The sequence below is a fragment of the Podarcis erhardii genome (genome assembly GCF_964252035.2).
Source record: "Podarcis erhardii genome assembly, chromosome: 16".
In the NCBI taxonomy this organism is placed as follows: Eukaryota; Metazoa; Chordata; class Lepidosauria; order Squamata; family Lacertidae; genus Podarcis; species Podarcis erhardii.
In genome coordinates this window covers 31,621,899-32,775,331 of record NC_138514.1, presented here as the reverse complement: position 1 = coordinate 32,775,331, position 1,153,433 = coordinate 31,621,899, and the positions used below count along the sequence as shown (strand labels likewise).

Below are 1,153,433 nucleotides of genomic sequence, written 5' to 3'. Positions count from 1 at the left end.
AGTGGCCGCCGGGACCACATAACACCGGTTCTGAGAGATCTGCATTGGCTCCCAGTACGTTTCCGAGCACAATTCAAAGTGTTGGTGCTGACCTTTAAAGCCCTAAACGGCCTCGGTCCTGTATACCTGAAGGAGCGTCTCCACCCCCATCGTTCAGCCCGGACACTGAGATCCAGCGCCGAGGGCCTTCTGGCGGTTCCCTCATTGCGAGAAGTGAGGTTACAGGGAACCAGACAGAGGGCCTTCTCGGTAGTGGCGCCCGCCCTGTGGAACGCCCTCCCATCAGATGTCAAAGAGATAAAGAATTACCTGACGTTCAGAAGACATCTTAAGGCAGCCCTGTTCAGGGATGTTTTTAATATGTAATGCTGTATTGTTTTTAATACTGATTGGGAGCCGCCCAGAGTGGCTGGGGAAACTCAGCCAGATGGGCGGGGTATAAATAATAAATTATTATTATTATTATTATTATATTATAACACAACCCCTATTTTGGGGGACTCAAATTTATGAAAACAGAGGAAGATGACCCCGTGTATAAGATGACCCCTGTTTTTTAACATTATTTTAGAGTAAAAAAACCTAGTCTTATACACGTAAAAGTAAGGTAAACCTAGGAACAATAAGTTGTAATATAAACTATTACCGTACATTATCTGGCAGATGACCATCTCTCAATCCCTCTTTTATGGATTAACAATTGCAGTAAGACAGAAGAGTGTGAAAAGAGAAAGGATTCAATGCTTTTTGTACCTCATATGATTAGGCAAGCTGTCTTGGACACTGGAAGGACCGAGGTCAGAAAGGGAGTCTGAGCTGACGGAGACGGGAGACAAGGACTGCTCTTTGTCCTCCAACAAGTCGATTTTCACCAAGGAGCTCGTCTCATCCTCAGAGTTATCCTCCGACACGGAGCCAATGATGAAGCGAGAGTGCACACTTAGCTCCAGGGGCTTGTCCTCCGGCAAGGGATCGCCCATCGTGCCTCCAAAGTAGGTTTGCACCACTAAGAGTGAAGGGGGAAGAAAAACAATCTGAGCTTTTTGCAGATTTACCTTGACACCAGCCATAGCAAAAACTGGGAGAGCCTTTAAAAGAATGCTCTACAGATTGCTTCTAATTGGTCACATAAACTACAACCTTCAAATGCTTTGATTAAGAATAAGCTAACCATCAGCCACTTATTCTAGCAGCACTTGGAACTGTATCTCCCCCCAATTCACCAGTTGCCCCTATGAAAGTGGAATTCTGCAATATATACAAATCATTACACATATGTATATTCAGTCATTTTGCAGGATTTATAATTTTATTCAGCTTTTAATAGGTACCGTATATTTCGCTCTATAAGATGCACTTTTCCCCTCCAAAACAGTAAGGGAAAATGTGTGTGTGTCTTATGGAGCGAAAGCAGGCTGCGTGGCTAAGCCAGAAGCCAGAACAGGGAGAGGGAGCGCTGCGCAGCACTCCGTCTCGCTGTTCTAGCTTCTGGCTTAGCTGTGCAAAGCCTTCGGAGGGCAGCGGAATGAAGGCACCCCGCTGCCCTCCGGAGGCTTTGTACAGGTACGCCCGAAGCTAGAGCGCAGTGCTCCCTCTACCTATTCTGGCTTTTGGATAGCCCCGCGAAGCCTCCGCAGGGCATGGGGATGAAGGCTCCCCATGCCCTGCGGAGGCTTCGTGCAAAGCTAGACCAGCTAGAGCTGCACAGCGCTCCCTCTAGCTATTCTGGCTTTTGGATAGCCCCCGCGAAGCCTCCGTAGGGCAGCGGGACGAAGGCTCCCCGCTGCGCTGCAGAGGCTTCGCACGGCTCTTGTGGGAAGTGGGGGGAAAGGACAGAGCGCACGGCTCTGTCCCTTCCCCCCACCTCCCAGAAAAGCCCCCAAGAACCGCGCTCCCTTTAAAGAGCATGCGGTTCTTGCGGGAGATGGGGGAAGGTACAGAGGGCAGCTTACCCGCACGCAGCCTCTTCTAGGCAGGGGGAGACTTCATCCCACTGCCCAGGAGAGGCTTCAGCGGCTATCCCAGAAGCCAGAACAGCAAGAGGCTATCCCAGAAGCCAGATCCCTCTTGCTGTTCTGGCTTCTGGGATTCAGAATTTTTTTTTTCTTGTTTCCTCCCCCCCAAACTAGGTGCGTCTTATCGTCTGGTGCGTCCTACAGAGCGAAAAATACGGTAACCACTCATAAACTAAGGACAGTGCCTCCAAAGTTATGATAAAGTCATGTTAATGACATAAAATATAAAACTACCATTGTTGCCCGGTCTAATTTCTCAGTTCCTTTTCAGAGCATTCCATTGACACAGCAGAGAGTTTCACAGATACTGTCTCACTGGACTCAAATATCCAGTCATTTTGATATTAAGAGTTCCACAAAGCTTGCCTATCTTGCTGGTGTTGTGTCCAGGGTTTCTACTCCTTCATTTATATACATATATAAAGTCAAACCAAGTCAATACAGAAGCGCCATTCCAGAATACTGTACATTACACAACAATTCGACTAACTGTTACACAGATTCTGCAAAATAAAAATTTAAAAAATTGCCTGATCTATACAACTTGTGGAAGTCCTCTTTATATACATGGAAGAGGGATTAAGGTTGCTTTCTCCTGCTCCAGAGGCTAGGACTCAAACTAATGGATTCAAGTTAAAAGAAAGGAGATTTAGACTAAACATCAGGAAGAGCTCTTTGATGGGAAGAGTTGTTTGACAGTGGAATGGACTCTTTTGGGAGCTGATGGAATCTTCTTCATTGGATATTTTAAAGCAGAGGTTGGGTGGCCATCTGTCATGAATGATTTAGTTGAGATTCCTACATTGCAGGGGGTTGGACTAGGTGATCCTCAGGATCCCTTCAACTCTACAATTCTATGGTTATACACACACACACACACACACACACACACACACACAAATTACAGAATTTGTGATGTCCTAGGTACAGAATTTTGGTCATCTTGGCTTTTTAAAAACCAGGGTTGTACAACGCAGTCCTGACAAAGTGCATCCATAATTCAAAAATAATAACAATAATTATAATTTTCTTATTTGTACCCCACACATTTGACTGGGTTGCCCTAGCCACTCTTGGCGACTTCCGACAGATATAAAAACATTACATATTAAAAAGCTTCCCTATCCAAGTAACAGCAGCAAATAAAAGCAGGCGCTGACCTCTTGTGATCCTTGTTATTTGGTTCGTTATCCACTGCCAGAAGGAACTGAAAAGGAAGAGACACACAGAGAGAGGACAGGAAAATTAGAAGCAGCAGGAAGTCAGTGTGGAAGAACAGGAATGCACGGTGAAATCAAGAGCCTTTGCCAAAACAAAAAGCGACTGCAAAAATTAGGCTAAGATCACAAATGTCTCCATAGGCATTGACAGCTTGGAGGGAGGGAATCTGCTTTGCAGACAAAAGGTCCCAGGTTCAATCCCCAGCATTTGCAGGTCAGACTGTGGAAGTCCTCGGCCTAAAACACTGGAGAGTTGCTGTGATTCGGAGGAGAGCAAAACTGGGCCAAGTGGGCAAAAACAGACTGATCTGGATCCTATATATTCTGCCTGGCCTTTGGTTTGGACTCAGTCTGACCCTTCTGTTTCCCTCCCCTTACGGTTTTGATCTATGGGCTACTTTTAAAATGAGGCTGCATTTTAAATTGCATTTTAACCTGTATTTTAAATTGGTTTTTTCTATTATGTTTTTATTGTAATTTTACTGGTGTTAGCCGCCCTGAGGCTGGCTCTGGCTGGGGAGGGCGGGGTATAAATTTATTATTATTATTATTATTATTGGAGGAGGGAACGCAACACAGTGCTGCAGCATTTGCTTTGCACAAGAAGGTTCTTAGGTGTGAACTCTGGCATCGCTGGTTAAAATGATTCAGTACCAGGTAATGGGGAAAGACCTGGATCACAAGTGGCAAAGCTGTGCCTTGTGGGCTTCCCAGCAGCAGCAGCTGACTCACAGGACTGCTGTGAGGATAAGCTGTGAAATGGAAGAATCATGGAGCAGCAGCTCAGAGAAGGGCTTTCCGTGTGGTGGCCCCTGTTCTGCGGAACAGCATCTCTTTTGGGATGTGGCTGGAGCCCACTACAGTGTACCTCTGGTTACGTACTTAATTCGTTCCGGAGGACCGTTCTTAACCTGAAACTGTTCTTAACCTGAAGCACCACTTTAGCTAATGGGGCCTCCTGCTGCTGCCGTGCCACCGCCACACGATTTCTGTTCTCATCCTAAAGCAAAGTTCTTAACCCGAGGTACTATTTCTGGGTTAGCGGAGTCTGTAACCTGAAGCGTATGTAACCTGAAGCGTATGTAACCCCAGGTACCACTGTATCTGCACTTTCCATAACATTGTTTTTAGATTAATATGCTTCTGTGTTATCCCTAGCTACTCTTTTACCATTTTTGTCTGTATTGCATACATCACCTCAAGATGCGTGTGGAAGGCAATTAATAAATAATTATTAACAGTGGTAATAATAATTGATATTAATTAAAATTCTTAATAGTAATGAATAATAGTGAGCTGCTGGGAGGAAAGGTAGTGGCAATGAGTAAGCAGCTCCCTGGAGGAAAAGAACATACAAAAATTTAAAGAACCTTACTCCTCCTCATCCAGGTAGTAACACTTCCTTTTCACAACTGTACGAGTGCAAATCCACAGATGAGCCAAGAGCTACAACAAGCACCAACATGTGCCTGTTGCCCAGCCGTGCCAGCAGAGCCTCCATCCTACACATGTTGCAGCCATACTCCGCCCACTTGTCAGCCATTGCGAGACACAAACCCACACCCAGAAAGGCCTCCTGATCCCACTCTGGGTCACCCGCACGGCTCTGCTAAAGCCCTAAGCCGGGCTCCCACCCAAGGTCTTTCCCAAGACTTGCTTCCACAGTCCTATGAAGAGATCAGGTTTAGAATGCTTAAGCCAAGAGTGAGAGAACCTCAGGCCCTCGGCACCTCTCTATCTGGCCCTTGGGGTTTTCCCCAGATCACACCCTTCAGTGGCCCTGCTTGGCACCCAGAGTGTTTTTGCCTAGCTGGGATGGGTCTTTAAACTGGATGATTTATAGAGAGTGGGGTGTAATTATGGGGGGGGTTAGAAAGGTAATTTTTACTGTGCCCGCTTTTACCTCTGGCATGTCCCCACCCCCAGGATTCTATGAGAGCACAGAGTGTAATACTGAGCAAAGAATTCAGCTGCCCAAGAATCTCAACTTACCAAATAAATAAATAAATGCAAGAAAGCTTCTAATCTTCATGGCTGCAAAGATGTTCTGCTACAAGTAGAACAGTAGCTCTGTGAGGGGAACAGGGGTCTCCTCACAGATTTCAAGACCCTTAAAAATTTACAGTTCCCATGATTCTTTGGTGGAAGCCATGATGTAATGATGATACAGTGGTACCTCGGGTTACATACGCTTCAGGTTACAGACTCCGCTAACCCAGAAATAGTACCTCAGGTTAAGAACTTTGCTTCAGGATGAGAACAGAAATTGTGCGGCGGCAGCTAGAGGCCCCATTAGCTAAAGTGGTGCTTCGGTTAAGAACAGTTTCAGGTTAAGAAAGGACCTCCGGAACGAATTAAGTACTTAACCCGAGGTACCACTGTGCTAAAGTAGTAGCGTATTGCTTTAATTGTATAGCACGGATGTGGACTGTGTCTCAAACTGCAATATATCATCATCTTTTGAGGCCCTTCTTCGTGTGCCTCCTCCATGAGAGGTCCAGAGGGTGCCAACACAAGAACGTGCCTTTTCGGCAGTAGCTCCCCATTGGTGGAATACTCTCCCAAGGGAGGTTCAGCTGGCACCTTCGTTATACAGTGGTACCTCTGGTTAAGAACTTAATTCGTTCCGGAGGTCCATTCTTAACCTGAAACTGTTCTTAACCTGAGGTTCCACTTTAGCTAATGGGGCCTCCCGCTGCTGCCGCTGCACATTTTCTGTTCTCATCCTGAAGCAAAGTTCTTAACCCTATTTCTGGGTTAGCGGAGTCTGAACCTGAAGCGTCTGTAACCCGAGGTACCACTGTACACCTTTAGGTGCCAGGCAAAAATGTTCTTCTTTAACCAGGCTTTTGTCTGATTGACATCCCTTTAAAAATGTGTTGGAGAGGGGGAGTATCGGGTTGTTTTTGTTTTTATTTTTACTATGTATTTTGTGTTTTTATATGATGGTTTTATGCTGTAACCGTCCTGAGACCTGCAGGTATAAGGGCGGTATACAAGATGTCATAAATAGAAATAAGCCTACAGGCACACCCCAGTCTTCACATCCCTTCAAGCAGGTATGATGCACAAAAGAGAAACTCCATACGGCAGATTGTGACGCTTTAGGATTATTTTATTACCATGCTGATGGCTGCCCTATGTGGGTTGTCCTCCAAAGCTGGAAATATTTTGGACAAACTGAGCAAGACCAACGCAAATCCCTCAGCCCTCTATTTAATCATGTGTGGGTTTTTTAATCAGTGAGTGAAATATCAAGGCACACATCCAACCTGTTTAACCCCACATCCCAACTAAAGGATTGCACAGGCTAACGGGGATTACAACACTGTGACAGAGCCAATATCACAACACCCATATTATTGACTTTAAGAACTGCAACAAAGTATTTCGCCTCCCTGCACCCACCCACTGAAGTACTTTTAATCTTTTCCCTCCCTTGGCTCAGAGCAAACCACCCATCCTAGAGTCACACGACAAGGAGAAACTCACACAATGCTCTGGAAAGCCAGCCTTCCCCAACATGGCGCCCTCTGTCTCTTTTGGAGTACAATTCTCATGAGCCAGCACAGGGCAACAGGCTGAGGGAAGGCTCTGTTAGTCCAAAAACAACTGGAGGGGCACATCTCCCCCACTCCTGAGTTAAATCCTCCTTTGCAGGGAAGTGGCAACCTATCAGGGTCAACTAGGGATGCTAAAGCCTGTGTACATGTGCCATCTTGCATCATAATCCAGAAAGCATGTGCAATGTGTGCCTTGCAAGTCATTTGGATGGAAATCAAGGCAGTCAAGAGTGTCCCTTTGCAAAAGCAGTGATTGGCCAACCCTGCAAAGGGACTAGTGGGTGGAGATTTAAATGTCTAGTTCAATGCTCAGATAAGATTGGAGTTTCCGCTGCACCATTAGGTCCAGTCATGGACAACTCTGGGGTTGAGGCACTCATCTCGCTTTATTGGCCAAGGGAGCCGGCGTACAGCTTCCAGGTCATGTGGCCAGCATGACAAAGCCGCTTCTGGCGAACCAGAGCAGCGCATGGAAACGCCGTTTACCTTCCTGCCGGAGCGGTGCTAGGTTGGCAGGAGCTGGGACCGAGCAATGGGAGCTCACCCTGTCGCGAGGATTCGAACCGCCGACCTTCCAATCTGCAAGCCCTAGGCTCTGTGGTTTAACCCACAGCGCCACCCGAGAAAAGGAGGTTGAAAGAGAGCCAAGGTTTTAGGGCATCAGGTAAAACCACCACTGTGAGAAGGGTCTCAGCTCAGCAGTAGGACATCTGTTTTGCATGCAAAAGATTCCAGGTTCCTAGTCTGAGATCTTAGGGCAGGCTTCCTCAACCTCGGCCCTCCAAATGTTTTGAGGCTACAATTCCCATCATCCCTGACCACTGGTCCTGCTAGCTAGGGATCATGGGAGTTGTAGGCCAAAAACATCTGGAGGCCCGAGGTTGAGGAAGCCTGTCTTAGAGAGATGTTGCCACTCAGTGTAGACAATACTGAGCTACGTAGTCCAATGATCTAACTCTGCAAAAGGCAGCTTGCTCTGCTTCTATGAGAGGCCTTGGGGCTCAGTTTAGGAAGACTGGCTGGCTGGCACGCCAAGCAGAAGCACACCACAAACTGAAACGTTTTGTTGCTGTTCCCACTTGTTGCTATTCAATACAACATTTATTGCTAACTTTTAATGATGAATAACACTTTGTGTAGCTGAAGCAGGCTCAGCTGCTTGATAAGTTTATGCTGCAGTAAATTGCTTAGTCTGCTGCAGCAAGAACAGCCAAGAGTCTTGTGACACTATAAAGGCTTAACATTGCTACCTCTCTGGATTACCTGTGGGTTCTTCCAGAAGAATGAAACTGTTCTTTGGAGACTTTAGAACTGCAGGACGTTTGTAGAAAGGAAGGAGCCAGTGACATAGATCAGTAGTTGACCTAACAACAATTATTAGAAAATTCTATGACCTTTCTCTTTTTTCTTTAAGTGTCAACATGCTTAACTCTAAACAAAACAAATTCCTTCCAGTAGCACCTTAAAGACCAACTAAGTCAGTTCTTGGTATGAGCTTTCGTGTGCATGCACACTTATTCAGATACACAGAAGTGTGCATGCACACGAAAGCTCATACCAAGAACTGACTTAGTTGGTCTTTAAGGTGCTACTGGAAGGAATTTGTTTTGTTTTGACTATGGCAGACCAACACGGCTACCTATCTGTATGCTTAACTCTGTTCAACTCCTCTAAGTTCAGGCTTTGATACTCACAGTTCTATTACGGATATGGTGACCAGGAACCCGGCGAATATTGGAGGTCACGGCTGGGGTGAGATCTGAATCTAAGACTTCCTGGCTCATAGCTCAAACGCTTAACCCACAAAATATCCCAAGAGATGGTGGCTTTCTTAAGACTAACCCAGCAAGTTCACAGCTGAACTAGGCAAGGTCCACAGGGCTTCCTTACCCAAATCCAATAGCCCATTTGCTAACATCTACTAGATCTCACAGGCTGAAAATTACAAAAGGGTAGATTTTGGGTTGAACATTACGAGCTGTATCTTGAAGATAAGAGCAGCTAAGCAGGGGGAGTGGGCTCTCTCCCTTCCTTGTTGCCTTCAAGGAGAGGCCATACAACCTCGAATCTGGATTTCCTTTCCTAACTGGGTTAGATTAGGAATCTGCCAAATCTATTATTTGAATCTATTGTGCGTCTGGGCCACTAGTCTTCAGGATGCAGGTCAGGACCATAGCTGTCAACTTTCAGATTTGAAAATAAGGGATCAGCAGCCTCACCTGTCCTGGGGACAGTCTACAGGATATCTAACAATCCGGGATAGCAGCAGGAAACGGCGCTGGAATAAGGGAATTTCCCACAAAAAAAGGGAAGGTTGACAGCTATGGTCAGGACCCACTCTCAAGTGTTGCAAGAGAAGAACTATTTTTCATGAAAATATACAGCATCCAAAATTTGTGATACAGGGCCCCCCTGTCCAGCAAAATGCATGCTTACACTAAAGATGAGTCCCAAGTCTGAAAGCATATAAGGCAACTGTTCTAGCAGGCTTGAGATTTTAATCATGGGGACCAGCAGAAAACCCCAAACCTATTTAATCATTTTAAACACAGTAGGGATTACCTGACCTCAGGGCAGACCTTAATAAAAATAGCCAAAGGGGTGGGGGGAGAGGTGGTCATTTCAAGCAAATTCACATGGAATATATGTACCCTGCAATCTTGTTCAGTGGGCAGATGCAGACTCCAGCCAGTCTGTCGCCATCATCACCATAGCCACACCGTTGTGCACCTACTCTGAACTTATTCTTATCATCATCATCATCCTCATTAATTTATTATTATTATTATTATTATTATTATTATTATTATTATTATTATACCAGCATTTAAAGCCCTCAACAAGTTAGACCCCAAATACACACAACTCCAAACTTATGTTGAGGTTACATTCCAAGGCACCACACGTTTAAGTGAAATCGTGTATATTTGAAACCCATTGAAAAAGTCTGCAAACAACCCATCCTCGTTCCACCTTTTGTGAGTTTTTGACACATTATTGGATCACTTTTGTGTTCGATGCGATGTGCACGCATGTGGTCACAGACATCTCATGGGCACCTAAAACGGTGGCTGCCTGTATCTGAAAGAACATATCCTGCACTACAGACCCCTGCAGATGTTAAGACAGCTAGAGGGGGGGGGCTATTGGTATACAGGGGCTTGGAAGATGGCTTTCTCTGTGGGGGCTTCTAAGTTGTGGAATTATTATTATTTTGATTTCTTAGAAGGTCCCAGGATAGGTTACAACAATAATATCTGTTTTTAAGAAATACAATCAGAAGATGGGTGGCGGGGGGATATTTTTCCTTAAAAATCTCTCTCCAGTATCAAATGCCAGAGTTACAAAAGGAGTGGGGAACATCTTGGGGAAGGGCAATAGCCAGCGTTAGAAATTCGCCAGGTACCAAGTGCATTTTGCACCTGGCTCTTGGGCACTTGGAACCAAGCGAATGTGCCCAGGTGCCCAGATGGCACCTGACGTCTCCACCATCTGGAGGTGCATGCAAGATCCTTGGATCTTAACTATTTTCACACACTAGCAACATATCCTGTAGAATTCTGTTATACTTTATCTGCACAATCAGAATGAATTTCAGGAACCAAAAGGTTGTATTGAAAATAAGACTTTGGAGCCATCTGACCCCAAAATGGCAACTAGGCATTCTGTTTTGGTGACTGTAACCTTGTTTTAAAGAGCCATTTGGCACCTAGCTTATATATCTAAATTTCTAACACTGGCCATAGCTCAGTGGATACAGTGTGTGCTTTGCACACAAAGGTCCCAGGTTCAATCCCTGGCATCTCCAGGATGAACTGGGAATGCCCTGCATCTAAAACCATGAAGAACCTCTGCTAGTCAGTGTACACTAAGATAGGAAGCTCAGACAATTTGCTATGTTCCTATCGGTGGCCTTCCAAATCATCCCTGACTGCTGGCCACGCTGTTTGGAGCTGATGGGAGTTGGGAGTCCACCAACATCTGGAAGAACAAAGGTTCCCCATCCCTGCTTAGAATAAACTGGAGATTTACTGCTTACAATAAATATATTGTGCTATCATCACAGTCCTCCTCCTTGCCCTAGTGGTTTCCTGCACTGGGAAATAATTCTTGTTGCTCCCTTCATTAGGGATCCCATCCGCATTCCACGGGGGAGGGGGGGATCTTATTTCCTCTCCCCTTCCACTCAATCCTCAGGGAGTAGCAATCTCCCTGAGAATTTTTAAAGCAGAACTGCTTAGGCGCCAGAGACCAAATCCTGGCAGACTGCTGTGTATGTGGCTGTGCACACACCATACATTTAAAGCATATCACACCCCACACAAAGTATCCTAGGTACTCTAGTTTGTTAAGGGTGCTGGGCACTGTAGCTCTGTGAGGGTTACACCACAGTTCTCAGGGTCTGGGGAGGGGGCATAGCTGTCAACTTTTCCCTTTTCTTGCGAGGAATCCTATTCGGAATAAGGGAATTTCCCTTTAAAAAAGGGAAACGTTGACAGCTATGGGAGGGGGGTGAATGTGTACAGGGGAAATACTCAGGCACAGGCTGTGATTAAAAAGCACTTTCTCCTATCTCCTCGTTCATCAGGGAGCCGTCCTCCCCCCCTCAAGATCTAGACCCCAAAACACCCCCAATACAGAGGACACACATGCAACAGTGACCCACTTCCTTGTGCACTCAAACCACGCAAGATGGACTAGGGCTTGAAACAAGGAGGAGACGGGGATGGTGCTGGGAAGGGAAAGAAAGAAACCAGGGTCTGACCTCCCGTTTCTTTCATTGTAAGGCTACCATGGCTGCACACTGGTACCCGACACCCAAAAGGGCTGCTGCCCACGTGGTGCTCACCTCCAGGTGCTCTCTGCGGAGAAAGGAGGGATGCCCCCGAAGCCTCCAGGCCCGGCGCAGCAGGCTGGCGGCGCTGCTCGTCCTGTTGCTGGTGCAGAAGAGATGGTTGGCAGGCACTCTCCCATTCAGGGCGAGAGTCTGCGTGGTGCCTGTGCGTGTAACACACCAGCCTAAAGCTCCTCCTCCTTCCCACTCAATGCCGGAGTCCCTCCCATCTCTTTGAAAGGAAGAGGGGGAGAGGGGGGAAAAGGATAATAATTTAAAACTCCTCCTTTATCCCCCCCCCCTTCCTCCACTCCTTATTTTATTCTGATTTTTTTTCTCTCGTCTGCTGAAAGCAACATCAGCCACCGGAGTGGTGTGATGGGAAGCCGGTTACTCCAGATCAATCACCTTTGACCCTCCATCCATCAGCCACTCGCTTGCCACCCACTTTCCCAGCCTCCGCGTCCCCTTGCAGCAGCAGCAGCAAGCAAAAGCAAGCAAACGCGCCGCGCTCATTGGCCGCCCGCGCTCACACCAAGCCGTGGGGTGTCACCAATCAGAGACGCCCCGGGAGGAGTGGCCAATGAGGAGATGGCTGTGGCCTGAGCGGCCCTGGGAGCCCTCTCGTTGGCTCCCGGGACTCAGGTGGGAGGAGCCAGGAGCTTCGCAATTCCCATACTGTTACAGCAGCAGTTTCATAATAGACCGCTGGGCAGAGCGCGCGAGTTAACCCGCTGCAAACTGCAAGGGAGGCGATGCGCAGAGATTAATAAAGCAAGAGGAGGCAGACAACGGGGTGCCCCACCCTGGATGTGTGATTCTAGTTTACTTTGCTGGACTACAACTCCCATCAGCCCCAGCCAGCATAGCCAGTGGTCACTGGGAGTTGTAGTTCAGCAACGTCTGGAGAGCACCACGTTGGCTGCGGCTGCTGGAACAGAGCATCCACTTACCCACCCAGAATTTGGGGGAATGGTTAGAGCCCACATGATCATCCCATACAGTGGTACCTCGGGTTAAGTACTTAATTCGTTCCGGAGGTCCGTTCTTAACCTGAAACTGTTCTTAACCTGAAGCACCACTTTAGCTAATGGGGCCTCCTGCTGCCGCCGCGCTGCCGGAGCACGATTTCTAATCCTGAAGCAAAGTTCTTAACCCGAGGTACTATTTCTGGGTTAGCGGAGTCTGTAACCTGAAGCGTATGTAACCCGAGGTAACACTATATATGTGTGGAAGAGCCTTGCAGGATATCTGTAGCCTTCCTGGTATCATTTAGTTACTTAACATTGCAATTATTCTCCACCTTTTCTCCAAAGTGGTGCATCCTCACGACAACCCTGTGAGGTAGGTTAGGATGAGAGGCTGTGAGCAGCCTACAGTCACCCGGCAGGGCTCATGGCTAAGAGGGATTTGGACCCTGGGCCTCACTGGACTCCAACTCCCTTCATCCATGACTACGCTGGTTGCTGTGGCTGATGGGAGTCGGAGTCTGAACAACACCTGGAGAGGCCACAGGTTTCCGATCCTTGATGTACATGGTAAGTGACTACCCAATGCATTATCATTTTAACCAAAGTGTGGGGACCCTTGGGCTCTCCAGATGCACTCAGTGTACAACTTCCCTCATCCCTGAGTGTTGGCCAGGCTGGCTGGGACTGATGTTCTTGCCCAGCCCAGGAGGACCGCAGGACCCTCCAATTCCTGCACTGCCACATGGAGAAAGGATGTGCATAGCCGCTGAAGCATGGAGGAAGAGGTTTTGCTTTGGAAGTAGCTGCAGGTTGAAAAGGGCAAGGTTGTTCTGTATTTGGTTTAAGGGGTGTGTGTCATGTTACGGCCAGAATAGATTACCCCCACAAGAAGGGCATGATGACCTGTGGTTTGTCCTTAGGCTGGGCAATAGCCCAGTAAACCGAGCCAATTAATATTACATAAAGCCTTCCATTAATTTCTCAGGTAATTAAGGAACATAGGAACCTGCCTTATATCAAAGCAGGTCTCTGGTCCCTCTACCCCAGTCTTGTCTGCACCAACCGGCAGCAGCTCTCCATGGTTTCAGACAGGGATCTTTGCCAGTCCTAGCTGGAGATACTAGGGATTAAATCTAGGGCCTTCTGCATTCACACCAAATGCTCTGCCCCTAAGCTATGACCCTCCCATAAGCCAGTTTATGATGAATTTAAGGTTCATTCACACCCACACCATAACATTTAAAGCACATTTATAGCAGTTTAACAGTCATAGCTTCCCACAAAGAAACCTTGGAGCTGTAGTTCACCCCCTCACACAGCTACAATTCCCAGCACCCTTAAACTACGGTTCCCAGGATTCTTTGGGGGAAGCCATGTGCTTTAAATGTTTGTTGTGGGGGCAGGGAGCACTATATTGTGAATGTAGCATGGGGAGAACATTTATTTATTTATTTATTTATTTATTTATTTATTTATTTATTTATTTATTTATTTATTTTTAAAAATACTGTATTTTTCCGTGTATAAGATGCCCCCATGTATAAGATGACCCCTATTTTTTAAACCCAAAATTAGGAAAATGCACTATGCACTATCCATGTATAAGATGACCCCTTATTTTAAACTTAAAAAAATTAGGGAAAAATATAGTCTTATGCACGGAAAAATACGGTATATACTGCTTGATTGGGAAAAAACCCATTCAAAGCAGTTTAGAAGAAGATAAACAAGAAAATCAAGGAAAATTTACAGCTCTACTTTAAAACATACAAAATTTAAAATGCTGAAACTGATTTAAATTATCTCAACTTTCTAAGCATCTGGGTAGCCAAAATAAGGATGTTTTTAGCAGGCACCGAAGAGAGTAAAAGTGAAAGTACCTGCTGGATCTCTCTTGGGGGGGGGGCAATTATTTTTTATTCATTTTCTAATTTATAAAACCAAATTTTAAAAGTGCCTGCTTAATCTCAATAGGCAGGGAGTTGCAAAGTGCAGGTGCTGCCACACTGAACCACCAAGTCCTTACGAAAGCAGAATAGGTATTATGGATATTATACAAGGTATTATGTGGCACCTGCAGTAATGCCAATTCCACCAATCAAAGCAGTCATGTGAGCACATGTTGGGCATTAGGGAGCTTTTGCCCTTAGCTGCACCCCACCCTGCTGCAGCCCCAACTCAGACTCTCACTACAATTTTTATTGAAAAGGAAGGGGGGGTTCCCATTCCTTTCAAAGGGAATCTGTCCACTCTTCAGAAATGAGACCATGAAGCACATTTGATTTCCACATCCAGGGACTTCAGTCATCCAACACTGGATCCTTGCCAGTCCTGCTGGCTGGTATGCTGTGCCCACGGGATCAACTGTGCACGCCCAATTTCCTTCTGTGGCTGTGACCACAGCGTGATCATCTTGCCACATACCAACTGCTCCCGGCTGACAGCAGCTCTCCCCAAGGTCTCAGGCAAAGGTATTCTCCCGGCAGACAGGCTCCCCTTACAGCCTTGAACCAGACGTACCAGGCTGTGAACTTGGGCGCATACACCATTCAAAGCGTGTTCTACCAGTGAGCTTTGCTTTATTTCAACAGAGAGATACCTGCTTGCTGCTTTGGGGTCCCCCCCCCAACAAGGGATGGTTGTGTTAGATTAGTGTAAGACAAACAGCAAAGTCTTGTGACACCCGAAAGACTCATAGATTTAGGCTGCATTCACCCCCCACACATTTGAAGTACATTTAATGCATGTGGCTCCCCACAAAGAATCCTGGGAACTATAGTTTACCCTTTAAAGAGGTACAATTCCCAAGGTCCTTGGCAAGCAACAGTTCCCAGAATTTTTTGGGGGGGGGAGCAACACATGTGTTTTAAATGTACGGTATGTATGCAGCCTTATTATGGTGTAAATGTCATGGACTAGAGAATGTGACAAAGACAAGTGACAAGGAACCTGTGGCCCTCCAGAACTTGTTAGATGCCAAATGGGATCTTTTGATAAAGGGTGATATATAAATTGAATAATAATAATACAACAACAACAACAACAACAAAAATTCAGTAGAACTATTAATAAAGAATAGGCCAAGAAGAAATCACTCGCATATAATGTTACCAGAAAGCCGAAGGATTGGGGGGCAGATTTCCAGAGGGGCAGCCATGTTAGTCTGTTGCAGCAAAAACTGCCCAGAGTGCAGCAGCACTTTAAAAACTAACGTATTTCTTATGGTTGTGAACCACAATCCACTTCATCAGATGCATAAAGAGTTATCATGAGTCCAAGAAAGCTTAGCTTTGTCTGCAAGGTGCCATGACGAGACTTGGAAAAACATTTCGTGGTTTTCAAGTTAAAGCATCGGCTCTTAGGAACATTGGGAGCGGAGTCAGACTATTGATCCATCTAGCTCAGTATTGTCTACACTGACTGGAAGTAGCTCTCCAGGATTTCAGGAAGGAGTCTATCTCAGCCCTTTCTGGAGATGTGAAGAATTGATCCTGGGGTGGTCTGCATTCAAGCAGGTGTTTTATCACTAAGCTACAGACCTTTTCCTTTGCGAAGCTCTTTTCCAGATAGCGTGTTATGAAACTCCCAATGGCAAGGTGCTTTTTTTTGGCCAAGCAGTGTTGGGGCAAAGAAAAGATTTATCCTTATGCAGCAATTTGGTGCAATCCTTAAGATGCTTAAAATAGCTTATTGTGGGCTTAGTTCTGCTGACTGATGTGAACAACTGGATTTCCAAGGACGGCCAGGCTCTCTTAACAGCTTATATATTCAGGTAGATCAGTGGTTCCCAAAGTGGGCAGTACTGCTCTCTGGGGAGCAATAGGATTACCTAGCAGGGTGCTAAGAGGGCAAAGGGGCTTTTCAAAGACCGCCAGACTTTGAAAAGCTGGTTTTCTTCTTTTTTGGCCATCACTCATAGCTGAGTAAGATTGTCTTCCATGAACACAGTCTTAGTGGTGTGTCCAGAGGTGACTGTGGGGGCCAATTCTGGACCCACACATCCTTCCACAGTGGGGGCATAGGTTTCCAGGTGGGAGTTGGTCATGGTGAGGGTTTGCCAAATGTGCCTTCCTCTTAGTTCATTTCTTCCTTTTGTCCTGAGTTTGAGTGTCTTCAAAATCCATGACACCCTTGGTAAAGGCTGCTCTTCAACTGCAGCACTCACAGGCCAGTGTTTCCCAATTGTCAGTGTTTATAACTACATTTTTTTAGATTTGCCTTGAGAGAGTTTTTAAACCTCTTTTGTTGATCACCAGCATTAAGCTTTCCATTTTTAAGTTTGGAATAGAGTAGTTGCTTGGAAGATGATAATCAGGCATTCGAACAACGTGACCAGTCCAACGAAGTTGATGTTGAAGAATCATTGCTTCGACACAGGTGATATTTGCCTCTTCCAATACCAATACCTCTGACACATGTGTGTAATCTCTCAATCTCTCTCTCTCTCTCATATGAACAGTAGCCATTAGCTAGAATTCCAGGTGTAGGAGAGTGAACAATGTTTTCATTTTTCAGAATGGCTTTCAAAATATAACATAATTCACTATTTCATGGCCTCATCAAAGTGAGTACAGTGGTACCTCGGGTTACAGACGCTTCAGGTTACAGACACTACAGGTTACAGACTCCGCTGACCCAGAAATAGTTCCTTGGGTTAAGAACTTTACTTCAGGATGAGAACAGAAATCGCAGCGCGGCAGCGGCATGAGGCCTCATTAGCTAAAGTGGTACCTCAGGTTAAGAACAGTTTCAGGTTAAGAACGGACCTCCAGAACGAATTAAGATCTTAATCCGAGGTACCACTGTATAGATTGAGGAAGACTCCGCAAGATTATGTGAGACTGCAATATCCTGGACTACATTATTTTCATCGGGGGGGGGGGCTTTTTTGTAGCAATATGTCCTTTTATGTCAGCAACATGTTAATTGGTTACACTGCTGGAATTCATGTTGTGAAACATGCATCAAACTTTGATAGCAATTTCAAAATCCTACGAAGGAGCATCAGAACTGGGAAAGAGAAAGAGCTACAAAGTGGGATGGGCTCAATAATTTGTGGAAAGCAAACAAGGCAAGACAACACCACAGATTACATCTCTGTCCAGGGGTGCAAGCGTTTCCCCAGGGTTTTGGCTTCCTTTGAATTTGGTCACTGCAGAGTGAGACTTAAGGTCAGAGATTCACAATCTTTTAAAGCCCGTGGGCACATTTGGATTTTTGAGCGAGCATCATGAGCACAACTCCTCTGACCCCACCATTACACACAGAAATAAAGCTCATATGAACACACTTCACTTTTCTAAAGAATCCGAGTAGAAGTCAGATCCAGTTGAAACAAGCTGAATCTAAATATTCTAATGTGCTTTAGAGGTAGAGTGTGCATGTTCTTCAGGAGTAGCCAGCAAGGCTTCAACATCAGTCAAATTCACCACCTCCAAGCAGTCATCCAGCTCAATCCCTAATCCAGTAACGGTCCATTTCTACCAAACTGAGTTTTTACAAAGCCATTCTATTCCAAAAAAGAAAATGCAGCAACACAGTTACCACAGCTGTTTCACGAAAAAGAAAGCTAAGTTGCAAAGCCAATCTCTATCACCACCTTGTGTTGACAAGGGGAAGAAAAAAGAATCCTTCAAACATCCTTTGAACAGGTGACTTTCAAACCAAGGGCTGCAAAAGAGACTGAAAGGCAGATATGCACCGTACATTTGAAGCACATTCAATAGACATTAAAAGCATATGGCTTCCCCCAAAGAATTCTGGGAATTGTGTTTTGTTGTGGGTGCTGGGCAGCATGTCCATCTTTGGCCTGCCGCCTCTCCCGCCACCCCACTTCGCCAGTACCTGCAGCGGCAGGGTGACAGTGGCTGCACCGCCTTGGGGGCTTCCCCCACCTGAGGCGGCTGCTTCACCCTGCTTCATGGGTGGGCCATCCCTGGTAATAGGAATTGTATCACTGTGAGGGTGTGCTTTAAATGTGCACTGAATATGCTTTAAATGTGTGCAGTGGTGAATCTACTCTGAAGTGTGATTTTTTTGCAAAACGAAGTTAGAAAGGCCCAGAGACAGCCTGTATACTCCTTAAAAACAAACAGAAAAATGCAAACATTGGAAGAAAAGGCTGTCAATAGTTTCTAGCTACGGTGGCTATGTTTTCCCTCCACAGTTGGAGGCAGTGTGCCTCTGAAGGCCAGGCTTCTGGGAACAGCAGGTGGGGAGAGTTGCTCTCGCACTCAGGTCCTGCTTTTAGGCTTCCCACTGAGCCAACTTGTTGGTCACCTCGAGAACAGCTGGCTGGACTAGACTGGCCCTGATCCAGCAGGGCTTTTCTTACGGCTAGACTGGTCTTTTGGCTGATCCAACTTGGATGGCTTTATAACAGGATTAGACAAAAAACCAACTAGCCATGACAGCTGCAATCCATCTCTACTGTCCAAGGCAGTATGCCACTGAATACCAATTTCTGGGAATCACCAGTAGAGAGAGTGCTGTCACGTTCAGGGCCTGTTTGCGGGCTTCCCGGAAGAGGTGTTTGGTTGACCACTGTGAGAACAGGATGCTGGACTAGTTGGGCCATTGCAAACATTCCTCAGTTGAAAAGAGGGACATTTCTCACTCTCCCCTCCCAACTGACCCTCCTCGACTTCCAATTCCGCTCCGCAGAGCATTTCCAACAACAACAACAATAATAATTTATTTCTACCCTGCCCATCTGGCTGGGTTTCCCCAGCCACTCTAGGCAGCTTTCAACAGAACATTAAAAACAGAATAAAACTTCAAACATTAAAAACTTTCCTAAACAGGGCTGCCTTCAGATGTCTTCTAAAAATCGGATAGTTTATTTCCTTGATATCTGATGGGAGGGCATTCCACAGGGTGGGCACCACTACCGAGAAGGCCCTCTGCCTGGTTCCCTGTAACCTCACTTCTCGCAGTGAAGGAACCGCCAGAAGGCCCTCAGCGCTGGACCTCAGTGTCCAAAAGAAGGGAGAATTCCGTCACCAGTACACCACTCCACCGTTCTGAGAAAACCGGGTAATCCCCTTTTCATTCCTCCCCCTTTCTTCCCACCCAGGGTGGCATTGCTCTCCTCTGCCTGCCCCTCAGAGCCAGCCGCTCATCATGCAAAGCTGGGCCTTGGCAGTGGCAGCCTCTCCTTCTCTCCAGCAGATGCTACAAGCTGCCCAAGGGAGGAGGCTGGCAGCAGTGGCCATGGAGAGGCCAGAGGATGCTCCCTCACAGCTGTAGCAGCCGCTCAGCACAAGTGCTGGTTCATCCTCCTCCCTGAGCTTGGCAGCAGTGGGGCTGGCAGGGAAAATAGGGACATTCTGAGGCATCTAATCATAAGCCTGCATTTTTATCAAAGCTTCTATATGTTTAATCAGGGCTTGCATTTTAAAATAAGCTTAAGGATTTTCAAATGTTTCATGCCAGGCAGAGAAAGAACCTTGGCAAGATGTTTTTCCTCCTAAGACAAGGGGGCCTCCTGATTTATAGCAGGAAAAACAATTCTCAAAGTCATAAAAAAAGGAATTACAGACAACTGACCTTGCAGATTGCAAAACACCATTAGGAATGAGGAAAATAATACCATTTGCCTCCCATTAAAACTTGAGCCATATCTTCTTCCTAAGGTTCAAAGGCCAGGAGCAAATGGGGAAAAACATTTAGCTGACAGAAAAGAGAGCATTTTTGAAAAGTCTTTTCTAAAGCTGTTTCTTTCTTAAACTGAGAGAGTTAAAAAGGTTAAATGTGTTAAATATTGGGAAAGGCAACTGGCTTGGCTGTAGAAGAAGTAGCTACTTTCTATTTTATTTTGAGGCTGGAGAGGAGGGTGAAAGGGGGAGGTGCAAACTGAAGAGGCTTCTTTTAAAAGCTGTTTTTTTTACTGAGTTCCTTCCTTTTTACTTTACAAAGGCCTTATTCCTTTTAAAAGGCTACCTATGATAATGTATGAAATATATTAGCTTAAATATATTGGCTTAAATGTAATTATGCAAAGGATTTAAGAAATGCTAGATTCTTATTTCATAGAGTCATATTGCAATAGGAGACCAGAGGGGCAAATGAGCCCAGCCTCCTGCTAGACAGGAGACGCCATAGAGCACTCTTGATATATAGTTGTCAGGCATTTGTTTAGAAACCATCAAATGAAGGAGATCTTTCAATGTTGATGTGAACTCAAGATCCTTGACATCTGTTGAAGATAAAAATGTAAGATTAACCATTTGTTTTAGAAGGCAATAGGGCAAGGAGGGCAAGAGGTGAGCTGGTAATTAAGATTCCATGTAAGATATATTATTACTTATTTGTCATTTATATATAGCTCTTTGTCTCCCTTATAAGGACAGAAGGAAGTGGGTGTATCTTTTGTGATTGGTTCTAGCAAACAGCCAATAGGAATTTCAACCAGGCTGATTGGACAGAGGCAGCCACAGGAGGAGCAAAGGGGGCTGGATTAAGGAAATATAAGTGCTGGCCAGAATGGCAGGAGGCCAGGCCAGAGCTTGGTAACCATGTACCACTGAGCCTCTCATTTATTTGTCTGACAAATAAATTACTATTTTAATTTCTCTATTGCTGCGTTGAATATTTCATTCCAGCTAAGCGTTAACCACAAGCAGAAGGTGCTACATTTTATGGTGCCGTGACTCGGATAAGTGGTCTGCTGGAACGCAGCCCCTTCGCCCTACTGGGCAGGGTACAAGAGAGAGGATCTCTAAACTGCTTACCCAGCGCGCACTGGTAATTTTTTCCAGGGGAACGCAGAAGTCTCGTCTGTCTCATACCCTGCTCACTGGCGGCGACGGACCGGGGGGAAACAGGGAACCAACCAAGGGTAAGTGCACAAAGGGATTTTTGGCCCTCCAATTAATTGGGAGGAAGAGAAGTCTTGATCAAACTTCTGCGTCTCAGTAAAGGGGAACTGAGTACGCTAGGTGGTTGGGTACATCAAATGTTGGTCTGGTGGAGGAAAAGGGAAAATTGGGAGGTAGAGTGTGGTGAAGTATCCAGCGCATTGTATGTGTGAGAAAGTACAGAGCAATCTGTAGCTGACCTGAGTGTGGAGTGGGCAGTACTTCGGTTCCTAGTAAGGCGACTTCACTAGGCAAGAAACCCCACAAAGCGCGTCTGTGAGTGACTGAGTGGATACTTCACAGGGCCATACAATGGGAGTTGGGGGTTCAAAGGGGGAAAATACACCTCTTGATTGTATGTTAAATAATTTTAAGAAAGCCTTCTCAGGGGCATATGGAGTCAAAATGACGCCAGAGCGCTTGAGAACGTTATGTGAACTAGAATGGCCAAAACAAAATACTGGATGGCCATCCCAGGGAACCTTTGATATAAATTTAGTAAGCAAACTTTGGACTGATATCGCCAAAGAAACTGGAGGGTGCCCAGAACAATTTTCATATATAGATTCCTGGCTGAGCACATTAAATAAAAATCCTCCATGGATAAGGAAATGCAAAGTCAAACGATGCAAATTATTGGCTGTAAAAGCTGAAGCTAGGAAAGGAATCTTGCCAAATAAACTCAAACCCATTTTTGAGGGACCAGAGGAAGAGGTGCTTCCACCTCCACCCTATGCTCCACATCGAGGGGAGCCTAATCCAAACACTCCACCAGTTGTAACCCCAAGGCAAGAAAGTGGAATGAATAATGGGGGTGGAGTCACAGAGCTTGATTCCTTGATAGATTATGATAAATATCTTCAGGAGGCATTGGAGTCCTATAATAAAGCCCAAGCAGAAGTGGTTATTCCACCTGTGACTCCTAATAGACCTCCATCTACAGTCTCCTTTAGTGGAACAACTGATTGCCCACCCCAAACCCCTGTACATCCAAGTCCCAGAGAAATGTTACAGAAGTTACAGGGAGACCTTGCTCGGTCAGCAAGCAATACAGCCAGGCGTATAAAGCTGCTAAAAGAACGCCTTGCGACAGATACCATCCCCTATGATTTGAGGCCCCTAGAGCAAAGTGAAGAGAAAGGTCACGTAGTAGCCCCTCTTAGAAGAGTATTTGATGCACTTGAGGAGCCTGCGCTGGTTAATGGGCAACCCGGACCACGGCCACCTCGAACTTCGACCCTGCAATATATTCCATTCACGACTACGGATCTGATGAATTGGAAAACACACACCCCATCTTTCGCAGAAAAACCTCAGGCTATGATGGACTTGGTGACTTCAATAGTAAATACTCATAGTCCTACTTGGACAGATTGTCGCCAGCTCCTAAATACTCTTTTCACCACTGAGGAAAGAAGAGACATAATTGAAAAGGCACAGATATATTTGCGTGAGCAGGCCAGAGTGGGAAATATTTTTAACATTGATCGTCATCTTCAGGACAACTTTCCCTTGGAAGATCCTAATTGGGATCCAAACAATGCAATTCACCTGGCCAGACTTACCACCTACCGCCAGACACTTGTGCAAGGTATCCGCAGGGCATGCCAGAAGCCCACTAATATGTCTAAAGTCTCAGAAGTAGAACAAAAACCAAATGAGAGTCCGGGAGACTTTTTAGAGAGGCTGCAGGAAGCCTATCGTATATGGACTCCTTTTGACCCTGAAGCCCCTGAAAACAGCAGAATGATTACTGCTACATTTGTGGCCCAGTGCGCTTCTGACATTCGTAAGAAAATTCAGAAATCAGAAGGATGGGAAGGGATGCTGATGAGCCAAATTATGGCCATTGCACGCCGAGTTTATCGGAATAGGGATGAGGCTGAGAAACAAGAGAAGAAGAAGTGGCAGAAGGAAAAGATGGTGATGCTAGCCACAGCAGTGAAGCAAGACCACCGCCCCTTAAATGGAGGGAGAGGGCGAGGAAAGAATCCACCACTGGGAAGGAATCAATGTGCAAATTGCAAGAAGGAGGGTCACTGGAAGCGGGAGTGTCCTGAACCCTTGAGGTTGGAAGAAGTACGCCCAGGCCCAGGCCCAGGCCCAGGCTCCGGCCCAAGAAACCAGGGACGGGGACGGGGAATGATCCGAGATGGAAGATATCAGAGACCAGGACAGGGACGGAGTAGAGACAATTTCATTGGACTGGCAGAAGAGGATTTTACCCAAGACTAGGAAAGACCGGACTCCATAAAGTTAGGCTTCCAGGAGCCCACGGTCACGATTCAATTAGGGAGCCATTTAATAGACTTTATGATTGATACTGGGGCTGAATACTCAGTACTCCCAGAACTATTGCAGAAAAAGGCATCCAAAAGTGTAGTCATTAAAAGTGCCACTGGACAGTCAGCCAAGAGGTCTTTCCTCCAACCTTTGGAATGCCAGATTGGGGGACATCGTTTAACCCATCAGTTTTTGTATATACCTGAGTGTCCAATACCTCTCTTAGGCAGAGATATGCTGTCCAAATTGCAGGCCCAAATCACCTTCACTCCTCGAGGTCCAGAAATGAAACTGCCATCAAAAGCAGCAGGAATAATTACCCTCTCAGTACCTAAGGAACAATCATGGCGCCTAATGTCAGCCTTGCAGGTCCAACCCACATTGGATACAGAATTAAACAAGCTCCTCCGAACTCTACAGGTGCCACCAGGAGTATGGGCCGAAAATAGCCCACCAGGAATGGCTAAGAATATAGCTCCAATTGTAGTAACCCTAAAACCTATGGCTACCCCTGTATCTGTAAAGCAATATCCCTTACCCCGGCGAGCAGCGGAGGGCATCCAGAAACATTTGGACCGCCTATTAAAATATGGTCTGCTTAAGCCATGCCAATCAGAATGGAACACACCCCTTTTGCCTGTTCGAAAACCTGGGACAGATGAATACAGGCCAGTGCAGGACTTGAGGCTCGTAAACCAGGCTATCGAGACCTTGCACCCAAATGTACCAAACCCATATACCTTGCTGAGTTTGATCCCACCAGAAGCAACATTTTTTACTGTATTGGACTTGAAAGATGCATTCTTCTGTTGCCGGCTGGCACCACAGAGCCAACCTATATTTGCCTTCCAGGGGGAAGACCCTTTGACAGGAACAAAAGGCCAGCTAACCTGGACAAGATTGCCCCAAGGATTCAAAAATTCCCCAACTTTATTTGGCACTGCCTTGGCGAGGGATCTAACAAGTTACCCCTCAATACCGGGAGAAAAGGTGGTTCTGCAATATGTGGATGATCTTATACTAGCGGCAAAGGATTTTGATACCTGTAAAGAAGGGACAGAGGAACTGCTCCACTTGCTCTGGGAAGCTGGCTACCGAGTTTCCCAGAAAAAGGCACAGTTATGTTTAGAAAAGGTCAAATATTTGGGCTTTGACATCTCACACCAACAACGAGCATTGAGACCAGAGAGGAAAGAAGCTATTTGCCTTATCAAGGAACCTACCACAAGAAAACAACTTAGGGGATTCCTGGGAACAGCAGGGTTTTGTAGACTATGGATACCTGATTTCAGCAGTCTGGCCAAGCCCTTACATGAAAGCACTCGAGGTGCAGAAAAGGACCCATTCGTATGGGGACCTGAGCAGAAACAAGCCTTTTTAGTTATCAAACAACGACTTATGGAGGCACCAGCCCTTGGATTGCCTAATTCGGAAAAACCCTTTCAGCTGTATGTACATGAACAGAATGGGATTGCAGCGGCAGTCCTGACCCAGAGATTAGGAAGTTGGAACCGTCCAGTAGCTTATTTGTCTAAACAATTGGACTCAGTAGCAAAAGGATGGCCTCCATGCCTAAGGGCAGTAGCGGCCACTGCGAGCCTTGTCAAAGAAGCTGATAAATTTACCTTCGGCCAGACGATGTATGTGAATGTACCTCATGCTGTTCTGACACTCATGGAATATAAGGGTAGTTATTGGCTAACGAACCCAAGGATGGCTAGATACCAAGGCTTATTGTGTGAAAATCCCAGGATTCATCTACGGGTAGTGAATATGCTCAATCCAGCGACTTTGCTGCCCCTACCAGAGGTAGATGATGAAGAATCACATGATTGTCTCCAAATAATGGATGAAGTTTATTCCAGTAGACCTGATCTGAAAGATGAACCATTGAAAAATCCAGATGTTGTATATTATACTGATGGTAGCAGTTACCTGCATGAAGGTGCCAGACGAGCAGGATATGCTGTGGTCACCAATGAGGAAGTTGTGGAAGCTGAAGCTTTGCCTGCTGGCACCTCAGCACAAAAAGCTGAACTTATAGGTTTAACTAGAGCTCTGCAATTGGCAGCCGGATGTAAGGCAAACATCTATACTGATTCTAAATATGCCTTCTTAACCCTGCATGCACATGGAGCTCTATGGAAAGAAAGAGGTCTAATCGGAGCCCACGGGAAGGCCTTGAAATATGGACCTGAAGTAGAAATCCTGTTGGAAGCAGTATGGGCTCCAGAACAGATTGCTGTAATGCACTGCAAAGGTCATGGACGAGGAAGGGATCCAATAACCAGAGGAAATCATGCTGCTGACAAAGCAGCCCGAGAGGCAGCCCGGAAGCCTGTGGGAGGATTTATAGCAGCCCTCATACCAGAGGTAGTTCCAGAAGAAGTTAAACCTCACTATACCCCAGAAGAGAGGAAGTGGGCTGAACAGGAAGGAGCGGTTGTGAAGGACGGTTGGATAATCCTGCCGGACAATAGGATTTATGTACCTCATCATCTAGCAGGCACAATTGTAAGAAATTATCATGAATCTACTCACCTTGGCGGTACTGCAACCAGAGAGAGTCTCAGTCGGAAGTTGTATATTATTAATCTATCACAATTAGCAACTTGCATTTCACAGAAATGTGTTCTTTGTGCTAAAAACAATCCCAGGCAGGGACCGGTACAACCTCCTGGAATTCAGCATGTGGGATACGTCCCCATGGAAAGCCTAATTGTGGACTTCACAGAGCTGGTCCCTTCTAAGGGATTCAAGTATCTCCTTGTGTTTGTAGATACTTTTACCGGATGGGTTGAAGCTTTTCCCACCCGAACTGAAAAGGCACGAGAGGTAACTAAGAGACTCCTCACTGAATTGATCCCGAGGTTTGGATTACCTAGGTGCATTGGAAGTGATAATGGGCCAGCGTTCATTGATCAAGTAGTACAAGAAGTATGTCGAGTCCTACAAGTGAAATGGAGACTGCATGCAGCATATAGGCCTCAGAGTTCAGGGAAAACTGAAAGAATGAATCGGACTCTGAAAACCCAATTGGCAAAATTAACCCAGGAAACGGGATTGGGATGGATAGATGTGTTACCCATAACACTGTTTCGTGTTCGGTGTGCACCCACAAAAAGACTTAAGTTGTCACCTTTTGAGCTCCTGTATGGGAGACCGCCCTCCTTTGTTCAGGATATTCCAGCTGACCTTAAACAAATAGGAGATCATGTGACACAGGGACAAGTGCAATCTCTCTCCCGTGTTTTTGTTTCTCTTAACAGGTGGGCCCTCGAGCGCACGCCGTGCAGCATTGCCGAGCCGATTCATCAGTTCCAGGCTGGCGATAGCGTATGGGTGAAAGAGTGGAAACGCGATCCACTTGCACCTAAGTGGCGTGGACCTTACACCGTCTTGCTCTCTACTCCAACAGCGGTGAAGGTAGCTGAGGTGACCCCCTGGATTCATCACTCTCGTTTGAAGAAGTCTGAAGGCAGTTGGACGTGCAAAGGTGACCCCTCTAATCCTTTAAAACTGACTCTCTCCAAAAACCCCTGTATCTAGCCCTACCGGGAACGGGCTAGGTCACGGGCAACATTTAGACGACCGGCCTGCTGCAGCCACAACCTGGAAGCTGGCTGACCTGCGCACGCCTGAAGCTTGAGGAGCGTCTGAACCAGCGACTGTGAATGGGAAGATTCTCTTATACAATTGATTGACTGCCCCCTTGTGGAACAATTATAAGTGATATTACTCATTGGGGATCCTCGGGATATATGTTTTGGTCTTGGTGGTTCCCCATTTCTGTCACTGGGGGAATTATATTGGGGCTAATAATTATTTGCTATCACAATAAGGTAATCTTTTGTGGAAGGAATGCATATGCTAGACATCAACATGATTTTATTATTAATCCTGATCCCTTGGGAAGGGGAAGGGTCCGTGAATCTGACCAAATTTGCTAAATATGGATTCCGCCATGACCACAATATGTGGGTAGGCTTAGCTGAGATGGTAGCCAATGTTGCAAATAGGACTAATTGCCTTGTTTGCTCTCTTGGGCCAGGTGATTCAGAGGGAGGTATGCCCTTATTACCAATACCATTAAGTGCCATTGGTATGGTAAGCGAAATGCCACACCAAACAGAAGTACAGAATTTCCCCGGATGGAACTCAACTAAACCAATACGAGTTATACCTGTGCAAGGGGAAATCTGTGTGCATAAATCATCAGATGCAGCTGATCCTACCATGATAGGCTCTTCTCATTGTCACCATACTTGGGATTATATTAAGAATAGTCAAACCTGGGCGAACGGTACTACCTATCGAACTCGGAATACCTTGCCCTGTGCACCTCCTTTTATTCATGCATGGAAAGTGGTATGGAACATAACTGTGACAGAAAAAGGCAATCTAACATACTGCACTGTGAACTCTCTACCCCTTTTGATATTTCGCCTTTTGCACTCCACGTACCAAAAACCTCAGACCCGATGGTTGTGGTGGATATGTGGAGAATGGGCATACAAGAAACTCCCTTCCAAATGGAGTGGGACTTGTTTCTTGGGATGGGTATTACCACCAATGTGGATTATGCCCACTAGTTCGGCCAAGCGTACACGAAGAAACGCTGATATTTCTCATATAGCAGGAGGAAGTACCCAAAGTTGGAGCGATACTGATGATTGGCCACCAGAGCGCATTATAGCCTATTATGATCCTGCCTCCTGGAATCCTGGTGAGCTCATACAAGGGGCACGGGATCCTATTTATAATCTAAACAGAATAATTCGATTGCAAGCAGTAGTGGAACTTGTAACCAATGCAACGGCCCAGAGTTTGAGACTTATTGCACAACAGTTGGATGAAAGTAGAGCCGCCATTTTGCAGCTGAAAATGGGAATGGATTATGTACTTGCCAGGCAGGGAGGCCTATGTGGAGTCTTGAACTTGACAGGGAATGCCTGTTGCTTTAACATTTCTGATAATGGTGAGGCAATCCGTGTGTTGGCCACAAAGATGGAGAATATAGCACATGTCCCAGTACAAACATGGGAAGGATGGGATATGGGATGGCTCACCAATTGGTTACCTAATGTCGCAGGACTCAAAGGGATACTATTGTCTTGCTTGTTTTTCTTGACAGTAGTAGTATTGGTTTTATGTATGATGCCATGTATCATTTCATGTTTTAGAAGTACAATTAGCAAGATGGTTTCAAATGAAACTCTACCTCATATCATGGCCCTATACAGAGCTTTACCTCAGGAATATGATGAAGGTCAAGCTATCAAGGACACTTGGGATGAAGGTCCTTGAGCTTGAAAGGGGGGAATGAGGCATCTAATCATAAGCCTGCATTTTTATCAAAGCTTCTATATGTTTAATCAGGGCTTGCATTTTAAAATAAGCTTAAGGATTTTCAAATGTTTCATGCCAGGCAGAGAAAGAACCTTGGCAAGATGTTTTTCCTCCTAAGACAAGGGGGCCTCCTGATTTATAGCAGGAAAAACAATTCTCAAAGTCATAAAAAAAGGAATTACAGACAACTGACCTTGCAGATTGCAAAACACCATTAGGAATGAGGAAAATAATACCATTTGCCTCCCATTAAAACTTGAGCCATATCTTCTTCCTAAGGTTCAAAGGCCAGGAGCAAATGGGGAAAAACATTTAGCTGACAGAAAAGAGAGCATTTTTGAAAAGTCTTTTCTAAAGCTGTTTCTTTCTTAAACTGAGAGAGTTAAAAAGGTTAAATGTGTTAAATATTGGGAAAGGCAACTGGCTTGGCTGTAGAAGAAGTAGCTACTTTCTATTTTATTTTGAGGCTGGAGAGGAGGGTGAAAGGGGGAGGTGCAAACTGAAGAGGCTTCTTTTAAAAGCTGTTTTTTTTACTGAGTTCCTTCCTTTTTACTTTACAAAGGCCTTATTCCTTTTAAAAGGCTACCTATGATAATGTATGAAATATATTAGCTTAAATATATTGGCTTAAATGTAATTATGCAAAGGATTTAAGAAATGCTAGATTCTTATTTCATAGAGTCATATTGCAATAGGAGACCAGAGGGGCAAATGAGCCCAGCCTCCTGCTAGACAGGAGACGCCATAGAGCACTCTTGATATATAGTTGTCAGGCATTTGTTTAGAAACCATCAAATGAAGGAGATCTTTCAATGTTGATGTGAACTCAAGATCCTTGACATCTGTTGAAGATAAAAATGTAAGATTAACCATTTGTTTTAGAAGGCAATAGGGCAAGGAGGGCAAGAGGTGAGCTGGTAATTAAGATTCCATGTAAGATATATTATTACTTATTTGTCATTTATATATAGCTCTTTGTCTCCCTTATAAGGACAGAAGGAAGTGGGTGTATCTTTTGTGATTGGTTCTAGCAAACAGCCAGTAGGAATTTCAACCAGGCTGATTGGACAGAGGCAGCCACAGGAGGAGCAAAGGGGGCTGGATTAAGGAAATATAAGTGCTGGCCAGAATGGCAGGAGGCCAGGCGAGAGCTTGCTAACCATGTACCACTGAGCCTCTCATTTATTTGTCTGACAAATAAATTACTATTTTAATTTCTCTATTGCTGCGTTGAATATTTCATTCCAGCTAAGCGTTAACCACAAGCAGAAGGTGCTACAATTCCAGGATCAAATCAGAAGCCAAGATGGCTTTCATTATTCTGGGACTGTCCCTGGAAAACAGGGACACTTGGAAGGTATGCCATTGACTTATGTCCTGCAAGCAAATCAGGATAAATGTTCAATAAACAGGTTCTCTGGAAGTGTCCCAAATTCTAGAAGGCCACACAACAGAAGCAGCATAACCTATCCATTCTAGAACTGGATACAGCACAATGGAACAGAACAGAATTTCAGGCATAGGCATAGATTAGGGGTTTTTTGTCCGTATATATACAGGCTGTGATCTCTAGAGGACTGAGTTCCTCCTGTTAATCTTTCATTTAATGCTTAAGAGAAACTTGTGGACACTATGCTTATAATGGAAATTATTACCTAGAGCACATCATCTTGTGGCAATAAAAGATCTTAAAATGGAATAAACTGCTAAAATAAAGGAGGAAACAGTCAACACTGTCAGATGAATTAGTTTGCATTTTCTGATTTCAGGCATTTTAAATCAGGGCAATCGTGATCTTTTGGGGGAACAATATTAATTTTTTCCCAACTCTACCTAGCAATTTTACAGTCCCTTTTAAGAAGCAACTTCCACCTCAAACTGGCATGTGCATATAGAAGAAAAGAAAACAAGGAATTGGACAGTAAATCATGACCTAATTCTCATTCCAACATTATGGATATTATACTGTTGTTTAGTTTATCGCTGATGCAAGATTTTAGTCAGCAAGGTAAGCAGATCATTCTTTCTGTTAAAAAAAGATTATTCTATATTCCAATACAAAAGGTAAAGGAAGGAATCCAAACAAATTGCACAAGAAAAAAATATAAATAGTGGGTTCAGTTTCTCGATGGAACATGCAAAATGAATTTAACTAATAAGAAAATTTCACTGGACAAAATGGGACTTTTCCCAAGGTTGTGTGTCCAGAATTACAACCAGTGTGGAGTTGTGGTTAGAGTGTCAAAGTAGGACCATACAGCCTAACACACACACAGTGGCATAACGTGGGTAGTGCAGGGGGGGGTCGGCCGCACCGGGCGCAACATCTGGGGGTTAGGTTTAGGGGGCACAAATCCACAGGTTAGGGGGTGCAAATTACTTGCCTTGCCCCGGGTGCTGACAACCCACGCTACGCCACTGCACACACATACCCCAAGCTCACAACAATATGTTCATAGAATGTGGTGGTTGTTTCTTCTAAGGCAGATTTGGGGGACCTTTGGCCCTCCAGATAATGCTGAACTACAACTCCTATCATCCCTAGCTTGCTGGTGCTGACAGGAATTGTAGTTCAGCAACATCTGGAGGGCCAAAGGAAAAAGCAGCTGCAGGAGCAGAGAACCCTTTCCCTAGCTGGTGCTTTTTTCACTGATAACCACCCTCACCCCCATAAGACTTTCCCACTACAGGGTTCCAGGTGCAAGTTGCAGGCACACCCCAAAGGAGCCACCAGGAGGAGAGTTAAGCACACTCTATCTCTCCCTTCCCAGCTCTGTTTTTCCCTATAAGGGGGCCAAATTCAGGATAAAGAAACCTAGTTTGGAAGAGCAAAGGACCATTATAGACATTGCAGCAATGGGGAGACTTTTCTCAGCTAGGAAGAAACAAATTGGAGAGGAATGTCCATCTGCATAAGGCTGTTCATCCATTCTGCCCATTCCCTTTCAGGACTCCAGAACTATCACTGTTGCGTGCAAAGATTCTCTGAACTCCTTCCTAAAAGCACAAAAAGAATATCCATCATACTGAAAGGTAGGAGAGCTTCAGGAATGCCTTCTCCTCTGTAAAGGCCGCCAAAACCACTGAGATTTCTCAAGGAACCCTCTGTTTAAAGCAGAGATGGGCAGCCCATACAGCCTTCCAGGTGTTGTGGGACTCCCAGCTCCCATCAGCCCTTGCAGCCAGTGTGGCTGGCAAGCCGAGTAGGATGGTGAGAGCCATGGTCCAGCAATGTCATCTGTGGGAAGCCATAGGTCCCTCACTTTGGCTTCACAAAGAGGTTAATTCAGGTTGCTTCCTGATGACCTGGTTATTGGGCCTTTGTATTTGTTTGCACAAATTTTGCAGTGAGCATGTATAACATCATCTGTTTATTGAACATTCATTGCTTTGAATTCCACCACATACATCATTAGGCAGGAGGCATTCTCAGCATTCTGCTCTCACAGCGACCACCCAGATGCCGCTGGAAACCTGCAAGTAGGACCTGAGTGCAACAGCGCTCTTCCCTCCTGCTGTTTCCAGCCAGCTACTGGAGGCAGAACATAGCCGTCATGGCTAGTACTCATTGATAATCCTCCATGAATTTGTCTAAATCCTCTTTGAAAGCTACACAGTTTGGTGGCTATTAGTGCCTCCTGTGGCAGCGAGTTCCACAGGTTAAGTATACACTGCTGTGAGTAGAAGTACTTTCTTTTGCCTCTCCTGAATCTTCCAACATTCAGCTTCTTTGGATGTCCCTGAGTTCCACTGCTATGAGAGATGCAGAAAGCTCTCTATCCATTTCTCCTACACACCATGCATAATTTTATCAAGTCGCCTCTTGTTAGCTCAGTCAGTAGAACGTAAGACTCTTAATCTCAGGGTCACGGGTTTGAGCCCTGTTTTGGGTGGAAGGTTCCTGCATTGCAGGGGGTTGGACTAGATGGCACTTGTGGTCCCTTCCAACTCTACGATTCTCTTGTCTTTTCTCTAAACTAAAAAGACCCAAATGCTGCAACCTTTCCTATACTGTAATTGCTTCATCCCCTTGACCATTTCAGTTGCCTTTTTCTGAACCTTCCTCAGCTCCACAATATCCTTTTTGAGGTGCAGTGAGCAGAAATGCACACAGTATTCCAAGCTGATTTCTATAGCACAGCAAGTCACACTGGACCTAACTAGATCTGGGGCCCAGAGATTCCCCACCCTTTGAGAGTGATCTCACATGTGAATCTGCCTCTTCTTTTAAGCAAGTGTGCAAAGAAGTGAGGAGGAGGAGAAAGGAAGGTGAGAAGGGCACAAACAAGCTGAAATACAAGGAAGGTGATATTTCGGAGGTGGCAAGGCATAGGCTGGAATGGTCTAAGGCTGGATCTAGACACATCAAAGAAGCATTTGAGTTAAGTGCTTTGTAAACTTTGTATGAGATATCAGCTTGGCAAAAACGGAACTCCACAGCACCATCTGATGTTACAGTGTTACAATGCATACACAACACACAAACACTTTTTCTTTGCCAATTCAGCCAATGTAGCTGAATCCTAAGACCAACTTATTAAATTCCTTTATCTTAAGTAACAACTGGTTTTGGGTTGTTGTTGTTGTTGTTACTTTGTCTTTCTACAGAAAGTGAAAACACATCTAGAGAGGAGTTGTCCAGAAATCACACTGTGGCTGCTTTGCAATGTTCTGGACCTCAAGGCACCATGCAAGTACACTTCATTGTTTCCGAAAAGATGTACAGAGGGAAACTAAAAGCTATGGATCTCTTCTATGGCATGAAACAAATCGCAGATCCTGATGAGAGGGGCTGTGCTGCTAAATGCTGCTTGATATCGGCCGATCACAGAAAGAGCCTCCAGAGTCAGGCAGAAGCTAGTATTATGGGGAAAGGTAAGGAAAGGAAGGAGAGCTTGAGGGCCATGCATTGGGTTGTATTCCATGTCAGTTCAATTCAGAATAGACCCACTGAACTTAATAGACATCAGCCTGTTCATTTCAGTGGGCTCACTCTGAGTAGAATTTAGTTAGCTAAAACCCATTGTCCACTTTTGCTATCTTACCCTCTTCTATGACTCATCCCTGACATGAGTGGCAAACTTCAGGCCTGGGAGCTGAGTGTGGCCCTTTGGACTTCTGTATCTGGCCCCTGGAACTCCCCCCAGGCCACGCCCCTCACTGGTCTTGCACCAGCCTGAGAATTGTGTGCCTGGCTGGAATATGTCCTTGGATAACAATGCCTCTTGCTTGTCAGGAGAGAGGGCAGAGAAGGGGGTGTGAGTGTGTGTATAAACTAGCCTACTGTTAAAAGGTAATTGTTCCATGTTACCCCTGACCCTGCATGTGGCCCTCATATGGTTGTTCAAAAGAGAATGTGGCCCTTGGGCTGAACAAATGGCACCTAGGTTTTTTAACATATGTATAATGCTGGGGGGGGGGGAGGTGTTGACATCGGGGACATTGCAAGATGCAAGCATTATTTTTCAACTTTTCTAATTTAACTCCCTGGCAGATAAACACACCCCAGATACAATTTCTGTTCACAGTGCTTCTGCCAGGGGTGTCGGATTGTTTCATCATCAGCAATCAAACTAATAATGAAAATTTTGCAAGAAGTTTGGAAAAGGCAAATGAAATCGCAATCAATGCAACATGTCAAGGTAATGATTTTTTTTTTCCAGTTTTGCATGCGTAAGAAGAATAATTAGCTGAAATAAATACTGCATACTTTGCTATATTGCAGGGACAGAAGTCAGGGGAACTTAAAATGTAATTTATTTTTTCTTTAAAAAGCTTAGATCCCACCTTTTTTTGCATGACTTGAGGTGCACAATTCACCAAGGAGTTCTTCTGTGGATTGAAGGAATCCCATCTCAAAGTAGCTGGCAGTCCTAGTGAAATTAACAAGCAACAGAACAATAGTTAGTGCAGATCACAGAATCAGAGAATTGTAGAGTTGGAAGGGACCCCAAGGGTCATCTAGTCCAAGCCCTACAATGCAGGAATCTCATCTAGATCATACATGACAGATGACCACCCAACTGTTTAAAAACCTCAAAGGAAGAAGACTCTACCACCTGTATGGAGAGTCTGTTTCACCATCAGCTCTTACAGTCAGAAAGCTCTTCCTTATGTTTAGTTGCAATCTCCTTTCTTGTAACTTGATCCCTTGGTTTGGATCCTGCCCTCTGGAGCAGAAGAAAACAAGCTTGCTCCATTCTCCATGTGGGAGTCCCTTACCTATTTGAAGATATATCCTCTTAGTCTCCTCTTCAGAAGGCTAAACATAGTCAACTCCCTCAACCGTTCCTCATAAAGCTCTGCACGTGTTCCAGCTTGTCAATATCCTTCTTAAATTGTGGTGCTCAGAACTGGACACAGCAAGTCCTCAGATTGCCAAATACTCAACAAGGAGGGAGTGTCAACAAATTACAAGATCTCTCATTACACTGTCAGCTGCCTCCTCATTCTCAGTTTTGCCATTGTAGAACTCAATGAAGAGGAGGACTAAAAGTAGTATTACATGGCTCCGCCCATCATTAGCTCTGGCTCCACCTACTGTTAGTCTCCCTGCCTTCTGCCCCACCAGTCACTGTTGGTGTGCTGAAAGGTGGGAAAATACCACTCAGATTTTCCACCTCAGGCACTGAAATGTCTTGAGCAGGCTTCCTCAACCTCGGCCCTCCAGATGTTTTTGGCCTACAACTCCCATGACCCCTAGCTAGAAGGCCAGTGGTCAGGGATAATGGGAATTGTAGTCTCAAAACATATGGAGGGCCAAGGTTGAGGAAGCCTGGTCTTGAGACTACAGATGTGTTCGCATTAACGTTTACTCCACATCCGGTGGCTCCCAGTGCTACTTTTTGAAGCCACATTCACATGTTAGCCATGGTCCATATTGATCCTGCAGTTTCTTGACAAATACTGCTGTCCGATGCGGTCCCCCCCCCCAGCCCTGATCCAGATTAAATCCGACTAGAAAACTTAATCCACCGTATCTGTGCTGTGAACATTTAAGATAGCCATTGCACATGCACAGATGAAAACATATGCTAGGCTTGCCATACGTCAGGAAAATTCCTGACGTGTCCTAGTTTCCGGGTGTAAAAACGGCGTCATGGAGGAATTTTGCTAAATCTGCAAAATTTCAGGGGGAAACCAGGATGTATGGCAATGTGATGGAAAAAGCAGTGGAAACAGCTCCAAAAGTTTAAAATCACCATTTTGCGGGGGAGGTTTCCCCCAAAAAGCTTAACAATTTTGATGGGTTTCTTTAAAAAAAAGGTTTGAGGATGTGAAGAATTTTACTTTTTGAAATACGGCAACCCTAGCATATGTTTCATGAGTAGGCGTTGGGGAGGGGTTGGAAGGGCAAGGAAGACAAAAAATATGCATTGGGTGAAAACATCCCCACCCCCTCTCTGATGTGAGCAAGTCTGCAAATGCATCTTGAAACGCAGCAAGGGGAACAACTGTGCTGCCTTTTAAAGTTGTAAATGTGAACATACCCTACAACACAGCTCCTATCTTTCATTATTACATTACCTCGCCTATTTTATGCTTCGTATTTCTCGTTCTGTCCCCAGAAACAGATGAGATGGAGGACAGGAAAAAGATAGGTGTCTTCCTGAAAATAGCCATCTTGTGTGTCATGGTGCCCCTGATGTTCTTCTTTATGGTATTTGGTGTATGCGAAGTCCCCTGTCCTGTAAGTTTGCTTGTGCCGAATCACTGCGACAATTTAAAATAAGTAAGCTGCTTCATATCGTGTCAGACTCTTGGTCCATCTAGCTCAGTGTTGTCTACACTGACTGGCAGCAGCTCTCCAGAGTTTCAGGCGGGGTTCTCTCCCGGCCCTTTCTGGAGATAGCAAGGATTGGACCTAGGGCCTTTTGCATGTAATGCGGATGCTTCACCATTGAACTAGGGTCCTTACCCATATTTGCAGAGGATTCAGTGTGGAGCAAATAGTGGTGAAATTTCATGTACTGGCTAGGATTGGGGGAGAAATTCAATTCATTCATTGCATTTAAAGATGAACCTACCTAATTTGCACTTTTCTAAACAATAAGCAAACTGAAACACAGCCATCCTTTGAAAGTTGCACTTCTCTGAATTTTGCAATAGTTATACAGTCACGTAAAACGTGCAAAAATGCATAACGTGAGCATAAAATGCATATATTAGTAATAATAAATACACTGGGAAATTGCTTTGCAAAAATGTGTATAATAGGCAAAACTGCATACAAGTATGTGTGTATTGGGATAAATTTGCAATAAAATGCTAATCGATTTTCATGATAATTTTTGAAAAAACAAGCAAACACTAATTGATGTGGAAATGTGGAGAACTGAACTCAAGACTGGAAAAACGAGAAACTGAAACCAAAATAGACAGATTCACCCAACCCTAGTTCTGGCCTGTCCAAGTCCCAAGGAAATTGATAGTGGTGGACAAGGCTGGCTTCTTTTGGGAGGGGCTGTCAAAATGTGGCCTCAATACTTGTCATGACCCCAGAGTGCAGCAATGACTGGGACACTGAACCAGAGGAAGTGGACCGGGGGCACTCAGGATGAACAGTCACTAAACAGGCCATCTGGAAGCACACTGGTACCTGGTTTTGAGCCTAGTACTAGTGATTAGGAGCCAATGGAGATTGGGGCTGGTAGGCAGGAGGCTGACGAAACACGCTTCACAGCATTGCAATGCACAGGAGGCTAGTCCCTTAAGGCGAATGAGGCCTTGCCCCACCCACCTGAGCCTGCCCTCACCCAGTCCCCACCTGCCATACCTTATTTATGACCAATATAGAGGGCAGCATTGACTGCCAAAACATCTGGAGGGCACCAGGTTGGTGAAGTCTGTATTGAAGACATGGGCTTAGGCGGGGCTTTGTGATGGAGTTAGACCAGCCTAGCCATGCTGATTAAGTTTCTTCTTCACTCAGTGTTCCCTTTCTTGTTGGAGGCAATGTCTCTTCCCTACGCAAAAACATGAAGCAAAAGAGAAGAAAATGACGGAAGCCACAAATCCTGCAGCACACGGAATCCCCACCATGGTCTGTTTGTTTTTAACAATTCTGTCGTGCTTATTCCATTCAGCTAGACGAGACTTCCCTGGGCGTAGGAAGAGAGCCCTGCGTGATCAGGCTCATCTAGTCCAGCATCCTGCTCTCACAATGGTGCACCAGGTCCTACAAAAGGAAGCCTACAACTTGGGCTTGAGGGCGGTAGCCCTCTCCCTATTTGTGATTCCTAGTAACTGGTATTCAGTGGAGGTAGAACATAGCCACTGTGGCTAGTAGCCGTCAAAAGCCGTACAGTCCATGGTTCTGGAACAAGTAGAACCCTGCCAGATCACACATAAGACCAATCCAGCCATAAGAATTTAAGAAAGGTCTTCTTAAACCAGGCCAGTGGTCCATCTGCACCACCACCCCAACTCACAACCAGTCAAGAAGGTGTCATTTGCTGCCAGCTTCCTCCTCCTTTGTCTCAGGGTTGCCCTTGTTAGAACTCAAATGAGAGAAGGATGGAGACAAAATTAATTGGCTCTGTCTCTCCCTGTTATGGACTCTGTCTCCATCTACTGTTGGCCTCCCTTCTTTCTTTCCTACACTGATGAACCAGATACCCATGGGAAGCCCACAAACTGGGTCTGAGAGTGACAGCCCATTCACCACTTGCAATTCCCAGCCCAATTTGTGTAACGCCCCTTTCAAAGTAATTCAAATTGGTGGCCATCTTTAAAAAAAAACAAAAAAGCATGCAAGTTAATTACAGTATTGCACATGGAAGTAAAATATTTGGAATTGCTTTTCCAGTCCTGCATTGTCACAAAATCCATCCCCATGTTAACAGTACTGTTTAATATGCAAAAGTTTGACTTGTTATATTATAAAGTATATTTTTCATTTGTTTTCCAGGTAGAAGTTTAACATCAAGTCCCAACACCCCCAAAACATCTTAATTCAGGAGTGTTTAGGCATTGCTTCTGAAATAAGTGAAATAAAAGGTGTTTCTCATTTACTGGGTTGTGTATGTGTGCATGTGTGTGTTTAAAATTCTCAACATGATCTCAGAAATAGCAAATTCAAGCTACATCTACCCCCCTTATGTACTCAACATTTCTTTTTAAAATTTCTTTTTATTTGGGCTTAGGTGGGGCAGTGTTTCGTTTGTCTGAGTTATTGTTCATTTATGTGTTTATTTTTTATTTGTTGTAAGCATACAGTTGTCCAAGTATTTAATCACTTACACAAAACCTTTACACACACACACACCTGACACAACTTATTGTCCGCACATATATAGCACACTCGCATAAACACCATCCTATACACGTTTCACGCATATAAAAACCTAGAGGCAGTTGGTCATTTCCCCATTTTTATATGTGCCAGGTGTTGGCAAAATAATTATCCCTCACCTATTTATATTCAAAATATTTTATTCTAAAAAATACTTGTGTCTCAGCTCGGCAGTGTCAAGTGGATGTTTATTTTAATATTGCTGAACTGCTTTACTTGGTGCCATCAACGTTTGCTTCATTTTATTTAAATTATTTGTACAAGTTGACCAAACATTTAAATTGTAATGCAACAACACCTTAAGCCACCACTTCACATTTCGCCTAAGCAAAATCCTAGACGTGTCAATACTCTTCTTAGGCTCTTCCTTGTAGCAACCATTATTATTATTTTTACCCAAAATTCTCCCAGTTACCCAAAGGTAATTTACCCCTCAGAGAGCTATAAATCTCCAGCGTCTAAGTGACAGTTCCCAGTATTATTTGGGGGGGGGGGGATAAATCTATTACCAATATGCTTTAGATATATGGCACGTATAGAGCTTTCTCAACGTATATTTCTTTACAGGCGCTCATTTTTTCCTCAGCAATGTATTGTCATTTCCGTTTGTCGTGCCCCACTGCTGTGTAATCCGTTTCCCCTTATTGGTTTATTTTTATTCATTTCACATGAAAACCATTTTTTTTAAATGTGTTTACTCCCAAGTAATCTTGGCATATTAATAATATATTCTATGGCTACTGTGAGCTTTCTTCGTTCTACTTATGAGGTGAGAATACTGTATATATACAGTATACAGTATTCTGAGGTGAGGAGGAAGGCGGGAGGGGGAGGGGAGGGGGAGGGGAGCAGGAGCGCGCGCACGCGCGCGCGGTCTCGACAGCCCACGTGCACAGCCACCCGTCGGGCCCGAGCACGTTCCAGAGAGAGAGAAAGAGCGTGAGCGCAACGGACGGCTGCGCGGGGGAGAGGGAGGGGCCGCCTGTGCCGCCCCGTTCTGCGTGGAACGCACGTAATTTAAAGCCGGGTCGAGTCGGCAAAGCAAGCGAAAGACGAGCAAAAGCGAGGAAGGTAATCAAGGGGCGGGGCTGCGGTGTGCTTCGCGGCGGGGAGGGGGGAGGGAGAGAAAAGGGGCGGGGCGGCTGTGTCGGAAGACCGGAAGTAACCGGTTGCTTGTGTGTTGGGGCGGGGGGGGGGGTTTGAATGAAAGGAACGACACATTGAGGAGGGGAGGGGGAAGTGGAACGAAAGCCAGGCGCGCCCCTGGTCAGCGCGTGCGCTGAGGCGGAGCCCGGATGGAACTCGCTCTCACGTGCGCTGCCGCCTGCTTCACCTCATTGGCCAAAGGGGGAACGAGGGAGCGCGTGGTTGCTGTGACGTTGAGGCGTCAGGCGGGGAGGGGGGACTATAAAAGGTTGTGGGGAGGAAGGGAAGGTTGATTTCGAAGGGCCTGTCAAGACCTGTGTCTTGATGGAGTCCGGTGATGAAGGGGGGAATCTTAAACACAGACACACATTTTGTTCTTGATTTATTTTTTCCACAGTGTGTACACCTTAGACCAGGCTTCCTCAACCTTGGCCCTCCAGATGGTTTGAGACTACAATCCCCATCATCCCTGACCACTGGTCCTGCTAGCTAGGGATCATGGGAGTTGTAGGCCAAAAGCATCTGGAGGAGGTTGAGGAAGCCTGCCTTAGACCCTGCTGCCTCCCCTCCCCACTAGCCACATGCTTCAGCTACTCATTGATAAAACTGCTATTAAAATCAAATTTTATTTTTGTTCCATCTTATGTTCAGTGTTAACACCAGTGACCCTCCAGATGTCTTATCTATTATTTTTTAAAGCATATATATATAAACAGAGAGAGAGTGAGTCTACAACAATGGAATATAAAACTACAGTAAAAGCAATATAAAAAGTTAAAACCAGACATCGATTATTGTGGAAAGATGTATTCTTAATTGCCTGCGTGGGCCTGGTGGAATGGAAAAGATTTCAACAGGCTTTTGGAGGTTCATTTTATTTTATCTACTTCATAAAATGTATATACTGCTTGATTGCAGAAAAACCTCAAAGCGGTTTACAAAAAGGATAAAATAAAATTACTACTAAATATTTACAGCCGTCATTTAGAAGAAGAAGAAGAGTTTGGATTTGATATCCCGCCTTTCACTCCCCTTCAGGAGTCTCAAAGCGGCTAACATTCTCCTTTCCCTTCCTCCCCCACAATAAACACTCTGTGAGGTGAGTGGGGCTGAGAGACTTCAAAGAAGTGTGACTGGCCCACTTAAAACATAGATAAGGTTTAAACTACAATGTAATAGACATAAATTAAAACTTTTACAGTTCTGCACAAACTAAATGAGAATGTATTCAGCAGCCATAGAAAAGGATGGGTGAAAGAGCCTGTTTGATATCAATTGGCAGGGAGTTCCAAAGTGTCGGTGCTGCCACACTAGACAATCATGTTCTTACAGAAGCGGTGTGGGCATTATGTAAAAGTGTCGGTGCTGCCAATTGAAGCGGTCAGGTGGGCACAAGTTGTAACAGAAGGCAACTGCTGAATCTCTATTTGCAGAGTCTTCCACAATACTGGACCAATGATGCTGACGGCTCTTTTTCTTGTTGACGGCATTTCCAGGCAGAGCTGGGAACGTCCCCTGCCTGAAACCCTGGAAAGCTACTGCCAGTCAGTGCAGGCAGTACTGAGCTAGATGGTCCAATGGTCTGATTCAGTATAAGGCATCTTCCTGTATTCCTGTATTTTTCTTCTAGGGGCCTACAAATGAGCACACATCTTTATTTTTCTTTTTACAGGGCTTGAGCGACACTGGAAAGCTTCATTCGATGAGAGATTGCAGTCTTTAAGTGAAGTTCAGGCGCCCAAGGGAGGAACATGGAGCGTCTGACATCATTCAGCAGTAAGTAGAGTCACTCAAAGGTTGCTGATAGTGCTTGCAATGTGAACCTCCAACTTTCATAAATAGGTATTTAGTGCTAGGTGAAAGATACCACCTGATCTGGCGAGATATTAAGTGAATGTGGAATGATATGTGGCTATGCAACTTCTTTCTGTTTCTCATGTTCAGAGGGTGCTGTTCCTTATTGTAGCCAAAATGGCCCCACCCACATTCAAGGGGGAGGTAGTTGCAGCCTTGGGAAACCCCAAGGTTTACAGAAGAAACCCAGAAATCCATATAAAATCCATTTCCTGGCATTCCATCTCAACTAGTGCAGGCAAGAGGAAACTTTGGCCCTCCAGATGTTATTAAACTACTACTCCCATCATCCCACGCCACTGGCTGTGCTTGCTATGGGTGATGGGAGCTGTAGTTCAGCAGTTCTGGGCAGCCAAAGGTTTCCTGCACCTGCGTAGAATGGGGTTGAACAGATATGAACCAGCTTGAGTTTTGATGGCTGGCATCTCTAGGGACACGTAGTAGTTTCAGTGTACGCCCAACTAGTGTTTGTTGGCACAAAAACACCCTGGCCCACGCAGAAGGTCCCAGATTCAAAGCACAGCATCCCCAGGAAGGGCTGGGGAAATGTTCTGATCTGAAATTGAGCTAGATGGACCAATGGTCTGATTCAGAATAGGGCAGTTTCCTATCTATCTTTTTCTTTTTAATTTTTTTCCTCAATAAAAAGAATCACAATTACACGCCTTTCAGACAAATACATCTGGTACAATTACATATTTGACTTCCCTCCCCCCCTTTTGTGGTTTCTTTTCTGATTTAAATTTTTAACACTGCATTTTCCACTTTGCTCCGTTTTTAAGTTATTCTTCCATTTCTCTTGATAATAATTTTAACTGCTTGATTTAAGTTAACCCTACTAATGAACTTGCTTGCATGCTAGGATTTTTCAAATATTCCACAAGCTTTCCCCACCCTGTCCTATTTACCTTAACATGTAGATGTATTGCTGTGTCATTTTCTCCACCGACAACAAGTGAAGGAGTTTGCTTTGCAAAATGGCGCCCAAGCTTTATTACGTATTGGTCTTGTTGGCTTTACAGATGACCCCTTTGACAAGCCGCCATGCCGAGGGTGTTCCTCTTACCTCGCAGAACCTTACATAAAATGTGCAGAGTGCGGCCCACCTCCCTTCTTGCTGTGCTTGCAGGTAAACTTACATTTACAAGGAGAGAAATGAAGGAGGGTTGAGTTGCCAAGCCTGTTGTGTTCTCCCGGGATGCTGAAAGCCAAGTAGCCAGATCACCATGAAGCAGACTAGGGCATATCAATAAGACAAGAGCTCCCAGCTCTTGCTGCTGCTTTTTCTTTTTCTTTTGTATAGCTGGCAGTGGCTCACATATGGGGTCACCAACGTGGAACCCGAGGCACCAGTGTGCCTGCCATTATCTCCTGTGGTGCTCTGAAAGGTCTCCGAAAACATTTCTTCAGAAATCAACAATACCTGAGAAACTGTTTGTGCTTCTTGCTCAGTCCCTGTTCGTACTGGCTCAGCCTCTCCTACGCTGAAGCTATTATAGCATGCCTCCATAGCAGCCATTTTCTGTCTCCCATGGCGCTCTCTCATAATTACAAATCTGCCCACTAGCCTAAAATGGCTGCTGACTCCTGGGCTAACAACTCCAAGCTGCACCAAATTCTTGTCGGAAGTCATCTGCAAACAGCTTGCTATTCTTTGTTGTAAAGCAGTCTTCTTGCCAACCTGAGCCTGTGAATTATAGTCAATGGTGTTATATGCCGGAGTCAGACCCTTTGTCCTGTGTGTTTAACAGTTTGTTTATTGCACAGCACCAATAAAAGGAAACTGTTTGTTAGAAAGGTTCCAGGAAATAACTATAGGGAAGGGATATTTTGTTTGTGATCAAGGTATCCCAGTGTCCTTTTCCCTTTACCTCTTTATAGTCAGTATAAAGTCCCCGTTTCCCATCTAAAGAAAAGTAACCTAGTGGCAAACTCCTTTGTTTTGCAGTGCTTCACAATCGGATTTGAGTACAAGAAACACCAGAGCGACCACACCTATGAAATAGTGGTAAATGCACCTTTCTGATTACCTTGCTTTTTCTTCTCGTTGTCAATCTCTGGGGGACACATCTTGATCAGGCATCCCCAACCTTCGGCCCTCCAGATGTTTTGGACTACAATTCCCATCATCCCTGACCACTGGTCCTGTTAGCTAGGGATCATGGGAGTTGTAGGCCAAAACATCTGGAGGGCCGTAGGTTGGGGATGCCTGATCTTGATAGAATGGGGGTTTGAGGTCAGAAGCCAGTGGTAGCTGTGGCAAGGCCAGACTTGCGCACACAAGCACATAGGATGCACAGCCCCCCTCCTCAGCCAATGCTTGCAGATCAGCCCTAGGATATTGCCTCCTTGCGGCTCATCTAATGATCATTCTGGCAACCAGAGAGGGGGCAGTTTGCATCCTCATCAGGGGGCTGGCCTGGCCTTAAATGACTCTGCCCACCCCAGCATTGTATCTAATTAAAAGAAGAAGAAGAAGAAGAAGAAGTTTCCAAAATTAGTGGGGTCTTGGGGATTGAGAGTAGAAAAATTTGCTCGGAAGGCCCAATCTAGTCCCGCCTAGACCAGGTTCTAGCCACTTTGCATTAGAAGATTCATTAGACCAGGGGTAGCCAGTGTAGTGCTTTCTTGATGTCTGTGAACGACAACTCCCAATTCCCTTCAGCCAGCATGCCAAATGGTCAGGGATGGTGGGAATTGTAGTCTAGCAAGGGGGGGAGGCACTTCATTGGCTACCTCTACCCTAGATATTACTTTGTAGAACAATAATGTTTATCCTCGTGTACTGAATTAACCAGAAAACACTTTAGTTAAATTGTTATGTCACGAAGAACAGTTACATTTTCTGTTCCACTGAAACTCCTAAAACAGGTTTCCCATTGAACAGTGGTTGTTTTTCTGGGGGGTAGTGGGGTGTGTTTTGTTTGTGCTTTAATCTGTCATGCCCATGTTACTTCTGGAATTACAGCCACAGAGAAGTAAACGAAGAGGTCTTTGTTGTGTTCTGTAATACCACTTTCAGGAGCTAACCGTAATTATAGCTTGTGAGATATTTACATTACGTGATAATAATTTGAAATTCCTGTGGCGTGCTGCTGGAGCTTTTAAACTGTCATTCCAGAAGCAGCAGTCTGATCTCTTGTTCCCCAGCTACTGGAATAATTTGTTTTCGTACATGTAGACCTAAGGAAATGTACTACTCAGCAATGGACATTTGCAGTCCCACATACCAGATTGGAATGGTGCCTCTGGGGAAAGTCACTGAGTTATGAACACCATTTACGAACATAAGATAGCCTGCCGGATCAGGCCAAGCTACATTTTTGAGCATCCTTAACAAACTACAGTTCCTGGAATTCTTTGGGGAAGGCCGTGTGCTTTAAATGTGTCTTATGCATGTGATCTGTATTAATAAGAGAATATGTTGTGGGACGTGGGTGGCACTGTGGGTTAAACCACAGAGCCTAGGACTTGCCGATCAGAAGGTCAGCGGTTCAAATCCCTGCGACGGGGTGAGCTCCCGTTGCTCAGTCCCTGCTCCTGCCAACCTAGCAGTTCGAAAACACGTCAAAGTGCAAGTAGATAAATAGGTACCGCTCTGGCGGGAAGGTAAACGGCATTTCCATGAGCTGCTCTGGTTCGTCAGAAGCAGCTTTGTCATGCTGGCCACATGACCCGGAAGCTGTACGCCGGCTCCCTCGGCCAATAACGCGAGATGAGTGCCGCAACCCCAGAGTCAGCCACGACTGGACCTAACGGTCAGGGGTCCCTTTACCTTTTTATGTTGTTGTTATATTCTGATGTCAACACAGATCAGTCATCCAGTGAAGCTGAATGTTGGAAGATGCAGGACAGATAAAAGAAAGCATTTATTCACACAGCACATACCTTATTGGCCTGAATATAAGCCACACTTTTTTCCAAATTCTGATTGTGAAAAATTAAAGTGCGGCTTATATTCATGACCTTATGCCGCTGGCAAAGTGGTACAGCTCCCCCCATCCACAGGAGCACAGGGCAACAGCGCGCAGCCCACCCGCCATTCCCAAGCCTCCCCTACACCGGATGAGCAAAGGGGGGAAGGCCACCGGCAAAGTGGCGCATCTCCCCCCAGAAAGCAGCACAGGGCAATGGCGCTCATCCCGTCCGCGGCTCCCAAGTCTCCCCAAAGCCGCCAAATTTTAAAGGTGTGGCTTATGTGCGGTTGCGGCTTATATTCAGGCCAATACGGTAGTTAAACTTCAGGTCTCTCTCACAGGAGACATTGATGGCCACCATCAATGAGACCATTGTTATTTGGGCTGAGTTTGGTTGTCAACTGGAGATGGGGATTCCTGAGCTGAGTTCACGTCCAGAGCTCAATCGGTTGCAAGTTGGGGCTTTAGTGTGCCATTCATATATATGTGCTCTAATGTGTTGTTCCTCGTCTTGCTTTCTGGTGACGAGGCAAGTTCAAAATGCCACTAAAGGCTGTGATGGGTGGGATTTAAGCTGCTGAACACCATGCTCAGAATCACAGCCAAAATGAGTTCCCTTCCTTGTTTCCCCATATCGCCAGACATCCAACTTCCCCGTCCTTGATCCGACTTGGACAGCTCAAGAAGAAATGGCCCTCTTAGAAGCTGTGATGGATTGTGGCTTTGGAAACTGGTGAGAGTTTTATGCTGGATTAAACATTGAGATCTGTCCTGCTTTGGTGGGTAATGCAAAACGGAGCAATCCTCCTTCTGACTGATGCATAACCAGAACTATTCCCCCTCCTCTCTTATAGGCAGGATGTAGCAAATCAGATGAACACAAAGACGAAAGAGGAGTGTGAAAAACATTACATGAAGCATTTCATCAACAACCCCCTCTTTGCATCCACGCTATTAAATCTGAAGCAAGCGGAAGAGAATCAACACAGTGACACAGCCATCCCGTTTTATTGTAAGAGTCTATGGCAGGGACAGAGGCAGCATTTCGCATTCCCAGATTAGCCAGTGTGGTGCCCTTCAGAGGCTGTTAGGACTACAACTCCCATCAACCCTAGCCAGCACAACCAGTACAGTCGTACCTCGGCTCCCAAACACCTTGGGAGTCATACATTCCGGCTCCCGAACGATCAAAAACTGGGAGTGAATGTTCCAGTTTGTGAACATTATTTTGGAAGCCGAACGTCCGACGGGGCTTCCGTGACTTTTGATTGGCTGCAGGAACTTCCTGCATCCAATCAGAAGCCGCGCTTTGGAAGTCGAACATTTCAGAAGTTGAACAGACTTCCGGAACGGATTCTGTTTGTTTTCCGAGGTATGACTGTAGTCAGAGATGATTGGAGATGCAGACTTTTGTGTTAGCTACATATGCCTTATTCTGTGTCTAGAGATGGGCCTTCAGGAACATGAATCAGTGACAGGTACAGTTAGGCACTACAGAAATGCATAGCAAGTTATTAACTTAGGAACTTAAAAAAAAAGCAAGCTAACAAATGCACTTCCTTCCCCTTGCATGCTATTCAAACCATTTTTCCTCCATTGCTTTGAGAGGAGGGGAGGTACAAATAATTTTTTTAAAAAATTGGCCCACTACTAAAACATGCTTTCCACCCCCTCCCAGCTGCTGAAGATCCTCCACGGCCTACCTTTGATTCCTTGCTCTCCAGGGATATGGCTGGATACATGCCAGCAAGAGCAGACTTCATTGAGGTAGGAACTCATTCGGCGTGGCTCTTTGCCTTTCCTGCCGGAAACAAATAGGATGAATGTTGTTATGGCTGGGATAGCTCAGTTGGTAAAGCTTGAGACTGTGCTGGGTTCGAGCCCCACGTTGAGCAAATGCTTCCTGTATTGCAAGAGGTGGGATTAGATGACCCTTGTGGTCCCTTTCCAACTCTACGACTCTGTTTGTTATTTTCCTGATTCATCTTCCCCCCACCCCTTTGTTTTCATAAACAACGCTGAGAGCCAATTCATGAAATTGGGGCAGGGGGGTGGATGAATGAATGAATGAATGAATGAAATGAAAGCTTTTTCGTCTCTCCATCTGATACTTCTCAGTACCACTTGCAATGTATTTCTCATGTCATATTTTAGAGCTTATAGTGGGATTTTCGGCTTGTGGTGGTGATTCAGAGCAGGGTTGGGGAACCAAGGGCCACATTATTTTCTGACAAACCTCCCAAGGGCCACATAGTGGGCGAGGCCTGAGGCAAAGGTGGGCAGAGCTAGGAATACATTTTTTTTTTTTAACTTCTGTGCAGTAGGCTATTTTCTACTCACCCTCACCCTCCCTTCTCTACGAGAAGCAGGAGGCATGTTCAGAGTTCAAGGCGCATCCCAGTCAGGGAAATACACTTGGGGTGCAAAATATTAGCAGTGAGAGGTGTGAATCGGGGGATAAGGGGTGTGGCTTGTGGAGAGTTCCAAGGGCCAGATAGGCATGGCGGGCCACACTTGGCCCCTGGGTCTGCTGTTCCCCACCCCTGGTTCAGAGGCTTGGCTTGGTTATCTGGCACTGGGCACTTAATAAACAAGCATAGGATGCAATACCGCTTGGAACCCGCTGGGGGAGCAGCAAGACTGACTAAATGCACAGTCTGTGCAGCAGAGATGCTCGCAACTGGAGAAGAGTCGTTGCAAATCACCTGCTGCTATTGTTGTTATTGTTAGAAGCTGATGAATTGGCATCAGGTTCCTGCTAAATTCATATCAGGATCTGGAAGTGGGTGTATCGACAAGCAACACTTTTTGCTTTGTCTTATTTTATTCCCTACCCTCCCACACCAAACCAGAGCACCCAGCTGTACAGGAGTCTGGTTCCAAGTCTTCAAGGCAGCAAAGTGACCCAAATTGCCAAGGCCACCCCAGGAATTGTGACAAGAACTGCTGGTGGTGTGGTCCATTTGCTGCCTTGAAGACTTTGGTAATGAAGGGGTTGTTGCAAAGCTCTTTTGTCATTTTTACTATCTCTTCCTTTGCATTAAATTGATGGTTCTTGAGACCTTAAAAAAAATATCCACAAATTTCTTTTTTAAAAAACAAACAAACCCTTTTGTTTCTTTTCAGAGTATTAAATGCAAACCACAGCAAAATATCAACTTAAAGATATCTAAAACAAAGCAGGACAAATAAAGGAGTAACTGTACAAAGTAGCAACACCCGATCTTAAATCCTGACATCCATATTTCTCTGGATGGTGCAGGAAGAGATTGCTGCCTGTCGAAATCCGGAACACGAAATAAATTCCCACTAAACTGCATAGAAGTGTTTAGGGCCCTCCTTTCCCTCGGAAACCTGTAATTTAAGTGTTATTTTTTCTTGTGGCGATCAAATTCTGTATGTTTTTATACCACAGGGAAATGTTCAAGTTCTGTTATGCTTTCTGTTGTTGGACAGTGGAACTCCTGGCTTCTGCCAGCATCTGTGTCAATAGTTGTTGTTTTTTCCTCCCACAGGAATTTGACAACTATGCTGAATGGGATTTAAGGGATATCGACTTTGTGGAGGATGACTCGGAACTTTTACACGGTGTGTTTTGCGTTGTGAAGCTATAAGAGGAAATGTGGTGTATCTCCACTCAGAAACTGGATGGTTTAGTGGTCCTCCAGTTGCTTTAGTGGTGCAGCGATAAATCTGCTAGCACATTTGCAAAGCTAAGCAGGGTCCACTGTGGTGTCAAATTGGATGGGGGACCATTTGTGGAGATTCCTGCATTGCAGGGAATTAGGCTTGCTGACTCTCGGGGTCCCTTCCAACTGTACAATTCTATGATTCTACATGGTAATTTTTTTTGCTGTGTTGATTTGCTGAATATCCCGCCACACACACACACACACATGTATGCTCACATATACACACAGAGCAGCTTTGCAGGGGACATCGCTCCCTTGACCTCCTGGCAACTGAGTGCCCGTCGTTTACCAGGAAAGAGTGGGTGAGGCAGCAGTGAGGCCAGCATAGTGCAAATGCAGCAGCAAGAGCTCTAGATTGGCTCTGCTGAAGTGTTTGCACTCCCCCCACCTTCCTGCCACCTCATCGCTCTCCCTCCTGATAAGCAGTAGTGGCTCAGCTGTCAGGAGGTCAGGGGAGCACCACCACCGCCCCAGCACCACACTGTTTGCTACTGCAGTATTCCAGCCTCGGTTACGATTCTTGATTTTTGGGGGGAGCCATGTTTGGATCCCTGAAACATTGGTGTTTTATGTGCTATCTGGCTTTTAGCAAGATGCAGGAATGTTAACCCTTCTTCACATGCACATCCTGCCGCGTGGGAGCCACCTCAGTGGGGCAAGGTCCCACAACACAGGGGTACATTATACGTTTCAACATTTTTGTGCCACCTCCCAGAGCAAGCCCTCCTAAGACAGCTCCCAACTATATATTCGTCACACGTTTTACCCTAAAACAATAAGGATCAACACACACACACACACACACACACAGTTCATAGGAAGAGCTTGCTGGGTCATGTATAAGCCCCTCTTCTCACAATGGCTGGCAAGTTGCCCCTATGGAACGCCCCACAGGCAAGACCCTGAGTGCAACATCTAAATGCAACTGCTTGTGATTCCTAGCGAGTGGCATACAGAGGCATTCTCCCTCCAATAATGGAATGCAAATATGTAATGTATCAATCAAAGCAGCTAAAAATAAGACTCAAAACAGCGGCAGTTCATATACAGACTTTGGAACTGCTTCCACTGCAGTGCCTTGAGAAGGTTTCTCTCTTGTAACATCTCAAAAACCAGATTTGGCTAGTCTCTTTCCTGCTGAGGCCTGTGTCGTTTTTCATGCTGTGATGAAAACAGGTTGTTCTTTTGGGGATTTGGGAGATAAGCTCTGTGCTAATTCTCTATATATTTCTCTGTAAGTGTGAAGGATTTATCCTTTTCATCTCTTTTGCTCTCCTCTCTCCTGGAACTTACACAGCTTTGAAGATTGCAGTTGTAGATATCTATCACTCGAGGTTAAAGGAAAGGCAACGAAGGAAAAAGTGAGTTCCTGGCTTTTTCATTCTTTCAAATCTAAGTGTGCTTGCTGAGTTCTGTGACAAAGATTTTGCAGAATAGCTATTCAGGGCTGGGTGTTGAATATGAACACCAGAAAACCATGGGGAGAGAATATGAAGAAGGTGGGGTTGTGTGGCAGATATTTACACCTTTTCCCCTTGAAGTTGGTTATCTGAAGGTAGGACTGTCGCGGGCAAGGACTTCCAAAGTTTTTGCTTTGCTTTTTGCCTCCACATCCCTCCTCCAATAACCAAGGTTCAGGTTTATTCAATTCATTGCTTCCCACTAAGAAAGTCCCAAAGCAAACTAACAATCACAGTAAAAAAAATACAATAATAAAAACCACATTAGCAATGGAGTGCGCCTGTGAGGATGAAGTCAAACTGCAGTGCCGAAGTGACCTCTTCGGGTCGCAAGCCTGGGGAGTGTGTCTGGAGGTTCTGGGCTGCCCAGAAGATGACCCCGCTCTCAGCCTCACTGATGTGGTCCAAAGGAAAGCAGAGCACTACGTTTGGCACCAGCTTGGCTGCAGGTGTTGCTGGAAGGAGTCATACCTCCATCTGAGAACCTCAAACATAGACATATCCACCAAGTGGCAAGCCATCCATCCACTCTCCAGCTGTACACGTGATGTCTATTATGGTATAAAGACACCGGTACTCTTAACTCCATCCTCTAATTACCGCAACCCGCAGATAATTGACACCACAGACTTTGCTACAGTGGACTTCCAGCTTGAGGCCGATGAGTTGGCTAATTAAAACATTCTGTGTCAGCAGCTTAGCCAATTACCTGACTCTCTGTAGAATTATTTAGTGACACTCCCAACATCTGAATATTTTTTCAAACGTGTAGTTCAAGTCGAGGTGCGTTATTAAAAAGTAGTTAACTTGATGGAAGTCTAGTGCATTTTTCTCCCCCTACCCTCCCAGTTAAAATGCCCTTTTCAGCAGATAATTTAAAGTCAGTATGTGGCTGGAGGAGACTCGCTTGTCAGACCTCAGCCTAAAAATATTAAAATGACTTTTAATTTGAGTTGCATGCAAGAATCCCAGTGTAATGCAAGGGCCATTTACTGCTCTTGTTCAAGTCTGGGCAAATGCTAGGTTTTCCCATGATGCTTTAGGGCAGGAACTTTAGGGCAGCAACAAACACTAGGTTTTCCCATGATGCTTTAGGGCAGGATATTCCCAAGTTCTAGCGCTATGAAAGAGTGGAGAAAGAACATTTGGCTATCCACTTCCTGTACTCTATGCATAATTTTATCATGTCGCCTCTTATTCGCCTTTTCTCTAAGCAAAAAGGCCCCAAATGAACTTGTACCCTTTCCTCATAGGGGAGCTGCTCCAGTTGCCTTCTGAGGCAACCCGAACTGTGGACAGTTTCAAGTGTGTTCACACCATAGATTTTTATCCTGCCATTAGGCTATTGGCGGGATTGTTAGTATAATCTGCCCTTCACCAGCAGATCCCAGCTCAGGTGAAACAAATTAAAACCACAGTCAAATCAGTTACAGCGGGGGTCAGCAAACTTTTTCAGCCGTGGGCCGGTCCACTGTCCCTCAGCCCTTGTGGGGGGCCAGACTATATTTTGAGGGGGGAAATGAACAAATTCCTATGCCCCACAAATAACCCAGAGATGCATTTTAAATAAAAGGACACATTCTACTCATGTAAAAACATGCTGATTCCCAGACCGTCCGCAGGCCGGATTTAGAAGGCGATTGGGCCGGATCCGGCCCCTGGGCCTTAGTTTGCTGACCCCTGAGTTACAGGAATAGGGTGGGTCCCAGAAGCACACATCTCAGGTGCCAAAAGCCAGGGGTGAAAAGAAGCATCTTCAGCATTTGCCAAAAGCTATATAATAGAGGTGTGAGATGCACCTCTGTGGGGAGGGAATCCCACGACACAGAATGCCACCAACCATGAACGTCTGTGGGCGGCAGAAGTAGCAAGAGGACCCCCTCTGCTGATCTTAACACCCGAGGAGGTCTGTAGGGAAGGAGCAGGTCTCGGATATTTGGGTCCTATGTCATTTCTGATCCTTGGTTTGGTATTTGCCCTTTTCGCAGCTGCCACACACTGGGCTACCCAGCGGAGAAGGCGAGAGTAAATCCCAGCTTGGCAGGCTGAACGTGCTACCAGAGACGTAGGTAGTTGGGTGGAGGAAGCAGGAAAGAACATAGGGAGCTGCCTTGTATTGAGTCAGGCCCATTGATCCATCTAGCTCTGTACTGTCTGCATTGACAGGCAGTGGCTCTTCAGTGTTCTGAAGCAGGAGGAGATGCTAGGGAGTAAACCTGAGACTTCTGGCATGCATGGCAGGATGGTCTACCACTCTGCCAACAGGAGTGATGCAACTTGGGCCTGGGTGAGGAAGAGGCGGAACAAGGGGGTGTAGAACGCAAGCACATCCAGTAAAGTTTCTAGGTTTAGAGAGGTGGGTGTGCTAGATCCACAAGCACGGCATGATCCCATCAGGTTTGAGCGACCCTGGGGTAGAAGGAAGGCAAGGAACAGGGTGTCCCACGCAGGACACGGCTGCCCAAATAGGTTTCCCCCCCCCTTTAATCTATTTATACAATTTATGTACCACTCTACTACTATAGACTCTTAGCAGCCTACAAATAGCACAATACCAAAATAAAAATAAAATTCAGTTAAAATGTTAAAAACAGACTTGAATTAAAACATTCCAGCAGCTTTTCCAGTCAGGAATAAAGATGTAAGAAAACATCATGTGCACTTACAGGTGTCTCAACACTGGTAATTCTCTATGGTTTTATTTTAATAATATTTATTAAAAAATTTCAAATATAACAGAAAAGAAAAACATCCAAATTTAAGGCCTTATTTTCAATGTCATCTTTCCAGGACTTCCCCTCCCCTCCCCCTCTTGTATTCCATTTATTTCAAATAGATTCAGCAAATTCTTACCCCAGGTTTTAAAGTTATTATCATTAACCCAATTTAAAAAATATTTTCCCATCCCCTAAAATCGACCTGTTCCCTTCCACGAGTTCCCCTCTTTAGTATACAATACAGATTAACATAAAAAAATAGAAAAAAGAATAAAATGTAATTTAACACCCTTTGGATTCCAAATTTCCCTCCCCCCTTTCCCGGTTGCGTTCCCAATGTCCGTCAATGTCTACTGTCGTCCTGGAGCTCCCACATCTAAGCCATAGTCCTTCACCAGTCCGCTTTGCCGTCTTTTTAATAGTCTTTGCCGTCTTTTGGTCATCTTTGATTTCGAATGTCCAATCTTGGAAGGGGTCTATCTTCCAACTTTGTCCAGTTCTTGTTATTCTTGTTGTTCTTGTTGTTCTCTCTTCTCCTCTTTTTCCCCCCCCCCCCCTGCTCTCCTGCACAAATGTTCTAATTCCAAAAAGCTTGTAATTCCTCTACAGAGGCTTTGTTATTCAGGAACAAAACATTACGTCAAGTCCCTTCCATTCTTCAATAGATAAATCTATTGTCTCCTTTAGTGTGTAGACCTCTGTAGACAAAATAGTGTTCCATTTCTGCAGTTTCCCAGGAGATAAAAAGTCCGATTCAAATTCCATGCCAGCAATACTTGTAATGACCCACAGCTCCTCTAGAGGGATTATAATAACTCAGTTTCCTTCCCGATCACACCCACCAGTCAAAGTAACTTATTATTCCTTGTTTTAAACAGTTTATATCCAATTTATAACAAATGTAACCAGCAAAGTCCTCGTAACAAAGTTCTCTTTTTGTTCTTCAGTTTTGGCAGCTCCTTTGACAGCTGTCAAAACCTCTATTTCTCCTCTCCTGGCGCTCTCACGGATCGCTCCCGGGGTTTTTTTTGGGGGGGGGGTTGTATTTTAATTCACATTCCACTTTTCTCCTCCAGCCCAGCTTATAATTTTCCATCGCGAAATTAATAACTTTATCAAAAAAAAAAGGTTGCACTCGATCTTAGTTGTCAGGTCCTTTGCTTTAGCTCCTCTACAACAGGGGGGAGGCTGACTTCCTTTTTGCACCTCCCCCGCTCGCTCCGAATTTAAGAAAAAATTTGTTCCCCTTTTTAATCCAAGTTCCAATTACTCACGGGTTATTCTTTTAAGTCCAGATTTTCAATGGAAGAAGTCAGCGCTCTCCGCCAAATGGCATGCGGCTTCACTCGGCAGGGGAAGCGGAGGACTCACAGCACCACCACCCCCCTGTCACCCGCTTCGTAGCCTTTAAAAAGGCTCCTTTGCGTGGTCGGGGGGGGCGCAAACGGTGCCCGCTGAGTCACCATGCCCATGGGTTTCAGCGCCCATGGTTTTTGAGGGTCCCCGCGTCGCCGGCGCGGTAGAACCCAGCCCCTGCCGAGCAGGCTCCCTCCGGAGCTCGGAGGGAGTCCGCCATTCGGCGATGGCGCCAACCCGGAAGTCAATTCTCTATGGTTTTAACACAGAGTAAGGAAATGCCAGGCCCTCAGGCCTGGAATCTATTTCCAAGGCTAAGTCATGCAGTAGAATATGAAGTCGGGTAGGAATTAATTAGCATCTCCTGCTAAAGGAGTAACGTTGATGTCCCCAAATTGGTGCTTTTAAAAACGTTTGCGCCTTTTCCGTGCTATCACGTTGCCTCTATTTATAGAAAGCTGCAAGCTACATAAAAGGTTTATAAATACCTTCCCCCTGCCCTCTTGGTGTTGCAAATCAAACCTGCTTCCAAAGGCTGTCTTTCTGCTTACTTATCAGTTGGGTGTCTCTTTAACACGCACCTCTTTCTATAGCTATATATCATTGCAATTGCTCTTCGTATCTCCATAAAAGTGTGCACAAAAGCAAAGACTAACAAGAAGTTTTGGCCAGTTTTGGGAATTATAAATAAAACAGGTTTGGTCCCCAGCCTCTCCTTAGCCAGGCCTTCTCCTAGCAAGAGAGAGAAATGCCATGGGGGCAGTCATAGTGCTGCTCTGTGCAAACACGAGGCAGAGCTATCATTGTTGTGCCTTTACAGTTGTGGGGACACGTGTGGAAGCAGTCTTATTTGCTACAGTCAACCAAGGGAGAGGCTGTCTACAGGCCTGTAGATATATGCTGCTTTCATGGACTTGGGAAGGTATCTTAGACACTGAAGCCTGATCTACACAGTAGCATGTGATAGTGGAATGTGCAATAGCACTTTGAATTGCAAGCATGTAAGGAGGTTCACATTTTTGAATGCTCTCTCATGTGAAAAAAATTCCCTGCAAGCAGAAATCTAGCACAACAGGAGAGGTTTTTTGTTTTTGTTTTTTTTACCTGGATGCCATTTAAAGACAAAACAGAACATGGGTAGGAACTTTAAAAACAGTGTTTTCCATCCTTGGAGACTGAACTGTCATGGTCATGGAAACGTAGGGAGCTGCCTCACCATTTGACCATCTGGCTCAGTACTGCCCACACTGACTGGCAGCAGTTCCTCAAGTCAGAGGCAGGGAGTATTTCCCAGACCCACCTGGAGATGCTGGGGGTTGAACCTGGGACCTTCTGCATGCAAGGCAGACCCTCTACCGCTAAGCTACAGCCCTTTCCATGCTGCCACCTCAGGATTCTAGCACCTCACTCTGATGCTTGTGTAGAGAAGGCCTCTCACCAGGCCCTGAAGACAGCTGAAGTGTCTTAAGTACAGTCATACCTTGGTTGCTGAAAGCCTTGCAACTTGAACATTTTGGCTCCCGAACGCCGCAAACCCGGAAGTGAGTGTTCCAGTTTGCGAATGTTCTTTGGAACCCGAACGTCTGACACAGGTTCCGTGGCTTCTGATTGGCTGCAGGAGCTTCCTGCAGCCAATCAGAAGCCGTGCCTTGGTTTCTGAATGTTTTGGAAGTCGAACGGACTTCCGGAATGGATTCTGTTCAACTTCAAGCTACGACTGTAGTCCTAAGAGAAGCTTTGCCTAGCCTTTCCTGGAAAATATTATTAACGAGGAGATTCTAGGAATTCCCAGGATAACTTTTCTGTTGCAGGATTGCTTGTTTATAGTTGGGCAATGGCCCTAATACAGGCTGTACCTTTTTCAATTACAGAATTATAAGAGACCACGGACTCATCAACCTCAGAAAGTTCCAGAGTGAGTATATCGGCTGTCAGCCTTAATGGCTGCGCTGCCTGGCTAAAATTAGTCTGAAAGGATGCTGCCTGATTCACCCTTTAAATACCTCAGTGTTGCTATTTTCTGTTTGTGAAATTACCTCTGGGGGGAAATATTGGTTCCAGCGAATGTTCTGACTCTGCAGCATTGGGGCTCCCCTGGATCAGACCAAAAGCTTGTCTAGTCCAGCATCCTCTTTCCCACAGTGTCCAACCAGCTGCTTATTTTATTTGATTCATATATATATTTGATTATTATTATTTTTGCCTGCCCTTCACCATAAGCTCCCAGGACAGGTTATAACAATATCTGTACAATTATAAAAACAGATAAGAACAATATAAATTTCGGCAGAAGAGGTGGATCCTGCAAAACAAACATACTTTGTTGAAGGCCAGGGTAAAGAGGTGCAGCTTCATTGCACAACAGAAGCTGTAAAGTGAGAGTGCTGGATGTGACTCTATGGGGAGGGAATCCTCCACAGTCCCACAATTTAGGGGTTGCCTCGGAGAAAGTCCCCAGGGGGTGTCATTGCCCGGACTTCTGAGGGTAGCAGATAAACCAAGAGAGCTCACCCCACCCCTCTGCAGAGCTCAACACCTGAGAAGGTGTGTGGAGATAGAGGTGGTCTCTCAGATACTTGGGGCCTGCGTTGTTTAGGGCTTTAAGCATTTATGGTAGGCAGGCAGGCAAGTAGAGCATGTGAAAAACAGCTCTCTCCTGCTATAGTCACCCAGTGAGTGATATCAGAAGGATAGTGCCTCTGATTCTGCCGGTAGTATATGGCTATAGCAATGGTGGGATCTTACCAGCCTCTTGGACGGGAGGCCACTAGAAGCCCATGCAACAGCAGCGTATTAATCCATTTTTTCAAAAAGGCTACTTAAAATGGATGTGTATTTTTGTTATTATTGTAACTGTTGTTATTAAGCTGGAGACAAAACACCCAATAGCCACATACTATGGTCACCCACACCTTTGGCCTGCTGGGTACTTTGTCATCTCGGTACTAACTGGTCCAGAATGGATGGATTCTGCTAAGCAGAAAAATGTCAGTCCATTCCTGGTAACTCGCAGCCCCAACATCTGCATGCTTGCAAGGTGTAATACCTGTGCCCCACATAACCAGATGTTGTGTTGGTGTTGCTTGAACTGAGCAGCTGCAAATTTTTAAGAGGTTTGAGAGGAGGGGTTCTACAGGTAGACACATGAACACACAAGCAGGCTAACACCATGGAACGCATTTCAGTGATTGAAAATAGCACTGGAGGCTGATCCGTTAGGGAAAATGGCACACTGCCCCACCAAACTCAGTCCCCCCCCCCCGCCCTCAGCCAGGCCCCCACCTGCCTGCCTCCCTGCTTAGTTACGGCCAGTTTGGGGGTGCCACCGCTGCCCGCCTACTTTCTTCTCCTCCTTAGTCTCAGGGTTGCTGTTGTAGAAACCAGCAGGGAGGAGGAGGGCAAAACTGGAATAAGTCGGTCCCCCTTGTCATTGGCCCTGGCTCTGTCTACCATTGGCTTCCCTGCCTTCTGCCCCACCAGTCCCAATGGGCACCAGCCACCACTGGAAAATGGACCAGAGCCCTGGAGAGAACCCATTTAAGGAGAATAGTTAAGAATAAATAGCCACAAATCGGGAATTTTCAGCTAAGCACACGATCACTTCTATCTGACCTGCGCATGGTTCATGGACTCCACCCGAGAAGGGGCAGCATCGCCTTCGTGGTGTTTCCTTGAATCTGCATTTTTCTCCTTTGCTAACAAAGCAGCCTTCTGTGTCCTCCCCTTGTCTTGCAGTTCTGGAAAGAAGGTACCCCAAAGAGGTTCAAGATCTTTACGAGACCATGAGGCGCTTTGCAAGGATCCTGGGACCGACGGAGCACGACAAATTCATAGAAAGTCACGCATGTAGGCATCACCTGGTCTTCTGTCTTTTATGCTTGTGTTCCTCTTTCACGTTGCACCATGCTAAGGGTCACACATGAATTCTCTCTCTATATATATTAGCAGTAAAAGTCCCCCTCCCCAAATATCATTGGCATATACAGTTTCCACCGCAATGGTGGTACAATAAAAAAGGCAGGAAATTGTGAAACCTTTTTATTGAATCGGCCCCTGTGCTTTTGACCCTCCAGATGTTGCCAAATTGCCATCACCCCTGGCCATTGACCATGACTGTTAGGGCTGATGGGAGTTGTCTTTTGGTAACATCTGGAGAGCTGAATGTCCTCCACTCCTGCCATAGCGGGATGCAAGCTTTAGAGCTGCGCCAAGCCCTTAAAACAGGCATCCTCAAACTCGGCCGTCCAGCTGTTTTGGGACTACAACTCCCATCATCCCTAGCTAACAGGACCAGTGGTCAGGGATGATGGGAATTGTAGTCCCAAAACAGCTCGAAGGCCAAGTTTGGGGATGCCTGTCTTACAAGAAGCACAGCTGAGTGTGGACACACATGTTGGCGCACACACAAAATAGTTGGTGCATGGGATTTGGTTTCTTTTTGTTGCTTGAGTGATGGATTCTGCTTACCAAGTTTTTAGCATGGTAGTGGGCAACCAGATGTTGCTGAACTCCAGCTCTCATCAGTCCAAGCCAACCTGGCCAATGGTCAGGGATGATGGGAGATGAAGCCCAGCAACATCTGGAGGCCAACAGATGTGTGTTCGGTCCTGCCCAGTCCTTAGCATTTCAGATATAAAGTACACTCACCAGTCTGGCTATTCCAGCTGCTTCAGTTAGAAGATCAATAGTAGTATTATAAATAGCTTTATTACAGGCTGCTTAATGGCCGCAAAGTCTGTCGAGGGCATCTTAAGGTTTTATTTCCAAAAGCACATCTCGTAAGGAAGACCGCAGTGTGGAGAGGAGTGGTCAAACCTCTGGCCTTCCCAGCTCCCATCATCCCTGTCCCTATTGGCCATGCTGGACACAGCTGCTCCCGACCCCTTCTTTTAGGACAGGAGATCAGCAAAGAAAATGGGTTGAGAGAAATGACCACACACAACCTGTTCTGTCATTGTTGAACAGATACTTGAGGGAAGGGATCAAAACCTCCTGCTTTGCCCAGTGACTGATTTGATGCAGTTCGCAAGTTTGTTCCAACTGTGACAGCTATATTTGTTTTTTCATTTGCCCAAGCTAGCATGCAGCAAATCCCTGTGTTGGGTTTTTTTTTTGCACGTCTTGAATCAAAACTCTCATGTATATAACACAGTTGTGATTCATGTCCCTGGAACAAAGCAACAGGTTTCTAGGCAGTAGTTGCTGACACATGTACATACACACAATGTCTTGTGCAAGGTGTTGTGAAATTAACCCAGTTGTCCAGAGTAGAGAAGCTGGCCCTCATTCAAGTACAGTTACTAATTGGTCTCGGCTTTGAATAAGGAACAGCATAAGCACAAAGGAACCACCGACAATTTAAGCCAAGTCTCTGCACTTTTACCCCGAAGGAAACAATGCAAAGTGATATATGAAATCGTTCTACCCTCACGGAAACCAAATATTCAGTTTTGCAGATAACCACCCCAAGCATGTGAATGTCACTTTTTTGTAGGGGGAGGGATAAGACAGAAACAGCTGTAGAAATGAGGGACTCTGAGGCTCCTGAACTTCAGGAGTTTTGCAGCCCTCCAATGAGTTGTTTAGGGACGCGGGTGGCGCTGTGGGTTAAACCACAGAGCCTAGGACTTGCTGATCAGAAAGTCGGCGGTTCGAATCCCCGCGACGGGGTGAGCTCCCGTTGCTCAGTCCCTGCTCCTGCCAATCTAGCAGTTCAAAAGCACGTCAAAGTACAAGTAGATAAATAGGTACCGCTCCATCGGGAAGGTAAATGGCATTTCCGTGCGCTGCTCTGGTTCGCCAGAAGCGGCTTAGTCATGCTGGCCACATGACCCGGAAGCCGTACGCCGGCTCCCTTGGCCAATAAAGCGAGATGAGCGCTGCAACCCCAGAGTCAGTCACAACTGGACCTAATGGTCAGGGGCCCCTTTACCTTTACTAATGAGTTGTTTTATTATTAGAAAATCTGTCCCAGAAAGCACTTGCGGCAGAAATTCAGCAAGATTTTGACAAGGCTGCCACTAAGTGTCAAGTTGTGGGGATCCCATGACTTGGCATCCTGTTGGAGGCTTTGCCTTTCAAAGGTGCCTCACTCTTCCATCATCTAACCACTCATCTAGTTTGCATAATTAACAATCTTTAATTGGCCTCTCTGCATTCCAGCAGAGGCAGTTGTAAACGATTATTCCCCTCTACATTTCCTCTTATTTCTGTTTGATGCAACGCCCGCATCAACAACTTCAAAGCTGTTTCTGTGCTCCACGCCAGGGACTTTTCACAGAAATGGGCGCGGCAGTTTCTGCATAGCTGTGGTTTTATTGAGATCGAAAACTTTTCTAATTAGTTACTCGGGAAAGGTTTTTTTTTAAAAAAAATAGCTCATAATGTCTCTTAATGTGATCAAGTGCAGGTGCTGCTCATGTCTGAAAATGGAGCAATCAATAGGCCGGTTTGCCCTCCTCTTCTCCCCTTCCCTGACACACCGCCATTAATTGCTTGGAAGCAAATAAACATTAAGAGTAATAATAATAATTTTAGCATTTATATATAGCACTTACATAGCACTTCAAAGAACTCCGTGTGCTTCATAGACACATGTAATAATTATATATGCCTTTCAATTAAAAAACAAACAAACTTTCAAGCAGTTTACAAATAAAGCCACTTTTAATTGTCTTTATTACATTTATATCTCACCTTTATGGTGACATGCCTGGCTTTCTCCCTCTCCAGATTATCCTTACAATATTGTGAGGTAGGTTAGTCCTAGGACCTCAAGTCCAGTTTCTGGCCGGAAAGAAACTAGGGAATTTCCAACTCGCCCTCTTAGCTTTTGTACACCGTTTTTCACTCATAAGGAGGGTATACCATATTATATAAGGTGTAGCGCAGGGGTGGGGAACCTCAGGCCTGGGGGCCAAATGTGGCCCTCCAGGCTTCTCTGTCTGGCCCTCAAAACTCTCCCCAAACCAAACCCCTCACTGTCCCTGGTTCACACCCCACAGATGTGCCCTTGAGCTCTGACAACACTTCTACCCAACGGAGGATAGAGAAGGGTGTGTGTGTAGAAATTAGCCTAGTGTATGAAGGCATTTTTTACATTCATTGCTGCACCCATTTTGTTTCTGTCCCTACTCACCACTGGCACATGGTCCCCAGAAGGTGACATAGTCCTCAGGCTGAAAAACTGTTTCCCACCTCTGAAATTCATTTTTTCAAGCAGTTTTACAAGAAGCTGCTCTTCCAAACACTGGTGTTTAATCCCCGTTCGAGACAGCTATCTCGGACTTGGGTCACATTTCTGGCATCACTGATCTACCTTGCCTGGCTTTGCCGTCTCTTTTCTCAGGCCCCGGATTGGCTCATGTTAACTTTCATTAACATGTCTGCAGCTACTTGGCTCCCACACCAGCTTTTCGAGAGACTTGTTGCATTGAAGTACTTCAGCAGTTGTCTCAGCCTGTCTGCCTCTCCCCATCCCCACAGATGCTCTCACCCAATGGAAGCATCGTAGATCTGAGTTCCTTTGTTAACGGATGTTTATCCTGTATATATGGGGGGGGGCGTGCGTGTTCCCCACATTTACACCAAAAAATGAATATAAATAAATGCCTTTTCAAAAGACAGCTAGAAACTTGGTAGGGCTGAAATTCTGAGGGATCCAGACTCGACTCCAGCTACCACATTACGTACGAAGAGCCAGGGTTGTATAGTAGTGGATAGGGCACCCAGGGCACCCATTCCTTCTTTTTTTTAATGTTTCTGTTATTCTACCCAGTGGAGTTTGAGCTGCGAAGGGAAATCAAACGACTTCAGGAGTACAGGACAGCGGGGATCACCAATTTCTGCAGTAAGTACATGCTGAATAAGTTAGCCATGGCTGGGCTGCTGTGGCACTTAATTCAAAGCAGAACATTATCGTAAGTAATTTCCATCCGAAATACGTTCATTTGCGTGTCAGTCCGTTGTACTTTTGGGGGTTGGGCAAGCAGCAATTTGAACTGCTTTGAATCCCTTGATTGTTTAGGGAACGCCTCACAAGGCAAATGGCTGGATTCTGCAGCGGTGACCAGTTCTGAATGCGTTGGGGAATTACCTGTTTGACTCATGAATGCAGGAGTGCCTTTCATCAGAGGGAAGACTATATCTACCTGCCTAGTCATCAGAGTCTAGCTTCCTGCTTTGGAGAAGCAGGGAGAGAGACAAACCTCTCTGCTATGTCAGCAGACAAACTCACATATCATCATCATTTTATTTCCTTGTTTGTTTACGTATTTATACACCATTTCATGCCAAGATGACTTCTGAGTGGTTGCTTTGGGCTTTTTGATTTTGCTCATAAGACAGGACAAGCCTAGTCTAGCTGTCTCTTGAATAAGGAGCGCGTGGTGCTGTGGGTTAAACCACTGAGCCTAGGACTTGCTGATCAGAAGGTCGGCGGTTCGAATCCCCGCAACGGGGTGAGCTCCCGTTCCTCGGTCCCTGATCCTGCCAACCTAGCAGTTCAAAAGCACGTCAAAGTACAAGTAGATAAATAGGTACCGCTCTGGCGGGAAGGTAAACGGTGTTTCCATGAGCTGCTCTGGTTTGCCAGAAGTTGCTTAGTCATGCTGGCCACATGACCCAGAAGCTGTACGCCGGCTCCCTTGGCCAATAAAGTGAGATGAGCGCCGCAACCCCAGAGTTGGCCACGACTGGACCTAATGGTCAGGGTCCCTTTACCTTTACTAAGCCTTCAGATATTTGAGACCCCCCTAAGCAAAGCTGGTTTTCGTGACAAATTATCCCTGAGTAACTAACCCTGAGCTCAGTTCAATCTCAAATTGAAAACAGGTCAGTAATTCACTGGCAGGATGAGAGACCCTTGGCTCTTGCAGCTGGTTATGTAAATCACCCCCCCCCCAAAAAAAGCCTCTTTTATCTGACCCTTGGGACACTCCCTAGCTCACATCCTCTCCTGGCTGCTTTGCACCTAGAGTGTTTTTGCCTGGATGGAATGTGTCCTTGAACTCTGATAATGCCTTGTTTCCCTGCATGGAGGAGAGGGGTATGTATATGTGTGGAACATAGCCCACTGTACAACTCCCAGCCTCCAAATACATTTATTGCCCCGCCCACGTTGCCTCTGGCCCTGCCCACCATTGGCATGTGGCCTCCAGAAGACTGAGCTGAAGGAGATGCGGCCCTCGGGCTGAAAAAGTTCCCGCATGTAAATTATTGCTGCTAGAACTAGCAAATGCTAGGATTTCCCAGCACTACAGCATTAGGACTCACTGGTCAATGTCAACATCTACCACACTTGACATCTAATGTACATATGGTTTGTATCCAACATCAGCCTTTCTCGGGGCAGAGCCATTGGAAATGCATGGGTCTGGCTAACTTGGGTCCAAAGCTGCTTTGCCTTCTTCGCATGGGTCAGCTGCCTGTGGCACTTCGCTTGTCTGGTGAGCCATATCAACAATTGTTTTCTTGGCGCAGGTGCAAGAACATATGACCGGCTCAAAAAGACCCGCGAGGAGGAGTGCCAGAAGCGCACCATGCTCTCCGAAGTCCTCCAGTACATCCAGGACAGCAGTGCCTGTCAGCAGTGGCTCAGTCGGCAAGCGGACATGTATGTCAACCAAAAATGAGGGTTTGGGGGTGGTTGTTTTTAGTGAAACCAGAGCAAAATTGGCACGGAGCAGCTGTTTCGTAAACCCAGAATAAGCAAATGAGTGTGTAGTGTGGCATGATACAAAAAAAGTAAGTGGTTGAATCTGCTTTTAAGGACCTTCTGTGTCAATTTTGCCATGAAATATCTGCCCAGGACCAAGATTCTCGTTAATGAAAGAAAGGTGGAGCTAAGCGACTTTAAGAACATAATCTGGTCAAACAGGAATTCATGTTTCCTACCCAGGTGGGAGCGCCTGTTCTGGGAAAACCCAGGATAAGCCTTGCCAACCAGAAACATATATACTCTGTGCCAAAATAATAATAATAATAAATAATAATAATTTAGCCCATTCTCTGTCTTCTGAGAATTCAGCAGGCATTGCCCACGTGCTTTCCAGTATAACTTGTTTCTTACTTTTCATGAAATCTCTGTGCCTTCCCTATTATATATTCCGGGCCCTTTCCTGCACTTTTGCCTGTCACAATCCTGCCTTCTAGTAACGCTGGCGCAGGCAACCAGAAAGTTCCGAGGCACACGCCCCAAGCTGAAAGCCCCAGAGATGGCAACTCTGGAGCCATTGAAGGCTGGTATCCTCAGCCATCAGGGCCCCTCTTGAGCTTGCTCATCCAGGCAGACCACCATACACTTGCAGAGAGGGGTGCAGAACTAGACTTTAGGCCAGAGCTCTGCCCATTTAAGGGCTGTCCCACCAACCTCAGCGAGGGGGTGGAACCAGCACAAGATAGGCCCAGGAGTATAAAATAGCTCAGCTGAGATTGAGATGGGGGGGGGGGCTTTTTTGCACGTGGAAAAAATGTGTGTGTTACCTATTCTCGTGCCACATGAGGCTTATTCACAATACGTTTCCCTTTAAAATTTCATTTTTAGAGATTCTGGCCTGAGTCCCACAATGCCGGTAACCTCAAATTCAGGTGAGTGCTTTCCAGGCTCCGCCCACATTTCCAGCCCTTGCACCAGTTTCAGTGCTGTTAGAAATGGGGAAAACAAGCCAAACCCATTAGCTGTTAATGCACTACTAATCCCACACCACCCTGTTATTAAAAGGAAGGACTAGGTTGCTGCATGCTGGGCAGCTGCTGATTCCTCCCACCCAAACTCCTTGCTGACCAGGAAACAGGCATCGGAAAGCCACCAAGCGCAGCAGAGCAGGGGCCTCTCGGAGGTGCTACCCCTGGGATAGGAAACCTCTGAAGGTCTATTGACTCATGGAGTCTATGGTACAACATTCCCCAGCATCTCCAGGCAGAGCTGTCGTAGGAAGAAGCCCTGCCCGAAACCCTGCCAATCAATTCAGGCAGTTCAGAATAAGTTCAGTATAAGGCTTCCAAATTTCCTAAGCTCCCAAATCTTTGGCAGCCAGCGTGGTGTGGTGGTTAGAGTGCGACCTGGGAGACCAGGGTTCGAATCCCCACTTAGCCGCTTGAAGCTGACTGGGTGACCACAATCTCAGCCAAACCTCCTTCACTGGGTTGTTGTGAGGATAATCTGGAGAGGGCAAGAACCATCCTGAGCTCCTTGGAGGAAAGGAGGGATATAGATGCAAGAATGAATGGAATAAACGAGCCAAAACAGAATGGTGGGAGAACAAGCACACAAATACACACACACAAACAAACACACACCCTTCTCTTCCAGGGTCATGAGCTCAATCCTGGCTTGACTTATTTCAGTGCTGGCATCCCATGGCAAAGAGCACTTCACGTGTTGCAATCAGGCGTGTGGCTTATTCTGTCTGCGCATATAGGGGCTGTGAGCTGTGTCTCCAGCTCCTCAATTTGCACCTTCCTGTGAAGAGGTCCCTCTGCTGTCTTTTCCCCAAATCAGTGGTCCGTATGCAATATTTGATGGTGGAGCTGGAGCCAGGAACATATTAAAAGACATTAGTAGTTAATGCTGCTTTAGGGGCCCTCAAGATGGAGGCGAAAGGGAGGCTGCTTGAATGTGGGTACTATTAAACCCCCCCCACACACACACGAGATTTCTCTCTTGACAGCTCGTTTTCTAATAGGGGCTCTTAGCCATTACTCGGCTGCAGATTTCCAGCAATTACATCTCACAAGCCTGAATGAGCTTCAGTGTGAGTAACGCAGCCACATTTCAGCTCTGCAGCCTGTAACTTTTTCCACGCTGCACACCTCAGAGGAAAGGTGGCCAAGCCTAATAGACATGTCTCTGTCACCCATAACTGCCCCACTTTGCACAGTGTGAGGGTTAGGTGTGGTTCAGGTGCATTCACAGCTGAATGTGCCAGGTTCAAATCCGCACTTAAGCAGCTGAGCAAATTGCACTTCCCTGCTTTTGCCTGCAGTCCTGAGCACATTTGCCAGGAATTGCATACCATGAAAACCCAGCGGCACTTACTTCCTGGTAAATACACTTAAGTACCATTGAGCTCAGTGGGGCTTTTAACTGCTGAGTAAATAAACATGTTGATAGGGATTTTTTTATCCTGCTCAGTCCCAGAGGCTGGAGTAGCTTGCAATCAAAAGCTATTATGCACAGTAGGGGAGGGGAACATCTGGGCCCTCTAGATGTCGCCGGACTACAACTCCCATCATCCCTGACCATTGGCCATGCTGGCTGATAGGAGTCGGAATCAGCAACATCCAGAGGGCCACAGGCCCTGATAAAAAGCAAAATCCAAGTAGATTCAATGTTGAAGCCCATTTGGCATCTAATTCCCCATCAGTTTTGAGAGTCCTCATCCTGGTCACAGCAACCCAGACACATTACTGAAGGCCCCCAGTCACAAACATTCCAACCCTCCAACCTCTCCCACACCAGTGGCTTCCTGGAAGGCTTCTCTCACTCCCTTTAATACCTGCTTTTGCCTAAACCTGACTTATACTTCCCATCCCCAGGAAGGTACAGTGTATAGGCTTGTTGCAGGAACCCAAAATAAACAGTGCAAAGTGCAAGGCACACTGAGCGTCTTACTTACTACTGGTCCATCCAGCCCAGTATTGTCTGCTCTGACTGGCAGCAGCTCTCTCCCATTCTCAGACATCTGTGTCTCGCTACTCTGCTACCTGAAACCCTTCATCACTGGAGATGCCAGGGACTGAGCCTGAGCTGTGGACCATCCCCCATAAACTTTAAAAGATATTATTAGCCCAAACACGGAGGTCGATGCTGTGTCAAACTCATAAAAGCACACACAACTCAAAAACAGATTTGGGGGGGAAACAGCAGCATATGATGTATTATCTCAAATCCTTTCGGCGCCACCTTCATTTCTTTCGGGGCAGGTCAGATTCAAAATTCCCACCAGCCCAGCCCACATGACAGGTGCTGTGGGGCAAAGGCAGTTTCACCCTGTTATCAATCAATCAATCAATCAATCAACATCTGGAGGGCCACAGCATTCATTTTGTTCTTCCTGCATTGTTACTATAATGTCAGTGAACCTTTGTCACGTGCATCAGAAGCTAATGTGGTGGGTTGTCCCCCCCCCCCCCCATTTTGGTGCTCTCAAAATAGCACACTAGGACTGTAGATACTGTAGTCATCAAAGGAGTAAAAAACCAACAACCATAGTTGATGCTCTCTGCAGGCACCGCTTTGACTATCCTGACTTCCCACACCCTCCCAACTGCTGCAACATTTTCAGGAACAGCAAAAGTTGATTTTCAGAGCCACCAGCTCCTTGCTAACCGCGGTTGGGTGTTTATGCTGCTTTTATTATCTCCTCGCAGGTAGACGGAGTGCACCGCCGCTGAACCTCACTGGTCTCCCAGGCACAGAGAAACTGAATGAGAAAGAAAAAGAGGTAAATGGGGAACAGAGGCTGCCTGGGGAAACCGCAGCTTTAACAGTAAACCATAAGCCCAGTCAAAAACAGTTACAACAACAGGTAGCTGATTGCGGGGCCTGCATAGGAGCACGGGAATGGTGCCTTATACCAAGTCAGACCATTGGTCCATTTAGCTCGATATTGTCTACACTGACTGGCAGCAGCTCTCCAGGGTTTTAGGCAAGGGTACAGTTCTGCCTACCTGGGGATGAACTTGGGACCTTCTGCAGGCAAAGCAGATACTCTTCTCTTTGAGCCACAGTCCTCCCCACCACAACTTGCTCTGGCTGAAAGACGTGAAATTATTGCAATGAGAGTTTGAGGCACACGTTGCAAGGGATCGTTTGCTCTAGTATTTAAGAGCTAGCCTGGTGGCCACAGACAGTGAGGAGATGCATGCTGGTGAGTGCATAGAATTGCACACGGGAGGCAGCAACCTTGCTTCTCCCCTCTGCAAAGCAGGCTGGCAGGAGAGCAAAGCCCCTGCTCTGTGCACAGCATGAGTTGTCAGTGAGCTGCTGCGAAAGGGACAGAGTGCCTGAACCCTCTGCCACCTGCTAGCAAGCTAGTAACTTCCATGGGCTTGTTTACAAGGCTGCCCTAATTACCGGCTCACTTGATTCTTTGTGATGTTGCCCATCGTTACAAAACCACAAGTGTGCTACTAGATTTTCCTGCGACTGTGGTCAGTTATGGATAGGATTATATTTCTGGGCGACATTCTTAAGAGAATGTCATTAGCCCCACACTTACTTTATTTACATAACGTATATACAGTGGTACCTCTGGTTGCGAATGGGATCCGTTCCGGAGGCCCATTCGCAACATAAAAAGAGTGCAACCTGAAGCACCGTATCTGCGCAGGTGCGTGGCGTGATTTGGTGCTTGTGCGTATGCATGAAGCGCAATTTAGTGCCTCTGCACATGCGGTGAAACCCGGAAGTAACCCTTTCTGGTACTTATGGGTTGCCGTGGGACGTAACCTGAAAGAACATAACAAGAAGCAAACGTAACATGAGGTATGACTGTACAGTTTAAAACTAAAACAAAAAATTCCTTCCAGTAGCACCTTAAAGACCAACTAAGTTCTTCAGTGTGTATCTGAAGAAGTGTGCATGCACACGAAAGCTCATACCTAGAACTAACTTAGTTGGTCTTTAAGGTGCTACTGGAAGGAATTTTTTGTTTTGACTATGGCAGACCAACACGGCTACCTATCTGTAACCAGTTTAAAACTGCAATTTCTAAGCAGTGTGCAATAGGAATATAGGAAGGATACAAAAGGGATGCAGCATAAAATTGGTTAACATTAACCGTAAAATAGAAGGGATGGACACTTCGTCATCACCAGGCACCAGAAGTTCAACAGGGGCAGGGCCTGTCTGATCTCAGCCAGGCAGGGCTTTAGCTCAGTGGCTGGGCGTCTGATTTGCACTCAGAAGGTCCCAGGTTCAGTGCCTGAGCATCTCCAGGCAGGCCCGGGAGAGAAACCCCCGCTCCTGAAACCCTGCAGTCACTCAGCATAGACAACACTGAGCTAAACGGACCAGTGGCCTGACTCTGTGTAAGGCACCTTTCTGTGTTCCAGCATCTGCAAACAGGGTCTGAATACCTCCACCTCAGCTCAGCTACTCTTATATTGAAAAAAGACGTGTGTACCCAAGTGTGGATCTATGTGTCTATGCTGCCGTGTGTGTGTGTGTGTGTGTGTAAATAGAAACAGAGTTTGAGTATAAGTGAGCTCATTCAGAAGAAAAGGGCCAGGATTTATTTTAAGGAGACAGCAACAATACAGTGGTACCTCAGGTTAAGTACTTAATTCGTTCTGGAGGTCCGTACTTAACCTGAAACTGTTCTTAACCTGAAGCACCAATTTAGCTAATGGGGCCTTCTGCTGCTGCGCCGCCAGAACACGATTTTTGTTCTCATCCTGAAACAAAGTTCTTAACCTGAAGCACTATTTCTGGTTTAGCAGAGTCTGTAACCTGAAGCGTATGTAACCCGAGGTACCACTGTACTTCTCCAGTCCTTCTCTGGGGCCACTTGATAACACCAGTTCCCTTTGGGGCTGCTTTCCTTTGCTCCTCCCAGGCAAATCTTAGATGTACAGCCTTTTGGGTGCCTTCCCGTGTTACAGGTGAAGCCACCTTGTCTGCGGCACCAAGAAGGAGCTGCGTTTTCCCGAGACGTTCTGCTCTTGCCGTCTCGTTCCTGCCGGAGGTTTTGCCGGAGCATTTCCTTATTAAAAGGAAGGAGGAGCGGGGGAAATAAGCAGCTGGTGTCTCCAACGGGGTCATTATATAGCACTGGGAACTTCAGAGGCGAGCTGGATTTGGGGGACCAGCTGCTGCTGCTGCTGTTGCCGCCTTGCTAAATTGGACTGCAGGCCTTTTGCAGAAGCCCCATTTCAGTCTCCGGGAGAGGCTGGGGGTTTGCCTCGGTAATAAACTTCCAGGATTTAAGAACTCCCGCCTGCAGAGCCTTGCTCCGCAGAACTGTTCTGGCTCCGTTATCGCTGGGCAGAGCCGAGTGCCAATTTTGTGAAAAGATATAAAAGGGAGCAGGCTTGGCCCGACTGCGGGGGATTAAGAGGCAGCTGTCCTTATTGGCATGTCCCCCATCAGGCTCCGTCAGTCATTGCTAGCCCCCTCGCCCCAGGTTGGTTATGTTTCCTAGTGCTGCGAAGGAGCAAGCTCTTCTCCCTCCCTGCCAATGCACACAAACGCAGGCAGAGATTTAGAAGGCTGGGTTTTGCCCACCTTCGGCGGATGATAAACACATGGCCTTTCTGGATTATCGGAGGGCATGTGTGGTTCCGATCATGTCTTTGGGAGCTTTCCATTTGTAATGACTTGCTGAAAGGCACCCACCTTGGGAAGGTTCACCTAGAACGCTGCAGTGGAGGATTAGGGAGCCAGAGCCCAGAGGCCAAATGCAGCCCAGCTCCTCCCAGGCCACACCCCTTCGCCAGCCACACCCTCCAAGCCCCGGCTCCATCCCTCACGGGGCTCGCTTTGCAACCCCATGGAGCATTTGTGCCTGGCTGGAGCAGGGTGGTGGATTCTAATAACGCTCCCTGCTTATCTGGACGGAGGGTGGGCAAGAGGTGCGTAGAAACAAGCCTACTGCACGAAATACAACATTCAATTTCATTGCTCTGTGCACTTTTGCCCTTGGCCCTGACCACTGGTGGCACGTGGCCCCTGGCAGGGTTACCCAGAAAGGAATGTGGCCCTCGAGCAGAAAAGGGTTCCCCAACTCTTGTGTTCTATCTCCCCACACTCCATTTCCCCATTCTGCAGCTGGACTCCATCTACATGTTATTTTTGGATGGCTGCTTCCCTCCCTCCCCCAATTTTGAAATATTTCCATTACAGTGGTACCTCTGGTTACAGACGCTTCAGGTTACAGACTCCGCTAACCCAGAAATAGTACCTCAGGTTAAGAACTTTGCTTCAGGATGAGAACAGAAATCACGTGGTGGTGGCAGCAGCAGGAGGCCCCATTAGCTAAAGTGGTACCTCAGGTTAAGAACAGTTTCAGGTTAAGATCGGATCGCTAGAATGAATTAAGTTCTTAACCCGAAGCACCACTGTACCTGGAAGGGTTATCGAGGTAGTGCAGCCTTGGGGAAGTTGATGGGCCGCATGGAGAAATGTTTGATGGGGTGTGCGTGACCTCTGACCTTCTCTCCCAGCTCTGCCAGGTAGTTCGCTTGGTCCCCGGAGCCTACCTGGAGTACAAAGCGGCCTTAGTCAACGAGTGCCAGAAGCAAGGGGGCCTGAGGCTTGCCCAGGCACGGGCCCTCATCAAGATCGACGTGAACAAAACCAGAAAGATCTACGACTTCCTTATCCGGGAAGGATACATCTCCAAAGCCTGAAGGGGGAAGGGGGAGCCTTTGCTTTGACTCAAAGACCCTCCGTTTTGCTGAACGGCGGATAGGATGGCGAAGAGCTCTCTACGAAGGCTGGCTTCTCATCCTGTTCTAAACTGTACCATGTAATGTTTTGTTGGCATTCTGCAGCGATGAACTTTTGGGAAGAGCTGTGGGACGTGTAATCTATTATTAAAGTATGGAGTGGGCCTTCACACTTCTTGCAATGATTAAAAAAAGGATGGAAGCGCAGAGGTTGTTCTTTGTTGCTTTTTTGCCTTGGCACTCGGGAAGAGCTTAAGCACCGAGCGGCGGCTCCCAAACCCATTTTTTGCTCAGCTTTTGTGTGGGAGAGCCAACCGAGGGAGAAGCTCCGCTTGCCTCTCCCCTTCCAGCTCGCAGGCTCCTGCCTTTTAAAACTTGTTTGCTTCAAGAGGCTCGGCACGTGCCGGAGGAGCTAAAAGCTGCATCACATGGCCAAATTGCACCGTTCTAAAATTACACCATTCAGAAAGGGGGAAGGAGGGAGAGGGAGGCATGCCAATTTAGGAAAACATTTGGAACATAATAAGAGTTATTTGTCATCTGTTTTGAAAGTGTCTAAATTCTGCATCAAGAATTCAGATTTATTTTGCGTGCAAAAATCATGCACGTGTAGAGTATTTGTTCAAATGTGCTCGCCTTACCTAAAGTGGCTCCAATCTGTAGGCCATATTTTGCCCAAACCTAAATGCCTGGTTCAGGAGGCCGGCAGGTGAAAGGAGACAGTAGCCAATGCTGGTCCTACCTGCAGCAGACCCCATTAAGCATAATGGGGGTGATTCACTTGTTTCCATTAATTCAAATGGGTCTACTCTGAGTAAAACCTGGCCACAATGTTGAGTTGTGCAGGACTGAAGAACAATAACAGGTACATAAGGTTGTAACAAGCAATGAATGAGCGGTGCTTCAGATCACAGATCCCTCCAGACACTGTTGAACTACAACTCCCATCATCCCCATCATCCCTGACCATAGCTGAGCTTGGGAGTTTGAATCCAAAAACATCTGGAAGGACACCGTCCCTGCTGCAGTTGTACCATCACCAGAATACTGGAGCATCTCTTAGCTCTCTCTGTGTGTATAATATTTCCAATTTTCCTGGCAGTATACTTGGGCGTATCAGATGCCAAAGTCAAGCCATCAGAGTTAGCCTCCAGCACTGTACATGGGTAGCCTTAGTTGCTTCCAGAAACATCTGTCCAGCCACTGTTGGAAATGGAATGCAAGACCTTAGTCTGGTCCAGTGAGGCAGTGTTTGTTTTCTTTTGACCATGAGGCCTAGAAACTTGTCCCTGCCACACAAATTTAAAATCAGGAATGTTCGGAAGTACAGGTTATACCAAGCCCAGCCTTGCTTTACATAGCAGCACTCAAGGCAAGAAAAACAAAGAAACCAGCCCATCTATTCCACGTGCCCCTGCTTTGCAGGGAACATGGAAATTTTAGTACTTCTTCACAAATTCAGTTAGTTGAACATGTACTCAAAACAGAACCTTTATTAGTAGGAAGTAAAACGACAAAAACAACAATTCTTGTTAGTCACTTGTTATTCAACACACAAGACACTTAAGAACATAAATACATTGTACCATTAAATGACTTCGTACAAACACCTACCATTCATGAGTACCCAACACACACACACACACAGTCTTGTTCTTATACTGCTTAGGAGCAGTATAAGGAAGCTTCCTTCGAAGTCAAGCCACTGATCCATATAGCCCAATAGTGTCTACACTGACTGGCAGTGGCTCTCCAGGGCTCCAGGCAGGGTTCTCTGCCAGCCCTACCTGTAGATTCCTTCTACATGCAAAGCAGGTGCTTTACCACTAAGCTATGGCCCTTCCCCATAGTCTTCAAAGGAAACGTGTGACTAACCTGTAAGTTGAAAAAATAAAATCCACATGAAAACAACAGCATTATACCTTATCAATGCCATAGCTACTCCAAGGCATCCGTACATGATAAGAAAGATGCCACAGTGATCTAAAGTTACGACGGGCTCAAAGAACTAATTCATTAGGGAAGTACCAAACCAGTCCAGCAGAGAATGGAAAGCAATGCTAGCTAGGGAAAACACAGAATCCACTGGGGGGTCCCTGACAAAGGTGTTCTTAAGCTGTCATCACCACCACTATGTCTGCAAAGCATAGGCTGCTAATAAAGTTGTTGGCTCCTTTGCAAACTGGGCTCTTATGCCATAAACAGCCATGCTGATGAGAAAGTCGTCCAGACAATGCATCTTTTCTAAATGAGAAAGCCATACCTCGTCTTTGATTCCACCCCATTACTGTGGTACCTTGGTTCTCAAACTTAATCCGTTCCAGAAGTCCGTTCCAAAACTAAAGCGTTCCAAAACCAAGGCCCGCTTTCCCATAGAAAGTAATGCAAAATGGGATCAATCCGTTCCAGACTTTTAAAAACAACCCCTAAAACAGCAAGTTAACACGAATTTTACTATCCATAAAAATGAAAGCAATAAACAATGTACTGCAGGCACAGTCAACCAATCAGTAGCTGAATTGGGTTCCATACAGTCACAAAAACAAAAAAAGAGTTGCAAAAACAAAAACGCAAAATAAATAGCAAAAACAGACAGATCTCATAGTAACACTCAAAACGGAAGTGTGGCACTCAAATCAGAAGTGTGGCACTCAAATCAGAAGCGTGACACTCAAAACGGAGCACATTCAGCTTCTGAAAAAAGTTTGCAAACTGGAACACTTCCAGGTTTGCAGTGTTCGGGTTCCAAGTTGTTTGAGAACCAAGGCATTTGAGAACCAAGGTACCACTGAATGATTGGATAAAATTGTGGAAGGAAGGAAGGAAATTCACTGCGTGTACCACAATAAAAGAAAATGTGATGAAGATGATGTATAGATGGTATGTTACACCAGTGAAGTTAGCAAAGATGTATAAAGTAAGTAATAAATGTTGGAAATGTAAGGAAAAAGAAGGAACATTTTACCATATGTGGTGGGAATGTAAAAACGTAAAAAGCTTTTGGGAGATGATATATAATGAGATGAAAAAAATGTTGAAATATACATTTATTAAGAAACCAGAAGCATTTTTACTAGGAATAATAGGAAATGAAGTTAATAAGAAAGAACGGAAGTTGTTTTTATATGCAGTAACAGCAGCAAGAATATTGTTGGCCCAAAAATGGAAACAAGAAGAATTGCCTACGATTGAAGAATGGAGAATGAAATGGAGAATGAAATTGACAGATTACGCGGAACTTGATAAATTAACAGGAAGGATCAGGAATCGATGTGACCAGAGATTCACTGAGGACTGGATTAAATTTACAGAGTATATGAAAACACTATGTGACAATCAAATAACGTTTGTAGGTTTTCAGGAAGTTCTGTGAAAATGTAAGGTAGAAATATTGTTAAAAAAAATAAGGGATAAATAAGATATTAAGGTAGTGCAATATTAAGTGAGAAATGTGGAAGAAGTAACTAGAACGGAGAATCAGAAAGGCTGAGGGGAGTCAAAAAGAGGATGTTGGTGATAAATAAGATGTCTGTTTTGTATGGGTTTTTTTTTATATTATTGGAAAATTAATAAAAATATTTTAAAAAAAGAGAACCAAGGTACCAACATATGCAGTTGTTAAAAGGCACAGGAAAGCCTCTCTCGTGAAAGGATGTGTTAACCCTACCTATGGCTGCCAGATCAGGCAACAAATCAGAGGGATGCAAGGCTAGAGGACTATTTTGAACTCTGGTGGGGTGAGGAGGAGACCGAAAAGCTTTGGGGTTTGTGGGATAGGCAGCCTCATATAACCAACATGCTTAAGTTGAATTAATGTGTGAAGGGGTTAATGCCATAGAGTAAACTGTCCTGCCAGGCTTAGCTAGGCCACTCCGCTTCACCTTGGGAGGAAGGTAATTAAGGCCTTTGTTCACTTCAGTTTACCTGATAAGCTCAGCAAGTAAAGAGGTCTGAGCTGGAGAGGAGGCTGAATAGTAATGCATGTCTCCCTCATAGGACAAGCCGACATTGTCTCTGTTTTATTCCAGGCCATCTGGAAACCAGAAGTCGTCTGGAGTGTTTGGCAGTTGCTGTTTTTTGTCTGGTCCCTATAAATAATACTGCATGGTGTTTAAATGCGTCTCTGGTTATTTTTTAAAATTTCTGACTCTAGTCCAGAACCATGTTGTTAGCAGAGCAAAAGAATACTTTACAAAAAATAAAAAATGTGACAGAAATGAAGATCGACCTCTCTCTCTCGCACATACACACACCTCCCCAATGCGAATGGCTAACCACAATAAAGCTGGCTCACAATGAGGCTATTGCACATCACAGAGCCAAAGACAAATGTCAAGAAAGGGCAAATTCTGCAGGCCAGATTATGTTATGCAAACATCAACACAACAGCCTCACTAGCAAGTTACTAGCCCAGAACATTTATTTATGTTATGTACTGAGTTGAATAGGATCCAAAATGCAGCAGTCTGATTGGTCCTAGAACAATAGGATCCAAAATGCAGCAGTCTGATTGGTCCTAGAACAATAGGATTCAGAATGCAGCAGTCTGATTGGTCCTAGAACAATGCAGCAGTATGATTGGTCGGCAGGAACCACCCAATCATGCTGCAGATAGAAGTGAATCCACAACCTGATTGGCCTACAGGAGAATTCCGGAATTAGCCAATCACGTGCAGCCCATTGTGTAAATAATGTATATAAACAGATACTTTGAGGGGACTTTCATTCTTCCTCCTCACCACTATGAGCTGAATAAAGAGCCTGAAATCACTTTGCGACTCTGAGTATATTTCAATTTATTTTTAAATGAGGCCGGCTGCCAACACATGGTTAGGTTCATTTGCTTCCAGGTGACTGACCTGGATACTGACAAGCTGGAAGGTGTGCAGAGGAGGGCAACCAAGATGATAAAGGGTCTGGAAACCAAGCCAGGTGAGGAACTGTTGAAGGAGCTGAGTATGTTTAGCTTGGATAAAATAAGACCGGGAGGTGATATGAGAATCATCTTCAGATACTTAAAGGGATGTCACATGGAAGATGGAGCGAGCTTGTTTGCCGTTGCTCCTGAAGCTAGGACCCAATACATTGGGTTCAAATGGCAAGAAAGGTAATTTCAACAAAACATTAGGAAGAACTTTTTGAACAGACTACCTTAGAAGGTGGTAGTCTGTTCTCCTCCTTTAGAGGCTTTGACAGTATGTGAATCAACCCCAACCAAAAACAGCAAGAGTCTGGAAGCACCCTCAAATCATTTGGGGCTCATCAAAGGCCCCAAAAGGGACGGGGACACACACACAACTTTGTCCAAGTTACAGCCAATCAAGCAAAAGTGAGGATGAGCCCTGATTGGATTGACCCTGGGACTTCTGCATGTGAGCCGACACTCTGCCATGGTGCTATGGCCTTCCCCACAGATTCCCCAAGCCTAGAAGGCGTCTTATAGTAGCTTTCTGCTTTTACAGTGAAATTTTAATCGTTATTAATTATTCGACTGTTCCCCCACTTTTTAAATATTTATGTACACACTGCTTAGAAACCCTAATTATTAAGCAGTACAAAAATATTTCCATCAATCAATCAATCAATCAATCATTTATTGTATTTGACCAAAAGCCATTACAAATCCAGCAAATCCAATAAGACCTATTAAGAAAGATCCAGAAATAAGCAACCATTGACCATAAATCAAATCAATGAATCCCCTGCGCAATCTACAGTGTTTTCTTTTACATGACTAGCACAAATACTTTTAGCGGCTTTTGCAAATAAGGCTGCTTTATAGGTGACAAGCGGGTCGCGGTTGCTTGAAGCTGACATGTTCATGGACTTCCGGGTTGGCGCCACAGCCGAATGGCGGATTCCCTCCGAGCTCCATGGACATTTTTGGGATAGAGCCCTTCCGAGACTCGGTGGTTATTACAGAGGGCTTTCAAAAAAACCGGCAGAAAGGAACTGAGAGAGATTTAAGGGCTTTTGATGTGAGGAATCCAGGCTGACAGCACAAGGATAAATGGACAATGGTTTGGGGATTGAAACCGGGAAGGGGAGGGTGGGATCTGGAAATCCGAAGGGTGCACAAGTATGTTTTTGATTCTTTCTATTGTTTCTTTTTTCTTTTTTTTTCTTTTTGTATTGCTATTAGTGTAAAAACGGGGAATTCGTGCAAGGGAAACAGGGTCGACCTTAGAAAAAGTCTTTAAGCATAATGATTAATGATTAATGATTAATGATTAATGTTAATGAATAATGATTAATGTTAAAGTTAAAATTTGATATATAAATTGAATTAGACATAATAACAAATTAGGGTTAAAAATTTAAGAACAAGAACTTGTTGAATAAATATCTGGATAAGGAATACAAGAAGGGGAGGTGAGGGGAAGTCGCAGAAAAGAAGTTATTGAAAAAAAAGGATTGTTAAGGTTGACTGTTTTTCTTTTCTTTTTCTTTTCTTTTTTCTTTTTTGTATTATTTGAAACTTCAATAAATATCATTAAAAAAAAAAAAAAAGCTGACATGTTCACATAGCAGAGCAGAAAGTGTTACTGACTCCATTTTCTGTTCTTCTAAGTTATTGCCCTTAGGGCTGAGTTATAATATTTTAGAGCGACCAGGTCACCTACCAACCCTCCTGTCCATTTCCCTTCCACTCCCTCAACTGCTCATTCCATCAAATGTTTTGGCAGAAGGAACAACATTTATGGGCAAACGTTTAAAGTGGTCTATCACTGTTGAACATTCAATTCAGGCCCATTTGAACAGCTCCCATTGACAGAATGTGCGCCAGAACTCGATTAATGAACATCTAGATTCCATTGAAGGTATCATGTCTGTTCTGGTAGATTCAAGACCATTTTTAACTTAACTGAGTCACTCATCCAGCAAGGTCTTCGGCAAACCGGGCTGGTAAAATAACGAGTGCAGGCAAGCAAAAGGGAACCTGGCTCAATTAACTAGGAGGATAAGACAGACACAGACAACAGCTAATCTGGAAACTTTGGCTCTTTATCGTTCAAATTATAAGGAACTACTAAAATGAAGAAGAAAGGGCTATTCATGATTACCCAGTGGAAAGAGCTGGGAATGGCAGCTTTGGATAGAAAGGATAGACATTTCTGGAATTTGATCCTATGTTGGATGCTTACAAAAATGTTTGAAAATTAATATATAAAATGGGTTGTATGCCTCTGTGCCTTTCTCAGAGTAGACCCACTGAACTGTATGGAACCATTAAGAGTCATAGCCATTATTTTCAATGGATTTGCTCTTGAGTATGATTATTATCTATTCCATTGATATACTGCCCTTTATCAAAAGATCCAGGGCAATGTGCGGCATTAAAAACACATCAATGATAAAAGCATAGTAAAAAGCATACAGATAGTCAGCCTAATAATAAAATAGTCATCATGAATAACAGTACTCTACTCCACACTAGTAAGACAAGCATTGGGAGACAAAGCATTGTCATCATATCAGCCAACAAGTATGTTTTCCTGACTGTTTCCCCTTAAGATTTCTTTTGCGGGGAGAGTGAGACAAGTGATGAGGAATAAAGGTCAGCTAAAATGAGGAGCAAAGAAGCTTATTTCCCCAGTTCTAGTCCAGGTTGGCACACGATTATGAAAAATAAAACCAGGCAAATGACGTCACTTCTACCATTCTGTGGCACAGAATCATCTCGGCGTTGAGTAAGCCTACAGGAACATAATTGTGCTTACAGAAAAGGTAATGACAGGGCACGGGAGGCTTTCAGCCAACATACCGCCAAACCAAAACCTCTGGGCAGTAATTTTATTTCCTGGAAAGCAAGTGTAACAAGGGAGCAACAAACCGGAGCCCCATATCCTGTTGTTGTCCCCCACGATTGCTGCATGTGGCCTGGCTGCCTCATTTACTGTTGGTTTAAAATCCTCTTTTGCCTTGGGGTGATGGGCAATTGCAGAAGTCCATACGGTACCATTTGATGTTGGGCAGATTTGGCCCTTTGACTGCCAGTTGCTGATCCTACTCTTTAAAAAAAACACTAATTACAATTATTATTTTTTAAATCCCAAGCTTTCTACATGGAGCTCAGGGTGGTGCATGTTGTTTTCCCCCTCCCCATTTAATCCTTGCAACAGCCCCATGGGATTGGCTAGGCCAGGGGTTCCCTCCCAAGGCTGCAACCCCCCCTCCTCAGCCCCACTCTCTCTCCTCTGGGCACACCCCTCACCGGTCCTACATTGCACCTTCTTTGGGTGTTTCTTTCCTAGCTAGAGTGTCTCCTGGAACTCTGCTCATGCCTCTTGCTTGCAAGGATGAAGAGCGGTCCATGACTATGTGTGGGAACCAGCCTATTATAAAAAGTTAAAAATTGCATGGGGCCCACACCTGCTGGTGCTGATAAGGGCCAGATGCAAAATGCAACCAGACATGCTCTGGGCTCCCCAATCTCCCACACCACCGACAAAAACAAACGAATGAATAGATAAAGAAGCTATCCGTATGACGCTGACATAAAGCTCCACAAATTCACTATGCAAAAGAAGGAAAGAACACTACCTTCCCATCTCTCTCCCACCTCTCTTGGCACCCCAATCTCACAATGCCTAGGATAGAAGTGTGACAGACCAAATGTAGAAAAGACCTGTGGAAAAGACCCTACCAACTGAAAATGGAGACACTATATGTACCTTTGTCATCCATGAAAATCTTTCAATAAAAAACAGTTAAAAAAGAAAAACAATGGGCAAACCCCCATTTGTGCATGCATAATTTTCAGCTCAGAAACAAGAGCAAAGTAAGTACTTTTGCACAGAGCTCTAATAACCACCAATTACACCTCTCTCAAGCCATGCGGTTCTCCAGGGTTGGGGGGTGTCCCATCAAGAACTCGCACAAGAACCGCATACATGTCAGCCTGTCCTCATACACAGGGGAAGTCCCTAACTCAATGAGGGTTTGAGACCCATCCACTAGCCTCGCCCGGTTTGGCTGGCCAGTCAAAGCTGTTCGCAGGGTACAGCCGCTGTCACATGCTGGCAGCTTCCAGGAGCCGCAGGTGAGAGCCGAGTGCAGGGTGGGGACCAAAAGTGGACCAACAATCCCAGAAGAAGCACATACACTTTCTCCACCAGAGGTACTAGAGGGACCCCTGACCATTAAGTCCAGTCGCGGACGACTCTGGGGTTGGGGCGCTCATCTCGCTTTATTGGCCGAGGGAGCCAGCGTACAGCTTCTGGGTCATGTGGCCAGCATGACTAAGCCGCTTCTGGCAAACCAGAGCAGCGCACAGAAACGCCGTTTACCTTCCCGCCAGAGCGGTACCTATTTATCTACTTGCACTTTGATGTGCTTTCAAACAGCTAGGTTGGCAGCAGCAGAGACCGAGCAACAGGAGCTCACCCCGTTGCGGGGATTCGAACCACCAACCTTCTGATCGGCAAGCCCTAGGCTCTGTGGTTTAACCCACAGCGCCACCTGTAACCCTACCAGAGGTACTACCCCCTCCCCTAAAACCCCATACACCCCGTACATTGAATAAGCTTTAAATATATGGTAAGGACCTGCCCTTGAACTCCAGATTCTGGTATCTCTCAGGAGGTACCATCCACACGCAAACTTGGAAGTTTGCTCAATTAATAATTAGTTAAGAATGCCATCACATGTTGCCATTACTTGCCTCAAGTCATCAAGACTCCCTTCCTGGAAAAATTTTGGCATCATGGGGTGATGCACCAGTGATGATTTGTGCTCATGATGACACAATTTCAACAATGTTTGCATCGGCAAAGGTTTTCGGGCAGACATACAGCTTCATTTCCAATCCATGTGTGTCCCATAACTTGCTACTGAAATACTGTAACTTTGCATACCACAAATATTCAGGGTGTGTGTGTGTGTGTGTGTGTGTGTGTGTGTGTTATAAGAATCAAACCCCTTTTTTACATCAGTGTGCCCTGCTTTTCTTGCATCACAGGGCAATAGCGCCCCTCAAGACAGCAATGCTATGGCAACATTGGGGAAGCATCACAAAGCAACTAATAAAGCAGAACTGTGTGCAGACGGCCCAGTAAAAATCCGCCACCGAGGCACTGCTATTGCATCAATAGCATGTTACAGATTACACCGGCAGAAAACCCCACCTGTCTGGAGGGGCTGTGTGTGGGAGCCCCTTGTTGCAGTGTGGGTGGATTTCCAGTGGATTCCAAGCCCACCAGCTTAAGAAGCTTAGACTTTTGAGTTCGCAAGCGCACAAATCAAAAGCGCCGCAATTTCCCCCCAAGGCAAAATGGTCAGGATGTCAGCCAGAACGCAACTGATACCCGAGTGCTGCTCTTCCAACCTACCAGCAAACCGGTCTGGCAACATTCTACACACAACGCAAACAACACGAGGCTGGCGTCATTGGTCTGGAGTCAGCGATTCACCCAAGCGCATGAGAGCATGCGGCAACCCATCAACCCCGCTCCCAAACCTTGCCGTTGGCCTCACTTTGATCTGGGGAAGGCGAGGCCAGCTCTGCGACTGTAATGAATGCACCTTGCGATGGATAGCAGGTGTCGTGAACCTGTCGTGGGTGCTCGGTTGCAAGTGGAACTGTCAACCAAGGAGCCCCTGACTAAAATATCACCCACACTCTGCCGGTCGATTTAATCTGGCCCCTGTGGCAGTATATATCCTGGGGTAAAATCCTTTAAAAAGCTCAACAACTTTAGTCAGCCCTCACACATGTTCACTTCATCAAACCTGGCCCTCTTTGAAAAAAGTTTGGGCACCCCTGTCCTAGGATCTTGGTATCGTTCGGCAAGTGGCACACAACTTTTGTAACCTTGGGATAGTAATTTTTCAAGACAATTTGAAATTTTCAAGATAACTCTTGAAGCACAAAGCCTGCTGTTTTCTTTTGTGACGTGGCATTTCATAAATAAGATATTTTTAACTGACTCATTGGTATCCCACAGGCAGAGCAGAGCACTGATATCTTTGCTGCGCTGCTGCATCCGAAGGCCTCTCTCGCTGTTGCCGTTTAAGCCAGTCCCTCCCACATGGAGGAGAACTTGATCCCAGCTGGCCTTCCTGCCAATCGGAAGCAGGGAAAAGTTAGTTACGTTTTCGGTAACCAGGGAGATGGCAGCGGGGAGAGGAAGCATGAGGCACCCGAGATGCCAACCACATTCCTGCACATGTGGCGACATGGGCTCGCTTTCTGAGTAAGCGAGTGAGTCGGACACCAATTATAGCACCTCAGAAGGAAACCATTCCGCAGAGGGACGTAATGGCTGTCTGGCTGGGTCACAGGCAAAAAATGCCGGGCTTTGGGAATTGGAACGCGGCAACGACGCAGCCACTTCACAACACACTCCTATTTACAGCTTGATGCAATTGGCGATGACATTGCAGCAGATCATTGCTCGGGTTGATGCAGTGGCAAAGAGGCCGGGCCACAAACCAGGAAGCCCTGGGTTCGAGTCTTGCCTCAGCTCATGACCTCACGAGGTGGCCTTGAGCAAGCAGTTGTTTTCTCACCCCAACGGCCAGCGACGCGGGCAATAACAAGGCAGGCCTACTTTGCACACACTCAGAAATTATTTCAGTGGTTCTGCATGCTTACCATGAAGGACATTCTCCAAGATGACATCAAATGTCAGGAAAAAAATATAATATAGAAATCCTTCTGCTCACTTGTACCTGGGATTCGATGTTACCATGCAGTGTTATATGCTGTTTAAATGTCTTCAAGCTGTGTGTGTTATTTCATATATTACTTGTTATAAGAAAAGTTTTAAATTTTTTTAAAAAAGGATCAATTCTGCATGCTAATTAGCAGACCTGGTGGCATATGTGGCTCAGTGGGTACAGCATCTGCACTGTCTGCTGAAGGTCCCGGATTTGATCTCCCAACTGGGCTTGCAATGCCCCCACTCTGAAACCCTGGAGAGCTGCTGCCAGTCCGTGTAGACAATATTGAACCAGATGATCTGACGGTCTAACTTAGTATAAGGCAGCTTCTTGTGTTACTGTGGATTCCTTTCCAGACTGCAACCGCCGAAGAACTGGGATTTCCAGCTAGCACCAGCAGCAAACACCCACAGCCCAACACCAGCCTATCTTGCTCTGCCAACAGGCCTGGAGGATTGAAATTCTATCTGGCCTGTAAAATTCCTGCTGGATGGCAACCTCAGAGCTCGTATTTGGAAACGCTGAGGGTGCAAGTGAGAAAGCAGCGCAAGGCCTTCTCCCTTCCAGAAGAACAAAGGAAGAGCCTGTCTGCTGGATCAGGCCAAAGGCCCATCGAGTCCAGCATCCTGATCTCACAAGGGCCAACTAGATGCTTATCAAAGTCCACAAGCAAGGTTTAAGTGCAAGAGCACTTCCCCACTGGTGTTCAGGGTCGTCATGGCTAGTTGTTACTGATAGTTCTGTCATAGAATCATACAACTGTAGAGTTGGAAAGGGCCCCAAGGGTCATCTAGTCCAACCCCTGCAATGCAGGAATCTCAGCTAACATCCAGGACAGATGGCCATCCAGCCGCTGCTTAAATACTCCAAGGAAGGAGCCTCCTGAGGGAGACCGTTCCTCTGTCAAACAGCTCGTACCGTCAGAACATTTAGTCAGAATCTCCTTTCTTGTAAATTGAGGCCACTGGTTCGAGTCCTACCCTCCAAGGCAGGAGAAAACAAGCTTGTTCCATCTTCCCTGTGACATGTACCCTTAAGATATTTGAAGATGGCTATTGTATCTCTTCTTAGTCTCCTTGTTTCCAGGCTAAACATGCCCAGCTCCTTCAACCATTCCTCATAAGGCTTGGTTTCCAGTCCCTTGATCATCTTGGTTGCCCTCTTCTGCACACGTTCCAGCTTGTCAGCATCCTTCTTAAATTGTGGTGCCCAGAACTGGACACAGTACTCCAGGTGTGGTTTGACCAAGGCAGAATAGAGTGGTACTATTACTTTTTCTTGTCCTGGACATTATAGAATAGCATTACCCTTTTTTTGCTGATGCTGATGCTGCATCACTCTGCTGTCTCATGTTAACCTTGTGGTCCACTAAGACCCCTAGATCCTTTTCACATGTACTGCTAGTAAGCCAGGTGTCCCGCATCTTGTATTTGTGCATCTGGTCCTTTCTGCTTAAATGCAGAAACTTACACCTTGTCCCTATTGAAAGTTGTCATTCATTAAGTTGCATACTGTAATTCCCTTTCTAAAGCCATCCAAGTTGGCAGCTGCCACGATATCTAGTGGGAGCCAACTCCACGGTCGCTGGGAGTGGTTAGGATAGGTTTGGGAACCTCTGGCCCTCCAGATGTTGCTGAGCTACAATTTCACCATCCCTGGCCATTGGCCATGCTTTCTCGGCCTGATAGGAGTTATAGTTCAGCAGTTAGATTGGAACTGGAGTGTTAGATTGGCCACTGTGAGAACAGGATGCTGGACTGGATGAGCCCATGGCCTGATCCAGCACACAGGCTCTTCTGACAGTCTTATCAACAGGCGAACCCCAAAGTTTGCAGAAGTAGAAACCATATGGGGGAGAGGCAACCTGCCTCCCCAGTCGCTCATGATCAGCGAGCACAGAATGCTGGCTGGCTTGGAGATGGGGTGGGGTGGGATCTGGTGAAAAGGGGCATGGCTCACCAGCAATCCCCTAAAGGGGCACTCCACGCTGCAACATTCTATTGCAGGCCCCACTTCCATAGTTTAAATCATTGTCTCTTGACAATGATTTATGTATCCCCCGTGCCAGGCAAAAAAATGAGGTTGCACTGAGCAACAGGAATCAACAGCTGAAACTTTGCCCCTATCCCCTCCTGGGCTTAGAGAAAATCCACCAAACACTTCACTCTTTTATTAAACGAGTGGGAGACCTGTGGTCCCAGCCCAGATACTGACGGACTACAACTCCCCTCATCTCTGACCACTGGCCTGATATTGGCTGATCTGAAGGGCCACAGATGCCCCTCCTCCTCCAAGCCCTGCTTCATCACGGCTTCATTTGTCCCAGGCCCTGAGCAATTCATTGATTTTCATTCATTTATTTATTCGCCTCCACTGAAAGGTCGAAAGGCCCTTTGGGCGGGCGGAACAGGGGGGGGGGGCACATTGCAAAACATGTGCTGGGGCTTAAGACATTATCTCAAATAAAGCCCCCTTAAGGACCCAGGTCACGTTTTTTAAAAAGAGCCTTCCCTATTTCACAGGCTGGTGCCTTTAAAAATTTTTTAAAAGGACAGAAAAACAGCCGGAGAAGCTTTGACTCATCTTGCTTATTATAGGCTCTTGCTGTCTGCCTGGTTTAGCCGTCTCTTAGTAACCCTGTGCACCACCAGACACACACACACACACACACAGAGACACACACACAGAGCTGGGAAGGCGGAGCTTGGAGATCAGCTGTCAGCGGCTAGGCTCCGCCCCTCCCCACATTCCCCAGCGCACAGTAAGCGCAAAGACCAGAGCCCCATCCTCCCATTCATAAGCAAGGCTGAGCCAGCCTGCTTCTCAGCTGTTCTGGTGAGAGCAGACAGGAGGGATACCTTTCGGCTTGCGAAGCTTCTGCGGACCAGGTAAGCTGCCCCAAGGAAGCTTGAAAGCCTTGCCTCTCCTAAAGGCAGAGAAACAAAGGCAAAGAGGGAGAAAGCAACTCGTCTCGCCAACTCTGGGCAGGTTTGCAAGGTGCTTTTGGGGAACGCTTTTCCAGAAGTGATGCGCTTGGGAGGAAAACGCCGGCCACCCACTGAGTCTGGGGGCTGCCGGTTTGGGGAGCGAATCGTGAAACGGGATCCAGAGAGAGAGAGAGAGAGAGAGAGAGAGAGAGAGAGAGAGAGAGAGAGAGAGATGACTTGTGGATTTGGGGCACGATGAGCTAGGCTTCTCAAGTGCAAGAGTGGTAGGTGCATGGGCGTTTATGCTCCAAGATCGCACTTGTGGCTATTTACTCCCAAAGAACGTCTACACTGATGCTGAGTTGCGTGTGGGGAGGGAACACGCTGGACGTACTTTTCTGTTCATTGAAACTGCTGGATATTCCACCCACAGCAATCTGTTTCAAGAGCAGGCTATAGAAAACGGCTTTGCACAGAGTCGGAGCACTGGTGCACCTAGCTCAGCATGCCTACACTGGCTGGCAGCAGCAGACCGCCCACCCACCCCGGCAAGGGGTTTCTCCTAGCCCTACCTGAAGGTGCTGAGGATGGAACCTGAGACTCTCTGCATGCGACGCAGATGCTCTATCTCTGATGCTCTGCCGCTTCCCTAGAGAAGGTCCCACCCTCCACCCCAGCCTATTTGCCAAGAGGTTTCTTCGAGCGTATTTTGGTATGGTGCCTCTAAGTCTCCTACCTGGTGTTAGTGATATTGGAGAGTGTTGAGGTCGTTCTTGGTACTGTATTGTGTAGTTGTTGGGGGGGGGGGGAGCAAGCGAAGAATTGGCCAGATATCTAGTTCCATCCTCTCTGGTGGAAAAGGAGGAGAAAACTAAAACAACAACAAATTGCCCTGTTCTTTTTTAAAAACAGGCATCTTCGAGGCTTGCTTTCCCTCCTCTGCTCCTGCAAAAATCCCTCCGACGTTTTTGCAGAGGACAGCTGGTCAGAATGATCTGTTGTTAATTATTGATTTAAACGGTTACAGATCCTTTTCATTATCCGCTGCTCATTCAGAACTTTCCAAAGGAGGGTTTTTGTTTTGTATTCACCAGGCCACATTGTGCTGGCCAGCTTTTTAATGTTGGGTAGAGATCCCATCACACACAGATAGAGATCCCATCACACACAAACACCCCCCCCCATTTTTTTAATACACAATTTATTATTTCGATAGGGGAGCTGTTTTAAAACCAAAACAATGCGGTTCTCCTTCACAGCCACCCTCTGGAGGTGGAGATAAATATTCCTGTTTTACAGAAGGGGAAAGTGAGGCATAGAGCCACCCAATGAGGTTGGGGTCACATCCACTCTCTACATTTAAAGCACTTTATACCACTTTATCAGTCATGGCTCCCCACTTCCACAAAAAATATCTTGGGAAATATTGTTTGTGATGGGTGCTGGGAACTGTAGTTCTGTGGGGGATAAACTACAGTCCCCAGGATTCTTTGAGGAGGGGAAGCCATGGCTGTTAACATAAATGTGCTTAAATTGTATGGTTTGGATGTGACCTAGGTTTGAGGTGGGATTTGAATTCCCATCTCTCAGATTCAAATCATCATAAACACAAAACGCTCTATTGTCTCATACTAGGGATGGGGAGCCTGTGGCCCTACAGATATTGCTGAACTCCCATCAGCCCCAGCCAACAGGGAGGAATAGGGGGAGTTCTTGGCCAACGTATAACCCATGGAGTTTCTTTGTTCCAGGAGCTGTTGGCTTTTGATGCACTCCACTCTCTAATCGTGTGTTTATATGGAGGCAGGAGGTGCAAATACTACACACCATAAATTTAAAGTATGTTGCTTCCCCCAAATAATCCTGGGAATTGTAGTTTACCCCTGCGGCACTACAAATCCCAGCACCCTTAACAAACTATAGTTCCCAGGATTCTTTGGGGAGAGACATGTGCTTTAAATGTACGGTGTGTATGCCAGTCAGAGGTTTGAATAGCAGGTCAATATTGATGGCCTACAACTCCCACAATCCCTGACCATTGGCCATGCTGGCTGGGGTTGATGGGAGATGTAGTCCAATGACATGCAAAGGACTGCAGGTCCCCCCACGCCTGCTGTACCTATTTAAGACCAGGCAACTCATCAGAGGTGCAGGGGAAATGTATTAACTTTGCACATAGGATTATGGAACCCCTTGCAATGCAAGGATTGAACCTGCAACCTTGGTGTTATCAGCACCACACTAGTTTAGCCCATGAGTAGGCAAACTAAGGCCCAGGGGCCAGATCCGGCCCAATCACCTTCTCAATCTGGATGGTCTGGGAATCAGAGTGTTTTTACATGAGTAGAATGTGTGCTTTTATTTAAAATGCATCTCTGGGTTATTTGTGGGGCATAGGAATTCGTTCATTTTTTCCCCTTCAAAATATAGTCCGGCCCCCCACAAGGTCTGAGGGACAGTGGACCAGCCCCCTGCTGAAAAAGTTTGCTGACCCCTGCAGTCTAGCCAACTGAGCTAAGTGGTGTTGTGTGGTGCCGGACTGTTAAGCAAATAATTGTGTAGCTCCTAAGCAGGGTTGACATACGTCCGTAATTTCCTGGACATAACCAGTATTCAGTCCTCGTAAACAGCGTCTGGGAAATCGCTGAAATGTCTAGGAAAATCTGGGTGTATGGTAGCCGGTAATGTAGTTTTTGGCGATTTTCATTACAAATAGAAACCTTTGGGGGGGGGGGAGATTTCCCAATAAAAGCTCAACAACTCTGGGCAAAAAACCCCCAAATTTTGTGTCTGGATTGTCACTTTCTGAAATATGGCAACCTTACTCCTAAGCATCTACTTAGGTGTGGAAGGTTTGGTCCCCCAACTCAGTGGATATCTTTGTTTTATACCCACAAGACCATGTTCCACGGTCAGAAGGGTGATGGGGGTCATAGACTGGCAACTTCCAGGAGAAGCAAACAGATAATACATACAAAGAGAAAAGCAAACAGCAAAACTATATCAATTCAACACATGTAGCTTTTGATAATGGAGTCAAAAGAAAAATAACATACCAGGAGTGAATAAAATGGTTACCATTATAAAATTATAAACGCGGTATAAAAACACAACTTACGTTGTACACTGGGGGAAATAGGAAACAAGAAAACATTCATGCCTGTTTATAGATGCCGCCAAATGAAATCATATTTCAAAGGGAATTGCCACCCATGTGACATATATTTAATAAATAACCCCCAAACAGAGGTGAAATTGGAAAGATCAGTCACCCTTAGCCTCTTGAATATTGAATGTCAATTTCTCTAAAATAGCAATGAACATGCTTTTTTTAAAAGCAGGTATCTAGTCTTTCCAACCTAATTGAGAGAGTTCCTAGCTAACCAGTGGCATACAAATGTTCAATGTAAAACATATGCTTCTAGGAAACCATCACTCTAGCTATGAAAAGTACATTGAATAGTTAAGGCTAAATTAGTGTTCTAAGCAGCTAGATCTCAGTATTTTAAAGACTATGGTCCAGTGGTTTGGGATTTTGTTTGTTGCTGGTCTAAACCACTGAGCCTAGGGCTTGCCTATTGGAAAGTCGGCGGTTCAAATCTCCGCAACGGGGTGAGCTCCCGTTGCTCAGTCTCAGCTCCTGCCAACCTAGCAGTTCGAAAGCACGTCAAAGTGCAAGTAGATAAACAGCTACCTCTCTGGTGGGAAGGTAAATGGCATTTCCGTGCGCTGCTCTGGTTTCGCCAGAAGCGGCTTAGTCATGCTGGCCACATGACCCGGAAAAACTGTCTGTGGACAAACGTCAGCTCCCTCGGCCAGTAAAGCGAAATGAGCGCCGTAACCCCAGAGTCGTTCGCGACTGGACCTAACTGTCAGGGGTCCTTTACCTTTGCCTTTAAAAATACATTCACTTTTCTCATTCTGTGGGATCAACAGAGCAACAGAAACTCTTTTCATTTCCTTGTGGCAGATGCAAAGCTGTTTTAATGAAAACCTTCATTTTACCCTAGCTCTCATTGTATTTGATTCTCATTTTACCAGAGAGCTGTCGGTGAACTCCCAGCAACCATCCTTTTTTAAACAAAAGGTTCTTGTTAGGCTCCCAGATCTGCAGTTTCCCAACCCCTGCTCTTAAGGAACCCTGCCTAAGCTTCCTAGGAACTTCAGCCTTCCCCAAACAAATCTGCAGTAGTATGCCTCCCAACGTGTGGCTCAGTAGCTTCTCGAATGCCTCCCACTAACTCCTAAGAGGCAGATAAAACAGGCCACAACCTGAAATGAGATACACCCAGGAAAGAGAACAAGTTCCAAGTCTCTGCATTCATATAATTGTAGAATTGCAGAGCTGGAAGGGATCCCTGAGGGTCATCTAGTCCAACCCCATGCAATGCAGGAAGCTCAACACGTGGTCTCCCATCCAATTTGAAACCTTACTGGACCCTGCTTAGCTTTGCAAATGTGCTAGCAGTTTTATTGCTGAGGCAGCAGTCTTCAGCTTGCACCAGCACCAGCTCCCATGAAAGATGGTCTAGGCCAGCCTTACCCCAACCTGGTGCCCTGTTGGACTCCCATCAGCACCCCTGGCCAGCAAGGCCAGTGATGACTGAAGTTTTAGTCCAACAACACTGGGAAGGCTGTAGGCACAATGGTCCAGGGTGATGTCAATCTGTGTAACCAGCCCTGTCCAGGATATACCATACATATCATACCGTATATACCAGGAGTGGGAAACCTCTGGCCCTCCAGGTGTTGCTGAACTACAACTCCCATCACCCCCCCCCAAACAACACGGCCAACGCCCAGGGATTATGGGTTTTGCAGTTCAGCAACATCTGGAGGGCTACAGCTCCTCACCCCCCGTTAGATACCCTGATTATATAGTAAGTTTTACTTTTTATCAGAAACTCAGTCCAGGCCTTTGCTTTAGATGGAGAAAGAAAGCTGATTCTATTGCCTTGTCCCAGCCTTTATTAATAATTCCTACATCGACTGCAACTCCCACGAGTGGCATTTGGACATTGCTTTGGCATGTATTTCCAAGCCCCTTCATCTCAAGCTGAATATATATATATATATATATATATATATATATATATATATCTCCCTTGGCGGCAATCTGTGTATACTCATGGTGTCTGGTTCTTATCACAACACCCAGGACACCCAGGCACATAAACCGAGCCTAAAGCACACTCCATTAACACCACCAAAAACAAGAGCAAGTCAAAGGCACTACGTTCAAATTGCAAATTCATGGATAATCAGCCTTGTCCTGCCTAGCACTTGCTGAAGAAAATTGCTACAAATCTGCAGCTCGCTCTACCTTGGGATCTGCATCATAAATAAAACCATCTTCATTTGCAGTAAGAGTTCCTTTAAAAATGGGTTGCCTGCAGACAAGCAGTGATGGGTTTGAGGGTATGCGGGGGTGTATTTTTTTTATTTTGCTTCTTTTTAAGGGGAGGAGCCTGTCAACCTCCAGATATTGCTAGACTACAATTCCCATCATCCATGGCCATGCAGGCGAATGCTGATGACAACTGGAGTCCCAACAACTGTGGAGCCACAATCTTCCCATTCCTGCCCAAAAGGTAGAGACCACGCAACCGGTGTGAGGGAACTTGTGGCCCTCCAAATGTTACTGGACTCCAGATCCCATCAGCCCCAGCCAGCATATTCAGAACTCATGGATGATAGGAGTTATAGTACACCAACATCTGGAAAGCCACCAGTTCCTTGCCTCTGCCAGCGCCCTAACAAAAAATTGTATATACATACACAAAATTGGCCATATTCTCGGCAAAGTCTCCTAGGCAGCTCAGTTTACCCACTCCTTTCATATCCTTATCTTCTTTGCCTCAACAGTCAAGGAGAAAGGATGCTTAATGGCTTAAAATCCTTTAGTACTTCTGGCCTCCTTTACTTAAGGAACTGCTTTATTTCCTCTTCAAGGCCAGCCTTTTAACTTTTGGGAATGTCTAAGGGAAATGGGGGGCCCCCTCTAATATGTAATTAGAGAGATGGTCATGATTAACAAGTGTGTTTTGAAGAAGATGGATTTTGCATTTGTGCTGGGGCTGGTAGTTTAAATGAGGAAACTGAGAGGGAGAAGTTGGCCTTGAGGTCAACAGGAAGCTGACCCCTTCTGACCTGGAGGCCTAACTCCAAGCTCAAAGACACATGGATGATTGTTAGCAAAACATGGAGGAAGAAAGCCTTCACAGTAGACATGTCAAAGGCTCAGGCCCACTTGGAACTAACTCTCTCATGTGAAACCTCTCCACTTGTGAAGATCTCATTAAGATGGCCACCAATTTAGATGGCTTCTAAAAAGATTGGACAGTTCCCTGGCAGATAAAACCATCAATGGCTATTAGGGATGTACAAATGTGTCAGTTTGGTTTCTCTCACTTTCTCCAGTCTCCAGTTCTCCATGTCCGCAAATCAGTTTGTAGGGAGGGGTTTAAGTCCTCATGAAAATGCATAAACATTTCAGAGACTTTTTCTCCTACTATACCCATTTTTGCAATTGTAATGCATTTTTAAATGTTCTTTTCACCAATACTTGGGGGTTCCCTATTTGCAGTCCCTGACCGTCATTCAAGCGGTCCGTGGCATATCCGCATTATGAGTTTATATTGATTTTTCAATTGTCTTCTTCGTGCTTCTTTTATTTCTTAGGTTATAATTTATTGTATTATGATCTGAGTTCTATGGAATGAGAAGTCTAAAAGAATAGAGTACAATACAAACTAAAATAAGCAATAAAAATACAAGGACAAATGATACAGCATCTAGCACCAGTGAATGGCAATTGCTACAAGAGGTAGAAAAATCATTAAGTGGTCCATAAGACCATTTTGGCCTTTGACACCTGTAATCGGCTTTAACCGTTGTGAATTCTAAACTGTCGTAAACCATCCTGGGACCTGCTGTTGAAGGGCAGGTAATAAATTTAATCATCATCATTAACAACAACAATTTTCAAGTGGCCCATGGGTGAAAAAGTTTGGGAACTGCCACAATAATAATGGCCAAGTCTATGTACACTTCACTCCAGTACAGTGGTACCTCAGGTTAAGTACTTAATCCGTTCTCGAGGTCCGTTCTTAACCTGAAACTGTTCTTAACCTGAAGCACCACTTTAGCTAATGGGGCCTCCTGCTGCCGCCATGCCACTGGAGCACAATTTCTGTTCTCATCCTGAAGCAAAGTTCTTAACCCGAGGTACTATTTCTGGGTTAGCGGAGTCTGTAACCTGAAGCGTATGTAACCTGAAGCGTATGTAACCCGAGGTACCACTGTATGTGCAATTCTGTACACGTTACTTGGCTGATGAATGGCCCTGCAAAATTCAGAGAAGAGCAAATTTCAAAGGACAACTGTGTTTCAATTCACATTTCTTCCAGAAAGTGTGGATTCATTCAGTTTGCTTTTAAATGCAAACTGAATCAAATTTGTCCCCCATCTCCAGCTGATAGGGAAGATGATGAGGAAAGGATTGAGATTCCTGCGTTGCAGGGGGTTGGACTAGATGACCCTCAGGGTCCCTTCCAATTCTACAATTCTATGATTCTATGACTACTGTACTCCGGTAATGCTTGTGAGCTTTCCAAAACTGGCATCTGGTTGTCTGCTGCGAGAACAGGATGCTGGACTAGGTGGGCCTTATATAATAACAGGCGGGCCTTATATAATAATCAGGCAACAGCCCTTATAATATGATGACAGTCACTTGCAATTATTATTTTTCAGTGCAATAAAAAGGCACTAGAAGCTTCAGAAATCCTCCAAGTCCATATGTGGTAGAAACATTGGACTCCCCCCCCCCAAAAAAAAAGCCAATCCCCTTACTCTTTTCTCATTAAAGGGCTTGAGCTTTGTTGGTAAATGTGGTTCCTTTTTTAAAAAAAAAAATGCAATCATTTTTTTAAGGCTGAGAGCTTCTATTCAGTGGGGAAATTGGAACTCATTTGCTGTTAGTTCTGCTGAGTGACTGTCCAGATGAGTTTATGAAGCCTGCAGAGAATTATCTACAGAGCAGCAGAAGCGCCCTGGCCGACCACGAGCGGGGAGAACCTTGGCTGCATTTCCCCGCTCCCCCGCCACTGTACTGTGATTTGCAGCCATGTATAAAACACTCTATAAAAATAATTGGCTGGTGATGGCCTTCCTCCTCTGGCCTTGCTAACAGAAAGGGCATCATTTATTCTGACACTGGCTGGCCCAGAGTACCGGGGTTCAAAACACTAGACTGGGTCCAGACTCGTGGACTCGGAAATGGCTTGAGTCCATTGATTTCAGTGGATCTGCCCCGAGTCTAAATTTAGGTGGAAGCTGCCCATAATCTTTGATTAAAATGGCATTTAAAAATAAACAATATAAGCACATTCCTGCCCCCTCCAGCCCAAGAATATTGAGAATTGTAGTTTGCTAGGGTGCTAGGACTTGTAGATCTGTGAGGAGTGAGCTACAGGTCCAAGGATTTGGGGCAGTGGACTTTAAATGCACGATGCACACAGGCGTTTTCTGAGCATTTTTATCATTTTTTGTTAACCTAACAGGGGTTTAAATGCTGATAACTTAGACCAGGCACCCCCAAACTCGGCCCTCCAGATGTTTTGGGACTACAAGTCCCATCATCCCTAGCTAACAGGACCAGTTGTCAGGGGTGATGGGAACTGTAGTCCCAAAACATCTGGAGGGCCGAGTTTGGGGATGCCTGACTTAGACACAAGTAAAAAGGTGAAATACTGAGACACCAAGAAAATAACTGAGCCGTTGTCTGCCCCCACCCCTATATTTCTTCCTCCCTGAGCTGGACAAGGCTCCCTCAACTCAATGAAGTAGCCAGCCACATAATCCATTTTGATATAGTGATTGTTGCAAGGGCTCGTTTAACGAGTACTGCTGCTTTGAGGTTTAATCTCTGAAGAAATTAAAATGAGTGACGTTCACAGGGATTTAAAAACAACAACAAAAACCCAAAAGAGAGTGGTGCCCTGCCAGGCAGCAGGTGAAGTCCTGGCGTATCTTTTTGGACACACCATGGCAATCAAAGACGCAGCTGCCCTCGTTCTAGTTGGGCCTCTGAGTTCAAGAGCAGGCTTCAGTATCGCTTGCCCCAGGCTCCTGCACCAGACCCAAGAGGATGCTTTGTCCCCGCCTGGGCCCCCGTAGGACACTGAAAACCCATAATCTTAGAAAAGATTGGCATTTGCCCCTTCCCTTTGCAGTGACAAAGCAAGGCAGATAAGGCAAGTCTTGCTTCTCCCTTAGCTCTGAAAATAAGACCAGAGGATGAGAATCGTCTGAGCAGAATAAAAGGGCTGACCAGCCGAGTGGGGAGTAGGGCTGGGCAACATATCGTCCAAAACAGGTTTGAAGTCCATATGGTGCGGGGTATAATTAATGAATTATTTTATTGATTGATTGATTGATTGGTGGTGGTGGTGGTGGTTGTATAGGTTTCATAATTTTTGACCTGGCACTGTATTGCGAATCATGATGAGTGTGCTATGCAAAAATCACAATGTGGGGGAAACCATGAAGCTAGCCAATGCCTCTACATAGCTCTATCCTTATTTCAGACATGTATCAGTGTATCGCGATGTTTCGCTGGTGATATATTGCAATGTTGAAAACCAGATATTGCCCAGCCCGCGTGGGGTTTGGAGCATCATGGAAGATGAGCCTATATCAAGCGACTACTAAGGTTACTAGATTTTTTTGTCAATGAATCCAGGGACACTTTTCAATTTCAATAGGCATGATAGGATTTTGTCAGGGGACTGATTTGCAAATCCGGGGACTGTCCCTGGGAAACAGGGATGTCTGGTAACGTTACTAACTAAAATTGATGGCTATGTTTTCCTTCCGCTGCAATATGCTGGGAACGCAAGTGGGGAAAGAGGGTCATTGCACTCTGATCCTGTTTGCAGGATTCCCATAGGGGCATCTTGCTTGCCCTCTGTGAGAACAGGATGCTGGACTAGATGGGCCGTGGGCCTGAACTAGCACAGCTCCCCTTATGCGCCTATCAACCTGGGCCTGGTCCAGTGCTCTAACCACTATGCCACACTGCCCAGAACCATCCCAGCTTGCAATGTGCAACAGTAGAGGATCACATGCTAGAGCGGCCTCTCAGTTCATGCAGGGAGGCATGCAATGTACACCCTGGAAACGCTGCCCCTCCAAAAAAAAGCTCTCTGCTTAGTGCTGAGGTTCCTTTTTGCCAGGCAGGCTGGTGTAAAAACACTGCCATAAAAAAATAAAAAATTAAGGGTTAATAGGGAGATGTCTTGCAGAGTCATTAGGGAGGACAAAAAGAGATGGAATGAAACAAGCAGTATCAGATCTTGTCACTTAAATTAGTATTTAGCAGCAGGAGGGTAATGATGTCAGAGGGGGGTTTGCTTTATGTTTCTAACCATGTTTACTCTGGAGGCTTATTACTACAGTCTTTGAATGTATCGGCCTGCCTTGGGCAGAATTGGACCCATCAATCCAGACTGGCCCAGTACACAGAATGCTGTGCCTGCGACAGATCTCTAAGGCTTCCATACAGATGCTGGGCCCTGGGCCTCAGTTCATATCTATCGATACCCACCCGCCATGCCTTGGGGATGAACTAGAGCCATCCATTCAGGTTACTGGTGGTCAGAACCTCTGGCCGGATTAGGCTTGTGGGACTGTTTTCCCCAAACCACATTCCTCCGTCCCACATCTGATGCCATATATATGATGTCAACACAACTGGTTGGTGCTTACAGAAAGCCTGATTGGCTGTCGTGGTTATGTCAAGTGATTGACAGGTGGACGGCCCAGCCCACTTGTCAACATGGCCCACAGGTGGTGGGAGAAACTGCTCAGGATCCAGTTTGGAATCCGTTTTAGATTCTGGTTTACCGAGCAGAGATACAACTTGGTCTAGTCCTTCAGGAGGTGGCAACTTTATGTATGTCACACCACTAATTGTGGTGGTTCATGTAGCTGAATATTCCACCAAACAAAATCAAGATTCTCTGCCTATGGAAAGGTAGCACGTCAGGGTGAAGGGCTTCACCTTGGCAAGTTAGTTGTCTATGTGCAGGGAGATTACACACACACACACACACACACACACACACACACACACAAACAATCCCAGGGAGCATTCTGTAATTAAATACTGCCTCCTGTCTGCAGCCTGCCGCATCACAGGCTTCCTACCTCATTGGAAGCTTGTAAGCACAAGACCTAAATTTTAATTTTTTAAAAAACCTACAACTCTAGCTACAAACATCCAACATGCAATGCAAGGTTTGCCCAACCTCGTGTCAAGAAGAGCTTCAATACCTAAATAGGGGAACTGTGTGTTTTTCAATTGAAATATCAAAGAAAGACAATGTAGTTTACACTTGATAAATTTACCATACACATCTTTTTAGAAGTCATGAGTCAAAGGGAAAAATGGAAAGCCCAAATAAAAGGAAGCTAATCTTTATCCATCATCCTTTCTCTTAATCTAAGTAATCAGGAGCAGACCTTGGTAATACGGAGCCCTAAGCGAGGACAAAATTTGGGACAATTTTTCTTATTTTCACAATCATTCCTTTTGGTACAGTTGCTTTTTATGGATCTTCTCAGTAGGTACCCATATAAATATGTTTTATTATTATTTTGTGCCCCCTTGACTCACGGCCCTGTGTGGGAGAACCGCCTGCAGTGCCCTAAATCCAGCACTGAATTAATCCCACCCAACAGCCTTTCACGTTTAGGGTGATTGGCTGAGTTAAATGCTGATGTCACAAAGGAAGCTTTTCAGATGCTTGAAGCAATTTGAAGTTATCTTCAGTTCAGTAAGCAGTGACTGAATAGGCTAGCAGCCGTTCGGTGGGGCAAGACATATAGAAAACTTCATGGTGGAACCTGGCTTCCATGAAAGGATGAAAAAGGTAGTGACGTCATCATATTTTGTGTTTTTGATAAAACACACAAACAGAACATTGGGAAATCCAGTTAACCATAGATTTCCCTTTTACGTGGGGCCTTGCAAAGACAATTTTACATTGGGGTGCTAGGAAAGGGGAACCAGAAAATGTAACAACAGGGAGGAAAGAAAAGCCTAGAAGCGAAATGTTCTGGAGAGAAACTGTTTTTTAAAAAAATAATATTCCTGAGAACTAGAAACGTTGTTTTAAAAACAAAACTATAATGGAGAGCTGCGATGCTTCCCACTGTTTTACAGTGGTAGCTCGGGTTACATACGCTTCAGGTTACATACGCTTCGGGTTACAGACTCCGCTAACCCAGAAATAGTGCTTCAGGTTAAGAACTGTGCTTCAGGTTGAGAACAGAAATCGTGCTCCGGCGGCAGCGGGAGGCCCCATTAGCTAAAGCGGTGCTTCAGGTTAAGAACAGTTTCAGGTTAAGTACAGACCTCCGGAACGAATTAAGTACTTAACCCGAGGTACCACTGTAGTGATGGCGAATCCAGAGGCCCTCCAAATATTGATAGACTATCCCTAACCCCAGTTTGCCCCAGATCTGCATAACATTTGGTCAGGGATGATAGGAGCTGTACCCTAAGAACTTCAGCTTCCCCATCCACCCACCATTCCGAGCTTGCATAGCACCGAACCAACTGAAGCTGTTTTTCAGAAACACCACCCAGTTCCTTACTCTCTCCCCACCCCACACACTTCTTTCCTTTGAAAACTGGCCAACACCATCTCTTATTATTAGGATTTAAAAACATGCTCTTGCTTTTAAACTTTGAGCTTAGTAGAGTTAATGAGATGTTGCATTTTCCATGGGCTTTAGATAATTTTAGGATTTTGTGTAGTTGGGCTTTTACAGTTCGGTGTATTTTCAAAGACATCACAGGCCGCTTGAAGCAGTTCTTTGCCTCAAGCGGCATATTTAACAAACAGCTAAGCACATAAGCCCACTCACTCTCGAATACACCTTCTGGGGTGGGATTTTTGCATTGCAATTAAATGTAAGTGCATAAGATGATCATGCTGGAGCCCACCTAGTCTGTTCTCATAATGGCCTCTCAGATTATTCAAGAATTTAAGTAAGCCATGATTGTTACCCTCAGTCCTCCTTTTGGTTGGCCTTTGTTGTAAGAATTATTCCTATTTTTTGGTATATTACAATTGCATCTTGCTTGTTCTCCAGGGAACTCAAGGTGGTGTACATCGTGCTGCCCTCACAACAACCCTGTGAGGTAGATCAGGCTTGTGAGGTGGTCCCTGGCGCAAGGTCACCCGATGAGCTTCTTGACAGAGAGGGGATTTTGACCTGCATATCCCTGACCCTAGTTTGACACACTCAACCACAATTCCAGGGGTGGGGAATCTGTGGTCCTCCAGATGGTGTTGGACTCCAACTCCCATCAGCCTTAGTCAGCATGGCCAGTGGTCAGGGATGATGGGAGTTGTAGTCAAAATAATCTGGAGGGTCGCTGGTCCCTTGCATTCTTGCACTACAACACACCAAGCTCCTATGACTGAGATCATGAACTTGAGGCACTTGGAACACTGAAAACAGAATTGTTAGTATGCTTTAAACTCAGAACATGGGAGCACAGGAAACTGCCTTCTACCGAGTCATACCACTGGTCCATCTAGCTCAGTATTGTCTATACCATTGATGGCCAAATTTAGCCCTCCAAAAGTTTTGGGACTACAACTCCCATCATCCCTAGCTAACAGGACCAGTGGTCAGGGATGATGGGAGTTGTAGTCCCAAAACAGCTGGAGGGCCAGGTTTGGCCATAATTGATCTACATTGACTGTCAGCAGCTTTCTAGGGTTCCAGGCAGGGTCCTCTCCCAGCCCTGCCTGGAGATGTTGTGGATTTAAAATCAAACCTTCAGCATGCGAGACAGATGCTCTACTACTGAGTTATACAGCCCTCACTCCCACTCCAAATCTCCAAGTGTGTTTCCTTATGTAGCCAAATTAGCACCATTCCGGCCTAAGAGGGAAACTCCAAGCTTTGCAGAAGTGTAAAAATATTTAGGGTAAAATAAACCCAAGGGAGAGAAAATGCAAAAACAACTCAGTGCGAGAATTGAGGATGTTCCTTGGGCACAAAATGAACCAGCTGACTGTTTTGCAGGGGAGGAGGGAAGAAATGGAGTAGCTCAGGAAAGGGCACAATTGGCTGGCTGGCATCCTGAACAGCAGCACTCCGTACTGCAACATTTGGTTGCAAATCCCACTGCTCATGAGTCACTGCCAATATTTGCCATTAGCTTGGGCGTGAGTCAGGTTCTTAAGTCTTCCCACTTTGAAGCCAGCGCATATTTATTAACAACAAATTTGTGGCTTGGCTCTAAGCACCAGCAAAAAGCCACTCAAAAAAGGAAGAAAGAACAAACTTCAAAAGGGCAGGGAAATATCAAGGAAGCTCTTAACAAAGCTGACTCCCGGCTGGAAAAGCTGAGCTGTGAATAAACACACACAAGCCTCGAATTTGACTTTAAAAATAAAGCGCTTAGCATGGTGCTCTGGCTTTGCCTCCTCTCACCTTGGCGGTAAGCATGTCACTCATCTCAACTTGATCGGAGGCCAAAGCAACCTGACCTGCTTAGTCCAGGCTTGCAACAATGCAGAGGGTTCCTTTTGTGACCAAGACAATTCAGTTTGTGCCCCTTTTCGTTCAGATCCTGTGCTCAGCAATCACAACTCTGCAGCAACCTTGTATTATCCATTGTAATGATCAGGCTGTTCCTCAATGTTTTTACTCTGCTCTTTCAGCAAATAAGGTGCTAGGCTTTTAAAATAAGCAGCAAGTAAATGCAGTATAATGCAGAACGATGATGACCAGCACAAACATTGGCCTGAAATAGCCAGGCGCTTCTTATGTTTTTAAGACAGAGAAAACAATTGATGTACACATGCATGGAAGAGTTTTCTCTCAAAGTTGGCTCAGATGAACATAGCTCTCCCCACTGTCCTTCGCAGCAGTCTTACCCTGCCAGACTAGAGAGAGCTGTTTCTTTCCACCCTCCTGCGTTTTTGGAAGCAAGCAAACCTTGAAAAAGAAAATGCTTGGATGGTGCAAAGCTGTGGTGTGAATTAATTAGCCGAGTGTTTCCAGTTAGGTTTTATTCCTTTTTTTGCTTTTTCAGCATCACAGCTGCAAACACCAACCATTTCCACCCCGACTCCCTGATCCACGCCCTCCATTCACACCCAATACAAGGGAGGGAGGAGAACAAATCTAATAAAGCAAAGTATAGAAAATACGGTACAGAAAACGCCAAGCCTCCCACACTAAAGCCACAGCTTGGTTTATTTTAATTCCGCCAGCACTGTCTCATGAGATTCCAAAGAACTATCAATGTGAGGGAAAATATGTTTCGAGGTGTCCTGTTGGCATTATTAATTACATTTTATCCTGCCCTTCCTATAGGGAGCTCAGGATTATGTACGTAGTTCTCCCCCCCCCCCTTTTTCTTTCCTCACAACAACCTGACAAGGTAGGGGATGGCCAAGAGATGCAGCACAGCTTTATGGCTCCGTGGGGATTTGAACCCAAATCACTAATAACTGCACCTTGCTAGTTTTTTCAGCAGCCACAGTGGCATCTGCAAAAGCATGATGGAACTGTTTTTGCAAGTGTCGCTGCTTGACAGTGCTCACAGACCTCGCTTTCAGCCGAGCTGCATCATTACACCTGGCGTAGGGCAGGTAAACATGGCAGGGCCGAAACAGCTTCGTCAAAAGCCTAATTTGGCTCGCAGGCCAGAGGTTTCGCACTGCGGTTTGATATATTGGAGGATGGCTGCCAAAACGAGGGCCCAGTGAGATCAAAGTTTCAGAGTCAGGGCAGCCAAAGATGCGCATGTTGCACTAACGAAGCCAGCTCGTTAAGAGAGGTAGTGAAGAATGGGGTCTTGCCCCTGAATGAGTCTATTGAAAGGCCTCTGGAGCTGGAGAAACCTCCTTTTAAACGCTCCCCTGCCAACTCTTTTGTTGCGTTCGAATTAAAATTCCACACGTCAGGCAAACACAACCACACACCATAGTGGATTTATCAGTGTTTGCTGCGATGAGGGTGGGTTTTTTTGTTTATTTTTGGCCTAGCGAGGCGCTTTGTGCCTGAGGTGATTATTAAACCAAGCGTGTTAAAATGACAACCTCAGAGGAACACAATGCCTTGCTGCTCTTATTTATTTGGCAGCTTTTACACACACAATTAATTTAACCTTGCAAATAGCCTTCTCCCTTTTGTCGGCATCTGGGATGCTGCTGAGGGTCCAGGCAGTCCACCTGATACGGTTTGACATCTGCTGTGGGACCCCCGCCCCAAAAAATGACCTGCTGGATCTAGCAGCCGCCATTTATAAATTTCCCACAATGCCTTGGAGTCTACAACTGCCATGTTAAATGGAGGCCGGGGTTGGGGGGGGGTTGACTAAAGAGCTGCCAAAGCTCCCACCCCAATCACATCTTGATCTGCTCCCCCCCCCCCAAAGTAAATGCTTCATTACCTCATAATGGAAGTCCAGGCAGAAAAGGCAAAAGGCAGTGGTGTTATTTTCAGTACAGCAACCAAGCAGCCAAACTGTGAGAGTGCCTGGAGGGCATTAAAATTAGTCTCTGGGGCCAGAGGTTGTAGCTCTTTCCACCCCCAAGCAAGGAACTACGGGAGTTGTAGTCCAGTGAACAGGCAGGCCAATAAAACTATACTTCCCAAGGGTCTTTGCAAGCAGGCTTGTCTGTTAGCCCTCATTTATGGGGCCTGGGTTTTTTTGCATATATTATAGGGTTGCTATATTTCAGAAAGTAAAAACCAGGACACCCCAAAATTGAGCCAAATGTCTCTGGCTTGCAAATGTAGCCATGGGTCTGAAATGGTTGGCAACCTCTACCCTAAATCAGCATTATTTTATTTAACTGTTTATTCTGCTGTTCTTCCAAGGTGCTCAGAGGCAGCACACATGGTCCACATTTAACTGGGCTCCTTTGGGCAGGAACAGCTGGGCAGAAACCAAAGAAATAAAACAACAAAACTTGGATTGGCAGCTGTGCCATGTTTAACCTTTCGGAGTTCCTAGCTTTCCGGCATGTATGGACATGTTTTTGTAAAGCTGTTGTTCCTTGGCGTTTTTGCAGGTGAAGTAACAACGCAAGCAGAGCTCCGCCACCTTGCCAAGACAGGAATTTTAATCTGGGTTTTGCGCACCTGGAATGGAAGCCTGAGGACCTCCCAGGACTCTGCTCATGACCTCCCGAAGGCACTACACTTTGCCACGAACTCTAATGACTCCTCGCCTGTATTCCGAAGGGGCGCTGGGCGGCATTGCCCAAATCACCCCCTTCCTGTACATCAGTAAGGGAAGCGTCGCCTCCAACAGGCAGCTCCTCCTGGCCCGCGGGATCACATGCATCGTCAACGCCACCATCGAGCTCCCCAATTTCAACTTCCCCGAGTTTGAGTACGTCAAAGTGCCTGTAGCTGACATGCCAAACGCCCCCATCTCCTTGTACTTTGACAGCGTGGCCGACAAGATCCAGAGCGTGGCACGGAAGCATGGCGTGACCCTGGTCCACTGCGCAGCTGGCGTGAGCCGCTCAGCCACTCTCTGCATCGCCTACCTTATGAAATACCAGAATGTCACCTTGTTGGAGGCCTACAACTGGGTGAAGTCCAGGCGCCCGGTCATCCACCCCAACGTGGGCTTCTGGAGGCAGCTCATAGACTATGAGCGGGAGCTGTACGGGAGGAACACCGTTAAAATGGTACAGACTCCGTACGGCATCATGCCAGATGTTTACATGAGGGAGAGAAGAACCTTCGTGCCTTACTGGGGGATCTGAAGGGAGTCGGCAGGGAGCAGAAAGAACGAGGTCTTTCAAACCAGTCGCGGTGGAGAGAGTTAACCGTCTCTCCTCGAGGTCCACTTCTTCGGTTCCTTTGTGAGACAGCATTTTTATTTCCAGAGCACTAAACCAGCAACCCCCATAATCTGGGGGGGCCTTAATCCTAACGTCCCGTGGAGTGAATGTTGCAGCTACTTTGGTGAAGATGTACAGCACCCACAAAACGAAACCGCAAGCCCAGTTCGACAATATACATAAATGAAGCCAAGCACACGAAAAACGGCGGAAGACGTGACCCAAATATTGTCTGTGAATGCGGTAGCTTCTTCTTTTTCTTCTCCTGTATCCCTCCCTTGTTACACCAGCTTGTTGGCCAAAAAAAAAAAAAAAAAAAAAGCCTCATCAGGAGAAGAGTGGACCTTTCCTTTTTCCAGAGGAAAGATTACTCTATAATGTTGGGTTAAAAAAAAATAAAATTACATGGTCAACATCTGAACCCAGAGAAATACTATGCCCTTGAAATTTTATTTTAAAAGTTTTTGAAATATTTATCCAGAAAGGTTTTCCATCCCTTTTTGGGGAACTTACAACTAATGTTTCATTTGGGGGTTGGGGGGAAGAATATTGACCAGACAATCCGCCACAAATAAAATAATTTGGACAACTAAGGTGTCCTGTTCTTTTTCTCCCTTACCTGCTCAACATCAGAGTTTTTTGGACTGGATCCTTAAAATTAATCTGGAACATCCAGATTAATCCTCCTTGGCACAGTATTTGAAAAGCAATACCACAAAATGCTCCAGCAATATATAAGGGTGACTCTCGGCATCCTTTTCACCGTGCATTCATTATTATTTGTGATCAGGACAGTATCATTGCAGTTACATGCAATCACCCTCTCAATCCCATTTGTGCCTACAAAAGTTTTGAGGCAGATATACAGCCTTTGTTTCAAATTGGTACATGCCTCCATCGCTTCTTGCTGAAATCCTGCAGCTTTCCAAACCACAAGTATCCCGTGAGATGGGGGGTGGTTCCACTTTCATTGTGGCCTGCCTCTCCCAATGCCAGTACTGTACTGCAGTCACATAGGGGAAGCGTCCCAGGACATCCAGGCCCAGGAAGAGCTTGTCTGAGGCCCAGGGAGCAGGGGCTTGTTCTTAGCACGACAGAAGTCTTGCCAAGATGCCCCAAGTCTTGCCAAGATGCCCCAACCAGCGTAGCCCTCCAAGGCCCAGGGCAAGTGGTTGTCCCCCACCCCACAGGCCTGAGGACAACTTAGAAGGCAGAATCGTGTTTGGATAGCTAGACTATAAATCCACCACAAATGCACTATTATGACGTTATTAACAGTTTGCAGAAGGCACCTGCACAGGGGTCACATTGGAAATGGACAGAGCTTCGGGAGCTTCATCACAGTCACAGTTTACTATGCCAGATAGTCAAGCTTACAAGAAGTCAGATCTGCCACAAGCCAAGTCGCTAAAAGGCCCGCATTTCTGCTTGCCTCCTACAGATCAGCCTGCTTGCTGCTGTCAACACTTGCGCAGTACAAGCTGCTAAGCTCAAAAGCCACCCTCTGAACCTTTTCATCCCCATGCTGGCAGAGCTGTTTCTAAATGTACTTTCGAATCAGCATCAAGCCTGGCTGCCTAAATAGTGCTTGAAAGCTGATGAAAACTGGAAAAAAGCACCTCTGTTTCCAAGCCAGCACTTAAAGTAGGGTTCTACTAGTGTTGCCAGAGCTGCAGATCAGGGTCTCCAGCTTTGCTTGGTCCCTTCCAAGTGGCACACACAGGGCTTGAGACTCCAGGAGGGCAAAATTTAATTAAGAAATATGAAGAAGACTGCATGAGGCTTGCAAGCTCAAGCCCAGCAGCAACTGGCTGCAAATTGTTAGCACAGACACTGCCCTTCTCTGCTCCCCTCCCAATTAACCTCCATCTCCAGGGCCCACCTCCGTGACATCACCAGGGACTGCCACTGGGTTTCAGGTTGGGGCCCTGAAATCTCAGGGTTTGGGATGCTCCTGGCCTAGCAGCAGCCCCATGGCCCTGCAACAGGCACCCTTAGCAGTGCAAGGGCCAGATTCCCTCCTGGACTACTTACTGGGGGCCACGTGTCAGCAGAGGGAGATACCAGAGGCAAGTGGGCAGAGCCACGGATGTGAATGTTTGTTCAGGAGGCTAGTTTGTACACACACACACACACACCCTCCACTTTCCCTCTAGACAAGCAAGAGGCATTATCAGACAGGTTCAATTCCTGCAAGGGAATTCCTGCATATTCTTGCATTGAGCTAGATGATCCTTAGGGTCCCTCCCCACGCTGATTCTATGACACTTCCCAGCCAATGAAAAACACTCGAGGGTTCAAAACAGGGCTGTTGATGGATGTGGCAAGGGAAGGATGTGTGTCCTGGGGTGTATCACCAGGTCCACATTTGGCCCTCAGGCTATAGCTTCAAGTGAGTATAACACCGCAGCAATACTCAGCCTTTGAGGCAGATGCCTGGTATGATTAGACTTCAAGTTACACCCACGCCATGCATTTAAAGCCCTCTTTTACTGCTTCAAGTCACAGCTTCCGACAGAGAATCCTGGGGACTGCAGTTTGTGGAGGGTGCTAGTAATTCTAGCTCTATGGCAAGCTAGTTTCCAGGATTCTTCAGGGTGGGGGAGTCACAACTTTTAAAATGATACCAGAATGCTTTCAATGTATGGCATGGTTGTGACCTTAAGAGTGTTTTCTGAAATTCTGCACTGGAACCAGACCACATGCTTCAGTGGTTTCTCTCTCCTATCATCATCATCATCATTATCATCAAGCAAGATTCTAGTCTTCATGTGTGCTAAGATTCATACAATTCAGTTTCCCCCTTCTTCTTCTTCCTTCTCCTCCTTATGCTGGTGGACTACATCAGCCTTGATCAGTAGAGTCACCTGGCTGAGGCTTATGGGAGTTGTAGTCCAGAAGCATCTAGGGCCCCAAAGTCAACAAAGACTACCTACTCCAGCATTTCATTTCCAGCGAGATTCTTTTAGGGAGTTTACGAAAACAGTGTCCCTCCTCTGTTGCTTGACCCATCACCAGGTATTCTGGAGGTACACTGCCTCTGCAGCTGGAGGCTCCACTTTCCTCATAATGGTTGGTAGATCTATCCTCCATCAATTTGTCCACAGTCTTTTCTTCTTTAACATCTTGTGGGAATGTCAGTGAAGAGCTGTAACTCAGTGGCAGACAGACTGTGTGCCTGACATGCCCAGGTACAGCTGGGAAAGTACCATATGGAAACCTGGTGCCAGTCTGCAATTAGCCCTCTCTTTCAGAACCCTGAGGACTAGAATCTTATATTCATTTAGGGCTGCCATTCAGGGGTAGGGCACCAGCGCTGCGGGCAAGTAGGTCCTAGGATTCAATCCCTGGCATCTCCAGGTAGGGCTGGGGAAATAAACCCACCTGAAGGCTGCAGCCAGTGTCAACTGGATGGAACCAGTGGCGCCAGTACAGAAGAGCTTCTTCCCTCTGGTGTGTCCTGAACCTGCTACCACCAGCAGTCCATTTGGTTAAGTGCCTCTGAGCTCTAACAGGATGAAAAACATGCGAGCTGAGCATCAGTGAAGGTTCGTTTTTATTTTTATTAAGCTTCAAATAACCTTTTTTTTGGAAGTAAAAGGAAATAAAAAGAAAACAAGAGCGCTTTATTGAAGATCAGGAAATTTCACAGGGATCAATAAAACGAGTTTGTACACCACTGCGAGAGCAAACAGACACTGGGAATTAAAAACAGGACCACTCTCTCTCTCAAAAGGCTTTTTATATATATATATAAAATCGGCAACAGCACACACCGCAAAGTAAAACAAGACCTTAGATCACAGTCGAGTCAACCACAAAACCACTTTGGAGGCAGCCAAGATGTTAAAAGATCTCTCTCTCCTCCTGAAGCAGCCCTTCTAAAGCTGCATCGCCTCTCCTTTTGGGTACCATCCAAAGAGCTGAATAATACCAATTTTTTTAAAAAAGACCGGGGGGGGGATCATATACTGTACATCTATATAAGTTAGTGTAGCAATACAACAGCAGCTTTATTTTATCTTAATTTCAGAAAGGGGTATCATTTTGCTATGCCACTCCAATCACTGATATGCAATTAATCAGACTTCATCCGTGGAATGGGGTTTTGATTCATTTTATTTGCTTTATTAGTTGTGGCCTGGTTTGCCGTAGCAGAGCAGTTCTCCCCACCTCCTCCTCCGAAACGTGAAACGGAAGCAGAATTGCCGGGTTATCTAGAGCCTTTAGTGAAGACGGACCCAATCCAAGGCAGATTATTGACCGAATAAAAAGGATTTGCCTTTCGCCGCAACTAATGCTGACACATAGATTTCAATGGGGACTAAGTGTGACTCACTTCCCCCTGAGTAGGGGCTCTATATTGGCTCCTGCACTGTACTTTCTACAGGGTGGGCAACTCAGCTGCATCAGATTCTTCCCCATGTGACTGCTCAGGCACTACACTGAATGGGTGGGGAGCTTTTTGAAGGTTGCACGTCTCAACAGAGGGAGAGAAATCAGGATATCAGAAGCTCCCAGTGGTGGATGCTGCGGGGGGGGGAAGACCCCCCATTTTGCCTGCCATGATCCAAAAGACCATGCTGGGCTCCTGCTGTCAGTGGAATGGCATTGCCTTATTTGCCTGCCTTGGACTGCAGGGCTGGTAATCTGTGTTGGGCAGGATAAAGCCATCTTGTTGAAGCACAAATATGGCTTCTGAGTTGCTTGATTTACCTGTGGTTCTCTTGGCTTTACAATTCCCACCAGCCAGGATGCCCAAAGTTCAGGGATGATGGGGAGCTGCAGTCCAATGACATATGGAGGACCTCAACTTACCCCATCCCTAACGTGGATGGACCTGACCATAGGTTTGGGCTCCACTGCCCAACCTCACTCTCCACCCCTGGCCCCACTTTTCTACATCAAACGCATCAACGGACATTTCTAAACCGTATGTTGATAGCGTGTTTCTTTAAGAGGCACGGCTTCCCCCAAGGAATCATGGGATCTGTAGTTTTCACACCACAGAGCTACAATTCCCAGCATCCCCGGCAAACTAGAAGTTGCAGGACTCTTTGCAGGAAGCCACGTGCTCTGAACATGCGGCTGTGAGTATAGAGCCATTTTTCAAAGGACTGAGCTCCTGGAACACAGTCAAGGAAGGAAAAGGCAGACACACAAGGGCTGTGATACATTTTGAAATAGGTTTAAGGAAAAGGAAAACCTGCGGCTAAGATGCATGCAAAAAGACAGAACACAGTTCACAAGCAGAGACCCCACCCTAAAAAAACAAAAGCCCCCCCCACATCTGTATATTTAGAAATGAACAAAAGGACGCACAACCGTTAGCATTTTGCTTCACCCAAGAAAGAAAATGTGTGGGTTTTGTTTTGTTTTGTTTTGTTTTTAAAGAGAAATGAAGTCAAAAGGCTAGAAAGATGGAAAGACCAGCTCATGAAAACCTTCCTTGTAGATGCCAACCCGCACTCAAAGCACGGCTGCGAGGCAGAGAGAAGCAGAACCTTATACAATGAAGCCTCGGATAAACACCGTAACCTTGGATACAGTTTCCAAGGACACCGGGGCCCTTGGCTAACAGGATCACAGCGCAGGGGATGGATGAACACAACGCCAGTCTTCCAAATGAGTTGGATACGCTATAGCAGAAGAAGCCCACTCCAGGCCCCTCCACCTTCAACGCAACCAGCCTTCATCAGTGAAAAACAAACAAACATTGCTCACGTCGCAAAAACACAAAGAAAGGTGTTTCGTTTGTGTATTGTTATTTTCTCCCCCTTTCCGCGAATGTTCCTTTGGTGGACTATACAAGGCACTGTGACTAACAGAAGCCAGGAGATTATTTTCCCTTCCCAGATCTGTCGTGAGCCTTAAACACAGGCACAGTTCAGTAAGCTCTGCCGTAATTAGAGCTGAAGAGCTGCCTTTGCTTCCCACTGACTGATCTTTTTCTCTCTCAATCCTCGGCCCGTCTGAATACAGGCTAAAGAGCAATCTGGAGAGAAAAATTAGCACATAAACAATTGACATCCTCCTTGGATGAGGGGCACTTTTGCCCCCAGTGCTTGAATACTCAGGTTTGCGGTTGAGGCTCTCCAACAACTTGTGGGATGAGGTTTCGTTGCTTAGTCTCACTGGAACTGCAGATCAGTCTAATTCAGCAACATGCGTGAGATCATTCCCATGGTTCAAATTTAGGCATGTCAGGCTTGCTGATGCGCCTGAGCCATAGAAGACCTGCAGTGGGGTCTTAGTAGCTGAATGCCAGGGGGGAAGTTCAGAGGATGTCACTTTTCCCGGGGAAGCACTATGCGGAGAGTGTGCACTTTTCTCTTTGGAAAGATGCAGGATGAAAGATAAAGTGGATCACTCTTTTTGCCACGTTGTCATTGGTGCTCAAGATATTAAGTTTCCCACTGCACCACTGATGTGAGAGCCAAGTTTAGCGTCTTTTGACAATACCCCCAAGTTTGACCCCGTTAGCACTTATGACTCCCAAATACTTACTTTTTTGGGTGTGGTTAAAGGCACCAAAAGATAATTTCCTTTTGAGCCGCTATTTACTGAACACACTGGAGTCCTGACTACGGTTTGGCCAACCACGCAAGACTGGATTGAAAGGGTGCAGCCACCCAAAACGAGGCAGCTCATTGTTCCATGGAAGCGAAACACCCAAGGGAATATATAACCATCGGACGAGCTGTTTCCTTCCTGCAGCTCCTGCTCTCTGCCCTACGGAGCTTTTCAGATTTCTAAAGCCGGGAGAAATTTGGTGGCCAGGCTCCTTCCCTCCTCGCTGAAGCATCAGGATGGGAAAAAGCTGGAATGTGCTGGAAATTCTTTGCAGCTGTTAAAGGAGACCTAAGCTGTGCCTCCAGTTGTCAGGCTGTGCTGTCGGGGTGGATCTGGTCCTTAGCTAGAGAGGAAACTCACCAGAATGCGATATGTATAAACAAGCTTGCCACAAGCTGGGAGAGATCAAAAGCTCACAGCAGGCATCAGCAGGAGCCAGCTCCCAACTGTGCCTTTGGTTGCACCACACCGGACATCCACATGATGCATCTGGTGTGGGGAAGGTGGGGTTTCTGGGGAAGGGGAAACTGACACCCCAAATTCAGCCTGTGGGCCGGAGGTCCCCCACCCTGCAGTCCTAAGCGCTGCCAATGGTGGAATGGGGGAATAACTTCAACAGTGGTGGATCATGAAGCATAGCACACTGGGAGATGGGACATCACTAGACCAGTCCCCACCAACCTCCAACCAAGGGAGCAGCATCAGGTTGCCAATCCAAGTGAAGGGAGAGATCAACAGCTCACAGCAGGCAAGTCTCTAAAAAAAAGAGAGAGGCACGAGCATTGATTGTTTAATGCCGGCATAGGGTTTTCGGACTACAATTCCCATCATCCCTGGCCACTGGTCCTGTCAGCTAGGGATGATGGGAGTTGTAATCCCAAAACATCTGGAGGGCAGAGTTTGCCTATACCTGGTTTAATGGTATAATCAGGCTGCTTGCTTCGTTTAAGCCTAATGAAACAGCTCCCCGCCCGCCTTCGGTTTCAGTGAGATGGTTTGCAGTCTGGAGGTACTGAAGAAAGGGAGCAGGGAAAGAAAGAAAAGCCCATTTTGCTCCACTGCGTTCTCTGCACCATTGCTCTCTCGAAGCCGCAAAATGATACGACCCACTTGCTCAAAAGAGGAAAGAGGCCGCCTCCCCCAGCCACCCTCAAATTGTCGGCGTACCACAAAGAGGGTGCGTTTGAGAAACGGCTGTTTAATCGATATAAGCCGGTTATACCCTTTGGAGGCTCTCACTCTCTCTGCAAACTAAATGGAGTTGCAAACAGTGGTAATGCCCTTTAGAAGAAGCAAAAAGAAACCCTCCACAATTTCACACTTTGAGAGCCCTCCGCCATTCCGCATGTCTATTTTTATTCCACACTGCCAAATTTGACAGCTGATTCATTCTAGGGAGAGGTCTCAAGGCTGTAAAGATCAGCTGCTTTCAAAGTGCCGGGGGGGGGGGGGCTTCTTTAAGGGCAGACTCACAGATTTAAAGTGAAGCTAATACACATTTAAAACGCACAATTCCACACCTCAATGAATCCTGGGAACTGTAGCTTCCCCCTCGCAGAGCTACAGTGCTCAGAACCCTTCACAAACCACAGTCTATTTGGGGGAAGTCATGTGCTTCAAATGTGCGTCAGATTTGCTTGAAATCTACGGCGTGGATCTGCCCAATTGTTTCCTGCCTGTGCCCCAAAACTCAGTAATGGTAGTTTTGTCTGATAATACGTGCAAGCAATTCTGAGCTGACATGCTTAAAGCCAAGAGTGCCTTGTCAGTGGGGTGGGGTAGGGGGAAGGAGGTGGGGAGAAGGGGACCCCTGACACTTAAACCTGGTTTTGGAAGCTCATCATGTGAGAAGTGAGAAACTATTCAAGACCTTGCTCAAAAAACAAGAACTACCCAACAAGGATCCCAAGCCAACCCTGTCTCCTTCTGACTTTGTCATGCTAGGGGCTCTAAGCCACTCAAAACAGAGGTTATCACTTGTGGGAGAGAGATTCCTCCACCTTCATTAAGCAGACAAGAAATTTGCCAACACTTGAAGGGCAGACTGTGCTGGTCAAATGCTACTGGAGAAACACAGTTTGTGCCTCAGTGCAATTCACGCCTCCACCCCACCCCCAAATCAGTGGATATTTCCAAATTCTTGAGAAGTCCATCACAGGGAATTTGCAGATTTAAAAAACATAGTGGCTTTCACCCTTTTGGAAGAGAACAGCTAGTCTAAAAACAAACGTTTTATATATATACACTTGAACCCAGTCTTCCCCCAAGCTGGAGACGTCTGGCTGCAGCGGACTACAACTCCCATCCCGCAGCCAGCATGGCTGTGGATCTGTAGCCCAGAACGTCTGGAGCACTCCAGCCTAGGGATGACTGCCCTAAGCGCTAGCTCAGAACAGTTTCCACATCTACTGACAGCCCTCCCCACCCCACCCCCACTGCCCCTCCAGTGTATTCTTCCCCTATTGAGACCAAGCCAAAGCTGAAGGAACAAAGTCCGCTTAAAGTAGGTCAGGCAAAATGAGGCCCGGGGGTTTGGGCTCAACACAGTTGATCCAGAAGTTGGCGCAGCTGGCGTGATACTGGTGCCCTCCGTAAGCAAGTTTGAAATTGTCCGTTTCCGAGTTAAAGGCCTGCGGGGAAGAAGGGGGGAAACAAACAAACAGCAGAGTTAGGAACTGCCGTGATGCTCCCATGTGCTGAAACATTGCGCCACGGAGAGAGGCCTGGATGCTGGCGACGCACAGGTACACATTGACAGCCAACAAACACATTCAGTCTCTTTGTGGAGCTTCCTAACAGCTCGCAAGCCATCGCCATCAAACCATAGCCACAGCTCTGGGATAAACCAGCAACAGAGGGTCCTCAATTTCCACTTTGTGCGATCGAAAAGAGCATTTAAAGGCAGCTCTTTTGAAGAAGTGGGAAGATAAAGAGGCTGGTTGAAGGCAGAATCTATTTTGTTTGTTTATGGCATGGTGCTCCTTCCATCTCAGGCAAGGCCGGAGGCTATAAGACAAAGAGCAAGAGGAACCTCAGGCCTGTGGCCCTCTAAGCCTCTTTACCTGGCCCTTCAGGACCCTCTCTAGGCCACACCCCACACTGGCCCTGCTTCACACCCAGACCACTTGCTTTCCTGGCTGCAAATGTGTGATCGTGCCTCTCGCTTGCCTGGATGCAGAGATGGCATGTAGACCCTAGGCTGCTGTACAAAGGTAGAATTTGGACTGAAAAGCATTGCCTACACTTCCTAGAAAGAGAGGGGACCTTTCGGGTGGCTGCATCCCAGCAGGGGAATGTTCCCCTTGCCCCAAAATTCATGTAAAATCTAGCCGGCCTGCCAAATCGTGTGATATTATATCACGGGAGAAAGCACGGCGGAACCCTGAACCGGGGGCACTCCCATTAAGAGGCAAGGAGGACGCACTGCAAGGTTTTGCCGGCTTAAATCTAGCGTGGGAAACCACAAAGGAGCTGAAATGCACCTGAGAGCAGTTTCCGACTTGGGCGTAGCTGGCAAGCCGCTTTTCAAGGAAGCAGCCCACACACACAAACACCCCAGGGCTGATTTGTCAATGGCTGAGCAAGCAGGTGGAGTACTTTGGGAAGAGTGTTACTTTTGGGGGACTGGAAAAAATGCACTTGTTTTCTCGCTGGTCTGAAGTCGCAGCTATTCACCTCTCAGATATCTAGAATGCAAAGCACTTCCATGACGTTAAGAGATTCTATGTAATTGTGTGAGAAACAGCTGTAGGAGTATAATAAGGTGACTGTACACCAGCTTTGAAAACAACCCCTAACTTTGCACAGACCCACTTGTGTGGATAAAAATAAATGAAGTATCCTTGGGTAAAGCCCCTTAATTCGTTGCAAATGATGGAGCCCAGCTAGTCTTTGCTCCCATGGAGGAAATGTGGAACACACAGAACCCCACACCTTGAACAACACGCAGGAGCTAAGAGAAGCAGTCATCAGGCTGAACTAGACCCCCCCCAGAAACTTGAAAGAGAAGGTGACCCCCACAGACCCCCCCCATGAAAACCTGAAAAGTTTTTAACATCTTCATGCACAGCAAGGGTGGACGGCACAAGCCCCTCTTGCCACAAACACGCAAGGCGAGATAGGTAGGAGCCAATGACACAGACAACTCTTTCTGCCACACCACAACACAGACCACCACAAAAAAGCAGATCTATTCACAAAGCAACAGGCATGCCGACACGAGAAAGACTCGATTTGTGCGCAGCACTAAGCGAAACCATGGATTAGTGGGAATGTGCAAGAATGCAGGCTCCCTGAGAGGAGAGTGTCCCTTCTTTGATCCTCCTCTGTCCCAGCTTTAGGCTCAGCGCATCATCTGGACCTGGGCTTGCCGTTCTTCTCCTCATGAGTGGTGAAGTATAGAACTAACTTTGATCAGAGTTTGTGGTTTGTCTAGAGTGAGACAAGCCATGAAACTGGGTTCAGATGACACGCTTGGCCAAACCATGGTTTAGCGGGCAGCAGCAGGATCAGAGGACAGAACAAAGCAGCTACTTGTCTCCTTTCTGGAAGGCCCACATGCTTGCAGGCTTGCACTAAGCATTCAGTTTGAACCAGGCCCTTTAGGGGAATGGACTCGAGTGCGAGTTAGTTGATTAAAATTGAGAGGTTAGAGAGAGGGAGAGGCACAGAAATTGTTAACTGGAGACAAACGGAGGAGGGTGGCAACGGTCCCCGCTACCACCTTGCTTAGGGCAAACATTAAAAGGAAATATATATATGTATATAGCTTTCACGGGTCCGTACTTCTCTAGGAGGTTCCTCCGGAGGCTTCTCTTCTTTCTGAAAACGTCGAAACCAGAAAAGGGTCAAAACATAGTCGCCAAAAGAGGGGAGCTGGCTGCCAACCAAACTCGCTCATGTTTTAAGAGTCCCCATCCCGCTCCACATAGCGGGGCTTTTAGAGCTGCTCCAATATATCCCACTGACAATCCGAGTTTCTGAAGGCTGTGGGGCTTGTCTCTTACGAAGAAAGAAGATAGAGGCTCCAAGCCAGCTGCAGGGGACCCCTGACTCCAGAGTCAACCCTCCAGTTGCCTAGGAAACAAGTTACAAGTAATCGGGAACACCTGTGACCCGACAGGTACTGTCAGACTGCAACGCCCAACACTGGACAGCATCACAGTGTTGACTCTTGCCCTATAAAACAACGATGGGTAACTTGAGATTCTCTGGACGTTGCGCAGCTGCAGTTCTCATCCTTCCTGGCTGCTGGGGCTAACAAGAGTTTGAGTCTCATATCTGGAAGGCCACTACCCTTTTATTTGAGGAAGACTGTGTTGCCTTGCTGGGTGGATCCACACAGGCCCAGGGACTCGTACCTCTTACTTCCCAACTTTGCGGGCTCCACTAAGGCTGCCTGGGGTCTCCACCCGAGCTGGAAGCAGCAGCAGCAGCAACAACATGCATTCGGACGGGCGGGAGAGGGCGTTTCGGAAGGAACTCGGCTCTCCGCGATGCGGCTTTCTACCAAAGCTACTTGCGATGGGGTCGCTGGATGCTCCGGGTGCTTGTTAAAATTAGTGGAGCAAATGCAAGGGTGGAAGGCAGCAAATGCAAACAGGGGTTGAGATAGGTGGGGAGATGTAAAAAAAACCGACGACGAGACAGCCTCTACTTACTTTGCTTCGAGAATTTACATTCAAGAGGCACACCCCACAAGCCAGTTCTTGGGCATTTTTGATTCCCGGGCGAAGCATACAGGAGGAAAAATCGAGTGAGTTTTCGTCAGGCTGTAGGAGGAACAACAGAGGTTGGAATAGTATATTGTTCATAAGTAGCTATCTCCTGCCTTGTTCTAAGTTATCTTCCATGGTCTCTTCTAGCTTCCAACTTCTTCTAAGCTGCCTTCTACCTTCTAATCCATGAGTAGGCAAACTAAAGCCCACGGGCCAGATCAGGTCCAATTCCCTTCTGGATCCGGCCCGCAGATGGTCCGGGAATCACCGTGTGGCTCGCCAGTGCACGCATTCTTTCCCCCTCCCTCACATGGTGGCGGCGCCACCTCCTCCCTCCCTTCTCCCCACCCTGCCTAGAGGAGGAAGAGAACTGGGCTTTGTTGGTGCCAGCAGCAGCAGCAGTGCTCAAGCAGCCGCCAGTTTAAGCAGCCCCTCTCCAGAGCCCTTTCACGTGCCACTCATTATCCCGCTGCTGCTGCCAGCCCCTGCCACTTGCAAGACACAGGTAAGGAGCCACCGGGGCTCGTGGTGCTTTTGCATCACTCCCCCCCCCTCCAAAATATAGTCCAGTCCCGCACAAGGTCTGAGGGACAGTGGACGGCCCCCTGCTGAAAATGTTTGCTGACCCCTGTTCTAATCTGTTCTCTGCCTTCTATCTTCCATGCTATCTTGGTTCACAGAAACACAGTCCACTATTTGTCCATCTAGCTTTGGCTGCAGCATCATCATCACCATGACTGTCATTATTAAATTTCTGTCTCATGCTTTCACCCAAAGCAGCTCAGCATAGCAAACAATTAAGATATAAAACAACCCAGGGAAAAGAGTCGGCGGAAGAAGACTGGAAGAAGTTTAAAGATTATTTGCGGAAACACTGTAAAATTAATGAATGTTAAAATGATGTTAGACAGAAATTAAGTGGTTTCCAGCTGTAATGTTTAAGAGATATGAAAAATAAGGTTCAGAAATAAGTAAAAACTAATGGAGAGGATTTGCTGAATTAACAAATTGAATTGGAATATAAGAAAGGGAGGTATGAGGAGGTCTGGAAAATAAGTTAAAAGAAAATAAGTAAATGGAAATTCTATGTGTTTTTTTAGTTGTTTTTATTTTTGTATTTTTGTATTTTTGTTGTTTCTTTTCCCCCCCTTTTTCTGTTTTACATTGTATCATTTTTGAAAAATTTAATAAATATTCTATAAAAAAAAAAGATATAAAACAACCATTGAGAAACAAAAGATTATTTACAGCAATCTAAAAGCATTAAGCACATCTAAACCATCCATATCTCCAACGGCACTCAGAGTCTGAACACTGGGAGCAGAGCAAAATATGCCTAAGTGGACCCACCACAAGAGACACACCACACAAAAGGCCTTACCGTTAAAGCAGCAAGCGACATGAAACTGATCAGGTTGTTCCACACTTTGTCAATGTCCTTCAGTAGTAGCTGGAGCTTCTCGCTACAGACGGCTGTGGCTTTGATGCCCAGCTCTACCCGTTTTGTGACTCTATAAACCTCGACGACCCCTGTTGAGAGATCAAAGATGAGGGTGGAGGGGTCACAGGAGGCATGGGGTGAGGAACCAAAATGAATGTGGCCCTCCAGGCTTCTATCTCTGGCCCTCAGAATTCTCCCCGGGCCACACACCCTTGTAGGCTTTTATGTAACTTAGTTGCAAACCATTTTGATTTTTGTTGTTGAAATAGATGTCTATAAACATTTTTTTTATAAATAAATAAAACAAGAGCATCAGAGTCTCACACAGCGCGACAACCACAGAGAAATCTAAAGGGTAGGTGGAGGTGGGGAGAAAAAAAACAAATGAGGTTTCAGGAAGTGGGAAAATATTTTTCTCCTTCTGGTTAAAAAAAAAGAGGCACATCCCAAGCAGAGCTGTTGGGTGTCTTTGCTCCCTGTTTTAATTCCTCATCTTCATGAGATGCGGTAAAATCCATACCTAATAAGTACTCCATGCCTTGTGCGGAGTGGATCACTTCGGTGCAGACGGAGGAGCTGCTGATTCCGTTCAGGGTGTCGTTTGCCTTCTTGATGACCTAACACACAAGAGACGTTTGTTTGTTCTGCTGAACTCAGGATGGTGTTCATAGTATCCCCGGTGAGCCTCGAGCCCAGGCCTGCTTATCTCCAAAATATCTGCCACATCACGTGCATTCACATTATGCCAGAGAAGAGGAACCTCAGGATGCATGTGGCCCTGGAGGTCTCGCTATCTGGCCCTTGGAAACCTCCCCAGACCACCCCCTGCAGCAGCCATGCTTCCCAACCCAGGTGGTTTTGCCTGGCTGGAGTGCATCCCTGAACTCTGACAATGCCTCTTGCTTGTCTGGTTGGTGGAGGAAAGAGGTGTGTGTGGAATGGGTGTAGAAACTAGCCTACTGTACAAGGGCAAAAATTTGCATTTGTTGCTCCGCCCACTGTTGCCTCTGGCCCCACCCACAGGTTTGCAGCCCAATCACAAATGCATGTTTTGTTAGACAAGAACAGGGTTAGTACACAGAGAGTCCTTAAACTTCCTAGAGAGAACCCTCTCTGTGTGTGGCCACTTCCGTTGCCTCCTCTGGGCAGGAATTCTGTAACAATGGATATAACCCCTTACAGTTCCTTCCACCTCTGAGGAGACTGTTTCCATTCACCTTGCTTCCAAGACAAGCAAATGTGTCTTTGGGGGTTCCAGACACAGGCACCCTATTTTGAGACCACCAATTTTTATTCTGTAACTTAGAAGTATTTTTCAGTAAACTACTTTGCTGTATTTTCTGCCTGCATTGAAATGTAAGTAAGCCTTTTTGTTTATCTTGCTAAAAAACAGGTGGTTCATTCTCTGCAATGGGGGTGAAAAGGAAGGAGGTCAGAAGACCACAAATAAAAAGGTATAAAAAAGGTATACAGTGGTACCTCAGGTTACATATGCTTCAGGTTACATACACTTCAGGTTACAGACTCCGCTAACCCAGAAATAGTGCTTCAGGTTAAGAACTTTGCTTCAGGATGAGAACAGAAATTGTGCTCCGGAGGCACGGCGGCTGCAGGAGGCCCCATTAGCTAAAGTGGTGCTTCAGGTTAAGAACAGTTTCGGGTTAGGAACGGACCTCCAGAACGAATTAAGTACTTAACCCGAGGTACCTCTGTAACTGCTTTTATTCCTACGCTTCAGAAAGCTGCAAAACATCCAAGTGTTTTTCTTCTGCTAGAAAGCCTGCTTATTTTTGCATTTCTCCCACACATGTGGGATAGGAGGTTTAAATTTTAATCTATAGATTTAATCCTCCATCCAATATCACACGTCAATTATTCCTCTCCACCCCAGCAGACGGTGGTTTCCCACTGTGGTGAGATGTACAGTCATACCTTGGAAGTCAAACACCTTGACAGCCAAACGTTTTTGCTCCCAAACGTCACAAACCCGGAAGTGATTGTTCCAGTTTGCGAACGTTCTTTGGAACCCGGGCATCTGTTGCAGCTTCTACGGCTTCCGATTGGCTGCAGGAGCTTCCTGCAGCCAATCAGAAGCCACGCCTTGGTTCCCGAATGTTTTGGAAGTCGAACGGACTTCCGGAACGGATTCCATTTGACTTCCGAGGTACCACTGTACTGTAGTTCTAATTAAATGATAGTAACTCTTTTCTATCTGTGTGTTTATGCGTAGGAGCTGGCACATACACACAGTATCAAAACCTGTGACCATCCCACATGAGGTATACAAAGAAGAAGGACGTTATTTTGATGTACTTACCTGGAGGGCACTTTCTAAACATCTCTGCCATTCATAGGCATATCTCTCACTTTCCTAGGTGGAAAAGAAGCAGCAGAATTCCACAGGTTTCAAAAATAAACAAATAAATCAGAACTAGTAATGACTGCCTTATAAGTGATTCCCACCCCCTGCTACACAGAGGTAGCAAAAAGCAAGGAAAGCTCCTAGAAAGATACAGGTGGTTTTCATGTGGAGATTGGGAAGTGGTCCATCAATGTAATATACCCAAACCCACACTGGTTGGAGGATATAGAAAGATGGAGAGAGTTTCCTTTGAGGAAGGGCCATAGCTCAGTGGTATAGCCTTTGCTTTGCATGCAGAAGGTCATAGGTTCAATCCTTGGCATCTCCAGGTAGGGGTGGGAAGGTCCCCTTGCCTGAAACCCTGGAAAGCCGCTGCCAGTCAGTGCAGACAGTATTGATCTAGATGGACCCAATGGTCTGACTCAGCATAAGGCAGTTTCCTATGTTCCTATATTTCTAACCTAGGTGAAATACATCCCGCATGCCAGGATGACAGGGATCAAAAGCTCCAAAGCAGCACTATCTGAACACCACCACCAAAGAACATTGCAGGGGGCTGGACTAGACAGCCCTCAGGGGGTACCTTCCAACTCTAGAATTCTATGATTCTACACGTTCAGCAATATTGTGGCATAGTCCTTTCTGGGATTCTACCACTTTGCACAGCAAGAAGGGGAAATTTCAACTCCAATATGCTCCCTCTCTATTAAAACACAACTCCCTTAGTACAGAAAACTCAGGAAGAGGAGAATGTAATTATCTTTTTTCCCCACAAGCAAAAAGTTTTGTTTATAATGTCTGAGAACGTACCACACCTGCAGTCTCTAGTGGTAACGTCCAGGAAATTCTATTCTGTGATTCCTACACGTATGTTCAGCTGTTAAAAGAGGATATGGTAAAGGTAAAGGGACCCCTGACCATTAGGTCCAGTCGTGACCGACTCTGGGGTTGCGGTGCTCATCTCGCTCTATAGGCCGAGGGAGCCGGCGTACAGCTTCCTGGTCATGTGGCCAGCATGACTAAGCCGCTTCTGGCAAACCAGAGCAGTGCACTGAAACACCATTTACCTTCCCGCTGGAGTGGTACCTATTTATCTACTTGTGCTTTGAGGTGCTTTCGAACTGCTAGGTTGGCAGGAGCAGGGACCGAGAAACCGCCGACCTTCTGATCGGCAAGCCCTAGGCTCTGTGGTTTAACCCACAGTGCCACCCAGGTCCCTAAAAGAGGATAGGCCTCCTGGAATTCCTCTCTGACAATCTCTCCTTACCTCCACTTCCCCCGTGAGATCTTTGTACTTGTCTCGGATGACGGGCAGGGCTGGCTTCTCACTGAGGGTATTTGACCGATCTCGAAACGGCTGCTCCGGAGGTGGCAAAGGTGAGGAGCGGCTGATCTCTCTGTCGCCCAAACTCAGGCTCCGTTTGTGAGATCCTGGAAAGAAACACAACACATGGAAAGTCAGGGTTGCGTGTATGCCCCAGTTCTGAACAGAGCATAAAGAATAATAACCTCAAAAAGAACTATTTGGCAGTAAGAGCTGTCCGACAGTGGAACAGACTCCAAAAGAGGTGGTGCATTCTCCTTCCTTGGAGGCTTTTAAGCAGAGGTTAACTGGCTATCTGTCGTGTATGATTTAGCTGAGATTCCTGCATTATAGGGGGTTGGACTAGATGACCCTTCTAACTTACAATTTTATTATTCTATAAAAAGAAGAAGAAAAGACCTTGGCCTCGTTCACACGTAACACTAAGCAATAGTTTGTTCAATTATGTTTTATTAAACCATGGCTTAGCATTATGTGAGAACCCTGCCCAGTGGCTTTACTATGGTTTGTTTACTGCCAAAATATCGTGATCTGAAGCCATGGTTTGCTGCTGTGTTACAAATTTTGGCTTGTTTTAAATATGGTTTGGTGTTATATGTGAAGCCAGCACCCTTCCTTAACCATGCTTTGTTTCACCACCCCTCCCCAGATGCTAACCAAGGTACAAAGACATGAGGCAAGAGCGATAGCAGCTAGAAAATAAACCAAACTTTAGAGAAATAAGGCACGGTTTGTTGGGTCATCTGTGGGACAACTCAAGATTGAGTTATGGTTTGTTAAATGAACCATGGCTTTGTGTTCTGTGCAAACCAGGTCAATATGAAAGTTGCACAGCGAGGCAGAACTCAGCTCCTTGAAAATCAAAACTTCAATCAAACTTCAATTACTTGCCCTAAAGTGTTAAAGATTTGCTTAATACTATGCAGGCTAGGAAGATCAGAGGCCAAATGTAGCTTGCAAAGCCTTTCCTAAAAAGCAGCTCTGCTGAATCAGAACAAAGGCTTATGTAGTTCTGCATCTTGCTTCTCCAGGATGTTCTGCATGCAAAGCAGAAGCTCTAGCAGGGAGCAAGGTCCCTTCCCTTGCTGGGGCTGATGGGAGCTGTAGTCCAGAACAACTGGAGGCCAATGTAGACACTCACCTTGAACAGAGAGGTCGAACGTTGCAAGCTCACTCTTGATCATTTCTTCACTCGATTTCACCTTCCCTTGGGAAGTTGCCAGTAAGAAGTCAAATTTGCTGATTTTGGGCTTCTCGCTCTGAAACTCTCCAAAGTCGTCGGTGCCTTCTTTGGCTGCTTCTACGGAGAGGCCAGCAGAGTCAGCCTCTTGGGGCGTGCCTACAGCTGGGCTTCCAGATGTCTCTGCCAAAGGCCTTGCAAACTCCCCAAAGCCTTCAACGTCATCGTCACTCGGGTCCGCAGACTGAGGGTCAGGTTCTTTGAAGTTAGCAAAAGGTGAGAACTTCACGTCCTGGAGAGCATCCTCACTTGCAAAGGTGGTGACTTTGGAAACAGTGGTCAAGGTGATGTTCTCCGAGCTGCCAAACAGAGTCTCTTTCTTCTGGAGGATGGAGGTGGCCAAGGAGGAGCCACTTCCTGGAGGAAAGGGGAAGGGGAGGGACTTCCTGCTTTGGTAGGCGTCGTCTTTGTCAGACCAATCATAGCTTGGGAAGCCACTCAGAGTGGAGCTGTTGCTGAAGCTTCCAAAGGTGGTCCCTTTCAAGTCATCGAGATCTAGAAAGGGAGGGACAGATAAAAAGAGAAGGAGAAGACCCAACCATTAGAGCACTAGTGACCAGTGTTTTCAGCAAACAGTGACACAAGTCAAATCCAAAGGTGGTGCCATTTTGGAGAACACCAGAGTATCTCAAAAACTGGCAGCTCCCATCTGTACCTACTGACCTCCGAAACCTGTTCTATGATCCTCTGCAGTCATAAGTACAGTGTCTGAGCTCAAAGATCAGGGCTCAAAGATTGTTGTTCTTGTAAATCCACAGCTACAGAACAAGGGAAGCTGGCCTGACTCCATCTTTACCTGTCCTTCAGCAGACAGCTAAGACATACCCTTTCTAGAAGGCTTTCCTAACCACTGTGCTTCAACACAGCACTAGGCTGTTCTCATTTTGCTTCGGGAATGAGAGACACTGTGGCCTTCCAGTTGTTGTTGGACTCCAGCGAAGGCTGGTGCATTAAGGCAAATGGGGCATTGGCCCACGTAGCTCAGTCTGCCTCCATCCAGGCCTCACCTGCCTTCCTTCTCAAATACAGCTGGTTCACGGTGTCACAGTGCCCATTAGATTCCTCCTCTTTAGCCTCAGCACCCACCCTTGTACAACTCAGCAGGGAGGAGGAGGGTGGAGGCAAAACTGGAATTCGTTAGCCCTGTCTCCCACTGGCTCTGGCTTCACCTATTTGGGGCTCCCTGCTGTGTGCCCCACCAGTTCCAATGAATACCAGCCCTTCCCCAGCATGACCAGTCTGGGTTGATGGGAGCTGGGGGTCCAGCAGCATCTGCAGGACCACAGCTTTCCCATCCCGAGGCAGGAGAGCCTGGGAAGGACCCTTCTCTGCCCCAAGACTTTGGAGGTCCACTGCCCGTCAGAGTAGAGGTTTATGGTGGGGATGGGGAACATGTGACCCCCCAGATGTTGCTGGACTCCAAGTCAACCTGGTGAGCAGACCAGGGATGCTGAGCGCAGCAATATCTTGAGGGCCACATGTTCCTCACCTCTTCTTTACATGTTTGACTCATTACTGAAAAGCCACAAGCCAAGCCTGCGGATGCCAAAATGCTAGGTGTGGGTTTTCTTTTAAAACAAACTTCCTCTGATACTAGGAGCAGCCTGCAGCCATCAGGACTAGACGCCATTGATAGTCTCTTCTCCCCTATAAAGCCATCACTACCTCTTGGCAGGCTCATGTTGCATTAAAACTTAAGTTTCATTCTGGATTTCTGGCAACGGGCTGAACATGAGCAGTGCTCACAGGAGCTTCCCTGCCTTAGAAAACTGGAGTGGGTGGTGGGTGGGAATAAGGCTTCTACCCACATACCCTGGAACACATCCCCAAAGGCATCAACACTCACCTGGTTAGTGTGCAGCTGAAGCTGGCACAAACTACGGTTCGTTTCTGTAGCGGGACCTACTCTGTGGAATGCTCTGCCAACTGAGGTTCACCAGGCCATCTCTATACTGCAACCTTCTGCAACCTGGATGTTTGGGACTACAACTCCCACCATTCCTAGGCAGTCATAGTCCAAAACATCTGGCAGGACCCAGGTTGGCTAAGGCCACTTTACCGTTTCAGGAGGCCAGCAAAAACCTGGTGGCTTTAAAAGGTCATCGACCTTGTTGAAAGGCTGTCTGTTAGTGTGGCAGCACCCTCACTTTGGAGCTCCCCTGCCTATTGATATCTGGCAGGCCACTTTGCTGTACTCTTTCCAGTACTCTTGCTGAAAATGTTTCTGTTTAGGCAAGACTACCCAGATATGTAAGGGACACGGGTGGCGCTGTGGGTTAAACCACAGAGCCTAGGACTTGCCGATCAGAGGGTTGGCGGTTCAAATCCCCACGACGGGGTGAGCTCCCGTTGCTTGGTCCCTGCTCCTGCCAACATAGCAGTTCGAAAGCAAGTCAAAGTGCAAGTAGATAAATAGGTACCGCTCCGGCAGGAAGGTAAATGGCGTTTCCATGCGCTGCTCTGGTTCGCCAGAAGTGGCTTGGTCATGCTGGTCACAGGACCCGGAACCTGTACGCCGACTCCCTCGGCCAATAAAGCGAGATGAGCGCCACAAACCCAGAGTTGGCCACAACTGGACCTAAAGGTCAGGGGTCCCTTTACTTTTACCTTTAGCCAGATATGTATAGTGTTGACATATGTTTTAATCTGCTTTTAATCACTGATATTAAGCATTCTTTGAAGATTTTAAATAATGGTTTTCAACCCTTTTTACTGACATTTCCGTTGCTTTATTCCTGTGAACCTCTCTGAAGCTTTCTTACAATGGAGTGGTGCATAAATCTTGTGAAACAAATAACACGGGTGTTGTTAGGCATGGTTTTTTTCTTAAATTCTTAGCCATCTTGGATTCCTTTGGGGTACTAAACCACTTTAAATGAAACATTAAGCAGCCCTTTTTAAAGCTGCCCCTTTTACCAGCTTTCCTCACAATTCCTTGAGTGCGCCTGGCAAAGCTCATCTCCACTCAGTTCTTTGGTGTGTTGGCCTTGTGGATAATCCAGTCATCGCCCTCAAATCTTCCACCCTCTGGAAACTGCACCAGGCTGCCTTAAGGCCTGATCACAGGTACAGCCACAAAATATGCATGGTATGCCCTACCTGCCCCCTCGCTAAGTACCGTATTTTTCGCTCTATAAGACGCACCAGACCACAAGACGCACCTAGTTTTTGGAGGAGGAAAACGAGAAAAAAAATATTCTGAATCTCAGAAGCCAGAACAGCAAGAGGGATCGCTGCACAGTGAAAGCAGCGATCCCTCTTGCTGTTCTGGCTTCTGGGATAGCTGTGCAGCCTGCATTCGCTCCATAAGACGCACACACATTTCCCCTTACTTTTTAGGAGGGAAAAAGTGAGTCTTATAGAGCAAAAAATACGGTAAATGGTGCTGATCCATGAGAGTCTTTTCCAACCCTAGCCAATGGAGCAAATAAGAGCACACCTCTTGGAGGCCCAGCAACCTGCTCTCATAGCAGTCAACCAGATGCCTCAATGGGAAACCGCAAAGCAGGACCTGAGCATGGCAGGACTCTCCCACCTGCGACACCCAGCAACTGGGTATAAAATGTAGACATCATGGCTAAGGGCCCACATACCAGACATTCAAAGCACATGGCTTTCCCCACAAGAATCATAAACAGTAGTTCAGCTCGCACAGAGCTACGATTCAACAAACTTCAGTTCCCAGGATTCTTGGGGGGAAGTCACATGCTTTAGACATGCTGTGTGTACACAGTTGTCGTGTCTACTGCCTGGCATGCACAAGGTCCCAGGTTCAAGTCTCGGCCTCTCCAGGTAGGTCTAGGAATGGCCCTTACCGGAAGATCTGGAAAGCTGCTCTGAGGCAGTGTAAACAATACTAAAAGCTAGAGGAGCCAACGGTCAGACTAGGTGTGAGGCAGCCCTTCTTATGTTCCCCCATACCTGGAAAGAACCCTTCATCTGCAGATTATTAATTTCATGGGAACCCCCTCTCTAGTTGGCTGGGGGGCAGGAGAAGAATGTTATCTCTAGTAGCGAACACTGGCGCTCCAGAAGAACAGGAGCTGAAGTGGGCCACTTCAAGTATGATATGGGAGAACTCTGAGGTTTGCAGAAGGATAGCATCATCTTGAAAACGGACCCTAAGGGGGCACAAAAGCCCTCCCAAAAAAATACACCAATGAGGACTAAGCATGCTCAGAACCCAAAGAACACAGAGTGCCAGTTGGAAAGGAAGGGAGAAAATGGAGTTGGCACAGGGAGGGAAGCGGGATAGAATACCCTGCTTGAGCAACTCAATAGTTTTGTGAAGGCTGGATGGTGCAACTCCTCCTGTTTACAGCATTTGGGGTATTTTAGCTTAGAGAAAAGGCAAGCAAGAGGTGGCATGGCAGAAATATGCACGGCAGAGAGAAAGTGGACAGAGAAAAGTTTTCCTCCCTCTCTCGTAACACTACGACTTGCGGATATCCAAGGAAGATGACTGTCTGGAGGTTCAGGGCAGATCCAGCAGGCCTTGTGCATCTAAGAAGGGAGGGAGGGCATAGCTATCACCCTTCATGAATTGTCATCCTTGGCCCTATAATGCCCTAGAAACCGTGCCCAAGCTCTTGAGCCTGAGCAACGTGTCTCTCAGCCACAAACAGAGCTCTTGTCCATCATTGCATATTTGCTTTGGCTGGCTGGCTGGGTGGCTGGCTTTCGCCACCACCTCTCCTCTCCCTGCCCTGACAGTCACTAAAAAGAGGAGAAATAGCTGCATAACCATTTGTCAAGAGGTTTAATGCTATCACTTGGGGACCGGATGAGAACAATGCATGTTTGTCGCACTATGTGTGTTAACTGGCTTCCAATGTCAGGATGTCTGTGTTACCGACAACTCTTCTGTGAATGGCCAGCAACAATGACATAATAATTGCTATCTCAGAAAACTGATAAATTCACTTCACGTATCTCATGAAGTGCAGTCTAGTCCCCAAAAGCTTATGTTGTAATAACTCTGTTGTTCTTGCAGCAACAGACTAATACAGCTACCCCTCTGGAAGATGTTAAGAGAGAAAGAGAGAGACGTTTTCAGTAGAAGGGGATACGATTGCTTTAAACTTTTAAGGGCTTAATTTTTTTTTTGCTGATGGCAACCAGATGCATTTCTGGATTCTTTAAAAAAGTGGGGAGGGGGAAGAAAAACCACACATGCTCAGACTTTCAAAATATGCCAAGATAAATATTTATTTAACACAGCAGGACTTACAGATCGCAAAAGAGAACGCTATACAGGAGCTCGAAAGGGCAGTCATCAGAATCAAAGCATGCAGGTCAGTCTTTTTGCAGAAGAGAGAGATATCTAAGCAGATTCGAAAAGGCACATTCACACAAGGAAATGTCGAGTTCAAATAAAGGTATCAGAGGGGGAGGAAAACTGACAGCAAAAAGTGGGGGATCTCTGGCCCAATTTCAATTTATGAAGATTCCTCTCCCCTACCCCCAATAAGCACCAAGGTGTGGGGGGGGGGAGGGGAGAAGGACTATCGGCCTGCAGGTTCAAGAAATTATGCAATCTTCCATTAAATTTGCAGGCGAGGGTATTTGCCCTGGCTGCATTATTCAAAGACAGGGAAGGATTGGGAAAGAAAAAGACCCCAACACCAAACAATTCAAATTGACAAGAGCCTTGGAGGGAGGGTAAAGGGTTAAAATTTGTCAAGGAAAGCAGCAGCAGTAGCCTGGTTGAAATTAACATGCAGCAAGGGCTTAGAAAGTTCAAAGTTTGTCAGAGGTTAAACCCCCCCCCCCAATTCGAAATCTAGCCACATTTTTCATATTGGCTGCCTTCTGCACAAGGAATCATATAGCAAAGTTTAAAGAGACAGTATCCCCTTGAAATAATTTTGAAAATAAGTCTCTCTGCTTCACCCCAACCTAGAGAAGTTAAGGCAATTTGGCTGAAAGGGGACAGATTCTAATATCTCTCCCCCCCCCCCCACAACTGGCCTAACATTCATCCCTTCTTGTCACTATAACTCATCACTGCCTCCAAATTCCTAGGTCCTTTTCTTTGCTGTGCCAAAACTGAAACATTCAGATAAATTCAGTTCTACATACATGCTCACTTTTTTGACAGGAACCTCTCTTGTGGAGGAGCCCCTTCTGAAGACAACACAAAGTTAAGCGCCCAACAGCTGACCAGCCATTTCTCCTAAATCAAGGAATAAATATATAAAAGGGATACTGTCCCTTTCTGACATTTCAGTTTACAGACCAACAGGAATCAAAAGTCTACTTAAAGTATGTAAACTTCAAATAAAGTTATATAGACACTTGAACATTTATCAATTCAGAGCTTGAAATGCTTCAGAACATATATACACACGCATATGGAAACGCCAGAGCACAAAAAAAATTGATTTAACAAACAAGAATTGAGAGAATGATCTAAGAGACTTCAGACAAGGACCAAATAATAATTTTAAAAAGTGTCTGGGCCAGAGCAGATGTAATACTTCCTGCCGTTTTACTAAGTTTTACCCTCTGGCTGTACAGCTGAATGCATTCACTCCTCCCTTATCCCAAGTGAAGATACAAGCCATGCAGCTGCACTTAACCACAGTTTCTTGTTACACACAAACCAGGAAACTCTGGTCAACGGCTCCCGAACAAGCCAGGATTCCGAAACTAATTTCAAATCAAGGCTCCATATCCTAAGTTGCTGGAAGTCCTTGGATGAAACAGCCAAGTCAGACCTGAGAGCAGACCCGCTGAAATGAACAGAGATGGTTTTAAATAGCTTTACTCTGGAAATAACCCACACCGGGTGTCATCCATTAACCATAATTTCTCAGTCTGGAAATAAAGGGGAAGCCAGCAGGTTCCTGGCTCATCTCTCCACTTGCATAAAGGAAGGAGCGAAAGGGCTGTGCGGCTCTCATTACAGCTGCAACAGAGTTAACTGTGCGAAATGCTAATCAGGGTTGATTCCCAACCGAGATTTGAGATGCTGGCTAGCCGTCAGCTCTAAGTGGCAGTAAGGATGGTTAGCTTTGATGCAGCTGTAACAGTGAACCATAGTTATGAATGGTGGGAACTCAAGAGCCAGAAGGGAGTCTCTGTGATCCATTGCTGAGCCATGAGTGAGGTTAGGGCATAGGAAGCATTAGGACTGAACTGGCCCCTTTGAGGAATACATTAGAGTTGGCACTAGAAAGTGAGCTTCCATTGCAGTCTTGGAAAAGACAAAACGAAAACAAACAAACAAAAACACCCTGTCAGCCTCCTGATTATCAACACTTACAAAGTTTAACACACTTTGCATCAAAGAACATGATCTGCTTAACCCAGCATTTGGACCCAAGATCCATCTCTCAACACAAATCAAACGACAAGTGTCTATCACTGAATTGCTACGGACACCAAACTCATCTCTGGGAAATGAGCCACATATAAAGATACTGACACGATAAGATTAGAAAAATAGTAGGAAAAAAGTGCTTTTGGAAAAACCCAAAGTAAAAACTTCCAAGAACACACATTTTGTAGGAGCCAGGGAACTGAGCGACCCATCTGGCCTTATACCCATGCATTTTAACATACAAAAAATGTTTTCATTCTTCACCAAGAAGAATTATTTCCTGATATTTTGCACCCTGTTAGAGGAATTCTCCATAGCTAAAGCCACCAACAGTCCCTCCCTGCCTTCACCACTTAAAAAATGATTGTAATATGGTAAATTTCTGCTCTTCTCAATATCTTGGGGGGGGGGCGGGATTTTAGTTCATGTGAAAATAAGTGATGCTTGCAGCAATAGCCTTCCTGCCACAAATAATACCAACGCTGAATAATACTTTTTTGTTTTTGTTTCGGAATACTGTCATTTCTCCCCTGTTTTTAAAGGCCACAAAAAGCTTAGTTCGTTGTTTTCCCACTCGTGTTTTTACAGGCTTAAAAAAAGCACAAACCAAAACCAGGGCACGTGTGTGATGTTTTAACGAGCTGCAACCAAACTGGATTTCTATGCTTTCACTCTAATTTCATAAAGGAAATCTAATAAGGAAAGAGAAAAAAGGGAGGAGGATTCCTACTATAAACGGCCAACACAAGATCCCCTTGGCTTTTGGAAAGCTTGCAAACGCATGAGCACCCACCACGATTTGGCAGCCAAAGTCAGAACCTTGAGAGGTGGACCAGCCAAAAGGGCCCTTCCCATCTAAACACCATGGAGTTTAGCTGGAAGAGGCCCACGCCATTCGCTTTTGCTAGGTAGTTACAGTCACCTGATGCTTAATGCAGAGTTATGGGACAATTTCTATGGGGAAGTGTCTTCCACCGTACCAGTGGATCCAGATTCGCAACACAAGGTGGCATGTCCCCTTTTCCCAAAAAGTCAATTATTTGCACAGAGACAGCTAGGCTCCGTAAAGTCACAATGTGGGCATCAACTATAGATTCTGATGCCGATACACACCACTGGGAACCTCCCCTTGCAGACTAAGGGCAGATCCACACTATGCATTTAAAGCACGTTTAAAGGGCATGACTTCCCTGCCCCAAAGAATCCTGGGGACTGTAGTTTCTCCTGACAGACCTACAATTCCTAGTGCCCTTAAACTACAGGTTCCAGGATTCTTTGGGGAGGTGATATGCTTTGCATGTGTGTTGGACGTGCTTTAAACGCGTGGCGTGGATCTGCCCTGAAGAAAATGTGTTGTGGTGAAAGCATTCTGACCTTACAAAAGCCACAGACATCTTTGGACCCAAGTACGGACCTTCGTGTACAAAAACAGAACGTAAAGCAGCAATCCCGGCCAAAGAGGCCTCCCCGTTCTGAGCACTGATCAGAGTTCTGCATTAGCCTTTTATTCTTCCCCTGCCAAGGGGTCGCCCATGCCCGGCAACTTGTGCAAATACAACGTGGCAGCTATACTGTTTGAAGATTATGAGGGTGCAAAGACTGCATGAGGCAGAATTTCAGAATACAGGCGGAGGGGCTGGGAACGGAAATTCACAATACAGACTGAGGGCTTGAAGAAGATGCTAACACTGGTTATGCCTTAAACTGAGAGTAAAATAATAATAATAAAGGTACGACTCCCTCACCTTGCGGCCATAGTTTAGCAGTACCTTACCAATGTTGCTAACCATGGTTAAGGTTAACCTGTGCTTCAGTTTGATCAGGACTTGTAACCACTGCTTCAAGTGGGTATCAAATCCTAGCTGAACTGAAATGCCACATAGCTTGAGCCTCAGTGCTAAGGTATCGCTTCAATGTAGTTAAGGCAGCAAGAGGGAGTTCGCCACCCCCTGAAAAAAAGACTGGGGAAGGATTTGAGGCTAACTTGCCATCTTATTACCAAGAGGGAGCTGGTATTATGTCTCCAGTGGGCCTTGGAGATGCCCTCCAAACTTCTTGAGAGATGTGCCACATTCACTCTGACATTGCAACCTTACAGATCTTCAGAGATGAATGAGGTCTCCAAGAGCAGACGGGTCTCTTTCCAAAAAGGAGCAACCCTTGGCACAATGGGAGGGGGCAAAGGCTAACTTGCAAAATAGTTAGATAACACCTATGGAGTATTGAGGCAGCCTCTCGTTGGCAGCAGTCTTGTCTCGGGCGCCCTCAGGGAGTGGCGCCATGAACAAAATAGGTCCCCCCCCTTGGAATTGGGGCTGCTAAGAGGTCGTTGGCAATACTACGCAGCACAGGATCCACCTCAAACCATCCAAATCGAAAAATTACGTCGGACGACAACAAAGAAAAATGTGTAATACTGCTTGGTTAAGAGATTAGCAGCTTGCCAAAGAACACAAGTTCAGAGGACCGGCACGTAATACTGAAATTCAGCTTGGGGAGCAACACTTTTAGACATTTCCATTGCCTTTCGTTACCAGAGCAATCTAACTAGTTCCTCACCTGCGGCTGGCGGATGCTGACCACTAACGGTTGGCAAATCCAAAGAGCTATCAGACATGACATGCTTAAGGTCTCCTCCCACGTCCGCCAGCTTCATGTCAAACTGGACAGAGAGCGCATCTTCAGAGTCTTCCTTGCCCACGCTGCTGCCCCCGATGGACGGGAGGTCCAGAGACTTGACCGAAGCAGAGTCCTCTTTCGCATGCTTGAAAGCTGCCAGTTTGTCGACCAAGGATTTCTCGGAACTGGAGGAAAACTTGTTCGAGTGGAAGTCGGCAAAGTCGTCCTCGCTCTTCACGGACGAAGGGGTGTGGTCTTTCAGTTCTTCAAAGCCTATGCCAGGGGCGTCCAGAGACAGCTGTTTGAAGATGTCGTATTTGGTGGAGGCGGGGGCCGAGCTCTGATCGCTCTTCAGAGTGTTGGCCAAGGAGCCAGCGGGAGGAATGGGGCTGGCCTCTTGCTTGAGTGAAGAGCCGGCGCTGTTATTGAAAGCCATGAAGTCTGCAAATTCATCCTGAGTGGCGGCCGAGGTACAATTCGACAACCCCGCAAAGAGATTGAAGTCGGCAAAGTCGTCGGGCGGGATCGAGCTGTTGCCGGGTGCCAGCAGAGTCGGAGGAGCGGCAGAAGTCGGAGGTGGTGGTGCAGGGAAAGACGGCTGCTGGGGCGAGTTGTAGGCGGGTGGAAAGGGGAGAGGTCTGTTCTTGCCGGCAGGGGCCAAGGAAAACAGATCCAAGTCCACCAGGTTCAGAGAAGGCTTTCCTTGCGGCGGTGGCGGCTGCTTCGACTGTGCAGGTAGAGAAGGGAAAGGCGGAGGAAAAGGTTTGTCTTTCATCGGCGGGTCTAGCGGAGAGATGCTGTCGGCGGTTTTGAAATCCGTGAAGCCGTCATCTGCTCCGGCAGACTTGAACTCTGCAAAGCTGTCTCCTGAAGAGCAAGGGAAAGGAGGAAAACGTCAGTAGGATTCTCGAGAGCGACATATGTGACTCTCTCAGCTGAGCAATAAACGTATTAATTCGCACAAATGCTCAAAATGGCTTACGGGTAATTTGTTTGTTTTGTTCACTTTCCATCTCAGTTCTTCCCAAGGGCTCAAAGCAAATTTTGTGTGTGTGTGTGTGTGTGTGTGTGTGTGTGTGTGTGTGTGTTGGCAGGCAGCAAACACAAGCCAGTCAAAATCAAGCATTTTAAAGTCCTATAGAATTCAACAGGGGAGATTTAAAATTCTACTGAAGATGACCATTCAAACCAACGGGACATCTTTGATCAATATATTATCTTCTTTTCACATATATTTTCATTCCTAAAGTATTCTGTGATTTCCTGTATTGGGGATAATTTAATTTATCTTGGGTCTTTTTTTCATACGCTGGAATTATGAACAGAGGTATAGTCTGCATTTAATTCAGCTATTACAGCCTTTCAGTAGGAAGAATTTTTCACAGCTGTTTTTCCTGTTTTTTTGCAAGGCAGACTTATTCCCCAGTTTTGAATAGTACACCAAAAGGACCACCCATTTCTGAAAAGGACTTCTCTGCCAAGTGGAAATCCCTTGCACACAGGGGAGCAGAGTGGGTTATAATGATAACAAAAAAACTAGCTTGTCCCAAGAAAATTTTTGAGCAAAACTACAATCTTAAATACCAGTGAAGTCATGTACGCATGGGTAGCCCACATGATGCCCTGAACTACAACCCCCGTCATCCCTGACCATTGGTCATGCTAGCTAGCTGGAGTCTAACAAATATCTGAGGGGGTGTGTGTCACAGGTTAGGTACCCCTAATGTAAAGTAACTATAAGAAATACAGTCCCACGCAGGCCATGTTCACATGCGATCAACTCTCAGTTTAGAAAGTCAAGGTGTGTACACACTTTGTGTAGCTGTTTTCCTCCCACTTCATTCTTCCCTTCACATGAATGAACCAACAAACCAGTGAGCCCCAGTTAACTATAGTTTCCTGTTACACCCAGACCAGGAAACCATGGTCGATGGCTTCCAAACCACCATAATTTGAAGTTGGTTTCCAAATCCTGGCTTGTTTGGAAGACATGAACCATAGTTTCTTCATTCAAATGTAACAGGCAATAATGGTCAACTGCAGCTTCCTGGCTTGTTTGTACATGTGAAGAGCAAAGCAGCTTTGTGCAGGTTGCTGAAGTCTATGCATCTCTCAACTTATTAAATAGAGATTTTTATCATGGGCATGAGGCCAGTGGGATACGGCTAAACTGTGCTGTGGTCGTCTGGTTATTGAGAAGGGGTTTCCTAGAAGTCTGGGTAATTTGTCTGGGGTGGGGAAGAGAATCAGCTGCTATCACTGTTTCATAGGTGGGCACAAATGCTTTCTACATACGATAACTAAAAAGCTGTGATTATACATGCTTAATTGTATTAGCCCATCAACAGTATTGTAATGAGCCTTGATAAAAGAAGAATACAGCTTGTCTAGATTACAAAACTGTAATTATGTGCTGTAAGAACTGACGCAAATTGCCTTCGTTTGCATAATTTATACAAGTCAAAGAACTAGAATTTCTTCGGGGTAGAAATGTACCCAGCCCCCCGGCAGTGTAGCAGACCCATATGCTATTCAGAAGCAACAGCCCATCCGGTGGCAAAGTGAGATAAGCTTCAAATTCAATGTAAGCATTTCAATTATTTATTATTTATTTCTTATCAATCAATCAATCAATCAATCAATCAATCAATCACCTGATGCCATTCCCCGAGTGTCCCTGATTTCACAAGTTAGGTGGGCAGCTCTTATCGGGGTGGGGGGGAAATCCGATTCAGTTTTCACTTAAAGGCAAATCTACCTCATTTAGACTCTCCGAAACAACACATGACTCAAAATACAGGTAAGCTTTCAAAATTTGCACTGCTCTGAATTTTGCAATGCGCTTACCCAGCCAAGTAACACGTGCAAGAGTGGTCGGGTAAAGTGTGTATAAAAACGCTGACATTGGTGAAAATTAACTTACAAAATGCATCGTATATGGGGAGATCGCTTGGCAAAAATGTGTATTTTAGGCAAAGCTGTATACTAGGATCTGCACTAAAATCCCTATGAATCGTCATGAGGACTTAAAGAAAACACACGCAGCACACACAGTGCAAACTCATGCAGAAATGTGGAGAGCTGAACTTAAGATTGTAAAAAACAGAACCTGAGAGAAACAAACATGGATGAACTTGCCTATCCCTATGTTATCATCTGGGTGGCTTTTTCTCTGGGGGTGCCTCAATGCATCAATTTCCTCCTCGGGCAACTTCATGGGGTGCCATCATTGCTACCATTTCTAAGCCCATCACTTTCCTCAATAACTTTAAATGATCAATATCAGCCCCTCAAAGGTTTCCCCAATAAGGGTACTTCTTTTTACCAGCATTGCTTAATGGTTTTTTATTCTGCCTGGAGTTAATTATTTAGCGTCAATGTTTTGTACTGTCTTCGTCGGCGATGTAATGCTATCTCTTGGGGAAATAATAGTAAAAAAGAATAAATAACCCAGTTTCTCTAAACAGCTTGTCTCCTGCTCCCAAGATTGGTGGTGGTCAGCCTTCCTTTCTTAAGCTAACTCCATGTTAATGAATCAGGAAGGCAAGGAGATGGTTCCTTAGTGGGAGACAGTTGTTGGGAGATGACAAAACATCTTACCTACAAAACGCTTAAGACATAGTAAATCAGCTTGCCTGAGGTCCTACAAAACTTCTTGCTGGTTTTGCTACAGCAAACAAGCATGCTCATCCCTCTGGAAGTTATTAGAAGATGGTTTCTTGTTACACAAATATCTCTGAAATGGAGTCTGGGGGAGATGATACCACTTCAGATAAGGACAGCAGGCAGCGGTGTCTATGTATTTTTGCAGTAACCACAGGAGCAGAGGGCTTTTTTGGAGTGGAGAGGGGCTTCAACAAGGAGAAATGGAGCCAAGTTATAGGCTGGAAGCTACTTTGGCTTATCTGATGTGGACCAGAGGGGTCTGCTGCTTGCTAGGTGTGTAGCTGCCCATTCCACAACTTATATGCTAACAAGAACCTAAGAAATGTGAGTGTGTCTGAATGGGCATGTTCAAAGACAGAAAGGCTGAACCTGTGCAAACAAAAACTGAGCAAGAAGAGCAAATAGTCACTTGTGCAGTCTGGATTCTTGGAGGGATATTTTCTGAAGCCTTTTTCACATACGCTCTTGGTCATGCTTGGGCACAACAGACAGCCTGGAAGATGATGCTGGAAATCCCTGCCCTACTTCAACTTTCTCCAGTTATCACCTGTGTACATGTTGTTACCTTAGAACAGGATGCTTAGGAATGTAGGAAGCTGCCTTGTACCAGGTCAGACCACAGCCACATCTATCTCAGTACTGCTTACACGGACTGGCAGTGGTTCTCCTGGGTTCCAGGCAGAGGATATTCCCAGCTACATTTGGAGATGCCAGGAATTGAACCTGGGACCTTCTGCATGCAGGGCGGAAGACACTAGAGCTAGACCGCATAGTTGGCCCCATTTAATTCACTTAATTTTGATTAACCCATTCACCAGCAGGACATATTTACACAGAAGCTGCTGTTAAAATATGTCTACATTACTTGAAAGGTAATGCGATGCAAAACTTCTATCTATATCTACTCACACACAGAGACAGAGGTTTTGCTTCATCATATTTCAAATCACCGTCACCACAAAAACAGAAAACCCAGTTAAGTCAGTTTCACAAATGCTGCCATAAGTAAACAGAAAGAGCAAATCAACGCTTCAGGCCAGTTTAAGCTGTGGCAAAGGTTGGCAAGATGGGGTAGCAACAGTCAGCTGACTTCCAGTTGCCTGTGACTGCATACAAGGATGGAGAGGAGGGGCAAGGGAGTGGTGAGGTCAGTACAGTGCAAACACTCCAGCAGAGCCAATCCAGAACTCCAACTGGTACATTGGCTCCGCACCAACCTTGCACCTCCCAGGATGCAACAGTGACGTGGGTGTTTGGAGGTGAGCAATGCTGCTCCACCACCTGCTACTGAGGAAAAAGGTACTGAGGTCACATCAAACAGAACACCTGTTACGCAGACCTGGTTCTTTCAGGTAGTGCAAACTCCAGCTTTCCCAGGCGGGGAGAAAAGCACCTTTGTGAAACTGACGTCAACCCAAACCGAGGCAAGGTACAGCAAAACTCAACTTACTGGTGGGCTGCAAGCTTTTCCGTTAGAAATGTAAGCTGGTGAAAGGGTTAAAAGTGAAAAGAGGGCAATTCAAAACCAACTTCTCTTTCTCCAAAATATTGGACGGGCTCAGACGTTTTTCATGCTGAGCCAACGCCTTGCTTGGTGCAACACTCCAACCTGATTAAGGGTGCTGGAGATCTCAAAAAGCTTGCCACGATTTTGTGACTTTTTTGTTGCTGACCTTAATAAAGGTATTTTTGCAACTGTCGACTTTTTGAGTGATATGCCAGGCAGCTTCACAGACAAAATATTGTGTACTTCCTTCAGGGAGAGGCTCCCTAGGAAATCTCCGGTCTCGGTGCTGACAAGGCTGAAGTCCTGCTTAGCTTTAAAACTGTTAATGGCATTCCAAGTCTCCAAAGCGGTTGCCTCCAATTTTCACTTGTTACACTGAGACGATGGAAAGCTTGAGCTACAGTCCAGTTATTGAGAAACTGAGACTCGTAATGCGTTTCCCCTGGCCTCAATTATTGAAATGCACACAGCATCTGATGACGCAGCCTGTAGCCCACTGAGTTAATTAGCCATAGCATATTTGCCAGTCTTTTGAAAAAGGTGCTTTTAAAAAAGGGACTCTAGTCCATTTTGATCCAGGAAACTGCATCTTTCCCAGAAAATGTAACTACGCCGCCCTTGGGGACCTTATGGAAATGAGCTTTCCTGGAAACAGCTATGAGAAAGCTGTGCTTTTCTGGAGTTATATAAAATTTCAATAAACTGAGAAGGAAGAAGGCTCATTGCAGCATTTTCCCACAGCCTGAAAGAGCGGGGAAAGAAATGCCTAGCTTTGAAAAGCAGCTGCATATTAACAGGCATTTAAGCCAGAACTTACACTCACTTCCTAACAGCTGGGGTTGATGGAGGTTGCAGTCCAACAACTGAGGCAGCAGGAAGGTTGCTTCAATTATTTAAAGTAGGGTGGCCCCCAATCTCTGGGTCCACTGACCCCCTTGATGAGCTTGCCACTGGCCCTAACCCAACTTCTTAGGAATGTAAATGAGACAAAGTCAAGGAATATTAATGGCAGCTTCCTTTAAGCCTTTGCATCTTTGTGGGGGAGTGAAAGAGGGGTGTTAGAATTGAGACACTGTAGACAAACTAGGTCCCATTGACCGTGTGTGTCTGTATGTGTGTGTGTGTGTGTGTGTGTGAGAGAGAGAGAGAGAGAGAGAGAGAGAGAGAGATTGGGGGGGGGGAGAGAAAGGGAGTGAATATTCACCACTTTGGGAACCCTGGTTTAAAAAAATGTCTACACACACAGTATTAATGCCCTGAGACTGGTGTTGGTAGGATTTTTGCCAAACCTACAGAGACCCTTTAAACAACCTGAAAAAGAAGCACAGAGTCAACAAGGCAAAGATATCAAGGTTTCCAAATCTGGCACACTTACCTAAGGGCTTACTCTCAGGCTGCTGCTCCAGCACTCGGAAAGCACTGTACTTGTCTCCATAATCTATTGTGAGTATAATATTTGTTTTTTTAAAAAAAGGAAAATTCAGTCACAACATAGTTAATTTAAGGCTGGAATAAAAGACACACACACACATCATCATCATCATCACAAGTTAAAAATTGGCACGTTACGTAAAGTGTCTGCGTGACTGTCTTTAGATCAGCCGCTAAAGAAAGAATTCTTTCTGAGATGTGTTCTTGGGCACTTCTTGAGAAAAATCAGTTGCTTTCTCCTTTACTTTTCCTGGCGATCAACATGCCTCCCCCTCCCCCCTTTGTTTCCCAATCCTACCTTGCAGCCTAGGCATTTTCTAGTAGCAGATGGAAGCAGGAATTATGCTGCTCAGGAATCTCAACGGAAGAGTCATATTTCAGTGGCAGAGAATCTGCTTTACATGCAAAAGCTCTTCTGTTCCACGCTCAGCCTCTCCAGGTAAGGCTGGGAAAGACCCAGGTCAGAAACTCTGGAGAGCTGCTGCCAGCCAGGGCAGGCAATACTGAGCCAGATGGGCCAATGTTCTGACTCAATGTAAGGCCGCTCCCTAAGTAATTGAGTCCCACTGTGCTCAGTTGCAGCTTATTCCCAGTTATTCCATCCTCCCTCCAAAGGGCTGTCTGTTCTAGTTTAAAGAACTCTAAAGAGGAAGAGCAGGAGGGGCCTTAAAGTCACCCATCAACAGTTAGTACCCGGATAAGACTCAGCAGGCACAGAGTCTAAGTTCTTCATCATATCGCTAAGCGATATGGTGTTTTTATTTCAATTTTAGTCACCGGGTCTACATCTGCATCTGTGCATAGAAATCAGCAAGTGCAGGTTTGGTGAAAACCGGTGTTCCCTGTACAACAATCAATATTCCTTGTACATAGCAATCAAGGATTTCAAGGCCAAGGGCTTTAGCTTAGGGTTTATTACAATTATAGCCTACCTTTCCTCCAAGGAGGTTAAGGTGGTGTACAAAGCTCCCCCCCTCCCATTTCATCCTCACAACAACCCTGTGAGGTAGGCTAGGCTAAGAGGCCCAAAGGTCACCTAGTGGGAATCTGAACCCTCGTCTGCTGGGTCCTAGTCCAGCACTTTGACCACGACATCACACTGGATGCCGATTTACACCAAGGTTATCTGTATATCCCACCTCTCCTCTAAGGAGCTCAAGGTGGCCTACGTGGATCTCACTCTCTCCATATTAGCCTCACACACGACAGCTTCACGCTTGGATCTGGTGCATGAGGAGGGAAAGGTAAACCTGGTAAATGGGGAAAGGCAGGGCCGGCCCACCCATGAGGTCAGGGAAGGTGGCTGACCCCAATGTCACTCTCTCTCTCCCCCCCCTTGTTCCTGATGTACATCTCCACTCACCTCTCCTTCCCTGGTGGGGACCAGGGCAAGGGGCTACATTTTTTTGTTCGCCTCGGGTACCAAAATGTCTTGGGCCACCCATGGGGAAAGGAGAAGTGTTCTCAGCACCACCACAACCCTTCCTAGACGAGTGATCAACCCATTAAAGGTCATAACAAACAGGAGTGCGCCAATACTTTAGACAGCTGCTTTTTTTACCTCCAAGCGGAGCTGTGCTTTCTGTAGCCTTGTCGGTGGCAATCCCTTTGAAAACGGCGTACTTATCCACAGCGGGCGGCACCTTCGCGCCGGAGAGCGGGATCAGCATCGGAGGGGCGCTGCATAAAAAAGCAAGGGAAGGGGAAAATGTGAGGAGAGGGCTGGGCACAAAGGGCCTTGCTCCCGCAGAGACCGGCTCAGTTGTCAGAGAATACGTTCTCAAGCATTGCATTAGGGTGGAAATGGAGTCAAAGGAGGGGCTGGGAGAGATCTTGATGCAAGAACAGCTTCTGGTGGCCTGCGAGGGCACTTCTACTTGTGGCAGAGCACAGGGTAGGACTTCCACAGCAATGGGGGAGAAACCTCAGACTCTTCAGGTCTCTCTATCTGGCTCTCAGAACTCTCCCAGGCCTGAACTCTCCCTGGCCCCCTGCTTCACATTTGAACCAAGATAATGCCTCTTACCAGTCTGGAGGGAGGATAGACGGGGGGGGGGGGTGTTTAAACTAGCCTACTGTAATATTTACATCCTTTGCCCCTCCCAGTTTTGCCTCTGGCCCTGCCTACCACTGGCATGTGACCTCCCAGGAAGCTGGTCCAGAAGGCAATGTGGCCTTTGGGCTGGAAAAGGTTCCCTACCCCCATTCAAGGGTGAAGAAAACCACACACACACACATATACGCAATGCTAAAATTTATGCTGCAAGATTTCCCGACGATATTTTTAGGGTAAGAGAGGGAAGGAAAAAAAAACAGTAACAAGCTGCATGGTATTCCCCCACCCCTTTACCACCTACATAGATTTTGCTCTGGATTGACAGTCCCTACCTTAAGCCAAAAATCATCCGTTTGAGTTTAAAAGGGAGGGCAGAGAAATTAGACGGGCATACAAAAATTCCTGGCAAAAAGGAAGAGGAAGGAGATTTCTTGCCCCCCCCAGAACCTGTCTTCTTGCATCCTTTTTTCACACACCTGTTCCCTCTGTCATCCACACACACACACCCCCGCTCATTTTGGACAAATCCACCATTTCCTCTCTTATCTTTATTTATTTGAACAATTTATATACAGCTTAATGACAACTGTCTCTAAATGGTGTACAAGAACCCACAACATAGATAGATAAAAATCAATCAAAACTATAAAATCAGGCTTTAATTAAAATGCCTGCTGGAATAAAAAAAAAAATCTCTTTTGTAGGCACTGTAAGTTCAACAGGGAGGGTGGAAGGTGATGTACAAAATTCAATAGAAACAGCTAAAAAGCAGTTAAATACACACTGATCTAGTTGGTTAAGCATCCAAACACTGCAGCTCCCATGCAAATCTATGTTTTGTTGTGGTGGGAAAAAGCAAAGCCACCCCAGATTAACTTCACCACACAACTCACATATTTTATCTCCCTGCTGACAGCTCAGAACAGCATCCTCGACATTAAAACAACTCATGCTTTTGTTTAACCTCAGATCCACGCCACCAAATCGAAAATATGGATTTCTGTGGGATTCACAGATACAGGGGTTTTGTTTTGTGTTTGGAAAAAATAGACTGGGAGCAAGACACTTTCAAATAAATCTCCTTATCAGTGGCCTGCAAGCTGAGCAGTTCACAGATGCATGCTAATGGGGACTCATGGAGCTTGCAGAAGGGGGAAGAGAGAGGGACTACACAAATAAAGAGAGCAAGAGGTAACATTTATGGAAATCTTATGCAACTTCACACCGGGTATCTAGCAGGATGCTGTACGGCAAGTCTAATCACCAGCTGTCTGTAGAGCTGGAGACTTCCCCCCCACCCCTCCACCCTCCAAAAATAAGTCTTTCAAACAATTAGACCAGCATATTAGACTGCAAACAATTACGCCACTCCAGAGGGGAGGTGCAGTCACACGGGACAGAGACGCAGGTGAGGCTTTTCCAGGAAAAACAACCTCTCCCTTCCACAGCTACATATCTGCTGACTCACACCCCAATTAGACCGTCATGGGAGGACATTTCCTGTGCCAAAGATGAATGGCTGCAATGCATTCTACATATTTATATGTAGCGGCTTCTAAGCGTAAGAGGAAAAGTAATATGCAATAAAAAGAAGGCTAGAATGGCTAAGTCATAATTGCTGTGTTTATGGTATAGGTCATTATACTGTGTTAAACGTAATTACTGTTACTTATTGCAGTAAGACCAGGAATTCATTTCAATGCAAGATACAGTGAAGAAAACAGGGAGCTGTCTTATATCAAGTCCGACCATGGCTCCACCTACACTGACAGGCAGCTGCTCTCGAGGTTTGTCTCCCAGTCCTAATTGGAGATGCTAGAGATTGACCCTGGGACACTTGGCAGTGCAAAATAGATGCTCTACTACTGAGCCACAGGCCTTCCCTGGGGTGGGGTGGGGGGCGGGAAGCAAGATTCCAGTCATCACGGTTCTGAATTATACCTCCTCTCCAAGGTTTCAAATGGGGTTTTTCCCCTGGCCTTACCTGGGATTGAACCTGGGACTTTTTGCCTCCCAATCACATGATCACTGAGCTATAATCGTTCCCCATTTACAAGAGAGCAAACCAGTGGATCTCCTACAAAGCTTGGACATGACTGGCCTAAAACGTAACTGGATCCGATTTAGAATGAGCTATGGACATATTCCTGTTTCTGTGTCTTCTAAGATGTGAAAGATGTGAAAAGCTATTTTTGTTTGTTTTTGACACACAAGTATACACACACTTGCCAGCAAAAACCACTACAGCAAAAGTATGTTTTAAAAATCCTCTACCTGCTCTGCTGCTGTGCTCCACTCGCCTTGCTTGATCCAGATGTTTCTCCCTGGAAATCTGTAAAGGTGTCATCAAGCCCCCCAGACTTAGAAGCGTCCTGGAAATCTTGGAAGTCGTCGTCATCCTGTTTGGCTGCCTAGATTAATATGAAATCATAAAGTCCCCTTTCAGGGCGAGAGCAATCTTGTACCTAGCTGCTTTGCATTCTTTAAAACTAACACTACTATGCTATCTATGTATTTTGTTATTTATTGGCTACTCCTAAAGTTCCTAGGAGGCTTCCAATAGCAGAGGTGCACACTTTCCCTTCTCTTCCATTAAAACCAGAAGCATGCTTTGTTCCTACACCCCAGAAGACTTGCTTTCATAGTGCACAGGAGAAAGAAGCGTTCCGGGAGATGATGGTGCCGAGTCAAGTCTCCACTGAGTCTCTGCTGTGTGAGGAGGAGCTCTAATTATCAAATTACTCTGATAAAAAGACTCAACCTATGAAAATAACTGCCAACTTTTATCAGTAAAAGACTCCGGGAGCTGTTGGGTGGACTTTCAAATCTCCCCACCCTTTTGAAGCTACTTAAATCAACTTTGAACTCCCCCCTTGCAAAGCCCTTAAAACTGTGGGCTGGATAAAGTAGCCCTATTTACCGTATTTTTCGCCCTATAGGACACACTTTTCCCCCTCCAAAAATGAAGGGGAAATGTGTGTGCGTCCTATGGGGCGAATGCAGGCTTTCGCTGAAGCCTGGAGAGCAAGAAGGGTCGGTGCGCACTGACCCCTCTCGCTGTCCAGGCTTCAGGAAGCTATCCACAAGCCTTGGGAGCCCGCGGGAGTTCCCGCCGGTCTCCCAAGGCTTGCGGAGAGCTGCCTGCATGCCAAAGCCTGGGGCACACTGAGAAGCGCGCCCTGGGCTTCGGGCAGCTCTCCGCAAGCCGTGGGAGCCCGGCGCGACTTCCAGATGGGCTCCCTAGGTTTGAGAATAGCAGCCTGTTCTGGGGGCTGGGGTTGGGGGAAGCTCGGGCTTCCCCCGCCCCAGCCCCGCACCTGGGGGGGGGATTTTTTTTTCTTTATTCCCCCCCAAAAAACTAGGTGCGTCCTATGGGCCAGTGCGCCCTATGGGGCGAAAAATACGGTATTTATGAGTCCAAGCATGGTACTTATAAGACAATGTTGCAAAGAACTGGGGATTTCACCCACAGAACCCGTAACAACTGCCCCAAAGAAAAAACAGGCCAAAATTTCAATATACTTTCAACCCAAGGCTAATGAAGCAAATAATGGAAGCCGCCCAGAGTGGCTGGGGAGGCCCAGCCAGATGGGCGGGGTATAAATAATAAATTATTATTAATTATTATTATAATCCAGCAAACCTCCATGCTCATGAGTGGTCTGTTGACCACACCTGGATTGCAATGAGAAAGAAGCGTCGGCTCCCTTAGGAGGGTGTTTGCAGAGCTTCTGCACAAGTCATTGTTCAAAGCACAGCTCTTTCCCATGTCTCATGCAGAGAGTCCTTCCAAGGAGCACAGAATCACAGAATCGTAGAGTCGAAGGGACCATAAGAGTCATCTAGGCCAACCCCCTGCAATGCAGGAATCTTTTGCCCAGCGGGGGGATTGAACCCACAGCCCTGAGATTAAGAGTCTCGCACTCTACTGACTGAGCTATCCCAGCTAGCAGTAATTCTGCTGCATGTCTGCATCGAGAGTGACTGGGTGATCCTATCGCACTGCATACAGATGCACAGCACAGACAAACTGTAGTTAAACATAGCTGCATAAAACCCATTGAAATTAATGGACATTGTTAATTCATTTACTGAAATTCGTTTATAAACTGCTTACTTTAAAAAATAAATAAATCTAAGTTTTAAAAAACAAACAACATATTGTTAGAACATTAAACAAAAATAAAACAGCAGTATTTAAAAACAACCATCACAGGGCTGTATCTGACTAAGTTTCACTCAGAACTGACCCCTTGAAAGGAAAGAACCCAAGTCAATAGTACAGTGGTCGCTCGGTCCTTGAACGTCTCCATTGACGAACGTTTCAGAACCCGAACGTCAAAAACCCAGAAGCAAATGCTTCCATTTTCGAACACGCCTAGGAAGTCAAATGGCTTCCGCTGCGTGTTTTTTCAATTTTCTCAATTGAATTTGCAGACAGCCCTTTGCGCCTCGGTTTTCAAACGTTTCGGAAGTCAAACGGTCATTCAGAACGGATTATGTTTGAGAACCGAGGTACCGTTGTACCCTTTAACTTCAATGTGTCTACTCAACACTGACTACAACCCAGTAAAATTTAAAAGAAAAGATGCACTTAAACACAATAAAAGCCATCTGAAAGCACCGTAATTTATGCGGATTCTAAGCTGCCTTGCATACAGTCATGCGGAGAAACGGCATGCGGGTTAAAAATGAAGCACAAATACTTAAAAACGGAAAGCAAACAAACAGGATGTGCGAACAGCAGGTGAGCCCTAAAAGAAAGAGACATGTTCATGCTCTGTTGCTGAAATATTGGCTGGAAAGGACAAGGTCTTGCTTAAACCCATTTCAAGAAGGAGTCTCACTTATTGTGTGGCACACGCGGCACTGACCTGGCTTGGGGGGTAAGGCGGCATGAACCCGCTGGGCGTTGAAGGTCCCGCCACTGGTGCAGCCATGTTGATCCCCACCACGGCGGGCGCCATACTAAGAGGCATGGAGACGGGAGGCCCCGGCGGCATCATCGGCTGCTGGCTCACCGTGACAGGGATTGCCATCGGGAGCCCACTCAGTGTAGGGAGAGGGGCAGAGGGGAACTGGTTCAAACCGTCGGGGCTCATAGCCGGAAGGCCTCTCTGTAAGCAAAAAGAGGGGGCAGGGGGGGAGTATTAATAGACAGCAGCACTGTTTTTATAAGGTGCTACAGCGGTACCTCGGGTTACATACGCTTCAGGTTACAGGTGCTTCAGGTTACAGACTCCACTAACCCAGATATATTACCTCGGGTTAAGAACTTTGCTTCAGGATGAGAAAAGAAATCACGCAGCGGCAGTGCGGCAGCAGCAGGAGGCCCCATTAGCTAAAGTGGTGCTTCAGGTTAAGAACAGACCTCCGGAATGAATTAAGTTCTTAACCCGAGGTACTGCTGTATTAGAATGGGAAGCAAAAGATGAACAAGTAGTATCTTCAATAACACACTGAGCAATGGATATTGGTCACAATATTGAAATGTTGCCATGGGAGCGGTTGTGGAACACAGAATTAAAGTTTACATCAAGTTATGGTGTGAAGGGGAAATTTCTGGAAATGATTTATAGCAAAACTAGCAAGAATGTATAAATCAGAATCAAGCATTTGTTAGAAATAAGGGAGGTATTTTTTCGGTGGACTTGTAATAAGGTAAAAGCCTACTGAGAGATGATATGTAATGAATTGAAAAAAATGTTTGCGATAACCTCAATTAAGAAACCAGAGGCTTGGGGGAAGGGGAATTATGGGATTGGAGTTACCTAGACAATATAAAAAAATATTTATGTATGTGACCACTGCTGCTCAAATGATTTTTCCAACTCTACTGAATTGATACAGGACTTGGTGTAATTTTCCACCAATGCCTGGGGGTGCAGCAAGCCATTTGGAGACTGGCACATCACTGTAGCAAAGGGGGTGCAGAATCTGGCCAGTTTCTTGGATGCAGGATCGCTACAAGCTCTGTACCACAGCACGTCCTTTCCCGCTTTTCTAATAAGAGGTGCACAGAACCCACTCAAAAGATGTGAGCTGACCTTCCCCCAGCTTTGCCTCCCACTGTTTAGTCGCTCCTACCTGAGTTACGGCTATCATCGCCAGAACGGTATACAGCTCTTCTTTCGTAAGCTTCCCAGGAGTGGTGCGGTTGGCCAAGGCCCATATCTGCCCAAGTGTCTCCCTCGGAAGTCCAGATGACATCAGGATGGGATAAAGCTTGCCAGTGTCTATTCCAGTGGGCGTCATAGTGGTTTCTAGAATTTTCTTGTACAGATCTGCAAAGAAAAAAGCCACCATTGGACTTCGCATAATCAGGAGTTGCCAACACATAATAACCCAAATTAGAGACAAGATGAACTTGGACTTGGACACCAACAAATGTCAACCCTCCAGCTCCACTGTGGAGCTGGAAAACAACCAGAGCATGTACAGAATTCTACATGGAATTATAACAATAATAATAATAATAATTGTACCCCACCCATCTGGCTGGGTGGCTTCCAACAAAGATTAAAAATACATTAAAATGTCACACATTAAAAACTTCCCTAAACAGGGCTGCCTTCAGATGTCTTCTAAATGTCAGGTAGTTGTTTATCTCTTTGACATCTGAAGGGAGGGCGTTCCACAGGGCAGGTGCCGCTACCAAGAAGGCCCTCTCCCTGGTTCCCTGTAGCTTTGCTTCTCGCAGGGAGGGAACAACCAGAAGGCCCTTAGTGCTGGACCTCGGTGTCTGGGCAGAACAATTCTGCGACATGTGTGGTTTCGTGTGGCCTAGCAGTCAGAGTGTCAGGCTGAAACCTGGGTTCAAACCTCTACTCATCCACAAAAGCCCACCGTGACCTCTTGGACCAGCCTTAACTACTTCACAGGATTGTTGTGAGAATAAAATGGCAGGGTGGGGAGCAGGAGAGAACAGACCACCTGAATGAAGCTTATAGACCCTGTTCTAAATGTTTTCAGAATGTTTTTAGAAGAAGAAGAAGAAGAAGAAGAGTAGTAGTTTGGGTTTGATCTCCCGCTTTATCACTACCTGAAGGAGTCTCAAAGCGGCTAACAATCTCCTTTCCCTTCCTCCCCCACAACAAACACTCTGTGAGGTGAGTGGGGCTGGGAGACTTCAGAGAAGTGTGACTAGCCCAAGGTCACCCAGCAGCTGCATGTGGAGGAGCAGGGAAGCGAATCCAATTCACCAGATTACAAGTCTACCACTCTTAACCACTACACCCCACTGGCTCTTTTTACATGTATTAGCTATGTTCCTACTTTAAATGGTAGTGTTTTAACATTTTGATGCTCCCAGACTCCTTTGAGAGAAGGGTGGTATAAAAATTCAATAAATAAAATAAAAGTGAGACGCCCTTAGCAGGCCCAGTTTAAAATCTAGTGTTGCCTACTAAGCACTTAGCAGAGTGCCTATATACCAGTCCCCTCACCTGCAGAAAGGGCAAATCATCTTAAGAAATAAGCTGGTTTAATTACAAGGCATCCAGAATGGGAGGTGAGCTTGCATGACCTTTTCTAATACCTTCAAAGGCTATTCCTGCTCAGTTTCATCATTGCCATTAATATTACCTGGAACTAAATTATCATTGTAAATCCAGGGAGGCATCAATTGCTGGATTGGATCCTGGGAAGGGAAGACTCCGACACCTAAAAGGCACACACACAAAAGGAAAACTATATTTAGGAAATATCTGCAGTGAAATGACTCATCCAGAACACTTCCGTCATCTTATTTCAAAGGAGGAATCGCCTCTCTTGCAAGCAGTCCGGAATAAAATGGCACGCTCAAAGAAATGAGGGAAGAGACTCTCCTTCTGCACACAAATCAAGCTTTAAACACTCTGTATATGCAACAGAGCCTCTCTACACAGAGCTCTTGGGAAGCATTTCTAGGAGTGCTGGAATTAAAAAAAACACCAAATGCAATTCAGCTGAGCGCTGGTGGGACCAAGGACCAGCTGAGCGCTGGCAAGGAGACCTTCTGAATCGAGGCCAATGACAGGCAGAGATAGAGCCAATGGCAGGTGAAGACACCCTCTGACTTGTTGTAAGAAGGCAGGAAGACTGGGGCTGTCTGAGGTTGGTGGGGCAGAGTCCCATTTGCCCTAATGGATAAGCCTCCATGGCAACTAGGCGGGGGTTTTCTATTTCTACAAATCGCCGTAATAAGAGCAATAGCTTTCCTTAGCCATACTAAGATTTCTCCTGAAGAGGAGTGGAGGGGTAATGTTCTGGCCGGAGAAGTCAAAACACACAACCGGCCCTCAGAGCCTCCACTCCTGCAGCTGCAGAGTGCCAACTTCTGCAAACGCCTCTCCTTGGGAATCAAATGGAACTGAAGAGGCTGCTTGAGTGATGCTGGCAGCAAGCACCTCTACGGCCATCATTGTGGTGGTGGTGGAATCTAGCATCTGCAAAGAGCGATGGCCATAGAGTCCATCTCAAGTTCATTCCACAGCACTCCACACTTCGTTTTATGCCTGTTCTTTAAGCGGGCAAAACCCTTCGTAATTTGCAGAGGCCGTTAAGTGCTATCACTGTTGTTAGGAGAGACACCACCTGAACAGCAATCCAGGCGGTGTGCAGAGAACTAAACGGAGAAGCAGAAATACTGGGGCAGTTAATATTGGATTCTATTGCTCAAATTACGTTTGTGTGAATTATTATAGAACATAGGCAGAGTCCGTCTAGCTCAGTATTGTCTGCACTGACTGGCAGCGGCTCCCCAGGGTTTCAGAAGGGGGTCTTTCTACTTGGAGCTGCTGGGGGTTGAACCAGGAACATTCTGCACATGCTGCAGCACTGAGCTACATCTCTCCCCTTAATATTCCACTCCTCCTGGTGCTGCATTTAGTAGGAAGACAGCGAGCTGCCTTATACCAAATCATATTATTGGTCTGCTTAACCCTGTGTTGTCTACACTGACTGGCAGCTGCTCTCCAGGGTTTCAGACAGTGGGTATTCCCAGTCCTATCTGGAGATGCCAGGGACTGAACCTGGAACCTTCTGTATGCAAAGAAGCTCCACAACTGACCTATGTCCCTTCTCCTATCACCTGCCCTTCATCAACTTCATTCATGGTACTGGGGTGTGTTTGTTGCTGTTTGAGGAGATGAGGAGTTTACTCCCCCCGCCCCACTCCACAAGGTAAATAACAGCTAAAGACAAGAATCAGAAGAAAGCATGCATGATTGGAAGAACTTGTTTTCTGCTGAAAACGAGGCAGGAGCAAATCTTATTCAAAGAAGCTTGTTAGGTTTTGACCCTTACAGGTTACAAACAGAGTTTGAGAAACAGAAGAAGAACTTGCGGACGTCACATGTTAAGTCAGGAGAATCGACGCTTCGCTGTTATTATTCAAGCACGGGTTCAGAGCAAAATCACCCGGCATTCGTGTTAAAGAGGTTAGCATGTTCAAGCAGCACTGGAGCGTAAGCTCTGCAAGACACAGATATGCTCACCACGCTCTTGGGCTGACAGGTTTTGTTCTGAAGCCTTGTTTGCCTTTGGACCGGGGCTGCCGCTCGGGAGCGCCCCTGCGGGCTGCCAGTTACTGGCCCCTAACCTGGGATCAGGGTCGTTTGCAACTGGAGCTGCAGCACTGAGCTCAGCATCAGGAGTTTTAAGTTGGGTTTGTGCTTGCCCAAATTCACTCAACCCACAGGGTGGCAGGGGCTTCTCTTCCAAGGGAGGGCCTGGACAGATAAAAGGAGGAATTGTTGGCACTTGGTTAAATCTCAAGTTTGGAACTCCACCCTAATCCACACACAAATACACCCTGCCTCCACACACAAAAGGAGCTGTCGAGGTGTGGAAACAAGAATGAATGACCAGCCCCACATATACCCAAGGCTGGTGCAGGTGCCATGTCTTCCTACACATCATTTTATTCCTTTCCAACCAGCTCTCAACATTCCACAGCTACTGAGCATGTTCAGGCCTCATTCAGTTTCTTGGGAGGGGGAGTTGCCCCTAAGGTGTATTTCAACCCATCCCCTCCCACAAAAACCTAGAGCTTCTCTTGAACATGCTGATACCTCCCTCTTCTTTCCAATAGCTCCATTTTAACTTCATATCTGTTGGCATTCACCACATGAGTTTGACACTAGAGGGAGTGATTATTATTATATATTTTTTTCTTTCTTTTTTTAAAATTATTTTTTAGATGTTACATATGTAAGTCACAGCACAAGAGGCATTTCTTTCTGTGACAAAAGAGGGGAGAATACCTCTTCTAAGAAAGCACCTGCCACTACGGATTTAGAAGTACTAACTTTCAAATTCTGCTGCCCAGTTAATTGGGGGTGGGTACCTCTTAAATCGGGACGTGGGTGGCACTGTGGGTTAAATCACAGAGCCTAGGACTTGCTGATCAGAAGGTCAGCAGTTTGAATCCCCGCAACGGGTTGAGCTCCCATTGCTTGGTCCCTGCTCCTGCCCACCTAGCAGTTCGAAAGCACGTCAAAGTGCAAGTAGATAAATAGGTACTGCTCTGGCAGGAAGGTAAACGGTGTTTCCCTGCTCTGCTCTGGTTCACCAGAAGCGGCTTAGTCATGCCGGCCACATGACCCGGAAGCTATACGCCGGCTGCCTTGGCCAATAAAGCGAAATGAGCGCCACAACCCCAGAGTCAGCCATGACTGGACCTAATGGTCAGGGGTCCCTTTATCTTTATCTTTACCTTTACCTCTTAAATCAATCAAAATATTTTTAAGCAACCTAGTAATACAACATCATGCATATTTGCTAGATACATGTTCCACTGCATGTAACAGGGCTTACTCCAGAGGAAGTTTGCTCAGGATCACAGCCTAAATGTTGCAGCTCTAAGTCAAATCACTTGTTTCTGATTAGATGGAATTTACCAAGCATAAAGTCAAGTTCCCATATTCAGAGCTGCTGGATTTCGTACCCCATCCCCTCCCAAACACCAAATATATGGTATGTTACCTGTTTTCTGAGTGTTTTGTGAAGCTGGAGAAGCAGAGAAATAAGGAACCTGCCCCCTGGGGCCGTGAAAGATGGAGGACACTGGAATCTGGGCTGGAGGGAGAGACTGGGCCACAACCTTCTCTGAAAGCAGTTGCCCAGCCTGGGAGGAAGGATGGCAAGACTGAAAAGGCTGGGAAGAGGTGGGAGGCACGAATGTCGGGGCGTTTTCGACAGGCCCCTGTATAAAGTCACTAAACTCGTCATCGTCAAGAAAGGCAGAGGTTTGGGAGACACACACAGTAGAATGGGATGGCGTGGGATGATCTGCAAAATGGAATGAACACACACACATACGTACACACAAAATGGAAACCAATGAGGAAAACAAGGCTTTTTGCTAAGGATAATAAAATATAGAGAGAGGGAGGGAGGGAGAGAAATGGCCATTTCTAATGAAGGCAGAACAGGGTTGCTGGCAATGCTGACTCCATGCCAAGCAGTACTGCTCAGCGTTTCGTAAACTGCTGTGCTGAGGAACATTGCTGCATTGAGGAGGTCCTCCTGAGAGTTCCCTGCCCTCAGACATTCAGGTGGCAGCGGCCCGGGAGAGTGTATTGTCTGTGGCAGCCCCTAAGTTGTGGAACTCCCTCCCCTTCAAAGGGCGTCTGGCAAATTCACTATACAGTCATACCTTGGTTGTCGAACGGAATCCATTCCAGAAGTCCGTTTGACTTCTGAAAACGTTCAACAACCAAGGCACGGCTTCCAATTGGCTGCAGGAGCTTCCAAAGAACATTCGCAAACCGGAACGCTCACTTCTGGGTTTGTGGAGTTCGGGAGCCAGAACGTTAGAGTCGCCAGGCGTTCAAGATCCAAGGTACGACTATATAGGTTTTGCCGTTATGTTGAAGATGCACCTCTTTATCCTGGAATTTGCCACTGGAGGCGCATGTTGTTAGTACCCATCCGAATCTTGTGACTAAGTTTTAAAGCTGCTGCATTTGTCCTGTGAAGGTGTATGGAATGGAGGCAGTAGTGACTGGCGCTCACTGGGACTGGCAGGGTGGAAGGCAGGGAGTCCAGCAGTAGGTGGAGCCAATTAATTCTGGTTCCCTTCCCCTCGCTCAAAAGAGAAAAAATATCATTCTCCCTGTTGAGTTTTATATGGGTGTTGCTATGATCCTGTCACAGTTAAAGCACCCTTCAGTCCTGCTGATTTCAAAAGGAGAGGTTGAATCAGTGAGATTTATAAGTGCTTAACTCCTGTTTCAGTATGTCCTTAATATATTAGCAAATGAAGAAACAAATAAAATTATTATCAACTAGATAGATGCTAAATGGTTTTTATGAAGCTGCATCTCATTATCTTAGCCCTGCCCTGGTGGCCTCCAGAGGTTTTTAGACTACATATCCTGTTGTTGTTATTAATTAATTTATTTATTTATACCCTGCCCTTTTTCCCTAATGGGACTCAAGATGGCTTACAGATAAAAATAAGAACTGCTGAAAACATAGAAAAAGCAATTTCGCATTGACAAAATTTAAACTATATGCGTGTGTTAAATCTATTTAAACCACACAAATAATTACAATACAAAGAGCACAACACCAGCCCTTTCATTAAAAGGAGTTGGTTTCCAAAAGCTTCTTGGAACAGGAAGGTGTTCACCTGCCGGTGAAAGGACAGCAAGGAGAGAATCAGTCTCACTTTGCTAGGGAGGGAGTTCCAAAGTCTGGGAGCAGCTGCCAAAAAGGCCCTATCCCACGTCCCCATCAAGTGTGCCTGTGAGAGTGGCAGGACCAAGTGTCATCCCTGACCATTGGCCATGCTGGCTGGGTCAACACTGGGAGAGCACCAGCTCAGGGGTTTTCATTCTCCACATCTCCAATGAAAAACATAATACCTGAGTTTTTTGGATGTGATGTCGGCGTGGGGTGCAGCTTCGCATCTCTGGAAAACCCATCCAGGTTCCCTTTAATAGCTTCCAGTGCATCGTCTCTGCTCTTCTCACCCATCTAGAAACAGAGGCATTAGAGCGTAAGAAAAAGATGGCAGCTGGATCAGGCCAAAGGCCCCTCTAGCCAGTGGCCAACCAGTTGCCCCAAAGGAAAGCCTGCAAACAGGACCCGAGTGCGAGAGCACTCTCCCCTCCTGCAGTTTCCAGCAACTGGCATTCAGAAGCACCCTGCCTGACAGTGAAGACATGACCCGTGGTGAAACTGTTAACGGCATGAGAAAAATATGTTTTAAACCCTTTTTCTTCCCCTAACAAAAGCCAGCTTTGCATTTCAGTGGCAACCTTTATCAAGAGGCCAGCCGAAACAATCAAACTAAAACATTTTTTTGTCCGGGAGAAGTTTATCATTTCATATCTTGTTTTTTATTCAGCCTTGTACATTTCAATGTTCTGCACTGTTTCATTAAAAGGTTACATTTTCTATCAGCTGTGCTCATTTTCCCAGCTCAAGAGAAAATATGTTAACGATTTTAAAATCTGACAGGGTGCTGCTGAAAACACCCCTTGTCAACAGACCTTTGGCTTTACGCTGCTTAAAAGCCGTAGCTTTTGTTTCTGCTCTTCAAACTGGCGCCTTTTTCTTTCCTCTTCAAAAAACTTTTGCTGGTGTTCATATCGTTTCCTGCAACGAGATACAAGCCATGCCATTTTTTTAAAAAAAAGGATTATTATTTAGGCCCTATGTTCCACCACTATTTATTTTCCTGCTTTCTGCAGCTAAGTATTACACTTCTTAAACCAGTGGTAGGGAAACTTCTTCCACCTGAGGGCCACATTCACTTCTGTGCAATCTTCTGAGGGCCATGTGCCCTTGGTGGGCGGGGCCAGAAGTAAAAGTGGGTGGGGCAACCCATGTAAATTTTACCTTTGTGTCCTAGGCTAGTTTCTATATGCATTGACATGACCCTTCCTCTTCTCTATCTAGGCAAGCAAGAGACATTGTTCAAAGACAACACCAGCCAAGTAAGCACACTAATGGGGGGGGGCTGCACTTGACCCCAGGCTTGCCTTAGGACAAAGTAACACTGCCCAAGACCCAATCTTGTTCGAGGCACCCTTAATCTCCAAATTCAGATGTGATCTTCACAGCTGCCTGGCATGATAATGCTCCTTGCTTGCTTGGAAGGAGAGGGGTGTTTGTGTGTGTTTAGAACGCTGTGGTTTCTGAAAAGTTGGAATGTAGCCTGCTGTACAAAGGTCAGTCATCTCCTTTGCTCTGCCCACTTTTGCCACTGGCTCCACCCACCACAGGTATGTCAGCCCCATATGGTTGCCCAAAACGGAATGTTCTTCTTGGGCCCTAGCATAAGGCCCCTAACGACCCTTCTCATCTCCATCCCAACACTTGGGGCGGGGGGACAGCTAAGCATCACTTACTGTTGCTCTTCCACAAACTGCTTCCTCATGTCCTGGGTGTACTGAGGAGCTGCTGGGCGCATTCCTAAGAAGGGAGCCTGCCCCATGTATGACATCCCAGCCGCTTGCATCGGGCCCAGATTCATGCCACCCTGGGAAGCAAATGAAACATATGGCATTCAATTATTTAATGTTAAAAATAAAATAAAAACCACCTTGCTAAGAGCAAGAAACGTTGGGGAAAGCCAACCCAGGAATCTGGGAAAGGGATGCAGCTCAGTGAGAAAACACCTGCATTGCGTGCAGAAGGTTTCTGGTCCAATCTGCAATGGCCACGGGACCTGCTGCAACAAAACACTGCAATGGTGGAGGGTTCCTGCTTTACGGGAGTTCCAACCAGCCATGCACACTTCCAATACAGCTCGTCCCATTCCATCCAACTCCCATTTCAACTTTCTGTCACCACCGAGGATGCTTCGTCCTCGTTGCCCTCCAGCATGCTTCCCCCATGATTCTGTGCTCTCTTTGGGGCTTGCTGTGTAAAGAGTTCCTCATCCCCTCCCCGTAATACCCAAGACACAAATAGGATGCTTGGTGGTGGCAGTGTGCCGGCACCAGCAGTTGACAAGGTGGGGCACTGACCCAAGGGCCACAGGGGCTTGAAAGGGCATCTCACCAGCCCAACCTGGCTCCACTGCTGTTCACCAAATGTGCGCGCTCTCTCTCTCTCTCTCTCCCCCTCCCTCTCTCTTTTAGCAGCAAGCTCATTTCTGAATAAGGGCTCAGCTCACCCATGGTGGCTGCCCTAGCAGTGTCTGAGTAGGACTATAAATCTACAAGCTGGGGCATTGCATCTGAGTAACTTTAAGATGGCAGGAGGCCACAATGGATAGCAGCCAAGCTTAGCTCCCATTCAAAAGCGCTCCTACCTGCCACTGCTTTGGCACGCCTGGGGGCAGGCAGTGAGCATGTGGCCCCATGCCAAATGCCAAGGCCCCCCCAAAGCCTGACACTGGTTGTACAAAGATGGTATTCTGAGAAGCCTCACAGGGTGGCTTTGGTGCAAGAGCAAGGATAGGAATTAAAATATTTTATTTATGAGAAAGAAGCTTAGGAAGGGGAAGCCTGCCGGGCCGCTGCCTTAGGTTTCTCGCATAAATCAGCAAACTCCACTCCTCCTGATACAGATCAAAGCCCAAGAGCTTCCTGTTGACTAAGCACAAGTCTCAAACCTGCATGGTCATTGTTCCAGGAGGCATCTGAGAGCCGTAATTCATTCCAATCATGCCCTGCATGTTGGGCTGCATGACTGACACCATCGAGAAGCCTTGCTGTTGCATGGGAATCATACCTACACCAAGGCATGAAAGGTTTGGTTAGGATTCCCTGTTAGATCTAAATTTTATTAAACCACAACTACAAGCAAAATTATCTGGGCCAAGGCAGGCCACCGTCTGACCCAACCATTATTTCAATATTATTAATCAACTGATTATTTTGCTTGATTATTTAATGTCTAAACCGCTTAATATATTTAAAAAAATATCTAAGCAGTGTACATAAAAACTGAAAACAACAAATTAAACAAAACATTACAAAAATACAGCTACATATAAAAATGTTACATTAATACAAAATGATATGAATACTAATTCATTTTCCTTTGGACACACCCTCCCTCTCAGCCTCTGGGTTCTCAACCGGGGTCCAAACAAACTCTCAGCTCACCCACAAAAGTCTCACAACGAGAAGAGTTCCTGGAAAGAGCGGGTAGCACCCTGGTCTCTCAACTCTTTTTATGGGCAAACCCAGGTTGGATGGTACTTCCTCAGGCTGCTTACAGCTGTGTCCCATTCAGCTGCGCTCCCACACCCAGTTCCAGGTACAGTAGGTTTGTTGAGTTTCTGAGGGGGTCCAGAGGGTGGGGAAGGGGGACCCCCTACATTCACAGCTCTTTCTTCCCCCACTGTCTCATCCTCCTCCTTTACTGTCCCAGGGCAGGGCTTGGTTAAGGGGTTGGAGATGGGCTGCAAGATCACATACTCCTTCTGGGGATGGCTCCAGATTTAGGGGGGAGGCCCTGGACAAAGCGCCTTCCAGCAGGTCCCCTTCTTCTGCCACCGGACCTAACATATGGTGGCTGTGGGTAGCTCCAATCAATGCCAGGTTGCTGGGGCTAGCTGCCATTTTTAATTTCACACATTCCCATTGAGGCAGGGTCGTTCTTGGCACATTGTGGGAAAGTGGAGCGGCAGGCAGACCCAAGCCGCCCAGGTCAGGTATCAGAAGTGGGATCTGCACCAAGTCTGCCAGGCAAGGGTGCCATCCCGGGATCCCTTCCTCCAGCCCTTCCCCTCTCTGCAAGTCTTAGTCACGATTAAGGGCTACATCATTACAAGCCTTGATAATGGTTAATCTAACTGGGGATTCCATTAGGAAGAGCTCTGAAGCCAAATAATTAGAATTGACCTTGGTCAATGGCAGCACTGGCACATTCCTTAAGAACAGTTAACACCTCTGGGGAAAGCACCTGAAATGTAACTCTGATTAAAGAGATGTATCTGCACCAGTTCTGCATTGTCAGGTGTCCTGGCATCTCCCCAAGGAAGCCTTGGAGCTCTACATCTATGCAAGAGGAACCCAAAGATTTTTGTTACCCCAAGTTTCAACACCCTCATCTTGAGCATCACATCTCACATTTTGGGAAGAGTCAGATATTAAAACAACAACAACTCTGAGAGATATATTTAACACTTGCAGCTTTGAACCTCGTTCAGTTCTAGCAAAGAGTCCTCCAGATGGTGGTGATTTCCCATCAGCCCTTTAAAGCTTGGGTCCCACCAATCAGGAATAATGGAAACTGGAGTCCAAGAACATCTTGGAAGGCTGCAGGTTCCCCTTTCCTGAGTCATAATATACCTTGCCTTCCCCTCCCATTAAAGTTTGAACTTTTACGTACCCTGAGGACCAAGACCACCCGCAACAGGAAACATGAAGCTGAAACAGAAAGTGGTGAAAATTGTGAGTCTTCCATTTTGAGTAATAGTGCAAGCTCTAATGCAAAGCATCACCTCAACTGTTTTGGGGTCAAGTTAGTAAATGAATTGTGGCTGGCAGCTCTCTCCTGTGTTGGAGCTGTCTGCAAACACAGCAGTTTAGTGGAATTTCCTTTCTGTCCATCAGGACAAGTCACAATCCAGATTCGAAGCCTGGTTTCGTTCTCATTTCCACATTCATATGTTCTATGAAAAGCAGTTTGTTTTATTGTTTCCTTCCATAAAATGGAATTAGAGTAAAGAACTTTTAAAACAATAATAAAAGCATTTTACTCTCATTACATTTTATGGAACAGAACAGTATAACACGCACACACACACAGAGCGTAAGCAAGCAGTATTCATCCAGGTATGAAAGAGGCATTGAGGGCAAATTCCAGCCAGGCAAAAGTGCTCTGGGCATGAAGAAGGACTACGTATGGGTGCGACCTGGGGAGAGTTTTGAGGGCCAGAGAGAGAGGCCTGCAGGGCCACATTCAGCCCCTGGGCCTGAGGTTCCTCCTGCTCCTGCTTGAAAAGCACAGTAATGTAAGAAGAGTCATGACAGATCAGGTCCATTTAGCCCAGCAGTCCGGTTCCCACAATGGCCAAACCCAAAGCACCTGGATGCTCCTAAGCAGGACTTGAAAGAATGAAATCTGTCTCTTCCACTACTGCAACTCCTCAGTATTCAGAGGCTGAGGGCTACTCACAACTGATGAATAAGGGGGGGGGGAGTGGCCATTTAACACAGGCACACATCCTTTTTAATCTCCCTTTCACAAGGGACCATAACAAGCCCATTAAGTTGGGTTGCTGCATCTTCCATTTCAAGGAGTGTCTCAAAGAGATGTACCTGTGCATTTGGAGAGTCTCGTGGACGGATGTGATCCTGTTCCACTACAGGCAACTCCAGATTTGCACGGGGGTTGCATTCCGGGTCATCGCATGCAACTGCGAAGCCCGCATAAGCCTGCCCTACCCTGTTCCGCCCCCTTTTCCTGCCACTTCCGCGTTCGCAGTGATGCAGGCATGCATGGTCCCACGTGCTTTGAACAAATGCAACACAATCGTTGCCTGTATACAGTTCTTTGCAGAGCCGCCTTGCGTGGGGGAGTCAGGAGGGCCGGAAGCAAGTCTTGCGATTGTGGTTTGAATTTTGAAATTGTGAAATGAATTGTTCGTTAGCAGTTTTTACTTCACAGGATCAGCTTGGAGTTCTGTAAGACATCCCAATATATGGGGGGGGGGGAGGGAACCACTGCCTCACAGTAAAGGCTTCCAGGGGACCAGCCCTTGCAAACCATGGTGCTCTTCAACAGGAAGGCGTCCTCTTCAAGTAGCCCCCCAGGTCTCTCTCTGTGGCCCTTGGGAACTACCCTAAGCTCCTTCACAAACATCCCTCTGCACCCCACGGCCACAGTCCTCACCAGTCCTGCTTTGCACTCTCCTTGAGTGTTTTGCTTGGCTGGAAGGTGTCCTTGAACTCTGATAATGCTCTGATAGTGCCTGGATGCAAGACAGAACTAGCCTACTATACTAAAGTAAGATTCACATTCATTGCTCTGCTCACGTTTGCATCTGGCCCTGTCCACCCCTAGCATGCGGCCCCCAGAAAGTTGCTCAGAATGGAGTGTGGCCCTCCATCTGAAAGCGCTTTACTACTTCTGTGTTAAAGTCCCAGGACAGTCTCTCCTGCCCTTAAAAACCAGCAGGTGCACACTGCTGAGAACAAAAGAATAAGGGCATTTGATGAACGCTTGCATTAATCATAAGGAACCCGCCACTGAGGTCAACATGCCCAATTTCAATCTACTGCTTGCTCAAACTGGTGCTAATTCAAACCTACATGTCACGTTTAAACTCCCCTGCTGGAGTCACACATCTGCATCAGCGCTCCACATGCATGACCCCCCCCCCCCATCCTTCTGTGTCAGGATCCTACCACGAAAGAGGAGGGAGGGGGAGAAGAGGCAAAACCATGACTTGATCTGAGGGGCCCGTTGCCATTCCACACAGCAAGCAAAGAAAGGCCGAATCATTAAACATGCATGGCTTTCCAGAGAAGCGGTGACTTATTTATAAGCAGCTACAAAGGAGAAAACACACTCCTGCTAATTAGAGTCAAAGAAAAAAGAAGACACGAGACCAACATTTTCTCTGATGCTAAATCAGGAAGGGCCGTAGCTCAGTGGTGGAACATTTGATTGGCACGCAGAAGCTTCCAGATTCAATCCCTGGCATCTCAAGGTAGGGCTGGGAGGAATCCCTGCCCAAAACCATGGAGTGCCACTGCCAGTCAGTGTAGACAATACTGAGATAGATGGACCAATGGTCTGATTTAGCAGATGGCAGCATCCTACCTTTGCTTATTTATAAAATATATTTATATACCGCCAGTATGCCAGGCACATTTTGCTCCTGGTTTTCAACCACTTTCGACCATCTAGGGATCATTGGACGGTTTTCACACACTAATATCCCAACCTGTAGAATTCTATCAGTTATATTTTATCTGCACCATCAGAATGAATTCTCGAATCCACACATTCAACTGGAAGAGATACATCAGTAGCTCTGGTAAGAAGAAGAAATATTAACTTGAGTGGGTAATAAACCCAACATTCTCTAAAGCCAACAGAACCTTTTACTTGTTCACCTACACATAACTGCCTGTCCCAGGGCAAGCTGAACTCCCAAAGGAATGTTCGTAGGCTCCAAGAATTATGCATCTTTGACGTTGGTGGAATTTTAAGCAGCCTAGCCAGGCACAGCACAGCAGCCATATTCTCTCCAGGAGAGTGGCTAACCGATATTGGGACTGCAATCCAAATCCTCAATCCACCAAGCTGGTTTAAAAACAATAAATAAATAAAACTGGGAAGAGGGATGGACTGATAAAGCACTCTCAGCATCTCAACCTTCCACTTGCTTTACATTAATCCCCCTCAAGTGCTGCACCAACCATACCCCGTAACAAGAAAACGCTTAGCCTATACCCAACACACTTTTATCAATAAGATAAAGCCATACACTTATGTAAATAAAAACAGAGAAGTATCTGCCCCAAGAAGCTATCTAAAATAGACAATGGGGAAGGTGGACAGGAATGTCATACCTTTGTAACCTGTAGTTTAACCTCTTTTCAAGGAATATTGGTAGCAGAGGGGCTTGGGTTTGACTGAGCACAGGAGATTCTAAAATCACTCGCCACCTTCCTCAAAGTTAGTATTTGCCCCGTAGGGAAAAAATACTGGCAGCCATAAGATACCTGTATGTTTTGCTGCATGGGGCAAAAAGCAGTTTTACAACACAACTTTTAACAGGTAAATGGCTCCAGGGTTAGAAGAAAGGGTTACATTCTCCCTTACCCAGCCCTGCAGTTATGATTGAAATTGCTCAGCCACTGATATTAATAAGTTTTAAAAATAATGGTAGCCCCTGATCGCGGCTGAGGATGCAACTCAATTTTACATGGGAACTTCAAGTCTAACCTATCTCATATGGTTGTTGTTCAGGTGGGGGTGGGAAGCATACCCTGCGGGAAGAGATAAACTAATGTATAAGTAAGTGACATTACTGCGCTAAGGGTTCCTAAGCATCCATTAAAATTACACAGGAGGGAAAAAGGATTATTAATAGAAAAAGGACTCCAGAAGACCTATACCCTGTCCTAAAACAAACCCAAGTTGTGTTCCGCTGCCTTGAAATTAAACATAAGTTTTTTTTAAAATAATTTAAGAATTGAAAAAATAAACTCCCGCAACCCAACCTTGAGCATTTCTCCCCCACTTTTAAAAAAGTGGAGTTAGTGGAATTCTGTACTTGTTATCCAAAAATGTAAACTTTTTTTTTTTTTTTTAAATGGAATCCTCACCCATTCTCTCTCTTTCTCAGTTTTATATAATTGTTGGGGAGAGAGAACCTGTTTTTCTCATCTATCTATAATTCACTAGGGGGAGGAATCTCACATTTTCTCTCTCTCTAATTTAATAATAAATAAACTGATGAATGTTAAATGCCTAATAGACAGATATCTGCCCAATCTTTACATTCAGCCAGAAACCCAACAATGAAACATGACGTTCATCTTACTTCTAGAAGAAATAGGACACTCACAGGGTAAGCCTAACCATGTCTACTTAGAAGTAAGTTCTACTGAATTCTGTGGGGCTTACCCCCCAGATAAATGAGATTAGCATATCAATGTGTCTTGCAGCACCTATTGATTAATTAATTAAATTTCCATACCATCCTTAATCCTAGATTATGGGACTCCTGACCTAGTATTATTAACCAGAAGCCTCAATATTTTGTTTTGAGTGCCTGCTTAAAGACCCTGTGGTTGCACGGGGGGGGGGGGGGGCTCTTACCCATGTGGAGCTCAGTCAACTGGTTAGCAACCATTCACTGACCGTATGTTAAATATTGGGTGTTAAATACCTCTAATGCTGTTATGTTAAGGATCACCAACCGGATAAGGTATAGAAGCCCATACAACACCTTCTTAGGTATCCATCAGAATGGCTTTACAGTATTTTAAGACGGCGAAAGATCCCCCTGCCCCAACCATTATCCATAAATATCTGAGAGAGAAAGCAGATTAAGTACATACACATTATGTGTACTGTATGCTAGTGTAGACTATGTGTGTGTTGCCTGTTGTAGGTTTGTGTGTTGCCTTTGCTGAGTAAGAATCCACCCAATCAATCACATTTAAAGCATCTGAAAGAAATTATTTAAGATAACATAGGCAAGTAGCTAACATACAGGGTGCGCTTTGCCACTTTGCCTGTACGTGCAAATACAAATATCTATAGCCTGTGCACTATATAGATAGATACACAAACATATACAGTAAACGCACTCCTTGGGATGGAAGGGCGGGCTCTAAATTGAAGTAACCATGATGTACGTGTTAGGTATGATGTAGGTGCCTATCTTCTCCTTCCTCCTATGTATTTTCCTATATATTTAGGTTTGATTGGTGCGAGGTGGGGAATATCCCCCCCCCCCCTCCAAAGGCTTTAAAAGTCGCTCCAGGGAGCCAGAGGGATCCGTGAATAATCCGAGATGCCAAAGTCACCTGAGCAGCAGCGCGCCTCCCTTCCCGCCTCCCCTTCGGCCGCGGGATCCCCTCCTACCTGGCAGGCCCGGGGCTTCCTCCGGCGCCACCTGCTGCTCCCGGAGGCGGCCCGGCGGTGCCCGGCAGAGGAGCGGCGGCGGCGGCGGCGGCGGCCGAGGAGGAGGTGCTGAGGGAACCGCCGCCGCCGCCGCCGCCGGCTCCCTGGCCCGGCCGCAGCGCCATCTTGCTGCCCGGCGACTGAGGCAGGAGCCCGAAGCAGGGCCTCCCTCTCCGGCTCCTGTCAGCTGGGCCGCCGCCGCCGCCGCCACTTCCGGGGCAGAGCCGCCTCGCCTCGCCTCGCCTCGCCCCGCCAGGCCCGGCCCACCGGCTGGGCAGCGCCCGCCTTGAGGGGCGGGAAGGAGCGGGGTCTACCCGCCCTCTTCTCTCCCCCCCCCCCACAAAGTCTTGGGAGGCGCAGGCAGAGTCACCCTATAGGCAGGTGCCTGGGTGCCCTCCAGGTGTGGGGAGGCTACTATTCATCCATCCCCACCGGCTGTGCCTTAACAATAATTTGATTTATTACTAGGCTTTGGATTATTATTACCTGTCTTGGGCATAGGGGTCTTGTGAGGCGTAGGCAGAGTCACCCTATAGGCAGGGGTGGGTGGTCGCTGTAGGTGCCCTCCAGGTGTGGGGCAGGATGGAGGCTGCTATTATTTATCCTAGAGGTCTCTCCATCCCCACCCGCTCCGCTTCACCAATAATTAGATTTACTACTAGTCTTTTCTTCTTCTTCTTCATCATCATCATCATCATTACCTGTTTCCATTTGCCTAAGCTGCCCTGAGTCCCCCCTCCCCCTGGGGGGGCAAAGAGGGGTATAAATAAATATACTTTTTAACCGCCTTCTCTCCAGTCACCTCAAGGCACACACAGTAAAAGTAAGTTTTAACACATGCCAAAAAAAGAAGCCTTGACAATACATTGAAGAGTAAAACAAACTATGGTCAGTACCTGTAGGATCTTGATTTATATGCATGTCAGTCAATACTCAGCACTGTATCTTCAGAAAGATGTATGCGTGTGTGTTTTTTAGCTGTAGACCTAAAGCTCTTTGTAATCTATATAAAGATTAGAGATCTAACAACTATAAAGATTTAACGAGATGGGTATATAGTTCTCAGATTCCCATATGTATTAATCTCTATTAAATATAAAAACAATTTTGACAGCTCATATACAGATCTAAATGAGCAAGTATCTATAGATATACGCAGGTGTAGATTTCTCGATATATTGCATGTTTTTCCCCCTGAGGTGTATCTAACGAGGCCTTAAAATAGATCCATTCAGATCAACAGACATGACCAACATTTTATGTGGACTACTGTATGACTTAGGTGAATAAAACCCCATTATTAAATTCATAAAATAGATGTTGAATTTTTAATAATAGGTGTGTGTGCCTGCAGAGGTTTTTCTCATTTTGCTACCCATCTCTGAGCCTTTAGAAGGATATTGGTAAAATATATATTTCTAGAATGGAGAAGGAAAGCATTCTTAGCAGTGTAGGGCAGACCAAAAAGGTTCCACACCTCTGCTCTATAGAGACATCTCTCTCATTATGGTGTATCTTTTCCTCTGAACAGCTTAACCCAAAAAATTGCAACCAAAAATGAAGAAATATTTAGGAACATAAAACACAAGGCATAGTGAAACCATTTGGAGGCAGTTTATTGGGAAGATTTACAGATTTTATGGCCGATGAACCTGTGTAAAGCATGTAAATTTGTGCAAGAACACACTTTTGGGTATTTCCATCCACAGATATTGTACTGTGGATTTAAAATTCACTTTCCTGTGTGTTATAAATTTGCAGCATCAAGCCTGCAACGACTGTGTCTTACACCTTATAGCTGCTACAGAACCTAATACTGTATAGCAAGCAGGAATGGGTCCTCCGGATGCTGTTGGAGTACATGGGAGTTGGAAACCCAACATCTGGAGGGATCCACAGGCTCCCTATCCCTGCTTTATTTGCTAGACTGGGGTACAAGAGAAAGCAATCTAAAGGCATAAGTGGCAGGGTACCCCTTCAGCACTCCTGCCTTCCTTTACTGATATGGGAAGTCTCCCTCAGTACTCAGGGATACATGAACGTTTATCATCAGTGGAGGAAGATGAGCCATTTCTGCCATTGCACTGTCGTCCTTGAAGCCTGGCCAAAAAATGTCACAGCGCAGGATGGCCTGACCACCACCCCCCCACAACAATGGCAGGGAAAGGCTTGCTTAGAAAATCTGCCAAAATGCACCCCAATATAAAAGAAGCTCTTTGTTCCATCAGTGGTCCGCATGGCTTCCCAGATTCCTACAAATAACATAGCATCCCTGCTTATTTTGAGCAATCCTTCAAGGCGCTGCATCAGTTTTCTGGAACAGTCTGTGCCTGAGAATTCTCGGTTTTGGCTTCCTTGGAATCTTTCTTCACTCCTTTCTGAGCAATTCTCCTAAAAGGGAAAAAAGTACCTTCATGTAACCAACTTTAGTAACAATCATCATTCTCTTATTGCAGTCTACTAGCTGTCAACAAAGCAGAGTGTATAGAGTGAGGCCTACAGTTGTAGAGTACGCTCTGCGCATGAAGATCCCAGGTTCAAATCCAGCTAAAAAGTGGCCTTGGGTTTTGCCAGGTAGAACGGGCAATGCTAGGCTAGATAGACTGATGGTTGTGTTAAGTCTAAGGTAATTTCTTATCTTCAATATTTCACTTCTGGCAGAGTTTAATACAGAGCAGGTGCTTATGTAACTTGAGTATAAATATGAGCTACAGAGAACTGAAGCACTGTGCCTAGCTGCTAATAAACAAAAAAGCTGGCATGAGAAAGCCTATTTAAAGGGTTTTGGTTTTATTAAAAGCTAAGTAGAAAGGTGTGAATGTCAAAAGCAGTGGGACTTGAGGATTTATGTGAAAAGCACTAACTTGAATGAAGGGTTCACATACCAGGAAAAGGGCACTTTATGGGCTCCATTTGGTTCCCGTGTTGCCGAAATGTTCAGAGGGCAGAACTGTGTGGATGAGATTTGGCAGAACTGGCAGACGCTCTCCAGGCTTTCAGACAAGGGGACATTCCCAGTCCTACCTAGAGATGCCAGTGATTGAACTTGGCACCTTCTGAATGCAAAGCAGATGCTCTACCACTGAGCTACATAGGAATGTATGAAGCTGCCTTCCAGAATTGTCTACTCTGGCTGGCAGTGGCCCTCTGGAGTCTCAGGATGGAATGTCTTTCTCTGTCTCCTGCAACATGATCCTGTTAACTGGAGATGCTGCTGAAATATGGTTCCTCCCCAAGGTGGTTCTACCTTCTCTCCCACTGAAGCTCAGATCCAAAGACACCTTCTCCTCTCTCTGTGTTTTCTTCCCAATTCTACATTCCACTGAATGTTACTGAAACACCCTTCTTATGCAGCAGCAACAACAACAACAACAAATGTTGGTAACTGCTCTTGGTCACTGATATGCAGCTTGCAAGAATCAGCTTTGCAAAGTCTCTTTCTCCCTGGTAGAGGGAAAAAGAACAGAAGGAGACTGTGTGGGAGCCAGATTTTGGAAGTGCTGTTTTTAAGCCAGAATCCCTTTTGAACACCAGAAGGCCATGCTCTCTCCAGCTAACTTAGGAGCAGAATCAAATTTCAGGGTAATAAACTCACACCACCATCTCCAATCCAGTCAATGTAAGATCACATTGAGTGAAGGGCAGGTGGACAGTACATAAGAGAGACATGGGTTAAGATGTTTGAGAGACTCTTGGCTTGTGCATTAACCCTGAAATTAAGCCATAATCAACAGCAGTTTGGGTATACGTGAGCATCCCCACTGTCAGAACGGGGCCCAGATGCCTCCCCACCTCCAAGAAATCTGAAGGGTTCTTCTCTCAAGGTCAAACACAGATCCCTTCTCTATGAGAAGCTGAGTGGTTGCCATTTATTGAGATGCCCAGCAGGTTGGTAGCTTCAATCCAGTTGTGCACAGATGTTAAGGAGAAAATATCCTGGGGTGAACTAGGAGGACAAAACAGCCCATCCATGCTCTGCTCATTCATCAAAAGATCCACAGGGACAAATCACTGTTGAAATTCTGTCCCTTGATTGCAAACTCTTCAACACAGAAATGTTGTATAACTTTGACAGGCATGTAGCAGTGGCTGATAGTAGTGGTAATTCTAAACATTTGGAGGGCACCAGGTTGGGGAGTGGTGCTGTGGGCAATACTGAAGTAGATGAGACCAACTAGGTATTAAGGCCCCATGTACACAATACATTTAAAACATTAGGATAACACTTTCAACAGTCATGGCTTCCCCCAAAGAGTCCTGGGAACTGTAGTTTGTTAAGGGTGCTAGAACTTCCTTCATATATCCAATAAATAAGCTACAATTCTCAGAGTGGTTTAACCACTAATCTCTCTTCCCAGGGAACTCTGGGCATTGTAGCTCTGGGAGGGGAACAGATCCACGAATGGTCTGATTCTGCTTCGTTTACCTGGATAATTAGAACTGGGAATAACATTTCTCACACTCTTTTCCTCTGTCCTGCAGAACTGGTTACACCTCTCTCCCCACCCCCAAAAAGCTTTTAACAAGTAAAATTCAGCTTACTTTTTTCTCTTGGCTTTCCGGCGTAAGAACTGGGGAGATGTAAGAATGTGTTCCCTTTCCAAAGGCTTCTTAATCAACTTCTTCTTTTGCTTGCTGAAAATGACATTGGGGCAAGGGTAGAGGGGGAAAGTAAAGGCTTTCAGGAGAGCAGAAAACGCCACAACCAGCTGAAGGTGGTTCACATAGAGCACAGGCAGGCAGCTTAAGGTCCTTGCCACCCTTCTGTATTGCCCCTGCCTGGAGGGCTCAAAGCCACTCCCGCTGCCTAATTAGCAACCACTACCAAACGCTTCTACCTTCCCTCATTCCACTCTGACCATCACACTCTTGCTCCCCTCCGCTCACCAAACTGCTCAACCTCCTACTGCATTCCCTCCTGATGTGTGTGTGAGAGAGAAGAAGTGAGAGAATAAGCACGTCACCTCAGGCCAAAGGCTTCACTATGCATGCAGTTCACAGCCAAGAGCCAAAGAGCATCAGCTGCAGTACCATGTCCCTGGACCAGCTGTCCAAGATCACTAGGACCAGAGCAGCCACATCTGACCAGAGCCCAACAGGTGTGGTTTTCAAGCCAAAAAAAAAATGAGGGGGCAGGGTGTGGAGTGGGAGAGAGGGGGAAACAGAACTACTCCTGGCGCTCTTCCACCATCGTTCTCCTATTTGGCTCGATCAAAATGCTCACTTACCTTTGAAGCTTGCGAAAATGTTTTATGTAGTCTGGCACAGGACAGCCAGCTCGCTGAATGACACTGGCGATACTGTAAGGAAAGAAAATGAGGGATGGTAGGGGTGCAGGGAGAGAGGAGAGAGTCAATAATTTGCTGCCAACTTCAGAAAGTTTCAGTCAGAGGAGCAAGAGCACCACTGTAGAAAAACTTGATCTGGCAAAAGTTGATATTTGCAAAAGGTTACTGGGCCTCCAAATATCCCCAGTATCAGCGCCCCACTATGTAAATACATCAACCTCTTAGGAAGAAACTATAAGGGATGAGTCATGGCTCAGTGGCTTTCATACAGAAGATCCCAGGTTCAATCCTGGAATCTCCAAGAAGGGCTGGGAAAGATGTCTTGTCTGAAATTGGAGCCCCTGCCAATCAGTGTAGATACTATTAAGCTAGGCAGAGCAATGGTTTGAATCAGTAAGAGGCAGCTTCCTAAGTCCCTCTTGGGTTCAAAGGCACAGGAAAAGGGCACTTGACCACCCACACAGTTCAAAGATGAAAAGAGGCTTTGGCAGAGGGCCCCCCCTGCCATTTATTATGAGTTTTGCTACAAGATTATCCTCATTCCAAGTCAACAGTAGGAGGGGAGAGCTGCTAAAGAGCTCCACCCAAGGCCTCTGTTACTGCTCACAATGGGGGAAGAGCCCTTCACCAGGGAAGGAGCAGGTAGAGCCAGTCAATGCTGCAGGCTCTTCAGCCCTTACTATTAAAAAAAGCAAAAGAAAACGAGTCGCCAACCAGGGACCAAAATCGCAACAGAAACAAGCAAGCGGCAAAAAGTCACACTAACAGCAGCGAGCAAGGGAAGTACCTTCGCAATAATGGCTTGTCGTCTTCAGTGAAGAAGGTGATTGCTTTTCCAGTGTGCCCTGCTCTTCCTGTGCGGCCTGTGGAGGAGGAGGAAAGGAACATACAGTGGTGCCCCGCAAGACGAACGCCTCGCAAGACGGAAAACCCGCTAGACGAAAGGGTTTTCCGTTTTGGAGGCGCTTCGCTAAACGAATTTCTCTATGGGGTTGCTTCGCAAGACGAAAAAATCTTGCGAGTTCCCGCGGGTTTCCCCCCGCTTTTTTCGCCCTGTTCCTAAGCTGCTAAGCCGCTTAACAGCTGATCCGCTGATAAGCCGCTTCTCAGCTGATCGCTAAAAGCCGCTAGACCGCTAATAGCGCTAATCCGCTAAGCTGTCAATGGGCTTGCTTCGCAAGACGAAAAAACCGCTAGACGAAGAGAATCGCAGAACGGATTAATTTCGTCTTGCGAGGCACCACTGTATAAGCAAATCTACCTTTTGAGCACAAGCCAGCATAGAATAAACATTATAAAGGGGGTTCAGCTCCCAGCAGCCCAAGCCAACATGACTGAGAACCCTTTAGGTGCCACTCAGGGGCCCAAAATTCAGCAAGCATCGCCTGCACCGGACCCCACCTGTGCAAGGTATGGTTTGTGCTATTGTTCTCCCCATAAGATGAGCCCTGTGGGATCAGGCCAAAGGCCCATCTGCTCCAACACCTGATCTCACAGTGGCCAACCAGATGCCTCTTCTGGGAAGCCCACAAGCAGGACCTCCCAACCTCTAGTGGGAGTGGACAGAAGTCTGAAATAACCAAGAGCCGCGTGATGGAAATGCACAGCCCACACTCACCGATCCGGTGGATGTATTCCACAGCACTACTCGGGAAGTCAAAATTAATAACCATGTTCACTCCTTTGAAGTCGATGCCTCTTGCCAACAGAGCAGTACAGATAAGGACCCAAATCTTCCCCGCTCTGAAACTGTGGACAACACTGTCTCTCTAGGGGAAACAGAAACGTGTATTGGTGGTTTTTCCCCCCCTTCAGCTTCACAAAAGCCACAATTACACTGTGGCTTCTATAACGCCAAGCTGGCAACACAGAATTGCTCAGGTTGCATCAATTCCTGGGTGCGGGTTCCTCCCCTGACACCTGCTTCTAAACATGTCAAGGAAAATGGAGGAACAACCTAGCTGCTGAGACTTGCCTTCCGCGTTCAGCAGCGTTTCTCCTACCTGCTGTTGGGTCCTGTCTGCGTGAATGACGTCCACGTTGATGCCTTCATAAATGAGCTCGTGGAAAAGCTCTTTTGCCCGTTCAATGGACTGGACAAAGACCAAGACAGGTGGTGTGAAGCCCTGCAAAGAGAAAGAGGGAAGGAGGGGGGTGAAAGAAAGCTTTGTGGCTGATCACGTGCGAAAAGGGCCTGGTAGCATTATTGAGATAATCAGCCATTATCAGCCTTCCCCACCCTGGTGGCTGCCAGCTGTTTTGGGCGACGGCTCCAACTGGCCTCTGCCAGCACCAGCTTCACAAAGATATGCAGCAAAAATGGCCTACATATTTCTGTGCCAGGGAGTTTGCAATCAAAGCACAGAATGTGAACAGTGATTCAACCCCGTGGTATCTTAGCCATATGAGCAGTGCACAGGTGGGCTGCTTCATTCTCTTTCTCCCTGGGCTTCCCCAGTCAGCATACCTGTGCTGGCAAGGGATGATGGGATTTGTAGTCTGAAACATCTGGAGGGCCAAAAGTTGGGGGAAGTCTGGTAACAAAAGTCAGGAGACCCAGGCCCAGGGGTAGCAGGCACCAAACAACTCATGCCACGAAGCCCTATCTATGTTTAATTGGAAGCCCCACTTGTTCCAATGGATTGCATTGGGTGTTAGTCAAACTGGGAAGTGCGGTTTGTTAAGAGCGCTGAGAGCTGTTGGGAGAACACTATTCCCTTTGGACAGCTGCAATCCCCAGTTTTCTGGAAAGGACTGGCCGCCAAACCACTCTGGGAAACAACCTTTTTCACAAGGCCCCTCATCGCTAGCAGTTTCCCCGTCTCCGATCCAACGAACAAGAGCTCCTGATCCACGGTCTCAGCCGCAGCATTCCTGAAATCAAAGAACAGGTAGGCATTGTCAAGGCTTGAAGATGGACTGGGATTAAAGTTATTTCAAAAGGAAATGTCAGAGTGAGAAAACTACCAACAGAATGGGTGTTAACCAGAGGTGAGGCTGAGGGCCATATGGTGGGCAGGGCCAGAAAACAACTTTTCCTCCAGAAGGCTAGTTTCCACACACACACTTGCAAACCCTTCTCTGTCCTCTATCCAGGCAAGCAAAAGGTACTATCAGTTCAACGACGCATTCCCAGCCAGGCAAAATCACTGAAGGATGGTGCAAAGCAGGGCTGGTAAGGGGTGTGGCCTAAGGAGAGCTCTGAGGGCCAGACAGAGACCTGGAGGGCCACATTTGATGCTTAGGCCCCAAGTTCCCCACCAGCCCGCTGCAAGCTTTTTGCAGATGAGAAAGCTTTGGAAACACAGAACACTTTATACTAGCTTGCAGCCAAGGCTCCCAGATTGATGGGGCTCACTGAACAGAGTTCTTTCCTTTCCTTAAAGCCGTCACAGGATGAGGGAGACCTCAGCACAGGTGACTTATTTAGAACAGTTCTGCTCCATCCACGCAGCCCCAAGAAGGAAAAAAAGCACTCTTCACACTTCCTCCTCTCTCACCCACCCAGTCCTGTGTAAAGAACAGCACTGGACTTTTTGCAACCTGGGGGGTTTGCAGTATGAGCTGAGAGACAGCTTTAAGTACTCCTTCCTAATTCCACAGTTAATGCACAGTACTCCTTAACACACTTTCCGGCCAACCCTAAAACTTGGCAAGGCAACACCCAAAAGTCAGAGGTCCCTAAAGTTTCCACTATGTGCTGAAGAGGCAAGCAGACTCTTCAGGCTAAAACCGCTTGCCTCTTCCGCAGCACAAGAGACTGTAAAAAGTACGCAATGACAGTGAATGGAACCAAATGGAATGAATCAGGTCCCAGAAGGGGAAGACAGCAGGCAAAGGGGACTTTTCAAGTGTCCTCTTCCTTCATGACAGCCTTAAGGCAAAAATACTCAAATGCTCCACAAAGCTCAAGGAAGTGTGACAAAAATCAACCAGCTTCTCTAGCTAGAAACAGGAATGTGAGAAGATTGTGAGAGAGAGAAAGGGGCAACGCTCAATCTTCCACACATGCCTTGCTCCAATAGAGACAGACACTATGTTGTCTAGGTTGAGTTTGCACCACTGCTCTACGTCGTGGGCGAAGGTTGCACTGAACATGGCTCTCTTGACAATGTGGGAGGTGCACGCCAGGAAGATGGTGGCAAGCTGGTCTCGGAAGCCTGTCTTCCCATCTTCAAATAACTTGTCCGACTCGTCCACCACCAGCCACTCAACCCTAGGGCAAAGCAGAAGGCGGACATTTGCAGTTTAGAGGGGAGAAAGATGTACAAGTCTCACACAGCCAGTAGGATCAGACACAGGGCACACCCTTTCCCAGATGGCCTTGCTAAGAATGAATCCTTGAAGTGGTTTCACCCCTGGCTAGTATTAAAGTGAGGTATATAAACTTACATTTACAGTCCACTTTTTCTCCAAGGAGCTCAGGGTGGTGCCAGAGGCTGGACTCAGAAATTTTAGTGCATGTGTCAAACATGCTGGTAGACTGAAGGAACTTATTTTAAATGAGAGCTCTGTTTTTTTACCTGGTCAAATCTATTGCTGGAGGGTCTTGTTTCAGAAGATAGACAAGTCTGTTCGGAGTAGTCACCAGAATATCTATGGGGGGACGGGGGGGACGGACATACACACAATTAGCCAGGCAGGGCAATGGAATAGGGAGTGGATTGGAATCTGTGAACTCCAGTTTATGTCCAAGTTACCAAATTTCTGAGATGACTTTGGCCCAAACTTTTTCACAGCCTCAGCAGCTTTATGGATCATGTGTATTCTGAAGCCGATACCTTCTGACAGCTTAAGCAGCTCTCGGTGTGTCTAAAACATAAAGGAATAATCATTCGTTTTTTAAAATGAACATGAATGCCATTTTTTTAAAAAGAACCCAATTATCTTCACATTCAGAGTTATGTTCAAGAGCAGAATAATAATAACAATAAACAGCAATGACAGACTGAAGGGCCCATATTTCAGCACAGATCCAAGGTTCAATCCAGCTTTTCCAACTCAAAAAACAAGATCAAGTAGCAGGTGATGGGAAAGGCTTCTGCCAGAGACCCAGAATGGGCTGATGGCAATCAGAGTAGATAATACTGGGCTAGATGGACAAATATACTGGAAGTCAGAACTACCACTGGTATCAGATGCAGCTTTACAAATTTATGCTTGAGTTTGCTTTTTCCTCCTCCCTGCTATTCCTTTTTTCCTTGGATGACATGTCTTTTAAAATTGTTTTTTTTAAAAAAATAATATTTATTACTTTTGAAACTTACAAAAAAGAAAGAGAAGAAAAAAGAGAAAAAGAGAAAAAACAAGAAAGGGAAAAAACAATACAATACAATATATAAACAATGCAAAACACAACATTGACACATTAAACTGAACAAAACAAAGCAAAAACAATTTAAAAACATACATCATACCATTTCAGTACTCTATCTTTCATTCCCTTGTTTCATCGACCTCCTCTCACCTCCCTTTTTGTATTCCACTTCTATTAATTGTTTCAGCAATTCCTTTCCATCTATCTCTATTTTCTGTCATATAAATATCTTAACTTATTTTTAACCTTATTTTCCATTAATACTATAATGCTTATTTATGCTTAACTCCTTATAACATAACATTTCTACTAAAGCCATAAAATTTCATTCCAACATTTTTCTAACACTCAATAATTTTACAATATTTCTATTTCTAAAAATAAACTTTAAACTTTTTCCAATCTTCTTCCACCATCTCTTCTCCCTGGTCTCGGATTCTGCCAGTCATTCGTCAATTCCATATAGTCCATCAACCTGGTGATCTTCTGTCCGAGGCTCTTAACTTTTTTCCAAGGGACTTGGATGACATGTCTTTTAAAATTGTAAGCCTGAGTTTTTGAAAGTTGCTCTGAGAGCCCTTTCTTTGTCTAAACGGTGGCGTATAAATGTGTAATGTAAATAAGTACAAGGTACTCCCCAACCCCAAGCAAAGTGGGTAGTCAGGGGCTAGAAAGACAGATATATGACCATTTAAAGCAACTCACTGTTCTCACCTATTAGTCAACATCTTACTTACTGCCCACTATTCCTTTGGGAAAGCTTACATGACGAATGTACCACATGGGTGAAGCACTTTCCTGTTTAGCTTTCACAACCTGACAGCAAGCATTAAACGCACCGTCAAATCCAATTTAGGGCAAAAATACAATACAATACAATAACATAGTCATACCTGATTGGCAAGCTCCCGTGTAGGGGATATTATCAGTGCTCTGAAACCTTTATTCATAGGTTGTTTCAGGTGAGCTAAAACAGGAACGCCGAAAGCCAATGTTTTCCCTGAACCAGTGGGGGCACAGGCCAGAAGTTCACGACCCTGGTGGGGTGGAGGAGAAAAGGGAATGAGCCAAGGCTGGGTTAGGCACCTGGTACAGCGCTGAAAGCCACAATGGGTGAAAAATGCACCACAGAAATGTTCAGTTCTCCCTGTCATTTATAGTATATAATATGCACAAAAAGGACTTTGGGTAATAATTCAATCTGAGTTCATAACACGTCTGCAAAATAGGTGCCGTCCCCCCACCATCTTGCCAGTGGAGAAGTTAAACAAGGATAACTTAAGGAACATCACAGACTACGTCACTGTTTCACCTCAAGGTGAAAGATTAAACCAAGGACGCACATGGAGCATGACAGGAATAGCCTGCATCTGAATCGGTGTGGGAGTCTGGAACCCTGCAGCTTCAATGTTCTGCATGATCTTCTGGTGGACGTTGTATTCCTTTGCAAGTTGCTCAAACGTAGCAATAGGTTCCGGAAGATCTGTTCCCTGAATGTAGATCTTGTGCTTATTTCTGAAGTGATTTACCTAGAAAATTCCAATATGTACATGCTACATTAAAGTGGAAGTCATTATTTTTTAAATTTAAAAAGAAACCCCACATCTACATGCTTTGGTTGCCAGTCTTAAGATTACACTAAAGCACACAATTTTTGACATGTAAACTTTCAGCTCGGGGGGTGGGGGGAGACCTAAACATGTCCTGCAAATTTAAAATGCCAGTAACTAATACAACTTTTGAAAATGCAAGCTCATTACTGCCGCAGTCTCAGGGTCCCTGGGGATGCAGACTTGAAGTTCACTTGGGAAAACTTTTTTGAACACTTTTAGAAATGTGACAGCTCACCTGCTAGAAATCAATCCCTGCTATCATATGTTCTGAGATGAAATGATAGTCAGGATCCCTTGATCATGCTCTTAACTCGTGCTAACCTTCAAATTCAACCCTCAATCATTTAAGATTAAAGTATATGCCATTTTTTCAGCAGACTTTATTTTTAATTAATTGGTTTCATTCACACCCCACCTATCTCCTCCAAGGAACTAAAGGTGGTACACCCTGTTTTCCTCCCTGTTTCATTCTCACAACAACCCTGTGAGGTAGGTTAGACTGACAGAAAGAAGGCAACTGGACCAAGGTCACCCCAGAGCGTTTCATGGCTATCACTTGCTACTACTTCCAAATCGCTTGCAGGTAGCACACTAAAGAGAACCAACGCACCTTTTCTTGTCTAGCTTGTTCCAATTTTGCTGCAGGGGGCTCCTTCTCCCCCTTGCTCCTTGGAGCGCTGAGCTTTGCTTCCAAAGTGGACATCCACAATATCCCCTCATTTTCAGTACCAAGATTTATGGGGGCTGCCTCTGAAAGTTTCAAGAACATCCATGTATATAAACCAGAACAAAAAGATGAAAACTAAATTGCTGTGTAATCACCACTTCAGACAGGGATGGGAAACTTTTTTTGGCCTTGTGGGCCTGATCTTTTATCTACACCCACCCCTACAGGCCAATTCTGCCAGGTAGTGATGACGTTGCCATTTGCCATTGTCATTTATAAGATGCTTTTTACCCAAATAAATCTGTATTCAGAGTGGTTCACAAAAAAATCAAAATGTAAATACAGTGGTGCCTCGGGTTACATACGCTTCAGGTTACAGACTCCGCTAACCCAGAAATAGTGCTTCAGGTTAAGGACTTCCGGGTTGGCGCCATCGCCGAATGGCGGACTCCCTCCGAGCTCCGGAGGGAGCCTGCCCGGCAGGGGCTGGGTCCTACCGCGCCGGCGACGCGGGGACCCTCAAAAACCATGGGCGCTGAAACCCATGGACATGGTGACTCGGCTGGCACCTTTTGCGCCCCCCCGACCCGCGAAGGAGCCTTTTTAAAGGCTGCGGAACGGGTGACAGGTGCTTTGAGTCCTCCGCTTCCCCTGCCGAGCGAAGCCGCATGCCATTCGACAGAGAGCGCTGACTTCTTCTATTGAAAATTTGGACTTAAAAGAATAACCCGTGAGTAATTGGAACCTGGACTAAAAAGGGGGATAAATTTTTTAAAAATTCGGAGCGAGCGGGGGAGGCGCAAAAAGGAAGTCAGCCCCCCCCCCCGTTGTAGAGGAGTTAAAGTAATGGATTTGACAACTAAGATCGAGTGCAACCCTATTTTGACAAAGTTACTAACTTCGCGATGGAAAATTATAAGACTGAGCTGGAGGAGAAAAGTGGAATTGAACTAAAAAACAACCCCCCCCCCCCCGAATCCTGGGAGCGATTTGTGAGAGCGCCGGGAGAAGAGAAAGAGAGGTTTAGACAGCTGTCAAAGAGCTGTCAAAGCGGAAGAACAAAAATGAGAACTTTGTTACGAGGACTTTGCCGGTTACATTTGTTATAAATTGGATACAAATTGTTTAAAACAAGGAATAACAAGTTATTTTGACTGGTGGGCGTGATCTGGAAGGGAACTGAGTTATTGCAATCCACCTAGAGGAGCTGAGGGATATTACAAGTATTGTTGGCTTGGAATCTGAATAGAACTTATTATCTCCTGGGAAATTGCAGAAATGGAACACTATTTTGTCTACAGAGGTCTACACACTAAAGGAGACAATAGATTTATCTATTGAAGAATGGAAGGGACTTGGCATAATGTTTTGTTCCTGAATAACAGAGCCTCTGCAGAGGAATTAGAAGCTTTTGGAATTAGAACATTTGTGCAGGAGAGCAGGAAAAAAAAAAAAAAAGGAGGAGAGAGATCAACAAGAACAACAAGAACAACAACAAGAATTGGATAAAGTTGGAAGTGGGAACATTCAGATTTGAAAGGTCTAAAGAAATAAAATTGGAGTTTTTACTCCTAAATATAAAAATCTGGATGGAAGAAATGGGCCTTTTTGAGATAGACTCCTTCCAAGATTGGACATTCCAAATTAAAGATGACTGGTAAAGGACTATGGTCTAGATAGATGTGGGAGCTCCAGGAAGACATCAGACGTTGATGAACATTGGGAACGCAACCGGGAAAGGGGGGAGGGAAATTTGGAATCCAAAGGACGTAAAATTATATTTGATTATTTTAATTATATTTTATAATTTTATCCTAATTAATTATATTTGATTATTTTAATCTGTATTGTGTATCAAAGGGGGGAACGCGTGGAAGGGAACAGGTCGATTTTAGGGGATGGGAAAATATTTTTAAAACTGGGCTAATGATAATAAGTTCAAAATCTGGGATAAGAACTTGCTGAATTTATTTGTAAGAATTGGAATACAAGAGGGGGAGGGGAGGGGAAGTCCTGGAAATATGTTATTGAAAATAAGATTTTAAATTCGGATGTTTTATTTTTTTTTTATTTTGTTGTAATTGGAAATTTCTAATAAATATTATTAAAAAAAACAAACAGAAATAGTGCTTCAGGTTAAGAACTTTGCTTCAGGATAAGAGCAGAAATTGGGCTCTGGTGGCGCGGCAGCAGCAGGAGGCCCCATTAGCTAAAGTGGTGCTTCAGGTTAAGAACAGTTTCAGGTTAAGTATGGACCTCCAGAACGAATTAAGTACTTATCCCGAGGTACTAATTAGGTTAATGAAAGGTAGGCAGTTCCTCCCACCTGTCAAAGTGGGGCAGTTTGGCAAAGCAGCACCAAGAAAGATTGAACCCTGCCCACTCCTGGCCTTTCAGATGATTGACAGGCAGGTTTGGTTTAAGGGAAGTGGCCTTGTGGGCCAAACTTTTTATATTATGCTGGAAGCTACCCAAAGTGGCTGGGGCAACGCAGTTAGATGAGTGGGGTACAAATAATAAAATTATTATTAGTAATATTACTGCTAGTGCAACACAAGTCAGCAACTACACCAACTCCTCCAAGCTATCTATTACAATAAAGGCACAACTCAGTACAGGTAAGTCCCGTGGACATCACAGGTAGAAGTAAAACAGGAGATCAGGATCCAAGAAGAATATCCAATCAGCTTCTGAACCCAGCAAGAAAACATTATAAGCCACCAGAATACCAGCATTGTTCATTATAGCTATATTCTGTTGTTGTTGTGCTGTTTTTTAAGAACATGTCCCTAAAATTGCTTGGAGTATATATGTGGAAGGCAATTCAGAGATTAATCATACTAAAGTGTTACTCTGCTGCCACAACTGTGTACAAATGAGTTTGTATCACTTGACAACTGCCCATGCTTCCTGGATGCCTCATTAACAAGAATAAAAAAGAATGTATTCTTTTTAAAAAGAACTGCTCACTCATTTACCTTGAGCAATTTTCTTTTTGCCCCTCCCTTCCATGCTTTGCCCATCTCCTTTTCTCTTCTCTGCAGCCCTCTCCTTGCCCACCAATCTGGGTTCATTTCCTTTATTTTCAGGTTGTGATTCCAATGCTTCAACTTGGGGTTCACGAAGACAATTTCCTCCTCCGCCATCATCGGAAGGATTGGGTGGTTTTTTGCTTGGGTTAGCAAAGAAGTCAAGCTCTCCCAGAATCTCCGATGCTCCGGCTTCTTTATCCTTAGTTCTGATCACCTGAAATCAAACAGATCCACAACATCCCTGTGGTTTAGAGTTCTTGTTTCCCCAGGGAGAACCAGGTACCAAGAACCCTGCCTGGTCACAAAGCCAGCCAGGGCTCAAAAAACTTCATTTGCCATGCAGAGGACTTTCGAATAGAGAACACATCATTTCACCCCGCCGTAAAATAAATGGTGCTTCACCCCTGCTCCATTATGCCACTGCTTTGCAAGAATAAAATGTGCAGCGTGATAAAAAATACTTCCAAAGGCATAGCTCTTGGAATAAAAACAATCAAAGCACCTGGTGACATCTTAAAGACCACTGTAGAGTAAGACAGGATGGGGCAACCTCAAGCCCATAGACCAAAAATGGCCCTTTGTGCCTCTCTATCTGACCTTCAGAAGACTCCCCAGGCCATACCCTTCATGAGCTATACTTTACTGCCTCCTTGAGTGTTTTTGGCTGGCTGGAGACAAATGGCAGTTGCTTGGGGGGGGGGAGGGAGGGAGGGAGAGAGAGAGGTGTAGAAACTGGTTTAACCAGTGCTTTTTTTCTGGGGGGATGCAGGGGGATGCATACCCCTAAACAAAACATTTTGTGAATCTTTGTACTTTTGCCCATTTACTGTATTTATTATTCCCGATTTGATCTATAAAATGGTCATTTTCTTGAGTCAAAATGAGAGTACCCCTCAACACTTTTTAAAGAAAAAAACCACTCTGGGTTTAACCATATACTTGGTTGCATTTTACTTCCATTTACCCCACCCATTTTTTTTTCTTCTGGCCCTGCCCACTACTGTCATGTGGCCCCCAGAAGGTTGAGAAGGAGGAAAATGCGTGGGAAGCAAATTCCTCACTCCTGGCCAAAGCTCTCAGCCCATTTTTGTCAGGGGCGTGAAATTTAAACTGTCCGTAAATGAGAACGAGAGAATAAGACTGAGACTAAAATAATAATAATAATAATAATAATAATAATAATAATAATAATAATAATGGAACCCAAGGCTCCTGGGGGTGAACAGAGCGCATTTCCCGTGGAACTAGGCCCAACCACGAAAGTGAAGCCAGGGAGGGGGCTTCCAGGCCGGGGGAGGACTGCTGTCTTTTTGCCCCCCCCCCCCCTTTTACCTTGAATCGCTCCGCGTCTCTCCTGAAGCGCTTCACGTCGAACTTGGCGCCGGCTCCGAGCTTTCGGAAGAGCTCGTGCGAATCCATGCTTCCCGACAGGCACCGCGCGGCCCGGAAGGAAGTGCCCGCGTTGCTCGGCAACGGGGGACTCGGAGACCGGGCGGGAGGGGTGGCGAACCCGGAAGAAGAAACGGAAGTAAGGCGGAGCGGTTCCGGTCCGAGAACCATAGAGAGAGGGTAAGGAAGGTAGAGAGTCGCTTTTCTCTTTAAAGTTATAGAGATACGGGAGGAGAAGATGAGGTACGGCTAGCCCTACGTTCCGGTTTCCATATGACGCCCTCACTTTGACTAGAAGCTCCTTTTGTGGTTTGGCATCTATCTGCACGCCTCGGGAGACGACGGAAGACTGCGCCTTCTGGGGGTAAAGTCAAACCGCTGGCAAGTTACAGCACCTGCTTTGGCTTCAGAGACAAAGTATGTAAGCTCCAGTAAAGTCAATAGAACTTACTTCTGAGTAGGGTTTTATAGGCTTCTACAGAATAGACTTAACTTTCAGGTAAGTAGCCACTGGACTGCAGTCTTCAGATATCATCAAAATATTTGAACAAGGTTAAAAAAAAAGCAATAAAATCACATTTCTAATAATATATAAAAAAAATAGAGGAGCCGCTCTACCCCAAAATATCTATGATATACAGTGTTACAGTTCTTTGCGTGGGTTCCCGGAAGTGTATTTATAGGTCCATAGTGACTTTATCTCTTTGGCATCCGGCTGAGCCTCAGAGAAGAATGCCGCCTCGCGCGAGGCAGTCTTGGCTGCTCTTCCATTGGCCACCGCTTGAGGGCACCCGAGGCACGCAGTGGGGAGCGGCGCCTTCAGCTGCTTCGCACAACTGGCTGCCTCTGCTCAGAAATAAGCGCTTTAGAGTTCAGTGGGGCTGACGCCCAGCTAAGTGTGGCTTTTGAAACTGGGGGCGGGGGGAGAGAGATTTACTGTTTGTGCTTGTTACTATGGTGTTCATTTTTGTGTTTCTATATTGCAAACCGCCCTGTGATCCTTGGTTGAAGGGTGGAATAGAATTTTTAATAGTCATCTAAGTGGGGTTGGGTGTACAGCCTTACTTATCCATATTAATGAGCCGGGATTCCTTTATAAAATGCTTCACTTTTCCAGGTTCACCCTCAATATCATTATCTACATATATGTTTGTCGCTTTTTGCACAAAAAAGATATCCAAGGAGCTTTCAACTTATTTAAGAGCGTAGGTAAAAATACATATTATTATAAAAGCGCATGAACACAAAAACACATTATTATTTTAAAATATGCAACATAACCTCACGAAACAGCAGCTTTGGTAGCACAATAAATAGCAAAAACATCATTGTACTCTGTACAAAGTTTGTGGTTTGTTTGTTTACAAAATTTGCCGAAATTGCTTTACAATGAGTAGCACAGTTATTATTGTGATTATTATGTTTTGGATTTCTTTGTATTTTACTCTGGAAGTTTTATTCGGTGGGGGGGGAGCCAGCCTAGAAGTAAGATTCCCTTTTCCCTTCCAAGCCAAGCGTGCATGCTCAAATCACAGCCCACCTCAGTCACCAACCTTGTTGTCTATGGCAGGTCAGTAATACTGGCTTTTTACGTAAAGCGATGTGAGCACCTTAAAGACTGAATGCAAGTATGGATTATTATCACTGTCGTGTCATTTGTGCGAAATTCACTGTCATCCACTGCGATTCTTTTTACTGCTTTGTGGGGTCCTAATAACATTACTTCTGTGCTCTGGCTTTTTGTGTGGTTCCCCACTAACCCAGCAACACTTTCATTTGTGTTTCTTCAGCAGTCATCGCAAGTAACAAACCAGACAATCCCAATCTGAAGCATTGTTCCTATTTATTACAGACAGAGCTCCCCAAATCCGGACACTCTATTAAGGGGGGGGGAGTATATTATGAATGGAAGGATCCCCCCCACACTTTTTTTGGGGGGGGGGAACCAGCTGACGGTGAGGGAATATTCCGGGATTCCCTTCCACTCTTTGTCCCGCTGAATAGATTTTATTGGTTGAGTGATGGATCCTCTCTGCGCTTCTGAGATGATTTATAGATCTTTCTTACACAAATGCCCCTTCTCTTCTTCCTTACCCCTCACAACAGCCATTAGTCACCGCCGTCTAAATGAAGATCAGGCAAATGAGAGCCAGCTAATGACCCTGGCGGAATCCGTTTGGAGTGTCCTTTCTTTGTTTCCTGTATAAAGAAAATAGAAGGGGGTAGCAAGGAATCATTGCAATGGAAAAGAAGGAGAAAAAAGTTGTGAGGGAAACTGTTTTCTGGGTGCCGTGCCCACCCAAGGCCTTCTTATCAGTGTTCTGGGCCCCCTCCCAACACACAAACACACAGAGAAAAGTCAAAAGGTTGGCCGTAAAGGGCACCATTAATCAGAAAGTCCCAGACTGTAAGGGAGGGAAACGGCAACGGCATTTTTCATCAGGCCGGACGGTTATTAAAAGCAGCCAACGTAACAGGGACTGATAACATCCTTAAAACTTTGCATCAAAGTGACTAACACCTGTTTTGATAACGGTACGCATTTGTGGGTCTGGAAACCAAGCCTTGTGAGGAACGGTTGAGGGAGTGTTTAGCCTGGAGAAGATGGAGAGGTGATAGGAGAGCGATCCTTGTACAGTGGTACCTTGGGTTAAGAACTTAATTCATTCCAGAGGTCCGTTCTTAACCTGAAACTCTTCTTAACCTAAAGCACCACTTTAGCGAAAGGGGCCTCCTGCTGCCACCACATGATTTCTGTTCTCATCCTGAAGCAAAGTTCTTAACCTGAGGTACTATTTCTGGGTTAGTGGAGTCTGTAACCTGAAGCATCTGTAACCCAAGGTACCATTGTATATCTGAGGGGCTTTCATGTGGGTGATGGAATCAAGCTTGTTTGCTACGGCTCCAGAGGGTAGGACCCAAACGAATGGATTCAAATGACGCAAAAGGAGATTCTGACTAAACATTAGGAAGAACTTTCTGGAAGTAAGAGCTATTCAACAGCGGAATGGACTCCCTCGGAAGATGGTGGACTCTCCTTTGCTGGAGGTTTCAAAACAGAGTATGGATGGCCATCTGTCAAGGATTCTATGGCTGTGATTCATGCCTTGCAAGGGGTTGGACTAGATGACCCTCGGGGTCCTTTCCAACTGTACAATTCTACGGTTCTGTGTCAAACCGTGCATATAGGGTGGAGTGGAGCCCCTCCCAACGTTTTCTCTGGTCATCCAGCTTCTTAAATTCAGTGGAATTTAAATAGCACAGCTGTTCCGCCTCTGTCAATTGCTCTAGGCATTTCCCTCTCTTCTGCCTAGGTACTATCCCGGTCACTTTAGCCCTGCCCTACCCAAGTAGCACTGCCTTCGTTTCTTCTCTCCTCCCCCTGAAATTAAAGCAGAAGAGCAATGATTGGGGGCCACTAAATCGTCCGTGTCTGGCAGCGCCATGAGGATAATGCTTCATGCATCCGACGAAGTGGGTTCTGGCTTGCAGAAGCTTCTCCAGGGTCCTTATCCATAGAAGTCAGAAACAGAGACAGAGCTACTGACCGGGGAGAAATATTAGCAGACAGGGTCTGCCCCTGGTAAATGAGAGCACTTGGAGCTTACAAAGCGATGGACAAGCTCAGATGGAAGGGACAGAACTCAAACGGACTTGTAAATGGCGACTGTTTGGAAGCTACCTTATACGGAGTCATATCACTGGTCCATGTATCTCAGCACTGTCTGTGTTGACAGCCAACAGCTGCAGTGGAAGGAAGCATTTCCTCAGGGCAAATGGGGCACTGCCCCACTAATCTCAGCCTGCCCACAGCCAGCCTCCTTCCTTCCTTCCAGCCAATCGGGGCTGGCACTGCCTCTCCTTGGCTTCACCTCCTGTTGGTCTCCCTGCCCTACCAGCTCCAATGGGTGCAAACCACCCCTGATGCCACTCTCCAGGGTTTGAGGACAGCTTGGAGTTGCTGTTGGGGATTGAACCTGTGGCTCTCCACACACACACACACACACACACGGATTTCTGCTCACTGACCCACAGCCATCCTTGCGTGAGGTCATGTCAACACATGTGCCAATATGGCGACGAGAATCTGCTGCAGCAAGGCAAGGGCATTTGCCAGGCTTTCGCTCTCCTGGGGGACGGGGAGATAAAAATGAGGGAACGCAGCCGGCTGGATGAACTTGCAATTGCGGGGTTGTACAAAAGGCCACAAACGCCAGTGTGGGACTGTAAAGACGCTGAACACTTTTATGGCCTTAGCGTGCCATTAGCTGTGGCTGAGTGGCTCGGAGGGCGGCCCCAACAATGGGAGCGATGGAGAAAGAGGGAGTAAGCTCTCTCGCTCTGGCAAAACTCGTTGGGCGAGATTCTTGGCGGGAAGCCTCGGCCCCATGAGAACTTTTTACAGCTCCTCTCTAGCCATCAGCGGTGGGCACCTGGCAAAAGGCAACTTGTGCCCACAACATGCAGGGGCACGAGGCTCAAGCTGTTCTCATGGGACAATCAACCTCATCGTTGAGATTGTGCCGCTGCTCACAGGAGTAACAGAGGTTAAGCTATAGTGCAGGGATGGTGAAACTCAGGCCTGGAGGCAACTGCGGCCCTCTAGGCTTCTCCATCTGGCCCTTGGGACTGTCACGCCCCTGCCTCAAGAGCCTTTGCCTGGCTGGAATGTGTCTTTGAACAGTGATAATTCTTGCTTGGGCTGGGTGGAGGGGTGTGTGTGTGTGTGTGTGAATTTTGTGCAGCTGGAATACCCTTATTTATTTATATGCCACCTTTGCCTCTAAGCCAGCCTTCCTCAACCTGTGGGTCCCCAGATGTTGTTGAACTACAACTCCCATCACCCCTAGCTAGCGAGGCCAGAGCTCAGGGATGATGGGAGTTGTAGTCCAACAACATCTGGGGACCCACAGGTTGAGAACCGCTGCAAGGAGTCTAAGGTGCTGTACATGGTTCTTCCCTCCCCATTATACATATGTATAGGTAGGTAAGATGGAGAGACAGTGAGTGGCCTGAAGGTCACTTTGCGAGTTTAATGGCTAAGTGAGGATTCAAACTCTGGTCCAACACTCAGACAGGCTCTCCACTGACTTCATATACATAGGGTATGCGCCCCGCCCACATCCCCACCCACTTTCTGTCTCTGGCCCCACCCACACTGGCCCCTGAATGATGGAATTTGGCCCTCTGGCTAAAGCAGATTCTCCACCTCAGTATTGGGGAATAGTTGTGAGGTGCTTAGGTGCAGATCAAACAAAAAAAAATTGGCCAGGGCCCCTGAATCGTTGGTCAGCTGTGGCTGACAAATTGTTAAACCACTCTCAGACTTATAACTCTTATTATATAATATTATAGTTATGTCCCACCTCTCCTCCTAGGGTCTCAAAGTGATGGCACAGGGCTTTCTCCCTCCCTGTTTTATCCTCACAACAACCCTGTGAGGTAAGTTAGGCTGAGAGTCCAGTGACAGGCCCAAGGTCACCCACTGAGCTTCCATGTGCTGAGTAGGAATTTGAACCCTGGTCTCCCAAAGGCCAGTGCTCTGACCGCTATACCACACTGTCTCTCTGTGTGCTGCGTGGGGCCGATGGGAGTCTGAAACGAAAGGTGCTGGCCCCATTTTACAAGCCCTGCTTTCATGCCGCAGCGCAGGTTATGCAAGGCTGATTAACGTCACCGGACGGCAATCGGAGGGGGCAATCAGCCTGGGTAGATTCCATTGACAAGCAGCCTTCTGATGCCTCTTATTTCATCATTTGTTTCCTTTTTGTAGAAGGCGAACAATACGGCGCACGTTGTTGCAGAGCGGAAGAGCCAAGCACAATTCCTTCTCCATTCACCGAATCTTTTTTTTTTTTTAATTGAATTTTTCTTGAAAGTTTTCAACATACGATAAAAACCAAACTCATCTAAATAAAAATAGAGAAGAAAAGAAACAAAGCAGAAAAGAAAGGGAGAGGAAACAAAGAGGGAAAAATAGGAGGGAAGATAGAGAGAAATAAAATACAGAACCCTCTATCAGGGGTGGAGCTTGTAGGGGGTGGAAATGGGGTTGGGTTTTGCTGCCCAACTCCCCAAGGGACTCTGAGTTCCCTAAGTCCATAACCGGTCAGAGAAGAATAGATGGAGGCAGGAACCTGTAGAAGGAAAACAAGGGAAATCTTCATTTTTCTGTTGCAACAGTTTCCCCTCTCTTGCAAGGAGACCAAGAACAAAAGTGTGCAAGAACCTTTAAAGACTTGAAATCGCCCAACCTGGTAACCAAAGACCACAGCCCAAGCCCATTTTTTTCTGCAACAATATTAACCCTTACCTCACGCAAAAGGGGGAGGTGGACCTTCCCAGTTATCACCTGGGAGCATCCATTTCTTCCTTGGAGTTTTTCCTTCCCTGCCTTGGTAGCAGGATCCTTCTTCAGTCATCCATTGCACCTTCCAAACACCAAATCTTGAAAGAACTTCTGTAGAGGAAGTTGGGACCCTTTAGCCGCGATGGCTAGCCTGCGGTTTTCCAGATATACCTGGACTGGAACTCTCAGCACCTCTGACCATTGGCCATGCTGGCTGGGGATGATGGGAGCTGGAGCCCATCCATACCTGGAAGGCCACAGGTGAGCCACCCCTGCTTCCAAAGACAGATTCCTTTATGTATCGAACCCTCATTAGAGGACCAGATTAATAGAGGCAACCCCAATTATTATGCCACAGTTGTTAGTGCAGCGTTCCCCAACCTGTTGACTGCTAGGTCTGGAACTACAACTCCCACCAGCCCTCTCCAGCCTGTGTCCAAACATCCTGTTGCATTTAATAGGGTGCTCCTGGGTTTAGGATTGCAGCTCGAGAGACCCGTTGAAATCAATGGGGCATAAGGGAGTCATTGGTTTAAGTGGGTCTGCTCTCACAGTGAGCTAAGCCCAATCTGGGACTAAAGAATGCTAGATTGGGCTTTTGTACTGCATTTCAGTGTAAAGATATTTACAGCTGGGTTGCAGATTAATTTGGGCGAGGTGTCTGGTGAAGAGGGAAGGAATTCTTGAAGAATTGATGCTTTTGAATTATGGTGCTGGAGGAGACTCTTGAGAGTCCCATGGACTGCAAGAAGATCAAACTTATCCATTCTTAAGGAAATCAGCCCTGAGTGCTCACTGGAAGGACGGATCCTGAAGCTGAGGCTCCAGTACTTTGGCCAGCTCATGACAAGAGAAGACTCTCTAGAAAAGATCCTGATGTTGGGAAAGATGGAGGGCACAAGGAGAAGGGGACGACAGAGGACGAGATGGTTGGACAGTGTTCTCGAAGCTACCAGCATGAGTTTGACCAAATTGCGGGAGGCAGTGGAAGACAGGAGTGCCTGGCGTGCTCTGGTCCATGGGGTCACGAAGAGTCGGACACGACTAAACGACTAAACAATAACAACAACAAATACACCGCTGCGTTTTTGATTGGGGTCCTTGACTGTACCCTATTGTAGTTCTGGATCTTATTGAGGTTTTCCAGTTTCATTCAATACAACAACATCATCATCATCATCATCATCATCATCATTATTATTATTATTGTTGCTGTTTTGTAAACAGCTCAAGAGATGGCCTCGCATTCAATGGCACGTGAAAAAGACGGAGGAATTTTTTGTGCTTTTGCGATCTCCTTCCTCCGTCCCCCTTCTCCTCCAAGATCCTGCTCACTTCTTTTTTTTCTAGTCTCCTAGTTCATCTGCATCATTGCCCTGGTGACCTCTGACCCCTGCTGTGTCTCCCCCCATCATATAATCTCTTTACAGCAACCCCACCCCCACCCCAGGCCTTGGCACTCAGTGTATATTGATGTCCCCTCTATTCTCTTGTCAGCAAAGAAACAAGGCCTGCCCCATTCATTCCTCTGCTTCCACTTGGTGTCCCATTGTCTCGCCCTTCTGTTTCCCCGTGTTGCCAACCCGTCCTCAACTTCTTGACCTCCTGCCTCTCCCGAGGGCCCTGTAATCGTCCTCTCGTTTGTCTACCGGGATCCCTTTTTCATCCAAAGCAGGGCTCCTTTTCTCTCTCGCCACCCCGGGAGGAGCCGCTTTGATCCGTCTCTCTCCATCACTCCCTAACTCCTCTCCTGTGAAACATGCCTTTCCTTTGGAAGGAGGGCCATGGAGCGAGCTGCCCTGGTCCCTCTGAAGAAGACAAATCGCCCCACATTTATTGCCTGGAGAAAGGAGAGGGGCACTTGCCCGTGTTGGGGTTGGATTCAAGGGTCAATTTGGTCTCTGCCGTCCTAATTTGAGGAGGAGAGTTAGAAAGCTCAGCAGCGAATGCAGTTTAAGCAAGGGTCACGGCCAAGTCTGAAACGCTTCTGTATTTATAACTCGCCGGCTGAAGGATATAAATTGCTGTACATATTAAGACGCGAATGGATTGTGATGACATTGTTAGAGGGTAAGATGGGGATTGAGAAGACCTAGGTTCAATTCTGCTAAGCGCACTAAGGGATTTTGGGCCTGTGTGTGTCATAGTCATAAAAAACTACGTGATGATTCTCAGGGTCACTTCCAACTGTACAATTCTATGATTTTATGTGTGTTCTGCATCAAAGCACTGCAGTGTGGAGTGTTCAGGGTTCTTAGTCAGCCAGCCATGCCCTTTTAGATGATACTCCATTCTGTTCCCTCTTCCCTCAGTTCGTCTGAAATCAAATAAGTGTCCTTTTTGTTTGTTTCCCCCCTCTCAGTTAGCTAGAATTCATTTAGCTGAGTGGGAGGGCTAATGAGAATAGCATTTACATAGTCCTCCCCAAGTGTTCAAACTGCTACATGGGCATGCGGTCAGTCATATATTTTTTAACAACAGGGAGATGCTAGTGATCTGTGGCCCAAGGGCCACATTCGGCCCCGGTGAAGCCTCTGGGGGCCACATGCTGGCAGAAGGTGTGGCCAAGTGCTTGCGGCGGCTACCCTCCACACACACACACACACACACACACACACACACACACACAGGCCACATTCACACCTGACATTTAAAGCACTATGATGCCTCTTTAAGCAGTCATAGCCAGAGGCATATGGAGGGTCTCTTGTGCCCTTGGCAAGGATCTGTATTGTCCCCCCACCCCCACCCCCCAAAAATCACTTTACTGCAATAAACACATTAGGAATTACTACATTTTACATGACCCAAGCACTTGAAGTGTCCAGAGTGAGGGCAAGGTGAGGAGGAAGGGCAGAAAACATCCACACGCATTTGTGCTATAAGGGCCAGAAGGGCGAGAAGCTCCTCCCATGTTTGATCTTGACATATATGTTGCCTCACATATATATGTCATGCACTCCATAGGTCTGAAAGGTAATTTTTGCGACCCCCCTCCCTGGGCCTGCGCCCCTGGCGAGGGCCAGTTTCAGCACCCTTTAGGTATGCATCAGGTCATGGCTTTCCCCCAAAGGATTCTGGGAGCTGTGGTCTGCTATGGGTGCCGAGAGGGGTGAGGGGGCCCCCGTTTCCCTAAAATAATAATAATATAATAATAATTTATTATTTATACCCTGCCCATCTGGCTGGGCCTCCCCAGCCACTCTGGACGGCTTCCATGGAAACCAAAAATACAGTAAAATATCACACGTTAAAAACTTCCCTGAACAGGGCTGCCTTAAGATGTCTTCTGAATGTCAGGTAATTGTTTATCTCTTTGACATCTGATGGGAGGGTGTTCCACAGGGCGGGCGCCACTACCGAGAAGGCCCTCTGCCTGGTTCCCTGTAACTTGGCTTCTCGCAGCGAGGGAACCGCCAGAAGGCCCTCGGCGCTGGACCTCAGCGTCCGGGCAGAATGATGGGGGAGGAGACGCTCCTTCAGATATACTGGGCTGAGGCCGTTTAGGGCTTTAAAGGTCAGCACCAACACTTTGAATTGTGCTCGGAAACGTAAAAGAGCTACGATTCTCAGAAGGGCTGAACAACCGATCCCTCATCCCAGGGAACTCTCAGAATTGCAGCTCTGTGAGGGAAACAGGGGTCTCCTCGCAACTCTCAGTGCCCTTAACACACTGCAGCTCCCAGAATCCTTTGGGAGGAAGCCATGACTGTTTGAAATGGCTGTCATAATGCTTTACATGCAGTTGTAGCCACAGAGGACACGCAGGCACACAGAGGCAGATCGGCCGAGGAGCAGTTATCTTTGTCCATTAAATGGTCTGCCCTCACACCGTACGAGAGGCAGCGATGGCCGCCAACTTGGATGGCTTTAAAGGAGTAGTAGTCAAGTTCATTGAAGAGAAGGCTACCAGCACCTTCCAGCCAGGAGGATGGCTGCCTCCCTCAGAGGCAGTTTGCTTCTGAGCACCAGTTGCTGGAAACTCGAGGAGGGAAGAGTGTTGCTGCTGCAAGGGGCATACAGTTTAACCTGAGCATTAGCGCTTTGAATGTGAAGCATCCGTCTTGTGGCCAATCATTGATGGAACTAGCCATTTCTGAGGACTGGAGCTTTTGGGAAGGTCATGCGGACAATGGGAATGCTTGGTCATGTAAAAGGGAGAGTCTCGTTTGTATACAGCGGCAGCCCTCAAGGAATCTGCTGAGTAAGTGCTGATGGTGGCAGGAAAGGAAACACAGCGGGCTTTTCATCAGAGGTAAGAATTAAAACAAGGGAGGCCAAACCCATCCTTCTTCCCCTGTATCCTGTCTCCAGCAGTGTTCAGTAGAGAGGAGTACAAAACAGCGGAACAATTGCAGAATAATGAACCATTCCTCTTCTCTCTCTCCCTCTCTCCCTCTCTCTCTCTCTCTCACACACACAACCTTTGACAAATCTAAAACTTTCCACAATTCAGATCCCTTCTGCCATACCTAAGAATCTGCTTGAAATTGAGGCCGCAAGCGCATTTAGTGGTGGATTTATACTGCGCCGTCCACACAGCAATTCGCTTTCTTAGTTGCTCTGTGATCTAGCTCAGTGTTGTCTACACTGACCGGCAGCAAAATTCCAGGGGTTTCAGGTAGGAGTATTTTGCATTCACCCTGGAAATGCTGAGGATTCATACTGGGACATCCACCTCTACCCTTGAGCTACGGCTCTTGCCCTGCAGTTCCCACACCCTGAACATTTGCACCATAGATTTCATAGAATCTTAAGAGTTGGAAGGGACCCGAGGGTCATCTAGCCCAACCCCCTGCAATACAGGAATCCTGCCCACAGACATCCCTGGTCAACAGCCAAACTCACTGGCCCATTAGGCCTTCCGCAAACCTCAGCTTGTTTTTAAACCACGGTTAATTGTGACGGGAAAACGAGACCATTGTATGCAAATCTAAAATAAATAATAAGTTACAATGCGAATACAGTGGTACCTCAGATTACGAACTTAATCTGTTCCGGAAGTCCGTTCTTAAACCGAAACCGTTCTTAAACTGAGGCGTGCTTTCCCTAATGAGGCCTCCTACTGCCGGTGCCCTTCCACCGTTCGGATTCCATTCTTAGACCAAGGTAAAGTTCATAGACCGAGGTAAATTTCTGGTTTTGCATTAGTTCGTAAACCGAATAGTTCATAAACAGGGTTTTTCATAAACTGAGGTACCACTGTACATTTGGGAGGCTCACTTTCGCAACCTTGTTAAGGCGGTGCTCAGAACAGGACACCCCATTGCCTTCCACATTTATTTATTATGGATCCTTAGAAACTTTTAAGAGTCCCGTTTTGTTGATTGACACATCCCAGTCAATAGCTGCTTCCCGATCTCCTCCCCAAGATGTTCATTAGCATCAAGCTGTCAAGCAATTAAACTGGCCCTCAAATGAAGATGCTTCCCTCTCTTGTCTCCCCCCCCCCAAAAAAAACCTCATTATTAAAAAGCCGTCCCATCAAAGGCAGAACGAGCCTCTCCTTGCCCAGCTAATCTGGGACAGAAATCTGGTGTGGTTCAGAGGGAAGCTGGAAGGTCAGTGAGAGAACTTAGGTGGCTGTCCCAGGAGAAAATCAAGGCTGTCTTTTCCAAGTAAACAGAGAGCACTGGAGAGGTAAGTTTTATGAGGTTTACCCAGAAGGACACACCTGTGATTATCTACAGTAGGCAGCTTTCAAGTATGCTTGGAGGGGAGGAGACAGACTCACAAGGAAAGAGAGCCAGCAACCAAAGTGATGGGCAGGCGGCAGACAGAAGGCTTTAAATTCCGCAAAGGGATCAGTGCAAAGTTCCTCTTTATTTATTTGTTCTGAAGCAGTTTTGCCCTGCTCTGCAGCCGAGAACAAAACACACTGTCGCTTCCCTCAGGCTTGCAATCTAAAAGACATGTCACAAAAGGGGAAAGGGATTGGGGAGGGAGGAGGAGGAGGAAAAACAACAGCTTGGCACGAGAATGCACTCAAAGGCACAGGGAAACACTTGCTTTGACGCAAGGCTTGTAAGAACTTTGGAAGTAAGGTCGCTTCCAAATGACCAGTTTGTTAAGCATTCGTCCCAGTTTGGTTGCACAAAGTTAGCTATTAGAGGAGCACTCATTTGTCTGCAAGTTGGCTGGATGATGTTGTGTGCCTTGCAAAATCAGGAAAAGCGTGAAGTCCCAAGGGTGGCTATGTTTCAGTTCACATAACGTTCTGGAGCGGGATGCGGGTGGCACTGTGGGTTAAACCACAGAGCCTAGGACTTGCTGATCAGAAGGTCAGTGGTTTGAATCCCCATGACGGGGTGAACTCCCGTTGCTCGGTCCCTGCTCCTGCCAACCTAGCAGTTCAAAAGCACATCAAAGTGCAAGTAGATAAATAGGTACCACTCTGGTGGGAAGGTAAACGGCATTTCCGTGCACTGCTTTGGTTTGCCAGAAGTGGCTTAGTCATGCTGACCACATGACCCAGAAGCTGTCTGCGGACAAACGCCGGCTCCCTTGGCCAATAAAGCGAGATGAGCGCCGCAACCCCAGAGTTGGCCACGACTGGACCTAATGGTCAGGGGTCCTTTACCTTTTTAACGTTTTGGAAAATGTAAACTTGGCAGGTTCACCTTTCAGTGCAAGCTTGAATCAAATTAATTCCCTGTCCCTAGCTGGAACGCAATGGCACATCTCAACGGCAATGGATCCTACCGTCCTCTGCTGAGCTGGTCTTTTGCAGACATCAGCTCCACACAGATCCCTGGGGCTTAGCAGCCGGGCCAGACTGCAACTGACTTCTCCATTCCTCTCCCATGGCAAGTAGGCGGATTCAGCTAAGCAAATCTCCCAGCAGACTTCAAAGGACTTGTACGTATTTGCTGTCTGCAAGGGAGTCATGGCACTGTTTCCCTTTTGACCTGACTCATCATCAAAGGAAAGAGACTGGTGACAGCCGACCTGCAAAGGTATGACTGGAAGCGCTTGCTCGAGATGCTCCCGTAGTCTCTCCCACGCAGTGCATGCTGGGAAAAACCCTGCTTCTCCTTTACTACTGTGTTTTCCTGTAATGCATGCTGGAAAACTCCGTACCAGTCCTCAAGTATTGTTATTCCCTGCAATGCATGCCCGGAAGCTGCCTGCTGCGCCTCAAGTTAATTTGTTGTTTAGTCATTTAGTCGTGTTTGACTCTTCGTGACCCCATGGACCAGAGCACGCCAGGCACTCCTGTCTTCCACTGCCTCCCACAGTTTGGTCAAACTCATGCTGGTAGCTTTGAGAACACTGTCCAACCATCTCGTCCTCTGTCGTCCCCTTCTCCTTGTGCCCTCCATCTTTCCCAACATCAGGGTCTTTTCCAGGGAGTCTTCTCTTGTCATGAGCTGGCCAAAGTATTGGAGCCTCAGCTTCACGATCTGTCCTTCCAGTGAGCACTCAGGGCTGATTTCCTTCAGAATGGAGAGGTTTGATCTTCTTGCAGTCCATGGGACTCTCAAGAGTCTCCTCCAGCACCATAATTCAAAAGCATCAATTCTTCAGCGATCAGCCTTCTTTATGGTCCAGCTCTCACTTCACTCAAGTAAATAATACTGTAATAAAATCTGCCATCAAGCTCCCTTTTAAAAAATAGTAATAATAATTTTTATTAGGTTTTTCATTTTATACTTTGTCACATATCAACGAAATCAAAACATCTTTGCTCATCTTGAGCCTCAACTCCCCCCCCCCCCCACTCCCTGGCTTTCTTAGGTATACACTTTTGTCTTAGCATTCCTATCTCACGTGATTTACCTTCTTTTTATCCTTATGGAAATTTACTTCCATGTTTGTAAACCGGTTCCACATATCAACATTACAAAATGTTTTAAGTAAAACCTGCAAACATTTTCAAATGTTTACAATTTTCTTTCATATATTGTATAAATTTACTCCAGTCCTTTTCAAACGGCTCGTCACCAGATGATAGCCAGCAGCAAAGTTCTTCTTATGTTCTTACCTTCCCATTCTCGCTGGGGCTGATGAGCATTGGAGTCAAACAACAATATTCAGAGGCCTGTTGTCTATGGCCTGGAAGAGTCAATTGTGTCATTCAATCTCTGTTCTCCCTTCCTCCTATTTAAGAAAGGTAATTTTCCACCCTTGTCTCAAACACTGAACATTAATCAAACTAGCACCTCTTCTTTTATTCTAAATGTGTCATTTTCCTTCCCTACAGGATGGCACTGCAATAGAATGTTGCAGCATGGAGCGCTCCTGTTCAGTGCTCCAGCCAGCCAGCCATGTCTTCTTTCAAAATTCTCCATTTGATTCCCTCCTTCCTCCTGGGTTTATTGCTTTAGGACTTCTATACCCCACCTTTACTCTAAGAAGCTTCAGGTGACATACAACCCCCCCCCCCGTTTTCCATTTTACCCCCACAAAAACCCCATGAGGTAGGCTGAGCTGAGAGAACTAGGATTGTGCCAAAGGCTGCCCAATAAGCTTAATGACCGAGTGGGGATTTGAATCTTGGTCTCTAAGGTCCTGCTCTAACCACTACACAGCACAGGCTAGGCTTCTCTTCCATAAAAGGGCAGCATACACCATCCCCATCAGGCTATTTTAATGGGGACAGTTTTCCCTTAATTTTCCCACCCCAAAATATTGCTTCTGCCTCTGCAAACCAAGCATATTTATCATTTCTCTTTAACCCTGCTTGGGTTTAATAACCATCAGCACTTACGTTTGATCTATGATTTTGTTTTATTTTGGCCAGGAGGGCATTGGTGGTGGGCATAAGAATTTCAAGATCTGTTGACTCACTTGTGGGTCACGACCTCAGCTTGTGATGCACCAGCACCACACACACACACACACACACGCACACACACACACACACACACACACAAAACCCCCATGCAAAACAGGGCTGTGCTATCAAAGGCTCTAATGCCAACGGTGCCAGCGGAATTGGTAACCTTAGCATGACCTGGCTGCATCTGCCCCTCCGATCTCACCTGCCCTCCTCCAGAGCAAACACCGCCACTGTTGGCAAAGAGGATTTGCCTGTCTGAACAGGTGTGGGCCAGGCCTCACTTTCTTCGGGAGGGTGACTGAGAGGTCAGCTCTTTTCCCATCAAATTTCTTAATGCCCCTACCGAGAGGTCTGCTGCCGCGCACCTCTGTGTCACAGCTGAGCTTTTCAAGGCAACAGCGATGGTTTCTTCCTGATAACCATCTGATTGAGGTTGCTATACAGTGGTACCTCAAGTTACAGATGCTTCAGGTTACATACGCTTCAGGTTACAGACTTCGCTAACCCAGAAATAGTGCCTCAGGTTAAGAACTTTGCTTCAGGATGAGAACAGAAATCGCGCGGCGACAGCAGGAGGCCCCATTAGGTAAAGTGTTGCTTCAGGTTAAGAACTGTTTCAGGTTAAGAACAGACCTCCAGAACGAATTAAGTTCTTAACCTGAGGTACCACTGTATTGGCTTTTAGGTCTAGGCTTGTTTTTTCACAGGGCAGTCGCAGAAGCTGGAACGGAAGGTTCTGGACTCTCTTCCTCATTGGAGGTTTTTAAGCAGAGATTGGATGGCCATATGCCAGGACTTTAGCTGTGACCCCTGCATTGCAAACTCTTCAATTCTTTAAGTTCCTAATTGGATATGCTGAATGTTATGAGAATTATAAGGTCTAAGATATGAAATAAATAACAGGTTTCCTGCCAGACAGAATTCTGCTGTAGACCGCCCCTTCTGTGATGTATATATGATGTATGGCGGGGGGGCGCGTCTTGAGCTACAGGGTGGGAATTTTAAAAGTCTTTTTAAGGGCTTGCACACCATGGTTCTGGGTTCCTCCTCCCTCCTGCGTGGTGTGTGTGTGAGAGAGCTCCCTGTTGCAACAGTTTAATAAAGATCAGGCTTACTAGCTGCTTTGCTTCTCAATATTCTCTGGTTGACCTCTGTTATTTTCTCCTACTGATAGAGAACCTACATAAGGGCTCTATACGGGTTCTTGGGTACCCTATAAGGGGAAAGGAGCAGTTTTTTCTTATAACACTGAATAACACACCAGCATCAGAAAAGGGGGGGGGGCAAAATGAGTCCTCGTCTGGGCCCAGTGCATAGTTGCCCATTCCTTTCAGGCCAGGTTAATTGTGACCCTTACTATTTAATTTTGACCTACTTGCTGCTGCTGCTGTTGCTGTTGTGCAGTTTTTGGCAGCCTGGTGCCCTCCTGATGTTTTGGACTACAACTCCCATCAGATTTTGTGATGCAGTTCCCTGTCCAATGATGTGTACAAAAATGACTGTATTAGGGCAGGACGGGCTAAATTTGGCCCTCCAGGCCTCTGTACCCAGCCCTTGGGATCCTGCCTAGGCCACGCCCTGCTCTGCACTGCCCCCTACTGGCTTGAAAGTGTAATTGAACTAACTAGGATTATACCTCTTAGTATTTTTCCACCTTCGCCGCATCAAGCAGTTGGTCCCTTACCTTTCCCGCCCTGACCTGGCCACAGTGATCCATGCAACGGTCACCTCCAGGCTTGACTACTGTAATTCACTCTATGTGGGGCTCCCCTTAAAGCTGTCCCAGAAACTCCAGCAGGTGCAGAATGCTGCAGCGAGGCTCCTCATGGGGTCTCTGCCATGGGAGCATATTCACCCAGTGCTTTTCCAGCTGCACTGGCTCCCGGTGGAGTACAGGGTCAGGTTCAAGGTGCTGGTTTTGACCTTTAAAGCCCTTCATGGCCTAGGACCCTCGTACCTATGGGACCGCCTCTCCCGGTGTGCCCCACGGAGGACCTTAAGGTCCATAAATAGCAACACCCTAGAGGTCCCGGGCCCTAAGGAAGTTAGATTAGCCTCAACCAGAGTCAGGGCCTTTTTAACACTGACTCCGGCCTGGTGGAACGCTCTGTCTCATAAGACCAGGGCCCTGCGGGATCTGATTTCTTTCTGCAGAGCCTGTAAGAGTTGTTCCGCCTGGCCTTTGGCTTAGAATCAATTTGATTCTCTCCCCTTTTTTCTTTTTTCCTTTCTCCTCCTGTGAAGAGGCTGCATTTTAATGTTTTAATGTTGTATTTTAATCTTGTTTTTTAACTTGTATTTTAATCAACTTGTTTTTATTATAGGTTGTTAGCCACCCTGAGCCCGGTCTTGGCTGGGGAGGGCGGGGTATATATAAAATTTATTATTATTGACTGGATTGAGAGGGGCGTACGTTAGGCCACACACCCTTTTGCCACACACAAACCACTGATATGTGTCCCTCAGAAGGTTACCCAAGTGGGAATTTGGCCCTCAGGCTGAAAAAGGTTTCCTTATCCTTGCATTAGGGAAATGTGCATACAAATGCATATTTGTGCAAACAACATGCAGAAATGCATAATATCAGGAGGAAGTGATTGCGGGAATAGGCAAAGGTGCATACAAAATATGTTTTTATTTGGAGAAATTAACACGCAAATACTGATGAATTTTCATGAAGTTTTTTTTTTATGCAAATTGCTGCAGGAGGTGTGGGGAACGGGATTTCAGATTGGAAGACTGAGAAACCGGGAGGAACTGAAATCGACAGGTATGTCTGTCCCTAATCATGATGGTAAACGCTGCAGTTTTGCAGAAAGGACAGTTCCAGTTTTGAGCAGCAGCTGTGTATTTATTGCAGCATGGCAGTCTGGACCTGGGGTTTCTCAGCTGCTCACCTTTGGCCCTTGCTCTGCCTCTGGGAGGGCAGATGCCACTTACGGTCAAGGAAACAGGAGGCAACGTTGGAAGACGGACATGCTAGAGGGAATCAGGGCTGACAAGGCATGCACTTCAGGGTGGCTGGACGATCCCGGCTATAACGGCCTCCAGGCATAGCAAGGATAGTCATTCTCAAGGCTTGCAGGACCATGGACAGGTCACTGAGAGCTAGCACCTTGCTGTCTTCCAAACAATCTGTTTATTGAGCATCCCCCCTGATTTGCTTGCAAGGAAGGCTGGGCAGCACCAACTATTTATTGAGTTGTCTACAACTACACAGTGCATTTCACCTTCACTTTCCTAACTGCAAAAAGCTCAGTGGCTGGGTTTTTTTTTTTTTTTGGAGGGGTGGAAGTGAGCTAGGTGTACAGGAGCAACAAATCGGCTTTGTGTACAACCTGAATTTGCTGCTACCTGAAAAGTGTGATAGGATAGAAGCTCCCAGAGACCCAACTGCAGACATAACCTTTACTTCTCTCTAGGCCCAGATGACTCTTCTCAGACTCTGCCCCACTGTTTGAGGATTGAAGCTCCTTTCAGAGGCAACCCACAAGCCCCACTGCCAAGTGCTCTAACGCCTCCCTGTGTCAAATCCTTTTATGTGATCCGGTGGGGACTGATGCCCATTGAGACTGTAAGAAGGCAGGCAGGTGTTCACTGGCTGAAGAAGGCAGGTGGAGGTTGGTGGGCCATTTGCCCTCATGGACCTGCCACCACCGAGTTGTGATCTCTGCTCCTGTGTGAAGGTACTGGAGAGTGAATGGCAGCTGGTGGGAAGAGACTCAGTCCTTTATTGGGAAGAGGGCCTGCCTTGGGAGTCGCCAGGTATCAGGCTTGCAATGAATAACAAGAATTGAGTCTTGCATCACTGCTGATAACAGGGGTCTAGACCTCTTCCTCAAAGTCCTAGTACAAGGATGGCCTAGTTCTGGCCTAAGAGACAACTATGACCCCCAGCCTCTCCCCATCAGGCCCTCAGGACCTTCCCAGGCCACACCCCTCGCCAACCCTGCTTTGCACCCTCCTTGAATTTTTGTGCCAGTTGGTTTGTGCCCTCAGATCATGCCTCTTGCTTGTCTGCATAGAGAGGCAATGGTTGGTGTGTGTGTGTGTGTGTAGAAACAAGCCTACTTTACAGAGGCAAAATTCACATTTAATAATGTGCTTATTTTTGCCTCTGGCTTTCCCAACCACTGGCGTGTGGGCCCCAAAACATTGCCCAAAAGGGAATGCGGCCCTGCCTTGCAGAGACAAAGCAACCATTCAGAACCATTTGTCTATGGTGTTGATATAACCAAGCCCAAGACATGCAGTTCAGTCCCTTTCATGGCAGTGGCTTGGATTACGAAGGTGGGAGAGGGTCTCTTCCATTTGTGATCTCCCTTGCTGCTTTTAGAAGGCCGCAGTGAAGCAGAGTTTGGCTTAACTTAGGGGGAGAAGGGCTGGCAGATTTTGTTAGGCACCCTCTACCTCGAGAGCAGGTGCCAAAAGTCTTCCAGCCATCTCTTGTCCAGTCTTCAGGACTTTGCCTGGGCCACACCCCTCACTGACCCTTCCTGCATGAATTTGTATTTGGCCAGAAGGTTCCTTGAACTGAGATGGTATTTCTTGCTTGCCTGGATGGAGAATGCTGCATGTGTTCTGGGCACACTCACCCTTGGTAGGTGGCCCTTGCAATGTTGCCCAGGTCGAATGTGGATGTCAGGCGCTGGAGGAATGGTGGGAGCCCCCCCCCCTTCTCCTGAACCTTCCCAAGGCCAGGAGGACAGTATTGATTTAGAACAGTGGTTTGCAGAGGGGCATAGTCCAGAGGGGAAAAGCTGGGAAATACTGGATGAGGAACAGCTAGTAGAGGGAACACCAGGAGAGGGACAGCTGGCAGATTCAGTGTCTTTGGACAGCATTCCTGACTCCCCTTCGCCTAGGACTAGACGGGCTCTGAGAGGGATAGAACAGAAAGCGCAGAGGCAACAAGATCAGATTACCAAATGTAAGAGTGACGTAGATTAATGGGGACGGAGGGGGTGAACCTTAACTAGGACCCACACCATTTTTAGAGAGATATGCATTCATTTGTCTCTCGCTGTGATTATTAAAGAAACTATCTGGCAAGAATGCTCCCTTTCGTTTGATCTGTTTAATTACTGCCACCGGGGGAGGAATCTGATTCCCCGAAGCCTGACAGTGGCCAATAATCCAAGTGTTACTTTCAGTCTTCAGTTTTCACATCGCTTGGAACATAATCCTTTCTATCTCCCCACCCAAAACACACCATAAGGAATGCTGGTAAATGATTGCATTTGGCTAGGAACATGGGAGACAAGACAACTACCCACGAGGGAGGTGTTCTACCTGCAGTTAGAGGCAATATGCTGTGGGAAAAGTGGGATACTGGCCTGATCCAGGAAGCTCTTATGTCCTCGGGTTGTTCTCTCCTTCCCTCTTGTGTGTATTAAAAAAAAAAAACTTTAAACAAACAAAAAACCCTGCGATTACTGCAAACTTAACTTCTGCCCTTCCCAAAAAGAGAGAGAGAAATAATAAAGAGACCTTGTTGTTCTATGTACAAGTAGGGAACATTGCACTTAATTTCTTTTACATCCATTGGACAACATTAACTTTCTTTAATATATAAATCTCTCTGGATAGGCTGTGGGGGGGGGGAGGAAAGGGTGGAGCCGGGAAATCACCATGTTTCTCTATATACAGTTCCGTTGGCTCAGTTCGACAGCACAGGCAGCTCATCCTCCACAACCTGAAGTAACAGCCCCAATTTCACTCTCTGGTCCATTTTGGTAGAGGAATGTAACTTTTTATAAATATGATTGATCTTCAGCTTTTGCACTCTCTCCAAACTCCTCCTCAGTCCAATATCCATTTTGTTCTCACTTCTCTCACAAAGAAATGCCCCCAGGGAAGGAAAAATACTTTCAAAATCCTTAAAAGACAGTAAGTCTTGGAAAATACTGTGGGCTGGGGGGGGTGTGTGTGACAGAGACCCACAGGGATGTCATCTTTGCACCAGTTGCAAAAGTCACCAAAATGTTTTGTCTTTGAAACTTCCAGCCCTCTTGCCAGGTTTGGTGGGCTCTCTTTGGTATGGCGCCAGACCTCTTGATAACCTCCTGGCCCCAGGACTCTGTCGTCGCTCGCTGGCAGGATGATGAGGGGAAATAATCTCTGGTTGCTATAGGCAAAGGAAGTGAGGTATGGAGCATCACCAAGCTTGCAGCGGACACTAAAAGGGGCAGGGGTATGAGGTGAGGGAAAGAAGAGGGAGGCAGAGGTTAGAAGTCATATACCAGGAGTGGAGAACTTCAGGCCCAGGGGCTAAATTCCCCAGGTCACCCCCTCACTGGCCAGGCCTCAAGCCCTCCTTGAGTGTTCTTCCCAGGCTGGAATGTGTCATTGAACTCTGATTATGTCTCTTGCTTGTTGAGATGGGAAGACAGAGAAGAGTGTGTGTGTGTATCAGCTAGCCTACTGCACAATGGTAATGTTTACATTCATTGCTGTGCCCACTTTTGGCTCTTGGCCTAGCCCATCACTGGCATGTGGCCCCCAGGAGGTTGCTCAGAAAGGAATGTGGCCTCTCAGGGTCAAAAGGGTTTCCCACACCTGCCACGTACAAAAAGATTATCTTGGAGAAAAGAGCGTTTCTTTACATTGTAAAGGTAAAGGTAAAGGGACCCCTGACCGTTAGGTCCAGTCGCGGAAGACTCTGGTGTTGCGGCACTCATTTCGCTTTATTGGCCGAGGGAGTCAGCGTACAGCTTCCAGGTCATGTGGTCAGCATAACTAAGCCGCTTCTGGTGAACCAGAGCAGCGCACGGAAACGCCATTTACCTTCCCACCGGAGCAGTACCTATTTATCTACTTGCACTTTGACGTGCTTTCGAACTGCTAGGTTGGCAGGTGCAGGGACTGAGCAACGGGAGGTCACCTCGTCACGGGGATTCGAACCGCCGACCTTCTGATTGGCAAGTCCTAGGCTCTGTGGTTTAACCCACAGCGCCATCCGCGTCCCTTCTTTTACACTGTAGGATGGTGTTTTGATCTTACATTTTTATGCTGTAAACCCCCATGAGATCTACAGATGAAGGGCAGTATACAATTGTTGTTGTTGTTGTTGTTTATTTACAAATCGGTTTAGCTGGTTAGGTTAAAGTACAGAAAGGGGACGGGGCTTCAGTAGCACCTTGGAGAGCTCCCTGCAGAGCTCAGCCTGGCCGTTCCATAAGAGCAGCACTCAAATGTTGCTTCAGCACCAGCCACCCTCAGACTGAGCCTGAAATAGGAGCTCCAGCTCCAGCTCAGTAGCTAGCTGAGATGAGCCTCTTCGTTTAAAGGGGCCCACCCTGCTTTAGCACTTGCTGGCTCTGATAGAGCAGGGGAGAATGCAGCTGCTCTAGGACACAGTGGTAGCCAACATGGTGCCCTCCAGATGTTGTTGGGTTTCCATCGACCATCAGCCTCAGCCAGCCTAGCCAATGGTCAAGGATAAAGAGAATTGTAATCCAGCAACCTCTGGAGGGCTATTTCTGCACTAGGGCTTCTGAGCTGGAGTCCTCCCAAGTCAGAGGAAGGCAAAGCAACCTCATTGGACTAGAGAGCTACTTACACAATGGGCTTCTCTTGTACAAGTATTTCTGGCTTAGTAGGCACATCTGGGGATGGCACCAAGGACCATTCCACTCTGAACCTCCCTGACTTCATCCCCAATTCCTCAGTGTCCAGTAAATATGCAGCCGGCTGCATCAGTTCAAATTTTTTGTTATGTTTTTTAAAGGGCTTTTTAAAAGGATTTTTTAAAAATCATCTTTTGTGGCTGTTATTGGAGGTTTGATTGCACATGCTACTGCTGGGGTCTTTGCTGCTTTGCTGCTGACTGCTGAACTGTATTATGATGCTGAAGGTTGGAAGATTCAGGACAGACAAAAGAAGGTACTTTTTCACCCAGAGCAAAGTTCAACTATGGGACTCGCTCCCACAGGAGGCACTGATGGCCGCCAACTTGGATGGCTTTAAAAGAGGCCATCTGGGATAGTTCAGTCGGTAGAGCATGAGACCATTAATCTCAGAGTTGTGGGTTTGAACCCCACCTTGGGCAAAAAAAACAAAACCCACCCTGCATTGCAGGGGGTTGGAGATGGTCCCTTCCACTTTTACAGTTCTATGGTTCTATGGCTTTCAATAGCTACTTGCTACAATGGCTATGTTCTACCTCCACTGTCAGAGGCAGCAATGCTTTTGAATACCAATTGCTGGAAACCACAAAAGGGAAGAGTGCTGTTGAGCTCAGGTCCTGCTTGCTGGTTTCGCCACTAGCATCTGGTGGATCACTGTGAGAACAGGATGCTGGACTAGATGGGCCACTGGCTCAATCCAGCAGGCTCTTCTTATTATATTGGATTTATTTAAATTGACTGTTTACACTGTAAATTGGATTGTATGCGCTAATGTTTGTTAACTGTTATTAATGCAAGTCACATTAAGAAGGATACAGTCTGAAAGTCAGCTTAAAAATACATATATAGGTATATTTATTCCAGTCTCTATCTTTATCTGTACTTGGGTTTGAAATTGTTCTTACATATGAAATTGTTTTTAATACAGTATGTTGTTATAATATGGAATTACTTCTGATTGTTTTGTGTATGTGTATGGCAGTCATTTTGACATGTGGAATTGCTTTAATTGTTTCGACATAATAGTAGTTTTTATTGTTGATGCTTTTGCTGTCAATTTTTCTTGATAATGATTTTTATTAGTTTTCAATTACAGTCCAATAATAGCCTCATTATAACAAGGTATTTTTTATAGGAATCAAACAAATAAATTTAATAACAATAAATTTTTTTGTATTATTTTATGTAAACCACTTAGTAATTGTTTTTGATTATGCACTGTGTGTGTGTGTGTGTTTGTGTGTTTGAGTGTGTAAAAATGGCTGAATATAAATATAAATATGGGAAAACAGCTGATTGCTGCCGATTATCCCAAACAGCTCTCTTCTAACGATAAGCTGAGTTTTCTTTACCACCAGCACCCATGCCCACGTTTGACTGCCCCAGCGAGGCTGAGCAAGCAGCATCACGCTGGGTTTTGATTAAGAGGATGCTTCCTGAATCCAGGAGGGCTTGTTCCAACACGCAAGCATCAAAGTCAACTGGAGGGCAAGATGGAATAATCAATCAAGGACAAAGTTATGGCTGAGTGCCTGGCAGATGAATCGATAGAGCTTTGCTAAGGAAATGGTCTTCTTCCCCCAGTGGTGTGGATGTGCCTGATTGCTTGACTGATGGAGAAGGGTGGTTTGTCCGGCTCACTACAAAGGGTGGGAACCCAACAGGAGTGGCGGGCTTTGAAAACAACACTTTCGCCTTCCAGTGCAGTCTGGTAAACACTTCTCTGCAAGGCCCCATGTGGTTCCAAATCCAGACGGTTGCCACCAACCAATAAGGACAACATGCTCATATAAACAAATCAGGTAGGATGGTGGAAACTGAAGATGTCCAGAAGGAACTCTCTAGACAAGGTGAACAAAAGCTCAGTGTTGTAAATTGGTGTAAACTAGAGCGGAAAATTATTTTTGTGCACACACAGATTTCACACACTGGCTGTGATGGATCTGAACTGCTTGTGATGGGACCTAATCTCGTGGTTCTTTCTTAGACAAAACGATTGAGGGATTTCTCAAAAGCATCCTTACCAAACCAGGCAAAATGTCTTGGAGAGTTATTTGTATGTTTATAGACATCCTTAGGACTGGAATGAGGTTGTCGCATCAGGCAAAAATATCTGATGAATATTTTTAGGGGGATAATTAAACTTTAGCTAAGAGGAAAATTCTCCAAGGGGGTTTCACACCCATTTCTCATTGAGTCACGTTTGGCGTTATGGTTGCTAGGCTGGTCATGATGATCAGTTAAACTAGACTTAGCCCCATTCAGCAGTCTGCCAGGGATGGAAGTTCCAGCCAGATCAAATTCTGTGGAATCATAGGACCACGTAGAGTTGGAAGTGAGCCCTGGTCATCTAGTCCCACCCCCTGCAAAGCAGGAATCTCAAAACGCAGTTCCTCCATCCATTCTGAAACCATAACGGACCCTTTCCAAATGTGCTAGCAGTTTTATTGCTGCACCACTAGGAAGTTAGGACTTAGGAACATAGGAAGCTGCCTGACACCAAGTCAGACCACTTGTCCATTTAGCTCAGTATTGTCGACACTGACTGGCAGCAGCTCTCCGGGGTTTTAGAATGGAGACATTCCCAGTTCTGTCTGGAGAGGCTCAAGATTGAACCTGGAAAGTTTCGCATGTGAAACATGTGCTCTAATCACTGAGCAATGGGCGGCCCTTTCTCAATGCACCCAACACTCAAGCAAACTCTGGCTGCAAGCACCCACAGAGACTTCCATTCATCAGCCCCTTCTGAGCAACCTCCAGGAAACACTGGCCCTGTATGGGAATCCAGGCTCTCGTTCTAGACATTCTTGAACCCAGCCCATTATAATAATTTTGGCACGCCTTGTTTTCTTTTAAAACGTGAAAGCTTATCTCTTGAGAAGTTCAAGGTTTTCTCCTCTAACTATCTGTTAATCGATAAAGGCTGAATATTTCCCACGGTCTGCAAAGCTGCCTTTAAAGCAGGAGAAAAGAGGACCTTTTGTTAGAACTCCTCGCTAAATGGCTCAGGCCATTTACAGCAAAATGGACTGGTTAGGGGATTTTTATTTTATTTTTTGGAGGAGGGGTGCACTAACGTGTCTCCAAAGGTTTCATAAAAAAGAGGAGGTGTAAGGGCCGGGCTATCCTTTCCTGACTTCAAATCCCACCCCTGAGGCACTAGGCACAACAAGGTTCTTCCTCAGACCCTCCAAGTGCTAACACATTGTTAGGTCCTTCCTCATCTTATCAGGCTCCAGCCCCTAACTCCAGGGCTCGCCTCCCTCAGGCGATGTGGCAACTCTAGTTGTATAGGAGTGTTGTCAGTCAGCTAGGAGGCTGGCAGAACCCCAGCTCATATCGGGCTGTGCTCTGAATCTGTGGCTTTGTTTGGCGTACCAGTTTCCACAAAGAAGACTTGGCTGATCATTATTTACCTGTTTACTGGAAGACATATTGGTTAACGAACTGATGCTGCTGGTATCCGTGACCACCATGGCTGAAGGGAACCGGGATGTGTGGGAATACTGAGGGGGTTCCTGCTTGTGCGCGTACACTGCGGAGGGAAACGACAACAGCACTTCTGTCATGTGATGCAGTGGGGAAGACAGGCAGCCCTTTTAGCGTGCAACTACAGTATAAATAGGCTCACCCCATCAATGGAGAAAGACTCACTCCAAGAGACGATGACTCTTATATCATTAGTTGGGGGGTTTATTTTATGGAGTTTTAAAATTTGTTAGAAATGGAAGCGGGAGCACAAATTACACTTATTGGTCCCCCATCCAGAACAGAAACCAATCGAGTGAATGCAGTTGGTATTTGCTGTTGTTTTCAGCTTGGAAACTGAATAATTACATAATGATTATGTAAATTTCCACCACAGCAGACAGCGAGGCAAATAATGTAATATGGGGAGCTGAACCGCAGCGGAATAGATACAGTGCTGCATGCAATAAATATGGGCCAGAACAGAAATCAATTCCATCTTATGCCCCTAACGTAGTGCCCCTGCCATCCCTTATCCTTGGAACAAACCAGTGACAGAACTGAAGCTAAAAAAGGCTGAGCGGCCCCAACATCACTCTGTAAGCTCTGAGGCTGAATGAGGATTTGAACCCAGGTCTAACTACTACACCACAGTGCCCCTTCTTCCCTGTTTTTGCTTCTCAGTCTGCTGTCCAGGCCCCTCCAATTCTCCCGTTTTAGGGTTCCTTATTTTAAACTGGACTTGGACCAGGCAGGGCTGTGTTCTGTAAAAAGCAAGACAAACCCTACTTTCGCTAAGACAGTGATTCACAGATTCTGTTTTTTTCTGGGAAAGCGAGAACTAGGAAGGAGATTCAACATTTTAAAATTCTGGCCCCTGTAAAAACTGTTCCTCCCAACAATACAGACAGACAGCACCTCGGCCACATTTGCATCATACATTTAAAGCCCTCCTGTAGCACTTTAAAGCATCATGGCTTCCCCCAAGGAATCCTGGGAAGTGTAGTCCACTAAGGGTGCTGAGAGTTCTTAGGGACTCTCGTCTTTCCCACAGAGAGCTGTTATCTCCCAGAGCAGTTTAACAATCAATCCCTCTTCCCCAAGGAACTCCCAGAATCCTGTGGGGGAAGCCATGGCTGTGAAGGCAGTATAATACCGCTTTAAATGTAAGGTGGAGACGTGGGCACAATTAGTCGCTCTTTTCACCTCGGGAAATACCTGACAAGATCCTTACTGTGTGAATTCTGCAGCTGCGTCACCATGAAGGGCTGCTGTGCCATAGGGTTGGGCGACTGCTGCATGATGGGCTGCTGGTGGGGGCTGTGCAGCTGCTGGGAGAACTGGACGGGCTGCAGGGCTGCCAGGCTGCTGGCCACGCTGTTGATGACGGGGATGCTCTGTGCTTGGGAACTGTTTAGGCCTGGGAGAGAGAGAGAGGGAAAGGGGGAAAGGGGAAACAAATTAGAACAGGGTGAGGAATCTGGGCCCTTGCAGCTTTCTGCATGTCCAGAATGTAATCCATAGTGCAAAGGTATATGAGTCTCATCCGCAGCTTTTCCCACTTTGCTTCTGGCTCTGACCACCACTGTCACGCAATTCCTACAAGGGAATGCTTCCTTGAGCTGGAAAAGGTCCCCCAGATTATTCCTAACATACATCAATTACCTTTCTGCCTTGATTCACACATGGTGGTACAGATCCCGAGGCTTCCGCAACTGGAGGTGCCCATTCTGCGCATGCACACGGCACAATAGAGCACTATTGCGCATGTGTGCACAGCGAAACCCGGAAATAATACTTCCGGGTTTGCCACGTAACAAGAGGGGCCCGTAAGCAGAGGTACCACTGTATAAAATTTCTAAACAAAACAAATTCCTTCCAGTAGCACCTTAAAGACCAACTAAGTCAGTTCTTGGTATGAGCTTTCGTGTGCATGCACACTTCTTCAGATACACTGAAACAGAAGTTTCCAGACCCTTCTATATAGTGAGAAGGTGGGGAGGGGTATTACTCAGAAGGGTGGTGGGAATGGGTGATTGGCAGATAGCTGTGATGAGCCTGTTGATGACTCTTAACGACTGCAATAGGTCTTACAGGAAAAAGCAAGGGGTGAAAAGGTGAAAAATGGCTTTGTCATGTATAATGAGATAAGAATCCAAGGTCTTTGTTCAGACCAGGTTTCTCCATGGTTTTAAGTTTGGTGATAAGTTGTAATTCAGCAGCTTCTCTTTCCAGTCTATTTCTGAAATTCCTTTGTAGTAAAACAGCTACTTTGAGATCTTGTATAGAATGTCCTGGGAGATTGAAGTGTTCTCCTACTGGTTTCTCTGCCTTGTGATTCCTGATGTCCGATTTATGTCCGTTTATTCTTTGGCGTAAGGTCTGGCCTGTTTGTCCAATATAGAGAGCTGAAGGACACTGTTGGCATAGGTGCTACTGGAAGGAATTTGTTTTGTTTTGACTATGGCAGACCAACACGGCTACCTATCTGTAACTAAAATTTCTAGAAATTCTTAATGAAAGTCTCTAAAGCTTTACTCAGAGTGAAAAAAGGTAAAGGTAAAGGTAAAGGTGTACTCAGAGTAAACCCAATGAGATCAGTAGACCTAAGTTAGCTATGTTCATGAATGGGTTTACTCTGTGTATGACTAACACTGAATGCAATCCACAGCTAGCCAAAAAAAGCCTTCCTTCCTTCCCCTCTTCAAAGCTCACTTTTTCTATGAAGCCTCTGGCCCAACCCCTTCATTACCACATGCTCTGCTGCAGACAGCTGATGTGGTGCTTCCCATACGAATGATGGACTACAGTTCCCATCATCCATTCCCATTGGCTATGCTGGCTGAGGCAGATGGGAGATGCAGTCCAACAACATCTGGTGGGTACCATGTTGCCTATACCTATCCTACTGTACCTAAGCTTAAGTATGTGTAACTGAAATAACAACATGTTATTTCCGTGTTCACACCTGTTTCTATTTTCCTCGGTTCTTCTCCCATTGTTGAACTTTGGGCTGTAAGATCCTCAGGGGAGAGACTTGTCTCCTCTCCCTCTAAAATGCCCTTCACACTGCATATCATATAAAGAAAGATACAGCCTTCCAGTCCAGCAGAAAAGCACTTACTTTGTGTGATAGCCATGACACCTGATAACGGCGCCATGATGAGGTTCTGGGACTGTTGTGGATTATGATGGGAAAAGCTGTGGATGTTCGTGAGAGTACTGACCGGGGGAAGCCCACCTCCTGGCGCCGTAATCTGCCAAGAAAGGAAGAAGGGGCAATTCAAAACTGAGGCATGGACAGTCAGCCAAACAGCTCTAGCTCCACTGAGTGTCTCATACAGGCAGAAAGTCAGGATATAAAAGTTACAAATAAGTAAGATTGTGCACAGAGGTTTGTGATGCAGCCTTTACTACTGTTGTATGTCCTTTTAGAAATCTTTTGTTGTTTTACCTCAGAATTCCCAGAGATGCTTACTTTGAGCAGTTGCCTTCCAATTCGCCTCAAATTTTCCTTTGGGGGAAACCCAGTAGCACCCGAGACTTTTATATATTTACTATTACTTTTACATCCCTCTTCTCCAAGGGACTTAACACCATTTACCACAGCCCCTTTTATGCTCACAACCCTTATCCGGCTAAGAGATTTGGCCAACGGTCGCTCAGTGAGCTTCATGGCCAAGTGGAGATTTGAACCCGGTGCTCCTAGGTCCTAAGTCCAACACACTTACCACAACACCACACATGCTCTTCCCTGGCCCTGAATGATTTTGCTATTCTTATCTCAAAAGTCCTTCAACATTCCTTCAGGCGTCATCACCTGGCCTTCCAAAAACTGGCCTCACATTTCATGGGAGGGGGGCAACATTATTTGTAGAGTGCCGTGTGAGCCTGGCTACGGTAGTCAATAAACGACTTTCTGGATGGAAGGCCAGGTTGTCTCAGAAGAGAACTATGCATCCCTGGCCAAGGGAGAGAAAGCAACTATAAAAACCACCCAGTGTGACATGAATCAGTCAAGCTAGGCCAAGGAAAATAACCCCACAAGGTGAATTTCTAGAATATTCTCACACTTCTGGTACTGAAAGCTGGCATTGCCCAAACAAAGAGGGGAAATAAGTGTTATAATACCAGGAACCGGGGGCTCGTGAACAAGGGGCTAAGAGAGAGCAAAAACACCTCAGAGGTTGAACGGTGGATGTTTTGAACTGTTTTCAAGATGGCTGCCATTACACTTTGGGCTGGAAGGTCCACTTGCCTGGCCCCATGGCAACGGCATCATTGCCTGTGCTAAAGTTCGCATTCTCCTCACGGGGGTCATTGGCCAGGCAGCCGGCCTCAGTGAGGACATGCCGTCCAACACACTTAACACACCATTCTGGCCACACACAGAGCACAAGATCAAGTGATAGGCCTATCTAGTGATAGGTGAGCACCTTTCAAGCCTGGTGTCATAAGAGGGGCATCCTCGGGCAGCTATTGCCACTGCCCGGGGCTCTCTTTTCCGGTGCGCAGAGGCATGCTTGGCAGCTGCCACTATAAATTACCCACAGTTACTGCCTCTCAGCCTGAAGTTATTAAGTATATATTAAGTATACCTGAAGGAGCGTCTCCACCCCCATCGTTCTGCCTGGACGCTGAGGTCCAGCGCCGAGGGCCTTCTGGCGGTTCCCTCACTGCGAGAAGCCAAGTTACAGGGAACCAGGCAGAGGGCCTTCTCGGTAGTGGCACCCGCCCTGTGGAACGCCCTCCCATCAGATGTCAAAGAGATAAACAATTACCTGACATTCAGAAGACATCTGAAGGCAGCCCTGTTCAGGGAAGTTTTTAATGCGTGACATTTTAGTGTATTTTTGGTCTTTGTTGGAAGCCGCCCAGAGTGGCTGGAGAAACCCAGCCAGATGGGTGGGGTACAAATAAATTATTATTATTATTATTATTATTATTATTATTATTATTATTATTATAACCTAACATGACTAGCAGGGTTGTTGTGAGGTTAAAAATGGGGAGGACCTTGTACTCCATCTTGAGCTCCTTGGAGGAAAGATGGGGTATCAATATAATTAAATAAATAACAAATAAGGCTGGAGTTAGCCCTTCTCCTTGAGGAACTTCTAATAAACCTCTGAGGCAACCTAGGGAAGGAATGGGGGAGAAAACTGGCTTGTGTTTTCATTTTTAATGAGAAAGGTATTTGCACTTTGCAGACCAATATGCAAATTGAAATGCAAGTATCCTTCAAAAATGGCATGTCTCTGAATTTTTGTGATGCAGCTCTCCAACCAACCAAAAATGCATACTTATGTGAAAGTGTTAATTTCACTAACATAGAAAAAATGCATTAGATTATGAGAACTGGCTTGCAGAAATGGTTATATTAGTCAAAACTGCATACAAATATGTATTTATTGGGGGGGGTTGCACTAAATTGCTGGAAATTTTCATGAAGATTTTTTTTTTTAAATAGTAAATTGCTGCAGAGATGTAAAGAAACCAAACACTATAGATTTGTCTATTTCTTCCTTACAGTCCACCAGGAACACTGATGGATTGAAAGCAACTTACAGAGGGCATATCTACTAAAGCTTTCAGTGCTCTCTGATCATACATTATAAGAAAGTGGGGGGGGGGCTTTCCTTCAACTCAGGACACAATTCCTTGTATGCTTACCTTGAGGAAGGAGAAATTCCTCAAGTCCAGGTCGCCTCAGTCAGGCATGCATGTGATACAAAAAAACCACCCCATTTACACAAACCATTTAATGCATCAGCAAATCTTGAAAAAGCGATTAGGGACAGAAAAATATATGAATTAATAAGGACAGGGGAGGGGAGTCACCTGACCAGGAAAGAATTCGACCCCATGGTCACAAAGAAAACTTGCAGAGACACTCTCCAGCGTTATGACCCTGAGTGCAGAGTCATAAAAGACTGACTGCACACCCAGAGATCAGACTAACACATGTCGGGAATTAAAACATTGGCAAAATGCCTGGGCAAATTCCAATGCAGATTCTGATTTTTACCTGATGGGGCTAGGAGACAGGTTTCATTTGATTTTATTTATTTGAAGGATGTATAATAATATAATTTGACGATCATGCACCAGAAATCACTCACAACATAGATCAAAACAGAAATCCCAAGTCTAAATGAAAGGCAGCATAAAACCATTTTATATATCAATGCGGTAATAATTCTATAAGCCTACAAAATGGAAAAGAAGTAAAACTGTAGCATTATAACTAAATTTCATCTAGACACCCACCAACCTGCACAAAAGCTCAGCTCCTGCTTGTATCTAGCAGAAGAGGACCTTTGTAGCCCCACCTCTTTAGACCTGCCTCCTTGGCCCTTGGTCCTGCCCAGATGGCTACTAGAGGGTTTAAAAAAGGTTCACCACCTCTGCTTAGATAAAAAGTACAGTGGTACCTTGGTTTAAAAACTTAATCCGTTCCGGGAGTCCATTCTTAAACCAAAGCGTTCTTAAACCAAGGCTTGCTTTCCCATAGCAGCGGGGGACTCAATTTACAAATAGAACACACTCAACAGGAAGCGAAATATGTTCTTATTCCAAGGCAAAGTTCACAAACCAAAACACCTACTTCCCGGTTTGCAGCATTCTTAATCCAAGTTGTTCATAAACTAAACTGTTCTAAAACCAAGGATCCACTGTAGTTCTTAAAGGCTCCAAGGGATTTTGAAAAACATGCTGTGTTTTAACTAGTTTCACAGGGCAATCACAACCTAAATCTGTCCCAGTTCTAATCAGGGGGCTCAGTACCTTGCATTAAGAGTTTCCACGTAACACATAAACATGATACAGCACAGTTTAAATGCTACCTATACACACACTGATTGGCCAGTGCCCATGTCATCGCTAGGAAATCATCCATACCCCCAATCTCAGGTTAGTTTTGAAGGATTTTGTTTAAGAAAACACTTTCAGATTCTAATTACATCATGAAGGGATGGTTCCATATGCAAACTCTGCTTTTGAAAACACACACACACACACCCTTCCCCCAAAAGTCAGAGTCCACCTGAAACATGGCAGAGGGAGAAAGACCAACAGGTGCCTTTCATTTGTCAAGGAGGGACAAAGCTGGGATCAGCCAATGGCCAAGAAGTCTGCCCTGAGCTCTCTTTTTATATAATGTCTTCTTGAGATAGAGAGCTCACCCTGCCATTAGTGTTGTCCTTATTTCCATCTCTATTGGAAAAAACAGTGGCCTGGTTCACAAGTAACACTAAACCATGCCTAATGATAGCCATGCCTAATGATAACTATAGTTAATGAACCATAGATTTGAAGCATCTGGCAGACAATTACTTAAACCATGGGGTGTGTTTTTTATGCCACAGATTTGTTAGAAGCATTAGCAGCAGCAGCCAAGCTTTGAGAGTGGCTTGAATTATTTACCGCTCTTCACTTGCAGTGATGGTTCCTGAATCATAACTAAGAAGGAGGTTTGCTTGTAATGTTAAGCCATGGTTAATGTTAATGAAGGCTAATAAACCAACTGCAAACCTTAGTTATCCATCTTTAACCATAGTTAACAAGCCATAGTTAAACTGCTTAGCTGGGTTCACACATAACACTATGCCATAGTTTAATAAACCATAGTTTATTGTTACATACGAACCAGGCCATTATTACTTTTGCTAACATCTGTTGGCCTGAATGTAGATAGTCATAGGGGTTAAAAGAGAAAGGGATCATGGGAGTTTGCTAAATGACTTCAGTGGGGATGGAATGATTGAAGGTGGTGTGTGTGTGTGTGTGTGTGTGTGTGTGTTTTAATCAAATGGAATGTCATCAACAGTGAAGAGCAAACAATGATCCACCCCACCGTTCCAATTTAGCAGGCATTCAATCAATACCCTGAGAACGGCTCTGTGTCACATTTATTGGCGGGTTTCAAAGCCTATGTCACTACCTGTTGCCAGGGAAAAGGTAAGGTCAGCATGATGACTTTTTCCTCAGTGTACTCAGGCTTTCCCCCTTCCTGTCCCTACAAACGCCTCATTGTTTTAACACAGGTCTTGTGCAAAAAAAACCAACATGCACACACAAACCCCCAGAGTTTTCAAAAAAAAATGAAAAAGAGAAAGTTTTGTTTGTTTTGCTTGCTAGGCCATCTTATCTTATCAGTCCCAGAGCTACAATAGGGCAGGTGTGCTCACCATTTTGCCGTCCGGTGGGAGCAGGCTGTGGCTGTGGCCTGGGTCCAAACCGGCTGGAGACACTTGCTGTAGGGCAGCCTGGCTGGTGGTCACCATGGAGCTGTTGCCATGGTGACTAATGGCGGAGGAGGAAGTGACTTCATTGCTCCCCGGTTGGCTGTAGCGGACTCCTGGGGAGAAGATAATTCAAATAGTTTCAGGCATGTTATTTATTTGTTTTAAAGGCATTTATATGCTGCTTCACCATTAGCACTTTCTAAGCGGTGTACATTTGATAATAAAAAAGCCATATAGGGAATAAAACAACTTAAAAGATCACCATAAAACCCACACAGAAACATGGATGCTACCTTAAAATGCCTCCTGGAACCAGAGAGTATTTAGGCTTGTTCACAAATTACGCTGGACACAGATACAAGCTGTGCAAGTGTGTGGGTGAAAGCGTGCAGGTGTGCTGCTTTCTAGAGCTGAGATTTTGTGTACACGGAGTCTGTGTGCATATTGAACGTGACATGTTAATAACTATACAAGTGCACAGCTCAGCCGTTTTGTGTCCACGAAAGAGCAGTTCATACATTTGACTGGATGCAGGCAGAGGCTGTCTCTACACAAGTACAAGTTTTAGTGTGAAAGTGTATGCTTTTTCACTTGTACAGCTCACCTGTTGTATACACGTGTGCAAAGACTGTACACTGGTTTAACAGGACATGCAAATTATTGTACAGCTCCACAGACACGCAGGTTGTACACTTGTTGCATGTAATGTGTGAACACCCCTTTTGTCATTCACGTGCAGTTCAGCAAGGAGGGCTCCTGTCTCATCTCAAGTCAGAGGGAGGGAGCTGCACAGGCCTGGGCCCACAACACTGAATGCATGGAGGACCACCAACAGAGACTCCCCCCCCCCCCCAATCAAGTGACTGGGCATATAATGAATCAGGCAGCCATTGAGATGTCCTGCCTCCAAGCTGGTAAGGTCCTACAATGATTGGTAGAGGTTTGAGGTATGGGTTTTTCCTAGCCCTGCCTGGAGATGCCAGGGGATGAACCTGGGACCTTCTGCATGCCAAGCAGATGCTCTGCCACTGAGCTGTGGTCCCTCCCTATACAGTCATATCTTGGAAGTCGAACGCCTTGCGAGTTGAACATTTTGGCTCCCAAATGCCACAGACCCGGAGTGAGTGTTCCGGTTTGCGAACATTCTTTGGAACCTGAATGTCCAACATGGCTTCTGATTGGCTGCAGCCAATTGGAAGCCACGCCTTGGTTTCCAAACGTTTTGGAAGTCAAACGGTCTTCCAGAAAGGATTCCGTTCGGCTTCTGAGGTACCACTGTACATCCTTCCCATATACCAGATGTGTGTCCAACAATACACACCAGCAGCTGTGAGAAAAACAGACAGCTCGTCTTGTTAAACAAGGAGCAGTTGGAAGGTATGAAATGATTCACTGTAGGTGTGTTTAAGTTTTTTATATATATAATGTTCAAAACCTTCAGCCATGGGATACACTGGAAGGCACACAGAGCAGATCAGAAATAATTAACTGAGGAAGCCAGCTGGGAAACAAAATCCCTTTTATCAGTCCTGAGGCTCAAGAGGTAATTTGTTATGCACCGTCATGCGCCACAAACCAAAAGCATTGTTGGAAGGCGAGCCGCTGGGGGAAGATAAAGCCCAGGCAGCACCTGGGCAACTAAAGTGACCACAGTGGACCTGGTAAAGGAGGAATCAGTGGCAGAACCCATGCTTTGCCTGCAGAAGGTCTCGGGTTCAAATCCTAGCATAAAAAAATAAGAGCCTACTGGATCAGGCCAGCAGCCTAACCCGCCTCACAGGGTTGTTGTGAGGATGAAATAGAAGGAGGAGGGCCATGTACACCACCTTGAACTCCTTCCAAGAAAAGGAGGTATATAAAAATAATAAATACTTTTTTTCAGTGGGTACTCAAGGGTATGCAGTACTGGCGCCTCTCCTTATTTTTTTGTTACTTACTGTAACAACTTCATGGTGAGTACTGACGCCTATTTTTCTAGTGGGGAAAGCATGGAATAAATGCAAACACAAACGTGGGTGTGCATGCTGAAAAAAGCTTGTGGCGTAAGCAGCACCCGATCCCACGATAAAAGTTCCGTCTGGAAGAGCCCTTTGTCCATCTAGCTCAGTACTGTTGACTCTGACTGGCAGCAGCAGCTCTCATACAAGTCTTTCTCATTGCCTACCAGCTTATTCTTTTAACTGGTGAGGCCACCAGGCTTCAACCTGGGAAGTTTAGCATGCGAAACATGACCAGTCCAAGGTTCCTTCCCAAGACTTGCACTCCAGATAAGACTCGAACTCAACCCCACTGCTAGCCCTGCGGTCTAGTTCTGGAGAAGCAGGGGTAACCAACATGGTGCCTTCCAGAGGTTATTGGAACATCCCACCCATCATCACAGACCATGAACCATGCAGGCTGGAGATGATGCGAGTTGTGGTCCAGCAACATTCTAGAGGGTTGTTGACTCTTGAGCCAACAGATTACTTCACTGAAACCCAGTAGCCAGTTGACCAATGCAGGAAACAGGATTCTGAATTAGATGGATATTTGATGCAATTTTGCAGAGAAGACCATGTGGATGTATCTCAGGGGATACATACACTGACCCAGTCATGCCGTGCAAATCCATTGAGTTGACCTCAACCCAGAATATATCTACCCACCATACATTTAAAGCACATGTTCTCCGCCCACAAAGAATCCTGGGAACTATAGTTTGCCGAGGGTGCTGGGAACCGTGAAAGGCAAGCTACGGTTCCCAGAATTCTTCGGCAGAAGGAATCTGCTTTAAATGTATGGCGTGTGGATGTTGCAACCCATACAGACCCCATGCCACAGATGCGGAAAGTGTTTGAGAGGCCTTTTTCTCGAGATGTCTTTGGCACCCTCTATTTTCCCCATCCCTGATAATGGAAGAATGCTCTTTTGACAAATGGACCTTTGCCAGCGCAAGTGGATGCCCCAGACAAGAACAGGGTAAACATTGCTCAATCTGAAGCGCTGTACACCCGCATTCTTTGACTGTATTCCTAACCTCATGCAAAGGGTGCCCAGGCTCGGGCCAGATCAGAAAGTCTGAAACATTGTTTGAACAATGGGAGGGAAGATAATTAGAACAAAGAGAGCTGAGTTTGAGGGACAAGGTTTGTTTTTTCTTAATTGAAACGTAAATAACACCCATTCCTTCATTACCTCCTCCCCCACCCACAATCCACATGGATTTTGCAAATTTAAAAGGAGAATCGGTTTCTTCTTAGGAAAGTTAACTCCAAGGTGAAAAATCCCGTTAAGAGATAATTAAAGCTTTATGGGACATTCTATGTATTTTATTGCACTAATACATAATAAAATTAAATAATGCCAAGCATATTAAGGTGCATGTATATTTGGAGTTCTGGAAATTCTTTTGCTGATTCTCTTCCACTTCCCCACACACTTTTTGGACCCCCAAATCCTAAAATTTCTAGCTATAAACTGTGGTTACAGTTTATACAGGGTCTTCTGGCAGAATGGATTTATTTTTAAGCACTGCAGAAACCAAGTACAAATATGCTTTTTCTGATCATGTTCTCTGGTCCTCCCCTATCATTAGGCAGTGAGGAGAACTGCTTCAGGCAGAAGATGCTAGGAGACGGCATTGGCAACCCCCTGGCTGTACCCTTCTGCTGAAGGACAGAGCTGAGTGTGTGCACGCCATGTGGTCCCAAGGAGTGTGGTGGAGTCTCCTTCTTTGGAGATCTTTAAGCAGAGGCTTGGCAACCATATGTCAGGAGTGCTCTGATGGTGTTTCCTGCTTGGCAGGGGGTTGGACTCGATGGCCCTTGTGGTCTCTTCCAACTCTATGATTCTATGATTCTATGGTCTGTCCCTGCACCACCATAACTAGCCTGCTCTCCTAAGGGGCAGTGGGGAACACTCTCCCATTGCCTGGAACTAAGGCTGAAGCGAGGCTCAACTCCCAGTCGACCCAGCTTCTGCAATGGTGCCATCTTGTATTTCACCTCAGGAAGAGAAATACAGTACAGTGGTGCCCCGCAAGACGAATGCCTCGCAAGACGAAAAACCCGCTAGATGAAAGGGTTTTCCGTTTCTAGAGGCGCTTCCCAAGACGAATTTCCCTATGGGCTTGCTTCGCAAGACGAAAACGTCTTGCGAGTCTTTTCACTCCCCCCCCTTTTTCTAAGCTGCTAAGCCGCTAATAGCGCGAATCCGCTAAGCTGCTAATAGGGTTGCTTCGCAAGACGAAAAAACCGCAAGACGAAGAGACTTGCGGAACGGATTCTTTTCGTCTTGCGAGGCACCACTGTACCGTATTTTTTTGCACCATAACACTCACTTTTTTCCTCCTAGAAAGTAAGGGGAAATGTCTGTGCATGTTATGGAGGGAATGCCTACGGGGGGGGGGGGCGGGGGAGATCTGCTGCAGTCATGAGCAGAGGATCCATGGTTCCCCTTCCTTCCCTCCTCCATGGCTCGCTTTGAAACAGCAAAGCAGGAGAAGAGCCACTGAGTGGGGAGGAGAGAGGGACAGAGAGCCTGCTTCTTTAAAGGAGCAAAGCAGGAGAGGAGCCGCTTACACGAGTGTAAGCGGCTCCTGTCTGGTTGGTTCCTTTAGAGCAAGCAGGCTCTCTGTCCCTCTCTCCTCCCCACTCAGCTCGCTAAATAGCATTTTTAGCAGCATCCTTCTCCACACATCCCATGCGTGCTCCTTGTCCCTTGAGTGCTTTTCCTTCCCTCCCCACTTAAAACATGGTTACAAAGCATGGATCCACATGGATCCTCAGGATTTTTGCATTGGGCTACTCCAAACTCACTGTCAGATCACTATGTCTGTGGCCACAGCATGAACCACAAAAATCATACATCCACTGTTTCGTTTAGATTTTTTTTTCTTGTTTTCCTCCTCTAAAAACTACGTGCGTGTTATGGTCTGGTGCATGTTATAGAGCGAAAAATATGGGTATTTCAAGCTGACCCTGCCTGCGGTGATGGCAAGAACATCAGGAGAGCCCTGCTAGTCAGACCAAAGGCCTATGTAGTTCAGCAACCTTGCTGTTGGAGGTATATGGGGTTGGACTAGATGACCCTTGTGGTCCCTTCTAACTCTACATTTCTAGGATTCTATGAAAATGCAGTTGCAGTGTAGGGCAAAACTGACTGAATTTTATTGTCATGTGTGGTTTTTAATTGGTTGGCAAGTCGTTTTGGGGGGGATGTGCTTTGGTGGTAGAGCAGCATAACATACCAAAACAAGGAAACAAACAACAACACTTCTTACCTGCCTATTGCTATTATCATTAATAATAGTTCATATCCCACAGTTTCCCACTTGTCTTGTGCTTTCTAGGCATGAGTCTTAAGTGGTTAAGCCTTTGACTTGCTGCTTTCCCCTAGAAAACCAGCTCTTTAGGACCTAAATCAGAGCAAATGCCAATCTGGAGAAAACCCAATGACATTTGTTCCCATTCAGGGCTGTGTGGATGAGCCCAAACTCACAAATGATAAAACAGTTAAGTCATTGAAAAACAATTCCAATAAAGATGCAGACTGGAAAGATCTCTACTTAAGAAGCTTGTTTGGGACCAGGTGGTCCCAGGATGGGCTGCAACAATTTAACAGTACAATATTATAACAGTTAATGATGGATTAACCGACATTACAGATTACAAGGAAGACAACAGGAAGTCTCCTAATTAGGGCTGGCCGATACCTGGATTTCAACATCATGATATACAGTGGTGCCCCGCAAGACGAATGCCTCGCAAGACGAAAAACCTGCTAGATGAAAGGGTTTTCCGTTTTGGAGGCGCTTCGCAAAACGAATTTCCCTATGGGCTTGCTTCGCAAGACGAAATGTCTTGCGAGTTTTTCCGACTCCCCCCCCCCTTTCTAAGCCGCTAAGCCGCTTATCTGCTTATCCGCTAAGCTGATAAGCCGCTAAAAGCTGCTAAGCCGCTAATAGCGCTAATCCGCTAAGCCGTCAATGGGCTTGCTTCGCAAGACGAAAAAACCGCTAGACAAAGAGAATCGCGGAAGGATTCTTTTCGTCTTGCGAGGCACCACTGTATCACCAGCCAAACATTGTGATATCACGATGTCTGAAATAAGGGTGGAACTATGTAGAGGCACTGGCTGGCTTCATGGGTTTTTCCTCCATTGTGATTTTTGCATAACACCCACATCCCACACACCATGATTTATGATATATTGCCAGGCCAAAAACTACGAAACCAATATCATTATATGACTTCAAAACTGGTTTTGGATGATACACCGCCAAGGTCAAATATACATCATGATTTGTGATATACTGCCAGGTCAAAAATTATGAAATGGATATCACAATATGGACTTCAAACCGGTTTTGGATGATATATCAATATATTGCCCAGTCCTACTCTCTCTTGCCTGCCTTCTCTGTGTGTGTGTGTGTGTGTGTGTGTGGAGTCAAAGTCCAGGTCAAAGTGTTGCGCCTTCAACAAACTAAGACTACACAGTGAAGGTGCTGGGTACACCTTTGTGGGGAGGGAATTCTCCACAATTCAGGGGCTGCCACAAATAATGCCCTCTCCTGGGCAGACCCCCCCAAAAAAAATCTGATGGTGAAGGAACTGCCAAGAGGACCCCCCCTCTGATGATCTTAACACCTGAGATAGTCTATAGGGAAGGAGGTGGTTTCTGAAATATATTTGAGGCTCAAGTCGTTCAGGGCTTTAAATGCTAATGTGAGCCCTTTGAACTGGCCCTGGAAATGAAATGACAGCAACCAACTTTATATTCCTAGCTTGGAATAAATGAATAAATATTGAGAATCCTCAGCAGCACGCCTGGAAGGTAAAGATTCCCTGGCTTCTGAATGTCTTGGGATAATATATTGTGCGAAGGATATTGTCTGTGGTTTATGGAAAACCTGGGCGAGACAGGCATTGAAAAGCCCAGCCCATTGTTCGCCCTCTTCCCTTGCCACAGCGTGAGGCTCTTGTGGCATGGAGAGGTTTCATTCTTCCCGCAGCTCCCTCTGCCATTAGTTCTCAGCAGCAAAGCCTGATAGAAAAACCACCTCTGCGTGACTGCGCCTTGCTTCATAAAGATGGCTTTAGTAGAGGAGCAGACGGAATATAAAAGTCTTGTTTATGGGACCTGAACTATTGTTTCCGACTCCAGGTTGTAGAGCCCATCAAATGCCTTTATTGGCTGCTTCATGTTTTCCTGCCCAAGCACAGAAAATATCGGTTTTCTAACCACATTGGCTTGTTTGGTGAAACTTTCCAAATTGCACATTGTGGGTAGGTGGGGGAGGGAATATTTCCTTTCAGGTTCCTCCAGACGTCCTTTTTATCGAACACTCATGATGATTTGTGCTTATGATAGCATCTGGGCGGTCACACACAATCCCACTTCCAACACTGTACCTGCAAAAGTTTTGGGGAAGTCACACTGCTTCATTTCCAGTGGTTTGTATCCCGTAACTTCCTGATGGAATCCCAAACCCATTTTTACGCCACCATGTCCTGGTTTATTTTTGTTCCACTTTTGTTCCACTATAGCCCCTTGAGACAGTGCTCATAGAAAAGCACGACAAAATAAAGTAGAATAAATCAACCACTAATGCACTATTTCTGTGTTAACACCATGCTGCAGAACAGACCCACAATAAAACACCGGTCTGGAGAGGCCCTTTGTCTGTTCTGGATCCACTGCCCATAAATTTAACTTGGATGACCTTGAATTCTAGTATTATGGGAGAGGGAGAAAAGGTTCGCTCTCCATGCCATGCATAATTTCAGAAAACCTCAGCTTAACCATTCTCCCCTACCCACAAACAAGAAAGCCTCAGGTGCATTGTCTTTTCCTCATAGGGGAGGTATTCCACATACACAGGTCCTATTGCCTTTTTCTGCCCCTTTCCAACTTTTTCAGCTTGCCTGTTGCTTTTATTACATATCTTTAGGTGCCAGGCGAAAACATTCTCTTTAACCAGGCCTTGGGCTCATTCTATGTCCTTTTAAATGTGTTTGTGGGAGTGGGGGAGGGTTATGGGTTTATTCCTGTTTTTATCATGTGTGTTTTCATTTTGTATTTTTTTGTTGTGAACTGCCCTGTGATCTTTGGGTGAAGGGCTGTATACCAGTTTAATAAATTTATTACCACTGTAGCTCAGTGGTAGAGAGCATCTGCTTTGCATACAGAAGGTCCCAGGTTCACGCCCCAATAGCATCTCCAAGCAAGACTAGGAATGTTCCTGGCCCTGGGAGAACTGCTGCCAGTCAGTGTAGACAATACTGAGCTAGAGGGATGATGGTCTGACACAGTATAAGGCAGGTTCCTCTGCTCCTAACCATATTCAAGTACAGTGGTACCTCTAGTTGTGTTCACCTCTGGTTACGTATCCTTCGGGATACGTATGTGGCAAACCCTGAAGTAGTTTTCTGGGTTTCGCCTCGTGCGCAAGCACAGAAGTGCTCTACGCACCGCGCACATGTGCAGAAGCACCACCTCCAGTTGCAAATTCCTTGGGATGTGACCATAGCTCCAGAACAGATCCCATTCACAACCAGAGGTACCACTGTATTCCAAATCAGGACATGCCATATACCGTGGTACCTCGGGTTACATACGCTTCAGGTTACATACACTTCAGGTTACAGACTCCGCTAACCCAGAAATAGTACCTCGGGTTAAGAACTTTGCTTCAGGATGAGAACAGAAATCGCGCTCCGGCGGCGCAGCGGCAGCGGGAGACCCCATTCGCTAAAGTGGTGCTTCAGGTTAAGAACAGTTTCAGGTTAAGAACGGATGTCCAGAACGAATTAAGTACTTAACCTGAGGTACCACTGTATTTATAATATAAAAGCATGTCATTACCGGCATTTTTATTTTTAGTATTTTCCCCTCCAAAAACTGGATGTTTTATTTCAGTTATATTCACACCATGCATTCAAACCACTATGATACCAAGCTTTGAACTTCCATGGCTTCCCCTAAAGAATCCTGGGGGCTGTCGTTTGTTAAGGATGCTGAGTGAGGTTTTTTTAGGGGACCCTCACAGAGCTAGAATTCCCAGCACCTTTAGCAAACTACAGTCCCCATGATTTTTTAGGCGAGGAGCCATGGCAGTTGAAGTGGTGCAACAGGGATTACTGTAAATGTATGGGGTGGCTGTGACTTTTTAGTTCATAAGTCACACATAGCAGAGGAAGGAAACCTACCCCTACATCCACAAAGTCTCCAAGTCCCTAAGGGCTTTTTCTACAATTCTGAAGGCATGGGTCCAAGTGGTTCTAAATCAGAACAAACAGTAATCCGCTGAAAACCGGAGTGCCTTTTTCCTCCGACTGAGCACTAAGGAAGGGTTTCTCCCTGGGGAAAGAAGCAGGGATAGAGGAAGTGTGGATAACCCCTAAGTCTTCTGACTCGCGGGGGGAGCTCTTTCTACACCCCCTCCCCACCAAAAGACCGATCAACATTTCTGCCTTTGTACCATTTCATCTACAAGAGCCCACGGATTCTATTGAGAGAGCCAGCAAAAACTACAAGAGACTGCCACTCAAAAGGTGCTTGAAAGCGTTACTCTCCTGCGGCTGTGGGGCGAATCATTTATGTCCATTATAAACCAGTTTATTGTGACTCTCCTCCTTTGCCTATTTGGCTGGTGCCATAAAGCTCTAATTATCCCCAATAAAACCAGAAAAGGTTCCTAAACAACGTGTTGAGCTGATACAACACAATAATGAGCAAGAAAGCGTAAAATATGGGGCTTGGATGGGCCGTTCCCCTTTGGCATTCAAATCCAGCATTCCGCTCCTCCTCCTAGCAGTAGAATGGGGAATAAATCACTGAGAACCGTTTTAAGTGCTCCCCTTCCCCCAGAGAACTAACCCCTACAACTTTATTCCAAAGGACTGAAAATCTTAAGACACGTAGAAACAGTGGTATAATTAAAGAAGAAAGCACTTGTCTCCTTTACGTGAAGAGTAAGTTGGTATGTTGTGCTACTATCTCTGATTTGGTTGACGTTTAATGAGTTGATTTATGCTAGAAAGAGAGATGTCAGAATGGATGCCACATCCATTCCAAAACACTACCCTGGATATGTTACAGTTCATCTCTGGTGTGAATGATGAACTCTCTTTAGCTACTCCACGGTGAGTGAAATACACTCAGGGGAAATGTAATTAATTAATTTCTTTAATTCACACATTTCAGGGTCAAGTCTAGCTATTTGAAAGCAGATGCCCAGGCTCAATCCTGGCCCAAATTAAGTCCCAAGTACCATCTTGAGATCCTCCAGATGAACTGTTTATTTGAGTATTTCATCTTCATTTGCTTGCACAAGGCTTATGCAGAGGTTAAACAATGCCCAGTCTTCATTAACCATTTGTTCAGATTTGTTTGCAGGAAGATTATACAAAAATGAGCATTTGTCCTTATTTGCTTGCAGGGTGGTTATGCAGTCATTTATCCCATCCTCTTTACTACATTTCCCTGTTTCTTTCCTACCCTCAAATGTCTGATTTTATAGAGGGCACTTCCCAGACTGTCACTATTTTCAGGTAAATTTTTACTGCTTACTGGCAAATTCAGATTGCAGAATTAAAGTTCGGCAAACCCACTTGCCAAAAAGATGATGATGATGACAGGTCGGAACTAAACATTATAAGTTAAGAGCATTTGCAGATGATCTAGTCTTGACATTACAACAGCCAGAAACCAGTACAAAAAGAGTTTTGGAACTTATTGAAATATTTGGTCAGGTAGCAGGTTTTAAATTAAATAAACATAAGACAAAGGTGTTGGAAAAAAATCTCACGGTGGGGGAAAAAGATAGTTTTCAAAGAGAAACTGGTTTGGAAATTACTAAAAAGGTAAAATATCTGGGGGTGAATTTAACATCTAAGAATGTGAACCTATTTAAAGACAATTATGAGAAATGCTGGGCCGAAGTGAAGAAAGATCTCGATATATGGTCAAGATTGAGACTTTCCTTGTTAGGCCGAATTGCTGTTATCAAGATGAATGTATTGCCGAGATTGTTGTTTCTGTTCCAGACATTGCAAATTTTAGATAAGATGGACTGTTTCAAGAAGTGGCAGAAAGATATATCTAAATTTGTCTGGCAGGGCAAAAAACCCAGAATAAAATTTAAGATTTTGACTGATGCAAAGGATAGAGGGGGCTTTGCCCTGCCGGACTTAAAACTTTATTATGAAGCAGCGGCTTTTTGCTGGCTGAAACCATGGCTACTTCTTGAGAATACAGACATTCTGGACCTGGAAGGTTATGATAATAGTTTTGGTTGGCATGCATATTTATGGTATGACAAGGTAAAGGTACATAGAAATTTTAAAAACCATATTGTTAGGAAAGCATTGTATAATGTATGGAACCGATATAAAGATTTGCTTGAAAGTAAAACCCCCAGGTGGTTGTCACCAATGGAAGCTAAGGCGGTAAAAAGACTGAACATGGATACAGAGTGGCCAAAATATTGTGAAATTATAGAATATGATGGTGAAAAGTTGAAACTACAGAGTTTTGAGAAATTGAAACCCAAAGTTCGAGATTGGTTACATTATTTCCAGATCAATGAAACTTTTAAGCAGGACAGAAAACTAGGATTTCAGAAGGAGAGGTCAAAGTTAGAAACAGAATTGCTAGAACCCAATACCAAGAATCTGTCTAGAATGTATAATCTGCTGCTAAAATGGAATACACAGGATGAAACGGTTAAATCAGCTATGATTAAGTGGGCACAGGATATTGGTCATGATATTATGTTTGCTGACTGGGAGCAGTTATGGACCACAGGTATTAAATTTACGGCATGCAGTGCCCTGAAAGAGAACATAATGAAAATGATCTATAGGTGGTACATGACTCCAGTCAAGCTTGCAAAGATATATCATTTGCCCAATAACAATTGTTGGAAGTGCAATGAATGTGAAGGAACTTTTTATCACCTTTGGTGGACCTGCCCAAAGATTAAGGCCTACTGGGAAATGATCTATAATGAAATTAAGAAAATCCTTAAGTGGACATTTGTAAAGAAACCGGAGGCTTTTCTCCTGGGCATGGTCGGCCAATTGGTACCAAAGAAAGATAGGACCTTTTTTATGTATGCAACAACAGCAGCAAGAATCCTTTTGGCGAAGTATTGGAAGACTAAAGAATTACCTACTCTGGAAGAATGGCAGACCAAGGTGACTGAATTTATGGGATTGGCAGAGATGACCGGCAGAATTCGTGACCAGAAGAAAGAGACAGTGGAGGAGGACTGGAAAAAATTTAAAATCTATCTTAAAAATTGTTGTAAAATTTCGGAATGTTAAGATGTCAAGGGATTGGATACAAAGAATTACAGCTATAAATTGAAATTTATAAAATAGAATTTTTTTAAAGAGAATTAAATATAAAAATGGGATGAAGAATTGCTAAAAATTTTTAAAAATTTGGATGCAGGGAAGGGGAGGTTTGGGGAAGTCGTGTTATGTTTATTTGTTTTTTGTTTATGTTGTAAAATCAATAAAAATTATTTAAAAAAAAAAAAAAAAAAAAAGATGATGATGATGATGATGATTGTGATACAGAAAGTTATGGGGAAATGCACATGAAAGGAGAATAACACTTCAGGCAGCGAAGTATATTGGGCTGAACCTGCACTAGGGAAGTATCTATGGAGCAGACCGTCACTGTTTTCAGGTGGGATTTAACCTCATCCTGGCAAATTCAGGATTGTGTAATGAAAGTTCATTTGGAGCTCTTGAGCAACAAGCCTGCTTCCAAAAAGAAAGAAAAAAGACAAAGGGGACTTTTTGCGATAAGGAAAGTGATGAGAAGATGCCCTGGAAACTATGGAATAACAATTGCTTCATGCAACGCTGCTTAACCTTCCTGCGCACAGATCAGAACGAATGCTTAATAAACAGCCAATGTTGTCTAACCTCCCCACAAACCTTGTGCAAACAAATCAGGATGAGTGCTCAGTAAGCAAGTGGTCTGGAAGGAACCTATGTCTGGATCCTCAGTCCCTCATCTGTAAAACAGGAGTTATAGTGAACTCTTTATAGAGTTATAGGGAGTTATACATCACAGGGTTATTGTGCAAGCCGACACAGTGAAAATGGTCATCAGCAATTAAAAAAAAATCCTCCCCTTTTGCCATCCTCTTAAGAAGGTTTAAAGAAAGTTACACACATACACAAAAAATGTATAAATTATGCTATACCTCTCTCCTCATCCCTTCAGAATTCAAAGCTTAATTGCATACAACTGTTACATTATTTAGTACTGGCTAGAGTGGCTTGGGACAGAAGAGGGTTGCAGACGATTTGAGGCATGCTATTAAGCAGTTAAGGAATTTAGTGCTCCAGACAACCCTACAGAAACAGTGCAAGGACAGTTCAAATCCCAGCATGGAGAGTCATCAGTGGGGTCAGCAAAAAAAACAGCCGGCCTGTGAGGAGTTGCAAATTCCATCTCTCCCCTGCCCCTTGCATTGTGCAGGTGAGTAAATTAAAGCGGGGATATTAAACCTCCAATGAAGAGCTTTGTGGCTGTAAGTTTCAGCTCTTTTTCTTTCAGCCTCCGGAAGGGATCCTTTGCACATCAGCTGCTTAGGAAAGCCTCATGTGCAGGGCTGTGGAAGGATCTCCAGTGTGTGGCAAAGGATTCTGGGATACATTCTAGAGTAAACACAGAAGAGCCCTGCCAGATTGGACCCAGAGTCTGTCACACACAGACCATCCAGGTGTCTTCGGGAAGCCCAAAAGCAAGACGTAACAACAAGAACGCTCTCCCCAGTTTGTGATTCTCAGCCACTGGTATATAAGAAGATTCCTTATACCCAGTCAGACTATTTGCCTCCTAGCTTACTATTGTCTGTTCTGACTGGCAGCAGTTCTGCAGAGGCCAGGGCAAAAAAAGGGTCTTTCCCATCACCAACTACGTGGAGATGCTGGGTTTTGAACCTAGGACCTTCTGCATGCAAAGCAGGTGCCCTACCACTAAGCTATGACCCTTCCCTCTAGACATGGGAACGTAGGAAGATGCCTTATACTAAGTCACACCATTGGTCCACCTAGTTTAGTACTGTCTACACTGACAGGCAGCAGCTCTTCAGGATTTCGGAGAAGACGTATTTCCTAGTGCTACCTGGAGATATCAGGGATTGAACTTGGGACCTTCTGCATGCAAAGCAGGTGCTCTACCACTGAGAGGAATACTGCTTCTGGGCCTGAACCTGGGAGACGTATATAGCCAAGATGATTGGGAGCCATTGATAGACTTGTCCTCCGGTTCAATTTGTCTAATCTCCTTTCAAAGCCAACTTAGACAGCAGACATCATCATATTTTACAGGAGCAGATTCCATCAATCAATTAGAACAGGTCCTACAGACCCCACACCAGTTACTGAGAGAGGGTCACAGCTCGGCAAGAGAGCACATGTCCACATGCAGAAAGTCCCTGGGTCAATATCTGGCCAATTCTCAACAAATGAAATTGACCTATGGAAAATGCAACTTGAAAAAAGAGGCATTGTGCATACCTTTGTAAACCAAGAAAACTTTAATAAAAATATTTTTTAAAAAAATATCTGGCCAATTGAAGAGAGGTAGCAGGAATGGATAAAGGTTTCTTCCTGTTCATCATCATTATTATTTATTGATTTTCTTACTCACTCTTCACCATAAGGTCCCAGGGTGGAATACAATATAAAAACACAGGATGAAAATTAGTTGAAACAATCTACAATCAGAATCCTAAATATATGGGTTAATCTATATCTACCAGGCGTCCAAGGCCAGAGCAAAAAGATGCATCTTTAGCAGATGATGAAAGCTGTGCAATGAAGGAGCCAGGGACACCTCCGTGGGGAGAGAATTTCAGAGCTCAGGAGCTGCCACAGAGAGACCTTATCACGATGCTCTCTCTGTGGCAAACTTGCAAACTCTCAAGAACAGCATTAAGTTCCAAGAGGACCTCCCCTGTGCCAGTCTTAACACCCAAGAAGGGTCTGTAAAGAAGGAGATGGTCTTTCAGATATTTCAGATGTTTGTTCACACACCATACATTTAAAGTACAAGACTTCACCCAAAGAATCCTGGGTACTGTAGTTTATATTCCACAGAGCTACAGTTCCTGGAACCCATTACAAACTTGTGGAAATGAGGGTACAAGTTTTAACTAAGTAGATATTTCCAGGAAAGCGGGGGGAGGGTTGCCGCTTAGTGGTAGAGCTCCTGTTTTGCATGCAGAAGGTCCCAGGCACGCCCAGTTTAAAAAGAACAGATAAAAGGTAAGAGGAAAGACCTGGAGAGCTGCTGCCAGTCAGTGCAGACAATACTGAACTAAATGGACCTGTGAAGTATATTGCAGCTTCCCATGTTCCTGGGATGCACCATAGCTAAGCAGCAGCGCACCTGCTTTGCATGCAGAAGGTCCCAGGTTCAGATAGGGCTGGGAAAGACCTTTGTCTGAAATCCTGGAGAGCTGCTACCAGTCTGTATAGACAATACTGAGCCAGATGGACCATTGGTCTGACTCAGTATAAGGCAACAATCTATGTTCTTAAGAATCAGCATGGTGACTATTTCATATTTCTCAGAGTGTTGAATTTCACTACTTTCGGACTGAAGTCTGTGCCCTCTGAGGTAAACGAGGCCTGTAATGGCAAACCTTGCTGATCCAAAGCACAATGCTATTTATTTTATTGTTTAAAGGAAGGGATATAGGGAGGATGGGTTAAAAGGACCACATTTAAGAGCCTTTCCATCCTCTCGGAATAAACTGGACACTGGCTGAACCATCTCAGTGGCCCCGTAATAAGAGGAAAAACAAAAGAGAGTCATTGGCTAACTCAACAGATGCTGGAGGGATGCGGAGGACACATCAAAGGCACCCACGCTGGTTCAAAGCCCCAACTTTAATTGTCAATTAAGCATGCATAACCGGGAGGAGTTGGGGGGGGCTGGAAACAAAGCCAGGGTAACCCCCCCTCCCGACTCCATGCTGGCGTATTATTGTAAAGGCAAGCAGGGAAAACACTGAAAACAGCTGATTTTGCTGACAGTGTGCTGGTAGTGCATCTTGTAAGCAATCAGGCCCTGATAGAAGAGAGTAAGCTCCTCTCTCTGTCACACGGGTATTGTGTGGGACATTCCACCACTAGGGTCACATCGTGGTCAGTGGGGAAGAGAGTGGAGCCTCTTTAGGCAGCTGCTTCAAAGCACATCCAGATTTGGCTTGTTGCATTTGCTACCTGGGACAGTCGGAGGAACACTGCTACATACACACCATACATCTAAACCATATTTAAAACAAACATCCCTGTGAACCATAGTTTACCCCTCAAAGAGCTACTGCTCCCAGCACCCTTCAACTACAGTTCCCATGATTATTTGTATTTTTGTTATACAGTGGTACCTTGGTTCTCAAACAACTTGGTACTCAAACAACTTGGAACCCAAACACTGCAAACCTGGAAGTAAGTGTTCCAGTTTGCAAACATTTTTTGGAAGCCGAATGTGCTCCATTTTGAGTGTTATGCTTCCGTTTTGAGTGTTACGCTGAGGTCTGTCTGTTTTTGCTATTTATTTTGTGTTTTTGTGGCTTTTTTGTTTTGTTTTTGTGACTGTGTGGAACCTGGTTCAGCTACTGATTGATTGATTGATTGTGTGACTGCAGTACATTGTTTACTGCTTTCATTTTATGGATCAATGGTCTCGTTAGATAGTAAAATTCATGTTAAATTGCTGTTTTAGGGGTTGTTTTTAAAAGTCTGGAATGGATTAATCCATTTTGCATTACTTTCTATGAGAAAGCACACCTTGGTTTTGGAACGAACTTCTGGAACGCATTAAGTTTGAGAACCAAGGTACCACTGTATTTGTATTTTCCAGCCCACCTTTCCTCCTAGCAGCTCAAAGGTGGGTAATTAATAACAACAATAATCATAATTGTAAGTACAGATAGGTAGCCGTGTTGGTCTGCCATGGTCAAAACAAAATAAAAAAATTTAAAAAATTAAAAAAATTAAAAAAATTAAAAAAATTAAAAAAATTAAAAAAATTAAAAAAATTAAAAAAATTAAAAAATTAAAAAAATTAAAAAAATTAAAAAAATTAAAAAAATTAAGAAAATTAAAAAATTAAAAAAATTCCTTCCAGTAGCACCTTAAAGACCAACTGAGTTAGTTAGTTCTAGGTATGAGCTTTCGTGTGCATGCACACTTCTTCAGATACACTGAAACAGAAGTCACCGGATCTTTCTATATAGTGAGAAGGTGGGGAGGGGTATTACTCCCCACCTTCTGAGTAATACCCCTCCCCACCACCCTTCTGAGTAATACCCCTCCCCACCTTCTCACTATATAGAAAGATCCGGTGACTTCTGTTTCAGTGTATCTGAAGAAGTGTGCATGCACACGAAAGCTCATACCTAGAACTAACTAACTCAGTTGGTCTTTAAGGTGCTACTGGAAGGAATTTTTTTATTTTGTTTTGACCATAATTGTAAGCTTCCAATTGGCTGGACTAGACAACTTCAAGCTCTATAATTCTAAGGTTCAGCCCCCGTCCCCCATTCAGTCTTGGCGGCAAGGAGTGGTTTTGTGATTCCCTTCTAGCACATGCTGCAATCAGTTAATGGGATCTATATAACGGGTAGTTTTGCCACAGCCTGATTATCACCAGCGTGTGGCAGCATGGAGGTGAGCTTCTACACTGGTGGCACCAGGGTCGTGGAACGCCCTCATTGCCCAAATACAGGAGCCGCCATGAGGGCTGGCATTGTGAAGGAACACCCCTGTCTAGGCAAACTTTCCCCCGAACTGAACTTCTTGTTCCATTGTTTCAACTAGTTTTTAAGTGTTTTAATTGCTGTGCTGTTCAATTGTTTTTGCATTGCTGCATATTCCAATTAAGGATGTTTTGATGCCCTAAAGGATTTGTTACTGTGCATTTTAATTATGGATTTTACGGCCATTTTTTGGTATGTAAGTGGTATACAAATGAATGAATAAATGATGATGATGATGATGATGATGATGATAATAATAATAATAATAATAATAATAATAATAATAATAATAATGATGTTCAGGAACACCAAAGGCACATGCTGCACACAGTATATGTGATCTGTGCTAGCACATTATCAGAAAAATCGTAGCTGTCCCCACCCCAGCCCTAACATATCTTTAACTAATGCTATGCTGGCATTTCAGTTGCTAGAGAATAGGCTGTAAAATGACTAAGTAAAATCAGTGAAATCAATACAGCCAGTGGGGTGGAATCAAGCCACATCCACCCCATGCATTTAAAGCACCTTTATACCACTTTTAACCATCATGACAAATGAATCCCAGTTTGTTAAGGGTGCTGCAAGTTGGCAGGAGACCCCTCACAGAGTTGCAACTCCCAGAATCCTTAGCAAGCTACAGTTTCCAGGATTCTTTGGGGTGGGGGAAGCCATGATGATTCAAGTGTTATAGGAGTGCTTTTATGTACCATGTGTGGCTGTGACCTGATCAGTCAGTGGTCTTTGGCATGAGGAAAGGGGTGTTACATAAGCACCCTTTATTCATCTGCAGAAGGCCGGAGGGTAAATTGGTCTCACTATCCCAATAATGGGTGGGATTTCAATTCGGTGGGTAGGGCAGGGAGGACCTTAGCCGATAAAAACCAGACTGGTTCAATCTGCTAAAATCTTCCTGTACATTTAAGATTAGAGGCAGCTTAAATGATGACATGTGAATCAGAGAAAGGGCCGTAGCTCAGTGATATGAACACACACTGGCTCTGGTGTATCCTAGGTTCAACTCCAGAAAGGGCTTGGGAGAGATTTTGGCCTGAAATTCAGGAAATCCGTAGACGATGATTCCTCTGAGGTTCTTCCGAGGCTTTAATTTTAGCCACAAAACTTTATGCTGCAATTAATAACATGCTGTGAACCACCCTGAGACCTATGGGTAAAGGATGGTATACAAATTTCATAAAATATACTAATGGTAATAATATAATGGCTCCTCCACCAAAACATCCTGGAAATTGTAGTCTGATGAGAAGAACGAGGGGTCCAGTCCAAAGGTGACCCTGACTGACACCGCCAGTGTTATACTGAATTTAGGTTGCTCCCAGACACCCTGTTTATTGAATGTTTATTCTGGTGATTTGTTTGCACCGAGTTTGTGAGGACATCGGAAGACATTCATTTAAAGCACATGACTTCCCCCAAAGGTTCCTGGGAACTGTAGCCTCCCCCTCCCGGAGTTAAAACTCCCAGCACCCTTAGCAAATGACAGATCCCAGGCTTCCTTTTTATGGTGGAAGCTATGTGCTTTGAATGCATTATGTGGATTGTGCAAACGACATTGGTTATTTATTCAAAGATTGCTTTATAGCATAAAGCCATCAAAGCACTGTGTAAGATGAAAACTGACCCAGACCCCAAAACGTAACATTCTCACAACAATAGCATCGTTCTGACAAATTCTAAAAACCAAAGAAGAATATTTATGCAGATCTATAATTGATATCTTATAAATGACCGGGTCAACCATCAGGAAAAGCCTTCTTAAACAAAAACATTATTTACGGTAAGTATTTAGTGAGAACTCATTCTGACTGGTGGGTGGAGGGGTCAGACAACATTGCACGAAGCAGTCGTTATCCCACACTTTCCAAGTGGATGATCCCATAAATTTCCTTACCACATAAAATCCTTTTTGGGGAGGGAGGGAGCAAGTAGCTGTGCTGCGCAAGAGTACCAAATCAGCTTTAATCGTACAACCTGAATTTGCTGGCATGTGATTCAATCCCAACCAGAAAACAGAAACTCTAGCACAGTGGCTGTTCCCAAGTATGATGCAATATTTTGAGTGCTTCCATCATAAAAGATGACTCAAAAGGTCCCATTTATCAGTTCCCTGTTTGTAACCAGCAATGCTGGATAGAAGTTCTGCAGTCTTCCATGCTGCAACTGGGTGGGATTACATTAGTTGTCTCCCTCCACCCATTCCTTTAGAAAGGGGGGGGGGGGAGAGAGAGAGTGATAGATTGAGGATGCTGTATTGTTTAAGGAACCAGCAGCAGAGACCCAAAAGAAAAGAGCTAGTGACCCCACACTGACCCCAACACAACCCTAACGCTTGTCAGAAAGCTGATTTCTGTTGTTTGCCTCTTGAGCTCGCTGACTTTGGTGTGTAGATTACAGGTACAAGAACAATGGGGATTGTTCTGCCCAACAATGCTCCTTGCTCTACACCACTCAGTCACTTGAGATAGCCTCCCCCCTCCCCCAATTAAGCGCCACTCTCTTCTAGCCTTGTCCCTTTCCAAACTCTCCCAATTTAAATGTGCCTGCTTCCCCATCTCTCGTCCCTCTCCATTATCCTGCTTTGCTTTTGTGACAACCCTCTGGTCCACCCAACAAGTTATAAAATGACCAAAGACTTGCCATAAACACAGATGGGGGAGAGCATGAGACAGGCAGTGAAAGTTCCCCTCAGGGTGTCCCCTTTTTTATTGTGCATCCATGATGATTTGTGCCCATGATGGCATCAGGAAGGTTTAAAAAAACTGTTGTTCCAAGGGACACTGCCTCTTGACAGTGGAGGCAGAGCATAGCCCCTGTGGCAACCAGCCATTGGTGGCAGCCTTATCCTCCATCATTTTGTCTAATCCTGTTTTAAAGGTAAAGGGACCCCTGACCATTAGGTCCAGTCGTGACAGACTCTGGGGTTGCGGTGCTCATCTCGCTTTATTGGCCGAGGGAGCCGGTGTACAGCTTCCAGGTCATGTGGCCAGCATGACTAAGCCGCTTCTGGCAAACCAGAACAGCGCATGGAAACTCCGTTTACCTTCCTGCCGGAGTGGTACCTATTTATCTACTTGCACTTCGTGCTTTCGAAATGCTAGGTTGGCAGGAGCAGGGACCAAGCAACGGGAGCTCATCCCGTCGTGGGGATTCTGTAATAAATGAAAATCTGCCCTTATTCCCTTATGGGTGACACAAGAGCCCTCATAGAGTCCTTTGTAGGTTCTCCATCGGTTGGAGAAAAGAACAGAGGCCAACCAGAGAATATTGAGAAGCAAAGCAGCTCATAAGCCTGATCTTTATTGAACTGTTGCAACAGGGTGCTCCCCTCACATGAAAGGAGCAAGACCCAGAACCCAGGTGTGCCCGCCCTTATATAGACATTTAAAATTGCCTGTCCTGGAGTCCAAGACCACCCCCAGAAACAACATCATACATCACAGAATACATCACAGAAGGGGTGTAGCTCAAGACCACCCCCCAGACACATCATACCTACATCACAGAAATCGTGAGTGCATTGTTTATCTCCTGTCGTTGTTTATCTTCTGTCTGGCAGGTTACCTGTTAATGTTTACTTCATTGGATACCCTGGGGATCCTGGCCAGTATTTTGTAGTGACAAATACTTAGTTCCTGAGCCAGGTCATAGGCTCACCCTGTTCATACACAGATATACCCTTTTGTGAATGGAAAGACAATGGGGGAGGCTTTTCCATTTTCCTTTGACCTTGCAGAGAAAACATTTGGTCAGTTTGGGAGCCAAAATGGCTCCAGGACTGCCCTCCTGTGCTGCCTCAAACATGTGGCCCATACATTTATGTATATGTTTGCCTGGCAAATCCTAGGCTCTGTGGTTTAACCCACAGTGCCACCCGTGTCCCTATCCTGTTTCAAAGCCATCCAAATTGGTGACTATCACTACATCTCTTTGGAGCAAACCCCAGAGTTTTAACTATGCACTGTGTGAATAAGTATTTATTTTGTCTGTCCAGCATTCAACTTCATTGGATGGCCCAAAGTTCTGGTGTTTTGAGAGAAGGAAAGCGTCTCTCTATATTCACTTTTCTCATACCATGAAAAATTTTATACACCTCTGTCACGCTGCCTCAAATTCGCCTCTTCTCTAAACTAAAAAAGCCCAAATGCTGCAACCTTTCTCTCAACAGGGGTTCCTCATCTTGGTTGCCCCTTTCTGAACCTTTTCCAAACTGCGCAGTCTTCCAAATGTGGACATGCCATAGATCGGTCCAGCACTGTGTTCTCACAGTGGCCAGCAAACAGAGAACAAAACCCGAATGCAATAGCACTCTAGGTAAAGGTAAAGGGGCCCCTGACCATTAGGTCCAGTTGTGACCGACTCTGGGGTTGCGGCGCTCATCTCGCTTTATTGGCCGAGGGAGCCGGCGTTTGTCCGCAGACAGCTTCCGGGTCATGTGGCCAGCATGATTAAGCCGCTTCTGGCGAACCAGAGCAGCACACGGAAACGCCATTTACCTTCCCACCGGAGCAGTACCTATTTAGCTACTTGCACTTTGACGTGCTTCCGAACTGCTAGGTTGGCAGGAAATAGCACTCTGCTCACTTGCAATCCCCAGCAACACAATACCAGCATTTACGAGATTTTGTAAATGATGGTATAATAAACAGTCTCTACTACTGAGTTCCCCGTTGTCTGTTTTTGATTGTAAGCTTCTTGCAAGCAGTGAACTACTTCTGGTTATGTCACTTTGTTAAGTCGTCATTTACTCTGAAATGTACTATAAACAGCAAACACCGCAAGTGCTTATAACAGTGTTTGCTGGGGAAACACATAATTTCCTTACCTGACATTTTGCTTGGTGGGGAAGAGCTGGGTTGCGCATGATGGGGGGAATTGTGGGAGAGCAAAAGGTTCATGCTGTGAGGTTGGCCCGTGCTGTAAGCATCCATAGCCAGCTTCTGACGAAAAGCCTCCTCTTTCCTCCGGTTCGCAAACCAGTTGTAGACCCGGACTTCCGTCACCAAATTCGAACCCAGTCCATGTGCCTTAGAGGGGGATACGCCCCGCTGGTGGCATTCTGCCCTAGGAGGAGGAGAATAAAGAGAGCTCATTGAAAAAGCTTGCAATAAAAGCCTTCGGTAGGCAACCAGAGCTATCCTGGCACTGCTGGATCAGGCCAGTGGTCCACCTAGTTCAGCATCCTGTTCTCACAGTGGCCAACCAAATGCCTATGGGAAGCCCACAAACAGGACCTGAGCACAACAGGATCTGTCCTTTCTGTGGTTTCCAGCAAACTGGCATTCAGAAGCATGCTGCCTCCAGTAGTGGAAGCACCTTAAAGACTTAATGAATTTATTATGGGACAGGCTTCTACGGATGACAGATTCCACTGGTGTTCAGAAAACTTTATGTGGACTTAATGGGGGTAAAAGTGGCTGTCTAGATGCTGTTGATGTGTTAAAAGTTGAGCTGCTGAACTGATTTCTTACGAGCTCAGAACTAATATTATGAGGCACTTGTAACAGTTTAGTGTGGCAGCACCTACACTTTCAAACTCCCTGCCTATTATCATCCAGGAGTGCCTTTGCTGTCTACCTTCCGGAACCTGATAAAAAACCGGTTTCGTTCAGGAAAACCTATACAGACATGTAAAAGCTGAAATGTGCTTTAATCTGTTTTTAGCTTAACTCTTGATTTTACAGTGGAACCTCAGGTTAAGTACTTAATTCGTTCAGGAGGTCTGTTCTTAACCTGAAACTGTTCTTAACCTGAAGCACCACTTTAGCTAATGGGGCCTCCCGCTGCCGCTGCGCCACCAGAGCACGATTTCTGTTCTCATCCTGAAGCAAAGTTCTTAACCCAAGGTAATATTTCTGGGTTAGCAGAGTCTGTAACCTGAAGCGTATGTAACCTGCAGCTTATGTAACCTGAAGCGTATGTAACCCGAGGTACCACTGTACTTACATTTACGATTGCACACACATACATTTTCAACTTTAGTCTTTTACTGACTTTTTTAAAATAAATGGCTTAGAATTTTGACTTACACAATGGGTATATAAATTTTGCCAAATAAATAAACAAAAGTCCCATCATTCCTGAACACTGGCCACACTCAATAGGGACTTATGGGAGTCGCAAACCCAAGGTGAAAGTCCAGCTTTGCACAGCAGCAGAAGGTACTTTGGTTCTATCAATCACATCACCTTGGCCATCTTCTCTACCCCTCAGAGCAATCAGAGCATCAACAGGAACACCAGCTGAACAAAGCAAAAGTGATCCAAGGCAGTGCTGGTTGGTGCCCATTGGACAGGCAGAGGGGACCAATTCTAGTTTGGTCTCCATCCTCCTCCCTGCTGAGTTATACAAGGGCAACACTGAGACTGCCTGATGATTAGTAAGGGGGCAGGCGAGTTGGAGGCTGGCTGAGGGCAGACTGGGGTTGGTAGGGCAGTTCCCCCAAATAGACCAGCCTCCACTTCACAAAGGGCTCTCAGGAATCCATACAGATCCATCAGCCTCCAAGGTGGGACGTTCTGATAGGTTTCCTGCAGAAGGAAATTAACATGCTTATATAAAACGTGGCCTTCCTTTTAAGCCATGTTATTACAGAAGAGAGAGACTCTGAATAAAATAAGTACTATAACAGGTTGGTGTTTTTAATTTAAGACAAATTTAAATTTGCCTGCCTGTTGAGATCAAGGAGGCATCGTCACAGGACTCTTTCTGGCTCCTGCTAAAAACTTTCTTGTTTACACAAGTTTACCTGGATGCTTAGAAGGTTGAAGTTTCATTTGTTTTAGCAATTGAACTTTTTATGTTTTGAAGTGTGGTTGTAAATTTTTCTTAATTTCCTTGTTTTATCTTTTTGCAAAATGCTTTTAGGGTTTTTTTGCAGTCAAGCGTTGTATAAATCTTATGAAATACAGTAAATAAATATTTGTTTGCTTAAATCATCATATTTATCATCATCAACCTTGAAAAGGCTACATGGGAACTTGTGCAGATGAAACCAAAGTACAAAAATACATTCAAAATATTTCTGAAACTGCTCCAGGTATATAATAATGATGTAAAAGTTTGTTATTCACCACAAACCCTTTCCAGCACATCTTTTTAAAATGCATAAACACATGGCTATAAATGCTTCTGGGGCCTTCTAGCCCTCCCCAAAGGGTGTGGGTAGATAAACCCCTGCCTTTTGCATGGCTGAAATACAATGTAAAATGTAGGGATCATACCATTGCTCTGCCCAGCTCTGCAATAGTGACTGGTTGCACATCGCCAAATGTTGCCCTCAATGAAATATTGCCATTGGACCGGAAGAAGTTGCTTAACTCAACACGAGGAGCTCAAACCTTTTATTTAATCCATTTCAATATTAAGGGCAGCTTGGAAATCCCAATAAGAATAACCAAATTATATTTTGCTTTCAGCTGCCTACAAAACCAGGGGCCATTATACATCCCTTGTGGAGGCCCCGTTAACTACGAACCCCACAGTTTTGGATCCCCTTCAAACCTGTGCCAAAGTTTTGCAGGGAAAACCCCACGTTTGGGCACAGGTTTAGAGGGGGATCCCTAATTTGGGGGTCCGCCGTTAATAAGCCTCCTCAGGGACTGAATTTAACTTGGTGGAGGGCTGAGTCTCAAACTCCTGCCGGCCTTACCCTCTTCCTGGGTAGTTTTTTCTCTCAGTTGTTGACTTATCCTAGATGGTAAGAATACCAGGTTCTTTTTCCTTTGACACAGGACGTGCCAGACACTTCACACAATGGGGGTTAACAAAAACAATGCAGGCTTTGCACTCTGCCAACAACTAATTAGAAGCAAGATAGGGGGGAAGACGCCTTTGTCTTTTGTGCAGGGCTTAAGTTTTAGGCGTTTATTTCCCCCCCTTATTTCTTTTTACCTGTTGCACTCCTCAACCAGGGCCTCCCTTTCCTCCTTGTTGGGGTTCTTTTGCCGTTCATAGGCCTGGTACAAGATCTGCTGCGAAGCGGGGCCCCACTTGAACCGGTTCCGCCTCATCTTCTTGCTGGGCGTTTCGGCGCAGGGGTCGTCCAGCTGACCCACCCCCTGGCTTTGCTGGTTGAACTCTGGAAAGAGAAACAGCAGCTGATCTTGACTGCTTTTGTCTGTCATATTTCCCGAACCCTGGACTGTCTGGTTGAATTCTGAAAAGAGAAAGGAGCAGATTTTGATCGGGCCTATAGCCGCTGCCACTCAACAAAAGAAAACCTTCATTGCACAAGAGTAAACTTCACTTCATGGAAGCCAGACAGTCTGATCAAGCTTCTCCTATATGCATAGCTGTCAACGTTTCCCTTTTTTAAAGGGAAATTCCCTTATTCCAAATAGGATTCCTCGCAAGAAAAGGGAAAAGTTGACAGCTATGCCTATATGATGCAGTTTGCTGAGGCAAACTAGGCCCGCATCTGGGGCAAGGGTAGCTTTAACATTAGGGTTGCCATATTTCAAACAGTGAAAACCCAGACAGAAAAAAAAGTTGGCCTGGCAACCTCTGAATGTTATTGGACTACAACTCCCATCAGCCCCAGTGGACAGGAATGATGGGAGCTGGAGTCCATCCACTCCTGGAGGGCATTGCCCTTGGCTATTCCCCTGACGTGCTTTTGAATTGCTAGGTTAAGTGTGGGGAGAGCAGTCAACAACCCCTCTGGAGATCTTATTTGGCCCAAGGGACTGCAATTGCTTCCCACTACAACAATTACGATCCTCCATTTTGTACAGATTGTGTGATTAAGGAAACACGTCGAGCTTTTGAAAACCTCTTTCCAGCGGAGGAAGGCACATGACGGGCCCATTTCTTTGAACGTGCTACAGTGAGTTGGTGGGTTGGGAACCTGCTTTCAAGAGGAGAAGCCGCAGATGGGAGCAATCTGCAGGAATATTTCTGTGGAGTTGCAGCCCCAATGTCTCCCTGTTTCAAAACAGGGAGACGTTGTGGCTACAGAGTGAAGGGCTTTTAATAAACGATGGAAGTGGTGAGCATACTAGTTTCTGACCAAAAAAAAAAAATGGGGAGAACAGTGCCTCTACATTTTACCTCATAGTGCAAATGCTAGAAACTTCTTATTTTTTAAAATGAAAACTGGGAATCTGGGGGTTATGTTTCATCAAGTCGGGGACTGCCCCCTTACCCGCCCCATGTATATCCATGAACAGAAGGGAATCCTTAACACTTCTTGGGATTCACCGCCCCCCAAAGCTATTTTTCTTCCACTCCAAGCTCACATTGAGATGATCCCAGCTAAAAGAAAAAGTAGCCTCCCCTTCCCCCAGGTGTTTTTTCCCTTGCAAATTGCTCAGTGGCAGTCCACGTTCAAAGGCCCAGGCTAGACATATAGTTCTTCCACCCCAAGACAAGCAATGCTGAAATGTTTAAACTTCAATCTAGCGAGGGACAAATACTGTAGCTCAAAAAGGCTCCAGTGTGCTTGTTGTTTATTTGTTCACTTATTGCATTTAGAGAATTCCCCGCCCTTTCGTTAAAAAATCCCCGACAGCTGAATAATAATAATGATAAAAGACATACAAGAAATACCCATTGTTTGTAGGCAATAACTGTATTTTCTTAGCTATTAGCCATGGCAAAATTGTTTGTAGGTAATAACTGTATTTTCTTAGATATTAGCCATGACAAAATAGAAAGCAAAAAGCTAAACAAACAAAAGTTTAAAAATTTCAATACAAGAGACATAGAAGAGCAAAATACTGTAATAAAATCTGGCTGAGCCAATAAAAGCGACTTATTCAATATGCTAGGAAATTTTTAAAATTTTAAAAAGATTTGGTGCCAAGCAAACCTCCCTGGGGAGGGAATCCTACATTTGGGACCACCACCTGTACCCCCCCCCCCTTGTATGCAGATTGCCCTCTCTCAATCCAGAAGTAGCAGGAGACTAGAAGAAGTTGACTACCAAGCCAGGGCTTGTGTGTAAGAAGCAGGCAGCTGATCTCATGTTAGGCCCTTTAGGTCAGGGATGGAGAACATCTGTAGCCCTCCAGATGTTCATGGACTCCATCTCCCATCAGCCCATCCAACAGAGTCAGTGGTCAGGGCAAGCCCACACAGAAGGGGAAGCCGGGAACACTTGCCCCGGGTCTTGGAGGGCGATGCCACACTTATGTTGTCATGCCAAGAACACCCCATGGCTCCTTGCCGCCCCAGGTCTCAGACAAGCCCTGGAAGGGGCCTAGCTTCAGGCTATAATTCTGTGTACGTTTAGGTCCCATCTGCGCTAGACTTTTAATGCAGTATCATACCAGTTTAAATTGCTGTGGGCCAAAAGTATGGGTCCTTATGTAGCCAAAATCCATGCAGAAGAAGCCGACTTGGAAGGACCCAAGTTTTGCACAAGTTCAAAATATCTGCGGCGGGAGATCTCAGTAAAAACTGATAATCCTAAGTGGGCACAGAATACTGACTGACTGTGAGAGGGGCAGAAAAGCAGGAGGTGGAAAGGATTGTCTGGTTTAGGGTATGACTGGCTGGCTGCCTGTTACCCTCAATAGGAGGAGAAGCCACAAACTACTGTATTTTTCGCCCTATAGGACACACTTTTTCCCCTCCAAAAATGAAGGGGAAATCTGTGTGCATCCTATGGGGTGAATACAGGCTTTCGCTGAAGCTTGGAGAGCGAGAGGGGTCGGTGCGCACCGACCCCTCTCGCTCTCCAGGCTTCAGGAAGCTATCAGCAAGCCTGGGGAGCCCTGCGGGAGTTCCCGCAGGGCTCCCTAGGCTGTGGATAGCAGCCTGCCGCCCGGCACGCAGGGCACCCTGAAGCAGAGCGCCGCTCGCGCCGGGCAGATATCTGCAGCCTGGGGAGCCCTGCGGGAGTTCCCGCAGGGCTCCCTAGGCTGCGGATAGCAGGCTGCTGCGCGGAGCGCGGGGTGCGCTGAAGCAGAGCGCCCCGTGCTTCGGGCAGACATCGGCCAGCCCCACAAGCTCAGGGGACAGCGGGGAGGCGCAGCGCCGCCAGCCCGCTGTTCCTCGACCTGGTTTGGTTTCCCCGACCTGGTTTTGGAGGGGAAATAAAGGGAATTTTTTCCCCCTTTATTTCCCCCCCAAAAAACTAGGTGCGTCCTATGGGACGAAAAATACGGTAACCAAAAGCTACGACAAACTGCAGCGGCATTCGCAACATAATGTGAAGTCATGGGTTTTGTTTTACCAGTTGGTTCAAGCAAACTGTGAGTTGTCTCACAGATGAGCAAACAAACCAAGGTGTGTTTCGCCAGAGCTTTTTGATTTCCAGCTGCTCTTGACAAGCATTTGAGGTGACTGCCCCAGCAAGCCACACTTTTTCAAGGCTTGGGCTCCGATGTGTAACAAACCATGGTTATAAGCCATCAGCAAGCCATGGTGTTTGAGCAGAGGCTAAATGGGCCACCAGTCAAGGCCACCACAGGATCCTACACTGAAGATCATATGAATCAGGGAATTGCACTTGAATGACTTCCAATGTCCTGTCCAACTCTGTATGTCTTTAGAGAGGTTGGTCTTAGCCCCTTGGCCCACCAACACGCTAATCAAGTTTTGAGTTTGAATTGCCTGTAAGGTTGACATTTTCTCTCTCTGGGCTTGCATACACCAGAGAAAAATGTGGATTTGCACCAACCTGTTTCCCCATTAATTTAGGGACATCAATATGATGTCCTCCCCATCTCAGCGTTATCCCAGATCTCTCCCCGCTTTAAATGTGGGCCTTTTGATCTTTGGAAATTCTGAAACAGCCAGGATTCTAAAATCTTGCATTTAAAATGGGGATGGGTCCAGGAAGACTCTGGAATGATGTTCCCATTTTGGTCTCGTGTGGAGAAACCCTCTTTCTCTTTCTTGTAGGCTTCAATAGCACACGAGAAATTCAGAAGGTTAAGCTTTTTCCTGCATGTTGAAAACCTGAGCTGCTATATTTCTGCCTTTCGTGTGGCTGTTTAAATGCTCAGAAATTTTGCCAAGATAAAAAGAAAAGAGGTGGGGGTTTTTTTAGGGTGGGGCAAGAATCTTATACGTGTTGACTAATTGAGAAGCTCTGATCTACCTCAGATCTATTCATCAAAAACAGTGATAATTATACTTTGCAATACCTCCTTGGTATCTTGTGCCCTGCTTAAACCTGGTGCCATAAAACAAAAGAAAGCAAAACAAAAGTCAACCAGTTTATCTTTGGATGTGTCAGAACGCAACCAGCTAATTGGATCACTCTGTCCGCATGACATTGTCCTCCCCAAGGCAATCCTGCTGCATTTTGACACAATAGCCTATTTAAATTTACTCAGATCTCTGTAGACAAGCCTGGAAGGTAATTCTACCGGTGCCACAATGCCAAACAACAAAAAACAAAATGAAACGTTTGTGTATGGGATTGGCGGGGCGGGGGGCGGGGGAGAGCAGAGATGACAGAAACCCAACTTTTCAGATGGGAGGTGACAGAATATGTGGCACAATCCTATAAACAGCTACTCAAAACTAAGTCCCACTGAGCTCAACGGGGCTAATGCCCAGATAAGTGATAACAAGATTATCTTAGCCTCAGCTCCCTGATCAATAGGGTAGGTGAGGCTCTGTGATAGAGCACTCAGACGCTTTTGTCCTTTGTCTGCAGATCACAGTGGAGCAGGATGAAGTGTGGTTCTCCAAATACTGTTGGACTAACACTCCCTTCACATTGGCCATGCTAGCTGGGGGATGATGGGAGTTGTAGCCTAATAACATGTGATGGGTGGCACAGGTCCCCCATCCCCTGAAATTGAAGAATAGCCTAGGAAGCTGCCTTAATACTGAGTCAGACCAATGGTCTGTCTAGCTCAGGGGTCAGCAAACTTTTTCAGCAGGGGGCGGGTCCACTGTTTCTCAGACCTATTTTTTTTGGGGGGGGGATGAACGAATTCCTATGCCCCACAAATAACCCAGAGATGCATTTTAAATAAAAGCACACATTCTACTCATGTAAAAACATGCTGATTCGCAGGCCGGATTTAGAAGGCGATTGGGCCGGATCCGGCCCCCAGGCCTTAGTTTGCCTCCCCATGGTCTAGCTCACTATCATCCATGCCAAGGGTAGCCATCATGGTGTAGCCCAGATGTTTTGGACTAACTACAACTCTCGTTGGCACAAGCCAGCATAGCCAATGGTCAGGGATGATGGGAGCCATAATCAATATTGGCTACCCCTGGTCTACTTAGAATCGTAGAATTGTAGAGTTGGAAAGGAGACAGAGGGTCATCTTAATCCACACCCCTGCAATGTGGGAATCTCAAACACATGGTGCTCCCAGTGGAAACCATACCAAACCTTGCTTAGCTTTGCAAATGTGCTAGAACATTTCCTAATCTTGCCTGGAGATGCTGCAGATTGGGACCCTATGGCTGGAATAAAAACCCCATAATCTCTGGTTACTGGCTACATTGGCTGGGGTTAACAGAAGAAGAGCCCTGCTGGATCAGGCCCATCTAGCCCAGCATCCTGTTCTCACAGTGGCCAACTAGATGCCCCAATGGGAAACCCACAAGCAGGACCTGAGTGCAACAACACTATTCTCCTCACTTGGGGTTCCCAGCAATGGGCATTCAAAGGCACGTTGCCTCAGGCAGTGGAGGTAGAGCACAGCCAACGTACAACATCCTTCTGTGGTGATGGAACTGCAGCAGCTCAACCGCATGGCAAGTGCATGTCAACAGGTCACCAGCTGGAAACCACTCTCTTGTCAAGTTACACAATGTGGACGCATGCACACAAACACACACAACAACATGCAAAAATATATATATACTTACGCCGGAGAATCTCCCTCTGCTTCCGGACGTACCACGTATAGAGAGCCGCCCGCTTCTGCGTTTTCATGGGCGTCCCCTTGTTGAGATGTTGCGAGAGATGGGACTGATTCAGTCCAGTGACATCCACCACCTCCCTCTGGGGGATGTTGTGTTGCTGCATGTAACCCTTGATCATCTTCGCCGCTCGCCAAGGGTCCTCGCTAAGAAAGGGGGGAAATGACAGTTAACCACCGCTCTGTGGAAGGCACTAGAAGAAACCGTTTTAGGCATGTAAAATGTTTGGTGTGTTGAGGATCAAAAAGTAGGGTGGGGAGTTATGCTTTTTCCCTTGAGGGGAAAGTATATTTGGAGTGAAATTTGTTTAAAATTTACCTGATGACTCAACCCAGGGTGGTTCTAAAATATTTGCCGCCTGAGGCTGAATAGCAAAATGCCATGGTTTTCCCCGCCCCCAACAAAGGCACCCAGGCCAAAGAGCTGTTTGACAGTGCAACGGACTCCCTCAGGATGTTGTGGACTCTCCTTCCTTGGAGGTTTTTAAGCAGGGATTGGATGGCCATCTGTCATGAATGCTGTAGTTGAAATCCCTGAATTGCAGAGAGTTCTCCATACCTCTCAGTAAAAATGCAACAACAACAACAACAAATAATTTCATGTAACCCAAAGCATCTGCCCAAGGCAAGCCACTTCAAAATGCCTAATGGCAGGGCCGGTCAGAAGCTGACTAGAAGCCATGATGCAATGATGCAGGACAGAATTAGCCATTCATAGATTCAGGTCTTTAAATAAGCCAAGAAACCCACATGTACGTACACAAACACGTACACGAAGTTATTTGTGTTTTGACTTTTATAAAATGAATCATACAGCTACTCTGGGAAATTCTAGATACACATTACTGGTTCTAACTGGAATCACTCTAAGGCTGACTCAAGTGTGTGAAGAAGACGCAGAACACTCACAGCCTGAAATTTCACCTCAGATGTGATGGCCTCCCGTTTGCTCTGCTCTCAAGGGCTGGCCTCTGTTGTGAGGTAAAACTTCATGCCCTCATTTTGAGGGAGAAAGGTAGAAATTGCCTCTACCTTTCTGATTTTTAAAAAAATCACTGGAGCGTGTTGAGTTACTCATGGACCAAATTACAGGTCTCTAGGACATGTGGAAGTAGTCTAATAATGTTGGCATCCCATAAGAGAGTGATTTTAATTTCACACATTACCCCACACTGGGCATTGCAAAATGGCCACTCACCACTATTACCAATATGAAGTCCAGAACAGGGGGCAGTATTTGGGGCTCTGGGGCTCCAGTAGGTGCCTGAGGGTGGCCAGATTCATCTTTACGATGAATCCACATCTGAGCAGGACGTTGAAGCTTTAACAGGTGGAAAAGGTGCTTCTTTTGGGGGGGGGGCATAAATAAGAGTATCCACCATCTGCACTCAGTGTGGAAATTACATGTAAACTCCTCTTGCCTTCAGTCCCCTCACAAGTACCCCACACCAAAAAAATTATCCTGCCACATTATTCTTTTAAAATGTCTTTTAAAAGACCAAATATGGCTATACATCTGGAGTTTGTCCTAACCAACTGAAAATGTTGCCTCTGAACATTTTCTCACTCTACCAGGGAGTGCACAGTTGACAGTGGCAACTTTTCTTACAAAACCACACCACTTTGCGATCTCTTTTCTTGCCTTGTGTACCCAGAGTTATTGGATGGAAGTCAGGCCCTTTGCTGAGTCACAGAAACGTACGATAGCTACATGCACAAGGTCAGGAAAACACAGCGATCCTCCGACAAACATTGGAAGTTGCCCAATCGCAGGCGGCTCACGGGTTTGTGGTTTCGGATAAGTTTTGTCACAGAGTTTACCTGCCCTGCTCTCCCGCCCTCAGCGTCTCAGCCATCTTCACAACAAGGGTAGGCAAATAAAACCCCACAACATCCTCCCAAGAAATATGCCAAGAATTTATTCTCCTGGATTATAAAAAAACACACACCCTGGCTCTCCGGATTAAGAAAATCTATCTTAACTATATCTGCACTCGCATACAAAGGGGATTCTGCCCAGCCAGGCATTCTTCCTCTGCCCTTTCCCTCAGTACCCCCCATCGCCTGTCTCATATCTGTTAAGGGCTCCTTGAGATCAGTGGGGGGGGGGTTGTGGGTACATTCTACAATATGTTTTCGACCAAATAATTGAGCATTTGTGGTGGATTTATTCTGTTTTTGTTGGTGCCGTGGGGCTTCTCTAGTGGTATATCCCATTACTGCTGTCTGGAAGGGCTGCAATGCAACAAAAGCAGAGCAAAAATAAACCAGAACATAGTGGTACCTCAGGTTACATACGCTTCAGGTTACATACGCTATATTTGCTTGTCCTAAATGCATTCTAATTCCCCAATGCCACCCATTATTTTTAATGATCTTGATCTGCTGAAGACCAGAGTGTAGTTTGTAGAAAAGAAGGGAAAGAACAGAATATAATTGTTGAGATAATATTTTCTAAATTGCTTTGGGAAGTAGTAGATTAGTGGCTTTTAGAGCTGCTTGTCCTTTCCAAAATAATATCCCAATCCTTCCTTCCTTCTTGAGTAAATTATATACAGTGGTACCTCGGGATACATATGCTTCAGGTTACATACACTTCAGGTTACAGACTCCACTAACGCAGAAATAGTGCTTCAGGTTAAGAACTTTGCTTCAGGATAAGAACAGAAATTGTGCTCCGGCGGCGCGGCAGCAGCAGCAGGCCCCATTAGCTAAAGTGGTGCTTCAGGTTAAGAACAGTTTCAGGTTAAGAACAGACCTCCGGAACAAATTAAGTACTTAACCCGAGGTACCACTGTATTGACGGTATCAGAAAGCAATGGGATTTCAGGAGGCAGTTGCAGGATATGTGTTGTTTGGCAACGACGCAGCAGGCACAAACAGCGTTGAAAAGCAGGACTGTGTTGGACTGACCCTAATATTAAAATGATCAGAAATTATCATAAACACACAATAAAAAGGGTGTCTGGAGGTATCCCAAGTTACAAAGTGCCTCTAGACTCTGTCACTTTTTCTTCAGCAGGCTAACAGCACTGTTCTTACTAACCAGTAACAAAACGTCGTTGTATGAAGTGTTTCTCCCACACCCAAGAATCCTAAGAACTGTTGTTTACCCCACACAGCTACAATTCCCAGTATTCTTTGCAGGGCGAGGGAATGTGATCTAAATGTGCTTTTAATTGTATGGTGTTTATGGAGCTTCTGCCAGCCATACCTTCCTCCATGGTACTCCAATCTGCTCCCCTTCCCCTCCAGTTCTTCATTTTCCACCCCATCCACATTGCCATGAGTCCCAAAGTGCTGCAAGGCTCCAGGAGTGGAGTGACAGACCTTAAGACAGATGATGGAGGATGGGAAACAGGAGGATGAGAATCTACACACACATAAAAAACATTCTGAAAATGATTTTTTAAAGGCGTTTTAAAAAATACACTGAATTTTCCATAAGGCTCACCATCGCCATCTAGTGTCTCATTGTATATTCCATGTAAAACACACTTCAAACGTTTTATTTGCAGCTGTATAGCTGAGTCCCAGGAAAGAGACTGGAGGAGGCATGTACTTCTCCTTTTCCTGGATAAAGCTTGTCCTTGCTGAGGAACCAGGACTCCCATCTCCCCTCTTCCCTCATGGGGACATGAGCCAGCTACTGAATCCACGGAAGGTGCCAGCCAACCACTAGGGCTGGAGGAACCGGAGTCAGAAACCCTGGAGAGATGCTGCCAATCAGTGTGGGCAATACTGAACAAGACATATTAATGGTCTGACTCAGCTACCTGTGTTCTTAACATAGTGAGCAAGCTTTCCTGAGTTCCTACAAAAGGCGTTATTATAATACTGTTATTACTTCTGGTTTTTTATTATTATTATGAACCAACAAGCTTAATAGCAATAACAACTTGTTACATAAAACAGTGAGGTGGTCAGACCACTGTCCCCACTGTGGAAGGACGTGTGGATCCAGAATTGGCCTCCACAGTCACTTACGGACTCATTGTTAAAACCGTGTTTATGGAAGACAATCTTACTCGGCTATGAGTGACTGCCGAAGAAGAGAAGAAGAAGAAGAAGCAGCAGCAGCGTACACATTGAAAGCACATTTATAGCATATTTTCCCCCTCCCCCAATACTGGGAAATGTAGTTTGTTAAGAGTGCTGGGAATTGTAGCTCTGGGTGTAAACTACAGTTCCCAAGATTCTTTTCAGTGTGTGTGCTTTAAATGTATGGTAGGTACGCTGTCCTAGATGCTCTTGAAGAATAATCATATGTGTGATGAAACGTGTGTCCTAAATCAAGGGTGGGTCTTCCAGGTGTTGGGCTACCTTCAACCCCAGCCAGCAGGACCAGCGATTATGATAACCATAGTCCAGCAGCATCTGTAGAGCCACGGGGTCACCGCCCCTACCCTAGGTGGCAAAATAAGTTCTCATGGGGTGGATATGTGCTTATTATTTTGTGCTCATCACCCGGTACACAGAGGGCCTGTGGGCAGGCCTGAACTAGGCTCCCTAAAGCCAGCTTCTTCTCCAGGTACAAAGGCTCCCTTTAAAGCAAACAGGGACCTGGTTGCAAAAGCCTCTTAGGGGCCATGGGATTGATCTTTTGTTTGTACAGGAGGGAAACTTTGCCCTGACACTGGAAACCCTGGAGCAGCTGGGGCGGGGACTCTGTGGGTCTTCTCCATTCAAAACTGCACCAGGGGAGAGGACTGAACCTGCAATGGCATGATGATTCAGGTTGTGTTTCCTCAGCTGAGGTCTACCTCTTCACCACTCTTGGATATTCATTTAATCCAGGGGAGGGGAGCCTCTGGCTCAGAGGCTGGAAATGGGCTTCCAATTCTCTTTATCAGGCACGTAGGAGTCTCCGCAGCCCATGCCAGTCACTGGCCCACCTTGGGTGTTTTGTTTAGCTGGAATCTGTTCTTGATAATATCTCCTCCTTGCCCAGATGAGAGAAGTGAGTGGTTGTGCATGGGTAGGAACACCTGGTTTATTCATAGTTGGAATGTTGGCTATTCCACAAAGGTAAAAGCCACATCTCTCTTGCTCTGCCCACTTGCTCTGCCCATCAACTTTTTCTCTGGCCTCTCTCCACTATGGGCGTGTGGTCCCTGGAAAGCTGCTCACGAGAGAAAGCAGCCCTTGCGCCCCTCCCAGGTCAGCTAGCAAAAAAGTTAAGCAATCACAGTTAAACAGATTCAAAGAAAAACATTAAAATGAGAATATTAAAAGCAGTCAGCTGATTTTTTAAAAAATAGCAATCAGCACAAAAGCAATGTTAAGAAGATTTTTAAGCCGGGGTGGTGGTGTTGGAAGACGGAAGACATTGCATTGAATATTTATACTGATTTTAAATGGCATTTTTATTGCTTCTTTTATGTCTTCTATTGTATTTTGCAATAAGAAGACAATTGAAAATCATTCAACATCAAACACAGTCAATGGCAATCAACAGAAGACACAGAAAAACCCACCAAGAGACCCTAAGCAATTTTCAAATGGTCCGTGCGGGTAAAAAAAAGAGGGGAAGGAACCGCTCCTCTAATATTAATATAGGTTATAGGTCCCCAGTGGACCAGGAAGTTGCATCTCTGGGTGGCCTTCAAACAGCAAACTTCTGTTTGCTTTTTAATTATGCACTGAAGACTGGTCTCTTTTGGTCATCTGCTTTATGAGCCATGAGAACACACAATTTAGTCAAGTCACAAGAACTGTCATTACAGTCCACCACCCCCACCCCTCCACCCCATGACCTGGGGGGTGGGAGAGTAAGAAAGAAACAGTTTTTAGGCTGAACAGCACCAGGTAAGCCATACTGTAACATCTCTGACTCAATCCAGTTCATAACCAGTCTGCACTCATAATCAGCTATGGAAAATCACCTCCTACACCAACACAGAAGGCAAAAAGGCAAAAGAAACAGGTGATCAAGTAGGTGGGGAACCTCAGGCTCAGGAGTCAAATGTGGCCTCCAGACCTCTCTGTCTGGCCCTCAAGAAGTCTCTCCCACACCTCACCCCCCACTAGCACAGTATTGCACCCAAAATCTTCTTTGCCTGTCTGGAATGAGTCCTTGGACTGTGATAACGCCTCTCACTTGCCTGAATGAAAGATAGAGAGAGGGGTGGGAGCGTGTGTAGGAAACAGCAGACTACTATACAAAGGTAATATTTACATTTGCTGCTTAGACCACTTTTACCTCTGGCCCCACCCACCACTGGCCCCTGCAAGGTTGATCAGTAGGGAATGAAGACCTAAGAGTGAAAAAATTACCTCAGTCCTGAATTACTGGGATGGGTGGGAAAGGATCTGTTCTAAAACACAGGTCCTCCCCTACGAAACTACCCAAAATCATGTCCCAGGTGCACGATAATTCCTCAACAGTGTCTATCTTTGGTTGTTACATGTTTCAAAAGGGGAGGGAGAATAAAGACAACAATGTGTATAGAGGGAGGGAGAATAAAGACAACAATGTGTATAGAGACTGAGTTGGATTTCCACTCCCTTCCCTTCCTGTCCTTTTCCCCTTGTGTGTATCATCATCATCAGCCTGTGGGCAGGGACTGTCTTGATTTAATTCCTGCATTGAACTAGATGACCCATGGGGTCCCTTCTAATTCTATAATTTTATGATTCTATGAATTGATTATATGTAAGTGGCACTGGGTGCCTTTTCGGCTGAAGAGTGGGGTACAAATGCACTAAATAGATAAATAAATAATAATCCCTGTACCACATGCTACAATGCAAGCCTATGGAAGCCTGTACAGGAGAGATTTCCAAACTTTTCATGCTGGTGACATGCATAATTTCGCGACACAGTAATTCAGTTTTACTAGCAAACCGGAGGTTCAACTAACCCCTTATAAGAGATATAGACACATATGGCACAACACACCTACACACTGCAGCTGACACACTAAAGTGTCACGACACACATTTTTGAAAGCTCTGCTGTACAGGGAAATGGAGCTGTAATTCAGAGATGAACCAAATACCATTTGTATTATAAAACCGTAAACACAAACAACAACACATGTGCTTTCTTACATGTGTCCTTCGGCAGACCAAGATCACTAAAAATAATGGGTGGCGTTGGGGAATTAGAATCCATTTAGGACAAGCAAATTCTAAATGGCTAAGGAAAATACAAGGTATAGCAACTCGGATAAGGACAGGGACAGCTGCTCTAGTTTGCGTAAAGCGAAGACCGATGTCAAAATCAGAAGGAAAATGCCATGAAACTGAATGGAACTTACTCGCAGGTTAAACGCATACAAAGGTTTGTAGCCGTCCAGCACGCAATCCTATGCACGTCTCCTCAAATGTAAGTCCCATTTAGTTCAGTGGGACTCAGTCCCAGGTAAGAAGAAGAAGAGGAGTTTGGATTTGATATCCCGCTTTATCACTACCTGAAGGAGTCTCAATCTCCTTTCCCTTCCTCCCCCAAAACACTCTGTGAGCTGAGTGGGGCTGAGAGACTTCTTTGAAGTGTGACTAGCCCAAGGTCACCCAGCAGCTGCATGTGGAGGAGCGGGGAATCGAACCCAGTTCACCAGATTATGAGTCCACCGCTCTTAACCACTACACCACACTAGCATGTATAGCAGGGCAGCAGAATCTTTCTTTAGCCTGAGGGCCACATTCCCTACTGAGCAACTTCCCAGGGGCCATATGCATGTGGTGGGCATGGCAAAAGCACACAGAACAACAAATGTACATTTTACCTTTGTGCTAGGAGATTTGTTTCTACACACGCAGGTGCCGTAAATAACAATGGTAGCAACAGAATCCCCATTATCCTGGAATGGGAATTGTAAAACAAAACAGAACACCTGTTTTCATATTTTTCTTCTCATCAGCCATGAGCTCCATACCTTGTTCAGTGGAGTTCAAATGAGGGGCATCCTGGATTATGGGTTATTATAAACCTGAGCGTTTTTACCTCTGTGTCACAGATTGAAGATAACCCCCGTTTGGCTGTGGGTGAGTCAAGTTGTTTACAATGTATGTTTAGCATTTTCAGACCTCCCTAGCAGGGAATGAAGATACGCCCAAGCGTACAAGGAAAGGCTGGTGTTAAATATTAAGGAAAACCATGGATCTAGATGAGCAGTTTGGCAATTAACAGCCAGCTGAGGAAAATTAGGGAATCTCCTTCCTTAGAGGTTTTTAAGGGAAAGTTTAGTGTAGCTTTGATTGAGTGTTTTGGGTACTGTCTTGGTTATCCATTATCCAACTCCCTTGAACTCTCAATTGAGGCCAAATCAGAAATTTTTCATTTCTTCTCGCTCTTAGAAATATGAATATGCATTAAAAATAGTACTGCCTAATATGAAAAGATTGCAAGGCGATTTACAACAACATTCATTAAAAATACAGTAACAGCATTAAAATAAATCCGACAGCAGTTAGCACAAAATTTAACTTTAAAAGGTTTTGACAAACTGCTGGGACTAGTTCTTCAAGCAATGTGTTCAGCACAGGTCAGGCGTGGCACTTTTATTGCACACCTGTGCTCCTTGTGTGACGTCTGCAACATTGCGAGTGCAAATAGACAGTGCCAGTGGTAACCACACAGAAGGGATTTTGCTAACACACACCACATCCCCCTTTCCAATGCAATGCTTTTCAAGGGAATAAAATCCACAACTTCAAATTAGAATAAACTTACATATGCTAGGAACTGTCCAGGGATGGATCCAATTGCCTAGAGGGGTGAGCAGGCTCTCCCTTGCTGGAGAAGGCTGCATCTCAGTGGTAAGAGCATCTGCTTTGCAGGCAGAAAGTTAGATGACCCCTAACATCTTCAGATAGGGTTGGGAGAGCTTTCCTGCCAGATGTCCTGGACAGCTGCTGCCAGTCAGTGTAGACAATACTGAGCTAGACAGTGCAAAGATCTAACTCAGTATAAGGCAACTTCCGATGTTAATTAAGTCATCCAGCAGAGGTTGGTCATCTACGAGCTAGGTATTCACCATTATTATTATTATTATTATTATTATTATTCAATTAATTTATTAATCACCTTCACCACCATCTCCAGGTGATTTACACATAAATAATTTAAAATTGTTTAAAAGCCAACAACAATAAATACATATAAAACAAGAATAAAACTGTTACAAATGAAAACTAATGGTAAAGACCCATTTGTCTATTTACCCACTGGAACAAGTAAGTCTTCACCTTTTTCTGGAAAGCGCAGATTGTGGGTGCCTTTTGTGTCTCAACAGGAAAAAGCTATTCCACGCGGCAGGGGAAGCCACACTAAAAGCCCTGCTGCTCCGCATTACCATGGAGGGAACGTCTGTAAATTTTGGACCTTGCATGAAAGACGGTCTCCAAAGTTTGCAGCGATCTGCCAGGTGTATAAGGAATAAGGCAATCTCTCAGGTAACCTTAGCATTGACATCCTGAACTTGGTTCGATAGCAAATCGGCAGCCAGCCTGCAAATCCTGAAAGCAAGTTGTTATATGCTGGCAATAGCTTGCCTCCAACAAGCAACCTTGCCACTGCATTCTGCACCAACTGCAGCCTCCAGATCAGTCCCAAGGGTAGCCCCATGTAGAGTGCATTGCGGTATTCCAACCGTGAGGTTACCAATGCACGGACAACTGTGGTCAAGATATCCCAAGCCAGGAATGGCCATAGCTGTCTCACCAACAAAAACTCCTAGCCACTGAGGACAGCTGCAGCTCCAGTGACAGAGCTGGATTTCAGAGCACCCCCAAACTGCTGCTCCTTCAAGGGTACTGTGATCCCATCCAGAGCAGGACCTGGGATCTACTCACCCACGGACCCTCCGTCTTGCCAGGATTCAGACTCCGTTTGCGAACATGTGAAAGATAGAAAAGGCAGCACTTCACATGACAAGCCACAGCTGCTGAAATCCCTCTTCTAAACCAGTATTAATAGTGCAGGAACCGTACCATCTTCTACACCAATATTAAGGTGGTCTACAGCCATACTACCCTGAACACACCTGATCTCATCTGATCTCAGAAGCTAAGCAGGGTCAAGCCTGGTTAGTACTTGGATGGGAGACCAATATTGAGGGGTAGGATCCCTGCACCTTTCCACCTTAGTCAAAGGTGGTTTTCAAAACACTTCGTTCAGATTAATAAACGTTAGCACGTTCTAACACTCACAACCCAACCAGAGGTAGTTTTAGGGAAGCGTGACTGGTTTATTGCAGTGTAGAACAGTGGGGGGGGGGTGTGCCAAATTTTAGCATCACATGACCCTACCATCCTACCTTGTCCTGCCATCAAGAGGGAGCTGATCTCCTCACTTTTTGAGGGGGGGGTGCACTTATGGCTGAAGTGGGGGTGTTAGTCTTGCAAGAGCCCAGAAGCGATAAATAATATAAGTCGAAATAAATAAATAAATTGTCTAGTAGCACCATAGAGACCAACTGGTCTCGAAGGTGCTACTGGACAATATTTTAATTTTTTTATTTATTTCGACTGCATACAAGCTAGTCCAGCCTTTCTTCGCAGCAGGAACTAGCCAGATGTCCCAAGGGCAGAGATGGGGAACCTGTAGCCACCAGATGTTGCTGAACCACAGCTGCCATCATCCCCGACCTCTGGCTATGCTGTCTGGGGCTGATGGAATTCGAAGTCCAATGGCATCTAGCAGGCTTACAGGAAATTGTTTTTTAGTAGCAGCTCCCCTATTAGCGTCCTTTGATTTCGCAGTTCCGTTTTCACCTCCACTCCCCGCCCAAGCATGAGGCTCTATTAATCTCCGGGTCATGGATTTGAGCCCCACATTGAGCAAAAGATTCCTGCATTGCAGAGGGTTGGACTAGATGACCTGCATGGTCCCTTCCAGCTCTACCGTTCTATGATTCTAAGGATTGGGTGCCCCTTTCAACCAGCCACAAATGTGAATCCAGCACCACCATATCAAAGGAAAGGCCCTAGCTCAAGGGTACAACATCTGCCTTGCATGCAGAACTCCCCACGTTCAATTTGCAGCATATCTCCAGGTAGGGCTGGAAGAGACCCCTGCCTGAAACCATGGAGAGCAGCTGTCAGTCAGTGTAGACAACACTGGTCTAGAGGAACCATTGGTTTGACTTAGTATAAGGCTGATTGCTGTGTTCCAGGTAAGGTAAAGGTAAAGGGACCCCTGACCATTAGGTCCAGTCGTGGCCGACTCTGGGGTTGCAGTGCTCATCTCACTTTATTGGCCGAGGGAGCCGGTGTACAGCTTCCGGGTGATGTGGCCAGCATGACTAAGCCGCTTCTGGCGAACCAGAGCAGCGCATGGAAACGCCGTTTACCTTCCCGCCGGAGTGGTACCTATTTATCTACTTGCAATTTGACGTGCTTTCGAACTGCTAGGTTGGCAGGAGCAGGGACTGAGCAATGGGAGCTCACCCCGTCGCTGGGATTCAAACCACCAACCTTCCGTTCGGCAAGTCCTGGTTTAACCCACAGTGCCACCCGCGTCCCTGTTCCAGGTAAGACTGGGTGCCAACTGGAATGACATGCCTTGGAGCGAATTGACTAGAGCTGGCCAGGCCAAGGCAATATTTGAGGAGCCTTCCTGCAAGAGCACAGCTACCATGCTTCTGCTTATTTATTTAAGAGTGTGCTTTGAAAGACGTGGCGGCGGCGGGAAATCTCTGTGTAGGCTTTCGCTCTTCACTTCTTAACCAACCAACATCTCCCCCCCCCCACCGCTACACAGAGACACATGTGGGTACATACACAAAACCAGGATTTGATTTACAACTCCGCCAATGAATAACCCTCCTCCCCTCTCTCTCTTTTTTTAATCGCAAGCTCTTGTGTATCTTTCTGTTGATGATTTATAGAAATAAATTAATAACAGCCAGTCCCCACGTGCTGGAAGTTTATGTTCTCCAGTATCTTCCACGCCATCAGATTTGGGTCAGATTTATTTAAACGTAAGAACTGCTTCATTGTACGCATCAGGGGGAAGTGTCCATCATTCTTGGTTCCTGACAAGCTGGGCAACCTCCCCTTGAAAGACATGAGTTTCAGAACCCTTGGCAAGATACGAACTTCCCCTCCTATCATTACCAAGCAGCTGTGGCCCAGAGGTAGACTGCTCCAGACTTGGGAGGTTCCATTTTGCCATACATCCTAATATCTGATAATACACCAAAACACACACACCAAAACCATCATTTTGGTTGACTGAATATTTGCAACAATATCTGCCAAAATAAGATAATATGAAAACTTGGGAATTTGGATGAAAGCCCTCGATAAAAATGGGTTTGGTCCTCTCTGCATGTTTTCTATGCTGTGCATAGGCACTCCAAACGGTTCCTGCCTCGTGGAACAGAGTTAAAATGCAATCACTGAAGAAATGATTCTGCTTGCTGCTGGGGGTCTTTCCCGTGGAATTCTCCTGGGCTGCAATCCCCACTGAATTTACTTCTGAGTAAGTTCGCCCTGGGAATCCTATGCCCACACTTCCCTGGGAGCCCAACTCATTGAACTCAACGGGCTTCGCTTCTAAGTAAATACGCATTCATTGGATCGGACTGTTACGAACCGGCCCGAGCGTGGATCGAGAGAGGCCTGGACCTCTTGCGAATGGAGATCATTCAGATCAATGGGAAACTGACCAGATTAGGATCCACAAAACGCCTTGCCAAGTCCCTTTAGCCTACAAGAGGTGCCAAGGGTCTCTCTCTCTCTCCCAGAAGGGCGCGGCCTGATCTGTGCGTGTTTACTCGTGAGTCAGCCCCGCTGAATTCAAACCGGGCCTCGCTTCCTCTTCCTTTCTAACCGAGGAGTCGTGGATAAGATTGCAGCCTCTACAACGTTTAGGCCGCAATCCTAGATGGGGGGGGGGGTGTTTTTTCTGCGGACAGACGTGTTGAAAGAGCACCGTACTGCGAATTTCCAAATGCTCCGGCAGCACGTATACAAATGCTCCGGTTTTATTATATGGCGTGTAAACGAACCGGTGGTGGGGAAGGGGCTTCGGGTCCCTGCTCTCTCGGAGCTGTTAAAATTAGGCATAGGGGTTTCAAGCCTTTTTTTAATTCCAGAGTTTGTCCGAGGCAATTGGATTGACATACTGGCCTGAAAATCTCAGGGAGTTAGGGGTTTTTTTGTGGGGGGGAAGGAGGTTGTCCGCTCCCCAAACCCACCCCTCGTGACATTTATTACCCGTACGTAAATAGCACTGAAAATCAAGGGACGTTTGCTACGTCCAAATGGGACCGGAGTGTTCTTTGGGGCGATATGCCTACCAGTTTAAACCAAGCAGTTGGGTATTTACCGGAAAGTAAACCTCCTTGAACTCACTGGGGTTGACTTGTGGACAAAGGCGCGCGCAGGATCTGCCTCTTATATAGGCTGTTAAAAAACGCTTACTCAAAAGTAAGCGCCTTTGGAAATAAACGAAGGAAACTTGGTTAAGATCCGGCCACAAAAGAAAAAACGTGGTCTCCGGGATGAACTCCGGGATCCAAAAGTGTGGCCTTGTTCTGGTAGGTTTACTCTGAAGTAAGCCACAGTTTCTGTTGAGTTGCTTCCAAAGTAAACGGACAATAGTAGATTGCAGCCCACACAGCCCCCGTTCCTAACCCCCTTTGTTCGGAAAAGTCCCGTTCACTAAATCCTATGTTGCCCAGTTAAAATTGGAGCAAGCGCGACTGAACTCCCTGGAACTTGCTTCCGAGTAAATTATACGTTGGGTCGGGTGCCAAAAAGTACCTTAATAATTCAGGCTGCGATCCTCAAAACATTAAGCATATCCCACTGAACACACTTCAACGAAATTGAATTAGACGAAATAAATCGTTCAATAAACTACTGAATTTCCTGGGTCCTTTTTTAAAAAACAAAACACCTCATATTTTCCCATTTAAATACCTTTTTTTAAAAAAAAAAAAAAAGCAGGATGGGAATAATAGGAAATGTATTTATGCTTGGCTCTCCTAACCTAACCTAACCCTAGTCAATTACATTCCATCAGAATAAATCAAGAAAAAGTATTATTATAATTTTTAAAAAGTTACCTTTAGACTGAAAGCCATTTTTGAGCTGTTGGCTTGTAGGCCGCTGAGGAGAGTTGAGCTAAACCGGGAAGAAATCCCCAGCTTCTCTTTAAATTGAGGCGTGGGGTTAATAAATAGCAGAGTTTATTTAGTTGATATTTTGCTAAAGGAAAAAAAAATCGTAAACTACGCGGGATAATTAGTAACCAACTTGTCAAAGCCGTTCAGCTGACTTTCAGTTGAGAGATACACACATATTTATAAGATCTTTAGCTAACAAATCGAAGGGAAGAGAAGAGGAACTTGGACCGGAGAAGGGGATGGAAGCAAACGAGGTGCTTATTTGACAAAAGAAAAGTTTTTGCAGAGAGAGGAGGGAGGGAAATCTTACTAGGAAGTGGAAGGGTTTACTCGGAGTTAATTATTATTAGATTCCCTTTTAATCAAACTCACACTTCTCTCTCTGGGGCCTACCCACAAATATATTTCTCCTCCTCCTCCTCCTCCTCCTAGTTGTTGTTGTTGTTGTTATACAGTATACCCCTTAACAACAAACTCCCACTTCTCTTTATGGACTTTATATCGCTATTATTGATTATGATGGATGGCTTCTCGACTAGATGATGGCAGATTATTATTATTTATTATGGGTTATCATGCTTATGATTTGTCCTTTTTTAGAAAAAGCAACTGAGGAGTATATATCTACACACACACACACAAATATTATATATTCAACAATATGGGTCAGTCAACGTTGTATAAGAGCGACTTCGGAAAAGTTGGCCGCTTGTCGATATTCATGTACAAATATAGGTGCTGAAAATTCCCCACAGTGTGTGTGCTTCATGAAAATATTGTATATTCATCAATTTAAATTAGAGAATGTCAGCGAATCCCACAAAACTTGGCCACTTCTCGACATTGCGTCGATGTTGCCAATTCCAGGCAGTCCTTGCGAATAAATGAAAACTCGATTACATGCACGGGTATAATACGCCGAGGTTAAGCTAATCGCCAGCGATTTGTGTCTGAATCACAAGGAGTTGCCTGCCCAGTTTCCGACCGTCCCGAAATTCACCTGAGACTGTCAAAATCCACCAATTTTTTGACCTTCAACGAATGACACGTGCGTCATCCATATAACGCGTGCAATGCCTAATTAAGGCACGGCATAATACATACGTATCTTGCAGATGTGATATCTCCTCTATGTATACGGTATTATACAAATTATGTACACACAGGTGCACGCTCACACGAAGAAAAGCCCATTTAAACAAGATGATGTGAAATAAAGGAAGAATTTCCCACGTTATTCCACCACCCCCTTGAAATTATCCCCCTCCCTCCCTCAGGCGGTTTAAGTCTCGTCCTTCTTCCCTTTTGGCCTTCACCTTGGGCAAAGAAGCGTCTGAGGGGAGGGGCAGAGGGCAGCTGGAAACTCAACTTCTAGGTAAGTCGATTTCAAAAAGCACAACCACAAGAACAGCTGGGGCAGCGGGGCAGCGACTGGGCTCTTTTGCATCTTCTCAGAAAAAACTGCAGCGGAATCCTAGGCGAATTTCGCTCAGAAATTAATTTCCTTGCATTCTATGGGACTTACTCTCCCCTAAGCGTGGCCAATATTTTGGCTTTTCTATTTTAAAAAAGATCCAGTCCAAATATTACTTTTTCTCCCGCTCAACCTATTGAAATGGCGAGTGGAATCATGGTAAGCGGTTTAGAGGGTTTTTAATTTTATTTTCGATTTTTGGAGCAATCTACAAATTCTGTAAAATAATAATAAAAAGACATAGTATATATACCCCGTTTACCGTGACAATTTGTTTACTAGCTTGCTGGGCGTGAGAGGGAAGGGTTTCACGTGAGGGGATTCTGGGAAGGCGGGAGTTTTTCATTTCTCTTGGGACTTGCACCCCTGAAACAGGCTTCCTAGGAAAGGAAGACCCCACTCAACACAGTGGACTAACTCCCGGGTAAAACACGCACAAGATCGAGCCGCCCGCGTCCTGGGAAAGCAGGCGTTTCGGCTTTTGTTTTAGGGAGCATGGCAATCAGTTTTCATGCATTTAAAAGGGGGTGGCCGAATAAGGGGAACACCTCGGTCCTGAATCCAGACAAGCCTTCTCAAATTGCGCGCGGGTGAGGCATATGTATGCTGACCACGGGGATGATCACAACGTGGTTGGGCAAAATTTTGAGGTGGGTGGGTTCCCCGATCCATGTTTCAATAGGAGACATGAAATAAATGGGGATGCACTGTGGGGGCGAGGAGGGAGAGTTTAAATAGAAACTTCTAAAACGACCCCACCCCCCATTTTTCCGTGCTCTTTTTAAAAAAGTTTTTTGCGCCAAAGGCTCCCGCCGGCTTCGAACGCTCCGTCCAACCGAACGTTCCGTTTATCCGAACGTTCCATCCTCCCCTTTTGATCCGAACGTTCCATCCTCCCCCCTTTCACTCCGAACGTTCCATCCTCTCCCTTTCACTCCGCGCGCGGTGCTGCGCCCCCGGCTTGCCTGGAGCCCGGCCCGGGTATCCGTCCGTCCGTCCCCACTGCCTAATTTTTACCTGATCATCCTCTCCACTTCGGCCCTTTGCTCGGCCGCCTCCTCGGTGTTGAGCGCCTGCAGCTCGCGGAGGATCTGCGGGGTGTCGAAGTCATCCCCGTCGTCGGAGCCTTCGTCCCCGGACAGCTTGTCCTTGCCGTGCCCGTTGGTCAGCGTGTGGAAAACCGGCTTGCTGTCCACGTCGGGGCCGCCGCCGCCTCCGCCGCTGCTGGGCGAGAGCTGCAAGTTTTCCAGTTTGACCCCGTAGGCGCCGTTGCTGGCGGCGTTGCTATTCCCGCTGGCGGTGCCGGAGGTGGGCATCAGCTCCTCCAGAGCTTGGATCAGGACCTCTTTGGTCACCCCCGAGGTGAGGAGCGCTTCGAGAAGTTCTTGCTGCAGAGCGCTCAATTTGGACACCATTTTAAACCAGGGGGGAAGGAGAGAGAAAAAAGGGAGGGAAAGGGGGGGAAGGGGTGAGGAAAGAGACCCTCCAAAAAACTCCCGACCCTCAGAAATCCAGCTTTGCTTCCCTTTCGGATGATAACCCCCCGAATCTCCAGTCTTGACACCTGTTTCTGCCGAGAGGATCACTGGAGAATCACCCTCGAAGGATGCCTCGGCCGGCCTCTACTCCAATTTGATGATCTCCATTAGGCAATATAAGATATGCAAATGAAGTGGGCAGGCGGGGGCATTCTTGCAGCATGCAAATAATGGGCAAGGGGGGTGGTACTGGGCAGGAGGGGAGGGGGAGAGGGAGCCGCACCAGGATTCTCTCCCCCGTCCGACGTCTAGAATTGGCTGCGCTCAGAACCAGGGTGTCTAAGAGATCGCCAAATCTTTTTTTCTTCTTCTTCACTGTACTTTGAACCTGTTTAGGGAGAGAGTGAGAGGGAGGGTGAGGTGAGCTATCAAGGGCGACCGAGAGTCTCTCCTTTTTGTGGGGAGGGGGGAGCTAATCTGGAAACCGCTGGGAAGATTAGATCGATTCGCCTCGTCCTGTAAACTCCAAAAATTGAGCTAAGCGTGCAGGATCGAAACCTCCCCCCCCCCCCGTTCTCTTAAAAAGAAAATAAATTGGGGAAAGATGGGTCCCGATCCCTTGACTGGTTCTGCGGGATCACAGTTTCACCGTTGTCTTAAAATAGTGGCTTGGTCAATTTCATGTTCCGTTTTTATATATATAACTCCCCAGATTTCTTTCTATCTCCTTCGATTTCTTTCTGGATTCAAGTTTGGTAGGGAAAACCTTGACAGGACAAAAATTACCTGTCACTTCGCAAGGTAGAAGAACTTCCCAAATTATTATTATTTCTCCTTCTTATGCCCCCGACTACTCGCTACCAGTTCCAATTTTCTGAGGTTCATTAGAGAGAAATTTGTCAAGACTTAAAACAACGTTTGAAATGTGTGTATTTTTATATTCGAGATCTGGGTCCAAATCTGAACTATAGAAAACAATATTTTGCATGGTTGAACTGGTCAAAATATATATACTTTAAATAAAATATAATACTTCATTTAAAAATAATTCCACGTTGGAAGATTTGTTGGTTTTTATTTGCAGCCCAGATCCACTTACTTGAGAAGAAGTTGAGTTGAAATTAGGAATGATTATTTTCACTTAAAAAAATAAGCTGTACTTTGCAAGAATGCATTAGGTAAACTTTCCTTGCATGTGTACATGTGTCAACAAACATTTCTTAATTAAACAACGAAAAAGACCCTGCTTATGATTTGTAATGAGCAAACGTTCATTTTAACTCAATCAATTTCAGTTAAAACAAAACGATTAAACACTTTGCAGGCAGGGTCCGGCTAAAGCTAAGCGCTCCCAGCCCTCTGAAATGATTCGTGTTTACTTAGAAGTAATTCCCACAGAGTTCACTGGGACTTACTTCTAAGTAAACACAAGCAGAGGACGGGGCTGTATGTTGATTGTGGCGTAAGCTCCGCTGTTTGTGTCCAAGGACTCACTTCCTGGTAGAAGTGTGGTCAGTCTCAGACATGTGCTTCTCTCTTTCCTTCATTAAGCCAATGCATGTTTACTCAGAAGTAAGTGCCACTGTGTTCAATGGAACTTACTCTTAGCTTAAGCGTGCATAGAACTGCAGCCTTAAAAGTTCACACACACCCAATGTCAGCGGGCGATGTATTTGCTGCCTTTGAACATGTCAAAGAAAAGCTATATGGTCCTTATGTCTGTATGGCTTTTTAAAAGTGCGATTCGGTTTTTTTAATCATTTCAGCCGGTGATCTGGAAAAAACGACTAAACTTGTGGCGATGTGCATAGGAGACTCAGCCTTGCACGTGGCCGTGGACTGCACGGATAGGCAGAGTGAAGCAGTACACGGAACCCCCACCAGATTTGCCACCAACTTTCCCCCCACTCCCAATCTACATTTAGGAACTGTCTTCAGCAGTAGGAGACTGGATATCACAACGGAAGACTCCACTTGGTGCCTGCTTTCCTGGTCATAAGCCCCACTGAAGTCAGTGGAAATTACTTCCAAGTAGACCAGTATAGGATTGCACTGTCGCTTGCTTATTTATTTGTTTGTGTCGGACAGGTTCCAGTGAAACATTTTTCTTTATTTACTGACAATCAAAATGCCTTTAATTTTGGAGATATATATATATATGCATGCTACCAAATTACTTGAGAAGCTGAATGAAATTTAACAGCCACACACAACAAAGGTGTCTGCTCCTTTCCAGGTCTGTTTACCTGCCTCCACGGAAAAAAAAAACCTTAACTGAGGGCATGGCCGGTTCCAAGGCCATTTAGGCTGAGCAAAGAATCCTAGGCGGTTTTGTTTAAACACTTTCCAGTTTTCCCTCCAGAGGTGTATTTGAAAGGGGGTGGCTAGAGAGAAAAGAATACTGTTCAATATAGCTCCAACAAGGAAGTGCCCCAGCTGACTGTGTTTGCAGCAGGAAAAAATAATAATTTAACTTCCAGAGTGGGCAGTGGTTATTTTAAGCTGTGATGGAATGAGGCAAGAGTGTGTGTGTGTGTGTGTGTGTGTGTGTGTGGTTGTTTCTGGAATACAACACCTGAATTCAAAGGAGGCTCCTTTGCCATATAGCTGGAGGAGTCTTGGTTTGTTTTTGTTTTAAGAAGCACTTTGGCAGAGCCTTGAGTGAAAAAACGCAAAAGCAAAGGGAAGAAGAAGAAAAAACCCCATACTTTTATTCCAATGGATTCTGCAGGTTATGTCACCCCTAAACCTGTACACACAGGTGTCACTTCTGCATTAAAAAAAGCCTCCGGTAACAAGATGAACCATCTTCAGTCCGAGGGCCGCCTTCCCTTTTACTCAACTTGGGGGGGGGGGCACATGCCAGGAGTGGGCGGGGTTAAAATCAAAAGTGGGCAGAACTAAGAATGTAAATTTTACATTTGTACACTAGACTGGTTTCTACACACCCCTGTCTATCCTCCATCCAGGAACAAGAGGCGTTATTTAACCATACATAAGATATAAATAGGGATGCGGGTGGCACTGTGGGTTAAACCACAGAGCCTAGGGCTTGCTGATCAGAAGGTCGGCGGTTTGAATCCCTGCGACTCCTGTTGCTCAGTCCCAGCTCCTGCCAACCTAGCAGTTCGAAAGCACATCAAAGTGCAAGTAGATAAATAGGTACCGCTCTGGTGAGAAGGTTAACAGCGTTTCCGTGTGCTGCTCTGGTTCACCAGAAGCGGCTTAGTCATGCTGACCACATGATCCAGAAGCTGTACGCTGGCTCCCTCAGCCAGTAAAGTGAGATGAGCGCCGCAACCCCAGAGTCAGCCATGACTGGACCTAATGGTCAGGGGTCTCTTTAAGATATAGATGATCCCCTCTTTTACTTCTAAAACTTTTTCTTTTAATTGCACTAGAAAATTATTTGCTAATACCAAAATCTAGCACATGAATGAGGTCAGGCTGACAGTGGTGGTTGCTGAGTGCCAACCGAAGCAGAGTAGACAGGGTGGGTTGGTGGCTCTCCAGATGTTGTTGGACTACAACTCCCATCAGCCCCGGCAGCTAGCATGACCAATGGTCAGAGATGATGTGAGCTGGAATCCAGAAACACCTGGAGAGCCATGGGTTCTCCACTCTTGCATTAGATATGACCAAATCTTTCTTTTATAGGCATGAAATAGTGAAATGCATTTTTTTTAAAAAAAAAATAAATAATGGTTGGGCTCACTCCAAGTTATATAGAATCAAATGCAGCCTGTAAGGTTGCCATATGTCCAGGGTTGGCAAAATGTCTGGGTTTTTGCCAACAGAACCAGTATGTATGTGTTTGAGTATCACTCTTTGCCTTTTTGGAGTGATTTCCCAAAAAAGCTCAATAAATATGGCAAATGTTGTTGGCCTTTGTCTTTCTAGAGAGACAGTGGAGCGTGCCTCCAGGGGTGAAGTCTGTCAAGTTATACAGAGTCTATATAGCATTTCCTAGAACAAAGAGTTCTGCAGAACCCCAAATCTTGCAGACTAGTCACAAAATTTCAATTAACAGGAGCTCAGCCTCATCCCCGTTCCTTATTGTCTGTTATCTGTAGTTTTCTCTTTCTTCTCCCTCCTATCTTCTTGTTGTCTGCAGCCCCACTGTCAGCATTTAGACTGTGAGATCTTAGGGTCAGGGAACGATCTAGTTTTATTTTTGCCCGTGCTACTCTAAAGTGTTATGGATATTGATGTATTTCAACAGGTATTTTACAGTTTTCTATTTCCATGAATAGTTTTGACCTTATTCTTTGCGTGGTCCACAACCCCAGCGTTATACATATACTGTTTAGAAATTGTTTTCAGATGCATGAGCAGTATACCTCTGAATATTTACTTATTTAGTACATTTATATACTACTTTTACCTTCCAAGAATTTAAGGGTGGTGTGCATGGTACTTCTCCTTCCCATTTCAGCCTCACAACAACCCTGTGAGGGAGTTAGGCTAAGAGATGGGGAATACCAGATGTGGAACGAGGGAAGACCCAACAGGAAATTGGATGGAGGAGAGAGTGGGTGTGAGTGAGTAAGTGAGTATGTACAAACGAGCGTGCCATACAAATGCAAAATTTACAAAATTTACACCTGGCCCTATCTGGCACTGGCATGTGGCCCCCATAAGGTTTCCCAGAAGAGAATGTGGCCCTTGGGTGGAGACTGTTTACCATCCCTGCAGTACGTGGAGTGAGGTGCCTGCCTCAGGTGGGGAAAACTATACAGGGGAGGGTAATAATAATAATAATAATAATAATAATAATAATAATAATAATAATAATATATTTATACTCCACCCATCTGGCTGGGTGGCTTCCAGCAAAATATTAAAATACAATAATTCATCAAATATTAAAAGCTTCCCTAAACAGGGCTGTAGTGGAGGTAAATTGCAGTTCTTAGGATTCTTTGTGCTTTAAATGTATGTAGTCCGAGATTTGCTTGCCAGTCCAGTCAGCTTCTCCATATGCGATGTGCAGCAACATCTTGTTCTTCAACCGCAAAGCATCTTGAGCCGTCCCTATCCGACCACTCTGGGCATTTGGCCTGGCTACAGACAGCTTTAGCCCAGTGCCCTGAAACGTCAGGTTTAAAACGTCATTTGCCCCTCTCTGGCTAAGCGGACTGGAAAGGGAGAACTGAACAAAAGATGCACAATGGAGACTTCGGAAGTGTTTCTCTTCCATCCAATTATCAAATCAAAGCCTTCCCTGAAAGAACAAGGCCCTTTTAATCATGGTAGGCAAACTGATATGTCTCCCTCCTTAAAGGGAGAGAGGGTGTGATCAGTGCGGCACCAGTCTGGGGTCTGCAAATACTGAGGTATTAATCTCTCAGCCAAGGACTGATTCACACAGATGGGTATTTACTGGGGTAGTTAATCCAAGCCTCTCAGGCGGGGATTTTGGGGGAGATTATATAGTCTGAGGGCCACATTTGTTTTTGGGACACATTCCAAGGGCCAGGCATGGCAAAAGTGGGTGTGGTCAGACAGATATACACACCCACCCTATCAATCCAGGCCAGCAATAGGTATTATTACACGTGAAGGACACATTACAGGAGGGGGCAGAGCAGAGCCAGTGAGAGGTGTGGCCTGGCTCCAGCCTCTTCTTGAGGGACCCAGAAGAGATGCCCGGAGCGCCAGCTTCAGCCCTCAGACCTGAGGTTCCTTACCTACCCTTCTTCAAGAGAATACTAACTGAATTATTTTTGCTTCTGTGCAAAAGAGCAAGACACACATCAATATAGATCAGGCATGATCTAACATCTCTCTATGCTTTGTGCGAGGAAATCAGGATGAATAGCCAATAAACAAGTTGTCTGGGGGAACTCTTAAGAGGCTCTCAGGCCATCACAAAAGATGGAGTTCTAGAACTGTGGAGTCAGGAGGGGACCTCAAGGATCATCTAGTCCAGCCCCCTGCAGTGCAGGAATCTCAGCTGAAGCATCCATGACAGAGGGTCATCCAACCTCTGCTTAAAAACCTCCAAGGAAGGAGAGTCCATCACCTTCCAAGGGAGTCCATTCAACTGTCCAGCAATCCTAGCCATTAGCAACTTCTTCCTGATGTTTAGTTGGAATCTCCATCCTTGTAACTTGAAGCCATTGGTTCAGGTCCAACACTCTAGAGCAGGATATGAGCCTGCTCAGCATTTTTTTCTGGGTTCCTGAGGACATTCCAATTGTTCTTTTGCCAGCAAAGGTAGGAGCATGGAGTGCCTCTATTTCCTCCATATGGCAGAACCCAATCATTGATCTAGAAAGGAAATGAGGGACTCAGCTACATTAGTAAAAAAAACAGTGATCTGAATGCACTATAAATATACAACACCAGATGGTGCCAGAGAGCAGAAAATTTTAAAAAGTGATTTTCCATACAGATTTTGTTGTTGTTGTTAAAATGATCTAATTTCTAACTTATTTATAATGTGGTTTTTTTCCTGTTTTTAGATCCACCCAAGGTTTGATACATATTCCTGCATTGCAGGGGGCTGAGCTAGTTGATCCTCAGCCTCCCTTCAAATTCTATGATTTTATGAAATTATTCCAATAAAACAATCCATTCCACACTTTACTCTGGGGTTCCCAACACGTGTCTTCAGATAGCGCCTGCAAGGCCCTAAGGCTCCCCTAATTTTAATTTTTTAAAATCATAAAATCATAGTGCCTGCAATCATAAACCATCTTTACTCAGAAGGAAATGCCTTCTGAGTTCAGAGGGTCTTCCTGCCTCTAGGAAGTGTGTTTAGGGTAGCAGCCTGAGTTTTTAGAAGCCCTTCCTCGTATCTGCTGGGTCATTGTACACAGCTGATTCTCTTATCTAACAGTTGGGAAGTCGTGACCCTCCACACAGTTTGTTGGACTCCAACTCCCACCAGCCCCTGGCCAGCAGGGCAAATGAGTGGGGGATTCTGGGAACTGTAGTCCTAAAACATCTGAAAGGCCTTCAGATGTTGCTGGACTACAACTGCTACCATCCTGGACCATTGCTCAGGCTTGCTGGGGCTTATGGGAGCTGGAGTCTGACAACAGTTGGAGGACACTGCTTTGGAGAAGGCTTCCCACAAGGTCCACTGCTGACTTCACTCTTGCAGTGATGGCTGGTGCCCAGGTCCATGCAGAGCTTGGGTGAGGCCCAGGCCGGGAGTCTTGTTCTTGGCATGACAGCGTAAGTGTGGCAGCCCCCTAGCAGGGTACGCCAGTTAACTTTGCCCTCTGATGCCCGGGGCAAATGCACCCAGCTGCTTGCACCCCCTCTGCATGGGGCTGTTGGTGCCCCTTGGGACTGTTAGGGCAGAAGTGCAGGGAGGAGAGAAGAAGCCCATGATAGGCAGGACCAACTAATTCTGCTTTCGTCCACATCATCCTCTGAACCAGTGGTTAGAGCAGGCATAGGCAAACTCCGGCCCTCCAGATGTTTGGGACTACAATTCCCATCATCCCTAGCTAACAGGACCAGTGGTCAGGGATGATGGGAGTTGTAGTCCCAAACATCTGGAGGGCCGGAGTTTGCCTATGCCTGGGTTAGAGTGTGGTGCTGATCGTATACCAATTTGTAAGATTTTTATTAAGGCTTTTCATAATACATTACCATAAAAACCCAAACAAAACTAAAATGAAGGGGAAGGTGGAAGGGAAAAGAAGACAAAATCCTTTTTCAGCTTCACTTGTCCGACACAGAGAAAGGTGAACCCTCCCAGCTCTCACCTGGGAGCATCCCTTTCTTCTCTTTCCTCCCCTGCCTCTCACACAGAGTCCTTCTTCAACCATCTGCATTTTAGCCCCTCCTTAACCCTGAGTGGAGAACCACACGAAATACGAAAGACCAAAGCAGAGCAGAAACAAAAACAGAGCAGAAAAGATGAAGGCTGCAGGTTCGTTCCCCATAATATGGACCACTTCAGCATTGCAGGGGGTTGGACTGAATGACCGCTGGGGTCCCAGTCCCAACTCTACAATTCTATACTAAGTTCTACAAGCGGCAACATTAAGACTACAGAGTGCGGGGAGGAAGCAGACAGGCAGAGGCCCCCCTGGACTGTTGTACATAGAAGAGCAGGCAGGAGGGGGCTGGCTGAGGGCAGACCGAGGATAGTGGGGCAGTGCCACAAATGGAGAAGCCTCATTGCACTCTTGAAGTCTGTAAGGGGCAAAGAGGAGGAATCTGGGCTCGGGGCAGGTTGACGATATTCTAGGAGGAGGGTGCCGCAAGCTAGAGGTTAATGTGACCAGATACTTGGGATTGCCTGGGGTTCTCCACAGGGTCCCATGCCTCTTATTTAAGAACCACAACACCTCAAGGACTGCCTCTCCCCATATAAACCAACCCGGACTCTGCGATCATCATCAGAGGCCCTTCTTTGTGTGCCTCCTCCAAGAGCGCCCCAGAGGGAGAAACATGAGAAGGGCCCTTTTCTGCAGTAGCTTGCCTGGTGACTTCCTTTATATATTGAGACGCCAGGCAAAATTGTTCCTCTTCAACCAGGCCGATTAATATTCTACAGCCTTTTAAATGCGTTTGTGGGTCATCGTTTTGCTGCTTCTGTTATTTGTGCTTTTTGTTTCGTGTTATTATTCTGCGAACCAGCCTGAGATCTTTCAATGAAGGGTGGTATATAAATCTGATACATCAAATCAAACAGGCACCCCCAAACTCGGCCCTTCAGATGTTTTGGGACTACAGTTCCCACCATCCCTGACCACTGGTCCTGTTAGTTAGGGATGATGGGAGTTGTAGTCCCAAAACATCTGGAGGGCCGAGTTTGGGGGTGCCTGAAATAAACTAAACCTAAAAGAGCCAGCTATGGTGCTGGAGGAGACTCTTGAGAGTCCCATGGACTGCAAGAAGATCAAACCTCTCCATTCTGAAGGAAATTAGCCCTGAGTGCTCACTAGAAGGACAGATCCTGAAGCTGAGGCTCCAGTACTTTGGCCTCCTCATGAGAAGAGAAGACTCCCTGGAAAAGATCCTGATGTTGGGAAAGATGGAGGGCACAAGGAGAAGGGGACAACAGAGGACGAGATGGTTGGACAGTGTTCTCGAAGCTACCAGCATGAGTCTGACCAAACTGTGGGAGGCAGTGGAAGATAGGAGTGCCTGGCGTACTCTGGTCCATGGGGTCACGAAGAGTCGGACACGACTAAAAGACTGAACAACAAGAAAAGAGCCAGCTGGATCAGGCCAATGTGTCACCAGTCCCAGCATCCTGTTCTCACAGTGGCCAACCATGAGAAGCCCACAAGCAGCAGCTGAGTGGATCAGTAAATCTCCTCACTTGCAATTTCCAGCAACTGGTCTTTGACATCGAGGTCTCTCTGGGCAGGATCCTGACAATCCCTGGCCTGAGCTACCTAGGATTTTGAGACTCTAAAGATCCCTGCGCCAAGCGACCTCCTGAGCTGGTGGGTCGGCAGAGATTCTGTGGTGCAAGAAGTCAGCCATCTGTGAAGGAACGCCTCAGCTTGGCCTTTGAGCAAATTCCATGCCCGTTTGATTGTAATAATGTTCTGTCACAGTCAGTAAGCCGGGCCTTGGCTGCTCTCCACACTTTTGGAAACACCGTGCTAATTGAGGCGATATTGTTCTCCTTCCCTTACTGCCATTCCCCACCATTGCCCCTCGGCCCCCTTCTCGCCAGACCCATCGCTCCTCAGGCAGGAGGTCCAGAGGGAATTGCAAGAGAGTTGCTTGGGTGTTTTCTCCCCCCCCCCGCCCATCCCTCCACCCATTACTATCCTACATGCCTCATTAATTCTTCTCAGATGAAGATCACGGCCATTCTGCTTGGCCAGGGTTGCTGGGTTCCTCAGGGTCTCGGACAACACACCGTTTCTCAGAAGTTTCAAGCTCAAGAATTCTGTCCCGTTGGGAATCGGTCGTGGGAAGGGACAGGTGGGGATGGGCAGAGGAGCTACTGCTGTTGAAAGCAATCCTGCCACTGTCAGGTGGAGGACACCTGCTGCGCATGCAGAAGGATCCAGGTTTGCTCCCCAATGGCATCTCAAAGTAGAGCTGGGGAAAGACTGCTGCCTGAAACCCTGGAGAGCTGCTGCCAGTCAGTGTAGACAATACCAAGCTAGATGGACAAATGGTCTGACTTGGTATAAGGCAGTTTCTGGTGTTCTAGGGACGGGCGATTTTGCCCATTTCAATTTCTCCCAAATTCTCATTTTTCCAAGCTGAAATCCAGTTCTCCACCTTTCCACCTCAGTGTGCTTTTTTTTTTTTTTTTTTTAAAGAACACTCTCATGAAAATTCTCCAGCATTTAGGTGCAAATTTTTCCTAGACACATTTTAAAAATATGTAATTTCCCCTAATGTACACATTTTTGCGGGACGCAGGTGGCACTGTGGGTTAAACCACAGAACCTAGGACTTGCCAATCAGAAGGTCAGCGGTTCGAATCCCCGCAACGGGGTGAGCTCCCGTTGCTCGGTCCTAGTCACAGAATTGCAGAGTTGAAAGGGTCCCCCAAAGATCATCTAGTCCAACCCCCTGCAATGCAGGATTTTTTTGCCCAACATGGGGCTTAAACCCACGACCCTGAGATTAAGAGTCGCACGCTTTACTGACAGCTATCAGACTCCTCATTATTTGCAGTGATTCCTGCAATGCAGGGGGTGGACTAGATGGCCCTGGGGGTTCCCCTCCAGCTCTACAATTCCACATTTCTCTACATTATTTTAGGGGGTGGGGAACACCCACAGGATAGAACTTTGGATGAGATGACTCAGTAGAATGAGCAGGAGGGCCCCCTGAAATGCAGCAGGGCTGACTTGGCACATTTTGAAATAAATGAAGGTAATGTCGAGGGTGAAAGAGGAGAGCGCAAAATATGGTCTGAAGCTCAACATCAAAAAAACGAAGATCATGGCCGCTGAGCCCATCACCTCCTGGCAAATAGAAGGGGAAGAAATGGAGGCAGTGAGAGATTTTACTTTCTTGGGCTCCCTGATCACTGCAGATGGTGACAGCAGCCACGAAATTAAAATTTCTTGGGAGAAAAGCAATGACAAACCTAGACAGCGTCTTAAAAAGCAGAGACATCACCTTGCCAACAAAGATCCGTATAGTTAAAGCTATGGTTTTCCCAGTAGTGATGTATGGAAGTGAGAGCTGGACCATGAAGAAGGCTGATCACCAAATAATTGATGCTTTTGAATTATGGTGCTGGAGGAGACTCTTGAGAGTCCCATGGACTGCAAGAAGATCAAACCTCTCCATTCTGAAGGAAATCAGCCCTGAGTGCTCACTGGAAGGACAGATCCTGAAGCTGAGGCTCCAATACTTTGGCCACCTCATGAGAAGAGAAGACTCCCTAGAAAAGACCCTGATGTTGGGAAAGATTGCGGGCACAAGGAGAAGGGGACGACAAGAGGACGAGATGGTTGGACAGTGTTCTTGAAGCTACCAGCATGAGTTTGACCAAACTGCGGGAGGCAGTGGAAGACAGGAGTGCCTGGCGTGCTCTGGTCCATGGAGAAACGACTAAACAACTACAATGCCAGAGGAGGTCGGTCTGCTTGGGTATAAGGGGAGCTGGCTCACCAGCTTCAATCTGCTCTCAGCCTGCTGCCTGCCACCCGCCTTCTTACTTGCTTCCAGCCCAGGGGTGGCACTGATGCCACCTTCCTCCGCCTCTTTACTGTGCTGCCCACATCCAAGGAGAGGGTGGGGCAGAAACTAAAATTAGTTGGCTCTGGCTGTCACTGGTTCCGGCTCTGGCTGTCACTCACCCTGGCTCCACCCACTGTTGGGCTCCCTGTCTTCCACCCCATCTAGTCCCCAATGGGCACCATCCACCACTGGGTAATTTACACGTTAAGTCCAGAGCATCAGAATTGCCCACTTCTAGCCACTGGGTGTAATAGTAAGCACAGACTCTAGCTTCCCAGTAGCCCTTGCAAAACAGGTTGTCAATGTGGAACAGCCCCTAAAAAACCACAAACAAACCTATAACTTAATTTTATTTTTGCGGCAGGGAAGGCAAAAAATCAATTCCGAACTCAAAAGAGAATTTAGAAGCCCTCGCTTGTTTCTGTGACAGAGTGTGACAGAGTGACGAAGGGCTCCTCCCGATTCAATCACATCCCTGCCAATCCAGGTCAAAAAGATTGGACTTCTTGTGATGAGGAAAGTGAAAACACTTTGGAATGTGTGGGATAACACTTGCTATGAAGCGACTGTCCTCTAAAGTCCCCACCAACAAATCAGAATGGGTACTCTTTAAAGAAACAGCATCATCTGATCTCCCTAAAAGCAAATTGGGATGAACGCTCATTAAACAAGTGGTGTGGAAGTGCCTCAAGAACGAATACAGTGGTACCTCAGGTTAAGAACTTAATTCGTTCCGGAGGTCCATTCTTAACCTGAAACTGTTCTTAACCTGAGGTACCACTTTAGCTAATGGGCCTCCCACTGCTGCCGCGATTTCTGTTCTCATCCTGAAGCAGAGTTCTTAACCTGAGGTACTATTTCTGGGTTAGCGGAGTCTGTAACCTGAAGCGTCTGTAACCTGAAGCGTCTGTAACCCGAAGTACCACTGTATATTATTTTTTTGATTTTTTTTTTCCAGAAGGAAAGAAAACAAAGGTTCTATTTTACAATTTCTTTTGAATGCATCAGTGCGTCCAACAAACTGCACTCCGACCTCTCGTTCTGTGGGTGAGAGGTGTTTTTCACAAACAGGGCCATTAAAAAAAGTCTCCATGGGATTCTGACTCCTTTGGCTGAGGACGGAGCCCCTTCCCCCTCCTCACTTTCTCCAGCCCCCCCCCACTCTTACTCGCAGTGATGTCATATTCGCCAGCTCCTTTAAACGTGTTTCATCTCCACCTTTGCTAAATATGACCTGTATTTGATCCCCCAGCCTCTGGCTGATGGGGAAGCTGTGGTTTTGGCTTTTTTTTAAAAAAAAGATAGAAAGAAAGAAAGTAAAGAAAGGAACCGGCATGAAAGAAGTCACTTATTTTTTTATTTTTTATATATACTTTTGGCCTCCAAGCTCAATCAACTGCACAGGAATTGCTCGGAGTTGTTTCCACTTGCACTAAGGACGTCCTACTCCTAATATTTACAGTCTGAATTGCTGCAGTAGGTTCAGGAGAGTGGGAGTAAGGGGAACAGGTTGTCCCTTTGCAAAGGGGGAAGCGATGGAGGGGGCATTGGGACGCTGTCTTTGGGCCCATGGGACAAGCGGGGGGGGGGTGGAGAGTTGGGGGCTCTTTTAACACCCAGTGGTGTAGCGTGGGTTGTCAGCACCTGGGGCAAGGCAAGTAATTTGCGCCCCCTAACCCGTGGATTTGCGCCCCCTAACCCTAACCCTCAGATGTTGCGCCCGGTGCGGCCGGCCCCCCCTGCACCCCCCCACACTACGCCACTGTTAACACCTATCCTTATTGATTTGGTTTATATGCCATCTCTTCCCTGGTGTCCCCCCCATCCCCCCCCCAAGCATTTCCTATCAGAAAAAGGGCAAATGCCACCGCCACTAACACAAATAGGACACAGCACACACACCCTCCAGCGTCCTGAGAAAACCCCTTAATTCTGATTTTATTTTTTGGTAAGATTTACAAAAAGTAATGCAAAAAATGGGGGGGGGGGAGAAAAGGACAAGATTAGATGTGGATGCACAAAGCACTTTTAAAAAATTCAAGACTCCTTGTGCTCTGCTCTGCTCCCCTTTATTCCCACCCAGGACAGCCCTGTCCCTGGCTGCTCCTCGGAGCCAGCGCATCATGCAGGACTGGGCCTTGGCACCATGGCCTCTCCTCTTCCTCGTCTGCTCTCCAGCAGCCGCTACGAGCTGCCCAAGGGAGGAGGCCGGCGGCGGCAGCCATGGATAGGCAACGGGATTCTCCCCTCGCTGCTGCCGTCGCTGAAATGCAACTTCCGCTTGCATCATTGCCCGTTGTCAGCCTGGCAACCTCCCCCTCTGTGCCCTGTATTGTCTCCTGCGTTGCTGATGGCTTGAAAATGAGTGCAGGGTTTAAGTTGGGGTTTTAACCTGCGGTACAGAATGGTGTCATGAAGATGTGCTCCAAATGTTATTCTGCTATCCTATTGTTCTATGGAGCTATTCGCCCGGTCACACATAAAGGTAAACCATGGTTTGTTTAGTAAAACTATGGTTTGTTTTCCAGCACAAAGCCATGATGTAAAGCCATAATTTGTTGTTGGCTCACCTTTGGTTTGGTATTACATGTGAACTCAATAGCTTCGCTTAACCACAGTTTGTTCCGCCATTCCATTCCAGGCACTCATCAAGCCACAAAGTCATGAGGCCAAGGCAGCAACAAATAAACCAAGGTTTAGAGAAATAGGATGTTGTGTGACATTCATAACAACTCAGGGTGCCCAGAACAAACCATGCTGAAAACAAACTATGGCTTAGCATTGTGTGTGAATGCAGCCATTGTCTTACGAACACAAATATGCCCAGTGTGAAACTGCAGGCCTTTGTTTTGCCAAGCCCATAAAAGGCTGAAGCTGGTGCCATCAAAATATACAATCCAGTCATTAGGAAAGCATTTGCCCCAACCTATGAACTGAGATACTCACAAGGTGGAAGAACAGGAGCATTTTAGATCCTAGATAATTTTTGGAATTGTTTTATTTTGTTTCTAGCTTTGGTGAGGGTTATTTACCATAATTACTTGAGCCCAATGTACCATCAAATCTAATGTGCACCTCATTTTTCAGAACCTTGAAACCCCAAAAAGTATTTGATGGGGGATGTAAATGTGTCATCAAATCTAATGCACACCTTAATTTTCACAACATAAGTTGGCCAAAAAAGGTGAGCATTAGATTCGAGTAAATATGGTGTTTTGTTTGTTTTGCTTATTGGTTGCTTCTAAATAGCCTTGATATGTTGTGTGAATCAATCTTAAGTCACGCTTTCAGACACCGCCCTGGAATCTTTTGATAAAGGGCGATTAAGAATTGTTTCAGAACCTATACTACATTATACATCCAGACTTGTCACTTTCCAGACTGTAAGGAACAGGGCCGTCTTAACCCGGGGGTGCAAGGGATGCGGGGGACCCGGGCGCCAAATTCTGGGGGGCACCAGGCACCCACCGCTGAAGCTGCCTAAGCTCTTAACTACCTACCTGTTATGAAATAATAATAATTTTGATCAAGCTAGAGAAACAAAATAAATATATACATAAGTATTACAGAAATGTATACCTACTGTTTCACTAAAGGACTTTCGACTTTGTGCACTCATTTACCAAAGATGCACCGCAACAGCAGCGGCGCTTGTCATTCACAACGGCGCTGTGCATGCAAAATTAACTCTTACATCAAAATATTATGTTACGTACTGTATTGAGCTGCTATGTGGCATTGGGGTCAACGGCACCTTTGACACAACTGATATTTCTCTTAAGCAGGTGCCTAAACAATAGGGTAAAGGTAAAGGGGACCCCTGACCATTAGGTCCAGTCGTAGCCGACTCTGGGGTTGCTGCGCTCATCTCTCTTTATTGGCCGAGGGAGCCGGCGTACAGCTTCCGGGTCATGTGGCCAGCATGACTAAGCCACTTCTGGCGAACCAGAGCAGCGCACAGAAACACCATTTACCTTCCCGCCGGAGCAGTACCTATTTATCTACTTGCACTTTGACGTGCTTTCGAAGTGTTAGGTTGGCAGGAGCAGGGACCGAGCAACGGGAGCTCACTCCGTCATGGGGATTTGAACCACCAACCTTCTGATCCCCAAGTCCTAGGCTCTGTGGTTTAACCCACAGCACCACCCGCGGCCCACTTGCCTAAACAATACTTTAAAGTTTAAGTGTGGTGGTGTTTCATCCTTAAGTATAAGTGTATTGTAAATAAATGAGCAAATAAGGAAGTCTGTTTCTTTTTCCTCCCTTCTTTCGTAAGCAAGGGATATGGCGTTAGTGTGGTGTCTGACATAAACATAATAAAAGTTAATTTGGGGGCTAAACTAAATTTGGGGCGTTGGGTGGGTCTTTGCACCCTGGCGGCACATATGCTAAAGTAAGGAACTTTGAGCATCACACACAACAAAAATGCCCCAGGCAGTCTTCTCAGCTGTTACTTCCCAATGCTTTGGGCCAGTTCTCCTCCTTGGGCACATACTGTATTTTTTGCTCTATAAGACGCATCCGACCATAAGATGCACCTAGTTTTAGAGGAGGAGAACAAGAAGAAAAAAATTCTCTCTCTCTCTGTGGCAGCGCCCCTTCAGCGAAGCGGCAGGAGAAGCGGAGCCCCTTCCATTTCTCCTCCCGCTTCACTGAAGGGGCGCTGCGCAGAGACGGAAAACTGCGCAGCGCCTCTCCAGCGAAACAAAGCCAGGAGAGCAAGAGGGATCGGTGTGCACAGACCCCTCTTGCTCTCCTGGCTTCAGCGAAAGCAACGCTAAGCCTCCGGAGCACAGCGGGAGCTCCTGCTGCACTCCGGAGGCTTCGTGTTGCTTTCGCTGAAGCCATGGAGCCTGCATTCGCTCCATAAGATGCACACACATTTCCCCTTACTTTTTAGGAGGGGAAAACTGTGTCTTATAGAGCAAAAAATACGGTATTCGCAGGAGTGATGTGCGTCATACCAAGGCCTGTGGGAAGCACTGGTTCCACCTATTCCTCGGGAGACACGGCATAAGATCTTCCAAATGTGCCTTTCAAGTTGCAGGTGTTAGGACTAATCTGCAAGGGATCAAAGATCCTCCGCGCATCCTTAAACCTCCCACGGACTGTACTTTTCTTTGGCAGAGGACAGACAACAGCATGTGTCTCTGTAACTGTGTGGCTAGGACAGGGTGGGGAAAACAAGGCAGTGGCCAGGCTGCTTCCAGGAACAGGCTACTTGCTGCTCAGAGAGGCTGAGCCAGATGAGAATTCACTACCAGCCAGGTTCAAGGTTCTTGTGTTACTTCACAAAGCACGGAACAAGCAAGGCCGAAAGTACCTTGAGGATCGCCTGACTCCATCTTAGTCATCGAGGTCATCTGAGGGGACACTTTTGATGATCCCACACATCTCCAAAGTGCAGCTGGCCTTGTCCTGGGGAACTCTTTGCCCTTTTTCTGCTGCCTTCAGCACCTGGGACTTAGAGGGAGAACAGAATTGTAGAGTTGGAAGGGACCCCGAGGGTCATCTAGTCCAACCCCCTGCAGTGCAGGAATCTTTTGCCCAATGCGGGGCTTGAACTCATCACCCTGAGATTAAGAGTCTCGTGCTCTACCAACTGAGCTATCTTCCCATCTGGAGGTATGAGCGAATAGGTCAGTGTTGGTTTCTCTTATTTTCCCAGTCGTAAGCTTGGCTCTCCACATTTCCACATCAGTTTGCATTTAAGAATAAAAGCCCTCCTGAAAAGTAATCAGTGTTGGAATGTTCCTTTTCTCCCAGTATACATGTTTCCCTATGCAATTTCCTATTTAATTTTTGCGTGTGATTTTTAAAACAAATATATGCATTTTAAACACACTTTCCCCTTGTAGATGCATTTTTGTGCACATTACTTGCCTAGAAAACTGAACTGCTAAATTTGCAATGGTGCAGACTTTGAAGGATAGTTGTGTTTCGGTTTGTGTATTGTTTCAGAAAGGACAAATTAGGTAAATTCACCTTGAAATGTGAAGGAAATTTCCCCCCATCCCTACTCACAAGGTAGACTTCTCCTGAGCATGAGGGTTCCATTTAGACTGCTTAACCATTTCTAGGCCATCTCACAAATTAGCCTAGTCCTAAACTAGTGGCCAATGAATTTCTTTGGCTAATTTTGTGCTTTGTGGAAATAAGTGCTTTTCAACGCACTCAGCTTTGCTTTGCGACCTATTGCAACTTCTTTAAATACAAAGGAGGGAGGCACAGCTAGGGGGGGAAATGACTTCTTGTTGCTCCAATAATTGATGTCTTTTGAGCACTTTGCAAACAAATCCTGGATTTTCTTTGTCCAGGAGGTAAATAACAGCCACTTTGAAGTTATCCTCCTCACTTTTGGAAAGCAAAGAAAGAGAGAAACACATTCAGTATCAGCCATCAACCTCTCTGAACTTTTTTTTTTTAATAAAAAAGATGTCAACAGGCATGAACAAGAAGTCTATATGTGCATAACCTGAGTGAAATTGCTGCAACAATTAATATTCATTTTGGGGTGCAGATTAGTAACTGATGGAGGCCGTAAGGGTACAGAGGAGAAATGTTATCTATAGCCACCCTTCACCTTCTTTTAAATAAATATCGCAACATACATAAATATCAATGGCCACATCAGGTTACTCTGCAGCACGTTGTTGCTGCAACTATAGCACATTCAAAGTGAATGTGTGCTGGTCCATCCATACTTCATTCTGCGTTATCAGTTGTTTTGCGAGGGTTTCCCAATGTGGCCACATTATGGTCATTTGGAGGGGAACTCTGGCACTACAGGGCAGCAAAAGCAGGACAACACACATACCGTATTTATTGCTCTATAAGACTCACTTTTCCCCTCCTAAAAAGTAAGGGGAAATGTGTGTGCGTCTTATGGAGCGAATGCAGGCTGCGCAGCTATCCCAGAAGCCAGAACAGCAAGAGGGATTGCTGCTTTCACTGCGCAGCGATCCCTCTTGCTGTTCTGGCTTCTGAGATTCAGAATATTTTTTTTCTTGTTTTCCTCCTCCAAAAACTAGGTGCGTCTTGTGGCCTGGTGCGTCTTATAGAGCGAAAAATACGGGTATATTCTGTGGGACATTTGTGGGATGAAAAGGATTCCAGCAGGAATTTATGGGACGTACACTGGCTGGAAACAAAACAGTGTGACCACCCCGAAACCTTTGCAGGAGCAAATAGCGCTGTAAATGGGATCAAGTTTAACTACCCCAACATCACGAACACAAAAAGTAATGCTCTCGTACCACTTTTCATACCACTGAGGATTGCCCCACTTTAGCGCAAGGGGTAGCATGGCCTCAAGGGTCAGAAAGAAAGGGGAATGCGTCCTCAATAAAATCACCCTCCCAAACCTCACCCCACCCCAGAGAAACAGATACTTGCACAAGACACACGTACTTTGAACAGGGGTCCTTCTGCTCCATTGAACACTCATCCAATGGCGTTTGGGTTAATATTTAAGAAAGGAACCAAGGAAAAGGTAACACACTTGAAAAGGAAGATTCTGCTTTCCTTGGGGAGCAAACTCTAAATTTTGTTTTATTTAAATTGGAGCGGGGGAGGTTGCATCCAGTGTTAATCCTACCCAGAGCACACCTATTTAACTTAATGAACTTGACTAAAATGAGTCCCGTTAATTTCAACGGGTCTACTCTGCCCATATGTGTGTTTGCAAGCGTAATGACATATCCGATCTCGGATGGGGACAATTTAGAGCAGGGAAACGGCAGGTGGGGAAGGGGTTAAGCAGCCTCCCCTGCCATCACTCTCCCACTCAAAGCATAACCCCCTGGAGCTATTTTTCATTTAAAAGCGGTGTGCTGTATGTACATGAAACCCCACTTATTAGGGTTTCATGACACACCTTGCATATATGCGGATATTGTGTGTGCTTTTCCGCAACACATCACGAAAAGGCTGTTCCCTGTTTCGACTTCTGAGATAACCTGCACAGTCATGAACCCGGTCCGCGATGCCAGCCTTCATTTCAAAACACAGGAAGTGAGTAATGGCATCGCCGTGGGCAGCAGAAACAAGATGCAGTGACCTTCAGACCCCTAAAAGGGACCCATTTCGACAGGCTGAATAAATTGAGCTTGGCGGCGGCAGGTGTTACTGGAAGATTCTGCTGGGACGCAGTGGGGGGGGGGGGAGGAAAACATCACATTTGGACTGGACACCCTGTAAGGGGTAGTTCTGAATGAACAACACCTGGAACGGTGAGCTGGCAAAGGCGAGTTTCAGGTATGAAACACAAGAAGTGCAGAAACCCTGAGAAGTAGCCTTCAAGCTCCACACCCCAGTATGAAGCTCTTCAGACTTGAATGCAGAAGGTTCCATGTTCAATACTAGGGCATCTCCAAGTAGGGCTTTTAGAATCACAGAATTGTAGAGTTGGGAGGGACCCCAAGGGTCATCTAGTCCAGCCCCTTGCAATGCAGGAACCACAGCTAAAGAATCCCTGGCAGATGGCCACCCAGCCTCCGCTGGAAAACCTCCAATGGAGTCCACTACCTACTGACAGAGTCCACTCAGAGGCAGATTTAGGGGAGCATGACTGGTTCGGTCACACTGGGTGTGGAGCCTTGGTGAAGCGGGTGGCGCTGTGGTCTAAACCACTGAGCCTCTTGGGCTTGCCAATCAGAAGGTCAGCGGTTCAAATCCTGCGACGGGGTGAGCTCCCGTTGCTCTGTCCCAGTTCCTGCCAACCTAGCAGTTCGAAAGCACACCAGAGCAAGTAGAGAAATAGGCACCACTCCGGCAGGAAGGTAAACAGCATTTCCGTGCACCCTGGTTTCCGTCATGGTGTTCCGTTGAGCCAGAAGCGGTTTAGTCATGCTGGCCACATGACCTGGAAAGCTTTCTGTGGACAAATGCCGGTTCCCTCGGCCTGAAAGCGAGCTGAGGGCCGCAACCCCATAGTCGCCTTTGACTGGACTTAACCATCCAGGGGTCCTTTACCTTTGGAACTTTGGGGACTCTGCCAGGGACACTGCAACTATGATTTAGAATGGAGTGCGAGAGGTGGGAAGGGGGCAACTTTTGGCGTCACACAGGGCGCTGCTGAAATTGGAGACTAGAAGATCAGCCACTGGTCCATTCCACTGTCTGACATCTCTTATCAAAGTTCTTCCTAATGTTAAATTGGAATCTCCTTATTTTGTCATTTGAATTCAATGGTCCAGGTCCCACCTTCTAGAGCACACAGAAGATATTTGAAGGTGGCTATGCTTTCACCTCTCAGTCTTCTCTTCTCCAGGCTAAACGTACCCAACTCCTTCAACCATTCCTCATAAAGTTGGGAATGTTGTGGTGGTGGTTCCAACTTCTATACTGCCCTTCACCCAAGGATCACAGGGTGGTTTGCCATTGCTGTTGACACCCGTCTGTCTGGAGAGACAATGGAGTGTGCCTCCAAGGTCAAACCGTTTCATTGGCTGCCGGCATCAAAGTGATCTCTCTGAGGCAGTGTGTATGGAGGTCCTGGGGTGTCCAGACGACAAGACCCCTCGCTTGGTCTTGCTGATGTGGTCCAAAGGAAAGCCAGAGCAGCACGTTTACAATATAAAACAGGGGTAGGCAACCTAAGGTCCGCGGGTCGGATGCGGCCCAATCGCCTTCTCAATCTGGCCTGCGGACGGTCCGGGAATCAGCGTGTTTTTACATGAGTAGAATGTGTGCTTTTATTTAAAATGCATCTCTGGGTTATTTGTGGGGCATAGGAATTCGTTCATTTATTTTTTTTCAAAATATAGTCCAGCCCACCACATGGTCTGAGGGACGGTGGACCGGGCCATGGCTGAAAAAGGTTGCTTACCCCTGATATAAAAGAACAAAAATACACACCATAGTAACAAATAAAAATAGTAACCCCCCCCACAACACACTCATGGATTGTTTAATTAGCCAAAGGCCTGGGATAAAGGGTATGTTTTTGCCTGGCACTTAAAGATATTCCGGAAGGTAGAGCTGAAATGTCAGCTCCTGACCTTGTAAAAAACATCAGCAGAAATATTAATGTGTCTCTTCATGCAAATAGGATCCTAAAGCCTTAGTGCTATTTCAAAGTCATGCCTGGGTTTTTAGCAGGTAAACCTTGACTGCATTATATTTTACATACTCCATTCTATGGGCATCAACAGAACTAGGGCCTCTTTCTTTCATTTTGGGTAAAAAAAGAGAGTTAAAATAAAGGTGATATAAAGAAGGAACAAAAGGGAGCAAGAAAAGGAGAAGAGGGAGGAGAGAAAGAGAGAGAAAAATAGATTATTAGTGGACCCTGAGTCTGGAAAGGTTCAAAACTGCTTTCCTAGGGTTTCCCATAGGTACCTGGTTGGTTACTGTGAATGCCAGCATAGATGGTCCTTTGGCCCGATTGAGTAGGGCTTATGTTCTTGGAAGCTGGGATTCTGAAATTGCCAGCAGCTGCACAGCAGAATAAGCAGGTACAGTGGTACCTCGGGTTAAGAACTTAATTCGTTCCGGAGGTCTGTTCTTAACCTGAAACTGTTCTTAACCTGAAGCACCACTTTAGCTAATGGGGCCTCCTGCTGCTGCTGCGCCGCCGGAGCACGATTTCTGTTCTCATCCTGAAGCAAAGTTCTTAACCCGAGGTACTATTTCTGGGTTAGTGCAGTCTGTAACCTGAAGCGTATGTAACCTGAAGTGTATGTAACCTGAGGTACCACTGTACACACCCAGAAAGATCACTGGTCACAGTCATCCCCACTACAGTGGGGTGTATTATACTGCTATTTAAAGATTTGCATCTCTGATGTATAAATTAGCACATGCACATTTATGTAAATCTCTGTCATCTTGACAATAGGTAAATGGCCACCTGATGCAATCCTGAGGATGATGCCCTATTGATTACAGCCGCACTTTCTTTTGAGTAAACATGTGCAATACTGCACTGCAAGGTAAGACTTTTCTTGCCAATGGGCCCAGGTACAAATTTTATTTTGGGGGGTGTGTGAGACCCAATGGAATGAGTGTTATTTGTTTATTCCCTGCTTTTAAAACAGTTTTCAAAAGTGGCTCGCAGAAAAACAAAGTGTAATAACAACAATAAAAAGGTGACACTTAAAATATATAAAGTATAAAACGCAGCAGTTTTTTAAAAGCAGCAAATTTAGAAATTCACAATTAAAAGACAGAAGTCAATTCTAAAACACCTTTTTTCTTTTCTTTTTTAAAATCAACATTTGCCTGCTTCCGTCCAGCCACTTTATTGAGATAATTTGTTTGAAGTGAAGTTAGATGTTGCGCCATGAAAATGTTATCACACATTTTCCAATGCATTTCCTCATCACTTTCCTTGTTTCAAAAAATCCAGTTCCAAATCAATTTTGATTGTGCAACCTTAATTTGCCAGTACATAGTTGGAATCCTGCCTGACAATAGCAACAGTCTGGAAGTGTCCTAAAAACAGAAAGGGAGGGCTCTTGCTGGACCTCCCTGGGAGAGAGATCCAGACCTGTGGTCCCACCACCAAATAGGCCCTGTTCCTGATATCCATCCATCAAATATTTGCTAAAGCCAAGCCAGAAAGCAGAATCATAGGTGCTGTTTGTGAACCTATCTATCATCTATCATCTATCTATCTATCTATCTATCTATCTATCTATCTATCTATCATCTATCTATCCATCTATCTATCTATCATCTATCTATCATTTATTTTCTATGCCACGCTTCATCCGAAGATCACAGGGTGGTTTACAATATAAAAACCACAAAATACATACCATAATAACAAACAAAAACAATACCCCCCAAAGTTTAAAAGGCCATAAAGGTAAAGGTAAAGGGACCCCTGACTATTAGGGGTTGCAGCTCTCATCTCACTTTATTGGCTGAGGGAGCCGGCATTTGTCCGCAGACAGCTTCCGGGTCATGTGGCCAGCATGACTAAGCTGCTTCTGGCGAACCAGAGGAGCACATGGATAACGCCGTTTACCTTCCCGCTGGAGTGGTACCTATTTATCTACTTGCACTGGTGTGCTTTCGAACTGCTAGGTTGGCAGGAGCTGGGACCGAGCAACGGGAGCTCACCCCGTCACGGGGATTCGAACCACTGACCTTCTGATCGGCAAGTCCTAGGCTCTGTGGCTTAACCCACAGCACCACCCGCGTCCCTTTTAAAAGGCCATAGATTGTTTAATTAGCCAAAGGCCTGGGTGAAGAGAAATGTTTCCGCCTGGTGCCTAAAGATACGTAACGAAGGCGCCAGGCGTGCCTCCAATGGCGAAAGCATCCCACAAGCGGGGAGCTACTGCAGAAAAGGTCTCTTCTTAAGTTGCCACCTTCCGGAACAGTGGCAGAGGAGGCAAACAGAGAAGAGCCTCAGAGGAGGAATGCAGGGTCTGGGTAGGTTCATATGGGGAGAAGTGGTCCCTGAGGCTTTATAGGTCAAAACCAGCACTTTGAACTGGACTTCAGTAAATAAATATGCCCATAAACCGATCCTAAGATGATTCCAAGTGGGGCTATGTGAAAGGAATAATCTTCTATTACTGCTTATACAGTGGTACCTCGGGTTACATACGCTTCAGGTTACATACGCTTCAGGTTACAGACTCCGCTAACCCAGAAATAGTGCTTCAGGTTAAGAACTTTGCTTCAGGATGAGAACAGAAATCATGCTCCGGTGGCGCAGCGGCAGCAGGAGGCCCCATTAGCTAAAGTGGTGCTTCAGGTTAAGAACAGTTCCAGGTTAAGTACGGACCTCTGGAACGAATTAAGTACTTAGCCCGAGGTACCACTGTACACTTAAAGCACATTACCACCAAAAACCAAAAACAGGTTTTGCTCTGTTAGGGGAGAACTACAATTCCCAGGAATCTTCGGGTAGAAAAATGTGCTTCAAATGTACCTTGTGCGTGCAGCCTCTCACTGCTGTTGACTGGTTTCGGAGGCGAGAGTCACGTTTAGCACCCTGAGATAGTTAAAAACACCTATACACTCATCTCCTTCCAACCTCCTTTCCCACAAGACATGAAGCCGTGGCCCTTGATCCAGCTAGTGACCCTTCGTAAAGGCAAAATTGGTTGTTTGGGGTCCTAATTTGATTGTCTTCTCCTTTCCCAAGAGGGCCTCGGGTAGCTGGGTGGGGGAGGCACAGCCAAAAACTGCCCTCTTTCTCGAGCGCGTTTCCTGCTGGATGCATCAACCCTCTTCTCAGCAGACCGAACTCGATCTGGGGGAGAGCGTTAGCGGAGGCAGTCTCCCAGAACCCAGCAGTTAGACCCAGGTGTGGAATAATCTCCAGCCGTCAGCCAGAGAAGCAAGGGGCCAGGGGACGACCTCAGCTTCTAGGCTGAAAAGCCTAAAGCTTGGAAACTTTGGTGGGGGTCTCCGAAAAGACTGGCTTTTCAAAACAAAGGTTTGGTTATTATTATTTTAATGAAACAGACTCGCACACAAGTAGAATGAAGGAGATGGAAACGGGGAGAGCAATAAATATATATTTTTTTTCAAAAAAGGGGGAAAAAATCAAAGAAAATTGGCCAAGCCAATGGCCCGTGACCGAGTCGGCCTCAGCGACTGTAGTGTGTGACTTTGATTCTCCTATCATAACCCTCCTGAATTAAAAATGCGGGCAATTACTTGCATGGCTTCCCTCCGATGAGGGCCAGGCCTGGGCCTCATTAATGCAAGCGCACAGAGGAAAGTCGTTAGCGCTTGTGAAATGGAATGTTTCTCTGAGAACAGTTCCGCTTGAGGGGGGAATTTAAAAAAAGAAAAGAGAAGAGAAAGAGAAAAAGTCCAGAGAAGAAATTGGGAGGGTAGGGGAGAGAGAAAAGGAAAAAAGTTAAATTTCACACCGTTCTGAGCAGAGCGAGAGTGACGGAGTCAGGCAGGTGGCCTGGATGACACCTTCGTTGGGGAAGGCCAAAATGACAGCCACCCAAAAGTTAAAACAGAGGTTCTCATCTGCCCACGCTTCACCCTACAAAAGGTGAAATTTGACCCACCCACGCACACAGAGGAAAATATAGGCATCTCTCTTTCCTTAAACAGGTGGAGCTGGCTGTTAACTGGATTTCACTGGAGTGCAATAGAAAGGTGGCCAGGGGACTGCCATAGGCTAGCTGCCTCACGTCTCCAAGCTAGAAGGCTGATGGTGTTCCCAGTGGGGAGTTTTGCCACCTGTCCTTATGTCAGATCTGCAGGCAATGGCAGCCTGAAATTCACTGCCCACTGCCCGCTTTGGGGTTTTGGCAGAGAGGTGCAGGGTAATTAACCTTCCCTCATTTGTAAAGATAGAGAGAAAATAGTCTTTCTTGTTTGCTTCCAAATTTCACAAAATACACTGAGCTGGAGAAGGGAACTTGGATGGGTGATATACATAGTTTGGGGCTGATGGGTATATAAAGGTAAAGGGACCCCTGACCATTAGGTCCAGTCGTGGCCAACTCTGGGGTTGCGGTGCTCATCTTGCTTTACTGGCCGAGGGAGCCGGTGTACAGCTTCCAGGTCATGTGGCCAGCATGACTAAGCCGTTTCTGGCGAACCAGAGCAGCGCACGGAAACGCTGTTTACCTTCCCGCCGGACCTCTATAAGACGCACCAGACCACAAGACGCACCTAGTTTTTGGAGGAGGAAAACAAGAAAAAAATATTCTGAATCTCAGAAGCCAGAACAGCAAGAGGGATCGCTGTGCAGTGAAAGCAGCAATCCCTCTTGCTGTTCTGGCTTCTGGGATATCTGCGCAGCCTGCATTCGCTCCATAAGACGCACACACATTTCCCCTTACTTTTCAGGAGAGAAAAAGTGAGTCTTATAGAGCAAAAAATACAGTATTTATCTACTTGCACTTGACGTGCTTTCAAACTACTAGGTGGGCAGTTCACCCTGTCACGGGGATTCGAACCACTGACCTTCTGATTGGCAAGCCCTAGGCTCTGTGGTTCAGGCCACAGCGCCACCCGCGCCCCGATGGGTATATATATTCCTTATTATTATTACTTAGTACATCTGTATCCCATCTTTCCTCCAAGGAGCTCAAGGTGGAGAACCAAGTTCTCCCCCTCTTCCCCATTTTATCCTCACAACAACCCTGTGCAGTAGGCTAGTGTGAGAGTGAGTGACTAGCCCAAGGTCACTCTGGGAGCTTCATGGCAGAGTGGGGATTCGAATCTGGGTCTCCTATGCCCTAGTCTGACACTCTAACCGCTACACCACACTGGCACAGCAGCAGCTAGGCCATATTGCACCACAGGGGTGGCTGGGCAAAGTTGGAATATAGAGAGCCAGTATGGGGGTCAAGGGTGGAGTCTAGAAGATTCTGGATTTTGCAGAAGGGGCTCCTCAGAATTTTGTCCCTACAAACATTGGGCTGTTTGAGGTCAGTTTAAAGGGGGTGCCATAATTACGCCCTTACCTCTAAGATTATAAGAGCAGCTATCCTGGATCAGGCCAGCACCCTGCTCTCATTGTGGCCAGCCACCTATGGAAGCCCAGAAGCAGAACATGAGCACTCTTCCATTTTCTAATTTCCAATGACTGGCATTCAGAGTAATGTTGTCTCTGACAATGGAGGCAGAATACAGCCATCGTGGCTAGTGGCCACCGATAATCTTAATTTGTCTCATCCTCTTCTGAAGCCAGCCCAGTTGGTGCCCATCGTCATTACATCCCGTGGGAGGGAATGCCACTGTTCCATGAGACTTTCTTTCGTCTGTCCCGAGTCTTCCAGTATTCCATTTCATTGGATGTCCCCTGGGTCTAGTATTATGAGAGAGGAAGGAGAAGCTTCTACAGCCCCCGAAGCTCCTATATCAGTATATGTGATCAATCACATTTGTTTGATCAACACACACCTTTCCTCCAAAGTGCTCAAGGTGACACACACTCTCAAAGCCGCGCGGCACCTTCAAGACTACCACGTTTACTGCGACACAAGCTAAAGACTCCATTGGTTTCCACAGCATTTTATGTGACAACAGAGAATTAGAGGGACGCGGGTGGCGCTGTGGGTTAAACCACAGAGCCTAGGACTTGCCAATCAGAAGGTCAGTGGTTCAAATCCCAGTAACAGGGTGAGCTCCCGTTGCTCAGTCCCTGCTCCTGCCCACCTAGCAGTTCGAAAGCATGTCAAAGTGCAAGTAGATAAATAGGTACCTCTCTGGCGGGAAGGTAAACTGCGTTTCTGTGCGCAGCTCTGTTTCGCCAGAAGCGGCTTAGTCATGCTGGCCACATGAACCGGAAGCAGTACACCGGCTCCCTCAGCCAATAAAGCGAGATGAGCGCCGCAACCCCAGAGTCGGTCACGACTGGACCTAATGGTTAGGGATCCCTTTACCTTTACTTTAACGGAGAATTGGATAGCGCTGAATTATCACCATCCCTGAATATGGGCCACTCCAGCAGGGTCTAAGGAGAGCCAGAGGAAAACAATATCTGGCAGACCACAGGTCCCCCCCCTCACCCATCCCTGATGAGCTTCAAGAGAAGAAAGGTGGGTTTGCACCTTTAACAACTGTGTAGACGCCAAAGGAGTTTCAGCAAATTTGTTCCTTTGTTTTATTTAGCAAAATTTATAGGGTTGGGGTTTTTCTTTGTTCTTAATTGTTTTAATGGGAAGTCACTCTGGGTCACTCTGTGAGGACAGCAACAAACAAAATATTTTAAAAATGCAGTGTGTAATTTCACCCAACTTTCTCCTGTAATGCTAGAGTAATGGCAGCTGATGCTAATTTTAATTTTAATGACCTACGGATAATAGCCATCTCCTTAGAACCTCACCACTTTTGCCTTCTTCCCCACCTGCCCTGCCCTGCTTACAAGCACCTCTTCTAGAAGCAGAGCCAGCTAGCAACTCCCAGGCTGAAGCCGGCTGCTGTTATTATTATGATTCTTGGGAGCTCAATATATATATATCTTTGAACCGCCGCGGGGAGGACAAGGGGAGTCAGAGTCATCCCAGAAACACATTCACTTGCAACCTCCTCCTCCATGTTGGCAAGTCAGGATCTTCTGACATCCCATAAATCAAGCCAGCTCAGAAATCGGCCAGGAGGGAAAACACCACCAAAGGAGTTGCAAATGTGGGAGGAGGGAGGGAGGGAGGAACCAGAGGATCTATGGGAATGGTGTGCTGCTTGGAGGGGTAGCATAGCGGCTGCACTGAGTGTCTGTCAGGTTCCTTGTTACCGACGGAGGCAGGTCCATAAGGGCGAACTGGGCACTGCCCCACCAACCTTAGTCTACCTTCAGCCAGACAACCTTCAGCCTGCTTCCTCTGCTGACCTCAAAGAACTCAGGAGGGAACAGGGTGAAGGCAAAATTAGATTTAGCCTTGCCGGCCAGTTGGTTTTGGCTTCATCTACTGTTGGGCTCCCTGCCTTCCGCTCCACCAACCCCAGTAGTCACCATCCACTACAAGCAAAACGTTAAAACACCAGGTTTGCATTTGATCAGCCGCCTAAGAAGCACCACAGGGGACCAGACTGTGCCTCTCCTGTAATCCAGTTGCCTCTTTGGTTGCCTCCAGACTGCCAGCAGTTTGTGGGAAGAACTGGACGGCACACCATAAATGTGGATTTGTGCAGCACTCTGTTGCAACAAAGTAACTGGGGGGAAACCCTACAGGCTTTTTGCAGTTAGGAAAGTGATGGGGAAATATTCTGAAAAGCATGGGATAGACAAATAATTAATGGGAAGACTTATTCAATACCCCACAAGCAAATCAGGATGAACACTCAGTGAAGACTGAACACAGTCTAACCTCCACAAAAGGAGCAAGCAAATGAGGGTGAATATTTGTTGTCCCACAGCCTCCCTGCAAACAAATCAAAACGGATGCTCATTAAAGATCAGACATGATCTAACATCTCTGTATGCTTTGTGCAAGGAAATCAGGCTGAATAGCCAATAAACAAGTGTCTGGAGGAGCTCTAAGAGTCTCTAAGGCCATCACAAAGATGGCATACTGGAACTGTAGAGTTGGAAGGGACCCTGAGGGTCATCTAGTCCAACCCCTGGAAGTGCAGGAATCTTATCTGAAGCATCAATGACAGATGGCTATCCAACCTCCAACAAAGGTGAGTCCACCACCTTCTGAGGGAGACCGTTTCAACTGTCGAATAGCTCTTACTGACAGAAAGTTCTCCCTAATGTTAAACTGGAATCCCCTTTATTGTCATTTGAATGCCCAGATTCAGGTCCTACCCTCTGGAGCAGGAGAAAACAAGCTTTCTCCATCTTTCACATATAATGCATTGCCTAGCTGGATTACGGCAATGCATTAAGCATGGGTTTCCTTTTAAAGTGTATTTGAAACTTCAGCCGTTTCAGAACTTGGCAGCCAAGTTGTACATTATTTTGCCGATGCTTTAGAGATTTGCAGTAGCTTTTGGGTCATTTCTGGGCACAATTTAAAGTGCTGGCTTTGACCTCTGAAGTAGGGCTGAGCTGAAATGTTGGGGGGGGGGGCATGAGGTGAGATACAATGAAACCATGTAGTACCAGCGATGAACAAATATGTTAATTTCAGTTTCTCCTGGTTTCTCGTTTTTTCCCAGTCTTAAGACCAGTTCCCCACATCTCCATATCAGTTTGCAATTCTTCTTTCCTTTCCCCCCAAGTCCTCATGAAAATCTAGCATTTTTAGTGCAACTTTCTCTATCGACAACTACCCTTAAACAAGATTTCCAAAATAGAAATTGGGACACAGCGCCACCTAGTGCTTGTGTGGAGTCACCACAGGATATATTTCCTCATCTCGGTCTAGCGCAGGGATGGGGGAACCAGTAGCTCTTCAGATATTGCTGTACTCCGACTCCCATCATCCTCAGCCCCAACATGGCCATTGGTCAGCAATGATGGGAGCCGAAGTTGGGGTTTCTCACCATTGATGAACAAGTGGGACCTGTTGCCACATAATATTGCCACCTGCAGTACTGCTGTTCAGGATGCCAGCCAAGCCCACAGACCTTTTCCCAGGCTACTCCATTCCATCCCCCACCAGCATTTTTTCAATCCCCCCCCCCAAAAAAAACCCCCACAAGGGGCTTCTTGATAGATACTGATGTGCGTACATGCCTTCAGGCAAACGGAGAACTAGGGCCATGCATCAGTGTCATGCGTGCTCTACAGCTGGACATTTCAGGCAACAGAAAACTTTGCACACGGTTACCTGGGAATCTTGGTGGTCCAAGGTGCACGAAGTGGATCATTATGTCCGATCCTGCCTTGGGACCTGCTGGTCAAGGGCAGGTAGTGAATAATAAATACAACTGCTGAAATGTTGGTCTATTTCTGCTAGGTCCCATATACTTGAAGGAGCGTCTCCACCCCCATCGTTCTGCCCAGACACTGAGGTCCAGCGCCGAGGGCCTTCTGGCAGTTCCCTCGCTGCAAGAAGCCAAGTTGCAGGGAACCAGGCAGAGGGCCTTCTTGGTAGTGGCACCCACCCTGTGGAACACCCTCCCACCAGAGGTCAAAGAGAAGAACAACTACCATACTTTTAGAAGACATCTGAAGGCAGCCCTCTTTAGGGAAGCTTTTAATCTTTAATAGGTTATTGTATTTTAGTGTTCTGTTGGAAGCCGCCCAGAGTGGCTGGGGAAGCCCAGTCAGATGGGTGGGGTATAAATAATAAATTATTATTACTATTATTATTATTGTTAGTGGGCAAATGTGCGGACAGCAACAAGCATGCTCCAACCACTGCCTGCCTCCTCTGGGCCTTGGAAGTTGCTGTCCACACAGTTGCCCACTTAGCAGAAACAGGCCAACATTTCAGCAGTTGTATTTATTATTCTTATTCACTACCTGCCCTTGATCAGCAGGTCCCAAGGCAGGTGACGATGATTTAGCATTCTGAATCAAAAGCAGTCACAGATATGGGTGGGTCCTGCAAACACACATCTCAGGGGGCAAAGGTCAAGGAAAAGAGCATGCATAGAATCAAAGAGTTGGAAGGGACCCTGAGGATCATCTAGTCCAACCCCCTGAAATGCAGGAATATGCAGCTATTCCATACAGGGATCAAACCTGCAACCTTGGGGTTATTAGCACCATGCTTTAACCAACTGAGCTATCCAGTGTCACAAAGGCGTCTGCTTCCTGCTTAGCTTTCTTTATTTTAGCTGTGTAATCTAGTTTAGGCACCGGGAAATCATTTTTGCCCTTGCCATAAACTCTTAGCTCATCGGGGGAAATTTTTCTCCTGGCCCTGCACCCTACAGAATATTGCTGGGCAGTGACTCAGAAATGGGAAATTTTCTGCCACCGCCCCAGGACTGGGGAATGCCTTTCCTTCAGCCTTGTATGAAGAAGTAACCACCAGCTGCTTCAGATGATATTGCAAAGACTTCTCTTATTGCCCAGATATTCCCTGCTCCATTAGGGTGGAGCCTGATGCCCTGAAATTTTAATTTTCTTTGCTTTTATATGTTTATATATTGCTGAGCTATTGGTCTGACGTTGTGCTTTTTGCTTTTTAATGATATTGTCGCTGTTGTTGTTTTTATAATATCCAGTGCTCAGAGATTTTTAAAAAGAAAAATATGAATGAGTTTACAAATGCTTAAATAAAACAGCTGGGCATCAGAAATACATCCCAGGTTCAATCACAGTAGAGCTAAGAATGTCAATGGCCTGAAACCCTGGACAGCCACTGCCAGTCAGAGCAGACAATACTGAGCATAGGGAGATTAATGTTCTGTACTCCATATGAAGCAGCTTCCTATGTTCTTAATATGGGAGAACTGGTTACTTGCCCTTATCTAAATTGGAACTCTGGATTAGATAATACTGTTTAAATCCTTGTTTTATCTGTCTAAACCAGCTTCCCCCTCCCTGCTCCCTGGAAAAGTAATGGAAGAGGGTGCAGCTAACCCCAGCTGCCACCCACTTGATAAAAAGCTACAATCAGGAGCTGGCATAACTTCAAAAGCAGACGGGGTCACACCCACTGCAGCTTAGATGGGAGACGGCTGGTGTTTGATGTCCTCTCAAGAGGTTGGCCGGGTTTGGGCTGAAGCCCAGATTGTGCAGGGGGGTGTTGGCGGTTTTCTTCTTGGAACCAGAAACATCTCACTGGCTCGCACATGCATTGGTGAATTGCAATGAAATCCTCCTGGTAACAACTGAGGCTTGCTAGTGTGTGCATGACCAGCATGAGTTTGACCAAACTGCGGGAGGCAGAGGAAGACAGGTGTGCCTGGCGTGCTCTGGTCCATGGGGTCACAAAGAGTCGGACACGACTAAACAACAACAACAACAACAAGTGTGTGCATGTGTATATACGCATGTCTCCTTTCCCCATATAAACTTAAGAAGCTACAGTCCTAAGACTTACATTGCAAGATACAACTATTGTGTACCAATAATAATAATAATAATAATAATAATAATAATAATAATAATAATAATAATTTATACCCCGCCCATCTGGCTGAGTTTCCCCAGCCACTCTGGGCGGCTCCCACTCAAGTGTTAAAAACAATACAGCATTAAATATTAAAAACTTCCCTAAACAGGGCTGCCTTCAGATGTCTTTTAAGGATAGGATAGCTGCTTATTTCCTTCACATCTGAAGGGAGGGTGTTCCACTGGGTGGGCGCCACTACCGAGAAGGCCCTCTGTCTGGTTCCCTGTAACCTCACTTCTCACAATGAGGGAACCACCAGAAGGCCCTCGGCGCTGGATCTCAGTGTCTGGCTGAATGATGGGGGTGGAGACGCTCCTTTAGGTATACAGGGCCGAGGCCGTTTAGGACTTTAAAGGTCAGCACCAACACTTTGAATTGTGCTCAGAAACATACTGGGAGCGAATGCAGATCTCTCAGGACCAGTGTTATGTGGTCCCGGTGGCCACTCCCAGTCACCAGTCTAGCTGCCGCATTCTGGATTAATTGCAGTTTCTGGGTCACCTTCAAAGGTAGCCCCACGTAGAGCACATTGCAGTAGTCCACGCGGGAGATAACCAGAACATGCACCACTTTGGTGAGACAGTCTGCGGGCAGGGAGGGTCTCAGCCTGCATACCAAATGGAGCTGGTAGACAGCTGCCCTGGACACAGAATTAACCTGCACCTCCATGGACAGCTGTGAGTCCAAAATGACTCCCAGGCTGCGCACCTGGTCCTTCAGGGGCACAGTTACCCCATTCGGGACCAGGGAATCCCCCACACCCGCCCGCCCCCTTTACCCCAAAAACAGTACTTCTGTCTTGTCAGGATTCAACCTCAATCTGTTAGCCGCCATCCATCCTCCAACCGCCTCCAGGCACTCACACAGGACCTTCACCGGTTCTGATTTAAAAGAGAGGTAGAGCTGGGTAGAGGCATGGTGGTCAGTGGTGCTTGGTGAAAACTGCAATAATGATGGTGATAATGATGATGATGATGATGATGATGATGATGATGATCATAAATTACTTATACCCCACCCATCTGGCCAGGCCTCCCCAGCCACTCTGGGCGGCCCCCAACAGAATATTAAAAACACAATAAAACAACAAACATTAAAAACTTCCCCAAACAGGGCTGCCTTCAGATGTTTTCTAAAAGATAGTTGTTTATCTCTTTGACATCTGAAGGGAGGGCATTCCACAGGGCGGGCGCCACCACCGAGAAGTCTCTCTGCTTGGTTCCCTGTAACCTCACTTCTCGCAGTGAGGGAACCACCAGAAGGCTTTTGGAGCTGGACCTCAGTGTCCAGGCAGAGTGATGGGGGTGGAGATGCTCCTTCGGGTCTACTGGGCTGAGGCCATTTAGGGCTTTAAGGTCAGCACCAACACTTTGAATTGTGCTTAGAAATGTACTGGAAGCCATACGTGCAACATACAGACAAAGGCAGGGGACGGGAAAGAAGTTGCCTAGTAAGAATGAGACCACCAAGGATGAATGCTCTGCTCTGTGCCTTTCTGTAGGAAGAGGTGTGGTGCAGCTCACTCTTTCAGGGCTGTACCACTTCAGATGTGCTTAATGTCAAATACTGAGATCCTGCCCTTAATCCAAAAATCTTGTATATCCAACTAAGTGCTACTCATAGCAGACTTGTTGAAATGAATGGACATAAATGAGCCACATCTATTGTTTCAGTGATTCTGCACTTGAATGTGGTTAACACTGGCAGAGGTGGATTTAGGGCTGTGCGACTGGTTCCACTGTACTGGGCACTGAGCCTAGGGGATGCCGCAGGGTGCCACAGCTATGATGTAGTGAATTGAGCAGAATGGAATCCGGGGGGGGGGGGGCACCAAATTTTGAACTCACACAGGCACCAGTGAAATTTGAAAGACCACAGTTAGGCCCTGACGTTGGGTACAACCCAATAAATATTTGACCCTCCATGTTGTTGAATGTCAACTCCCAGCAATCAGCACAGCCTCTCTGTTTAAAAGGTGATGAAGGCTCTGAGTGGGACAATGATGGAAACGTCCACCTCCCAGGACACAGGTGGTGCTCTTGTGCTGACCATACATACGGTCATCTCTCAGGGATGCTGAAGTGGGGCATCCCTTGGGGAAAGGCTGTGGCTCTGTGGCAGAGCATCTGCTTTGCATGCAGAAGGTCCCAGGTTCAATCCCTGGGCATCTCCAGGTAGGGCTGGGAGAGACTCATGTTTTAACCTGCTGCCAGTCAGTGCAGACAATGCTAGGTTAGGTGCACCATATATCCATTTTTGTTTCTCTCAGTTGTTAAGGGTGCTCAGATGTGTCAGGGGACCCCTGTTCACTTCACAGAGCAACAGTTCCAGAATGGTTTACCGGTACCTCTTCCCAGGGAACTCTGGGAATTGTAGCTCTGTAAGGGGAATAAGAAGGGACGTGGGTGGCACTGTGGGTTAAACCACAGAGCCTAGGGCTTGCTGATCAGAAGGTCGGCGGTTTGAATCCCTGCGCCGGGGTGAGCTCCCGTTGCTCATTCCCTGCTCCTGCCACCTAGCAGTTCGAAAGCACGTCAAGTGCAAGTAGATAAATAGGTACCGCTCCGGCGGGAAGGTAAATGGCGTTTCCATGCAATGCTCTGGTTCGCCAGAAGTGGCTTAGTCATGCTGGTCACATGACCCAGAAGCTGTATGCCGGCTCCCTCGGCCAGTAAAGCGAGATGAGCACCGCAACCCCAGAGTTGGTTATGACTGGACCTAATGGTCAGGGGTCCCTTTACCTTTACCTTTTAAGGGGAATAAGGGGCCTTCAAACAACTTAGTACCCCATCAAACTATGGTTCCCATAATTCTTTGGGGGGAGCCATGACTGTTAAAGTGATAGTGATACTGCTTTAAATGTATAGTGAGATGGGGCCTGTGTGTCAATGTCCTGTTCCATACTTTCAATGTGCATATTTTGTATGTGTAAAATGTCGTTCTTGATCTTAGAAAAAGAATAGTCCTTCTATCTATTAGAACTGCAGGAAGCCCCAAGATGCTTTCTGCATCTCCCTGAGCAGACCCAAAAACGACAAACACAAGAAAACACAACCATGGTGGTAGATTGGATAAAGTCAGTTTGCAATCTCCCTTCTTGTGTCAACACAAAATAAGCTAGATATACTGAGGAGGCTTAACTAATCTTGCAATACGTGATCCCAAGGAAGTACCTTCAGCTAATTGTTCCTGGGTCACCCGGTTTGAGGGTGTTCGACAATCTCCACAACAGAGATGAAGCCTTTCTGGATTATTCTCCAAGACCCATCTGTTTCTCACAGTGGGTAACTGGATGTTACTGGGGAGCCCACAAGCGGGATGTGGAAGGAAGAGCCCTGCCTCCCTTCTGTTCCCAAGCAAAGGGATATTCCAACATCTATAGCCTCTGATTCTCGGAAGCAGCAGAAAGCAATCATGGCAAGTTCTCATGGACAAACCTGTCCTCCATAAAGTTACAAAGAGGTTGTAATAGGAACGAGTGTGCTTGTGCTAAGCTATGGTTCGGCTTAGTGTTCTGTGCAAACACGGTCCCTGAGAAGCAGGAGAGGTTGGACAGCCAGCTGCAGGAAGTGTGGTTGGTTGGAACCCAGAACAGAAGCACACCTATTAGGTGGCAACCATACATTGCCATATTCTGGAGGCAGGTTCCAAAGATTAAGGCCTACTGGGAAATGATCTATAATGAAATTAAGAAAATCCTTAAGTGGACATTTGTAAAGAAACCGGAGGCTTTTCTCCTGGGCATGGTCGGCCAATTGGTACCAAAGAAAGATAGGACCTTTTTTATGTACGCAACAACAGCAGCAAGAATCCTTTTGGCGAAGTATTGGAAGACTAAAGAATTACCTACTCTGGAAGAATGGCAGACCAAGGTGACTGAATTTATGGGACTGGCAGAGATGACCGGCAGAATCCGTGACCAGAGGAAAGAGACAGTGGAGGAGGACTGGAAAAAATTTAAAATCTATCTTAAAAATTGTTGTAAAATTTCGGAATGTTAAGATGTCAGGGGATTGGACACTAAGAATTACAGCTATAAATCGAAATTTATAAAGCAGAAACTCTTTTTAAAGAGAATTAAATATAAAAATGGGATGAAGAATTGCTAAAAATTTTGAAACTTGGATGCAGTGAAGGGGAGGTTTGGGGAAGTCGCATTATGTTTGTTTGTTTTTTGTTTATGTTGTAAAATCAATAAAAATTATTATAAAAAAAAAAATATTCTGGAGGCAGGTTCCCACCTCTTTCATTGATTAGAAGGTGGCTGGATAATATATAGGAACATAGGTTGTTGTTGTTTAGTCGTTTAGTCGTGTCCGACTCTTCGTGACCCCATGGACCAGAGCAGGTCAGGCACTCCTGTCTTCCTCTGCCTCCCGCAGTTTGGTCAAACTGATGCTGGTAGCTTCAAGAACACTATCCAATCATCTCGTCCTCTGTCATCCCCTTCTCCTTGTGCCCTCCATCTTTCCCAACATCAGGGTCTTTTCCAGGGAGTCTTCTCTTCTCCCGGGAGTCTTCTCTTCTATGTTCTCAGGAACATAGGAAGCTATCTTATATTGAGTCAGACCACTGGTGCATCTAGCTCAGGGCTGGAGAACATTTGGCCCTCCAGATGTTGTTGGACTACAACTGCCATCATCTTTTAAGCAGTGGCCATGCTGGCTGGGCCTGATGGGAATTGTAGTGCAACATCAGGAGGGGCCACATGTTCCCCAGAGCTGATCTAGCTCAACGCTAGTAAAAACTTAACAAAAACACAACGGTTGAACAGAGAAACATGGGAATCAGACGAGTGGGCCCATCAAGTGCAATAGTCTCAACGCTGACTTGCAGTAGCTTTCCAAGTTTCCAGGCTGGGAATATTTTCCCAGCCCTACCTGGAGGTGCCAAGGATTGAACCTGGGACCTCCTGCATGCCCTACCACTGAACTACAGTCCTTCACCTAAAAGTAGATCCCAGTTCTCATGACTCTGAAGCTGTCTTATACTGAGTTAGCCCATTGTTCCACTTTGTTTAGTGTTGTCTACACTGACTGGCAGCAGATCTCCAGGGGCTCAGATAGGGGACAGTCTCAAACCTACCAGGAGATGGCTGGGGACTGAATCTGGGACCTTCTGCATACAAAGCCCTCTGATTTACAGACCTTTCTCTAAGATTGTCTCCCTGACAGAGGAAGCCCTCCATTTAAAATAGCCAGCTCCTCACAAGAGGAACCCTCTGCTCCCACCCTCAAGCAAGGTGGAAGACAATTCAAGCAAAGAGGCAGTCAAGGATGAAAGAACAGAGAACTTTCCACCAGCTGAGCTCAGCAGATTCCCAGCTGAGCCCCATGCAGTTTAGACTTTGGACCCCACTGAAAAAAACTTCTGTGGTCAGTGACGAACCTGCCATGCAAAAAACCCCAATAAAAACAAAATAATTGAGCTGTGCACCAGGGTTTGCTTGACCTAAGATTAACTCTGTGTTTGTTTGCAGCTGTGCAAATTGGGGGACGACGACACAAAAACACACCCAAAACCCTTTAAATTGTGGATTTTTTTAATCTGTCAAAGGGTCACTCGCAGGATTTCCTGGATGAGTCTTTATCATTGGGGGTGGGATGTTAGAAGAAGAGAAGGACTGGATGGGGAATGAATAGATTCCAGCCAGGCCTCGCTCTTATCCGTTTTATTGCTATCTTCTCCCATAGTTACACTGGGGTCATTTCAGCGCCACCCGGGACACGACAGACAGACGGCAATTTGGGAGACCTAAAATGTCATCCTAAATTCCAGCAGGTGACTCCTTTGGGCCTCTCTCAGGGCGGCTTGGTACACCAGAGATAAACAAGGTTTGCTTGGGTTGACCTGTGTCAGGCTGCAAGGTGGGAAGTTCAGCTCCCCACCCCACGCCGGCCCTCTGGAATTTAATGCAAGAACTTAAGGATGTAAGAAGTGTCCTCTTGGATCAGGCCCGTGGCCCATCTAGTCCAGCATCCTGTTCTCACAGTGGCTGAGCAAGATGCATGTGAGAAACCCGCAAGCAGGACACGAGCCCAAGAATAATCTGCCCACATGCAATTCCTAGAAGTTCCATAGTTTAACTGTGTGGTCTACAATTGCAACTTGGTCTACAATTCTGGACGTTGTTGCTGTTCTATAGGAGGGATTCAAGAGCATATCAGATTTTGGGGTTTGCACAAATAAAGTGGGTTAAAGTGCTCTGTCGCCCAAGTACAGCCTAACCACCCACTTTCTGTTTTAAACAGGCGTTTTACAGTTAGGAAAGCAATGGGAAAATACAATGAAAAGTGTGGGGTGGATGAAACTAATCAGGATGAATGCTCATGGTTGGGAAACTGCCCCGTAAACAAATGAAAACCACTGCTCAATAAAGGCCAGTCTTGGGAGGGCTGGCTGACCAAAGTTTGGGGCCCAGCCAACAAGGTCAAACTGGAGGACAGTGGAAGAGCTGAAAGCTGAAGAGAGGGTTTCTGATTTTTATTTGTTTTTATAAGATCTGAAGCGGGATATGAGAGAGGTATCGTTGCCCACCGACTGGCATGCAGAATACAGGCTGATCACTTTTCTTTTTATCTCCATCAGTCAAAGGGCTAGACATTCATTAAATGAATTTACAAAAGACGTTTCAGGGAAAGTGTCTGGAATATACCCCAAGAGGTGAGAGGTTGGTATTTGCACAACACAGACCATTTCTACTGCAGACCCAGAAGATCATTATTTATGATTGTATCCCATTGTGATTTTATGCAGCTGGCAATAGGAGTGAAGACACTAATCCAGGCATCCCCAAACTCAGCCCTCCAGATGTTTTGGGACTGCAACTCCCATCATCCCTAGCTAACAGGACCAGTGGTTAGGGATGATGGGAACTGTAATCCCAAAACATCTGAAGGGCCGAGTTTGGGGATGCCTGCTCTAATCCACTGGGGAGTGTAAAGTGATCCATGGTATTAAAATAGGGAGATTGCAAGCTGGCCCCTATTGCAACCTGTGAAGTGATGGAGGATATGGAGAAGTCTAACAGTTAAACATAGGCCAGGGAGGTGCCTTCTGCATGCAAAGCTGGGGCTTTCTGCATGCCAGAGACTCTCTCCCCTTAAATATAGATTAAGAAAGCACACAACTTTTTAATGGCAAGCTGGGAATGGAGTTCAGCATTTAGTAAACTTTTGGAAACAGTCTCCTTAACCCCTGTGGGGTTTGCAGAGTCCTCGCTGGGGCAAAGTCAAGAAAGGAACTATCTTGTTCCTTTTTGAACAGGAAAATGGCATGTTTGACCTCTATAGGTCATGAAGCTATAAAACTGGGTTGTATAACTAACTCAAAGCTGCAACTTGAGCTTTGGACTTCTGATTGCTCGAGGCTTAGGAGGGCGGGAGGGGGGAGAAGCTGGAGATGCCCTTTTCAGGAGCAGGACAAGCCAGGAGAATCTCCGCTCCAGTCTCATGCCATTTTCAACCTTTGCCTTCAAAGCTTTTGCAGGAGAGCCTCAACATCCAAGCCAAAAGATTCGTATCATCTTCCAAAGGGCACTCTCGGTTCACACCAGTGGTGGCACCACAAAAATATGCCAAATGCACTTTTTAGTGGTATTCTTCCACCCTTCCCTCCTAAACATATGAAGGAAACAGGTTGCAGCTTGGTGGACCCTGCAATTCCTAATAGCCCGTCAATCGCTGGGATCTTCAGCTTGCTGTAACTATATTAGATGGCTCTGAAGCAGCCTTTCTCAGATCTTGTTCGAGTACAACTCTCATGTTCCCTGAGCACTGGTCCTGCTAGCTAGGGATGTTGGAAATTGTAGTCCAACACCTCCTGGGGAATCTAAGGTTGAGAAAGGTTGCTCTAAAGGGTTGTGAAGACTTATCCTCCAAGAATTTGCCTTTCAGTTGTTACTAGTGACAAACCTGGAACTAGTAGATCACCACAAGCTATATATTAGTTCCAGATTCTGAATCATCAGCTTCTGGGGAGAAACAACAGGGCTGTTGCTTTCATTCCCTGCTTGGAGACTTGCCAGGGGATTTGACTGGGCACTATGAAGACTGGATGGAGCTTCAGATCTGACCCACGAGGGCTCTTATTTATTTTGCTGAACATTGCTGGCCACATTTTAGGGCAGTCCCTAAATGACAGCATGAACTACAATATACTATTTTTTAAAAATACAGTCATATAAAACAGCAGCTGAAAACCTCTGGCAGTCCAGCACACTGGTATGAAGACCTAGCTTAAATAATTAAGGAATAATTTAATAATCCACAGCAGTAAAACACTTTAACAACACACGCACACACAAATTCTGCCCAGCATCCCAGTTAAAAGCAGCTTGAAATAAATTGAGCGTGAGAACCATTTAAAGGCCAATGCTGATGTCTCTTGGGAGCATGTTCCACAGGTATTAGACCTGCCAATCTGACTGATCTTAAGAAGGGCCTGCAAGGAGGACTTCTGAAGCTGATGTCAAGACCTTGGCAGACTCATATACAAGCAGGTTGACTTTCACATCACCCATTTCCAAACCATTTGGGGTTTAAAATCAGAAAGAATTTAGAGGAACTCCCTATTAGCTTTCAAGAAATCCTAGGGTTTCCCCAGAATACTGTTTGAAAGCCAATGCAATACAGGGATGTTGGGGATGAGTCATAGCTCAGTGGGTAGAGCATCTGCTTTGCAGGCCAAAGGTCCCCAGTTCGATCCCCGGCATCTCCAGGTAGAGCTGGGAATGCTCCCATCTGAAGCCCTTGGGAGCTGCTGCCAGTCAGTGTGGACAATGCTGAGCTAAATGGACCAGTGATCTTAACACAGTAGAAGAAGCTTGTTATGGACACTGACACAGGATGGAAACATGTTCCTAGTTAAGTCACAGCGGACTTGTTTTCACTAGGAAAGATTAATTCACCAAGCTGTAACTCCTTGCAGGTATGGGATTCACAAGGCCAACAGTGTCACCTGAGCAAATCCCGGCAGAATGCCAAGAAACACAATAATTTGAATCACAGAATAAGGTGCACAGGAGAGATGGGGAGCCTGTGGATCTCCAATATTCCTTAGAATGTAACTCCCATCATGGCTGAACTTTGGTATGTTAGCTGCAGTTCTATCCACAGAGCAAAAACTTTAAAAGCCACTACCCTTAGCTTTCAAAGAAGGCCTATGTTGCTCTGATGCGCCCTGTTGCTTCTTAGGTGATAATAAATCATTCCTCCAGCTGATAAGCTAAGTGGCCTCACCTTGAAACAATTCACAGGGGAGTCTATAAAAAGGGCTGCCTTGCAAACAGAACAACAAGGCGAGCAGCTCAATAAAAGCTGATTCAGGGTAAGGAGGAAAAAACACCTCCACCTTTTAAAAAGGCTGTTAAAGCCCATTCCCCACAAACCTGAGGCTCCAAAAAGAAAAGAAGAGTTAGGAATCAGTCATCTGTGTGATACTGCTTTGAGAACTCTGCTTTCAGGCTTGCATTTGAAATCCCAAGCAAAGTCACAACCACACATTTACACCACGCTCTTACACCACTTTATGGCTCCCCCCCAAAAAAAAGAATCATGAGAACAGTTGTATCAGGGTGCTAACCTCAGAGCTGGAATTCTCAGCATCCTTAATAAACTAGAGTTCCCAGGACTCTCTACAACTGTTCGAGTGGTATAAAAGTGCATTGAATGTATGGTGTGAATCCAAGTTGCTAGGCCTTGGGACATCATTAGATCGAAGTTCGAGAAACAGTGCAAGATGCAGCTCATAACAGTTCAGTACCCAGAAAGGGGCTTTGGAATTCCTCCACTAGTCTGGGCATTTATCCTAAACTGCTCTTTGCTGACCTCCTCTGCCTTGCACCATAACTGCCTTTTCTACTCTTACCTTCATCTGGCGGCACCACAGAGGCAGCCAGACAGGGAAGAATCTGCAGTGCACTCAAGGTATGCACTGTTGGGCTTCCTGTCTCAGTCTTCCAATATTTGATTCTTATCTCTGCCGATATATCTCAGGGCAGGATCCAACAAAGCCACTGGCCATGTTGCCTATGACTGAGCTGTAGTCCAAAATATATAGGGCTAGAGGTTGGTGAAGGCAGAATGGAAGTGTCAACTGCAATCCACCAGCACAAAAACAGCTTCCTTGAAAAAGCAGGGTTTGACCGGCAAAGAGCAAGCTAAACGTGTCTACAGAAACATATCCCTGGTGTCACCACAAAAAAGGCCAGGTTCTGTCAAGCCAAGGTAAATTATAAATTTAGGGTCAAGTCCATGCGTTTTAATAACACCAACTAAGTAAGAAAGCCCCACACAGTCTAACACCTTAAAAATTCCCAAAGGCAGAATAATCAGAGGACTGTGAGCCACTTTGCTGCTCTGTGGGTTAAACCACAGAGCCTAGGGCTTGCCGATCAGAAGGTTGGCGGTTTGAATCCCCACGACTGGGTGAGCTCCCGTTGCTCTGTCCCTGCTCCTGCCAACCTAGCAGTTTGAAAGCACGCCAAAATGCAAGTAGATAAATAGGTACCGCTCCGGCGGGAAGGTAAACGGTGTTTCCGTGCGCTGCTCTGGTTCGCCAGAAGCAGCTTAGTCATGCTGGCCACATGACCCAGAAGCTGTACGCCGGCTCCCTCGGCCAATAAAGCAAGATTAGCGGCGCAACCCCAGAGTCGACCACGACTAGACCTAACGGTCAGGGATCCCTTTACCTTTATAACATTTAGAAGTTTCCAAATAAGGCTTGTTATCCTCTGCCAAGGGAATAAGCCAGCTTGATCCAATGTATTTTGCAATAAAGAATTTTAAACATTTCACCAACCAGAGGTAAATATTTTTGAAACCCACAATGAGTAAAAAAAAAAAAAAAACCTGGATGAAAGATTCAACTAAGATCTTTAAAGGGTTTCTGAATAACCACAAGACTGCTTCTAAGTTTGCTAGTTGTGGAAGCAGCACACCCTTAAAGATTCTGAAAAAGGAAGCTGTATAACCATCTAGGCTAGGAGCCTTGCCTGATTTAAGATGCTTAATCGTTTCCAAAATCTCCTTTGTGGTTATGCAGTGCTCAAGAATGTTCCTGCTCACCTCCCTGGGCTGAGATATTTACACAGTATCCCAAAAAATGTTGTCTTGGCTGGGGGAGGCAAACGGGAACCATACAAACTGTTATAAACGTTGGCAAACTCCTCAGAGTTTGCCAACTGTATTTCACTCCTGACTATTTAAACATATTTAAATAGATTTTCCCGTTATCTCTGAAACTCGTGTTTTATTTTTTATGTAATTTATTTGCCATTAAATATGAACCCTCCATATTCATAAAATCTGTTTCTAGTGCAGCAGATCAACAAGTTTGATTCCTCTCTAGTACTTCCTGTTCTGTTTACATTCAAGTTGTTTGTACATCTGACAAGAGCCAGTGACTTTACAAACTTGTTCAAGGTCTTGAATATTCCCCCCCCCGTGTTTTGTGTCTGACCCGCAAACCACCCCCTTTTCAAAGTAAGTGAACCCATCGTGCACTCCTAACGATAAACAGAAGCTGGTTCACTAACTTGGCAACACTTTTTCAAGTTAAGAGACAGAGCAAGAGAGACAATACTTTTATTTGGAGAAACCAGATTTATTTTTTTTAAGAGGCAAACTATTGAGTCATAGGACTTTTCTTCAGGCTGAGATATTGGGAACTGGGTTGGGTGGTTGCCTCGTTAGGCTGTTTGCCTTGACAGATCTGCTTTAGTCACGGCACAAAACAGAAGTTAGGCAAAACTGTAAGATAACAAAGAATGCATTCTGCCAAAATGGAAATCACACAAAGTCACCTTAAGTCCAAATCAGCAATATATAAATTATGGTACTCCTACTGAAAAAGGGAGGGGGGAAGGGAGGAGGGAGAGAGAAAAATCTAGAATTGGATATATTTTAGCTCAGATCAGGCATCACACGCAACCAGAGATTGTGACAAGTCTAGTATAATATACAAACAATGGTTGAAACTTTGAAAATATTCAACAGACAGTCGAATAGCTGCAGTTTCCTAAATTTACTCCCATCTCCATAGTATAGTGGTACCTCGGGTTAAGAACTTAATTCGTTCTGGAGGTCTGTTCTTAACCTGAAACTGTTCTTAACCTGAAGCACCACTTTAGCTAATGGGGCCTCCTGCTACCGCTGCGCTGCCACAGCACGATTTCTGTTCTCATCCTGAAGCAAAGTTCTTAAACCGAGGTAATATATCTGGGTTAGCGGAGTCTGTAACCTGAAGTGTATGTAACCTGAAGCGTATGTAACCCAAGGTACCACTGTACAGGAGGTTTGGGAGATGAAGGAACAGTCATAAATATGGCATGTCAATTCGTTCCAAACCATGGTTAAGTCTCCCAAACCATGGTTGGCTTGTTTGTTCTACTTCATAAAATTTATAAACCACTTGACTGTAGATAAAATCTCAAAGGGGTGTACAAAAAAGATACTGTAAAACAATAAAATCGTCACTTAAAAAATTACGATAATTTACAGAAGATTAAAACCACAATAGAGGTTAGGTGTGATGTCTGAACAGAGTCATAGTTTATCCACCCTGATTATTATAAAATTCTGAAAATGGGATACTTTCTTCCCTCGGTCCCTTAACACCAAGGACATAAACATCTGTCATATGACCAGGCCTTTTTGTCAGCTAGAACTCAGTTCCGGCACTTCTCAGGTGGGTGCTATTGCCATTATAAGAAAACAAGGGAGGCGTTCAGGTTGATTTCCGGCACCTCTTTTTCTAGAAAAATAGCACTATATATGACGGTAGCCAAACTATATGACAGTAGCCAAACTATATGACGGTAGCCAAACAGGTCATGTGACAAATATGGAAACGTAGAGGAAGGCCCCCTTTCCCTCGGTTTCTGAATCCTCATATTGGGGGAGGAGGAAGGGTTGTTTTTGTTCATTTAATTATTTTAATTATCTAGAACTTTCTGATTAAATTTATTAGTTGCCTGGCAACCCAGGTTTTCTGACCAACCAATAATTTAGAGCCACTAAAATCCAATAAATAAGGTGACTGCATATAGGAAGGGAAAAGTTTATTAGTGATTTATTATTATTAAGCACATGACCCATTTATTTTTCATCAGAACAGAGTTGGTGACTGAGAATCTTACTTACCAGGTTCTTTCTATTTGGTCTGAATTTGTGTCTGGCATTTAACTCCCCTTTTCCCTGACAGTACTGAACCCTCCACTATCTCTTCCCTTTCCTTTAATGCCTGTATCTTCCACTATCATGCTCCCCACTTGGGGAAAGAGTTCTTAGGAACCTGAAAGTCTGCCCCATCCATGTCAAAGTGCACTGACTCATCTACAGAAAGGGGCTTGATTTTACTTGCTGTGTGCTGCTCCTGCTTCTGAGGGACCAAGGCAGCCATGTCTAAGCCCCCTACAGGAAGGCTCAAGGCAGTTTTATACTGCCAACAGCAAAGCTGTCTTTTGTGGCACCCGAGAAGATGCCCTCTGCTTAGGCCACATTCCTTTAAGCTTCCGAGAGTCCTGTGGCACTGTTGTGGGCTTCCAATATGTCTTCTAGATAAGCTACTGTCCCCCTTTTCTTTGGGCATCCTTCCAACAGCTCCTCGATACTCCGCACATGCTCAACAGCCCTTTCCAGGAATTTGCTCCTTTCGGGAAAACTCTCACCTATCCCCACTTCCTCTTCAGAAACTCCAGATTTCAAATACTGCAACATGTAAGATCCAATTACTTCTCCATGCTCAGCCACTGCCTTTTCGATGGCCGGCAGGTCCACCTCGTCTGCCAGGCTCAGCAAATGAAGCAGAGCGTGGCAGAGCTGTGTCCGCAGGCTGGCGCTGTACTTGAACTCCAGGAAGTCTTGGGCTTCCTCGCTTCTCTGCAAGGCCACAACCAACGCACTCCAGATCTGGGAGAACTGCTCAGGGGTCCCGTAGCGCTTCCTTTCGGCTGGCACTGAGAGGGCCGCGGCTGATTTGATGCGGACTTTGAAATTCTTGCAGGACTTGACAACAGAGGTAAGGGCGTTATAGGCTTGGGCGGTCCAAAGGGCTTCTCCTAAAAGAACCAGGAAAAAGCAAGGGTCAGGAGACTGGATAAGGTGCTTCACAGCCACAATCTGCCAAAAACCTAAGAGACAGGTGGGCTGTTTTGGGGGATTTTTTTACTCACAGAATGTAGAGTCTAGCTATTGCTGCTAGATAAGTGACAGCTGTGCTGGCTGCCAATCAGCTACTAGGCCATGTTCAAGGTCCTGTTGTTAACATATAAAGGCCTGAACAACTCAGGACCAGATTACCTGAAAGACCACCTGCCCATGTTCACTTAGATCACCAGTCTTCAACTGGTGGGTCAGGACCTACTAGTAGCTTGTGGCCTGATCCAACGTGGGTTACGACAGGAGCACTACCACAACGCAAAAATATGGTAAAAAGTTGAAATGGGTCCCAAAATGCATTTTGGGGTTAAAAGTGGGTCCTGGGTCTGAAAAGATTGAAGTACCAACATATCACCAGGGAGAAATTCTACTCATGGCAGCACTGCACGCTACAGAATATCATACGGTGGTGACCTGAAAACAAGACATTATCTGTTACTGCCCCTGTACTGTGGACTGCCCTTACTTTCTGCCATATGTGAAGCAGCAATCGCCAGTTGCTTCAGATGTCTTGTGAAGACTTTACCATTTTTTGCTGGGGCTTTCTCTGGCCTATAAGACCAGGCCCTGATTTATTTGTGCAAATTTCCTGAACATCTGATTTACTTAAAAATGGAATGAATAAATGGAATTTCAGAGGCAGTGTGCCACCGAGTAGGGGCAACAGGAGTGGGGGTCCTTTTAGAAATACTTTGAGCCTTGATACTGGGTTTTAAAGAGGCATCCAATTGGCCACTGTTGGAAGCAGAACAAGATCCTCAGTATAATACAACAGGGGTTTCCTTGGATTCTTACACCACACACTGCCTGTGATCTGTAGACCAGGTGCCTCCAAGAGACAAGAATGGAAATCTTTGCCAATATCTACTCAAAGGACACATGATCCTAGGCCTCATTTTTGCACATCCATTTGGGATCAATAACATACAAGACAAACGAGGCACAGAAACATCGAACCATTGTTTTGCACTCACCCAGCGGCAAGGCAGGATTTTTGAAGACGTTTCCAAGTGCGTAGCAGGCATTCCAGCAGACTTTCATTCTGTTTTCACTCTGCACTGTAGAGATCAAGGCATGTACAGATTCCTCAATGGGTTGGCTGAACCTGGGATTAGCAATCTGTGACGGCTGCAGAAAATGAAGGAGGTTTCCAAGGGCGCGGACAGCATTGCTTTTCACCTGGAAGAGAGATTTTGAAATTCTGGTATGTGCAACAAAATGCTGGCTGCCACTGCCTTCAGTCACAGATTCACCCAGGCTGTAAGATGACCGGCTTTGCCTTTTGTGTCACTGTCTTGGGCCTTTAGGTGACTGAGCATCAGAAACAGGACCTTCTTGGTGGTAGCGCTGTAGGTATGGAATACCCTCCATTCGAAAATCTATCCAGCTCCCTCTGTGGCTTCTTTTCATTGTGAGTTAAAAACAGGTTTTCACACGCAACTACTGCTGGTATTTGTATTGTGTTTTAGATTGCTACTTTTAATTTACTTTTGTGTGCATTTTAAAGAGCTTTGCTTTATTATATGTGTTTGCAAAGCCACGCCAAGTACCTATGAGCTGGAGTAGAAATAATAGTTCCACACTCCATCTGGTGTATCATGCGAAGTCTGGGAAGCAGCTTCCTTCCATGTTCCTTAAACTGAGGAGTGCACATATTGAACCAGGTTCAAATTGCAATTCGGCCCCAGAACTTTTCAGAACAACCACTCTCAAGTGAAACTACTCCATAATGTTGCTAAGACTGTAGAGAGGAGATAAACGTTTCAGAGGGACAGCCACATCAGTCTGCTGCAGCAAAACAAGAAGTCGCATAGCATTTATTTTTGTAAACCTTTTTTTTTCCTGTAACAATCAAGCAGTATATAAATTTTGATAAATAAAAATAAGTTTAAACACTAACAAATTTATTACGGCATAAACTTTGTGAATTACAAGCCAGTTTGTTTATTTGACAAGACTCATATACTGCTCAACCAACAAAAACATCTAAGCACCGAAGAACAGACGAAGTTGACTTTAGCTCTGAAGAAGTGAATTTTAAACTCATAAAAGCTTATGTCACAGTAAATTTGTATTTCAGGTGCCACAAAAGCTGGAAAGATGGGAAATAAAGAAGCCACAAAACCTGCCCCCTTGTGGCAAGAGGTCATGTGCAGAACTGCAAAGAAGTGCAGTATCAGACTTCACATTCCCCTGAAAAGAACCAATTTGGAGCTTGCTTACAATCATAGTTGCTTGCCTCTCCAACAATGCAAAATCCAAGCTGGAGGCAGGAAACATCTTGAGGAAAATGTACTGCATTTCCCAAAACACTCCAGCACTTATCGTCTATGTGGGACGACAACCACAGGCCCTGTTTTCAACTGCAAAGTCTCACCACTTCAGCCAGCCAGAGTGACATCACTGCCCTCTATGAACGCCCTGGTCATTCCAATGCACTCCTATTCTGGTCCTGGTTGAATGGTTAAGTGGATACCTCAATGCGTCTAAATAACGAAACACATTTTGGCCACCAACTCTGGAACTCTTGGCACTCCCAGTATTTCAAGGGTGTCTGAATCCAAGAGCTACACACAAGTCCACAGCACCACCAAATACAATGTACTTGCCTTGTCTTTGTCCTTTGACGCATCAGTTGCCGACCGCAGCATTTTCAGAAGCAGCAGGTCTGAGAATTCATCCTGGAAACTTTGTCCCAACAACTCCCTGCATTCCCAAAACAGGAAAGGGGGGGGGGTCAAAAGAGGAGAGATCATAATTAGAACTGCTGCAAGAAATGCACACATATTGCCCACCTGAGTAAAAGACGAAACTCAAAACTATGTTGAGTTAGCATCAGACAAAACAGCAGTGCCCTTGGATTGGACATTTCAAATTGTGGGAAGGAAGTCCATGATTAAATTAGGAATCTATTGCTTGTTCTTCTACATACTTCTACTTACTGCTTTTTTTAAAAGTAAGAAATGAGTGATGTAAATTGAAGTCCCAGAATCAGATTCATTATGGACTACCTGTCCAATTCTCACAAACAAACACACACACACACACACACACACACACACACACAATCTCATTAGGACAAAACAGCAGTATCAAAAACGAGGCTCTGGTACAGGGAGGTAGTAGAATTTTAAATGCCACTGGGGCAACAGCACACAAATAGGCTTGTGTACCAAAACCCATCTTGAAGGTTGGTATCTGGATCCAACCACTAAAGGGAGAGGACAGGGCCTTCTTTGTGGTGACCCATCAGCTTTAGAACTCCCCCCCCCCTTGAGATGTTATCTTTTTGGCACTGAGTAGAACCTTCCCCCTTTCTCAAACACTTGTTTCTTTTAAATTTTAATTTTATGGGGTTTGGTTGCTGTTTTTCCAAATGTCATTTAAATAATGATTTAATAAGATGTAAAAAAAAAAGTCCCAAAGGAGTTTGCTACATACATGTTGATGATCAGAGTGTCTGTCAGGTTGCCCAAGGACCAAGCTGCTTTGGCACGGACATTTGGAGAACTGTCACAGAGGGAATCCAGGATTGCGTTGGCTGTGTCCGCAACGAACATCACATCCTAAGGATAGATATTGACCATTTTTTTCGGTCCATTTGATTTCACCCTCTTCCCCAGGAACCCCGCTTGGCTGATTTTATATATGACAACCCAGCAAGGGATTTTTGTAGGAGTGTTTAGATTTAGATTTAGATTTAGATTTAGATAAATTTATTGTCATTGTCCGTATATACACAGTATACACAACAACGAAAATCAAACACCCAAGACCGGATTCACATACACATTTGCACGTATCTCCAACACTCTCATCCTATTCAGACATAATCTATTAAAACATACATAATCCAGAATATAACACAACCTATTAGAAGCATAGCATAACCTAAAACCTATCTCAGCTGCCACACAAGGGTGTCTGGATACATTTGCAGCTTTTTAGTTTAGAAAAAAGGTAAGCAGGAGGCAACATGAGTGTATAAAATTAAACATGGTGTAGAGAAAGTGAGGAATAATAACAACAAAAAGGTCTCCCTGTCTCCTAACACAAGAATTCAGGGGCATCCATTAAAAGTAGAAAGCTGGAAGATACAGGACAGACAAAAGGAAGCAGAAAGAATTTGCTTCCACATCAGGCAGTGATGGCCACCAACTTAGATAGCTTTAAAAGAGAATTGGCTAAATTCGGGGAAGGCTATCAATGGCTACAAGCCACAATAACTAAGTTCTGCCTTGACTGTCAGAGGTAGTAGGCTCCTGAATGTTAGTGGCTCAAAACCACAGGCAGGAAGGATCCCTATAGGCATCTGGGGAGAACAGGATCCTGGACTAGATAGACCACTGGCTTAATCCACCAGGCTCTTCTTAAATTCTCCTGCTGGTTGTCACTGGCTGAGCATTCTTACCCTGCTTCTACCTACGACTGGCCAAGCTGCTCTTATGGTTACCCATGAGAGGGATGGCGCAATTAGAGAGAACTGAACAGAGTCTGGACCATGAGAAAGGACAGGAAATGGGGACAGAAGAAGAAAACTGAAGAGCAAATAAGCCAGCAGTGAAGCTGTAGGCCTACGGATGTTGGTCTAAAACACCCATACGCTTCAGATAGCATGTTAATGGTAAGGGATGATGGGTGTTGTAGTCCACCAACATTCTGTCTCAAAACAGCTGTCGGCTACCTGTTTTCAATAAGCCTACAAGGGCAGGAAGGCAATATCTTTCCCCTGTTTATCCCAAGCAAGTGGGAGTTATGCTGACTCTAGATATGGAGTTCATTTTATTCCTCTTGGCATGGTCACTACTCCTGTGGCAAAGTTGTCCTAGTGATTTAAGCTTTTCAAAAGCCAACCTTCCTTCAGATTTGTAAAGAAGCATGCAGAAGTTACTAGCCTGCAAACTTTAATAGGCTGCTAAGAGGCTAATTGCCTGAATTTCCATGTTGGCCATGAAGGAAAGTAAGCCCCCTGCTCCTTGGTAGGCAAGGAATCACAGGCTACTGGCCTCTTAGCAGCAGGTTGGCGGAAGAATGGAGCTTCCGGGTCATGTGGCCAGCATGGCTAAGCCACTTCTGGTGAACCAGAGCAGTGAATGGAAACGCAGTTTACCTTCCCACCAGAGCAGTACCTATTTATCTACTTGCACTCTGACATGCTTTTGAACTGCTAGGTTGTCTGCACGGAATTCCTGGTTGCCTATGACTATCTGGTGCATCACTAAATGCAGAGTTGGCCTTCCTCTACACATTACGGACACTGTATTACATTTTATCCAATATACCCCGTCACCTTGATTGATTGTTAATTACTGACGGGTTGTATGAGGTGCCCAAACTTCACTGGTCTCCTGATACTACAAGGGCCTCTGAGTACATTTTCATCTAATTGGCGCTCCAGCTACTTAAAATCAAGTGCAATTACCCCAAACCGCTAATCTTATCCTTTCACTAATCACAACCTATCATTAAATTAATTGCTTCTCAGTACTCCCCAGTGACCTTACAACTCTAATCTGCTCTTCAGTGTCACGCTCCATTTGTCTTCTCCTTTCTTTGCCATTGCTATTATTCATTTAAAGAAAAAAAAGCCACACACTCTCTCTTTTTAGCTTCAGCTGTTTGGTTGTTTAGCTTAGCAGTGCTCTCTGAAAGAGCAGCCTGCTTACTAAAGGACTTGCAAACATAGACATGAGGTTTGAACAGAAATGCTGATCTCAAGCTGTGCTTTGAGAGCCCAAAGGATTGTCAAGTGAGTAGTTATACTCAGTTATATACAGGAGAAATTTATAATATCCATGTCCCACCCACTGGAGAAGGGGGACATTTGTCCAGGACCCAAGTAGGGTGATGTGTAACTAGACTTGTATACTTGCTTCAGTCCCGTGTTGAAAGAAGCTGAGAGCAAAAAGGTCCAAAATTTGAACAGGCTAAAGACATTGGTGCAAATATAGCAGTGATTTTACAGGTGGTTTAATTAAGACTTGCAATCTGCCCTTCATGGCAAAAGTGACAGAATTTGCAATTGTGTGTGGTGGTGGTGGAGAAAAAAACAGAAGATTTTGAGGGCTTTTGGGCCCCTTTCATTTTCTATGGAAGTCAGAAATTCAACACGGACATGAATGCATTTAAACATTTTCATGGCAGTGAAAAAGAACCATAAAACCTTAGGAAGTGTATGAAATTTGCAGTTGTAAGGGTTAGTGTACAGTCGTACCTTGGCTCTCGAAGGGCTTAGCTGCCAAAACAAATCGGCTCCCAAAACCGGAAGTAAGTGCTCTGGTTTGTGAACGTTTTTCGGAAGCCGAACATCCGACATGGCTTCTGCTTGAGTACAGGAAGCTCCTGCAGCCAATCAGAAGCTGTGCCTTTTCGAATGGTTTCGGGAGTCAAATGGACTCCTGGAACGGATTAAGTTCGAGAACCAAGGTGCCACTGTATATGCATTTTGTAAGTGATACAATTTAAATGACCCACAGCACATGTTTAACGTTTTGTAAATTAAAACGCTGAAGACTGATTTAAAATAGGACAGAGGACTACACTTGCCAATGCCACAGCAAAGTGAGAGACTGAACACACTAGCAGACCTCATCCTCTCATGGAACTCACTGTCATAAGATGTGGTACTGGTCTCTTGTTCTGACAGCTTTAAAGGGGAATCAGCCTCTTCTCATCCCTGAAGTTGCCTATCTAAAATCTATCTTCTACTGTCAGAAACCCTATGGCCCTGAATACCAATTGCTGGGAATCCCAGGCAGGGAGATCACTACTGTGCTTAGGTCCTGCTTGTCAGATTCCAAATAGGCATCTGGTTGGCCAATGTGAGAATAGGATGCTGACCTAGACAGATCATTGGCCTGATCCAGTGTGCTCTTTTTAAGCTGCTGTTGTTGGACTAGATGGGCCACTTGCCTGATCCAGCAGGGCTTTTCTTATGATCCTATATAAATTATTATTCTTATGTTGAGTGAAGAATTATATCTTGCCTGCCTTGGATTTCACTTGGTGACCCTGAGTTTAGGAGTCTAGTAGCTCAAAGTCAGAAGGTTTCATCTGCATGGAAAAAGCAGAACAGCAAAAAATAATAATCCCACAATTCCCACCCCCACCCCCAGCTAGTAAGTTTTATGGGCTTATTTACAAGGCTAGACTTAACAACAACACTGTTCCCATTTCATAACAAGATACAGAGCAAAACCAAAAGGAACAGAGGAAACAGAGATCAAGCTATGACCTGCTGGAGAGATGGGAAGACAACGTAGACCCCAAGCGCACGAGCGGCAGCAGCTTTCACCAGTGGATTCTCGCTGTGGTTGAGCCCAAGAAGAATAGTGATGCAGAGGATTTGCTTGTCGCCCTGCCCATCAGCAAAAGGAGAGAAGTCATCAGTCAAACATCACACAGTCAAACTCATTTTGTTGAAAGGATTTCAGCCCAGGGTTAAAATGGTAGCATTAAACAAAAAACAGAAAATATGGAAGTCTAACAGACCGAAGGTACTGCCAAGGGATTTTAAACCAAGTCACAGTGAGCCACAGTAAAGGCATCATGGCAAACCACATTGGAGGGTTTGTATCCTGGTGTCCAGCAGGGCTGAAGAACCTGGAGCACAGGGGAACCTCACCCTGAGCCACACACCCCTGCGCAGCCACAACCTCTCACCCCAGGCCATCCCTTTCACCAGCCTTGAATCACACCCTCCTTGAATACTTTTTGCCAGGCTGGAATGTGTCTGTGGTCCCTGACAATGCAGCATCTTGCTTGCTTGGATGACAGAGAGGTAGAAACCAGCCATCCTTGCCAAGGCAACGTTTACATCCATTGCTCCACCTACTTTTTGCCTCTTTCATTCCCACAGGAATACTGACATGTAAAGCTTAGCAACATGCTTACCGGGAGACCACTGAAAGCTTCTGGTAAGATGGAAGAGAGAGCATTGCAAGAGCTGGTCTGAAGTGTTGGATGTTGGGCGTTTTGGAGTGCGCCCAGTAAGGGTCCATTCAGCATTCTAGTCCAGAATGTTACAACCTACAGGGAAAGCAAAAGCCTGGTTGCAGTTATAACCCCTAGGAGTCTTTCAGTAAATTGCTACCTAGAATCACAGCACTGGAAGAGATCACTCAGTCAATGCAGGGTGCAATGAGAGCATCCCTAACAGGAGACTGTCCAGGCACTGTCTGTTAAATACATCCAGTGAAAGGAATCCTCCAGTTCTGGCTGTAAGGAGGCTTATACTGAGACTTCCCCAAATTTTGCTTCCTTGTAAGTTTCCATCCATTAAGTTCTAACCCTGCTGGTTAGAGTAACAGAGAATAAGTCTGTTCCTTCTGTGTGGCAGGCACCTCAAACCAGTAGGCATAATATCATGTCTCCCTTAATCGTCTCTACTCCTGGCTAAAGATACCCAGTTTCTTGCCAACTACTTCTCACAAGAGGTGGTTTCCAGACCCCTCACCCATTCATTTATTGCTAAACAAAGGATCTACATTCAGACACTATTTCAAAAGCTTGAAAAATGGAATCAACCACATGCATATTGTACACACCAGGTCGACAGGCACCCGTTGATCTGCAGTGACAGCCTCATCTGACTTGTACTGCTGTATTATACCAACACCAAGCTCATCCAGGAGCTGACAAAAAAACACACACACAGAAACACGGAAAATGAATAAACTGAAATACATCCACAAGTGTATGGAACAAAACATCATGCGGCCCCAGGTAACTTTCTTATTGACCTGTCTTATCAACCAATTCCCATTCTCCCCAATTTAGAAAATAAAAAACCTCCAGGAAAAACAACAACAAGGCAGTCACAATATATATGTTGCTGTGGTATCCTTTAAATGTTGTTTTTCAAGTTATAATATGGAAGCTGCTGTTAGCTTAACTGGACGGCCTTTTCAACTATGGAATTTAACTTGTATAATGCCCTCCACACAGAGGCTCGTCTGACAACCACACAACAGTGTGGTGAAGAACCAGCCAGGTGAAGAACGCTCTTCTGTTCTTACAGGTCTCTTAAACACAATGAGTACAATCATCTGGTACTTTTAGAAGTTTGAACCAAATTATTCCCCTTGCAGGTTTTTAGATTTTAGCTCCTCTTCTTATGCTAGGTTCCTCTATACACACACACACACACACACACACACACCAGTGTTATTTATAAATTGGTGCTGCTGTCTTTATTGCCATTTTTAAAATTTTGATTTCTTATTACATGGGTTTGTAAACTGGTCAAAGAGCTAGGCTGAATATACAGTATATGAATGAACAAAAAAAGTGCATTTATCTGGAACCAAAGAAGTTTGGACAGAAGCTATTTTTTTACCATACAACACCAACATTGGACAAACTCTACAAGCTCTTACTTTTGCCCCGTGGAGCTGGATGGATGGATCTGTTTCCTCCATGCACTTACAAGCCACTTCACCAAGCTCTAGCAGATAGCTCTGGGAGACTGAGAAATACCCCTTGACAAGTAGGGCTAGGACCTGTAATAGATAAAGATGGAGAGAAGAGCATGTGTCAGATAAACATAGGCAGCTACATGACTCCAGCAGTGGGAATCCTCTGGGTCATGGGCCAATCCTGGTCTGTCAGTAGGGCTGCATCTACACAGCTATAAAAAACACTCTACACCATCTATTGTCACAGTGTTATAACGCATTTATAATTTAAAAACAAAAACAAATGTCCTGGGTCTAATTTAGTCTGCAAGGCCATTTCCCCAAAACCACACCCACCTGCTTATCAGCTGATGTCACTTGAAATGTCACCTGATGGGCAAGAAGACAGGGATAATTCCTGTATTGGCTATTCTCAATGGGCACAGCCAGAGAACCATAATGTAATAGCCCCCAATTGAGCAGCTGATAAGCTGGGGCTGAAGCCTGATTCAGGAGGGGTTTTTGCGTGGAAATGCCTACTAAAACAGAGGGAGGAAACTTCATTTTGGCAGCACCTTGCAACCAACTTCCCTGTGACATCAGGTGATCAACAGGTGGGCCGGCATGTGTTTTCCGACTGAGCTATGGTCTTCAATGTGCCAGAGGACTCCCTTGTTTTAACTGTAGGAAAAATGTGGCTACCATTCTGGTCATCTAGCCCAGGGGTCTGCAACCTTTAAGACAAAAAGAGCCACTTGGACCGAAGGAAAAAAACTGGGAGCCGCAAAACCATTGCGACATTTAAAACAGTGGGGAGTGTCGGGGCACACAATGCGCCTCCTCCCCTCGCTAGTATTGGCTCCGGAGCCGCGGCAAAGGTGTAAAAGAGCCACATGCGGCTCCGGAGCCGTGGGTTGCTGACCCCTGATCTAGCCTCATTGACTTACCTGCAAGGACTCCAGCCGAACTGGAGAGGGTTCGTATATGCTAGTGGCTGGCAGGCAGCTGGTGTCGCTATCTGAGTAGTTGTCTTCCTTGGGCAGCACAACCAGAGAGATGCAGAGATTTAGGAGCCAGCAGGGCTCTGCTGGTTCTTTTCCCACAGCAAGGGGCTCCTCTCCTGGAGCTGCTGGGGCTTCTTTGCGCCATTCAGGTACGTCAGAGTGTGTAACTGAATGCTGTATGGCAGAGCGGCCATCACTGAGCCCTGAAGAGCTGGGAGGCTGCAAAAGGCGGCGAACCTCCGGCAAAGGAGCCTGAGCCGATACAATGGCTCCTAGCAGTGTGAGGCTTAACACTCGAACGTTAACATCTAGTAGAAAGAAACAAAGAGCACCTGTGAGGCAGCTGCAGTAAAGGCCACTACCTTGTATGCATTGTATAGTCTGGCATCATGGTAAGTCTTAAAATGCAGAGATCAGCAACTGGAAGCCCTAGGGCCAAATGTGACTCCCCCTGGCTAGCCCCCTGTTGCCAACCCAAATTGGGGAGGGGGCTTTCCAATTCGTGAAGCAGAAAATTTGACACCATTCCCCAGGGTTTCCGGCAGCAACTGACAAGTACACCGCTGGGTTACATGCCATAATGCAGCAGCCAGTTTCTCAGAATGGAAGTTTAATACACAGAAGACCATTAACATGCAAGACTGTGGCACAAACCCACACCCCCAAGGAGAACCGGGACCTGCACGTACCTTTGTGTCTAATGTATGGCTTTATCTGGTGCCATACTCTTGTCAGCAGCCCAGGCTTCAGACGGCTGTATGGCGCGTTCGATACCAGATTGGCAAGGCACTGGAAACGTGCAAGGAAAAGAGAAGGTGTTAGCAAGTCACTTAAAAAGCAGACACCATGTATGCTTCTTGTGCATTAGTACCCACAGAAGGACTGTCTTGGGCAAGGACTAGTAGCAGTAATAGGCTTAGTAATCCTTATTTCTGGTTGTCTATAGATTAGCAACAAGACCATAGCCATCATGGCTAATAGCCACTGATTATGAGAATCTGCACAACTGCTGGAGAAACAATGCATGCTGCAAAAATTACTTTTAAAACCTGCTGGCGAGCAAACTAGTAGAATTGACAACATAAAGGCAATTCCTGCAGGCAAAGGTTTACCTTGATTATTTGGGTGAGCGTCTGGGAAGAGGATTCAGCCACCAAGGCCAGCAGCAGACAGCGGTGGAGCTCTCGGATGCTGGATGCAATGGAAACCGAGAAGGGTGTGAAGGCTCTCCTGTGATCAACTGCATCTTCAGCAATGGAAAGGAACTGCTTGGAGCCTTCCAAGATGGCCGAGAGAACTTGGAGGGCACAGGCCCGTGTCTGGAAGAGGGAGGGATTCATTTCATGGGAAGGACAATAGCTCAGTGGTAAGGCAAAGACCCTACAGACAGATGGTCCTGGGTTTGATCCCTACCATCTCCTAGTTAGAAGGAACAGAGATCAGGCAATGGGGAAAGACCCTGGAGAGCCATGGCTGGTCAAGAATAGACAATGCTGGGCTAGACTGATAAAGAGTCTGACTTGGTATAAAGCAGCTCCCTACAACTTAATAATGATGATAATAAAATAAGATCGCTTACACATCAAAATGGCTTCTAAGTGGTTTACAAGATTAGTTATGAAATCCATGCACAATTAGAATACACAATAAAACAAGCCTGCTATAAAGTGTTAATAGTTTAAAACTTTTTTAGATTAGGTTAGACTTTCCTTGAACTTGGGACTTCCCAAACAGGTGGAAGAGCCAGTGGAATGCCAATACTGATGAGGCCTCTCGTACTTCAGCCACCAGTGAAAAAGCCTACCTCTTTGTTACCACAAGGCACAAGTGCTAGTACCAAAGCTGGGTATTCAAGGGATAAAGAGGACAGGCAGTCTGACATGGAAAGGTTGGATAAACCAAGAACGAAGATCCGCCATTGGAAGTCTACAGCTGCCAGTGACCTTCTTACCTTTGGAGAAGGATCTTTTAAAGCAATAGTCATCAAGGATGCAGACTGTGGGCTTCCTATTCCAGGCACATCGGGAACAAACGCTGACCAGTAACCATAGAGGACTTTCTTCTCTATTGATTTCACAGTGGAAAGGAAGCAAGTTAAAGCCCCTTGACGAACTTTAGCTTGGAAAGACCTTGCACAAAACAAGAGAATACATTTTTAGGTGCACAGAACAGATAATGGGTTTAAAAACCTGGATTAGATTTATTTATTTATAAAAAGTATTTATATACCGCTAAATCATAAAAGATATCAAAGTGGTTTACAACATCGAAAAGATAAAAACCATACAATAATAGTGTTAAAAATAATCTTAAAGTATACCTTATAGGCTGACACCAACCTTGTTTTACTCTGCATCCCCCCTTCAGCATCAGAATACTCCGAGTCGCTGCTGCTAATTCTTTTCCAGCCCAAAGCACTGAGAGGTACATGGTCATTCCCAAGTGACGAGTGTATATCACTGGAAGCTCGATTCCAGACATCTGAATCAGAATCTTGCAGTGCATCTCCACGTAACTTCTGCTTCTCTGGTTTACCTCCTCTGTCACTTTCTGGCTGCCCTTTCAGCTCTTCTTCCAACTTTCCCTTCTTCTGCTTCCCTTTGGGCTTTTTCTTCCTGCTCTGTTGTTTGAGAAGAGAATCATGCACAGAGAGGGGTAATCAGAGTTTTGGTTTTATATAACAAAACAAGAATAATCTGCATCAGCAGCCAGAGTACAACAACTTCCCCTAACCTCTTCAGCACAATTTAAGGTTTTATTCCTGCATGCCCAAGAAAGCATCTTGTCAGAAATGTCATTCATATACAAAATTTGATCACTGATATGTATGTGAGTAATGCTTTTCCTGAGTGCTCAAAGAGCTTAACACTTTTCCCCAGAAATCCCGATGGCTCTGTAGAGGAGATCAACATTATTAACTCCAGACATAATGGAAATTATAAAATGCAATGTCACTTTGAATCCAGTCTAATCTTGGATGCACAAGGAATCAAGGAGAAATAACTGGCTACCAGATTCAGTCTAAATCTACACAAACACACACACTCCCTGTGTTACAGAGGAGACACTGTGATCAATAAAAAGTGCTTTGGCTGAGCTCACCCTGTACACTGAGGTGCTATTTGAACCAGAGGCTTCTAGCTCACAGCTCATGTGGTTAACCATTACACAACTTTTTCTGAGGAAAGTCTGGCCCCTTTCAAAGTAGGCAAAACTTTCTTAAAAGGGTAAAAGCAGCCTCTTTGCTTATTCCCTTCAAACTTCCCTCAAGCCTCCTTTGCCAAAACCCGATTCCAAGGCCATGCTGAAACTCAGCTTGTAGTTAAAACAGTCATCTGTACGGAAACAAAAGCATATCCCACCCATTAACCTGCCTCTCCTTCCCCTGAATTCTGTAAACTCCCATGCATTTAGAGATTAATGATTCTAGACAAGCATACAAACCAGGGGAGCGCAGGGCATGTATTTTCACTATTCTGTTTTATAGATGGCCCCCTGCCCTTCCTGTCCTCTGTCACAAAGTGTCATTGCCTAGACATCCTTAAAACATGGTGAAGCAGAGGCCAGCGAGTGTATTAAAAATGTGCTCAGTCTGTGTGGATGCAGCGTTTGAACTATTTTTAAATGGTAGATCTACACAAATGAAAGATCAATACAAAAATATGTTTACCCCAGTCATTTTAGCATTTCTCAGGTCTGACGTCTCCTGCTTGTCTGGCGACCTGCTGTCATATTGAGGAAGCAATGCTGGATATAAAACGGCCGGCATTTCTATGTTCAGTCCAGGAAGCCCATGGAACATGCACTTCTAAAATGAGAAACAACACCCCACCCCCCATGAGAATTGCATTATTTGGTGACAGCAAATCAATGCTCAGTGGGTCCCTTCTTCTTTTTGGAAATGGTCTACTTTAGTGGCTCCAGACAAAAACTACCCTCCTCTTTCTTCAAGGTTTCTCTGGATTCCTGTGTCATCCCTCCTAAATCTTTTACTAAACATTCCTAAATTCACTTCAGATTTCTCACTATACATTAAAAAAACACAGCTTTGCTACTCTAAAATTCCTTGTAGGATTTTTAAAGCATGCCAACCAAATCTATCCATGCAAACTCAGCTGAAAACGCCCAGCTAGAACCTGCCCACATAAGCTGCACTCAAATGTAAAAGAAGATGATAATGAAGAAACCATGGTTTATCCTAATGGGAATTAGCCTAACCTCCACCAGAGGCTCACGTGTTCCCTGTCTCTCCTCTGGCACAACCATAGAGAGATCAGAAGCTTTTGCTTTCATTTTAGGTTAGTGAGTTTAGCCCTAAAATGTGGCTAATCTTAACTATGGTTTGTGGGAAACGTTGCTTTAATAATCCATGGTTTAAAATGGACTTGCTTCAAATGACCATAGATTAACAAGTTTGCTGATTAAAGTGACACAAAGGACAGTTAATTAAAAAAATGGAAGTGAGAGTTTCCCAAGTCTTCCTTGCAGCTGCAATAAAGGAGAGGGGACAGGGCAGCATTCAAACCTGGGGGAGGGGGTGGGGAACGAGGCTCATTTCTGTCCTGATACACCAGACTTCCCCATCTGATGTACTTTGGATGTTGCTGGACTAAAACTCCCAACATCTCAACTGTAGTCTAACAGACCTAGAGAACACCATGTTTGGAAATGCTTCGATACACTACAGTTTTATCATGATGTCCAAACTCAAGACACAAATCTAGTCCTAGAAAGTGAAGGAATTTCAAAAGCAGACTGCAATAATGGAATACAGGAGGTTGAAAGGCAGGATCTTATTGCTAAGACAAGTATTTGCAGTGCAGATTATGAGAAGCATCCTGGCCAGAAAGTTCACCTTCCTCTGTGACAAAGGGGAAAGGTCTTCCATTTTAAACAAGTCACCTTTAATACAGCAAGAAGGGAACCCAGATGATCAGTTTGTGTCAACTTCATCTTCCCACCATTTAAGAGTAACTGGATTCCTTTCAAGGCATTCTGCAACAACTAGAAGACCAGGGGTGGGGGAGAGAACAACAACATTAGCCACTTGGCCCATCAACTTGGCACTCTCTGAAGTCACAATGTTGTAGCACATGATACTATTAGTGTAAAGCATCAAATTTCATTGAATTTCATCTGCACATCTTTCCCAAAAGCCAGAAAGTATTTCACAGCATCACACCCAAATTTAGTCACAAGCTCAGCATGTGGCTTTGACCAAATAAGAATATTTGGGACTATGATACAGGACTGCACATTAAATCAATTTGAAAATGTTATCAGATTGTTTCACCGGCAAGATCTGCAACATTAAAAACAGGAAAGTAAGAGGAGTTGGCCAACTAATTATGAGTTCCAAGCAAACTCATTGGAGAGGGATATAACTGTGAAACAGAGCATATGCATTCCATTATATGTCATCCCAGTTCCAGTTAAGAGATTTCCTGCACTTCGGACAAGGAAAAGACTTCTTTCCGAGAACCTGGAGCATTTTCCAAAACATGACTGCAAGCAAAGCTGATATGCTCCTTCAGCAATAGGTTGACCACAATTTAAGACAACACGATGACCAAGTACAACAATGCAATATCAATATAAACTCGTTATATAATCTATACGGAACATTGAACAATATGAAAAACCAAATAAACAGAGATCTTATAAATCTCTGAAAGTCACAAAATGTGCACTCTTGATGGATTCTCTTGAAAACATAGAACCAAATAAACATGAGTCTTATAAGTCTCTGAAAGTCTTTGTAGACTAAGCAAGTCTCTGAAAGAAGCAATGGGTCAGATTCTTATCTGAGGAAAAGAAGCTGTAAAGCTTTGTTTATAATGTCCGATGCTGCCGAAGTGGTCTGCAAACAGACATAGTGAACAATGATTCCGGATATACCCACTGTTTTGTAGAATTCTTCTTCAGCACAGCAGAAAGTTATAACTTTATGACCACTGCTCCATTGATATTGCTGTTACACAATTCCATTCACCATATAGATGGGTTTATGAAGCATTTCTGTATCCTTCTGCTGTGCTGAAGAAGAATTCTATGAAACAGTGGGTATATCTTTCAGAGACTTGCATAGTCTACAAAGACTTTCAGAGACTTATAAGACTCATGTTTATTTGCTTATATGTTTTCAAGAGAATCCATCAAGAGTGCACATTTTGTGACTTTCAGAGATTTATAAGATTTCTGTTTATTTGGTTTTTCATATTGTTCAATGTTCCGTATAGATATATAAAGAGTTTATATTGATATTGCATTGTTGTACTTGGTCATCGTGTTGCCTTGGATATTACTGATAATTGTTTGCAACACAGGTGTTTAATTGTTTGGTTACACAATTTAAGACAGGCACAGAGAATCTTCTTCAGCCCAAGGGCCACTTTCCCACATGCACAGCCTTCTGGGAGCCATATGCCAGCAACAGGTGGAGCCAAAACAAAAAGCAGGCATGGACAGAGCAGGTGGTGTCAAAAATGGCACAAGTACACCACAAACATACATGTATGTTCAACACACATGCAGACTCTTACCCTGCTCCAAAGCAATTAGGCTTGGGAAAAGGAATGTTATTGTTAAATAAAAGGGACATTGCTGTAGGGCGTTGCTGCATTTTACAGTTGAGGAAACCATCCTCAGAAGTGATCAGGAAAGTTGCTGCTTACCAGTGTGTCTCAGACAAAAGGGCCACATTTGCTTACCATGCAAAAGGTGATGTCATCCACCCCAGATCCTTTTGAAGACTGTAAGACACTAAGAAAAGCCTGAAAGCAGAGTTCTCTGTAAGGTTCCTCCAGACCTGATTGCCCAGGTGTGCTAAAAAACAACAAGCAGTTAAACCCAAATCAGAGCAGGCGAGAATGTCTATTACAGAGAAAAAAGACACCACCAGAGCAGTTTTCCTTACCTGAGGCAGAGATTTGCCATGCTAAGCACTGCGGCCCTCTTAAGCTCGGAGTCGGTCTGAGCAGGGCTGCTGAGTTGCACCAGAAGTCCATTTTCTCCCAGCAAATCCGGAAGATACTAAAAAATATAAAATACCAGTCCCCACACTGCTAGATACATGATCCAATTATTATTATTATTCAAATGAAAACGGCTTAATATCTCATAACATCCTGAAGCCAAAACAGACTAATACTCAGCTACATGAAAGATAAAAATAGAACAATGATGAGGGGCCCCAACATGGCACCCTCAGACACCCCTCTTGGCAACTGCTAAGGCTCCTTGGCCCTGCATCATCCTGAAACCAGATGACTGATAGGGGAATGGTTCCACCTTGTTCTCAACCCACCTTTTGGCACTTAGATCCAGTGTTGTAGACAGAAGCTGCCAAGGCCTGCAGGATTTCAACATGCGTCCAAGTGCTGCACTGCTTCAGCGCAGAGATAAAATAAGGCAGAAGATATTTCAGACTCTCCTCATCAACTATAACCTGCGATTGTATAAAGAAATTGTTTTAAACCTCTATGACATCTCACCTTACCTTTTCCTAAATTAAAAAGTCCTAAATGTTTTCTCATATGAGAGCTGTTCCAGCCCCTTGATCTTATTTGTTGCCCTTTTCTGTACCTTTTGCAGCTCTACAATATCCTTTTTGAGGTGAGGAGACCAGAACTGCCCACAGCACCCCAAATGTAGTCACATCATGGATTTGTATTGAAAGGAACGGTATCAAAAATTTATCTAACCATCCCTCAACATGGTGCCTTTTTCATAGGTGCCGCATAATGAGTCATCATTCTCACACGGTTATTCCCAATGAACCCCAAATCTCAGACCCCATTCATATGAAGTTAGGACTTCTTGCCCCAATGTGCATAACTTTATAGTTGCTCAGGAAACTACCTGAGATCAGACCAGTTGTCCACCTAGCCCAATACTGCTTGTTCCGAAGGGCAGCACCTCTCCAGGGTAACTGGCAGAAGCCCCTCTCAATCACCTGCTCATGATCCTCTTTATAACTGCAGGTGTTGGAGCATATGCTCTACCAGCCACCTACGGACCCTTCCCATTTCAGAGAATAATAATAATAATAATAAATAATAAATTTTATTTATATCAAGCCCTCCCCAGCCAAAGCCGGGCTCAGGGCGGTTAACAACAATCAAATAATCCAACATTCTAAAAACATTTCGTTATAAAAATTAATTAAAATCAAATTGATGGCAACCGTTAAGCAAAATTCTGTGCGGATTGCCAGAGGAGGGAGTCAGGCTGCACCCTGACCAAAGGCCTGGTGGAACAGCTCTGTCTTGCAGGCCCTGCGGAAAGATGTCAGGTCCCGCAGAACCTGCGCTGCAGTATTTATTGCAGTATTCCGCAGAACTCGGAATACTGCAATAAATACTGCAGCGCAACAACCATTCAGTTCTCTGGTCCCAGAAACAGCTGAGCAAAAACCACGTGGGGGCACAAACATTGCACGTGTGTGTGAACGCACACCTAGCTTCAATTCACACACTGGATCAGAAAGTAGGGGAGGCCGGGGTGGGAGAAATTAATTTTCTTACCGGAAATCTGTTAAGCAAGTGATGAATCAGCTGGCAAACTTTGTTGACAAGGTGTTCTTGATTAAGTGGTACAAGCTTGCAAGCCTGAACAAGTAGTTCACAGACATCCTGCGAAGTAAGGCACATTCAAGATTTTTAATTTTTTATTTTTAAAATTGACTTTATATGCCGCCCTATACCAGGAGGTCTCAGGGCGGTTCTCAGAACAGAACATGCGTTTCCAGCTGGCCTTTCCTCCCAAGGAGCTGACAACCCGACCCCACTTCATCTTGTATCCTCACGAGGACCCTGCGAGGGAGGGTGAGGGAAGAGAGATTAGCCCATCGTAAGTTGCCCACCCAGGTTCATGGCTCGGGGAGGATTTGAACCCCGGGCTCTCCCGTCCTGAACTCTCCGCCCTCCCGCCCCCATTGCACCCCGCTCCCCCCTTCATGCGCCCCCGCCCACCTCTACACCCTCCTCCTCCTCCTCCTCCTCCTCAGCCCCCTCACCTCCGGCCTCGGCGCCCCCGGCCCCGCTCCCCCCGGCCCGCAAGTCTCGGAGATGAGCTGGTCGAAGAGCAGGTGGAGCTCAGTGCGGCGGCCGCTGTCGCCTCCCGGGGCATGGCTGGCGTCGCCCCCGAGCCGCAGGGCGCTAAGACGGGCGAGGTAGCGCTTCAGGAAGGGCGCGGGTTCAAGCCCCGCCGCTCCCTCTCTTAGCGTGGCGGCCTCGGCCGCCATTTTCCCAGCTCGGCTGCCGGTTGCCAAGGCGACGGAGCCGCGCAGCCGGAACTTCCGGTGGAGAATGGAAACGCCGCCATTAGCCGTGCCATTAGTCTCAGTGGGCGCTGCTCTAGGCGGCGACGTCTCTGTTGTGGAAAGCCCCGCTTGGCCAGGCGTTGGAATTCGCTTCTCTGGGCAGGCGCTCACGTCCTCGAGCGCCCCCTGGTTGCAGCTTGGCATTTGGCTTGTAGGACTTAAGTCTGAAACTAAGCAAGCCACAAAACTATGATACAGCTGGATATTGCTGGCTGATGTAGTCCAAAATATCCGGAGAGCAGCTCATTGGCAAAGGCTGGCACAGACACTCGATGATACTGGTGGTCGCTGTTTTAAATGTCTCGGTTTGCACAGCACGGTTTGCACAGCATTGAGATTTGTAACACAAGCTTCTGTTCTGGAGGATGGGTGGGGAAACACTATGAGCTTCAGATTAATTTCCTTGTATAATCTCCACCATCTCTCTGTTGAGCTTAAATTATTATCCGCTACATTAAATATTTTTATCCCTTCACCATCCCCCTAAATTGTTGTCTCCCCCTTCCTTTTTTTGCTCCTTGCATTTCCCTCTCCCTCCATGTTAGTCACAGACACACAAATGACTGCCTAAAAGCTGCAATTTTGCCTTCACAACAGTGCTGCTGATCGTTCTCTTTTGCATAATGTGTAAACTCTGGGTGCTTCGTGGCGGCTGTATAAACTTTAAAATCAAAGGCCATGATCCTTGACGAAACGAAGATGTTTTTTCACATGCCTTTGACTCCAGTATGCTCAGTCTTAAAACTCCCCCCAGTGGGTTAAAAATGGGTGCTTCATTTTAGCTGGATCTGCCCTGTCCCCCCCCCCCAAAACGGCAGCAGAAATGCCATACAGCCTATCTCATCATATTTCTGAGAATGAGGGTGGACATGTTTGAGAGGGGGCAGTCCTCTAATTGAAGTTCTGTCCGTCCAAGTATCATTTCAGGACCATGTACCCTAAGAAGGGGTGGGGTGCTGAAGAACATAAGAGGTGTGCTGTTCTCATGGTGCCCGACCAGATGCACCTGGAAAGCCTGGATCTGCCTAACATCACCCTCCCCATTTGTGGTCCTTAGCAATTGTTATTCAGAGGCACACTGTTATGTACTGAAGTTCTCACCCTGGGCCAGCAGAGGGATACTGTGGATAGTTTTCACTCAGGTCCACATATGCAAATAAGGAATTGAAAGTGACGTTCAGTGATTGGATAGTTACAGAAAGTTGTTACTGTTGCCTTGTAGTTGAGCTCTATATAAGCAGGTTGGCTGAACCCTTCAGTTCAGTTCTGTTCTGGCCTGTGAATAAACAAGAGCTGTTTGAAGAATCGCTGTGTTGTCTGATATGTTCACCCACAACTTAACACACACTGCCTCTGACCAGTGGAGGTGCATCACAGCCATTGTGACTAGCATGGACAGCACCAGGACAGGGGGGGCAGGGGGGAAGCACTCCCCAAACAAAGAAGCATGCGTCCCCATTTGCCCCCCCCCCCCAGTCTTTCAGAGATCTTAACTTGGAGGTCACAACTTGCTCTCCTGGAAATATACTTTGTCCCTTCTTCTGTGTTGCTGCCCCAAAATTTGTTTCTGGTGCCTTATCCTCCATAACTTTTTCTCATCTCCTTTTAAAGCCATCCAAGGACAGTAGGATAACTACACAATTCATAACTTTTATGAATGAATGAATGAATGGGAAAGGGACCGTTCATTCATTTTGCACGATTTCTCAGCTGTGACTCAGTGTGGCAAATCACAGCCTTTGTGCTTTGTGTGGGAGCCTTGCATCTTAATGTGGCAATTACCTTTCCAATTAGTGTTTTGTAGTGCAAAAGGGGGCATGGAGGTGTGCATTCGCAAGCCTCTGTGGTGTTGCTGCGGCACAGCCATAACAAAGAAATCCTTCCTGCCCTGGGGAGCACCTTTCCTTAGAAAGCGGCATATTAGTTGTTTTGGTTAGTTAAGGCCCCTGCAGGACATTTCCTGCTTTAAGGCTGAATGATCACCCCAGGCCCTGCATCTCCACTGCGTAGGAGAACACGCGCCAGGGGAGAAATAAGGGAAAATGGCATATGGATACAGATAGTTACACATTTCTGAGCAGTGAGAGACTCCAGGGGTTCTAAGAACTCTTTTGGGGTTCGGTTTCCTTGGAGTGAAGGTCAGTGGAGACTGTGATCTATTTAGGATACAGGCAACTCCCCATTTAAGCACATTCAAGGAACATGTTTTTTTCTGTTTCCTGGATGTTGTCACCAGCTCTGCTCCTGGATTTGATCTCGGTTCAGAAGAGTCCTTCGGATAAGATACTGCTCCATATCAACAGAAAGGCTTCCAGAGCCACCACTGTCATCAGCTGAAGCTTTAAGAACTGTAACTTTAGGGACTTGAGTTTGCTTTTCCCTCCTCCCTCCTCTTCCTTTTTCCTCATGTGTCATGCCTTCTTTTCTTTTCTTTTTTTTAAGATTGCAAGCCTGAGAGCAAGAACCGTCTTAGAACTGATATTTTTGGAAGATGCTCTCAGAGTGCTCTTTTAGCTCATTTAGTGGTGTAAATGCTGTAGATAGATAAATACATTTCCAGGCTACGCCCTCTCTGGATTTTAGTGGGAACTGTGGCCAACTTTCTCTCTGTTTTACTTCCCAAGAGATCTGTTTTGGGGCCTGAGACTGAAACAGTGAGTGGGCTTCTTAGAAAACAACAAGGAAAACTTCATTCATTTACAGCCTGTACTGCCCTCAGAGAAAATATGGAAAAGATGATGTATCGTTGGTACATCACTCCTGTGAAACTGCAAAAAATGTATAAGACTGGCGACAAAAGGTGTTGGAAGTGCAAAACCAAAGAGGGGAGCTTCTACCACATGTGGTGGAAGTGTGAAGAAGTTAAAAAAAATTGGGATTCCATCTACAATGAATTAAAGAAAATACTTAAATACACCTTTGTTAAAAAGCCCGAAGCCTTCCTTCTGGGAATGATTGGAGAGGAGATCAGGAAAGAGGACCACATAATGTTTCAATATGCAATTGTAGCTGCCAGGATAGTGTTAGCACAAAATTGGAAAACCCCAAATATCCCGACCGTTAAAGACTGGCAAAGTAAATTGTTTGAGTACATGGATTTGGCAAAAATGACGCAGAACATCAGACAGAAAAAAGGCATAAAGTTTATTGATGATTGGTCTAAATTCATAACATATATGGAAACAAACTGTAGAAATATAAAAATCACAGTAGGCTTAGTTTAACTCTTGCGATGTGTGGAGGCTATAAAATGAAAAACTGCAGAATGGTCTTAATATTCACAAAACCCAAAACCGAGATGGAGGGAAGTCAATCGTTTTCCGTTGTCATTTAATATCTGTTTTTTGGTTGGTGTAGGTGTATTGCTTTGGGTGATGTTTGTCTTTTTTTATGGTATGTGTGGGTTATCTTTTATGTTTATTCTTCTTTTTTGTTGTTGTTTGATTATAGAAAATGAATAAAAATTAATTTAAAAAAAACAACAACAACAAGGAAAACACGAAGTCAGGCAGACTCAGGCTGTATACACACAATACGTCAAGTACACATCCCTTGCCCAAGGTGCTGGAAATGATAGTTCCATTAAGGATAAACTACCATTCTCAGGATCCTTTGGGGAGAGTGCTTTAAACGTATGGTGCCAATTTGAATCCAGTAATGCCAATCAGATTGGGGTCAGCACTATGGCCAAATCTGTTGTTGCATCCTTTCGATTTAAGCCCTGTATTCCCACCGCTGGAAAATCCTCAGCAAATTATACAAGCATCTCCAGTTACCAAGGGTGGATTTTGGGGTTCTTGTGGGGTTTTTTTTATATATTAAAAAATGCAATTGCAGGCTAAGCACTGCTCACTTTACACAAATGCCTCTGGTACTGCAGCGGACTTCAAAGGACGTATATGTCATTAGAAATTGCGCAGTTCAAAGGGGGGGAAGTGAGCTGTGCAGCACAAGGCAGCTGTCAGGGGAGGCAAAATAGGTCGGTCTCTCTCTCATATATATAGATAGATAGATAGATAGATAGATAGATAGATAGATATAGATATATATCCCCCGCCACAACGCTTTACTTGCTGAATTTTTCATTCATTTTAAGAATGCCTCTCAGGCCTTGTTGGCAAACCATGTTCCTGTTATTATTCATAAAGGAACATCTTGGGCTTTTGGCGGTTGGGGAGAGATGGCTCATTATCACCACAAAGCAATCGCGCGGCCCCGTATGTGAATGCTTCTGGGAGGGCAGCAACTCTCATTGAGGTAACCCTGCCCTACAAACAACAACAACAATATGCAAAATGACATTCTTACACATTTGGCAGAGAAACATACTATTTCGAGCGAGGGCTGGCCCAAGACATTTTGCTGCCGGAGGCAAAACAGAAAATTCCACCCTACCACGGCCTCCCCCTCGTCCGTCTCTGCTGCGTTCCTGTTGCCATGCACCACCCACCTGCCAAAAAGCATAGGAGTTGGATCTGCTGCCCCTCCCAGCTGCCCTGAGCCCGTTTGCTGCCTTGTTTTGGCATTATTAGGGCTGCCACCTTTTTCTGGCATGTGCACACTGCTGAGTAAAACCTTGGGGGAGGCCCCAGCCCCTTCATTAAAAATTTGTGGGTGCTCATGAAGGAGTGAGGACCAAGGGTCCACCTAGGTCCAGTTTGGAGAGCCAGACTGCAGCCATTTTATAAGAAGCAAGCTAAAAGCTAAAAACTATTTCTCTCCTCTGCCTGCATACAGCAGTTTTGTAAACGCAGCAAATGTGGTCATAGCACTTCACACCTGCTCTAACCGTTGACCCAATTCCAGTAAACAGACCGAGAAAAGAGCGAACAACAGGAAGATGTAGCCCACCACAAGACTCACAGATGGTCAATGTGGCTTCTAATGTGGCTTTACAAGGAATTGCAAATAGGTCAAGAGGATTATAAGCTTACAGCAGCACCTAGTGGATAATGCAGCTTTGAACCAAAGGCCACCACCAATTTTCCTATTGGTAGAGCTTTTAATGAATATGCATAAAGGGAATGTTTGGGGGGTGGGTTTAGGGGCTGAACTATGCTTTTGCCTTAGAGCATAAAAGTTGTCTGCATCTGACTGACAGGGGGCATTCTCTCATTTTTGCTGAATGCACCCCTTTGCTTTGTTTGTCTGACAACTAAACCAAAGTCAATAAAACTTCTTTTAAAAATATTGCTGTCTGGATTTTTCCATTCTGGTCTGGGTTCTGAAGTCTCCAACATTTCTGGTGCCGTGACTCGGATGCAAAGGACCTTAAGTCCTAGAAGACCAGAAGGCAGCCCCTTGCCCTTTCGGGGCAGCGGAGGCCAACAGCGGTCAGCCGTTGTCTCCGAGCGCGCACCGAGGGTTTTCTTCGGAGGAGGGCGGAAGCCAATTTTGACCCTCTGTTGTTCCCTGCGAAAGAAGGCAACGGATTGAAGAACCGAGGTTGGCAGAACAGGGCAGAGACCAGCCGGCTGGGGTGAGTACATGGCAAAGGGCCCTGAGGACATAGGAAGGCAGACCTCCTTGTAAATTAAGGAGAAGGGACATCCTGATCACATGTCCAGCGTGCTTGGTGGTGGTAAGGGAAGGATTGGCCCCTGATACCCACCCACGCTTAAGGATTTAAAGGAAGGCAGAAAGGATAAAAAGGGGGGGAACCGGGAGGCTAGTGTGTGTGGTACAGCGTCCAGTGGAAGAGGCACTTGGTGCGTGTGTGTGTGCAACCCCAGGGTATTCCCCTGGGGTAGAACCAATAAGTACTCCGTTTCCCAGCAGCGCGAGCTCGACTGGGCGAGGAAAATTGGGAACTGCGTGTCTGTGTGTTTGGTGTTTGGGGACGCTGCACAAGGGCCATATTAAATATGGGAGGGGGTGGCTCAAAGGGTCCAGTAACACCCCTACAGTGCATGCTGAACAATTTCAAGAAAGGATTCAGCGGAGACTATGGCGTGGTGATGACGCCCGAACGTCTGCGTACCCTGTGTGAACTGGACTGGCCGACCCAGGGGACGAAATGGCCATCCGAAGGGACCTTTGACCAGTCCCTGGTTGGAAGTTTATGGTCCAACATAGTCAAGGACCAGGGGGGTCATCCTGACCAGATTCCTTATATAGACAGTTGGCTGAACGTGATAACAGAAAATCCCCCCTGGCTGAAGAGGTGCAAAACTGAGCGATGCAAAATTATGACCCTTAGGGCTGAAATTAAGGGAGCACAGGCACGAAATTGCCTCAAAAAGCCCATCTACCAGGGACCTGAGCCAGAAGTCCTTATCCCACCACCCCCATATGTTCCAAATACCGTGGTGGCTCCCTTGGGAGGACAGGAACCACCCCAAGTATTCCATGGCCCCAACGCTCCACCGCTGCCCCAGGATGAGTCTCCGGGAACCGGAGCAGGAGGAGGAGAGTTACCAGACAGTACAGGAGGAAACAAGGCAGACCCCGGTGACCAGGTCCTGGAGGAAATATACCCCCGTCTTAAAGAGTTGAGGGAAAGGGTGAGCAAATATAGAAGCTCGACCACGATGTATCGAGACGCTGTAGACGCCTATCGTAGAAGTCGAGAAAAAGCCATTGGAAAATACATAAAACAGTACAGATCAACTCAAGTCCCGTCCAGCACAGAGGCAGAAACAGCAGTCCTGACCCCCCTTCGTTTGGTCTATGATAACCCACCACCTCCACCCCCTGCACCTCTGGCAGGGCAAGACGGTGCTCAAAATGTCCCAGCCCCGCCTGCCCCGCCACCGCAGCCTAGGACATTCACCCTTCAATATGTCCCTTTCACCACCACCGATTTGATGAATTGGAAGACCCACACCCCTGCATTTGCTGAGAAGCCCCAGGCAATGGTGGACTTGCTGTCATCTATATTTGCAGCGCATGAGCCCACCTGGACAGACTGCCAGCAATTGCTGAGCACTCTCTTTACCTCAGAAGAAAGGAGGAGAATTAATACACAGGCTTTAGAACACCTAAAAGACCAGCAGGTGCAGGAGGCAGAGTGGCCTCAGCGGTATCCCGTAACCAACCCACAGTGGGACCCAAACGATGCAGATAACCGTAATACTCTGAGCACCTATCGCGAAATCCTTTTGCATGGAGTTCGCAGGGCAGCTAGGAAGCCCACTGACCTGTCAAGGGTGACCGCCGTCGTGCAGAAGTCTGATGAATCTCCGGGCGATTTCTTGGAACGCCTGATGGAGGCATACAGAATTTGGACCCCCTTTGACCCTGAACTCCCTGCACATGAATTAATGGTAAATGCCTCCTTCATAGGACAATGTGCAAAGGACATTAGAACCAAGATCCAAAAACAGCCCGGGTTCCAGGGCATGTCCAGATCTAAGATCATGGCCATCGCCCAGAAGGTGTTTGAACAAAGGGGAGAGGTTGAGAAGAGGGAGAAAAAGCAGTGGATGAAAGAGAAGGCAGCAGTAATAGCCGCGGCAATGGCTCATAGCCCAGGCACCCGAGAGGTCCGCCGCAGTCACTCGGAGCCCCGCGGTCGAGGAGGAGGAAGAGGTCAAGTTCTAGGGAGAAACCAGTGCGCAATATGCAAACAGGAGGGCCACTGGAAGGACGAATGTCCGCAGAACAGACCAGGACGGATGGGAGGAAACCGAGGACGAGAACGCAGAGGCAGAATAGTGGAAGGACGATATGCCAGAGGACCAGACCGAACCGATCTTGTTGGCCTGGCAGCCATGGAAGAATACCAAGACTAGGACGGACCAGGTTCCTCTTTTGTAGGCACTCAGCAAGCCTTCTCAGGTTCCCAATTGGAACCCATGGTCAGAATCAAATTAGGGAACAGACTTGTGGACTTTATGATCGATACCGGAGCTCAATATAGTGTGATAACCACTCCCCTCCAACGTGAAAGCCAAAGAACAGTAAGCATAGTGGGGGCAACTGGCAGCCAATCCAGAAAACCGTTCCTGCAACCCCTGGACTGCCAGATTGGAGGGCGGCACCTCACACATCAGTTTTTATATATACCTGAATGCCCCGTACCTTTACTGGGAAGAGATGTACTCTCCAAACTACAGGCTCAAATTACCTTTACCCCCAAAGGACCCGAGCTGAAGCTGCCCCCACAGGCGAGCGGCATAATGTCAGTCACCGTGCCCAGAGAGCATTCTTGGGGACTCCTAGCAGCTTTAGTTACCGAGCCTCACCCAGTCCCTGTAATGACCATATACCGAGAAATCTCAAAGCGCCACCTGGTGTCTGGGCTGAAGACAATCCTCCGGGATTAGCCATCAATATACCACCCATCATAGTCAAACTGAAGCCTCTTGCAACGCCAGTGTCTGTAAAGCAGTATCCCTTGCCACGCCAAGCAGTGGAAGGAATACAAAAGCATTTGGACCGCCTGCTTCACTATGGGCTACTCAAGCCGTGCCAATCTGAGTGGAATACCCCATTACTTCCAGTGAAGAAACCCCACACCAATGACTATCGTCCGGCACAGGATCTCAGGGTCGTCAACCAAGCCACAGAGACCCTACACCCCAACGTGCCCAACCCCTATACCCTGTTAAGCCTCATTCCACCTGAGGCCACCTACTTCACGGTACTGGACCTCAAGGATGCCTTTTTCTGTTGCCGTCTAGCCCCCCAGAGCCAACCACTCTTTGCCTTCCAGTGGGAAAACCCACTAACCGGTACCAAAGGACAACTCACCTGGACAAGACTCCCGCAGGGCTTTAAGAACTCTCCCACTCTTTTCGGAACGGCATTGGCAAAGGACCTGGCAAAGTACCCTTCAGTACCAGGCCAGAAGGTGGTTCTGCAGTACGTTGATGACGTCATTTTGGCGGCAGTGGACTATGAAACCTGTAAAGAAGGCACCGAAGAATTGCTCCACCTGCTGTGGGAGGCGGGATACAAAGTTTCCCGGCAAAGGCTCAATTGTGCCAGAACGAAGTAAAATACCTAGGCTTTAGTGTGTCACACCAGCAGAGGGCACTGCGCCCCGAGAGAAAAGAAGCTATCTGCTGCATGAAGGAGCCCACTACCAGGAAACAGTTGCGAGGATTCCTGGGAGCAGCAGGTTTTTGCAGAATTTGGATCCCAGGCTTCAGTATTTTAGCAAAACCTCTAAATGAAAGTACTAGAGGAGGAGAGAGAGACCCTTTTGAGTGGGGACCAGCCCAACAGGAAGCTTTTGAGACTATCAAACAATGCCTGATGGCAGCACCAGCCCTAGGTTTACCAAATCCAGGAAAATCATTCCAACTATATGTGCATGAACAAAACGGCGTGGCGGCTGGAGTCTTAACTCAGAGGTTAGGAAGTTGGAATAGGCCAGTCGCCTACCTCTCCAAACAATTGGATTCCACGGCGAAAGGATGGCCACCCTGTTTGCGGGCTGTCGCTGCTACAGCCACATTGGTGGAAGAAGCAGGCAAATTCACTTTTGGCCAAGAAATGTATGTGAATGTGCCACATGCAGTTCTCACCCTTATGGAATTCAAAGGAAGCTATTGGCTGACTAACCCTCGTATGGCCAAATACCAAGGACTCTTGTGTGAAAATCCTAAAATACATCTCCAGGTTGTCAATACCCTTAACCCAGCTACTCTACTGCCCCTGCCTGACACGACTGATGTGGAACATCATGATTGTCTCCAAGTGATGGAGGAGGTTTACTCCAGCAGGCCTGATTTGAAGGATGAGCCGCTGAAGAACCCAGATGTTGTATACTACACCGATGGCAGTAGCTTCATTTTGCACGGCATTCGGAAGGCAGGATATGCCGTAGTGACCAATGAGGAAGTGGTGGAAGCAGAACCTTTGTCCCCCGGCACCTCTGCCCAGAAGGCTGAACTAATTGGATTGACCAGGGCCCTGCAATTGGCAGCTGGATGCAAGGCTAACATCTATACTGATTCCAAATATGCCTTCTTGACCCTGCATGCGCATGGAGCCCTCTGGAAAGAGCGAGGCTTGATTGGAGCCCACGGGAAAGCCCTAAAGTACGGTCCAGAGGTTGAGACGTTACTGGAGGCTGTATGGGCCCCCGAAGAAGTTGCTGTAATGCACTGCAAAGGCCATGGCAGAGGTCGGGACATGGTCACTAGAGGCAACCGGAAGGCAGAAGTTGATGAACAGCAGTGGGCCAGCCAAGAAGGAGCAACTCTCGAGAAAGGATGGTTTCGCCTGCCAGACAACCGTGTCTTTGTTCCACAGCATCTGGCCAGTGTCATTGTGAAGAACTACCACGAATCCACCCATTTGGGAGGCCCAGCTGCAAAAACACACCTCGGAAGGATATTCTACATCCCCAACCTATCTCAATTAGTGGCTGCTATATCCCAAAGGTGTGTCCTGTGCGCCAAAAACACCCCCAGGCAAGGCCACCTGCCTCCGCCAGGCGTACAACATGTGGGCTTCATCCCTATGGAGAGCTTGATTGTGGACTTCACTGAATTGCCTCCAGCTAGGGGCATCAAATACCTGCTTGTGTTTGTCTGCACCCTGACGGGGTGGACGGAGGCCTATCCCACCAGGACCGAGAAGGCTCGAGAAGTGACCAAGAAACTGCTGCATGAAATCATACCCCGCTTCGGGCTTCCAAGGAGTATTGGCAGTGACAATGGCCCAGCCTTCATTGATACGGTGGTGCAGGAAATATGCAAGGCACTGCAGATAAACTGGAAGCTGCATGCAGCCTACAGACCTCAGAGTTCTGGCAAAACGGAGCGAATGAATTGTACCTTGAAGACCCACCTGGCCAAGCTGACTCAGGAAACGCAGCTCAATTGGATAGATGTCCTGCCCATTGCCTTGTTTCGGGTGCGAATTGCTCCAACCAAGAGACTGAGACTTTCACCCTTTGAGCTTCTATATGGCAGGCCACCTCCTTTCGTCCGAGACCTCCCCGCCAGTTTGGGGCGGGTGGGAGATCATATCACCCAAGAACAAGTGCAATCCCTGTCCCGTGTTTTTGCTTCCCTATCCAGGTATTCCCGCGAACGTACACCGTGCAGTCTCGCGGAGCCGGTCCACCAGTTCCAACCGGGCGACAGCGTCTGGGTGAAGGAGTGGAAGCGTGATCCCCTCATCCCCAAGTGGCGAGGCCCGTACACCGTCCTCCTTTCCACCCCAACTGCGGTGAAAGTAGCCGAGGTGATCCCCTGGGTGCATCACACTCGTCTGAAAAAATCGCAGGGTGTCTGGACTTGCAAAAGGACTGACTCTCTCTAAAAACCCTTGTGTCTGACGCTACCGGGAACGCGTTGGGCCACGGGCACCGAGATCCTGCGGCTGATCATCACCTTGTGTCTGACGCTACCGGGAACGCGTCGGGCCACGGGCAACGAAACTCGACGGCTGAGCATCACAAGGATCTTTTATAAGGACTTTTCTCTCTTCCGCTTCTGTATATTCTGTGTTATTCTGTTCTATGCCCCGCAGACCTGGTCCTACCGAACCATACCAACCCCATTGGCCCGCTGACCTCTGCTACGAGTGGTTCGTCCTGCCGGTGGTAAGGGAAGGCGCATTTTATGGCCGTTGGGGACGAGACGGCCATGAGGTTGTCGCAGTAAAACATCTCACTGCCCCACTGTGGATCCTTATCCACGACACCGCGCAGCGTACGTGGGTACTTCTAGTGCGGGAAGTTGCAGAAGCGGTCGAAATCTATCGAATTCGGGACCGTTCCTGCTGCGGGGGGAGGATAACCAGCTGGTTGTCAGGAGGTAGAGCCTTGCACCAACCCCATTTGAGGGAGCACGCCCTGGACCTTATCCGGGTATTGCATCAGGAAGCAGGGCCAGGGATCAACCCCTTTTGGTAGACCAGACTCTAACCGGGGCCCAGGGGTTGTATGGGAGGGAGTCTGAATCAGGTGCACATTGAGATTGCTGAACAGGTGCCAGTAAATCCTGTAGCCCCACCTCTGACTATCGTGGTGGCTCGAGCCTCCCAGACCCTAAGAAAAACCACTTAACTAGTGGGCCTAGTGCTTCCACACCTAATGCCCTTGGATGTAGCAGGGTATTCTTGTGGCTGCATAAGGGTTGCCACCCCAGGGTTTCAGCCTCCATTGGCCCTGGTCAGAGGCCACTTAGGTGACCACCATCCACCGGGACCGGCAGGGAGGCAAACAGGGCTCCTAGCTCCACAAGCATCCAGACCCTGGTACAGACCCTGGAACGCAGACGGCCCTGAGATAGCGGAGATCCTGGACATTGCATATCTTCAAGCCCAGGCAGGACTCCGCCGGTGGTATCTGGGTAATTAGGAGCAGAAACCTCCTATGCAGAGACGCCCTTCCTCTTTAGACCCATACCAAGAGGATTGGTCAGAGCAGCAGTGTTATAAGTGGTTTGCCCGACCAGTTGCTCGAAGAGGCTTCCGTTTGCAGGAAGGAACGTTGAGGTGTGGCCACTATAGTTTCGTCCTACGTGAGCACCCCAGCGTCCCCTTGTGGCTACTCTACAGAGCTTCTGAGGCTCAGGAGTGGGTCTATAGACCCTTCACCCTGATCCGGGGAGTAGGCCCAGCCTTTGAACTGTACAGAGTCTACTGTCATCCGCACAGCTCCCGAGGAATAGCAGTATATCAGTCCCAGACAGACATTTTTCCCTGTGTAGAGTGGGAACGGTGTGTGTGTGAGCGCTGTGCACGCTGCAGTAGAGCCAGGAGTTAGCAGCCCACATGCCCTGGCCTTGGTGGGCTCCCATCCCCTTTGGGTTCGGTATTGGTCTGTTTGTGATATTCCTGTGTTGGTATTATGCTTCTCTGTTCTGGGGCCACGCGAACCTCGTGGATCAGGATGAGGAATCAGATCATATCCTGCCTCCTGATTGTTCTCGCCTCTCAAACAGCCACAGGGTGGAAAGAGAACACCTTCCTAAACATGACAACGGCTGTGGCCAAGAGCCTGAATGCCTCGAAATGCTGGATATGTGTGCATGTGCCCATGCACCTGGGGCAAGGGATCCCAATAATAGGGGTTCCCTTCGTGCTGAACCGTAGTTATTTTCGAAACCACCTAATGAGCAAAACCTCATGGCTGAACGACACCTATGAGGTCCCTTCCCACCACATTTGGAAAATTGACATGGTCGTAGAGGGAGGCCCGTGCATCTACAGGAAGGAACCACCCTTGAATTCTACCTTGTTTCGACAGAAATACCCTCAGACGTATATTCCGGCCGAAAAATTTGTAGGTAACTATTCAGGGTGTACAAGTGTACATGATATGACCACCCGTCAAAGGAACCCATGGACCTACCCCTTAACAACCCCGGGGCAGACCACGGGATGGTTTTGGTTGTGTGAACACATGGCTTATAAGACCTTACCTCTTAATTGGTATGGGACCTGCACTTTGGGAACCCTGACCCCGGGGCTCACAATACATGACGCCCTCCCGAGGAACGGCCACCGCTGCTATCGCAGGGCAGGGAATCCCCCGGCCGAGAACCCCCTAGTGACTAAAAACACCACTTTCCACTCTTTCGCGAGAGCATTCGTTCCCTGGCTTGGGGTTGCTGAGCTAGAACGAGCCCTGGTCAATATCTCAGCTTCACTAGAGATCTTTGCCACCTCCACCGCTGATACTTTAACCACTCTACAGCAAGAGGTAACGCAATTAGCCCTAGCAGCCAATATCACGGCTGAGGTCCTCTTGGCCCTTCAGAGGGAAATCAGACAGACAGCCACTATCTCTATGCAGAACCGGATGGCTCTAGATTACCTATTGGCCAGCCAGGGAGGGGTTTGTACTCTTCTAAACACCTCATGTTGTGTGTACATCAATCAAGACCAACGAGTGGTAACTGGTATCGAGCAGATTAAAAGGTTGGCCACCATATACAATCACAGTAATCAAGTCGAGGACAATATTAAACGAATTAGGGAGCAGGCTGACCTGTATCACAAAGTCAGTTTAGCTGGGGGAGGAGACCTCCCCAGCGTATGGAGTTGGCTCACTTCTTGGCTCCCTGGGTGGTCATGGATAAAAGAGATTCTGCTGGTGGTGCTGGTTATTTTTGTGGCTATATTACTATTATCATGCCTCTTGCCCTGCTTTATCCAGATGGTACGCCGAATGGTAAGCCGCTCAGTTAATGCAGCAACACGCACCCATGTCCTGGCTCTCTATAATGTGGTACCTATTGATCCATCAACCGAAATTGATGAACCGGAACCGGTCAGCATTTTCATGATGGAAAGGGGGGAATGAAGGAGTGAGGACCAAGGGTCCACCTAGGTCCAGTTTGGAGAGCCAGACTGCAGCCATTTTATAAGAAGCAAGCTAAAAGCTAAAAACTATTTCTCTCCTCTGCCTGCATACAGCAGTTTTGTAAACGCAGCAAATGTGGTCATAGCACTTCACACCTGCTCTAACCGTTGACCCAATTCCAGTAAACAGACCGAGAAAAGAGCGAACAACAGGAAGATGTAGCCCACCACAAGACTCACAGATGGTCAATGTGGCTTCTAATGTGGCTTTACAAGGAATTGCAAATAGGTCAAGAGGATTATAAGCTTACAGCAGCACCTAGTGGATAATGCAGCTTTGAACCAAAGGCCACCACCAATTTTCCTATTGGTAGAGCTTTTAATGAATATGCATAAAGGGAATGTTTGGGGGGTGGGTTTAGGGGCTGAACTATGCTTTTGCCTTAGAGCATAAAAGTTGTCTGCATCTGACTGACAGGGGGCATTCTCTCATTTTTGCTGAATGCACCCCTTTGCTTTGTTTGTCTGACAACTAAACCAAAGTCAATAAAACTTCTTTTAAAAATATTGCTGCCTGGATTTTTCCATTCTGGTCTGGATTCTGAAGTCTCCAACACTCAGGCACCCAAGACCCTGCATAGTCAGCGCCTATGCAAGAAATATACCGTATTTTTCGCTCTATAAGATGCACCAGACCACAAGGCGCACCTAGTTTTTGGAGGAGGAAAACAAGGAAAAAAATATTCTGAATCTCAGAAGCCAGAACAGCAAGAGGGATCGCTGCGCAGTGAAAGCAGCAATCCCTCTTGCTGTTCTGGCTTCTGGGATATCTGCGCAGCCTGCATTCGCTCCATAAGACACACACACATTTCCCCTTACTTTTAGGAGGGAAAAAGTGAGTCTTATAGAGCAAAAAATACGGTATTTCCAACAACTTGTATGAAGTACTTGAGTACTTGGGTACTTGAACCATGCATGATTGACAAGCACATGTCTGGATCTCAGATTTCCCACCTGACACCACACCTTTTCTAGGACATACTTATGGTGTTTTGATGATGCTGTGCGAAATGCATTATGGGAAATCGTGATAACTCCTCAGAACCCAAGTGCCCTTTGTTCTGGGCTTTTTCTTCCTTGTTTTGCTTGGAACCTTGCTGCAGCGATAAATGATCAGGCTTCCTAGCCACTGTTTTGCTTCAAATTTGCCTGGATGAGGTCTTCTTGCTTGAACCGGACAGATTCTGAACCCACAGGGCTAGACCCTAGCGAAACTGGGAAATGATTTAAGTATAATAATAATAATAACAATAATAATAATAATTTATTATTTTTTCCCCAGCCACTCTGGGCGGCTCCCAACAGATTAAAAACAGAATAAAACATCAAATATTAAAACTTCCCTAAACCGTACCCCAATATTTTGTCCCTTTCATAAGGTACTTCCTTTGCCAAAAGCGAAAAACCAAAAAAGACTCAACACCAAAGATTAAAAACAGAATAATTAGTAGAAAGTCCTTGGGCACTTTCTGCATGTTAATGCATGCAGTCTATTTTGAATAAATTGCAAACTTGTGGGTGCAGTATGGAGAACTGAACTGAACTTCAGTTGCCAGCCTGAGGTTGGAACAATGAGAATAGGGGAGAAATAGAAACTGGTGGATTCACAGATCGCTAGAAAATGGGGCAAGGATGCTGGGTGTTATAGGCCACGGTTTGGAGGAGAATGTGGCACCCAACTACTGCTGATCTGACACCAGACTTTTGGGTGGGAAGGTTAAACGTCACACCCTGGGCACCCACTGTCGTGGGGCTGCGCCTGCTTCCTTGTATATAATGCTGTTTTTTAGAGTTTAAATTCTAGAGAGCCTTGGCAGGAAGGTGGCATATAAATCCAAAAAATCCAATAAATAAATATCCACACTTTACACCAACGGTTGCATTTTATACACATTGCTTAGCTGGAGAATTCCCCCGAAACATTTGGGAAAGCACATGTGTGCTTTTTAAGGTTGGCTGTGTTTCATTTCAGACATCGTTTTGGAAAAGGTGTGCTAGGTAGATTTGCCTTTAAAGGCAAACTGAACCAAATTTCTCCCCATCCTTAATCATCTTGCTGGCCGAGGGCAGAAAGGACGCATTCCTCCTCACTTTCTCATTATTCGAGTTAGACTTTGTCCGCTGCTCATTCCGCACTAAAGCCTCTTTCCACCTGACAAAGGGGGGCAGTGATTAGAAAGCCAAACATAAAATAAAAATAAATCATAGTTGCCATGGTACAGGTGATCATGACCGCCTGAAAAGGTTTCCTCCGCAAGCGGAGCAGCCTAGGTGACTAACAAGTATATTATAAAGGAAGCTTTAGGGCAGGGATAGCCAACAAGGGTCCTGCCAAATGTCATCGGACTACAACTCCCATTGTGCTTCTCCATTGGCCATGCTGGCAGCAAAGGTGTCTCTTCGGAGTTCAGGGGAGTAGGTGCAGGCTCTCTAAAGACTGCAACTCCACGTGATATGGACCAGAGAAGGGATATATTTCCTCCTCGGGGCAATAGGTTAGCAGCACAGCATCTGCCTTGAAAGCAGAAGGTCACAGGTTCAATCCCTGGCATCTCCAGGTAAGGGTGGTTTCCTGCCTGAAACCCTGGAGAGCTGCTGTCAATCAGTGTAGAAAACACAGAACTACATGGATCAATGAGTCTGAGTCAGCATAAGACAGTTTCCTGTTCTCATGAGGACTCTCCTTCCGAGGATTCCTCGGACGTTCCAAATGTTCTTGGACTGCAGCTCCCCTCATGCTGCCTGGGGTGGTATCCAAATTTAATAAAATCATTTAAAAACCACAAATTTTTAGGTAATTGATTTTATTCTCGTTTTATTATTAGGATTCGTTTTTGGATAACTTTTTTTTGTAAAAACATATAATGCACTTACTACTTTTCTAATAAACTGTCTTACATTTTAGAAGGAAAAGCAGTTTGTCAATAAAGGACTAAAGCTGTTTTGCAATGTTTGCATTCTGCCACTAGGTGTCACTATAGGTCTTAGTTGCACAACTAATACAGCAAGCAATGCCTTTTTTAAAAAAACAAACAAACAAACAAGCAGGGAGACAATCATCACTTGTAAACAGCTAAGTCTGGGGTGCTCAATTTAAATTCCCCACAATGCCCTAGGACTATGCTGCATCAAATTGGGGCATTGTTGAAAATTTAAAATGATGGGTGGTTTCAGACTCAGCCACAGGTGCCACAATCTTACTGCTAGGACAACAGATAGCACTGGTGAGCCCCACAAGGACATTTTGACCCCTGGAACCTGCCAGAGGGCTCCGGTGCTGATACTGTCTGGCGATTCTAGAAAGAAAGCCGCCTTAGCAACTGCCCAAACCTTTTTAGCATACTTGAAGTCATTGGTTGCTCAACGGCAGAAAAATAAACCTATTTTGCTCCTTTACCAAGAGAAAGAAGAAAACTAAATTTGCATTTCCTAACCTATATATCAGCAGGCTACACAGAGATGCAATATTCTCTCCCTCCCTCACCCCCCCATCTAAGCAATTTAGCTGCAAATCTCTGCCACCCAACTTGATAAAAGAGCACTCACCATTTTTCACTCTCCACGCATACTAAAAATCTGAAATAATCATGGCAATTAGAGATAATTACAGTTATTTTGAAATAGGAATTCGAGTTGGATTCCGACTCGGCATCCAAGAGAGAGAGAAAGGGGAGGGGAAAAAGAAAAGGAAGGGGGAAGAAAACCTGAGGAGGGCTGCCCCATTTATCATGCAAACCACTCACTCCTTTAGTTGATGATTTGCCAGATCTTTCTGTTTAAGGATTCTCTGTATAAATTACTGGATGAGAGACAAGTGCAGCAGAAGCTGCCTGCCTGCTGTTGCTTAGCATAGCATGCGGGTTAGTTCTGCAAAAAAGAAAAAAGGCATAAGCTTGGATTAAAAAATGCAGAGTCACAGAATGGTGCTTGCCACCTCTCATCGCAGCTGCATGCACCTTGTATTAATGTGTTATTTACTAAAGGAAAAGCTCTGCCATATGCTTGTCTAAAGCAATACGAAAGGACTGTATGCAATCAGCACACAAACACAAAAATATTGAAAGCCTGGGCAAGAGTACCAAAAAAGACTGTGGGCGCTGTCTTAAATGTGTGCACATCACAAACCTATTGTTGGAAGATTGGGTGGAACTCAGTTTGCAGGAGGAGGTTTTTTGCACAAGTTAAGGCAGATAGAGATAGGGACCTCCAGATTCCCAGACTAAACCCTGCATCCTTAACCTCTTGAGCCAGCCTCAGCCTGGCGAAACCCAGCCAGATTGGGGGGGGGGTATAAATAATAAAACTATTATTATTATTATTATTATTATTATTATTATTATTATTAACCTCGCTGTCTCTCCCATGTTAGACAGATGTTCTCATATTGTGCTCTGCTTACAAGCTTCTCATACTTCTCTCTGCCTTGTTCTTCTCTAGACTAGAGCACAGCTGTCAACTTTCAGATTTGAAAATAAGGGATCAACAGCCTCACCTGTCCTGGGGATGTCTAACAATCTGGGATAGCAGCGGGAAACAGTGCTGGAATAAGGGAATTTCCCGCAAAAGAAAGGGAAGGTTGACAGCTATGGACTAGAGCAAAAACACTTTCCTACAGTAAGTATTTCCTACAATAAACACAGTGCCAGATTTACTGAGGTGCGAGCGGTTCCCACGAATTGGGCGCCAAACCAATGGGTTCAAAATTGAGAAGCTCCGTAATTGAAAAGATCCATTTGGGGGCACCAAATTTTGGGCACACTCAGGGCACCATATTACGAAGGATTCCCAAAGTCCATGCCTGATAAGCAACTTCTTTATTTTATTGCCTGCAGTCACCTGTGTTGTGTGATTGCAACAGGTAAAGTCTACTTTCAAACTGAGATTCACTAGTTTAAACGCTGGCCACTCTGCACACAGGTTTCAATAGGTACAGTGGTACCTCAGGTTAAGTACTTAATTCGTTTCGGAGGTCCATTCTTAACCTGAAGCACCACTTTAGCTAATGGGGCCTCCTGCTGCTGCCGTGCCGCCGGAGCACAATTTCTGTTCTCATCCTGAAGCAAAGTTCTTAACCTGAGGTACTATTTCTGGGTTAGCAGAGTCTGTAACCTGAAGCGTATGCAACCTGAAGCGTATGTAACCCAAGGTACCACTGTAATAGGCTCTGTTATCCTATTGCATATGGAGATTCATGTTGGCCTTAGCACTCTCTTTGCAGCCAGGATTTGGAGCATTTGCAAGCTGGATCCTGGCGAGGGGTAGAATTCTATTGCACTGTCATTAACCAATGGCAAGGGCAGGGAAAATGTGGCACAGTCCAGACATTAGGACTACAACTCCCATCATCCTTAACCCTTGGCCATGCTGATAGGGGTTGAACTCCAACATCTTGAGGCCCGCAGGTTCCTGATCCCTGAATGATGGGATCATAGAATCATAGAGTTGGTAGTGACCATGAAGACCATTTACTCCAACCCCCTGCAATGCAGGAATCTTTTGCCCAACGTGGGGCTCGAACCCACAGCCCTGAGATTAAGCGTCTCATGCTCTGCCAACTGAGCTACCAAGGATGGTTGCTTTTTCATACAAAGAAGAAGAAGAAACACCTCCAAACGTATCTCATGAAAGCCTTTAATTAAGGTAAATTGGCTTGTCAGGAGGAGGAAGAGGAAAACAGTTCCTCTCCATTTTTGTTTTTTCCTGTAATTGACCTGTAATATTGTTTGCTAGATTTTGTAATAACTCATCTAGTTGGCATAATAATAATGCCCTCACAAGCACACGCCTAAAACATTGCAGTTGCTATATTTAACATTCTTACCACAGTCCCTACTTGCTTATAATAAGGAAATCTGGTAGTTAAGAATGGAAGAATTTCCTCGCTGAGTCAGACTTTGGTCCATCTCATTCGGCATCCTGTTTCCAAAATAAGTTTTCTCCTGGTTGAATAATAGCCTAGAGACCCCATATATCCTCCAAGGAGGGACACTTGCCTTCCCCTGGAAAATCATTCTGAGTCTTCTGGATCAGGCCCATGGCCCATCTAGTCCAACCAGGTGTCCCTACAGTAGCCAGCCAGATGATTATGAGAAGCCCCAAAGCAACAGTATTCTCCCAACTTGCGATTCCAGGCAGCTCCCATTCAGAAGTATCATTGCCTCTGCCCACCACTGGGGTCCAGGTCATAACAGATGAGCCCTGTCTCTCAGCCACAATATGCACTTGAAAAAGCACTATTACCAATCGTTTGTTAAGGGCTGCGGCCTCAGAGGGTGGCAGTTCACAGCATCCTTAACGAACTGCGGCTCTTCTCCCTTACCAGTCACAATGGGCAACAGTCATCGCCGTCAAACTGACATTTCTAAGATGTCTGCAGGAGTGTGTGTGTGTGTGTGTGTGTGTGTGTGTGTGTGTGTCCACATCACTGAAAGCTCTGCTCTCCCTGATGAACACTGCACTCGTTTGCTCTGCAGGAACCTGCCCTCCCCTGATTTAAAGAGCCAAGAGGGTCTCGTTCTTTGGGTCTAAAAATAGACTGGGAAAACATAATTGCCCTATTGTATACTATTGACAGATCAAAACCAGCCCTCCCCCTTCAGCTGGTGGCTTGTGCAACCATTTAGAACAGGAGTAGGCAAACTAAGGCCTGGGGGCCGGATCCAGCCCAATCATCTTCTAAATCCAGCCCGCAGCTAGTCCGGGAATCAGCGTGTTTTTACATGAGTAGAATGTGTCCTTTTATTTAAAATGCATCTCTGGGTTATTTGCGGGGCCTGCCTGGGATTTTTACATGAGTAGAATGCGTGCTTTTATTAAAAATGCATTTCTAGGTTATTTGTGGGGCATAGGAATTCGTTCATATATTTTTTTCAAAATATAGTCCGCCCGCCCCCCCCAAGGTCTGAGGGACAGTGGACCGGCCCCCTGCTGAAAAAGTTTGCTGACCCCTGATTTAGAAGCATATGCAGACCCCGGAAACATAAAGCATCCTCCACATGCTCAGAGATTTGACATCAATAAATTTTGAGGAAAGAGCCCCTCCTTAGAGGATCGGTGTGGCATGCTAGTTGAAAGACTAGGCTGCCAATCGGAGAGCACATCTACACCTTACATGCAAAGCAGGCATGCAGAACCTTTGGTCCTCCAGGTGTTGCCAAACTACAAGTCCCAACAGCCTCAGCAAGCGAGGCCAATGGCCAGGGAAGATGGGACTTGCAGTTCGGAAGCACCTGGAGGGCTCAAGGTTCCTGGCACCTGATTTAAAACACTCTTATGCCACTCTAACAATCCTGGCTTTCACCACCAGAGTATCCTGGGAACTGTAGTTGGTTAAGGGTGCTGAGATTGGGAGCTCTGTGACAAACTAACTGCAGTTCCCAGGATTCCGTAGGGGGAGCTATGACTGTTAAAGTGATATAAGAGTGTTTTAAATGTACAGAGTTGTACATAGCAAAATTTTATGCAGTGTAGAGTCATTGAAATTAATGGACCCAGGTGATATCACTGGGGCTTGGCCCTACAACATCACCAGGGGGGCTTGCCCCTACATCTCAGGTTTGTGCCCTGAAATCTCAAGCTCTGGGATGCTCTTTACCTGGCAACCCTACTCATTAAATAATATGAGATAGCATTAATCTGGTTTCTATTAATATTGGGTCTGATGTAATGTTAACACTGGGAATCTTTTAAAGCACTTTGTGGTTTTGCTTCATTTTCCTATTTATTTTTATAATGCTTTCATAAACTCCATTATGCAGCTACCTCTTTTTTTTCACCTGTATCATTATACACCGTGTTTTTGACTATTCTGGATGTGTCTAAGAGGCTAGAGTTAAAATTCCTTCTCCTTTTAGCAGTGCATATTCATTTGGTCAAGAACGCAGCAGGTTGCTGGGTACAATTCTACACATCCTTTCCCCGCCCTATTCTGCATTGATGCCACATAAGGTAAAGGGACCCCTGACCATTAAGTCCAGTCGTGGACGACTCTGGGGTTGCAGCACTTATCTCGCTTTACTGGCCGAGAGAGCTGGCGTTTGCCCTCAGACAGTTTTTCCGGGTCATGTGGCCAGCATGACTAAGCCACTTCTGGCGAACCAGAGCAGCGCACGGAAACGCCATTTACCTTCCCGCCGGAGCAGTACCTATTTATCTACTTGCACTGGCATGCTTTCAAACTGCTAGGTTGGCAGGAGCAGGGACTGAGCAATGGAAGCTCACCCCGTCATGGGGATTCGAACCGCTGACCTTCTGATCAGCAAGCCCTAGGCTCTGTAGTTTAGACCACAGCACCACCCTTATTGATGCCACATAGGTGGTGGCAAATGCAGCATGCATTCCAGGCATGCAACTCCCACCCCACAATCCCAAAGAATCATGGGAATTGTCATTCGCTACGGATTCTGGGAACTGCAACTCTAGAGGCGATAAACTGCAAATCCCAGGATGCTTTGAGGAAAGTCATGTGCTTTGAATGTGGGTGGCAGTCTTGTTATTTGGCAACGTTCTATTTTCTGCTTGTATCATTTATCTACTTCAGTAGAGGAACTCATTCCGTTATTGATTTAATCTTGCACTGGTTGATGCAAACTTCCAAAATATTAGCTGAAATTTCTTTTGTGAGGTGGGGAGGCCTAGCCCAAAGGCAGAGGAGGTGCTTGGCATGCAGAAGGGCCCAGGATCAATCCCTAGCATCTCTCGTATTAAAGCAGGCCTGAGGAACCTTTGGTCTTCCAGCTGTTGCTGAACTACAACTCCCATAGTCCCCCAGCCAGTGGCTATGCTTGCTGGGCCTGGTGGCAGCTGTCATTCAACAACATCTGGGGACCAGAGGTTCCCCACACCTGTGTTGAAAGGATTCGGTAATAGATCAACTGTGAGGAGCCTTTGGCCCTTCTCCTGTTGGCAAACTCCAGCTCCCATCAACCACACCAGGATGACCATGGAAGATAGGAGTTGTAGTTCAGCAGCGTTTGGAGGGCCACAGATTCCTCACACCTGATGTAGAAGGCGATGGCAAAGACTCCTCCCTGCTCCAGACTCTTGAGAGCCACCAGCAGTTGGCAATGCTGGACCAGAGGGATAAATAGCTTGACCTGGTAGTACAAGACAGCTCTCAGTGCAGCCGAGAGGCTAGTTTTTTACATGCAGGGAATATTGTTATTTGGAGGAGGATTCAGCCTCGTGAGCTAAAGTGGCACAGGCCAGACACAGGTTAACTGACAACTCACTGGGCATCATCCAGGTGTGCTCTCTGTGTCGTTGTGCGTGATTATCCCATGCTGTGTCCAGCTGACTGTTATTTAATATTTAACAATAACATATTAACATTATTATTAGCAGTAATAAGACGTTTTCCCATTCGCAGAATCATATACCCATTGAATTGCAGAGTTGGAAGGGATCCCAAGGATCATTTAGTCCAACCCTCTGCAATGCAGGAATCATAGCTAAGGAATTCCCGACAGATGACCCCCCAATCCCTGTTTTAAAATCTCCAATGAAGAAGAGATCCCACCACTTTCCAAGGCAGTTCCTCCCCCTGTTAAACAGCGCTTACTGTCAGAAAGTTCTTCCTAATGTTTTGTCGCAATCTCCTTTCTCACCATTTGAATCCATTGGCTTGCTCCATCATCCATGTGACAGCCCTTCAGATATTTGAAGATACCCGATTCAGCTAAAGTATTTTCATTATTACTGCCTTTGTATCTCACCATTCCTCCAAGGCGCTCAAGCGAGCATACATGTCTCTCCTCCCCATTTTTATCATTCTTATTTCTATTTATTTACTAAATTTGTATACCACCCTTCACCTGAAGAACACAGGGGGTTCACAAAACGAGAACTAAACCACCTCAAAACAACCAGGTAAGGTAGTAGGTCTTTCTGATTCAGCTACAGCCAATGTTTTCCAGGTTTTTTGACTTCTGCAAATCCTTTCTGCACCAGCTCAGTGGCGAAGGATTGTGGGGTGATTGGCAAAGAACACCTGCTCAGTATTTGTGGCAGGCTGCCCTAGCCTTTACCTGCCCCGTGCCCATAAACTGACATATGTCAGTTTCAAAACAGCAGTCTCCCCTACAGCCACACAAATTGGTAGGAGTTGCAGGCAAGCTGCCTCCTGGGGGGGTGGATCTCGTCGATTATCGATTGACCACCGTTACTGAGGAACAGACTTTGAGCAAGGGAAAAAGCCTGTCTGCTGGATGATGCCCAAAGGCCCATGTAGCATCCTCTTCACTCACAGTGACCAATCAAATGCCTCAATGAGAGGCTCGCAAGCAACACCTGAGTTCAACACCAGCTCTTCCCACCTGGGACTGCCTTACCCATTGTGGCTAGTAGCCACCTACGGCCCTTGCCTCCAATTGGAGTGTTACAAGTAGCCCAGGGTGTTGCGGACTCAACTTGCCTCATCATCATTGCAGACTCTCCATATCAAACAAAATACTTCAAAAATCAATGCTGAGTTTCATATGGAAAGCAGACTCCAGAACGCCTGATTCCCCCCCCCCTAAATAAAACACCTTCATATTTTAGCCTGGTTGCATAACCCTGAATGATGGTATGTAAGAGGCAACCTTTTGGTGCAACAGTTTGGGTACTTCCCCCCCGCCTCTATAATTTGCAGGGTCCTCCTTGTATTAGAACTGCTGAGGCCTGTTACATTCCTCATTTAAATTTTTATTTGATTTGTGCCCCTTGGGGGTAAAAGGGAAGGTGAACAACCTTTGATTTTATTGCTTGGCTGAAACACATTAAAAAGATCTACCACACACAGACCCCAAATTCTGCAGCCTGAAAAAAATGAATTCTGAAGCATGTGTTGTGTAAATCTGCATGTAATTGCATATCACACTTCAAACAGCCTCTCCTCATGTTGGTCAAAATAATTATTAAAAAAAGGAATGCTTTTCCAAACTGTAATTCTCTACCTGAAGTGTGAATGAAAACCATCTAGAACCCATTTAGCTTCCTAAATGCTACTGCATCCAGGGGTCTCTACAGCATCTCCTCTTCCCATTGAGATGTGCCTTCTTTTGTAGAAGCATTTAGGAGGGGAAGGGAACCCAGCCACAAACTTAGTTTAATATAGTTTATTCTGAATATTTCTATTGCCACAATGAGGACTAGTTTTGCTAACACCAGGTGCAGTACCAAGCCATCTCACCCCAAGATATCCCAGTCAGAAGAAAAGCACTTTTATCCTTAAATGACTTCTCTGCTGCCTCTCAGGAACAGGTTCTGAACTTGTGCAAATGGTCAACAACAGTGCTCCTCTAGAAGCACACAGGGGTTTCCAAAGGCTGAGATCTCCCTCAGGAGACAGTGTTGGGTAGTGGTTAAGAGTGCTGGAGGCCAGGGCTCAAATCCCTGCCAAGCCGTGAAACTCACTGGGTGACCTTGGGCCACTCGCAACAACCCTCTCAGCCTTACCTGCTCCACAGGGTTGTTGTAAGAATAAAATGGGGAGGGAGAGAGCCATTTATACCACCTTGAGTTCCTTAGAGGAAAGTTGGGGTGTGAGTGAGTTATAAATAATACCCCACCCCTCAAAAGTTAACTCAAGTTGCACTCTCATAGAAATTAGACAGTGTTGACCATGTACACACTCTAAGTTAAGAACATATCTTAGGTAAAGGTAAAGGGACCCCTGACCATTAGGTCCAGTCGTGGCCGACTCTGGGGTTGCAGCGCTCATCTCACTTTATTGGCCGAGGGAGCCGGCGTACAGCTTCCGGGTCATGTCGCCAGCATGACTAAGCCGCTTCTGGCGAACCAGAGCAGCGCACGGAAATGCCGTTTACCTTCCCGCCGGAGTGGTACCTATTTATCTACTTGCACTTTGACGTGCTTTCAAACTGCTAGGTTGGCAGGAGCAAGAGCCGAGCAATGGGAGCTCACCCCATCGCGGGGATTCGAACCACCGACCTTCTGATCAGCAAGTCCTAGGCTCTGTGGTTTAACCCACAGCGCCACCCACGTCCCTTAAGAACATATTTTTCACCCCCAAATCCTGGGAACTGTAGTTTACCCCTACAATTCCTAACACTCCCAACTACAGCTCCCAGGATTCACTTTAAATGCCTGGTGTGTATGCAGTCTACATGTCTGAATATCTATCTCCCCCACACCCCATTTTATCCTTTACCAGGGCAAGGTGCAAAACGCACCCCACAATCCCTTGCACTCTAGGCTCTCATCAGCCTCAAGTATTAAAACAAACTGGACACTGTTCTTAAATGTGCCACTTCCTACTCTCGGTGTGTTTTAATGTTTTTGAAAAAGAAATGTTTAATTTCAAGCAACTGCACCTAGGAAGGAAACTTTTTTTTTTCACTCCATGAAGTATCAACATATTCCCAAGTTAAGACTCATGCAGGCTGGGACAGTGGGAAACTTCCTTTTCTGGAGAGAGTGAATTTTCTGTGTGAGCATGACCATTGAAGCACCTCACTTTAACCCAAGGCAGTTCCTCTTCCGCCCCCTGACATCTTTAGATGGGAGACACAAGTTATAATCAAATTCAAGAGCTACCATCCACCTCCTGTGGTGTGTGTGTATTTTTCGAAGGAAGGGGGTGTTAACAAGCTGGTTCTAACAAAACTCTGCATGATACTTTTAGGCATACTTTGGATTGTCGCACAGACACCACAAACGTGTTTTTCAGAGACAGTCTGGGTCACCCTTGTTTATTTTTTCACAGCCAAAAGGGAGAAAATGTTATTGACATGCTTTCCTTCCCGCCAAATCCCAGGTTATACAAGCACAGATGAATCCCATCTCCTTATGATCTAAGCTCTGGAGCTCCAACTCCTTAGGTGATTTTTGAGGAGTGGGGAGGTCGGAGTGGTTCCTTCCCCACCTAATCTGTAGACTTCTTAACTGCAAAAGCAACTAGATGTTTCGGCTAAAGCACTTCCGAGGAATGATCTTGCAAAAGAAAAACAGAAGGGCCCCTGGAGCAACTGGGCACCTTTGCTATAGAACTGAAATCATACAATCTGCTTCTCAAAAGGCAGCTAACTGTTGAGGTGGTGGGGTGAGGGAGACACAAAACGATCAGGAAAGGGCTTTTGTACATCAGCCACCATGTTGGGAGTTATGTGGAGATTGAGTATCTCCAAGTAAAAGCAGAGGCAGACTACAAGCACAGCCAACACGGAGCCACCGATTTGGAACAGGATCTTCCCACACAAACAAGTGACTGGAAGCGAGGTGGCAAATAAGGCAAGGCTGACTCAAACTGGGATGAGGAGAGGCCTGGTCACAGTTTTCTTGCATCATGAAGACACATGGCTGGGCCACGTGCCCAGCCAATACTCCAGCACAAAAATATGAGGCAGCTCCCTTCGAAATGGCTTTCTGGGGGTGGGGTGCAATAATGCATTTCGGACCAAGATAACCCACTTCGGAAATACGGCACTTAACATTCCATTTTACAGCTAAATACCAGCTGCCACCCATTTTTACTGTCAAATATTAGGCATGTTTGAGAGACTGTTTTGGATCAAGAAGAAACAAAGAAGACCACCTTTTTCCCCCTTTTACAGCCAAGGCAACTTAACAAGGAGAACAATGCACTCTTTGGAAACAGAAAAGCTGGCTGGATATTTTTTTTAAAGAAACAAAACATTGAGTACCTCATTTCAAGCCAGATTCTGACCCTTAATTGCCATTTTTAGGGGTCTGCTTACAGCCAGCTTCTGAACCTTTCAAAAGGAATTTAAAAACCAAAAGATTTCTTTAATGGAATTTTAGAGATTCTCTTTTTATTTCATTTCTCCTTCCCGCTTAAAGGCCATTTGTTGAAGCATTTTTAATTTTATTTTTTTTACAGTTCTCCTAGTGCAAAAGAAAATTAAAAAGAAAAAGAAAAAGAGCAGAAACCGAAAACAAGGAACATGAAAAAGATGCTGCTGCCTTACTTCTCCCAGGCAACCAAAAACAAAAACAAACAAAAAAACAAACAGAATTTTAGGTGGTGTTTTTACTGCAACATATACACATTAAATATAGTTTACAGTCCATGCAGCGGCGCAACCATGGTTGAAGGGTTCCTGGGCCCCCGCCTTCAGTGCACTACAGTCCATGTTCCTCGCCCGCCGTCATCGCGCCCCCCCCCTCCACTGCCGTCTGCCTGCCTCCTAGCCCGACTTGAAGAGGAGAATAGCAACCTGGCCCAAATAGAAATAAATGAAATGCTTCGTCTCGTGCGTTACGTAGCTGCCGAAATTCCTGCCCACGATGCAATGCCAAGTGGGGTTGTATTTCTTGTCAAATTCCTGAATGGGGAGAAGGGAGACAGAGAGAGAAGGGGGGAGAGAGAGAGGGAGTTATTGAAATGCAACAGCATCGAAAGGAGGCAGATCTGTGCCCCAAGGAGATTACAATACAGGAATCGGGAAGTGTGTTTCGGAGTCCAGAGGCCCTCAGCCAGAGCCTGTCTTGGCCAAGCCCTGGCGCTAGGCCCATCCTCACACAATCCTGCACCTGGGCAACCCCTGCATTGTTTCCTTCAGCTTGGGGGATAAAATGGTAGTTTCTGCAGTGGATCAATATAGCTCTGGAGTCCAACCCACCTGGAGGCCAGCTTGAGACATAATGATAGCCCTAACAGCTACACTGAAGAGGTGCCTCCCATAATGCTTTGCAGCGTTGCGCTGAACAGAGTTAGGCAACTCATCCCCAAGCGGCGCGTGGCTTTGTCAGTCAGTATCTTCTAAAAATATAGCACCAGCCACAGGAGGTTGCAGGTTCAATCCCCGGGTAGGGCTGGGGGAGATTCCCTGTACAAAACCCCACTGCCAGTCAGCATAGACAATACTGAGCTGGATGGACCAATGGGTCAGTATAAGGTCGCTTCCAATCAGGGCCGAAAGCCATGGGGGCAGGACCTTGGAGACCAGGGTTCAAATCCCCACTCAGCCATCAAGTTCAGTGGGTGACCTTGGGCCGGTCTCAGACTCTCAGCCTAACCTGCCTCACAGGGCTGTTGTGGGGATTATATGAGGAAGGTGAAAACCACGTACACCACTTTGAGTTCCTTGGAAAAATAGGTGCGATATAAATACGATGAACAAAGCCTTTCGGTTATAATTAATTTCATAGAATTGCAGAGTTAGAAGGGACCGCAAGGGCCATCTAGTTCAACCCCCTTCGATGCAGGAATATTGAGTGCAGAGGGTAGCAGTAACTCTTCCCAAAAACTAATATTCAGAGGCCTCCTTCCTCTGACAGTGGCGAGATAATCTCCAGAACAAAACATTTATATCAAGGCAGAAGCAGTGTAAAGTGTCACAGGCCTCCTGAATGCCTATTTTTAAAGGCAGGTTTCCCCCTGCTCACGGGAGACATTGCAGTGTTGTTTTATTATTTACCATTTTACTATATTTTCTTTTTCATGGATTTTGTTTCCGTTGGTTTCTGTGTATTTCTGGCTAGTGGGGGGTGGGCAGATGAACTTACTGATGTTTTATGTGAATTGCTGACTGATTCTGCATATTAAGCCAGATATAAATATTAATGCTGTACACTGAAATAAAAAGGCAGCCTTGACTTTTGCCACACCCTTGTCTGGCTGTTCTGTGATAGGCAGACAGCCAAGCCAGCCACATGAAGTCCATTAGCACATGTACCAAGTCAAGGGCTTTATTTTAAAGAGGTCTTGCAAGCTCTTAATCTCCGGGTCATGGGTTTGAGCCCCACACTGGGCAAAAGTTTCCTGCATTGCAGGGGATTGAATCAGATGACCCTCATGGTCCCTTCAAACTCTACAATTCTATGATTCTAAGATGCTTTGACATTGTTTCCCAGCAGGGAAGTAGCCAAGAAATAAGGCGGGGGGGCGATACTTGTTTGTTTCCATTCTTATTTTTATTATGTACACTGCTTTTATTATGTACACTGTTATTATGTACACACAGTGTGTTTTTAATATTGCAATTTTATGTTGTGAACCACCCTGAGATCTACAGGTGAAGGGCAGCATACAGATTTAATTAATTAAGTACTTGTAATAATAAATAATTTGGAAGCAAATAAAAATGGGATTATACAAATCCATCAAGGATAGCAGCCTACAGTTGTGCTCTATCAATTCAATTCCTTCTAAAACACGCAGGGTAAAAGTTGGTAACACACAATAAGCTCTCTAAGTACACAATATGTTTTATCTTATTCTTACTGGATCAGATTGTTAATATTAATGTTTGATGTTTTATTATTTTTATATGTGTTGGAAGCCGCCCAGAGTGGCTGAGGCAACCCAGCCAGATGGGCTGGGTATAAATTAAAAAATAGCATGATTTATTTTTACAGCGGTACCTTGGTTTAAGAACAGCCCCTATTTGGTTTACGGACTCCGCAAAACCGGAAGTAAGTAGTGTCCTGGTTTGCGAACTTTACCTCGGTCTAAGAACGGAAGTTGAACGGTGGAAGGGCACTGGTGGCAGGAGGCTTCATTAGGGAAAGTGCACCTCGGTTTAAGAAAGGTTTTGGTTTAAGAACAGACTTCCAGAACGGGTTAAGTTCGTAAACCGAGGTACCACCGTATTTATTATTCTGCTGCATTTGCATCCTACCTTCGCTCCAAAGAGCTCAAGGTGGCAGATGTTTCTCCCCCTCCTCATTCAATCCCCACAACAGCCAATTAATGTAGGTTCGGCTGAGAGAGGCAGTAACTGGCCCAGTAAGCTTCAAGACCAAGTGGGGATCCGAACCTACATTGCACTGGTTCAGAACTTGCCAGCTGCCAAGAAAGGGGTTGGCCAAGAAGAACAGGAATGGAGGGCTGGTGACCACATGCCCCAGTCACTTCCTTGGAGATTCTGTCTTGCCATGGCAGAATGCGACTGATGAAACCCTGAGCTGACCCAATCAAGGCTCTTTTTCCTCTCTCCCAAGTGCGGGCGCCACAATACCTTTTTGATGTATGCCGCTATGTCCTTTTCTATGTTGTACTTCTCCATGGCCTGAGTGGCGCAATCGACAGCATCTTGCTGCATGTCCTCGGACATGTCCGCATTCTTGATCACTGCCTTTCTGTCAGACATGATGGACCTGCCGGGAGGAAGCCAGAGAGGAAGGTCAAGTCACGCTGCAGATCACCACGGGATCTGCCACGGCACCACTCCTTGGAATGGCGGCTTGCAAGGAGGCAGGGCTGGGTTGAGGGGCAGACTGAAGCTGTGCTGCGTCCAATCCAACGGATGAGCCGCCACGGCTGCTTCTCTACCAGCTTTCAAAACAGGTTCACGCATGGGGCTAGTCCACAAGAAAAGCACACCCTGCACTGTAGAAGCAGTGGGACGATTTGTTTGCTTGACTCGCAGCCATTTATTCTGGCGTGCCAGCGACCCTTCCTCCATCCATTTCAGTCCAACTTGATTGAGAAAATGAGATTTTAAGCAAGTGGTCCTCCCTTTGTGACTGGGGAAAGGGGCGGTTTGGTGTCTCGCATTTTGTGCAGGCCTGGTCTATCAGCACTGGGCTTCCACGCAAATGCACTCTCAACGCAAGGACTGAACACTGCAAACACACCTCCACTGCTCTCACTTCCACTGCCATTAGTAGATGCTAGAGTTCTTGGAGAAATCGTCTACAGTGGTACCTCGGGTTACATAGGCTTCAGGTTCATACGCTTCAGGTTATACACTCCGCTAACCCAGAAATAGTGCTTCAGGTTAAGAACTTTGCTTCAGGATGAGAACAGAAATCAGGCTCCGGCAGCAGCAGGAGGCCCCATTAGCTAAAGTGGTGCTTCAGGTTAAGAACAGTTTCAGGTTAAGAACGGACCTCCGGAATGAATTAAGTACTTAACCCGAGGTACCACTGTATTGTTCACTCTATAGCAAGGATAGGGTACCTGGTGTTGCTAAGACTACAACTCCCATCAGCCCCAACTAGCATGGCCAGTGGTCAGGGATGACCAGAGTTGTAGTCCAGCAATATCTAGAGGGCTGCAGGCACCTTAACTCCTGATCTGATTAAGTCAGGCTGTTGCTTGCAAAACCACTATTTCTACCTAGCCAGCAAACCTACAACAACGGAGTCAGACCTGTAACACCTTATGCTGAACCCACATGCTCTGTAATTGCCAGACCAGCAAGATTTCAGGAGAAGAGAAAGGGGCCTCAGCTCATTGGTAGAGCATCTGATTTTCATGCAGGAGGTCTCAGGTCCAATCCCTGGCCTCTCCAGGTGGAACTTGGAAAGATTTCCTGCCCCAAACCCTGGAGAGTCGCTGCCAGTCAGTTTAGATCAGGCATCCCCCTCCAAATGTTTTGGGACTACAACTCCCATCATCCCTAGCTAACAGCACCAGTGGTCAGGGATGATGGGAATTGTAGTCCCAAAACATCTGGAGGGCAGAGGTTGGGAATGCCTGGTTTTTAGACAATAGTGAACAAGACAGGACCAATGCTATGACTCACTATTAAGGCTGCTTCCTATGGGCCTAAGATGCTTTTGGATAGGGCCTCAGAATCGGGCCCAGTGCACCCAGTCAGCAGACGTCAAGTTGTAAAGCTGTTTCAGGTGGCAAGGAAGGGCTAACATGTTCAAAATATGCCTGGAGGGGGTGAATAAGCTGTTCCCTTTTATCAGACACTTCTAGAGAGCTAGGTCCCAATGGGACTGTACATTTAAAACAGTATCCTGCCACCTTAAACAGTTGTGGCTCCCCCCCCCCAAAAAAAATCCCTATACCTAGAGCTAGAATTCCCAGAATCACTTGGGAAGAATGACAGGGAAGTGCAGCTCTGTGAGGGAGACTCTTCACAACTCCCGGGACCCTTAACAATGCAACAGTTCCCAGGATTCTTTGGGGGAAGCTGCAACTGTTTAAAGTGGTATGATACTGCTTTAAATGTATAGTGCAGACGGGACTTTAGTGCAATCAAGATCTGGCTTTACTGGGTAGGAGGAAAAGGAAAACCAGAAGGCAACAGTCCACTGGCAGCCTCAGGTGCAACGGTTCAGCAAGCCCCTGTTCTGCATCTTCTTTGAACCGGACACCACAGCTGAAATCCTTGACGTTTTAATGCAGATTTGCACTGCCACACTGGGCCTCTTTTATAAAAATAGAAAGAGTTCCCCACCCTGATGTCCTCTAGATGTCACTGGGACTCCCCAACTCCCACCAGCCAGGATGGCAGATAGCCAGGGATGACAGGCAGTATGGTGCAGTGGTTAAAGAATGTTCAAACAGAACCTGGGAGACCAGGACATTCAATCCTCACCCAGTCAAGCAAGTCACTGGGTGACCTTGGGCCATCAGCCTAAACTACCTCCAAGGTCATTGAAAGGATAAAATAGGGAGGGGGAGAACCACATATACCTCCTTGAGGGTGCGAGTTTGGGGAACCTGGTGAAGGATCTAACCTCTGCGGGTGGGACTACCATATGTTGCCAGTTCCCACCCTCCCTGACCAATTCTGGCCATACTGGTTGGGGATTATTGAGAGGGCCTCAGATTCCCCATCCTGGCCTCCCTCAAGCAGGCAGATTCAACCCCTTTCTTACCTACCAGCATACAGTTAAAACTGCATGTGTGAACACCATTTAAATATCCAAAACATGTACCTGGGACAAAAATCTCCACTTGGAAGGCTCTTTGAAAGAGGAAGAGGGACCAGCAGGCACCAAAGATAACAACAGAGATGGCGCCCGTCTGATACACAACAAGATGGAATCCCAAAGGATAGCGGAATCCACCCTAAAGGTCCAATTCCTGCTCTGTGCAGAACAGACCTTCTGTTCAAACGGTCTCTGCAAGAGACACTCTCTCCTGCAGAGCACAGTGGTCAGCTGAGTATACAAGGGGTGAGACAGTTTTTAAGGCCTCCTGGTCCCAAGGCCTATAGGGCTGTGTGCGTATGGAGCACCTTAAACTCTGCTTGGTACTGTTCTGAGGACAACAAATCAAAACAATGCCATCTCTTCCCTTCATATATCTCTCTCTCATATCAAAACCCCCATCTCCATTACTCCACTATCACTGAGCTATAAGTACATGTAACTGAAATGAATATAGACTTTTCCATTTTTGGCTCTCACCTCCATTTCCATCTCTTATGGGCAATGCTAGATTTGTAAGCTCCTCAAGGCCACAACTGCCCACCCATCTCATGAGTTAAATCCTGCATTGGCTGCACACTCAGCAGGGAACAGGCATGGGCAGACAAAGCAAACGGGATTTAACTTCCTGCTCACCAGCAGATGCCCGGGGAGTTAAATCCTGCTCAGTTCTTCAGGATTCCATGCAAACGTCTTCCCGATTCAAGGAGTTTGCATGGATCCCCCTGCTAAAATGAAGGGACCTCTGGTTCTAGCAGCTCCTTGCAAGGTGCTTTGAAACCCCAGCTTCAAAGAACTTTGCATCTGACGCCAGGTAATTGGCAGGCTGGCAACTCTGCCCGCCTGTCAAACTTGGCCAGCAAGGCCGATCCCAAAAGAATCTGGCCCAGGGAGCCAAAAGGTTCCCCACCCATTGCAGACCACACCCCACACTGGCACAGAATAAACAGGACCCTTAACCCTCCCTAGCCAACATTCAAAGGCTGACGGTCAGCATTTTCTTGCAAGCCTCCACCAACAGATCCCAAGAGCTGCAGTTCCCAAAGCTTTCAATGCCCACACTAATGCATGCAGCCACCACCCACTGAAATAACTTGGCCATACATGAGCTTCATAAATGGCAGTTTACATAGCCAATCACCCACAGACTTTCACTGGGGTGGGTGGAGAGTCTCTCTACTCAGCTGCCTTAACCACAAACAATGCAGAGCCACGAAAGGGTTGAGCCTCAGATGCAAACACTGAAAGGAAGAAGTGAGGTCTGTCTCTGTGGGCATGTCCACATGACCAATATAATAACCAGGGCTGTGGTTGTTTTACAAAGGCTGCTCAATCACATCACTCACACCCCTTCCCAGCTGACATCTTTTAGGAACATTAGAAACCGCCCAACAGTTAATTCATGGTTAATTCCCATGACAGAGTAGAAGCCGTGACAGTTAAGCCAGACTTTTAAACCTAAGTTACTAGTCCACACGATTGACACACTGCCTGCCTGCCAATCCACAGCCTGTTAATTTGTGCCACACAACATGTGCAAGTTTCAACAGCCTCTGTGCCTTGGTCACAGGCAACTAGTTCCACTTAGCATAAGCAAATAGATAGCCGTTTTGGCTGGTAGCCATAGGTAAATTCTAGCTCTACTGTCAGAGGCAGAACACCAGGTGAGAATACCAGGTGTAGGGGGATCCATGGGGGAGGGGGGCCCTGCTTACGGGCTTCCCATTGGTCACTGCGAGAACAGGACACTGACTAGCGGGTATTTCTGCTGCTCTTCAAAAGCAGGTTTCTGGAAGAGCTTTCACTCTGGCGGAAGCTCATCGCAATCAGGAGATTCCCCAGCAACCATGCAGAACGCCAGTTCCTGGGATTCTCTAATCCACGGCCATTTAGCAAGCAATGAGCGAGCCAGAGTTTACTCAGAGGACACCAATCCAGATTCCCCTGCCTGCAGGAGGAGTTAAACTGACTTTGCAAATACCAAACCTTATCCACCCAGAATGGTGAGCGTTCCCCAGACCCCTGCAGTGTTAAGGAGAAATGCCAGAATGGTTGCAAAGTGGAAGACAGGGTGGTGTTAACAAGAAGCCCTGAGCCTTCCCAGAACCACAGTTTGCAGGAATCTCTTGAACAGGAGTGAGGAACAGCAGATTGGAATGTGCCCTGGAACTCTGATGCTTCCTCTTGCTTGCATGAATGGAGAACAGGTGTGCGAGCGTGTGTAGAAACCAGCCCTGATGTACAAACTACAAAGTCAACATTTATATGCTTGGCCCCACCCACTTTTCCTCCAGCCCCGCCCACCACTGCCATGTGGCCTCTGGAAGGTCCTGTAAAAGGGTAAAAAATTTCCCCACCCTTTGCTCTCGAAATAGCCGTAACTATCAAATTCAAAGATTTGGGAAGGGGGCCCAGCTCAGCAGAAGAGCACCCAGAGCTGGGTGCGCACCTGGGCCACGACATCTCCCATTAGGCGGAGGATCAGGTAGCTGCTGCCAGCCAGAGCAGACAACACTGAGGTCGATGGACAAGCGGTCTTAACCTGGTATAAAGCAGCTCCCTGCATTCGTAGCAGAGATGTGGCAGGGGCAATCAGCCAGCAAGGTGATACTCAAGAAACAAAGGGTGTGAACAGCAAGCTGATTAACTGACCCCACCCCACCCCAGCACACATACACAGTCCTTCTATGAAAGAGCTACTGGGAAAATTTTCAACTATATTGTCAGCAGCTTATCCAGCTTTTTACACGCTGCACCACCCACTGGCAACTAAGGCAAGCAAGCCAGCTTCCTTATAGGCCAACCACTACTAAGAACATGTGCTTGAGCTTGCTTTCCCCTCCTCCCTCCCCATTCTTTTCCCTCGTGTGTCATGACTTTTCTGTTGTAAGCCTGAGGGCAGGGGCTGTCTTAATACAGATTTCTGCAAGCTGCTCCATAAAGCCTTTTTCTTTTTTTGCCCATTAAGTCTGGGGTATAACTGCCACAAATGAACAATTACTAAAAAAAAAAGAATAAGAGGAGGAAGAGTTTTTCCGTCTGGAAGCACTGAGACTGCATGCTGAGAGTGATTCCCGTCTCTTGGCAGGACCTCAAAAGGGACAGAAGGAATAGCTTTGTTGCAGCCGTTAAAATATCGCTATCCAAGAGCGAGGAAGGAACCCGGAACCCGTTACATAATAGCCATGGCCAAGGTTACAATTATCCAAACCTTTGTTATCCGCCCTGCCCACCAGTTTGAAGACTACCCTGTGCATCCCTCTCTGCCTAAAAAACAACATTATTGCATTTACCATGAAGGAGCTGCTACATTTACTGGAACTGTAACAAGAGAAAGACTCCCACTTTGCACACACACAAAAAAAACTTTGAAAGGATATGGGGTTTGCTACAGTCCTAAACCAGCCGCAAGGAACCAGTGGCCCTCCAGATGTTGATGAACTACAACTCCCATCTGCCCCAGCAAGCCTGGCTGATGGAGCGAAGCATGTCAGCAACATCTGCGGGGCTACAGGTTCCCCTCACCTGTCCTAGACAGAAGAAGAGCCAGCCTGTTATTGCTAGCCTGCAAGGCCTCTTGGCACCGATGCAGGAAATTGATTCAACCCAGCAGCCATGTTCTTCGGCTTCCACTTGCTCCCATTTCACAGGTGAGGTAAAGAGAGGCCTTCCCTGCAGGAGGAGCGGAAAGCACCCTGGAAGTTTAGGAACAGCATCCAAGGCGAGGGCGATGGTGTCCCACCATGCTCTTGGAAACAGAAGCCCAAATGAAAACCAACCCGATTTTGAAAGATCGAGGGAAGCTAAGAGATTAGGCGCCCCCCTCCACTGGGGTCCCAAAGTGCACACTTCCCCCCAGCAAGTTAATTCGTTTTTATTTTCTTCCATTGAGGAAGCTGCGTTATATACTGAATCAAACAACGCAGTCCATATAGCCTACTACCGCACCTGGGACCTGCGCATGGCAATGCTGGTGCTATACCCTCTCCTCTAAAAGTCCGGCCTGTAAGAAATTCAAAGCACCGTCCTCAGGGGAACACTTGCTGCAGAGCCAGGGATGTTGCCAGAACAGGTTGAAGGGCCAAACCGTCCCGCCAGCCAGACGTGTCCTGGGGTCACCCGTCTTCCAGCAGCGTATTAGTTCCACTTGAACTCAACACCAAGCTTATCAGTACCCGTCTCAGCTAAGATGAACTTAAAAAAACAACACCACAAAAACCAGGGAAGGCATTTACGTAGTTTCTTCTAATAGGGTAAGCCAGTCTCTCCGTAAAATATTTACAGCATGAATATGGGGGGTGCAGGGGTAGAACCCCCAAAGGATCTTACATTGGATACATGCATGCAGGCCCCTTGCAACAGCACCGGGGAAAAGGGCTGTGGCTCAGTGGTTAGTGCACCTGCCGTGCAGGCAGAAGGTCCCATGTTCAATGCTAAGGTAGAGCTGGGAGAGACATCGGCCAGTCAGTGCAGGCAGCAGTGAGCTAGACCACGCACCCCCAAACTCGGCCCTCCAGATGCTTTGGGACTACAATTCCCATCATCCCTGACCACTGGTGCTGTTAGCTAGGGATGATGGGAGTTGTAGTCCCAAAACATCGGGGGGGGGGCGCGAGTTTGGGGGTGCCTGAGCTAGACAGACTGACTCAGGACAAAGGGAGTCCCTGTGCACCATCTGCCCCCTGCCCTTGCTATGGACATCACTTCTAGAACAGTGAGGACAATTCAATAATTTGTGCGGCATGGGCTGGGAGGGGAGAGAAGGGACCCTGGGATTCATTCAAAAGCCCCTTCATAAAGGAAGCTGTCTTCTCCTTGGCCAGGACACCCCCCCCCCCTGCAATGACAGGGAAACTTTGGAGGAGAATGCAATGGGGTGGGCAGCATGGGCGTAGCCAGGGGGGCAACTGCCACTCCTGGATGAAGCAAAGCAATCAAAATACTTAACTGACCAATCACGTCAGTTCTGCCCCCACCCCAAACAAACGTCCTGCCCGCCCCCCAACAAAAATCCTGGCTATGCTCATAGTGGGCAGGCACATTATCCCAGGGCGCGTCCCCCAGAATCCTTGCAATATACACCACCCTCATGTCTCAAGTGATGGGAGTTTTGCTCCGATCCCCCAACAGCCAAGTCACAAGGAGGACAGTGATTGGAGGACCACAAGCCTGGGTTGCAGAAGGGATGCAGCTCAAAAATAGAGCATGCAGGTTTGATCCCCAGCATCTCTGGGCAGGGCCAGGAAAGGATCTCTGCCTGGATCCCTAGAGATCCACTGCCAGGCGGCGTCAACAATGCTGGACCAATGTCCTGACTCATGTTCACGCATGCATGGGGGTGGGGAAGGTGTGTGTGTGTCGTTATCACCTGCCCAGCCAAACACAAATGCCATAAAAGGCTTGTTTACAACATCAGCCATTTAAAACCCAGTCCCTTTTACTCTTGCAGGGATAGTGCCAGCCTGAGCAGCCTGGCGGGGTTGGCGGGAGGGCGAAGGAAGCAAGAGAGCGGTGGGTGCCACTCCGAGGTCCTTGGCAGAAAAAGTGGGGTGTAAAAACACAATAGTAAATAAAACGGCACTTGGGAGGTGGCGATTCTCTTTCCTCCGGCGAGCATCCTCCCCTACTATGAGGCTGCTGCAATGGGGAGTTTCCTTTTAATACAGCCTCTATCTCTTTTTTTTTGGGGGGGGGTGAGAAGCAAGGAGAGGGTGGCTTGTAGAGTAAGCCCCCAGAGGCCACACCACACATACAATCTTCCTTGGATCGTGCCCAAGTTCAGCTCCACCTGCAGGTTCCAAAGGTGGCAACAGCCTCCCCAGCTAGAAAAAGGCCTCGGCAATGTTTCCCCCCCTCCCTTTTTTTTTCTTAAAGCCTTCCAAGTCCCTACTCTAGAAGGATCCATGCTCAATCCCATGATCTCTGTTCCCTCCATCCCTGACAGGGACGTCACTGGACCTCGAAGCCAAGGGCAGCACCAACAGAATCCCATTGGCTCTGCTGCAACCCTCCTAGGAAGAGCAAAAGCAGCTTTTTAAGTTTGTCCCACCCTTAAAGGCAACCATCACAGACCTGAACCTGTCCTTTGCAAGAGGGGTTTCCCTCCCCCCCCCCCATGGGGATCTAAACAATCCTTCTTCCAGCTCCTATGTCACAAAGGGGCTTCCTAGCAAGGCTTTAGGAATCTTATTTTTTCACCAGCACTCCAAAAAGTCTCCAGTCTGATTTCAGGCTTGACCTTGGGGTTTTTTTTGGGGGGGGGGCATAGTATTAATATTTAATTTATCCGATTTTAAAAATCAATATATTTGGGGGGGGGAGAGAAAGAACTGGCTACTTGATTCCAGAATGAAATGTTATAATACCAGCTGCATCCCAATCAACACTCACACAACTACTGCAGAGGTGAGCAAGAAAGCCAAGCTGATGGACAGTTTGCACACACAGACACACTCTATATATATATATATTTGGGAGCGTATAGCTCAGAGTTAGCAGAAAGAGGTAGATCCACAGAAACCGCATCTGCCAAGTTTGGTACAAAGGAAGGTAGATTGTACACTCAATACCCAGCAGTTCTGCCCGCTTTTGGGGGAGAGTGGGGGGGGGGGAGCAGCCTGGGTTGCAATCCTCTGCACCCTTACCTTTGAATAATTGTGTAAAAATATATATATAAAAGTCCCACTGGGGCTTTCTGAACTCAAGGGGGTTTACTTCCGAGTAGGCATGCATGAGATTGCACTAGGCGCAGGAGCCTAAGGGGCGTGGACTAAAACAGGAAAAAAATGAAAAATAAGAAGGGAGGAAGGAGGGGCGGCCAAAATCAAGCATCCCCATCACTTCCAATGGCCAGAACCCCTCGCTGCTCGCGCAACTATTTGAGCGCCCCCCCCATCAACCCCTCCGCCCCAAACTCGCCCCATCCAATTCTTCAATGGGGAAAAAAAGCAAATAAAGCGAATGAATAAGTCACCCGTTTGCAACCGCTTACCTTCACAGTGTTAGGCAAAGCCTCCGATTATTTATGTATATATATTTTAAAAAATAATAATAATAAATGAGGGCGCGCTCTTTCCCCCCACGGCACGTCGAAAGGCAACGCTGCAAAGGCTTTCTATAGCCTCCCGACGCCCGGGCTCCAATGCGCGTTCCTGCCCGGTTTGCAAAAAGAAAAAAGGGGGAAAGCACCAGCGAAGCGCCCGATGCTGCTGTCGGCGAAGGTAGTTGGAGCGTCGCTCGCTTACTCAGCGCAGCAGCAGCAGCAGCGCCGGCGCCCTCCGCTCTCTTCCCCCCGCGAGCCTCCTCTGGCTGCCTGCCCTGGCCCCCCCGGGCTGAAATAGGCGCCCCTCCCCTTGCAGTAGCTCAGCCACGCTGCGCCTCCATTGGCTGCCGCAGAGCCTCGGCCCACAGCGACGTAGCGTTCTCCTCTCGCTGTTCTCTGTCTACATCTTATTTCATCCCATAATGCCACGAGGAAATTGCAGAACCAATTTTTTTGTATGTGTAGGGTGGGGGGGGGTGGAGAGAGACTAGGGGTGGGGCTGGAGTTTCTCGCTTTTTGTTTGTTATTAAAACAGAGCGTCGATAAATGAGCCAATGAAGAAGCGGGCGTTATTATTATTCTTTTCCCTGCTCAGGATCTGGGTCTTCTCTCTCGGCTTCCTTCTCCTTTTCTGCCCCCCCCCTCTCTCTCTCTCTCTCTTTCTTTCTGTTTCCTGGCAGGGAGCAGCTTGGAACAGCTGCATCGCCAGGCAGAACTGCAACAGGTGTAGCTTTATCTCAGCATCACTGGGGGGGGGGTGTTTGAAGCTGCACCTGTTGCATTGCTGCCTTTCAAAGGAGCGCTGGAATGAGGAAATGCAGCTGCTGGAGGGAGAGAGATAATTTGCCTATAGGTAGAAGCCTTTGGGTTAGGTAACAGAGAATACAACGTCCACTTGCTTAGGGGGGAATAAGCCCAATGGAACTCAGTGGGACTTACAGTGGTACCTCGGGTTAAGTACTTAATTCGTTCCGGAGGTCCGTTCTTAACCTGAAACTGTTCTTAACCTGAAGCACCACTTTAGCTAATGGGGCCTCCTGCTGCTGCGGTGCCACTGGAGCACGATCTCTGTTCTCATCCTGAAGCAAAGTTCTTAACCCGAGGTACTATTTCTGGGTTAGCGGAGTCTGTAACCTGAAGCCTATGTAACCTGAAGCGAATGTAACCCGAGGTACCACTGTACTTCTGAGTAGATGCCCATAGAATTGCACTGGAAGTCACACTGGCTTGGGTGTTATTTGCAAATATTGTTTGAATGGGAGGTGAGGTGGGACTTCCTTGGAGCAGGGAAAAACAGAATATAACACACACACCTCATTTATATGGTTCTTAAATTTATTGTTTAAAAAACAGCTGTGTCTTTTGATTCCACAATGAAAATATCAGGATGTGTAATATTCGTGAATATTTGTTTTTTAAAAGTTAAGTTAGCTATATTTTGTTTGTTAGGGGGTGGTCCCTGGAAATCGAATCAGTCAACAGCAAAGGTGAGGAACCTCTTTCCGCCCTGGGGGCTGCATGACCAGAGGTAAAAATGGCATAGACCAGAGGTATAATCCTCACCTTGGTGCAGCTGGCTACATTCCAGCTATGGAATAGTCAGTGGTTTCCTTTGTGCGCCCACCTCCCTGTAAATATCAGTCTGTCTTCCATCCAGGCGAGCAAGAGGTATTATCATATAATGGGAAAATTCCAGCCATGCACAATAGTTCAACTGGTAGAGTATGAGATTCTTCATCTCAGGGTTGTGGGTTCAATCCCCACATTGGGGCTGGACTAGATGACCCTTATGGTCCCTTCCAACTTGATAAGTGCTCAAGGAGGGTATGAAGCAGGGCTAGTGAGGGGTGCGGCCTGGGGAGACTGGGTGTGGCTTGGGCAGTGAGCCAGGGAGGGTGGCAAGGGCCAGAGAGAGACCTGGAGGGCCTAATTCAGACCTCAGGCCTGAGGTCCCTCAACCCATATATGCGGAGATCAGAAAACAGAGGGACAATTATTGCCCCTGTCCACTGAGGACAATACATGCTTACTCCAAACACCTGCCCTCCCCACTCCTGTATCTTAGAATTCGATGAGTGAAACACTTTCTCTGCGAACATTTCATTTGCTGGACGAAGGTCACCTGCAGAGCATATATTTAAAGCAAATGGTTTTCCCCCTCCCCGAAAGGATCCTGGAAGCTGTAGTTTGTTAAGGGTGCTGGGAATTGTAGCTCCAGGAGGTGTAAACTACAGTTCCCAGGATTCCTGGTGGGGGAGGGGCTTTAAATGTGTGGTGTGGGTGTCAACAAAGTTTGGCTAAGTTCCAGGCCCGCAAGGATTTGTGTAAGGCACAGAAGGGGAGATTTTATACAGCGTCGCTTCTCCCATTACAGGAAACAGAAGAAGAAGAAGAGTTTGGATTTGATATCCCGCTTTATCACTACCCGAAGGAGTCTCAAAGCGGCTAACATTCTCCTTTCCCTTCCTCCCCTACAACAAACACTCTGTGAGGTGAGTGGGGCTGAGAGACTTCAGAGAAGTGTGACTAGCCCAAGGTCACCCAGTAGCTGCATGTGGAGGAGCGGAGACGCGAACCCGGTTCACCAGATTACGAGTCTACTGCTCTTAACCACTACACCACACTGGCTTTGCAAACGGGGGTGCAAAGGACAGGATTTCCTCAGTAACACAGCAGTCCTCATTGGGACTCATGGGATTTGGGGTCCAGCAACATCTGGAGAGCACGAGATGATTCCTGCATTGCAGGGGCTTGAACTAGATGTCCCCTGGGTGATTCTAGGAGTTATCCTTCCAGAAGGCAGAAGGGATATAGCTCAGTGGTTAAAGCTTCTGAGCCACATGAAGAAGGTATTGGGTTCAACCCACATCATCTCTAGGCAGACCTGAGGGAGAGTCTGCAACCCTGGAGAATCACTGCTGGTCAGTGTAACTCAGGTGTGGGGAACCTTTGACCCTCCAGATGTTGCTGAACTACAACACCTTTCAACCCTAGCAAGCACGTCCAGTGCCAAGGAATGATGGGAGCTGTATTTCTGCCACATCTGGAGGGTCAAGGTTTCCCCACACCTGATGTAAACAATATTTAGCTAGCTCAGGGTTCCCCAAACTTGGGTCTCCAGATGTTTTTGGACTACAACTCCCATCATCCCTAGCTGGCAGCAGGACCAGTGGTCAGGGATGATGGGAATTTTAGTCCCAAAACAGCTGGAGACCCAAGTTTGGGAAACCGTGAGCTAGATGGATATTTGCCATCACGGCTGTTCCTTCCCCATCCAGAGCTGTTTTCAAAGTACAGTAGAGCTGAACAGGTACCTGTCACGGCCAAGAGGTGGTCTCTTACGCTCATTCCAGTGCCATTATTAAAAGAGGGCCTGGGGGAGGAGGAACGAGGATATGGATGAAAGAAGGCAAAACGTTAAACTTACTACACGTCTCTAAAAATATGTATAAGCAACACCTGAGCTTCGCTGACTCACTCATTAAACAAAGGTGTCACGACTGCCTACACACAGGAAAGCTGAAATGTGGTACGCGCACCATCTAATTCATCTTAATTAATGGGCAGTGGGGGAGATTGAAGGAGGAATGAAACTCGAGATCTGAAGGCGAGGGATGGAATGCTGGGCTGCAGAATCCCCTCTGCTAGCAGCCTGATAGGACAGACAGACAGACAGACAGACAGACAAAGAGAAGAATTTGCAGTGGCAATGAACACATATTTATTTATTTGGGACAAGTCAGTAGAGGCTGCTCCACTAGGGCAAATGGGGCACTGCCCCACCAACCTCGTTTCTCTGGGCACCTCCAGACGTCGTTTTCATTGTGTGTTCATGATGGTTTGAGCTTATGAATGGTATCAGGGAGGTGATACATGATCCCACTTTCAATACTATTTACAGCTGCAAACATTTCAAGGCAGACATACTGCTTTTGTTTCCAGTCAACGCATCTCCCACAGCTTCCTGCTGAATTCCTGTAATTTTTAATATCACTAATGTTCTAGGTTGTGTGTGGGGGTTTTTATTGCTGCACTATAGTGCAAGAGTACCCCTCCCAATGGCAATGATGTGTGGGGCTGGCCCTGGACAGGTTGCTGCTTCAGGCAAAACAAAATCCTAGCCCTGCCCCCCACCTAGCCAGCCACCAGCCAGGGGTGGACTTGGGTCTTTCAGATTTCAGCAGCACCCTATGCAAGGTCAAAATTTGGAGCCTCCTGCCTCTCGCCTTCCATTCTTCTCAATTTACTATGACTTACTTGCCATGCAAGAGACATCACCTTGCCAACAAAGGTCCGTATAGTTAAAGCCATGGTTTTCCCAGTAGTGATGTATGGAAGTGAGAGCTGGACCATAAAAAAGGCTGATCGCCGAAGAATGGATGCTTTTGAATTATGGTGCTGGAGGAGACTCTTGAGAGTCCCATGGACTGCAAGAAGATCAAACCTCTCCATTCTGAAGGAAATCAGCCCTGAGTCCTCACTGGAAGGACAGATCCTGAAGGTGAGGCTCCAAGACTTTGGCCATCTCATGAGAAGAGAAGACTCCCTGGAAAAGACCCTGATGTTGGGAAAGATGGAGGACACAAGGAGAAGGGGATGACAGAGGACGAGATGGTGGGACAGTGTTCTCGAAGCTACCAGCATGAGTTTGACCAAGCTGTGGGAGGCAGTGGAAGACAGGAGTGCCTGGCATGCTCTGGTCCATGGGGTCATGAAGAGTCGGACACGACTAAATGACTAAACAACAACAACAACAACAATTGCCATGCTCTACCACACCTCCTAGGCCTGGCTCCAACGCAGCAGAAGTGGTCACGCTAAATCTGCCTCTGTGCCGCCACCTACTCTTCTGCAGCCTGCACGCCTGCCACCACCTCTTCCTTTGCAGCCCCCTTGGAGTGAGTGGTGGCACAGGTGCTGGCGGCTGTGGGGCAGACACAGAGGAGGCAGCTGTGGGCAGATGCAGGCAGGTACAGAGGACTGCAGTCCATGCCTGGTGTGCTCTGGTCCATGGGGTCACAAAGAGTCGGACACGACTAAACGACTAAACAACAACAACAGAGGACGAGGCAGGCAGGCAGGGGGCTGGTGGTGGGTGAGGAGCACCTGTAGAGGAGGCATCCATGGCTCTCTCCTCAGAGGCCAGATCTGCCACCCGAGGCAACTGCCTCGTCTCACCTCATGGGCAGGCTGGTCCTGATAACACAGCAACATTCACGAAGCATCGCAGAACAAATAACGCAGAACGATATACGGACAGCCTGGTATAAATCAACTACTAATGCATGATTATTGCATAACAACAGATTGTAGAACAGATTATAGCCCAAAGCTCAGGTTGCCATATTTCAAAATGTCAAAAGAAGAGTTGTTGAGAATTTGTTTGTTTGTTTTGTTTTTGAGCTGTTTTTTAAAGGAAATTTGCCAAAGTATCCACACTTCCCATGTGGACTGCCATACGCCTGGATTTTCCTGGACATTTTAACTGATTTTCGGTGGGTGAATCTGGAGATTTCCAGACACGTGGCAGCCCTACCAAAGCCCAACTCTGTCCCCTTTCATTATGAAGGTTGCTAACCACACTGAAAATCTGAACCTCTTTGACCTGAGACCACACAGAGATGAATGAATACCACGGACAGTGATGCCTTTGCCGTGCCACCTTCAATGAGCTGGAAGGGTACTTTCTGCTTGCAGCCCCATTTTCATCAAATTGCGACACTTATCAGTGATCATTAATTTGTGCATCTGCTAGCACCCAAAGACCACCCTGGTTGCTTCCAGACCACCTGATTATTCAGCCTTCATCCTGATTTGATTGCCGCACCAGCTGTTGGCTGAGTGTTCATTCTGATTGGTGCACCGGGAAGTTAAAACAGGGTTGCATCAGGAAAACATTAGGGGGCACACCCCACACTTTCCAGTACAGGTAAAGACCAGGATGCAAGTCTGTGTAGAGGGATATGGCCTGGGAAGAGTTCAAAGGGTCAGGTGGAGGGCCTGGACCTGGGCCCAAGGTTCCCCATCTCTGCCTTAGAATCTTGAGATCCCGAAGCAATAGATCAGATAGTGTGCGATTTATTGATCGCTGAATATCAAGAGATATTGGGAAGTATTCCTGGATAGCATCTGGGAAATGGCAGGATGCAGTCTGAAATTTGACCCTGTTCCTTGCATTATTTGGCAATGTAAAAACACAAAGGCGGGTGGCTATGTCTTTACACAGAGTAGGCCTACTGGAAATCAGTGGACCTAATTTAATCCTATTCATTAAAAAGGTCTACTCTGAATAAAACTTAGCTGAATGCCAAAATATGAAAGAGAGATGCTTATCTATTTTCTAGTGGCAGCTAACTGGCAATTAGCCACATAGGGAAATAAGGAGGCTTGAGATCATCAATTTATTGGGATGTTCCAAATGTGGGACGTGGCTCATATGGGCAGGGTTTGACTACGGCATCCTGTCAGCACAATGAGTTTTTCTTGCAAAGTGGGACTCCCCCCCCCACACACTCTCCAGATCTGCTCCAGAGGGTTGGGAAACCTCTAGAACAGATTTGGGGGTGGAGGGGGAGAAGAGGGGGCAACTGTGCCATCGCTCAAGCGGAAAACCTTGTGCTGGTGGAGCAGTCGCATAGCATGACATTGGAAACAACACTTCACTGAATCTCACAGGGCAGACCCCGAAATAAACTACAGTACAGTGGTACCTCGGGTTACAGACGCTTCAGGTTACAGACTCCACTAACCCAGAAATATTACCTCAGGTTAAGAACTTTGCTTCAGGATGAGAACAGAAATCGTGCAGCAGCGGCGACAGGAGGCCCCATTAGCTAAAGTGGTACCTCAGGTTAAGAACAGTTTCAGGTTAAGAACAGACCTCCGGAACGAATTAAGTTCTTAACCCGAGGTACCACTGTACTTGATTTTAAAAAATGGTCTGATGAACACGTACCATTTTTAAAAATAAAGTTTTTATTATATTTTATTTACTAATATTTTATTATGTACTGGAAAAGAAGTCCCCAGCAATGCTCAACTCATAATAGCAAACAATTATAAATCTTATCTGTATCTTATTTAATACTGTGCTATCAACTGCTTAATTTGCTTCGGGGACTTCTTACTGTGAGTCATAGTATTTGATTTTGATTCTTAAAAAAGCCCCAAAAAACAGCCTTCAAAATTATTGGGAATGAAACTTACAAATCCTAGACCATTGACCTCCAGGATGCATCCCAACCTGTTTGGGATCTCACTCTGCATTGTGGTCGATGCAGCTCTCCAATAACACATCACACAGAAAATAATACCGGCAGTGAATTAAGTGAAAGGAAGGGCAGCGTGGGATTGCCCGTTTTCAGGCACATTGGTACGAAATGCCTTCCAGAGGGCCAATTAGCTGATGGGCAATCTGGACACAGGGACTTCACTGGCGCCGACTCACTCCCGAAGTTCAGAACGCGATCAAAACGAAACTTCCCTGCTGCTCCTCCGTTCATCTGTGAACGGGTTTTAAATAGAGGGGCCGAGAAAACGACTTCCTCTCCATGGGGCAGTTTGGCAAAGGTGGAGAGAGCTGCCTTTTTGGATAAAGGCATGAATGAAGAAATTCTTCAGTCGGCAGGCTGCCTGGTGTGTTTGAAGGAGGAGCTCCTCTCCTCTGAAGGGAACATAATAGGAGTGCCTTTTACCAGCTAGGCCTGCTTCACAAACGACGACGGCTCTTGCGCTGTGATTCATGCGCCGGCAACCTCCTTGCTCGATTATTGCAATGCTCTCTGTGTGGGGCTACCCTTGGACCTGGTCCAGAGCTGCTAGCTGGTGCAAAATGCTGCAGCTAGACTGCTGACGGGGACAGACTACAGCCAGCACATAACTCTGGTGCTCAAAAGTCTGCACTAACTGCCCATACAAGGTACACTACAGGGCCGGGTTCGAGGCGCCTGCATTCATTTGCAAGGCTCTTAACAACCTGAGTCCAGGATATTTGAAAGACCACCTGATCAGTCTGCCTTCAGCCAACCTGCCCCCCACCTGCCTGCCTTATTACAGACTATCAGTCTGGGAGTCGTCTGGGCTGACAGCTTCTTCTTCCTCAATCTCAGCATTGTAGAATTCAGCAGGGAGGAAGTGGGGAACAAAACTCAAAATAGTGGCCTTTGGCTATCATTGGCTTAGGCTCCCTCTACCACAGAGCCTAGGACTTGCTGATCAGAAGGTTGGCGGTTCGAATCCCCACGACGGGGTGAGCTCCCGTTGCTCGGTCCCTGCTCCTGCCAACCTAGCAGTTCAAAAGCACATAAAAGTGCAAGTAGATAAATAGGTACTGCTCCAGCGGGAAGGTAAATGGTGTTTCCATGTGCTTCTCTGGTTTGCCAGAAGCAGCTTAGTCATGTTGGCCACATGACCCGGAAACTGTACGCCGGCTCCCTCGGCCAATAAAGCGAGATGAGCGCGCAACCCCAGAGTCGCTCACAACTGGACCTAATGGTCAGGGGTCCCTTTACCTTTACCTTTACTGTTGGGCTCCCTGCCTTTCTTGCCATGGGGCACCAGCACCCAATGACTGGTACCAGGGGGTTGTTATAAGAAAAAACTGCTCCTTTTCCCTTATGGGGTACCCAAGAGCCTGTATAGAGTCCTTATGTAGGTTCTCTATCGGTAGGAGAAAATAACAGAGGTCAACCAGAGAATATTGAGAAGCAAAACAGCTAGTAAGCCTGATCTTTATTAAACTGTTGCAACAGGGTGCTCACATACACACCCCAAACACAGGAGGGAGGAGGAACCCAGAACATTGGTGTGCAAGTTCTTATAGACTTTTGAAATTGCCTCCCCTGTAGCTCAGGACCACCCCCAAAAACATCATACATACATCACACAAAGAGGTGGTCCCCAGCAGAAATTTGGGTGTGTTGCTTTTCTCCTGACTGCCAGCATACCTGATAATGCCTTATCTGATTGCCTTTTCTAGGTAGCCTGGCCATTCCTTTGAGATGGCGAATACTTAGTTCCTGAATCTCTTACGCATATTGATAGTGTGCTCAGCTTAACAGATATTTGCCAGACTGTATTTACAGGGTGGTGTAAGCCCCTACAGTCCAAAGTCAGTTGGAAAGCTTTTCCCATTTCCTTCCTCCTTGCAGAGAAATATTTGAGGTCAATTTGGGAGAGTCAAAATGGCTTCAGGATTGTTCTCCTGTACTATTTCAGACACATAGTTGATATACTTATGTATGTGTTTGCCTTGTACATTTATGAACATTTATTTTATATATATAAGACCTTAGAGGTCTAAACCACTGAGCCTCTTGGGCTTCCCGATCAGAAGGTCACTGGTTCGAATCCCTGCAGCAGGGTGAGCTCTCGTTGCTCAGTCTCAGCTCCTGCCAACCTAGCAGTTCGAAAGCACACCCAAAAGTGCAAGTAGATAAATAGGTACCACTCCGGCGGGAAGGTAAACGGCGTTTCCGTGCGCTGCGCTGCTCTGGTTTCAGTGTTCCATTGCGCCAGAAGCAGCTTAGTCATGCTGGCCACATGACCTGGAAAAACTGTCTGCGGACAGACGCCGGCTCCCTCTGCCTGTAAAGCGAGATGAGCACCACAACCCCAGAGTTGTCTATGACTGGACTTAACTGTCAGGGGTCCTTTACCTTTACTTTTATGACCTTAGAATTCCTATAACAGGGTCCTGCTTCTGGGGCTTTCCCTCCAATCAAATTCCCTAAAGAAAGGGAATCTAGTCTCAGGGTCTTGACACACACCCTGGCAGAAGGGGCTCTCTCCATGCAGCAAGCTTGATAGCCCTAATCTAGCAGTGTCCTAGTGTGAAGAGTTGGTGCCCTTGTGCATGTGCTACACTCGCTTCGAAAAGGTAGCAGTTCTCAGCTATGGATCAAACGAGTCTAGATGAATGGATAGCCAACAGCGGTGAGAGTCAGGAACTGAGAACCGGAGGTTTGGATTCTGAAATATATTTGGAGTCCTGTAGTGATTTCTTTTTTTTATTTTTTTATTTCCTTTTATTGAGTTTCACTTAAATAACCAAAAGAAAAAAAACAAATCAACAATTTCAAAAGAAATATCCATACATAGCACAAAAATAACATGAGTTTCCATTACAGTTCTTTGTCTTCTTCCTTGATTCTTTATATCTTTAGATATTTAAATCTTTCCTCTATGCACCTATTGACCTCCTTCCCTCCCAATTTCGGGCTTCTTAATAAAAATTCTTTCTTTTTTCTGCAGCTATTAATTGTTAATGGTTTGCGCATCGTAAGATTTATATCAAACCTGCTATAGTTTTTAAGTTTCTATAATTTCCTTCGATGTATACCATAAATTTATTCCAGTCACTAATAAACTTTGTATTTTTTTGGTTTCTATTTTTTTGTGTCATTTTTGCTAATTCAACATATTTGAATAATTTTGTTTGCCAATCTCTGATCTTTGGGGTGTAGTGATTTCATGCTCTTTATTGCAGCTTATGAAACAGTGATTGAATTGCCCCCCAAACATCAGGCTTTTATATACATTATTTATACAATGAGTCCCGTCTGATTGGCTGATTCTGCTTCCCTCCTGGAGCCTGATTGGTCTTTTCCTGCAGGCCAATCAGTTGTTGCATTCTAGGAGCCTACTTGCCTATTGTTCTAGGATCCAAGCTTAGTACATAACCGATTCCTAATGGAGTTTGAGCTTTCATGTCCTGCCTCATGTCTCATCCAAAGCTGGTTGCAAAACCCTAATTGTATAGTGCTTCCTTGACTTAAAAAAATATATCCCAGAACTCCTGAGGATAATCTTAAAACTGCTTAAATCAGATTTGATGGGAGGGGGGTTCTTCCCTCCTGAACTCCTTAGCTGTTTACATGGCAAATCTCTGAAAATCCATTGCAGAACAACTGCCAACTATCCTGGGCTGGGGAGCTAAGGCTTTTACAAATTAAATCAACATTATGATGAAAGGATATCTGAACGAGTCGGCTTCCTCTTACCAGATCTTGCTGCCATGCTAGTATTAAAAAGCCGGACATTTCTTGTCTTCCATCCCTCTAAAACTAACTGATCCTCTCCCTCTGTCGATTTCTCTGTTAGCTGAGCTTCTTTTGGTCTTTTCATAAGCATCAGGCCAGAGACTCAGTCCACGAGTCTTTATTATTATTTTGGTTTATTTTATTACACTTTCAAGATGCTACAGAAATCAGAGAAAATTTTAATGGAAAATTTAATGTTTCTCCTGCCAAAGTAGATGGGAACATCTGATGAAACGTGGCATCCCTTTAAGGCTTTGGTATCTGGGGCAGAGCTAGCTCTGTTTACAGTTGCATTTGCGTCAGGGAATTCAGTGCTGCATCCTTCTGAATATGCTCAGGAAAATACATTCTTGCCCTGGATTAAGGATGAAGGGGAAATTTGATGCAGGACGCATTTTAAAGCCAAAATGATCAGACCTGTGCGTTGCAAACCAAAGTGTGGCTGTCCTGCAAAATTCGCACTTATCTGAATGTTGTGATGCAGTTCATCAGCCAGACAATGTTTACAAAAACACATATATCTGCAGAGAACATGCATAAAAATGAGTATATTAGAGAAAGTAATATGTAAAAATGCATCATACCAGAGGAAATTGCTTGGACAAATGTGAACACTTATACTGTACTGTACATAGGGGTTTATCAGGAGAAATTCATACTAAAATGCTGGTGAATTTTCACAAAGATGTAATTTTATTTTATTTTGTAAAATTGCTGCAAAATGTGGTGCACTGAATTTACGACTAGACCTGTGTGAAGCATGGCTTTCTCAGTTGTGGGACCTGATAGTAATGGACAAGCAAAGAACTCATTCACAAGAAAGGAGAGCAGCCAAAAAATCCAAGTCTTTTTTATGCCACGTGCCATGGCTTTATCCCATAGGCAACCTTGAATGAACACAGACCATGAAGACCTTTGGAGTGATGCTTTTGTTTGATAAAAATGATTGCTTTCTGTGATTTCATTTATTATTGCTTTTGGGGGCGGACACACTGCTTTTATTCCCAATCAGTGCATGTCCCATAGTTTCCTTTAACTTTCCGTATCACAAACGTTCCAGGGCGTGTGTGTTGTGTTTTAAATTTTCTCCCACTTCTGCTGTGCTATAGGGCAAGAGCTCCTCTCCAGATGACAGTAATGCAGTAACATAGGGGAAGCACCACAGAACAAATAATAAAGTGGAACGATGTTTGGACAGTGTAGCATAAATCCAACACTAATGGACTTTTATTGTGTCAAGTTAGGATACACTCACAAAGCAAATAAATAAATAAAAATAAAGGTCTGAAGAGGTCCCAAAATAACGCTACCACTCAACAGATTAGAAACTGTTTACAGTCACCCAGAAGCTTTCACTTTCTCTGTGTTGAATCCATCCCTCTTAATAAAAGCATTATATCTCTCTCTCCCCACCCCCACCCCACTCTCTCTCATAAACACACACACATTTTGCTTCTGGGCTTCTTGAGAGTGTTCAGTCTTCAAATACAGCTGGAATGATGTTAAGTGCAGTAACTTTGTGAGCACTTTATAGTCCAGTTCCTGAGAGAGAGTGCAGCTCGTGAAATTGGCACCAAAAAACAACAACGAAAAACCTACCCACTTTGCAGGATGAGCACAAAAGCCATCCTTTTCAAGGACTGTCTGGAAAGCCAATGATTGCCATTAGCTCTGCAGACGAATCTTCAGTCCCTCCATGGAGTGACATTATGACGCTTCGGCAATTTTGAAGCAACAAAGAACAGGGAGAGGCACCTCGGTTTCCTCATAAAGAGATCCACGCCAGGGATTTTGCAGACCCTTGGCAGGATGCGGTCCTAGGGTCCTCTCCTATCTGGGCACCAGGGAGAAGGGATGTTCTCTTCATTGTCTGCAACTGCAGCCCATTACAGTGGTACATCGGGTTAAGAACTTAATTCATTCTGGAGGTCCGTTCTTAAACTGATACTGTTCTTAACCTGAGGTACTACTTTAGCTAATGGGGCCTCTCACTGCTGCTGCGCTGCCGTGCAATTTCTGTTCTCATCCTGAAGCAAAGTTCTTAACCTGAGGTACTATTTCTGGGTTAGCGGAGTCTATAACCTGAAGCATCTGTAACCCGAGGTACCACTGTATCTGCATTTCTCTCCAAATACAAAACTCTGGGATTTCTGGTTCTGGTGTATTGTGGGTAAAAAATAATAATAGCAGCGGTGGCCATGTTTTCTGTACTGGCGGCCATTGTTTTTATTTCTAAAGAAGTAAGTGATAAAGTGAAAAGAGGAAAAATGAGTGAGAAAGGAAGGTGCAAAAATAATGCAATAGGTAAAATCGATACACTTCCATACATTGTTCTATAGAATTAAATGATGTTACACTCCTGATACAAATGTGCATATTCATAACCTCATACATTCTTCATAAACTCATTCCAATATCACTATATTTGTCCAAAGTCTATGTCTGCAAGCAATCCGTTCATAAGTTGCGAGTGTTGTCATATTGTTGATCCATTGGTTAAAGGGAATCTTATCTTCGTACTTCCAGTTCATCGGTAGCAGTCTCTTGGCCACAGTCAGGGCTTGTAGAATCCATTTTCCTTGTCCGGTTGTCAACTTCCACACAATAGGTATATAGTTCAAAAGAATATTCTCCTCTGAAAATTTTACCTTTTTCTGATGCAGGCAGAGTGGTGTGTTTAAGTTATTCAGTTGCGTTAAGTTGCTCAACAGTTCCTGGTGCATAGGACCGCAGTCTGCACTTTGCGAAGTTTTATTTTTAAAAGGATCCTACTGCCCGTCAGTTCCCCCAGGGCCTTTGCACTGATAGGGTAGAACAGCCTTAGCCAAACTGATATCCCACCCCGTGCTGGCTGGGGCTGATGGGAGCTGTAGTCTTGTTTGTTGTCTGTCTGTCTGTCTGTCTGTCTGTCTGTCTGTCTGTTTGTTTGTTTAGCATTCCGCCCGAAGATCTGGAGGGCATCAGGTTGGTGAAGCCTTCATTTCCATCCTCCTCCACAAACCTGCCAGGCTTTCGAGCACAGGGATGTAACACATGGCACAATTAAGCTGCATTTCCAAAATACCCAGCCCAATAAATAAACAGAAAAGCGAGGGAGGATTGGGTCAAGATGCCACCGGCAGGCCGGCAAGATATATAGCCCATTGGAGGGGTGAGGAGCTGTGGCTGCATTGAGCAGTGTGCTCATCAGTATTCTGCACAGCTGCAACCCAAACATTGCATCAAAGAGAGAGGGATGCTTTTTGAACAGAGCAAGAGGGCAGCCGGAGGAGTTCAGAACTGTCAGAAGTGCCCTGAGGGAGGAGAGGAGGATGGCAAAGCGAAAAGCGGATGCATTTTGGTTTCAGGCAAGCGTCCTTTTTGCAGGAAGGGTTGTAACTGCCACCATCCCAGCCTCTCTCTAGGGATGGGGGAGAGATTTGATTCAGTTTGGTTCTGCGCACGCTTAAAAGCAAACTGTCCTGATTCTCGCTTACAAGACGAGATCTGAAGAGCAGCTATCCTTCAAAATCTGCACTTTTCAATTTTGCAGTGAAGTTCTCCAGCCGAGCATTGTGTGCAAAAAAATATGCTGCTGTAAAGTGTGCACGAAATGGCATATATTGTATATATACAGTGGTACCTCGGGCTACAGACACTTCAGGTTACATACGCTTCAAGTTACAGACTCCACTAACCCAGAAATAGTACCTCGGGTTAAGAACTTTGCTTCAGGATGAGAACAGAAATTGTGCGGCGGCGGCGTAGTGGCAGTGGGAGGCCCCATTAGCTAAAGTGGTACCTCAGGTTAAGAACAGTTTCAGGTTAAAAACGGACCTCCAGAACGAATTAAGTTCTTAACCCGAGGTACCACCGTATATCTATGAAACCAACATATTAAAAGGCATTATGTTGGGAGGAAGCGCTCTGCAATAAAACTTCTATATTAGGCAAAATTGCATACAATCTTGTGTGTGTGCAAGATGGGTTCTCATGAGGACTTTTTTAAAAACAGAGCTTGCAAACTGGTGTGGAAGTGTGAGGAATTGAACTTAAGCCTAGAAAAAGAAGAATCTGAGAGAAACTGAAATGGATGCACACAATCATACATACTCTGGTGAAGGCCAACATTTTTTGTTTTTAAACTTGCTGCAGCCTTCAGACACCAGTTCCCCCCTTCATCTCTGCCTCCTCTTGGTGCCATCTTCTACTATATTGGGGGGCTAGGCCATTGCTCAACCTGCACATTTGCAAATAAGCAGGTTGCAAGTGGGGGCTGCAATAAAACATTGCAGCATTGAGTTCTCCGGCTCAGGGTTCTAGCCTGCCTCCAGGTTATTCCACTCCTCTTCTCCTTAGCTTTCTATTTCTCCCCAACATTCCTTGACCACTAGGCACCCTGTCTCTCAACAGCCACCTAAGTCCCCTCTTCTCCAAGGCATTTCCCAAGCAGAGACTAAGCCCACATGCAGCCAACCTCTCCTCCACCCTTTTCATGTCTCTCTTGGTTCAGGGAGACAGGGGGGAGGGGAGTTTGTAGTAGCAGGACGGGGAGACACCCATGCCTCTTCACCAGCCAGACTCATCTCTGCCTCTTGGCCTCCCTCCTCTCCTACGTAAGCCTCTGCCTCTGATTCTGGACTTTTCCCTGCCACGGACTCCCCCCGCTCACTAAGCCCTGTTGCCTCTTCAGCTTCCGACACCTCCTTCTCCAAGTCTTCTCCCTCTTCTCCCTCTGACCACTCATCATCATCCCTGGGGCTCTGGACCTTCTTCCCTTGGGAGTTATCCAGCTGGCTCCTCCCACCATTCCTTTGCGTCCAGCCAGTCCATGACACTACCCCACCAATCTCACCCTGTCCCCACCCACCTGCCTGCCTTCCTACTTGCAGCCAACCCTTTGGGTAGCCTTGGCTGTCTGCTTCCTCCTTCTCACTCTCAATATTGCCCTTGTACAACTCAGCGGGGAGGAACAAGGAGACAAGGCTTGAATTAGTTGGCTTCCCACCCCCGTCATTGGCTCTGGTGCTCCTCTTCTGTCCCACCAGTCTCCAGTCTTCAGCATTTTCTCGTCTGGAAGGAAGCTTGCTCTGCAAAGGCAGCCCCACTCTTATCACCTCTCAAGGAAGAACATGGCCATGCTTTCCTTGGATGAGAAAGTTCAGCAAAAGTGGAATGGGAATCTTGTTCACTCTTCCATTCCCACGACCTTCCCATTTGTCCGGGTTCAGGTTAGATGGTGGGGGTCTTTGCTTCAAGGAAAAGCCTTGAACATTACTCACACCGATGGCTGCAGTTCAGCAAATGAAGCGAGAGGACAGTGAGGAGCCGGTGGCATTTGAATAACCAATGGCTGAAAATTCATGGGCATGCAGGGGTCGCTCTCCTTGAATGAATCCGGAAATGCTAACTCCTCAGAGTCTTGTGGGGAGGCAGATTAGTTATTTTTAACACAGGGAAGTGAGCCTGATGCCACCGCTGTCTCTTTTTAGGTGCCAGTCGAAAACATTATTCGCTAGCCAAGCTGGTGTTGTGTTATTGGCAGGGTAGTTAGATATGTCAGCGGCCTTTGCTTGGTTTTGCTGCATTTGCAGCACCAAAGTGACCTCTCTGAGGCGCAAGCCTGGGCCTTGTGTATGGAGGTCCTGGGATGCCCAGTCGTGGTCTTGCTGATGTGGTCCAAAGGAAAGCAGAGCAATACCTTTGGCACCAGTTCGGCTGCAGGAGTTGCCAGAAGGAGACGTACAAGGCACTGCCCAAACTGCCTTAGGGACTCCACTCTGGATTTGTCTAGGGTTTATTCCTTAGCCTTTTCTTCTATCGAAGATATCTGATTTAGGATCAGAGTTTTCCTTCTCCTAGTTGGGCTCCCTTCCCAGGCTGAGGAGTCCCATACACCTTTCATTTTCCTCCTTGTAAACATATTGTTCCTTTTATCTATCTTCTCTAATGTATCTTGAGATACATTGTCTGGTCTGCATTTTAGTTTTTTATTGCTGTGTTTTTAAACCTGTTTTTAATGTCTTTATTATTTTATTTTTACCATGCAAGTTGCTTTGAGGCTGGTCTGTTGTTGTTGTTGTTACTTCAGCTGCATGGTTGCATGCACAGATGAGAAAAGGGAAAGAGTATCACTGTTTTCCCTGCCCCCTTGCCCTATATTTTCATTTCACACTTTATGGGGGAAGTGGGGATTCTCTGCTCTGCCAGCGATCACCTGTTTAATTAAAACAGAATTCAAAGGTGTGAAAGAAATCACCTTGTGATGGCATTTCAGTGCCATCAATTAGCTCCTTTTTAATCAGCAAGCTGCATCTACTCAGATGCTGGGAGATTCGGTGCCTTCTTGCAAAGACGCAAAGAGGTTGTGGGTTTACACCACAGCTGAAACAGGTGCAGAGTCCTGGTGAGTTGTGGCTGTGGATGCAAACAGAGCTTAGCTCGCTTCTGGGCAGCCTGTTTAATGAGCAATCACCCTGATTTGTTTCCAAAACAATTGCAAGGAGGTTAGATGACATTGACAGTTTATTGAGCATCCATCCTGGTTTGTTTACATGGAAGTTATATGATGCCTGTCAAGCATTTGTTACCCCACATTTCCCCATCACTTTCCTTAATGCAAAAGGTCCAATGGGGGCGGGTGGAATTAGAGCTCAGGCTTTACTGCAAAGGAATGGAATTGAACTGGCCCCCACCATCTTGAGAGACACTGGAAGCCAAGAGATGATGGAGCCCTTACCCTCCAACTTTCCCCAAATGAAAATGGGGACATTTCTCATTCCCCCCACAATGCTGAAAGAATCACAGGCTAGCTACCAGGCTAGTTCAAGGTGCTGGCTTTGGTGTATAAAGCCCTATACAACTTCAGACCAGAATACCAAAAATATCCCTTTATCCTCTGCATACCTAACTGGATCCCTGCATTCTGCAGCAGAGGGCACCCTGCAGATACCATCCAATCAGGAGGCCCATTCCACATGATGTAAGAATGACCCGACCCTTTGGAACTCCCTCCCACAGCATATCAGGCAGACGTCTCCTCTGTTGTCTTTTTGACACCTGCTAAAGGTGTTCCCTTTGGACAGTGTTCTCGAAGCTACAAATATGAGTCTGACCAAACTGCGGGAGGCAGTGGAAGACAGGAGTGCCTGGCATGCTCTGGTCCATGGGGTCACGAAGAGTCGGACACGACTAAACGACTAAACAACAACAAAAGGTGTTCCTCTTTCAACAGGCCTTCAGAAATCTTTATCCCAGTTGGAATCAAATTGTTTTTATTTATGTACTGCTGTTTAAACTTTTTTATACTTATAAGATTTTTTTAAAACTCTCTCTCTCTCTGAGTGTGTGTGTGTTTCTTAAAATGTATACACTGATTGTAAAAGAAACAAAACCTCACAGTGGTTTACAAAGAGATATATGTGCAGATGCAACCGATATAGGCAACTGTTTAAGCTGTTTTTATATAGGTGACTGTTTTATGTACGCTATCCTATTGTAAATCGCTTCCGGACGTCTCATGGGAAGCAATCCATCATAATAATATTAATAATCATGATGATGGTGATGATGTCCCTGTGACAGTGGTCAATTTCAAGGTCAGCGGTGGGCCCCTTTGGCCCTGGCAGATGCCCAGCCACATCATTACAAGTTATTGGAAGGAGGCACTAAGCCACAAGGCTTCCCACTCTGTAGCGGACAGTCACATGGCCCATTCAAAAGAAGCTTTCCTTTTCTCCCAGTGCACATGGGTTGCCATGCCCTCCGGTGAACCAGCAGAAAGCCTTTGCAACTGTCCCATCTGGGCGAGAGGGAGTGCATCTCCCTTTCAACAAGCCCTCGCCTCCCATAAGCAATTTTTCTTTCTTTCTTTCTCTCTTTCTCAGCTGCCACATAAACAGGGAGCAAGAAACAGCAGCTGGGCTGTGTGAGCTAAGTGGATGGCACTCAGCTCGGAAGACGTTGCTTCGCTTGAGGGTCCATTTCCACCGGTTTGTTCCCAGAGATGCACCCAGGAATGGGACAGTGTGCTTGAGGGTGGAGAGCAAACAAGGGTGAAGATCACTGGGTGGCATTGGGCTGCTCAGTATCTCTCAGACTGGTCAACTTTGCAGGTTTGTTCTGAGGATAATGAGCTATGCCTCCATGTAGGTGCCAGGAGCATGTTAATTTCATTTAATACAGTACAGTGGTACCTCGGGTTAAGTATTTAATTTGTTCCGGAGGTCCGTACTTAACCTGAAACTGTTCTTAACCTGAAGCACCACTTTAGCTAATAGGGCCTCCTGCTGCTGCTGCGCCGCTGGAAACCGATTTCTGTTCTCATCCTGAAGCAAAGTTCTTAACCTGAAGCACTATTTCTGGGTTAGTGGAGTCTGTAACCTGAAGCGTATGTAACCTGAAGCGTATGTAACCTGAGGTACCACTGCATCTGCCTTTGAAAACATGCTTCATTTATTTACAGGGGTCGCTCGGGTTGCGAATGTGATCCGTGCGCAATGCTCGTTCGCAACCTGCAGCGTTCGCAACCCGCGTCTGTGCATGCACAGGTTGCAATTTAGCGCTTCAGTGCATGCGCAACCGCCGAAACCCAGAAGTAACCCATTCCGGTACTTCTGGGTTTCAGCGGGTGCGTAACCCAAAAAAACACAACCTGAAGCGGCTGTAACCCAAGGTATGACTGTATTTGAACAATTCATACACTGCTTTTTAAAAAACACATTTTTATTAAAGATTTCTTGGTTTACAAAAGTATGTGCAATGTCTCTTTTTTCAAGTTACATTTTCTACGGATCAGTTTCATTTGTTGAGACATTAGTGTTACATTAGGAAGAAAAGGGGGAATGATGTGGAGGGGGCCATGGTGAGTGAGGGTGGCGATGTTTCTATTTTACTTAATGTATGTGTGAGATTTTGTGTCAGTGTCACTTGTGCAGGTTCTTTACTATTTGCTTGTACAGTGGTACCTCAAGTTAAGTACTTAATTCGTTCTGGAGGTCTGTTTTTAACCTGAAACTGTTCTTAACCTGAAGCACCACTTTAGCTAATGGGGCCTCACGCTGCCGCCGCTGCACAATTTCCGTTCTCATCCTGAAGCCAAGTTCTTAACCCGAGGTATTATTTCTGGGTTAGCGGAGTCTGTAACCTGAAGCGTATGTAACCAGAGGTGTATGTAACCCGAGGTACCACTGTATTCCTGTATTCCTTTGGTGGTGAGAGAAGTTGGGGGTTGACCTAGGGTGTGGTTGTTTGTGAATAGTGTGGTGAACTTTGTTTTCATGTATGAGTGGGGTGGGTGTTTTTGTATCAGGTTAGCCATACTGATTCGTATGCTATTGGTGGATTCTTGTCGTTGTCTTGTTAGGCTGTGTCTGTGATAAAAGGGAGCCATACTGGGTGAAGGCGTCTTCTTCTATTTGTCCCTGTGTCAGTTTCAGTTTATTGGTTAGTTTTCCTAGTAAGGCAGTTTTCTGTACTATCTGATATCATTGGTCCATGCTTACTCCTGACAGGTGTATACACTGCTTATTCATGTGTTTTGGGGCACATTGCTTGGCCAGAGAAGTGCACTGCAAACTTTGGGGAACTGTGACTTTCAAAGGACGGCTGTGTTTTATTTTACCTATTGTTTCAAAAAGTGTGGTTTAGGTGGGTTCACCTTTAGATGCAAACGGAATTGGCACTGTCTGGGGCTGAGTTGGAGTCTGAAACATCTGGAGGGCACAAGGCTGGCAAATGTTGTTGTATATGAATGGGAGGAGGTGCTATCTTCACCTTTACCTCCAGTGGCAAAAATGTCTCAGGCCGGCCCTACTGTTTGCTGCAGGAGGGAAGGTGCCAGAGGAATCTTCCTCAAAACAGTGACACGGGGAAGAAAGAATTAATCTCTACTTCCCTGCACAACAGGATCCAGAGAGAGAGAGAGAGAGAGAGAGAGAGAGAGAGAGAGAGAGAGAGAGGGGTGTGTGCTATTTAAAACTGAAGCAGACTTTGAAAGTACTTCTGAGTAATTTTAGGAAGGGTTGTGTGGTTCATTCCAAATAAACACCCATAGGATTAGGCTGCCTGCAGTAGCTCAATTTTTATTCCACCAACATGATGGTTATTTCATAAATATTAAGGGCTGCGAAGAGTCAGGACAGTCTGTTTCCAAAGACCTCCTTTCCAGATTTAGTGTGATTGCCCTTTAATATTTTTTTTGCATACCCAAAAATTAAAAACTAAGAAACAAAATAAAAGTTCTCTGGTATTAAATAACTCTGGAATCTTATTAATATGTATCCGGGTCATGTGCTTTGTGTGATTTTAATATACATATATTTGCAAGTGACTTGTGGTGCGCTGCCTTACACAAGAGGCATAAATAAAAGCATGCTGCTCTGGTGTGTGTGGAATGCAGGGGTGCTCACATCTGGCGGCGGCAGCAGAGGAGGAGGAGCTGGCATATTGCAACATCAGCTGTGAGGGCAGGGCGGGGGGGGGGGAGAGGCACGCTCAGGGTAAGCTGTGGCTCATGGTGATGTTTTTGGAGAAAATCAGAACCCCACTTTCAAAATATAGGCCATCCCTGTTAGAGTCTGGCACACACAGAGAGAGAGGGAGAGAGAGAGTGTGTATATATATTTCAGGGGAGCACAAAAATAATCTGATAAGGCTGAAAGAATAAAGAAAGGGTAAGGTTTCTTACTCCTGACAAACAAAGCAATTCTGTGTGTGTGTGTGTGTGTGTGTGTATAAAATTTTCTGTTTTACAATTTTAAGTACTCATTTTTACATCCTTAAGGTTTATCAATGACTTCCCTTCCTCTCTTTCCATGGTTCATTTTGCATATCATAAATCCCTGCATATTTTACAAAAACTATACCATTCAGTATTCCATTATTACATCCATCAAAACTTACTTACACTGTTGAATTTATCTTAACGCTGCTAGCGTTTTCAGCTGTGCACAGTTATTTCCCATATATTCAATAAACATTTTCCAATCCTCTCTAAACGCATGTTCTTCTTGTTCTCGTCTTCTATATGTTAAGTCTACAAGCCGTGCATATTCTGTCAACCTAAGTTGCCATTCTTCTTTCATTAGGACCTCACTCGTTTTCCATTTGGGGGCTAACAAAACACGGGCTGCAGTAGTGGCATAGATAAATAACCTTTTTTGACACGCGGGAATTTCAGTCTGAATTATCCCCAACAGAAAAGACGCTTCTACATGTGGCCAAAATGAAGATAATAAGTTAACACCAGTGCATACTAACCCACAGTGACTAAACTTGGAGAAGAAGCAGGAAGGGAGTAAAGCCTAAGAAAACAACCTACCTATGAACAAGCAGTTCCCTAAGAAGGAATCTGCCAGAGGGAATAATAGGTCACCTTTCTGTCTATGCCCCCCCCCCCAAAAAAAGTAACTGGGTCAGGCAAGTGTTGTTGCTTTACTCCCAACAATTCACTATTTGGTCACTAGTAGTGATGTATGGAAGTGAGAGCTGGACCATAAAGAAGGCTGATCGCCCAAGAATTGATGCTTTTGAATTATGGTGCTGGAGGAGACTCTTGAGAGTCCCATGGACTGCAAGAAGATCAAACCTCTCCATTCCTAAGGAAATCAGCCCTGAGTGCTCACTGGAAGGACAGATCCTGAAGCTGAGGCTCCAATACTTTGGCCATCTCATGAGAAGAGAAGACTCCCTGGAAAAGACCCTGATGCTGGGAAAGATGGAGGGCACAAGGAAAAGGGGACGACAGAGGACGAAATGGTTGGAAAGTGTTCTCGAAGCTACCAGCATGGGTTTGTTTGACCAAACTGCGGGAGGCAGTGGAAGACAGGAGTGCCTGGCGTGCTCTGGTCCATGGGGTCACGAAGAGTCGGACACAACTCAACGACTAAACAACAACAACAACAGGAAAGTGGCAGACATGCTGGTTTGGCCCTGCGACCATGGATGCCTGGGATGCGCATGCCACAGGGGCCTATGTGCACGACGGCACTAGTGATGTCGGCACACCCCCTGCAGCATGCTGACGTCACTCACACATGCACTGCACCCGCACACCCTCTGCCACAGTTTGTGGCATAGCTGTCAACTTTCAGATTTGAAAATAAGGGATCAGCAGCCTCGAAAATAAGGGACCACCAGCCTCACCTGTCTCGGGGACAGTCTATGGGATATCTAACAATCCGGGATAGCAGCGGGAAGCAGTGGGAAACGGCGCTGGAATAAAGGAATTTCCCGCAAAAAAAAGGGAATGTTGACAGCTATGGTTTGTGGGTGCCCAGGGCCTTCGTGGGAAATTTGGTGGGTGCTCGGGCACCCAGGGAGAGGGTGCCTATGGAAAGTGGTCATCAAGTACGTGGGCCTATCCATGTTGGATTGTCAGGGTAAAGGGCAAAGCCGTGGCTTCTCCGTTCATATAAAACCAGGGCTGGAAGGGGAGGGGAGAGGAGGAGTGGTCCGGCTGCACTAGCAGGACTGACTTCTGCTAGCGCAAGAACCCAGCTGAATCTGGACCAATGCATTTTCATATGTCATTTTCACAAACATATTGTTGCTGGCCACCCCAGTCTCCGAGCAATGCAAGATTCTAAGGGTTCCAGGGACTTACTCAGGGTTCAGTTTCCTCTGAATAAGGGAAGGCAAGACTGTGGTGTCTTTATGATATATGGCTTATTTACACATACAGTGGTAACTGCGGTTACGAACTTAATTCATTCCAGAGGTCCGTTCTTAACCCAAAACCATTCTTAAACTGAGGCGCGCTTTCGCTAATAGGGCCCCCCACTGCCACCGTGCCGCCAGCACACGATTTCCGTTCTCATCCTGGAGCAAAGTTCGCAACCTGGGGCAACTATTTCCAGGTTAGCGGAGTTTGTAACCCGAAGCGTTTGTAACCTGAAGTGTTTGTAACCTGAGGTACCACTGTCTATACAACCTGAGCCCACAATGGAGGGGCTCGCAGCATTCACAGCTTCAAGAAGGCCTTGCTTCTTCCACAGCCACAGCCTTGGATGCAAACAGACCTCAAGCATCTCTCTCCCTCTCTCTGGCTTCTGCCTGCTTCTGTCTTTTAGGTCACACACACAACTCAGGGTTTTGTCTTTCTGACTACCAGAGGGAGGAGACAGAGCCACTCCCTTTGTTACATTAATGACCTCTATTTAGGCCATTATCAGGAAGCTGGCCTGGCTATTCGAGCAACTGAATATTTGCTGGGTCTGGGAATTAGATTGGACTCAGGCATAAAGCTTACCCACCCACCTCAACTCACAACACTGCGTTATTAGGCACACTTTACCCCAGTCTTTGTATTAATATTTCTAGGCATTATTTGGCTGGAGAACTGTACTGCAAAATTCAGACGATGGCAAATTTCATAGGATGGGTGTGTTTCAGTTCTTGCTGTTGCTTCAGGAAGTGTGAATTAGGTGGGTTCACCTTTTGATGCAGTTAAAGCTGAATTTCCTCCCCGCCGCCCCCGCCGCCCCGGCCCTGATTTCCTTTGGTGAGGTGCAAGAGCCCTATCAGAAGAAAATATGGCAATGTTCTGGTTCATCTCTGGTTCCCCAGTAACTTTTCTGTTGCCTCTCTTGAGCAGCATTCCCCCCCCCCCCACTAACCCCCTCCCATGAAAAGGGCCGGATTTAGGTTTGGTGATGCCCTAAGCTACTAAAGGTAATGGAGTCCTTTATATGTCCAGCTGTCCTTTGTCAACAACAAATTGTCGCTTTTTCTGTGTTGAATATATGCTATATGGTAATTTATGGACCTAATAGTATCTAAAGCCATTTGAACATAACAAAATATGTATTTTATCAAAGTAATATTTATTTCATCTTTTATTTTGGAAATGTACATCCAGGTTTTTTCCCCTTTTAACATTTTTTTGGGCCCCCAAGAGAATGGGGCCCTAAGCTATAGCTTGTTTAGCTTATTTAAGGTTAGCAGATGTCCCCGTTTCCCGGGGACAGTCCCCAGATTTACAAATCAGTCCCCATACAAAATCCATTGAAATGGAAAAGTGTTCCCCGGATTCATTGAAAAAACCCTGGTAACCTTATTATACGTAAATCCGGCACTGCCCATGAATGTCATTCACTTCCTGTTCCCCAAAAACTTACACTTCAAATGATGCAAAGCTGGTGGTGAGGAGCACCCAGGCAGGTTGGAAGAATGAATTATGGGATGGAGCCACTCCAGCAGAGCAATTACGGGAAGCCTTATTAACTCTGCGGGAGTTGTCTCAGAACTTTGACGGTAATTTATGACAGCTGAACTCCCTCGCAAAATAAACACGTCCAGCAATGTTAAGGAAAGGGGGCTGAGGCGAAGGCTGCATTGGCCAGCTTTCCCTGGAAGAGCCTCCGTCAAAACGTCAAAGCCAGCTCTCCATCTGCAGCATAGTTCACGTACTACCTATATTTCCTTCCCACTAAATCCCAGAGGCAGTGGCAGGCTGGTGCCCATTGGGGCCAGTGGGACAGAAGACAAGGAGGCCAATGGTAGCCAGAGCCAGAGACAATGGCAGAGCCAATTAGTTTTGTCCCCGTCCTCTTCCTTGCTGAGCTCTACAAGGTTAACTCTGAGACTAAGGAGGAAGATGTTAGGCCAGGCCAACCGCTGGGCCAGTTTATAAGTAAGTAGACAGGAAGGTGGAAGGGTGTTTCAGGGTGGTGGGGCTGTGCCCCACTTGCCCCAGTGGGCCAGCCTCCACTGCCAAATGTTTTAGGGTGGGTGGGCACTAGCTATATAAAATGATAGAATTGTATAGAGTGGGAAAGGGCACAAAGGGTCATCCAGTTTGATGATATTGATATATTAGCACTCCTGAAGTTTTCAGTGCTATTTCCCAGGTCTGTTGTACAGCATAGGAACAGCCTTATTCCTGATGTTGCTCACGAATTCAAAGACAGCAAAAACTCAGCGCAGTTTTGAAATCGGTGGTTAAAATCTGCTCACTTTCGAAATATTTGGTCCACCGTCTTGATTCAAAATGGCGCCCAGTTGTATCCAAACACAGAAGACGACCTGCTCCTCGATGTCAGGAACCATCAAGCAAAATTTAGTTACAATATCATAGGAGCTGTCCAAATGCAGAGGAAACAAACCACTTCCCAAGAGATACAGTGGTTTGTGCAGCTTTTCTAATCTTATGTTAGTGGGGCAAGCAAACTAGAATAAGTAAATCAAAATAATAATAATCAACCAATCTCCAATTTAGCTGCCAGTACTAACACAACTTCTCTCACTGCATCAACAAACTAAGTATTTTTTTCATTTAAAACAAGAAACAAAACCCACAAACCAGGCCCTAATTCACAGAAAAACTGAGAACTGCAGATTGTATCCAATTAAGTTATTCTCATTGTAGACCCATTTAGGATTGCCATGTTTCAATAAGTGGAAATCCAGACACAAAAGTTGTTGAGCTTTTGTTGCAAAATCTCAAAAAAAAAAAAAAATGAAAGAAAGAAAAGAAAAGAAAAGAAAAGAAAAGAAAAGAGAAAAGAAAAAATATGTTCCAACATGGGTTTCTATATGCCCAGGTTTTTCTGGACATTTTTACCAATTTTCAGAAATTCTGCTTTTTCTGATGGATGAATCCTGGATATCTCCGGGAAATTCTGGAGGTATGGCAGCCCTAGACCCACTGAAATTAATGGACCCATGTTAGTCTTGTCTGTTAAGTTTAAATAGATCTACTGTATTCTGAGTACAGCTAACACAAGACACAACCCAATATTTCTGCTCCATCTCCAGGGCTGCCAGAGCAACACCGAGGAAAGTTGTAACAGCTAGGAGTGCCTCGGTGAAGCAAAATGCAGATATCCCTCTCAACCAGAGCAGGAAAAACAGGCATGGTGGGTGGATGAGCAACAGAGCTACAGGCAAAAACTGCTCCCGCTACAATATTTGGAAACTTTGGGTTTCTGTGCTGTGCTCAGCCACTCCCTGAGAAGACTGGGGGAAAGAACTGCATTATAATCAATACACCGTCTCATTAATAGATAAAGAGAATTCTCATTTGTCACTGAGCAAACAATTTCCTTAGTATTGCGGGGTGGGCAACAGTGCCTCCAACCTTCTGTGAGAAGGGGATTAATATAATCGTAGCCCATTAGACAGACTCTGTAAGACAGGCCTCCAGTAGAAGGGATGACGGGGGGGGGGTGTCAGTGTTTTGGAGGACAAATTCTGAAGCCTATCATTAAACCTAGTGCCTTAGTAGTGGATTTATACTGGACCGTCCGCAAATCATTCTTCTTTATTAGTTGTTCTGTGATGATTCCCTAATGCTGTTGCATTATTGCTGCCAAGAGAGTACTCTTGCAGGACAAAGCCAAAATCCCAGAATATTTGCAGTATGTCCAGTTTTTATTGAGCATTTGTTCTGATTTGTCTGCAGGGAGGTTATACGCAATGAGCACCCATCTTGTGTTCACCCTGATTGGTTTGCAGGGTGAACTGTCTTCCCATTGCTCAGTCATTCACCCCACAAATTTCAATGCCTTTCCCAACCACTTTCCAACTAGCCAACTGACATCGTCCTTTCCATTCACCCTGCAGAAGCTCAGTGTTGTGACTGCCAAGCATGTTCAGCCTTCACTGGGCTGTTGCAGGACAGGGGCAGGGTTGCCTTTTTAGGTCCCCCCCCCCCAATTTTCTGGACTTGTGCAAACCTTGTGTAATGATCCCAGGCAGGTAAGCAAGCCCCGATAAGAATTAATGACTCTCTGGCAGTTTTATGTCACTTTTATTTACAAAAACACATCCAGAGCATGGCTTCTCGCCTGCTCACATTGACGAGAGTTGGTCAGTCTGAATCTCCATCCCTTTCACAGCAGGAAGAACGCCAAATTCCCGCCCTTCCCCTCTTGCTCTTCCATTGTCCTCTGACCTTACACCTTATCCAGTCTCCTAGAATGGGGAGAGGCTGGCCTTCCCCCTCCTCACTTCCACTCAACACACTCTCAGTCCTCTGCATATCTGCTGATTGCCTAGCAACACTCTGGCTGCCTCCTAACTCTCCTGCTTCTTGAGAGCTAACAGCGTCTTCTTCAGGAAGGAGGGTCAAACTACCCCTTTCCAGGCTCTGTCAGCCAGCTTTCCTCTGTGCAGAGTCAGCCTCTCTCTCTCTTAGCTCAATTTCTGAGTCTGACTCTTCCCCTGTGCTCAGCAGAGCCATGCTCCTGACACCTTGGGATTTCTCCAGACATGCTGAGACCACCCTCTTTTTATTCAGCAGCCCTGTTTGGGCTACAGTTCCAAAAGCACTCAGCAGCCAAGTTTGGTGTTAGTGGGAATGATTACAAAGACACCAGAATTATCCTGTGCTGGCTCCCCTGGCTGGCTCCAGTGTCTTCCTGGGTCTCAAGCACTGGCCTTTCCAATCAATTGCTACCTGGGGATGGAGGATAAATTCAATCAGTTAACATTTAATAGCAAATCTATCAAATTTGCACTTTCCAATATAATGCAAGAACTGAAACACAGCTATCATTTGAAATTCTGAACGGTCCAGATTTTTCTGTGAAGCTTTCCAACCCAACAATGTGTTGCTGAGGGTGGGGGGAGTGTGCATAAGAAACCAATGCATTGGTGAAAATAGCATGCGAAAATACTTTAGGTTAAGAGAAAATACTTGCCAAAAAAAAAGTGTACAATAGGCAAACTGGTGCACACAAAAATGTGTCTATTAGGATAAAAGTATGCTAAAATGCTGGTGAATTTCCATGAGGATTTAATTTTTTAAAAGGCAAATTTCTGCAGAAATGTGGAGAACTGAAGGTTGTAATGAGTAAAAACTAAGAGAAACCAGAACGGATGCAAAACAGGGATACGGGTGGCGCTGTGGGTTGAACCACAGAGCCTAGGGCTTGCTGTTCAGAAGGTCGGCGGTTCGAATCCCCGCGATGGGGTGAGCTCCCGTTGCTCAGTCCCTGCTCCTGCCAACCTAGCAGTTCAAAAGCACGTCAAAGTGCAAGTAGATAAATAGGTACCGCTCCGGCGGGAAGGTAAACGGCATTTCCGTGCGCTGCTCTGATTTGCCAGAAGCGGCTTAGTCATGCTGGCCACATACCAGGAAGCTGTACGCCGGCTCCCTCGGCCAATAAAGTGAGATGAGCGCCGCAACCCCAGAGTCGGCCACGACTGACCCTAATGGTGAGGGGTCCCTTTACCTTTCAACTGCAAAACAAATGGTATACGACTGAGCTATGGCTCTTCCTGAGGATCACAGCAGCACTTCCTGAAAATGGACATGAGATGCAATCATTGGGCTCTTGTTTCTAGCAGAGTGCAGGTAGCCACACTGCCTGCCATTTTACGGCAACCTCAGAGGGCCCCTGCTGAGTGATGAGCATTGGGTGTGTGGGTGTGTGGTGGGATGACAACCCCAAAGCTTTGCTAAATTATATATTCTTGATTGGGGCCTGCCATCAGGGAGCCACTGTGTCACACTACTTTAGATGTTGGGGCAGGTTTACACTGTGGAACCAGCCAAAATTAAACTGTTGGCAATTTAGCCACACACAAAAATGTGATTCTGTACAGCAGACTGAAAGCTTCCCTTAGGAGAAAACAAAAATAAATTCTCAGCTCTTTTGTATCTTGGACAAAACAGAGCAGCAAGAACCTCCATTCATATTCCGCAGGTCCACTCAGTTCAGGCAGTTTGGGGGACAGACAGACATTGTTTGGGGGATGTTAATCAGCTACATCTTCAGCATCTCCTGAGACCTTGGAATTATTCCCATGCCTTTGCTCTGTCTCGACTTGTGAAACTTGACTCAGAACGGGGGCAGTGATGCTGCTTGGGGTTGAGTTAGGGCTTAATAGCTTGCCATCCCCCTAATGAGGAGATTGTCTGCTAAGGCAGGCCCAAACCATTACAAACAAGCCCGGCAATTTAAAAAATAGATAAAGAAATTGCCCACTTTGCTGTTTTCCTTAGTCTAGGGCTGTGTACACGTGAGGTACCTTCAAAGCACATTGGGAATACAGTGGATGCCCGGGTTACGAACGTGAGCCGTACGGGATGCACATTCGCAGCGTTTGCAAACCGTGGTGCATCTGCACATGCGCGGGTTGCGATTCGGTGCTTCTGCGCATGCGTGACCACCGAAACCCGAAAAAACGCAACCTGAAGTGTCTGTAACCTGAGGTATGACTGTGCATTCATTTCCTGCAAAGAATTCTGGGCACTGTAGTTTGCACCTCACAGAGTTACAAGTCCCAGCAACTCTTAACAAACCGCAGTGCCCAGAATTCTTTGAGGGAAAGGAATGTGCTTTAAAGACATAGTGCATATGCGGCCTATGAGGGGATCTTATTTGTTCCCTCATGGGTAACCTTCTGAGCGGGGCATGCCAGCGGTAGGAGGAGCCTCTGGAGAAAAATGGGAGGAGCAAATGACTAGGACTCTTCCTTAGGCTGTATTTCAGCTACGAAGATGTCAGAGATTTTGACATGCACGCACCAAACACAGATACAGTACAATTCCGAGCACAATTCAAAGTGTTGGTTGACCTTTAAAGTCCTAAACGGCCTCAGCCCTGTATACCCGAAGGAGTGTCTCCACCCCCATTGTTCAACCTGAAAACTGAGTTCCTCCTCTGAGGGCCTTCTGGAGGTTCCCTCAATGCGAGAAGGGAAACTACAGGAAACCAGGCAGAGGGCCTTCTCGGTAGTGGCACCCGCCCGGTGGAACACCCTCCTGTCAGATGTCAGGGAAATAAACAACTATCTGACTTTTAGAAGACATCTGAAGGCAGCCCTGTATAGGGAAGTTTATAGTGTTTTATTATGTTTATTATATATGCTGGAAGCTGCCCAAAGTGGCTAGGGCAACCCAGTCAGATGGGCGTGGTACAAATAATAATAATAAAATAAAATAAAAATAATTATTGTTAAGTTGTGGCTGAACATATAAGACGACACAGCGATTCTTCAAACAGCTCTTGTTTATTCACTGGCCAGAACAGAACTGAACTGAAGGGTTTAGCCAGCCTGCTTATATAGCGCTCCACTACAACGCAACAGTAACCATTTTCTGTAACTATCCAATCACTGAACGTCACTTTCAATCCCTTATTTGCATATGTGGACCTGAGTGAAAACTATCTACAGTATCCCCCTGCTGGCCCAGGGTGAAAACTTCAGTACATAACAATTATTATTATTATTTACAGGTACCCCCCACAAACCCTTGCACGTTCTACCCGTGCATGACTGCATATGTGCACAGCACCAGAAAATAAGTAAATAAAGAGAGTCATGCCACGAAATGACAAGAGAGGGCTGAAGAGTCCTTGTGGCTCATGAGGAGACCCTCCCCAGAACCATCAGTGAGGGTGGAGGATGCCCCAAAGAGACTGGAGGTGCAGCGGGGCTTTGTTTGGGCTGCTCAGTCTCCCTGTCTAGTTGTTGCAGCAGCTGCTTTCCTGCATGTCCTCTAGTCTCCAGCCAGCCCCAGAGCTTCAGCTCTAGATATTTTGGTCTGGATAGGAGAGAGAGCAGGAGAGGAGCAAAAACAGGCACTTAGAGGTTTTCTGGATGGTGCTCCCCACTTTCTGCGTTTTCACTTATGCGCAAGGGGGTCCAGAATGTAACTCCCCTCGCAAGTGGGAGGATGCCTGTATACCCAGCTAAACATCTACAAGGCTCAAGGGCATATTCCAGCCAGGCAAAAACACTTGAGGAAGGCGTTGCCTTTCGGAGGGGGTATGGCCTGAGGAGAGTCCCAAGATTCCTAATTTCTGGTGTGAAATGTGCTTGGGACGGATCTGAATGCTGCCATTCAAATGCACATCTCTCTCTGCTCTCCCTAGAGACAAGAGGCAGCCTCGCCTCCTCGTCCTCCTCAATTCCTGGAGCTGCTTTGTTTCCTTCTCCAAATTGGCAAGTCTTTTCAGCTGCTACTAGCAACACCTCGCAGGGGATGAAAGCAACGGCAAGCAAAAAATAAAACAAAAATCGCAGATTACATGTCAGTTCACGCTCGCTGCGGGGACGCCTGGAAGTGGAGTTTGTTGTGGCAAGTCGTGAATAGCAGGCGGCCTGCAGCAAGTAGGATTGCCTGTTCTTTCGCTGACAAATTGGAGGATTGAATCCCTGGCTCAAGAGACAATGATGTGTTAGGCTTTTGATGGAGGCTCCTGGCAAAAAAACCAAAAGAAATAAAATGGGACAGAGAGCGCCTGCTATTTCAGACTGCTGCAGAGACCCCTGGCTGTGGGAGTACTGTTAAGAGAAACTATTTGTCTCCCCATCTTAAGGAGAGCTGTGCCCCACCCCTTGTCTCTCTTTCTCGGGCACCCACTTCCCATTCACTCATTTATTTCCCCTCCTTGACACTTGCATGAGCTTAGGCTGCAGGTTCCCCCCTCACATATGCAGAATCATAGAAGGATCATCCAGTCCACTCCCACCCAATACAGGAATCTTTTTCCTCAATGTGGGACTCAAACACACAGCCCTAAGCTACATTAGTAAAAAAAAGTTTTGAATTCATTATGAACATGCAACACCAGATGGCGCCAGAGAGCAAAGGAAATTCTAAGCGATTTTTACATAGCGATTTTTTTTCTTTTGTTATAATGATTTAATTTCTGACTTATTTATAGCATTTTCTTCCTGTGTGTAGATCCGCCCTAAGAGTCTCATGCTCTACTGACTGAGCTATCTGAGTGTGGGGTTCCCAACAGCACTGAACATGGGTGAAGCCAAGGTGGGGCAGAGGGGCAGCTGTTTTCCCCAACCAAGTAAATCAATACAAATACTGAGCTAACTGAGGTTCTGCCTCCCCCAACATAAAGCCTGCCTCCCTAAAATAAATCCTAGCTACTCCCATGCCACAGAATGGGATGCCAAACTAACTGATCCTTTCACCTGATCCAGCAGGGCTCTGCATATGTTTTCATATACATGACTCTCCTAACATTCAGCATCAACGGATGACCCCCAGGTACTTCTGTTTTGAGAAGAGGAGAAAAACCTCTCTCTCTCTCTCTCCATGTTCTCTGCACCCTGTGAACATGCTGACTCCCAGAGAGATGAGTTCATACCTGCTTGGCTTTGCCTTAGTATGTCCTCTGAACATCTGAGTCCTGGCCAAAGTCTCTCCTCTTCAACCACAACCTGTAACCATAGGGCAAATCTCTAGCTACACGTTGTGGATAAGAGGAAAGGAACTTAGCCATGATCCCAGGAAGGAGCCTTGCAAAGGTCCGAGGTTCAATACCTGGCATCTCCAGGTAAGGCTTGGAAAAGCTCCTGCCTGAAAACCCTGGAACGCTGCTGCCAGTCAGAGAACACAATACTATGTTTGGACGGTACTCTAAGCCAAGCCTTGGTTTGTTGTTGTTTAGTCGTTTAGTCGTGTCCGACTCTTCGTGACCCCATGGAGCAGAGCACGCCGGGCACTCCTGTCTTCCACTGCCTCCCACAGTTTGGTCAAACTCATGCTGGTAGCTTCGAGAACACTGTCCAGCCATCTCGTCCTCTGTCGTCCCCTTCTCCTTGTGCCTTCAATCTTTCCCAACATCAGGGTCTTTTCCAGGGAGTCTTCTCTTCTCATGAGGTGGCCAAAGTCTTGGAGCCTCAGCTTTGGGATCTGTCCTTCCAGTGAGCACTCAGGGCTGATTTCCTTCAGAATGGAGAGGTTTGATCTTCCATGGGACTCTCTTTTTTAAAAAAATAATTTTTATTAAAAATTTTCCATTATACAAATTCCAATATCAAACATTTTTCACAAATTTCAACTTTTTGGACTTCCATCAGCTTCTCTGCCAATCATCCATATTTTCCCATTTTTACACATTTTCTAAATTTGATATTGCATTTTGATATTACCTTTACTGTCCTCTTTCTGTTTAACAATATTCCTCTGCCTTTCACAAAGCCTCTTTAAATCCCACTAGCGTTGTTTGTTCATCACATATACTTTTCAGATATTCTACAAATTTTCCCCAGTCCTCGATGAACTTGTGGTCCCGCTGATACCTAATCTTCCCAGTTAGTTTGTCCAATTCTGCATAGTCGATAAGTTTCATTCTCCATTCTTCAAGAGTCGGTAGTTCCTCCTGTTTCCATTTTTGGGCCATTAATATTCTTGCTGTTGTTACTGCGTATTGAAAAAGTTCATTATCCCTTCTATTTATTTCTCTTCCTATTATTCCTAACAGAAAGGCTTCTGATTTCTTTACAAATGTATATTTCAACATCTTCTTCAATTCGTTATATATCATTTCCCAGAAACCCTTCACTTTCTTACATTCCCACCACATATGATAAAATGATCCTTCTTTTTCTTTACATTTCCAACACTTATTACATGTTCTATAAATTTTTGCTAACTTAACCGGTGTAATATACCATCTATACACCATTTTTATAATGTTCTCCTTGATCTTCCATGGGACTCTCAAGAGTCTCCTCCAGCACCATAATTCAAAAGCATCAACTCTTTGGCGATCAGCCTTCTTTATGGTCCAGCTTTCACTTTCATACATCACTACTGGGAAAACCATAGCTTTAACTATACGGACCTTTGTTGGCAAGGTGATGTCTCTGCTTTTTAAGATGCTGTCTAGGTTTGTCATTGCTTTTCTCCCAAGAAGCAGGGGGCTTTTAATTTCGTGGCTGCTGTCACCATCTGCAGTGATCATGGAGCCCAAGGAAGTAAAATCTCTCACTGCCTCCATTTCTTCCCCTTCTATTTGCCAGGAGGTGATGGGACCAGTGGCCATGGGAGCCAGTCCATTTTCACTAAGCCGTGGTTTGGAGAGATGTGCATCTGGCTGCATCCCATTTGTGAATAAGGAACACAATCAACAAAAGGCAGGCTGTTGGGGGCTGGGTGGCCGGGGACCTTTCTGAATGCAGCCAGAAAGCCATTTGAATAAATCAACTTCTCCATAGGCTTGGCTTGATCCCTTGCTGCAGACATCCCGATACGATTCCCCTCTTCTCCCCAGCCAAAGAAGAAGAACTTAGCACACACACTCATCTAGGCAAAACTGATTTATTTATTAAAAGTTGGCAGGAATCCGTCCACCTCTTCCCACATAAACACAGAGGCACTGTTCACTCAATGCTCCAACTGAATGCCATATGCTGATGCTATTGTCAGGGTGCTGACTGCTTGTGTTGCCCAGTGTTCTTTATTTTTTTTCTGCTGACAATTAGGCTGTAGGAGTGAGGCAAAAGAAGGGAAAAGGCCAAACTGGCTTTAACATGAAGCAGCGGGGTGAAAATGTGCAGCTAATGTCCCTCTCTGTGTCTGGGCTGGCAGGCATAGCAGATAGGAGCAAGGGCAACACTTGAAATGTGAGGTGGTGCCACCGCACTCTTAGGAAGTGCCCTGTTAAAGCACTTTGTTACCCTGACACAACAAATCCACTTAAACACACACACACACATATATAAAGTGATATTTTCCTGTTACGAAACTGACGGGATGATTAATGCAGACGATGTACATAGAACGTCCCTGCAACGAACTCTGCAAATAAAGACTGTATATAGTCTAACTTCCACATATGTATACTTTTAGGACCCACCGCACTTTTGTAATTTTAGGTTGCTTTAAACTGTTTTTAATACAGTGGTACCTTGGGTTAAGTACTTAATTCGTTCCGGAGGTCCGTTCTTAACCTGAAACTGTTCTTAACCTGAAGCACCACTTTAGCTAGTGGGGCCTGCTGCCACTGCTGCTGCCGCCGGAGCACGATTTCTGTTCTCATCCTGAAGCAAAGTTCTTAACCTGAAGCACTATTTCTGCGTTAGCAGAGTCTGTAACCTGAAGCATATGTAACCTGAAGCGTATGTAACCTGAGGTACCACTGTATTCTTTAATAAGGACAGGAAGGAGTAGAAAAGAGGGCTTCCTGGTCCAGCTAAGCCTTGGGTTTGTTTCAAGTTCTGACTGCAGGCTCGCTCCTTGACCCTACCTCCTCCTGGTTTGAGCTTCTGGTCCTGAATTATGATTGGGTCTCAACTACTGGCTGGTCCTGTGGCTCCTGCTCCACCTCAGACTGCTGCTTGTGATATGTCACAGGACAAGATTTCACCCCAAGTCTGGTATAACTTCACCGCTGATCCACCGTTACTGCATCACAGGCATGTTGCAGAAAGGACCATAGCTCATCTGCAGAGCATCTGCTTTACATAGCTTCCCATGTTCCACAATAGACCACCGATTAGACTTGGTTGCAAGAAGAAAATGGTATCAACCATCCCATGTCCTATCATGAACAGATGGGGCCCTGTTTTCGTGGCTGGTTGGCACTGACCAGGGTCTTCTTGGTGGTGGCTCCCCATTTGTGGAACGCCCTCCTTGGAGAAGTGCTTGTGTCTCCCTGGTTATTGCATTTCAGGAGAAATATATAAGGACACCCCAATTTTCCAGGCATTTGATGGCTGATTCCATGGCAACCTTGGAATCAGTAACTGTGAGGGTCTTTAAATGTTTCAAATATGATTTGCTTAATTTTAAATTGTACCACTGTAATGTTTTGACGGTTACTGCCATGGTCAGCTTTGGGAGAAAGGGGAGGTTACTAATACAGTGTTCCAGAAGTCCGTTCCAGAAGTCCGTTCTTAAACCAAAACTGTTCTTAAACCAAGGCGTGTTTTCCCTAATGAGGCCTCCCACTGCCAGTGCCCTTCCACCATTCTGATTCCATTCCTTGACCGAGGTCAAGTTCACAAACCAGGACACTACTTCCGGTTTTGTGGAGTTCGTAAACTGAATTGTTCTTAAAGAGGACTGTTCTTAAACCGAGGTACCACTGTATAGGAAAAGAAAAGAAAAGAAATGACCAGCACTCCTGGTTCCTTGAAGTTAGTGTGAGCGGCAGTAAATCAATGAACAGAAAATACTATCTGCCTCCCCTCTTAACAGCCAAGGCCACTGAGTTGGGTCTTTTGGAAAAATGTTTGTTACAAGAACCCCGCTGGGCCATGAACTAGAAGTGTAGCACAGAAAATTTGATTTATTGTGTTCAGAGGAGGGAAAGGGCTGGGAATGCCTGGCTTTGGGCTTGTCAGGAAAGGGCGACCTGTGGCGGGAAGCAAGCACCGGTGCAAGTCAGTTCAAAGACAATCGCTTGGCTCCACTGCAGTGGTGGAATTATTCGAAAGGGCTCCCTAGATGGAGGATGAACTGAAAAGTGAGTATTCCCTGCTGCCCTCTAGAGGGAAGTTTCTGTACCACTGATTTGTAACATGAAGCACCAAATAAATAAATAAACCCCATGCTGAGCGAAAAGATTCCTGCACTAGATGATCCTTGTGGCTCCTGCCAACTCTACAATTCTGTGGCTCTGTATTTTGTATTTTTCTGTTGTGAACAACCCTGGGATCTCTGGATGAAGGGTGGTATACAAATTTAACAAATAATGATGATAACGATAATAATATTATTATTTGTACTTTGCTCATTGAACTCAGTTGCCCCAGCCACCATTTCAGACCAGTAACCTGTCCTTACAGCAGCTGGCCAGATGCCTGAGTACAACAACACTCTATTCTCTTGCTATTTTCAACAACTGACATTCAGAGGCATCCTGCCTCCACTTACTCATAAGCAGACCCCTTACTCATGTGTCGAAGAACAACTCTGGACCCGTAACTGCCTACTGTGGCATCCCTCTTCCACCAGGGCCTGATGCTTTCAGTGCTGGTGTTCTTGAGGATGGGACCTAGGCAGCTCCAGCTCCTTCTCTGACAGTTCCAGAGGTAACAACCTGGAGAGCCTTCAAGAGGATCCTCACCATTGGATTCAGGGAGATCTGCCTGCTCCTCAAGGTCCTTGTTCTGTGGTTTGTCTGGCTCATCCTAAGAGGACTGCATGTCTAATACAAGGTCAGGGCTAGGCATGGCACAGACACACCCAAAAACAATCTTAACAGAAATGCTACCTGCTGATGCTGGGCCCTGAGAGCATGGTGTTAACGACCCCAGGGCTGTGAGTTCAAAACCTGCCGCTGCAGTACTCCTCCTTTTATGGATGAATTCATGGAGGAAAACTAGCAATCTTGGGGGGGGGGAATAAAGGCAAGAACTAATTTGTCGTCACAGATATACAGATATACCCAATGCTTTGAACCACAACAAAACCATTGTTAATGCATATTGGCCTCCCAACCTTCCACAGCCAAATGCAGCCACACTATCCAATGATTAAATTGCCAACTTTGCAGAGAACTAGGCTCTCCTGATTGCCAGAACAGCACAATCTATCCATGAGCAATTAGGAGTAATAAGAAGGAAATTAGACTCTTGTTATGTCAATAGCCAACTGCGATAAGGAGGTGTCAGTGAAGGCTAATCATTCCAATTTCAGAGGAGGGTATCTTGGAGGAGGGTATTAACCCCTCTGCAGCATCACAAATCCAACTCAATGGTGTAACGTTGGGAAATGTCAATCACTTCTGCTGCCTAGGCAGTTATCTTTCCACAAGGGCCAACATTGATGCCGAAATCCAGCATCACCTGAGCTCTGCGAGTGCGGCTTTCTCCCGATTGAAGTGCAGAGTGTTTGAGGACCGGGACATTTGCAGGGAAACCAAAATGCTTGTTTACAAAGCTATTGTACTACCAACCTTACTATATGCTTGTGAAACATGGACCACTAATAAACACCATCTCCAGCTCCTCAAAAGATTCCATCAACGGTGTCTCCGAAAAATTCCACACATCACTTGAGAAGACAGGCAAACTAATATCAGTGTACTGGAAGAAGCAAAGATCACTAGTGTTGAAGCAATGATTCTTCAACATCAACTTCGTTGGACTGGTCATGTTGTGTGGGTGCCTGATGATCGTCTTCCAAAGCAACTACCTCCATTCCGAATTTAAAAATGGAAAGCGTAATGCTGGTGGTTAACAAAAGAGGTTTAAAGACTGTCTCAAATCTTTAAAAATGTAGTATAAACACTGACAACTGGGGAACACTGGCCTGTGAGCGCTCCAGTTGGAGAACATCCTTTAGCAAAGGTGTCATGGGCTTTGAAGACACTCGAACTCAGGACGCAAGGGAGAAATGTGCTAAGAGGAAGGCACGCTTGGCAAATCCACACCGTGATCAACTCCCGCCCAGAAACCAATGTCCCCACTGTGGAAAGATGTGTGGATCCAGAATTGGCCTCCACAGTCACTTACGGACTCATTGTTAAAACCGTGTTTATGGAAGACAATCTTACTCGGCTACGAGTGATCGCCAAAGAAGAAGAAGAAGAAGAATTAGTCACTGTAACATGCAGCCCATTTTTCGTTTCCATATGCTGGACTGGGCAGTGTCTGGTCGACCCGTGTAAAAAATTTCCTTCTTTTGTGTGTGTGCTTAAATGTTACATGTGAAGTACACCCTGCAGGTGTGAAGTCAAACTGCTGCATTAGCAGCACCCAAGTGACCTCCCCAGGGTACAAGCCTGGTGTGTATGGAGGTCCTGGAGTGCCCAGTCATGGTCTCGCTGATGTGTTCCAAAGGAAAGCAGAGCAATGGATTTGGGACCAGCTTGGCTGCAGGAGTTGCCAGAAGGAGGCGTACAAGGCACCATCCAACTATCTTAGGGACTCCACTCTGGATCTGGGTAGGGCTTACTCCTTAGACTTTTCCTCTCCTGAATAAATTTTCCTTCTCCTAGGTGGGTTACCTTCCCAGGTTGATGAGCCCCACCTACCCCTCGCTTCCCTCTGCAGCACGTGCAGAAACCGCCTTCTTGACTGTTGGACCCACAAATGGTCTCGTCCGCTCAACCCACCAGAGGCTGTCTTTGCATGCAGGGAAAGTCAAGTAACGTGCACAAAAATAGGTAGATAGATGGATAGATAGAGATATTCATGAAAAGTGTACATGAAAATGCATATATTGGTGAAAATAACATAGGAAACTGCATTATACTAGGGGAAGTGGCTTTGCAAAAAAAATGTATATATTGGGCAAGATTGCATGCAAAAATATGTAGATTGGGAGAAACGCACACTCAAATGCTGAGTTTCATGAGATTAGTTTTTTTAAAAAAAATAAAAATCACAAATTGCTGCAGAAACGTGGAGAACTGAATTTAAGACTGAAAAAAACAAGAAACCGAAAGTGGCAGAATTGCCCGCCCCCTAGTCAAGAGCCCTTAACAATAATATGTTGTCAACATTCCTTTTATTCCTCATCATCCTTCTAACCATCCAGGATGTGACATTATTCACATGGACGGCATAATAAGCTGTTCCTTTTTTTAATGCTACCAAAGCAGCTGACAAGTAGCATATCAAGCAGGAGTTGAAAAGGTGAGGTTCGGGGACTGGATCTTACCATATTTTGGAATTTCTGAAAACTCTCCCTTCTGTGTCAAAAATGCCTGTGTGCAAAAACCCAGCACACAGCCGTACACCCCAATGTGGTAAGCAACTTCGCAGAGATGCCTTGTTTTGTGCAATTTTGAGCAGAAGCCACTGGGTGGCTCCATCATGCACACCAGCCCTGAGAAGACAAGAAAGAAAGAGCAAGGCAAGGTTAAGTTCAAGGAAGAATAAGCAAATAATTAATGTGAATGGTGTGTGTGTGTGTGTGTGTGTGTGTGTGTGTGTGTGTGTATAGCAAGGTTCACTGGAAATCAGGGACAGAGCTGGCTGAGCACGACTCAGTACAAAGCAATTTCATGAATATAGAGGACACGGATCTGGAGACCTTAGCTGCAGCTGTTATGAGAGAGCCTAGGATTTTTAAGGCGAGCTTAAGATTGCTCCAGGGACGCGGGTGGCCTAGAACTTGCCAACCAGGTCAGTGGTTCGAATCCCCACGATGGGGTGAGCTCCCGTTGCTCGGTCCCTGCTCCTGCAGTTCGAAAAGAACATCAAAGTGCAAGTAGACAAATAGGTACTGCTCCGGCAGGAAGGTAAAAGGCGTTTCCATGTGCTGCTCTGGTTCGCCAGAAGCAGCTTAGCTGTACACCAACTCCCTCAACCAATAAAGCGAGATGAGCACAGCAACCCCAGAGTCGGCCACAACTGGACCTAATGGTCAGGGGTCCCTTTACCTTTACCTTTAAGATTGCTCCAAGTCTATACACAAGAGAAGAAAAGCCCTTATGAATGGCCTAGGACAGGGATGGGGGCGGGTGTTCAGCCAGGGGCCACCTTCCAGGGGTGTTTGGGGCCAAGTGGAAGGGAAGTGAGTGGAGCAATGGATGTGATTACCTTTTTACGGCAAGCTACATTTCAACTGCCCAGCAGGTTCTACACACACAAATCTCTCTGTGTCCATTTACGGAAGTAACACAGCTCAGTGATAGTGTCTGCATCAAATGCAGAAGGTCCCAGGTTCTTGGCATCTCCAGGTAGCAAGACAAGACTGAGCAAGATGGGCCAATGGTTAGACTTAGTGTCAATCAGCTTCCTGCGTTCCAACCCTACAACTAGGTGAGCAAGAGGCGTTATGACAGTCCAAAGACACATTCACACTTGACAAAAGCACCCAAAGAGGGTGTGGGCAAGGGATGTGACCTGGAGTAAAGAGCTGTGTTCTTGGGGGAATTTCTACTTTTCCATGAAGTGGGTGGGGAGCCCCGCAGTGATATCCAAGAATCATATAATTATATGCTTGAAAGTACTAGGGAAAAACTGAATTCAGAGGGTGCAGTTTTCTCTTTTAGGACCTAGGATGCAGGGAACTACTGTACCATGCTAGACCCCTTAATTGTAGAAGTTTTTATTACCAGAGAAAGAGCTAGCAACTCAGACGGAGTTGTAGTTCTAAATACATTCTGAATAAGGTTTGCTTCTTGCTGAAACAACATTTGAGCCTGAGCTTCACATGAAGCTGTCCAGGGTGCTACCAACTTTGCTTAACTTTGCCTTATTGGAACCTGACCAATTCTTTGCTTGACTTTTGCCTTACTGGAAAGTGCCCTCTGATTTGTTTGGACTCATCAGGTCCTTGCTGACATTGCCTTACTGGAAACCGGAACTTGCGCTTGCATGACTTTGCCTGGATTCCCTTCCCAGAAAGCTGAACTTGTGCCTAGCGCAAACACATCCATCTTCAGCTAGAACCCCATCTGTCTGAGACTGCTGCCTGGAGCAGAAGAAAAGCCTGCCTGTGTTTTGGCAAAATTTATCTGCAAGCATGTAATTGTGGGATGTTACATAACATTACATACTGATGAACAGAGATCCAAGGAAGAATATTAAATAATTGAAATGGATTTTTGCAGCAGGAAAACTGTGGCATCAGCATAGTACTAATTACCACCAATGGTCAGGATGCTGCCTTCATCTTCTCTTCGTTTTCCTTTTGCATAGTTAAAGCACAGCATCTCCCAATAGCCCTGGGCCCTTCAACGCAACATCAATATGCTCAACCATTCTTTAGGCTGTGTTTTTGAATCATCCTCCTAACTAGGCCATCCTGCTGCTGTCCCCTGGTGTCAGAATCCGTTGTTGGAATTTAAGAACAAACACTTCCCAGGCAGTGTTTATAGTGTTGTGATGTCTCCTCATTATATTGATTTGTGCTCCCGCATATTGACCTATCTGCAAGTCTGGTTCCCTTGTGAGGAAACCATCACTGGAATCTTCATTTACAAATACACATGTTGAGCTGCGGAGGGAGGGGTCAGAATGTAGACAGGCAGTGGGTTTTATGCAGCATTTGTTCCTGAAAAGCTAAATAATAGGATTTCCTCACTCTATCCCTCCATGATTGCTTCCTGCTAGCCATTTCCAAATTCTCAAGACTTCTCTCTTTTCCTAGCACACTCAAACTGCCCCCTTCAGCTCTCCATCCCCAAGGCAGGTCAAGTGTGCACAGTGGCTGGTAGCCAGAAAAAGCCATTAAGCAAGTAATTGACATGTGCTGTCACATTCCCCTGAGGAAGACGCAGATGATGAGGAAATATAGGCTGCTTGCCACTGACTGTTTGGACGCAGAGGAGTGGTGGGAGGACCCCCAAGGGAAGAGCCAGGGGATTGTTGGTGGGATGACAATGAGTGGTCACAGAGGGAGAAGCCTGGGGGGAGGTGTCAGGAGCTGAAGAGGTAACACGGCTGTGAGTGAGAAGAGTCTGAAGAAGAGGAAGAGTTTGGATTTGATATCCCGCCTTTCACTCCCTTTAAGGAGTCTCAAAGCGGCTAACATTCTCCTTTCCCTTCCCCCCCACAACAAACACTCTGTGAGGTGAGTGGGGCTGAGAGACGTCAAAGAAGTGTGACTGGCCCAAGGTCACCCAGCAGCTGCATGTGGAGGAGCGGAGACGCAAACCCGGTTCCCCAGATTACGAGACTACTGCTCTTAACCACTACACCACACTGTGGTAGAGACTTGTAGTTTCTTGAGGCATGCTGCTGTTTGATGCATTTCCCCTCAAACCAGCTTCCATATGATCTGAAAGCATACATTGCTGTTAGGCTGAGGTGTGTACATTGAGACAGCTGTTGCACATGCGCGGGCGACAGCTCCACTGAATCAGGTGATGCGGACTTGGTGAAGACATCCCTGCCCCCTTTCTGGTGTCTACAAGTAGCATAAAAAGGTGACTTGAAACTCAGCAGGGTGAAAATTACCTTGCTGTGTTTTAAGCCGCTAATGTGTACATAGCCTTAACTAAAAAGAATAAGAAGCCCTGCCCTATAAAATTAAATTAAGTGGTTTGAGTCTGAGAATAATCATGTGTCATGAGAACCCTAGAACATGGGAGCGAAGTTTTTACCTATTCTAGCTCCTGAAAGAGTGGTGCTGTAGCAATGGAAGATGATAGAGCTGATCTTTGAGCATGACACAGAGGGCACAAGAAAATTTATGGAGTTAGCTAGCAAAACATGGCAGTAGTGAGAAAAGGTTTTAAGTAGGTTTTCCAGTTTTAAAGGTGGGTGTGTACTAAGGAGGTGTTTAATGATGTCAGAGCAGTGGGGTGATGTTGTATACATGGGTGGTCTTAATGGGATTAGAGGAGACTTTGCAAGAAAACTGAGCATTTACCTGAAAGGTCATGACTGCATGTAGGTAGTTAACCATACTTAGATAGGATTACCCCTCTGTAAATAAGTCCTTTGTATATTGTTTCCTGATCTTACAGAACACCTGAAATGAGCTTCCATTGTTTTGCACATCTTATTAATTGAAACCTAAGTGTGTCTAATTTACACTATGTGTGTCTAAAGAGAACCCACACCTATAGATCGGAGACACAGAGGCTATGCATTTGGCAATCTTCTGACAACCAAATAAGCTCCTAATTTATCATAAATTACAGTGCAGTTGCTAGTCTGCACAACAAGTAAGGTAAAAGGTCACAAAACAGGTTCAGCAAAACAGGGTCCATGTCAAGGGGCATTGTGGTGATATCCGATATCAGGATTGTGATGAGGAATGAACCTGAGATATGGGACAGAAGGATCACTCTGTTAAAGTACTGACACCACAGGCATAATGATTGGTGGTGCTGTTTCCAGCCCGTAAGCCTGCTTTGATTTCCTCAGCACCGTTCACTTGCAGGATTCATCAACCACAGATGGCTAAGTGACATTCTGAAATAAAAGTGCTTCAATGAGTTTTAAATGCTGGCTGGCAGCCTCACTTCTCTGCTGAGAAATTTGCTGAGAATTTCTGGTGGCAGGGCGAGGGCATGGGTAGTAGTGACCCAGGAGCCATGGAGAAAGTCCCCTAGTTAGGACCAAAAAACAAGAGGCAGAACGAAGGAGAAAACCGAAGGTGAGCTAAAGGACAACAAAAGAATACAGGAATGCACGGGTGCTCAGGAAAACAATGTTAGTCCTATTCAGAGCAGACCTATTGAAAGTTGCCAACATGCCTAACTTAGGTGCATTCATTTCAGTGGGTCTACTTTTGAGTAAAACCTAGCTGGATACAACCCAATGTTGAGCACAGTTGAAGTCGCCAGGTGGTATACTTATTCTGCCAGCAAAAAAAAATGTGCCAGCCTTTTTATACTCCTTCCTGTTCCTATAGCCTCCCTTGTCCGAGATTTAAGGGCCACCTTCATCCGTATGGACCTACCTGGGCTTTAAGATCAGCATCAGAGCAGCTCTCTGGCTCACTATTCTGTAAGAAGAATTCAAACGCACACCAGAAATTTAGGTTTCTTGTCAAGGGACTCTAGATTAGAAGGGAAACCATACTCTGACCCTTCCATCAATCATAAACTGTGTGCTTACAAATGATCTATGCAGTATTACCATCTGCTTGCAAGCTGCCTTAAGAGTAATTTAATTTAAAGGCAGGATATAGCTATTCAAAATAAATAAATAAATATACCTTCACAACAGAAAATATAAAATAGGAATACAAAATACATAATAATAATAATAATAATAATAATAATAATAATAAAAACATATAACCTCCCCTCCCAAGCTCAGTGGGTGACTTTGGGCCAGTCACTGCTCTCAGCTTAACCTACTTCTCAGGATAAAACAGGGAGGGGAGAACCATGTACATCACCTTGAATTCCTTGGAGGAAAAGGTGGTATATAAAGGTGATAAATAAATAAAATAAATACGCTCCCCTAACCTGTTGCCACCAGATGTTTTACACTACAACTCACATCCCTGACCATTGGCTATGCCAGCAGCTGATGCAAGTCCGAAACATCTGCAGGGCACCACATTGTGTTTTTTATATTGTAGTTTCATATTGTGAACCACCCTGAAATCTGCAGGTATAGGGTGATATACAAATTTAATAAATAAATAATAAAAGGCTGAAAACTCGGAGTTAGTCACAAAACCCCTGCAGCACGAAGAAGCAACAATCTATTTGCAACAACTGATCTTCTCTTCTTCGGAGATCCCTCCTAGCCGAGTAAGATTGTCGTCCATGAATATGGTCTTCCCGGTGTGTCCTTTAAGTGACTGCGGAGGTCAATTCTGGATCCGCAGGTCCTTCCACAGTGGGGACATAGGTTACCACGGGCGAGAGTTGATCACAGTGAGGATTTGCCGAACCTGCCTTCTTCTTAGCACGTTTCTCCCTTTCGTCCTGCGTTTGTGCTTCTTCATAGCCTATGGCGCCTTTGGTAGAGGCTGTTCTCCAGCTGGAGCACTCGCAGTGCCACTGATAAGTGGGCATTCGAACACTGGTTTATCTCATTCACACGTTACATGTGTGGTGTACAACTTCAATATCCAGGTCTACATGAAAAGGACGGGGCGGGGTAGCCGTGTTGGTCTGCCATAGTCAAAACAAAACAAATTCCTTCCAGTAGCACCTTAAAGACCAACTAAGTCAGTTCTTGGTATGAGCTTTCGTGTTTTGCACCTGCTCTTAGTTTTACATCTAACAGTTATCCTGTTAGGTCTACTGGGGCGGGTTTTTGTTTTTTGTTTGCCGTCTATTCTCCTCTGCCCTCACGCCCCATTGGCCAACCGCTCGGCATTGTGGGACTATTCCTTTCCTTGGCGCCAAGGGCCTCTCACGCGTGTTGCATTGTGGGGGAAGCTCATCTCCCTCCGGATCTTCTTCGCAAGTACTTTTAACGGTCCGCACGGCTTGAGGGCTAACGGAAGCGCCTTCGCTCCGCACGGCTTAAAAAATAACAAGTCGTCCCACTTTTCCCTCCCCGCCTCGTTAAAACAAACGTGCGCCAACCTCTCCTCGTAGCCTCCAGCAGAAATAAGTCGGGACTACTTTTTTCCCCTTACTCGGAATGGGGGGGGGGGAGTATTAGGTTCGGCGCATGCGCCCTTCGAAGGCGGATGTAGTGAACGGCAACCATGAAGTGAGTGTCTCCACGGCCCGCCTCCCAGCCAGCAGAGTGTGACGTCGAGGCGACGCGGAAGGATCCTTGCGCAGGGCAGGTAGGGCCGCGTGAGGCGGGCGCCATTTTGTGGCGGCTGCAAAGAGTGGGAACGAAAAGAGGAGGAGGCGCCTCGCTGCTGCTACTACCGCTGCCGCCGCCACGACTAACGCCGCCGCCGCCACCACCTTCCTTGCTTTTCCTCTCCCGCCTTTTCCTCCCCTCTCTCTTTTTTTAAAAAAACAATTTTACCTCAGCTCCTTTTTAAAATATATGCCCCTATAAATCTCCACCTGCCCTTTTCCCACCCGCTCCCGGGCCTCCTCTCGTCGGCTCCGTCTTCCATTTTTCTCCCCTCACACGCGCCCACCACCCAACCGCAACCATTGCCGACCTCGCTATGTCTGGTGGCGGCGTGATCCGCGGCCCGGCCGGGAACAACGACTGCCGCATCTACGTGGGGAACCTGCCGCCGGACATCCGCACCAAGGACATCGAGGACGTCTTCTACAAGTACGGCGCCATCCGGGACATCGACCTCAAGAACCGCCGCGGGGGCCCGCCGTTCGCCTTCGTCGAGTTCGAGGACCCCAGGTGGGAAGGGCGGGCGAGGGGCTGCTTCGGGGGCGGAAGGAGGAGGGGAGGGAGAGTGTCGGCTGAAGAGATCCGCCGCAGCCGAGCAGGGCCCCGTCTTCAGGAACCCGCCGGGGCTCCACTCGAGAGTAGGCCCGACGAAATCCATCGGCTGCCATCGTTGACCCGGGGGGGGGGATTTGGCGCTTGCATGCCGCCCGCAGCTGCGGAATGCGAAACTCGGAACGGCTTCCTTAGCGCGCATCCTGCCTCGTGCGCACGTTCCTCTTAACACGCCGCCTCTGCCTCGTGCTGCACGCTCGGGGCGAAGGAATCTCGACGTCATGTAAAGAAAAACAGCCGCCCTGGGTTATATCCCGCGGGCCCAAGTTATTTGCGCCCGTTAACTTCAGCGGGCCAACTCGAGAGTAGGGCTGGGCGTTAGGTGCCACCCGCAATTGGAAATGCGCCGTGGAAACGGATGAGCACTCCGGTGCGGGTTTTTCCTACAAGGCCACATTTTTCTACGTGGTTTTTGGCTAGGTGGTGGTTATTTTTAAGTGGGGGGGGGAGCGATTTTCCCCAATGTTTTATAAAAATCCAGCGTAAAGGCCACTGATTTCAATAGTCTGCTCTTGAGTAGGACTGGGAGGCAGACGGCCAATTAGAACCATTGGGTTGTATCACACTTTTATTCAAGAGTAGAATTGAAACCTGGAGGCATGAGTCCATAAGATTGGGCTCTGTTTCTTTACATGTTTGAATCCTTGGGATTTCTGTTTTACATGCTTTTTATATGTATGTTTTTAATACAGCTGTTTTATTTGTGTTAGGCTGTGTTTTTGTTTAACGTTTTAATGATGTATTGTTTGTTTATGGGGTACACACCACTTAGAGTTTTTTGAAATATTGAACGGATTTTAAATGCTTTTAAATAAACAAATTGTGACCTTTATTTTCAATGGATCCACTCTGAGGATGCAAACCAGTAGGTCTACTCTTTGAGTAGGACTAAAATTGGGCATAGCCAATTTTGTGTACTTGTTTAAAAACAGGATCCTAAATCATTACTTTTCAGAAAGTAACAGTTGAATTCAGTAGGGCTTACCTCCAGGTAAGTGAAGTTAGAGTTGCAGCCTGTGGTGGTTGTTTCTTTCCCCCCTACTTCCTTAGCTCAAATTCAAAGGTTTTTATATATCTTTCTTTTTGTCTTCACAACAATCCAGTGGAGTATGTCAGGCTGAGATAAACACACTGGCCCAAGGACCTTAAGGCTTTGGGTGATGGGGAAGAGAGTGTGTTTATAGCTAGCAGAGCTGTACTTAGAAAACGTTTACTACTTCTAGATAATTTATGCTGGCCTTCATAAGTGCTCTGCATATCTAACCAATCCAAAACCCATACCTCTTTGTCAGTTCTTGCACCAACCCTGTTAGATAAGTTAGGCAGAGAAAATGAGAGTGCCAAAGGCCACTTCATATGCTCTAAAGGTTGAGGACTTTGAATCATGTTCTTGTAGTAGCCCTGCTAGGAAGCTATGCTGATATACGGTGACTGGCTCCCAAGATCCAGCTTGATGTACCTTGCTGGGTGGTTGTAAAGGATAAATGATTTATATCCCCACACAACCCCATGAAGCCCACAGGGCTATCACTATCAGCTTTTTTTTACTATTACTCAGCCTGACCTGCCTCACAGCGTTGTTGTGCAATGCTCAGAGAGCCTTGGAGATATGGAGGAATTAAAATGTAGTAATATGCAGTCCCATATAAATCTTTACTATGCATTCATAGGATTTGACACTGTTGTTTATTTTCTTGTTTGTTGCTTCAGGAAAGGAAGGTGGGTTGCAGGTATTAAATGAAATAAAAATGGAATGATCCTGTGAGTGCTTGCTTGGAAGCATGTTTTCCTAAGCCAGTTGTCTTCAAGCCTTTTTGCCCCAAAATTCATGTTTAACTCCCAGGCTTTTAGTGGATGAAATTTCATGCTGCACTGTGTATGTGTAGCATTGTGTTAATTAATTGCTCTTCTTAAAACAATGTTACAAAAGCTTGTATTGGCTTACAGCCATATGTCATCACAATTATTCTTAAACTTTATTGCTAGCCACCTTAGAAGCTTCTGCTGAAATGCAGAGTAGATTTTTGCTAAAGACACAAACTACAACTTAAAAGTAGGACCCACCCATTTTTAAAATCAATTTTGTATTGCTTCTTATGTCTCAAGGGCAGACAGAACCTCTATACTGCACTTTTTGTGTATAAAATGAGATTTTATTTGGGAGAAACTATGCCTGTGGAAATTTCCACTTTCACAACTTTTCAGAATTCGTGGGGCTGTTCTTCATTGCCTCTGTTTTCTCCTCTTTTTATCAATTGTCCCAATGCTTTTGAATGCATAGAAGATTACAACATATTACATATTTGTGAGCACTTTGGTAAAAAAAAACCCATTTGCATGCTTTCCTGTGCATCTCTATGTGTAAAAGGGTAAAATATTTTTCTTATGAATAAAAATTTAGGGGAGGGACCTGGAAATTCCCCAAGAGTGGTGCAAGCCCTGGGTCCTGGTGTAGGCAGACATCATTTACTGCCTCTCTCTTGAGACTCAAGAGAACTTTTACAGTTTTGTTGATTTTTCTACATGGAATCCCACAACTCAAGGCTTTTGTACACACATCCCAACATACAGCAGAATCTTAAGACAGAGCTGATCTACAAGTTGTGCACAATGCAGTAGAAGAATTCCAAACTAGCATTTCATACAACAACTTGAATTATCATTAACACTGAAGAGAGGATTAGAGTGACCATCTTCCTGAGGTGCTACTTTAACTATGAGCAAAACAAAACAAATTCCTTCCAGTAGCACCTTAAAGACCAACTAAGTCAGTTCTTGGTATGAGCTTTCGTGTGCATGCACACGAAAGCTGATACCAAGAACTGACTTAGTTGGTCTTTAAGGTGCTACTGGAAGGAATTTGTTTTGTTTTGACTATGGCAGACCAACACGGCTACCTATCTGTAACTATAAGCAGTCTCTGTATATATCTCACTTGAAGTCTAGTGGTCAGCTCAGAATTCTTTCAGTTCATTCTGTGTATGTAGGACTGTGGAGTTCAGTTTACTAACTTGTAAGTGTACATAGAGTTGCAGAACTTCAAAAGTTCATTTATTATTTTTTGTACTGTTCTGGTTTTTTAACAAGAGCATGCATAAATGGCAAGTAGTTTTCTTATAAAGGTAGTGGCTAGTATTCAACTAAATCATTGTGAACAAACCTCCCCTCCCATTTTCTCACCCCACATGCTCTCCCATCTGCTCTGTGGCTTCCCCTAATGATTCAGAGCAGATTTGGGACTGTGCCAGAGAAGGGGGCAGGGAGGGAAGGAAGGAAAAGTTCACAGTGATTTAGTTGGGATACAGCTCAGTACATGTTACTAAAATCTTGTTAATGACTTAAAATCATGTCTTTGTTTTACATAAAAGTAGCATTCTTTTAAGTAATTAACAAGGTTTTAGTTCCTGTTCTGTTGTGGTGGTCTGGTTCCTTCATGCATTGCATAGCACATGCAAATATAAAAGGCTCCACAATGCACAAACTCAGGCACTAGAGGAGGTTAAGGGGTGATATGATAGCCATGTTCAAATATATAAAAGGATGTCACATAGAGGAGGGAGAAAGGTTGTTTTCTGCTGCTCCAGAGAAGCGGACACGGAGCAATGGATCCAAACTACAAGAAAGAAGATTCCACCTAAACATTAGGAAGAACTTCCTGACAGTAAGAGCTGTTCAACAGTGGAATTTGCTGCCAAGGAGTGTGGTGGAGTCTCCTTCTTTGGAGGTCTTTAAGCAGAGGCTTGACAACCATATGTCAGGAGTGCTCTGATGGTGTTTCCTGCTTGGCAGGGGGTTGGACTCGATGGCCCTTGTGGTCTCTTCCAACTCTATGATTCTATGATATTGATTTTATCCAGCCTTTCCCTCTAGCTTTCTATATACCACTGTGTGTTTAGGCCGGGATCCCTTGTACGAGTTGCTTCCTCGTTCCACCTATCTTTGCTTTGCTTTTCCCTCCCAAACCCCCACAGGTGGGTCAAATTCCATGCTTGACATGACACAGGGTACAGCTCTGTTACTTGTTTCCCAGTTCTAGCTCAGGGTTTTCCAAACTTGGGTCTCCATCTGTTTTTTTTTGGCCTACAACTCCCATCATCCCAGACCACTGGTCCTGGTAGCTAGGAATGATGGAGTTGTAGTCCAAACAGCTGGAGGCAAAAGTTTGGGAAACACTGATCTAGTGCTACACCATTCCAACCTAAAACAAGGGAGGGGCAGTGACATGCTGCCCAGTAACAAACGCACAATGCGCTGCCAGCTCTCAGGAACCTTTGATCTATCTTCAGTGTGGTCCTCTTCCATTTTTGCAGGGATGCGGAGGATGCAGTCTACGGACGGGATGGATACGATTATGATGGGTATCGTCTACGTGTGGAGTTTCCTCGAAGTGGACGGGGCACTGGCAGGGGAGGAGGAGGCGGTGGAGGTGGTGGGGCCCCAAGGGGCAGATATGGACCCCCATCCAGGCGATCAGAGTACAGAGTGATAGTATCAGGTAAGTCATTTGTGCACTTGGGAAAAGCAGCTTTCTTTGTTCAAATACAGCTTGATCATCCAGGAAGAAGATAATACACATATGCATGTATCAAATGTATTTCCGCTTGCAACTTTGGGCAGGTATTTAGTGAGTTCTGAGAATTTGGCATGCTGCAAAGCTTAGTTTTCATTTTCTTTTCTTAAAAAAAAAAAATCAAAAGCAAGCTTGCAATGGTTATTTGGGCCCTAGTGCCTTATAGAGCTTCCTGCTTCTATTGCCTTTTCAAAACAACAATAAGCCTTTGTACTTTCCAAAAATCCTGAAACCTGGATGTATGTACTTAAACGTGTTGTTAACATGCAACTTGCTGGAAAAATTGAATTTCTACTTGTGACCCTCTCCAAAGACAGTTCTTTCTTGAGTATATGAAGGTCTGATGGCATCAATCTCTGCTTAATAGCATTTAACTGAAAGTAACTGTCTCTTGTTCAGGACTACCTCCCAGTGGAAGCTGGCAGGATTTAAAGGATCACATGCGTGAAGCAGGTGATGTATGTTATGCTGATGTTTTCCGAGATGGAACTGGTGTCGTGGAGTTTGTACGGAAAGAAGATATGACCTACGCAGTACGAAAACTGGATAACACTAAGTTTAGATCTCATGAGGTAGGTTTTCCACTTAATGTTTTGACCAGAATTGGATGCACAGGGTTACAGTTGGATGCAATAGGATGGAAGGTAAGGAGGCGCAGTCTCTGTTTGCAGCGTTAACAAATACTGAAAACGTGTTGGGACATCCCATGTTAAGAATGGTATGCAGGGAGATGTGATGAAACTCCTCTTGGTTCTTGTAAAAAGACCTTCAGTCTGTCAGCATGCCTGCAAAGACAGCTCAAAAGCGTAGACCTTTCAATCGAAAGTTGTGTCTATTTGATAGGGAGAAACTGCCTACATCCGTGTTAAAGTTGATGGCCCAAGAAGTCCGAGTTACGGAAGATCTCGCTCTCGCAGCCGTAGTCGTAGCAGAAGCCGTAGCCGAAGCAACAGCAGAAGTCGCAGTTATTCCCCGAGAAGAAGCAGAGGATCTCCACGCTACTCTCCCCGTCACAGCAGATCACGTTCCCGTACATAAATGATCTTTAATGGTGCTCCTTTTTGTAGAAAACCCCTCCATGTTGTACGCAGTTTTCCTTTACTCAGTACAGTCTTTCTTTTTTAAAAAAAAAAAATTCAAGCTGTTTTACTCAAAATTGGCTAAAGTGTTGAATTGCATTCTTGTATAATATCCCTAGTGAGTATTTGCTCCTTAACATCAACATTCCCTCATGTCTTTGATGAATTGTATTTTACCATGTCCTAGGCAGGGTTCTCTCTAGTTAGGTAGTTTGCTGCCCATATTCTCTTCCAATATGGTATTGCTGTATAAAATGTCTTTGTTCAACTATGGTTTCTACAAGCTGGGAATGTTGGGGGGAAATTTTGGGTTAACTTGTCTCTTCTGGGGGAGTTTACATTTTTATCTTGCCTTTTCATGTGTCTTTCTGTAGACATATCTGAAGAGATGGATTAAGAATGCTTTGGATTAAAGGATTGTGGAACACATGTCAATCATTTTAGGATTGTCAAAAGGAGGATTGAGGAGGATCAGATCAATAATGGAGGCAATGGTATGACTCCAAGTGCTATTGTCACAGATTAAATTGGCAGTATTGACCTTATACTGAAACTAGCCTAGTACACAACACCTCCATTGTTCCATTAGTTAGCTGTAATCTTCTAACTTCCATGATGCAATGAATGCTAAATGTACTCATGTAGCTCTTCCAGTCTCTGGGGGTGGGGGGCGTATGCTGAGTGACTGCAATGTATCATTTGATTACAGATGCAAACCATTAGTGCACCTGTAAAGTACAGGTTGTTTCAAACCTGTAAGTATAACCTCAATACTGCTAAAATCTGCATGTCCTCTGTGTGACTGATATAGCATTGCTGTTTCATCTTAAAAGTAACAGAATGAAAGCAATTATAGGAGGGGTTTTTAAACATGGGGGATTCTTTTTAAATCCACGTCTTCCCCTTCAGGATAAGTCGAGAGTTGACTTGCATCAATTAAATTTGTTACCTCCCAGATAGTACAATACTGAGCTTTTAGTTTAGATATGCAGTAGGTGGATAGCTTTAGCAGCAAGTTTTTGCAACTTCATAGAAAACTTTTTTCAACCACCAAACCTGTAAAGCGCCATATAGGAATTGATATGTTGGCATTATCAGTTACCCTGTGTAAATACTAGAATGTTTCCTCCAGATAATTAACATTGCTAAAATCTAAGCTTCACAATTCAAAAGCTTGTCTTGGGGAATTGATAGTTATGAATGCCAATCTTTATTATTCAATAGCAGACATAACTTATCATTCTCCTAAATCCTATTTTTCATTACGGTATCTAACTTTTTGCCTCCTTTTTTTTGGTTTTGCTGGTTATAAAGGTTTGGATTGGAGAGGGCTCACTGGATCCCAATCCTTGGAGCTGGATCATTGGATTCAAATCATAATGTGGATAGGATAGGGAGGATCAATTGCAAGGATTCATGGAGCGGGATCAAATTACCAGGAACATAGGAGTGGATTCCTGCCCCAACCAAACCGCATTCGTGTGGATTTTTATTCAACTCAATTGGCTATTCCAAAGATTTTTCCTATTTTTGACGATTGGAGCCCTTAAGATGCACGATGGAGTTTTCATTTTTTGGTAAAAGGAGCAAAGCAAGGACCTGGAGAGGTACGCTGGAGCATTCTCCTTGGAAGGATTCAGCACGAGTAGATGGTAAATGTTAAATGGGAAAAGGGGGGTTTGTTTAAAAACGTTAAACCAATAAGTCATTTATCTAAATTTAAAGACGAAGAAATTGGAGTCTTAAGATTAAGTAGGTTTTCAATTGGCTATTGCCTTTTTTTTCTTTTGACAAAATAAAATTTTATAAAAAAGTGCATGGTGGTTCTGTTGTATTAAATAATGCCCTCTTACATTGTCTTGTGCTATGATGAATGAATTCAGCCTTTAAGCTCCTCTGTCCTTGGCCTGGGAATTGAATGGGTGTTTGTGGCCCATTCGTTTGCATTGGATCCCTGTCACCCCATGGGAACAGTGGTGAGCCGTGAAGAGGGTTGAGTTTGACCCCTCTTGGAAGTTGAGCATCGTGGATCCTACATGGTCATGCAGCTGGAGTTCAAGCAAAATAGTCTGCTCCTCTATAGTGTGATAGAAAACATTGTTCAAGGGCTCTCACAACTGTTGGTGAGTGCAGATTTTGGATAACAAGGTAAGACTATTTGACTTCTGTATTGGGCAAGACAAGTTTATCAAGCCAGTGCTTTAGTTTCGTGTAAATAGACCTTGGAATGTGAACTGCCTGTGGGCTGACTCACTGTTCCATTGCCCTACCTTCCTACTTCAGAGCTCTTGAAAGGCCACACTTGCGGGCTAAAAGTTAATCCAAAGAAAGTACTTTCCTGAAAGATAAATGGCAGCATCTGCCTGAGGCCACCTCATGGATCCTGGTCTCCCAGGCTCAACACTGTCAACCCTGCACTTTGCTGGCCATTAAGTCTAGTTCCAAATGTGGTGGGCTGTAGCACCCATCCCCTGTGCTAGGCAGTACTTCTCACCGCTCTTGACACATCCTGTATGCAAGTAAAGTGATGCACCCATCGCTCCACACACATGCTCAAAAACTAAGGTATTGCAACCTAACAGCTATAAAAGTCTGATTAGCTGACTTGAGTAGGGGGTGCATTTTTAAGTAAGGCGAGGAAGAGCCATTGTGTTACAATGTGAACCACACATTCTCTGGTTCCTGCTAATCTGGAAGTGATGAGGATGTCCTTATTGTTGTCCAGTACTTGCTACGTCAGCTGCTATAAAGCTGTGTGCCTTAAGATGTAGTGCTTGCAGCTAGTTCATACTAACTAGAGTGGCAGGAATAGTGCCGGCAAAATCATCCGATAGGCTACATTGTGATGAAGCCATTTAAGGTAGAATAAGCACCAGTCTCTTGGGAGTTCTGAGGGTATAAACAAGTTCTTTGGCCGTGCATCAAATGCTAAAAGTTCCCTTTTAGCAGGCAAACACAAAGGGCCCTGGAATGACACTGGTTCCTTTGTGTGGTTCTTCACCCCTGTTTAATTGTGTAGCTCATTGGATGAAGATTGGATCCTGAAAGGCTGGGTTCAGATCTCTTAGCCATAGAGTTTTATGGGTCAGGGCCAGTCAGTATCTCCACCTTCCTCACAGCTATTGAGGATAAGGTAGAGAGGGAGTGCCCTATTTGCAGTGCTTAGGTTTTTGCCTTCACTGGTGCTGGGGAGGCCCTGTGCATCACAGCTGCTTTTTCAAAGTCCTCTTGAACTGTAATGACTGAGGAACAGTGAGCTTCCTCAGAAATGTAAACTGAAAATAGCTTCTTGGGTAACTGCTGCATGATGAGACTTTGAGCCTTGCTGAGGTAAACAGGATTCTAATGATAAAAGGTCCACGCTTGTTTAGTAATGGCTAAAAAGGCACAAACAAGACAAAGGAAAAAGGTAAATATTCATCAGGGGGAAAAGCCAGACCTGTAATTAACATGTGACTTGCCTTTGCATAATAAAACACCTGGGTCTTAGCTTGCGGCAAAAGATTGTCAGCCTCATAAGGTTTCTGGTGCTGGATCAAACACCCTAGAGTACGGCACTTGCTGCATAATAATGCAAATTATAGCCTTCAATAATTGGCACATGATCCTTCAATAATTGGCATATGATCAAGTTGCTTCGTGGAAAACAAAGTGATACTGTGGTATGGTGAAGCCTCTGGCTTCTCTTAGCCATTATTGGAGCTACTTCTCATGATTCACTACTAGAGAATCTACACTTTTCTCAAGAAACTACTTGGAAGCAAAAAATAAAAAGGTTCATGCTCCTGAATGTATGTTTGTAGTTGGGATTAGCAGTTGGGGGCCTTGCAGCCAAGTAAAACAGGAATGGGGAGGTCCTAGCCTTCCAGAAGTTGCTGGCCTAGTCCATTGTCCCTTTCTTCTGACCATGTTAGCTGGGGCTGATGGGAAGTAGATCCCCACGGCTGAAGGGCACCTTATTGGTTATTCCTGGTTTAAGGAATACAATTCTGCACACTTAATCAGTTAATTTAGCCAGCTAAGACACTTGCATAGAGCCCTTGCACTCTGTAGGAGGGTATACTTCAAGTTCAGCTCTTGCCTGAATCCCACCTGCCCTCCAGAAACTTATCTCTTGCAGTAATGTGTCTGCACATGTGGGGTGACAAAGGGCCTAGTTGTCAGAAGCAGTAATTAGTAGGTAGCGATCAGAATTTTCATTTAACGTAGGATGGAAAGGAAACGCCTTTCAGTTAAATCCAATGCTGCCGTTCTGCCTTTGCAGCTTAACTTCCTCCGCTGAGCAGCCTGTTGTTCAGCCTCAAAATCTCCAGGGGGCTGGGAGAGACTAGCAGATTTTGGGGTGAGCATGGGTAGGAGAGAGAGTCTTATTAATGCAAGCAGAACTTGCATTATTGTATTTTAAATTTTCATCCACCCTGGAACCTGATGGTAAAATAAATAAATCAAAGAGTATAAACAGGAGTATATAATACCACTCCAATGGCCGCGGATGAACCTCTCAGCGACATGCATAATTTCATCTGGTAGAACCAGGGGGTTGCAGTGTCAGATTATTTGCCAGATCCTGACCACAGAATATCCTTGTGAAGACCTTTGGCCATAAGTCAGAGGTTTTCATCCTTTCTGAGTTCACAGCTCTCTTAAGCAACTACATTCTTTCTGTGGCACCCTTGTGGGGCCCAGGAGCCCAGTTATGTCACCCCTTAGCCTCCTCTCTCCCCTCTCCTTAGGAGTTTTCCGGGCAGCTACTGCTGCCGCCCCTGGTCTCTGAGCTGCCTCCAACCAGTGCCTGCGGATCTTATAGCCAGGGCTGCTGCAACTAACAGCTGTGCAAGTATTTGGGAGGCTGGGGCTCTAGAGGGCATCAGAGGAGAAAGGAAAGAGGGACAGAGATTTGACTAGTATCAGCAATGTGATTGGCACCTGGGTTGGGCAAGTAATCCTTTGGTTGCTGCAGTTGGAAAGTGTGGGAAAGTTTTAACAGGCTTGTAAAGAAGTTTGTTAAACTTGAGGTGGAGAAGACCTGTGACCCTCCAGATGTTGCCATGGCTGCAACTCCCATTCCTGACCCATGCCGGCTGGGGCTGGTGGGATCTGAAGTCCAACATCTGGAGGGCCACAGGTGTCGTCCTCCACCCACCCCCCCAGCACGAAACTTCAGAATCCGCGGTTAAGCAATGCTTTTTATTGGGACCTGCAAAAATGTGACAAGCTTTCAAGATGTCCAAGACTCTTTGTCAGGAGAGTTCAAAAGCCTCGCTTCTGCCACATTTTCATAGGTCCCAATAAAGGTATGGCTGAACTGGTTTTTACGAACCAACATGGTTACATTAGCTTTTTAAGTGCATTAAATGTTAGTGTATAATCTGCTCCTTTTTCAGTTCAGAGAATAAAATTGTGTGCGCTAGAGTTAAATGGACTCCAAGATTGCCCTCTTGCTTTTTAAAATGTGTGTTGCTTTTTGGTAATCTCTTTGATTCTGTTTTCTGCTTGCTGCTCAGAAAAATGTAGAAAAAAATAAATCGGTAAAACCAGGAAATGAAACGTGAACTCTCTGGCTGCAATTAGTTTGCATATCGTTTCTGTTAACAGATGACTGAGGCATGCAGACTTGGAGCCCTGCTGGTGGATGATTTGAACTTGGAGCCAGGAGAGGATTCCTAGAGGCTTGCCTATGCAAAAGACAACCCTTTTCCTCCTTGAATGTTTTCAGGCCCTTGCAGAACAATTCAGCAGTACACGGGAGAGGAGGAGACCCGTTTTTGTTTGCTGGATCACGGCCTGGCAAGCTTTAGCATAGAATTCCTTCAGCATCACTGCCATTGTGTTTCCTGGAGTCCATATCCACCCAAGGGGAAGAGGGCATTTAGGCATTGCAGCGACTGAGGACTGTTTAACCCTGCTGGATGCGATTCCTCTCAAAATGGGGTGGGTGCAGATTGGCCTTTTTTGACTGGCCCATGGTGATTTTCGAATGTAGTTGGCATTAGCATTTTCATAGAGACCTCAAATTGCCAATGGCTGCTGGCATTTTTGTTCAAGAGCCATCTCTGTAACCAGTAAGCAACATACAAACGACATAAGCAACACCAGATCCCTCAGCACCCAGGCACTGCAATGTACTCAGACTCAACTAGTCACAACCTTGTGCTCCTTGCCTGACAGTGTGCAAGTTGCTAAGCATATCCACCATTCCAGACATGCACACACTCTTGCTTCCCTCATGTAAGGGAAGGGAAGTTCAGCATACTGCTGAACCTACTGAATACAAATACTTGGTCAGAGGTCACATACAGAATTTGGCAGAGACAGGACTTGAACACAGGACTCCTAAAATCCATGTCCAGTTCTTGTTTTCTATGCCCCTCGCAACTCATAAATCTTGTGATCTGAAGCATTTATAAAAGTTGAATTTACTTCCATTACTACCATACTTGTGGCTCTTGATTTCCTTTGCAACTCTAGGTCATGAGGCCTATGTATTGGAGGTCCTAAATAACTGTATTTAAAGCATTTCTTAAAGGACACTGCAATGCACCAGAATTTCATCATGTCACAAACAAGGACCAAATACTTCCTCTTCCCCAGCTGTGGTCATTTAGCTTGTGGAACTAGTGCGTTGAAAATAGTACAGCAACTGAATTAAGTAAAAATCACTGGGGCCCTAAAACAACATATTTTGAATAGGTGCACAATTCTAAGATTTGGAAAAATGCTCTAAAACTGCTCTTAATGAGCTGTGCCATTGGACTCTTGAGATCTCGTTCACATTCCCATGGTGCTAAATCACCCTTTCTGGCAATCCTTTTTCACTCTTTGCAAGCCATGACTCCTGCAAAAATGAGAAATGGCTTAATTCCTAGTGACTTCTGCACGTGTTTACTGGATGAATTACACCCCCTCCCCCTTGGTTCTTGCTTAACGTACGGGCTCCATGCCAATTTAATAGCTGCACTGCTGAGGAACTGAGTGCAATGCAGGGACACCTGACCTTAGTTCTGAAAAGAGTGCGATGTTCTGTAACATTGCTTGCACCCTTGAATTCTGATTCAAGGATCCAAAGAACCCATGACTGCAGGAAGCCGCCTTACACTGAGGTCAGACCAATGGTCCATGTAGCTCAGTATTGTTTGGCTCGCCAGGATTGAAGGCAGGCTTCTCTCCCCATCTTACTTAGAGATACTGGCAACTGAAGCAGGGGTGTGTCTGTAAATCAGATGGTCGTCACTGAGCTATGCCCCTGCCCCTAACATCACAACCAGTTTCTTGACCCCAAGCAAACATGTTCCTCAATGGGTCTCCAACGGCACATATGGAAACCATTTTCAGAACAGGAGGGGTGTTTTTTAAGGGCAGTTTGTTAGAGTCAACAAGATATGCTAGACTTGTGCAAATGTCTCAGAGGCCACAGTACCCGCTTTTCCTGGAAAGCCTTTCATTCTTATTGTTTACAACAAACCAGTTGAAGAGCTGTTTCTCTGTTAGTCCGTCTGCAACTCTGGGTCCATGCTAGGGATGGATGAATCCCATCTTATTGCAAGTCCTTCAGTCTCACAAGTCTCCTAAGTCCACATTAAAAACAACCAAAAGTTTTTGTTTAATTTTTTGGAGGTGTTTTATCCCAAAAGATAAAATGATTTATTCTTTATGCTGAGAACTGTTTCAACATTGGGAGGAATGTATGAACCTACGAAAATACTGCAAATAACTTGCTTTCGCAGCAGAGCAGGCTGAACCACAACCTTTAACCCTGATGTGCTAGCCTTCCTACTTGCAGGGAAGTTTCTGGGGAGGCACCACTTTAAAGTGGTGTAGACAAGATGATACTTTCCAATTGCAAAGAACTGTGCTGCAGCTGCATTTTGGGACGGTTATCTTGGAACATGAGCCAGAAGGTAAGACAATGATTGTACCGCTGTCTCCTGGAAAGCAGACAAGACTACTCTGCCTCCCCAGGCAGGTTCAAGACTGATGCTTCCCCTGAGCTGTCCTTTAAACAGTGATCTGGTAAATTCCCTCTTAAGAACCAGCATAGCATTGCTCAGGGCATTGTTGTGAATTTTAAAACTGCCCCACTAACTTGCTGCCACCTCTTGCTTGCATTCTAAGAAAAGACCAGAGGCACACTGATGTAGCAAGGAGGGCATTTGTGTGGGTTCCTTCAAAACCTGGGCCAAGCCTTGTGCATGTGTGCACATATGCATGCTAAGATGCATATATTGTGTGTGGATTTCAGTGGAAGTTGCTTTTGGGTCTTAGTAAAAACAAGTCCACATTTGCTTGCATTCTTACTCTTCTACCTTTGCTTCCAACTTAGGAATATAGGAATGTGCTATGAATTAAAACAACTGCTCCTTAGATTCCATCCTGGTTTTTTCTTGTTTTTTCTTTTAAGGTCTGTCAGGGCCATTTCCCCACCCACCCACCATTGTTCCTTCATAAGTCACTCTGTTTATGCTTTTAAATTTCTGAGCAAATGCCTGCTTTCTATTGGAGCAGCCTACACATAGTACTTGATTCCGACAATGGTAGGCCCTTTTCAAACAGGCCCTTTTTCTTTCCAAGAACTCTTCAGGCACTCGCAGAGCATGCAGATTGGAATCCCGGTGCGTCTCGGGCTGCAATGTGCCATCATCCCTGGCTGCTGAACGTGCTGCGGGGAGCACTGGAGGTGAATGGCATGAAATAAATATTGGAAATCTGTGTACCCACAGAAGATGTACCCTGCTGCCTCTCAGAACAATGGGTGGCTCTCCCATTTCTTTCTCTAGAGGCATGGAATTCTGGACCCCCCCCCCCTGTGGCGCACAGGGGATTGGATCGCTCAGTTGCTCTTGCAGAGGCACACAGCAGACTTGGCTCTTGCCTAGAACTGGGAGCAACTTTCCAGTTTCAGGCAAGGATGCTTTCCCAGGATGCCTGGAGATGCAAAGCTGCACTTTTAACTACAGAGAAATGTTCCCTCCATCGTTAAAAGTAAGCCCCTTCCTGTCCTCTTGACTACAGGCTGCCTGTTAATAGGAACAGAACTAATTCATAATATATAATTATAATATAATATAATATACCACCCTATAGAGGCAGGTCTCAGGGTGGTTCACAGAATAAAATCGAAATATAAAACCACGAAAGACATAATCAAAATAAAACAACCCAATAACCCCCACCAAAAAATCCCGCCCACATTTTAAAAGGGCATAGGATGGCAATCAAATCAACCAAAGACCTGGTTAAAAAGGAACGTTTTTGCCTGGTACCTAAAGGTGTATAATGAAGGCGCCAGGCGAACTTCCCTGGGGAGAACATTCCGCAGAGGGGGAGCCACTGCAGAGAAGGCCCTGTTCTCATGTTGCACCCTCTGGACCTCTCGAGGAGGAGGCACACGAAGAAGGGCCTCAGAAGATAGGATCTAAGGTAGGTTCATATGAAAAGAAGTCCTTGAGGTATTGTGGTCCGGGGCCATTTAAGGCTTTATAAGTCAAAACCAGCACTTTGAATTGGACCCGGAAGCTAATTTGTATCCAGTGCGGTCTGCACTAGCGTGAGGTTTCCAAAGCGTCTTCAGAGGCAGCCCTACGTATAATGCACTGCAGTAATCTAACCTTGAGGTTACCAGAGCAAAGACAACAAAAGTTAGGCTATCCCTGTCCAGAAAGGGGCGCAGCTGGGCCACCAGCCGAAGCTAATGAAAGGCACTCCAGGTCACTGAGGCCGCCTGAGCTTCCAGCAACAGCAAAGGATCCAGGAGTACCTGCAAGCTACGAACCTGCTCCTTCAGAGGAAGTGTAACCCCATCAAGAGCAGGCAATCTCCCACCCATCCAGTCTAGGGAACCATCCAGGAACGGGGCTTCAGTCTTTCTGGATTGAGTTTCAGTTTGTTGGCTCCCATCCAGTCCATTACCAAGGCAAGACACTGGTCCAGCGCTTCCACTGCCTCACCTGCAGATGTAAAGCAGAAACAGAGTCAAGTGTCATCAGCATACTGCTGACAATGTACTCCAAACCTCTGGATAACCCCACCCAGTGGTTTCATGTAGATGTTAAACAACCTACGGGATAGGATTGAGCCCTAGGGAACCCCACATTGAAGGTTCCACAATTGTCCTTACTGGCAGTGGTTTCCCAGGGCATCATGCAGAGGTATCTTCCGATTTTGGTAATCTGGCTCCCTGAGCAAGGCCAAATTTGGTGCCACCCTCCCCCCATATTTCTTATTTTCACAATACAGACAACTTCCAATTTATGTAGGAGTTACATTTTAAAGCACTGCGTGTTTAAGTGAAATCACAGATACTTGAAACGCAGTTGGAAAAACCTGCAAACACCCCGTTCTACCCACATTCCATTGGGTCAATTCCAGGTTTGGTGCAATACACATATGCATGGTCACGCACATATTGAACGTGTGCGAATGAGGGGATGTCTGTAATTGAGTAGGTACCTGTATAAATATAGCTATTTCTTATTTTGCATCTCCTCGGTTCAGCAACCTGTGCAGGGGACCCACCCACACTGCCCTAAGTCTGGTGCTGCCACAGCTCTTTCAGGCACCTTTTAACCTGGAGGTTTCCAGGACCCCCCCGCAACGCATGTGCTCTGCTCCTAAGCTACATTCTCTGCTCAGGCTGGGGTCCAGTTTAAAGGAAAATAATCTCCAGGCATTATTTTGGCACTCCTCATGCCTTTTGCTTTTAAAATCAGACATACACACCCCAGCCGCTCTTTTGTACATGAATGGAGCAGGCATCCAGATGTTGCTTCTCATTTGTACCCAGATTTAAAGTGGTTTTATTTAACATTAAACAACAACGAAGTGTCAGATTGCTTTACTAGAGGAGTGCTGTTTTCTTGACTAGATGCAAGTAGGAACTGTGCAGAAAGAAACCTGATCTGTCCCAAATTCACTCTGGCTACAGGGGTCAGCAAACATTTTCAGCAGGGGGCCGGTCCACTGTCCCTCAGACCTTGTGGGGGGCCAGATTATATTTTTTGGGGGGATGAACGAATTCCTATGCCCCACAAATAACCCAGAGATTCATTTTAAATAAAAGCACACTTTCTACCCATGTAAACACGCTGATTCCCAGAGCGTCCATGGGCCAGATTTAGACAGCGATTGGGCTGGATCCAGCCCCCGGGCCTTAGTTTGCCTACCCATGGGCTACATCTTTGCTGGTTCAAATAGGAAAGGATCCATTTCCTAGGGTTACTGTCGGATGGCGGAAGAGTCAAGCGTGTGCCTCGTTAAGATGTTGGTCACATATATCATCTTCCTATTGCTAAAGCCACTTAGGAGGGAGGCTATAAAACCGCTTCCCAAAAAACCGTGGCTTGCTGAAGCCATCTAGTGGGTGAAACTGAAAATGCCGTTTGGGTTTGTGATGGTTTTCCCTCTGCCTGATCAGATGCATCGTGCCATCTGTTTGACTGCTTCAACACATGTGAAGCACAAGTTAATAGATGAAAGACAGGGATAAAGTTCTCCAGGTCATGCAAGTCCTTTGTGAATTTAACCAAGAAAGTGAAGGCAAAGGGGCAGAGTGTTTCCAAAAACCACATTCTCATGCACATCAGAGTTCTTTGGAAACTTACAGAATGCTAATCACCGGAGGGCGAGCATCTCTGAAAGTGCATTGAGGAGAAACCTGCTGGATCGGGCCCAAAGTCCAGCATCTAGCTTCCTACAGTGGCAAATCAGATGTCTCCGGAAGACCCACAAGCGAGGAATAAAGTCGATAGCCCTCTTCCTGTTGCTGCAGCATCTCATGGGTGGGACATTCTATGGCACACTTTCAGTTCAAATACAGTGACAGAAGAGCCCAATAGACCACACCTGTGGGCCATGTCAAAAGGGTATGAGCTCTGCGATAGCATCCCTGGGTTTCTTTGGCAGACACGGCAGAGAATACGATGTTCCTGGAAGGTAAAAAGTTAGAAAAGGACATGGGAACGTGCGATGCCACAAATAATACCGACAGCTGCTATCTAAAATAAAGTTACATTCTTAAAGCTTGGCTATTTGGGAGCATGGAGATTACTCAAGGGTAAACGAGCATAGCAAGAATGTGTTGTCACCTCGGGGAACAATGGGTCAGTGCTTCTGGCTGTTAACCAGAAGGATGCTGGTTCAAGCCCGCCCAGGGACGGCTGTGAGCAAGATTCCTGCATTGCAGGGGTTGGACTGGATTACCCTTGGGATCTCCTCCAGCTCTATGATACTATGAAACCACCTAAACCGGAATGCTGCCAATCAGGGTTTCAAGCATTGCACTATAAACAAGGCAGAGAAGCTGTGTCCCTCCAGATATCACTAGACTACAACTCCCATCATCTCTGTTCCATTGGCCGTGCTGACTGGGGCTGATGGGAGTTGGAGTCCAACAACATCTGGACAGCCACAGATCTTCCCCTCTCCTGTGTTCAAGCATTGCCCTGGTTTGCCATTACAGTATTTCCCAGCTGACACTTGACCAGCTGTGGTTACTGAGCATGCTCAGGCTTTATTTTTGGCCTTGTTTGCCTAATTAGCTAGCAAGTCTCTGGGTTCCCCTAAGAGTACACCCCCCTCTTTTTTGCCCTGTTAGTGGTCCCTGTCTGCCAGCACCCACTACCTTCTTTTGCCATCAAGCAAAGTGCAGTGGCGAGGAAAGGCCACATAGCTCAGTGTTAGAGTAGCTGCTTTGCATGTAGAAGGTCTCAGGTTCAACCCCCAGCATCTCCACCTAGGGCTGTGAAAGGCTCCCTTCTTGAACCCCTAGAGAGCCACTGCCAATCATTGTGGACAAGACTCAGCCATATGGACCCAAGATCTATATCCAAGGCAGCTTCCTATGTTTCAATCAAGCCTTTCATTCAGACTCATGAGGACTAGAACCATGTTCTGTTTTTAGGAGAACAGCTGTAGCTCAATGGCAGAGTGCCTGCCTTGCTTCCAGAAGGTCCCAGGTGGAATCTCTGGCATCTCCAGGGAGGGCTGGGAAACACTCCTTGCATAAAACCCCGGAGAGCTGCTTCCAGTCAGCGTAGACCAGTGTTTCTCAGCCTGTGGATCGGGACCTGCGTGAACCTTGTGGAATTGGATTGCAGGCTTTATCATATTTACTCGCATGCCTCAAGTTAATGTTTATCAAATAGGCAAACGTGCAGTTAAAATGCATTAAATCGGTAGTAGCTGAAGACCTGAGGTTCAAAATTCGGGAGACGATAAACCGATGGGGCCAAGTAAATTTGGGTTTGTGGGTCATCATACCCAAAAAGTTAGTATGGACTAAGAACGTAAAGTAGGCTTGCTGTACGTCAGGAAAATTCCTGACATGTCCTGGTTTCCGGGTGTAAAAATGGCGTCAGCGGGGGGATTTTGCCGAAGTGACAAAACCTGGATGGATGGATGGAAAAAACAGAGGAAACGGCTCCCAAAAATTCACTATTTTGAGAGGAGGTTTCCCCAAAAAAGCTCAGCCATTTGGGTTTGCTCTCAAAAAAAGCTCAACAGCAACTTTGCAGGTGTCAGGATTTTTTTCTGAAATATGGCAACCCGAACGTAAAGAGAGGCCCGTCTAGTCCAGCATCCAATCCACTCAGCAGCCAGTTAAATAAATCTAGAAAACTGGCAAGCAGGAGCTGAGTTCATCTCTCCTCCCATGGCTTCCAGCAGCTGGTATTCAGAAGCATTTCTGTGCAGAGAGGCCGACAGCTAGATGGACCTCATGGCCTGACTCAGCCAAAAGGAGCTTCCTGCATTCCTCTGTCCTCAACAGCAAGCCTGGCATGGGCCCCGTGCAGCTGGCCTGCCTGTGTCTAATGAAAGAGGCAGGAGGGTTTTTTAAGCAGGCAGTTTTTATGGACTGCCTCGAGAGTCTTTCATGCTTCCCCCTGGTTTTCGTGGGTTTGGGGCAGCCTGTGACTGCCGAGAGAGGGCCAGCCCCCATTGTCTGGCAGCTGCTGCAAGGAGGGTTTCTTGTTTCCAGCGGAATTCTAGACATCCCTCTAAGCTTTCCCCCGCCTTTGATGTGCCCGTGAATCTCTGCCTTTGTCCTCTTGGACTCCAGGGGCCTCCTTCGCTGGAGAAATATTTCAGCCGTCTTCCCACTTCGCTTCGCGAGGTTCCTTCCGCAGAAAAGCAAAACTGAATGGGCGGGTCGCTTTGCTATCCGTCCTTATTTGTAATTACTATTTTTTTTCCCTTTTGTATTACTATTTTTTTGCATGCAAACACAAACAGGCACAACGAACACCAAAGACGTCGCACAAATTCAGATTTTAAGTGCCATCAAACGCAGCAGGTGACAAAGATCCGTAGCAGGAAGCAGACCCACAGGGCTCAATCATGTAACCGTAACACAACATTTTATTTTATTATGCTTTTTAAAAAGCATGGTGCTGTGCTTTAGGCTTTGTTTCCTAAATTTATATACCACTTGATTTTTATTTTTTTAAATGTGGTTTGCAAAAAGAATAAAACAATATTATTATTATCAGCAAAAACAACATCCAAACAATTAAAACCAGCAATAAACTAATCAGCTGTCTAGATATCTGGGTAGGCTTGTCTAAACAAAAATGTTTTTAGCAGGTGCCGAAAAGAGTCCATTGAAGGTGCCTGTCTGATATAGACAGGCAGGGAGTTGTAGAATAGTTATGGCTACCTGTAAAAGTGCCAGTTCCGCAGGTCGAAGTGGTGGAAGAGGGTATATAGATTGGGTGATGTGGTCTCGCAGGTAAACTGGTCCCAAGTTGGTCAGGGCTGGAATTCCTGCATCGCAGAGGCTTGGATTGATGACTCTTGGAGATCCCTTCTAACTCTACAGCTCTTTGATTCCATGACTGACCGTTGCTGCCTGCATATTTCAAGCCACTTTGCTTTGTTTTTCAAGTTGGAGTGCCCTAGTGTGGTGTTTACTGAAGTCATTAGCTTTGTCTTCGGGTGAGGACTTGGAATGCGGAAGGAGAACATTGCCAGCTAGAGGAACTCCTAGCCGGAACCTGACCCAGCCCACCCTCATGCCCCCTATCACATGCCCTCCAACATTACAATGAAAATAGGGACATCCTATTCAATAACAACAACAACAACAACAACAACAGTGTTATTTATACCCCACCCATCTAACCAGGTTGCCCCAAACACTCTGGGTGGCTTCCAACATATATGAAAACATAATAAAACATAAAATAATAAACTTCCCTATACAGGGCTGCCTTTAGATGTCTTCTAAATGTTGTTACTTATCTCCTTGGCTTGGGGGGGGGGTCACATAATTCCATAGCCTCCAAAATTTCTCAGATAAAAATAGGGGAATCCTAAGGAAAAGTGGGACATTCTGGGATCAGATCGAAAACCGGGAGGGCTTCTGTAAATCCAGGACTGTCCTTGGAAAATAGGGACACTTGGAGGGTCTGCTATCACTTCCTTGGCGCTCTGTGTACCAGGGATGAAGGACCTGCAGCCCTCAATTTATTGTTGGGCTCCCATCACCCCTGGCAATTGACCATCTGGAGCCACAGATTCCACATACAGATACAGCTTAGGCCCAGGCTCTCTGAAGGGCTGGATTCTTCCACACAAACTAAAAGTTGGAAGCTCCTGCAGCCAATGGAAGCTGTGCAGGCCGCACGCCTCCTCCGCGCTGGAAGGAGCGCCAGAAGTGTTGTTTGCACGTGCATGCATGTGCATGTGCGCATGCACACTCCGGCCCACCGCAGCGTCTGCAGGATTGCGAACCAGCCCATGCCCCCAAAACTTTGCCGACCCCTGGTATAGATCGGGTGTGGCCAAACGTGGTCCTCCAGATATTTGGGGGCTACAATTCCCATCATCCCTGACCACTGGTCCTGTTAGCTACGGATGATGGGAGTTGTAGTCCGAAAACCTCTGGAGGGCCAAGTTTGGTCATGCCTGGTATTGATCAACTAGAGCTGTGAGGCTGTGTCCGAGTAACCACTTCCCAGGAGAAGCTGGGGATGGGTTTAAGCTGAACTCATCTGTCAAAATGGCCTGCATGGGAGGGGGAAGCTAAAGATCTGGTCCGCTGCCCCACCCTGGGATCTGCTGTGACCACAAATCAAAGAGGGAGGAGCTCCTTTGCATTTTGCGTATTTGTGAGGGTGCACAGCTGTCGATGTTATTCCATCCTTCCTTTGGGCTTGTTTCCTTTCAGCCTGACCACCTGACACAGCCTTATTCCAAATCAGACCATTGGTCCATCTAGCTTAGTATTGTCTACACTGACTGGCAGCAGCTCTCCAGGGTTTCAGGCAGGGGACGCTCCCAAGCCCTACCTGCAGATGTCATTGGGAACTGAAGCTGGGAAGAGTTTGGCTGCATACATTGGCAGCCTGCCCAGTACAGTATGCAGAAGGCCCTCCTTTGCCTCTCTGATCCCCATGTTTTCCGGCCCGGCACATATTCTCATAGGAATCCCTCTTTCGCCATACAGTATTAACACAGCCTTATATCAAGTCAAAGGGACGCGGGTGGCGCTGTGGGTTAAACCACAGAGCCTAGGACTTGCCGATCAGAAGGTCGGCAGTTCGAATCCCCACGGCGGGGTGAGCTCCCGTTGCTCGGTCCCTGCTCCTGCCAACCTAGCAGTTCGAAAGGACATCAAAGTGCAAGTAGATAAATAGGTACCGCTCCAGCGGGAAGGTAAACGGCATTTCTGTGCGCTGCTCTGGTTCGCCAGAAGCGGCTTAGTCATGCTGGCCACATGACCCGGCTGTACGCCGTCTCCCTCGCCCAATAAAGTGAGATGAGCGCCGCAACCCCAGAGTCGGCCATGACTGAACCTAATGGTCAGGAGTCCCTTTATCTTTAGCAAGTCAGGCCATTGGTCCATCAAGCTCTGTATTGTCTACGCTGAATGGCAGTGTCTCTCCAAGGTTTCAGGTAGAGATCCTTCCAACCCCTGCTTGGAAATGCTGGGGACTGGGCTGGACTGGGGGCCTTTTGCATGCAAACGAAAGCACACAACCGCTGAGCTAGAGTTCCTTTCTGCAAATAGAATATAGGAAGCTCCCGTATACTAAGTCGCTTCACTGGTTCCCCTAGCTCAGTACACGGACTGCCAGTAGCTCTCCAGGGGGTTCCAGACATGACCCTTTCCCTGTCCTGTTTGGAGATTCAAGGGATTGGACCTTGGACCTTACGCATGCAAAGTAAATAAAAAGCAAGGTCCCAGTCCTCATGGTTCTAAACAAGGAGCTGATTTAAACAGGAGCATAGGGAGTGCAATCCCAGCCCAGTATTGCCTACTCTGACTGTCCGTGTCCCTAAAGAGTTTCAGGGCAGATTCCTAGCTCTACCTGAAGATGCCAGGGATCAAACGTGGGACTTTCTGCATGCGAAGCAGGTGCTTTGTCACCGTAAATGATGCTCCCCTTGAAAGCTTCTTGAAGCTTTAACTGTGACTTTAAGGATAAATGGGAACCCTTTACAAAGTATCTGAAGATGCAACAAAGCGAACTGGACTCCTTGGCAGGTTTTGAATAAACATTCACAAACTTTTTATTGATAATAATCAGCTAAATAGTTTGAGGATCTATACAACTTTGTAACATGCAGAAAACAGCATTCTTAGAGAAACCAAAGACTGGAACTGAGGGAAGTTGGGGGGGTGGGGTGGGGGTGGATGGGTTTTGTGGGGGAGGGGGGAGGGAGGAAAATGGGGGGAAACAAGGATGATATGTTTTTGGATAATATTTCTTGTTATAATTTTGAATTTTTTAAAAAAAGTATTTATCTGGCAATTGGGGAAAAAAAACTTTAAACCTTAGTGCTTAACTAAATCTAAATCTGTAATGTGTGTAATTATGTCAAAATAAAACAGATTTTATCTGTAAAAAGAAAGAAAGAAAGCAAGAAAGCTTCTTGATGCTTTTGCAAAACCAGCTCGCCCCATGACCTAGGGAATTCTCTCTCTGCGTGGTCTTCTGTCCATTTAAAATGACTACTGCTCCACTTTTAAACTAAATTAAATACATATTTCCCCCACCCCATACCCACCTTGAGCTGCAGTTTTGGCACTTTCCCCGAAAAAGACCAAAGTTTCACACAGATGTATTGGGGATGTAGGCGGATGGAAACATGAACAGGCCGGCTGGAGGTGCGAGACTGTTTATGAGTAGCCAGAAACAAGGTGAGGTGTTTGCCTGATTTATGACTCAGCGCCGAGGACTTCCCAAGCATGTGTTCTCGCTTCCTTTGAGGATGACTCAGCAGAAAACTCCAGTTCCATAAGCCAAGTTGCTAGCATTTAAAGTTGACGGACTTCTCTGCCGGGCAAGTCAAGGCTTATTTAAGTTATATTCAGCTTGCACCTTCCCTGTGGGCATGTTTCCGTGATAGACTTATAGAGGCACCAACAGCCCTTGCATGAATGACTTCTTCTTTTCTTTTTTTAAAAAACAGATGACCTGTTTATTGAGAGCGTTCACTCTGGTTTGCTAACTTCTGGTACAAAGTTAGATCATATCCGGAATTTACTAAGCATTTGGTTTGATTTGGTTGTGGGGAGAGTATATGACAATGAGCATCCATCCTGATTTAGAATAATAGAACTGTAGAGTTGAAAGGGACCCTGAGGATCTAGCCCAAACACTTTGCAATGAGGGAATATGCAGGTATCCCACACTGGGATCGAACCTGCAATCTTGGCGTCATCAGCACCACGCTCTATCCAACTGAACAATCTAGGCTGACTTGATTGCGGGGTGTTTTTACAATCTTTTAGTTTGTTCAACCTCACACTTTTAATTGCATTTACCCATAATTTTCCTACCCACAGAAGTCCATTTCTTTCCTGTTGCGCTAGGGTGACAGAGCCCTTTAATCCACTGAAAATGTACAAACCTAAGCTTCCCTCCTGCAAAGGACTGACTCTGTGGACACTGGGGAGGCTAGCTGGTCCATAGGGCAATTGGGGCATTGCCCCACTAATATCAGTTGGCTTAGTCTCAGTGCTGCTCTTGTAGAATTCAGCAGGGAGGCGGATGGGGACAAAACTGGTTGGTTCTGCCTGTCATTAGCTCTGGTTCTGTCTTAACTTCTGGCTCCCTACCAGCCCTTATGGGCACCAGTCACCAGTGACTCTGGAGGCACCTTATATAGCAGGTGCTTTTTCTAGATCAAAACTATGGACCAAATTACAGATGTTACTGCAAGATAAATGACTCTTCTTCCTTATTAAAGCTCTGTACAGTGATAGCAAACTGCAGGTTAGATGTGGGTTGCAGGGCCAACTTTCAGACTGTGCTGAAATGGCTAGGGGAGTGAGACAGGGCTGTATTTTATCCCCCACATTGTTTAGCCCTTTCAGTGGCGTAGCGTGGGGGGTGCAAGGGGGCCCGGCCGTACCGGGCGCAACATCTGGGGGGTAGGGTTAGGGGGCGCAAATCCACGGGTTAGGGGGCGCAAATTACTTGCCTTGCCCCGGGTGCTGACAACCCACGCTACACCACTGGCCCTTTCCTAAATGATTGCTAATCAAAGCAATGTGATAATTTAACCATTCAGAAGAGAAATTACTTTTTCCCTACTTTTGTTTTGAAGAGATTCCTAATTAAGAGTACAATCCTATGCGTGCTTACTTCTGTGTAGAGGATTGCAGTCAATGGCTCTATAAACACTTTTTCTGGGAATGTGCCCGATTGATTTCAATGGGTCTTACTCCCAGTATACTCTCTGTGGCTGCATGTATGTGTGAAAGCACATGAACCCACCCAAAAGCATCCTGGGGCATCTTAGGACCCTTAGAAAACTACACTTCCCAGGATTCTTTGGGGGAAGTCATATTCTTTCTATGTATGGTGTGAGTACAGCCTATGGAATTTGCCTCCTGTGGCTGCAACCCAGTACACCATGTGTGGGGAACTTTTGGCCCACCAGACGTTGCTGTACTACGACTCCCAGAAACATGGGCAATGGTTGTGGCTGCTGGGAGTTGTCGTTCAGCAGCATCTGCCAGGCCAAAAGTTCCCCACACCTTGCTGCACACCAAAGAGCCAGTGTGGTGTAGTGGTTAAGAGCGGTAGACTCGTAATCTGGTGAACCGGGTTCGCTTACCCGCTCCTCCACATGCAGCCGCTGGGTGAACTTGGGCTAGTCACACTTCTCTGAAGTCTCTCAGCCCCACTCACCTCACAGAGTGTTTGTTGTGGGGGACAAAGGGAAAGGAGAATGTTAGCTGCTCTGAGACTCCTTCGGGTAGTGATAAAGCGGGATATCAAAGCCAAACTCTTCAAAGCACACACACAGAGCATGCATTCATTGCAGAGCCAGCTTGCTCATTTGGCGGGGTGAAGCATCTGCCTCAGGCGGCAGAAACACAAGCACCCTGCCCGACGACTTCTGCCACCACTGGAACCCCTTTTCTCTCTGACTTTTTGGTGAAAGGAGGACTTTCCAGCATGTGACATTGACGTTTGTCTTCCTCACAACTGGGGTAGAGAATATGCCATGGACTGGCTGCATGCAGAGACGTGGTGGGAGGCAGAAGTTGGGGACCCCCAAGGGCACCCCTGGGGAAGAAGACTCCGAGCCGGTGGTGGGATGACGATGAGTGGTCACAGGGAGAAGAAGGAGCAGAATGGGAGGAGCAGGTGTCAGAAACAGAAGAGGTAACAGGCTTTGGTGAGCAGGAAGAGGCTGTGGAAGAGAGCAGTTCAGACTCTGAAGCAGAAGCAGAGACTGGAAGGGTGTGGGGCCAGGAGACAGAGATGAGGCTGGCTGCTGAAGTAGCCAGGGAGTCTCCCCCTCCTGCTGTGACCAGCTCCCTTCTTCCCTGGTCTCCTGGAACCTGCAGAGGTATGAAGAGAGCACAGCAGAGGCGGGTTCTGTGCAGGCTCAGTCTACGACTGCTTGGGAAACACCCTGGAGAGGAGGAGATTTAGGAATAGGGCAGGGCAATGTACATTGTCCAAAACAGGTTTCAAGTCCACGTTGTGGTAACAGCTTGATAATACTCAGCATGGCGATATATCAGGAATCACGATGTGTGTGTGTGCTATGAAAAAACAATTGGGATGTGGGGAAAACCGTGGGCCCAGTCACCACTTCTTTCATGATTCCTGCCACCCCTTTTGCTCTGTATTAGAGAATAACAGTTGTAACTATACAACATAAGTAAAACATAAGGTAAGTTAAGCTATATCAGTATTAGACCCCTAAGTAGCTAATGTTATCACCAGCTAAACATCGCAATACAGTTGTACCTTGGTTTTCAAACAGCTTAGTTCTCAAATGTTTTGGCTCCCGAACGCTGCAAACCCGAAAGTGACTGTTCTGGTTTGCGAACTATTTTCAGAAGCCGAATGTCCGGTGCAGCTTCTGCAGCTTCGGTTTCTGAATGTTTTGGAAGTCAAACAGACTTCTGGAACAGATTCCATTCAGCTTCCAAGATATGACTGTACTCATATACAGTGGTGCCTCGGGTTAAGAACTTAATTCGTTCTGGAGGTCCGTTCTTAACCTGAAACTGTTCTTAACCTGAGGTACTACTTTAGCTAATGGGGCCTCCTGCCGCCACAGCCGCGTGATTACTGTTCTCATCCTGAAGCAAAGTTCTTAAACTGAGGTACTATTTCTGGGTTAGCGGAGTCTGTAACCTGAAACGTCTGTAACCTGAAGTGTCTGTGTCACAGCCACCCAGGTGGGTCCCAGCTCACGAGAGACCTTACTCCGTTATAGTTTACTTACAGGAAAAGTTTATTGAAGATAATTGCTTCTTTCACAGTTCAGCATTGTGGCTGTACGTCTGTCACGTTAGACCGCCGAAGTCCCCCTCTGACTCCTCCCCTCCTCCACACCAACTTAATAGCCTGGCTCTAGACCACCTCTTCCTCTCCTTTCTTTTCCGCAGGGTCTTTCTGCCCCCCTGGGTTCTCTCTTTCCGGGATTCGCCTGAGGCTGAATCCTCTGCCGCCTCCTGCCCCCTCCTTCTGGCTTTGGGGCCGGGCTCCTCCTCTGAGCTTTCCCCACTTCCGCGCGCCTCTATGTTTGAACTTGGCGCGCGTACGTTGCTTTTGACCTTTCCTTCGTCCTCTATACTGCCCCCTGTTCCACTCTCTACCCTTTCCGGCTGAACACCTTGCTCCAACCCCCTCTCTCTGTTTTCTCCTGTTCCTCCTCCCTCCGAGAGGCTGACAACTCCACCCCCTTTACTCCGTTCCGGCTGAGACCCCTCTGACAGCGTCTGTGCTTCACTGGGCTTTCTCCCCTCCTTCCCTGACTTTTCACAGCTTCTCTCTTCTCCTGCTTTTCGCCTGATCATGCTAGCTCCCTTTTGGGAATCCTCTGACTCACTGCTTAGGCTCATAGATTCCCTTCGAATTCCGTCATCTTCTTCCTCGTCTCTCTCTCCCTCCTCCCACTCGCTTTCCGTCTCCTCTGCCATCTCCTCACTTCTCCCAGAAACCCTGACATCCATCCCCCCCTCGAAGCCCCCCCTTCCCCCCTCCCGGTCGCTGGGTGCAGGTTGAGGGAAATGTGGTTCTTCCTGGGTCGGTTCAGGATACCGGGTGTCCACGTCAATCTTCTCCTCTGGCAGCTCCGTATACGTGTGTTCGAACTCGGGTTCCCCCCCTGAAGGCATCACAGTCTCTTCCTCCCTCACTGCTTCTCCTGGCGCTGCCTGCCAAGGACCTATCATCCACCTCTGACTCCATACCTCCCTTGGCTGATCCACCCACCAATAAGGGTTTGTCTCTCCCCCCCCCAGGCGGGGATCCCTGGTCGGGCTTGTTTTGGGCGTAGAGCCCTCGGGCGAGGAGAAACCCCCGAACGTGCTGCCCGACAAAGTGGGCGTGAAAAGCCAATCATCAAAATACTCCTCGGGCATGGGTTTGTGCGGAAAAATTGCATGAAACTCCTCCTTCAACAGGGGTTCGTCCAAAGCGTAACCCGGCACCCAGCTATTTGCAGAGACTGGAGTGCCTTCCCTGGCGAGAAAATATTCAACTCCCTCCTCCCCCCATCGTGAATCCAGTATCTCTGTGACCTCATTAAGAGGTTCTGGTCTTGGCGACTCCCCTCTCTCAGGCGCCCTTCTACGTGGCTCTGGAGGTGCTCCTGACTCTTGAAACCTGTGTGGGGCTTTGCAGGGAGTGAGCACCGACCTATGAAAGACCGGGTGCACCCTGGAGCCCTCCGGAAGGGCTAGGCGAAAAGCCACCGGATTGATCTTAGCCTCAACTTGATATGGTCCTAGCTGCCTGTGTTCTAACTTCTTTTTGGCCAACGACCTGGCCGGCATCGCGTGGGCTGCTAACCATACCCAGTCCCCAACCTGAATGTCTTCCCCCGCCCTTCTGTGTTTATCGGCTTGCACCTTATACGCCTGCTTTGCCAGCTCCAAATGTCTCCGCAGCTCCTCGTGCACCTCTTGCAACTCTGCTGCAAACTGGTCGGCATTTTGAGGTCCCCCCCCTTCAGGTGCTGTAAAGCTCGGGAAGGTTCTGGGATGACGTCCATAGTTCGCGAAGAAAGGCGTCACCCCGGTGGATGCGTGCTTCGTGTTGTTGTAGGCGAACTCAGCCATCGGCAGGTAGTCCACCCACGCCGCGGGTCGCTGGTTGGCGTAACACCGTAGGTACTGCTGCATGATCGCGTTGACCCTCTCCGCTTGACCGTTGGTCTGTGGATGCCTAGCCGACGTCAGGTTGATCTTGACGTGCAAGATACCCAGAAGCTTCCGCCAGAAAGTGGAAACAAATTGGCGCCCCCTGTCGGACAAGACGGACTGCGGTAGTCCATGCACTCTGAAGACGTGATCGATGAAGAGCTTTGCGGTCTGTTCTGCCGTCGCCACCTTGGCACAAGGAATGAAGTGCGCCATCTTGGTGAACAAGTCCACAACCACTAACACCGCCGTCTTACCTCTGGAGCTGGGCAGGTCTGTAACAAAGTCCAACGCTACCCTCTCCCACGGTTGCTGCGGTGTCTCCAGCGGTTCTAACAATCCCGCCTGCTTCTGATGCACTGGTTTGGACCTCTGGCAGATATCGCACCTGGCTACGTAGTCCGCCACCTCTCCTCTCATCTGGGGCCACCAAAAGTCCCTTGCCACCAACTCCATCGTCTTCTCTTTGCCGAAATGGCCCGCACTCGGGGCATCGTGCAATTGTTGCAAAACCGTGGCGCGAAGCTCGTCGGTGGGCACGTAAAGGGCGCCCTTGCGAGTCAAAAGTCCATCCTGCAACTGAAACTCATTGTTGTCAGGCGACCCTCTGCGGAGCTCCTCCATCTTGGATTGTGCAAACTGATCCTCTTGCAGCGCGCGTCGCACCGCGTCCAGGTCGACTGCGATGGTAGCGCACGTCCACGCCTGCGGTGCGAAAATGTACTTTGCTGCGATTGGAGCTACTTCCTCCAGGTATTGAGGCTTTCGGGACAGCGCGTCTGCTATAACATTGGAGTCTCCAGGGATGTATTCTATTTTGAAATCGAAATCCGCAAAGAATTCCGCCCAGCGCATGTGTCGTTGGGTTTGCAATTTAGCCGTCCGCCAATACTCCAAGTTCTTGTGATCCGTGCGGACCTGCACCGTGTGCTTGGCTCCTATCAAGAAGTGTCGCCACGCTTTGAAAGCTGCATGAATGGCCAACAACTCCCTGTCCCATATGGTGTAGTTGCGCTCCGTCTTGCTGAGCTTCCGGGAGTAGAATGCACCCGGTCTCCAGTTGCCTTGCGAATCCTCTTGCAAGAGGACGGCCCCAACTGCTCTGTCTGATGCATCTGTCTCTACCCGCATGGGCCTGCCAGGATTCACGTGCAGCAGCTGCTCCTCGGAGGCGAAAAGGCTTTTAAGCTTCCGAAAGGATCGCTCTGCTTGTTCGGTCCAGACGAACTTCTTCTTCTTGGAACTGAGGGTGTCAGTGATTGCCGCCGTCGCGTTTGCAAAACCTTTAATAAACTTGCGATAAAAATTGGCAAAGCCGATGAACCTCTGGACCTCCTTCCGATTTCGAGGGCTTTTCCAGTCCAACAGCGCTTGGACTTTAGTCTTGTCCATGGCCAGTCCCTCGTCGGACAGCTTGTAGCCAAGGAAATCTACCTCTCTCACATCAAACTGGCACTTCTCCAACTTGGCGTACAGCCTGTGTTCCTTCAGCCTCTGCAGAACTTCCTTCACGTCCTTATCGTGATCCTCTGGCGATTCCGAGAAAATCAGGATATCGTCGAGAAAACAGACACACTTCTTGTAGAGGAGACCTGCCAGGACGTGATGCATGAATGCTTGGAAAACATGGCTGCCATTTTGTAGACCGAAGGGCATAACTCTGTATTCGTACGTGCCCAAAGGAGTGAACATGGCCGTCTTCCACTCGTCGCCCTTCCTGATGCGGATGAGGTTGTAAGCTCCACGTAAATCCAGCTTGGTAAAAATCTTCCCCCTCCTGACTGTAGCCAAAAGGTCGTCAATTTTGGGCATGGGGAAGGCCTTGGGCTTAGTTAGTCTGTTTATGAACCGGTAGTCCACAATGAGCCTCTTCTGGGGCGTGTCTTTCTTTTTCACAAAGAAAACAGGACTGCCTCCCGCTGCTTTAGATTCCTGGATGAATCCGCGCTTGAGGTTGTGTTCTATGAACTCCCGAAGCTCTTGCAGCTCGTCTTCCGACATGGAGTACAGCTTGGCAGTTGGCAACTGCGCGCCTGGCACTAAGTCAATCGCGCAGTCGTAAGGTCTGTGAGGCGGCAAGTTGTCAGCTTCCTTTTCGCAGAAAACCTCCAAGAACTCCGCGTACTTGTGAGGAACCGCTTGCACCATACTCAGATGCAGCTGCTGTTCGGCTTCTCCTCCTTGATCGGTTTGGATGCAATTCTGGGCGCAATACGATGAACAAAAGGTGATCTGCCTCTGGTACCAAGCAACCGCGGGACTGTGCCTGTCCAGCCAACTCATGCCCAACACGATGGGCGTGTCCGATAAGTGGGTGACATTGAAACTAATAAGCTCTCGATGGTCTCCAATTTGCATCATCATGGGAGGGGTTTGCTGCACCACTTGCCCCCCCAGCAACTTCCTGCCGTCTACCGTGACCACGTTCAGAGGCGTCGTTGCAGGCAGGAGCGCTATGTTATGCTGCTTGACGAACTGTAATCCCACGAAATCGGCGTTGCTTCCCGAATCGATGGTTGTTGGAACCTCGAGAAGTCGCCCATCAGGCAGCTGGAGTGTTGCTGTGAGTAAAACTGCTGGTTTGGGAGGTAAAGGGTCCATGCGCTGCAAGGATGCTGGGGACTTCTCTACAGATCCGCCTGGCTGAGCCCCAGTAGCTCTGCTTCCAGCCAGGCACTGCAGTTTCCCTGAAGCTGCTCCTCTGATTGCACCTCTGCTGTCACAGTTGCTAGTGCTGCAGTGTGCTTCTGGAGCCTCTGGGGGCACTCTTTCGCCATATGGTGTGCACTGTCGCAGATGTAACACTTCCTGGTCCCTCTAGGAGGCTTCGCTTTGGCTGCAGCAGGGATGGGGCTCTGGGATGGCTTTTGAGCCCTAGCACCACCAATCTCCATTGGCTCTTCGCCTTCCTTCCCCATTGGTGAGGGGTGCGCACGGCTGAAATCCCTGTGCACAAAAGGGAGAGCTTTTGCTTGCGCGCGCGCTTGGGGCCCCCCCCTCCTCGTGCCACGGACGTCCCTCATGTCGAATTCCTATAGCCAAAGCCCGTTGCACCACGTCTTCCAGGGTCTGGGGTCTGTCCCCCCTTGCGATCTCATCCTTGACGGAGGGGCTCAATCCCTCCCAAAAAAGATCCCTGACCGGTAGACTGTCCTTCGGCCAATCTAAGGCGGTGAGCAATGCAAAAAATTTAGAATGATATTGGCGTACAGTGGCTCTCCCCTGCCTCAGCCCGTGCATCTGCCGGCGCGCAATGTCCTTATCCACAGAGGATTGAAAACAAGCATCCATTGCCTTGATAAACGCATCTGCATTGCGACGGGCTGGTCCATCTTCGCGCCACAGATTGCGTAGCCAAGCCCTGGCCTCCCCATGCAGGTGCGAAACAATAAATCCCACTCTCTCCTCCTCATCTCTAAAATCATGACGGAGTAAATGCAGTGCATACACGACATCTGCCCTGAAGTTGGGATAGTCTTGCAAGTTGCCATTAAAATGCGAAACTAGGGCACCCCCCCTCCTTCCAAGCGCAATGCCCTCCGCTCTGGAGCCCGGGGTCCCCGCCTTGTCCGCATTTTCCCACCTTGCTTGCAAATCCTGGCACGCTTTCTCCAAGTCAGCATTCTTCTTCTGCGAAGCAATGACTGCCGTTGTGAGAGTGGTAATCTGATCCCGGAGTGCAGCCAGCTGTTCCTCAGCACTCATGGCTGCCCCGTTCGTGAGCTTCGCAAAAAAAAATTTTTGCTTTCAGAGGGAGGGGGACTTTCTGTCACAGCCACCCAGGTGGGTCCCAGCTCACGAGAGACCTTACTCCGTTATAGTTTACTTACAGGAAAAGTTTATTGAAGATAATTGCTTCTTTCACAGTTCAGCATTGTGGCTGTACGTCTGTCACGTTAGACCGCCGAAGTCCCCCTCTGACTCCTCCCCTCCTCCACACCAACTTAATAGCCTGGCTCTAGACCACCTCTTCCTCTCCTTTCTTTTCCGCAGGGTCTTTCTGCCCCCCTGGGTTCTCTCTTTCCGGGATTCGCCTGAGGCTGAATCCTCTGCCGCCTCCTGCCCCCTCCTTCTGGCTTTGGGGCCGGGCTCCTCCTCTGAGCTTTCCCCACTTCCGCGCGCCTCTATGTTTGAACTTGGCGCGCGTACGTTGCTTTTGACCTTTCCTTCGTCCTCTATACTGCCCCCTGTTCCACTCTCTACCCTTTCCGGCTGAACACCTTGCTCCAACCCCCTCTCTCTGTTTTCTCCTGTTCCTCCTCCCTCCGAGAGGCTGACAACTCCACCCCCTTTACTCCGTTCCGGCTGAGACCCCTCTGACAGCGTCTGTGCTTCACTGGGCTTTCTCCCCTCCTTCCCTGACTTTTCACAGCTTCTCTCTTCTCCTGCTTTTCGCCTGATCATGCTAGCTCCCTTTTGGGAATCCTCTGACTCACTGCTTAGGCTCATAGATTCCCTTCGAATTCCGTCATCTTCTTCCTCGTCTCTCTCTCCCTCCTCCCACTCGCTTTCCGTCTCCTCTGCCATCTCCTCACTTCTCCCAGAAACCCTGACAGTCTGTAACCCAAGGTACCACTGTATCACAATGTATAAATAAGGATGGCACTACATAGAGGCAAATGGGGCAATTTCCTGGCAACTGCTACTACTTAGGGGTCTAAAATGTTGAAAACCAGACTTTGCTCAGCCCTACTTCAGAAGTGATTGGAAGGCGGGGACCTGAAGTCCTTGGCGCAAGACCTACTGGGAAGAGTTGATGGGATCCCTAGGCCTGCACTGGTTGGGTTCCTTGAATAAAGAGTTGAGTATTTTTATTTGATTGCTGACTTATGCTTGACTCCGGCTCCTGACAGAAGATGAGCATCAAGGCCTTGTGGAGTGCTGCCTCGCTTGCCATTTGGTGAGGGGTGTGTGTGCGCATTTCAGCAGTGGCAGGATGAGGGCAATGCTGTGGGGCAGAGGGTGGCACATTCCCGTTTTACCTCAGGTGGTGGAATGGGACAGGCTCATTGATTGCAACTGACTTGACAAGCTGGAACGTGCATAGAGGAAGGCAACCCAGATGATCAGGGGCCTTATGAGGAACGGTTGAAGGAGCTGCATGGAAAAGAGGAGACTGAGAGGAGATATGGTAACCATCTTCAAATATCTCAAGGGCCGTCATGTGGAAGAGGGAACAAGCTTGTCCCCCCCCCCCCCCCGCTCTGGAGGGCAGGACTCGAACCAATGGCTTCAAGTTACAAGAAAGGAGATTCCGACTAAACATCTGGAAGAGTTTTCTGACAGTAAGAGCTGTTCGGCCGTGAAACAGACTCCCTCGGGAGGTGGTGGACTCTCCTTCCTCGGAGGTTTTTAAGCAGAGGTTGGAAGGCCATCTGTCATGGATGCTTCAGCTGAGATTCCTGCCTTGCAGGGGGCTGGACTAGATGAGCCTTGGGGTCCCTTCTGTGATATTTATGAGTAGGCCTGTACTGTAAGACTCTGATCTGTGTGAGTCAGAGGCGGAGAAAACCCAGGCGCTTCCTATTATTGTTAGACTACAACTCCCATCTTCCCTGACCACAAGGGTTGGGCCCCAGGAGAGCTGGAGTCCAGCAACATCTGCAGATCCACAAGTTCTCCTCCCCTGTGTGTTTGTGGAAGAGACTCCGACACATTTCTACATTTCCCTTTCAGATCTGGGCTGGGACGTCTGTGTCTAATCAGCCGCCTGGTTTCTTCGCCTCCCGCTGCTTATGTGGCTTTCTAATGCGTCTCGATTTCTGAATTTCATCCAGGTGGTGTCACGGATTTCTTCCTTTCTTTCTTTTTTGCGGCTGGCCTCCTTTCTCGCCTTGCGTTTCCTGGAGGTTTGTTTTTAATTACTCGCCGAAGCGAGCCTGTGCCAAACACACACTCTTTCTCTCCCTGTATTTAAACACGTATGCCGTATATAGGCCAGAAAGGTAAATCCAACATTGAAAGGAGCGGGGCGGCGGAAGGAGGAGGGGGGAGGGGAGGTGTTTGGAAGAGCCGAGTGACCCTTTGCAAGGGGATCAATAGCCACCATCGCACCCTTTGGCCTTCTTTTGAGCTGTGTTGTGCAGCCTCCGCTGTCAGCTCGTCCGTAGCTGCAGTCGATTCCTCACACCCCACCCCTTCCTTTTCGATGGAAGTAGCACGTCCCTGGTGGATTGCCACAGGCAAGGAGCTCCGGTTTAATGGGGCATCTCCTCCTCAGAGTAGCATCATCAGCATATTTCCGGGGGTATGGGAATGTGGATCTGAGTGCCTGTATCAGTAGGGGGTGGGGGGGATAAAAGGACGCCACCCGTCTCAAATCTGCAAGGCAGATTGCAAAACAAGGAAGATGTATGTGCCAGCCTCCTTCTGCATTTTTTTTTTTTTTTTTTTTTTTTGGCTCCGCGCTGCCATTTCAAGTCGATTTTGTAGCGTTTGTTTTAAGACTCTGCTTCTCCTTCCCACCTCCCACAGAGGTGAAGTCGGTACACTGCAGTCATAGGAAAGATGCCACCGGAGAATACAGAACTGGCACTGTGGGGAAGGGAATCCTTTCAAGAAGCGCTGCTGAAATGCATCCACAATGCAGCAGAAAAGCAGCAAACGGGGGGGAAACAATGGAAAGCTTTGCAGATCAGTGGCTTAGCTGCTGGTTTTGTTTTGTTTTTTAAGAAAAGGTATTCCAGAGAAAAATATAAGTTGCAAGAGCACGGCGGGGAAAATTAGATGGTGATAGTTACCGTTGCCAACTTTTTAATTGCCCCTGCTCCTGTGTCTTCAATAGTGGACTGAACACAAAACAAACAAACCTTTAGCAGGCAAAGCGTTTCCTAACAGGGGATCTAGGGATAAAGCGATGTGAGGAAACTTCACCTGCTTAATGTTTGCACAACAGCCTCCCCATCTCTCCTCCCCCACCTCTTTCCCCCTTTTCTTCCTAATGTCTCAACAAATGAAACTGATTTGCAAAAATGTTACATGGGGGGGGGATACGAGAGAGAGACATTGCACACACTTTTGTAAATCAAGAAAATATTTAATAATAATAATAATAATAATAATAAGAAGAAGAAGAAGAAGAAGAAGAAGAAGACGACGACGACATAGGCATAGGAGGAAAAGGGGCAACCTTAGGTATCCCTTGAAATATTACCAATTCCTGCAGGGTTTAACACGAATCTGTTCTCCAGCGCAGGGACTTTCTGCCCCCAACTCAGCCCACCCCAGCTAGGACTTCACTATGAAATATGTGAAGAAAAATTAAGATTGCCATTTTATTTATTGCCTGCTGCTTTCTTTATTGGCTTTAAAACCAACAATACTATGTGCATTTATTTGTCACCTTGTATATTTATTTATTTGTTCTGGGGACATCAAGGTGATTTATAGTAAAATCAGTCAGTAAGCGGTCAATATATGTACTTCAGTAAGAGCAAGAAGGTTGTTTTCAGTGGACCAGTTCTACACAAATAGATCCTGTTAATAGATCCATGTTATACATGCCCATTTATTTCAGGTGGTTGTATTCCCACTATCCCCTGCTTAGCACAGACCTGATGACATGAATGGACCAAAGTTGGCCGTGACCATTAATTTCAATGGGTCTACTCCAAGTGTGACCAACACCGCATATGACTCAAAAGGGTCTACTTTGAATAGGGCTGGCATTGGATACAAGCCAATAAATATAAAATACACACCCACAAAACTACAAACAACCCCCCTTTCTTTTATTTTTTTAAAGCCCCCATAGTAACAGCCCATATGCAAAATTTTCACTTTCACAATACATGTAGAAGATATCCCAATATGCTAAATAAAAGAATATGAATATGCTGCCCATCAGACTGGGTTTCCCCAGCCACTCTGGGTGGCTTCCAACAGAATATAAAAAAAATACATTATGATATATCAGACATTGAAAGCTTCCTGAAGCAGGACTGCCTTCAGGTGTCTTCTAAAATTCGTATAATTGTTTCACTCTTTGACATCTGACGGGAGGATGTTTCATAGGGCGGGCACCTCTACTGAGAAGGCCATCTGCCTGGTTCCCTGTAACTTCACTTCTCACATTGGACTGGTGTTATGTGGTCCCAGTGGCTGCTACCAAGCACCAGTCCGGCAGCCGCATTCTGGATTAACAATATATGTAACAGAGTCCATTCCCCCACTTCCCGATCAAACTGGGTTCTCAAGCCACCCTTCTCTTCTGTGCATCCAAACCCCTTGCAATGCAGGAATATGCAACTGTCCCATACGGGGATCGAACCTGCAACCTTGGAATTATCAGCACCATGCTCTAACCATCTGAGCTATGCAGATACTGGTGACTTTTCTTCCCGAGGGAGGCTCTTGTGTGGAGGACAAATAAATTGATTTCTGTATTTCTGTATTTTTTTATGTTAATTAAAATTCTGATGTTAAGCCAAACTGAGTGTGACCTATATATATCACTGATGAAACATACCTTTGGCCCTCCAGATGTTGTTGGGCATGGACTCTTATTGGCCTCAACCAGCATGGCCAAGGATCACAGGGTGATAGAAGTTGAACATCTGGAGTGCCTCAGGCCCTCCACCCCAGGGAAATGATGCAAGGGGGTTAGCTAATCTTATGGGAGGGTAGGTTGCTCAATGGCTATGAGCTGTCATAACGAAATGGAACCTCCAGGTTCAGAAATAGTATACCATAAGGCGGGGGGAAGCAATCGGAAGAGGGCTGTGGGTTTTACATCCTGCTTGTGGTCTTCCTGAAAGGATCTGGTTAGCCATTGTGGGGAAACGGGACCTTTGGTCTTAACCAGCAGGGCTCTAAAGTTATATATATATATCTGCTCCGTGAAGGAGAACAGACTATGTATTGACTGCTTTGGTTTCTTTTTTCTTTTTTAATTAGTAAATGTTATTAGTATTTTCCGCACAACAAAAAATGAAAAATAACAATACACAAAACACAAGCAAATAAAAAAACAAATCCAAATCTTACAAATTAATAATATAAACACTAAAAAGGAAAAAGAACATTGACTTCCACCAATCCCACAGCACCTCATTTACCTCTCATTGTATCTTCCTGTTTTCCTTATCATCTCTATCCTAACATCTAGATATAAATCCCTTTCTTATCCTTTCACTTCTCAAGGTTGTTCCAGACTCAGCCAACTGCTTTGGTTTCTGAAGTTTTCTTGAACATTGTCAACAGGTTTATTGAGCAAACATTTCCCCTTTAAAGGTAAAGATATAACTTGTTGAATTCTTTTTCTGTGTTTTCAGGATCCCGTTTTGCCTGTGAATAGGTGGTTGCATGGCTTTCATTACTGGAACAATGCGTGAAAATGCCATTGGTGCTTGGATAGAGACTAGCTGATGATGCTTAACTTTGCAGTTCTTCTTAGGGGAACTGAGTATACTATTCCAAGGCTTGTAAATACTATTCTTAGGGTTTAAGCCTTTTTTTTTCTTCTTTTTTTTTTGAGGGGACAGGGACAGGCAAGGACCTCTAAAAATTACATTTTTTGCAGGTCCACAAATAGTTCAACTCCTTGCCCAGGCACAAACCTCACTGGGTGACCAAAAGCCTGTCGCTGTTTCTTAACCTAACCTACTGTACTGGGGTTATTGTGATGATGACATCAGGAGAGGAGGGAGTGAGCCATGTATGCCGCTTGGAGCGCTTTGGAGGAAATGTGGGATACAAAAGTAATCATAAAATAAACTAGTGACTTTTGTTACGGGCTATTAACTTCAGCGGACTTCTTGTGAGGTTGTACTATTTCATTGCATGATAGCCCATTGTGTGCCCCTTCTACAGTATAAGTGATGGTACCTAGGGCAGAGATGGGGAACATGTGTTTCCCCCAGATGTTGCTAGCACAGCCCAAGTTTAGGGGTGGTGCGAATAGTATTCCAAGTAGAGTTTGGAGGGCCACAAGTTTCTCCACCCCTTGACATAGTTATATGGTGATAATGTAGCCATCGTTTTCTTTGTTTGCCGCCTTTCCAAAGTTAAAACCACTCTCAAGGCAGCTTGTGCAACCCATAAAAAATGTCATAACTACAAACCTAACAAAAACAGTCATAAACAATGAGCAAAACATCAAAAAGTACAAATCTAACAATTCCACACAAATAATAAGATCCAAAATAAAGACACATATTGTAATCAGGCTGCTGGAAACTTCCTTAAGAGGCTGACTTTGAGTTGCAGGATGCGAGTTTTCCATTCTATATCCTACATATTTTTTAAAGAAAACCTCTGGGAACTGTAGTTTACCCACCCACCACACAGAGCAGCCTTAACAAACTATAGTTCCCAAGATTCTCTGGGGGAAGTCATGTGCTTTAAATGTATGGTGTGTACCGGGTACACAACCTGAGTGGCATTCGCCTAAAGAGTAGGGCTGTAACTGTTTTGTTGATCTGTTAATCAGTTAAACACTATGTGACCAATTAAACAGTCATCTTGTCCCCTGGCTAATTGACCAGCAGATATTTTTAAAGACAACAGCAATCAACTGTTAATTGCTGCTTCTACTAGCAAACTTAGGTGGTGAGTACCACCAGCAGGATGGTAGCCCAAAAGTGGCTACTGTGATTGAAGCAAGAGGGAAGTGGAAACCTGCTCAGGGGATCCCAAAGATTTGGAGTGGGGAAAATCTAAGTGAGCTAAAAACAGCCCACAAAGGACTGATCATGCTCTGTAGCAACAGAATGCAGAGTTGGGGAGTAGATTTTCTGCTTGGAGGGAACAGCTGGCTAAGAAACCTGAACAGGAACATGTTTAGAAGGACTGCAACAGTGCAACGTTTTGGCAGAGCAGGCCCCAGGTTCAATTCCAGGTAGAGCTGGAATACTCCTTGCCTGAAATGCTGGAGAGCCACTGCCAGTCAGTGCAAACAGTATTGGGCTAGAGGCACCAAGTGCTCTGATTCTGTCTAAGGAAGCTTCCCATGTAAGTAAGATGTCAAGCAGGTGGGGGCTGTCCAAGGGCAGACCGAGTTTGGTGGGGCAGTGCCCAGCCACTGTTGACTAGCTAACGTTTGACCAGATTCAGATGCTTTTGCTCTGGGGTTGGGGTGAATCTATATTTTTCAACCACAACCCAGTACTACTTTCTGTTCCTTTGATTTCTGGGGCATTTTATAAAGAGGTGTAGGCCTTTCCAAAGAGCAAAACACAATGGGTAGTTAACTTCCGAGTGGGTCTTGATTGAGTGAACCATGTTTCCATAGGATGTTGAGTAGGGTTGCCAGATATGTCTTATTCTAGGATACCCCAGTTTGCATACTAAATAAACTTTAGAGATTCTTTTACTGTGGCATAACCTTTCACAGACAATGGCCTTGATTGTATGGATGGCTGGAGAATAGATGAAGTAGAGAAAATCAAATAAAGAAGCAAAAACCATAAGAATACACACATGGTCGAGTTAATAGAATCAGTATACTGCATGCCATAGATTAAGACCATTGTTTATGAACAGTTTAAAAAACCAATATTGCCAAATAATTTGGCAATTATATGCAATCATTTATTAATAACTTGGCACCACATATGTTGAATTGCTTTCTAGACTGTGTAATCCTAAACATCTTTTACTGAGTAGGAAGTTCCATTAACATTACTCGAAGTTAACTTCCAAGTTCATTTAGGATTGGATTGGAGTTGTCTGCCACAATCCTATGCAAGTCTGGGAGTACGTTTTTAACGGTGGTTTGTTTTATGCTGAAGATATAAGTATCTTAATAAATAAATTGAACTTTCTTCAGAGTAAACATGCAGGATTCTGCTGTTGACCTGACAAATTGTACTTCAGATTAGAATAAGGAAACCCTACAATACTAAAGAAAGGGCAATCCTAAGCTTACTCAGAAGAAAGTCACATTACTTTAAATGGGACTTACTCCCATGTAAGTCCTTTTAGGATTGCAAGCTTAGATGGTGTAAATGGCAGGATTCTTTTTTTGCAGGATGCAACTTTCTAAACTTCCCCAATGTTGCAATTTTGAATTTTAGCCTGGGGATTTGAGCTTGACATGGAAGAGTTACCCTGCTCAGCTTGGTCTCATTATTTGTGCATGGTGACATTGATTTCAGAACATTGTAACAAGCTAATTATGTTTTGAAAGGCAAACGAAAAGCCCATTTGATAAAATAATTCATATTGTCATCTTCTTGTGTGTGTGGTTGGGTTTTATTTTGCGTATGCCTTTGTCTTTGGGGAGATTTCTCCCCGCTAAGCAACACCTATTATACATATTTGTGTGAAGGAGATTTTTGTGGATTTTTATACTTCTCAGGGAAAAATGGAATTCCTCCGATCCCAGATGCTGTTTTTGACAGGAATTCCTCTTCCCTGCTTTTCAACCTCACAGGACACTCTGTTTGGCTTTATTTTTTTAAAAAGTGAGGGCGGGACGGGGAATAGCCTTGGTGACCAGCCCGGGCCTTCACCCTCAGCCCTCTCTCCTCCATCTTCTCACAGCTCAAAAAAGGCTCAAACGCTTCTCTCTCTCCACCTCCCCCCCCCCACGCCCCGCGCTTCAGCAGCCTGAGGAGAGCGGGCCGTCCCATTCCGCGCCTCCGCGGGGGTGCCCTCCTCACCACCCTCGCCTCGCGCCTCCCCCCCGGGCTCCCCTTCGCCCCTCTCTTCCCCGCACCGCACCGGAGCTCAGTCCCCCCGGGGCCAGGGCGCGGAGGAGCGGGGTCCCCGGCTCCCCACCCGGCTCCGCCCTCTCCCTTCTCCCCGCCGAACCCCCCTATTCGGGGTGATGGTACGGCCCGCGGGTTAGCGGAAGCGCGGCCGCTGTGGCGCTGCCATGTTGAGCAGCCTCCTCCTCTCCACCTCCTCCTCCTCCTCCGCCGCCGCCGCCGCCGCCGCCGCAGCAGCCCCAGCCGCCGCCGCTTGTGCTTTGTTGTCGGCTCCATGTAGTTGGGGGCCCGGGGGAGGGAGGAGGGGAGGGGGGCGGGCGGGGGAGAGAGAGGAGAGAGAGAGAGGAGAGAGAGAGAGAGAGGGAAAAAAAAAGAGAGGGAGAGGGAGGCGAGCAGGCAGGAAGAGCGAGCGGGCGCTGTGAGGAGCCGCAAAAAGACCAGGCCGCCGGGCCTGAGGAGAGAGAGGGAGGCACCATATATATATATATCTATATCTTATAACTCTTATCTATCTATATACAGAAGGCACTATTTTTTATTTTTTTTAAAACATATATATCTATAACCTTCCGTATTCCCGGCTGCCGCCGCCGCTTCCAAAGCCATGGAAGCCAATTGGACCGCGTTCCTCTTTCAGGTGAGGGGAGAAAAGACGACCACCCTCTTCAAAAACCAACCCCCCCCCCGCACCGCGCGCGCACTTCTGAAAAGCCCCCCCCCTCCTTAAATGTCCCCGCCTCTCCCTCCCCCAACCCCCCCTCCCGCCCGCCCGCCCGCCCGCGCTTGCCTGCCTTTCTCCCCCCCCCCCCGCGCAACCCTCCCCGCCAGGCCCTGATTCTTCTTGCAAAGGGCCGGCTCGCTCTGTCAGCAGCAGCGGCGGCGGCGGCGGCGGGCGACCCCCCCCGGCTAGAATAGCCGCGCGCGAGGGGGGGGGGCGGAATAGCGGGAGGGAGGGAGGGAGGGAGGAGAATGTAGCTGCTCTCTACGGCGCTGTGGGAGGCCGGCTATAGCGCGCTCGCTCTCCCTCTTTCTCTCTTTTCTCCTCTCTCCCGCACCCTCCCCCCCCCCGCAGCCGCCTGCGTCCGAAACAGCAGCCCCGCCACTACCGAAAAACAAACACAAACCTGTTTTGCGGAGGTGGCTTTCCTCTCCCCCCCCCCCAATACTTTGCTGGCTGGTGGTTTTGTGTGTGTGTGTGTGTCCCATTTTTTCTTCCCAAAGAAGGAGGAATTCGAGCTCTCTCTTTTTTTAATTTGGGGAGTGGTGGCTGCCCTCCGCTCTCCCGTCTACTCATCGTATTTGCTCAGATATTGGTGGCCGAGGTTTCGTTTTTTTAAGGGGACCATCCAGTGTTTTCTCCCCCGCCATTGAGCTAGAGTCTCCCCCCCCCCCCAATCTTGGGCTCATATCGGTGTCTTTTAAGGGGAACAAAACCTGTTCCCATATATATAATTGTACTTCTTGGTGCTTCTGTGCTTTTTCTCATCTTGTGCTCAAGTATCCGTGCTCCTTTATATGTTAAACTCCTTGACACATTAGTTTTTCTTTCTCCCCACCCCACCGGATTTTTCTACTGATATATATGTGTGTGTGTGTGTGCTCTTAGTTCTTTTTTATGTTCTAATTGTTTACGATTTTAATTAATCTCCCCTCCCCTTGTATATCCCTCTCCTCACTCGCATTTTCAGCTGCTGCATTCTTTTGCTCCCCCCAGTTCTTTAGGACTCATTTACTAATTTTCCCTCTTTCCTCCATGAGCTTCTCTGTGCACTCTCTCTTGCTCCTTCCCTTGCCACCACATTTTCTGCTGCATTCTTTATTCCAACTCCCTCCAGTTCTTTAGGATGTTTAACTAACTGCCTCCTATGAGATTCTCTGTACACCCTACTTTCTTCCCCTCAACTCTTTTTGCATTTTTCATCTCGTCCCCTACCCCGTGTTTAATTGGGAATCTTAAATTATTTTTCTCTCCTCACTCCCACAATGGAAAATAGGATTTTCTGCATACTTTTCATTCCCTTCAATCTCCTCTACATCTTGTGTTTTTGAGCTGCTTATTTTTCTCACTCAATACTTCTGCTGCTTTGGGACTCCTTAACTAATCCTTACCATGTCCTCTTTACCCCCTCTAAAGATTCTTGACACCTTTTACTCCCCAGGCTCCTAGTAGTTTTTGGTCTGCATTATTTCTCTTGTCCCAAGATATTTTTGCTGCCTTTTATTATTAAAAATAAGTGCTGACTCCCTCCCCCTTGCCCCATTTATTTTGCTTTTATGTTTTCTTTGGTGCTTTATTTGCATTTATCCCCCCTTTTACTCCCATCATCAGCACTTTCCCTTTAGTCTTTTAAGGTGCAATAGGGCCTTATGTGTGTATGTGTGTGTTCTGAAACTAACGGCTACTCTGGAATTTCTTACTTTGTAAGTTGCTGCTACTTTGGCCGCCCTTACCCCCAGCATGGTTACCTTTAACGTTTCCCTCTCTTTTTTTAACCATGTTTTTGGTGGTGCCAGTTTTACTGATTTTTCATTCTTTTTCTGTCCTGCAAATCATTGATCTTTTGCCCCTCCTTACTTTGGCTTGTGGAATTCTGTATTCCTCCCCTTCTTTGCCCTCTTCTGTTGTTTTCCAGTTTTGAACTGAGCTACTAATTCTTGTTCCCTAAACAATTATGCTCTTCCACCTTTTGCAACTTTGTCCTCCCATTTTTACTACTATTTTTCTATCTGCTGTGCCTCCTGGTTCCTTTTCCCTCTTTCTGCTCCCTCTACCTTTTTTCTTTGTTTCCCCCCAGTTTTTACCATGTACTTTTAAAGCATATTTTTTCTTTAAAGATTTATCACTTTCTCCAGTTTGTCCTGTTTCCTCTCCCTTTTTTCTAAAGATGTGTATTCACATGTTTCATTTCCTCTTAGCCAATTCTTCAAAAAATTGTCACTTTCTCTACCCTTTTGTTCTGCTCTCCTACTTTAAATTACTATTCTCTTCTCCCTTCCCCCTTATTCTGTTTCCTCTCTGTTACTCTGTCACATAAAGCCCTTCTACTTACCCCCTGGGTTTTTACTATTCTTCTGTTAGGAAAGTAGTCCACTGTCTCCTGAAAATTATTTCTAAGTGGTTCTTTGGGCAAGTCTTAAGGACAAATTTTATTTTAATTTCCACGCCTAACCCTCGTTCTTGGGATATAGGTCAGGAATCCCCTTACCTGCATGTGGAATCAAATACTGGGCTTCTTTGAGGAGAGAGCATGTTGATAATGTAGCTGGAATTTCTTGACTTAATAAGAAAATGTTGGGACAAACCATTTGGAGTGGGGGCAGGATATGTTCAGGTCCTAATCAATTTACTAGTCTGCAGTTTTGATTTCAAAGAATACTTGCCCATGATAATTTTTGAGGGATTGCTCTCTAAAACCAGGGCCTGAGTGAATGATGAACATGTCTTCTATTAAGCAGCTCTCCTTGCTTTAACCCCTTTGAAAAACAAAACTCCCATTAACTGCTTTTTCTTAAAAAGATGCTAGAATAATGTAGTCAAAATGATGCCTTATAGCCTACAACTTGAGTCACTTAAAAGCATTAATATTCTGTAAGGAATGCATGCCAAGCTACTTCCTCCTTAAATCTACAATCCAAGTGAGACCCTAGATTACAAACCATTCCCCTTTTTTAGCTTGGAAAAAGTAAACTAATTACAATACCTCTTCTCCCCCTCTTTCTTGAAGGTAAAATAATCCTCTCTGCAAATTACAAGTCTGCGTCATTTTCCCACTGAGTCTTCTGTTCTCTTTAAAATACAAAGCATGACTCCAGTTTGAAAACATGAAGCGAAGGAATAAATCTGAGGCAAATGCACTGCAGTCTTTCTCTTCTAAAGGAAAATAGTCACCCAAGTACAAAGATGAGTCATTCGCTTAGGTGCCCAGTCTTTGGATGCAGGCTTAAAAAATCCTCTTGAAAACAGAATCTGTTTGAGCTTATGATAACTAAGAGCTCTTGTGTGACTTTTATCTTTGAATACAAGGAATGAAATGTTTTACCATAGGCAGATTCTAGCAGTGATACATCTGCAGTCCAATGATGGGTTTGATTATTTTCCCTGTTTAGAGATTTGAACATTGTTAATCTCCTTAGTGAATCATAGGTTATAAGATACATTTTTTCTTCTCTTTACCAACCTCTACTCCCTTGGCTTCTTTCCATAATAACCACTTGAAGGAATGATTATTGTGAAAATATATGTTAGGACCTTAATGGCTGTCTCACAGTTATATTTGTACTTCACTTGGCTTTTACTGCTTAGCTAAATAATTTGATACAGTATTTCAGAGTTGGGGTAAAAATTAATCTTATAAGGAGGTCAGCTTCATAAAAATATGCTAATCTCAATTAGTATGCATGATGGATTTCCCCCCACTTTTTAAAGGTTTTTGATCTTGTTCATGTGTTGAAAATGTCCTGCTCTGAAGCAAGGTGGAGGTTTTAAGCCTGAGTAACTTTTGCCTACACACCGGTGTCTGAGCTTATGTATATGTTAAAGCAGATTTTATGGCTGCCTAGGAAGTACACGTTGCATGTTTAATATTGGGGGAAAGATAACCCATCTAATAATGCAACCAAGGTATGACTCACTTATGCTAATTGGTTGCTCTGACATCAAGGCTTCAGTGCAAAAAAACTTTGCTTCTGGCAATGAAAGTTCACAATGCCAATCCTTCCATCCTGGGTCTTGAAACTGTTTTGTTTTCTATCACAGAAATCACAGTAATAGAAAGAAAATCATAAGCTGTTGATTTGAATCCCAGGCTAAATAAAAACTACACTGCAAGTGAATGAAAATGACTTAACAAAAGATAGTCAAATGCTCATGCCCTCATTTACCATTTAGCCTCTGATCCTTTTTTAGAATGCCTTAATGCAAGAGATCATTAGGAATCACAGAAACCATTGCTTTTGGCAGAAAAGGGACATTGATTTAGCAGTTTCAGCAACTCTTAGCAAGGTGCGATACCCAGGTCTTAAAGTACATATCCTTGTTCAAATTACTTTTATAGCAGAAAGCTTTATGAGTATATAGAGTTCAGCCATCTTAACAGTTAACATAGGTTTTGTGTTAAAAGAATGAACCTAGTCTCCCTCAGACTTTCACGTTCCCCCTTGCCTGGCGGGGCTGCAAAGAAGAGTTTGGAAGCTTCCACTTCAATTTCAGATAAACCACAGTTTAGTCTATTATCCGAACCCTAAATCTTACTGGTGATTAGTGAAAGCATGGCAGCCTCTTTTAACTATGGTTTGAAATTAGACTGTTTCTATTAACCATCGTAAAATAATTCAGTTTTTCAAGATGTAGACAAAATGGCAAGTTGCTGGTAATAAAAGAGGGCCTAAATGTCTTCTCATGGTTGCATGGGGGTTGGGGAGAAGAGTGTGCAAGTCCAGAGAGAAGCTAAGCTTGTTCTAATGATGCTAAACCATAGTTTCTTGCTGGGTCCACACAAACCCAAAAGCTTTAAAAGGCTCTTATTAAAGTGTGGTTTCTTGAATCTTGTTTGAAGGATTTGTGTTCCATTTTGAACTGATATGTTTGTGCCTTGATAATGTGATTTAGGTTAGGTGCCTTGGGCCAAATCTTTCCCTTCCATTATTTTTTATTGGTACCTCAGTTACCAACAGAGGTAAAGGGAAGGGCATGGAAGCAGATGTAGGAGCTGTGCTAATCACTAACAGGCTACTTTGATAGAGGTGGCTATGGCCCTGGCCCCCTGCTGAGAACTGCTTGCAGGCTGCCATTGTAGATAATGTGTGCAGTGTATTAAAATATGTAAAAACTTTGTATGAAGATAATTGGGCTCCGAATGCTTACTGTCTTCAGTTTTTGTGTGTAGAGCCTACAGGGAAATAAACATACAGTAAAAGAGTTAAAGCTTGTCTGAGTTGGGTTTCCAGTGGTTGCATCCTTGGCTGCAATTGTTTTACAGGATCATTATGATATTTTAGTTGAAATCTTGATGAAAAGTGGAACCTTGTGTTGGGTTCATGCTCTGGTCATCCAGCCTCCAATCCCTGCTATATTAAAGATGCCTGTGAGCATCTGGGGCAAAAAAGGTTCTGTGCAATTCATACAAAATTGGGCACTCACATTACCTAGCCTTGGAAAGTACCCCCCCCCCCCCCGCCGCCAAAGAACAACACAGTGCCATTTATCTTCAGTGAGCAATCATTTCAAAGGTGGCTGTTGGAAAAAGGTTGCAGCCATTTTTGGTCTCAATAAACTCTCAGATGCTGCATCTGACAGACGAACTTGCACAGGCTTTTTTCTTTTTTTCTTTTGGAGGGATGTGCTACTGATCGTGAATTAGTAATTAGTGACTTGCATGTTCTGTTTTATGCTTTGCTGATTTTTTTGTATTGTTGTGGGTGGCTTTTATTGAATTTTGGGGTTGTAATATTTTAATTTGGTTTTTAATTCTATGTCGGCTACAGAAGTACATTTCCTAGGTAAATAAGTGAAATAAATAAATGTTAAAAACAAACCTGACAGCAACAGCTAACTTCATAATAATGGGAGGCTGGACTCTCCTAAACCCATCTTTTCAGCTTGGAATATAGTGGAGGACTCTGTAAGGACAGAAATGTCTCCTCTTCCAGCCTTGCTGAAAGTGGCCACAGGTGCGATCTAATTTCCAAACCATGTGCAGATGGAGTAGAGAATGGCAGAAAGGTGAACAGGGAAGCTGAAATATTTGGGAACTTCTCTTGTCACTTCCTGCACTCTGTGCCTGGTGGGATACTTATAATGGCTTGTGGACATGATGCAAAACCATGTTGTGGGTGACCCGCTGGCTGTTCCTTGTATATGAGGTGGGTTAGCTGGTTTAAGTCAGACTATCTCAAGTGAAAATATATGGTTGAAATTGTGCAACTCATGAGAGGATTGCATGTTGTTTAGACTTTGTTTTCCTCTGAAATAAGCTATCCAGGTGTTTCAGAACCAGCCTATGCTATCCAGAGAGCCCAGTTGTCACAAGGCTCGTGCAGGCCTCTAGTGTGAGCATAACATGGCCTGGATTTACTCACTCAGCATGCCTTGTAAGTCTCCTTAAGCTATTTCTAGTAGCAAAAGTTTGTGAAAGGCTTTGTTTTTCACTTTAGTACTTGATGGAGTGCCTCTAGACATGAACTGCAGAGGGAACTGCGGAGATTCTTTCAAAACATGGTTGTTTAACTCAGCTTCAATAAGGTCTGTCTTCAAATGAAGAACCATTTCAACGCTGAATTCTGATTCAGACTAAAAATGTATGACTAATTTTGGTTAATCCCAACTATCGAAAAGCAAACGACAGTGTAGCTCATACAGCGTGAAAGGAAACACGCCTCAATTTTTTTCTTACCTCTATAGACAAAATTTAAATAAACTGTACTGGTAACAATTAATTTGGCCAGTTGAAGAGAACCTATAGGGTCTGATTCCAGTAGGAGCATGGGTACAGGCAAACTGTTCATTCCTGGGAAATGACATAGTGTGTACAGTTGTCTTTCTCTGCAGTTATTCAGGGTCAACTTGTACTCTGGCAAGTTTTAAGAAGTCTCTGCTTGAATTCTCCCCAGTCCTATACAGTGAGACCCATTTATGGTTTTAAAATACTTTTCTTTGAAAGCAAGCTTAGTACAACTTAGATTTGTTAAGGTTGCCAAATCTTACATAGTACCCCTAGATAACACTCGAGTATGGCTGGAATCCACCCCACGCCCCTTCTTAAGCAGAGTCATGGAATACTTGGGCAACTGTGTACATGGGATCTCTTTTGTCTTCATGCTGGGCAAGTGAGTTTCAAAACTGGCATACAGCTAGCACCTATTCTCACATCTCCCTTGGTTTATTATTCTGTCTGATACAGAGCACTGTCAAAGGCTCTCATTACCAAGAAACAGGGCCATGCATACATTCCTTAAGCACAGGTTAGCATGCGTTTGAAAAGTTGCTCATCTGAGAATATTTCTCTTGTGAGCTCTTTTTAACGTTGCAAAGTGAGAAATCCAACCAAATGTCATGTCCTCTCCTACCTTTGCTCCCTCTATAGAAGTGTGGTTCAGCTAGAACTATTCCCTTTGTCCTTGAGCCCAGCTTGTTTGTGCCCTCCATGGCATCCAGGTGATATGGCTTGCAGGCCATAGCCCCATTATGGATTTAGAAGTGAAGCCTCTTGGGTTGTCACCAGATCCTTGATATTTGCCGATCTAAAATCTATTCCCCAAGGAGCTGCTGACAGAATAAGAAGTACATCTCTTATTTTCACCTGTCTTCAGCCTGGAATGCCTTAGTCATTGTGTTACTAAATATATACATGTCAGAAGGTGTGAGTTCCCAGTACATGCTCCTTGTGTTTAGTTCCAGCATGGACAAGTTATTACAAGTACAACTGACTTGGTTGTACTGTCTGTCTGGCGGGCTCATGGTTGGCTTTCAGAAGCAGCCTTCCTGTCAGTGGACTGGTGTCGACAGTTGTGTTATCCCCCATGTAATGTATCCACAATCTAATAGAGCAGACTGGGCATTATAATTGTATTTGTAACTTGTAGTTAACCAAATAGGCTGTCATTAAGATAGGGATCATGTAATATGTTGAGCAGCATGGCATACACCCAGTCATTAGTTGCAAGAATTGCTCCCCTCAGGAATTAAAAAAATGGTTTGCTGAAACGTGCACCTTACTATATCCGCCTGATGAACGCCTGTATTTAGAAAGCAAGTGGCTTATCTTCCTTTTGGGGAAATTACTGTGGGTGGGATTATATAACTCTAATGTCCATTTACCTCAGTTCTTATGTTGAGGATTTGCTCCTGTGTTTATAGTGGGAGAGAATGGCATAGTAAAAAGGTGGAAACTTCAGTGGTTTTACAGGTGACATTGCTATTTAAGTTGGCCAGCAATTTACTTTAAAAACACACTCCTGGTGGTTCAACAATGGCAACAACAAAATACTTCCTCCCCCCATTATATGGCTGAAATGAAGAAAGCTAGGAGTAGGGGAGGGGATCTTTTTGTGGAAGGACTGAAAGCTCTGCCAGTTGTACTGTATTAAAAACAAGTTATTGGGTTTAGAGTGTTTTAATTCTAAGTGTGTCTTTTGTTCTGGTTGGAGGATTTGGGGTTTTAGTAAAAAAGAAAAGAAAAAGGAGATCCTGCCTGTCTTAAGTCTGCCTACCTATATTCTAGGAGTATGCTTGGTTCAAGCAGGTTTAGTGATGAAGTCGAATAGTCAATACAGTGGTACCTTGGGTTACAAACACTTTGGGTTTATAGGCTCTGCTAACCCGGAAGTAGTACCTCGGGTTAAGAACTTTACCTCAGAGTGAGAACAGAAATCGTGCAGTGGCTGCACAGCTGCAGTGGGAGGCCCCATTAGCTAAAGTGGTACCTCAGGTTAAGATTGGTTTCAGGTTAAGAACGGACCTCCAGAACGAATTAAGTACGTAACCAGAGGTACCACTGGAGTGATAATAAACGTAAGGCATAACCTCATGGTCCAAGTATTTGTTCCTCCAGCCCAGTGCAGCCTGCTCTAACGGGCAGCTGCTCTCCAGAAATTCAGGCAGACATCTTTCCAATCACAAGTTGCCTGAGATCTTACTTGGCAATGCTAAAAATTGAACTAGATACCCTCTGCAATGCAAAGCTTGTGGTCTGCAACTCTTTCTCTTTTCTGGGTTCCTTGGAAATTTCCTGGAATCTTCTGCAACCCATAGCCATTCCTTAGCACTTAAGTCAAAATGGGAAAAGTCCACTGAAGAGAAAAAGTTTGAAAACCCTGTTGTTGTTGTTGTTGTTGTTGTTGTTGTTTGTTTGTTTGTTATATCACTTTTCATCACAAAAGAGTAACCCAAAGCAATTTACAAAAACTGGCAGTCTGAGTGGGCAGTCTACATGAGACTCTCTGGGTCAGATCAATTATATGCAAATCTGTTCTCCTAATCTCAGTGGAACTTATTTTCAGTAAGTATTTGAGAACAGTGACCTAAAAAAAAATGTTTTAACTGCAATTTTCAATCCTTACTGCCTATTTTCTATTATTTAGGATGACTTGCTCTGTTCAATTCATCAACAGTCAGTCTGCATAAATATACTTCCCAATAATCAGCAATAAGAGAAACTGTTTTATTAATATTTTGAAACAGTTCAAGACGCGTCACAAAATAAAATGGGTTGTGTTGTGAATTTTACTACTGCTGAGTTGCATTCAGCTTGCCTTCTGCTTTAACTTTATTTCTAGCCTGAAGGATACTGCAGGTCCTAAATGCTGTAGTCAGTGCATTGGTAACCTCGATGCTGGATAACTGTAACACACACTGTGTAGGGTCTGCCCTTGGGCCTGGTTCAGAAGCTTCAGCTGGTGCAGAATGCTATGACTACATTGCTGATGGAGGCATCTGGCTGACAGCATGTTATGCCAAACCAGGTTCAATGTCTTTGTATTGATTTACAAAGTTCTGAACAACTTAGTTCCAGGCTACTTTAGGGACCACCTGAACCCTTATATCCCAGCTCAGTCACTTCAGTCATCTGCTGGAGTGATAGAATCATAGAATTGTAGAGTTGGAAGGGACCCCAAGGGTCATTAGTGCAACCGCCTGCAATGCAGGAATTTCAACTACAGCATCCATGACATGTGGCCATTCAACCTCTGCTTAAAAACCTCCAATGAAGCAGAGTCCACAACCTCCAGAGGGAGTCTGTTCCACTGTAAAACAGCTCTTACTGTCAGAAAGATGTTCCTGATGTGTCACCAACTATGTTGGTGAGGTTCATTTGACAAGAAACAAAGCCTTTAGTGGCACCAGCCCAGTATTCTGGAATGCTCTGCCAAAAGAGATTCAGCAGGCTCCTTCAGTTTCAAACTTTAAATGCCTGCTGAAAACTTTCCTATTCCATCAGGCTTATGTAGGCAGTTACGAATACATCTTTCCACAATAGTTAGCTGATCTTGATTTTAACTTTGTGTATGCTTTTTATTGCATTGTTTTACATTCAGTTGTTTAAACAGCTCTGATATACTTTTATGAATAAAGTAGAATATACCTGCTGGGAACAAAGGGATCAGTATTACTTTCCTTTCTCTTGGATAAGTTTGTCCCTTCAGGTGCTAGATGGACCAATACCCCACTTTCCATGTAAGATTGGCTCCTACAATTAAAATCCATACAAAATCCACCCCCAGTTGATAACGTACAAAAATGTGACTTTGGGCTGAGTAAGTGCAGTTGTATTAAGTAACAGGTGAGGCGGACCAAACATTACTTGTTATTCCTGGCCTGTTAGCCAGTTGAGGATCAACATTCTGATCCCATTGGTGGCCATGTGGGTGGCTTTCTTAATGGAGCATGGATTAGGATTTTGATGTCTTGGGAGGTGTATTGGAAGACTTTGGAATTTTGACATTCCCAGCACTTTCGGCAAATGATCATTAATGAGATGAAAGCACACTACAGTACAGTCACACGTTGGATCTTGAACACCTTGGCTCCCGAACAAATCGGCTCCTGAACGATTGAAACCCGGAAGTGAGTGTTCCGGTTTTTGAACGATTTTCAGAAGCCAGATGTCCAGTGCGGCTTCCGTGGCTTTTGGTTGGCTGCAGGAGCTTTCTTCAGCCAATCGGAAGCCACACTTTGATTTCCGAATGTTTTGGAAGTCGAACAGACTTCTGGAATGGATTCTGTTCGACTTCCAAGGTACGACTGTATATAGTATACAGCCCTCCTGGCCTTCCTCTCAGCTGCAGAGCACAAGGGAGTTAGTCAGAAGTGGAGCCCTGACTAGCTGTTTCTGTAGGCTCTCCTGCTCTATACATGTTCTGTGGTGGTTCATACTCTTAGCTTTCCCTCAAACCCGGAAGTTTGATACAGTGGTGCCTCGCAAGACGAAATTAATCCGTTCCGTGAGGCTCTTCGTATAAGCGGTTTTTTCGTCTTGCGAAGCAAGCCCATTGACAGCTTAGCGGATTAGCGCTATTAGCGGTTTAGAGGCTTTTAGCGGATCAGCTGATAAGCGGTTTAGTGGCTTTGGAAAAGGGGGGGGAAAGGGGGAAAAACCCGCAGGAACTCGCAAGACATTTCGTCTTGCGAAGCAAGCCCATAGGGAAATTCGTTTTGCGAAGCGCCTCCAAAACGGAAAACCCTTTCGTCTAGCGGGTTTTCCGTCTTGCGAGGCATTCGTCTTGCGGGGCACCACTGTACTGGTTGCTACTTAAAATGCATACAGTAAACAAAAGCAAATGCCTAAACCAGTACTTAAACTGCACTCTTCCATTTATTAGCCTGAGGGTGGGGAACCTTTGGCCCATCTATAGGCAATTTTGACCAAGCCACACCTACTTGTCAATCACCTGTTTTGGTATTAAAAGCTCTATCAGCTGATCAGCAGAGCTTCAAAGTACTGCACAGCACTTTGAAATCCTGATTATCAGTAGATATCTGTGCATCACAGCACTGCAATGTCATTTGCAATGTCAGATGATTGATAGATGAGCAGCCCCCACATGTCAAATTCAGCCCATGGGGGTGGGTTGGGGAGCTACGGATCCAGTTTCCCACTCTTGCACTAGCTATAGCAAGTTTCCAGTACTTCATATAAAGAAGTATAAAGAAGATTTTATGAACTGCCTTCACCTGCTTCCTAAAAATAGAAAATGACGAGTTTAGGTGGATCTCCTGGAGGAGGTAATTCTATAAAAGGTGTGCCACAAACTGCTGGCTGGCTGTACATGAGAACAAGATTCATTTGTTAAGACGGGTTTCTTGCTTACAGTGTCAAAAATTTGAAAGCACATTGACTGACTGATGACTTGAAAATGAAACAACTTTAGTCAGGCCTGTGGTAAAACTTGGATGTCTTGTCCCTTCTGTTTGCTCAGTCTGTATAACTTGCATTCATATCTTGTGTCAGGCTTCCTAACTCTTGCTAATGTGGGGGGGGAGGGGGGGAGGAAATTAAAAACCTGAATTTTGGTGGTGGTAGTATTAATTAGCAAGGTAAGATATGTACAGATTTGCTTTTAGCATTCTCTGTGTGCAGCTTGAATCCTTTTGTTGCCTTGTGTGTGCACAGTCCTAATGTTAAGTGCCATTTGAACATTAGGAGCTGGGGCCCCTCAAATCTGTTCCAGTGAAGGGCAGCTCTTGCCTTCCAAATTAAACCCTACCAGATTAGGTAATGCATGGAATTTACCATCTCAACAGGTTTCTGAGCAGTCTTCCCTTATCAAAGCTAAGTGGTGCGTTTGTAAGTTACAAATTAATATTTCTGTTTTTAGGCACACGAAGCATCACATCACCAACAGCAGGCAGCACAGAACAGTTTGCTGCCACTCCTGAGCTCTGCTGTTGAGCCCCCCGACCAGAAACCAATTTTACCATTACCAATAACACAGAAACCTCAGCCCCCACCGGAAACGCTAAAAGATACCATAGTCGGGATTAAAAAGGAGAAACCGAAAACCTCCTTTGTGTGCACATACTGCAGCAAGGCCTTCAGGGACAGCTACCATTTGAGGCGCCATGAATCCTGCCACACAGGGATAAAGTTAGTGTCACGGCCAAAGAAAGCTCCTGCAACGATGGTGCCCCTAATCTCGACCATCGCAGGTGACAACAACCGGTCAACGCTGGTTTCGACCATCGCAGGTATCCTCTCAACTGTCACTACGTCTTCCTCCGCCACCAACCCAAGCAGCAGTGCTGGTGCCACGGCCATGCCGGTGACGCAGACGGCAAAGAAGCCCAGTAAGCCTGTCAAAAAGAACCACGCCTGTGAGATGTGTGGCAAGGCCTTCCGTGACGTCTACCACCTCAACAGGCACAAGCTGTCCCACTCAGATGAGAAGCCTTTTGAGTGCCCAATTTGCAATCAGCGTTTCAAAAGGAAGGACCGCATGACCTATCACGTGAGGTCTCATGAGGGTGGCATCACCAAACCCTACACCTGTGGTGTTTGTGGAAAAGGCTTTTCGAGGTACCATGTAGAAAATCCCAGGCGAGCTCAAGTATTGGATTTTCATTCCGTGTTCGCGCGGGGGGTGGGGGTGGGAAGGGGCCGTAAGGAAAGTGAGTGTGGGAGGCGGGGTGGGGTGGGGGAGGGGACAGTGACCCTTCTTGGGTCTTAAAATCTGAATCTAAAGGCGATTTTGCAAGTGATAGGACATGCTGCCTGTGAATTTAAAACAAAAATTATTTATGTTGGTCTGCATTGGACCTTGCACGAGCAGGCCATGGATGGAGATCTTAAAACAACTCATTTTATACAGACCAGGAAGAGTACCAATCTAGCAATACTGGGGAAGCAGAGATTCTGTTCTATTTGGATGATCTCCAGTTCTAATAGCTAGTAGATCTTTCTCTTAAAAAGGGAATTATACCAATGGGGTATACCCCATTTATACCATTGCGGGGGGGGGATTATTTTTTTTCTAGGCAGACCTGCAAATAATCACAGGCAAGCCATGTGACCTCTTTGAGGAATGCACTTAGAATGCTGCTTATAGGGAAGTATGGATTTGAAAGATTTGGGTGGTTGGTTAATCGTTTATTGTGGAGGATGTTGGGTTTTATAAATGACCTACACTGTGTTATGTGTAACAATGTGTTCTCTTTGTGTCTCTACTTTTTTCTTTCTTATACAGGCCTGATCACTTAAGTTGTCATGTTAAACACGTTCATTCCACAGAGAGGCCCTTCAAATGCCAAGTAAGGGGTTTGCTGATCTACAGTGCTAAATTTATTTGCTGTCTGCTAAACTGCTTCACACAAGAGTCTGGATTTGGATGTCATAGGGGCTCTTTGAATTGGAAATAATGGGGCGTGAGAACCAGATTGGGTCGCATTATGGATCCTTGGAATCTCACCTTTAGGTTGTATCAGTAGGGCTTCACCTTGCTTTAGAGCACTCTTTCAGCTTATCTCCATGAGGTGACTTTGGCTAAGTGCTGAAATGGCCCAGAAGTCTTTTTACAGCGTAGGTGAAAAAGCACAAGGGAGAGAGAAGCTCCCGCTTCTGGTAGCAGCTTCCTTGATCTCGGGCTGACTTTGGTAGCCAGCCCAAAGTGGTTGGGTCATGTCTGTGCCATTATGCTAAGCTTGGCATGTCACAGAAGAGCATGTAAGTTCAAGGTGAATCTCTTCCCCTTTCCCAGCTTCAGAGCATGAACTTAATAAACTCACCAAAGCAGGGACACTTAACTGTCATAAGAGAAAGTGAAAGAACCATAGCTCAGTAGTGAAGCATCTTCCTTAAATTCAGAAATTCCCAAATTCAATCTCTGGCATTTCCAGGTATGACAGATGAATCAATGCTCTCTCTTAGTAGAAGGCAGCTTCCCATGTTCCTAATCTGTGGACCATTGTTAGGTGTGTTAGGTCCATAGACTGTCTGCACGGGCCCCAACCATTCCAGTGTCTATACGAGGTGTATATGGGTGTGAGCGCATTTTAATACTGTCATTGTAAGCTGCTTAGATAACGCTTGTTCTTCAACATGAATGCATGTACATGAATGCATTTAATGAGTGAATAAAATGTGTAGCCAAGTTTACTTGGCTGAATGTACATACTCCAAATGTTCTTGATAGAAGCATGAATGTATTTTTGTCTCTGTATTTGAGCAGGACTGTACACGTGGATTACCTGAGTGTCTTGTTTTGCTGTCTTAAACATGTTAACTTCACTGTTTCCTCCAGTGGAATGGAAAATGTCCTCCATCCTGAGACCATATCTAGTCTTAGTTCAGTAAGCACATTCTAAGGCATTTTCAGCAAATATTGCCAGTTCTAGCCCCAGTATTGAAAACAATTTCTTGTGACAAAAGTTAGCTAGGAACCAAAGTCAGACTTGCAAATATCTGTTTGCAAATAGGAATCTCCTTCAGCTGACTGCATAATTAAGCTTTTGTAAACTGAAGGAATAGTTGTGTTCTTTTTTTCCCACTTGCAACTTGTTACTGTGCCATAAATGACAACCTGCATGCATATGTAGGCAGACTAGCAATTCTTTTTGTATTGGCTAATAACTTGTCAACTAGTTTACAAGGTTGAGCTTAAAGGCAAGCAAAATGGCTAAGTTGATTGAACATCTTGCTTCATCTGTGCAAGACTGAGCTTGTTCTCCGTGACTCAGCTATGGCCAGCTAGTGCTTTGAATTAAAAGGAATGACTCTTCATGCTTTGTGCTTAGTTTTTGTCTTGATTTTTATTTAACTAAATGTAGCTGAACAGTGGAAAAATCATAAGCAGGAGTGTTGGCAGAAAACAATACAAGAGACCACCTGTGTGTGTATTCCTAGCATTTATAAGCCCCATGGCAGTTTGGTATGTGAGACTGTCTTGCTATCAAAACACAAATGTCCCACTTTTGTCCTCTTTAAGTATTACTCAGCTCTATGACATGAGTGTGCTGTTCAGTGTTTGGATAATGGGTACATCAGTTAAGAGACGGTTGGAACCATAGTTGGTATCCAGTTCATAGAATCCCAGAATGTATTTAGATTGGTCTTTTATCGGCTGCATCTTCATTCTGCCTTCATACTAACCAGCTGCAAAAGCGTACTTCGGTGGCTAAGCATGTTAGGCCTGGTAGATGTGCTAAAACTCCCAAACCACTTCATGGTTCACATAGTTGAGTGGCGCTATATGCACACACAGATTCTTTCCAGAAAGAAGGAGAGGAAGGATTCTAGCCTATATGGCAAATAATTCGTATGCAGGAGGATTCAGTCATGATACTCTCACCTGCTGTCTTCCCACTCTGGGCAGTCTAAAGCTGTACAGTCCAGATACAGGTTTACAATTTTACTTGTGTTTTAACAAATTAAGTTTTGCATCCCGTTTACACATACTCTGATCGATATGACTACTGGGGTGGGGTGGGGAGCAGCCATACTGGTTGGGCTACAAATGAAAGGGGTCTTCCTTCACTGTGTATACTTACGGGGAGGAATACTGCTATGCTTTAATTGCACATCAGAAGGGTTTGAACTAAATCTCAAATTTCAGTTCCTCCTTTGTGGGGTGTAAGGACTGATGGTGTATTAATAATAAGAATATACCTAAAATTAGCATTCATTGGTGTAAGGGTACCTGCCCAAACCTTCTGTTTCCCTCCATGTAGACTTGCACAGCTGCCTTTGCCACCAAAGACAGGCTGCGGACACACATGGTGCGCCATGAAGGAAAGGTATCATGTAACATCTGTGGTAAACTTCTGAGCGCGGCGTATATTACCAGCCACTTAAAGACTCATGGGCAAAGCCAAAGTATCAACTGTAATACCTGTAAACAAGGCATCAATAAAAGTAAGTGGACACCCCCTTTTTTCAAAACAGTCTTTCAACGTACTCTTTAGCATCAGCTATATGTAGTGTATGTGTGGCATGTTTAAAATATAAAATACATGCTGTAGCTCAGGCATAGGCAGACTCGGCCCTCCAGATGTTTTGGGACTACAGCTCCCATCGTCCCTAGCTAACAGGACCGGTGGTGAGGGGATGATGGGAGTTGTAGTCCAAAAACATCTGGAGGGCTGAGTTTGCCTATGCCTGCTGTAGCTTATGTGAGAAATGGCGGGGAATTGTAGTCAAACAAATGGTACTTGCAAGGAAAGGAATTTCTGTATTACACTGGAGTTTGCACCAATTTTTCTTTCCTTACCTCAGTCGATCTCAAACATTGCCAGGCCTTACCCAAAGCTCTTTGAAGTTGGTGGAAAGTATCCCATTGATTTTAGCAGGCCCTGAATTGTCGCTTCAAAGTTCTTGGCATGCCAGAGCTGATGACTAAACAAGTTTTTTTAAACAAAGCATTCATCCTGATGGAGTTTTTAGGGCACTGAAGCTAAATCTTGGTTGTTGCAGCTGAAATGCCCAGTCATGTTTAGCAGTGCAGATAATGAAGACATTTCCTCCTCTAAAACAGCTACATGAGAATGGAATTTTCAGCGGATCGTAAAGGAGTTAGGGGTCCAGCAGCTCACTTCAGTTCATCTTTTGAAGGATTTTCATAAAACAACAAATGTTTTTATTTTTTCCCTTCTGTTGTCTGTGAAAAAGCTTGAAGGCACGTATTAGCTATGGGGAAAGCAAGATAAGAAATTTATAGGATCGGATTGTTCATCACATAATAGGTTTTGATTGTCAGAATTTGCTAATCCAAACATAGGTTTATAAATAACAATTTGTGGTGAGTAAGAATGGACAGGAGTTGTTATGAATTTTAAGTCACTTACAAGATTTGGCCTATACATGCAGTAGAATGAGAAGGTAGAGATCTGAAGTGGTACAGTAGGCTGTGTCACCTCATTGAGTGGCATTTTTGAATGCTAGTTAAAAATAAATAACACTTCAGACAGAACACTGGCACAACAAGAAGCAGACTGCAGTAGATCCATCTCCCTGATATTCTTTGGTAGAGGGGGTTATTTGCAGAGAAAGTTTTACTATCAGTACTAAAAGACCTCCCATCTTCCACCTGTTGTCTAAAAGTAGTAAGTCCAGTCTACCAGCTCAGAAATCTTTTGCCTCATTCTATTGCATGTGTAGATGAGACACGACTAATAAGATGTGAGCTAGTAACTTTCATAGGTTTATGAGTATGGCTGACTAAGAACTAATAAACCTACAAAATAAGTGATAACCTACCAGATTGAAGGAAAATAATTATGTGTGTTGTTGCCCAGTCTCCTCAGATACTAGAGGCAAGAGTCAGTCATGGATTAGCAGTCTGGAAGAAAGGTTTCTGTATTGCCCTTCCTCATAACTCCTGTTCTTCCCCAATAACTTCAAAAGGGCTGCTTCAGAATATATATATATTTATTTGTGATACCATTGCAACAATCCAGTAAGGATCGATTCAGACTTAGCTAGTGGTCAGCTCCATGGCTTGGCAGGGGGACTTGAAGCAAGTTTTCCCATCTCTAAACTGTAGCCGTACTCACCACATAGGCTCTGTTGCTTTCCCTCCTTTGCCTGTGTCTCCCCCATTCTTTCACCTTCTCTGTTTGTCCACATACCCCTTTCCACATTGTGAGTGCAAAAGAAGTCTTTTGGTGGAGATAAATGGTGTCTTGTGTTAAATTATGCAAAGTTGCTTCACTCACATTCCTCTTAATTGCAGAATTTGGGTTTTTCAAGCAAGAAAATCTGCACCTCCCTGCTTGTGAGTAGCAATTGTCTAAAATTGATATTGTTAGTGTGTTAGGCTGGAAATGCATGATGCAGTAACTGATAACCTGCCTTTATTAAGATACTAAGTTTTTTGTTGATATGGACTGCTTTGCATGTTAAACTATGACTTAACACAAATGAGCAACCACTGTACAAATCAGAGCTGCGCCCCTCTTCTTTGCTGTGCCGGAAGGACACAAACCAAGTGTTGGCTTAAGTCTTATGTGCACCCAGGGCCCTTGATTGGTTCCTCTCCAAACAAGTCACAAGAATAATCCAGAGAAGATATTCCTCGTTCTTATTTGTTTGGAGAGAAACAAGCCACAGTCGCTGATGTCCATGTAACACTAAACTAGTGTTTATATTTGTTTTCTTCTGGCTTTGCAAAAGAGAGGAGGTGGGACAGGTGCAGTTTGAGCAGCATGCACTAGCACACCTGTTTATTCCTAGTAAGCCATAGTTGCTTAACTCTTGCTTGCCATTATGAATGAACCAGGCTACTGAGAGTTGTTGTATCTAACTAAGGCCTACTCAGAGAGGACCCATTGAAATCGGTGCTCCTAAATTAGCCATGTCTATTAACATCATTGGGTCTACTCTGAGTAGGACTAGCTTTGGATACCACACTGAGCCCTTGTACAAGCCATGGTGGCATAGGTTTCCAGTTTCCCCCATAAATGATTGCAGCCAATCTGTCCTGCAGTGCAGTCTGTCAATGCAGCTAGGCCACCTTCCATCCATCTGCTTTATCCACAACTGTGGTCACTGTAGAAGGAACAACTGCACACACTTGGCCACTCTGTGCACACTTTAGTCAGAAGTGGTCGTTTTGACACAACTACATTATGGAACTCCCTGTTGGCAGAGACGGTATACCTGCAGTTGCTGCATGTTCGGAAAGCAGCTGGGTCTCTTCCAGTGGGAAGGTCTGTTAAAACTCATTTGTTCTTGCTCTTAATCACAAGGACTTAAGGAGGGTAACATCCACTCTGTATAAAGTAGACAGGTCAGTGTCCCTTAAAGAACTCCTGATCTAAGATGAACAAATTGGACCCATGAAATGAGAGGCAGTGGGAGGCTATGTTTGTCCCAGTCATTTCAGCAGCACACTTAAAGGTGAGGGTTTGGTCTCCTAGTTCTTCTCCAATTTGTTAAATGGCTGGGTTTGAAGCTTTATACAGCTGTCCTAGCAGAGGTGATGTTGGAAGTGTTAAAATTATTCGCATACAACGGCTTCTGTTTAAAATCCTGAAGGGATAGTTTTATGGAAATGCAAATCTTCCAAAACCCAAATCCACTTTCCTCAAGAGTTGCCAAACTTCAACAAAATTATTCCTTTTGATGAAAACTCTAACATGCATCTGTATATATGTGTCTCTCTTAAAAAATATTTGGCTGGAATAGCATGCATGAACGAAGAGAGTAACAACCAGAAGCAGCAGCAACAGCAGCAGCAGCAGCAACAGCAGCAGCCACAACAGCATGTCACAAACTGGCCTGGAAAACAGGTAGAGACCCTGAGATTATGGGAAGAAGCTGTTAAAGCAAGGAAGAAAGGTAAAAATCTATGCCCTTAGAATGTTGTTAAGTGATGCTATTGGTGATAGATCAAATTCACAATAACACCTGTGTCATGGCAGCAGCCACTAGATAATCTGGCATTCCCTCCTGCCATTGCCAATCAGACTCACAATAGGTCCTTACTGCTTAATCACCTCAAGCAATTGCCCAATTATGAGAGCCAGGCTGGGAGGCATTAGTCCTCTTATGTGTTAGCAAGTCACCTGTCAGCGTGGTCTGCTGCTTAAATAAAAAAATGTTAGCTCTTGCTCCAGTGTTAAGAATCGGGGACATATAGAAAGCTTTGATTTAAAACCTTTTAAGGCAATTTCTTTTGTAAAGCTATGAACTCTAGTGATAGAATTAAGACCAGTCAGAGGCATACTAAAAAAAGAAAAGAAAAAAGAAGTTACAAGTCCTTCATCAGAGAACTAGTTTCTGGGTTCCCCATGGAGAATTCTCCGCAACTTTGGAAAGCCAGAGAAGTTAAACTGGTATAAAGCCACAGTGTAGATATTCTCAATTTTGATGTCAGGTTGCTCTAAGTTGGCTAGGAAGGCATCTGGCCTAGGTTTCTTGACCTTGTTACCAATCTCATCCCACTTGCTTTTTATTCCCATCTTGTCTTTCACTTGACATTTTAACAACTTTCTGTTGCTTTATTGTGTGATTAGTTGCAAAACAACAAAAAGTGGTACGTTCTCTTCTTGCCAGGGTGACTCCAAGACCTGCTGTAGGCTGAGCTGGTCACTCAGTTGCCTTTTTTGTAGCTCATTTTTGTCTTAACTTTATAATGCACACAAGTAAGCCAAGGAAGTGTTGGCTGACCATTGGAGGATAATGACATAACTCATCTAATGGAGTCTAAGTTACTAATTCTTCTCCACACTTGAGCTTCTAATGGCGGCCCTTTTGTTTCAGATACATTTTTTTCTTAAAATAGTATGAAAAGTACACTTCCCTTTCTATTCTGTGTCTTGCGGTGGTTTCCATACAAGGAAGTAGCAGTGACCTAATGGAGTGAAAATCAGTGCCAGATTTTAAAAATCATTGTTTAAATGTAGGTAATAGTGGCCTAGTTTGCACATATGTTAAGTCATGGCTTGTTAAACCATGATTTGTTGGCTTGTCTGATCCCCTGTCCAGCAGCTTAACTATGGTTTGTTAATTGCCAAGAAACCACATTCTGAAGCCATAGTTCGCTGGCTAAGTTTTGTTTTGACAATGTTTTGACATTAAGTGCAAATCCAGTACCTTTCCTTAACCATGGTTTGTTCAGCCACTGCAACCTAGATGCTTGCCAAGCTACAAAGACAGAAGGAAAGTGTAGCTAGGGGGAAAAAATCAACTCTTGAGAAGGAAGCCATATTTTGTTAGATTGCCTGTGGAACAACTCTTGGTTTGTTAGCCAAACGAGGGTTTTGGGTTATGGGTGAACTAGGCCAGTATAATATATACATGGTTTTTTTGCATGAATAGAAGCTACAGAACAACTCTTGGTTACAGGTCCACTTTGATATTTCTCCTTCCATCCACACTAACTTTTTCAACTGTTGTTGATCAGTGTACTTCCTTAAAGAACGTTACTGTAGTAGAAGTCTTGCAGATAATGATCATATGGCAATGTCCAGTTTTTATTAGGATTAATGAGTATATTGTTATCCTTATTATTTGGATTTTTGTGTTGTACACCAAAGAAATCTGGCAATTATAACAAACCATCCAGGTGTTCCTCTTGCATTATTCTGCTTTCAGAGTTGAGATTTTCAGGGCAAAGAATGATACAGTAGATTCCATAATTATAATTTATGGGCCACTAGAACACTCTCTGACACACACTAGTCTTACCATGCTTTCTTCTAATTTCCCTTTGAAAAAGCTAAGACTTCTTGGGATGCTGAATCCTGAACACTAAATCCCACTCTTTCTAGTGAAAGATGTAGCAATATTTAATCTTATAATCCTGTTCCTCCAATGGCAGCATGCACGGCTTCATGCTAATTTGGCTTCACAGATAAATTGAGAATGTAACTGGTTCAAGGTTATTACTCAATTTTATGATTGACTAGGGATTTGAACCTGGGTTCCCCAATGCAAATCCAGGTTGCTTATGTATACGATCCTGACATGCTCTTAATGCTTAATGCATAGAGTCTTCCTTAGGACCCAGAGTTTCCCTTCCTTCCCAAATAAAGGTGTGTTGAAGTGAACTCTAGTTCTTCAATAACTGATGTCATATTTTAGCCCCACCAAACACCTGCATTTCTTTCTTGTGTTGCCATTTGCTCCTTCATCTTCCTCTGGTGCTTATGGTGGCTGCTGGCATCTTAATTTTCATTGCCCTATTTTTTATGAACTGTGCATGCACACAGTACCAGGGGACTTGGGGATGGAGAGACTGTTCTTAGAGTTGTAGCTGGGTGGGGACCTGTGGAATGCTGAACTCTCCATAGGGTACAAAGACTGAACTGGGAGAGAAGCCCCCGCAACCTAGGAACAGGGATGGTTTGACAACCTGGTGGAAGCGGAGCCTGCAACTACATTAATGGCCAATTTTCTTGGGCAAGAAGCAGAAGGCATTGGCCATTCCTTAAGGCAGTTTTAACCATTGATTGTTGGAAGACAGAGTTTTCACACATGATGTAGACTGAGCATTTTTATACCTCAGAATGCAAGAAAAGGGAATGTCAAGAAAAGAAACCATTCAAATAATTTTTGCCTGGTAACTAAAGGGCTGTGGAGATAGCCTGAGAAAGGATGGTCAGAGTGCGAGTGGAAAGTGCTTTAGTCTTAATCGATTCTGAATCACTTGCACAAAAGGAACAAAAATTGCATTCCATTGAGAAGTGGAATCCATTGGCTCTGCTGCAGAAACACCAGCCACAGCACAAAGCAGCCCAGTGAACAAACAGAAAGATCTGACTTCAGGATGCATCCTGCCTTGGCTTCTTGGGACACAAGTCAGGATGTGCTCATCCCAGGGGTACCAGGAAGCCTGGATGCCCTACTTGTGTTTGCTTCTTTTTCTCTTGCACTGTTAAAGTCTGGGTGCTCCTTAACTCATTTTCTCTTGTGATGGCAAGTTACATTGGTGCACACTGAATTATTGGCACCTAGGTTCCAACAGTTATAAATGCAGGGCAGTATTGTGCATGCACAGTATCCTAAGGAATGTGATGGTCAGGACTGGAGTGCTGGCAGCTTCTGTATGCAATAGGTGGCAGATCAGGGCACGATGAGAGGCTGTAGGTCAGTTGAAAAAACCCATGCTCCACAGGTGGCAGGTGGCAGATTCAACCCATGGCATCTTAAGTTTAAAAAATCTCAAATTTGCTGAGCTTGAAAAGTCCCCTGGTTCTCTGAAGACTTTGTATGCAGCTGCTAGTAAGAGTAGATAGTACTGGGATAGATTTTTGCCTCACAGTTTGAGAGCCTATGTTGGCTGGGAACACTTGGCTTTGGTTAGAAATTTTAAAGTTAGACATGACAGTTTCATGCTCGTGTGTAAATGCAGCCGCCTCGGTTATACTAGAGAGTAGGGGGAAACTAGAGAAATGTCATTGAATGGCTTAATTGCAACACCTTTCCTCCACCTCCAATTTTGATTGCAGAAAGTCAACAGACACTGAGGCCAACTTCAGTCAAGCAAGGTAGGGTCAGATACATTTATATAGCTTGTATGGTAAGACCAGACCCATGGCTCTCTTAGAATCTGATTCCCCAGATACAGTTCCTCCACGTTTGTGGGCTACAAGGCGGCAGTTTCCAGACTCTGACAATAACACTAGCTCCCTGTCACTAAGAACTAAGCACCCTGGGGGATTGTATAGGGGCTAGAGCCCTGTCTACCCAACCACCTTTTGCCCCTGCCAGTCTTTTCTTAATCTCACCCTCCCTAGTTGTGCAGTATGAGGCCCACCTTTTGAAGGGTGGGATACAGTCTGTCCGTTGTGCAGCAGAGCAATAGCATGGCACAACCAAGGCTTCATGCAAGTTGCTACCTGAAAGAGATTCTGGCTATATGGCTTTGATGCACTAGCAAGTATGTGAACAACTTTATGCCTTGGCTTTATGCCTGGAGCTTGCTTAAGTTGAGGTTTCCAAGAGCAGTTAGCTGTTTTCATGCCATAACTAGAGGAGTTAGTTGCACAACGTTTTCTCCCCCCCCCCCCCAATGTGAGCATAAGTGTTCTATGGCTAGCCAGCAGGTGGTGCTGATATACTAGAGGTATTTACCTCTACCATGTATGCTTCCTGCTTATTCTCCCCACACAGTTAGCCCCAAGGGTCCTTCTGGTGTACAGCGTAAGCCTAACTCTTTCTCAAAATTCTAAAGGAAACATTGGTGTGTAACTTTTAGCCAACCTGAAAAGCTATGTGACCAGTGGGGTTTGATGCACACACCTTACGGACTAGGGTGTTGTAGTAATTTAGTAAGAAGTTACACTTACTAAATTATTCCGCCAACTGTGGTTTAAATTGATCTTAAGCAGGTAAATAGTAAAACCAGCTTTATGTATTGGTCCCTAATAATGACTTTTTAAAACCTTCACAGAATGTCAGTACAACTTTGAGAAGGCTATAGAGTACGTACCATTCGGTATGTACACTCTCCTCTACTTATAATGTTCCTCATGAGAGGATTTTCTGCTAATACTGTGCTGTTTTTATGAACAACTCCCCCTTTTATATTTTAAAAAAAAACTTTTGAAGGAAATGTATTTAATTCAGATGAATTGCATGATTGAAGTTAACCTAGGCTGTAGAATTAATTGTATTTAATGGTCTTATTCCCAAGTTGATGCTGTTTGAGGATACTTAACTGTTGCAGAGAGAGAACTGAGAATTCGTTGACTGCCATTAGTTTTCTAAAAAAAAATCCAGTGGTTTTGCCAGATTACCAGGAAACCTGAGAATAGCCGCAGGTTGATGGTTAATTTGTTGGCCTGCAAGCACTCCATAGCCATTGGCTGAGCTGCTGTGAGGGGATCAAAACATTCTCGCTGCTCAGGAGTGAACTGTCAGCAATGAGGGCTGGAGCTGGAAGGGACCATGTGTTGCAGTGGGAAGGGATACTTAGAGGTGGAGGGCTGGCTTTGCAAGAGTACAGGTATGAACCCACAAAAAATTGCAGGTTTATGTAATGGACTAGCCGTCCATTATTTAATGGACCCTTCTAAGGACTGCCATGCCAGGGGTTCAGAGTCTTCTCTGGGGTGTCTTTAATTTTAATGTTTAGGAAAAACAACAACCTTTGGTCTCTTTTTATATCTCTTTCTTGTTTTTTAGAAGCTGCTAACCTGTGCCAAACGTCCACTGCTGCCACTACGCCTGTGACTCTTTCTACTCCCTTCAATATAACTTCCTCAGTGGCATCTGGGACCATCACCAACCCAGTCACAGTGGCTGCTGCAATGAACATGAGAAGCCCAGTCAATGTATCAAGCGCAGTTAACATTTCCAGCCCGATGAGCCTAGGCCACCCTGTCACCATTACCAGTCCGTTGTCTATGACCTCTCCGTTAACACTCACCACACCTGTTAATTTACCAACTTCAGTAACTGCTCCAGTGAACATAGCACATCCGGTCACTATAACCTCACCCATGAACCTCCCGACGCCAATGACATTAGCTGGTCCATTAAATATAGCAATGAGGCCAGTGGAGAGCATGCCTTTCCTTCCCCAGGCATTGCCAACCTCTCCCCCATGGTAAAAACAAGCAAACAAAAACTCACAGCAGTATTAAAAAGAGGAATGAAAAGCAAGTCCTTACCAGCAATTATATTTTTGTTTCGTTTGTTTTTGTTTCGTTTTAGTTAGCAGCGGTAATGAAACCAGGCTAATTCAGCTGGGGCAAAAATAATAATAATCATGCACCGTTTTTAAAAATGGAAAACTATTATAGTGTCTCTGTTTAGTTAGCTGGCTGTTGATCTATATTACTGGACCACATTTGTTTCCTTCAAGCTGGCAGTGATGTTGGAAGAGGAACAGATCGGAGTTGAATCCAGTCATTTTTTAAAAAAATAAATAAATCAGCATTGCTGATAGCCCTGGAAATTGCGAATGAAGAAACAGTTTTAATCTAATGAAGAAACGGTTTTAACCTGAACACTAGAAGGCTTAAGAAAGGCCCTCCATATTATCATAGGATGGAGATGGATCACTTGCCAGCTCGTGTCCCTCTGATTCAGAACGTAGTGTTTGTAGTGTTGTTTTTTTAAGTAAATGCATTACATGGTCCTTTTTTTGTTTTGTTTAAGAAAATGCATTTTGAGTAATTATGCATTTTACCTTTTGGGAATATGATAATTTCAGGCCGAATTCCCTATGGGAAAAGTGATACCAGCTCTGATATGCAAAGCATATGGTAACTTATCATTCTACCTGCAACATATACATAAATAGGGATTGTGACCTGATATTTGGAGATGTAAATATTACGAGACATATTACCCTAAGGGAATATAACATCATATTCAACATTAAAAAGGAGAAAAAAAACTGTTCAATGTTTGGCAAGGAACAGCTGTGGCTGGTGGAAGAGGATTTGAAACCTACACAAGCATGGTCTCTGCTCAAAACCCAGTTGGGACTCTTTCGGAAGAGCAAATAATGGGCTTTGGAACACAGAAAAACAATGCTTTAAGCTAGAAGACTGTGGAGATGCTGGGGTATGATGTATGTATGCCCCCCATTCTCCCAATCAGAACCTGCTGACTGTGTTGACAAAGGAGAGCAGGTGTTGTTCACTAGAAGTTTTTTGTCTTATATTATGAAATGATATACAGTTTTTATTCTAACCACTAACTAGTTAGGATGCCCCTTCAGGACAAGCCAAGTGTGCATCTTATTGTTTTGTGTTCTTTTCTTTTTTAAAAGCCCCTTTCTTCCCTTCTCCTTAATCAAGTGTTGTGCAGATCTCTTCAACTTTGTAAATATTTTCAGGAGAACCCCCCCCCCCCATCATTTTTACTTTTAGTTAATTGTGTTAACCCATAGTTATCAATTTGTGGGGGGTTTCCCAGTAACTATCTGACCTATCCAGTGAAGGAGAAATTCCCCTTTCCCCCACCCAATGGTCTCTCTTTTTTTAAAAAAAAATACAGCTACACGTTTCTTTCAACTTTTTTTATCTGTACTTAAAAAGTAGGATGGAAAATCTAGGGAAGAGGTTACTTTTTTAGGCTATCATGTCACAAACATTTTTTAATCTTCATTAAGACCTGTCCTATAAATAAGATGACGTGAGAAATAATTGGAGGAGCAGCCAGGTGGCTGTTGATTGGAACCAGGGGCCTCATGACAAAGTGGCTATCAATACTTTGATTTTAATGGGATGCAGGCAAGCCTGTGAGGGTCAAGCCCACTGGTGCGTTGTTTTTTTTTTGTGTTAATACCCATCGTGTCGGTGTAAAAGCAACATATTCCGTACTTTTGAGGCATACGTCTGGGGTCAGGAGACGGATGCCCAGATTATGTGAAAACAATTCTAGGGGCTTGGACTACATAGTAAAAAAAAAAGGGGGGGGAATAATAGAACTTAGTGTAAAATAATTTTATAAATGATCTTTTGTACCTTAGGACATCAAATTGTACAACTTTTGTATATATAAAAGCTTAGGAACTTCCTGTGTAGCAGAAAGAGAACACATTCCTACACTTTTAATGTATATGTTTGTTATAATGTCATGTAAACATATGCCCCATGTTTGTGCCTTTTAATTAGTTTGTCTCAATAAACAGAAATGTAGAGACGTCGTAGTTATGTGTGTATTGCCGTACAGTATTTGTATTTATGCACTGTTCCTTTTTCTATTTTTGTCAAGATCAGTGCATGAGGCAACTTGCAAACCTTGCGATCCGTTGCAAAAGTGCATTGTTCCAGGGATGCATATGTGCTCATTTGAAGATTTTGATCTGTATGTCCTGCCTGTTCTATACAGAAGAGCTAACCATTGATTGGGACGAAACCATCAAAAAACCCTCTTCCATTAGTGGGAATGTCTCCCTACCCTGAAAGAACTGATTCCTGCTTTACAGAAGAATGAAAGACTCTACACAAGCTCTTTTCATGAACTCCCCCACCCAGCCACAAGTTTCCTTGCATCAACGTATGTTATTACTGTACTCCTGATGTATAGTGGCTCTGGGCAGAGGAGATAAGTCATTCTCTGTTAGCTCTTGCACAATAATTCATGGAACGTTACCAATCCATTTTATCCTCCTTCACTCACAGTTCTTTGCACCCAATCCATTGTCTGGATATGTGATTTGGTAAAGTGGTGAATCAAACCACAGCTGCTTGCAGCTTGCTTAAACATAACACCCCATACATACATAGATGTAGAAAGGGGGAGGGCTCCAGAGTTGGCGATCGCCCAGTAAGAACACTTGTGTAGGTGTTGCTGGTCAATGGTCCTGTCAAGAGCCTTTCCTACACATTGTAGGTAATGAATACATATAGAAGGTTGTATATAAAGACCAACCAGGTTGATGTGTTGGTTTTAATGGATGAATTATGTATGGAATTCTGCAACACCGTGCTCCTACAAATTTAATGCATCCCAAATAGTTTGTGTGAATGTAACTCTTTTAAGAGTTCACTGTCTATGCGTTGCAAGCTCAAAGTAGTGATTCATTCACCTAGAAAGCAGGCAGCATCCTCAGCAGGTAAGTTCTATTGCCTCTGTTTCAGGTGTTTTTTTATTGTAAACCACCTTGTGATCCACATACGAAGGGTGGTGTAGAAATTTAATTTATAATAATAATAAAGTGGGCCACCCAGGGACAGTTCCTGTTTCCTGTTGCTCCAAACAGCAGTACTACAACAGATGGATGGAAATTGCAGGTTGGGTGAGGCAAGGTTTTTTAAAAATAATATTATTTCTTCTGTCCAGCTGGCTGTCAGGAGAGGGTCAGAGCTCTTTCCAGAAGACTGAACTGATCTCTTGCAGAGGGCTTCCTTCCCATTCCATTGCTTCCTCTGTTTGGCTCCCCCCACCTACATTAAATCGAGCTGGCAAACATCCACACCACCCATTTAGAGCACTCTCATGTCACTTTAAACAGTTGTAGTTTCCCCCCAAAGTACCCTGGCATGTGGTTAGGTAAAGGTGCTGAGAGTTGCTAGGAAACCCCTATTACCCTTAAGACTTAAAATTTCCAGAGTTCCCTGAGAAGACAAATGGATAAACCATTCTGGGAATTGTGTCTGTGAAGCAAGTCAGGGTTTCACAGCTACCGTACTGTCGGCACCCTTAACAAACCAGTTCTTTTGGAGAAGCTGTGACTTAATGGTACAAGTGTCCTTTAAATACAGTGGTACTTCAGTTTACTGACTTAATCCATTCCGGAAGTCCATCCTTCAACCAAAACCGTTCTTAAACTGAGGAGTGCTTTCCCTAATGAGGCCTCCCACCACCGGTGCCCTTTCACCGTTTGGATTCCAGTCTTAGACCAAGGTAAAGTTCTCAAACCAAGACACTATTTCCGGTTTTGCAGAGTTTGTAAACCAAATTGTTCTTAAAACCAGACTGTTCTTAAACCGAGGTACCACTGTATGCATGATATGGGTGTGACTCTGACTGCCAACCTCATTCACCAGAGCAGCATTTTGAAATGTTTGTGGTCTTGTAGTCATGACTTCCTTGGGTTACTGTTGTTTGGGGGAAATGTAGGGGTGGAGGAAATCCCTTTGATAAGCTGGACCCAGGCCATTTTGGGGGTTATAGGTAATTACAGCCACCTTAAATTTAATCTGGCTCATTTGTCTATGCAAAGACCTGATGCCTGTAGGCTTAATTAAAATACTGGTTGGTTGATAAACTTAAATTTATTTTATTTTTTTAGCATTATTTACTGAAATGTGTGAAAGCTCAAGAAAATAAATATTATGTGTCAAGACTGGATGCAGTCAGCTGTCATAGAGATGTATAACTTAGCAGTTGAGTGCCAGCAGGATTGGAGGAAAAATTGGGGGAGGTGGGTGTTCCTCTGAAACAGGAATCTGCTTACTCAAGATTTATTATTTACAGACTTTATTAATTGCTTTATATTAGAAATACCAAACAGTGTATAAAAAATAATTTTTAAAAATTCTCTGCTTTTAGCAGACAAACTACATGAACAATTTTACCAAGCTTTCAGCTGTAATACTTGAAGCCAGTTGACCCAAAGCCTTGGCAAGCTCTTTCCTATTGCAGTTTGGGCCTGTCACACCAAATTGGGTGAAGTCACACCAAAGTCATGTTTTGGTCCGCCATGTTTATTCAAAATGGCACCCTGCATGCAAACTTTGACGAAGAGCACTGCCTCCACTTCGGGGACACTCATGTTGAGTTGTGGTGATACAGTGAGAGGTGCACAAGCCTTTTGCCAAAAATGAGTGAAGTCACCCCATAGTGACGTTCCATCTTGATTCAAAATGGTGTCTGCCATACCACAGTATTGATTGCCGTCACGACCTCGGGAACCCTCCTGCTGAGTTTGGCGATGATAACCAGCAACGGGACCCATAGAGTGGACAGACCAGAGAACAAATGGCTTTCCAAAATATATAGTACACAAATGGGGAGTGACTGATGTTGCCAGGGAATCCTTAAAAAACAAAAAAATATTGTGATTTATAAATGGATAGTGTAATACGTGAGTTTGGATCTGTCAAGCCAATGTTATGAAGTTTTGCCAAAGTCATGTTTTGGTCCATCTTGATTCAAAATGGTCAGCATCCAAACATCAGCAAAGCTTGCCCCTGCCTCCTCAGGAACCCTTGTTCTGAGTTGGTGATAGATTGAGTGGTGTCAGAACACATAGGAGGCAAACAGGACAGACAAGCAATAAACTTTCCCAAATACATAAGAGTCTCAAGTATGGAGCGGCTGGCTGGCTGACAGTCTGAACACGAGCACTTCTGTTATGGGATGAGGATACAGTGCAATGTTTTGTTTCAGGCCCTGCTCATCTGATCTAAAACTCTTGTCAATAGTCCTGTTGATGTCTAGCATTTTAAAAATTCTGGATTTTGTATTGTAAGCTGTGTTGTCAATTCACTTTACTACAGTTCTATCAAGCTGCATGCCTTCTCTCTGACCTACGCTTTGAAACAAGACTGGATGATTAATATTTTAGCAATCATTTGCTGGCTGTACTTCAAAGCCAGCTTGAAATGATAAAAAGTCATTGGCGCTAGGCAAATAGCAGTGTTGGTTTTTAAAAAACAAAAAAACCTGCCTGATTGTAAAAGTGCACTTTGCCCTCCTCCCATTTATAATAAAATGGCTTGAAAGCCAGACAAAAATCCACAAATGCAAAACGTGGAATATTCTGCATGTCAGACAGAAAATGACATGCACAGCACTCCAGAGGATGGATCACTGGGTGAGTGAACATTTGAGTAATTATAGCTGGCCACAGGCTAACCATGATTCATAGGAATAACTGTTCTTTAAAAAGAAAAACAAAGGAAGTACCTTTTGGGCATTTGACAGTCATATCCTAAAGATGAGTAATAGCTCTTTATTTCAGTTCCAGACTTCAGCTCCATTTTTTCCCATCATTAAAGTTGTGTTGATCCTGCAGACGATATAAATACAGTAACAGGCACTTGGTTTTTGTTTTTTTGGGGGTGGGGGTTGGTCCAATTTATTTGTCTAGCAGTGCAATCCTGGGCATATGAAACACTGTTTCACAGTGCTTAATCCCTAGTACAGGGTGGGGGTGGGGGTGGGGATTTCAGCCCACTTTCCCTAATGGGCACAAACCAATGGTGAGTGTGGCCCATTGGGACAGGTGGGCTGGAATGCAGGGAGGCCAACAGTAGGTGGAGTCAGAGCCAATGGCAGGTAGAGTTGGAGTCAATGAATTTTGCCTCCACTCTCCCTGCCGAGTTCTCCAAAGGCAACACTGCTACTGAGAAGTTGGCACTGCCACCCCCTCGACTGGTTTGCAGCAGGTAGGCAGGTGAGGTCTGGCTGAGGGCACGCTGAGCTTGGCGGGACAGTGCCCCAATTTGCCCTGATGGACCAGGTGGGGCACTGGATGTGATTGTTGCCCTTGTACAGTAGGTCCGCTACATACATGTACATCTCTCTCCAGACAAGCAAGCAGCATGAATGTAACTGAAGAACACTTCAGAAAAAAATGAAAAATAAACTCAGAGGAAGAGGATGCTGACAACCAGTGCTACCCGTACCTTGACTGGTTTTACGGCGTCTCCTCTTTGTCTCTGCTGGCTTCGTCATGTCCACAGTATGGAAGATGGCAGGATCCCCAAGGACGCGGTCTATGGGGAGCTGGCTTTCAGCACCAGGCCAGTTGGCAGACCAACTGTGTTACAAAGATGTCTGCAGCTGGCACATGATGTGGCAGCTAGCAACACCAACTCTGCCATCTGGGAATCCCTTGCAGACAACCACAGTGGCTGGAGATAGGCAGTCAGGTCGTGAGCAGAGGAGAAATGACTGCTGGGAGGAGCACAGAGAGAGGAAACGCCCTGGTGCATCTGCAGCGGCACAACTGGGTGCCTTCATCTGCCCCAGCTGCAAAAAAACATGTCTCTCCTGCTAGCGAAGAAATGGAAGAAACAAAATTTACCAATTATCGGAAGAATGGCAGATGAAGATGATGGACTATATGGAACTTGCCGAACTGACCAGGAGACTCTGAGACCAGAGAGAAGAGACGATGGAAGAAGACTGGAAGAAGTTTAAGGAATATTTGAAAAAATATGTTAATATTTAAATCTTAGAATAGCTTTGGAAGTGGATATAGGCTGTAGGGTTAGAAGTAGAAGATAGTTTATTTTAAAATAATATTATTTGTAAGCGATAAAATGTGAAGTTATTTTAAGTGTGATTTAAAAAAAAAGTTGGTTAGAAACTATGATATATGTAAACTGCTAAAGATGAAGTAAAATGAAAATCAGATAGGTGGGACTTGGGGAAGCCCACTTAACAATGTTTAGGAAAATAAGGATATGACAGGAATTTGTTTGTATTGTTTGTTTTTCTATTTGTGTTTTTTATTTGTGTTATAAAATGAATAAAAAACAGAACATGTCACTCCCGTATCGGTCTCTGCAACCACAGCAGGTGCTACAACCTTCCAAAAGCTTGGCCTCACCCCCAATGGCGCATTTAGGTAGGTGGGGTGCCGGCTGAGGGTAGACTGAGCTTGGTGGGGCAACCCCCTCCCCACAAACAGTTCAGATTGCAAAGCACTTGAGAGGAACCTGAGCTTTAATATGTGTTAATAAAGGATAGTAACTGAGGTTTTTTGTTTGTTTTTTGGGGCGGATGAGATGGTGCTCTATTTATGGATGCTACCTTGCAAAGTGTGCTAATGGATGCTAAAAATACCAGCCCAGGTGACACAAGTAGGGCTCTGCCCGTCTAGAATGGTTGGGTACCTTGTGATGAATGGGCGGAAGGCGAGACTGACTAGGCCTGACTCATCAATCCCAGTTTGCATGAGATTGCCTTATACAGGACCAGACCGTTGATCTTTTTAGCTTGGTATAAGACAGAAGAAGAAGAGGAGGAGGAGGAGGAGTTTGGATCTGATATCCCGCTTTATCACTACCCAAAGGAGTCTCAAAGCGGCTAACAATCTCCTTTCCCTTCCTCCCCCACAACAAACACTCTGTGAGGTGAGTGGGGCTGAGAGACTTCAGAGAAGTGTGACTAGCCCAAGGTCACCCAGCAGCTGCAGGTGGAGGAGCAGAGACGCGAACCCGGTTCACCAGATTACGGGACCAGCGCTCTTAACCACTGCACCACACAGCTTCCTATGTCCTTAAAATCACACCTATCACACGTGATCTGAGGGGTGGATGTGTTGGACCTGATGCCCTCCAAATGTTTTAGACTACAATTTCCATCAGCCTGAGCTGGCAATGCTCGTGTACTCTGTTTTTGTCATGCTCATTATGTTCTGTGGACTGGTTGTTTTGGAGAGGGGGGAAAGCACCTGTCTCTACAGGAGGCAGACTAGAGTTTGGTGGAAGTGTCATCACTGTTCTGGTTACCCATAGTTCTGCTTCTCCAGAACATCTCAGTCAGGAGAGGCTGTGCACCATCTGGACCAGTGTTTCACAAACTTGGGTGTCCAGGTTTTTTGGACTACAGTTCCTATCACCCCAGCTTAGCAGAACCAGTGGTCAGGGATGATGGGAACCGTAGTTCAAAAGCAGCTGGAGACCCAAGTTTGGGAAACACTGATCTGGACCGTGGTCTGGGCACAATGGCAGACTGGATGGGGCCCAGTAAACTGATCCTGAACCCTGGGAAGACTAAGGAGCTGTAGGTTGGAGGTTCCTGAGTCTGGGTGTTCTCCTGAATTTTTGTCACTAGAGGCCCAGTGGCTAGGATTGCCTTTTACCTACCACAGCTGGTGTATCAATTATGGCCATTCTTGGACAAGGATAGTTGAGGCCACGGTGATTCATAGAATCAGGAAAGGATCCAGCAGATCATCTAAGTTCAATCGCCTGCAATGCAGGAATATGCACCTGTCCCCTACGGGGATCAAACCTGCAACCTTGGCGTTATCAGCACCATGCTCTAACCAACTGAACTATCCAGGCTGAGCGCCGATAGCCTCAAGACTCCATTATTGCAATGCAATGGGGCTACCCTTGTGTGTCTGGTCTAGAGGCTCCAACTGGTGTCACCTTCTGCATTTGCAGCACCAAAGTGACCTCCCTGGGGCACAAGCCTTGGCGGTGTGTATGGAGGTCCTGGGCTGCCCAGATGACAAGATTAGCCTTGCTGATGTGGTCCAAAGGAAAGCAGAGAAAGTCATTTAGGATCAGGAGTTGCCAGAAGCAGGACAAGGCACCATCTAACCATCTTAGATTTGTGTAGGGTTTACTCCTTAGCCTTTTCTTCTCCTGAAGATGTCCTGCAACGCACTGGGTACAGATTTTTCCTCCCCCTGAATCAACAGAGACTTCATTACTGCATCTAATGTTACTGCCTTGGTCTTCTAAGCCAACAAGTGTGCACTGACCCACTAGGAGGGTTGGGTGGACGGGACATCTTATTGGGAGGGCCATCTCTCAGAGGTGGAGCATCTGCTTTGCTTGCAAAAGGTCCCAGGTTCAATCCCCAGCCTCTCCAGGTCGGGCTGTTAATGTCCCTTCCCTGAAACCCTGGGAACCACTGCCAGTCAGTGTAGTAGACAATACTGAGCTGTGTGCACTAAGGGCCTGACTCATTGGTTGTAGCCAATGCCAGTTTGCTAGATCACTCAGAGTAGATCTACTGAAAATAATGAACACGAGTCACTTGGGTCTATTAATTTTAATGGGTCTATGCAGAGTAACACTGAGTTTTGCCCACCTACCAATTACTTGCAGCAATGTCCAAAACGTATTATTATTATTATTATTATTATTATTATTATTATTATTATTATTATTATTAAATTGATCGTATACTTGTTGAGTTTGTCTCTTAGCCTGGGAGCGCAATACTGAGGAGTCGCAATTTGATATAATATGCTGCTCGGGTCCGCATGTCATGTGTTTGCGCGTGACGGACCGGGGCCACCACGCCTTGGGTCTGAAGAACCCCAACACCAAGGGAAATTAGGGGGAGGGCAAACTCCCGGCCAAATTTGGGAGCTGCTCTAGTCCTTTGTGAGCCCCTCCTCTTTCCCCCCCCCCCGTCGTGTTCTCGACACCCTCGCCCCCCCCCCGCTTTCCTCCTCAAATCTGTGCCACTTGTGGCGAGGCGGCCTTCCTCCGGGGAGGAGGGGTGTGTTACACAGCTGCGTTTCAAACAACCGACCGCTAGGCTTGGGGAGGGGAAAAGGTGGGGGGCTAAGAGAGAAAGCAGAGAGAAAGGCAGCTTCGCCCGCTGTTACGTTGCCCTCCTGTGTTTGCAATGGATCTGTGTGACCATCGGGGAGGGAGAGGCGATCCAGCGAGCGGCCACGCCAGCATACATTAAAAGGCGCGCCTTCTCCAGCGACCAACCTGCCCCCCTCTCCAAGGTCTTGGATACGGAGGAGGAACAACTGCGAGGGAACTAAGGTAGGTAGACCGGGGGAGCGAGCGGGGAGGGAGAAGCGGGCGTAGCTCTTCTCCTAGAGGGGAGGGGTCGGCGGCAGCAGGAGGATCCTTGCAACACCCAGCGCGCTCTCCCTACCCATATCTTCGGCTAGCCCTATCCTGCTTCTTCCCCCGGCAGCCCAGCGGTGTCGCGCGTCTCCCCTCCTCGCGTGGCGCGGGTAAGCTTTGGAACGTTGGGGGTGGGGAGCGGGGCGGGGGAGGGGCCCTTTTGGAACGCCGAGGCGCCTTTTGGAACGCCGGGGACGGAATTGTGGCTACTTTCCGCCGCTTCCCTTTTTGCGCGCGCCGAGCGTTCTCTTAGAGACCCTCCTCGCGGGAAAAGGGGAAATAAAGGGGGTTGGGAACCCCACCCCCGAAACGCGGCGGCCGTTCCTACCCTCCCCACTCGCGTTTCCGAAAGCTGTAGCAGCTGACTTTCCAGCCCACCCACCTACCCCGCGTCTCCCCTCCATAGCGGCCTGTTTTGGAGCCCGCGGTGCTTCTCGCCTCCCTCTCCCTTTGCGCCTCGGAGGGCCCTCTCCTCTAATGAGGCGCGTTCTCGGCTCTGCTTTCGGTTCCTCGCTCCTAGAAGGACCTGGCGGATTGGAGGCGGGTGGGTTGGCTGGTGTCCCTGCGCTTCTTCCTTCTCCTCCAGGCGGTCATGTCCCCCACCTCCTTTTGCCGCCACCCCTTTATTTCAACTGCGAGGGGCGTGTGGTTTGGAGGGCGCAGATAAGAGCGTCTTTCCCAGTGTAAAGGGGCAAAAAGGGGTGTGTATGGGTGTGTTTTTAAGCAAAATGAGCTTTGCTTTGGGAGGGGGCAGAGAGAGAAGCATGGCTGATGTGGGAAGGGAATCAAGAGTTGGGAGTTGATTTGTTGTTGTTTTGACACCTACCTTTCAAAGTTTACTTCTTTGGCATTCCTTGTTTGCATAATGAGGCGCTGGAAGGCTGCTTTGGAGAGGTTTGGGACCTCCTTTCTTTCCCCAACGCTCATTATTTAGGAGGAACTGGTCCTGGAATTGTATTTCTGCTATTTCTCTCTCCTCTTCTCACAGCCCCTCTCCCAAATAATCTGCTTTCCCATCTCCATTCCATAATAGTTGCACATTTGTTTCACTTTCTCTCTCAAATTTCTTCCAAGTTCAGCATCATAGTAGTAATAATCCACAGTATTCTCATGAATGAATATATATACTGCTTAGTTGCCAAACACACCTTTTAAGCAACTTACAAGTATAAAACCAATTACAAAATAATATAATTGTGTGTAAATAAGAATGCACAATAAAACAATTCAAACGAAACGTTGAAATAAGCATCCATGTATAAAAAAGCAAACACCTTTGAAGAGCGCAGCAGTTTAAAAAAGCAATTAAAAGAATTTAAAATTAAATATAGTAATAGTAATAAGTGTTTGCATTGAACTGGAGTGTTTTGATGCTGCCGATAATGTATTCTTGTAATCCATGTGACACCCCTGTCTGGTATGCCTATGTTATTATCTCCACATTGCAGAGGGGATAACAGGCTGAGAGAGAATGGCTTTTTAAGGCTACATAGTGGGAGGTGAGATGAACTGATTTTACTCTACTATATAATGCCAGTGCTTGGTTAAAAGAGAAAAATGAGAGGTTCTGTATCCTGAATGGTGGGCTATCAGTTGTAATAAATGGGACCTAGTTATGGCTGTTTATTAGTTTCTTCAATTTTGATACACACCAATGCAGTTCCATTTCTGAAATCTGTCTCTACTTTGTCATATAAATGCTATTGCTTGAGTGGCATGGCAAATTGGCTACCTTTGTGCAGGTAAAAGCATTCACTAGTGTCTCTCAAATGCTCCAATTTGACAAAAAAGGTAGCAGAAAGCTTGCTGAGTGGGATCCACTGGTGGCCTACTAGGTTCCATTGGGTTCTTGGGCTGAAGTTGGAAATGACTGAACTGTCAGATTGTTTCTGAGTTTCCGAGCCGCACTGTTTTGATTGAAAAGATTTGGTTCTCATTGCCTGACTCACTCTTGGCCAGTTGGAGTATTGCTCCCCACCTGAGAATTGATGCAGAAGCATCGCTGCTCACACTGTCTGCCAGGTAAAATGGCACAGACAGTTCCCAGCACATGGAAATAAATGCAGAAAGTGCTTTTCTAGGGGAAGGATGACACCTTGTTTCTGAGAAGAATCTTCCTCCTTCTATCAAAGTCAGTTTGATGGTTTGGATGTTGCCTGGGAGTTTTCATTGTTAACTGTTGTGACAGGATTTTATTTCATTGATGGTTGTTGTTGACATGCCCATCAAAGGATGGAAATGCTTGAAATCTGCTTGGAATTTTGAAACTTGCAAATAAGGAAGGTGGCAGAGACCATGGATTGGTTTATTGGCTGGTGATGTCACCGATGTCCTTTTCCTTATTGCTGTTCTTTGTAGAATTGGGCAGACCACAGGTTTTCCAAGATCTGTTTATTAACTTTGACCCTCTCATCTTTCTCACAGCACCTCTCTCACTTGGGCGGATAAAAGATTTTAGAAGGAGCAATTTGATAGGCTCAGTTGCAGGCATCTGAAAGATATTACTTGTACCTTGATTCTACCACACAGAAGTGATTTTATGTTCCATTCTTCTGTGCAACACCTTAACAGAATATATTTAATTAGATGCAGATGCAATTCCAAAACGTGGAATAAAGTTTAAATATGAAGGTGGGAAATGAATACAAAACGAAATACGATTTTCCTCCTGGAATAGAATTATTCAGGCTCTGCAATCCTGTACACGCTTGAATTCAACAGGGCTTAACTTCTAAGTAGGCATGTATAGGATTGCACTGTAAATCTGCTATGTATTTGGACAGCTGCCTGTTAGCTATGCATTCAGACATCTCTTAAGATATAATCAAAATTTGTGTGATGATTCCTGAGATCCATGAGCAGGTTTTTGCCTGTGTTTGGATACAACTGAACATCACTTTGAATCAAGATGGTGGACTGAACCTTTCAAAATTGCACTGATTGTAACTACTACATGCAATACAAGGGATGAGGCTACTAGTAGACTATATATTTCGTCCTGTGTTCTGTACATGCTCCCGTTTATTAGTGACCCAATTAAAGAAACCTTAGTTGGCTGATTGTATGAATTTTGGTTGGTTGATTAACTAAATTGCATAAATTCACCCATTGATAAAACAATATCTGAATAGTTCTTTAAACTTGTAAAACATCTTGACCTATTTTTTATTACTCATTTTGCATAGGTCTCTGAAAGGTGACCTTCTTCACCTACAGACCCACTTGAGTGTTGCCATCAACAAAGCAGGACCCTCTTGGTCCTTCTGTGCAGTGTTCAAAATTCCTCTGGCGTGTTTTGCAACTGGTGCATGCCCAGTTGCGACCACCTGCATTCTGCCCTACTGGTGCCAATGAGCATCTTTTAAAAGTGGGGTTTGATCACAGGGCAGCATTTCAGATTTTGGAAGGTGGTGGGGGCAAAGAGAAAAGATAAACATCAAGGTTTAAAGCATATTTTTCCAATCTGGCGACCTTCAGATGTTGCTAGACTACAACTCCCATCATCCCTGACTATTGGCCACGTGAGCTAGAGCTGATAGAAGTTGTAGTTGAAAACATCTGGAAGGCACAAAGGTGATGTAAAGGCCATGGGGTTTTTTTTTATACCCTAGGAGTTAAATTACCAAATTAAATTTCCCAGAAACAGCATGCTTTAAGAGCATTTGCTGTGGTTACTTTTTAAAAGACCCATAATTATTGTGATATGATTGGCACAGGTTAGAATACCACCCCCTCCCTAGTAATGGGACTGTGCCTTCCAGCATGCAAGCCCATTTAATAGTTTATTGTTGGTTTGCTATGATCCTGTGCTTTCCTTGGAACAGGCCCCACTGAATGCTGGGAGACTTCTGAGTGAATATGCCTGGAACTGGGTTCCAGCTCTGAAGCATCTTTGAGCAGGCTCGAGATCTAGGTTGCTCCAGAGGTGTGTTGTGGAAGCCAGTTAGTGGGACAGATGCATGGACTTAGCCTCTGAATTTGATCCCTGTATCCTCAATGTCTCTTAGTGTATCGGAATTAATTTGGGAACTGCTTGCTGACAGCCTGGATCACAGATGTCTGTTTTCTAAAACGATGTGGTTTATTTCCCTTTGTTAATAAAGAATTTTACATTCCTGTGGGCTGACAATAACTCGGCTTTGGATGAAAGTCTGCAGATGTTTCCAACTCAGAACATACCTTCTCTTCGCCTCTAATGTAAAGAGTACATTTTACAGATGCCATCTAATACTGCAGTAATATATAGATTTGCAGCCCTCCAGATGTGCTGGTGAAAACAGGCCTGGAAGAGGTGTCTGTGTGTGGGCAGAAACTGCTTCCACTTCACTTCCTGAATCTTCCTCACCTCCTTGTATTTTGTTTTCCTCTTGGTCTCTTTAATCTCGGAGCTACCAAGTGTTTGGTCACTATGCTGTCGACTTTGAAGAGAAGCGGGAATCAAGCTTTGCAAGAACTGAGCTGCTAGGTCTAACCTCAGAGCACCTTGCGAAAGCTCAGCAAATCATAGAGAGGAGATCGGCTTAAGTTCAAGTTCAGACCTTGAACGGAGCAGAAGAAGACTTAAAATGAGTGGTGAAAGAGTAGGCCAACCAGTTCCATCTGTCTGATGGAGATCTGAAGTGGAGGCTGCAATCCTCTGTACACCTTCCTGAGAGTAAGCCCTATATAAGACAGTGGGGGTACTTCTGAGTAAGCATGCATAACATGTCTCATGTGGCAACACCCTCATATTTAAATCACACTGGACACCAAGGAGAACTGCGGTAATAATAATAATAATAATAATAATAATTATTATTATTATTTTTATTTATACCCTGCCCTCCCCAGCCAAGGCCGGGCTCAGGGCGGCTAACAAGCAATAATAAAAACAAGTTGAATGAATACAATTTAAAAACAAGATTAAAATACAACAATTAAAATATTGAAACATTAAAATATTAAAATGCAGCCTCATTACAGGAGGAGAAAGGAAAAAGAAAAAAGAAAGAGGGGGAGGGAATCAAATTGGCTCCAAGCCAAAGGCCAGGTGGAACAACTCTGTCTTACAGGCCCTGCGGAAAGAAATCAGATCCTGCAGGGCCCTGGTCTCATGAGGCAGAGCGTTCCACCAGGCCGGAGCCAGAGTTGAAAAGGCCCTGGCTCTGGTTGAAGCCAATCTAACTTCCTTAGGGCCCGGGACCACTAGGGTGTTGCTATTTATGGACCTTGAGGCTCTCCGTGGGGCATACCGGGAGAGGCGGTCCCGTAGGTACGAAGGTCCTAGGCCGTGAAGGGCTTTAAAGGGTAAGGGATGAAAGCCACGGCTGAATCCTCTTTGTAAGTAGGAGAATCAAAATTGCACCTGGGTGCACCAGTGTGGTAACCCATATGCAAAATGCCCCAGCTGCATGTTACCCAGGGAAGGAATGAGATAAACACCATTGTGCATGCTGGCTGGGACTGATGGGAGCTGTAGTCCAATAGCACCACCAGCCAGGGCTCAGCACATCTGATTACATAAGTAAAACTTGCATGTGATAAAGTGCTCAGAGGATTGCTGGGGCAGAGGACTGAGGAAGCCAAGCATTGCGTTATTGGTTGGTATTTTCCAAATCAACCCTGTGGTGTTTTTTTTAATGGGAAAACTATCAGAATCAAGTGGTGGAGAAATGGGATGGATGGCGGCTAATGGATTGAAGTTGAATCCCGACAAGACAGAAGTACTGTTTTTAGGGACAGGGGGCCAGCAGGTGTGGGGGGACACCCTGGTCCTGAATGGCATAACTATGCCCCTGAAGTACCAGTTCTGGGAGTCATTCTGGACTCATAACTGTCCATGGAGGCGCAGGTCAATTCTGTGTCCAGGGCAGCTGTTTATCAGCTCCATCTGGTACGCCGGCTGAGACCCTATCTGCCCGCGGACTGTGTCGCCAGAGTGGTGCATGCACTGGTTATCTCCCACTTGGACTACTGCAATGCGCTCTATGTGGGGCTACCTTAGAAGGTGACTCGGAAACTGCAATTAATCCAGAATGCGGCAGCTAGACTGGGAGCAGCCGCCAGGACCACATAACACCAATCCTGAAAGACCTACATTGGCTCCCAGTACATTTCCGAGCACAATTCAAAGTGTTGGTGCTGACCTTTAAAGTGGCCTCGGCCCTGTATACCTGAAGGAGCATCTCCACCCCCATCATTCAGCACGGACACTGAGATCCAGCACCAAGGGCCTTTTGGCGGGTCCCACGCTGTGAGAAGTGAAGCTACAGGGAACTAGGCAGAGGGCCTTCTCAGCAGTGGCAACCAGCCTGTGGAATGCCCTCCCATCAGATGTTAAGGAATTACATAACATTTAGGAAACATCTGAAGGCAGCCCTGTATAGGGAAGCTTTTTAAGGTTTAATGTTTTGTTACGTTTTTATATATGCTGGAAGCCGCCCAGAGTGGCTGGGGCAACCCAGTCAGATGGGTGGGGTACAAATAAATTATTATTATTATTATTATTATTATTATTATTATTATTATTATTAAATTATTTACAAAGAGATAGATACAGCAGGCAGGATTCAGTAAAAGAAAATCAATTTAGGGAGCAGTCCAAATAGCTCTTGAAATTGGTGCATTTATGTGCTCTGAAGCTCATGAAGTTGAGCAAATACAGACACAGCCATTTCTCTGAGGCCACATCAGTGCATTTCTGGGACGTCTGCTCTTGGGTATTTGCAGTCTTTTCCGCTGCACGGCTTTGCCGCCTGATGCTTATTGCAATGGCTCAAGAGCTAATGTCCTAAATCCAAAATAAATTAAAAGGTGTTCCTTCATTTACCGCAACAAAATGACTTCCTCCTCCTCCTGCCTCTAAATCCTGGGCTGGCTATTAGTTTCCTGGCTCCATGTTGGGGGAGTTATTATCCTCTGTTCTTCCAGCATCTCAAATCTCCCTTGCAAGATTTTTAATTTAAAATCTAATTAGCTAAGCACGCAGTCGGGTTGTCATAGGTAACGGAAGCGGACGCTTTGTTGTTGAGGCCTGCGGATGGCCTTTCAAGATAGCCTTTGTGCATTCAGCAAAGGACTTTTGGGGTGGCAATGGTGTTGATGAGACCTCTTAACAACGATTGGTTGGGCTGCTGGGCTGTCACAGAGGGACTGAGCAATCGGAAGGCCTCTATTGGTTGCACTGCTCAGATTCTAAAAGAGGGCTGGGGCAGAATGAATGGTCTGGGGCAGGGAACCTGGGGAACCTGTTGCCCTCCAGAGGTTGCTGGATTATAACCCCCGCCAATTCTGACTACTCTGACTACTGGCCATGCTGGTTGGAATAGAATCAACATTTGGAGTGCCCATCCCTAGCCTAGGGAATTTTGAAAGCCCTGGTGTTCTCTGGGGAATCTACATTCCTTCCCTTAACCTGAACCTTTGCTAGGTAAGCCAAATTAAACGGATGTCTAGTTGTGCCCACCTTTACCACAGACCCCACAAGTGTCCCAGATTATTCGGGACAGCCCGAATTGGCAGAAGATGCCCCTTCTTCTCCCAATCCCAATCCCAAATGTCCTGGTTTTGCACCCCCACGCTGGTCGAGGGAGCAAAAGACGGGCGATTTTTTAGTTCTGCTATGGTGCGAGTCCAGAAACAGGTCCGAAAAACTTAACCTTGACCTCCTCTTCTGGAAGTTTGTCTGTGGTGCCTGAAAAGGAGGCGGGGTAGAGAATCACTGTCTGCCACCCACCTACTGAATTGAAAGTGCTGTAGGAAGGCAGTGTGGTGCAGTGGTTAGAGTGTTGGACTATGACCTGGGAGATCAGGGTTCAAATCCCCACTCGGCCGTGAAGCTCACTGGGTGACCTTGGAGTCAGTCACAGCCTCTGAACCTACCTCACAGAGTCATTGTAGTAATTATCTGAGGGGGTGGGGATGGGCCACACACTCCTTGGGGAAAAAGGTGGGATAATAAGCAGTTAAGCAGAAGGGCTTATTTATTTAAGAAAGCTGGAGATCCCAGCCAGAGGGAGATGGCAGCTGGACCTCCAGAGATCTCTATGTGGTCGTAACTGGACCCACACCAGTCGTAAAACACATCTGGTGCCTGGCTAATTTATAACACTGCACAGGACGCGGGTGGCGCTGTGGGTAAAACCTCAGTGCCTAGGACTTGCCGATCGCATGGTCGGCGGTTCGAATCCCCGCAACGGGGTGAGCTCCCATCATTCGGTCCCAGCTCCTGCCCACCTAGCAGTTCGAAAGCACACCAGTGCAAGTAGATAAATAGGTACCGCTTTATAGCGGGAAGGTAAATGGCGTTTCCGTGTGCTGCGCTGGTGCTGGCTCGCCAGAGCAGCTTCGTCACGCTGGCCATGTGACCTGGAAGTGTCTCCGGACAGCGCTGGCCCCCGGCCTCTTAAGTGAGATGGGCGCACAACCCTAGAGTCGGACACGACTGGCCTGTACGGGCAGGGGTACCTTTACCTTTTACAGAACATTGGGTCAGCTGCCTGGAGACCCTTAGCCAATCATGGGTGGGATGATTTTACAGTTTAGCTGCGAGATAGGGCCTGGATTGGGAAGTTGGTAGGCTAGACATGGCAAATTCCTCAGGCGGAGGGAAAGGTTCTAGAAAGTGGCTAGACTTTTTGTTTTTTACAGGTGGGGTAGAGCAGATAGCCATTCTAAGAGAGCACTAGATTTCATACAAATGGTTCGTTGAAGAGACTTGTAAGTAAATTTCTCTTTTAAGCCTGTAATAGTGTTTATGACGGATCCTAAGTGTTGTGCTTTTATTAGTGAAACCATTGAAAGTGTCTGTTAAAATAAAGTACGGTATCGTTTCCAGTGTGCCTCAGCTTTAATTTATTCCCAGAACTGGAAATAAATTGCCTTGGGAACTCCTCGCTGCAGATTCTTGGTGTTTGCATTCACACTTGATTTATACAGGGAGTGACCAAGGATAGATTTCCTATTCTCAGTCCTGTTGCCTCGGGAGTTTGTCACACCTTCTGACTCTAAAATTCTGTAATTCCAGGTGGGAATGTTTCCAGTTGTCTTTTGCAAATGGCAGAATTGCAGCCCATTAAATAAGTAGATAATAATACATGGGTTCTAATTTTTCCAAGCTTGTTCTAATAGGCAAGGAGGTTATACGTTGCGTGCTGGAGCTGAAGTAAGAGGCAATAGTTGAGTCCAGAATTAACATTCTCACGACTTTTCCTCTTCTCTTCCTAGCAAAAGTTGCAGGGTGGAGTTTGATTTAACACGAATGTTGTGCTCAAAGCTGCTCACAATAATAACAACAGCGGTAAAAAAGAACAATAATTGCAATCACGATCATATCAAACACAGTAGCATATAAAGCAAAGAACAACCAATTCATCAAAACATTTGATGCAATTTAATAAAGCCATAGTAGTTCAGATTTCAGCGTGCATCATAAAAACATAGACTTGTGGAGCTGGAAGGGGCCAGAAGGGTCATCCGGTCCAGCCCCCTGCAATGCAGGAATCTTTTGCACAACATGTGTCTTGAACCCACAACCCTAAAATTAATTGTCTAATGCTGTACCAAGTGAGCTACCAAGGCAGATAAGAAAACACATAGGGCTCGTTGATGAGTTGGTCTTTGGTTGGAGTCAAACTGGAAATGCAAGACGTGGGTGTTCTTAGTCTGTGAAATGGGTGCAATGGCATAAGCTGGTTTGAGAGGCTGGCCAGGAGTGAAATCAAGGCCATCTAATTGTATCAACATGTGTCCCTGGGGAGGAGTCATAATTCTGTGCATGTGCAGTGCTTACAGAAAGTCCTAGCTTTTATTCCTGGTGCATCCAGTTGAAGAGATAAGGTGGCAAGTTGATGAGGAAATCTCTCCAGATTGTTAAATTTCGCAGTCCCTGCGGACCAAATTTGTCAGGTGGGCGGGGCTGCCCTCCTGTCAATCACCTGATGTCACAATGGTGTCTGTAGGGATATTGCAGAGCGCTCTCATAACCACCTAGCACAGTGATGGCCAAACTTCGCCCTCCAGCTGTTTTGGGACTACAACTCCCATCATCCCTAGCTAACAGGACCAGTGGTCAGGGATGATGGGAATTGTAGTCCCAAAACAGCTGGAGCTGTTTGGGTATGCATTTTTTTTTTAAATGGCCAACACAACTGGCTGCTGCGGTAATAGATCAGCACAAATATTTTAATGTGCTGGAATCCCCATTGCTTACAAAGAAGGAGTGGGGCACAGGCTTGCATTACTTTTAGTGAGGAGGAGGAGGAGTTGGGCTACATGTTTTTCCTATTAAAAAAAATATCCAGGCCAAATCTTACTACGAAGTTTCCGCAGTAGGTGGGAGGGAAGCAGGAAATCGAGTTATGTTCTGCAGAAATAAATATTTCTCTGGGTAGCTTTGCAATGGGCCTGGCAGTTGATTAGGTTGTGTGTGAGTCACTCTTAATTCATCCTGTAATTAGGACAGCTGTGCGTGTGTGTGTCGTGGAGTTAGAATAGTGTAATGATTTAGCTGTGGCTTTTCATGGTATTTTAATTTTGTTTGTTTTTTGTCCTATTGTATGATGTATTATTTAACATATGTCTCATTTTTGTAAGCCCGTCTGGGTACTTACTTAACGATCAAGTGATTCTTGTTGTTGTTTTCGTTGCTGTCACTGTTGTATAGCCAAGAAACTGAAGTACAAATCAGGAGAAGGCGAATTTGAATCTTGCCCGTACATTAATTCACTCAGTGAACATAAAAGCTTAGCAGGGCTGTTCATATGCTCTTGGGGGCACCTGGGTTGAATTTTTATTCATTTACTTGCTTGAAAACTGCACCTATATTCCTCCTTTCTTCCAAGGAGCTCGTGCTGGCGTTCATGACTCTTCCTGTCCCCATCTTATCCTCACAACAACCCTGTGAGGTACTTTAGCTTCTGTCTTTCCCTATACCTTCTGCTTGGATCATCATCCAGGACTTTTCTCCGTAGGCCCTGGATGACAGGAGGGTGAGAGAATGATACTTTTAGGGTGACGCTGTGGGTTAAACCACAGAGCCTAGGACTTGCCGATCAGAAGGTCGGCGGTTTGAATCCCCGCGACGGGGTGAGCTTCCGTTGCTCGGTCCCTGCTCCTGCCAACCTAGCAGTTTGAAAGCACGTCAAAGTGCAAGTAGATAAATAGGTACCGCTCTGGTGGGAAGGTAAACGGCGTTTCCGTGCGCTGCTCCGGTTCGCCAGAAGCGGCTTAGTCATGCTGGCCACATGACCCGGAAGCTGTATGCCTGTTCCGTCGGCCAGTAAAGCGAGATGAGCGCCGCAACCCCAGAGTCGGCCACAACTGGACCTAAGGGTCAGGGGTCCCTTTACCTTTACCTTTACCCGCTTAAACTCCAACTTCCATAAGCTCCAGCCAGCAATTGTCAATGGTCAGGCATGAGGAGAGTTGTAGTCCTGCAGCGTCTTAGGAGAGCTACAGGTTTCTCAGGCCTTCTAAGGTAGCATTTATTTATTTTTTAAACAGAGCTGAAGCAAGCGTCATTGTGTTGCTGTGCTTCCTTGAGTTTTCACTCTGTTGCTCCGCTGCGATATTTCTGTTTGTTTCCTGTCTTTGTATTTTATTGGATTTTTATTCTAAGTGATGGGACTCAGAACACAAACACTGAGCGATGGTGGGGATGGTACAGCACTCTGCACACCCTGAACCATGAAAATGGCTTGCTTCTTTGGCCTGATCCCTGCCAGGCTGTAGAATTCACCTTCGTTTCATAGAAAACAGGCCTGCCTCATTATTCCAGCTGCAAGCAAGCAAGTTCCAGCATGCAGCTGTTGCAAACAGCATGTTTGACCTGCCTCAGCCAAAGGCAAAAATCGGACTGCCTCTTAGGTTGCTGATGGCTCAATCATTCTCGCTTTTGCCAACATGCTGACTGAGGCGGATGAGACCTGGGGGCTGCCAGGCTACCTTATTCAGATGCGGACTTTTTGGGCTTCCCACTCATACAGAGGCGCATGGGGAATGCAGCTATGGAGTGGCTAAACCCTTTCTCAGGCTCTGATTGGCCCTTGTCCTGATCATCTGATTGGCTAGAAGTCCTGTAGAGTACACCCTTCCTTCATTACCAGTTTGGGAAAGCCAGGCTGGTTCAGCAGGCTGGTTTTTGGCATTTGGGTCTTACTTGAGCGGCCACTGCTCAGTGGTAGAGCACCTGCTTTGCATGCAGAAGGTCCCAGGTCCAATCCTGGCATCTCCTGGTACAGATGGGAATGTTCTTTGAAGAGCTGCTGCCAGACAGTGTAGACCAAACTTGGTTCTCCAGCTATTTTGGACTACAACTCCCATCATCCCTAGTTGCAGGACCAGTGTTCAGGGATGTTGGGAATTGTAGTCCGAAAACAGCTGGAGGTCCACGTTTGGGAAACCCTGATCTAAGAACTCACTGGCAGGGTAGCCAACTGATCAGCAAAAATGTAACCTGACCTGCTCCTGTGTTTTTAACTGAGAAAATTTAACAGTGCAGAAGTCAGCAGGCAGAACTTTTCACTGCTGATCAAACTTGAAAACTTTGGTCCCCATCCTGTACTCAGCTCTCACCTGTGGCTCCTAGAAGCTGTCAGCATGTGACAGTGGCCACACTCCCAGGAAACTGCTTTGATTGGCTGGCTAAACCAGGTGAGGGCAGCAGGTGAGTCTCAAGCCCTCAGTGAGTTAGGGAGTTGTGAGGGATTTCACCTGCATGTGATGACAGGCTGCAACGGATTGAGTGGAAGAGACCAAGACTATTTTTCTTTCCTCTTTCCTTTTTGTTGTTGAGCATTTTTGGGGAAACCAAAGCTTTTGGAGCTTTTAAGCTTTTGGGTTTTCCCTGACATTTTGCCAATATGGCAAAATTCCCCAGAAATCGGGACATGTCAGGAATTCTCCTGTATGGCAAACCTAGGAAACCCTGATGTCAGTGTTCGAAATTAGCCAGGTGCGCTTTGTACCTGACTGTTGGCCACTTGAGACCAAGTGAAGATGCCTGGGTCACAGGATGGTGCCTGGCACATCCACCATCTGGAGGTGCGTGCCTGGGAATCATTGAATCTTGACTGTTTTCACACACACATGCCACATTCTGTAGAATTCTATCTGTTCTATTCTATCTGCCCAATCTGAATGATTTTCAGGAACCAAAATGTTTTTTCTGTGCAGCCTGAGCAGGAGCAGTGAAAAGCTTTACAGTTAATTGTTGCAGCTTGTCTTCACTTACCCCACCCTGGCGCCTTGCTCACAGTTGTGAATAATATTCTTACGTTATGAATGGTGTGTGTCATCGTTAAGAGGCAGGCCGATATATGTGTGGACTGTCCCTGGATCAAGTGACTTTTCTTCTTTAAATTTTCAAAGTTAGGGTTGCCATAGGTCCTCCTTTTCCAGGACAGGTCATCTTTTCCAGGGGTAAAGTTTCTGTCCAGGTGGATTTTTGGAATTTGCCAAAACGTCTGGGGGTCTGGGAGCGGGCTGCTTTTTATGTTTCATACGCAGTACTAAGTGCAAAACGTATACATACTGTGTGTGAGTTTTGCATGATGCAGGAAAGGGATAAAAATCCAGGGGTGTGTCCCCCCCCCCAAACCACTGATGCCAAAGTTGGCATTTTGAATGGACATCAGAAGCATACTCAGCCCTGTATGTATAATACATTGGCTCACCCTATCTCTCCCCCTTCCATTCCTAAGCTCCCTACCCTCCTAGCGCTGGGCCAGCTGCTGTGGAGGATGAGTAGATAATTCATGTCAGCAGCTGGTATCCTTTTTTTAAAAAAAAGAAATCCTGGGGAACCAGAGACGACTGCCTGAGCAATCCCACTCGATGGCAACCTTGTCAGCCGGCAGCCCTGCAGGGACAGCTTCTGTGTTCGCGTAGCAGTGAGCGCCTGTTGTCGGTAGACAGCTTATTGCTTTCTCTGGGTACCTGCTGCACCGCTCTTGCCTCAAAGGGAACTCTGGGCACGGATGCAATTGGCCAGGCAGGTTTCCGAAATTGCACCACAGGTTGCTTCCCTTCTGCCTCCCGTCTGGCAGCAAACTCTGTCTGTCCCCCTCCTCTCTTAAAGCACAATCCAGGCTACCGCAATGATTTTTATAAGGCTGGTGTTGCCTTTGTAATAAAAGGCACCCACCCACTGTAGCGCTCTTGCATAAGATGCTCTCTTAAGGACCAAGTCAGACTACTGGTCCATGCTAGCTCAGTATCTTCTATACTAGTGAGGAATCTGTGGGCCCCCCCCAGATGTTCATGAACTACAGTTCCCATCACTCCCTACCAGTGTCAGAGATGGTGAGAGTTCATCATCATCATCATCAAAGCTTTTATTGGCATCACATACAAACATCCAAAACAAATCAATACAGAATTACCACTTCCCCAGCAGCACAAAACATTTGCTAAAAGAAAGGAGGCAGAGCAGTCTATCGTTGGTGAGAGTTGGAGGCCAGCAAAATTAGGAGGGCCGCAGGCTCCTCACCACTGGGGATGTGATAAGGCACCATTCTCTGTTCTGCCTTACATCTGTTGCAGAAATATTCTCTACCATTCCCCTCCATGTGACTTTGCTTTAAAAATCACATTATTTCCTACATTGTTTTTGACGTTTCCCTTGCAGTTAGGTGCATTTAAGCTAATTAATCACATGCTGTAATTAATTACACAAGTTTTCAGCCACAGCAGTGAGATGAATAACGTGGGTTTTAGTGGAAACCGAACTGTAGTGGAATAGAAGCAGTGCAGATTGCAATGAGCACTGGATGGGGAGAAATCACTGTTTCCTCAATAGAAGGCTCTGTCCTGCCTACATGCCAACCACTTCTTTATTAGAGGTGTAATAGAGCCTCAAAGATCTGAGTACAGGCCAGGGATGGGGTAGAAATTTGTTCCGTTTGCATTTTAATGTGTACCTACCCAATTTCTCACTTGCCACACCAATGTGCAAACTGAAACGCAGCCGCTTTTTTCTGAATTTCGTGATGCACTCCTCCAACTCAAGCATGTATTAGAGAAGGATGTGCTCACAAATGCTTGTTGCATTAATGCAAAATGCTGTAAGAAGATGTCTTTTACATGGAAGAAATTACTTGCAAATTGCTTGTGTTTCATTAGGTTGAACAATGTGGCTTTTTATGCAGACTCTTTAATTGTGAAGCGAAGTGAAAATGGGGAGAACTGAAGTGAAGGTTGGCGGGGGGGGGGGAATGAGAAACCAAAATGGGCAGAATTGTCTGTTCCCAGTCCAGGCCCAGCTTCAGTGAGCAGCTGTTGGGGATTGATTTGGAAGAACAGTTGCTAAATGGGGCCAGCCCTACCCTTAGGTGAGATGTGGGGGACCTTTGGCCCTTCAGATATTGCCAACTACAATTCCCAGCATCCCTAGCTATTGGCCATGATAGCTGGGGCTGAAGGGAGTTCAATAGCACCTGAAGGTTCCCTACACCTGCAGTCACCATTGTGGTGGTGGATGCTGTCCCATTGCCAGTAGAGTCAGCTTCCATACATGGAACGGGGACACCATCTGGTCCATCATTCCCCTGTAGCTCAGGGGTGGCGCATCTGCTTTGCCTGCAGAAGGTCCCAGGTTCAATCCCTGGCATCTCCAATTAGGACTGGGGAATGTCCCCGTTCTGAAAACCTTAGAAAGCTGCTGCTGGTCTGTGTAGACAGTACTGAGCTAGATGGACCAATGTTCTGACTCGGTGTAAGTCAGCTCCCCCCCCCCAATCTCAGGCATTAAAATGCTTTGGGCCACTTCCTGCTTGGTAACATGCAAACAGAAAATAAACGGAACAAAACAAAACTGGTGACTGTTTTGTGAAACCTCATGGTACTTTGCTACATGGTGTAAAAGAACACAGAAAGCTTTTTGGAATGCAGGGAAGAATGAGTCTTAACGGGGTTGTTGGTGGCAACAGGAGAAAGCAAACAGGGATGGATGAGACAAGCAAAAGAGCATTCTTTTAAGATTTCCATTCTCATTGGGTGCTTAAGAATGTGTGAAGCTGACCAATACTGCCCCTGCCCCCATTGCCTTGCAGATATTAAACCCTGCATTTCTGAATGTTCTGTATACAGTGGTAAGGTAAAGGGACCCCTGACCATTAGGTCCAGTCGTGGCCGACTCTGGGGTTGTGGTGCTCATCTCGCTTTACTGGCCGAGGGAGCCGGCGTACAGCTTCCGGGTCATGTGGCCAGCATGACTAAGCTGCTTCTGGCGAATCAGAGCAGCACACGGAAACGCCGTTTACCTTCCTGCTGGAGTGGCACCTATTTATCTACTTGTACTTTGATGTGCTTTTGAACTGCTAGGTGGCAGGCGCAGGGACCGAGCAACGGGAGCTCACCCCGTCGCGGGGATTCGAACCACCAACCTTCCAATCGGCAAGTCCTAGGCTCTGTGGTTTAACCCTTAGCGCCACCCGCGTCCCATATACAGTGGTACCTCTGTCTAAGAACAGTCCTATTAACGAACAATTCGGGGAACAAAATCTGCAAAACCGGAAGTAGGTGTTCCGGCTAGCAAACTTTGCCCTGGAAGATGAACGGAATCTGAATGGGCGAAGGGCACTGGTGGCGGGAGCCCTCATTAGCGCAAGCACGCCTCGGTTTAAGAACGCTATCGGCTAAAGAACAGACCTCCGGAACAAATTAAGTTCATAAAGGGAGGTACCACTGTACTATGATCATCCCCACATGCAGGATTGTGGTGTGTGCATGTTTAACAATTCCTCACCATTTCCGAAAGCTAGCTGTTTTTTCAGACAAATTCAAACAGTGAGTCTTGCTGGATGAGGCCCGTGGCTACCTCTAGTCCAGCATCCTGTTCTCACAGTGGCCAGGCAGATGCACCCAGGGGAAGCCCACAAGCAGCATTTGAGCGCAACAGCACTCTCCGCTCCTTCGGCTCCCACAACTGGCATCCAGGCGCATACTGGGCACACTGCCTCCGAGGCAGAAACTATCTGTCGTGGCTGGAAGCCATTGATAGTTTTGTTCTCCGTGAATCTTTTCTGTCCGGATTTTCACTGTTTTCACACCCTAGCTTACTCCTTAGCCTTTCCATCTCCTGAAGGTATCCTGCAAGACAGCGCAGGTTTTAGGATCCTGCAAGGATCTGTTGTGGAGGGTTTGGGAGCACCTCCAAAGAAATACAGAAGGTGGTTTAGGAGACTCGCTATTTTCCATTCAAAGTCTTGCAGTGTTCTTTACCTCCTCTAAGACAGCTGTAACTCGTCTCTAACAGCGGCTCTTTCCCCCAGCTGAGCAGACTATATATATTCCAGCAAAAGTCAGAGGTTTCGACCAATAGACACCAGTATAGTGGGGTGTAATGGTTGGATAAGAACCTAGGAGACCAGCGTTCAAATCCCCACTCAGACATGAAGCTGGCCTTGGGATTTAGTCTAAAATTCCCTCACAGGGTTGTTGTGAGTATAAGATGGGGTCATGGAGATCCATGGAAGAAAGGTGAGCTATAATCCTGGAGGAGTGGCTCAGAGGAATCTGGTGGAATTCTCTTTCATCACACTGGTCTCCTAGCAGCTGTCTGTTTACCTAGTTTGGAGACCAGATGTTCTCTTATCTTGAAAGTGCTCTTAAGAAGACCAGATCCAGCAGCTGAGGCTGGAGAGGCAGCCATCGCTCTTGGTTCTGCCATTTGGTATCTGGTGTGGGCTCGATAAGGAGCCTAGTCCACTGTTTGTCCTGTGTGATCAGAGAAGGTAGGTCTTTGGGTCAGCTGTACAATCTGTTACGTGTTTCTTACAGTTGGGTGCATTGCAAAAGTGTCCAGTCCAATCACCGCCACCCCTTGGAGTGAGAAGCTAGGGATGATGGGAGTTGTAGTCCAAAAAAAGCTGGAGGACCAAGTTTGGCCACCACTATGCTACACAGTAGGTAGTATTTTATGACGAATGTTATTCTGAACACTGGGAATGGGCTAATTTGTGATTAGTTTTCAGAAGGCCTTAAAAAAATAAAAATCAGCATTTTAGTGTGAATTTCACCTAATGCACACATTTACCTGCAGTTTTGCCTAATTTTATTTTTTTGCAAAGCAGTTCCCCACGATATAATATTTTTTTGACACATTGTTTTCACGGCTTACGTATTTTTATATACACTTAGTACACGTATTTTTGCACACATTACTTGGCTGGAGAACTGCATTGCCATGTTCAGAGAAGTGCAAATTTGGAAGATGCCTGTGTTTCGGTTTGCATAGTGTTTTGGAAAGCATGAATTAGGTATGTTTGCCTTTAAATGCAAACTGAATTTAATCTCTCCCCCCCCCCCCGCATTCCTAGTGCCCATTGAGACTGGTGGGTCAGAAGGCAGGGAGCCCAAGCAGTAGGTGGAGACAGCTGTCAGGGACGCAGCGGGAGCGCAGGGAGGGGAGGAGATGGAGAGCGAGGGGGAGCAATCCGAGGGCAGTGTAGGAGAAGATGACAGTAGCCCGAGAGATTCCATGAGCCTCTCCAGCAAATCGGAAGATTCACAGAAGGGGGCGCCAGTGGCCAGGGCAAGGGGGGCCCCAAGGGGGACACCCCAGAAGCAAGGGGCCAGCGGGGACTCCCAGAGCAGCAGTTGGAAATCAGGACCAGCTTCCCCACCAGAGCGTAGTGGGGGGGAGGAGTCCCAGGTATTGGGGCCAGCGTATTCACCACCAGCGAGAGAAGATGAGTCAGGATTGACCACGCCTCCATCGGAGAGCGAGGGAACAGTCAAGAGGAAGGTTGCCGGCTGGGCGCGCGCGCCAAGTTCAAATGTACAGGCGAGCGGCACAGCAGGTAGCCCGGATAGGGAACCAGGTCCTAAAGCCCGCCGGAAGGAGGGGCAAGAATCAGGGGGGTCAGCGTCAGAAGAGTCCAGAAAAGGTGAAACCCCAGCGGGCAGGAGGGCCCAGAGGAGGAAGGAGCTAAGGAAGAGGTGGAGCAAGGCTAGAGTCTTAAACTGGTGTGGAAGGGGAGGAGACTCAGACAGAGCTTCGCCGGTCTAGGGTTTAAGACGTAGGGCTGCGCGCTACGGCTTTGAAATGGAAACTGAACTTCAATAAAGACTTTTGTGCATAACCACAGCCGGGCGTTGGTCCTCTGTGAGCTGGGACCTAAGGGCGGCTCTGACAACAGCGCTAATGGCAGGCAGAGCCAGTGAATTTTCTCTCCTCACCTCCTCTCTGCTAGGTTTTATGTAGGTAAGAAGGAAACTTAGGAGGAGGACGCTGACAGGCAGTGGCAGCACCTGGGCTGGTTGCAAGTACAGAGGCAGGCAGGTGTTGGGGGTTGAGGGCAAAATGAGGTTGGTGGAGCAGTGCCCCCTTTTCTGCAATGGACCTGCCTCCACGACCTGGAATATATCCCTTCTGTTGTCTTCAGAGCTTTAATTCAAGCATGTATCAGCGCTGCCCCTTTAATTAATGGTTCTTTTGCAGACAGCTGGTATGATTCCCTTTTTAATCCCCTCTGCCTCATTTGCATATGGCTTAGTCAATGACCTAGCCTCCTCCATCTGAGAAATGCAGGGATTCCCACTCGCCCTTATGGGCACATGCAATGCACTCTAGGTAAGATGATCTCCTTTTATTGACTTTATTTGTGCAGCGGAGGGAGCAGGATGTAGGCATTTGTGTTACACAGAACTCATTATCAGGTGTGGTTCTGTAGAAAAGCCTGTATGCTCCCTTTCTCAAAACCTCAACGGCTTATTTAGAAGATCACCTTTAAATATTTGCATGTCCTCTTCTGTGAGGCAAACGGTTGTGAAAAAGATAGCTCCTGCTAGATGATAGGCCGTGATTGTTGCCATAGGATGTACGGTAGAATCCTATTCCCAACCATATTCTTAAAACCTGTAATTCTGGAAAACTCTTATTCTGCATTTTATTTTATTCCATTTATTTATTTATTACACTTACATATCACCATAGGGACGCGGGTGGCGCTGTGGGTTAAACCACAGAGCCTAGGACTTGCCGATTAGAAAGTAGGCGGTACGAATCCCCGCGACGGGGTGAGCTCCCGTTGCTCGGTCCCTGCTCCTGCCAACCTAGCAGTTCGAAAGCACGTCAAAGTGCAAGTAGATAAATAGGTACCGCTCCGGCAGGAAGGTAAAGAGCATTTTCGTGCGCTGCTCTGGCTAATCATGCTGGCCACATGACCCAGAAGCTGTACGCCGGCTCCCTCTGCCAATAAAGCGAGATGAGCGCCGCAACCCCAGAGTCGTCCGTGACTGGACCTAACGGTCAGGGGTCCCTTTACCTTTACCTTTACATACCACCAGCTTCATGGCAGAGTGGGGATTCGAATCCTGCTCTCCCAGGTCCTACTTGGTAGGGCACACCATTTGCATTTTCTTCCAAGCCACATACTTGCAATATTGCGGAATCCTGTTGTTTTATTTTTGGGGAGTGTGTGTGTCACTGCATGATGGAAGAACGGGAGCACGAAGGGGCCGTAGCTCAGAGAAAGAGCTTCCACCTTGCATGCAGAAGTTCCCAGGTTCAATGCCCTTTATCTCCAGGTAAGACTAAGAAAGAACCCCCGTCTGAAATCCCCAGGAGCTGCTGCCAGTCCGTGTAGGCAGTACTGAGCTTTATGGACCCAAAGGTCTGACTCATGGGTCAGTACAAGGTTCCTAGAGGCAAAACATCTTTCTTTTCACTTAGCTGTAGAGTACGGTTGCCATATTTGGTTTTTTTGGCAAAGTTGTTGAGCTCAGATAATTATAATAAAATATTTTGCAAAATCTCCCTCCAAAATGAAGTTTTTGACCTATTTTTTTAAGGAAACTGGACAAAAAAACAAAACTTTTGGCATGGGTTGCTATACATCCAGGTTTTCCTGGACAGCTTTAGCAATATCGGGAATTTCGCCCGGATGCTTTTTTCAATGGACGAATCCTGCATATGTCTGGGGAAGCCCAGATGTATGGCAGCCCTACTGTAGGGAAGCTGTGACGAACCTTTGGCCTGCCAGATGTTGCTGAACTACAACTCCCATCAGCCCCTGCAAGCAGGAGCTGAAGAAGAAATATATGAAGAAGTGTGCATGCACACGAAAGCTCATACCAAGAACTAACTTAGTTGGTCTTTAAGGTGCTACTGGAAGGATTTTTTTTATTTTGTTTTCAATATATTGGTTTTTGTATTTGCATTGCTCCTTTTATTTCTTGTACTGTATTTTATTCTATTGCAATTTGAAATGTGTGAAAAGCAAATTGTAATACAATATATGAAATAAAAGAAGCTATAAAGATACAATTAAAAACAGCGTCTGTCACAGCACGGTGCAGTTGCTACAAGAGCCCAAAACGTCATTCAGTCCTCATAACCAGGAGGACTAGGCACTTGGCTTTAAAGCAAGAAAATTGATAGTTGGCAGGAATTCAGAATAGATTCCATCCATTTATTCTTAACCCGCTATTGATTTTGTGTATGTGTGTTAATCCCTTTTTGGTGCATCGGGATAATCTGGGCTTGCTTTCCTGTGTACTGTATTTCTAAAACATATATACAATGTAAGGTCAGAGATGAAGTCATTTAGTATCCGTGTGTGTGTGTGACATTAATGCACCAAGAAAAGGCACAAATGTCTCTTCCTCACCCCTTGAAGATTTTTCTTAAATGTTCCCCTTATGACAAGCTGTTTTCTTTAGCCAAGCTGGTTTTAGATTAAGATATTTATTCAGTAAAAATGGAGAACAGAGATTACTCTTGACGGGCTGGATATAGGGCTGCAGGCTCCGAGTCTGGGTTGGCTGCATCTTTCGTGCACAAAATTAAGAAGGAAAAAAAATGTATGTTGTGGGGGGGCGGGGGCGGTTCAGTAGTTGCTGACAACCAGAGGACAAAAATCCTCCCCAATACTTCAAATTTATTGACCCATTCTTCCAATGGGAGCTATAAGAAGAAGAAGAAGAAGAAGAAGAAGAAGAAGAAGAAGAAGAAGAGGAGTTTGGATTTGATACCCCGCCTTTCACTCCCCTTCAGGAGTCTCAAAGCGGCTAACATTCTTCTTTCCCTCCCCCCCCCCCAACAAACACTCTGTGAGGTGAGTGGGGCTGAGAGACTTCAGAGAAGTGTGACTGGCCCAAGGTCACCCAGCAGCTGCATGTGGAGGAGCAGAGACGCGAACCCGGATCCCCAGATTACGAGATTACCGCTCTTAACCACTACACCACACTGGCTGTGGTGATCAAGCCAATGCCTCATCTAGTCCATCATTCTATTTTCACAGTCACCAAATATTTTTCCCAATGGGAAGCCCGCAAGCATAATTTGAGCGCAATAGCACTTTCCTTGCCTGTAATTCCCAGCAACTGATATTCATATTGCTTCCCAGTCCTCCACCTCCACCAGGTTGTTTAAATTTGTGCTCTAAGGACCTCAGCTACAGCCGTGCAAAACGTGTCATTCTATGGTGCTGAGGGTGGTCCTCTGAACCAAGGGTTACCTGGTGGTCAATGCTCAGCTAACTTAGCAGCATCATTTCTATGGTTTGCATATGTCTTAGTTTGCATACGTTTTGGATTACAAACACATCAAACCCGGAAGTGCGTGTCCCGGTTTGCAACCTTTTTTATTATTATTACAACCCATTTTTTTTTGGATTACGAACAAAAAAATTTTGGAGGCCCCATTGGCAAAAGCGCACCTTGGGTTACAATCTGTTTTGGTTTACAAATGGACCTCCGGAACGGATTATGGTTGTAAACCAAGGTACCACTGTATTTGGGCATCGAGGGTGCCATCTAGGCTTCAGCACCAGCCTGCCTGGACATTCTGTCAGCTGACTCTTGAGGGCCAATCCCAGGCCACCAGCCCCTATAAAGCCCTGGCCTCAGAGGATGCTCTTCACCAGGGGTCAGCAAACTTTTTCAGCAGGGGGCCGGTCCACTGTTCCTCAGACCTTGTGGGGGGCCAGACTATATTTTTTTGGAGAGAGGAAATGAGCGAATTCCTATGCCCCGCAAATAATCCAGAGATGTATTTTAAATAAAAGGACACGTTCTACTCATGTAAAAACACCAGGCAGGCCTCACAAATATTTTTTGCTCCATGAGGCGGCCCCTTTGCATCACAAGGACTGAGGCCTAGTTCCAGTTACCACAAGCAGACCAAGGATAGGGACACAGCGCTGGTTTCCAACTCTGGGGAACCAGTTTTCCTGGCACATATCGAACGCTGACAGTCTGCAAACATTAATATTTGAGGAGGTGGTGAATAACTGAGGGGCGATGAGAAACCAACACCGTTTGTGACGTCTTCTTGTGCAGAAATAGCTTTAATGTGCAGAAATTGGAAGCACTTTTGTGTTTTTCTGGTTGGCGTTTAACGATCCCTCGTCCCAACACCTGGCAATGGGTTTGCTCATTTTATGGGTGCATTTATTGCTTGATGTTAAGCCCATTTTTGTCCCATTGTATGTCAGAGGGTTATGCGGGATCTTGAGAAAAGACCCAGAAATCTAAAGGTCCTCATGTGAAGCATTGCCTTGCTTCATTGCTCGATAGGAAGCTGCACAATCCATATCTGGAAATGGTCCATGTTTAGATGCGTGTGCAATCGTATTGTTACTGCCGTTAACGTATTTGCACAGTGCTTCCAGCACACATCAGGATAGGCCGTAGCTTCAGCAGCAGAACACATGCCGAATGTCCCAGGTCCCCAATCCTTGGAACCTCCACTTTTTAAAAAGGATATTCTCTGTTTCAGTGCCGCTGTGTCTGAAGAATGGGCCTTCACACTCCAGCTTGAGCGGAAAGCAGTCAACAAGCAGGAAGCGGGCATCGTTCCAAATAGATTCCTAAGGGGTGCCAGCCAGCCAGTGCTAATTGAAGGTAATTGCCTCATCAATATTTATAATCCCTATTCTTTCCCCTCCCCCAAACGATGATCTGGTTATGCCAACAGATCAGCGTGGGCCTGAGGGGCCCCTAGTGTCGTCGTCACTCGCTAATGTTTTCTTTAAAATGCCAAGGACTTGGTGCTTTACGTAGGAAATTAATGAAAAACCCACAGTGCCCCAATCTGCAGGCTTATGATTTACGTGTTGGGAGAGGAAATGGGGATTTCTGGCTACCTCTCAGTTGTGGTGTGATCTGCCACCAGGATTCTAGGGTCACATCTGCACCACACATCTAAAGCAGGATAATACCGCTTTAAACAGTCAGGGCTTCCACCAAAGAATCCTGGAAACTGTAATAGTAAATTATTATCATTATCATTATCATTTGTACCCTGCCCATCCGACTGGGTTTCCCCATCAACTCTGGGCTACTTTATTATTATTATCATTATTAGTAGTAGTATTTATTGCATTTATATACTGCTCTATACCTACAGGTCTCAGGGCAGTTCCAAGGATAAAATTAGAATATAAAACCACAACATACATAATCAAAATAAAAACAACAGCAACCAGAGTGGTTAGGACAGGCATAGGCAAACTTGGCCCTCCAGATGTTTTGGGACTACAACTCCCATCATCCCTAGCTAACAGAACCAGTGTTCAGGGATGCTAGGAGTTGTAGTCCCAAAACATCTGAAGGGCCAATTTTCCTGTGCCTGGGTTAGGAGAACTCCTATAAGAAAGCACAATGGTGTTTTTTCCTTGAAAAAACATTTAGGGGTACTCCCATTTTGACTCAAGAAAATCACCATTTTATAGTTCAAATACAGTATATGGACAAAAGTACAAAGATTCACAAAATGTTTAGGGGTATACGTACCCCTGCGTTTCCCCCCGCCCCAGAGGGGGGAAAAAGCACTGAGAAGGCATCCTGGTTTAACCTAGTCCTAGCCAAGTTAACTGGCTGCATCTTTGCCTGGTGTTTTGGATACCCCTCTCTCTGTGATTTCTCCTTCCAGCAAGGATGAATTGGTCCACCAATGGAACAAGATTGCTGGTGGGGCAACCTGCCACATAGGTGAAGTTGGACAGGATGCTCCAGCATTTGCTGGGCTCTAGCAGCTGTTGCACAGGGTGAGAAAGCAGACGCTTGTACCTGTCAAGCAGCAACAGTTGGAGATCGTGGAGGTTTGCCATGGAGCAGCAATTACGATACAGCCTGGCTTCCTATAATATCTCAACATGGGTGCATTTGTCAACAAGAGAAGATCAATAGGAGGTTGTCAGATTTCCTACGCCTAGAGAAACGGGATCTTTAAATTCACTCTTCTTCTTTTGTTTGTTTTCTTTCTCTTTGACAAGTTTTAAAGCTGTGTGCTCTCGGCCTTGATGATCAGTGTGGCGGTGGGGGGAGGGAAGATGGGAAATTTGGAGCTTATTAGAAAATGGGGCTTGACTCTATAAAACCAGCTTAGTTTGACCAGTCGGCTCTGCTGGGGAACATGGACGGTCTGCTGAATGAGGAAAGGAGGAAAAAGGAACCTTTTAGAACTGCCTTCTTCTATAGATCCTTGCCTTTTCTCTTAAGAGCTGCATGCTACCCAAAAATGGGACTATAACTGCTGTAATAGCTTTATATGTTGGCTGTCTCTCCAGGAAATAAACCAAACCCAGATGCATGGGATAAACCCTTTTTCTTTTAAAAACACCCCCACTATGAGCCATTTCTATTTGCAAGACAGTAGGAGGATTGTTTGTTCCATAGGCTTCTTTTGAAGACCTGATTCACTCTTGGCAATGCCAACTAAGCCCCCCAAACCTATCTATTGTCATGAAATATGAGCCAGGGTTCAATTGTAGCATTAAAAGAGTTGCTGTGACTTGGAATGTGTGATGTAATAATGTGTGGAGTTCCTTTCCGTTGTTCCGGCGAAATCAAAACTGCCCTCCATGTATCTGAGGTTTTTATTTGGGAGAGGGGCTTTCAGGAGAGAGACAGAGACAGAGAGGGGGTGGGGACTTCAACATGGATGTGAGCCCCATCACTTATCTTTACAAATTAGCTGCACATTTTCTGTCAAAAGCGAAGAGAGGCTAGCTTCAAGTTGTCAGGGATGGGCAGCCTGAGTTTCAGGGCCAGATGTGACCATCCAGTATTCTCTATCTGGCCCTTAGGCCTTCTTCCAGGCCACACCCCATCCCTAACCACACCCCTCACTGGGCCTAGTATAATACATTTTTTAATGTACAGTGCAGATGGGGGCCTTAGCCATGTCTACTCGTTTTGGTGGGTGAGTAGCTCTAATTGGATACCACCCTTTGGTTATTAAATCTTTGCCATCATGTGGAAGGTGCCATTTTGGATTCTTTGCCTCAGGCTCCACCCCATTTCTGGCTCCTCCCCCAGCACTTTCTTTCACCTTATTGCCTTATTAAGGGCAGAAGGACCCAGCTTTACTCGTGGCAATAGAAAATGAGTATTCATGTGCACTCTTGTATTATTATTACGCTGGTGTGGTTTTTTAATGTGGTTTTCCATATTGTGTGCTTACTGTTTAATTCTGCAGTTATTTTTGCAAGCATTATTATTATTATTATTATTATTATTATTATTATTATTATTATTGTTAAGCCAACAATGTAAGACCTAAATGACTTGCCTTCTGCTTCCCAAGCATTAGGCTGGTGGGTCTGAATTAAGCAGGTTGTGTCTCTCTGCATAATGAATAGCTTTAAATCTTTCCCCTTAGACCTTAATGGACAGAGCCCTGTCCTGCTTAAATAATTTACAGTGCCCATAAATGAGAGGGTTTTCTCTCTCCCCCCTCAACTCTTTTCAAACTGCACACATTCTGTTTCCATAGAAACACATGCAGTCTTTCTGCTTTTGCCTCGCCTTCGGCAAATCAATAGTGGTTTATTTCTCTTTTCCTACATACACACACACACACACACACACACCCCTCCTGCCTTTTAAGGCCTTCTGTGGAGGCCTTGGAAAGGAGAAGGAGATGTCAAAGGCACGGTTCCCTTTTGCACTCTGTGGGATAACTTTGTGGTGTAGAGCCTGGGGGGTTCTGAGCAGCAATTGACCCACCGGTGTGATTAAGAAGTGGCGGTTTTAATTGCACATTATACTGCAACCCACCTCCCCTCCACGTGAACTGCTGCTGGCTGAGGACAACCCAAAGCTCTTGGATCCTCAAAGGACCACCGCCATGAGGAACAGGCCCGTTGATAGTCAAGCCCCCTCCAATGTACAGGGGCGGCACTATATAAATAGCTAAACGCATTGCCTTTATGATTTGTGAGAAATTCCAGCCAGAGCTACAGGGTCCTGTTTCCTTTTGTACAAGAGAGCTCTGATGATTTATTGTATCCTCGGGGAACATAGGAAGCTGCCTTATTCCTAGTCAGACCATTGCTCCATCTGGCTCCGTATTGTCATCAGAGCAGCCCTCCAGGGTTTCAGACAGGAGTCTTTCGCAGCTGGGGAATTGAACCGAGGACCTTTTGCATGCAAAGCTTGTGCTGTGCCACTTATTGGAAGGCTGTGCAAAACAGGCAGGAAAATGGTTGTTTCTGCGCTGTTGGATTCTCAGAGAGCAACAGTGCCCCTCCCTCTTCCCCTGCACTTCATGGCTTAGGCTGCTTCTGGCTCAGCTAAACTCCCAGCTCCGTTTCCAGATATATGTGTTTGTAGATGCACCGCAGGTGAAAACGCTCTGATGGATGTCTCATTCCAAAGGCCAGGGGGAGAGATTCCAAGGCCATCAAGGTATGGGGAGATACTTCCATTAGGTAGCTGCCTACCTGTTAGGTTTAGCAGCAAAACTATAGCAAAGGCTCATTTTGATGAGTAAGTAAGGTACCCATACTTAGAACAACATGAAAGCCAGTTCCTCACATTCCAACCCTTCCCATCTCGCAGCTTTGTTCCCCACCTCACCCATCCCTGGACGACTGCAGTTTTGAACCTATTTTGTAGGTTCTTGCATTAAAATAATCACACAGGATGGTGTTTTGTTTGTTTTTTAAAATCCCACAGTCATTGCCCTGTGAATAAGGTGCAGACATTTAGTCAATCAGGATGCTTTTAATTAATCAATTGGATGGATTGGCTAAATGTTTGCCTCCTTTAAATTGTATGTGTATTAGTGCCAGTGGGTTTTTTCTGTTGCTACACTTCAGTATGGAGTTCTGGCACCTTTAAAAAAAATCCTTCTTATTATTTATTGAACTTACCTGCCACTTTGTTTACTAATCTTAATTCAAAGCAACTTACAAACATACACTAAAACCAAAGTAAAGGTAAAACGGAGTAAAAGCTAAAATGCACTCACATTTATAAAGAGGCAGGACCAAGGCATTCTGCTCACTGAAGGAGCAGGTCAAAGGCCTGGTGGAAAAGAAATGTTCTTGCCTGGTGTCCAGATACAGGGAATGATGGCGCCAAGTGAGTCTTGCTGGGGAGAACATTCCATAAGCAGGGGGCCACTACTGAGCAGGCCTGTTCTTGTGTTGACACCCTCTGTACTCCCTTGGAGGGGAAATGGGAGAGAAGGGCATCTGGTGACTAATGGGGGTCCGGGTTGGTTCATGCGGAAAGCGGCGGTCCTTGTGGTATTGGGTCTTGAGCTGCTTAAGGCTTTGTAGGTCAAAATTTGAACTGAGCCCAGAAAATTAAGTGGAAACTAATGCGGTCATGCCTGAATTGGTGTTATGTGCTCAGACCATCTTCTCTTGGTCAGCAGTTTGACTGCAGTTGCCAAACTGTCTTCAAAGGCAGACCTACACATAATGCATTACAGCGATCTAACCTGGAGGTTAGAAGGGTGTAGACAACAGAAGCAGGGTTGATGAACCCCTGATGCTCCAAATCGTTACTTCCCTTCCCACTGAATGGGCCAACTTTGGCAAGGGGTAGGCCCACCAACCTGTCAATCATCTGATGTCATAATGATAGTAGATGATTGATACTCGTGGAGGGGGGGCAAATGGCGCACATGAGTAGGCGTTCGACTCTTCACCTGTTGGACAGGGAGTTCAGTCCTTCTTTGTCCAGATTTGGGTGTGTGAGGGAGTTCTGTGCATGGTACCCCCTCATGCACCCAAACTGAGGAGGATTCAGCCCCCCCCCCCAATCAGCTAACTGGTTCGGTGTTGGTGTGTGATAATCCTGTCTTATGTCGGCTTTGTGTTAGTGAAGCAGGCTTTGAGCTACCCACACCCCGGTTTCTGTGTTACAAAAGCACTGAGTATTGCCTTCACATTCTCGCCGTCCTCCCTTTTTGTAAATCTTATTTCATGTTTGAATTCCCTCAGCTATTTCAAGAATGTCATCCTACTGAGGTCAGATTACTTTCCCATGCAATGTATAGAGAGAGCAAGCCTGCGAGGCATGGCACTTTTCAATTAAGTCCCTCTACTTTTCTCAATTAATTTCTTAATTTAGAAGTATAGGAGGCTGGAATTCTGGTATGGAATAGCAACACATCAGTCACAAGATACAAAGGGGGAGGGGAACCCCCCCACACACTTCAGATATTTTTAGAGGCTGTTCTAGAGAGGGTCAATGCCCCCCAACACATTTTTCTGAAAGCCAGATGTGGTTGTTTGGGTCCTCGCCTTCGTAGCATTGAAGTATTGCTTTTTTAAAGACATAAATTTACATTGTGGCTTGAGAGTTGAGCAAATAAGGTGGCAAGACAGATCCTCAGCTAGTGGGGAGGGGGGAAGATGCCCACATTCTCCAGGAACGGAGAGACACAGGTTCAAATCCCTGACTAGTCTTGGACCCTGGACCCCAAGGAGGAGAGACTGTTTTCCCTGTGTGGAAGGTAACCCAGGGCAGCCGTAGGAACAGAGAACCCCTTTCCTTCCCACAGTTGCTCCAGCAAAAGTGCTGCCTGGTGACTAACTGTAGGAGGCTAGTAAAACCAGGTCATTTTCTAGATCCCGTGATCCTCTTTGTATGCCCATTCTTTCCATTGCTGTGGTTGGTATCAGTTTGTTCATTTGTTCTCTCAGCTTCTTTCCCCCATTTTGAGGAATACAGACAAACTCTACAATTTGCCATTGGTTCTGCATCCCCTGATGGAGCTTTTACTCTGCTGTGGAGTCTTGGAGGATCAATTGTTGTTGGAAAAGTTTGTGTGTGCCTGGTTGTCCCCAGAGGGCTTGCCCATTTCATTTTCTCCTGATTGCTTTGTGTCCCTGCCCCCCGACAACTAGCTTAGTCTCTGCAGCTTAATATATGGCTGAACGGCATTAGCAAGGGATCACTCAGGTGCTTTTATTTTATCAGAGTTAGAGGCCAGCGCTCTCCTCTTCCTTCCCCATGTTTTGATGGCACGGCAGCAATGCTCTGAACTGGCACCGGATAGCCAGGGGCTGCCATTTTAATTTCCCACAATGCCCTAGAGCAATAGTCCTTCAGTTGCATTGTGGGTAATTTAAATGGTGGCTCTCAGACTCAAGACTGTTTTGAAATGGAGGCAGAGAGGCTAAGCAGATGTTGGTTTGATATGCTGCCACCAGGACCTTGTAAGCAGGGTCTGGCCTCTAATGACACCCTCAGTGTGGTGAGCAAGAATTTGGGCCTCTGCTTGTGACATACATATATGGTTTTGCCCTTCTCTGTTTTAACCTCACTGAAAGAGAGCTTCGTGGGCAGGTCTTCTACCTTAGAATCATAGAATTGTAGAGTTGGAAGGAACTCCAAGGGCCATCTAGTCCAACCTCCTGCAACCTTCTGTGATTTTGTAGGTGAATGCAAAACTACTTCAGCAAGTCATTAAACAGCGTCTTACCCTTTCTGGTCTTCTGTCATTTAGCAGCACTTCTAGGGATGGGGGATAAATTAGATCCGGTTTGCATTTAAAGGCGAACCTACCTAATTCACAGTCCCCAAAACAGTACCTGAACTGAAACATGGTCATTCTTCAAAATGGGCTCGTGTTTAAATTTTGCAATTCAGTTCTCCAGCTAAGGAATGCGTACAGAATGCGTATATTGGTGAAAATACATGATATTAGGCGAAACTGCTTTGCAAACATGTGCCTATTAGGAGAAATTCGCACTAAGATGCTGATGGATGAGACCTTTACTTTTTTTAACAAAACAAACAAAAATAAATTGGAAACTTATATGCAGATGTGGAGAACTGAAGACTGGAAAAATAAGAAACGGAGAGACGCTGAAATTGACTGTTCTAAGGAGAGGCTGTTTGGCACAACACTGAGCTTGGTAGGCTTAGGAGGTTCGTTTTTGCAGCCTTCTGCTCAGTGTGTGTGTGGGATTATGCTCCCAGCCCTGGTAAGGAGGAAAGAGGGGAGTTTCCACAACCGGGCCTCTGCCACCTCTGCAAACCAAAGACAGGTGTTCGAAGTCTGAGCCGACGTGGTATTAAATGCTTTGGACTCCCACATACGAAGATCAGCTGTCAGGAATCCGCACAACTCACGCAGGCCTGCCCAGGTCCACTGCACGGTGACGCAAAGGACAGGGAGCCAAATGTATGCCATGGATGTGTGACCCAGTTTTGCCTTTCAGAGGGAACGTCTTGTCAACTTTTTGCTGGTGTGAACTCATAGTGACGCCCTTCCTCAGAATTCAGCTGCTGCTCCAGAGTCTCGAGGGGTTATGTCTGGGAGGGCATGTGTGGCATGCATGCATCTTCTTTTTAGTGTACCCGCTGGCAAATACACCCATGCTGAGACCTAAGGCCACATCCGCACTCTCATAGCTCTTTAAACTGTCATGGCTTTCCCCAAAGCGTCCTGGGGGACTGTAGCATCCTGGGGGACAGGTGCTGAGAGTTGTGTGGAGACCCATGTTCCCCTCACAGAGCTACAATTCCCAGAGTTCCCTGCAAAGAGGGATGAATTCATCGTCATCATTTTTAATTTCTATCTTACAATACTCGAGGCGGTTTACAAGTTGATGAAACAAAAAATGTACATCTTATAACAATCTAATGCAATACAAAAATGTGATAATAAAACATAACTTTAAAATAGGCAACCTCCTTCAAAAAAGTATCATTCAACAATCATTAGAATAGTATAAAATAATATCAACATATAAAAGTTAAACAGAAATCCACTCAACAGTTACAATAATGTCTAAGCTATAATCAATAAAACAACGGCAAGCCACAGTACATAAAACAATACAATACACATTGAGAAGCAGAGGGTGGGTCAAGGCAGGTGGAAGGAGACCTTGCCTGATGGAGTCTCTCCCCTCACAGTTCTTCCTCCAGGAACAGCTCCCTTATGAGGACTCCTAGGGCCGGAGGGTGGGGCAAGGCAGGTGGAAGGAGGCCTTGCCTGGTGGAGTCTCCCCCCTCACAGAATTGTTAAACTACTGTGGGGGATTATAGCTCTGGGATCTAAGTGTCTAGGAAGCTGCCTTATCAGCAAGCCAGATCAGTGACCCATCTAGCCCAATATTTGCTATAGTGACTAGCAGCTAATCTCTAGACTTTCAAGACAAGTTTACCTCATTCATTCAGGGACTTTCCGCATGCAAACCCAGATGCTGCACAATCCTTTTCCTGTCTCAGCCGGCTGGTGGCCCTCTCGACGCCAGCAAATTGGTGCTGTAGAGTTCACTCTCGCAAGTGGTAGTTATGGCCACCAACTTGGATGGCTTTAAAAGAGGACCTGGACAAATTCACGGAGGATGAATCTGTCAAGTGGCTACCAGCCCAATCGTCATGTTTGGCCTTCATGGTCAGGGGCAGTAATGTGTTCAAGCTCTTCTTGAGGATTTCCCACAGGCATTTGGTTGGCGGCTGTGAGGATGCTGGACTAGACGAGCCATTATTCATTATTTATTATTTTTCTATACCGCCATTCATCCAAGGATCTTGACAGGGTGGTTTACAATACGAAAACACAAAAATGCACACCATAGTAACAAACAGAAACAATAACCCCCCCCCCCCAGTATTTTACTGTTCTTGTGTCATGTTCAATTCATTTAAAATATCAACAGCTTCTGTTTTTCTACTTCTACTGGTCAACTGTTCTCCGGATGCAGCCGCTGGCTTCATCTCGCTTTTTTAATATTTAGTAGTCACTTATGCCTTCCTTTATAAGCAATTTTTAAAAAGTGCTTCCTTAATGTTGTTTGATTAATTCCCTTCTTGAATTGGAGGGCTGGAAAGCTAATCAGTTCATGTGGAGCAGGATTGGTTTACAAATCATTAGCAGAGGATTTTGTGCCAAATACCAGAAGCTAGGAGGAGAACCCCACAGCAGAAAATTTAAGTTGATGAACATGGTCTCTTAGCCAGATTTTTAAACTAAATGGTTGAAATGTCCATCCCCCCCGCCCCCACTAAAGCACTCTCAGTGATTTTTGTTTGCTTGCGTAGAATAATGGCTTCCAACCTGAGAGCAGCAAGGCTTCCATGCCACTGCATAATGAAGCGCCGTAATGATCAGGTGACGTGGCCATGGATAGCAATTGGTGGAGGGGAGGAGCCAAATGGCAGTCAGTCCTAGCTGAGCCAATGGAGGGTCCCTCCCTGTCTCACCTCTTCCTCATTGACTGCCATGTGGCCACCCAGCCTCTGCTTAAAAACCTCCAATGAAGGAGAGTCCGCCACTTCCCACAGGAGTCTGTTCCACTGTCAATCAGCTCTTTATTGTCAGAAAGTTCCTATATTGTTAGAATCTCCTTTCTTGTAACTTGACTCCATTGGTTCAGGTCCTGCCCTCCAGAGCAGTTGAAAACAAGCTTGCTCCATCTTCCATGTGACAGCCCTTTAGATATTTGAAAATGGCTATGAGATCTCCTCTCAGTCTCCTCTTTACTAGGCCAAACATACCCAACTCCCTTCCTCATAAGGCTTGGTTTCAAAAACCCTTTATCATCTAGGTTGCCCTCATCTGCAAATGTTCCAGATTGCCAACATCCTTCTTAAATTGTGGTGCCCAGAACTGAACACAGTACTCTAGGTGTGGTCTGACTAAGGCACAATAGAATAGTACTATTACTTCCCTTGATCGGGACACTTAACTTCTGTTGATGGAGCCTAGAATAGTGCTCATTAACTGTGTTTGCTGCTGCATCAAACCCGCCTCCTCGCTTTGTCCTGGGGCAGGCGCTCAGCAGCATAAAAAACGAGGTCGCTGCTGGCGAGCACATTTCTGGTTTCGTGTGCAAGGGTTCTTGAGAATTTCCAACATTTCTTTGCACTGGAATGGGTGGAATAGCTTTGAATGGAGCGCGTGGGAGGCTTTATTGGCCCGATGAAAACCTGCACACATGCCAAAAGCTGTGAATGAACAGTTAACATGCCTGTGCGGGGGGAGAAGCATGTGTTCAAGGGCCCTCTATGAGGCATTCGTGGACAAATTGCAGAAGGGCGCAATATGGTTTTGATCCGTTTTGAAAAATGGCAGCGGGTGCGTGCCAGGTTTTTTCTAGGGCCGTCTGCGTAATGGTGAGGGTGATTATTATCCAGGCGCTGTTCTGTATTATCCAAGTGGGGGGGGGATGGAATGACATAGAAACCGTGAACACCTAGCTGTTTCCAGCAACAGGGGTGGGGGGCAGGGGGCTTATATTGAAATAATGCCAGGCGATCAACCAGGTTGCTGCATTTCAGGGTATGAAAGAGAATAATTTCCCATCTTGCTGGGAGCCGACAGCTGTGCTACAGCTGTAATCCTGCTCTGACTGACCTCCGTGCTTAGAGACTGCCTACCTCGGAGTGCCAGATGCTGAGGGCAAGCAGCAGAGAATGCCCCATCTCCCTGGAAGCAGCTGGGTGCAGAGAAAAACGTTGGACTGGATGGGACCTTTTGGCCTAGTCCAGCAGGGTTGTCTTCTTATAAGCCCCCGGAGAGAGTGCCTAGAACAGGAGTGGGGATCCTCAAGCCCTGGGGGGCTGAATGTGGCCCTCCAGGCATTTCTGTCTGGCCCTCAGAACTCTCCCTGGGCCAGGCAGAGGTTTGTTCCAGCTCTGCCTGGAGATTTAGTGGATTGAACCTTGGACCTTCTGAATGGGAAGCAGATACCCCAGTTGGTTAGAGCATGGTGCTGATAATGCCAAGGTTGCAGGTTCAATTCCCATTTGGGACAGCTGCATATTCCTGCAATGCGGGGGGTTGGACTAGATGATCCTCAGGATCCCTTCGAACTCTACAATTCTATTCTTCCTTCCTTCCTTCTTGTAGCTGAGCCCACTCTTTTGAGCTAAGACACTTTTCTGATAAGTAAACTGGGAAATCCTATCGCCTTTGCTGGAATGCCTCTTTCTGGAGGCGTGCTAAATTCATGTCCAGCGGTGAACAATACAAAGCAAAAGTTGTTTGTGCAAGTGAGCACTCGGAACAGGATGCAAAAGAGACACGGGTGAACCAGTTTTGTTCCTCTGCGAGCTTGTAATAACCCGCTCCGCGGCACCTTGGAGATGTTCACTTAATTGAATTCAGTCTGCCGTCAGCTTAACGTCCCTTTGCTTGGTTGTTAATGAGGCTGGTACTAAGGCTCCTTGGCTCCTTCCCCAGCTTGCAGCAGGAAAGCTCCAAAGGCTTGCATGGAAATGTTCAATTTGCTTGGGCTATTCCTTGAAATCCATTCAAAAGCCAAAGCATCTGCAAGGCAGATGAGCATTGGGCCTGCAGAGAAGTAGCCACCTTGAAACATAACAGAAGTGGTTCGGGGTTTTTTTGGGGGGGTTTAAGGACCTCTCCAGATGTCTTTTATTGTGCATTCATGATTATTTGTGATCACAATGGTTTGGGGGCAGGTATATGCAATCCCACTTTGTTCCTGCAAAAGCTTTGAAGCAGTCATGCTGCCTTTATTTCCAATTGGTGCCTTTTGCATAACTTCCTGCTGAAGCGCTGTAACTTTATATGAACAACAAGAAGAAGAGTTTGGATTTGATATCCCGCTTTATCACTACCCGAAGGATTCTCAAAGCAGCTTACATTCTCCTTTCCCTTCCTCCCCCACAAAAAACACTCTGTGAGGTGAGTGGGGCTGAGAGACTTCAGAGAAGTGTGACTAGCCCAAGGTCACCCAGCAGCTGCATGTGGAGGAGCAGAGACGCGAACCCGGTTCCCCAGATTACGAGACTACCGCTCTTAACCACTACACCACACTGGCTCTCACCACAGATGTTATGCTTTCATGGTGCTATAGTGAAGGAGTGACCCTCCCATGGCAAAAATGTGGTAACATCAGGGAATCATCACAGAACAACTAATAAAGTTGAATGATGTGTGGATGGTCCAGTATATTGGTGGTCCAGTATATTGGTGGTCCACCACCAATGCACTGTTACTGCATCAATGACGTGCTGCAGAATACTCATGGCAAGAAAACAATAACCCTTTAGCCTGGAGGTATTTGGCCCAGTGTGTTTTCAAAAGCCACATCACTGTGGGACAGCCTCCCATGCTCAACCCAACTTTCTCACCAGAGTATCTTCATATGAAGGTTGGTGACCAAGCCGCTTGGTTGAGAACAAACTCGCATATGAAGCAGGTGAAAAGCCACACCCACCCAAGGCCTAGTCTCTGCAGCTCCTACGCTCTGTGTAAAAACTGGACTGGAACTGTTCCAATGTTTGCTAATCTGGAACACATAAAACCTGGTCTGGATACCCTTAACATTGCAATCACCACCACTACCTCCCAGAATAAGGGCCACACCAGGAGCGTTGGTTTGAGGAGGATCTCAGGTATACTCATGCAATGCCAGTGGCATCGAATTTGCCCTCCAATGGCACTTGTCCCTCCCCCCTGGAGGATTCTGGGTTGTTTTAGAGGGTCCCAGCTGGAACTGCCTGTGGTTTCTTTATTTTCTGGTTAGTGGAGCAGGGAGCTGGTGCTTAATCTACGAGGCTCCCTCCTCAAGACCCACTGAGCAGAAGGTCCCTGTGGATTATGCCCCATGGGTCAGACCTCTGACAAATCGTTTTCTAGTTACTGCCAACATGTGATAAAAGGAAGCTCTCTAATATTTCCTGAGTACGGCAGGTATGAAGAAATTGCGATGGCATATTTACATTGTGCTTGGAACAACTTTGTGCTTGGAACAACTTTGCTCTTAATATTAATCGCCAGTCTGCAAACTGTCACTGCCCTGCAACACCCCCACCTAGGTTTCCCACAATTTGAAATAGCAAAATGCACCCTGAATTCCCACTGAAAGTTGTTGGAGAAGGTTAGTCTACATGCCAACCTTGTTTTGCTGGTTGGGGTCTTTTTTTTGCCGCTTTACTTTCCCTGCAAAACATTCCCCCACAACCGTTCAGCAAACTAAGGAATGACATAGCACTAACACAAGCATTTTCTTACAGGTTGCTATGGTTCCCCCACTCTCGGTCTGAACAGGCAATGAAAGAATCTCCCTCTCTTGGTAACAAGTAGCTTTCCTGGAATCGCTGGAGAATGAGATGGCGGTGCTGCCCCTGTGAATTATCCCGGTAAGTCTTCTATGTATTCCAAAACAGTTCAGCTGAAAACACAAGGTTTTCCCCCCTCTAATAAATTCATTTTATAAGAAGAGTTCTGCGGTGACAGGCCATAATCCAAACCATAATTTAATTGAAAAATCTGCTGGATTATACAGTCTTCAGTAAGCATCAGAAGTTCTGGCCTCAGTTGCATGACATCGGACCCACAATAGCCCCTGGTGGCTATGAGCTGTGCATCTGAGCCATGGGGGGAAGAGTATAGGCAGCTGGTGCAAGCTTTTGAGCAGCACAGTTAGGGGCTGGCTGTGCTCTGCCCCCAACAGCAGCCTCCAGGGCAGGGCAAAAAGGACCAGTTAGGGAAGCCTCCCTTTTCTGGAATCAAAGAAGAGCCCTGCTAGATGAGACTAGAGATCTCTCTAAGCCGGTGTTTATCAATCTGCAAGGTTTTTCTTTTTCATGACAGTCCATCAGCATTTCAATGCAGTTGCCCTCCGTACATTCTACCCGGCCCTCAGAACTCTCCCCGGCCCTCACCACTCACTGGCCCTGCTTCACACCCCTGTAGTTCCCTGCCTGTAGAACAGTGCTTTCCAAACTTGGGTCTCTAGCTGTTGTTGGACTACAACTCCCATCATCCCTGACCACAAGTCCTGCAAGCTAGGGATGATGGGAATTGTAGTCCAACAATAGCTGGGGACCCAGGTTTTGCAGTGAGTCCTATAGTGGGCGGAATTGGAGCAGACGACAGGCAAAGCTGACTCATTCTCCTTTTGTCCCCATCCTTTTCCCCATTGCCTAGTTCTACAAGGGCAACACAGACTACTGTATAAGGAGGAGGCAGTTGGAAGGCAGGGCCACCTCCTGGACTGGATGTAAGAAGTCGGGCGGGCAGGTGGAGGCTGAGTTCAGACTGAGGTTAGTGGGGCAGCGCCCCACTCGTCCTACCAGACCAGCCTCCCGTGTTTCCAAGAATAATTCAGAGCGTTAAAAGGCTGCAGTTTTATCGCTGACATGAATTGGTTAGTACAAGAACAGAACATCTGTGCATAATATGTGTGCGTGATAAGAGAATTGTTAACGCATGGGTAAATTTTGCAGCTTATTGCTTTGCCTAATGGTGTTAAGTCGGCCTGCACGCTGTCTCGCTAAGAGGTTCTAATGACATTTCTTTTTCCTTTGCGTACACACACACTATTAATATGGTTCTATTATCTCGTTGGCTTTTGAAATCTTCTGCCTGCCACGTAATGGAAATGAGATAATGTGATGGAACGCTCCCCCCCCAAAAAACCCCCCTGCCCAATTCATTCCTGATGTAATTTCATCCATCAGTGGAGTCTGTACCAGAAATAAATGGTATTTTCTTTCTGTGTTTTCAAAGGGGGGAAAGGCAATACTAATAATTGAATTGGTGGTGCTTTCTGCTCTTGTGGATTTGAGGTATTTAACAGCAAAGCATAATACTATGGGTTGCATCTAGTGTTAGTGTTAGTTGCATCTAGTGCTCAGAGTTAGACTAGTTGAAAATAATGGGCATATTTAACACATGTCCATTGGGCAGTATCCAGCAAACGTGTCCTTTCAGCTCAAGGATTTCTACTTTTGCTGCCTTTTCTTCCCCATTCATGCCCCGTGCCCTTAGTGCTGCGTTGAGTAAAACCCACCAACTTCAGTGGGTCAGCTTGGAATAGAACTTGCTTGATTGAATACAACCCTATGAGGCACATTTCTGCAACATGTCTTGCCATATTGTTTTCCTATCAATTTTGTTTGCTTTATATATTTTCTTTTTAACACTGAAATCAACACAACCAACGTAGCAAAAAGAGAGTTGTTTAATTTTCCTGCTGTGCAATTGTGGACACATTTATTCAGTTATTTTAAATTAGACGCTTGCTCTAGTATCTTCTTCCTTTTTGATGCTGCAAAAATCCACTTCATCTTGTTTTTTAAACACATTTATATCCAGGCTTGCCAGCCTCTAATTTCAAAAGCAAGAGCCGCAGCTCATTAATAGCACATCTGCCTTGCATACAGAAGATCCCAGATTCAATCCCCAGCATCTTCAGGGAGGGCTGGGGGAGACTCCCTGTTTGAAACCCTGGAGAACTGCTGCCAGTCAGTGTCGACAATACTGAGCTAGATACCAACAGGTCTGACTCAGTATGATCCTAAATGTAATGACACACTTGGAGGAAGCGAGAGGCATAGCCAACACGAAACCTCCCTCTCTCATTATACCAGAACTCAGGGACATCCAATGAAGTAGAAAGTTTGTTCAGATGTTTGAATAAATTTTATTTGAGGATTTCCATCCCAAACTCAGCTCAAATTCTGCCAATTCCCAGTTGTCTCAGGAGTTGTGTGGGCAGGTGAACTGTTTAAAACCAGCTATCTCTGGTTACATTTCTCGCACAAAATAAAAAAATATTTTTATTTTTCAGTCAAACATGTTTCTGAGGCTTCGGACACCGTACTGAAGGACCTTCTCTCGGACTTCCTCCTGTGGTAGATTCACCTTGGTCCAAAATTCTCCAGGCGTATTCAGTAGCGTTGCATTTTGGCATCGCCAATGTCCCGCCATTTTGTTGTGGATTACTGGCTAGCGGTGCTGGAAGATGTTGACGTAGCTTCTTGACGACAAATCTGGAAGGCAGACTGCGTGCCTCCTCACCTTTTCTTCCTCCTGGCCCCGGGGATTTATACGTTTATTCTCTTTCCTTCCTTTCTACCTCAAAAGCTGGTTTGAAGAAAAAAAAGTCTAAACATTTTCCAAAAGCAGTTATCAAAAATGACAAGTCTGTTCCGGCGGAGCAGCAGCAATGGCAGCTCAAGGAACGGCTCCTCTGCCCAGGAACTCAACAACAGCCGCCCCGCAAGGCAAGTCCGGCGGCTGGAATTCAACCAGGCCATGGAAGATTTCAAGACTATGTTCCCCAACATGGATTATGACATAATTGAATGTGTCTTGAGGGCGAACAATGGCGCAGTGGATGCCACCATTGACCAGCTGTTGCAGATGAACTTAGACGGCAGCGGGTATGACGACAGCTCGGATTCAGATGACAGTATTCCTCCTGAGGTAAACCTCACTGTGTTGTGGAGGCCGTCCGCAAAATGCCCTCTGGTGGACCCCTCCTTATGCTTGTGTGCCATGCATACCCAACATGGCAGTGCTTCTTCGATTGCTGCTGGGTGTCCTCTGTTTTTACTGCTGTGGGGCATTGTGAGAAGTGAAAATGGTGGCTGCCCAGCCCAGCAGTGAATACTGGGGGGAATGGGGAAATCCAATGAAAGGTGCCAAGGCTGGTGCCAGCAATGATGCTTTGCGGTGAAACCAGGCCTGGGTGTTTCCTAGCTGATGTTCCAGGGGTTGGCTGTTTTTCTTGTATGGAGAAAATAAAACTAGAGGATTTGGGGGAGCAGGGAACTATGGAGTCAACAAACTGGACTGTGATTGATGAGGTGCTGGTTGTATTTTATACTACTCTTTGTCATGCTGCTTTGTTTCTAATCAGTGAATATCCTGTAACTTGCTGTGGAAAGACTGAAACATTTTAGACCCCAAATGTTCTGGTTCTCTCCCCTCCCAAAATTTTCTGCATCAATGCTATGTGGTAACATTGGAGAAGCGTTGTGGAATGACTGATAGAGCGGAATAAACCCGCCACTAATGCATTGTTGCTGCGTGAGGATTGTATTACTTTTATAAGTCTGTGTTTCGCACTCTACTCCATTTTAAGCCATTTGTTGTTTTCTTCTAGGTTTTAGGATTATTATTTTTTAATAGAATGTTGTGGGGTTTTTCCGCTCCCTCTGTTTTTATATAGATAGCTTAGCAGTTTGAAGTGTATACAGTGGTATCTTGGGCTACATACGCTTCAGGTTACATACGCTTCAGGTTACAGACTACGCTAACCCAGAAATAGTGCTTCAGGTTAAGAACTTTGCTTCAGGATGAGAACAGAAATTGTGCTCCGGCGGCACGGCAGCAGCAGGAAGCCCCAATAGCTAAAGTGGTGCTTCAGGTTAAGAACAGTTTCAGGTTAAGAACGGACCTCCGGAATGAATTAAGTACTTAACCTGAGGTACCACTGTATAGCAGTATATATTTAAAATAAATAAATACGCTAGTCCCTCCTGCCCTGCCCCGTCCTATGTTTTGGATTACAACTCCCATCCGCTTGAACCGGGACAGAAAAATTCTATAAAAATATAAGATGAGCTGTGCTGGATCAGGCCAGTGGCTCATCCAGTGCAACATCCTATAATTGCAGTGGCAACCAGATGCAAGTGGGAAGCTCTCAAGCACGATCTGTGCACAGGAGCACTCTCCCGTCTTGTGGTTTCCAGCAACTGGTATTCAGAAGCATAACCAGCCAGGATGAATTTAATCTAGTCCTTTTTTGAGGCCCATCCAATTTGGCGTCCATACTACCTCCTTCAGGAGCAAGTTCCATAGTTTAACTCTGCACTGCACGAAAAAGTCTATTATCCTGAATGTTCCAACATTCAGCTTCATTGGCTGCCCACGAGTCCCAACCATTACGGCAGCCTTCCTTCATAAGGGCTCCATCTCCTTGGTCATTTTGGTTGCCCTTCCCTGAGCCTTTTCCAACACTACAATATCTTTTTTGAGGTGAGGCGCCCATTCCAAATGTGGTCACACCATGGATTTGTATTACAGCATTAGGATATTGGGTTCCTTTTCATACTGGGTCAGTGTCCTTCATTGAGCTCTCTACTCTGACTGACTACAACAGGCATAGGCAAACTCGGCCCTCCAGATGTTTTGGGACTACAACTCCCATCATCCCTACCTAACAGGACCAGTGGTCAGGGATGATGGGAGTTGTAGTCCCAAAACAGCTGGAGGGCCGAGTTTGCCTATGCCTGGACTGCAAGGTCTCCTGTTCCTAGTCAGCCACTGCCAGTTCAGGCCACACGCAGGTTTACGGGTTTGGGGCTCTCCTGTGAATAAATAAGGAGCATGAGAGTTATAGGGCATTAAAGGATAACATCTCCTGCCCCCATGCGGATCTTAAGAATGGCAGTAGGAAAAACTATGTGCATGAGCTTTGCCGTGCAGAAAAAGACAAGGCGGGGGGGGGCGGGGAGAGAAAGGGATGACAACATCAGAGCAGCCACGGTGAGATGAAGCCAACAGCCTCACATTCTTTCAAAGCAAATCTGACAAGGGCAGGCTGTGTGTCGCGCTTGGTTAGAGGGACAACTGCAAGCGGGTTTCATGTTGCGTGAATAGCTCGTTGACTATTTGCGGATTTGGAAACATCCTGGCAAGATGATAGCACACGCTCTGTGCTCCAAGGCTGCCAGGATCTCGGTGGAGTTGAAACTCTTATTTTTGCTCTAGTAGCGGGAGACATCAGGTGTCCTGCCTTGGGGTGACTTAAGGCCGAGTGGCCGGTTGTCTGCCCAGTCTTGCAGTTCCCCCAGGGGTCTACCTGACTCACAGCCCTTGCAAGATGCATTCAGCCCACCAGCTAGGCACGGCAGGGGCCTCCAGAGGGCAATGGGAGCCTGGTTGTGTCGTGTGTTTGAGGCTGCAGAAGCAGAGGCGGTTGTGAAGCACCTGTCAGGCCCTGAAAGGTGGCTACTGAAGTGTATTTAGCTGTGTGGTGTCATAAGATGCTTAGCCTTGCTCTCCTGCAGGGCTTTCCAAACTTGGGTCTCCAGCTGTTTTTGGACTACAACTCCCATCATCCCTAGCTAGCAGGGCCAGTGGTCAGGGATGATGGGCGTTGTAGTTCAACAGCAGCTGGAGACCTAAGTTTGGAAAGCACTGCTCTACAGGCAGGGAGCCTCAGGTGCGTGAAGCAGAGGTGTGAAGCAGGGCCCGTGAGTGGTGAGGGCCGAGGAGAGTTCTGGGGGTGAGGTAGAATGTATGGAGGGCAACTGCATTGGAATGCTGATGAATTGTCATGAAAAAGAAAAAACTTGCAAATTGCTGCAGAAATGTGGAGAGTGAATTTAGGGTTGGACAAATGAGAGGCTGAGTGGATGGAAAGTTCTTCCGTGACTTGTCCATTGCTGCCCCCTCTCTTAACCCCCATTTGCTACTTTTAACCTTCAGCTCCTTCTGCAGATCTTTTGAGTTCATTTTCCTTTGGCCTTCTGCTGTCTCAGTTCCCACTTCCCCTGCTCTTCATCTTACAGAGTCGCCAGTGGCTTTTTAAAACAACAACAAATTAAGAGCTGCCTCCTTTTAGTGAAAGCGAGGAAGCCACAGCCGTGAGACCTCAGTGGGGGTGCCATAGAATTTGGTCAGAAATGGGAACATAAATTGCCGCAATTTATATATTTTTTCACCTAATGTCGGGGAACAGTATTTATGGTTGTATTTTTAGTCTGAAAACCTTATGGAAAGGATTGTGTTACTGTTTGTATCGTTTTTTACATTGCCCTTCTACTGAAATGCATTAATATGAATTATGATATCAATTGCACAAGTTTTGCCCCTAGCAGATAGAGAGGCAGTTAACATAGGTCTTAGCAGAAGTCAAACTGTAGCAGAACAGAAACGCTGCTAATTGCAGTGAGCGCAATCACTGCCTCCTTTACATCCCTAGTCCTCACCGTTTCTGCACTTCTCGGATCTCTGTAATGTGCAAAGCCATTCTAAATTCTGTCTCCTTCTACCTCTCTCATTTGATTCAGATTTTGGAACGGACTCTAGAACCTGACAGTTCAGATGAAGAGCCTCCTCCGGTTTACTCTCCCCCCTCCTACGATATGCACGTGTTTGACAGACAGTACCCACAGGCTCCCCCGACACCACCCCCCAGGTAAGCAGGCTAAACTCTTATTTGGAGTTCACAAAATTCTAATGCATTTTGTTCAGCAATCAGGCGATTTGCACGAGCTGTCCGTCTGAGGCATAAAGTGCATTGCCTTGCAGGCCTAAGAGCGGAGTGAAAAATAGCTGAATCCACAATATCTGGCCCACTAATCCAGTCTTGCAATTAAGCACTGGCCTGGTAGCCATAGGCAACCAGGAGTTTCATGTAAACAAGTAACCAGGCTGGCAGAGGAGCAGTGGCGTAGCGTGGGGGGTGCAGGGGGGGCCGGCCGCACCGGCCGCAACTTCTGGGGTTAGGGCAAATCCACGGGTTAGGGGGCGCAAATCCACGGGTTAGGGGGCGCAAATCACTTGCCTTGCCCCGGGTGCTGACAACCCACGCTACGCCACTGCAGAGGAGGAATGGAATATTCCATCCTTCCTCTGTGTGTGCCACAGAAACCAAGCAGAGCGAAGCCCCCCTCCTCTGCACACAGTCCGTGGAGATTAGGAGAGCAGGGCAGGATGTTAGAATCAGGGGTTTCATCACCAGCTGGAGATCACAGGCCTTTGGAAGCTACCCCCCTCCCGCCCCATCTTCAGCTAAAAGCAAGCTGCTAAGAGGATGCTTCAATGCAGGGACTCTCCTGGGCTGTGTGGAACCGGCTGCTGTTTGCATCTCGGGATGATGGAGGATTCCCACGCAAACAGAAACTGCTGCAGTTCATGTTTTCGTCTGCAGCCAGGAACGGAAATAATGCAGTTATACAAATCTATGGTGCGGCCGTATTTGGAATATTGTTCTCAGTTGTGGTTGCCTCACTTCAAAAACAGTATTGTGGACTTGCAAAGGGTTCAGAAAAGGGCGCCCCAAACGATCAAGGGGATGATCCCTCTTTGGGTCTTTTTAGTTTGGAGGAAAGGTGAATAAGAGGTGACATGATGCAAGTTCATAAAATGATACGTGGCTCGGAGCAACTAGATAGAGAAAGGTTTTTCTCCCTCTCTCATCAAACTCTTATCCACTGAAGCTGAACGCTGGAACATTCAGGACAAATAAAGGAAAGTTCTTGTTCATGCAGCACAGTGTTAAACTATGGTACTCCCTGCCACAGGAGGGACTGGTGGCCACCAACTTGGGTGGCTTTAAAAGAGGATTAGACAAATTGGTAGAGGAGGAGGCTATCAGTGGCTACAAGCCATGCTGGCTATACTCTGTCTGCACCATCAGAAGCAAGAATGCTTCTGAAAACCAGTTGCTGGAAACCACAGGAGGAGACAGTGCTTTTTTACTCAGGTCCTGCTTGACCGTGTCCCACAGGCATCTGGCTGGCCACTGTGAGAACAGGATGGTGGACTAGATGAGCCACTGGCCAGATTCAGCGGGCTCTTCTTACGAGCCAAGCCAATGTGATCTGCGTTCCTCCACGCAGTGCTGTTTTTAAGTCTCAAACAATATGTAATTAATGACTTTATTTCAGCACATTGTGACGTTTCCTTTACCTTGAAATAAGTTAAAAAGCAGACAGTGAGATGGAATAATGTAGTATTTAGCAGAAACTGAACTGCAGAGGAACAGAAACATTGCTGGTCTTTATGGATACAGGACAGAATGGGAACCACTGCCTTCTTACATCCCATTTTGCATCCTGATATCCAAGGTGAGGGGCAGCACAGCTCTCGTCTGCAAAGCAATGGGGCGGGGGGGAGGTTTGAGCCCCAATTTGTGGAAGGGCTGAGCCCCTGGCCCACTTTGACTTGAGATCGCTCCCCGATTTGAGGAGGCGTGTTTGCATCCTTGACAGCATCTCCACCCCCGGCTTCAATTACCTGCTCACTACCCCCTCTTTTTAAAAACCCTGTCCTAATGAAGACACTAACCTGTGTATACAGTCATAATTGCCTCTTGCCGCCCTCTCTGACTTTCATGCTCCAATGAAGGGGCCGTGAAGGGGAATTCCCAGCGTTGAGACGCTCGGTTATTAGCAGCTGCGAGCCGAGCCAAGATCTGAAATATAGCAGAGCCTGGGTCCCTGTGGCGTTCTTTCCTCATTTTTTCCTCTCCTTCTTTGGCTTTGAGCCCTCTTCCACGAGTTGGCCTCCCTCGCGTTGGCCAGTTAAGGGAGCCTGGGCTACTTTCCCTTCTCTCGAAATCCTGGCACAGCGGAGAGACCAGATCTCGATGGGTGTTCTCAGACTCCTGCCTCAGCCTTCAGAGTTTGTTGAGTTTCTTTTCATAGAACCATAGTTGGAAGGGACCCAAAGCACCATCTAGTCCAACCTCCTGCAATTCATGGTGTGGAGATTTTCCTTCCACAAAAAACCAAGGACCCTGTTTTTGTTTTTTGCAGGTGCATTCTGCAACATGCTACTGACACAAAAATAATGGTCAGCCACTTAGGTCTTCAGCTAGTGGGTCAGGACAAAGCTTTTGCTTTTGTTGGTGTCTAGATAAAGCTCACCAGAGCACTCTATGACGTGTCTGGGCTAGATGTAAATGTCTGATGCGACACTCATTTTATCAATTTCTATGAGTGCTATGTTGTGGCAAAGGAAAGGCATGAGCCTTTTCCAATAAGATACGTATTTCTGATCAGTCATATCCCCCACTTTCCTGTGACTACGCCTGCAGTGAGGGAGTTCTCTATGGAGCAAGGGCACTCGGTTCACTTTCTAGTCTGCTCCTGTGGCTTTTCGAGACTCCTCGTAAAATGGAATTTTGCTTGGAATGCTGTGGGTTAAACTGCAGAGCCTAGGACTTGCCGAACAGAAGGTCGGTGGTTTGAATCCCCACGACAGGGTGAGCTCCCGTTGCTCAGTCCCTATGCCAACCTAGCAGTTCAAAAGCACATCAAAGTGCAAATAGATAAATAGGTGCCGATCCAGCAGGAAGGTAAACGGCGTTTCTGTGCGCTGCTCTGGTTCACCAGAAGCAGCTTAGTCATGCTGGCCACATGACCTGGAAGCTGTATGCCAGCTCCCTTGGCCAACAAAGCGAGATGCGCTCCGCAACCCCAGAGTCGGCCACGACTGGACCTAATGGTCAGGGGTCCCTTTACCTTTACCTTTAGTGTGCAGAAGTGTCAGCTGTGGTGAGGCAGCTTGGTTGCCATCATAGCAGCAGTGGCAGCCCAGGAAGTGACAGCAAGAGTCTGGAGCTGCAGGAGGTTAGAGTTTCTGGAGGGAGAAGGGCTGCCATGTTTGTTTGTTTGTTTGTTTGTTTGTTTGTTTGTTTGTTTGTTTTTCATTCATTTCATTTCTATACCACTTCATTTCAAATAATTTTTTTAAAAAAATCTCAAAGCGGCTTACAATCTGCATTAAAACATCAAATAAAACAGTCCAGAATTAAACGTTATGGAAGAAAGTCAAATATAAAGTATACATTCAAAGTAGCATAATCAATGGAAGACTAAAATATTATCTTAAAAGATTCCAGAAGGAAACATTACAAAGGAGGTCAAGTGCAAGAATGCCCATGTAACACAGCAAAGTTAACCCCCCCCCCCCAATTAATCTCAACATTTCAAATGAAAACCTTACTAATGGAAACCAAATATAAAACACATGTTTAAAACAGCATAATTAGCAAGAGACTAAAAATATTTTCTTACAGCTGTTGCTGTCCTGCCAATGGTGGTACATGGCTGGTGGCAGCTGTGGAAGATCAGGCTTTGCTGACCTGGGTCTGCACTAAAGAGACAGCCAAGATGTCTCTGGCCTCTAACACCTTCAGCTTTTGTAGCTGGAGTCAGTCCGGGCTTCGCCCTCCCAGGCCAAGTCGGAGAAGGCCTGCAAGGCAGGGAGCACGTCATTCAGGACTCACGGCCAAGATTGTCATCCTCACTCCTCTCCTTGCAACTTGAAATTTGGTTGGGTCAGGGGAAATCCGGTAGGAGCACAGGAAGCTGCCTTCTTCCAAGTCAAGACCACTGGTCCATCTAGTTCTGTATTGTCTACACTGACTGGCAGCAGATCTGGTGTTTCATGGAAGAATCTCTCCCACTCCTACCTGGAGATGCCCAACAAGGGTTGGGCCTGGGCAGAGCAGATGCTCTAATAGTCTGCTACTAGGTTTCAAAGCTTTGCCTTAATATGCCTTCCCCCCCCCCCCCGCTGTCGACCCTGCAGGAACGATATCCAGAATTCCAGTGGCCCCCAAGCACAAAGGCGGTACCGGAACTGGAATCCACCGTTGCTAGGCAACCTTCCTGATGACTTCCTTCGCATCTTACCCCAGCAAATGGAAAAGGTGCAGGTAGGGTGGATATAACTTTCTATATTTGGGCTATGAGTTCAAAATACCGACAAGGTCCGTTCAGTGTTTCGGCCTTTCAGGGCATTAGATAGCTCAGCAACTTGGGATTGATAGTGTGTGTGTGTGTGTGTGTGTGTGTGTGTGTGTGTGTTTTGCCACAAGCTCTTGAACCATACTTCAGCTCTCCTCAATTTGCATATAGGCCCTAATAGGTCTGGTACCACCCGCTGAACAATATAAATGCTTCTGGGACATTCTTGTTCCCTGATCTCAGCAACCAGAGGAGGGCAACCAAAATGGTCAAAGGCCTGGAAACAATGCCTTATGAAGAACGGCTAAGGGAGCTGGGCATGTTTAGCCTGGAGAAGAGGAGGTTAAGGGGTGATATGATAGTCATGTTCAAATATATAAAAGGATGTCACATAGAGGAGGGAGAAAGGTTGTTTTCTGCTGCTCCAGAGAAGCGGACACGGAGCAATGGTTCCAAACTACAAGAAAGAAGATTCCACCTAAACATTAGGAAGAACTTCCTGACAGTAAGAGCTGTTCGACAGTGGAATTTTCTGCCAAGGAGTGTGGTAGAGTCTCCTTCTTTGGAGGTCTTTAAGCAGAGGCTTGACAACCATATGTCAGGAGTGCTCTGATGGTGTTTCCTGCTTGGCAGGGGGTTGGACTCGATGGCCCTTGTGGTCTCTTTCAACTCTATGATTCTATGATTCTATGAACTTAGGAGTCATAGAATTATAGAGTTGGGAGGTACCAAAAGGGTCATCTAGTCCAACCCCCTGCAATGCAGGAATCTTTCACCCAAGGTGGGGCTCGAACCCTTGACGCTGAGATCTCATGAGTCTCATGCTCTACCACCTGAGCTATCCCTCAGGTCCTTGCTGCTTCCTGCCGGCCTCCATTGCCTTCCCCCTCTTCTGCCTTCTCCATCCTGCCCTGCTTGACCCAGAAGTAGCTGTGTCTGACACTGTCATGCCTCCAGTCCTTGAAGTCCCTTTTCCTGCCCTTTTGGGTTAGTTTTAGGAGCAGGGTTCAGATCTAAGCTTCAAGTAACACATTCAATTTTATATGTAATCATAGCACCCCAGGGGGGTATTTTATTACTTGTAACCGTTCCAGATCAGATTGGGTGGCAACCCTGTGAACCTGATCTTTAAAAGATCTGTTTCAACGAAGGAGGATTCAGGAGAGAGGAGAACTCCCAAGGAAAACCAATAATGTTGAATGCGGTGTGCAAGCCTTTAGAGGCTGCTTCCTCAACCTCAGCCCTCTAGATCTTTTTGACCTACAACTCCCATGATCCCTAGCTAGCAGGACCAGTGGTCAGGGATGATGGGAATTGTTAGTCTCAAAACATCTGGAGAGCTGAGGTTGAAGAAGCCTGCTTTAGAGGTAGGCAAGTTGTTACTACGGTTGTTGTTTTTTATTTATTGCGTTTATATGCCACCCTTTTCTCCAAGGAGCCGTACATTGTTCTCTCTCTCTCTCCCCCCCCCCCCACTTTATCATCACAACAACCCTGTGAGCTAGGTTAGGCTGAGAGGCAACAACTGGCCCAAAGTTGCCCTGTGAGCTTCATGGCTGAGTGGGGATTAGAACCCTGATCTCCCAGGACCTAGTCCGACACTCTAACCATTACGCCACACTGAGATCAAAAGCTGAGCTGTTTCATTTGTCCCAAGAGAGACAGTTTAGGTGGTTCTGTGTTTGGAAGAGAGGAGACTTGTGGGTTTAGGGCCAAGCTGGACATCCAGTATCAGATTCCCGTCTCAAAATGTAGGCTCCCACTAAGGATCTAAAAAGTGTTAAATTTGGAGTGTATGATTTGGAGAGGAAATGCCGTGGGCAAGAGAACAACACTTTACCCTGTTTCCTGCATTCCTCTCCCCCAGTTCCCCCCCCTCCCCGACCAAATCACACACTCCCAGTCCTAATTTTTAGAGTAGGCAGAGATCCGGTTCTTCACTGAACATCAAGTTTCGTTTATTATGTGGACTGAAAAATGAAGCCTTGTGGATTCGAGTCCTCAGAGTGACAGCTTCATGTGTTATGTTTTGGGGGAGGGCAGGTAAAGGTGTACACGCAAGATTTTTTAAAAAGTTTCTATTTAAAAGAAGGTATGAATGCTGCAAACCTAGGTTAGCAAAATGCATGCATCACACAGGTGGAGCCATTGGGAGTGGGTTCTGATGGGTTGGGGCTCTGGGCTCTGGATCACTGTGGTGGTCATGGGTTTGCTGCCCTGTGAAGCCTGCAGTCCCTAGCCATTCCTTCTCTCTCTATACGCAAATGCCACCTCCAGAGTCCACAAAGCTGCCACCAAAAAACAGCAAGCCCAGGAAGCCAGAGGGCCCATGGCTCATTGGACCAGGAGAGGAAGTGGAAGCAGTATCTAGAAGATGAGCGGATCGCGCTCGTCCTGCAGAATGAGGAGTTTATGAAGGAGCTGCAGAGGAACCGGGATTTCCTCCTGGCCCTTGAGAGAGGTAATTGCATATTTCAGAATCTTATGGTGCTTTGTTTGTTTGTTTGTTTTTTGGTAGGAATGTGGATTTTCTTTTAGCCAACCAATTTTATGAACGGTCCCCCGTCCCATTTTATTTATGTTTTTATTACTGTTGTCGTTTTTGTATGGTGTGTTCTGCTGTATTTTTTAGGAAACTGAGGTGTTTTATATATATGATGACACACATAAAAGAACATTCCTCAACAGAAAGTCTTATCTGAGGCAGAGCAGCAGAAGCCTATCAGTATAGAAAGATCTTGACTTGGCATAGGCAAACTCGGCCCTCCAGATGTTTTGGGACTACAATTCCCATCACCCCTAACCACTGGTCCTGTTAGCTAGGGATCATGGGAGTTGTAGTCCCAAAACACCTGGAGGGCTGAGTTTGCCTATGCCTGGTCTTGACTGACCAATGGCAAATGGCAGAGAGAGGGCCATTTGAACCTCAAGCAGCAAGGAATTCCATTGAGGATTGACCTGAATGCAAGGCAGCAGGTCTCCCACTGAGCTATGGTGCCTGAATGGAAATCAAGTCCAGACCGCAGCAGGGAAAGTGCCAAATCCTGACCACTTGACTGCCAGTTTGTGACACTCATGCATTTCCTTCTCTTACTTTTTTGGTCGCCATCTAGATCGATTGAAGTATGAGTCGAAGAAATCCAAGATGAGCAGCGTTGCCCTCACTAATGATGTTGCTTTCACCTCTGTAATATCAGGTATTACCCCCCCCCTAAAGGACGGATGTTAGCTTTGTGGTCAGCTGCCAGAATGTAAGGGTGCAAATCCAGTAAAAAATTATTCCAGTTCAATCAGTACTTAGGTTACTTTGACTTTGCAGGTGTGGCCAATGACTGCCTCAAGGTCACTCAGAGAGCTTTGTCTCCATATAAGAATTTGAACCTGACTCCCCCCCGCCCCCCAGGCCTTGTTTGACACCAACAGTTAAGCCGTGTATGGGGAAGCTTTCTTTTGACCATTTGGCATGTTGTGAATTTTGAGAGAGTGCTGGGGGTGCCAGTCACAAAATGGCTGCTATGGGGGGGGGCATAACACAAAATGGCTGCCGATGGTAACACAGAATTAGACAGTCGCTCATGACAAATTTAGGCTTGCCATGGGAAATCAGCTTTGTCCTGCTGGTCCAGGTCATGGAGATCATGCAGTATTGATTTTACACATGCACACACATTCTCTTGCTGTCTGATGTAACAGGGAGCATTCTTCTTCAGCAACAGAAATAAACCACACCATGTGGACTCCCATTTCACAGAAATAGCTTAGAGGAACCTGCACCTTTTTGAACAAAACTTCCTTTTTAGGAAGACTAGAGACTTTTTTTAAAAAAATGAAAGGTCAACATTGGGGATCTTGCCCCAGGGTAACAGTGAGAGCCTCCACAGGCATCAGTTGCACCCATAGGTGCCAGTTTGGACATGCCTGGTTTAGTATGTCTTGGGCATCTGGGGCAAATAGCTGGTGTGACATGACAAATATGTTTTCAACTCTTGCCCTGTACATTTGCAAGGAAATGCTCATAAGTATCCTTTTGCTTTGGACTGTTGGATCAGGACTTAGTCTTCCCTGCCCTCCCCCCACTCCAGATCCTCCCCCGTCCCATGAGGAATGGGCACAAAATGGTGAGCAACCTGCTCTGGTCCCCAGTCGTAGTAAGCACGGATTCCTCCTTCCTTTTCATCTTTGAACAAAGGGGATATTGCCTCACTGGCAGAACGAGGACATAATCCTGCTTAACCTTCACTACCCGAGCCGAGCGGCAGCCTCGGAGGAGGGAATTAGAGCCACTGTCTGTTGCTATCACATGAAAACCGTGGAACCGTCGGGGCCTAGCCAAGTATTATAAAGAGACTGCTTTGGCTGAGGATGCTAACGGCAATTGATGCTACGCTGCAGGCAGTGGAATCTGAGCAAATGGGGCAGTGCCCCACCAAGCTCAGCCTGTCCCCTTCCCATGCCTTATTGCTTACAACTAGTCTGTGGGGTGGCCCTGCCTGCCACCTTCCTCCTCCTCCTCCTTAGTCTCCAAGTTGCCCCTTTAAGAACTCAGCAGGAAGATGGAGGCAAAACTAGAATGAGCCGGCTCTACCTGTCTTTGTCTCTGGCGCCACCTGCTGTTGGGCTCCCTACCTTCTGCCCTACCAATTCCCAGAGGGCACCAGCCACGGCTGGATTCAGGGGCAAAATGCTGAAAAGGGCTGTTTAAGAGGATTGGGGCATTCTGGGCATACCCCACTATCAGACCTCACAAGAGCCAAATTTGGTGTTAAATGCCGAAGAGTTGCGAGGAGATGCTCTCTGCTTCTTTAATTATTTACTATTAAGTTCTTAGTCCTTGAGGCTGGAAATGCTGCATTGCATGATCTGGAGAAAAATGGACAAATATAGTTTCCTCCCCTATCATTCAGCAGCCAGGCTGCTCACTGGGGCAAGACGATTGCAGATACAGCACCAATCCTGGCCCAACTTCACTGGCTGGCAGTTAGTTTCCAGGCCCAATTCTGTGTGCTGGTTTTGACCTATAAAGCCTTAAACAGCTCAGGACCGCAATACCTCAGGGACCACCTCTCCCCGTATGAACCAACCCGGATCCTGCAATCATCATCTGAGGCCCTTCTTCATGTGCCTCCTCCACATGAGGGTGGCAACATGAGAATGGGCCTTTTCTGCGGTGACTCCCTGCTTGTAGAATGCTCTCCCCAGGAAGGTTCACCAGGCGCCTTCATTGCATATCTTTAGGCACCAGGCAAAAACATTCCTCTTCACCCAGGCCTTTGGCTAATTAAACAATATATGACCTTTCAAACTGTGTGTGTGCCCGGGGGGGGGGTTGTTTTTGTTACGTATTTTTGTGTTTTTATATCGCAAACTGCCCTTTGATCCTTGGATGAAAGGTGTAGAAATTTAATGAGAATCATAAATAAATGGCAACATGTCTAGTATGTTTAATCCCCTCTCCGTTTTTCAAAATGCACACGATCGGCTTTCCAGCCACAATACCCCAGACTTTCAGCATTTTGTCTTAACTGCACATTAAAAAAGAAAAACACATTGAAAATTCGCCTCTGTTTCTTCAGCGTTGCGTTTTAATCCCGAGTTTGTTTTGCCTTCCAGACGATGTAGCTCGCTCCAGTGGTGCCGTCTCCGATGATGCCTTATTCAGGGACAAATTAAAACACATGGGGAAATGTGAGTTGTGTCGTGGTGGGCAGCATGGCTGGATCTGGAGCTGCGGTGGGATTTCCCCCACCGGTCTGCATGAGTGAATGTATCGTAAACGCTGCACTGGACCACTGAATTACTTTGACAGTATATGGGAATCTTAATACCTGCCTGTAACTGACTGGAGTTTTTGGGAGGGTGCATGTGACCCTTGCAGTATACAATGTGGGCAGGAGCTTTTGCCAGCACAGAGGGGTGAATGGGGATGACTGCACAGTCAGCTCAGGCTTTTGGATCCATTTTCCTGGCCACGACATTTGGCAGAAAGCTAGGTGCGGAATTCAGTATCCCGAGAAGATCACGTCTTTTATTTTAAACAGGTTCCCAGTCTTTAAGGCTAGAACCTAACCCTAATTTCAAAAGCCAGAGCGAGTAGGGTTTCCAGTGGTCTTTGATTTAACAATCCCTAGAGATACTGCATGGTTACATCCTCTTTCTCCTTTAAAAAACAACCACAAACCTTTATTTCCACTCCACCCCTCCTTTCCAGCTACACGCAAGAAGCTCTTTGAACTTGCCAGGGCTTTCTCAGAGAAGACCAAAATGAGGAAATCGAAAAGAAAACAGTTGTTGAAGCATCAAGTGTATCCTTCCATTTGAAGTCTTGCTATTGTGTCTTGAGGGTGCTAAATTCCCTGCAGTTCCGAGCACATTTAAAGTACATGGTTTTCCCCGAAGAACCCTGGAAACTGTACTTTTACCCCCACTGTTACAGTTCCCATTGTTCTTTGGGGAAAACCATGTGTGTAAAATACGCTTTAAATGTTTGATGTGCATGTGACCCTCAGAACCCCACCCCCCTTGCATTCTAGTGTGAGGTTGGCCATGCCAGCCAAGTTATGTTGCTGGCAGAGAGCTGGCTTTCTGCACTCAAGTTCCTTGTGGCATCGCCCAGGGGTCAAGAGGGGCCTCCGTTTGGGTTTTCTCCACTGTCCATGCCTACCCCAAGAGCAACCAGTGAGCTTTGTGCTTGAGCAGGGAGTTGAACTCCTTTCTCCTCCTCCAACTTGCGAGTCACCGTGCTAAATCCCTGTGCTGTGTTAGACTTCAGCAGCTCAGCTGAAAATGTAATAGACCTAGATTTACAACACACTTCGCTTGTTCTTGCTGATGTCACCGTCAGCACCAGCCGTGGTTGGTGTTCACTGGCAATGGTGGGGCTGATGGCAGGGAAACCAAACAGTACGCAGAGCCAAGGAAAGGCAGGGCCTGCTCATTCTAGTTTTGTCCCCATCCTCATCCCTGCTGCGTACGTAGTCACGAACCTGCTTCTTGATCTCAGGATTACGGTATTTAAAGAGGTGGCCAGGTGCATAGAGAACAAACAGCTTTCCAAAATATATAATAGGTGATGATGATGCAGTGTGACTTGGGAATCTTTGGATTCCCAATTGAGTTTGCAGATCACTGAGTGAAAGGCAATCTTGCACATGTGTGCGCACACACACAGAGGAACCCTAGCTTTGGTTTCTACTCTCCCAGGGCTGAGCCATAGCCATGGAAATCATGGTTCTGGAGCTCAGATCATCTGAGGCCTGGCTTAGATTATGCCCTCCACATGCCATTGGTTTCCTCTTTTTTCCTCCTTAATCGCAAGTGCAGGATGGGAACAGCAGCTTCGACAGCTAATCTTCTTGATGACGTTGAAGGACATTCATGCGGTAAGACGAGAGCCCTGTTTCTAACGTGAGTGCTACCTTTGGGTTGGTCCCAGCTAAGCTCAGTGTGCCAATTTACTTGTGATCTCAGCTCATAAGGCTACTGCTTGGACTGATTCACCCATTTAAGACCCTTTCAAACTGTATATAATGATGTCTGATCCTTTATTGGTGCATAGCTCGAAAATCTAGCCCTATATCTTCACCTGTGGAGGCTGGTCTAACACAAGATTTCCCAGTCCCCCTGCTTATTCTGTGCTCTCTCTCTCGTTCGTTCTGTGGGCACCATGTGACAGCAGCTCCACATAAGTGCAGAGTGAGCTGCTTCTCACCGGCAGGTTTCCATATTCTCTTGCCTTCCTCTGCCTTTCAGATGAAGAAGGCCAAGCAAGAAGGCGACAGCTACACACAGAAGATGAAACATCAAAAGAAGCACAGTAAGGTGAAGAGTATTTGGAGATGAGGGAGAGGGATGTAGCTCAGTGGCAGAGCATATGCTTTGTATGAGGAAGGTCTTGGGTTCAATCCCTGGCATCTCCATATAGAGCTGGGGAAGATTCAGTGTCCGAAAACCCTGGAGAGCCACAGGTGTTCAGTATAGACTAGGTGTTGCTGAACTACAATGCCCATCACCCTTGGCTGTCAGCTTACCCGGGGATTATGGGAGGTAGTTAAACAGCATCTGGAAGACCAAAGGCAGGCGTCCTCAAACTCGGTCCTCCAGATGTTTTGGGACTACAATTCCCATCATCCCTGACCACTGGTCCTGTTTGCTAGGGACCATGGGAGTTGTAGTCCCAAAACATCTGGAGGACCGAGTTTGCCTATGCCTGGCCAAAGGTTCCTCACATCCAAGGTAGACAATACTGAGGTTATATGCACTTTGGGGTGGATTCCTATACAGAACTTTTGCCTTCGGTTCAGTATTGAATATTCCATTTAAAAAAAAGATGTTTCCAGAAAGTGGGTGTTCTTTTTTTCTAATTTTTTTCCCCTATTGACCCTTCCAGTTTGAGCCACTAATATCCACTGTCTTTGTCGTAGCATGGTGCTAAAGGACAGCAAGACTGGTTTCAATTCTGGTTTTGGGGTGGCACACAAAAAATCTGAAGTTTTGAATTTTTGAAGTTTTATTCTGTTTTTAATGTTCTGTTGAAAGCAGCCCAGAGTGGCTGGGGTAAAAATAATAAATTATTATTAAGCTCAATTTTACTAAATATTGAAATGTGCTCTCCTTTGTCTTCTAGATCCTGAGCTGGCCAATATATATATTTTAAAAGAAAAGGTGAATAATGGGAGAATTAGAAGATGTCAGAGAGCACGATGGTGTCAGGTGCTTTTGTCCTCCCCTGGAGCTGTCAGATGCTTCCCGAAGCCCAAGCTTTTTATAATGCCAGGCACATGGTTGGTCCTTTCTTAGCAGTTGGGTTCAAAAACAGTTACCGGTTGGTTTTTCCTCCTCCAATCTGAAGAATCACCAGCCCAAAAGGAGGAAAGAAACAGCGATCTGATTTTACAGCTGACCTGATTTTTTTTTTCTACGTCAAATCTTTGCAAACTGCAGAATGAATTTTTGAGATCTTAAGGATGGGTCAAGGACCTTTCTTTATTTGTTATATACTGTAGCGTTCAGACGTCTGAACGAAGGGCGGGGGGAGATGCCGTTCAAATGTGGATTCTGGCCTGGTGTTTTTAAACCATATCTCTTTAACTAACAGATGACCTTTCTCCAGCCACAGGATGGCCTCAGAATTTCATTGTATCATTGATGATTATCATTACATAATTATTGCTGCTAACAGAAAACAAGCCCAAATCAAGAGATTGGATGGTCAGGATGTTATAAACTTCTCTCCACGTTAAAAAAAAAGAGTTTCTGCTGATTCCAACTAACAACCAGAAATGCCTCACAGTGGATTAATCCCCTGCCCTTGGTCCTTGTTTATTATTATTATTTTTAAAGTGGGCCTCGGAATCGCCGTCCCTCCAGCTAGAAACCACTTTCATCCCGTTGCTTCAGCGTGGCCCCTCTCCTAACTATGTGTTCCTTGTATTGCTGAAAATTATGATTGGAAAATAGGATTGATGTAAAGGGTTGTATTCTGTATGTGTGTCTGTGAATAAGGCATTCTTCATGTGATGGTTGTGAAAGCCATGTGGTTTTTGTCCCATGTTGCTCAGGTGATGCTTTGAAAGCCTGGAGCCAGTCGATAATTAAGTAGAAAGGAAGCACGCAGTTGTCCTCGCCCACTTAGGGACAGGCTTTTGAATGCTAGAGGGGACTCTTCACAAGAGGGTCCTTCTAGGACAGAAGTCTTTGGTTCCTCTGATACAGTGTCTGGCTGGCGTCCCCTGGGACTGGGGATGGGGGCAGAAGACAGAGAGGGCAGACTGAATTTAGTGGGGGCAGTGCCTCGTTTGCCCTAATGGCAAATGACCCTTTGTAAGGCCCACCATGCCTGTTGCTTGTGACTGCCAAGGTTTGATATGACACAGACACTCATCCTGCCATTCAGAAGTGACACTGACCATAGAGATCTGAGTTGTTTTGGTGGCTTTTTAATGCCCATCCAAAGTGGTGCCAGCAGCAGAACCTGTGCTTGTTGCTTTAAATCACAGGCGCAGAATGCCCAGCCGGGCTCTAACAAGAGGGGGGGGGAGGGGGGATAGCAACAACCCAAACCCTCAAAACCCTGAATGAAGGCTTGTATGTTCTCCAGCACAGAAGTGACGTCAGTGCAACTTAGACAAAAGTTCAGCCTCTTGGACTCTCTCCGCAGGGCTGTTTTGTATGGGATCCAAGTTTCCAGGGAGAGTTGGGAGAAAGCAGTATTGCTTTAAAAGATCCCCAAACTTGAGGGGCTGCCAGGCAGAAACGGTTCCCTTTTGGGGAGGGGAACTGGGGTAAGCAGAGAGAAAGAGAGAGAGAGAGAGATCCTCAGGATAAGACAACCCCCCTCACCCAAAGCCGTCTTTGAGGCTAAGCATCCACTAGTTGCCAAGGAGAAAGCTGGAGGGTGGCCACTGGAAATAAACAGCCAGAGAAGTAGAAAAGCCTTCCAGCCTCTCTCCCTCTCCCCCCTTCCCCGTGGGTTCCTAGCTGAATAAGCCACCGGCTGTTCCTCTTTTGACATCTATAGCTGGACTTTCTCTCTCCCTCTCTTCTATCTGAATGCTTGGAAAGGACTCAAATTCTGGAATCGGATCTGCTAGTTTGAAGGCTCCATTGCTTCGTGGCTTAACTTTTTAAACTTTCCTTTTTTTTATGACGCAGACAGAAGCCAGGGAAAATATCTTGCTGCATGGCAGTGGAGGCTGCTCCTTTAGGGGCGAATGGGGCATCGCCCCACCAACCTCCATCTGTCTTCAGCCAGCCCCCCCAACCTGCCTGCTTTCTTAAGAACAACCTGTATGGGGCAGGGAGGGGTTGGCCTGCCAGTAGTGTTACCCCCTTACAGAACAGCAGGGAGGAGAGAAGGAGAGCAAAACCAGAATTAGCTGTCTCTGCCTGTCATTGGCTCTGGCGCCTCCTGCTGCTGGGCTCCCTGCCTTCCACCCCACCACAAAGGCAACTTTGCAGGAAGTGTGACGGGGAAGAGGACATGTCAAGGGTACTTGCCCTTCCTCAGGACACGCTGCCTGTTGTGTCTTTATCCCTCTAGCCTCCAACAGTGTAAAAAGCCATGCAGACAGCTTTCCCCAAGAGGTGGGGAAATGGCCCCACCTGTTTTGAGCGAAATGACTATACGGGATTCATGGAGTTGCTGCATTTTCTCCCTGCCAGACTTCCTGTGCCTTTAACGCTCTAGCTGGCAGCTAGTTGAGGAAGGGGCATAGCTCAGTAGCAGAGCACCTCCAGGCAGAAGGACCCTGGTTCAGTCCCTGGCATTTCCAGGCAGGGCTGGGAATATCCCTCGTTTGAAACCTGGAAATCCTGGGGAGAGACAATCCTGAGCTAAATGGACCAACAGTCTGACCTGGTATGAAGCAGCTTCCTATGGCCCTAAGGTTGCAGGTGGAAAGGAAGAACGGGCCAGGGTCCTGTTGTATTACTACTCCAAAATGGGCTGTTGCAAAGTTTCACCGCCAAAGTTCCCAACAAATGTCCTTGACTCTGGGTTGGCAGTTTTTAATTTTTACAGGGTGGATGGGTGGGAAGGGATGCTTCTCAGGCAGGAGGGTGGTTTTTGCCTCGGGGCTTCTGGCTGCTGTTCCTTACGGACTTCTGCCAGGAGGTTATTCTTCCAGCTCTTTCTCCTTAGCAAGCTTTGCTTCTCCATCCTGCCCTCGTTGGCTTGACCAGGACTCCTTTCTCAGAGCCATGGCTCAATCGGTTCCTTCTGCCATTGCAAATTCTTTGCTTCCCTGTTGTCCTGCTTTATTTTATTTTACATTTAAAACCTTAGGTCAGTGTGGTCGCTTCTCTCTGCCTGGCCCTTGAGACTTTTCCCCAGGCAACACCCCCTCACCAGCCTTCCTTCACACCCTTCTTGGGTGTGTTTGCTTGGCTGGAACATGTCTTTGTTCTTGCTTGCTTGCCTGGATAGAAGAGGCAGAGGAGGGGTGAGTAGAAATCTCCTGTATGAAGGTAAAATCTATACTCATTGCTCCACCTACTTTTGCCCCTGGTCCCTGCCCACCACTGGCATGTGGCCCCTGGAAGGTTGCCAAAGAGGACATGCGGCTTTTGGGTTGAAAAAGGTTCCTCGCTTCTGTTTTAAAACAAGTGCTGGCTGCCCCTTGCTGTGATTGATTGATAGTTTCAGCATACAAATGAGAATCTGGGTACATTTGTTCAGCTCCCATGAAACCCTGCAATCCTTGTGAGTCTACACAGATGAAGCCTGGGCTGTTTCAAGCAGGTGCAGGGAACCTGTGCCTTCCCAGATGCTGCTGAACTGCAACTCCTATCACCCCTGGCCATTGCCCATGTTTCTGGGGCTGATGGGAGTTGTGGTTCAGCAACAACTGGAGGGCCAAAGGTTCCCCATGCCCAGCTTAGAGGCTGGGGAAATTTCTTTTTTGGAGACCCCTCCTGGTTGTTCAACTGTACTGCAGCCTGAAAGGGCACACCCACTCCAGATGACCCATTTATTGAGCATTCATACTGATTTGCTTGCAATAAAGCTTATGCAGAGGTTAGACTACACTTGGCCTTTACTGAATACCCATTCTCATTTGTTTGTTTATGACAAGCATTTGTCTTGATTTGCTCGCGCAGCGTGTTTAACATCTTCCCCGCTAAGCATCTGTTTGTCCCACTTTTTCCAATGTGTTTCCCTATCACAACCCTAACCGCAAAAAAGTCTGATCTTTCGAAAGGTGGGTTTGTTGCACTCGAGCAAACAGAGCGCTCTGATCCACTTCAGTTGCACAACTCTACGATTCTGGTACAAGCTTGAATACATTCCTGCAGAATATTGGCGGTCTGGATGCAACTGTGGCCCTGTGCCCTTCGGCAGGTGAGAAGAGCAGGTGGGCAAAGGGGCCAGGAATGTGGATGGGAGAAGCGTAGTTGAGTCCTCCTTGGTAGCTGGGATAGGTCTCTTAAAGAGAGGGTGGTTTCGTGGATTGGCCGGTCAAGAGCAATAAGGGATTTGTTCCTTCCATATTTTCGGGGAGTTTCATGGATGGAAGGGAGCTACTGTTTCCAAAAGAGGCTCCCATATAAATAATAGCACGCACACACCCCAATGCCCAATGGATCAGGATTAGAACCTGGGCCCTCCACTTCTTCAGGTAGCAACACTGACATCCTTTTAAGCCTCGCACACTGAAGAATGTAGGCTACATGAGAGACAGAAGTCAGGGAAGTGCTGTAGCTTAGTGGTGGAACACTTGCCTTGCATGCAGAAGGTCCCAGGTTCAATCCCTGACATCTCCAGGTAGGGCTGAGGACTCCCAATGAAAAACCCTGGAGAAGCTGCTTCCAGTTAGTGTAGCCAATACTAAGCCAGGTCGACTGAGGATGGATTCCGTGCAAGAAAGTTCCCTATGTCGTCACTAGGTTTGGAAAGCAATTGAGGAATGGCCAAAACAAAATGGTTTTGTATTCGTGCAGGTGGGTTGAAACTTTTCAGACATTTCCTTTAGCAGCCTCTGGACATTTGGACCAACTGAGCCCATGGGGCATATAGCCCAGAGGAATGAGGGCGAGGATGTCATTTTTAAAGAATCTAATGTAAATGCATTTTAGAGGCCGCCAAGTTGGGCTCCTAAACCAAGCTGTGTTTCTCTGACCACCAAACAATGTCCTGTCCTTGGTAATGTTTGTATTCCTTTCTTTAAAAAAAGGGGGGGAGGGTTGTTTTTAAAAAAGGAGACAAACCAACAAAAAGAAGAAGAGACTCCTGTGACGTTTGTGAGTGTTGCTATTTTAGAATTTATTTCCATACATGATTTTTTTTCTCTCTTAAAGATGTTTAATAGTAATTCATATAATAAAGTCATGTTGTACTCTCGTAATGCTTTTGGCTTTGTGAATCTCCACTGTGGTTTGCTTACTTATTTTCAGAAAGGGGAACTCGAGGCAACTTGTTAAAACACAAACTTTAAATAGAAGTGCAAAAAGCAAGGACAGTAGCTCAGTTGGTAGAGCGCGAGACTCTTAATCTCAGGGTTGTGGGTTTGAGCCCCGTGTTGGGCAAAAGATCCCTGTATTGCAGGGGGTTGGACTGGATGACCCTCGTGGTCCCTTCAAACTCTACCGTTCTATGACTCCATAACTTAGACTGCTCATTTAGAATATGGTGCAAGAACAGATTCAAAGGTCAAGCCCACCTCCTGCATCCCAAATGTTGGGTTTGGAAGAAGGGAGACAGACATCCTTTTTAGATACAGAATGTGGGCTTTTGCATCGGCTGGTCTGTAATTAGAACAGTAGGAACCTAAATCTGGCTTACTGGTATTCTTAGGATGTATCTCATAGACATTTCCTGGAAATACTGGAGGTATGAGAAGACTGCTTGTTCCAGTAACCTTGGTGTAGGTGTTCGAGCGCATTAATCAAAGGGGATGGTTGGGAGTGAGTGAGAATACAACGAATATGATGTGAAGTGTTACATCTGGTGACATCTGGTGGACACATATCAGAAGTGCTGGTAAGCCTTCAGGAAAACATGCACAGAGACCCCGACGACTAGGCCTCAAGCCTTCCTAGGCTGTGTAAAATGATGCCAAGCTAAACTTCCTGCACTGTGCTCAGATGAAATCTTTCCTCACCAGAACTAGGCTTGGGAAAGCCAAGTTAGTTGCATAACCCTACTCTGCACAGCACTGATTGCCTAAGACCTGTAACGTCACAAACTTGCTGCCCATCCCCAGAGTAATTTTGTGATGCTTTCAAAAGCAATTCCCTGCTTTTAATTACAAAGGCAAACCAAACCAAAACCTAGAGCAACAAATAAGTAAAGCGAAGAAACAAATGAAGTGCCTGATTCAAGGCTTGGGAGATCTAATGTTCAGTTCCCCGCTCAGTTATGAAGCTGCATGACCCTGGGACATCTGCTAGCCTACCTGTCATGAGAATAAAATGGAGTGGGAGGAGCTCATTGGAAAAAAGGTACGATAATGAATAATAAAAACCAGAATAAAACAATAATAGTCATTTTGGTAGACACCTCCTTTTCTAGCCATTCTTCCAGCCTGTCGAGGTAACCCCAGGTCTGGTGGCTATATGTGCCCCCCTGGGTTTCTCTACCTGGCCCTCAGAACTTCCCTGCTCGCCACCCTTGCCTCCTCACACCTTCCTTGAGTGTTTTTGCCTGGCTGGAATGTGTCCTTGAACTCTGAGCATGCCTTTTGCTTGCCTGGATGGAGGACAAAGAGCATAGCTGTCAACTTACAGATATGAAAATAAGGGACCAGCAGCCTTGAAAATAAGGGACCAGCAGCCTCACCTGTTCCAGGCACTCCAGTCTTCCTGTCCTCCTGCAGTCTGGTCAAACTTGCTGGTAGCCTCAAGAACACTGTCCAACCAACTTTGTAACCAGAGGTTCAACTGAATAGAATCTGAATCACATGCACCCCAAGGCCTATGCAGCCTCAACTTAAGATGGCTCCCCGGCCTGGCTTTGCAGCAGCACGTGCAACAAAATGGCATCCAGTATTCAAAAACCTCCTCAGCTTGCATTAACTAGCCACACACAAGGCATGCAAGCTCCACCCCCCAGACATTCTTAGACTTCTTATTGGGTGAGCAACACAGCCAAGCAACACAGTTGGAGCCTCCCTCCTCTCTGGCCGGCAGGGAGGGAGGGAGAGGAGCTGCTTCCTTTGAAATTTAAGGGACATCATTTAAGGGACATTTAAGGGACATCCATCAATAAGGGACAGCAGCGGGACATGGCGCTGGAATAAGGGACTGTCCCTTCAAATAAGGGACACTTGACAGCTATGACAAAGAGGGCTGTGTGCAAGTGTGTGTAGAAACTAGCCTACAGTACAAAGGTAACATTTACCTTTGTTGCCCCGCCCACTTTTGCCTCTGGCCCTACCTACAAGAAGAGATTTGCAGGGTTTTCCTTCCCTGCTCTAAAGCATGGCGTATGTCACCCAGAGGTGAGGCGTATGTCACCCAGAGTTGAGGTGATCTATTAAAGTGTGTTTTTCCGTACAAGTTTCCAAAGGGGTATACAGTTTAATCATGGATTGCAACAACCAAAACACAGTGTGTCCTAAAATATCATATAGCAATTTAATCACAATTCAATAAACCATGACCAGGCTTGCACTGTGCCCTTCTGAAATGTTTTTGCCTAGCTGAAATGTTGTGCTGGGCATGGGATAATGCCTTCTGCTTGACTGGATAGAGAGGGGGGTGTTTGTTTGTTTGTTTGTTTGTTTGTTCATATTGTAAACGACCCTGTGATCTTCGGATCATAAGGCAATTTAATAGTGATTTTAAAAAATACAGCAACCTCTGACTTTCCTATGGCTGGAATGTCCCATACTGTACAGAGGTCCTTCTCTGCCTGTAGCCACAACTTCAATCTTTCTCTCTCACTGGCTGCATTCCAGCTGTGAAACTCTCCCCTCCACCCACCTAACGCACACCAATCTTCAATTCAAGCAGGTGGAGTTGTATCTGGAAGTCAGCAACCAGCAGCCATCAAAAGCCAGCAATGCTCACTAAGCAACTGTTTTTAAAGCAATCGACGCCCATCTTTAGCAAAAGTGCTCAACAAGTCAAGCAGAGAAGGGGGAAAAAGTCCCATCCTTCCTTGACATCCGTAACAATGTCTTCCTATTACGAGATAATTGCCACAAAGTGCACATCTATTTATGTTTATGCCGGGGAAACAAAGCTGACAGAAGCCTCATCAAGCCTTTCAGGTTTGGGAGCCATCTGGACTCTACGCTCGGCCATATGGTCTGAGCTTAAAGGACTTTAATTTGTGTTAAGTTGCAAGGCACACCGAGCGTCTGTCCTCCTCCTCCTCCTCCTCTACTCAGATGCGTTTCTTTCCTAATGGGAAGAAAAGTGGCATTTGCCAGCATCGCTGTTCCCTCTCACTGTCGCACTCTGGGACTAATAAGCAGCTGAAATGCCTTCTGTCCCCGTAGAACCAGTTCACGTGGAGGGGCGGAAGGCAGAGAGCCCCACAGTGGGCGGAACCAGAGCCAAAGATAGGCAGAGCTAACTAAAGCCAGTTTGGCCCACACACCTCCTCCCTCCCAAGCTCCAAAAAGGCAACCCCGAGGCTAAGAAGGAGGAAGCCCCTGGTCTGGTTGCATGTAAGAAAGGGTGAGGTTGGCGGGGCAGTGCTCCATGGTGCAGCTTCTGTAGCCTTATGAGGCTTTGCCCTCGGGTGGGAAAAATATTGCGCCTAGGAAAGGGAAGTGGGAGTCAACAGACACTCAAGGAATAGTTTAGGAGAAAAGGCTTTTATTTCTACCATCCATGAACTGGTAGAAGGAGCAAGTGTGATAAGTCACAAAAAGCATGCACAAGTTCACAATCATGTGCACAAGCATATATACCCATTCCAGATCCCTCCCCCTTTCTCCTCCTTCCAGAGTCCTGCCCCATGAGTTCCTCTGAGCATGAACAGAAAGCTGTCTTGGGACTATTGGACGCTTGGCACCCTTCCTAGGAAAGGGGTTTCAGAGTGTTCAGATATGTTTCAATCTCTTGTTCTGGCATGGTTCCCGGACAGAGAGTAAGTTGCAATGTGGTTCTTTAGCAAGGCCAGAAGGCATCAGAAAGGCCTGAGAAACAATGGACTGTGTTCCCTACCTTTTGTTACAATCTTTTTAGTTACAGCAAGCGGAATGTTTCTGATGCTTAGCTAATGCCTTTCAGCTGCTGAGAAAAATGATTTTGAAAAGCTCTGAGAAGCTTTGAGCCTGCTTTGGTGGGGGGTGACTTCGGGCCTAGGTGAGGTCACCTGTCCTCACCTTCCTTCACTTCCACTTCAAAGAGAAGATAACCAGGACCCCCGTCCCCTGCACACACCCCAAAGCCAGGCTGTCTGGCGCAGTGGTTAAGGTGGATGGTAGAATTGGAAGGGAAGACAAGGGTCGTCTAGCTATTGAGCTGCTCCTTGATGCACTTTGAATGTTGATAGGTATACCATATGGGTTTTGACGTGAATTTACTTTGGTTCTTTTTTATATAATAATAATAATTTATAACAATAATTTATTATTTATACCCCCGCCCATCTGGCTGGGTTTCCTCAACCACTCTGGGCGGCTTCCAACAAAATATTAAAAATACAAAGTTCTTTGATATATGATTGTCCTGTCTCCGATTCCATTTGGAGAAATGGTGTGTTTGGGGAGTGCCTTTTACATCACATTTGCAGTTTCTTAGGTCGAACTAAATTCTACTCCGAAGGGGGAAAGCAATTTCACGCTCACGCTCCTTTACTATTAAGGAAGCAAGCCTACAAACAGTAACATGAGAGTAAGCCAACTTCCCAGTAAACATGCATGGAATTATTATTAATGATAGTCACTGCATTACCAGTTGCATATTCTATGGCTGAGCCATAATATTGCAAATAGGCTCTAGGGCAGAGATCAAAGGAAAACAGTTCCCCCCTCCCCTGTCATACAGAAGGCAGGCAGCGCCCTCTTCAGTCAGCCCAGCTCTTCCATCGATTGTTTCTGCCTGCCTTCGCTCATCCATACTTCTCCTGCTTCTGTTTGCAACTGTTCATCACAAGGCTGTGAAGCGCTCGCGTCCGGCAGGCGTCTCGCGAGGCTTTGCGTTTCCGGTTCCGGGTGCTGCGGGTTGCTAGGGCCTGCTCCGGGTTGCTAAGAGAGGCCTAGCGAAGGCCCGAAGGCGTTATGGCGGGGAGTAGGTTGGAGAAGCTGGGCAGCGTCTTCAGCCGGTGAGGCAAGCTTTGCGGGTCCTCCATTTAGCAATTCGGGGTTATGGGATGGTGAGGAGGGACTGTCGAGGTTGCAGACTCGGGGCGGCTAGTGTAGCGGGCTCGAAGCGAGGTGTCATAAGAGAACGCAAGAAGGGCCCTTTTGGTTGGAAACAAATGTTCTTGTAGCTCGAGTGTGTGTGTGGGGGGGGGGGACCTGCGCGCCCTTCAGATGTTGCTGGACTACAGCTCCCATCATCCCTCACCATGGTCATACTAGCTGGGGCTGATGGGAGTTGGAGTCAAATAGAAATCGAGTGCTACAGATTCACCCCCCCCCAATTTCTTCCTTGCCCTATCTTAGACTGAGGACACCCTAACCTTGTTTTTTGTTCTTTCTTTCATTCTTTCTCTCTCTCTTCCTCTGTATATTCCCTTTTAAAAATACCGCAGCACACGGGACCTGCTACGTTCAGGGGTCATTCCTGAAGCCAAGAAACCCATCTGGTTCGATGTTTATGTCGCTTTTCCTCCGCTGAGGGAACCTCTCTATCGGGAACTTCGTCCGCAATATGGCAAGATCCAAGATGTGGTCCCCCCCATCCTGTACAAGGAGGACGAGATTAGAGCGTAAGTTCACGCCCTCACCTCTGCTACACACATTTCTGCTCTCGTTCATTCATTTGCTGATTGCATCATTATATCCCACATTTTTTCTCTCTCCAAGGAGCTCAAAGTGGTGTATGCCCCCATATAATCCTCACAACAACCCTGTGAGGTAGGTTAGGCCGAGTGGGAGTGTAGCTGGTCCAAGGTCACCCAGTGAGAGCTTTGTGGCCAAGTGAGGATTTGAACCTAGGGGCGGTCTAGCGGTGAAATTGACGGACAGTAGATTCAACATGAAGAAAAGGGCGCCCTTCTTCCTGATACAAGATGTGGTGATGGCAACTAACTGAAGAGGGCTTCACCATGGGAAGTGTTTATTTATTTTGAAAACTACTTGTGTTTTAAAGTGCAACCAAACATATATGCAATAAAAACCATGTAAAAATGGTTAAAAATGGAGATCAGCTAACCATGACTGGAGTTGCTGCTGTTGTTAATTGCCTGTGTAAGGTTGGTAGCATAAAAAGGTTTCCAGCAGAGCTGGACAAATTTTTGGAAGAGGTAAGGCCTATTGGTGACTGTTAACCATGAAGGGCAAATGCCATGTTCACACTCAGAGGTAGTATGCTTCTAGGGACATAGGAAGCTGCCTTATGCAGAGTCATATGCTTAGTACATTCAGGTCTGTCTGCACTGACTGGCAGGTGTCTCTACAGGATTTCAAACAAGGAAAATACCCATCTCTACCTGGAGACTGAACCTGGGGCCTTCTGCATGCAAAGCTCAGGGTCTACCACTGAGCTTTAGCTCTTCCCACAAATGCTGAATATCAATTGTTTTTTTGGGGGGGGGGCTGTTGCCTTTAGGTTCTTGAGCTTCATTGACACATCTGATTTACTACTGTGAAAAGGAGAATGGAGGATTAGATGGCTCTTCTGTTAATTATTCCCCTGTCTTTTAATTCCAAGGAAATTACTGGTCGCTTGGCTGCCTGGTTATATGAGGAAATTCTTGCCTGAGCAGAACTTCTAGTAGGGCACACATCTCAAAAATGTTTGCCACTCTCAGTCTCCTGTGAATAAGTTTGAAGTCTTTAGTGGATGTAACCAGAAATGTCCACTGGAATTTCAAGTATTCCTTGGAATGTAAATATGTTATCTGACTGCTCATCACCCATGCCTGAACCTACATTTAGGAAATAAAAGATTTGTTTAGAACTCCATCCCAAGTGCTTGGAGTAACCAGCAATAGTCTTGTGCAAAATGTTTGTATACACACCTGCATGCTTTATCTAAATCTGTTTTGCCAGAAGGCAGCCAGCCATAAGGCTGTCCTATGTTGGCTAAATCAATAATCAACTTTGGCATTGGTTGGTCAGCAGGGAAGGCAGTTTCATAAGTTGATGCTTATGACCCTATAGAGGATTGGAAATTCTAATCTGAGGTAGGCATGGGGAGGGGGACTATCTTTATTATGGATTAGTTTACTTGCAACCTTTTTGCTTCTGGCTGTACCCACCATTTGCACCCACTACTCACTGATTGTATATAGTCCCCAACAGAATGTGACCTGACTTAATCTTGAAGGGTGTAGGAATCTAGCTCAGATCATGAAGGGGGGGAAACCCTCTAGAAATTACATTTGCTTTATCACTACTGGATCTACATATTTATTGACATTACTGTCTTTATATAGATCAGTCCCAAACTGAAACTTCTTGTCTTATTTATTAGGAAATTTTATAAAGCTTATGGAAATGGTCCAAGAGCCTTTGAACTGTCCAGATTAAACTTCAAATCCACCTGCCAAAGGTAAGTGAACAAACTCTGACATGAAGATTTGCCCCTGAAATGATGGAGGAATAGGGATTCATTTCCCCTGCTTGTTGCTGTTTGACTGGTGATGGGTGCCTTGAATTTCAGGTTTGTTGAGAAATACATTGAACTGCAGAAACAGGGAGAAATCGACGACGACAAACTGTTTGAAGAAACAGGGAAAGCACTCTTGGCCGAGGGACTTCTTTTACGCAGAAAAGTGACAGAGAATGTAAGTATTCCAAAGAGTTGCTCTAAAGGAGAGGCAGGGGCTGAATTAAGTTTTTGAATGGTCTTTGGGGCCTCCGTGTATGAGGGCCATGGACTTGAAGACTGGTGGTTAGAGTTTAGCTTTGGAAATGGCCTTAGTTGGCGATTCTCCAGAGCTAACTTGACAACTAAGTAACCATTGCGTTGAAACCCATACAAGATAAATTTAAAAAGCAGTTTACTACTCAGAGGGTAACCGTGTTTTATTTCTGTCCACTATTGATACACATTTACTTTCACGAATAAGTCCTGATATAACACAGGCAGTTTTAAGGTTACAGTGGTGGTCCTTGTAGCACATTGGTTATCCAGGGGGCACTGTCACATAGAGGAGACCCTTTGGGGTAGAGTAGGGACTGGTGTTCCAATGTTTTGCTTGACTTTGGCCTATAAATGTAGAGCCAAACTAGACAAGACCCAATACACACAGATAAATTGTGTGGGTGCCTTAAAAAAAAAAAAGGAAAGTGTGGGTGTGTGGGATGATCTGGATCAGAATGCTGGTGGGGATTGGTTAAGCCTTTGCTCCCTGAGGAAGGGCCATCACTCAGTGATAGAGCATCCGCTTTGCATGAAGAAGGTCCCAGGGTCAATACTTGGCATCTGCTCATGGGGCTGTGAGAGTTTCCCTGCCTGAAACCCTGGAAAGCTGCTGTCACTCATTGCAGACAAAATTGAACCAGATGGACCAATGGCTCCAGCTCTGTATAAGGCAGCTTCCTATGTTCCTATGCTGTGTTCTGGGTTAAGATCTTCTATTGGCATTAATGGAACCCCCCCCCCCCCTTTTATAAAGCAAAATAGTAGGTGTGGATGCCTCAAGTTAGATCAAGACCACAGTGGCGGACAAAGGGTTTGAAACAAAAACCCTGTCCCAGAGTCTTCACCCACTTACTTCCAAAAACTATTATTTCAGTGGATAACTCTGTGAATAGCATCTCATTTAGTTTGGCCCTAATATCGCTGTCCATAGCTGAGGTCAGTAGTGGAGCAACTGCTTTGCATGCAGGAAGTCCCAGATCCAATTGCCAGCTTTTCCAGGTCGGGTTGTGTAAGATTCCTTGTCTGAAATTCTGGAGAGTTGAGCCAGTCGGTGTAAACAGTTTTGAGCTGCATGGATTAATGGTCTGACTTTGTGTAAGGAAGCATCATGTGCTTTAATTTCCTGATGCTACAGCAGGGGTGGGAGGTCTTCAGCCCTCCATATATTGCTGATCTACACAGGTCGCATCAGCCCTGGCAAGCATGTCCAGTGGCTAGGGATCAGGGGAGTTACAGTTACAGTAACATCTGGAGGGCTGAAGGTTCCCACCCACAAGGATGCTACAGCAACCCTGTAAGGGGCTAGACTCGAGCTGCTGACTCTGTTTCATTCTTGCCTCTGTCTTGTTCATCTGCTTGTAACCTCCAGGTAGCCCAGCAGGCTTCTCTGGAAGCCAGAACCAGGGACCCGATGTTAGAGATGCGACTCCAGAGCATGCTGCAGGAGATGCAGGACGGCAAGCAGGAGCAGGAGCTTGAAACCACAGATGCACCAGAGAAAGGTCCTGCCCCATCCTAAGGGCTCCACATTTTTCAGTTGCCTTGTAAAATAAGGGTTAGATGCCACTGAATGTCTTCTCTGTGGGCATATGACTGGCTGGACTTAGAGACACTTACAAACAAGCGGTTGGCCTTTTTCCATCCACCTCACTATTTCATGTTGTTACACACATTGACTTGCAGCAAATGGATAACGAGGACTTTGTCTCATTGTGACTTGCAATGGCACAGGAGGGGCCAGTCCTGCACACTCATGTGCCTAATATGATGGATTTGATTATTAAAACTTCCTTCAGAAGTGTGTCTTGCCTTGGATGTTTGAGCTTTCAGTTATGCGGTGGGTGAAGGGCTTGTGGAGTCGTCTGGTCACTAGGCTGCTATCCTTTACACTCACTTGGCAGGAAGTCCTATTGAACTCAGTAGGACTGACTCCTTAGTGGATAGGATTGCACTGTGTGATGGATTATAGCAAGAAAGGACAAACTGAAGTTTTGTTTGCATCCTTTTGTGTGTGTGGGGGGGGTCTTTCTCCTTTGCAGAATGTAATTACAGTGGTGCCCCGCAAGACGAATGCCTCGCAAGACAAAAAACCCGCTAGACGAAAGGGTTTTCCGTTTTGGAGGCGCTTCGCAAAACGAATTTCCTATGGGCTTGCTTCGCAAGACGAAAATGTCTTGCGAGTTTTTCCGACTTTTTTTCCCTTTCCCCCCTTTTTCTAAGCTGCTAATCTGCTTATCCGCTAAGCCGATAAGCCGCTAAAAGCAGCTAAAAGCTGCTAAGCCGCTAATAGCGCTAATCCACTAAGCCGTCAATGGGCTTGCTTCGCAAGACGAAAAAACCGCTAGACGAAGAGAATTGCGGAACGGATTCTTTTCGTCTTGCGAGGCACCGCTGTATGGCATATAATATGGACAAAGCTGATGGTTCTAGATGGGCAGAGTGATATCATGGGGACCTCTCCCTCCCCTGTCCAAATCTCAACTGAGTAGGTGACCTTCAGACAGTTGCAGTCTCTTAGGGATGAAGTACAGCAAACCTCTTACAATAACTTGTAATTGCAGATGAATTGCCAGAACACAGCAATAATAATAGCAATAATAATTTTAGTTCGCCCTGCCCTTCTGTTCTTCTTCACCACAGGTCAGTATGTTTTGTTTTGTTTTGTTTTGTTTGTTTGTTTGTTTTTGCAGCTTGTATCCTGAAATCTTTGTGTAAGCAACATGGTTTAAAGCATACTGGAGGTGGGAGGGAATTGGGAACACAAGGAGAGCCCTGCTGGATCAGGCTAAAGGCCCATGTAATCTATCACTGTTCTCCCAGTGACCTACCAGATACCCAAGGGAAACCCATAAGAAGGACATGGGCGTGACAGCACTCTTCCAACTACAATTTCCAGCTACTGACATACTGCCTCTGATAGTACAGAAGCACAGGAAGCTGCCTCATATGGAGTCCGACCCTGGGTCCATTTAGCTCTGCCTTGTCTTCACTGACTGGCATTAGAGCCTTTCCCAGCGCTACCTGGAGATTAAACTTGGAACCTTAAGCACTGCCACTGTGCTTTGGTCCTTCCCCATAAAGATAAAGTAAGATTCCAGTCCTCACAATAAAATATCTGGAGACATGTAAAGAGGGGAAGCTGCCTTACACCAAGCCAGACCCCTGGTCCATCTAGCTCAGCATTCTTTGCATGGATTCAGTGAAGTCTTTCCAGAGACACCTGGGATTTAATCTGGGATCTTCTGCAAGCCACCCAGTGACTATGCCACTGAGTCATGGACCTCCCTTTTTAGTTATGGCGTATGGCGCACTCCCTAAAATTTCCACAGTTGGGGTAGGACATGGTCATTGTGAGTGTTAGTAGCTACTGAGAGCTTTCTCCATGAATTTGTCCTCAGTGTCAAATAAACGCTGGAATTTTTCAAGGGAGGCCAGTCCTGCTTCTCTATTGCCACAGCCTGCAGCTTATAATAAAAATATAATAATAATAATTTATTATTTATACCCTGCCCATCTGACTGGGTTTCCCCAGCCACTCTGGGCAGCTTTCAACAGAATATTAAAATACAATAGTCAGCTTAAACAGAGATCATTATACACCAAGCACACCTAAGCAAATTAAGGCTGTAATGCTATGCATGCTTACCTGGGGTCAGCCCTGTTTGTACGCATTGGGACACCTCAGCACCGAGGATTGTGCTTTCAGTTCTGTTAATTTTAAAACTGGACTCCTATGTTATTCAATCCAGCACCATCTTTTTTCTCCCTTTGCCTCCACTCCCTGCTTTTGTGTTTCTGTTCATCCTGACTGAAGAAGGGTTTTGTGAAACCCATAAAGTTTTTTCCACTTCTTTTAGCTCTTCAGTTGGTTCTAATAAATGGTATTGCTTGGCTTTGTATTTTGCAAGGAGGCAGGGATTTTACCTAACTGGCCAAATTGCCAACCAAATTGCAGCTGTCTTCTTAAACCTGATAACTAAATGGAAAACGCTTGCCGTATCTCTGGGGAACATGTTGGCTCCAGCAAACCTCTGGTGCAAAGGAGCCCCATGGAGCCCCATCTCGGTTTGCACAGTGTACCCAGATGGTTGAATTTAGGGAATGTTCCCTGCCCTCATCTCTTTCTTCAGTGTTTGAGCTACTGGGAATGCTGCTAACTAAACACTTGTTCTAAAATTAAAATTGACTTGGAGAAGAAGTCCCAAGGAATTTGACTCGTCCAAGGCTGGAGCTGTCATCTTGGCTGCCGGTTTTATGATCATGGCTTGGCTTGACACGTTGCCACCTCTCAAGAGAAGCCGCAGCCATTGGGCCTGCCGCCGGAGGGGAGAGAGGCATGATGGTGTTCCGTGTAGTTAGTAATGTGGTCCAATTAACTGGAAAGATTTGAAATGCCTAAGTGAACAGCCAAGCTAAATGAGCTGGCAGGGGTCAGGACTTGCTGCTGATGAGGGCGGTTTGTTGGCTCTTCTGTGGCAACAGAGATGGGGAAAGAGTTGCTTGTTTCTCTCCCCCCCCCCCCCCCAGCCACCCTTTAATTTTAAAGGCAGCTTCCAGAATTGGAAATAGCTTTTTGGAATCTAAGTTGCTTGTTGGCTGACCTCAATACCAAAGAACACATCAGTTGGGGTAGTGGCTGCCAGGCAAGCTCAAGTCTCTCATTTCCTCCAGCTGGCTGGGAAGGGGGGCAATCTTTGGGGGTTCACCTTTTGAATACACAATGTGATTTGCTAGTATCTTTCACATTAAAAAGGAAACAGCTCAGAAGGAAACCATGTGTCTAATCCTCCTTTTCTGTTGGGTGAGTCCTTTGTACTCTGGGCTCTGTCGTCCTTAGTGACCTTACAGAAGCTGGAGTATTTTTTAATTAAAAGGTTGTAAGCAAAACCCCCAAGGGTGACCTATTTACTTATTTATCAAGCATTTACCTTCCAGCTGTTAGCAAAAGGTCACTAGCTTCAGCTGATGCTTTAGGAGTTATGAGTGTGTGTGCTTTTTAAAATTCATTCCCCGCTTTTTTCTTTTTCTTTAGCTTAGATGAGAAAGATGCTTGATCAGTCACTCCACTAACCTTGGGGTGGGTTTTTTTCTTTCTCTTTTTGAATGCATGCAACATTCCTTGCCAATAATGATGTTGACTTTTAGGATGCTGTGCCTGCCTAACATACAGGGACAAAAAAAGAGTGTGTTTCTCATTGGTGTTTGTTTCCACAAAAACCAAACAACCGGCTAGTGATTATGGCCAATAATGAGATATTGATTGTTTTGCAAATGTCACTGCTGGAAGGGCAGCCGTGCTGGCAAGCAACATTGCCGGTTATGCTTCAATCCACTTGGTGGCACTGTAGGGTTTGCCATGACAGTCTGTTAATTTCTGTTTTTATATACAGTACCATGTTTTCAAGGAGCAGTGTCTCCCCTCCCCAATAAATCCACAGGTCTATATTAGATTTATTTAAATTGTTCAATTAACAGTTTTTAAATACCATGAAGCACATCTGTTTTATTGTTTGTTTATAACCTGCCTTTTTAATGAATGTATTTGAGGTGGCTTATATACAATCAAAATACTAGATAGGCGGCCGTATAAGTACAGTGTGTGCGTGCATGTGCATAAAGCATTTCCAATATTTATCTAATTTTAAAACATTATAGCCAGAGGTGAAAATGTGAATTCTAACCCTTCTGGCAATTAACAGGCGTGCACAATTTGCACATAGTTCTTTATGCGCAGACACCATTGGAAGGAATCTGCTAGTTGAGGTCCGCACCAAGTTCTTTTGCTTTGGCTGCACAGAGTCCCTGTTTTGTGAATTAAAATTTGATACACATCCCAACAATCTATCTACATTATTGGGGTGCTTCCATGTTTAAATGCACACACAGAACCCATGCTGCCTTGTATAATTTTGCCCTGAACTGAAGGTCGCAGGGGCAAGAGCAAAGGGAGAGCCAGTGCAGTTAGAGTGTTGTATTAGAACCTGGGAGGTCAAGGTTCAAAACCCCCACTTAGGGACCTTGGGTGACCTTGGGCCAGTTAATGGAGGGAGGGGAGAACCATGTACTCTGCCTTGTGCTCCTTGGAGGAGAGGTAAGATATGCATGCATTAAATCATAACAACTTGGAAAATCTATTCATGACTTTAAGACTTGGAATGCAAGGCCTGTAGCTGAGTGTTAAGAGTGTCTTCTTTGCAAGTAGAAGGTCCAAGGTTCATTCCCCAGCACTTTTAAGTGGGGCTGGGAAAGGTGTCCTGTCTGACATCCCAGACAGCTGCTGCCAGTCAGTGTTGAAAATGTACACCACACGCAACAGTGGTCTGCCTCTGTATAAGGCAGCTGTATTTCCTTCTGGGCAACTTTTCAAAGGGGGTCATAGTCTAGTGGTGGGTGGTGCTAGAGACAGCAAGTGGGTGGCGTATAGTTTTTGCCTTTGTTCCATTGGCCAGTTTTCTACACACCTTTCTCTATCCTCCATCTAGACAAGCAAGAGGCATCATCACAGTTCAAAGACACATTTCAGCCGACAAAAACAGTCCAAGGAAGTTGCAAAGAGAGCCAGCAGAACAGGGGTCAGCAACCTTTTTCAGCAGGGGGCCGGTCCACCGTCCCTCAGACCTTGTGGGGGGCTGGACAATATTTTGAAAAAAAATGAATGAATACCTATGCCCCACAAATAACCCAGAGATGCATTTTAAATAAAAGCACACATTCTACTCATGTAAAAACACGCTGATTCCCGGACTGTCCGCAGGCTGGATTGAGAAGGTGCTTGGGCCGCATCCAGCCCCCGGGCCTTAGGTTGCCTACCCCTGCAGTAGAAGATGTGGCTTGGAAAGGGGAGGGTCCTGGAGCCCCAAGGGTCAGATAGAGAGTCTTGGAGGGCTGCATTTGGGGTTTGAGGTTCCCCACTTCCGTTTAAGCACACATGGTTAGGTGTTGGAATAATTTCTGAGAATATAGTACAGTGGTGCCCCGCAAGACGAACGCCTCGCAAGACGGAAAACCCGCTAGACGAAAGGGTTTTCCGTTTTGGAGGCGCTTTGCTAAACAAATTTCTCTATGGGGTTGCTTCGCAAGACGAAAAAATCTTGCGAGTTCCCGCGGGTTTTCTTGCTTTTTTTCGCCCTTTCCCTAAGCGCTAAGCCGCTTATCAGCTGTTCCGCTGATAAGCCGCTTCTCAGCTGATCGCTAAAAGCTGCTAGACCGCTAATAGCGCTAATCCGCTAAGCTGTCAATGGGCTTGCTTCGCAAGACGAAAAAACCGCTATACGAAGAGCCTCACGGAACGGATTCTTTTCGTCTTGCGAGGCACCACTGTAATTCATTATTTAGGGCCCAGCCCTGCCCTGCCAGTCACATGCATATGTCACCTCATTCAAAATCCAGTTTTGTGGAAGTCACTGGAACCATCCTTTTTCAAGCTAAATACTGAGCATGGCAGAGAATGAGCTGATGGGAGTTATAGTGCAAAACCTCTGAAATGCACCTGCTTTGCTAAGGCTTGTTGGTCTAGATCAGGCATGGGTAACATCCATAGCCCTCCTGATATCGCTGGACTCTGTTCTCATCATCCCTGACCATTAGCCGTGTTCTCTGTTGTTGACGGAAGTTGAAGCTCCCATGTGCTGAGATGGCAGTGCGAGAATCAGCTTTCATGATGGTTTGCATTGTCAGTTCTAGCCTGCCACTACATTGGATAATGAGATCCTTCATCGGGAAACCATTTAAGTAAAAACAACAGGCCCTCCCCTGGGATATGTAATGGGAAGGGAGCTTAATATAGTATGTAATAAGAGGGCCTGTCTTAATCTTGCACGAAACAAGGAGCTGAGATCTCTCTCTCTGTGTGTGTGTCTCAATTCACTTAAAATTCCCAGTCTAAGACCCATGGTGATGTGGAGGCGGGCAAGATGTCTGTCTTTTCGGGGGGCATAAAGGAAGCTTTCCATCCAAGTCTGCGGCTCTATAGCTAATGAGCAGAGCGGGGCTTTATCTGTCTCTAGAATCCTATACCCCATTAAGAGAGCACCCAGTTGACCTTTGTGGGCTAAATTGCTGGTGACCTCCTTCCTGGAAGCTAACCAAAAGGGATATGATCACGAGCCCCACACGAAGCTTCTGGCAAGCTTCATCAGAACACATTGTGAGCCAGCCAGTTAACAGTCAGTGGCAAGAGGTCAGCTTCTCGCTTCCACCATATGCCTCGAGGCACAATGGAGCTTTAAAATAACATCCTCTCATTTAAACGCTTCAGAGCAGGAATGAACTCTGTCACCCCCTTCTGCCTCCTCCCCAAATGGCATTCAGATGGGCCTCTGCTTCTCAAAGGTTTCCCAAATTTCTGATAGCTGAGGCACCCTTTGCTCCGCTGAAAAGACGTCCTTTGGAAGCACACAAGGTTCACCCACGTTCCAATAGTGCTTTATAGCCCCGTCACTGATCTGGTTATGCCTCCTAATCAGAAGCCAGTGTCTCTATAGGAGGGACAGTAGTTATTAAATTGCATCTAGTGCTAGGACAAAGCAGAATTAAATTGCATCCAGTGGTGAATGCATCTACAACAAAAGAACGTCTATTCTAAAAACATTCTAAAATCAGCTGTCAATCTCACTGGAAGGAACCAAGGCCAGAGCAGTGTATCATACAGAGATGCAACAGGCAGCCTTCTGAGGGCGAGCGATTCTGTCTTGACTTTGCTTGGGAACAAATGGGTCATTTAATCCTAAACAGTACCATCCACATACAGGAGGAAAAGTATAAAAGTATCAGCAGGCTTGGGAGAACTCGCAATTTTATGGAAATATTAAAAAAAAAACCCTTTATTGGGGTGGGGGTCTCCCAAGGGAGTCAGGAACCTGGAAAACATTTCAGCTACAACTGAGCATGCTCACTAGCCACAGACTGCTGACTGGCGGCAAGGGAGAGAAGTATGTAATGGAACAGTCAACACTGCAACATTATGTTATAGGTTGTCATACCTGATACAGAACTAATCCTACCCTGGAAGAGGCTGATTGGAAGAAACCAAGGGAAGAGCAGTTAATCATACAGAGATGCACTGGCAAACATCCTCTGTGCATTGAAACATAGGGGTTACCATTTGTTGTTAGGAATAGGATTGCTGTTGAAAAGATTTGATGTGAGAAGGAATTTGAGGCTAACAGAGGGGAATACGTTCTGGCAGCTTCTGTTTTATTGCGAAAAGATTGCTGGCTGTGTTCCTCAACAGCTTTAAGTGCCGCCAGATATTTGTCTGAGGTAAGATATCTAATAGGTCATTAGGGGATACAGACATTAATTGGAATAATTTACACTTTCCTCTTCTAGGAGACCAGGGCATTTAGTAATACAAATGTATATCTCTGTGTGTGTGTGTGTGTGTGTGTGTGTGTGTGCATACATGCACACACTTATAATATTTATTAGAGCTGCAACGTTTAGTCAATTAAAAATCTTGCTGACTTAAAAAAGCCTCCGACTAACAAAGTACCAGTGTTTTGTTCTGTTTCGAATAGTTGCTTTTGTAAGTACTTATAAATCCATAGGTGGCAGACAGGAAGGGACATTCCTACTTCTCTCACACAGGAGGGAATACCTTTCCTGTGACTGTTCCTGCTATGGCACTTACGTCCATCATCTTAAAAACAGAGGGATGTTCTCTCTCCGTGATACACACCACCCATTTCAATAATCTTGGGAACTGTAGTTTGTTAAGTGTGCTGGAAGCTGTAGCTTTGTGAGGCGTAAACTACAGTTCCCATGGTTATTGTGGGTGGGTGGGAAGGAACGTGCTTTAAATGTGTGGTTTGTAGGCAACATTACTCTGAGTTAAATGGTAGCTCATTAAAACCAAGGCAATAGAAATGTGGAACATTGAGTGATATTGATTGATTGATTGATTGATTGACAAACATTGCTTCCCTGATGGAGTTTGGTGCCTTGAGAATATTTAACCCAGGGCTTGATTATGGCAGGCCTCTGCATCAGTGCATGCTGAGCTGTATGTTAAACACTGGGATAGTTTCTTGGAAACCAGTCCCTTTTGGTAAAACTTCCTCAGTTGGGATGGGAGGGACAGGAGAGCAAACAAGGAGTGCACCCCCTTCTGCATACTCCTCCTCCCTGCTTTGCACCCACGCTGTGATGGAACAAGCATGTGTCGATCATTTGGGAGGCAATCCACAGGAGCTTCTCAGCTTGCCTTGTCCTCCCCCCCCCCCTCGTGTGCCTCCGCCGCTGAGCATACTGCAAGCTCATTCTGCTGTGCGCTAATGCTATTATCCTCCCGAAATTAAATATCAGGCCCAAACCTATAATGTTTCACAGGGTGGGAATTGGGGTTATATATTCCTGGGTAGAAGCTACCTTCTATTTCAGTCATAGCATTTAATTATGATTGGTATGTTAGTGCCCACCAGAGCATAACAAATTGTCATTATGTTATTCTGCTGAGTCTAATTTAATTGGCAAGTTGTCACAAAAGCAATTATCCGTCATTTATTTTGTTGCCATAACCACATCTTGGAGAGCACCTGCTGTCTGTGATGTGGGGCGGTCGGGCGGGAAAGGATCCCCTAAGTTCCCCCCAGTCCTGGATTCCTTCCACTTTCCCCAGCGCGAGAGGCCTTTCCTTTGTTCCTTTTCAGTTTGGCGTTTAAAAATTTGTGTCCTGGTCTAGAAGATGTGACATCCTTTTGCTTAAAAAGTGCATGGCGTTGAGGGAAAATAGGAAATTGGGGAATGGCCCAACCGTGGGGCAGCAGGGTGTGGGAATCAGCCTGAACAGCGTTTGGATTAACCAACTAGCTCTGCTCTTCTTGCTATTCGCTTTACTATTTTATTTATTGACAGTGAATAAGTGAATATATTTTGCCATTCTACTTGGTGCCCATGGAATACCACAAATAATACTTCAAGTGACACCAATTTAAACTGCCGGTGTAAATAAGAGCTCTAAAAATGCAGCGGTCACAACACTCTCTGTGTGCCTGGACTTTGTCTTCCTATCAGCCAGAGCTTTTCCCATGGACCAGAGCAGTGCAGAGTGGGTCAGGCAAGATCTATGGAAGTGCTTTTCGTTTGTATCCCACCCAGTGGTAACACCAATCTATCAAAAAACAGCAAAACCCTAGGAAAACTAATAGTTTTAAATTTGTTCTTTCACGAATACATTGTGATCTGCAATTGGCTTTGCAATAGGGTGTCAGATCTTGTAAATGGCTAAAGGTTTTAAGTGGTATATAAATTTTGTTAAATAAATTGATACTTAAAAAAAAGATGGAAGCAGAAATACAGTGGTACCTCTGTTTTTTAATGTAGTCAGTTCTGGAAGACTGTTCGAGTTCTGAAATCTTTGAAAACCGAGGTGCAAAAGGTGGCCTGCAAATTTAATGGAGAAAATTGAAAACAACTCAGCAGAAGCCATTTGACTTCCGAGGCACATTCGAAAATGGAAGCATTTACTTCTGGGTTTTTGGTGTTCGAAAACTGAAACGTTTGACTTCCGAGACGTTTGACAACCAAGGAACCACTGTACTGATAGGGCAGGGTTTGCTTGCCTTACTCCATATGTGCTGTTACAAGTACCACATAACACTCATTCCACACAAAGTAATAAGAAACCATTATTTCGGTGTGGCAGCACCTACTCTTTGGAACTACCTATTGACATCAGGCAGGTGCCTTCACTGTACAGTTTTTGGGACCCACTGAAAAGGTTTTTCAGTAGGAAAGTCTATCTAGACATGCAGAAGCTGAGATTAAAACACACATCTTTTTAGCCTATTGTTGACTTCAATTCTGCTTAGAATATTTTCAACAGTCTTTTATTAATACTTTGAAGGGGTTTTTGTGGACTGCTTTTAGGTTTTATTACAGTCAAAATTTGTTAAACATCTAAGGCCATGGGTAGGAAACCTGTGCTCATCTAGATATTGCTGGACTCCAACTCCCATCAGCCCCAGCCAACATGGCGAGTGGTCATGCATGATGGGAATTGTAGTCCAGCAAACATCTGAAGGGCCATGGAGGTTCCCCACATTTGATCTAGGCATTTTATGAACATAACACACTTGGTTACATTACTCGTGACACAAAGGGGGCTTTCTCGCTGCCCTGTATGTGTAATTCCTCCTTCAGAAAGCCTCTATTTGATGCTAACACTTATTAAGAAAGCTGAACCCTCCCTTGCCCTTAGATTTTTCTCTCAGAAGTGAACCGCACTTGAGGGAAAAAATTCTGCAGCCACAGAGTATGAAGAAATTGTTGTGATGTAGGGTTTGTGATTTCAGCTCTCTTGACATAATACGCTGGAGACAGTTCTCTAGTAACACTTCTTTATTAAAGCAACAAGACTGAGACCTGAGGAGGGGAGAGCTACATTTATAGGGACAGGGAACTAGCTAGAAAGGATACAGTAGCTCAGGAATGTGGCCCTTCTTTTGCTGGCATTGGTGATCCCTTGAGCCACTGCGAAGAACTCAAAGCGTTCGACGTAGTCTTCCCACGTGTGGGGCTCTGATGGCTGGAAGGGCTCCAATACCCTTGGACTCTCCATTGTCCTGTGGGCAGGGTCGTCTTCTCAGCTGGCCAGTGAGTCTTGTTCTTAGCTACAATCCGGACTCTGAGGCAGGGCTGCGTTTAACCGCTCCTCAGCATTCCGGATCCCATCCTCGTCGCCAGTTGTTGTGACGTGGGGTTTGTGATTTCAGCTCTCTTGACATAATATGCTGGAGACGGTTCTCTAGTAACACTTCTTTATTAAAGCAACAAGACTGAGACCTGAGGAGGGGAGAGCTACATTTATAGGGACAGGGAACTAGCTAGAAAGGATACATTTTGGAGGGAACAATATCAGGCAATCACAGTCCTGCCTTTTGGAGGAAACCAATAAGACAGAGGATCCAAATACAACAGCTTAAATGAACCAATAGTAGCTGTACCCTCTGGAACCAAAAGGCAGTTACTTTACCCTAATGCAAATACAGACAATAATAATACAGATATAAAATCCTTTGACTCAATACACAACAGAAATAAGATGGAGAAATGGTTTAGATCCCTTTAACATGTGTGCCATTTGATGAAAAAAACCCACAAACACCAGAGTACGCTGCCTCACTCCATGCTTTATATTTGAATGGTGTAGAAGACAAGTGAACAAACAAACATGGCTGCTGCCATCATGTCAAGCTCAAATTAAAATGTCTGAGGAAAATTTAATGGCTTTAGTCAAATGTTTAAAATTATTGCTGAAATAGTACTTGAATGGAGTAGACAAGTGAACAAACAAACATGGCTGCCACCGTCATGTCAAGCTCAGATTAAAATGTCTGAGGAAAATAGAACGGCTTTTGTAGAATGTTTAAATTACCGTTGAAGTAACCTAACAGGCTTTGGGGAGGGAGGGAACTGGTGGCTGCAGTTGGGGGGAAAGATGTCACCTCATACACAGAGTTCCCTTTTGCCCTGAACCCTTTTCCGTGCGCAAAAAAAAAATGGTTGCATTGAGCCGGCAGAATATGTTTCGTGCGAGCGAGAAGAGAAAGGGGGATCTCAGCCCTGATTGTAATGGCTTGGTAGGAAATTAAAGCTGATCTCCTGGCTCTTCAGAAGAGCTCGCATCTTCCTGATGGGCTCTGATTCCGCATTACTGAAAGGGCTTGATTATTATTCCGTGCAAATGAGAAGTAATTCCACCAAAGCCAGAATGGCTGCTTTTTCTGTGGACTTTGCTCCTAGCATAGTTAAATAAATGCTTGGTGGTGCCTCCTTCCGGTCTACATTGCAAATTACTGAGGCCTTAATTGCGTCCTCCCCCCCTCCAAATTTGGGCAAATTAGTCTGTGTTTGTGTGGCTCCAACTTTTAGCTTGAAATTGTTGGTGTGGATTGTGCCATTGTGTCTGGAGGCACATTACTAGGTTTTGGTAATTCGTGCTCCGGTAGCCTCCCAGTTGGATTACTGCAATGTGTTGCACTTGGGGCTGCCTTTGAAGATAGTCCAGAGTTTAACTGCTGCAGAATATGGCTGCCATGATTTTAACTGGAACCACAGGCATCATGAACACATTAATGTGTCCTTTCTGGCTTTCTGATTGTTTCCAGGCTCAATTCAAAGACTTGGTTTTGACCTATAAACTCTGCAGAGATCGAGACCTTGATACCTGGCGGACCACTTCTTGCCCTTGTCCTAAAATAGTAAACAGAGGTCCTTCTCCAAGAATCGGGTTAGCCTGAGATATGGAGGGTGCCATACGGGAGGAAGGCTTTGCTGTCCATAGAGGGGTTTGCTTGATGTTCATGCTGCTGTATTTTCTGTGCCAGGCAAAGACTTTTATTCTCCCAGGTCTTTTAACATAATCTTAAATATCTATTTTGCCATCTGTAGAACTTCTAAAGAATGTGTAGGTTAGCGTTACCGTATTTAAAAAAGTGAAAATCTGGACAGAAAAGTCATTGGGTTTTTTAATAATCTCTCAAAAAATTGAAGATTTCCAGCTATTTTTAAGAGAAATCACCAAAAATGACACTGCCAACATGGGTTGCCATACGTCCAGATTTTCCTGGACATTTAAGCAATTTCTGCCTGGACACTGTTTGTGACAGCCAATTGCTGGCTATGTTCAGGAAATTTTGGACGTATGGCAATCCTAGTGTAGGTGATCTTTTGAACTATTTAATTTATTTTGTCTTTGTGGTTGAAGGTGGTGGGCTGTTTTAGTTTTTGTGGTATTCTTTTAGCTATTTCAAAGTGTAAAGTCATCTGCTATTACTTCTTATTGGGGTTTTAAGGGATTAAAAAAAAAGAATTTCCATGTTATTTTTTTCTGTATTTATCTACTATATATTGTGGGAAGTGGTTGGTCTGTCTGTCTGTCCATCCATCTATCTGTTCTCTATATGTTTGGCCTCCTCTTGAGAGACCATTGTCATGAGGGTTTCTGAGGTGGGGGCAGCAGTCGTTATTGACATTTGGACACTAGCTGCCATTTTGAACCAACATGGCGGATTAAAATGTGACTTTGGCTTGACTTCGCCAAACTCAAAAATTATACTATCCATTTAAAAATCACATTTCTTTGGGTTTTTACAAATTCCTGGGCACTCCCCACTAGTTATAATCTTCAGGTCACCTAGGGGTCCCCTCCCCATGTTTTAGGCATATAAATAAGTCCAGATGGCACTGGACTTATTTATATCTAGGTGCAGTCATGAGTTCACTGTGTCCTGTTATTGTAAGAGTCAATTAAGTTTTTGTCTATCTTCCTTTGTCCTCTAAGCCTTTCATGATAGCATTCCATTTTATAATTATTATTCCTTTCTCCCCACCACCTTTAGTTTCATTATGATGCAGATAGGAGGTGATTATGTTTTAAGAACATAAGAAGAGCCTGCTGTTTCAGGCCAGTGCTCATCTAGTCCAGCATCCTCACAGTGACCAGCCCGATGCCAATGGGAAGCCTAAAAGCAGGACATGAACACAACAGCACTCTTCTCATGTGCAATTCTGAGCATTCTGCCTCCGACAGTTGCAGTAGAGCATAGCCACCATGACTAGTAAGTAGCCTTTGGGTTGTATTCAGCCAAGTTACATTCATAGACCCATTGGAATGAGCAGACTGGTTAGTCATGCACATTTGTTTCAATGGGGCTGCTCTAAGTAGGATTAAGATTAGCCCAGCCCAGCCCGTCATTAGCTTTATCTTCCTTTATTTTGCCTTCTCTTTAAGCCAAGTTGATGGCCGTCACTACTTCTTGTGGGAGCAAGTTTCAGAGTTTAGCAATGTGCTAGGCAAAGTAATTGATGCTTTTGAATTATGGTGCTGGAGGAGACTCTTGAGAGTCCCAAGGACTCTCTGATCAAACCTATCCATTCTGAAGGAAATCAGCCCTGAGTGCTCACTGGAAGGACAGATCCTGAAGCTGAGACTCCAATACTTTGGCCACCTCATGAGAAGAGAAGACTCCCTGGAAAAGACCCTGATGTTGGGAAAGATGGAGGGCACAAGGAGAAGGGGACAACAGAGGACGAGATGGTTGGATAGTGTTCTCGAAGCTACCAGCATGAGTTTGACCAAACTGCGGGAGGCAGTGGAAGACAGGAGTGCCTGGCGTGCTCTGGTCCATGGGGTCACGAAGAGTCGGACACGACTAAACAACAACAACAACAGGCAAAGTAATACTTTCTTTTGCTTGGTCTGAATCTTCCAGCATTCAGTTTCATTGGATGGCTCCAAGTTTTAGTGTTAAGAGAGAGGGAGAAAACCTTTTTTCTATGTGTTTTCTCTATGACATTTCATTGCAAAATACACCATCATTTCCTTTTTTGGTGCAGGAGAGATATCTTGCATCTGCTGCCAGTTTCATTGAAACTTCATGTCTCCCTCCGTCCCCCTGGAGTTCTATAAAAAGAAATGCTAGGAATTCTATACTATTTTTGTTTTGAAAGCTAAAGAGGTAAGCTGCTTTGATAGCTGAACATGGGGCTTGCCTCTTCAGCTTCCTGAAATGCTAACGTTGCTTCAAAATGTGATTGGAATTCTGGGGGTTCAGAACAAATGAATAAATTGCTTCCTTGCATTGACTAGCTTTGTTTTGATTTTTGCTAACATTGTAGAGATATTTTCAATACAGACGGGTGGGTCTTGCCTGTATATTCCTCTTCCCATTTGTGTTCTTGTTCCCAAACCTTTCACTATCCTAGCTCCTCTTTGCATTATGAAGAATTCTAATAAATCCAGTGCAAAGATGTTCAGAACAACACATCATTCTAACCTCCCTCCCCTTAAAAAATAAATTCTGATAAATAGTGGTTGGCTATATGTATTTGTGCCAGAGAGGGGGCGGGGAAGAGGGTTAAAATTTCCTAGCCTTCTTTTTTTCTCTCATTACTTCAGATTTGATTATTTTCTAAACCAAGGAAATAGCCTAAGACCACGATTTATTCATCAGACACGCGTTGGGGTGATGTAATTCTGAATTGCAAGCGAGGCAGGGGCACCAGATCAGTATAATTCATTTCTCTCTTTCCGACACCAGCCCTCCTGCTGTAAAATCTGCACAGCGCTCTCCCTGCAGAGAAGCTTAATTGTTTCACCTGAGGGGGGGCGGTGGCTTTCCTGTCCCTTTTTATGCAGGAGCACTCACTTTCAGAGGAGCATCTGCTCCTGTCAATGTGTTTATTATCCCAAAACCTTCTCCTCTGGTTTGCATCGCAGCTTAAAAATGTTAAGAAGTTTGCTGCTGCTAGCCTCAGTCAATAGCTCACAAGTAATATTCAGATAAACCAGCCTCTCTGGATCCAATTCTTATGCTGCACAGATGATGATGGTCTGTGCTCGCAGTAGTATCAGGGTGGTTATATGCGACCCTGCGTGTTGTTTGCGCCAACAAAAGTTCTGATACAGACACAACAGACTTGTTTCCAGTCAGTGCACGTCCTGTAGCTTCCTTCTGAAACCCTGTAACTTTTCGTGCCGCAAATGTTCCAGGTTATTTTTTTTGTCTCACGCTGTTGTGCTGTAGCGCACGAGTGCCCTTCCAGCCGGCAATAATGCAGTAACATTGGGGAAACATCGTTTGACGCAACCATGTGTAACCACTTTGTAAACAAATCACAGTGAATGCTCATTAAACAGCTGATGTCATCTAACCTCCCTACACACTTTCTGCAAATAAATCAGGATGAACGCTCCATAAACGGGTCTTCGAGAAGCAACCAGAATGTCATTTCTGGCTGAGGAGTGCACTGGGACTACATGTCCCAGCATCCCTGGCGAGAAATCAGGACCAGGTCCAGGGGGTGGGTTTCCTCTGATACCCTGCTGGGCTGACCTGGCAGTGAATGCAGCGGACAGCAGCAACTATTGGGTGACAGAGGGCCAGCGTTTGAACTTTCCACAATGTCCCAGAGTAAGGCTACTTCAGGGGTATTGTGGGAAAATTAAAATGGCATCTAGAACCAGTTACCGGCTGCTGTTCAGAGCACTGGGCTGCAGTGAAAAAATAAAAGGGGCCCCCAGGGTCTTAGCAGCTGCCTAAGGATGTCAGAGACGCGGGTGGCGCTGTGGGTTAAACCACAGAGCCTAGGGCTTGCCGATCGGAAGGTTGGTGGTTCGAATCCCCGCGACGGGGTGAACTCCCGTTGCTCAGTCCCTGCTCCTGCCAACTTAGCAGTTTGAAAGCACATCAAAGTGCAAGTAGATAAATAGGTACCGCTCTGGCGGGAAGGTAAACGGCATTTCCGTGCACTCCTCTGGTTTGCCAGAAGCGGCTTAGTCATGCTGGCCACATGACCCGGAAGCTGTACGCCGGCTCCCTTGGCCAATAAAGCGAGATGAGCACCACAACCCCAGAGTCGGTCACGACTGGACCTAATGGTCAGGGGTCCCTTTACCTTTTAAGGATGTCAGAGGCTGACATCTGCCTTGTAGGAAGGTGATGCTATTTGCATCATTTCCCACCAGTAAAGGTAAAGGGACCCTTGACAATTAAGTCCAGTCGCAGATGGCTCTGGGGTTGTGGAGCTCATCTCGCTCATTTCCACCAGTAGAGGGGGCTAAAGATTAGGATAACAGATGGAAGGTGTGGCAAACTTACCTGAGTAAAGAGTAGGAATGAAGGAGAAATTTAGGGCTTGTCCACATTTCTGCCAGGCCTAGAATGTGTGGGTCTGATTGGTTTTCCTCTTGATCCACATTTTCTAGGCATGGGTCTTATCAGTTTTCTCCTTGCCACGCTCCTTTCCCAGGGAGATCTCGCTCTTTTGTGCTAAATCGGAGCAAACATAAATCTGGAGAAACCCTGAATTGCTGTTTGTTCCAGTTGAGTGCTAAAGAGTGGGTTTTCCGTGGAGGGAAGCAGCAGGACAAGAGGAAGTGCAGATAAGCCCTCTGTTGGCATTTTAATTTGAACCTACCTAATTCACACTTACTGGGCCAAAACATGTACTGAAACACACCTGTCTTTCAAAATCCGTAGTTCTCTGAATTTTGTAATGTAGTTCACTAAGCAAAACTTGATTGCAGCTGCATTTTAAAAAATTGTGTACATTAGGAGAAAGTGTGCAAAAAGGGTATGCATTAGAGAAAATAGCATACAAAAAAATTAGGGGGAATTGCTTGCAAAAATGTCTGTTGGGAGAAATGCTGATAATATTTAATGAGGACTTTTTCCCTTTCTTTTTCTTTTAAATGCAAACTGATGCAGAAATTTAGCAAACTGAATTCAAGAATGGAAAAATGAGAAACTGAAAGAGCTACTCTGAGCCCCCCACCCCCAGACCTGGCCCACAGAGCTTGCAAAGGTTGGTCCCTTTTCTTGGACATATGCTTCCTCCTGTTTCTAAGTATGTTGGGCCTTGGCGAGAGACGTCTTCTCTTTGAAACGGCTCTGCTATTTTTAACATAGTTATTCATCCCCATCAGCATTTTGGATGGAAGGAGACTGAACAATAGCAGCCGCCACAAATATAAGACAGGGTGTGGAGGGTGAAATCCAGGAGTGGGAGGCAGGCAGGCAGGTTGATCATGGAGAAGAGCTTTTCCCATTTCCTGTAATTTGTCTTGACAGGTCAATTCTATTGTTGCTGAGCGGGAAAAAATGTGATTATGAGAGGCGCGTTTGCTGCTGTTGTGATTCCCACCCCCCGACCCCCTGATTAGGCTTCTGTTTAATGTGGCAAATAAATAAATAAATGAAGTGTAGAACATAGCTATTCTCAAGAGCCAGCTCCTTGGGAATCCTGCCCTAACCAGGAAAATGCTATAAAAAAATTCCTTCCAGTAGCACTAAAGAGACCAACTAAGTTTGTTCTTGGTATGAGCTTTCGTGTGCATGCACACTTCTTCAGATACACTGAAACAGAAGTCACCAGACCCTTATATATAGTGAGAAGGTGGGGAGGGGTATTACTCAGAAGGGTGGTAGGAATGTGTGATTGCTGTCAATATCCTGGATCAGCCAGGCTGCAGAGCAAGGTGATCAGATCCCTTCTCATGTTACATCTGGACGCATCCACGCCATATATCTAGCGCCCATGGATTATGCCGAAGAATCCTACGAATGTACTTTAAGGGCAGTGGGAATTATAGCAAGCTCTGAAGGGTAAACTGCGGTTCCCAGGGGTCTTTGGGGGAATCAAAATATGTTAAATGTGCTTTCAGCTTATGGGTGTGATGTGACCTGTAATAATTACTTTGCTTCAGTAGTGGTCATAGTCACAATCTAGGGAGTTACAGAGTGGCAAGATGATGGATTCTAAGCCATGATTCTAAGTTACTGTCCACTAGGGCAATGTTCCACCTATATGGTCAGAGGCATTATGTCTCTGAATTCCAGTTGCCAGGATTCACGGGAGGAGAGGTTGGACTCATGTCCAACTTGTAGGCTTCCCATAGGCATCTGGTCATCCACTGTGAGAACAGGATCCTGGGCGGGAAGAGTCACTGGCCTGATCCAGCAGGCTCGCCTTACGTTTTTATGACTGTGATAGGGAACTCTGTATAGTTCCAGGGTGTCATGGGCCAGGAGTTGGCTTCCGACAGAAGGTGAAGTGACTCCAGCTGCAGCTGATCAGCCTTCTTGCTCCTGATGAGAACCAGCTGGCTCCAGCTTTCTTAAGCAGGGTTTCCAGCCTCAGTCAGTTGCTGGGAACAACCAGGGCCTTGCAGAGCCAGGCAGAGGCCCGGGCCAGGTAGATAATGTGCCCCCCCCTTCTTTACTCTGGGGATAACTGAAGTCTTATAAATAAGTAAGTATATAAATAATTTTCACAAAAGTTATGCTGACAAATAATTTTATTTCAAGGCTTGAACTGTATCTGCAGATAAAGACAAAATGGAAAATATAGATAAATATGCTGACCAAGGCCCCCTTTGGAATTGGAGGCCCGGGCCAAGTGGCCCATATGCCCCCTCCCCTCTGTCTGGGCCTGGAAACAACATTTGTCATTCCTGGCCAGACCTTGCTGCTTCTTGTGACCTTAGAGCCTCGGCTTTCTTGACCCCCAGATCATCTGACTATGTGATCATTCCTGACCTTAGGACTAGACTGAACCTTGTATATGGACTCTGCCTACAGGCAAGTACCTCCCCCTGAGACTCCGCCAGTTGGCTGGCTTCTCCCTTCACTGAGCTCTCCAGTTGTTGGGCTTTTCCAGATGACGCGTTAGTTGCACATTCATTCTGATACGCTTGTGCAGAGGTTATATGACAAGGAACATTCATCCTGATTTCATTCTGATTTGCTTGCATGGTGGTTGTATGCAACTTCCAGTTGATCAGCTGTTTATGTCAAGGGAAAATGGCTAGGCCTAGACTTTGGTCAAGAAAACTGCTTATATGACAGGGGATGGGAAGGGTGATAAAGAAAATAGGAAGGTTCCGAGAACATACAGTCTGTTCTGTAATCACAAGGATATTATTTAAGCTGATTAACATGTTTTGAGCTTGTGTTGAAAACACATTGTACAGTGAGATAAAGTAGTATGCTAGTATGGGGTTGTTGTTTTTCTACATGAGGTTGGTAGTCTCTGCTTAGGGCAGAAAAGCTTGTAACGCACAGTTGTTGAGTTGTTTCTCCCTGCCCCCTTGTAATAAAGGAGCACCAGGTCATGTTCTAATCAAAGCATAACACATGGTTCTTTTCCACAACATTTATCACAGTTTTTAGTGCATTTCCCTGTCACCTTCCTAACTGCAACAAGTCTGTTTCCCCCCAAAGTGGATTTGTTTCAATGGAGCCCTTTAATATACTTTAATTGCACAAACCTACATTTGAAGTATGCAGTTGAATCCCTCCCTCACAATACCGAGGTGCTTCCCGACTGTCACTATTTTTGGATGGAATTCAGTCACATATTGACAGATTCAGCTTGTCAAGTTGAAAGTTGATTGGGAGGTCTTGCACAACCAATCTGTTCCCCCCCACCCAAAAGATCTGACATTTTGCAATAAGTAGAGTGATAGCAAACTGCTCTGAAAAGTGTGAGATACTGCTAGCTTGGTGCAGCGTCGTATAGCTTCCCTGCAGACTTTGTGCAAATTAATCAGGATAAATGCTCAATAAGTAGCTTGTCTCAAAGCAACTCACATAGACACTGCCTACCAGAAATGTTTTACTTTTTACTAGAACACTGACCCCCCCCCATTTAAGCACAGTTCTGCAAATATTTTAGAAAATCTGGATACAATATCTTAAGAGATTGAAAATGTATAGTGAACGAACAACTTTCCAAAACATATAGCAGATTAATTCTGATTTGATTGCACAAAGCTTATGATCTGGTTAGACTATCTCTGGTCTTTATTGAGCATTAATTCTGATTTGCTTATGGGACAATTATATAACTATGAGCATTCAGCCTGATTTGCTTTCGACTTCCTCCTGTTATTCATCCGCCCAGCTCATATTTTTCAATGGATTTTCAACGCTTTCCCCCATCACTTTCCCAAATGCAAATAGTCTGTTTTGTAAATAAAGTGGATTGGGTTTGCTAGGATAGCCCAGTACTTTAACCCACTTCAAATGAGCAAACATAAATTACCAGTGCATGCTTGAATCCCTCTTGCAAATATTGAAAACAAGGCAGCACCTCCCCTGCTTAAAATGTGAGTGAATGAAGTGTAGCAATTCCATGCCCAAATGCCTAGCGTGGAAGTACAAGTGTTGAAGTAGGAAGTTGGAAATGCAACAGTTTGGCAGTGATCTCAGTTGGGCGCTCCATGAAAACTCTGGGAACAAGTGATCTCTGAGCTGCAGGAAATGTCCAATGTGGAAGGAGTACAGACGAAGAAGAAGAAAGAAACCACCTTCCTTAGTAGCAAAGGAAAGCTGGAAACTAGCTAGCACAGAACATTCTCTCTCTGGCCTTTTTGGATAAGGACTACTGGCTGGTGTCCCGGGCTAAAGTTCAGCAAGGATGGCATGAGCTAATGTTGTGGAAACCAAGGCTCTTGCTTGACAATGGATTCTTTATCCGTTTCTGTTTGCATCATCACTCGGATGAGTCAACCTCTAGTCATCTAGGGTTTTTGGGAAGCCGAATATCTCACACGTTTTGTGATGGGAGATGCTGGAATAGAAGCAAGTTGATCTGGAGGTTTTGAATCCTGTAATTTAATCATTGGGGATATACATATTTTGAAGAAAATAAACAAGTAAAACAAAAAAGATTAGGAGAATTAGTTAAAGGATTATACCCTGCTTTTCACATGTGCCTCAAACTGGCTTTCAAAAAGAAAACATACTGTGTACAAAACTGAAAACCTAGTTGAAAACCTCAGAAAATAAAAACATTAGAACAGTGGGCATCCTGGAACAAATCTGGTTTGAGCTGACATCTTACATTTTGCAGGGACAGTGTCTGTCAGGTTTCTACTGGGAGGAAGTTCCAGACAATGGAACTTTTTGTTGACGTGAGTCATGCTTCTAGATCATGGGGGAACCATATAGTTGACTTGGTATCCCAAAGCAAATAGGTTGTGTGTAAACATGTCTCTTGAAAAAAGAACTTTGAGGAAAGGGGGAGCCGAAAGCTGAGAGCTCGTAGTACAAATCTGAAACAAAAAAGTACTTCTGGCTTCAGAGCAATTATTAATACAGCTGGGGGAGATAATGGTTGCTTTAATGAAAACCAAAATTTGCATGTAATATCCTTGTGATTTTCTTGGAGACACGAAGGGTCACCCACTGTTTTAAAGCAATTTTTCATCCTAAAAATCCTTTTGCATAAAAGTAGGTGCTATGAGAAACCAAAATGCGTTGGATTCTTTCTAGGGTTGTATCAGTGCAGCTCATAAACCTACCTGCTTGGAAGCAGAATCAGGACTAACTTCCAGAGGAGTTGCTCTTAGGGGCTGTGATAGAAAACATCTGGAGTTAGGTGCAGCTTTGGGGAATGACCTGGAAAATGTCTCAGATACCTTTTCAGAAGGAGCTCTGGAGAGCAGTAGTACCAGAGGGGCAAGCTGGAGTCTCTCTCAAGCCAGAGACAGATGGAGAACCTCTGGAGAAGGGAACATGGGTGCACAGTGAACCCCTTTACCTCAATGTTTGCTTACATGGAAATGCGGGAAGGTCCTGGAAGGAAATTGCAAGAGGGCTTTCCCCTTATTCAAGGCTGTCCCAGAAAAAGGCTGAGTCAAAGCTGCCAGGAAAAGGACAGCCTTGCTTGAGTGACATCACTGAGTGAGATCATTGGCATGGACTGGGTTATTCACAATGTGCTGTTATGGCTTCGTTCCTTGGCATTTCCAGATAGAGCCCAAGGAATACTCCCACCTGAAACCCTAGAGAGCCTATGACAGGTCATTGTGTAGATTGGGGATTCCAAGCTGTTATTGGGTCAGAGGCACCACCAAAATACCAATGCCCAAGAAGGAAAAACCCAACACTTGGAACCCCCGTTTTCCCAACAGGCAAAACCACAAATAAAACATGCATTAAAAGAGAGGGAGACAGCATCCCCTCAAAGAACAGGCAGGCCCTCCACACAAGCGACTAACCTCCCCTCATTTTATACTTAAATAATTTTTCAGAAACTGGGAAGGGTAGGAGACCTTGGCAGGTGCCAAGCATGCATCTGAGGGTACTGTGGGGCCTGTGGTTGCCACATTGGAAACCCTTGATGTTGAGCTAGATGAAACAATGCTCTAACTAGGGAGGGGCTGTGATTCACATGCAGAGGGTCCTAGGTGCAGGTGCACTTGGCCTGGGCACCTGGAGGACAACTGACAGTCAGTGTGGCTAATACTAAGCAAAATGGACTAGGGCAGCTTTTTGTGTTCCTTGGGTATTTACCATTCTCATTCTTTGGGGGAGTTCATGGAGAACCCAAGCTGGTTTTCTGCTTTGTCCTCACATTCAACATCATATGCTATCTAAAAGCTGCAACACTGCTGCCTTCTGCCATGTCCGTTCTCAGATCCCGATATCCCCGGGCCTTTCCTTTTGCTTCCACCTTCCTCAGCTACCTAAAGATCTCCTTCACCTCAAACAACTTTGCTCTGTACCACCTCATTGCCATTAGGAATGGGTGGCTCTGTCATTGTCGGTTTTCTCTGTTTCTAACTTTTCCAATCTTGCATCCAGTTCTTTGCATTCCTGCAGCATTCTTTTTTAAATCCTCATAAAAATTTGTCAGCATCTTAGTGTGAATTTCTCCTAATGAACACATCTGTATGCAGTTTTGCCTAATATATGCATGTGTGCAGAGCAACTTCCCCTTACAATGGATATCTCTGTTATTTTTACCAATACATGCAAACTGATCCACACTTTACCCTAGTATGTGCATTTTTTGTACACATTACTGGATAACTGTGCTGCAAAATTGAAAGATGTGTGAATTTCAAAGGATGTCTGTGTTGGAGTTGGAGCATATTGTTTCGGAAAGTGTGAATGTGGTAGCTTCTCATTTCAATGTAAACTGAATTGAATCTCTCCCCCATCCCGTAGTGCCTCTTACAGCACCTTTAGGGTATCACTTTTCTCTTTCTTCAAATCCCTCCTCATCGTGACCCAACTTTTCTGTGAAGCCTTTGCATAGCCAAAGATCCCATGGAGACACCCTCATTTTCAGCGAACAGGGAAAATCTATACAACTGGCTATCAACAGACCCTCTATGGCAGGGGCGGCCAACATGGCACTCTCCAGATATTGTTGGAGTCCCAACTATCATCAACCCCAGCCAGTATGGTGAATGGCCAGAGATGGTAAAAGTTTAACTTGTGGAAGTGGTATTATATGCTACGAAACACTGAAGTTTCTACGTGGTATATGATAAAATCACAAAAATGTACAGTGGGTAAAATCAATTAAAATAAGCTGGAAAATCGGAAAGCTTGCTTAAAATGCCTACTGAAATAGAAATGTCAAGTGCCTGATGTACAACAGGTAGAGGGCCTTTCTGATCTCCTCCAGGATGGAGCTCCTGGTGGATGTAAGCTGTGCATCTGAACCATGGGGGAATCACTAACAGTGATTCCCTGAAAATCTCAGTGATTGGGCAGAGCTATAAGGAATTGGGGGGCCCTTAAGGTATCCTGCACTCAAGTTGTTAAGGGCCTTATAAATCAACACAAAAACTTTGAATTTGGCCTGACAACATATGGGCAGCCAATGCAAGCTTCTGAGCATTGGAGTATGTGTTGGCGGTAGTCTGTGCCCACCAATAGTTCAGCTGCAGCATGTTGTACCAGCCAGAGCTTCTGTACCAGGCCCAAGGGTAGTTCCTCACAGAGCTCATTGCAATACAAGCAACCCTCATTTTGTGTGGGGGTTACATGTGTGTCGGCAGAGCCCACATAAAGCATTTGACCCCACCCCCATTCCACCCTTTTAGGGATGTTTTGGGGTCACTTCTGGGTTCAGCACTGTGCATGTGTGTGCATTTGCGTGTAAATCGGCCATTGCCTGTGCAGCGAACTCCCTGTTTGTGTGGGGGTTGCATTCTGGGTCACTGCATATGTAAGCCTGTTCCACCCCTCTTCCGCCCCTTCCAGGATCAAAAGCTGTGTGCATGTGTTTGTGTGCAAAATGGTCATTCCCTGTGATTTAGTTTTGAGATTACTGGTGCATGAATCACTGTGACCAGGCTATATCTGTTCAAGTATAGCTGTAATTGTCATACCAGATATAACAGGTAAAAGGCACTCCAAGCCACTGAGGCGACCTGAGTCTCGGGTGGCAGGTAAATCATGGTGCATTCACCAAACTATGGAACTTTTCTCTCAGAGGGAGCACAACCATTTCCAGAGTAGACAACTAGTCAATCTCATGTTGTGGTCCAGCAACCTCTAAGGGTCACCACACTGGCCACCTTTGACATTTGAGCGCTTGGACATGATCACTTGCCTCAGCCTCAATAGAGCACACATTTGTTATGTGTGCCTGCTGTACGATTTCAACTCCTTTGACTATATTTCAGAGTTTGCACCAGCAGAGGGTGCTGCGCTCACAATTTTAGCAACTCAGAGAATTCAGAGGAACAGCAAATAAGGTTACTTGTTCGGGGAATGTTGATATGAAAATGGAAATAACAAGACAACTTTATTCTTCCGCAGGTTTTTTTGTCCAAAAAAATATTATTGTTATTAATATTTCCTTGCTCCCCAGCCAGCTGCTGTGGATCGTGATGATATTAGGAATGACAGCTAAGATTTCTTTTTCCACCCGCTATGAGAGAGGCTTATTTCAATTTTCTGTAATCCGGAGAAGGGGAAGGTGTCCTTCTGTTGTTGACCTCTGCTTGAAGACTCAAGGAGAAAAAGCATAAGCACCGGCCAACTCTTGGGAGGCTGGGTGTCATGGCAAGCCTCGAGAGAAAATGTTGTGTCTCTGGAGGCTTTGAGCCCCAGAGCAATCGGATCCACCTTGTTCATAAATTCAGTTGCTGGGGCAGAATGAGGCCAAGCCCAGACAAAAAATGAAAAGTAAATGCATGGGCATAACCAGGATTTTTTTTTTTTGGAGGGGCAGGCCTTTGGTTAGGGGGGCAGAATCTGAGTTTGCTATGTATTTTTTTGGGGGGGGGCTGCCCTTCCCGCCCCCCCCCCGGCTACGCCCATGAGTAAAAGCATAAAGAGGGAAATTGTGAGCTGCATTGTGTCCTTACGAAGAGTGAGTAATCTATGACTGTCTGGATGTTGCTGGACTGGAAATTGCATTATTCTTGACCCCCAGTGGTGTCTGATGCCCATTGGGATTGGCAGGGCAGAAGGTAGGGAGCACAACCCGTAGGGAAAGCCAGAGCCAATGACAAGAAGATGGTAAGGTGGAGGCAGATTGAGGTTGGTGGGGCAGTGCCCCAGTGAACCAGCCCCTAGTGCTGACCACTGGGTTTTCTAGCTGGGGCTGATGGGAGTTTGAGTTCAGTGACATGGGAACAATCATAGGTCCCTCCAACCTGGTCTGTACCACTATGGAACTGCCCATTCCATTCCATTTCCATTAGCTAGAAAAGTCTGTATGTCACTCTAGTGCTACCCACAATTCTGGCTCCAGGTTTTGCCAGGGTAGCTTGGTGAGGGTGTCCCCACTTTGAGTGGGCCCCACCACCTCTGCCTTACCCTGTCACCTCTGCCTAGTCCCTTGTTCTCTCCTTGGGGGCTCTCATCTGCCCAGTTTTCCTAAAGGAGCACTGAAGGCAAATTAAGGGTGTTGTTCCGTTGCACCCGGCAATTCACCCCTCCCTTGCCAAGGGCAGATTGTCCAGAGAAGGAATATATATGATGCAATTTATCCAGAGGGGCAGAGCTTAGCTACTTTTTACAACATTCTAAGACAGTGTTCAAGGGCAAAGCCTGGATCACGAGCTCCTAGGAAAGAGATTATATTATAGTCATCTCTCGAACGGTCATTTGATGCAAAATGTGAAATAATCTTTCTGTGTCATCAGTGAGTATCATCCCTGAGCGCAGTGAAAGAGGATGCATGTGGGATGGAGGCAGAGTTTTACAGAGAGATGTGCTGGGTGCCTCTTGCTAGGCTGCAATGTACTGAGAGACAGATTACCTGACCGTAAACAGAGGGGGAGAGAGAGAACGAACTTCACAGTTCCACACTAGCTTGACTCTGCTTGTGAGAGCATCTGCAGGAGGCAAATGCCTTTGTAATAGACACTGTTTGCAAGTACCTGGCTAAGGAATGGTGCTGAGTTTGTGTCAGGGCTGTGTACTTTGGAAGAGGGGTTGACATATATAATGTTATGCAGGTTTCATTCTCTGGTGGCTTGTAAAACAACAACAACAACAACAAAAGAAGATGCGCCATCTTTCTCTTGTGTGCATGCGTGTCTGTCCCTCCCACATGACCTTGGCTATTTTCTTAGCAACACTATTAATGTGAATTAGGGAAGACTGTGTGTGCAACATTTTACGGTAATGATTTATTATCTTCCCTTCACCCTAGGTTCCCAGGGTGGGTGACAACAATTTAAAACAACAAAGCTAAAAACAAATTACGGAATAGGTCCTAAATGTATACCTCTCATGTCTCAAAGGCCTAGGTAAAGAGGTTTGTCTTCCCCCATATGATGAAAACTGTATAGTGAAGGTGCCAGATCCACCTCTTTCAGGAATTATTTCGCTGTGATTCCTTTATTGCAGGGGGTTGGGCTAGATGACCGTTGGGGTCCCTTCCAACTCTACAGTTCTTTGATTCTATGATTAAGGTGACTGACTAATAAAAAAAATGCAACTTAAGCGAAAGTCAAAAGCGAGGGGTGCCTGCTGAATCTCTGCTGGAAGAGCATTCCACAGCATGGGACCAGCAACACTAAAAGTCTGGTTCTAGTTGAGCCTCTGTAACATGGGACACAACTAATAGCACCCAGATACTTCAGGGTAGGAATGGAGTCCAGTGGCACTTAGCGGGCAGCAGAGGATGGCTATCAAGTGCCACTCTTTGATCTGCTAGACTCCCTTACCCCCTCCGCATGCTGAGAATAGAGCTTGATAATTTCTGCATACAGATCTCTACTGTTAAGCTATGATGCACACACCTTCAAGATACAGGTTATGAACATAGCAACCTTCCTGGGAGCATTAATTTGTCATGCAAAGCGCATGCTCTACCACTGAACTTTTGTCCCAGTGCCTCGGACATTTCAGCGCTGCTTCCAGTCAGAGAATGCCATACTGGGATTGATAGACCAATGTCCCATCCTGGCTCCATGCATCCATCAGCGGGCAGCAAAAATCCATTTATCCTCAAAGCAAGGGTCTGCTGGGCTTTGGGCAATGTGCCCAGAGACCAGGATGAGTCCTCCACTTCAAAGTTTTTGCCTTCGCCTTGAATGCTGTCCTATCAAAATAATCTGCGGATTACCACCGGTTGTGTTTATTGGCTGCAGAGATAGTGTAGGTGTTTTTTTCCGGACATACAGGGGGAAGTGGAGATAAGAGGGAGGGGGAGGAGAGCAGGAGGACAACTTGACGAACTGACTAAGATAAATTTAGTGTGGTACAGGAAATCGAAATGGGAAATAAAGATCTCCAGGAACTGAAATATTTAAAAAGATAGAGAAGTTAGGCCACAGGCGCGAGCCGTTCCAAGCCCTGATTTCCCCAACAAGCTGATCCTTAAATCAATCTATCACCCTAGCCAGACAGAATATTGTAAAGCTAATAGAATGGAAGAAAAATTGAAATGGAAGTGAGGCCATACTATGAAGTAAAATGACAGAATCCCTGAAATTTCCATTATAATTACAAACATATTTCCATCTTTGCTGCTCCCCCACATCTGCTATGCCTTCCTCTAAGTGTATACATAGATATTATTAAGATCACCCCACTTTATTTGGTGAGAAGGCTGCAGCGCTTACCTGAGTTTGGTTTCCTTTGGAAGCATATTGGCATTCTGTAATGCTTGTGTCTATTTACAAATATACTGGCTGGTCCTAAGCCAGGAGCAGCCAATGTAGTACCCTGCAGATGTTGGTAGACTACAACTCCCATCAGCCCCAGCCAGTATTGCCACATCTGGAGGACACTATATGGGCTGTGTTCAAGGGCACAGGGAACACTCCCAACAAGCAGCCAAAGTCCATCACTCCCATGTCGGGTCACTCCAAACTCTGCTGACTCTGTCTCCATCTCTCCTTCAAACTTCAGTTTTCTCCCTTTGTTTTTCTCACAGACACTTGCCCGGTGGTAGAGCATCCATTTTCCATGCAGAAGGTCCTCTCTGAAACCCTGGAGGGCTGCTGCTGATCAGTGTTGACAGCATTGAGCTAGGTGGACCAGTTGTTTGACGTGGTATAAGGAAGCTTCCTGTGCTCCGGTGCTACTGCAATAAAAATGCCAGCATCAAACTGTGAGTATCAGAACGCCAGATTTCCTGATTTAATCTAGATTTACCCTTTCAGCAACTGAACTGCAATATCTGAATGACTCATTTCTGGTATTAATCCCCTATCTGGAAACTCCTTAAAACTGTTATCTATAGACATACTTACTTGGGTGTAAATCCTATTAGCTGGGTTACTTTGGGCTCCCAGTCTCTTTCTCCTCCCTCCCCTTTCCCTGGGGGAGATCACTTCGGTTCTGCTGACGCAGCGGTTTGGCTTCACCCCCGGAGGTGCACTCCATTGTGTCTCAATACAGATGGATGCCAACAACATATTTTCCTTGCAAAATTAGACATTCAGTATTCTGCATTGTATCCAATGTGAGTCATATTTAGGGATGCAAGTAGGCATCTTTTCAGGTCTACCCTATATTTGCTTCATGCAGCACTGTTTCCATTCCACCGCAATTTGTCTTGTGCCAAAAACTACATTATTTGTCTCACTGTCTGCTGTTGTGATATTACATCACTTCTGTAATTAATTATGTTGTCATTAATTTATGCCATCTCATTAGTAATACAGATGGGGGATGGATGAACATAAACTTGTAGCATTTGCGGACTGAAAGTAACAGCAACAGTGAATACCAATCGTATTCACTGGGTTGATTTCTGTTCTGGACATCGGACAAATAAGTGAACACGGGCAATTTCTGCTAATGTTTCTGTTATCATTGGAGTTCTCCAGCATCCCTAGTTATGCCTGGAGTAGATCCATTGAAAATAATAGACATGACTATCTTCTGCCCATTTATTTCCATGAAACTAATTTGAGTAGAATTTGGTTAGTAAGAACGCCCTGTTTCAATTCCATTCCTGAAGCGTCTGTAACCTGAAGCATCCGTAACCTGAGGTACCACTGTATTTTTTAAAAACTTACAGTCTCCTACTTTATGGGGAAATGTTAAATGAAGTGGTAAAGTCAGCACAAATAAAGTGGGCTCAGGATTTAGGTCATAATATACAATTTGAAGATTGGGAAAAGATGTGGAAGGTGAATCTAAAATTTACAGATTGTATCTTACTGAGAGAGAATTATATGAAAACGATGTATAGATGGTATATAACACCAGAGAAAGTGGTCAAAATGTATAAAAAGGGATCCAAAACTTGTTGGGAATGTAAAGAAAAAGATGGTACATTCTATCATATGTGGTGGGAATGCAAAAAGATTAGAAATTATTGGGAAATAATATATAATGAATTTTTAAAAAATGTTTTAAAAGACTTTTGTTAAGAAACCAGAAGCATTCCTTCTAGGAATTTTAGACCAAGATGTAAAGAAAGAAATTTGGAAATTATTTATGTATGCAACAACAGTGGCAAGAATTATATTAGCATAAACTTGGAAGACAGAAGAAATACCAATGAAAGAACAATGGCAAGGGAAACTTATGCAGAACTGGAATATGCAGAACTGGCAAAACTAACGAAAAAATTACATGAAAAGGACAACAAAGATTTCAAAAGAGAATGGGAACCATTTACAACATATATGAAGAGGAAACATAAAGAAACGGACTCACTGGCAGGGTTTGAGTAAACAATCACAACTGTATACAACAAAAAATAAGACTATAGTGGTACCTCGGGTTACAGACGCTTCAGGTTACAGACTCCACTAACCCAGAAACAGTACCTTGGGTTAAGAACTTTGCTTCAGGATGAAAACAGAAATTGCACGGTGGTGGCGTGGCGGCAGCAGGGAGGCCCCATTAGCTAAAGTGGTTAAGAACAGACCTCCAGAACGAATTAAGTTCTTAACCCGAGGTAACACTATATATGTATTGGGAAAATTTTGGGGAAACAATACGCAGGGTGAACAATATGGAAATAAAACAAAACGGGAGTATGAGGGAAGTCCAGGGGAGGAGGGTGGAAATATGAAAAATTGTTAAAGATATATTGTTGGAAGAAGTATACATGGAAAAATCATATCTATATATATATCACAAAAAATCTGGGGCGGGAATCTTTGCCCCCAGCAAGTTTAGAGTCCAAGTAAGTTATTGGAAATTGATGCTATTAAGCACCGCCTTGTGTTTTTTTTCCTGCTTGCTTCCATCACGTTGGAGGCAATCACGACTCCAGCCTGTCGGAAGATTGCCTTGTCCATTCCAATGATCTTTAACTGCCCGTTTTCACGGCAAAAATCACAAACGCTTTTCTCATTGTCCGGTTGCCTTGCTGGTCGCTTCCCATTTCTTTGCTTTCCAATCCCAGGACTCTGGGCCAGTCACATCCCATCAGGCCTTTTCTACATCTTGCCCCTTTCTTTTTTCCTTTTGGTTCCCAGCAGGTCTCCTGATGGCTTCAGCTTCTAGGAACATTGCCGCCATGATAAACTAGGAGGTTATCATGTGTGTGTGCTGATATTCTTGGGCTTGCTGCTGAATGTATATTGAGATTTCTGTTTGCCCAAGGCTAAAGGGAGCGAGCATCAGGGAAAAGGGGGCACCATCCCACCACCTCTATCTGCTGTCAGCTAACCCCCAACCACCTTCCTGCCTTCTTATTTACAACAAGTCCAAAGGGTAGCCACCAGTTTCCTCCTCCTTTTTCTCACTGATGCCCTTGCAGAACAAGGATGGGGACAAAAGTAGATTTAATTGGCTCTGTCTGTCATTGGCTCCGGCTTCACCTACTGTTAGGCTTCCTGACTGCTTCCTCATCAGTCACAATGGGTCAGAGTTCCTTCCCAAGATCAGGCCGCAAAGAATGTAGACAGGTGAGCAGGTGTCTGAGTAGAGGCAATGTAATGATGAGTAGGAACCAAAGGGTGCTATGAGTGGGTCCACAGAGGGAAGCAGTTCCAGGGAACACCAGTGGAGAATGGAAACCTACAAATGGCGGTTTTTTAAAGGCGCTGAGAATAGTTAGGAGACCTCTCATAGATACTCCCACAACAAACTACAGTTCCCAGGATTCTTTGGGGAAAGCCATGGTTGTTTGTGGTATAAAAGTGCTTTAAATGTATGATGGTGATGTGACCAAAGTTTGCAATTACATACCACCGCAGTTTCTATTTGCACATCTGGATTGAAATTAAACCACTTTTCTACAATGTAAAGTGATATTGCTGCTGCTATTCGTAGTAGTAAATTTGCATGCTCCTTTTCTAAGCGAATGGGTTGTTTCCAGATGACCTGTTTCTGTGAGCACTCATCCTGATTTTTTTTACTGGGTGTTTACACATCTTCCCATTCAACATTCATTCACCCTGCACTTTTCAGTTCTATAGGACGCACTTTTCCCCCTCCAAAAATGAAGGGGAAATGTGTGTGCGTCCTATGGAGCGAATGCAGGCTCCTTGACTTCAGCGATAGCAACGCGAAGCCTCCGAAGCACAGAGGGAGCGCTGCGCTCCGAAGGCTTCAGGGATAGCCGCCTGAAGCCTCTGGAGCGCAACGGGAGGTCCTGTTGTGCTCCGGAGGCTTTGGGTTCCTTTTGCTGAAGCCAGGAGAGCAAGACTCTCCTGGCTTCAGCAGAGAGGGAGAGCTGCGCAGCGCCCCTTCAGCGAAGCAGGAGGAGAAATGGAAGGGGCTCCATTTCTCCTGCTGCTTCGCTGAAGGGGCGCTGAGCAGAGAGGGGGAGACTTTTTTTTTCTTGTTCTCCCCCTCTAAAACAAGGTGCATCCTATGGTCAGGTGCGTCCTATAGAGCGAAAAATACGGTAGTTGCTTTTTCAGGTGACTGTATATGTGCCCAGTGAAACACCCCATTTACCATACTCTTCATTCTATTTGGTAAGCTTGGAATTTGACCCTTCCCACTCTAGGCTTCCCAGTCTCTTTGCAGGCCTTACAAAAGCAATCTAGTTTGTCTTTCTCCCCCGCTCCCCCCACAACTTCCCACCAAGCCCCACTGTGCATACAGCTGCTAAATAAAAAAAGCATGTAATAGAGATAGTTGGATTGTCAGGTTTCATAAAGTAGCCTAGGAATCTACAAGCCAGCCTTTCTTCGCCAGCCTCGTTCCTTCTCCCGTAACTGAGCTAACAAGATATCTCAAGGATATTCCGGTTAAGTGGTTGCAACATGAGCAATCGGCAAGAAGGATGTTGGGTCGGGCGGGGGGGGGGGGCAGGTACTGTGCTGTGCTTTTCTGAAGGGAGAAGAGAAGAGGAAGAGACAGAGATTTGTGCCATGTGGCATCAGGTGAGGCTTTGCAGCCTCAGTGGAATAGGTGGATGAAGCCACAAGGTGGAAATCAAAAGGTCCTTGGCATCACTCAAATCTGGAACACTTGTTCAATATTTTCTTTACATTAAGTGCCTATTAGGGGAGAGGGGTTGGCTAGGTCCCCTTAGGGATATTTCAACCCCATTCCTGGATTGTCAGCTTTCATTTAAGGTTCCTTCAAGGACGTGGGTGGTGCTCTTGCCTAAACCACTGAGCCTATTGGGCTTGCTGATCGGAAGGTTGGCGGTTCGAATCTGCGAGATGGGGTGAGCTCCCATTGCTCTGTCCCAGCTTCTGCCAACCTAGCATTTTGAAAGCATGCCAGTGCAAGTAAATAAGTACCACTGCAGCAGGAAGGTAAACAGCATTTCCGTGCACTCTGGCACTCATCACGGTGTCCCATTGTGCCAGAAGTCATGCTGGTCACATGACCCAGAAAACTGTCTGTGGACAAACACTAACTCCCTCTGCCTGAAGCGAAATGAGTGCCGCACCCCATAGTTGCCTTTCACTGGACTTAACCATCCAGGGGTCCTTTACCTTACCTTTTACCTTCACACAACTAGTTTGTTGAACACTCATCCTGATTTGCTTACACAAAGCTTAAATAGTGGTTAGATTGGGAATAGGAACATTCCACACTGCAACATTTTGTTGCCGCCATGTGTGTCCCCCTATATAAGATAGGCCTGCTAAGACAGAGTACAGCAGCTGCTCGTCTTAATGCTACCTAGTAACTTTTTATTGCTGCTGCTGTTTTAAAAAGGCTATTAAACACCTCAAGCATTTTGTAAAAAAAGGAAAGACGGGGCATAACATATTTTGAATAAAGAATCCAACAACGATAACTTCAAGGTAGGGGAAAAATTGTGGGAACTACCTGGTCCAAGGTATGTAATATTGTAGCCGTGTTGCCAAATAACTCTCTGGTAGCCGTCCTGTTTTTCCTTCCTTAAAGCACAGTGGATAAATTTACCCCAGACTTTTCGCCTCAGAAAGAATAAAGTCATGGGCACCCATTATTGGCTTTCTTTTACCTCAGTTGATGCATCAACTGAGATGAATATCCCTTTTTGCTCCATTGGAGGGGGATAGAACAAAAAAGAAAAGAAAAAAAAGGCAAAAAATGATGGGAAACATCGATATTCTCCATCTCCTAAAACCCAGCAACTTGCCTTTTGACACTCCATCTTCACAAAGCCTCTGCTCTCTGAAGATTAATTGATGTTGTGGTCCACTCAGCCTGTTTCCAAATCCCTTTTGAGCCACCTTTTAAAAACCACCTGCCTTTAAGAATAAATAAATAAATAAATAAAAGTCACCAAGCCTCCCCCCCCTACACTTTTAAAAAAGGAACCTGGATTCTCAAATGATTGTCCGGCTTGACAAATTGGATTCTGAAAGCTGATTCTTGAAAGAAAAGGCTGCAGGTTTGACAAGACAAGAAACAGCTCATCCTCTGAGGCGGGAGGATAAATAAATAAATAAAGGAAAGAAAAGAAATCCCATTCTTCCACTCTCATGCGACTCAATGGGCAACCCCCCCACCCTTGTTGCTGATAAGATTATCTCCTCTATGATAGGCGGCAGAGCCGTACAATGGAGACCTAAAGCAAGCTGTACTTTTGATAGCCCCCTGATTAATAGAACTGTCCAATGAGGACCTTGGCATCTGGGAAGAATGATTAATGACATTTTATGTGACCTTAGACCCTTCCCTCTTCCCCAGGAAACATGGGGAAGAGAAGGGCGATAGTCGCTGGTGAATTCTCTCAGGCTGACAACTTGAGATTTGCGCCCGACACCCTTTTGTGTATCGGAAATGGCACTCTGGCAGGAGGCATTCCCTTTCTCACAAAAATCAATAGCTACTTTGCCAGTCCCTTTACTGAGACATGGACTTGACTGTGCCTGTTCCAAAAAGTGGCCTTTTTTTCAATAAGGAGATGGACTCCACCGCCACCGCCCTGTTTTTGACATGCATCTACTCCAGGCTCCCAAATTCACTTGCCATTATCTGGAATGGGACTGCCCTGCAAGTGACCATGATGTTAAGGACAAGTCAGAGCCGGTCTGAAAATGCCCTAAACTGCATTTAGTCCAAACGAAACCTATTACCATGTGGAGTCAATCTCCAAAACCCACAATTGTGCAGTTTTGTAGTAAAAGTTAGTTGTGGAAAGTGCAGGGTGGTTTGGTCCCATGCTGCCATGGAATTCCCTAAGCGGTTGAGCTCTTTGATTTCTATGCTGTTTTTCCAGTAACAAGGTTCATTTTTTTAAATTTAAAACAGTTATATACCACTTTAATATTTGAAAACATCCTAGCCTAGATGATCTAGCTTGCACCAGCTGATGAATATCAGACAGATTTAAACAATACTTACCATAAGTCCCTCTACCATTTTTCCTATCTTTTCCATGTTTCCCCATCAGTTTGCACTGTTTTTTTAAGTCCTCATGAAAATTCAGCATATGAATGTGAATTTTTCCCAGTATCCCAAATATTGTAAAGCAATATTTCCTAATATAATGCATTTTTGTTTGTGTTTTTCAGTAATTTATGCACACTTTATTTGTTTAACGTTACATGTCTATCCTGCCCCTGCTCCCAAAGGAGCTCAGAGCAGCAAACAACAAGTGATAAGAATAGAACGTGTTTTTAAAAGTCTTTAAAGAAATTCCAGTGCAGATGTAAACTGAGAAAGATCTCTTCTTAGAAGCCTGGTTGAAACAGGTTCTTCCTGCTGCAAGGACAACCAAGATGGCCCTTGTCTAATATTCGAGGGGAGGGAATTCTGAAGGGCAGGTGCCAGAACACCGAAGGACCAATTCCCATATTGTATGGGATGAACCTCCTGATAAGCTAGTATCTGCAGAAGGCCCTCTCTTCCGCAAAGCACAGTGATTGATTGATTATATAAGGGGTGAGATTAGGGTATATTTCTGTTATTCTGGCTCCAACCTATATAGGGCTTTACATGGGTATAACCAGGATTTGGGAGGAGGGGAGGTAGGATTCATGTGGGGGGGGCAGAACAGTTTTTTTATTGATTTACTTGATTTAGGTGTGGGGGGAGATGCCCCCCCACTCCCCCCCCCTGGCTACACCTATGGGACTTTACCTTAATTTTGCCTTTTTGCATATATTACTTGGCTGGAGAACTGCATGGCAAAATTCAGAGAAGGACAAGTTGCATTGTCTGACCGTTTTAGTTCCTATGTTGCTTCAGAAAGTGCAAAGTGGGTATGTTCAACTTTAAATGTGAACTGAACCAAATCCCCCCCCCCATCCCTAGTGTGGGATGAGGCTGGTCAGCTGATTTCATTTAACCTTAGGATGTGGCACACTTGGTTGCAGGATGTTTTCTTTCATTCTGTCTTTCTGTCTTTCTTTCTTTCTTATAAATACATGCCACACAACCTAGCAGCTAGTCCAACCAGGAAGGAGAAGGGCTGCAGTCAAATGTTCTCAGTCAATATAGAATAAAAATTGTCAGGCAGTGCAAATACTGATGATCTAAGTTGAAATGGGTAGGTTTCTGAACTGCTGAATCCCCCCCCCCTCTCTCTCACACACACACAGAGTTTCTAAGGAAATAATTTGCATTGTTGTTTTTAACCATAGTTTGATCCAGCTTAGCTGTGTAAAGCAGGAATTTAAAATCTTGCTCAGTAAAGGGAGTTTTCCATGGCGCTTGCAGCTACAGAACTATTAGCCCATTGAATACCAAAAATACCGTCCTCTGATACTGGTTTTTGCAGCCCCTCCACCCCACCCCCAATTCCACAAAGGGCCACTGAAGAGGGGGAAACACTGACACAGGTCCTCTAATGCAGAAGGTGCTTGTGAACTCCCTGCTGTGACTTTCCCCTCTCCCTTTTATCTTTTTGAATTGCAAATAGAGCTTCAGGTCTGGGGATGAGTCATTTGCTGGCTTGTTAGGCAATGCATAGAAGGCAAGGTGGAAGGAGCTACAAGCAGTTTCACTGCTCTTGCTGATCTCCAGGAGTTTACCTGGCTTTTTACTGTAGCTGGCTTTGTGCAAAAACTTCATCTCTGCAGAGATGGAGCAGTCTCCTATGCTAGGCAGTGTGACAAGTGACTTGCACTCCTGCCTATGGACAATGAGATGGCAGCCTTGAGAGATGCTCCTCAGTGCTGTAATGGTCAATTCTGAAGTGTAGGAAGAGCTCTGCACCCATAGCTGTGTCCCCAAGGAGTGCTTAAAAATGTGGCCATCTTACACACATTTAACTTGTGCAATTTCAACCTTATGCGGTTGAAGGCTAGCTTGTTGAAATCCCTTGAGTTAAATGTGGAGGCAGTGAGAGGAGAAAGCCTTGCTTGAGCCTTGTTCCTGACGAACATCTTCACTCCCCCCTTGTTCTAGGGGACGGCAGCAGCATTTTGTGGTTCGTCCCAGGTGCCACATGCTGTATTTGATGCATTTTACAGTGTTGTGACACACCCTGACACATCATAGAATCAAAGTTGTAAGGGACCACAAGGGTCATCTAGTTATCTAGTCCTTCTGTAATGCAGGAATCCTTTGCCCAATTTATGCCTTGAACCCACAACCCTGAGATCAAGAGTGTCATGTTCTACCAACTGAGCTATCCCGGTGGTAATGATTTTTTTAAACACACACACATTGTGTGGGTAGGAGAGCATTTTAGTGAATTCCCTGAGCATGTTTACTAGACACCCTGAGAATCTGAGGATGAACAGAGCCTAAGGTCCATGTAGTTGCAGATTCCCGCCCGCCCCCCCGGCCTAATTTTTGTCCTTACGGATTTATGTGGTATCACAAGTCACTTGCTTGAGAACACGACATCCCTCTCACAGATTACTGCTGTCGGCAGATGAACACGGTCACTCAGAAAAATCTATTTCTAGCCCTCTAATGCCATCCCCAGATGCTACTTGTGGTCACTGGTACTGTGTGAAAACAAAACAAAACGTCGAGATTTTTGCTGTAAAGGGTTTGCTTTGAATTTGCTTCAACAAAGTGCTCAGAGATCTATTAATTAGGAGAGTTGCAGATTAAAAATAAAATAAAACCCTAGCATGATACAAGCAGATGCTTAGTGTTCCCAATGGTGGGGACAAGGGGGGCTTGCGGGAGGTCAGCGAATACAATCTGAGGAGCTGGCAGTACCTAGTTCGCTATCATAGTGAAAAGTCTGGCAATCCTAGTCCCTGTGATATTGACCAGGAGAGATGCTTATTTCTCTGAAGGTCGCCTGGCAACTTCCAAACAGCTGTTCAGCATTGCATGACCTCAGGAATGTTCTGAAATAAGAGGGTTTCACTCCTGATTTGCACATAACCGGAGGCTTCTTCAACTTGATGTCTGGTAATGAAGCCTTTGTTGGATCTGCTGTGCTGTATGGAAGTACATCGAGTTGACCATATGGTTGGGGAATATTGGAAGCTACAATCGTGACGTGGTGCTAATTAACTGGTATCTTTATCTGCCCTGTCTGCGTTATTATTAACCGTGAAAGGCCTTTAATTATTATTATTTTTTAAAAAAACTAAGCCCTTATTAAATTGCCAGCGCAAACAGAAAAGCAGCAACAAATCTAACCCCAATGACAACACAGCCCGAAGATCACATACACGCCCGTCTGCTCTTTTCTAAGTCGTATGTAGAGCAAGCAAGCAAGCCCAGCAGCCAAGATTGCTTGGCATGGCTTATTCTTCTGATTTGCAGTATTGGTTTTTCAGTGGTAATCTGGATTGTTTCACAGGAAAAGGAACAATCACACCTTGAAGGCCTATAAGATGCAGATATATGAAGTTTCAAAGTAGTGTTTTAGTCTCAGAGTAGCATTTGGGGGCACATCTACACCATACAGTGGTACCTCGGGTTACATACGCTTCAGGTTACCCAGAAATAGTGCTTCAGGTTAAGAACTTTGCTTCAGGATGAGAACAGAAATCGGCTCCGGCGGCGCAGCAACAGGAGGAGGCCCCATTAGCTAAAGTGGTGCTTCAGGTTAAGAATAGTTTCAGGTTAAGTACAGACCTCCGGAACGAATTAAGTACTTAACCCGAGGTACCACTGTACATTTAAAGTACACAACAGCTGCAGACGTTAACCCTAGTTAAATGAATCCTTACTTGGAGCACAGCTTTAGGTTGAAATGTATTCAGACGGAGACTTGGTATAAAATAACAAACTCCCAAGAAATAGCATGCCTGTTTGTTGTGCCACCCCTATCACCTGCTCCTGGCTGTTATTTGTGACCTCCAGGTTGTGGTGGTCCAGACTGATGTCCTGAAACTAGTCTTAATGGTACTGCTGTGTGTGTTCGTGAGTGTTGTGAGAGGCAGTGTCGTGTAATGGTTATAGCCTCAGACTATGTATTTGGAGACCTAGGTTGGAATCCTTTATGGCTGTGAAGTTCACTGGGTGGCCTTGAGCCTGTCACTATCTCTTGGCCTAATCTACTTCACAGGACAGCTGTTAGGATAGATAAAACACACACACACACACACACAGAGAGAGAGAGAGAGAGAGAGAGAGAGAGAGAGAGAGAGAGGGAACAAACCATATGCATCATCCTGAACTCCTAGGAGAAAAGGTGGGAGTAAAATGCAATGCCTATAATCACAGCCCCCCAAACGTCATGCAGAATACTCCTGATATTGAGAGCTGCATTGTGAGATTGCAATTCACGAGCAAATTTAGCAGATGCAACTTGAGCTGTGAAACCAGGGCTCTGCCAAACAGCCCTGAAACGTGGACGTTTTGTGTTTGTGTTTTTGTATCAGAGACCACATAATTCACTCTTGACAACCTGATAGGAGGGCCATTGGCTTCTGCTGAGCTGCAAGGTAGTTCGACATGATGTTACTTGGTGTAATGGTATAGGCGCTCCGGGCTACGGAAAGGCTTACACCTTCCCCTCCCCCCCAAAAAGGATTCTACTTTGACTCTTATCTGCTGTTGTTTTCTAGTCAAGACAGCTGGCTTCCAGAATTGCCTGACAGAGGAGAGGATGGTTAATCAGAGCAGAATGTTTTGGTACAGTCACTTCTTCTCCTCTTTCTTCTTCCTCTTTCCCTCCACTCGCCCCCTACTAAGGTATCCTGGAGAGCTCCATTTAGTTTGGCCTGAAGTTTAGGCTCCAAATGATGGGAAGGCATCCCAGCAAACAGGGTTCCCACTGCGAAATCCAGCTCGGTCTCTAGTACTGAAAACACATTGTGCTTGGCGGTGGACATTTCGGCACAGACATTTTGTGCACTCCTGCACAGCAGCAACACAGGTTTGTTGCATGTAATGCTCCTTTGCCATCACAGCACTGCGCTGTGTCTTTCTGCCAGGGGCCAGCCACCCAGCTCCTTACCAATACTGGTGTATAGAAGTTGCACTGGCTTCTTTTTGCCTGCATTTCCAAGATTAAAATTAGCACACAGAGCACTATGCCTGCTTGCTTCTAAGGCTTGCTGCTTTCTTTGTTTCCCTTATACTTTATTTCTTTGGTCTCCAAATAGCATTAGTTAAGAAGTTTGCAAATAATGATAATAATAACAAGGAGCACCCATCAGTTCCAAATGCGACTGTGGCTCCCACAAAGAGATCTTCGCTATATTAATGGGACACGAGTGGCGCTGTGGGTTAAACCACAGAGCCTAGGGCTTGCCGATCAGAAGGTCGGTGGTTTGAATCCCCACAATGGGGTGAGCTCCCATTGCTCGTCCCCTGCTCCTGCCAACCTAGCAGTTTGAAAGCACATCAAAGTGCAAGTAGATAAATAGGTATCGCTCTGGCGGGAAGGTAAACGGCGTTTCTGTGCGCTGCTCTGGTTCACCAGAAGCGGCCTAGTCATGCTGGCCACATGACCCGGAAGCTGTACGCCGGCTCCCTCGGCCTATAGAGTGAGATGAGCGCCGCAACCCCAGAGTCGGTCACGACTGGACCTAATGGTCAGGGGTCCCTTTACCTTTACCTTTATTCCTCCTGGACTGATGAACATCAATATTAAATCTGAAGGGGAAGTACACATACTAGTTCGGTGACCCCTCCTCAGATTTCCCCCACCCTTCAAAGTCTGTTGGATGATTGGCGGTGGGGAAATTATGATCAGCTATAGAAGGAAAGTGGAGTTTTGTGTGAGAGTGTGCATGCAAGAAGGTAGGGGGGGGAGACTATGTTTTAGGGTGGGGGCATAAAGGCAAATACTAGTTTGAGAATCTAAAGGAAAACTAGGCCAAGAGGAAAATGGTTTCCAAAAAAGGACAACACAAGTGGCTTTGATATGGATATGTTCACTGCCTTGAAGAGACACGGCTCTGGAGAAACTCTTTATCAGTGTCAAATTATGACAAATGACATTGGGGGGAAAGTCACAGGGGCCGCTGAACACTGTCGCAGCAGGAACACCTTAGAAATTACACAGGTATTTTTTTTCCACCGCTCTGTGCCTTGGGGGGGATAGTTCCCTCCCCTCATTCTTCTTCTTTTACTACTTCTCCTTCCCCATTTCAGTATTAATTAATCAGAAGGAATAAAGGATTGTCTTCTGTTCTATTCATATTTTCTGCTTTATTTTAAGCCTAAGAAAATGGGGGGCTGGGAGGGAAAGAAACATGAAAATGGAGCGTTTGGGTGAAGATAACACCGCCCAGCTTCTCGGCGCGTGCAGAAAGACGTTATTTGCCTCTCTTGACAAGACAAATTGCAAAATTTGTGACCTGCTGTCTCGTCTGGCAGGACGGCTTGGCAAATGCAGAAATGTAAAATAAGCAGCAATTATGGGAAGACAATAAAAGTCAGGAGGCTTTTCTTTTTCCTTTCTCTTTTGGCAGCAGTTTATGAGAGGTAACCTTAGCGTGGAAGCTAAGCGGGGGGCCTCCAGACTGTCACTGTTTTATAGGAGGGGTTCAAGCACAGACCAGAACTTTTTGAGCTGTGTACACACCATGGATTTAACGCACATTTAAAGCACATGGCTTCTCCAAAGCATCCTGGGAGCTGTAGTTTGTTAAGGGTGCTGAAAATTGTAGCTCTCTGGTTTGTGAACTACAGTTCTCAGGATTCATTGGGGTGAGCTATGTGCTTTAAGTGTACTTTAAATGTATGGTGTGAACACAGGCTAGGTTTGCACAGTTTATTGTTATTATTTCTTAGTACATTTATATCCATCCTTTTATCTAAGGAGCACAAAGTGATATATATATACACACTTCCCCTTTCTCTTTTATCCTCATGACAACCCCGTAAGGTAGGTTAGGCTGAGAAGTAGCCCCAGTGGGCTTCATACTGGGAGCCAGTATGGTGTAGTGGTTAAGAGTGGTAGTCTCGTAATCTGGGGAACCGGGTTCGCGTCTCCGCTCCTCCACATGCAGCTGCTGGGTGACCTTGGGCTAGTCACACTTCTCTGAAGTCTCTCAGCCCCATTCCCCTCACAGAGTGTTTGTTGTGGGGGAGGAAGGGAAAGGAGAATGTTAGCCGCTTTGAGACTCCTTCGGGTAGTGATAAAGCGGGATATCAAATCCAAACTCTTCTTCTTCTTCATGGCTGAGTGCAGATTTGAACCCTTGTCTCCTAGGTCCTAGTCCTGCATTCTAACCACTTAAGTGTAGAAAGCATTCCCTATTTGGAAAGTTTGAAAAACACTGATCTAGACCAAGAAAAAACAACCCTTAACAACTCTCCAGTCTGTTTTTAATGTTTTCTAACAGCTCCCTCAAAGCCTTGTCTATATAAAAGTTGAATTATATGGTTCTTTGACTCTTTACTAGAAATTTCTCAGTATGACCTTCTTTATATAATCTTTTCATTTCCGTCCCCCCAATATTCTGCCGTATCTCACAGAGGAATATCTATAACTGTCAAGAAGCACAACTCCCCCCCCCCCATCAAGAGACAGCTGTGTCGCTCACGCTTAATAAAGTTGTCCTCTCTCCAGCTATGGGGCAGTAATCTGAAAGAAAAATGTTACCAAAAAATGAGGTTGGTTGGATGGAAATCTTCGGCATTGGTTTTCTTAAGACACACACATACACACAGCATGTTGGAGATGAGATGGAACACAGAGAGAAGATAGTTTATCAACTTGTTATATTTCTGATTTCACCTTCTGCCCTCATTCCTGATGGAATTCCAGCTGGGTCAGTATAAAAGGTTTCCAGCTGAACTCGCAGTGTGTCTCTGTTTACAAGATCACACGGTTCTTACCTGGCTTAATTCATCTGGAAGAAGTACCACCCTGTTTACCGTCCTCCTAAGAAACAATTAGGGTTTTCAGCCACAGTCTAAGTCAGAGGCAGTCAGAAGATAGATTAGGTAGGATCTGCTGATCTGCAAATAGCTCTCTGGGCTATTTGCACCAAAGTTTTCTGATTCCCAGTCATTCATTTCCCAGCAGCAAGTTAAGGCCATTTCTGCTCTGTAGATTTAAAGTCCTCTTGTACCACTTAAATAGTCGTAGGTGGTCCCAAAGAGTTCTGGGAGCTGTAGGTTGTTAAGGGTGCTGAGAGATGCTAAGAGAAACCCACTATTCCCCTCACAGAGCTGCAATTCCCAGAGTTTCCTGGGAAGAGGGGTTAGTCGTTAAATCTCAGGATTGTAGCTCTGGGAGGAGAACGGGGGGTCTCCTCACAACTTGCAGCTCCCTTAACTGACTACAGTTCCCAGGATTCTTTGGGGGAAACCATGACAGTTTAAAGTGGAACACTAGTGCATTGCAAGTATGGTACAGATGTAGCCTAAAATAGCCAGTAAAAATAGGTGAGCTTCAAGCCCTTATTTGTGTGGCCAGTAGGCCACTGGATTTCTACTAGTGAGCTTCAGAAGAACTGAGGAAACCAATACTGATGATTTGAACCCAGGTCTCTGCAGTCTAAAATTCCACCCCCTACAGAGATAAAAGCATTCCATGCCCAGCGCAGTGAGCAAACACGGGCATTTTTTACCTCTTGGCATTTTGGCCAGGCGTGAGCCCCGTTCTCACTTTCCCCTTAGCGTGTAGAAGGATCAATCAAAATAGAATTACAAGGACGGAACAGGAAAATATTTGCTCAGCCTAATGGATACGCTGATCCATGGGGAGGGGACATTTTCGGTTTTATAGGGCTGATGCCATCGGGATGCTATATTTAGGACCTTACATTTTAGCAGAAAGAAACACAACAACCCCTGCCCAAGTGCGAAACTTTCCTCAGAAATATTTAGTCACGCTTTTGGTTTCAAAATACTGTATTTACCCGAATGTAATGTGATCCTTTTTTGACCAAATTACGTCACGAAAATTAGGATGTGCATTAGATTTGATGGCACATTTGCATTCGGCAGCAAATACCTCTTCCTTTGTTTTTGGTTTAAAGGTTTTGAAAATTGAGGTGTGCATTAGATTCAATGGTGCATTAGATTCGTGTAAATGTGACACTATGTGCAGAAGGCTTCTAAACTTATTTTAGTTGTTGTTTATTTATTTAAACCTCCACCCACTCTCCTCTTTATCCAGAAAGGCTCCAGAGTGAACCTTATATAATATCTGTAACAAATCTGACAGTCCCTGCAAGGCTAGGAGGAGTGGCGGTGGTTCAGGCTCCTGGCCTTAACTTCCTCCTAGCTGGATGACAGTCTGTTTCCCAGAAGCCTTTGTGGGGGTTTTATCCCCCATTGCCAACATGTCTTTAAAGTAGCTACCCAGATCCATCGAGTTGTGGAGAAGTTTTGGATGTTTCTCTGTGAGATGGGGGGCGGGGAGTTATCACATTGTTCACTTTTTGAAAATGCCAAGGACTGACTCTCACAGAGAATGGAGCTGTGGGGATTAAAGCCTTTTCAGGCAGAAGCAAAAACTCAGCATTATGATCATTTCTCCCACCAACAAGGCAGAAGAATTGCTTAGCCCAATCCACAGGGGTATTAGGAGGACTAATGGGATGAAACTAAAGAAGAAGCATTTCGGCTTATAGCCTTGTGAAATTCATGGCGGGGAGAAGAATTAGGCTGCCAAATAGCCTCCTCGGGAGAACAAGACTTTATCTCTCCTGGGACCTTTAAAATTAAGGAGGACACAGTAGTCACAAATATTCTGAGGAGAACCTTTAGCTAAGTTATACAGGGCTGGGTACGTGTGGAGGACTTAATATGTGGGTGGGCAAAACTTCTAGGCATTTCCCATTTTGGGCTTGGCCGCCGGGATGTCTTTTAAGAAGGGAAGAATGATCGTGCTGTCAAATTATTGAAATTATTTTAGCCGATTAAACTGTCAGGCTTTTAACTTGACTAAAGCAATTAAATTATTTTGCATGCTAGGCTCCTCAATACAGGTGCTTTTTTTCAAGGTTTCTCTGGCAAGGTTACTGCTTTCCTTGATACACAAAAGGATTCCCCCCCAAAAAAACTCTTACTGCAAGGCCCCACCTAAGTAAGTGAGATATACAGTATATGGAATATTGGCTGCTCTTTTTTTCTGTTGGCTTGGTTCCCCCACTCCAGTTTAATATATAAGTACTTTCAAAAACATTAATAGTCCTGGAATCAGTTTTGAGGAAGGGAATATATATAAATGTTTGTAAATAAATACATGGTAGCTAGTAGCCATCAGCTGCCAAAAGCGATTGTCTGACTAGGGATGACCAATATAGCATCATTTCTGGACTACAAATCTCATCCTCCCTGACCATTAGCCATTGATGTCTGGGGCTGATGGGAGTCGTAGTCCAAAATATTTTAAAAGCACCATGTTACCTACTCCTGAATTAGAGAAGAAAGTTTCCTCTTTACAGCACAATAGCAAGCCTGTTGCAGTGCTCTCATTCTTGCTGATCAGGAGTAGAAACTGAAATAAAAACAATAGGCCAACAACCTGTAAGAAATAAACCTCCACAACTCACAAAATCAGAAGATAAGAAAATAGCTGCATATGATCAATTGGGCAAGTATGGTTTGACAAAGTCAGGTTGTGCTGTGCAATTTTATTTAAGCAGCAGGCCTGGCATATGTCATGCAACCAACTCTGTCATTTGCTGGTTTGACTCTGAGGTCACAATCTCATAGCTCAAGCCCACTTATGACCTACAATTGGCCTAGCAAGGATGACTTCAGGAGGAGCCATGGGGATTGCAGGACCTGCGGAGCTTCATTTCCCCTGCCCTTGAACTACCTTTAAGACCTAGATGGAAACCTGGAGAAGCTTTGAGCTTGTTGGGATGGAGTCAGGGCGACAGTCCCGAGAACACCCTTCAGAGTCTCCATCTGGTAAGACAGTCTTGACTGGCCCCACTCAAAGCATCTCAGCCTGCCTCCTCTCCACCATGACTTCTGCCGTTTGCACCCAATATGCCCTGGATTTGGGGAGATTGTGCCATGACCTGAAGAACACTCAAGAGGACATGAAGAACTTCCAGGACAAAGTTACGGGCACCTTGGTGAAGCTGGAGGGCATCCTTGGTTACTTGACAGAACTGGTGGCCAGGCTCGAAACCAGAATCCACAGTGTGGAGCAGAGGTTGAGGGTAGAAGAGGACAAAGGCACAGCACGGAGCAAAGTCCTGTCCTTCCTGCTGCCCAGGGAGAATGATCTACGCAAAAGATGTGTTATAATGGAAAACATGTTTTTCAAGAAGTGGAGCTGGCTGGAGGAAATGGTCCAGAAATGGACCAAAGATTGGAGAAGCCCAGCACAGTTGCAATTTGCAATCCGTGAGAGAGGAAACAGAAGCCTTGCCCTCGAACTTGGGTCAGAGGACCAAACGTCAACAGGGAGTTATGAAGGACTGGGATGGGAATGAAACAAAATGAGGATAAGTAATCATAATAACACATAGACACTGTGCATCCTAATGCTCCATGCTTTCTAGCACACCTGAGTATTCATGTGAACTTTGGAGGTAATAAACTAATTATTTGTTCCCTAGTTTATTTATTGTTTTAATGGTGCAGAGAGAAAGATTGTAGTTCAGGGGGTCAGCAGTAGTTCAGTAGTTCAGGCCGATCCACCATCACTCAAACCATGTGGTGGGCCGGACTATATTTTGCGGGGAAAAGAACGAATTACTATGCCCCACAAATAACCCAGAAATGCATTTTAAATAAAAGCACACATTCTACTCATGTAAAAACATGCTGATTCCCGGACCATGCGTGGGCTGGATTGAGAAGGCAATTGTGCTGCATCTGGCCCATGGGCCTTAGGTTGCCTACCCCTGTTCTAGTTGATGCAAGAAATACAGTAGGTTGTTTATTTTAAGCATATATATGCTGCTATTGGGAAAGGTATCCTCTCTTCTTGGGAGCAGGATGAATGAAATGCTATTTAAGAAACATTAATACAGTGTAAAATTGCAACATACTAAACATTCTGAAAAGCCTGGATGAATAAAATTACTCAGCTGGTGCCAAGGAGATAACAGAGATGGCACCAGGCAAGCTTCCTTGGGGAGAGACTTGCAGGGGCAGAATGCCCCAGAAAGAAAGACCCTATTCCATCTCACACTTGTTAAATACAATCAGTGTTAGTCTTTACCCTGCCAATTCCCAGCCAATACAATAGCGTTAATGGGTCCTCTAATCAGGGTTCAAAATTGCTCATTAGGAACTGAGACCTAGAGAAAAGCATGGCCAAACCCATGCCAACACATTTAAAGCTTGTTTCTTCTCCCAAGGGAAACTTTAGTCTAGGGAGGCTGGAAATAGTAGCTCTGTAGGCAATAGACTGCAGTTCCAGGGATTCTTTGGCAGAAGATATGTGCTTTAAATATTTGTGTGGATGTGAACCATGATAAAAGACTACAGGCTCAAGTCTGTAACTGAAACATATAGATTGGTTTATTTTTTATTAATGTAGCAAAGCATCTATACTACTTGATTGCAATGAAATCTCTACGTTTACAAGGAATTGGTTATAATTCTTCATTATCATTATCTTCACATGGAAGCTAATGGTATTTTGAATTTGGGAGAACACAAAGTGGTTTAAATCAATGTAATATATAGCAACACAGTATCTTTGGAAAACGTAGTTTCAGAATGGCGTTAAGAATAGCATTAGAACTGCATAGACAAAGGAATCACACTGTGTGTTTTTCCTGTTCTAGTTGACCATTTGGCCTCCTCCAGTGTAGTTGTGACACAGAATTCCTAAGTTTTGTAGCATCTCAGTATTTGGGAATGAAGTTCATAGCTACCTACCTGTGACTGCGGGCCAGGATTTTGTAGCCTTCAGCTGGGTGAAAGCAGGCCAAGCAGAATTGTATAGACAACAGATAGAAAGAGATCAAAGGATTATTTGAACACATCTTATATTGACCAGCAAACTGCGCCAGGAGGGCGGAATTTCCCAACTTTACGTCAATTTCATTATTTATGTAGGGGAACCCCGTAAGATATTGACTGGCATAACTCATCTGGGGCCCCTGCTTTTCCAGCACACCCTTTACAAACATTCCAAAAGCATTTATAATTCTACTGCCATTGTGATGTTGTTGTTCTTATCCCATCCCATAGCATTGCTTTCAAAAGACAAATGGCTCTCTATTTTTGCTGCTGGTATGATGTTATCTTTGAATCTTATCACTGTCCAAAATGCCAAGGTCTCACATGACTATTACTGAGAGTTGGCAGAAAGTTCCAAGCAACTTACATAAAAGTGGCATGGAACTGTATTTTTCCCCCCTTCCATTTTGGCCCAATCATGGCAGCTCTACTGTTTGCTAAAATTTGCTGTAGTTGATGGTTCTGCAGGCTTAGGTGGGTCCAGGTTGGCAGCACCTTGTCTTTCTGTTGATAGCACAGGGTGCTACAGAATCGCCCTGTAGGAAGCTCTTGTTACCTGGGCAAGTTATGCTTATTTAATGAATTTATATCCCGCCCTTCCTCTCGAAGGAGCCCAGGATGGCAGACAGAAGCGCACTTTAAAAATGAAAACAAAGCAAAAACATTATAAAACAGTCAAAAGATTCTAAAAACATTTACAGTTAATACCATCTAAAAGCAGTTAGAAACATACTTCCATCCAGTGATCTTGGGGTTGCTAGGAACCGTATCATTCAGCTGCCAAATGCCTAGGTAAACGGGAATGTTTTCCAATTCTCCCTGAAAGTTAAGATGGAGACTGGCACACCTCACTAAGGAGGGCATTCCAGAACTGAGGAACCAACACTGAAAAGGCCTGTTATGGGTCAGTGCCATCCAGGCACCAATAAGGCCTTACCTGTCAATTGTAGTATCGGAGATGGTTGGTATTGAGGAAGGCTCTCTTTTAAGTACTTGGGTCCCAAGTTCATGTGGTCCTTGAGATCTTCCGGCCCTAAGCCTTATTAGGCTGCAGTCCTACACCTTTCTACAGTAGATGTAGCAAGACTGTCAACTTGCATCTTTCTAGATGCAGCACGATTGCCAACTTCTTTTCACAAGCTCTACTGTTGCTTAAGCAGCAGGCTGATGTGCAAAACAAAAGTTGATGGACGCTGCTTTATTTTGAGGAGTACATCTTCTTCATTACACTGAGACTGAGTTCTAAGCATACATGCAGAACTTCAAGATGGAAGCTTTCCCCACCATTGATCTAACCATGGCATGAATAGCTTCACTTGTTTAATTTCTGCATTCCAGGCTGCGTTTAATGGTACAGGAGTACCAGTAGAAAAAAGGGGGGGTGAAAGTACCTATATCTACTGTATGCTGCCCTGCCTTCTGCCCCACCAGGCCCACTAGGGACCAGCCACTACTGAATGCCTTGGAATGATACACTGCCAGGTGTTCAGGGGCACTGTGGGTAATCTAAAATGGTGGCTGGGGGGCAACCAGTGTAGGAGAGAGACCACCTTGCGGAGACCTCCTCAGATCTGGACCTGCCTCTTCTAGCATCTGCTTGCACCTCCTCCAGAGAGAGGCCTGCCTTGCTCTTTGAGAACCACTTTGCCAATGAATCTGGGTTCTTTCCCCATCACTTTCCACGCCAGCTGCGCCCCCACCTCCTTACCCGATGCTACTCTGCCTGACAGCCAGTTTGAGACAAAACAGAACCGCCGCAAAAGAGATCCAGCCGGCTAATCGTACATGGCAGATAAATAATTAACCATCCATCTCGGCTTAATACCAGAACAAACCAAACAGCACACAAACAACAGAAAAGTCAACATATTTAGGCGCCGGTGCCCGCCCGCTGCTGAAGGCCCCATAGCCCTGCCTAAGATTTAAAATTTACAAAATGCTAGCTCGCTAAATAATCAGACAGCTTTGGTTGTGTCTCAGAAATGGCCACCTGCGGCTAATGCTCCAATTTTAAATGCATCCCCGAGTCAATCTTTGTAAATTCCACATTAAAAATTGATCTGCCTGAGAGGAGCCTTAATATGGTATGTTTAGCATACACACATTACATTCAGAGAGAAGCCACCGAGCCAGGAAATTTAAGAGCACATGCGATTAGAAAGAAGAGTAGTTGGGCTGTTCATCTGTTCTTGTTGTTTAGTCGTTTAGTTGTGTCTGACTCTTCGTGACCCCATGGACCAGAGCACGCCAGGCACTCCTGTCTTCCACTGCCTCCCGCAGTTTGGTCAAACTCATGCTGGTAGCTTCGAGAACACTGTCCAACCATCTCGTCCTCTGTCGTCCCCTTCTCCTTCTGCCCTCAATGTTTCCCAACATCAGGGTCTTTTCCAGGAAGTCTTCTCTTCTCATGAGGTGGCCAAAGTATTGGAGCCTCAGCTTCACGATCTGTCCTTCCAGTGAGCACTCAGGGCTGATTTCCTTAAGAATGGAGAGGTTTGATCTTCTTGCAGTCCATGGGACTCTCAAGAGTCTCCTCCAGCACCATAATACAAAAGCATCAATTCTTCAGCGATCAGCCTTCTTTATGTTCTTTATGTTCATCTGTAGTGAGCGGAAATTGAGTCAAGGTGATCCTGGAAGGGAGCTTTCTAAATTATGGTGGCACTTTTCAGACAAATACGGCTGTGCACAAATAAATTTGCATAGAAGTGTGGGCATCCAGACAGTTCCACCCAAGTCACGATGTGTAACAGCAACAATTGGAGGAAATAAAGACCTAACATCATACATGGAACTTGAAGCTTTATTAATTACCTAATGAAACAACATGAATAGAAATCATCAAGATTGCAGCTGCTCTATAAAGGGTTATAATTTTAACTTGAATGTAACTGAAACTATTAAGATTTTGGAATGCTGACAAAGAAAAAACTTAGGAAGCCTTCAAACCTAGCATGTGGGGCGCACTTTAATTAAAATGTATAATTTGATATTTGAATAATTTGTATCAATGTATTAATTGGATATGAAATGCCATTGTTATAATGGGACCATTATTGGAATAATATTGGAAAACTATTAATCATTTATTTTTAAAAAATAGGAAGTGTGGTCTAGCAAATCTCGTCTCTGCCCCCTGTTTTGCCGACTCCAGTTGACTGTAGTAGTAGTCATCAGTTCTGAGAACTCCCTTCCTTTGTAACTTGGTTCATAGTACAGACTCAAATGGAACCTCTGTGCGGTAGGAAGTCTGTGAGTAGGTATGAGTTCCAATTGCTGGTACAGTTCCCTGCAGGAGGATCTCCGTTCAGCCTTTTTGTCTGAAACCTGGAGTTCTGTTCAGGTATTCTGGTATTATCTTGCTAGGTAGAATTGATGGTCTGACTTGGCTTTAAAGTAGCTTGTGTTTCTGTTTTTTTATTTTTATTAATTTTTTATTACGATTTTAAAGGTTACAAAAAGAAAAAGAAAAGAGGACAATCAAAGAAGAAAAAGAAAAAACAATACATATCCTCAAAAAACAGAAAAAAGAAAAAAGAAATAAAAAAAGAAGTCAAACCTTTAACTCACTTATTTACATTCACTTATTTCCTTGACTTCCTCACGCCTCCCATTTTTGTATTCTAATTCAATTAAATATTCCAGAAAATCCTTCCAAAGTAAAGTAAAGTAGCTTGTGTTTCTGTGAAAGAGTTGGTCAGAATTTGTAGAGGATCCTTAGCTCACTATCTGCTTTCAGTCCCTGAGATCTATGGATGAAGGGCGGTATACCAATTTAATAAAGAAATATATCCAGTAAAAGGGATCTGGTGGCTGGTGATGGGGCAAGCCCAGTGCTATAGTGGAGGGGGGGCTGGGGCTGGGGCTGTCTTTTTTCTTTTCTTTTCCAGAGCAGGAAGTGATGATGTTCTAGTCACAGTTCCAGGGTAATTGATGGCTTATTCTGGCTTTGGCAAGTGAATGAGGTGATAATGAGGCTTTCATCTTTGTTTGTGATAGATTAGCATAGAGAGGAAGCCAGAGTCCTGGAAATGATAATAAAAGTGGTGACTGAATACTCTTTCCTTTTCTTTGATGGGGATCTTAGTTCACACTAGCAGTTTTAACAGTTCCTTGCAAGATTATTTGCTCTACTACTTAAAACTTTAAAAGTTTGCATTTCGGGTGGTTAAAGGTCGTTTTGTTTAAAGCTCAGTGTGTTTTCCATCTGGAAGTAAGCACTATGAAGTTCAGTTGTAGTTCTACTGTGTATTGCTGCTCTTTGATGGGCTGGATCATGTGTGGCCATGACCACTGTTAGAATGAACAGTCTTCAAAATTGATCATTATTCTACTTCAAAGGCCTCTGCCTATCTGATACCCTGGAAGGCTGCTGCCAGTCAGAGTAGACATTACTGAGCTAGATGGGCTTACAGTTCGGCACAGTCATTTCTAAGCCATTTTTATAGTGCTGCTCAGTTCAAGATTTCCAGGTAATGGGTGTGCCCTATGCTTCAACTATAGTATGTTGTTAACATGTAGAATGGGTCCAGTTCAGATCTTCCTATCTTGGTCTGATAAACTGTGGTTTGTCGGGTGGGAAATGTGCCCACACAGTCCCTTTTCTCATATGCTGCTGATAATGCCAAGGCCATGGGTTTGATCCCTGTATGGGTGCATATTCCTGCATTGCAGGGAGTTGGACTCGATGATCCACCGGGTCCCTTCCAACTCTATGACTATATGAACTACAAATGTAATGGAGACAGTGGGGATATTTCAGATCCTGACAAGACATCGTGGGTGTCTTGGGGCCTGCCTGCCTGCCTGCTTGCCTGCCTGTGGGCTGTGTGTCGCCTACTGCAGTACTTAACAGATCCATCATTTTGTATAATTCTATTTTCCTTGTTCCGATTGATTGGTCTTGGAGTGCATTGATCGGCCTTGAGCTCCATAGTGGACTAATTTGGGTAAATGTTGATTATAAGAGGAGATGATGGCTGGCTCTGGGGGCCCTGCCAGGCCCGTGCAAAACTCTGCTTGCAACTGCATGGAAGGGAAAGTTGCACGAGTGTGTGTTTTAAATTGCAAGCCCATCCGTTAACTGCCATTTGCGTAGTTCCAAATAAACCCAGAATAAATACAGCACTGACTCAGATTTGCCACAACTACTCCATTTCTTACAGGTGAGGAAATTAATCTTATTTTCCTCAGTTTAAATATAATTACGCCACTAAGCTATTCTTTCCTCTTTACTGTAATTATACAGATTAAAGGCTACTCATTTCCTGTACAAAGATACGAGCACAACATATGGCAACAATGGAGCTTTTCATAAATTATATGTATGTTTTTCCCCAAAATATATTGAAAGCCAGGCTGAAACAAACAAACTGCCTATAATGGAGAACAGCAATCTTCCCCCACAAGAAAACAAAGCAGACGCATCTCATGACAGGTGTAATTTTGACAGAAACCTGCTTCATGAATATGGAATGGCAATTAGATGTTTTATTTAAAACTCGGATGCCCTTAGGGGGAAATCCAAGCCCCCCCACTTCATTTATTTCCCTAAACAGAACCTGGTTTAGCCTGACAACATATTTGAATGATTTTCTGCTCTTCTTTCGCACAGAAAAGAATTGAGGGTATCTGCACCACAGATGCCATTGGGTTAGACTTGGGAGCAGAGCAAAAGTCCATGAAGAAAGAATCCGCCAGGGAAACAGGAAGCCACCAATGTAGGCTGCAATAACTTGTGTGGGTGGTGTCAAGTGGGCCTCCAAACCATTCATAAGAACCCAAGCAAAGCCTCGCTAGATCAGTAGATGGAGCCAGCGGCTTCAGACTCTTGTTCTTGCAGAGGCCAGCCAGACCATTGCAAGCTGGGTTCTAGTCATCATTAGGGTTGCACAAGGATTGACCCTGCACCTTCATACACCTGTATAAGGAGGCATGTGTCTGGGGTCTCTTGCCAGATGTGAGGGTGTAAAAGGTTCAGAGGAGTGCATCTGCTGAAGCTTCCACCTGGCTGTGACTTCTTAGCTGAGTTAATGTCCAGTACATAGCTGTCAACTTTTCCCTTTTCTTGTGAGGAATCCTATTCGGAATAAGGGAATTTCCCTTACAAAAAGGGAAACGTTGACAGCTATGGTCCAGTATTGGAGCCTGCCTAGAGTTAGGATGCCTTTAGGAAGCAGAGGGAAGGTTCAGAGCTAGGTGTTCTGGCTTCTGTCTAAAACACGCACACACACACACACACACACACACACACACACACACACCATAAAACATGAGCACACAAGAAGAGCCTGCTGGATCAGGCCAGCAGCCCATCAATTCCATCATCTTGTCCTCACAGTGGCCAACCAGCTGCTTCTGAGAAGCCCACAAGGAGGACCTAAGCACAGCAGCAATTCAGCCCGCTCGTTTCCTTCAAGTGCGGGAGATTTGACTAGATCCCTTCAGCTTTATGACTCTAAGAAGCCAGATCTTCCCAATTCCCCCTTTTTGGGATAACATTTTCTTCCTTAACTTAAACTGATAACTTCTTGTGTGTGTGTATCATTGAGGCTAACCTCTGTTTGCATTACCAACTGGCTAAGCAAACCAGCCCTAGCTCATTTCCCACCATGATGGACGTGTGATGGAAGCTCAGGAAGCATTTGGTGGCAAGTGTGGGCAACATCTTCCCAGGGTGATACCAGCAAAGGCCATGCTTCCCAGTTGTTTGAGTGTGCAGAGTTGGCTAAAGCAACATCTCAGTTCTTTTGGACAAGTTTTTGGGGGGCAAGTACTCCTCATGCTACAAGCTGAATGGGTTTGGCAGGTTCAGAAAACAGTGCCAGTAAATAAGCTTGTGTACAGCTTTTAACAATTTTTTTTTGGATCTGTACTATTTTTCTGTTAATGTCACTGAGAAGGGCAAGGGCAATGGCTTAGCACTTTTCTCATAGGTGCTCCAACAAAACTAAGGAACCATGCTCATTGAGGCCAGTGGGGAGGGGTGTGAAGCTGCCCCCCAACACCTGCATCTGTTGGGGCTTCGCAAATGCACCAGTGGGAATGCCGATAGTTCTCCCCCAACTTCATATGCTCATTCACTCTCTGCTACGTCTGCTTCTCCACTTGGGGCCTGCATCACTCTAGCTTGGCGATAAATCGGGTCCTCCCTTAAAGAGGGCATGTATTGCGGTGAGACCTGGAAAACCGACATCCTGTGTTGTGGGTGGGTATGATTGGTCAGCCATAATACCTGATTGGTAGGTCCCTCGAAGCTGGGTGCAATCTGGCCAATGGGACGCAGTCCAAACGGTTCAAGGGACCTATTTATGCCCATGCACGTAACCCAGAGCTTCCTCTTTTGGCGCATGCATTCGAAACACCCGCCCACCTCTCCCTACTTTTAGGGCTTTGCGCTTGACCTTGCTATGCCATCGTGTGTCGTCTGTTGTTGGGACAGGGGCATGACAGGAATTTTCCCCACTTGGCTGATTGGGTGTTGCCATTTGGGTTTCGCCTGCCGCGTAGCAAATCGTCACTACTTGTAAGGTGGTGGATAGGCTCTGGTTCAGGTGATAGGGATGGGAGAACGCTCTCGCCATCCCTATGTGAAGGGTATTCTGTAAAAGGAATCCAGGGACTTGATGGTTTGGTCAACCCCTGAGAGGGGGTTGTGCCCGTGCCTGAGTCTAGGGGGACATTTGGGTGGTGGAGTTAGCCCGTTCCCGGCGTTCCGCTTATCCGGGTGTTCACCCTTGGCTGACCTATGCTGGAACCCTGGGTCAGCGTTACCTGCATGGCAGGGAGCTAGTCGAACCAGAGCCTATGCAACCAGTCACTTTCTGTAATCAATAAAGTTGTGGCCTAAATTCTGCCAAAAACCAGAACCAAAATTTTGAGTCAAGTGTGAATTTATTTAGGGGGGAGGTTTCTGGGTCAGAACATGTAATCTTATGCATTTTACTCAGAAGCAAGCCCCATTGTCATCAATGGAGCTTACTCTCATATGTGTGTATGTGGAGTTGCAGGCAAGATGCCCTGCCAACTTGTCACCTGCTGCTTCCTCGCTCTTCTTCCTGTTCTGACTTGGTCTCCTAACTCCTGGCAGTGTGTGTTCGCACACCCACACACTTTTCAGCCAAAGATAGAATGTTTTATAAATCTGAGTGGTACAATATCGTGATTTCGTCTTGTTAAACACCCCCCAGGCTCCTGTGGGATGGTTTTTGGAAACGAGATACAGCAATCTCAGCGAGCTTATTCCTCAGCGCTTGAACGTTAAGCAAAGAGAAGTGTTCCATGCAACACTGTATATAAAGAGAGCCAGGATTAGATTTCGATTTGCTCCCTGTGAGATGGAGTGCCTTCCCAGTTTTTCTGTCTTTTAAAATCGGATTTCCCTCAGATCCCCTTGTGAGATAGCAGGATATCTAATGAAAGCACCAGAAGTGTTTGTTGTGGCAAAGTAGTGGAATGTACAGGCTGACCGCAGGACCTGGCTTCCTTCCTCCAGGCCCCCCAGGTGTCCCATTTTCCTGATTTAGAGAAGCCATCCCAGTTTCTGATTTGTTCCCAGAATGTCCCGCTTCTCCTTAGGATGTTCCTGTTTTCATTGGAGAAATGTCGGAGGGTATGGAGTTACCTGACCCCTGAGCTGTCTAAAGGCAATCCTGTATAGGGAGGTTGTTTTTTTTTTTAAAAAAAAAAGTTTAATGTTTTCTTATGTTTTTATATATGTTCGCAGCTGCCCAGAGTGGCTGGGGCAACCTAGTAAGATGTGTGGAGTATATATACAGTGGTACCTTGGGTTACAGACGCTTCAGGTTACAGACTTCGCTAAGCCAGAAATAGTACCTCGGGTTAAGAACTTTGCTTCAGGATGAGAACAGAAATCGCGTGGTGGCGGCGCAGCAGCAGCGGGAGGCCCCATTAGCTAAAGTGGTACCTCAGGTTAAGAATGGACCCCCAGACTGGGGAGTTCTTAACCTGAGGTACCACTGTAGTAAAGTTATTATTAAGGAATGGAATGTCCCTGTTTTCATTTGAGAAATGTTGGAGGGTATGTTCCTCACCCTCACCTAACCTTTAGACTAAGTGGCACCCACAGCAAATAGGGTATTTGGCACCTCCCTGCATTTGTTCAACCTTTCCATATCTTCTTTTTCCATTATTACATGTATTTGTTCATTTCACGACTTTGATGCATGATTTATGCCTGTCACGTAAGGTGAAAAATTTGCACACATTGATATGACCGCAATTGCTCTTGTGCACACTGCAGTATGTACACAATCTTTCTTTCTTGGGGGGGGGGGGTCATTGAGAGTGTTTCTAGATTTGCTTATGTCGCTGGCAAGATTCAGTGGCATGCTGACAAATTCAGGTTGCCCCTATTAAAGTGGATTAGGAGTAGGGCTGGGCAATACCAGCTGTTCAACATCATGGTATATCACCAGCCAAACATCGCGGTCAGGCGATATACCGTGATGATGAAAAAATAAGCTGCAGTGTCCTGAGCCAATGGCCTGCCCCAGCTCTCACCGTAGGAGCCAAGGTGGTTTCACCTTAGTGCCTTGTGAGCTGGGACAACGCAGCTTGTTTGCATGGCTCAGCTGGGGCGGAGGAGGGCTCCTAATCTCCAGCAGAGTAATCCTTGGTTCCCCACTCCACTTGTGTGGGAGCCAGTGCTGGGGGATCTTTTAACTGCTTGGCCGAGGGGAGTGCTTCCATTTTTCTGCAGTTTTTCTTCCGCCAAAGCCTGCCTTATTTGTGCCGCTGTGTGTTGTGATGAAATTACAAAATTAACTATGTGAAAAAAAATAGCCAGTGTACGCTGTCTTTATGTTATTCCACCCTGTTCATTTCAGCGCAAAGGAAACACAATGCAAATGAAGGAAAAAATGTGATCAATTACATATTGTTTGCGGACTGAAAGCAATGACAACAATGAATGCCAATCATATTCACTGGGATCAGGCATGAAATGAATGGTTTTTTTAAAAATAAATAAATAAATATCCAGTTTAATTTTTTCCCTTCCTCCCAAAGTAGCCCAGGGCAGCAGACACAGCCGTGTGAAAACATTAAAACTAATAATCTAAAAAAAAAATATCTTTCAAAACATTATCGCCACCAGTGATCTCAGGGTTGCCAGGAATAGTGTACTTCAGCCACCAAGTGCCTGAGTCACCTTCAGCAATTTCTGCTCCTTTTTTCTGTTTTTCCAGGGATTTCCTGACATCTGCAGTTAATAGTGGCCTCAAGGAAGGCCTGACTGGCTATCTGAAGCCCTGAATAGGCCTCACTTGTAATCAGAATATATAGCATTGATCCGTTCTATGCCTGTTACTTTTATGCACTGTTTTATATTTTACAGTTGTGTTTACTGTTAGCTGCCTTAGGCACCATTACACAATGAGGAATAATATTTAAATAAATAAAAAGACTATAGCTAAAAATGTGAAGGTGTCCAATGTCTGCTTGCAGTCACCTGTGTCATACAACAGTGATTCCCAAATCTTTTCCCCCATGGATTTTTTATTTTTTAATAATAATAATAATAATAATAATAATAATAATAATAATAATAATAATAATTTATTATTTATACCCCGCCCATCTGGCTGGGCCTCCCCAGCCAACCTGGGCGGCTTCCATAGAAACCAAAAATACAGTAAAATCACACGTTAAAAACTTCCCTGAACAGGGCTGCCTTAAGATGTCTTCTGAATGTCAGGTAGTTGTTTATCGCTTTGACATCTGCTGGAAGGGCGTTCCACAGGGCGGGTGCCACTACCGAGAATGCCCTCTGCCTGGTTCCCTGTAGCTTTGCTTCTCGCAATGAGGGAACCGCCAGATGGCCCTCGGGGCTGGACCTCAGCATCCGGGCAGAATGATTTTTAGTTGAATCAACACGGAACATCTTAACTCTAGCCTCCCATTAATTTTGCTGCTTATGCTTTCTACTCATTTCAAGCCCCTCCTCCTCTGGTTGTTTCAGGTTCTCATAATGCAGAACAGCCACTGAGCCCCCTGTTTGTGCACCACCTGAATGGATCACCGGTGGGCCATGGGCCACCATTTCGGAACCCATCATACAGGTTCACCTGTTTGGGGTTGCAATTGCCTTGCAGATAGCTGGATAGCTCAGTTGGTTAGAGCATGGTGCTGACAACACCAAGGTTGCAGGTTCAATCCCCATAAGGGAAAAGCTGCATTTTCCTGAATTACGGATGATCCTCAAGGTCCCTTCCAACTCTATGATTCTGTGAGATATCTATGAGACTCTGGGAGACCTGGGTTTGTCCTGCATAATCATATATGCGAAATGCTTCTTAGGCTGTGGTCCTCCCCATACTTTACTTGGGAGTCAAGCAATACCTATTGAACTTCTCCTGAGCCTTCTTGAGCAGTGTGTCTTACAAATATAAATAAACCAGATACTGGAGGTGGGGGCAGACTACACTCATTGTATCATGGGGGTTATTTCTTAAGTGCTGCTGCAAATTCAGCAGATGTGCGGCTTCTACAAAACTGCTTGCTTGTGTCATATGCATATTTCTTGTTGATGTGTGTGTGTGTGTGTGTGTGTGTGTGTGTGTGTGTGTGTGAAAGCTCCCCACCTCCCTCCAAAAATAAGAAATAAAACAACCCTTCCAACACCACTGGAAACCTTTTTTCAAAAACCTGAGCACTTCATACTTGAGTGGCTAATTTGGATAATATCCTTCGCCGGTGGAAACTTGCTCCGCTTCCCCGCCGCCTCTCCGTGTGGCGTTACTTTCACTCCGATAAATGTGCTCGCAGCTGCATTTGGCAGGGAGAGGCATTGATCTACTGTGGCCGGTTACTTTAATCCGAGGTATTGCATTCCCCCCGTGGAGATTTCCCCCCAAGGCTGCCTCCATTACCCACTCCTGACAGCTGAATGTGACAGCTCAAATTACCTCGGCAACACGATCGAAATGGCGACTCTCTCCTTCTCTCGCCCGCCGCCCAGCCGCCAACCCCCACGTGCACCCCCGGTTTGTCTCGTTTCTAATTAAGCAGTAATGTCTCCTGTCTGGATTGCTAAATGTCCAGGGCCGGAGACAGCCCACGAGGAAACGTTAGCAACAGAAACAAGCAAAATAAGTTCCTTTTGCCTAACCTTCCCCACCACTCCTTCCTTTCTCTCTCTCTCTCTCTCTCCAGCCCAGCGATATTATTGATCGCCGGGACATACAAGTCTTGTGCAAGAGTCAAACCTGCCCCCGGGCGCTGCTTGCTGACTTCCATCCTGCGCAAGGAGGGCAACTCATCACGCACATGTGACGTGGGGCGGAGAGGAGCGAAGAAACGTGCCATTTGGCCACATTTCCCACGGGCCTTGCTGTGTGCAAAATGAGCAGCTGACATTTTGACCTCACAGCCACAACAGGAAGCTGCCTTCTGCTGTGCCCTTGGCCCATCTGACTCATGTCCTGTCTACAGTAGCCTTTGCCCTCCAGAAATTTTGAACTACAACTCCCATCAGCCCTGGCTTGCAAGGCTGCTCTCCCACCCGCCCCAGCACCATACAGGTGACATTGATGGGAGCTGAGGTTCCTAGTCTTTATTAGACTTGTGAGTGCTGTATGACGCAATTTACAAGTTGTGGCTCAAAATATCTGGAGGGCAGCAGGCTGGCGAAGGCTGGTCTACACTGACTGGCAGCCAGCTCTCCAGGGATTGAGGCATGGGTCTCTTTTCCCGGCTCTACCTGGAGACTGACCTGTGGACCTTTTGAACTGAGCTACGGTAGCTCTCTGCAAATTCTGCCAGCTCTTTCCACGGACACAAATGAAGCTGCCTGGTTCTGAACCACTTCATTGTCCCATCCAGCTTGGAAATGTCTACACAATTTCAGTGGGTCTGAGTTGGATTAGCATTGGATATAAACTTTATATGCATTTGCTCGTAAAAGAGCAGCTTATAAAAATCCGTAACGGATCTCTCAGTCTTAATCCCTAAAACAGGCTTCTACAGTTGATGACATTGGGTGGTATTCAACTAAGTCATCTTGCGAGTAAAGGTAAAGGGACCCCTGACCATTAGGTTCAGTCGTGGCCGAGTATGGGGTTGTGGCGCTCATCTCACTTTATTGGCCGAGGCAGCCGGCGTACAGCTTCCGGGTCATGTGGCCAGCATGACTAACCATGGCGAACCAGAACAGCGCACGGAAATGCCGTTTACCTTCCCACTGGAGCGGTACCTATTTATCTACTTGCACTTTGACGTGCTTTTGAACTGCTAGGTTGGCAGGAGCAGGGACCGAGCAACGGGAGCTCACCCTGTCGTGGGGATTCGAACTACTGACCTTCTGATCGGCAAGTCCTAGGCTCTGTGGTTTAACCCACAGCACCACCCGCGTTCCTCATCTTGCAAGTAGACACATTTGAATTAATAGATCTTAAGTCATATGCATTCACTTCAATGTGTCTACCTGGAGTAGAACTAGCATTGTATACCTCCCTTTATTCGTACCCCATTTTTCCTCCAAGAAGCTCAAGGCTACTGGCTACAAAAGATAAAAATCTGACTGAGCCTTGGAATTGATTGGCCACACCTATGAGAAGACACCAACTTAGGGTGCAGTAGTAGGGGTTGCTCATATGAACACCCCTCTCATATAGATGTGTATATCCTGCCTGATAGCAATATCCTCCTCTTCACACACCAGCTACCTCCAATACACGTTTGTTGGGCCTCTTCCGTGTGATCTTGGACCATTCAGGCTCCATCTCACATGGATGTAGCAATGGGCGAATCTGTCAATCTTGGCTCCTCTCAGTTTCTCACTTTTCCATTCTTCAGTTCTGCACCTTTCTACATCAGTTTGTGATGACTTTTTCTTTTAAATCCTCATGAAAATCAATCACCATCTTAGTGCAATTTTCTCTGAATACGCATGGCATCGTATGCATTTTCTATGAAGCAAATTGCCCCCCACACAATGCATTTTGTACGTAATTTTCACGAATGTATGTATTTATATGTACACGTTACCGTGGTATATGCATCCTTCTGGTACACATTACCTGGATGGAGAGCTGCATTGCAAAATTCAGAGAAGTGCAAATTTTGAAGGATGGATGTGTTTCAGGTCGCATGCAGTGGTACCTCAGGTTAAGTACTTACGGTAATTCGTTCTGGAGGTCCGTTTTTAACCTGAAACACCACTTTAGCTAATGGGGCCTCCTACTGCTGCCGCGCCGCCAGAGCACGATTTCTGTTCTCATCCTGAAGCAAAGTTCTTAACCTGAGGTACTGTTTCTGGGTTAGCGGAGTCTGTAACCTGAAGCGTCTGTAAGCCGAGGTACCACTGTAAGGTTTTGGAAAGTGCAAAATGAATTGCATTTCACCCCTGTTCCCTACTTGGATGTGCTGTGTGCCTGTAGGGGCCAGTTCAGATGGCTGAACGTATGGCCGGCAGGCGACACGATGAGCTCAATCGGGGATGGGTCTGACACGTGCGCACAAGCTGGAAATGACACAGAACAAATGGCCAGCCTCCAGCTTCTCTGCCTTGTACTTTTGTATATCGGTGCACCGACGCGTTCTTTCACTGTCACATCGGTTCTAATGAATGTTATTCGCACACCTGCCAAATTCGAGGTGGCTTCTGAGTGTCATTTATAAGCTGAGGAGGGGGGGGGGGGAGAAACATGGACGTTTTCTGCTTTGCTCATTTCGGTACAAATCTCCCGAGTAGCTGTCAACACCACTTTCCTCTTGTACTTCACCCCCCTTCCGCCTCTTTTGTATAATTCCTTGCTATCTTCTATGTGGTCAGCCTCTTGTTCAAAATACATTTTAATAGCGTTAAGGGAAAGGGGTGTGTGTGTGTGGAAATACACCCCCAACAACACTATAAAGAAAGTGAAGGCTGTTAGTAAGTACTGAGAGGAGAAGATGGTTTTTAATCTCTCGTACGGCGTTGCTTATGCAGTAATGAGATTGAAATAACAGCGGGGCGCAATGTTATGTATCATAGCAAATTCTGCCCGGCGTTTTCCCCATGCAAATAGTCTTAGTGAAGAGCTGGAATTGGGGTGGGTGGGGGGTGTTATTGTTTTATTTTTACAAAGGAAAGAAATGGAGCATGTAGGTCAGGACTGTGTGTGTCTTTTGGTTGGATAGCGCAAGGCAAGCAAATTATCTGGCCTAATTGTGAATATATTGTCTGTCTTGGCTTGTTTCTCGCCTGCTCCTGCCTCTCCCTGCCTGCCGCTCCTTCTCTTGCTGTGGCTGTGATATTTGAATGCCTTTGTGAAGTGCTGAACAGATCGGTCAAAAGCTTGTCTGCACACGGAGCCCCCCTCAATTTGTCTTGTGGTTAGAAATTGGCCACAAGGGGGATCCCCAAGGGTTAGCCGGTCATCTGCTGCCGTTAGCCTTAGGGCTACAAAGCCAGCTGGAAATGACAGAAACCCTCTTGAGCTGCAGAGGACATTGCAAGGTTAAACTAGGTTCTTTCCTCTTTTCCATTTTTGTTTTTTAAACAAGGGTGCATTATTTTCCCCCACATCCACCTTTTTTGTTTAAACTGAACAAGTGCATATTCAGCAACCATTTTACACAGGGGTTACGTTCCGAGGCCCCGCACGTTTAAGTGAAATCGCACATATTGGGAACGCCATTGAAAAAGCTTGCAAACAACGCAGTCACTTGCTCCAAATCTGCTTCCTCAAATTCCAACTCTCCACAGTCCTCAACAGCTGGTGCAAGGGCTCATGGGATGGCACTTGCAAAGGTTCGTGGGATTGCTAGGTGCTGTTTTCGCCCTTTCTGTGCTCTTTTAGGTAACGCTGGACTAGATAGGGAATAACCTGACCCGGTGTAAGGCTGCTTCCCCTGCGGGTGGCATGCTGCAAAGCCCTTATAATGAGAGAGATATTACAGCTTGTCGGACCAGTTGACCTAGGGAGCCAATACAGGTGCTCCTGGCCTTCTGATTTGAGCTTGGCTCTCCAGCCTGAGCTTGGGTTGCCATATGCCTGGAATTTCCCAGACATTGCCAGGATTTGCCCCTCGGAAACAGTGTCCGGGCGCAAATTGCTGAAACGTCTGGGAAAATCCGGATATATGGCAACCCATGTCGGAAGTGTAGGTTTTGGCGAATTTCCTTAAAAACAGCTCAAAAACTTCGTATTTTATTTTTTATTTTTGCAAAAAAACAAAAACAAAAACACACAACTCAGCAACTTTTGTATCTGGATTTTCAAATATGGCAATCCTAGCCTGAGCTATGTGTTAGATTGCAGGGATAGAGACCCCTTTTCACCCTGAGGGCCACTTTCCCTTGTGAGCAGCAGCCAACTAGGGGTCGTGAGCCAGTGATGAGCGGAGCCAGAGGCAAAAGTGGGTGGAGCAACACATGCAAATGTTTACCTTTGCGAAGTAGGGTAATTTTTACACACACTCGCTCACCCCTATTGTACCCGCCATCCAGACAAGGAAGAAGTCAAATGCCCATCCCAGCTAGACAAAAGCACTCTGGGTGCGGAGCAGAGCTGGTGAGGTTTGTAGCCTGGGGAGAGGTAAGAGGGCCAGATGAAGAGGTCTGGAGGGCCACATTCGTCTCCTAGGCCCGAAATTCCACACCCCTATGTTGCTTTACCTGTTGTTCTGATTTCCGAAGCCTAACTGCCTGTCGGTCAAGCCTGCCTGATGGACAGCACCTGCTTCTGGCTCCCCACAGCTGCTGTTTCGGGAAATTGACTTGCACCCTGACCTCGACTGCAGCTCTGGCATCTGATACTGACAAGGAGTAATCCTTCAGATCCTAACCCTAAAAACTGGGCCTGAGCTCACTCGGTTGTTGCGGGTCTAAATTTGGCTGCCAGGTCGCAAAGCCCTTTTGTGTTGCAGTGAATGCAGACAATTTCCTTCATAAGCGAGGCCAAGAATATGTCAGGCTCTGTATTGCAAGGATTTCAGTTCCTGGGAGGTGAGCAGCAGCTGTCGTCCCACAGTTCTTAGGGGCCAAAACAATATCAGAATAACTTGTTTCTGTCAGGCACCTCTGTAATAATGCATTGGGCTTTTTCTTCTTCTTCTGCTTCACCTCGGGCGATGGACTGTAACTAAATGGCAATGTGGGAAAGGGAGGCCTGTTTAGGAGAGAACTCTTTCAGACCGAAAACAGTCGCAGCTTTGGCGTCAAAGCGACGACAACATGGATGGACTTTAATGGGTTTTGTGCTCTTTGGTGGACACCTGTGGGCTTCTGAGTTGTTTGCCGGGGGTGGGGTGGGGATGGAAACACCTTTTAAAGTGTGCACGCAGAAGGATGAAGAGAGAGAAAACAGGAATGACAAAATAAAATCCAACCACAGTATAGATGATTGTTGCAAAAATGAAGCTCTATTCTGTGAGCGGTGCTCTACAGGTGTTGTGTCATCTCTATGTAGTACAGGAGTGGGGAAGCCTTTTTCAAACCAAGGGCCACATTTCCCTTTGCATAACTTTCTGGGGGCCAGAGGCAAATGTGGGTGGGGCAGTGGCAGTCAGTGGCTCTTGTCCCAAAACACAATGACAGTGGCTGTTGCCTGAGGAATTTCATATTTTAGAATCCAGTATGAACAACTGAGATAGCTCCGTAAATAGAGCATGGGACTCTTAATGTCAGGGTTGTGGGTTCAAGCCCTATGTTGGGCAAAAGATTCCTGCACTGCAGGGGGCTGGAATGGATGACCATTAGGGTCTCCCCTCCAACTCTACAATTCTATGATTCTGTGTGGAATTCCCTCCCCACAGAGGTGCATCTGGTTCCTTTGCTGTACAGCTTTCAGTGAATGCTGAAGATGCACTGGCCTTTGACTCCGGAGATGTGTGTTTGCAGAACCCGCCCTATTCCCGTGTCATCTGTTTTAGAACTCTTTCTAATGCTATATTGTATGCTCTTATATTGCTGTAACTCACCCTGCTGGTGAAGGGCAGTTAATAAATTTTGGAGGATTAAGAATCTGCACTTGTTTTTCACAACAGCCACTATCTTCCTCTGCCAATGTGGCTGCCCTGGTTAGGTCTAGTTGTCCTGCCTAGGAATGGTGGGTCTTCAGGGGAAGCGGAGGTCAAGCCCAGCAAGGCTGTGCAAGAGTGGGCACGACCTAGTAGCACAGAGCTGAAGTCAAACACTGGTCAGCTGGATTCCAAAAGTAAGATATTAGCAGGGTCAGTAGCACAAAACCAGCAGTGCAACCCCAATAGCCTACAATGCTCCAGCAAATAACAGTATTCGGTGGAGAGTTCATGTAGCACGCGGAGGGCCCACAGTTCAGTGGCAGATGGACCAAGGGCCTGACTCTGTATATTTCCTATGCTCCTGGTTTCCCAGACCCAGCAGCAATTGGTTAGACCAGCCTTCAAGAGTCTTTATTTCTCAGGAGCTCTCTTACTACCAAGGACCCTTGAGTCACACATACCTTTGAACCACAGGTGGCTGCCTGCACCTTGTGCTGTGGCATTCCTGGGGCTGGGAGATAGTTTGACTTCCCACCCAGTGCAGGCTGGTCCATTTGGGTGAACAGGGCGCCACCCCACCAACCTTAAGTTTTTTTAACACCCGGTCGCCACCTTACATTAAAAATGAAATTTTCTAAAGCAGTGTCCTTCAGATGTTTTGGACTACAATCTCACGCATACCATTCATTCAGAGCATGCGACATCCCCCAAAGAATCCTGGGGACTGTCGTTTGTTAAGGGTCCTGGGAACTGTAGCTCTCTGAAGGGTAAGCTACAATTCCCAGAATTCTTTGGAGAATGTGTTTTAAGTGTGTTGTACATGTATGGTGAAGGTCCTGTGTGAGTGCCTGGAGGCGGTTGGAGGATAGATGGAGGCTAATGGATTGAAGCTGAATCCTGACAAGACAGAAGTACTGTTTTTGGGGGACAGGGGGTGGGCTGGTGTGGAGGACTCCCTGGTCCTGAATGGGGTAACTGTGCCCCTGAAGGACCAGGTGCGCAGCCTGGGAGTCATTTTGGACTCACAGCTGTCCATGGAGGCGCAGGTCAATTCTGTATCCAGGGCAGCTGTCTACCAACTCCACCTGGTACGCAGGCTGAGACCCTACCTGCCCGCGGACTGTCTCGCCAGAGTGGTGCATGCTCTAGTTATCTCCCGCTTGGACTACTGCAATGCACTCTACGTGGGGCTACCTTTGAAGGTGACTCGGAAACTACAACTAATCCAGAATGCGGCAGCTAGACTGGTGACTGGGGGCGGCCGCCAAGACCACATAACACCGGTCTTGAAAGACCTACATTGGCTCCCAGTACGTTTCCGAGCACAATTCAAAGTGCTGGTGTTGACCTTTGAAGCCCTAAACGGCCTTGGCCCAGTATACCTGAAGGAGCGTCTCCACCCCCATCGTTCTGCCCGGACGCTGAGGTCCAGCACCGAGGGCCTTCTGGCGGTTCCCTCTTTGCGAGAAGCAAAGCTACAGGGAACCAGGCAGAGGGCCTTCTCGGTAGTGGCGCCCGCCCTGTGGAACGCCCTCCCATCAGATGTCAAAGCGATAAATAACTACCTGACATTCAGAAGACATCTTAAGGCAGCCCTGTTCAGGGAAGTTTTTAATCTGTGATATTTTACTGTATTTTTGGTTTCTATGGAAGCCGCCCAGAGTGGCTGGGGAAACCCAGCCAGATGGGCGGGGTACAAATAATAAATTATTATTATTATTATTATTATTATTATTATTATTATTATTATTATGGTATGAAGGTGACTAAGCTCCTATTCACCCGTGTGTAATCCAAAGCAGTTGGATGGCACTAGGTTTTAGGATCCTAAAGGATCAGAGCATGAGGAAGTCCTTTGCTGGAGATTCTGAAGGGCTCCTTCCATCCAGACCAGACAATATATCTGACCTGATGTGAAGCAGATTCCTATGTCCCTAATGTTGCCTTCCTTTATGAGGCAACAGTGACCAACAGAATGTTGGGGGAGCCAATCAGGAGTTCATTTTCAATAGAAGCTTCACAAACCTGGTAGTTGGTGAAAACATGGGCGATGAGATTGTTCAAGGCAGCTCAGAAAAGCAGGGTGGAAGCAGAAAGCCCTGGAAGAAAACGGGAATTGTGGCAGAAGGGGAAGAATTAAAGTCAAGGGAAATGGAAATAAAGGGAAAAGAGGTGAGCATATTAGTCAAAACTGTTGGAAGAGGTGGCTGCGTCTTTAAATACAGATATGGTATACAGCATTGTGGGAAGACTCAGTTCAGACATGGAGTCAAATAGTAGCTTATACTAACCTTATAGGTCAAACCAGTGCTTTTTTCTAAAAAAATGTTTAAGGGTACTTTCATTTTCTTACTCATTTTAAAGTACTGCCCCTCACTGAGGCCAAACTTAGATTCACAAAATGTTTAGGGGTACGTGTCTCCCTGCGTCCCCCCAGAAAAAAGCACTGGGTCAAACCGTGGTTTGAGTTTTTTAAACATTCAGAGAACATGGTTTAGAACTGCCTTTCCATCTGTTTAGCAATCCCATCTCTTAAGCTCCAGCTAGTTTTGGGAGCTAGTTATGGGACGCGGGTGGCGCTGTGGGTAAAACCTCAGCGCCTAGGACTTGCCGATCGCATGGTTGGTGGTTCGAATCCCCGCGGCGGGGTGAGCTCCCGTCTCTCGGTCCCAGTGCCTGCCAACCTAGCAGTTCGAAAGCACCTCCGGGTGCAAGTAGATAAATAGGGACCGCTTACCAGCGGGAAGGTAAACAGCGTTCCGTGTGCTGTGCTGGCTTGCCAGATGCAGCTTGTCACGCTGGCCACGTGACCCGGAAGTGTCTGCGGACAGCGCTGGCTCCAGGCCTATAGAGTGAGATGAACGCACAACCCTAGAGTCTGGCAAGACTGGCCCGTACGGGCAAGGGTACCTTTACCATTACCTAGTTTTGGGAGGCAGTGAAATGACCACTTGTTATGGATTTTCAGTTCAGTCCTCATGCCAAACCCATAGTTAGCTATCTAATTTCAAGCCATGTTTTTGGATTCTAGTTTGCTGGCCAGTTACAAACCATAGTTAAAGCTTTCACAGCCATGGTTTGGCATGATATGAATTGTGCCGGTGTCCAAGAGACTTAGCTGGACACTTGGTCCTACCAATTTCAATATGCTGAAGAAAATCTATAACCAGTCTCCTGCCTGAATGTGGCTCCATCAGCACTGTACGGCGTTTCCGTGCAATGCTCTGGTTTCAGTGTTCTGTTGCGCTAGAAGCAGCTTAGTCATGCTGGCCACATGACTGGGAAAAACTGTCTGTGGACAAACGCCGGCTCCCTCGGCCAGTAAAGCAAGATGAGCACCGCAACCCCAGAGTCGTCTACGACTGGACTTAACTGTCAGGGGTCCTTTACCTTTACTTTTTATAGTACTTTAAAGTGTCATGGCTTTCCCCAAAGAATTCTGTAAAGCGTGCTGAGTGTTGTTAGGAGACCTGCATTCTCCTCACACAGCAACAGTTCCCAAAGCTCCGTGAGAAAAGGGATAGATTATTAAACTACTCTGTAGGTTGTGGCTCTATGGGGAGACTAGGGGTCTCCTAACAACTCTTGAAACTTTTAAACAACCTATATTTCCCAGAATTCTTTGTGGGAACCCATGACTGTTTAAAGTGGTAAAACAGTGCTTTAACTATGTCGTGCGCAAGTCTTTGCAGTTCCCAGCAAGAAGGTTTTAGAAGGGCTGAGAACAAAAATTGTAGGAACCACCAGGGGTGTTGGTGGGAAGATGAGTCAGGAATAAATGTGATGACCGAGAGAGAAACCTCAGCAAAAGCAGCAATGGAGTTTAGGCAGCAGATGGATGGCAAAGATGGATGCCAACTCCTTGGCGTGACCCGCTATATATTGTGGAATGGTTTCACAATGTCCCTAAACTTTCAAAGTGGAAAAGAAAGATTGTGTGGTGGATTGCTGCCTCAGCATTTACTGTAGCAAAGAGCTGAATCGGGAAGCTGGCCTGGCAATGACTAACGAGGAAGGGAAGGTATAAATGATGTTTCTGGGTTCTTTTTTTTTTACGTCACATTGTTTTGGATGGTAACTGCCTGTGTTTTCTGGAGGAAAGTCTGCTCCCTGTGAGGTGGAGAAGGAGGAGGTTCAGACACTTGATTTGAATAGCAGTGTTAGGCTAGCAGGTGTTCAGGCACTCAGTCCGGATTAACATCCCATTGGCTGCCTTCCCAGTTGTGGTTGCAGAGGATCTGGGACTGGGGTTCCCACGTTTCAGCAAGTTCTACACAGGAGGAGGGATAAGGAGATGAAGGAAACTTAATTCCACTGAAACCAATGAGGCTCAAAACAGGTGGCTAACCTTTGGCCCTCCAGCTCCTATAATTCCTGATAATTGGCCATACTAGCTGCTGCTGCTGCTGCTGAAGAAGAAGAGTTTGGACTTGATACCCCGCCTTTCACTCCCCTTAAGGAGTCTCAAAGCGGCTAACAATCTCCTTTCCCTTCCTCCCCCACAATAAACAGTCTGTGAGGTGAGTGAGGCTGGGAGACTTCAGAGAAGTGTGACTAGCCCAAGGTCACCCAGCAGCTGTATGTGAAGGAGCGGAGACGCGAACCCGGTTCCCCAGATTACGAGTCTATCGTTCTTAACCACCACACCACGCTGGGGCTCCTGAGAGTGTTAACTCAGCCACCTTCTTGACCACACCTCTGTGGCTTAATTGGCCATGCCACCCTTCCAGGTCGGGGGCTACCAGATGCCACTGCTAGAAAGAGTCAGTCCTCTAGCTCTTGGATAGAGATGTAAAGGTAAATGACCCCTGGACGGTTATGTCCAGTCAAAGGCGACGATGGGGTTATGGTGCTCATCTCACTTCAGGCTGAGGGAGCCGGCGTTTGTCCACAGACAGCTTTCTGGGTCCTGTGGCCAGCATGTCTAAACCACTTCTGGTGCAATGGAACACTGTGACGGAAACCAGAGCACACAGAAATGCCATTTACCTTCCCACCACAGTAGTACCTATTTATCTACTTGCGCAGGTATGCTTTCGAACTGCTAGGTTGGCAGAAGCTGGGACAGAGCAACAGGAGCTCACCCCATCATGCGGATTCAAACCGCCGACCCTCCGATCAGCCAAGCTCAAGAGGCTCAGTGGTTTAGACCACAGTGCCACTCGCATCCCTTTTGATAGAGAGGAGTGTGCAGGCACTAGTCTACTGTACAGTGGTAACATTTATATTCTTGGCTCTGGCCACTTTTGCCTCAGGCCCTGCTCACCACTGGCAGGTGGCCCCTGGGAGGTTCTTCAAGGGAAAGCTGCTTACGGGCTGAAAAAGATTTCTGCGCCGCTGCTCTAGGAGACGACAGCCTTTAATGTGTCTTCCCCCAGTGGCTTCAGATCAGCACATCTTTACTTATCCTATGGCAAGTTTATGTAGCTGTTCTCAGGGCAAGCAGAGTCGTGTGCTGAAACAGAATGCCCACAGGTTTCCCTTTCTCATTCATGTGTGTGGAGAGACTGACTGCCGTGAGACTCTAGGAAAGCAGGGCTTCAACAAGTTCCTTATCTGATTGCAGTGCCCTCTTGTGCGTCAGAGCGCTTGGTTTTATAATTGTGGTTCACTTGTTAATCTTTCAACGCCAGTATCTGCAAGGTGCTGCAAAAATAAGCAGTATTTCGCTTTAATTGAAGGTCAAGTGTCTCTGTGGAATATGTGAAGATTGTAGATGGATCAGTGATGGGCTCTTGAAGCCATCTAGATAACTCAGGAGCATTAATAGTTCCTTTTTCTCCCTCCCAGAAACATACACAACTCTTCACATCCTCTCGTTTGATTCATCCCTTGTGTTTTATACCTGAGGAATTCATTGGAATAATACCTCCCACCAACACTGGGGAAGAAAAAAAAAACCCTCCCTAATTTGTAATGCCGTATTTACTTTACCTTCACTTAAATTCAATGCTTAAGACAGCCTTTCCCAACCTGGTGCCCTCCAGGGTACAAGGCAGCTGGAGGGCAGCAGGCTGACTGGTTTAAGCCATTTGAAGGACAAGGAAAAATAATGTGGCCAGAGCACAAACATTAACAAGACACACAATATAATAAAGGTTCCCCTTGGATATTGTGGCTTCACTTTGTTCTGTGTTTGGAGTTAAACAAACCACAATGCTAGTTTGGACATAATGCTGAGCCAGGGACCGTGGTGTGTTGCTCCCCTGTCTGTTCCATCTGTGTTCTAACTTGAATAGGGACAAGGTTTTTAGATTTATACTACATGTCCTAAGTGTCTCACCCTTGTATATCTTGGTTATCAACAACTCTCTGTGTGTCTGTAGCCTCCATATTTAATAATGCAATTATTGCTGTCTGCACCTTGCTTCATTTCCCTGTCTTTTGATCCCAGCATTTACAATCCCCATCAGCAACAGCAACCAATGTGTAGACAGATATACATGGCACTTAGGATAATAATAATAATAATAATAATAATAATAATAATAATAATAATAATAATAATAATAATATATTATTTATACCCCGCCCATCTGGCTGGGTTTCCCCAGCCACTCTGGGCGGCTTCCAACACAATATTAAAATTAAGTAATGCATCAAACATTAAAAGCTTCCCTAAATATGTATTTGATGGAGTGCAGTCTACAAAAGCTTATGCCACAATAATTTGCTATTATTTAGGTGCCACAAGACTTATTTAGATGTCATTTTCCCATTAACTATGGTTTACTGTGACATGCAGATAGAGCCGTTGTGATGTAATGCTTGCAGTGGTTCTCAACCTGTGGGTCCCCAGATGTTGTTGGACTACAACTCCCATCATCCTTGAGCTCTGGCTTTGCTAGCTAGGGGTGATGGGAGTTGCAGTTCAACAACATCTGGGGACCCACAGGTTGAGAAAGGCTGGCTTAGAGTGTCAGACCAGAACTGTGAAGACCCAGGTTCAAGTCACTGCTCAGTCATGTAGCTCACTGACCTAGGACCAGTCACTCCTCTCACCTTAACCTGTCAAGGCTTGTGACTCACAGGGCAGGTACAAGACAAGATAAATCAGGAACCTGAACAGTTCCCAGCAAGTCTTGCTAGCTGAATTTGGAAAGATGTTGTTTCAGCAAAAGTCTGCCTACCCCTGCTTGCCAATTTTATAGGACCAGTAATCTGGTCTGCAGTCACACGCTCCTCAGTAGGGTAGAATGGAAGAGGTTGCAGAGAAATCGTCCTCAGGCTCTGTGGATGGCAGCAGACCCACATACATAGGCTGGGACAATGTAAAAGCAGGTACTGAGGGCTCCCCCTTGAGTGCGGTGACAGGCGCACCATATGAATTAGATGCTGGGGCTCAGAGGCAGAGGACAAGACAGAGTCCACCTCGCAGGATTGTTGTGATAATAAAACGTCAAGTAATAAGTGTTCCGTTAGAACCCTTCCCCGTGTTATCTTTTGGCATAAAGCTATCAACAGCTACTAGTTATGCTGACCACTGTAAGAGGCAGTATGTCTCTGAATGCCAGATGTTGGAAACTGCAGGAGGGAAGAGTGCTGTTGTGCTTCCCAAAGGCATCTGTTTGGCCACTGTGAGAACAGGATGTTGATGGGCGAATGGCCTGACTGAGTGGGGCGCTTCTTATGGTTCAGCACTGCTAGTGATGTCATAAACACCGTCCAGTGCATGCCCAGGACACTTGTGTAATCTGGTTTCAGATGCTGCTCACAGCTTACTGGATGTACTGACAGGACTCAGGAAGTCAGAGTGAGTCTGGAGAGATATCTCTTGGTGGGGTCTTCTTGAATAAATCTAGTGTGCCTGATTGCAGCACGATCTGATGCATGCTTTGGCTTGGGGGAGAATTGGTTTTTCTTAGGGACAAAATATTGCCATTTGAGCGCCAGAAAAATGTGTCTTCGCACTATCTTGTGGAAAGATGACTGAATACACTCGTGCATGTATACACATTAACATACTGTGTGTATATCATCCTACACTTCAAAGAGACTTCCCCAGGATGCCCCTTTATCACACAAAAATTTATCCCCTGCCTTTTCTCATACAGCTCGATGCAGTTTGCAAGTATAATCAAATGCACTCAAATAGCAATCTATAAAAAGAACAGAATACAGTGAAATCCGGCAATCAAACAACTTTTAAAAGTTGCAATAAGAAATGCCATATAAAACACAATAATAACTGGATTTTAAAAAGTAAAAAAAAAAGCACCAACAGAAGGATTGCATATAATTTATATCAAATACCATTCATAAAGAAATAAATAATATCGCTATGGTAGTCAAGTGATAAAACCCAGTCTCTAAAAATCAAAGGCCTTTCTAAATAGGAAGGTTTTGAAGCTGCAATGAATGACCAACAAGGAGGGGGCAAGATGAATATTTCTTTAGATAGAGAGACTCAAAATTTGGGTGTGGCAGAAATGGTCCTCTCCGTTATTATAACAAAATGTGGGTTTGGAATTGACAGGATGGCCTCTGTTGATGATCTTAGCGAGTGGGCAGCATCAGTTGGAGGAGCTGATCTGCGAGGTATGAGCAGAAGCTGTACATTCCTTGCACATAAACACACTCTTCGCATTGGAAAGGCCTTAAGTTTATGAAGGGAGCCAGTTCCACCCATCGCTGGACCCCGTCTCCCTCCCCTGCTAGTCCCTGAAAAGGGAAGGGTGTCATGCTATTAATTCCAAGTTGCGAAAATGCTGGCGATGGTTGCAAAGCTGGACTCCATGCGAAATGTTGTTGGGGATGCAAAGCACAATGGGGCCGTCTCAGATGCGAAGAGGATTATTTGTGTGAAGTGGTCTTGCTGTTCTCTCTCTCCCCCCGCCCTGCTTTTTTTTTTTTTTTTTTTGTGCTGCGAAAATGCTGGCAACCATAACGTGATTATTGAGGAATATGATGCACCGAAAGAGGTGGTGGAGGAGAAAGAAATGCCACTTAAGTCGCAAAAGTGCTTTTCAGCCTGAACAATCGAAATGAAAAAATAATTGCACTCCCCTTTTTTTATTCTCTCCAGCCTTTCTTATCAAACGACTTTATCACCTTTTTGGTTTTATTTTACACATTATTTAGACTTTCCTGTAATCCCTGCTATTCTACCATTGACACCTCCTTAATACCTTGTCTAACGCCTCTGACACTTCTGGCGCATGCCTGTGCCCTCCTATAATAGAGAACAGCTTTGGCAAAGGAGGAAAAGAATCAGGGGGTGGCTGAGTAGCGGGAGAAAAGAACAGAGGAATTATTTGCTGCTCAGACTGTGAATAATAAAGTTTGAGAAGAGAGAGTGGTGCCAGTGAACTCTTCCCTGTCAGGGTGAACTTTGCCGTCTTGTGTGATGTCTGTCCTTGTTCAGCCACCGCCTGCAGTTTGAAGATTGGGAAGACGTGGGAGAGGGTTATTATGTGCAAGAAACGGCCTGCTGTATGGAACCAAAGCAAATCAGTCCCTCTTGCACAGGTGCAGACTATGCATCACTGTCTCCCATCCTATTGCCAGGCTTCGCCCTTCTTTGGCCCCTGCTGGCCCTGGCACATTTTGACTGCCAAGGATATTGCTCTTCCTCACAAATCACTTGTTCCCATTTTTGCAATGGCTTTACAGCTCCTGGTTCTCCCCCAAGCCAATATGTTCTTCTGTCTTGGCTTTGTATGTTGTGAAGAACACAATGCTAGCTCTCTCCCAACTGGGCACCATCTGACAGCATCCTCAGCTTGCTTCCTGAGGTTATTGCAAAAGGACCACTGGGGGATTTTTTTAGTTCAGAGGAAAGGCAAGTAAGAGAGCGGGGTATGGCAAAGGTGTATAAAATGATGCAGAGTGTGGAGAAAAAGGATAGAATTTTTTTCTTCGTATGTCATAATACTAGAACTTGGCTGAATTTTTGAAAGTTCAGGACAGACAAGAGAAAATACTTCTTCGCATAGCACACGGTTAAATTGTGGAATTCGTTCCCACAAGAGGACATGATGACTTGTGACTCAGCTATACAGCTGCAAATAAAACGTTTTAAGTGTGTTTTAAGTGCAATATACAATTGCGACACTAGATGGTGATAGTGAGCCTTATGGAAAATTTAATGTATTTTTAAAAACACTTTTACAAAAAGCATTTTCAGAACTTTTTTTACATGTGTGTAGATTCCACCTTGGATGACTTTAAAAGCAGTTTAGACACATCCATGGAGGGTAAGACATTTTTGTACAACATTCCTCCATGCAGTACAGAATTGTCTGGCTGTGGACTAATCCTGCCAACTCAGGCTGGCCATTCAGCTGTCCTAGACAGGAAGCGCTGCAGGTTAATGGCTCCTCCAGACAACCTGTTTGTTGAAAATTTATCCTGATTTGCTTGTGCAAAGCTTGCACAGAGGCTATATTATGTCCACTTTTAATTGAGCTTTCATTCTGATTGGTTTACAGAAGGGGTCAGCAACCTTTTTCAGCCATGGGCCCATCCACTGAACCTCAGACCATGTGGTGGGTCAGACTATATTTTGAAAAAAATAAATGAATGAATTCCTATGCCCCAGAAGTAACCCAGAGATGCATTTTAAATAAAAGGATACATTCTACTCATGTAAAAACACACTGATTCCCGGACCACCCGTGGGCCAGATTTAGAAGGCGATTGGGCCGCATCCGGCCCCCGGGCCTTAGTTTTCCTACCCCTAGTTTACAGCGAGCTTATACCTCATCCTGTCCAAAAGTGGTTAGCCCATTTTTAGAGCATTTCCCAGTCACTTTCCTAACCACAAAAAAGTCCACCGTCGGGTTGCTTTTAGGTGGTACTGTTGCAGCAGAGCACTTTCTTCCACTTTTAATTGCAGAAACCTAAATTTCCGGTGCACAGTTGAATCCCTCCCACCACCTAAGACTTGGCATGAGTAACAGTGTTTATTCCTTGCTCTGGTGTGTTCCATTGCATCCCTTGGGGGCCTTCCTCTTGGCTCTTCCCCTTCCTTGCTCATCACTTCACCTACAACACTTGCCTATGGCTCAGCCTTGGCTGAGCATTAGAAAGCCCCTCCCAAAGCTCATGTGGTAGAATTGCACTCCCTGCATCCCATCTCCCCCCCCCCCAAAAAAAACCAACTCAGCAAGTGTCTCATGAAACCCAGCAAGGTATTGCTTGGCCTTGTAAGCAACACAGGTATTGCTGCTATATATATACCTGGATCTAATTTCCTATTAAATAAACTGTATCTCTGAAGTGGGGACTTGTGGCGGCTTTATTGTAAGTATATTACATGCTAATTCAAGCAAATAAATTTGCCCTGGCTGTGGAGCTGAAGCGATTAATAAGCCTCGAAGATCACTTGGCTGCCCTGATGAGTTTCTTCAAGATAGTGGAGTATATTTGGGGAAAGCATTTAGACAAGGGCTCCCCCCCCCCCAATTTTATAGGCTTTAATTATTAGTGACACTGTGCAAACGGCTTCATATGACTGGAATACCAACTACTTAACTCCCTGACCTTATTATTCAAATAAACACTTCTTATTATAGCAGTGTGGCTCGTTCGTCAACACATCAAATCAGCTGCCACAGCAGTGGATTTCAATGTCCCCACTGCGTCAGCAGAGAGCATACGGACTTCATTAAGAATGTAATGGCAGCCTTTAAGGCATCGCCACCACCCCAACTTTAATTTAAGCGCTATTGTGTGTTGCTGAATGTACAGCTTAATGCTCTTAAAAGGGTCTCAACAGCCGTTGCCTTCCTATCTAGGAGGGGATGTTTGCAAAAGAAGCCTTCCACATCTCCTTCAGCAGTTTAGTGGCGATGCAGAAACCTGCTCCCCCTGCAAAAAAGCAGGGACAATGTGACTTGGCCAAGGTTCCCAAAGACATTGCTCCATGGGGCTCACAGACCTTACTAACCTGACAATTTACTCTTATTTTCATGCACTGTTACCTTTACATCACCTAAGGCAAGGAGTGGGGAGCACTTTCAGCCTGGGGGTCCCATTCCGTCATGGGCAAGCTTTCAGAGGCCACATGCCAGTTGTGTGGGGAGCCAGAGGAAAAATGGGCAAGCAGTGGATGTGACTCTTAACTTCGCATGGTAGGATATATTCCAGCGATTCAAAAACAGACCCACCCTTCTCCATCCAGCCCAGCAAGAGGCACCGTCACAGATCAAGGACATATTCCAGCCAGGCAAAAACATCTAAGGAGCGAGGGGTGGGCCTGTGAGGAGGACCAGACAGGGAGGATTGGAGTGCTGCAATTGGCCCCAGGCATGACTGTTACAGGGACGTGGGTGGCGCTGTGGGATAAACCACTGAGCCTAGGACTTGCTGATCAGAAGGTCGGCGGTTTGAATCCCCGTGACGGGGTGAGCTCCCGTTGCTCGGTCCCTGCTCCTGCCAACCTAGCAGTTCAAAAGCACATAAAAGTGCAAATAGATAAATAGGTACTGCTCTGGCAGGAAGGTAAACGGCGTTTCCGTGCGCTGCTCTGGTTCGCCAGAAGCGGCTTAGTCATGCTGGCCACATGACCCGGAAGCTGTACACCGGCTCCCTCGGCCAATAAAGCGAGATGAGTGCCGCAACCCCAGAGTCGGTCATGGCTGGACCTAATGGTCAGGGGTCCCTTTACCTTTACCTTTATGACAGTTACTTATTCCTGACAGTAACTCACACCTTCTTCCCACTGTAGCCCCTCTCCATAGCCCATAAGAATGTGAGAAAAGCCTGTTTGTTGGATCAGACCAATGGCCCATCTAGACCAGTATCCTGTTTCCAGTGTGGCCCACCATATGGTTCTAGGGAAGCCCACAAAGAGACGATAGGAGCAGCAGTTCCTCCCAGCAGCTGATAACCAGTGGTACACTACATCTTGCCATGGAAGTTCCTTATAGATATTGTGACTGTCAGCCATTGATCGATCCCCCCCCCCTTCTTTGAATTTGCTACTGTTCTTTAAAAGCTAACTAAGCTAGCAGCTACCTGTACCTTTAAGGCAGCCTAAATGAATTGCACACTTACGTCAGGGGTGGGAAACCTGTGGCCATCCATATGTTCTGGACTCAGCTCCCATCAGCCCTAGCTGGCAAGGAGGATGGGAGTTGTAATGCAGAAACACTTCAGTTAAGTAACTCCTCCTGACCGTCTTGAATCTCCTGCCCATCCATTTCATTGGATGACCCCAGTTTTAGGGTTATGGGGGAGGGAGGGGAAAATTCTCTCCACCCACTTTCTCCACACACCATGGATACTTTTATCAACCTATTATCATACCCTCTTCTCTTGTCACCTTCAACCCTCCAACTACTCCTAGAAAAGCTGATCCAGCTCCCTAATAATTTTGGTTGTACTTTGTTACACCTTTTTGAAATCTGCAATATCATTTATGGTAACCATCTGCATTAGGTACTCTCAGCAGAAGAGAGTGATGGTGATGATGATGATGATGATGATGATGATGATAATCACTATAATTATTTGCATAGTCACCCCACCTTTGTTATTGGCCAAACGAGTCTTTTTGTATTGCTTCAAAAACCTTTCAAACATATTTGATTGGAGGTGAAACTTTAGGACCTGAACAATTTTTCAGTATTTTATTTACAGCCTCTGTATTCCATCTCTTAAATTCTCTAGGCAGCTTGCAATGAGTAAGAAAGCCATATAAATACAAAAAGAACATAAAATGCAGCAAAAACCAGAGACGTTGTGTCCCCACAGTTAAAACACAAATTTAATAACTGAGAGGCGCAGACTTCATCAGGCCTAGGTGTGACCAGAGCGATCTTCACCTGGAGCCAAAAAGGTCACAAAAGATGGTACCAGGTGAACTTACCTGGGAAGGCTGTTCTATAACTGGGGCTAGTGTCCACCATGTAATAATAATAATAATAATAATAATAATAATAATAATAATAATAATAAATTTATTATTTATACCCTGCCCATCTTGCTGAGTTTCCCCAGTTACTCTGGGCGGCTTCCAATCAAGTGTTAAAAACAATACAGCATTAAATATTAAAAACTTCCCTAAACAGGGCTGCCTTCAGATGTCTTTTAAAGAGAAGATAGCAGCTTATTTCCTTCACATCTGAAGGGAGGGCATTCCACAGGGCGGGCGCCACTACTGAGAAGGCCCTCTGTCTGGTTCCCTGTAACCTCACTTCTCGCAAAGAGGGAACTGCCAGAAGGCCCCCGGTGCTGGATCTCAGTGTCCGGGCTGAACAATGGGGGTGGAGATACTCCTTCAGGTACACAGGACCGAGGCTGTAAAGCAAAGCCTTATCCCAAACACATTCAGTTTTCTTTGGGATTTATTGTCTGTCTCCGGCCAATCTGTCCACACCACACACCCCTGCAAACACCTGGTTGGGTGATGCTTTCTCTTATAGTAGGGAGGAAAATGTCTCTCAAGGCACTGCCAGTCAATCACTCCTGTTGAATGCAGACTCCAGGTTACCACTGCCAGATCTCAGGAGGTTGACCAAAAATTTCAGATTGGAGTCTCTAGCAGAAGGTCTCTAACATTCAGTGGTGAGGGACTAGGACCAAGGATGTTTGTTGGCTTCTTGGCTTGAGGGAGTTTTCGTTATGAATAGGGATAGACAGATCAGTCTCTGCAAATTTTGCATATGGTTCATTCATAAGCATGTTCCAATTTCTGCATTAATCTGCATTTTTTTTAAAAACGAACTGAAGATTTGTATTTAAATATATATTTTACTAGAATATACGTATTGAAATGTATATTGTGGGTGGTATGCAATTAAGTTTTATTCAGGGTACACCCACTGAATGACCACAACTAAAGTGGAATTTACACACATATAAAAAACGCTGTGAAAATGCTTTTTTTAAAAACGTTTTTAAAAATACATTGAATTTTGCATAGTTCACTGTCACCATCTAGTGTCACATTTGTGTATTGCACTTTACAACACATTTAAAACATTTTATTTGCAACGGTGTAGCTGAGTCCTAAGTTAGGCCCATTAATTTCAATATGTAAAATTCAGTTGAATACCATCCTTTACCACAGTGCCTGAATTTCTAAACATATTTTTTCTTTTAAAAAGTTTCCCTAAAATATGTATATTTAATGTGTTTTGATAGTCATTTAGTTGAGAACTGTACTGCAAAGTTCAGAGAAGTATGAAATCATGTTCTGGACCATGTACTAGTTAGGTAAAGGTCCAGTCGTGACCGACCCTGGGGTTGCGCGCTCATCTCACTCTATAGGCCAAGGGATCCGGCGTTTGTCCGCAGACAGCTTCCGGGTCATGTGGCCAGCATGACTAAGCCGCTTCTGGCGAACCAGAGCAGGGCACGGAAACGCCGTTTACCTTCCCGCCGGAGCGGTACCTATTTATCTGCTTGCACTGTGCGCTTTCGAACTGCTAGGTTGGCAGGAGCAGGGACCGAACAATGGGAGCTCACCCTGTCACGGGGATTTGAACCGCCGACCTTCTGATCGGCAAGCCCTAGGCTCTGTGATTTAACCCACAGCGCCACCTGCGTCCCTTTATGTACTAGTTAGGGAAGCATAAATTTGGTCAGTTTGCTTAACAATGTGGACCAGGCAAATTTTTCCACCCCTAGTGTATGAACTCCCCTGCTCCTCAGTTTAATCAGACTTCACTCTTAGCCACCGGGAGCACCTTAACATGCCTGATGCCATTAAGCTCCGCCCCAAGTACAGCAAGATCCACTATATGAAACATTCAATCTAGGAATCTGAAACTGCAACTTTCCATGTTGAACTTGGATCAAATGCAGGAATATCCAACTCCTTTCTTGTCTCAAGCCTTCAATCTGATCAAAGGTGTTTTTCCCTTCTGTCTCTAGTGTAACCCTCTTCTCCCTCCTTCCCCCCCCCAAAAAAGAAAAGCAACACCTTATAGGAGAGCATGCAACCCCCCCCCAAAAAAACCCCAGTGTTAAATTTCTGCCTCTGCTGAAGCAGTGAATCAAATCAATTCTCCCTTTCTTCTTTTTGATTCCCTGAGCTTTTACATTTTCAACCCTGTCACAGAAGAACAGGGCTGGAGAAGCAATCCCTTTTGTATTCCTATTGACTCAATTATTTTGCCTCTTGATTTTCTATGAAACGGACCAGAATGGCAGGCTGATTGCTAATGGTCCACGTATTGTTAAAAGCGATGTGTTTTGAAGGTGCTAAGTAGAATATCTTTTGTCTTTTTCTTATTTTTTTTTCTTTTAAAGAAAGAACTTGGACTGCATTGGAGTTTTATTTTGATTGATACAAACCATAGCGGACAAGGAAGGATATGCAAGATGAGCTTTTAACCATCGGCCGGGAGAAATAAATGTGGCTGCATTGTAAGCGGGTTCTCACAATGAAAGGTCATGCTTTGTCATTCTCTCTCTGTGCATTGCATCACTGACCTTACTTTTTCTTTGACCCACTTGTACTAATAGACTAAGTCATATGATACCCTGAAGAGCCAATGAGATTAATCTCCTGCACACTTTGATCGATAGAGGCTTGGCACGGGGTGTTCTGTCGATGTTGCATTTATACAATGTCATTGATGATCCGTATTGACAGCTGAATGGGTGTTCTCAGCATCACAGAGGGAGCTGCTTGTCACAGTTTTTTTTTTAAACTCAAACAGCTGCTCCTTGGACAAAGAAATCTGGCGGCGTTGGATCATTCAAGTGCTATAATACATATCTTCAGGTCTCTTTCTAAATGTGGCTCTGGTGATCTTAACTGGGAAATATCCTTGCTCTCATGGGTGCCTTAAAGAATACAAACTAGGCTCAGAAAAAGCTCAATATGGAGGCCAAATGGCTGAAATATTGGGAAATTCTGGAACAAGAGGGAGATAGATTAAAACTGCAGAGTTTTGAAAAACTAAAAAACAAAGTGCGAGATTGGCTTCATTATTACCAAATAATGGAGGTTTACAATTTGGACAAGAAAATTGGTTTCCAGGTGGAAAAATCAAAATTGGAAATAGAACTGTTAGATCCCAAAACTAAGAACTTGTCAAGAATGTATAACTGCTGTTGAAATGGGGCACTCAGGATGAAACGGTAAAATCGGTTATGATTAAATGGGCACAAGATGTTGTGATGGCTGACTGGGAACAGTTATGGACCACAGGTATGAAGTTTACGGCATGTAATGCCTTAAGAGAGAACATAATGAAAATGATCTATAGGTGGTACATGACACCAGTCAAGCTTGCAAAAATTTATCATTTGCCCGAAAATAAATGTTGGAAATGCAAAGAGACTGAAGGTACATTCTTTCACCTTTGGTGGACATACCCAAGGATTAAGACTTTATGGGAGATGATCTATAACGAAATGAAAAAGGTATTTAAATATACCTTTCTGAAGAAACCAGAGGCCTTTCTCCTGGGCATGGTCGGCCAATTGGTGTTAAAGAAGGATAGAACTTTCTTTATGTATGCCACAACAGCAGCAAGAATACTTATTGCAAAGTATTGGAAGACACAAGATTTACCCACCCGGGAAGAATGGCAGATGAAGGTGATGGACTACATGGAACTGGCGGAAATGACTGGCAGAATACGAGACCAGGGAGAAGAGTCGGTGGAAGAAGATTGGAAAAAATTTAAAGTTTATCTACAGAAACATTGTAAAATTAAGGAATGTTAGAAGGATGTTGGAATGAAGCTATGTGGTTTTAGCAGAAATGTTACAAAGGATTAAGTAAAAATGGAATGGTAATTAGTGAAAGAGGAGAATGTAAAATTATAGTATATCAAGATAAATTTTTAGGATAAAAACAAAGATGGAAAGGATTTGCTGAAATATCTAATTGAACTAGAATACAAAAAAGGGAGGTGTGAGGAGGTCAAGGAAATAAGCAAAGGAAAGAAAGTTATGTAAAGGTTGGATTTGTGGTTTTTTTTGTATTTGTTTTTGTGCTTTATTTGTTTAACTTTTTCTATTTTTCTTTCTGTAACCTTCAAAACTTTAATTAAATCTATTATATGTATAAAAAAAAATACAAACTAAAGAATTGCAACTCCCAAAGCACTTTGTAAAAAGCCTGTGAGTACAGGTTAACAAACAAACAAACCCCAACGCCTCTTGTTTGTGAAAACTAAGTTTCTAGTCGTTATAGAGACATAATAATAATAATAATAATAATAATAATAATAATAATAATAATTTATTTGTACCCCGCCCATCTGGCTGGGTTTCCCCAGCCACTCTGGGCGGCTTCCATAGAAACCAAAAATACACTAAAATATCACAGATTAAAAACTTCCCTGAACAGGGCTGCCTTAATAATAATAATAATAATAATAATAATAATAATAATAATAATACCCTGCCCACTCTGGGTGGCTTACAGCATCTATTGAAACATAATAAAATATCAAACATTAAAAATTTCCTGATACAGGGCTGCCTTCAGATGTCTTCTAAAAGTCAGATAGTTGTTTATTTCCTTGACATCTGAAGGGCAGGCATTCCACAGGGAGGGTGCCGCTACTGAGAAGGCCCTCTGCCTGGTTCCCTATAACTTTGCTTCTTGCAGTGAGGAACTACCAGAAGGCCCTCGGAGCTGGACCTGAGTGTCCGGGCTGAACAATGGGAATGGAAATGCTCCTTCAGGCATACAGGGCCGAGGCCGTTTAGGGCTTGAAAGGTCAGCACCGACTTCCGGTCGGCGCCAGCGTCTTAATGGCGGTCCTTGCTTTGAGCTCCGAAGCAGGACTGCTCCGTGAGTTCGGGTCTGACCCGCTACGGCGAGCGGGGGACCCCTAAAATCACAGGCGCTGAAGCCTGTGAACAAGGAGATTCGGTGGGCACCTTTGCGCCCCCCCGGTATCGCAAAGGAGTCTTTTTAAAGGCTCCGGAGCGGCATCGGGTGCGAGCGCGGTGCTGAGGATTGCAACCCAGCTCGCGGAGCGAAGCCGCGTCGCCATTGACGGAGAGTGCCGATTCCTTCCTGAAATTACCGATTGGCAACAATACCCGTGAGTAAGAACTGCAAAACAAATTGAATGGGACTTTTAAATTAAGAAGATTTGGCTGAAAACGGGAAAGGCAAAAATTAAGGAAGTCAGCCTCCCGGAACTGCACGACTGACGCAGCAATGAAAAGAGCTAGCTGTATTTAAAGGGAACACTTTTTGAACTTTGCTAAACCTGACATTGAAAGGGTCTTCCCCCCACTGAGCGGGAGAAGGGGGGAAGGAAAAATTGACTTAATTTAACCCGCTAGAAGAAGAAAGTTGTGAACGGGAAACTCTCCGCTGCCGATACCTCTGATCAGGCTGCCTGAGCGGTGAGCGCCTAGAAACGAACTGTCAAAAAAGAGAGGACTGTGGATACAAAGTAAGACTTGACTTGAAATATAATAACGGGACTTTACTTGGCAGAATCTGATTTTAAATTGCAACAAAGTAGGACTTTGGGTTGGACTTTATTTCCTTGGGACCTTGCATGGCTATTTGCTTCCCTGTTTCTTTGTTATTCCTGCCTGGATACAATTTCCCCCTCTAGAGGACTAAAAGAGAGACTGCTGTATTGAGGCAAAGAAGTGGGATTTTCCATTTGCAACCTTCCTGTGTGAACGACCTTGAGTTATGAGCACGCCACTGGATGAAATATCAACAAGAAGCAAAACAAAACAGGCTCAAAAGCAGGCTCAGAAAAGAAGCTCCATATCAGGAGCAGCAGCTGCACAGGAAAAAGTAACAACAGCATCAATGGATTCTATGACACAGGCACTGCTCAGAATAAACCAATCTTTAGAAGCACTCACTAAGCAATCTACAGAGAACTCCAAGAAATTGACAGAATTGACAACAAGATTGGATTTGAACACAACGACAATATCATCTAATACAGACTCTATAAATCGTCCAATTCAAGAAAGTACGGAAACAAGGAAAATAGCTGAGATCGCTAAGAGCACTGCCGAGGAAACTAAGGGAAAATTTGCACCCATTGCAAAGAAGGTACATGAACATGATGCAACTTTGGCTCTTATGGAATTGGAGAGGAAAGGCAAGAATTTGAAATTGAGATTGGTACCAGAAGAGGAAGAGGGCAACCTTGGGGAATTTCTCACAGATAAGTTTCAAGAATTTTGGACTGACGAATTAGAAGGAGAAGAAGATGAATTTGTAATAACTACAGCTTTCCGGATTGGCAGGAAGCAAGGCAAGAAACCAAGGGATTGCTTAATCACTTTGAGATCCAAGGAAGAAAGAGACAAAATACTGAACCTACACTTCCAGAAGGCTCTGATTATTAAGAATTCTCAAATACAGATTTTTAAAGATATTCCTAAATATTTTTTGGAGGTGAGGACTCAATTCAAAGACTTAGTGGATTTATTGAAACAAAACAACACTCCATTCAGGTGGGAGTTCCCACAAGGGTTGTCCTTTAATTTTAAAGGGAAGAAAATCAAAATAAAAACAATTCAAGATAAAGAACATTTTCTGGAGAGAAATTTTGAAGACTTTCAGAAAGGAACTGTGAGTGAGAGAGAAATACCGGATATTGCAAACCTATCATTTGGATTGACCCCAGCACCGACCGATCAGGAACAAGAACTTGGAGCAGTCGGTGGAAAAGATACCCAGTAACAAAAATGTCTCTACAACTTCTGAGTTGGAACTGCAATGGTCTTAACCATCCCCGAAAAAGGGCTCAAGTGTTTCATATATTAAAGAAAGAATATTTAGACATAATATGTTTGCAAGAAACCCATATTGCCAGAATACACAGGAAACTTTTGACAAATAAGAGATTAGGACTGGAATTTATTTCCTCAGATAAAGTTAAGAAAAGAGGAGTGGTGATTTATGTCAAGGAAAAATTGGAACCAAAAATGATCTTTAAGGATGAACAAGGAAGATTTCTGGCAGTGGAAATTCAAACTCAAGGAGAAAAAATTCTGATTGTAGGAATTTATGCACCTAATGAGGGGAAGGCTGAGTTTTTCAAGAAGCTGCATGAGACATTAATGGATTTTATGGACTATAAAATTATAATGATGGGTGATATGAATGGAGTTGTCTCCACAAATATGGACAAAGCTCAAAGACAAGTAATTTCTAAGGATGGGAGACTACCAAAGACTTTCTTCGAACTGACTGACACAATGGACTTGATTGATATTTGGAGAACAAGGAACCCTCTGGAAAGAGAGGGGACCTTTTTCTCTGAAGCAAAAATGACATGGACCAGGATTGACCAAATATGGAATTCTAGCAATCTGGCACCAAGGGTTAAAAAAACAGAAATCTGCCCAAAAACTTGCTCCGACCATAATGCAGTAAAGATGGAAATGAAATTGACAACAGCTGGAACCTTCAGATGGAGAATGAATGACACCCTTTTTAGAGATGAAGCAATTTATAAAAAGACCCAAAAGACTTTGAAAGACTACTTCGAAATAAACCTAGGAACAGATGTGGAAAGAAGAATAATATGGGATGCAAGCAAGGCCGTGATGCGTGGTTTTCTAATCCAGCAGAATTCGATAAAAAGGAAACAACAGAATGAGAAGAAAGAAAAAATTTGGAAACAAATGAAAGAAGGAGAGAAGAAACTGAGATCAAAACCTAAATCCCAGGAGATTTTAAGAGAAATAAAGTATTACCAGACCCAATACATGGAATTGATGAACCAAGAAATAGAATGGAAAATAAAACAAATGAGGCAAAAAACTTTTGAATCAGCAGATAAATGTGGGAAACTGCTGTCATGGCAATTGAAAAAGAGACAAAAGTTGAATACTGTGACATTTCTCGAGGTAGAGGGAAAATCTATAAATAAACCAAATGAAATTAGTAATTGTTTTCAAAGTTTCTTTAAGAAATTGTATGCAGAAGGGCCAAAAGATGAACAAGAGATAGAAGAATTTATTAAAAAATATGGACTATCAAAGATCTCGGAAAAAAATAAAAGGATTTTAAATGAGAAAATTACGAACCAGGAAATAGAGGGTGCCATCCAGAATATGCAATTGGGAAAATCACCAGGACCAGATGGGCTGACGGCGAGATACTATAAAGCAATGAAGGAATGGCTAATACAACCATTGAAAGAAGTTTGCAACCAAATTTTGGAGGGGAAAAAGGCTCCCGAATCGTGGAAAGAAGCATTTATCTCACTTATACCGAAGACAGAAACTGAGAAACATCAAGTTAAGAACTACCGCCCTATATCACTTTTAAATGTGGATTATAAAATTTTTGCAGACATTTTAGCAAAAAGATTTAAAAAAGTGTTGTTAGAGGAGATTCATAAGGACCAAACAGGCTTTCTCCCAGGGAGACATATGTCAGATAATGTAAGGAACATTATAGATATTTTGGAACTATTGGAGACTGATATAAATAGAAAAGCAGTTTTGATTTTTGTGGATGCGGAGAAAGCCTTTGACAATATTTCTTGGAGCTTCATGAAGAGGAATCTCCATGGGATGGGGGTAGGCCAAAATTTTGAAAACGGTATAGGTGCAATATACTCTGAGCAAAAAGCTAAATTAATTGTGAATGGTGTGGTTATGGACGAGATCCCAATAGAAAAAGGGACACGACAGGGTTGCCCAATATCCCCTCTATTGTTTATATCGGTCCTGGAGGTGTTGTTGAATATGATTAGAAGGGACCAGCTGGTTGAAGGAATACACCTCGGAGCTAAACAATATAAGCTAAGAGCATTTGCAGATGACCTAGTTTTGACTTTGCAGCAGCCAGAAGCCAGCACAAAAAGAGTTTTAGAACTAATTGAAATATTTGGTCAAGTGGCTGGTTTTAAATTAAATAAACAGAAGACAAAGGTGCTAGAAAAAAATCTAACGATGGGGGAAAAAGATAGTTTTCAAAGGGAAACTGGTTTGGAAATAACAAAAAAAGTGAAATATCTGGGGGTGAATTTAACATCTAAAAATGTGAATTTGTTCAAAGACAATTATGAGAAATGTTGGCTGGAAGTTAAGAAAGATTTTGACATAAGGTCTAGGTTGAGACTATCCTTGTTAGGCCGAATTGCCGTTATTAAGATGAATGTATTGCCGAGATTGTTGTTTTTGTTCCAGACATTGCAAGTTCTAGATAGGATGGACTGTTTCAAGAAGTGGCAGAAAGATATATCTAAATTTGTCTGGCAGGGCAAAAAGCCCAGAATAAAATTTAAGATTTTAACTGATGCAAAAGATAGGGGGGGTTTTGCTCTGCCGGACTTAAGACTTTACTATGAAGCAGCAGCTTTCTGCTGGTTGAAGCAATGGCTACTTCTTGAAGATACAGACATTTTAGACTTGGAAGGGTATGATAATAATTTTGGCTGGCATGCATATTTATGGTATGACAAGGCAAAGGTTTATAAGGGCTTTAAAAATCATATTGTCAGGAAAGCTTTGTATAATGTTTGGAATCGATATAAGGATTTGTTGGAAAATAAAACACCCAGATGGTTGTCACCAATGGAAGCTAGAGCGGTGAAAAAACTTAACATGGATTCTAATTGGCCAAAATATTCTGAAATTATAGAATATGACGGTGAAAAAGTTAGATTACAGAGCTTTGAGAAACTAAAATCCAAAGTTTGAGACTGGTTACATTATTATCAGATAAATGAGACTTTTAAGCAGGACAGGAAACTAGGATTTCAGAAGGAGAGGTCAAAATTGGAAACAGAATTGTTAGAGTCCAATACTAAGAATTTGTCTAAAATGTATAATTTGTTGCTGAAATGGAATACACAGGATGAAACGGTTAAATCAGCTATGATCAAATGGGCACAAGACTTAGGTCATGATATTATGTTCGCTGACTGGGAACAGTTATGGACCACAGGCCTTAAATTTACGGCATGTAGTGCCTTGAAAGAAAACATAATGAAAATGATCTATAGGTGGTACATGACTCCAGTCAAGCTTGCAAAGATATACCATTTGCCCAATAATAAATGCTGGAAATGTAACGAATGTGAAGGAACTTTCTATCATCTTTGGTGGACCTGCCCAAAGGTTAAAGCCTACTGGGAAATGATCTATAATGAAATTAAGAAAATCCTTAAGTGGACATTTGTAAAGAAACCGGAGGCTTTTCTCTTGGGCATGGTCGGCCAATTGGTACCAAAGAAAGATAGGACCTTTTTCATGTATGCAACTACAGCAGCAAGAATTCTCCTGGCAAAGTATTGGAAGATGCAAGAATTACCTACTCTGGAAGAATGGCAGACGAAGGTGACTGAATTTATGGGACTGGCAGAGATGACCGGCAGAATCCGTGATCAGAGGAGAGAGACAGTGGAAGAGGACTGGAAAAAATTTAAAATATATCTTAAGAACTGTTGCAAAATCTCAGACTGATAAAATGTCAAGGGGTAAGAAACAGAGAATTATAGCTGTAAATATTTAAGTCAAGAGAATCTTGAGGGAAATTAAATATAGAAATGGAATGAAGGATTGCTAAAAAAAATTTGAAACAAGGGTGCAGTGAAGGGGAGGCATGGGGAAGTCACGTGTTGTTTATGAATGTTTTTATTTGTGTGTTTTTTGTTTATGAAAATTAATAAAAATTATTTTTTAAAAAAAGAAAGGTCAGCACCAACACACTGAATTGTGCTCGGAAACGTACTGGGAGCCAGTGAAGATCCTTTAGGACTGGTGTTATATGGTCCTGGTGGCCACTCCCAGTCACCAGTCCAGCTGCTGCATTCTGGCTTAGTTGTAGTTTCTGAGTCACCTTCAAAGGTAGCCCCACGTCTTGAAAATGTGATGGGAAAGGACTGGAAATAGGCCGGTAGTAAAGAAAACGGTATAGAATTATTGAATGTTCTCTCGATGTGTCCTCTGGTTCTAGCTTGCTGGTTAGTAGAGGTGCGGGGCGTCAGTGCTGAATTCCTAAAAAACAATAGAGGAGGTGCTGGGCTTTTTAATCTGTGTGGCAGATTTATGATCACTTCTGTAAGCCTTTCTTGAATTCTGTGGGAAGACCGCAGTGAGAAAGCCCTCTGTATATGCGCAGGTGACCATTTTCCTTGTTATTTCTGCATCAGAGCTCTGCCATGAACCTACTGGCTAGTCCTCTGAAGTGGGGCCAGTGCCCTTAAAATGGTATGAGCCAAACATATTTTATTTTACATGCCATGTAGTGAAGCTCACTTCAGTGATTTTGTCATCTGGAACTATCTACTTTTGATCATTCAGCATTTTTAGTTACTGCCATATTCGAAGCTCATTTGGGTATGGATTTTGTTGGCCTGGCATTGTGTTGACCCATCATCCAGCCTGTGCCAGTTGAGCTCCCAGACTTTACTTGCCCCTTCTACTTTTTCCTCTGCCTCCACCTGTCACCAGCATGTGGCCCTTGAAAGGTTTCCCAGAAGGAAAGATGACACTCAGGCTCAAAAAGGTTTTCTACCTCTGCCCTGATATAAATATAAATACTGTAATATTTTGCTCTTCGGACTAGCTTCATTCCACCAGGGATTTGTACCGTATTTACTTGAGTCTAATGCGCTATCGAATCTAATGCACACCTCAATTTTCAGAACCTTGGAAGCAAAAAAAGTATTTGCTGGCGATTGGAAATGTGCCATCAAATCTAATGCACACCTTAATTTTTGCAATGTAATTTGGCCAAAAAAGGTGAGCATTAGATTCCAGTAAATACAGTACAGTGGTACCTCTGGTTACGTACTTAATTCGTTCCGGAGGTCCGTTCTTAACCTGAAACTGTTCTTAACCTGAAGCACCATTTTAGCTAATGGGGCCTCCTGCTGCCGCTGCCCCGCTGGAGCACAATTTCTGTTCTCATCCTGAAGCAGAGTTCTTAACCCGAGGTATTATTTCTGGGTTAGCGGAGTCTGTAACCTCAAGCGTATGTAACCTCAAGCGTATGTAACCCGAGGTACCACTGTATGTGTGTGGGATCAACATAATTAGCAGCCCCCATTCCCCTTTAAAAGCTGAATGTTTACATGTGGTTGGTAAATGAAAGTAATAATAGGAAACTTACCTTTAAACTGGTTTCAGTGGAGACAACTGAGTACAGTGGTACCTCAGGTTACATACGCTTCAGGTTACAGACTCCGCTAACCCAGAAATAATACCTCGGGTTAAGAACTTTGCTTCAGGATGAGAACAGAAATCACGTGGCGGCGGCACGGCAGCAGCGGGAGGCCCCATTAGCTAAAATGGTGTTTCAGGTTAAGAACAGTTTCAGGTTAACAATGGACCTCCGGAACGAATTAAGTACGTAACCAGAGGTACCACTGTACTATATTTCTAGCAAAAAAAAAAAAAAAAGACATAGAAGAGCAGGCTTGAGGGCAACGTACCTTTTTTAAAAAGCTAATTGAATCTGCTCATTCAGCATTGAAGGGTTTAGTTTCCACTCCTTTTTTCTAGACAAGGATTTTGGTGAGTTATCAAGTTTTAAAAGTGTTATGGGGAAATGACTTTGGTATGGAAATAGAAGATTGGGGTTGGTCTAGACCCTGTGCTGGAACATGTGCTGCAAACTGTTGCAAGATGCGCACACAGCGCTGAACCTAAAAATGGCCCCAAAACGTTACTCAACACATCACAAAAAGGGCAGAATGGGGTGGGGCATGTTTATACGTGCTCCAATGACGCACACAGGGGCCAGAACAGATCCCTCGCACGAAATGGTAGTTGGCTGTACAATGTAAGGAATTCATCAGACAACTGCTCATGGCTGCTTGTTTAACAGTTTCTAGATTTGGGAAAGATTTGTGGATGGAGATTAGCCTTGATAGAGATCTTGATGGAGTTTATATACTTATAAACTGAAAGTTGTCAGGAACTGTGCAAAGAGGGATTGATTACCGTATTTTTTGGTCTATAAGACTCACTTTTTCCCTTCTAAAAAGTAAGGGGAAAGGTGTGTGCGTCTTATGGAGTGAATGCAGGCTGTGCAGTTGTCACAGAAGCCAGAACAGCAAGTGGGATTGCTGCTTTCACTGTGCAGCGATCCCTCTTGCTGTTCTGGCTTCTGAGATACAGAATATTTTTTTTCTTGTTTTCCTCCTCCAAAAACTAGGTGCATCTTGTGGTCTGGTGCATCTTATAGAGCGAAAAATACGGTATTTTGCATGGGAATGGTTGAATTTCTTCACTTTTGTTAACAAACAAACAAACAAACAATGAATAAATAAATGTGGTTGGTGATCCACTCTGAATGAATGCTTTAGCGATGGTGCTCAAAACTGGAGAGTACAATCCAGTCAGAACATGTGCTTTTAAAAAATCCTGTTACTATCAATGGCAAAAGTTAAGCAGACACTGAAACCTCCCCCATTGTAATCATTGGGATATCAGAGTTCTTAACTTTTCATTGGACTGTGTTTGGGAGGGTGGGGAAACTGCCCCCTGAAAGTATTTGGGCCTCTGACTCTGTGGTTGAACCCCTGAGGTTACTTGAAAGAAAGGCATTTTTATAATATGTGAATGATAAACAGATTATAAACCAGACAGAAATAATAAGGCAGCAATCCTAGATGTGCTTCCTTGAAAAGTTAACACCATCAAAATCAATAGGGTGTGCTTCAGCAGGAGTGTCGAAGTAAAATATACGGTGGTTTGGTTTCCAGAATTCTCATGTGGGACAAAGACACACATGGTGAAATCTACTTTGACCTCTCTGCCCCCCCCCCATCACCAGTATTTTTTTGCCTAGTGCTGTTGCTCGGCTGTCGATTACGTTTGAGAGGAGGGGTCCAGGTGGTTATGACGATCTATATCTGTCAATTAATGAGAATACTTTGCATCACATAGGCGAAGGTGGTGATTCTGCCAGACAGTGTTTTCACACGCAGTGGCGTAGCGGATTGTGATTGCATGTTACTCCAGTTATTAATACACCAGGCAAACCGATAGGATCCAGTCTGTTTTGGTTAGCCTCAGCCCCGAACACCCATTCTGTCTGCCACACTGATATTTTACTGGCTCTTTTGTCAGCATAAATCAGGGTCTCGTCGTTATTTTGACATCACCTTTCGACGATTACAGACTCAATAGAGGCAGTGCATAAATCTCTCCGGCCGTGGCTGTGGTATGTTATAAACCTCAGCAGTAATATATTTTCCCGTGTAAGCCGTGTGTGGTTCCTGGCTGTCCTGCAGCCACCAGCAAAGGACGTTATCATTCAAACGGAGCTGGAAGGCGCATGGCTCAGTGGGAGAGCATTTGCTTTGTGTGCAGAAGGCCCCACGTTTCAACCCCTAGCAGCTCCAGGAAGGTCTGGGAAAAGACCCTGGTCTGAAACCCTGGAGAGCGCTGGCAACCAGGGTAGATGACACAGAGCTAGACAAACCAATGGCCTGGCTTGGTATAAGCTTCCTAATTTTCACCAGTTTAGACGGCATTTAAAATAAAGGATTAGACTAGTGTTTCCCAAACCTGGGTCTCCAGCTGTTTTTGGACTACAGTTCCTATCATCCCTGACCACTGTTAGCTAGGGATGATGGGAGTTGTAGTCCAAAGACAGCTGTAGACCCAACATGGGTGTAGTAGGATTTTTGTGGGGGGGGGGCAGGCCTTCTGTTGGGGGGGGGCAGAAGAACCTCACTTAGCTATATTTTTATTGGTTTTTTTGAAGTCGCCATTTTTTTCTCAGGAAGTGCACAGAAGCAGTGATTGTGAAAGGCCTTGGCCCTTGCTTTATATATTGAAGTTTGCTAGTTTTCTTCTGATCTCCGTTTTGAAAGGCTAAAGAGGTGAAATCTTCTTTCTCTTTCTCTGAAATCCTTCCTGCTTCTCCTCTGCAATAAAGGTGTGTGTTGGTGAGGTGTGTTCCTGTCAGTGCTGCCTGCTCACCCTTGTAGTTCTTACATCATCTTACATCTTTGCAAACTCATTGCAAAGAAGGCACAAGAATCTCAACAGCTTTTGAGACAAGAAATTGCTCTGTAGTAACACCCACTCACGGGACGCCGGTGGCGCTGTGGGTTAAACCACAGAGCCTAGGGCTTGCCGGTCAGAAGGTTGGCGGTTCGAATCCCCACGACGGGGTGAGCTCCTGTTCCTCGGTCCCTGCTCCTGCCAACCTAGCAGTTCGAAAGCACGTCAAAGTGCAAATCGATAAATAGGTACCGCTCTGGCGGGAAGGTAAATGGCGTTTCCGTGCGCTGCTCTGGTTCACCAGAAGCGGCTTAGTCATGCTGGCCACATGACCCGGAAGCTGTACGCCGGCTCCCTCAGCCAATAAAGCAAGATGAGCGCCGCAACCCCAGAGTCGGTCACGACTGGACCTAATGGTCAGGGGTTCCTTTACCTTTACCTTAACACCCACTCACACCAGCTATGGGTGTATTTTTAAAGAGGTAATATCAGAATTTAGGCTCCTTAAGCTGCAATCCTAAGTGAGGGGGTTTTTTATTTGGCAGGTGGGAAACAAAATTCAAATGTACTTTGGTGGGAAAATCCTGCACCATGCTGTGATTAAACTATCCTTGTATTAATTTTTTAAAAAGGCTTTTTAAAGGAGTGAGAGATTGAGACATGTTTTTGAGCCTGTCAAAATTTCATCCTGGTTTAGGGGTGGGTCAGGGAACTTGGGCAGTTGAATCCTTCAGATCCAAATTGCTTCCAAGTTCCTGGTCCTCCCCTGGCTTGCCTCTGAACTGCTGGACATTAGAAGTTTTTGAACAGAAAAGAAAGTTCTCCTTTCAGCACAGTTAAATTGAGGCACTCACTCCCAATGGAGGCAGTGATGGCCACCAAATTGGATGGCTTTAAAAGAGAATTAGAAAATTCACAGGAGGACAAGACTACCAATGGCTACTGGCCACAAGGGCTACACTCCCACTGTTCAGAATCACAGGTGAGAAGAATGCTGTTGTGCTCATGTCTGGCCTGCAAGCTTCCCACAAACATCTGGTTGGCTACTAAGAGAACAGGATGGTGGATTAGATGGGCCATTGGCCTGATCCCACAGAATTGTCTTCTGTCCTTACTGCCCCATTATGTCTCCATTTTGGCCATACAACATTGAAGCTCTGACCTCAGCTCTTCCTCCAGTCCTGGAGAAGGGGAATCTCAATGCCGGAGCATCTGATCAACATGCAGGAGGTTCCAGTTCCAATCCCCAACATCTCTAGGTACAGCTGGAAGTACCTGAAACCCTGGAGAGCTTCTACCAGTCACTGTGGACAATACTGAGCTAGCTGAACCAGCAACTTCCTTTGTTTCTATGAGAGGGCGATCCAGTCAGCCCTATGATCCCTAGAACATCCTCCCAGGAGTGTTTGGTCAACCTTGAAAACAAAACAGTTTGCCGAGGCAAAGAAATTGATATCTGGGCAGGAAAAATAAGACTTACTCGTGCCTACAAAGCTGCGCAGACATAGTGTGTCCGCTGGGTGCCCACCAAATCACCCAGATTGTTTTGCCAGGCCTTGTTAACCGGCCTTTGAAACCTTTGTGCTGCAAAGACTGCGGCAGCAGCAGCAGTGTGGCTGTGAGGCATATCAGTGTCAGCAAGCCAGCGGTTTGGGGAGGATTGTGTCTCTTTGAGCAGCCAGCGGAAGGCTGCTGCCAGGGAGATGGGACGCATCGCCAGCCCCAGGGGTCACCCCTGATTGAATCCCTAAGCCAGGTTAAGTACCTCCAAAGCTGTGTGAGCACTTAGCGCAGGCCAACCTAGACGTCCTAATTAGCTTTGAGCGAGGAGCCAAATGGAAGCCAGCGGCGAGTTCAGCCTCTGTCAAAACAGGCGCCGACGCATTAACTTTTAAGAGAGAGGGAGAAAACAAAAATGGTCTCATTTGAGCCAATTTGACAAACTGTACAGCACAATCCTTTTCTTTTCTCTTTGTCCGTAAATTACAGTGTTAAGAGAGAGGCACACTTCTCTCTCCTTTTTCCAGCAGGGGAGCTGCCTACTGTAGTGTCCTTGTTGGGCTGGTTATCAAATACAGTAGTTCTCAAGAAGAAGACGAAGGGCGGGGGATGAGAGCCTCTAAACCGGGTCATGTTTTCTCTCTCACTGTGGCAACCTTGAGTTAAGTGTGAACAGGGGATTATCCTCTGAAGAGCCAAATTGCTATAGTTTTATCATTAGAGCAAGTCCCTATTCTCCCGGTTTCCTCCTTCCCAATATATCAGCACCAGGCAGGCCTGTTACAAGAGGAGGGGTGCAATGAGGGGGGACCTCTCCTTCCCCTCCTATTCAGAGCAAGAATGCATGTGAGTTGAAGTAATGGGAAATGGATATTCTCAGAGCTCAAGTCAATCAATCATGATGGCATGTTCTGCAGGGGGAAAGAACATACAAGGGAATAACTGTTTGAGCAGAGCATCATTTTTGTCCTATAGGGATCCACTAATTTCTTTGAGGTGGTTTTTTTTTATTAGCAATTATAAGCTACCATGATTATGTCTTAATTCAGAAACTTGACAAACTGCCTGCATTTATAACCATCGCAGAATTTCCAGGATGCTTCCCTTTCCTACTTCTGCTATATACCGTATTTTTTGCACTATAAGACCTACTTTTTCCCTCCTAAAAAGTAAGGGGAAATGCGTGTGCGTCTTATGGAGCTAATGCAGGCTGCGCAGCTATCACAGAAGCCAGAACAGCAAGAGGGATTGCTGCTTTCACTGCGCAGCAATCCCTCTTGCTGTTCTGGCTTCTGAGATTTAGAATTTTTTTTTTCTTGTTTTCCTCCTCCAAAAATTAGGTGCATCTTGTGGTCTGGTGCGTCTTATAGAGCAAAAAAATACGGTAATTTAGTAGTAAATACACTAAAATTCTGGTTGGTCCCATTCCATACATTTAAAGCACCCAAAGAATCAAGGAAACTAGTTGGTTAAGGGCGCTGGGAATTATAGCGCAGTGGGTGGAACTGCAGTTCCCAGGATATTTTAGGGGAAGCAGAGTGTGGATGAGACTGAATATTGTGACATTTCAGTTTAGGTGCTACAGGAATTTTCAAGCAGAATTTTCCAGTTTGACGTCAAATGATATATTTCAAGCTCATTTCCCCCAATGTGACAGCTGCCGAATGCATGTATATTAAAGTGGTATCTATTCCTAATGTATGTTTTCCCCTTGTGCAGTAAAGAAACTGGTCAGCAATTAATCAGGGTAAGATGATGACATTGCTTATGACCCACATAATAGTTTGAGAGGGAGAGATGAATACTCACCCCCGCTCCTGATACCAAGCTGAGAATAAAGTTGGTTGAGAAGTGTTTGACTATTCATCCAACTTGTTTGCTACAGACAGTTTGGGTCAGATCCAGACTTTGTCGTATTCGGAATAGTCCCACTGAAATAAATGGGATTTAAGTTTATTGTGACTAAGTCCCATAGATTGCTCAAAGCAATTAGTGTAATACTAAATCATAATTTGGCTCTAGAGGAGCACGTCTCTCTCCTCCTCCTTTGAGAGCCAGTGTGGTGTAGTGGTTAAGAGCAGTGGACTCGTAATCTGGTGAACTGGGTTCGCTTCCCCGCTTCCCCACATGCAGCTGCTGGGTGACCTTGGGCCAGTCACACTTCTCTGAAGTCTCTCAGGCCCACTCACCTCACAGAGTGTTTGTTGTGGGGGAGGAAGGGAAAGGAGAATGTTAGCCGCTTTGAGACTCCTTAGGGCAGTGATAAAGCGGGATATCAAATCCAAACTCTTCTTCTTCTTCTTCCTGATGATGAACAGCCTGCAGGGAGGTTCATTATCACATAACCATGGTTGCTTGTTATGTTTGAACTTGGTCAAAATATAATTTGTGTTAACTATGGTTTGGGGCAGGCATGGGGACTCAGGGCAGTTAAGATGTTGCTGGAATACATATCCCATCATCCTTGAACACTGGCTCTACTGGCTAGAGCTGATGAGAGTTGGAGTCTAACATCTGGAGGGCCACATGTTCCCTACTTTTAGTTTTGGCAAGCAAGCAAACTTCAAACACTGGTTAATGATCCTGGCTCCACAACCCCCAAAATGTACTGCTAGCCACATTTCTGTGCTCTAATCTGTAGTAGAATAACTGCAGTCCTCAGTTCGGTCACAGCAGATAACCATGGATAGTTAAAAATGGAAACGAACACTTCTGATACTTTCCTCTTTGTCTCACTAGATGCTCGTGCACGTAACAAAAAGCCAGGAATGGGGAATTTTCAGTCTTCCCAGTGATGACTTACATCATCCCTGGCCACTAGCTGTTCTGGCTCGGCTGATGGGGGTTTGAGATGGGCAAAATTGGAAGGACCAAAGTCTCTGCAGGTCTGACCATGATCCTTTAATACAGTTGTGGTGAATCTTTGTTCTAAAACCACAATCCCCATCGGCCTCTGGATGTGTGGCTCATGGCCAGGGATGATGGGAGTTGTAATTCAGCACCATCATTCAGCACCAAAGGTTCCCTACAGCTGCATTAAACCGTAGTTTGGTGCTGCATGCAAACCAGGCCTGTCTGTCAAATCAGCTATTGAATAATACCTTTCCTCGCTGATTGTAAAGAGGGCAGTGAGTCGCTTAATAAAGATTACCATCCATGGAAAAACGATATCTGGGTTGCAATTTCTATATGCTGATCAGATGTTGCCAGTTTGCCTTCTACAGACCTTCCTGCTCAGAATTTCATGAGGAAGCTGGTATATGCCTCTTCTTTTATTAAAAATTGATTATTAAATATAAATTCACAATCTGCATCTTAAGCCTACTCCTTTATATATTTATTAAATCTGTGTACCGCCCTTCATCTGTAGACCACAAGGCAGCTCACAACCCCCCCCCCACAAAATACATAAAAACAAACAAACCAATAACCTTCCTCTGTAGAGTTAAAAGGCCCCAAAAGGTTTAACCATCCAAAGACCTGGTTATAGAGAAACCTTTTCATCTGGTGCCTAAAAATCAGTAATGTAGGAGCCAGGTGAGCTGCTCTGGAGAGAGTGTTCCACAAACGGGGAGCCACCGCAGAAAAGGCTCGATCTCATGTTGCCACCCTCTGGACATCTCATGGATGATGACTGCAGGGTCTGGGTCGGTTCATATGGGGAGAGGTGGTCCTTGAGGTGAACCCAGGACGCCATCCACATACAGTGGTACCTCGGGTTAAGTACTTAATTCGTTCTGGAGGTCCGTTCTTAACCTGAAACTGTTCTTAACCTGAAGCACCACTTTAGCTAATGGGGCCTCCTGCTGCTGCTGCACCTCCAGAGCACGATTTCTGTTCTCATCCTGAAGCAAAGTTCTTAACCTGAAGCGCTATTTCTGGGTTAGCGGAGTCTCTAACCTGAAGCGTATGTAACCTGAAGCGTATGTAACCTGAGGTACCACTGTACTAAGTTTCTGGATAATTGCTGTCTGAGATAGGCTATAGGGACAGAAGAAAGATGGGTGTGCCATAGGGGTGAAATCTCTCTCAGACCACTATTTAAAAAGCAGAGAGTTGAGATTTGCGTTGCTTGCTTGTAGTTTGACCTCTGAACTACCAAGCCTCACAGATTTCTAGTTACCTTGATTATCTTGATCTGATTTGATGAAGAGTTGTTGCTCCTGGGGTGGGGCTGACCCCGCTGGTGCCGAGTGCGAGCTATGTGGAAGCAGATGAGCCTTTGTTCCAGCCGGTCTGGCCAAGTCATCTGAATGTTTATTTCAACTAAATTTGATTGCACACACTGGTACAGGAGGGCTCTTTAGGTTTTGTTCACCGCTGTGTTTTAAATTGGAGGAAGAGAAAAGATTGAATGCTTGTCTCAAATCAAGGCACCGAGGTGCCCCAAAGTGACTGCTGAGATAATGACCCCAAATTAGCCAGATACTATACACACAAACACTAAAACTTCCTAAATGATGGGGAAAGAAGGAGGGGGCAAGGGACTCAGAGGGGAGAAGCAGCTTATTATACCCTTAGCATTAATGAACATTTCACTCGCGGCAAGAAACACAGAGAGCACACTGGCTTCCTGGTACATCTCTAAAGTTATTAATTTTGCTACTGGTGTCATTTTCCATTTACAAAACAATGAAGCAAAGGATTTAATTATGCAGGCTTAAAAATAGAAGACGGTGTATTTTGCAGGCCCAGGGATTCAAGACATGCATACAAACAAAGGCAACTGTCTGTGGGTTTTGCATCAAGGGCTGTGGCAGCAGCACAGGAAGGGAAAGCAGCAGCCCAGGTGAAATTAGCCGCTCTCTCCCCATAAATCTCTGGGAAATTCAAACAGCCATTAATGTTTGTAGACATTTTAAGCGATGATTTCATAATCGCGCCAATCTATCTGTGGCTTTGCTATAGATGAGGGTCGTTTGGTTTAATGTACGTTTCAGTCTTCATTGCCTTTTAACTAGTTTTTAATCAGTAATTATTGCCGAGCTGGAATGGTATGCGCAGTCCTTCCTGCCCGCTTCCCCGGAAGAGTGCCAGTCAATATGTCATGTCAATTAGCCCGCGGTGCGTGGGCTGGCAGGAAGCGCCGGATCTCTCACTAGCAGAGGGCAGCTGGATAACTAGCCTGTCTGTCTGATCAACCTGGGGGAGTGCGGTGGGGAATCTCCCCCTCCCTCCACTCACATTTGCAATTCCCCCCCAGGCATCTCAGGGCAGGAAAGGCCAGGACAGCTAAGTTGTGCAAATTAAAGGAATGCCGGTGCCTTTGGGTTTGCTTGCAACCAAAGCAAATAAGAAAGTGAACCAAGATTCCCATTTCAGTTAAGATAAGTTAGTTTTGGTGATAATTTGTGCTGCTTCCCAGTGCATTTGTGTATTCACTATTCTAATAGATGCTTGGACTGTTCTGTGGTCCAGCTTGTTACCACATCAAATACAGGCACATAAATATCCATGTTACCCTCCTCCTGGTTATGTCACAAGCTTGTCCTCTTATATTTTAGTTGTGTGCCATAATTTTCTCACATTGCCCTTCTTTGGGATTAGTTCTTTTCTTGTTTATTTTACCCCTGTGTCCTGCTGCTGTACCTTGTGTTACCTTTCTGATTGGCTTGCTCTTAGAAAATGCTGTATCGCTGTATTACTGTTTCCCCAAAGCACATTTTTCCTCGAGTACTGTTGTGTTTTAATGCAAGATTTCACCAATTAAATAATTCCACTCCCTCATCTCGTGGAACAGTTTCCTAAGCATGGGAATGCAAGGTAGTATTCCACAGTCTGGGAATACAAGGTGGGGAACTTAAAGATGGAGGGAAATTTGATTCAGTGCTCATTAAAAGGTGGCTGTACCTAATTCACAGTTTCCAAAACAATTTGCAAACTAAAAATGTTGCCATCTTCCAAAATCTGCAGTTTTCTGAAATTTGCAATGCAGTTCTCCAATCAAGTAATGTGTATAAATGCACACTGAAACTCTGGTGAATTTTCAGGAAGATATTTTTTTACATTAAAAAACAAAAAACAAATGTGGAAATGTGGAGAACTGAACTAAGACAGGAAAATGGAGAAACTGAGAGAAACCAAAACTGGCAGATTCACCCATCACTAATGGTGATACAATATAGTCTTTTTAGCTGTGGCACCAACATGCTGGAACTTGTTCTTCCAATAGACTCATGTTACCCCCTTCTTAATCAGATTTTAGATTTCAAGTAAAGACTTAATTTCAGACAGCATCTTGGGATCTACTAAGTGCATGACTCTGGATTTAATGGTGGATTCTTTAGAATATTTTTCTGTTTTTTGTTTTTTATTGATTTATGCTCCTGGAGATGTTCAGAGTGCATGTTAAGTACCGTAAGTAAAGTGTGTCCTTGTACATCAGGGATTAGGGGATTAGATCAAATAATTCTGTATCCAGGAGTGAGCCCCAACACCACTTTTTGCTAAAAATTAACCAGTGCTTTATCTATAATGATTCCTCCCATAACAATTGTACAGTAGTACCTCTGGTTAAGAACTTAATTCGTTCTGGAGGTCCGTTCTTAACCTGAAACTGTTCTTAACCTGAGGTACCACTTTAGCTAATGGGGCCTCCCGCTGCTGCCGTGCCGCCGCCGTGCAGTTTCTGTTCTCATCCTGAGGTAAAGTTCTTAACCTGAGGTACTACGTCCGGGTTAGCGGAGTCTGTAACTTGAAGTGTTTGTAACCCAAGGTACCACTGTAGTTTGATGAGTGTGCTGCGAAGCCTTCTAAATACATCCCTAGCCCTAAATGGTAGTTCACAGGGTTCTTTGGTACAGTATAGAGGGAATCACTCCTAGACCACTGAAAGTTTATCATGTAAGTATAATTGGGGATCTGAGGTGACCTGCAAAAGTGAGTTTGATCTATCTCATCTGTCCAACAATCTATCTGCTACATTGTTCTGGTTGTTGTTGGATAATGCGGCTTTATCATAAAAGAATACCCAAATATGTAGGCTTTATAGTAATAAAGGGCTGAGATTTTTTTTCTTTTTCCCCTGGATAGATAGGTGACACGTATTAATGGGTATAATTGTTCAAGGATGAGAATGATAGCTCATTACTGAAAAGCAGATGTTGCACCAAGTTGAGTTATGCATCATGAAAGCAAAGAGTTGACGGGACAAATGGAGAAGGGAAGTAACATTTCTCCAGAGCATCGATACAGGCTGTGTGTGGCAAGGATTTATTGTGCTACTATGTATTTCTGCCTCCCCAGAAACTTGTGATATTGGGGTATAGCTTTCACCCACCTTAAGGGGTTGCTGCAAGGTTTATTGTGATGATGTACACATGAGGTGTCTCATATGGAGTTGGGCTGCAGGCCCATCTCCTGTCCAACACTGTCTACTCTGGCCAGCATCAACTCTCCCAAGGTCTTTGGCAGAGGTAGATCTTTTCCCAGCCTTCTGTCAGAGATTCTTTTCACTTCATCCTTTAAGTGACAGTGCAGAGTGCCTTGCACCGATATAGCTACATTCAGGTAGTGATGGCTGCTGACTTGGATGGCTTTAAAATAGGGTTCATCATCATGTTCATCATCATCATCATCATCATCATCATTTATTATTTATACCCCACCCATCCGGCTGGGTTCCCAAGCCACTCTGGGCGGCTTCCAACAAAATATTAAAATACAGTAATGCATCAAACATTAAAAGCTTCCCTAAACAGGGCTGCCTTCAGATGTCTTCTAAGAGTCTGGTAGTTGTTTTTCTCTTTGACATCTGATGGGAGGGCGTTTCACTGGGTGGGTGCCACTACCGAGAAGGCCCTCTGCCTGGTTCCCTGTAACTTGGCTTCTTGCAGTGAGGGAACCACCAGAAGGCCCTTGGTGCTGGACCTCAGCGTCCGGGCAGAACGATGGGGGTGGAGACGCTCCTTCAGATATACTGGACCAAGGCCATGCCGCTGTTGGAGGTCTGAACACTATCTGAATACCTCTTGCTGCGAATTGTAGATGGGAAGAGTGCTGTTGTGCTCTGTTCCTGCTTTTGGGCTTCTCATTGGAGCACCCAGTCGGCCATGATGAGAACAGGATGCTGAACTGGGCAGGCTTCTGGCCTGATCCAGCAGTGCTCTTTCTATGTTCTTGTAACTTTTTGTTCCAATGCACACTGGGCTGTGCTGACATGTGGCTGAATTTGTGGCAGCACAAATTCGGGTCCAATATTGTGATAATGGGCGTTTGTGAAAATAGCATTTTTTTAAAAATAAAAAAGATGGCTCACATCTCTTCTTCAGTATCAGTGCACAGCAAACTAGCAGGTATTGTTTCACTCTGTGTCCATGGTGGTTCCCCATGAACTCAGATGAAAAGCAGGATGGGGGCAAAAAAGAACCTCCCTTCCTCAGCTCCGTCCTATTTAGAGCTCTAGGGGGTACCTCCTCGACAGTGACAGATTTGAGAAGTCTCTTGTCAAAGACCCTCTGGTGTCATGCCTACTCTTGCCGGTGGGCCCTCAGGCAGCTTACTTAGCAGTGGCAGCAGAAGGTCTCTGAATTAGAGCTGGTGGGGTCGCATATACATTTTCCATAATTTCCAGGGTGATGATCAGGGCCGTTTCCTGCTATTCTCTTCTCACTGAACATGTTACCAATGACACCAAGGTCTACCTCACCAATGATCCTATCAGTTCTAAGCCCTTTCCTGGTTCTCCCATTGGCAGTGGGGGTTCTCCCCACCAGTCCTAGCTCCATCTTACTTATCCCTCTCTCTCTGCCATCCTCGCCCTCCTGCCATGTACTAATAGTTGTCGGAGCCAAGATTCTCATGCAGCTATTACCCTAAGCCACTGTGGAACACCAGAAGACAGTGGGTATATTGCATCCACATTTAAGGGGCTTCATTTAGGTGATTTACTGTTTCATTCTGCCCCACCCCCCGAATTAAGAGAACGTCCATATGGTGCTATTGCCACAATATCCTGGAAACAAAGTCTGTGTGGATCTGACACAAACAGCTTTGCTACATAAAAAGGGATCTGTTTACATCACTGTGTCTGTCAACACAAGAGGAGAGTTTTCCTTCTGGCCTTTGCAGATGGCTTCCCTTTCACAGAGTCGCAAATTTACAAGATGCCATGGATATGCACCATGCTTTTAAAAAAGCAAATTAGCAGCTGCCTCTGTGACTTGGATTGGCAAACAAAAGGGCTGTTTTGCAAAGGGAGAAAAACGAGGTCCGAAATACCTTCCACATTACAGAAATACTGAAGGGGAGGGGGTGGGGATCCAACCATTTATTTATCATTCATTTACTATTTTGATACACTGATTTTCAACCATAATTATTGTCATCATTTAATATTTTAAGATACAGTTGATAGGTTCTTTATTTTATTGTGTACTGTATGGTTGGTGGTTGGCATCGGTCAGTCTCGGGAGATAATAGAAGAGTGCACCTTCGAGGGTGAATTCACATGGTTGGAGAGCTACTGTGCCTGTTTTGGCTATAGAGACCAATATGGGAGAGACATGTTTTATTGCAGCTGGAGCAGCATCCGGTTATGTTGCTGCAGATGCACCACGGCGTTACTTTTCTCTGTGCTCCTCCCAGTGGTCATTCCTCCTCTGGTGACTGCTGTGGATACAGGACCTGACTGTCTGTCTCCAGGCACTGCAGTCATCTGCAAGGGATTCCCACACAGTAGGGCTGATGTTGCCAGCCTTCATGTCACTTTGCAGACATCTTTGTAACGCAGAGTTGGTCTGCCAACGGGCCTGGTGCCTAAAGCCAGCTCCCCATAGAGCACATCTCTGGGATCCTGCTATCTTCCATTCTGTGGACATGACCACAGGAGAGTGACCAAGCGCATCTTTCTTTGAGACTCTGTCCTGCCCAAAATCTTCCTGAAGCAGCGCATGTGGAAGGCGTGGAAGCATCACTCCTGGAGGGTGTCGATTGTGTACTACTGGACATGAATAGGTAGCATGTAACAAGTTTTGGAAACAGAATTAGAAATGATGGCAAGAGCGTCAGTAGGCCTTGCGCCTTGTCCTTCCAGCAACAGCCCGCCCCCTCAAGGTAGGTGAGGGAAGCCATTTTCTATTCTTGTCAATTTGGCGCCTCAGCCTTCATTCCTTCTCAGAAAGTCAGTATGTTTTCAAAAATGTATGTGGCCCAATGGGATCTGGGTGAATGGGCGGCTGTGTTCCTTTTTGTTCTATCTGTATAACTGAATGTGAGACAGATTGTGAGCTGTTGGGAGAAGTTATTGGATCTGCTGGGTCATCTCTGTGAACTGTGGCTGCATATGTGGCCAAGAGACTGAACTATAAGCAGAGAAATCTCACCCACTACCACAAAGTGACCAGGCGGCTTAGGCAAGTCGTTTTGGCTACACCTTGGCGCCCAGTCTCCCTTGTTAAGTTGATGACACCAGCCAACTTTCCAGGGTTGCTGTAAGGATTCTAACAAGATAATGCTTGAAAGCTCCTTTTAACAGCTAGATATTTGTTGATAGAACATGAGACTCTTAATCTCAGGGTTGTGGGTTTGAGTCGTACGATGGGTAAAAGATTCCTGCATTGAAGTGGCTGGATTAGATGGTCCCTTCCAACTCTACAATTCTATTATATCTCGATGATTAATACAAATCACCATTCAGCCATGAAGTTGTTTAGTGCCTTTGGGCAAGGAGCCTCAGCCTGAGATGTCTTTCAGGGTGGGCAGGTGCAAAATCTTCTGCCTCATTCAGTGGTTGTGGTAACAGAGTCTGCTAAAGGTTATAAAAAGCTTCAGAGAGCTGTTTGCATCTCCTCACTGCAGATCCTTTGTAGTCCAGACAAGATAAAGGGCATGCTAGGGTTGCGCTGGATCTTTTGTGGTCATGGGTCTCCTCGTGGGGGTCTTTTCTAATGCTGAGGGCCTCAGGCTCCCCCCACCCCACCTCTGGATTGTGTGTTTGTTCAATAGCCAATTCTGACTGTTTTATGAGCATAGATGACAGCATGACAAAGCATCTGTAAGTGGATTCATGGCATGATATCAAAGGGGGTCTGTCTAGCCCAGCAGCTGTTGCTGGTAAAAAAAGGGGGGAGGGGGAGGGAACCAAACAAAGCCAGGACCTCTTGGAAACAGCCCTTTTGCTTTCTTTCACTAAAAAGCTAAAATAAGGGCTTCCTGGCTGCCTGAGAAATTGCCTCTTAGAGTTCACATTTTTCACACAAGATTGTAAAAGGTTTTGTTTCTCCACCAGTAAACTAATACAGGAAATGGGGTCAAGTGTCAGGAAACAATTGGGGGACCCCTAGACTCAGTGGGGGCCCTGTATTCAGCAACGCTGGAGGTAAAGACTCTGGGAATAACCCCCTTTCTGTACTTTTTAAAAATGAGAGTGAATCCTTGTGCATCATATGACATGTTAAATGATACAGATAGCTAGATATATTAAGTGAGCCAAAACACCTGGTTTTCCTTGCGGCACTTTAGAACATGGGACTGTACAATGAAAACGCAAGCAAACTCATGGAGGAGAGGTTTCTATGCCGCCTCCATTTTCAAAGGCAGTATATTATGCCACTAGTAGAAGCTGGGGAGCCACAATGGGGAGTGGACTATTTCTATCATACGGGTGGGCATCTCTCAGTGGTTCTACCTACATCACAGAACGCCCTCCCACCCCTTAAAGATGCTTCCAGGATTTCTGCCAGGTTCCACCTCTTGTTGCATTTAGGTCAGCAGTTAGGACTTGTTGCTGCTTTAAATCTCTGAAGGTTGCTCTGTAAAATTGGCACTGCTATCTGTGTTTCATTGTCGTGTTGTTTTATGTTAGAATTTATGTTAGAATGATTTTTGATGTCTGACTCTTCTTTTGTTTTGATTAAGTCATAAGCTGCTTTGAATGCAACATACCAAAGTGTTGTGGGTGTGTATGTGTGTGTGTGTGTGTAATAGAATGAATTAGATTTTTGAAATAAACAAGGAAGTGGTAGCGAGGCCAGTGGCATAACAACAACAACAAAAATTATTATTATTTATTATTATTTATACCTCGCCCATGTGGCTGGGTTTCCCCAGTCACTCTGGGCAGCTTACAGCATATATTGAAACATAATAAAACATCAAACATTAAAAATTTCCTGATACAGGGCTGCCTTCAGATGTCTTCTAAAAGTTATACAGTTCTTTATCTCCTTGACATCTGAAGGGAGGGTGTTCCACAGGGAGGGTGCCACTACTGAGAAGGCCCTCTGCCTGGTTCCCTGTAAATAATAAGGCATGATTTTCCTTAGGACAGAATATGACTCACCTGTGGTTCCCAACTAGGGATGTAATAAGGCTTCTTTTTCTGCTCTGCTCTGCAGTTGTCACATGCAGCACTGTTTCCATTCCAATAATAAGCTCACAGCTCTGTATGAACCAAATGCCACATATTTTAGTCCATTTCACCCAGGACTGACCTATTGAATTAAATTAAATAGTCAATTTTATTGCATTAGCCATGTGGCCATAGCATAATATACATAGAAATAACAACATAAAATGGGGGTGGGGAGATAAAAGTGGATGTCGTCCTGGGCGAATACTTTGAAAAAATGGGGATAACAAAAGTAACAAGGGATTTAAAACATCGAGTGACAGAGAATACAAAACCAAGTTCGATTGTGTGGCGTATCGACTACTTCTGTGGTATTAAAGAAGAAGTTGGTGCCGCTTTCCTCTTCATCACACTAAGCAGGAAGTTAGCTGTCATCTCGGTAATCCAACAGTCAGAATCCTGCAGAAGAAGGGACACTATCCAAGGCTGGATTGGGAGATGAAGCTTGTTCACGAGAGGAGTTAGAAACAGAGATCTTTCATCTGCCCAGTTGGGACAGAAGAGCATTACATGTTCCATAGTCTCCAGAGCCGTGTCATTGCAGGTGCATGTTCTATTTGCGATGGGAACTCTGGAGTAACGACCCGAGAGAACTGCTGTAGGAAAACAGTTGAGACGGGCACAGGTAAAGGCCCTTCGCTTAGCCTCCGAGGGAATTGTGAAGCAGTATAGAGGGATCCCTTCAGGGGGTGGAATAGCTAGGGCTAAGCCTGAACATGGCCCTCTTGCATGGGAAGCTGTGTTAGAGAAGTCAAGTTGCTGTAGCTTCTTTTTGATTGGAGGTAGGGCCACCGGGCTAATACACTCTAAGTTAAAAACAGTTTTGCGGTTCAAGTTGAGAAGAGAGCGAAATTTGAGATTAATTGTAGTTTTCCAAGGAGAATTATGGATATCTCTTAGGATCAGATTGGAGAAACCACCTCTAATTCGAGGATCCGATGCTAGTAGGTGGGAGCTATAGGAAATGGCTCGACTCCATGCTCGTTTTACAATTGAGGGCTGGGCAAACTCAAGTTGTAGGGCTGCACCTGAGAAACATCTCGGGACGCCGGAAAGAGATCTCAGAAACGTGAAGTGGGCGATCCAAGTTACCTGATATTGCTGTAGTCCATACTTCGCAGCCATATAGTAATTTAGGGACAACTTTGGCATTAAATATTTGAATTGCTGCCGGAAGGTGTTTGCCGCCCTTCTGGTGATAAAATCAGACAATGGCATTAGAGGTCGTGGTTGCAGCAAGAGAGGCAGATTGTAGATGGGTGGTCCAGGAGAGATTATAAGTAAATATTAAGCCTAGATATTTAAAGGCTTTTACCTTTTCTAAGTAGCCACCTGTGATCTTAAGTGGCTCCAGCTTGAGTTTGCGGGAACGAGTGAAGTGGAGGACTTTCGATTTTTTATAATTAATATTAAGAGCTTCCGCCTTACAATAGGCGATAAATGCATTAACTGCATTTGCTAGGTCCGCAGCTGTTCTGGATAAGATGACGGCATCATCTGCATAGAAAAGGGAAGCAACGGGGTGGCCTGCTAAGTGAGGAGGATACTTAGTTGCTAGCTTCAAAGGGGAAAGAGCATCATGAAGATAAAGATTAAACAGTAAAGGGGCCAAGAGACAACCTTGTCAGACGCCCCTGGCCGTTGGGAATGGAGTGGTAAGGGAGCCGTTGGGACCAATTCGGACGCGAGCTGTGGTGTTTGAATAAAGGGAAATAATTAGGGAGAGGAGGTGCGGATCAATTCCCAGATGGGCAAGTTTGGACCATAATCTCTGCCTAGGAATGGAATCAAAGGCAGCCTCCAGGTCCATGAAAGCGGCAAACAGGTGGCCTTGCCTTGGTGCAGTGTATTTACTGGCAAGGTGATAGAGAGTTAGACAGTGGTCCATGGTTGATGCTGACTTCCGGAAGCCAATCTGTTCTGGCGGTAGAATGTTTCTCTCATGGACGCATGAAAGAAGTTCTTCCAGTAAAACAGCGGCAAATATTTTCCCCGGAATAGATAGTAAACTGATGGGGCGATAGTTCCTAGGGATGTTTGGCTGGCCGCCTTTGAAAATCGGAACTATTGTAGCTTCTCTCCAGGAGTCGGGGATGTCTAGGGCGGAGGAGATAGCGGTGAATACAGGAGTCAACTGTTCACTCCACCAAAGAGGATCAGTCAGGAAAAGGTCCAACGGGACCATGTCTGGGCCGGGGGCCTTATTCCTTCGCATGGACATTATGATGTTGAAGATGCGGGTTGAGGTAAAATTTACTGAGGAGGTGGTACTAAGAGAACAGGAACAGAGGTCCAACGGGGATTGAAGGTGATCTGTAAGATGATTTAGAGAAGCGAAACTGGCTGAATAATAGGCGATCCATTCGTCAGCGGAAATCAGGGTAGCTGAATTGAATGGTGCCGAAGGCCTAACTAAGCGCCAGAAGGAGCGAGAGTCATGCCTCTCTACAGCCGAACGAAGAGTGGACCAAGCCTCAAGGATGTGTTGCTGTTTCTTTCTTTTTTTTTTTAAAATAATTTTTATTAATTTTCATAAAACCAAAAAACACACAAATAAACAACACATGACTTCCCCACACCTCCCCTTCACTGCACCCCTGTTTCAGAAATTTTTAGCAATCCTTCATTCCTTTTCAATATTTCGTTTCCCTCAAAATTTTCTTAACTTAACTATTTACAGCTATAGTTCTTTATTTCTTGACCCTTAACATTTTATCAGTCCGGAATTTTGCAACAGTTCTTAAGATATAGTTTAAATTTTTTCCAGTCTTCTTCCACCGTCTCTCTCCTTTGATCACGGATTCTGCCGGTCATCTCTGCCAGTCCCATAAACAGTGGCGTAGCGTGGGTTATCAGCACCCGGGGCAAGGCAAGTAATTTGCGCCCCCTAACCCGGGGCAAGGCAAGTGCAGTAATTTACTCTCCCAAGCAGCAGCAGCAGCAGCAGCGAGGCTTCTCTTTCCCCGCGCTCTCCCGGAGCTGCCTCTTTTCTTTCCTTTTTTCCCTTTCTCCAAGGCTTTTCGCTTTCTCTCCTTAATTGATTCCCCCTCCACACAGCGTCGTTTCCTGGCTGCTTCCCCCCTCCCTTCCCCTCTCTCTCCTCCTCGCTCTGCTTGCCTTGCCCTGCCCTGCCTGAGGGCGCCCTGAGGAGACTCCGCTCTCCTTTTTGACCAGGCGAGGTGGAAAAAAGGGGGGAAAGTCTCTTCCTGCCCCCTCGCCAGACTCCCTGCTCGGCTCGGCTCACTACCCAGGCGGCCAGGGGAGAGAGAGCCGCAACTACCATAAAGCTCCTCTCCCTCCGCTTCGCCAAGCTGTCAAAGCCCGGCAGCAGCGGCAACGGCAGCAGCAGGCGCAGCCAGACCCCCGCCAGCCAGCCAGCCCGCCCGCCCGCCCGGCTTCCTCTCCTTTTTTTGCGTGCGGCAGAAGGCTTCGCTCTCCCCCTTCCGACCTCCTCGCCAAGCCGAGCGAGCGCGGGCTCCCTAACCCGTGGATTTTAGTAGGGGCAGAGAGCTGCTAGTGCGAGTGCGCCCCCCGCCCATGTTGCGCCCGGTGCGGCCGGCCCCCCTGGCACCCCCCACGCTACGCCACTGCCCATAAATTCAGTCACCTTCGTCTGCCATTCTTCCAGAGTAGGTAATTCTTGCATCTTCCAATACTTTGCCAAGAGAATTCTTGCTGCTGTGGTTGCGTACATAAAAAAGGTTTTATCTTTCTTTGGTACCAATTGGCCGACCATGCCCAAGAGAAAAGCCTCCGGTTTCTTTGCAAATGTCCACTTAAGGACTTTCTTAATTTCATTATAGATCATTTCCCAGTAGGCTTTAACCTTTGGGCAGGTCCACCAAAGATGATAGAAAGTTCCTTCGCATTCATTACATTTCCAGCATTTATTATTGGGCAAATGATATATCTTTGCAAGCTTGACTGGAGTCATGTACCACCTATAGATCATTTTCATTATGTTTTCTTTCAAGGCACTACATGCCGTAAATTTAAGGCCTGTGGTCCATAACTGCTCCCAGTCAGCAAACATAATATCATGACCAACATCTTGTGCCCACTTAATCATAGCTGATTTAACTGTTTCATCCTGTGTATTCCATTTCAGCAACAAGTTATACATTTTAGACAAATTCTTAATATTGGTCTCTAACAGTTCTGTTTCCAATTTTGACCTCTCTTTCTGAAATCCTAATTTCTTGTCCTGCTTAAAAGTCTCATTTATCTGATAATAATGTAACCAGTCTCGAACTTTGGATTTTAATTTCTCAAAGCTCTGTAATTTGACTTTTTCACCATCATACTCTATAATTTCACTATATTTTGGCCAATTTGAATCCATATTAAGTTTTTTAACTGCTCTAGCTTCCATTGGTGACAACCATCTGGGTGTTTTATTTTCCAACAAATCCTTATATCGATTCCAAACATTATATAAAGCTTTCCTGACAATATGATTTTTAAAGCCTTTATAGATCTTTGCCTTGTCATACCATAAATATGCATGCCAGCCAAAATTGTTATCATACCCTTCCAAATCTAAAATATCTGTGTCTTCAAGAAGTAGCCATTGCTTCAGCCAGCAGAAAGCTGCTGCTTCATAATAGAGTCTTAAGTCCGGCAGCGCAAAACCCCCCCTTTCTTTTGCATCAGTTAAAATCTTAAATTTTATTCTGGGTTTTTTGCCCTGCCAGACAAATTTTGATATATCTTTCTGCCACTTCTTGAAACAATCCATCTTATCTATAATTTGTAGTGTCTGGAACAAAAACAACAATCTCGGCAATACGTTCATCTTAATAACAGCAATTCGGCCTAACAAGGATAATCTCAATCTAGACCATGTGTCAAAATCTTTCTTCACTTCCGACCAACATTTCTCATAATTGTCTTTAAACAAATTCATATTTTTAGATGTTAGATTCACCCCTAGATATTTCACCTTTTTTGTTATCTCCAAGCCAGTTTCTCTTTGATGTGTTGCTGTTTCTTGCCACAAATCATGTTTCTGTATGTCCTTTTAATATCTAGAAGCTCTGCATAGGTTTAGGGGTCGTTGGAAAATTTGATGATTCTGACCATTTTCCTAATTCGCCTTCTTAGGGCTTTACATTCCTTGTCAAACCAAGGTGATTCAGAGAAGAAGCGTTGGTGGGTAGGCGAGGTGGTGGTTATGTAAGTTGTTGAAAAAGCATCAATTAATTTCCGGTATTGGTCAGCGGGCAGAATTGAGTCAGAAAGAACTGCTGGCATATCAAATGATTTTTGTATGTCCAGGGCAAGAGAAGAGCTGAGGCTTGTCCATTTCTTTCTTTTGTATACAGGGTAGCTTTGTGCCGTGGAACTATAGTTTGAGGGGACAGAGAATGGCTCTATTAGGTTTAGCAATAGAGTCAATGGAAGGTGGTCACCACCAAAATATTCAGCCACTTCCATTTTTGTAGAGATTGAGAATAGCTCCGGCGTCAATAGAATGTAGTCGACAACACTGGTTCCCCGGGAAGAGATGCACGTTAACTGCTGCGAGGACAAGGGAGTAACGTTGCCATTTGCGATGCAAAGATCGTTTTCGATGGCCAATTGGGCCATCAGCCTCCCCGCCCGACGCATTTGTTATGGGATCAAGAGAGCAGCTGTTTCCCCAGGGGGGCTGCAGGGGATTGTCCAGGAGTGCTGCGGAAGATAATATAGCATCGTCGTTGGGACCTATTCTTGCGTTAAAGTCGCCTAAGAGGATTTGAGGAAGTCCTGGGTTAGTTGTTTGAAGATCATGGAGCCAAGACGAGAGTTCAGGCCACCTTTCATTACGGTCGGAATCATTAATTGCAGGGGGCAGATATACTGTAGTTATCAACCATGGGCTTTTGGTCTTTGGAAGGTGGATCTTTATAGTGAGAAAGTAAGGGGAAGATTTAAGTTCCTCGGAGATAGTGAGGGATAAGCTGGTTGAAATAAGACAGGCGAGGCCAGCTTGAGGGCGACCCCTGTTAGCTAGTTTGCGAGCACAGGAGCTAAAGGAACAATAGTTTGGGAGAGCGATACTTTGTTGGGACCAGGTCTCTTGGAGGCACACAATGTCAAAAGAAGAGATGAAGTTTATTGCCTCAGGATCCATTTGCTTTGTCGCCCAGCCGTTAACATTCCAGGAGACAATTTTAAGGCTCTGGGGTGGGTTGGATGCACCTTTCAGGGAAAGAACTACTTTTGCTTGATTTGAGGGTAAGGATTGAGCCTGTTTATTTCTAATGGTGTCGAATTTCCGCAGAGATAGGGAGCCGGCTGGTGTTTGCCTCTGGTCTGATCTTTGTCAATTATTTCCCAAGGAACTTTTAGGGATTACTCTTTTATGAGCCGGCCCATTGTTCTCCGTGCATGGCAAACTGGCTAAATGTTCTATAGTTTCGGCTGGTAAATATTGAGTACTGACATTAGTGGTCACCGGGCCTTTGAAGTGTGTTATCTCTTTCCGTAGGTGTTCTTCCGGTACCTGATTGTGGCCTAATTCTGCCTCGTCTAGGTACCTCAGCTTGTCCCAAGAGCCTGGTGAGTTCACCTTGGGGATGGTTCTCCTTATTGGAGGTGGTGTAGTGTTCTCTTCGGTGTGCTGGGCTTCCTTGATTGAAGGTAGATTAATCTCAGCCACCGTCTGAAGGCAACGTGGCCGACAGGCCGCCGGGTTTTGTTCTTGTATTGGGTTCAAATTAAAGGAAGTCTGGTCCTTTTTATGGGCGTCCACACTGATTTCCTCATTTATGTCTCTCCCAGCCAGCTTAATTCTTAGCATATCCAATCTTTCCAATATTTCAGTTTGTACCAGAGATGGAAATTGGCAAAATTGCCTGATTAAGGTATTTTCTTCCACGGAGAAGGGGTCCTCATCTTCGTTAGCTTGAAACTGCGGGTCTTGCAGGTGAGCATCTTTCCTTTTTAGTTTTTGAGGCACTTGTTTCTGGAGACCAGGCCGGGTTTTGGGAGGTTGTTTCTCCTTACTAGGGTTTGCGTGCTTAGCTTCCAGAAGGGGATTCAGTGGTGCCTTGTTTTAAAAAAATCTAAGAATTTTTATCTGGGCCTTTAAGAATATATATCTTGATCTGTAAATAAACTTGGCCAGGTTCTGGTCTCTAAATGTGATCATTGCTCTCATAGAACAGCCATCATGATGCAAATAATCTACAGAAGTAATATCATTTGGCTTTACTGCTCCTGGCAATATATCATTCAGAATGTTCAAGGAGCTCATTCTTCGATCTTTCCCTGTAAGAAAGCCCTTTGATTTTGGGAAGTTTGTAAATACCAATTTTTGGGGATTTAAGATCAGGTTCCAACATCTTGCCTGAGTAAAGGCTTGCCCATCTTGTATAATGTTGTCATCGCGATTGGGCTTTGCATCGTCCCCATTTCTCAATTTGCTAAGCGGTTTGCTGCCTTCATTGTTAGGGACCGCTTCTCCCCCAGTATCAAGTTCACTGAGTGACCTATTGCCGGGGCTCTGGGACGTTGCTTCCATCCTCCCATTTAGTTCTAAACTCCGGTTCGGAGATACCTCCTTAGTCATTAGCTGTGGCGGTGACTTCTTTTTCCCCTTCCTACCTTTCTCTTTTTTATCTCGTGCAGCAGATTTGTTTGAGTCCGATGGAAGTAGTTTAAATAATTCCTGCCATTGTTTACGTCGACTTATCTTTATTTTCCTTGTTGTTTTAATGTTCTTGGATTTCTTTTCTCTGGCTTTTGGTCTATTTTTTTGCAATTTCTTGGTTGTTACTGCTTGTCTCATCTTCACAGGATCATCTGGTTTATGCACTTGGGGTGCATCAGTTGCTGTTGTCTCTTTTGGTTGGGGAATAAGGTTTTCCACAAGGGTCAGCAATAACCCATTTGTTATTGTCAAATAATTTTTTATGTTGGAAAGGTCTGTATTTATGTCTTGGAGGTGGGCCTGAAAGAGGCCATCACTCAGTTCAGTTTGAGTATACTTAGAAGTGGGCGTCTGGTCTTGATGGAATGTTGTTAATTCTGCCAGAGGCCGCTGATTATTGATGACAGAAATATTGTGTTTGTTTGTGTGGGGTGTTAATCAATTATCAATTTGTGGACTCAAAACAACAACAGTGTATACCAATCGTATTCACTGGATCAATTTCCATTCCAGATATGGGATGAATAAGGTAACCCTGGCACATTCTGCTCCCATTTTCATTGGAATTCTCTGGCATCCCTACTCCCAACACAGCAATCTTAAGGTTGCACCTGGGTGTCACATGGTTCTAATGCACTGGTGAACCCCAGGGACCAGCTGCTTAGCAACATTGACTCTGACACTTGCTTCTGCAACTGGCTCCTAGGGGGGCGGCATTTGCGTCCAGCTCCTCACCCTCCTCTTGCCAATCAGTCGTGGCATGGTGTTGGGTGCTTGGAGGGCTTAGATCTCCGAATTTGTTTTGGGGATAACATCACCTTTACTAATCAATGGCCACTGTTATCCTAGCTGGGAGAGCACTATCTTTTAGGCAGCCCAATCCCATGCGTGTTTACGCAACAGCTGTTAGGGATACGGAAAGGAGTTGGATTCAGTTCGCATTTAAAGCCCTTCCGCACATCTTTTTTTATTTCACATTCATGATGTTTTGTGCTCATGCTGGTATCGGGGCAGTTAAAAACAACCCCACTTTCACTCCTGTTTGCTCTTGCAAAAGTTTCAGGGCAGGCATATAGCTTTGTTTCCAATCGGTGCATGTCCCATAGCTTCCTGCTGAAATCCTACAATTTTTCATATCAGAAATGTTCTGGGGAGCTGTGTGTTTGTGTGCTATAGCACTTTTGTTGCACTATAAAAAAGCAGAATGTGTGGACACTACCATTGCACCATTACTGTGTAACTGATATGTTGCAGAATATAACTGCCACCCAAAAACTTTTCTGGAGGGGCTCAAGCATGTAAAGTGTGAATGCACTCACATCTGTCAATTCAGAATTCTTGGCTACCCTGATCTGATAGTTTAGAATAAAAGCTAATTCCCTAGAGGAAGTGGAAGAGATGATTCACTTTGATCAAGTTTGTTTACCATGCTTATAGGAGTCAATTGTTGGTTGGGCCATTATAGAAGGCAGTTATTTGATCTTCTCCATATGTGTGAGGGTTGTGTGTGTGGTGGGGGGAGGAGTAGAATAGAAAAAAATCTATTTTTGAAAGAAAGAAAAAGGAAGATCCTTAGGGTAATAATCAGTCTGAATTACAGCTTTCAAAATTAATGCCATGCAGGGGTGGCAAGTATAACGTGTGCATTTTTAATCGGTGCACCCCCCCCCCGTCGGTAATCAATATGCTGTATAACGAATGAGCTTTAATAAGCACACTCTGTTTTATTATTCTTATTAATAATAAGGAGGCCCTTGAAAATATCCATGAAAGGAGGCACTTAAGTTGATAATTAATAAATGCTGGTTTTGGTTTCCGCTGCTAAACAGCTTCCATGAGTGGGCTTGATAGCGGCTAGATCTTCATTCCAGCAGCAGAGGGAGGAGGATGAAAGTGTGTGTGTGTGTGTGAGAGAGAGAGAGAGCAAGAGCGCTGCAGATTAATAAGCAACTATAGCAGAAACTGCTTAACACAATGGAGTTATTTTGTTCTCCAGTTAGGAACATGAGGCAAGGTGGTGAGCTCAGCAAAAGTTCAGCTATGGCAAAAATTGTACCATCTTGGCTGGGTTGGGTCATTTCCCTACCTAAAAAGAAAACTTTTTCAAAGTAGCTTTAATTTGTTCCTCCTACAGCATCCCTCTCTGGATGCAAACTGTATGACAGTTTATGATAAACAAGATCAGTAACTTGTACAGTGGTACCTTGGGTTACAAACACCTTGGGTTACAAACACTTCGGGTTACAGACTCCACTAACCCAGAAGTAGTACCTCAGGTTAAGAACTTAATAATAATAATAATAACCAGAAGCCAGGCCCCTGGCTCTAAGACAACTGTTGCACATCCTACAGACTGGGGAGCACGACGTAGAGAGATGGGTTTAGTTATGGTGCCTGACCAGCTGTAGTGTTGGCTTGTATCCCTGCAGAAGGGAAAGCAGCAACAGATTAGCGCATGAGGGCAACCTGAGGTATTGCTGCCCAAAGCAGTAGTGTTCGAAGGAATTTGGGGGTGCACACGTTGGACAGGAACACCCACAAACCTAGGTAGGACATGGAATGAGGCCAGCATTTTGTGCTGACCTCCCCATTGCCAAAGGGATGTACTCAATGGGTCACAGAAGATGCAAAAATGGCCTGCCTCCTACTTCGGACTGGACTTGTGGCATGACTGTAAACAAATAATCAACAAGAACAAAATAGGCCGGTCACCACTGGACTATAGATAGGGTTTCAAACAGTGTTGTATTTAACTATGAGGCTGCTGGCCTCTGCACATGAATTGTGGAGGGAATGGTAAGGGCCATCAGTGCGATCCAGAAGCCCCACCCCGACTCTGCTACATTTTGGGCAATCCCCAGTGGCAGCTCCAGACAGGGCTGGGAATGCTCCCTGCCTAAAGCCCTGGAGAGCCCCTGCCTGTCAGTGCAGACACTACTGAGGTGGATGGACCATGTTCTGATTCAGTATAGAGCAGCTTCCTAGGTTCCCAAGTTCCTCCTCCTCCACACCTGGGGGCAGCAGCTAGTTTAGGGGGCCAGGACAGGCCACACGGCAGACACAGCTCTTGTTCCGTGTGGGGCTGCCACTGCAGCTGTCCCCCAGCCTCTGCCCCCTGCAGTGGTTGCCTTTCTGTGCCTAACAGTTCGACCAACCCTCATAGCTGCATAATTGTGCAGTTCGTTCTGCTTCCACGGTGCAGCTTTTTAAAGACTGGGGCAGGTGGGTTCAGGACTGAAATGTAGGAATTGTAGGTGAGTTGGAAGGACATTGAGTCGGGAAATGAGTTGTGGGAAAAGGAAAGGCGGGAGTCCACAAATGGATAGCAGAGTGCGTGCTCTGCATGCAGACAGCACCAAGGTCAATCACCAGTTTAAAAAACCTCAGGTGATGGGGGGCGGTGTGCCGGCTGATCTATCCATCCCCTCCTACCATGAGATCTAGAAACTTCCTTTGATTGGAGACAGGCATTTTTTTCTTTTTTTTTGTTTTCCTGAAAGAGTTCATGAAGGACATAATAAAGGCATGACCACCCAAAGGGCAATACATCACAAACCTGTAGAAGCTTCTCATCAGAGGCCTCAGGTACACCACAGGAAATGGCTTCTTTGTCATACCACCTCCAACTAGCTGAAAACTAGTTAGCTGGTCTTCAGCCTTTGGGCACAGAGCACCCATTCATGGATTTTTAAATAGAAAAGGTACAAAAAACCCAAGCCTCTTCATAGAATTTCCTTTGAACAGCCTTTGAATAATTTTGGATCTTATTTTACTCTTGTGACAAGCTCCACCCCACAGCTATTAGCAAAAGGCAACTTCCCTCTCCCTCCCATCATTCTGCCCACCCCCAATGCACCTCTCTGCAGCTCAGGTTACATAGTAAGAACAGTTCAAACAGCATTTTAAACCCATTGTAATCTACCATCATTGTTTATGGCACGAAGAAAAGGTCCTAAATTGCATTTTTAGGACTTGCTTTCTTCATCAAGGGTAGTAATTTGACAAGGAGAGGAAATTTTGGCTTCTTTCACAAGCTTGGCCTAGGATTCAGATTTAAATTTTTGAGAAGCTGCAAGGGGAACGGAAAACTTATTTCTGATCATTTGGGGAGTGGGTAGCTGTGTGGGGAGTGTCTGTAATAATAAAAATAAAAATCAGTTTGTTGACACCAAAGGCGCACGAGCATATTTTTAGCTGAGATATAGGAGGCCGTTGGGCATTTTGCAAGCGCATAACCCAACAAGTAACACACTCATAATTCACTAATGTTTGCTGAATGACAGGGTTAAGTGGCTGCTATTCCCGGCCTCCCACCACACTAATGTATTCCAGACCTGCTCTCCTTCTCCTGGATGGAAGTCAAATTGTTGCCTGCCTGCCTGCCTTGATACAGCAGCAGCCTTCCACCGCGAATAAGCCCCACTTCCTAAATGATTTTCATTTGTTTTTCTAATCTAATTTTTCCCTCGGTACCTCACTAATCATCAGTCCCATTAAGGCTTTGATGGGTTGACTGCTTTCCAGAGATGAGGCCATCCCGCAGCCAGCAGGGCGCTGACCTTCAACCGCAGCAGCCCCAAGTCCATCTTCTCTTGTTAAGGAACCTGAGTGCCGAGGTCTCTCTTTCAGCAATGGAAGAAGTGCCCTTAAGAGGGGGCAGAGACCCTTGTGGAGTCTCCACCGTCCCCATTTCCTTTTCCTACCTTGTCGCCATCTAAGATGAAACTAGGAGCTAGATTATTTCTTTTTTTAAAATGTGAAGTTCCAGCTCATCTGAAAGGCTAGGTATCTTATAACTTTCAATCTTTGATTCATTGAGGGGTTTCTGGTTAGGCGTGTGTAGAGATGAATGGAACTGTCACTTTTCAGTTCTTCATTTTTCTGATCTTAAATTCAGTTCCCAACATTCCTGTCACAATTTGTGATTACAAGATTCTAATGAAAATTCATCAGAATTTTAGGGTGTGAATTTCTACTAATAAGCACATTTTGGTATGCAGTTTCCCCTTATTTATTTATTTTTTTGCAAAGCAGTTTCTCCTGATACAATGCAATTTTCTATGCTACTGTCAATTATCAGCTAGCACACTTTCCATCTTTGTATATGCTGCCTCCGAAGGATCAGCGGTATATTTTGGGCTGTGCCTAGATATGTCACTATCACTAGAGGTTCAGGTGACCTCCGTGGATTGGAGCACCCATTCCCAACTAGTTGGTTCATCATCTATGATTCCTGGACAGGGATAGCTTTGCCATCTAAATCTATGCATTGGTAACCTCACATCTAGATTACTGTAATGCACTATACATGGGACTACCCTCGTGCCTGATTTGGTTGCTGTAAAATGCAGCTTTCAAGATACACAGTGGGGAACCCAGTTTGCTTATATTACATTAGTGTTAAGAGGCAGATTAACTACTGAGACAAGCAAAAGGTTTGGGTGTTGATATGGAAAGCCCTAAGCCACTTGAAAGCGGGGTACCTAGCAGTTCACTTCCCCCAGTACAGACCAAGCTGAGCAGTAAGATCTTCTGAGGAAAGTCTGCTGGTCATTCTGCAGCTAATGGATTCTCGCTTGGTAACAACACAAAAGTGGGCCTTCTCAGTGGCGGCACCCACCCTTGGAATGGCTCCCACTTCAGCATTTGAGAGGCTGAGATTGGTAATCAGCTTTCAAGCCTCTTAAAGACGTGTGTGTGTGTGTGTGTGTACTATTCAGTTTTATCCACGGTGTATTTATTTTTATTCTATTCTTTTAGTGGTGTTTTATATTGATTTTTAAATTATATTTTATGCAGTGCTATTTTTCTAGAAAAAGAGGTGCTGGAACTCACCAAGAACCAGTATACCAGTTTCTGGGTATCACAAGTGGGGAGAGACAGTACAGGTGTGCTCAGATCCTGTTTGCCTGCTTCCCAAAGGCATCTGATTGGCCACTGTGATGATGCTGGTATAAATGAGGGCTTTTGGTCTGATCCAGCTGCAGGGCTCTCCTTACAGCACTTCTGCCCTCACCTGGCTCCCCACACCTGTTGCATCATTCCCTCTTGATTTTAGCCCCAGGAATTAATTGCCCCAAGGAGCCACCAGCTGTTATCTTCATGGTGTAGATAACAGTAAGTCAGATGGGAAAGAGCTCCCCGCCCCAGCAAAAAAAATACCCCTACCCTTGTGGTGAATGCAAAGTGGTAGTGATGTTCTGCCTGAATTGGGGGCTGAAGCAAACCTTTGTAGGCTATCTGATATCACTCTGGATAGAGTCATACTGAATCTCCCCCATACAAAATTAGAGATACATTGAAGCCCAGTCTGGCAAAGAACTATATGCTATCAGGTCCTTGCGCCTCTTCAGACAGCTCTAATATTCTTTGTAAAAGAAGAGAGTGATAAGCTTTTTTGAATCAAGGAACCTAGAGATGCAGAAGGATGGTTTTTAATAATAAGTACCACGGTGCAGCTTGCAAGAGAACAAGCCATGCCAGCCTTTCTCAACTCCCTCAATTTAAAATAACCAGTAAAAAAAAAATTTTAGTCATTTAAAATATGGAAAGCCCCCGTTTCCAAGGCAATTGCATCCGATGGGCAGTTAAACACCTCATTAGCCAAAACCATCATGGGCAAGTTGATGCTAGTTGGTGGTGGCTTGATAAATGGTTTGATGCTTTAGTTTTTAAGAGTCCCAGTGACTCTTTTTGCAAGCACCCACCTGGTGGGGACTGTGGAAAATAATCCATGAATCCCTGGGAGCTATGATGTCACACACATCCTTCTGAAGTCTTTCTTGAAACTTTGCCTTTCAGAGTTCTGATGCACAGGAGACAAGCATGATTAAAAGAATTGGGCATCTAGTTATCAAGAAAAGAACCTTCATGCCAGGTAGGTTTATGTCTCCTCCCTAGCAGATGTGGAAATGCGTAGAACACCTTGTCCGCTGTAACAGAGTAATTAAGAAATGATGATTGACTAACCAGAGCATATGGGCACCTTTTTGAGATGAATGCAGGTAAGGGAAGTGGAAAAATAGACATTAACAGCTAGGTGTCAAGCGATTGATGCAAATGACACATCATACAACACTGTTCAAAACAGATTTTTTTATTATTTTTTTCTGAGACAAACACATTGATTTTCTGGACCACAGTAGAGGATGGAAACCTTTCACAAACTTATTTATTTGAAAATACAAATATAAAATTATACTTTCCACATCTGTGATGTGAGAGACCCCCATCCATGTAGTATATTTTTACAACAGGGCTTCGGAAAGCCATACACAGAGACCTGAAAGATGCTTGATATATATAGATACACGTATATATATATATGTATGTATATATATATTTATATATGTATATAAAAAGTCACTACCAAAGTTCGCATCAGTTCATACTAAAATATAAAAGGAAGGGGCTAGGCCTGGCCACTGTGTCATTGTTGATTAAGTACATTTAGAACCACCTGAAAATGCTGAGACTTTGCATTGGATTTACTGATGGAATTCAAAACATGTACAACATATACAGTGAGATTATTTTGCTATCACTAGAATTCAATTGACACTCACATCCCACACATGTGTGGTGGTGTTGGCATATGTACAAACACAGGTTATTCTATAGCACGGGTGACTTCTTTTTTTGTTTGTTTGTTTTTGTCTGAAACAAAATTCTATCAAGACAATACATTCTGATTGTTTGGTAACTGGCAAACAGATCACTTTGATTTTGAATTCCTTTTATTTTTTGGTAATTTTTTTTATTACAGTATTAAAGTATTGCTTAGCTTGCAGAATCTCATGTAGTGCTTGCACACAGTGAGAAAATGGATTGGAATTAGATTCTGCGCACTTTATGAAACTCTACAGTGTATTGATGCAGATTTTTTGGGAATCTGCCAGTGTGTCTAAGGCCCCCTGTCACTCAAAACATAGTTAGACTAGCTTCAGTTTGCTCTTCCAACCATTTTGCTTTTCAGAAAAAAACCCAAAACAAAACAAAAAGGAAACCTTTCAAAACAAATACACCCAAGAGTAAAAAATAAGTAGTTAGTGTTTTTTTTTTGTAAACAATTTCATATGCAATATATATATTACACAACCATGGCTGACCTTCAAGAAAAAAATGTAGGAAAACTATATTGCTTTAGTTTTGTTTTATGTTGCATTGAATTAGATGGCAAATGAAACAGGGTGGTTTGGTGGCTGGAGTCCCTAGCCCTCATTCACACTCAAGATTGAAAGAATCGTACAGGGTTAATAGCTGGGTGATGGAGAAGAGAAAATTAAAAAAAGTCTGTACACCTTTCAGGTCATTATTATTTACCAACAATTACCCAATGATTCAACTAGCCTAGCAAGATGTGTAACATTCATCAGCTTGTGTATATACTGCTGTACAAGGGGAAAAAAATTACAGCAACAGAGCCATGCTACCTTAAAGTCCAAGCTACAAATTCAAATTAAAATGAACATTATGTAGAATAGGAAACAAAAAAGGGACAGGTTGCTCTTCATTTTAATCAAGTTAAGATTGGATGGGGTGTGTTTTGTTTCTCCCCTCCCCTCCTTCGGTGGGAGGAGAAACAGGCAATGTGAATTAAAAACTCCCAATATCCCGTGAGTGAAATTCTGGCCCTCTGTTCAAGTCAGTAGCAAAAAAGAAAAGTATGCCAGGATTTCATGCCAAGCTCTTTCCAAACTTTTAGATCAATTTTGACATCCAAACGCCACGGAAACAAGCAGAGAATTTCTCATAGAGTTTCCTGGTCTCTGGTTTTCACAAGATTGTTTTTTAAAATTAACTTTTAACTTGAGGCACAAAGCAGCATTTTCCAATGCTTTCTCCATGGAGGTGTGTAAAGAATCCACCACAGTACTTGAGTGGTGCTTTTCAATCCCTGTTTACAGCATTCTGCTCCTACATTTTGGTTTTTGCTAACTCCAAGGCATTGTTTGGAAGGGGAAGTTTAGAACAAAATGATGAGATGCTGAAGATGGGGCTTTTTGCCTGCTCACCTTGACTAAAATAAAGATGCAGCTGAGCCTTCTGTGCTAAAATTAATTGTTTTTAAAAACAAACAAACGAATCCAAATCCTCTGAAACAGATATCTAGATGAGTGAGGGAACTAAAATGAACCTTAGCCTAGGAAGCCACTTCAGAAACATACCAGGTTCCACACAAGTTGTGCTATGGGCCACTGGGGCTTTTCAAAAGGTATAGAAACATCTAAAACATATTCACACAGGTTATCAATTTTTTTCTTCTGAGCATTCTTTTTTAAAAAAATATTTTTTCTCTTAGTAAAATCATTTTATTATACCATGCCTCCCTCTTTTTTATTTTAAAAAATAAATTAAAAAAATCCAGTTTTGCATATCTAGCGTTAGCATTTAAGGTAGTATGGCACACCCTCTTTATAAAAGTCAAAGGGTGGGGGAATCTATAAAATGCCGCAGCAGTTTTGCTAGCATTTTTTTCCTTCTTCTTCTTCTTTTTTTTTATTTTAACATTGTGAGACCTTTGGTTAGTTGAAACCACATGAGATCAGCAGAAAGAAAAAACACAAAAAGAAAATTTAAGTTTTTAAAAAAACACCTGCCCAAAATTATTAGCATTTCGTTTTGTCTTAAATAAGAGAAAGTTCTATCCTTACTGGTCCTAAATCTGAATAACTACATCTATGTATTTAACCTTAATTACGATACAACTACCAATATGTACTAGAAGAGGAAGAAAGAGAAGAAAAGAGAAGGGTTTGGGGATTGTCACTACACTAGCATCAGGACAGCACTCTTACAAGATAGTCATTTTTATACATTATTAACATACAACAATGATCAAATAATCTGCTATGAGGTGACGGGGAATGAATGACGAGGAGGAACACATGGTAGTATACAGTACAGGCACACGCTCCCGGGAACTCCTCACAGGAAAGCTCCATTGAAATGAATGGGAGCTGCGCAGAGCTCCTGGGAGGGAGAACTCGACATCATTTGAAAGGAGCCTTCAGAGAAGTCGTCCCTGATAGGTGGTACTCTGATGTCATCTACATTGATTAAAGAGTAATTAAAAAAAATTCCCTGACTTTTTTTTTTACACACTTGACTCTCAGGGAATTTGGTTTGCAGTTAATTACTTTTCTTTCTTTATTATTATTATTAATAGTATTATTATTATTTAGTGTACTACTTGATCAAGTCTCAATTTTAAAAAGCGTCCAGCATTCTGGCTTTTAAACCTGGTTGTTTTGAAATAAGAAAATAATAATAATAATAATAATACAACCAAAGACATTACACAACCAACCAACAAACAAAAAACAACCCAAAACCAACAACAAACAAAGAAACCCATGTTTTTTGTTGTTTAAAAACAAGACCCTCCCCCCTCCTTACGGTTAGCATTATGGTGCCTCGGTGAGTGTTCAAAGATGCTTTGCTCTAACTTGTCTATTGAACAACTATGTTAGCCTACTTGTTAGTAAAGTTTTACAAAAATAGGAGCGCAGCAGCTTTTTTTTCTCTTAACAAATGTCGCATTCAGTGTCTTATTCTGGCTGTACCTAGAGTACCAAATTTATAAACGTAACAATTTAAAAAAATATTAATAAACCTTGTCAATATTAATGTTAAAAAAAAGAATATATCCACACTATAGTTATGCTTGTAATATCACCTACTGTGTTGTACTTCGAGTTGCTGTTGCTGGCCTATTTGACCCATATTTAAAAAATTAAATTAAAAAATATCCTTCATAAGACTCCTCCCCAGCAGAGGACCATATATATAACAGCCAAACATTAAACATGTGCAAATCGGAAATTGTCAGTTTTTCCCTACCAGTCACAGTGCAATGATGTTTTTTATACATTTTTTTTTCAAATCTGTTTTCATCTACAATAAATTAAATCTTCTCTTGCGTCTAGGGTGATAAACTTGTAGCACTGAGGTATTCAGAACAATATTTTCTTTTTTAAAAAAACAAACAAACTTTGCTTTCCCTAATTTGTTAATATAGGAAAGAATGGATGAGGTGAGAAGATGCAAGGCTTAATTTGCACCCCTGCCCACAGCGTGGGAGCTTCCAAGTGGACTCGCTTGGCCAGAGAGCTATAGAAGGCGTCAGGGCGGCTGAAATGGATGGACAGTCAGTCAGGTGATCTAAAGAATGGTTAAAAAAAGTGTGCTTGGATTTTTAAATACCGTCTTAAATATTATATTTGTAGCTTTTTCAATCTTGGGAAAAGCAGTTTTTTCCCCCCTTCTTAACTTAAAAATGTAACTAGACTGTTACTTTATAAGCTGTGCACAGATGTCTAGTTAATATGCTGGTATGACGCTAGTACAGTTATAAGGTCTAACACCTACAGAGCAAGCTAAACAGTGTTGATCTAACTGCTATGGGCCAGCTCTGGCAGTCGATCTCAAACGTTTAAAAATGTCAGGGTGCGACCCACTGGGAGCTTTGCCGTTCCATGTGCTGGCGAGATGAATGGGAGCCAGGAAGGCCTTGGGCCTCTTCTGTTCACTTGCAGAAGAGAAGCTTCCAGCAGATCGGGGGCCCCTAATCTTTGTCTTTTTCTTCCGTTCAGTACAGAAACTGCCTTAGTCTGACTCCATCACAAAAATATTATGCATTTCTCTTTTTTAATAGTTTATATGTAAGTTAATGGAATTGTATTTACAGTATTATTATTTTTTCAGAAATCACAATTTCAAAAAACCTTATATCGCCTCTTTTTCAACAACAAAAAAATGCACTTATAGAAAAAGGACGCACAAAAAACTTTGTAGTCCTTGCCTTATTGCCGAAAATAGATATAATTAGGTTAACTAATACAAAGAACTGCTAGAGATCTTGTTACTGAGCCAGCCTCCCATTCCCTATACAGCATAAATAGAATATGTCTGCTCACTTGTCTTGCTTGCTCTACTTCTAAATTCAGTGTGTGCTAAATTCCACCTGAAAAAAGTTTTTTTAGCTTCAGAATTGGTACCAGTCAACTGAGAATCGTGTTACCACTTCAGCTTCTTTTAAGCGACAAAAGTACATAAAACAAAATAAAGGGGTGGGAGGTTATTAAAAAGCAAAGCAAAAAAAAAAAAAAAAATCCTCGTAATATATAAACAGTTATATTATGGTTAGGCTTTTTCTAAATACACAAAGTAGTTGGTCTACGTGACTACAAGCCTATGTCAAAATACTACAAAAGAGTGATTAAAATAGATTTCAAAGGGGAAAAAACATCAAGAAAAATAATAAAATGAACAAAATGGATTATATATATATACACATATTCTTTTCTTTAAAAAGCTGTTGTTCTATATAGTACAGCAGGTTCGTGAGATGATAGAGATTGTGGACAACCCAAGTCCGCTGAATGCCACCTCCAGTTTGTGTGGGTTATTGGTGATGATGCAATGCTCAAAGTCTGATTGATGATGTATCACCTAAACATGGAACCATTCAGAAACTTCGCCCTGTCTTGCCTGGACATCCAGATATACTCTACAGAGCGTTTTTTGAAAAGGAAAGAGAGAGAGAGAATGAGAGTGAGAATCGATAGAAACAACAGCAATTATAGCCAACATTTCAGAGACATGTTACTAGTTCTAGGGGCCTTCTTATGGGTTTTATGGTCACATGTTGAAGGTGGTCTACCTGGGATGTCATTTGTTTCCCAACAGGCCACCATACGTTTGTGTTAAAGGGCGAGGGACTTATGCATGTTGATATCCAGAGCTGTGTGTAACCAACTGTGTGTTGAGAATATCAAAATGCTGCACCACATCAGCTCAAGTTCAGAAACAGGGAAAGTGGAATTCTGGTGCTTACATACACTATGCAATTATGTCGTATGCCTCCTTATTCTGTGATTCACAGGGAGCTATTTGGCGTGCACGAGTCCCCTCCCCCGACTGGTGGAAAGCAGATTTAGCCTCCCCACACCCAACTTCTGATATGTTAGCGGGCACAGCTTCCAGGTATAAGGTTAGAATTTAATCTTTTTTCTTTTTCTTTTTTTTAAAGAAAGCTGAAATTCTTAGGGAATCTGATTTCGGTGGCTAATATAAAATTCTCCAGCTTTCTGCCGCTCTAGTGGCACCGCAGTCATACACACAGAGTCTATTATTCATGTGGTAACTGCACCTATCTGCCGAGAAACGTGATAGGGAAAGAGGAACTGGGGTGATTGAGACTCTTAGGCAAATGACCTACAAGGAGAGCTAAGATGGTAACTTACACATAATATGAATTACCCTTAAAACAGAAACAGGCAGGGAGCTAATGCTGCAAACAGGGACTCTCTGCTTCTGGGTCCATGCAAGAAAATAAGGGTTATGTTAAGTGCCAGGGATGTTAATATTGACAATAACTTGGTCCTAGGGCCATAGCTCAGTGGCAGAACACATGCTTTGTATGCAGAAGGTCTCAGGTTCAAGTTCTGACATCTCCAGGTAAGGCTAGAAGAGACCCCGTCTGAAACCCTGAAAAACTGCTGCCAACCCGTGTAGATAGCACTGAGCCATATGGTCCAATGTGTCTGACTTAGTATAAGGCACCTTCCTATGTTCCAAGTGTTGTCTTCCTTTTAAGGTCATGTGCTGTGGAGCCACAAGGTCCTCAAAATTAGAGTTCAAGGCAAACCCTTTAAAAATTTTATAGGTTGGAGTTACTTGTGAGTGAGAAGAACTTCTGTTTCCTTGGGGTTCTGGGAAGGACGTCATGTGTCTGAGATGGCTCCTCCTCCTGTGCGTTGCCCCCAAAGAGTTTTTCTTCATACCATCCTTATGGGCTTTGGAGACATCATCCCTGTTGGCCAGCTCCTCCACCCACAACCTGCCCTCATGTTTATCATGGATTCCTGGGGAATCTACTGCTGGTGCATTCAGCTTTCCCATCACCTTAGGCGTCACTTGTTGTGTCACTTGTTGACTAGTTTGTGTGATGGTTTATGTTTTCCTAGCATGCCCCATTCAGCTTTTCATAACTCTTGAACATGGAGAGTGATGCATGGCCATGCAGTGCCACTGGTCTGGAAAGGCAGCTTTTGGCTTCTTACAGCAGTTCAAGGAGCCTTCTTGCTTTGACCTCTCAGGAGAGAGAGGGAGCACTCAGTCTCAGCCTCTGCCCTAGGCATTCTAACTTCCTGCTGTATGTCTTCTTGAACAGGCTGGCCTTGCTGGTTCTATGCCTTATGGAATGCGCCACTAAGATGGACCACTTGTGTCCAGAAGATGGAGAATAGGAAAGAGGAGGGAGAAGAAGAAGAGGGCAGAAGGAATGCTGACTTAGTGCACCATTCTTCCTTCAATGGGACTTAGGTACATATTTACCCCTTTCCAGTCCTGGACAGGGGGACTGCAATGGTAGGGAAGGGCCTGTTGCTGGTGAGGACCTGGCACCCTGCATCTCTCTGACCAGTACCCCTGTAAAACGTTTGAGAATTCCTTTTCTCCAGACAAGCGCAGTATTGAGAGGACTTAACTCCCTCCACTGACAGTTCACTTGCAGCCCAGGGCTTTAGCCTTCATTGGACGTGGCTTGGAGGGCTCTCCTGTTCACCTGCTTCAGAGGCTTCTGGTTCCTACAACACGTTTCCCTTTGAAGGTGACTTTGCCCTGCTGTGGGGCATAGTGTTTGGCTGTTGATGCCAGCCAAGGCTGAGATGCGGGTGGGGAGAGATCCAAATGGGCTCTGCAGGCTTCTCCATCACCTCAGTGAATCTCATGGTGCCTGCTTGCTCTCAGCCATCTGGGCACAATCTTCTCCACTGTCCCACTTGGGGCTCCTCTCTCTCTCTGCCTCCTCCTCTTCTGTGCAATTGTGCCAGTGTGAACCACAAACCTCCTGTGCTACAGGAACAGCCTCCCAAATGCCCCAGCAGATGGGGAATGAAAGGGGAGGCAGGGAGAGAGAGAAACACACAGAAGAAGGAAATACAGAAGACAAGCTAGGAGCTCAAGTTGATCCCAACCATCCAGCTCATGAGGCAGGGTGGTCTGGTGAGAAAGATGTTCCCTCCCCCTGGGTAGTCTCATCTAATTGGGGCCATAATTGGATCCAGCCAGAGGGAGGAGCCATCCCAGACACATGGCTGCTCTCCAGGAACCTGTGGGGGAACTTCATTTACACATTTTTTAGAAAAGTAAGAGATGTGGTTGGCAAACAACTTGGATGAAAAAGCATGCCAATAGTTGATGTAAAGTCTTCCTTTTTCTGAAACAAACAGGCCCTCTTCACAGGACTTCAAAACCAAGTATGAAGGTGAACCTGTGCTCTTTGATGCAGGTGGTAGTGGGTGCATTGAAGGGCAAAAATAAAGAGTGTGGCATGAAAAGGGAAGACAGAGTGGTGTGTAACTAAGCGCCATGGTGGAGTTAAGAAAGAGGCATGCTGCATTTGTAATAATGACTTGGATATGGAAGTGATTGTTATTGAATCCCACCGGTACCTAATTTTTAATTTTTCTTACTGGCTTCAGCCAATATAATCAGTGAGAATGAGACAATTAAATAACACGTGTTCACACTGCCTCTCTAAAAATTAACTTCATGTTTCTATCCACCAAGCTCTTTATTCATTCTACTTGGCCTGGTGCCAGAAGGGATACCCTCTCCCAACACACCTGAAATCAGGCCTCACATATCAAAAAGTTCCCTAGAAGACGTTCTCAAAGCAAGGCCCTGGGTTTAAGGCAGCAAAAGTCATTTGTGGCAAAATCCTACTTGAAAAGAACAGAGCGAAACTTGAGTCACAGCTAACTCAAATCATGCTGGTGTCAGTAGGAATTGGCCATGGCTAGGTTTTTTTTTTTTTTTTTGCCAGTTTGTGCCTACTCGGCTATCAGGCTCTGGGTCTGTTTCAAGCAAGGCCTCTCTCTGGAAACCTCTTGAGTAGCTTGGCTTTCCCAATAGGCTTATGGGAAGCTGTCAGACAAGGCAGCTGCAGTGGATGGAGGTAGCACAGCTGACACCTCTGAGCTTCTGATCCCCAAGCTTCTTTCCTGTTTGGTGGTCTTGGTGTTTAGGAGGAGACGTGAAAAATACAGGTTGGAGAGGAAGCTATGAACCAGTAAATCCTTGTTCAGATCTTAGCTCAGCCATGAACTGAGCTATGCTAGTATCTATGCTTCAACTGCGATCTGACCTGCAGCTCTACCTACCTACCTACCATGCAGGGCTGTTGTGAGAATTACTGAAATGTTGTGTGCGAAGGACTTCACTGGACTCCAATGCTAAGCATAAAAATAATGATTGGAAGAAGTACGTGGACCAAATGGTACAACCTTTCTGTAATTGGGAACAGGTTAGGAAAGGCAATCCAGGGCCTTTTTTTTCCCTGTGTGTTTGTGTGGTTGTCAAGAAGAAACAAGGATTGCCGCAAAAGGTATTCTCAACAAGGCTCACAGAGGACTAGATGTCTCTGAAACTACAGCAGAAGATACCTAGTGGAGTGAAGAAAACATGGCGCACAAATTACAGAAAGGCTCTTCATTTGAAATGGGCTTATTTCAGCCACTGCTTATTGCCTTGTTAATGGCGGTTACAGCGCTCATGTGGGTACTGGGTGAATTAATGCCGTATGGTTACCTGGTTAACACTTGTTAGCACCAAAACACCATTTTAAACTGCTCATGTAGTGTTTTTTCTGTGAGTAGCAAGACTGCATTTGAACCTGGTTGCTGTTAGTAACTTTAACATAATAAGCAAGCAACCGTTAATGGCACCAGTTTGAGACCCTGATTCACCTAGAATGGTGTCCTGGTTTTCTTTTTGTTGTATCTCACTGCCAGTCACTGAGATCATACTCCATAGAAACACATGTAACTGCCTTATACTGAGTCAGGCCATTGGTGCATCCACCTCAGGCAGCAGTTTTAGGTGGGCAAATATTTCCCAGCCCTACCTGGAGATGCTGGAGATTGAACCAGGGACCATTTGCTTGCAGGGCAGATGCCTGACCACTGAATTATGGCCCTTCCCCAACTGCATGTTCTAAAGGTTAGTGACGAGTACAGAACCTGTCTTTCTTCCACCATAGAGCTCAAGCTGGCATATATGGGATTCTCAGGCACTAACCAGACTCAGACCTGCTTAGTTTCAGCAAGGTATCTTTATCGCGTGCCCTCAAGTCACACTCTGGGTATGATGCAGAGCATGCTGCCTGATGAAAATCATGGAGCATTGTTATGTTTTGTTTGGGTGTGTGTGTGTGGAACAGATGCAACTCAAATGCCTTAGCATCCTTGAGAACCTTTTTAAAAATTCATTTGTTCATGGTCGAAAAACCTTGGGTCACTTAAAACCACACCACCATATACTTATTTACCCCTCTGACATTCATAAAGCCTTTCCCAAGCATCATGCCAAATTCTCCTAATTTCAGCAATCATTATTTTAATTCCATGCATTGATTTGGAATTTAGAAGGCATGCAATTAGCAGCAAAATAAAGCATTTACCACATTTAGATATATATGTATATAAGCTGGTCATGGACTGTTTTCTAGGAGTTGTTTTTACTCTTTAGACTGAATATTTATAATTTGATATGCAAAGACCCCACATTGGGGTGGTCAGTTGAAGGGTAGGAAACAGGCAGGGATCCAGATAGGACATTAGTAAGTGGATAGTTTTAATTTGAGGTAGCTGTTCTGAAAGTACTAACAGTCCTTATTGTGCTACGGGATTTGAGATAGCACTTAGAGGTGAATTTGAAGCAGTAAAGCATTGCACTTTTGAATGCTGCTTTTTCCACAAGTCTCTAGTCCACATTAATGGTACTTATTAAAAAAAATGCTCAGAGAAGGTTGAGGATTCCTCAACAGCTCTTTGTATCTGAATAATCAAATAGATTGCATAACAATGAAATTAATGTAAAGACACTTAGCAAAATTTGCTCAGGATCCCTTTCCACTTTCCATCCCAGAAAACTGAATAATAATAATAATAATAATAATAATAATAGTAATAATCTTACAAGGAAAAAAGGATTTAAAGACAGGAAGAAAGAAAAGTGTAAGAATGTAAAAAAAATGACAAAATATAAGGGACATAGTTGAAAATATAAATGCTATATACTGGAATACCTCCAAGTGAGATGGCAACCAACCCTGTGTAACGTTTCAATGGTATCCATTTGTAAAAGCCGTTGCAATCAAAGGCCCCTAAAATTGTACAATTGTTAATGTCATCAGTGTGATACATGGGAAGAGATTGTGATTTTTATTTATTTTTTGCATGGATTTATCAAAAGTCTCAAGTGTGTGTGGTGCCAGCATGAATATTTAGGAAAGCTGCAATCTAGTCCTGCTAACATCTCTGTGGATTCAATTCTAGGGATATTTTTCCAAGATCACATCTGAAAAGTAAATTTCTTAAGCTGCTGTTAGTAAATGGATGGCGTGAAAGGTATTAAAAAGGCAGCTACTTTCTGTAGAATGTTATTGAACGTAAAATTAAAGAGCCAGCTGTGTGCAGGCACACACAAAATAATTTTAAAGGCCACATTAGTGCAGACAAAGCACAATGCTGAGTGCTGTATTATTCTTTGGAAGCCAGGCTGCTGCAAAAGGTCAACAGCGCACACGTTTTCAAGAACAACCCGATCTTTTCTTTCTTTAGGCGAAAAATGGAAATGAGGGGTGTTGCAAAGTGGTGATAGATGGCAGTTTAGATTGATGTAGGTCTTAACAGAATAATAATCTGTCTTTCACTGTACAGCTGATCCAATGGGATTTTGCAAGTTACCCAGCTGACATTACAAGGGGAATGGAATTAAAACAAAAACCATACATGTCCGGGTGTTAACTTTTTTAACGCAGTAAAACACTTTTGGAACTTTGTCTGCACTTTGGGTTAATTAGGATATAGCTCCAGATACAAGAAAATGGACAGGAATAATCCGTTTGGCTTAAAATAATTTGGTTAACTGGCCACTAAACAGCGTCAGACATTCATGCTAACATACACAATTGAACACAGTAGAATTGAGATGGGGGGAGGGGGGACTTGCATGCAAATTTGTTGAGCAAAATTTCCACTCGAAAATTAGTAATTTTCTGCTTCCAAATTAATAATCACACCACATTAATACTAAAACATCTTGTATTCGCTTGAGAAAAAAAATACGTTAAAAACTTGCTAACATTTTTGCAGATGAACAGATTTAAAGCAACAACTTCAGTTCTTTATAAATTGGATTCACATAACCATTCCTCCACCCACACACTATGCAACCTTTTTCCACCTTCCAAAAACGGATTAGATCTTAAAACTGAATACAAAACAATGGCACAGCAAGAAGCCCCTGTTCTGGTGATGTGAATCCATTCACTCATGGGAAGCTGGTAAGGTGCAGAGCAAGGCAACTTTCCATGCTAAGTGTTATTATATCAGTAGTTCATTTCTAGCCCAGCTAAAATTTAAAAACGTGATACAGGCCATTCCTTGCTTCCTGTTTTAAGGTTATAGGAGTGTTCCTGCAAATTCCTCCTATGCATATTCATACATCTACTTTTGACAAAGGGTTAGGGTGCAAGGAGCTGCTCCCAGATTCTTGGGAGCATGAGCAGAGTTATCAACCTTTATAACTTTTGGGATATGGAAGTTGCTTGGAGGAGTACAGATAGATCTCATCTTACACTGATTTTACATACGTGATTCCAGCATTACACAGATCACAGAAAAAAAAATTAAAATAAGGAGGGGTGGGAGATCAGGGAAAACCCCCAGGAAGGCCGTCTAAGGTTATGCAATGGCTCCTGTGAGATCTCATGGGAGCCCTCCAGGGCCTTCCAGAGCCCAATAAGCAAAGTGGATTGGGGGGGGGGCAAGGTCCACTCAGTGATGACTTTAGACAGGGAGGGATGGTTGTGAAGAGCTGTTCCGGGGATCGTTCTGCCTTTGTGCAATTTCCCTTATATGCACAATAGCCGGAATGTAACATGTAAGTGGAGATCTACCTATACTTTAGGATCTCAAAATTAGCTCATGTAAGCATTTTTGTGGGGGTGTGGGTGGGGTGGCTTATAGCCAGAAAAAAACTTAAGCACACCTTTGGAAATTAAGCACTCCTGTTTTTGTAGGATTGTGGCATTTGTTATCTTTCAGCTGCTCGAGTGGGAGCACTAAAGTGAGATCTCTCACCTGGGTAAGATTGCTATGAAAAAAACTTAACAGGTTTCCTTAAACAGAAGCGCGCACACATTGCTAAAATTAAAAAAAAGACACTTGGTGTGCTGTGCAGGTTGATGGATCAGAGGAAATCTCTGCCCCCCCCCCTTTACAGAAATAAATACGCAGTGCAACTTCTGTCAAATGGACACCTCTCAGCAGCTGACGTTTATCTGGAATAACGGAGCACAATGCAAGTCCAGTATCTGGCAAAAGATCTGAATATGTGGTCTGGCTGAATGAAGTCTTATTGTACCTTGCAAGGAAAGTGTAACGGTTTGCTGTTACAATCAAAAGAAAGTGAAGCTTCAGATATGTGGAATCCATAGAGGATGCCGGGGCAAAGGCAGAGCCACACAAATAGATTCAATTTAGCTTCTAATACACGTGACAGGCAGGAGTCCTGGCTTTGTGTGGCTTTGAAGGCCTATTTAGAAAGTGTAGTAGCTTCTATAACAGGAGCCTACCCTGACAGCGGTGGGAGGGATTGCACTCGTTGGCAGCTAACTCTGCTCATTTCAGAGCCCAGGACACGCTAGGAGGAGAAACGGGGAAACAAAGAGGACTACTTACAGCAATTCCATGCCCAAAGCCGGAGCCAGGCTGGGGGCTGGCAGCACTTATGTAGTTACCAACACCGGAGTCTTGACTGGCTGTACCGTAGAGGTCTGCAACGGGACCCGGGCTGTTCGCCCCTGGGAATCCTCCGGGCCGGGCTGGGTTGGAGCCTGCCGGGGAAGCGGGTGCGCCAAAATTCGGTTGAGCACTGTAGCTATTCAAGACTGGTGTGCAGAGAATAAAGCTGGGTATGAGGCCAGAAGCCGAGCATGCACAGTTATTACAAAGCCAAACACTAAAAAAAGAAAAGAAAACAGCCTAGGTCCAACTTCTAACACTTAACCAAGGCCATGCGATAGGAGAGCAAGTACTCAATAATAGTCAGCCCATACTACTAAGAAGCTTGGAGCTCCAAATATATAGAAATATGTATAAAGAGAGAAGGAAAAAAAAAACCATTCAACACACTACTGCAACCAGAGACGGTAGGTGCTCAGTTTCACCAAATTACCACAAAAATATATATTTTTCAACATCTGATTTGATGCTCATGCAGTAGTAAAACGAGTTTTCTAGATCTGGGCACGTCGAGACAGCATTCACATCCCATGCAAACTACAAAGGAACTAGTTTTAGACTACACATTGTGTTAATATTGATATTAAATGTTGATAAGCAAAGAAAGAAAACCGTTTTTTGGATCCACTGAAAACTTTCAGATGAAATATATGTCCTGTCCACCCACCCACTTTTTAGCTCTCAAGGTACATGAAGACTGGGAGGTTTGAAATGCTTTTCTTTAAAACAAACAAACAAACAAACAAACAAACAAACAAACAAACAAACAAATGATATGCAATGGAACATTTGGGGTGTTTTAGGTACCAGAGGAGGGTTGGTTTCCCTTTCCTCCTCCCCTAATAATGAGTGTCTGTCTCCATCTCCAAAACTATTATTTGGGCACTACCGGAATGCACAAAGAAATGAGTAGCTAGAAGCAGAAACAATCCTATAATCTTAATTATTTCCAGAGAGGGAAGGAGGGAGGGAAAAAATGTAAATAGTAATAGGGAAGTCAGCTCCTTTAGCTGAAAGCACGATGCATCTCTTTTTGTCAACTATTTGGTAGAAAAAGTGAAATTAGCAGATTTAGTGGAGGAGGAGGAGGAAGACCCAACCATAAGTAGTATGCTACAAAGAGAGAGAACTGCCAGCTTTATGCTTTGAGACCATCCACCTGCCTTCATGACTATATCAAGGCAAGTAGTGCTATTTCTTGAGCTGATCATTCTTGACCTTTTAAAATCTATTGCTTAATTATACTGAACAAGATGCTCTCAAATAGCTCTGACTATAATGCAAACCTAGAAAATGATGTAATAACAGGAACGCTGTTATTAAATAAACCTTTGCTGTTATTGGTCTATTTGCATTGTCTAGAGATGTTTGATATGTAAAATAATTGGTGGAAGTATCTGAAAAATGCTTTTAAAGAAAAAAAGAGAAAGAAACAGGATTAAATAGCAAAAAGACACAGGGCCTGCCCTCTCTGACAACAAACTACAGAGCACCGTTCCCTCTATACATCTAGGCAGAGTGAAATGGGAGGTTGCAAAGCCTTTACCATAGCTTTGAATCTTTCAGCCCACCAAAGATGCAAGCTTGTAAGTTTCCCCAGAGGTCAAAATGCCATGTTGCCTGGAGGTATAGTTGGGAATCCTGCCTCCCCTTTCCCAAGCTGGGAGAAAAAAACTATCTGGGAGTAATATGTCCCTGGGCATTTCACATTAGTTTTCTTTCTGCATCTTGCTAGATTCCACACTTTTGAGGAAAACAGCTGTTTGTCTATTTACAGAAAACTCCACAACATTTCCTGGAAAAGAGGGGCTTTCCCCAAAGCCTCACACACCAAAAGGGAATCTTTCCACCTCTAACGAACACCCATACTTAAAAAATAGATAAATTGAAAAACAAATCTGGTACATCTTGAGCAACACAGATCTGCAAAGTCCTAAAATAAAGGCCAGCTGTAAATGTGCAGCCCCTCCCATAGCAAAATATTATAAGTATTAACCTGGCAGAGATAAAATGGGGTCTGTGTGCATGGAGAGAATGCATGAAGCAGTATCCCTAGTGTTTGGCAGGGGGACAGGTGAGCACAATCAGCACTGAGGCTGGGGAGAAAGATCTAGGAAAGTAACTGCATTGTGCTGGACTGAAATGGCAAAACAACGTACTTAAAAAAATATTAAAGATTAAATGTCAAGCTAACATTTGGCGTTCTCACTCATGGAGAAAAACATCCAGCTGAGATATTCAGAGGCCCTTTATTAACTTGCTAGAGCAGACTTTTCTTTTCCAGTTCAGTAAAGTGGATACAGGCCTTGCTGACAGCTCACCAGAAAGCCTCCGTTACCCAGGCAAATAAATGCTTAGGCTTCTGAAGTGAGTGAGGCAGAGCCTCCACATGGAAGGGGCTTTAAATCGCGCCAGATGGAGGCTGCCTTAGTGTGAGCCAGAGGTGGCTGTCCTGGTAAGGTGAGGAGTCCTGGCAGGATGGGTGCATCCAAGGGAAGCTCAAAATGGCCACCATGCAGACATGGGCAGGCCTTGGTAATAGGATGCCCTGTGCGAGGCCAGTGGACGCCTTCCTTACAGCCTTCGCGGTGCCGACTTATGCTGGGCTTGGGGAAGGAGGTAGGAGGGCTCTGGCAAGGTCCCAGAGTGCTCCTACCTTCCCAAAGCCCAGTAAGCGCTTGCCTGGCTTTGGGAAGGAGGACACTAGGACCCTGCCAGAGCCCTCCTCCCTCCTTCCTGAAGCCGGCCAAGCACTTGCCTGGCTTTGAAAAGGCGCCCTCCTTGGCTTGCATGCCTTGTGCAGCTGCAATGCTCACACTGAACTAAATCCGCCTCTGATGTAGAGGCCCTTGCTGGGGAGCTGCCCAGATAGCAAAGGGATCTCCTTATTTCAATGTGCTTACAAAGAAGCACAGGGAACTTGAAGGGATATAATAATTTTTAGTTGTCTCAGGATTGTGCACCAAAGGAGCTGCCGTGTGTTTGGGAAGAGGCAACTGATGGAAGAGATGGTCCTGCCTTGTGCAAGATGGCTCCCTGACCTCTTCTAACTGTGTTCCTGGTTGCCCACGGTTATATCCATTGCTCCTTTTTGTGTGTGTTTCCTGCTGGCTCAGGATTCATGGCTAGATACCAAAATGAGTGCATTTCTGAAAAACGGATGCAAAGCTAAACACACAAAACATTCTCAGTAGATAAAAGACAAGCCCCTCCATCTCTACTCAGGTATAAGTAAACCTGTCTGTGGGGGCCCAAAGCGCTGAGGGAGGATTGACACACCAGTCAACTGATCTGTCAGATTTGACAGCCTGACCACCTATTCTTTAATGGTGGTCCAATACTGTAAAAGTACTGCGAAGTAGGGAGTTTCAAGGACTGTTTTTGTCTCAACTGCTTGAATAAATATTCCAGGAATGCCTGTTTTATTTTATGATGCTTCCTTTCTTAGCAACTATAGGAACAAGGGCTTCTTGCTGCCTTTCCCTATAGTGGTTAAGATTCCATAATGATGATGGTGGAGGAAAAGAAGAAAACAGCTGCTGTTGGAGGGAACACTGCTTACCTAGCACTATTGCATTTAAAAAGGGAGCTTTGGCTTTTTAACTGTACTGTACTGTACTTTGCTTTCTTTCTGTTTTCCTTTTCATGCAGTTTTGCAACTGCAGGCCCACCCTCCAGTTCTGGGATACAATCTAAATAGAATACCAAGGCTGAAATCCTAAAACTGGGGAGGGGAGGGTGGGGGGGGCCAAAGGCAGCTTATATACCTCATCCAACAACCTGTTGGGCTTTTGCCAGCAGGGAAGGAATGAGGGTGCAGGTTCACTCTTGCTTGCCTATGTCCTTGGCTAGGGTTTTAAACATTTGCTTAAATCAGTGATTTTCAACCAGGGTGCTGTGGCTCCCTGGGGTGCCCTGAATGATGGTCAGGGGTGCTTTGGGCATCACTGGCCTCTGCCCCTCTTTCCTTCCCTCCCTCCTCTGATGCCCTCTCACATCTCTGCTTCCCAAAGGCTTGCACAGCTGTTTATTGCAGCAGCCCTGGCTATAAACTCTGCAGGCGAATGCTGCCTCTTGGAGGCCCCTCTCTTTGGGGTGGGGGGCAGCTCAGAGACCAGGGGGCAGCAGCAACTGCTCAGAGGACTCCCAAGGGAACACTCCACAAGGGTGTTTGAAGATTCGTGAGAGACTGCCAACTCTGCAGACGGGGGTGATATAACTGGGTTCCTCAGCCCAATGTTGTGCCACAGAAGGAATGTAGTTGGTTAAGGGAGCCACGGACTCAAAAAGGTTGAAAACCTCTGATTTAAATTATTCCCCTAGCATTGGTTCTATTGTTGGGGTTTAATCTTCAGTTTGGGGTGTGTCAGAGGACTGGGAAGGCTTTAGATCCAAGCCTTCCCCAGGTCTACACCTTCTTAGCCCCATTGATGTCTGAGCATCAATACTGGTACTGCAAAGGCCGCCAGAGTTTCCACGGCAGGAAGGGGGAATAAAAAAATGAGATCTTTGTTTCCACTCTCAGACGCTTCCTAAAGTTCATAGGAACCCTGCCTGGGACCAAAATATTTTAGGACCTGTGAATTGTTTGCATTTATAGATGCCATGCCAGGTATCCTAACAAAATTAGATTTTAATAATAATAATAATAATAATAATAGCAGCAGCATTGTTTCCCTATAACAGTGATCTAATGATTATAGCGTTTGTTGTCATCATAAAAGTTAATGCTTTAAAAATTCTTGATTGTTATGTGACAGTTAACCAAATCTTCTCTGATCAGTCAAACGTTCAACGCTACTCAGGGGAAAGGGGGTGTTGCGTCATCTACCCATCCCCAGGTGGGCCTGAATACAGTGCACCAAGCCCACAGGGCCATGTCAACAGTTTAGCCTCAACTGATTGCACACCAGTAGAGGATGTACAACTACACACAAGGCCAAGTTGCTTGGAGCAGTATTTTTTCCTTTTCCAAAATGACATCCACTCTCTGCACTCATACCTAGGGAGAGCATTTAACTGGTCTCTGCTGTGCTAGTGGAAAGAGCCAAATAAGCTCACTCTGCCAGGGGAATTCTGGAAGATATCGATAGGGGGAAATGTCCTTCTTAATGGGAACAACAACTGCAAAACAGACAATCTTCAAGAAAGTGTGAGCAAACTTATCAGATTCCAGAGGTTGGGGACTTTTTCTCAGTGTTCTGCCCAACAATTTGGGGCCTAATTGTTTTAGACTGCAGGAGCTTAGGGAACAGGAGCAAGCCCCCACAGTGCCCCCACACCTTCAGGGACACTTGCCCCCTCCAAGCAGCCTTGCAACCAACCAACTGAATTCACCAGAACATATTGAAATGTATCTTTTCACAGTTGTTAAACACACACACATATGAATGATACTGTTTGTACATTCAGGATTTGCTTGTGAAGTCTGAACAAAGACTGTTGACTATACAAAGTCAAGGGTAATTTCCCATTGTTTGAACATCATTTTGATAGTTCGCTGTGATCGCAGAATTGACTACAGGAGAAATGCAAAGCATAAAAAGCACGCCCACTGGGACATTATCTTGCAAATACACTAGAGAAGTAGAAGATGTCTCGGCTCCTTTTTTGTTCATGACCTACAAAACAGCGAGTTGCAAAAACTTCAGTGGAGCGTTTGGAAAAGCTGTTACAGAGCTGGCAGTCTGCAGTAGACCCAACACATTAGAGAAGACAGGTCTTGGAACTGCCACAGAGAAAAAGCACCTTGCAGAGACTGGCTTTTAATCAGAATATATTGCTGTAATATACTTCTCCAATACAAGCATCCTTGTAAGACTTAAAAAATACTGCAAGTTAGACGTGAAGTATAAAAAAGGAAGGGAGTAGTCATCTGATAATGTATTTCAGAAACAAATCTTAAATAAGCATGGGAAGTGATGGGAAAATCAGAGAACACGCCAAATCTAAAAGCTTAAAAACCTATTTGAAGTGCCAGAGAGAATGTATAACTTGCAGGGTGTAATTTTTTAGCTCAAACTTTCTTATTTAGACTGGACAACAAAAAGTGGGAACCTGCTGCTGTTTTGTTCAGAAGAACACTGAAAATAAAATTAAGGAGTTTTGAAACCAGGCTGGGGGGGGGGGCAGTGGCACAAAGAGAGATGCTAAAGAGAATCCCTGTGAGAAACGGGTGCAATGGCCTTGATCTGAAGATTAAGACTGACTGCCTGGAGTCTTCAGGTGTCTGGTGGGGTTCTTTGAGGACTGGGTCTGCACAAGCTTGTCCCTTGGGATTGCTTGGAATTCCAGTATGCAGTCTTCTCACACTGCTTCTACCACTGGAAGATTCTTGCCAGATGTCAGGGTCCAGGCTTGGGTTGATGTTTTGAGGGCTGTGGCTATCTGGGCTTGGGGTCTCTAGGTGTGCAACTTGAAGGGAGAGCTGTTCTTGGAGTGAGAAGACCATGTTTCTTTAAACAGACATCTCATCTCTTTTTTCCCTGAGTGGTGAGCAAAGACTTCTTTTTGTCCTTTGTCTTCACTAACACTGTCTGGGGGATCTCCAAACAACTCCCTGCCTGAGGAGGACACCCTTGCCAGACTGGCCTAGATCTGGTGTTGGTTCCCCAGGTCTGGAGCCAAGGATTGGTTTCCTCTTGCCACTACATTATTCCTTTACACAGCATTTATATATTTTGTATTTATATTCAGCCCTTTAACCAAAAAGGCTCTGAGCGGCTTACAAAAAGCATCTCGCAATCTGAAAAAAGGCATCACATGAGGGAAAAGGAACAGGAGGGAGGATGGAAAAGCAAGTTGTTGTGTTCCCTGATGCTATGCTAGTGTTATTTTATAAATATGAAACATATAAAACTAGATACATTTTTTTTTATTCATGCCTTGTTGTATGCATCTGTTATCTTGGGAAACCTGGAATGTATTCATATGTAATATGTGTTTAATATTATACATATAATTATGCATATAATATGTGGCAATTATATGTAGTTTAAGCAGAACCAGTAAAAAATAACTTGCTTCGCTTCAGGACTGAGGCTGGAATGAGAAAAAAAAGTGTGTCGATAATCAACACTGTGATTTTTAGAAAATCCCATCCCTAAAGTTTAGGGTTCTATTTAGTTTAGAGTTTTAGAGTTTAGTTTATGGGTTCTATTTTCAATGCTGGGCAAAAGATGCTGTAGTGAGCAGTCTGGGGTGGGAGGCAGGAAAGAATAAAAAGGAATACTCTTCTACGGATGGATGGCCATTGCACAATGCTTTCTCTTCATCCTCTTAATTTTCAGGTTGCCCAGTATCTTGTGCAAATGAGCAATTTGAGCGGTAACATCCTTGCCATTCAACTTGAGATGAAAACATGATCTCCGCACTGAAAAGCTATGGAATAAGTCAATTCCATTTCGCGGTCATGAAGTTTTATGAAGTACAGGGCAAAGCAATATTTTTGAAACAAGTAAAAACAAAAATGCACAAACAAAAAGTGATGGATTACTATTTTGGGCTCTTTTTAAATTGGGGTCATGCAGGTTGATGACTGCAATGGGAGGGGGAATATAGTGGTAAAAGCAGCTGTAATCTCCAGGTTTATTGGACAGTGGATCTAACCTTCCTGTCAACGCCAGCCTGCAGCTCCCAAATGAGTCTCTGGTGAGAAACTAATAAAGTAGTAAAAGTCTGTTTCCCACCTTCCCCTTCAGAAAACAGAACTGGGCCACAAACAGGAATGAGTGTGGGAAGCTCTAATGCCACATTGTGTGCCCATTAACCTAGATTACACACAGAGGTCCAGCAAGTTCACATTCAATTAGGAGCTAAAAATAATGACATGGACTCGCAATCATGCACTTCACGTCGCAGACTCAGTTCCTCAGGCTGCTTAATAGAGAGAACAAGATGAGTGTGAGTCAGCAATAATGCATTGTTCAAAAGCAAACTAGGGGAAAAAGCCCTACAACCTAAAACGCAGCCCCTTGGGGGGCACATTACAGAAAGCGATGTATCCAAGCAATGGAAAACAACAGCATCATGCTGATCGAGTCTCCGATGACCAATTTTGTCCAGTTGGGCTACCATAATTCAAAACAAGAGGTGGGAGGAAATAGGATTGAGAGGATCAAAGCAGAAATGGAATGTTTTCAGATGTAAGTGAAGGGGAGAAACTGAAGGGATAGCTTTTTTGCTGAACCCAGAGAAAAGAAGATTGGTGTGGGAGGGTGGGCTGGTAAATATTGGGACTGCCATAAAGAGAGAAGTATTCCCAGAATCATTTAAGGCCATTTGGCGCATTAAACCAAGACAAACCTGAGTCTGGCACTGTGAGCTTTTAACTACAGACCACAGCCAATCGCTGTACCTGAATAGTACATGTGTTTGCTTCACTTGCACATTGTGTTTTTTGATGTACACCTAAAACAAATAGCAGGCAGAGTAGCCCTGAGAAATGGCAAGAGATTTAGCTTGTAGAAATCTAAGATACCACCTTCCACATCGCAGGGAAAAGAGAGACCACTCACTTAACAGGTTTGTTTAAGCAAGCTAGCAAAACATTCAGCAGGCTGAATGAAATGATTCTGGATGAGCTGGTGTCTACCCTATTATTTCAGGGAGGACTAAAAGGTGCTCAGGAGACTGTCAGTAAAGGAACGCTGTGACACCCCTGCTCCATCTTTTTTACTGTGAGCTCTTTTTTATGTATCTATAAAAATATCTGTAACTCATGTTTTCTCCAAGGAGCTGGAGGTGGCATATATCATCCTGTCTCATTTCCACCCCTGTAAGGCAGCATAGCCTGTGGTGGTGACTGGCCTAAGGTCACCCAGTGAGGCCCATGGCTCAGTTGGGGGCAAGTGGAACCTGAGTCCCCAGTCTTTATCCAACATTACAACACACTGAGCCCTGGTTTTCAAAAACGGGAAAATTATCACCCAAAGGGCAAATAAGTAAAAGAGCTCAGTGGGGGAGAGCTTTGGAGAAGGGAGTACAGAAGGCAGCACTGATGCCAAGACAAGCACTTTTTTCTGGGAGTACTCAAGGCTACACAGTACTACTGACACCTTTTTTCTAGAAGAAAAGCACTGGCACCAAGAAAACTCACTCTGTTCTTCCTCACCAGGTGCATATTGAGTCCAAGTTCTAATCCCTCCTTTTATTTTCTTCTGAGACAGGAGGAAGTTAGGTGGGTATGAAACAAGACTGAGACATGTGACAAGTTACTCTTCCCACAGCACACTGAAGGTGCCACATGTTGCTGTGGATTGTGAAGGTTCACTGTAGTATCAAATCTGGCTGGGGAGGGAGGGGGCTCATGCTACTACTGTTATTATTTATACCCTGCCCATCTGGCTGGGTTGCCCCAGCCACTCTGGGCGGCTTCCAACAAATATAAAAACATAATATAACATCAAACATTAAAAATTTTTTTTTAAAAGGTCCTTGCTACGGAATGTGGCATTTAATATAAATCCCTCCTGCTTTTCTCTGCTGGATCTCATCTCCTTCATATTCAGCGTCCTCATTCTCTGAGGACTTCATTTCCAAACTTCATTAGGGACATAACTGTTTCAATATACGTGTTAAAAATTCACACACTTCTGTACCCTAAACCTATACATTCCAACCTATAGATTTTAAGCATTATTTCTGTAGCATCTCTTCGGTAAAACAATGTGCAATGTTACATGTACACACAAGTCTCGCCTTCCGAACACGATTCATTCCCAGAAAATATATTGTCTGGCGAGTATTCACAAAACGAGATGATCATATCCATTATTTCCTGTGGGAACATGTCTAATGCATGCTTTCTCCCTTCATGCTTTCTGCCTGCAGCCAATCAACAAAATCCAAAGAAGGAATAACTGATTTGTCCAATCTTTCCTGCTTTCTGATTTGTCTGATATCTCACCCTTCCTCTGTGGTTTCCACTGAAAATGGCTGTTGTGGACCAGCAAAACACAACTGAGTAAGGAAGTGGGCAAACTTTGGCTGTTCAGATATCTGAATCAGCCGTTTGTGTAGTAAGGTTTGGATATAATTTGTTGTGTTCAGATAACTGAGATTTCAGATATAGAGCGTTCTGACAGCGGGGCCTGAGCGTATGTGTGTTTTTAATCCAAAAAGTGAGTTTTTATTAATCTGCAGGATAAGGTGATTTGTGGTGATATAATGAAAAGAATACAGCCAGAATTCTGCCTGATGGCTCACCAGGACATAATGCAATTAAACATTCTGGCTGTTCTGCAATGATCCTTAGAGCCCCCTCACTGTTCAAAGCACTTTTGCATGCACACTTAGAATCACAGAATTGCAGAGTTGGAAGGGACTCTGGGGATCATATAGTCCAACCCCCTTCAAAGCAGGAATATGCAACTTTCCTGTATGGGGATCAAGCTGTGACCTTGGCATTATCAGCACCAAATACTAATCAACTGAGCTATCCAAAATACCAGGCAAACTACTCCCACAATTTGTTTTGATCCTGGCTTGATTGTTCCTACTTGCTGATTTTAAACTATTGCATCTAAAACAGTTTTAGGTGCGCCTCAATGCTGGTCAATTTTTAATTCATGATTTGATGAATTAACATATGCAAATAGGAAACAGGACTTTCTCTCCTGAGACAAAGGGGAATCTACTATTCTGCTTACTGCATGATTTGGAAGCAAGGTGAGGAGCCCAAATGGTGAAATCTTAAAGCACCTCCCCCAATTTGGTGCCCTCCATATGTTTTTGACTACGGCTTTGATCAGCCACAAGCCCCATGACTGTGCTGACTGGGGCTGATGGGAGCTGTTGTCAAAAACATATGGAGGGCACCAGGTTGGGGAAGGCTGCCTTAAGGAGTGCTTGTGTGGCAAAAGCCCAGAGCATGATTCTGCTGGCACTGCTGACAAGTGAGAGCTAAGGCTGGCTTATCAGGCACTTTGTCCTATGAACTGGCATGTTAACACAAAGCCTGCACACAAATTACTCCAGTCCTGGACAAGAAAGGTCACCACTGAAAGATAAACTCTCTTTGATAAAATGGGGAGTTATTTCCAGCCATGATTCATTATGACATCTGCCTTAGCATATGGCGCATTATACTGAGGTGGATTCACAAAGTGAGGAGGAAATGATGGCTTTCTATTTTCTAGGCAAAAGCACTTCAGCAATTTTACAAGACTGTCAAAAAATCAACCCCATGTACAGGTATTTAGGCCAACTAGTTACGTAGGATTTTCCAAGGTGGGGAGGGGAGAGTTGATGGCTAACTCATTCAAGTGGTGAACTCTATGTAAGTATATATTTAGAAGCCACCACATGCCTATGAGCAACAGCAAGACATTCCTCCTCTTATTTAAACATTAAGACCAGTAGGAACTCTTTCAACACATAATGTAAACCAAGGTTTCATTGCGAGAGTTCATTCTAGGTGGAATGCAGAATTTGCACATCTGCATTTGGTGATGATTCAAAAACAGGTGTGAAGGGGCCCTGAGAAGACTGTCTGTTTCAAGAAAGAGTGTGCTAAAAATCTAAGTCATAGATACATTTGTGGAATCCTTGTAGAAAACAATGACCAGGTTCGGACATAACACTAAGTTGTAATTTAGTGAGCCTGACTTGGTCTGCTCTCCCCTCTCTTCCTGTTATAGCCACAAAGAACAAATCAAAAGCATTTTCAACCAACCACTGTTTATTGTTTCATCCAAACCAGGATTTTCATTTAATTCCAACAATGGTTTTATCCAAACAAGTCAGGATCAGAAAACACAATTGGATCTTGGATTGTTTGGAGAAACCATAGTTAAATCTAACAATAGTTCTCAGTTCAGTTGAAATGATAAACTACATGAAGCTTATGCAGCATAAGATAGGTGCACTGAAGAGGTATTTAGGATCAGATTGCTAATGAAAGAGCTCATCAAATGTCAGAAACAAATTTCTGGAAGAAGCAAAGTAAAAGATTCTCAGGAGGATGAAGTATCATTCATGCACAAGCACACACACCTTATTTTAAGCATCTCTTTCAGGTCAAATACCTAGCTAATAATAACTTTCAACAGAATATGCAGTTTGAAACCTTTTTCATCAAAATCTCTGGGGTTAAGAAGAACCTTGAAAAAATCAACACAAATTATTAGGGTCCTTTATTTAATCTTTAAAGAATACAGCTAAATTTTGATTCACACCCATCTTAAGAGGGAATGTACTTTTTAGTAAGCTCAAGACTTACTTCCAAGTAGACATGAATAAGATTGCCCTGCACATCTAATGAGCTACTTCACTCTCTGCTGTCATGCCTCTACAAAAGGTTTTGATTGACATTTGATCAGATCTGGAACAGCCCCTAAAAGAAAATTGTGCCCTTCACAACTGAAGCAAAGTCGACAAAAATTCTAGAACTGAGTAAAAGGATGGAGTGAAGTTTGATTGCCAACCATTAAGTGGCATACATAGCATGCAGATCTCTTTCTGTGCATCGTTAAATATGTGATGCTACTGCCATTTTTCTTTCCTTTTGCTTCCCCAAATGAATGAAATTCTATACAAACCTGGGCTTTTAAATTGATCCGGGCTGGGAAGGTGGTGAAGGGGGGAGTTACTCGCTGAAGCAGGGTGCTCGCTACGAAGCATCTGAGCCACCCGAGGCCCCATGGAACCATAGTCCGCGTAGGATAATTGAGCCCGTTGGTCACCGGGCGGAGAATAGAAACCGTAATCGGGGATCCCTGGAGATACAGTGACTCTATCATTGTGGATACTGGATTGGTTCTTATTTTCAATATTAAATTGTACTTTATTATTATTTTTTTACAGTTACAAATCACGGAAACAAGAGCAAAAATATATGTATGTAGGATTTTGAGGAGCAAGTGGACCACAGCTTGATCATACATGCTCCAGGGTCCTTAACTCAGACTCATAGGTTCAGAGGCATTGAGCCTGGATTTTGTAAAAAACCAAAAAAACATAAACTCACCATCTGATGTACTATATATTCTTTTCCAAAACAGGCACAAGAACAGAAGTATGAAAACACAGAGCCCCAACTGATTAAAATGACAACCAATGCAATACATACTGAGAAGTGTAGAGAAAAGCCGAACCAAGCTGACTAGGCCTAACCTTGCAAAGCTACAGGGGTTCATCCACATGAGGTCCCGTTCCCCAAACAAATAAAAGGCCAAAAAAAAAAAAAAAATCCCCAACCACCAGGTGCAATGTATACAAAGTGTGTGCGTGCGTGTGCATAACTATATGTACCAAAGTATATCTATGTATTTATTGATAAATGTTCCTTATTTGATCTTACCTGGATTTCCTGTTGTACTGGATCCTACAAGATCACCCCCACCCCACCTCCATTTTAGTACTGCATAGTGCAAGGTTTGGAGTTTGTGTTAATGCCCTGGCCATAAAAGTTGAACTCCACAGAGCCCCAGATGAGATGAATGAGTCTCATACCATATAAAGCTATGGCTTTAGTAAGGCAGTTTGTAGATTTCATTTGGTTTGGGTCCCAGTAGGAAGTAAACAGAAGTTGATTTCTATTAAACCTCGTCACAACCTTCAGACTGAGAACTAGTATAAGTAACAAAAATTAATAGGCAAGTATCACAAATAGTTGATCTACTCCACATTTAACCTAGCTAAGCAGGGGGAATCTCAAAAGAACTAAGAGCCATGCTCAATCAGGGCAATGGCCTATGTTGTTCAGCATCCTGTGCTCCCAGTGGCCACCAGATGCTTCAATGGGGAGCCTGCAAGCAGGAGCTGAGTGCAACAACACTCTCCCTTCCTGTGGTTTACGGCAACTGGTATTCCGAAGTATACCGTCTCCAAATAGTGGAGGCAGAGCATAGCCATCATGGCTAGTAGCCAAGTTTGATCAAAGCAGTGAGTGAACTTCACAATGGGTTGGGATTTGGGATATTAAGCTTGTTCTTATTTCACATCATGGGCATCCTTTAAAGGACAGCAATTCTCAAATTTGTTGGTGCAAAAATGTCTGCATGCATTTTAACAAACCAGTCTACACATTTATTCTCCCAAGCGAAGTGGACTAAGAGGTACATTTTAATATCTGTGGTAAACAAGGAGGAAAGATTGTTTGCCACTTGCATGACAACGGCACAGGCTGCTGACAGCAAAGAACGCCCCCACGCCCCCCAGCACCAGGAAGACTTTTGCTCTTCCACATTCATAATTGCCTTCCAGCAAAAGGCAAGAGCAGGTCTGAACTTGCAAGACAGAAAAGATGAACTTAAATAAAACAGAAAGGAAGTTTTATTTATTTATTTATTTATTACTTTCAGCATCAACTGTATCACCAAAATAGATCACTCCATTATGAAAACAGAGCCTCCAGATGGTGAATTCAGGAAAGAATTGAACAGGGAAAAATAAATAACTCTCAGGAAATTACTTTTCTGCTCCAAACTTCCATGAATCTCTACAGAGTTTTGTGATAGTTTCTTTCTCATTAGATCGTAGCACAAAGCACCTGTATTACTGAGTTTATCTCTTTTTTGAGGTTTGACCAGTACTCTTAAATATGAGCTGCAAAGCAGGCACTTGCCTTGTGCCTTTGTAACTTGTGAAGGGTCAGATAGCTACCTATTTAGGTCCCAAAGACATGTATGGCAGATCTCCCAGAAGCCAGACAGAACGATGCATGTTGACTCTCTTCTGTTTCTCAACACACATCCTAAGAATGCACACCGAGAAAAATGAGAGGGGAAGTGATTTCCCCCACAAGGACATTCAAAGCAGAACTCACTCATGCAGAATTAATTTCCATGCCAACTAATTCCCCTTGGTGTAGTGTTCCTTGCAGGACTGACAAACCCTGGGCTTCCAACTCTTTCTCTTTCCAAGTGCATCAGCCATTGGGAAATGACCCTAAATCTGTTTGTAGGCCATTTTCTGCAGGATCGTGCAACATGGGGAATTTCTGCCCAAGTGGATGTAAATAATTGGTCTCTATTGAGGGCCTTGGCCCTCCAGAGGACACTTAACAACTGTGTGTTCCGACTTTAGCACAGAATGATGGCAGCGTGTGTAAACGCTCCTTTATTAAGGGTACTTTCCAGAAGAACAGCTGTACAAACACTGCCTGAGATTCTGCTTCATCTTGCTATCCTTGCCTGGCTGTGGACCACAGTGCTGAGAAGTGAAGAGAACCCCAAAAGTCACTTCTGGAGGTCAAAGCAAAACTTCGGGAAGACTCAAAATGCTCTCAAGATTGAAAGGTCTCACTGACAGCAACCTGTCGACAGAGCTCCCTGTCTCTCTTTTTCTCTCCTCTCTTGCCATAAGCAGCCACACGCAATTTGGCAGCCGTTTGCACCATCAGTGTTTATGATAATAACCGTGCGTGCTTGAAAGCAGCAGGAAATTTTCAATATAACTATCATTAAGACAAAACACTTTAAATCAAAGCCATTACTGCTACTGAGAGTTAAAGCTCACAAGATTAGGCCGCTTTTTATCTTTATGAAAAATTCATAGAACAAGCTGCCAAACATCATTTTCCTGCTCGAGAGAGTAAATGATATAATAATATTTAATGCTGCCGATACAGATGAAAGTGGAGGCAGAAGCTGCGTGTAGTAATGTGTACATCAGGGAGACGCTGTCGAACAAGGAGCGCCGACACTCAGCACATGTAGCGCTGGGCATACAAGCCAACGGGAAACCTGCCGTTACCGTCTCCAACTTTTATACTTCAAAAACCAGCGGCTGTTCTTTGGCGTTGCTTAATTTGGGTTGCTAGTAGAGGTCCAACGTACAATGTTGGAGCTAAACGGGTCCAAAGCGTGCTTCAGAACTGTAAGGCTGGAAGAACCCAACAATAGGACATGCTCCTTGTGTGGGGCTTCCCTCAAGATTGGCGGAGAAGCTGCAGGCAGTGCAGAATGCAGCTGCCAGATTGTTGACTGGAGCACCGGGACGCACACATGTTCCACCTGTGCTGAGGGACCTGGACTGGCTGCCAGCTGTGTCATGTTCAAAGTCTTGTTATTAACATATAAAGCCTTGGACAACCCTAGGCCACGTTACCTGAAAGACTGCTGCTGTGGAGACTTCTAAGGACGCTTAGACAATTTGGAGGGAAATGGCTTGTGGCACCATACTCTACAGAATATCATAGGGTGGTGATCTAAAAACAAGTGTTCTCCACTGTTGCCTCTGCCTTATGGATTGCCCTTTCCTCTGCCAGACGTTGCTTCAGCCACTTCCTCTTGCCTAGAGTTTCCCTGACCCATAAGACTGGACCCTGTTTTGACTAGAATTGGTTTTATCTGTTTTTATTATACAGTTTCACTGTTTTTATGTTTGCAATTTTCTACATGGTTCAGAGATTTTAAATATTAAGTGGTTTAGAAATGCTTGTAAACAAGTAAAAACAGACAAGTGTGAAACACCAAAATACTTTGGCAAAAAATGTCCCATTGTGCCTTCTGTGATTGACAAGGGTCACGTATTGCCATGAGCCCTGTGGCTAGTACCTAGCCCCCTGACTGGCTGGAAGAGGGAAATGCAGGCAGTTTGAGCCAAGCTACAACTCTGCAAACTGGCATCTTCCTGGTCCTGGAAGCCAGGTGATACCAAAGATTCTGTGGCTCTCCAGATGTTGCTGGACTTCAACTCCCATGAGCCCCAACCAGCCTGGATAATGTTCAGCGACTGATGGGAGTTGTAAGTCAGAGGTGGGAGCTGTTGTAGGTTTCCCATCCCTGGTGCCGGGTCAGTGCAGTACATGGCTGCTTAAATCTCTAGTTCCTCAGCAGTGGTCATGATTGACCAGTGCAACTGAGTTGCTTTGTCAAGCAAGCCCTCAATAACTTTACCAAAGGTTTCCTTGTTGCAGACTCAGGAAGAAAGTGTCATAATTTCCCCTAACACCTGCTGCAAACATTCTAGCTGCACACCCCCAGACGTTTCTACACATTACTCAATGGAAAGCCTTATTCTAAGACATCATGCAGGCACCATTTTAAGGTGGGATACAAGACAGACAGACAAGACTCGCCTGCCCAGGGGAGATAATACCACACTGTCAGACTTTACCCAAAGATGATCTGACTGATTTTCTTTTTTATCTGAATCTGTCTTTCTTAAATAGAACTCAATGAGATTTATGTTGAGGTCCCAGTCAGTCTCCCATCCAGGCCCTAATGAGAGCCAGGCCTGCTTAGCTTCAGCAAGGCTGCTGCATCAGATGCCTTCAGATTTTAGGTCTTGTTGAAACTGGCATTTGGGATTGTGTTTGTGCAATCTGCCATGGGATTATAAACTGCCCAGTCATCATGCCAATTGTGCAGGTCACTCTCTAAAGCTTTAGCCAAGTGACCTGCGAAACTGGAATGATGATTGGATCACAGGGCAGAAAGGCCTTTCTTAAGCAGATGGGGCTCAGTGTCTTTGAAAGCAAAGTATATAGGATGATATGCCACTAAGAGCACATTTATGTAAATTTGGTGGTGCTTTCAAATCTTAGAAAGTTGAGAACTACTGCTGACCCACTGACCACAAGAATTCATCAACTTAAGAATGGATAAAAACATTGGCAGGATGTTTTGGAAACCCCTGCTACAATAAATCAAATTGGATAATTGCAGTGATTCTTTCTGACCACAAATACTGTGAATTAATTAACTGCAAGATGAAGAAAACCTAAACCAACAAACAATAAAAAACCCTAATACAATAAACAATAAATCCCACAATAACACTTTCCTCCCTGAAACATAATCAAGTTGAACCCTTACCTTGCTAAGCATCTATTGATGCCCATAGGCATTCGAAAAAATGGTAAAAGGGGCTCCCAGGTATCATGAAAGTGCAATATCATGGGGCACTCTGTGTACCACTTTGCCAACTGAACACACTCTTAAAAATCTGCTCATCTCTGGGTTGTCTCTTTTTATAAACGTATGAGCTAAGCAGCAGCAGGGCAGGGCATTGAAACAACTTGAAGAAAACAGGGAACATTCTTCACCTTCAACAAGGTGAGGAGCCCTTGTTCTATTGAGGGCCACGTTCCTTTGGGGGTCAGCTGGGGGAGGGTGTTGAATGCTAGTGGTGGCAGAACCAAAGAGAGCAGTGGATGAAGCTAGATACAAAGTGTGTGCATAGGGACCACTCATGTTCTCTATCACCCCTTCTCATCCCCTGCCTGATGGGCAACCAGGGAGAGGCAGATCACTCTTGCCCATGGTCTGCAGTGTCCCTTTCTTCTCCTTCTTTCATTTGTCTCCCTCTGTCTCTGCTTTCTCCCCTGGTTCTTCCTCCTCCAAACCTCCTCTTTCTTTCAACTTTCCCCACCAGCATGACATTAGACCAAGGGCTCCATGAGATGAGACGAAGGGCAACATGCATTAGGCTGGTTTGGTTGCAGGTTGCCCACCCACTGCCTAAAAGCAAACATCCATCATGCTGGAAGGGCCTGTAAATATTCTAGTCTTAAATCTCTCATCTGCTACATGATGGTGGTCTCAGAATTGGACTTTGGGGCAGATGACCAGAGCCCCAATCAGCAAAACGAGCAAGAGGGCTACAAAATGCAACATGACTAAACCTAAGATCTAAGAGGTGTGTCTGTGTATAAGGTTAGTAAGCCTAAAATTATCTGACTATGCTACTGGTGTCACTTCCACGATGTTGCTCTAAATAGGAAATAGTCTTGGTGTCCCTGTACAAAATGAAGACCACCTGGATTTTAGAGTCTGTTCAAAAGGTTAGAACATTCCTCTCTGCAAGCTTTGGAACATATTGATTGCTTCATGTAACATAACTGGGTAACATAATCACAAGGGAGGTTAAATGCAGCTCAAAGAGCCATTGTGCAGCTGGGTTCATGATACAGCTCAAAAGATATTCGGATACATTTGTAGAAGCTAAATCCCCATGGCATGTATAAAAAGAGCTGCAATCTCCAGGCTTTAGCATCCTGTTTTGTGGAATGTGGACACAAGCCAGCGACAGCTAAGCAAGATCAAATCCCACTGAAATCCATACAACTCAAAAGGGTCAGTGGATGTAGGAGAAATGCCATACATCTATTGCTGCATAATGTGGTCAGAAAGGGTGGTGGTGTTACCAGTTGCATTTGTAGCTTAAGAGCAGCATCAACAAGAGGATACATGGGACAGAGGAATGGAGGAACATTGGCAAAGACTGAATCCAGAATACATACAGTGAAGCGCAGTTTGCAAATATTGCTGATAGGTTGAGAATATGATTAAGAAAAGAGCTGTCTCTTGCAACTGGTTTCTATATGGAGATGGTGCATCAAAGAGTTTTGCACAGATCACATGGTGCTGAATTGTAGAAATGGCCAAAATTACTCCTGTTCCAGGTTGACAAACCTTGTCTGTTGTGGCCTACGGAGAGGCCAGAATGAGAACTCAGGAGAGCAGGAAAGATGTGCACCTCTCAACTTGCATCAGTATTATCCTCAAGATGGCTTATCATAAGATAGGAAGGATTTCCTCTTTCCCAAAGTTCTGCTAGGGACATAGCAACTGTAGTGTAGGGAGGGTGTGGGGGCATTACTCTTTCGCCGTGTCAGACAGATGAGGCGCCGGGGCATTTAGACAACCTCTTTAAAGCCACTAAAATGGCGATAGGCTGGGGAACTTTGACGTCTAAGTTAGCCACCCGTCCAAAGCCATAAGTATATTAGAAACAACTGCATCCTTAATAGCTGTTTTAGCTGAGTTTAAACTTGCACACTGATAAAGGATTGGCGACAAGTGATTGGGAACAGATTAACAAAATACTTGACACACAGCAAAGTATATAAAAAAAACCCCTCACAAAATAAAATCCTGCACTTGCTCATGGAGGCAAATAAATACATTTCTCATCTTAGCTGTGATGTTTCATGAGCAATCAATATTTATAACCTAATCAAAATCTCCCATATTGCGAATTAAACACAGTGTCATTTTCAGATGGGGCCAGTGCCATCACACGCGAGGCCGTGCAAAGCTTCTCCAAGAGAAACGGCAATCAGAGCTCCAGTTCTTCTTGCAGCATTTGACAAAAGAGTTTCCACTTGAGGGGCTCATCTTTAATCATTACAAAAGCACAGAAGTTTAATCCATTTTTGATGTAAGTGCTAATAGCTCTGTGTCCTTGAAGTTCAAAGTGGTCTTCGTGCATGTCACTAATTAGCCAAGCAAGCAGCCAGTCTGCTCCCTCTCATGCTTCTAATTAGATCCTTAACAACAAACAAATGTCGACCTTTCAAATGCTGTGCTACATTTTTCTCTCTTTTTGTTACATAGTTTTGGAGGGCAGAAGATAACCATCCCCTCGGAAAAACCTGCACCATATTTTGACATCTCGTCCAGATATTATTATTATTTTTGAGTGGGGGGTGGGGGTGGCGAGAGAGAAGACAACAATCATAGAGGCTGGGGATTCCAAGGCAACCTGTCAAAATAGTTGACCATGCCAATCAACTGGTCAGCCATTTTGTTTCTTGGAATAGAAGGAAGAAGTCAATGTTTGACAGCAACTTCAACCACTGATTACCTGTTCCCCTTCTGAGCTATTCATTTTCACTTTTTTGTTTTTCTGCCATTAGCCAGCATGACGATTGATGCCACTATATCATAAAGCATTTTGCTGTGTAGCTTCTTCACCTCCAGCAATGGAAGCTGGTGTTTTGCTGGTCATATTCTTATCATGGTGAATTTTTATTGCTAAAAATAGCTACTCACGAAGCCACAATATATAGCATGTGCTCCTTATCTCACACCTGCATTCGAGAGCAGTCTGGACTCCAAGGAGCTCGTCCAATGAATAAAGAGGAGAAAGGAATATTCAGAATACTTATCTTTTGAATGTCTTATCTGATCATGAGTGAGTCACTGAAAACAGTGGGCAGAACAAAGAGGTTACATGATCTTTAACACAAGTTGATAAAGCGAGGAATGAGCTGGTGGTGGCATGTAGCGGAATACAGCATGGTAAAAAGTTGAAGTGGATTTCTGAAAGAAGGTGCCAGGTGAGGCCCAAGGTGCTTCCAAGGAATATCTCCCCAATCAGTGTCTTCACTGGGTTAGAAGGCAGCAGAATAAAGCTAAGTTGATGTGCTCTAGACCTTCACATGGTTGATTACTGCTGCCAGGTACCTGTTTGCCATTACTCTCTATATGATCCCTCATCTGAAACCCAAATACTTCATCTTTCTTTGCCTGCTTTGCTTGCTGTGTTGTAGACAAATATGGGCCCTCCAAGGTAAGTGTCTATGTTAGTTTCACTAAGAGTAGGGCTGCCATATGTCCGGACATAGCCAGAGTTTGGCCCTTGTAAACAGTGCCTGGGAGGAAATTGCTGTAATGTCCGGGAAAATCCAGACATATGGCAACCCACATCCTAAGTGTAGATTTTGGCAAATTTCCTTAAAAATAGCTCAAGTTTTCTTTTTTGTGATTTTGCTCAACAACTTTTGTGTCCAGATTTTTACTTTTTGAAATGCGGCAGCCCTAACTAAGAGAGGCTCTGGACATTCTGTTGCTCATCACGATGAAATTTTGGAACCTGCAACACAGAGGATGTTCTTTATGCTCCAGTGCGAAGTCACAGCCACAAGGATGATGGAGAGAGAACCGAAGAGCAAAGACTGAGGAAGCTGCTGAAAGGGTGGCTGAGGGCAGGTTGCTGCCTTTTTTTATATTGCTATGTAAAATGCCCTTCATGGCAACAGTGCTTTCTATATTCTCTATTTCTCAGGACTGAAATACTTCAAGGGCCACCTGTCTCCATATGAACTAACTCTGAAAACTTCATATATCTGTTGTCCAGCTCTATTCAGAAGCCCAGCGGCCATTCCATTATAAGCAATACAACAACTCATCCTGGGTCAATATAGAATAATTTCCAAATCATTTGCCTTTTTTATCCAAAGGAATGGAATAATCTCTCTTACTTTTTCACTCTCGTTTTAGCAATGAGACTTTTACTGCTACCTTTTTACCACTGGTGGCCAGATTTGCATTAATTGTTTACCACAGCCTGGACAGGCCTTTTATTAATATTAATGAGTGACTGGGAAGAAAGGGACCCTTTATTTTTAGCCTACTCTAATTGTGTAGTAATTATTCATCTACAAAACAAATGAGCCGAACTCCATTGCTATGGCAACTGAAACTCTGGCCTCCCACTGTAACACATTAATAGGCTATTGTTCCTGTTAATTTTAAATTGAGGCCTTTTGTGCAGCTACAGATATGAAAAAGAGGCAAATTAAAATAAAACCGGGACTTAACCTCACATTTAAGTCAGAATGGTCATTGTCTAGGCAGGGTTTTAAGAGAAAAGTCACTTGTTGAAATGCACTGGGGTCCACTAGGTATTATTTATTAGGGGTGTTTAGATATACAGCTTTTCAGCAAAAAGTTCTAAAATGGGTTTACATAGTAAAACAGGGCAACAACTTGAAAACAGTATTTTTTAAAAAAGATCCTGAAGTTTCCCCAATATTTTTATGGTTGGGACGTGATTGGCGCTGTGGTCTAAACCAATGAGCCTAGGGCTTGCCAATCAGAAGGGCGGCAGTTCAAATCCCCGTGACGGGGTGAGCTCCCGTTGCTCGGTCCCTGCTCCTGCCAAGCTAGCAGTTCGAAAGCACGTCAGAGTGCAAGTAGATAAATAGGTACCGCTCCGGTGGGAAGGTAAACGGCGTTTCCGTGCGCTGCTCTGGTTTGCCATAAGCGGCTTAGTCATGCTGGCTGCATGACCCAGAAAAACTGTCTGAGGACAAACGTCGGCTCCCTTGGCCAGTAAAGCGAGATGAGCACCGAAACCCCAGTCGTTCGCAACTGGACTTAACTGTCAGGGGTCCTTTACCTTTAATAGGGTGCTACTCTTTGCTGCGGACAATAAATAAAACCTGAATGTGTGAAGGCACTGTTTGGACCCAGGAACTATCAATGGTCCTGGAAGAAATAAGCAGAAAGGTGACAAATGATGACTCTGCATCGGAAGGGGAGGGGAGATTATTTGTGGCTCTAATATATACCTCTTGCATTGCTGAGCTAATATGAAAAATAGCAGGAAAAAGGTGAGCTCGCACTCATATTCACATGGGCAAGGTTTATGCACAGAGGATTGTGTTCTGCAAGGAAAAGGCATGTTAAACTAACAACTGTGCATGCAAAACTGTTGGGATGTGCAAGGAGTCTTCCAATCTTCATCTTTTTCATTCTTATAGCATCTCTTTGAGGTAAGGCATCCCTATTCTTAGCCTAAGGAAATTGAGACTGAGAGACAGCAGTTTGCCATCTCACAAACCTAGTTATTTGTATCTGACACTCTCTCAGAAAGACTCAGGGCAGCTGTGCTGTGGTTCCCTAGTGGTTTCCAATCTATAAAGTGTAGCCTGCTAAGTTTTAACTTGCATGAGTTCAAACATTACCTTAGTTGATCCCCCAATGTCCTGAGGGATTTGAACCCAAGTCTTTTGAGGTATGGATCCAACACTTGGTCTACCCTGGCTCTCCATCATTGTGCTTCTGCCTATATCTGAAGAAGTGCCTGAATAGCTTTTAGATTGCCAGAGTCCTCCTGGGACTATTATAATGGAAAATGGATAATGATTGCAGGAGAGAGAAAGAGAAGACCTCACTCTTCAGCTTTGTTCCATCAGGGAAAAATTGAGTTACATGAAGTGCCTGTTCCAGGGCTTGCCAAGAGTAGAGTAAAATTCATTCATGGAGCGAAAGAACCTTTTAGAGCCCCCTTTCCTCTGAACACATGATTAGTCTGTTTGGATCACAGGAGTGAAGTGAGGCACCCTGCAAGTCAGAGCGGGTTCCGTGGAAGAGTGTTTGCCCATTGAAAATAATTCCACTGATTGAGAAGACCATTAAAAGTTAGTGACTACATTCATTACAGATTAACTTATACCGTACTTAAGCCTGCTCTCCTGAGTTGGTCACTAATTGCGCTGGAGATGATTTATCAAGTGCCCTGGATTTTCTATTACAAAATAAGTGATTAAAAGCTAATACATTTTACCCACAATAGAATCAAGTAAAATTACTGCAGCCAGAGTCAGAACTTGGCCGCAGCATTCACAGAACTCCTCAGTGTTGCAGGAGGGTGAGTGCTTCACTAAGAAAGAATATCCTGCCCTCGAATGAAGAAAATTAATGGATGGGGTGCAGGTGGACATCCCAGAATAGGCTCACAGGTATCCAACTTCTATAATGGTAGGGGTTTTCCTCCAGTGAGCACCTCCAGAAGCTGAATGGAAATCATTCTGCTTTAAGTTCTTTTTGAAAAATAATGCAGGAAAGCATTACTTGCAGGAAAGTAATTGTCGTATAACAGGGAGGGGCAAATCAGCATCACTAGAATTCTTTCTCTCCCTCTGCCTACTTAAGGGAAGGGAACCTTCAGGGGCCTAGTGATGGCACGTGTTGCAATTTATTTTTCTCTACTGATGTGTCACCCAGGCTCACAATGCCTTGCTGCAACCCTTTTAAAAAGAGGGTTGATTGGCTGATTGAGGAATGGGATCCACGGACAGTTTCCCTGCAGCGTTTAAAGAATTCTCAAACAAGCAGCAATCCTCAATGAAGTTAGCCAAAGCAAACTCCCCATGACACTTTTTCAGGCACAGAATAGAGAAAGGTGCCTTACGCCAACACATTGGCCTATCTAGTTCAGGACTATATACGCTGATTGGTAGAGGTTCTCCGTGGTTTCAGACTGAGGGGGAGCATCTTTTCCCAGTCTTACCTGGGATTTAACCTGGGACCTTCTGCATCCAGAGTATGTGTTCTACTAAAGAGCCACGCTGCACTTTGAGCAAGAGAGGAGCCCCAGTGACAAAGCATCAAGGCAACAAGTGAGTTTGACAGCAGGGCGAGAACACCAGGGCAGCAAAATGTCTCACCTTTTTATCTATCAAAGCACAATTTTTCAAGTAAACAAATTCAATATGTAGCAACAGCAGGCATGCAGGCAGAAAGCCAGCAGGGGTTTGAAAGTTTTCCAGCGTACTACATAAAGAGCCACATCAGGGCCGGACTGACTGGAGCCAGATAGTTGCCTTGAGTGGTAGAAGCCCAAGAGGCAGCACCCAGTGCAGTAGAAAAGCAGCACCGGGAGCTGGCAAGATTTCAGGAAGTAGCTCTTGGACAGCATGAGATCTCCTAAGATTTTGGCGAGACCTTGGCAGAAGCCGGCGCTCTGCAGGTTGCCACCATGCCGCACAAGTAAGGAAGGCTTGAAGGGCAGCGCATTCCCATTATGCCTCAAGTGGAGAAATGGGATGTGCCACCTGAGTCGCATGCATGACTCTCTGTGGGACAGGTAAAGAAGAGGCTGTGTGCAGGCTGAGCTGAGGAGTCTCAATGTCTGGATCAGACCGTGGCATCGGGGGGGGGGGCTTTGGGTTTCTTAGGCACTGGGGGATGTTTAGGGACAAGCCAGGCCAGGATGAAAAGGATCGTCTCCATTTGAACCAGATAGCTGGCACTTAAAAGTTAGCAGACCAGCTTTTAAATGTGGGGAAATTGACAGGAGCTGAGGACCGTCCAGTCTGGGGTGAACCATGCCTAAGGAACCAGGATAATAATTTTTTTTCTGGTGGTCCCAAAGGGGAAAAGTAGAACTAGGCAATGGAAGTGCAGGGGGACGCAAAAGCCATTCAAATATGTCAAAGTGCTATAAGTTATATATGCTAGTTCAAGTGCTTGCTTTTAAAGGAGAGCATAGATACAGTGGTGGAATGAAGAAAACCAATGGACACAGTTATCTCTGGATACAACCTACTATGGGAAGCACAAGGCAGGGAAGGGCATACTAGGTTGTAGTGTTGTTCTTTACATTAAAAGACTCTTTCTAAGCCTTAGCTTACTATTTGGTCTACTGGATAACCCTCCTGCTCTGAACTTATGGACAAATCATTCCAGTCTCATTCTGCTGGCTAGGCAAATAGAAGCATTTATAAGGCTAGGCAAATAGAAGCATTTATAGATGCATCTTCTTTTTACCACACTATAGAGTGAAAATTAGTAGGTGCATTAAGATGCATTAAGATTTTCTCTTTCTATTGCATCAGCTGTCTAGGGCTCCAGTTGTAATTATTGGGTCTTTCAGAGGAGAAAGACATTAGACAAACCACTTGCTATCCCCCAGGTGGTGCTGGTTAACATTCTGACTACATGACTTGGATTAAATGTTATACACTTTTTAGACAGTAATATATATACATTTAAGCATCTAGGGCTTGCTTCAAGGTCTATCCCTTGGACTGTGAAGAAAACACAAGTGGCTATTCAAACTGTTCCAACATGTTGCTACAAGTTTCCCCATCATCATTCTGTGTACACAAACCAACTGTTGCTCCCATCTTTTTTCTTTTTTTATTACTGCAATTTGCAAACAAGAGAGGTGCTTAATGACAAGACTAAATATTTGAAAGTACTGGAATTAAGTGTACGACGTGGATTGCTACTTCCCATGCAATTTTCCGCTTTGCTAACTTTTAGATACGTTACCCATCTAATTTTCCTGCATCACACATTTAACAGTGGGCCCCATTCCTTGTAGTAGATTTGCTGCTTAAGAGACAAGTTATATAATCATACCTCAAGTGCGTAAGATTTACAACTATACTGGCGCAATAAGGGAAGGGGGACACCTTCAATCAATGAAGGGTATGTACTTGTCATCTGGGTCAACAACATTTGGAGAGGGGGGCAGTCTGCGTGTTTTATGATCTGTTAGAACAATATTCTTAACTGCACAATGAAACAATATTTAGCGTACCTTATTTCTTCCAGTAACATATGCTGAGTTAACTGCTTGGATTTAACCGTCTACATTGAGCATGCTTGGTAAATTGAACACACTCCAAACCAGCAGTGCATCTTCAGGCAAGATGTCGAACTGGGTGGGAGGGGAACAGTGATGTACACAATCTACTCTCAGCAGGATATGTGCTGACAAAACAGTAGCAGCCACAAACCAAATGTAATGTGGCATTCAGGACTTGAATTACCAGCTGCCAACCCTACCCACTGCTGCTCATTTGGAAAACAATTTTGAGAAGCTGAGTACAGAAAACTAGGTGCAAAAAAGAAAGAAAGAAAGAAATGAAGGGAGGGAGAAGAAGCAAAAGACGATTTTGCTGGTTTGATGAGGAAGATGATGAGACTTGCCTTGGGACACCTAATATTGACTGTTCATGAAATGTTCAGTAGTGCTTGAGGGGAGGAAAAACCAAAACATTATCCTAAAACTTGGCAATGTGGGAATGAATACAAACAGTGGCAAGTTTGTGGCGTAGCCAAATTTGCACTTTAGGATCTAAAACCAATTCCCTTGTGCCTCTGCATACTCTGACGGTTAGTCATTGTACATACTCTCCAGGACTTAGGTCTCCAATGGACGGCTTTCCTGCTCTGCCGGCCTGGTTTAAGGCTTCCAAAAAGGATTCGGAGCACTAATGCAGAATATTAAGAAGGTTAATGTTCTGTAGGAAGCCTTGAGTGTACAATGCTTGCTGAAATTAAACTTGGCCTCAAATCATAAAGCACTTACATATGAGTAACTCCCATTGGCTTAAGTGGGAACTACTCACAAGTAAGTGTATTTAGAATTAAAAGAAGGGTCACTTTTTTTCTTTTACAACGGTCAATTGACTACCCCCTGCCAGACCACCAAAGGGCCCTTGCAGAATAATAAAATGTCCTGATTGAATTTGGTAGGCCCAAGTTTGGGAGATAATGATCACTGTACTATGCATCCAGGTGTTCAGCATTGCTCTACACAGGTTGACCTACACTTCCAATCAAACCGCGGCTACACTGCAACTGCCATGCTCTTTCGAGCCGACAAGAACCTATAATATCAACTCAACAATGCATGTTCTACAACTACGTCTACTGCTACCGGTTACAACTACGACAAGTGCATGCATTTAGTTCAGTCCCACAGATACATAACACTCTAAGAACAGGCAAGGGGAGATGTGAGATGTTTCACGAACAACAAGTGTTTTGTTTTATTAAGTAAGGGAAAGTAATTTTTAAAAAAACCAAAAGAGAGAAAGTGTACTAAAATAAACAAAAATAAATATATATTTTTAAAAAGAGAGAGAAAGAGAGAGAGAGAGACATTTTTCAAGAGTTGGATATGAGTCGTTTCTTAAACCGTTTCATCTGAACAAGCAAAAAAAACATGCAACCAGCTGCTACTAACAAGAAGCTGGACACAGAGAGAGGATTAATAGGTGTGGACAAACCTTCCTGCTGAGCGTGCTCAGAAGAGTGTTTGAGAGGAGTGCACGTCCCAGTGTAAGAGAGGCCGGAAAGAATGCCTCAGAGACACCCTCTCTCACAGCAGCCCCAACCAAGCAAGAGAGAAAACAACAAGAACATAACTGCTCACACTCACCATCAAGGTCAGTAGCTCATGTTATGAGATTGGTTATAGCTGGCAAGTATAAAGGACAGTAAGGAACTGGTGAACTCAGGATTTCAGAAGTAGGAGCAGGACTCTGGCCAAGGTGGAGGGGAGCAAGAAGGAACTCTGGGGGATCTTTCTGTTTGGGGGTTTTACCACTTCGTTCTTAGTGCAGTCACTCACAAGTGGTCAAGCAAGTAGACTTTGGTGCCTCCCCACGGCCAAGCAACAGAATCACTGGCCATCCCATTTTCCAGCCACGAGGGAAGAAACTAAAGCCACAGAACTATCTGGCTAATGCATTTTACTTGCCAAATTTTATATTCCTTTAAAAAACAAAGCAAAACCCCGAATTAACCCCGCTCCCCAACTTCACCTTTGTGAAACGAAGAAGCAAACAGCATTTTCAGGAAAGGGTGAAATCGGCTCAGTGTACTATTAACGGGGTAGAAGAACAGACATGGTGGTCTTCCACCATCTATCCAAATAAAGCGTGTGAGGGGTGCTCCATGCAGGGGCCTGTATGCATGATGGCCCAATGCAGGAAGAACTGCATGAATCAGGGCACTGGATACACAGAGCTCCCCCAGGGGGGAGGAGAAGGGCACCCACCCACTTCATGGACTGCTGACGAAGCTTGGTTGAGTGTCTGAACTGGGCGGGGCACACTAAATACTGGTGCTTTAAGTATGTCAGAGGAAAAAATCACCTCCAACCATCAATATCTTTCCAGTAAGCTCTGCCCCAATGGCTCCCTTCCCTACAAGTGGATTTTGCCAACAGGCAAAGAGGTTTGTGCATCAAGCTGCCACCTCCATCAAACTGAATGGGGAAGCCTGCCCACGAAATCCATACATGCTTGGAATCGTAACAGAAATGTGGTATTGATAGTGAAACTTGTGCATTGGAAGAGTTTGTTACAAGATGCAGACCATCATGCCAATGTGACCCAGGTCCTGATTCATCAATAACATAATAAGAGGAAAGTGAAATGTTGTCAAGGTGGGTGTAAAGGCTTGGCTTATATGGAGGGTTGCAATGGCCTCAACAATTGCGTGGTTTTAATAACGGTCTGGCTAACGTTTGGCACATGGGCACTGCCCATGACGGTTACCAGGCAGAGCCTCTTTGGTGATAGTCCCACAGCTGCAGAACTCTCTCCCAAAGGAGATAAGATAGGCCCCTTCTACAATGCCATTCAGGGAGGCGGGGTGGTCAATACTTTCTTTTTCCTACCAAAGTTTTAGTTCGTGTTGTGGCCTGCTGGGAGGCTGGTTTCATTTGCTTTCTCTTGGCTTCCCTCAATGCTCTCCAGTTGTAATTACAGAAGTGTTTTCACTGTTGTAACCTGCCTTGGGGGACCTTTCAGGGCTGAAAGGAGGTACATTACATAAATGTTTCTATAAATATGAACGAAGAAACATACAGCCCCAACTCCCAGGCTAATATCGCCCTGTGATCCTCGGATGAAAGGTAGTATAGCAATTTAGTAAAGAAAAAATAAAAATAAAATAGATGTTTCCCCACCAAAATTAAAAGCATAGGCCCTTGCTCCAGGGAGGGGTCATCTGCCTGTGGATTGTAATTAGTAGAGTACCCTTACGGGATGCACAAGAGGCCAGAGTGGGGAGTAAAGACAGAATTCTCTACATCCAACAGCCAGCCTTATGAAGTGTGGTTTAAAGATCCATGAACACACAAATTCTTATGTTATGAACCACCCTGAGACCTAAGAGTATAGGGTAGTATACTATTCTAATAAATAATAATAATTGTGTGTACGGCAGTGCTGAAATCACAGGGCCCAACTACAAACTTCTGCAGGGGTGCAGACCTCCCCCCCCCCCAAATCTGTTCAGCAGTGAGAGATCAATAAATATACACTGAACTGATGTCTTGTGGTTTAGACATTTAACATTCATACATCTTAAGACACAGGTGTGTCTTCGCTTTAGTAGTCACTTAAGTCATCTTGCAAGTGTGATATTGCTCTAATCATCAAAATATTGAAGCCAAATACTTCCATTTGTCATTCCCCCTCTGTAATGAATCAGGCCTGAGTGCCATTAACATGAAGCTGACTCCATTGCTCTTAAATACACTTCACTATCAATGCTATTCCCTTTGATGGAAATGGCTGCAAATGGAATGCTGTCCCTGAGCCGAAGAGGCTTCTTTGTCAATGGAAACCACTTCTGCACATCAACAAACAGTTTCCTTGAGGGAGCACTAGGGTAGATCTGCAAGTGCAGAGATTTTTTCCAAAAACACACAAGAAATATATACAGGGCACCATACTGCTCTTTAAACTTGCCATATATGTTGGTGTTAATTTCAGGGTTAGAATTTTCTTTTTTTCCCTTTTTTTTGGTATCACAAAGTTAATCTGTTCTTTAAAAAAGAAAAAAAATCCAAAAAAATTGAAAACAAAAAACAAAAACAAAAAAACCAACCAAATGATATCAAGCAGAGAAATTGGCTGACACTCAGTTCAGCTGTGATGGGGCACTCTGATTAAAACAGGACAACAGTGAAGATCAGACTTAATCTGGCAGAACCCTTGTCCTTTCTGTGGGAAAACTGATCATCTCTATTTAAAATTAAACTGGAACCAAATGGGCCCAAAGTGTAGGTAAGGGACGAGGGAATCTGTCCATTCTTCCTCAAATAATAAATGGAATCCTTTTCAGAAAAGGATTTTGAAAAAGGAAAGGAAAAAAAAAATCCCTTTGCTATCTTTGAGCAAACCAACCCTTGGACTTTCCCTACATACAACGATAAACTGCTACGGATGAATCCTTTGTAGCCCCGCAAGCAGTGCCAGTTTGCATGGAACGGAGTTCTCCAAACATCCCACTTTGGACCCTAAATAATTCAGTCCCCCCCCCCCCGCCAAAGTCTATTGTGGTGTGTGTCTTGCTGCTTGACAGCACGTTCCCCATCTCTGGCACCATTTATTTTGTGTCGGTTTGAAGAGGCCTATAGCTAATGAGTTTAGAAATTTTCATGTCAAAGAACAAGCTTCATCATGAGAGAGCTGAATAAAACAGTTACCTCCAAGTTGTTTGCTACATGTCTCAACGTGTACAATCTGGCTGGGGAATTTGGGCCCAATCGTGTTGTCTCCAATTGCCCCCACCGCCACCCCCGGTGCAATAACCCAGTTAATATTAGCAAGAACAAACGGCCGGATAAACGCACAAGACAGTACACAGAGATGAGCAAGCAAGATAGATTGGGGAGCAATAAAACCCACTGAAAGCAGCAGTCTACCCTTTGTCCTTGCTTTGTATTTAGGGTTCAGAATGGCTTCAGGCACAACCAAGGTATCAGCCAACAAGCAAATACAGCAAGAGAGAGGCACTGGTAAGTCTTAGCAGCCCACTCATGATTTCACTCAATTATGCCAAAGGGATAATTCACTTTCCCCTAAATTGGAATGCTAGGATATAATAGCGGCTTAACTACTTCCCCTAGCAGGAGGGGCACTGGAGAACAGAGTGGAAGGAAGTGGAGCTTTTTATAGGTGGGCAAACATTTCTCATGAAACTGGAGCCAGAGTTTGCAGCAGGTAACAAAAGATGGAACAATATTCAAGCTCAAAGAGCAAAAAGTATTTTTAAAGGTGTCTGCAAAAGGTTATACCCTTCAGAGAGCCATTCCAATTTATGCCAAGGTGGAACACCCCTGATTTAGGTTGCACTCCCAAAACTGCAACTGACTTCAAACTATGGTGCAATTTAGACATCATGCCATGTCGCCATTTGTGCTAACCCTAGTTTAGAACCAAAACCTTGGTATGAGCTTCCAAACATACTAGCAGACCACAGTTTAGAACAGTTTGTCTGCTGTTGTTTTCTGCCACTCAGCTTCCTAAGTCCATCAAATCACTCTCATCTCTCTTTTGGTACAGCTTCTGGAGGTCAAACAATGGCTATCAATATCACATCAAACCAGAGTTAGCACAAAATCCAGTTTGTAAATCAACTTCCCTCACTGTATCAGATTCTGGTTTGTTGGCCAATTGCAAACTATGGTTTTGTCAATTCAAACATCACACCAGAACCATGCTTAAGCACCCCAACCATATTTTAGTGAGATGTCTGAACTGCAAAGTAACTGGGGAGAACTATTTTTCTAGCATCCAGGTGCAGCTGACCAGACTTGCCACCTAAAAATGGCACGAGAGAAGGCAAGCTGCACTGCTCACCCTATTCTGTATAATACTAGACCTGTTTGCATTGGCCAGATCTGGAGTGCCACCATTTCAAAGGGCAGGAACACGCACTATAGTTCCCTTTTCTCACGAGACAGATGAATAAACAGAACTTACTAAATAGCTGAATGCTAAGCTGATTTGTAGGAGGTTGATCATGGTACCCTCCATAGATCAAAGTTTGATAGAGCATTCCTAAACACCATAATTTGGAATCCTTGCTGATATTAATGGAAATGTGGTTTCTTGCTTTGGATTGGGCCACCACTGAGAGTAACTTACTCACTGCATTTGTCCCAAACATTAAAGTTGGAGATGCAGGTTGCTGCCCTAACAAGTTGAGGAATTAACAGGTGTGTGTATATGTGGGTGTGAGTGTGGTTGCGTTGTTAGCCCAGTGCAAACTGTGGAGAAATGAAAACTTTTGTTGTCCTTGACATTTTCATAAAAGGTCCAGTTGACAGCTCCCAGTAGGGTGGACTTTGTACTGGTGGATCTGCAAAGACCATCTGGTCTTACAGCCTATGCTCTGCTCTGAGTCTTATGGGCTCTGCTTGTAGTATTTGGTTTTGTTTGGTGGGTATCCCCGCACCCCCAGATCACTGTGAGAAAAGTCAGAGAAAGGGATGGACAGCTGCAGCCACATAGAATACCGACAGAGCTTTTACCTGGCCCTGCATTCTGAAGGTATGCCATGTAGCCGCCTCTTCCACGGCCCCCCCTACCTGATCCTCTTGCTGCTGCCACTGCCGCTGCTACTGGTCCGTAGGCTGCTGCCGGAAAACCTGGCCGTGGGGAAAAACAAGAAGGGGTAAGAGGAAAGGTGCAACGGACAGCCAGTGTTTACAACGGCCACAACAAAAGAGGCAGGTTAAGGGCGAGTATGAGCGGGAACAACTGTGTGTGTGTGTGTGTGTGTGTGTGTGTGTATGAGAGAGCATTGACTGCAGAGGAGTTTGGGTGGGTCTTAAGAGTGGAAGCGCTTTGATGCCATTCCCCTTCTCCTGCAAGGTAAAAGTGGCAGCTGCCCATGGAGAAATTCAGAGCAATTCAGCGCAGTTGTGAATGGGCAGCCAGTGGTGCTGCCAAAGCAGAGACCGGCGCCTATATTCCTTCTTATTTTGTGCAAAAATTCAAAATCAACATGTGAGTGGATCTTCCACTGAAGCAGCACAAAATGAAACTCCCGGGTCAAAGCAGAAGGCAGGCGGTGAGCCTTAGGTCCAGTGGTTTGGGCTGGAGGAGAAAAGTGCTTGAAGGGATGCGTGTGGCCGGGGGAGGAAGCAAGCTTCAACTCCTGCCAAGCCCTGCACTCTTTTGCAATGAACATCAAAGCCCCCACCAGGTCCAGCATCAATACACAGCACACACACTTTTTAAAAAGTATTTCTGGAACCCTGCTTAGTGAGGGACACCCTTTTAATCCTCCACAATGCTCTGAATGGAGGCTATGGAAGGGGCACTGTGGGAAACAAAAATGGAAGCTCCCCCAGACACAACTGCCTGGTACTCATCAGAGTGCTGCTGCTGTGTGTCGATGCCACCAGGTAAGGCTACAGGGAGGTCACTGATGTGGGAGGGAGCCCAAAAGGCCCATCATTGTTGAGGGTGCCTCTCATACCTAGAGCTGGTCCAGTGCCCTGCTTAGATGTGAATGAGGAAGACTCCTGAATATGGCTACCCTGAGATAGGTCCACTGAGACAGGGCAGGGCAGAAGGTTGTGAGGAAGGCAATTCTACAGGCCAAGAGTCTGTAAGTGCTGACAGTCAAGTCAAGGATCTGTAGAACAGCAGTTGGGGCTGCATGATAGGGACCAGCCACCATTGAGGAGGAGCTTCTTAAAAGCAATAAGGAGCTGGTAATCAAAGATGCCCCGGGCTGCAGGGACAAGGAGATGCTGGGAGGGTTTTCTGCCCTTTGTCAAATTTTGTCCAGGGATGCTGGTGCAGTCCTCTGAGCTTGGGTTCAGAAACAAGCTCAAATGAGGGGCGAGCTTTTAAAAGCCCTCAATTTTCCCCCTGACTTTAATCAGAATGTGAACTCGCTTCTCTCCTGCCTATTCCTGCCAGCCATCTCAGAACACACTCTCCTCCCTTCCCTACCACTGACAGGGGTGGATCTCAGTAATACAATGCCTTGGGCGAGGCCAAAATTTGACACTGCCCTTGTGCCGCCTTCCCAAAATCTGGTAGGTGAGGTGCCGGGCTTTGGGAAGGAGGCATGAGGATTCTGGCAGGGTCCCAGAGTCCTCCTGTGTCCTTCCCAAAGCTGGGCAAGCACTTAGTAGGCTTTGGAAAGGAGGATGGAAGGCACCCCCTCAGCTTGGCGCCCTGTGTGGGGGAACCGGTCGTGCTGCCCTAAATCCACTTCGGCCACTGAAGTTGTAGCAGCGGCAGCGGCAGCAAAAGTTGCAAGTACATGGAGCGAAGAGAAGAGAGGTTTTCACCCTCTCTCATTACTTCTGTGATCCAGTCGGAGCAGCCTTCTGGGTAAGAAGACACCATAGGAGATGTAGTTGCCTTGCCCCCACAGAATCCATATACCCACCCATATTTGATCTTAAATGAGGGCAGTGGCTCTTCAGAGAACTACATCTGTCACAGTTCCCCATGGGCCGGTAGGTTGTTAGCTAACATGTTGGTCTGCTTTCACTGCTGCTACCATTACTTCAAAATTAAGATCATGAAACTGGGAGCGTGTGGGGAGACCTTTAAAGGAAGGAGAAGGCAGAAAGGCCAATAATTTCTCTGAGCCCTTGGAGTGGCTCAGAAAAATCACCCAAGTTCCTTCCATTTTTTCCCAAAGAACTCAAGTAATTTCTGAGTTAATTTGAGGTGAGCTTTGGAGAACTCTAATTTGTATTGCCAAATTTGGTTGTGATGACAAAAGACAGGAGGCACTCTTGGCCAGTGATTACGCTGCTCATAGTTCCTCATTATGAAGACAACCATATGGAGGCCAGAGGCAAAGAAAATAAAAAGAGGATTCGGAAAGCAGAGGAAAAGATAAGAGAGAGAAAAAGAGATCCAAAGAACTCAGCCAACTACAAGCCTGCTAGCTCTAGTTCTATCACCGTAGCTACATGTATTGCTAACAGGGAAAAGCTGAACAGAAGTGAGAGGCTAAAGTGTCTCTAAACTACTGCAAAATATGAATTAAGAGAGACATACTTGCATTTAAATATGGTAATAGGGCTGTTGAAGGAAAAAAACATTCCAGGTAAATAAATGCAGCTGTCCTCGAAGCCCGTCCCCCATACACAAAACATTTGCTCAAAGAAAAGCTAGGTCCCATTCTCATTAAATGCAGAGGTTAATTGGCATGCTCTTCAATTGTGGTGCTGAAGTGGTTATCAAGGTTGCAGTGGCTGGGCAGGAAAGAAAAGAGAAACTGCTTGCAGAGACTAGACCCAAGCAAGTGCAGAAACTAATTCATTTTCAGTATGTCCACACCTGGCTGCCATGTCAGCTGGGATGGGCATGCGGGTCACCTATCAAGTATACCTGCTTCCACCTATCAAGTACACCAGCTTCCAGAGGCTGCCACACCCCAGATCTAGCGATCATGTTTTCTTATGACACTTGTGTACAACATCAGGCTGAACAATAGAGGGATAGGATGGGTGTCAGCAACAGCAGGAATGGAAGAGGAAAGAAGTTTGTCTGGATGTTTGCTACTGAAAGGCAAAGATGTGTAACAATTTAACAGATTACTTTCTGGACCGAACAACTGGAAGCTAAAGGAAGTTTTCCCTTGTCCCTTCCAACAAATCCTTGGCCAGTCATAGCACCAGCCCCTCAGCTTGCCTATACAACAGCTCTGCTTCCTGGTTGCCATGATGCCATTTTGGGGTTGTGTAGTGTAGCCAAAGGTAGATTGGGGTGGGTGGGAGCCTTGATTATTTTTAACAGTGACTCAGATTCTCTGCTCCTCATAGACCTCTGCCTGAGACATTTCATCACCCAAGAGGAGGCACAACACATCCCAAGACTCCTCTATGATACCAGCCTTGGAGTACACCTTTCAGATTGCATTTATAGACTTCTTACTTTTTTTGAATGTTTTCCTCTGAGGATCTGAGAGCAGCAGACATGGGTCTTCCTCTGCTCCCAATACACCTTTCACTTATACCCTGTGAGGTAGGTGAGTAAGATATGGAAACTCTGCCTGAAGTCACTTAGTAAAGTTCATGGTGATTTGAACCCAGGCCTCACTTGTCTATCTATTGCCCTATCCTTGCCTTTACACACTGCTTTGTACACACTTGCACACCTAAGAATACAGCTGCTCCAAACGTGTTGCACACTTCCTTGTGCAGTTCTTACTACGAGACAAACTGTTTTTATGAAAGTAGATAGCACCCACTTCACTACAGAACGCTTCTTTCAATTATTATTTCCTAGTGTGATACCATCACCTGCAACTTGCAACTCCAAGGAGTTCAAATCTTGAGGTGTAGTGAATGGGTACTGCCCGTAGCAGCTGTATCTGCACTCCCACCAAATAATTAAGCTTTAGATGCTCTCCAAATAAGCAGTGTAGCTGTTGGTATTTGTGGCACTCTGAAACCATCATCAAAGCTTAATATGAAATATGGTGCTAGCCTTCCAAAATCATGGAGTGCTTGGCTGGATAGCGCATTTATTAAATGCTGCCTAAGAACCAGGAAAGCATCGTGCTTTTAATAGAATGGCAAGGCACAATATGGTTCTTCCAGATATGAAGGTTCTTCCAGATGTTTCGGATCACAACTCCTCTCATCCTGTGAGCTGCCCGGCTCCGTTCAAGGTGTACTAGGGTACAAAGCTCTAAATAACCTGGGACCAAAGTACCATCCATTTCAAAATTTCCAGGGGGGGGGGAGGTCCTGCTTGTGGTCTCATCAATAGGAATAGCATGAGGGACAGGGACACAAGATAAGGCACTCTTAGTGGAGGCACCCCAGCTATGGATCACACTAAGGCGTTTTCTGCATTCAGAAACACATAGAAGACTTTCATTATAATTGTCAATGTTAATCCAGGTTTTTGGCTAATAGCTTTATGGAGTTTTTATACCACAGTTTGCAAGACATTAAAGTTATCTTTCAAATGGTAAAGGTTATTCTTGTGAACCGCCCTGGGTTCACCTTGGGAAGAAAGGAAGGGCTATACATTTGAAACCGTATATAAATCGCTGGCCATTGGGCCATGCTGGGTAGAGTTGATGGGAGTTATAGCACCATGTTGCTCCTCTTGCAGCACAGGCTGGAAGAATATAAATCAGAGCTATAGTTCGGAGATCAGGCTTGAGGGTGGTAGTCAAATGTTTTCCCAAGTCTGGCTTCTTGCCTTTACTTGGGGGAGGAAAGAAACCCTGTGGGCCACCCTCACTTTTCAATAAAATTAAGAATGTTACGACTGGAGTCATCAGGAAAGGCTGGGGCCTACAGCAAGAAAGGACACAATTTGGTTTGAGCTACATTCCCTTCCCTAACCCAATGGATCCAGGGGCACAGGCTGCCATACTAGGGCGTGCTGAATTTTTCAACTTTCAAATTCCATTTGGTAAGTAAAATGTGTATAAAATTGTATAGAAATCATTAAAAATGATTGCAAAGTACTTGCAGTTAGATATGATGATGATGATTATTATTATTATTACTGAAAGCAGTTTATGTGCTTCGTTGACAAATGTAGACCTACCAAGCTAAATGTTATCCAATCACAAAAATAGTAACCCAAGAACATATTTTCCTTACAACCAAGAACATATTTTAAAGACGCCTCTGAAGAAATTTGCAAAAATTAAGTTTTATCCCCAAAATGCCATGCCCTACAGCCATACCTCATCTTGAGCACATCCCTTTTATGAACCATGATGTTTTTCTCAAATCAATTCAAATGCTGCACTCAAAAACTCAGATGCTACTTTATTTTTCAATATGTCATTTGGACAATTGTGTAAAAAATTTGCCACAAACTCAAAAGCCACTATCCCACATCAACAACATCTGTATGTTATGGGTTTCCTACCCAAATACTAACACATAGCATGACACAACCAGATTTTACACTCTATTGGACATCATAAGGTTTTTGGGGGGGACACAATTTCCAAGCACTCAAAAAACAGCATCTTGTTTCTAGGAAAATATACCTCTGCCCCAGATACGACATGTGTAAATGTTGCTGCTGTCACTTCAAGGCTGGCCCTCAAAGGATGGGAAGCAGAGCCAGTACTGATCAAGAACTTCCCTCCTACAGATCCTGTGCTGTGCCAGCTTATTAAAGTTTGAAGGAGGACACCTGAGACTCCATTGCAACCTGGTGTGTTATCCAAAGGCCCAGACACTCCTGTCCCTGCTGAACAGATCTCTCAAGCTCCTTTGTCTGTGTTGCACTTCTAATTGCCTGGAGAAAAACAAGACGCCAGAGCCATTCAAAAGCACTAAAGTGGATTTAGGCATTCCAATTAGCGGATATTTTACAATTAATGTTTTGAATGGGCTCCAGCGCTGCCCAAGAAAGCCCCCAGGATTCCGATCAATTTCATGCTGCCTTTATTTGTCAGCGAGAGCTAAAGCCGGCATTTAGAGTTCAATTTTTCACAGATAATATTCTACCCCCCCCCATGCTTCCTGCATCAATAGGTTCCCTAACTACTTGAACAGCCATGTTGAGGAGAAGGACACATCTGGTTTTGACGAAGAAGCCCTTAGGCCCCAATTTGGTGAGAGGCTCTGTTCAAGCAAGTGCTTTCTCCACAGCGCAAACAACATCATGAGGGGAAGGCAAGCAGTCTTTTGGACAGATTATTATTATTAACATTATTAATTCACTTCTGACCTCACATTTAATTTGACAGGTTTAAAAGAACCTGGAACAGCGCAATGCTTGCCTGGTGCTATGCTGTTGCTTTTCAAGAAAAACTGTAAATAAAATATCTTCTTTTGGACTATTAAATAAACATTATTAATTGACTCCCTGATTTAAACAAATGCTCAAGTATGTCATTGAAACCACTGAGACTGACTGTGCTGCTGAACTTTGGCTGGGTGGTGTCTGGTGTTTCTTGAGCTGAAGGGGTTCTTACAGGTCATCTAATCTGATCTGCTGCTGGAGGAAGGTGGTCAAGAGCTACAGCTCTCCTCTAGGAAACCTCCAGTGAAGGAAAGCCCATCACCCCTTTAGGTGTGTTATGAGGTCACTTTTTTATCAGCTTGTTTGAGGGAGTGGCAATTTAATAATTCCATTCTTTTAAAAGCCTAAGAAACAGGGGACTGAACAAAAGCACCAGATTGCTGGCTCTAAAAAGGCAAAACACCTGTATGGCATTAAAACTTACCTTGCCATTATGTTCTCAAACAGGGATTAAATGTGATGACAAAGGTTTCATTCAGACAGGCTTGGGCTTCAGGAGGAAAAATGGAAAGAGCAAATCATTTTTATGCGTGCCCAATTTAAGTGCCAAGTCTGTGGCTTAGTTCGGATTGCCCTTTAGTGACCAATAGGCTTGAAGGGAATTAAGCAAAGTGGAATGTGATGTACTGAATTCACAGCCTAAGGCCTTTCATAGGTGCCACATGAAAAGAAACCAGAAGAGACAATGCTCAGGAAAGTGTTCTAAAAGTTCATCTAAAGGAAGATGCACAAGGATGAGGAAAGCACCAACAGTATCATTGATTTTATCCTTTTAAAAAGCACTTCCCCTCCCTTTGCAGAATATGTAGTCTTCAAAATACAAGTCTGTGGTTAGGTTCGTACAATACCTAGGTCAAAATATTGTAAAGCCAAGAATTCAACAACTGTCTTTAGGCTGAACAGAGAGAAATAAAGCAAAAGGAAATTTTGATAACCTTTCCCCCCCCCCAAACATAGTTTCCAATCCCTTTGATCAGCCTGGAAAAAGAGTTAAGAGGCTCCCAGCTGTTCCTGCAAATAGAGACTCTCTTTCATGATTCCTTTAACTGGGCCAGGCTGAGGCTACGTTTGGAAAAGGCAAAAGCAGGAAATGTCTGGGGTGTAATATTATTATGAGCCATTTACTTTAAAAACTTGTATATTGATTTACAATCCTTGGGTGAACATGAAATACCACTGCTGGTTTCTTTCTCCCCCCGATCAGTAATCCACACAGCTCCAGAAGAGCTGTAAATTTTTGCGGATGTAATATTAAAACTGCCATTGCAAGAGTTATAACTAATAACTATGGCGTGTGATGCATGCACTCCTCACAGAAGTTACCCATGTAACACAAGGACTGTGGCTATGCTTTAACACACAGAACCCTTGCCTCTTCCATCCCAACTATCATCTACAGGGATAGGTAGCTGTTCACACGGTACAGAAGGGAAACAAAGGTCAGGAAGGCATGAATTTGATCAAAACTCTCCAGAGAATTCATAGTTGAGCTACAATTCAAAATCTGATTTTCTCAGGTTTGACTATAAATAAACAAATGAAATCCTCCTCATTGGATCATGGTGCCTCTAAAGCAGGACTAGGTGTACTCCAGATGTTTTGGACTACAAATCCCATGAGCCTGTGCCAACAAGGCTGTGCTCGCTGGGGGTGATGGGCACCAGGAGGGGGAAAGTTAAACTAGAGAGTCAGAGGATGCCTGCAAGGTCTGCATTTTGGCAATCAATGAATACTCAAGCCTGAACCCAGTCAAAAATAGCTTGCGGAGGGTGAGCCAGTTCTTTATCCAGCCTCTGGGCTGAAAAGGGGTTTCTCACCCATTTTAAAGTTCAAACCCAGCACCTTCCACTAAGCCAAGAAGCCAACTAGAAGTTAATGAACTTGTTTCAAAACTGGCGTAATGCAATCTCCGGGGCCTTCCCCAGTCAACATGGGGAGCTAAATACTGAACTAGTTTGGAGATTTGATAAGTCTTCAAGGGTAGCCCCACACTGAGAATGCTGCAAATCCAATCTGGACATCACCAAAGCATGAATTACCATGGCTCTAGGTGAATCCTCTCTGGGAAAGAGCTCAATATTGGTCAAAGTCACTACTGGGGCATCTGGCATAAGAATATGGCTGACACTGAGTCAGACCATTGTGTCCATCCAAGTCACTATTTTTGACACTGACTGGCAGCAGCTCTCCAGGACTACAGCGGGGTTTCTCCCAGTCTTCCCTGGGGTTTGAACTTGGCACCTTTTGCACACAAAGCAGATATTCCTACCTGTGAGCTTATGCTCCTTGATCAAAGAGCATTGCCAAACCCAAATCACAGATAAGCTGGAAACCATTCTTTAGGGCAAGCTTTCCAAACTGTGCGTTGTGACACATTAGTGTGCCGGTTGCTTTGTATAGGCCTCTTGTGCGAACGCTCCCCACGCTCCTCCCGGGGCTGGAAAGGGGTTAGGTTAACCTCCAGTTTGCTAGTAAAACTGAATTATTATGTTGCAAAATGATGCATATCTAAAAAAGCATGTCACCAACATGAAAAGTTTGGAAGCTCTGCTTTAGGGGAAGTACAACCCTGTCCAATAAAGGTACATATCTCCAGCATCGGCCCAGCTAACAATACATGTGTCTTTTCAAATTTTGCTCACACTCATCTAATTCACGGCTGACTTAAGGCCCCTATTTAGAATTCACACTGTATTCCCAGGGTCAGATGAAAGGGAGAGTTAGAATTGGGTATGACTGATCTACAGATGATGCCGCACTCCAGACATTGCACGTCTGGATGATCTCATCCAGCCATTTCATGAAATGTTAAATACCATGAGTGACACGATGGAACTTCTCGTTGCGTTCTGCGCCTGTATGTCACAGATGCAGCCCATGGCAAATCTCACTTTGGGCACAACCCAAAAAAGGATGCTGTCAGCGCAAATCTTCCTAGTGCCCCGGTGAGTATTTGTTCCATTTCCCATTGAAACAAAAGTACACAAAGCCAGGAATGTTTTACAGAGATTATTAAAAGCACAACAGAGATGTCCATCGTTGCATCAAGAGAGACAGAATTCTACTAAAAAGTTCGGGGGTGGGGGAGGAAGAGGTGGTCTAAAAAACTTTTAAGTGTAATGAACTTGCCTGGGTAACTGGGTTTGATTGAAGATCCCACGGTAAGCACTAAAAATCCATAGAATCAAATATAGGCATTACTGGGCAGCACAGCAAGCTATAAACTAATTTAAGAAAAATTGCACGACCTCAAAATTTAATCCATTTCCCCCTCTCTTTCTCTCTCCAAAGAAATAGTTTAACCCTGTGCTTTAAAATGCCAAATAGAGGTATACAAACAGGGCAGGCTCTCCTGGGTGCTTCTGATGGATTAATCCTATTAACATTTTTAACATCTGCCCAAGAGTGCTTTATTTTGACAGCCACGTTAAGTGTTTCCCTTTGTCTTTAAACGCTGCTCTAGATCAAGCTTATTAAAATATATTTCACCGGGTCAGGAAATTAGTGCATTTTGGGCTCAGTAGTGGCACGCATAATGAGGTCATCATTAGAGAGCCTACTCTGGTATTCCAGGCACAGGGGCTGACAAGAACAGAGGCCTCAAAAGAAGGGAGCGTGCAAGCAAGAATTCCCTGGGGTCTGGTTGGGTTGGGGGGTTTTCTTCCCAGCCTCCACATCCTTTTCTCTCACCCTCTCACTAGTAGATGGCCCATGGGGACTGAAAAGCAGTTGCCCAGGTTTTCCAGATTTGAGGGAGAAAACAATTGGGAAGCATGTGGAGGTTCAGACTATGAAGAACTGTAGCCAAAAACGTGAAAATTCCTAACGGGTGGGGAAATCAATGCACAACAGCCACAGCATAAATAGTACAGGTGGCCTAAATATTATTTAACATTGTTTTGTGGTGAACAGCTGGATAGAAAAGTTATCTGCTGCTGCCATTAGCATTACTAGCCCACTGGCTCGCAGTTGCCTATGTCAGATATTTGCAGCCTAAAACCACCGCCACCACACATTTTGGGCCATTTCCCTGACCAGCTTTTCATGGTTCCCCATAAGAGGTTGCCACTTAGCAAAGGGTCACTGCCACTTTGCTGATAGATTTTACCCAACTTGCAATGCTCACCAGGCAACAGCAAACACTCGGAGGCACCAAGATGCCTTGGAAGCAAAACAGGCTGGGCATGCGATTCATTTGACCCCAGTCCTCCAGCGGGACAACCCTCTTTCCACTCGCCATGCACCTGTGCTTCCATTTGTGCTGCTTGGCTTCTGTGAATCATAGTTCATGGAAAGTCTCCCAGCAGCTGCACCTCTGGGTTCCTCTAAGGGAACTGTGAGAAGAAATGAGGGGTGGACTTCCTGGCCCCGTTTGGAATGGGCCAGATTAAAAAACAGAAATTTAGAAATAAATTCCAAAAATGTATATAAATGCATCCCTTTAAAATTCTGAGTCTGCTTTAGATTCAAAGGAGCCACACACCTGCTAATAGCCTCTACACCAGGCTTCCTCAAACTCGCCCTTCCAGATGTTTTGAGACTACAATTCCCATCATCCCTGACAACTGGTCCTGCTAGCTAGAGATCATGGGAGTTGTAGGCCAAAAAACACCTGGAGGGGTGAGTTTGAGGAAGCCTTCTCTACACTTTTGGGATGATAGCTGCAGCCCTTCCTTGTCTGGGCAACATTATGAAAGGGGGTACGAAGGAGGCAGCAAGGGCTTATGGGGAAAGGGACAAGATTTCCCAGTGCCTGGCATGCAGCCATTGGCAACATCCCACTTGCTAGAAGGAAATCCCTCCCTTCATTCCATCACACCTGGAGCATCGAGGAAGAAAAGTGGGTGAATGGGTTAGGAAAGAAGAACTTGAAATTCTTCCCTGGCGCAGATTTTTAACCAAACTGAAGATGAACTTTCAGGACTCAGATTGCTGGCCTCCTAATACTGAAGTTCCAATCCAGGTAATACAAAATCTGGTGACAGTGCAAATTTCTAGATGTCGCTTGTAGGACATTTCCTGATTTGATCTGCAGAAGACCCTCAGGATCAGACCCTGAGTGGATAGAGAGATGATGTGAAGCTGCTGCAAAGGAGAGAAGGCCCACATCTCCCCATCTCTCTTCCCAGTCACTGAGACTGTTAATGAGAAGTGGGGCAAGTGGGGAAACCGGCCTCAATGAATTCATGTTTCACATTTTGTGGTCATAGACATACAGTTCTGGCCAAAGAGAACTGTAAGAGCCAGCCTATGATACACAACCAGCAACAAATGCTTGATGCTAACTAGGCTGATTTAGGGCCCAGAACAGCCAGGCGTCTAAGATCAAAGCCTGCCACACAACAGTTTGATTTAGTGCAGAGATTTACTACCACCTTTTATTTCATGATAACCCTTTATATTATGAGCTTTTAATGATGTTGCATTTACAGCTACGGGAAATTTCCTATCAAGCTGCCAGGCAGCTATAAAAGGCTTAAGCAGAAAATGCTTGTAAAACCTCTTATTACCACCAATCCTGGGCATTTAGGGAAAACTTAACAAGCACTTACATGGGTAGTTGAAGAACAGCACAGAAAACTAATCAGAACCAATAAGGAGGAGGATTTTCAAAATTGCTCAGGGTTGTGCAAATCTCATTTGAAATCACTCATTAGTTTCTCTACTGATACAAGTAAAGCACTCTTTAACCAAATCCTGACTAGATGGAACGCCCCCTCAGTGGATGACGCTGAATCCTGCCCCTTTAGCCCCACCAGCTGCATTTCCATTTACCTGAATATTTGTAATGTCCCTTCCCACCCCAGTCTTCAAGGGCACAGAAAAATTAAACTGGCAGCTTCACTGAAGCACCAACATAGCTGCCCCTGCCTAAAAAGTCCATGGCACCTGCAGCTCCAGCTTCCCTGTCTTCGCACCAAATCCCTCCCACTTTGTGGCTTGGTTCAGCAACCTTCCACGTGACAGAACCGCAGGGTGGCTCCTCAGGGTCCAGGCAGGCTGCCCTTTTGGTGGGTTTTTGTTCCCCCTTGTGGTGACCGTGGGACCGTCTGAATTTCTGTCTCTGAAGAAAGATGGTGGCTGTTAACTCCTCAGGAATCTTTACCTGGAAACTGGAGCTCCTGAGGGGGTTACTTCAAGTCTCACACTATGAGGCTTTTGGGTAGCTGCAGTCTCTCCTCAGCCTTGGCACCACGAGGCTTAAAGTCAAGAACCCCTGGTGGCTGGGTTAGTGGGAGTGAGGGGCTCCTCCCTTGGGAAAGAACCTAGTGGTGAGTCTTGGGTTTCTCAGCCCAACCTTTCCTCTTCCACCCATAGTCCCCCCCCCCAGCTTAGGGCCATTTAAGTCCGCTTCATGTACCTGCCCTTCATTGGGCTCATGCGCGCCAGCTGTGCTCCCATCTGCCCACCAGGCTGGTATGTGAGAGAGACCCTTAGTGTCTGCTGTTGGATCTGTCACTGGTACCTCAGCACTGTTACTGAATATGTTAAGGGAGGGGATCAAGTCCTGGAAGTTTGGGGGTTTTTTTGCTTTTAAACTTAAAGCTAAAAACTCTGAAAGGGGACCTGGAACATCCCTGAGTGGGTGGGAGGTCCCAACTTCCCCCTCTTCCCAGTGAAATGACTACCAGTGAGATTTTAGTAGGGCAACACCAAACTTCTTCCCAACCATTTCAACAGCTCAGCATTTAATAATGTTGCTGTCACGCCTTGGAAGTAACTGGTTAAACATCTGTTCAACCTGGTATACAATACTCTAAGTCAAAATACCAGCAAATATGACTGGGCTAATCCAGGGCATTTCAGGACAGCCTGAAGCCAGTCATGTGACAACATAAAATCCTCCCCTTGTCACGGCAGGGTGAAAGAGGGAGAGGGAAACATTCAAATGTGTGTATTTTTAAGTGTTTTAATTTTTATTCATGAATGACCAGCTGAGTGGGGAAGCCTTATCGTTACAAGGCTCAGGAGAGACAGACTTTTCCCAATGCTATGCTTGTGGAGGATGCTCCCTATGGACTGAAAAAGGGCTGGGGAAGATCTTCAGTCTGAAACCTGAGCTGCTGCCAGTCAGTGTAGGCAATACTGAGCTGGATGGACCAATGATCTGACTTGCTAGAAGATAGCTTCCTGAATTCCTATGATGCCCACACTGCATGGAGACAGGAAGATGAAGACCAGCCTAATCTATCCTGCATAACAGATGTGGATTGGTAGTTCTCTGGTCCAGGAATTAAATAGATTGTATGTTCTGGATAGAGTCGCACCTGCCTTGAAAGAACAGATTTGTAGTCTAGAGGTGCTCCTGGAGCCAACTCTTTTAACTGGAAGCCCGAGTGACCTTTGTGCAAGGAGTGCCTACTATTAGCTTTGGCTGTTCCTGGATGGTAATCCCCACTCTACTAACCTCCTGACTGGAGGACTGTAATGTGCTCTATGTAAGGCTACCCTTGAAGATTGTCCTGAAGCTGCTAACTAGTCCAGAAAGCAGATGTAAGACTGCTGACTACTACCAATAGGCAGGACCATAGAATGTAAGTCCTGAAGAACCTGCACTACTTGTCTATATGCTTCTGATCCCAATTCAGAGACTTGGAAGGAACCCCAAGGGTCGTCCAAACCCCTGCAATCACAGCTAAAGAATTCCTGACAGATAGCCATCCATTCTCTGCTTAAAAACCTCCAAGGAAGCAGAGTCCTTCGTAGGTAGTCCATTCTACTGCTGAACAGGTCTTAACATCAGAAAGTTCTTCCTAGTGTTTAGCCAGAATCTCCTTTGTTGTAATTTGAATCCATTGCATCAGGTCCTACCCTCTGGAGTAGCTTGCTCCATCGTTCACATGACAACCCTTAAAAGATCTAAAGAAGGCTATCATATCCCCTCTCAGTCTGTTCTTCTCTAAACTAATTCAGCATGTTATCCTTGCCATATAATAAAGCCTTTTACCTTAAAACCCAAATTCCTGAAGGATCACCTTTCTGTCAACCTGCTCATGTACTGAGATCAGATTGAGAGGTTCTTCTTGTGGTTCCACCATAAGGGGAAGTGCATGGCATGTTGGCACAAGAAAGACCATTTAGAGAGGATTCTGGTATTGAGCCTACTTGAGTTTCGGTGCCTGTTAAAGAGGAATCTTTTTTTTATCCAGGCTTTTGGAGGAGGTTAGGCAATGTGGCCAGCTGCTATTTGTGTGCTCACCTGCTACACTAGTATTGCATGCTGTACTAAGGATGGCTTGAGTGGCTGTTTTAAGTTTATATTGTTTGATGTTTGATGTTCTGCTGTAACCTGTCCTGGTACAATGAAGGGAAGGCTTACAAATTTAAATAAAGAGAAATGGCAGCAGCTGGTCCCTCCCTCCTCCTGCCATCATGGTTTGCAAACAACATCTTGAATGCCCACCATGTTCTGTTTTCACAAATTTGTGCCAAAGAGAAACAAAAGTTTTAGAACTGATTAAAGAACAGGAGGCGGGTAGAAGTGTGTGTGTGTGTGTGTGTGTGCGCGCGCGCATGTTTATGGAGGGCATCCAGGCTGTGCCATATCATTTCACACTGATGAAAATTAAAATGGAAGGGCCTGGCGAATGATAATTAAACTCACTCTGGCTGATTTAATATGCACTTTGGAAGGGGGGGATGTTTTATGCCATGCAGATGTTGCCGGCACCTTTTGGGTAAACAAAGTGGGTACGGAGCTGGAAGGATTAGGTCACAATTTGAAGAGCTAAGCATGAGCTGGGGGGAAGGGGGGGGAGGAACAGATCAAGTGCTGCAGAACCAAAGCAGACTGCCATTGTTTGCTAGCCAGAGGAAAAGCTGCAGATCACAATAAGGTCAGAATCCCCAGGGAAGTTGCCCTTTGCAAGCCAGCCCAACTGAAATCAACATGGATGGTCGTGCTCTTTGTGCTACTGCCACAAATTTCAGTGATGCTTGTGCAGGAGACCTTTGTCCCGGGTGTGTAGGACTCAGACATCTTTTCCTAAGGGAATGCTTCTGCTGTGTGGAAAGCACATCACCCCAATGGTCCAGATGCAGAATTCTGTCCCTGGGAAAACGTATAGCTGGGAGATTTAAAAGCAAACGAAGAGCCCTGCTGGATCAGATCACCAAACCCAGATGCTTCTGGGAAGCCCACTAACATGCCAATAAGGAAATAGCTGTCTGTGCCACTAAACCTTTCCCTTTTTGTGCCATTAAACATGAAGGAGCCATGAAGCTCTGAATCTGAGTAGACACATATAGACTAATAATTCATATACTGGTCAAATTTCTCTTTTAAAACTATCTAAGCTAGTGGGCGATGTCCTGTCTTGCATCAGCGAATTCCCTAAGGGAATGATGCCCTGTGTGAAGAAAGTCTCCCTTGTGTCTGTCCTGACCCTACTGCCAGTTAGTTCCATTTGATGACCTCCTGTTCTAGTATTATAAGACAAGGAGAATGTGATGCTTATACCAGAAAGGTCAGAAACACTGTCCAGCAGATACCTATGCAATAACATTTTATCTACCATTCAAAGTAAAAATAAACACTGCATGTAGTCCTGGTTGCCCCACCTGTGATCTTTTTTTAAAGCAAAATGTAAAGGCCAAACTCTCCCATGCTCAAGTGCTGGAGCATAGGTGTGGCCCTTTAAAACAAAAACAAGATTATCTACTCCCCCTCCCCCCCACTCCAAAAAGCATTCCAAGGGGATGGAAATTTGGGCCACAGTCATCACCAATGTTATTAAAGCACTAAAATGTATTACTTTTTTCATTATCTGGAAAGGCTCCTGCTTTCCCAAAGTTCAACATAAAAACAGAAGCAAGGTCACTGTTTTGCCCAAGCTATGACCTTTAAAAGAAATGCGTGTTCAATGTGGTGTTTGTCTTGTGAATTTTAATTATTCTTCATCTGTGCGATGGATGCGTTTTTCAGTCCGTTTGTGCTGCCATTTCATTTTGCTTGCATGGAATCCAGGGAAACCCAGTGAAAATACACACATTTTACCCGTTTGGCCATATACCTGTCTGCATGGTGGGGGAACGTGACACAAACTGAAAGCAGTGGCAGACTGTATGCACAAATCCAGTTGATCCTTTCCATTTTTGCAAAGTGCATTTAAACTCAGATTAAAGCCATGTTTCTAAAACAAGTCAACTAACTGGTTGAGTTAAAAATACTTTCCACCACCCTGGTATAGACTTTAAATTCCCTTTTCAATTTTTTATTTGCGGAATAAAATGACGGTGGTGCCACTGATGTGACCCAGCTAAGGTGGGGTGTCATTCAATTGTGGGGTTTGAGCTGTACACCAATACAACAAAGAATGCTCTCTGTCATGGACCATAATGATTCAGTAAGTAAGTAAGTAAGTAAGTAAGTAAGTAAGTAAGTAAGTAATAGATGAAAGTCTCATCAGAACTGCAGTCTGACACATTTCACAAATTTTGATGAAACCTGAAACTTTCAGAATTAAATAAGTTTTTGGGGTCCTACCCAGGGTTGAACACAGCTAAGTCAGGATGTAAAAACTCCATTTGATCACCCTCTTCATTTACTCATTTTATGTGCGTGCACATTCATGCATGGACACCCCAACACTGCAGACAGGTCTAGCTTGGCCAAACTAGGGCAGATTTCATGAGCTGAGAAAAACTAGCACCTAAATAATTTTATGGTCAGAGCCCTGCGAAATTAGGCATGACGTGAAGGAAGGCCTCAGCAATGTTGTATTCTTATTCTTGCATGTGATTTGCGTTAATGTGATTTGCGTGTCATTTTTTTTTAGAGAGACAGGTGGCAAACTGCAGTGGATGGACGAATTGCATTTATTTTACAGTAGAGTGCTACTCACTCCCATGTGTTAAAAAACAAACAACCCCAACAACTCATCGAAAAACACTTTTCAAATACCTTCCAGAACAGATCTGGAAACCAAGAGCTTGTCCACGATTGATCTGAGCTTCCTTCTGAGTATTTCTTTGTTTATGAATTCAGTGGGCTTTTTGTCATCCCAGTCTCTAAAACAGGGATGGTTAACCCATGGCCTGCAGGACGTATCCAGCCCAAAAGAGGTTCTTTGGTGCCCCTTAGACCTCCTTTCCCCAGATAGTTCTTTTTCACTAACTGCTCCATAGATCCCCTGCTGTGATTCTGTGATGCAAAAGCTTCATTGTGGCTCTCCAAGGACCCAGACCACCAATTTGTTCTTTGAAATGTTACCATTATCTTTTAAAAATAAAATAAAAACTACTTTATACTTCCAGTCCCCTGCTGTGATGCCAAAAGGTTTTGTGACATTGCCCCCCAACCAACTGACCTTAATAACAAAACGACACAAAAACTTTTGACCACCCCCACTTTGACGTGTGACTCTTAGTATGGGTTTACTATGAGTCAATGTGGCCGATTTTCAGACTGAAAAAGTTAGCTGCTGTTGATCTAAAATATTATTGTGCCCATGAAGCCTATTTTTGTTTAACATGGACAGCTAGGATACTCAGAGGTCAGCATGGCTCATTCTTTGTGCTGTCATAAAAAAAAAGATACAACCCACCAGTAATCTACATATTCCCATTGCTTTTATACTTTCATTTAAATATATTGAACTAAAATGCAACATTTAATCTGCAGCAAAACTTTGACGCATGTTGAAAAGAGATGCCATGCTTTTTACTAACTTATGTATTTTTTCATTACATTGTTATTGGTACTGGTTATTTGGTACAACCGAATTGAAAGTGCAAGCTAAGAGAGCAAAAACACAGCTTGTCTATTGTAACAATTTATTATCACTTTTTCTACCTTTTCTACAAGGATTTTTTTTTTTAACCAAAAAAGAAAAGCAAAGAAAAGCACAGATGAACTACTTACAAAAGAAACCAAAGGAATTAAGAAAAAAAAATCATACAACAGTTAAATGTCTGCAAAATCATGCATTCTAGGACAAGATCACAAATGCAAAGCAAATAATAGCAAAAAACCCTCCCCCGCAAAATAATAATTAAAAAAGCCATACAGGTTTCAAAAGCCATAGCTTGCAAAAAAGAGAAAAAAGAGAAAAACTAAACAGTTATTACATCAAGCACCATTATTAAATGAACAGCACAACTCCGATTGCAGTGACTTTGACATTTTAAACAAGTGAATTAAACATATATTTAAAAATGCATCCCAGTCCTACTGTAAGCATGCAGCCAATTTCTCACAAACTTAGGAAATAAGTAGAAGGGCCTGTTTTCTTTGTTGCATTATCAATACAGGAGGGTGCCCAGACTTGTCATACAGCTGGAAAGCCAATTCCCATGGAAGTCTCAAAGCCACAGAGCAGTGACAGTGAGGCCCAGCTGTCTGAACTGCAGGCAGTGGCTCACAAAACAGAATGCTCCTTCGGTCTCTGCACACAGAGCGCTAGCATGTCAGGAGGAAGGCTAGGTTGGAACTCAGACATCCAGGTTTCTATGTGCAGGGAATGCCCCTGTGCAAAGGATTCTATCACGGCAGCCCCGACCTAATGTCTGAAGGTGGTAAGCCCCTTGCACAGATGGACCACCCACCTCAAGGACCAACCAGGCCTCATCCCAACAACTCAGATTAGTCTGCCAAATTGGCTGCCAGCAGTTCACTCAATTAAGCCTGGGAAGGGCTGGGCTGCTGCTAACCAGGAAACGTGTCATGATGATACCACAACATGACCTGGTGTCAGGGATTCTGCTTTCGGCAGCAACTCAGTGTCAGTCGTACGATGAACACCAAGGTCCATGAGTTGATTGGCAAGGCAGCTTTACATTTAAGAGGGAGCACAACTGAGTTCTCTAAGCAGAGCTCTTGGTCAGTTATTTGAACCAGCGTTTATGGCTTTTGTGGTGGTGCGGAGCAGTCCACAGCATAATGGCTACTGAAAGATCCATCCCAAACCAAAAGTGACCTCCACCAACCGGATTAATTTTAATCAGATTCCTCCTCCTCATTTGTCCAATAGCTGTAGCAACCACCATTCTGAACGCCAACAAGGGATAGCTGCTGTTGCGTCTCAGAGCTGATGTATAGCAATAAATGCCAGCCGAAATCTCCTTCCGGACTTTTTAAGGTGGGTCAAACAGCACATCTCAGTGAAGACAAGAGAATTGTCCCTAAAAGTTTGTGAGAAATTGTAATGCCTTCACCCGCAGCCAACCCTGATGTGAGTTACATTCCATGTGGGTATTAAAAAAAACAAACTCATACAAAGCAGGGGGTGGGGGAACAAAAAGAAGGAAAAATCAAAAAACAGGAAAAAGATATGGAGATTTTCTTTTTAAAAAAATATAGTCCAGTCAGCCAAAGGAGTCAGTAAGAGCAGCATATTTTTTTCCAGTGGATACTGATATTAATGTACAGACCACCCAGGCTTTCTCTCTCTCACTCTCTCTCACTCTCTCTCATTAGCACTGCAGTAAACCCCGATTAATTTGTTATGCATCTTTAAGAACTAGTTGATAAAAATTATGTCTTGTGAAATCGGCAAATAGTCTGCAAAGTGAAATAAGAACAGAAATTAATAGATTAAACTGTAAAGATAAGTCCGAGAACTTTTTTTAAAAAGGGGAGACAGGATAGCGAGCAATTTCAATTGGTTTCAAAAAGCATAATGGGGGCTAAGGAAAGCTAGAAGTGCAGCCTGATCCCATCCATGTCTATTCAGAAGAAGGTCCCATTGAGTACAATGGGGCTTGCTCCCAAGTTGTATGCTGAGGATTGCGACCTTAGTTGTCAAAGTGTGTGGCATTCCTTCCACCTTCCCAGAAGGTGACAGACACCATTTCTTCCCATGAATTATTGAGGAAATGACAGGTTTATATATTATATACTAAACGTGTATACCACTTTCTGACATTTTTTTTTACAAAGCAGTTCACAATTCAAGCAATAAAACCACAACATAAAATAACAATGAAATAAAATAAAAACAGGCAAGGTGACACATTATAGAAAGGAGAGTCAAAACAAGCAAGGCTTAGGACTGCAGCATGAATACTCACCTTAAAAGGGGGGAATGGTTCCCCCCCATGCCTCCTAAAGGCACAGAGAAGGAAGAAAGAGGGAAAGAGAGAAAGAGAGATGGAGAGGCAGACAAGTAATGTTCCACCATTTGGAGTTCATGGATTTGGGAGCCACTTCTCTTAATTTCTCAGGAGGAAGGGTATTTGCAAGAGGCCCTGCTCCTCTGATCTTGATACCCTGGGAGAGGGTTTTATCGGTGATAAGCATTCTTTCAAGTGACCAGGGCCTACCTAGACCAAGTAGGGCTTAAACATCAACGGCAATGTCTTCAGCTGTGCCAAGAAAACAACTCATAGCCACAGTGCAAATGTAACACGGCCGCAGGAGACACTCTGTGTCAAGAGTCCAGCCAATGCCGCTGTGGACCACTTGTAAGTCAACTTCATGCAAAGGAAATTAGAGGAGCTTTGCCAAGAGGTTATCAAGGAGAATTATGAAGACACCGCCACACGTAAAGCTTGAAAAAGAAATTCTGGCCACATAGCCAGAAGCCACACCCAAGAAGCAACCAGAAACACCCCCTCAAAGCTGTGGATCTATTCGTTCTATAGAATGGCTACTCATTAAGGTGCAGACTGACCAATTGCCTACTCCCAGATGGTGATCCACCTATTGCCAATAATCATTTGTTGCAGCCCTGACTCTGTAGACCTCTGCTCAAGAATGCCACAATTGCAAGGATTTGAGGAAAAGGGAAAGGGCAGCTGGGTTTACTCCAGATCCAAACATCACCTCTTTCCAGTGGTTTCATGCAGACGTTTAGTGCCAGAGCAGACAGAACAGAGCCCTAAGGACAGCCCCAACAGATACCTCCACTTGAATAGCGCTAGAGTCTATCTCTCTCCCTGTTTCCTGAAACTAACGCAAAAGTTAGGTGTAGGACCCCTGCAAGGCAGCGTTCCCTATTCCCAATCTTGTCGGATATTCCAGAAGGACACTACAGTGAATGGTACCGACAGATACTGAAAAGTAGAGAATCAATAGTATCACACTTCCTCTGCTCCCCATGCAGTAAAGGGGGCTTACATGGCCAAGACTATTTTTGCCACAAAGCCAGGCCTGAAAACATTAAATGTGTCCAGATAATCTAAGAGCACTTGGAGATGACCAACCACATGATCACCTTCCCCAATAAATTAAGATTAGAGGCACCTCACCAGAAACTGGCTAAGCACTGAAGAGCACTTCTCCCTGCGAAGAAGAGCCTATAAGCCTGACAGTTTCAGACAATACTTCACCGCAAACAGGTATCAAGCACTGAGGAAGATGAATTCAGAGTACAAGTGGTTATATCAACCGCGCCAAAGACCTTTTCCACATCCTCAGTCCTCAATAATGGAAACTCATCCAAGCAATAAGAGGCAGCCAATGACTCCTGGGGTAGAGGCTGTCACCCCTGAGAAGGCCAAGTTGACACAGATGCCAGAGATTTTATCCAAAAATTATTTTAAAAACATGCCACAGAGGCAACATCATAAAGAAAGCAAAATGGCTGCAGCTAAAACAAACAAACAACCTCCCCCCAAAAGAAACCCACGTTCCCCTCTACTCAAATAATGAAAACAAACACGCATAATGGAACAGGTGGATTGCGGCATTGTTTCACCTGACAAGAGTAAATATCACATTACCATGCAGTGTCAACTGGCATTTTATTTGCTTAAAAAGCAAGCAAACAAAAAGCAAATTTGAAAGAGAGCACTTAGTGGCAAGTCTGCTGGTATCAAAATATAAAAACCAACGGCAGTCCCGGGTTCTCTGCAATTGTAACTTAACAGCATAATATTTCAGTTTAATGCAAGGAAGAGACCTGGCAATGCCTCAGGGTAAGCGGATGTTTCTTAGTTTAGTTAAGACTTCAGAACCATACTATTTTTATAACATCAATGGGTCTACTCTTGAGTAAAACTTTTTTTGGGAGAAAATCTGTACTATATTTAGGTTCCATACTGTTAACAGGTGGCGCGGGTGGTGCTGTGGTCTAAAGCACAGAGCCCAGGGCTTGCCGATTGGAAGGTCGGCGGTTTGAATCCCCACGACGGGGTGAGCTCCCGTTGCTCGGTTCCTGCTCCTGCCAAGCTAGCAGTTCAAAAGCACATCAAAGTGCAAGTAGATAAATAGGTACCACTCTGGTGGGAAGGTAAACGGCATTTCCGTGCGCTGCTCTGGTTCGCCAGAAGCGTCTTAGTCATGCTGGCCACATGACCCGGAAGCTGTCTGCAGACAAACGGCGGCTCCCTCGGCCAGTAAAGCGAGATGAGCGCTGCAACCCCAGAGTTGTCCGCGACTGGACCTAATGGTCAGGGGTCCCTTTACCTTTACCTTTACTGTTAACAGGAACTGACAAAGGGACTGCACTGTAATGAATACTTCTGACACACAGTGAGAATGGTTAAAGAAAGCCGCATCCAATCAAACCCAACTTTATTGTATCCTAGCAGTTGCTGTTTCTGAATAACCCCCAATTTACTTCCAAGGGACTTGGATGGCTCCAATCCTGCCTTATATCCTCTGGATATAAGGTTTAACAGTTGTGGGGGCCAGAAGCTTCCTTAATGTGCAGAGACCCATTTGGAGACAGCCAGTCAAAATGTGTGTTCACCAATGACTCCCCCACTCCTCCGTGCAGGCTGACATCATGCTGATTTGGGAAGGCACTCCAAGCCAATGGGAATGAGCCCCTGGCTTTCCCCTCAGCTCCAAGCCAGCAGCAGCTCACACCTGTTTGTCATGTATGCTGCTCATACATTTCATTTACACAGCATTTGCCCCCAGGTTAAATTAGCTCGTATCTTAAGGCTGACCCCAGAAGTAAAACTAGAAGCAGACACCAGTCATCCTCTGATAGACACATAATACATCCAGTTAGCTACATGCAGGCATGAATAACCTATTTCTGCTCTGTATCCCTCTCACATGGGTTCAAGCTTAAGTCCATTCCATCCTGTTTCTGAATGAATCTGTGGTTTTTTTCTTAAACTGCACAACAATTCCCCTTATTTTTTAATGCATTTGTATTTTAATATGCACTGTGGTCCTTTTTTAAAGCTGACAGCTGCATCATCAAGTCTGAAGAAATGCAGAAACCAAAGGAAACAACTGTGTCCTGACTTGATGTATCAACCCAGGAAGTGTAATTCTTGTCTGTTTGCTGAAAAATGCGAACCAAGCTAGATCCTTGAGTATTCCCAGCTAAAGGGCCTGTTGCAACGAAGCCTGCATAACAGAAACACACACTTATTGTACCTCTGCTTACCCTGTCTTCAGTTCCTTTCCCTTCCTCTATTGACTCACTTGTGTCTATTTTAGATGGTAAACTCCTTGAGGGAAGGCACCTGTCACCTCAGTCTTTGTAAAATGCCAGACACAGCATTGCTGCTGGCATACAAACAACAATAATGATACCATTTATTGGTGGCTGGCAAAAGATAGAGGAAATGGCAAGAATAAACAAAACCTAGAAGTCAGTGCTCAGAGTGGAGGAAAGGTGTGCAAGTGCCCTGCTGCCTCCCACCTAGTCCCAGGTCTGGGGACCACTGCCTGGATGCTGTGTCATTTAAACTGGTAGCATCCAACACATGGAAGCAGCTATGGTAAAGTCTTACTGACATCAACATCTCCCAGGGGAAATGGCGGGGATCTCAATTTTTGCCTTTTTTTTACTTACGCTCAGTAGGATGACAGACTTGGCCCAGCATAAACCAGACCCACTCACCCCTTTTTAGTAGTAGTATTTCTGGCAATTGCTTAACCAAATATTTACTGATCTTGGCTGCAATAGTGTCAAGCTGCATGCACAGACCAAGCAAAGGATCAACCAGGTTAATTGCCACAAAATATGGAATCCCAATTGTCCATGGTAGGCTAGCAGGCCAAGCTACCATCAGTGAGAGCTTCAATTTCACAGTAAATGCTCCGCTGGGTCACATTCAGCAGCTGATGCTGACAGCCACCAAGTCTAGAGCAGAAATATTTGGGTTTCTTTATTGCAAGCTGAAGAATCTGCACTTAAGTGATTTTTAAAAACACCTTTTATGCATCCACTGGTGTAAGAGTATGCAAGCTTTTAAAGATACACTGAACTTGTGGTCAGGCAGAATGAAAAGGTAATAGTTCTCAGTCAAAGCTAATGCAAAACATACCAACAAATCACAGTTGTTGTTTTAATGGAAACAGAACAAAATGGACAAGCTGACCATTTGGGCTTCTGAAAGTACCTTAACACCTCAGTTTCTAACCTAGTCTGTCCCACCACACACCTATGACCAGTGTTTCCTCTACCCTCAATTTTCACAAAACAAGGAGTCAAACAGTAGTAATGTTCACTGACTTGTCCAAGATCACATAGGAGCAGAAGAGGATCCCCAGCAACATGCAGTTGGTACCATAACTATCATTACATTCACAACTGCACTGCAATGTACGGTACTGAAAATATGCAAAATAAGGTTACTGTTTGTGGCACTTCAGAGTACTCAACTCAGTGGCAGAACAAATGCTTTGCCTTTGGAGAGATCCTTTGGGGAGGGTCCTTTTGCAGCTTGGAATCCCTTTTTGTTTTAACCACCCTTAACAACTGGGGGGGGGGGAGAGATGGGGTTAACCCCTTTCCTTCAGTGCCATTTCCCCCTCCGAAAATGATCCTATATCCGGCTGCTATTTGTCCTGTTTGGAGAAACTGATCTGATCATGGGTCTCCATAATTTAATCTTGCCAGGGCCTAAAAGTGTTTGTGCAAGACATGGAAATGAAGACAGAAATGGTGGAACATTTGGAAAATGTTGCAACAGTGAATGTGACAGGCCTCTGTCATTGGGAAAAATCTAAAATACTCTTAAGAGGCCTCGTTTTATAAGAATAAAAGTTGGTGGGAAGCTTTCCCAACTCTCTAGAATCCAGGAATGGTTAACCAAATAAACCTGGCAGTATAGATTATCCTAGGTAGTTTTTAAGGCTGTACTTGCTTCCTTGAAGTCTAAAATATTTCTACTATAAGACCTTGTTTTCTTTTGGTTTCTATTGATTTTTTTAAAAAATGAAGCTGCCTTAAACTTGGTTTTCTTAATTAACCCTAGAAAGGCTGTTTCCCCATCATTTCCCTTGTACGCAATTACAGAATGCAGGGCAAGGTGGCATAACCTCACACTTTGCAACACGCATTAATGAATTTAACATGCAGTGCAACAGTTTCCTTGCTGTGGTCTCCAGGTGGGCCTTTGCTATTAGCAAGCAGCAAGCTCACCGGTCCGAAATTGGCTCCACAGCCCTACTTATCCTGAGGTGGATAAGATGCCGGGGGGAGGGGGGGCAGACACCATACACTTTCTGGAATCTCCAGTTTAAGCTTGAAGCGTTGCTGGCATAAAAACAAAATCCAGGGCATTTGGTTTCAGTGACTGCCTGTTGATAGTGGCAGAGATGAAATGCGAGGGGCTGCTCATTATCGGCAGGAGGGAATGTTTAAAAGCCAGCCAGCCTACCATTTCAAAACCTCAGGAGTTCTCAAAGTGACGACTGGAGGTATTAAACACGGACTGAACAGAGATTGCTAAAAGCAGCAGATCTGACAGCTGCACAAAATGGAAGAAGAGGGGAAGAGAAACAAACAAGAGGGAAGGTATTAGGTGAAGCCTCATCTCTGTGCAGAGTGCAAGAGAAAGAGAAAGAGAAAGAGAAAGAGAAAGAGAAAGACAGAGACAGAGACAGAGAGAGACTCTTCTGCATAGCACTACAAACAAACTCAACTTTGCGGGGGCAGGCGGGGAGAAAGACGTGCCTTACAAAAAGGGAAGTAAAATACCTAATTGTGTGCTGTTTCAAAGGAATTCTGTTTACAAATAACCAGTACCAATTAAAACCCAAAATGAAATCAGGTTCTCCCCCCCCCGCCATTTATTTCAGTAAACCAGAAAGAAAATGACACCTTGAGCACTACCAAAAGGTCCTCCATTTAGAGACTTTGCTGCTGTTGTTGTCTCAGTTGAATTATGGACTTGCAGTGCAATCCTATGCATTCTTTGCTCATGAGTAAGTTCCCTAATAGGATGTGTTTGGAATTTTCTTTTCTTTTGCTCGATTAAATTATACATATTAAAATTTCACGTACCTGGGAACTGATAACTGTAACTGGGGGCAAATCCAGGGTATCCTCGGCCATAGGTCGCGACAAAATTTGGATAACCTTGAATATAGAAGTGTTTGAGAGAGAGAGAAGAATAAGATTTAAATGTTGGATCTTAAGTTGCACAAATACCAACAGGTTATATATAACCAAGTTTTACTTAGAGGATAACAACTGAAATTAATGGGCCCAAGTTAGTCATGCCCATTATTTTCAATGGGGCTACTCTGAGTAGGACTAGCACTGGATACAATCAAATTACACCAAAGACAGGTGAAGAATAATAGAATTGTAGAGTTGGAAGGGACCCCAAGGACCATCTAGTCCAACCCCCTGCAATGCAGGAATCCATGACCGATGGCCATCCAACCTCTGCTTACAAACTTCCAATGAAGGAGAGAAAACTGACTTTGTACAAAACATTACAAGATTACTGTTCCTGTACAGAATTAATACCAAGTTAATGCTCAGCATTTATATATGACGTCAGCGTACTCAAAGTGCTTCACACATAATATCTGAATAATCCTTACAACAATCTGTAAAGTAGGCCTGTTCTATATTATATTGCCCATTTTGTAGGTGGCAGAGGGAGGCTGATGCTTTGCCACTTTGCCTGCAGCTAATGTTTCCTCTACATCCTGAGTTGCACCCTCAAAAAAGAAACACCTGGAGACTGGCATCATTTTCTTGGTCACCCCCCCCCCGTCTATCTCCATGTCTGAGGCCTGCTACTCATAATTAAAATGCACTCGAGTAGCTCAAGTCCAAGGACTGTGCCTACTTTTCTCAGCTGGGAAGAGTAAATGCCAAACGCTTAGGCTAAGCACATAACACAGGTTTGCTCTGACATTTGGAGAGCTTACAACAAATGTACTTTGCTTCAGAACTATTGACAGTTGGAGATTAAGGTACTAGTAATGCTTCATCCCGAGAGTGTGAAGGACAACTGTTAACGCAGCCAAGAGTCAGAGGCAGCAAGATCAAGGAGCTGGGAAGACCAAGAGATTTTAATTTGACCAGAAACTGAAATTCAACAAAGGGACCACAAGTTGCCTTCATGGAACACAGGCAGTTGCATCTGCAACATCGCAAAGTGTATCTCTGTAGCACACACACACTCTCTGTAAGAGTGAAATTAAACCATTACAAGAGAAACACAAGGCTCCCATATATCCCTCATGGTGCTAATAATGCAGGACCTGGGAACATTTAACAGAGAGAATCTGCAAGGTTCCTATACAGTGGTACCTCGGGTTAAGTACTTAATTCGTTCTGGAGGTCTTAACCTGAAACTGTTCTTAACTTGAAGCACCACTTTAGTTAATGGGGCCTCCCGTTGCCGCTGTGCCTCCGCCGCCCGATTTCTGTTCTCATCCTGAAGCAAAGTTCTTAACCTGAGGTACTATTTCTGGGTTAGCTGTGTCTGTAACCTGAAGCATCTGTAACCTGAAGTGTATGTAACCCAAGGTACCACTGTATATGTATCATGGTTCCTCTCGAGTAGTTATATTTTGGAGCCTGGTAAGGGGAAACAGCCTCAGATTTTTGATGGGGAGAACTGACAGGCACGGAAAGGGTTAAGATCCCCCTCTTCCTCCTACCCACCCATCTTTCTTTAGAAGCTGTCCTGGACCTCACTTTTCTGCTCTGATGGCAGATGCCTGGCGTGCTCTAGCCCATGGGGTCACGAAGAGTTGGACACGACTAAACGACTAAACAAAAATGGTGATTAAATGACCGCACACTCAAAACTATCCTTCTGATGAGAGCTGGCCTTACTAGAGAGCTTTCCGATGCTCTGACCAGAGAGCCTGGTGGGTGTGCAATGGCAGTAGAGCCCACAAAAGCCTGCCACAATGAGGCAATCCAATGCCTGGTATAGAATGGCTTGCCCCTGGCACAGGCAAATTGGAAGAACCAAGGCCAGAACACTGAGTTGGGCAGCAGCAGCACTTTGATGGGTGGATGTTTTGGCCTCACAAGAACTTTAATTCCTTGTAGCACACTAGCATTTCTGTCATGCTCCGGCAGACAGTGTGGGAACTTCTGTCCTGGAATAACACACACACTTTTTAAAGATGAAAGTAGCCAACCTCTGTTCTTGAGAGCAGGGGTTTATTGCAAAAGTGCTTTCTGCGTTTTATCTGGGCAAATCTTTCCATTGGTTTTAACCGAGATCAAGCTCGTGGAGTGCCCTGTTACCAAATGTAAATTTTGTTCTTTTGCTGAGGTTTCATCCCTTCAATTGTGTTCATTTTTAAAGAGCTGTTGCACTGCAATGCAACATGCTCAATTATTTTGCCAACATAGCATGTCCCCTCCATTTCAGATGAGATTTAGACGTCCATATTGTTTGCTATTAATCATCATTTAGAGGTGGAACATTAAACGCTTGGATGAATTTTGATTACTAATTATGACGGGATGGATCTGTGCACGCAAAGCAAAATAGCAATGGCCAAACAAGGCACTCTAGCTTTAAATGCATGCGAACACCCTGTTTGTCTCCTTAACATGCATTTCACAATGCAAATCCTGCCAGAAATTTACTGGATCGTTCAGAGGTAAGTTTTGCAAACCGTCTCTTTGAATAACAATATTGATAAAATGCATTTCTGACCAAGGCACCAGCATCCACCAGGACAAAAAAAACTCATAGTAAAGTGCTGTTTTGAAACCAGATACTATTTTACTCCTTAATGAGGGCTCACTTCAGGGTCAATGGAGTAATGAGTTTGTCACACTGAATTTGAGGCGCTCAGTTCAAAAAATTAACGGCTGGACCACATAACAATATAGTCACTCCCTATGGTTTCCCCAGTAGTGATGTATGGAAGTGAGAGCTGGATCATAAAGAAGGCTGAATTGATGCTTTTGAATTATGGTGCTGGAGGAGACTCTTGAGAGTCCCATGGACTGCAAGAAAAACAAACCTATCATTCTTAAGGAAATCAGCCCTGAGTTCTCACTGGAAGGACAGATCCTCAAGCTGAGGCTCCAATATTCTGGCGACCTCATGAGAGGAGAAGACTCCCTGGAAAAGACCCTGATGTTGGGAAAGATGGAGGGCACAAGGAGAATGGGGCCGACAGAGGACGAGATGGTTGGACAGTGTTCTCTAAGCTACTACATGGGTTTGACCAAACTGCGGGAGGCAGTGGAAGACAGGAGTGCCTGGCGTGCTCTGGTCCATGGGGACACAAAGAGTCGGACACGACTAAACGACTAAACAACAAGAAGTAAAGGGGTGGGACATACAAGCACTGTTCCCAGAACAGTTCATGGGCAGATTCACATATTTAATTTTCCAAGCACCAAACTGCTCCTGTGGGTGATCCCTATGAAAATATATTGTGCAAATATGGAATCCATATCTACAGCATATGCTCCAACTGTTATTGTTTACCTGGCTTATTTTCTGGTTTCGTTTGTTTGGACCTGTCTCTGGCAAATGTCCCTCTTTTTGCCTTTCGGGAATACTGTGTCAAATGTAATTAATGTGTGTTCTTAGAGTTGTTACTTTCTAGGGTTCAGCTTCCACCCCAAGTTCTTAGAGTTATGAAGCTACATCTTGTCTCTAAAGCACATGCATGTAGATGCAGACAAATGAACATTACGGTGCTACAGAGGACACAGCCTGTCATTGTGCATGCCTTGATAAATAACTGTAGGATAATTATATTCTAACCCCCACAAAACATGGGAAGCTGCCTTATACTGAAGTCAGACCACTGGTCCATCTAGTTCAGCTGAGAGCCAGTGTGGTGTAGTGGTTAAGAGCAGTAGCCTCGTAATCTGGGGAACCGGGTTCGCGTCTCCGCTCCTCCACATGCAGCTGCTGGGTGACCTTGGGCTAGTCACACTTCTCTGAAGTCTCTCAGCCCCACTCACCTCACAGAGCGTTTGTTGTGGGGGAGGAAGGGAAAGGAGATTGTTAGCCGCTTTGAGACTCCTTAGGGTAGTGATAAAGCGGGATATCAAATCCAAACTCTTCTTCTTCTTCTTCTTCAGTATTGTCTACACTGACTGGCAGCAACTTTCCAGGGTATGAGGCAGGGTTCTCCCCCGGCCACACCTGGAGATGCTGAGGATTGAACCTGAGATCTTCTGCATGCAAAGCAGATGCTCTACCATTGACAAACCTTTCGCTAACAAATAGCCTTTGAGCTTTTAAAACAGTGCAGGCAAATAATTGTAAAGCAAATAAGAGCAGTCAGAGTAGTGCTGTAATACAATGGTGAGAAGATGGTTTGGGCATATTTTCAGAAGTGAAATATTGGAGAATAAGGTATTGCTCCTCTTCCATTCAATTCTCCAGAGCTGGATCTTGTGTGAAGGTTGGCATGAAGAGACATTTTTAAGGTACATTTTCCTCATCATTTCTGAGTATGTTTGCAGAATGACTTTTCCAGCATACAGTTGTCAAACTGGCCTTACAAAGGGTTAGTAATGTGTGCAGGTCATGGCTCAGCACGACTCCTGAGTCCTCCAATCCACTTTTACAGGGTTTTCAACAAATGCTGAGCCAGTTAGGAATATGTGATGCGCACAAATACTAGGAAAAGGGGGACAACACAACAACATGAGGAAACAATACTAAAAATCACCCTCGAAGCCAACCTACGTGGAGATACAGTCGTACTTTGGATTTCAAACAGCTTAGTTCTTGAACATTTTGGCTCCTGAACACTGCCAGCCCGGAAGTGACTGTTCCGGTTTGTGAACTATTTTTGGAAGCTGAATGCCTGACGGGGCTTCCGCGGCTTCCAATTGGCTGCAAGAGCTTCCTGCAGCCAATCGGAAGCCATGCTTTGGTTTCCAAACGTTTTGGAAGTTTAACAGACTTCCGGAACAGATGCTATTCAACTTCCAAGGTACGACTGTACTGTAATGTTACAAGTACAAAACTTCTGGAGGGGCAACCTGAATTGAAGGAATGGCAAGACGGTAAGTGTTAACCCCTTTCCTGGTCCAAATTGCTATTCCCCAAGTGCCTTTTCCTCCTGTGGGGAAACACATGTTTTTCATTGACTCTGCAAAGAGAAAAAGCCACAGGTGGTGTTGGGGAGAATCTAGAAACAATAGGTAAGGACCAACATTCTCTAGTTCTGATCAATTCTCTAAAAGTGCTTTTTCTTGCTTAAAATGAACTTGCTGCCTATTGATATCAAGCAGGTGCCTTTACTGTATTATTTTCAGTGCTTATGAAAAACATTCTTGTTTAGATAATAATGATAATAATGATAACAATGATAACAATGATAACAATGATAATAATGATAATGATGATAATAATAATAATAATAATAATAATAATAATTTATTGTTTATACCCTGCCCATCTGGCTGAGTTTCCCAGCCACTCTGGGCGGCTAGACAAGCTTACCCAGATGCGGGTAGCGCTGTGGGTTAAACCACAGAGCCTAGGACTTGCCGATCAGCAGGTCGGTGGTTCGAATCCCCGTGACGGGGTGAGCTCCCGTTGCTCGGTCCCTGCTCCTGCCAACCTAGCAGTTCGAAAGCACGTCAAAGTGCAAGTAGATAAATAGGTACCGCTCTGGCGGGAAGGTAAACGGTGTTTCCATGAGCTGCTCTGGTTCACCAGAAGTGGCTTAGTCATGCTGGCCACATGACCCGGAAGCTGTACGCCGGCTCCCTTGGCCGATAAAGCGAGATGAGCGCCTCAACCCCAGAGTCGGCCACGACTGGACCTAATGGTCAGGGGCCCCTTTACCTTTATCCAGATGCTTAGAAAGTTGATGTGCATTTTAACCTGTTTCAGTATTTTAACTTTTTGTATATTTTAACCTATTGTGGTATATTTTTCTTGATTTTACTGCTTTACCTCGTTGTAAACTGCTCTGAGGTTTGCTTTTACAGTCGAGCAGCGCATAAACTTAATGAAATAAATAACTACATAAAATGGGAGGGACATTACAAAACCAAATGCCTAGTTTGGTCCTCACACATTGCACTTTCTTAGAGTGCAGGAAACAGCCATGTGTTTTATGAATCGGCTCCTCAACTTTAGTTCCTACATGAAAAGGGGAACAGGTATACTTTATCTGTTATGAGCCTTAGGTGGCAAGATGATCAGAGTAAGAAAAATCTTGTGCTAGAACACAGGGACTACAAGACTTCCTTCAATTTAAAAGCAAAAGAGAAAGAGAGGCTCAAAACCAATCAACCAGGATCACCGAACACCACAAGCACACCTGTGTCACTCCCCCCTCCCTCCCACCAGCCCCTTGCTTCATACTTCCTTGAAACTGCATCACTTCCAACAACAAAGACAAAATATACAGCTGACTGGATAGTGGTTCTCATCCATATATCCCATCACAGAACATTTCTCGAGGTCAGGCAGATGAAATCATAAATTTATAATACAACATTACTTCAATTTTCCTCTTCATTTGCCGCTGCAGTGCCCAGCTCTGCTCTAACGAGTCAGAGCCTGATCCGCACGGGGGGAAATTGGCTGGCTGAATATCAATAGCACATTAACACCATGCCCATGTGGATGCTTCATCAAGCCAAATTATGGGCAGGCAGGCCGATCCGCCATTTCCCATTTAGCCGCCATTCTTGCCTTGCAATGGGTACTGAGCAATTTATTTGCTTCAGTACTTCTGGCGAATGATCAATCTTGCAGTAATTATCTCTTGTCACTAAACTGAAAAATCAAGGCTTTGCCTCGATTACCTCCCTTGAAGAGAGAACTTCCTATCCATGAAAGTAGAGACCTAAATCAACAATCAAACATGCTTTTCACAACACAACTTCTTTCTCCACTCTTTCTCCTTTGCCCAGAGACAGAAACACTGGGGCAACCCTGCTCTTCAGATGCCTGATAGGAAACACTGCAGATTTTCAGGCTAGTGTGGGCATGCAGCCAACACTGGCACTGTTCCCTAGAACTTGGGGACCACTGACACCCCTGAAATGCCAAGTCTTGGGATTCAATACAAGTTTACTGTTACTTTTTATAGGAGACTTCTGCCATTTGTAGTGCTACACTCTGAAGTGACTCGAGCACCAAGTTAATGGCAGCAAGAAGCTTCTCAAACTGCCCACTACAACCAGCCCAACATACAGCATAGTGGGAAATTAAAATGGAAGCTTCCAGCCCATTGCTGCCAGCAGGTAAGCCTGCTGGGAGGCACACTGGCACACTCAAAAGCTCAACACAATGTCTGAGAGAGGAGCTGAAAAGTGGTCCTGAGAAGAAAGTGGGAAAATTCTGGGAAGTGCCACTAAATTGGGGACTGTGTAGCATTAAACATGATGCAAATGTCCCCAAAATGCTGGACTTGATGTGAGAGTGCAAAGCATAAGGAATCCGTTTCCAGACGAGAGGAACTCTCCGTCACAGACAGGAGGATCTTTATAAGCTTTGCAACATGACGGTCACCATTGCCCAACCATAATGAGAAGCCTGGTTGTAAAAGGGTTGTGTGCATCAGTACTGCACAGATGCAGCCAGAAAGCCTGTACAGGTGCTACTGGCTGTGTCTGCACATTGCCTGATTCTCACTGACCTTTTGCTGTGGGATTATGTGCCCACGTGTGGCCCCAGTAATAATTCCAGCCAGCTCAAATGGAGAAGTGGAGCCTGGTCCTTGCTGCACACCAGGCAAGAAAGAGGTGGCAGGGCTCAAAAACTACCCCAACTCTGCTGCCCCTCTCTCAGACACCCTGCCTCCTGCTCAGCTGGGGCAAAGGGAGAATAAGCAGATCTGGAAAGTCTTCCTGGATCTCAAATGCCACCCCTGTGGGGCAACCCTCCGAGGCAGCAGGATGCATGATAATGCTTTGCTAAGTGGACGGCTGCCAGAGTTCCCCAGTGTGAACGCGAGTGTTCAACATTTGGCTCCTGGAAAATCAGCTCTTCCCCTCTATCCGCCTTCTCATTCAGATAAGAATGCAGCTCCACTGCCGAGAGTACCAGCTCCGTTTTGTCAAGGAAAGAATAATTTGCTTGTATCGATTTTGAAATCAAGGATCGGAAGCCTGACATGTCCAGACCCTTTCAAACTTAACAGCTGAGTTAGTTTACCTTTCAATTTGCTGCAAGCTTTTTTTCCTGGAGTGGGAAAACTAGCAACCAGAGCCTATGCATGTTTACTTGGTGGAAAGTCCCACTAATTTCGGTGGGAATTAATCCCTAGTACATGTGCACAAAACATAGCCTTAATTGCTTAGTAAAAGCATTTTTTTCTTGAATCATGGTACCTAATACACTATTCACAAGGCCATATCTTGACTAAGGCACTTTCCTATGTTGCAGTGTTCCTGCTAAATCTTGCAGAATCTAAGGGTCCATGGGAGGGGTTGTCTACTGGACCCTCTCTAAAGAAAATGCTCAATATGGGGGCCACTAGGGGGCGCATAGGAAGATGGCTGACAATAACATCTCTCCAACCCACACGAGGTAATTTGGAGGCTATGATGGAAGTAATTAGCCTCCCTTGCCTGCTGTGCCCTATGCCACCTCCGAATTTGTGGGGATGGGGGCACTAGGCACAAAGCCCTCCTGTGGGATTCCGGCACTCCTGGACGCCGTCCCTGATCCGCGCCACTAGCTGCAAGAACTTCAAAAGAAACAATTTGGATGAAGGAATGCACATATCTCAAGGAAGGAGGGGGAGTAAAGACTGCTAACAGAAGAGATCTCTGATAAAACAAGACAAGAATAAAACATGAGAAGATACGCCAAGATACGGTATGGCAAATGACTGATGGGGGAGGGGGGGAAACTTTCCTTTCTTTCCTTATGTGATTAAACAAGAATCCCCTCCCCTCACGAGTCAGAATTGTCGTTTTAAGGACTTAAGCTGTGGATTTAAGGCTGTGTGGAGATAAACTTTCGAACCAAAGCATGTTTTAAGAAAAGCGTGGAATGTATAAGAGCTTTGGAATGACGCAGTTAAAAATGCCGTCGCCATATTGGGAAGTTCTGTCGGAGGACTTAAGTCTGAGAGGAGAAATAGAGAAATAGAGCTGTTTTTATATTGTGGGTGAAACTCCTCAGTGGGACTTAAGAATGACAGTTCTGTAATTAATGATGGAAAGAGCGCTATTATCTATGAAGGTGATGATATATGGAAACCATCTCAATTTGAGGATTGGAAGAACGGAAAATTCACACAGGATTATTATTGGTGTTTATCGGCTTAAGGAGACTATCAGAAGAGATCATAAAGAAAAAAGAGAAAATATATGAACAAGATGTGATGTGGAAACAGCAAGATAAGACTGGATAGAATTATGAACTCTGTTTGGACTGATTTGGATTGATTTGGACATTAACGCAGTAGCAAGAAGATGATCAGAATCCTCCTTCGGATCTTGAAATATGGGTCCCCCCAACAAAATTTAAAATTTGGCTTTGTAATTCGGAATTTATGTGATGTGATATATGTGTGTGCTGAGTTCCCAGGCTAGTAGAACCTCATATCTTCCACCCATCTACTTGGAAAGAAAACTGCCTCCTTGTGACATTTCCAAAAAATTAAATCTCAGGTGCTGAAGCGAAACTGGGCTTGCAATGTTCAGATTTTTAGATGTACCCTTTACGTGTTTTAAATGAACCTCAAGAGTATGCTTCAAGTGCCTGAGGCACCCCATCCTCCCTGCCATCTTAATCACCTAAACTATACTCCTGAAGTAAGACCAAGAAAAGGGAGGAGGGGGAGAGAGAGATTTCTCTTCTACTCAGCCTTTTCCTTCCTTTGTCTTAGCTCAAGCCACTGTCCCAATTTCCACTTCTGCAAAAAATGTCACCTGGAAATAACACTAAAAGCTAGTGGGTGCCTGAGATGGTTTCTAATGGGACTTCAAGGCATCGAGCCTTTGGTGTACTCGTGCCAATGCCACCCTTTCCTTTGCTTTCTCTCATAAGGAGTATCTCCTCTACAAGAATGACTTTCTTTGAAGGGCACAAGCCTCTTTTATGCATGAATGCAGCCCAGCTAGATTGAACGTGTGCACTATTGCGGAGCTGTGGTCTGGCTCCCGCAGTAATATTAAAAAGTCAGTCAGAGACTTCCTGGAATTAAGACGTTCACATCAGGTAGTATTTCAGTGGTCCAGAGATATAAATTTTACTGGCTGAGCTTTTTTGTAGCCTGGGAGGGAAAGGAGGTGGTGAGTTAGAAGCTTTAGGTATTGTATTTAACAGATGGTCACAGCTAAGATGCCTGCCACTGCCGGGGGGGGGGGGGGACACAAAAGAAAGGAACCCTAAGTTTTTGTATTGGAAAGGTGTGGCATATAAAAAAATCACACGCTCAAAGGACACCTTGAGACTGGGATGTGGGTCCATTACTTTTTTAAAAATAAGACCTATGTCTCAAGTTAAGGCCTTATCTTCATGAAGGATTAACCAAACATAACTTTTATTTTGTTCCACTACAGTCCCCTATGGAATTGGAGAGGCTGCTTGAACAAATTTCAATGTGCTAGGACTCCAGAGAGTAGGAAGTAAAGTAGGCATTCATGCATTTCCCCATCTGATTAAACAACTGAAAGCAGTACAAAAGTACATCTACACCTGCAAACTGGCTGCCACGATTGGTTTCAACATCCCTGCAAACTGTATGCTAAATACACTTCGTACTAAAACAGACCATTACGAACAGCTGTTGGCTGTAAGATCAGAACTGGACCGATCTGCATCTAAGTGCGACCTCTCTGAACCTCAGCCCAGCTCAAATTTGGCCCACTATGTAACTTTTAAGAGTCAAATGTAACTCACATCAGTGTGATATCACATGGTCCCTGTAACAATCAGAGGGCCAACAGAGACCAGACACAGGGACAAATCTTCCAGATAATTAACCTATTGCTTGATTGCAACCAAGCCATGAGTTTCACATCTGGCATGGGGGAGGAGGGCTAATCAAACTGGCATGCTATTTTGTCTTTCTTCATCCAAGTTGCTGACACTGAAGCAGGGGCGCTGACTTGGGCCCCAGGTTATGGGTGCCCAGTGGCACCTGTGATGTAACACGATGTCGTGACATCATGACATCATGACATCACATTGAGTCAGCGGCGTGGCCTCACGGGGTCTCGGAGATTACGTCCTGTTCAGAGGCCTGGCAACATCGTCTTGGGAGGCTGCGTCAGGGCTCCAACATGACTTTCAGTAACTGGAAGTTACGTCGTGTTGTAGATGCTAAGCACCCAGATTTTTTGTGGGTTCCCTGGCACTCAGGGCATGGCGCCCATATACTGAACGCTGATACAAGACTCCATGGCTAGTCTACCAAGACCCAGTTGGGGGAAGCCCCCAAATGAGCATAATCTCAGGCAGCCCTGACTTTATATCCTGTATGAAAACTCTCCACAGCTCATGTGGGTCACCAGCAGAGCTGCTGAGTACCAGACCCATTCTTTTGATATAAATGTTCTCTTCTACAGGCACCTTCTGACTAAATGTTTTGTATCTACACTCTAGCTTCTGGAATGACTCCTAAAGTAGCTGCCTAGAAAACGCAGTCAGAATGGGTCACCTATGTTAGTTCTTGAAAAGCAATCCTGGGAACTGATTATGCTTTTTAATCCAAGCTCAGGTTGACCAAGCTGTATGGACTCCAGTCCTCACCAGCTTTGGAGGAAGGCTGGCTGCCAACCTGGAGACAATGCTTTCAAGGGTATAAAAAATAAAATAAAAATACTTGGTTTCATTCTCCGAGAATCAGCAATGCAATTGTGCGACTAAAGGTCTTTGGCTAAATATCAGGCCACATCACAGTCTCCCTGTGCTAATTTTGCTTGATGAGTTAATTACACCCTTCTTCTGTTCATGGGTGGGATTTCACTGCTGTGCAACTGACGAGTAAGGAATGGAAAATTTTGATTGCATGCTGAGAATCCGCTGACAGCCGTCGACCTTGAAGCTGACTTGTTGGAGGCAACTAGGGATACATGCACATAATGGACAAGACAGACTCAGACTTATCTGCTGCAACTTGGCGGCTTCGTAATGATGCTACCTCAATAACCAAGAGCTGGGAAGGGGATAGAGGGGGCCAGAGAAGAACTGGAGCAGATAGTTAAGCATCTGGCCTTCATCATGAATCAATCATTCATTCAGAGCAAGTCAGGGTGATTTAAAATCTAATAAGATCACATTAGGAGTCACCCTGCAAAAACCAGTGGAACAGAACCAATTTGGATCTCTTAATGAATCCATGCACTCTACATGCACTAACAGGCACCTGTGCGGCAAGAGATGATCTGCCAAAACCCATACATGCCATTTCTTTTCAACTGAGGTGCCAGCCTGCAGTTTCCACAGGCAGCTCTATTTTAATGTCTAAAATAATCCAAGAGCTAACCCAAATAGTACTGAGTCATAAATATGCCCCAGGGTCAAACCTTTCTTCTGATTAACAGTGGTAAGCTTGGCTTTGAATACCCTTTCCAGATTTTTGGAGTGTGGATTGGTTTAAGGCGATTTAAATCAGCAATAAAATAATAGTAATCAATGATTTAAATAGTAATCAATGATTTAAATGAGCAAGAAAAGGGGTAATTTAAATCAATCGATCACATCACATTTCCCCTAAACAATGGTGCGATTTTGACCACTGAACCATGCGAACTTAGAACTAAAGCAAATCATTTATATTATTGTAGTATTTACGTGTGAGATATTATTTATAGTGTTGTTGCATTCTCGCTATATACATCTGCCAGGCTTTACTTTTATTTATTTCCAGAAGCAGGGATGGGCAACCTGTGGGCCTCCACATGATGGACTCCACCCCCTGTCAGCCCTAGTCAGGATGGCCAGTTGTCAGGGATGATGGGAGCTGTAGTCTGACAATATCTGGTGGGCACATAGTTACCAATATTATGCTCTACACATCTTGCTAGACTACAGCTCTCATCATCTCCAGCAGAACATAGCCAATGATCAGGGATGCTGGAATGCAACAACACCTGGAGGGCACTGGAGGTTGCATACTCTGCACTGCAAAGCCTTTCACATGATCGGTCCCTGTGACAGTTTGTGAGCTTACATATGGGAACAGAGGGACCTGAGAACTGCACCATTTTGTCTTCCCTTCTTTTTTCCCAGTTTCTCCTTTCTCCACTCTCACAAAAACACAAAGAAAAAATGAAATGCTTATATCAAAGCTAATATGTTTTATTCAAATTGTTTCATATTAATCTAGTTACAGTGGTACCTCTAGTTACGAACTTAATTTGTTCCGGAGGTCCATTCTTAACCTGAAACTGTTCTTAACTAGAGGCATGCTTCGCTAATGGGGCCTCTTGCTGCTGCTGCGCCGCTGGCACACAATTTCCGTTCTCATCCTGGGGCAAAGTTCTCAACTCGAGGTAACTCTTCCAGGTTAGTGGAGTTTGTAACCTGAAGCGTTTGCAACTCGAGGTACCACTGTATTATTAGAATAAGGTGCTCAAGGCCCAGGACTTTCCCAGCGGTTGTGGAAGGAAAAGCCCAAGATTAGCTAGAATACTCAGGGCTCAGACAGAAGAGTGGCCAAGGACTACCTCAATGATATTAAGGAAAAAGAGGTGAGGAGAATTAATTTAACATTTAAGGGATGGGAGGTAGTGGGGTGGATAATCAGTATCTCCACTGGGGTAGACCTATCTCCCCCCAGTTTTTCATATATAGTTACAATCAAGCAGTTGTCAGGTAATATAGGAAGAACAGCTAAGGAGAAACAAATGAGAGCCAATTATAACTAAGATGACCTGCCACGCAAATAGAATTTCAGCATTAAATACCATTTATCCCATTTAATTAGTACTTTCTGGACACAATGGTCTGGGCTCAAATACCGTCCTCTCTCCTTGGAACTTCTAATTATTGCTACAACCACGCTATTATGTTTCTCGCTGGGCTTTCTCCATCTTCTGTGCCATTTAAAGCCATGAAGATTTTTAATTATCTGTGCTGAACTGTCAAATATACCTTTAAGAATGTGTGACTCAATTCTTTGGGAGTGGGGTGGGGGGAAGAGGCGGAGGAAGAGAACAGTTTTAAGCATAATTCTGCTTTTGTGAATGTGTGTGGAAGGGCCCACTGAAAATATCCATTTAAATGCAAATTTGGGTATTCCAGAGTGTGCATGTGATCGCCTTTTAGCACAGAAAGGATAATTGAGCCCCCATCGTCCATACCGCTGTATCTTGCACAAGTCATGCAATTTTTGAACTTCCGAATCTTGGAACAGGCTCTTGCTGACTGCTCATCTATTGCACACAACAGTTTAGGCAGCTCTGAGCTTTGGAATACGTACAGAAAACATAGACACATTCTTGCCGATGGCTCATCTATTGCACACTTACCCAACATTCCCATCCCTAGCATAAAAGCATCCATGGTATATGGTAATCCACGAGCCCTTCCTCTCGTCCCTGGCGGAAACATCACTTCTTTAGGTTGTGCTTTCTTACATTCCACCTATTAAGCAGAAACATGTACAAATGAGATGCAAATGAATTCATGTAAAATGTCAAATGCTGAACTGATCTGGTTAAGTTGTGGGGGAAGGGGGGTTATTTTTAGCATTGCTCTTCTGTAAAATGTGAACTTTAAAAATAGGCCAGCGGTGTAAAGTGATTTTCAAAGAGTAAATATGTGTAATGTGACTTCAGAAAGCAGACAGTACAAACCCAGCTAAGGCAGAGATAATGTGTGGATAGGTCACACAGCTAAAAGCTGCAACCCATAAGTTAAGCTGTATTAACTTTTAGTGTGTTTCTAAGTGGTTACTTCTTTGTGAAATAAACATGCAGCTATTGTTGTACAAGAAACAGGCTTATTTTCACTCCAAATGCTATTACGTTTATCATTTCTAATGCAATTGCCGTACAGAGAATGACTGCAACAGACACCTGTTGAGAATACCTGTGACACCAAAAACAAGTACTGCAACTTTACCACCCAGGACTACATTGGTTAGAGTTATTTGCTGGTTGAGTAGTCCTCTGCTTAAACACTTATAAGCATGAGCGTTCGTGTAGACATACAAAACAATACACAGTGGACCACCAGCAAGGTTAACTTATCTCCACACACAAATTCCTGACAGCAGTAACTTCCTACTGTCTCTCCTAATGTTGTTTTGATTGATTAGCTCTTCCTTTCAAAACACTTCATTGTTCTGGAGAAATCAAAGGCTAGTTGCCAACACAACCTTATTGCAAAGCAATTCAGCGGTAACTTTCTACAAGCAAATATTGCCAACAGATTGGGTTTGTGCGGGAAGAAAATTCCTATTTGTGCTGGGGTTGGGATTCTGTACAATGTACCAATAAAGGGTTATTCCTGGTACCTTTGGAAGCTTAATACCATTTTCATCACGTTGCAAGTGTCTGGCTATTAATAACCTTTGAAGAGTGCATAAGGCCAACTATGGCCAAAAGAAAATGGCAGGGCACAAGGTCAAACTAAGAACTATTTCTAGCTGCTGAAACCAGGTGGGATGCTTGGAGGGAGAAGGTGCTTTGATGTGAGCCAGGGAACAGACCAGGAGCAAGGAAGTGTTCTGGCAATTAGGTGCAAACTAGAAAATTTAGAGCATCCAATCTCAGGCTTGCCACCACATGTGAAAGAGACAGAGTGGAAAAGGTATGTCTGATTTTCATCTCACTTTTCACTTAGACCACCACTTAGGGCCAAATTAGGCAAATGTGATTGCATTTCAGGTCTCTGGTTTGTTAAACAGAAGGCATGGGGGCGGGGGGATGTTCAGGACCAGGACTGCAGCATTAAGCAGTTTATAAGTGATTTTAGTTAGAACTCCTAGTGAAAGGAAACAGCTACGCCCCCACCCCACCCCACCCCACCCCACCCCACCCCAGCAGTCTCAATTCTGACCATTGCCTTCTCCAGCATGGCTGATATTTAACGAACAAAAGAAGATATGAAATGCAATCATGAAATTCACATATTATCTAGTTTGACTCTTGGTAATAAATTTGTCAAAATATGTACCGTATTTTTCGCTCTATAACACACACCCGACCATAACACACGCATAGTTTTTAGAGGAGGAAAATCCATAGGCATGCCACCCGTAGGCATTCCCTCCATAACACGCACAGACATTTTCCCTTACTTTCTAGGAGGAAAAAAGTGAGCGTTATGGTGCAAAAAATACAGTAGTTCCTTCTCTGTAGCCCTGCAAAGTTTATCCTCAGTATATGTACCCCCTGCCTTCCCCATCCACTTCCTAATATATGAACTGAAAGCTACTGGGGTTCAAGTGAAATGCAGTCATTGAATCATATTGGAGAAAGCAGAGAAGCCCTGTCATGGACAACTTTGAGCTGGGGCAAAATCTGCCCCACCCCCCAACATCTCAAGAAACAGATAGCACTAAACCAGTCTTAACCTGCATGGTTGCACCACCTCATTTGCACAGTCCCATCCTGGGTTTGGTTTTGAAGAGAACAAGTGAGACCTACAACAAGAGGTCACAGAAGGGGTGGACACCACCACTTGCCTGTCCATCAGCTGACATCAGTGGATGACATCAGCTGATAACCAGGGGTGCTTCTGTTCTTGCTGGGTGCTGCTTCGCCAAGATGTTCCCCAAAGCCAGCAGGATTGAAACCTCTGCTCATAAGCTGGTGCTGTTTCATAAGCACAATTCCTGCAAAGCAACACCCCCCCCCAACCCACAGCTCACTTATCAGTCATCTGATGTCATCATGACACCAGATGATTGACAGAAAATAACCCTGCTCCCGTCAGAGTTGGCCAGCGGGGGTGGGATGATAAATAATAATAATAATAATAATAATAATAATAATAATAATAATAATAATAATTTGGGTTTCCCCAGCCACTCTGGGCAGCTCCCAACAGAATACAAAAGACACAATAAAAGATGAAACATTTAAAACTTCACTAAACAGGGCTGCTTTCAGATGTTTTCTAAACGTCAGAGGGCATTCCACAGGGTGGGTGCCACTACCAAGAAGGCCCTCTGCCTGCCTGCCCCCCCACCACATACAATCAGTATTCTGTGGCTAGTGGGCCTGTTCCGTCCTCATTGGACTGTTTTTGGGGAGGGGGGATTGCCCCTTAGCATACTCCCTTAAATATTGTTCTACTTCTGCAAGTCTTGGGGTTCCTGCAGGCAGCCTGATAACTCCCTCTGGTTTCTCAGTAGCACCATTTTGGCCATGTAGTCTTCATAACACAGCACCTGAACTCACCACTGGGCAAAAACATCCAAATTTGCCAAATATCTCAAAGGATCTCTTATCCCGCAGAGATCGTTTTTTCTTTTGGCACTGTTTGCACACGAACTCTGTCATCGGAGCGAGGAAGGAAAGGTGGGCGGTACTTTGGAGGTGCAAAACAGGTAATTACACGAGACAGAACTGGCAATGTAGGATAATGCTGCTAACTGGCTCTATTTCTAATAGCCCTATCAGTAACAGTGCATCCATTGTCTTATGGTAACCAACCGTCTGTTCCTAGGCAACCCAATCAGCGAAAATTTCAGGTTTGTACAATTTTCATTTAGGTAACGTAAAGGTTAACTGACTGTAAATGGGAGTATTTTAAACAAAACCACCCACCCTTCCTTTCTTTCTTTCTTTCTTTCTTTCTTTCTTTCTTTCTTTCTTTCTTTCTTTCTTTCTCTCTCTCTCTCTCTCTCTCTCTCCCTCCCTCCCTCCCTCCCTCCCTCCCTCTCTCTCTTCCCACCCCACCCTAACCCACCGCCCTGCTGCAAAACCTCACGGCATATCTTATTTATTCAGCTTGCAACATTTCACAGAGCAACAAAGCTTCCATTCTGCCAGCAAACTGTCAAAATACTGGTTTCGTGCAAACTGCTCTGCCACAACCTTTGGTATGTCAGAAAAGAAACACCTCCAAGCTCCACCAATGGACATGCCATGCAAAGGTAATGTGAACAAGGTGAGCTTACTCTGCTGGGTGGGAAGAGAGCCAATTGGGAGGGAAAATAAGGGAGTGGGAAGGAGGAAGCCACAATGGCCCATCGAGTCAAAGGATCTGCAGAAGCTAAAGAGAGGCACACTCTGTCAGGAGAACCAGGGGTGCTGGGAGGCTACACCCCCTGCCTCTCAGGAAGAATACTATGGAATATAAGAGTACAGGAACCTGCTTTATACTCAGCCAGACCACTGGTCCAGCTAGCTCAGTACTGACTACACTGATAGGCATCTGTTCTCCAGGGTTTCAGGCAGCGGTCTATCCCAGCCCTTCCTGGAGATGATAGGGATTGAACATGCGACCTTTTGCATACAAAGCAGCTGCTCTACCGCTGACCTTCCCCCCTTCCCCAAACAGAGGTGATTCCTTCACAACAGATGGCAAGAGGGAGACCAACATGACTCCTTTTGTCAGCTAATGAAGCAGCTGTCCCAATGCTTGCTTTCCTCTTCCCTCCTCATTCCAGTGCTTAGAACATTTTAGGTGCTTTAGAAGTACTTAAATAAATAATCAGCAACCACCCAGCAGCTGGCCCCACGACGTTGGTTCCTGCAGGTAGCAATAGGTGTTGGTTGGCCTAGTAAATGTCTCAGGTGACAGCAGGTCCACTCAGCTACCCAAGAGAGGCCTGTCGTCTGTGAATATGGGCACCGGCATGTGCAGGCTAACTTATGGCAGAAAAACATACACATCTTTGTTGGGGTGCAGTGGGCAAAGTGGTCAGATATTGACTGGGCTAAAATCTGTACTCAGACATGAATCTCTCCCTCTCCCTGTCTAAACAATCTCACAATGTTATCATGAGAATTTAAAGAGGGAGTGGGAAATAGTGGGAACCATTTGTGCTGTCCTGCACTACTTGGAGAAAAGCCAAGACAACTTTTACAAGTACTTCAGTTAAGTAGGTCTGGTTTATACCAAACACACCAGGCTCTTCTCCAGGTCTGAGCAGGACCTTAGCAAAGAGCGCTCCTTTTGGGTGGGTGGTACCCCCTCATTGTCATCTTTGTGTGTGTCTCCTGGTATGAGAGAGCACCAGACTTTTCCCTTATAAAAGAAACATAATGCATGGCAAAGGTTCCTTTGGACATAAGCTATTTTTGTTTCTATCACGATGCTCTAGGGCAATGTTTGTGGAGGGGACAAAATGGCAGATGCCACAAAAACATGGTGACCCTCAATATTTTCTCTGGCAAGGCCCAGAATTTTAGCCAAAGGGCCCAAGGGCTGGCAGGCACCAGGGTAGCTGCTCAAGGATGCCCTGTGTCAGTGGCTGGCCTGACTAATTCAAGGCTAGCGACGTCCTCTCTGGAAACCAGAAGCTAAACTTTTGCAAAACACACTTTCTGTTTATTGTTTTAAACTGAGAATACTAAGCCCTAGTCAGCTGAAGTTGTTTTCTTCAAAGCAAATTATCCTGGAGTGATCAGCAGAGGTGTATCCATTAACACCTGAGCTGTATTACTTTTGCACCTGCCCACTGCTTGTATGCCATGGGGTCATCTCCTAGCCATGTCTATTTCAAGTCACTCAGATCAATATACAGTGGTACCTCGGTTTATGAACTTAATTCGTTCTGGAGGTATGTTCTTAAACTGAAGCCATTCTTAAACTGAGGCATGCTTTCCCTAATGAGGCCTCCCGCCGCCAGTGCCCTTCCACTGTTTGGCTTCCGTTTGTAGACCGAGGTAAAGTTTGCTAATGGGAACACTACTTCCAGTTTTGCAGAGTTCTTATACTGAATAGTTTGTAAACAGGGCTGTTCTTAAACCGAGACACCACTGTAAAGGAAACCTACCTTTTAAGCTGGAGTTGCATAAAAGAACTCTATATAGTTATTTTTTTTATTTATATCCCACCTTTCAACAGAAGCATCCTCAGGATGCTCAACTCTCAGCAGACAGGTCTGGTAAAACATATTTTCTCAGTGTTACAAAATGCCCATGACTCTGTATCTATGGCTCTCCTCCAAGGTCAGCCCCCCCCCCATTCTGGGTGAAATTTGAGGTGCTAGTTGTGCCTTGTAAAGCTCATCTGGTAAAGACTACCGCCTCCTCCATAACCCAGCTAAAGCAGCATCCTTCCTGCTTCAGATCTGAATAGTGGACACACATGTTTGCTCTTAGGTTTTGGAACTCTTGAGCATTGTATGGAGGCAGTTTGGTGAGCATTTGCCCTTGAGCATTGTTTAGAGGCAGCCCAAACACATTTATCTGAGAAGGAATAGTTTAGCAGTTGATATATATTGGGGGGGGGGGACAGGGCTGCAGCATGTAATGTATTAATGGATATGATCAGATAATCAGAAACATTTTGACAGACTAAAAAGGTGCACTAATTAATACAGCAGTAGATATTTAATTTTTTTTTCAAATTATTTTTTTATGGAAGTACTTAAATTGAAGATTGCAAATGCTGTCTTAGAAGAGACATTCCTCCTGGGTGAAAAATTGAGAATGTCTCTTCCAAAAGGATATGGGCTGCAACACATAACAAAGGAAGTATGCTTTTTAGTAATTTTCTTCTGACGTGCATTCCCCCCCCCCCAGCTTTAATCAATCAACAACTCATAGCAAAACTACATAGAATCATGGTTTATAGAGCTACGTTTTCCTTTGCTGTACTGGGAACCAACCCAGAGCAGTAAGTATTCATTATTTTAAAAAATACAAAAAATGCATACTATTCTGTATCTGCTAACAAATGCAGAGGGAGTCATTCCTACACCAGGGAGCATCAGGAAAAGTAATAGAAGCAAGCATGTTACATCCTGTAACCAAATATTCTGCCATGACGAAATTCATATATTGTAATGAAAATTATGCAGAATTACTTGCTTTTGCATTATTCGGCATAACTTGCAATAACTGGGTTCAGGAATCCATTTTTTCCTTGTTAAAGAAATAGATGAGAAAACAGAGATAGGGCAGGCAGTGGTGCAGGCAGTAGGAAGTAGCAGTCACTGAAAGATCAGCTACCCTCACAAAGCACATCTACATCTACCTTGCCTGATGCAACTCATTTCCCTGGCATAGGTCCCCTTGGCTTCTTGACACACATTTTGAAACATCTCTCTAGAGCTGGGCACTAGAAACTTAGTCTATTAATGGCTTTTAAAATTTGACAGTGGAGTTTCTCAAGAATCCAAGTTTCAAGCAGCTTTTTTTTTTTTTTGCATTTCCCAAAGGATCTGACTAATTTTATTTACAGCTTAATGCACTGTTGCTTTTCTTGTTTTTCTTGTTTGCTGTTTGTTTAACAGAGCTTTTGATGATGATGATGATGATGATGATGATGATGATAATAATAATAATAATGATGAAGAATACAAGTTTCAGCACTTGTGGAAGTGAGCCCAGTTTTATCTCTGTGGTTGCATTAAACTCTCCTGGAGTATCACCAAGTGAGTCTTGGAGAAGTGCAGTGCAATCCTAAGCATGTTTACTTGTGAGTAAATCCCAGTGGGTTCAAGTAGGCATGTATGTTTAGGATTGCAACGGGCAGCTGATATCCTGCTCTCCCACTAGGCACTTTCAACACACTGACTTCAGTTGGATAAACGACGGTTGCAGCCAAACGTTATGAGCATTGTGCCTGGTGTTCTAGTGCTTTTCTCATATTTATTGCCCCATTATCATTTCATACAGTTCATGTTATTTAACCATACTGCTTTCGTTAAAAACAAGGGAGGGGATTAGGCTATAATGTGAAGATTAACAAAGATAAAACTCTTGTGGGAAGCGGACTGTGTTACTCCTAATCGGACACCTCCAAACAGCTGCATTCTACATTGGTTACCATTGCCTGCTAACTACACCGGGGGACGGGGGACGGGGGACGGGACGGGACGGGACGGGACGGGACGGGACGACACTCACATAGGTTTCATTTCTATACACAGCCAAAATGATTCCTCATGTTTGGCAGTATCAGTTGAAAGCACTAAGCAAACTCAACTGAAGATACACAGAGCACATCTCACAAAATGTGGCCCTGTGAGTTCTCCCTGTTCAGCATTCCAGCTAATCAGATGTGTCCATCTCTATGATACTCCATTCCATTCTTTCTCTCCCTCATCTGTGAATACTCAATGGACACTGGAGATACTCAATTCTCACTGAGTTGTTCTGGGGATATTTGCTCTTTCAATCTGCACTCACCTGAGCATACCGTGACTTTCCCTTTGTGTGCTGGAGTGCTGTTTGGGTTACATAAGCAATGGGAGGGAGGTGGATCTTAGTATGCAGAATGAAAATATGCCTTCCCAGCTGACACTTACAGGAAGGCAGTGTCCCCAAGATGAGGAAGGAGGGAGGTCAACATTTGTGAGCTAGTTTGCAGAAGCAATGCCCCACTCCCTTGGATTGACCACCTACCCCACTCACAGAGGTCATCAATTGAAGCCCTGCTATTTAGTTGTCCGCCACAAGAGGAGGGCGGCCAGTTACGCACTGTCAAAAAATGAAGATCTGCATCACAGAAAGAGGACACCAATTTGCATATTGGAATTCATATGTATGGATGTAAGCTTAAAATCAATTGCTACAATTTAAATAGAAATGCAATGCATCTCACCAGAGTGAGGAAGACACCAGGTGCCAGCTCAGTCTGCTGATCAGGTGCTACTATCTGGTGATGAGCAAGTTCACCTGCTCTCCTCCTCCTCTTCTTTTTTTTTTTAGGGTTCCTTATCTTTAAACCAGATGCAGACTGAATGGCCTTAGGATAAATGCCACTTTGAAACAGAGGGCTGTCCTCTTGTCAAATAGAGTTGCCCCCATAGGATGGACACAAGACAAAGCATTTTCAGCGGTGGGGCTGATGTTCCAGGTGGGCCCATTTTGTCTTATGGAGGCCTACTGGGTAATGGCAGCTTCATTTCAGAAGGGGCTTGGGATTCAGTAGCAACTACCGGTCGCTTCTGGGTTATTAAAATTTTTTTTTTTTTGTTAGTCTGCTTTTATTGCTTTAATCTGACTGTGTTGCTGCTACTTGTTGCTGTGTTGGCTGATGTCATTAAATTTTTGTTTTTGTAGAGCCACTTTGTGAACCTGCTTGCATCAAAACACCAGGAGGAAAAGTATCGTAAATAAATAAAAAATAATGAAAACAGAGAGCCCTCTGGTCTTGCAAACCATTCCCCAAGGGTTTTATTTTACAGGATCTGCTATTTATACCTTTATCCAATTAACCGGGATGTCTTGGGCTGGAAGGTGCAGGCCGCACACACCCAAACGCACACCCACACCCGGTGCTCAAGCATATGCACTTAAGTGTTGCCAAATGGTAAGTTTCTGGGTCAAATGGACTGCAGTGATGGAAGCTTCCTCATAGTATCTACCAATGCCAGTATAGATTTATTTGGGGAGGGGTTCACAGGTAGAGCACATGTTTTACATGCAAGTCTCCAGTTCAATCCCCAGCATCTCCAGATAGGAGTGGGAGAGGCCACTGTCAGAAACCCTGGAGAGCCACAACTGGTCAGGGCAGAAAGCAATGGTGTGCCTCAATATAACGCAGCTTCCAGTTGTTCCACGGCGTTCCTGGGTCCCTAAGCTAGCAACCTAGATAGGCAGCTTGAGGGGAAAAAACAAGTAGAAATGCAGAGAGGAAAGTTGCCTCCCTTCCTCCCACCACTGTGTCTACTCACAGATTCTTGAAAGTGTCAATGTGTACACGTAACTTTCTAAGAGCACAAACACTGGGAATAAGAGCATCTGAAACATGCCGTATGCTGCTGCTTCCTTTTCCCGTCCTTGTTACGCGCATCTTAAATTTGTGAGCCTGCTAATGAATTCTCCTGCCCCCCACAACTCCCCCCAAACACTGACTCGATTAAGTCAGTGCATGTTCTGAAGGAAATTTGCACATGGACAAATGTGTGTGTGTGCCTTGGTTGTGATGGGTGCAGAGAGGAGATGAAGAAGGCTGGATTTCCTGTGTGCCCTCTTCTTGAGTGGCTGGAAGACCTAGCAGGTGTGACTAACAATGAGAGCTAAATCAGCCTCTCCAGGTTTAGAAACAGACTATCCTGTGGGGAGTTAAAGAGGGCTATTGCCTTCATGTGCATTCAATGTGGAAAACAAGGTGTGGTATCAGCTGGACCTTCGACCTGATCCTGAAGGATTCTTCTGCAGTTCTTAGGTATTTTGCATCACCTCCTGGCGGCTGGCAGCTTTAGTGGGGAAACTTTTTAAGCACCACATTTTAAAGAGCGCCTCAACAACAGAGCAAGTGATGTTGGTGGAAAGGGACGCGGAGAGGCGAGGGCCAAGCTGAAAATAAACCAGTTGGAAGGCAACACTCCATGGTTTTGCAGGCTGCCTTTTACTGCTGCCCTGAATTATCCTGCAGGAAAAGTCTCCCCCTTCACTATGCACACAAAGTATCGCACGCTGTTTCTATTTTTGAAACACCTCCGTTTCGTAGGTAAGTTATTTTTAGGGTGCCTGTTGTGTTTTCTTTGATGCCTGGCAAGAACCTTTTCACTCCCACACCAATAGTGGGTTTCACGTTCAGCGCCTCGCTAGCATTTGCTTGCTTCTTTCATGCTGCCTGTTTAATACGCCATTTGACATTCTAGCTTTATAAATGGTGGCAAAAGTGGCGCAGAGACTCTAAAATTAGCTCCTCCGTGAAAAGGAGGCTGGAAATAGGTCCACCAACACAGTAGTGGAATTCAACTCTTTCCCTCCCTCCCCATCACCACTTCAGGGAACAATAAATATTGTGGAGACACTGAGAGAGATTTCAGAATGATGAGCCTCAACTTAGAAGTCTAAAAAGGAAAGTGTCCTTTGAGGATGGATTTTTTTCATTGCCATGGCTGCTAAGCATTCTCCAGTCAGCGATAAGACAATAGTCTGGCTGCTGCCTCTGGCCAGCTGTGCCAGCTTCTCTTCCCACATGCTGGGTTGAGAACTCCTCTGCTGGCTGAGCAATCCATTTGCAGGCATTCTTCCTGACGGGATGAGTCAACCCCATGCCTGGATCACACATCATGACCTCCCGGAAGGCAGATACTGAGATGAGGTTTCGACAGGTGGGAGGGAAAGGAAGAGACTCTGGATGCACAACGTTTTCATGGAGGTTACACTCACACAGCAGGGCACACCAATGCGTAGAATGTTTAGCGTCAGTGAGATCTTATTTATTTTCCAGATTTATTTAAATATTTATACAGGGGAGACACTCTTTCAGGGTCCCAAGCCGTTTAGGGCTTTGTATACTAATGCTAGCACCTTACATTGGGCCTGATAGCTCACTGGCAGTCAGTGCAGTTTTTTCAGGAAAACAAAATTTTCTAAAGGCGTTCATTCAACAACAGGTATAAAAACATGAGACCTACCCCACCCCACTAAAAGATGAACACCACAAACAAGTCATAAATCATATTGCAGTGTAATCTAAAATAAAGTCCAAAAGCCTAGGTATTACAGAAATGTCTCAGCCCAAGTGCCTAGAAGAGGGTGATGCTGGTGCCAGTCATTCGGGCGAAGGAAATTGGGACAGGGTGGCTGGAGAAGGAGGGCAGGACCTGCTTCAGTGGTGGGACCCAGCACCGGAGAGCGTCAGCAACATCTCTTGCCTGCCACCTAGCCCAGCTCAGCCATACCCAGCACCCACTTCCTATTTTCCATGAAGCTGTACAGGAAGAGAAGGGCAGCAATTGGGCAAGAAGCAGGGTAGGAGAGGCCAGGGGCACCATAGAGCTTGGAACAGAGAGATCATAATTGGGAGTTAATTCCCTGTGGTGCTATTGGGGGGGGGCAGGGCGGTGAGGCACCACAGAAATACAAAAGAATAGAGATCTCTTAATCTGGGACTTTCTGTGTTAAAGGCAGAATCCATTACTGAAGTGTGATAGTGTTTGTACCAGCAAAATAGTGACAATTGAAGGGTATGGGGAAAGCATCCCACAAATGAGGAGCCTCTAAATGAAGATTAGGCAAATTAATGGAGGATAGGATATATGTATTGAGGGCTAATAGTCATGATGACTATATGGAACCTTCTGGTTCAGAGGCAGAATAGCAGCAGCGGAGGAGCAACAACAGGCCCTGCTTATGGGCTTAATGGAGGCACCAAATTGGCAATCCCTGATCCAGCTCCTCCTCCTCACTTGCACAGGGCAAACCTTGCTGAAGGTGGGGAGGAAATTGGTGCTAGGTGAGGTTTTTGGTTAGGATGGGGTTAGGTCTTTGGGTTTGTTTGTTTGTTTGTTTTAGCCCCTGCACTGGATAAAAGGAGGTAATAAGGAAAGGCTAGTGACAATGACTGGGTCTCTACCAGAGTCCTTGGCCTAATTTTCACTGTGAATTTTCAAGAGGAGAAAACATTTCCATTGACTCCTAGGAATGCTGCATCCCACAGAGCATACAATGTCTATATGTGCTAACTCATTTCAGTTTATGCAGATTAAATCTCTAACCATTGATAGAAGTGGAGGCTGAGCTGGGGAGGAGGCAAAGCAACTGTGGGGCAGAAAGAAACAGCCAGGCCACAGATGGTGACTCTTCTTCTTGCCCCAAGACATCAATCCCCATTGCTGAGTCATTTGGATGCACATTTGTTAGGAAGTCTGAAACAGCTGTGACATTCACCCCAAAGGAACAGATCAGTTTAAGTGTCTCTGGCTACAGGTAGATTCTCGAGCAGTTTTCTGCCAGGTCGCACAGAAGCTGACATCTCTCACACTGTCATCTTCCACTCCTCACATCCCAGCAACTCAAATCCCATTTCCTTGCTCTACAAGGACCAGCATCCATATCAACAGAGCTAAGAAAACAAGGAAGATTCTGAAACGGAATTCCATCACTTGGAACTGCTAAATGCCCCTTATGGGTACAATTGGCTTTGCCTTGTTTGCTGCATGGTGGTCTCCCACACAGACAAACATTACAGGTGATCACACCTCCTTGTGAGGACAACACTGCTCTAATATGGGTGTTATAAAGCACTTTAGGCTGCAGTGACTTGAGACTAAGGTGTATTTTGCTTCCCACATGAACCTGCCTGGCCATTATGGTCTTCTCGTTCACTACTAGGCAAGAATTCAAAGCATTACTATTAGTATATAAAGCCCTTAATGGCTTGGGATCAGTTTACTTCAGAGATCACATAGGTGCCAATCACTTCAATCTGCAGAACTTGTATTTCTACACATGCCGTGCAACTTTTGAGTCTGCATTTGTAAGGAATCATTCCTTTAGTGTAGCAGCATGTGTACTTTGGAATTTCCTGCCTACTGGTACCAGGCAGACACCATCACTGCATTCTTGTATATACTTGCTAAAAACTTTTCTGTTTCAATAGGCCTGGGAAGACACCTGATTTGGTGTCTCAAGCATTCAAAACAACCAGACAAGCAGGATATAAATTCTTTTAACATGCACACATTTCTTTTGTTCTAGTTCTGTCCTTCTAGTCACACAGCTTTTGTAGGTTTTGGGAGAAAACACAAAAACCTGCCAAATGTGTTTACCACAGACCAAAGTGGGATGAATGGAAGCAACAGAAATGCCTCTGTAGAAAAACAAAAAAAGCACAAACAGTTTTTGGTCTTCTCAGTGGTATTCCTGAATTCAACCCAAAATTGGCTGTTTTAACTTTTCCCACAATGTCCCTGTCTGCACAGCTTTTTCTGACTAATAAATATGCCAGAAAAAGAATCTGGGTATTCTGGCAGCAGAACCTGAGTGCCTTTTTTTTAAAAAAAGCAGGACATCCTATGCAGCCTGCATATTTAATAAAAGAGAAGGAAGAGGTTTCTTTTTAAAAATAATAATAATACAGACTGAATTTGTTTCTATCCATATTATTAAGTCTCACTGGAGGTTATAGGGGGAAAATTAGTCTGTGGCAAGAAAATATAAATGAAGAACCCTGTCAGTCATCTGGGAAGAGCAAATATAAATGAGGAACCTGTCAGTCATCTAAGAAGAGCAGCTCAAGCTCAGTCTGTGAATGTGAATGGAAGCCTCTGCTTCAGGATCACCTCCTTTTGTAGCCACCCTTTTAAAGTCCAGTCTTGACATCTCAACACAGAGCATAAAAGAGGACCTGTTATTTTCATTTCAGATGCATATTGTGCCGAGAGGAACAATGTGAGGGATATTATTTCAGAGCCCTGGGAAAAATTAGCAAGTCAAATATTGAATCAGCCTCTAGCATATGCTAAGGAGATTGCTTTGATCTTATCCAGCCTAAAAGCCCCATTATTGAATTTAAAGTCTGTGAACACATATCAGACCAATATATAAAGCCTATCTGAATATAGGTTTGAGAAGCAGAAGATGTTTTGACGAAAGGGGAGGGGGAGAATCTTTTAGCTGAAAATATCAGTTACTGCATTGATTAAAATACAGGTGCCCTTTTCTGATTTGTTTCTAATAATCCAAGCCAAATGGCTTTACTGAAGGTGTAGTCCATTTCCAAGGCAAAAGCAGAGAGAAAGAGAAAAGAAGGGGAGCGGGTCCTATCCCTAAGACTAGGAGAGAGAAACTTTTAAAGAAAGAGTTCAAGTTATGAAGTAATGATGCAGGGAGCTGGGGCGGGGCGGGCAGAACCTCAAGGTTAGGCTGAGAAATAACGACTAGTTCAAAGTCACACAATGAGCTGTGTGTCTAAGTGCAGGATTCAAACCCAAGACTGCCAGGTCTATATTCAGCACTCTAACCTGGCTTGGGCTGATGGCAGTTGGGCGTCCGAAACATCTAGAGGGCATAAGGGGAAGGCTGCTGTCACCAAGTACATACACTGCACTGGCCATTTGAGGTACATTTAGGTATTTCTCTTCAGTGAATCTTGCAGGAGACGTCTTACTGTCTGCTTTCGAAACAAATGGTCTGACCATCCTCAGGTCAATTTACAGAGAAGGCGCAGGCCTCTCAGGACTGTTACTACTTCAGAAAGCATGTGTGGAACACAAACCGCTCCTGCAAACAACAGAACCTGTATCTGAAAAGTCCTGATCCTGGGGCATTTTCTTTTTTTGCTCTGAAAGAGCTTTTAGTTGCAACAGAGAAGGTCAAATACTTTGCTCCCTAATTCTAGAATGCACAGTAAAACATAAGTGAAAGAGAGAGTATTATGGGTATTAGATTTGAGAAGTGTGAGGATGCTCAATTTTAAGTCATCCTTTAATAAGCAGGATAAAATGTACACTCAGGTAAATTGGCAAAATTGCCCTGACAGAAGATTTATTTCATTTTACAGCCTTGCCTGATCCCAATAATTCAGCACTGCTGGCTGCATCACAGACACCATGTCAGCTTCACTGGACCTAAGCAGTCTCCTCTAGATCAGAGTGGTCCAACACACAACCTTTAATACCTTTTTTGGCAGCCCTCAGCAACATCTGACACCCCCTTCCCACAGTCCTTGAACTGCTTTCCAAAGGGTAAGCAAGGCACTGGGCTTTGGGAAGGAGGAGTTGAGGGCTCTGATAGGGTCCTAGAGACATCTTGCCTCCTTCCCCAAACCTAGTTAGCACTTTCCCAGCTTTGGGAAGGAGGTGGGAGGGGTCTAAGACACTCGCCAGAGTCTTATGCCTCCTTCCCAAAGCCCGGCACCTTGCTTAGCCGGCTTCGGAAAGACAGCATGAGGGCTGGGGGTGGGGGTGGGGGCATCCAACTTTGGCCTTGCCTCCCCCCCCCATGACAAGGCAGTGTTCAGCCCACAGGTTCCATGTTGTAGTACTCTTGCAGCCCACTTGGTATGAAAAGTTGGGGAGCCCTGCTCTTTAAGATGCTTTAAGTTCACAGAACTGTGGCGCCCTGGATCCTAATGTATACTATCAATACTGCATAGCCTTCTTCGTTTCACAGATGAAAAATAACAACGCTCTTGTGTATGTATGCCACTCCTACTCCTCAGTTCTCACACAAAGAACTGCTGCCTGAAGGTTCTTCCGCTCCTACACATTGCTGGTATTGTTCCACTCACTGACACGCTGTTCATATACCATCGAGCACAGTCTTGTCTACTTGGCTGGCAGTTCAGGCAGAGCGTCTTTCCCATCAACCATCAACAGTTTCTGGGGTCTTAACCTGGGTCCTTCTGCATACCAAGCAGGTACTCTACCACTAAGCTTAGGATCCCTTCCATGGCTATTTGCCCCTCCTCAACAGTCTCTTCTGGACTGACTTTAGAAGCAAGGCAGGGTAGCTATGCTCACTGTGAAACAGATTGTTTTTCCCCCTTTTAAAATCTCAGTAAAATTATGCTTAATCTCAAAGTGAAGTCAGTACTTTATTGCAGAATAGCTGCCATTCAAAAACACATTAATCAGCATTCGCTATTCGGAACAGTAAATTTGTAAGGATAAAAGAGAAGCCACTGCACACACAAGCAACATTATTTAGAAGAACCCCAGCATCTCCTGAAAAGGCAAAACAGAAACACTCGATTTATCAAGGGCCTGTACCAGAAAAACAAATACACCTCCTAGTATATAGTGACAGTTGGAGCCTTATATACTTCTGTGCAGGCCTAATAGTAAGTTAAAGTTTCTGATCAAGCATGCTCAGAGACACCATTGATTTGTGAATAAATGTCACAACAACCCCCTCAAGGACAACTGAGAGACACCCCACCATGCCTATGAAAAAGAGATAGATATTCCTCAAAAACAGATGCACCCGCTGGGGAAACTTACCATTTTATTATTGATTTCATGAAAATGGATTTCACAGACTTTTTCCACCACATCTTCATTCTCAAAAGTTACAAAGCCAAATCCTATTTTTAAAAAGAAAGAAAGGAATATTAATCATGGTAAAAATACGTTTACCTTTTTTTCGGCTGCTTACAAAACAAATGTCTTTAAGGCACCTTAGTTAGATCACCACACAAATATGCATTCAAAAACCAAAGTGTGTTTCGTCAAACCTTTAAAGAAAAACTCTTGAAGATTAATATGGATTAAATCAACAGGGGACTGCTAAAGCTGAAAACAAGGGCTATGTCTATATTTTTTTCTCCACGCTCTTTCTATACATTTAAATAGACAGTTGCTTTTCTGGAGAAGGGTAGACCAAAAATATGACATAAAAAGGACATAAATCTCAGCTGCACAGGATAGCTTCTGAGGAATAATTGTCCTTATATTCTTTCCCACCTGTCCATGAAGCCCTATTGGCTTCAGGTAGAGTTAAACCCTATGGGACTCTTCCTATTATGGATGTCTCATTAAGCAGCAAGGGGCGGGTGGGGAAGGGTCACTAGTACAAAAGGAATAATCATGAATCATCAGCCACACACTGCCAGTAAGAGGGCAAACGTATCAATGCTTCTGCAAACACACTGTAGTACATTTGCCTCCTGGAAAACAAGGGAGGGGGAAATCCAGCCGCCTGTTACTGATCAGGGTTAAAAGAGACCAGCTTTGCTCTCCCCAGAAAGCAGGCAGTATAATAAGCGCTCCTTGGATCTCTGCAGGTCCCAGGCTGTCCTTTCCGCTCATTGCGGCAGTTCAGCCCTATGGGTCAGCCAAGATCCAGAGGTGGTTATTTGTCTCTTTTCTTCCTGAATTACTTCCTCTAATACCTCATCAGGATATCCTGAGGCCTTGAAGGAACTATGAAAGTTGCAGGCCTCTCATCTGATCACTCATCTGTTCTGCACTGCCACTTCAAACGCAGCTTCTGATTCAGGCCAGTTTAAGGTCGTTTGATGCCTGCTGTCTGCCCGTCAGCTATACGCTGTGTTTACCCTGTCAGGTCTTCACCATCTCAGGCAAAACCAAGCTGAAGATTTTTGGCAGCATGCTCCAGCACCACATAATGATTCCTACACATATCTCTTCGGGGGAGCGGGTGGCAAAGGGGGGGGGGAGGAATCTACCGTCACGTTTCTGGCATCCGCTCAATGGACGAATAAATATAGAAACCCATTAAAATAAAGTGACAGCTCCCTGAGTGAACCTATAGAACAGAACCCCATTCCCAAAATAGTGACACAAGAGACTTGGCAGCTTCTAAGAGGATAGAAATTCAACACACAACAACAGACACAGAGGCTTTTGCTCCAGGCAGCGACCACAGGCTTGGGAAATAAAACTCCGGCTATGGCAATACGATCCACATAATTTGCGCTACGCACACAAGCCAGCTGCAGGTGGCAAAGTAAACAGATCACATATGCTGAACCCGTGTGTGGGATTTGGAATGAAGGTATGTAAATGTATAGAATTGACAAACTGTCCCTTTGCAGTTTGTAAAACTTGGCAGTCATGTTTATGCGGGAAGACTGTAAGACCTTGTCAGTTCTAAGGAAGCTGACACCTGTCTGTAGCCAATTGCCCCCAAATCATGAGAAGGGACCTAAAACAGGCAGTGGCATACAGAAGGTAGACAAGAAGACTCTGGGTTTGGAGTTCCCGGTTTGAATGCTTAACTCTGCTATAGGATCACCCAGACTCACATTCCATAGGGACTGACTAGATTCTTCTGGAAAGCCCACAAACAGGGCATGAAGGCAAGAGCCCTCTCCCATTGTTGGGTCTCCAGCAGCTAATCAGTGAGGAACTTGGGGCTTCCCTCCCTGAATTCTCAACTGGTAAAATAAAACACAAACATTCATGATCTGCATTAGGAGAATATTGCAAGGACATCTGGGACAAAGGCTGTAAGCTAATGTTGCAATTCTAAGCATACTCGCTTGGGAATGAAGCCCACTGAAATGACTGGAACTTATTTCTGATTAAAGAGATTCAAGACTTTTCTGTAACTCAGTCACCTGTATCAGGTCACCTGACAGCAAGGCTCTTCCTTTTGTAAACGGGAAGGGAGCCAGTTGTGGTTTTCCTTTCAGCCACTGATGGTCTACAAATTGCTATGAATGTTATGTCTCTAACTAAAAATAATAGAATAAAATAAATCTGGGCTGGTATTTTAGCAGACTTATTTGCAATAAATACATTTCCTATTTACAAATCCATCATCCTATTTCTCCTGACTCACCATTAGGAAGCTCAGGGGTTAATAGCCAGGGTTTGTCCACTGTGTCCTCCCACCTATGGGGAATACACACCCAAACACCCACACCCACCAATGCTTTTTCCCCTTAGGAGAATAAGAGAAAATCACAGCAATGTGTAAAAATCATTCACAAACAGCAGCAATTGTAATAACAGCTCCCTCCCCTATTCTCAGACCTATCTGTGTGATTTCAATGCCCAGCACTATCTGACAAGCATCTGCAATAGTCTACTCAAATGGAGGGGCCTCCCTAACAAGCAATCAACCCTCACTGCAGACAAAGCTGCTCATCTGTACGGTGGCCTTTGACCACTTCAGTAGCACTCAGGAAACAATGTGTTCTGTACTACTGACATTCGGAAGGGTTAGGGAGGGGAAAAACAACAACCAGTGGTAAATTGAGTGTCCACCTCAGGAATCCAGTTTCAGGCTGACATACAATGGGAACCACTGAGCCACTTTCAAAGATCCCTATGACACAGATTGTCAGTTTCAGACTTCTCTTTAAAATGAACCAAAACAAAACATCTGTGTTGCCTGGCCTATTTTCTCAGACCTGAAAAAACACCTCCTTTGAAGAAGACATTAGTACAGAACAGGTACAGACAGGTACAGATCTCACTCTATTCAGGGAAAACAAGCATGATCAACAACAAAAGTTGTAAACAATCGTTTTCAGCTTTTTAAAGATCAGGTTCATTTCAAGCACATCTGGTTGCTTGACAAGAGGGGGGAAACTGAACTTGATCTCATGAAAAGCTGTTTACTTATGGACTTGTGGAAGAGTCACAACTCAAAAAGAACACAGTCTGCTCTTTAATTATGTGATTGTTTTGCATTCTGGACCTGCAGCTTATCAGAGTTAATGTTTCATTGTTTAGGTTCAAGATGGGAAATCTGTGCCTTCCAGATGTTGCTGGACTACAACTTCCATCATCCCTGACCACTGGCCAAGCTGGTTGGAGCTGATGGGAGTTCAACAACATCTGGAGGGCCAGAGGTTCTCCCTCCAGGACGCAGATGATCATGAATGCAGCACAGCTCATTCCTTAGACTCTGCCGTCCTCTCTCCTTTGCACACTTTAGAACAAACCACAGTTCTATATACCTCATTAGTTGCCAACATTTCAAAATATACACTGGAAGCTACTGTATGTAAAATAGCTGGCAATGTGTGTGTCTGGCGTGCAATCATGGACATACTGTACATGGGCACTAGAGAAAAAAGGTGCCTATTCGTCACCACAGATTTAGCTTCCCTGGAGAGGACAAGTCGGACAATTCACATTAAAATAAATTTAAATGGGCACTTTCAAAAGGCAAAGGCAAGGAGAGTATTTACCAGGCTCAGGGGCTAGAACATTAGGTCTGTGGTCAGTAAACATATAGAAACTTGATCCTGCTTTGCACACTATGTGAGGTGCAGAGATTGAGGAGAACACACTGGTCACACTTCTGAACCTGTGCACCTGGATAATAGACCGAACTGGTTCTGAGCAAAGGCAGCACATGTGAGACAGCAACTTCTAAATGCTGCTCCTAAAATGTAGCTTATTATAGGTTACACAGCATGTGAGCCGCTCTCAGCTACCCAGCCGTAGTCCTGAACAATCTGTGTCTATTACTAAAATGCAACACAACAGTCTTAAAGGCTACACAATGATCTCTTTCTGTTTCTATTTGTGGGAGCCCTTTAGGTAAATGGAAGACACAGTCTCTCCCCCTCAAGAGAACAGAGCAAGCTTGCTGTACTTCTAAATGGAGAAGTGTAAAAAATAATTAAAAAGCAAATCAATTCATTAAAAAAATAGATGGACAAAGATGGTGGTGTTTCAAACACCCACACAATACAAATCCAAAGCTTAGCACGGACAGTCTGCACCTGAAAGGCTGTATGTACAGTAGCTACTTGGCAAGATGTGAACAAAAGAAATTGCCTTGGTAGTTTGGGGGAAGGTCCAGTATCATCTTCACAACAGTGGTTAACCAGGTGCCTTTAGGAAGCTGAGCAGCAGAAAATGTTGGTCATAGTTTACTGCTAACATCTGGCAATCCATGGTGTATTGCCTCTCGGAATGGAGGTTCCATCATGCCAGATGTATGAACTGGCCACTACATGGTGGGTGTCATCCATCAACATCTGGAAGACCACAGGTTCCCCATCCAAAACTAAAGCATGGAGTACCGGCTGATAATGCACAGCATTCGGCTGATTGATTGACTGAATTTCCATGCCACTTTCCATTCCCATGAATCCCAAAGTGGTTTACGCACCATAAATAACAATGACATAATAAAACATCAGAAGTACAGCGTAAATCATATAATTAATGAAACATCAATCTATTAAACCATCTATTAAACACTATTAGCATACCAGCAACTAAGGCTAAACATCAGAATTACAGCGCAAGTCCTATTATATAATTAACAAATCATCAATAAAGCATTTATCATCTATAAAACAATATTGACGAAACAGCAACAAAAATAAGCTAAACATTATTACATTCACACACACACAAACACCATTCCCCCCCAATGAATAAGCTTTCACTCTGATCAGCCTCTTCAGTTCATTAAAATACACATAAACATCAATCATACAGGACTAGTCCACATTACAGTTGACTTAAAACCATTTCTCCATTCTCCTCACATATACTCAGAGCAGCATTCAAAGCCTAAGTTTGAGGTAGCTGTCCCAGGGCTTACCCATCCCACTCCCACCCACCACCCCACTCCCTCCAGGCACAGGTCCATGCCCCAAAGCACTGTGTATGATCCCCCCCTTCCCCACAGAGCTTTCCCTGAGGAACCCCAGCTGAATTGGAGCAAACAGCAGTTCAGGTTCACCACAGATTGCCAAAGAGTGGGCCTCGGCAAGGAAAGCCCTATGTGGGTGGGTGGGTGGGGGAAGGGTGCTTAGGCACAGAGCTCCAAAGCTTGGATCGTGTCCAGAAAGTGCAGAGGAAAGGCAAGTGCAGACAAGCCCTCAGTCTCTCCTTGCTAGTTGCCCACCTCTGCTGAAGCTTCCCTGTTCTGTGCTGACCACAGGATAAAATCTATCCGAGTTCTCAAGGGACACTGGCATTGGACAGACACCAAGGAGAGGAAGAGCTGAAGGGGTGGGGGGCAGAGAAGGGGCCCCTAGAGGGGCTTTTGGCATGATCTTTTTATGTTCATAGGTCCAACTTGCAAAACAGACCCATAAGGAGCAGAAGATTTTCTTTTTGAGTCTTTGCCCTTTCATAATCCCATTCCTTTGGCTTGTCTCCCCTGCAGGCAAGGCCCATATATGTGCCCTGTGCAGGAGAGCTTTCTGGCAATCTGAAATGAAGCTTTATTAAAATTTCCACAAAGAATTGGCTGATTCAAGGTCCCCACATCTCTCAGTATTTAAAATGCAACCCAACTGAATAATTTCCCCCTAAAGTCCAGAATCTCTACACAGTTAACTTAATCTGAAAGGAAACATCATAACCCAGGATGCGCTTAACTAGGGGTGGAAGGCATCTGTCCAGAATCTAAGAAACACAAGTACAATGTATGCCAAAAAATACCACACACCCAAAAAACGTATTTCCCTTTCTTCATGCCCCATTAGTCAAGGTAATGAATACACACTCATTTTTAAATTACTTCAAGTCTTAGAAATCTTTCTGGATTAAACAGACAATTGTTTCTTATGAGTGGTACAAAGAGTCAACAACAGAAAAACCCATTCCACCGAAAGTGTATGAGAAAGATTAACACAAAACAAAAGAGGCTGTTTAAAATGGTGACATAAATAGGAATCTGGTTGTCAAGGAGTGTGCATTTTTAAAATGAAATTATACTGCATCCTCCTGAATGAAGCTATTATTGGAAGCTAACAAGCTCTATTTAAGAGATAAGCGGTTAACAGAGTCAAACAGGGTGGCTCCCCTCCCTCTTTATTCAAATGAAGAAAAACTGCATATACATTTGAATAATCTTTTTTGAGGAAAAAATAAAAGGAAATGTGGGAGGGGGGAGGATAATGAGGGTGGAAGCAAAGACAAAAAAGCTCCTAAAATGTGGTGATCTGAGCCAAGCGAAATCACTGAAGGAGAGACACAGGCAGAAATACATGGTCTGGAGGTTTAAAAAAAAATGAAGGGGGGAAAAAGCAAATACAAGCAAAAACAATTCTGGAAATATATAAAAAGTCATCTCATTCAGAGGCAAGTCAATAGCCCCTGAGGGACACTGAAACTCAGTGAATCATCCAGGAAATTGACTGATGTACTCTGCACTATTTTAGCTGTTTATATTGCTTTATGATCCAAAGGAATTCGGCATCGGCCTCATTATCAGATCAAGTGCATGGCAACCTTCAGAGTCACCCTTTTAAAGGAGGATGAACTTGGGTCCAAGAGTGGGAACTTAAGTCCTCAAAGCACTCACTCCAGAGTCATCTCTTTTGACATCTCTGGGTTTATACTCCAGTGTAGCATCCCAATTCAGTGAAGCCTTGCGAGACTGCTTCATTCACAGAGCCTGCAAATCTCTGCACATAGAAATAATAAGGTCATTGTACACAACGAGATTCACTTCTGATTAAGCATGCACAGGATTACTCTCCGAGATGCACAAATCTGCCCACATTTTGGCCCCAGAACTGGAACCAACATGTTTTAATTTATTCACTGACTCGCTTAAACAGCCATCCTCACCCCCAATTGGTAAAATAATACTACCTCCAGAAATGACGGCCGTTTGGTCAGCTGATTGGGGGGAGATTATGGTCCCTTCCCCACTTATGAAACAATCAATTTGATGATTTGGATGGAAGAGATTTGGATCAGGACACGGAGTTGGTTGTTTATTTTTTATTTTCTCTTTTTGCTGCTGCCACCAAAATTAGAGAGGTTTCAGGGCCAGAGCTGGCACCCCAACTATAAAAGGTTTCTGCTTTCCAGCACAGCTAAAAGGATTCCTTCCTGATCATGCATGCTTTTCATGTTTGACCATAAGAACAGCACTTTTTTTCCTGAAAATCAACACTCACATACTGGAGATCATACATGTATGGTGGGATCCATCAACATATAAGCACCCATCTGAAATGTCAACTTCAGTTTTCTCTGGAAAGGTTTTACGCATGTCTGGAAAAGCTGCTGCTGAGTCTATATTGCTGATCCCACAGCAAGACTTCCAACCCTGCTCCACTGTTAGCCACCGCACCTCCCACCCTTCCGGCCACCTTGACAGCACCAGGCAGTTAGAGAGGCTTGCCAATAAGAGATATACTGTTGAGGGCAGATGACTGAAACCACACATGATTAAAACAATTAAAGAAATTGGTAGAAGCCATAAATAAAGTTAACAAGGAATGCCAAAGGCGCCAAGCACCAATTGCTTGGGAAAATTATGCCTCTGCATGCTGAGTTTTGGTGGGCTTTCCCCACCCCTCTCAAAGATAGCTATATTTCATACTTGCATTGGCTGCTGGAGAGGCCTCGTATTAGGTTAGCAGAAATATGGCTTGGATGATACTACCGCCATGAAACACTGCAGTGAGTGGTTTGAACCTGGCGGGATTTATTTGTCTACACACTGGTAATTGAACCACACGCAGTATGGACGTCTATTCAGCTGTGTGAGAGTGGACACACACACATAGCAGCAGCATAAGGCCAAGCAAGACATGGCATGGAAAATCCACTATAAGGCCACCAATGCTTTAAAATAGTAAAAATAGAAACAGCATCTTCAAATATATTTTTTAAGCATTTAAATATTTTAATACTTTACTATGTATTTAAATCAGTCTTCACCGACCGGGTGCCCTCTGATGTTTTGGACTACAATTCCTAGCCAAGCTGGCTGGGGGCTGATGGGAGTTGTAGTCCAGAACATCTGGAGAACAACAGGTTGGCAACGGCTGCTTTAAATTCTCGTTAAAGTATTATTAGCATCATGAGGAAAAGGATGAGTCAAATCTGGAAAGTGGTGCAAAGTTAACAATTCCATTCCCTTACACCTGTTCTATGGTAATGCATATGCTAAGGTGTTAAAATACCCTAATCACAGCACCAGTGCTCCCACTAACTGTCCTGATTAGCTTTCAACTGATGGTGAAAAGTTCCCAGGTATTATTTGTGTAAGCACAAAACAACATGAGCCACTTATCCCAAAACGTACTGTTTAACTAACCTGGTCCTCTACAAACAATCAATCTAACAAATGCATTTATATATCACCTTTCCCATAATAAAAGTGTGCTCAAGGCAATTTACAGCAAACACAACCTATCAGTGGTAATAAAATAGCAAACTGTAACAGATACAACATCAGCATAGCAAACAAATTTGGTAATAATTCACTGCACAATTACCATTCAACATAAGGAGGTAAACTACAGAAGGTACTGCAGGAACCAGTATGCCCTCTAGTGGTGTGGATGAATCTACTTGCATAAATGTTAAAAAACATTGACAGCTTGTTTCCCTGAGCTCTGAAACATACAAGCAGGGGTGCCCTTTTCACCCTGAGGGTAGCATTCCACCATGAGCAATATTCTGGTTGCCCATTTTAGTGGAGGGTGTGGCTAGACGCAGAAGTGCACAGGAGATGCCTAAAGTAGGCTACATTCCTACTCCAGAAAAGCCAGGGGTTTCTGCAAACACAATGAGGAAAAGGATGAGTCAAATCTGGAAAGTGGTGCCAAGTTAACAATTCCATTCCATTACACCTGCTCTATGGTAATGCATATGCTAAGGTGTTAAAATACCCTAATCACAGCACCAGTGCTCCCACTAACTGTCCTGAAAAACACGCCCCTCTCCATCCCATCCAGGCAAGCAAGAAGCATTATCACAGAGCAAGAACAACTGAGACAGTCAAAACTACTCAGGGCAAGTGAGGAATAGGACCAGTGAGGGCTGCTGCGTGCGAAGAGAGCATGTCGCCTGGGGAGAGCCCCAAGGCCACACTTCACTTGTGTGTGTGTATATCCTCAGCTTCCAGGCTTTCAACTACAGAGTAGCCTACTTAATCAGGGATGCATGACCCTATTTGCCTGCTGTGAACTGAGTGGGGTAGGGATGGTATTTCAGCTTTTTCAGGGAGCAGGGGCAGATTTCAATAGCAGGAGGTTGGTGCTCAGTGGTGCTCCTCTCAGTCCCCTGCTGCTGCCAGATGCTATTCCCTCTTCCCTAGAATGCCCCACTGTTTTTCCAGAAGAATGATCCTATAAAATAATAGATGTAATTCCAGGGTTTCTTAAGAGTTCTAACAAACATTACTGCTGTTTGATAATTTGCTGAGTAGGTATTTTAATGGAAAGAAATTGATTTGAAACATTTGTATGTGTGTGTCTCTGTGTGTGTCAAACATATATTAGTAGTAATATCATTTTTACTGCAGAAAATCTGCCCTCAAAAGGATAAATTGAATTTCTTCCATTGTTTATTTAATGGAATATTCATTCATCTATCTTATTTGTTATTTTTCTTCTAAGATACCTAATCGGTTTGTCCTCTAGCTGTAGCTAAACATCTCTCTTATCTGTTTTTTGTTTTATTATTGATACTTAATATTTCAGTTTTATCTCTGTTTAATTTATATCCAGCTAATGATCCATATATTTCAATAATATTCTCACTCTTTCAGAGATTTGAGATGTTTTGTAAGAGTTAACACTATATCATCTGCATACAATTTTATTTACCTTATTTCTTTTTATCTAATACCCAGTTATCTTAATAGTTTCCTTTATAGCAAGAGTTTCCAAAGCTAAAACAAAGGGCATTGTTGCCTTGTCCCTTTACTCAGTTCAAATGCAAAATCCCATTTAAGCAAATTTTTGCTTTAGATATATACCATGTATCAATTTCCTAAAAACTAGTCTAAATATTTTAATACTTCAAAGGGGGGGGGAGGAAATTCAAAGTAGGTAAGGAATGCTTGTGCAAGCCCCTTGCGGATGCCAACTTCTTACTCTGAGAGTGTTGGGAATAGATTATCTCTAGAAGCATTAAGTAGCCCCTCCATAGTTCTCTGATGGCTACCAATTGCAAAGAAGTATGTGAGAACACAGTGTGGGGACATGGGAGGTCCTTCTCACAGACTGTAGAGAGTTCGTTTTTGGTTGGTGTGTACTGGAAAAGTGGTGTGCACGGTGCTGAGCAACGAAACCATAACAAACTGAATAATTTAGCCCTGGAGGTGAAATTGCTGCTGAGACTGGTGCACAAGTCCCTTAGCATCATTCCTAGGCAGCCCAGCTAATTAAGCAGCAGCAAGACCTCCCAAGAGCACATTCTCTCTGCTGATTCATGCAGCACCTCGACTGCTGCGGAGCCAGGGTTGCAGGATGGTTTTTGTCCCCAATGGAGACCAGAAGCACAAGTCTGGTGCTGTCTTATTCTAATCTTGTTGCTGACACTCATATCTTAACACGTATTCCGCCACCCTGCACCATCTCTCACTGGATGCAGATAGAAATCCACACAGAGAACATTTTTTTTTACAATTTATTCCAAATTACTCTACTAGTTCTACAATTATGAAGAGCTAAAATTTCACTCCAAAATGCACAACTGCCCTCTTTATAAGAACTATAACTTTAAGAACTGGTGCCTGAGCTTCCTTTTTTCCCTCCTTCCTTCCCATTCTTATTTTCCTTGTGTGTGCTGTGTCTTTTAGAGTGTAAGCCTGAGGGGAGGGACTCTCTTACTACTGATTTTTGTAAGCTGCTCTGGCAGCCCGGTAAATATTATTTCAATACCTCAGCAGCTGGCAGGCTGTGTATTGTATGATGGGTTAGTGTTCACACGGGAGCACAGCCATGCACACATACCCCTCAGACAAGATGCCCCTCTTCTCCAAGGCAGAGATTTAACTACCTGAGACTGTGTGAGAGGGCCAAGTACTGCAGAGCAACAATTACAACAGCAAACATTTAACTCAGGCCCTGGTTGTATGCTTCCCATAGGCATTTGGCTAGCCACTGCAATAACAGGAAGATGAGTAGATTCTATCTGGCCCCTGTGACAGTTTATTTTTGGGGGTAAAATCCTAAAAAAAGCTCAATAACTTTGGTCAGCCCTCACACATGTTTACTTCATCAAATCTGGCCCTTTTTGAAAAAAGTTTGGGCACCCCTGGCCAAGTGGCTTGATCCAGCAGGCTCTTCTTATACTCTTAGCAGGACTGATCAGTGGTTCCCATGCCCTGCCCTAGAAAAGTTCCTCGAATCCTCTGACATGCACAGGGGTTGCAGAAAGTGTGGCCAAAACTGAACTGGATCTTGAGCCAGATGGAGCTGCAAATTAGACTCTTTCTCAAACCAGATGAAACTTCCTACTGTAAAAGCTGTGTTGAAATTCCAAACTGCTTGCTCTGACAACCTTCTTGCCAACATCATTATCATCTTGATTTTTTCTGCATCTAAGCAGCAGGTAAAGAAAAGCACATACAACTTCCAATTTCTCCTCCCCAATAACAATGCAACATGCAGGATCTCTTACTATTATTATTATTATAAGGCAGCTTGACAGCCTCAGCCGCTAGATAGCTTACTAAGTAAGGTTTCCCCTCCTGATTACGGGGGAATGTGTGAATAAAGCAGAGCCATATTGATTCACACCAATCTATGCATCGACTGCACGAAAGCCACTTGCAATTCCCAGCAGCACTAGTAAGCTTTGCAGTGGGGAAGAATATGACCAGGCAAGTTGAGAAAATAAATTAAAAGAGTGTCAACTTTTCTTGTTGCTTCCCTCGTTATTAATGGATGGAACGGGGGCTCGTTTATCAAGGAGAGGAAAAAATTAATTGACGCTGGCTTTAATATTATTATGCCCAGCTTGTCTGGTCACATTTCTTCATTTTTTTAAAGGCATTTTATTACAGTTTACAGCAGCCAGCTGCCAAAGCTAGCGGTGTAAACAAGAAAGCAGGTGCATGAATAATGGGGCAGCAGAAAGACAGCATTTCTTTCCTGCGCAATCTGAACTAACTTAAGTGCAGGCAACGGGACAGACAAAGTAAATACAGACCTGAAAAAGATCACCTGGCAAGAAATCATATGAAAGGGCATGACAACAGGGGAGTAATATTTCTTCATTATCCAGCTCAAAACTGCAGAAAGAGGTTTGGGACAGTGGTGGGGACAAGATATTGCACGTCCTTTTATCACATGAGGTGATTTGCGTTTGTAAAGCCCCAGCAGACAACCCATTTTTAATGGAAAGGTCACAATTTCAGCTGAGCAGGATCTTAAGGACTAGTAACCTCAGCTGTGTTCAATGATTCTTTACAATACGTAAGAGTAAAATAACAAATAACACAGTTTGAACCGGATACTGGGCATCAAGGTAAACATCAGGCAAATGTTAGCCACTTAGCACCTGAGCAGCTGAAGACTGGTTAGGACCCCCTTTCAACAAAATTACACATCTTTTGTTTTTGTTTTACACTGCTCTGATGCTTCTCAGCTTCCAGTCATCTTCTTGGTTTACTTTCTGGTGCCCTGGAAATAATTGTTCTGAGCCATTGCCTGGGGTGGAGGAGGAATCACCACCCCGCAAAAAAACATCGTGGCCAAAAGCTGCTCAATGTACCCTTCGCCAGTTAAATATAGTGTAAGTTTTTTTTAACGGAAGACTCAGTTGCACTTTTTTTGGGGGGGGACAACACTTTTCCAGTGACCTCTCAACTCTGGAGCCAACCATGCCAGGTATAGTGGGGCCTGGAAGCACATGTATACCCCAAGCATAGGACCATGATCCTAGAACACCAAAGATCGCATCTGAAAGGTGTATTCCCAATGTGAATTGAATCTCCCCCCTCTTGTTCTCAGCTGAAGGGGAGGGGGGTAGAAAAGCATAGCTGTGGCCAAAGCTAAAAAATCCCAACCTCATTTAATTCTAAAGCTCTTGAACAGTGAGTCTGTGAATGACACTTGTCAAGGGAAAAGATTAGCTCGCAGGTGCTTTTTGGTGAGTGCGCAAGGGTGTCTGAAGGGAGGGGGAGGAGAAACACATTGCTGCTGTTTCTCTTGACAGACACAGGTATGACTGCCACTAAGATGTGCAAATGCACAGCCCAGGCCACAAGAGTAAGCTCTCAAAAACTGAAATCGGCAGACAAGTGCCTCCGAGCGAGAACTTCAGAAAAAGGTGCTAGCATTTCAATACAAACACAGCAGGAAAGCAGAGAGCTGAGGTCAGTAACACAGCTGGATAAAAGGGCAACAATATTCTCTGGCTTTTGCTCCAATTCTTTTTGTTCCAATTCTCTTCCCCTCTCCTGGATGGCTTTTGCAAGAGAGCTCATTCAAAGGTGTGAGGGAGGAGGGGGGTGGTTGTGGAAAGCGCACACAGAGCAGGAGGAACACTGCAGCAAGCATGATCCGAGCTAAACAATCACACCCTGCTAGGGCTCAAGCTTTAATTCTTGCAAAGCATGATGAGAAAAATGGAGATGAGTTTCTGCTTCTTTCCGATTTTTGTTGTAGAACGTTTTCAAATTCAGATGCGAAAAGATGGATCCTAAAGCCATACTGAGATAACAGCAGTCTACTTTTCCAAAATCTTGAGATGCCAATCCTGTCTGTCTAAAGAAACACTATGATGCTTTGGCATATGGGACCAATCAATATTGGCATGTGCCACAAACAATCCCTCCAGGGAAACTTGACTGCACAGTCCACTGCTGCAGAAAGCTTGGGCTATGGACTTTATTTTGCCTTTTGGCAAAATATGCATTTCTAATGGAGAACTACACAAAATAAAATGCCATGCAAGCACTTTCAAAAACTACACCCTTGTATTTAACACCGTGCTCCATCTAAACTTATAGTCCTTGGCTGATGTCTCGAAGCATCACATTTAATTAAGAGGTTCAAAATGGAGCAGGGACATTTCCCCCTTTTAGCCCAGGGCGGTCCGATTTTTCATACCAAGTGGGCTGCAAGAGTACTTTGATGTGGAACCTTCTCGTGCAGTTGGGGGGAGAGAGAGCAAGGCTATAATTTCACACACACACACACACAGAGAGAGAGAGAGAGAGAGAGAGAGAGCGCACCAGCCCTTGGGCTGCCTTTCTAAAAAGCCAGGAGGCGCGAAGCTCTGGAAGGGTACTAGAGTAAGGTTACCAGATTTTTTTCAATGAATCCTGGGACACTTTTCAACTTTAATGAATTTTGTCAGGGGACTGGTTTGTAAATCCGGGGACTGTTCCCTGGAAATGGGAGGTTTAGTAACTTTATACTAGAGTCCTCCCATCTCCTTCCTGAGCTGAGAAAGCGTTAACTAGGCTTTGGGAAGAAGGCTGGAGGACTCTAGGACCCTATCAGAGCCTCACACCTCCTTCCCAAAACCCAGCACCTTGCTTACTCCTTTGGGAGGCAGTGCGGAGGTGGTGTCAAATGTTGCTGGGGACCGCACAAAAAGGTATTGAGGGCCATATGTTGGACCTACTTGCGTTAGCCCTTTAACCAGACCGGAACTGAAACTGCCTATCTCCTATTTATGTTCCCAAAAAGGGGTGGGGGAGGGAGAGTGGGGAGAGGGCAGGGCGGGAGGGGGGAGGGAGGGGGCAAAGTCATGCCCGCCCTGAGAAAGCTGCTGTCAATTCTCCACAGTTTATTACCAAATTTCTGAAATATTACATTTTTTTATTATAGCCAAACTCACTTCATTGCATTTGACAATACAGATAATCACATACCATATGCTTGAGTGTTTTGAAAGCGATGTATGTTGACAGCACTTTTTATTCATGATGCATAATTCTATTCACGGCTAAGCAAAGAGGCAATGAAGCACCCAGGCTAGGGTGGTTTTTTTTTAGTGGCTTAATAACAGATTAACAATACTGCAAGTAGATGACACTTCACTTTCAGTCTAAATGGGAAATGTTCTTTGGTTGAAAAGAAGGGCTTATCAGAGGGATACTCACAAACACATTTCTAATGACTTTCGGCTATCGTAACCTGGCTTCTGAAACCTAATATTGAAAACAAAGGGTAGGGCACCATCCAATCCATGCTTTAATCTCATTGGCGCATGACCTCCTGACTAGCACACTGAGCTATTAAGATGTTCAAAATGGGCCCAGTAGAGGTAAAACAGCAATATACAGAGTTCTAAGTGAATGGCTTAAAGATAGCAATTCAAAGTGAAGGGCAAATGAGGCTCCACAGAAACACACCTTTTCCATCCCAGAATATCTCCTTGATGCAAGAGAAGGCTGTGAGGGCTCTGGTTCAACTACTCATCGGACCTTCTCCCAATTTTAAACTAAACCACCACCAATTAAAAGGTGGAAACTGGGAAGCACAAACCATATTCAGATACTGAAAACGTGAGATTATCCACACAATGATATAAAAGAGAGATTACAAAGAAACAGGCCTACGTTGTCTGCAAAAGCTTCCAATCCAAGGAAGTGAAAGTTTCTTCCTCAGACTCTACAGAACACTCCAAAATGACCAGTCCAGAAAGTGAGGAAAGAAGAAAGACTGTAATATAGCCAAAGTTTGGGCAGTAGCAGCAGAAGGCTTTGTCCATCCCAGGGTCACCCAGTAAATGTCTAACATCAGCCTTGTCAACCTTGTAACAATTAAGGAAGAGCAGAGAACATTTATTTACTATGCTTATATACTGCCTTTCTGCCAAAATAAGGCAACTCATATTTTATAATAGTGTTTAAGCCTGCAATCCTAACCCCACTTATCTTGGAGTAAATGCCAGTGAATTAGACAGGGCTTACTTATGAGTAGACATGTTTAGGATTGCAATGCAAAAGGGAATAAAGGAAGGGAAAAAAAAAATAAGCACAACTGAGGCACCAACTGTGAACAGAAGTGTGTCAATCTGAATTTTTTCTATGGTTTATTACTGTAGATCATGGCATGAGTAAAGTTTGGCATAGCTTAATATGAAAAGAGATCCCCATGATGAACTTGAGTCTTAACTCTAACGTGTCCTGGAAGGCACAGAGGAAACACCCTGAGCTCTTAATGCTTTGTGTAAAGATCAGTACACATGCAATATAGTTATCAGCAAAATCTATTGAACAACTCCTGTTAAAGAATGGTTGCCGCACAGAAAAATAGTAAGATAACTTTAAGACAGGAAACAAACAAGAAGCGGCAGTTTAGTCACTGGTCACTAGAATTATATTCATTCAGTTTATAAGAATTGCTCATCTCAAGGTCCCCTTCCTTCTCCATTAAAATGTACAGACTCAAATCTGTACCTAAACCCAACATTTTCAATGGCTGGCTGGCTGGCTTTCAAGGCTTCAAGAAAGCCCCTTTTCACCCTACGTTCTCAGGGACCAGCTGGGCACAACATGCTTTGCTTCAGGACACATATGCCTTTCCCCTTTTCTTTTTTTGCACCACTATTAGCATGGGTTCTGTGGCAAAATTGTCGTGCACACTTTCTGTAGGCTTTTGAGAATAGTTAGAGGTTCTTCCAGTCTTTAGATCAAGGTGTGTATGTACTGTAGGATTTGCTGCCTGCTTAAATTGTAATTTTGCTGCCTGAAGCAACTTCTATCTGTTCTGTCACTTTAATTTCATGTAATAAACCAATCTTTCTTTTATTTCTTTGGTGTGAGAACCTCTTGTGGGCACAAGGTCTTTCATTAGGAATTGAATTGCATTAACTGAATTGCAGAAGATAGTTCTGGGAATGGAAAAGCCAAATGGCAATTGGTTGTGCCTAGACTGCAGGAAGGGAGCCTTCTCTGTCTCACTTCCCTTTCAGATATAGCCAGGAAAATGGCTGCTGATAAAGACAGTCCTGAGAAGTGAGGAATCAAATGGAAGTCGGTCCCAGCCAGGCTGGTATATGGTTTTTTTTTTGGGGGGGGGTCTCAGCTTTCCCTCTGAAGCTGGGCATGAATGACATTAGAGATTTATACCATGATCTGTTTCACAAATAACACTAAGCCATGGTTTCTTTAGCTTAACTATTGTACATCTGTTTGTACATCTGAACCTACCAACTCAAGTAAATATGGTTAGTTTGTGGCCAGCAAACCAGAAAATGAAATTCTGGTTAAGGTTGACTTATGAACCTTAACCTCTGCTTCTGTTAACTGGTTTCTCATCCAAACATAGTATTCTGGAGTAACTCTAGTTAGCCTCAGTGCTCCACCATAAATGTCTACTAATTAGAAAATAATACCAATATTAGGCAAAACAAACAGTAATTATTTTACTCACCTAATCAAACATACCATGCTTAAAACAAACCATGGCTTAGTGTTAGTACAAATGCAGTCTTTGTAAACATGAGGGACTTGCAGCACATGTTTTCTGGCTGGGCACCTTTGCCTTTAGCAGTTCAGTGTGAGACATCAAATCGACAGATGAATCTTTCCCAATCAATATATTTCAGTGCTGGGAAAACCTGAACCAGGCTGGATTTTTTTTTTACTTGGCACACGACTGTTGAAGGCACAGAAGACCCACCAGAGAATGTCAGCAACTCGTAAGTGTCTTGCAGAGGCTCCACCTGGGCCACAGGGTTAGTTTTCTTGGATAAACAACAAGCCCCATAAGCAGCAGCAGGTTCTGCTGTTCAAAACAAGTCCCAGCCTACCTATCCATATACCTTTTTGGCATATTAACATCCCGAGTGACACTTTGAGAGAAATGAAACGCATTACTCTTTCAGCAGCAATGCAAGGGAGAGACCTATGAAGCTATTTTCTTCTTTTCAGTGGAAAAAATAAACCCTGAACCGAGACTTTCTGTAACCAAAGGATGGATGATTTACACTTTATCCCAGGGCTTTAAAGTGTCCCTCTTAGAACAATCAAGGCCATTTCATGCTTCTCTTAAGCTTTTTCATTTGCTACAGAGATTTGAGCAGAACAACTGTAAGCCTATTAGATTATGTTACATTTAGAGGGGAAAGCGTCTAAAGGAAGGGGGGGAGCCCAAACTACTCCATCAGAAATGCTTGCGCTTGATCTGGCATGCTTTTAATGCTCGTGGCTCAGCATAACTCAGGGTCTTAACCCAGAACATCTCTCAGATAAAAGGGGTGGAAATGCTCATTTTCCCCAACCAGACAAAATAATAAAAATAAATGGAGGGGGCATATGTTCAAAGCCGTAGAAGGCGGAAGAGATATAAGAAATGGAGGCAACTTTTCCCTGGATCCCAGTGCTGATGTGAAAAAGCTTTTAAACAATTCCTGAGGAGCAAAATAGACTGGAGGTGGGCAAATGTTGGCTCCATCTTCAAAGGGGGGAGGGGGGAGAAGACCCAGGTAATTACAGTGGTACCTTGGTTTTCAAACGTAATCTGTTCTGGAAGACCATTCAACTTCCGAAATGTTCGAAAACCGAAGCATTTACTTCTGGAAGGCGCGTGGCATGTTCAACTTCCGAAAAGCGTTTGAAAACTGAAGCAGTTACTTCCAGGTTTTCGGCGTTCAAAAACAAAATGTTTGACTTCCAAGACATTTGAAAACCGAGGTTCCACTGTACCTGGTTTTCTCCTGTTCTGGAGGGTAGGACTCGAACCAATGGCTTCAAGTTGCAAGAAAGGAGATTCCGATGAAACATTGGGGGGGGGGGGACTTTCTGACAGTAAGAGCTGTTCAGCAGTGGAACAGACTGCCACAAGAGGTGGTGGACTCTTCTTCCTTGCGAGTTTTTTAAACAGAGGTTGGATGGCCATCTGCCATGGATACTTTAGTTGATTCCTGAATTGCAGGGGTTGGACTAAGTGGGATCCCTTCCAACTCTAAGATTCTATTATTATTCTACTACAACCTAGTGGTGCAGCAATAAAACTGCTACTACATTTGCAAAGCTAAAGGTTTGGTATGGTTTCAAATTGGGTGGGGGACTGAGTGTAGAACTCTACAATTTCTTTCTTTTTGATAGAGTTCCTGGATTGGTATTCCTTTCATGTGATGATTTTGAGGCAGTTGGAGCTGGAGTTACGAAAGCAATGGGAAATTGAGGAGAGATGGGCTCGTGAGGAAAGGGGATCCTTGATGGTGAATCAGGAGAATGCTGTGGATGTAGTGTATCTTGATTTCAGTAAGGCTTTTGACAAAGCCCCCTATGATATTGTTGCAAAGAAGCTGGTAAAGTGTGGACTGGGTGAGGTAACTGTTAGGTTGGTGGACATATCACGCTTTGAGGGTGGTAAGCAGCTAAGGTTTACACAGCAAACTAACTGGCATGTGTTTCATTACAGAGGCCTGCCGCTACCAAGGGAGGAACATTCTGGTTGCAAGTGATGGAGAATGTATCCAAGTTAAATATCAGAGCTGTGACCCACTGGTTGATCCTCAGCAAGGGGCCCTTTTCCTCATGAACCCATCTCTCCTCAATCTCCCATTGCTTTCATAACTCCAGCTCCAAATGCCTCAGAACCATCACATGAAAGGAATATCAATCTGGAGCACCCTTAGGTGGGTTTATGCTTAGGCCTAGTATTCTTCTGGTATAGTCAATCTCAGGGCTGTGCCTGCTTCAGACTGCAGGTGGGAGATCATTTATTCATTTAATTGCCCATCTCCATTCGAAGGAGAGTTCCATAGTTGGGTTGCCCCTATACACAAGGCCCTCTCCAGTAAACACCCTCTTGACACACTTGGAGGCAGGTGACACACAGAAAAGGTCCTCTGTGGATGATCTCAGAGGAAGGTTCATGTGGGAGTAGGCAGTCCTTTAAGGGTCAGAACCAGCACTTTCAATTGAACTCAAGAAATGTACTGGGAGCCAGGGAATATTAAATTTCTTTTCTTTACCTAGAAAACTGGCATGCCAAACAAAGAGAAAGGAAGTGGGCAAGGGGGGGGTACTGCCTTATATTTAGAGCCCACCTGGAAATATTTTTATTTTCTTTCCTTTTTTAAAAAAAATCCCAGATCAGATTTTGAAGCCAAATTTCTGCTGGAACCAAACTGTGAAATGAAGGGACAATCCACATACTTTTAGGTTCACTCACAACATCTATCAATCATGGGTTAGGCTCTTCTTTGAGGTACCTAATGGAGAAAGCAATCAATATAATGCAATTCAGCATATTTCCCATCTGATGGGTTGTTACAAATTTCCATCTTAGACAGAAAGTGAGGCTCTGAAGCTGCAGAGCTCAGTCAAAAAGAGCATAGGAAAGTAACTAAACAGAACATGCTGGCTTAATAATTAAAGTTTCCACCTCTCATTTTAAGGTACAACAAAAACCTACTACATAAATCTTTGTCTTGGGACCCCTGCCCCACAAACCAAAGTGCAAAAGAAAAAAAAGTAAGTCTTATGGAAGATGGGAAGGAAGGGGGTTCCACAATTATAGAGCAGCCACTTCAAGTGTCTCTCTCGGTGCAAATTCAAGGGAGCACCATCAGAGAAGGGAATGAGATATGAATGTGTTGGTCTCGCATATGCTGAGGTCGTAATATAGTCCTACTCAAAATGAACTCATACTTAAGTGCTAAGGCAAGAAGTCTCTAGGTCAAGGCCACAGTCCCAGGAGTCTTGTCCTTTTCTTTGTTGAATCAATTGCCAAAAATATATGTGTAAGAGAGACATATTAATACAACAAGCTAGAAAATGGCACCCCCTTCCCCTTCCATCAACCCCCTGCCCTGACAGATCACAGCTTTGCCTCGGATCAAAACACAACCAACAAGCAGCCAAGAGCTAAAGGCAAAGTGACATGTACAGCCACCATAAGCTAATCTGGCACAAGATGGAGCAGATGTGCCAATTGCTTATTAAAGCTGCTCCCCATTTCTCGTAAGGTACCAATTGGCGACAGATCCTGCCTCTTGAAAGATGGAGGCACAGCACATGCCCAACAGGACTCTATGTCTCAATTAAGTTGTAACGGCCTGTTCCAGGGGTCTTTATTAGTCCGGTAATGATCACTTAAAGAAGGTTAGAGTCCTAAGCCAAGGGCACCCAATTCTATTAGCTGACTTGTTAAAAGCTGCCAAGCAAGTCATTATTTCTATAACCACTTTCTTCACCTTTAATGATGGCGCTTTTACACTTTTGTTCCCGATGTAAATGACTGCAATTCACAAAAGCTTGGAGGGGAGTGGGGGGAAAAACTCGCCAGCTGCCGCAGGAATGGCCGGGCACAGCTATTCCACCATGAAGATGATTCATGAGATACAGTTCTATAAGAGTCTGGCTGCTGATTCAGATCAAAGGCCAGCACCCTGTTCTCACAGTGGCCATCCAGATGCCCAAGGGAAGCCTGCCAGAAGGACCTGAGTGTAACAGCACCCTCATGCTCATATTCCCCAGCAACTGGTACCCAGTGCATATTGGCTCTGGGGCTGGAGGTAATACAGCCATCATGACTAGTCTGCTCTTAAAGCCAACCAGTTTGGTGGCCATCACTTCATCTTACGGTAGTGGAGTTCATAGTTTAGCTATACACTACGGGAATAAGTACCTACTGTTGACTAACCTAAATCTAGTATTAAGAGAGAGGAAAGAAAAACCTCGTGTCTATTCACTTCCTCCACACTGTGCATAATTTTATACATCTCTCCCCCGCCCACTGTTCCTTGCCTCCCCCCTTCCCCAAATTAAAAAGGCTTTTCCAGATGCAGGGATTGCTTCAACCCCTGGATCATAACTCACGTATTTGATTTCAATTAGGCTTACCACCGAGTACACATGTATATGATTGTACTGTGAATCATTCAAAGAACAAATTAAATTTATTAACTCTTTGACAAGAGCTGCAATCCGACAGGCACATGGTCTTGGTTGCCTGTGTGGTTTCTGGATAGCAGCAGGAGGAAAGACTTTAGAGTATAGTCTGTGTTTAATAGGGATGAATACATCAGTGTATTTCCAGTTCATGTTAATTTCACACGAGTCAATTCTATCCCATTTCGACAATAAGCTGGCAATTTTTTAAAAAGCAAGAAAATGTATTTTAAAAAACTTAATTAAATACTATTTTATCAGAAACTATTATTTAAATATAAATTTTATTTCAATGTCTGCATTTCTAACGCTTCCTTTCTTAAACACTACCAATCCAGAACACATTTACCATCTTGGGAACAATTCATTTAAATCTTGTTTCTTGAAATAATGATGTTGTTAGACTGACCAATATTCATATAATTTTATTGCAAAAACTGCCTGTGCTTCATTTTGAGGTTCTCTCTCTCTCTCTCTCTCTCTCTCTCACACACACACATACACACACACACACACACACAGAGAGCAAGAGAGCGAGAAACCTGATTCCTGCTTAATACAAACTCATTAGATCTTGAGCCAGGGCCAGCGTACCCATGAGGAAAGGTGAGATGACTGCCTCAAGCAGCAGGATGCAAAGACGCAGCAGATCCCAATTTAGATCTTTATTTTCCCACTACCAACCTTGTTCTTGTTGTAGATCTTCACTCATCATTTCCTCCCTGGTGAGGAAGGAGATTCCAGTTTGTGGCTCGCCTCAGGCCCCAAAACGTATTGGGCTGGCCTTGGTCTTGAGACAGCTGTAGCTTCACTTAACAATTTTTACTAACCAAATGTTTACTACAAAGCAAGGCAACTCTGAAGGTCAGACTGCTGCTGCATACCAGGTGGCATGACAACAAGTAGCTAAGATCTCTCATTTTTATTAATCGGTCATCTAGTCGACCTTACTGCCTTTAAGATATGAAATCTTGTAACTTGCAGAAAGGTTTTTATGCTCTTCATCTCCAACCGATGGGTGCTGAGAGATACAGCAACACAGCAATGGAGGAAAGGTTACACCCATGTAGACCAGGTCCATAATGTGCATGACTGTCCTTTGTATAAAGCCTGCTGAGACACTCGGGATGTATGCTTGGTCAGATGGCTTTATGGCCAGCAAAATCTGAATAGATTTTCATGCTGAAAGACAGTAATAAGATGGTGACCTAGAAAAGAAGAATCACTTGCAGTGGGCATAGCTTACGTATGATCACAAATTGTGAGTAATGAACTATCAAACTGCAGAAGTGACAATCATAACTGAGTGTTAGCGGACTATACTGTGCATTTGCAAGGATATAGTTTTATATATCTGACATGCCGTAAAGCAGAGGTTTTTTGCTGAGCAGTAGAGAAATATTAAGATTCAGCTCTCCCCACCTCACGATAATCCCTTTCCAAAACACAAGGTACAGATAGCTCCACTGAAAACACGAGTTGCAAAGAGAGAGAGCAAGACAGAGACAAAGAGACAGAATATACTATTTTATCTATTTTAACCCTAAGATTAATTAACACTTCAAATCAGCTAAGTATGGTGCGAACCAAAACATATAAAACAAAACTCTACAGAGACCCCCCCACACTGTGGCACTCCAGCCAGACAGGTCACTGGCGAGTTACCTGTACCCTGTGCGCAGAAAGGAACTGAGCAGAAAGCAACCAACAGCCAAAAAGACAGGCTGGGCATATTCAGGGAATGTAGGGGGATGGCAGACATGCTGCCACGTTCAGGTTCTCTACCTTGATTCAGCCTAAATTGCATTCTGCTCTCTCTTTCTCCCTCTGCTAATTACGTAAATTTTACTCTTATTTTGTATGAAACATATCTATTTTGTTCTTAAGCTTTTAAAAATGCAACTTGTCTGCACACGAGTCAATGGAGCACAAGGCTTCTAAGTGCTTTGTTTTTGCTGGGAGAGGGTTGCAGAGAGAAATGTAACTAGACTGGATGCTGCTGAAGGGAAATCTAAACTGTCTCCAGTCGTCCCATCTTGTCCAGCAATATTAACAGTGGATTACATTACAAGACAGTCATAAGCCTCTACTGCTCTTCAACACACACACACACACACACACACACACACACACACACACACACAGCCATTGCCACGAACCTGCCCCCCCCAGCCGCCACTTACAACTGTGGATAATGGGCTGCATTAGCATAGTACTTTAAAATGTATTTGTTAAAATAAAAAATGTTTCTCTTGTGAAATGAGACCTCGGTAAGAAAGTGCATCAGCGATTATTTTTGCTGCCTAACCACAAGAATGCTAAAATCCTGGATTTTTCCATTGGGCAGCTCTCACTTCCATCCTAGGGGATGAAATAACCTAAGCTTCAAAGGATAGAGCTTCTCTGGTAATTGAACTATAAGTTGAGAACCACCCTACATCAATGGATATTGCTCCTTCACTTAGATGCCAATCCTACTTCTCTCATAGGCTCGTTTATGATTGGGCACAATACTATCCACACATTCTGCCTGATGATGCTGATTCTAAAGGAGCTAAAGACAGACAGACAGACAGACAGACAGACAGACAGACAGATCAGAATCTTGGCCAGCTAACGGGCCACACTGGCATCAGGTGGCATGGCCAGAATCCAGGCAAAATTTGCCCAAACAAATCATATGTGCAAATCTAGCCATAGATTGGCTTTGGCCTTTTGGGAGAATATTGCTAGGCGATGCTGGTGTTGCGAAGTCCTGTGCACAATGATGACCCCATTGTTTAAAATATGTAGATAAGATGCTCACAAAGGTATTTATTATGCAAAAAGGGGAGCTTAATTTCTAATTATTTGCTCCAGTTTCCCATGTGCACCCAAAGCATACCTAATACAGAAGTATCTTTTTCCAGTGTACCCATACCCAGGTTTGCCACTTGGCACGATATCTTTGCTAGTGTCTTTATTTTGAATTTTAAAGTCTTTGAGGAGCTAGGCTTATACAAGGGAAAGAGCTGCAGTTGGTATGAGAAAAAAGTACTTTCAAGAAGAATACACACATTTTGAAGGTAGTTTAAGAAAGTGTGCAAGATGCTGGTACTTATGAAAGTAGCTTACTTGTTTCCACATTACAGTAAACTGCAGTTCCCTTAACACAGTTGTGTCATTAGTTACTTGACCGGCTTGCTTCATGCACAGGTAAACATTTAACACATCTTAGGTGTATGCCTACAAAATAATAGTGCACAGATCTGGCATTCAGGTGGACCTGTTGGAGAACTGCAACTTGCTGTTGAATGTATAGACAGTGGTAAACTGGGGTTGGCTGTGCACAATGTGCAAAACAGTATTTAGGTGAATACAAGCATGTACACCTGTGTGGTGTTTTTTTCCTGTTTGGGACTTGTCCGAGAGGTTCGTGAAACAAGTGTACCTGTTTTTCATCCAACAAGTGTTGGAAGCCATGTTAGCACAATGCATGCATGGTCACAAGAAAAGTGGCATGTAGAGACAGGGGACTGAATATGGCATTCTTGGATGACAACTGGTCGAAGCAGCTGTACTTTACAGTAGTCCAGCATGGCCAATATTATGGATGACACACACAAGCTGCCAAGCTTGGGAACTCATAACTGTCAAGGTACAATATGGCGGCCTGCCAGGCCCAGAGCTTTCACATTCACTATGCCAGAACATCCACACACAATTTAATTGCATTATAATTTCAAAAGTGCTTTTCAAACTGAAAAAAGACATTCACTGATTAACCAGTGAAGAGCAAAATTGTTTATGAAATTGAATACAAAAAGCTACAGAAATGTAATTGGGTCGTTCTAGCACCTAATTTTCAAGCCATTTTCCCACTTATTTAATCACGAGACACAAAAGGAGCGAGTGAATTGACTTCATACTAATTAGATTACTCCCTGCGATACTCACAGCCCATATTCCAACTGGTTGATAGCAACGTTTTAAAAATGAAACAAAAGCAGGGGAAAATGACAACAGCTTGTCTGTGGGATCCACTTATTTCAAAATTGGCTCCTTGTCTATGGGAACGCCATCAACGGGCTGCCAGAGGAGACCTTCCTCAACTGCAGCTCTTCACTCCCAAAATAGGCCTGGCAGTAGCATGTGAGAGCCAAATAGCACCTCAGAGAACAGTTTGGGATCCTAAAGGCCCAACTTGTACAAAAATGAGAATTAGAAATATTATGCATAATAGCGATGCATAACGAGTCTCAGTAGATTCAAGGTTATCAGTACACGGCAGCCAATATCCACTCTGTCAAACACAGTAATTAGGGGAGAAAATTATTCCTAAAGGCACAGTCCACTGGGAAGTTCTCCTACTAAAAGATGTATTGAACAGAAGATGGCGCCCATTCATTTCCACGAGTCATATGAAGAGAAAGATTTCAGCGGATTGTGTCCACTCTTATTAATTCAAACAGGCAAAGAGAAACAAACATCATAAAGGCTGGAATCCAGTTAAAAAATAAACATGCCAGATTTGATTCAAACAACTCCCGAGTAGCAAACCTAATTATCCACATTCACCTTGCAATGCCAAAGCAATTGAAAATAGAAAGAAATTCCATCTAACCAAATCTCTGGTTAATAGTTATTAACTGCCCCTTTGAACAATTCATTTGTTCAAAATTACTTAGAAGGAAACACAAAGCTCCAAATAAAAATAAGAAGGGCAATGAAATAAAAATGCTTCCTAACTCAAATGCTGGTCTACCTGTCAGGTGCTCTCTTTCTCTTATCGACTGACATGAATAAAATTCCATTTTTTCCCTGAGCCATAAGTACTAACTTATGGGGAGATACCATAAGTTAGTACTAAGGAGGGTCCCAGCCACTCTTACTTTCTCCAGTTAAAGCAGGAATAGGGTACCTGTGGCTCTCCAGCCCTACCAACCCTGGTCGATGGCCAAGTCGGGAGGAACCAATGGATATTGGGAAGCCAACCACATTCAGAGGGCCACAGATGCCTCAGTTGAAGATCTCATGGGAGGGAAGGGCACCCCTCTCCCTAGGGAGACCTCAGGATTGCCGCCAGCCAGAACAGATGATAAAGGCAGGTATATAGGTTCACATTGTATAGGTCTAAACTTACACACACATATTAAGACGTGGCTTCGCAGAAACCAACGGCTATTTAGCTCTTCCTCTCCTCTAGCCATTATTACGCTCTCCCTCCGCTGCCAGAGGCAGTATGCCTCCGAATACCAGTTGCTTCATATCACAGGTGGGAAGAGCACTGTTGGGCTCCGGTTCTGTTTCCCATGGAGATCTGGCTGGCCACTGTGAGAACAGAATGCTGGACAAGATGTGCCCTTGGTCTGATCCAGCAGGGAGGGCACTTCCTATGTTCTTGCGTCCAAAACTGTCTTCCTCAGTAGCTGTTCCTACCTGGCCGTAAAACAGGACTGCACGAAGAATTAGGGTCTGAATTTGCTTGCAAGGTACCTCCCCCACCTGAAGGGTGTTTCTGAGGCACACTGTGTGCTTTGTTTGGTCTCAGATAAGCTATGTACCATGTTATATCTGAATATATGTGCATAGCTGTAGTGTTGTCTTTATTTGGACCCCTCTCCCCTAGTTGTGTCATTTGCATATCTGAGGTTGTTGATATTTCTTCCGGCGATCTTAATTCTGGCTTGGGATTCATCCAGTCCAGGCTTTCGCATGATGAATTCTGCATATAAGTTAAATAAGCAGGGAGACAACATACAGCCTTGTCGTACTCCTTTCCCATTTTTGAACTAATCAGTTGTTCCATATCCAGTTCTAACTTTAGCTTCTTGTCCCACATAAGAGATTTCTCAGGAGACAGACGAGGTGATCAGGCACTCCCATTTCTTTAAGAACCTGCCATAGTTTGCTGTGGTCGACACAGTCAAATGCTTCTGCATAGCCAATGAAGCAGAAGTAGATGTCTTACTGGAAGTCTCTAGCTTTCTCCATAATCCAGTGCATGGCAGAATACCTTGATGGCAGCAAGTGAGGAGGAATTAAAGAACCTTTTAATGAGGGTGAAAGAGGAAAGTGCAAAATATGGTCTGAAGCTCAACATCAAAAAAACGAAGATCATGGCCACTGGGCCCATCACCTCCTGGCAAATAGAAGGGGAAGAAATGGAGGCAGTCAGAGATTTTACTTTCTTGGGTTCCATGATCACTGCAGATGGTGATAGCAGCCACAAAATTAAAAAACGCCTGCTTCTTGGGAGAAAAGCAATGAGAAACCTAGACAGCATCTTAAAAAGCAGAGACATTTACCTTGCCGACAAAGGTCCGTATAGTTAAAGCTATGGTTTTCCCAGTAGTGATGTATGGAAGTGAGAGCTGGACCATAAAGAAGGCTGATCACCGAAGAATTGATGCTTTTGAATTATGGTGCTGGAGGAGACTCTTGAGAGTCCCATGGACTGCAAGAAGATCAAACTTCTCCATTCTGAAGGAAATCAGCCCTGAGTGCTCGCTCACTGGAAGGACAGATCCTGAAGCTGAGGCTCCAATACTTTGGCCACCTCATGAGAAGAGAAGACTCCCTGGAAAAGACCCTGACTAAACAACAAGAACCGCTAGTTTTGTTTTGTTTTTACTTTGGAGTTAATGTTATTCTCATCATTGTTATTTTCATTATTATTGTAAGCCACGTTGAAAACTTGATATGCCCAAATGATATATAAGCACTTCCTTCCTTCCCGTTTTCCTTTTTCCATCTTCAGTCTCACTCCTTGTTTTCATGCTTTTCTGACTGAAAATAGAAGGCTGGATTTGTAGCAACTACAGAGATGCCCAGATCTATAACAACAGGGACATTTAATTATCAGAAGCCTCCTTCCTTCCAGGTAGTTTTGTGCCATTCCCCCACCCCCCCAAAAATTGTGCATTTTTTGTTCAGATTTGAGTTATAACGGTTCTGCATTTCAGTTACAGATACTGACAAATCTTTAAAAACTACTGATATGGGAAAGTAACAGCAGAAAGGCAGATAAAGGTATAGGGTAAGGGACCCCTGACCATTAGGTCCAGTTGTGATCGACTCTCGGGTTGCAGCGCTCATCTCACTTTATTGGCCGAGGGAGCCGGCGTACAGCTTCTGGGTCATGTGGCCAGCATGACTAAGCCACTTCTGGCAAACCAGAGCAGCGCACGGAAACACCGTTTACCTTTCCGCTGGAGCGGTACCTATTTATCTACTTGCACTTTGACGTGCTTTTGAACTCCTAGGTTGGCAGGAGCAGGGACCGAGCAACGGGAGCTCACCCCGTCACGGGGATTCGAACTGCCGACCTTCTGATCAGCAAGCCCTAGGCTCTGTGGTTTAACCCACAGCGCCACCCACGTCCCAGAAAGGCAGATACACATTCTTTAAACAATTTAACTATACAAATAAAAACTAAGTATTTATAAAGCACGTGCAAAAGTTCTCCTGATAGTCAGGACCAGTAAGCATCTGCTTTGATGACAGATGAAGTCAGAAGGGAATCAGACTAGACTCCTCCCACCTCACCAGGTGACACATCCCCCTGGGTGGCTTCTTTGTAGAGAAAGACTAGAGAAAGATTCCGTTGCCGCTTGAAGACTAGCCAAGAACTTCCAAATGCACCCAAATGAGTCCCGACCTGGCACAATCTCCTTGCCGCTTTTGTAACTCATTTGAAATTTTATTAGGTGCAACATAATTGATTACATAATCAAACGAAGAACGCACATTATCAAGAAATTGTAGCACTTCACGGGACATTTAATCACCCTGCCTGGCACAGTGCCAAAATGAATTAGCCTGCATTAGAGCTGAAACACATCTTAGTCCTCATATTTGTTTCCATCCTTACGGAAGGAACTTGCTTGTGCAAAAGGGCTCTCCATCATGAGGTTTCTCTGTTACCCAGGCTGCTATATTATCCAAAAGAAATACCATTAAATTGCTGGGTTATAACTAAGCTAGGGATAGGAAACCATGTGTGCTCTCTGCATGCTGCTAGACTCCAACTCCCATCATCCCTGACCACTAGCAATGTTGGCTGGGGCTGATGGGAGCTGGATGCCAGAAACGCCACAAGCTCCCCACCCCTAAACAAAGCAGTACTTTTTCAAAATGCCACATTGATTATTTCCTGGCACAAGGAGGCAACATATAAATATTACAATAAATATTTGTAATATTGATAAATATTGGAATATAGATAAATATATTTCGTGCAGACTTTCCAATATAGAGTCCCCAAAGCAGTTTAAAATCATTGGGTTGTATTCAACTAATGGACTCAAATTAGTTAGGTCCATTATTTTCAGTGGGCCTACTCTTGAGTGTGACAAACTCTGGAAACTACCCATAAAAGAAGAAGAAGAAACAGGCTATCTTGGACTTTTGACATGCTCTACCACTTTTTATTCTTCCTGAGATATGGAAGATGTAAACATTTATAGGCTCAAGATGCTTAATGCATCTCACTGGATTGCTTTAAGTTATTATGCTGTATGATAACTAGTGACTTCCAGCTTAAAGGGTGCTATATAAACTATTTAAATAAATAAATAAAGGCTTTAAAGGTTCAGAACAATACTGACAATCTCCTTACAGCAAAAAATAATAATTATTTTTTAATATAAATGATTTTTTGTTATGTCAAGGAAGGTGCATTCATATAAGGACCAAGAAAACTGCAAGCTCTTTTCTGTCTTTACCGTACATAAAAATCAATAAAATAATAAAAAGGTTAATATCCAGGCAATTAAAATCTTGTACCAAGGAGAGCTGAATTCTGCAAAAGTTGCGCAGGTACATTTGAGTAAGTTCTATCTTGCACAACTTATTCCTTAGTTATTATCAGTTTGCCTTGTTGATTCCAGATTTGTTTGTCTGGGGTAGGGTAAAGAACTATCTGCCGGGCAGAGAAGCCACTGGAACTCTCAACCCTCCCCCTATGTGACTTTGGCTAACAATGTACTCCCAGAAGCACTAGAAAGTCACTCTTTTTTCTTTTTCTTTAAAGGAAACACAAGATTTTAAGGAAAGTTAAATCTGTACCCAGTCCCCTATTTTACACTTTGATAAAGCTTCTACTTTATGGCAAGCATTTGGCTATAGCTGCATGTCTGATGTAACTGAGAAATTTAAGCCAAAGTTATCAGATATTGGAGCTAAGCTGCACTGGTTGTTAGAAATGCCTCCGATGCACCTGAATAAAGCCGCAAATCCTACCAGTCCAAACTACCATGTATCTGACTTAGGCCCATCAATTAGGAGGCGACACACCTCCCTCCCTGGGAATCATCGGCATCTGGCAAAAAAAAAGCAAAGAAAGCATGGAGCAACTATTCTAGGGGTGGCTCATCATCTGGTTTCAGGCAAGGGGGGTGGGAAATGATACGTTGCATAAAATGCAGCATTGGCCATTTACCAAAGCTAAGCCGGAAAAGAATGCCTCTACTCAGAGCCCTCCCCGCTCTTGCCACTGAAATTATTTAATTCTCATCACCAGACTCCACTGAGGCGATCAACAGCTGCAGGACAGAGCAAAAGAGCAATGACGTGTCTGCAGCACTGACTTCGCATGGGGGAATTTTCTCAACAGCTGAGGCTCAGCGCTCAAGGTGACTCCTAAGTGATTGGTTATTGAGGGAAGAATCAGGGTGGATAGTGAAGGAGAAAATCATATGTCCTTCTAATCACAAAGATATTCATGTGTCTTTTTAATCATGCCGAGAAAAGAGAAAACACAGCTACCAGCAGCAGCATTTGGTCACTTTGAAGGGTGCATGTGGTTTTACAGTGTCCCGAGTGGCTTTGTCGTCCAAGGTCAGATCAATGGCTGCCCTAGCCTGCCTGCCTTGTGAAGTGGGGCTGCTACAATTCCAGTTGGGGCTTTAGATAAACAAAATGTCTAATTGCCCAGATGTTTTTATAGGACAAAGAGTTTTGTTGCACTGGGTGTTGTTCCAAAGACAGGGGCACTGTGATAGGAAACAGGCCAAGGTTCCTTTCAACCCTGATTTGTTTGGGAGAAAACTCTTGATCCTTCCACTCACTCTGCATGACAGACATTGTAGGGGAGCTGGAAGGGTCTGGAAGCTCAGAAGTCCACAAAGCAGATATAATAAAAGCACTGACTGTGGTCAAGAGAAGTACGCGCAAAAAAATGACACACCTGACCTTGGGCTATAATAATTCCATTGATTCTGTAATAACTCTTCCGCTTCAGGCAGCATTCCATAATCATAGCAACTATATTGCTGGGCAGACAGCAGCTGCCCAATACTTAAGATAAACTGGCATATAACATTAACCTGGGAAAAAGATAATCTCTGTACAGTCAAAGGTTTTATCCGAGTGTAAGGCATCAGGGAGATGAATGACCAATACTTTGTGCAGCTATAAAAGAAATGATTGGTTGTGTTTAGGACTTTTTGAGCTTGAAAGCAGATCTTTGCTATGGGCTTTCTATAGGTTGTTGTACAAAACTCTGTGGGATCTGCTCTGCATTGCATGCCTGTATATCATTCATCCACTGAACCACACCAAGCCCAGTTCAATGTAAAGCATAAGATGTTACAGTCAAAGAGTGGGCAGCCAGTACATACAGCAAAATCCCCCACTCATTTTCCATTTCCTGAAAGTTCAGAGTTATCTATAGTTTAAAAAGAAAGAAAACAGTATCCCTTACACAGTATAGATGTAAATTGAGGAAGGGGCCGGGACATTGGTAAAGCATTTGCTTTGGTGCATAGTTATTAATTATACTGTATTTCCCCTTGAATTTGGGGCTTCTAATGACTGGGACATTTACACACTAGGCAGGTTCAGAGGCTCCTTAGCCCAGTCATAAGGAGTGGGGGGAGAACGGCACCTGGCAGGCTCATGACCCAATTAGGATGATATGGAGGTGCCAACTATATGAACTGATGTCCCCATGCACACACATGAAGGTGCCAGTTCATACAATTGACATCTCCATCCAATACCAGCTGGGCTGAAAGCTTATTGCCTGCACCATGCACGTCTTTGGGCAAATATGTGAAGGCCAAGAAGAGTGTGGACTGGGCCTCCATGTTGCCTCTATTTTAGAAAGGTAGAAAATGGGATGGGAAAGTTTAGACGCTGCTGCTTCTGCTCTGTTTACAGCTCTCCTGGTTGCCACTAGCCTACTGCACCAAACACACAAAAGGAGCCTTGGCACATGCAATAATTTTAACTATTTGGCATGGCATCATCAAGAAAATATTACGTGAATATCAATGAAGACCCTCATCTTACCCACTTACAAAAGTAGAATATATTCTATGTAAATAGCTCCTCAACAAACACCACAAGCAGCAACACAACATAGCTTTAGATGTTTCACTCACACACACACGTCCAGAGCAAACTCACAAACATACCAACGTTTGTTTCTGATCCATATTTTCAAAGGAAAATTGAGCTGTTAAGGAGTAAGGAGTGAGCCTCTCATATAGCGTCAGATTTGATGCGTCTGCTTTAATGTTCAAGGCCACAGGCAACAAGAGGAGGATAACATCAGTTCCTTAAATGCATATCAAAGCAAACAGGTCTGGGTTTAACATGAACACCAGCAAATGAGAAGTTCTATTAAGATAATCATGTTTTACATATATCTTTAAGAACTGGGGAGTACAGGGAGACATGCCAATTACAGAAACACCCATTTACAACCCCCATGTCAGATTGTCAGAAGGAAAGAAAAATCTCCTGCGGCTTTAACAGATAACGGATGCCTTTCAGGCAAACCCGGTAGGTATTAAAAGAAGAGCAACTGGTTGCACACTGGAAAAAAATGCAGCTTTCTTCGGCAGCTGTCAGCAAGTGCAAAGAACGGCATATATACCTCTGCTCTAGCAAACAGAAAGCTCAGGCATCTGTGTTGGGGCGACAATCTGTTTGGAACTGGAATGTATGTAAATACAATCAAATTGGAGATGTTCCTGCCGTCTGTGTAGCAGACAGAATCTATCGCCAAAGCTTAAAACTAACAATGTGTGTCTGCTTTTTCTGCTGAACAAAGGCAGCACCCTGTTCTCCCCCCAAGTTATGTCTATATCAAAAGCCGACAGAACTAAAGGCCCCTGTGATCATTTTCAAAGGCCTTTTTGTCACAGAGTGAGGGTTTGCTTCCAACAGGACCAGCCTCTCCCCCTGCCGCCTCTTTCTTTCATGATGGCACTGCATAAAGATGAAACTTTCCAATGAGGAATATCTCAACCCTCGTCTTTCAGGAGGAGCCACATCAGCACTGGTGCCAAACTATGCCCAGGTGTACATCACACAGGTACTTTTTACTGCAAAAATCCATCCTGAGAAAACAAACTCCCACCTTCAGCATATTAAAAAGTGGCCATATGAATCTTCCAGAGACATGAGTAGAAAGCCATACACTGTTTTCAAAATGCGCTTTGTTGCCCTTGATTCTAAGTTTCCCCTTGAACAAAAATCCTTCTCTGTGCTCAATTATAACCGATAAACATCAGGAGTTTTGTACCCAGGGCTCCTGGGTCCCCCATGTCAGTCAACACCAGGGGTCAGCAAACTTTTTTAGCAGGGGGCCGGTCCACTGTCCCTCAGACATTGTGGAGGGCCGGACTATTTTTTTTGGGGGGGGGAATGAATGAATTCCTATGCCCCACAAATAACCCAGAGATGCATTTTAAATAAAAGCACACATTCTACTCATGTAAAAACACCAGGCAGGCCCCACAAATAACCCAGAGATGCATTTTCAATAAAAGGACACATTCTACTTATGTAAAAACATGCTGATTCCTGGACCGTCCGCAGGCCGGATTTAGAAGGCGATTGGGCCGGATGCAGCCCCCGGGCCTTAGTTTGTCTACCCATGGTCAACACCATCACCATCTTATTCTTCAACAATAATGGCCAGACCTCCTTGCCCAGGCCAGCCGAGATAGCTGCTAATCCATTTTAATTAGTCCCATAAGTAGAGAAGGGGGCAAACAACACTTTTTCTCTTTTCCATGAAAACTGCTGGTTGGACACAATTTAACTTTTCTTCTGATCCATCCAGATGAAAAAAGGCTGGCAAAGGATGGGAACGGTCAAAGTTTCCTCTGAAATACTGTAATAGGATGCAAAGAGAGAGGGAGAATGCAATGATAAAAACAAGATCCGTCACTACGGTGCTGGTGCCAGGCTCTTTTGCAGTTTAGGCAAGGCTAACTCTTGCACCACCACCACTCCAAAAAGATTGCTAACTTCAGAAACAGATGTCTTGTAGAAAGAATTAAAAGCACAAAATTTGAAACTGCTTAATTCACTTTAGATTGTCAGAATAAGTAATATTTGATTATCCTTCTCAAATACAAAAGAAAATGGTTTAGCACACAAATCATTTTGAATAAGCTTGTGAACTGTGATGTTAAAATTTAAGTCTCTTTAAAGTTTCAATTTCAGGCACATCAACATCTTGCTTTGTGTGCCTCTTCCCTTGCAAATTTTGTCACCAATTACTACAGGTCAAGTGCTGATGCTTGGGCATGTTCAACTGACATAGCTGTCAGGCTAACTAGTTTCTTTCGCAAAACTGTTGAGCATATGTGATTTTTTATAAGTCTGAGCTTTGAGAAACTGGGTTTACCACTTTCCCGTGACACTGGAAGTGTAGGAAGGATCCTTAGAGAAACAGAAACATTAGACACTTTGTGCAGCAGTTTTTGTTGTAGTATGAAGAGAAGTATTCCTTGCAGCAGCATAGATTTTGGAAGCCTTTGAGCTATTGCTATAAGGTCACCGCACAGATATAAAACTGTGCTCCTCAAGGAGCAGTACTGCACCCCTTTGTGGTCTGTGCTCTAGGCGGCTGCCTAGCTGGCCTAATGGTAGCACTAGACCCAAGTCATTACAGCTCACAATGACCTGGTTAGCAGTAATAATTTGTCCATCTCATAATGTTTGATTCCAACTAAATATATGGAAAAACTTTCTGACAGTAAGAGCTATTCAACAGTGGAACGGTCTCTTTCAGGAAGTTGTGAACTCTCCTTCCTTGGAGGCTTTAAAGCAGAGGTTGGATGGCCATCTGTCATGGATGTTTTAGCTGAGATTCCAGCATTGCAGGGGGTTGGACTAGATGACCCTTGGGGTCCCTTTCAACTCTACGATTCTATGATTGCATATGCATGGCACCATCAGTGCACATAATAACAGTATGAGCAAGGATGGAACTTTTAAGAAAAAAATGAGCTTCCCACCCAACTCAAACACTGGCCTAGAAACCCTATAAAACCAGGCCAATTTCATATCAAGCTATCCATCATTAATAGAAATCTTACTATGCAGTTTAAACACAGTGCCTAAGTTTGGCTTTGTTTTGCTTTTTAATCCGTGCAGCTTTGTTCTTCTGTCCACAGATAGGAAATCACACTTGTAGGGGGGAAAAACAAGGTAGTGTAGCAGTGATTCAAACTGGGAGTGTTCAAACGGTCACCTCAAATGTCCAATCAGTTTGTAACATTGTTGCTTTGACCTGACTGGAACCTGATCCCATTGTTTTTTTCCTAACATGAGCTGTGCTGTTAAGGCCCAGAGATGCTTCCTGCTGCTTCAGCTGTCTGTCTTATGCAAAGACCACGGATACGACAGGTTCATCCTGCCGCAACCTCACAGCAGACAGGGAGCTAACCAATTTGTTCCTCCTTTGATCAATTGAACTATTCCTCAACCGAGATGAGTATAGTAAACTGAAAATAGCTAAATCAACCCAATAATCGCGAGGTCAGCAAAGGCCAACTGGGGTGCAGACAAAAAGGCTGGAGCAGGCTAACACTCTTGATTGCTTAAGTGTGGTTAAATAGCCAGGAATGTTACCTCTACATCTACGGAAGGAATCGTGCTGGATACTGACATCTCAGCCTTGGGGGAAATTCTGTCTTACCCCCTTGAGTCTCAAAGTTGACAACATATACTGCTTACATGTTTCCAAAAATTCTTTACATTTGGGGATAATTCTGCATAAGAATTGCTGGTGCAGGGTGGAAAATATTTTGGAACAGAAATTTCCCCTCTTTTAGTTTTTCCAAGGACAGTTTTCTAGTTTTAGTTTATTTTATTTCAACCTGACATTTATGTACCACTTATTCAGCAAAGCTACCTGTATGGTTCGCAAAAAAAAACTTAGAAGTACACTAAAAAGGAGGAGGAGCATATGTCAAAACTGTATTAATTTAACCAAGATAAGAGCAGTTTTCAAAATGCATTGGGTCACACAGTTAATTAGTAACATAATTAATGAGTACAATATGAGTTGAACTGGGGAAGCTGAAATGATACGATACTGGTCAAATCTAAAATCAAAGCTGTAATTAACATTCACCCCCCCCCCAGGTGAGTCTCCCCAGGAAGCATGCATCAAATATTTCAGTTCATCTATTTCTGGCTACTGGAAAAAAGTCAGATATTTATTTTGCATAACAAATTAATAAGGTGTGATAGGACAGATTGTAGCCTGCACTGTGAGAGGGCAGGAAGACAACCAACCAACCAACCAAACAAACAAACCCTCTTCTTGTTAGTTTCAAGGTGACACCAAGTGTGGACATCTTTTTTTATTTTTGCTGCCTCCAACCTTTTGGAAACTTAGTGGTGCAATGGCTCAGTGCATCTAGCTGTTAAGCAGTAGGCTTGAGGTTGGAGCCCACCCAGAGACAACTGTGGACAGGATTCCTGCATTACAGGGGGTTGGACTGGATAACCCCTGGTATACCCTTCCAAATCTACAATTCTATGATTCAGCTGTAACACTTCCCATGCTGAGGACTGCTTGCTTGAGAGTATAATTGTGGCAGAGAGGGAAAGCCCCTATTGTGTGAAAATCCCAGCACTTGTTTTAAGCACGAGGTTGCACTATGCTCCAACTAATTTCAGAATCCGGTACCATGTCTAATGCAAGCAACACCTTCCACTCAGCCAGTAAAAGTGAGTATCAGCCAGCAGCCATACCTCATACTAATTAAATGAAGTATCCTTTTGCATTTCCTGAACAAGTCCAGGCCAGTCCCCTTTCAACAAGGACGAGGGCCTATTGCTAATAAACTGTTAGGCGTACTCCATTTTATATTTCCAGAGAACTTCCAAGTTCACTCATTTTTCAGCAAAGGGTAGAGCCAGAAATAGATTGAACAAACAGAAATGCCCCATGGTTGGGCTTTCACCCTATGGCATGACATTTAATTAACTCAGCTCAGGGTGTCTCAGGAGCTCTCCACCTGTGTTGTTCATTACAAAATTTAAGTCTGGCCCCTTTGTGAAAAGCCCCCTTCACATTCAGGGAGGTGCTGTGTTAGAATTATTCCCTAAAGCACTGTGAACTTTTTTCAGCATTCTGCCCAGGAGGTTGCTCCAAGCTCCATGCCACACCAATTCAGCTTTTTCAGACATTTCCAGGAGGCTGATCCATACCACACTTCTCCAAGACATGCTACTCCTTTGATGGACAGTGATGTCAGTGGGCTTTTCTGTCTGTCACTCACACTTTAGCTAGACCCCTTCTTTACCACCACCACCCCAGTTTCCTTGCCTCCAGACCTTGTTTGTTCTTTGTTTTCAGGACTAATCAAAGACTTAGTGGAGAATCAAGATTTTGGCTCAAGGGTTGCCCAATAATCACTACCCAAGCTTTAACGTTTAACCTTCCTGTGAACTTTTGACTCTCCTATGCAGCAGAGCCTCTAAAAGAAAAGCAACGATTTTACAACCAAACACAAAATGGCTGAAAGTCCTACAGAGTTAGTAACACATGCTATACAAGATTGCCATGGGTTATATGATATACTTTCCAATTCAAAATTTTCTAGAAACCCTACATCAGTAATCAGAAGTCACATTCCATGCTTCTGTGGGATCAACTATATATGACACATCTGTGGAACTTCTGGCCCTCCAAATGTTGTTGGACTATAACTTCCATCATCCCTTATCATTAGGCACTGGCTAGGGCTGAAGGGAACTGAAGTCCCAACTACAGCTGAAGGGCTACAATTTCCCCATCCCTGAACCACAGTTATAAGTCTAAATAATATTAGACATATCTACTGAGCTCAATGACCATAAAGCTGACTTTCATTATGATTCTCCATTAAACATTTATTGAACATCTTCGGGGAAACCCAAAGTTAAAGAACAACATACAAGACCAAATATCACCTGCAGGGAAGCAGAAAGAGAAGTGAATACATTACGAGCACACTCAGTGCTATCTTCCTGAAGTGTTTTCACAGCCTTCTCTGTGCTGTCTTGCCCAGGCCCAAATCTATGACCCTGTACTTCCCAGCACCCCAAACTTAGAAAGAAACCATAAGGCTCCATTTTCACTCACAGCAGAAGCCATTACACACTTCCTGTCAAATATGTTTTAATGTGAAAAGGCAACTCCCTACAGAGACCATGTCAAAGGATTGTTAGATCTCGGGTTTTGAAGTCTCCAACCCAGAGTCTCAAAGGGAAGTAGTTAAATCCATGGGTGCAGAGCAAGAAGCAAGAGAAGGACTTATTTGGGTTAGAAGCTGAAGGGAGGAGGATTATTTTGGTCAGAAAATCTGATCTTAAGGCAGCAATGACTTGAGAATGCACTGCCCTGATACTGCTGGATATGGAACTGCCTGGTCTTGATCTTCGCGTGTGTGTGTGTGTGTGTGTGTGTGTTTTCCTCCACAGCAGTGAAGCAGCAACAGTATAATTTGTTGGAGAGTAGCCAACGCACGTGAACACATTCTGACTGCTTTAGTCACTACTGCTGGTGGGATGGGGCAGGAGCAGCAAGAGAAACGCCCCCACATCAAGGGACAGAAATGTGTGATGACACCTCTCCCTGGTTGCTATTAGCCCAAGTGAGAGTAGTGGGCACCTGCTCTTTCCTGTGGCTATTGCAGAACTTGAACAAAACATCAACATTAACAGCCAAGGAAGGCCTGATGAGTGGACAGATAACATAGCTGTCTTCAGTCGGTCTGCATTGAGCCAGGAGCCACAGGCTTACCTGCTGCTCTAGCCCCAGGGCCAAAATAATGGGAGAGGCTATTTTCAGCACTTGGAACATAGGAGCTTTCCCAGTCAACGCTGCCTTCTTATTTTGAAAAAGAAAATTGACACAAAGCTTAAATATAAGGTTGGGTTAAGCCCCTTAGGGAAATCAGTTATGGTTGGTTTAAAATCACAAGTTACCACACCTTAGGAGGTTAAGGAGACACATTATTATCATCATTTCCCCCACAAACATTTCAGCGGAGAGAGCATTGTCTCAGGCCACCCAAATATTTTTTTGCAACCAGACTTGCTATGCCTCCCAACCCAACACTTGATCCCATGTGCCATGCTGGTGCTCCATGCATTATATCTGGAAGACCTGCCATTAACTGCATTTACAAAGTTCAATGCCATCCAACACCCAGTGCTGTCCAACGATCTGTGTTATTTTAAATATTGTGATTCTCCCCATCGGAACGTGATGGACAGCTAATAAGAAGGCAAGCCAAAGTGCTGAATGGGGGTAATTATGTGGTGGTTCAATAGGCTGAAACGACAACTGCGTGGATCTTCTACTGTGAAATGTAAGCATGCCCTTTCCCCAGGGCTCTTATTTAAATACTGCTCCGTCTCCCACAGCCTTGTGCTGGAAGGATACTGCTCGGCACACTCCTCATAAAACCACATAATTATGAATAATGCCTCACTTTAACAAAATAAATCACCAAGCGTCCTAGAAAAGGCGGCTAATTCTGACATACTTCAGGAATTTTATTAAAAATGCCAGGCAAAATGAGCCACCCTTTTCCCTGAAAGGCTGATCTTCTGCTGTTCTTTTTCACCGCTTGCCAGTCTAATAGGGATTCCGTGGGACAGGAGATGTCAGGGGGTGGGAGACAGAATGGTCACCTGATGGCAAGTCCAACCTGAATTTAAAAATGCTTTAAGAGTGATATCCAGTGGCAGAATGGGACTTTATCTATTGACATATTTAAGACTCTTGCACAGGAAAACTGTCTTCTCAATGGCCAAAGTAGCAAAATAGAACCTCCAGGTTCAGAGTCAGCACATCTCTGAATACTAGATGCTGGGGGCAAACAACAAGGGAGGCCTTTGCATCCTTCTTGTGAGGTTTTGAAGGCTTGTGGTTGGGCCCTAGGAGGAGCAACAGGCCATACCAGATGGATCTTTGCCCTGGTCCAGCAGGGCTCCTCTATTTATGTTTTTTTGCCTCTTTTTTTTGCTTTTCTTTTCAAAAGAAGTACAGCATAGTTTGCAGTTATGGTTCAAGGCTGCCTTTTAAAAACCCCAGAGTTCTTTACAAACACATGTGTGACTGAAATTTCCCCAAGCTCCTAGGTGGCTTCCTGAATCTTAAAGAAGCTGGAGTTGACAGCACAGTGTGATAGGGTGTTGCTGCTGCACAGCTCCTACAGCATTTAATGCCCCTAGAGTTGCATCCAATATTAGTGCATTAGAGAGACTCTTGGTGCTGTTGTGCATGTGGGCTCCATTTCTGGTTTAGACCACTTCAAGGGCACTCTAGTGCCCAGTACTCTAGATGCATTAAAACAGTTAAGTGAAGCACTAACGGGTGAGACAGAATCCAGGTCACATTCCACTGCGCTACAGAGCAAGGGAGAGATGGGAAACCAGGCCACACCAGCAGATCTGAGAACATCTGCATTTGCCTCTTCCTCAGCTGTCAACTAGCAGCAGCCATTTCATCAGGCTGAGGGAGTGGGGAAGAGATGGGAAGCAGGCCCGCTCTGTTAGCACTCCTAAGAAAGTAGTGCTCGAGCTTGCTCACTTTCCATTTCCCTCCCCATCTGCTTTTCCTTTTGCTTCACATATTTCAGATTGTAAGTCTGAGGGACAAAGGCTGCTTCTTTTAAAAACAGTGATTTGTAAGTCTCTCAGGGAGCCCTTTTGGCTGAAATGGGTTAAAAATGTGTTAGATAAATGTATGCATGTTTGTTTACAGAATTTATGGGGAGGAGGGGGGGATTCAAATCCACCTTCAATTCCACTTCAGGTAGACTTTGGTGGCAACCCTTTCTTTTTATAAGCAGAGCACAATATGGGCTGTGCTGCCAGTTCTGCTCAGCTACATTTCTAGCCACAGCATAAGTTGAGGTGGTCCAAGGAGAACCATTTTTAATTACTTTTAAACACTTTGGAGAGCTGGCAGGGAAATCAGTAATTGTAATTACTTATTGGTGTCAAAGCCTTTGAAAGCCATCTAAAGGGTTTTGAAGTACCTTAACTTGAATGCAATCCTGCTGTGTGAGCTGGAGGAAGTAAATCCAATCGCCCCACCTTTTGTCTGCCTCCAAGGTTTGGATTACAGAAATCCGTTAGCAGAGGGCAATTCGAGGGCAATGTTCTTAATAGCTGGTGCAGCCCACCTTTTAGTCCTCAAAGCAGGACAAAAACATCTGACCAATATATTTTAAGTGAAATGAATCCATGGAGATGGATTGTTGTGAATCCATGTTACAACAGCTCTTGGTGCCTCACCACCACCCTTTCCTCTCGCTTTGCATAGACCAATTAGTTTCCAATCTTTATTTACATATGTGAGAACTGTTAAGCATCCATAAATTTTTATGCCAGGCCTCTAGAGAGATAATTTAGAAGTTGGGAAAAGCAATTATCCTGTAGGCTGACAAAGTCCTCACCACCTCAGCAGCCAAAAAGCAGCCTCAGCCATTCCACCCCCACCTGCCCGCAAAAGCTACCACTTTCTCCTTGATTTTAGGGTGCAACTACCCACTGCAAATTAACACAAGCCTGTCACCAAAAAGAGCTAACTCATTTCCCTTTAACCCAATAAAAAAGAATACTATATTTGCATACCGGATAGCACTTTTTAAAAACATGGTGCCTGTGATAAAATGTTGCAGCACATCCCTACTTGCTAGGATGAGTGTTGCTGTTCAGGGCTGCAGACAGCCAGGATGTGGAGCGTTGGAGTGTGGCTCAGGCCTTAGAATTTCACAGCTATACAGCAGGCAAGAGAGTGGATTCTGAAGAGTGGAAAAGGAACAGATTCCTTTTTGCTCTCCTCTCTACGACTTAGAAATGCAGAGTCAGAAGGGACCCTGAGGGCCATGTAGTCCAACCCCTTGCAATGCAGGAATCTTAACACATGGTCCTCCATCCCGTATGAAACCATACCGAACCCTGCTTAGCTTTGCAAATGTGCTAGAAGTTTTATTGCTGCGTCACCCATGAAACATTCCCATATAGTTCAGGGAGGAGAGTTGAAAACCCCCAATGAGCAGTTTGGAGCATAAGCAGGTTGATTTCCACCTCCCCCCCCCCCCCGACACCACAATATTCTATTGGAAGCTCACAGATGCTTATTATACTACTTTGTATTTTAGGGGGAAAAAAATCTTAAGTTAAAAACTTTCCTGCTCTTAGAGAGAATGATGACCCCCCCAAAAAAATTCCCCAAGAGGCAGGAAATAGGAACAATGGTTTACCAGGAACAACAAACCATCAAGATACAGGGGTGGCTGAGTGTGTTGTGAGAGCTCAAATGCCAAAGGATTGGGCCCAATCCTTCCTCACTCTTTTGAAATTAGTTAAGTTGCCTTAAATACCCCCCCCCCAAAAAAAAACCCCAAGATACTTTCCCCTCAAGATGGTTGATATAAAATCTGTGGTGAGATATATACGGTATATTTGCAAAGAAAGTTTTCAAGCCATCAATCAAAGCTGGCCTGAGGCAACTGCCTCCCTCTGCTACTTTGACCACACTGCTCTCTTGAGATAAACACAGGACTTTTTACAATTATCTTTTGCCCACGAGCAAAACCAAAAGGGGAGGGGGAGCAAATCTTTCTACCAGTCAATAATGGAAACTTTCAATAGATCACAAAGAGAGATATTTTCAGTGTGTTTCAAATCAAGTTCAAAAAGACAGCTGGTGAAAAGGAAGTGCGGGGGGGGGGGGAGTCACCTATCTGCAGCTTTTTGCACTTTTGGAAAATGGTGTTAATTCTCACAACTTAAAAAGGAAACATCTCTGACTTATTTCAAGAAAAAAAGAAGGTTTTTTGAATCTCTCATTCCCACTCCCCACTTCCACAAAGCCACTCAGTCCAGATTAGGGTGCTGGCTGACTTCAGTGAGGTAATTCTTACCACTGAGGCTAACTAGTCAATTTAGGAACAAGTGCTTTGAATGCTTGAGGCAAAGTTCCTCCACTGAGAGGAGGGGGTGGGGAAGGTAGGTTTAAAAAACTTCTATTAGCCTGTTCTGACATCAGTCTACATTGTGCAGCCCAAGACACCAAGGCAGTTGGCCCCTCACACCCCACACCTGTGACTTGCCTTCCTGAGGCGGCACTTAGTCCCCCTAGGTGAGGTCTGCCTCCTCCATACATTCTCCCTAGCCTAGCAATATCTACTCTAATCTTCACCAACCTGGTGCCTCTTCAGATGTTTTTCACTGCAACTCCCCATCAGTTGGTCTACCACAACTGGGAACAGCTCTCCAAGGAATAGGGAAAAAATGTCCGGCAACTTGAGGTCCTTGGATCTGGCACCTTCTGCATGGAAAGTGGTAGTTTTACTGTACAACAGATCTGTACAACATACGAACGCAGGAAGCTACCTTACTTGCCAGACTAAAGTTCCTCAGAGTTATTCTCAGGCGGTTCTGGGGTGAGGCAGTCTTTTACTTGGGCGATGGCGGAAGATAGGCAGGCAAGACATAATGCCACAAAGGGTTGGGATTGCCTTTTCAACCCCAGACCAGCCTGTCCAATGAGCAGTTTGCAGGACACAACAGAGCTCCGACACCACACCTATACATAGAAGTTTGGTTTCGCAAGCATCTTGTCCGCATCCTCAGTCCACAAAAGCTGGAACTGTTCCCATAAAACCAGATCAGATGATGCATTGCACCTGCAACAACAATGGCAATAAAGTAGTCATGCGAGTGAGCAACTTTATCCCCATTGTGCTTCACAAACTTGTCACAGCAGGCCTTCAGTGATTTCGAGTCACCATCCCCCAGGGCAGCTGTTAGCATACCCCATAACACTCAGAAAAGTTCTCCTGGATGCAATGGAGGCAGAAAAAGAAAACCCTCTCTGCTACTTTCACTGCTGAGTGATGCACATGTTTGGAAGCCTTCACAGAGAGTTTCATGCCATTTGTGCTCCAGTCGCCTCTCTCCCCCCCCCCCCCGGCTTTTCCCAGTTCCGCTACCTGAGATCCTTTTGACAGGAAATCCTGGAGATTGAAACCAGGGCCTTCTGAAGGCAAACGGTGTGCTCTACCACTGAGCAACAGCTGTAAAATGACCTTCTAAAACAGGCCAGGTGTTTTATATCTACACGTGATAGCTATTGTGTAGCTGAAATACTGGCTTCTTGAATGCCACACACCTCATTCGTGGCTGAGCTGAGCCAGGAACTATCAGCTTATATCAAACGCTCTTAACCGTTGCGTAGCGAGTTCCCGCCCCCCACCAGGATAAATAAAGACACAAGACACCATAATTTAAGGTTAAATGGGCGAATTAGGCCACAACTTTATTGAATTCAGGAATGAGAGGCATTGGCTTAGGCATTGGTCCTATCGACTATCCGGCCCCAGCCCATTTGCTGGAGACACGGGAAGGGTTAACACCATAGAGGGGGAGTCTCCTGCTGAGGCACGTCAACTAGGAGCTCCCCCGGGTCACCGCTCGGGGGCGTGCCTTTGGCCCACACCTCCATAGGCTTCGGACAGGGCCACACCCCCCAGAGTCCTTTATCGGACCACCCTTCGTTCACTGGGGGGAGGTGATGGCGTTCCTCCCCCCCCCATCCTCTTAACCCCTTCTTACCAATGCCTAACCGCCAATGCCGAGGAGTTGTGACGAGTTGCTACGAGGTAGGCGAAAAACCAAATGGCTGTAAATTGCCAATTGGGAAAAATTCCTACCATGCCCCTTGCGGCGACAGACCGAAGTCCATAGCAAAGTCAGAGACCTGCCTAAAGCCTACCTAAAGGGAAGGAGGGTGGGAAAACGTGGGGGCTAGCCGGCAAAGAGGGCGAGCCCCCGTCCGCGCCAGCCCTAAATAGGGTAGGCCATGCCCCCCCCAGCCACCCGATTGGCCGGCTGGGGGGGACGACGCGGATGGGATTCCCCTGCTCTCGCGGGGGCTGAAACCAGCCCCCGCTCACATGGGGTGAGCGTGAAGCCCGCAACCCCACCTCCTGGGCAGGCCGGAAGTGGCTTTGCCACCATGAGGGAAGGAGTCTTTTCCATGGTGTTCTTGTGCTTCTAGAATGCATTACTAGCTTAGTGTTTGTCAGGCCCCATCATGATAGGCCTTTAGGAATGCAAGACCTACTTGTTTTTGCTGTTTTTCCTTAAGACAGAATTTACTGAGTTCCTGATGGCTCTTGGTTGCAATTATGGATTGGATTTTACCACTCTGTGAGCTAAATGTCTGTTTTATTATCATGGTTGGCTTTTAATTATTTGATGCCTGTGATTGAATTGTATTTTATTTACCCGAAATTGTGGCTTTAAAGTGTTTTAAATAAGTAAAAAGAACATAAATGCAGTGGTACAATAGCGGAACTGGGGGAAAGGAGAGGGAAACAAACTAGGTTGCTGGCGGGGTTCCTGGTGGTCAAAATCAAAGTACAAGAAAAGAAATATGTGCTCTAAGCACCCATATCTCTTCCACACCCCTATAAAACCAGCACTTCCTTCACTTGTAAAGAAAAAAGGAGGGGCAAATTTATTTAAATTCGTTTAATTGGACATTGTATCTCCAATTCAAATGGCACATAATAGTGTACCCTTTCCCTCCCCACAACATTTGCTTCACTCAAGTGTAAGCTGCATCTTGCAGCTTCAACAAGCATTGGTTGGACCCAGAACATCTGGATTCTGTCCTCCTTCACTTGAAGTGAAGGCAGTTTTCAGCGTAAGCAAGACAACGTGCCTTATTTACAATCTCTAATGTACTGGAACTGGCATGAAATGAGGTACATTGGGTGCCCACGTTAAGAGTGGATTCTTAGAAACAGCCTCCATCACCCAGCCCTGTTGCAACAACGAAGAAGCCACAGAGGTTAATATGAATGTGGAATGATTTTGCCTCCTTCCCTTGATAAATGAGCAGGGCCAATAATTGCACTTTGGCAAAGAATTGGAGGATGGGGCGGGGGGGGGGGGGGACTCCCACTCTCGCTGCTGATCTGCAATTGAGAAAAAGAGCAACCAGCTGCTTTCTGGACAGACCTAGGCAGCACCCTTCATCTCAAAGCAAGGATGAAGGGTGGGGGGTATCCACAACCTCTCCTCCTCCCTTCTCATATTTTCTTCTCAACTTACATAGGCCAATGAAGCATCCTCCCAGCAAACTAGTCTACTGGGATAGTTATTCCTATTAACCTCCACACCTGCACTCAGCGGCAATGGATAGCAACAGAAGAGGCACAGAAGCGTCTCTGTTTAAACAAGAGAAGGGAGAGAGGGAAGCTCCAATTTCACCTCTAGCTGATTTCTGTCTTCTGAACAAAATAAAAAAATTCCTTCCAGTAGCACCTTAAAGACCAACTAAGTTAGTTCTTGGTATGAGCTTTCGTGTGCATGCACACTTCTTCAGATACAGTCTTCTGGTTACCTACTGCACTTCCATGTCCCAAACTGGCCAAATATGTAAGGCTGCTGGTTGCTTTCTGCAACGTCCCTGCCTTCTTTCCTCAATCTCATCTCCAACTGTGCAATAGAATGCAAGTCTTAGACTTCTCTGTAGATAATTTGATGCTCAAGGCCGACATTAGCAATGCCTGTCTCTCAGCTAATCAGCAGGCAATTAGCTAGGAGAATTCAGTATGGTGCATGAGATGGAGAGTAAACCCGCAGACGCTAAATTATCATTTCACAGTGATAATACACTGCAGTCTCTTCCTCCCCCCAATTCCCCTTCTTTCGTTTTTACTTTTAAAAATACATTAAAAAAAACACACACATACAGACTTCTGCTTAACCCAATATCACATTCATCACTAGATTTGAGAACTAAATTGTAATAATGGAACGATTATTTTGGAACATACAAAATACGCTTTCATTTGAATGAGCCATCAAGAGCAGTGGGGAGAAACAGGCCTAATACTCGCGTGTTCTTTCCATCAAAACTCGTTTTAAATTGTTGTTGAATATTGTGAAGTTTTAATTAGCTCTCACACTAGCTCTTTCCTGCAACATTTTTTAATAACTGATTGCAGGCAGGGGAAGCACACTGTGGAGCTGAGAGATGGCATATGACAGAGAGCCAAAGGAGGGGGGAATAACCTAATGTGTAAGTGTAGATTAATTAACTTAATTTTTTAGAAGGGAGGCAAATTTTAGTACCATTTAAGGTTGCAGCCCTACACACACTTAACATGGGAGTAAAACCCACACAAAACACAGTGGGATTTGCTCAATGGGGAAATATGTACAAGATCGTATTGCACATGATGTTCAGCAGTTGAGAGTCATAGCCCTGAACATCTTAACTCAGACTTAAGGCCTACCATTTTCAACAGGCCGTACTCTTAAGGAAGTGTGCATATGCTTGCAACCTTAACCAATTTCTCTGGTCACTTCAAGTGTGCTATTGAAACTATACAGAATGGGGAAACAGCTTGTGCATAACTACCCCAAAAAACCAAAACTAGGTTTGCAATTTTAACAATGAAACAAAAAAAGAACAAACCAAGCAACAGCTTGAGGAAATGTCATTTTTCTTCTTCTTCATGGCTGATGCACTTTTTAAAAGGAAGGGTAAATATACAGATATCAACAGGGCATCGTGATTACATAATCTCACATCTGTCACAAAGGCCGGAGCTCCTCAACTTAGAATCAACATGGTACAAGGTATATTATTAGATCAGTTCCATCCAGGATTATCTCAGGACAGTGTATCACTTATCCTTGACATACATTCATGCTCTGCCTACACCCACATCATCTTCCAGGCATCATATCATTGGGCTGCCAATTCACTACGGAATTGCCATCGATTAATCACATGAATTTTAGTCAATGAACTGACTGATTGAAATGACATAAATCTGCATACTAACAAGATGACAGTTTTGAAGCAAAAAGCGTAAGAGTCATTTTTACATGACGTGAAACGGGAATTCATTTTGCATGTGTCAGAGAAAGGGGGATGCCTTTTAAGGTGACTGTCATCTGTAGTTTTTATAAATCTTGCATTAATTCTACAAAACTATCTGATCAATCAGGGCTCCTTTTTAACATTTGTTAATCCAACTGATTAAACACTAAACGATTGGAGAGAGAAAGTAGAGTATGAAGGTGCAAGTAATTAGGCAATGCAATACTGAGGCAGTTTTGGAGTTGAAGATATCATTATCAAATGCTACAAAGGCATTGTCTAGATTGGATCTCTCCTGTCTTGTTCACACCAGCCTTTTCCTTACCCAAGTCAAACCTGGGATTAGTGGGGAAACATGGTTCTCCCCAAACTTGGTTCACCTGTCAATTGCTGCTCTTTAGCAGGAACAAAATGCACAGGAACCAGGCAGCACAAGGTGCTCCTGCCCAACCAAAAGCTTATCATCAGCTACAAAGTCACATTAAACTTTGGACTAGATAATGTCTTATGAAATCCCAGACTGCAACTCAAGTTGTATCCTTTGACCTATAAATCTTAAATAGTCTTGAGTATCTCAGAAATTGCCTCCTACTACAGGATCATCCTCAAATTTAAGAGCTGCTAATGAGGCATTGCTTCCACTTCCCATTTATTTTGAAACCAACTCTCCTCCAAGAAGAAGGGCTTTTTCAGTTGCTGCCCTGAATCTGGTCTGGATACAGTGGTGCCTTGCAAGACGAAATTAATTCGTTCCGCAAGTTTTTTCTTCTTGCAAGTTTTTCGTCTTGCGAAGCACGGTTTCCCATAGGAATGCATTGAAAATCAATTAATGCGTTCCTATGGAGACTGCTTGCCAGGCTGGCGGTGCGGAGAAGGGCTTTTCTCCCCACCGCAAGCCTTCAGGACAGGTATGGGAACAGAGGGGAAGGCACGTAGCGCTTCTCCTCTGTTCCCGGGGCTTGCGGTGGGAGGAGGGTTTTTCCTCCCCACGTCAACATTCAGAACAGCATTCTGAAAGTTGGCGGTGGGAAGGAAAACCCTCCTCCCACCGCAAGTCTTCAGGACAGCCTTCCGAAGGCTGCCGGTGGGGTGGAGAGACCTCCTCCCGCCGCCAGCCTTCGGAGCAGCCTTCCGAAGGCTGCCGGTGGGGCGGAGAGACCTCCTCCCGCCGCCAGCCTTTGGAGCAGCCTTCCGAAGGCTGGCGGCGGGAGGAGGTCTCTCCGCCCCACCGCCAGCCTTTGGAGGAGGTCCAAGGACAGTGGGGAAGACGCGCTGCGCTTCCTTGCTGTCCCGGAGATTTCCCTATGGGCTTTCGTCTTGCGAAGGAAGCCCATAGGGAAATTCGTTTTGCGAAGCGCCTCCAAAACGGAAAACCCTTTCGTCTAGCGGGTTTTCCGTCTTGCGAGGCGTTCGTCTTGCGGGGCACCACTGTATTCTAAAACTAAGTGACATGTTTTGGGGGTCACTGTGGAGAAGGCCCTGCTCTGGGCAATATCTAAGTGTACCTCAAACAATGGAGGGACCACAGCAGGACTTCCAAAGGTAGGTTCACATGGGAGGAAGCTACCCTTCAGAACATTTTATTCCTTAAGGGGCTGTGGAAGAAATGCTACCTGCAACTCTCACTTCTGCTTCAAAGAAAGAGAGGCAGTTTTCCCCCTTAGCATTCACAGAAGTGGATGTGACTCCTGAACTGTCCAAAATGCACATACACACTACAAAATACAGGTTAAGAAAGACTTGTTATGGATTGAAGCACAGGTCAGGCAATCTAGCAACCATGCAATAGGGGTGTGTGTGTTTGTGTGTATCATTTTTGAAATGAGAAGCATCTCTCATTGTAAATTCTTCTTCCATCCTCTAATATAGGACACGTTAATTCTGAGATGCCTATAGGCAACACACACAAAAATTCAATAGGGATACATGCCACAGTAGTAAAAATTCCAGGATATCTAGAACGTTTGTTTCAGGTTTCGTGTAGCAAAGCTACTGGCAAACAGACAGAGATCAGTGTGCACTAGAATAGAATGTGCACAAATATAAGATGGTGGACACCTGACTTGCCAGTAGTACATGTGAAAATGATCTAGGGGTCTTAGTGGACCACAAACTTAACATGAGTTAACAGTGTGATGGAGCAGCACAAAAAAGCAAATGCTATTCTAGTCTGCATCAACAGAAATGTAGTGTCCCGATCAAGGGAACTAATAGCATCACTCTATTTTCCTTGGCAAGGTCACACATGCAGTACTGTGTCCAATCCTGGGTACCACAGTTTAAGAGGGATACTGATAAACTGGAACACCCTCAGAGGAGGGTGACCAAGATAATCAACTGTCTGGAAACCAAGCCTTCCTGAGAGATGATAGCCATTTTCAAATATTTCAAGGGCTGTCACATGGAAGATGGAGCATGCTTGTTTTTTCCTGCTCTGAAAGGCAGGACTTGAACCAATGGATTAAAGTAACAAGAAAGGAGATTCAGACTAAATATCAGGAAGAACTTTCTTACAGTAAGAGTTGTTCAACAATGGAAGAGACTCCCTCGGAAGGAGGGGGACTCTCCTTCCTTGGAGGTTTTTAAGCAGAGGCTGGATGGCCATCTGTCATGAATACTTTAGCTGAGATCCCTGCATTGCAGGGGGTTGGACTAGATGACCCTTGGGGTCACTTTCAACTCTACATTTCTATGATTCTATGAAGGTGGGAGTAAGTGTCTGCACGATACAGAAAAATGTTTTCAAATGTTGAACCTAGTGGGAAGTGAGTGTCATTTGGGCTCAACTTCAGGCAGTAAAATACATTGGTCTCAGGTGCAATTCCATTAACTCTGCTCTACTAGTTCTCCCCCTTGGAAACTGGGGGGGGGGGCGCGTGAGGGGCTGGAAATATGTTAACAACACTGGAAATCTTGAAGCTACCATTTCCAAAAGGCATGCCACTGTCTTGCTAAGTCAGGATGCTTCTGTTACTTTGATCAATGATGCCCACAAGGACCCACTGTCAGTTCCATAAGCACAGCCTTAATCTCATCTAACAAAAACTATGCCCTATCTTCTACTGGTGGGATGTGACTACTTCTCCCTCTTTATTTTATTAGAACAGTTTTATATCACTTTCCCAAAAAGCTCAATCTGAATTACATAAAAAAATGCAGAATAAAAGAAAATGTGTTGTTGTTGTTTAGTTGTTTAGCCGTGTCCGACTCTTCGTGACCCCATGGACCAGAGCACGCCAGGCACTCCTGTCTTCCACTGCCTCCCGCAGTTTGGTCAGACTCATGCTGGTAGCTTCGAGAACGCTGTCTAACCATCTCGTCCTCTGTCGTCCCCTTCTCCTTGTGCCCTCCATCTTTCCCAACATCAGGGTCTTTTCCAGGGAGTCTTCTCTTCTCATGAGGTGGAGCCTCAGCTTCACGATCTGTCCTTCCAGTGAGCACTCAGGGCTGATTTCCTTAAGAATGAATACGTTTGATCTTCTTGCAGTCCATGGGACTCTCAAGAGTCTCCTCCAGCACCACAGTTCAATAGCATCAATTCTTCGGCGATCAGCCTTCTTTATGGTCCAGTAAAGAAAATGTAACTATGTTTAAATCCACAGTAATATGAAACATTAAAGAGCCACAGAAGGTTCAATCCTTACCCAAAGGCTTGGTGAAAAATAAAGGTATCAAAAGGACGACAGCAAATGAAACTTTCCTTGGACTTCTAGGAGGGGGCTCCAATATTCGGGGGCAATTACCAAGAAAGCACAGCCTCCAGTTGCTGTCCAAACTCGTCATATAGCTGGTTCTCACTGGAGTGCTGGCAGATTGCCTCAGGGGGGCTGCACAGCAGATCCAGCAATGGAAACAGCCTTTGTCAGCCACACTCAAGCCTTTCTAAAGCCACATTAGTGTCAATCAATGTATGCACAGAAAGGCCTTTTGCAGCACCAAAAAGACTGACGCACTTGGCCTAACCAAAAGCCAAGAACTGTTCAGTGTAAGCCTGGACGCCACCTACTGGCATGTTCATTTGTTTGACATATTCTTTCATCTATGGGCACCCAGTCATTTAAAAGCAAAGAGTCTCAAACTTGGCTTTTGTGTTTTATATTATGCTAAATTATGTAGAAAATTCCTATTTTCGTACTTGCATGAATTTACAGAAATCTGGATACTTCATTTCACCAAGCAGGAGGCATCCTTAAAGATGTACTTTCTTTCCCTAAATTGCATCCATTCCATTTTTATCCTGGACCTCTTTGAGGTGCTCTCCCATCCCATTTTAGTTTCACAACTCTGTGAGCAAGGCCACATGGAGTGTTTGTGGCTGGCTCAAGATCACCTAGGAACCTTCATGGCTAAGTGGGCCTTGGAACCTAGCACCTCCCTGTTCCTGGTCTGATACTCTTCTACACTGGCTCACTTTATCCACTTCTGCTCACTATACAGTGGACCCTCCGGATACGAATTTGTTCCGGGGGTCTGTACTTAACCTGAAAAGTCTAACTAAGTTAGTTCTTGGTATGAGCTTTCGTGTGCATGCACACTTCTTCAGATACACTGAAACAGAAGGAATTTTTTTATTTTGTTTTGACTATGGCAGACCAACACGGCTACCTATCTGTAACTGAAAAGTCTGTAACTGGAGGCGCCATTTCTGTGCACGCACGCAGCACGACAAAACGCTTCTGCGCATGTGCGTGCAGTGAAACCCAGAAGTATACATTTCCAGGTTTGCCGCGTTCACAACCTTAAAGTATCCAGAGCGGTACTCAACTCGAGGGTCCACTGTATTTCCTACATACACGTCAAATGTGCGTGGGATTTTCCCTTGCTAGAAAACTATGGGTGCAGAACTTCTAAGAGCAGTGGCGGAGCTTCATGCTCCGGCACCGGGGGGGTGGGGGGTGGAGAGCAGGTGGGGGCACAGCTGGTGCACCACTTGTGGGGGCAGCCGCGATGGCACCCTGTCGGGATCGCGCTGCCGGGGGCGGTGCACTCCTCTTCCTCTGCCAGTGTCTAAGAGTACAAAAAACTTAGTATCTGAATGCACAAAACACAGACTAGTGACATTGTAAGGATACATCCCTTCTGAAAACAGCCAGAGTTTGAAACCAATGGCTCCAGAATAAAATAAAGCACTCTCACTAGACACTTGCTTGAGTTCTTCCGGTGTGTGGCATGTGTGTAGATTTACCCATAAACAGATATAACCATAAATCATAAGGTTCCATTTATGTGGCACATCAGCGTAAGAGGCAAAGCCACTGTCCTACCCTCTCCTACAAAAGCAGCAACACATGGGGGGGGGAGGGAGGGAGGGAGGGAGGGAGGGAGGGAGGGAGGGAGAGAGAGAGAGAGAGAGAGAGAGAGAGAGAGAGAGAGAGAGAGAGAGACAGTCGTCCCTATTTAGTAAAGTCGCCCCTATTTAGTAAGCATACTTGTATTCAGTGGAAGTGAAAGAAAGGGGGTCCACAGTCAATGCAAACACTCCAAGTGTCCCGGTTTTCCAGGGACAGTCCCAGAATTACAGAAGCTGTCCTGCAATGTCCCTATTTCCCTTTTTCCTCCCCTTGTCTCAGAGAACAATTAAAGTTGTGTGTGTAGATACAAAACCAAAGTCCTTTACATCCTGAAAATAAAATCCCTGAATGAAATGAAGGAGTGTTTATTTCTTTATTGTACTCTCTGATCTTCTTCTTCTTCTTCTTCTTCTTCTTCTATGTTGTTGCTGTTTTCCCCCACATTTTCCCCTTACAGGGACTCAAGGCAGCTTACAGTTAAAATCTTATTTCATTCAATTTGTCTGTGGAAGGTGTTGTACATGATCCCTTCCCCTGCACAGTGGGAACTCAGGTTAAGAACTTAATTCGTTCTGGAGGTCCGTTCTTAACCTGAAACTGTTCTTAACCTGAAGCACTGCTTTAGCTAATGGGGCCTCCTGCTGCCGCTGTGCCACCGCCGCGCGATTTCTGTTCTCAACCTGAAGCAAAGTTCTTAACCCGATGTACTATTTCTGGGTTAGCGGAGTCTGTAACCTGAAGCATCTGTAACCTGAGGTACCACTGTACATTTTTTCTTTACAACAATCCTGTGAGGTAGGTTCAGCAGACAGGCTGTAATTGGCTGAAGTTGACAGGTGTAGATGCATATATGATGCCTATGTGTGGGGGAGATCAGACGTGGGAGAAGTTTCCTGGTGTAGAATAGGATGTCCTTATTTTCATCAGAGAAATGTTGGAGGGTATGCCAGCATGACCCTGCACATACCTGCACATGCCATATCTGCACATTCAGCTGAACATTTACACAGGGCCTACACACATGCAAACCGAAGACAAGGAGGTCCGGGGCAAGACCAGCATAACCAATCCTGCTCTCCCCTTCCATGCACTCGCTAGATACTAACGTGTCTCTTGAACAAGGCTGAAGTGTCACAAGAAGACATCTACAGCAGTTTTCGTCGTCACAGTTTCACTCCTTATTTAATCTCGTTTTATGTGATGAGCAGTTAAAGGCAAATAATAAAGAGGCTGACTGACAAGAAGGGAACAGGTCACTCCAAATGACTTTAAGCATGGGAGCTAAGCCATGCACAAGTGTGTGTGGCCACCCAGGAGACACCAGGCCAGCTGATGGGGGAGGGAAGGAAAGAGAATGACTTCCAAAGATGAAATATGGTGGCTGGCTTAGGTCCAAAACAGCACTGATCCCCAGTGTTTCCACAAAGGAAGCCAATAGTGGATACATCCCAGCATCCGAACGCAGCAAAAAGTCCTGCGACAAGGGAGGGCAGCCCAGAGCACAATTGGCTACCTCTAAGCGGATTAATATTAATATTGATCACTCACATATACACAAAGAGAGGGCTGGTGTTGATAGCGCACTATGCTGCAACTCTTCACTTCACATCACCCCAGCGGACTAAGCTGTCCCCACCCCCAGTTTCTCCTAGACAAGTTAATAAGACGGAAGGCTCCCTCGAGGCCTGGAGCCAGTGAACATTATCACTTGGAAGCAAGGCAGAAATACTGACATGTCGGAAATGACTCCAAACCTATTAATTACCCTTTCTTCCCTGGCACATCTTTGAGAGAAAGCTTGACAAATTGAAAGGCAGGATAGATCAGCCTCTCCTGCCCCCTTCCCTCGCTAACTAAGGGAAGATCTTCCCTTCCACTTTATTATCAATTAATCCATTGCAAATTATCTAAGCACAGGGCGCTTTTTAAGGAATGGACACAGATGGTCTTTGCTCCCCCGTTTGAATTTTTATAGGTAACAAGCCAATGCGTATCAACAAAGCAGTATGCATTTATTTATACAGCACAGTAAATTCTAAAAAACAACAACAACAACAACAAAACAACAACTATGGAAATAAATGCAATCAATAAAAAGAAATTAATCCTGGCTTCTTTTCATCAGAAGTGTGGACAGGCAAGTGTGCACAAGTTTTCTATTAATTTTTGATAAGCAACTCTTGCTCCTGAATCAGCTTCCCTTAACTCACTCATAGCTTCATATTTGCACTCACATATAAGCAAGGACTTCCATCCATAACTACAGCAGGAATGGGGCTGTAGCTTTGTGGCACAGCACCTGCCTTACATGCAGAAGGTCCCAGATTTAACCCTCAGCATCTCCAGGTAGGCCTGGGAAAGACTCCCTGTCTGAAATCCGGGAGAACTGCTGCCAGTCAGTGTAGACAATACTGATATGAGTCATAAAGCAGCTTCCTATGTCCCTTTCCGCAGAAGACAGTGAAAACCTGGGTTGCAATTTTACCAAACGTAATGCTAGACTTCAGGCAGGCATACAGCAACCAGTGATAATCTGCGGGTTGTTTTACTGGTAAGTTTTATATATATAAAAAATAGGATGGTAAATCAAGGGGAAGTCATTTTATAGAATTTCAGGGGAAATAATTCAATGAGCATGAAGGTATGCACAAAGGGTGCAGGATGATGACAGCTGTCAGAGTTCTGATGCTAAGACCATCAACGGAGTCTGCAGTTTTAAAATGTAACCAATAGAAAAAGAAGAAGATGATGAAGAAAAAGCCCCTTGGCACATACGTTCACACACACTCATACGGCTAAATTCACACTCACTTGGCAGGGCAGTCTGGTATTGTTTGACGAGGCAACAGAGTTCCCATTGACCCAGCCTGTGTGCCATTTGGCTTGCCGTATTCCATGCCGATTCCATGTCCCAGGTTAGATTTTAAAATGTCTCCCTATCAGTCTTTTCTAATAATCAAATCATTTTGGACTCGGCATACACCAAACTTCAATTCTCTAGCGGTTATAGACATGCACTTTGAGCCCTCACCCCATTTTTCAGAGAGGTGTATAAATGCCAGATTTCTGTAGTAATTAGGATGCACTGAACTACATTTGCAATAAATTTTAGCTAAGTCATGCAGAAGTACCCTAACTATGTGATAACCTTTCTTAGCTAGAGGCTTACCCACAACTGTCAGAATAAAAGGTAGCCCTGAATATACTCCCCACCCCCCGCCGCAGCCTCGACTGATAATATGTTTTCCTTTCCTCCCTTCCCACTGAAATAAAGGACATTCCTATTTCTAATACTTGTCTTGATTTGGTCAGGCATCAAAGCAATTAATGCAACATTTCCCAAACTCCTGATAAGCAAAGCACTTTTTTCTGAATTAAAACTGGCAGCACACTTCATTGTCACATCTGAAAAGCTTTCCCTAGGGTATGTAACAGCAAGAGCTGCTTGCCCTCAGAGGAATCTCTCTGCTGTTGCTTTCTGAGAATTCATGTTCAGAGCATACCTTCTATTTGGAAGAAGGCAAGCTAAGAATCATAGCTCAAGCAGTGAGCAGGAATGGTTGCCCTTCAGCATTCGAAGTGACCAACTGATTCAATCACACCCTGTGCAGAGCTTAAGGAAACTGACTATTCTCAGAGGAGGCTGAGTGGAAGTGGGTCAGACCAGGGAGTCATACAGAGATGCAATGGACAGCCTCCTTTGTAAACTGGTAATTCTTATGACTCTGTATTGGCGTAGATTGGATCATTCAATCACACTCATAAAAATCAATCATCAGTAGAATCCAACTGGAAGGATGACATGACCAGAACAATGGATCATGAAGAGAAACTACGTAGAAGCTCCTGGGGATATGGGCTCCAGCAGTGGCAGCAGGAAAAAACATTAAGGAGCGCACAGAAGGGCAATGTGTCTTTCTGAGTGGTGCGGGGGGGTGTTATTCCACATATTAGATTTTGGAAAGGGGAAAAAACAATATTTTTCTCTTTAAGACCTCCACCTAAAATGTATTTTCTCTGAAATAAGTCCTATTGATTTTGATGGAGTTAACCTTTCAAGGAAGCATGTTTAGGGCTGCAGCCTTATTTTAATTTCCAGTTCATGATTCAATCATAATTTGTGTGTGAAAGGAACATTTTATTTAAGTAACCACACTGAGTCCAGCACAAGGCTGGTGGTGGGGGCAGCTCCTTCCCTGCCCCTCCTGGTACCACTTGTGGGCTCAGTAGAGGCTTTAATATTATTTATTGTTTACTGGCACAGAGTATGGGAATTCCTATTTTAGGGTCACCAAAACCTGGCTAAAAACAACAAAAACAATATTGTACCTCATTCAAATATTTTATCCACATCTCCAGCATAGAAATCTCACTGATATAATTGATCCTAATTACCCAAGCCAAGGATATAAATGCAGTGCTGGTTTGCTGTGCAGCTTCTGCTAAAGGCTTTATGAAAAGGCTATTGTATAAATAAATGATTGGATTCCCTATTCAACTTCTCTTTAGATCTGACAGCCTTAATTTTGATGCAAAGTAGCCCCTGCCACAGCACAGAAAAATTCACCACCGCCTCTGCTATGGTTTTATTTTAAAGGTAAATTTGATGATATCTGGTGTTCTGTTGGCCTTAAAAAAAAGTTTTAAACAAAACTCCAAAAACCCATTTACGCAGGTAACCATCAAAAACACTGTTTGTAGTTTTTTTTATTAGTGTGCCTGTAATTAAAAGAGAATTTCACACACACACATATAAACAAAATATTTAGCAGCACTTATCAAAACCCATCCCCGCAGCCTATCAATTAGGATTACAATAACCCCACTCCCCTGTTGCCTTGGCTATTAGCATTTTGATTGAATGTCTGTTGAAAAGTGACTGGAAACAGAAGATTGTGCTCGGAAAGTAATGTCACTTTATTCGCTTTCATTGAAGCTTGTCTAGTTGTCTCCAAGCCCAACTCAAAAGAGACAAGACAGTTCCAAAAAGCAGCAATTTTTTTTGATGGTGAATTATTTATTCCCCCCACCTTCTCAAGGTGGGAGAGATTGGTTTATGGAAGGGGCACAAATGCTATTAAAGCACTTGACAGCAGAGGTCTTGTTCTGCTCAAAACCAGAATCAACTCGGAATTAGCTCATCCAAATGCTCAGCGTCCTGCAAAAAGCACACAGGGAAACAATGCTCCTCTTCCTCTGCCTGCTCCCAGCCACAAACCACCAAAAATACAACCCTAACAGTGGCCTTGGGTGAGTGACCTTCCAAGAGACTCTGTGTTAGCAAGCTATTTTCACTGCTCGACACATGCTCCAACTGTCCCTGTTCACCAAAGACAGCCTCCATTTTCTGCTCCCAGTCCCTCGCTGTCTCCGTTTTTGTCTTTTGGGAATGACTTGTTGGTATGAGTTGCAATTCTTCAGGGTTCAACTCCTTCCCAAAGCTGTCCAGAAGACAAATATCTGAAACTAGCTATAATAAAGCCCCTTGAAAGAGGGCTGGTTTGTAGCTGAAGACATCAGGCAAAAGAGTGGCCACATCCTCCCATGCAGATGGCCAGATGGTGAAATGGGTAGAGTCTCAGACTATGACACAGGAGACCCAAATTAAAAGTCCAACTCAATCCTGGGGCTCACTTGCTGACCTTGAGCCAGTTGTTATCTCACCACACATGAGACAAAGGAAGTGGGCTTTCATTGAATCAGATCACTGATCTGTCTAGTTCAGTATTTTCAACACTGACTAGTATCAGGTCTCAGACATTTTTCCAGTCCTTCCTGAAGATGCAGTTCTACCTCCACTGGGAGACAATGCCTTTATCAAACCACTTTTAAAAGATTTACTGTCTCTCCAGCTTACTTTTAAGAATGCACACAAACTGGGAAAGTGACTGAAATGGACATGAGATGCTGGTGGACTCTTGTGCAGTTGCCTTTCAGGGTAATAGTTGCAGACAGAAAATTCTGCAGGTGCACTGCACCCAACACTCATGAAAAATAAGCTATGATTACGGAACTCTTCACCCTCACATCAAGCAAGTGGCATTGTTTCCTTCTTCTCCTTTATGTCTCCCATCTGCTTTGTTTTGTTTCTGGTCTTGCATCATAGTCCCAGCAACGAACTGAGGAAGACCTAGCAGAAATGATGATCCAACTTGCTGTCAGCTTTGCTAAGGTCACCTTGATTGCTCTGGCTAGGTCCCTCCACCCCCTTTCACTAGAACAGCAGTTCTTCCCAGCCATTCAAGATCTCCCGCTTCCTCTCCCTTCCATCTCACCCTCACAACCGTCTCCCCACCCAGCAACAACTCCGTTATAATGGTATCTGGCAGCACCCTTTCCCCCCATCACCACCACCCATCTATATATAGAGAGAGAGAGAGAAAGAGAGAGAGAGCGCATTTATCAAAGATTTCAAGGGAAAGATATGAAAAGACAAGTAAATTGTCATAGAGGGAAATAATGTATAAGTGCACAGTATTTTACAAATGAAAACAATAAAAAATCAGACAGTAGGATTATATAAACCAAGTATGCATGTGTGTGTGTGAGAGAGAGAGAGAGAGGGAGGGAGGGAGAGAGAGAGGGAGGGAGGGAGAGATCTGGATTGTGCAGGAGAGATTGCAATTCTTTTGCCAATAATAATAATTTTTAAAATAATGTTATTCTTTATATGCCGCCCATTTGACTGGTTGCGCCAGCCACTCTGGGCGGCTCCTGACAGATATCAAAAACACTTGTAAACATCAAACAATAATAACTTTCCTATACAGGGCTGCCTTCAGATGTCTTCTAAAAGATCCTTGAGCACATGGAAATGTAAACACACACAAACACAATTTTATCTGACTGTCTCCTCAGGTGAAATATATTTCGCAAGTTTTTAAAATGATACAACACTCTCCAGAGCCTATTTGCCAGAGGAAAAGGTGGGAGGGATGTGTATATTACAAACAGAAAATTCCCTTTTCAAATCACTGTCAGTTCCATAATATACTCCATACTATATCCATTCTGATCATACCAGTTGTATCTATGGCAATATATTTAAATCCATACAAACTACAACAACAGGAGCTAGTTTGGTTTTCTGAGCACAGGTTCCAAGCCTGACAAGGGGAGTTCACCCTATGGCTATTTTCAACTTACTTTGGACATCACCTTCTGTGTTTGCCAAGCGTCATGTAGATATGAACAAGAGTTTGAGTGCAAGATTCTGCCATGAATGTGGGTCTCTTTCTGTTCCAGAGAGGAAGATAACTCAGCTCAAGGCTTGCTAACAATTAGGCAAAACACAACTCTCTTGCCCATTGCTACTGAAGACAGGAAAACAGACGGGCAGCAATTTAATCTCCTTAGACCCCAGTTGCCTTTTAATTTTACAATCACACTAAACTTCTATCCAATTTTTTACGTCAACTCCATGGGAAAAAGTCTGTTTCCCCACCAAACTCCGAAATAGTCAACTATGCGCTGCTCCAATGATTGCAATGGGACTTCAACAGGCTCCACGTCCTCTGAATTTAGCAGTTACAAACGTGGTTGAACTATGTTTTGTTCCTCTCTCACTATTGTAAACTCCCCTCCAAGTAGCTCAGAACACAACCCCACGACACAGGCAGAGTTGTGAATGAGAATGGCTGAGCCAAGGTCACCCAGGTGAGTTTCAGACCCATTCAGACCCAAGTATCCTCAAGCTCAAGTCCAGCACACTGATCATAACACCACACTGGCTCTCCATTAGACTTCTTCCAGAGTTCATCCACCAAAGTGCCATTCTGTCTTCCTCAGTGTGATACCTAATTAATCAAACATCTGATTGGTTTGGATACTAGGTCAATGAGCACTGCATAGCATAAACATCATATATAGTTGCACCCTGGTTGTCGAACGGAATCTGTTCCGGAAGTCCGTTCGACTTCCAAAACGTTCGCAAACCAAGGTGCGGCTTCTGATTGGCTGACTGGCCCCGGAAACAATGCCAACAGCTGAAACGTACATTCAACTTCCCAAAAGTGTTTGCAAACAGTAACATTTATTTCCGGGTTTGCTGTGTTTGGAGCTGAAGCATCTGCGTACCAAGGGGTTCGAAAACCAAGGTATGACTGTACTGTATTTCAGAGTCCTAAGCCACTGAAAATTGGGACTGACAGCCATCATAGCACTGCAGTCGAAGCCCTTCCTTTCTCTCATCTACCCTTATATAGAACAGTCTCTGTGGCAAAATTTTCTAGGAAAGAAATTACTGATGGCAATTTCCACTTGGCTGACAATAGACTCCGGTCTAGTCTGCTTCCCTTGAAAGCCTCCCACTCCCACTTAACTGCACAAATAAACTTAAGAGATTTACATACATCTTATGTATACAGGCCTCCTGGTTCATGAGGTATATGGTGCAGGAGGATAGATTGTGACCATTTTGGAAAAGAGGTTCTACAGACATACCCAAACCTGTACATCTATCCATTTTCCCTCCATTCCAAGCTCTGCCTTCTATATCTTCCAAGTAGAAATTTCCACCAGAAATTCATGTGGAAGTTAATTACAGAGACAGGACTGTTGAGGGCAAATGTTAAAGGTAATTTGAGGGGTGGGGGAGAAACTATGTATGCCACCTTGGTCTCCTTGGAGGAAAGATGGGATGGACTGTGCTATGGCAACTGCCTATCCTGATTTCATCTTGGCCTTCTTTCCAGGAAGTGTGGAGAAACACAGAGCAGGGGAAATGAATGGGCACAATGGGAGAAAAGAAGGGTAAGGACAACAGGTAACTGTTGCTGACCCTATTTCTTTACAAGGCTAGTATATATATGCATCCCTATGAGTATGGATATAGGATATTTACATTTCTTGTACACCCTGAGAAAGAAATACACAAAAAGGAAAGTGGTAACAAGATAACTGGCAGAATCAGAAGATTCAGGAGTTATAACGGATTGCAAACAGAATCTACCAAGTTCTTTTCTGGTGCAAAAGACTCTAGGAAAATATACATTTTAAACAGCACAATTGTAATGCATGTTTACAGTGAGGTTTACTCATCAGCATAGGGCTAAAGTGTGATTCTCCTCTCTGCCCGCCCTCAACATCTTGGCCTGTGGCACTGGAGCAACGTACTCAAGTCCTTTCAAAATACACAATAAAAGAGACAGACTGACAAATGTGAAACTGGTTTGGCTTTGTTCGGTAAGTAGCAGCTGCACCAAGATGACGAGAGCAGCTGTGGGTCTGAAATTAGCCATTCTATGAAGAAATGGATTTGATAAATAATAAAATAGTGGTATTAGCAACAGATGCTTTGCACATCAGATGACTCTGAACATATGCAACAACTGTGGGTCATAATTTGGGGGTGGGAGAGACATGTCTACCAACATGCAAGCGTGAAAGTACATTAAAGTGCTTTATATATTTGATGCATACAGACAACACTGTTTGTTTCTGTCCACACCATTAGCACTACCAACATTATTAGTTTAGCTTTTAAAAGCAAAACAAGAACAGAAGATTGGGGGGGGGGGTGAGAAGAGAAAAACAGGTTTCTATGAGGAAAAACTCCTAAGGTGAAAAGTGAGACCTTGGCCACCTGACCAGGAATTTGAATCAACCACTCTATAATTTGCACTATCCATAGTTTTCTCACAAGGACTAGAATCTTCCTTTAAAAAACACTGAAAGCTGAGTTCCCCACCCCATAATCTCTCCATAGCCATGGATTCTGTACCTGAGGCTGCATGGATAGTTTCATGGTATTTAATTATTGGATGACACTGAATTTAGATGTGTCTGTGTTGGGTCAGGAGTTTCCTGCTCTGTTGTTGTTTAAGAGACACAATGAAATTTTCTTGCTAGATTCCTAAGTGTAGTGTTCTCTACACTTTCTATGACCGGGACTATACTTCATGGGGTGTGTGATTGCAGCCACGTTGATTTCAAGATTCACAGCACCAGCTTTCTAGAAAATGTAAGTGTACAAAAGCAACAGGGTTAGGAAGAAGCCCAGCCCATTATTAAAGAAACAGAAGGTAGTATATAAATGGTTCATTCCATGTGGCAATAACACATTTGTAGCTTGGGGATTTAATTACCAGATAACCTCCTTGGGATCTGCCCTGCACAAGGAGCCACAAATGCAGGTCCACTGCGTATGGTGTGTTTGATAAACATGGAAAAAATTGGCAGGGCTGGGAAAGGGGAGAGGATAGCAAACCTCTGGTGGGAAGAGGTTTACTCATTTATTTGCACCCGAAGATGACATATTAAACTAAGTGGTTAAGAAAGAATAAAAGACATGACTCATAGGCAACCTGAATTAATGCTAGAGCAGATGAAGCCTCTCTTAATGATGCAACAGGCTGCTTTCTAAAGTAAGTTATTTTTAGGGGGTGAGGTGGAATCAACACAAAGAGACATTAACCCAATTGTTAACTGAGAGCCAACATTATTTCATGTTCCGTTCGGAAAGTAGCAAAATGATGCCATCATTCATACTAGGACTCTGACCTCCATGGAGACAGAAGGATTTTTTTTTTTTTAAAAAAAGCCACTTCTAAATTACACATTTGGAAACAGAAATAAGTCAGATTTTAATCCTCAGCCTTCAAAGCCTCTCCTTCACAGCTCAATGGCTTGAGCCATGCAAGCAAGCACTAGCCTTTTTCCAATTCAGCTCCTGCTGTATCCCAAATTTATTTTTGAAGCATTCAGCAGCATCAGGAAAGCTAATATAATGACAGAGGAAAAGAGGATCTCAAACTCTGTCACAGGTGTATCCTTCAGAGAGAAGAAAGATTCAGTCTTCCTATGCTGAGCCACACTTCCATGTAGCAGTTATAACATGGATAATTGGAGAGCCAGAGTCAGCACAGACACGGAAACTGCTTGCACAGCCTAAGGCAAACTGGCACCCTCCAGATCTTTTGGGGTACACTGATGGGACTTGTAGTCCAAAGCATGAGGGGGACACCAGATTGGTGGAGATTGGTGTACACCATGGTGGCAGTCCATGCTGCTGAGCCACTCTCATGTGTTACGGCCACTTTCTTGAGCCACACTGTTATGAGGAAGCTTCTCCAATGTTACCTCCTGTTGCTTTGTGGTCAAGGAAGTCGACAAAAAGGCTTCCATTATCCCTCAATATTTCCCTTAAAAAAATAAAAAAAGGTGGCAGATTCACCACATCTGCTTGCAGAACATAAATACGAGTCGGCTTTCTTTTTACCAAACCCATTAAAAACCACACTCAGAAATGACAACGTAGAACAAATTGTTCAGTATGTTAAAATATTTTATGTAACATTTTCCTCGATGCTGGAGGGGATCTGCCTGTTTTCTCAAGGCTGCCTGCTGATTTATTACACTTGGCATCTTTAATACCACTCACTGCATTAAATCTGTCTATGTAAATGTTGCATTTTGTTCTTTCCCTTCGTGAGCACTTGGATTTCTACCAATTAATGTTTTGAAACCGTCCCACATGACTTGAAAACGCAACCTGATAATATCTCCGCTTTTATAGTTCTGAGATGGTACAAACAGCAATAATGCTCCATGAATTAATTCATAATATAGAGGTAGTAGGGGAGATATGTCCCAGTTTAAATCTAGAGAACACCACAGGATATTCTTCCTATGCAGGACCTGAAGTAATTCATTATGATTCTGCACACAGTTTCTGGTAAACCTCTTAAGAGTAAAGTAAGTCTGCCAGATAATGGAAACGGCACTTCTTTGTATCTTAAGCAACAAGACCCTTAAAGCTCATCCTTCATACTGGAGAACACTTGGAAGAAGTTACATTAAGGTTGTTTCTGGACAGCACTTTTTATTTTAAAAAACTACAAAATGTCAAGGTTTCCAGTTATGGACAGGTTTACTCACCATCACTTTAGAAAAACAAAACAAACGTTTCTGTATTGATTCTTTTTTCTCTGGCTGCCTTCTGGAGATTCCTGCTTGCCTCATGCCTCCAAATTTCTGGAAGTGATTTCCCTTCATTACGGATCTTATATTTAGCAATAAGGTATGACAGCCAACATGAAAAATGGCAATTATTCTGCACCCCAGGTAGCACTGCACAGCATAGGAGGGGAGAGGTCAAGTGAATGGAATCACTAAAGATGTTCACTAATCTTCAGATTAGTCTTTAGTATGTTTACATGGAAAGGTTGCACAGAAGTGATCTAAGATTTTATTATAACAACTTAGGACCAAACAGGTAGTTGCAATGGCCTTATGTGCACATCACTTGAAACCACAGTTAAATTAAAGGATGGTTTAAAGGTGAATATGCAGCATGCTAGTGCATGCTGCTAAAACCAGGAGCATTTCAATCCTCCTCCGCTCTTGCTGTGCTGCTAGGAGCTGAGCCATGGTTTGGCTTACCATGACATCTGAACCAGGGCTAATGGTTTGTTTCCTCAAACCGACTACAAAAGGAACTTACGACTTTTCTTTTGGTGGCGGCATGACTACTCATAGCACAAAATCAGAAAGGACTTGAGCATCTACATATCACACGATGGTGACAGACTGTATGGACAATTGCTTTATCTGAAAAATTTACAAGAAAAGTGTGTATGCTTTGAATAGCAAACATGATGCAGATGTTAACAAAATATGAGACCCTTTTACAAGATTTTCTAATGAATGTTTCAACAACAGGCATTCACCAAGTTCACTAACAAGGTTATGTCAAGATCTGATAAACTGATCATCTGGGAAATGGGAACTTCTGTGTTATGTTTATAATCTTTTGAAAATTTAGATACACACACACACGCACACACACACAACCAACCAAACAAACAAGTTCAGGTAACACCTCACTGTTTTGTCTGGAGAGAAACAAACCACAAACCAAGGTTCTGATGTGATGCTAAGCCAGACCATGGCTTAGCTTCCAGCAGTGCAACGTCAGAAGGCATAGGGGAAGAAGCAAAGTGCCTGTAATTTTAGCAACTTATGTTACCACATTCACATTTAAAACCATTTACTTTGGCCAAGCTCCTTTTGGGAGGGACGAATGGCTATAAATGTAATAATAAATATATCCATTTGACCAGGTTTTTAGTTTGCACAGAAAAGGAGTTATGAATCTTAAATAAAACCTGAGCCAGAATTGCTCCAAATTCTAGAATGCCAAAGTCTGTCAAACAGACTTTTAAACATGGAGCAACATCAGAATGCACAAGGCTGGCCTGATAGCGTGCATGGTTGCCATCAGCACAGCAGGGAGCCATCACCTCCCTCCCTACATGAAATTGATGATGTAATGATAGCTATTGGAACAAGCTGGTCAGGAGGAAAAGGATATGAAAACAAATATAGAACCAAAGGTCTAATGGGAGGCAGTGTTGATGGCTACTCCAGTTTGGCTGGCATGAAGAAAACTGAAACAAGAGAGGGCTTCAAGTCCTTAATGAATCCTTGCTTAATTTCCTCTCTTAATTTCCAATTAAATAACATTAATGAAAAGCACCAGGTTTCTCAACCCTGGTGGAAAATGAATTAAATGGTGAAATAGATGGGAGCGAGTGTGAATCGTCAACTTCTCTGCAGCTTGTGCAACCAGTGGACACTATTCATGCAAGAGAAGAGAGAGTTTTCTGCCAATTTTGACACTGCCACCTCTGATCTGGAAACAAAGCTGTTCCCTGTGGATCAGGGAATGACTACAGCCACTATACCTTCTGTGGGGTATACACAAGCAAATTGCTGGACAAGGGCATTTATGATGACAGCCACTAAGCATCACATACAGTAGAAGTTCTTTACTACACCAATACTTTATAAGTAATCTTTGTACAGTGCTTAGAGTGCATGTAAATATGTCAGGTGGCATAACCACAAGTCAAGATCTATAAACCCAGGTAGGATTTATAGTATATCAAATCTTGCCATATGAAGGGACCTCAGCAGCTTGTGCTGCTGTATAAACACTTCCAGCCATATTTTCATTTTGAAATTACATTTTATGAATAAGTTTCTGAAACAAGGTGTGCCCACAATACTTTTGCGAGGGTGATACCAATTGGTGCATACTTGTTGAGAGGTATAAAATTCCATTTGTTCATTAATGGTCCTTCTTTGTCTACATAGTCCTTCTGATTCCTTATTCCCCTCCCTACCGTGCCATTATAAGATTTAACAGCAAAAACCCCCACCACTCATCAACAGTATTTTTTAAAGGCTTCCTACAACTCTTCATTCTCCAGGTTTCTTTATGAGATAATATACACTATCCAAACCATGCTCCTTTTTTCACTGGCAACCCATTCCTTCTTACTGAAGCCTCAGAAGGCACACATTGATTTTCTGAATTTGCCCTAATACTTGCAAGCAGTAGAGCACCCAACATTCCAAAAATGCTATTTAGGGCTGGAGAGACCTGGGTTCAAATTCCCTCTTGGACATGAAGCTTCCTGGATAGCCTCTGAGAACAAGGCATGGTCCCTCAACCCAAGCTACTTCATAGGTTTGTTGCAAGAAGATCAGGAGGCTGGAAAGGGGGAATTGGGTGTTATATATATATATGGATTTTTTGTACATATTCTATAAATAGCTTGGTTTAATTTAAAAAATACTTATGATTTTTTTAAAAAAATGATAGAAACGATGACCGATAATCCCATGTATACCACGTGTGCACAGCTCCTTGGAGGATGGTCAAGGTGGGAAAGTGTTAAATTTTCAGCGACTGTTAAATGGAACCAAGGGTCACTTGAAGGTATGCGCAAGACCTGTGATTTAGCAGCAGAATTTGGAAGGCAAGAAAGAACTCTGTCACAAGCAACTTAAGGCTACTGCCAAATTAGGCAATGGAACTGCCTCTTCTAAATCCATTTGTTGGTAAACTTCTGCAGGATCTTTCTTTAATTTTTTTTTTTTAATGCATGACAGCAATAAACAAACAACGGCAGCAATTCTTAATCATCTTTATATAGTGTAGATAAAAACATCAATTAGAATTTCAGAGGTCGGCTACAGAAGTGAATTCCTGGCATCCATACAGAACAATGAAAGGCTATTTTTCTCCTTAGAAAAACATTATCCTGAGCTGGAGCTTAGACAATATCTCACCAACAACATCATTCCTGTCTCCTTCAATAAACAGAGTGATTACACCAACTGGCCATACCTAGACAATTACTTTTATTTATCAAGATTTGCTGGAAGCCAAATTCCTCGTCTTTCTTTAAAAGCAAAATCCAAAGGAAGGGAGGGAGGGAGGGAGGGAGGGTGATGATGTGGGGCAGAGAGAGATTGCTGAAGGGTTACACCGCTAAACTAAGTTGAAATTCCCTTTTACAGTATCTGAGACACAACACACACACACACACGCACGCACACACACACACACACACACTGACCCAGTAGAATCAGGGCTTGTCTGAACAAGTGTTCCTAGTTTGCTTAAAGCATAACTGCTGAGAGTGAGCAGAAAGTAGATAGGAGATGGTGAGTAATAAGTTCCTGGGTGAGAAACGAGTGCAGCAGGGTAGAAAGGGAGGCTTGTATCCAATGCTGTGTGAGCAGTCTCGCTTGTGCAATGGCACTTCCTCTTCTGTCCCGGTGTGCTCCCAAAATCTGCTCCAGAGATTCCCCCGGCTTTTGCCGGGAGTGGGGGCGGGGGGAGCTGCTGCATGGGAGAGCAGAGGAGGGGGAAGTTCTGTTGCAGAAGTGGAAGTTTGCTGTGTGAGTGGAATGACAACATTCAATACCAATCTAGAATCTGGGACCACCAAACTTGCAAGGCTATCTCCTCATGACCAGGACCCTGCTGCCTGATCCTCCCTGCATCCCTACAGCATCAAGACCTCCACCTTCTTTTTGCCTGACTATTCCTGGGGGTTGGACTAGATGACCCTCGTAGTCACTTCCCACTGCAATTCTATGATTCTATGAATAATAAAGCCCTTTGTGAGGACCTGATGAGACTTAAATTGAGAGGCTTTCAATCTGTGTACAGCCGCCCTGTATGGTGAACTACCACATGACATATGTTGCAGCATGTTTCTGGGCAGTGAAGTGCCACCAAGGCCACTGGATCCTCCTGGAGAGAGATATAATAGGCCTTCCTGTTCCAATCAATGAAATCTTCCCTGAGTCGGGTGTAGTTCTATGTTCTGTGACTGTCCTTCAGTCCCGAATTTGGGCTTAATCTTTGATCCTGCCTCCTGGTTTGTCCGTCTGCTGCTTGAACCTGCACCCTGGTTTTCACCCATCCTGATTACTGGGCCTCCCGATTCCTCACTCACCTCACAGGAGGAACCCCTTCACGCTGCCTCCCACCTTCTTAGATGCCTTGTGAAAAGCAAGAATGGCTCTTGGGGCAAACAGCCTTTCTGCCAGTGTATGGGCCTGGGCGAAAGCTGGACACTGCCAGCCTCCAAAGCCAGCCTGGCTCACCTGCTTGGCATGCTCAGCAGGAGCCCACGTGCCTTTTGGAGCTCTCTTACCTAATGAAGTTAGAAGGACATCATCTTGAGAGATCCTTTCCAGCCCGCAAGATCAATAACTACTGCTGAGTTTAAGATCTTATCTAGGAGGCTGCAAGGATAACAAAATAAAACTTTCCCCCCATTCCAATTACTTAATCCTTTCAAGATTGATCCTGGTACTTTTAAAAGGGGCTCAATCAACTTTTTAGAGAGAGTCAAGAGAACTCTTTTAATACGCTATTTAACCCCACCCCAACTCTTTTTTGGGGTGGGGTGAGGGATTATAAACAGAAAAACAGCCTATGAACACTTTATCACAGTCTTGTACAGAATAACCAGCCTGCTTGCCTGCCTACACTCTCCTAGTTGTCAGATGGGTGTTTTGAGTGGTGGGCCTGACAAGTTCCTGACCCAGAAGGAATCATTATTTGCTCCAGGTGAGTGGGCAGCTGCTAGGCTAAACTATACTTATCAACAGAGCTAAACTCTATCCTTAACTCCCAAATTACAGAGGAAACAATACAGCAGGCAGTTCTCCTGTCAACCACCAATGTACCAAACAAGACTTGTGCAGGGAAACTGACTGGTGGATTGTGTCCCTTGTCTGAAATCCCGAAGAGCCATCATGCCTGTCAATTCTGAGTTAGATGGACCAGCTCCCTAGGTTCCTATGTATAACTTCAACAGAGCGCTATTCATTCTGGTACATCAAATGGAGCACCGGGACCTTTCCCTTTCATAGGGATACCCCCTTCTTCCTTTTATATGAATGCAGTATGTAGAATTTCACATCTATACAAGCAGAAACAAGTTTTTGCATTCATTGGATCTATCCTTCCTTTGTCAAATGCTGCTCTGACTGAGAAAACTACTGACAACCCACTGCAATCTACCACATTAGACTGCTCTTTCTATAAAAAGCTCAGGGTGGCATGCATGAGCCCACCTTTAATCCTCACAGCAGCCTGGTGAGGTAGGTCTGCCTGAGAATGTATGATTGACCTCAAATCACTGAAAGAGCTTTGTGGGTTGGTAGGAATTTGAATCAGGGCCTTGCCAGTCTAAGTCCAACACTCCAACCACCACATCAGAGTTGGGGAAACTGTTTTGGCCCAAGGGCTGCATGCCTCTGGTAGGCAGGGCCAAGGCAAAAATGTGGGGTGGCCACAGACACACATACATCACACCCACACCCCTCCCTCTCTGACTGTGACCATATGAAAACGAGAGGCTGGAGTTTTCAGCAGGAGGGAGGACTGCAATTCACAGGGAGGGGTGGGTTAACTCTTCCTTCTCCAGCTGTGAGCCCCCCATCCCCCACCAAAACCCAGTCGAACACTCTACAATTAAGCTAAGGGAAAGCTTTAAACTGGCTACAATAGAAGGCTGATTTCAAAGCTCAATTACATGGCGAGGGAGCAGGAAGGAGATGCTACAGGCCAGACAAGCATGCCCCTTGGGGGAGCACCCAGCCTGGTGACTGTCAGTTCTCTACCATGGTACTACAACACACTAGTTCTCGTTTAGATAGGGGCAAGAGAGCGCAGCAGGTTGTTTGCATGTGAGCACACAATTATGATTGGAGCGGTTGAAATATTGCCAATGGCAACATGGTGTTGGACTCTATCATTTATGGAGTTGGGGTGGAATCCGACCAGGATTAGAGCCCTGTCGATGGAAGGGCTTAATGCAGCTTCTGCCCACAAGCTGCCTATTGACAAAAACTGCATTAAGCCAGCTGAAGCTCGTTTGGAGAGCAGGCATGTAAAAAGCCTTAGGGAAGCTGTAACGGACAGCTGAGCTAGGCCAGAGTCTGCGGATGCAGTGCCTCAGGATTCCACCAGAGGGCTGGAGCCTCTCTCTGATTGGTAGAGTGGGGTGGAGCCAGCACTTTGGGAGGGAATATAAAAGGAGCCATTCCCAAGATAGTTGGGAGATAGTTGAGAGAGAGCTTAGCAGAGAGTTTAAGGGAAAGAGCTGGAAGGAGAGTTAGAGAGCTGGTTCTGAGGTGTGTGTAACATCCACTCTCATCCACATCTACAGTCAAGAGAAAGGAGTTTTTGAGCTTAGATAGAATGACAGTTTGTAGTGTCTTGTGAGAGCATTCAGACAAGAGTTAACTGGGAGGGCTGAGTTTGGGCAAGGAGAAGTAGAGCTGTGAGGATACACTCTACCTGGGTCTCATTTTGGTCAGGAAGGGAGTGATCTTCTAGAAAGGGAAGAATCCCAAACCAGTTAAGAAGGGTTTGGTGATCCCCTGGATCTGTAATACTGTGAGATGTACCTCAGGAGTGAGATTCATAGGAGGCTGGGAAAGTGACAGAAAGTACCACCTTGTTAAAAACCCAAGTAACAAGCTGTAACACCGCAACAATTAAGTCGAAGGAACCGAAGTGAAACAATGTGAAAGAACCTAAGCATTTACCACCTAGTCTAGAAACCTGCAACATCTAACTGAAAAGTAATAATTGAAAATACGTAACTGAAGTTTAAAAGAAGCTGTGTGTTTGCTAACTTTTCAGAAGCTTGTAACATCCACTAAATTTAATATAATTAGAATTGACTGTTTCCTGAAAGAGCTTTATCACCTGACGCATCATTTGTTCTACCAGCTTTGTTCTGTAAAATAAATCTTTCTTATTTGTTCAACTTCTGCCTGAGTCTCCAAGTATTAAAGTTTTATCTCACACAAAACCACAAGTTAAACTATGGAGGTTATAGAATTGTATGGAGATGCAATCCGCTGTAATTGGTAACCAGTGGTGGGATCCATTTCAACTGGTGATAGTGGTAGGATTCACTTCAGTAGGCTACCGAAGCTGATAGGCTGAAGAAAAGTTATTCTTCCTGGTTTTCTGGGGGTTGAGGTTGGAGGGGACATTGTAAAACAGCAGTCAAAGGTGCTGGTGTGCTGAAGTATGACTCAATAACCCATAAGATGCGGTTGGTGCAGGGCAATGTGAATGTTAGGGAGGCAAAGCAAAGGAGCAGCTGGAATCCTGCTTCCCAAACACACACGTTTCGTAGCACATCACACCAATAAAAACATGTTTTGTTAACAGTAGTGTTAAAAAAATAGCACTGAGGTATGTGGAAGAGGGAGACAGTGAAACTGAGTAACTGTATGCACCAAGGAGGGGATGATTCTGCCCCCCAATAGATGCTATGGATTGAAATTTAAAATGCGCCTCCTTTCCAAGCCCCGGACAAAAGCGACAAGTCTGTGCCAAACATCCCCAAGGACCTGTCCTTTTCATACATCTTGACAAGGCCAGCATATTTGGCCCTGCTGGTAGGAATGGATCCGAACTGGTTCCCCAGGCAACACTTTGATAAAGGCGCTGTGTCTCCACGGGTCTCTTGCAGAAGCTAGCAAGCGCACGCCTAACTTCTTGTTGCAGTCCTCAGAGGGATGAGCCTAGTCTAACCAGCAGGTCCTGTTGCGCAGACATGGCTAGGCCTGTTCCTTATGGACAGCTCCTGCCCCACTGAATTCTCCGTTTCTCCTGAATGAATTCCTTGCCCTTGTTTCTCTGGATCTTTCACATGCAGCTCACATAACAATGCTAAACGTGCACAGAGACACTGCTGAGACCAGTTGTAAAGTGAGGCTATAAAACAAACCAGAGCCAATAAAAGTCCTCAAAATCCACACCTGCCTTGCTTCCAAGCAAAAGGGCTTTTGCCAGTTTACCTTAGAGGTCTCTGTTGATGTCAAAAGTGTCCTCTGTAGAAGCAGCCCTAATCGACAGTCGTTAACTCTGTGCTAGATAAGATAAACTGAAAGGTGTTTTGACAGGAGAATCTGCCCTCCGATGGCTTGTCACTCATGTTTGCACCTGATAACACCAGGTTTCCCAAACACCTTTTTCTACTTCCCTCTGGATCCTGCATTTGTTGCAGTTCACTCTAAGAATTAAACAAAAAACATAACATTTACATGCTTCTCATCGAAGATGTAGTGGCTTGGAGTGGTGTGACAGCAGCACAGGCAGAACGTGTCTGCCTCCATGTGCACATGAAAAAGGGGACTTCATTAGGATCACATTGAAATAAATACAGAAATGGCAGTGATCAACTTGGTTGTGCAGGAGGAGAGAAGAGCCTGAATCTCAGGAACTACATACTGCTAACAAGTCACCTTTGAACTTGTTGACCAGAAAAAGCCTGGCCTGGACTCCAACCCCTTATTCCTATCTCTTGGTGGGAACAAAGGAACTCAGAATGAGAAAAAGAAATTAGACAGCAAGCACAGGTATCCCTTCGGGTCGGGTTTTAACCTGGCAGTCCTGGGGATTGTGAGCCAAAGACAGGGAGAAAAGTAGTATTCTATCAGGCTGGCTAGGAAGAAAGAAGCTATGGAAGAAGCAGGGAGAACCAGAAGCAATAGCAAAGGCTGTGGCTCTTAGCTATTAGCTATTCTCCCCCTGCATTTCCAGTGTCTCTGAAAGGTACTGCGAACATGGGGGGAGCTAGATGCAATGATGCCAAAAATGCACACTGAATCATGTAGCTGATAGAGGGTAGGGTTGGTGTTCACAGGATGGGAAAGCAGCTACTGGACATGCCCATGGTGTGCTTTCAAATTGGCTCCACTTTCATTTTCTTGCACATTGGTGGGAACTGCATTCTGATACGTAGACCATACTATCACAATGTTCAGTTTCTGCACAAGTGCACAAATAAGTAAATATCCCCACTAGGGGCTGATCCCAGAACCCGCATTTGTCACAGAATATGCCTACTTCTGACCTTACCTATTCTCAGTGATTAGAACAGCAACACAATTGGCAGTAATCACACCACGACCATACTTTTATCGTTTGTGTTGTATCTAATTTACAATGTATTCGATAATCTTTATCTAGTTTTGTCCTTGTGGAATGCACACACAGGTATTTAAATTCTACTCATTCCATGAGACGAAGAGAAGCGATTCCAATTGACCCCAAACACCTCAATATAGCCTGGAATTAATTTATAAAATAATTTGATGCCAACTATCTTTTATTATAATAATTCAGTTCTAAAACTTTGATATATACATCTCCTGTAGCACACTCCCTAGTTCATATCAACCTTTTCTCCTCTACCAGCATCAAGGCAGTTCAGCATCAAAAGAGATGAGACCCTCTTAAATCTAGTCCCTCCCACCCCCTCTTTAAGTTAGGCGGCTAACATGCACAGTGCACAAACATGTTTGCTTCCCCCCTCCCCTTCCCTCTCTGACACATTTAAAACATCTTTAAAACATTTCCATATTCCTTTTTTCTTTCTTACATTTTATCTGGCAGAATAGAGCATTACACTACAGCAACCCTATGACCGTCACAATCGGTCTCATTTTATTGGGGGTGGGAGGGGAAGGAGATGGGAGTTCTGGGAAGCATGATTTGAAATGCAAACATTTAAGAGAATACTAAGCTGATCATTTTTACTCCAGTTTTCTGAGCTCCCGGTTCTGCCGTGACAGTGGAAGGTGAGGTCAGGCTTTCCTCTCACCAGCTGTTTGGCATTGTAGGAAATGGGGTTTGGCTACTGTCCTCATGTGAAATTTCCTGGGCTTGTAACAGACCCTGATTTTACTCGAAGGCTCTAAACTTTTGTTTGGCAGATTCCCTAAACAAATTCACTACACACATTACTCCAAGAAGCTGACACATTTGTGGCTTATAAGACAATTGGAGCAGCCACTGGCGAAATGCCTTCCTCTTCTCAGAGTATAAACACTAAGCAGTTCAGTGCTTGAGAAATCGATGGGACAACTCTCGGGAGCTCTGTTTCCAATTGGAAACAGAAACCATAAACTATATCTGCCTCCACCTCAGCCATCAGGTTTAGTGTTAAACATGGTGTGGGTGGGTGTGGCTTATATCGACATTATACCAAGAGTTTGGCATTGAAACAATGGATTTTTTAGGCCTACCTCTCACTGAGTTGGAGCAAATCTAATGTATCTGCACTGTACTTCTCTAGGCCACATAATGAAATGCTCCTCCAAATTAGAAAATAAAGAGTGGGGGAATATTTGCACACAGAAATAGAGAAGGGCAGGAGGAAGGCTGGCATTCCTATCATGTTAAATTTCTGAGTGCAGTGTGTGTGTGTGTGTGTGTGTGTGTGTGTGTGTGTGTGTGTGTAGGAGCATTCCATTATGTGAGCTCCTACATGCAATCTGAAGTGATCTGTCTCACCTCAGTGAGAATCAGGCCCTCTGAGCCAACACAAGGTTGAAAGATCAAGAATATATCATGCCCTCCCACCACCCAGGAGCCTGCATTCAGAATCGGTCTCTCTTCCTCCGTCTCTCTGCCCACTCCCAGAATGCCACCATAATGACAAGAACTCTATTCTCCCCAGACAGCAGAACAGAGGTGACAGTCAGGTTACAACAATCTGATCGCTGGGAGGCCTTGTGTAAACTGATGCTCCCTTGGTAAAGGTAACTGACCTCCATGGGCTCTGGCTGATCTGTGCTGTATATGGAGCCAAACAGAGGGAACGTTGCAATGGTTGTGATATACTATGTGCAGGTCAGCCACAGACCACATAGCTCAATTATCTTTTCCTTCTGGAAGTGCTTATATATGCTTCCTCTCCACTTGCAGGCACATCAGTTGCAAACCGGGTGAGTCGATCCGGGGGTATGATGAGTCCTTACAAAGATTCCTGAGATTCTGAACAAGGACTTTGTCTGGAGTCTCCCATTTCCCACACAGAACTACAATTCCCAGGGTGATTTAACAGTCAATCTCTCTTCCCAAGGAATAAGGATATCCTGAGGACTGTAGCTCTGTGAGAAGACATGGGGTATCTCATAACTCTCAGCACCCTAAACAAGCTAGAGCTCCCAGGATTCTCTGGGAGAAGCCATAACTGTTGAAAGTGGTATGATACTGCTTTAAGTGTGTAGTGCAGATGATGCCACAGAGGGATAAGCTTGCTATGTTCTCTCGTTTCCTCAGCTTAGATGCAGACCCTTCGAAAGAAGGGAGGAAGGTGGGAAGGCGGAGAGAAATGTTGCCAACGTTCATGCCCAATGCCACCAATCAGTAGGGACTTCCATTGCTTGGCCAATCTAGACAGATTCTGGGAGGCAGTTGGTGAGCAGCTCCCAAGGGAAGGCTGCCTCACACTTTCCTATCAACTAGGACAGCTGTTCTCAAGCAGGCTGCAGCTTGCCTGGAGCTCAGCTGCCAGGAAGTCCAGCACCAAGGAGCAACAGCCTAATTTCACCCACAGCACCCTTTGCAGATCATTGCCAGAGGGCGAAATCTGAAAGAGGTGGGAAGGTGGGGAAGTTACTGATGGGAATTGGCTCTGCTCACACTTCAGCAAAGCTACAGGTAAGAAAAAGTGCCAACAAGAAGTTACTGTAGTCTGCCTCAGGGACATTAATTAAATCCTTTTGGGAGGGGAAAATCTACTCCCTTAACAAGAAAAATCAAGCCCCAGAATTTGACACCAAAGCGCCTTCGCTATTTCCATTCTAAAACTTGCCACCTTTTGTGCTGCCTGAGGGAAATGGCACATGGAGACCACACCAGGGCTGTTTGGCTGCTTCCCTATTGAACATCTTCTCATTATGTCTTTGCAAGCTGTCAGGCTATCAGATTTCAAGGGGGGGAAATAAAGAACCCAAACTTTAACTGAATTCAAATGTGAGAAATGTTACACATGGTTACAGTCGGGGAGCAAGAACGGAGGATGCCATACCTGTTCAAGCACTGATAAGCCAATGCCACACAAGACAGATAGCATTGACTGTGCTCGTTCACCAAGGTCAACTGTAACCCCCAAAACTCCTCAGCTGCACTTGGAAAGGACACGTATTTCCAGTCAAGACAGTTAACTGGCAAATGCAAAACATGGGTGCCCTCACTTCAAAATGCTTTCATGCTGAAAATTCCAGGGAGAAGCAAGTGGACAAACGGCAGAGGTGAACAGTCAAGCAGCGATTTGGAAAGAAAGCATTAGTAGTGAACCTGAGGGCCTTGAGGAGGGAAAAGCACACTACTCTCAATGCAAGAGAGACAAAGGTTTTAACTTTGCATCTATCAAGAGGGCACAGATGCAAATTGGCAGCTCTGTAGACAGGAGCCATTGTTCAAAAATCTCCTGAAAGATGCTTGGCTGACACTCCACTGGTTTTATTCATGCAGTGTTACCCCACCTGCTTACATTTCACAGAAAAGCCTCCAAAGCCCAACACTGACCATGATCCAGCCCCTTAAACATTAAACACCCCCCCCAGATGTTTCTCAGGATGTGTTTTAGTATCCACAGCCCAGTAAAAGACACATTCCAAGGTCCTATTGTAGCTGAGGAGGACCTCAGACTTCAAGGTCACTCAGTACTCCCCATCTGAATCCTCCACAGAGTTATAAACCCTTACTTATCTATCCACAGTCCAATGTCTTTGCCAGTTGTGTGAAACCAACTGTAGAGGACATCCACGGCTTATTTGACCAGCCTACTGTAATGCTGGGCCCTTTTGTATGGTCTCAGAAACTGGGATTAAATCATGTATGCATGAAGGCGGCCATCACAGACCAAGTGCAGCGCAAATGTGTAGTGGAACTTCAGCTCACCATATAGAAAAACCACAGCAACAGAGAGAACTAGACCTCTCTAAAATTCCTTTCTATGGGCATTTGCTTTCATTTGCAAAAACACAAAACTAAAGACCTACCTTGCTTCTTTTCAGTGCCTTTGTGTGCACTAACGTTCAACATTTGGTGACACATTTGGTGACACAACGGCCAGGCTACAGCCTCCATTTCAAGCAAGCTTCCATGTATTTCCAGAAAGGGGATACAAGTGAAAAAAGAAGTCCCCAGTGTACATGAAGTCTAGCGGTACAATGAAGATTTGTCTTAAACAGTTTCCCCTTTTCCCACTAGGCTACTAGTGAGGACAATAAAGTTTTCAGGTGGTGACAACCAGTAGCAGAAAACAGTGTGTGCAAACTCTCACCACTACATAAAGATTTTGTAGCAGCTCATCCCTGCTATGAGTATGAATTTTCCCTCCTCAAATTGGAGGGAATTTTCCCTGCTCAAATTGTCAGTTCAAGGCTTTCATAGCTTCCATGATTTGTTTTTTTTTAAATCCACATTCTCATGTGGATACAGGATACAGAAGCCACGGCAATGTAGTTTACAACTCAATCTCTCACCCTTACCAGGGATCAAATGTGTCAGGGACTAGAGAGAGGTTTCACGTGCAAACATTTAGAACACCTTTGGCTGTGGTTTCTTCCACATCAGGTAGAGTTGTAGTGGTAACCACGTAACCTAAGCAACTGTTCTGTCACTTTTCATACTTGTCCAGAAACCCAAAGCAAAGCCTGAAAAGGGAACTTATCAAATATGACACAATGGATTCAAGCTATAAGAAAGGAGATTCCAACTAAACATCAGAAAGAACATTCTGACAGGAAGAGCTGTTTGACAGTTGAATGGTCTCCCTTGGGAGGTGGTGGACTCTCGAGGTTTCTAAGCAGGGGCTGGATGGCCATCTGTCATGCATGCTGAGTTGAGATTCCTGCACTGCAGGCGGCTGGACTAGATGATCCACAGGGTCCCTTCCAATTCTACGATTTTATAACTTCAAAAACCTCTTGAAACACCCAAAGCCAAATATTATCACTGCGGAATCTTGGTCACTGAGAGAGAAAGATTCACAACTTCACAGCTAGATTGGTGCTTCTCCAACTGAGGGGAACTCTTGTTGTATGGGAATTAAACTATCCTTTGACCCATAAAGCCATTCACAACACATTCCTCATTTAAACACAAAATATCCAACCAATGTGAAAAATTAGCACCAGACCTGGGGATTGTTTCCCCAACTTACCTCTATGTCTGTTGGTTGTCTTGTCAAACATAAGCATGGCATCCTCTACCTGCAAGACACAGCAAGAAGTTTGGTTTAAAGGTCTTCAAAAAAGTGCTTAAAGTTATACCAGAAAGCAGCTGATGGTCCCCAAAGCCACTTTTCCTTTGCATGACATCAGAAAAATATAAATATTTGCATACATGCATACAATTGATTACAAAAAGAAAAGAGAGCATTTATAGATGAGGACATAAGCAAGGAGTGCATAGTATTAAATCTGAATGTAGATAATACCAAATCCATTGTTATTATTAGCATACTTATGCATGGTTTAACTTCAAAAGGGGCAACAGTTGTATCTGCAGTAATTGACTTTTTATAAAAACGTTTGCATATTGTCCTACAAATATATGAATGTGCATTTTCAGTGTTTTATTACACTGGTATCTGAGATTCAAGGCAACAGCAGCAGAGGTGCATCCAAAAGAAGTGCACCCCAAGAGGTCCAGCATCACCATGAGTTTTCCCATTGGCCCCAGACAGTTCCTGTATCGTGGGTTATGTTGGATCCAACCCTGTGACAGCTTTATGAGTGGGATCCAAGTAGAGTTCCAATTTTAAAAGAAGGCTACTGCTGAACAGGGGCCTGTATCCAACCTGCTCTGTCTGCTAATGCATGAGCCCTTGCACTTGCAAATGGCAGGCTGCACAAGAAAGGACTCCAACACAACAGGTGTGCTAGCGGAAGCTTGTTGTATAACAGCTGTTGTTGTTGTTGTTGTTGTTGTTGTTGTTGTTACTACACAATAACGTGTAGACACCCAAAAAAAGGTAACAGAGGAAAAAGTAGTGCAACAGCTTATTCTTGTTCTACAATACATTGTGCCACAATCTTTGTAATGCTACTTGTGTTTTCCCTTGTGCAACAACATTCTGCCGGCGCAACAAATAAGTGACTTTAACTTAAAGGTAGACATTGGATACAACTCAAGATAGCTCCCTGCCAGCTCACCTCACCAACAGTCCCTACCTTCAGGGGAGCTGCGGGGAAGCAAATAAGTACAACCATTAGGAACTTACTCCCCCCCCAAAAAAAAAACCCGTAATAAAACTGATACCACACACAGTATTGCCCAGCTCAAAAGCCTCTTTGTCCAAAAAACCCCTCCTGAAATTGAAGGCCCCCCCCCCTTCTCTGACCCCCTCACCAATCTACCACAGCAGCTGGGGGAACATAAGCGACACACCCACAGACTCAGCTGAAAATATAAAGCCCTGACCTTCCTTGGGGAAAGCCACTGAACCTTAAGAGGTTCCAAGAGGGTGTCCAAGGCAGAAACCTGATCAGCCACAAAGGTATTCAAAAGCCCTTTTGAAAAGCCACAGGACATTGTGGGAAAGGGGGAGCGGGAGGCTACATTTGCATTGGTTCTGGCATTTCCACTTCAGAGCAGAGAAGGGTCTTGACTGACTAAATGTATCCAAGTGTGACAAAAAATGGCTTTCAAGTTCTGTCATTATTTGCATGATTTATTCCACCTACCTTTAATCTGCACAGCCACACCTAGGTTCAACACTCTTTCTGAAAGTACTGCTTTCAGAAAGATAAAACAGTACTCTGAATTATTTTCAACCACATCACTCATTCCCACCATCACCACGTACTGTCCCTGTAGAGTTTTCAGGACGTTTCCCTGGCATAATACTGTGCCCTTAAAAGAAATGTCCAAAAGAATTTGTCTGGAAGTGAAGCAAGTCAAAATAATAGTCTTAACCAAATGGAGATTTAATAAGGAATCTGATTTAAAAAACAAACAAACCAGGATGGCAAAAAATAAAAGCCTCTTGAATGGATGTCATGCTTTATTTAGCTCTGTAGATCAGCAACAACTTTGTTTGATCATCAACAGTGCTTGAAAGGCTTAGAAAGTTGTGAACTATGGGTCTACAAAACATTTTATCATCTGCATTTAAAGGAGATGCAATTCTTAAAAATTATTGGTCGGGTGAGATCCTTTCCTGCCCCTCATTGTGTATAAAGGTACTCTTTGACTCACTGTTGTAAAAGGAAGGATAGTACAGTGGTACCTCGGGTTAAGTACTTAATTTTTTTCGGAGGTCTGTTCGTAACCTGGAACTGTTCTTAACCTGAAGCACCACTTTAGCTAATGGGGCCTCCCGCTATTGTTGCGCTGCTGCTGCATGATTTCTGTTCTTATCCTGAAGCAAAGTTCTTAACCCAAGGTACTATTTTTGGGTTAGCGGAGTCTGTAACCTGAAGCGTATGTACCTGAGGTACCACTGTATGTAGTATCAGCACCATCCACTAACGAACTGAACCACTCAGGCTGCCTGTACCATTTAATGGTGCTGACAACACCAAGGCTGCAGGTTTGATTCCCACATGGGACAGCTGCATATTCCTGCATCGCCAAGGGTTAGATTAGATGATCCTCAGGGTCCCTTCCAACTCTACAATTCTATAGTTCTATATAGCTTTATCACCTGCAGCAGGACTCTGCCACTTCATTCTGCTAAAATGGACTGTGTGTTTCGGGAAGGAGGAGCCAGAGTCGGGCAGCCTCATCTCCCGCTGGCCCTGATGGCAGATGGGTTTGGCCCCCTGGCCCCTACCCCGGGTCAGTTTATAGAATCATTAACTGATTTGAACCGGATGCAACTCATCATGATGGCGAAAAGTTTCGGTGAGTTCCCAGGAGGCAGACACTCTGAAGTCCCTTTGTTCACAGAGTTGCTTTAAGCTACTTTTGTCGCTAGGGTAACAAACAGCAAGGAACTCAGTCGACAAGGGAGCTGCTCTTTGTCTAAGGGGAGAGCACCACACACAGTGACGCAGTCATCTCCGCATTAGCTGTAACCTAGGTGACGGTGCTGCAAGCCAGTTGGTACATGAATTCCCCCCTCACCAAACTTCAGCCTACCCGAGCAACAGTTTCATAAAAGTATTACACATGCATTTGCAAGAGCAAGTTTGGGTGCAGGGAACTGTCCAATGCCTTCATTACTAACATATTCCTCACTCTCTACTGGAAAATTCATTCATCTAATTTTACTTGATGGACTTACGCCAGAGGTGGTTGTTGTTGTTGAATTCCAATTGGTTAACAATGGCAACAATAAAAAAGCTCTCCCCCCCCCCCACCGAACCATAAAGTAGATTCCTAATACCTCAGATATTGATTTGTAACTATATATGCAGGACATCCCAATGTATGGATTGTGGGGTGCGGTAAGCATTTTTTTAAAAAATGTATCCCACCAGACAGTTCATATGGTTCCCCTCTCCTGTTTTATATTCACAACAACCTTGTGAAGTACTGAGAAGTATACGTTTGTGGCTGAATAAGTATCCAAGCCCAGTTCTCTCTTGTCCTAGTGTGACATCGCAACCACTTTACCACACTGTTCCATTAAAACACTGTCATGCATAACACCATTATGCCTTGCCATTCTTGGAAGACTGATACATGAACAATCTTGCCATGGGGAGTGGAATCGGCCCTGCCACCTACTGGCTCCTTCAGTGCTATGACCTGCTTTAGAGGGACAATTTTGATTCTCGTTCTTTCTCTACTGTAACACTTTTATCACTCTGTGGTGAACACTATCCCTTGTATGACTGGGGTGGCGTGGTGCCTGGACTCCCATGGGATGCCCAGTGTGCAGTGCGCAGCTATAAAGTGCTCAAATATGCCAGGGTGATGAGATGAAAGTTCGGGCATTCATACTGAGGAGCAAACGGCAGGGTTATGACATTTCTGATTAACTCAGACTGATGCCGGTGGGAAAATAAACAAGAATTTTGGATTAGGCTCTGAAAACAGCCCAGTAAAAAGGAAGGGGGGAAAGGTTTCAGCAGAGACAAAAAGAGACAGACAAAGCTGGGAGTTATAATACTGGGTGGAGCTGGACAAAGTTCTCCCAAGCACCCCTTTTTGTTTGTACCTATCAGTGGGTGATACCCCTGGATGTTTTAAAGCCAGGATGCCCTTTCAAGCCAAGCCTAGTTGGTTATCCTTTTTGTTGTGCTTCCTAAGGTCAGAACATTTTATCTCTGCCTCAGCCCTTTCTAAGTTTGCCCCACCCCACGTGATTTTTTTTTTGTAGGGCACCCATTGTCACAGAAGAATAGCCTCTTTCCTCAGCAGCCAAGTGACACAATGGCACTACTCAATACCCCCTGAACAGATAAAGTGCAGCAAGGAAAGAGAAATTCTATAAACGCCTCCACAAAATAAAACATGTAAGTTGACAGGAAAGGGGGGAGTTTAGGGGTCAATATGAATAAGGCTGAGTTCTTAGAAGAGAAAAAACTTTTTAAAACACTCACTCACAGACACACACACACACACACAGAGAGAGAGAGAGAGAGAGAGAGAGAGAGAATATCATATCATTGCCAGGTAAAGGGGCTGAGAGTTAGAATGCGGTTATTCATTCAGTCAGTCCCATTAATGCCCCTGAAATCTAAGCACACCAGCCTGAAGAGAAACCAGTAGGCATCTGAATATGCAAAAGCTAAAAAGAATAGACTTTCTCACGGGTGTCTGTTCCATCAAGACACAAGCTTCTTGTGCCTTCCCATCAAGGGAGGAAAGAAAAGTCAAGGTACCTGGCATGAAAACCAGAGGTTAAGCAAACTGATCTCTCTCATTCCCCCAGCCATACTGGCCCATGAAGCCCTAATGAAACTCTAGCAAGATTTGGAAGCAGTTTGCAAAATATAGTCCAGGAGTTAATCCCATTTGTCTTGGTTTTGATTCATTACAAGGAGTGTGTAACCAAGAGGAGTGCATGTATGCACGCACACCTTTAAAGAGAGATGTGAAATAAATGAAGTATCTTTTTTATTTATAGAAGTATTTATATACATTCCTCTTTCAAAACATCAATCTTGTCCAGTACCCTGCCTCCCACAACAGCCACCATTTCCCTCCAGGAAGCCCACACAAAAGGACAGGACAAAGGAAAGGACAGCCTCCCCAGTACAGTGGCACCTCTGGTTACAAACGCTACTGGTTAGGAACACTTCAGGTTACGAGCTCCGCTAACCCGAAGTAGCTGCTCCTGGTTACGAACTTTGCCCCAGGATGCCAATGGAAATTGCGCACCAGAGTCGTGTGCACAGCGGGAGGCCCTGTTAGCGAAAGCGCGCCTCAGGATAAGAATTGTTTCAGCTTAAGAACGGACCTCCAGAACAAATTAAGTTCATAACCAGAGGTATCACTGTAATGGTATTCAGGGGCATGCTGCCTCTGCCTCTAAACATGGAGTACTGGAGTCAGAACTCAAGTCGCTGCAGTTTTCACATTTTCAAAAAGAAACCGGCCATTGCCTTTCTCTCAGTAACCTTTGGTTCAATTGTGTGTGTTTGTCTGTTTTATTAAGGCTGGCCAAACCTAACGTCTTTTTTACTCCATGTTAAGGCTGTTACAAACTTCAGGTGTGGAGGAAGATTAAGGTCCACCAAACACATCCCCTCCCCACCTCTTTCTGTCCCGTCCCCCCGCCATAGCCTGATGAAGAGTTTTGGCACTTTCTTTGTGGATCAGCTTCCTTGTGCCTTTTTCACTTGTCCCAAATAAAGGCACTCTCTTGTTACTCTGTGATTATGTCTCCCAACATGGCTACCTGCAGTTTTTGCCAAGCAAGGAGAAGTCATAGGTGCTCCTCAGGGATGGCCCAGATGTTCTACAGGCAGGTCTCTCCACCCCAGCTCTTGAGCACTACAAAGAAGCTTTTCCGCTGAACAAAATAAAAGCATTTACCAGTGCAAAATGTTCCTTTGTAATAGGCAAAGCACAACCACAAAAAACAGTTATCCCCACATGGCTCGATATGGCAGCTCGCAAGAACTGATTAATCCAAACTAATTAAGAGCATCAAATATCAGGGCATTACTAAATGCTCTCAAAAGTCTCAGCAGTTTGAAACTGTGGTGAGGGTAGACAGAAAAGTAGCATTTGCTGCAAAATTAAAAACAATAACAAACTTAAGAGTTAATAAATATGTCCCATTTCCTCTCTCTGATCAAACAAATATAATTTACTCTCTGACAAAGTTCAAGTAATGGGCTTTGGTTTATTTAATGTTTACTTCCTAAGGCAGTTTTTAAAAAGGAAGGGGGGGTGCTGCACTGTCTTTAATCAGTACTGCTCAGGGAGAAAACAGGGATTTTATACTACTGGTGAATTCCTGCTCTTGAGTAAGTCAAGCAGGGTGTCACTATCCTTTGGGATACCACTTCCATGAGCTACAAGGCAGAGCCCAGTGACTGAGTAACTCCTCCTTATGACAGGCCCTTCCACAATTTCTCCTGCCAAGAAGCAGAGCATCAGTCGGGCTCCCTAAAAGCCTGTTAGTCTTGGGTCAAAAGCGATTTTAAAAACAACCCTTTAAAAAAAGTTAAGTTGACATCTTTCAACCCCTCTCCCATGTATTCGGATGGGCCTTTCACTAAACTAGGGAGAGCAATTGTCATTGCAGGAGTTTCCAAAGCACCAGCCCAACTGCTAACAACCTCAATTCCCCACAGGAATTGTCCGGTGGGAAGGATCCTGATTACTTTTATATGCTTATATGACTTATTATGGTTTTTAATGTGTTTCTGGTGTCACTACAGTGGAAGGATTTGTGCTCTGAAAGGGAGGGTATAAAATACTGTAATAAATAACTATTTGCAATGCTACTTGATATTAATAATTTTTGCCTGGTATAGAGAGAGCTCTTTCAGTTTACTAACTGGGAACCCAAGACTCTCCACAGGAACCCACAGCTAGAGCTGTGATTTAAGCAATTTCCCAGCCCCTGTTTTAATGCTATAAACCAGGCATGGGGAACCTGTGGCTCTCAAGAAGTTGTTGTATTATATCTCCCCTTGCCTGTTAACTACTGGCCATGCTGACAGTGGCTTATAGGAGGGTAACAGGGTCACCATCCCTGCTCTAAAATCTGGCTCACATCAAGCTCCCCAAAACTGCGCACTTTAGAAATCTGGTACCAACTCCCAATCAAGTCCCATGACAGATAATCTTGCTTCTCTAATGCTGCACTATCATCTGCCACTAAACCATATACTTTAAATAAGATGCAAGTAAATGCTGTCTCTCTGGTGTAGTCATTTAAAAGGATGCCAATGGCATAAAAGCAGGAGAGCCTAGAGCACTTTGGTGTTTGCTATGTGTCTAAGTACATCAACTGAATTGGAGCAAGCAGACATGACTAGGCCCTTTATGCCCATATCCTGGCCCAGGCAATGCGAGCAGAGAGTTGGGGCGGAGAAATTGTCATTGAGCACCTTCAGCAGGGATGGTTATGGGGGGAAAGGTGGTAGTTTAGTTAATAGACAGAGAGAAAGAGCCGTGATGGGCAATTACTCAAGTAGAGAGACAAGAGCACCATCAGCCACTTATGGCTGGGGAAGAGGGGGAAGCAACAGTTTCTTCTGACAGATGTCATGCAGAAGCAGCATTTGATGTTGGCGCATTGATCTGTGCTCTCCTTGACTAGCAACTGCTGCTCTTAAAACCCCATATTACAACTTGCTGTCACTTGCCACCTCAACAGATGGCTGAATCAGAAAGAACAGTTTCAACTTGATTCTGTAGGCTTTCCCCTCCCTCCAGTTATTTTAGAGCTAATAGACTTATTGCAGGGGATCCGGATGTCTTAAAGATGTGGTAAAACCAGCCCTGCTGTCCCCAAGTCCTGCCTTCATGGCACCAATTCCCCACCACCACCCCTACATCAATGGATCAAGCAGCTAACTGCATTTTTTATTTTGCAGGTTACATGCAATATTATTCTTTACAGACAGGCCTATAAAGACTTTGTGGAGTGTGTGTATGTGGAAGGGATTTGATGCAAAACAGAAGGAAGCTAAGGTCCAAGTAACCAAAATTATCTTATGAAATATTTATACAAGTGTTTCATTAGTGAATGGCAGCTACCCAATAGACTTGAATTGTCTAGAATCATGGAAAATTAACTTCTTATTAAGTAAATTTGTTATAGAATATTGCCTGCACAATTTTCCTTGTGTCTCCATGAACTCTCTTAATCGTGGTGTATCTGTCTCTGCATCTATATGACATCTTTCATTTTAAAAAGACAACCATGGCATTTCTGCAATAAAATAAATCAAAACTGTACTCCAGTTTCTTCTTGGGAACTTTGTTCAACCACTCAAAAATGGAAAGGCATATTCAGCTCAGAGAAGGGAGTGGGACCTATTGAGTTTCCAAAAACCAGTTAGGAAAGGATCAACAATGAGAGATTGTGGAATACAGAGTGGATAGCGACCTGTCCTTGCATGAGTATTATTAACTTGAAGAATCTCTAGACTGACCTTTAATCAACATTACCAGGGTGGTTTACAGGAGCGCGCATGCGCGCGCGCACACACACACACACACACCAGCACCAGATCTCATGAAATAACAATAATAAAATTGACTCTAGACCCACCCTTACAGAACCATCATTTCTAGGTCCTGGAGTGGAAACTATAACTGTAAAGTCAGTATTTAGGTTTGTAGCCCAGGCATGCCCCTGTGCATCTTTGCCCAAGAAGCATCTGCCATTAAGTGTAACATTCACCATTCACTTACACCCCCAATTAATGAATGTTGACCGAGGTGATAATTGTACAGATCTATCTTGGGCTCTGTGGAATCAACGAGTTTATTACTACTGAATCAAGGAGCCTGTCAATAAGCTAATCTTTTCGAATACGTACAGAACAGATAGTGACAGCCGTGAAATAAGGCACCGGGAAAGAAAAAACAACACAAAGCAAACTCTCTGCAGCCTCCATTAAAGCTCAATGCTGAACCATCAGGGTTTCCAGGCTTCATTGCTCTTTGGGCGGGGGACTGGCAAGCAGATGGAGGAATCTGGCTTGGGTGATCAGTGGGGTGAAACCTGCTTACTCTGAAACATGAAGGGGTCCAAGCATGCAGCTACTCTGCAAGAGGACGAAACTGAGCATACGTCTCCTGAACATGGGAAGATGAAGCTTTGCTGGATGAGCAATGCAGCACTGCTCAGTTTGCTTCTGTCTACTTCAACAGGAAAATCAAAATTAATATCCATATTGAAACAATGAAAGCTTAAGGTAATTGGAAAGAACAGAAATTCAAAGTATTCCCTCTAATCCCAATACCATCTTGCTCAAGGCAGGTCAAGGAAATGACTGGAGCATATGTCCTCAGGACCATTTCCCAGAATGGATCCTGGTGACTTGCTGAAGGTATCACCTCAATATGTACACTTCTATGCACAACTGCTGATGATGCATCCTGGAAAGGATGTTACACCCAACTCATTTCTCATCAAGCTAATTCTGGCCAAAAAGAACGAAAAGAGTCAGAAGAGCTCAGGTGTGGCCTTCCAGATGATGCCCATCTTGGGAACTGCTACACCCAACAGTTTATTTTCAGGCATGAGTGCCTAAAATGAGATGCCCAGAGTAGACAGATCACCACTCGGGGTGACCTGGGGGCAAATAATTGCCCGACTGTTTTGATTTAAACTGACATATCACCTGATCTTGCCCAGAGAAGATGAACAAAGTCCACTTTATAGGACAGATGTTCAGAACTCCCACCCCCAAATAATCTCCTGCAGCGAGATTTTTTGGCACAGCCCAAAATTACAAAGCAGTTTGCAAGTTTATAACATTCAGAAGAGGATGTGCTTTGCAGACTTAAATATGTTTGTTCCTGATGGCAAACAAGTACTCAGCTTGCAGCAGGACATAGCGGGGCAAAGAATATGCATTAGGAGCAGCTGACCGGGCCAGAAAAAAAGGTTTCCATTTCACCTGTTCTATGATTCGATATTAATTTCAGCATCACTATAAGGAGCTGTTGAAGATCCCTTTTGTTTTGACCACTGCTGATTTGCTTAGCTCAGGACTGTTGTTGTTGTTCGTCTTTTAAAAGCTAAGAAGGGATTTAACAGTGTGACCTCCCTCCCCCAATAGTTTGAAAATTTAGACAAAGTCCAAGAACAAGAATGAGATCAAACAACACAGATATATGCTGCATTTAAAATTTGCCCAACCTCACGTGCGAACTTTCCTGCTCTTTCCGTTCTCTCACTCTGGAACCATACTGGGCACTGTTGGCTTAATTCCTCCGATTATTTATACACATTGCACAACTCATACAATATTTTGCTTTCTGAAGCAGAAAAAAACCTCTTAGCTACTCGTAAACTGTCAGGTGCTATTATTTTAAATACCCAAGTGAAACTCTAAGAGCCAGCAACTCACTCCTGCAGATTTACTATTTCCCCCTGTATAAATTAAACAAGACAATTGCATGTTGCAAAGCCAGATGGGGGCGGCGCTGGGGTGGGTGGGAGGGAGATAACACCCCTTTTTATCAAGCCTTGCAGTTAGATTACAGTGCAGTTGGACAAAAACAAAGTATTTTAACCTGATTACCCACCTCTTTTAAAATCCAATATGACCCCTCAGGGCATCTTTTCCTTTCCTTCTGGTAATGAAGATAAACCACTGACTATTTACTCAAAATGTCACAAGGCTGAACTGTCTCTACAGTGCTGGCCTTGTGTGCTCTGGCCTCTGCAAATAGGCTCCTTTTTGTGGGGTGCTGAGCCAACAGATTGTTAATAATGGGGTTTGGCTGGTCAGGAGTCAGGGCCAAGTCACTAGCCATGTCTCACAATGCCAACTTAAGCCTGGGCACAAACCAAAGCATAATTGCCAGACAGTTGTGTTGAGCCACATTTTTTAAAGCCTGCAGTAGTTGACTTCAGCTCCAAGTCCTGCCCGCAAAGACCTAAAGAGGTAATATCTGGAGAGGTGTTAGCGAGGGTTGCTTAAAGTGCAGAACTGCTCCATTCAGCAGAACCTCCTGGTAACATCTGAAGAGAGCATTAGGTGCTAGTTAAATTTTAAGAATTTACTGCCACAAAATGGGGAGACCATCACTTGTTTAAATGGCTTTATAAGAGGCTTAGAGAAATTCATGGAGGAGGAAGAGAACTATCAGTAGTTGTTACTCATGATCATTATGTGGCACCTCCATGTTCAGAGCCATACTTTGAATATTGGTTGATGGGGAGCAACAACAGGAGAGGGTTATGACCCTCATGCCCTGCCTCTGGGCTTCCCAGGAGACTTCTTTTGGGCTGATGAAGAAAGAAAGATACTGGCCTAGATGGATCTCTGGTCTGCAGAATTTATGTTATATTGCTCTAAGACATGTAACAATACTAGTCTGGAATCTTTTCCAAAACTACTCAGATTTCACATTTACTCACTTGTGCAAGAGTTGGCCTTACCCTTCCCCAGCAGCAATAACAATGCTTTTCTTAGAACATACAAGATGTTGAATTGTTCAAGGGCATTTTGAGGGAGTCACTGGTGGGAGCCACTATTCTTTGTCACTCACCATTTGATTAAGAGGCCAAACAGCAGACCAAAATGTTTTTAATTCACTGCAAGGCAATTCCCCCCCCCCCCCGTCACCTTGCCATGAGATCCCAGGGCTGGACTGTAAGTACCACTTCCATATAGCCAGTGCAGTGCACATATCAAAAACACAGAGCTACAGAGCTTCCTATGGCCTTCCATGTACTGTATGTTAATCAAGTTTGATGAACTTTGCGATCCCAGTCCAAGACAAAATTTAGCATGCTGCAAAAGCCATCAATACACGGGGGAAATCTATCCTTCCATTCACAATGAACAGACTTGTATAGGTATAGAAGAAAAGACACAAGGCCCATTAAAAGAAAGGAATGCCAACCTGTTTTGATAAGGATCAGATTTCCTACTCTGCAGGATGGAATGCATTATATAAACCTGCTACGTTTGCCAACACATTCCTCAAAACAGAGGATGAATCTGGGGGACTGTGATAAAGAAAAAGGAGCAATGTCTTTTGCCTTTCTACTAGGAAAACCAGAGGTGGCCGCGGTCTAGAACTTAGCAGGTAGTGTTTCTTTAGCACCATTTTGGACTCAACAGAGCAGGCCATGGTTCATTTTCTTTTGTGGTGCCTTCTCTCTGTGGAAAGCTTTTGCTGTAAGGTTACCAAGATAGGTCACTTTTTCTCTCTAGAATGCTGGGGATGGCCTCCAGTACCAAACGCCAAGCAAACTACAGATTGTGGCACCTATTCATAGTGTAGCTATCAGTGCCTCTGCGCCTTATATGATCCAAGTTTGATTCATGTCCACCATCCTGTCCCCCAGAGTAGTCAGTCCTGGAAAGCCCAAAGCAGGGTGTGTACGCAACAGCCCTCCCCTGATGCTGTTTTCCAGTGACTGGGATTCAGAGACGTGCTACTAACATGGAAGCGCCACTTAGCTATCATAGCTCATAGCTGCAGAAAGAGTCATCAAAGCCAGGGGCCATTCATCACTACCTCTTGTAGCAGTAAATTCCATAGGCTGACTGGGTGCTATGTGGACAAAGCATGCCCTCTGTCTTGCCCTGAATCTCCTGCCGATTGTCCCACTGGGTGGTTGACAGTTCTAGTATTATGAGAAGCTGTCTTAATGTTAACATGCATAGGCTGGATTCACCTTTCATTGCAGTACTCTACAACTAATTCCACATGCTCCATCATGATTCTCAAACAGCAGCCCCACTCAAGGCCCATGTCACACAGCAAACTACTTTTAAAACTGCTCCAATTGCCAGTTGTTCCTGGGACCTGACGGGAGGCACACCATGTCACCAGCCAGGTGCTGCGTTGAAGTCTTGCAGGAAGATCATGGCAAGAAGGAGACCAAGCTGGCTCTGTGGATCAGCTACTCCAGGGCTTGCTCCGTCCCTTTGTATCCTGTCCATTAGACTGTGAGTCTGTGGGAAAGTGGCTGATTTATCTTTAAGTAGTTGTACAGCACGTAAAACATTTTAGATGCTTTGTAAGTGTTAAATAACAATAGCCCAGCACCCTGATTCCAACAGGGACAACCAGCTCATCTGAAAGGAGGTGTTTAATCCGGGCTTTCTCTAAAGATTGGCAGCAGATCTCCAAGGCCTCCAAGCTTGCCACTCAATATTTTATTTTTACAGGGGATGCCAGGGATTGAAAACCAGGACCTTCTGCATGCAAAGCCTGGTGCTCCACTGCTAAGATGTGCATCCACTCCCTTAAAAAAAATGTGATGCCACCTGCACATCAGCTGTGTAGCCTGGATTGACTTCTATTCCCCACCAGTTTTAGGTTCCTTCAGCACAAGTCACTGCCGTGTGTTTTGACTTAAGCATTTAGAACTATTGAAGCAACTGTCATGCATAATCTCTAATGCTGTCAGATTAACAGTGATTAAACATTTTGCCATGCTCTGATTCAAATTATCAGAATCGCAAACATATTTGCTTGAAAGGCAAGCCCCAATCCACCACGCTCAATGGCTTTTGAACGAACTTATTGATTTACAATGGGGAATTTGTTTTAATGGAACTTTTTTTCTGCTAAGTTGTTAGACCCGCTTCAATTATAATAAGCACTTTCTTTTGTCTGTACAACAAAAATGTAATTGCAGTTACCAATTCTTGGAAACTGCTGTGGCTAACATACTTTGCAAAGAGCACTGATTTCCAGTGCAAACAGACCTCAGTTCTCTTTCTCCAGCACAGGTGGATATACATCAGCACCAAGCTCAGGAGGCTGTGCAGCAGAAGGGCTCTGAGCCCACTTCCGAAACAGAGCACTCTCTCAAAAAACAAAATCTGGAGGATGTTAAACAGCCATCAGTGTCAATATGGCTTTCTTCACAACATAAAACTGACAGAATGTCATGCAATGTACTACTTCCCTCTAATCCTAGCCAAAATGTGACAGCTTTATGTAAATAATATGTTGCTGAATTATTCTACTAAACAAGCGGGGGGGGGGGGGAGAGAGAGAGATGCCTGATAGGATTCCTTATCAAGGACTTGGTTTTTTTAAAGGTTTCTTCTTTGTTCTACAAAAGCGAGCTGAATTTTAAACCCTAGTCTTATGTGAACAATATTGGTTCACCCCGTCAGCCCTGAACCAAAACCAGTCTTCTGCAAGCTCATTTCCCCCCAGCATCAGTGGTGAGAGGCACAAAGTCACAGCAGTCCCCTCCTGCCTGCTTTGCTGCAGATGGACAGCAAACCAGCCAGCCTGAAGTAATAGCTCACCCTTAGGGCCGCTACCCAACCAGGAAAACCAAAACCAAAAAACAGCATAGCCATTTTCTTGACCAGTTTCCAGATTTTCTCTCTCTAAGTATTCATGATACAGGTTTTTTAAAAGCCAGAGTTCAGGTGCTTCTTTCTTGTCTGTTTTCAAGTTTCTTTCTACAATTGCGAGTGGTAGGAATTTTTTAATATTAAAAAAAAGCTTTTAAAATTTAGCGCCCTCCTCAGCTAGTGCAATGCTTGACATGGGTTGACTAAGGGGCCAGACTGCTAAGCTCAGTGCCAGATATATATGAGGGGGAAAAGAAAAAAAAAGCCACACACTCAGCAGCTTCTCTCATGCCTGTTTTTTATAGTTTTCCTTTCTGTAACCATAAGGACTAGGGACGCTTGTTAAAAATTAAGCCAGATATTCACAGGATTTTTGTCTGTCAAGTAAGTTGGCCTACCTCTGGACAGAGATGGTAGTGTGGGGAGAATGACTCAAAACTGTGACTTGTGCAAATCAGGAATAAAGTGCTGCATGGAAAACCCCGAAACATAAACAAGCTGCTCTTAATCTGGGCTCAAGCAGTTCTGCAGTACCATATGAACTACCTGGTGTGTGTATGTTAATGTTTAGTGGAAACAGCACAAGGCAAGAAAAGGGCCCATTTCCTTGAGAAGTAGGGAGCTTCTTCCTTAGCCTCTCACAGCACTGTAATTTATTTCCCAGCAAAACACTGGGTGTACAATTGTCCACGTTAGCCTGATGAGGTGGGGGGAGCAGGGTCAGTATTTTGCATCCCAGCGCATTCAAGTCTAGAGCTGAGCCCAAACCAAGCTCTACGAAACTTATGTTGTAGCCTTTGCACAGGCTACAAACTTGGGGGATGTAGAAAATCCCTGCATTGCCTTGGCAAGTGGGCAGCACTGCCTCTCTCCCGGGATCGTAACACAGCAGAAATAATTACAAGAAGCATCGGCTTTCTCCTACTGCCTTTCTGCAAACAGCCATAAAAGAAGCATACTTAAAGCAAATTTTGGGGAGGATTTCAAGCTGGTGTGTGTGTGTGTGTGTGTGTGTGTACCTCATGCACACCAAATTCACACTGAAGACAATCGTTTTGGCTCAGTTCTATTAAAGACAAAAAATTATGAATAGGAGGTAAGCAAACCCGGATAGCATTTGTGTCTTCCCTTTAGTGACTTGCCCGTATGTGCATGCACAGCCATGCATATGCACAGATTGTCCTCCACACTTAGGGAATCCAGATTCTGTGACAGCCTGCCCCAACCTGCTGTCTCCCAGGTATTTTGGACTACAGTTCTCATCAGCCGTAGCCAGCACAGCAATAGAGGATAGAACTCGAAACATATGAACATCACCAGATCAGAGAAGCTGCTCTATCACATTCTTAGCATAATAGCCGGTCCAGAGCTGGTCAAATCACTCTGGGATAAGAGTCTGTTTGGGAAAGAAGAGTTGATCCTTGGACCAGGAGCTCTGGTGACACCACTACAGAGAGGCTGGAGGGAACATTGCTCCTTCAGCACTTTGAGAAACCAGGTGCAAAGCAGCTTGCGTTTTTATTTTCACGGGACATTAGCCATCGTCAGCAGGAATAATTCTTTTTCCTTTCACGGGGCTTGCGTGCAGATTAACAGTATGAGGACTCTAGAGTTGCAGCCTATTTTCTTTTCCAAACAATACAAAAAATGTAGGTAACACACACACACCTGTCCATCCGTACATACGTAACACCTTAATATTAACAGCTATTGGGGGAGGGAGGGTACAGAGAAGGGAACAGGTCAATGCCTAAAACCTTTTGGCCAGTTTTCTGAGGCTCTGCAGCACAAGGCCCGTCTCAATCAGAAAGGATTTTATAATTTATTGCAGCCCGGTCCCGATCAAACTGTCATGCCGTGAGGTCAGATTGCTGGCTCCCCAAGTCAAAAAGAAAGACATTGCATTTTGTAGCAAAAAGAGCTATAGCGCTTACGTTTGCAGGGTAAAATAAAATTGCATGCACACACAAGCTGTACCAAATGTCATGAAGTTTAATTATTCAGAACTCACCCTAACTAGTCTCTGCCTATAAGCCAAACGTGAGAAGCAGAACTGGATAATATTAAGCCAGGCAGATGGTCAGAAGTCCTAATTCTTATTTTGGTTTCCTTTTCAAAGAGCACACATCTGTTCTTCCTCACCAATTGCTAAATGGATCTGCACGTACACCACACCAAAGCAAAACGGAAATCCAAGTTCTGTATCAGAATAAAACTCTGTAAATAAAGGAAATGTGCAGGTGTTTAACTTTGCCTGAGTTTGGCTTTTCCATTTGTCATGAGCTGGGGAATAGAAGGACAAAAGGATGGGGGGGGCTGAAGAGGAGGGGGCTAAGGACAGCAAGAAGTGGCATAAAGCACCAAAGTTCTGCCTTCTGCCCTGGCCAGCAGAAACGGTGACGGGCCCCTCCTAATTTTCATCAGATGTTTCTAAGACTTTCATTTTAACTGTAAGAGCGTAAAAAGTAAAATCCAGCCACCAAGGTGATTCTGTGAGCATCCTTCTTTAGACAGAAGATAACATTTTTGTACATTACCACAAGTATAACTCAAAAGCTTATTTTGCATTCACATGGCAAAGCATTAAAACAGTACAGACAGCTGCAATACAAATCATTGCACAGGAGAGAAAATGGTTAACACAAGTGCAATGTATAAAGTTTTTCTTTCAAGGCCCTTTTCAACGTGTGGGGTCAAGCAGCATATTTTTTTTATATATAAACGCTTTAAAAAATCTGTCTGCTGCCTAAGCCTATTAGAAATAGGAGTATATCCACCTCCATCAATTTAAAATTATCGTAACCAGCACATCTAAATGAAACTATGTTATTAGCATTACTATTTTGCATTAATTGCAAAAAGAAAAAAATCAACAAAACACCATGTTAAAAACCTATACAATGCAGATGAAAGAGCAGTCAAAGTACAAAACAAATTCCTGTTCTCTTCTAGCCATTGTCTACTCTGCTGCCCTAGGGGGGCACACTGAGGACATTCAAAGATTGACTTAGCTGTTAGATGTGAACCAGCTCATTGTCACTGATTCTGATCTTAGGCTGTGGATGATAGATAGATAGATAGATAGATAGATAGATAGATAGATAGATAGATAGATGATAGATAGTTTTAGATTTGATGTATTTATACTGATTTAACATGAGAGTGGCCAACCCCAGTTTGGGGGCCTGATTTGCTCCCAAAGCAAGCATTTCTGGCCCAAAATACCCTACTGATTTGAGTAGTTGGCCAAGGGTGAATATGTTCCTGGGACGAAATATTATCCTGTGATTTAACACCTTGCAGCACTGCATTGTAAATATATATTTACATTGCACTGTAAATATTGCAGTGGTAAATATATAAATTTGAAGCTAATGTGTGAGTGCTAAATGACTTCAAGTTACGTCTAGCTCTTGATTCCAGGGAACCATGTTCAGTCCAACTCCCAGCATGCCGGCCCACCCATGAGGCAAGGTGAAGCGACCACCTCAGATGACAGGATCCATGAGGGCAGCAGATCCGGCCTCCAAGGAGGCTGGATCTGCTGCCTCCTCGGCAGCCCCCCGCAATGCCACCTTTACAGCAGCATCTTGGCAAATGGGAGGTACTCCTTGCCTCCTCACATCCTTGTTCCTGATGGAGAGGCTTCAGTCACCCCTTCTTCCCTGACCTGGGAGGGGCACCATTTTATAGTTTGCCTCAGGTGCCAAAATGTCTTGGGCGGGTCCTGAGTCCCAGTAACTGAAGAACCCACATGCTCAACTCAACTAGCACACCAAAAGCAACATTAACTATGGCATTGGGGGAAGACACAGCGAATTAGTTCAAGTACAATGAGCCCCTAAAGGTGACAAAGTAGAAGCACAGCAGGAACTGAAGGGGGGTTATCCCCCTGGCCACCCCCTGGCATTCCCAAGACACAAATCAAGGTTTCGAAGGAAATGATTTGAGCATTAAAATAAGTTCCAAAAAGAGGATTGTAACCACTGCCAACTGCAAAAGAAGAGCTGATCTCACAGCCTACATTGCTCAGGCTGCCGCTTTCAAACCAGGTTGCATTGCTAAGTATCCCAGCTAAGCAGCAAAGGATGGATGAGGTTGTGCCAGTTTTCAGCTGGAGGAAAGCTGGTTGCACCTAAGCCACTTCCATCATATCAGAGAGCACCAGGCTACAAGCGGGACTTACAGATCACTCTTCTAAGCCATTATGCTGTCACAGCCCTAAGACATAGAGTAGCATGAAGTCAATAAGGTTTGTTAGAAAAGGAAATACACTGGGCGAAGAAGCAAAGGCTTTATGGCAGCTGCGTGGCCCTAAGGTAGGAGAAGCAGGTAAGCATATCTGATCCGGACACATCCTGTGCAGAGTTAACAGGATTGAGTTGAAAGACTTTCCCACTGCCCTTTTGTAAATACCTGCTGAGTAAGTGTGAAGATAAGACAAGTATTACATTACGCTGGTTCCTGATGCATGAAGGACTTTTTTTAATGCACAAAAGTTCTGGCGGAAAAATAATATATATTAAAAAATGAACAATTGCCACAGCCAGTTTCACAGAAAGGCTCAGGTGCAAAATGAGAGTGTCGTTTATTAGCAGAGAGAAATTTATCTAGGTTTCCCACAGCTGGAAAGAAAAGGAGGTTAGTTATATTTCCTGTTTGATCTCCCTGCCCCCGTTCCTCTGTCTCAGACTGCCTTCTACATTAAAATGATTGTTTTCCACCTAAGCCAGTCTAGAAACCGAGACTAGCTCATGGGTTAATCAAAACAAGCGCACCCAAAATATTCAAATCATGAGCATTATTTTTCTAAGTCAGGAGCACATTTCCATAGGATTGCAGTGATCTAATGAAGGCAGCATGGTTGCAGAACTGTAGTCTAGCATGATACGATGAAAGCTTATTGAAACTAAGCAAGTTTGCATCTGGTCAGTGCTTGAATGGGAGACTGCATAGAAGGCCCATGTACACTGCCTTGTGTTCAGTAACAAAAAATGTCAGACATAAACAAAATGTACATAAATTACGAACTGAAAAAATAAAAATAAAAATAAAAATGTGGAATCTGGACAAGATCAGCTAAGTGTTGTGATTATGCCTGCTTCAGAGTCCCTTCAGCTCATGAGTTTTAAAGATATGTAGAAAACAGAAATGTTTAATGAATTAGAAGGATCCTTATGAGAAGCTGTATTTAACCGTACACAGAATTGTGTGTAGGGTTCCAGTCTCTCACAATGCTAGCATGTTTAAATCTAATTAGTGAAGAAAAGGGTTAAAACTATAGAGTAAGCTGTCCTGCCAGGCTTAGTCTATATTCTCACCCCTCACCTTGAAATGAAATAGGTGACCAAGCCTTTGTTACCCCTCTCTCTCTTCATGCGGCTTTCAGCATGTAAGGAACTCTGAGCATAGCTTTAACCAGCCTCTTTCGTTTCATGCCAGAATGGAATCTGAAACTAGTGTTCTTCCCTACCAATAGTTTAGAAAGTTTTACCTTTTGTAACTAAGCAATGTTTTACTGCCTGTGCAACAGGGAAAGCACATGAATCTGACCTTTGAAAGGTTTTGTAAGTAAACCATTTTATGACTTACTAAACATGTAGTCCATCTAGGGATGTGGGATAGCTTGGAAAGAGCTTTTTAAAAGGGATGTTTTAGGACTCACTGGAAGGGAGTTTTACAGCCTATGTTTCCTCGCTATTCTTTGCTGCATGTTTTTGTGGTGTCAAATCTCTGCTGGAGTTCTTTCACCAAGGAGTGCGTGTCCCAAACATGTGACTTGGCTTCCAGGATTGCAACAGTGTGCCCCTTCTTTACTGCACTGGCTGCCAATTAGTTGCTCGGCTAAGTTCAAGGTGTTGGAATAGATGTCCCTACACAGCATGGGACCAGAATACTTTAAAAAATCTTCTCATCCCCTACATACCCAATTGGATCACTGTGTTCTGCAGCTATCTGCAGATCCCATCCTATCAGGGGGCCCTTCCGCACAATGAAGGAATCAGGCCTTTGGTGTGCTGGCATCTACTCTCTGGAAATCCCTCCTATTATAAATCAGGAAGACAACTTCTTTCAACAAGCATTCTAAACAGAGATCATTATGCCAGCTAGAGTCTGTCTTGGATTTGAATGGATTTTATGTGTGTGCTTCTGCTGCTGTTTTAAACTGTGAGATATATACACACACACACACACACACACACACGCTTTGTTTTTAAATATGCAACTGTTTTAAACTGTTTTTATATATGTAACTGTTTTACATGTTTTGATTATGCTGCAAATGGCTTTGGGATGCCTCATGAGAACCAATTCACAATTAAATAAATAATAATAATAATAATAATTTGTTTTGAAGAAATGTGCATTTATCATGAAGGGAAAAACATACACACACTTCTGAACAGGGACACTATTAATTTCAGCTCTCCAGAAGGTACTTTGAACACAAGGACCTGCCTAGGGCAACGTTTTGCTTCAGTCAAAAGAGGAGATTAAAAGAACTAGCTCTTCCCTGTGTGAATTTATCCTGCTCTGGAGGATCGGGAACCAAGGGAAATGCTCAGGGCCTTGTGTTGTATAGATGGAAACAAGGTACGTTGCTGTTGTTGGTGTGGGTGTGAGGGAGCACCAGGGGGATGCTGGGGGCGGGGGAGAGGACAATTACCAATGGCCCAAAAAGTATCTCAACCCACCCCACATTGCTTCCCTAAAGTTTCTTAAATAAAGGTGCTTTTCATGCACAGGTTATAACTGACTCACAATCTGAAAGTTAAAATAAGCCTACAACTCTAAGTATATTTTCTTGAGAGGGGATTCCGTTAAGTTCAACAGGACTTATTTCAGAGGAAATATGCTTAGGAAAAAATTAAATTAAAAAGCCAAATTACTGTTACTTCTCCTTCCAAAATCTAACATGGGCAAACCTCACTACCTAAACTGCACTCAGCTCCCCAGCCACAAATTGTTTCTGGTCACTGGGAGAAAATAGGGGGGCTTTTAATTAAATCCACAGGTCCTCTAATTCTTCTCCCATTTTAGCCAAATCATTCCCAGCCCCAGTACTCTAAAAACAGTAGACTTGACTACTCATGTGTAGATCTATTTATCAGTCGCTTGCCACCCTCTCCAACATCAACATGAACAAGCAAATCACCACAAAGACTCCAGTGCCAGCAGTTCGCCTCCCCAAAGGAACTGCAGCCCACTCCGCATACTTTATTTTACACTATTCAGCAGCGGCAAGAGCAACACATTAGCCTGGTTTCGGAGGCTTTGCCATCATTTATTAATGAACAAGCTTACCCGCCATATAAAGGTTGTTCGAGGTCATGCAAAACCTGAAACATTTTGTGCAGTACTGCAGCATGCCAATCATACACCCCAGACCCGTGCCTCTCCAGATCATTATAAGGTTTTGCTGACCCTACTAGGTGAAAATAATTATAGCTTGAAGGTTTCGTGGTTCTGTGCTCTATGCATCCTAGCTAAATTGCCTGTGTTGTGTTTTTTTTTTAAAAAAAAAAATCCAGTCCATGTTCATTGTACCGTGTGTGTGTTTTGTTATAGTTATAAAAATATAAAACGCTCAGCTAAGAGGGATGAAACAAAAGGTACAAGGTAAGGGTTCCTCACCAAATAACCTGCAAGAGAACTTTAAAAGAAAGTGTTCTAAGTGGGTGTTTGATTGGGTAGAAGGTGTAACCTGAATTTTGGCTCCCTGCGCAGTATGGGCAGAGGGAGTGGGAGCTGAGGCCCTCCAGCAGAGGTTGGGCAGCTGGACAGGTGTGGTTTAAGGCAAAAGCTGCCCAACAAATGACGCATAACCAAGTTCCACATTCTGTAACACCCAAGCATGATTAGGCAAGCCGTTCAACGTTAATTGTCAGAGTGGCCTCTGCCCAGGTTACTTGCTTCTGAAAGAGACTTGGAGATCTCTGATGTGCACTTATTGGTGAGTAAATTGAGTTTTTACATGTCAGCAACAAAGAGCTCATCATTTTGACAGATAATTTGCTATCCATTTTCTAAACGCCTTTGAAAAAGGCAACACACTTCGGCTAATTTTTAATTACGCTTCACTAGCACTGGAGTAACCCAGAAAGTCCTCGTGGTATTTAGACTGCCCCATTCCCCACCCCACCCCCAGCCACGAATGGAAGGACTGTAGCCACAAGGAGTTATTTTTATTTGAAATCTGACGCCCTGAGTTTCCTGTAACCATTTACGTCAGTGATGACCTTCGAAAGTCAGGGTCAGCAATTGTTATTACTTTTGGCATATCTCCACTAAGAGGCATTAGCTACACAGGGTATTGTCAGGGGAAGACTCCTAAAAACTTAGGAAGGCTGTCAATGCTTTGGGGGAGACGGAGGAGGATATCCACGAATCTATTTCCCCTCTGCATGCACGTGATTTTCCCCAAATAGATCCAGCTGTGCCGAAACACCAGAACGAGAACATATGTTTTGAGCAGTGCACTTTCCTGAAGCTGCTGCCAAACACGTGTTGATTCTCTTCCACTGAAAACTGCTAGCATTGCCGCATGCAGAAACAACAGCAACATGTAGCACAGAAATGGGAATAGGTGAGGATCTTTAGCTGGGTAGGGACTGAAACAACCGCCTTGGAGTTGAACTGCACATGAAAGCTGTTCTCACTACGCCATAAGTGGCACGAGCTGACGTCCTTTACTTGCTTTGCACGTGATGTGGCTGTTGTCAGTTTAGGGTGAAGACAGACGTAACATTTTTACAAGTGCAACAGAAGCTGACTGCGGGCAGAGCCGACCGACTGGCGCCTGCAATGTCACCGACAAACCCTCCCAAGTGATCCCCAGGGCAGTTTTGCACTTTCAAGAAAGTAATGATTATGATTAAGGAGAAGCACGAGTGGATTACAGAGAAACAGAGACATGGTACTTTAAGAAATGGAAAGGTAAACACCCCACCTAAAGCACAGGGGTAATATTACGTCTGTCTTCTCTCTCAGGCTGCTTCAGAAATCCTTTAAAAATGCATCCAGCAAATCTAGTGCATCTATGATATCTCTCACATATGTAGCTCTTTAGCATGTGGAGAGGGCTTCAAATCAGAGTTATCCTTACAACAACTCTTTAAGGGAGGCAAGCATTATTGCCCTCATTTTTCATGCGCAGCTTACCAAAGGTCTCCTTGTGATCTCATAGCTGAGCATGGATTTGAACTAGGGGCTTCCCAGTGTATACCGTATTTTTCGCCCCATAGGATGCACTTTTCCCCCTCCAAAAATGAAGGGGAAATGTGTGTGCGTCCTATGGGGCGAATGCAGGCTTTCACTGAAGCCTGGAGAGCGACAGGGGTCGGTGCGCACCACAGTGCGCAAGCCGTGGGAGAGCTGCATGACTTCGCACAGCTCTCCCACGGCTTGCGGAGAGCTGCCTGCACCCCGAAGCCTGGGACGGGCTGAGCTCAGCATGCCCCAGGCTTCGGGCTTGCGGAGAGCTTGCCTGCACACAGAAGCTTGGGGCGTGCTGAGCTCAGCACGCCCCAGGCTTCGGGCTTCGCGCAGCTCTCCCACGGCTTGCGGATAGCAGCCTGTTCTGGGGGCTGGGGTCGGGGGAAGCTCGGGCTTCCCCTGCCCCAGCCCCGCACCTGGGGAGGAAATAATTTTTTTTTCTTTATTTCTCCCCCAAAAAACTAGGTGCGCCCTATGGGGTGGAGCGCCCTATGGGGCGAAAAATACGGTAGTTAATTCTTTCAGCCACAATGATGTAACATTACACAACTTTACTATCCGAGTAGCTGAACTGCTTCACAACCCCACACTCATTCATCCAGAGCACTGCTTCTTTTTAACCACAGCATCTGAGCAAAGGTCACAGATCAAGTTATTTTAACTTCACAGCTTGTCAAAGCAATTAAGCCATTCAGGAGGTTATGCCTCTATGTGTAAATTGAAACCTGACTGGAATGAGATGGTCTGTGCCAACGCTTACCTGCCTAACTCACTTACCTGAGGTCTGAAATATATGGAGAGAAAGCAAAAGAAACAAAGGACAAAGTGACCAAGAAGCAAAAGGCGCCTTAGTGGCAGAGACCAAGGGCCACACTGCTCTGTGGACGATCTTCCATTGGTGGGCAGGGCCAAAGGCAACCGCAAACAGAGCAGTAGATGTGACATTAACTTTCTGCAGTATGTTACATTTCAGCAATGCAAAGGCAGAGGTTTCTAAGCACACACATTTCCCCATTCCCTATCCAGGCAAGCAAGATGCATGATCACAGTTCAATTATGCATTCCAGCTTTGCAAAACCACTCAAAGATGGGTCAGAGCAAGAGCAGTTTGAAGGTCCAGTATGTAGACTCAAAGCATGCCTACAGCCTACTAACTTATACACTACTGCCCACTGAAGGTATACATCTCAGCTGGGATCCAAATAACGGCACTAGTTCTGGACACACAGAGGGGTATTCAGATCTGTTCCTCAAACAGCGAGCCCCCAGTGTCACACAGTAAGCTGTCAGAAAGCTAAGGGGAGCACCTCAGTGTCAAGGGATTGGAGAAAGGTCCAATCATCAATCTTCAAAGATTGACAAGCTGTCCACTTGCTTGGGGCAGGGTGGAGGGAGAGAAATTGTTCCCTTGACTTCACTTTATAATATTGAAGGAACACAAGATACAATAATTAAGCCCTGATCTCGGTCGATTGTTCACAATGATAATTCCACCTTTGTAATGCAAGCTTCAAATAAACCCCCTTTGTTCTGTCTTAGAACGCAGATTCTAGTATCATTCAAGTATATTAACTGGAGCCTATTACTGTCACATAGAAATGCTCCCTGAGCCATAGCAAAGAACTCCCCAGACAAAACTTTATGTCATGTTAATCCAAGCTTTAATAACTAGGAGAATATATAACTGTATTCTAATTGCGTTTTGTGCTTCTGCATACAAAAACCCCCTCAAAGACATAAAAAATGACATACACAGCTTTCTTCAAACAGAGCAGTTTAACACCCCAAATTTGGGTGTTTGGGAGTTTTCTTTTCCCCCTCCTCAAAAGGGCAGTTTAAAACAGACTAGCATTAAAAAGGTGGTTGACAGTTAACGCCAAATAAAAAGGATCAGGCAGACACTAAGAGGGAAAAGGGGAGGGAAGGGACTGGGCACAGCTGTGATTTTGGCAACAGAAATCAACGCCCTCTAAGAGAGCACTTAAACAGGAATCATCAGTATTATGGAAATCTTTCATATTTAATTCTAGAGTGCCAGCTATAAAACCTTACAGGATAAAAGGACCATAACAAGACAGACCATTTTGTTAACTTGATGCTTTGGAAAATAAAGAGCCTGGGCAATTAACATACTGTATTTCCATATGAATGGCACAAGGCCCAGAGAGTGGTAACAAAGGCCTTCTTGGGTCATACTTCCCTTATCCTTAAAATGGGTTGGGATTTAAAATCTCTTTGCTATTGACCTCCCTTAAGTCAAGAGTATGGTACACACCTAATTTCCAGTGGCAGCGTTCCACAGAACTGGGAAGGACTGGGTTCGCGAAGCTTGCTGAGTAACCTGGGACAGTTCTAACTAATCTCTCAAAACTAATGCACATCATAGGGTTATAAAGGGAGAGGGGCCTCTGTATGCACCCCAAATGCCTTGGAGGAAGGATGGGACATATATGAGGGTGAAGGACTCATCTGTTTTGAGAACTGTTGGCATCCATCTGTCTTGAGAGACAATGAAATGTGTCTGCAGGGACTGGTAACTCCTAACTGCTGCCTCCTGTGTTGTTTTTGCTGCATTAGAAGCACCCAAATGACATCTCCGGGATGCAAGCCTGGGCAGTGTGTATGGAGGTCCTGGGCTGCCCAAACAACAATACCACCCTCTCGGCTTTGCTGATGTGGTCCAACTGAAAGGAAAGCAGTATGTGTGGCACCAGCTTGGCTGCAGGAGTTGCCAGAAAGAGGCAAACAACACACCATCCAACCATCTTAGGTACTCTGCTCCGGATTTGTGTAGGGTTTACTCCTTAGTTGGGGGTGTGAAAGTAGCAGCCTTATACACAGTCAGTCAGACCATCTCCTAGTAAAGTTTGAGTTGACAGTGGCAGTACCCCAATGAAGAGATAGGAGAGTGATTTTGATGGTCCTTCTACAGAGATTTGTGGAATCCTATGGATACCTGAATGCTCTGGGGATTTTCTGGTTGAAATGTTTGGTGCTCCTATTGAGGCTCTAGTTCCACTATGGAATGGTGAGATGGGCAGGACCGTTGCCACAATTGCCACCAAGTGTCCTCTCAGGAACGAAGTGCTCCCTTGTTTTCCAGTGAGCTTTGGATGATGAAACCGGCAAGATAGCAGGTAGAGAGCAGACCGTGAATGTCTTGCAATGAATGTGCTATAGCACAGGCTATAGCACATAACTGTGCCCACCAGGTGGCGGCGGTGAAGAAATACCACTTCTTCTGCACAACTGGGTCCTTGAATAGCCCTCTGGTGTAGTTGTAGAGTTGGAAGGAACCCCAAGAGACATCTTGTCCAACCGCTGCAATGCAGAAACTACAACTAAAGCAAACATGATAAATGGCCATTCAACCTCTGTTTAAAAACCTCCAATGAAGGAAAGTCCTCAACCTTCCAAAATAGCCCATCCTGCTGTTGAACATCTCTTACTGTCAGAAAGTTCTATCGCAGAACTGTAGAGTTGGAAAAGACCACAAGGGTCATCTAGTCCAACCCCCTACAATGCGTAATTCTTTAGCCCAATGCGATTACAAGTCTCACGCTCTGCTGACTGAGCTATCCACAGTCAATATTTGTTTGTATTAAGAGCAGGGTCAGAATGCACAATGTGTTTTTCTTCCACTCAAAGATAGCTTCCTATGTACTCACGAACTGAATGGCAATGTGCTCTTTGGCTGTTTCCAAAGCCATCCACTGCGATGAGGTGAAATGCTTTACATATAAACACACTTTTCTATCCTCTCAGCCCCCAAGCCCGGAAGGCATTCCCAATGCATTAATGCCATTAAGCAAACAGCTAATGAAAATAAATATTTTACATTATTTACTCATTACTGATTTATGCCAGTTAATCACAATAAAGGCTTGCTTTGAAATGACATTTAAAATGGTCTCCATATTTTAGCTAAAGAGCGCTGACAACTCAACTAACCCTTCTCATTCTTTCTTGTGAAATGCTCTGCAGCAAGGCAAAGTACATGTTAAAGCAACCAAAATTCCTATCAGCATGAAAGACCCATTTCTGCCTCAATGTATGAGCTCAGTGTTCTTTAAACCTACAAAGGTAATCTCTGTTTTATACTACACACACACACACACACCCTAGATTGAGTCAGTCACTCCAACAAATTGCCCCATAAACACTGTTCTTGAGGGACAGTTATAGACACACAATTTATTTATGGATCAATCTCTGGGAGATGTTATTTGTTCAAAACAAAACAACTTGTTAGTTTTAAAGGGCTTGTGAAAAGCAGACCTGCCGCTTGAAGGGAAGCTTCTCAGCGCTGTTATATCCGAGAGAAATGCCCCCAAACTGTTTCCATTTCGGACAGGCTACCCCTCTACCTAAGCAACTTGTCTTGTTTCATGATAAGAATCGAAAATGCTTCTGATATTCTCAGTGAGGGTTATTCAGAACAATTTGGTGTGGTGATTAGAACGTCAATCCCACTCAATCACAACGGCTGCTGGGTAACAATGGACCATTCACCATTTCTCAGTCTAACCTACTTCGTAGGGTGAATAGAAAGTTGTAATAAAATTGTTAATGTATTTTCTTACCCTCATAAATGCCACCTACCCCCCCCACACACAAAGAACACACATCAGGGAGGAACAAATGCAATGTATATACTGTTTTCTCCTTGTCAAATTAACAAGAATAACGATAACAATAGCAGCAAATGATCACCAGTAATTGAGAAGAAGTTGAGAACCATCTCTGCTCACAGAAACTTAAAAATCCATGCTCATGAAGTCAGACAGGTAGGAAGCTTGCCTCTAAAGAAAAGTAAGAATCAACCAGGTGACTGCAGCCCACTTTGAGGAGAATGTGGATATAAATAGTAATTACTTCAGGACAGAGATAAATGTTACAAGTGTTTAGCTCATATGCATTTAGCAAAGACAGCTGCCCCAGTCCATACGGAGGAAGAGTCACACAGAGACAGAACACTACATTCACATTTTGTTTCTGGCTTCCTTGTGTTTTATATAAGATACGCAGACATTATTGAGCTGCAAGCTAAGAGGGGGGGGGGGCGGCTATAAAGATCAAACACACATGCTCTGAGTGTCAGGAAATTTCAAAAACAGCTCCTTAAACCCTCCAGACTCTAATTACAGAGAATCTTCAGAATACTTCCTGCAGTAAATCCAATCATCATAAAATAAGAACACATCTTACTGGGAATAGGTTTTGTTTATTGGCATGAACTAACTGTATACAAATGCAAATTTCACCAGATTTGTTTAGACGCACGCATGTGCAAACTCACACCAGACACAAACAGGAAAAAGCCAGGGAAAGAAAAAGGAGTTTCCTGCACCAGGAAGACAAGGAGCCATGTTCTATGACATCAACAGCCAATTAAGACAGAAAGTGTGGCCAAATCTGCTGGCCATGAGGTAATGGAAGCATTAAAGAATTACAAATACTTGCTTTCTTCATGCTGGTGGGGTGTGTGTAAAACGGAGGCTGCAATCAAAGGAACACAGGAATCGGCCTTATACCAGCCAAAATATATCTTCACCTAGTCAGTACTGCCTAGTAAGTAAATCTGTCTCTTTAGACTTTACTAATGTTTGTACCCATATAAATGTGTTATTAGAAGATCACTTCAGAGAAGATGTCTGAAAACTTACATGGCCTCCAGAATGAACTCTTGACTCCTGTAATCCGAAACCCACCCACATCAAATAACACGTAACTTTCAGACTTTTTTTTCTTTAGACTGTCATTTCTTTGTGTATGTGCCATACATTAAACTTCAGGAATCTTCATGAGAGTTGCATATGTGCATGTCTGTTTATACTGCCCCCCACCCCAGTTTTCTTCATTGCACTGACCATGCAGAACCCCAGTGCAACTTGGGACTTTAAGCAGCATTTTGGGGATTTGCTGCAAGCATCTACTAAGATGTTTGAATTTAACACTATCAGTTCCTGAGCAAAACATATATTGGCTGCACACTTCCGATTCTTGCCTTCCATCTTTCCTCTCCGCTTTCCTGTTTTCTGACAACCCACATTTCTATATGAAAAGTGACAAACCTTCACTGTGCTTCCCATCTCTGTATGATCCACAGTGAGCTCTGGAGTGTCTCTGGAGTGTGCTGCTTCTGCATTCCTTCAGAAGCAGTGCTGGGGCTTGCAGCTCATAATCCCTCCTCTTGCTTCCTTTGGAAGGAGAGGGGATGTGCAGGCAGCCTACATCTTTCAGCTGGGATACTAGCACTTCCTAGCTATTTCCATTTCCTCTTTCAAGCCACCTGGGTTGAAAGAGGTTCTCCAACCGTCCTCTAGGAGGAGAAGTCTGAGGTCTTTTTTACCACCAAGAAGTGCAAGGCTGCAGCCCCTGCTTTAAGAGGCTCTGCTGTTTAGCTCTTATGTTTCACACTAAGTCTCAGGATGCCATTCAGCCTGTTGAACCTTACAGAGAGAGAGACACACTTAGAATCACACCCGGGATTTCCCTGTAAGCTGCCTGTTGTGGCGTGGGGTTATGGCAAACAGTTGATCTTTCAGGGAAGTCTGGTCCATCAAGACTATTTTTTCTTGCTCCCTCATTTGAGAGGAAGGGCAGGACAGTAAATACATACATACATACATACATACATACATACATACATACATATCAACTTCCAAAGGAATCCCAGATTTCAGCTTGAGAAATTAATGTACTAGTCATTTATGCTTTTGATTTTTAAACTCAAATTTCTGAATAAAATGACCTGCCTTGTGCTGCCCTTTCATTAAGGGTTGGTAATAAATGCATATTAATTAATTACAGCATAAATCAAAGACATTCACTGTCTTGAAGCTACAAGCCCACATATATCAGGGGTGAACAACTTGTTCAGAACTGACGTCTGCTTGAGAAACCAGAGGCAGGAGGGTCACACTAAACTTGAATGTTTTAATTGCACATACTTTGCATTTTATATGTAGTTTTCACAGAACCCAGCAGATGCAAAACTACTGTTAGCAGATGTCCTGCACTTATTCTTACAATGCTCTGAAATTGTTTCCAACCCAAATGTGAAAAACATGAACTGAATAATACTGATACAGAGACTTCTTCACTCCTCTCTCAAACACTGTTGTTACGGAAGTTCTATATACCAAACTGAACTATAAGAAATAGAATGTTCTTTCCATGGAGTGCATTCAAGATAAGGGAATTAAAAAAGACTAAGTAAGGAAAATCACTCATCATGGGGTGACGCCTGGATCAATTAACAAGGAACATAATGAATCTGCCCTTCTGTTTGCTTAGCTCCTTGATTCCAATTCTTTCAGACTCTTACTGTCATAATGTTGAACCTGTGACTACATTCATGAGTATTAAGCATTTACTTAAAAGAAAAGCTCAACATTTCAGGATTCAAGAATAGAAGCAATCATAGGTGGAAATAAAGAATTCTCTCTCATACATAAATATTTACTTACTTCTCTTTTGTATAATATAGATGTATGGTAAAGGTCCACATTAAGTATTGCACTTCAGTCTTGTCCACAATCCCTCCCCAATGTTTGACCCATCTTCCCCCACACCCTAAACTTGCAAAGTTAACAGCACTATGGAAACAACTAAAGCAGGAATAAGACAACTGGGAGAAGAGCCCTAGAACATGCTGTAATAAACCAAATTCAGGACACGCAAAATATAATAAAACAGAGTTCTCCAAAGTACCTAGTAAGATGACAGTGTCAAAGTAGGATTGGGAAGACGCTGGTTCAAATTCCCAGTGATCCATGTTAGGGATGTAAAAATGTAGGGAAAGAATCATGTGTGCTGTCTTGAGCTACTTTAGAGAAAGGATGGGATAATAAAATAAAATAAAATATATAGTATCTTGCTTGTGGAAAGCTTAAAGGATCATCTTCTCCCACCTGAATTTCAACCTGCCCAAAGTTTAAAATTCATATCAGTGGCACTTCTGTACATCTCTGCCTCCAGGTGAACTCAGGCAGGTGGTGATTGGGAAATGAACTTTATTACACAGTGATGATGGTCTATTTGAGGAATGCCCTTCCTGGACCAGTAAAGGAAGCACCAACCCTTGTATCATTCAAGAGACAAGTTCAAATGTATCTGTCTGACAGGGCTTTCAATGGATAGGAGAAGTTATACAAAACTTGACATTTTATGTCTCTTATTTTTCATAGAATCATAGAATCATAGAGTTGGAAGAGACTACAAGGGCCATCGAGTCCAACCCCCTGCCAAGCAGGAAACACCATCAGAGCACTATTTTTGACGGATAGCTTACACTTGCCTTTAAGTTTTAGATTGAAGGTAATAATTTATTGTTCCTGCACATTTATCTTTCACATTTTCATTGTTGTTGTAAGATACTTTGAATATGATTTTAATACAACAGCAGCTAGTAAATGTTTTAAATGAAAGCATACATAATTATCTTCTCCTTCTAAAAAACCCAAAACCCAAAATAAGAATGCTTGTAGACAATTAATTATGTATACACAAAGTGCTCAGAAATAATAAAGCAATTCATTAACACAATGAGTTAAATTTTAAGGTGACTAATCTCTCTCCTTTTCCTCCCCCTCATTTGGCTTCAGTGAAGAAATACCACTATGACACTGCACACACTTAAATACATTTCAAGTCTGAAGCGTGTGATTTTTGGTCCACTTCCAAAATAACGTTAGCTGGTGGTGTGAAACATCTCTTTCAATTTTCTGCAGTGGATCTCCCTGGACAACACCAGATAAAGAGGCAATTTATCATTCAGCTGAAGGTTGTGCGTAATGCATTATCTGCCTTCCATGAGGATCGGCACATTTTGTGCAAGCCCTCTGTTTCTGCAGAATGACCTACAATCCTCCATTTTGAGACACCATGGCAACACCAAATTAACACAAGGAGAGGACTCTTAGGCAAACACATTTATTGATTGCTCAAAATCTTGCCATTCATAATTCTATTATCTCCCATGTCCTCTCAACTTCTTTATACGTACAAGAAGGCAGCAATCAGAGGTCAACCCTGAGGGGAAAGCCCTGTGAGAATATAAAATAAAATATACTAATAATGTACGGACTGAGGGGGTTGTAGTGTTCACCAAGCATCACTTTCCACCAGGGCCTCCTTTAAAAACAAAAAAAGGCCAATAGATTATGGAGAATAGATTATGGGGAAATATTTTTTATTTTTTATTCTATACTGCTTTTCCACTTCCAGAGGGCCCTCATAACAGCTCATAAATGAATCAGTATTAGTGAATGGGTAAATGGCACAAATGGATGAAAGGATTCAAACTCCAGATTTATAGAATCCACCCTTTCCAGATTCCTTTTGGACTGGAGGTTGACCTCTCAGGAGTTCTGAGATGGCCCAGAAGAGATCTGATCACAGAAATTCCCTGTTCTTTCATTCTACCACTTCCATAACTTTAGCAAGGCAACGAGGTGCTTTTCAGGAAGGGCTCCCAGGGATTGCCATGAGGGGATCTCAGGTGCCTCCCAGAAGCTTAGGAGAGCCAGGGGTGTGAGGCGTGTCACTGATTCAAAATGGAACCAGTTAAATATGGTTGATTTTGGATTTCTGCTAGTCATTCTCCAAATTAATCTGCTTTAAAAAGAGATCCAAATTGTTCCAAATTGTACCTTGGCAAGGGAGCACTCATCCCTAGTTAGTAGAAATTGCAATTAAAACAACCCAGAGTCTAGTACATCCATTGAGCTATTTGTCCTGCCCTTAGACTGCTTGCTCTCACAGATCAATCAAAACTAGGGTATTTTTGTGGAAGAAATATCACCATCTTTGATCTGCCAATCATCACTTTGAAATCACCAAATGAATGAGAAAAGGAGAGACGGGGGACGGGGACGGAGGGCTGGAAGCATGAGCTAAACATACTCTATACATTCAATGATAACTGTGAGTGTGAAATGCATTTCAACAGGCTTCTCCAATACCATCAACTTGCACACCACCATTCAGACTCAATTTAAAGGATATTTATAAAGACAATACATTGAAAGATTTCTTTTCAGACTTATTTATTTTTGTAGAATGGTTTAGATTACTTTTGTCATATGCTCTTCAGCAAAACGGATACTCTCCATTCCATATATATTGGAGGCTGCAGATTAGTTTTAGCAATGCCCATGCGTTACAGTTGCTCAAGGGAGAAAAGCAATGACAGCGCTAGCCTATCAGTGCTCAAATAATAATTTGGTTCAGTGTTTTTTTTAAAAAACTGACTTGGTTCCACTGGACCTGACTTCTCTCCCCCCCCCCCCCCCCCGCAGTTACTCTTATTTAACATCTCTATGGAGCAAAGCTGTCAACCTTCCCTTTTTTTGTGGGAAATTCCCTTATTCCAGCGCTGCTTCCCGCTGCTATCCTGGATTGTTAGATATCCCATAGACTGTCCCCGGGACAGGTGAGGCTGCTGATCCCTTATTTTCGAGGCTCCCCGTGCTGATCCCTTATTTTCGAGGCTGCTGATCCTTTATTTTCAAATCTGAAAGTTGACAGCTATGGTACGGAGTACCATTGGAGGAATGGAACTTACACTTACACACACACACACACACACACACACACACACACACGTAACTGGTAACTCCAGTCAAAGGTGAAACACAAACACTATCTACCAGATCTCCATTCATAGAATCATGGAGAGACCACGAGGGTCATCTAGTCCAACCCCCTGCAATGAAGGAATATTTTGCCCAGTGTGGGACTCAAACCCACAACCCTGAGATTAAGAGTCTCGTACTCTACCTGCTTATCTTTTTTAATCCTGATAGCTGGTGTAAGCAGCATCTGAGGACTGCCAGTTCTTTGTCCTAGGGCCCAAGCAAGACCTGGCCTCAGAAGAAGAATGAGGCCACCTTACTGAACCTAAGTAAGTCTGGATGTGTGGAAGGGTGACTGCCTGGGAACTACAAATATGCCATAATGGAAAGAGATGAGTGATACAAAACTAAATTAAAAACATTTCCTAGACACATTTGTGACAAGCACCCTCTATCAGATCCCAAGAAGCCACATCCTTGCAGAGCTCAGACAGATGGTTCCCAAAGAAGGAGAAGTGCTTGCTGGCCTGCCTGGGAACTGCCTCTTTAAGGGATGGAAATTAGTTAGGGATGGAAACCTGAAGTGGTTTTTTAAAGAGCTGTCACCAATAAAGCATGCAGAGTTTTTCACCTGTCCCACTCATGCCCCATGCCAGACTCAGGAACAGCAATCCAAATAAGCCCATCAACTAGGCATCTCTGCAGAACTCCAGATATCTAGCCTTCTAGTTTACAGCCCAACATCAAGAATCAGCTTGCTCATCTCCTTGCCTTCAGGCTGGACAACCCCAGCTGGTCATGTATCCCTCAGAGTTTGAGGTTCCTGACAAGTCTCACATAGGAACCAGAGGAGGCCTTCTACACTTCGCTTCTCATTGTGCCTTGCACTCCCAAGCAGGACATATGGGACTTGACAGAATGACACAAAGATCTTGAGCACTCAAGAGCACGAGAGATACAGATTTCAAAAGTATGGCCAAAAAACCCCACCTCCAACAAGGTCCTCAGCATCAACTAGTTTTATGAACACATGCCGCTCATTTACACCGAGTCAAAGAGTCAAGTCTGGAAGTGCTTTGACAAAGCTATTGTTACCATCGCAATAGCAGGCTTTTCGGCACTGTTCAAAACTAACAGTTAAGAAGTACAATTGGCAACTGACAACTTCAGCTTTCCCCTCTTTTCTTCTGTACTCACTTTTTTCCATAGAGACCCAATCTCTCTTCCCCTCTTTTTCTCCCCAAGATGTATGTTTTCAACTCAGATATAATGTCGAGGGTGTCAAGGTCACACAGAAAAGAGTGTTTTAAAGCTTTCACAGTAAATCCAGTGCAGCATGCAGCAGACATTTTGTTTAGTATTACCTCCAGAATTACAGATGACCACACGAAAAACAACCCGTAGCTCATGGAGGAAGAGTTTTTAACAGCACCGACTTTACTTCACTTTGTCACTTTCCCTAAACCAGCGAAGTTTGTCAGACTCTGAAGGCTGAGCCGAAAGAATTGCACACAATACATTCCATCATTCACTGTGCACAGCCTCCGCTGCCCTTTCCCTAGCGCCCCCCTGGCAACATCTTGGCCAGGCAAGGAGTCAACTTTGTCCTCCAGACTAATTTCCTGATGCTCAGAAAGGAAATCAACTCTACATAGTCTTTGGCTGGCTTCAATCAATAATCTCCATAACTTACCAGTGCAAGTTTTCAATGGTTTCAAACTACATTTGCCCTTTACAGGGAGATAAAATAAACACAGAGAAAAGGTGGTCCTAATACAGGGCTGCTGAGTAAGATAAAGAAGGAAGGAAGGAAGGAAGGAAGGAAGGAAGGAAGGAAGGAAGGAAGGAAAAAGCGAGAACTGATTCCAGTTTAACTGCTTGTGTATTTGATCAACGCTGCTCTCAAAGCAGAGAGACACAAAGCAACAGATACATTAAAAGGAAACTCATTTCTGATCAGCAGTGTCAAGTACTCAAGAGCAGACTTTCTTGTTTGCAGTCAGTTTTTCTACCAGCCTGCCAGACTTTTAATCCATTAACCATCAGTTGTGTCTGTGGGAAGATACACATCAGTGGTAAAAGAGGGGAGCGAGAAAGAAAATAGTTTAAGGCCAAATGCATGTTATCTTTGAGACTGGAATTCTATATTTACATGTCAAGAATAAAAATAAACACTCGCTGGTGAGACTCTTTTTTGAGGAGGGGAGGAACACTATATTAGAATACATTTTTAAATGACTGGTTACCTTTATATCCCACCCTTTCCCCCAGGCATCTCGGAATGGCAGTTTTGCTTCACACAGTGAGTTTCATGGCTAAGCCGGAACGTGAACCAAAGGTTTCCTGTACACGAAAGCCTAGCCCTCTGGACCAGGGAAATCAAACTGGCTATCCCTGGAACTAATATGAAACACAAAGCAATTATTATTATTGTTGTTACTATACCTATATTAAGCTGTCTCATAACACTGTTCTGAGGGCAACTCAGAGATATTTTATAGTCACACTTCTAAATGTTTATTCAGAATAAACATGAGTCGGACAAAAGAAAAAAGAAAAAGGTGAACCAAACCATCAGCGCTCTCCAGGGCTTCCGACAAGAGCATCCCACTCACCATGAGTTAGATTTCTGGATCTCATAGAAACTACCACTATGAAGAACGGGTTATACGGTGTTGCCCCTAGTGGGGCACCACAGTATTCTTAATAGTGGTAGTTTCTACACAGAGATCCAGAGAAAGGAGAGTTCGTTCTGAAAGCAAAGCATGTGCTCTAGGCTTGGTGCAAAGACTTTCCTTTCTTATTTTCCTTCTGATAGTGGCCTCATTCCCACATAACGGCAAGCCTTGGTTAATGGCTTAATGGGATGAAGTAGCATGCTAGTGCCTGCTGCCAATCACTCTCTCTTTCCTCCCCCCCAGATGCACTGGCTTACAGAGGAGCCCCCAGGGCAAGGCAGGTTACTCACCAAGGATTACTCCTAGTAACAACTTGCTCTGACAAAGGTTGGAAGCAAACACAGCTACTTGGAGGCTCTGCTTCCCAGTTCACCTCTCCTAGGCTCCACCCCTTTGTGGAAAACAGGGCTCTCTTATTAAACGGCCAACATTTTAAGGCCTCCTACCTAGTGCACTCTCTGCGCACTGTGAATATTCTACCCTTCGTTTCACAGGTCCTGGTGCTGTGGGATCTGGTTCAGCAAGCTCCTGCCTTCCCAACCTCAAGGTTCAGCTGGCCTCTCAACAACATGAGGCTCAGAGCAAGGAACCTGGTCTGGCTCCTTAGCTGGTAGCACTGTAGCCTCAGACTTTGTGTCCTGATCACGGATGGACGGACTCTGGAGTCATGACAAAGATTGTTATCTCTCTTGAAGAAATTCTGATCATGGTTTGCTAGCAAGGAGGGGGGAAACATCAAGCCAAGGATTCATGACTTGTACTTCTGCTTGCACCAAGAGAAAAGTGAAGGGGGAGTGATAAGTAAAGATGCACTAGCATGGCTTATCCGTGTGTGGACTAGTCTTCATTTATTCCTGATTTCTAGTACAAAATGAGAGACCTGAATGAATCCTGGCTGGGTTTCATATTCATACAAAGTTACTTCAAGGTACTTGGCATTCCCTTTAGGGAACTTTGTTTACTTCACACCTTTGAGACCAAAATAACCTACCTGGTCTGGAGCAAAGACCTTGTTTCTAATCCTGGCTCTATCTCCCACCTCCAAAAGCTTCCCATCACCTTTCTTCTTAAATAAGTCACTTTGACTTCCTTCACCTCCACCTTGTCTTGTACATTTAGGTGTTAACCCTGTTCAAGCAGACACCATGTCTGCTTCTCTCGACAGTGCCTTTTTCATGGGGCCTGTTTCTGTCTAGCTTTGAGCATTTTAAAAAATAGGGTTAGCAGACTTTCTGTGAGTTCATGGAGCCTCTTAGGAGGAAATAAACTTATTAGGCCATAGGCCTATTGGCCTTTTTATGCTAAACTGTTTTTGTGAGTTTGGATAAACGAATGAATTGTGAATGTAATGCTGTCACTACCATATTGTTATTTATTCTACTAAAACAAATGGTTGATCTGGTCTATGATCTAGTTGAGATTCCTGCATTGCAGGGGGGTTGACTAGATGACCCTCACAGGCCTGTCCAACTCTACAATTCTATGATTCTATGTTAGGAATTGAGCATTATTGTATTAACTACTGAAATTAATAAAACCACTGAATACTCAGCTAGATTCCTTTTTCATTTTTGTACTGTTATGGGGTGGAAGTTGGGAGTGATGTTATTGTTAATACATTTACATCTGCTGTGAAGCACCTTGAGTGCAGTAACTGTGGGAAAGGAGTATAAAGACAAACACATGTCATGACTCAAGTATGCTGCCAGATGTGAGCATCAATGAAACTGGTGGACTGGATGACCTGTGAGGTACCTTCCAACTCTATAGTTCTATGAAGCTGTTCAGGTGTTCAAATCTTTGTTTGAGGTCTGTTCTTCTTTGTTTGATGGGAACTGTAGTCTAAGGACTCATGGAAGGAGACAGTCTCTCCATCTGTGATTTACAATGACTGATAAAGCGGTTGGCTTGAAGAACAGAAGGCTTTAGAGAAATCTAAGAGTGGCTGGTTGGCTGGGCATGGGTTGCTGTTGTCCACCCACAGAAGAACACAGACAAGGTACCACTGCCTCACAATTCTGTAGGGCACTGAACTCTGGTTCAAGAAGCATCCTTGAGTACTTTAATCCAGCTTTTCTCAGATAACACGTCAGTAGCCTCTACTGGTTGTGAGTTATAACTAGCAAACGACAGTGTTTTTCTTATGTTTCTGGTTAATACCATGTAACTGGAGCCACAACAGTAAAACACAGACATCATTAAACAAAGGGGAGAGGGAGGTAAACCTCCCCACCCCAGACAAGCTCAAAAAGCAGATCACTGTGAAAGACAGAAACAATCCTGCTGAGGCAGTGCCTCCACACAGGGGTCCTTAGATGCAGCCAGTATAAAGTGCCTTTGACTTTGACGCGCTGCGCAACGGAGACACAGATGAAGTGGAAGATACTGTTTGCTGGGAGTATGTAGATACAATCCCCTACACCTACTTTTATTCTTTTTAATCATTTCATCTGGTTAATGTACAACATTCAAAGGGGTTGAGAAAGCACAGTCTGCTCCAAGAAAATGCATTGTTTTTCTTTAACAACATTAGCAAATGAAAAAAAAAAAGCATGAAGCAGCAGCAGCTCAAGAGCTAATCAGGACTCTAAGGCATGATGCTCTCTGCCATCTCTCTAACATCATTTTCTCTTCATTACTACCTAATACGGTTTCCAATTGTTGTATTATAATATGTTGGTACCTGGGGCTAGGGTTCTGGGGGCAGAACTCAGAGATTTTCGAAGGGGCTGAGAATGCCTATTATCCTAAGATCATGTTTAATCTGTGTTTCCAGTAACTAACACTGGGTTCAGTTCACATGCAGAACTAATTGTGATAAAATGAGGGCAGAGAGAGAGGTATTCTCGGTGGCTCCCCCTGAAACTATGTCCAACAACCATGGTATCCTTCTGGATTGTTTTGCTGGGACTGGGGGTTTGGTGCAGCTGTTTTGGGTGGCTCCAATCTTTCTTGAAGGAAGATCTGGTGCTGGAGGCTTGATGCCTTGGCCTATGGCATGAAAAAACAACATGGCAGCCCCCTGCTGTTGTGGACTACAACTTCCATCATTCCTTTCCATTGGGCTAGCTGATTGGGTTTGATGGGAGCTGCACACAACATCTAGAGGGCACCATGCTGCTTGCTTTCTGAGATAATCTATGAAGGTTGGTCCCAATGTGCAAAAAGGGTTTTTTCTGTAGTGATACCTGCTATGTGTCCCTTGAAGTTAGATTATCTCCTCCTTTGCTGGCATTCTGTTATGATTTCAAAACCTTTCCTCCAGCAAGCAATTAAAGTTAGCACTCTTCACAGAAAAGGCATCCTCCCACCCCGGGTGTAAAGAGACAGGGACGAATGTTTATTTTCACTAGTCACCTCCAGCTGGCTCACCCCCCCCCCCATTATTATTTTTTAGTTATTCCAATTCATTTTATTTTTATCAACCAGCCATCATGCAATTTCAGTGAAAAGTCATCCGGTTATTGGCATCAGTCTGTCTCGAAAGACAATGGAGTGTGCCTTAAAGGGTGAAGTCAAACCGCTGTGTTAGCAGCATCAAAGTGACCTCTCTGGAGTGCAAGTCTGGGCACTGTGTATGGGAGTCCATGGCTGCCAAGATGACAAAATTCAGTAATATGGTCCAAAGGAAAGCAGAGCAATGGGCCTGGCATCAGCATGGCTGCAGGAGTTGCCAGAAGGAGGCACACAAGGCACCATCCAACTGTCTTAGGGACTCCACTCTGGATTTGGGTACGTTTTACTCCTTAGCCTTTTCTTCTCCCAAAGATATTCCTTCCACAAGGCAGCGGAGGTTTAGGATCAGAGTTTTCCTTCTCGTAGATGGGCTACCTTCCCAGGTTTCTGAGCCCCATCTGCCTCTCACTTCCCTCTACAGCATTTAGATTCATATTGGACAGGACTCCCACATAATTATGATTGTACACACTAAAAGATACAGGCTTCTGAGGGGGAAAGTAAAATACAAATGAAATGTCTATTAAAAAAAAAAGATGAAATACAAAAGTTATGAAACTCATTTCCTGACCTTTGCATGACATAAGCACTGAGACAAATTCCTTTATATAATCCTTTTGGAAATAAATATATTGTATGTATGTAGGATCTATTTTAGGAATCCCACTGTATCATCCAACAATTAAATTGTTTCAATATTTACAGTGCCTTAGGCTGCCAAGTTTGAAGTTAGAGTAATGCAATAGTTATTTAAAAGGAAAAAAAAAACTAGAAACAAGGAGGTAAAAGAGTCTCAGAGGCCCCTGGGCGGAAGTACCCAATGTCAGGAAGCATTTGTTTTTATTTCCTTTGCGCCAAATGAATTTTACTCGTGGCGGTGGTTTAAAGCTGGACCGAATCCATACAGAAGCTAACCAGAAGCATTTGTTTCTTAAATAAATGCCTCTGCTGGGAACAAGCTATATATAAAGAGGAAACCTCTTTTCTTAACAGCCATATGCTACACAGCCAGCATGCTATTTACTGCTTTAAAAATAAAATAAAAAGTGAGAGAGGTGAGTAGCTTTAGGTTCCCAACAAAAAGCATTCAACGCATACACAAACACCCCCATTTCTGCATTTGGATATTTCTATTGCGATACTAAAAATTCAAGCCAGGATCACAACTCCCCTCAGAGTTTTAATGTGAGCTTTACACACCACACATTCAGGGAAGGGAAGGGAGAGTGACGCATGCCTAGAATGGCATTCCTGCTTTTCCTGAGTGAACAGTTTGATGCTACCCCTAGCTCCCGTTCCCCGCTGTAACAAAGTCAAAGTACATGTAACTGCAATAATCACGTATTCTCCCCGTTTACCCCTACACCTTTTACAGTTAAAAGCAATAATTGACACCACTGTCTCCGATACCATGTTCACTAAAGTATGCCAAAAGCCACTTACTATGTCAAGAATGCAGGTTGGGAAGAACGACATGAGATGTGGCCCTTCCTAGACTATAACTTGTGAAATGCTCACATGGTGTGACATGCCATCTTAAATTCCCCAACAAATAAAATATGATTTGCTATTTCAAAGTAACTTAATTTTGGTTTGCCATTGCCCTTATAAACAACGGAAGGTTACACAGAAGAGGTTAGAGGTGCATTCTGAGAAGAAGTTCTGTGCTTCAGACTAAAATGTGGAAGTTCCTGATTATAATTCACTTTTTGGAATGGCTGTGTAAAATGGTTCGGCTTCAGGTATCATGCAGGAAGGGGTTAAATTAAGAGATTACTAATCTGGCCATGGAGTGAACAAGACCTTGCATAAGATTATCAGGGCAGCCAGACAGAGGCAGCTGCCTCCATCAACAGCACAGAACCAGCTCATGCCAAGGCTTTAACCCTTTCCTTCCACAATTATTTATGCGAGTGTGAACAAATGAAATGGCAGGGCCCACAGTATGCTCATTCGCACCCTTTGTTATCTGCAGCTAAACGTAATGGAAAAAATTGACTGTTTGCTTGACGCAATAGGGCATGACGTTTACACAGAAATAATAGCTAAACACTGATGGATTCTAAATCTCCATTACGGCAAAAGATTTGAAAGAGTAAAGCGGTTAGGGAAAATAATTAGCTCTCCCGTTTGGATTTTTAAAGAGCTTTTCACACATTTGATGGAACGACGCGGCCCTCTTCACTACTGGTTGGCTCTGCAGGGATAGTCAGTTTTAAATGCACAACCAAAGGAACCCTTCAGCTCACATAAGGATAAGTGAAGCAGGGCCATTCTTTGCCATTAATCCTGAAGGCCTGGAAAGCCCCAGGAGATGTCCGATCTATGCTTCCCAAATGCTGTTGGACTACCTCATAAAAGAAATAATAAATTCTGATATAAAGCCAGGCTTCAATGAGATAAATATATAAGCTCTACATATCACTGCTTGGATTTGCAGAGCTGAAAAGCACTGTTTCCTCAGTGCTGCATACCTACAGACAGATGGCAACAACTAAAGCTGTGCTGAATTTCCACCCATTTTTTTTCCCTCCCAGCAAAAGGGTATGGAGGAGTTTCACAATGCTAACACCCACCTGCTTGTTAATGCACCACTTGACACCTGCTCACAGAGGCTTAGGCACTGGGTTTGCTTTTGTTCAATAAACAAAGCCTTCTTACTGAGGAAATCCCAGCCACTCAAGAATCACATGATCAGAGTGATGACATCACATTATGACAGAGCCAAATAACATTTGGCTACATGATACTGTAGGGAGATTAAAGTTTCTTGCATTTGCTGTGCATGGGGGGAATGTTTGCAACCCAAACCATTGTGAATATGGGAGGAGGTGTCATTTTGCACTGTGTGAGAGCGATATTTTAATAAAACATCTCCTCCCACACACCACGTTTTCTTCTCCACCCTATCAGCAGGTATCAATGTCATTAATTTACAGGTGAAAATATCTGATGGAGAAAGGCATTCCCATGAGATTATATGGAATGCCAGGAGGGGGAAAACCTAGGGGTTGGCAAGGATGGCCCCTGCCAAGGGCGCAGGCCCAGTGGGGGGCACAAAACTCACACTTCTCCACTCTGGCTCAAAGTAGTTGCCCATTTGCCTGCTCCCTGGGCAACTCCTGTGCTACTCTGGGTTTCTAGGAGGAAGGCAGGAATAGCTCCTTGCCAAGGGTGCAAGGGAGTCTAAGTATGCCTCTGAATGGCAGTAGAAAGACAGATGGTCAGTTTTTCTGGCTTGCACTTCCTCACTTCTGTCCTGCCCATGCAAACATACAAATTAGTTTTGTTTTTTAACTCAGAAGGAACCAGATCAGGGTTGTTATTGTTCACTGAGTTCACTCCTAGTATTCCTGTTTGCTGAGTTTCCTATATTATCAAAATACAATAAAAGCATAGCAGCATGTGAGCACTATAGAAAAAAGTAATAACTTGTATATTGAAGAACATTTAAAACTACAATTACAAATCCATTTGAATCAAGAACAACTGATCAGAGGAATGAACTCAACCACCTGATACAGCACTTTTAACAAGTTTCTAATTATCAAATGCCTGACGCATTTTGTAGAAATGTGTAAAATGATTATGTAAAAATGCCAGAAATGCTTCTGATATACCCCAAAACCCAGCTGTCCCAAACTATCTTCTCCAACCCAAAAGGTACACACAAACTACTGTTGTTGTTGAGACAAAACGGGAAAATATGCCCAGGTTGGTAACATCTGAGCTCTAACAATTCAAGTTTATATCATCATTAAGGGCTGACTAGAAACCCTGGGATTCACTAACTGGAAAAATTCAACTAAGGGGAGGAAATCTTTAAAAAAACAAACAAAAACCTCCTCAGTGAGATAGGAAAATTCTGACTGTTACGAAAGTCTGAACCCTGTGGGATGCTTGCAAATATTTTAAATGTGGGGAGGAGGGAAGAGAATGACCCAAGGAGGCAGTCATCATGAGCTGGAAAAGTGAGGTCAATGGGCTGCTGTGTATGTTTTCTAAAGGCAAAAGACCCCTTTCTTTTCCTTGCTTCCCTTTAAATCCCTTTGAGGCAATTTCTAAATTATTTAGCAGCGACTCTGATTGGTGTGTGTGTGTGTGTGTGTGTGTGTGTGTGTGTGTGTGTGATTGAGGAAGATGGCAGGAACCAGGGATGCTGGCAAGGGAAGAAGCCTGCTGGTGACATTTGCGCTATCTCTGCGGCACACTCTGAAAAGCCCCGAGTGCGCCTATTTGAAAATTGTACCATCACTGGCAACAATGGACCACCGGCTCCCCACATTGCTTTAGGTCATATTTACATACAAAAGCACAGCCACTGTGCAGCTATTGTGCTACAAAGTTTCCATTTGTGACCCATGGTGGGCTTGGGAGAGGAGAGGTCACTGGCAAGTGTATGGAACCTACTGAGACCCCATTAATTTTTCAGGATTTCTCAGACTTTGGCCTTTTCAAACTTGGCAGGAGGAGAGAAAAAAAGAAGGGGAGGGAATCTAGTTATGAGTCTCTCTCTTCTCTCTCTCTCCTACCCCCCCAGTAGCTCGCTCCCCTTTCAAACTGTTTTTTGTCACAACATAGAAATGAATAGAGCTTGCTCTGAACTTAACCATGTTCCCTAATTAGGGGAAAAAAATGGATTGCAGAGTGAAATAAGCGGCACCTTTCTAGAGGGGGAAGTGAACAGGCTCCAGACACACTGGCGTTGCTCTGAAGTTTCTCTCTGTGGCCCAATTTCTGGAAATTTATTCCAGTTGTAAACCATTAGATGCCAATTTTGTAAATCAATCTTACGATTCAAAAGAACCGAGAGCATTTTCTGCCTAATAGACTCTGAAAATCTTTTGCCAATGCACAGCTGAGCAAATGTTATCTAAAAACATCTTTATAAATCTCCAGCTATTCTTTCACCTCACTGCTTTTAAAAGGAATCCAGCCAAAGGGAACGTAACCCAGGTGTTGAAGAAAGGAGAGGTAACCATTCAGAATGGAGCAATCCTCCCCTCAAATTAACGTGCTGTGGGGTGCCTTAGGGTTCCCATGTTGGCTGGAGTAGATCTATATATTTATAATCTCCAAGAGCACTTATCCGTTCTTGCTGGAGTTTCACACTGCCTCCTTCCCGTCTGGAACAGAACAGCCCTGAAAACTATGCCCATTGGCAAAGCCTGACAATGGACGACAAGGGGCGGATAACTCATTTGTCCTGTGACTTTTTATGAAGCATCTGGGAGATGCAGATTAAGTGAAGATCATTTCCTTTTTATTGGGCCAACTCTAGCTGTTTAAAGATGTTCAGCAAGCTTCAGAGCCGCAGATGGATCTTCATCCGGCCTAGGGGTTACGAGCACGAGAACAATAAAATCAGATTTCATTTGTTATACACAGGCTATAATTGAGTAACAGCAAAAAGTTTTTGGAGCAGCCAAGGAAGATGCCAACAAGCCTCCATAGCAAACATAACTCTGTCTTGAAGCTTTGCTTGGAAAATATGCAGGCACAAGTATGTGATCCTGCAGAAGGTGTTTAAATTTAAACCCATCCACCCAGTATCCAAACCTCCCCAGTATTTTGCATGAGGAAAGGCTGGCTCATTCACTTCAGTGTTGCACAAGGCTTTGTGTACATCATACTTGCAAAGCATTTCCATCACCTTGAGATGAACAGGCAATCGCTGAACACATGGCATCATGGCCATGCATCAGTCCTCACGCATACGAAGGAGATGCTGGATGGGGGTGTAATAGATACAGACATACACATTATCCTGCTCTTATGTGGGACTTGCAGCAGGCTCCCATCTGAAGAACTGATCAGGCAAACTCCAGTGCCAACTAGACCATTCACTTGAGCACATATGCCACTTGAAGTCAAACTAACGCCAATACTTTTCAAGCAAAGACCATTCATACATTTAGCTAAGAGCCATTGCAAGGAGCATCCAAGATATGAGATCTACTGGTTTGTGGCACCTATTATGGAGTAACTGCTATGTCTCTCCCAAGACAACAGGCTCTTCCCTTTCTACAGTATGGTCTTGCATATTTTAGTGCACCTGTGCTTACAGATCAGTCAAGTGTAGCAATTTCCTTTTGATATTACAGTCAGGGGTACAAAGTAGTGTGTGAATGGCCCCAGATTCCTGTGTGACCTTGAGTAGGTCATTTTGCTCTATTCTGTTCCTACAAAAGGCAAAGAGGTGCCCTGTCTCACAGGGCAGTGAGAAAGAACTAAATGCTGCTGGAGAGGCTGTTCAAATGCTATGGAAATGGGGGCCAGATGAAACTCTAAAGGAAGAGAGATAACAAATGAAGTCTTTTCTCTGCCACTCACACCTTTTTGTTGGCTCCTTGCTTTAAAATTGCACCTCAAGGCAATAGAGTGCGCGCATCGGAGAGCAATTTGGGCTTCTTTTGTCAAGTTAAGCCACTGTGGTTTTTATCGGAAGGCGCGAAAGGAACGTGCAGCCATAAGTTCTTACATTTGCTCTTGTGCAAATGAAAGGGTTGAATGCTTTTGTGAAGAAAGCTCCAAGTGTAGAGGCTGAAAGCTCTAAAACCACGTTTCATAAATGGAGGGCTAAACCCTCAGGATGGAGAGAGGGGAGAAATATTTGAGGTTATGTTAATGCTGACAAATTCACTGTATGTTTTAACACAACTTTTCTGTTGTTCCGAAAAATCCTGCACTCTCTCTTCCGAAGTCTCACACAACAGCTGCTTCATTCCTCATCCTCAGACTCCACTCATGAGGAGCTTTCAGAAATAGCCAAGCCATCAGGCAAAGCAGAGATTACAGGCAGGGAGCCGCTCTCTGCCTTTCTGTGTAAACAAGGGCCAACCTCCATTAACTAGAACTTCATGCTGCCCTAGAAACAGCCACCTCTGGGATCATCAATGCCTCTGGGGCCTCCCCATAGGGGTGGGGGTGGGGGGTTGGTACTAAAGTTTTTTTCAACACCTAAAAAGGCTTACTACTCTCTTTAGCAAAATAAATTTTTCATCAGTCAGCACTTTGGGTTTTTTTTATGTACTTATTAAAATTTAAGAAACTGAGCCACTGACCCCTATAATTTTTCAATTGTTCACACCACAAAGACTGGCTTGGCTAATTACGACAGAACAGCTGTTGGAAGCGACCTTGCGATCAGCAAGAAAAATAGCGATGAAACGCTGCCTATCTACCAAGATCTGAAGAGTGCATTCTCCTCTCCCCCCACCTTATTCAAAATAAGTTCAGAAGTTAATTACACACAATATCTCAAAGGGTTATATATGAGCAAACAATTTTGAGAGCCAAATGAACGACTGACCCGAGGAACACTTGCAGAAAACTTTGGACAATTTCTCTTTCTCTAGAACTGCGGTCACTGCTGTCATCTCAACTTGGGACAAGTATATTGCCTCATGCTCCGTAAGGAAGAAATTAAACAGAGCAGGTGGAAAAACCTAGTGTGATACCCATGCAAACAGGCCCCAAAGAAAGACGGTCCACGTGATCAGCTAGTGCCCATTCCATTTCACATTGTAGCTTTTGTGGCAAAATAAAGGAAATAAAAATTGGGTCTTTAGGAAAAACAAATGGAAGCAAAACACTCCTCTTTGCCTGCCTTTATACCAAACACTGTTAGCAGGTATGCAATCTAAAGGCCTCTCTGGTCTCAAGAGAGGATCTTAGAATGGGACCCTCTTGGCTCCACATTGTACAAAAGGTGCGAAACCTATAGCCCCAAACTCAGCATTACATATTTTGGGCTTCTTCTTTTTTTCTACATAATTCTTTAAGCTGAAATTCATCAAGGCTTCTATCCTATGCATACTTGCTTGAGAGCAAGCTCCACTGAAATCAGTAGCACTGTAAGAAACTGAAGAAGGCCTACCCCTTCTTTGACAGTAGTGATCAATCTAGACTTCGTCCCATGCTGCACAGTACTTTTAATGTGGGGACCGGGAGTCGAACATTCCTTCCTGGGTCCCTCCCTTTTATCCCTCCCTTTGCTTTTTCTCTTCTAAAAGAGCAGAGACTCACCTGCCCAAGGCTTTCTGTTGCCACAGTATTTTGCTGGAACGTAACACCAGCCACTTATTACTTCAACAAAATTTAAGTCAAAACAGGAGCCTGGGTGAAGTGCATCTACTTGATAACCCTTCCAAAAGTATGGTCACGGTATCAGGATGCAAAAGCCAACCTGATGCTGTTTTCAATTTGATCCTTAGACTTTAGCAACAAATAAATGTGTCAAAATGGTAACTGCTGATTGCTGCATCAGAACAAATTTGCAAGTCCTGGCTCCAAGATTTGGTCTGAAAGGCCAGGAAGCCGCAGCCTTGCTCAAACTAAGGTCTGGTCAGTGCCTAGACGGGAGACTGCCTGGAAGCCACAACTATGCCGCGTTGAATTCTATGATGGAAGGAAGGCAGGATAAATAAATAAATGATGATGTAATGCAAGTGACATCTACTGAATCCCTTGAAAGTTCTCACCATTTTCAACTTTCCCTAAATCACATTAGTAAAAGGGGAATGTCAAAATCCCACTGGCTTATATAAGGAAAACTGCCAGTGCTACCGAAAACCCAAACAAGTGCACTCTGATTCCTGGGCAACTGGGTTGCAACAAAAGGAGTTCTCTGGGGTGCACAATTATCCCCATGACAAAATTACTCTGCCTAACCAAAACAGATGCCTCGCTCTTTCCAGGAAAACAGCATAGGAGACAATTTGTTGGAAATATAGATGGCCACAATTCTCACGAAATGTCATCCATTTCAAAACTGGAGAGAGATAAAAAGAATCCACATGGTTTCTTGAATATTCAAACAACAGTAGGGAATAAAACTTTTATTTCCACAGGGAATCAGCAACAAGCAATCCTTCTATACAAATTATTACATTTATATTCCACCTTTTTCCATCATGGAATTCAAGGCAGTGTACCCAGGCAGTCTCCCAACCAGACACTGGCCAGACTCAAACCTGCTTTGCTCCAGCAATATGGTTGCCCCCAGTTCTTTCAGACCCTGTCCTGTAACTGATATACTATGTCATTGTAGGGTGCCATCTGAAAACCTTTGGGCAAGCCCAATGAATACACAGCTCTGCAATATATCTGCCTGTGAGAAGCAAAGCTGCAGGTTTATTCTTCAATAGGCAGGATGCAACTTCTTTGGCATGGCAAACTTCATCAGGGATTTTTGCCAGTACACACACAAATTTAATTCCAGCTGGGTCAACTAAGGTAGTTTTTATCTGAAATGAACGTCAATATATTTAACAATAAAGCTCAAGGCGGCTACAATGTGCCCTCCTGTTAAGTATTTGCCAAATGCAGCTGTGGATGTGCATACTGTGGAACCAGTGAGAATGTGACAACATTGCTTTGCTTATTGCTTATAAACAGGAGTCCCAAGCTGCAAGAGTTAATTTTTAAACACAGACAATGAATCGCACTACGCCAACGCTGAATAGCTGTTTAAAATTGCACATACAGCCTGTGCAAGCAAGTGCAAGGAAAAGACAGCAAGTTAACATGACAAGTAGCATTTTACATGCACCCTTCTGAACATCTACCCTATTTGACACCCTGATGTTGCCTTATGCAACTTTTCTCTCTCCCCCTCCCCCTTGCACAGGTTTTGCACTGACAGATGTTCCCATTTTGGAGGATAGCATTAAACCATAGCAGATAACACACAACTGTTTAGGGAAGCTGTAACAATTCTTTATGCTGCTGTTATGGTATATGTAGAAGCAAATTTTAGATTCCTGTGTTTTCCACTTTAGTCACTTATGGGACTAAGGCCTAGTTTGAACATAACAGCAAGCAAAACTATGGTTTCACAGGCATGAGCAAGATGAAACTGGTTGCTTCACTCACTACTCCAGTGCTCCTCTTTCTGCTGTGCTGGCAGGAGCTAAATCATGGTTTGGCTTAGTATTACTTTCAAACTTGGGCTTGTGATTTGTCTTGTTCCTAATAAACCATGAGCTGCAACTCATGAGAGCCAGTGTGGTGTAGTGGTTAAGAGCGGTAGACTCATAATCTGGTGAACCGGGTTCGCATCCTCCACATGCAGCTGCTGGGTGACCTTGGGCCAGTCACACTTCTTTGATGTCTCTCAGCCCCACTCACCTCACAGAGTGTTTGTTGAGGAAGGGAAAGGAGAATGTTAGCCGCTTTGAGACTCCTTCGGGTAGTGATAAAGCGGGATATCAAATCCAAACTCTTCAAATTCTTCTTAACTAAACTCTGTTCTTAACTTACTGCTTGTGGAGGCGTTCATAGAAAAATAAAGTATTTTCTAACAAAACAGACATGTATTATTCTCAACTACCCAACATGCAAAACCAGCACATGAGGAAACTGATGAGCCTTTTGAATTGGGAAAGACGGGGGAATCGAGAGACCAGCTGCACAGGAAGTGGTGAGCATGGTATGTATGTGCGCTCTGGCAGCCTGAAGGATTCCAAAATTTGCAAAGTGATTGTTTCAGATCTTTTTTCAAGTCAGCACCTGCCTCCAGCTGAAGAGGGCAGATGATTATTGTAATCCACACACAGCTGAAACACCTTGATTCAGTGCTTTCCCTACAACTGAACTCTAATTATCCCAGTCCTGGCAAGACCAGTACCCTGTAAGGGGTTAATGGGATTATACTCATGGCACTGGCGCCATGGCAGCCATGCCAACCTAATAGGTTTTCAAGGGTCTACACATTGTTTTCTTAATCTGGTGGTGGAAAGTGAGCTGTAGGAGGCAACAATGGCGGAGCTGGAATGAAAACTATTTTAATGCTGCAGAGCAAAGATGTTTTCAATTTAAAGCTAGAATGCCAGTGAGCACCTGACTGTGGAAGGGGGGGGGGGTCAGGCAGAAAGAAAAAGCAGCTGCCCAGAAGCTAATTCCTAAGGAAAAACAGCAACAACACAGCCATGACAAATCTGGGCAAATAAGCATGCCTGGCACCAGCACCCAACAAGGCCGGGCAGTTGCCCAGGTCAAGTGGATGTTCAAAGGGCTCAACAAGCCAAGGCCTTGACCCAGAACAATCCTTAATCTATCCTCTCTGTAGCTCTTTGGCACATGGAAGACCTGAAGGAGGGTGGATTACAGGCCACCGAACAGAAGTGGGGAATTGTCAGGTCTCCTGTCCAGGAGGTGATGACCCATTGCAGGTCTCTTGGCCTGAAACATAGGCAGAAGGCTGGGTAGGATCCTGGCTGTGTGAGATGTTTTTCAAGGTTATGGGGTAGTGATTTGCATGAGGGGAAAGTGGTGTTAAGCCTTTAAAGAGACTCAAGTGTCTAAAATTAGAGGCAAAACGTTTGAAAAACCCATATCTACAGCAATGGTCATGGGAGAATGTAGTCAAAATTCTATTATATTCAGGCACTTTGAAGGACACCAGAATGTAGCTGAAAACAGCTGAGTTGCATCGGCAGTGGAGCTACAATATAAGCATCCCTGGTAGGTGCCCCAGAAACTGAGAGTAGAATTTGACAGGGCAGTTCTTGAACTGTTTGCTTGATTCATATTAACTGCTTAAAACTGAAAAAAAGAATGTATCAAATAGGATAAATGTTGCTAGCCAGGCAGGTGTTTCTTCCCAGGACAGGAATTCCCGCAATTTGCCATCTTCCAGGCCTCCCCCCTCTTTAGTCTGAACCTCCTAGCTTCCATCCTGACTGCTCTGGATAGGATCAGGAAGCAACCACACACATGACAATGTTGACCTTTTATAACACCAACAATTACAACACTAACTCCTATTAATCTGCTAAGAGGTAGTCAGGTGGTTTCTCAACCATGATGGAGAAAACAAAGGACTTACTACAGAAAGTAGGTTCCATGAAGCTAATTTGATGGAAGAATGTTCAAAGCTAGCACCAGTCTAAGACCTGGAGCTCAAATGTGCAATTATGTACAAGCCAGCTTTTCCCAATCTGGTGCCCTCCAGATGTTTTGGACTACAACTCCTATCAGCCTCAGGCAAGCACACCCATGTCTCATCAGCCTCATCATATGGCTGTGCCAGCTGGGACGGATGGGCATTGTCGTTCAAAACTTCTAGAAGGCACAAGGTAAATGATCTTTAAATTATTTCAAAGACTACCTAGACCTAGGCCAATAACACAAGCAACTATAAAACCACTGGCACAAGTCTGTGGGCTAAATAAGCTTGACAAAAGACTTACTGCTTTGGGGAACATGCAAAAAACAGAAAAGGATAAACACCAATGTTTCAAGAAGTGCATACTGGTGCAAATATGTTCAGCAATGGAAGCAGCTGTGCAAGGAGCTCACCATGTTTTGGGCCCACATATAACTGTCTCCCTGTTTGGGCTATGGGGAAAACTGATCTTCTGCTTTGCAGTAGAGCAGGGGTAGGCAACCTAAGGCCCATGGGCCACAAGCGGCCCACGGGGGTCATTTAACCAGCCCATGAGCTGCCCCCGAACTGAGCCACTCCCTTGGTGAGTCCCCGCCCACTGTGCTAAACCAGTGCAGTGTGGGGACTCGCTTCCACGGTGCCAGAAATCGTGTCTGCGCAGACACAGACGCCAGAATTTGCGGCTGCGTGCATTCATGTGCGCGCACTCCAGCCCACAGAGGGCTCCCCGCTGGAGTGAACCAGCTCAATTTGAACAAAGATGATAGGCCAGCCCTTGCATCAACCATGAAGCCACTTCCTCTGTTCTCAGAGCAGGGCTGTGCACTGCAGTATCGGTCTGGCCTTTATGTTGATTCTCCACTCTTTTTAAGGCAGATTTTAAAGTGTAAAAAAGCCAGCATAATAAAACTTTTTAAGGAAAGGAAAGGACTAAAACATTTAAGCATATAACTAAGAAAACACTTGAAATGCAAAAATCAAAACATCTGATCTGTGTGCAAGAGAGTGCAGGAAAACATTCAGTTTGGAGCCAAGCATATGCATCTGTTGAGAAGCAAAGGTTTGGGGAACAGGAGGGAGCAGATTCTGTCCCATGCGAGGGGATCCTTCACCTTCTGCTTTTTTCATGTATTATCAGTATACAACCCAGCTAAAACTAACCTAATTTTCATTTACTTTATCGCAATATGATGAACATTCCTTTACACAACTGTCTTCCATTCTTGTTTCTAACTCCGTTTTTCTTAAGTTCTATTTTATTGGTTTGATGTTTTAAAAAAGATTGCACTTTTAAGATGAGAGTTTCACCACAAAATGAAGAAAAGCAACACCCTTTTCTAAATTCTTAGAAATTCAGAGATTGTCTGGATGGCTTTTAATACGGTGCATTCCATCCAGCTCTGTCCAATATGCTCTTATGAGAACACAGATAACAGAGTGAGTCTTCTGTTTAGTGGAGGGCCAAGCATCAATTCCGTAGCAGAAACGACCTTTGCTTGAAGTTTCAATTAATTGCCACCTGCACCTTGATGGGGAATTTGCAAATGCTAGTGATTGATGGGCAGGTAATAAAATACATTTTTATCTGTGCGGGCGCTGCCTTTTTGGCTGCAGAGCCCTGCTGTATCTCTGAAACCAAGGCAGGAAGGGGGTAGCCCATCTAACAACAAGGGTCACATCAGAAATCTATCATGAGCTGTAGGGCTGCAGCTAATTTGCATATTTTCAATTTGTGTACAATTTGCATATGGAGAATGGGGGCGGGGGAGAAGGAAGACACCGCCAATCTCACCCTGATACTCTAGGGCAGATTGGGGGGGGGGTAGAAATGCCATTTATCGAGAAGAGGAGGTTGAAGTTCATATCAGAGCGGGGTATATTATACATATTTGATACAAAATGAAATTGAAATATTGAGCAGGCATATAGATTTTGCTTTTTAAACACAAAGCGAGAGGACAAGAACTATTCTTTTATTAACCTCACAACCTGCATCCCACCCACAACCAGAGTGACTAGACTATTTCTTATCTGTGAAGGTTGTTTGATAGATATTTTTAAGGGTGAAGTCAAACTGGCATGAGTTGAAGGCAGGTCACCTGACTAAGACAACAAGGACTGCAAGCCAAAGATGTATGGCTCACTTTGTGTGAAGGATCGGCCCCAGCATGCTTCCAATGCTGGGGCTCAACTCTGGGAACTACAAAATAACAGACAGTGCAGAGTGCATTCCTCTCACTAGCCAAAGGCCTACAAGCAGAGAAGAGGGCAGGGTGGTCATGTGGCCTGCTTTACAGAGGGAACTCCTCTATTCGAAGGACTGTGTTTGGTCTACGTCTGGTTAAAGACCCACAAAAAAGAAGGGCCAGGAGGTGTCTTGAAGTTGCCCATCAACAGTTAGAACCCACACAGCAGTCTGAACAGGCCCATGGATCACCTGGCCACAATCTTCCCCACTGTGGTGTGACATAGGGTGCTCCCATTTAAATTATAGTAATTATTTCTATTTGTGCATTTATGCATGTAAATCAGCACATGCAAATAAATTTACACCCCTTGGGATGTGTAAGTGGCCACCCTAGGGGAGGAGTTCCTCGCAGACTCAAAGCCCATGTCTGCTTTCCTAGAATGAAGCGCTGCACCAGCGAGGCTGTGCCTGGATTCTGCTGGGAGCATGCACAAAAGCCCTCACCCCAAAAGCCCCAACCCTATCACTCCAATCAGGCTTTCATTAAAATGGCACTTCAGGGCACAACTCCCAAGAGTAATTTAGAGACTTTGGAACCCAAATCTCACTAGAAATTAATAAGACATATACTCAAGATCATTTAATGTGGATTAGTTATCTCCTTAACACCTTTTAATGATCAAGCACTATCCACAATCAGAGTGATTAAAGGGTAGATTTTCCCTACCACCACCTTTTCAACACATGAGCAAAATTGCAACTAATTCCTTTCAGAATTGTGGGCACGGAACCAAGTTTCCCCAGATTAATTAACGAAGTGTACAAGGACGTGATCCTGCATGTGTGGAGGACATTTCGGAAATGGGACTCAGCAGTCTAAACTGCTTTTTGAACACTGTACTCTTCCTGCATGGTCTACATTTCTAAACATGTTACCAGACTACGAAAGTTTATTTTCCCATCCAGCTTTAACAAGCCCTGTGAGTTTTCCTTCCTCCTGTGCTGCTAAAGTCCCCTACATAAGATCAATCAGCCAGATTTGACCAAGAAAGGCGGAGAGGGGTGGGGAGGAAAAACCTGCCGACCTAAGAGGTGCTCTTCATTTTGCAAACAATGAAAAAGGCAAGCTTTTTGTCCCTAGAAAGTTCACACAAAGTCATACATCACACTGGTTGGCATGTTTACTCCTGAAGCCTCTAAAATGCAGCAGCTGGTCTCAAAGGGTTTCAGAAACTAGGAGCCAACGAGGAATTTTTCATTAACAACTCAGAGCAGAAATCAATGTTCCCCCAGTGTCATGTTATTTCAAGGAGTTGGAGTGGAGGGAGGAAGAGAGTTGAAAAATGCACAATGCAAGTGGCTTTTGGGCCCTTGCCAAACTATCCCACACATTCAAGGCCTCCATTTCTTTTCTTATCACAAAAGATTTTTTCAAAGCTTTTAATTGTCCCTAATAAATTACCCACAGAGGCAGCAAAAGCAGGATCTCCCCCCGGCCATTCATTTATTTTGCACCACTTCATTGTTAGCAAGGCAACACCAACAAAGAGATAAAGCCTCCACCTGACCTGAAAGAGATAAACAGGAGGGCTGAGGCTGAGACAAATCACAGATAACAATCCTATAAACCAATGATCCAGACCAGTGGTCCATCTATCCAGGCTGGCAGTATTCATTCTCTTCTTCTGCAAAGAATACCTCTGCCCTAGGCCAATATTCTATGAAAAGCAAGGCCATGATTCTGGTACTGAGAACTGGAGCCGTTTTCTGAAACTGGGATGAGAGATCTGATGGAACAGGAGAGTAATGAATAAGGAACATTTCCTAGTAATCCTGCAATCCCTAGGATAGAATAATCCACAGAACCTAAAGGCAGCTTCCTGCATCTCCAATGGAAAGGCAGAGGACCTGGTGCTAGAAGAGGGGCAGGTAAGCAGCATCCTGTTACCATGGTTTGCCTTAGCATGTCATCCAAGCCTGAGATTGTGGGAAAGGACTCTCTTCCTTAAGCATGATCTACAGACAATGTCTGTCCTAAGGTTAAAAAGGTAAAGGTAAAGGACCGCCGACACCTAAGTTCAGTTGCGGATGACTCTGGGGTTGCGGTGCTCATCTGGCTCCGCAGGCCAAGGGAGCTGGCGTTTGTCCGCAGACAGTTTTTACGGGTCGTGTGGCCAGCATGACTAAGCCGCTTCTGGCGCAATGGAACACTGAAACCAGAGCAGTGCACGGAAACGCCGTTTACCTTCCCACCAGAGCGGTACCTACCGTATTTTTCGCTCTATAAGACGCACCAGACCACAAGACACACCTAGTTTTTGGAAGAGGAAAACAAGAAAAAATATATCCTGAATCTCAGAAGCCAGAACAGCAAGAGGGATCGCTGCACAGTGAAAGCAGCAATCCCTCTTGCTGTTCTGGCTTCTGGGATAGCTGTGTAGCCTGCATTCGCTCCATAAGACGCACACACATTTCCCCTTACTTTTTAGGAGGGAAAAAGTGAGTCTTATAGAGCAAAAAATACGGTATTTATCTACTTGCATTTTTTGTGTGCTTTCGAACTGCTAGGTTGGCAGGAGCTGGGACCGTGCAATGGGAGCTCACCCCGTCGCGGGGATTTGAACCGCCAACATTCTGATCAGCAAGCACAAGGGGCTCAGTGGTTTAGACCACAGCACCACCCGCGTCCCTGTCCTAATATTACAGGTGGTTTTTAAGGAGGGGAGACCTTAACCACGATTCTGGGTTTGAACAGCGTGCCAAGCCCAGCTTTGGCTTAGCTCCCGTGTTGTACTGCACCAAAGGAACAGATGAGGAGAAAAGTGGGTGCAAGCTCCTCTCTGGGAGCCTGCATGTTAGTGCAGTCCAGGTAAGCAACAGGGTTCACCATGATATGTAAATGAGGACACCGAGAGGCACCCAGACAAGCAGCAAGTTCAGGCCCAATATACAGAGGCAATATAATGTCACTGGATAGACTAGCTGAGGAGCAAGAGAAGGGAAGGGCTACTGCCTGCATGCCCTGTTTGAGGCCTTCCCAGATTAATTTGGCTTGTTTGGCCACTGCAGGAACAATGACCCTTCAGATGTTGCTGAACTACAACTTCCATCAGTCTTAGCCAGCATATCCAATGGCCAGGAATGGTGAGAGCTATATTTTGGCAACAACTGGAGAGTCAAAGGTTCTCCACATGTGCTGTAGTGGATGGACCTTTGGTCTGACCTAGCAGAGTGGATCTTATGTTCAGTGGAAAACTAGCTATCTGGCAGGCCTGTAATAAAAGTAAGCCCCAATCAGGTCACCACAAGCCATAGGGCTAGGCGGAACTTATGGGGAACTGCCCTGGAGGCTCCAGAAATCAACACTAAAGATGACAAAGTGGTTTACTTTCTTACCTGAGGGCCCAGCGACAATCTTGGGTAAACAGACGCTGGTCCAAATTTCATACAGGCCACTGTGCAGAAGTGGCATGTGGGGCGGAAACACTGTCTGACAAATTCCATTTCAAGACTGTTTAAGCAGAAAGTGTTTGGCAGTTTGAGAGACGCTCTCTATGCACAGAGAGGAAGCACAGCAACACCACCACTAAAGCCACGCTTCAAATCAGGAAGTGCTATTTCATTCTAGCCATTTGGAACAAGTGCCACATTATACTAACGGTGAACTCATGACCAGAGTATGAATGTTTATGTAGCCGAAACAGAATTGCCTGTAAACGAAAGGACGGTATCAGCAGGCCTAGAGGCACTCCCAAGTTTTTTTGAAACCTAATACATTTAGAAAAAAATATCCTAAAGGTGCAGGGAGACAATCCAGTGTGGAATGAGCATGCTCAGTAGGTACAAAATGCTGGCGTTTGAGAACATGGCTAGCTGGAACCCAAAATTGTGTTAAGAGTTCCACTTACATGGCATCTTCAACCTAAGCTGGAGGTGAGAGGAGAAGCACCACAGAGACCTCACCTTTTATTCCATTTCCAAAATCCAGATAGACAAGCACCTGCTATACAAGTCATGGCATGCTCTCAAAGGTTTATGAGAAAGACTAATGTTATCTTCCAAGGAGAAGTAGGAGTAGATTGTGAAGGTACATCTTCTTCATTTACTCATAAAAAAAAGTCTTGCTAGAGAATGATGATTGATACAATGCCATCAGTATACACGTTACTTTAAAGAGTCTCTCTCTCTCTCTCTCCCACACACACACACACACACACACACCGAGAGAGAGAGAGAGAGAGCGCGCGCGCGCACGCGCTGCCCCGGGGTGTTTAAGTGGACCTGTCCAGGCAGCTTGCATTGCAGGTAAGCCACCCCCTGCACTATCTCTGCACATTATTTAAGGGCATCAGTAGCCCGACAGCAAAGCTACTAAGGATAAAGGTGCAACACCCAGAAGCATTAATTGAACTGAGCATTAGTCAATCCTACATTTGGATAACATGACACTTGTTGCATCTTAATACATGCAGCTTCCACTCTCTAAACTGCTTATGAAGACTATAATTTTCTCCACTAAAAACACTGTCTAATAGCACCACCCCCATTCTAATTATAGGCGGCTCTCTTATGCATTATAATCTTTACACAATTAAGCCCACTTAAAAGAGTAACTGATTGAATACCCCTCCAAAAATTAAAGTGTTCAGGGAGCATGAAGGTTGTGATGGCAAATGACAAAAGACTCAGAAAACTGAAAATTAGGGCATTTCACCCCTCACATTTATATATCAATGGGTTGGAAAAGCAGCCTCAACTTCCAAACTCTAGCGATCAACAACTCACCCACCCATTATTGTTTCCGTAATGTAAAATTACATCCTTTCTGAGAACTGTGTGTAGAAAAGCGATCAGTCCCTCACACTCTATACATTATGTGAAATAAAGCTGTCTGGTTTCATGTCAAGTGGAAACCTTCTCTATGGAGTGTTTCAAGGGTTTAATGAAGGTGAGTCCTTGCAATTAAAACACAATAGTAGTAGACATGTAGACTGGAAAGAGCTGGAATTGATCCGCTTACATAAACACTTTTATGCTGTGGGTTGGGGTGGAACAAAGCTATACAGCCTTTGCAGGGCTCACCTGTTGTACATCTAAGCTCCCTATAAACATTAATACAGCGGGAAACAAAGGAACAAAGCTTTTTCTGATGTAGGTATTCATGCGCACAGGCAACTTTTGCAGCGTCTCTGAATAGTTATGTTTTTACACAATGGTAGGGCTAAACGAGGAAATGTATCACAGAAAAAAGGGGACATGGATCCACATAAAATTTGCATATGTATATGTACTAATGTATAGATATATACTGTACATAGAAACATTTACTATAATTTTAATAAACAGAGACTATGTCTAACCATCATGGTAAAGACTGTGACCTGTGTACCTGCTCGCTCTCCTGCCCAGGTGTTAAGTGCTTATTATCATCTTTAAGGCCCCCTCCTGCTCTCCCCTCCCATTTCATCCTTAAACCAGTTTTGGACCAGGCAGCCCTTCAAACAGATGATTGTCCTTGACCCACAGGCACCCAACATAGCTGAGAATTCAAACATCAGTTGTCCCCTCCTGGAGCCTGACCATGCAGCCTGTGGGGATCCTGAATACTACAAGTAACCAACTGGGTAGAAGGGGTGGATGTGAGTGGGCCGTAGTGCGTAGCTAAGTATAAAACCTGATAATCACTGTTTTGTCCTATATTCACTGCAGTGCCATGCAAATAACACCATGCACCCAAAAATCTTCCCAAACTTGATCCTCAGAAAGCAATGTGACACTTTCTCAGATGGCTGTAAAAGTAAATGTCAAGACAATTACCGGTAAATGGAACCCCCATATCACGGTTCCATCACCTTTGTGTTTTGCTTGCCAATGCCCAGAGGTATGTGGCTGACAGTATTTGGGAGCAAATGATGAATTAACCCAGGGGCAAGGGACCTGTGGCCCTACAGATGATGCCCATCTACAACTCCCATCATCCCTATCATTTAGCATGCTGACAGGAGATGGTGAGAACCAGGAGCCCAACAACATCTGGAGGGCCACATAAGCCCCATCTGGTGCTGGATAGAATGACCCTCTTTACAAATTCCTACCCATTTTAGATCCTGTCGTCATTAAAATAATAATCCTCCAGGCTCCTCCCTCCCCAAAACTGCCTTCTCTAAATGCTCCCTATGATAAAATATAGTTTACTAAGCTATACAAATGTTCTTAAAAACACCTATTTCTCTCAATCACATCCTCAGCTCAATCCAAAACTATGTCCTCCCGCCTTCAAGTTAAAGAAGATCTAAGATAAGGAGCTGTTGTTATCCCACCGGCAGCCACAACAGTGAGCCTCACCTACCCATCTCTACCACTCTGCCACACATCAGAAGAGGGAAGGTGCCAACAGAAGGCTTCAAGGTTGCCTGGAGGGGCAGGCAGGGACAAACCCTATTTATGCAGCTTCTGCTCCAGTGCCAGGTTTCTAAAAATCCTGCTACGTCGTCCTATGCAGGGTTTGCTGTTTTTGTTTGTTTGTTTGTGTTTGTTTGTTTGTTTAAAGGTACTGTGCATGCAAGACATCCTTGAAGCATGCTTTCATTTATTTATGTTCCACAAAATGTGCAATGCCAGTAGTGCATGATTTAATTATTCTATTACAGTAGAATACAGTGACAGGACCATCTACTATATGAGGAATGGCTACGGCGTTTAGGGCTCCTTAGTTTAGAAAGGGGGGGAAAGGCACCTAAGGTGGGACATGGCAGATGTTTATAAAATTCTGTGTGTTGTGGGAAAAGTGGGCAGAGGGGTGGGTGTTTTTCTCCCTCTCGCATAGCACTAGAATTCATAAGGTTGGCAGGGGGTTGGACTCGATGGCCCTTGTGGTCTCTTCCAACTCTATGATTCTATGATTCTATGAAACGGATTTGCTGCAGATTCAGGACAAATCAGAAAGTGTGCTTCTTGGTGTTTATTAGAATTTCTAAACTGCCATCTCGTTAAACACACAGATATATATGTATATAATTATAAAAATAATAACACAGAGAACAAATGACCAACATGATGCATAATTCATGCATGGCATTCACCGCCACAAGAGCTGATGACAATGGCTTTTTGTTTAGATGGCTTAGAAGGGGATTAAGGCAAATTCATGAAGGAAAAGAGACCCACCAACAATTATTTGTTATGATAGCTATGTGAAATCTCCTGATTTGGATGAAGTGTGTCTTCAAGCACTGGTTGCTGGAGGCAAAAGCATGGGCTATTGCTTTCATGCCCTGCTTGTGGACTTCCTAGAGCAGGGGTTGGCAAAGTTATTGTGGTTTGGGCTGGTTCATGGTCCCGCAGACAAAGCGGTGGACCCGAGTGTGCGTGCGTGCGTGCACGCACGTGCAAATGCTATTTCTGGCACGGAGGAGGCATGCGCAGCTTCCCATTGACTTCAGGAGCTTCCTGCAGCCAATCGGAAGCCAGCCAGCATCGCGGAAGGTGGTCCTCGCTCTGCTCTGCGCCAGTTTAGCGCAGCACACGGGATCCGACCGAGTGGGCGGTGGGGGTCCATGGGCCGGTTAAATGACCCCCATGGGCCGCTTCCCCAAGGCAAGAGGGCTTAGAGCCAGGGCACTGATGGTGGCACAATGATGAGTAGGCAGAGGGAGAAGAGGCAGCAGACTGAGAAGAGGTAGTAAATAAGCCCTTCTGCTTACCTGCTTAAGAAAGCTGGAGGGGCCTGCCAGACAGAGATCTCAATTGCCAACCTGGCACCCACAGATCTCCACACGGTTGCAGCTGGTCACAAAATGCACATGGTGCCTGACTAACTTCTAACACTGGAGGCATCTATCTGGTGGCTCACTGTGGCATGTGGGATGCTAGAAGAGATGTACAGTGATACCTCTGGTTACGAACCTAAATCGTTCCAGAGGTCCGTTCGTAACCAGAAACCGTTCTTATCCTGAGGTGTGCTTTTGCGAATGGGCCTCCCGCTATGCGTGCCTCTGGCACGCGATTTCCGCTCGCATCCCGGGGCAAAGTTTGCTACCGGGAGCAGCAACTTCCGGGTTAGCGGAGCTCGTAACACAAAGCGTTCACAAGGAGGACGGTTCACAACCAAAGGTATTACTGTATCCAGATTCTTCTTACATGCATTACTTCTTTTCAGAATAGTTTTTAACTTTACACATTTGGTGCACTGATAAGTCATCATTCTCCCAACCTAGCAGAGTTAGTTAACCAAAAAAAAATTTCCCTCACTTTCTGATCCACCATATGTACAGCGTTTTTTCCAGCCCACTGTACCACATACTCCCTCTGGGGTTCTCTTTCTCTCTCGCTCCCTTTCCTCTTTCCTTCTTAACTGACATTTTGGGGTACATTCAGTCAGAAGCATCTTGGGTTGCTACAAAAGAGGGTGTCTCAAAACAAGCCAAGGCAGCTAGCTGCCTTAAAGGCTCATTAGGTGATATCAACAGCTGCTGCTATTGGACGCATGGCATCATCCGAGGAGCAAAAGGACAGAAACTTGGTGCAGATGGCTCTTTCCTCTTTCAAGCAGCTTCCGACAAGGTGATTCGGCAAAACTCTTTGCCGAATGTTAAAAGGGAAAGTTCGTTTGTTTTCACCCCTTCACTTGGAATCTCACAAACAGCTTTAAAAAGTTAACACAGCAGTTAACACAAAGGCTAGGACAGCCTCTGATTACCACAGTTCCTGAGCTGTACACTTCTCGTTTCATCTGCTCAAATAAAGACATATTGCAGTTCGTTTGCACGGAACGTTCAAGCGCTTCTTGATTCAAAGTGGCTAAAGACATTCTTCCTTCATCACTTCCTTAAAACGGTTGAAAACCCGTTTTTATTTCCAAGATAGTGACCCTGAAAAGTTTGCAGTCCCCAAAGTATACAAATTTAGAGTGTGAAACTAATTTCAAAAATGTTATAAACAATACAAGGTTAGCAAATAATCATAAAGAGGGAATGCAGGAGGATTGAGCTGGCTTGGAATAACACATATAGCGAGAGATGGCAGGAAGTAGACATCTGCTTGTGGACCTCTGGCCAATTTCCATTGGACCACCTAGCACAGATGTGGGCAACCTGCAGCTCTCATGGCTGCCCAAGGCACACACCCCCTTCAAATAAGGCAATTATGATGGGGAGAATGGTGTGTGGGAAGGGCAACCCCCTTTCTTTGTTACCAATTCATTCTTCCCCCACACAGCATCATTCAAGCTCCTTTGCCCCCTGGCCAAATGCTTGCTGGAGCTGCATCACCCAAATCCATAAAGACTGAACTGTAGCACAACCCCATCTAGATCTCAGGCAAGTAGAACACTAGGTCTCTACAGAGCTTACCCAAGAGTCAAGGCAAATGTGATGGGGAGGAAGGCAAAGACTGTACACAACTGTAGCTAACAGCTGGCAAGAATCAAAAGATTCAAAAATTGCACCGCTCCCAAAACTGCACAAAAAAAGCTGCTGCCAGAATTGGTGCATTCTGCTGTGCCACTTCAGGATTTTACTGCTTCTCTCTTCCTCCTGCATAGGTAAAGATAAAGGGTAAAGGGACCCCTGACCATTAGGTCCAGTCGCGGACGACTCTGGGATTGCAGCGCTCATCTCATTTTATTGGCCAAGGGAGCCGGCGTACGGCTTCCGGGTCATGTGGCCAGCATGACTAAGCCGCTTCTGGCGAACCAGAGCAGCGCACGGAAAAGCTGTTTACCTTCCCGCTGGAGCGGTACCTATTTATCTACTTGCACTTTGACGTGCTTTAGAACTGCTAGGTTGGCAGGAGCAGGGAGCTCACCCCGTCACGGGGATTCAAACCGCCGACCTTCTGATCGGCAAGTCCTAGGCTCTGTGGTTTAACCCACAGCGCCACCCGCGTCCCACCCCTGCACAGGTAGACCAGGCCAAAGAGGACTATTGAGCCAAGAGAACAAAACTATAGACCTACAATGTTCAGAGGCAGCTTGTCTCCAGATACCGATTTCTGCGGGTGATCCAGAGAGGGGTGGGCTACAGTCATCATGCCCAGCCTATGAGCTTCCCAAGAGCCACTGACTGACCGCTGTTAAAAACAGAGTGCTGGGAAGGAACAACCTTTTGCCTGATCCAGGAAAGAAATTATTCAGTTCTTCAAGCAGGTTCCTCCGAGCCCAACCACTGATGCAAGACCTCAGCAAGCGTGTGAGTGCCGCACAGCAAAACAAATGACAAGCTGAAGCTTCTCATTAAAAACAAACTTTTGCATACATTAATTTGATCGCATGCCTGTTTTGCATAACATTCGCTTCCCCTGCCTTTTCACCTTCTTTCTGCTGTTGTTTAATTGCTAGCAAAACAAACCAGGTCTCTGATGTTACCTTCTGTCTCTAAATTGGAAGACTCGCCTGAAAGAGACATGTGGCAATTAAACAAGTGTTTATATTACACCTTGTTCTAGCTGACAGCAACAGAGCAGGAAGGCCACCCACGCACTCGCTGGGCATTTCTGCATCACATGCCATAAGAAGTGGAGGGGGAGAAATGAGCAAGAAGCCAAGCACAGCCCTTCAGCTGGACAGGAACTAGGAGTTCTCTCCTACCAGAGTTGCTCCAAGGTAATCCACATTGGAGACAGAACCTACAAGCTCACCATGCCAATCTCAGAGGCAAAGGAGACATTCTCCGCAAAACACATTCTTGTTAAAAACTGACGTGGGGCGTATATTAAGAGAGTCTCATTACTCTTGGCGTAGCATCCTCACACAAGCAGCAGAGAATACAAAATGCAAGTGTCTACGGTGTTGGCCATTCATTAAAAACAACACGATGGCACTCAGCCAACATTATAAATAGCCCGGTTTGTTCTGAAACTGACCTGCATCAAGAGCAGCCACTTCAATTTTCTGTCCCACAGCGCCAACTGCTACTGGCAGGAAAAATCTCTCAAGGCCCATTATAGAAGAATAAGACAGGAGTTACTGTTATGCTAAGTAGTTTATAGAGCAGGGGTCTGGCCAAATTTAGTTCTCTGCTGGGCCATTATCTAATTTGAAGTGTGTGTGTGTGTGTGTGTGTGTGTGTGTGTGAGAGAGAGAGAGAGAGAGAGAGAGAGAGAGAGAGAGAGAGATTTCCCCTCATATATGCAATATATATATATATATATATATATATATATATATATGCAGGTTTTGGTGTCCTCGGGTGTCTTCCCGTGTAAAAGTTGGGGTGTCTAGGCGACGTTTCGACGAGGTCTCACTCGTCATCTTCAGGCTGGTGCTTTCGGCTTCTTGTTACTCCTCTGAAGTACATTATGCTGATACAAGAAAAAGCAACTCACTGAGACTTGAGCAGAGATCTGAATCAGGGTTTCCCACATCCTCACTGTTAATCCACCGCAGTATTTCTCAACCTTTTTCTGATTGTGGCCCCCTTCCGCCCTTGTTTCCTCCCTGTGCCCCCCCTCCTACCAGTAGAAAGCTAGCTATTTAAATGTTTTGTTTGTAAATAGAACACACAAACACTGCTGCAGCCACACACCTTGCCCTTGACAAACAAGATGCAGACAACTTGGTCCATGCAGCGGTGGAGTGTGGAAGTGGGAGGGAGAAGGAAGAGGAAGCGACGTTGCCGCAAAGTTCGCGTGGTGATCCATCCACTGGGAAGCACGGTCAGTTCTCTGTTCACTCTACTTTTCTCTTTTCTTCACTATTTTCTGTTTTCTTTTCTCAGTCACTTCTCTGTTTTCTTTACTTCTCACTTCCCTCTGTGGCCCCCTAGTCTTGTGCCTTGGCCCCCCATTTATGCGATTTTCAACTGTGGCCCCCCTGGAATATCCTGGGGGCCATATGGCCCCGGTTTAGAAATGCTGATCTAGGGCCCCACAATGGTTTTCCACACCCTGCTCAATCAGAGCAGGGACTGCATGCTGGGTCTAGTTGCACTGCACCCATTTGGGAGCTTGGGTGAACTGGTTCCAAAAGAGGCCTGATAAAAGGAATAAAATGGCTTTGGATGTCCCTGAAGCTTCAGGGTCTGCTATGATACCCAAAGATGTTGGGGCTAAGAGGACTCCAAGCTTACTCCATTCTCTTCTGTTTCCCATGGTGCCCTCTACACTATCTCCCTTGGATAGGCCTTGATGTACTTCCATTGAGTACAGTGGGGAAAACTGGGGTCTGGGATACTTTCCTTATCCTAAATCCAAAGAAAGCTGGTTAGTGTTTCAGCCATATTCTTAATCAGGTGTTTTATTTTTAAAATTAATTTTGGACTGGGCAAAGTAGACACTGTCCATCATCTCTACCTGAAGCTACATACATACTAGGAATTACTTCTATTTAACCAAATCTAATATTCATTTATTCTTGTTCCATCATACTGGAAATACAGCAAGCTGAGAGCAGGAGAAACTGGTTTCTTCCCCTGAATGGACCTTCATTTTTGTTTGCTTTAGTGAGCAGGAAAATATACCCCTCGTGCTTGTTCCTATGAATGGGAGTTACAGTTCAGAAGCATCTGGAGGGTCACAGGTTCAGGAGTTGGGCAGTGTGCAACTGCAGGGGCCTCAATGAGTACCTGACATGCTGTTAGCCTGGGGTCCCTTCACTGCTTACTGGATCCTCCACTTAGTATTATCAAGAGGAAGGATATGGTATGCTTAGAAAGCAGGGAAAGAATTCTAAGATGTCATCAGAGGACTTTACTGAATGAGACCCTCTTTATGGGAAAAGGGAAGGAGTGCACTACTGCATGTCAATCAATCAATCAATCAATCAATCAATATTATTACTCTCAAGAAACCAAAATTAAAAGCATACAGCACACAAGAATCACCATATGATATATGCATGAACAATACAGAATTAAGGCAGTGATTCACAAATCATTGCTATACATCACTCATATGCCTTTGTTTGTGTAAAGAGGTCCAGGATTGACAGATATGCTTCCATTCAAATTTCAAAGACGTAATCACGTTAGGCTTCCGCAGCAAAACCAACAAAAAGTCCTATGACACCTTACACCATCATTTGTTAGGTCTTTAAGGTGTCACAAGACTCTTTGCTCTTTTACTCCCAAGCAAGAGAGTGCAGCCAAAGGCAATGATCACATGAAATAAGGATTGGATCCTGTTTAAAGCCAACCCGTCTTACCCATACAAAATATCGTTTTCCTTTCTAGATAGCCAACACTCACAAGAGTTAACTAGTTCATGTGCACATCAATTAAAGAGGGTGTAGTTTAGCAAGCCTGAGATCTAAGACAGGGCTCCGTGCTAGCTCTCAGGCAACACAGCACATCCACCTGGATATGAACGGCAAAGGATCCATATTTCTTTCTGGCTAAGGTTATATGGAAGGGTAATCTTCCTTTCATTATGTATAATTATGATCATTATGGGCAACTTGAAAGAAATTCAACCATAGTAGTTATTTACAACTGCACATATGGGGCTGATGGTTATGGCAGGCTACCAAATTTGCCGTAAAGCTGGCCAAGTTTGCTTTATTAATTCACATTGCTCCTCTATTATACATGCCTTTCAGAATTAGGCAGGCTTCTAAAAGCTCATCAGAACAGGGCGATTACAGCAATCTGGAAGCTGAAACATTGCACCAGCCTGCCCAAACCTGGCGGGGGGCGGAGGAAATGCCTCTGTAGGAAAGAGACTGGAGGTGAAAAGGACTGGACCAGAGGGCAAGGGGACTGGGTTGGCTTGGCTATCCATATGGCTGCCTCCCCAGGCCTTCCAACATTAAGAGATCTTACTAGAGTGCTTGTGGCATATAAATTTTGCACAGTAAAGACTCCTCAAACCAACAGTTCAAATTGTGACTCTGCTGATCAGATACACACACTGGGTGTGAAATAACCATTTTTAAAAGGAGAAAAATCATTTGCATAGACTTTATTCCATTTATCTGGACATTTACAAGTTCCAGAGGGGGGAAAAACCATGCAATGACAGAATGAGATTGAAAGCTGGATTCCAAAGCCAAGTCTATTCCAGCTTTGACAATGACCTGCGGGACATGCTATGGTCAAGTTACCTTCCCTCTCTTTGCTCAGGTATTTCCAACTATACAATGAATACAGTTATTTTGACCTCTACAGTCAGGCACTGTTAGTGATAAAGACATACATTTATGTACACACACAGCCATGATACACTCCTACTCCATGCATCCAGGAGTCTTTTCTTCCATTTTTTACTTCTTTAAGACGGTTGACCAACCCACTTCTCAAAGAGTTCTGCCTTCCATTGCAGCAGCCATAGGTTGCTCTGTCCCCAGTTCCATCAGTGTGCTACTACCTCCAGGACTGTGACTACTGCCAGAGCTTGGCAATGTATTAGGGACAGGGGCAGTTTAGCCACTTCACACACTTGCATCTCCTTTTGAGCCCTCTAAAAAAATGAAAGGGAGGGGTGTTCTCTGTAGCATTTCAAGGTGTTTGCAAAACTCCCGTCTTCCTCCATTTTCACTTAGTCTTAAATTTCTGCCAGGCCCAGGTTTGAACCCCACTATGTTTGCCAAATGCAGGGTTTGAATAACTAAGAACACCTTGGCCTCTTCCAATCAGAAGTATCAAACTGAGCTTCCTCAGCCCTGAAAGATCCTGAAAGAACGTCCAGTACATTGGATTGTTCACTAGGAAGAGGATGTGATACTTTCCTCACAAGGTTGCTATGAGGACAAAGCCTTTTTCTTTTTTGTAGAAGGACCTTAAATGCAATATAAATGCTTTCTGCTAAGCAGAATCTATCCAGCACAATAGTAAACAATTAGATAATAGAAATTTTGGCTGGGCCGAACCCTTTCCGAGGCACTTGAATGAGTATTTTTCAAGTGATATTTATAAAGTGTGGAAACCTTTCAAAATTTTCACCTTAAAGCCCTCACCTATAGAAAGGGACAGGAGCCTCTCTCCTTGGGAGCAAATCAAAGGACTCCATAGGCCCCAGTGGGAGAAGGACCTTTGCTTCAAAAGGCATTTCAAGCATTTCAGAGCTGGTGCTTTGATTAATAAGCTTTCCCCTCCAGCAAAGAACCATGTCGCCGGCTTTCAGCGTTCCTCGGGATATTGCCATGTTTGTTTTGTCTGCATGAGATTTTATTTTTTTTAAAAAAAGAACAAAAAAAAACCAAAAGAGGGGTGGGAGTGGGGGAGACTGGGGGTGGGACAGAATCTCTTGGACACATTTATAAACCAAACTGTTTACTCAGTAAGTTGCCTTGACCTTCTCTCATGCCACCATCCCGTTCTTTCCAGTCCCAAGCAACAGAAATTAAATTGATTCAGTCTATCAAGGCTCTGCATCTAAGTGATTAAAATTCCGCTACCGGGGGGGGGGGGGGGCTGGCTTGTGCTGCATCTAAGAAATACAAGCCTTTGTCACCGCATGTGATCCTACCAGTGGTGGATAAGGGACAAGGGGAGATATAAAACACACCTTGCCATTGTGTTTTATCACAAGCACCATCTTTTTGCTAAGATGGGGCAGAGGGGACAGGGAACTGTTTGCTACAGAGGTTAGTGGCTCTTGGCACAGGTGGTGCGAGAGGAGTGGAGAGCTTTAACCAGAGAACTGCTGTTTCATTAAAGGCAATCAAGAGGGAGAAAGTGACCATTCCACCTTTACTGGGATGCCCAAGCTTATTTGAACACCCCCCTTCTGTGTATCTCAACAATGGGCAGAGAGATTGGCACCTCTACCTTCTTTCAATGGCCAACCACCACTGTGTCAGTCCTCCTCAGTACTGCTTTGAGCCACAGGCAGCTGCCAAGTGGGAACCAGGAGCCAGGAACTGAGAAACAAGAGGTCAGAACTGGAGAACATGGCAACACTCAGGCAAGACTATCACTGGTTACGCAGCCTAAACAGGAGGCATGGTCAATGGCCACAAAAGATGGAAACTGAATTTCAGCATTATCTGAAATTACCAATAAGTTCTCCACACCTACCCCATCTGTAGCCAAGGTGGCTGACCACACAGTTGACATGCACAAAACCAGAGCTTCTCCATTCAAGCCGAAACAGCTCCTAAAACATACTACCTTGAAGCTTGTTTCTGCTTTCATCTGAAGTATTCACATACTGATGGTGCTTTCCAAGATAACACAGGCAAATCTTTAAAAGATTTGCTGGACCAATCACAACAGTACTCTTTTGCAAACGTTCAAATCTTCTGCAAGTTAATTGTTAAAATGTCATTAACATTAAACAAAAGTTTTGCTTACAAAATCTTGCAGAGGATCCAAGAAGCGTACAGCTCCCTGCATATCACACAGTCCTCCAGCAAATGTCTGACACATCACAAGTAGACTGGGTAGTTTCACGCAGATGTTAAAGAGAATGAGGGAAAAGATAATACCCTCTGAAAATCCACACATGCCAAGGAGCCAGCTGTGATGCCTCAGTACCACCTTCTGGAACTGGCCACAAATGCCTAATACAGACAATATATAATACAGGTAGTCCTACTAGCATAACATCATGGTGGATAATAACAAAAGTCTCTGAGAGGTCCAGGAGAAACAACAGGGTCTCTCAATTCCTCCTGTATCTTTTAAAATCCCTATGTGTATTAATAATGAGAAAAGACTATTGCAGTGAAGTGGCATTAAGCTGCAGCACCATCCAGGAGACATCAGACGAACAAGTAGTAACTTCAGGTTCAGCCTTTTCTACACAGGAGTTATAGACACAAAACCCCAAGAGGGCAGGTTCACTGTTCGACCCTTTAATAGTTTCACTCCTCTGAAATTTGTTTTCTGCTGCTTCTCTATGCCTTTATTTTGGAGCTTTAATGTTGTGGTGTTTTTAATAATTTTACTTTTAAATATGCCATTGTGGAAGAAAATATTTTTGAAGAGCAAGACATGTATTTTATGCACGCACACGCACACACCACTTAAGACACTAACATATACAGACAGACCATTTTTAAAAAACAGCCTGGAAACAGTTCAGATCCTGCAGAAAGCTGTTTCCTGCATTTCTTGCACTGCGAGTGTTTTGACCTGACCTGACCTCACCCAACTGCATCAAAAGAACCTCAACTAAGTAGGCCATTTCTCACAGAAGGGAGTAAAGTCGAGGGGAAGTAGAGGGAATTAAGAGCTGCCTCTCCCTCAACAACACTCCACAGTTGACAGGGGAGTCTTTTAAAAAATCTGTAATCGTTTTAGCAGATATAAAATGTTGTAGTGAAGAAAGGTACACATGTTCTGGGATAACCCACAAATTCAACTATCGAAAGTCAAATAAGCACATCAGGGTAGGTGGGTGGGAGGCTAAAGCGACAAGTTTTGCTGTACTAAACGTGGCTTGAAATTACCAATCTCTGTACAGCAGAATAATAGTCAGGGGTCCCTTTACCTTTACGCAGCAGAATAAAGATGGGGGAGAAATTTGTTCTGTTTGCTTCCCAAACAAATTCATGCTTCCCAAACCAATAAATACATGAACCAAAATGTAGCTATGGTCTGCTAGATTCACCCTTCTCCAAATTCTGTGCTACGGCTCTCCAACAACAACAACAACAACAACAAGAGTACAAAAAGGCATTGTGTATATAAAAATATGCATATCAGTGAAAATAATTCACAAAAATGCATTATAATATTAGGGGAGGGGACTGCTTATAAAATTGTGCATAATATGTGCACACAGAAATGCATAAATTGACAAATTTGTCCATCCCTTGAGCAGATTTAAATGCACTCGATTAAAAAGGTATGGAGAGCTGCCTATCAATGAAACTAAAAGCTGGCACACCATTTAAAGTGCTTATTCGACACACATCTGTTTTCCATAACCATACTTCTAGCCTGGGGCTAAAGGCACATGATGCAGCAAAATTTCTGAAGCTAAGCAGGTCTGGATCTGGTCAGTGCTAGGATGGAAAGGCGGCTTGGGAACTCCATGAGCAGCATGGTGCAAGAAAAGCCAAAATATAGGTCACAATTAATCTTATTTATTTATTTATTTATTTATTTATTTATTTAAAGTTATAACAAAATAAACTATCTGGTAAGGCAAAAAGTCACAAGGAAACAGAACAAAAGCAAGATGTGCTAACAGGCAGTCTTCATGCTTACTAGAGCAAATCTCATTTTTGATGTTAAGTAAATCTCAGTACACTCCTGAGACTTGAAGCCATTTTATACATTCGGCAGGATCAAATGGTAAGACTACTCCAGAGCTGGACGATTTCAGATACAAAGCCCCACGTACGGCCTGCAGTCATACAGTCTTGGAAATGCTTTGCAACTGCTGCCGTCTGAACTTATGTTGCACAGCAGCAATGGGTCCAGGACCATAATTAGGGAGCCTCTTAATCTTTAAAACGAATGGCTTTACAGGTATGAGCACAATGCACTGGTGAGGTCAGGTAGTCAGCAGATCAGCACTACTTCTGTGCAGCTCTCACATTCAACAGCAGTTGCTTGAAGCAAGACGTCAAATACAGCTGGAACTTGCTGGAGCCTTATGTCAAAGACAGCTGTTGCGGCCCAATAACCACCACATTTACTAATTAGGAAGGATCAGTGTTCAAGAGAGCCGATTCCCTATTCCTCTCCTGCAATCAGGGAAAATGCACAGGGTCAAAGCGAGGAGAAGTTTAGGTGTCACAGCTGAGAAACACAGGGTGCTCTTAGGATAATTTAGAATAAAGATAAAGAAAACAGCAGGAAGACAAATTTTCATTGGAACTATTACTGGTGTGACAGACTATTCTCTTGGCAGAAGAATTCTAAGATTTCAGGGAGAAATGCAAAGGTTAATTTTTACTCTTTGGAGATTACAAGGACACATGAACACGAGAGAAAATTTAGAACATTAATGAGAGCAAAAGCAATTATATCACCTCTCACTGCCACTCATATATTTTAGATTAAGGTAGTAGGGATGGTTTCACTATAGTTAACCAATGGAAACAAAAACAAGAGCCTCCTAATAATAGCTGAGCCACAGGAAAGGTAAAAAGAGATGAATGAAAGAGCACTTAAAAGAATCAATGTGAGCCTTAATGCCCTCCCCTTGAAATTCCCTGTGTGGAAAGACCACCAGCATCCTGGGGAATGCTCAACCTTCAGCATAAGTGTCACAAGGTCACATCAGTGGTGGGAACGCTCTTCCTCAGAAAGGAGCGACTCAGCCTGACAAGGTCTCAGGCGTGACTGATAGTCAGGAACTCACAGCATTAAGAGACAAGGTCAAATTCCAGAGCACCAGAAACCAAACCAAAATAATAAAAATAAGTGACTGCCTAGTTTGTGTTGATTCACTTTGCATCAACAATCATGGTGCATTTAATCTCTCGCTGCCTTTTTTCTTCTTCCTCCGACACAATCAGCTCCTCGGGAGCCAAGGAGGGGCCAGTGGAGACCCATTGGAGTAAACGAATCCAGATTTTATGAACTGCTGGCAGCCAAATACTCCCACAGTATGGCCTATTATTAGATCACTTGCCTTACGTGGAAAAGGTTTCTTAAACTGCAGAGAGAAATAAATGGGCAAATCTAACGCTGGAGTTAAAGTGGGTCTGCCAAGTGCACGCAGCAGTAATCCATAATAAGATGCAAATAGAAGAAAGAACATATATACCCGATTTCCTAAGACATACCGTATCTTTGGTTAAAACCTGAAAAAATTTAACAGGGAGTAATTTTCTGTCTGCGAAGTTCTTTATCACAAAAACAAAGCAAAGCAATATAAACCTATCCAATTTTCTGCTCAAATTGCATAATCCATGTTCCAGCCATACATAAATTAAGTAAAGATACTATTTCTACTATACTGTTCTACTTAGTACATACACGTGATCATGCCAGACAAAAATTAGCTGTCATTGGTTTTAAGTGGAGATGAGCAAGAACACACAAAAACCACACATTTCCCCACAAATTAAAAGGTAGATAGACAAATAGCTGACATATCCTAGTGTGCGTGAGAGAAGTGACTTGTTTGAACACTCTAAAACACCACAACCAATTATCAGGAATAGTCTCTTTCCTGTTCAACATCTTCACTCAGTTTTAGGTCCTTCTTGGTCTCTTTACTCCTTACACCCCACCCCACCACCAGCCAAGATGCAGATGGGGATAAGAGGGTTTTTTATTGTGCTGCCTAAATTACGTAACAGAATCAAAAATCAGGTTTATCTACCCTTTTTAAGAAGGCTATTAAGAGCATTTTATTTTGGTGAACGTAGTTTAACCAGAGCCCCCCAGAGAATGCCCCCCCCTTTCCCTGTTCCTGGTGTATTTTTTATTGTGCTTTCTCACAGCTACTGTGCATAACTTGCTTCTCTTTTTCAGAACTGTAGTTCCCCTACTTTTATATGCTGTATGCCATCCTGAGTATGCCCTTAGCATAAAAAGCGGGGTACATAATTGCCAACATAAATAAATACATAAATTATACAAACCTATGATCACATCTATGGGACTTGTTCTCCCAAACACTGCATCAATGTGTCTCCCCTAAAAGCATCAGAGGACCTGATCTGGGAACATCTTGGCAACAAGCAACAGCCAGGTTTTTTCCTCTGAGGTAGTAAGGGAATTGTATAGCTGCATAGATTTTTATTTATTTACTAAATTTGTATGTCGCCCTTCATCTGTAGATCTCAGAGAGGTTCACAAATGCCAGCGGTCAACCTTCCTTCCCCCATATACTCTGATGAATTTTTTTGGCTATTTGGAATAGAAAACAACTGAACCCATAAGCAACTCTTAAAGCTTGGCAAAAGTAATGATGCCTTTGTTAAAATTATAGATCCAAAACACCACCAAGTTATTGTCACACAGCAGGTAGGGTGGAGCTATCAGACCACAACCAGCATGGCCCACTGAAAATACAATGCCACAAAGGGTTAAGTGACCGTGCCATAAGGCTGTGCTGAGTACTGTTGAATGTAAATCCCTTCCAACCCCTTCTATCTGATGTCATGTCAGAGCACATATAATCCTGGCTCAGAATGCTCTAAAACCCAGTTTTTGAATAGGGCTGTCACCTGATTAAAGAGAGCTTGGCTGATAAATTTGTAATGATTTTTACTCTGCTAATTAACTCTATGAATTAAATCTGTATATAAATAAAAAATGCTGCCAGCAAGCAGGCGTTACAGAAGGCCTTGTCTAAGAAGAGGCATTCTCTCCAGTGAGAGGAGGGAGAATTCTTTTTCAAAGATGGCAGGTGCAGGTTTTATAAGTACTCACACTGAAAATACTAGTGTTTTGGGGGCAATGATGGACCTGGGTGTGTGTGCCGGGGAAGAGAGTTCACATGTGAAAGGAAAGGAAACAGGGAGGGTTCAAAGGAACTATGACCCGCCACCCTAAAAAAAGGGGCTTTGCATGGCTCATACAAAAACAGAACCTCCCAAATGCCACAATGCACATGTAGTTTAACCCCACAGGCAAAAGTCTTCTCACCAGCAGATCTTGGTAGCCAATAGGTCCTTTCTGTTTTCAGCATGCATACTTGTCCCTGCTTTGCTCCCTTTTAAGCAGAAATAGGCAGGGCAACACCTGGAGCTCAACACCCCACTGTGTTAATGGGAAAGCACAAAGGATGTTGGTCGCCTTCCACGAGCTCATGCCTCTGTGCAGAGCTGCTAAGTCCCCCTCCCCTTGCGGAGGGTTGCTTCACCTGATAAACAATGTATCTATAAATATACCCACAAACACATTGGCACTTCTGCTAGTTCAAGTTTGCATTATCATCAACTATCTCCTGGGAGTGTCGGGCCACAGAAACAACCAGCTGGTGCACCACAATGATTGCCCCTTCAGGAGAAGCATATAATAAAACCTGAAAGCTGCAATATGAACTTCGCACATACTTGTCCTTTTGGTTTATTCATCAGAAATAATTATCAGTAACAGACATTCAGAGCAGCACATTCTTTATGATGGGCATTAACATTTAGCCCGTCTCCATAATTATAATGCTGCAAGCTCAAAGGAGGTGTACCAGCCTCCCCAATTAAACTAACTCTACCCAGGAAAAAACTCACGTTCTCCCCCGAAATGACATCATAATTATTTCCGTGAAGGAAAGCCTTACCTTAGTGTAGTAGTGGTTAAAAGATGAGGTCCTGAGTCCCCAATCTCACAGGAGTATTGCTGTACTGTCTTCCAACATGCCACTCTCTCTCAGACGAAGCCCACCATTTTTAATACTGCAATAGCAAAGGCCCTCCCTCCAAGATTGTTGTAAGGATTAGTGAGATAATGTGAAGCACCGAAGCCTTGTGCACACACAAATGTATTTCATCTAAACATATAGATGCTATTTTGCTCTTCTTTATAATGACTGACAGCCTTTCTCCATGTATGCCTCTCATCCAATATAAGACAGGTTTCAATGTCAGAGAGGACAGTTCAGCCAGGGCACCCAAGTTAATAAATATCCTCCCCAAGGAAATCTGTGGGGCACCTACATTGTTAATCTTTAGGTCCCAGGCAAAAAAAGAGCACATTTTTATTGAGATTTGGCTGGCTGATATTGTTATATTTTTTATATATATATTATCCACTGATAGTATTGTTTGTGATGTGCACTGTTGAATGGTCATGCCCTAATACCCTTGTAAATCATCTTGAAATCGAGTAGGTTGAAGGGCAATACATAAAGTATTTAAAAATAAATAAATAAAACACCTCTTCCTGCAGCTGACAGCAGGGATGGCACTACACCAAATTGATTGAGGCTTTTGGGGGGTTTGCGAGGGGCCAGGCAGAAACATGAAGGGCGACAGGGGACAAGCCCGTGGCCTGCAGTTCTCCCTCCCTAATGTATTACAATGCAAAAATGGTGTCACCAGCTCTTTGGATCAATATCTATTTATGGGCCAAGAAATTACATGTATGGTGACCTCGCCATCAGTGACACATTCTTCAGCCGCATCTGAGTCACCCGAGGCCCATAAACAAGCTTCCAAAAATAGGTCCTGTTTACTAGAGTTAAAACCCAGGCACTTGAACAAAAAGCCTGCACTGAAGTGGGGGGGGGGGGTAGGAGGGGGAGCCCTGAAAAGCAAGATTCAAAAGTGAAGCGTTGCAAGATTACTGAACAGGGCCTATTAGGTGGCACCAAATTGCTATCTCGGTTTTCAAACAATATGAAAAACAAAGCAACTTCTGATGTTAAGAGAGCTGCGTGTGTTCTTTATAACCATTACCAACATCACAAATAGCCTTCTTGTCCTAAGGATGATGCCAGAGCATCCTTTGTGATTCACAGGTTGCAAAAACATACACATATATAACCATGGGTCATAAGGATCATTCGCAGGAGGAGCTGGAAGTAATTGCTTAGAAAGTAGTGTTAAACAAAGGGTTGAAACCACAGAATTGCTGAAGAGGGAACATTAAAAATGTCAGCATGGATGAAAGACATTCACCAGCGCTTACTGTCGAGAAGCTACTGGCCTGCAGATGTCTTAAAGGGTACTTGGCTAATGGGATCAACATTACCGTTTTTGATATAAATTATATTTCGGAAGCAAACAATACAACAAAAAAGCGTAGAAATGGAGTAAGTTCAAACTATTCTTTTATAGTAATAGTCTCCAGTTGAGCATAATCACCAAAGCTACAAGTGATAAGATTGCCAAAACTAAGCAAACATCTGTGAGATGAATTCATCTCCGAGGGGAAGCCAACAGCTTGTTATCATTAAGGAGGCGATGCTCTCGCTGCATTTGAACTGCAGGCCCCCTTGTTACAGCTTTTGGAGAGGCAATTGCACCAGATGTTGGCAGCTATCTTCAGATGGACGACAGGCACCTGCTGTGGAGGGTGGAGGACTTAAGTTTTCACTGCCCTTTGGGGGGGTCCATTCTGGAAAACAAGGAAGTAGTTGACCCCTCTGTACAGTGGGGAAAGTGTGTGCTTATGAAGAAAATTCAGTGTGTACTTTCCAATTGTTCAAAACCTTCCTATTTTTAAATAAGATTCAATAGGGTTCAGTCGGGAGGCAATACCTCCTCCCACTTGAGCCCAAGAACTCTAGGCTTATCTAGGGAAGCTGAAAGAATTAATATTTCTCAGATGTTATCCAGACAGAGATGGAAGCTCCAAATTACCTAAATCTACTCTTTAAAGTGGATTTTAGTCATAACATAGATGGTAAAACCTGGCTTCTGTAGCTTATGTTGTTCTTTGTGTAGTAATTACACAGTCAATACTACAATGAAATATCACAAGCGTTTGGAGTGTGCCTTCTGAACTCCTGCAGATGTTTCACCCAATGAGGACCCTCAAATTTGCTTCACATTTTGCCTGAGAAAAAATTCCAGTGGCCTCCCTAGAAGAAGTCACTGGTGAATCATGCCCACTGTGATCTTATCAGCAATTAATAACAAGACAGTCAATAGCAAAGGGCGCATGTCCTTTTTTACTTTACGTTGGGTACCTTAAAAAATAAAAAAAGGAAAGAACACTTAACCCTTAAGCTGATTCCACTACATGCTATTGAGAAAATTAAGTGTTCGCCTCTGGCAAGGAATACAACCCTATCAGCTACAGCTCATCCCAAGATCAAGGGGCTTACAAGGTCTATTTTGAAATAAACATCATGTTTGACACAAAATCATGATCTTCACTGTGCTAGTGCAGCTTTGAAATCAAAGCCCTGCTAGCGGGAATAGATTTTTCGCTTCTCTTATTGTTTCACCTGTGGAACATTTCTTTCAGGCATCAAGCAGACTGTAAAATAACCTATTGCAAATCTTCAGCTTGTGAAAACAAGACAACGCGCCATACTTTAAATAAGCACAAGGTAAGCAACTTTCAGGCTAAAACTCTAGGATCTTCGATCAGTTAACTGAAGATGCCAACACAATTCCATTTAGATATACATACAGAGATATTGGAGCCAGCATTTTCACAGTGTAGTTAGAACTCTGAAACAGCCTGGTTCATCATCAAACAGGCTGCCACCACATCCTAGATCTGGGTGGAAAATACACAGCAACAAAACTGTAATGTTGCTTTGTATGAAGAGCACATTTAGCTTCCCTAAAAAGCTAAATACTAGTATGCCGTAACCATACCCCAAAACTGTTTTATTTCAAGGCAATACACCTCGTAGGGGAGGGGGTTTAAGGGAAAGCAGCCCTTTCCCTGCCTGAGAGTAAATATGCATCTGGGAACCCTAAGGAATACAAACTGACTGATAGTAGTAGCTGCAGACAAAAGGCAGTATTTCTTCACACAACATACCAGTGAAACTTCTTAAAATGAGGGTTATATGAGTTCTAAATGAAATCCCAGCCAGTAATCTGGCTGTTGCATTTTTGATCAGTTGATGCTTCTCAGTTGTTTTCAAGTGCAGCCCCACCAAGAGTGCACTGCAATAATCCAATATGGGAGCTAGGAGTGCATGGAGCATAGTGTCCAAACTATCTCTGCCCAAAAGTGGCCAGAGCTGGAAATAGGCACTCGTAGCCACTAAAGACATCAGAGCCTCCAGTAATAATGTTGGATCCATGAGTAGTCCAGACCACAGACTTGCTCCTCCTGGGGACTGCAACCCTGCACAGAACCAGTCATCTCTCAAGTTCTTTGTCAAGTCTTAGTCAAGAGCACTCAGGACATGTAACATCCCTGCCTTATCAGGATTCCGCTTCTATTTATTGGCCCACATCCAGCTCATCACCACCTCCAACACTTCTCCTGGATGGAACAGAGAGACAGAATCTGGTGTCCCATTTTGTTCTAAAACTCATGAGGATCGCTCCCAGCAGCTTCAAACAGATGGATGGAACAGAGAGACAGAATCTGGTGTCCCATTTTGTTCTAAAACTCATGAGGATCGCTCCCAGCAGCTTCAAACAGATGTAAAATATAGCACGCAGGACTCACTATCTACTTCCTGAAGCCACTCCCAAAGAAGAGAGTGGTCAATGGATAAAAGGACATGGAAAGGTCAACAAAAATGTCAAGCATGGCAACCAAAACCATTTCAGGGCCATGACCAGTCCTGAAACCAGACAGAAATGGGTCCAGATAATACTGTTATAGTCCAGCAGCATCTAGGGGGGGGGCACAGTCCCCTTATACCTCACTATATGAACCCAAACATTTCTTGCCTGCCTCTCTTTCAGCATGGAGTTAGGAAAGAAGTGTTAAGACATCCACAACTTCCAGGAAAAGGATATGTGAATTTTAGGCCTATAAAATATGCCAAAACTCCACCTCCCGAACAAAACTCTCTTTCAAAAACCAAAAAAGACATGTCCAAAAGTAATTTGAATCTACCGGCACCGTTAACTGCTATTAAGCGCAAATGCAACTTCAGGAAAGGCCACATGCACTGACTGGGCCACTCCAGCAATGACTGTGTGCATTGCAGACTTGTTTCAGATTAAGAGAAAGCTAATCCACCTTCTCTTTAGATTACCCTGATCGGTTTTCTACCTGAGCTACTTTATCCTTGTCTCCCTTTTCATATGAATGATCCTATCAGCATACAATTAATCATGATTTTTTTAAAGCATGCAAATTATAGGTATGCCTGCATTTCTGTCATGATTATTAGCACAGGTAATAGCAGTGTGGAGTTCCAGAATTGGGATGGGGGGCTTGTGTATCCCCCTTAAATGTGGGCCCCCATACTTGCCACTGTTCACACTGGCCATTCTCTCTCCAACCTCTCACTACTGCCCAGAAAGAGAGGCAAGAGGAGGTTGCTGCTGTTCCTCTCTGCACATGCTCAGTGGCAGGGCATCTGCTCTGCTAGCCGACAGTCCTCTCTCCTCCCCCTGCCACCTCTAAATTTTGTGGCAACTTTGGCAAACCCACTATTTTTCTGCAGGTCTGTATGTACTGTGTATATGCTGTGTGCCTCTCTCACATCCCACTGAGAAATGTGAAATCCCTAGGCATGCTAAGACAGAAGGGAGAAATAAAAGAGAGGAAAGGCTTGCATCACAGCATCAATGTTGGCAGCTTAGGTTTTCTTGGCTGTTAGTGCCTTTCTTGTTCTGACAGATTTGGGGAAGGAAACCCAGTGACCAAGACTGGAGCCTTCAGAGTTAGCTAGGCATGGCTTTTCTCTTACAATCCCTCATGAGGGTGGTGTGTGCTGCTGTGACACATTTCCTAGCAGTCTTATCATAAAGCCACTGAAGAGACAGAGACAAAAAAAACAACAAATGCTCAAAAGGGGAATGAAAATTGCCAGAGAGACTGGCTGGTCCCCCAAATGGAGCCAAGTGGCTGATGCACTACATCCTAGGTCTACCAGAGAGGAGATAATGTTTGCAATTGCCTAAAAGCCTTCTAGCCTTAGACAATAGCATTGACTGTATATATAAAGGCACTTGAACAGGTCATAAGTGACCGATTTATGGCCATTTGCTTGCATGTAGGAAAAAGTGTCATTATACCCATTTCCCGCAGTACAGTGCTTTTTATCCACACCCCTCTCCTTACAGCCAAGGAACACTCATCTCTCAGGGATATTCTAAATGCTTTCCAGCTCTTCTGAGTATTCAGACCCAAAAATGGTCTGCTTAAAAAAAACCAAAAAACAGTAACAAGCACTTTACTCAGGATGTTAACATTTTTTTGGTACGGTGACAACAATGTTTTGTGTCATTATCCAACACAATGCATTATTTGACAAGAGTCTTCCTTCCCCTCTTGCCCTTAAAAAAAGTCTTATTTCTTGAAAAAGTTCAAAGCAGGATGTATCACATTCTATTTTAGTGCCTTCAACTCTGGAGTTCTGGTCTGGACATCTTGCAGCACCATGCAAAGTTACTTTTGCCCCATCTGGCTCATGTGAATTTCAGGGCTAAGCATGGCAAAGGTAGCCAGTAGCCAAAATGAACAGGACTCCTAGTTGCTCAGACCCATGAAGCTTTTTTTCAGGGATTAAGGAGTGCCACATCATCTCATCTGACCTACTAGTGTAAGGAAGCTCTCTTGATTCTGTCCAAGCTTCGAAATAGACTGGATTCGCCCACCATGATCTTACTGCCACTCTTGGGCACATCCCTGGTTATGTTCCCATATCCCAATATGCCTCTCATACCGGTTAAAAAGATCCACCAGAGGAGGACAAGCATTTGGGAGGTGATGGCGAAAATGGTTATAAACCATTCCTTAAAGGTAATATGTAAATACTGCCTTCTAAAGTAGACTGGAATAATTTTCTTTCAAAATGGGTTTCTTTTCAAAGTTAACTGGACAATATACAACCAGAGTCAAAGTAGGACAATAAAATGAGATGCAAGTTTTTGTCTCCAGCCGGCTTCTGTAGGCACAGGGGAGATTAGCAACAGCCATGCAAAAATGCACCAACATATTTTCTCCAATGCATATTAAAATCTTTTGGGTACTCTTGATTATTACAAATTCAGATTAAGTCAAGACCTGACCTTCTATTACTCTGAATGCAACTAATTTACAAATATAGTGTCTTGAAATGCAGCACTGAAAATTGTAACTGGCTAACAAGTAGTCAATTTTTTTTTAAAAAAAGAGAGATTTCTGAATAGAGGAACAATAATAATAAAAAAGCTTCAGTGTACCCTACTTACTAAAAGAATCTACATTTCAATGTGTAGCAGAGGAAATGTGCCATTCCATCTGCCTGCCCATGCTAGAATAAATAACCCTTCACTGCTAGGAGGATCACAACCCTTCTCACCAACTGGCATCAGGCTGAAGCCAAGGTTAGGAGGTTGCACTGCCAAATCCCCCTAAAATGAACCCATGGAGAGAATATTGCCTTTTCTCATGCTAACAATCCTATTATCATGACATCTTCAGAGGCCCTTGGGGCCTCAGGGAAAAATAAACCTTGGAGTGTTTAATACTCCAATGGATCATTAACTTGTTCACACCCAGGTATCCATGCCAAAAGAGGCAGAGATCTCCTGTCTGGACGGGGTGATATTTCCACAGCTGTCAAAAGAGAAGGACTTGAAAAAAAGCAACTAGTGTGACTTCTATCACTCTTTTGGGACATTCCTCAACACCCGGGATTCTTGCGGATTGCACATATATACAATTTGAAAACACACAAGCGCATTTGCTGGGTTAAACAGGCCATTGCTGGCTCCTTGCTTTTTATTCAAATGTGTGATGTATTAAAAACATTAACAACAGGCTAGTACATCTTTATTTTCTTTGGAGATTACAGCACACTTTGGCATTCACTCTACTATTCTTGCAACATAAAACCCAAGCTATGCTCAGGCACACCTAAAGAAACAGCAAGTTTAATCCTTTGTTTCTTTTCTGTTTAAGATTCAAAGCACCCAGGAAGGACCTAATGGGACAAAGTTTAGAGAGGCAGCATGATGCACTGGTTAGTGTGTTGGACTAGGATCTGAGAGAGACCAGGGTTCAAATCCCACTCAGCCATGTGGGCCAGTGTCTCATTCTCAGCCTAACTTATCTCACCTGGCTGTTGTGAAGATAAAAATGGGGAAGAGGAAAACTATACACAACAGTGTGAGCTCCTTAGAGGAAAGGTGAGATATACAGTGGTGCCCCGCAAGACGAACGCCTCGCAAGACGGGAAACCCGCTAGACGAAAGGGTTTTCCGTTTTGGAGGCGCTTCGCAAAACGAACCTCCCTATGGGCTTGCTTCGCAAGATGAAAATGTCTTGCGAGTTCCTGCAGGTTTCCCACCCCCCTTTTTTCTAAGCCGCTAAGCTGCTTATCAGCTGATCCGCTAAGCCGCTAAAAGCCGCTAATCCGCTAAGCCGTCAATGGGCTTGCTTCGCAAGACGAAAAAACCGCTAGACGAAGAGACTCGCGGAACGGATTCTTTTCGTCTTGCGAGGCACCACTGTAAGTGCAATCAATCAATCAATCAATCAATCAATCCTTTCCTGCCTTATCTGTGGGTGTGATCAGACACCTACTTCTCCTAACAGCAACAGTCTCTTCCTGCATTTGCCTCACCTGTAGAGACTTCAGTAGGAAGCAAACCACTGCCATTCCTCTCCGCTGAAAAGAACAGGCTATCCCATGCTTCTTTGCACCCAGTAAGGAAAAAAATCTGCCTCTGAAAGGGACATTCTACTCAACTATTTATGGCCAGGAGGACGGAGGTAGATCTGCTCTACACTAGCAAACGAGCAATAGTTTTTCAAGCAGCCCAGGGGCACAGAAAAACGGAGCCTATGTGGCAGAGAGTGTATCAAAGTGACTGAAGAGGCTTCTGTTCAAATTCCCTACTACTTGATCACGAAGCTCATTTTGGGCAAATCACCCAGCCCAATAGTGCTGTGATGACAAAATGGGGGTATATCACCAAAATGCAATTGAAGGAATGTAGTCATAATGAATTAACACTGAAGCACTGCTGGCCAAGCACCCTTTGCTCAAGACTTTAAATTTCATCCCACCTTCAATCTCTCACTTTGGGATAGGAAGGGGGGGGGAGAGACACTGAAAGCCTTGTCCACTTGAGGGTTTTTTTTTTTCTCTTTTAAGGCAGGCACATAGCAAACTTAACATGCCTTGCCTGGCTACTTTTCAAGAGAAATGCCCAAAGTCCAAGAATAAGAACAAATGCTTAAGGAGTCTTAAAACATCCTTGATCTTTTAAGAGAGATAATGTAGCACAGGTATTTTATTATATTTTATTTTATTACTACTTTTACCATTACACACAGAGAACAGAAAAGTGCATTGATGTACTAAGTTGGCTTGACACATGCATCACTACTTCTCAGACACTCAGATCTGAAAAGTTCAGGCAGCGACAACATACTTTTTACATTCCCACCATCTTGCTTACACATGGTGAAAAATAATATCGTACACCTTGCGATTCAGAAGACTGCAGCTACAAAAGCTGAACACAGCTCTTCTCCAATAAGATCCTGCATGACTGGAGCAACAAACAAACAATTAAACAGCCCTGAAACTCCAGCTACTTTTAGCATTCCTAGTGTGCAGTGGCTTATCCTTTCTCTGCCCAAAATTGCATGTATGACCTAAATATTCTGGTATAGCATCCCAATGCTTGAGATCAGCAACTTCCAAGTACTTGTAAGGTGAAAAAGTAGCTTAGAAGCAAAAAAATTAAAAATTAAAAAAATAATTAACATTTCACAAAGAAGGGCTGCATCTTGACACAAACCCAGGAGGACATGGGAAACAGGGCAGATGAGGTATATAAAGGCCTGATTGTAGCAGCCCACTGGATTGGAAATGACTCGTAAGCCTAATGAAACAAAACTTTTGGCAGTAAAACAGAATGAAAGGAATGAGACAATAAAAAGACAGGAACAAAGGGAGCAGAGTTGTTTCAGCTTAGCAAAATAAGCTCACTTTGTTGTTGGGAAAAGCCAAAGCCGATTAGGATAAACCAGTGACTAAGCATAAGTCTTCCCAACTAATTACACAGCTCACCATATAAAGTATAAATTGCAAGTCTCCAAAAATAAGGACTAGGTTACTTTCACAGGACTTCTGGAAAGCAAGTGGTTACCTACATAGGGGTGGGGTGAGGAAAAATAACAATCCCTTTTATTAGCAGCAGCTTACAGCTTTAAAAGAAGCAGAACATTCAGGTCTTAGGATGTTTTAAGTGTAAGCTTTAATCAAGTTTGGAGAGGCTGGCGACTTTTTTATTACAGTATATTACTTAGACACACACACGTATGGATATATGCAAATTTTAAGTGCTTCTGTGTATTCTAGTTGAAGTATAGAGGTAAAAGTGGAGAAGTCAGAGTAAAATCTGGGATTCTCAGTTTTATCCCTGGTCTTCCCATAGATTCCTTGCACAATTGTGGCTATACCCATGCTGTATCTGAAACCGCAGCTCTCAAATAAATTGAGCAACCCTATTAAAGTTCATAGAATTACTCCAGTTACTTTATCAACATGGTGAGCTGCATTTCAGTTTCATGTCAATTTCTCTTCCAAACTGGCAAAAGCTAATAATAATAATAATACTGACGAAGATCTTAGGCCAGAGATATGGCATTCAAGTCAATAAAAAGAGAATGTCTAAAGAGGCCCCAACTCAAAGGTCACAATCCAGCTCATTTCAGCAAGACTTACATATACTTAATGGAGCTGTGGACTGAGGGTTGTATCCAATTAAGTTTTACTCACACTACACTGAATGAATTAATGGACCTGTTAGTCAAGTCCAATATCGTCTGAGTAGGACTAGCATTTGAAACAACCCTCAACCTCTGAGATATTCAAATATCGTTTGTATTCGTATTCCATTCCAATCCCCTTCATTTGGCTGCCTTTTTTTGGGGGGGGGGGAATCCTTTAGGGGGTGATGATAATAGCCGAGTAGCCCTTTCTCTATACATACTGTAATTGACAATCTTTGCATATAATAAAGGGAAAGTTCTAAAATAAAGGTGAAATGGTGAACTTCTGGGTGCTCCACAGGGAGGGAGAATTTCACACTCAGCAGTGTTTGGGATTTATTGGGGCAGCTACATGAAACTGACCAATCAGTATGGCTAATCAGTGTAAAGTAATTGGAAAGATGCTCCCCATTTTAAAACATTTTACAAAACTACTTCTAAAAATGGCAGGTGGCAAACACATCTGAAAAGATATATTCTCCTTTCTCTCTCATGGGAGGGATGTCTCTTCTAATACGAAGCCTGCTACAACACATGTGTTCATCTATGAAAGGCAAAGAAGATCCACAATAAATCAACCCGGGTAAATTAGAAACTCATAAGATATATAGACTGAAATATTAGTAATCAGGTGACAGCCTTATTTCTTATTATAAACAAAGCATTGAAAACTGGTATTTTCAAAAAGGTCTGCTGATATGGGATGCATTCAGCTATTAGGATAGCAATAAAAAGCAAGTGTTGTTTGTTGATGTTTTAAGAGGGGCATGGTTTAAAAGAAAAAGGGCCTTATAAGAGACTAACAGAGAGAAATCTCAAAGAGGCACCAAAACCCACTAAAACGCTTGGATGATCTCAGCCTGGTTGTCTATTTTTCAGACTCAGCATGAAGCCACCAGATGGCAAAACAAAAATGATTCCTCAAGGGTGCATGCGAGAAACAGGGAAACATGCATGCGGCAAAACTGTTATTAACTTCAAAACTAGATGGAGGAGTTTGGCAGATTTGACAATAACTAGGGAAGAAACATTCAAACGCTGCCATAATCCTTTAATAAAGGGCTCAGCGGGCTGTAAACATCATCCTGCCGGAATCGAAGATTATCATTGAAAAATAAAATGAATGGTTTTGCAAAACAACTATCAATCCGGCAAAATAACTATTTAGAAGTTCCCTCACCATGAAAGGAAGGTGTACACAAAACAAGGCATTCAAAGGCTACCCTAAAAATACAGGATACAATTTCTGGAACTTGCCCTTGTAAAACTTCACTGAGAAGGATGGCAGCTGCACAAGTGCAGCCTAAAAGCCCTCTGGGGGCAGGGACATCTTGGGTGTAATTTGTACAGTACCAAGCTCACATACTCACACCCAAAATAAATATTAAAAATAGTGGTGAATCTTTCCTTCTCTTTAACAGACCCCACGGGAATCAAGAGCTGGCCTGCAAAATATAATAGCACCCCCTTACCACTCATTAACTTGGAGCACATTCTATCACTAGTTCTCCAAATAAGCTGTGGAAAAGAATGCTAGTTGATACTTCACAAGGCTTACACAAGAGAACTTCATCCCATGGCACAGATCTGTCAGCACCCAAAATACACCATCTCCAGCAAATGTGGCAAGGCCACTTATGATTAAAATGAATGAGAGCTGCAGACATGCAAAAGAATTGACCCCATCTCCACCCTCAGACCTTTTGTTTAATTAAAGATGTTGAAATTGATCTGGCTTCCAGATACTTCCATATCCTTCTATCAACAGCTGCTGTTGCAGGACTGAAAATAAAGAATCACAGCATAACCTACAAGAACCTTTGGTTGAACTGAGGTCTGTTGGATAACATCAATAGAATGTAAGAAATGTTTGATTTCTCTGAGGATCAGCTTATCCAACACCAGGTTGCTAAGATGTATGTGTGTATGTCTAAATATAAAGGCAAGTATCCCACAAATATAATTTGCAATTACAAGCAACTGTAAGTTATGTGCATGCCCATGCCCTCAACATTTATCCAAGCTGGACAGGCTCAGAGGGCCACAAGACTGCACTGCATCACACGAAGCCTCCTGCTTGTGTACCAGTTTGAAGGTCTGAGGAATAGACTACCACTGGACTGGTCCCACACAGGGGACAGCTATAAATTATCTAGTCCACAAGCCTGGCACCAAAACTACCATCCCCATGTCAAGTTCTCCACTCTATTATTTAGTTCAGAACTTCCCCATATGCAAGTGCCATCATGCTATCCACTTCTCTGCCTCCAATCCACATCATTGCCTCCACTTTTAAGAACAAAGAAAAGCATGCCATGGTGACATCAATATATGGAATACAGGTTATGGAAAAGGAGAGCAGAGAGGAGTGAGAGTTTTTCTTTGGCAGTGAATCCTATACATGCCGTCCTGCCCACAGATGTGACCTGCTACCCAATCAACTCTTATGGTCCACTCGTTTAAAGCCTGCAGAAGAAACCAGACCAGCCACATTTTGGGGGATGGAATATAGCCTTTTCACAAAAAGAGTAGACTAGATGTCTACTGCTCCCCCCATGATACACACCCCTACGGAAAAAGGAAACAAACTCTGCAGTTCTGCAGTCATCTCACAAAAACTTCTCCAACATGTGTGCTATGGCAGTGACACGCCACAGCCCTTCTCTGAACAGTTCAAAATGAAAGCAGATTAAAATGAATTCATTTTAAACTGAACAGTTTAAAACGAATTCATTCATTCACTCACTGTTTTACACGAACACACTTTACTATGAAAAAAACCAAAAACCTATCCTCCACATCTTACATTACACAAGATAAAAGAGTACATCATCGTGCCTGATGTGGAATCACTGTAGGGCTGAACAGCATGCTAGTTTGATGGCTTGCAGAAATACGCAAAGATCACCACTTCTCCAACAGCATGAGGCTCTTTGGCAACATACTGAAAGCAGCACTTGTAGACTTGCGTCACTGCTAACACAAAACTGACCATCATTAGAAAAAACCTTCATGTTTCTCACAAATAAATTCAGATTGTAAATTATGTTGACTCATGACTTACCTTGCCAAACTGTTCGAAGTATTGCTTTACATCTTCCACTACTGTATTAGCTGATAATCCACCTACAAATATTTTCTTTGTTCTCGTGACCATCTGTAAGAAATTAGAAAAGAAAAAGAAAAAAACAGCATTACCCCAGATTATTAAAGAAAAACAAAAAATACAATGCATGTCATAGACATAGCTTTCAGATGCTATCCCTTTAATCCAGTTAAGGGTAAATCTCTTTCCCCATGAAAAGGAATGTACGTTCAATTCAATTATATGAAGTACTGCTGTTTGGTTAAGACTGCTTTGATGGCTGGGTTTAGGCAGCCACCAACCCCAGTGCCCACTGGGTATTTTCTTTTAATAAGCATTTTCATTTTGAGAAAGCTCCCTCACCCCCACTACCTCACCTCCATATAAAAACCAAACCAAAAAATAAGTTGCAGCCAAGTTTCAAACAGTTTCTGTAGCCTGGCTGCTGCCTCAGAAGAAGTCCCCCTCCCCACCACACAAACACACTGGCCTCCTCCAACAATTTCCATAATTTAAAAACAAATCAACACTTGTGTACCAACTGCTCCCCAAATTGCTCAGGATGGGTGCCTCATCAACAGGTCCCCCCCCCCCCCCCGGATTAAAACCTGAAGGAACACCTCTCTTGATAAATATATTTTTGAATTTAAAACATTTACCGGTAAATCCCATCTTTTGGCCTAAAAGGTCCCAGAGGCAGCCCATGACAATTATTAAACTACAGATTCACAATTTCTCAAATCCACTCCCAGAGTAATAACAGCCAGGCCTACTTTTTTTAAAAAAAAGAATGCTGGATATAACCATTCACTCTGTCTCCCAGCATATCCTTCTAGGAATCTCTTAAAAATGTCGGCTGTAGTACAGGTATGACTCTGAAGGAATGAAAAGAGCAATGCTACATAGGATTCCCTGCTCAAAAAAGGCGCATCTGATATGGTAGGCCTGTGGCCCTTCAGATGTTGCTGGGACAGGATTGTCAATAGTCAGGGGTGATGGGAGCTGCAGTCCCAAAACATCTGGACTTGACTACAGTTTGCCCCATACAGGAACAAGGGTTTAATTTTTCTACATGCACTTCAAACCCTCTCATGTCACATTGGTGTGCTCCAGCGCACAGCCTGGGAATTATCAGCATGAGTGCCCACTTTTTTTATTACTACAACAACTATGAAGCACATTAGCAGATGGCCAGTGAGCTTCTTGGCTGAGCAAGAATTTGAACTCAGTCCGTATCACTGACTGCTACACCTTACTAGTTCTGACAACGGGCTGGTCTATTATACATGCAGTAGAATGAAGTGCAAACGAGGTCGTAAAATGCACTGACAGGTACAATAATGAATATTCCACATTGCCCCGGGGCAGAGGGGGAAGAGAGAGATCCTAGCAATTAGGATCGTTCTCCCTGTTGCACATGTTTTATACTTGGACATCCAAAAATGGCAGAAAGCCCTGTCAAAAGTAGTCAGTATATTCAAAGTGCTGCACAAATGCTAACCAACAGAGGGGACCTAGAGCACTGCTTGTAAGATGGACATGGGTGGGCAGACATACTTTTAGCAGCTCGTGAAAACCACAAGAGGGATATACAGTGTTCGGAACTCCCATTGTTCTAGGCACATTTTGCGACAGGGAATTTTATCAGCGCGAGCAGTTTCCGAGCTCTGGGCGCAGTACTGCGCCTAAGATTTCAGATTAAAACTGCAGAGTGGAAGGAAAGGAGGACCTTTTTTGGCCTCCCCACTTCTAGCTACTCTCTGTAGACTGGAGAAGAGATCCTCTTAAGAATACTAGCGAGTTGAGAAGGGGAAGGACCAGAGCACGTGAAAAATGAACGTCATATTTTAGCTGCAGTTAATTCATTTTCAGCTTTGTATTATTGCTATAAAAAGTGCACCTAGGCATTCCGTTGTTGCGTCCATAACCTAGGTTTAAGGTGCCATTTAGCTTCTAGCTTTCATATCTCGGTTTCTAACACTGGGGTAGAGGGGGGAGGGGAGCCTGTATAGCTACTGACACAATGGATAAGGTCCATTAAGCTAAGGTAAAACATAAATTTTGAGGGGAAACTCTCCAAGTTGTCTCCAGTGTTGGTCCTACTCAGCTTAAACCCACTGAAATTAATGGACATGACTAACTTGGGCCTATTCAAAGTAGAATATAGTTGGATACAACTCTCTAATCCCAACACTCTCTCACCCTTTTGAATGCTGAAGGGACTACATACAAGAGATGGAAATGGATTAAAACTGAGGTAAATTATTTTCCGAAGAATATTTGTGAGGCGAGGAAAAACTTCTAAAGACAGTTCCTCATCATGTTGTTCAGACAGTGGTGAAAAGAGAACCAAGGGGAGGGCCCTCAAGGCACACAGGATGAGGACAGGGGTTGCTGCATGGCTGTTTGAAGCCTCCGCCGTTTCCAAAATGCCGCTCTGCAGAAGCCACACGCATGACTGTGCACAGACCACAAAGAGCTTCCAAGCTTGGCGAGGCAGGAGGGAAAGAATAGAGCAGGTTGGAAAGAACAATAAAGACTTCACCCGAGATCACAAAAGATTTGCATTAAAAAATCTTAACAGGTGTCCAAAACAACTTGGAGTGCCTTTTGGCCACAGCAGCAAATGTGTTGTGACTTGTGCTGCACGCGGGAGCATTCTGTTACTCTGAGGATCAATTAAAAACTAATTTTAGTGAGATCGTGTTGTGTGTGGCTTAGGCAGCTCAGAGTGGGAGGCATTCAAGAGGAGAAGCAACAAGGGGAAAATTACGCCTTGGCTGCAAACAGTGCTGCTAGAAGACATTAGCTGCAACAGAAGCTCACAAACTTTCCCTAGCTGAGCTGAGGATGCTCTTCACTTCAGGAGTCAGAAAAGGGTTTACAGGACAAGGAGAACACACACATGTGGTAACCCCAGCACCTCGGTCCTGAACGCAAGAGCTTTCAGGTGAGGGACAAGAAGTCATACCACAGTCACACCCTGACAAATTTGCAAGGAACCAGAGCATGGAGGTCTGGGTGAGCTCTGACCCCCCCCCCCAAAAAAAAGGTTCAACGTGCTTCTATCACCTATGAATGTAAGGCACTGCATGTGATGGTGGAGGAGGGACAGATGTCTCCATTCCTCCTCCACCAGCCTACTTGGTTGTCCATACTACTAGCCACAGAGGAAGGAATACAAAGCTGGATCATGGGGGAAGGAGGATTCACTTAAACTCTCCAGTGCCAATCTGCATGCTAGAAGGCAATGTTTTACTTAGCCTGGCCTATCAGCAGGGAACCACAGATTGTTGTTGTTGTTCCTACACTTTTGTAACTTATTTGCAATAGCTGGGTGAGGTGCATACCACTAGCAACGCTGGTTCTGATTCACCACCTTCAACTTTCTGGGAGGAAACCACACTACCCTTTGTCCTTGGCTCCAAAAACCCAGTGATGGGCCAAAAGGTTGCTGTCCCAGGATTATTGCCTGCATCAACAGGTCCAAAGATTTCTTCTGTTTTTCTTGAACCTACCCATGCATTTTGCTTTTATCATAATATTAGAAATGTAATCTGATTTAGATCTAAAAAGAATGGCAATTTGTAGATTGGTTCTCCTGTCAGCACAGGAAACAGACTGCAAGAAAACCAAGAGGGCAGCTGTGATCTGGGTACGCAAAGATCTGAAGCCCCTCTCTCTATGTCCAATTGGCAGGCATGCCCAATCTCAGCAACGGCAAGGCCTAGAATCCATGGCTCTGTGGTGTGATGAGCCTCCAAGGCTATAATATGGACACTGGGCACTGACAAATCCCCAAGAACAGGTTTGACTCCTAATACTCCAAGTGTCCATTGGCTCTCCTCAACAGCAAGGATTCTAAAGACTTCCTGTTTAGGCTAGAACTTGTCTGGGTAATAAAAGCCTTTCCTGGATGACTTTCTGGATGGCATTCTGGCTCCACATCTACTCCAAGGCACAACTCTGATACTCCAGTTCAAAATGCACATAACATTATACAGAGAAGACATGCATGCAGTTTTCAACAAATTCCAATTAAACCAAACTTGCAATTAAGTCTACAAAGTTTACCAGCCCAGGAAAATAAGAAGGAAGGAAGCATGTATTATTATATAGTTCCCACTAGGAGCATTTCAATGGTCTCAATGGTGGGGGCATAAGACTTTTTACAGATTTTTTCCTGCCTGTCTGGAGCCAGCCTTTACTTTCCACAAGCAACCATACATGGGGATATTTATTAGCTTGATTTTGCTACAAATTGGGCCCTTCTTATGTATACTGTAAAGTGAAAAGTGCTGAAAATGTACCTGTCATACTTGGCAACTTTACTTTCCAATGATGGACACACACCTGAGTACACCAAAAAGCCATGTAAGAAATGGCAGACAGTTAAGATTCCAGGCAAATTCTGACCTTGCAGAGCAAACTGATAGTGTTCAATAAGAGGAAGAAAGAACAGGGTTGCAACCTTTAACTGATCAATTCGTTAGAATTAATCAAACAAAACAGACTAAAAAGGCATCCCTAATAAAACTGGGTGACAACTTTAAAAAAAGTTTATTAAGTTGTGGACCACCGGTATGAAATTTACGGCATGTAATGCCCTAAGAGAGAATATTATGAAAATGATTTATAGGTGGTACATGACCCCGGTCAAGCTTGCAAAAATTTATCATTTGCCTGATAATAAATGTTGGAAATGTAAAGAAACTGAGGGAACATTCTTTCACCTTTGGTGGACGTGCCCAAAGGTTAAGGCTTTCTGGGAAATGATCTATAATGAACTGAAAAAGGTATTTAAATATACCTTCCTTAAGAAACCAGAGGCCTTTCTCTTGGGCATTGTCGGCCAACTGGTGCCAAAGAAAGACAGAACATTCTTTATGTATGCAACAACTGCAGCAAGAATACTCATTGCAAAATATTGGAAGACACAAGATTTGCCCACCCTGGAAGAATGGCAGATGCAAGTGACAGACTACATGGAGATGGCAGAAATGACTGGCAGAATCCGAGACCTGGGAGAAGAGTCAGTGGAAGAGGACTGGAAGAAGTTTAAAGACTATTTGCACAAATATTGTAAAATGTTTGAATGTTAAAAAGATGTTGGATATAAAGACAATATGGCATTAGTGACATAGTCAAAAGGAGTATGCAAAAAAGTGTGAAACAGAAAGGGGGAAAAGACCAGAGTAATGTTATGTCAAATGTATATTAAGTGGTATAAGGGACTAAGTTATAAAGATTAGGTAAAAAATGATGTGGAAAGAGAAGAAAAACTGGAGACATAATAGGTTGAAACATATAATTATAAACGAGGTTTGAAAGAGGGTCAGAATTTGCTGAACTTGATTGTGTAAAGGGGAACACAAAAAAGGGAGATGTGAGGAAGTCAAGAAAGAGGGTTATAGAACTATGAAGTTAAAAATTGGATTTCTTCTTTGTTTCTTTTAAATGTTTTTATTGTTTTTTTCTTTTTCTTTTTTGATATATCTGTTTTTGTTGTATGTCTGTCTTACTTATGTTTCTGTTTTGTAAAATCTCAATAAATATCTATTAAAAAATAAAATAAAAAAGTTTATTAATTTAACTAATACTAATTAAAGCTGTGAATGGCAAGCACCATCTTAGAAGAGGCATTCCTCATTCCATCTCACCGAGGAAGGAATGCCTCTCTTAGGATGGCACGTACTATGGAATATATATGCACAATCTAAAAACATTATTTCCTTCCTACTTGAGACAGCTTAATGCAAATTTATGCAGATTTAAATTGATTAAAAGACGATTTTTAAAAATCAGGTGACAGCCCTAGTTACTGAGCTAACAGCTTCAGTGAAACTCCATATGGCCCCTCTATATATTCTTGGGAGTCCCCATAATCATATTCCCCTCCAGTGCTTGAAAGACACCAGAGGTTGGAGGAAGGGAGTTGGGGGGGGGGGACAGGAAGCAGAAAATCCACCAGCTGTACAAGTGCATCAGCAGCCATGGGACCAAAGACTGGAAAGAAGGGGTGTGCATTGATACTATTATCAGAGCTTATTGGAAGCAAGGATTCATTCCCCACATCCCACCTGAAGTTTTCCTCTGAGCTGCATGGAAGAGAGGGGAAGGTGGAGCATGTGAGCCCAATGCAGCAGTTCCATGGAGCACCAAAGCTTGCTCTAGTACTATGTGTGAACATAGTTGGTGCCTCTGTGCATGTGCAGAGAACCTTTCAAAAACCAGTGCCGGAGCCAGCCTCTGTGCACCTGAGATAGATGGGAAAGAATTCCAGCAAGCATCAAGCCCCAGAACATTCTCACAGTCCTAACACTGCATCTACCCCTAATATCTGAAAAATAATAATACTGAATTGGGAATGCCAAGAGGCGCCACTGGACAACGAGGGACACAATTGTGTGTTGGGATGTAGCCATGATCAAACGCCTTCTTAGATTTTCAGTATTGCCATACACAACCCGTGCCTCCCCAAAGAACCCCAGGCAGAGCATGGAACAAATTAAACACCAGTCCAATTTCAAATGTTCACCCCCTTTCCCCAAACTGCAAGCCTAACTATCTTTCAGTGACTTAATTCACTCTATTTTAAGTAAAATCACCCTAAAACCGAGCAGCATTAAAATTCAATTATTCCTCTCCTGGCTGCAATCCACGGCTCTACAATTGAAGTCCAAGCATATATTTTGCTGTAGAAAATTGTCATTTACAAATAAGAACTGGCTGAAGCAGCCTTGTAACTAAAGCATTTGCAGGCCTGTCAGGGGGCCTTTTGCACGCCAGTGTTTGATTTAATATGGGGCCAAGCATTTAGTGTCACAGAGGAGGGGGGAGAACAGGGGAAAGGAGGGGGAGAGGCAATTATTCTGTGTGTGTGTGTGTGTGTGTGTACACATATGCAATTATCAATTTGATATGCAACATCTCAAAAAACGAAAGAAGGGGAGGAAGGAAAGTGACTTCCTTTCGGAAACTGAGAAGGAAGGGGGGAAGCTGGGGGGACATCACTTTGCCTCAGTGACTTTGGTCAAAGAAATATTGGTAATGACAAGGAAACGCACAGCAACAACATTTTAATGCTTGGAGATGCATTGCGAGGCAGGAAATTGTTTCAGAAAGCAGCTCTTTGGCGCAAAAAAATGGAAAGCACAAAATTAAGTCTCACTGTGGCAATCTATGTTTTCCTGAAAAGACAGTTCAATTGCTTCGTTATACATGTTCCCCTCCATGAGGGAATAAAAGTCATTTGTTGCCTTAGCAATTCTTTCCACCATGACAGGCTTAAGCAGATGTCAGCGCCCTCCTCCTCTTCCCCGAGTGCAAACCACGGCCACCACGCAACACCATGCCACCGAGTGATGCCACAAACCCAAGCCCTCCCTGAACGTTTCAACCTTTTGACTTTGTTCTGAATCGGAGATAAGGAGGTGTCACCAACTGAGGGGAGGGTGGCAGGAAGGCAAGCTAGAGTGTGGTGATTTTTTTCATTTATAAATAAAGTCAACATATGAAACAGCTTCCTTGCATTGCAGCCTTAATCATTCAGATATGTACTTATTCGGGTGGCTGCTTATGCAAAATAAAAATAAAAATAAGAGAGTCAGATTTTGCACAAAATTTGCATATGCTTAGAAGTATAGATGCACGTTTAGAATTAATCACTGTAATTTAAACAACACATTTTCATCATAGCAGGAAATAATCGTGTAATGAGGGGCTAACTGTTGACAGGGAACTCCAAGGCCACTGCTCCCTTATTACGGTTCCTTGTATTTAAACCGGTCTCGGACTGGCCAGCCCTTCAAAGAGGAGACACCTCCAAATCAAAGAGAGTCACATGTAAAAGAGGACACCCACACACCCTGGAAGCCCTCTAAAAACAGGCAGCCTGTGCCAGTGACATAGCATAGGGGCGGGGTGGCCACAGGGGCGGTTTCCCCGGGTGAAAAAATGGTTTGGGGCACAATACAGCTGTGCACTCCATCACTGGGCTCCATTGAAAACGCCTTCTCCATGCAAACCAGGAAGTGAACTCTCCAGGCAACAGAACAACTCTTCTTATCTCCGGGTGAATGTGCATGTACCATTAACATATCACGGGAAGCAGCCGGCATTGCCCTGCTGCACAGAAGGCCCAACTCTGGCCACAGGAGGCAAATCAATGGCTGTTGGCAACAATCTAACCCCAGAGGTGGTGAACCTGTGGCCCTGGACTACAACTCCCATCATCCCCTGGCCATGCTGGGAGATGGGAGTCCGAAGATTGCTTGGAGGGCTGCAAGTTCCCCCATCCCTGGGGTGGGTGGGTGTGTACCAACTGGCAGCTGGTCTCCCAAGCTTCAGACACATGTCTTTCCCAACCCTACCTGTAAATACCAGAGGGTGAACCCGAGACCTTCTGCATGCAGAGCACACGCTCTACCATTGAGCTACGGCCTGATCTCCACTGCTAACTCATATTACTCCTCCCAGCCACCAGCTTCCGAGCTCAACTCTCTCATCTCGCCGGGCAGTTGGGAACTTACTGACAGAATTTCGGAGTCAGTGTTCCAGGTTGCCCCTAGCAACCCGCTACTCAGAGAACAATGGGATCAGACAGCTGGAATAGGCCCGGAGTCCAAGCCCCTCATCTGAGGACAGGATCCTGCTCATGTTAAGATCGCAGTCGCAGCACAAATCAATCAAACCATATACATTACAACCTCCTCAAGAGTGAGAAGCGAGGCCGAGCAACAGAGCGGCAGTCCCATTGACAGAAGACAAACAATCTGGTTCCAGGCCTGAACACCTTCAGACTGAAGGGGGAACTCTCAAACAATCAATAACCCCCCCACCCACCCCCAACATGTAGAAAACAAGCATGTGAGGGGGGAAAGCTAGCTTTCTGTCTGCAGGGTCAGAATAGATCGGTGCCCTCATTCAGCGGCATTGAGATCTCTCCTCTGCTGTTCTCTGACCTCAGTGCCGCAGTCACTGCGATCTTCATCAGCTATAGTCACTTCAAAGTGAGAATCATGACTTGGGCTTCAAGGAGACAAAAAAGGCACTGGTGATCACTGACAGTTTGAAATATTAGGTTAAAAAGATCTTTAAATAATCCTTTGAAATAATATCATATTGATACTGCCTTCCTCTCGCAAAAGACAAAGAGGTTTACAAGGTTTATTCAGAACCACTGAAGTAAAAACCCATGTGTTGGTTGAAGATGATGAGTACTGCTACCTCAAAAATTCTTTGAAATTTCTATTTAATCAAATATGAGCAAGAAAATTTTGCTACCTTCTCACTACATTGAGCTGGCCAAAACAAATAATCCACCTTTAATTTCAGCAACCAAGGGAGGAGATTGGAAAAAGAAGTTTCTCTCATTCACGACACTTCGCAAAACTGAACCATCCTTACCTTGATTCTGGCTTAGACTTAGTTTCAGACTAGACTCTGATTTTGCCTGCCAAAAAGGGGGAGGGGGAGTTCAGGACATTCCCGATACTGAAGGACTCAAGGCTGAAAAAAGTTGGAGAGCTTCTGGTATCTCTATTCCACTATCCATGACATTTGCTGAGCTTTCACTTCCCCAGCACTTCAGTTTGACAGGGCTTGTCTGGAGAACTAAAAAGGTGTAAAGTGTTTTAATCTGCATCACAAATTGCCAAAATTAATTTAAACTTCAGAGGAAACTAATTAGAACTAAAGCTAATTCCACCCCCCCATGCCTTCCCTTCATGCAGATCATATAGTTGAGAGAGAGAAAAATATTAGTGAGAAGTATTCTGCCTCATACATTTAATCTCAACTTTTGACATTTCATCCTTCATGGGTGCTTGTGTCTTCTAAATATATTTATAAGTGATGAGAGAGGAAGGGAGCAGAAATCACCATCTGTATATGCAGAGTTACATTACATACTCCACTGTGCTCTTCATTCAGAATACAACGTTACATCTGATTAAAACACAACTTCCCTAATGGGAAAAGTGAACTTGTAAATGAATTACCGGTGCTCTCATATCAGAATACAAAAGACAGTGAGGAACAAGTATTTCCAACGTCTGGAATTTCTTCAACTTGCTGGCAATATTCATAATATTTCTTAACAGTAGCCATTATTTTAATAAAAATAAAAATAAAATCCACTTGTACCCTTTGTTAAATCTGTATCCCTTCCTCCCAAAGGACCCCATTCAGTAAAACAATACTTGTTTTACAGTAGTAAAACAATACTATTTGAAATATAAATTTTAAAAACTTGTTTTAAACATTTAAAAGTAATTAAAAACAATCTAAAAACATTCAGGACATTTTTTAAAAATCTAAATGTGCTAGTTGAAAATACCGTATTTTTTGCCCTATAGGACGCACTTTTCCCCCTCCAAAAATGAAGGGGAAATGTGTGTGCGTCCTATGGGGTGAATGCAGGCTTTCGCTGAAGCCTGGAGAGCGAGAGGGGTTGGTGCACACCGATCCCTCTCGCTCTCCAGGCTTCAGGAAGCTATCCGCAAGCCTTGGGAACCCGCGGGAGTTCCCGCCGGGCTCCCATGGCTTGTGGAGAGCTGCCTGCACCCCGAAGTCTGGGGCGTGCTGAGCACTTGCACCCCGGGTTTTGGGTAGCTCTGCACAAGCCGCGGGAGCCCTCCCACGGCTTGTGGAGAGCAGCCTTTACTGGGGGCTGGGGTCAGGGGAAGCTCGGGCTTCCCCCGCCCCAGCCCTGCGCCTGGGGGAAAAATAAAAATTATTTTCTTTATTTCCCCCCCAAAAAACTAGGTGCCCCCTATGGGGCGAAAAATACGGTAATGGGAACTGGCTGCTGCTTGCTTGCAACCGATCATTCTTCTGTCCAGTTCTCCAGATGTTCAGATGTTCAGATCAAAATGCTCTGTGCTGTGGAAAGCAACAATGACTGCTACCTTTAAAACGGTTTTATTTTTATTTAGTGTCAGTCTGCCGAAACATGTACAGAGGCTAGGAACTGACTCTAAGCAAGGTGCTCTTGAAGCTTCTCAGCCTGCACACTAAGGCAAGAAGTCAAAGCTTGGTGATCAATATTGTATTGAAATGTACACACTGCTGTCTCAGAAGACAACAAATGTTTTTGGCCTCTAGGAAACATGCATCCCCCTCCCCCCCAACAACTGTCGCAGTCCCTTTAAACGTATTCTGTCTCTCCATCTCCATATTTCAGCTTCTTGTAGCTGGAAGAAGCAGTGTGAGTTTGCTTGCAAAGGGGCTTTCAAACAGCCCCATGCTATTCTTTGAAGTCCCAACAATTGGGACTTCAAAGCACAGCAGCACCCGATGTCCCTACAACAGCATGTGTCTGACTAGTGTGTGGCCCCACCCACCTGTCAAATTTGGCCCATCGGGGGCGGGGGGGCAGGAATATAAGAATCTGACCCACCAGCCAGAAAAGGTCTTGCACCCCTGCTGTTCCAGCTCTTCATCTCCTTGTGCTCAAGTGCATCCCCTCCTGTGTACCTACTTTGTGCCATGTTCTGCTCTAGGCAGCTGATGGGATTCTCTACTGGTGGCCCTGTGTGTTTATTTTCCTAAACTCCCATTTCCATCATCTTCGCCCATGTCACTCTCTCTGCCTAGAGCAAGACTCCTGCCATCTGTCAAGCTTCTCCTTCCAAATTGGCCCCGCTTTCCTAAGTCATGTTTGTCTTGCCCACTTTGCCACTGCCAACCATTCATCATCACAGCTCCTTGAGGAGAAGGGTGCTGGCAATAGCTCAGTGGCAGAGCTTATGCTTTGCATGTAGAAAGTCCCAAGTTTGACCCCCAGTTGCTCTAGGCGGGGTTGAAAAAGATCATGCATGAAACCCTGAATTCCATTGCTATAAAGTGCCATGGAGCCTTGAAGACACGAGAGTGTAAAATGCACCACTGAAACAATTTCTAGACGTCACCTTTTTGTAATAGTAATGCTTATCTGCTCTGTAAGTTCTGTTTGTTCTAGGGTTATGCATACATTTTATGGATGAATTTTAATTGCAACTTGTGAATTTTTATGTAGGTATTTTGTTGTATTCTGCTCTGGTTCAAGGACTAATGCAAAGATATATATTCTGCAGCTCTAGAGAGCTGCTGCTAGTCAGTGTAGACAGTACTGAGATAGATGGATCAATAATCTGCCTTCCTATATTCCTCTCCCCAGCCGAGTGGACTAAGAGATGCCAAAGACCCCTGCTTAAGAAGAGCTGCCAGTCAGAGTAGCCAATACTGAGTTGATTGATTGATTGATTGATAAATAAATAAATAAATAAATAAATAAATAAATATAGTGTGACGTGGTATAAGATCAGCATAAGTTCCCATGTTCATCCTGCTCCTAATGCATTCCTCTCTTCCACATCCATAGCCCTCCCCTCCAGAAACACTGGCAACCTGCACAGTGTGGCAACCGGACACGTTAAAACACCCAGCTGCTTCTAATCATCAGAATGGCAAGGACCAGCTTCCTAATGGCCTTGTCCAATCAACGCCGCTGCTAAGAATCTAGACCTTGTTCTACTAAGACTGGAAAACTTCAGAAGGAAAGGGGGAGGGGGAGAGAGAAATAACAACGTTTAAAGCAATTTTCCTCCCTGCCAAACTACTCCAGATGATTTCTCAAAGAAGAAGAAAAAACCTGAACAAATGGAAAAACTTTAACCCTTAGCCTTGATTAATTTCATCTACATAATACAGATGCTTGCAGCAATCAGCCACTGATGAGCAAGTCTTCCCTTAATCGCCCGAGAGAAACCAATGTCTGCGCAACACTCCAATTGGTTTTTTCCACAAAGATGAGCTTTTCATCTGAAGAGACCCCGACAAGCACTCAGAAAAGGCCCAGAGATGCAAGGTTTCTCCTCCACACTTTTGTTATTATCACCATTTCTTATAAACAGGCTTGATCAGAGCATCTCTTCACTGCCTGGGAAGATCTCTCAGGCTCTGGCCATACCCAGAAGACCGTGAAACCGACCCTGAAGGGAGACTTCCCTTCCTATTGAGCCCAAGCACTGCCCATGACCCCAAGGGACCCAACATTCCTGCAGAGCCTTCAGGCCCCAGCATTCAAAAGCTGCAACTCTGGAGGATTTGATGACAGTTGCCTGGGCTCCCAGCCAGATCCCAGAACTGCAGCAAAGCCAAACAGGAACTATGGCGCTGCTGGCAATGTAACTTGCTAGATGCACTGGGCTACTAATCTTATAAGACTACTCAAGAGGAGGAGAAAGTCTGTGTAAATGCCTGCTTTTGTCATGGTCCAGTTGACAGCCAGGAAGGAGCAGAGGTTCCAACTACTATGTAGGCTCTCTATCTGAGCCAGGCCACTGCTGGGCAAGCTGGCATGCGGCAAGTTCCCATCCATGTCCAGCCAGCACAGCCAGGCTCATTTCGACTCCTGAACAAGAGGCAATGGGGAATATCCAGGATCTGAATAGGGAAAGCAGCATATAATAGCTTAAATACTCAATAACCTGAGCATGCAGGTTGTATCTAACACCAGTAATTCTCAGAAGAGACACCTGGAAATAAATGGGCATGGCTGGCATTGGTTAATCATTCATTTAAATGTGTCTACTCAGAGTAGAACTTAGCTGGCTACAACCCAACCAAAAGGCTTGTTTAGACACAACTGCCAAGCCATGGTTTGTCCTAACTGTAGTGCAGGCGCCAAACCAAAGTGTGTGCTCCAAACAAGCAAACTATGGTTTATAAAGTACAGCCTAGCATCACCACTGCTAGGACCCAGAATGGGCAGGTTCACCTGGGTGTTGGTGGTTCTTCAAGTAACTTGACGCCTACCAATAGCCCTGAGCGTGGAGGCTGGAGCCAAAGAAACCAATGCAGTTGAAGCAGCTAAATTAATATGCTTTGAGGGAGCCATCACCCTAGCAAAAGTCTAGAGGAGACTGAGGGGGCTTGCATACTTATTTAATATTACCTGTATCCCAATATTCGTTTTTAAAAAATAAAATACCAAAGCACTTTACACAGCAACAAAAACAAGAACACAGAACAAATGTAACAGTGGAAGTTATCAGCATCAATGATAGTAGCCAGAGGGGCCAGGAGCAGCTATTAACTGTCTGGGAAAGATTGAGGGAAGAACTTTGTTTTTCATTGCCAGCAAAAGTGCCCAACCATCGGCAGCCATCTGATCACCAAGGGGAGATTAGTCCACAAGTTAGGGGCCACCACAAAGAAAGCCATTCTTAGCACCAATGAGAGGTGGGCATCTGGAGGCTGCAATACAGATATTAGGGTTTACAGTGGTGCCCCGCAAGACGAACGCCTTGCAAGACGGAAAACCCGCTAGACGAAAGGGTTTTCCGTTTTGGAGGCGCTTCGCAAAACGAATTTCCCTATGGGCTTCCTTCGCAAGACGAAAGCCCATAGGGAAATCTCCAGGACAGCGGGGAAGCGCAGCGCGTCTTCCTCACTGTCCTCGGACCTCCTCCGAAGGCTGGCGGTGGGGCGGAGAGACATCCTCCCACCGCCAGCCTTCGGAAGGCTGCTCCGAAGGCTGGCGGCAGGAGGAGGTCTCTCCGCCCCACCGCCAGCCTTCGGAAGGCTGCTCCGAAGGCTGGCGGCGGGAGGAGGTCTCTCCGCCCCACCGGCAGCCTTCGGAAAGCTGCTCCGAAGGCTGGCGGTGGGGCGGAGAGACCTCCTCCCACCGGCAGCCTTGGGATGGCTGCTCCGAAGGCTGGCGGTGGGGCGGAGAGACCTTCTCCCCGCGCCAGCCTTCGGATGGCTGTCCTGAAGACTTGCGGTGGGAGGAGGGTTTTCCTTCCCACCGCCGACTTTCAGAATGCTGTTCTGAATGTTGGCGTGGGGAGGAAAAACCCTCCTCCCACCGCAAGCCCCGGGAACAGAGGAGAAGCGCTGCGCGCCTTCCCCTCTGTTCCCATACCTGTCCTGAAGGCTTGCGGTGGGGAGAAAAGCCCTTCTCCGCACCGCCAGCCTGGCAAGCGGTCTCCAAAGGAACGCATTAATTGATTTTCAATGCATTCCTATGGGAAACCGTGTTTCGCAAGACGAAAAACTCGCAAGAAGAAAAAACTTGCGGAACGAATTAATTTCGTCTTGCGAGGCACCAGTGTACTTGTAGATCACAGTGACCTCTACCAGGTCATAGCCTGCAGCAGGATGATGGCTTGCAGGTGGGTCTTCTCCCTTTTCCTGGGTAGATCCTTCCTCCTGAGTAGCCTCCCTGCCAACAGCCCTGTCTGGCAGCAAAGCAGGTGCTCTGTGCCTTTGAGCATCCCGTGTGATAATGACTACCAGACAGTTAATTTTGATTCCTTTCAACACAGAATCCATGAGCTGATTCAAGCTTTCAGGAAAATAATGTGATACAGTCTCCCAAGACAGTACCACTTCAGAACATGTTTCTAGGCAAGAGAAGACTGCATGTGTGCATCTTCTCCAAGATTGGTTGGTTTTTTTGTTCGTTTTTTTAAGAAAAAAGTTCGAGGAATGTAAAAATTAAGTGCAACACAGAAAAGGATTTGAGGCTTATCTTCTACATACAGTGAGTGTTAGGGAAAGGCACAGTAGGTTAGAGAATGGTGCTGATAACACCAAGGTTGCAGGTTCAATCCCCACATGGGACAGCTGCATATTCCTGCACAGCTCATACTCTGGTTTCTCTTCAGGTCGTAGAAATCTTTTACCTTTTATTAAGTATGTTCCTGCACTGCAGGGGGTTGGACTAGATGATTCTCAGGGTACCTTCCCAACTCTACAATTTTTCGATCCACTTCTCACTTGCATTGCGATGCAGCACAGTCTCCAAAGAACTGTACCACATGCTGTTTCGAACCGTTTGAATCAGATTAGTAATATATACTGCTGTTTCCCTGTAGCAGATTTTTCTTCCTGCACACTTAAGAAACACATCCCTATAAATCCTCCCAGCAAGGAAGTTCAGCTTCCAGAGAAGAGGGTGGCAAGAAAGTGGGGGGGGGGTATGGCAGTTAAAGCACCACCAATCAAAACAGTCCTCAAGTCCTGTAGAAACCTAAGTAAATGTGTAATGTCACAGATGTCGCACAGATACCAACGTCAGTTCCATTCGGATCATTTTTTCAAAACCCAGCAAGGAATAATCTCCCATTGCTGAAAACCATGCTAACAGGTCCTTTGGAGCAAGAGTTTATTGAAGCACAGACAAAGCCAGGGGGAAGCAAGGAACTTGGAAGCCAAACCTATGGGGTTGTTCAACAAGGGAACCAAGAGACCCCCGTCCTCCAACTTAAAACAGCCTACACTGGAGGTAAAAAGCAGCGTGAAGAATACAATGCACCACCACCCCTGCCACAAATGAATTAACCCAACACAGAGATAATAAATTCAACACTTGACCTGAACCATCAAAAGACTAAATGACAAGTAAACTGAGAAAATAATTTGTAAACGGCCACATCTTTTTATTTTAAAAAACACTACTTCTCAAGGGGCGCATGGCTTGGGTTCACCTACTGACGGACTGCAGAAACATGAACTTCAAAAGTGTACAGTGGCCAATAGTTAGGAACACAGAACCTGCCTTGTACTGAATCAAACCACTGGTCCATCTAGTGCAGTATTGCCTACACTGGCCGGCAGAGGCTCTCCAGGATTCCAGGCGGAGGTCTCTCCCAGTGCTACCTGGAGCTGCTGGGGATTGAACCTGGGACTTTCTGCATGCAAAGCAAATGCTCTACCACTGAGCTATGGCACCAGACTGGCTGTCCCTAAACAAACCACAAGTCTGAATCCAACGTTCTCTTGTCCGCTTACACAAAAGGCCTCTGTGATCCAGCACAACAGTTACACCAGTGGAAACGCTGTGTGCAACAGATCTCCTCTTCCCAGGAACGAAAGTAAGTAAGAACAGAGTGGAGGGCATGCAAGACCAAGTTTCCCCATTACATTTGAACAGCTCTCTCTTTGAGGCACACATCAGCTTGCACGCTCAGCTTTCCTTTCAAAGCCTATTAAAGGAGTCTCCCAATGCTGGAAGATTTATTGCTCAGTACGATAGCTGCTGCACACCGCTTTGTTTGTTAATTGCGATTACTTTGCCTGCAGAAGAGTAGTCATCTAATAAATCAGTTATCTCCAGGAAGAATTGATTTTAAAAGTTGTTAGCATTGTAAACTGAAGTACTTGGTAACAGCACACAGTAAAAAAAGAAAGGTCCAAATCTTCTGTTTATATGCTCGTATTAGGCGATTCCTCCCACCCTTTTTTAAGGTTTTAAGAGACTGTCACAAACCAAGGAATCTTTATTATTTCTTTGAGCTCATTGGTAGAATCCAGTTTCATTGTTACGGCATTAAAAAATGTCAGCACTGGGATGATATTTGTCAAATTAAAAAACGTAAAAAATAATAAATCTCACACTGATCATTAATATTCTGCACAGCAAAAGCTGGATTTCAGCTAAGTAAAATACCACTGAATGGATGTTCTAATGCACAACAGGACAGTTTTGGCATAACAATAAGCTATGGTTTGTTTATCCAAACTACATTTGTATCTACTTCTGAACCAGCTCATTAGCCTTGAAATGCTGGGGACTGACCACAAAAGATCATAAAGCAGTTTGAAGCTGGTTGGTGAAAATAATCACCCCCGTAGTTATTATCATAGGTTAGGGAAGCCCAAGTGGTGCTCTACAGATGTTGTTGGACTCCAACTCCCATCATCCCTACCAACTGGCCATACTGGCTAGAGTTCATGGGGACTGGAGCCCAACAACTCCTGGAGGGCACCACCCTTTGTTGTTAGGATCCTGGATTCATTTATTTGGATGTAAAATTCATCCCCATCTTGGGGATGAAAGAAAATTAGCAACATCTGACAGATATGAAGCTCTAAACAAGTTTCACATACTGGGGTCTGGATTTTCCCCATGTGAAAAATACACACTACAGTGGTACCTCAGGTTAAGTACTCAATTCGTTCTGGAGGTACGTTCTTAACCTGAAACTGTTCTTAACCTGAAGCACCACTTTAGCTAATGGGGCCTCCTGCTGCTGCCACGCCACCGGAGCATGATTTCTGTTCTCATCCTGAAGCAAAGTTCTTAACCCGAGGTAATATTTCTGGGTTAGTGGAGTCTGTAACCTGAAGCGTATGTAACCCAAGGTACCACTGTAATTCCAAATTAAAATTGGAACCCTGCTACAGCCTTGCACCTTAAAAGCTTTATTATTAGGTTGTATAAGGGAAATATTTGCCCAGACAAGCCCCTCCTCCTTCTGGATTTGTGTGTGAATCATCACTGCCCTGGGCATAATTCCTGTCTGGAAGAAGTAAGGTCCATAGCAGTGAGTCACCCATAGAGACACGGCTTCCCCTTCAGGTGGGCAATGCAGGTCTGCCTGAACAACCCAATCACACGTGGCACAGGGATGCAGCAGAATTGACCACCCCCACTGTGGCTGATAGGGAAGAGGAAAGGCCACTACAGGGGAATCATGCTACGTTGGTTTGGTTTTCCTCAAGCACCTGAAAGGCCAAAGGCCAGCACACAAGAACATCCTTCATCTGTTGCAGGGACTCCAGCACCTTGGCAGCGTCAACCAATTTACTTGAGGGATCGCCTTACTCCATACAGGCCAATTTAGTCACTTCAGTCTGCTGATTGTGCCCTTCTACAAGTGCCGTGCAATGTCCATTCGGTACAGGTTGTTCCTTTAATGTAGCAGCACCTGCACTTTGGAACACTGGAACATTAGGTACCATTACCGGCTGAAAAAGTTTTCTGTTTCAACAGACCCATTCAGACGTATGGTTTGGTTATATCTAGCTTTGAATTTGTTTTAGATTTTTTTTTTTTTAAGTTTCCAAATATGTCCTAAATATGTTTTATTTTTATAGATGTGTTTGCCACGATGTGCCCCTATTGAACGAAGGACAGGATATCAATTTAATAAACAAACTACTGCAGCGGCCTTGCTTCCAAACCTCTGGCCATGTTTGGAATGTAGCCTGTTGTACAAAGTTAGGGGTACATTTCTTGCTCTGCTCACTTTCACTTCTGGCCCTCCTTACTGCTGCCCTGCTGCCCCTGGAAGGTGGCTTAAGAGGTAACGAAGCCCTTGGACTGAAATTAATTGATTGATTGATTGATTGATTGATTGATTTCTCTTCTATCACATTTCAGGCCCACCTTTCCACCAAAAAGTTCAAGGCAGCATGGATGCTTTAGTTTAGATTCTTGCAATAGGTAAAAAGGTAAAGGAGTCCTGGGTGGTTAAGTCCAATCAAGGCAACTATGGGGTTGCGGCGCTGATCTCGCTTTCAGGCCGAGGGAGCTGGCGTTTGTCCACAGGCAGCTTTCCAGGTCATGAGGCCAGCATGACTAAACCACTTCTGGTACAATGGGACAGAAGCCAGAGAGCACAGAAACACCATTTACCTTCCCGCCACAGCTGTACCTATTTATCTACTTGCACTGGTATGCTTTCAAACTGCTAGGTTGGCAGGAGCTGGGACAGAGCAACGGGAGCTCACTCCATCATGTGGATTTGAACCGCCGACCATTTGATTGGCAAGCCCAAGAGGCTCAGTGGTTTAGACCACAGCACCACCCGCATCCCATTGCAGGGAGTTGGACTAGATGACCATTGGTGTCCCTTCCAACTCTACAACTATATTATTCTACGTGGCTCTTCTCCAAGAGTCCAAGGACACTCACTGAGCTTCATGGTGGAGCCGGCACTCTTAACCACTACACCACAACAGTGTAATCTTCCCAGCCTTGCACATTATAGCAAAAAAAAGGCTCTCTCCCCATTCAAAGGCTATACAACCTATTTACCCTCCTCGCAAACCAAGTGGACTTCTCAGCAAAATGCAGCCTCTCAGAAGATTGTGGGCCTGCTTACCTGCCCGCCTCGAGTCGGCATTCAAAAGCTTCCAAGTCACATGGCAACAGAAGAGGCTTCTGCACCATGTCTCTGTCTAATCTAACACGTGCTGGCATCCTGCTGAACCCGAGAGGAATCGGAAAGGAAAGCTGGTACGGAGGAGTGGATTAAAAGTCAATTGCTGTCGCGCTGCCGGGTCTCGTCACCACTCTCCCATACCCAGAGCTATTAAACCTGCAGCGCTCCAGGAGCTGCTGAGTGGTGTCACTTCAGTCTTTCGCCTGAAATCACAGCATACTTTAAGGATGTCAGTAGCACAGTCACAGCTGGGGAGAGCGGGAGCTCAGCGGTAGAACACCTGCCTTTGCATGCAGAAGGTCCTGAGGTCAATCCCCAAAATCTCCAGGTAGGACGAGGGAAAGATGCTTACCTGAAATGTTGGAGAGCCTCTGCTAGCCAGTATCAATAATACAGAACTAGATACACCAGTGGTCTTGACTTGGTACAAGGCAGCAGCTACCTATGTTCCTAAGGGAAGGGCCATAGCTCACTGATAAAGCGTCTCCAACTTTGCACGGAGAAGCTCTAGGCCTCAATTCTCAGAATCTCCAACTAGGGTTGAGAATGTCCCCTGTATGGAAAGTTGGAGAGTCGCTGCCAGCCAGTGTAGGAAATACTGAGCTAGCTGGACCAATTGTCTAGCTGCCTATGTATCTACAAGGTCACAAAACTCAATTCATCCACATTATCAAAGCCATACAAAAGTTTGGGGCATGGAAGATTTGTTTTCTTCTCACATGTTGATTTGACATGTCCATCCCTCTTCCTCGGAAACTCTGGGAATCATAGCTGGGGGTGGGGTCCTCCTAACAATTCTCAGCACCCTTAACAAACTACAGATCCCAGGACTCCTTGGGGGAAGCCATGACGGTTGAAGTAGGATCAAAGTGCTTTAAATATATGGTGTCGATATGGTCCAGTTCTCAAAGTGGAACGTAGGAAGCTGCCACAGGCTGTGGCTGAGTTGCTAGTTGCTCAGATCCTAATAAATAATGGGAAAGAGGAGGGAGGGCCCTGGAAAAGGCAGCTGGCCAGAAAGGATAGTGGCTGAGCAATGGGAGAGATCAAGAAAAGAAAGCTGGAAGATGAAGTGGTTCAGAGAGAGGCAGCGTCAGGAAACAGAGTCCATATTTAAAGCTCTTATGCCATTGTAACAGTTGTTGCTTCCCCCAAAGTATCCAGGGAACTACAGTTTCATTAAGGGTGCTGAAAGTTGTTAGGAGATCCCCCTCTATTCCCTTCATGGAAATGCAATTCTCAAGAGTTCCCTGGGAAGAGGGATTGATTGTTAGCTTGCTCTGGGAATTGTAGCTCTGTGAGAGAAATAGGGGGTATCTTAACAACTCTCAGCACCCTTAATGAAACTACAGTTCCCAGGATTCTTTGGGAGGGAAGCCGTGACTGTTTGAAGAGGTATCACAGTGCTTTAAATGGATAGTGCGGATGTGGCCTTATACAGACCCAGGGGAATAACCGAAGGATGATGCCTTCTCCGTCTGCAGCAGAACTAATCATTTAGCATGCAGAGCACAAGTGCATGTCAGAAATGCATGCCACATCCAAATGAGTTTTTGATACGTTACCACAAATAGCTAATAAGGAGGGGAGAAGCAGAAGGGAGGGACAGGCCACACCAACCTTTAGCATAATTGCTCTCCTCTCCTGCCAATACTCTTAGTCTCATTTGGGACTAATGGTCTGTCTTCAATTAGGCTCTCAGGCTTCCAAAAAAAATATGAAAGCAGCTTTTTATTGTACCCAAAGTTTATCTAATAAGCACATACTTTGCAAAACAGCAGGGCAATGTTTGGGAGATTTGTTTTGCTTTTCACAAACCAAGAGAAAACTTGGACTGGGGGGGGGGGGGAGATACCTAAGCCAATGATGGGAGCAGGGTTGGCTGGAAAAGAAAAACAGCAGGAAACGTAAGGTTTTGCCTTAGGAGCTGATCCAGTGGAAAACCTGTCCTGGACTGTCCCACTTCAGACTGGATGTAGGGGGGATTGCATCACAAATTCTCTGAACACAGGTCAGTAGATATCAGAATAGAAGAGTTCCAGCCTATTATGCCGTGGATTCTCTCCCTCATCCAAGGAATCCTGGGAAATTGTATAACTGAAGGAGCATTTCATTAAATATTTTATTTTTAAAATGTTTGCATACAATATTAATTGCATTCATCCATAACTATTTCAGTATTTGTATAGGTGCATTTCAGCCCACGTCATTCAACCTGGATAGTGAGGTCCAAGTTCCAAGGGCCTTCTGGAGGTTCCATCATTGTGAGAAGTGAAGTTACAGGGAACCAGGCAGAGGGCCTTCTTGGTAGTGGTACCCACCCTGTGGAATGCCCTCCCATCAGATGTCAAAGAGTTAAACAATTATACAACTTTCCGTAGATATCTGAAGGCAGCCCTGCTAACGTTTGATGTTTTGTTTTGTCTCTTCATGTTAGAAACTGCCCAGAGTGGCTGGGGTTACCAGCAACAAGTTGTTGTTGTTGTTGTTGAAAGGTTCTCTAACATCTAACAGCTCTCAGCACCCTTAACAAAATACACTTCCCAGGATCCTTTGCTGGGGCAGGGACAGCATGACTCTTACAAGTGGTAGAAGAGGTATTTAAATGTGTAGTGCCGATGTGGCCTTCGTGAACAAGGGCTCTATCCTATCTGAATAGAGTGATATTACACCACTGGAAGCACAATTCCAGTTGAGCTTTAAAAGCACATCCTCCAAGCGGGGTTACCGTACAACACACTTTTCCAGGAAGCGCAGCAAGTACTCCTTATCAACCAGCCACAGTAAAGAAACAGGATCGCTGCCATATATATATATATACATACATACACACACACACACACACACACACACACACACACACACACACGAGAAATAACCTCTCCCAACAGCGTGACAGCTGACATTCTAAACTGAAAAAGCTATTTGCCAAGAATTATCAAGCCAGGCTTCTCCCTCTCTGATAGATGGCAGAAGAAAGAACAACAAAGGCCACACACATATCATAAATCACAACTATTATTGAATGCCTAGCCACATAATAGCAACAGTCAAACTGAATAAAGACGCTTTTCAGGGCTCATCTGTACAGGGGAAAGGGGGAGGAGGGAGAAAAAGGTAAGACTAAAAAAATCTGGAAAAAATCCCAAGATGTGATTCTAGCATTTAAAAAACAAACAATCAAACGGCAAACCCATACCCTTTAAAGAAAAGGTATTTAATATTGTGCCTGACTTTTATTTATTTAGGACAGTATTCTCCAACCTGGTGCCCTCTAGATGTTTCTGAACTCTAGCTGTCATCCGAAACAACTGGAATGTACCAGGTTGTCAAAGGCCAATTTAGAGCATTAAAATGCTCAAGGATGCATACAAATACAACATGGTGTTTATTTATTTGCTGAAAATATTTGTTGAAAGATTCCCTTGATAAAAAAAAAATTTAAAGCTCTCAGATTGCTTAATAATATTCAGTAAAGTGGTCTGCATCTTGTATGTTTGCTAAGAGGGTGGGAAAAACACATCTCAGACAGGTTTTATTTTGTTTTTTAGTCAAGTTGCAAGCCCTCAGTGTTCCATAGTTAATGTTTTGGTGCTCAGTATGTCGCTGCTCAAATGGGGTATTCGACAAACTTAAGAAACCGTGCCAAATATTGCCCTAAAAAAGCTAAAATAAAATTAAGAGCCATACTGCTCATTAAGAGAAGATGAAAACATGTTAATAAGGAGGAGGAACCTCCCAAGGCAACATTTTGTTTAAGAGAATATGTATATAAAGAGATACTGCGGCAGCTGTGTACACAAGGTAACATTTGGTCTTTTGTCTGCTTTGGCAATTGTTAAAAACTACATACCAGTTTTCTCCACTCCAACTGCAACAGAGAGCACAGTGCTGCAGAGCAGCTAAAAGGCTGAGCTGCATTGACCCTTGCGCCTGGTTCAAATTACACTTCTACCCTGAACTCAGCAGATGGACTTAGAGAAGTCATCATTCTCTCAGGGCCGGGGCGAATGTGTGGTTGTGCAGATATCATTGCTGTGTTTCAGCCCTTTTATGCTGCCTGGGTTGATGGGAGTTGGGAGTCCAGCAACATCTGCAGCGCCAGAAGTTCTCCACCTTTGGGCCAAGGCAATGGGTTAAGACAAACATCACACCAAGCCATGTCTTGTACTAGCCATAGCTTAGAAGCTAGATGATGGAAGGCAGCATCCCTTGCAAATTCTACCTTGCATGATTTAGGGGAAAGTGTTCTCACGGCCTTCCACGTGTTTGGGGCTGAATGTCCCCAGTGGGGAGTCTTGTCAGCTCACCTAGACTTTCTGTTGTCCTGCACCCACCTAGCCAAGGAAGGCAACTGGCTGGTGGTAAATTCTTTATTGACAAATGCATGCACTTATGGCAGCTCCTAAGGTGCTCTGGACGGACACAGGCCTTTAGCGCCCACTTAGCTGACCTTAACTTTTCCAGGTTCATGCCCTATGGAGTGATGGAAGCAGCAGTGGGACCATGCCCTGCTCCTAGGCTTATGTACCCTCATATTCCAGAGTGTGCTCACATAACCTGAGACTTCTCTTGCATGAAGTTGTTGCTGATCTTTCCTCTTCAATCCCCTCCTGGCTCCAGGAGACCGTGGGGATGGCGTAGATTTGACTGGCCTGTTCCTCGCCTGAACAGCGTCTTCCTCCACTTCCAACATGTCCTGAGCCCCCACCTCCATCCTAATGCTCCAACCCTTCTTCTCCCCCCTCCACCCGGCTCCTGCTGCATGGGTGGCACCAAACCCCTTAAATCGCTGGGTCAGTCACTGGCCCCCTTCCCTCTGCCACACACTTGTCAGAGCCCTGACACCCACACAATTTAAATAACAGACTTGCATGGACTCAGTATTTGCACTGGGACTGGTCAGGTCAATTCAGGACACTATAAGAACATAAGAGCCTGTCTGGATCAGGTCAATGGCCCATCTGGTCCAGCATCCTGTTGTCACAGTGGCCAACTGGATGCCTCAAATGGGAAGTTTGCATGAAGGACCCAAGTGCAACAGCACTCTCGTCTCCTGCCTGTTTCCAGCAACGGATATTCTGAAGCATTACTGCCTGCAGCCATGTAGGCAAAGCATAGCCATCATGACTAGTTGCCATTGATAGCCTCCATGGATTTGTCTAATCCTATATCCGAATTGCAGATACTTATGAAAGCATGAAGCCCAACCTTCAGCATGAACGCCCCCCTATGGCTGCCAATAAACATTCTAAATGGTATTTTGCATTTCCATAGCGCCTTTCATCTGAGCAGTTCAAAAGAATCTTGGCACTTTGATTTTCAGAGAATAAAGAGCCAACATGCATTTGTTTTCATTCTTCCCCAGTTAACGGGAGAGAGCTTCTAATAAGAACTCTCCCAGAAGATAAACCCAAGGACAGCAGCAGCAAGAGGGGATAATGGAACAGAGGAAAGAAAGAATAATTATCAGCCACTTCCCCCAAAATGTTTCTTGCACATTTTTTCTGCATAGGCAAGGGTAGGCCTGAGATTGAAGAACTGCCACAGCCTCTCTCAGTTCTGTTGGCTCGGCTGCTCTGGTAAGATCCCTGCTGGATCACAAAAAAGTCCTATCTAGTCCAGCAGCCAGCTTCCCAAATGTTCACCCACTCAGTGCTTCAAGACTAAGAGGAAGGACTATGGCCCAAGTAAGTGTATCTGCTTTGCTTGCGGAACGTACCCAGTTCAGTCCTCAGTGGTATCTCCAGTCCCCTGCCCTGAAACCCTGGAGGGCAGCTGCCAGTCAGTATAGACAGTACTAAGCTAGATGGTCTGATTCAGTACAGTGGTACCTCGGGTTAAGTACTTAATTCGTTCCGGAGGTCCGTTCTTAACCTGAAACTGTTCTTAACCTGAAGCACCACTTTAGCTAATGGGGCCTACTACTGCCGCTGCACTGCCAGAGCACAATTTCTGTTCTCATCCTGAAGCAAAGTTCTTAACCCGAGGTACTATTTCTAGGTTAGCGGAGTCTGTAACCTGAAGCGTATGTAACCTGAAGCGGATGTAACCCGAGGTAACACTGTATAAGGCAACTTCCTGTTTTCTTAAGGATATAGCAGGGCATGAAGGCAATGCCCCCTGCCTCAGCTACTGTAAACCACTAAGATGTAGTAGTTAAGAGTGTTGGACTAGGCCCTGGGAGACCAGGGTTCACATCCCTATTCTGGGATGAAGCTTCCTGGGTGACCTTGGGCCAGGCACGCTCCCTCTCAGCCTAACATACCTCACAGGGTTGAATGATGTGGGGATGAAATGAGGAGAACCACTTCAGCCTTGAGCTCCTTGGGAAGAAAAATGTGGGGTATAAATGAAAATAAAACTGACTTTCAGAGAGAGAGAGACTCCATTTAGCTACCATAGCTGCTACCCATCGACAGATCTCTTTCCTCCTCCATGAATTTGCCCCATTTTAATGCAATCTAAGCCCAACCTGGTGCCCTCCAAATGTCTGGGACTACAACTCCCGCCAGTCCCTGCCAGCACCGTGGCCACACCCTCACCGTTCATGTAAAAGATTTTAAATGTGTGATGTGGGTTTGACCCTGCATAATTTAACAGCAAATTCCAGTCAATTAAAGTCAATTAACACACTTTTAGGCCTGGATTAAAGGTGTGAGGTCTGAAAGCCAACAGGCGGGAATGGCCTAAATCCCATGTATCATATATTGCAAGAAGAAGAATCATGAAGTCAAACAAAATGCAAAATCACCAAACTTCTTTCTTGTTTTCCTGGCTTTGGCTGAATGTCAATCCTCCAAATGACTCAAGGTGGACTCATTCTGCTTCCCCCTTATCCTCCCAAGGATAAGTAAAGCTAAGAGAGTGTGACTGGCTTAAGTTCACCCAAGGAATTTCTGGCTGAGCTGGAGAGCTTAGGGCCTCGGGCTACAGCCATTTTAGAATAATGGTTAATCCAGCCCTGTTCACTGTGTCAATAAACAGCTTCTCTCGTCTGCCCTGAATCTTCATCTGGATGAGCTCTGGCATCATTAGACAGATGGAAGGTGGGGAGAGCTTCTCTCTCTACACCATGCATAGCTTTAATAAACCTCTCTCCTGTTCCCCATTCACACTGCAATCCTCTGCTCAGAAGTAATCCCGCTGAGCTCAATTAGATTTACTCCCAAGAAAATGGGCATAGCTTCAAGGCGATCCAATTTCTTTCCAGAACTACTTCTAGCTTTTTATTTTTTTATATATTTATTCGCTAAAGACTTTAAAACTGCCTTTCATCATCATCTTCACCATCATTAACCTGCTCTGAACTCTAAGGTCCTAGGGTGGGATGATGTTGTTGATGTTGATGGTGATGATGATGATGATGATGATATCCTTTTGAAACTTCAAATGAAAAAATACAACCACAAAATATAGGGTTTACATATCAAGACAGTGGCAGAAATGCTTAACAATATACTTTTCAAGATGGAGCAGCCAAAAGTCTACCAAGTACTCCCAGTGTGGATGTAACATGGAATATTAAAAGATTTGGGTTATTAAAATACTGGCAGTATCATGGAAGCTTTCGTTTTACTGATGTCATAAAGAGGCTTTCTGGCCCTGGGCTTAGGGCTCGCAAAGCTTTTCAGACTTTAGAAACTGAATTTCATGGTCCATGAGCAACATATGCAAACTCCAGCCTCCTCTTCCGATGTCAATACTTCTCACGTTTTAAAATGACACCTTGTTGGTGAACTTTTGAGGAAAACAGACACTCCATGGTTATGTATGTGATTTCCCCCCCTCTTAATGTTACAGTGAATGCCCAAACTCTGATGAATGTTGACGTTCCCATGTGAACGCTGACAATCCCAGATGGATTCTGAAATTAGATATATCTATTTCCTCACTTTTCAGACATATACCAGCGAATGTTTTGACTGTGACATTTAGGTGACAACGTCTGATTTTTCAGACATTCACGTGTGAGCGTCAATAGTCAATGGATTTTGGACATTTTCTGTCTCATATATGTGCAAACATATAATCACACACATAATAGATAAAAATGGGTGGATAGATAGAGAAATTTCCATTAGGTCTGTGAGAGATCCTTTTTTGGTCATATAAGAAGCATAATTTTAAAGGAAGACCAAGAAATTGTTATCTCTCTTCTAGCAGCCTCAAGAATATGTATTAGCTATAACTGGAAAAAGAAGGAAGTACTGTACCAATAACTTCTCAATGGTTGTTGAAAATCTGGGCCACACCAAGGATATTAAAACTTATAAACTCTGCTCAAACAAGGTTGGTGAGGAGACAGTGTCTCCCTGTTATGTTTTGGAATTTGAAAGTGGATCCTATACATTAATATGAGTTTAGTATGGTATAAGCACATTATGGCAGACATTATTTAATTGGGGGCGGGTAATTAAGTTCATTGACAGACAGAGAAGAGTGAGCACTTGGTTTTATCCCAAGAATTAGCTATGACAGGAGAGATGCCACCACCCTCACCTCTCCACCTCTGAGAAGAAAAGGAAGACTACCCTGGCTTCAAGTCTTCACCCCATGCTTTGCACCCTCTGCATCAGAATGGAAGCAATCCTGGAAGCAGGATATGAGAGCAAGAGAACTCTCCTATTTATGATCTCCGCCAACCGGCATTGAGAGTTGTGTGGTGACTCACCACTTATGCCCTGGAGAGTCCTTGTGGCTCGCAAGGAAACCCTCCCCGGAGCCCGAAGGGGACATCCTCTTTGGGCTCTGGGGAGGGTTTTCTGGCTTGCCACTCGTCACTTCCGGGTTCCCAGCACTACGTGTGTGCGCTGTCATGTGCAAGTAGATTGAGCAGAAGTGGGGAGTTGTTTGTACTGGAAGTAATGTAACCTTCCTAACAAGGAGCCAACACGTTAATCTGCCTCTCAAAAAAAAAAGTTGAGTCTCCAGATCTCTCTCAATGTAGCAGGTAGAGTCAATTTTTTTGGAAAGAGGAAAAACAAAAAACAAGCAAAGAGGGAGTGAGCACATGGGGCAACACCCTGGACCACAGCAGTAACATTTAAGACACCCAACTCTCTTCTGTCTAAAACAGCTTGGGTGGGGGGAGAGTTAAGGTCCAAGCAAGTCTCCAGCCAACTCTCACTGTCAAAAATTCAGGGACTCCTGACTATCCTGCATTGGAGGGTTGGACTAGATGATTATTTGCGACTCTTCCAACTTTACGGTTCTATATTCCTCCAGCTCCCAACAAAGCAGTTCTCCCCCCACGCCTAGCTATTGCATTTCCACCAGTCACAGCTCTCCCCACCCCCTTAACACCAGAACTGGGTAAAAAAAAGACAACTCAAATTCTCGAATCGTGCCAAGTGGCACCTACAGCATCCATCGCCCTCGAGTGCCATTATTCACAGAGCCTCAAAACAGGCAGCTTCCTGCAACACTGAATTCCCACGGCGGTGCCAGGCACATCCCCAGATATTATCAGCCAGGCTCTGCGGTAAACAGAAAACAGGAGATGCACTTCCCAGGGGCTGCTCCATTTCAGCGCTGGGTGAAACCGTTCCTCCCCACTAAAAAGTTTCCTGCTGCTCTCATGCGGTTCAGGCTGGCTGTTACGGAAAGTGCAACACCATGCCCATTGCAAAACAGTAAAATAAATTTAAAGAAACACTGTAAAATCCCCGACTAAGGAAGCTTTGGAACCCAAAACGCCACCACAGAAATCTTGTCGTCCACCCCATCTGTTCTTGCTGTTACTCTAGCCGGAAAGCCAGTCTCTTCTACCCTGACAGGTTGCACCAGAAATAGCTATGCCATCACACAGCCAGCATTGAAAGGGGGGGAGTTGTTCCTACATGGGAACAGGCCGTAGTAACGACAACAAAAACAAATAATAATGCCTTCCCTCTTTTGCTACCCTCTTGTTTCTCCTTGCATAGGGATAATAAAACACAGGAGAATGCAAGATCTAAGCAGAATCATTTTTAATCCTCCACCTCCGTTGCAAGGTCTTCAACATGGCATTATTTAATTTTCCACTTTTTTCTACTGTTTGTTTATGCCAATGCAGGGTGGCAGAAGCAGAAAGAAAAGCCAGATTAATGAAAATCCAAGCACGTCTGTGTTCACTAAGCAAGCAGTCATAGACTTCAGTGGGTATTTTATTATTTCTAAGGGAAAACACAGGAAGGGGGTGAGGCACAGCTTAAAAAAAAAAAAAGCTGTGTCACTCTTTCTGTATAGATATAGAAGGACCCATGACTAGAATGTACTTTATTTGCAAGTCTCATTTTCCATCCCACCGTTTGAATACATTTCCAGGCTCAGAAAACAAGCCAGGAGTTTAGCTCAGCCAGAGCTAACTCAAGCTGACAGCTATAGCACTGATGCCTGCCAGACTTGATTGACTGGTTGGATATATTTAGACCTGAGGGAGGGAACGGAGAAAAATGGAGGGTGGGTGGGTGGGGGAATGAGAAAGATAAGGAGGAGGACACTGTTGTATGTTTGAACTAAAAATATAAAAACACAAAGGCTATTGTTAGCAATGGTAAATAATAAAAAAGTTAAGGGGCATCGCCTCCAGCCAGGTCTTCATCCCCACCCATCTCACACTCACTCCATATGAACATAATCTCAGACAGATATCCATTTGCAGTTTTAGGTTGGAGAGAGAGGAAGGAAGGGCACCTTTCTATACGTCGATGGACCCTGGCTCCATCCCCAGCAAGGTTATAAAGATCTCGGGAAGTATCCCTGCCGAAGACTCTGGAGACAGGTGCTAGCCAAGAGGAGACCAACCTGAGCCTAAGGACCAATGATCAGGTCCAGCAGGAGTAGTGTTGCACTTAGGTAATTTTAGACTTAATGGACTTAATGGAAGCCCCCGCATTGGACGGCATGAAACACAATGCTTCACCAAGATCAAAATGTGGTATGTCAGTCCTATGAGGGCCTTCCTGCTCATTCTGCTGGGCCCTGAACGCCTACCCAATTGCCCCAATGGTGCAGTTGAATAATATAAGGCACCATGATACACATATGCTAATATGATTTAGCTCTGCGGAAGGTCAAATGCTCTACAGGCACAAGGCTCAATCCCTGGCATCTCCAGTGAAAATTATCTCAGCCAGCATGGTAGAGCTAGAGACCTGTTGTTGGACAACAATGGATCACAAGATATCTGGCCCATCTAGCCCAGGGTCCTGTTTCTCACAGCAGCCAACCAGATGCCTCTGGGATGCCCAGAAACTGGGAATGAAGCCAACAGCCTCCCGCTCTCCACTTCCTGTAACTGCAAATATTTGCAATTGCATACTGCCTTTAGGAGAATGGTTCCTCTAGCCCTGCAGGTGATGCTTGGCCGCAGCTCCCATCATCATCCCTGACCATAGGGCCAGGATGGCTGCAGCTGATGGGAGCTGGAGTGCAGCAACATCTGGAGGGCCAGAGGTTCCCATGCCCTCGGTTCTAGAAGCCCTATTCCACGGACCAACTTTGACAGGTCTTAGGAACAACTGAGCGCCTCAAAGCTGTATGACGGGCGCCATTTTCACCAGAAACCAAAACAGTTTCCTGCAATAGTTTGAAATTTCTGTTTTGTTAGCCACCATAATAAATAGGTGGTTTTTGAGATTAACGGCATCCTGCCAGAACAAACTTGTCTGAAGTGCTGCTCAATGCTTTCATCCCCGCAGTCGCCTCTATATATCATTCATAAAGTTTGTTACACATCATGGAGAAAGTGGGGGTGAGCAATGCTGTAATAGCTGGTGACAGGGTGGGAGGAGCCGGTATTGGATGAATGAAGTGTGATGATTGCTTCTCCAGCACAATAATTCAGGAACATGGTTAACGGGCACAATTCCTTGTTCTCTCCACTCCTCTCTTTTTACTTGACCTTCCATGTAGCTTAATTTCTCCCTCCTTTACTCCCGTCCACTCTGCCCAGTGCCCTTGTGGCCTGATTATGATGTCTGGGACTTTTTGCTTGCCTCTGTTCCCAGGACTTCCTCACTCTCCCACACAGAGTGTCTAATTCCCCCGCTCTGCATAATCTCCCTCTCTCCCCCGCTCCCCCATAGACACACCCTCTTCTTCTGGCCTTATGGACACTTGTAAAAGCATAAATATATGCGTTACTCATTTTTACTGAACTGAGCCGTGTCTGTCAGTTGTTGTTGTTTTTTAAGTATTTCTTGAGTGTCATAAACAGAGCTAGACATTACAAGCATTCCAGATGTGTGGGGTGGATGGGGAGCTATGGGGCAGGAGGAGGAAGATAAGGAGGCAGTGATGGCCACCGAGCTGGATGGCTTTAAAAGACAAAATTCATGGAAGATAAGGTTATCCATGACTACTCGCCATGGAGGCCATGCTCTGTGTCTCCTTGGTTGGAGGCAGTATAGTGGTACCTAGGGTTACAGACACTTCAGGTTATAGATGCTTCAGGTTACAGACTCCGCTAACCCAGAAATAGTACCTCAGGTTAAGAACTTTGCTTCAGGATGAGAACAGAAATTGTGCTGCGGCAGCAGCGGGAAGCCCCATTGGCTAAAGTGGCACCTCAGGTCAAGAACAGTTTCAGGTTAAGAACGGACCTCCAGAACAAATTAAATTCTTAACCTGAGGTACCACTGTAATGCTTCTAAGGCCAGATGCTGGAAACCACATAGGGGAGAACGCTCCTGTGCTTGGATCCTGCTAACGGGTTCCCAGCAAGTGCGTGATGGGTTGCCAATGCTGAACTAGATAACCTGTTGGATCAAGCCAATACCCTATCTGCTTTTGCCCTTCAGGAGGAGATGTGGTTTTAAGTGTCTTGTACACACCATACATTTAAAGAACACCCTGGAACTGTGGTTTGTTAAGGGTGCTGGGGCTTGTAGCTGTGTGAGGGGCAGACTACAGTTCCCAGAATTCTTTGGGTCGGGGGAGGCAATGTGCTTTGAATGTATGGCAGGTATGCGGGGGGGGGGGGGGCTTGCAGACTGTTCCTATAGTATTTGAATGGTAGATCTAGATTGCCCATTGGTGAGAGGAGAATCCCAAACGAACACATAAAACAATACCTGAGATTCACTGGGGCGTTTTTCTTTTTAAGTGTTCTGATCACTTTTCAAGTACCATATTTTTCGCGTATAAGACGCACCAGACCGCAAGACGCACCTAGTGTTTGGAGGAGGAAAACAAGAAAAAAAAAAATTCTGAATCCCAGAAGCCAGAACAGCAAGAGGGATCGCTGCGCAGTGAAAGCAGCAATCCCTCTTGCTGTTCTGGCTTCTGGGATAGCGGCGCAGCCTGCATTCGCTCCATAAGACGCACACACATTTCCCCTTACTTTTTAGGAGGGAAAAAGTAAGTCTTACAGAGCAAAAAATGCAGTAGGTTGCATGGAAGATGCTGGCTCTGCAGGGCCAAACACATCCACATGCAGAATTGGGTGCACAGGTGTCAAAACAGCAATGGACCCTTAAGCACTCAATGCACAAATACTAACACCAATGCCAGAAGTATTATTCTTATTTTCATTGTTATTATCATTTACGCAAATGCCGCTATGGCTTAAACCCACTAATAATAACAACATATTTATATCCTATCTGTGATGCTGAAGAAAGCCAAGGCAGCTAACAGAAACTGAAACAAAGCAAGGTATCCGACAAACCAATGCACCTTCTTTAAAGCCAACACATCAATGTAACCCAAATAAGCCAAGCAGTGAAGAAAGTGTAGCAGTAATACCAGACAGTCAGCTTGCCAAATTCTCCAAAGGCCTTTAATAATAATAATAATAATAATAATAATAATAATAATAATAATAGGCTTTCACCATACATTGAAAACTGAGCAATTAAGAAGCCCGGTGGGCCTCCCTAGGGAGAGAATTAGAGACCACAGAGGCCCTCAGCTTCTCATATCTGTCTGCCAAAATTCAGACGTCAGGAGGACATGGAGCAGAACCTTGGATGCGCAGCTAAGCTTGCGAAAGGCTACACACTGGAGGTCCTCATGGGTTCCCTCTCCACGGGAATAGCCAAGTATGTTGCTATGCCCTGGCCTGATGCATGTCCCCCAGCCCCCTGCTCATGCAGAGCTGCAAATGTGGATCAGGGCACCAGGTTTTGATCCAAAACTGTTTTCCCCAAGACAGATGCCGACTTAAAGGATAAAGATTTCGAAGAAAACAACACACAAGCCTTAACACATACAGCGGCAGATTAGAGCCCAAGAACCTTAATTTATCAATTAGACACCATCTGCAGATTGTGCTCCTTGAAATAATTGTCGAATCTGACAATGCACTTCTGCTTCTAGAAAGTTTCAGCCAGCTTTGCTTCCATTTAATTAAATTTCTGCACTTAACTTTGATTGCGCTGAAAGCACCGCTGCTTTGCCCAGATTGAGTTCCTTCGCCACCTGCTGTGTTTGATCTAGCCACGTTTCCACAGTTATGGCAAAAATTATGCCTGATTTTTTTCTCTCTCTCCCCGCCCTCCCCAAGAAAACTGGCTTGCCTTCACCCTTACCCCACATCTCTTCATAAAAATGCAATGGTGGAACAGCAATGTAAAAATGCAGGGCTGTAGCTAAATGGCGGGGCGCATGCTATGCATGCAGAAGGGCCCAGGTTCAACGCTTGGCAACCTGTAATACCCCAAGCCGGGTGCAGCCCATCAGATCCTGGATAACCCATTCACACCACCCTAGTTTTGCAGTCTCAAGCAAGCAGGAAAAAACAAAACTATTCAGTGGGGCAGGGGGAATGACTACCCGTGGCTTAAGCCATATACACAACCAGAACATTATTCCACACTAACTGGCAGAGGCTTTTTGGAGTTTCAGGCAGAGGTGGGTGCTTCTTGGCCACCCCCCTGGCATGACCAGGTTGCTTCACTTCCTCCACTCTGCTACGATCTCCAGAGCAATTATGCAAATATTAAAATGGCTGTAAATGTCTTTTTTCTTCTAAGTTACAGCATAAATGTATTCATTTCTATGGGATTTTTTAAACTGCTGACCCCTTTCCTTTTGTAATTGCTTTGTTCCATTTTTATGAAACTGCAACTTTTATCAAATTGCAAAGCCACGCCGAGCGGTGCATTCCTGCTAGAAGGTAAAGTGCAGCTGCTCTAATAAATAAATAAGATGCAAGTAGTGCAAACGTGCGGCTCTAAAATTAAAGAAGGCTGAATGGCAATAGGAAGGTTGCTCTCTCCCTGGTGGAGCGTCTGCTTTACATGCAGGGGGTCTGGGGTTCAATTCCTGGCATTGCCAGGATGTACTGGGAGAGAGCCCCGCCTGAAATCCTGCAAAGCTGCTGTCTGTCAGTGTAGACAACACTAAGATGAACCAATGGTCTGACTCAGCATGAGACCACTTCCTCTGTTCCTGCAGAAACAAGACTTGAGGACTGACACATCACTTTAGCAAAGGGGGATTTCTAAGTGCTTCACTGCAGAAGGAGGGGGTCCACCTGCTTGTAACCCAGGTTGCAAAGCTGTGCTCACATTGGTTGTGAAGACTCTACAGCGGCTACCCTTTGAATTATGCATCTGCCTTCACACCCTTAGTCACTCGCGGGATAATTATTCCTCCAGGACATGCTGGCAAGGCAAGTGCGTGGGCTGGTAAACTGTGTCGTATTTATCTGCAAAGTTCGTTGAAGGAAAACCACGACGTGCCCTGAAGCAGGTGCAGTTGTAGTTACTTCCGAGAATAAATTTAAAACAAAACAAAGCATCTTACCACTGACAGCAATGTTAGCGAAGTCACTTAAGTAATGCAGCTGGAGTCCGGAGAGAAAATACCTGATAACACTTCACTAAGCAGACTGAACAAAAAAGAGTGTCTAATTTGACAAGAAAGGAACAGAAAAGTTATGTCTTTTAGTTCAGGCCTTGAACAAAGCAGGGAGACATACAACTAATCATACAGAGGACAACTCCCTCAGAACTACATAGCCAATCAGAGGGTGCACTACCTTGGCAAAGATCAGGCCACTCTTGGGTAGCTGACTTCACAGTTAACAGAATTAACCCTTAGATTAAAAACTAGTTGATGCCAGATATTGCACTTCCAACAAGTAGTAACCTGCTGGTATATTTATGTAGGGTTTAACATGCATAATCCTTTGCTGAAAAAACAGGAGTTGGCTGTCTGCAAAAAAGTGCCATCAAAGGTATGTGCGGTTTGTTGGTTTTTTTTTTTTTTAAAAAAAGAATACCATACAAGGTTTACTGCTGAGGTAATATAAACCTCTCCAAACCAATAATGTGTTTCAGCAAGTTCCTAAAAATAATGTATTTTGGCCTTGCAGGTACAGGAATGGCTTCATCTTGTATCATACGGTACAAAATGGATTTACAGTCATACTGAACGAAACAATACAGAACCTGGTAACACTCTCCAAGGAACCATCATTTCAGCATAACTATGTTGAAACATCAAAGACTGAAGAGGCTGTAATGCTTCTGAATACCAGCTGGCAGAAATGGCAGGAGGGGAGAGTGCTGTTGTGCTCAAGTCCTGCTTGCAGGCATCTGGTTGGCCACTTTGAGGACAGGATATGCCCCTGGCCTAATCCAGCAGGACTCTTCTTACATCTGCCAGGATGACCCATAATATGCCTTTTCTGAAGGGGAGAGGCAGCTGGCAGTTGGGGTGTTCATGGCCAGCAGAGGAGTTAACACCTTTTCTGGAAGGCAGGGTCAAAACTATAAAAAACTTTTATTAGCAGCCAGCAGGAAGAGGAGGGAAACTTTGTAGAGTCATGGGCACATTTGCAAATCAGAGGTCATGGGGAACACACACACACACCCCACTGCCACTGTACACAAAACAAATTTCCCCTACTGGTTATAATACAATGCGTCTTTCAAACCTAAATCTTTTTTAGAGGGGAGAGACCCTGTGTTCAACCCTCTGCAATGGAGTAATCTCAGCTAAAGCAATGGTCATGTGTACCCTCAGCTACCACACTGGCAAACTCTGTGCTAAGCTCCTCGTTTTCACAGGGAGTTGGCTTATGCCGAGTGAGACCAATACTGTTTACACTGACTGGCAGCATCTCTCCAGGTTTTCCAGCAGGGTCTGCCCAATACCTACCTGGAGATGCTCTTGACTGAACCTAAGACCTTCTGCATGCAAATATGTGCATGGCCCTTTCCTTAAATCCAAGTGGATGGGGTACGCCCACGCACCTTAGTTACCTACAGAAGGCTGTAAAAGGGAATTCTTCAGGAAGAAGAAGAATTCTCAGGCTTCATCCATTTTGGCTAAACAGAGCCTCCATGTTCACAGACAGTGTATCTCTGAAAACAAGGTGCTGAGGGACAAGAGCCTTCCTGGAAGAGGGATGTGTGGACCATTTGTCTGATGCAGCAGCGCTTGTCTTAAGAGTACAGAGAGAAGAGAATGAAGAAGAAGGTGGTGTGATGGCTTTGTTTTTTGTGCAAAGCAAGGCCAAAATGCCAAGCAGTGCAAGAGACGGTTGCACAGGTGTGCCAAAGTGCAACACGGAGGACAAATGAAGACAAGCCCCAATCAGGACAAGATCTCTGGGCTTACCCTCCCAAGCAGATAAAGTTCATGCCCGTAATGAACGGCGTCTCCTGTTCTTGCTGCAGGTGCCCCGATGTACTTAGCCCTCCATGGCAGAACTGCCAATCTCGCAGAAGGGGTCAATTATATTACAAGAAGGGGAAGCAACAGAGACAGGACCATGTCCTGACTTTCAATCCTGCCCTAAATTAACTTTTAATACGGAACAGAATGTCACATTCACTTCTCTCCATAGTCTAAAAATTTCTCCTTTATGTTGCAGCAATAAAGGGGAGTATTTAAAAATTAAACAGAGCTTAGGGAGGAGGGGGAGGGCAGCATGCAGGAATATATTTCATTTCCACATGACTAGGCATTTTAACATCCAAAGAGGAAAGAAAGGTGCTCTCAGAGTAGCAAGCAAGGAGATGAAGGTGTTAAATACAGGGGAGGGTATTTTACAGTGGAATGAATACACATTTCAGTTTAGTGAATTGTCAGGCTCCCAAAGTCCAAAATGTCTAAAATTTGACACGGAAGACCCAGCCTCCAATGTGAGGAGTAAAATAATTCAAGTTAAGCGTTTGTATCCAATGTGAAAATCCCTTACTCCGCCGGCAAAATGGTTTGCGCTAGTGGAATGTTGTCAACTTTGTGCAACCTGCTGCACAATGAATTTCCACTAGTGCAACTGTAGCATTGGGTTCCTCTCTTGAACAGCACTGCACATCTGCTGGCACATGAGCCTTTGCACCAACCAAGGCAGAACACCGGATGCAGACGGTCTATTCATTCATCATGTCAAAGTATAAAAGGCGGTGGCTGCTTGTCACAGTAAACCACAATTAACGGTTTACCGTGCATGCACAGAAGGCTCCTACTTGAATGCATCCATCTTACCCTCAGGAGCAACAACCCACAGAGCCCCGTTTGCTGTTACATCCCAACTGGGGATTGTGGTTTGTCTCGCTCCAAACAAATCCTAACATGAAACCAAAGTTTGTTATTCGCTTCACATCAAACTTAGCCAAAGTCTAGACTTGTGATATGCATGTTCAAATCCTCTTTCAGTCTTTTTAATCTAAAAATAAACATTAAAAAATCACTAAGGCTGCAATCCTATACACACTTACTTAGGAGCACAGTGGGACTTACTTCTGTGTAAACACATACAGGAATATATTGTAAGAGGCACTGGGCAACCTAGACTCATGCTCTGTTCTCCATCTGTATAACAGGAAGAATAACAACCCAGAGCTATTACATGGACCATGAAAGATGAGAGGTTGCATCCAAAGAAGTTCAGACTCACTGAAATCAATGGACCTAACTTCGTCATGTTTATTAATTTCAGTGGGTCTACTCTGAGTATGACTAACGTTTGATGCAACCCAAAGAGTACTGAACTGAAGAAGTTTTGGAAACCTTGGTCTAGACTAATTGCGGAGACTGTCTCCAGGGTTTCAGACAAATGTCTTTTCCAGCAGTACCTGGAGATACCAGGAACCTGGGAGTTTCTTTATACAGAATAGGTGCTCCACCACTAAGCTGCGACCTAGGCCTACCGAGTCTATTATGGACTGTCATGAAAAAAGTGGCCAAGAAGCCACATTAGAAGATGCTCCACCACCTTTCACTCACCGTTTCAAGAGGCCCTCTGGAACAAGCAGTTGTGGATAAGGTTCTCTAACTCCTTTATTTTTCAAAGAACTGTGAGGCGAGGCTGCAGGCCCTGTGAAGCTGCTTGCCTTTCCACCCTCACCACCTGTTGAGGATTAAGCCCAGGTGCATTGCAAGTGGCTCTGAAGGAAAGGAAGCAGCAGGGAGGCGTTCTCTGCTTTGCAAGCCACAGACAAAGAAGGGGCGTGGGGAGAGGAAAGAAGCAGAAACCTATTTCTATAGAAGGCTTGGAGTAGTGGGGTTAACGGTTTGTCATGATATAAAATTACGCATGGCAGGCAGAAAGAAGGTAGAGGAGGGTTTTTCTCTCATAACACTAGAACTCATGCACATCTAACAAAGCTGAATGCTGGAAGATCCAGGACAGATGAAAACTTATTCAGGCAGTGTGCAAGTTTATTTTGGAAGTCCCTCCGACAGGAGGCCTGGATGGCCACCAAGTTGGATGTCTTCAAAAGAGGTTTTGGACAAAATCATGGAGGGCAAGGCTATCAATGGCTACTAAGCAAAACCAAGAGAGAGTTGCCACAAACAGCCCAACACATTTCGGAGAAATACCTTCATCAGGAGCATCCTTAGAAGTAAAACTTAGCTCATTCATCTTTTTCTCACTGAACCAAACTTTTGGAGGCAGTATGTTCCGGAATACCAGTTGCTGGAAAATATAACTGGAGTGAGTGTTCTGGCGCTTGGGCTCTGCTTGCAGGTTTTCCGCAGGCATCAGGTTGGCTACTGCAAGAACAGGATGGGGTACTACATGGGCAACTGGTCAGATCCAGCAAACTCTTCTTAATTTCTTATCTCCAAGGAAGTTGGAAAGGAGACGTTGCCTTTTATCCTATCGTATAAGCAGAGGCTCTTAGACCAAATTGCCATTTTGCCCATTTTGAAAGCGTCAGTTCTAACACAGGTCTCCTGATCACTATACCATTTGAGTAGCACTCATCTTTAGGCGTAAACAAACAGAAGTTGAGGCTATCATAGGAACATAGGAAGTTGCCTTATACCAAGTCAGAATGCAAGTATCTAGCTCAAAACTGTCTACACTGACTGGCAGCAGCACTCCAGGTTTTCAGGCAGGGAATCTTTCCTAGCCCATCCTGGAAATGCCAGGGATTGAGCCTGGGACCTTCTGCAAGCAAACCAGATGCACCACCATTGAGCTCTATTCTGAAACCTCCCCCGACAGACTCTATTTCATCAGGCCACCTGGGCATCACGGATTCACTAGCATAGTTCTCAAATCAACACTGCATCTTCCACGGTTGTCCGCCAGCCCTGAAACCCTCCTCAATGCTCTCAACCCTGCATTTTTCAAACCCGTGTTCAAAAACACAATAAAAGTGAACGGAGCTTTTTTCTGCAAATGTCTGTCCTGGGAAGGTGGCAGCATTAATAATGACCCTTTTGTACAACTCAAACACATCTGCTGCCATCTGCAGCCATCACTGCAGAGTCTAAATTTAATCTGACAAGCTCTTCTCCTTCCTTTGGCACAGCCTGATTTTATTTTTAATGCCTCTTCCTTAACGGTCCATATTACAAGGAGGAGTTTTACAGGAGGGCACACTCACTTACTTTCAAAGTTAAAGGAAGGACAGCAGGGAGTCAGGCCCAAACTGGAACATCTTGATTTTTTAAAAAGCCATAATACATGGGCCATTTATTATCTATCCCATCCCACCGGCCTCTGAGAAGTTGAAATCAATTTCATTCATTTTCTTTTTTAAAAAAAACAACAACCCAACTAGCCGATTTGCCTAAACCACCATCCTTTTAAGTGAACAGGAGTCCACAAACAAAAATAAAAACAGGCATTCGCAAAAAGCAAAAAATACAAAAGCAAACCACCAACATGCCCGGTTACTTGTGGTTTCCACAATACGGAGGTGTGCTTTCGAAAAATAACTTCAGCTAACTAAAAAGGAGCACTCAGTGGTGCTTTATCTGGGACACAGAACAAGTGCTAGTAAAGATGACTCAGCCTTTTAAAGACCCACTCAGATCCGGAGAGTTTAAAAGCAGCAGAGGTAGTAAAGGAAATAGTGTCAGAAAAGACCTCACACATGCATCCAGTTTGGCCTTTTGCTCTGACACACAGGTGGGCTCAGATCAAGACCTGGCCTACCATCTGCCGGCCATTTTCAACAGGCAGGAGAGGCCACCCAACTGTCAATCACCGGACATCATTATGACATCAGGAGACAATTTCAAAGCCCGCCCTGACAGTGCTGAGACTGGGACTGGAGCCATTGGCGAGCCTCCACTTCCTATGAAACTTCTCGCGAGAACCAGCATTTTTCCAGACACCTTCATTGATGCCGGTTTTTGGGAATCACAAGTGGAGAGAGTGCTGTTGTGCTCAAGTCCTGCTTGTGGGCTTCCCAACCGTGATCAAAATTCCCCGGGCACAGGGTGCGTTTTGCTACTGGCGTGGGTCCAGCTGCGACTGCGCAGTTTTCTGGGCACCAGGTTGGCAACTGACATTTCCATCAAGCCAGCTGACTCGCACGCGGTCCATCATCATCACATCAAGGAAAGTAAGTGCAGGGCAAAGGACAGATACAATGGGCTGTGCTGCAACCTTTCCACAGGCCACCCCAATGGAACTAACAAGACACAGTTCAAAAACTTCTGCCTTAGCCCATTTCCACTTCCACTCTGTGTGTGTTTCTCCTTCTTGCATACTGAGACAAGTGAATTGTTGTAAGAGCAAGCTACAGTTGAGCAATGTAGCGGAGATCATAGAATCATAGAAGTCATAGACATGCCATTGTGGCGACCATAACCTAGGACAGGGGTCAGTAAACTTTTTTGGGAGGGGGCCGGTTCACCATCCCCCAGACCTAGTGGCGGGCCGGACTGCGTGCAGACAGGCACATGGCGGAGGGGGCTTCTCTCTCTCCCCCTCTCTCCCCCAGCCCTCCCCTCTCCTTGCCTACCTCCTCTGCCGCTCTGCCTGAGGTTGGGAGCCAGTGGCAGTAGCAGCGCCGCTCCTTTTCAGGCCAGCTTTCCCAGGTGCCAAGCGCAGGGCCAGCAGGCGCACCAAGCACCAGCCCACAGAGCAGCCATGGGGAGAGGCCGGCGGGTGGGTGGCGAGGCTTCCTATCAAAGCCCAGCCCCCTTCCTCCACAGGGCGGGGAGAAATCAGGAAGAGGGAGGGAGGAGGCACTGCCGCATTGAGGGGGGGGCGGGAATTGCAAAAAATGGCACCCAATTTATTTTTTAAAAAAATGGCAATCACACCGATCCAATCGGTGATTGCAGAACCATTTGCGGGCCAGATCCAGAGGGCAATTGGGCTGGATCTGGCCCACGGGCCTTAGTTTGCCAACTCCTGACCTAGCTTATATATCTGAGTTTCTAACACTGTCCATAGGCATCTCATTGGCCATTGTGAGAATAGGATGCTAGATGAGATGGACCTTTGGCCTGAGGGGGTAGATTCCTGATTGTTCCTTTGCAGCCACATCTTTACTCTCGCCACACCTGATACCACATCAGGTGTGGGACAGGTGTTTTTGATTTAGAGGAAACTCCATCCCTGGCATAATTAGCTGAGTGGGTCAGGGGTTTCCCTACTGCTGTTCTCAAGCAGAACACCGTCTACTGAAGGAACCCCAGTCAAATGCATGCCTATTCCCTCACAGAAACCTCTAAACAAGGTTACCTAACAACTCCTGAGGCAAGACAGTCCACCTGTTCTGAAGGTGGAAAGCTACTCCTACTGTTTAAACACTGAGATCTACTTTAAAGTTTCAGATCCCTTATGGGCCTTGAGCTCTCCAGGGTTAAGGAAAGAGGTATTTCCCATTATGTGTTAGCAAATCCTTTTAAACTGGGGAGGTGCCAGGGATTGAACCTGGGAACTTATGGATCCAAAGCATGTAGTAAATGAAGATCTGGTAGATATTCTGATATGCTACCAGGCAGGCTGGTGGAAAATTGAAGCTTCTCTCCACCCCAGAGATGAGGAAACCCAAATCTTCAACTTCCTGCATCTTGGTTTGCTTGTAGCAGCAGCAGCAGCAGCAGCAGCAGCAGCAGCATTTCAATATTAAACACAGAAAAATCAATTACGTACAAAAATAATCATACAAACAGAAAGCCCCATTACAATTGGCAACTGTAACAAAAAATTAGTGTCTCACTATGCCTGCTTGGAGGGTGGTAATTGTTAACTAAGGCTAATGTTCTATGCTCAGATAATTCACCTATTTGTAAAGACTTTTGGCAAAGGTTTGCCATTTTCAGATTGGTATGTTAAAATTATGGCGTTCCACCAATCTGCTGAAAACGTCGTCTTCTTCTCCTGACCTCTTGCCATACGCAAACTCTGCATTATTTTCTCAGTGAGAGCTAATTCTCAGACGTTCTAGCACATCTTGGTTTGTTACTGACCCCAGACCCCAATGAAGACACCAATTAGCTCAAATCCAGCAGATTTGTCAACATCCAATTTCAGGAAAGGATGCACAACATACAGATACCAGATACAACACTAAAACAAGAGCAAAGTGGCCACAGCATTGGAATTTAAGAAACAGCTGTTAGAGGCTGAAGGCCTGCTTCAAAATGCTTGCTTAAATGACATTGTGAATAACAAACAACTGGTCAACCATGTGTTTAGTTCCTGAGCAAAGTGGCCTTTGCCATCTTCTCTTTGTTCTAAGGAGGTTCTTCCAAGAAATCAGCCTCAAGATAAAGATTCTTCAGTGGTTTCAAACATTCTCCATTTTTTACAACAAAAAGGCTCTTGAGAAGCAAGCAGGTCTTGCTCAGAGCAGCCGTCTTAGCCTGCCATTCTTTGTTCTACCTATTGGCATATTAAAGTCAGCTGCCTTCAGCTGCTAGGTAAGAGCTGTACACAGACCTAAGCTACCAGCCCCACCTTCAACCAGCTGAAATTGGGCACCTGAAATTATCATTCTATGTATTCCCTGCATTCAAAAGGGGACTCTCTGGTGTGCAATTACTGCAGCAGAATTGTATTCTGTTCATCTAGGATTCAACTGAGTCCGAGGGTTTATTTTCCATTAAAGGTGGGGAATTTAGAAGATTGTGTGATCGCCAATTGCAATTACCGTTGGCAACTGTTCTTATCTCACATGCGTTTGAACTTTTGAGAATATCGGGGGGGGGAGTATTGTGCAAATATCATTATGCAACTAGAAAGGTTTATCAAAAAAGAAATAGAGAAATTAAACATATTAAAAATGCAGACATTAAGACTGCTAAGAGAAATTAAGAAAGTTAATTTAAAAAATTCAACAAGCAGTAACAATAAATAAAAAATATTCTAAATTAAGTTTAACCTTGCAGTATTAAATCCTGGTATTCATTATATGAATTGCTACAGGAGACCCTGCTTAATTTAATTTTGTGGTAGACTTTTGATAAGCAGTGATTTTAAAAACAAGTACAGGTATCTTCCCCCTTTGTGAGAGTGCTTTTGTTGTGGTTGCATCTTTCAACATCTAGCAAAAATTACTGCTTCTGCCATAATGAAATACTGCCTAACACTAATTTTCTGAAATAACATTTTTGGGCTGATTGGTCATTGGACATTAAGCATTTCTTAAATACTAGTAGCTTTGGTATCTTGTACCTATTGCATGCACTATGGCTTTTTATTTGTTTGTCTGTTGTTTTATTAAGACATTTCTATACCGTCCTTTCTCAAAAGGCCACAGGGTGCTTTACAACACAAAAACAACATGACAATACAAGAAAGTTAAAGCAATTATTTCAATAAAACTCCCAACAAAAGCAGCAGCAACAAAAGCATTCACAAATTGCTACTGTCCCTGTTCCCTCGATTAAATTTATATCCCGCCCTTCCTCCCAAAGGAGCCCAGAGCAGCAACCAACAAGTGATAAAACAATAAAAATGTCTTTAAAACAATTCCAGTATAGATGCAGACAGGGAAAGATTTCCACTTAAAAACCTTGTAGGAAAACAAAGGTCTTCAGTAGGCAATGGAGAGGCAGCAGAGACAGCCGGTCTAATATTCACAGGGAGGGAATTCTAGTCGACCAGTGCCAAGACACTAAAGGCCAATTGCTATATTGTGCAGAGTGGACCTCCTGATAAAATGGCATCTACAGGCAGTGGCATAGCATAGATTGCTAGTGCCCGGGGCAAGGAAAGTATGGCGCTCCTTAACCAGCACCTCCATGTGGTGCTGCTGCCACCACTGGGTGCAGCTGCAGAGCAGTCGCGGGACATGCGTGTGCCCCTCCTTGGGCTGGGGAGCCGCCACCACCACTCCCTTCAAGCATTGACCTGTGCCAGACTTCCTTTGCTTCAACAAGGTGGCTGTATTGTGGGCATCAAAACCATGCCCTGGGAACTGATCGCATCTCACGCTCAGGTTTCTGCCACAAACAAGGAATGTTACCTTGCTAGGACCCGGTTCCATAACACCTCGTTTCAAAACCATTAGTAGAGTGGAAGAACAGAATCCGACACAACATCAATTATGTTTTTTATTGAACACAAGGTGACCAGAGAGAGAAGCCAAGGGGACAGCTGTCATTCACGGGAGTCATCCGCAATCACCCAGAGGATTTTTTAAAGGAGAAGGGAGAAGAAACCAGGAACCTCTCAACCTCCCACAGTGGTGGCAGCTGTGTCCAAAGGATGCGGATCCCCACTGCTCTTTCTGCCACTGCCAAAGAAGGCCCTCACATCATCCTGAAACAGAGGGCGGTGTTGCAGTGGGACGTCTTCCCTCGCCAAAGAATAAAAGCCGCTTGCTTGCTGTGTCAACCAATTAAGTTTAGAGACGTGGGCAATAAATATTTAAAGAGGACCCCTTTCTTCCGAAGCCACAGGCTGTCTGAATCTACTTTCTGCTCCTCATGCTTTCCTGATAGAACCTCCCAGCGGCTGCAGGCGAGGTTTAAACAGTTGTGGAAGATCAATAGGATCGGAAGCCCAGCCAAGTAAAAACCCTACCTTGTCTTGCTGTTTCTTATAAACTAGAGCAGCAAGATGAAGATGGGGGGGGGGCAGGAGAAGCAGGGAAAACCCGTTAACCTTTTCTGCTAGATATTTTAAAAGTGTTTTATAGCCTCTTATTTTCTCTCTCTCCAAGTTCTCTTGCTGGTCTTTTCCAAGAGCCTCATTCCAACAACTTTGCTGAAAGACCAGCTCCAAAAGGCACTCCCTGCCACTGAACTGTTTCCATAGATCATTGTAAGAAATACTATATAAGAACAGGTGTCTGTGTTGGCTGCTGCTGCTGCTTTTCCTCTTCCCTCCCTGTACCTTTGCCTTGTGCGTTGTGTATTTTAAATTGTAAGCCTGTAGGCAGGGACTGCCATGTTTTAATTGTCTGCATACGTAAGCCACTCTGGGAGCCGTTTGGACTGAAAAGCAGGGTACAAAGGCTCTATATAAATAAATGAGTCTCCATTTAGCACAAAGCCCATGTAATGATGGCTAAGGTCTGAGCTGCTTCCAACATGGCACTGCGTATTGGCAATTCTTAACACAATGCAGTTGCTGCCTGCTCACAAGTACCTCTGCACCTTGAAGCAATGGCCTAATCTCACTCAGTTATTGCTCTCAATGGTATTTAACATAATAGCGTTGACCACGATGAGCTTATTTGAAATTATCGTGGAGATGGTTGGCACTTCAGTAGGATCTCCGCAGCAATTCGCCATTAATTACTGCACTGTTATTTTTAAGTGTTAGCCATAAACCAGGCTGCTGCTACATTTGCATTCAGAAGACACAAAAAAGAAAGAAAAAGATGTAGGGAGGTAAATGAGAAATAAATTAGAACAGAAGCTAAGTGCTGCTTCTAACTTTAATATTCCCCAATTAGTTTATGATCTGGAGGTAAAGTGTTTAACCTCGAGGTCACGATCCCCCCTCCCTCTCCTCCCCCCATCCCCTGCAAGGGCTATGAATATATTTTCTCTAATTTCTTACACTTTCATTTAAAAGGAAATACCAAGATGGGTAAAATATGGCCTCCGGGATCCATGAAGCTAGCTATTACCATTTCGCAGTCAGTGTAGAGAGTTTGGATGCCATGTCTTCCCAGGGCCATCCCAGAGACAGGAGTTAATAGCCCAATATTTATGTTGGGTTGAATGTGAGGAGAGATTTGGGGTGGCTCTCGGTCTTGTGCCAAGTTGCGCAGTCCCTCTTCAGATAAAGGGGAGATCCAGCACACAGACAGCCAAGGTATCTATCTACCTATTTCAGATACTGTTCTGTTCTCTCCTCCTTTCATCACTTGCCATGATGGAGGCTATGTTCTTCCTCTACAGAAGTAGCAACGCTTTTGAATACCAGTTGCTGGAAACCACAGGAGGGGAGAGGGCTATTTTGCTTGGGTCTTGCTTGAAGGTTTCCCCCAGTCATCTGGAGAGCCACTGCGAGAACATGATGCTGGATTGGATTGGCCAGTGACCGGATGCAGCAGGCTCTTGCATTTTTTCCCATGGAGTGAGCGTATAGGAGGTGAATGTAAAATGTCCAAGCTATACAAGGTAAATCAAAACCAGGAAATCCCTTATGCAGTTTGGTATCCTTTTTATTTTGTATATACCATGAGATCAGGCACTATGAAACACCCTCCAACAGAACTACAAAATGATCTAGATTATAATTTCACTTTCCCAGTAAGATGACGATTTCTGGTCTTCCTTTAAATTGGGATCTTCTGCTAACCTCCAAGTTAGATTACCACAACAGAAACATCAGCTGGTGCAAAATTCAGTGGCCAGGTCGCTCACCGGAACAAGATGGTTTGAGCATATTACACCAATCCTGGCCTGACTGTGCTGGATGCCAGTTAATTTCCAGGCCCAATTCAAAGTGGTGGTTTTTACCTATAAAGCCTTAAACGGCTCAGGACCACAGTATCTCAAGGACCCTCTCTATCCATATGGACTGACCCAGACCCTGTGATTATCATCTGAGGCCCTCCTTCGTGTGCCTCCTCCATGTGAAGTCTGGAGGGTAGCAACACGAGAACAGGCCTTTTCTGTGGTGGCTCCCTGCTTGTAGAATGCTCTCCCCAGGGAGTCTTACCTGGTGCTTTCATTGCATATATTTAGGCTTCAGGTGGATTGTTCTTTTTTCAATTCATTACCCGCCCTTCAGGATAAGGTCTTGGGACAGGTGATGACAACCAAAATGCAGCGTTAATACCAAAACACGACATTACGCAATATTAAAAACAGTTTAAATCAGCTTAAAATTACAGAAATAAAGAGGGGAAACAGGAAGGGGGGGCGGGGGGAAACGAGTCATCAACACACCAGGAAAACTGAGATGTTTGCAATGCATATGAAAAGAAAAGGCAACAGAGAGAGAAGGCATAAAAAGGCATTTAAAACAATTAGACCGTTAAAGCACAGGTCACAGCAGTATCCTTACATGGGAGAGAGAGCAAGCCAAGTAGCTCTGAAGCAACTAACAGCCAGCTTTAGAGCAACTAGAGGCCCCCAGTGAACAACAAACTGGTCATTAACAACAGGTCTGGAGGAGGATTACAGTCTTAACAGCTATCATCAGAATAGGTGTACTGCTTAGAAGCTAAGCAGTTCCATATGGTTAATTTACAATTTCAGGACCAAACCTGGATAGCTTCTAAATAAGCAAGGCTCTGGAGGAAAAGGGAATCTGGAGCGGGGGCAGATTGTGTACAATTGTTCATTCTAACAAACATTCAAAACCAGACTCATGCCATGTGCCCTGCGACTTGCATAAAGGGACTTGCATTTTACACGAACTCTTGGCGCACACAACTATGTTAGCTTCTGTATTGTGCTCATCCCACAATTTAAGTATTATCAACACAGGAGCAGGTTCCAGGGAGTTGTGGCTGCGGACCTGGGCTGTGCTCCCATAAGAACCTAAGAAGAGCCTGCTGGACCCATCTAGTCCAGCATCCTGTTCTCATTGTGGTCAACCAGATGCCTGTAGGAAACCCGTATGCAGGATCCGAGCACAAGAGCCTTCTCCTCTCCTGCAACTGGTATTCAGAAGCATTACTCTCTGAAGAGGAAGAACATAGCACCCATCATGGTGGGTAGCCATTGGCAGCCATGAATTTGTCCAACTCTCTTTTGAAGTCATCCAGATTGAGGGTTGTTGCTGCCCCCAACCCTGGTGCGGGAGTGGATTTCATCATTTTATCTATGCACCATGTGAAGAAGTACAGTGGTACCTCTGGTTAAGAACTTAATTCGTTCTGGAGGTCCATCCTTAACCTGAAACACCACTTTAGTTAATGGGGCCTCCCGCTGCCGCAGCGCGATTTCTGTTCTCATCCTGAAGCAAAGTTCTTAACCCAAGGTACTATTACTGGGTTAGCGGAATCTGTAACCTGAAGCATCTGTAACCCGAGGTACCACTGTACTTCCTTTCATTTGTCCTGAATCTGCCACCATTCAAACTTCATTGGATGTCCAAGAGTTCTAGTCTTAGGAGAGAGGAAGAAAATCTCCAGCAGGAGGGCAGAGTGCTCTGATGCTCAGGCCCTGCTTGCTGGCTTCCCATAAGCATCTGGTCGGCCACTGTGAGAACAGGAAGCTGGACTAGATGGGCCATTGGCGTGATGCACTTGGGCTCTCCTTATGTTTTTTAAAACATGTGTTTGGGCCTCTGGGTGCCTGTCTGCTGTACAGTCACACGTCGGGTTGAAGTAGCTTCGGGTTAAGCATTTTCGGGTTGCGCTCCGCGGCGACCCAGAAGTAACGGAGTACGTTACTTCTGGGTTTTGCCGCTTGCACAGCCGCCCAAAATGACGTCATGCACATGCGCGGAAGCGGCAAATCGCAACCCGCGCACGTGTGGGTTGCATTCACTTCAGGATGAGAACAGGGCTCCAGAACGGATCCCGTTCACATCCAGAGGTACCACTGTATCCCACTTTAAAGGAATTTAAACCTGCAGCTTGGCTGGAGGTGTGAGCCCACAAAGGAGAGTCCTAAGCTCCAGCAATGGGTGGGAAGGCATGGGGCAAGCCATTCATCAGCTGTCCACCTTAGTAGGTAAGGCCCATGTGGTTGCGGCATTTGGGAAACCTCCCTTCAACGGCACAAGCAGCGGCTCAGGGAATGGACAGCTCCAATGAGGCTTGCAATTATAAAGGTTCCTGGAACCACACTGAATCCCCCCCATTATTGCCATAAAGGAGTGCAAATGGCACTGTGGCTCAAACATGACCTTCAGTTCTTGCACATTAGCCATTGGGGCAGGCAATGCAAGGGCTGGGGTTAGACCAGGTTCTTCCCTTGGGAAGGGGGGTGCAGTGCTCAGGTGTGCTCCATGGCGGTGTGAGGGGGTCAAGGCAAAGCCTCTCTCTTTCTCCTTCCCTCCTGCCCTATTATAGCATGGCTGGCCTTTAAGCTAGTTCTTAATTAAAACAAAATCTTGGAAGGAAAAAAAGGGGGGGGGACACACGGGCAGACGGGGAAATCTTCAGAAATAATTGGATCACACAGCAACACTTTATTAAGTTCTTAGCCTAATCCTGTAAATTTAATGATCAACATTTAAGTTGGAATAATTCATCCGCTTTACGCACACACACACATATATCAACTCATAATTGTGCAGTTACAGGTTCCAGCTAGTGGGATTGCACTTCAAAAAGGACTTTAGCAGCTCATTGACATCACCGAGGCAATTTTAAAAATGAGCTTAATGCTTCATTTTTTGTACAGACCTCTAATAGCTGAGGCATAGTTCCCCCTCCCCCATTCTTGAATGCCATTTATATATATATATATATAAAATGTAAGCACACTCCACCCAGAAAGGTTTTGTTTTTAAAGTATCAGCAATTAGAACTATCTGACTTGAGAAGACTCTCTTGCTTGTGTCTCTGCCTGAGTTACTGTTCTGGGCCCAGCCACCTGTAAGCGCACGTAATCCTGCAGAGCCTCTGCCTCAAAAGGGATTGAATGATTGAATTCAATTTTAAATCTCAATTCCATTCTTCAGCCCCATGGAGAATTATTAGGAGGAGGCACAGCCAGAGTAATGGATCGCACAGAGGCACCAGAGACAGAAATAAAGGGAGGTCAGTGGGGAAAGAAATACAGAGGGGCAAGAAAAGAGAGGAAACATATAGTGGGGTGCAGAAAGATCTATGGGGTGGGAGGAAAGATGGTAACAAAGATGAGGTGCATAAAGATTTGCAGCTGTTAGGAAAACTAAAACTAAAAAAAGATGCAGTGGTGCAAAGAGAGAGCAGGGAACTGCTATATTTCAGGGCAGATGACTTGACCATCTAACTCTGCATTGTCTACTCTGACAGGGACACTCCAGGGTTCTCAGGCAAAATATATATATATTTCCTGTCATCCGTTATCCTGTTATAACTGGAGATGTCAGAGATTAAACCTGGGTCCTTCAGCATGCAAAGAAGGTGCTCTACCACTGAGGAACATGAGGACGTAGGAAACCTCTTTGCAGTGAGAGTCACGCCATGGGGTCCATCCAGCTCAGTACCGTCTACACTGGTTGGCAGCAGTAATTCAAGGTCTCAGACAGCCCTACTTGGAGATGCTGGTGTTTGAACCACAGGCCTTCTGCATGCAAAGGAGGTGCTCCCTACCACTGAGCCCAGATCCCTCCCTGGCTGCAGAGCAGGCGCTATGAAGTGCAAGCAAGGAAAGTGGGGGGAGGAGAAAGGATTAGCACAGGGTCTCAAAACAGAGGCCTGTGGTGGTTCAGAAGAGAGTACAAACCACAAGGTGCAGAAATAGAGAGACATAGTTAATGAAAAGAGGGAGGGAAAGCTGTGCCGAGAGAGAGAGAGAGAGAGAGAGAGAGAGTTAACATGGCAATACACAGCCCTTTGGAATAATAATATTATAAAAATTGTCCCCTCTGAGCGCTTTGAGTTGTGCATGCCTGTAGTAAAGCATTATACACTCATCGGGCTTTAGGTGTTCCTTGTGCAGCCTCTGCCAGTGTGGTTCTGACCCCTAAAACAAAACATGCACACAAAATGCAGCTCAAGCATGAAGTTCTTAGAAAGATTACAGGCTGGAGGAAAAACGGCTAGGGCTGGGTTCACTATTCTTTTTCTCTCTCTCTCTCTCTCTCCTTTTTAAAAGCACCTTTAACAGTGGTGAGAAGCGGCAGCAGTTTCCCGTGCGTCTGACAGTAGCCATGTGCATTCAGCTGGGAAAACAAACAGGGTTAGGAAACGAGACCAAGAAAGTGGAGGTGGTGGTAGTGGGTGGGGGAAAGGAGCTGCCCATTTTCTCCTGGCTAAATGGGGAGGTGCAAGGTGTCCATGTCCAATGAGGTGTTGTGCCAACATCCCTCAGAGAACCACATCAAATATAATTTTCAAACCAATTAGCTTGGGCGAGCGGGACTGGGGGGTGGGAAGCATTCAAACCAAAGCAATGCCTTCCTCATTCTAATTACTAGGGCATCCTATTCAATGCCTAATGAGAGCAGAGACAAAGGCAGTATATGCATTAGGGTCTACTTCAAGAATTCCTTTTTCTTTTTAGCAAACAGATCCTCTTTTGTTCTGGTTAAACACCAATTACTCCTTTCTCTCTAACATGCAAATCAGCTGAAAATAGGGCAGGGTGCTGCCCGGATCCTGAGCCACTGCAAGTTTTTGAATGATTTGGGGGGGGGGGTGAATCAAGGGGGGGGGCAAAGAAAGAAAAGCAACCCTCTAGGGGTTTTCAATTCCAAGTACTTTGTACTCTGATAAAGCTCTTTTCAAAGAGCTTTTTGTATTATCAACAGCGTTTCCCATAAGGAGGGATTTTTGCCATTATCCAAAGAGAGAGAAAGAAAAAGAGAGAGAGAAAGAATTGGGGGGGAGGGGGGAGAGATAGCACATTTTTAAAAGGTGTACAATATAAGCAAGGGAAGCCAGAAGTAGCCAACAAAGCTGTTTACATGTAGCTTCGAGTCGCGCCATTCACAGCAGGGACGTAACAACTCGGAACATTATGAAAACTATTGTACCTAGGGAAATAGCTGGAGCAGAGAGAGAGAGAGGGATGGGGGGGAGAGAGAGGGGGAGATGGAACCAGAGCCCAGATTCACAATGTGTTCTTTTGTGCAAGTTGGAGAGTATTCATAAGAAAAGCCACATTGACAGCCCTGGGAAGTACAGTGCTCCAGTCTTTTCAAGTGGTGGGACACAACCTGAGTTAACAACCCCTCCCCACCTCCTACTCGGGGTTGGAAAAGGGAGACATGCCTTCTCTGCTCTTGAGCACCTAGCAATTCCTCAGCCCACCCACCTACAGAAAAAAGAGACGTTTTAGGAGAGAATGGTCAACTGTGGCAAGGTGCAAGCTAAGAGTAACCCTGTTTTCTTCTTCTGGCTGTTAATTAGATTCATATTCCTCCCAAAGGAGCCCAGTGTGGCAAACACACAAGAGGTAAAACAATTAAGAATATCTGAATACAATTGCAATGCAGAATGGGAGAGAACTCCACTTAAAAGGCTCGCTAGAAGAGAGAGATCTTCAACAGACTTGGAAAAGATGACAGAGAGCAAACCTCCTGATAAGATGGCATCTGCAAGAAGCCCTCACTTGCAGAGCACAGTGATCAGTTAGGTAGGGTCCCATAGGGGGGGGGGGGAGAGGATTTTTCTGGCAGTGGCCAACCAGACACCTCTTCTGGGAAGCTTAAAAACAGGACCTGAGCACAACAGCATCCTCCCTACTTGTGACTTCCAGCAACTGGTATTCAGGAGCATTTGATTCCAAAACTGGAGGCAGTACACTGCAATAATAAATAGTAGCCACTGATAGATAGATGTCATGGAGGATGTGGCTATGTGTACTATACATGCAAACCACAATTTCATTTAATATATATATACACACACACATATATCCCAAAGCATTTACAATTATAGCTATACAATTTTTTAAAAATGCAAAAATCTAAAGTCACGGACCATCAGCTAGCTATTGAAGAAGATGTTTTCTTAAAAGGTAAAAGTAAAGGTACCCCTGACCGTTAGGTACAGTCGCGGACGACTCTGGGGCTGCACGCTCATCTCACTCTATAGGCCGAGGGAGCCGGCATTTGTCCACAGACAGCTTCCAGGTCATGTGGCCAGCATGACTAAGCCGCTTCTCATGAACCAGAGCAGCGCACGGAAACGCCGTTTACCTTCCCAGAGTGGTACCTATTTATCTACTTGAACTTGACGTGCCTTCGAACTGCTAGGTGTGCAGGAGCTGGGACTGAACAACGGGAGCTCACCCCGTCGCAGGGATTTAAACCATCAACCTTCTGATCGGCAGGCCCTAGGCTCTGTGGTTTAGACCACAGTGCCACCCACATTTTCTTAAGTGCATGCATAAGCTTGGCAGCAAAGATAAGTTTACAGCTAATTACAGATAGGTAGCCGTGTTGGTCTGCCATGGTCAAAACAAAATAAAAAAATTCCTTCCAGTAGCACCTTAAAGACCAACTGAGTTAGTTCTAGGTATGAGCTTTCGTGTGCATGCACACGAAAGCTCATACCTAGAACTAACTCAGTTGGTCTTTAAGGTGCTACTGGAAGGAATTTTTTTATTTTGTTTTTACAGCTAATGTTTGAAAGTTAGTACACCTGCTGAATCTCTACTGGAAGAGCATGACAATGAAGGCTCAGTTTTGTATCAGTGTCAAATGAGCCTCACCAACTCGGAGGGTGACCAATGAAACTGGTGCAGGTGATCTGGGTCAAGCTGGGATATTGAGGTCAGGGGGTTCCTAAGGTACCACGAGTCTAAGTTGTTCAGGGCTTTGCAATGCAGCAGGACAACATGAGGACAACCTGCTGCCCTCTTGATGATACAGTAGGACAATTTCCATTAATTCTGATCATTTGCCATCTTGCCTGGGGTTGATGGGAACTTAACAACATTTGTGCCATTGAAGGCAGCTTTCAATTTCATCCCAGTTGAGGTCAATCAACTGAGTGTCCACTTTTGAGGCCCTCCTTAAGAGACATGGCAGTGCATTCCCACAGAAAACAACCAGAAAGAAGCTCTCTCTCTCTCTCACACACACACACCCCTATGACTCTTTTATGCAATATAAAGGAATGGCCATTCATCTGAAAGAGGACTGGGGTATTTCCCAATCAGCCCCTTAATTACTGAACTTCAACATACCTAAATGCAGATTTAACTTCAGACCAAGGCTAAACACACTGTATTCTCCAACTATAAATACAGCCAAAAAGGAGAGAGAAATAAGTACAGCCAATTCATCTTCTCTGCCAAGCATTAAATTATAGCCCACAAGCCTTTCAAAAGTTCCTTATTCTGTTTTGCTGGCCCTTTTAATATATTTTTGATTTATGCCAGCTCGAAGAGGTTTCAATGCAGCTAAGGAGAAGAAAGCGTTCTTGTAATTCCAGATTCTGACTAGCTTTAAAGAGACACCAAAAAAACCGTAATAAATCTGAAATGTCATGCTACTACTGTATCATATGCTAGCGAAGAGCGTTACAGGCTTGCATAGACAGCCACTTCCGAGGGAAAACCTGATTAGAACTCTTCCACAGGCAGCAACAACAACACAGAAATGAATGCTTGTTGCAAAGCCTGCTTTTGCATAACAGATCTCTAGTGCTTCATTCAACACTCTCTGGATAAAAGCAAGCCCGGGAATGTACACGAAGCCAGACAGAGGGTGAACCAATGCAAGTCCGCTCAAACCCACCAAAACAGCAAGACAATCAATCCACAAAGCATTTACAACAAAGTAATTGGACGTAGGTTGACGTCGTCCTACTGAAGCCAGCAGGGCTTGAAACAGCCCACAGTTGCTTGAATTTCAGGCTTAATTTGTTTTGCAGAGCAGACTTGAAGAATCAGCACACCTGAAACATATGCCCACAGCAAAGGGACTGCAGATTTCATCTCCGCATGGATTTGAACCTTTGAAGAGTCTTCACAATCTGCAACTGGTCCAGAAGGCAGCAACAGGGATGCTGGCTGGCACTTGTTTACACAAGATCACATTACACCTGTCCTGCAAGGGTTGCATTAGTTACCAATTTGCTTATTACGCGTTAACTTAAACTCATGATTGGCTTAGGTCCAGGAATGCCCTCCTTCCACAGCAGCCTGCTTAAGCCTGAAGAGCTGATGGAGAGCTCCCTTCTCTATGTCCTGATCTATGGTGCAGACACAGATGACTAGAGGAAATGCCTTCTTTGTGGCTGCACCTAAACTGTGGAACTCTATGCACCAAGAGGCTCAGTTAACCAACATACTACATGACATTTTATCATATAGCAAGAAGTTTCCTGTTTAGGCAGGCCTTTGTATTATTAGATAGTGGGGTTTTTTTAAAAAAGCATTTCACTATAAGCAAGTGTAAGGTAATGCACACGGAGGCCAAAAGTCCTAATTTCATATGTACACCAGCGGGAGCCTGAACCGGCAGTGGCTGACCAGAAACAAGACCTTGGTGTAGCAGTGGATAGTTTAATGAAGATGTTGACCTAGTGTGCAGCAGCTGGGAGAGTTTCAAATTCCACATTAGGAGTTTGGTATACCAACAACAAAACCGTAAATGTGGCCTGGCAGTCTACTGAGGCAGTCACTGCAGTTGTCTCAGCAGAGGCAGGCATTTTTTGCCACTGAGGCAAACTTGAGCCTCAAGCGGCAATTACAGATCATGAAGTTTGCCCAGACTATGTACCTGATTCTTCAGCAGAATGCCATCCTGTCCAGAGCAGGCAATTGACTTAACGCCTGAACCACTCAGCCACAAGCCCTCAGTCTTGCCATTCTACCTTTATTGTATTGTTCTTTCTGGTTGGTTTACTTTTTTTTTTTTTTAATATATTTTATTAAGGGTTTTCTTGTTTTACAGTGTAAGTGTAATGCCTCGTGTATTTTTTTTTTCCCCCCGTATAACATTTTTACAAATCCATTTCATTTGTTGAGGCATTAGGGGGAGAAGAAAAAAGAAAAAGAAAAAAAAAAGAAGAAGAAAGGAGGGTGGAAGGAGGGGAGATGGATGGGGGTGGGGTGGGGTAGCGGTGTTTCTATTATGCTTAATGTATGTAGTTTGGTGTCAGCGTTGCTTGTGTTGTTCACTTGTGTTCCTTTGGTGGTGAGAGAGGTTGGGGTTGGCCTAGGATGTGATTGTTTGTTTGTGATTGGCTGTGGTGATCTTTGTTTTCGTGTGTGAGTGAGGTGGGTGGGTGTTTTGGATCAAGTTAGCCGTATTGATTTGTATGCTGTTGGTGGATTATTGTCATTGTCCTGTTGGGCTGTGTATGTGATAAAGGGGAGCCATACCGGGGTGAAGGTGTCTTCTTCTGTTTGTCCCCGTGTCAGTTTCAGTTTGTTAGTTAATTTTTCTAGTAGGGCTGTTTCCCATACTATTTGGTACCATTGGTCCATGCTTACTCCTGACAGGTCTCTCCAGTGTCTGGTTATGGTGTTTCTGGCTGCTGATTCTGGTTGGTTTACTTATTGTTTGCTGCCCTGAGTAGCGTGCAGACACCAGAAAGGGAGAATATAAATCTGTATATAAAAATAAATTGATAAAATACCGATGGAGTAAGGAACACTCAGCAGCAGCTCCCTCCACCTTTGAATGGTGAAATATGAGGCTCAATTATCCTAGGACTGCCTTCTTCCACACTGAACGTTACCATCTTCTTCCTCCAACGTGCATTCGCACCATCTGAGGATTGGTGGGCAATTATACTTGGTTGGGACCTTCTCATGACTTGGACCAAGAGGGCTGATGAGTCTGCCCAGGGAGGTCCCTCTCACTCCCTCCTTGATGCCTTTTAGGCACTAAGCAAAGGTGCTTCTCTTCCAGCAGGCGTTCAGAGCTTGGTGACTGTACTTTGTATATTTCCCAACACTGCTGTAATAGTTTTGCCAGTGACGCTGCTCTGCTCAAGAGCATGCACTAGTCTAGCAGTAAGAAGGGCAGAATCTTTTACAACAGTGGTTCCCGACTGTGGCCTGTGGACCCGAGAGGGTCCACATAACTCACCCAGGGGATCTGTGGCCTACACCCATCAACTGTTCGGGACATCCCCCCTTTTGTGCAAGAGCACAACACCCAAAACACGCGAGACTGCAGCCGGATGCACGTCTCGTGTGAGATCATGGTGCCTCCAAGCATGTATTTTTTGGTGTCATGTTCTCGCATGGGTCATGTGACTTGCACAGGAGTATAGCCTGGAAGACATGCATCTCGGTTTTACACTGGGACATGTTGGCAGCTAGGGTGGTACCACTCACATAACAAAAACTACCACAGAAATATCAACATTTTTTAAGGGGGTGGTGGGTTTCTATGGTTTGGCTTTTGAAAAGCAGGAGGTCCATGGTACTTAGCTAATTGGGAACCACTGCTCTACAAGATACACTGCTTCCCAGCAAAGAAAGCCATCTAGGGGTGCCTAACAGCAAGCCAGACACTCGAACCCACTTCACTGTCCCCACTGACAGGCACTGCCAACTCCAGCTGCTGTTGGCTTATTCAGCTGCCAATGACATCCTGCATTTCTCTCACACTTCAACTCCCCCAAATGTAAAGATCCTCTTCTCCCAACCACGTGAGTCTCTCAAGTCCTCTCTGCAAGACATCAACGCTTTAGAAGCAATTGTGCCTGACTACCTTCATAATACACCTCATTTGGGTCAAAGTGATGAGGAATAAAATGAACTTCTAGCCTCAGAGATGGATGGAAATTGAAGGGAAAATGAGTAATGAAACCAGAAACAAAAAAGACCAAAGAAAAAGCAGTTAAGCTCCAAACATACATCAATAGTATGCTTAGCTTGGTTAACTGCTAACAACCGGACAACTCCAGGTTGTTGGCTGTTGTTGTTTTTTTACTTTCTACAGGACCAAACTGCTTTCACCTCAGAAATAATGTTATTAACTAACCTTAATATTAATCCATGTAAACACTTATAATAGCACATTTTCATCGTTGTGAGGCTGTTTTCCTTGAGAACTGTTTTAGCTGAAAAGTACCTAATTAATTTATAATAAATAAGTAAGAGGGTGCTGTGAAGCATTCAGTCCTTTGCATTCATTCCTGTTCGATTCACCTTTTATATACCATCCTCATTTTCTTTTAAAGTTATTTGAGATTTAAACATGCGCACGTCCCTGACCACAGGCCATGCTGGCTGGGGCTGACGGGACTTGGAAGTCATTGGTCTCCTGAGGGCCACAGATGTTCCCCACCCCCAATTTAAGTGGAAAGGCATTCCTCCACTTTCCCCTCACCAGGAATGCATAATTTTATCGTTTCTCTTCTTGCCTTTTCTCTAAGCTGAAAAGCAGCAATTGCTCTATGTAGCCTTTTCTCACAGGGAAGTTGTTCCTTCCCCTTGATTGTTTTAGATGCTCTTTTCTGAACATTTCACAACCCTACAAATATCTGGCTGTTCTATTATATTTGCAAACCACCTTGGGGGCTCTATTATAAAAGCCAAAAGGCAGGATCAAAATGCAGAAATAAACACAGGTTCATCTTGTCTGTCTGGGCATCTGGAGTGTCATTCCTGTTCTCCACTCGTGGTATATATTCTGGACTGAGGGGGTCCTGACAGGCCATGTATTTTAAGAGCATTTGCTATGGTTACTTCTCTCTCTCTCTCTGCCACCTAAATGCAGGTGGCTCCCGGAATAGTCACATGTTGACTGAGACAGGAGAATGGGATAAGACAAATAGACACACACACAAATATACTCCCAAGTCACTAAACAGCACCCCTGAGCCAAAATCACAGGACTAAACACTGGTTGCCGGCATTTAGACCCAGCTTTCCCAAATGTCAGGTGCGGCTCTACAGTTTGTGTCTGGAGCTATTCCACTCGCACAGTGCAGGTGGGGACTTACAGGAGACAATGAAAACAAACAACACCTACAAAAGCCACGTTTCCTCGTATAGAAAATTATGATGTCACCAAGGATAAGAGACAAGTGCCCTTCTCCTTGACATGCCAGAATTTTATGTGAAGGGAACTTTTTTTTTCATAGAAAGGAGCCCCTACCTACAGTGGTATTCCCTAGGCCCAAGTGTACCACCTCATCTGCTTTTATGGCAGCCAGGTCTTGTTAAGTAAGCAGGTGACGCCAAAGTTAATATCCCTTTGGCACTGGCATCACACCAAGAAAGCAGATACTTCCACTCGCGCTGTATTGACGCTTCCTTTTCATACACATATATTGCAGTCCTGAAACATTTACTACCAGGGTGGGGTGGGGATTTAACTCCACCAGATCAATCCCATGCATTAATCATTGTACCAAATGACAGGACACTACATAGGAACAGTTAGCTGTGAGCATTTTATTTACAGTGTGAGCTTCCTGCGGAGTTTGCTGCCTACAAGGAACTGGAAACTCTTCACATCCAACCCTCTGAAGTTATTATTCAACAACAAATGAGCACTATTTTTAGAACATTTTCCATGCGGCGCCCGTCTCCAAGGGCCATAGAGCCAGGAGGCCTTCAAAGGTTAAATGAGTCTATCAGACACACACACACACACACACACACACACACACACAATTTCTTTCTACCCCCCTCCCCAAAAAATGCCAACTATGTTTCAGTGTTAACTGCAATACTCCATTTTCAAAATGATTTTACTAGGGAACAAAACACACTTTAGTTCTGTAAACAAAAACAAAACATAAATAATGTGTATTTCCTTATAGGGAATCGTGACTTTATGTTTTTGCAGCAGTTGAGATGAGGAATTAACCATTCATTTGGATTATTGCCATTGCTGTCCACAATCTTTTGAGTTGGAGGGAAAATGCATGAGTAAAGGTTCGGGGCCCGTAAAACCTCCTTAGAAATTTAACAGTATTCTACAAAACAATAATCCTTAATACCATTTCATGATATTTTTACATGAATTTGTTGGACACTGCTATGTGCATGCGCATGTATTAAACTGCAACTTAATTGGCGCCTACCTGACCCCAATACCAGATTAGTAAAGTGCTTTCTCCAAGTGCAGGAGGGTTAATAACAAACAGGCTGAGAAATTATTGGAAACCTTATCTTTTCCTGATGTTACAAGAGAGCTATGAAGGATTTTCAGTGCCGAGAAAAATATTGTTCTGATAAAGCAGCCATGCCGAAGGCGAACGATGGCCTTGCCTCAACCCATTCTCAGAGAATCTTTTAACACTCTGAACCACCCGTTAAGGGCCTTGCATCATGACGGGCCAGACTCGGATATTTCAGTGTGTGAAGACAAAAGTGTCACAAGGCCTGGAAGCAAGAGTATTTACACACTGCACGCCATTTTCGCAGCCACAATGGAGCCCATTCTCTTCTGGGGGAGTAAAGGGATGAGTCGTTTATTATTTCAAACACACAGCAAAGTGGTTGAACTACAGAAAAAGAGCCTCACGTGCATAATTAAGCTGCATTTCAACTGGCTGAGCTGCTTTTAATGACCTGCATATTACATTATACTCCCCGAGCTTGAGGCACCCTTGTTAGGGAACAGAAGGTGGGAGGAGAAAACAGTATTAGATGACAGGCAAATAATGATGCTCTAGCTGGGGAGGAGCAACAGAACCACCCCGGGCTTGTCTTTGCAGTGGGGATGGTGAACAAATTACTCCCCTCCCAAAACTTGTGCCACAGGCCAGGGAGAAGAGGGTGGGGCAGCCAGGGATTTAAAGCTTTTCCATGCATCACCATCTGTTAGTCTTGCCCAGGACTCGGATGACAGGGAAACCAAGACCGCTCTTGAGACTGCTCTCCACTCCCAGCACACCCCCTTCACAGTTAAAGACTGGATGGGAACTGAATCTAGGCAGCACTTCTTAGTCAATGAGCAACCTTGGTCCACTTGCTTTTTCCACTCATTTATTTAAATTTTATTTGAGATATATTTTTATCCTCCCTTGTTCTCTTATAATGGCAATGGTACCCATCTGAGGAGTGCCGGAGCTGAGCTCCAGCAAGTTCCAGCTGGAAAAAAAGCCCTGCCTGAAATACACTTTGCCTGTAAATGCGTATTCCCCCACCCTTGCCACCCCAGCTATTCAAAAGTGCTTGTGGTTGTGCAAATCTGGGGAGATTCGGGAACGTGTCCCATATCTGATAAACGTTGTTTGGAACCTGTCACCACATCTCAGCTCTGCTAGCCATGCAGCAGAAACTTCTGCCTCTTTTCACCGTTTCTTTCTTTGCCACATGCCCTACTTTGCAGAGTCTGGTGTTCATCACCTGTCCTCCTGAACTGGAAATCTTGAGCATCCAAATGTCTTCAATTGGTGGAGAGTCTTCGGGGTGAGGGGCTGGTGGACAGACCTATTTATTGCTGCACGTTTGGCCTGAAGAGGGGGGCCTCCAGGGATCCAAAGTGACGAGCAGTGCCCATGTAACATCTCACCCTTGGGGAAGCGAGGGAGCAACAACTCAAAACAGTCACGTGACCCCAAATATCCCGTGTCAAGCTCATGCAAACATGTGGAGGGCAAGCCTCCTCTTTCCTCCCAAGCCCTTTTCTGTTTATGTCCCTCCAGTGTTTACCAACCTGTCCCCCCAAAACACTGCCAGGTTGGGCATTTCCACAGAGTGCTCCAAAAGAGTTCAAAAAGGGAAATTTTTAGAGGGGGAGGGATGGGGAAACTGGAACGTTCCAGCCAGCACACCCACACAGAATGAGTGAGTAATATTAGATGAGGCGTAAGTTATAGCTAAGTCTCTTACTGACAAACCTGACAGCTTCTCGACATGCCGGGCCCCCAGAGGCAGCTGGTCAACAAGATGAGAAATCTGGATTTAAGTTAATAAGTCCCAGCTGGCATCCCAATTTTTTAAAAAAGGTAGGGAGAGCAGGGTGGGGCACAGGCTAGCACTCGCCTGGCGTTTTTAGATTTCCTTTGATCAGGGGACCAGTTAAACACGTTCTGCTTCACCCTTTCCCATAAAAAAACCAAGCAGTTTGGTGGTGGGGAGGCAGCTTTGTATGCAATCCGCGCTGATGAGAAAGGGATCTTTGCGCTGTCAAAGCCTGATGGCCTGGAAAACTAGGAGGCCGCGTCATGGCTAGATAACAACCGGCAGCAGGGGGGTGGGGGGTGGAGGCAATTTCAGACGCAGACATCTCTAGCTTGGAAAGTCCATTGCATGCCAAGCTGTTTGAAATTTTGGAAACCGGAGAGCAAGGTTTCAAGAGAACACTACAGGGTTCTCTTTCTGCGGGTGCAGACAGGAGTGGGATTTGTGGTGAGGAGCAGGGAGCAAAAAACAAACTAGTTTCTTTAAACAACCCGTCACACACCCACACCCAAAAAATGAAATTGAGACTGGTGAACCATCTTTAGTTTTGTAAAAGCCACCTAAAAACACTCCCCATGTAGGCTGGTTTGTTTTTTGGAAAAATAGAAGACATTGGTTAACTAGGTCGAGCATCAATCTAATCCTTACCTAGATGAATACACACACACACACACACACACACACTGTGCATGTGACAAAGTAAAAACAACAACAAAACAGCTCCTACCAACAGCCAGCATTTGAACTCCTGTCACACTTCATTAGAGTTAGCTCAAAGATGATGAGCAGGTATCGCCCTAATGACGACAGCCTGGTCAAGGCTACGTGTGCAGCTAGTCTCTTCTGGGTGCAAGAGAGAAAAAGAAAGCTTGGATCAGAGACTGGGCAGGGAGAGAGAGAAAGAATCAAAGTCTGGAGGATGTACTTTGAGGCTCATTAACCTGGCATGTAGCCAAGTGACAAACAGCACACTGGAGCAGCCCCCACCTTCGAAAGTGCATTAGAAGAGATTTCACCTGGAACACACCAGAAAATTCTAGCCGCTCATGCAAGCAGCCTTTTTATTCCTCAAAATCAACATGGATAAGGCAGAAGGAAAAAACAGCCAACAGTATGTTGGAAATAAATATTAGTATATTTTATGTATTTGCAATATTCCTACACAGTCTTTCAAGACTATAATCTTCCCATGTGGCTTACATTAATAGGAAATACTGTATACAATGTAACAAAACACCAAAACACACAATTCAATTTGCAATAAAAACAACATGATAAAATTCAGTAGTCACCAACAAAAAGCCCAGCAGCTACATAATAAAGCTTCAACATGTTCTTATATAGTATACATTATATTACATGTTGGGGCAACAATGTTTAGATCTGTTTGATTAATCTATTAAAATATATAGATTACTTTGCAGCACCTCTTTCCTCTTCTACAAATGTCTGTTGTGGCACATAAAAAAAGCTTTAAAACTTTTTTTTTTTTTCTCATATACACATTTATGCATATGACTATATTCACTGTAAATGATTAACATCTGAACTAAATTTTAGTCTGCAATCCTATACAACGTACCTGGGAGTAATCCCAACAGAACTGAAAGGGACTTGCTTCTGAATAGACATGTATGGGATTGCAATGTAAGTCAACCAAGTCTCCATTCCTAAACTCACTTTCCAGGAAGCAAGTTGGACACAGTGGAAATTACCTCCAAGTACACATGTATAGGATTCTAATGTTTCTTTCATTGTCTGACTATCCTAACACACAGGGTGCAAGAGAACTGCATCAAGGCCGGATGGTTAAAACATGTGCAAAGGGGAAGGCTAGCAAACTCTTTTGTATGCTACCCATGAGGAGGACTCTCAGAAGCAAGAAAGAATGAGCCTTTTGGCTCCCATACTTGTAACCTGATCTCAGTTTATCCTTAAAATAAAATGGTAGCCTTATTCACACTTTTTCTTCCACTATAAAGCAGTGAGAATGTAAGAGCCCTGCTGAATAAGGGTTCATTTAGTCCAAATTCCTGCTTCCCACAACGGCCAATAAAATGCCTCCAGGAAGTCCGCAAGAAGGGCCTGGAGGCAACAGCCCTCCCTGCTTATCTCCAGCTACTGTACATTTAAGTTCCATTTAGCTATCATGTTTTAAGAAGCTGTTGATAAGAGTATAAAGGCGGCTCTGTGCGTTTTCAAAGCAACAGTTTTAAATCAAGGAAGTCTGCCATAGCCTTGGAAACAAACTCTGATTTTTGGACAACTGGAAGCAGGAAATGGAGGGGGGAGGACCAGAAGTCAGACTCCTCTTCGTCAGGTGATGGAAGTGAGAGCTCTGAACCTGACGTGGAAGGACATACACCCCTGGCCTGAGGATGTAGCACTGCTGACTCCAAGGACTCCACTGCAAAAGATCCTGAAGAGACCTGATCCTCGCTTCTCTGTTGCAGTAGGAGAATACTGGAGAATGCTGGGCTCCTTTAAGTCCAGCAGCATCTTGCAGAACAGGTGGTGCTAATAACCAGGCTGCACCTGGTCCTATTCTTTTATAAGGGCTTGGCTCAGTCCTTGCTAGTGCAACTGCACAGTTCTTTGTTTCCCAGTGTCTAGGCTGCACCTCATCTTACCCTACATCCTTGTTGAGCCTTGCCATACCACCGAGCACGACAACATTCCCCTTTCCCTAAAGGGGTTTTAGCCAAAATTTAGACTGCAGAGATTGTATTGCCTTGGTCCTCTTGCCACTTCCTTACCTGTCGCAGCAAACCCTCCGCACTTGCTATTCACACTTTCTCTCCAGCCTTTGCAAAGGGTGCAGATCAGAGACCAGTGAGCTCAGGCTCAGGATGAAAGCAGGTTTTGCCACATCTAAGAAGGGAAAACAAAACCTCCCTTCCTTTTGTCCAGCCTAGGATCAGAGATCAGACACATGGCTCCCGCAGGATTGCTATTCTCTCAACTAATGAAAGGGGTATTTCCATAACTAATATTTAAGAAGAGGCACTTGAGCATCAGGAGATTACAAGAGCCCAGAGTTGCTTTTGATCTTTCAATTTGAGCCCCCTCCCCACACCCCTCCAAATAGAAAACTGGCCAAAAACACACAAATCACTTTTGTTGGTGGATTAAAAACTGTAAGAACTGTGAGAGCTGCAGTCTGGGAACGGGTTACCCAACATTAGGGCATAAATGGACCAAAGAGTACAGTATCAGCTGAAACTCTAGACTCATGAGGGCTGAATTCTGACACGATTTAGGAAGTTTCATTTCACCAAACAGAAAGCAAACGTTCCTCGCTTTCTCCAAAGCTTAAGCCACGCTGTTCTGAATAGCTGCATATAGGAGGATTGTTCTGATTTGATCTGACTGAATCCTATGTATATCCATGCACAATGATGGAGTTAGCACAACTTCAAAATACGCTAACTAAATACGATGGGGACATTTAGCCGCCTTGGCCAAATTCATCCCGAATCACATGCTGCACGCTCAGGAAGGGTGGGGGACTTTAAATCTTTACGCTGCCACACCAAGATAGAAAGAGACCAGAGTATCACTGCATGTAGCCACCGGCAGTGATTCTCGATGGGCACAAAATGGCAGCCCTCTATACTCTGGCATTGTCATGATGAAAACACGCACCGGAAGTTGAAAGCTGGAAACCACTTCAACTTTAGAACTAAGTCCCAAGAAACTATTGTTTGGGTATTGTCAGGGTTTCTGGGAGAAGTGAGGAGATGGCAGAGGAGACGGAAAGCGAGTGGGAGGAGGGAGAGAGAGACGAGGAAGAAGATGACGGAATTCGAAGGGAATCTATGAGCCTAAGCAGTGAGTCAGAGGATTCCCAAAAGGGAGCTAGCATGATCAGGCGAAAAGCAGGAGAAGAGAGAAGCTGTGAAAAGTCAGGGAAGGAGAGGAGAAAACAGAGAGAGGGGGTTGGAGCAAGGTGTTCAGCCGGAAAGGGTAGAGAGTGGAACAGGGGGCAGTATAGAGGACGAAGGAAAGGTCAAAAGCAACGTACGCGCGCCAAGTTCAAACATAGAGGCGCGCGGAAGTGGGGAAAGCTCAGAGGAGGAGCCCGGCCCCAAAGCCAGAAGGAGGGGGCAGGAGGCGGCAGAGGATTCAGCCTCAGGCGAATCCCGGAAAGAGAGAACCCAGGGGGGCAGAAAGACCCTGCGGAAAAGAAAGGAGAGGAAGAGGTGGTCTAGAGCCAGGCTATTAAGTTGGTGTGGAGGAGGGGAGGAGTCAGAGGGGGACTTCGGCGGTCTAACGTGACAGACGTACAGCCACAATGCTGAACTGTGAAAGAAGCAATTATCTTCAATAAACTTTTCCTGTAAGTAAACTACAACGGAGTAAGGTCTCTCGTGAGCTGGGACCCACCTGGGTGGCTGTGACAGAAAGTCCCCCTCCCTCTGAAAGCAAAAATTTTTTTTTGCGAAGCTCACGAACGGGGCAGCCATGAGTGCTGAGGAACAGCTGGCTGCACTCCGGGATCAGATTACCACTCTCACAACGGCAGTCATTGCTTCGCAGAAGAAGAATGCTGACTTGGAGAAAGCGTGCCAGGATTTGCAAGCAAGGTGGGAAAATGCGGACAAGGCGGGGACCCCGGGCTCCAGAGCGGAGGGCATTGCGCTTGGAAGGAGGGGGGGTGCCCTAGTTTCGCATTTTAATGGCAACTTGCAAGACTATCCCAACTTCAGGGCAGATGTCGTGTATGCACTGCATTTACTCCGTCATGATTTTAGAGATGAGGAGGAGAGAGTGGGATTTATTGTTTCGCACCTGCATGGGGAGGCCAGGGCTTGGCTACGCAATCTGTGGCGCGAAGATGGACCAGCCCGTCGCAATGCAGATGCGTTTATCAAGGCAATGGATGCTTGTTTTCAATCCTCTGTGGATAAGGACATTGCGCGCCGGCAGATGCACGGGCTGAGGCAGGGGAGAGCCACTGTACGCCAATATCATTCTAAATTTTTTGCATTGCTCACCGCCTTAGATTGGCCGAAGGACAGTCTACCGGTCAGGGATCTTTTTTGGGAGGGATTGAGCCCCTCCGTCAAGGATGAGATCGCAAGGGGGGACAGACCCCAGACCCTGGAAGACGTGGTGCAACGGGCTTTGGCTATAGGAATTCGACATGAGGGACGTCCGTGGCACGAGGAGGGGGGGCCCCAAGCGCGCGCGCAAGCAAAAGCTCTCCCTTTTGTGCACAGGGATTTCAGCCGTGCGCACCCCTCACCAATGGGGAAGGAAGGCGAAGAGCCAATGGAGATTGGTGGTGCTAGGGCTCAAAAGCCATCCCAGAGCCCCATCCCTGCTGCAGCCAAAGCGAAGCCTCCTAGAGGGACCAGGAAGTGTTACATCTGCGACAGTGCACACCATATGGCGAAAGAGTGCCCCCAGAGGCTCCAGAAGCACACTGCAGCACTAGCAACTGTGACAGCAGAGGTGCAATCAGAGGAGCAGCTTCAGGGAAACTGCAGTGCCTGGCTGGAAGCAGAGCTACTGGGGCTCAGCCAGGCGGATCTGTAGAGAAGTCCCCAGCATCCTTGCAGCGCATGGACCCTTTACCTCCCAAACCAGCAGTTTTACTCACAGCAACACTCCAGCTGCCTGATGGGCGACTTCTCGAGGTTCCAACAACCATCGATTCGGGAAGCAACGCCGATTTCGTGGGATTACAGTTCGTCAAGCAGCATAACATAGCGCTCCTGCCTGCAACGACGCCTCTGAACGTGGTCACGGTAGACGGCAGGAAGTTGCTGGGGGGGCAAGTGGTGCAGCAAACCCCTCCCATGATGATGCAAATTGGAGACCATCGAGAGCTTATTAGTTTCAATGTCACCCACTTATCGGACACGCCCATCGTGTTGGGCATGAGTTGGCTGGACAGGCACAGTCCCGCGGTTGCTTGGTACCAGAGGCAGATCACCTTTTGTTCGTCGTATTGCGCCCGGAATTGCATCCAAACCGATCAAGGAGGAGAAGCCGAACAGCAGCTGCATCTGAGTATGGTGCAAGCGGTTCCTCACAAGTACGCGGAGTTCTTGGAGGTTTTCTGCGAAAAGGAAGCTGACAAATTGCCGCCTCACAGACCTTACGACTGCGCGATTGACTTAGTGCCAGGCGCGCAGTTGCCAACTGCCAAGCTGTACTCCATGTCGGAAGACGAGCTGCAAGAGCTTCGGGAGTTCATAGAACACAACCTCAAGCGCGGATTCATCCAGGAATCTAAAGCAGCGGGAGGCAGTCCTGTTTTCTTTGTGAAAAAGAAAGACACGCCCCAGAAGAGGCTCATTGTGGACTACCGGTTCATAAACAGACTAACTAAGCCCAAGGCCTTCCCCATGCCCAAAATTGACGACCTTTTGGCTACAGTCAGGAGGGGGAAGATTTTTACCAAGCTGGATTTACGTGGAGCTTACAACCTCATCCGCATCAGGAAGGGCGATGAGTGGAAGACGGCCATGTTCACTCCTTTGGGCACGTACGAATACAGAGTTATGCCCTTCGGTCTACAAAATGGCAGCCATGTTTTCCAAGCATTCATGCATCACGTCCTGGCAGGTCTCCTCTACAAGAAGTGTGTCTGTTTTCTCGACGATATCCTGATTTTCTCGGAATCGCCAGAGGATCACGATAAGGACGTGAAGGAAGTTCTGCAGAGGCTGAAGGAACACAGGCTGTACGCCAAGTTGGAGAAGTGCCAGTTTGATGTGAGAGAGGTAGATTTCCTTGGCTACAAGCTGTCCGACGAGGGACTGGCCATGGACAAGACTAAAGTCCAAGCGCTGTTGGACTGGAAAAGCCCTCGAAATCGGAAGGAGGTCCAGAGGTTCATCGGCTTTGCCAATTTTTATCGCAAGTTTATTAAAGGTTTTGCAAACGCGACGGCGGCAATCACTGACACCCTCAGTTCCAAGAAGAAGAAGTTCGTCTGGACCGAACAAGCAGAGCGATCCTTTCGGAAGCTTAAAAGCCTTTTCGCCTCCGAGGAGCAGCTGCTGCACGTGAATCCTGGCAGGCCCATGCGGGTAGAGACAGATGCATCAGACAGAGCAGTTGGGGCCGTCCTCTTGCAAGAGGATTCGCAAGGCAACTGGAGACCGGGTGCATTCTACTCCCGGAAGCTCAGCAAGACGGAGCGCAACTACACCATATGGGACAGGGAGTTGTTGGCCATTCATGCAGCTTTCAAAGCGTGGCGACACTTCTTGATAGGAGCCAAGCACACGGTGCAGGTCCGCACGGATCACAAGAACTTGGAGTATTGGCGGACGGCTAAATTGCAAACCCAACGACACATGCGCTGGGCGGAATTCTTTGCGGATTTCGATTTCAAAATAGAATACATCCCTGGAGACTCCAATGTTATAGCAGACGCGCTGTCCCGAAAGCCTCAATACCTGGAGGAAGTAGCTCCAATCGCAGCGAAGTACATTTTCGCACCGCAGGCGTGGACGTGCGCTACCATCGCAGTCGACCTGGACGCGGTGCGACGCGCGCTGCAAGAGGATCAGTTTGCACAATCCAAGATGGAGGAGCTCCGCAGAGGGTCGCCTGACAACAATGAGTTTCAGTTGCAGGATGGACTTTTGACTCGCAAGGGCGCCCTTTACGTGCCCACCGACGAGCTTCGCGCCACGGTTTTGCAACAATTGCACGATGCCCCGAGTGCGGGCCATTTCGGCAAAGAGAAGACGATGGAGTTGGTGGCAAGGGACTTTTGGTGGCCCCAGATGAGAGGAGAGGTGGCGGACTACGTAGCCAGGTGCGATATCTGCCAGAGGTCCAAACCAGTGCATCAGAAGCAGGCGGGATTGTTAGAACCGCTGGAGACACCGCAGCAACCGTGGGAGAGGGTAGCGTTGGACTTTGTTACAGACCTGCCCAGCTCCAGAGGTAAGACGGCGGTGTTAGTGGTTGTGGACTTGTTCACCAAGATGGCGCACTTCATTCCTTGTGCCAAGGTGGCGACGGCAGAACAGACCGCAAAGCTCTTCATCGATCACGTCTTCAGAGTGCATGGACTACCGCAGTCCGTCTTGTCCGACAGGGGGCGCCAATTTGTTTCCACTTTCTGGCGGAAGCTTCTGGGTATCTTGCACGTCAAGATCAACCTGACGTCGGCGAGGCATCCACAGACCAACGGTCAAGCGGAGAGGGTCAACGCGATCATGCAGCAGTACCTACGGTGTTACGCCAACCAGCGACCCGCGGCGTGGGTGGACTACCTGCCGATGGCTGAGTTCGCCTACAACAACACGAAGCACGCATCCACCGGGGTGACGCCTTTCTTCGCGAACTATGGACGTCATCCCAGAACCTTCCCGAGCTTTACAGCACCTGAAGGGGGGGGACCTCAAAATGCCGACCAATTTGCAGCAGAGTTGCAAGAGGTGCACGAGGAGCTGCGGAGACATTTGGAGCTGGCAAAGCAGGCGTATAAGGTGCAAGCCGATAAACACAGAAGGGCGGGGGAAGACATTCAGGTTGGGGACTGGGTATGGTTAGCAGCCCACGCGATGCCGGCCAGGTCGTTGGCCAAAAAGAAGTTAGAACACAGGCAGCTAGGACCATATCAAGTTGAGGCTAAGATCAATCCGGTGGCTTTTCGCCTAGCCCTTCCGGAGGGCTCCAGGGTGCACCCGGTCTTTCATAGGTCGGTGCTCACTCCCTACAAAGCCCCACACAGGTTTCAAGAGTCAGAAGCACCTCCAGAGCCACGTAGAAGGGCGCCTGAGAGAGGGGAGTCGCCAAGACCAGAACCTCTTAATGAGGTCACAGAGATACTGGATTCACGATGGGGGGAGGAGGGAGTTGAATATTTTCTCGCCAGGGAAGGCACTCCAGTCTCTGCAAATAGCTGGGTGCCGGGTTACGCTTTGGACGAACCCCTGTTGAAGGAGGAGTTTCATGCAATTTTTCCGCACAAACCCATGCCCGAGGAGTATTTTGATGATTGGCTTTTCACGCCCACTTTGTCGGGCAGCACGTTCGGGGGTTTCTCCTCGCCCGAGGGCTCTACGCCCAAAACAAGCCCGACCAGGGATCCCCGCCTGGGGGGGGGAGAGACAAACCCTTATTGGTGGGTGGATCAGCCAAGGGAGGTATGGAGTCAGAGGTGGATGATAGGTCCTTGGCAGGCAGCGCCAGGAGAAGCAGTGAGGGAGGAAGAGACTGTGATGCCTTCAGGGGGGGAACCCGAGTTCGAACACACGTATACGGAGCTGCCAGAGGAGAAGATTGACGTGGACACCCGGTATCCTGAACCGACCCAGGAAGAACCACATTTCCCTCAACCTGCACCCAGCGACCGGGAGGGGGGAAGGGGGGGCTTCGAGGGGGGGATGGATGTCAGGGTTTCTGGGAGAAGTGAGGAGATGGCAGAGGAGACGGAAAGCGAGTGGGAGGAGGGAGAGAGAGACGAGGAAGAAGATGACGGAATTCGAAGGGAATCTATGAGCCTAAGCAGTGAGTCAGAGGATTCCCAAAAGGGAGCTAGCATGATCAGGCGAAAAGCAGGAGAAGAGAGAAGCTGTGAAAAGTCAGGGAAGGAGAGGAGAAAACAGAGAGAGGGGGTTGGAGCAAGGTGTTCAGCCGGAAAGGGTAGAGAGTGGAACAGGGGGCAGTATAGAGGACGAAGGAAAGGTCAAAAGCAACGTACGCGCGCCAAGTTCAAACATAGAGGCGCGCGGAAGTGGGGAAAGCTCAGAGGAGGAGCCCGGCCCCAAAGCCAGAAGGAGGGGGCAGGAGGCGGCAGAGGATTCAGCCTCAGGCGAATCCCGGAAAGAGAGAACCCAGGGGGGCAGAAAGACCCTGCGGAAAAGAAAGGAGAGGAAGAGGTGGTCTAGAGCCAGGCTATTAAGTTGGTGTGGAGGAGGGGAGGAGTCAGAGGGGGACTTCGGCGGTCTAACGTGACAGACGTACAGCCACAATGCTGAACTGTGAAAGAAGCAATTATCTTCAATAAACTTTTCCTGTAAGTAAACTACAACGGAGTAAGGTCTCTCGTGAGCTGGGACCCACCTGGGTGGCTGTGACAGGTATTCTTCCCCCTTCTTCTGGAATAAAACCTATTCATACATGGAAGGTTGAGGAGAGAATGACGTAAGAGCCCTGCTTGGAACAGACCCAAGGCTTAGTGAAGGTCACAGCCATTTACCCCTTGCAGAGCTACAATTCCCAGCACCCTTAACAAATGGCAGTTCCCAGAATTCTTTGGGAAAGGCAGCACACTTTAAACGTGTGGTGTGGATGTGACTCTATCTCAAGAATGCCACTTTCCACCGTGGCCAGCCAGATTCCTATGGGAAGAGTACAAACAGGGCAACCATCTCTCCCACAGCTGTTCCCCAGCAACTGGCAATCAAAAGCATGCTACCTCTGATGCTACAAGTAGGGGGAATTGTAAGTAGCGACTCACATGCCATTATTGCTTCCTGATACATGTTATTTATCTAGATGCTGAGCAATTCCAAGATCCACGGAATCTTTTCCACGGAGCTTTTGGCACACGTCACTAAAAGTGTTCTCATTTTCAGCTTATCTCCACTACCATGAAGGCTAGAAACTTGATCTCTAAATGCGAAAGCTCATATTCTCAGCAATCTTGGTGGGAAGGATCTCTCCGTTTGCAGGTTACCATGGCAGAAGCCAATTTCCATGATTGGTAGCATGATTGCAACGATGCAGTAAATTAGCATCTCCGTTTATGGACATTTCCATAACCAAATGAGCCAAGAGACGAAAGCTTGTCTGAAACAACAACAACAAACATCACCATGGCTTCCGAAGATGACGAGGGATAGGCAATAAACAAATAAATAACAAAAATGCACAGAAGACATATTGTCAGGGAACTCCAGATGTTGCCTGAATATGTATTACACGAGCACACAATGCTGACACAGGTACTTTCAATGCCTGGTGTGCCAGTAAATGAAGTGTGGGAGACAAATTGATCCAGATTCCTCATCTTCCTCCTGTGACAATTCAGTAAACATTAGGAAAATTTACATCTCGCAAAACATCACTACTTGAATTTTAACTAGACCAGGTGTTATGCTGTGGCGAAGCAGCTTCGTTGCCATGCTTGAACGCATCACCCGAGGTCAGGGTCACAGAGGCAGCTAAGAGGCAAAGCCCTAGTAGTTGTAGCATTTATTGGACACGTTAGCCCCTTGTAACCTGAAGGTCTCTATGCGATTTACAACACATTGAAAACCCATACAAACAGAACAAAGTGACTCCCATGAACAGCCACTAGGAACTTTTGAACCATAGAAGCAGCAAAACAACATCAGCGTATCAAAAGCCTGGGAGAGGAAGAAAAGTATTCACACGGAGCTGAAAAGATGTCAATGAAGGCAGCAGGCAGACCTCACTTAGGAGAGCATCCCACAACTGAAAATGCTCCACTGTCCCATGTCACCACCCTCCAAGCCTTGGATGGTTTTAAAAGGGGAGTAGACCAACTCGTGGGTGACAAAGCTTATCAGTGGCTATTAGTCATGAGAGCTGAGAGGCAGCAGGACTCTGAAAACCAGCTGCTTGGAGAAAAAAGGAATAAATAGTGATTGCCCCTATGCCCTGCTTGTGGGCATTGCAGAGGCTTCTGGTTGGCCAGTATGGGGAAGAGGATGCAAGAACACACAGGGCTTGGGTTGAATCCAGTGGAGCTCTTTTTACGTTTCCATGCAAACCAAGGACTGTCCTGCCTGCACTTAACACGGATCTGTGGTGGTTTGAAGCTCTTCAGCCCTTAGCTGACCTGCCAAATGGAGACCAAAAACATCTGGAAATGTGTAGGTACTGGCAGACAACCGCTTCTGTTCAGTTCGGGTTGCACCTCTTTGAAGTGTGACAGCGTTTAATTTCTGAAGTGAGAGGCCCTGGGGCGCCTGTCTATCTTGAAATCACACCCTCTGCCCTAAAAGTTAACCTAACCTCAGATGTGTGGGGGCTGGTTGCAATTAGCAGCAACGGAAAGGCACTCTGCAGGTCCTCTCCAAATCAGAGGAAGGCATTCACAATCCTTTCAGCACGGATGGTAGTACTACTTACTTGCCGTCTTCCAGACTGGTGCCTCTCTACTGAAACCTGTTTAGTACAGCAATAAAACGACTAGCACATTTGCAAAGCTAAGCATGGTCTGGTATGGTTTCAAAATGCATGGGGGACCACGTGTTAAGAATCCTGCATGGCAGGGGGTTGGAACACATGACCCTCAGGGTCCCTTCCAACTCTGCAATTGTATGATTCGAAGAAGCTCTGTTGATCTCAGTGAGAGCTGCTTCCATGCAAACGTGCATAGGACCAGGCAGAAGATACCCTGTGGTGATGAAGAAGAGACTGAGCAATGCAAATCACCTATGCGGTCTCAACCACGAACTGTCAATTGGTAGGACTCAGGGAAGGGCTGTAACTTAGCAATGCACATGTAGAGGTCCCAGGTTTGATCAGCAGCAGCTCTAGGTAGAACCAAGTAAGACTACTATCTGAAATCCTCAAGAGATGCTGCTATGTCACGTACCTAATGCTGGGCTAGATAGAGCAAAAATCAGTATAAAGGATCAGCTTCCCATGTGCACTACTGGCATTTAAAAACATTCGACTTTGGGGGGTGGCTTTCTATGTCAGGTCTTCAGTCACTGAAGGATTCTGAGGCATACTCCATCCACACATCAAATACAAGTGGAGCCTACAACACCCACCAACCCCTGCCTGCTTTTGCAGCTACTCTGTGCAGGGGACTATCAGCTGTGCGGGACAAGCCTGTTTTGTTCCTTCCACCAACCACTAAATGCTGACTTTTGTCCAAGTTGATGAACCAGCGTGCAGGCAAGTGCGAGGAGCAACCAAGGAAAGCTTTGCACCCAAACAGATGCTCGCATTGCGCAATTTGTACCCAATATGCTTGGAACATGTCAATAAAATATTTATGGTTATACTGTGCCTCATTTCCAACTGTTGTGATTTGCTCTTGGCAAGAGGTTAATGCAATCCTGTCACCATCCTGCAAAACTCTGTCGTAGTTTTTGCAGGAAGCAGAATATTATGGGTGAATGGTTAGTGAACTCTGCAAGCAGCATTTTAGATGAACAGCATCATTCAGCAACATCAAGCCTGACTTGTACTGGACGAGGGATACCTGCATTAAGTTTTCCACGTGTGCCTGTTCACACTGAAATCAAGTTCCCACATGCAACTGGCCCATCCATACGTTAACTTAGCACTCTAGCAATCCGAAGTGTGTGCGTGCATGTGAGCACCACTGGTCTCTGACAACATGAGATGTGGATTGGCCAGTGCCTCTAAATGTGCAATGTCCCAAATCAGACCTTTTCTGGTTCACACAGCTTCAACAGGGCTGTGTAGCACGCACTTTTCCTGAACATGCTGACCAGCTCCCCGTTTCATAACCCTGGAACATTTAGAAAAGTCAGAGCAGACAAAAGAAAGTACAGTGAATACCTCGGTTATGGAATTCACTTCAACAAGAGGCAGGAACGGCACCAGCCTGGATGGCTTTAAAAGAGGACTGGACCAATTCACGGTGGATAAGGCTATCCATGGTTATGCCACCATCATACCTGTTAATGCATCATGCCAACAACAATACCTTTGCTGTAAGAAGCGGTATGGTTCTGAATACCAGTTGCTAGGAACTGCAGGACAGGAGAGTTGCTGCTGCAACTCAGGTTCTGCTTTCAGGCTTCCCATAGGCATCCAGCTGCCCGCTGTGTGAACAGGATGTTGGGCTATGTGGGCCTTTGGTCGGATCCAGCAAGGCTCCACTGATATGTGCATTGCTCTTAGAGAGCAGGGTTGCACACCAAACAGCTTGTGAGCGACATGTGGTCTGACAACACATTTCGTGCTGCCCGGAAAGGGTCTGTGGTACCCTCAGGTTACTGACAACTCAGTCCTCCCAGCAAATGGCATCCTTTTAACTGGTGATGCCAGCGACTGGGCAGTGGTAAAATAGGTACTCTGTCACTCAGCTTGCAGTAACTCTGCGTTGACTTACACTGGAAATGGGTATTGCCAAGAAACCAGCTACCATATCTACGATTGCTCTGTACCAAACAAGCTCAAATCAGGAATCCTCAGCAAATAATAACAACATAAAGTTAAAATGGCACCTCCCATCTGAAGTTGCCACTCCCTGCTAATTGTTGCCCTAGGCTAGGGATGGCCACCTGGCAGCCTGTGTCAAGACCTCTTGAGGAAATTTAATCTGACTCTTAGCAGCCCCACCAAATTTCAAATCAAAGTACGGTAAAAAGCACAGGAACACTAGTACTAGCAAGAAAGAGAGAGAGAGAGAAAGAGAGACTGCACACATTAACACTACATTTCTCTTTTGGGGTTTGTATGCAACATATCTGCAATGTGTAAATACTTGCACTTTGTGGTGTGCTTGAGCGCCACTTGCTCTATAACTGTGAAGTCTTTGGGACTATAAAGTTATGTGTTGAGATTCCTGCATTGCAGGGGGTTGTACTAGGTCACCCCTCTGGGTCCCTTCCAACTCTGCAATTCTCTTATTCTAAAACATGTGTAGCTGCCTTACACTGAGCCCATTCACAGGTCCATTAAGCCCAATATTGCCAACCACAGTAGCCAACAGTGCCCTCCAGAAGCTGTTGGTCTACAACTCCCAGGCACATGAGGCCAATTTGGCTCTGATCAATGCCTGGAAAGGTCACATAGGTAGCTCTGCCTTATACTAAGACCACTGGTCCATCTAGCTCAGTATTGTCTGCACTGACTAGCGGTGGCTCTCCAGGGTTTGAGGCTGGGTTCTCTCCCAGCTCTACCAAGAAATACTTGCTGGGGACAGAACCTGGGACCTTCTGCATGAAAAGAAGGTGCTCTACCTTCCTGGTGAGGGCCTGGAAACCTCATGCACGCCACCCTGGAAGAATGGGGGGGGGTAAATAAGTGAAAGAAAAATAGTGAGTAAATGAGTAAATAAGTATCACCCCAACTGCTGACCATGCTGGCTTGGGATGGTGAGAGTTGCTTCCCTCCAGATGTTTTCAGACTGCAAGTTGACAATCCTTGCCTGGCTGTCAATCGTTCTCCAAACCCTGTGTAATCTAGGACACCCAAGCACTGAAACAGGGACTTTTTATCTATGCAAACTATGTGCTCTACCGCTGAACTATGACTCATCCAGCTCAAGTGTTGCCTTCACCAACAGGGAGTAGCTCTTGGGAACAGCTCTCACTCAGGTTGCATCTACACCATACATTTGAAGCACTCTTATGCCACTTTAACAGTCATGGAGAATCCTGGGAGCTGCAGTTTGTTATGGGTGCTGAGTATTGTAGCTTTGTGGAGTCAGCACAGTTCCCAGGATTGTCCATGACAATGTGGTACAATAATGCTTTTAATTTTTTGCTGTGGATGTGACCTCAGCCCTGCTACAAAAGATCCTTTTCGCTGGAAATTCTGGGAGCTAAAGTTGGAACATGGCATTTGCTCAATCACTCACCTACAACCCTTGCTAGGTGGAGCCAACCTCACTGTGGAGCCTGACTATATATGGAGGAGTTAGTTTGTACAAGTAAAAAGGCACGGCCACATGGCCAGCCCTCCCAAGAATAAAGATTTCTGCCACAGGCAACCACCAAGAGCTGTCCAATGATTAAGTTCCTGGTTTAAATTCTGGAGCAGACAAACCCAGTTGACTTTTATCTTGGTGATCTTCATTTAAACATATATTAATAGAGTAAAGCCCCTGTGAGGTTAACTGCCAGCACTGTAAAACACGGGCAGGAATCAAATTGTTTACAACCACTTTGGAACCCAATCAGAAACTGGGGAAATATTAGCTGGCAGGCAGCTTGTACCAATTAAAATTTATTTTCACTCTCTTTTAAAAGTGCTACAATACTGGGAGGCAGGGGGAAAGCAAGAAATGTTCACTCTTCAGTACCTAGCACTGAATATAGAAAGTGTGCACAGCAAAGAAGGAAGAAGTGGGGGAATCAGCTGCTACCCTAGAGCAAAAGGTTACCTCAATAGACTGAAATCTGGAATAGCTACTTGAAGCAACAAAAGAAACTGATGCACAGGTAGATTGTGTTTTTCCAGGGGGGTGTCCCAGGAGTTACATCAGCACTGGGGAGGAGAGCGTGCTGAAAGGGAATGTTGCTGTTTTATGAAGCCTTAATATGCTCATCTAGGGCAGATCAATGGAGTTTTGAGTCTTATTTGGGTAACCCAAGATACATGCACTGAACTAGTTTGGGGAACCTGTGGCCTCCCTACAGATTGCTAGATATTTTTATAAATACACAGCGATTATTTTTATTGTTCTAACTAATTGCCAGTTTCCCTGGGTGTTCTTTGGAACTTAAGGGCGAGGTACTAACTATGTCAAACAAAATCATTCCCTGCCCAATTCTGTCCTGATCACATATGTCTGATTTGCCAAACTTTATGTCCACCTGTGAGCCAACAGGACCTATCCTGGGTCTGCCTGTCACAGCTGTACACCCTGGCTTGAAAAGGTAGAGGAATCAGGCAGGATGAGTGGCAGTATCTCTATGCTCAATCATGGCGGCAATTAAAGTGACTGGTCCACGAGTCTCAAGAATCATAGAATCGTAAAGTTGGAAGGGACCACACACAGGTTACCTAGTAAACCCACCTGCTATGCAGGAATCTTTCGTCCAACGTGGGGTTCAAACCCATGCCCCTGTGATTAACACGCTCTGCCAACTGAGCTATCCCAGAAGCACATTTGGTCTTGCAGTGTTCCTTACAGTCGCCCTCTCTGCCATGCACTTTGCCACAAAACTCAGGCCATTTTCTGTAGTGCCTAACAACTGCAGTCACACTAACCTGCACAAATATTAACAGGCACTCTGCTATCTGCGGGGAGGGGATGGGGGGGAGAGAGAGAGACTTTTATACTTATCGTGTGTCAAACACACACTGCTTAATTATTTCCCCACAGCCAACACAGCTTCAATTAGACTGCAGAAAGTCTCTCTAAGAAAGCTCGAGTCTTTCCCATTTGCCAAGCCCTCCGGTGGGACCTTGAGAAGCCCGGCTCCGTTGCCAAGCAGGATCTCTCCCTGAAGATTAATTTATTAACTCCGCCAGTGTGGCTGTTTGTTTAGAGGAACCTGAAAGAGCCTCTAGGTGAGCGGGCTCTTCCGGGAGGATAAAAGAAAAGACGCAGGCTTCACAACAATCAAGAGTTTAGCGCCACATGCGTAGACGGGCCTCTCCCACAGAGGCCTGTGGCAGCCCTCAAAAATAAAGCAAAATTAGAAGCAACTTGTGCGCACACCAAGATCAAGAGGCATATGCATTCCTGCCATTTAATTTTCTGGGGAAAGCCTTGATACACGCCATTCATTGGCACTGGTGAGCAGGGGCTGCTTTCATATTTCAAGGAAATAAACAACTATTTGACTTTTAGAAGACATCCGAAGGCAGCCCTGTACAGTATAGGAAAGTTTTTAATGTTTGGTGTTTTATTGTGTTTTTAGCATTTTGTTGGGAGCCGCCCAGAGTGGCTGGGGCAACCCACTCAGATGGGCTGCATGTAAATAATAAAAGTATTATTATTATTATTATTATTATTATTATTATTATTATCATCATCATCGTTGTTGTCGTCTGCAGGAAGGGTCACACTTTTTTTGTATGATCCCTGCTTTGGCAAATGAAGAGCATTCTGAAACCCACAGCAAAGTTTTCTACAAAATATCTCTTGCAGGTTCTTTTTGTTCACTGCATCCTTCTGCAAACCAACCAAAATGTCAACATGGCTTTTCCGTAGCACTGCTAGCAAATACCCACCCATCATTTTTTAAAACTTCAAGTTAATACATCGGTTTGGGGGAACAAAAAGCCACTTGGCTTATTCCTTTTCTCCCAGCAGAACATGTGGCACAGTGAGGAAAATATTATGTCCACTAATATCACCCCATTCTGGAGTCCAACGAAATTCTTGTGTGTAATCTCAAAAGTTCTGCAATTTATGCGATTTATGAACTCGGGAGGCTTTGAAGACTCATGCAGTCTTTCTGTTTTATGGGCCTCTCTCTATTTTTTCTCCCTCTGAATCTTTGGCCTCCATTCCTTTGCCTAGTCTTCCCCAGCACATTGGAACTTCTGCCTTGTTGGCAAAAGGGGCAGCCTGGCTGACTATGAGTGAAAGGAGTTTCTGCCCATCGTCTCTTCTTAATAGGGAAGGAAGCAGAATCCACAAATATGGATGGGGTCGTCAAGCACCAGGTGTCTTGGAGCCCTCTCTCCCCAGATATATGCTGGAGTGGATCTAGGCCAGCTTGAGTCCAGGCCAACTTGAAATGGATCCATATCAGCAATGTGTGCCCCATGAAAGCGTCACCAACAGCCCACACTATTCCAGGCTCACTGAGAGGCAGCTGGCCACGGTCCCAGAGTTCACCCTCTGCAGTAGACTCCAAGTCTGGAACCCAGAATGTTGCCAAGAGCACATATAGCAGCATCCAACAGAGTGGACAGGGCCCAGGGGAACTACATTTCCCATCATTCCAAAGCATCCATGTGCATTGCCACATATACCCATGGCAACATGTAAGGCTAAGCACTGCTCAGGGAAGCTTATAAAAACACATCCGTACCATAAAAAAAACAGCATAAAAAACAAACATTCTGGCCAGAAAAATGAGGGACTGTTGCATAAAAATCTCACTGGGGCAAGAAAACTCTTAACTAGCTGGTGCTTAGGAACTACAGACTGCAGTCCTATGCACACTGGGAGCAAATGCCACTGAAGGCAGTGAGACTGACTTCCGTGTAAACTTGCACAGGATTACTTTTTGTTCATATGCAGATTTAAATAGACTGTAACTTGTATCATTAATCAAGAAAATTGGATGGCAAGCCTAATAATTAGCATTGCAAAAGAGTATGTCTGGCACAGTTAATATCAAAAGCAGAGCAGGATCTTAAACTTAGGAAATAAATTTAAGGCACTTACTGGGGGGGGGGGGCAGGGGGGTAGGGGCTAGATCCACAGAATTATAAAGGAAAAACACAGGCAATATCCAGCACCACATCCCAAATCCTTCCCCTACCTTAGTTTTAAATGGAAGTTCTTCTCAGCCATGCACTATTAACTTCTCCAATTTATTACCAAACTGAAGGAAACAAATTAACTTTGATGAAAATGCAAAGGGATAAAAAGCGAAATAAACCAATGCATTCAGTCAGCAGACAACTTTGATCCAGGACAAAGAGTGGGAGGTGGGGGCAAATTGGGAGATTAGAAGAAATTAAAACTGTCCTAAATTTCTTAAGAGGTGAAAATTCACCTGTATGGGTTCAGAGCCAACTATGGAAGCAAAATAACCAATCACCCACCTTGAAATTAAAAGCCATGGTGATGCAATGGCTAGCTAAGGCAGCCTAGGCTCAAATCCGAGTTCAGAGAGTGGCCTTTGGCCAGTCACAGTCTCTGAATCTAATCCACAACACTTGTGTGAGAACAAAATGGGGGGGGGGGGGTTGGAGAACACCCTTCAAACACTTCCCTGAGTTCCCTTGAATGAATTACAGGACAGTCATGTCGTAGATAGAAATGAAAGATGACATTATGCAGTCACCTTGATAAAGCAAAGCAGGACTGGGCCCAGTCAATGCCTGGCTGAGAGACTGCCTGCCACTGAATACCAGTTGCCAGTGAATTGCTGGTGGGCCAAGCAGCTGCTACGCTCAGGCACTGTATTCATGCTTCCCACAGGCATCCAGTCAGCCATTGTAAGAACAGGATGCTGGACTAGATGGGCTGCTGGACTGATCCAGCAGGTTTGCCTTCTGTTCTTAAGAACCCCAATGAGTGCTTCCTTGAGTTCCACCATGGAATAAAGGCAAGATATAGAATGCAATAAATAAACAGCAAAAATAAATGAGGGCAGAAACTAGAGCGTTGTATTCCACATTGGAGATCTTTGCTTTGACCAAGCTTGATCAAGATCTTAGGCAGAGATCTCACCACCACCTGATGCTCAAGAAGATCCTTTAATTGAACCCGGGGCCTTCCGCATGCAAAAGCCTGTGTTCTCCTCAGTGCTTTCGGGGGTAAAAAAAAAAAAAAAAGAGGTACAGGTGCTATAGGTAAAAGTGTTGTGATTATCAACACAAAATGGTTGCTACAGACAGGGAGGAGAGGGAGAGAGAGAGAGAGAGAGAGAGAGGGAGAGAGAGAGAGAGAGAGAGAGAGAGAGAGGGAGAGAGAGAGAGAGATGACAATATTCTGTACTGGTGAGTACTTTCATCAAAATAAGACCATTAAACTTAAACTACAGGTCCCCTGCTTCTTTGCATGCCAAGCCTACCTTTTCTATTCATTCACGACTGGGCCCACTCATCCTCTTGCTCACAATGTGTACCTGCATTGCTCAACGTCACTCTCTCAGAGCCTCTCTCTTTCCCATGGGTTCACAGCACAGTCAACAGGTCTAGTCTATTATGCTCTGGGCACACAACCCAAATGCCACCCAATGAAGCCAGGTGCAGGTGCTCCTATTGGGGATCCTGGCCAGCTCTATATGGCCACATCTTTTATCCTCCCTCTGTAAACAGAGTCATTAAGAGTACTCTCATCCACTCAAAAAGTCGTGCTTGGATTTTTTTTTATTACTGGGGGTTATATGCCTGTTTAGCTTTCTACTGCACAAATTCCCCCTTCAAGAACTATGAAGTTATCAAGCTGCAAAGGCCATGTAGACATACTGAGAAATTCCCTAGAAGTGCATTCACCTTCTCTCTTGTGCTTCAAAACTTCAAACCAGGTCTGGGTGGATCCTTAAAGGTAAAGGGACCCCTGACCATTAGGTCCAGTCATGGACGACTCTGGGGTTACAGCGCTCATCTCGCTTTATTGGCCGAGGGAGCCGGCGTACAGCTTCCGGGTCATGTGGCCAGCATGACTAAGCCGCTTCTGGCAAACCAGAGCAGCACACAGAAACGCCATTTACCTTCCCTCCAGAGTGGTACCTTTTTATCTACTTGCACTAGCATGCTTTCGAACTGCTAGGTTGGCAGGAGCTGGGACCGAGCAACGGGAGCTCACCCTGTTACAGGGATTTGAACCGCCAACCTTCTGATCAGTAAGCCCTAGGCTTGGTGGTTTAACCCACAGAGGGGTCGATCCTTATTTGTGCCCAATTACTGGGCCGGTGGCTTACTTCAGAGATGTAGAACTGGTTGTCCTTAGACAACCTCCAACATCTTTATTGTCTGGAGAAAAGTCACCACACTGCCTGAGTCATATCCCAGGTAGATCACGTTTATATCCATGCAATATTTTCTTCTCTACTTTTGACACTTCCGCTTTGGAAGACAGTCTGGCACAGGGGGAGATCAGTCGTGAAAATTACGCTCACCGGATGCTGGGCAGATGTGACCCCCTGACCTCCTGTTTGAAGTGCTTCACTGGCGCTGTTCCCTTCCTTGCCTTTCAAAACAAAGACTTTCAGAATGCAAGCTTTTTTATGCAAGATGCAAAAGAATCGTTTTCAAATGGGCTTCAGCAAACACAACTCTGTATTTGGAAGGTTTGCTAAAGTATTTGTTCCCCATCCTTGAGTCAAAAAAAGAAGGCTTCGAGACCATTCTCCCAAGTTGAATAGTAAGACTTTCCCTGTTCTCAGGCTTACAGTCTAAACCAGGGGTTGTCAACCTGGTCCCTACCACCCACTAGTGGGCATTTCAGGATTCTAGGTGGGCGGTAGGGGGTTCCATGGCACAAGCTGAATCCTCCTTCCATCGAGCACTGGTGGGCATTAAGGAAATTTTACCATCAAGAAAGATGCATTAGTGGGCGGTAGGTATAAAAAGGTTGACTGCCCCTGATCTAAACAGAGGCATGGCACACAAGGAAAAGGGGGTGTGAGTGAGGAAAGGAAAAGCAAGCTCAGGCGTCTGTTCTTACTCTTATCTTGCAACATAGTTATATAGCTTTGTCTGATAGTCTACAAAAGCAAACCCTCGGGCAACACATAGTTCTTTCCTCAGACAGCTGGCATGATGGAAGTGGGAATCTCCTCAAAAGGAGGAGGTTTGATAGAGTTGCCCTGCTCCCTTGTTGATGGATCAATAGTGGCTCTGCCTGCCTTGGCCTTGGCAAACAGCCACTCCTCTCTGGCAACTCTCCTCGTCCACGATGTGAAAATCTACTAGGGTCAGTCATGACCCTATTACAATGGCCAAGATCATATGAGCGGCTTAATTCTGAACATGCTAAAGGCATGGACTTTGCACTGCACAGAGAAAGCGTGGTGCTTTCTGAGACAGGAGAACCCAATTTAAGCCAAGCAAGAAAAGCAAACCTACAGTGCACCACCCTCAAAGTGGTGCAGAAATCAATACTCTCCTGCGTGTGCACACACACACACACACACACACACACATGCACGCATTTGCATATTTGGAAAGATTTCCCCCCAGAGCCCAAATTGCAAGGTGCTCCTCCACAGAGTTCAGCTCAGGAAACCAGACTCACATTCTGGGGCCCAGTGCCAGTTCCCATGTCATAATCCATTTACGATGCAAGGGTCATCGAGCAAGCACAGGCTGCGCTGCACACCAAGAGCCCCGTCCAATCCTCCAATGGCAAAACATGTCGATAATTCTTGCTGTCTCCCAAAACACATGGCTTCCCGGGAGGCTTCTGCCAAAAACTGCTAAAGCCCCAAAACCGGAAGCCCTAACTGTGACTAACTGAAATGCTGTACCAAAGCAAACACATAGCTGAGATTTACGACAAAAGTCAGCAGCTGGACTCTTGCCCAGTGTTAAGAATGGAAGAAGAAGGGAAAAAAGGTCAAACAGATATTTGATTTGTGTCGGTGATGCCCAAACCTTTAAATGTCCTCGGCTCAGATAAAACCACATCTTTTTTTATTTTTTTAGGGGGGGAAACCCTACCCAAAAGTAGTTCCGAGTCTGAAATTTATGTATTTGTTTGCCAGATTTCTACAGCACCCCTTCAACAGCATTTCCAGGATGGCTTATAAAAACACAAAGCAATCCATCAATAAAACCCATGCTACTACAAGAAAAGAGGGAATAAGAACACCACAGTCATAAAGCAATAATTAAGACAGCTCTTGAAAGGCCTGGGGAAATGAAAAACCATGTGCCCCAAAAGGCATCAAGGTAGGAACATAGGAAGCAACCCTGTATCAAGTCTGAGTACAGGTCCATCTAGCACAGTATTGTCTACACTGACTGGCAGCAGCTCTTTAGGCAGCAGACTTTCTCAAGCCTACAACAATTGACCCAGCAATCTTTTGCATTTAATTCATGTGCTTTGCTACTAAAGGGAATTACCCAAATGGCAAATCATAGAATCAAAGAGTTGGAAGGAACCCTGAGGATAATCTGGTCCAACCCACCGCAATGCAGGACTATGGAGCTGTCCCTTATGGGGCTCAAACCCACAACCTTTGAATTATCAGCACCACACGCTATCCAACTGGGGAAGAAACCTTCTCCTCTGTTGCCACCCACCCTCAGATGGAAAGGGTTCTGGAGGAGGACGGGTTACGGCAAGGGAAAGTTGGGGTGCAGAAAAATGGACAGGCCACATCATGCACCCACAGAAATGCCCCACAGCGGAAATAGGAGAACTATTTGCGGACATATTGCAGCCGGCCAAAGAGATTCCCCTTTGTTGCAAGCCAAAGCAACAGCTGGGGGGTGGGGGGAAGCTTGTGAAAAATTTGTTAGCCAGCTATGTGAACCTTTCCTTCTGCTTCAACAAATAATATAGTAATAGCAGCGAAGTTACCACAGAGCCATCTTCCTCCACCACCCCCATTACAAGGAGGAAAAGGCGTTCACTCCGCATCCTGATTAGCTGGGAAGAAAAGCACTGCATATCAAGCCGTCTTCTGCCAACTTCTACAAAATGTCCAGCATTCAGAATATTTATTTTACTGGCCATTTCCACCACCACCAAAGAAATTTCAACTAGATGTGTGTTTGCCTTGAAATGAAACATCAATTTCTCCCCCCCCCCCTTTTTGTAAAGAAAAGTTCTAAAGACCTATGCTTGAACAAGGATTCTGAAAAACTTGCCTTCCACCATTTAAAGGTCCCGTTAAGTGCAGTTGTCACTACAACAACCACCCATTTCCAAGTGGCAAAGAGACCTAATTCAGGAACATCCCACAGCATTTGCCCCTGTTCTTGCCTTACCATTGTTGCTTCCTTGCAAAACACTTAACCTGACTGTGGAGTATCATATATCTATTCTAAATCAATCCAGAATTATGTCTTTATGATTGCATTCTTAACTTACCCCTTATCCATCTTATTCCTCCGCACATGATTCTCTCTCACACATGGATGTGTATCTGCTTCATCTCTACCCATTTTTCAAACACTGACTGAAACCCCTCCCCATCCCCATTTTGAAAAATTGTCCTGCCAAGTTAAAAGATTCTGCATTTCCCCCTTCAAGGGCAATATCTCTTTCTCGCCCACCCCAATGTGCAATTAGGTTTGAAAAAGCTTCCTCTTCATTCCTCTTGGTCTAGAGAGACCAAGACTCTTTTCTAGGGTAACTCCTACTTAGGATGCCCGAGCCCCTTTTGTATTTACTGGAACTCCAGAGCCCTTCTGATTTGAGCTTTCATAGCTGCCCTGCCTTGAAGTCTTCACACTGCACAGATGGGACAGCCACAAACACAACAAGATAAGCAAGCTGTTTTATTGAAGCTGCCATTACACGATGCTCCAGAGAGGGCATAACTAGCAGCAAGATATTAAATCGGACTTTGTTATGGCATGCATCGACTCAGAGTGGCATTATGTTTACAGAGAAGCCATACGTCTTTCTCCCCCTCCTGAATATGCTAAAGGCTGTGTGCCGTACTTATTTCATTAAAACCCTATTAAGGAATTAGACGCTGTTGTGCTGCAGAGAGGAGGGTATTCTTTACTACTTTAAAAGGTCCTGTGTTTATATATACAGGTGCAAGCGGTTTAATTAAATGTGCAATAAATCAAATATAATTTGCTACAAGAGGCGGCTGCTAATCTCCTCCAGGTTATTTATTGCTCAGGCTTCATTAGTGCTAGGAGACCTTCCAATATACAAGGAGGGTGGGTCCTTATCACCCAGCTAACCTCACACCTCACAGCTGATTCAGTGTGGTAAGATCAATGCAAAAACGGTATCACTTATAAAAGAGCTCCCTGGACAACCAATGTCTTGGCCAGAAAAAGGGGTGTACCATAGGGGTTGGGGTATACTGTAGACAACTGCAGTTGCTAGCTTCTGGTGTGTGCCAGTATCTAGCTACAATTAGCCTTGATCTTACGATACCTGGACCCAGCAAATGCGCTAGGCTTCTCAGTTAACTTTAGGTCACTCATTTCACTGAGTTACCTTCCTCCCCCCGCCCCCAGTAATAACATCACAATGAATTAGGTTGCCTCCTCTGGAGGGAGAGATCATGTATACAACATTTTATGAAATAAGTAAGTAAAAAAATAAATCTTGCTGGCTTTCAGGACTGGCAGCCACACCAATAACTTGCTAGGATGGGATTAGCCAAAGGAGAACCTGAATTCAGTTCCAGTCCCTCTGCCTGAGAATTGATCCCTTTTTAAATACTTCAAAACCACCAATCAATGGTCTATTTCCATAGCTTTCCCCTATGACAAATATGGGGAAAGTTCTGCTCTCCACATGTTACTGAACTACAACACCCATCATCCCTTGCCATTGGCCATGCATGCTGGAGTTCTCATTCATGGGAGTTGTAGTTCACCAACATCTGGAGAGCCAAATGTTGCCCCACCTCTGTCACATAATGTCACCAGCTGCACCGAGATAGCACACACATCTGGGCTGCATTTTTTTTTGTCACTAGAGTGGCTGCGTGTCCTACGTTACAGACAACAGTCCTCAGAGAACGCAAGAGCCTGGCTGCTGGACCCGTCCAAAGGCCCATCTAGTCTAGCATCCTGTTCTCACAGTGGTCAACCAGATGCTTCTGGGAAGCTCACAAGCAGGACATAAACACAGAAGCCCTCTCAAGGTTATGTATTCCTTCCTTTCGGCACTTTGTAAGGGGTCAACCCTATTTGTGGCAACCTTTTAGTAGGACTCAGAGGGGCATGAGAAGAGGAAGCACAGGAAAGTTTGCTTTGATCTCATTCAAGCCAAGGAACTGTCAAAGAGGAAGGGCTCATACACGACCACCATGATCTCACAGAGCTTCCAAAACAAATCATTTGGAGCTCACAGTCTTATTTACAGCTCAGCACCACCTTTACGAAAGCAACCTTCCCAAGGCAGCATAAAATGCTCAACATAATATTTAGCAGTCAACAGGGCCTTCTGTTCCAGTAGGAAGCGTGGGTTTTCCAAATACACCCTCAGACCACCCATTCATGTCTACTTATATTTACGTTTATTATTTTCTCCAGATTCAGGTGCGGATAGCAAAAGGCGATGGCCCAGTATCACACAGGCCCAATTCAAGCGTAAGAGCACTGCTAGGAAAGACCAAAAAGTCCATCTACATGGTAGAAGACAACTTGCTGTGTTACTGAGTCAGACCATTGATCCATCCAGCTGAGTATTGTCTATGCTGGCTGGCAGCAGCTCTCCAGGGTTTCAGGCAGGGAATATTTCCCAGATATACCTGGAGATGGCAGAGATTGAACCTGGGACCTTCTGCGTGCAAGACAGATGCTCTACCACTGAGCTACAGCCTTTCCCCAGCATCCTGCTTCTGAAAAGCCCACTAGCACGGCATTGAGAAAGCAGTCGTCTGCCATTGTTGCTCTGAAGACAGATTCCATTTAACCACCATGGCTAATCGACTTCTCCTCCCCCATGAACCCATGCACGTAGCAAAATGTGGGCACAGCAGCACAGCCCCAGCCCCTAGCCACAGTCCCTAGTATACTAACACAGTATGCACAGAGAAGGGAACACTATCTAAATGAGATATAGGTTTTATGAGGAATGCCCCACAGGTAAGCAAGCTTCTTTCTTCTATGTGCAGCGTTGCATTCATAATACGGCCTCGAAAGAAGAACAGAAGGGCACGTCCACATGGGAGCACTGTGCAAAATCAGAGACGTGGGTTCCAGGTTCAACACACACATGCACACCTAGAGCAAAAAGTGTGCTTCTGCACAAGGCAGTGCACGCCAGCCCTGGCCCTTCTTCCACATGGATTATGCTGCCTGTAAACAATTCCCATGTACGCAGGTGAACAGGATGATCAGCACAGGATGTGCACCAGGTGCAGAGTGGCTTGGAAGGATCAGGTGCGCTGAATGAGCACAGAGAGCCAACAAGGAAGGTCCCCAGTGCTTCCAGCTCACACTCTGGCTGTAGTTTGGACAAGGAAGAGTTCGAGAGCAGAGGTATCAAGTCGTATCTAAAACTGCAACTTAAAGAGGGGGAAAATATTATGCATTAGATGGAAAGCTCTTTCTTTGCAACTTACTCCTTTGATCCAGTTATGGCTTCTTAATTTTTAAGAGAAGCAAACTGTACTGAGATCAGAGATAAAGACTGCGCAGAAGCAAAGCTACTAGAGCAGCAGGTTACAAGCTGGCACAGAATAAGAGTCAGATCTGCAGAGAACTACTTGGCCACATGGTGCTGGCATCTCATTCTGGATTTCCTGCTGCTTCGTTGCATATAAAATCAAACGGCAGTGCCTTCCAAGTACAGGCAATTGTGGCAAAATAGAGACACACATGGATCTCACGGGTGACTGTGTAAACTATCAGTCCAGTGTTTCTTCCATGCCACAGACATGCAGAAGATAAGCAACACACATGAAGTGCCTCTTAGCTAACAGACATGTGGACAACACATGTGTTGCAAGTCTGCACACCAGTTCCAATGCCCTTTGGTCCAAGTCATAGGCTCTTCTCAGTGCTCAAATTACATGGGAGCTGAGAAGAGGCCTGGCTGCCTTAACTTTTGTGATGGCTCCCTGAGTGACAGCTTTTAGAAGGCTATGGGGCTAGAATTAGGGGGGGGCAGAGTTTCCCACCCAACTATTCTCCTCTGTCCCCACCCTCGCAGTTCAAGCACAGACTTTTTTTTTAAATGTTACATTTCCAGACCCATGTTCTCCAGACACAGGAATAAACACAGCACATAAAAATATGAATGGAAACTTGGAACTTGCAAAGAGCCTAAAATAATGACTGAAAAAAATAACTCTCAAAAATGGAAGGCTATCGTCTCTTCAAGTTTTAAGCATATAAACGGACCCCCTCCTAAAAACACTGTAGTATTATTAGTGTTACAAGTGGCACAGTCATGAATGCAATACGAGCATATGCAAATTTATGTTTACTGCATCATGGAACTAAAAATGTAAAACTAGTCATGGGACTCGAGTTCAGGAAGGGCTTTTTCCCCCCCTTTGTGCTAATTAAGCTGCCGCCCTCTCTCCTTTGCCTCTTAAACCGTGCAGATTTTCTCCACTCCTGCACACATACGAAATCTGTGTGAAAATACAAGAGATTCTCAAGAAACACAAAATCTGAGGATTCCAGAGGCTGCAAGGCTCAGGAAATACTCCCTTCCCCAAATTTCACAGGACTCAAAAGCTGGCTCTCAATTCTCTGCTCTGAAAGCAAAGTGGGGGCGGTGGACACCCAGGATAGTCTATTTCTGCTACACCAACGAAAAATGTTAAGAGCAATAGCAAGGATCAGAGGAACGAGTTTCCGTCTCCAGTACTCCTCCACAGCTACTGTTTCAAAAACAGGATTTGAAATCCGAAAGGATGTTTTTTGGCAACAGCTCTTCCCCCACCCCACCCCCAAGCAGAATCTCTGCTTCCAACACAGCCATACGCACGTGAGGAATAGCAGGAAGCATTCAGGAGGGGGGAGGCGGGAATCACAAATTTAGAAAGACACACAAAGCCCTTCTCTCTCTTATCAATGAAATGCACAGACAGCAACAGAGAAAACACCATTGCTGAAGTTATCATAGTCGGCACATGCTAAGTGAAGATTTTGAGATGGAGACTATTACACGCACACACAAACAACAAACAAACACGACACTAGCTACCCCTTAACTCGGCACATCAATAGAGCTCAGCAAGAAAAGTTTTGTGGGGGTTTTTTTAAAAAAAAAATCGCAAGGTCAGAAGTGTTATGAGCTAGATGGGAAAATGCTGGCATCCGATAGGATAAAATGTCTACGCCTCCATTGGTTCAGGAAGCCCCAGTGCTAAACCTGAAAGAGATTATGTAACCTAAGCTGCCCAGCCATCATCTGTTCCTCCTGCTTTGTTTTAAAGAGGCAGTGTGACCAGCAGCCAAGCTCAAGCACAGGGCAGGCTCCTGGTAAAAAGCAACCCCACTCCTCCTGCCCAACAACTATATAAGATACAGCATCTCTTAACATTTTTAAGCTTATCCCAAAAGCTTACCTACTTAGGCCCACCTGATACCAACATTATAATTCCCTACCATAAATTAAAAAGAACTGATGCACATTTTAAAATGCTTTATCGTCAAGCACCCCAGTTCTGCAGAACTGTGGTTTGGACATAATAATAACCATGGCTCATCCCTACTTGCACAAGCAAGGAAACCTCCGGGTTCATGTGTTCCTCACTCACTCTGCACAGCTGGGAGAAGGACTTTGCTAGTGTTTAGTTGTCACGTTGTACAAACAGAGACTGTGGTCTGAAGCAAGCTTTAGTTGTAGTTACGTTAGCCAGCTTCATAGCCCATGGTTTTAAGGTGGCTGGTTTTGAAAAGAACCAGAAGGGAGGAGGAACTGCATCAACCCGGGGCTCTGTTCACACACACAGTGCTTAGCACAAGAACTGCCAGTGCCACACTTATGGGCACCAAGTTTGCCCACCAGTAAACATCCCAAGGCTCCTGTCAAAGCCTCAGTAATTTCACAATGTAAAAATCCACAGTGCCTGAGAGACAGTTTGCTCTGCATTGGTTTGGCCTCTCATACCTGCCCCCACAGCAGCCATTTTGTGTTCTGCCATACTCCCACAGCAGCCATTTTGTGAATGGCACCCACAGCCCGCCCCCGAAATTCCAAACGTGGCCACCAGCTTCCAAAGGATGGTGACCCCCCGGCTTAGAATTATGTGAGAACTTGGCCAGTATCTCTGTCTCGCCGAGGCAATTACATGACTGAGCTAAGCAGCTCTGAAATTCTGGCCCCTAGGAAGCTGCCCAGCTTGCCTCAATGCCTTGGACAAAGCACCTGAAAATACGCACAGTTGTTTTTAATTTAAAATATTTTTATTCAGCCCTTCGTTAAAAAAAATAAATCCCAGGGCAGGATAAAAATCAGATAAAACACATCAAACAATGCAATGTAGAAAAAGAAATACAGTAAAATACAGCAGAACAACCGTAAGCAAGGCAATTCATGAATGGCCCGATATCGGTGTTCAACAAAAACCTGGGCCTGAAGGCTATCAGCATTAACCCCACCATATGGGAATTCCTTGCAGACGATTGCAGTGCCTGGAGACAGACCTTTGGGTCATGTCTCGACCGCAGTGACCAGAGGAGGAATGACCACTGGGAGAAGTGCAGAGAGAAGAAATGCCCTGGTGCAGCTGCAGCAGCAAAACCAGACACCTTCATCTGCCCCTCCTGCCTTATCTATCGGTCTCTACAGCCACAGCTGGCGCTGCAGCTCTCCCACGTTTTGACTTTACCAATGGAAGGCACACTCTTCCATTGTCTCCCAAGACAGGCAGATACCAACAGTAACAAATCTGCACTATGCATTTAAAGCAGTATCAAAGCACTCTGAACACTTGCGGCTTCCCTCAAAGAATCCTGGGAACTGCAGTTTGTTCCTGTTGCTAAGAAGTATTAGGATGGCCCTATTTTCGTCACAGAGCTACAATTCTCAGACTGATTCAACGGTCAATTTCTCTCCCCTGGAAACACTGGGAATTGGTGCTCTGTTTGTCCATCACAGTTCCACAATTCTTTTTTTTTGGGGGGGGGGGGAGCCATGGCTGTTTAAAATGGCATTATACTGCTTCAAATATATAGTGCAGATGGGAACGAAACATTTTCTCCTCTACAAGATGCCACACAAGACTCTTGGTGGCACGGAAACAATGCAATTCAACTGTACCGATTATTAGTTTTTAAGCACACACGCAGCAACATATAGCTGAAGCACCTGAGCAGCAAACACAAAAGGGACTCAAATCATTGCTAGACTGAACCCCAATATTAAGCAGAGGAGGTCCTTCCAAATTAAAAAAAAAAAGGGAATATATTGCCTGGCTAGTCCATAAGTGGTACAAACCTGAAATAGACTCTGAGGAATTTAAAGCCACCTCAACTGTTTCCCTCCCTCTCCCCTTGCATCTCAGCTTTCAAGTCTTGCCTTTCATTTTGGCGGGAAAGGTCAGCAGTATAATAGCCCCTTGTTGATGGAGGCCAAAAAATGTAGCAGACGCTTACCTCAAAGAAATTAGAGAGCTTTAAAAGGGAAGAAAATCTCTCTCTACTCCCCCCCCCCCCATACATACACACACACTCCTTTGGAGACTACAAAACTGGCAAATTCTCCCCTAATTCTTAGCAGAACGGCAGAAAACAAGAGCCCTCTCAGTGTGAGGCGGGCAGCAAAGACTTGATTATCAGCAATTAGCAAATCGATGGTTCCCAGAAACACTGATTTAGGCCAGCAGCCCTTATTAGTGACACTCAAGGAAAAAAGACAAGGGCGAAAGTACACAGAGACAGAGCCTGTTTCTAAGGCATGGGGAGGAAACAAAAACACCACCTTCCAGAACTACAAGAGTTGAAGAATTTCACTCTGCCACCAACATAGGATCAGTTTGATCCAGTTTGTGCCACACGATGCCAGAGCCTAACCTTACAGCAGTGTGAGGGGCGAGTACCCCATATTTTCCTCATGGGAAAAGGCATGTACCACCACGTCTGTCACTATTTACTCATCTTGATTTGTTGAACGAATGAATAAAATTTTATTGATGAAAGCAATGGGACACCACAATATAAATACAGCAAACCATCATTATTTACTCATCTTTGGTTTAATGTATTTCCTTTATTTCGACCATGAAAAGGCTTTGCATAATTGTTAACCTGTCTCAGCAAAATTCATGTTAAAAAAAAGGGCCGCTATATTCCGCCAGAGCACTATAAAGGCAACCTAGGAAGAAGGACAAAACTGCCCAGCTGAAAACACAGTCTAGCACTGACCTAGCACACTCCCAAGAGTTGTAAAGACACCAATGTACATTATCTTAGTCACTGGTATAAAAGGTCTGCCAGGTAGATAGGCAGTTTAATCTCCATGTCAAAGACATGGAAGGGGAGGCTAAAAGAGGCTTGAACATTGGGTATCTCCTGGACCCACAGAGTCTAAGTGACACTAGCACCCCTTTAATTTTTTTAAAACAAATTTAAAGTTAGGTTCCCGCACTAAGAGTACTGACCCCAGACTGGGTAGCTGAACCTGCCACCATCTGAAATCCCCCACAATGCGTCTGGTTCCTATGTACAGTGTTAGAAACTCAGGTATATAAGCTAGGCACCAAATGTGCTCCTTAAACCAGGGTTACCATTGCAAAAGCAGAATACCTAGTTGCCATTTTGGGGACAGACGGCTCAAAAGTCAAATTTTTTCAATACAACTTTTTAGTTCCAGAAATTCATTCTGATTGCCCAGATAAAATATAGCCAATAGAATTCTATAGGATGTGTTGCTAGTGCGTGCAAACAGTTGAGATCCAAGGATCCCCAGGCACGCACCTCCAGATGGTAGAGACATCAGGCATCATCCGGGCACCAGGGCATCTTCACTTGGTCACAAGTGGCCAACAGCCTGGTGCAAAATTGTTTGGAGAATTTAAAACGTTTTACCTATGTAGTGTCACTCTATGCCTTTGAGAAGCATTATGGGGCTGGAGTCACCCCTCCTTTCAGCCCCCCCACCACCACTCTCTGCTGCCCATAGTTAAGTCTGGTGGGGAGGTGCCAGGGGACCAACAGAAGATATCCATCCAGCACTGGCTTTAAATGGAGGGCAGGCAGAGGTGCCAAGTGCCCATGTGTGAGCAGCGACTCATTCTTCCTAGACCAAAATCCTAATCACACTTACTAGGAAGTTAGGCCACACTGAACTGCAAATGGCATGGGGAAAGGTGTTAAGGATTACTCTGCTGAGGAGGTGGGAAAGAAACAGTTCTAACTAAAGAAGTGGCTGTAATGGGTTGCATCCAGTGGTAGCCCTACTCAGAACAGACCTATTAAAAATAAAAGACACGACTAACTTGCGTTCATTAATTTCAGCGGGTCATTTCTGAGCAAAACTCGGTTGGATACAACCCAAACATAACAATCTGCCAGTGCCATGAAAGAGAAAAATCTCTTTCATTCTGTGTGGCTGCCTCTTCAAAACTATCACAGGAATTTTAGCACACACTTTATATTTATAGTTTGCTAATCCCTTCGCTTCCAGAGGGGTTACTTGCGCACACACAGAAGTCTAACCCACTTATTTTAAAAACCAATTAGGCTCTTCCCCCACCTCACAATGCACCAGGAAGCTAGAGAAGTTATAACTCCATTCAGACACCATGCCAAACCACAGTTTAAAAGAAGGTTGGCGGGAATCTGTGGCCCTTCAGATGTTGCCAGACTACAAACTCCAAACAACACTTGACATGCTAACAGGAATTGCAATCCAACATCTGGAAGGCCGCAGGTCCCCCATCCCTGGCTCAGCACTGAAATCACAGCATGAACTCCCAGACACACACTTGCTAAACCATGACATGGAGCAGTTTTGCTGCTTCTGTTTCCCATTCACCAAACACAACCATCCCTGCACAGAGAAAGGGCCACAAGTCTGTCATCCCGAGAACCTAGGTAAGTTATTTGACATTGGTTTTGCCATGATGACGCTAGGCCCGGGCTCCAGTTGTTATTACCTGATATAGTCTGACTTCGCTTCCCCCCCCCCTTTCCCACACTGCTGCCCCTTTCACTTTATGTGCCTTGTAGTAAAGACTTTAAGGCACTATCCTGCTTTAATTGACACTCTGGGAGCCTTCTCAGCAAAGCAACTGGCTGCATCTATCTCCCAGCAATCCCACAAGTGCCAAAGGGCCCCAACCAATTTCAGTACAGCTGCTACCTGTAGCCACATCCCATTGGTAGCAATCAATGGGAGGGGAGAGGCAGGAGGAGACTGCAATTTTGAGCGTTTTTTCACCTCTATGGTGACGAAAAGCTATGTGAAGGCAAATAAGGGTCCCTTTCTATTCAACAGGTTTCTCATTTTCAGTGACCACCTTTTGCAATATTTCTGGGAAGACAAGAGTAGTTTGAGGAGTGAAAAAAATTAAGGGGGGAGGAAACTTTTGTAGTTGTTTTATTACTTTGCTTAATGATCCCCATCCCTTTTGAAGGTTATCTTGGGGTATATTTTAGCCCAGGAAAATATACCCCAAGTATATTTGAAAATCCCCACTCTGCTATGAAGCTCACGAGGTGACCTTGGGCCAATCACTGCCTCTCAGCCTAAATTACTTTACAGTGTTGTTCTGGGGATTAAATGAGGAGGGGGAGAAGCAGATCAGTCTCCTTGGAGGAAAAAGGTGGGACATAAATGCAGTAAAAAAAATAATTAAAAAACCATAGCCACACGTACAGAAGTTAAATCTCTGTTAGCAGAAAGATACATCCTGCCATTAATGTGAATGCTCACACATTAACATTAAGATACAATGTGGCACACAGCCTGCTTTTTCACATGCATTTCATTTTGAAGTGTTGAAAACAGATTGGAAGACAACTGCATTTTTCTAATAAATATTCACACACACACACACACACACACACACACACACACACAGGGAGGGAGGGAGGGAGTTTAAAAAACAAAGCAGGAATGGTTATTGCAGTGGTTCTCAAACCTTTTTCTCTGGGCCACATTTTCAGAACCAAAATCTGCTTGCACCACACCGATTTTTTTAAATTACTATTCATAAGAAATACATGAGGGGGGGAATCTCCTAGCACTGCTTGATTTATAACATAGAAGACAACTACTTTATAATATGATCATGGGACATCCAGAAAGGATCAAACAATGCAGCTACATAAGAACATGAATCATTCCCAAAATATAATACCGATCGTCCTTGAATCTCTCCCGTCACACTTGCCATCCTCTCCTGCCACACCAGTGTGGCACACCACACCCTTTGAGAACCACTGTGCTATTGCAAAGTAAACTGTTTCACTAAAGTACAGAGACTTTATCAATATGTTATCAGCTGAGGAAGTGCATGGGCAATAATGCTTGGTATGAGGTATTGTGGGGTATTACATTGGTACCTTGGGTTAAGTACTTAATTTGTTCCAGAGGTCCATTCTTAACCTGAAACCCTTCTTAACCTGAAGCACCACTTTAGCTAATGGGGCCTCCTGCTGCTGCCATGCCGCCGGAGCACAATTTCTGTTCTCATCCTGAAGCAAAGTTCTTAACCCGAGGTACTATTTCTGGGTTAGCAGAGTCTGTAACCTGAAGCGTATGTAACCTGAAGCATATGTAACCTGAGGTACCACTGTACTAGCATGTCCTTTTTCCCATATGTGAACATTGGAACAGCCACACAACCACCACCAGCATCTGAAGCAGGGATGGGGAGCCTGGTGCCTTCCTGGTGTTGGACTCCCAACTCCCATCACCCCAAACCGTTGGCCATGCTGGCTTGGGCTGATGGGAGTTCAACAACATCTGGAATGCCATAGGTTCCACATCCCTCATCTAAGCTGGGGGAGTGGCTATTTTCCTGCATCGTCCCACCAGATCTTCAGCAGGCCAGATGTTACAGACTACTCAGCTGCCTGGGTGGGAAGATACTTTGAATCCCAGAGACAACATATGGTGCTCCTTGGTCTTTGTATTCTGTCCTAGGGTCACCACAGAACCACCACACCAGGAGAAGCTCTAAGGCATGGGTAGGCAAACTAAGGCCTGGGGGCTGGATTCAGCCCAATCGCCGTCCAAATCTAGCCTGCGGACGGTCCGGGAATCAGCGTGTTTTTACATGAGTAGAATATGTGCTTTTAATTAAAATGCATCTCTGGGTTATTTGTGGGGCATAGAAATTGGTTTTTATCTTACTGCTGAAAAAGTTTGCTGACCCCTACTCTAAGGCTTGGGCAATAGGCGCTTTCCACCACTGTCTCTGCAGAGCATTAATAAGGCACCACTTCCTTTAAAAACATTGCTACATTTACTATATACTGAATTGACAAAAAGTGAAGTTATCTGCCTTGAAGTCTTCTTATCAGGCAGAAAATCAGGCTGCAAATATTTTAAATAAATGTTGGAGGGTATGTTTTGCTTGACAGTATCTAGTCAATGAATGCTGGGCAGACTGCAGAGGATTCTGGGGGCAGAGCTGCTGGTAGACCAAAGGCATGGTAGGCGAAAGGCAGCACTGTAGCTGCTCATGATCAATAATGTTGGACAGGGTGTCTTGAAAGGTGCTTACCCATCACTAGTGATCCTTCTCAAAGAACTCCTGATAAGCTTCCAAGGAAGCTCAGGACACAGTTCAAACATTACGGCTCCAACTTTAAATGGGCAACACTGGCGAAGATTGCTGTATTTCCTGCTGTATTTCCTCAAAGGCAATCAGCCTTTCCATGCAGTTTCCCAATGATTCTGTTTAGGGAGGGCAATGTTGCAAAGGAACTTAAGAGGTACTGAATCACACCAGCAGTAAACATCAGACTAATTGCACTGGTATTGCACTACCTCTTGCATGTGCAAAATAATTCCTAGCACAAGATATTAAATTAGCAGAGAGAGAGAGAAAGTATAAACTATACTAAAATCCTACAATATATGACAGCTTTATTTTTGCACTTTGAATCTCCAAATTCTGTACCCAGAACTATAAACTGTAATTACACTTGCATGTATCTCTTTTGTATAATTAATTCTGCTTTCAAGTTTCAGGGATTAACACTGAACAGTGGTGAACAACAAGCAAATATGGGGTATGCAGGTTAGATCTAAATGGGAAACAGCACAGGAAATAGCACAGTGGTAGGAGGGGGAGACAACAAAGGTCCAATCCTGATTAAGGCTGCCATCCTGTACACAATTATATGGGAGTAAGTCCCATTTAACTCAATGGTACAAACAGCACAATCCTATTCTTCTATGTTCTTGGGTTTAATGAAGCCTCTGACAACTTCCATATGTTCCACGCTCCTCTCAAGAACCATGAGAACTACCAACTTGCTTAAAGAAAAAAAAACAATGAAGAACAACGAAGGATAATGTCCATTAAGCAAAAAGATTCTCAGAATGGCAACCTCTGCAATAAGTGCTGGAGTCTATCTAAATTGTGCTGGGAACTGCAGAGTACACATAAATATATATATATTCTAACAGTCTGCTGAAAGATTAGGCTGGAGTAGAAAACCACACTGTAAATTCACCAGGAATGGACAGGATAGAAAATGTCACTGAGTTAGAGCAACAAACATTTTGTACTCCAGACCACCTACAGAGCCAAAGATATGGTACACGGTGCTCCATAATGTCCCTTAATTTAGAAGTATTTCATCTTGCAACACTAACACATTAAGGTACATTTTAAAAAGAAGCCATTTTCAGTTTTCATCTCACAGCTATAACACTGTGTTATTGCTGAAAGGCCAGGAGAGCAGGTATGGGAACAGCTAATGCATCAAACAAGGGCTTTCGAGAATGTAAGAAACATTACAACATGTAAGCAATTCTAAAACAGACTCTTGGGTTGGGGTATTGTTTAGGCAACTTGGGGGGGGGCGCGTTCTGTTGCTGTTAGTAGTGCTGTTAAAATTGTTTTAAATTATTTTAAACTGCTTTTTAACTTGTGAATTTTTAAATTCGGGGACAAGACAGGTTGAAAGCATATTACATCGTTCCTGGTCCGACTGCACTGGCTGCCAATCAGTTTCCAGGCCGAATTCAAAATGCTGGTTTTGACCTATAAAGCCTTAAAATGGCTCAGGACTACAATATCATGGTCCCCATATAAATCCAGATCCTATGATCATCCTCTGAGGCTCTTCTTCATGTGCCTCCTCCACAAGAGGTCCAGAGCGTAACAACATGACAACAGACCTTTCCTGCAGGGGTTCCCCAGAATATTCTTCCCAGAGAGACTCACCTGGCGCACTCATTGCATACTGTATATTTAGGCACCAGGCAAAAACGTTTCTCTATAACCAGGCCTTTGGCTGATTAACATTATAAGGCCTTTTAAATGGCGGACTCATTCCTCTTAGTGTGTCGCTTCAGCCAGTCGTCCATGAGACGAAGGAAAACAACCTTGCATTCAGAATGTAAAATGACAGAAGCCAAACCCAATGTGTGTGTGAATAATGATTTTTGCCACCTGTCTGACGAAAAATTTGACTTTGACCTTTCGCTGTCTCCTATAAGTGAAAATGAGGGTGAAGTTTTTGTTGGGCCCATGGGCCATAAAGAAAAATGCATTGCGATGGCTCTTAAAGCAACGAAAGACCCAATTCCTCCATCACCACTTGCGGATGAACTAACACAGAGCCCCATTTCTGAGGAGAAATTTGTGGAGATTTTTAAGGAAGCTCACCAGATAGCAATCCAGATACAAACTGGAAGCAAAGCGAAAAGGAACAACGGTCGCCAGCTGGAAGAGCGAAAGACAGAAGCTGTAGAAAAATTTGTGCAAGAATCTAAATCAAAACTGAAACTCCTTGAGAAAGGAATAGTGATGGATCAAACCCCAAAGGAAGTTAGGAGAGAGACTTAATGTGTGTGAGAGAGTCCACTCACCCCACGGCCACCTTCGTTTCAGAAACATTCTAGGCAGCCGATCGCGGGGATGGACAGCTCTTGTTCTCCACAAATTCCTCTAAATACTTCTAGTCCTGCCAGAATGAGCAAATTGCCCCACAGACCACTTGCATCTTTAGGGCAAGGGAAGAGTGACACAACAAACCAAGCACAGTTCAGACTGTAAAAAATGCATCTGCATTTGGAAATGGTCTCTTGGCAGCGGGACAGCCAATAGATCTGAGCTCTCCTCTCATCATTTTTACAACAGAAGGAAATAAAGAGAACTTAGATTCCCTTCTTCTGAAGTTTTGATTTCTTGAGCAAATCTCTTAACCTGGAAGAGTTTGAGCGCAAAAACTGATGTTTCACTAAGCAGGGTGTGGGTGGGTAACAGATGAGTAAAATAGACGTGAAGTTTTAAAACTGAGCACTTGACAAATGTAATGTTTATGTGTTGTTAAGGAATAATAATAAAGACTGCTTAAATATTGATTACTCTGTACTGTCAAGAACTGATTGCAAATGCCTTGTGTGTTAAAATGTCTAGTTTTCCACAAATTTGTCAAATGTCATGAATTAAAATAAAGCAAATGCATTATATATAAAAAAGGCCTTTTAAATGTGTTTGTATGTAGTTTGTTTTGTTTTTGCTTTGTTATGTATTTTGTGTTCTCATTTTGTATTTTTACATTGTGAACCGCCCTGCGATCTTCGAATGAAGGGCGGTATACAAATTTAATAAATAATAACAGAAGCAATAATAAAATCTTTAAATAGTACACACACACACACACACACACACGTTTCCAAGGGGAGAAAACACAGGGAAATTTCCTCCCTTGATCGAGCAGCTACATGCTCAAACGACCCAATTAGTACATATCTGCCTAAATTTATTTAACATGCATGATCTGGTCCATGAAAGCGCATGAATTTCCTTTTGCAGAGGTTGGAATCCCATCCAACCACTTGGGGTAGGGGCAGAGAGGAGAGAGATAAAGGACCAATTCTGAGTATCCAGATGGTCCAAACACACATGCTCATTTCAGCCCCATTTATAAACAAATGGTTCACAAGTTTGGATATATTCAAGGATAAACTGTACATTAGTTGTGGTTACAGTTCTGAGGGGGGAGGGGGAGAACACACAAGGTCCATAGCTTGGCACAGAGCCCCGTAGTGTCTCACCCAGAAGATCCCAAGTACAACCCCAGGCATCTCCAGTCAGGAATTACCCTAAGGGAAATCAGGAGCTCCCCCCCAAAAAAAAAAAACCACTTCTGCCTATCCCATTGGCTCCCCCAGCTTTCAGTCACTGGATATTTGCATTTGTGCACAGCATACTCCTTGCTCCCCTTGCCACTTCTCTGCTCACCCAGAATTGCTGCTTTTCTTTTCTTTTCTGAAGTCAGTTGTTTCCAATTTACAAAGCTCAAGCAGCAGGCTGGGAAATACCCCTCTCTGCCAGAGAGCTGCTGCCAATCAGAGTAGACAATACTGGGTCTGATGGACCAATGGCCTGATTCAAGTTCGCCTCATCCATTATCATGGGCGTAGCCAAAGGGGAGCAGGGGGGCAGCTGCCTCCCCCCTTAGATCAAGTAAAATAATAGAAATATTTAACTAACTGACCGATCACGTCGGTTTTGCCCCTCCCCCAAAAGCCCTCCCCTCCCCCCAAAAAATCCTGGCTACGCCCATGTCCACTATACACCCAACTGATCACTGTGGGAGAGGGCAACCTGCAGATACCATCTTATCAGGAGATCTGTTCCACACGAAGTTGGAACAGGGCCAACAAAGTAGTGGTCCCAACCCTTTGGAATTCCTTCCTGTTACCTTTCAGGCAGGTACCCTATTGCGTGTTGAAGCCTCTCCTCCTTTCATCAAGCCTTGTAAGTCAAGCATTTTATCCAAGTCAGTATCTGAATTTATTTGAAATTGGTTCATACACGCAGCTATTTTCCTATGTATGGTTATTTAATTTTTAAATTTCTTTTCTTTACTTTTTTGTCATCGTTACTACATATGCACTGGCTTCAACTGTTCCTGCGGACTCAAGATGTTTTGCATATGTTTTTTACAGTATCGTGAAATGCTTTTGAGATTATTTGTAGGAAGCGATTCATAAATGAAACAAAATAAATAAGGCAGGTGCATAGTATTCACAACTACAGCAGCGTTATCGACAAAGGCCAATCACACGCATACATCTGCACATTAGAACTGGTGCCTATGGCATATAGAGCTAGTAGGCAGGCCCATTTATGGCATTCAGTGTGTAGAACAAGCAAGTGGCGACACTGCTGCTCCTTAGGGATAGCACAAAACATTGGGGGGGGGACCACTTCTTATCCCACCCTGCAACAGCATCCCTGAATGAGAGGAGGGCAACACTAAAGAAGAGCTAGCTCCCTGCCTACCCCTCTTCCCCAAAGAACAGCCACCGCAAAATTTCAGGGAAGTTTAATTCATTATTAGGGATCTCTTCAGCGCTTTTACATGAAAAGCGCTTCCCTGCAAGCTCCCAAGTCAGTTCGCAATACCTACTTGAGTGTTGCAGACAGGGAAACGAAGAATGACAAGAGAACCACCAGCCCGGGGCCACCCAGCAAGTCCAAACTGGGCTGGGATTTGAAACAAGGTCAGTCGTGTCTCCCTCAGTTCGATCCGATGGACCACACTAAGACTTCCCTCCCCTCTCTCTCCCGTCCTTCCCAAGTTAGATTTAGGAGCAATTGAGGAGATGAAAACAAGATGCTGTATTGCTTTAAGTAGCAAGGGATATTAAAACATCAAATGAAATGGGACCCCCCTTTTACGAGCTACTTATAGTCGAAAGGGCTGCTTTTTTTCTTCCCCTCAAGCATGCAAACACACATTAAAAACATTTTTAAGGGACCAACGAGAGTTGTTTTAAAAACAGGCAGCAGACACCTTTTTTCCTCCGTGCAAATTTAAAAATACACAGAGAGAGAGAGAGTTTAATGCTTCAGGCTTGGTTATTCCCTTTTGTAAAACCTTTTTTCCACGTACATATTTTCTTGGGAAAAAGAAATGGAGGGAGGGGGGTAGAAAGAGAGAAAGCTTAGCCCCACAAAGGAGTATGAAATAAATTGCTTTAGCGAAGGTTAATAATATCCTGTCGCCCTGGTAAAAGACTCAATTACAAAACCTTCAGAAGAGCTCCCAAGGAAGCCATCTGCCCGCAGTGACAGAGGCTTAAACAGGCAAAAATACGGAAGATGGCTAAAGTGTTCCCCCCCCCATACAAGAGGGACTGGATGGGGAAGGAACAAGGGCAAAGAATGGGAAGACCATGAAAGAAAGAAGGAGAAAGATACAAAGAAGGAGAAGAAACGTTAAGGACTGTGACCTGAGGACTCAAGGTTATATAAAAGAAGAAAAGAGTGGGGGGAATCCAGACCCAGAAAAACTATAAATCACTGGGACACGCAATTCTCCATAATCTCAGGAAAGAATTATGGCCCAGGGAGACCAGCACTAATTTTAGTATTGGAATTATTATGCAGGAGGGAACATGAATGAGCAACGCCCATCTCCCTGCTCCTAACAGACTGATCTAGATCAGGAAAGCTCCAATGAAGGAGAAAGGAGAAAAGAAAGTGGGGGGAGCCTTTTGGCCAAACCTGCAAAAAGAAGCCCAACCAATGTGTGTAGAACAGGGATGGTGAAGCTGTAGCCCTCCAGGTGTTATCTGCACATGCAACACCTACCATCCTCAGGTCAAATGGTCAGGAGTAAAGGGTGACGGAAGTTGGAGTTCAGCAACTTCTGGAAGGCACCGAATTGGGGAGAGCTGGTCTTCAATCGGGACCCTCTATTGTTCAAGACAGGTTGCAAGAACAGCACTACTACCATCACATAAATACATCAGAGAAAACTGAGAAATGCATGCTTGGGCTGAAGATCACTCTTGGGTTTGAGACATTTGGAGATTTATTTTTCCACTCTAGCACCTGTTCCCCAGGGTCACAGGCCGGGGTATTCCCCAGCTCTGCCACCCGAATTAATTTTATCAGGAGATACCAGGGACCGTCTCCATGCAGACCTAGTCTGGACAAATGATTCATCGTATGGTCAAAATGTTGCTGGACTGAACCACTTGGGAATAAAAGTAGCTGATAGCACTCTGCAGTATTCCATGGTTTTGGGAGGATGCTTTCAGGTAGAAAAATAGTACATTAGGAAAATGGAGTTTTCCACACGCAAGCAGGAAAGAAAACAAAAACAAAAAGCTACCAGTAAGTCTTCAGACATGCAACCCCTCCAACAGCCTGGAAATAGTACAGTCCAGGAATAGGTGAATGTGAACACAGACTTATACCTAGTAAGGTAAGTGGTACATCTGGTCCCAATAATGTCTGCTCTGATTGGCAGTGACTACCTATGGTATAGGAGCATTACTACTAGAGATCTTCTAGCTTGCAATGTGGTGCAATGAACCTGGGACGTTCTGCATACAAAGCATAAGCTCTACCACCAAGTTACAGCCCTGTATTTTACATGGAGGCCTCACCATGACATTTTTATGGGTCAAAGAAAGCCTCCCCATAACAAGACCAGCCCACAATAGCCTATTATGCTGTAAATAATTTGCTAGTCTTTAAGGAGCCCACAGACTCTGCTTTTTGTGTTTTAACAGCAATATGGGTCTCAACGTAGGGAAGAAGCCAGACACAGTTTGAGATTCAACAGGCAGCAAACAGGAACACACAGAATTTCATATTCTCTCGTGGCTGGATTAAGGAGTTTTACCTTTTCCGCCTGCCTGCACTCAGCCTGTGCCCACTTCAAGGGCATTTAACTGCCTCCGTTTCCAATTATTCCCACTCAGGTAGAGCCAAAAGGTAAAAACAAGCAGGTGGTGTGATGTTATCTGCTTCTACCTCTCTTTTTTTCTTTTTCTTTTTTGGTTAGGTTCCATAGAAGCAAATCTAAAAAGAAGTCACCCACAACAAGAGGAGAGCTGCACCTGCCAAACAGTTTTAAGAACATTATGAAAGAGCAAAAGTTCCTTTGATCTCTCCTGTGTTAAAGGAGCTTGCTATTGCATGCAAGCTCCCAACATGGGGTGCAGAGCCTAATTTTCAAAAGAGACGCAGATTCCAGTGATATGCATTAACCTAAATTAGAGGTTATTAAGAAAACATGAAGCGGCTGTCCAGTAAGAGAAAAGGAACTGGCACCCAGCATCTTTTAAGGCATCAAGCACAGGGCCAAATCCAGCCCTGAGGACCACCAGGTGGACCCTTCAAGTTACCCAGTTACCCAGGTAGGAACAATGTCTGTGGTGCCCCCCCCCACCTGTAAAAATCAGGTGCCAAGATTTGCTCAAAAGATAAATGAACTGTGAAATGGCAATGTGTCCGTGGTTCTCAGTAACGAGCAAACAAGCGGAGCACCCTGCGCATGCTCAGAGGCATGCTAAGTTAGATGACGGGGGCTGAGCCCTGGCATTCACAACTCGTGTTATTTCTTTGTATTTCTCCAAATAGTTCTGGCTGGCACACACGGTTCTCTCCCCTCCCTGCAACACTGAGAGGTGGGTTATGCTGAGAGAATGAGAGTTAGTACCTGGCTGAAAGCCATCCAGGGTACTTTGCAGGTGAGCATGGATTTGAAGTCTGTTGCAAGTCCAGTGCCGAAGCAAGTATACCATGCTGTGCGTCAAGAACTGGGTATTAGCTGAGCTCTTTCAGTTCAAGACTAAGTCACAGCTCATTTCATTCTTCAGGCATCACTTCCTTGTATGCAGCCTTCCAATCGCCAAAGTACGCCACTGGCCTCTTAAACTCAACTTTATTAGGAGCTGCCATTTTGCACTACTTGAATTGTCTGCTTATAGCGTTTTTGCTACCTGCAGCCCAATGTTGGCGGGTGACACTCATTAAGTAGTCCATCCAATATTTCAGAATGGATGCCCCTCTTCCTCCTGTTAAATACTAAACTCAGGGTCAAAACCTGAAGGTCAACGCACACAGCAGATGCAAATTTGTACAATAAAGCCTGGTGGTGTCATTTTGCATTAAAAGCAGACTCCGGAGGCTCCAATTGAAGTCAAGAAGCAACAGAGCTTTACAAAGGTAAATATCAATGTAGAACGTCTCGACTGGGCAGGTGAGGAGAGAGAAGCGGCCTGCGGGAGTTTTTGAGCAGGAAAGTAACCAAAAGAATCAGCCCCTCCCCATGGCTCTCAGATCAAAGCCTTCAGTGGCTGCTTTTCTTTTTAAGTTGTCTTATTACACAAATTCATGTGTTGTTTGCCTCTGAGATCCCAACTTTTACAGGCAAGCAACATGTCTTCCCAACATCTAGTCAGCCACATACGAGTGCCCTTTCACGCTGAATATATTTGGATGAGTGGGCAGAAATCTTTTGGATTCCGAAGGATGAAAATGTTGGATTCAGCTATACTGAAAGACCTGCCGTTTTGGGCTCTAATCTTTTCATTCCAGCTGGATATTTTTAATTGTTGTGGCCTGCTCTGGGACCTCAGGACCAAGGGTGGGAAATAAATCAAAATAATACTAACTGTGTAAGCAAGAAATGATGCCTAAATTTTCTTGCTTTTGCTCCTTCATCCCTCTTCATCCCTTTTCCTTTTGTGTTGTGTCTTTTAGATTGTAAGCCTGAAGGCTGGGACTGTCTTTATCACTGGGATTTATAGAGGGAGCCTGAAAAGCAGGATTTTAAAAATACTTTGAGTAAATAAACAAACCGCGGCGTGCTCTTTTAATTTTAAAAAAATTCTGAAAGTAATGTTTTATCGCAACTTGTACCAGCTAGGATTATCTTTTGAAAAGAAGTGTGAACTAGGAGTCCAAAGGATATAGGCTGTTATGTTTTGCAAAGCCAAGGATGCATCTGTTCTAAGAAAAGGGAACATTCTCAAAGTTACCTTTCCCAGAAGTTGTTCAGTCTCATGAAAGAATAAGGCCAGGCTGAAGTAGCCAGAGCTTCCCACTCCTTCGCTTGGCAAAGCACCATGACGGTTTCTAGCAGCAACTAGATAAGAGATGCAGGGAACTCTTGAAGAATACAAGGAGTGAAACATCAAGGACACTGCAAGGCAGTTCAAGGTCACTGGTTGCAAAGAGGAAGGCTAGAAAGACACAGAGAAACTCCAGACACGGCACGTGGCTGTGCATACGTTCGGCATACGACAGCCACATTACTGACCACAATCTGTTGGTCGCAAGATATCTCACTAGTTTGAAAACAGTTTTGCGGACTTCTTGTGCATTTTCAGGCACAATTCTAACTGTTTTAACCTTGAAAGACCTCTATAGCTTGCAGCCACTCAAAGGACCACCAGCTCCAACAGGATGACCCCATCTGTCAATTAAGATAATCAGAGGCCAGGTGCTCCCCACCTGATCCTCTTTCCGATGTTTTGATTGATGGACAACAGGCAAAGTCCTTTGTATCTGAGCAGACCGCTGTGAGAACAGACAACATTGAGCTCGATAAACCAAGACAGCTTTCTATATTCCTAGGTTTCCCTTCCTAGTCCTCTCCTATGCAACCTCATGTGACCAGTGACCTATTCGACAATATTTTTAAAAACCTAATCATCTAACAAATAAAGCAGAGCAAGTCCACAGTGAACAGAATCCATAATGCCACTGCCATGCCATGGCACCAGTCCTCATGATGACCAGTAGAAAAGCATTTGGCATCACCTAGAAGGGGGGAAAGGGTGCAATGCTGCGTCAGAAGGCACCCAACACACACAGCTCCTGCTATATCACAGGACTACAGCCAAGATGCTCACTTTACCAAAGAATAGGGACGAACTGGATTGACAGCAAAGGTTTGCAAACTCATTTTATAATGACCTCCCTAAGTCAAGAAAAACAGCACACTATTTGGGCATCATGAAGGCAGAAAGACAGCTCAACTAGCAGCATTTACTGTCATCCTTGCCCAAGGGCAGAGAGAATTCCAAACAGAAACTGCACTTTTAAGAAGGCTTAAAAAAAGAAAAAGAAATGTGTTGTGTTTGTGTGTGGGCAGAAGAGAAGAAGGGGTTGCCTTGTGGGTTTACCGTGCCATCAATCATCACAGGTATAGGACATTGTTCTCATTAGGGAAGAGGTGGGTTGACATTCCACCATGAGTCCAAAACAGGAATTAAGGGAAATGCATTAAGGCCAACGATTTATACCTCTCTGAACAACCTTAGTTTACTTTTAGTGGACACACACTTCACTTTAAATACCATCTGGTCTGCTTACTTGTGGAGGGTGGTAGGAGAGAAGAGAAACCTACATCCACAGGGCAGCCTATAGGATCTTCAGAGCATCGGTTAGCAAATCTAACCGATTGAATACCACAGATTCAAGACTGAGAAACACGCCGCACTGATGATTCACCTTTAGATGCAGATGAATCATAATACGGTCCAGCAGCAAGGTGCAAAACATACTGTGTGAAACCTGCCCTGTCTAAAACCCAATTTCTCCTGTGAGGAAACCTTATAATTTTTAGGTAGAGCTTCCAGAAAAAGAGAAGAGAGCAGAATTAGATCGCTAATGGCTTTCCCCTCCAGATCCATTTCTGGAACAATATTTTTAAGGTTTCTCACGTAAAAAACCTCATAGAGAACACAACGAGCTGCCAGAACCAAAATTGACGAGTTGAAAACATGTGTGGGGTGGATCCAAGGAGGACAGCTTAAACTTAAATAAAATTTAGAAGTACAGTGAAGCAGGCATGTTTTTCCCCCAACACACAAGTTCAGCCCAACCATATTTACTGCAGAACTTGCTTGAGGGAAATTTCAATTTCAAATGAACATTGCTGGCTTTAGTGACAGACAGCCGTGCTGCTCAAGTCCAGCTACTACTTGCTCTACAACCATGCGTGAACAGTCCTTTTAAGATAAACATGGCAACAAGGAAGGCTTTTTGCTATGGGCAACTTGGGCCATGTCCAAAACTTGAGCACAGCCTTCCTCTCCTCAACCCACCTGGCTATACTAAACTCATTCTCTGCTCTCTAATTCCTGGCTCGGCGTCGGCGTCACCATGTCCTGCTTTCATTCATCGTGTGTGTCAAGAGAGGCAGATAGTGGAGAATCTATGCAAAGCAATCCTATGTGGGTCTTCTTAGAACCAAGTGAGTTCAAAAGGACTTACTCCCACGTAATCTTGTACTACTTTCATGTCTATATTGTCTTTTGCACAGGAGAAGAATGGGGACAAAGCCATAAAGAGTTGTCTCTGGCTCCTGTGAATCTTTAGCCCCACCTATCATTAGTTACTAATTATTTAACTACCCGCCCTTCACCCTGAGGCAGCGTTAGAAACTCAGATATATAAGCTAGGCACCAAATGGCTCCTTAAACCAAGGTTACTGCTGCCAAAACGGAATTTCTAGTTGCCATTTTGGAGCAAGATGGCTCTCAAATCTTATTTTTCAAATGATGGGCTAACTGTGATTGGTTCTCAGTTAAACATCTGGCTAGTTCAAGTGGCAACCTAGAGCTAGGTTAAGAACTTTGAAAACTTAAAAGAAGAAAGGTCACTTTATCCATAGACAGCCCGCATATATATTGGCCTATTTTTTTCTTAATGAACACAGACCGTTCATAATGTAAGAATATTCTTCACAACTGTGAACAGGGCAGTGGGGTGGGGAGGGTTAAGCAAAGACAAGCTACAACAATTCACTGTAATGTTGTTCACTGCTCCTGCTCAGGCTGCACAGAAAAAGCATTTTGGTTCCTGAAATTCATTCCAATTATGCAGATAAATTATAACTGATAGAATTCTGCCTAGGCTGTGGTATCAGTGTATGAAAACAGTCCAGATCCAAGGATTCCCAGGCATGCACCTCCAGATGGCAGAGATATCAGGCACCCTTCTGGCGGCGAGGAATCTTCACTTGGTGGCAAGTGGCCGATAATCAGGTGCAAAATGCACCTTGCGCCTGGCTAATTTCAAACACTGCCCTGAGGTCCGAGGACGGGTTACAGCATCAAAACACAGTACTGTATTAAAAACAATTTAAAACAACTTAAGTTTCCCTTTCCTCTGCCCCACCAATCCCAACGGGCACCGATCACTATTAAGTGGGGCCCAAGAATGGAAAGGTAAAAGTGAGAAGTCAAGGGCAACCCAACAGATAGGCAATCAATTACAACCGAAGTATTTGAACTCAACACCATGGCCTATTCAGGTCAAAGCAAGAACAGAAAGCTCACACAAACCACACACAACTCACACTGTGCATGCACATTCGCTGTTAAAAAATACCCCTCCTGCAAGTACTTTTGAATAGTCACTGTGCACCCAGAGGCTGTGTGTGTGTGTGTGTGTGTGTGTGCGCACGTGCGTGCATGCGTGCGAGTTGTCTGCTGTTGCTTTGATGTGAAGAGGTCATGGTGCTCAGTTCATGTATTTTGCATGGCTGGCGGTAGGGAGCAACATCGTCAGCCTTGGAGGGAGAAGACGAGTGAATAAGCAGCAGCGAAATAATAATAATAATAATAATAATTTATTATTTATACCCCGCCCATCTGGCTGGACCTCCCCAGCCACTCTGGGCGGCTTCCATAGAAAGCAAAAATACAGTAAAATATCACACGTTAAAAGGAGTGAAAAGGCCTCCTGGCCAAGAAGCCCAAAAGCATGGAACCAAGATGGAGTGTTCAAGCTACAGATGGAACCCAGCTTTTCCCTGCATGTGTTTTTAGAAGGCTGGAAGGAGCCAGTTTGACAAAGATGGAGGAATTACAGGATGGAGCTCTTGGATTTTGTAAGACACACCTTTCCCCTGATGTTCTTAACTCACAGTCAGCTAGTGGTGAACATCACTGAGGCCAGAGGAACATCGCCTGGCTGTGGGGCATGAAGGCCACTCCCCGCAAAGCCCTTTCCACCTGCCCTAGGGGGCGAAGCCCACACTCACCCAGCCCTACTGAAGAGGCTCCTCATGAGGCCGGGGGAACATCGCCCGGTTATTGTTTTATTGGTTTAATATGCTGTAAACCGCTTTTGAGATTTTTATTGAAAATATAAAGCAGTATAGAAATAAAATAAATAAATACATCAGGCGCGGGGAACCTTTGGCACTCCAGATGATGCTGATCTACAACTCCCATCAGCCCTAGCAAGAGTGGTCAATGGCCAGGGATGATGGGAGTTAGAGCTCAGCAACATCTGGAGGGCCAAAGGTTCCCCACCCCCTGCTGACATGTGCTGAATTCAGCATCTAGCACACCATCTTCACTGCAACTTTGAGCACTTGCCAAGGCATGTTTGGGGCAGCATCTTGTGCACACAGCCACACACAGCCAGGCTGGAAGCTGGCACAATGGACCCTTTTCAGTGTGCTCCTCCCACAGCTACCACCTATCTTGCACTTTCACACATCTGCCCCTGGAAGTACCAGCAGAATGCCAGGATTTGAGACGGCACCTAGAAACACACGACGCTCAATTCCACTCCCATCCACATAAGCTATATCTAAGGCACATGCTGCGTGAGTTATGCTATTTCCAGCATCTCTTGCTAAAAATAAGACCTGCATTTTCTCAGTAATGCCGATTCTCAGCATATCAGGGGGCGGGAACAGAGAGAGAGAGAGAGAGAGAGAGAGAGAGAGAGGGGAATCAGACAAGGCGACTGGCTAAAAAAAGAATCTATTATCATTAACTGGGCTGTCAGTGGCAGTGACAAATAAATGAATTTGATGGTTTTAGATTAGTCATTAGCAGACCAACCCCTAGGCTGAAAACGGCTGCTCAGTAGGCAGAGATGCTCCAAAAGTTGGGCAAGCAGAGAGAAGAACTGAAAGGACCCCTTGCTGCCCTACATCACAGCAGCCAAAGGCCAGCAGGGCCACAGGCCAATCTTCACCCAGCCCTCTTAATATACATTTGATATCCTCTCCTACCTGTTAGAGAGGGGGTGAAATATAACCCTGTCCTGTAACAAAGGGGGACAGAGGAGAAGAGAATAACAAAACACAAATCATCTGTGCCTATCCCAAATTGGGCCATTATTAATTAATTAATTAGTGTTTTTCAAGTTACTATTATAATTTATTACCCACCCTCCACCAGCGGGTCTACGGCAAGTTACAACAATTTAAAACTCAGCCTTTAAAAACAAATCGCAGTGGGTCCCCAAAACACACATAGAATTGTAGAATGGTCAAGTTGGAAGGGACCACAAGGGTTATCAAGTCCAACCCCCTGAAATGCCCAATCTTTTGCCCAACGTGGGGGATGAACCCACCGCCCTGAGATGCTTCTTCAGCATCCTTCAAAAGCTGCATAGCATAGGTGCCAGACACACCTCTGTAAGGAGGGAATTCCATAACCTAGGATCTGCTGCAGAGAATGCCCTCACTTGGGCCACCACCAACACCCTGAACATCTGAGGGTAGTGGAACTATAAAGGCCCCCTATGCTGATCTTAAGACTGATAGGAAAGGTGTTCTTTCAGATATTAAGAGTTCAAACCATTTAGAGCTTTAAACACTAACATAATAAAGGAAACACAGATTCAGACTTAATATGTATAACTATCCTTAAGTTTATTTACATGTCCTCCTTCTCCCTTACCCAAACTTGCAAAGATGCCGAAGACTCTTCCACCATAACAAATCAACACTGTCCCTAGGAAGCCTTAACACTGTACGTATTTAGTTTTAAAAATCTACCCTGCCTTTTTCAAGTAACCCAGTGTCAAAGTGTTGGCTCTGGGCAAATGTATCTCTGGAGGGTGTTTCATGACGAGGGGACCACCACCAAGAAGGCTCAATTCTACCAAGTGCAGAGACTGTTGCACAGCAGCCAAAATGGGCAGAGAAATTAGTTGATTATGAAGATAACTGCTGTTGGAATTCCTCAACAGCTATCATGAAAGATCATCGGTAAAAGTTAATCTTGGTTTTCAAGGACAGACAACTGAGAGAGAGAGAGAGAGAGAGAGATGAGGCAGCAGCCTTTCTCCTCTCTCAAAGAGGAAGAGGTCCAAGACTCTATAACCATTTAGAAAAACAACATCTTCCGAGACTGGCAACATTCACCGAATTAGAGATGCATTTCCTCTGTTGGCTCAGAGTGTGAAACTCCTGTCCAAATGAAGAAATACAAACACAACGGATTTGGTCTGTGTGTTCTCACACGTGCATTTTATCACTAAAACTCGTTAAAGCTTTCAATGTTCTGCAAGAAAAAGAAATGCTTTGGTACAAAATTTTGAAGGCCATTAGAGTCTTTCTTTCTTTCTTTCTTTCTTTCTTTCTTTCTTTCTTTCTGCATCATGCAAGTAACTGCAGGTGAAAGCTAATACTGCAGGTATTCCCCACCCATCTGCCAATAAGCCATGAGAACCAGAGTTTATTGAAGCTCACCGTTATAAGTCGTCTCAGACAGCAAAAGTAGTTTAGGATTACAAATGATGTGACCTGCTGTAAGCAAGCAACTGTGGAGACCTGGGCTAAGGTTACTTTAAGGAAAAGAGATCCACAAGGGCTTTCAAGTCATTATAACCTGCATCTTTCCCCCTTTGAATCGCTTTGCACTGGCACAGGGGAATCCAATGCTGATGGCACAGGATGAACAGCTGCAAAGCTCCCACTACCAATCGCTTAACCATTTCATCACTGTTAAATCTGCAATGGGCCAACGAAAGCCGTGAAATGTATTTCTGCAGCCGTTAAGAGAGCTAGCTTACAAGACCTCCTGGAAAGGCTCATAGCTCAGTATATGGTCCTAAGGTCAATTCCCGGCATCTCCAGTTAGACGGATTGGGCTACATGGACATGACTCAATATGACTCAATATGAGGCTACTTCATTGTTCCAAATGATCAAGGATAGCAGAGGTTAGTGATTCACAGTTGCTATTCTGAATCAGTAATCTGACGCTTTCAAAAAAGGCAAATTCCCTTGCCTTTATGCTGCTTGCTCTTCTTCACTAAACCAATTCACTCTCAGTCGAATTCTGAACTCCACACACCTGTACACACCAAAGACGAAGATTCATTGATGTTAGTCACTTGGCCCAAGGTGAAGCAAAGAGGTAATCAAGAACCCCTAACAATGCAGGGATATTTTTGACACTTTGCTTTGGCCTCCTATTTCCTAAGCCATGCAGACAGAACCCAGGAACACAGCTGATTAAATTTATATCCTGCCTCTCCTCCAAGGAGCTCAAGGTGGGCTTCCTCTCACCCTGCCTCCTCCATTTTATCCTCTCAACAACCCTTTAAGTAAGGTGAGCAACATCAACAGGCTCCAAGGTCACTCATTGAGTTTCATGGCCAAGTGGGGGTTTAAACCAAGGCCTTCCTAGTCCTCATCCAACACCCTAACCACTATGCAGCGTTGATGTTTAACCTCCATTGCTAATGGCCATTCACGTGGGTCTGGACTGGGAAACTATGGTCAATGGCATTCAAACACACCAGGATATTAAGCCAACTTTAAAACATGGCTTCACAGGTGGGTTCATTTGGAAGCTGTTAACCATAGTTTCCTGGTCTGAACATAATGGGAAAACAGAGTTTATTTAATGAGGCTCGCTAGCTTCTTCACTTACACACACAAAGGGGACAAAGTGGCTGTGTGCAAGGCTCAGTCATGTCTCCGGCGATTGTCCAAACACAGTCAACAGGGCTAGAAAACCCATTCTCTCAAGTTTTCCTAATAGGAAAGGGACACAGATCAGTACCACTGAAAACAGGCTTAGGGTTCTTAGGTACATATTGCAGAAAACAGGTCTTAAGGTATCTGATCCTAGGCAATAGAGGAATTTAAAGAAGCATAGAGTTGCTATTCTGAATCAGTAATCTGACGCTTTCAAAAAAGGCAAATTCCCTTGCCTTTATGCTGCTTGCTCTTCTTCACTAAACCAATTCACTCTCAGTCGAATTCTGAACTCCACACACCTGTACACACCAACCCCCCTGCAATGCTGGAATCTCAATTAACGCATCCATGACAGATGGCCATCCAACCTCTGCTATAAAACCTCTGAGAGTCCCCACCTTCCTTCCAGCACTTTGAATCGAGCCAAGAAACAAAACAGGTAACAAAGGAAGATGATACAAAATCAAAGTTATATGATCAGATCACAAAGCCCCCATGAAAACCCTGGCAGCTATGCTTTGGAACATGTTGCAGGCTTGCTAGGAACTTCTGTGGGCTAATTTGCAAGGCTGCACTAAACATGAAACAGTTCACAGCTACAAGTTTGGGACTAAATGCGCAAAAAGAATGATTTCGCACCTCAGGAAGAAGCAAGCATTCCTGCAGATGAACAAAGCAAAGGCCAGAAAAATTCTAACAGCTGCCTTCTCAGATAGTTAAAAAAAAAGGGGGGGGGGGAACCTAGACAAGAATGGGAGATTTGGGGACAGAAGCATCCCTCCACTGTATGTTTTGTATCAACAAGAGCTTTATTGCAATTTGCGGAAAAGACAACCAAGAATCTTAGGCAGGGATGTAAGGAGGCAGCGATTTCCGTGCTTTGCTGGATTCATCACTTTATATTGTAAACCACCCCGTGATCTTCAGATAAGGGTGGTATAGAAATTTAATAAAGGATAATAAACAATCACAATCAGAACAGTTTCTGTTCCACTGCAGTTCAGCTTCAGCAAATGGAAAAGAAATATCAAATGGAAAAGAAATATCAAAAACGACGACAGAAAATAACATAGCGTTTTTTGGAGTGAAAAGCAAATACTGCTCTTATTCGCTTGTGTGATTTCTGTTCCTGACCTTGGATGAAAATGCGGCAACTTCCACTCCCAACAATTTCTGACTGAATTCTCTGGCATCCTTAGTTGCGGGGCACTTTAAAGGATGGCTACCTTGCTACGGTCGTTGACCCTGCTCCACTTCATCAGAGGAAGCTAAGTTTTATTGCAAATCAACACATACACAAAACAGCCAACAACCTTGGAGTTAAAGATCACCACCGTGCTCAAAGCGGGGATAGATGCTACGGTTGCAAGTCCTAAAGTCCTTTGCTTACACCGGAATATTTCATGAGTAACTCATTTCTGCAGAAAGAACTGTCAACTAGCTCAGCTGAACGTCTGCATTTTAAAGGCAAACACTGGCCATTTAACTGTGAAAAATTAACTTTTCAGTTTAGAAGCCTCGTGGGAGAAAGGAAGCTAAGAAAAACCCACACAGGGAGGATCGCAACAGCACGGACGTTGCAAGTCCATTCCGCCTTGGAAGATTTTTGCCCGCCTTTGATATCATTTTACACATTCTGTCCATTACAAGCCCCTTTTTAAAAAACACAAACCTCAACAAATTAGAATGGATTAATAGGGAGGAACATCCAAAAAAGCAGGTGCGAGGCAAAAATACAAGCTTTCCACCTGGGGGAACCACATGCGCAACACAGAAGCCAGCATATGTTTTAATATTTTCACTGCACCTTTGAGACACTCACTAAGGGTGGTTGGGTGAAGAAACAATAACCTCTAAATAAGGGGGATTTAGGTTGTGTGCCTTTATGAGAAATTCTCATGTTACTAAAACTCCAGACCTTCCGATTTGAGTCTTAAAAAAAGAAGTTTGTACCAAGCTACAGAGAAGTCACTGCAAGGAAAGAAGTTTTAATAGCTATCACAAGGAAAAGTCGAGATAATTTTGGTGAACCTCAGCAAATGAAGGCAATGAGTAAAAAACAAATGATCCAGATACTTTTATAAAAAGAAAGAACATGACAGCAGTGCCTTGCTTTGTGTATAAATAGAGTATTCCAGAGCTTTGAGAAAGGCACCTTTTGGACAAGATCCAATCATAAGTTAAGCACTTTTCCAATGAAATCCGTAGGGCCACAAACATGAAATGGGTTCTTAATTCTCTTCATTAAAAATCAGGACCTTAAAAAGTGCTTAACTTTGGCTGGACTGTGCCCCTGAAATACAATCGTACAGCCTCCTAAATTTGGAAAATATGGCGGCATTTGTATGACATATTGCTGTTCAGGCAATTTTGAATCCTGTTCAGAGAACCTGGGCGGTCATACAAAATATCCACCACGCTTTTAAGGAATCTACTTCACTTTCGTTCTGTATCAGAAAGTGTTAACTGAGTTACCAGTCTTATATCTATGCACATTGTGCAAGAGCATGCAATCGACACACTTGCACTTCCCAACTCTTTTTTCCTACCACATCGGACATGCATATATGCCAGTCCATTTCCTGTAACCATGCTCAAACCTGTGAAATCCAATGTGAACTGAAAACAATGTGCAAGAAGGGGGGGGCGCGCGGAATCTATGCACTTTAGTATCAGAGTAAGTCTCATTCAGAGTAATCTTGACTAACTTGGTTCAGAGGCAATCAAGTTCAAACAATAGGCCTAAGCTAGCTATGTTCATTCATTTCAATGGGTCTACTCAGAGTACAGCTAACACTGAATATAACAGTTTGATTTCAATGAGCCCCCCCCCCCCCCCCCCCGGAATACAACCCTATAAATGATGTTGTAGTGCGGCCTAGAGCAAAAACTCTACTATGTGAAACGTTCAGGACCTGTATGTAAAGAAACCATTTCTAATATGCAGTTGGGATTTTACATGAAAATTAAGACAGAAAAGAGACAGAATTTATCATTGTAAGTTTTACCGATCAACTTTTCTAGCCAATGCTGTAGAATGCAGAGATGACTCTTTAAAAAAGAAAAAGAAAAGCTTATGTGCAGCATCAGCCTTGCAGATAATTCCATCTGGGCAAACTTGTTAGCTTAGTTCATGCCAAACCACAGTTATGGGTGCTTAACAATGGTTTGGGCATTCTGCCTGAACTGACAAACCATGGCTTGAAGCAGGTTTGCAGCATCTTAGATTGGCACAACATCTGAATTAACAAACACCAAGTTTGGCCACTGCTCCACTCCAGAGACCATTTGCACCATGAAGACAGAAGCATATATGCCCAAGAACATAAAGCAGACAAGCCACTTTGTGCTATGGTTTTCCCATTGCAAGCTCAGACCATGGTTAGCCCAAACAAAGGTGGGTGGGGGTGTCCTGAGCTGCTGAGCAAAAAGGTGCATAAAAAGTGGGGTTGGGAGGATATTGTTTGGTACCTGAAACAGAGACACTGCTTAAGCTGCCCAGCAGAAGGGGGGCCAATAAGCAGAAATGGTTTACCACATTATTTATGCTTCTGCCTTATCAGCCCACACAAGAGCTCTGCACACACCCAGGGCAGTTTGTTCTGTGGAAGCAGAGTAGGGCCTTCTCAGCTATTGAGCTGCACCTGCAAATTCCCTCCTTAGGGAGGCCCACCAAGCAGTTTCATTACTGTGCTTTAGAAGGGTGGTGCAAATCTATTTTCATATACAGTGGTGCCTCGCAAGACGAAAAGAATCCGTTCCGCGATTGTCTCCGTCTAGCGGTTTTTTCGTCTTGCGAAGCAAGCCCATTGACTGCTTAGTGGATTAGCGCTATTAGCGGCTTTTAGCGGTTTATCAGCTTAGCGGATAAGCAGATAAGCGGCTTAGAAAAAGGGGAGGGGGAAGTCGGAAAAATTCGCAAGACATTTCGTCTTGCGAAGCAAGCCCATAGGGAAATTCGTTTTGCGTAGCGCCTCCAAAACGGAAAACCCTTTCGTCTAGCGGGTCTTCCGTCTTGCGAGGCATTCGTCTTGCGGGGCACCACTGTATGACTTAAAAGTTGAATACATCAAATAGTCTGGGTCAATATTTTGTTAAGCAGCTACATATTCTAGGAACTCCTTGCAGTAAGGTTTTTTTAATATATATTTTTGCATCTCACTCTCTCAGGAACATACATATTTAGATCTGGGAAGTGGTCTCCCACAGCTTTTGGGTTCCTTCCCTGCTATTACCACCAAAATGTCATCCGACAGTTTTAAAATCCAACATCATTGGGTGGTAGTCCACTACTGCTATTTCTAAAGAGCTGCACGCTGTTCTTCTGCAGACACCCTTTTATATTTTACACCACTGTTGCACAAGACTTAAGTTCCTTCCCTCGCCAAGGGTTGCATGCCACGAACAAGTGTTCCATTTGAACAGCTTCTCCCGGTCCAATTCTGACACATATTCCCTTGCTGGCTTGTGCCTGCAGTATCACACTCAAGACATCCTTCCTCTTAACAAATGGGCAGAATGGTGCCGAGGCAGGGAGAGAATCAGTTCCAAGAGAATTCAGTATAAATTAGCTTTGGAAACCACGTGAATTAAAAAGGTTCGGCAGCTGAGATTCCTCCGAGTCAAAAGAGGGGGGCAGCGGAGAAGTAGAGTCAAAGAGAACTCTGTAGAAACCTGGGCTTCCTACTAACCCAGCAAACTGTAGCAAACATACCAATTTCATAGTGGTACTCATAAATTCTAAGAAAGTAATGCTGTGTGTTCCACCTTGGACAGACCAAACCTACCCCGTACTTACTAACTTACACTGTACTTACTGTGCTAACCACTTCATGCCTGCGCTGTGCAACTATTTCATTAACCCCTCCCTAACCAGAATGGGCACAAGACATACCGTCTTTCTCTTACAGACAGATTTGAGTCCATCTTTCCCCCGCTTCCAAGAACACAGAGCAGAGGGATTCCAGCCATGATTTTCTGTCCAAGGAGAAAGAACTAACGGGACCCAACTGCAGGAACACTCTGGGGGACGTGCCGTTGACGCTAGATGTTCCAGTACTGGTTGAGAAGGACTATTTCAGCTTGCATTTTTTTAAAAGAAAGAAAAACATCGCCTATGCCAAAAGTATTTCCTCCACATTAAGAGGATGAATGCAGCACCACTGCCACCACCTTGCGAACTAACAGAGCCAACCCTGAAAAGCTGGCCCCAACAGCAGTCTTGGTTCTGAGTTTTGTTTTGGAGGTAGCCTTCAGACAAAAGCTCTTTTGAACATGACTGACATGTCCTTGCAAGCAACCAAATGCATTACAACAAGGCGGCCCTGAATAAAGTGGGGGGTGGGGGGGTGGAGAACAGGTCACTTATCCAATCAAACTTAAGGCTCTTTGTTCCAACGCTTCTTCCGCAGGCAATGCTCAGAGGAGCTCAGGCCTTCCAATACCAGCCAGAGGCTCCCTGGCTCAAAAGCTTGTGAGTGAACTAGCACTTCTCAAAGTTATGCACTAGGAAAAAAAGGGGGGCACATTGGGAAGAAGCAAAACTAAACAGGAGGGAACTGCCCCACATAAAGGCACCAAAAAGCAGACAGGGAAACAGACGAGCCCTTTACTTTGTCAATATACCACAGGCGCTCAACATAGTTGTCATTTTATTATTAAGATCCAAGGTAGACACGAAAGGCTACTTGTACCAAACACACAATGACACAAGGAGATGGATCTGCGAGAGACGGGCCTTCCTTCACACAAACCAGTAATTTTCAGAGAACCTTCAGACACCAGGTATTCCAGCCTTAAAAGTCTCTGTTGCACATTCTGGTAGCTTCTCCCCGCCCAGCCCCTCAACATGGTTCATTCCTCTCTACATTGTTCAGCAATATGAGATTTTCAGGATGCCTTGAACCCCCCCCTTTATTGATCTTTCTTACCTTAGGTTGAGCTCGTCGAGGAAATGCAACTTTAGGGTCAATCTGTGAGGGAGCAGGAGGGAGGAGAGAAAAGAAAAATGAAAAGCAACATAATTTGCGCAGATTCTTCAGAGAGGCAAAAAACAAACAAAAAAGATACTGTACTGAATGATTAAGCCTTCATTTCTCAGGTACATTGAGTTTTGCAGGGTTACTAACGGGGTGCAGAGGTGTAAGGGGGGTGATCATATGGGGGGGAAGAACACACAGAAAGTGAACCAATAATGTCTTCTGTGAGCTATCAACAATATACAGTACTGTTTATAAAAAAGATTTTGAGCTAAGTAGAGGAAGGAGTTCCCTGTTGCTAATTTGACCATCAAATCCTGGATGCTAGACTCAATTTGCATATTCTGCAGATTGCATGCATTTAAAAATATGAGCAATTGGGAGGGTAATGCAAACCATTCTGACTTTCAATGCACACAATCTTCGTGCCGTTTGTGTTTGTTTTCTTTTGGATTCTTAAAGCCTCTGCAGTTTAAGAAAACTATTTAAAAGAAAGAACAAAAACAGCAACTGCCAGTTTTTTAAAAAATCAGCTGGAATGCCTGAAAGGAAAGCTTTTTCCACCCCAAACTGCATATCCCCAATTTCACTTGTAGCAGGTCACCCTGAAAGGACGTTAACTGTGAAAAAACTTCCTTTAAGAAAAAACCACAACCACAACTAACATACAGTCTTGAACGTCCAAGGCTAACTATATGAAAATCAGTATCTGTTTAAGGCAGATTTGATTTTTTTAAAGCTAATTTAATTCAATAACATGCAATCCCACCCTTCTAAAAAATGAGAATAAAATAATAAATCAGGTAATAAAACTCTGAACCAAACCATAGAATTTTTTAAGGCTATATCCTTAACTGACAATGGACTCCTGTCTTCCAAGGTGCTAAAAGCACAGATTTATAGCTGCCACGTAAATAATAAAAACGGTGACTTGTCAACGGGTATCTCAAAAAAAAGGTAATAAAACAGATTCCTAAAGCTGCGGTCTTAAACTCACTCACTAGGAAGCAAGTTCCACAGTGAATTAACTCCCCCGCTCAAGTAAATTTGTGCAGGGTAATGTTATTGGTCTCGAATCCTCTTTGGTTCTAGACACTGCTCAAAATACAGTATTTCTGAATCACTTGATTTAATTAAAAAATGTCATGTACACCTTTATGAACCTCTGCATAGCAAACTTGGGTGGAGGACAGAACAGGGCAGAGAAGAGATTCCGACTGACACAACTTCTTAATAAACTGCCTATGAAAGAATTAACCTTAGACATTAATAAGCATGTTGCAGATATGGGGTACAGGTCCCATTAACCAAGTTAATAGGATGCACAAAGCACAATCCTATTTCCTACTGAGGTCAACAGGGCTCACATACACATACCCCAAAAGTGGCTACAAGACTGCAGGCCTGAAAATAATTTTCACAACTTACTCCCCAGCTTCGTCAGCTGATTTACTCACTGCAGGCTACTCGTATCACTTTAAAGCCTAAGTTCTGCTTGGAAACCAGGGGCGAGTCTTTAAGAGAAACCTTGGCTCGGAGTCACTTTCAGCAGGTTAAGAATACCTATTCACAGCCTGCATAAAACAGGGATATTTTCAACCTGCTTTCATTCAACTTGTGTCCCTTAGCTGGCATGTGTCATCGCACCACACTCCACTTACGATAAAAACTTTTTAAAAAATAATTAAAAAGCAAGAAATGAAAAACCATATACCTGAGAAATGAGTGACTATACACCACTGTAACAGTTCGTGAAGCATGAAGAGAAAACTCATAAAATCCTTAATCTACAAAGCTAACCCTTTCATAGAGATTAACATTGTCTACATATATATACACATATATATTCAGCACTGGCTAGATACTTTTCTACCAGAGAAATACAACAGGTGCAGATTTCCCATTGAGTGATCTAAAAGTTTGGGGACGGAGGGGGGGGCAGAGAACAGGCCTACCATTATTATACAACTATAATGTTTGGGAGAGTTGATGTAAGTCATCAAGCTCTAAAGCGTAGGTTAAACTCAAAAGGTTGGGTGTCTTTCGTACAGTGACTCTTTTGACTGCTCCAAAATGGGGGAAATGTTAGCCTAAAGCAACCAGGAGATTTAAAGCACGACCCACACGGCAAATCCATACCTGTTGCATATCCCTGTCAACTATTTAAAAGAACAGCCGACAGAAAAAAGGCTACTAAAAATAAAAATTAGTTAGTTAAGATAGATACAATGCTACTTACTGTATCTACAAGTCCTCTAGGAAATGACTAATAATAATAGTACTATTTCTGATATGAATGGCCATTACCTAAACCAAGCTTTTAACGTAACTGTAAACAAGAGCGGCGCCTTCCATGTCAATACCCAACCGAGCTGCTTCCTGTGCTGAACGTTGAAACAGAGTCAAATGCTATGCAGGACAAGATACTATCAGAGGTCTAAGAAGTCAGCAGCTATAAAGCGAAACCCCATCTTAGCTTTCTCTCTTTTTAACTCTGGAGAAACACAGATTTTGGGGCAGGTAACCCCATGCCAATCCGAGTGTGCTTGGGCGACATCGTGGTCAAATAAATGCAGTTTTGGCCTTGCTTACATCACAAACTAAGTGATGTGGGTGCACCGCAACCAACTGCTTAACACGATTCCCCATCCCAACACCACCCTATGAGAAAGTGGCTGGGCTGCCAGGCCTTTTACATACATGTAAAAAGCAATTTCTCCTATCTTTTGCTAGCCTCTTCTCTCCTTCCCCTCCATATTTCCCACTGTGAGTTTTAGACTGTAAGCTCCTTGGGGACAAAGATCTCTCTCTCTCTAGTTCCTCTGTAAAATGCCACATAGTTAATTGCACTGTATAAACGACAACGGTAATTAGTACACTCTCGGGATTAATGGTCAATAGGTGGAAGGATGACCAAAGCAGTGTACTTTCTTTGTACAACCCACATTTACAAAAGGGCTTTTTCCTGCCTGGATTTTTACACCTAAATAAATAAATTTGTATAAACATAAGGAGACAATTTCCCAGGAGCGTAGCCGAATCTCATGAAATGCTACCACCCCACAAAATAAATAAATAAACCCCAAAATTATGAAATGCTTGAGCAAGGCTTACATGCTCAGGCAAGCCCAGCACAATTTGTACATAAAAGTTATTAACAGCTCAAAAATATTTCCACCTGCTTTCATGCAAGCACGTTACTAGAAATTGGAAGGAAAAAACTCCAGTTTGATTCCAAATCTTTTTTTGTTTTGTTTTAAAAGGAATCCATTACAAAACAGATCTTGGTAACATTAGTGCATATGTTGCGTCAAAGAACCACACACATAGACACACACACCTTTTACAAAATGGACTGTGCGCTATTAATGTTGAAGAAAAACATTCACATTAATTAATTTTATAAATGTCATGGGTGTACATCAGACAACTGCATCAGATGTCTCCCTCCTCAAAATTAAAAAAGGGAGGCCCCCACTCCATACAGAGAACTGCTGTAGCAGAGGTGACCTTTCCCAGTGTCCTTTAATTATAATTATAATTTTGCTCAAAGATTACTAATGAAGATAACAGGGCACAAACTTCCCTTTTTTCTGGTACGACAGATGAGTTAGGACTTGTACTGGGAAAGGTGGTGATGGCAGGAAACTCTTACGCTCTTAAATCAAACTAGCATTTAACTCTTCAAGCCGTTTTAAGTCCGGTACAATGGACTTAATAACATCAACAAGAACTAAACAATGACTACGATCCCATTGAAACTTATTAGTTGCAGATCCACAAAACACACCTTGTTAGGTTAAAAAAAAAGGGGGGAGCATAACTTTCAAATATCTGGAAGGGCATTAAGAAGAGGATTTTGAAGTTTTGTGGTAAGAATAATAACAAAACTTTTTTTATAAAAAAAACCAACACTGAGCAAAACTAACATTTTTCTGACATAACAGAAAGCTTATTTTGTTGTTGTACCGGAATGCAGTTCTTTAAGCTGAGTAGCTCAAGATGCAATTAGCAGAAAACAACTAAGCACAACAAACTGGTTTAAAACTGAAGTGGCTAGCAAGTTATTTAACATTTTAGGAGATTTCATAAAGCCAGAAAGAACTTCCAGGCTTAGTAACAGACTGGTGCTTCTTTTAGGGAGTAAAAAAAAACTGAACGAGAAACCTCCGGCAGACTCGACAACAACAAAAAAGGGGCACTGTCTCTTTAAATAAGCCTGTCACAGTCATAATATTGCAGGAAATAAAGGAGACATTAAAACGCCGCACACACACAAACACCAATTCCATCACATCATATAACATACCGTCTTGGAATCTAATTCGTGGTGGGGTTGAGCTAATACTTTATCTACGCTTGCCGGATCAGCAAATGTAACGAAACCAAAGCCTCTGAAATGAGACAAAGAACAAGAGAAGGTGGAGAGGGAAATGGGACACAGCGTGAACTCAGCACTGGAAAAGAAGCGGCAAAAATATAAAAAATAAATATGGACACAGTTTCATCCTCTCTTGCCCTCTTTCAAAAAGCTACCACCCTCTCATTTAAAATATACACTTTGGTTCCGAAGAAGGGAAGGGGAAGACTTTATATACCGTTCTTTTAATCGTTCCTCCTCCTCCCCCTCCCCAAAAAGAGACCTTTCTGCTTTGCTTTATGCAGAAGTGAGAAGAAGTGATGGGATGTGACCTCTTTATTAAAAAGAGGGTAAATAAGCCAAATTTTTTAAAACAATTTTTTGAAAAAACCAAACACCTAACAGCAGAAGCAAGTTTCTCCAAGAGATAAAGTGGGATATAATTTAACAAGTTCCCACCAGCAAAAATTAAGCAGTGTCCATCAGCATTTACAAACAAGACTCAGAACTGTAAGTCAGAAGTAGGAGTAGTCCAGAAGTTTTTTTTTAAAAAAAAGATATATAAACTTCCAAGGAATCATATATACTTTGTGTGTGTATATATATATCCTTAAATATATTGACACTTGCTTCATAGACAGAATATTCAGGCTTCCATAAAATACACATAGAGACAGAGAGAGAAAGAGAGGAGTATCCATAGGAAGAAAACTTTGATTTGAAAGATGACTTACCTGGAGCGCTTCGTAGTCGGGTCTCGCATGACCATACATTCTCTAATGTCTCCAAATTTACTAAAATAATCTCTAAGGTTGTCTGTGGGATGGGAGAAAGAGAGAGTGAGAGAGAGGAGGAGATGGGGGAAGGGAAAAAAAACACAGAAGCAAACGTAAACATAAAAATAATAATACATTATTTAAAACCAGCCACTGGGGAGGGGAGAGAATGACCTATTATTTTCTTTCACAGAAGATGGGAAAGGATTCTTTGGTGGCACAAGGAAGCTTCTTTTGCTCTGCCCCCCCCCCTTGCCCCCCAGCCTGCCATCCCTTAAAAGTGCGCACACGCAAATTTAAGGTCGAATAGAGGACTCGAGAAACGGATCTGTTATTTGGAGCAAATAAAATATCGCATCTCCTTAACCTTGTGGAAGGGGAAAACAAAAACAAAAAACGTGTGTCTGTCTGTGACTGTGTGAGAGTGTTGGAAAGGAGGGGGGGTTCTGGAGGGGAAGGAGGGGGGCAAGAACCCGATGCAACTGACCTGGGATAACAACAAAGACCTATCAAAGGAGACAGGGCTGGAGGGATGGGGGGGAGTGGGAGATGGGGGCGCCCCCCACCTCTCCCCACACGGCACACGCACCCTCACCCCCGTCTTACCTGGTGATGTTTGCCAACTCAGGCCGCCAATAAACATTTTACTGGAAGAAGAAAACATAACAGAGTTAAGCACAGATGTCAGATCGGCCATTTTGACGTGTAACTTACAAAAGCGAAAAGGAAGGCAGAGGTGGAAAGGGGGGTGGGTGGCTGGGGGGAGCGCCGAGGGAAGCGGGAGCCTGGTCTGGCCAAGGGGGGTGGGGGGAAGAGAGAAGAAGAAAAGGAGGTGGAGAAGCAAAAGAAGGGGTGAAGCCGGGAACGAGCGGGGAAGAGGAGGGGGGGCAGATCAGTGCAACCCACCCAAGGTGAGTAACTCAGAAAGAGGGGGGAAAGCGAGCCAGAAAGAGCCGGCACCGGATCAGCCATTGGGGGCTTCTCACGCGCGCGCTCTCAACCCCCCACCCACCCCATTAACCCAGTTTTGTTAAAAAGGTGGTGGGGGAGGGCAGGAGAGCATTCTAAAGTGGCAATGCAAGAGGAGGAGGAGGAGGACACACGCGGAGGGGAGGGGGCGCGCGGACGATCCAACTCACCCAGGGTCGTGCTGAGAGTCATTGGGGCTCCCAGATATCGCTTGGCTCCCTTCCGCCTCCATGGCTGCAAACGAGAAGAAGGCTCAACCCCGTGGAGAGAGAGAAAGAGAAAGAGAGAGGGGGAAAGAGAGAAAATAGCCCCCACCCTGTAGAAACCCCCCACCCTCCCCCCTGGCTCTTTCTTTCTCCACCCCCCCTTTTTTGCCCCCTTCCTCTGATCACTTCTCTTCCTTTTATCTTTCTTTTCCCTCTTTCTCCCTCTCTCTCTCTCTCTCCCTCTCTCTTTTCTCCCCCCCCCCTTCTCCCCCCTTCTCTCCTCTTTTTCTTTTCTTTTCCTGCTACCGGCGAATATTACTGGCTGGAGGGGAGGAGAGGGAGAGAGAGAGAGAGAAGCCGGGGAACCAGCCAGATCCTTTCACACGTGGGATCAGCTTAGCTTAGCTCAGCTCAAGCTCCTTGCTTTCTCTCCCTCCTCCCCCCTCGCCTCTCTCTCTCCCTTCCGCGCACGGCCATCCTCCCCTTCCAGAGCCAGCCAGCCAGCCAGCCAGCCTTGCTCCCTCCCATCCACCCCTCCTCCCCCTCCGCCTCCTCCCCCTCCCGGGGACGCACGTGGGGCGGAGTTCTCAGAACGTACAGTAACCGATTCGGGAGACGTCACGAGCCCCGCCGAGGCCCCGCCCCCTTCCCCGTCTCCCGCTTCTCTTCGCCCCGAAACCCGCCCACCGCTGGCGCTCCAAGCGCAAGGAGCCGGGCGGACGCAGGCAGCCGGATTCCGCCCGGCAGCCTGGCTTGACCGTGACCTGGATCCTTTGGGGCTGATCTGACATGCGCCGCCTGCGCCTGGCAAAACAGCGCTCTCGCTCTCTCTCACGGAATGGCGAGCCGGACAGCCCCCTCCACAGGTTTCTCCCTTGGTGGGAGCAGGTTAGCCGTGCTAAGGGAAAAAACGCGGGTGCTGTCAGGGCAGGACTTGGGGCATCGGCCCAGGGCCCCTTGTCAGCAGAAATGAGCAGGAGGGCTTCTCCCGCACAACACACACGTAATTATTGTTGTTGTTGTTGTTGTTCTGTTCTGAAGTGCCCTGGGATCTTCAGATGAAAGGCAGTATGCAAATTATTATTATTATTAATATATTGGTTGCTTCTTTACCAACATAACTCAATATACAGTGGTACCTCGGATTAAGTACTTAATTCGTTCCAGAGGTCCGTTCTTAACCTGAAACTGTTCTTAACCTGAAGCACCACTTTAGCTAATGGGGCCTCCTGCTGCCGCCGCGCCACCGGAGCACGATTTCTGTTCTTATCCTGAAGCAAAGTTCTTAACCTGAAGCACTATTTCTGGGTTAGCGGAGTCTGTAACCTAAAGCATATGTAACCTGGAGCGTATGTAACCCAAGGTACCACTGTATAAACAAACAAACCCATTCATTGAAACAGCCATAGAGGGGGAAAGCCTGAAAGACAGTCCTGTTTTTAAAAAAAGTCCCACCCAGTTAAGGAAGCCACAGACGATTAAGGGCCTGGCAGAAATGAAATGTTTTTGCCTGGCTGCTAAAGTTATGTAATGATGGTGCCAGGAGAGCCTCGCAAGGGAGAGCACAGGCGGAGAGCGACCCCTGAAAAGGCCCGTTTTCACGTTGCCAAATGCACCCTCCGCGGACCTCCCAAATGGCGGGCAAACGAAAAAAGGCCCACAGGCACCACAGGCATGCCTAGGGTCCCTTGCACCATTGGCAAGGAGCTGTATTGGCACACACACATACATAAAATCACTTTACCGCAATAGCCACATTAGAAATTACTGCAATTTACGTGACCCAAGTACTTGAAGCGTCCTGAGTAAGGGTAAGGTGAGGAGGAAGGGCAAGAAAATTTGCAACGCCTTTGTGCCACGGTGCAAGATGGAGGGGAAGCTTCCCCTACGTTTGATCTCGCCACAATAGTGGCATCGTGTTGCCACACACATGTGCAGCATGTACTCCACACTCTTACAGGTTATTTTTGCATCCCCCCCCCCGGCTTGAGTCCCCAGTGGGGGCTGGCTACACCGTTGACGAGCATACAAAAGCTTCCTTATATACTGGATCAGATCCCTAGTCCACCTAGCTCAGTGTCATCCACACACTGGCAGGCAGCAGCGCTCCAGGGTTTCAGACGTCTCTCCCAGCTCCACCTGGAGATCCTATTGCGGTTTGAACCCAGGACCTGCATGCAAAGCAGCTGCTCCACCCCTGAGCTGCAGCCCTTCCTTATTGCAAAGGATCATCCTGAGATTCCAGAACAAGATGTAGAGCCCAATCCTATGCATGTTTGCTCAGAGGCTATGCCAGGGGTAAGTTGGATGTGGTCAAAAATGAGATGGCAAGAATAAATATTGACATCCTGGGCATCAGTGAACTAAAATGGACGGGAATGGGCGAATTCAGTTCGGATGACCATCATATCTACTACTGTGGGCAAGAAACCCGTAAAAGAACTGGAGTGGCCCTCATAGTCAACAAAAGAGTGGCGAAAGCTGTACTGGGATGCAATCCCAAAAATGATAGAATGATCTCGATACGAATCCAAGGCAGACCTTTTAACATCACAGTAATCCAAGTGTATGCACCAACTACTGGTGCTGAAGAAACTGAAATTGACAAATTCTATGAAGACTTACAAGACCTTATAGAAGTGACACCAAAGAAGGATGTTCTTCTCATTATAGGGGATTGGAATGCTAAAGTAGGGAATCAAGAGATAAAAGGAACAACTGGCAAGTTTGGCCTTGGAGATCAAAACGAAGCAGGGCAAAGGCTAATAGAGTTCTGTCAAGAGAACAAGCTGGTCATCACAAACACGCTTTTCCAACAACACAAGAGACGACTCTACACGTGGACATCACCAGATGGGCAGCATCGTAATCAGATTGATTATATTCTCTGCAGCCAAAGATGGAGAAGCTCTATACAGTCAGCAAAAACAAGACCTGGAGCTGACTGTGGCTTAGATCATCAGCTTCTTATAGCAAAATTCCAGCTTAAACTGAAGAAAGTAGGAAAAACTACTGGGCCGGTAAGATACAATCTGAATCAAATCCCTTATGAGTACACAGTGGAAGTGAGGAACAGGTTTAAGGATTTAGATTTGCTGGACAGAGTGCCTGAAGAACTATGGGTGGAGGCTCGCAACATTATACAGGAGGCAGCAACGAAAACCATCCCAATGAAAAGGAAATGCAAGAAAGCAAAGTGGCTGTCCAACGAGGCCTTACAAATAGCAGGGGAGAGAAGGCAAGCAAAATGCGAGGGAGATAGTGAAAGATACAGGAAATTGAATGCAGATTTCCAAAAAATAGCAAGGAGAGACAAGAAGGCCTTCTTAAACGAGCAATGCAAAGAAATAGAGGAAAACAACAGAATGGGAAGAACGAGAGATCTGTTCAAGAAAATTGGAGATATGAAAGGAACATTTCGTACAAAGATTACCATAATAAAGGACAAAAGTAGTAAGGACCTAACAGAAGCAGAAGACATCAAGAAGAGGTGGCAAGAATACACAGAGGAATTATACCAGAAAGATATGGATGGCTCGTACACCCCAGGTAGTGTGGTTGCTGACCTTGAGCCAGACATCCTGGAGAGTGAAGTCAAATGGGCCTTAGAAAGCACTGCAAATAACAAGGTCAGTGGAAGTGATGATATTCCAGCTGAACTATTTAAAATTTTAAAAGATGATGCTGTTAAGGTGCTACACTCAATATGCCAGCAAATTTGAAAAACTCAGCAGTGGCCAGAGGATTGGAGAAGATCAGTCTACATCCCAATCCCAAAGAAGGGCAGTGCCAAAGAATGCTCCAACTACCGCACAATTGCACTCATTTCACATGCTAGCAAGGTTATGCTTAAAATTCTACAAGGCAGGCTTAAGCAGTATGTGGACCGAGAACTCCCAGAAGTGCAAGCTGGATTTCGAAGGGGCAGAGGAACCAGAGACCAAATTGCAAACATGCGCTGGATTATGGAGAAAGCTAGAGAGTTCCAGAAAGACATCTACTTCTGCTTCATTGACTATGCAAAAGCCTTTGACTGTGTCGACCACAGCAAACTATGGCAAGTTCTTAAAGAAATGGGAGTGCCTGATCACCTCATCTGTCTCCTGAGAAATCTCTATGTGGGACAAGAACTGGATATGGAACAACTGATTGGTTCAAAATTGGGAAAGGAGTACAGCAAGGCTGCATATTGTCTTATTTAACTTATATGCAGAATTCATCATGCGAAAGGCTGGGCTGGATGAATCCCAAACCGGAATTAAGATTGCCGGAAGAAATATCAACAACCTCAGATATGCAGATGACACAACCTTGATGGCAGAAAGTGAGGAGGAATTAAAGAACCTTTTAATGAGGGTGAAAGAGGAGAGCGCAAAATATGGTCTGAAGCTCAACATCAAAAAAACGAAGATCATGGCCACTGTGCCCATCACCTCCTGGCAAATAGAAGGGGAAGAAATGGAGGCAGTGAGAGATTTTACTTTCTTGGGCTCCATGATCACTGCAGATGGTGACAGCAGTCACGAAATTAAAAGACGCCTGCTCCTTGGGAGAAAGGCGATGGCAAACCCAGACAGCGTCTTAAAAAGCAGAGACATCACCTTGCCAACAAAGGTCCGTATAGTTAAAGCCATGGTTTTCCCAGTAGTGATGTATGGAAGTGAGAGCTGGACCATAAAGAAGGCTGATCGCCGAAGAATGGATGCTTTTGAATTATGGTGCTGGAGGAGACTCTTGAGAGTCCCATGGACTGCAAGAAGATCAAACGCATCCATTCTTAAGGAAATCAGCCCTGAGTGCTCACTGGAAGGACAGATCGTGAAGCTGAGGCTCCAATACTTTCGCCACCTCATGAGAAGAGAAGACTCCCTGGAAAAGACCCTGATGTTGGGAAAGATGGAGGGCACAAGGAGAAGGGGACGACAGAGGACGATATGGTTGGACAGTGTTCTCGAAGCTACAAACATGAGTCTGACCAAACTGCGGGAGGCAGTGGAAGACAGGAGTGCCTGGCGTGCTCTGGTCCATGGGGTCACAAAGAGTCGGACACGACTAAACGACTAAACAACAACAATGCCAGGCATAGTTAAATAAATTGGAATAATTAAGCTCTCCCCCATTGGGGACTGAAGTTTAGACCTTCTGCATGCAAAGCAGATGTTCTACCTTACTCTTAAAACATAGGAAGCAGCCTTAAACCAAGTCAGAACGTTGGTCCCTATTGCTCAGCATTATCTTAACTTCTCGCCAGGAGCTCATCAGAATTTTGGACAAGGAGCTTTCTTAGCCCTACCAGAAGATGCCAGGGACTGAACTTGGGACCTTCTGCATGCAGAGCAGATCCCACTGAGCCCAGGTTTCCCCTGTGCTGAATTTTAGATTGTTGTGGGGTGGGTGGGTCCTGCCCTTTTGTACATTGATAATGTTGCATTTATTTTGCCTACTTGTAAACAAGTGCATTTAGTGGGAGATCTGCGATGATGTCTACTGATGTTTTCATTTGTATTCTAATGCAGCTTGGGGTGGGGGGTGGTACTCAAAATTTGGTTGGAGCAGCAATCTGCTTCTTTTAAAGAGGGAATATGGGACAAACTGATTATTATAGGATAGCACCAGTGGCTCTAGCCTTCCTTACAAAGTGCCCATGGGAAGGTTTGCTTTTGAAGGGGAGAAGGAACACGGGGAAAGGCAGAACGTGCTTAACCCTTCAGCTGAATTTCACTTTTCGCTGGTACTGTGTGTGTTTGGGGACTGTGTTTCTCTTATAAACATGCACCTTGACAGAAGCAGCCGAGGGAAGAGTTTTGGGAAGGGGAAACTGATTGCAGGGACAGGGCTAAGAACCCCTTCCATCTCCTCTCTTCTGCAAAGCAAGTCATAACCTCCCCAAGGCTATTTTAGTAGGGAAGAAAGTGGGGGCCTTTGGGGATTTGTTGTTGAACGTGACTGCACGGTAACATATTGTTTGCTCCTTGGCAACAAATGGGAGCTGGTAGCTCAAAACGGGAGGAACAGTAGGGCTATAAGAAAATAAAAATACCTGCATGAAATCTGTGCTTTGGCTTACATGACTGGCAGCAACCCATTCTGGAAAAGACATTCAGAAGACACACTGAATAAAGGCCTTGGGGAGGGGGTCTCCATCCCGTTCATCGTTTTCCACCTCTCCTTATTCATATCTTCTTCCCTTGTGCCCCTGGAACAGACAGAAAGTAATCCCACAAATTGCACTATGCCGATCAACTTCTCTCCGGTTCCTGGTTTAAATATAATCACATTGGCTGGAGTGGTAGGTAGCGGATCACAACCGTAAAAAATGTCCCCCAAAAGGCCTGATCCCATATGCCACTCGGTGGGAATCCTCACTTTATTCTCCGCGGGGGCAATTTTGCTTGCAGGTGATTCTGCAAATGAAGGAAACTTGAAAGAGACTGTGCTTTTAATCAGAATTCTTATTTTTGACTTTTTAAAAAAACCTAATTGTATTTCCCCACCTTCCTCAAAAATAATAAGAACACTGCTACTACTTGGTAGGATAGGGACAATTCCCTTCAAATGAGCAAAGGCAGGAAAAGGAGGAGCTGTTTATAATGTCTTACAATGTGGTGCCATTTCAAGGTCAAGAGAGGATTTTTAAAAATGTGTCACAATCCTCCCAGTTTATGGAAGACTCCCATGCAAAGGTTTTGGACACCTCCAGCCTTCATAAATATGGGGATGATGATGATGATGATGATGATGATGATGATGATGATGATGATGATTCTAGAGCATCTCACATCCATCTTTGGATTTACGCCTCTTCAACTTCTCTCCAGTATTCTCTATTTGCTTCCTGCACCCACATGGTGTCATTATATTTCTTTATATCTCACATTTCCCCCAGACTCAAGGCTGCTTACCAGAATCAAAACAACATGGACAAAATATGAAAAGCTGAAAGCATATTTTTTTAAAAATTAAACAATGTTTACAAGTAATTAAACTATAATACAATTAAAACAATATAAAAACAAATATATTGGAATACTAGTAAAAACAGCACAGAACTATTAAAAACAGCCAGTTCTCAAAAGCCTGTTGGAATAAAGTGGTCCTCCACCTACCAGAGGAAGGACAGCAAGGGATATCTAGTGCTGTTGTTATTGCTATTAAAATAATAATAATTAATAATAATTTATTATTTATACCCCAGCCACTCTGGGCGGCTTTCAACAGAGTATTAAAATACAATAGTCAATTAAACATTAAAAGCTTCCCTAAACAGGGCTGCCTTCAGATGTCTTCTAAAAGTCTGGTAGTTGTTTTTCTCTTTTACATCTGGTGGGAGGGCGTTCCACAGGGTGGGTGCCACTACCAAGAAGGCCCTCTGCCTGGTTCGCTGTAACTTGGCTTCTCGCAGTGAGGGAACCACAGAAGGCCCTTGGCACTGGACCTCAGTGTCCAGGCAGAATTATGGGGGTGGAGACGCTCCTTCGGGTATACTGGACCGAGGCTGTTTAGGGCTTTAAAGGTGAGCACCAACACTTTGAATTGTGCTTGGAAACATACTGGGAGCCAGTGTAGGTCTTTCAAGACCGGTGTTATTTGGTCTCAGCGGCCGCTCCCAGTCACCAGTCTAGCTGCCACATTCTGGATTAGTTGTAGTTTCCGGGTCACCTTCAAAGGTAGCCCCACATAGAGCGCATTGCAGTAGTCCAAGCAGGAGATAACTAGAGCATGCACCACTCTGGCGAGACAGTCCGCAGGCAGGTAGGGTTTCAGCCTTCGTACCAGATAGAGCTGATAAACAGCTGCCCTGGACACAGAATTGACCTGTGCCTCCATGGACAGCTGTGAGTCCAGAATGACTCCCAGGCTGGGCACCTGGTCCTTCAGGGGCACAGTTACCGCATTCAGGACCAGGGAGTCCTCCACACCTGCCCACCTCCTGTCCCTCAAAATCAGTCTTGTCAGGATTCAACCTCAGTCTATTAGCCACCATCCATCCTCCAACCGCCTCCAGACACTCACCGCCTCCAGACACTCACACAGGATCTTCACCACCTTCACTGGTTCTGATTTAAAAGAGGTAGAGCTGGGTATCATCTGCATACTGATGAACACCCAGCCCAAACCCCCGATGATCTCTCCCAGCGGCTGCATGTAGATGTTGAAAAGCATGGGGGAGAGGACAGAACCCTGAGGCACCCCACAAGTGAGAGCCCAGGGGTCTGAACACTCATTCCCCCACCACCACTTTCTGAACACAGCCCAGGATGAAGGAGCAGAACCACTGTATAACAGTGCCCCCAACTCCCAGCCCCTCTAGACGGTCCAGAAGGATGTTATGGTCGATGGTGTCAAAAGCCACTGAGAGATCCCGCAGAACTGGGAAACAGCTCTCACCTTTGTCCCTAGCCTGCCAGAGATCATCGACCAGTGCAACCAAAGCAGTTTCAGTCCCATGATGAGGCCTGAATCCTGACTGGAAGGGATCCAAATGGTCCGCTTCTTCCAGGCCTCACCTTGCCCAAGATTTGAGACTGGGCAATAGTTGGCCATATTGGCCACATCTAAAGATGTTTTTTTTAAGAAGCGGTTTGATAACCGCCTCTTTCAGTGGGCATGGGAAGGCTCCCTCACAGAGGGAAGCATTCACCACCCCATAGAGCCCATCGCCCAGCCCTTTCCGGCTAGATTTTATAAGCCTGGATGGGCAAGGATCAAGGAGACAGGTGGTTGGTTTCACTCGTCCAAGCAGCCTGTCCACATCCTCGGAGGTAACAGATTGGAATTGATCCCACACAACTTGACTAGACAGGACTCTAGCACTCTCCCGCCCCAGCCCTGCTCCCACGGTGAAGTCTACCTCTTCCTGAATCTGAGTGACTTTCTCTGCAAAAAAATTTTTGCAAAATCATTGCAGGAAATCATGTGGCCCGTAATGGGCCCCGATGTAGCAGGTGGTTCCGCTAAATTGCGAACCACCTGAAAGAGTCTCCTGCTGCTGTTTTCTGCAGATGCAATAGAGGCGGTGAAGAAATGCAATGCAAGAACTTTTTCTCCAAGGTTGGGCTCAAACCCATGAGCCTGAGATTAAGAGCCTCATGCCCTACCAACTGAGCTATCCTGCAATGGACACTTAGTGACTTTAAAAGAGGATTAGACAAATTCATGGAGAATAAGGCTATCAATGATTACTAACGTTGCTAGATATGTTCTACCTCCAGTGTGGGGGACAGTATGCTTCTGAGTACCAGCTTGCTGGAAACCGCAGGAGGGGAAAGCACAATAGCGTTCAGATTCTGCTTCCCCATAGGCATCTGGCTGGCTAGGATGACAGGATGCTGGACTGGATAGGAATACCTGCCTGCCCTCAGCATGACCGGTAGCAGATGCGCCTGTTGGATAGTGCCCACAATGCCTAGGCTGCCATCCCCTCCCAGCGCTTAAGAAAGTTGTTGAACTTTAAAAAATAAAATTAAAAAATTCGGTGTTTTTTAAAAAGGTATATGGAAGGACAGGTTTATATAGTCCCTCCTGCAAACTCACTCTCCCCCTCTTCACTTCCTTGCCATAAAAGCAATCTTTTTAAAGTTGACTTTAGGAGTGAAATTAACTAGGCCACGGTAATCTGGTCCAGTCAATCAACTTTCCAACAAAGACTCCTGAAAGCAGTTTACAATCAAAATGAATAGCACACAGTAATTTGTCCTTGACTCATAATTCTTTTTCTTGAGAGCACTGCATACGTACGATGTGGGAGGGTGGGGGTTAGCCTTGGTGCTCAGCCCGAAACCATGGTTAAACCCTAAGCTAGCCATGGCATCCAAAGGTGGTCATGGCATGGCAAGATACCCTTTCTCAACTATGAATCATATGCAAAACTGACTAAGGAGGAAGGTGAATATATATGTTTAAGATTGGGCCACAAATCAATGAGCATCAAACAGAAGATCTTTCCGGTGTTTAATGAATAGGGTGGAGATACGGAGGGGGGGATTAAAAGTGTTTTCACACCATGCTTAAAAATTATTATGACTATTATTTAAACTGTATAGCCTGCCTTTCTTTAGAAAACAAAAATTCAGTGGGGCTAACAGTTGGTAATTAAAACAGACACAAAAGCATTACAAATAACATGAAAAGGAACAATTAATGGGCAGTCAGAAAGCCAGAGAAAAACTACATTAGGAAAGGCAATCAGCCATCTCTAAAAGCCCAGTCTAAAAGCACACATATTCTAAAAAGAAAAAGGAAATACGCTTCTTGTTCAAAACTATTGTTGGTACCTATGCAGAAATTTAATGGGTAGATGATTTGAGAAATAGAATAAAACTAATATGGTTCGACCTTCAAACCCTCTGTGCTTGTATTTCACATAATCATAGAATCATAGGTTTGGAAGGGATACCAAGAGGCATCTAGTCCAACCTGCTGCAATGCAGGAAACGGAATCACAGCTAAAGAAGGCCTGACAGATGGTCATCCGAACTCTGTTTAAAAGCCCCCAATGAAGAAGAACCCTTGCAAGACAGTCTGTTCCACTGTTGAACAGCTCTTACCATCAGAAAGTTCATCCTAATCTTTGGTTGGACTCTCCTTTCTTGTAACTTGAATGCATTGGTTTGGGTACTACCTGCCAGAGCAGCAGAAAACAAGCTTGCTCCATCTTCTTGATCATCTTGGCCGTCCTCATCTGCAGGAATTCCAGTTTGGCTATACAGTATACTTCTTAAACTGTAAAGCCCAGAACTGGACACAGTACTCCAGGTGGGGTCTGACTAAGGCAGAATAGGAGTGGTACTACTATTTCCCTTTATTATTATGTTGTTGTTGTTGTTGTTGTTTAGTCGTTTAGTCGTGTCCGACTCTTCGTGACCCCATGGACCAGAGCACGCCAGGCACCTCTGTCCTCCACTGCCTCCCGCAGTTTGGTCAAACTCATGCTGGTAACCTCGAAAACACTGTCCAACCATCCTCTGTCGCCCCCTTCTCCTTGTGCCCTCCATCTTTCCCAGCATCAATGTCTTCTCCAGGGAGTCTTCTCTTCTCATGAGGTGGCCAAAGTACTAGAGCCTCAGCTTCACGATCTGTCCTTCCAGTGAGCACTCAGGGCTGATTTCCTTAAGAATGGATGCGTTTGATCTTCTTGCAGTCCATGGGACTCTCAAGAGTTTCCTCCAGCACCATAATTCAAAACATCAATTCTTCCCCCCCCCCAAAAAATAAGAACAACACAATGCAGGGTAATGCTATAGGTTATACCCAACATTAGTCATGCTCAGATTAGACCCAGTGAAATTAATGGACCAATGTTACTCATGCCCATTAATTTCAGTGGGTCTATTCAGTGTTGACACCGCAGAAGAGAAGATATGTAATTATCCAACTGAAGCATCAATATTTCAGGTCACGGTGGTGACTGTGATCAAGCATCATTTTTAATTTGAACTGTAATGTTTGATCTGTCTTTCATGCATGCCTTCTTGAGCTCCTTGGGGGGAAAGGTGGGATATAAATATAATAAATAACTAGATTCTTTTGCTGGAGGGCAAACATCTATGAACATAAAAACCAGCCTTACAGAGTCACAGCAGTGGCCAATCTAAAGATCATAAGATGAGCCTTGGTGGATCATGCCAAAAGCCCATCTCGAGCATCCTTTCTTCACAGTGGCCAACCAGATGACTTTGGGAAGCCTGCAAAGAGAACCTAGATCCAATAGCCCCACTTGTGAATCTGATCAAGTGGTATTCAGAGACATATAGCCTCCAAAAGTGCAGGTAGGACATAGCCACTGAGGCAGGCAGCCATTGATTGCCTTATCTCCATGAATTTGTCTACTCCTTTTTCAAAGTCATCCAAGTTGGCCACCAATTGCTACATCCTGCGGGAACGAATTCTTTGGTTTAACCAGGCACTACATGAATAATTACTTGCTTTTGTCTGTCCTGAATATTCCACATCCGGCTTCATATTGGTTGTAGGCAACCTAGTGCCTTTCAGATGTTTGTGCTCAATTGGCTGTGGCCAATGGAAGTTGGGACCCACAACAACTGGAGGGTACCACATTGGCTATAAGAACATCGAGAGGTTGGGCTTAGCCATCTCTTTTAAGAGACCCAGTCGGCTTCCCCAGAAACAGGCATTTATAGAGTCCTTCATTATCCTTTGACGTCTTTTGTCTCCTTTTCCCCTTATCCTGGAAGAGATTTGACTGCTTGTGTTGTTAACATTCCCATATTATTATAAGATCTCATCTTATAATAATGTTTTGAACATTCAATGCTCTTTTTTCTTTCTTTTCTTTTCCCATTTAAATCAGACTATATTCCAAAGCAGACTTTTAAGCCTTGCCGAGACCTCTGCCCTGCCAACAAGCGCTAACTGAAAAGGCACCACCAGTGTTATTTCCAGCCAAAACAACGTCCAATCAATCGCAAAGACTGACTGCCGCTCAGGCCTGTGCAGAACACTAGTTCAACTGCACACACTGAACCCCAGTGGGGTAATCAGGGTTTTTTAAACAGATTTGCCAACTGCACGAACACCCTGTCAGACACAGAAAAAGAAAAAGGCGAATGAACACAAAAGCGTGCTTTGCTCCTTGTTTACAGCCTGCATCAGGGGTACTCCACAGGAGCCTTACCTACTACCCAGCAACATTTCATATTTTAATCTGCCTTAGTTCAATAGCGAACAGGTACAAAAATATTTACAAGGATGCAACAAGGCATTAAACTGCCTAAAGATGAAGGTGTGGAAGACAAAACTCCAGCTAAAAGAAGAAGATCCTTTAATATGGTTTGGACAGTTTGTTTTAAGTATGGAAATTGAATGCATTCCAACCTTTCTATAATTTGCGTGCATGCTGTTCCTGACATGGCCTGTCATTCAAGTGCTTAATAAACACATACTTCTAACATGTCTAATTTCCCCATTATTCAAAATGAATATTATCAGCTTTCCAACTGCACAAATCCACACGCACCCCGACTCTACATTTTGTGTCCAACTGCACACTAAAAAAAATAATAATAAAAAAAACCTTGGGGGTGATGATTCACTGCGCATCAGTTTGGGCACATGCGCAGCCTCCCGTCGCTCCGACCTTTTTCTCAGGCACGCTCTCCTTTTGCCCACTCGCCTCTGCCACGTTTGTTTCTCTCCAGTGGGAAGCTTTATGGGATTCTATACATATTTATCGTATTAGAATGATTACATAAGGAAGCAAACAAGAAATGGAAGAGCTGTTGAATATGAATGCAAAGTACCCACCCTGTGGCACATCCTGTCGCTTGAGGCACTGTGGCCTACATTTTGCAGAAATATTCATTCATACCAAGTATGAGCCAAGTAAACACTTCAACGTCTTTGGAAGGAGCCTCCTGCAGGAGAGAGAGGCACGACATGAAAAAAAAGCCAATAACTAAACGTTTTCATTTGGGGGAAGATACCCATCCATTGCTTTATTTGGTTTGATCTTAAATATCTCAAAATAAAGGCACTGTTTTGAATATATGCATACATGCACACAATTTCACAGTTAATAGTCTCCTAGGAACCCTAGGAATCAAGGCAGGGCCAGATGCAGTCTTAGTAAAGCAATATGTGCCACCTCCAGCTCATTCTGCTACGTAGGGCCATGGACCTCAGCCCCCAAGTGATGCCTTGACTGCACCCCGGATGGACCTTTAGGATGAGTACAAACAACTTTTTATTCTAGAATCAATGGAGACCAACTACTACTTTTTCCTATTTACTACACACACACATTAGATCTCTTGCATTTTTCTTCTTCTTTTTTCTTTTGCCCCTTAAAAGTACTTCTTAAGAAACAGCTTTCGTTCTGCAGAAGACAGAATCGGGATTCAAGATGACCTTGATGGATTGGAGAACAGTCCCAAGCTAACATAATTAATTTCAATAGGGACGGATGTAGGATTCTGCACATAGGCAGGAAGAACCAGATGCACAAATATAAGATGCAGGACACCTGGCTTACTAGTAGTACTTGTGAAAAGGATCTAGAGGTCTTAGCAGACCACAAGCTTACCATGAGTCAACTGTGTGATGCAGCAGCATAAAAAGCTGGTGCTATTCTAGGCTGCATCAACAGAAGTCTAGTGTCCAGATCAAGGGAAATAACAGTACCACTCTATTCTGCCTTAGTCAGACCAACTTGGAATACTGTGTCTAATTCTGGGCACCACAATTTAAGAAGGACGTTGACAACCTGGAACATGTGCATAGGAGGGCAACCAAGATGATCAAGGGTCAGGAAGCCAAGCCAGATGAGGAACAGTTGAGGGAGTTGGGTATGTTTAGCCTGGAAAACAGGAGACTGAGAGGAGATGGGGTAGCTATCTTCAAGTATCTGAAGGGGTGTCACATGGAAGACGGAGCAAACTTGTTTTCTCCTGCTCTGGAAGGTAGGACTCGAGGCAATGGCTTCAAGTTACAAGAAAGAAGATTCTGACTAAACATCAGGAATAACTTTCTGACAGTAAGAGCTGTTGGACAGTGGAATGGTCTCCCTTCCAAGGTTGTGGACTCTCCTTCCTTGGAGGTTTATAAGCAGAGGTTGCATAGCCATCAGTCATGGATGCTTTAGCTGAGATTCCTGCATTGCAGGGGGTTGTAAGGTAATCTAAAGGTCATCTCATCCAACCTGCTCCTCAGAAGTGGAGACTCTCACAGACAGATGTGCAGCCTCTGCCTCAGGGTTGGGGAGCCTTTTTCAGCCAAAGGGCCACATGCCGGCAGTAGGCAGAGCCAGAAGCAGAGATGGGTGGAGCCACAAATGCAAATTTCACCTCTGTACAGTAGGCTAGTTCCTATCAGCACTCTCGTATCATTCATTAAAGGCATTATGGGAGAACATCAGTAAAAACACTAAAGGAAGGGATGAAGCAGGGGTATGGCCTGGGAAAGAGTTTCAAGGGCCTGATAGAGATATCTGGAGGGCCACATTCAGCCACCAAGCCTGAGTTTCCGCATCCCTGCTCTAATTTAAGACCCCCCATAAGGGAGCCAGTTACCCCTCTAGGCAATCAGTTCCACCGGAGTAAACTGCTTTTACCATCAATACATTTTTCCTAATGCTCAGTCAAAGTCAATTAAATTGATGGGCAGGATGTAAATTGAACACAAATATAAATCACCATGGTGATGCAGCTGTGTTTTCCCTCCCTTTGGCTTTCACCCGTCACCACATCAAAGCGAAATATGGCACCCCTTTCACCAACGGCCTGGCACTTGGGGTGGGAGGCTACTGAATTGTGGGTGGGGTCTCCATTCACCAGAAGACAATCACCCCCAGGAAGCATGTTGCAGTAGGGGCAGATATTCAGTAGTGCTCCTAACCCCCTCCTTTGCAACAGGATGTGGGGTGGGAGGTTGGGAACAGAAAGTGAAGGGAGTGGAAGCAATGGAAGTAGAATATGCCCCAAGATCTGTGCTTAGCTTAGTCCCAGGCTAGTTTATCTACTAGTCACAGAATACTGTGCTCCTACAGATTGCAATAAGTAGCCTGGAATTGTTCGCACTTTACCAAAGCAATGTGCTAAATTCTGCTTCCATTATGTACAACTTTATTTATCTTAAAACTTGTACCTTGCCTTTTTTGAAAATCGAAAGTAAATTCAAAGCAGCATACTGCATGAAAAATACAATATGTAAAAACATATCCACAATAAAATTGCCACACACAAAAAGCAACTCTCACAAAACACAAGCCCCCAAAACAACAAATTCAAGTAAACAAACAGCTAAAATCCATCTTTGCTCTGTACCTGATTTATACTATTTTTATAAGCTGTCCAAATCTGCATCAGCATCCTCTTCTTTTGCATAAATTATTCTGCTCTGATTCTATCTGGCATGATCTATCCTGGTTTTGTTAGGTCGTGGGAATCCTTGTTCCTGAACGCCTGGAAATCTTAAGCCACCCTTCTGGCTTCTGAGATTTCAACAAACATTCCTATTTCACTTGCAGCCACTTCACATCTATAAGACCTAGAGACTAGCTTTGTTTCAAATAAAATGTGAAACCTGAGATTTCCAGGAAGCTGAATATTGTTGCTTAGTAATGTCCATGTTCCCGTGGCCAAAGTCTGACTGTCTAAAGGAGCCTCGTAGATTCTGGTTAATATTTAGGTAGGCACCTGACTGTGTATGTACCATGTATGTAAAGCACATTACTCTCGCCCACCCCGAATCCTGGGTAATGTAGTTTGTTAAGGAATTATAGCTCTGTGAGGCCGCACACTCTCCTCAGCTGCAGTGCACCAGATGTGGCAGCTCCACCCTGGGTCAGGCACTTGGGGGCACTTCCTCAGCTGCGGTGCACCAGGCTGCGTTGCCCTACGCTCCGCCAGGGGGAATTGGAGGTGCATGTGAACATGCAAGAAGAGTAGCCAGTGCCTGAGGAAATGACGGTATTTTCCCCAGTAGAGGAAAACGTGCAGGAAAACTCTAGGCCTGTGTCATGCGCCACAGGAGCCATAAAGGACTTTGTAGTTAATGGAAGACTTCCTGGTGTGTTGGTTCACTCCTGTGAAGGAAGGAGTGAAGGGGCTGGCTGCATACAAGCTGCAATGCTCATTCGTATCTTCTTAAGCCAAGATACGATTATCTGAACGTGACCTACCCATCTAGCCCAGTATTGTCTACCCTGATTGGCAGCAGTTCAGTAAGGCCTCAGGGAGAAGCTTTTCCCAAGCCTATTACCTGAGCTCCGTTTAACATGGGAGAGGCCAAGTCTTCCACCGAGCTTTGGCCCCCTTGGCAAGCTATGTTAATCTTGATTTGCTGGATTTGTTTTCATCTATTTAAAATATTTATAAGCTACCTTTCTGGACCTTGTCTGCTCACGGTGGCTTATTGCTTTAATTCCGGTACCACTGTTGATCCTATTGTTAATCGTGTTATTCCATTTTGATTATTTTAATTTACTTTGTAAGCTGCCTTGATGAGAGTTCTCCATATGGAGAAAAGGACTAGAGTACCAATTTCCTAAATAAATAAAAGGCCATATGATGTGTCACTAAAATTAGCTGAAGTTGGGAGGTTTTTTTTACACAAGTTTTTAAAAACAGTTATATAGTATAAAATTTAATAACAAAAAAAAATAAAAATAAACCTGAGATAAACAAAAATATAACTATTAAATGGTGATAGATGCTCCTCAAAGCAATCTTAAAGTTGAGTTTAATCTCGTAAAGCAAAACCCTGAACTGATTTCACCAAAGAGCTGTAACATTAGCCAGGGCAGAATGCAACCCCATTATTAAACAATCCAGTGTGTGCAGGTAGAGACTGCTGCCCTCTATTGAACATGCTCTGAAATAGCACCCTCTCTCCCCTGTTCTTTCGTGCTGAAATAATCTATTGCTGGCTTAACTCCTTTGCTGATTGAGACTTGCACACACACACACACACACACACACCCCACAAAGAGAGAGAGAGAGAGAGAGAGAGAGAGAGAGAGAGATACCTCTGACTGCCCTGTTTCTTCTAATCCTGACGCCAGAGACACAAAGCTAGGCTGGCAGCAACAGGGGCATTGATGCAGGCAATCGGGGTCTGTTATTTGCGGCGATGCCTTACGATAGAAGGTATTAAAAGGAAAGGCATTATGAAGAAATGCTAGGCAATCTAATAAAGAAGAAAGGAGAGCCCTGCCATGTACGTTATATAATAGTGCTGTGTGTGTTTGTATACACATACACACACGTACACGGAAGTGCTTATGTAAGGTACAATCATCTTGACACCTGGTTCACCCCAAGAAGAAACAAAATTTGTCGTAAGATGTGCATGCTTTCTTTCATAAGAACTCCGAAGGAGAAGGAGAAATATTGCAGAACAGTGGCTAGAGTCCTAATTACACGTTGTCTGTAGTACTGAGATCCTTTTTCTCAAGGCCTTTCTCTTTATCATGTAAAGGTCTTTGTGGGTAGCTGCTGTATGCAAGCCATCCCCTCGACCACTAGGACCTTCCACTTCCTACAAATGGGTACAAGGCGGAAGATGCAGTAGTCAAACAGCAAAAGGCAAAAACACCTGCACCTTTGTAGGGCTATATTAGAAACCAATCCTGCATCACACCATATCAGTGACCACGTCGGGGGATGTTCTCAGGGGCTTAGGGCCCCAGTTACGGAAGACAGACACTTTCCTCAACAGACGCACCAACAAGGACAGGGTTGCAGATACAACGCAAGCCAAACAAGTCAAGCACAAAGAAGCAGGTCTAGAGCCAAATGTGATCCAGAGGCAAAGTCAGATGGCAGTCTGTGGTCTATCTCAGGAGTTCGGGTCCATCACAACAAAACAGGAACTAGCAGGAGACCTGTGTTAGTTTCCAACAACTGGAAGGCTGAAGACGGAGGACTCATATACTCTGGCCTCCTAAACCATGCTCTAGCTACAGCTGCTGGCAGTGGCCTATTAAAGAATGCTTACAAGTAAACCAGCAACTCTGGGGTTCTTGACACATACTGTGTCATTGCTCTTTGGCCTGGTCCTGAAGCTTTTGCCATCAGGGCTCTTGAGGACTGGCTAGGAGTAGGCGCTGCCTCCTCTGACAGTTCCAGGGGTTCTCCATCAACTCTCAACCTAGAGGACTCCTCAAGGGGATCTTCAGCCTTGGACTCAGGGGGTCCTGCCTTCTCTTCAAGATCCTCAACCTGTGGGGTGTCTGGTTCATTCTCTGAGGACTCCATACCTGTTCAGGGCTGAACAATGACTATGTCAGGATCAGAGATAGCATGCCCCCAGAATACATGTCACTGGGGAGCAAAAGTGAGAGAGGGCTACTGTTCTCATGCTTTGCTCATAGGCTTTCAAAGAGACATCTGGTTGGCCACTGTTGAGAACAGGTTGCTGGACTAAAAAGGCCTTTGGTCTGATCCAGCAGATTCTTAAATCTTGTGTTCTGATCCATGGGTTCCCAGGCCTCTTCCTCAGAGGAGGTCTCCCTAGGATCTGAGTCAGTCACGATCCGGACAAATCCATGGAGAAGGTATTACCTGGAGCCTTTCAAGGATCTTGAGCTCATGTAAAACCAAAGGAGGGGGAAATTTATCACCCCATTTGGAAATAAGCAGAAGTTTCCAAAAGTCAATTGGGGAAAGGGGTCGGGGGGGGGGGGATGGATGCAAAAAAGAAATCATAAATTAAAACGTATTGCCTGTCCTCAGTGTGTTCTTGTTGGTTGATGTTACGATAGAGAGAGGCTGACATTATGTGGAAAAGAGTGATGTATCATCAGGATAGCATTGTTCCGAGGATGTATGGCGCTAATACATCACCAGAGCGACGGAGCTTTAATGATGTATGACACCAAAATGGCCCTGGCCAGGAAAAATGCATCCAGGAGACTCCGTCCATTTCGATTTATAATCAGGAAAAAACTTTCAAAATTGGTTGTCTCTTTTCTTTGTCAAAGTTTCATTGATTAAGAAGAAAGTTCAAGGATAACCACCGGTGAGCACAGGAATTTCAAGGCCTGCGGTGGATATGCACAATGTTTTCCTTCCTACCCATCACCATAAGATCACCTTGGGCTCTGACCCCAGGTTGAGGAGTGCATCATGGTCTTGTGAACAACAGAACATGCATCAATTGCAGGCCAGTTTCAATTTAGCAAGCTCAAGTCTTGGCAGACTCACCGTGAAGGTTTGGATTCCAAATCTGAGTTGTGTCCTTTCCACAGTTCCACCTGCTGTCCGCTACAAAATGAATGGTGTTTTTTTTATATAATCATTAATTCCCTCTAATAGCAAGCTCAAGTGGCTGAGTGCCTATCAGTCTGGAAGCAAAACAAGGCTATCCAAAAATAACAACTGATTGGCTTCTACATACCGGGAACCGTAGTTTATAAGGGCTTCTGGGAATAATGGCTCCGTGATGGGGAAATGACAATTCCCCACATGCTTTGGGGAAAACATGTGCTTTAAATGTTCATTGAATGTACTTTAAATGTATGGTATGGATCTGCCTGAAGAGTTCTGGGGAAGTTGAAAGTGTACATACTGTTTCATAATATTTTGGTGGGCTACTAACGGTATGTCGCTGATACTGATTTTGGAATTGTCCTGATGAGCCAACATGGCTGCCTTTCCCTCCTTTAGGAAGATACTTGTCATCTGCACTTGTATTAAATGTAATTATCTAGCTACTTGTGGGATGCCTAGGGCTTGCCAATCAGAAGGTTGGTGGTTTGAATCCCCACGACGGGGTGAGCTCCTGTTGCTTGGTCCCTGCTCCTGCCAACCTAGCAGTTTGAAAGCACGTCAAAGTGCAAGTAGATAAATAGGTACCACTCCGGCGTTTCCGTGCGCTGCTCTGGTTCGCCAGAAGCGGTTTAATCATGCCACATGACCTGGCCACATGACCTGGAAGCTGTACGCCGGCTCCCTTGGCCAATAAAGCGAGATGAGCGCCACAACCCCAGAGTCGGCCACGACTGGACCTAATGGTCAGGGGTCCCTTTACCTTTACCTTTATCTAGCTACTATCCATACCTCTTTTTCACTGTACCTGAATTTGATTATGGTTTGGTTTTCTCTCCATTATTTCATATGCAACAGTTATTTTCCAAAAGAAGAAGTTTCCTTTTTTAGTTCACATCTTAGAGTAGATTTGTCTTTTAAAACTTGTGGTGACTTCTGTCTGAACTCTTGCCTAGATGGGGAAAAATATGCTGGTGCCCAGTGGTTTAATTGTGTTTACATCTAAATTACTGCTACACATCTTCCCTTTCTTGAGACTGATCTTTTTTCTATTTAATTTCATAAAACAATATGAAAGAAATAAATCTTCATAAAAGTTCTGTGTCCTTTTTTTCCTTTCCTTTTTCCTTTTTACAAGATGCAGGAAGAACTCCGTAATGTTGTCTCTGTCACAATCAAACTTAAGAGGGAATGCCTCCATCATTCTGATTGAACTGTCCAGTTTACTCCAGAGTCTGACTATTCCCAAAACTAGATCTCCAAATGGTAATTTTCTGCTGCCCTGAATTTTAACCATGCCAAGACCAGTAGTGTAGGGGCAAATTCAGATGTGCAGTGTTCCTTCATGATAGTAACAGCCATGCCCCCTCACAGGCCCGCTCTCTTCTAAGATTCTACAAACTTCTAAGGTTATACAATAATCGTTGTTGTTTGTTGTTGCTTAGTCATTTAGTCGTTTAGTCGTGTCCGACTCTTCATGACCCATGGACCAGAGCACGCCAGGCACTCCTGTCTTCCACCGCCTCCCGCAGTTTGGTCAAACTCATGTTACAATAATCTTATAATTATACAATAATTATAATGAGAGAAACAATGCAGATCTCCTTCTAGCTAAATCTTCTGTTTTCCGTACAGATAGATAAATGATTGGGAGTGCTCCAATATCTTCTCTCTCTTTTTTGGAGCGACTTAATTGTGCTTTTCTTGAAGTTCCACTGTACATACTTACTCACCATTCTATTGGAAGTGAAAACCTTGTGTTTTCAGTGTCTCTAAATGCTTAGCTTGGAGCATGCAAAAGAGCCTCTGCGGTGTTCAAGCCAAGTACCTTTTCCAGAGTGATCCCAGGAGCCAATTCTCAGCACCTGACTCACCTCCTTTCACTCTTATTGGCTCCAACCAACAGAAAGAGTGAGGGGGCTTATTCTCAGTGGCTAAAAAGCTCCCCTTTCGTGCTGATTGGGAGGCTTGAGGACTCTGGAGAAGGGGACCCTGCTGCAGAACTAGGGATGGGTCTTTGACCCCTCGTGACCCTGGAGCACTACACCTCTGGCTGAGACAAATGGAGGTCTCAGGACATCACAACAGATGAACAGAGCCCCACTCAGCAAAATGAGCAGAGGGTCCCTCCCAAAATCAGCAGGTCTAGGGGAATAGGCATCCACTGGGAGGGGGCAGTGAACCATAACCTCCAGATCCCCAGCTTTCATTTAAAAAGAGAATATAAACTTATAACTTTTGTAGACTCTGAGATGGGAGGTAAAATGTACAAGTACTATTCTTCTCAGGCTGCCATCCATTTAAAGCACATGACTTCCCCCAAAGAATCATGGAAACTGTAGTTTGTTAATGATGCTGGACGCTGCGGCTCTGTGAGGGATAAACTACAGCTCCCAGGATTCTTTGGGGGAAGCCATGTGCGTTCAGCCTCAGTTTTTGTGAGAAACCAAACCTGCTCTCCATTTCAGACTTTGATTTTGCTCCTGGCACCCCTGGAAAAACTCCTGCAAGCGCCCATGAATGCAAATGACCATCTAAATAAGAAAATAAGAAATAAACAACTATCTGACTTTTAGAAGACATCTGAAGGCAGCCTTGTTTAGGGAAGCTTTTAACGTTTAACAGACTACTGTATTTTAATACTTTGTTGGAAGCCGCCCAGAGTGGCTGGGGAAACCCAGCCAGATGAGCGGGGTATAAATAATAAATTATTATTATATTATTATTACTAAAGATGGGGGAGTGTTCATGTGTTCATTAAGTCCAGAGTCTACAGTTATGTAACTGTTAACCTGAAGTTACCTAACTGTCACCTCCTCCATCGTCTCGGACACAAAGATGCCAGCACCAACATGAATAGATAGCCCAGACCCAGCTGAAGTCAGTGTTCCCATCTGCAGGTGCAAACCCAAGCCGCATCCAGCTTGCCACTAGTTTGCAGCCATGCCTCTTTTATAACAAGCCCAAGGGGCACATCAACTGTTGGACCAACATCTTAGCTCTCCCAGTCATGCCCTGCACTGATGATCCTTGCTTTACTTTTCTACCAGGCAGTAAAGACTATAGTAGAAAATGAGATCTAAGATCAAGTCCTTCATCCAGCAGGAGCCAGGACAACCTCCTTGTTCACCTACCTTTTGATATGGCCAAAAAAGAATGAGCAAACAAACAATGTGTGGTGGGCAGTAAGATGCCACTGCCTGTCTGCTCCTTGGCTTTGTCTGGCAAGCAAACAGGCGGAAAGGAAAACTGAGTTGGACCATTGGTCCATAGAGTTCAATACTGTCTACATTGACTGGCAGTGGCTCTCCAGAGTTTCAGGCAGGAGTCTTTACAGTAATGGCCCTACCTGAAAATGTTGGGCATAAACCAACGAGGCTGAGAAGACACCACACATTTAAAACACACATACACACCAAAAAATCCTAGGAACTCATTTGTTAAGGCTGCCAGCAGTGCTATTTTTCTAGAAAAAGAGGTGCTGGAACTGGCTTGTTCTCTTAGAATGGCAGTGGTACCCATCTGAGAGGTGCCGGGACTGAGTTCCCGAGTTCCTGCTGGCCGCTGGGAATTGCACCTCTGTGAAGGGTAAGGTACAGTTGCCCAAAATGTTGGGTGTGCAGAATGTGCTTTAAATGTATGGTGTGTACACGGCCAGAATTTCTGCTTGAAAAGCAGATGACGGCATTGAGAGAGTCGACTCGGCATCAATAGAGGAGTCCCCATTGAAGCCTTCTTCCTGAAAGACCCGCCAAACCCCAAAGCCAGAGCACTGCTTGGTTGCACTCCACCCCCCTCCCCACACTCTCACAAGGTACTAATTAAAGGATAATGTGCAAGGAAGCCACTAATCTGCACCATCTTAAGACAGCAAATGCATACCAAGCTGCTGTTCAGCTCTCATGGGGGGGGGAGGCAGTGAGGAAATGGGGTGTGCACTTCAGATCAAGGCTGCAAAAGTGTCGGGGAGCGGAGAGGTTGGCAGAAATCCTTGGCATTCTTAAGGCGTGAAACTGGATTATGCTTCTTTGGGTGCTGCAAGGCCCCGTGCCAAAGCTTGGTCTCTACAGAGCCTGGAATCCCCAATGAATGAAGCACAGCAAGCAGGGCTGTGGTGGGCAAACAACACTGAGGGGTTCCCCCCCCACTCAGCAGAGTTCCCATTGCTTATCTAATCTCCATTTTCCTAATGATGCGGTTAAAATTAAATTATGGTGTGTGTTTTTTAATCTAGCTACGAATGCATTTACTGGGCACATTTCATCTTGAGTTACGTAGTGCTGGCATTTAAAATAAATGGCTTGTGGTTGCACAAACCCTCCTGGCTTTATGGACCCTTCGGCAGCCTTTCCCATGCTCTTTGAATGTGCCTCACCTGTGGCTAAAGATTTTTAAAAGGGGAGGAGGTTGGGCCAGATTCACACTCAGTGATGGGAACGAGGCTGATGGCTGCGTCTTTGTTCTCAGTTCCTTATTCCCAGGTAAAGCCTGCGGGATTCATGTGCTGAAGCTGCTGGTTCTGCAGAAACCATGCTTTAGCCCAGGGAAGAAGCCTGCAGCATCTTGAAGAGGACTGGAGATGTGGGGTAGCCCAAAGCTTCTTATGGGATGCAGAGACATAGAAACTTTATTTATTTATTTTATCATTCATTTATTGAATTTATATACCGCCCGATACCCGGAAGTCTCGCAGGGCGGTTCATGGAATAAAATCAAAATGTAAAACAACAAAAAACATAATCAAAAAGAGGCAACTGCCTCTTGTGCGCAGGAGGTAAGCTGCTCTTTTGGAGAGTTTTAAGGGATTGCTTTCTCTCTCCTCCGCATCCCATGCTGGAAAGCTACACAGCCAAACCAGACAGCATTGCATGTTCAGAACGATGAAATTTCTCACAGCCCTTTATCACTCATAGATGGGTCTGTGAATTGGGGTAAGCTTGGGGAGGGGGGAAATTTAAAAGGCTGCCCTTTGGAGGAATGGCCACCTGTCAGGGATTTTTCAGTCGCGATTCCTGCATTGCAGGGGTTTGGACTAGATGGCCCTCAGAGTCCCTTCTACCTCTACGGTTCTGTGATGCTGTCCATGCAGTCGTGCCATCTTCAAACTATAGGGTGCCTATCCCTTTCACAACTGCGAAGCAGGCCAAACCCCAGCAGGTAAAACTCTTCTGGGTGTGGACTGGTAGGGAAAGCCTCAATTCCTGATTCATTTGAGCCTCTTATTCAATGCCTTAATAAGAAAAGTCCTGCTAGATAAGGCCAAAGGCTTCTCTAGTCCAACTTTCTCTTTCTTCAGTACTAGCCAATCAAAAACCATGAGAAGATCAGTAGCAGGGCAGCAAAGAAACTGTGTTTCCCAACAACTGGTACTCAGAGGAATATGGTGTCTGAATTGCCAGCTTCCATACAGCCATTGCGACTAGTAGCCAATGCATAGACCTATTCTCCATTAATGCACTGCACCATAGCTTTTTTTTCTGATCAAAATAATCACACTGGCATCTCCACTTAGGGAGATTTGGATCAATACCCTGCAAACTAGAATATATCTCTCTGACTCAGGGATGGGGGACCTCTTTGGCTCTGCAGGATGAGCTTTGTGCACCAAATTTGACAACAGGGACGTGGGTGGCGCTGTGGTCTAAACCGGTCTTGGGCTTGCCGATCAGAAGGTTGGCAGTTCAAATCCCTGCAACAGAGTGAGCTCTCGTTGCTCTGTCCCAGCTCCTGCCAACCTAGCAGTTTGAAAGTACACCAGTGCAAGTAGATAAATAGGTACGACTGCGGCAGGAAGGTAAACGGCATTTCTGTGCGCTCTTGTTTCCGTCACGGTGTTCCATTGCGCCAGAAGCAGTTTAGTCATGCTGGCCACATGACCTGGAAAGCTGTCTGTGGACAAATGCTGGCTCCCTCAGCCTGAAAGCAAGGAATGCCGCAACCCCATAGTCGCCTTTGACTGGACTTAACCGTCCAGGGGTCCTTTACCTCCTTACCTACCAGATTTGACAGTCAAATCACCTGATGTCAGCTGGCACTTCAATACACATTGTGAGGTGGTGTTAAAAGGAAGAGCTTCCCCCCCTCCATTTTGGCAGGGGAGTTCATGGAAACCCCTTATTGACTAACTTTTGTTATCTCACCCTCCCTTGCTTGCTGTTATCAATGCAATGCAGTTGATCCACATCTTACGCGTGGATTACATTCTGTAGATGGCGCGTATACAAAAAAACCCATGTAGTCAAACCACCCCTTGGAACGGCCCCCATGCAAGCGATCTTCCTTTCCAGACCCAGCATGCCAAATTGGTCTTCCCCACAAGCAAGGCAGGGAGCTTTTAAGCTCTCCGCCTTGCTTACTGTGGCTCTGGGAGGCTCTTGCAAGATCTCACGAGGCCACCCAAGATCTTGTGAGAGCCTCCCAGAGCCCGGTAAGCAAGGCAGCGAGCTTAAAAGCTCTTTCCATGCTGGGAAAACCCTGCGCAAAAAGAGCTTTTAAGCTCTCAGCCTCCTGTGCATTTGATTTGTGCAATTTCAACCACATAAAGTTGAAATCGCATAAGCTAAACACACGTAAGTTGCAAGATGATTGTATATACCCATGGTGATTGTAATTCTATGGGTGCTAGCTCTTGTGCAGCCAAAACAGCAGTATCCAAGAAGGAATAGGAGGCTCAGAGGTGCCCCAAGGTATGCGGTGGGAGGGGGGGAATTATATATGAAACCCGAGGAAGGGTGGAAGTTCCCAAAACAGACCAATGAGGATTCTGACAGGGTTGGTGATTTGGAAAACTGAGGGTAGGGAATCATAGACTCTTAGAGTTGAAAGGAACCCAAGGGTCATCTAGTCCAACCCACTGCAAGGGGGGTTTCCTGAAGAGCAACACTCCATGCTGCAATGCTATGTGCAGTGCCCACTTGTTTCACCCAAAGCAGATCCTCAGACCATCCACTGGACAGTACAGTGGTTCTAGCAGATCACCGTGCAGACACAGCTAGCATACAGGGTACACGTTGCCTAACCTCTGACAGCAAGCCATGCTTTGGATGTAACAGGAAACGGGTTCAACAAGCCCTAGAAGTCTTCCTTTACAGTGTGAAAGAAAAGCAAAGGAGGACGGGAATATGGAGCATGTGAGCACAATGTTTGCTCTTGGTTCAATAAGACACCACTGGATATACATGCTGAAATGGGATCATTATGCCCTGAACTGGGCTACTATGAATACTGTTGTTATCCAGACAAAGGGTTGCCACCGACATTAGTCATATTTGGAGTAGTTAAAATCAATGGACATGGCTAACTTAGGTCCATTGGTTTCAGTGGTCTACTCCAAGTAAACCTTAGTTGGATGCAACACAAAGTCTGAACAGGAAGTCTTTACCTTCCTTTAGGGAGAAGCCAATGGCAGACTTAGGTGGGCAGAGTCACCCTAAAGCTCAGAAACTCTTTAGCACTTAAGAAGCACTTTGACCTGTGGCCCTGGTGGCTCACCACATAAGGCAGCACCACACAGATCCATGGGCTTCTAGTTGCATATGGAGGTAGGGGGTTCAGATCCCACTGCTGACACCATGTAGAATTAACAAAGAGCCAGCACACCATGTTAGGAAGGGCAAAACATGCTAGCAACAAGCTCTAACCTTCATGCATTGTGCCACTCATTGCCCCTTGTTCTTTTACAACTAACATCACACTAGGATCAGTAAGGTAAAGGTAAAGGGGCCCCTGACCATTAGGTCCAGTCATGACCAACTCTGGGGTTGCGGGGTTCATCTCGCTTTATTGGCCGAGGGAGCCGGCGTACAGCTTCCGGGTCCTGTGCCCAGCATGACTAAGCCGCTTCTGGCGAACCAGAGCAACACACGGAAACGTCGTTTTCCTTCCCGCTGGAGCACTACCTATTTATCTACTTGCACTTTGACGTGCTTTCGAACTGCTAGGTTGGCAGGAGCAGGGACAGAGAAGCAGGAGCTCACCCCGTCGCAGGGATTCAAACTGCCGACCTTCTGATCAGCAAGTCCTAGGCTCTGTGGTTTAACCCACAGCGCTACCCACGTCAGTAGCTCGCCACAAAATTGCTGATTCCTGTGGGTTGTAGATGGAACCCTGTATGGGGTGTGGGTTATCTATTGCTGATGTGGCTCAGTGTCCGGGCACAGAACCCCTTTCCCTCTGCATGGAAGCAATTCTTGTGATGACGACACCGGGGGTCCCAACATCATAGCCATTACCAGCGATTCCCCCTCTGCAGATTTTGTTGGCGGGAGAACACATAGCCCGGTAGCAGGAAAGCATTGGGGATCAGCAAACAACATAAAAACCTGCATGGAAGCATTTAATTAACAAAAGGAAAGTAAACAAAACCACTCAACTCTCCAAGGTCAGTCAATAAACACCGGCAATTATGAGTTGTCATTTGCATAGCATTCAGCGGGAGGAGTCCTTCCCTGAATGCAAAGCACCTCCAGCTGAAGAGCCTGCCCTGAGGATCTTACAATGCAAGGCGGGAGAGCCAAGCAAGGAATGAGACATCATTTTCAACTTGGGGGAAATAATCAGCGTCTTAACAGTGCCCAAGCTCAAAATTCTATAATAGTGTTTTGTCAGTGGCTTCACCCCAACTGTTCAGTTATTTATGCTGTGAGTCACTGATTAATGGGTGCAATTTGAATTGATTGGGTGGCCATCTTACCAAAGCAACGAAGAAGAAGAAGAGTTTGGATTTGATATTCCGCTTTTATCACTACCCGAAAGAGTCTCAAAGTGGCTAACATTTTCCTTTGCCTTCCTCCCCCACAACAAACACTCAGTGAGGTGAGTGAGAAGTGTGGCTAGCCCAAGGTCACCCAGCAACTGCATGTGAAGGAGCGGGGAATCGAACCCGGTTCACCAGATTACGAGTCCACTGCTCTTAACCACTACACCACACTGGCTCGCATAGTCAACATTATTGGCTTGGCCAAATTGCCACAACCCAGCCTCTCGGAGGTGCATGAGCATGACCTTGAGGTGCATGAATCTGACTCAGAACTCCACCCCATGAGACTGACCAAGGCACAGGGAGCTGTGCCTTAGAGGGAGGCTCTGCCCCCAAGGCCAGGAAAGTAAGCCTATATAATAAGATGTGGTCCTGCCGTATGTTGGCAGGGCTTGAATGTCATATTGCCGTATGTTGGAGTGCTATGGTTCAAAGGATGGGCTGCCGGTCAGGGATGTTGCAGAGTAGGCTTTTGTCTCACCTCAAGCTTAAACTGGATCCTTTAGTTCACAATATCAGCTCTTATGGGTTGCAGCAGAAGCAAGGAGGAAAAGGTGAAAGAGAAACCAAACTCATGACTCAGAAAGGCCACCCATTTTCCTGGGCCTAGATCCATCAACTTCCTTGTGGCTTTTCTCAGCCACTTACTCCAGCAAGGGAAGAAACTTATGGGCTCCTTTAGATGGGACGCTGTTAAAGTGACCCATGATCCCACTGTTCCATGAAGTCAGCTGATGCCAAATGGCCAATCATATGCTACCGAGAGGTATCAAGGGTTGCAAATCTGCTGACATTCTTCAGTCTAGGCACCTCTTAGCTGGAGGACGACACATGGTCCTCCCTTCTGTGTGCCCAGTCTTCTGGGTTACCTGTCATATCTAACCTATTGCCCTCAGCCTTAGCATTTTTCTCAGAGCATACCCATGGGCAGCTGTTGGGGGCTGAGAAACCAGAAACCAGGAGTTATGCTAGGTGGTGAGGTCCAGCTGATACTGGAGCAACATCTGTGCTTCTTGGGATCTCTCCAAGGTCCTGAAAACTCTACCCATGACTCCCTGGTAACAGTAACCTACTGACTGACTGCTGTAAGCTATAACCTAATGCTTAGACCCTGCTATTTGCTACTATTGTCCTCAACTTGATCCAGCACCAATGCTGGCCTCATCCAGGCTGGTACGGGACAAGCACAGGTCATCTATAAAGTACTATTGAGATAGGAGAGATGGAGTGGATTTGATAAAATGGTGGGGCAAGCAAATTTCTACTTTTCCTAATATGGACTTAGAAGGAAAAGTAAAACTCACTGCTATCTATTTTTAAACTCCATCACAAAGGGGATAATTGAGATGGAGCTTCGTCAAGGAATCCATGCCAGGTTATATCCACACTATTCATTTTACCCAGCACGTTTTTTAAAAAGAAAACCTGTCTGTGGAGAGAAAACAAATGCATCACGAAGGAAGCCACAGATTCTCAATGCCATGCACATCGCCCAGTCTGAGAGTGCAAACACCATCCGTCTTTATTTTGGGGGTGTTCCAGCTTAGTTTTATCATCATAATGGATTGGAAGCAATGAAAGGAGCGGTATTAATACAGGAAAGGAATCTGAGGGAAGCAGCCTCCCCTGGGCATATTCAGGCCAATTCTGGATAGAGCTGGATTGAAAACTCCCTGTCTGTTAAAAACTAGCCTGTCAAGGAAATATCTCCAGGGATTTGTTTAATTTACCTACTTACACACAGAGGAGCATTTCAACTTGCAACTTTCCTGAAGTGATATGGTCCTGCACTACACAGCTCCTTCTGAATATGTAGTTTGGCTCAGGATGGTAGAAGCAAAGATGAAGAGGGGTGAGGACCGATGTGGGACAAACTCAATTCAGTTCACATTTAAAGGCAAACCCGCCATATCCACACTTTCCAGAAAAAAATATGTGAACTGATGATTATTATTAATTTAATTATACCCAACCTTTTTCCTTGACGGGACTCAAGGTGGCTTGAAAAGCAGCCATCTTTTGAAACTTGTGCTTCTCTGAATTTTGCAGCACAGTTGTCCAGCCAAGTCATGCGTGCAAAAATGCATATACTAAGTGCATATACTAAGTGAAGTTTGAATATTCGTCAAAGCAACGTGTAAATGAATTCTACTAAGGAAAATGGCCTTGCAAAAAAATATGTATATTAGGCAAAAGTACATACAAAATTTAGAAGAAATTCAGCTTGAAATGCTGGTGAATTTGCACAAGGCCTTTAAGCAAACAAACCAAAAGTCCAAGCTGGTGTGGAGAGCTAAACCTAATGTAGGAGAAATTATAAACTGAAATTGACAGATTCACCGACCCTAGGCAGGTGTTGGGCAGACAGAGGGCACAGTGGATTGGGCCTGAAAAGACTGATTCACACAGAACCAGTGAGTCAGAATTAGACCTGGAAAGTCATTTCAGTCTAAGCCCCCTGCTGCAAATCCATTGCTAGAGCGCCTGCAGAAAGGTAAGAGGGGCTGGATATTTAAGTGTCAACCTAACTCTTTTCATTTCCGCAATTTATCTTGGGTGTTTGTGCTTATTTATTCCAGAATGTCTTCCTACACAATACTGTATGCACTTAAGGAAACTTACAGCTATTTTAAAAAACAACAAACATAAGCACAACAGCGCCAATTAAAAATAAAGTAGCTGCAGAACACCTTTCTAAGAAAAGGCAGATATACATTTCTTAAGGAAACAAGTCAATGACTGTCAGTAGTTGCTAATAGGAGCATGCTGCTGAATCCCTTTTGTAACTGTTAAGAATCTCAAAAAACAAAACTGTCCTGAATCTTCAGTGGATGTCCATCAGTTCTAGTGTTGTGAGAGACAGAGAAAAACTTTTCTCCATCCACTTTCTCCGTGGTGTGCCTAATTTTATAAACTTCTATTACGTCACTTCTTCCTTGTCCTTAAAACAAAAAACTGCCAAACGCTACAACTTTTCTTCATAGTATGAAGGGTGCGACAAGAGAATTGGACTTCTCAGCGGTGGCTCCCCATTTGTGCAATGTTCTCCCCAGGGAGGTAGGCCTGCTGCCATCCCATCACTGTCTGTTTTTAGGTGCCAGGCAAAAACGTTTTTGGAGCTTAACTCTCACCATATTTTTAGAGAGATGTGACTGATTTAATTTTTCTCTTTTATGCATCTTATTGTATTTCAGGTTGTTTTTATATCTGTTTTAGTGTTTATAAGGTGCTTTGAGTTCATTTGGTGGTGGCAGGGGAGGGGGAGTGACTAATAAATAAAATAAATAAAAATAACTCACATCAGCCCCAGCCAGCAAGTTAGCAAGAGCTATTTGGCCCAGTTCTAAGTCCAGAGACTGAAGGAGCATTCAGAATTGGCATCTCACCAGCAGTCTGAACTAGTTTGTTCTACCACCTCATTCTCCTGCAGAGGTAGACCAGGCCTAAGACCATTAGCCTTATAAAATGTTGCTTCTCTGAGCAACAGTTGAAAGTAAGATTTATTTAAAATTATTTTGTTATCCTTCCTTTCCATCTAGCTGAAACAGCTTGCAAAAAAGGGGGCGGGGTCACAAAGCCAAGGATAAAACCAAATTAAAATGCAATTCAGAAGCACATTAAAAAGAATGTGTGAGAGGAATACAGCAGCACTAAACAGATCTTAAAAAAACCCAACAGCCATCTACCATGAAATGGATTCTCTCAATTAAAGAGAACTTTAATAGATTCCTGTTACTAATGCAGAAATCCAGGTGTGTGTTTTAATAAGGAGGTCAAGCTATAGTATTCCCACTGGGCTACCTTTGAAAGCTGCCAACAGCTCGACTGCTTTTCAGAGGATATAACCTTGATTTCTTAGTGTTGAGTCACATGGTATATTTGCAGCATGTATTTAAATTTTTTAGTCATGTGCTAAGGACAATTTAACAGTTCTGGCTGCCTCACCTCAAAAAGGATATTGTAGAGTTGGAAAAAGTTCAGAAAAGGGCAACCAAAACCATCAAGGGGATAGAGCAACGTTCCTGTAAGGATAGACATTTATAAAATTGTGCATGGAGAAAATGGAAAAAGAAAAGCTTTGCTCCGTGTCTCATAACACTGTGACTCATAGGCATCCAATGAAGCTGAAGATTCAGGACTGATAAAAGATAGTCCTTCACGCAGCTCATAGTTAAACTACGGAATGCGTCATTTTAAAAATGTGTCTTTGTGTTTCCTGTAACACACAATGTTGTCCTACAGACGACACCCAAAGCCAACAATCAGTTAGCTAACACCATTGAAGTCAACACTGCCATGTCATGTATCATGATATGACATGATATACCATGCAACTTCAGCTGCTGCAGAATTTGGTGGCCAGGTTGGTTTGATCATATCACATTGGCCTGACTGCACTGGCTGCCAGTTAGATTCTGGGCCTAATTGAAAGTGCTGGTTTTGCCCTAGAAAGCCTTAAACAGCTCTGGACCGCAATATCTCAAGGACCGCCTCTTTCCATATGAACCTACCCAGACCCTGAGATCATCTTCTGAGGCCCTTCTTCATGTGCCTCCTCCACGAGAGGTCCGGAAGGTGGCAACACAAGAACGGGCCTTTTCTGTGGTGGCTCCCTATTTGTGGAACGTTCTCCCCAGGAAGGTTCACCTGGTACCTTCATTATACACCTTTAGGCACAAGGCAGAAATGTTCCTCTTCAACCTTTGGCTGATTAATATTCTATGGCCTTTTAAATGTGTTTTGGGGTGGTTTGATAGTTTGTTTGTTTTTGTTCTTGTTTTATTACGTATTTAGTGTTTTCCTCTTATATTTTTATGCTGTGAACCGCTCTGAGAGCTTCAGATGAAGGGCAGTATACAAACTAACAATAAAATAAACAAAATCATGGATGGGTGAAGAAGAAACTGGTCCACTATGGTGAATAGGGCTTTGTCCCACCGGCCTCAGTCTGTGCTTGGCAAGCCGCCACCTGCCTACCTTCCTACTTCCATCTAGCCCAGGGGGTTGGACTGCCCGTCACTTTCCCCCTCCTATTTACAGCATTGCCCTTGCAGAACTCAGGTAAGAAGAGGATTGAGATGAAGCTAGAACTAGCAATGACAAACCTAGACAGCATCTTAAAAAGCAGAGACATCACCTTGACGACAAAGGTCTGTATAGTTAAAGCTATGGTTTTCCCAGTAGTGATGTATGGAAGTGAGAGCTGGACCATAAAGAAGGCTGCTCGCCGAAGAATTGATGCTTTTGAATTATGGTGCTGGAGGAGACTCTTGAGAGTCCCATGGACTGCAAGAAGATCAAACCTATCCATTCTGAAGGAAATCAGCCCTGAGTGCTCACTAGAAGGACAGATCCTGAAGCTGAGGCTCCAATCCTTTGGCCACCTCATGAGAAGAGAAGACTCCCTGGAAAAGACCCTGATGCTGGGAAAGACAGAGGGCACAAGGAGAAGGGGATGACAGAGGACGAGATGGCTGGACAGTGTTCTCGAAGCTACCAGTATGAGTTTGACCAAGCTGCGGGAGGCAGTGGAAGACAGGAGTGCCTGGCGTGCTCTGGTTCATGGGGTCACGAAGAGTCGGACACGACTAAACGACTAAACAACAACAACAACAAAACTAGGGGCACCAGTTCTAAAACTTTTCTGGAGGAAAACACCAGGATAGGCCGAACGCACCCTCTGCTTCTTCTGCTACCCAGTCCCCACCCCACCCTGGATAAAGGTTTTTGGTTTTCTCCCCTGCCACAAATGGAGTCGTGTTGCATCCAACTCTGGCGTCTCCATTACCTACATCAGCATGACCAATTGCTCCCAAAAATAATCATGGCATTTAATAAAACAAAAATACCCCCCTTCTATTTTCCACGCAGCTCCTGGCTGCACTTCCCCTTAATAACAGCACTCACTGAACATTTGTCAGGTGCAAACTGCAGCTGAGTGCGAGAGCAGGCAGGCAGCAGCTCTGAACTGACGACCGGCGGGACTCTGGAGACACAGCAGCCAATCAATCTCAAGAACTTACTAAGTGAGAGATGGGATATAATGTAAGCCATTATTCCTTCCTTATGCATGAAAATGAATTATTCAGTAAAGATTTAGACTCCTTTTTATTACCATGTTGAATTTATGCTGCATACAAACCATAAAGGCAGATTGGAAGTTGCCTGTGCGCCTCCTCGCTAAAGCCTGCAGCGACAGGACTTGCGCGGCATTTATTCCTCCGTTCTACCTGGCCCTGTGCATCCAGAGTCACTGAGAGTAGGTTCGGGTCTGGGGGGGTGGGAATTGGACCCCCCCCCCAGCAAGGGTGGCCCAGCTAAAAATATTTACACTGTATATAAAATAAATGCATGATCTTGTTTTTATGTTACTAAAATGCCTTTTATGTGAATTTTAAAATACCTTTTATGTGAATAAAATATTCATACCTGTTGAGAATATTAAGAATGTTAAAACCCTAATGACTAATATCAATAATATGGGCACCCACACGATCGCTGCTGAACTATCCGTGCACTTTACATGTTAAACTTGTACGTGTAACACATCACAATGCGTATCACACAACTTTGTTGTATCCGCATGGTGTTCACTTACGAAAACATGCAAATGTGATTGTACACAGAATCATAAAATTGTGGTTGGAAAGGGACCCCGAGGGTCATCTAGTCCAACCCCCTGCAACTCAGGAATCTCAGCTAAAGTATCTATGATGGGTGACCATCCAACCTCTGCTTAAAAATCTCCAAGGAAAGGGAGTCCACAACCTCCCAAGGGAGACTGTTCCACTGTCGAATTAGCATAATAAGATGAGACTGCACCCTCATCCCGTCAAAGCACAGAAGTGAGTGTTCGTTTGGAGTCTGAAATACTGGAAATGCTCAGTTCATGGCACTGGTTCGCAAGCTGTTATTCAGAATTGTGTGTGCGTTGAACATGAAAACAATTGAGCAATAATGATACCACCGAGAAAGACAAAAACATATGGAAGACAGTCGGGTGCCGGGGTCCTTTCCGGACTGCTGGGAGCTGGTAATTTGTACTGGCTTTCTCTGCTCTCTTGTTGGTCCTGTGTGCCCCATTTGCAATAGGTTGCTGCCATTCCAGCAACTCATGCATTACCTCTTAGAAACAACTTCATATATTGAGTCAGACCATTGACCCTACCTAGCTTAGTAGTGCCTACAATGACTGGCAGCAGTTCTCCAAGGTTTCAGGGTGAGGACACACCCAGTTACACCTGGACATAACAGGGATTGAGCCTGCATGTAAAGCACCAAGGAACACTCTTCCCCCTCTTAACTGATGCAGTTTTAATCTTCCCATTTTAAAGATGGATAGCAGAGTCTGGGACTGCTGAGTACCCAGGCCTTAGCCTTTGGCTGGCTGAATTTAAAGGATGGAGCTCCAGCTCTTTAGGCATCAACCTTTAGTTTAGAGGAAAGGAGAGCAAGAGGAGACTAGCTAGACTAGATGGGCCTTCGCCTTGATCCACCAGGAATCTTCTTATTGTTCGTTGCATTCTGATACCTTCTCACCAGGAGGTCAAATCCATACAGTGTAGAAATCAGGCCTTACCTTTGGAACTCCCATCCACTAGATATCAGAAAGTTGCCAACATTACTTTGTTTGTGGCACCTGCTGAGGGGGGGGGACCCTCCCCTTTCCAACAAGCCTTCAAAGTGAGGAGTTATACCCTAGTGACTAATCTGTATCTGTACTTTCTGCATATGTTGATGTTTTAATTGTCAAATCGCGTTGGGATGTTTTGTAGGGAGCAGTTCCTAAATGGCATAAATAATTCCACATCTCATTTGGCCTTCACAAGTGAGGAAATTCAATCCTCAGTCCATCCCTCATTCACATATAAAGTGGTGGTGGAGCAGGAGAGAATGATATTACTTTAGCAGTGAGATTAGAGTGTAGGTGAGATGATTTTAATTTTTATTGGTGCTCCAGGTAAAAAATGACCTTTACGTCTCTCACTTTTTCTCTCATATCTGGGTAATTATTTTAGGCTTAATTTGTTTGCCCATTCCACCGGTTCAAAGAAGTGCTTAGTGTCATATCCCAGACTTGAGCCGCCTCATGATGACAGTGCTGCAAAGCGGGTTTCTATGGATGTGGGTCGATGGAAGTCTTCATCAGGGATTCTTCCAGAATTTCCAAGTGGGCGTGAGGGACAGAATGATGAAGAACCACCCAAAGAAAGAAAGAAAGGGCTTGTGGGATTTGACACAAAGGGCCTCTTTTGTACTGGTGCGCTAAGCAAGAAGAAGCTTTTATTTCTGCGCCTCTCATCCAGTTAAATTGACTGGAATATTTTAGGTTCAACTGGGGAGAGATTCCATTAATGGCAGTCCCAGGATCACCACAGAGTTTTCTGAGGTAATATGACTGAACCTCCCTCAATTCTGTTTACACAAGAACCCTGACCACCCACTCACTGCTAGGGATGTGGGAGAAATCCAACTGTCTATTTTGACTACCTAATTTGAACTAATTTGAAGTGAACTGAAACAAATCACACTTTTGAGCTGCAGTTCTTCAGCCAAGTAACACATACAACAACAAATACGCATACGCTAAGTGTAAAGTGTGAATATAAAAACATATGTCAGTGAAAATACCATACAAAATGAATTACGGTAGGGAAAATCTACTTTGCAAAAAAATTGTATTTTGGCAAAATTGCATCCAAAGATTTCTATATGGTATTAGGAGAAACTGGCACTGAAATGCCGCTAAATTCTTATGACATTATACTGATATGTGGAGAACGGAACTAAGAGTGGAAGAATGAGAAACCAGAATTGACCTATTTGCCCACATTCGTTGCTACTGAACTGGAATCAGGATGTGAGGCTATGAACTTGAGAGTATAACTTTCTCAAAAGTCAAGCCTTTTCCAGCCAAGCCATTTGTTTCTCTTCATCTCCTTTCCTCTCACTCTCAGAATGAAGGATATTGTGTAAAGAAGACTTGTGTTATAGAGAGCCTTTGTGGGGTGCTATCACTTCTCATTTGTTTCAGGGCTTTAAAGCCAATGTGTCTGGTGCGAATGTATTTTTCCCACCTGTAGGAAGGCCATCTTTCAAGCCTGCTGAAGTCCAGGCTTGACTTGGCATCAGTAGAATTTCTGTGTCTCTCCTCTCATCAGGGTAAACAGACAAAGCTGATGTCACACTTTAGGTTTAATCTGTTTGAGAAATCTAACGGAAGAGAGTTTTATAACTAGGGATGTCAGAAAATTCAGACAAAAATGGAGGGCAAATTGCTGGTGTTTGCTTATTCATCAATCCGGTGAATACAATCGGCATTCACTGTTGTTATTACTTTTAGTCTGCAAACAAAAAGCAATTGATTATGTTCCCCCCATTTGCATTGTTTCCTTTGCACTGAACTGAATGGGATGGAATAATTTAATTGACATTATTAATAACATAAGTAATGTAAGTTCCATAACTTTATGACAGTGGAGAGTAGGACGAATAACATGGTTTTTGACAGAAGGTGAACAGCAGCAGAACAGAAAACTAATCTCCATTCTTTTTACACAAGAGACCAGGCCACACACTGGTGTCCACTGAACTGGATTTAAGAATACATACAGTGGTTGTTAAGTATAATTGTTCAATTGACACTGAAATGGACAATGCCTGGGTGTGTATTGCTAACATTGGGGATTCTTCATGGCAGCATATTAAGAGCTCTCTGAGCTTTAACTAAGTTAATGATTAACTGAGAATGTTCTCTTCTCTAACATGTGAGTGTTTAACCTTATACCACATGATTAAAGTATTCAACTGCAAATCGCCATCATAAAGGGAGTTGCCTGAAAGTCTTTCTCTGGATGCCACAGAGAACAAAAGGATGAGATAATGGCTCTCAATAAGTGGCACAGCTTTAGGCTGTATTGCAGGCTAGTGGAGAGACAGACCTCTGATTTTTGGTCTATTGGAATTATTGTATATTTTGTAAGAAGCTGAGCCTGTGCTGGACATGCACAATATACTGTAAGCACCTATTTTGGATGTATCACTATCGTTGATGTTCTGTTTAGAAATAAGTTCTGCAAGTAAAATTTTGAACAATACTTACAGGGCTGGAGTCCAAAAGGAGTCTGCCTTTATCCATCCATTTGCTTCAAGCTGTGCAAAATTAATATTTGCAATAGTGGTACCATTAAATGTGAACTTTGGGATCAGAGTTGGTGAACCCACAGCCTGGGGGAGTGGAGGGCAAAAAGGATGCTGGACAGCAAGAAGCAATTGACAGTGGTTGCACCAGTCCAGAGGCATTCTGGAGAAATGAAAATGGCAGGTGGCTGGAGCATTTGGAATACTGCTCTGCAGCACGTACCCATCCAGTCACCCAAAAGAGCTAGGGATGGGAAGAAATTCAATCCAGTTCACCTTTAAAGGCAAACCTACCTTATTCACCCTTTCCAAGAACTGAAACACAGCCATCAATTGAATTTTGAAATTATCAAAATGTTGTAATACAGTTCTCCAGCCACATAAGTCAAGTATAGTGTACTAAATGTGTACACTAAGGTAATATATGCATTAAAATATATATATTAGTGAAGATTACAAACCAAAAAAAGTATGTAATGGAAAATTGCTTTGCAAAAATAACTGCACTAAAATGCTTTGCCACCATAGGAACAGGTTATTGTGTTCAGTTCATGTTTCTGGGAGTGGGAACAAAACTAAATTCTACGCTATAATATTGTCGCAATTCTAACTTCTAAAAGAAGAGTTTGGCAACTCCCTTTCAACTTTGTCATTTATAACAGACTAAAAGCATTTCTGGCTCTGCCTGAAAAATAGTCAAAGGTTTTGCCTCCACATCCTGCCAGCACCAGGTATGAAAGACTGAAAGAAAGAAAAAGAGAGCAAACCCCGAATGACCAGACTTGCAGAAGAAATAAGGCAGTAAACTCCATCAGTACTTAAATTTGGCATAACTGCCGTGAGGCAGCTCCTTATCAAGAACTGTTCCCAGGCTAAAACAGGAACACTTAAGCTTTTCTGAGGATGTTAGGAAGCTTCTAATCCCTTCCGCAGGTGGAGGGAGGCCAAAGGGCTTGGATTACGCCAGGAGGCAACCAGAGAGACAATGCAGGAGGATTTCCACTAACTTTCCACTCCCAGTTGGTTCTGCAGCTTGTTAGTTTCGTGGTTCAGAAGGAAACAGGCATGTGCTTTGTATTGTGCATTCATGATCTGTGCTCATGATGTTATCGGGACACCACTGGCGTCATCTAGCCAGTAGTGTGGCAAATTCAGAAATGCAGGTTTCATTCATGAAAGTCCAGCCACACACTGTCACAACCACTACCACTTCCAAGATTATAATTATTTTATAAGATTATTGTATAATTAGTGGTGCATTGTAGTGATCAACGCAGATCTCTGTGTGTTACCTTTCAACTATATCTTCTGTCTTCTGTGCAAACAAGCAGATTATTTGGAGAGTTCCAATATCTTATTTTGGAGTGACTTCAGTTGTGTTTTCTTTGAAGTCCCATCGTACGTAACAGAAATTACACACCGTCATCTTGAAATGGAAGTACCTTGTGCTTTCAGTGTCCCTAAACGTTTAGCTCTGAAGCAGGGGGAACAACTCCTTCTTGGTGTTCTACCCTCATGCCTCCTCCAGAGTGATTCTAGGAGCCCATCCTCAGAGAGAGAGCCAGTGTGGTGTAGTGGTTAAGAGCGGTAGTCTCGTAATCTGGGGAACGGGGTTCGCGTCTCCGCTCCTCCACATGCAGCTGCTGGGTGACCTTGGGCCAGTCACACTTCTCTGAAGTCTCTCAGTCCCACTCACCTCACAGAGTGTTTGTTGTGGGGGAGGAAGGGAAAGGAGATTGTTAGCCGCTTTGAGACTCCTTAAAGGGAGTGAAAGGCGGGCTATCAAATCCAAACTCTTCTTCTCTTCTTCTTCTTATCCAACTGACCTACTTTCACTCTGATTGGTTCCAATTGGCACAGAGGGTGGAAAGACTCCTTTTTTGTGGCTGAAACGATCCCCTTTCATGCAGACTGGGTGGCTCTAGGAGGCAGGAGGCAGGCTCCCTGCTGGGACCCTGCTGTAGAAATAGTAAGAAGTCTAAAAACCCCAAGACTCTGGAACAATGCACCTCTGCATCATTATTGTTGACAGTGGCTGGCAATGGCTTTGCACTAGCTGCCTACCTGCTATGGGGCCAGGTTCAAAGTTTACGTGTTAATACACAAAGCCCTGAACAACTTTGGTCCAGGAAACCTGAAGGACCACCTGAGCCCTTTTGTCCCAGGTTGATCACTGAGATCATCTGGAGGAGTGCTCTTAGTTGTCCCCTGTGTTATAAAGGTCCAACTGGCCTCAACCAGAAGCCAGATATCTGCAGTTGCTGGTCTCGTGCAATGGAACACTCTTTCAGCAGAGATTTGGTAGGCACCCTGGATTTTGGCTTTCCAGTGTCTCTTGAAGACAGGCCTGTGCAGTTGCATAAAATGTTCTTGATTAGCCAGTCATTTTGATTATTATTCTGTATTTTTAAAAAATGCTTTTTTAATGTTGCTGTTTCATGAGACAGCAGTATTTTAAAAAAGCCTTTTAAATAAATGTAATTTAATTTAAAGCAACAAGACTATCTTAGGCTCATTCATTTCTGTGGTTTTACTATGAGCAGAACTTTGCTGGATACAACCCTAAGGGGCTGTCTTATTTATTTTATTAACGGTAGAGGCGGGAGTTGCTCTCCCAAAAAGAGAATGTGCAAGACTAGTAAAATGCAGGGTTATTTGGCTGGAGTTTAAGCCAAGCAACCACCAGCACATTATGTATTTTGAAACAGTTAATGACTTCTTTTCAGTAGGAAGCAAAAAAGAAGAAGACGAAGTGTCCATCAGGAGCGACAAGGACTTGTCATTTTGAGTTTGTGGAATCTGCAAATCAAAGGTGATGATGAAATAGCTGCTCCCAGCAAAGTGATAAAGGTAAATATATACACACATTTCTCATTTTTAAGGAAAAATACATTACAATGCAACAGGAAGCAGGTGGCCCAAGATTTAGTGGAATGCCAAATTGCCAATCATTTTTATACCTCTGTCGTTCAAATTGCAATAATGTGCTGAATTGCAAAATTGGCTGGGCTGATGTGGCTTTTGCTTATTAAAATACAAGTACCGGGGAGATGAACATTCTGCGGTTTCTGATGCATCGTTGGGAGATGGGAAAAGGCTTGGAGAAGGAAATCAAATGGAATGAAGGATAAAAACAAGACAGGAGTGAAATTTGGGAGATACGGTTCTGAAAACGTCAAGGACCAGATAACAAAATGTTACCTGCTTAGTATAGTGAATAACACATTCAGTCAGGTGCAATCATCTTCTGCCTGTTGGTCAGTTAGGACCTCAGGCCTGGCTGGTCCAACCATTTAGGGAGAGGTAAAGTGCAGGACGGAGGGACGTGGGTGGCGCTGAGGGTTAAACCACAGAGCCTAGGACTTGCTGATCAGAAGGTTGGCGGTTTGAATCCCCGCAACGGGGTGAGCTCCCGTTGCTCGGTCCCAGCTCCTGCCAACCTAGCAGTTCAAAAGCACGTCAAAGTGCAAGTAGATAAATAGGTACCGCTCCGGCGGGAAGGTAAACGGCATTTCCGTGCACAGCTCTGGCTCGCCAGAAGCGGCTTAGTCATGCTGGCCACATGACCCGGAAGCTGTACGCCAGCTCCCTCGGCCAATAAAGTGAGATGAGCGCCGCAACCCCAGAGTCGGCCATGACTGGAACTAATGGTCAGGGGTCCCTTTACCTTTAAAGTGCAGGACAATTCCCTAGGTGAGTTGAGGTGGCTACTTCAGGCAACTGATTTCAGGCATCATTTTAAAAAGCAGCAAATGTTTCTTCAATTAATTGATTACTGTTGCATTTTTACTGAAGAGGCAGCTGCGTGGGATTTTCTGTTCCAGGTGCCAAAATAACTTGACTGGCCTTGGGTACTATTCGGGATGTCAGGGAATTCCAACAGAAATAGAAAAAGGAATAGAAATTGGCTGGCGTTAACTTATTTGCTCCATGTCCAGAACAGAAAGCAGTCCAGCAAAGATAATTGGTATCCACTGTTTTTGAAGTTTTCCGTTTGCAAACGATACGCAACTAATTACTTTTTATACTGCATAATAATCGGTCACACAGAACATAGGAAGGTTCCGTATGCAAAGTTGGAGCGTTTTTTCCATCTAGCCCATACTAACTGGCAACATCTCTCCAGGGTTTCAAGCAGACCTACCTGGAGAACATGGTACCTTCTGCATGCAAAGGGGGGGGGGGGTGTTTTGCCACTGCACTATGACCCTTCTGCATCTCATGTATATGTCTTACATAGTCTGAAACCTGGGATGGGGAAATTATCTCCCCCTCTCAGTGGGTGTCCCTGCATATTAGATAGGAACTCCAGGTTGAAATCTGGCTGCTTTAAAGATGTCCATAACTCTCTGGTGCTATAGCATTATTCTCATTCCAAGAGAGGTGCAGGGAGGTCTGCATCCCCATCGCCCTGCATCTATTTCCCCACCCTGCTGCTATGCCCTGCCTTTTACGCATTTCCACAAGATGCTTCCAGGCAAGCCAACTCACCATTGGTTAGAAAACCTTGGCCAACTTGCAGCCATGTGGTACTCAGTGTGTCTCCGTAAAGAGACATTTTTCTCCCTGAAACAGGCAGCCATTACGCAGCGTGACAGGCACATAACTCTTTTTTGGATGAATAGATTCCTTAATCTACGATTTTTACAGCCCTATTTATATATAAATATGCTCCCCTTATAAAAAGGGTACGCGCATGCAAAAAATAAAACAAAACACCAAAGCTATTTCTTCATAAATGTGATACCCCCGATAAGAGGGTGAAAACATGATGTATGTAGGGATTGTGTCCCCCCCCCCACCATCCTGCGTCTGAAAAATTATTGCATGATTCATTAATCCTCTTCTCTGTTCCCACCCAAAGCATCCCCCCTCCTCTCTCCTCCTGCTCCCCACCTCAACGCAGCAACATATAAATAATCATTTCTCTATCATCCACGCCAGGTGTCAAAACTTCTGCAAAGTCATTCCAAGAACAGGCCTATCGAGGTAGGCCAGGAAAGGAGGCTGTTTTAGGTAAACACAAACATTCGGAAATACAGTACAGAATAGCAGATTATGTCTTTTTTGTCACAGTGGCAAAGGGTAGGGGGAACCGGCAACAACAATTTTTGGGATTAACAGATTTTAGAGAAGGGGCCGTAGCTCAGTAGGTAGAGCATCTGCTTTGCGTACTTAAGTCTCCTGGTTCAATCCCCAATTGTATATCCAGGTAGGGCTAGGGGAGACTCCCTGCCCGAAACCCTGCAGAGCTGCTGCCAGCCAGTGTAGACAATGCTAACCTAGATACACCAAGGATCTGACTCAGTATAAGGTAGTTTCCTTATGTTCCTATGTTCTGTAATCTATGATTTTGCAGTCCCACCTGTGTATAAAGGTAAAGGTAAAGGGACCATTAGGTCCAGTCGTGACCGACTCTGGGGTTGCAGCGCTCATCTCACTTTATTGGCCGAGGGAACCGGCGTACAGCTTCTGGGTCATGTGGCCAGCATGACTAAGCCACTTCTGGTGAACCAGAGCAACACACGGAAACGCCGTTTACCTTCTCGCCGGAGCAGTACCTATTTATCTACTTGCACTTTGACGTGCTTTCGAACTGCTAGGTTGGCAGGAGCAGGGACCGAGCAACAGGAGCTCACCCCGTCATGGGGATTCAAACCGCCAACCTTCTGATCGGCAAGCCCTAGGCTCTGTGGTTTAACCCACAGTGCCACCCGCATCCCCCACCTGTGTATACAGATCTACAAATACAATCTAAACTCTTTACAATTTTTGTTGGCGTATGTCTCAGGAGACAATAGAGGAGCGCGCCTCTGGGGGTGAAGTCAAACCATTGGAAGGTTACAGAACCTGCTGCGGCTGTAGAGACAATGCAGAAGAGACACGCAACTGTAGTACAAAATAATGACTTATTAAAAACGTTGCTATTCCATGAATGTGTTAGCAAAGACACCGGCCACTAACCACCCCCTCTCAGACTTAACTACCTCTCAGAGCTGTTGTTAAGGATAAAATGGGGCAGATGCGGGGGGGGGGGGGTTGGAACTATGTACAATAGCATCACCGAAAGGGAGGGCCAGAGAGGACATGTGGTGACCAGGTGTGTCTTCTCAGTCTGGGCAACTTCATGGCCCCTGCAGGGGTCTCCTTTCTTAGGCTTCTTCATCTTTAAGCTGTCTCCCCAAATTTCTGATGTATCGTGATGAAGGCCTAAAGCAGGGGTAGGGAACCTGCAGTCCTCCAGAAGATGTTAGAACTAAAACTCCCACCATCCCTAACCAATGGCCCTGCTGGCTGGGACTGATGGGAACTGGAGTCAAACAACATCTGGAGGGTCACAAAACACCTTTGGGGGCCCTGGCCCCCAAACCCTTTTCCTTCACGGTGCAGGCCAGATTGGGGCAAAGTTTCATCCAATGCAGGCCAAGGCCAAGACAGTCTTCTCCATCTGCCACTACTTTCACTAGGCTCTTTGACTAAGCTTTAGTAAACATTTGCTTGCTGGTGAAATCAAGAGGCTGAAAAGTCCTCAAAGAAATCCCTCAAGCAAACTTTTCTGAAAAGTTCCTTCTTTTCTGCTCTTTAGACAGTAAGTCTATACATTTATAACCCAGCTGCCTTTTGACACAAGATCTGCTGGTTGCAATTTTAATTTTGCTGTTTGTTGGGGAGAGGTTGTTCTTATGAAACTCTGACTTTTGGATGGCTTAACTACTGCCATTTTTATCATGGGCATGGGTGCACTGTTTTTAAATTATTTTTGTTTGATGTACTTTTAATTAAACAGAAAAGCAAGATATAAATAATAAAATAAACAACTTAGATAATTATTATTTTTTATTTTTAAAAAACCTAAGTAAATGAGAAGGAATTTATTCCCTTTTCCTCAAATTTTCTTCAAGATACTGCAAAGGAAAAAGGAGGTGGCACAAGAGAATTGAAAGTCCAACATAACAAAGACACCAAGGTTGTGAAGATTAACTTTTTAAAATGTTAATTCAGAAGAACAAAGGCCTCAAGACGTGAGATGAAATGAGAAAGATTCATTTTGGAGGATGCGAGGGACGCTGGCAGGCTTGCGCTGACCAGCGACAGGAGAGGCAGCCTCGATTTGATAAGCAGATGAGCAAAAATTGTGAATACGAGGACGGTGCTGATGGGGAAAATATCGAGGGGGATGGCAAGAGATGGAAAGGTGGAAGAAACAGCTGTGCACAAGGAGAGACACATGAGGCATTATGGAAAAGAGAAGGTCATTATGATCCATGAAAAGCCTCAAAAGAAATAGTGGCTATGGGAGAAAAGTGGAGGATTGCTGGGGAGACCAGATGTTTCCACGCCAAGACAATGATAGAACAGTAATTACAAAGAGATAGAGCATCCTTCAGACACACAGGGGGGGCGGGGGGAGTGGGGGGGAGAAAGGAGAGGTGCTTGTCTGGAGGCCTGGGTAAAGGATGCAGCAATAAGCACACATCCCTAGCTATTATTGCACAGGTGACAGGCAAATGGGGGGAAATAGATGCTTCTCTACGTAAAATGAAGATGTGGAACCACTCCAAACTGGTGGGTTTGGGCAAGTGCATTCAGCAACATGTAAATACTGTCAGAATAGTGGTGCATTTATACTGGACTGTCCACACACCAGCTTTGTAAGTTGTTCCGCAATGCTCATTGCAGTACAGTGGTACCTCGGGTTATAGACGCTTCAGGTTACAGACGCTTCAGGTTACAGACTCTGCTAACCCAGAAATAGTACCTCGTGTTAAGAACTTTGCTTCAGGATGAGAACAGAAATCGTGCTCCGGCGGCGGCAGCAGCAGCGGAGGCCCCATTAGCTAAAGTGGTGCTTCAGGTTAAGAACAGTTTCAGGTTAAGAACAGACCTCCAGAACGAATTAAGTTCTTAACCCGAGGTACCACTGTATTGCCATCTGGAGGGGCACTCTTGCACAGGTAAAAAGCAGTCCTTTGCGCAGGGCACGGTTAAACTACGGAACGGGCTCCCACAGGAGGCAGCGATGGCCACCAACTTGGATAGCTTTAAGAGAGAACTGGACAGTTCATGGTGGAGGCGGCTACTGATGATTATGGTCGGAGGCAGTAATAATTCTGAAAACCAGTTGCTGGAAGCCACAGGTGGGGAGAGCACTCTTGGGCTCAGGGTTGTGGGCTTCCCCTAGGGGCACCTGGTTGGCCACTGTGAGAACAGGATGCTGGACTAGATGGGCTGCTGGCCTGATCCAGCAGGACTCTCCTCATGTTCTCTATAGTGCAACAAAAAGTGAACAAAAATACAAACACTTGTGTGCAAAAAGTTACAGGATTTCAGCAGGAAGCCACAAGACACGCACAAAGTAGTATGTCCACCGCCAACAGTATTGAAACTGGGATTGGGTGTAATTGCCCCAATATCATCGTGAGCAAATGCATAATAAAACAGGACAACTGGAGAGGTCTGTAATGGCATTACAGTGGTACCTCGGGTTAAGTACTTAATTCGTTCCAGAGGTCCGTACTTAACCTGAAACTGTTCTTAACCTGAAGCACCACTTTAGCTAATGGAGCCTCCTGCTCCTGCTGCACCGCCGGAACACAATTTCTGTTCTCATCCTGAAGCAAAGTTCTTAACCTGAAGCACTATTTCTGGGTTAGCGGAGTCTGTAACCTGAAGCGTATGTAACTTGAAGCATATGTAACCTGAAGCGTATGTAACCCGAGGTACCACTGTATTAGTACTACAGTAAGAAAAAAGGGACCATCACAATTGGAGAACGGGGTGCGATAAAAATAGGGATGGCGGAACTAGGGATATGTTTACTGAAACAAAGTCATCCTTTGAACTGGATGTGGTTCTTTGGATGCAAAGTCTACATTAGATTTGAAGAACCATGTGATGGAGGGCCTTGGCACATGTCGTAGTCTATTATTCCTCATCCTCACACCTGAAAACTTAGTTGACAAGTGTTTCCTTATGCAAAGATGGCCGAACTAGAAACTGGCCGCGTTTGCACCTCGAAGGAAAACCTGATCATCTTGCCAGCCTAAGTGGCTGCGGCCGGACCTCCATTTATGATGCTCTTCTGAGCAGAAACAAATATTTGCTTATACTACTTAACCATAAGGAACTGTTGTCTTCATTAAAGGGCTTCCACGCATCCCTGCTACTGAGCTGCTGAAATGTTTGCTTTAACTTGGTTAATTAATTGATTAAAAGCAAGACACAATCAGCTGGGGGGGGGGACCCTTTTAATTGGTGGGCAGACATAAAACAGAGACAAGGGAAGAGTTGCCACATCAGCAACATAGATTTAAAGGAGTGCCATACAACTTTTAACAGTCATTGCACACACACACCAAAGAATCCTGGGAACTGTAGTTTATAAAGGGCACTATGAGTTGCCAGGCAACCCCTATTCCCCTCACAGAGGTATAATTCTTGGATTTCCCTGAGAAGACAGATTGATTGTTTAATCACTCTGAAAATTGTAGCTCTATGAGAAGAGAAGGAGTCAGGGGACTCTTGCACCCTTAACAAATTACAGCTCCCAGGATTTGGGGATGCAATGGCTTTTAAAAATGGTACCACAATGCTTTAAATGTATAGTTCAGGTGTGGCCAGTGTTCTCCCCCACTCCTCACCGCTCAAAACAGGGATGGCCCAAGGCATTTTGATGCCTGAGGCAAAGGACCTGATTCCATCCCCTCCAAATTCCTCGTTCAGAAGCCAACCAGAGCGGCAATTGAATCTAATTTCGACACTGACTACCATAGGGGCAGCAAGTTAGCTCTGAGAGTGTAGGGCAGGCTATAAAAGGGCAAGGCTGGCCCTAGCATTGGACAGAGTGAGGCAACCGCCTCAGGTGACAAATGTTGGAGCACGCTCTCCTCCAAAACCTCACAGCCACTCCTTGCTCTCCGACATTTGCTGCCTGAGGCAGTTGCTTCACTCTGCCCAATGTTAGGGCCAGTTTTGCCCAGGAATTTAAAGCAACACTGAATTGCCAAACACAGGGTCAATCTTCATGTTTGCAAACTGTTATCCTGGTGACACAAGCCAAGCTTGAACTCAGAAATCTCTACCTGCTTCTGCTTCTTCCTTTGTCCTTTCCTTCTTAAGTGATGCTAACTTTTAGATTCCTTCCTTCCTTAGCTGACAGATATAAATCAAAATAACCTGTACATGTCATATCCCAAAGGGGAGAAAAAGTTTTTTGTGATGCATTATGCCTTTAGAGCCTCAATAGCTTCCTTTCAAGTGGTGTTTTTGTCAGTGTCAAAACACTGATGCAAATGCTTGCAGACCCTGGCCTATGTCTAAGATATAAATAGGCTAGGAGGGAACAGGGAAAGAAAATAAAGATACCATTTAATTTATCATTACTATTATTCTTATGGCACTTCAGAAGAACCAAAATGTAGGTGAGTGGTTGTTTTTTCTGCAAGCATGAGTTCAACGATAGCATTAAAGATATTTCAGCATCTAACATGGGGGGGGGGGAGGCAAAATTAATATCTGCTCCAAGATCAATAAATATGGTGGGCGGGGGATTCCTTGCCAAGTTTACCAGTGTAAGTCTGCTTGAAGTGAATGGAAATTCAATCTCTTTCATTTCCATGAAAGAGATGGGGAATCTCAGGCCTGGATCCAAATCCAAGTCTTTCTATACAACCCCTACGACTCTCTCCCAGAACACACCCCTCACCAGCCTTGCTTTGCATCCTCCTTGAGTCTTTTTGCCAGGCTGGAATATGTCTTTGGAGGTCTGATAATGCCTCTTGCTTGCCTCGATGGAAGACAGAAGTGTGTGTGTAGAAACCAGCCTACTGCACAATAGTAAAATGTACAGTGGTACCTTGGTTTATGAACTTAATCCGTTCTGGAAGTCCGTTCTTAAACCAAAGCGTTCTTAAACCAAGGCTTGCTTTCCCATAGCGGCGGGGGACTCAATTTACAAATGGAACACACTCAACAGGAAGCAAAACATGTTCTTATTCCAAGGCAAAGTTCACAAACCAAAACACCTACTTCTGGGTTTGCAGCGTTCTTAATCCAAGTTGTTCATAAACTAAGCTGTTCTTAAACCAAGGTACCACTGTACACTCATTTCAGGGGGGAGTAATACAAAGGTCTCTAAAATTATTATTATTTATTAAATTTGTATACCACCCTATACACCCAGGTCTCAGGAAAAAATGAATCAGAAACAGCATTAAAAATTTCTGAAGTAAAGCAAACTATTTGAACCCATCTTGTTTCCTTTTAAGGAAACCGGCCTTTAGTTTAGTAGCAAACAAAACTTTGACACTTTGCCCCCAGAGAATTATATCCTACTGACTTTTCCTCAGAGTAGACCTACTGAAATGGCTAGACTGAGGTTACTCATGTCCATTACTCTCTGAATAGTACTAGCATTGGACAAAACCAAATTGCCTATTATAAAAATAAGTTGCAATACAGCTTATACATACAAACTGCACCCTCTTCCTTTATTGCAACAGAAAATACTTTCCTGAATCTTTTTATTTTGTAAAAGAAACTCCTAGAATGAATCTATATATTTTTTCAACTGTGTAAGAAAAAATGCACGTCAAGATTTTATATACGCCAGATTTCTTGAGTCGTCTTACACGCAACTGAAACAAGCGAGGAGCAAAGCATTCACTGTGATCCTGTCTTGTTTCAACAAATCATTGTTTAAAAGTAGTCCACGTTCCCAGTACAAAAGCAATGAGAAATTCCGGTTATTTTAAACCAGGAAGCGGATACTCCTAATCTCCTCATGGCCACAGCAGAACTGGGGCAGCAGGCAAAAAAACACGTGGGCCAGAAGTTTGAACAAGCTGATTCTTGCAAAGTTAAAACTGCAGGTTAGCATTACATTCAAACCAGACCGCTATCTGATATAGTAGGTTGGGAGAAAGCCAGACCATTTTGAACAATTCCCGTTTTTATTTTCTTTAAGCACAGGCACATGTGCCTTTGATCCATCTATGTTAGTGTAATCTGCACTGACTGGCAGCAGCTCTCTAGGGTTGTAGACAAGAGGTCTCTGCCAGCCCTACCCGGAGAAGCCACGGCTGAACCTGGGACCTTCTGCATGCAAAGCAGATATTACAGCTCATCCCCAAAGGAAACTTAGATCATCGGGCAGGGGAGGAGAGCTAAAAGGTACATTTGCCTATGGCTACTATGTAAAAAGAATGAACACAAATGATGCTTTAAAAAAAGGGAAATAACAGCACACAGTGGTACCTTGGTTTACGAACTTAATACGTTCTGGAAGTCTGTTCTTAACCAAGGTGTTCTTAAACCAAGGTGTGCTTTCCCATAGCAGCGGGGGGACTCAATTTACAAATGGGACACACTCAACAGGAAGCAAAACATATTCTGCTTCCAAGGCAAAGTTCACAAACCAAAACACCTACTTCTGGGTTTGCAGCGTTCTTAATCCAAGTTGTTCATAAACTAAGCTGTTCTTAAACCAGGGTATCACTGTAGTTTCATTCGATCTTGTCTGTGAAGTTGCAAAGACAGAAAGATGCGCAACATCTTTTCTGCCTTTGCCCACACACTGTGGAATGCCCTGTTACTTCCACACATGAAGCAGCAACTGTTAGTTGCTTCAAATGTCTTGCACATCATACATACAGTAATACCAAAGTCAGGCTTTCCCTGAACCGTAAAGTTGGATTTTGTTGTTACTGAATTCCCTTTTTTATAACGCTGTCTTACTGTTTTGGTGTTGCGGTATTTTTGCATACTACTTAGAGGTTAAAATAATAATAGTAAGTGGTTTAGAAATGCTTTTAAATAAATAAACTTAAAAATATCTAGAACCCCTTTTATTTTGATCAGCTAATACAAAAAAAAGCATGTTTCATAATTCTTTAGCATTGCTTGCCATGCTGTTTTCAAATTAGAAGTGTTAAGCAGCAAACTTTCTTAGGAGTCTAACAAAGCACCTTGGAGTGGGGAAAGGTGGAGAAACAGCCACAGTGTGCAATAGCAGCCCACTGCTACTCTCAATTATCTCAGACTAAAACGCATGGGACTAGTATTTGGTAGCTTGTACTGCATCACCATCTACTGACAGGTATCCAGCTGAGCCATATCAATGGGAGTCAGAACTGTGCACCCTTTCACAGGAACTTCAAACGTCTTGTCTTTTGCTTCCTCCACTCCCTCACTTGGCTAATGCTTTTTCCATCAAACAACCACGCTCCCCCAAACCCCACAAAGGCTGCAAATGAGCCCTAGAGTACCCTGTGTTTCTTACTTACTTGGGTGCAGAATCAGGGCCCCAATTCCACAGAGGTTGCTGGTAGGGACTCTGATAGAAAGCAGCTGGAGTTAGCTGCAACTGCAGGGAATTACCATGCATCCTAGTTAAAGGGAAACAGCCTTACATTCAGATTTCTGGAGAGATTTGGTAAACGAATGAGATTTCATCTTTTGTCTGCAAGGTGCAATGGGTGGAGAAGAACAGATTCAGGGAGCTATTATCAATGGACCCACGGCAGATGCCTGCCCCTCCCCTCTATTAATTGCCTTCCACATATATATTTCAAGGCAATGTACGAAACATAATAAAAGCAGCTAAACGAAAGTTAAAAACACTACAGGAAACAATAGCAAATGTATTTTAAAAACCACACAGTACATATAACTAGCCACCCATGGCAGAGGCCCATTCATCCCACTGGGAAAGATTGTCACACACAAAAACGTATTCAATTGTTAACGGAAAGTGCAGAAAGTTCGCATGGGTCATATCTTGATAGGAATGCTGTTACATAAAATGGCGGCAGCCACGCTGATTTTACTGCAGAGTAGGTATTACAGAAAAAATATGGGGGTTGGCTTTTGATGCCCAACTCCCCAAGGGACTGAGTCCCCTAAGTCCATGATCAGATATGAGTGAATGGAGGCAAGATCCATAGGAAGCAAGGCAGATCTTTTTTTCTGTTGCAACAGAGTTCCCCCTCCCCATCCTTGCAAGGAGGTAGGAGAGACCCAAGACCCTATAAAGACTTTGAATACTGTCCACCTTGTAGCCCAAAACCACCCCCCAAAATATCTCCAGCAGAAAATTGAGAGTGTTGCTTCTCTCCTGTCTGCCAGGATACCTGATAATGCCTTACTTGATTGCATTTTCTGGGTAGCCTGGCTATTCCTTTGAGCCTTTAGTTCCTGAATCTCCCTCACATATTGATAGTTTGCTCAGCTTAACAGATACTTGCCAAACTGCATTCAAAACGGGAGGTGTAAGCCCCTACCCTCCAAAGACCATCGGAAAGCTTTTCCTATTTCCTTCCTCCTTGCAGAGAAATATTTGAGGTAAATTTGGGAGAGTCCAAAATGGCTTCAGGAATGCTCTACTGTACTATTTCAAACCCATGGCTTATATACTTACTTACTTACTTACTTACTTACTTACTTACTTACTTATGAATGTGTGTTTGCCTTGTACATTATGGACCTTTATTCTATATCTGAGACCTTCGAATTCTTACAGTGATGGCTTCTGAAAGGAGAAACTCTCCTGCAGGCCACAGCAACCCTTCTGGGTAAAGAAGGGCCTAACCCTGTGGAGGTTTGCTCTGTAGCAGGAGCTACATGACAACTCAGCCAAAATGGCCTCATCCCACACTCTCCTCTGGCTTCTCTCAGGCCTGAAACTCTCCAGTAGTTTGATCCTTCCAGCTTGAACACAACCATCTTGTTCCCCCCTCTCGGCCTTGCTTACCTGCTGCCTTGGCTGGCCTCTAAAGTAGAGCAGGAAAAGATGGCTGTTTGAAGGCTGACGGGCCGGTCATCTCCTCAGCTTGGGTTGGGAATGGAGGATGTTTGAGAGCCAGAGCGGCCTTGGTAACTGGAAGGACGGAGGTGGAAAGAGGAGCCAGAAACTAGGCAGCTACAGGCAAGCTGGATACAAAATCCAAACTTAAGTTGTGGAAGGTAGCGTATGCTGTCTGGGTCAGGGTATTATTTAGGGCTTTAGGCAAATGTAAACTTGATTTGTTCTCTCTCTCTATAGGGTGTCGAACGGAAACACTGGCCACGTTCGCACCCTTTACGTTCAATGCACTTTTGCCATGCCTTTCCACAAAGGATTCTGGGAACCTGTAGTCTGCTAAGAGCGCTGAGAGTAGTCAAGAACAATGCCTTTTTGGGTATATATATAAAAAGGAGGCACCAGTACTCAAGTGCTGAGCACAAAATGGCTGCCACACACAGCAAAACAAGAAAGGTGTGCTGGTACTCTGTACCAATGAGTGCTGTCACACCCGCACAAGCTGCAATTCCCAGATTTCACTGGGAAGAGGGATTTATTGTCAAACCACTCTGTGAGTGAAAATAGGGGTTACCCTGCATCTCTCAGCATCCTTTTAAAATCCAGTTCTTAGGATCATTTGGGGGAAACCTTGGCTGTTAAAAGTGGTGAGATAGGTTTTTTTAAAGAATAGCATGGATTGGGCCAGTACTGAACACTGGACAAGTCAGGCCTCCTTTTTTCAGGAGTTTCTAGGTCCAGGAATTGTTGTTTTTTTCCTTTTTGGAACCAGAAGCCTGTTATTCCCTTTGCTAAGAAGTTTGGAAGCCATCTTTCTAGGGTCCTTGCTAACGGGAACTTCAATTCCCTGATTTCCATACATGAGAATAAGCATTTTAGTAAATCAAGTGGCGTCAGAAGGGCTGGATTTGAAGGCAACACCTCGGCGCTATGAGGTCACAAAATAAACCTCCAAATGCAGCATAAAACCATTAAGTGCAGAGTTCAAAATGGCTGGACTTTTGATTGACAGCTGCTGAGAGTGCGCTTTTGGGGGTGGGGGACAAGTGTTCCTCCCCCCCCCCCATACATACAGGGCCGATGGAGGCTGGCATTTCACAACTGGCAGGAAAACACAAACAAAAATCATTCTTGCCAACCTTAAGATGAAGCAAATATTCTGAGCCTGTGCAGTTTCACATTTTAAACTCACGCAGCTCACTTTTCCTCGCTTCCCACTGGGAGAGCCAGTCACTGGCTCTCATCCTAACCTACCTTACATGGATGTTGTGGCGACACGTCCTCATATCATAGGCATCCAATGTTGGTTCCTTTAACCAGAATCTTTGCACTGCAAAGGACCATGGGATGTAGCTGTTAGCCCTACCGAGTGTAAAGGTAAAGGTACCCCTGCCCGTACGGGCCAGTCGTGTCCGACTCTGGGGTTGCGCGCCCATCTCGCTTAAGAGGCCGGGGGCCAGCGCTGTCCGAAGACACTTCCGGGTCACGTGGCCAGCATGACAGGCTGCATCTGGCGAGCCAGCGCAGCACACGGAAACGCCATTTACCTTCCCGCTAGTAAGCGGTCCCTATTTATCTACTTGCACCCGAGGGTGCTTTCGAACTGCTAGGTTGGCAGGCGCTGGGACCGAGCAACGGGAGCGCACCCTGCCGCGGGGATTCGAACCGCCGACCTGACGATCGGCAAGTCCTAGGTGCTGAGGTTTTATCCACAGCGCCACCCGCGTCCCTACCCAGAGTGTAGACTCATTTAAATTAATGGACACAACCAACTCAGGTCTATCAATTTCAATGGGTCCATTCTGCATAGAACTTAAGACCCTCATCTGAACCACACATTTATACTACTTTGAAGTGTCATGACTTCTTCCCCCAAAGAATCCTAGGAAGTATAGTTTCTTAAGGGTGCAGAATTGCTAAATGTC

At 45.0% G+C, this 1,153,433-nt stretch overlaps 15 protein-coding genes and 12 long non-coding RNA genes across 101 annotated transcripts in view; 18 read left to right on the top strand and 9 right to left on the bottom strand.

The window, feature by feature from the left end:
- The window catches only part of ACACA (acetyl-CoA carboxylase alpha), a 198,250-nt gene extending 186,155 nt beyond the window's left edge, over window positions 1–12,095 (bottom strand). For 3 of the 5 annotated variants that reach the window (XM_081844035.1, XM_081844037.1, XM_081844036.1), the window contains exons 1-3: window positions 11,648–12,094; window positions 3,176–3,222; window positions 754–1,006 (exon numbers count right to left, since the gene is read on the bottom strand). In XM_081844035.1, the coding sequence (XP_081700161.1) occupies window positions 754–1,006; window positions 3,176–3,222; window positions 11,648–11,772 (425 nt within the window). In that variant the 5' untranslated portion in view covers window positions 11,773–12,094. Of the gene's footprint in view, window positions 1–753; window positions 1,007–3,175; window positions 3,223–11,647 lie in introns of all 5 variants that reach the window. The other 2 variants (XM_081844038.1, XM_081844039.1) reach the window with 2 other exon arrangements.
- An 18,495-nt stretch (window positions 12,096–30,590) lies between these two features.
- Window positions 30,591–39,098, top strand: LOC309331774 (uncharacterized protein C17orf78). Of its 2 annotated transcripts, none has more exons than XR_014151958.1 (7): window positions 30,591–31,101; window positions 32,043–32,126; window positions 33,702–33,968; window positions 34,588–34,735; window positions 36,662–36,783; window positions 38,026–38,136; window positions 39,004–39,098. XR_014151958.1 is itself a non-coding variant. In XM_081844290.1 (7 exons), the coding sequence occupies exons 1-7, from the start codon at window positions 31,047–31,049 to the stop codon at window positions 39,013–39,015; spliced, it is 765 nt and encodes a 254-aa protein (XP_081700416.1). In that variant the 5' UTR covers window positions 30,595–31,046; the 3' UTR covers window positions 39,016–39,098. The 2 variants fall into 2 exon arrangements, 1 of the variants encoding a protein (XP_081700416.1); XM_081844290.1 differs by having other exon boundaries at window positions 30,595–31,101; window positions 34,622–34,735.
- Window positions 39,099–40,271: 1,173 nt separating this feature from the next.
- On the top strand, window positions 40,272–73,127 carry TADA2A (transcriptional adaptor 2A). 3 transcript variants are annotated; one of them, XM_081844229.1, is made up of 16 exons: window positions 40,272–40,458; window positions 42,206–42,309; window positions 43,410–43,516; window positions 44,336–44,395; window positions 46,946–47,037; window positions 47,159–47,316; window positions 47,983–48,071; window positions 49,820–49,892; window positions 51,294–51,357; window positions 57,401–57,444; window positions 59,265–59,375; window positions 63,307–63,378; window positions 65,010–65,142; window positions 66,073–66,116; window positions 68,901–68,974; window positions 72,696–73,127. In XM_081844229.1, the coding sequence occupies exons 2-16, from the start codon at window positions 42,285–42,287 to the stop codon at window positions 72,879–72,881; spliced, it is 1,332 nt and encodes a 443-aa protein (XP_081700355.1). In that variant the 5' UTR covers window positions 40,272–40,458; window positions 42,206–42,284; the 3' UTR covers window positions 72,882–73,127. The 3 variants fall into 3 exon arrangements, with proteins under 3 accessions (XP_081700355.1, XP_081700357.1, XP_081700356.1); XM_081844231.1 differs by lacking the exon at window positions 42,206–42,309 and having other exon boundaries at window positions 40,273–40,458; XM_081844230.1 differs by lacking the exon at window positions 40,272–40,458 and having other exon boundaries at window positions 42,206–42,318.
- Window positions 73,128–87,316: 14,189 nt separating this feature from the next.
- Window positions 87,317–105,809, top strand: DUSP14 (dual specificity phosphatase 14). Of its 2 annotated transcripts, none has more exons than XM_081844313.1 (2): window positions 87,317–87,472; window positions 104,626–105,809. In XM_081844313.1, exon 2 carries the CDS (start codon window positions 104,734–104,736, stop codon window positions 105,328–105,330), a length of 597 nt encoding a protein of 198 aa, XP_081700439.1. In that variant the 5' UTR covers window positions 87,317–87,472; window positions 104,626–104,733; the 3' UTR covers window positions 105,331–105,809. The 2 variants fall into 2 exon arrangements, with proteins under 2 accessions (XP_081700439.1, XP_081700440.1); XM_081844314.1 differs by lacking the exon at window positions 87,317–87,472 and adding an exon at window positions 99,301–99,447.
- A 7,350-nt stretch (window positions 105,810–113,159) lies between these two features.
- Window positions 113,160–165,376, bottom strand: SYNRG (synergin gamma). 7 transcript variants are annotated; one of them, XM_081844048.1, is made up of 23 exons: window positions 165,169–165,373; window positions 159,949–159,986; window positions 158,222–158,340; window positions 157,011–157,141; window positions 156,150–156,255; window positions 155,520–155,631; window positions 153,634–153,939; window positions 152,145–152,378; window positions 150,253–150,330; window positions 148,756–148,952; window positions 147,543–147,785; window positions 144,943–145,079; window positions 142,174–142,292; window positions 140,557–140,619; window positions 133,949–134,875; window positions 123,967–124,560; window positions 122,769–122,932; window positions 121,457–121,510; window positions 119,660–119,756; window positions 119,080–119,228; window positions 117,642–117,752; window positions 116,767–116,802; window positions 113,160–114,611 (listed from the first exon to the last, which is right to left on the bottom strand). In XM_081844048.1, the coding sequence occupies exons 1-23, from the start codon at window positions 165,330–165,332 to the stop codon at window positions 114,480–114,482; spliced, it is 4,311 nt and encodes a 1,436-aa protein (XP_081700174.1). In that variant the 5' UTR covers window positions 165,333–165,373; the 3' UTR covers window positions 113,160–114,479. The 7 variants fall into 7 exon arrangements, with proteins under 7 accessions (XP_081700174.1, XP_081700175.1, XP_081700178.1 ...); XM_081844050.1 differs by having other exon boundaries at window positions 114,471–114,611; window positions 116,767–116,790; window positions 117,629–117,752; window positions 165,169–165,376; XM_081844049.1 differs by lacking the exon at window positions 116,767–116,802 and having other exon boundaries at window positions 165,169–165,376.
- A 2,021-nt stretch (window positions 165,377–167,397) lies between these two features.
- On the bottom strand, window positions 167,398–182,597 carry DDX52 (DExD-box helicase 52). The gene is made up of 15 exons (XM_081843243.1): window positions 182,457–182,597; window positions 181,071–181,338; window positions 178,036–178,175; window positions 177,156–177,341; window positions 176,706–176,849; window positions 175,196–175,307; window positions 175,019–175,091; window positions 174,508–174,711; window positions 173,279–173,369; window positions 172,499–172,621; window positions 172,114–172,264; window positions 171,283–171,358; window positions 170,436–170,507; window positions 169,750–169,842; window positions 167,398–167,598 (listed from the first exon to the last, which is right to left on the bottom strand). Exons 1-15 carry the CDS (start codon window positions 182,541–182,543, stop codon window positions 167,514–167,516), a joined length of 1,905 nt encoding a protein of 634 aa, XP_081699369.1. The 5' UTR covers window positions 182,544–182,597; the 3' UTR covers window positions 167,398–167,513.
- Window positions 182,598–203,173: 20,576 nt separating this feature from the next.
- HNF1B (HNF1 homeobox B) lies at window positions 203,174–266,578 on the bottom strand. 3 transcript variants are annotated; one of them, XM_081844172.1, is made up of 9 exons: window positions 265,194–266,578; window positions 248,569–248,768; window positions 242,677–242,941; window positions 239,609–239,847; window positions 216,930–217,099; window positions 211,865–211,997; window positions 209,975–210,160; window positions 208,689–208,807; window positions 203,174–203,822 (listed from the first exon to the last, which is right to left on the bottom strand). In XM_081844172.1, exons 1-9 carry the CDS (start codon window positions 265,589–265,591, stop codon window positions 203,802–203,804), a joined length of 1,731 nt encoding a protein of 576 aa, XP_081700298.1. In that variant the 5' UTR covers window positions 265,592–266,578; the 3' UTR covers window positions 203,174–203,801. The 3 variants fall into 3 exon arrangements, with proteins under 3 accessions (XP_081700298.1, XP_081700299.1, XP_081700300.1); XM_081844173.1 differs by having other exon boundaries at window positions 209,959–210,160; window positions 265,194–265,925; XM_081844174.1 differs by having other exon boundaries at window positions 242,677–242,863; window positions 265,194–265,911.
- Window positions 266,579–293,624: 27,046 nt separating this feature from the next.
- LOC309331821 lies at window positions 293,625–294,884 on the top strand. The gene is made up of 2 exons (XR_014151991.1): window positions 293,625–294,417; window positions 294,450–294,884. It is a non-coding gene; the product is annotated as an uncharacterized lncRNA (long non-coding RNA).
- Window positions 294,885–311,731: 16,847 nt separating this feature from the next.
- Window positions 311,732–332,725, bottom strand: HEATR6 (HEAT repeat containing 6). The gene is made up of 20 exons (XM_081844336.1): window positions 332,261–332,725; window positions 331,770–331,877; window positions 330,551–330,691; window positions 330,161–330,276; window positions 329,955–330,069; window positions 328,147–328,248; window positions 326,915–327,052; window positions 325,584–325,864; window positions 325,196–325,373; window positions 324,357–324,563; window positions 323,934–324,033; window positions 323,188–323,552; window positions 322,223–322,345; window positions 321,392–321,478; window positions 320,739–320,873; window positions 320,080–320,202; window positions 316,287–316,411; window positions 315,455–315,551; window positions 313,820–314,024; window positions 311,732–312,745 (listed from the first exon to the last, which is right to left on the bottom strand). The coding sequence occupies exons 1-20, from the start codon at window positions 332,708–332,710 to the stop codon at window positions 312,192–312,194; spliced, it is 3,750 nt and encodes a 1,249-aa protein (XP_081700462.1). The 5' UTR covers window positions 332,711–332,725; the 3' UTR covers window positions 311,732–312,191.
- A 26,774-nt stretch (window positions 332,726–359,499) lies between these two features.
- DYNLL2 (dynein light chain LC8-type 2) lies at window positions 359,500–373,731 on the bottom strand. The gene is made up of 3 exons (XM_081844324.1): window positions 373,407–373,731; window positions 363,760–363,898; window positions 359,500–361,122 (listed from the first exon to the last, which is right to left on the bottom strand). The coding sequence occupies exons 2-3, from the start codon at window positions 363,889–363,891 to the stop codon at window positions 360,985–360,987; spliced, it is 270 nt and encodes an 89-aa protein (XP_081700450.1). The 5' UTR covers window positions 363,892–363,898; window positions 373,407–373,731; the 3' UTR covers window positions 359,500–360,984.
- Window positions 373,732–420,162: 46,431 nt separating this feature from the next.
- Window positions 420,163–433,002, top strand: SRSF1 (serine and arginine rich splicing factor 1). 5 transcript variants are annotated; one of them, XR_014151921.1, is made up of 5 exons: window positions 420,164–420,820; window positions 425,233–425,417; window positions 425,892–426,064; window positions 426,946–427,065; window positions 427,886–428,387. XR_014151921.1 is itself a non-coding variant. In XM_081843976.1 (4 exons), the coding sequence occupies exons 1-4, from the start codon at window positions 420,627–420,629 to the stop codon at window positions 426,982–426,984; spliced, it is 591 nt and encodes a 196-aa protein (XP_081700102.1). In that variant the 5' UTR covers window positions 420,163–420,626; the 3' UTR covers window positions 426,985–428,387. The 5 variants fall into 5 exon arrangements, 2 of the variants coding, with proteins under 2 accessions (XP_081700102.1, XP_081700101.1); XR_014151920.1 differs by adding an exon at window positions 432,167–433,002 and having other exon boundaries at window positions 420,196–420,820; window positions 426,336–428,223; XR_014151922.1 differs by having other exon boundaries at window positions 420,196–420,820; window positions 426,336–427,065.
- On the bottom strand, window positions 426,619–432,160 carry LOC309331636. The gene is made up of 2 exons (XR_014151923.1): window positions 429,848–432,160; window positions 426,619–429,796 (listed from the first exon to the last, which is right to left on the bottom strand). It is a non-coding gene; the product is annotated as an uncharacterized lncRNA (long non-coding RNA).
- A 30,165-nt stretch (window positions 433,003–463,167) lies between the features above and the next one.
- VEZF1 (vascular endothelial zinc finger 1) lies at window positions 463,168–491,364 on the top strand. Of its 6 annotated transcripts, none has more exons than XM_081844186.1 (9): window positions 463,169–463,475; window positions 476,150–476,868; window positions 477,515–477,578; window positions 479,994–480,177; window positions 481,994–482,035; window positions 483,448–483,600; window positions 487,215–487,253; window positions 488,159–488,203; window positions 488,893–491,364. In XM_081844186.1, exons 1-9 carry the CDS (start codon window positions 463,443–463,445, stop codon window positions 489,318–489,320), a joined length of 1,707 nt encoding a protein of 568 aa, XP_081700312.1. In that variant the 5' UTR covers window positions 463,169–463,442; the 3' UTR covers window positions 489,321–491,364. The 6 variants fall into 6 exon arrangements, with proteins under 6 accessions (XP_081700314.1, XP_081700315.1, XP_081700316.1 ...); XM_081844187.1 differs by having other exon boundaries at window positions 463,170–463,475; window positions 476,150–476,847; XM_081844188.1 differs by lacking the exon at window positions 481,994–482,035 and having other exon boundaries at window positions 463,168–463,475.
- A 2,266-nt stretch (window positions 491,365–493,630) lies between these two features.
- Window positions 493,631–500,443, bottom strand: LOC309331803. Its single transcript, XR_014151973.1, has 3 exons — window positions 500,117–500,443; window positions 495,079–495,181; window positions 493,631–494,383 (listed from the first exon to the last, which is right to left on the bottom strand). It is a non-coding gene; the product is annotated as an uncharacterized lncRNA (long non-coding RNA).
- On the top strand, window positions 499,426–557,618 carry CUEDC1 (CUE domain containing 1). 8 transcript variants are annotated; one of them, XM_081844246.1, is made up of 14 exons: window positions 499,426–499,643; window positions 523,432–523,556; window positions 536,898–537,023; window positions 537,814–538,033; window positions 539,459–540,096; window positions 543,693–543,820; window positions 547,945–548,071; window positions 550,380–550,563; window positions 551,216–551,299; window positions 553,713–553,787; window positions 554,311–554,404; window positions 555,423–555,481; window positions 555,852–555,915; window positions 556,726–557,618. In XM_081844246.1, the coding sequence occupies exons 5-14, from the start codon at window positions 539,806–539,808 to the stop codon at window positions 556,730–556,732; spliced, it is 1,113 nt and encodes a 370-aa protein (XP_081700372.1). In that variant the 5' UTR covers window positions 499,426–499,643; window positions 523,432–523,556; window positions 536,898–537,023; window positions 537,814–538,033; window positions 539,459–539,805; the 3' UTR covers window positions 556,733–557,618. The 8 variants fall into 8 exon arrangements, with proteins under 8 accessions (XP_081700372.1, XP_081700373.1, XP_081700370.1 ...); XM_081844247.1 differs by lacking the exon at window positions 499,426–499,643 and adding an exon at window positions 499,709–499,840; XM_081844244.1 differs by lacking the exon at window positions 499,426–499,643 and adding an exon at window positions 517,286–517,441.
- A 9,041-nt stretch (window positions 557,619–566,659) lies between these two features.
- Window positions 566,660–571,329, top strand: MRPS23 (mitochondrial ribosomal protein S23). Its single transcript, XM_081843666.1, has 5 exons — window positions 566,660–566,817; window positions 567,250–567,426; window positions 569,136–569,213; window positions 569,325–569,448; window positions 570,898–571,329. Exons 1-5 carry the CDS (start codon window positions 566,774–566,776, stop codon window positions 571,045–571,047), a joined length of 573 nt encoding a protein of 190 aa, XP_081699792.1. The 5' UTR covers window positions 566,660–566,773; the 3' UTR covers window positions 571,048–571,329.
- Window positions 571,330–571,928: 599 nt separating this feature from the next.
- Window positions 571,929–771,405, top strand: LOC309331462. The gene is made up of 3 exons (XR_014151864.1): window positions 571,929–572,134; window positions 572,169–572,828; window positions 771,396–771,405. It is a non-coding gene; the product is annotated as an uncharacterized lncRNA (long non-coding RNA).
- On the top strand, window positions 582,568–589,306 carry LOC309331448. Its single transcript, XR_014151848.1, has 3 exons — window positions 582,568–583,758; window positions 584,870–585,088; window positions 588,740–589,306. It is a non-coding gene; the product is annotated as an uncharacterized lncRNA (long non-coding RNA).
- LOC309331443 lies at window positions 639,792–699,297 on the top strand. Of its 5 annotated transcripts, XR_014151837.1 has the most exons (5): window positions 639,792–639,946; window positions 645,479–645,527; window positions 653,975–654,091; window positions 694,882–694,957; window positions 699,101–699,297. It is a non-coding gene; the product is annotated as an uncharacterized lncRNA (long non-coding RNA). The 5 variants fall into 5 exon arrangements; XR_014151839.1 differs by lacking the exon at window positions 645,479–645,527 and having other exon boundaries at window positions 639,794–639,946; window positions 653,975–654,115; XR_014151840.1 differs by lacking the exon at window positions 645,479–645,527 and having other exon boundaries at window positions 639,795–639,946.
- MSI2 (musashi RNA binding protein 2) lies at window positions 695,161–1,111,462 on the bottom strand. 38 transcript variants are annotated; one of them, XM_081843548.1, is made up of 19 exons: window positions 1,111,353–1,111,462; window positions 1,104,130–1,104,285; window positions 1,098,054–1,098,117; window positions 1,097,521–1,097,561; window positions 1,096,873–1,096,954; window positions 1,096,088–1,096,172; window positions 1,091,731–1,091,772; window positions 969,327–969,419; window positions 879,956–880,004; window positions 799,217–799,299; window positions 782,931–783,045; window positions 768,579–768,653; window positions 751,570–751,608; window positions 744,709–744,732; window positions 742,206–742,322; window positions 721,436–721,612; window positions 708,834–709,042; window positions 706,175–706,252; window positions 695,161–700,591 (listed from the first exon to the last, which is right to left on the bottom strand). In XM_081843548.1, exons 2-18 carry the CDS (start codon window positions 1,104,173–1,104,175, stop codon window positions 706,211–706,213), a joined length of 1,383 nt encoding a protein of 460 aa, XP_081699674.1. In that variant the 5' UTR covers window positions 1,104,176–1,104,285; window positions 1,111,353–1,111,462; the 3' UTR covers window positions 695,161–700,591; window positions 706,175–706,210. The 38 variants fall into 38 exon arrangements, with proteins under 38 accessions (XP_081699674.1, XP_081699704.1, XP_081699705.1 ...); XM_081843578.1 differs by lacking the exons at window positions 1,104,130–1,104,285; window positions 1,111,353–1,111,462 and having other exon boundaries at window positions 708,834–708,988; XM_081843579.1 differs by lacking the exons at window positions 1,104,130–1,104,285; window positions 1,111,353–1,111,462 and having other exon boundaries at window positions 742,263–742,322.
- Window positions 826,508–831,440, top strand: LOC309331645. Its single transcript, XR_014151926.1, has 4 exons — window positions 826,508–826,693; window positions 827,962–828,084; window positions 828,167–828,240; window positions 830,725–831,440. It is a non-coding gene; the product is annotated as an uncharacterized lncRNA (long non-coding RNA).
- LOC309331064 lies at window positions 957,461–963,667 on the top strand. The gene is made up of 3 exons (XR_014151719.1): window positions 957,461–957,710; window positions 958,871–958,955; window positions 963,437–963,667. It is a non-coding gene; the product is annotated as an uncharacterized lncRNA (long non-coding RNA).
- Window positions 977,922–982,893, top strand: LOC309331450. 2 transcript variants are annotated; one of them, XR_014151850.1, is made up of 3 exons: window positions 977,922–978,429; window positions 980,285–980,367; window positions 981,712–982,893. It is a non-coding gene; the product is annotated as an uncharacterized lncRNA (long non-coding RNA). The 2 variants fall into 2 exon arrangements; XR_014151851.1 differs by lacking the exon at window positions 981,712–982,893 and adding an exon at window positions 981,508–981,586 and having other exon boundaries at window positions 978,012–978,429.
- On the top strand, window positions 996,949–1,001,353 carry LOC309331457. Its single transcript, XR_014151858.1, has 3 exons — window positions 996,949–997,055; window positions 999,342–999,423; window positions 999,930–1,001,353. It is a non-coding gene; the product is annotated as an uncharacterized lncRNA (long non-coding RNA).
- LOC309331832 (G2 and S phase-expressed protein 1-like) lies at window positions 1,068,507–1,071,354 on the top strand (the record flags this gene model as incomplete). The annotated part of the gene is given in 3 exon segments (XM_081844338.1): window positions 1,068,507–1,071,141; window positions 1,071,145–1,071,150; window positions 1,071,154–1,071,354. Coding segments are annotated over 3 exon segments (732 nt in total). The 5' UTR covers window positions 1,068,507–1,070,616.
- On the top strand, window positions 1,075,393–1,079,857 carry LOC309331668. Its single transcript, XR_014151942.1, has 3 exons — window positions 1,075,393–1,076,040; window positions 1,076,689–1,077,276; window positions 1,077,814–1,079,857. It is a non-coding gene; the product is annotated as an uncharacterized lncRNA (long non-coding RNA).
- LOC309331452 lies at window positions 1,097,631–1,110,997 on the top strand. Its single transcript, XR_014151853.1, has 3 exons — window positions 1,097,631–1,097,825; window positions 1,103,341–1,103,471; window positions 1,110,400–1,110,997. It is a non-coding gene; the product is annotated as an uncharacterized lncRNA (long non-coding RNA).
- Window positions 1,111,463–1,153,433: the final 41,971 nt, after the last annotated feature.

Bases quoted from the DNA above. Each gene is read 5' to 3' on its own strand.
- CUEDC1 (XM_081844246.1), top strand. From the start codon at position 539,806: ATGACAAGTCTGTTCCGGCGGAGCAGCAGCAATGGCAGCTCAAGGAAC. The intron at 550,564-551,215 runs GTAATTGCATAT...GTCGCCATCTAG, and splicing joins CCTCCTGGCCCTTGAGAGAG to ATCGATTGAAGTATGAGTCG. The intron at 553,788-554,310 runs GTGAGTTGTGTC...CCTCCTTTCCAG, and splicing joins ATTAAAACACATGGGGAAAT to CTACACGCAAGAAGCTCTTT.
- SYNRG (XM_081844048.1), bottom strand. From the start codon at position 165,332: ATGGCGCTGCGGCCGGGCCAGGGAGCCGGCGGCGGCGGCGGCGGCGGT. The intron at 145,080-147,542 runs GTCAGTGCCGCG...ATATTAATCTAG, and splicing joins CGCCTTACCCCCCAAGCCAG to GCAGCCAAACAGGATGACGA. The intron at 116,803-117,641 runs GTAAGTAGAGGC...CGACGTTTTCAG, and splicing joins ATGTAAATTCTCGAAGCAAA to AAAGAAGAGAAGCCTCCGGA.
- HNF1B (XM_081844172.1), bottom strand. From the start codon at position 265,591: ATGGTGTCCAAATTGAGCGCTCTGCAGCAAGAACTTCTCGAAGCGCTC. The intron at 239,848-242,676 runs GTAAAAAGAAAT...TCCTCCTCCTAG, and splicing joins CTGGTTGAGGAGTGCAACAG to GGCAGAATGCCACCAGCGGG. The intron at 208,808-209,974 runs GTAAGGATCTTG...TTCCCTCCGCAG, and splicing joins GCAGCTGCAGAATTCACACA to TGTACGCGCACAAGCAGGAA.
- VEZF1 (XM_081844186.1), top strand. From the start codon at position 463,443: ATGGAAGCCAATTGGACCGCGTTCCTCTTTCAG. The intron at 463,476-476,149 runs GTGAGGGGAGAA...TTCTGTTTTTAG, and splicing joins GGACCGCGTTCCTCTTTCAG to GCACACGAAGCATCACATCA. The intron at 488,204-488,892 runs GTATGTACACTC...CTTGTTTTTTAG, and splicing joins TATAGAGTACGTACCATTCG to AAGCTGCTAACCTGTGCCAA.
- DDX52 (XM_081843243.1), bottom strand. From the start codon at position 182,543: ATGGATTCGCACGAGCTCTTCCGAAAGCTCGGAGCCGGCGCCAAGTTC. The intron at 181,339-182,456 runs GTAAAAGGGGGG...GTTTGATTTCAG, and splicing joins GAGACGCGGAGCGATTCAAG to GTGATCAGAACTAAGGATAA. The intron at 171,359-172,113 runs GTGAGTGTGGGC...CCTCCTCCACAG, and splicing joins GGAATACATCCACCGGATCG to GCCGCACAGGAAGAGCAGGG.
- SRSF1 (XM_081843975.1), top strand. From the start codon at position 420,627: ATGTCTGGTGGCGGCGTGATCCGCGGCCCGGCCGGGAACAACGACTGC. The intron at 420,821-425,232 runs GTGGGAAGGGCG...CCATTTTTGCAG, and splicing joins GTCGAGTTCGAGGACCCCAG to GGATGCGGAGGATGCAGTCT. The intron at 425,418-425,891 runs GTAAGTCATTTG...TCTCTTGTTCAG, and splicing joins GTACAGAGTGATAGTATCAG to GACTACCTCCCAGTGGAAGC.
- DYNLL2 (XM_081844324.1), bottom strand. From the start codon at position 363,891: ATGTCTGACAGAAAGGCAGTGATCAAGAATGCGGACATGTCCGAGGAC. The intron at 361,123-363,759 runs GTATTGTGGCGC...CTCCCCATTCAG, and splicing joins TAGCGGCATACATCAAAAAG to GAATTTGACAAGAAATACAA.
- MSI2 (XM_081843548.1), bottom strand. From the start codon at position 1,104,175: ATGGGTTGCTGCCAGTCATGTAAGCCAAAGCACAGATTTCATGCAG. The intron at 1,096,955-1,097,520 runs GTAAGACGGGGG...CCCATCCCACAG, and splicing joins GAGTTGGCAAACATCACCAG to ACAACCTTAGAGATTATTTT. The intron at 1,091,773-1,096,087 runs GTATGTTATATG...GCTCCCTCACAG, and splicing joins ACGAATTAGATTCCAAGACG to ATTGACCCTAAAGTTGCATT.
- LOC309331774 (XM_081844290.1), top strand. From the start codon at position 31,047: ATGGATATTATACTGTTGTTTAGTTTATCGCTGATGCAAGATTTTAGT. The intron at 31,102-32,042 runs GTAAGCAGATCA...ATTCCCTTTCAG, and splicing joins GCAAGATTTTAGTCAGCAAG to GACTCCAGAACTATCACTGT. The intron at 34,736-36,661 runs GTAATGATTTTT...TTCTGTCCCCAG, and splicing joins AATCAATGCAACATGTCAAG to AAACAGATGAGATGGAGGAC.
- HEATR6 (XM_081844336.1), bottom strand. From the start codon at position 332,710: ATGCCAAGCTGCAACCAGGGGGCGCTCGAGGACGTGAGCGCCTGCCCA. The intron at 323,553-323,933 runs GTACGTGCAGGT...TCTTTCTACTAG, and splicing joins GCCATACATTAGACACAAAG to ATGTTAACGTTCGAGTGTTA. The intron at 320,203-320,738 runs GTAAGCATGTTG...GCTGATGGGCAG, and splicing joins AAGCTTTCAGTGGTCTCCCG to GGCGACAAGCAAATCCTCTG.
- MRPS23 (XM_081843666.1), top strand. From the start codon at position 566,774: ATGGCGGGGAGTAGGTTGGAGAAGCTGGGCAGCGTCTTCAGCCG. The intron at 566,818-567,249 runs GTGAGGCAAGCT...AAAATACCGCAG, and splicing joins CTGGGCAGCGTCTTCAGCCG to CACACGGGACCTGCTACGTT. The intron at 569,449-570,897 runs GTAAGTATTCCA...TGTAACCTCCAG, and splicing joins GCAGAAAAGTGACAGAGAAT to GTAGCCCAGCAGGCTTCTCT.
- DUSP14 (XM_081844313.1), top strand. From the start codon at position 104,734: ATGACCTCCCGAAGGCACTACACTTTGCCACGAACTCTAATGACTCCT.
- TADA2A (XM_081844229.1), top strand. From the start codon at position 42,285: ATGGAGCGTCTGACATCATTCAGCA. The intron at 44,396-46,945 runs GTAAATGCACCT...CCATATCGCCAG, and splicing joins ACCACACCTATGAAATAGTG to ACATCCAACTTCCCCGTCCT. The intron at 59,376-63,306 runs GTAGGCATCACC...TATTCTACCCAG, and splicing joins ATTCATAGAAAGTCACGCAT to TGGAGTTTGAGCTGCGAAGG.